The sequence below is a fragment of the Phyllostomus hastatus genome, unplaced genomic scaffold, assembly GCF_019186645.2.
Source record: "Phyllostomus hastatus isolate PE091 unplaced genomic scaffold, TTU_PhHast_1.1 phas_contig_1, whole genome shotgun sequence".
Classification (NCBI taxonomy): domain Eukaryota; kingdom Metazoa; phylum Chordata; class Mammalia; order Chiroptera; family Phyllostomidae; genus Phyllostomus; species Phyllostomus hastatus.
In genome coordinates, this window is record NW_025333498.1 from 38,897,860 (window position 1) to 40,051,292 (window position 1,153,433).

At 37.0% G+C, this 1,153,433-nt stretch overlaps 3 protein-coding genes, 2 non-coding genes and 4 pseudogenes across 23 annotated transcripts; 3 read left to right on the forward strand and 6 right to left on the reverse strand.

The window, feature by feature from the left end:
* Positions 1-79,065: 79,065 nt before the first annotated feature.
* MBD5 (methyl-CpG binding domain protein 5) lies at positions 79,066-550,922 on the reverse strand. Of its 6 annotated transcripts, none has more exons than XM_045831164.1 (15): positions 550,366-550,922; positions 385,410-385,503; positions 237,172-237,293; positions 153,153-153,297; positions 133,668-133,938; positions 133,269-133,545; positions 129,736-129,838; positions 128,539-128,719; positions 122,127-124,259; positions 108,928-109,953; positions 107,120-107,325; positions 102,593-103,801; positions 91,589-91,662; positions 83,459-83,534; positions 79,066-80,534 (listed from the first exon to the last, which is right to left on the reverse strand). In XM_045831164.1, exons 6-15 carry the CDS (start codon positions 133,379-133,381, stop codon positions 80,463-80,465), a joined length of 5,193 nt encoding a protein of 1,730 aa, XP_045687120.1. In that variant the 5' UTR covers positions 133,382-133,545; positions 133,668-133,938; positions 153,153-153,297; positions 237,172-237,293; positions 385,410-385,503; positions 550,366-550,922; the 3' UTR covers positions 79,066-80,462. The 6 variants fall into 6 exon arrangements, with proteins under 6 accessions (XP_045687120.1, XP_045687129.1, XP_045687167.1 ...); XM_045831173.1 differs by adding an exon at positions 537,834-537,885 and having other exon boundaries at positions 133,269-133,938; XM_045831211.1 differs by having other exon boundaries at positions 109,627-109,953; positions 133,269-133,938.
* On the forward strand, positions 282,724-283,196 carry LOC123813898 (annotated as a pseudogene).
* Positions 286,154-286,279, reverse strand: LOC123814449. The gene has a single exon (XR_006784913.1). It is a non-coding gene; the product is annotated as a small nucleolar RNA SNORA33 (small nucleolar RNA).
* On the reverse strand, positions 465,263-465,369 carry LOC123814404. The gene has a single exon (XR_006784903.1). It is a non-coding gene; the product is annotated as a U6 spliceosomal RNA (small nuclear RNA).
* On the forward strand, positions 550,403-624,847 carry ORC4 (origin recognition complex subunit 4). 14 transcript variants are annotated; one of them, XM_045831265.1, is made up of 16 exons: positions 551,246-551,404; positions 554,993-555,192; positions 573,989-574,059; positions 586,947-587,020; positions 589,867-589,943; positions 590,508-590,598; positions 598,592-598,667; positions 599,111-599,196; positions 601,861-601,909; positions 604,435-604,586; positions 607,266-607,439; positions 612,452-612,538; positions 616,017-616,125; positions 617,271-617,366; positions 617,457-617,524; positions 619,946-624,847. In XM_045831265.1, exons 4-16 carry the CDS (start codon positions 586,964-586,966, stop codon positions 620,132-620,134), a joined length of 1,311 nt encoding a protein of 436 aa, XP_045687221.1. In that variant the 5' UTR covers positions 551,246-551,404; positions 554,993-555,192; positions 573,989-574,059; positions 586,947-586,963; the 3' UTR covers positions 620,135-624,847. The 14 variants fall into 14 exon arrangements, with proteins under 14 accessions (XP_045687264.1, XP_045687255.1, XP_045687303.1 ...); XM_045831256.1 differs by lacking the exon at positions 554,993-555,192 and adding an exon at positions 567,638-567,737; XM_045831281.1 differs by having other exon boundaries at positions 551,248-551,397.
* On the reverse strand, positions 623,299-715,890 carry ACVR2A (activin A receptor type 2A). Its single transcript, XM_045831224.1, has 11 exons — positions 715,199-715,890; positions 659,205-659,412; positions 653,481-653,590; positions 653,144-653,298; positions 638,547-638,690; positions 636,685-636,828; positions 635,569-635,714; positions 633,811-633,925; positions 631,339-631,477; positions 627,918-628,048; positions 623,299-626,993 (listed from the first exon to the last, which is right to left on the reverse strand). Exons 1-11 carry the CDS (start codon positions 715,251-715,253, stop codon positions 626,799-626,801), a joined length of 1,542 nt encoding a protein of 513 aa, XP_045687180.1. The 5' UTR covers positions 715,254-715,890; the 3' UTR covers positions 623,299-626,798.
* Positions 715,891-739,201: 23,311 nt separating this feature from the next.
* Positions 739,202-739,799, forward strand: LOC123813533 (annotated as a pseudogene).
* A 386,329-nt stretch (positions 739,800-1,126,128) lies between these two features.
* On the reverse strand, positions 1,126,129-1,126,633 carry LOC123813800 (annotated as a pseudogene).
* A 15,204-nt stretch (positions 1,126,634-1,141,837) lies between these two features.
* LOC123814474 lies at positions 1,141,838-1,141,965 on the reverse strand (annotated as a pseudogene).
* Positions 1,141,966-1,153,433: the final 11,468 nt, after the last annotated feature.

Sequence of the window (1,153,433 nt, forward strand, 5' to 3'; positions counted from 1 at the left end):
TTGAACAATAAACATGGAAATAGATTATCAAACTCACTAATAACCTAATATTTCAATTACAACAACAATCAAGATTCATTTTCTTATTTTAAAAAAATCTATAGTGTACACAGTTTTCATGGTCTTAGAGAAACTCATATCCTCTTGAGGAAAATGTAATCTGGCATATTGTATTCATACCCTTTGATAAATAATCTCACTTCCAAGAATTTATCCTGGTCTTATAGTTGCCCAGAACAAATGTTTAAAGCTGTTAGCTGTAGTGTTGTCATTAAGAGTAAAACACTGGAAATCATTTCATTGTATAGCCATATAATGTAGAGTTAAGCTACTGATAAAACAGTAAGGTAGGTTTATATGGAAAAATATCCATGATACAATGTAACATTTAAAAAATTTATCACAAATATATAGATAATAACTGTATCTTATAGAAGTCTACGTTATATATAATTATGTACCTCATATAAAACACATCCCAGCTTTGCCCAAAAATGTATGTATGCATGCATGCATGTCAATTTATAAAATAAAGACTAGAGAAACATACACTGAAATGTTAATAATGGTTATTGGGCATGGGGGAAGATGGGATTTGGGGGAAATTTTACTTTCTGTCTATCATCGTTATTTAAAATTTTAAAAATGAACATGTTTGGCCCTGACTAGTGTGGCTCAGTTGGGTATTGTCTTGAAAAGTAAAGGTCACTGGTTCAATTCCCAGTCAGGCTACATGCCTAGGTTGCAGGTTCTGTCTCTGGTCAGGGCACGTGCAAGAGGCAATTGATCAATGTTTCTCTCCATCTCTTTCTCTCATCCTTACCCTCTCTCAAATAAATAAATACATACATATTTAAAAAATAAAATTGGATGTGTTTGAATATTTTATCATCAGAAAAGTTAATCACTGTTTTTAAAAATTAGTGAGTTTCTTAAAAACTGAAAACATAATATGTGTACATTATGATACATTTTGAGGTATTTTAAAGACACCATTTTGGAGAACAAAATGAAATTTTTAAAAATCTACTGTTTATGATATCCTGGATTTTTTTTTTGGTAGGGGGAGTTGCATTGCTTTATTTTTGTTTATCATCAGTTAATTTTTTTTTCTCACACACAGTTACAGTATTTTTTATCTTTTTCCACTTAAAGAGAAAAGAGCTGGGACCTGGGCGGTAAGAGGCTTCTACTCTTGCACCATCCCCCTGCTACACAGAGGACGGCTATGCCTGTGAGGAATGATTAATGATCAACATCACTATGATTGTCAATAACTTCACAGCTCACAGAGAAGTTCTGCACATCTCACCTTATTGAACTGGGGGGCCTCACGCTGTTCCATGTTCCTTCAGATCAGGTTTCTATTTCATTAACCACTGTATTTGCAGGATCTAGCTCCATCAATGCACATAATAGCTGTTTTCTAAACAGAACTGAACTGAAAGTGGGGAGAGAAAGAGACAGAAGGATCCCAATTATCCACATGTTTTAGGGGTAAAATAAAGGTTGAAGAGGAGAATGTTGAAAACAAGGATAACCCTGAAGCTGTTTAATAGGGTTTCAAATTTTTGTCTCCCACCTATCTCATCCCACCTTTAAAATCTAGAAAAGAAAGCAAGACAGGGAGGCCAGAGTAGAGTGACAAGAGTGAAATGGACAATGGGAAATGATAAAGCCAAGTTTCACCTGGTTCCCATTTTCAGAAGCCAGTCACAAGCTCTGAACAGCAAGGTAAAGTGTACAGACCTAAGCTTGATTAGATAAAGGCATCAGACACTCTATCTTTTGTCCTCCAATCACAGTGAAATTTTGGTTTTGTTTTTAATCAAAGCATAGCTTTGTCTGTCTCCAATATTTAGCTGAATTATACCAGGAAGTTGCTATTTGAAATTATCACACTTTCAGACACTTCTGCTGATGACAATCATAGCTTTAATGCAAATGGTCCAAAGTCTTCTTTGAAACTGTCAAACTGAAGGTTTCAGGCTGCGGTTTGCAGTTGCTTCACATCCTCTCATTGCTCTGAATTCTGCTCAGTTCGAAAGAAATTCGTGCATGCTTCCTACATCAAGAAGGACAGAGAGCCATCTGAATTTCCTGAAGCACCTGGTGCCAGGCAAGTTGAGGGAGGCGGTCCTGTCATGCTTCCCTTGACAGTTTTGTGACAGCATCTTTCTTTGGTCTTTATGTTATTTACTGGCAAATTCCAAATAATATCAGTGCTGATGAATGCAAAACAGCACAGTGACTGCGCCATTGCCACTGCTCAGAGAACAGACTTCAACTGCTCTTGGGCAGAGTTCTTCAGACTGGAGGCTGTCTGGCCCACTGAGGGGTTCAAACAACAGCTTGGTAGATCATGACAGCACTTAAAAAACAGAATTGAGGAAGATAAAATGGAAGCACACCAGAATCTACAGCTCATGGAAAAGGTGAGGACTGTTTTATGAACCTTGAATTTGAATTACATACATGTATGTGTGTTTATGTATGTTGTAGCCTATTATGAATGTCTTTCTTACAGTCACAGTCAAGAGCCTGAAAGCCATTGATCTAGACCAGAGGTTGGCAAACTGTGGTTCAAAGGCCAGATCCAATCTGCTGCCTCGTCTCTATGGGCCACAAGTGAAGAATGGCTTTTCATTTTTAATATTTTGCAAAAAATCAAAAGGAGAATAAAAAAATCAAAAGAATAATATTTACATGTCATTTCATGACATATAAAAATCATGTGAAATTCAAATTTCAGTGTCGATAAAATATTTGAAATGCAGCCGCACCCATTTGGTCATGTATTATCTGTGGCTGCCTTTGTATTTAGCTGAGTCAGGGTAGCTGTAACAGATACTTTATGACTCATAAAGCCTAAAATATTTACTGTCTTTTTGGGAAAAGAGTACTGTACCTAGAGGACTCATTTTCATGATGCATTTTTTCAAGTCTGTTTATCTGTTTAATTTGGTTTGTGGAAGAAATTGGGGATGTTGTGGACACTGCCACTGCTCCCAACATCCCCTGGGGTCCCCCAGCTTGTGTCTTCAGGTGGCCTGCACCTGCAGTTTTCTGCAGAGGCCTGCCCTTGGGCTTCTGGAGAGGCTTTGCCCACTTGTACAGGATCCACAAGTGCCTACTGTAGGTAGGCCCTTGGCCAAGATGCAACAATATGAGAGACTGATTTGTTCGCTTGAAGTCATGAGGGCAAAACTCTGAAGGGGAACTTCTATTCCATACATAGGTGCTTTGATACAGTGACGGGACTGTTACCAAAACAGCCAGCAGTGGAGCATACCCATGACAGAAAAGAATAACACACCAAAGATTGGGTGCCAAGTAGGAGGCCCAATATAGCAGAACCCAGGCTGGGACTGGGGTGAGGCGCATTCATAACTGTCAAGTCTAAAGCTACACTTAGAGACTCCACGTCAGGGAAGCAAATCTCACAGTGGGGTTAAGCAGACATTCTCTTCCTCTGCACTTGCCCAGATCACGCCCTTGCTTGATTTCCCTCTCTCCTCCGCCCTGTTTACCCTTTTAGATTGCCCTTTTAGAGCACGTTTTTAATGCTGGGGGACACATGAATCTTAGACTCAGAGGTGTCTTCTGGGGAACCCAGCCTCAAGGAGAGGGTGCTGGAGGTGAAGTTCATAAAAGGCAACTCTTTTTGACAAAACTCTGGTTTAGTGGGTACCACCAATCTGTCTTGCTCTATGTCGACTCTGCTTGCTGTTGTTGGTGTTTTTCAGAAAGGGGAAAGAAACTTTCTTACTGAAGATGAATTTGAAGTATTTGTAATTTTAAAGAGTTCTGGAAAGTGTCAAGAGAATTGGATTCTAATTATAAGTGATCCAGTGAGCAAGCAGTAATCTCTATGAGACTCATTTCCCCCATTTCGGAAAGAGTTAGACAAGCCAATTTTTAAGGTTTCCTCCAACTTTCTGAGTCTCCTTGTAAAGTGGGTAGTTAAAACCATCTTCTAGATACTGACTAATCCTGATCCAGCTATGTAACCCACAAACTTGGCTGGGCTCCAAAGTCCAGCCTGGTGGAGACACTAGCCCTGTCATCCCAGGTGAGCACTCCCAGTGTGGAAGAGCCCTGCCAGGGGGCCCAGGGCTCCCCTGACTGCAAACCCAGACAGAGGCAGCCAGCCAGCAGCACTAAGAGATTTGCTTCCCTGACGTGGGGTCCCTAAGTGTAGTTTTAGACTTTATAGCTATGGACACTCCCTCTCCCCAGTCCCACCTGGGTTCTGCTGTGCTGGGCCTCCTACTTGGCACCCAGTCTTTGGTCTGTTATTCTTTTCTGTCATGGTTATGCGCCATTGCTGGCGCCAAATGCGCATGCGCCGTTTTTGTACCAGTCCTGTCACTGTATCAAAGCACCTTCCTGTGACACAGGAGTATCTCCAGTAGATGCGCAGGCAAAGAAGAAACCCTAACGAGGAAGCGGGAAGAGTGGGGTGGGATAGTGAGAAGTTGGTGACTATGAGGCGGCACCATTTTAGGCTTTATCTTTTTTTATCTTGCTCATTATAAAACTTTTAAACCACACAGAAGGATAGAAAGTATTTCTTCAACCAGGTCTAAGAACCCCTAGGGATTCTGGACATATTGTCTGAGGGCTGTGAGTCCTTCACACAAAATTATTTGTAATTGTATCTATTCATCTGGATTGCTATCTTAATAATTAAATAGGAAAAACTCCATCATCCAGATTCTAGAAGATGACCACATTCAACTTAAAGGTCGACCACAAATTTATCACCTTTGTTTTTGTTTGTGTTTATAATCTTTGGGAGTCAAGTAATAAAGTGACAACATTTTTAACTTTTCATTTTTTTACAATAAAATCAGCTTTATCATTTACTTTTTAGTGTATGAAATAATCATGATCATTTAAACACATAGCACATGAAAAGGCAAGGAGGAAGTAAAACTTACTCAAAACCCTACCACTCATGCCATGACCATTCGCACTCCTCTTCCCTGGGTTTCAACTGTTTAGGACTTGGAAAGCATGTCTTACTGTCATTTGGTCGGCAGGTCCCAGATCAACATGGTAGCTATCACCCTTGTGTTGAATCATTTTCTTGTTAAGACAAACCTCCCTTTAGCTGTGATAATTTGCACTCGAGTGGCATTTTCATACCAAAGCTTAAGCTTTTAAAATTATTTTAATAAATTACAAATTTAAGTTGACATCCTGAAAATTAACATAATTAAAATGAGTAATGTACTACTTTAACTAACGAAAAGTGATGAGGACAGACCCGAAGCAGATGTGACATGGAGATGATGGGTGTGGGTCATCTGAAAGCCACGGGACATTGCGCTGACAGCAGTTTCAACATTTCAGTGGCAGACAACACAGAAACAGGGAAAAGAAAACTTGAATTATGGTTGTTTTCTAAATGATAATGAACGATTCACTTCCCACTTTTACCATTTTCTTTCCAAACTTATTTGTGAACTCTGTGTTGAAAGTGTATTTTTTTAACATCAGCAAGAAATACAGCAGATTTGTATATTATTTTCCTGTTCCACCAAAAGTTTAATACTTAAAAAAGTTACAATAGTAATCTTACTTTTAAGGAAATAAAACCAATTTAGAGTTATCAAGTATCATATCATTAAAATTGGTCCATAGTTTTGGTTCAATGTTGTCTGATTATCTGGATATCAAACATAGACTTAAAATTTTTTATCTTTTTAGAGCATAAAGCAATAGAAAGAGTATCATCAAAAGTCAAATGCTTGTGCCTGATATTACATCTTTCCATCATTATAGCTTCAACAAATATCTTATTTTAGGACAAAACTCAACAATTTGAGTTTTTATTACATAGATTTTTTTGGCATTTAATTTATAAATTGTCTTTGGATTTATATTTCTTTTAATACTGTAATTTTCTAGGACCCCCTAACTAATGCTAACACCACAGAGAGTAATTGATTTCTAATACTTGTCCCTATTTAAGTAAAAATTAGGATTAAAAAATTTAAGCCAGTGATGAATAGCCAAAGAACTATTTTCCTTTAAAAGATCCATATATTATCTGAATTTGAGAAAACCAGATGTAAGGCTGGAAAAAATGTTTGTTTTCCTATTGCAGGCTTTTAAAAGACAGAGAGAGATTCTTTTTATATCAATGGGGTCATTCCACATGTGCTGTCCTGTAATGTGAACTTTTACTTAGTAATATGTCACAGATTTCATACTTTTTAATGGCTAGAAAATATTCCATTGCATGACTGGTCAGCCAGCCCCTCATTAGGCTATTTTTGTTGTTTCCAGATTTCACCTAAGGAACATTGAGATGAGCACCATTGTTCATTTTGTAAATTTATGTAGGGTAATTTTATAGAAGTGGAATTGCTGAATCCAAGAGAACTCACTTTTAAATTTTTGATAAATATTGTTCAACTGCTTTCCAAAAAGGCTCTAACAATTTTCTATTTTACCCATTGAGTGTGGAAGTTTTGCCACACTCTTACCAACACAGAGTATCATAGAATTCTTAAATGTTTGGAAATCTGACCATTGAAAAGTTAGGGCTGTGTGTAAACTGAGTTGATGGTATTTTATGTTTCAAATATATAGAGATGCTGCTGTAATCACTTCAATACAAAAATCATTTCAAAGTGTTACTGCATTAATTTATCTATTTACCATTATGCATGTTTTCAATCAACAGGTACTTAAACCACTACCGTGCAGAAATTTATGATTTGGTCACTCTCAAAAAAGGGTGCGCATAGTAAAATATGTTTGGAAGCCTGCAATTATTTTAAGCAATTGTCTGCATGAGGATGCTACCCAATATAATTGGGGTCCGGGATGGGCAGCCCTCGAAGGTGCTCTTCTCCTTGGCACTGACACACATACCACTCCAACTGCCCGTGGATTCAAAGGGGCCCCAAGGAAAGATGAGGTCTCTACCTGAGAGTTTTTTTCTTAAACAGAAATAAAGGTATCCTGTGTCTTCATTGTTTTGAAGTTCCAGAGTCTTAAATTCCACTATTGTGGAATCAGCATAAGTAGGTAACATCTTTAAAAAAAAAAAAAAAAAGCAGCTCAGCCCATGTGTCCAAATGACACTGCACTTAAAGTCCTTCGGTAGCAGGCTACGTGCTCACGTTGTCCTTGCCTCTCCCAGTGCCTGGCAGAATGCCTGGCAGCACACGCATTAATGGTGCTATCGTGAGCATACGTGTACCTTTGTTAATCTGCGCAGGGTGACATGCTTTCTAATCTTTCTCATTTTCACTCTTAATTGAGTTTCAGCCTTTAGAGAAATCCTTTTGGGAGTTACTGGTAAGGTCTTTTGATTTAGACTTTTGCTGGAAGTGGTGACAAAATATTCTAAAAGACAAGTACAAATTTTCTCTGAAAACAAAACTATCTGACTTCTTAAAAATGAAGCTTCCATTACAAGGGCAGAATGTAACCTCCTACCCTGGTTCAGCTGACACTATTTCAGAGAGAAATTGTACACCTCTGTTAGTGTTGTGGAGACTGGGCTAACCCCATTATCCATCCTACTAGTTACCTTCAACCAGAAGAGAAAGATTTGCTTACTGAGAGCAACTATGTTACCAAGTGAATTGATTATATCAAACTCTACATTTTTGAGCACCTTGAAACTCCACAATTTAGGGCACAAAAACAAAAAGCACATCCATCCATAAAAATAGTCTCTCTGAAGTATTATCTGACATCTCTTGCATTTTGACTTCCTTTAAATTGTTTTTTAAAATTGAGATATGATTCACATACCATAAAATTCACCCTTTTGATCTTTTTTCTTTATTGTTGACACTTTGACAGATAACAAAAATGCACCCTTTTAAATGTACAATCCAGTCGGTTTTTAGTATATTTACCCATTACCACTATCTAATTCCAGAATGTTTTCATCACCCCAAAAAGAAAATCCCTACCATCAGCCCCTGGCAACCTCTAATCTGTCTTCATTTCCTTTTACTTTGAGTTAATAGTGCTTCTAGCCTTGGGGAGGCAGTGGTCATTAGCATCACAGGCTTTGAGAGAGTTCTGCTTCCCCAGCTGAATTTCTTTCTGCTGCCATCCGCCATCCGTAAATGCTGTTGACCAAGCACAGAAATCCCAGGGAATTCTCCGAAGGGCAATGACTCTTAGTCATATAAAAGAAAAAGCATGTGCGGTGACTAGGGAAGGGCTAACTGATGAATACACGGACTATTGCCTTTGCTGAACTACAGTATTGATCGTCATGGCTGGCTGAAGAGTATGTTGTCTTGAAGAGCATGTATGTAAAATAGTAGGGTAATATTTTTAAGCGTTAAACAAAGGCATCTGCCATCCCAGAGTCCAAGATTGAGTTTTAAATTCAATAACATAATACAAAACTCTAAACTTGCCGACAGTTTGTACCTGGCATTTTGTCTGCAAATAAAGCAAGGTGGTTCAGGAAAGAGCTACGGGAAGGCGTGAGAGAGAAAGGCAGCCCCGACATCCAGGAGCTGATGTCACGCTCACAGCTAGGCCTCATTCTCTTGTAGAACAGGGGCAGTTCACAGAATGCTGACATCAGACAAGGCCATTCTATGACCACACTGGATCCCAAGAAACACACAACCACTCTGTGATTATGTCTGAACACAGGCTAAACATGAATGTTGCCCAAACCACAAAAACGAGCAAACATCCTCCTAATCTTGCTAATAAGAGTGAGTCCTGCCTCCTTACCAATCCCAGCTTTAGTTACCTTCATTTCTCTCACCTTCTAGATACAATGCCAAATCATAGAATTACCTGTTTTCTGATAGCATTCAGTCCAGAGCAAGGCCCCACTTCCCTAACCCTCCTCAAAAATCATATAACACAAGCCCAGATCCTACCGACAGTTTCTGACGCCTCTTGCTGAGATGTCCCACAGTTCTCCCTTGCTGAATTGAGTAACAGACTGAACTTGTTCACCTACAGGTGCGCTTTTGTCGGCCTTCAGTGGAAGGACATTGACCAGGGAAATGGGTCATCTTCTTCAAGGGTGATTTCAGATCATACAAGGGCTCCTTCTAAAACTATTTCACCTACCTACCTGCCTCAGGTAGTACCTGAAATTCCATCATGAGAATGCTACTCCTCTGGGTAAACCCTTTAATGACTATAGAAGTAGACATGCTCTTAGAGAAGAGGTTGGCCTTTAAAACACTCATTCTGTACATTTCCCCACATTCTAGCCCTTTGAAATTAGGACACATCCTATGGTTCATAGCATCTTAAATTCTCTGAATCAGAGGGATACAGCTGAGCTTCAGTTTCTTTAAGTATGAGTTATAGTGGTGGGTGAATACTATTTCACAAAACCTCAGTTACTGGCACACAGCTCTCACAATTCTTGCTATATGTATGTGTTACAGTAATGATGTTCAAATCATATCCATCTTTATAGCAACTCACTTTTAAAATTTAAGTAAATGCACTTTCCTCATAATAATATCCATGAAATCATGGGCAAGATACACTAGTTATAGTTTTCCCAAAAAATGTATTAAAATATATACACTACTGTAAAAAGTTATAAAGTGGTTGTTTCAGGCTTGGGCAACACCAAACCAGCTGACCCCAGGTGTCTTCCTGGCCCCTGTGCTCAGTGTTTCTATGGTTCCAAGAGGGGTGCAGTCTGTCCCCATAGTTTACAATCTAAGGGGCAAGACTAACATGAACAAATAGAAGAACATACAATCATACATATTTTTAAACACAAAAATAGATCCTATTAGTCATTTATATGGATTTTAAGTAAAGATAATTGTGTTGGGGTCACTGGAGCTTGAAGATTAATTATCTGTGTTAGCAAAAAGCATCAGATCTCTTGATACTTGGAAACACATGTGAAGGATTTCAGATATAATCTTGTTTCAAATATTTTTAGGAGGATTTTGTTTGGAAAATACTGGGTCTGGCACAAATAACACCCTTATTTTATTACAGAATCTTTTATTACAAAATCATAAGCATGTAATTCTGTAACATAACAATATCACACTGAAGCATACCATATGACATTTTAGGTGAAATGTTCAAATTAAAACTATACAATATTATACCCATGTTATTACCCTACCAACTACACTCAATCAGGCGTTACTTCCGCCAGACCCTGATTTGTTTTAAGTAGTCTGGGAAAGCCTGTTAGAGGAGAAAAGATTTTACAAATTACACACTCTTCCCTTTATTACCACCAGGTAGAGGTCCTGTGAGCTATTGCTACTCAAAGTATGTTTGGTGGACATCAGCTTGGCCAGGGAACTTGTTAGAAATGCAGGTTCTGGGGTCCTAACTGCAGCTCCGCTGAATTGGAATCTGCATTTTTGCTGATCCCAGGTGATTTGTATACATATTAAGTTGTATGGGTTGTATGTATTGGGTTGCTTTAAGCCACCCAAGCCTGCTTTAGATACTGCTTACTTAAAAATGGTCCTGCCAGGCCCTGGCTGGGTGGCTTATTTGGTTTGAGAATTGTCTTGTACACTAAATGGTTGTGGGTTCAATTCCTGGTTGGAGAGGATACAAAAGGCAATGATTGATGGTTCTCACATCAGTGTTTCTCTCTCCATGCCTTCTCCTTCCCTTCTCTCTGAAATCAATAAACATATCCTCGGTCGAGGAGTAAAATAAATAAATTAATTTAAATGTTCCTGCCAGGCCAAGTACCAAGGAGACCAGAGGTCCCAGGTAGATTAAATACATTAGATTCATATGTTTCCCCTCCACGATCTTTGAGGGACACCACGTTACACAGAAGACTTAGGAATGGAACATTTACTTTATTTAGGGGAAAAAGATACATCAATTTAAACTAAACTCAAAACCCCAAGCTGTGACTTGTGGTTCTTCAGCTGACTGAGGCTAAGAATAAGACTAAAATAGCACTCACTATCTCCCTTGTTCCAACCACCTCCGCCATCTCACTCTCCTGCTGTGCCTGGCCCGGAACCACATCTACCTCCATTGTGAAATTGTAAGCCACAGTGGAACACCTGAAGTAATAAAGATCGACATACAGGAAAATATTTATTGGTAAATATATTCACATGAAAAAAGAAAATGTCATGTTTTACTCAGAGAAGGCACAGGCATTTCTATGATAAAACATTTTCCCTGGAAAGCATTAGCCCAGAGGACTCAGTTGATCTCAGGACCCCCATTCCTTCCTTCCTGCATCCACTCAGTCAACTCTCAACAAGTGGTTATTGAATGAATGAATGAATGAATGAATGAATGAATGAATGAATGAAAACATTTTTCTCCACAGGCAGTAGCCTAGAACCCCTCCTTTCCCACTCAGCCCCTCTGGATCTCTGGATTCTTGACATAGGCTGTTTGACAGCATGTTTTCTGCTATCCCACAACAGAATAAAATCAAAAGCATTTTTTAAATTCCCAGTGACTAAGCAGAAATTGAAGGAAGCTAATCAGAAAACAAACAGCCAGTGGCTGCACTCAGCCATGGAGATTTCTGACTTTTTCAGTGAGCCACACTCCAATATTTAGATATAAAAGAAATTGTTTCATTTTTAGCATATTCAAATTCTTTATTCCCAGGTTTCCATTCACAACTCAAACTATACCAGGCTCCAGTATTGCCTCTACTTTATTTCATCAGCATATTCAAAAATCTTCCCAACTAGCCTTTCAATAGTTGCTGTTGGGATGATGAAATGTTATTGTTAGAACATCATCTCATGTGATTGCATGGAACAGTAGACTTTGATATATCCATATGAATTAGAATTAGTCATTTATTTGAGTTTAAAGGTCCCTCACCATGCACATTTTGACATACATAGTATTAAGGTGCTTCAGTTTTTTCAGATACTTTCTAGCAAGAAGAAGTGTGGAAAGGAGTGGCCAGTTACTGTGCCCCTATTCTTTGCCAGGTACTCTGCTGGGAGCTTGGGAAGAAAGAAAGGTGGACAGAATATTAGAATAAGATATATCGCAGGTGACCTACCATGTGCCAGATATTGTTTTGGACTCTAAGTGTCTAAGGCAGAAATTCTAACATAATGGTTCTCAATCCTGGCTGCACAGTGGAACCACCTGGAGTCTATAAAAAGTATATCCTAATGCCTGGATCCCATGTACAGAAATTCTGATTCAAGTGGTTGAGGTGGGGCTGGGGACATCAGGGTTTTTTAAACAACTCCCTTGGTGATCTGCCTGTGGGCCAAGGTTAAGAACCACTGCTTTGAAATGTGTATTGCAGCATTGTATTAATGTCATCCACATGTAAGCCAGAGTGGGAAATTTCTTGATATTTCAGGGTAAACAATGGATAAAACATCTTTCTTTATGATTCTTGAGAACATGGGCCAGATTTTGTCTTTCTAGTCCCTATCACGGGCATAGTCAATAAACATGTGTTAAGGACCTTAATGATGACGACTGCAAAGTTTCTTGAAGTCACCCCATCTCAAGTACTTAACACATTTTTATCAAATGAAAAACAGGCTTCAACTAATGAGAGAATGATGATGAGGTGACATGGTGCTACATTACTTCCTTGAAAGAAGAACTCATAGGAGCTATGCTAGCTCTACCTTTCCGGGCTCTGTGAAACTTTACTAGTCATCCCCTCCACAGCAAATAACTAGTGTGAGTTCTTTGCCACAGATGGACTCAAGAGCCCTGAGCCCATCTCTGGAGCAGCTGTGGAGGTCTGTGGACCCTCCCCTGCCTTGTCTGGGGCTCCTCATTGCCAGGGTCAAATTGTGACCAGGCAGGAGATTAAGGAGGGAGATCAGACACAACATTAGCACCATGGTAGAAGAAAGAGTTCCATGGACTTTGGTAGCCAGTGAATGAACTCTGCTGGGAGAGTATCACCCTTATTTTTTTACTTGGAGTCAAATGTTTGCCCTTTTACAAATTCTTCCCTTTTTGATAAGACTGACTATGGTGGGACTGAGTTCTCAGGCACTGAAGGAGATTCATAAGATTAAGGGATATTTTGCATGTGTACATGTGTTTAAATGTCACCTTCTATGAAAGAGTTCCTTTGGACAATTTGTAATGCCAGAATCCATGTAGCGTATCTTGCCATCTTGGTATATACTATACAAGATGTATCACATTGTGTTCTTACCATAGGAGCATCCCACTATGTTATAACATTTTACTGCACAGTGTGGTTATATCAGAAGTCCAACTGTTTCATGAAGACTATAACACTATAAAAGACATGTTCTGACACTGTCAGCCTCTTTGTTGGGTGTTAGTCTCTTGCCCAAATGCCAGTAGGATAAAGAACTCTCCACTGTTTGACATTAACCAATGTATCTGGTGTGTGAGGCTCTATGGAGGATGTTCTAGAAAAAGGTCACCTGCTTCAGCACTAGCCATTGCAAAAGTTGTTCCCAAGTGTCTCACTGGAGGAGATTACTATTACTATTAGTAATTACTATTACTAATAGTAATAGTGGAACTATCCACTATTTCTTAGGCACACAAAGAGCAACTAGGGATATACACAAGGGCAACAGAAAGTTACTCAGAATGCTGGGAGCCCTGACTACATACAGGTCTGTCCATGATACCATCTGAAAATGACAGCATTGGCAGGAAGAGGGTGGCTCACTTCTGTACAATGGCATAATTATGAGAGAAGAATTCTGAGAATAAAGTGAACAACTCATTTTCCAGCTCTTGTCTCCTTGCTTGGTCTATGTCTTACTAATGCTCTTATCCAAATGTTTACTTTCTGTTCTTGATCATATTTAAAAATTTCTGATTTCTAGAATGAGGAGGTAGGATAATATGAAAACATGTATCTATATTTGTATCTATATCTATATCTAATCGATATATATAATTGATATAGATATAGATAGATAGATATAAACAACATATAAAAATACATAGATCCAAACACCCCATTCTTTCTTTGAAGGTTACTTTTGTTACTGTGGTTCATTTCATTTCATCTGCATATTGCTTCTTTATCAACTCATTTTTTACTGTATTTCTTTACTCCTTCCTCTTGTAACTTTGTAATTCTTTTTCTGTTCCACAGTCTCCAAAAGTTTTAACTGCCCATTTATCAAACCACACTCCCACACTGATATTTGACTGCCAGGGAACAGTTATGATAAAAGAAATTAGATGCAGTGCCAGCCATATTGTCTTCATTCTCCCAACTCTAATATTTCCTGGGATTTTGTTCATAAAAGATTGAGTATATTGCTCATAGCTTGATTTTCCTTATTTACATTTCTCAGTTTCTTTACTAAAAGGAAATGATCACAATCACCATGGGAAATATGCCTGGGGATTAGAGTTGGGCCCCAGAGGGGATGTAACAGTTTTCTAGAGCTGCTGTCACCAAGTACCACAAACTGGGTGACTTACACTACAGAAATTTATTGTCTCACTGTCCTGCAGGCTAGAAGTCTGAGATCAAGATTTGCTCCCCTTCTGAGGGCTGGGGAGAAGATCTGTTCCAAGCCTGTCTCCTAGTGTCCGGGGCTTTGCTGACCATATTTGTTGTGCCTTGGCTTGAGAAGCATCACCCCAACTTCTCCCTTCATCCTCACGTGGCATTCTCCTTGTGTGTGCCTGTCTCCAAATTCTCCCTTCTTAGAAGGACACCAGTCTTATTGGATTAGAGCCCAACCCAAATGATGTTGCTTTAACTTGATTACCTCTGTAAAAACCTTATCACCAAATACGTAACCTTCTGAGGTACTGAAAATTAGGATTTCTCATTTGGGAAGGGGACACAATTCAACCCTTAACAGGGGATTACTTTTTTCTGTTCTGTGAATGGCTGGACCCAGCTGTGTCCTGCTTCCTCAACAGTAGATGTTACAAGAGAAGGGCACTTCCTCCAGGTTTCATTCTGCCTTTTGACTGCATGACATTGGCCTCACTTGGTATCATTGTTCAAAGGAAACAGTCATTACTGGAGAGAGTGAAAATAGTGACTTGCTTTAAAAGAACCTGCTCATCATGCCCAAGGGAGAACAAAACCTCACTCAGACTCTGCACATCCGTGTTCCTGTCCCTCCTCATCCCTCCCCACTCCCCAATACCTCTCCCAAGCTGTAACTATGTCTGACATTTTCTTCTGACCCTCCTTAGAAGCCACTCTGCTTCAAGCCACTACATGCTGCTTGGCACAAAGCCAAAGAAGCAGCTTATCTAGGTCTCTTTCTCAAATAGCAGAAATGCTGAGCTTTCCTGTTGTGAACCCTTTGTCCCTCTCAGACATCTGCACAAAGCCAGTCACTGACCTGGAGACCAGTGATGGGTTTTGCTGTGAGTAGAGAGGCCAGTGGGATGAGCTGAAAACGCTATACTTGGAAGGAAAAGGAGTTTAAATGAGATGGACAATAAATGGCAGAATCCATGTAGCCATCCAGAAACTTCTGCTTGAAGTTTGGTTCATTTCCCCAACCTGCCCATGGAGTTTCCTGTCGGCCTCATGGTCACGAGAAAGCAAGCACACACCTTGGCCATCTCTCAGGCCGAGAGGAACAAAGCTGCACAGCTGAGTGGTGGCTGAAAATGTTCTGTTTATGCTTTTGTTTTCCCAGTGGGAAAGAAGGCACATTGTTCACAACTAAACCATTTATAATCTTTGTGTTCTCTTGATGCTTTGACATCAACAGAAATAAAAGGTACCTTTGCCTCAGGGAAACTTGGGAGCTGAATTAATACCGAGACTAGGAAAGCTATTGAAAATCATCTTGCAACACGTCCAGATATTAGACCTTCTGGAAAGGTGATCGCTGGAGCATCAGATAGACTGAGAGATGAAAGAAGGGAAGCCCATTCTGAGATTTGTAATGAATAGCATAACCTGGGTGTGGTAGAAAGAAAGGTCAATATCTTTTCTCTTACCAACTCCACGGCTTCACCTCTCTGAACTTCAATGTTTGTCTTTTAAATTTTGCCAAATGGGGAAAATAATTTCTGTCTCAAAGATGACTATTAAGTGAGATGATACAGGACAATGTTTTCACCTTCATGGATCATTTGGAAAAAAATTCTCCTGCCCAATTCAATAGAAATATCTCAACGTGGTTTTGATTTAGAGGTAGGAAAAGAAAGGACAGGAAATGAGAGACAATCAAAGTGAGACAAGGAAAGAAGCTGCTTCATGCTGCAGCCTCTCTCTCAGTGCAGAACCTCACTGCAGGGCGCCTTTCATTCTGATGCACTGGAGTGGCCAAAGCAAGGCCCAGACCACCATGCTCTCCACCTGAGGCTGTTCTGACTTGATGTTCCCAATCCAGACTCAGACACAGCTACCTGTACACACGTGCTTGTGGATTGACAAGGAGACTTTACTTTTGTTCTGGCGCAGAGCTTGAGGAACAAAAAAGACTTTCTTTGATTTTCTACAGTTCATTCTAGTGCCTCCCTTCTCCCTAATTATGTACTCTGTGAAGTGTGCTGTAACTATTCCATGTCTTTTCTCAGCACTTGAAGGAAGAGCAGGGAAGAATCTTGTATTTCTCTTTTACGCACTGAAGCTCCACAATGCTGAGTCGATAGTAGTTGTTCAATAAATGCTTTACTAACTTCATTTCCACTTGGGCTATAAAAGTCAACTTGTGTTAGATCAACTCTCCGCTGAACACAATGAGAATAGCTGGATTTTTTTTCTTTAAAGATTTTATTTATCTTTTTTTAGACAGGGAAGGGAGGGAGATAGAGAGAGAGAGAAACATCAATGTGTGGTTGCTGGGGGTCATGGCCTGCAACCCAGACATGTATCCTGACTGGGAATTGAACCTGTGGCACTTTGGTTCGCAGCCCGCACTCAATCCACTGAGCTACACCAGCCAGGGCAAGAATAGCTGGATTTTTAGAAAGACCCATTGGTTTGAAGTCATCAGAGCGTTCCCAAGACAGATAGAAATTAGGGACAGCATCCTGGAGAGAAAGGAAATGTGTTGAGAGGAGGCAAGGTTGGGACCATGTTTCCCCTCCAGGCATTTGCTAATTCATAAGAGAGATGGGGCTGAGAGGCTAAGGATACAATCAGGAAGTGATAGCTAATCAATTATATTGATAAAGCTGGGGAAAACACACACACACCCAAATGCTCCCAGAACTCAAAGAAAGACATAAAAAGTGATGGTTGCGAGAGAAGCTGAGAAGCTGAGCAGAGTCTCATGGGGTTGAAGAAGCTGGAGCTGTGGGCTCACCAAGGAGAGGGGCCTGGGCCGCACCTCAGGCTGCCAGCTGTGGTCCCTGAGAAGGTGCACCTAGGAGTGAGGGAGAGCCAGAAGCTGCTTTGTGTCCAGCAAGACTGAAATCAGCTTCACATCAGATCAGTCCATTCTAACTGCCCTCCAGAAGCAAAAGTGAATGTACCCTGGAGGAAGACAACATTACCCAGAAATTCTATAATTTTCTATGTAATTATTCAATGATATTTACCTTTATATATCTCCCCTACCCTTAACTTTCAAATCCCCCAGGTCAGATGTGGAAAAGGCATGAAGAGTCAGAGACTCTGGCCTCTAGGTCTGTTTCTTTATTTACAGGTTTATCTAACTTTGAAATTCTGTTTCCATTTGTGGAATTAGACTCTGTCTCACCCTAAAAGTACTGTCTTTGTGTTAATGACTTCTTATTTACCCCACTGGTGAGGAACAGATTCCTGCCCTAGGGTTATGGGAATAGCTGGACAAAGGACAACAACATTGGACATACCCACACATACAGTCACACTTACTCACAGCCCAGAAAAGGAAGACATGGCATGCGCATGCCAGCGAGGGCCACATAGGGGCTCACTGTGGGAACGGAGTGAACGGCCAGAAGCTGTAGGAGGCAGGTTTTATAGTACTAAGAGGGTGTGGTGGCCCTGGTTTTCATGAAGTGATGTGATTGGCTTGTTTGAAATGTTCAGAGACTGGAACCCACCTCTCAGGGACAAGCAGAAACTGTGCTGGTCCCTTTGATAAGGAATGGCATTTGCCTATAGGACCTTATCTGCAGGAGCAGGGTGCCATGGGGGGACCCGCAGTTAGGCCATTTGAGGCTCTCTTGATTTTACCAGCTATCAAGGCGTCACATAATACTGAGCTTTCATTTTAGGAGTTACACTACACCTCCCAACAGAGAAGGCCACCAGAGCCCATCTGCTATTCTTCTCAATTGTCTTGACTTTTTACTTATCTTTAAATCTCATACTCCTTTTTTAAAAAAAATAGTCTTATGGTTCCCACCAAAGTTTCTGCTCTTACACCTCCTATCAGTTATAATAACATCATGCAGTAGGTTTCTGTGCTTCCATTTCTTCCCTGGTTGAATCTGCTCTTGTCACAGCTGACATATTAATCATCACAAAATACCACTTTAACCACATTGCTTCCCAGTAGCTCCTCACGGCCCTTCAATGGCTCGCTATTGAACTTGTGATTTGACTTGCCCACGCTGTGTAAAAGTGCAATAACAGCTAGCACAATGACAGGCCAAAGGAGCTAACTGTGATCTGCTGACCTTTAGGAGCTGACTCTCTGATTTCAGGATGAAAAATTATGTATCACTCTCCACGCTGCTACTTTCTAAACAAGATCTAGTAACAAAACTTAAAAGGTGAGGTCATTCCTTCCCTGGCTGTATGTGTCTCCGTTGTTCGGGGCATCACTCCATACAGCGAAAAGGCTGTGGGTCAGTCCCTGGTCAGGGTGTGTATGGGAAGCAACCAATCGATGTTTCTCTCACACATTTGTGTTTTTCTCTTTCTTTCTCTCTCTCTCTCTCTCCCTTCCCCTTCCTCTCCCTCTAAAAGCAATTTAAAAAAGTGTCCTCAGGTGAGGATAAAGATAAATAAATAAATATATATATGTGCATATATATATATATATATGTAAAGTCAGTGTCAATTATCTTATTACCTTTTTTTCAATAAAATAGGTAATCTTGGTTTTAAGGATATGCTTCTTATTTATCTGAGTCAAAAAAGCTGTTTTCATTTTGAATGACTAAAAAAAAATACTGTGGCTGTAACCATTTTTATTTTTCCTGAATTGATCCTTTGCAAGAAAAGATTGAGAAGCTAGGCCCATCACAAAGTCTTCCATTTTCCCCTGCTAACTCCCTGGATGCTCTGACTATTACAGGGACCACATGGGATCCTCATCACATAATTCCATCACTCATCTGGCTGACTTTATAAAAAATAGACTTTATAGAGCAGTTTTAGGTTCACAGCAAAAATGAGAGGAAAGTACAGCAAGTTCACGTATGTGCCCTGCCTCCACACACTCACAACTTTCCCACTATTGACACCCACACTGTCCAGACCCCACACTGCGGTGGTGCAGCTGTGACAATTGATGAACCTGCGTTGATGCGTCATTATCATCCAAGGCCACAGCTCACATCAGGGTTCACTTTTGGTGTTGTACATTTGGTGTTGTATGGGTTGGACAAATGGGCAGTGGCATGTGTCTATGACTGTAGCATCACACAGAGTACTTTCACTGTCCTAAAAATCCTCTGTGCTCTACCTGTTCATTCTCCTCCCAAACCCAACCCCTGGCAAACACTGACCTTTTTACTGTCCCCATAGGTTTGCCTTTTTCAGAATGTCATATAATTGGAATCATACAATATATAGTCTTTTCAGTTTGGCTTCTTTTACTAAATAATGTGCATTTAAGTTTTATCCATGTCTTTCCATGGCTTAATAGCTCATTTCTTTTTAGCATTGAATAGTATTTCATTGTCTGGATGTACTACTATTTATTTATGCATTTACCTCCTGAAGGACATGGGGCAACCTGAAGCAACCTCCTGGGTTGCTTCAAAGTTTTAGCAATTAACAATAAAACTGCATCTGGTACACTTGTTGCTTTATAAACAAACCTACCTAGATTGGCCAGGCCAAATGAGACTGTGCCAGGAATTCCAATTAACAGCGGCATCAGTAAGTAGTGCTGTATGGGGGTTACATTTAAGATATCTGCTGACTATACTTTCGCACATGGCTGAGTTATAAAATTCAGGTTTGGGCACTTTTCAGGAATAGCAGATTTCCTCAATGGAAATTATTCAGTTAGCCTCCACAAGCATTTATTGAGTATATTCAATATGCAGGTGGATGATGAAGTGACTCGGATGACTACCTGCCCTCAGAAAGGCCTAAGGACAGTGTAGAGAGCCCATTATTACTATAATGTCCACAACAATGAACATTTATCGAGCAAGTATTGATACTGATGCAAAGTGCAGTGTTAGATATTTCATTTAATCCACACATTGACCCAGCAAGGATATTTTACAGAACAGGGGACCGAGGCTCAGGCAGGGTGAAGGAAAGCCCTCCCGAGCTGAACTGCAGAAACTTGAAATGCATTTAGAACAGCCTGGACCTGCCGCTGTCCATTTGCTGCTGTCTATAGGAAGCTACCCCTTGGCCTCTAAGGTCTCAGATTATGTTCTTTATTACTTTTCTTCTAAGCCAAGGGCAGGATCAAGGACACATAGGAAAAGCTCCTCCTTGGATTACACACACACACACACACACACACACACACACAAATCACAAAATGGGTAACAGACCTCTTGTCTAGCAAGGAACCTTGATGCCTTCCTTACAAACTGTGTGGTCTTCTCGAGTTAGAGCAAGATGAAGACATCCATCCAGGTATGATTACCTACCTTAGGAGAGAAAGGGAGGATGGAAAGTCATCCTGAGCCCGTGGGACAGCAGACGCTGCGGTATTGGGCTGATACCCGACCATGAGTGTCCTGTGATAAGCCATTCAAGAGATATGCTGATTTAAAAAAAAAAGGATGGGCAGGGGAGGTGAGAAAAAGAACAACCACAACAAAATAACAAAAAAAAATAAATAAAGCAAAGCAAAAGGAATTAATAAAAATATAAAGAGTAATTAATAAATTTAAAATGATAAAACTAATTGAAATAAACCCAAATTCTAACTGGTTGACGGCAATAAAAAATACAACAGGTGATCTATACTCCTGCTCACCAGGGCTGGTCTAACTACAGGCATTGCTGAATGACCAACCCACCAGCTACTGGAACAACACTGAGTTCACGATAAAGCACCATCCATAATGGAGACCAACCAATGAGCGGGTGGTAGGTTAGTTACAGTGGACTCCTCCCACCTTACAAAGCCCAGTGCTTCCTCTTGACTGAAATAAACACATATTATAGGTTTTGATTTGCCTTTCCAGGAACATTATCCAAGGGCTTCCAGAATGTTTCACCCAACAGAATACTGCATTGTACCACAAGGGATTAAGGGACTCACTTCATAGTCAGGGAGGCATGCTATGGGCACCTGCCCATGGGATCCCCTGATCCTATTACACACTACTCCACCTGGAAGTTGCCAGCATGACTGGATCATAAAATGACTCAATGCCAAGATGCCAACTTAGAAAAGACACCACCTTCCAGGATGCAGTATGTACCCTCACATGATGACTTTCATGAGGGGCTGTGCCCCAGTAGGTAGAATTCACAGGTCCAGGAGTCAAGGGGCAGAGGGATGGAGAGGGCTGTGCTTTCCATCACTCCCTGTGAACCCTTGGAAATGTATGCTAGAGCTCCTGTACAGCTCTGTCTGCAGGCTGAGAGGTCCTGGTTCCCAGCAGGAGAAACTCTTCCACCAGGAGTCACAGAAAAAGTCCCATTGAGCTTATAGCTACGGCAGTGAACTTGTTCACTTTGGGTTCCTGAGCAAAGAGACCAGCAGACAAGCAAAGGTCTTACTCTCTTGGCTGTGGAAACCTGGCTGATTGGCCCTGATGTGCAGGAGTGGGTGGACTGCTTTTACATAATGGGACAGGGTCAGTTATATTTGGCATCTAGGTAACCAATGAGGTTTCCCTTGATACTCTCTGTCCAACTGTGATGGTAAATCAACAAGTGTGGCAACTCTGGCTGGAGGAGGGCATGGCAACCAGGCCCAGGGATGGAGATCCTGATTCCCCCCAACAGGATAGACAGCTAGACTAGCAGAGGCTGAGTAAAGCTGCAGCTGGATAGCAGGCAATCAGCATCAGGTATGTCAAGATTGGCTACAGCAGTGAGGGCTGTAGTTTGTCACTAATCTTAGGTCTTAATGGAGGCAGCCTGAAGGAGCTGCATTTGTCATCCTAAAATGTAAATCTGAGCGTATAGAGGTGGACTGTAGCGGACACTGGGACACGCTGCCTAGAATCCCTCTTCAGGACCGAGGCCCTCGTCCCCCCAGCTACCAGAGAAGTGTCTGCTGGTAGCCAGGCTCTCAGATGAGTCTCTCCCTAAAAACTGCCCTTGGCTGCAGGGAGCTGTCTCACTCCAGGTTATGCTCCTTGCCGGTCAGCTAGGAGCTACTTGACATGAGGGTCCACAGACCTGGCGCCTTGCCTCACTTTGAGGCATCTCTGGAGGGCTGTCCAGCTTCAGATCTGAGGCCTCTGGTGTGACTGTGTCTCAGTTCAGCTTCTCCCTCTGCCCATCTGGTTTCCCTCCCTCCCTTGCAGTGTTGTTCCTGAGAGCACGCTCCAACCACCCACCTGTACACAAATCTCCATCCCACAGTCTGTTTCCTAGGAAACCCAACTTACAATACTAGTGATTGGGCATTTTAGAAGCCGACTCCACTTGCTGTTTTTGTGGATACCAGCCATTGCATCCCTGAAAGGCAAAGGGAACTGAGTGGGAGAGTACATAAAGGTGGCAGAGAAATCTCAGAAATCTGCCCTTCTATCCTTGGCCAATGGCTGGCTCTTAGGGCATCAGCAGCAGCAGAATGAAGCCAGATGTTCTACAGGCTCAGGCAGTTTCCTTTCCTCTCTGCAGTTCTCCCAGAGCCTGAAGCAGAGGACCCTTCTCATTGCTCTTTTGAACAGGTTTTGAATCTGCTTTTGTGGCATCTTTGAGAGGCCTTCTGTTAAGCAATCAGCCAAGGAGCTAACTACTGCCAGGAATGAAAATAAAAGTGCTCCTTCCACTCCGTTCTTTATTGTCTCCTCAAAGAGAAACTAAGGGATATTTCCTAAGCCGGACGTGGTTAAACACGTTTTTTTTAAAATATATTTTTAGCAGCCGACAGTTCAAGGTAGCTTTACCTAAAAGGAAGCTTTATCCAACTCAAAACCATTTCTTCATATTTCAATTCCCTTCAACTCTTTAACTGTGTCCTTATGGTCTATTAGTTGCCAAAAAGACATTTAGAGCAGACCAGAAACACAGAGAGAATGAATGCATCAGCAGATGTCCCTTGTGGTTTGGGGGCCCAGCACAAAGTGGGAATTTGGCTGTGTGCATTTTAGCCAGATTTTTCATAGTCTCAAAGGTAGGCAACTCCATGTTTAAGGTCAGCGTTGGAGTCAGGACAAATGACAAGCAGAAAAATGAAAAAAATGGTAGATGGAGGGTCGGTGCTGCTTCCTCCCTGCCATTAGACCGTCACAATGAGGGAACTGGAGAACAGGGACATCAGGCAGGAGGTCCAAGGCCTCAGGACTGTAGGCACACTCCTCCCCCTGCCCCTTCAGTGCTTTCTGTGATGCTCACTCTCCCGGCTGAGGAAGCAATGACAGGAGACGCCACTTGGTTCATGTTATAAGTCTCTCCTCTCAGGCAGAATGTAGGTGCTGTGAGCACCCACTGGTACGTGGAAGGAGATAACTGGGGATATTAACCTCAGCCTATCCCTGGTTGCTGTCACACAGGGAAGGACTGATTTGTGCGTCTGTGCCACCTGAGAATCTTCAGGTCACTCAAGGGTTAGTTTATCACAAGATGCATCAATGCAATATCCCACTAGCCTCATAGTCAATTTCCTAATAAAGAGACTCTCCTGTTCTCTGTGGCAAAGGCTGACCTATGAAATGTACTTTTCCTCTGGTGGATGACTTTGCATCTCCAGGCTGGAATACACAGTCATAGGAACAAGCAGAGCAGATCCCTGCTCAGTCTGCCATCCCTTCCTCTCCTTGTGGGGGGTCCTCAGACCTGACCCTCCTTTCTTCTCTCCCTGGCATCATCCTCTGACTCCTTTCCTGAGAGAGGGGTAGGGATGTGTTCAGACGGCCCACAAAGCTTCTTTTATCAGTCTGGCCCTGCTTTTCACCCATCAGCATAAACCGAGCCAGAATGTGGTGATGCTGAGAAACCCCACCACATGCTCTCAGGGTGTGCTGGGTGGTGTAGCCTAGGTGACGCATTTAAACACACACCCACACTGCTTTCTTCAGTTCACTCTCAGGTCTTGACAATGTTGGCTCTACAGGGGACATCTCCTCCTGCAGTCCAGAAAGCTCTTACTTTGTTTTCATTTAGAAATTATTTTCATCCATAGTATGGCCTCAGGCTGGCACTATGCCCACCCTTAGGCTCAGGAAGCTTTCTGGTTCAACAGACCGACAGAGAGTACTGTGGTCCATCAAGGGCACAGATAATTGTCTCGACCATTTATTGGTATCATTACCTTGTCTGCTACTTCTTCCATCAGGAGCTTTTTCACCTTCTGCGGGTCCAGCAATCTTTTTTGGTCCCATGGCTCCAGTCAGCAGGATCATGGGAGAGACAACACAAGATCACTGCTGTGGAGAAATGCGCTGGTGGCGATTAGCCTCTTTCTAGAAAAATCTCTTCACCTTGACAAATTTCCATGTGCAAGGCTGTTGGAAGATGGCTGAGAAGGTGCAGGTCTGAAGCCCTGCCACTGAGGCATGCACATGTAGTGACCAGAGCGCATTCCTCTGAAGGAGAGGTGGCCAGGAAGCCCCAGAGAGTAGACAGCTGGGTGGGACAGTAAAACAGTCCACAAAACTGAAAGACTTCCTGAAATGAATACACATGGTCAGATGCTGAGGTCACATTCTGCCTTTGCTTTTGCCTAGGTGTGGGGCCTTGAGTAAGTGACACAACCTCACCATGTCAGGGTTTCATCATCCGTAAGAGTCGGGGAAACAAAGTTCCTGCACTGTAGGCTTGTGCTCAGGACTGAGTGAGTTAACTCATGTGAAGCTCTTAGCATAGTCTCTGGCATACATTAAGTGCTCAATTAGCTGGTAGAAAATTTTAGAACATGTGCTTTTACCCTTTTTGTAACAGGAATGTTTTCATCTTGCTAGGCAGATCTAAAAGTGGAGGGAAATCCAGGAGATGGAAGAGGAGAAGAGCAAGGCTGAGTCTAGGAGAGTGAAGGGAGGGTAACAAGCAGGAGGCACCTCCCCAGGGTGTCGGCGGAGTCTCCCATGGGCCTCCGCGGGTCAAGTGAGAGGCTTCTCCCTGGAGAAGGGAAGAGTTACTCTACAAAAGATGCATTGCTGAAATGAGAACATTTACAAGATTTCTGAGAAAAGGGAGAAGCCGCAAGGCCACAGCTGTGGAGGAAACACACCCCACAGTTTCACATCCCAGGCAACACTGTAGTGTCAACAGCGAGGAAGACAAGATTGTGCATTCAAGGAACTCAGTCCACCACTTAACATTTGCTGTTGCATGTGTTGTAATATAATATTCAGGATTTTCTGTTGATTAAATCTGGATGTGAATATGAAACAAGAGTATCTATCTAGCACTTCAAACATTCAGATATGTTGGGAGAAAGGACAGGGAGTACTATATCATTTGACTATATCCCAGGCCACTGTTTATCTGGAGTATATGTTAAAAAATACCTTGATGTGGGTACCACTGAAGGATGAAGAGAAGTTTCCAGTTAGATAAGCAGGGAGGGAATGAACATACCAAGTAGGGGCAACAGTGTGTCATAAAAGTCCAAATATGAGTCAAGAATAGCTTGTGCAGAATGCACCAGAGATTGAGTGATTATCTGATCACCAAGTGCAAGGAGAGGGAGATGGGGCTGAGGGCTGGGGTTGGTCAGGACATTATGTATCTTGCCTGAACACTTGATCTTTCAAAGCTGTGAGAAATCACTGAATGGTGTTGAGCTGGGGAGTGTCAGCTCAGAAATAGTGGAGAATGGTTTCGAAGGGGCTGACACTGCATGGTGGGAACAAAGCGAGAATCATTCTCAATAGGTCAGGTAGGACCAATGAAGGCCTGAATGAAAGCAGAAGAAATCAGGCTATCAAGCAAGTCACCTTCTGGAAGTGAGTAGAACTTGGAGAGCTTATCAATAAGAGAAAAGATGATTCTCTGGTTTCTGGTTTGGTGATTGAGGGGGTGATGAGAATTCAAGAGACAGAATAAATACAGGTGGGAAAGATAACTTCCTTTTTGGATGCAAAAGGGAGAAGAGGAGCTGAGCAGATAAGGAAAGTGTATACACATGCATAGAAGGAGTGAAGTTAGTAAGAGACACTTTTCAAAGTTAAATTGAAAAGACAGTTCATCTGCTATTTTGCATTATTTTTGCCACCTCTCTTCTTCTTCAGAAAGGGAATATTAAAAGACATTCCAAAGGCAGAATAAACAACTAACATTTATTAAGTGTGTCCTTTGTGACTCCATTGGGTGGTTAAGTACTTTACAAAATTACTTCATTTGATCCTCAAAACAGTTTTATGAAATGAATATCATCATTCCTCGTGCAGAGATTAACCAATTAAGATTCAAAGGGATGAAGTAATGTGCTAAAAGCCTCATAGTTAATAAGTGGTAGAACTGATACCTCTCCTTGAGAATAAAAAAAACTTCAGGAAAGATGAATTTTCATTGTTCATATTTCTGGGTGGAGGGAATGGGCTGATCAGAAATTTTGATGAACAAATGTCCTCTGGCAGTTTTATCAACACTGTACATTTATATATTTATGTTTTCAAAGTATGTTCACATTCTTTATCTCAGATTTCTCTTAAAATCTGTCCCTACATGGAACAGCCAGGGTAGGAACTGGTCTCCATCAGTCAATGAGCAAATGTTTGCTGGGCCTCGCCACTGAGCAAGTCACCACTCACAGGCACTTCCTGAAGTTTCACTCATGATCCTGCTCACAGGGGTTTATAGTCTAGTAAGAAGCAGCCACAGGAGGCCAGGAGCAAGCACACCAAGTGATAGTGGGAGGCTATCAACCACTAGTTTTCAAACCTATGTCCCAGACCCTCATGCCTCTAGGGCAATGGTTATCAAAGAGTAGACTGACTTTGCCCTACTGGGGGACATATGGCAATATCTGGAGATAAACTTGATTCTCACAACCTTGGGGCAGGCATGGGTGCTGCTGACATGTAGTGGGGAGAGGGCAGGGATGCTCTCAACATCTGACAAGGACCAGGACAGCCCCCCACAACAAAGAATCATCCAGCCCAGAATAGCAACAGTGCCAGTGTTGAGAAAGCTGCTCCAGGGTAATACAATTACTTTATTTAAATTAATGTCTTCATGGTTCAATATTCACAAATCAGTAAATGTAATACATCACATAAACAAAAGCAAAGACAAAAATCACATGATCATATCAATAGATGCAGAAAAAGCATTTGATATGGTACAGCACCCATTTATGATAAAGACACTCAGGAAACTTGGAATAGAGGGAGCATTCCTCAACATAATAAAGGCCATGTATGAGAGACCTACAGCCAACATCATACTCAATGGGCAAAAACTAAAATTTTTCCCACTAGGATCAGGAACAAGACAAGGTTGTCCACCCTCACCACTTCTATTCAATATAGTATAGGAAGTTTTAGCTACAGCGGTCAGACAAGAAAAATCAATAAAAAGCATCCAAATCAGAAAGGAGGAAACAAAACTGTCACTGTTTGCAGATGACATGATAGTGTACGTAGAAAATCCTATAGACTCCACCAAAAAACTGCTTGACCTAATAAATGAATTTGGCAAAACGGAGAGATACAAAGTCAATATCCAGAAATCAAAGGCATTTTTGTACACCAACAATGAAATAGCAGAAGCAGAAATTTTAAAAAATCCCATTCGATATAGCAAAAAGAAAAACAAAATACCTAGGAATAGACCTAACCAAAGAGGTAAAATACCTATATTCAGAAAACTACACAACACTGAAGAAAGAAATCAAGGAAGACACAAACAAATGGAAACATATACTGTGTTCATGGACTGGAAGAATTACCATCATCAAAATGTCCATATTACCCAAAACAATTTACAGATTCAATGCAATACCTGTTAAAGTACCAATGGCTTATTTCACAGACATAGAACAAACACTTCAAAAATTTATATGGAACCATAAATGACCCAAAATAGCTGCTGCAATTTTGACAAAGAAAAGTAAAGTAGGAAGGATCACAATACCTGATACTAAACTGTATTACAAGGCCACTGTAATCAAAACAGCCTGGTACTGGCATAAAAACAGGCACATGGACCAATGGAACAGAACAGAGAGCCCAGAAATAAACCCAAGTCTCTATGGTCAATTAATATTTGACAAAGGGGGCAGCAACATAAAATGGAGTAAAAATAGCCTCTTCAACAAATGGTGTTGGGAGAACTGGACAGCTACGTGCAAAAAAATGAAATTGAGCACCAACTTACACCATACACAAAAATAAATTCAAGGTGGATAAAAGATTTAAATATAAACCGTGACACTATTGAAGTCCTAGAGGAGAACATAGGCAGGTAAATCTCAGATATTTTATGCAGAAACATTTTTACTGACATGTTCCCTAGAGCAAGGGACATAAAAGAAAGAATAAACAAATGGGATCTCATAAAAATAAAAGGCTTCTGCACGGCTAAAGAAAACAGTATTAAAATAAAAAGAGAACCAAGTGTATGGGAAAACATATTTGCCAATGATACCTCAGACAAGGGTTTAATCTCCAAAATATATAAAGAACTTACACGACTGCACTCTAAGAAGACAAGCAACCCAATTAAGAAATGGGCAAGGGAATTGAACAGACACTTCTCCAAGGAGGACACACAGAGGATCCAGAGACACATGAAACGATGCTCAATATCACTAGCTATCAGAGAGATGCAAATTAAAACTACAATGAGATACCACTTCACACCAGTCAGAATGGCCGTCATAAACAAAGCAACAAACAACAAGTGTTGGAGAGGTTGTGGAGAAAAGGGGACCCTAGTGCACTGTAGGTGGGATTGCAGACTGGTGCAACCACTATAGAAAACAGTATGGAATTTTCTCAGAAAACTAAAAATGGAACTGCCTTTTGACCCGGTAATTCCACGGCTAGGATTATATCCTAAGAACCCTGAGACACCAATCCAAAAGAACCTATGCACCCCAATGTTCACAGCAGCACAATTTACAATAGCCAAGAGCTGGAAGCAACCTAGATGCCCATCAGTAAATGAATGGGTCAAAAAACTATGGTACATTTACAGAATGGAATTCAATGCAGCAGAAAGAAAGAAGGAGCTCTTCCCCTTTGCAGCAGCATGGACAGAGCTGGAAAGCATTATGCTAAGTGAAATAAGCCAGGCAGTGAAAAACAAATACCATATGATGTCACCTTTAAGAGGAACCTAAAAACAACAAAATAAACAAACAAGCAAAATATAGCAAAGACACTGAAATAGAGAACAGGCTGACAGTGACCAGAGGGGAGAGGGGAGGGAATTTCAGGGGAGGATAGAAAGGGTTTACAGGAACAAGTATAAAGGACACATGGACAAAAACTAGGAGGGTGGAAATGGGAGGGAAGTGGGGAGGGATGGGTGGGTGGGCTGGGATGGGAGTAAAGGACAGAAAACTGTACTTGAACAATGATTAAAATAAAATTAAAAAAATAAATTTAATGTCTTCAATTACACTGTATTTTATTTTAAAATAAAACCACAGATATGCTGCAAAGTATTACATACTAAACTTTAACATGTTATATTCACCAAAGGATTAACCTGGGCTGCCAAATTAAATGGTTTTGTGGAGAACTTGAACTAAATCTTCCTGGCATAGTAATTGTAAAGGAGAACAATTCTTAAAAAGATTACCCAGTATGAAGAGTATCCTAATATTTCCAGCTGTCATTATTTTTAATAAAATTAACTACTTTTAACAATTTGTCTTTTTGTATCAGAGTTTTCCCAATGAACACACAGAAATGAATTTGGAAGCCGAAGCTGATGTTAGACTACAAACTGTCACGAAGAGCTTCTAATTCATATTTTTGTATTTATCATGCATCTTGAAAGTAAGTGTTGTTAAGTTGGAGCTTATAACTTTGAATTAATGAAGTACTGATATTATTTGCATGAGGGGGCGGGGGGAAAGGTCTGTGCTGCTAGGAAGAAGTTTGACAACCACTGGACAGGGTGTAAGATCCTTGGCCTGGCCTTAGGTGTGTTATTCAGACCAGCAGCATCAGCAACACTGGAGAGCCTGGTACAAGTGCAGAGTCTCAAGCCCCACCCCAGCTCTTCTGAATCAGGATCTGCACTTCAACAAGATGCCAGGTGCACATGAGAGTTTGAGAAGTGCTGGTCTATAGGGCTTCACAGAAAAGGAATCAAGTAGAGCTTCTGATATAAATGGTGAAGACTGCAGGCAAGGTGGAATTCCAGCAGGCATGATTCCAGTTAATTGTTCAGGAATGTGAGGAGGGCATTCTAGGTGGGGGAAGGGGCAAGACAAGGGGGGGCAGAAATAGACCACCCTGGCCAGAGAGCCAGTTCTGGTAGCAGAACACTTAGGAATAGTGTGAAGAATTTGGGGGCAGGGGAACTTGGAGCTGAGAGAGGCCAGCAGCCGGTATGCTCCCCAACTCCAGGGCTACTTTAGGCCCCTTTACCTTGTAGACAGAGCAGCCTCTGTGGAATCCTGGCTAGGACTGCCAACCACTTCACCACCATGAATCAATTAAACCTTCAATAGCCCCAAGAAGTTGGGGCTCATTATCTCCATTTTCTAGATGGAGAGCCAACCACTTCCGAAGCTGTAATTACTGAAGGTCAGAGGGCACCTGAGGCAGGAAGTCTGGTCTGTAACTGCACATTCTTGGCCCTCCCTGCTTCTCCCTCCCAAGGGGCACTGAAGAGGAGCTACTTGCTGCTGCTGGGAGCTCTTCCAGAGCTTAAGAGCCCTCAAGGAGCCCTGGCCAGGAGAAAAGGGGCTGTTAGTGTCTCCACTCACCCATGGGGAAGGGGTGGTCTGCTGAGAGGGTTTGGTGGAAAGATGCTGGGACACAGCAATCGTGGGGAATGAAAGGAGTTGCTGGGGAGGGTGGAAGAGGAGGCAGCTACAGAGGGGAGGTTGGCTGAAGGAGGCCTCTAGTGAGGTTATTCCTGAGAGGAGTTGGAACTTGAATAGCCCTCCAATTGAGCAGTGAGGGAACTTCAGCTGAGTCAAGAATAACCTAGTTTTCTTAAACAAGAAGAAATAAAAGGCATTCAGATTGGAAAGGAAGAAGTAAAACTGTCATTATTTGCAGATGACATGATACTGTACATAGAGAACCTCAAAGATTCTACCAAGAAACTACTAGAACTTATAAAAGAATTGAGCAAAGTAGCAGGACACAAAATTGATATCCAGAAATCAGTTGCATTTTTATATACCAATAATGAGCAACAGAAAGGGAAATTAAGAAAACAATACCATTCACAATTGCTACAAAAAGAATAAAATACCTAGGAATAAACCTAACCAAGAATGTAAAAGACCTGTAATCAGAAAATTATAAGACACTGAACAAAGAAATAGAAGAAAATACAAATAAGTGGAAGCACATACTATGTTAATGGACAGGAAGAATTAACATCATCAAAATGCGCACACTACCCAAAGCAATCTATTGGTTCAACACAAGGAGGGCAAAAATAGACCACTGTGGCCATCCTTCCCACCCTTCTTATCAAGATTTCAATGACATATTTCACAGAACTAGAACAAATACTTCAAAAATTTTATATGGATCTACAAAAGGCTCCACATATCAACAGCAATCCTGTGGAAGTAGAACAAAGTTGGAGGAATCATACTACCTAATGTGAAACTATACTGTAAGTCCATAGTTATGAAAACAACATGGCACTGGCATAAAAGCAGACACATAGATCAAGGGAACAGAGTACAAAGCCCAGAAATAAAATTACATCTTTATAGTCACTTAATACTCAACAAAGGGAGCAAGCACATACAATGGGTTACACATAGTTTATTCTATAAATGGTGTGGGGAAAATTGGACAGATACGTGCAGAAGAATGAAATGAGACCATCTTCTTATACCACATACAGGAATAAATCAAATAAATGGATCAAAGACTTAGATATTAAACTTGAAACCATAAATATCCTAAAGGAAAACATAGGCAGCAAAATCTTGGACATTGCTCATAGCAATTTTTTATTGGATATATCTCCCCAGGCATGGGAAACAAAAGAAAAAATAAAGAAATGGGACTACATCAAACTAAAAAGCTTTTGCATGGCAAAGGAAATTGTCAACAAAATAAAAAGACAACCCACAGAATGGAAGAACATATTTGGTGATACATCTGATAAGGGGTAAACATGCAAAATTAATAAAGAACTTATAAAACTCAACACCAAAAGAACAAACAACCCAATTAAAAAATGGGCAAAGGACCTGAAAAGACACTTCTCCAAAGAGGACATACAGATGGCCAATAGATATATGAAAGAGACATATGAATAGACATGTCAAATGATGCTCAATGTCACTAATCATCAGAGAAATGCAAATCAAAACCACAATGAGATTATCTTCTCACACCTGCCAAAATGGCTATCATCAATAAATCAACAAACAAGTGCTGGTGAAGATGTGGAGAAAGGGGAACCCTTTTGCACTGTTGGTGGGAATGCAGATTGGTGCAACTACTGTGGAAAACAGTATAGAGATGCTTCAAAAAAATTAAAAATGGATCTGCCTTTTGACTCAGCCACTTCATTTCTGGGAATATCAGAAGAAATCTAAAACACTAATTTGAAAGAACATAAACACCCCTATGTTCATCCCAGTGTTATTTATAATCACCAAGATATGGAAGCAGCCCAAATGTCCATCAGTAGATGAGTGGATAAAACAAGTATGGGGCATTTACACAATGGAATACTACTTGGCCATAAAAAAAATTTTACCCTTTGTGATAATATGGATGAACCTGGACAACATTATGTTAAGTAAAATAAGCCAGTCAGAAAAAAACAAATATATGATTTCACTCATATGTGGAATCTAATGAACAAATTGAACAGATGGAGAGCAGGGTGACAGCTAAGGTGGCGGGGAGTGAGGGAGTGGAAGGATTGAGGAAATAAGGGGAAGGACTCATGGACATGGACAATGGTGTGGTGATGGCTGGTGGGAGGGGAGTAAAAAGGAACTAAATGGTAATGGAAAAAAATACAATAAATGTTTTTAAAAATCACCTAGTTTTCTTAACAGGTCTGACTTGAAGCCTAATGTGTCAGCTGAATTCTTTCCAGGCCACATATGAACCCTGGGAAACAGAATGTGCAGCTCGGCTGGTGGCCAGAAGCATTGATTCTGACCAGGACCTTCTGACCAGCCCTGATTTTGCTAGGGATTTAGCATTGGGTCAGCTTTCTCTTGACTTCTTGAGAAATTTCTAAGCCAAGGAAGGCAATGGATTCTACTCTTGTAGAACACGTGACCAAGGGACAATGGGAAGTGCCAGGGCAAGCTGCTCTATCACTTCAGGGCTGTCCAGAAGATGGAGAGGCTGGGACACCCCTCCTCCCTGCCCCACACTGCTGAGGGCATTTGTCCACATCCAGCTGGGCCCCCTTAGCTCTGCCTTGGGCTAATTCATTCACTACCGGAGGCTGTGTTAAGGCCTGCCTCCCTTTCCTGGATGTTGCCCTTTGATTCCCAGTTAATGATTCCCAGCTGTGCAGGTCTTGAATTTGTTCAGACTCCCTGGGAAGAAAAAGCTCTGAAACCTGAGCTCTATACTAGGTGTCTGTGGACACCTTTGGGGACAGAGCAAATGCTGTTGGTCCCTCTGCATCTGAGGATGCACTATGGCTTGTGGCACTGAGAATGGGGAGATCAGGGAAGTAACCCCCACCTCTTGGCCTCTCAGGCCTCCTGGGCAGGCTTCAGGCATGATCTGTCCTTAAATTCAAGGAATGATCTTGGAGATAGATCTCACCTTCAAGAGCCTAAAACTTCACCAGAGCAGAGGAATGTGGGTTTCTTGCCTCTCCTCCAAATTCCTTAAACTGACCTTTCTGAGTTTAAGAAACTGTTCCTCACAGACTCAAACCCAGGGAAGGAGTAATACTAAGCTGAGAACAGCATACCTTAGGGGTCCTTCTTTAAGGAACAGCTAACCGAAGGTGGCAAGAGTAGGGAGAGGTGTGAAGATAAATGGGGAGGCCCCACATTCATTGTTATGCCCCTACTAAAGGGTACTTCATGAGGGGGTGCTCCTCGATAAGGAAGTTGTGTGGACATTGGATTTAGGGCCCACTGGAATAATCCAGAATTTGTATTCTGGATTATTTCAAAATCCTAAATGGAATTACATCTGCAGAGACCCTTTTCCCAAACAAAGTCCTATTTACATATCTGGGAATTAGGGTGTGGCCATGCCACCATTCCTAATGGTGAGGAGGCTGAGAATCTCCTGGGGAGGATTTCAGAGGAAAGAGGGAGAGAGACAGCAAGACAGTGCTCACAGTGCCTTGGAGAGGAAGCCAGCCCTGGGGGCCAGACTGGAGTGGAGCGGCTGAGCAAGGCATCTATCTGGCGGGGCCGGTGGAGAAACAAGACACTGCCACTGCTGACAGCCTGACTGCTCCAGGGGCCAGGGAGGCAGTGGGGCCCAGGTGATTTCAACACCCGAAGACCTAGACAACCATAGGATCCATGTATTATATATACTACATAGCCATTAAAATCATGCTGTTCTTCAAAAATACTTAAGTACATTGGGAAATTCTCATGATATATCTGTAAGTGAAAAGAAGCTAGTACTACAAACAGTACATACAGGTTCCACTTATTTAGTTGAATACATGTACGCACACACCAAAAGTGTGGAACACTGGAGGTATGCCAACACATTAACACTGGTTATTTCTGTGTAGTAGCACTGGAGGTGACATTTAGTTTTTTTGTTTTTTTTTATACATTCAAATTTTCTATGATCAACATGCCTTGCTTTTGTAAACAGAGAGGACAATGACTATTTACTTAAATGACAATGGTTCTGCCTAAACTGGTGGTTCTGTTCAAACTGGTGTCAAATGTCAGAGTGGGTGAGCTGTGGGCTAGCGAAGGAGGCTTGGCAGACGCTGTCAGTTCCCTAAGACCACCCATTCCCTTCTTTTCTCAGTTTGCCCGTGCTGTGTTCCATATCTTCCACATCCCCTTCCAGACCCGCTCTCTACCTCTCTCTTCCTCCTCCTGGGCCCCAGGATGCTGGCCTTTTTGGACCACACCGAAAACTTGGGTTGGGTTTGCCTAATAGGGGACTCCAGCAGGAGAGCAAAAGCTCCCCTGTTCCAGCAGGAACATAAGGTCTGGTATTGACTCTTCCAGCTTCCTCCCAGTGGGCTAGCTGTGCCTCCCTTTGGAAGGTTGTGGCTCCTGAAGAAGGCTCTCTCCACATAGTCCTCTCTGTCTCTGGGTGCCCCCTCACCCCAGCAGGCCTAAGGGCTGTTGAGTGGCGAATGGTGGCTTGCCGAGACATAGCCACATCCTAATTCCCAGATACGTAAATAGGACTTTGTTTGGAAAAAGGGTCTCAGCAGATGTAATTCCGTTTAGGATTTTGAAATGAGAAGATACAAATTCTGGATTATTCCGGTGGGCCCTGAGTCCAACAGCAAGTGTCCTTACAAGAGATCGGTAGAGGGAGATTTGACAAACAGAAGAGAAGCAGGCCTTGAGACCATGGGGTCATGAACTCTCCTCCTATGACCTAGTTTTTGTGAGCTACCCTTGTGACCTTCCTGGAGTATGTCTGATATGGTACCTTTCTCACCCATGTGAAGCCTGTCCCACCCTGACACCCAGGGTGGGCCCTGCTGCCATCCAAGCTGTCATGCGAATCCTATTCCTCTTGCAAGTGATTGGTCCAAGGGCAATGTGTCCTAACTTTGGCCAAATCAGAGGGAAACCTGGGGGCATTCTGGGACCGGCCCTTTCTCCTATGACAGAGACACAGGAGAACATAGTCCTATCCCTCTCCTTCCTCTGGACTTCTGTGTGTCTGGGCATGATGCCTACAACTTCTGCAGCCATCTTGCCACCAATCTCAGCCAACTCATGGGCCAGTGAATCTACCAGCCCTGAATGTAGTCTTGGTCTGGCCTTCCTGTCATGTGAAATGATACATTTCACTATGGCTTATTTCTAAATTGGAGTTATGTTATTAGTGGCTAGAATCCTACTAAATGGTGGAGAAATTAGATTGGTTGTATGTTGCTTTAAGGCAGAGGGTCAAAAGGTTTTAAATATTCCTGCACCTTTTTAAAAAAAACTTTTAAAACTTGAAAAATATTGATTTAAAAAATTTCATGATAAACGTGTACATATTTGTTTGGCAAACATAAAAAAGCAAAATGGGTAGAGGTTTACAGTTACTAGGGGAGAGGGCCTGAAATCATAGCATAAGGTAAAACAAAAACAACCGCATATTCAATTCAGCAAACAACTATTAAACATGCTGTGTTCTAGACACTCAGCCCTGGGGCATCCTGTGAGAATGGTCAGTTTCCTTGAGGAACTCATAGTTGGTGGAGGTTTTTTAAAGTATTTTTCTCCATGTTATGTTTTATCCAAATCATAGACAGATAAATGAAAAACTCTTTATCCAGCAATATTTGTATTGTTCACTTCTGTGCTGCTGTTGACAATATTTTTGGTGAGAAATGTCCCAATAAGGTCAAATGAATGTGATTTAGAGGCAGTAAAATTAAAAGGGTTTTGTTTTAGAAAGATCACATACAGAAAGCATGGGAGCAAAATTGATCTTTACTCCCAAATGCTAAAAACTATGATCTTCTTGTAAAATATTACTCATAACAGTAGTAGGTATTTCTAAGGGTCCCAGTTTGAAGCAAACCAGTTGGAAGCTTGGGGGAACAATGATGACAGGGTGCCAGACCTACCCCCGAAACTTCACAGAATAATAAAAAAAGGAGATAGAGCCCTTTCTTTACCAGCCAAGACTCCTGCCCCTTCATCACAGGACCAGGAAGCAGACATCCCTCAGGAAAGGCAGATGGGCTCCTCCCTCAAAAACCACTCCCACCAGCCTGACAGGTCACTAGAAATCCATTCCTTCTGGTCAAGTAGAACAACCACATAAATCCTCTTTAAAATATTAGTACCCTTGGGAGGGGCATCAAATTAATTCACAACAGTAGGTGATACTTTTAGAGTTTTAACGAGAGCTCTGAGAGAGTGGGACACCAGGGATAAAGAAGAGAGGAACTGAGAGACTTGCGTGGGGAGATGGTACAGGTGGGACATTCAAACTGGAAATCTGTGGCAGGCAAAAGTCTGAGCAAGGGGCCTGGAGATCAAGTGCCTACTTTTGCCTCTCTCCTCAGTCCTATTTCTCGACTGCTTAGCCTTCCTTTAATGAGAAATGCTTGAAAAGAAGCCCATGGAGTAAACTTGCCCACAGTTCACTCCATGGAACACTGGCTCTACAGGATAGTCTGAGAAAATGCTGTGCATGGGAAGCTCTGGAAAGTCACAAGTAAGTTAGTGAGTAGTGCACCGATGCCTCTGAGAAGCCCTGCAGCAAAGGATCCCTGCAGCAAAGGATCCTAATTTGTGTCTACATAATCCAGCATTGTCTAAACTTTTCTTTGATCAAAGAACTCTTCATGCAGGTAAATGGTCACGTCTTAGTGACATATTCTGAGAAATGCTTATCTGATGCTCACGGTTTTCAACTGCAGTGTTTGTTATCTGAGTTTTCAGATAGTAGTCCTATCCTTCCTTCTGCCATTTCCCCAGCTAATTGCTGCCCCATAGGACATAAGCAGGGAGGAGAAGAGGCCAAATATACACCAAACCCTCAGCTGTTTCATGTTGGCCTAGCAAGTGATTTGGCTGGGAACAGATTTAAACAATTCCTTACCTTATAGTTAGCAAATTTGCCACAGATAACAATTATCTAGACTCTTATTTCTTCATTAATCTGGAAAAAGTAGAAGTTTGCTTCTACTGAGTTTTTCCTCAGCAAAAAGTGGCTCCTTTAAAAGCAGTAGCTTTAGTAAGTAAGATTCTTCTCATTATTCTGTTATCTTTGAAAAGACCTCAAACATCTCTCCTACCCCAGAAGAGCTGGTTCAGGAAAACTACTGTTCCTGGCCAGAAATATTTCAAATAGAATCATCACAGATGTCATGTCACTGGATGTTCAGGAGATTGCCTGGAAGCCACCAAGTGATCAAGCATTTGAGATCACAAGAGGCAGACCCGAAGGCTGAGTCTAAGACTTCGCTCCTCAAATTGAGTGCCCTGAACAAGCTACTGAGATCTTGTTAAAAATACAGAAACTGGGGTGTCCCACCCCAGACCCTCTGAAGCAGAATCTGCATCAGAACAGGCTTACTTGTACATCCAAGTCTAAGAAATAACAGGATTCATCTCATCATTTCTGAGTTGTTCATTCATTTATTCAGCAAGTAATTGCTAAGTATGTCTCCATACAACAGGATCTGTTTTAGGTACTGAGGATACAGTGGTAAAAAAGCAGAGAAGTTCCCAGTTCTCTTGCAGTTTATATCCTGGTCGGGGAGAGAGACATAAACAAGTTTAAAACAAAGGTTTCAGGAAGTGGTAAATGCCTGAAGAAATAAGACCGTCATGGATCAGAAAATGACTGGAGTTGGGGGTGAGATGCAATGCTCAGGGAGTGTCTGTCTGCACAGACGCCTGCACAGTGAGAGACGGGGGCCACAAGGCCATCTGGGGCAGGAACATTGCCAGCAGATGACACATCTAGAGAAAAGGCCCTGAGAAGAGTATGATCTTGGGAACAGAAAGAGTATGATCTTGGGAAAGAAGGCCAGAGAGGCTAAAGTGTAGTAAATTAGGAAACTCAGAGGTCACAGAGGAAGGGAAGGGCCAATGGTGCTTGAACTTATTATGCATCAGAATCATGCATAATAGAGAGTAGGGCTGCTAAGACGGATTCCTGGGTCCCACCCCCAGACTCTCTGAATCAGTAGCACTGAGGTGGGACCCAAGAATTTGCATTTCTGACAAGTTCCAGGTGACACTGCTGGTCCAGGAACCAGAATTTGAGGAACACTGATATACAGCCTTGTGGGGTCTTGTCAGGAGTTCAGTTATGTTCTATGTGTGATGAAATGCCATTGGTGGGTCTTAAGCAGGGGACTTACATGACCTGATTTTCATTTTCCTCTGTCATCACCAGAAGAGTAGACTTTTCCAGTCATCTGTTTATCACCTGGACATGCATCTCTTTCCTGCTTTGCTCATCACCTGATTTGACCCAGTTTCCATTTGACCTCCATTTCCTCCCAAATATTTCCATCATATCTTCTGAAATCTTCCCCCACCCTCACCTTGTCTAATAAAAAATTCTGACACATCCTTAGGCCATAACAGCCTTTCCTCTCCTCCTTGCCTTAGAGCCTGGCTAGCCCCAAGAACACTGCGTTCTTGCAGCTCTTTCTGGCACAGCCTGTTTTAAAGTTCATGAACTCCAAGACCAGGAGGTAATGTTGGTGGCTGCTTGTTCTCCACTTTGCTCCCAGGCCCTAATTCCTATTCCCTCCTAAGAAGGTCCTGCTTGTTAGGGTCCTGCTGCCCGGCTCCCCCTGGATTCCATGTCCTCATTCACTGAGGGCAGGAGCTCCATCTTCTGTTCTGCATTGCCCCTTTTGTCAAACTCAGTGAAGCTGACCACACTGATGCCCCATCCAGTACCGTGGCTGCTCAGTTGCCTTGACCTTCTCATCTCTAATGACCATTTCTTCCTCCATTCCTCCTCAAGGTCATCATTTGAACCTTGTCACCACCCGAAATTGTCAGGTCTCTGCAAGCCCAATGCCACTGCCTTCCACATCTTCCTCTCCTCAATGTGCTTGCTTAAGTGTCTACTGCAACAATTCTTCAACTCTGTGCAGGTCTCCTTTCTATTGGCTCCATCTCTCCATCACTTTTTACTGTCCATCAGTCACTGCCAGTGCTCACTCTTTTTGTGCAGCTTAGGGTACATGGTCCATCACAGTATACACTCTCCTCAAAAATTCTCATTCTCAGAATCCCCTAATCTTCTAGTATAGAACCTACAAAACACTAATTCGATCCAACCATCCATTTCTCCATGCCTTTATTCAAGTAACTTAATATTACTATGGAAAGGCCATGTAAATAGACTGCTTTCACTCTAAGTTCATGATCACAGACCTCAAAGCAATACTGAAAACTGCTTAGGCAACACTACTGTGTTTTTCTCATAAACCAGCATTCATATTTCTAGAGGCCATTTTTCATGTATTTTTAATCTTTAAAATTCCCACAATCCTTCCTTCTTCTTACTCTCAGGTAATGAACTCTCTTCATATTTCATTGAGAAAAGAGAAGCTATCAAATATGAACTCCCTCATTTTTCCACCTTAAATCTACATATTTATGCTGTTGTCCTCTTCTCCTCCCCTCTGGTCAGTTGTGTCTACACCCCATCAAAGGCAACCAGTCCACTGCTGTTCCAAGTGGACTCTCCCCATTCATTACATCATTCCCCATTGGCGTCTGCCTCTCTATTGGATCATTCCCATTGGCATACACATGCACTAGTATCTCTCGGCTGTTTCTTCTGTAATTTGTATCTGTACTTCTAGATAATGCAGCTATTTTTAGCTTCTTCAATGATATAATTTCATTTATTTTTATTTTTTATTCGTTAATACTCACCTGAGGACGAGAGAGAGAGAGAGAGAGAGAGAGAGAGAGAGAGAGAGACATTGATTGGTTGCCTCCCATACATGCCCTGACCAGGTATCAAACCTGCAATCTAGATATGTGCCCTGACCAGGGCTTAAATCCACACCTTTTGGTATACAGGATAATGCTCTGACCAACTGAGCCACCTGGCCAGGGCAATTTTAAATACTTTCCATTGCTTTTCTGCAATCTTCTCATGCACATTTCACCTCCTTCCATCCTCCCAGTGTAGTTATATCACCATTTTTGGCTAAATCAATATTCAGTGTTTGCATTACTGTGACTTATGTACTCATAGCTGAACCATGGAGGATATTCTTTTAAAGGTCAGGTTTGTTTTTCTTGGGGTTACTAGTTACTTAATTTTTCATTGCTTTTTAAAAAAGTATCTGTTACTAAGTTTTTACCAAACTTTCCAATCAAACTGCAAATCTCCTCTCCATGAGTCACAGGAATCCAACCCAAGACGGTTTTGCACTCTTGAGTCTGGCACCTTGGCTTTTGTGGCTGAAGTATGAATTAGCTGGGAGTGTCAAGGCAGATCCAAGATGATAGAGGAGTAAGTGAAAACTACACTAACCTTCTCCCGGGACCAACTTGGAATTACAACTAAATTGTAGAGACATCATCCTTAATAACTAACTGAACACTAGCTGGAGAGGAGCCTATAACCATGAACAGACAGAAGAAACCACTCTTCACCACAATGAGACTGGTAGGGAGTGCAGAGGAGATGCAAGGGGGCTGTCTAGGCTCCCATGGGTGGCAGGTGGAGTTTCAGAGGGATATTTCAGTGGCCAGGGGGTTTCCCCTGAGAAGTGTGGGTTGTAAACCCCAAGCTGGGCTCCCCAGCTTATAGCACCAGAGCTGGAAAGGAATCCAGATAACATCCAGCTATGAAAAGCAGCAGGGTTTATCTCTGCAAGGGAGAGATGGCTGGAGACTCAGAGAGCCTCTTAAAGGGTCAACACACAAAATTTCATATATAGCCACTTATCCTGGGTGCAAGAAGAGGGAGGGCAGAGTGGATTAGAGACACACGAGGAGAGTCTGGGGTTGGTGGCTCTGGGGAGAGAACTGAAGGAATAGCCACCAGGATCCCTGTGCTGAGTCATTCCTCACACTGCAGAGGCCATCTTTCTCAGGCAGAGCACTCCTCTCTGAATGACATCAGCCAGAGGGGAAGCAGTAGTCTTACCTGCAAGAATTACTCTGCCCCATTCTGAGGAGCTGAAGCCAGGCTGCTGATTACAATTGAGGTTATATCATTGATTAGTTTACAACTAAGGCAGATCTCTGGGAGCTCTTTGAGATTTCATCTGACTCTTCCCCAGACTCAGTGCTGATAAAAGCTGGCCTTGGGGAGCAGACTCGTTCTTTCTGCACACAGACAGGCCAAGCAGAGGGAGCCACAAGCTGTGGATCATTGATAGCTCCAAACAGATTGACCAGAGCCAGTCACAAGCAGTGTCTGACAAAGGCCTACATCAAAGTATTTGTGAATTTACCTAATATATTGAAACAAATACAAAGAAGCAGCAAAAATGAGAAGATAAATAAACAGACCCCAAATGAAATAACAAGAGAATTATCCAGACTAAGAGCTAGATGAAATGGAGGCAAGCAATTTATCAGATAGTTCAGAGTAATGATTATAAAGATACTCAACAGCATGGAAAAAGACACAGAAATAATAAAAAAGAACCAATCAGAAATACAGAATGCAACATCTGAAATAAATAATACACTGGAGGGAGTGTCAGGCCTATATGCTTGCATATGGTCTCTTTAGTATGGTGGTCATAGAATAGCTGAAATTCTCACATTGCAGCTCAGGATGCTAAGAGTAAATGTTCCAGCAAAAGTGGAAGTTGTATGGCCTTTTGGACCTTGAATGGGCAGTCAGTCACATTACGTCTCCATACTGTAATGGTTGAAGTAGTCACAAGCTCACCCAAACTCAAGGAGAAGGTACATAAACCTCACCTCTCAATCAGAGGAATGTCAAAGAACATTAAAACTGCCACAGAGATGCATACACTTACACTTGCATGTGAGTAGAATGCCTTTGGAAGGAATCACAAGAAACTTGGTAAGGGAGAAACTGGAGACAAAAGTAGAAAAGATACTAACTTCACCCTATAAGCCATTTCGCATCTTTCAAATTTTGCATCATGTGCTTGAACTACCTTTTCAAAAAATTAAATGTTTTTACCAAGTCACAGCTTTTCCTGGAGCTACACTTTCTCCTAGAGGCCACGATGGTTACCAGGAGACTCTAGACCAGCACTGTTCAATAGAACTTCCTTTGATAATGTAAATATCCTATGTCTGCACTGTCAAATGTAGTATGCACTAGCCACATGTCGTTTTTAGAAGTAAAATTACAATAAATTTAAATTGAATTCCTTAATCATACTAGCCACATGTCAAGTCCTCACTAACCACACATGTCTGGTAACATCATTCCAGTAGTCCAGCACTGGAAGATCGAAGGAGTGCACATGAATAGGACCACAGCGTAGGGCCCAAGATCCCTTGGGTCAATGGTCTCCAAACATTTTTACACATGTACCTCCTAAAACAACTTTAAAGAAATACGTACCCCCTTGAAAAAAATAAAAGTTGACATCTAAATGCTTCATCTTTAGTTTAAAAGTTTGTTTTTGTAGGAGTTATAAAAGATTAAACATTTTATAAGATAAGAACTATAATCAGAATAAATATTTCATGAGGTGGTTTGATAAGATAGGTTTAATTACTGAATAATGCAGACTGAATCTGAAAGAAATCCTGTAAAAATTCTAGCTCCACTAATCTATCCTGCTTTGGTTGTTCTAAATTTAGAGCATCTCCATGCAGGCCACCTTCACCCTGAACAGAAATATGTACAAGACAGGGAAAGGCAGGAAGCCCTGAGGGGGGGCTTCCTGCCTTGATCAGGGCTTCCTGCCTTGATGAATCATTAAAGAAGCTCTTGGGAAACCAATATATCAATCTCCCCTTCTCCCTTTTTTTTTAACTCGTGGAGGGTTTTACACCCCAGAGAAAAGCTCCATGTTGAGATTATGATGGGTGAGGGGCACATGGGAATTTTTACAAGATGATTTTAGAAATCTGTTCTTGGAATTAGGACTCTGGAAGTGGATTCTCTTTAGATCATTCATGGACATTTCATGAATGAAAGATCAGTAGACCTTTGAGTGTACTTGAGCCCCAGTTTGAAGACAACTGCCATAGAAAGATGGAAATGGGGCTTGGCACCAGTTAGTTACCTGCTGCTGCTGCTGCTGCTGCAAAAGTTTCCACTGGAACCTGCCAAAGAGTACATGAGGACAGTTTCCTGTGCTTCTGGAGCAGAGACACGGTGGCCCTGTCAGCATCACTGCCACTGGCCTCTGGCCTGCCCTCCAAGGCTTGTTCATCACTAAGCTGGAACTACTGCCTGGGTTTCTTCCACAGAAGCTCACTTCTCTTGTCTGGAATTTTTAAGTCTGTTCTCAGTGGAAAGGACCAAACACAGTGTAGCTTTCTTCCAGGATTAGGAACAGTCAGCAAGGCAAGGTTAGTTCCTAGTTGATTGTGCTCCAATACTTCCCTCCTTTCCATCACCCCCTTCTCCCTCTCCATCTAATTACTTCAGATGCAATATACAACAGAGATGGGCTTGGTGAATCACAGGCCACTAGAATGGGGGCTCAGGGCTGAGAGGAGCTAACTCAGCACATCAGAGTGAACAGTAGTCTAATTTTACTAAGAGCTGGTCAGAGTGTCCTCCTCTGTAAGGTGCTGTTATGTCTGACCTGGAGGTTGCTCTTAAGATAACAGTTGCAAGGAGTCAAAATTAGGCTTCAAAGTCTCCAAAATCAGCCTCTGACTACATCTCGCTGGGTGGTGTTTATGTGCCATGTCAGAGACCAATACACCACCACTTAAAATGTCCAACGTAGAATCTGTTTTTTCTTCTGACCAACTCAGGATAAAATAATGCTTTTTTGGTCAAATACTAGATGTGTAGTGGGCTTGTATCTAAGAACTCTATTGTACAAAAAGTATGTATTTTTTACAGCCAGGAATTGCACTTAGTATGTGGGGGTCTCACATTGTGAGAGTCAGGAACTGAGACCCCACACGAAGGAAGAACAGAGGTGAGGGCTACCTTTCATGTCTCCCTCCCACCCACACAAATGACCACTGAGGGGTTCATGGGCAGAAGCACAGAGAGCATTTAAATGGCCATTTAAAAATCTCCCCCTGCCTCCTCTCTTGGCCCAGCAGTTTGTAGTTGAAATTTTTAAGTCTGCATCTGTGTGGGATGCATCTCTGCTGTGTTCCCTTGTGCCATCACTATTTTTGGTCTTCTCAGGAAGGTGGTAGGTATGATGAACTGCCACTTCATGGCAGGCATTGCGCTAAGCAGTTTACTCTATGCACATCTTCAGATAGGGGTTAGCATACAGGCCCTTCCACCTCACTCTGCTCCCCATTTAAAAACTCCACCTCTCTTTACTTGCAGAGTCACAGAAGACATGGACGGCCAAAAAGATGGATGACATTTGGCCCACTTCTTCGCATAGGAGAGCCTGAGTCTGTGGCAAGGAAGTGGCAAAAGTGGTGGCAATTAAACACCCAATGATCAAATGAGTGTCTGAGTGGAGCCTGTTCCAGGGGAAAGCAAAAGGGACCCAGCGAGACACAGGCACTGAACAAGTTGAACTGAAGATGAAGATGGATGAGTTAAGTCAGGAAAATAAAAGGACTTCATTTGCCAAAAGGAATGCCATCTTCATGTTCTTCAGTGAGCAAAGCTTAGGCTAGCAATGTATTTTCTCTAATTTTCTGCCGTGGGGCAACTTCCAAAATGTCAATTAATAACTTTGACAGCATGGTCTCCATTTGCCTGTGATTGTTATTATAAAGAAAAGTCATCACCTACGATGAACACAATTGGTTTAATAGCTTTTAGGACTCATCACCATTTATTTCATCATGTTAACTTTGGTGGCACATGCTAATCTCTCCTTGGAAATGGATTCCATATTAACACTGCCACGAGATAATTCACATGCTGCTGGTTTTCTTCCCCCATCACATCCCCTTCATTGAACTTACAATGTTCTTTTCCCAAAAGGCCATGTGAGAAGGTATACTGAGGCACACTTCCAGTGGAGTTCTCCTTAGTCCACTACCTACATGGCCTATCTCACGCTGCAGATGCCAGAGATGAAACAAGGACAAACCAGCCAAAACATAACAGGCTCTTCTGTTTGCAGCCAGTTATACCAGTTCCTCAAGAGAATCATATTTCTGGTCCAGTGCTGCCAAAGACCACCTTCTAATAGTTTAATGATAAGTCGGCTGATGCTATACTACCTCTGTCACTGTATTTTCTTTGAAGTAACCATTACCAAACTATTAGGGTACTGTTTATCCAAGGAGAAAAAGGCTGGTAGCTCCCTTTTTAACTGGGACCCCAGCCCTCTGCATGTCTCTCAATCTCAGGACACGTTTGTTCCTGTCCACCTCGGCACTGTCTGCCCTGGAATTATTAGTTGCCCCATGCACTCTCTGTGCATAGTCAGGGACTGACTGTCTTTTAAACGTATCCCCATCCCCAAGCTCTCAATTCTGCTCACATTGAACCCCTGTGAGATGCCCTTCCACTCCTCCTATTCCTTCAAGGCCTAGTTCTAGGTCTCTTGACATCTACCAACCATTCTCTCCCTTCACCAATGCTGACATCTTTCTCTGAACTTTAAGCCCTTTCTATAGGCCTCCCAAGCTCCCCAGTACCTTGACACCTGTTTCTGCATTGGAGCTGTTACTGTGTTTCTGTGGACGAGTCTTCCCAACCTGATAGATCTTCACCTATTTCAGAGCACGGACTCTGGATTATTTATGTTGGTATTTCCCTCACCCACTTTACAACCATGTCTGGTACTGTGCCTTGATTCCATCGGCGGTAAAGTATTGCACATGCAGTACTCAAGCCCAGAGCTTGCAAGATAAACCTTGGCCTCCAAACATGCAAGCTGTGGCTTCTCCAGGGTTTCTCCAGAGTTCTTGCTCAGCCTCCCCATTCCACTCAGGTACAATCAGATCCTTAGGTTGCACAAGCCAATGTGGCCTGTGGGGACCCACTGCTGGAGGGCTGGATGGCAACCACCAGGGTAGGCTCTGTCTACCACCTGGGATCACATTGAGAGTCAAGGACTGAGAGGTCTTTAAGTGGCAGAGAACTTGAGATCACAAAATGGAAAAGAACTGAGGTAGGCCCTTCCTTTGCCATATCTCTCACTTGAATTCTTCAGAAATATGAAAAATAACCTTGTTTTCATTCCCTTTCACTTGACCATGGTATTCACAGTTCCTAGCCCTGCCACCATGCCCCCTGGACATAGCCCCCACCCCCATCCCCTGCAGAGAAGTTTCAGCCCCTCCATGTGGGCAGGGGTGGAAAAGTTCTGCTCCAGCTGTTTATTCAAGAAAGAACTATTATCTACTATGTGCTGGTGAGCAAAACAGACCTCTGACCTCACGAGCTTACGATCTAGTAGGGGGAAGACATGCGTTAAACAATATACATAATCAATAATATAATGTGCTAGGAGGTGATTGAGCGTGATGGAAAAGCTCCTGGAGTAGGGTGGGGAAAATCAGTTTGAACAGTGAGGGTCAACAAATCACCTCAAATTTCATGGGTCACAGAGTTCAAACCTCTAGAGAGCTCTTTCATATATGGAAACATCACCCTTATCAGCATGAAGGAGGAGCTTTTCCAGTAGAAACTGGCAACTTGTAAAGCTCTGTTGGTGGTAGAAGAGGCTCTTAGACACAGTTCCTGGGATCTGCTTGATGGCATTCGTATTAGTTTTCCTAGGGTTACCCTAACAAAGTGCCACAAACTGGATGGCTTGGAACAACAGAATTTATTACTTCACAGTTCTGGAGGCTAGAAGTCCAAAGTCAAGGTGTCAGCAGGGTCATGCTTCCTCGGCAACCTGTAGCAGAACCCTTTTTTGCCTCTTCCTAACTTCTGGTGGTTGTAGGCCATCTTTGGTGTGACTTGGCTTGTAGCTGCATTTCTCCAACCTCTGTCTTTGTCATCACATGGTATTCTCCTAAGTCTGTGTCTTCACATGGTCATCATCCTACAAGGACATCAGTTATGTTGGATTGGGTCTTTATAAGTAGGGACCCATCCTGCTTTAGTACAACCTCATCTTAACTAATTGTATCTGCAATGACTTTATTTCCAAATAACATCACATTTTGAGGTACTGGGGATACACGTATCTTTTTTAGAGAGACATGATTCAACCATAACAGCATTGGATTGGGGAAAATGGGGTGATGGCCAAAGATAAGGGTACCCTCGGAGCTGATAGTCCTGCAGGAGAGAGAGCCAGGATGGCCACAAAACTCCCTTGCAAATAGAAATATTTTCAGAAAGCAAACAATCATGAGCACAAGGGCATGGGTTAGGAAGACAAGAAGTCTGACAGAGCAGAGTGAAGTGAAGGGAAAGTACGGCAAGAATAAGGAAAGAGGAGGTCGAAGGAAGAAGGGGACACCTGAGCCCAGGAGGACACATGAGCAGTGAGAGGCACAGGAAGGGAGGGAAGAAAGCACGTTCTGAAGGACAGGAAACCACAGATTCAATGTAAGAAGTCTTGGTTTTGCAAGTGATTATTCTGGAGTTCATTAAGCAACTTCCTGCAGAGGTTAGATGGGCAGTGAGTGTTCTTTCTAGCAAGCTGGTGGTCTTGCTTCATCTTGGTATAAAAGGTGAAAGAGCACATGGGAGAAGCCCAGAGCCAAGGCATTTTGAGCCAGGTTCCTTGAGCCATAGACCCAAGACCAGCCTGACAGACATCCCAGCTAGGGGGAGAGCAGGACTGCCTGGAGGAACAAAGCTGTTTGCTATGGGAGCTGAGCCCAGAGGTTGGCCAGACACTGCGTACCCCTACCTCATACCAGGGAGTAGGCACAGCACAGGTCCTCCCAGCTCTCTCAGGCTCAGAGATGAACACCGTTCTCTGCAACCCGTTAGAATCTTCACTACCATCCCACCCATCTCTCTCTGAGGGCATTCAGCCACAGTTCAAGACAAGAAGTAATGAGTTGGTGGGGGAGGGGCAGGTTTCTCTCTCTGGGGTTCTAGGGAAACATGTCTTGCTTCCTTCTGTATGTATCTTTGTGAAGCACAGACCTGCTCTTCTGTCATCCTTCAGCATATTTGGAAAGGAGGTGGTGGTTCCCCACAGCCTGTAGGCACCCAGTATCTGCAGCCACCACACTGGACTGAGGTTCATGCAGTAGGTACTGAACCTCTCATGTTCCCTGGCAGTACCCATCAAAATGTCCCCACCTTGTGCTCCATTTTGTTTCCTAATAGATGGCAAATGCTTAATTTGATAAGTCAATCAGAAAAAGAAATGTTGCAAAAACTGAATGTGTTTATAGATTATTAGAAGGTCTTTTTCCAATGGCCTGGAAAAAGTCCAGCCATTGTCAATATAAAAAGAACAGTTTACACAATATACATGTAACCTGGCAGCCAAGGAGAGTAGACTGGAATGTGCATGCATGAACAGTGATGACTTCACTGTACTAGTCAATAGGGTCAGCAGATGCTGTTGAGTTAGCATGGGTACTGGGTGGCCATCACATTCAAAATGACTGAGTGAGCAGAGCTGTGAATCTGCATCACATTTTGCATTAAGCTTGAACATTCCTCTATGGAAACTATTTGGATGATTCAGAAGGTGCAGCTATGGGCAATGCATCTACTCATGTACCATGTCTTACACAGAGTTTTTTGGCAAAGAATTAAATCACCCAGGTGACTCAGACCCCTATAGTCCAGACCTGACACCCTGTGACTTCTGGCTTTTCCCAAAACTAAAATCATCTTTGAAAAAGAAGATATTTCAGACCATCAGTGAGATTCAGGGAAATACGATGGTGTAGCTAATGGCAATTGGGAGAACTGTGTGAGGTCTCAAGGAGCCTACTTTGAAGGAGACTGAGGGGGTCATTGTCCTATATATAGTGTTTCTTGTATCTTGTATCTTCTTCAATAAATGTCTATTTTTTATATTACATGGCTGGATACCTTCTACACAGACCTCATATTCTCAACTGACTCTCTTAGAGAATTTGGTTGCACAGAGCAGGAAGTGACCCTAGGCAGTTAAGCAGAAAACTCACTTAATGGAAGCACAGGCAGTTGCTCACAGCGTGGGCAGAGGAAACGTCTTCTCTATCACCACCTCTGGTGGCTGGACACTTGGCACTGCTCTCTTGGACTTGACTTGGCCACAGCACCTGTGGGTCATTTCCACAGTGATCTGGGCCTTTGTACCACTTCTTTAAGACAGACAGTCCCAGGCTGCAACATTTGGTTGGAGCACCAGGTCCTGGGTTTCTTGCCAGCTTTCTGGACATGGGGAAAAGGCCATCCATAAATTTCATTTCTGTAGTGAAATATGGAAACTTTTTTCCTATTTTAGGATTCCTCTTAAATAGGAAGAGAGAGTTCAGTGTGAGCAGCCTAAAAGAACAGCTGTTTATTGCCGTAATATTGTGAATATTCATAAGGACCTCCCAAGATAAGTTCCTAATCCAAGAATGCCTCTCCTCAGGATTTCAGGTACTGTGACAGAGGGGTGGGGAGACTTGCTCCATGTCATAAGCAAAAGCCTTAAGAGTCAAAGCTCAGTTCTTCTCATTATAGGTCCAAGTCCTGTTGATTGCACTGGCCTCATTACGTACCTTGCACATAGCGAATGTTCAACCAGCATTTGCTAAATGAATGAGTGAATTGTTGGGTCTTTCACCATGCAATCACCTGCCTCAAACACACATGAAAAAAGGCAGGATAAAATTATCAACAGTAAAATCTCAGGGTTTTGGGGTAAGTTATTTAATCTCTCTAGATTGCAGTCTCCTTATCTTGTAAGATAAAACGTTGGCTGATGTCTAAGAACTTCCTTTTGTGTAAACTGCAAAAAGAATGTTGATCGCATATAAGACAATAGGAAATTGAACACTGATTAGATAACTTGATGATGTTAAGAAATTACTATTAACTATTTTTTTAGGTGAGATAATAATGATATGGTTTGGCTTTTAAAGTGTCCTTGTTTTTTTTTGCTTTTGTTTTTTAATTCTGACCTGAGGATATGTTTTACTGATTTTAGAGACAGAGAGAGAGAGAAGGGAGGACGGGAGGGAGGGAGGAAGAGAGGGAGAGACAGACAGACAGACAGACAGACAGACTGATATGAGAGAGAAACATCAGTCACTTTCCTCCTGTACACATCCCAACCAGAAATAGAACCCGCAACCTAGGTAATGTGCCCTGACTGGGAACTGAACTTGCAACCTTTCAGTGTATGCGATGATGTTCCAACCAAATGAACCACCTGGCCAGCGCTACAGTGTCTGTTTTTTAAAGATCCATGCTGACCTGGCTGGCATAGCTCAGTGGATTGAGCGCAGGCTGTGAACCGAAGTATTGCAGGTTCGATTCCCCACCAGGGCACATGCTTGGGTTGCAGGCCATAACCCCCAGCAACCACACATTGATGTTTCTCTCTCTCTCTCTCTGTCTCCTTCTCTCCCTAGAGATAAATAAATAAAATCTTTAAAAAAAAAGATCCATGCTGAAATAATTTTGGGTGAAACGATATGTTGTCTGGTATCTGCTTTATAATTAGAGCAAGGAAGCAGGCAGGGAAATAGGTGAAAGAGTCCCTGAGCTGATCGTTGTTAAGGCTTGGCAATGTGAACGTGAGGGTTTGTTTCCATCTTTTGTCTCATTTTATGTTTGAAAGTGTCCATAATAAAAAAAAATTTAAATATAACTCTTCCCGTAGCCCCTGTAGTGCTCATCACAGTCAGAACTTGCGGTGGACCCTGCTAGTTGCCTACCTGTCATCTCTTGCTCCCTGGGTCTTTATTAACAGAAGCTCCAGTTCCATCCACTTACCTATTTTTCCACACACAGACCCAGTGACTCAAGGCAAGGTGACCCCCATCCTCTCGTTAGTCTCAGCCGATCGGAGCAAGCCCAGCCTTCTTACCAATGAATGACTGGTTCTGGAAGGACATGGAATGCAAGGAGAGGTGTGCCAGAGCTTCTGAAAGGGTCCTCCCTACTCTCCTGGAAGGCCTCTGAAGGCAGCACTTCTCTCCTCAGATGCCACCATCAGCTATGCTTTATCCTAGACTAGACGAGGGAGGAAGCTGACATGCTGAACAGTGGAGCAGAGAGAGAGAAAAAAAAACTTGACTCCTTGATACAAGTGCTGAGCTGCTGGAACAACCCCGAAGCCCACCCTCTCTCCTGAGTCTGTTACATGGTATAATTAATACCTGTTCTTATTGGTGGAGCTGATTTGATTTTACAACCTAGAGTATCCTAACAGATACAGTGCTCAGCAAACACTCACCCTGACTAGGGTGGAATGAGGATGGTCCTGCATTTACTTCCATTGTTTGAGATGTAGGAAGTAACAGTGTAGGGGAAAAGGGCAGCGGTAGGAGGGGTCTGTCAGATGGTGGAGACACTGGCATACCCTGGCGCCATTCTCAGTCCAGACGGACAATTCTCCCTGAGGTCAGACCACCCTGCTTTGAGTGACACTAACCTGCAGCTCCAGAGCAAGTGTCAGTAACAGGAAAGCTGTGCTCAGCCCTTGCTGCTGTGGATTGCCTTTAGAACACGGTGGCACCCATTCCTTGGCAGAACATTCACCACGAAAATTCTGCAAGTTCATATTTATTAGTAAGGAATCCTGAAGGAAGGCTATTAACAGGAGCAGGCAGCAGGGGAGGGCCTACAGCTGGTGGAGGGCTCTGACTCTGCCCACACATTAGAGATGGACTTGCTGGTCTTTCCTTCATCCAGGTGTCCCACTTCCCCCATCCTTCTTAAAGGGACTTGAAATCCAGGGGATGACACCCTTGAATTGAGCCTGAGGTTACTCATAAAGCAGAGAACTTCTCTATAGTTTTTCAGTAAAAGCTAATTAACATCTAACTGCTGGGAACCTCAGAGTAGGGGTCCTCCTGGACTCTCCTTTCTCTGGCACCCACTGCGGGCAGTCAAGCCCCAAATTTTCACCCTATTACTTCCCAGTCTCTTGTTGAGTCATCCCCCGCTTTTCACCTTCTCTGCCATTGCCCCAGTGCAAATCATCACCATCGCTCCCCTACCCCATGATTGCAATCCAGGGGTGTACAACTCATTTTCACCAGGGGCCACAGCAGCTTCACAGTTGCCTTCAAATGACCGAATGTAATTTTAGGACTGTATTAATGTAACTACACCTTAACAGTTAAGCAAGAGCTCAGCACTGCCACTGGGTAGAAATAAGGTGTTGGGCTGGATAAAACAAGGTGCCAGCCGGATTAGGACCGTGGGCCTTGTGTTGCTACCTATGCAATAGCCCAACAGTCTCCCTGAATTGATTCCTGCCTCTTCCAACCCCTTTCTCCACAACAGCCAGAGTGATCCCTTAAAAATGCAAATCTGAGGTGTCTTTTCCTTTTCTGGAACCCATCAATTGTTGCTGCTGCCAATCATGTTCTCCCAGCCTCTGCCTACCCACTCCCCCCACCGAAGCCCCACACACTCCCTCCCCTGTTGTCTCCACCTGGAATCCAGGTTATCAGAGATCCTTAAGCACACCTGCACACTCACCACAAGGCTTTCCACCTAAGCTGCCCCCCCCCCGCACCACGGTGCATGTGGAGCTCTCTGCTCTCCAGCCCTCCCCCTCATTTCCACATGCCCTGCTCCTTTGTGTCTTCACTTAAATACCACTTCCTTGGAGAGAAGGCTTCTTACTCTGTCTCCCACGCCCAGCCCGGTTTATGTGAGCCCACAGCATCCTGTTCTTCTCTTTCTTAATAGTCAATATAATTGGAAACTGTTGCTTAATGTCTTTCTTTCCCACTAGATTTTAAGCGTAAAGAGGGTACAGATTTTGTCCACATAGCTCCACACCATCCCGAACACCTGTTACCATGCCTGGCCCGCAACTGATGATTCATAAATAAGTATTGGTTGGCTGCCTGTCAGAGGTAGCTACTGTTGAGACCTCCCAGGAGTGTGTTCCCAACATTACCCCTCAAAACCCTATTTGGTCTCTTAGAAGCCCATGGAACTTCATGCCCACCACACCAGAGCACAGGGCATGAAAAGAAGCAGGTGTAAACAAACCAGGGGCCATTGGGAACCTGGAAGCAATGTTGTTGCCATACAGGGAAAAATGGCTTATTAGAATTCAGAACATTCCCCTCACAGACTTGTTTCTCACTGTTTGTTCTAAAATGTTTTGTATGACTCAAAGATTCAGACTGCAGACTTGAAAGAGAAAGCAAGGCCGAGAGGAAGAAAGGCTGGCGCCATTTCCTGTTCCCCCACAGCACACATCAGGGGAGGCAGTGTCCTTGTCCTCCTGCTTTCTCGGCAATAGCAGAAGCCTTTAAAGTCCCCAAGTGAGCGCCCTCACTTGGGCTGCAGGGAGAGGTGTGGTGGGAAAAGCCACAGCTATGATGCCCAGGCGTGGGGACCACATGAAGTGCCACAGATGGGAACCACCGGTCCCTTTCCCTGAGACAAGGGCATTCGAGGAGCTCCATGTCCTGAAAGGAGGTGTGACCCTGGGGCTGGAGCGGGTGCATGTGCACCCTCTCTCCTCTACACTAGGCTGTCAGGGTTATGTAGACTCATCTCTACTCTGGGTGTGAGAACACCCATTTCTCTTCAGAGTCAGCCACAGTCACTGGAAATTCATTGTCATGTCTCCCTCTGAAAAAGTCATGGAGTCACTTTCTCCTGGTGGGAGGTGGGAGCAGCTAGTCCAGTGGCAGTTTCCTGGACCCAGCCGGGTGGCTAAGGCATCATGGTCTCCCAGAGGTGGGCCTGGCCACAGGGACTCTGGGAACTTGCCATATTGGAAATGGGGAAGGCAGAGGGCGTTAACCACAGAGACAGATTGTCAGAGTACAGGGGGTGGCAAGATTCAGCAGGCCTGCACTTGAATTTGGGCCTTGTGACCAAAAGCTCCTTACCTTTCTGAGGCTCACTGTCCTGAGGTCACACAGGTCTTCCTGGGGACCTGAAGAGAAATGCACGTGGATTCTGTGGCATTCAGGTGGCTCTGGATTCAAGATACAACTTGAACAATTATTATACAGAGGCTGAGCTTGAGAACCTAACCTCGCTTCTCCCACCTCACCATGCTGCCTTCAGAGCTGTTTCTCCACCACACACGCCAATCCTGCCAGCCCTGGGCAGGAAGCTTCCTGGACCTCCCAAGGCCACACGGGAACTTCTCATCTGCTGAAGCTTCCCTAACGAGAGTGAGAACATGCCCCAGAGCAAGAGATGAAATTTCTTTTAAGTCCCTTGTCCTATTTTAAAAATTCATGTGAATTTTTGTTTCTTATTCTGCGATACATTCATGCTTGTTTTAATATAAGTATGTCATTTTCTTCAAATATTCAAATTAAATGTACAAATCTGAGAAGTTCCTGGGAGAAGGGGGTGGGTGGTAAGGAAGAGGAAGGAGGGCCTGGCCCCTCACATTCTGAAATTTGTTTAATTCTCCCCCTAACCCTATAAGCTAGAAACTTCCCTTTTTGTGGAAGAATTAAAACATTACGGCTTTGTAAAACAGTGTATGAGCATCCCCCACAGTGTTAACTCCCTAAAAGAATCCCATGTAAACAATATCTGTAGTCCTTTTCTTGCCACTGACCTTGCCGCGTGTGGAACATCCGGCTCCCTGGGTCTGTGAGGCGTGCCTCACGTGTACAGTCCCTTGCAGGCACTGTCCCTACCCTTTCAATGGACGGCAGTGGCCTCCTGCCTAGATCCCATTCTGTTAATTAAATGTAAGCTTTGGCCTGAAGTCAGCTGTGCCATAAGCTGAGAGAAGTGATAGGAGGGACACTTCTTAAGGCCCTGCCTGATCTTTGTTTTAGAAGCCACTGAGCCCAGTAGGGATTCACTATCCAGTGCAGTCATGAGCCAGCTACTCAGGGGTATGTTTGCGTAGAGAGAGGGGGTAATGTGCACTTCAACGCAGAGGCTGGGGAGGAGGGATGGGGCTGGATGTTATGGTGTCTGTGCCCCCTGCCCTGTGGATGAGGGGGTGCAATTAGAAAGAAGTTGCAGGCAGGTCAATGAGCTCCTTGCAATGGGGACCTTGGAGCCCCAGGCCCAGAGGGTGACATACAACACGGGGTTGGGATGAAGGCCCATCTCTTCACGTCAGCAGGGCAGGTAGGGGCCCAGGAGGAAGGCAGTGCTCCCAGAAATCCTAGCCAAAATGGTCACCAGAAGCTTCACAGGGAGCAGTGGGCAGTGCAAGGGCTAGGCAGAAGGTCCCAAGACAGGAGGTACTTCTTTCCCATGGAGAAGACTTCAGCAACATTGTGGGGAGACTTCAGGGGATGCCAGGGCAGGGGTAATGAGCCAGTAAAGTTTAATGTTAATACTTATTTGGCCTAATGAATATTCACACACAGGCAGGGCTTGGGGAAATTAATCTTAGAGAAAAATTCCATCAACCAAGCATTAATCATGTGATTTTTTTTTTTGCCTATAGTATATATGTGCCTAAAATCAAAAACAGAAAATAGACAAATTGGAACTCTATATGAAATGGCTTTGCCCTTTCAAAGTGGTACTGAAGGAGGTTACGCACGCATTCCAAGAAGCTCACAGCATTTGCAGATATCATCTTTGGGAACTGACTTCAGAGCCATCCTGTGAGTCATGCTTTAGAGTCAGCTGGTCTGACCACTCATGTCATTCCTCAGATTTGCCTTCAAATAACTTTTGTGTGATTCCAAAGATAAAATCCTCACTCCAATGATTATCCTCCTTCACTAAGCCCGTTTCTCTGCAGGCAGGACATTTCTTGAACCAGTAGTACCAATGGAACCAGTGGTTCATCTTTGCCCACCCAATCCTTGGCCAGGCCCTTCAGAAATGCTGGATCACTATTTAGTTCTGTGGTAGTTCCCTTTGCCCCACGGGGCTCTTTCCATCACTATTGTGCCTTATACACATTGTGGACATCAAAACATTTGCATTATCTTTGCTGGCGTTTTTTTGATATTAAATAGTTAACATTTGTTCCAGAAAGGGAAGGGTTATTCTAAATCTGCACCCACCAAAACCTACAGCAGAAATGCCTTCTGGCAGGAGCATCAACCATTCAGCTTTTTTTGTTGGTTGACGTCACAGAGAACAGTCTGTCAACATTTTTCCTTACGTTGCTTTTCTTTTCTTTTCGGGGGCACAGAATGGAGATGAAAAAGCACAGCTCTGGGAGCTGACAGAACTGAGAGATGGCACTCAAGGGATTGATTATGTATTCACTTATTTATTACAATTTTTTAAAAAATGGCCCAGCTGCTTCAGCTTATGCAAGCTGGGTTGAAGTATTTCACTCGATAGTGTTCTCATCTGGTGGCTACAATACTGAGTGATTTAATGCAAAGGTTTTTTTTCAAACCTAAAAGAAGAAAATCAAAATTAAGTAAAAAATAATGTCGAAAACTGAAGCTGGAATTCACACACTCAAGTGTTTTAAAGAAATGCCCACCTCTTTGCCTCCCCTTCCATATGGGCTGATCCATAGTAGCCACCCTTTCCAGTGGCGCCTGTAAGAACACCTCACGGGACAGAATTCCCCAGTCTGATGTGGGTCCCTCAGGGGACCTCAGCAGCCCAGGCCCAGACCTGTTCACCTGTATCTTGTAAATGCCCCCTGGTGATCGTGCTGTGGCCCTCTGGCGGAGAATATGCATTCTACAGCCATCTGATCGCTGCTGCCCTGCGGTTTCTATCTCGTGATTGTCATTGTTCCTGATAAATTATGTTTGCTCAAATGATGGACTAGCCCCATTCCAATGGTCTTAGACAGAAGGAGAAGTTCATTGGCTCATGGAACTGGGAATGCAGGGGTAGGTTTGGCACACAGTGTGGTTTGGTTAAGCTACTCAAATAGTGTCAAGCTCAGGCTTCCCTCACCTCTTGGCTTGGCTGCCTCATGTTGACGATTTTCTCAGACAAGCTCTGTTGTGACAGCAGGATGGCTGCCAGCTGCCCTGGCATCAGAACCTCCGAGTCCATCAGAAAGTCAGTTTCTCTTTCTCAACCATTTGAGTAAAATTCTGTGACTTGACTCTCTCTGTGGTCCAAATGGATTCCCAAGCAGCCATTTCATCTCTACCAGGCCGAGTTCATTGGTAGAACACAGAAGCCACTCTAGGTACTTAAAGCAGAGAGGGTTTAACTCCAGTATTAGGTGCTTGCAAAATTGTTGGATGGTCTAAAGCAGCAATTTTCAACTGGTGTGCCACAAGAATGTTTAAAACATGCAATACCTGACTAGTCAGGAGCACTGACCTATTTTCCCTTAGATCATCAAATAAAAAAATGAAAACAGCCAACACAACAATAGCTGTCTGGTGTGAATGCCCTGTCTTGAACCATAAATATATAGGTCACAGGGTTGTATCTTATTGGCACATTGCATAATAAGGTTGTGTCTGGTTGGTTAATTTTTGGTACCAGAAATCCTTATATACAAGTATAGGTGCCTGATTTTTTAAAAAGTCACTTCAGAACAAAAAGGGTAAGTAATTACTATCATTATTTTTTTGTGATACAATAAATATTACACCTATTTTTATCAGATCAGCAAAAAATATATTTTTCTGTGTGCTGCAGAATTTTAGTAATTAGTTTACGTGTGCCATGAGGTGAAACAGGTTGAAGATCACTGGTCTAAAGGAATGAAAGGAAAGGTCAAGTCCACCTGTAGCCCAGGGACTGACAGTGGGACGAGTTCCATTGCCCAGAGGAAACTAGATTGTAGTTGTAACCATTATACTGCTGCTAGAAGGAGAGGTAAAGATGCTGGGTGACAAAACCAAAAAATGTCTTCTGTAAGGTATATATGATGCTTTATTGTTTACAAGTACCTCCACCTACACTCCTCCATCTGATTCTCACAAAAGCACCATGGGAGGAAGGTCAATATATTCCCATTTTACAAATGAGAAAGTGCAGACTCAGAGGTTAAGATTGTGCCCAAGTTAATCCCTTACAGCTGGTGAGGGGTAGTACTTAGATTCAGACTCAGTCTTCTGGCTCGAATTCCACTACTTGGGCTGCAGTGGACTGTGGAAGAAACTTCATTCTGAAACAAAGGTTTCAGGCCCCAGCCCCTGTGTGCAGAGCCCTGTGCCAGGGGCCTATGCGGGAAGGCATCCCGGCTTCCTGGCAGCTATGGGCCAGGTGGGTGCACAGGGTCACGGAGGACCCTGTATAAGAGGAGTGGAGGGAAACTTGCATAAACACCTTGGATGTTTTGCCCACCTTTCATTTGGTGTTTATGTGAAGAAAAGAAACGGAGTTTTCATGTGTGTTTGTATAATGCGGGGTGTTTCAAGATACCACAGTATCATTTTAAATATCTGAATTTCTCCTAATTACTAATATTTTTAGTATTAGCCATTCCCATGTAAATGCAAAATCTTCTTTGATAATAGATCAAAGCAGATCCCGCCTCCAAGCCTTCTCTGTGGGCTGCAAAATGACTGGGTTTGCACAAACCTCATTAGAGCTGCACAGAGCTGCTACCAGCCCTACAAATGCCTCCGGCATCAGGACCCAGGAAAACTCCACTGCCAAATCAGCAAGAGCTTCCTCTCCAGTGACTCTCAGAGACTTGGGCCATCTTAGTGACAGAGATCTCAAAACCAGACTGCATAGTGTCCTGGTAGCACCACATTGTAAAGAAGGGGGCTTACTCCAGGGCCAGTGGGGCAGCAAGACTTTGTTCTTGGGGAAGAGGAAGCATAACGATCTGTCCTCTGGAGGTCAGATCTTGCAGGGCCCCGTGCAGCTGCCATGTGCAGATGGCTCCACCCCACTGGGTAATGGGGCTGAAGATCACGTTCGCGATCAAGGAAATTCCTCCTTTCCACATGTGTGGCTTGGCCATCACACTCCTAGAATCCTCACCACCTGTCGGGCTGCTCTAAGTTACGGCCGACTGGGTGATTTAAATAACAAATATTTATTTCTCACAGTTCTGGAAGCTGGGATGTCCAAAAGTAATGGGTTAGTGGTTTTGGTTCTGATGAGAGCCCTCTTCCTGGTTTGCAGATGACCTCCTTCTTGTGTCCTCACGTGCTGAAGGACAGAGAGCAAACTTTTCTCATAAGACCTTAATCCCACCATGGGGGCTCCATTCTCACGACCTAATTACTTCTCAGAGGCTCCACTCCTAATACCGTCACATGGAGGGTTGGCATTTCAACACACACAAAGACTCAGTTCATTGCACCATCCTGCTGTAGGGGAGGCTGGGGTAAGAGCTGGTCACTCCTGGAGTCTTGGCCCAAAGTGACCAAGTTGTGCCTTTGTTTTTGTCCTCCACAGCAGGCCCTGATGATGCCTTTATGACATTCCACACAGTAAGCTGGTTGGTTCTATTTTTCTCCAATTGCTTACTTTCAAACAAAGTTAAGAAAACACTGCTTTTATCGGCTGAATTTTGCCTCTCCCAAAATTTACTTGTTGATGTCCTATCCCCCAGCTCCACAGAATGTGACTGTTTTGGGAGGGAGGGTCTTTAAAGAGGTAGTAAATTTGAGGTAAGGTGATTGGGGGGGACCTAATCCAATAACAATGGTGTCCTTATAAGGAAAGATTAGACATGCACAGAAGGAAGACCAAGTGAGGACTCGAGGAGAAGGTGCCCATCTACAAGCCAAGGAGAGAGGCCTCAGAAGAAAGTAACCCTGCTGACACTTGATCTTGGACTTCTGGCCTCTAGGACCATGAGACAATAAACTGTTGTTTAAATCACCTAGTCGGTGGTGCTTGGCTACAGCAGCCCTAGTAGGCTAATACACCTTCCCTTCAGATGAACTGTCAGTATGATTTCCTGCCTCTGTTCTCTGGCCCTTATCTTAATGGCACTCCTGACGATTTTCCCTCCAGATTCAGAGATGGCAATGAAGCTATGAACGGTACGTGTGTAAATGAAGTCATGTCCCAAGCATGGCCCTGGACTCATTCATACATACCTTCTTTCTCTGGCTCCCTCTAGGGCCAAGAAAAGGCAAAGGCTTACCAGGTTCTTCTGGCTAGGGAGCAGTCCATGGATGGAAACTGAGAGGAGGTGAGGGCCACACGTATGTGATAGCTGTCCCTGGTCTCTGTCTTTGCCATTCTAGCCAACCGCCTCACTGGGTATTTATACCTCCATTTCTTACCATTAGTGGCTTACTCCAGTGGGCCTTGTCTTCCCACATTTATCTCCAACTACATCAACACAACGCGCAGACACATGTAATGCCTGGATTGGCTCATGCTTCCTAGACAGGGTTAGTGCCTTGTCTCATGCATGCATGATAGTCTCATCATGGTCACACGTCTGAGCTGATCAGACCTTATCAATCATAGCAGTTGATGTACCCTCTTGCTCTCAGTCCTTCATGGTATAGCTTGTGTACTTGTTACAGTATTTTAAAGAAACATTGTGAAATCTTAGGAGAATAAGGGTTAACTGCATCATTAGTAGTTGTACAGTGCAGATCACCTCTCCCCTTCAGAAGTCTCATAGCACCTGGTGTTTTAAGACACCAGTCTTTCCATCTGCACCTCAAGACAATCACATTTGTGTATCTGCTGTCTCTACCAATCTTCCTTTGTGGACAAGCTCTTTTTGGGACCCACTATGTCATTTCCACTCTACCCAGCACAAATCCTGACATACATAGGGGCTCAATTAATATTTATTGAAGGAATACATTATGCTTATAATTTAGATTGATTTGCACTTATTAGCATTTTAATTTCAAAATTGTTCTCCTTTTTCATCCTCACTGTAACCATCTTTACAGTTAAGGAAACAGAGATACATGAAAGTAGAGGGGAAGGTCCCCTAGGCTGTCATGAGGAACCTCTACTCTGCTTTTTCAAGCACAATTTTCCCCTCATTCTCTTTGGGTCTGACACTCTTAAGGTGAGTCTCTTCCAAAATAATTAGCATAGCACTTTCTGTGGTACCTGGACTAAAGTAGGCATTCAGTAAAGATCTGATGAAAGATGCTTGGATGAATGAATGAATGAATGAATGAATATATGAATGAACAAACCCCAGAGTAAAGTACAGATGTTCTTATTCAGCCAACCAGTACCTCAAACTTTCTTAAAATTTGTCCTCATCATTGGGCCTAATCACCTTCACTTAGAACATGGTTTTGGCAATGTTTGCACCAGGCGTCCCAACCTCAGAAGAAGCCCTAACCTTGGTGACTTTGCCCAGATCCAGAATTTTCCACAGCAGTACAACTACCTCTGAAGCCTCCTGTTTGGCCTTAAAAATCCATGTGGATTGTGCAGTCTACTCTATAACACAGGTGTATTCATGTATATGTTTTTAATTACTTGTAGCTGAATGAAACTGATGCTCTATGAAGATGTGCCCTCCACTGTAGGTTCCAGCACCTCTGGCACATCACTGTATGTTCAGGGGTCTATGTACGGTGAGTGATTAGCAAATGCTTAGGCCAAGGTACATAGAAAATATTAGAACTACTTGCATGTACCTTTCTCATTACCCTGCCACTTCGCAAGAAGAGGGACAGAGAGTCAGGCTGTAAAGTCTGTAATTCATGCACATCTTCCTCTTCTTTCAGGGTCTGGGAAGGTCAGGAGGAAATGAGAGTTTTTGGTCTCATAAAAATGAGAAAGAGTCTTCTCCATTCTTCTATCACCTGCTGGGTTGCTGAGTTAGGAAATCCCTATGGGATTCCCAAGGGTGGCACTGTCCTGCCTTAAGCCTAGCTAAGGCAGGACCCCAGTGTCCACCCTTGCCAGCCCCCACCCCTGGCGGGCAGGGTCAGGGTGGGAGAGCTTTCTTGGAGCCTGCGGTCCGGAGCCAAGCAGGGCTGTTGGTGGGTACTCGGAGGCCCTCAGAGCAGTGCCTGCTGTCACCCCTGAAATGAGAGAAACCTGGATTGTTTGTGACATCCAGAGGTCAAAGAAGGAAGAAACTGACTGGCCAGAGTATGCATGAGGGTGGGAATAGCTTGATCATAAACTGGGTGTATCTACAATTACATTTTTAGCTCGATGTCAACAAGTGGCTCGAGGTACAACCTTCCCTGTGGTCTGCATTCCCAGTGCACAAGCAAATCTACCTTAGGCTGCCAGACAGAGGCCCAACAGCAAAGAGATCTGACACAGAATGGCAAAGTCACACACCCAGAGCAAACACACACATACTGAGCAGAACCAAGAGTCCAGGCACCTCCTGCAGCTCTCAGACATCAGTGTGCATGGAAAAATCCTGGGGTTGGGCAGCTTATTACAGGTGCAGTTTGAAGGTCCACCCTAGGGACTGTGACCTGTAGCTGTAGGGTGGTCCCAGGGATTTGCATTTTATTTTATTTTTTTATTACTTTTTAGATGTTATTTATTTATTTTTAGACAGAGAAGGGAGGGAGAAAGAGAGGGAGAGAAACAACCATGTGTGGCTGCCTCTTGCACAACCCCCACTGGGGGCCTGGCCCACAACCCAGGCATGTGCCCTAGGCTGGGAATCCAACGGGTGACCCTCTGATTCACAGGCTGGCACTCAACCACTGAGCCACACTGGCCAGAATGGAATGTGCGTTTTATATGAGCTCCTCTGATGGGATGACCTGGGAGCTGCTCTTCACTGAGAGGACAAAGGGAGCCGGAGAGAGGTCATGGGGCAGCTGGGTACAGAGCTGAGGTGCTGGTGGGACAGGGGAAGAGAGATATGCTGCAGCATCCAACAACAAGGGGGCTGGTGGCGAGCTTGGTGGGCTCAGTTTCAATGGAGGGCTCATGCAGGCCTCGGAGCAGGGGCTCCTCCATCTGCAACAGAGCACCAGCAAGTTCAAGCCTCTGCACTCAGCCTCAGTGATAAGTGATGCAACAGAGAATCAGGCCATGCAAATCAAGAAAAGAGCAAGGAATCAGGAAATGTAAACACAGAAAAGAATATTTTAAAAATGCATACAAAGGTAAAGAATGAATATGACAAGTATAGTTGCTCTTTCAAAATGCTAGAGAACATGGGTTGTAGAGAACATGGGTAAAAGGCCTTTTTGCTCAGTGTTTTGCTTCAATCTTTTTGGCGAGGAGGGCATCCCCCATACATTTGCCTGCTGCCTGGAGATGTGGGTAGAGAAGGAGATGCTGAAGGTGCTGGAGGGGCAATCAGGGATGTCCCCGAGGGGGCAGGGCACAGATGACAGACTGGTTTTAGACAAAGGAAGTAAATGCTTCTACTCCCTCCTGACCCTCAAGAAGAGTCCGGAGGAAGGATAATAACATATGCAGCCTGGAACAGTTTTGTCTGGGGAGGGGAGTAGCGTTCCCATCGGCAGCTTGCAACTTCTCTGTCATTTTGGGCCCACTCCTCCTGTTTTCCTGTGGAGGAACTTCAGCCGGACTGCCTCACCTGGCCTCTCCACCCCCAGGCCTCCCTCTCCTATGGGGTGTTACCAGAAGGAAGATGCCTTTAGGAGAAAGAGCTGAGAGTGCCACATTGGGCCCTAGCTCCCTGCTCCCTTCCCTTCTTTCATTTATCTGCTCCCTGCTGTGTTCGGAGGAGGGGGCTGGCTAGGACCACTTCAGGGTGTGAGAACACTAACTCCTCATAGGAGGATCCTAGACCATGGGAGGCTGGAGAAGGATTTAGGAGAGTACAATGCTTTCCATCCCACTTTGCAGAGCCCTGCCTTGGTGGGCAGGATTCTGGAACTCACCCCTCTTCTTCTACCTAAGCAGCTCACTCAGGTCATATGTACCTCCTTTGTTTCTGCTTCCTTATGAAGAAAGGCTGCTTGTGGGAATTTTAAAAAATATATTTATTTTTTAAAAACCACAAATCTAGTGCAGCTGCCTCATTTTTCAGATAAGGAGGCCCAGAGAGTAAACTCTCACCTTCCTAGTTTTCAGTTTTGATTTGGGTGTTCGACATTTTCTTAAATTGGATCATACTTTTTATCCAAGTTCTGACTAGAATCAAAAGAATTACAGTGAAACAGATTTTCTTCAAAAGCTGAGTTCAGGTCAGTGACATTGGCAATGGCCAACAAGCAAGCAAACAAGCCCCGGAAACAGGGAGGCATGTGTGTTTTTTGTCTTAAAACAATAGAAGTTTCTTTGCTTTAATGCTGGATGCTACACGTTTGAAATCAAGGTGTGAGCAGGGTCGCTGCACCTCCAAAGGCTTTCGTAAAGAACCCGGTGCCTCTAGCTCCGGGGCGTTCCTTGGTGTGTGGCACATCACCCCAATCTGTTTCCATCTTCTCGTGGCCCTCTCCGCTGTGTCTCTGTGTCTTTTCCTCTCCTTAGAAGCACACTGGCCATTGACTCTGGAGCCCACTGTAAGTGCATTTGTTTGTTTTGTTTTTATTGTATCATAAGCTTAATGATTAAAGAGATCAGGCCTTACCTCTTCTTATAAGGACACCAGTACTACTGGGTTAGGGTCCTACCCCTACGACCTCATTACAGATCTTATCTGTGAATATGGTCACGAGGAAATTGGGGATTCAATGTATGAATTTTGGGGTTTAGTTGACAACAGTCCCTTAACCCCTCTGAGGATGCTCTGCTCTGGGTAGGGGCTTGCCCGCTCATACACCTCATCCTGTGCCACTTGACTAGGCCCAGTCAAGTCTTAGTAACTTTCAGCAGCCCAGATGGGAGCTGGGAGCACACATACTGCATAGAGTGGTTTCCTTCTGTTTTGCTCTTGGAGATCTGAAATCCTTAAAACCCAGCCGAATGCCAGGAAAAGTGCTCTTGTCTAATGTGACCCACGTGGGACCTCTCTGTCCTTTGGAGAGTAGGTTAAATTTGGCCCAAACTTTAATTTCATGGCCCCCCTAGTTTTTTTGCCTGATTACCACCAGCTTCTCCTGGACTCCTTGCTAAGTTCTTTGGGCCTCTTGGCCTCAGATGAGACACAGGAGCCCATCCCTTCACTTTTTCCACACATGTCCAACACATGCAGCAGTTTCACTGGTCAAGTGGGGACAGGGTGAGATTCTATCAGTGCGAACAACCTTCTGTAACCGCCTCCTGGCCCCTCTCAGCCCTCCCTTCCCATCTTTCCCAAAGCCCAGGTTCTCCTGCTTCACCAGCCCCCTTCCCTCCCAGAGGCTGGTTTCCATTTCAGGGTGCTCGCAGAGGTGGAGGTGGTGAGCCGCCCAGACCCCCCATCAGGGCCGAGGTACTCATCCCCCACCTGAGGGAGGTGCTGCCTCCCGCAGCTCCCACAGCCCGGTCTCACTTTACAGGGCATCCTAGGCCCAAGGACTTCCACATGGGGTGCAGCCCCGAGTTTCAGTTTGAGACAACTCCCAGGAGCATCCCAGCTAAGGTGCCCCTTGGGATCGGCTGCCTCCTTTGCTGTGACTTCCCCCTCCGCTCAGTCGGGCTGTTCTTCTTCATCGCAGGTGTCATCCTGACAGTCTTCCCTGATACACTTCCTGCTCTCAAACCTCCACCTCAAAGACCATCTCTGGAAAACAGGACCCAACATCCATGGTCTGGCTGTCATAGGGGCTGCCCCATCATGGGGATCCACACTCCCCCAGGCTCCCCAGAGTCCCGGCAAGTCCAAGTCTCTCCAGTCCTGACCATCATCTCCATTTTATTGACAAACTAAGGCTCAGACAGGAGGAGGCATGCAGGCCCAGCTGCCGCCATTCTATCAGTGACTGAGCCCACTGGAAGGTCATAGCTACTGGGTTATGTGTAACTCCTGTTAGTGTGGTTAGTTGACTCACCATGTGGCCCTGTGGGGGCCTGATGGTAAAACTAAGTCCGATGGTCCTGGCTATGGGAGAAGAAAAATCTCTCCCTCACCCCTAGTCCACCCCCTTGTGCTGCCTTGCAGGCCTGGTCTATCCACAATCCATTCTTCTTAGTTAGCATCTCCACTCTTTCCCATTTGGAAAGCTCAAATCTCCCTGTTGGATTTGGATCAGGTTTTTTCAGTTGCCAGGAGCTGAGCCCACTGTGGATGCCTCAGGTAGGCTCAGGTGATCTCAGGAACTCCCACAAAGCAAGAGTGCCAGAGCTTAGGAAGGGTCATTCCCAGACCCGCAGACAGCACCTGTCGTCTCCCGTCGGAAGGCAGTAGTGCATGTGGCTAAAAGCGAGGCCTCAGGAGCCTATTCAGTTTATGTCGTGGCTTCACTGTGAGTCCTCTTGGGCACAACTTTTTCCTCCTCTGTAAAATGAGGCTAACCTATCGCATAGGATTGCTATGAGAATAAATTAGTAAATTAATGTAAAGGTCTAAGTCCAGCACTTGGCCTATGTGAAGCACTCTAGGCTGCTTATTCTCTTTCACTTGTGGCTTCTCCTCTCTCCTCCTTCTGTGTGTTTTTCTCTCCTTTTGCAGCCACTTCCCAGGGGTCCCCATGACTTAGGCATGCATGTGACCAGATAATAGTCACTTGATTCTCCTCTACTTGATTTTCAGCTCAAAGATCTGTTCATTTCATCTGTGCCCCTTTATTTGGGACTCCTATGAGAAGGGGTGCGATTTTTGAACCTGATCATTGAAGATATGTTGTTGGCAACTTGGGTTGGCCCTCCTTAAATTAGATGCCCCCCTCAGTCCAGTCCTGTGCGGCTGGGATCATGGGGACAACCGAGTCCCTCTGCACTCAGCAGGCACATGGTGGGGAGTGTGGGGAGGGCAGAACGCCCAAATACAAGTACACCTGCTGCATCATTCTGTGAAACAGCCACAATCTTTGACTTCCCCTATCACTATAGTTTCTTTCTCTTCCTAACATGTTCAAAGGTATCTTTTTTATGGCTTTGCTTCCTCTCCACCTCCTTAACCCTTACATCGGACCGCCCACTCTACCCACTCACCTGGAAGCATTTTCTTGGAGGCCCTATTTGTCTCCTCGAAACATCCACAGATGTCTGCTCGGCTCTTTTTCTCCTGAACTCTCTGCATCATTGAGCCTTCTGATTATCCCCCCTCTATAAAATCTCCCCCCTTGTTTTCCATCCTTGTGGTCCTCCTGCTTCGCTACTTCTGCTACTTTAATAGATACTTGGGGGTCTAATCTCTGTCTTACGTCATAAGCTTCTAGAAGTTAGACACTGTGTCTTGCACAATTCCACAGTCCACACAGGTTTCCACACAATAGTGTTCACTTTACACTGTGAGCATTTTAGTCAGCTTTTGCTAGATTGTGCTGCAGGAACAGCCTCAAAATCCTACTGGCTTAAAACAGCAAAGGTTTTTCTCTCTTGCTCATGTTTCACTCCTGTAGGTCAGCACAGCTCCACTGAGCCCTGTCCAGCTCTAAGCAACACATCTCTTTCATTGTGGTACTCAGGCTGAGGGAATAAGTCTCATCCAGGATAAAAACTGTTGGGGAAGAAAAGAGCAGGAGACCTGACAAAAATACATAGTGACTCTTAAAGCTTCTTTTTGGAACAGGCCCTGTTGCTTCTACTCACAATCCATTGACCAAAAGTAGCCCACGGCCAAGCTTGATGTCCTCAGGGTGGGAAGCAGGAAGACATCACAAGTCCTATGGCAATGAGGTCCTTTTATAGGAAGAGGGTTGTGAACAAGTGGGAAAATTATACAGCATTGCACAAAGTAATTAAACAGTACTGTTTAGGGACCATTGATGGGGACAGGCTTAAAGGCATTACATAGAAAGTGTGATGGCAGCCATAATTCTATACAACGAGGGGTCAGTTTTAAGTTATGACTCCAACCAGAATATGACAACTCTCCCATGAAATGGGGCCTAAGGCCTCTGTTCCACCTGGTGCTGTGAACAGTTCTCTGCCTCCACACAGAAAACAAACAGCCGTCAGAACGTGCAGGGGGTAGAGACAGGAGCTACAAGCCCCACAATCCAGGGCCAGATTTTTCAGAGCTTGATGGAGGAAATCAAAGTATTTTGTAGGAAACAATGGACACTTAGTGTTAAATGGTTAGGTTTTATGCAAGAGCAAGTGCAAAGGCTGAGACATCACCAAGAGCCTGAGGCTAGAGGCAGCAGATGACACTGGGCAAGAACAACGTGGGAACCCGAAGTCGACCTGGATTCAACTGCAGCAATGCCTTCAGTTAGACGGGTGGAGTCACTGCCCATTCCCTGGTGGAAGAGGACCAGAGAAAACCCTTGAGGTCCTTTGTTGTTAAGCACAAAGAATAAAATGTATCCGGTTCTTACCACAGAGTGCTGGGTTAGTTTCAATGAGTATTTGGAGCTGGTTTCATAGACATCTTGAGGAATCATTATTATCTGGACTGAGTGGGACCTACCTGCCTAGCACAGTGCTGGTATCCAGAACGGGGGAAACTGGGTGAACAGCCCCTCAATCCAGAATTCAGTGTTACTGAGGTTTGTATCCAGGCATGATAAGCATTCTCAATGCAGGAGATCCATTCTTCCTGGACCTCAGATGGAGCCAGGTTCCTGGGAAGGAGGAGGAGGCCCCTGGTGGGGCTGAACCTAGTTAATGGATGCAATCGCTCTGTCAGGGACATGGACTAATTGTTAGAGGGCATGATTTGAGAACCCAGAGGTGAGTGTCTCTTTTTAGCAGCTTTGGCTGATTCTGAGCCACCCTTGATATGAAACTCAGACTCTGAGCTAGCTCTAACTAGGAATCCAATTGCACCAAACTGTCATGACAGCTTCCAATCTCACTGGAGAATGTTCAGAGGTGCAGGGGCAGTTCACATTGCATGGCACATAGTGTCTTTCTTGCAAACCTCTTTATAAGACAGAAATCTTTTGGGGGCAAGTCTCTTCTCCTAAATCTCCTCCTGCTCCCCTTCCAGGAAATGGGGTGGGTTGAGAGTGCAGGACTGCTTCTTTCTTCATCTTTCCCCCACAACAGTTCCTCCTTCTCCAAGGAAGCCCTCTCCTGCCCTGCAGTGTGGCTGGGGTGGCTCCCTTTACCCCACAAAGGGGCGATCACAGCATCTTTCCCTCAAAGATAGCTTCTTCCCTCCAGAAACCTTCATATAACAGCTACCAAGAAGAAATTTTCTCTGTATCATTACAAAATGTACAGATATGTTTTTTTGTGTGTGATTGTATACAGTTATATATCCACTAACTTTCAGAAACTTATTTCATGTACCCAAACCTCATCTCACATACATGAGTGAGAACCAGAGGAGAGGGGACAGTTTGGCTTAGTGGATGAGTGCTTGGACCCTCGGCCTGCCTGGGCTGCCACTCCTGCCTGGGTAACAAGGACAAATTACCTCAAGTCTTTAAGTTTTGGGTTCCAGATCTATAAAATGGGGAACTACTAGTGTCTGTCTCATAGAGTGGGGAGTGGTATATCATTTAACTCTCACACCAGGTACAGTGCTGAGCATTGTTCCTGGCATGTGGTAAGTGCTCCAGAAATATTAGTAATTACTTTTATCTTAGCAATACTTCTACCAGCAAAGAGAATATGTTCCAATCACAAATTTTGTTAAACACTTGTGTAGTTGTTATAAATGTGTCTGCACGTTTCTGTCACTTCATCAAGAGAGGGAGTCGAGTTCCCCTCTTATGCGCTGGCTTTAGGGCTGTGCTCCTGACCAGGTGAATGGGGCAAGGCAACGACGTGCGTCTTCAGAGGCCAGGCTGGAGAAGGCAGTACGGCTCCCACCTGGCTCTTCCCCTTGAGTCTTGGGACGCCTGCCTTTAGAACCCAGATGCACTGCGGTGAGGAGGTCCGGAGCACACGAGAAGACACGTGTGAGGGCACCTGTCCACTGTGCCCACTGAAGTATGTCAGACATGAGTCTGAATACCTTGACTTCATTCATATGATGGTCCACATGATTTTTTTTTTGCAAAATACCTTTATTTGTACGTTCATGTGAACTTCATAATAACTCTGTGGGGCAGGTAGGGTAATATTAGTGCCCCTAGAGATACATGAGAAAAGTCAAGGTTCAGAAAAGCCCAAGGTCACACAGCAACAGCAGAGCTAAGACTAGAACCCAGTTCTGCTCTTTTTCCACAGTACCATGACTTTATGAATGAGCTGCCTAGAACCACATTTCCTGGGTTCTAGTTCAGAAAGTCCCAGAATTCTTCTGAGGCTGGAAGTGCATGGAGTGACATGTGTGTGCACAATTAGGATGCCTGGCCCAGGTCTGTGAGCTGGCAGGCCCACCATGCCATCGGTGAACCCACTTACTCCTAAAAGTGTGGTGTGGGCAATGCTGGGCCTGTGGTCAGCCCCATGCACAGTGGGTTGGTACCTGTCCAGAACAGATGGCAGAACCTGGTAGTGACCCTGTCTCATGTTTAAAGACGTGTATTTGGTAGCCAGTTTGAACTTACTGAAAAATCAAGGTTTTTCACATAACCTAATATAAAACATACACTCCATAGTAGTTATCAGATTTTCAGGAATGCTTTCCTTCCTTTCTTGTCTCCTTTACAATTTAATTAGAATTGAGCATAGAAAGTTGATTAAGAAAAACCAGGTCTCTCCTTTGGTGGTCTGGTTGCATCACTGGCTCTGCCCATGGGAGAAAGGTACTATGGCCTCCCAGCATCTCATCACTCAGAGTGACTTCTAGAGCTGAAGGCACACACACAACAGGCGAGACGCAAGGTAACCTCTGGGGTGTGAGAAAGAAACGTCAAAACTTTTATTTCTGTTCCATTCAACTGAGTCTTTCCTAATTTCTGTTTTGTACACATGCATACACATGCTTATATCTGTATGTGGTATATCCTCAATTTTATTATTTTACAGATAGGAATTTCTGTAAAATTTGGGAAGCATTGCTTGAGAACAAAGCTACTCTTTGAGGCAGGAACTACACCTTTTCTTTGTTTTGTTTTCTGCACAGAAAGCTATGGGCTCCCCGTGGGGCAGTTGCTATGGCCTGAAGTCTTTGGGCTGACCCAGTTGCCTTATGGAAGCACAAGACATGCACTTTCCCCTCCTCTTAAGACTCCTCACCTGCTCCATGATCGTCCTGGCTGCATGGGAAGAGCTGGGGAGCCAGCAGAGAGGGGAGGAAACAGTTGCTCTTTGCCTTTGCTGACTCTGGCTCGGGCAGATTGCTTGTCCAGAGAGAGCCTGTGCATTTCTCCAACCGATTCTTACATGCTTTCTTTTCCAGCTCTGCAAATTTTGGCTTCCCACTCTTCCCCAAATAAATCAGAAGAGTCAGAGTCAGCCTAAAATCACAGGCTCCTGACCCTCCATGCTTGTTTTGAAATTTGAAAGAACTAGCAATTCCAAATAATCCCTATTTGATTGGAAAAGGGGAACAGAGCATGTAAAAGGTCACAGAAGATTTCCTAAGGAGATCATCCCTGACCATGAAAGCTTTGAAAGATTAACTTAGCAAAGAAAGCTATGTTCTGGGGGATGCAGCCACAGTCCAGGGACCAAAGCCTCAGCGACCAGTCCTCCTAGCCCCACACACAGTGTGCAGCAGTGACCCAGGTTGCTGAGCATGCAGGAAACCTTGGATGCCCTGATGCTGGGAAGCTATGTGTTGAGTTAAATCATCTTCCTCCATCAGTGCTCGACAGATTCTGTCCCCTCTTTTAGCTAGATGTATCTAAGTTTACACAGCCTGAAGATTCTAAGCAAGTATTTAAACCTTCTAACAAAAAAATAAATAATAATCTACCCTGGCTGGCGTGGCTCCATGGATTGAAAGCCAGCCTGAGAAACCTAAGGTTGCTGGTTTGATTCCTGGTCAGGTCACATGCCTGGGTTGCGGGCCAGGTCCCCAGTAGGGGGTGCTTGAGAGGCAACCACACACTGATGTTTCTCTCCTTTTCCTTCTTCCCTTCTCCTCTCTAAAAATAAGTAAATAAAATCTTTAAAAAAATTATATGCAAGGGCTATACCATTCCCATCTATGGAGGAAGGAACCAAGTGTGGCTCAGCCTCTATTATTAATAGTAATAATAACAATACTAACTAGACTTGCATAGCTCTTAATTCTATGTCCATCACTCCAAAAATTTAATCCTTCAGCAATTTATGAGGTAGGTTCTTTTATCCCCATTTTTCAGAGGATGAAACAAAGGCTTGGAGGTTGTCATTTGCCTGGGGTCACACATCTACTGAATGGCTGGATTCATACCCCTTGAGGTAGGGCCCAGGATCTTTTTAGTGATCACATCCATCCACATGAAGAACTAGTCAAATTTTAGTCTCTTAAGTCAAATACACGTTTCCCTGTTCTAAACTCTGCATACTCTGATTTGAGTGATTTTAGTTTGCTTAAAATTTTCACATCTAGAGCTCCTTATTTGAAGAGCCCTTTCCAATCTCACTCTGAGGCTGAAGGTTAGAAGTTCTGCTTCTCTTCTGGTTATCACATCCATGCCCTTAGCTTCCTGGAGAAATTATTTTGCAGGCTAATTTATTGGGAAATCATTTTGCTAGCTTCTGCATGTGCCATTATGGACAGTAGAGTTCATCTAAGAAACACCCTGGGAGGTTGACCCAGAAACTGTGGGCTGGGCTTGGAGAACCAGAAAAGGTTTCCATGGGGCAGTCTGCTTTGTCAGAACTGCCCTGGACAAGTAAACCATCCACCTGCCTTTAAAGACTTCCTTGGGAAACATGGCAACTCTAGACACAGCTCCTCCTTATGGCTGACACTGGTCACCGGCAGGAAGTTCCCTTTTCTAATCTAAAACTTTTTCTCCTTTAGGTTAACGGTAAACATCCAGATGCCTATTTTACTTGCATTATCTCCTTCAACTTTAATCAGCCCCACAAAGAAAGTGCTATTATTAGCCCCTTTTGTAGGTGAAGCTAAACATAGATAGGTTAAGTAACTTGCCCCAAGTCAACTAGTTAGTGGCACAGCCTGGATTTGAATGTGGACAATCCCTCTCCAGGGCCCAATTTGTAATGCTGTGATGGGCGGTCTCCCTTCGAGGGTCCATGTCCTGTATACAGGACCCTGTGCTGGAGGGCAGACCCATTTGTGGCCTCTGCCTCACAGAAATGAATGCCTGTTATTGCATTGCCTCGGCCTTAAAAAAAAACACCACCAAAACAAAACAATAATTAGCTTTAAAACCCCTCAAGTTCAATGTTCATTGAATGTAGGAGGTGACTAATTGTGGTGGGGGATACTTTGAAGGGCATAAACAAAATCATGGGCTGGAGTGGAAGATGAAAGGCCATTGTGGTCTCCCCAGCTTCAGGGCAGAGGTCCCTGCAGCCAGATGGCCTCGTTCTGGGCTTGGACTCCCCGTGGTCCTGCTTTCCTGTGCTTTCATCACCTTGGTGCTCACCTGGCACCTCCGGCACCTTGGGCCCTCCTCTCCAGCTTCCTGTTTCCCGTGGCTGTGTGCAGGGTGCAGTGATCACGGCAAAGTTCTACACCTGACCCACACTTACCTGGGTACTCTGGTTGGTGGGACTTGCTTTCTAACAGTTTAACCAGAGGTTTTGAGAGGTTAAACTTTCCCAACCTCTGATCATCAAAGTAGGAACACTATTGCTCTGCCAACAGCATACTCATTTGTGTGAAAGAAATAGGGAATAAATATTGCTAGCAAAAATCATAAATGAAGCATTTCTTCATGACCACTGAAGTGAACTTAAACATGTATATCTACACACATCTGTTAAGACTGGGCTGGAACTTGCTCAACAAGTGCAATAAGAAGAATTAGAGTGGCCCCATATTTTATTTGTTTCTGAGGAAGTACATGCGTTTTAAAAATGCTGCACCTGACATGATGGATATGTTCTTCAGTGCTGTCCCTGTTTGAATGCTTCCTCTTCACACTGCAGTCAGAATAATATTTTTAAAACACAAGCCTGACCATATCACCCCCTCCTGAAAACCCTACAAGAGCCCCCCATTACGGTGATGCTCAAGTGCAAGGTTGTGACAAGACTTGCCCAGGCCCCCACTTTGCCCTTCGCTCCCTTTCTCTTCATAACTTCTTGCTCTCTATTCTTCACTCGTACTTCCGCCACTTCCCAGCCTTACACATCTGTCCTCTCTGCCCCCGACTCACTCTCTCTTACCCCCCTCTAGGCCACACATTTCTCCTTTGCCTGACTAATCCTATTCATCTTCCTGGATCCTCACGGAAGCCCCATCCCCATTAAATTAGGCCAGGGGCTATCGATGGGCTCCCCATCCTGGCCTTATCACCTTTTATTGAACTTACACATGTCATCGGCCATCTCTTTGGGCAGCTTCATGAGGGCAGAGAATGGGGTCTGTCTTATTCACTGTTGTATCCCCATTGCCACACACAGGATGTGACATAGAGTAGAAGTCCATCAATATTTATTGAATGAATAAATTTACCCATGGTATCTATAAGATCTATTGAACTGCTTTTATAAAAACTTACAAATAAGAGGATCACAAAATAACTACCCATTACTGAACCAGACTGCTGTAGAAAGCCGTTAAAATATGTATATAACATGGTCCCCTAGTTCCTCATCTTGACCAAGGGAGGCAGCTACCCTGTCATTAGCTCCTCCTTGCATTACCCAAAGTGGGCTATCAGTCTTCCCGAAAACTCAGAACCATGGTATTTAGGTTACTCTCCTAAGCCTTACCTGGGAGTTCTCAAAACATGGTTGTCCTGGGTCTTATGATCGAAGTGTCAAATGTGTTCAAAATGAAACCAAAGCTAATGCATTCACTTCCTTAACCATGGACAGACAAGCACTCACTTGGCATGGATTTTGTTTTGGATTGTGGTCTAGGAATCAGTTTCCTGTTGATTACAGGACGCAAAACATGCCCGTATTTTACACAGACATATGCTCCCTAACTGATTCTGTCCAGGCAGTGGCTTTCGAAGCTCACTTTGTCTCCCATGCCCAGCCCCAACTCCCACTCCAGGAGACATTTGGCAACGTGTGGACTCATTTTTGATTGTCACCATTTGGAAGGGATGCTACTGGCATCTGGTGGGTAGAGTCCAGGGAAGCTGCCAAACATCCTACAATGCACAGGACGGCCCCCACAACAGGGAGTGATCTCACCCAGAGTGTTTGCAGAGCCAAGGCCAATGGGCCCTGAGAGGAGAAGACAATCTCAGCACAAGAACTAGGCCCTGTTTGTCTGTGTGGTGCTTTCCCAGATGCATGGAAATAAAGCAGAAGAGAATAAGTTAAAAGCAATAAGGTGGCTGTGGTTATCTCCCTGCCTATGGTTTAGAAATTAAGATGCACAGCCTGTGTTTAACACAGAATAATTTGGTGTGGAGAGGTTTCCTAGGTAGAGCCCAGACGCGGATTCATGAATTTCCTATGGAAATCTCACAATATAAGGCATTTAGCATGGAATTGAAAAGACTCTTGAGTATAAAAGGAATTTTGGTGAATTCAAAATCATATTTGTTTTCCACATTGAAAATGTTCACATCATTTTCTTTTCCTAAGATTATAACCATTTGGACGAAGATATTCACTTGAAATGCAGGTGAAATGTAAACTGCTACTCTTCTACACAGACAGTCCAGTGTATTTATACTTAATCCATAAAGGCATGATGTTACAAAACACATTTGTATATTGTGAAGCCATCTGGCATCAAATTTTCCAATTTATAGACAACTTTGTATTTACATAGCAAATTAGTAAATCAACCATTTTCTCCGGTTTATAAAAGGTCACTGAGGCACACACACAGTGTGTATAAAAGCAGATAAGGCTGATAATACACATTTACAGTAGATACAAATTAATCTTTTATATTTAAGAAAATCCTTTTTTGTATATTTTTTTTCTGTATCAGACTCCCCACTGTTAGCAGGCTATCCCATGCTTGTTTATTGCTTTTTGGCTCACTGATTTAATAATCACTTCGGGGTTTTTTTACACATATGAATTACTATGTTCTTATCTCTTTGGCTAATGCAAATGTGATAGAGTGGATGAAAGAAAAAGATAAACTAATTCAGTATTACAGTTCTCTATTACAGTTCTGACTGGTTGATATTAGTTGTTCGTAGCCCCCAGTGGATTAAGCAACACATAACTCACTTTATACACTACAGCGATCAGTCCTGAGTCTTGCATTACTCCATTTGGGCATGAATGGGCAAAGTAAACAAGATATCACATTTTTGGTGAGGTCTAGAATCCTTGGCCTTCCTTTTAGAAAGAATGATGTCACCAGCATCTTAAGCGTCTTAGATTTTAAAATCTCAACTCCAAACTGCGTGTGACTTCCAAGGGAGCGTTGCAGACAGAGTGGCAGATCACCAGAGCTAACCACCGTGCGTTATCCTGGTCTGGAATGAGGAATGAATCTCAGCAGACAAGCACTGGAGAATCTTCATAAAACTTACAGAAAGCAAAAGAACTGCCCTCCACTCCTCCCACAATTCTACTGTGTTATGTTCAAAAAAGAAGGTTAGGTTTAATTAAAAAAAACCAGACATAGCAAATAACCCAGGGTCTAAATAAAAGACTAAAAGTGGCCCATGATATCACAAGGGATGGCTATTCTTCTTACAGCATTTATATTCACAGTAGAACTGAAAAGTACACACTAAAAATGTTCCTTCACATAAATAAAAACCCTGATTGCTTTAATGCCACAAATAAGACAAATCAAATGAGAAGTGCTCTGTTAATATTAACTCATTTGAAATAATCTTTGAAAACTACTTAAAGGTATAGGCTATCCTCCTTGTGCTTCCTAAGATTCTTAAAGGAACAGAAGAAAACTGGATTTCCTTTTCCAAGGGAGACTATTCTGTTCTTTAAAGGAACAAAAATTCTTCAGTCTGTTGCCATTCTCAGATATGTTGGGGGGGGGTTTATTTTGGGGAATAAAAAAAATGTATTAATGTAGAAGGGCTAGCCTTCGTTCAAAAAAATTAATTGGCTTCAGTACAAAGAGAAAGAAATGGCTCTAAGGGCAAAATTCAAGTATGGTGACCAATTTTTTAATTGTAAAGTAGGTGCAACATTTAAAAAAAAATGTTACAGCACTGCATGACCTGTAATGCTAACAATATTTACAATGACTGCTTACACGAAACCATAGAACTGTAAAAGAGTAGGGGGGAAAAGCTGTGTAGACTGAAACAACACCTAGTACCCACGTCGAAGCCATGAGCAGCCAGTGAAATCATGGGTGCAGACATACTTTACATGGTCTGCTGATGTAAAGTACACACAGGTGGGGGGGCACAGACCCAGTTAGTTTAGAATATCAAAAAAAGAAGGCGTGGTCGACACAAACTCAGTCTGAAGACAAAAAAAAAAGGCTATGAAAACCTCTGCATATCAACACCCCCACCCCCAATGCACAGACATGGGCACCTCTCTGAATAAAAACAACCATGTAAACGAAACAGTAGAGAAGCAGATTGGTGCAGAAAAATGGACAACATTAATGGTTTTAACATACCAAACACATCAACTTATAACAAAAAATATGCCAACTAAACCACACACAAGATTACTGGAGGTACCTACATGAAGGACTGGGCAGGCCATCCCACCACTGTATGAAGGACAAACCCCCTGAAGGGGGTTGAAGGACCAACCTACCCCCTGAAGGAAGGGTGCCTGCCTGAGGGCCACCAGGCCACGGTGGCCCGCTGCATGCCAGCAGGCTTGGGGGTAGGGCCGAGGGTGGGAGTGGGAAGGACACAGAGACACAGGAGACCTGGGGAAAGAATTAAGAACTGTTGATATTAACAGTGAGCTCAGGTGCAGTGCTCTGTGCTGTGGCCCCAAGAAACTAATCAGAGGAATGACCTTGGTCTCCTTTTTCCTGAGTTACTAGAACTCTGCCACATCACAGGACTGAGGAGTTTGGGGTGGGATGAGAGGAGGAGTGCGGGAGGTGGTGGGCATTTGGGGGCCAGGGTCAGCTAGGCGGGGCCTCCCAGCAGCCGGATCTTTTAGGCTGTTGAGTGAGCCCCAGGCTAGGGGGACAAGGCAGTGCTCCCTAAGAGTATAAGGATTTGGGGGTGGAGGCTGGTAGTAATAAGAATAAAGGAATAATGGACTTCTTTTGACAACTCATCAACAGAAGTCAGGCTGGAGGCCTGAAAATTTGCTCAACTGCCTGGGAGATAAGGTTATATCACCACTACAAAAATTGTGAAAAAAAAAGACGGAAAATTATGTTGTGCTACATTTCTTATTAATAACCTTGTACTTTACAATGGCTCACAGTTTTAGGTTTGTATACTTGTAATGTAGTATTTTCTTTCTACATTTGTTTCAATTTTTTTCTTAATATAATATAAATAATTTGGTTAATAGATTTAACCTGCACATTTAGCCACATTAATATATATATAAGAATCTGTTAATGGTATAAATAATTCTTTAAATAAAATAAATCTGATATGTTACATAATACTGATAAAAAATTACCATTGCTAATAATTTTGTAAGCCACCTTAACTTCTGGTTTAAGTAATATTGATGAATGGATATATGAAATTTGCTTTGATGATTCATATTTCTTTTTGCTATTAAAGAAAAACTGAATTATAATCAACCTTGCTTCTGATAGTGATTTCAAAGAGGGGCTTTAGCCTCCGTGTCTTGGAACAGAAAGTTTCACCTTGCCAGGCACTGTCTGCAAAAAAACTGAACTCTGAGCCTCGGTGGCGGTGCAGCATCAACTATGTAGTTCCACAGGTGGCTACTGAATGTTGCCTACATAAATGACTGAGTAAAATAGTCCTCCTAAGATTTCTTTATAAAACCTATTCTACTTTAAAACTTAGGTAAAAAAAATATGCAACAAATGGTTGCAGTTTCTGAATTCTTAATTTAGACCTGTGAGCCCTCATCCCTTTAGAAATCTGCAAGGTTTCAATCTCCTGGACACCCGAAGTCCAGTCCAGAGCTTCCAGGCCAGGTTCATTGCAAACAGACAATAGAAGTGGACACTCGGTGGTGTGCAGTGCATGTCATAATTCAGGGAATACAGCATCATGCCTCTTCTCTGCTGTTAAATACAAAAACAGCATCTTTTACATTATCATAGAAAAGCATTTAGGTTGTATTTTTATTTATCACTTTACACTGGTAGTCTCTGGTAGGTGTACTCCATAGAAACCAAAGAATTTTGTACACTATTTCTTTGTACAATAAAAGATAAAGTGTGCATTAAGTACGCTTGTACATGACAATATTGTACAATATTTACATTTCTGATATCGCCATGAAATTCTGTATTTTCTATATACAACATTGAAAATTCTTCAGAAACATTTGGACTATTTCTTATAATCACAATTTTAGTATTATAGAAAAAAGAGTTTCTTAGTAATCTCTTGACCACTTATTACTCTCATTATTCAGGGATTTTGATTGTGTTTTCCGGCATTCATTACCTTTCCTGACCAAAAAAATACTGTATCACGTTTCCTTTAGCACCCTGTGGCGGCGGTAGCTCTCTGCCAGAGTATAAACATCGACACAACAGTGGCTGGATCAATACCTATCTATAGATATGTCTGTGCACATCCCTCGAATAAACACTGTGCGTGGCGGAGCAGTCCCTGTTATCTGGAGATCTTCCTCCTCTTGGGTTTGGGGGGTCTCATTTGTCTGTCTCCCTGGGGGATTTGGTGAACCTGGAAATACAGAGGCGGGACAAAACAACAACAGAGGTTGAAATCAGAAAGATCGTATGATTTCTGATAAAGAAACAGAGTAGAGAAATAAACTCAGGCTTTCATTTTCCAATCACTGCTATCGTGGGGCATTCAAAATGTTGACCAAAACCCTAGATCTCCGCGTGCCCACAGTCACTACAGAACAGGAGGGTCCTGGAAACTTCTAAGCAGAGCACATTCTGTGGGCCCCCCAAACACTGGAATGTACAGGAGGAATTGGAAAAATTCATGTGTGGAAAATGTGATGGGTAGTTGCTCCTGCCACTGTCCATTAAAGATGAAAACAAGACCTTTCCTGTCAGAGAGCTCCCGATCATCGAGTTCACTAGAATCTGCCAAGTGGGTAAACACACACCAATCATGTTTTTTCTTCACTCGATCATACTACTTCTTTTACAGCTACTAAGAAGGGTCAATGATAGTAAGAACTTTGGCCCAAGGCAGTTTATGTGTGAGAAGAGTCAGGATGGAAAGTAGAACACCACCACCATCTGTTGGCAAATGGAAGCCTGTGTAGTCTGGGAAGAGCAATTAATACAACTCATCTTTATCACCTAACACAGAAACTAGCAGGTTTCAGGGCTGTGTATCAGACTGAGCAGAGGGGAGGCATTCACAGAGAATGTATGAGATAGCAGGTATGGTGCTGAGGGACAGAGGGCAGGTGCTAGGAGGGTGATTGGGTGCCCTGTGTGGTATGGTAACTACTAATAAGAGAGGGCAAAGTCAAGACCCAGGAAAGGCAGGATGGACCCAAGGCAGCAGCATAGCAAATGCTTAACAACCAGCTCCCTGTGGAGGGACAAAAGTTCATTGTAGCATGAGCCAGTTTCCAGGGTGTAAATACTTCTACCGTGGCGAATTTCAAGCTACCAATGTGATGCCACAAAATTTAGAGTTAGGAAGAGATATGAACAATCAGCTCTTGAGATCCACTACAAGCTGGCTCTATTGTATGTTTTAAAAATAGTATCTATATAACAGCAAAGGCCAATGCTCTTCAGGGTCAAATGCAGAAAACTTTTTCAAAAATAATATTTAAAGTTTTAAAATAACATTTATGAGTTTTTCAAACTGCCTCATTTTCCTACCCCCTTCATACACATTTTTAAAATCATTAGTTTCTGATAAGGAGCTATAACTGAAAACTGTTTTATAACCCAGGAAAAAAGCCTTTACTTAAGAATGTAAATTAGTAATCCCTGGGCCAAATGTGGCCTGAAAAAGTATTTTGTTTAGCAGCCATATGATGTTTTAATATTTTAAAAACAGTTGTCAACACTTAAAAAAAGAGGGAGGGAGGGAAATTTTATTTCTACATTTCTGGCATCTCACAAAAATAGGAAAATCTTGCAACACTGGTACAATTTTCCATACAGTGCAGATCTGCCAGAGCTTGGAAAAAGGCTCTCCTCTGGACACAGCACACTCCCAGGGTTGCCGCAGTCCCTATCACTCCAACCGCCCGCTGGCCACGAAGGCCCAATGCTGTGAGCAGACACTAGTGAGATGCTCATCAAACCCATTTTCTCTTCTTCCTGAGCAGGCATATGATATAATGTTGAGAGGGCCACGTGCTTGGGTCAGGCCAGGAAAGTCAGCAGAAGTGATGAGCATCCAGGCCTCACCCATAAAACCTATCCTGGTGACTACCTCTGTGTACACTCTTCTCTCAGCGGCTGGGCTGGATGCAAAGGATATAATGGGGCACTCTGAGGCTCTAAGGAATAGTGGACACTAGATACAGAACGAACTTGAGCTGCTGAGTAACTGTGTGGAGCAAGACCTTCGCCAGCTAGAATCAGACCTGCATGAGCTTTTACCGTGTTGAGTCTCTGAGACTGAGACTGATGGGTGGTAGGCAGCCTACTCTCTGACCAGTGCATCTGGTGGGCATTTCTCAGCCCACTCACATTGCTGTTTTTCTCATACCTAACGCACCTGACCTATTGACATTGTTTGGTCCTAGAAGGTTGAATGTATAATCCCTGTTCTAGACTTTCCCTGTAATTCTATCAGGAAATTTAACATCTCAGGGCCTCACTTGACCCATTTGTGAAAGGATGGGTTGGATTACAGAGTCTTTAAAGCCCATAAAAATCCAGACACTCTGTGAATGTATACTGTGTATCTGTGATGCAACAGCTACTGGATGGGTTTCAGATAACCTTGTTAACACAAAGCGTCAAGTAAAAGTAAAAGAAATGACCTTTCATAGCTGAGTAGCTTTAGATAATTCACGTTTTTAGAGAGATTCCCCAAATTATATTTTAAGGGTTTACATTAGGGGATGGGAGGATAATGATCACATTGCTCACATTCAACACTAGTACATGCACTGTTTAATAAAGAAAAAGTAGACACTACTTCTTTAAAGCAAGAGGTTATAGTGTTAGTTAATTTAGTAACAGAATTTCATGCTGAATATTTTATTTTTTTTTAGGTAACAGCAGAAGGGAAATGAGAGGTCTACATACTCTTGATCTTGACCCTGTTGTTCAATTTCACTTTTCATTCTAGGGACTGAGTGAAATTTGCGCTACTGAACATTTAGCCAACACTGATGAGTGGTCACCACTACTCAGAGTCCAATGCCGAAAGCTGCGGTTTGAACTTCAATACTTTCCTGCTCACATTTTAAAAGAATGCTATGTAGAACACCCCCCCCTCCAAAGTTACTTATATCAGAAAAACACACAGTTAATAGTGCTAGGTTATTTTTTTTAATTACTTTGAATGTTTTCAATATTAGTTTTTTTTAAGCCTAGTAATTTAGCATTGTTACGTGAGTTGCTTGACAATACTTAGAGGCTTCAGCAAAAAAGTGTAATACAATTTATTTTCAAAGAAACACAATATAATGGAAAAATAAATTAACTTACAGTCCCAGACATTTTGTCCAGTTCACTCATGGCCTCATGAATAGCAGCTTCTAAATGGTTATTTAGCTTTCCACTTCTAGAATTAATGAAAATAACACATCAGATTAATAGATTAAAGAAACAAAAGTGCAATTTAATTCCCTAATCAGAAAACAGAAGTACCAATTCCACCAGAGAAAATCAACTTATATTTGCATTTGGAAAATTCAGATGACAAAGCACTCTGGAATTCTCACCACTGAATACTGATGATAAAGTAGCAGAATTATGGGGCAAAAATGGATGCGTGACTGGGGAAATGGATTCTTCCCCCTTCCACGTGCTTCCTCCTGATAATTTTGCAAGAAATTTGGGCCACGGGTCTCCTTTCCCATAGATGCAGCTTGTTTTCCCAGATTCCAGCCTGCCCTGCATTGCTTCTTGTCCTGGCCTGTTTCTTTGCAGGCAGCCAGGCGATGTGGCCAAGAGGAAGGGCGGAGGGGCTGAATTGCAGGCTCTGGCCACTAGGGTGCTCCCTCTGCCCTCTCTGGAGCTACTAGCTTCTGGAGTCTAGCTAACGAAGGCTGATATCCAGATGGGAAACGGTTAACTCACCACACCCGAGGCTCCTTCCAAGCCTGGGCCCCCCACATTTTCCCCAAAACCAAAATAGCCTAACCATTTGAACAGATAAAGAATGACGGTCTCAGAGTGTCTGCCACTTGTACGACCTTTTCTCCCCACTCGGCTTCTGTTATGCATGTTTGTATAACACACGCAGTACATCTGCCTGTATTGAAACACATCTAGGAAGCTGTTGAACTACAATCAGGCAAATCCATACTATCCAGTTCCGTAGGTATGTGCCCTTTGTCCATTCTGTTAACCTATTTCCCCTTCTTTACACATATAAATAATCACCCAATTATTCTGCATAAGGTCATTCATTTCATTTACCTTGTCCTGACAATGACTAGAAAAGCTGCAAAGGTAAAACTTTTTAAAATTGTACTTCAGCATCTACGTGGAGATTGGATTTAAAATTGTGGGGGAATCTGTCTCACAGTCCCATGTAATTTGGTCAAAATGTGTTTAAATACGCATGTGAACTTTAGAGAAATGCCTTTAGATGAGGCCATCCGGTTTACCATAGTCCTCACCAGGTTTTACCCTTATATACCAGGGCTGGGCAAGTCACACATTCAGTTTCTGTGTACACCTTGGGAACTTGGAGTCTTCCATCCCTGGGTAGTATATGGCTAGGCACATCATGGATGCCTATATTTACTAAATAAAAATATGTGTCCGAAGGCAGCACAACAGCTCTATATTTTGGAAAACATATAATATACACTTGTCAGTTTAACTGAAAGGAAAGATTAATGTCTCGGTTTTAACTATATTATAAGGGTAATATAGCACCCAAACCCTCCCACTTGCCTTTTGCTGACCTGTAAGCCTCTAGCTTTCATATTCTCCCCATTTATTTTTAGAAATGGAAACAATGCAGAAAAGTGCATAAAATAAATTACTGCTAACAAACCCATTTCCAAGAACAAACCTGTTAATAAATTACATATTTTCTTTAAGTCTTTTTTTAAAATTATTTTATTGTTGTTCAATTACAGTTGTCTGCATTTTCTCCCTCTTTAAGTCTTTTTTATTTGAAAAATTAAAGCTAAAGTTCCCATTTGTCATCAATTTCTGGTCCCATTCTCTCCCACCCTCCTCCCCAAAGGCAACTGTGTTGTATATCCTTCCAGAATGTTTTCACATTTTATATAATATATCCCATGAACAATACCTAGTATTATTGTGTTGGTTTTTGGAATCTAATGAACAAAATAAACTAGAAAACAAAATAGAAACAGACTTATTAATACAGAGAACTGACAGACAGCTGTCAGAGGGGAGGGGTTGCAGGGCTGGGTGAAAAAGGTGAAGGGATTACCACCACCCACCAAAAAAAACCCCACTGCAAACTCATAGATATAGACAACAGCATGATGATTACTAGAAGGAAAGGGGGTGGGAGGAGGCAGGAGGGTATTGGGGGCGGATAAATGGAGATGGAAGGAGACTTGACTTGGGACGGTGAATATACAATATAACATACAGATGATATATTATAGAATTGTACACCTGAAACCTATGTACTTTTATTAGTCAATGTCACCCCAATAAGTTCAGTAAAAAAAAATATATATATATATACACATACAGAAAAGTTGTCCTGATATACACACTATTCTGCAACTTATCTTCCCCTGACCTTATCACTATTTTTGAGCACTGTCCAAGTTGATACAACCTATTTATACACTGTCTTTTATTACCTACCCATTCTGGGTTTTAAGAGGCCTTGGTTATTTTGGGGAGTCAGTCTGCCTTGTTTCCCAATGAGGAGTTTGCTAAGCACGATGCTGGGTGGCTGGGCAGGAACCCGGCCCCAGGACCAGGCCAGGTGGGGGCAGGTTGGCCGAGGTTTCTGTGGGCTGTTGGAGGCAGACTTGAGAGTGTCATGCATGCCTAGTTGTTCAACGGTATTACTCCTTGTGTGATGTGTTGAGTAGATTTATCCTACTCTTTTCTTTTGTATTGAAAAATATGAACAGAAGTTTTAAAAATATTTATTTGTTATGCATTTGATTATAAGATCTTATGGGTTTAAAATTGACTACATAAAACCCTGAATGTCTAAACAGAAGGTAAAATGTTTCCATAAAAAAAATCAGAAAATCTTGTTTCTCTCACCTTTACCTTAAAAAAATAGCTATTTATTGAAAATATTCTAAGTGCCAAGAATTGTGTTAAATCTTTATGTACATTATCTTATTAAACCTATAAAACAATCCTAAAAATTAGATATTGTGACAACTGTTTGTATTCAATACTTCATGATTTTTGAAGGAGAATTGGTAAAACCAATTCTAATTTTGTAATGAGGAAGATGGATATTTAATACCATTTAGTTTTCAAAAGTAGTAAACAAAGAGTCATAAAAAATTTTAACTATTAAACATTACAATAACATTACCATTAAATTACATAAATAATTCAACATTACTTGTCAAATGAAAAGATAGAGTTTTAGGAGTTTGTGATCTCATTCTTCAACAAGATATTTAAAATGTTTGTAAATATCTTTGATTAATTTAAACTAAATTAGTACAATATTATTTTTCTTTGACAAACTTAAGTAGTTAATAGAGGAAGAAAAGACTACTTTGCAAAAGAGAATAGACACCGAGGTGTGGGATATGAAACTACTTGAATGTCAAATTTGCAGACCAATTTTTATACTCACTTGTCAGGTCAGGGAAAAATGAACTTAAAAAAAAGGGAGAAAAAAACTCCGTGAGTGCCAGAAATGAACTATTGGTCAAAATTCGGTCCTCCAGCCAGAGGGCTTCCCTGCGGTGTCTCTTCTACTGTTTCTTCCACTCTATACCCTGCTGACATTTAATAAACATTTTTACTAATGGACACTCTAAAGCCTACTTAACTAAGCAATAGATGTTCATATAATCACATTTCTAGTTATTAATGGAAATAATTGTCACGTTTCATCTTCATTACATATATTGTTACATATTATCCTTGACTTCACAAAAAAAAAGCCAGGTACACGTCTGTGAACAGTAGAAGTAAGAGGGAAGTAAGAAATGGCACGTTGCTCTACGCTGTCAGTTTAAAATTTAGGCAACTTCATGTAGAACAGAATGAATTCAGGTAAGACAAGCGTGAAGAACCTCAGATTCCGAAACTCAACTCATAGAGAAAGTATGCAGATATAAGGCAACTTTACACACTAAGTTTCATTTCTTGGTTTTAAAGTAAAAGTGTGGTTTATTTTATTACTTATCCTTTTTCAGCTTCATAAAAATCAGGCTATCAAATAATTTCTTTGTACAAATAAGACAGAAGATTTGATCCTCACTTAAATGAAAACCATAACATGTCTAAAAGCTATGGAATTTTTTCTTAAAGCAATTGCCTCTTTTAAGTACAAGATGACTCTTGAGTAGTGTCTTCAATAAATATGTTAATATTTCTTTTGTGATTCGACTATAAGCACATAAACTTAAAGATATTTTTATCGTACAATTTGTAGGATACTGAGTATTAAAATGAGTACATAAAGCTTTAAACATTTAACATGGTGGTAGAATGTTTCAACTGGCAAAAAGATCAGATAATTTTGTTTTACCTGTATCTTTATAACAAAAATAACTATTTAGTAAATATTTGTAATGTTCCAAGTATGGTGCTAAGGCTCTAATTATGTTATCTATGTTACAAAAATCCTAAGAGGTAGATAAAAATACATCTCTTTTAGAGATGAATAATTTAGGCTCAGAGAGGTTAAGCAACATACCCGAGGGCACAGAAAAATGAAGTGAAAGCAACAGGATTTCATCTCGGGTCAAAAACCAACCTCTTTGCAATCTTGTTCCAAATGCCATCTTCCCCTTTCAGACTCTTCCTCTCTTCTTTCCCCCTTACTCTACAAAAACAGTCAAACCTTTGTAATCTGAAAAACTCTTCCACTGTTATTTTCAGGAACCTCTCACATTAATGGTAGAGACCAAGGGCTACTTTGCTTTTCTACTGACCAGTCCAATGGGAACTGCGTTCACTGAGGTTACTGCCGGCCTCCAGATTGCCCGGTTCAGTGGAGATTGTTCAGTTCTCGCTGTACTGGGCCTCTGTGGGGCATTTTGTCATCCCGAAATGTTTAGTCCTTGGCTTCCAACACTCTACTCTCCTACCCCTGATTCTCCCCCTCCTTGCTGATCATCATTCTCATCTTCAATATCTCTAGTAAATGTTCAAATGCCCCACTGTTCAGTTCTTAGTCTACCATTCATATTGATCGAAGTATGTCTATGTGATTGCAGCCATTTTTACACTGTCAAATACAAACTGTTCCCAGTTTCAGACCTGTGTGTCCAACCCATCCCCAGGGACCCCACACCGCACTCAGCAGTTCTCCCTGTGCTCTCCTGCTCAGTGGGGGGTTCCACCACCCACCAAGTCACCCAGCTGAAACCCCGATTGCTTCCTCTCCTTCACATACCAGTCAGTCACCAAGACAGTCTGTCAGCTCTACCTCCCAAATATTTCTATACCACATTCCTCCTCCATCCTCATTGTTCTCTTCCTGGCTTGAGTCCTCATCCTCCCTCGTCTTCTTCTGCAGCCTCCCAAACAATCCCCCACCTCCAAAATGGTTCCCCTAAAATGTATCCTCCACACAGCCAGATCGTGAAAATCCAACCTCCTTCTCCTTCAGGCACTTCCAATAAGATAAAGCGTTCTATGGGCCCTCACTAGGCCCTTACACTCTGGCTCCTGCTTACACCTGTGGTTGCATCTCTTTCAGTTTCCTGTTCGACGCGTTACAGTTCCCAATTCCAGCTGCTGATCCCATCTAAACACCATCTCACGCCACCCCATCTTGGTCCTTGTTTCTTTTGTCTGGCTAGTACCTCGGTAGTGTGTAAGGCTTGGCTCAGGTATCATCTTCCCTAGCAAGTCTTTCTTTACCTGAATTTAATGCCACTTCTCTATTATGCCAAAATGGACTATACATATCACTGTCATTGCAATTTCAACATGCTACTTATTTGTTTCTGGATCTGTCTTCTTCACCAGTGAGCTCCAGGTCCTGCAGCACTGGTTTTTTGTTAGTCTCCTTAAATTGGGGAATAAATAAATGACTGGGTTCCTCACATCAATTATCATCACTTATGTCCCCTTCTACTAATTATTTAAGCAATTTGGGTCTGAGTGTCCCCATCTATAAATCGACTCAGTAATTCTGGCCCATCCTGTGATTGCATAAACCACATGTGCACAATATAATCTATCCTTCTGGGCAAGTCAGTCTACTTAGACCAGAGCATTGTATAAATAAAGCTGTTTTTACTAATGTGTGCTTCATCATTTCTTCCTTACCTCTTCATTCTGTACTCTGAGTTTATGATTTCCTCAGAGTTCCTTTAGGTAATGCCACTTAGGACCCATAAAAATCCATTACAGATAGTAAACTGGTTTTGAAGAAAAATTTAAAAAAATCACTGTTTGTTACTCAATACCTTTCAGAAATTGCTGAATAGAAAATTTATGGGGAAAATACAGCTTTTTCAAGGCACTATGCCTAAGTATTTGGAGGAGTTATTTCATTTCTATGTTATCAACTTTGTTTTGGGTATTTTGCACATAAGCCAGCTAACATGCATGCTTCACTGGAGAAAAAATTTTGGGGATTTTTAAAAAACCAATTAAACAAGTACTGTTGAATATTCTATAGTAAACAATCCATTGCAAACTTATGATGTAAGTAATTTTCAATTTCCCTCTTTTCATCCAGATCTCATATTAATTTTATAGGCCTATCCTCATACTAAGCTCTCTACAGTGTCACTCAGTCAGAGCAGAGGGCACCTGCCTCACTGTGTCCTGATCAGATTTATAGTGAGTCTGGCCATTCACTCAGCTCTCGTCACAGCCAGTGCCAACTTGCTACCTTCCGAAAGAGTCCAACGTAGGACTTGGCTCCTTGCAGTTATATCCTTTAATGAGACATTCCAGTGAGATGACTAGAGTCTCCCCAAGATTTATTGAGTCCTAAAATTTTACCTCTAGCAAGAATTACTGAAGACCTCACTAAAAGAAAGAGAGTGCCCTTTTAACAGATATTGCTATCATTATGTAAACCTTTAATACACGCTACGATGAGGTCTGTCCAGAAATAGCCCAGCCATTGTTAATATAATGAGAATGGTTTATGGCAACATTGATGTAAATTGTCAGCCAAGGAGACAGGACTGCATTGTGCGTGTGCGAACAATGACAACTTCACTGTTCTAGTCAGTGGGGACAGTAGATATCATTGAGCATGTGTACTGTGTGGCCTTCACATTCAAAATGACTGAGTGAGTACAGCAACAAATCTGCACCAAATTTTGTGTAAAGTTTGAACATTCCTCCTTGGAAACTATTCGGATGATTCAGAAGGCCGCAGCTAAGGGCAACTGGTGATTGGCAGCTTCATCACGACAATGCATCTGCTCGTGTATCACATCTTGTGAGATATTTTTGGTGAAACATCAAATCACCCAGGTGATTCAGCCCCCCTACAGCCCTGATTTGGTGGCCTGTGCCTTCTGGCTTTTCCCCCAACTAAAATCACCTTTGAAAGGGAAGCGATTTCAGACCATTGATGAGATTCAGGAAAATAAAATGCAGTAGCTGATGGTGACTGGTAGAACTGTGTGAGGTCCAAAGGTGCCTACTTTGAAGGGGACTGAGACATCATTGTCCTATGTACAATGTTTCTTGTATTGTGTATCTTCTTTAGTAAATGTCTCCATTTTTCATATTACATGGCTGGAAATCTTCTGGACAGAACTTGTACACTCCTAATCAGTCCAATTTCATAATTTTTGGACGTTTGATAATATGAAAACTATAGTAACTGAACAGCTCTGTCAATTACACATATTTTAAAATAATTTCCCATATTCATATAGAAAAGCAACTTTTGAAGTTCTTTACCTCAAAATGAAATAACAGTTATGATACATAAAACTACATTGTATTACAGTGGAAACTGTACTTCAAACATTATTTAACTGTCCACTCTACAGTTACTCAGAATGTATAGATCTGGAAAAACTGGAATAATAACGTCCCAAAGTTCAACTTCTTGTTATAATTCCTAAGAGAACTTATTGCAACTGATCCAAGGAAAAAAATTATTTACCTTCACTTAGATTAATAAGTCAATTTGCCAAACTGGAAATTGTATACTTTTGCTATACTTTCAGATCATTTAATTGCTGTATGTTGAGAATATTAATCATATTTTCTTGCTCACTAAATCAGAGGGTGGAGACGCAGGGAGTTAGAAAAGAGCTGATGAAGAGGGAAACCCCTCACACAGTATGAGTTGTTGAGAAAATATTTTCTGGAATAGCTGATTTGGCTTGTCTACAATGGTTCTCTTTGGTTATCACTATTAAACTGTTTGTAGGCAGGCTACGAGATGGACAAAATCAGTGAGATGTCATTGCCCTTTCAAAGGAAAACCAATCAATTATATTCCTGAAAAACAAGTTGGGAAGGAAAAAAAATAGCGCTTACTTTCTGTTTCTTTTCCGGGCTCGGCTGTAGGCTTCAAAACCTTCTGTTAGTGTCCTCAACTTCTCGGGTTCCACCTGAGTGAAGGCATGAGACCACAGCACATTACCCAGACCTGCCATTGTTAACACTGCTTTTCTTTCCTGCTGTGCACGCAGGCTCTGGTTGGGGGAGGGAGGCTAACACTGGTGCAGCCCTGTCAAAAGTCACAGGTCGGTTCTGGGGATCCAGGCTGCAGACATCAAGGGAAAGGAAAGACTTTGGCTTTTAAATTGTCAAAATTTCAAAAATAGTGTTTTAAGAACAAAACTTGGAATTTAAGTAACTTGATTTGAAAACTCGTATAAATCAGAGATCCTGGTTTGCTTTCTTCACTACCTGCTGTTCAGAAACTGCAAATCTGTATTTCATCAGGGAGGACAAGAACAGCCGTTAGTGAGGGGGGTGGGCTTTGGAGTCAAGAGTAAAGTTTCAATCTGATCTCCGGGCATGAGTAAAGCACTTAAATTTTCTGAGCCTCCATTTCCTCCTTTAAAATGAGGACGATGGTACCTTGTTGATAGAATGGCTGTGGGTTTAAAATGTGACAAGTCACACTGAGCATTTAACCAAGCATAGAGAAGCTAGCTAGCATTACCTGGTGTGTGTTAGGGAGGCCACCCACAGTCCCTACTGATAGGGGAAGAGGGTGTTGCTACCCCTTATGGGCAGGCCCTCTCCCCTGTCCTGCTTTATCATGACCATCCTGTGTGAAGCCTGCTGCCTCATCACCATCACTGAGCTGCCAAAGGGTGTCTGGGGGATCAATCGGTGGGGATGGGGGGTGCAGCCTTTGCCACTCACCCACAATGATCTCTTGCTTGGTTCTTGAAGCTACCCCCCCCCCCCAGGAAAAACAATTAATAAATGGGAACACTTGTATGTAACTTGTGAATAAAAACATCTTTAGAAAAACACTGCTATTTTTATTGATCTTTAGAAAAAAGACAAACTGAGTAAAGACAGTGTTACATGTATAAACACAGCTTCACAGCAAATCCCCTGGCCATCCCTTAACCCAGCTTTTTCCCAACCCCTCCACTACTTTTATGTAAAAACTATAAAAATTCAGAGGTTGACAGAAATGCCTCATGGGTAAGAAGTAAACATTAATAAGTGAGGATATTATTATCACCTTTTGTGTTTAAATTTTCCTGACTCATGAATATTATTTATAAATGATTTTTTTTTACCCCTTTTGAATTTAGTACACAGTAATGATTAATGAAGTGTTTAAGTCACCAAGTCTGAAAACAAGCATTTCTAATCATTCAATGGGAAAAGCAGTCAAATATTGAAAACATTTTCCTTGTAGTAATTTTCTGTATTTTGTCTTAAAGGATCCAAATATCTCACATACACAAGTTCATTGGGGATAGCCAATCTGTAGCATGCCAGAACAGGAGACAACTCTGTTCCAATCACACTTTGTAACGTAAGAGCCCTGAAGGAAATGTCTTATCGGGATGATTAGAAAAGCTTAAGTACAATGAATACAACCATGTGCGACTCTGAAAAAGAAGAAGGTGGCTGGGATACGTTTTCACCTTTCTTGTGAGACATGAGACTCCATCTTGTATTTACTCCCACAAAGAGAATATGAAAGCTATTCCACACACTACATTTGTGTAACTTATAGCTAATTCCACTTGTATTTAAATGGATTTCTTGACAGCAGGAAGAGAGTTTTCCTGTAACAGAAGCTTCTATTAGACACAAACTGGCGCGGTGAGAGGTTTCAGAAGGAAGGGATGGATGCAGGCGACAGAAGGCGGATTCACAGTGAGACAAGGTAGGGTACCACAGTGGAAACTTTCCCTGTTGAACTCAACTGAAAAAACAGAACATTAAGTTAGCTCAAACTCTTTTTTTAAATCTTCAACTTTTAATTTTAATTAAATAAGGAATATGGGGCAGTAAAAACATTTCTTGTGCACTTTTATGTAAAAGGCACTGTTTTGTTATTTAATACGGTAATACTGAAAACTAGTATCATTTTTGTTATTTCACAGGTGGGTCTCATTCTTTGAGTAACATGGCCAGCACTGAAACTCACGTCTGACTCCAAAGCACTCAATCTCTCTCTGCCACTCAACTCTAATACACATTGAAACACTCGTTTTATAGGTATACTATACACATACATGTATGTATGCATACACACAGACATACTCAAAAAAGTCAGTCAAATTATTTGAAATCAAATTGCATTTTTACAGAAATTTAGATAACCCCTGCCCAAATTTGTTTTCAAAATTTTGAACCAGATAATTTTCTGGTCATTTTTCTAAACTAAATCTTTACAATGATTTCTTCATTTAATTTTGCCTGTACTGATCAAAGTTACTCTCACTACAAACTACATTGTTTTTAAAGAATTCAGTGAACTGAAAGAGAAAGCAATGATGGTGCTTTCCAAAACTAACTAAATGAGATACTATGTGAAAATTCCCTGTAGGCTTTAATCCTGATAACAGGATTAAATCTCTGGGTGATACCTTCTTAGCTACTTAGTGCTGAGGCAAAGCTGCCACATAAAGGTCAAAGAAGAGAGCACAAGCCATATAACAGATTTCACAATGGAGGGAAGACAGCTGACCTCAAGTTCCCCCTTTCGTTCTTCACTGCTCGCCCCATTTCTGCAGCGCCAGCGGCCCTGTGGCCCTGTGGGCTGGCAGCAGCAGGCCCAGCACTAAACTCAAAGTCAGGGGAGGAGGACCTCCCTGCCTGTGCTTTGTGTCCTTGGGAATCCCTCTCTCTGGGCTTCCGTTCTCTCAGCTGTACAGCAGGGATAATTGTGCAGATTTTTATGGGTCACTGAGAGACTCTAAAGAGACAATGAACATGAAGGTGTTTACAAACACCAAAGCAGTGAAAGTATTTTAGGTGCCACATGAACAGGCCTTTAAACATTTTTAATAGTTAGGTACTCATACAAACTTATATTAGAAAAACACAAGAACTACTTTACCTATGATTTCCACATATTATAACTTAGAAGACTGAAGAAGCTATTTAAACATGGCTTGAATAGTGCCTAGTACATAATATGTGTTCAAAAAATATTTGTTGAATGAATAAATGAGTAAATGGGTTTAAAGAAAAATTTTAACTAAGTAATAGTACAGGTAACATACTATTTCAGCTGAAGTCTGGGAAATAGCAAATTAAGCAAATATGAGGCATTTCTTAGGTTCACTATTGTCAAATATTTATTAGTAAATTTTTTAAATCTTGAAAGAATGGGAATTAATGATAAATAAATAATTTGGGGTAAAATGTTAACTCACTTATGACAGAAAGGATGAACCAAATTTTCCAACAATAGAACTCATGGAAATAGCACTAAATCAACTCCTAATTTTTTCCAATGAACTAACCAGGTCCACATTGTTACTATTTTTGTCAGTGACACTACCTGAGGGTATTGTGTCTATGTGTGCTTCCTCTCCTCTTCACTTTGAATAGCAGCATCTCTGAGTTTTAGAGAACTGCACTATAGGACTAGAGCACATCTATTCTAAATGTCACAATAAATTTCATCTCGGCCCACAACACATAAACAGATGAAATGTTTTGGATAAACTCATATATCTCAAGAAACACTGGGTAAAAGCTCATGTAATGAAAGTGTGTATATGTTTCTGACCTGAGATTGCATTTGCTACTTTGAATACCTACATGCAAACTGCATCGACAAGCTCACAAACTCAGTGTACTGAGTTTCAGTGAATGGAGAGAGGCCTCCTTTCCCTCTGGCTCAGGAAAAAAAAAGTTCACAATACTGTATTCCACAGTTCACTGGAGTAAAGCTTACAGTCTTACCTAACCTTTTGACTCACTCAGTTTAGTCTTCTTCCTAATATTCACATGTCTGGTCTTATCTAGTTTTTCATTTTTATGATCTCTCAAATTTTGATCAGGCTGACCTTCTTAGCCTGGATCTCATCTTGCTTATCACTTTTCAAAAAACTATTTTGCTTCCTTTTCAAGAAGATTCCCTTGCTACAGAGCATTGATTGCCCCTGCCATCCCACCATTTGGGCCAAAATGTAGTCCAAATACTACAAAGGACTCATTTCCAACTGAGGTCAGGAAAATATATAAGGTAAAGGGAATACACAAAGGACAATTTCAACAGAGAATTACAGTACCAAACAATGCAAACAGCTCACACTAATAATCAAGCACAGAAAGAATGTTTTTGAAAATAAAATTTTAGACTTCCGTAAGATGGAGGCATAGGTGGATGCACCGTACCTCCACGCACAACCAAGATTAGAACAACAACAATTTAGAGGCAGAATAACACTCAGAACTGATAGAGAATTTATCTGAATGGAAGTCGGACAGCCAAGAAGTTGAAGTAGACCCGTTCATCCAGACCGGTAGGAGAGGCAGAGAGGAGGAGCGGTGCGGGTCGCGGCGCGCAATCGGGGAGAAATGGACACATAAGCCACCGGGAGCGCGGAAGCCTTCCAGGATGCGCAAGATTGCAGCGGTGGACCCTGAGTGTGCAAGCAGCGGCTGGCGGACCCAGTGAGGTGGCGATTGTGGACCAGGGCAGAGTGTGCAACCCAGGATCTCAGGGCGGGTACTGAGGCCCCAAGAGAGTGGGGCTACTGCCATTGTTCCTCCCGTCCCCGCCCCCGCTCCCACCCCCACCTCACATACAACATCACAATCTAGCAACTGGGGTGCCCAGCCCCCGTGAACACCTAAGGCTCCACCCCTCACCATAACAGGAGCGACCAGACTGGAAAAAAAAAAGGAGAGAGAGAGAGAGACATGTCTCCAACAGAAGAACAGATCAATCCCCCAGGACTCATCCTTTTGAGCGACCAAGAGATAGCCAATCTATCAGATGCACAGTTCAAAACACTGGTGATCAGGAAGCTCACAGAACTGGTTGATTTTGGGCGCAAATTACATGAAAAAAATGCAGGTTACCATAAAAGAGATGAAGGAAGATGCACGCAGAACCAATAGTGATGGGAAGGAAACTGGGACTCAAAACAATAGAGTGGACCAGAAGGAAGAAAAAAACAACCAAGCAGGAAAGAATGAAGAAATAAGAATTTACAAAAAACGAGGAGAAGCTTAGGAACCTCCAAGACATCTTTAAACGTTCCAACATCAGAATTATAGGGGTACCAGAAAGGGAAGAAGAAAAGCAACAGATTGAGCATGTATTTGAACAAATAATAAAGGAGAACTTCCCCATTCTGGCAAAGGAAATAGACTTCCAGGAAATCCAGGAAGCTCAGAGAGCCCCAAAGAAGTTGGGCCCAAGAAGAAACACACCAAGGCACATCATAATTACATTAGCCAAGGTAAAAATGAAGGAGAGAATCCTAGAAGCAGCAAGAAATAAGGGAATAGTCACCTACAAAGGAGTTCCCATCAAACTGTCAGCTGATTTCTCAAAAGAGACCTTACAGGGAAGAAGGGGCTGGAAAGAAATATTCCAAGTCATGAAAGACAAGGACCTACATCCCAGATTGCTCTATCCAGCAAAGCTCTCATTTAGAATGGAAGGGCAGATAAAGTGCTTCTCAGATAAGGTCAAGTTAAAGGAGTTCATCATCACTAAGCCCTTATTTTATGAAATGTTAAAGGGACTTATCTAAGAAAAGAAGATAAAGAAAAAACATGTATAGTAAAAGAACAGCAAACTCACAATTATTAACAACCACACCTAAAGCAAAACCAAAAGTAACTAAACAAACAACTAGAACAGGAACAGAACCACAGAAATGGAGATTATATGGGGGGTTAGCAACAGGGGAGTGGGAGGAGGAGAGAGGGGGAAAAGGGACAGAGAATAAGTAGCATATATTGTAGGCTGAAAATAGATAGGGGGAGGGTAAGAATAGTATGGGAAATGTAGAAGCTAAAGAACTTATAAGTATGACACATGGACATGAACTAAAGCGGGGAATGTGGGTGGCAGAGGGTGTACAGGGTGGAGGGGAGTGAAGGGGGGAAAATGGGACAACTGTAATAGCACAATCAATAAAATATAATAAAAAAAAAGAAAAGAAAATTTTAAACATCACAGGAGGGTAACCTCCCAAAGTCAGTCCCTAGGCTCAGTTTCTTCAGTTACCTCCATCCCCCGAGTATGATGGCAGCCTGTCTCTGGTTTGGGCCCACACTGCCAAAACGTGTGAGCATGGGATGTGGAGCTGACATACAGGAAGTGAGTGGTCCTCAAATTGATTTTCTTATGAGTTCTGTCTGCTTTGAACAACTATCGAGAGAACTGTTTTTACCTCTACCTGCCGAACACGATGGTGCAGGAAAAGCCAACGGTGAGTCTAGGGAAGGAGCACCCGGCCCCCTGCCTTGCAGAGCCTGTCGATATCAAACCAGGTGCTGTCGCACTGACACGGACAACTTTTCTGCACAATCAGAAGATGTCTCCATTTGTCAAACAACAAACGTCCCATTGAAAAGAGACATTCTGGTGCCAATCTAGAAATACATCCCTTCCTAAGTTAAGCTTGAGTCAGAAAAAGTATCAAATGTTAGAGCAATAACATGTGAAGTCCAATAACATGGGGCAACAACGTTCAGAAAAGTAAAAATTATCTACTCAGAAGAAAATAAGAACTTTATTTTTTGTTATTAGAAAAGAAAAAAGAGAATCATCCCTTTCAGGCTAGTTAATGTAAAATCAAAGATGAGAATTACAACATTTGTTTTACACAACAAGAGCATTTTTCCTATGCTTAAATAATCAGTGAAACAGGTACATAAAGATAACTGTCTCCCCCACAGTTGCATAGCCTTAAAGTGTTTGCACAGTGCAGCATATAGGTGTAGCGCCAGTGGAAGCCGTTTGCTTTGCAAGAATTCTCTAATCTGGCACCAGGATCTGGCAGTGAGTCTCTCTGGCCATGAATGGGCACGTACATACCCTTGGTCCCTGAACCTTAAACTATAAAGGGTTCAGGGATTAGAGAGAAACTTGCATTTATTTAGAAAAAGTATAAATATTTTCCAGAAGAAGATACTTCATTACAAACTGGTAACCAAAGGAAAAAAATTATTAGTAGGCAATACCACTTCCCGAATGGTATAAGACATCACACAATATCCTCAGCACAGCCACACAGCTTCAGTGCTGGTCCAGGTCCAGGATTATACAGGGGTGAGCAGTCCAACTTGTCACAGATGGTTAGAAATCTTGCTAATTAATGTTGTTGGTCGGGGGAAAGGGTGTGAAGGGAGATGGGAGAAGGGTGTGAAGGAAGGTAGAGGAAGAAAGTGTGAGTTTACATTTTTTAGCAACTCTGAAGAGAAGAGGACGTTCAAGCTCACTTAATAACTTAAAGCTCTGAAATGCTTCCAAGTTGAGCTCCTGCATGAAATGAATAGCTAATATTAATTTATAATCAGATATGCCAACTTGTATGATATGCTAAGGTTTATAAAAAGTTATAAATTATTTCATTCACTGGATATCTTCCTTATAACCCTTTTATACTCAGTCTGGTTAGTAAACCCTGTACTCATGGATAATGCACAGATAAGCACTAACTAAGGTGAAATGGCCACAATTCCATAGCACTGGAAGCCAAATTAACCAGGTTGTCTTACACAGAGAGCTGGGGTGAGGAGGCTCATTTTTACTGAGCCTTTTTGTGTGCTGGATAATCTATTTATGGTATCTTGTTTACCATTTTTAATTCTTAAAAATGTCATTCTGAGTAGGAATTAATATTCCCACTGGAGAGGTGCGAAGATTGCAGCTCTGGCAGACGAATCTGCCTACCCAGGACCATTTTGGTAACTGGCAGAGCTGGGATGAAGCTCGAGTCAGAATGCCCAAAGCCCATGCCTCTTCCTGGTCACACCTTGCTCTCTCTCTAGTTTTCTGTAGACTGTGTTCAGGAAGTATTTGATGTTTAGACATCACACATCTTATGAAGTAATCTCAGAAACTACAGAATATTTCTCATGGTTTATTCATAATTCTGCTACATGTCATACCCCACCAAAGGTTGAAAGTGCCTTTCTAAAATCACAAAATGAACCAGTCATTTACTATCATGACAAGAAGTTGGCTAAAGCATCGGCTCATGGACAACCTGGAGATGGAGATCTCAGCCCCCAGCAGGTATCACTGCTCCACCACAGCACCGGCCTCTCAGTCCAGAGGCCCCTCATAGAGCCAGAAACATGGCAGGTGCCTGGTCTGCTCTGACTCAGTAACCTGCAGTCCTGTCAATTAATTATTTATTTTCCCCTGCTTGGCCTGCTTCCAAAAAGAATTTACAGGGCTTGCTGAGAACAAAGACTGACACATAAAATAAATGATAGGTTTGTGGGATGTGGGGTGGTAGGGAGATAAGATAATACATCTACTCTAAAACCGGAGTTAACAAAGATTTTATCTGGTGGGATCTGACAGGATCTTTGATTAATTTGCTTTCATAGAGAAATCATATGAAAAACTGAGAGGTGAAGAAGTTTTAAAAGGATAATGTGTAAGAAAATTGTCTAGGAAACCATTTCCTCTGAGATGTTACAAAGATAAACACTAGGGAAAACAGTCCCTTCCGCATTGGTAAGGTGGAATTAATAAGATCTTACTAGAATAAACAAATTGTTTACAGAGTCAGCCTATTTTTCTCTTTCGACTTCATTAAAATGTCAGGCATTGCCACAGTGTATAGAAGAAACCCTAATGTCTTGCTCACCCGTTAAAAGCAGAAATCTGGTTATTAATGTGGTAGACTTGATCCAACATTGTTGAGAACTAAAGGGTGCTACATAAATTAAATTCACATCACACTTTGTTCACTTAAATAAGAGTACAAATTTTTAAAAAAGTGTTTTACTGGAAATCTTTTCAAATAGATCCTGCTTTGTCTTACACAGAAATTAGACATAGTGTAACTTTCTCTGGGTGAACCAGGATCACCAAGTCGCCAGGCAAAGGCCAGCTGGCTTGAAGTCAGGACTGTGTGTGAAGTTTTGCCTTTTCTGGTGTTACACTGGGAACACTGTTTGGCTAGCTGGGCATCTTTAAATAAGGTATGAGGAAGCCCTTCCTTTGTTTTGTGACCTACAGGAGAAAAAAAGATTCTTTGTGAAGCAGCACTTTGTTTCTCCCGTGAAAAAGTGAGGTAGGCCCTGGAAAGACCTGAGGTTTTCAAAAACGTGAAGTGCCCTAGAGCATTTAAGGTTATTATACCTTGCTTTTTAAGGATAGATAAATATTTCGTGTGTTATTAATATTTCATTACATATATGTTTTCAGTTTTTCACCTCTAAACATGTGCTCTGAATTATCTTTTCTGAATTACTAAAAATACTTGTAGTGTATCTTCATAGCAATGTTTTGAGAATGCAAAACTACAGTGTCAGCCAGTGGGGGGCGGATATTTTAAGTTACAGATACAAATTTATGCTTCCTATTAAGAATTCGTGTATTGATTACAATAAGGAAGAAGAATCTAGATTTTTGGAAATCTAAACCAGTTGCCTGCTTAAATGAAGAAAAATAAATGTTTCTTGGACTCTTAGATAATGGTGGTTTTTAAAAACTACATCTCCCCAAATATCAGTAAAGAACTCAATTTTAGGAGTTTTCCAACATAGACTAATCAGAAGATTAGGACCATTGTTTAATGTGAAATGTGTTAAAGGTACATGCCGCTCATCTCCTGGGGACATAAAAAGATGTTTAGACAAGGCATTTAGGTCAGGAAGAAGGTTTCCAGGAAACAGAGAGACGCCATAATCTTTTCTTTAGTTAAGCTTTTGAAAATGGCGCATAAAAAAAGACGTGGTTTCATTTGCACAGACGTTGTAAAACAGTTCAATGTCTACATCTTGTGTTTGCAGCAGTTCCATTTATATCATAAAAGCTCAATTTTGCTGTTTCTAATTATTTTTGAATAAACTGTCAAACACATTTAGGTTTATCAACCTAAAGAATGTTTGTCTGGTCTCAGAGAGATTAAAGCATAAAACGTTTTGTGAATAGGAGTATGGAGTTCATTTTCTTATCAAACGTAGAAACATTATGCCCAGAATGTATCCCGACAAGTATATATTAGGCATTATGAGCAATGGGTTCAAGGACCTCCCGGTCATTTGGAGAAAGACAATCTTTTTACTGTGCTGGCAAAAATGCTTTTGGTTTCCTGCCATTAAACCGAAGTGCCAGTGGAGGTTTGAGCAGAGTTGAAATAGCTTTGCACAATATACTCTTTAAAAGAATAATACTATATACCTGGAAGAGTAATTTTTATTTCCTAAGGAGATGAAAAATTATATGTTTCTTCACTATATGTGGGGAATATGCATTATTATTTCCTCCTGGTCAGATGTAAATTTTTATACTTTAAACATTCTGCATATTTCTGGCCTAGTGAATCACTTCTACCAACTCTGGGGTGGGGGGAGAAAGACCAGAAGACCCCTACTAATTTCTTCTAAATTGAATGGTAGTTTCATGGAGTTTTCATTTAATTTATATGATCAGATTTTGTTAAGTAGAACCAGACTATGGGGTTAAACATTTCCATGTGTTATAAAGACCCAGAACTTTTCCTGAAAGGAGACATCATTCTGATTCCAGACATTACCTGCTGCTTCCAGAAATGGCTGCAGCTCCACCCAACTTTACCCTCTCCCCAGCGCTAAGGGTCACATGGAAGCACACGGAGGGAAAGCTGTCCCCTGGCACTTCCTGTTGCCTCTGGTTCCTAGGTTAGAACCACTCTGAGCCTTAGTGGAATCTACAGACGTTTCACAACTCACCCCTTGATGATATGACATTTGGTGACTATAAACTTCCCCTCTTCACTTTATGCTCCAGAAGTTTATGAGACCTGAATGAGTCATGGAGAATCCTAATTTCAAATCCAAAGAATCCAAAGTGATGATAACAAAAAATAATTGATATCGGAATAAAGGTTAGTATTTGACAATGGATAAAGATTTGTATACCTTCCCTTCCTCGGGGCTTTGTTGACATAAATTGTGAACGTCGTCTTCTCTTACTAATTTTCCAGGCCAGGAAGTCAGTCCTTTGATTTGGCCCCAGACCAAGTCGCCAACGTTGAACGTCCTTGGCCTATAATGTATCAACTCATTTGAAGAGGGGGAGTCTGGATTCCGTAGGTCATCTTCACTACTAATGCTTTTAGCGTCTGAAGGGCTAGGCACACACCCATTAATGCTTTTGGCATTAAAGTCTCCATTGTAATGGATGTAGTCTTTGACCAGAGAACTTTCCAAACTGTTTGAGGAGCTCGGAGACTGCTCCTCTAGGACCAGGTCTTGCTTGGTGGTGCTCAGCAACTCTCCAAAACCACGACTCTGTCGTGGTCTGTTCCCATTAATGTGTGCACATCTCTCCATGGTGTTCTCTAGCCTCTCCTTAAAACTCATCATAGTTCTTTTGTAGTTATTAAACCTGAAATTCTCCTCCAGAATTTTATCCCCTTGACAGTTTCTTGGTGGTAACAGTATTGGGTGCTGTTCCCCAGGCAGAAATGGCAGTGTAGAGACATTGTTGGACCTCTCGTGACAAGGACTACTGTGAACATGGCCTGCATGATCTAAAAAGTCCTCACACTTCCACCTGTTCCTTTCCCCTCCAGGGCTTTGCTCCCCATCCCACTGTTTTTTAGATGTGTGGCAACTTGCTGACTTGAAGTATTCAAACCCATCTCCTTCGTTTGAGTTTTTCCCCTGGTCCAGGTTCCTGGGCAGCCGAGCCCCTCTGGCACTCCTCAGCCTCCCGTCATGATCGACAGTGCCCACGTTCCGTCCATGGATGACTGCACTGACAGCACTGGGGAGACTTAATGGGTCACCAATCGAAGCAGTGAAGGCACTCATGGCACTCAGAGCTGGAATGGGGCTGATCTGGGTCGTGTTGTTGACTGCAGTGGTGATGACAACCTGCATTCCTTTGCTGGCTGCATCAACAACTGCCTTGTAAATGGCATCTACGGAGGCATCACCTTGGCCACTCACAACAAGGCCGTCCTTCACCTGCTGACCAAGAGGCGGGTCCATCCTCGGCTGCAGATCACAAGATGTATCTTGGAAGGGTGGGAGTGCAGTGTTTGGATTCTCAGGAAGTGCTGTGAGCCCTGGCTGAGTGCTTATTCTTTTGGTGAGGAGAGCTGCATCTTCCTGCATTCTCACCTTAAAGAAATAGACAGGAAGCAGTGGAGAGAGAAAAAAAAATTAAAGACCTCAGAGAGAAAGACATAATTTTAAGATCTACCAAAAGACAAACAGGTATAACAAGGAAGAAAATGTAAAGAAAAAACAAGATTCAAAAATGAAATAAAAAGCCACTCTGTATAGAAAAGCTTATGCCTCCATTATATTTAGGTACTGTTGCTTTGGTTAAAACCATTCAGATTTTAAAAAAAATCATTACTAAACATTCTCTAGAAAAATTAAAGTTGAGGCTGTTGGACCTAGTGTGTTTTATGGTGGTGATTCCAAGTATTTAGTATCATTACATGTTTTGCAACTTGGGATTCAGTCACCAACACTGCTCAAATTACAAAGGGAATCCAATTTTGAAAATGATTTCTACTGAATTAAGTGAAATATATACAACATAAAACAAAACAAACATATACACCTTTCCTTACAATAAGATATTTCTGATATAACACCAAATTTTGAAAGTCTTCAGGTAGGGTCATAACACCTACTTTTCACCCTTGCCCGGCCATCAGCTGAGGGTCACCCCCATGCTGTCGGCAGTGACAATGGTTCCCTATGGAAGTGATTCTCAGTGGAGAAGAGGCAGAGGGAGGGAATGCCCCCCGGGGAAATGATCAGATCTCAGGATGGGAAGAATGCGTGCAATTTGAACACATCCCCAAGGTTATTCTAATTTCATCAACCCCGTCTAAGAATTGCTGCTCCAGACCTTTGATACTTGGTGTTTTCCCTTCAGTGGTGATTCCTTTCCTGTTTTCCCATCCTCCTCCACCAAACTAAGACTTGGGACCCATCAGCACATCAACTACTCTCTTGCCATTCTCCCCTTGTCTGCACCTACCAGATAGAATCCCAGTCCTGAATCAATTCAACAGCCTGCTTCATCTACATCTACATTGAGGATGCTGAGTATCTGGCTTCCAATCCAGCTGGGAGCTTACTGTTTCCACCAATGCTGTGATCCTCCACTTAGACAGCACTCTTCTTCACCACTGTTCAAATCTTTACCCACTTCCACAAGCCAGCTGCTATCCCATCTCCTGCACTTAGGAGATGGCCTTACTTAACACAGAGGATGGAGTTCATAAATTAAGAATTCTTTTAAGTCTTACACTCTGCTCCTCTCTGCCTTCTGGCTGCACATCCTTCTCTGCAACCATGTGTGTCCTAAACCCTGTCCAGTTTCCCAGTGTAAGAGGGGTCCCTTCTGCTCTCTGAGAGTAAGTTCTCCGTTTATGCTTTGGATTCCAAGCCCCTGCTCAGGGATCTTGCCTTATCTATTATTCCTTCCCTTCTTTATGTTCTCTTCCACTTTTTAAAAATTCAATGTATTGCAGTGACACTAGTTAATAAAATTATATAGGGTTTCACGTGTACAATTCTGTAATATACATCACCTGTATATTGTATTGTGTTACCACCCAAAGACATTTATTTTCTCTTTACCCTCTTCCACCAACCCCCACTCTCTTTCCCTCTGGTAATCACCATCTCTTCAACTTTTTTGCCTCTTTCCTTTAGCACGTAACTATGTGCATGGTGTTCCTATTTTAAAAATTGGCATTCAACCTACATCTGTCTTGGGGCACTACCCTGTTTTTCTTATGTTCTTCAGAGTTATATTTTTGAAATTTTTTATTTCACTCTTTAATTCCTAATCTTTTCAATCCTTTCATCCATTGCACTCTGGCTCTTGCTCCAATTACTCCATCAGAACTGCATTCCACCAAGTCACTGGTCATATTCTCACTGCTGAATCAAATAGTATCTCTTCAGGCTTTATCCCCTTATTTTCTCAGTGACATGGCTAAGCACTTCCTCTTCCCTTCTAAATTATATGTCTATGAGTATTTTCTCATTGTCAAAAACAAAAGTTTTCTTTATCATTACAATCCACCTAAACCTGTACTTTCCCATCCCATTCCAATCCCATTTCCTTGCAGACACTTATTTTTAATACATTAAAATGTGTAGGTGAATATCTGGTTTTCCCTTCCCTTCCCTTCCTCCCTCCTTCCTTTTCTTCTTCATATCTTTCCCATAAATGACATTGTATTTCAGTTTTCTTCTGTAATACTATAGTACTGGAGTCTTGCAATCTTGTGGATCTTTTCATGTCAGATTATATAAATCTAGCTAATCTGTCAAACCACTAGGTAGATGAATCTACCATAGCATATTTGACTATGCCCCTACTGATGGACACTTAAGTAATTGTAACAAACATTCTGAATTGTGCCCTTTTGTTCACATATGAAGATTTCTTTAGAATAGATACACAGAAGTTACATTTCTGGGTCAAAGACATGTATATTTAAAAACTTGATAAACTATCAAAAGGACTGAATCAGCATATAATCAGACCAAGAATAAATCTCCAAGAATCCATTATCCCACACCACTGTCAACAAGGTATCATCAATCCAATGACACATTAGTGTTGTAATTTATATAATGCTGATTATTCTTTCATGTTTATTAGTAGTTTATCTTTAAAGATAAAGATTTTAAAGGTGTATGTATTCAATTACATAACTTTTTAAAAAACTACTTGGTTTTGTGTCTTGATGAAAGAGCCTTCTCTATTCCAAGATTATTATTTTTTTAATTTTTAAGATTTTATTTATTTATTTTTAGAGAAAGGGGATGGAAGGGAGAAAGAGAGGAAGAAGAACATCAATGTGTGGTTGCCTCTTGCACACTCCCAACTGGGGACCTGGCCTGCAACCCAGGCATGTGCCCTGACTGGGAGTCGAACTGTGACCTTTCAGTTTATGGGACAATGCCCAACCCACTGAGCTACACCAGCCAGAGCCCAAGACTATTTTTAAAAATTCTGTATTTTCTTCTTGTATTTATTTAGTGTTACTTTTTGCATCTAGCTCTTAAATTTATCAGGGATTTATTCAGTTTGTTTAACTAAAAGAAGACCATGTGGCTGAAGCCAAGGAGACAGTAGTAAGAGCTGGGGCTGGAGAGTGAGGTAGGCATGTTAAGGCTGTGGCTTTTAATCATGAGAGCAATTGGCTTAAACCCTCAAAAGGGTTTGAGAGGGTGCCAAGATCAGTTTTTACTAACTGCCCCAAAAGGACCACTGACATGCTTCAGACAAAATAAAATAAGCTTCACACAAAAGACTAGAATGTGTAACAATCATTACTGAGAAAAGACAGTGAGTAGAGGTAGAAGGGCATGTAACTTCCTTCTTTTGTCTCTTCCCCCAAAGTGTTCAAAAAGTTTAGACATTGTTCTCTACTAAAGTGACCCAAGGAAGGAGAGTACCTGAAAGTTCTGAAACAGGCAAGCCATGGGGTTACTGTTAGCTGGGCAAGGGATTGTGGGCTGTCCTTGAAATGCTTGGAGGTTCTGGTAGCCCTGGAGAAGCTGCTGCTGCTGATTTGGAGGAAACATCTGATTGTTGTTTAACAGCGACTGTAGATGAGTCAGTTGATGGTTATTCAAAGTATTGTTTACTGAGGACATGTCACCTATAGTTTGAAAAACATAAAATGTAAGTCAATGTGATTCTTTGGCAATTTTATGCCTACCTTTGTGCCTGACAATTCCTAAAACAAAAACTATAAACGAGACTTACATGATAATTTTCGCTTTTTCTCCTCAAAGTCTTACTAGGTGGTAAGGAAAGAGTATTTTACTATTTAATTATATCTTTCGTAATTAGTTTTTTTTAAATTTTATATCATGGAGAAACTAGTCTTTGCTTTATCCACTAACCAGGCCTTATATTTAGCTTCAGTGTTAAAAAATTCTTTGAATCTACTTTTATTAAATCACCTACAATTAAAGGTAGAAATTAGTCCTACACTGTTTTAGCAATCACAAGGATTTGACCAGATGATTAAAATGAGTGGCTCTGATCAGGCCTTATTTACAAAATTTAGATCTCAAATCACAATCATCTGTAATTACCACCAAATAAAATTGGATTTGGTCTGGAAATATGTATTTTATTTTTAAGTAAAAGGTTGGTTGTCTAAAAATTAAAGTTGTGAACAAAGCTAGCAGTAAAAAAGACATCATTGTCACAATCACTAAAAATAATGATTAGACATTAGGTAGGATTAGTTAATAACTAAATTTATATTCAAAATTGAATAGACTTGTTTTGAAATTATGCTGAAGTTATTTTGAGGATGATGTCACAGAAATTGTCCTGTAATTTGAAATATATAAATCTATTATGCTTTTTAGATTATTTACCTCCATTGATTTCAATGCCAAATAGAACTAATGAAACTATGTTATAAAGGTATCCATAAATCTGCAAATATATGTACTTATGTATATATAAATATGAATATATAAAAAATGTATGTTTACATACACCAAACATGAGTATCGAGTACATCTGCCGATGCTTCCAGACTTATGGGAACCATCTCTGTTTATTCCAGTTACCTGCATCAAGCAGTGGAATATACCTGGCATTATATTCTAACATTTTTGTGATAATATAATCTACAGGAAGGATTCTGTTTGTAAGTCACAAAATTTTAACTACTACTGTCTGAGGAAATCTAGCAGTAACTATCGGGGCTGTTTCCTTGAACCTGGGCAAACTTTAATTTTGAATGTTTGTATGCCTTGTTTTTTATTTTGCTGGATAAGTATTTAGTTCTGTTTATTTAGAGATCACCTGGAAAAACACTTCCTCAGACTGTTTCCATCCACAGTGCAGCTGCTCATACTAACCCTGTGATGCCACACCAACTAAAATTCAAATAAAAGTTATTTTTAAGATGTACCTGTGCTTTATTATTTGAAAAATAAGACTCTACTTGGCTTAAAAGAATGATGAATAGGTTAGGTTTAGGTGGCATCAGAATTAGAAGATGAGAAAACAAATTAAAATATTTAGCATTGCTAGAATAGGGGAAAAGAAAAAAGTCATTTTCATGTTTGTATAACTAGGTTGTGTGCGGGTGTTATTATATTTAGTTCCTTAAGCAAGCTGTGACATAACAAAAACATTTTTAAAAATAGTGTGACAAAATGGAGTTTTTAAAAAGGAGAAAATAGAATTAGAAAAACGTTTCTTTTGTAAAAATTTGTGAAAAAATTTAACTTACCAAGCAAACCTGTCCCCAGTAGAGGGTTAAGTAGCTGTGGCACCACAGAGTTACTGTTGAGTTTAGCTGGACCAGGTGTGTTCCCAGCATTATTAGATATATTCAGCAATGTTTCTGCCATTGACACCACTGCTGTCCCACCAAGTGTTGAGACAGTCAGTGCTGCCACTGCTGATGATGTAGTGGTTGTGGTAGTGGTTGCCTGGGAAGAAGTTGCTATGGAAACCTCTGGATGATTAGCGGTGTTGGCCGATGCCGAGTTCAGGACACCTCCCAACAGCTGGGGATTCAAGGCCATTAATCCTGAGGCCCCAGTGACAGCTGGGAGGAACAGGGGGTTAAAAGCAGTGTCACTGCCTGCAAAGCTTGGTAAAGGGTTCCCCAGGGGGCTGGTTAAAAGGGTCTCAGCTTGGCTGTTCTCTGACTGATTGCTTGGCAAATGGTCTGGTGGGGCTGTCATCTGTGTTAATGAGGGAAAGGGGGTATTTTGCTGTTGAAAAAGATCTGAGATGGTCAGATTGAAAGATGGCAGGGGAAGCATGGCAGCTGCGTGGGCTTGGTTCTGAAGCAGGGCTGCTAAGAGCTGAAAGTGAACAGGCTGCAATACCTGCCCATCCACATCACCGGAGAGAAAAGCTAAAGCAGCGTTTACATTCGGGTTGAGAAAACCTAAGGGGTGGAGGTTGATCTCAGACTTGCCTTCTCCTGCTGAAGGCTGGAGGATATTTAATAGATTCTGGTTTAGGAGATGCTGTTGATTCACTGGCAAAGAGATAGGTAGAGAACTGAGGAGGCTGGGGTTCAAGGGGTGTGGAAGATGGTTGTTTGAAGTGCTGTTGGATGGAAAATGAAGTGCGTGCTCCTGGCCAACAAAAGGAAAATCGCTCCCGATGGGCAGCTGGCTCTGCAGTGGGTTTCCAGCTGCAGTGGTGACTATGACGCCGTCTTGAAGAACAGATGTTGTCTTTGTGATGGCAGGGTGGCTGGTGCCGGCTATGGCAATGGAGGATGACGGTCCTGACCTGCCTGCAATGGGGAAACAGCAAAACAAGAACAGCACTTGTTAATGATGGTCGTCAAGGAAGACAACCCCATAACAACACACTGAGAAACTTTTCAATCAATTCATTACATGTCACCTTTACTGGTTTTAATCAGATTAATTGTGATCAAAGATGATATGCCCTCTGTTAGTGACACAAGTTTAACTTTATACTTCCTAATCCACTTTGAAAATAAATGTATTGGAGAAGTTTAGCATATTGAGAAATAGCTGTTTCTATCAAATAGCTCATTTTTCACAGTTGGGCAAAGTGAAGATGGAAGAAGTTCTGTAGTAGTTCATTTGTTTGGGTTAGACAAAAGCAGAAGTCTTCATTTTTCAAGATATATATTTTTCATTTTTAAGAAGTTGTTGATCTTTATGTGTAATACTAGTACTTCTAGTGAAAAAAATAAGTAGAATATACATAAGTATAGAACAAAAATTAAAAATTACCTTATTTTAATATTTTAATGTAGTTATCCCACCTCTCTATACACACATATATGCACATATATACATATACACATACCTATGTATACACACACGTAGATATGTTATATATTTTAACAAAAAGGGAATTATGCTGTTTTATAACTTTTTTCATTTGTCAATATATTGTATCTTTCCATATTAACTCATTTAACTACAGAATTACTTTACTAGTATCATGTATGAATACACCATAATTTAATCAATCCACAGATGTGATATTTTGATTGTTTACAATCTTTCACATCATAAGCAACACTTTGGAAACATTAACTCATTTTTGTCAATATGCTCAATTCCTTATCAAGGCTCAACCCTTCAAAGTGGAATTCCAAGGACAAAAGCATTTACATACACATAAAGCTTTGAATACATACTGTCAAACTGCCCTAGAGAGAACTTGATCAATATACATTTAATTTACATTTCTATAAATAGTGTATGGCATTGGTCATTCTCACCAACACTGTATTTTACTATTTTTAAATCTTTGCTACTCTGACAGCATAAAAGTACTTTCTTTGTATTCGTGATTCCTTAAATCAGACCAGTCTTCACTCAAAAGGCATTTTTAGTTTTGGAAGTCTTATTTATGTGAGATGAAAATTCTGGGAATTTAATATTTAAAAGTTTAAGACTTTGGATATTATAATTGTTTTAATTGCTCTCAATCCAAGCTGCACACTAGGATTACCTGGATAACTTGAAAAGAAAAGAAAAAAGCAACGCTGGGGGCCTATCCAGACCAGGCAGAAACTCATCTTGGGCACAGCGCCCTGAGCAGCAGAGTTCTTTGAAATCACCCTGGTGACTCAGGTGCACGAGGGGTGGGGTGAGGAGGGTGAGAATCACATTCTGTTGAAAAGCAACCTATAATCATTTTCTCATAAAAGCTTTCCCCCTTGAGAGATGCATTGTTTCAACATAATACATGCATTTGGCAAATATTTATTGTTACAAGCATATGCATCTAATTTTATATTAAAATATAAACATGTATATGGTATAATGAACAATAGCAGTGTTACTGACAATCTAAAATAACTCAGACATTTTAGTGCTCTTCTATGCCTAAAGAAGTTTTACATTTGACCAAGTTACCATTGAGGCATTGTCCAAATACACAGAAATGTTTCCACAGTGATAATCATAGCACAAATATAATTTTATATTCTTCTTGTTCTCTCATAACAGAATAATACAAGAATTTCTCCTTTTTGATATATAGACTTTATATTAATATATTTAACCATGTAGCATATGGATTAACCATATTAGAAAACATTCTGATACAGTCTGGCACTTATATTTTGATTTTTTCATTATTGTATTTAACACAGGGATGAACATCTTATTGCATATGATACTTTCCTATCTTTAAATTTTTCCTAAGGAAAAGTTATTATGAGAATCAAAAATAGGTAAGTGAAGGCCTTGTAAAAGTCCATACAAATAAAAGGAGTTATCATCATCATTACTGACGACACTGGCAGACGTTGTAGTGGTTAGTACAGACCAGCACACCTTACAGACTATGAAGGTAGCACAACTTTGTAACTTTTCCCAGCTGTCATGCCTGCTTTTTAAAAAGCTCTCAGTGTTTCATTTAAAAAATGAAATTTAAAAACACCCTCTGTTTGAAAATATATAAATATTTATAGAATATTATCATGAAATAATAACTATGTTCACAAAGAGTCAGGTAATAACATATCAAATGCTGAGGCATATGGTATATAATTCTTTAAATATTAATTCTGACTTATAATAAAACAATCAACATCTTCAACATTTCATTGCCTCTTAAATCTCGCTGCTATTTCTGCAAATAGGTATTGTGCTTTATTTGCATTTGGAAACCATATTTTTAACCAAGTGAATAAAAATTCTTATTTACTGGTAATCACTATCTGAGGCCTCTCCCCTATCTGCTACATAATAATGACATATTTAAATGCACAGATCACCACCCCTCTGCTTGAAGAGCACATTTTCAAAGTACTCTAGTGTGCATGTGGCAAGGCTTTGCAGAAGGATTTCTGTAGAGGTTATTATTTTTTTAATCTTTGTAAGAGAAGCACCCATATTTAAGATTCAAGAAAGTAGCCATTTGGGGACATTATTCTAAAAGTGCTCTATCTAAACATTCTTGAGGAATGAAAATAATGAGAATCTTAGTTACTCTGGGTGTATTTTTGCATTATAAACAAGAAGGTGGTGAATAGCACAAACTTCTTAAGAGTAATATGTAGAACAAGTTCTATTTTTATTTTCTCTAATTTTCAACAAACCAGTTGGACAAACAGGTATACTCTGCTGAATAAAAGGATAGAAATGATTATACAAAAACAAAAACCAAACAAAACTACCACACAACACCCTGCTCTTTCCTACAGGAACTCAGTTTAGACCAAGTCTGGAACACACAAACCTCCCTGTCTTTTTCTTCTCTCAAATATACATTTATTGAGAGCTTAGTATGAATGAGAATATAATGCCCTTTTCATAGAACTCGTGCAATTGTAATACCTAAGAGCTGTAATAGGTGTATAACAGGAAGGCAACTGTAAAACTGAAGGTGTCAGGGAAAACTAAGCAAGTGGTAAAATTTGATCTGGGATTTGAGAGTGGAAAAGGAGAAAGAAATGGCCTCAAAGGAAAAGCAAAGTATTAAAAAAAAAAGACAAGGAGGTAATAAAATGTATGAAGGATAATAGATTCTTACACACTCTCGAAACAAATAAATATGCCTGAAAATATCATACATTGCTTTCCCAGACGCCCTGGCCCTCCCACCCACGGTTAAACGTGCTGCCTTAGACAAAGAGGTGATGAAATTTGAAAACATCTTTCTAACCCACTAAAGGCAAGGACCACTTATTTCCCTTTGTATTCCCAAGACCTAACACAGTTTCTCACACATGGTTGGCATTCTTGGTTGAATTAATCTACGAAGGAGTTCATAAAACTTGAATACGTTTTCTGGAAATCAGATCATCTGCATTTGATGCTGTGTGTGTGGTATATGTATATGTGGAGAGAGGGAGGGAATACCACCCACTGGTGGAGAAAGTAGTAACTGCCTCTCCAGTATTTTGATCCAAGGCCAGGAGATGAAGACTGGGAAGATGGCTGGAAGATGCCAAGTTACTTTAGAAGGCTTCCAGGAGCTCCCGGGAGTTAAAATCACGTTACAGGGGAAGAGGTCCACCACAAAGCCCTCAGTTCTTAAGGTCACTCATTAATGCTTTGGGTCATTCAGAGGACCCTGAATTTTTATAGTGGGAAAGCAATCAAAAGTTGCTTATTTCTGAATCATTTAATCTTGAATAAGCACTCCTTGGTGAACCTACTTCATAGTTCTACATAAAAGCCTTGTGGTCTGTTGAAACATTTAGGGGAAAATGCTTTTCTTCTTTCCTTTTTTCTTCCTTTTCTCTTCTCTTTTCCCTTCCTGTTTTCCCTCCATCCTGTCTACCCCCCTGCCTTGACTTTGTTTGGCAGCCAAGATGTTTCATGCTTAATGTAATGAAAGGAACACTTAGAGTTTTTGAAAAGGCAAACTATTCATTAACCATTTAGCAGAAAGAATCAAAAGGCAGTTGGGAGCCTGGAAAAAGTAAGTTGGATAAGTCCTTTAATAGGAAAAAGTGATTATTTCATACCACCACAAACTGATACAATTTCTTTTTCTCATTATCTCTGTTACTTTTAAAGAAGTAGAAGGCTCGAAAACCACCCAAAAAAACTATCCCTTTGCGAGACCATGTGCCTAGACCCCCAGCCAGAGACTGGGTTTAGTACAGTGGGGAGAAAACCTGCCCACTGGGGGACATTTCCAGATACAAATGGTACTCTGCATGTACACATATAATTTATAATGCGTAATTGTCTGTGTATAAAGCATAGCATCAGTAAAATTTTTTGAAGAATTTTTATGGTATCTATTTTTCCTGCTACTACTAATTTGCATTCTTGTGAAGTTTATTTTCCTCATTCCTCTTTAGATTTATGCATCTTTGTCATCACTGACATTCTTGGAGGAAAGTCATTGTTCACATTATGCTAAACTCCTTTAAAGCCGGATCTGAAGTGTCAATGACATTGTTGTACATGTCTTTGTGTGTGTGCAAAAAAGGACATGAAGCTCACACCAAACAGACCAGTAAGTTGTTTTTGAACTGTCACTATACTATTTTAATCTGTATCTCTAATTTTGAGGAAATAGTGCTTTATGTTAGAAACGTTTTTCTAAACTGGTATGTGCAAATACTAATTTTTGTCCATACAATTAAAGAAATGAATCATACAGAAGGAACTCCTTTACCATCTAACTTTTATCATTAGCTTTGGAAAGTGTACTTGAACTGCAAATAGTTAACAGCGATCTCTAACCAAAATGAATGCTTCAAGATACAAGAGAAAATATCATCCCTACTGAGTCTAATAAATATAATGCACTTTTTAATCCAATGGAAACAGTCAAGTTTTCTCCTCTATATTTAAAGGATTGATTTAAAAATTGAAAAAGAACTTTACTGAGAAGTCTTTATCTTCCAACAAGACATTATGTTCCTGAGCTTTAGGAATGACATGGTAATATGTATTTACAAAAATATATCAATCTCTATCCTTGTGGTTTGGATTGTGATGTAAATTCCTAGCATCCCTTTAGCAGAAATAGGCAAGAAGCCCTAGGAACTACAGATGTTCCTTAACTTCCAATCGGGTTACATCCAATAAATTAATTTTAAGTTGAAAATACCGTAAATCAAAAATGCATTTAATACAACCTACTGAAACATCACAGCTTAGCTTAGCCTACTTACACATGTTCAGAACACTTACAGTAGCCCACAGTTGGTCAGAATCATCTCATATGAAGCCTATTTTACAATACAGCATTGAATATCTCATGTAATTTATCGAATACAGTATCCAAAAAATGCTGGCAACGCAGCACACAGCGGAGTATTGGTTGTTTGCCCCGTGCTCATGTGGATGACTGGGGGCATGGCTCCCAGCCGCTGGCTGCCCAGCATCTGGAGAGAGCACCATGCTGCATATTGCTAGTTGAAAACAAGATCAAAATTCAAAATTCAAAGTACAGTTTCTACTGAATGCATACCGCGTTTGCACTGGAGTGAAAAAATCGTGAAGTTGAACCATCATAAGTTAGGACTGTTGAATTCTCCACCAAGAACAGAGAGATGGAATCAAAACCAAAGCACTTAGGAGAAGAGGGAGAAGGAATTAATGAGTCTCTTGCATTCTATTGTATGACTGTGCTGGAGTAACAGTTAAAATGCTTCGTCAGTATTCCAATTGGAAGTCTTATCTCCTTATTCTCCTGAGCTGAGTTTCTAGATTATTAATACAGTTAACTTTGCATCCTCCCCTTGTATACTATTTTATCTGCAGTGCTAAAATAGTGTTTAGCACACAGAGGTGCTCAATAAATATTTACTTAATTACCAGGTGAATAGTCTAAGACAGTGTTTAAACCAATTTGGGGCTGCAAATTCAATTTGGTATGCCCCAACCAGTATATTTTGATGAATAAAATAGACAAAAGTGCATTGTACAGCTAGGGTATTATTTTGTGGAAACTGCTTCGTTAACATGTTTGAGTGCTGGGTTATGTTCTGTTAGTGGGTGATAAAAGAATTTCAGTGAGTCATGACTGTTTATAAAAGAAGTACAATAGAATAGGATAAGATAGAATGGGATGGAAAATATCAGACTGCATCCCATGTAATAAGTGTTTTTCCAAGAAACTTTTATGTGTTATACATTGAAAATATACCTCCAGTGGATTGTAGGGCAAATCCATTTTTTACTGTGGGAAGAAAGGAAATCTTTGAGAAACACTTTTTTGGGATCAGGCCTCAGAGTTGCTCCACTCTGTGGGGGATGGTCTATGGAGCTGGGCTCCAGGAAGCCTACTTATCAGACGCCAGTGCGAGAGGAGTCCCGGTGGAGCTGAAGAGCTGTGCGGCATGCAGCCTGCTGCAGGGCATCTGCGATAAGCCTCTCTTAGACGTGAACCTGTGGGTGGGCCTTGGATAGATGTTCCGAACTTCCCTGGACTAACACTATCCCAGGGAGTACCTCAGCAACTCCTTCAGAATTCTGTCATCTAATTCCATTCTTAATCTGTAAAACGTTGAGTTATTTGAATTTGCAAGAGGTTTAATTCTTGGAAAATAATTTTTACTCCTTGCTTCGTTGGCATTAATGTTGTCTGCTATAAGTTCCTAGAACTTTATGATTTGATGCATTTACTACCACATGCACATGGAAATGAAATCTGTTCTGATGACATCATAGAAGTATTTTTAATCATTATCTTTAGTGAATTGGTTTTTGTAGAGTTAACATTACTGCCTATAATTTGGGTACTTTTAGATGCTGCTTCACTGTTTTCAGACCACTTGATTTTAGTAAATAATAGCTTAGGCATCTCCTGGTGAAATGAAGGATTTCTAGTGGCTTTATAAGTGAGTTTAGTGTATGGCAATGGAATACAATTCTCCCAATTTGCACACTGGCACAATTTATTTCTTAAAAGGTACAAAAGAGATCACTGAATTAGCAAACAGCACCCCAGTCTGAGTTCTGTTCTCAACTTTGATTACACAGACTCAGTGTCTACAGTCAACCATATTTTAGCTTTTTTTTTGAACACAAGGAAATATTAAACCTGGAATACGTAAACAAAACAAGAGGCGTAACCCTGATATATATATATATATATATATAAACCTTCTTAAACAGCAAGACATAGCCTGTTGTGAAAATATCTTACAACAAAGAATGGCTCATTTTGCAAAAATTAAACCAAAAGACTACATAGGTTATTATCACACTGTTGATAATTTAATAAAGTTTTGGTATTTGGTTAAAAAACAAGAGCAGAGGGCAACTTTTAACTTACAAGCCTTGTGCATGAGGATAAAATGTAGTCAGCATTTAAAAATTTGGGTGGAAATGCTTTCAATAGAAATCACTACATATTCAGTCATGACCTCAAAAATGTCTCTGGCTTTCTTCACTCTATGTTAGTCTATATGAGACTAGATTATTTCTACAGCAACTTCCCATATTTTGAGAGGTCTAACTTACACAGTACGATCCACCCTTAAGCATTTTTATCCCATAAATCTGTTCGTACCTACAACATGTAAGGAATGACAATTTTCCTTTATTTTCTTTCTGGCATGTTCTAAGAATAAATAAATACATAGAACAAAACAACAACAACAAAAACAATCTCATTACTTTGCAGTCTTTTACCCAAAGTGTTCTTTTGTGGTCTCTATTTTGTTTTCTTATACCTACCATATCAACAGGTGTATGGAGTTTCAATCAAACTTATTTTGTACTGAAATAAAACACTTTCTTTTCCAGAGTTAAAAAAAAAATATATATATATAAATACCCACAAATATACACTTGTAGGTTTATTTATATTCTTCTCAGTCAATACATACCTTTAAGAGTTAAGGCAAATAAATGTTTGAATTATTTTCTCTTCTAGTACAAACTCATACTCTGCCCCCTCAGAGGCTTTATTCTCATGTTTAGAAGAGTTGATTAAATGATTTTATTAGGAAAAAATTAGAGAATATAAAAAGGATTTTAAAATGAAAAAGCTGATATATTTAATGACTTCATCATATTGGAGGAAGGTAAAGCTCAGTTAAGTTGGTTAGCAGAATAGTCTAAATCTTTTTCTTTGAAAATTGGAAAAAAACCAGAGGGCCACGGAAAGGAGAGGCTGTAACGTGGACAATGACAGTGTGAGGTCGTCTGTGGAGGCCCAGGGTGCTGATAGAGCTGGGGCCCCCTCAGAGGCCTGGGCTCTTGGCACGTGGGTTTCTGCTGTAGGGCCAGCAGGGGCAACAGTAAGAGGCCTGAGGAGGCACAGCCTGGTGAAATTTGCCAGTCAAGGGCACCTGATTTTGGATTCCTCTCTAAACCAAAACACCACAGAACATGTTGACACTTGTTTTTCTTCATAAACTAAGAGTTGCTTTCAAAGTACACTAGTGATGGCTCTCAAGAACACACCTGCACTTAGCAGTCTGAGCGTCTGCAGTGATAGCAGGAACTTGGGGGTGAGGCTGCAGATCCACCAGAGCTTTGCTTTACAATGTGAAGAATGCCGCTGAGTATCCTACTGGTCAGTTTCTAGATATGTCACGTGGAAATGTTAAACTTTACTTACAATTTGATATCCACAAAGCTAATAGAAACCTGTGAACTTTACAAAGCAAGTTTTAGAAAGCTTTAGTGGAAAGGCAATTTCAAAACTCTACATAGAACTATTAAAGCCTTGGTGGTCTTAAGTTTTACAAATGTTTTCTAAGCATTCATATTTTATCTGATTCTTTTTATGATCTTTGCCTTCTATTCTCATACTTGAACGTGTCCCATAGAATTCACTGGTAGGTCCCCAAAGTCTGTATTTGGGTGTTTAAGATAGAAAAACTCTTTTAAAAGAAGTTTTAAAAAATAAATTACCAATAGAATGAGGCATTTTCAAAGCAAGTGATTTGATGTCTTAATGGAACATTTTTGGGCTGTTGCTTTGGAGAGTGGAAAAGGCACTGCACCAACCAGGAGGCGACCCAAGTTCTGCTCTGGCTCTTTTAGAGCAGAGTCGGCCCGTGCCGCCTGTGAGCCTCTTTTACTCTCCCCCAAGCTGTCCTGCTTGGGAAGGCGAGACCAACATGTGCACCACTGCCTCCTGCAAGAGTCTGATGACACGTGATCCACAAGGAAACACGTTCTCATCTGAGTGAGTGAGATGATACCAATTCATTAAAATAAAGGTCACTAAACTCGATTCACAAAGGCAAGGCAGTTCCCTTGATATTTCGGACATTTCATCTGCACTGACACATTCTAATCATTGTACACTATGATGTCAGAATCCAAAGAGAGAAGGCAAAAGTAACTGAGTTTTGTCTAACAGTCCATCAAAAGTTTAAAAACATGGTTTCTAAAGTGTCAGTGTGCTTCAATTCATTATCTGTTGGATAGTTTTTAAGATGTCAAAAGGGAAGAGTATTGTTGACCACTAAATGTTTTAGTTGAAGAACTTAGGCAGTTGAGAAGAAAATGGATTTTAGAGTTAGATGAACCTGAGTTCAAATCCTAATTCAGTTATGTATGATTTTGGGCAGTTACATTCTCTGATGCTCAGTTTACTCATCTGAAAAATGGGACATAATACCTTATACTTTGGAAAACTGCATAAATTAGAAATAATATAGGTAAATCACCTGGCACATAATATGTACTCAATAAAAGCTATAAGCAACATTTTAAGAATAAAAGTGTTTTTCTTCTCGTTTCTACCTGGTATGCTAGGAATACCTAGCAAAGCTTACAGAGATACTGGTGACCATCATCTGCTGTCTGACTCAACACCAGCCTGGGTGCTTATTTGATGGATGGATAAATGTCAGTGTAAATAAATATTTAGTCTAAGCAGTGACAATTCCATGATATAATTCACTACTTATCAAAAAGAAAAATGGCATTAGAGACCTCTTCAATATTCAGCTCAACAAAAGAATTACATTAATTTGTAAAGCTACTCATTTTCATAACTAGCTGCATATCAGATCTCAATGAGTATTTAATTTTATTGAGTTTAATATCTTAAAAATTCTTGCTGACCTAGGTATCCATCAAGCATATGCTTTCTGTTAGCTTACATATGATCATTCATACCCATATCATTTACTAGACATTTATTCTTGTCCCTTTTAGCTATTTATAAACCAATACTTTTCTTAGACTAATAAATTTTCAACTTGTGTGTTTTGACACTCCCAGCACTGGGAATCCAGATACAATGTTTTACAGAGATGCGTGGAACAAGAAAATACATGTTTCGGACTATATAAAATAAGTCTGAACTTGACAATCAGAACAAGAATATAAATGTTGGTCTTTCCCATTATAAATTTAAATACATCATTAATAAAATGCATACACTTTTCAATATGAATGGAGACCTGAAACGAAGTAAGTTGAGGTAAGGGGTATGAAAATTTAAAAATATGATAAGAGACTAGCAATGCCTCATCTAAGTGATTGAAGGTATGCTTAATAAATATTGCGCATTTTTAAACAGTTGCTTATTTCATATAAATTTAATCTGTTAAATACATAAGATTAAATTTTCATTTGTGTGGTATTATCTAAAAAGGAATATGAATCATTGAAAAAGTGGAAGCACGTTTGGCGAAAGTATCCTCTTAAACACAAAAAATATTTTCATGAGATTCCTTAGATTACAAATATCAAGAAGGCACTAATGATTTCAATTATCTTCCATACCTTACATTCTTTTTAACACAAGGCGTCAATGAATGGGTTTTCATTAAACCCTGACAACAGGACATAACACACAGCACAAGTTGTGGAGGATGGCAAGTGGAGTCATTACACAGGGGAAAGAACACTTGATTTCACCCTCAGCAACAAACAGAAGAAAAAAGGTTGTAGCGCTTGCCTGGCAGGGTGGTACAATACAGTCTGTACAGACCTACACAGTAGCTTATTATTAACAGCCTCAGCAGTTTCCTCACGTTCAATAGCATTCTGGTTTTTAAAGCCCACTGTTTTCATATTTGAACAATATTGTCTGTACAACTACCTTTTATTTCCTCCTTGTCCTTTCCCACAAACCTCCCAAATTGTTAGTGCTGTGTTTTGGATATTCTACTGTTTTCATGGTAAAATTTTCAGATGTCTCAATGAGTTTCCCTCTTTAGTGGCTCTTTACAGTTTTTAATAACAATTTCTGATGATTCTATTGCACAAAATACAGTTCCTTCTAATGTGTCTGCTTTTAAATAAATGTTCTACATTAGTAGTGGATGAAGAAACACAATAAATTTGGGTTCAAAAACCTTACTGTCAATGCTAAAAATAATGGTTTAGTTCTACAAGGAAACTGTAAAAAATAATTTCAAGATCAAAAATTCTGGAAATCAGGTTTTCAAGCCTTTTTTTATTAGAAAACTTAAATTATTACCCTTTTTAAAAAGAGTTGTCAATGTCCATTTTTTAATTTTCTTGAACAAATAATAATAAAGGATAGCAAACTAGGATAAGAAAACACATTAGAAGATAGCTTTCTACTTCATACAACTTCTAGTTACCTTTTCCTATCCATTCACCTATTTCTGGCCAGCAGCAAGAATAGAAAATCCATTTATTTTTGCCTTTTTTGGGTCTTCCAAGAGGAGCTTCATTTACCTGAATACAAACAAAAGCTAGGGGAAACAGCTTTCATGTTGGCACCAACCGAGTACACGGCTCGTGAACCAGCACTCCCTGCCTTCTATGGCTTCTTCTGCAGCTTATAGTCCAACACCTACGTGACCGGCTGAACGGCGACTGATACTTGAAATGACACAGATGGACAACAAATAACGGAAACACAGGGAATCCCCTTGGCTGTTATTTTTTTCTAATAGGCAAATCCCTAGCATTCTGTAAATAAAATTATAAATACTAAAGAAGTGATGAGAATTTCACAATGGGGAAAGGATCATTTCTTATAATAAATATTTTGGTACAAATTTTAAAAAACGTAGAAAAGTTTAGTACCTCTGGGTACTTTTTTCTAATAAAACCATACCTGCTTCAGAACTTGTTTGATTATAGCTGCTAACAATGCTGTTTGGTATCACTGGAGTAGAGGACGTTGAAATTCTTGACTGAGGTGGATTGGGATGTAATGAATTTCCTAAAGCCATGCCCGACTGACTGAGCATCCCACAGTTCCCGCTAGCCTGAATTTGATTTATTAAACCTGCAAGATGGTGGTTTGGGACTGAACTGTTACTGTGAACAAAGTTAGTGTTTGCATTGTGGCAGTGCACGGCTTCCCCTCTTAAAGGTATGTTCTGTGTCAATGAATTCTGAAGAACACTGGAGTTCATATTGGGATCTGTAAAATGCATCTGGTTAGCAGAGCAAGGCAAAGCAGTATTTGAGGCCCCGCAACCCGGGGTACTATTGCTACTCAAGTGAGAGCTTTGACAACTCATAGACTGTAGTAACTGAGACATTGAACTGATGGGAAAAGAACCCTGACCTTGCTTCCTTAGCAAGTCGGGCCCAGGTTTAGGAACTGAAGAACTATCCATTTGAGACTGTCTGAGCAAACTCAAAACCGTGGTAGGTGGCTGTTTTCTTTTCCGCAATGAGTCTTTTTGCTGAGACATCAGCTTATCTCTTAGTGCTGCTCGACCACTTTGCCCTTCACCTGTTGGGAGAAGCATGTTGGCAGTAGGAGGGAACATGGTGTTTAAAGTGCTATGTCCTTCAGTGTTGCCACTGCCAGCAACAGCTCCAGAACTGCTACTGCTGCTATTGTTGTTACTAGCAAGTTTGTTTTGATTTGCTAGCTGTGCTTTGGCTGCTGCTGAGAGTAAACTACTTGCTGGAAAGGAGGCAGCATTGTGCTGGTTCAAGATCTGATTTAAAGGCATTCCCAGCAAACCAGGCTGACTCTTTACAGAACCACTTCCGGCAGATGCAGTAGGAAAAGCTGCACTGCTTGGGGTATTTAGTACATTACTCATTCCAGCAATTAATGGGTTAGGGATATCCTTGTACTGATGATGTCCATCGGACTTGGTAGAAGGGCTTGATGGCATTGAAGGTCTTGGGGACCCTATTGTTGACCTTGGTGACCTGGGTGGAACCTTGATACCACTGCAAGTGACCTGGGGTCCTAGAGGTGGCATCATGAAATTTCCGTGATCTGATGATGTGGAAGATGAGCGTGATCTTTGGGGCGATGCCTCAATCCTTCCGATTCCAGCCCCCATCATGTGCACTGGGGATGTCACTGGAGAAGGGGACAGGGAGGTTGAAGCTGAATGCTGAACTCTTTGTACATGACTCCCATGATTCATGTGACCAGGTTTTACAGTTGGCAAAGGGAGATTACTTGGCAAAGGAACAACAGCAGGAGGCATGCTTACATTCATCACAGGTACCTGAGAGTGGACATTTGAATGGAAACTAGTTGGATTAATGATAACAGGGTTCTGATTCACCGGTTTACTAGGAATAGGGTCAAGAATGCCAAGTGGATCTTTCTCAGATGTTAATGGCTTTTTCTGAAGAGCACAAGAAGGTGGAGGGGGAGGTGGGCCTTGGGGTGGTTTGTGGTGGAACATTGCTCGTGGTATTTCCATATTAGTTGAAAAATTACACATTGGTTTTTTCATTACTGGACTCTTTGTAGTCAAGGTTGGGGAAAGAGGTATATTAGTCCTTCCAGCCATTGCACAGGATGACTGTACAGGAGAACCATGTAGCATTACTGAAGGTGGAGAAAGAGGAGTCCTATTCAGGTGAATAGGACTAGAATTGGGAGCTCCATGAAAACCAGGATTATTTCTTGTGAAAACATCGGGGCTTCCAAGTGGGTCAGTCCTTGGAGAGATTGAGCCATCTCCATAAATCTGGGATCCTGACGATGCTGGGCTGGGCAGGCCTCCGTGGCTGCCACGGAATGGAGATTTCTGTCCATGTTCACTGCTGCCCAATCTTTGCCGGGGGTAGACAGGGTGGAGTTCTTGTTGCTGGCTTCCAGGCAGTTCTTGTACATACAGCCTTCCCATGGCATTTGACGATCCAATCATTAACTTGAAAGGATTCTTACATTCAGGCATTACAGAATTTGTAATTCCTTCATGAGGCTTACTTCTTATAGATCTTGGAGTTGCTGCCCGTGAAGGTACTACTGGAGTTGCATCTGATGTGTGAGAGAGAGAAAAAAGTCTGTTAAGGAATGTAAATTCTTTTGTATTGGGGGGGAGGTATTGTGGGGAGGGAAGGAAAGGAGGAAATGAGGAAGGGAGGGCACCTGGAAATAGAAATCTGCAAACAGAAGCTGTGCCTCTATGCAACTAGAAATTCTGCACTCTACATTAAATTTTGATTTAAAAAATGCACATTATTCTCCCTCACTTGACCAAAAGTTCTCAATTAACTGCTCATTATGCTTGTTTGCCTCTTATCTGTGGAGAAAGGATGAAAATCTGAATCAGTTCACAATGACATTAGCCATTCCAATAATATTTAGAATATGCAAAATCAAGACTGACAGCCCAGATGGAAATGATGATGTTACTATCTTATTGGACTTGAATTTTTTAGGAACACAGTTACAATAGATAATTGTTATCTGTGTGGCATATTTACTTGGGTGATTTAAATGAATTGCCATTTTCACCAAAAAATCTGTTACCCTATTAATGTTTCTCTTACTGATACCTCCTCAGGATGGCTAAAAGAAATGCTTCCTTATCCCACCATTTTCACTGTGAGAGTAAGAGTCTTAATTTTTGTGAATTAAGTGAATGGGATTTAGAATCTTTTATAATGGGTGCGAGAACAACAGTAAATGCAGTGATACTGCAATCATGTCTAGCTGCCCATTGAGTCTAACGTAACAGTGCAGTTTCTTTGCCGTTAATCAGTTGTTACTGCACAAACAGCTTTTGTGGATCAACTCAGGTAAAAGACTGCAATTCTTCTGTTAGGGAGAATCCCCATACAAAATTTAGTCAGAGTGCTAAATCTTCAGTACTGAGTTCTAATTGAGAATTCTCTTTTTACAGAGTGCACTGCTCCCTCACTGGCTTTCTGGAATCCCTTCAGTTCCTTTGGAGATCAGACAGAATACAGGCAACAAAGGCACTCTGGCACATCGGACTGAACTTTCACTTTATCTTGTCAGAATTCAAGGTTTAAGCTTTTTAGCCCCTAAGGATATTTAACTATTTTATAAAGTTGTACCTTCTAAAGCAGGGATAGCAAAGACAGTTGATTTCATAGGACAAGTCCCATCAACTGGTGGTGCCTGCTCAGAGGGCTGTGATGAAAAGGATGCTAAGCTTTGCTGGGCTCCGTGCGAGCCCACTGAGTCTACCACAGGCACGGGGGATGTGAGTGGTACCACTCACACCACACTGGCCATTTCTCCTCTGAGACTTACAACATATAGGCAGGTATGTTTGAATTCATCTGCAATCAGAAGTATATTTACTCAAGTGAATACTTGCAAATTGAGGATGCCTGTACTTCTACATTCTAGGTAGTTCGCAGATCAAATCATGTAATAATTTCTAAGACACTGGTTCTCAACTTGGGGTACACAGAGGTCTAGGTAGGGTGCATTCAAGAAGTAAGAGAATGCAGTGTGGAAATGTGGGCTTTCTGTCTGCAGCATGGTGAAGATGTCTGATAGAGTGATTTCTGGACATAATAAATGAAAAGTTGAGAACCAATGATATAAGAGAATTATACTAGATAAACTCCCCTGAACTTACTTTCTTGTTAAAAGAGATTTTTAAAGGTTGCAATAAAAATAATACACACATGAAAAATACATATATGAGGCACTGTATATGGCATATGGGGAGAACTCAGTTTCTGTATCAGCCCTGTTACAGGGCTTCTATGTCCTCTTCAGTAACTATACTATAGACTTGTGTCTTTTCTTGGGTATTTATATAATTATTTATAGTTAAATGATAAAAAAATGTAGGCATTGGCTTTTTTTTAAATATTCAACAGAATTTAGAAAATAACTGTGGTTTTAAAAGGATTTCTTCCATACCTGGGGAAAAACAGTTACCATCTTTAAAATAACAGGAATACTAAATACACAACAGAAGTCTTGCTGTGGTTATGTTCAGGTTAGGAACACAAGTGTTACAAGGGCTGATAAATATGAATGTTAGGTGCCCATCAAGGACTTTCATGGAGACCTTTCAAAAGAATAAGCGAGAACTAAATATATGTTTACGTATGTTAGAGGTGAAAACTTCTATACGAGTCTTCTTAACATTTAATTATTTAAAGTTCAACCTTATGATAACAGTTTAAAATAAGAAAAGTGAAATAAATGTTATGTCTGAAGCTAGTAAAACAGTAGCAATTAATCCAAAAGTACACCATTTTAAGAGGGGATAGACATATACATCTTATACCTGTACCAGTTAAATATTTACCTTTATTTTCAATAATGAAACTTGTATGTATAGGGTATGACAAAGGACCAAATGGTGACTCTGTTAAGTTCATTAAAAAGACAACAAGGTAGACTCTGTAGAAAGATGTAGAACTGTTTGATATGATACGAGAACAGCAAAAGATATGAGTATATGCAAAAATGAAAACATAGTTATATCAATGTGGTAAGATATTTGTATTAAATACTTCATTACTATTAAATGTCTTCATTGCAATATCTTTTAATTAAAAAAAATGTAGCTCATTAAAAAAAAGAAAAATCCCTTACAAGATTTTGTTTTCTTACATACCTTAGCAGAGCAATTTTTTTTCTGATCTTTCCTGTTAAGGTTTAAAGGTCAGAGGGTTATTGGAAAGGAGCTCTCTAACAGCTTCTAAGGTCGCCTCTCCCTGCCCTGTGCCCTGAGTTCTGAGTGTAAACCTGCACCTGTATGATGTCACAGCTGCTCCTCTTTGTATGAAAGTCCGTATTGGACCCCAATTTACCTACACAGGCTTAACTTCTCCTCCAGTCAGATTAGTTTCCCCATCATCACTTCTACATAGGACAGGAATTTTCTTATCTCTCATATGTCTAAATCCTGCCATTTCCCGGGTTGGTTCAAATCTGCTTTCTCTGATCACTACAGGCTATACTCATCATCTTTATTTTTCTCAGAGCTTTGCAGAACAACATCACTTTTCTTTCATAAACAAATATTTTGGCACTTGGCCATATTTTATTCTGAATTATTATTATTCAAGTGTTACGCAGACTGTAATATTTTAGAGAGAGTTAATACTCTAGCCCTTACAGAAAGAAGTTCCTCAGTCTCAAAGTATGATTCCACAGATTACATATTAATTGTGAAGGGAAAGGGTACCTTAACAATGGAGTAATCAGATGGATATACCTATAACCAAGCAATCAAACTTAATGTCATCAATTTGGGGTAAACTGACACTATGTGCCTCCTGGGGAGGGCATAACATCACCTATGCACTATTCCTAGCAAAAAGTGTTTAACCCGAATATACATATGAGGACACAATCAGGCAAATCCAAACTGAGGAACATCCGACAACCCTTCACAGACGTCAATGCCAGGAAAGAATGAAAGAGACTGGGGAATTGGTGTAGGTTAGAGAAATGTCACAACTAACTGTAGTGCACAATCTCTGACTGCAACCTGGACTGAAAAAAAAAAAACTGGATTAAAAATAACTATAAGAAGAAACTATTAGGACAACTGGAGAAATTTTAATATAGACTACATATTAGATAATATTATATCATTGTTAAATTTCCTGAAAACCATCATTAGATCTTGGTTTATGAGGAGAATGTCTTTGTGTGTTGAACTATTTAGGGTTCGATTTTCATAGCATCTGCAATTTCTGCAACAAAATTATTAATTAGTGAATCTGGATGAAGGGTATGTAGTATTCAATGAACTGTTCATGCAAGTTTTCTGCATCTTTGAATTTTTTTAGAAAGTGAAAGCATGCGTGCATACATATGAGCATGTTGGGGAAGGTACAAAAAGTTGCCAACAAGGTAAGATCTGTTAGTAGGTGCTCAATAAATAGCTGTTAAATGACAGAAAAAAATAATACTGCTAGTTCTTGAAAATATTACTAGTTGCATTTGAGCATTTGATACCACACACTCCAATAAAGGCTACATTAGTTTCCTAAAAATCTGTGGCACTTTCTTTTTGTTAGCTGAGTTCTAAACCTGCATAACATTGATAATGTGCTAATCAATGTTTAGTCTAATTTTTTAACTAGATGATTTATTTGGACAAGAAATTTTGGGAAACAAATTCATAAGAATTTTCCAGAAATTCTTGCAACTTTTCAGAATGAATTTGCTATTTGTAATAAAATGATAAAACATTCATGTGCATGTTTGAAAAGTGGACTTGGAAAACGCTTGGCAAAGTGGTTTCTCATGACTCCTCCAGGAGAGTGGTGGGGAAGCAAATTCCTAAACCCTCCCCAGTGTTACATACTTGTTCCTCCTCCGGGACTGGTAAGCACCAGAGAAGGATGTGGGGCTTCCATACTTTTATGAAGTGTGGCCACTGCGATGATTTTTCTTTTGTGTATGCATAGCTTTGTGACATCTTCATCTGCTTTAACGTCTTCTGCAGTTCTTTGTTTCACAGCAGCTCCGGGATCAAAATTAAACACCTGGAAAAGGACAGCCTTTGTTTAGAGTATGTTGTAAAAGCATTAAATAAAAAGATCCTTTGTTTAAAGAATTTCTTTACGTAGATTAAGCCACAAATCTGAATAAAATTTTCTCCAGTTTTTAAATTTAAGAAAAGCAACTTTATATAACTTGGTAAATACTTTTGCTGAACGCATGGTTTTTAGCGGCATAGTAAGTAATGAAAATTATCCTAATTCTAAGATAGCCAAGATAAATACATGCAAAGATATACTATCTGATAATGTTGCCAATATAGATATTTCCTGATGCCAAAACAGTACAAAAATAGGTGAAGTTTAATTTAAAATCCACAAGCTGACATTTCTACATGCTAATTTTTGCTTTGGCTTAATTTTATTACTATATTAACATTACCATTCACCTATTAAAAATTTATTTCTCTGTTTTAAAAGAATACTATTTATTGTGTACATATGAGATGTTTCAAATTAACTTTTTGTAATGATGTGACATACAAATAAGAAGAAAGAAGGTGTCTGTTAACCCCAGTTCTAAAACCGGCACCCTAATAGGTACTCAGAGAACAATGGTCTATTTCTATACTAGTAATATTTTATCATTTATCACAATTTTTACTTTCTACCTTGCAAAGAAGTAAAACAGTTTCACATGTTAGCTTTGTGATTTTAGAAACATTGGTGGCAGATTTATCATTGCAGACTGAACAGTTACAGTTGGGAAAGAAAATACTGCACTATTAAATGGTGAACATAGGTATAGCTCTAATAAAATGGGCAAAAGAGGTTTTAACAAAATATTTAATATAAAATATTTAAAAATGACTCCAGGATTTGAACCATTTTCCACAATCACTAAGTATTCCAAAATGCATGCAAAAGATATCCAGTTAGACTTTAAAAGGCATATGTGATTGGAGAAGTAATGTAAAAATGAAATGTCAAATGAGAAATGCAAATACACAAAACACCTAAAAAATAAAAAAATGCTGAGAGATCTGTTGTGAAATGGTTACCTTGGGAAGAATAAGAGGACATTCCAAGCCACACTTGCATGTTCCGTCAGTAAGCAGGTATGTTTTAACCTGCTCCAAGCAAGATAACAAAGACCCACTGGGACTGTAAAAATAATTTTACAAAACATCAGGAAATAATTCTGACTGCACATATTATGTGAAAAAAGGCATAATTTATAGTCTTACTTCCTTCATTGGATTATATTTTCCTACTAAGGAAAAGCATTTTCTTTGTCAATATTATGTTAGCTACTAAATTATAGCCTTTCAGCACTATCACTCTTTCTTTTGAACCAAAATATTTCTCAGAAAAACACAGATCTTCATAGAAAATTAAACAGAAGTATTCTGAAAACCAAAAATGGACTAGATTGGGGAAAATGCTATTCTTAAGAAAAGACGATAGAAGCAAGCAAGAAAGAAACAAGAAAACTACATGAAAGTAATCATTATCATTTTAAACCAGAAGATGTACATTTAGAGCTGTTGGAGAAAAAACGGAAATTTAGGAACACACTGGAGGTCAAACCAGAAAGTCACTAAGTGTACAAAAGTTGGAGCTAGCAAGTTCTCTCCTTTAATCTTGGAGACTAGGACCAAGTTGCCCCTATGTAAAAATAGGTTTCTTTTTTCTTTTCCCTCATCCATGTGTTTCTTTGAAGATAGATTTGTGCAGCTCAACTCCAATTACAATGAAGAGCCCAACCATTCAGACAAGGAGAGAGAAGCCAGGCAGATCTGACAAAGGCTGAGGGGACTCTTGAGGAAACAGGGTTTCAGTGGCAGGAAGGTGCCTGCCAGGTCTTCTGGCTGGTAAATGGGTTGTGTTCTCAGGTTATCACTCTTTGCTTTTATTCAATTTTTAGCCACAATGGGGGTTAGTTTAAAATAGATCATTTGCATTTTAAGATGTTTGTTATTAAAATATTGATTTTACAGCCTTGAAAATTATTATATACTTTTCATTCAAGAATACCCTTTTTTTCTCACTACTTTCCAAAACCTTCATTTAAGACTTCTGATCAAATTTGGACTTGACCAGAAATAATACAAAGTATTACACTACCAGGGGTAGACTATTCTACTACAGGTAGTTTGTATCTATAAATGAACCAGCTTTAAAATACAATTGATATTTTATTTATGGACAATCATGTAAGTGACTTACGCATGTAGAACACCTCAATTAAAATCCTCAACTTTGTCAATTCACTCATTCATTTACTTAGGCTAACAATTTTTTTCAAATAGTCTGTAAAAAGTAATGATTCCCATATTATAGACTTCAGTTCCACTCCAGTGGTAAGGACGAGATGTTTTGGAGTCCTGCTAATTTAAATAAAATAAAATCACCAAAGACTTACTTGAAAAGTTCATGAGTTTTGTGACATGAAATTGCCTAACATTTTACAGTTAAAGAAAATGTACTGACTGAATCCTAGAGGAATTTAACTGGAAAATTAAAATGGAAGACAAAAGCTCCTAAATTCTACCAGAGCACTCTAGACACTTTAAAAACAATTCCTCTCAATCAGTCAGTTCAGTTCTTTTCTTTAGTTGTACCTCCTTAATTAACTTTTGGGAGTAATAATTAACATAAAAATAGTTGTAAGTCTTAAGGCATAGATAAAGCTTAGGAGGTTGGAAGCAGATGGGAAATCTACTGTGCAGTCTCAATGCCTCCCTGAGGCACAGCAGCTGAAGACAAACCTAAAAATTACCAGCAAACTGCACACTGAGAAGGGGGCTACCGAAGGGGACCAGCCTCCTATATGTGTTCAGGTAGTAATGTCACCAGTTGCATACAAACAGATTGAACCATACTGGCTTAATTTATTTGAAAGTGTTTTACCTTATCTGGCAGAGTTAGTTGTGAAAAGAGTTCTTAGTGTAGACTTGGATTTGGAGAACTTAAGCTACCTCACACTAATACACAGCAAAGTCTACTTATGTGTGGAAAATCATGAAAAAGATAACTGACTGATTCCTAGACTTATTGTGGTTTAACTTAGTTTTTTTTTAAACGTAAATTTTATTTTATTTTTTTTAATTATTTTATTGTTGTTTAAGTATAGTTGTCTGCATTTACCTCCACCAACCCCTCCCCTCCCCTAACCCCTCCAGGGTTTAACTTAGTTTCCAGCAATCCAGAAAGCTGATCTGTCTTTCACTGGAATGAAGATGAAGTACAAAAAATAGATTATCAAGATCTCAGAGTCATTTGCTCTAAGATGAACACATACTTGCTCCTTATAGACTAGAACAATCATAAATATAAGCAATGACACTCATATCTAGCTACATTATATTAATAACCAAGTGTTTCTGGCAGTGTGGTAAAAGCATGGGCAATATGAACACTTTTAGAAAGTCACCCCATGTGTCCACCTTACCCACCCTGGGACACGCTCTGCATCGCCTGCTTCCTTATTCCTTCACTCCAATTAACATAGAGCACATCTTTAACATTCCCAGAAGCAAACAAACAAAACTAATGTGTAAAAGAATTTCAATTGTTAAGAAACACCTAACACAAAACCAACCCAAGACAGAGTCTAAACTGGATTTTGAGTTATGACATGAAATCATTTATACAGTGGCAAATCCCTCTTTCATATAAATATATCTGCACAAATGGAGAATTCCATTGAAGCAGAGATACACATAACTGCATTAAAAGTAACAGCATTAATATAATGATGCAGTGTGGTATCTTAAAAAAAGTTCTAAGTCTATTTCTAATAATTTGTATTATATCACAAAGAAAGATTTATGGTATTGTAATGTTTCATATACTACTGATAAGCTACTATGTAAGGAACTTGGATATCAGTTATTTGATAATAAGAATGAAACTTCTTGCCAACAATTTAGTTATTCCATTCAACTTGTTCTATCAGTGATACCTGCCTTCAAAATTTAAAAGACCAGGCATTTGCATTTTATTTGTATGATTTTTGTATGAGAGATGAAGAGCCATCTACATCATGATTTTTTTTTACTATAAAATTGAAAGGGTTAGCTCAAAAACTGTGCAGAAAAAAACTGGGAAATTTTTATATAATATTAGGCATTAAGGAGTGTAATAATTAAAACTGCCTATAAATAAAAACATTAACCTTACATCCGAAAATCCAGCTGAAGCACTGTGAAGGACAAAATCACACTGTCAAGAGACATCAGTTCTGTTTCCAGTATTTACATTCTCTTGCAGACGTGGTTGGTAATGACACCTATGTTTCTTTTAGAAATCTTTATATTTTTCTTTATCCTTGTTACAGTGATAAGCAGAGTGACACATTATATAAACACAAGTAACACATAAAAATTCTCTCTTGTAACCTAGGGCAATTTACATTGCAAAATAGTACAGATTAAAATCACCTGAATATTTTTAGCACAAAGTTCATTTATTCAAATTTATTTGAGGTGCTGTCAGTCACAATATTTTGCTCCCTCAAAGGAACAGACTCTACCTCCTTAATTTTGGGACTGCAAACTTGGAGGTAACACAGGTAATGATAAGGGCTCACCTGACATAAAGAACTCCGTTTTGATCCACACGGCGCTGCCAGCCCACAGGAACTTGTATAGCCGGAAGACCTCCATCCTTGTCCCCTCCATCACACTCCTTGCCTCCATTCATTTTCTGTATCTGCTTGGTACTCTCCAAAGATATCAGCAATAAGATGATATCCTTATATTACAGGGCATGATGGCCTTCAAAAATGGCCAATGCAGCATAGTTGTTCCCAGACTACAAAATGCACTGGGATGCTTCGGCTCAGTTTGGAACCAAGTCCTTGAAATCTGCCATTGTGGAAAAAATCAGTTTCCCATTATAATCTACATTAAATAACCAATATTTAATTCCTAAGAATGATCTACATGGGTAACAAGGAGTGCTTCTGACTAAGGAAAATCATATTTACCAATGCTGGTACCTGTCTGAAGTGGGGGAGGGGAGGAGTGTAGTTTTTAGTTCAACATGTTGTCTTGAACCTTGATGTTGGACTAAAATAATCTCTACTGTTTAGAAATCGGTCTCATTTTTACAATGTGAGTCGGTTAATATTTCCAGGTACTACCCGCCTTTAGAGGCCACATTCTTTAAACTTTCTCTTCATCTTCCAATCTGAATCCAAGATGTTGCAGGTTGGTTCATCTGATGTTTTCATGTCTTCAAAATCCCAATAATGTAGCCTGAAACATATATAAATATATAAAATGTATATTTAATGTTGAAAAACTGAGAACCTGCACACTTTGATACCACACACAGTTATTACAATATTATTGATTATATTCCCTATGCTGTAGTTTACTACCTGTGACTATTCTGTAACTATCCTTTTGTACTTCTTAATCCCCTCACCGTTTTCACCCATTTCCTCAACCCCCACTCCCATCTGGCAACCATCCAAATGTTCTTTGTATCTGTAAGTCTGTTTCTGTTCTGCTTGTTTATTTTGATTTTTAGATTTAATTATTGATAGATATGTGTTGTCATTTTATTGCCCATATTTTAAAATTGTTTTTCAAGTACAGTTTTCTGCCTTTCCCCCTCAGCCCTCCCCACCACCCAGCCCTCCCTGATTCCTTCTCCTATTTCCACGCCCCCCCTTGTTGTTGTCCACATGTCCTTTATAATTGTTCCTGTAAATCCTTCACCCTTTCTCCCCTTTGTCCCCTCCCCTCTCCCTTCTGATCACTGTCAGCCTGTTCTCAATTTCAATGTCCTTGGCTATACTTTGCTTGCTTGCTCATTTTGTTGATTAGGTTCCTGTTAATGGTGAGATCATATGGTATTTGTCTTTCATTGCCTGGCTTATTTCACTTAGCATAATGCTCTCCAGCTCCATCCATGCTGTTGCAAAGGGTAGGAGCTCTTTCTTTTTTTCTGCTGTGTAGAATTCCATTGTGTAGATGTACCATAGTTTTTTGATCCGTTCATTTACTGATGGGCACCTAGGATGCTTCCAGCACTTGGCTATTATCAATTGTGCTGCTATGAACATTGGGGTACATAAGTTCTTTTGGATTGACATTTCAGGGTTCTTAGAATATAATCTTAGCAGTGGAATTGCTGGGTCAAAAGGCATTTCCATTTTTAGCTTTCTGAGGAAATTCCATACTGTTTTCCACAGTGGTTGTACAAGTGGTTGTGCAATACCACCAACAGTGCACTAGGGTTCCCTTTTCTCCTCATTGTACATATTTTTTATCTTTTCCCCCCTTCTTCTTAAAGAACACCTTGTAACATTTCATGTAATACTGGTTTGGTGGTGATGAACTCCTTTAGCCTTTCCTTGTCTGGAAAGCTCTTTATCTGTCCTTTGATTTTAAATGATGGTTTTGCTAGGTAGAGTAAACCCTGGTTGTAAGTCCTTGCTTCTCATCACTTTGAATATTTTTTCCTTTTTATTGAACATATTGGGTAACATGGGTTAATAAAATTATATAGGTTTCAGTTGTACAGTTCTACAATACATAATTTGTATACTGCATTTGAATATTTCTTGCCACTCTCTTCTGGCTGGCAAAGTTTCTGTTGAGAAATCAGCTGACAGTCTTAAGGGAATTCCCTTGCAAGTAACTAACTGCTTTTCTCTTGCTGCTTTTAAGATTCTGTCCTTGTCTTTAAATGTTTGCATTTTAATTGTTATGTGTCTTGGTGTAGGCCTGTTGGGGTTCACCTTGTTTGGAATTCTCTGCACTTTGTAGACTCGTGTGTGTTTTTCCTTCATTAAGTTAGGAACGTTTTCTGTTATTACTTTTTCAAATAGGTTTTCAATTTCTTTCTCCTTGCAACACCTATGTGACGTAAATGTTGGAACGCTTGACATTGTCCCAGAGGCTCCTTCCTCCAGCCTTATTTATTTTTTTTTTTGTATACTGACTGAGTGTTTTTAGCTCCCTCAAATTCTAAATTGTTGATGTGATTCTTGGCTTCATCTACTTTGTTGTTGATTCCTTATAAATTATTCTTCATTTCAGTTAGTGTATCCTTCATTTCTGACTAGATTTTTTTTTAGAGTTGCTATGTCCTTTTTCATGCTGTTGAAGTTCTCACAAAGTTCCTTGAGCATCCTTATAATCATTGTTTCAAACTCTGTATCTGGTGATTTGCTTACCTCCATTTAATTTAGTTCTTTTTCTGCAGATTTCTTTTGTCCTTTCATTCGGGACCTGTATTTTTGTCTCTGATTTTTGCCTGCTTTCTTATGTTTGTTTCTATGTATTAGGTAGAGCTGCTACATCTCTCAGACTGGTCGAGTGGCCTTGTGTAGTAGGTGTCCTGTAGGGCCCAATGATAGAGCCCCCATCCACCCCCCAGTTACCCAGGCTCAGTGCTTTAGGTGTGCCCCTGTGTGGGTTGTGTGAACTGTCTGTTGCAGTTCAGCCTTGATTGCTGTTGGTTATCACTGGGAGGGATTGATCCCCTAGGCCTCGAGGACCAGCTGTGACTACAGTGGAGGAGCTGCTATACAGGAACCAACCCTATGGAGCAAGACTTGCTCTAGTGGGGCTTTGCCGCTTACCCAGTCTGCCCCTTGAGTGTGTCACTTGTGGAGGTGGCAAGGTTGTAATCTAGTATGATCTGAAGCTGTCCACTGGGCACAGTGGCTCTGGGGCCTCCTACAGGTGTAAGGTCAGCCACCACCTGTACCCTGCCTGGAGCCACCTGGAACGGGCTATAGAATTATTTGCAGATAGCTGCTACTTGAGTGGAGGTACCCTGGAGAGGCCAAGTTGAGAACTAAGGCCAGCTCCTGCTAGTGCTGGGCCTGGGGCCACTGAGCCGGAGGTGCAGGGTACACAGAGACCAGGTGCTGCTTGTCTGAGAAATTTCAGGAAAGTCTGAAGCATGCAGCAAGAGAGGTCATTTGTATGGAAAAACCACTGGGAATGGCATGGGTGGGCTTATAAATTGGGTGGGGTATGGTCTCAGGGAATCTAATTAGTAGGATTGGGGGAACAGTGATAGCCAGGTTGGTGGAGACTTAGATATGGCACCTGCCTGCTGGTTTGGTGGGTGGAAGGGCTCACGGAAAAATAATGGCCTATGCCAGCACTTCTGTTTGGGAGAAAGCTGCCCCCTAGCTTTTGCTCTGATGCCAGACAATTCAGTTCCTTCCCATATATCCCTGGTGCCTTTTGAGCAGCTGTCACAGTGCTGAAGCTCAGAGGTAGTACATCCAAGTATTTCCTTATGTAGACCCTTTAAGAGGAGTGTCTGGGATTCTTGAAGCCCTTCATCTCCCTCAGCCTCAATTCCTACTGGGTTTTACAGCCAGAAGCTGTGGGGACTTCTCCTCCTGTCACTGGAACCCTGAGCTTTGGGGCCTGGTATGGGGCTGGGACCCCTCAATCCTCAGGGGGCACCTTCACAGTCAAGATATCCTTCCTGTTTTTATCTGCCACATGTGTGTGTCGAATCAGCCTGTTCTGCATCTCCACCCCAACTACCAGTCTCGATGTGGCTTCTTTAAATCCCTGGTTGTAGGACTTCCATCAGCTAGTTTCAGGAGGTCCTGAATGATGGTTGTTTTGTAGTTTAGTTGTAATTTTGATGCAGTTGTGGGAGTATTTGAATACTGCATTTACCTGTGCTGTCATCTTGACTGGAATTCCCCCCTTGCAACTTTCTAATTACTAGAGACCGGCCCATAATTATGGCATTACACACATTCACACAACCCTCCTTCTGACTCACAATAAAAACGTATCTTTCAAAACTTCTTATGCCCTGACAGCTGGAAAGTTAGGTGTTAATCCAATCACATTTGGTCCCTTCTTGATTCCACATACCTCTATGATTTACTTTTCTTTTCTAATCATCATATTGGCCTAAAGAAAAAAAGGCACTGTTATTTTAAAGCAAAAAATTAAAAGGAAATAAACTTACAGATTTCCAAATATAAAAGGTTTTTCTCCACTATTCTTGAGTACTAGAGTGGAAGTTGCTTTATAGTTAAGATTCACAAGCTCCTTTCCACTACGGGATACCCTCTCATTTCCTTTCCTAAATCATAAGGTATTGTCCTGGGGGGGACACACTGGCTTGAACCAGCAGGAATTGCTGCTAGTGTAGAATGCTTGTAAAAGATCTTAAAGGATCTTTTAAATAAAAGAGATGGGAAATATATTTTTAAAAAGGTTTAGTATGTAATCCTTGCAGAGAATGTTATGTCACAATTACTAACATTATCTGTTATGGTAAATAAGACTTGTTTTCTTCATTTTTAAAGAAAAAAATTTCAGAGAGAGGAGAAGGGAGGAAAACATGGATGTTGAGAGAGACACCAATTGGCTACCTTCTGTATGTGCCCTGACTGGGGACCAAACCTGCAACCCAGGCATATGCCCTGACCAGGAATCGAACTGCTGACATTTTGGTTTGTGGGATGATGCCCAACCAACAAGCCACACTGACCAGATTGTAAACATGACTTTTTATAATCAGTTTAATATATAGTATATGATTACATTGTGGGACTCATGAAACTACACACAAAAAAATAAATGAAAAAAAAATGTTCTAGTGTTATATGAGAGAAACTTGTGGTTTGTGATAAAAATTTCCAGTGATAGCATTATTCCCAGATTCAAAAAGGTGTTATATCTCAAATAACTTACTGAAAGCAAGGTGTGTTAAAAGATTTAAGATTCATATGGAAGTACTAAAATTGTTTCAAAAAATTTAAATAAAAAGTTAATATTTTAGATGATATGTTTAAAAATGCATGCATAGCAGTCAGCAAATTAAACAGTGTAAACAGACACATAACTGCTTAATCTATGTTCCTAAAACTCTACATATTAAAGGTAAAGCCAGACCTTTTTGGATCTCTGCATTGGGAAAGCAGGAGAATGCCTTATAGTAAATGGCATCACATATTTAGGCATATGCCTTATATGCAATTTCAGGTCTGAGACAGATTTAAAGATGTCATAAGGAAGCATGTACTCATTTAGCTGAAATTGGGGAACCATGCGTATCAGTGTAGAAAACACTGGCAAGGCAATGGGAAAAGTAGCAAAAATTTACTGGGAAAATGTAGCATATAAAGAAAAGTGCCAAGTAGTAACACTCCCAAATAGTGTCTCAAGCCAGCAATTTGTATTGTTGGGCCAACTCCACTGTGTCTGTGCTTCTCATTTGCAGGTGTAGCATCCTATTTCTGTCTTCCATTCACAGCACCTTTAACCATGCCCTCTTCTGATCACATATGTGTTTATTCATATTTTATTCAACAGTTAGTGAGCAGCTACTGTGTACTTGATACTACGCCATGTGCAGTAGTACGAAGATGGTAAGACACCACCTCACCCAAAGCCCAGGGTAGTGCTTGTCACTAAAGGTTGCTTAGTGTGGGAGAATAGAAAGGGAAGTGGGGTGAGGGAGGATGAGAAAGGGGGAGAGCAAGGAAGGGTCATCCTGGGCTCCCAGTTTTGTCAAATAGCAACAGACCCTGATGACTGAACCTGTTTATATTTTTTAACAGTGCCTTTTAATGCTCATTTTATTACCTGCCTTTTCCTAAAGAAATCTCTTCACTGGTTTTTGATCATTACATTGGACCCACTCTCTCCTTTTCTCCACTTCTGAATTTTCTGACCATCTGATGACTCCTTTTTGTCTGTCTGCTCTCTAGCATGTGACTCCAGCTTCCCCGAGACTTGCTGGCTGGCTCCATTAAGTAATTTGTGGATCTGCCAGATAGTAACATCCGAGTGATTACTGCCAAATGTGTCCCTCATGTTTCAGCAATCAAAAATACAAATACCTGATGGCTGGGTTTTGAGTATACCAGAAGTTCTCAAAGCATGGTCCTGAGACAAGCATCATTATTGTCAATAACAGCTAGAAACTTGTCAGAAATGCAAAATTCAGAGGCCTGACCACAGTTACTGAATTAAAAACTCTGGAGCGGGGGTGGGGGGGTGGGGGGGGTGGGCGGGGAGGCGGGGAGGGCGGCCGGAATGGAGGGGGAGCAATCTGTTTTTCAACAAGCCCTCTAAGTGATTTTGATGCATGCTGAAAAGTTTGAGACCCATGGCTTAAAATAATGCCCATCCTCCCTTCCCAAGACAGGGCCAGTTTTACAACTCCACACTTTGCAGCCAGCCAGCTCTCTACTTCCTTTTGTCTGTGGGAGGATCATCCTTTTTTGCTGACTCTTCAGCCTTCTAGAGGCAGCTCCATTGTAAGGGCCTTATAAACCCAGTATGGGGCACAGGTCCCATAACTATATAGTTATTGTTTATTTATCTACGTGGCACTAATTTTCTCAACATTTATTTTGTGAATCTGGAAAATGCAGAGAAGTTTAAAAATGAAAATAAAAACTGAACTGTAATATTACTTCTGAATAATAACCACTGCAAACACACATGTACCTTCTTCTAGCCACTGTCTTTAGAAAAACTTCGAAGCACACTTTCCACATTAGTCTCACCCTCCTCTCTCCCACCCTGAGGGCAGCCACCATCCGGATTCCGGTCTGCATGCTTCCAGGCTCTGCTTTCATAAGTTTGTTCCACATGGTACATGTAAGCAATATGTGGTATTGTTATGTGTGTTTTAAATTTTTACATAAATGTTATTATACATATATAGTATTCTGCAACTTGCTTTATAAAATTCAACATTATTTTGAGAGCTGTGTTGAGATATATCAATCTATCTCTGTTGCAGATATATTGATCCAATTCATTAATATTTAACATCTGAATAGCATTTTATCATGTGAGTATATAACTATCTATTGGTATATCAATCATATTAATTTTTGGTTAGGGTCTGCACATTTTCAACTTTACAGTGCCAAGTGGCTCTCCAAAGTAGTTATATTGATTCCATTTTTTTCTAAGTATAAATGTGTCTTTTTCCTTGAAACACTGAATCATTAGCACTTTGTACTTTATTTTTGTCCTGAGCATTTTATTATGGCATTAAATATTTTCCCAAAATACAGGTTTTAACTGCTGGACAGAAATTTCTTGGATATTGTATATATTTTAATTACATAGATTTTTCACCTAAATTCTGACAATTATAAATAAATCTGAGATAAATATTCATGTATACAAATCTATGGCCAGTTTAACAATATTTGTTAAAATAGAATTAACTGGTAACTTTAGGGCCCTTCATATATTTCTTAAAAGTACGAAGAGGGTAGGTTTAAGAAAGCACTTCAGGCCATATTTCTCAAACTTCTGACACCTTCTGCCCTCTTCTGTTAAATAGTAACATATATTCTCTGTGCCTCCAAGATTCTGGTAGCTTTTCTTCTATATAAACCCATCATTCAAGATTTAGTCAAGTTCCATTTTTATAGTTCATATTATAAAACACAGTTTTTCCTCTTTTCCACTTTTTATAAATTTAACATAAAAAACTGCCTGTCTACAACATTTTCCCTCCACTTCTTCTGAAGATTCCGTTATGGCCTACCTTGTTTATTAGGCTTGGGCTAAGCCCAATAGACAATAGCCCAATATTCTGGATAAAGGATAGATCTTATACTTAGGACATAATTTACATTTATTTCACAAACCATTTTAGTAGTATTAATAATTTAATTCAAAAAATGGTGTGTGTGTGTGTTCTAAGGAGAATATATGTCATAATTCTACCAATATTTTATTTTCGTGCTTCTTTTCAATATGCATATTAGTCTATGAGAATTAGCTTGTGGTTAATTGAATTTTAGTGACTTGATTTCTTTACACTGGCTTTTTCTGACCAAGACGAATTCTAATGAGATGTCACCATGTTACAGAGACTATTCTGTGAACCCTCAGTACTTGCTCACACTTTGTTAATTCACTGACTCCTCTTAGTATCTGATTTTTTAAAACATTTGTTTGTTTATTGACTATATCTACCCACAGGAATGTAAAACTCCCTCAGGGTAGGAGTCTTGTCTCTCTTGGACCATTTTATATTCCCAGTTTCAGACTATGCATATTCTAATTAGTTAACATAATTTTATACTCTGATTTTTATGATGTAGGCATATACAGTTAAAACAACACATGTCTAAAATGAAAGAAACATTTTTAAAATAAGCCAATAGAAGCTGATGCATATGTATTTAGACAAAATATACAAAGGATTTTTTGCTTTAGATTATTCCTAATGATCTCATAATCTCTGAGTGTAGGTAGAAAAAGTATGAGAGAATTTCTAAGAAAATTAATATGCTTACCTAATGCATCAGAGTTTTATTTATTAAGTGGTTTATACACACACATATACTTTAATTGAATTACTAAAGGAAGCGCTAAACTAAATAAATGCAACAATACAAAAACTAAATATGGTGTTAATGTAATAAACCTTTTTCTCAATCTGCCTTACCGACATTCTTGTCAGCCTAAGAATAAATTCGCTATGCAGTGTTGATGTAAATTTTTAATGTTATACCCAAAACATCATGGAGATAACTTAAAAAATTTCATGAATATGATATCATGTAAATAATTAAGCAGTTATCCTTTACAAATCTTTCTGAATAACATTAAACATAACAAATATTCTGAATAATGTCATACAAAATCAATGATAAAAATAATGAATTTTTGAATCACATGATATGAGTATATTCTAATAAATGTTTATGATGACATCACACATTGATCTTGTGCTCAGTAAACTTACTTGGATACCTAGCAGGAGATAATGAATACCCAATGAACTATTATTGATTTATCATGATGAGACTATGTAATTGGGTAATACACCAGTATTTAATATGTTATATAAATCTAAATCATCATTATACTTTTTAATACTGTGTTTCACTAGCTCATGAAACATTCCAGATAAATACGAAGTCCATTTCATTCCTACATTTGCAAGAGTGAACACCTCATCTTCTCCAATGGAGAACACGGAGCACATAAAATCTACCTAGATTTAAATTCCAAAACAGTATGTGCTCACAATGATGGATATGATTGGATTAAAGCAATTAACATTAGCATTAGCATTTTGGAGAGTAATGTCTGAGTGGCTACAAAATAATTATCATTTGATTTGGTAAAAAATGGACATACTCACAATCTTTCCATCATTATTAGTTAAATGATGTTTGTTACAGTAACCCTAAATGTTATTTTCCCTTTTCTTTTCTTTTTTTTTAAAGATTTTATTTATTTATTTTTAGAGAGGGGAAGGGAGGGAGAGAGAGAGAGAGAGAGATATCAATGTGTGGTTGCCTCTCACATGGCCCCCACTGGGGACCTGGCCCACAACCCAGGAATGTGCCCTGACTGGGAATCAAACCAGCGACCCTTTGGTTTGCAGTCTGTGCTCAATCCACTGAGCTACCCCAGCCAGGCTCCCCTTTTCAACTATCTTTCATCTGTGTATATCAGTGATTCAAACAGCTCCTTCATAGCACTGAGTCAGCCCCATCCAGCCTTCCCATCTGTTTCACCCTTCACCTATTTATTCAAGCTATGTATTTTTACTTATGAACACACTTATCTTGCAGTTAGATCTTTTATTAAAAAAAAACCTTCCAATGGATAAGTCCCATTTTCACTCTAGTTATTATTTCTACTTGGTTCTTATCTTCATTGTGCAGTTACCTCTTCTAAAACACACCTCTCAGATAGATCCTTTGTAAGAGACCTAATCTCTGCCAGGGTTTCCTTACTCTTTCCAAACTCCCCCCAGCACATTTATGTTTTATGTTTTATACAGTTGTATCAGGAACCCAAGAGTATCTTTCCTGCTCTGATTACTGAAGCTCTCTAGGTCTTGATGTCCTTGTCCTTTCAGTGCAGAAGAGTGTAAATGTAAAAGGACACTACATAATGATAAAGGGAACAATCCAACAAGAGGATATAACCCTAGGAAACATGTATGCACCCAACAGAAGAATGCCTAAATATGTAAAGCAAATATTGATGGACATAAAGGAAGAGACTGACAGTAATAGAATCATACTATGGGATTTTAACAATCCACTGACATCAGTGGGTAGATCTTCCAGACAGAAAGTCAACAAAGAAATGGTGGCTATAAATGACACACTAGATCACATGGATTTAATTGATACCTTTGGAGCATTTTATTTTAAAGCAGCAGAACATACTTTTCAAGCGCACATGGAACACTTTCTAGGATAGACTACCTATCATGGCCACAAAACAAGTCTCAATACATTTAAGAAGACTGAAATCATATCAAGCATCTTCTCTGACTACAATACTATAAAACTAGAAATCAATCATAAGAAGAAAACTAAAAAACACACAAAGATATGGAAGTTAAAAAACATGTTACTAAACCATGAATGGGTTAACAATAAAATCAAGGTAGAAATCAAAAGATACCTTGAAACAAATGAAAATGAGGACACCACAACCTGAAATCGAACACAAGGCAAGCAGTCCTAAGATGGAAATTCATAGCATTACAGACCTATCTCAAAAAACAAGAAAAATCACAAATAAACAATCTATCTTTACACTTGCAGATACTCAAAAAAGAACAACAAACAAAGCCCAAAGTGAGTAGAAGGACAGAGATGATAAAAATCACAGCAGAAATAAACAAAATACAGTCTTAAAAAACCCATATGAAAGATTAAAAAGCAAACAAACAAGAGTAGGTTCTTTGAAAAGATAAACAAGATTGACAGACCTTTAACAGGACTCATCAAGAAAAAAAGAGAGAGGACCCAAATTAATAAAAGCAGAAATGAAAGAGAAGTGACAACCGACACCAGAGAAATACAATGGAATGTAAGAAAGTATTACAAACAACTATATGCCAACAAATTGGACAATCTGGATGAAATGAATAAATCCCTAGAAACATGTAATATTCCAAGATTAAATCAGGAAGAATCAGAGAATCTGGACAGATTACAATTAGTGAAATTGAAGCAGTAATAAAAATTAAGACCCAACAAATGAAAGTCCTGGACCAGATGGCTTCACAGGTGAATTTTACCAAATGTTCAAAGAAGAACTAATTCACTCTTCTCAAACTATTCCAAAAAACTTAAGAGAAGACTCACAAGCTCATTTAAAAAATTTTTTATCCAAGGACATTTTTTAATTTCAGAGAGGGAGTGAGAGAGAGAAACATCAATATGAGAGAGAAACATCAGTTGGTCACCTTCTTGTATGCACTGTGACTGGGGATCAAACCCGCAATCATAGTGTGTGCCCTGACCTGGAATCGAACCCATGACGTCTATGGGAAATGCTCCAACCAACTAAACCACATTGGCCAGAACCAGTTGCATTTTTATACATCAGTAATGAACCTTCAAAAAGGAAAAAATCCCATTCATAACTGCTTCAAAGGCAATAAAATATCGGGGAATAAATTTAACCAAGGATGTAAAGGTCCTGTACACAGAAGATTCTAAGACATGGAAGAAAGAAACTGAAAAACATGCAAATAAGTTGAAGCACATACTGAGTTCATGGATAGGAAGAATTAACATCATTAAAATGTCCATGCTGCCCAAATCAGTCTAAAGATTCAATGAAATTCCTATCAAGACACCAATGGAATATTTCATAGAAGTAGAACAAACATTCCAAAAGTTTATATGGAACTACAAAAGATCCTGAATAGCAACAGCAATCTTGAAAAAGAACAACAAAGTTGGAGGAATCATGCTATATGATATCAAAGTATATTACAAGGCCATAGGAATCAAAACAGCATGGTATTGCATAAAAAGAGACATACAGATTAGTGGAACATAACAGAAAACTCAGAAATGAATCCATGCCCAATTAATATTTGACAGGGAAGGCATACAAAGGATAAAGATAGTCTATCCAATAAATGGTTTTGGGAAAATTGGAAAGATAGTGTGCAAAAGATGAAACTAGACCACCTTTTTATACCATACACAAGAATAAACTAAAAATGGATTAAAGAGTTAAATATTAGACTGAAAACCATAAAACTCCTGGAAGAAAAGGTAGGCAGTAAAATCTTGGAGATTTCTCATAGCAGTATTTTTCTGATATCTCTCCTTGGGCAGGGGAAACAAAAGAAAAAAATAAACAAATGGGACTATATCAAACTAAAAAGTTTTTGCATAGCTAAAGAAACCATCAACAAAATGAAGACAACCCGCTGAGTGGGAGAACATATTTGTCAATGGTACATCTCATAAGGGGTTCATATCCAAAATTTATAAGGAACTTACAAAACTCAACACCAAAAAACAGACAATTCAGTTAAGAGATAGGCAAAGGACCTGAACAGACATTTCTCCAAAGAAGACATACAGATGGCCAATAGACATGAAAGGATGCTCATCATCACTAATTATCAGTGAAATGCAAATTAAAACCACAATGAGATACCACCTTAAATCTGAAGGAATGTCTACCATCAATAAATCAACAAACAACATGTCTTGGCAAGGATGTGGAGAAAGAGGAACCCCTGTGTACTGTTGGTAGGAATGCACACTGTTGCAGTCTCTGTGGAAAGCAGTATGGAGTTTCCTTAAATAATTAAAAAATGGAACTGCCTTATGACCCAGTGATTCCACTTCTGGGAATTTACCTGAAGAAACCTGAAACACCAATTCAAAAGAATATATGCACCCCTATGTTCACTGCAGCATTATTTACAATAACCAAGATTTGGAAGCAGCTCAAGTGTCCATCAGTAGATGGGTGGCTAAAACAACTATGGTACACTTACACAATGGAATACTACTTGGCTGTAAAAAAGAAAAAAGTTTATCCTTTCTGACAGCATGGATGAATCTGGAGAGCCTTATGCTAAGTAAGATAAGCCAGTCAGCAAAAGACAAATGCCATATGATTTCACTCATAATCTAATGAGTAAAATGAACTAACAAGCAAAATATGGACAGACTCACAGATAGAGAAAAGAGGCTGACAGCTGCATGGGGCAGGGGACTGGGTGCAGGGGTGGAGGGATTGAGTACAAAAGAAAAAGAAAATGAAGGAAGTTGTGGGCAGGGACAACAGCATCATGATTTCTGGAGGTAGGGGGCTAGTGGGAGGTGGAGGATGGAAGAGGTGGGATAAATCGTTTTGGACGGAGACTGACTTGGGGTGGTAAACATAGGAAACAGTGTATAGATGATGTGTTGCAGAATTGTGCACTTGACAGCTATAAAATTTTGTTAACCAGCGTTACCCCAATATATTCAATAAAAAAAATAATTTGCAGCCTCCATTGCAGTTAACTATGGTCATATGATGAGATTTTGACCAAAGAGATGTGAGCAGAAGTGACACACTGAACTTCCTGGTCACATTCTTCAAAGGAAGTTGCTTGTCTCCTACTTGTCTCTTGTCCTTTCTGTGAGCTGAAAACAATAGTGTGAACAACTTTGACATCATGGGCAGGAACACATCCCAGGAATAAAGTAACAAAATAAAAGAAACCTGTGACCTTGGACAGAGCTACCAACTTATTCTGGACTGCCCACATACCTCTGCACTATTAGATGACAGAAAGAAACTCTTTTTGAGCCACTGTATTTTTTTAATGACTTGGTTATAGTAGCTCATCCTCTTACTATCTATGGACTAGTTTGGTATTAATAACAAAATGCTATATTTGGGTTACTTACTTATAAAAAAGGAGTAGAAAACAGTATCATTTCACTCATACGTGGAATGTGATGAACAAACTGAAATAACAAGTGAAATAGAGACAGACTGGTAGAGAGTAGGATGACAGCTCTGTGTGGGGTGGTCAGGAGGTGGAAGGGTTGAACAAAAAGGAAAAAGGACTTATGGGCATGGACAACAGTGTGGTGATTGCAGTGGGGATGGGTGGAGGTGGAACAGGGTATAAGCGGGATAATGGTAAAGGAAAAGAATACAGTAAAAAATAAATAAATAAATAAATAAACACAAGTACATTGCAAAAAAAGTATTGGCTCTATAATTGGAAAATATATTATTTCTAAAAATTTAAATGTTATATCTATAGAATAGCTAATTAATATTTTCCAGATCCTTAAAATCATTATGGAAGTTTTTTTTATTAGAAGCAGTTACAAGTCTTGTGCCTAGTATTGTGCTATTGCTGTTTCTGTTTTATCCAAGCAGAGGAAAAAGATATGGAGAGCCACAAAGAATACCCATTAACCTGAATGATCTAAATACTAGAGAGAAAATTAGGCTAGCCTTTTGATTAGTTCTAAAATTCTTCAGGGTGTCACCCTTAACTTTTCTGCTTAGACTACCTACCATCTCCACTTTGACCTTCTTGTTCTTCACTAAACCAATATCTATTTTTTCTCAGTTTAAATGTCTATTCCTCAGAGAGGCCTTCCAGGTTTCTCTAATCATTATTCACTTCCCAGATGTAAACTGGATCCCCCCATATAATATCTAGTAATTCACATACATTTCTACACATAACTGAACTTTCTCTTTGCTCTTGCCATTTTACATGACTGCAAAGAAAAAATATGACTGAGACATTTAACTTCAAGTTTAAGTTTTTGCACCTTTAAAAATACTTTAGGAAGTGCTGCTCTTTAACAGCAGAGCCTCCTCTACCTATCCAAGCTCCAGCCCAAGGAAGAGGGGGCTAAGCAGAGGTCTCTATATCACGGCTCTTTTTTTTTTTAATTCACCAATTTTTTTTTAAAGATTTTATTTATTTATTTTTAGAGAGGGAAGGGAGGGAGAAAGAGAGAGAAACATCAATGTGTGGTTGCTGGGGGCCATGGCCTGCAACCCAGGCATGTACCCTGACTGGGAATCGAACCTGTGACACTTTGGTTCACAGCCCACACTCAATCCACTGAGCTACGCCAGCCAGGGCCTATACCACGGCTCTTACAAAGCAGCAAATCTGCTGGTGGTGAAGCACCTAAGAAGCAACTGGCTACCAAAGCCACTCACAAGAATGTGCCCTCTACTGGAGGGGTGCAGTAATCTCATTACACGCCTGGTACTATGGCACTTTGTGAAATTAGGTGTTATCACAATTCCACTAAACTTATGATTGCAAACTTCCCTTCCAGTGACTGGTTCAACAAATTGCTCAGGACTTCAAAACAGATCTGCACTTCTAAAGTGCAGCTGTTGGTGCTATGTAGGAGCTAAGTGAGGCCTGTCCAATTGGCCTTTTTGAAGACACCAACCTGTATGCTATCCATGCCAAATGTGTAACAAATATGCCAAAAGACATCCAGCTAGCATGCTGTATACATGGGGAACGTGCTTAAGAATCCACTATAATGGAAAGCATTTCATTCTTAAACAAAAATCTCTTCTTCCTTTTATAGGTAGTTCTGAGCATTAGGTATTTTTTTCTGATGGTGTCAAAAGGTAACTAAGTATATAATTGCAAGTGGAAAATAGGGACAAAAATCAGGTATTGGCAATTTTTCCATTTTCATTTGTGTATAAATATTTTAAATATAAATGCAGAGAACATAAAGCGTTAACGCAAGTCAAAATGTTTCAGTGAAGAAGTTTCAGTAATTCAACTTTATAATAATATAAATAAACCTGTTAAATTTTTCTGGACAATGCCAGTATTTGGATTTTTTAAAGAACAATTTCTTTTTTTAAGTATATTTTATTAATCACGCTATTACAGTTGTCCCAATTTTTCCCCCTTTGCCTCTCTCCTGTCCAGCATCCACCCTCCCTTCCAGTAATCCACCCCCTTAATTCATGTCCACGGGTCATGCATGTAAATTCTTTGGCTTCTCCATTTCCTATACTTTTCTTAAAATCTCCCTGTCTATTTTGTACCCACATTTATGCTTCTAATCCCTGTACCTTTTCCCCCATTCTTTCCTTTCCCTTTCTCCACTGGTAGTCCACTAAATGATCTCTCTAGTTATGATTCTGTTCCTGTTCTAGTTGTTTGCTTCATTTGTTTTTGTTTTTTAGATTCAGTTGTTGATAGTTGTGAGTTTGTTGTTATTCTAATGTTGATAGTTTTGATCTTTTTATTGAGTAAGTCCCTTTAACTTCAGTAGAGTAAGGGCTTGGTGCTGATGGACCCCTTTAGCTTTGCCTTATCTGGGAAGCATTTTATCTGCCCTTCAATATTAAATGATAGCTTTGCTGGATAGAGTAGTTTTGGTTGTAGGTCCTTGCTTTTCATCACTTTGAATACTTCTTGCCACTCTCTTTTTGCCTGCAAAGTTTCTTTTGAGAAATCAGCTGATAGTCTTATGGAAACTCCTCTGTAGGTAACTCCCAGCTTTTCTTTTGTTGCTTTTGAGATTCCCTCTTTATCTTTAACCTTTGGCATTTTAATTATAATGTGTTTTGGTGTGGTCCTCTTTGGGTCCAACTTGTTTGGGACTCTCTGTGCTTCCTGGACTTGTATATCTATTTCCCTTACCAAGTTAGGGAGTTTTCTTTCAATATTTTTTCAAGTAAGTTTTCAACTTCTTGCTCTTCCTCTTCTTCTGGCATCCCTATGATTCAGATATTGGGACTTTTGGAGATGTTCCAGAGTCTTCTTATTTTTGCCTCACTTTTTTGAATTGTTTCTTCATTGTGTTCTGGTTGACTGTCTCTTATGTTCCAAATTATTGATTTGAACCTCTTCCCTTCACTGTTAGTTCCCTGTGGATTTTTTAAAATTTTACTTAGTGTAACCTTCATTTCTTTCCTTACGTTTTTGTCTTAGTTCAGTGAGTTCTCTGAGCATCCTTATCACCAGTGTTTTGAGCTCTTCATTTGACAGGTTGGCTATCTCTGTTTCACTTAGTTCTTTTTGGGGGGGTTTTGTTCTATTTTTTCACTTGGGCCATATTTCTTTGTCTCCTCAATTTGGCAGCCTCCCTGTATTTGTTTCTGCGTATTAGGTGGGGCTGCTTTGACTCCCTGTCTTAGCACCCTGTTAGGTTGTATGGGGTGCAGCCATAGGTATTCATGGGGGTGGGGCAACCAGCTTCACTGTTTTGTGGCTCTGTATTGTGGGGGTGGAGTCAGAATGAGGATGATGATGCTGAGGCTTACTCATTACTTACCCCATTTCCAGTTACTTCATCCCCTTCCAGTAAGCAACTGGCACCCCACTAGCTGCTGCCCTGGAGGCAGTTCCTAGAACAGGTGGGTTTGTGTTCATTCTAGGAACATTCCCAGAGCAGGTGGGTTTGTGTCTGGGCTCTATAAATGGCTTTTCCCAAAAGACTGGCAGTTTATGCCATTGTCCCAACTCCCACTGGTTTTTATAGGCAGAAATTGTGAGGTTTTATTTTCCTGGTACAGAAACCCTGGTCTGTGTGGTCTGGCCTTAGACTTCAATCACTTGTTCCCAAGGTATCCCTCCTGATTTTATCCACCACATGTGGTGGGACCACCTGGTTTGCCAGCTGCCTCTCTGCTGCTGCCTTGCCACCACCACACAGTGTCCTCTCTGCCTCGGCTCCCGGTCTCTACCCCTTCTATTCATGTGGATGAGTAAGGCTTCTGTAAATCCTTGGTTGTTGGACTTCCATACAGTTTGATTTTTTGGCAGTTCTGGGTGTTCTTGTTTTGAGGTTAGTTGTGATCCTTCTTACAGTTGTGCAAGGAGGTAAAGCATGTCTACCTATGCCTCTATCTTGACCAGATGTCCAAGTAAATTTCTTTTCTTTTTAAAATTATTTTTTGTAGTTGTTCAATTACAGTTGGACCCATTTTTCCCCCATTACTCTCCCTTGCTGTACCTACCTCCCTCTCCCACATTCAATTCTCCCTCCATGGTCTTTGTCCATGGGTCTTTTATACTGTTCCTTGACTTGACCCTTCCCCTTCTTTCTCTACTTATCCCCCTCCTCCCTCCCCTCTGGTCACTGTCAGTTTGTACTGAGTAAATTTCTTATGGATGGCAATTAAATGGTGTTTGTAGCACTTTAACCATACAATAGATTCCATCCATTCACTATACTTTTCTAACTGAGTTGTCATCCTACATGCAAGCACATGTTTTTAATATTGTCTCTCTTCTGTGCCATTCTTGTTAGTTTGCTATTAAAATACATTAAAATATAAAAAAATAAGGAAGTGAAAAGTGAGGGTCTGTATGCATAGGTAGAAAATGCTTACTATTCATTTTACCTTCTTAAAAGTTAAAAAGTGAACAATCACCAGCTCCTACATACATATCTTTAAAAAAACAGAGAACTGTTTTAAAATAAAGTAGTAATATAGAACAACTATATATTAATTGATAAACTCAGTATAATTCTGAGGGAAAATACTTTATAATGTATTTCTGTATTTTAGTTATCAGCAGTTTGTTACTTTTGCTTTTCTATGGTACAACAAAATTTCTCATAGGGAATATTTAGAAGAAATACTTGCCTGCATTTACATAATCTATTTAAGAGTACACTAAGCAAGTTTAAGTGTGTAATTTTTACCTCTTATTCATGCACTACTGGTTTTTTGGTTACTCAAGGTACACCTCAATATATAGGTTAAATCATTGTTGAAAAAAAGATGTACATCAATATTGCTTTTTCCCAAAACTATACTAAGAATGAAACAATTATGAATTATGCCCATTTGGGGTTGTGCCATATTATAAAGCAATTAATATTTATACACTCTTACTATAAAATATTTAGCATTTTTTAATTCACCTGACAGTGGATGTCAAGTTCCTTCTTGGCATAATCACTTCTGTATAGAGGTAACAATCTCAACCTTGAGTCATAACCTTGAAACTCAGGCTAGTCCTGGAGTGGAAACAGGAAGACTCCTTAGCCACTTAAGAAACCCACCCAAAGACACTGTCTCTAAATGTGTGTAACTACCTAGGAACATGTAGGTCCAATCAAGGTCTCTAGCAAACATAATTAAATGTAAAACATAACTGAAGTCTAATAAATTGTCTGATATGGTCTCTCAAGAAACAAGAGGAGGAAATCATTTCTGTGTGGATTCTAGAAAGGGGGGCACAAAGCATACAATCTCTAAGCCCCGTGAAACAAATGATCTTTTGCTGTGTTTATGTAGCTTCTCCATCAGTAACTAGGTGAGTAAGTAGTATACCTGTAGGTGTTTAGTGGTGTCATATCAAAAGTGTCTCAGGGATACTCCATTTAGTATTAACTGCTCACTGGAATGAGAGTGGCAGAGAAAATGTAGCAGCCAAAGAAAACTTATGTGCAAAGTACTCAGGTTGGAGAGGAAAGGAGTTTCAATATCACCAAACCTGGCATAGTGTATTATAGAGCACATACTGAAGAAAAGCCAAACCTGTAGAAAATGAAGTCTTCAATTTAACAAAAAAAAGGAAGCCAAATATAGGACTAAGTTATAAAAGGAAGAAATCTAAGCCAAATCCATCTGTAAAAGTGTTTGGCTTGTATACAGCTTAAGAATAATAATTAATAATAGCAAATTAGTTGACAACATTTAAATTAAAAATTTCACATGAAAATTTGCATTTCCTGCTTTACCTGATAAACTGGACAATGCGGTATCACTAGGTCAACATGCCTGACTTGTGACAATTATCTGGAACTTGGTTTTCCAGTTCACTGCAGCGGCTTCCTGCTTCATTCCCACCAGACTGGCCTCTGTAGGCACTTGGGTTTCCAATCTCTGGAATAGAAAGGACCGTGAGATAAGGCTTGAGAAACTCACTTCAGCCCTTGAGAAGAGGTATGACTGACTTATTTTTTCAGTGACCACTTAACCTGCACTTCATAGTTTCTTTACAAGGGTAGAGGATGAACTAGTGGACCATCATGCATTGTTAGTATATATAGGAGCACTAGTAAGCCAGCTAAAACCACAAGCACAAAGTGAACTTTAATAAAATTGAGTTGACCTTGAGACTGTGATGATTCTTGAATTAGAGGAGGTAGAGGTCTAACTTCAATCCTTTATCTTTCCTTCTTTCTTAGCACCATCATTGGCAATACCACATTATCATTAACTTATGAACTCATGTTGGGATCAAAGAATTACAGAACCAAATTGTATATTACCATTATTAAGAGTATTAATCAATCATAATTATTAGAAAATGCCATTGTTTATTTTATGACTTTTAAAATAATTATCTTTTGACAAATAAGAAAAATTTTTTTATAAGGTCCTTCAAAAGTGTTCTTGATACCTTACTACCCATTACTCTATTTTCTCCTAGCCACCAAGGGGACACTGACAAGGCAACAAGGCTCTGCCTTGTCCTGGGTAAAATAATCCTGTGACAGTCCAACTCATTCTGCTCTGTTTCCAAGGTCTGGTGGATTTCCTTTTTTTAAAAAATGTAGTTAGATAAGCTTAGGCTTTTATTTTTTTTCACATTTTTTAAATTGTTGTTCAAGTATAGTTGTCTCCATTTCACCCTCCCACCGCCCATCCCATGATGATTTGGTGGATTTCACAGGTGCTTTGATATCATTAAGTTAGTGACTTGAATACCAGATGTATGTATTTCACTCAAAGAAAACAATTAAACAAACAAATAGGTCACCTGGCTTACAAATTAATTTCTTGTAAAAATAGATTGTGTAGATGGTTTGTATTAGACCCTAGAGGCCATCACCCTTGAGAGCAATGGCAAAATCAATTTTTAAATGGAAGAATAAGGACCACATCTTGGACCACAGTTACTCCATGGGGTGCTCCTCCACCTTTGAGGTCTTTCCTCATAGCCAGCCTACTTTGTATTTCTCTTTTTGATTTTAGGCCAAAGGAGGACAGGGAAAAGTGTAGTATGTGGTATAGTAGCATGCTTGAGCATTGCTATTCCTCAGAGAGCAGCCAGCAGGGACAAAGGAGCAATGAAAGGATGTGGGATCAGGTTAAGTAACTATGTTTCTATAATCCTGAAATACTATAGGTACTGGAGACATTATAGTTAATGTTTTAAGTATTTATTAGGAAACTGCATTTGAGACACTGAATGGATGGTAAGGACCCAACACATAAAGAGAACAACGTCCCATCTCAAGGAACTTACTGCCTGGGAGGTGAAGGGTGGGACGTTGGGCAGTCAGGCAAACAGGTAATTACAACATTAAATGATACTGGCTTTGATGAGGACTAAGTATGGAGTGCTAAATGAGCACAAAGAAAGAGCCAGTCTAGACTTCAGAGATCAGAGGTAGGGGCCAGTTTAGGGGTCAGGATACATTTAAAGATGCACACAGGTTAGAAAGGCAAAGAAAGAAAGGTAAGGGACTTGAAAGTTCACCTAATCCATGTATATACTCTTAATTCCAAAAGATTAATATTGCAGATACTATATTTTTGTCTGGTAATAACAATTTCAATATCATACTCTTTTTTAGATGGTCAGCAAGCATAAAGGTCTCATTTTGTCAGAACTTTTAACCTTGGGATGTGATAAGTCATGAAGCATTAATGAATATTTTCCACAGAAAGATCTGGATGTCTGCCTAATGCCTGAAGTAAAAAGATGACCTGACATTTAGATAAACAAATATTGTTTTCTAGAAGAAATATTATCAAAAAACAATAATTTACTTGAACAAGTAATATTATCAGTGAGTACACTGAAAGCAGAGGCTAAAAGGAGCAAGATACTGATGAGGGAGTCTTAGCCTATAGAGCAGTTCCAAACTTTAAGTATATTCTTTGTTACAGAATAGCCATGGGGGTTTGAAGTACAGGATAGGAAATGGAGAAGCCAAAGAACTTACATGCATAACCCATGGACATGAACAATGGTGGGGGGATTGCCTGAGGGAGTGAGGGCTGCTGGGTGGAGAGGGAAAAAGGGGGGAAAACTGGGACAACTAATAGCATAATCAATAAAATATAATTTAAAAAACCCATAAGTGATGAAAATAAGATGGCTATTGTGCTAATGTTATTTTAGCCAAATACATAGGAATACTAGCTGACATTTCTCTTACCATCTTCTGGAAACTGGGTTGAGCACTTTAAACATGCATTAACTCATTTAATTCTTGTCACAACTGTATAAGAACTAGTATTTTTTTCTTTTCTAGAATTGAGGAAATGGAGGCAAAGGAAATTAAGTAGCTTTACCTCCTCTTTTCCTCTGATAATTTATATCCCCCTTTTCTACTTTATTTTTTTCTTCTTAGTATTTATCACTAACATATCACATATTTTCCTGTTTGTCTTATTATTGTCCCCTCTAACAAAAATGTAAACTCTGTGAGTACATAGATTTATTCATCATCAAAAAAGACAAAAATGTACTATTTTTTGCTTTGGGTTCAACAGCTCCTTGAAGACTGGCTTTGTATTTCAAGTTTTTAATTTTTAATAGCACAAAGTACAGAACCTTACACATGCTGCAGCCAAAAATATCTGCTGAGTGAATGATGGACACAATTAATAAGGAAGCATATGCTGAGCCCTTGCCATGCTCAGTGCTGCACACGTCACCATCAGACTGGGCAGTGCAAAACACCACAAGGGTTCTCAAAGAACTTAACATTTAGGAATAAAAATAGATAGATTCACGAAGGATACCCATGGTACAAAATAAGAAGTTCACACATTTCATTACTTCCATTCTCCAGTCATCTAATGACAGGTAAAAATGTTTATTCACTGCTCCTCCTAAGATACCCTAGGATCTTGCTGCATTAAACTTTTGAAAATGCCAGAATCTCTCACAACTCTGTGCCTATGCATGTTGTTCCCTGGGCTTAGAAAGAACTCCTCCTGTAGGCAGGCTTCCTTCCTTTAATTAAACTCCAGGGTCAGCTTTTTTTTTTAAAAAAAAAGATTTTATTTATTTTATTTTTAGACAGAGGGGAAGGGAGGGAGAAAGAGATAGAGAGAAACATCGATGTGTGGTTGCCTCTCATGTGCCCCCCACTGGGGACCTGGCCTGCAACCCAGGCATGTGTCCTGGCTGGGAATTGAACCAGTGACCCTGTCGTTTGCAGGGAGGAGTGAGCAATCCATTGAGCCACACCAGCCAGAGCCGGGGTCAGCTCTTCCATGAAGCTCCCTCCAGCCTACTGTTTAGAGTTACTTTTTCATTTCTCTCTCATTCTACAGTGCTGTTTACATAAAGGTAATAGCACCTACCACACATATTCCTGTTTCATACATCTTGGAACTTATGGCTGCCAAACACATTACCAGGTTCATGGGATGCAGACAGAGAGCTTTGAGTCAAATTATTCATTTTTCTTACCTTTCAAAAATACTAAAGAACTTTTTCCGCTCCTCTAAAATATAATCATAAATACAAAAATTCTTGTTATTAATACAGTAAGTTTACCCAGTGATATATAGGCTAATTGCAGGAAGCTGAACAGAATCACTTTTCTTATTTTATTTTCAGCACCATTTCTAGATTCAGGGAATGTATCCAGTGCCTAAAAGAGTGCTTGGTATACAGATAATTACTTGTTGAATAAATAAATGATATATACAAACCGTGTCATTAATGCTAAGTGGCATGGCATAAATGAAATGCACTATAACAAATAATACAGAGAACAGTGAACTAAGGATCTGGAAGTTTGCAACTACAGTGTTCTAGCTGTGTAACTTTCAGCGAGACACATAAACTCAGCTTTAATTTTTCAATTTGTAAAATTAATTGATTGGGCCAGATCAGTGGTTTTCAAATTATTTTAGATGCAGTCTTCTTCTATCTAATAAATTCTAAATGAATCCTCCATTATATAAAACAGAACAAGAGATTTGCTAGTAGTAATTTATTTTATAAGCCCAAAGTATGATACCACTTATCAAAATCCATCAATGAAAATAATAAACTATTGACTAATAATAAGTATGAAATCAAGGGACATGGGTGACAGCTGCAATTTTAATCATTAACAAATTTATTTCTGTACTTTGTTTTGGCATTATAATATTGAAACAATTCTTAACATTAGAAGAGCTATTACAAATGGCAAACTTTAAAAAAAATAGCTAATTTGGTTTTGGCAATGTTAAGATCTTTGCAATTAAAATAGTCCAGATGCTTGAAGAACAAATAAAGAAAATCTTGTTTCCAAATTGAATGATTATGTCTAATTATTACTCATGTTTCTGGTCATGAACACAAAATATTCAAGGGCAACAACTAACCAAAACATAAATTATGCAATAAAACTTCCTTTAAAATATATGAGGTCTGTGCAGAAAAAGTCCAGCCATTGCTAATATAACAAGAATAGTTTGTGTGACATTGATGTAACCTGGCAGCCAGAGAAAGTGGACTGGGATGCACATGTGTGAACAATGACGCCTTCACTGTACTAGTCAGTGGGAGCAGATATCTTTGAGTGAGCATGTGTATTGTGTGGTCATCACATTCAAAATGACTGAGTAAGTAGAGCAATGGATCTGCATCAAATTTTGCATTAAGCTTGAACATTCCTCCATGGAATGTATTCAGAAGGCTGAAGATATGGGCAACTGGTGATTGGCAGCTTCATCATGACAATGTGCCCACTCATGCATCACATCTTGTGCAGAGTTTTTTGGTGATCACCCAGGTGACTCAGCCCCTCTGTAGCCCAGATTTGGTGGCTTGTGGCTTCTGGCTTTTCCCAAAATTAAAATCGCATTTGAAAGGGAAGAGACTTCAGGCTGTCAAAGTGATTCAGGAAAATATGACGGGGCAGCTGATGGTGACTGGGAGAACTGTGTGAGGTCCCAAGTTGCCTACTTTGAAGGGCACTGAGGTGTCATAGTCCTATGTATACTATTTCTTGTATCTTCTTCAATAAATGTCTCTATTTTTCATATTATATGGTTGGATACCTTCTGGACAGACCTCAGTATATATATGAATAAATCCTCAGCTGCAGAATGCTTATTGATTTTAGATAAAGAAGAAGGGAGAGGGAGAGGCAGAGAGAAAGAGATAGACATCGATGTGAGAAACATTGATTGGTCGCCTTCTGTATATGCCTCAACCAGATTTTATCCCTGAACCCAGGTATATGCCCTGACCAGGGATCAAATCCAGAACCTTTTGGTGTATGAGACAATGCTCCAAACAACTGAACCACCTGCTCAGGGCTCTTCAATACCACATTAATTTACCATTGCAAACTGTTAAGGAGTGATAAGGATATATGGCAGGCAGATGCTTCAACATCTTGTTTGTATTTATTCAACAGAGCACACAGCTGCTGCAGCAGTGTTCTGGCTCACATAATTTGATTTGGATGTATAATAATGAACTCAAGTTTTATATAAAACCAAGCTAAAACATAAATATAAAAATATATATTCATATGTTAAAATATCTATATAAAAATTGGTAGCAAAACTTTAGTCATAGTCTGTAAAAATATAAACTAACAGAGAAGCTTATTTTTTGTTTCAAGGTATGTTCATATGTTACAAATTGGTATAAAACATTTGAGTGTGCATTTTATTTTCATTACAGCGTTAAAATACTTAATATATTTTTAAATTTAAATTTATGTCTAACATTTAGAAAAATCTGAAGAATCTCCTCTGAGATGGATGTTCTTCTAATCCTTTTGATTCTATAATTTCTACATAAGCTAGAAAAGCAAGGAAGATTTTATTAAGGACTGCTGGTCAATATGGAGGTGTCTATAAGCATGCTTTGCCTTCTCATGCAACCACAGAAAGAAATACAATTAGACCTCAAAACAAATAACACCCAGAACTGCCAGAAAATCAAGCTCAATGGAAGACCAACAACCAAGGACTTAAAGAAGCCACATTCATCCTGATGGGTAGGAAGGGTGGAGTTGTGGGGAGGAATGGAACTGTGGTGTGGCAGAGAGAGGCCATGTGGCCGTGGTGGAACAGGGTCCCACATTCATGTGTGGTGGATAAAAATTGGGAAGAATACCTTGGGAGTGAGTTATCACAGTCCAAGTGCCATTTCTAGTGCCAGAAAGGTAAATCCCTGTAAGTTCTGGCTATAAAAACCAGTGGGGGTTGGGGTGGCAGAAGAAACTGCTGGATTTCTATGAAAATGTACACCCCCCCACTGGGATTCAGCATCAGGGTAACAGTTGCAATGGCCCCAGTCACATGGGGCAAGTGCTGGGCAAACCTCCAGAAGCCAGGCAGCAAAACCATCCCCACTCTGAGGCCTCCCACCACACAGAACCACAAAGCAGTGAAGCAGGTTGACTGCCCTGTTGATTATCTAAGGTTCTGACCCAACAATTTACAGGTGCCTTTTCTACAACAGGCCATACTAAGACAGGGAGTCAAAGCAGCTCTACTTAATAAACAGAAACAAAAACAAGGAGGCTGCCAAATTGAGGAGACACAGAAATATGGCCCATATGAAAGAACAGAACCAAAACCAGAAAAACAACTAAGTGAAATGGAGATAACAACCTATCAGATGCAGAGATCAAAACACTGGTGATCATGATGCTCAAAGAACTCAATGAGTACAGCAACAAAATAAAAAAGACCCAGGAAGAAATAAAGGTTACACTAAGTGAAAAAAAGAAAAATCTACAGAGACCCAACAGTGGAGGAGATGAAGCCAGAATTCAAATACACAATTTGGAACATAAGGAAGAAATAAGCATTTAACCAGAACAACAAAAAGAAAAAAGAATTAAAAGAACAAACAAACAAACTAAGGTTGGTATAAGTTGCCTTTGGGACATCTTCAAAAATATCAACATCCGAATCATATGGATGCCAGAAGGAGAAGAGAAGAGCAAGAAATTGAAAACTAAGCCCTGGCTGGCGTAGCTCAGTGGATTGAGCATGGGCTCTGAACCAAATTGTCACAGGTTCAATTCCCAGACAGGGCACATGCCTGGGTTGCAGGCCACAGCCCCCAGCAGCCACACATTGATGTTTCTCTCTCTCTCTCTTTCTTCTTCCCTTCCCTCTCGAAAAATAAATGAATAAATAATCTTAAAAAAAGAAAATATTGATTAAAAAATAGGAGAAAAGCAGAATTAAAAAAAAGAAATTGAAAATTTATTTGAAAAAAATAATGAAAGAAAACTTCCTAATTTGGTGAAGGTAATAGATATACAATTCCAGGGAGCACAGAAAATTCCAAACAAGTTGGACCCAAAGAGACACATCATAATTAAAATGCCAAAGATTAAAGACAGAGAGAATCTTAAAAGCAGCAGGAGGAAAGCAGAGAGTTATTTACAAAGGAATTTCCATAAGACTCTCAGTTGATTTCTCAAAAGAAACTTTGCAGGCAAGAAGGGGCTGGAAAGAAATATTCAAAGTGACCAAAAGCAAGGACCTGTAGGACCAAGATTACTCTGTCCAGCAAAGCTATCACTGAAATTGAAGGGCAGATAAGTGCTTCCCAGATAAGGCAAAGCTAAAGGAGTTCATTATCATCAAGCCCTTATTATATGAAATGTTAAAGGGACTTATCTAAAAAAAGAAGATAAAAACTATGAACAGAAAAAGGACAACAAACTCTCCACTATGCATAACTGAACCTTAAAAACAAAAACAAAAACAAAAACAAAAGCACAAACAAACTAAGCAAACAACTAGAACAGAACAGAATCACAGAAATGGAAATCACATGGAGGGTTATCATTGGGGATGGGGAGAGGAGACAATGGGGGGAAAGGTACAGGGAATAAGAAGTGTAATTGGTAGGTACAAAATAGAAAGGAGGAAGTTAAGAACAGTATAGGAAGTGAAGAAGCCAAAGAACTTATATGTACAACTCATGGACATAAACTAAGGAGGAGGGGATTGTCAGAGGGTGGGGGGTACAGGGTGGTGAGGAATAGAAGAGAGAAAAAAATGGGACAACTGTAATAGCATAATCAATGAAATATACTTAAAAATTGTATCTGCAAACAGCCTGTATTTGCAAATTTAAAGTAGTCACTCATATATAGGCTGTGTTGAAGGGCAATTTGAAGTCAGTGATCATGAATTTATGGCATAATCTAAAATGTAACTTTATTCTCTACAACATGACTTATCAGACAAGAAAGTAGTATGGATAGAGCCGAACCTCTGGCTTACTGAGTAGAAGGATGGAAAAATTAAAAACAAAACAGATCACATGATTTTACAATTTACTATAAAACTTCTAAAAGATACACATAAATATACACACTGAGGGGCCAGAGAGATAATGATAAAGCAATTATGGCAAAATGTTAATGATTGCTGAATGTATGTAAAGATAACTCATTGTATAATTGTAATTTTTTTGTAAATTGAATTAATTTCAAACTAAAAAGCTTTCAAAATGTAAGAAAACACAAAAAATAAAACAGAATCAGGGTTTTGCTGATGGGTGGGCAAAACACAGATGGACAATAAAGTTTGAGATATGGCAACTTTATTATTGAAGATACAGAAATGTAAGCTAGAATAACGGTCTATACAAAGTTCAAAAACATGCAGCAAAGGTATAAGGGGAGAAGAATAGGAACTGTGGGCATATAAGAGGCAGGAGAAATAGTCTGACCTGAAGGAGTTAAAATACTGGGGAAACAAAACATGGAACCATGAACATTATAAAGCAAAAGTGATTAAATATTCACATAAACAAAGGAGAAAGAAACATTTTATATCAGGTCAGAAAAAGTTAATAAAATGGGCTATTCTACGTTTGAGTCTCTTTCCTATTTTGCTTAACTCTCCCAGCCTCATACATGGTTTGAATAACTCAAGCTTAATGTAAATAATTTTCTAAAGGTGGGGTAATAGAAATTGAGAAAAATAACTTAAATCCATCTTGCATAAATGGAGGGCTGAATTTGGGAGGAGGATGGGTAGAGAAAGATAAAACCTTCTGCAGAAGCTGATAAAAATGAGCTCCTTCATAGGTGTTTATTTGGAAATGGAATTGCTTTGAATATTTATCAAGGCAAATAACTATTATATAAGGTATAAGAAAGGGTAATAAAGAGATAAAGCTGTCAGTACTTGAAGTCAATATGATCTTTTACCTCAAAAAACCAAACTGAAAAATTAGAACCAATGACAAAAGTAGTTAGAAGGTACCTGGGTATAACACCAATATCCAAAATAAGAAAACTGTCCCATCCAATAGTAAACTATGTTAAAAAATTGTATTATTGGTGCAAGAATAGGCAAGTAGTATATGTAAAAGAAGATAGTGGCCACAAATAAACTCTAAGACATGCAAATTTAATTAATTACAAAGTGGCATTTTAAAATGGGTAGGAAAAGGAAGGTCAATTCAATAAATGGCGTTTGGAAAAGTGGATATCCTTTTAGAAAAAAAAAGAGTTACTTCCATAACTCATGTAATTCACAAAAATGCATTCCAGATGATTCAAGACTTAAATCAAAAGGAAAAATTAAACCAATGCAATTAAGAAAAATACATTGAGAAAATGTAAATGAATTTTTATTTGTGCTGTATTTATGAAGGCCTGCTAAACAGGATACAAAAAGGAAATGCCATAATGAAAAAAACCCAGTAAATTTTACTGTAATAAAATTTAAAATTTCTATTCAGGAAAAGAGCCACCAAAAAATGTAACACAATTGGTAGCCTGGGGAAAATACTTGCAACAGATAACAAGGTATTAATATCTAGAATGTATAAAGAACTAAAAATCAATAAAAAGGATAGAGCCCAAAAGAAAAATGGACTGTAAAATATGGCTAAGCTGAGAAGACAAAATGCAACAGGAGAGTAAGTGTAAAATGTTCAATATTAGCAGTAATCAGAAAGTGCAAAATAAAACAATAAAGAAGCATTGCTTTTCACTCATAAGTATATAAACATTTTTAAAAGACTGCTAATATCAAGTTTTGTCAAAAGTATGGGAAAATATCTAGTGTCATACTGCTGGCAGAAGCATGAACTGTTTGCCACCTCCTTTTAGGAAGGTACTATATCAGTGTCTGTATGAATTTAAGGTATGCATATTCTTTGAAACAGAAATTCTTCTTCATCATGCCTGGAAAGATAATCAGATATGTGCACAAAGAATTATGTAAAATGATGTTCACACTGACACTGGTCATTAGAATGACAACTGCAAAATGACATGAATGCCCAATATTTAGGGAGTGGGTAGTTTGTAAAACCTTCAGAGTATGGAAGATAGCGCACCACTGAAAAGAGGTAGTTCAATGGTTCTATGAAAAGATTTCTAATATATACTGTCAAGTGCAGAAAAGTATGCTGAAGATCGATCATGTTCTAAGTGTAAAAACATTTAAGTGACAGTTAAATATCATTCATATGGTTGTTGTACTTAATCTACAGATGGTGAAACTGGGTTCCCTTTTACATAACATGCTGTGAATTTCCAACCTTTCCTTCCTTAAGTGGCCTTAGTAAGAGTAATCTTTGTATCTTAATCTTCAAAGACTAAAATTACATGTTGGTTTAAACAAACATTTACTGAGCACCTGCTATATTCAACTCATATTTAGATGTTCAAAAATAATATATGAAATGTTCCCTCAAAATCCATGCAATAACTTCTGGAAACCTCTTGGGAATTTCACTTATGTGGCATAAAGCAATCAGGTTATTAGAAAGAAAAGTATATTTATTTTTGGCAATCTACACAAGCTGAATATTTACCTTAAAGCCCTAACTTAGGTATGACTTTTAACACATAACACAGAGGTGTCCAATTACTGCAATTTAATACTTTTTTTCTATGCTCATTAACATAGGCTTTAATATTTTATAACAAAAAAGCGTAGAATACTAAATATAAACCTTTATATAAGTATTTGAATTTGTGACCTTTTTTTATTATGCAAGTGTCCTTGGAATTCTTTAGCTTCTAGTTCCTTTCTCCTTAATACTTAAATTGCTTAACATTTTTTTTTGGTCAAGAATGAAAATATGACGGTGATCTCAATAGTAACATTGATCGCAACAATGGGTTATGTCTGAGTTTCCAGAAAACTCAGCATGGCAGGATCTCTGGGAAATCCAGAACAACTGGGAGGTTAAAACCTAAAGCTGGCTTAGGAGGCTTTAGTAACATTAGGAATTGAGATGATGCAAACCATTTTAAATCTGGGCAAATCAATCTAATGTTAATGAAAAAATTGCCATGGCAACCTTTATACAGAAGCAAAGGTGCTGAATGAAAAGATAAAACTTTTTTTGTTCTAATTATAGGTGACATTTGAAGACTTTTTATTGCAGTTTTTTGTTTCTAAATATCAACTGAGATATGCTTAATATTTTTATTTTTATAGTTTTCAAGATGAATACCAGTGATTCAGGTCAATCAGCTAATAAGCTAGTTTCCACTGACCTACAGAGTCAAAGTCTCTGAAATAGGTTACCTAACTTTTAGGAGTATACATTAATTCTAGCTCATGGCTATGCAGTATTACCAGCTATCGATTTATCACTGTTGTCAGAAAAATATCCAAATTAGGATCAGAAAACAGATGTTGACATAAAAATCATGTATTAAACACAGCAGGCAACTATAAAACATAACCATGAATTTTTACATTAAAAACTGAGAAACAAATAATAGAAACTTACTAAGTTTATAAGAAAATAATCCTGAAGCCCTCAAATACATTTCAAATTTAGACTATGAGGTCATTTCTTGCTAGTAATAAACAATAAATCCAAACATATGACTGCAATGATAATCCTAATGTTTTAGCATGAACACTTCACTAGACAACTACAGTGATAATTTTATATTTTCAGTATGAACACTTCAACTAACAATATCATTTCTGGAAAAAAAAAGCCAGGATATTAAAATACAGGTGCTGCAATTTAACAGTATCATGTGATTCATGCAGAACGATAAATGCTGAAAGATAAAATTCCATACTGTTTCATATTTTCAATCCCTGTTTTGTATCAGGCATTATCAAATAGCTCACTACTATATACATTCTATTTTACTAAAAAATTCCCTGGTAGCCTCAATATACTTCATATATATACCCATGAATATAAATACATAAAAATGTATAAATATTTATATTCATATAAATATATTTACATATATAAAATATCAGAGAGACAGTGGGAAATTTCATATTGTCTTACAAAATACAAAAAGATGTCATAAACAATTAAAATTAGAAAATAATATTATATTTAGAAAAATGTATGTTGTGAGATACTGTTAATGTTAATCTTTTTCATTTGTTCAGCAAAGCACACACAAGAGTAACTGGGTCATTCTGAGTCATTATTTCAGGTAATGAGGATTTTAAAATAACTATTCATCCTTTCCCCCTTACTAAATATCTCACACTTCAGTATTAAACAAAATCTTTCTTGAAAAGTTGTATTTACTCTAAATTTTATAACTTACTTTCAAATACAAGAATACCTTGTTTTATTGTGCTTCAATTTATTACACTTCGAAGACACTGCATTTTTTTAACAATTGAAGATTTGTGATGACCCTGTGCTGAGCAAGCATCTAAATGCCATTTTTCCAACAGCATTTGCTCTGTCTCTGTGTCACATTTTAGTAAATCTTGTAATATTTCAAATTTTTCATGAGTATTATATTTTTAAATATTTTATTTATTTATTTTTAGGGAGAGGGGAAGGGAGGGAGAAAGAGAAAGAAACATCAATGTGTGGTTGGCTCTCACGTGGCCCCCACTGGGGACCTAGCCCGCAACCCAGGCATGTGCAGTGACAGGGAATCGAACCTGTGATGCTTTGGTTCACAGCCCGCACTTAGTCCACTGAGCTACGCCAGCCAGGGGTATTCATGAGTATTATATTTGTTATGGTGATCTGTGACCAGTGAACTTTGATGTTATTGTTTTGTTTTGGGGCTCCATGACACATAACTGTATAAGTCACCAAACTTAATAAATGTTAGATATATTCTGGCTGCACTACTGACCAGCAGTTGCCTCATCTCTCTCCCATTCCTCAGGCCTCCCTGTTCTCGGAGACACAATTATATTGAAATTGGCCATATATTGTAGGGTTATTAACCCTACAATAGCCTTTCAGTGTTCTCATGAAAGGAAGAGTCAACTGATACGGCAAACTTCATTATTGTCTTATTTAATAAAAGTCCCAGAACCCACAACTGTGAACCCCGGGGAAGCGCGCACCTCTCAGGAGCCCCAGAGCCCATGCCTGTGAACCTGGAAGTGCGTGCCCCTCAGGGCCCCTGAGCCCACACCTGTGAGCCCAGGGGAAGCGTGTTTAGGAGGGCCTGGATCCCACACCCAGGGCCCTGCAGAGAGGCATCAGACTGGCTCTGGTGAGAGTGCATGACTGAGTACTGTAAAGGGAGGGAGAAAAGCGAAACCAACACCCCTTAGCCTGCTGCAGCTAGCAAGACCAGAAAAATCGGTTTGGCCAGTTTGAAACCAACAAGAGGTGTTTTTTTTGTTGTTGTTTGTTTGATTTTTTAAAAATATATGTTATTGATTATGCTATTACAGTTGTCCCATTTCCCCCTTCACTCCCCTCCACCCTGTACACCCTCTCCCACCCACTTCCCCCTCTTTAGTTCATGTCCATGTGTCATACTTATAAGTTCTTTAGCTTCTACATTTCCCATACTATTCTTAGCCTCCCCCTGGCTATTTTCTACCTACAATCTATGCTACTTATTCTCTGTACCTTTTCCCCCTCTCTCCTCCTCCCACTCCCCTGTTGCAAACCCTCCATGTGATCTCCATTTCTGTGGTTCTGCTCCTGTTCTAGTTGTTTGCTTAGTTTCCCTTGGTTTTGGTTTAGGTGTGGTTGTTAATAATTGTGAGTTTGCTGTCCTTTTACTATACATGTTTTTTTCAATCTTCTTTTCTTAGATAAGTCCCTTTAACATTTCATAGAATAAGGGCTTGGTATTGATGAACTCCTTTAACTTGACCTCATCTGAGAAGCACTTTATCTGCCCTTCCATTCTAAATGAGAGCTTTGCTGGATAGAGCAATCTTGGATGTAGGTCCTTGCCTTTCATGACTTAGAATACTTCTTTCCAGCCCCTTCTTGCCTGTAAGGTCTCTTTTGAGAAATCAGCTGACAGTCTGATGGGAACCCCTTTGTAGGTGACTGTCTCCTTATCTCTTGCTGCTTCTAGGATTCTCTCCTTCATTTTTACCTTGGCTAATGTAATTATGATGTGCCTTGGTGTGTTTCTTCTTGGGCCCAATTTCTTTGGGGCTCTCTGAGCCTCCTGGATTTCCTGGAAGTCTATTTCCTTTGCCAGAATGGGGAAGTTCTCCTTTATTATTTGTTCAAATAAGTTTTCAATTTCCGACTCTTCCTCTTCTCCTTTTGGTACCCCTATAATTTGGATGTTGGAATGTTTAAAGATGTCCTGGAAATTCCTAAGCTTCTCCTCATTTTTTTGAATTCTTATTTCTCCATTCTTTCCTGTTTGGTTGTTTCTTTCTTCCTTCTGGTCCACTCTATTGTTTTGAGTCCCAGTTTCCTTCCCATCACTATTGGTTCTTTGTGCATTTTCCTTCATTCCTCTTATCATAGCCTGCATTTGTTCATCTAACTTGCGATCAAATTCAACCAATTCTGTGAGCATCCTGATCACCAGTGTTTTGAGCTGTGCATCTGACAGGCTGGCTATCTCTCAGTCGCTCAAAAGGATGAGTTCTGGGGCTTTGTTTTGTTCTTCTGTTTGAGCCATCTCTCTCTCTCTCTCTTTTTTTTTTTTTTTTGGTCTGGTCGTACCTGTTACAGTAAGGGGCGGAACCTTAGGTGTTCTCCAGGGCTGGGCACCCCAGTCACTAGATTGTGATGTTGTATGTGAGGGCGGGGTCGAGAGGGAACAATGGCGGTAGCTCTGTTCTCCATGGTACCTCAGTCCCTTCCCTGGGATTCTGGGTTGCAAGCTCTGCCCTGCTCCACTATCGCAGTCTCACTGGGTCTGCCAGCTGCCGCTTGCGTACTCGGGGTCCACCTGCTGCGATCTTGCGTGCCCCAGATGCCTTATGCACTCCTGGTTGCCTTATACACCCAATTCTCCCTGTTCTCCGCACCGTGACCTGCGCCTCTATGCTCGTCTCCACCCCTCCTACCGGTCTGGATGAACAGGTCTATTTCAATTTCTTGGCTGTCCTACTTCCATTCAGATAAATTTTCTGTCAGTTCTGGGTGTTATTCTGCCTCTAAATTGTTGTTGTTCCAATCTTGGTTGTGCATGGAGGTACGGTGTGTCCACCTATGCCTCCATCTTGGCTGGAAGTACTGATTTTTTTTTAAGTAATTTATTTTTTAATTTATTATTTTTATATCTCTCTATAACTTTTGCTTGTCTTTCCTTCTTTCTAGTTTTATTCCTTCTTCCTTTCCAATTTTATCTCTTCTTCCTTCCTTCTTCTGCTTTTTTCTTTTTCTTTTTAAATACCCACAAGTGAGACAAAAAAACCCCCCAAAAACAAAAACAGAAACTGTGAAAAGACCAGAGTTGGACCGAAAGAGGGGACATCCCAAACGCTGAGACAAGACATATTTCACTTTGCTATTACAGACAACCTGCAAGTTATTGCATATTTGTATTATTATTTTTCATTATTCCTACATATTTTATTTTAATAGTATTTTTGTATTTCTCTTCTTTCTGTATAGTCTTCTTTGCTTGGCTGGTTGTATTGTATCGTTCGACAGGTTTCCCCTGTGATCTCATTCATAGTGTTTTGCTGATTTACTGTCCTTCACTTCATTTGTGTTCCATTAGTACACTAGTCAAGGTTCTATACTCCCTATTCTTGTTATCTAGATCTCATAGATTCTGTCATATGATTGTTGCTCTAATATCACTGTAAATATTAGCTATTCCATACAATTGTAAATACTACACAATCTCCCCCACCCCCAGATTTCAGCCCACTTCACGGTTTACTGAAATCTATTACTGTAGTGGTTAACTATATTCTCTCACACACTACACCTATTTACTATCCTTTACTCTCACCTTACCCTAGAATCTGACTTCCCACAACCTCACTGCTTTCTAGATCCAACTCATAATCCTTCCCTCCCCAACAAGATTCTTATCTTCTTTCCATCCTTTCTAAAAAGTGGCTAGTTGGATGGAGTATCACAGTTGACACTATACATAGCCAAAGGATCTCCTATTTCTTTTCTACTGGCTGCTGCTGTAAATATCATAGAATACTGTCTTGCTGTTTTAAACCATTTTGCCTTACCCCTCCAACTGATGACAAAAAAAGAGTAGGTGGAAGCTGTGAACACCAGGATACCTGAAGGAGACTGCACCACTGAATCTCACAGGTATTCTACCACAGAAGTTCATACCATAAATCCAGGGAGCCAGAACAGATCCATTTAAGAAGCAGAGCCTAACAAGAAGAGTCTCACAGACAATAGGAAGACAATGAAACAATCCCCAAATGAAGGGAAAGGAGGATGCCTCAGAAAGAATACTAAATGAAATAGAGGCAACTCAATGGTCAGATATTGAGTTGAAAGCAATGATTGTCAGGAAGCTCAATGAGCTCACAATGAGCTACCAGAAACTACAGGGAAACTACAATGAACTCACTGCAAACTATATCAACATGAAAAAGGAAATAGAAACTATCAACAAGGGCCAAGAGGAAATGAAGAATACAATTTCTGAACTGAAGAACACAGTAGAAGGAATCAAAAGCAGGATCGATGAAGCACATAGATAGGATCAGCAGGCTGGAGGACAAAGTAGAAAAAAATACCCAGACAGAGCAAGAAAAGGAAAAGAAGGCTGAGAAAGAATGAAGAGGGATTACGAGAAATGCAAAATAAAATGAAACATAATAATATTCATATAATAGGGATACCAGAAGGGGAAGAGGAAGAGCAAGGGATAGAAAACCTGTCTGAAAGAGTAGTGATGGAAAACTTCCCTAATTTGATGAGAGAAAAAGTCACACAAATCCAGGAAACACAGTCCCAATCAAGAGTAACCCAAAGAGGCCCACCTCAAGACACATCATAATTAAAATGGCAAAATTTCAAGACAAACAGAGAATCTTAAAGGCAGCAAGGGAGAAACAGGAAGTAACATACTAGGGAGCCCCAATAAGGCTAGCAGCTGACTTTTCAATGGTAACGCTCCAAGCCAGAAGAGAATGGCAATAAATATTCCAAGAAGAGAATGCCAAGAAATATTCCAAGAGAATGGCAAGAAATATTCCAATGGCATCTGAATTAAATCCAGATGCAGAGGTCTGCAACCAAGGCTACGTTATCCAGCAAGGCTCTCAATCAAGATAGAAGGCCAAATAAGGAGCTTCCCAGACAAAAGAAGTCTAAAAGAATACACCTCCACTAAACCAGCTCTGCAAGAGATGCTAAAGGGCCCACCTTAAGGAGAAGAAGGAAAAGAGAGAGGAAAACAGGTATGAAAATGGCAATGAGTAAGTATCTATCAATAATAACCTTAAACATAAATGGATTAAATGCTCCAATCAAAAGACATAGAATAGCTGAATGGATAAGAAAGCATGATCCACACATATGCTGCCTTAAGAGACTGACGTCAGGACAAAAGATCTACACAGAATGAAAGTGAAGGGCTGGAAACAAATTATCCAAGTAATGGACAGGAAAAAAAAAGCAGGGTTAGCAATATTCATATCAGACAAAATAGACTTTCAAAAAAGGCCATAAAGAGAGACCCAGAAGGTCATTTCATAATAGTCAAGGGAAGAATCCACCAAGAAGACATAAACATTGTAAATATATATGCACCCAACATAGGAGAACCCAAATACATAAAGAAAATCTTAGAGGACTTCAACAAAGATATTGACAGCAACACAATTATAGTGGGAGATTTTAATACCCCACTGTCAAAAATGGACAGATCTTCCAAATAAAGTATCAACAGAGATATTGTGGCACTGAACAATGTCCTAGATGAAATGGACTGAACTGATATATACAGAGCCCTCCATACCAAAGAAGCTAAATACACATTTTTTTCAAATGCACAAGGAAAATTTTCAAAGATAGACCACATGATAGGACACAAAACAAGCCTCAACAAACTCAAGAAAACTGAAATCATACCAAGCATCTTCTTGGATCACAAGGGACTGAAACTACAAAGCAACTCCAAGGGAAAAAACCCCAAACATTCAAAATCATGGAGATTAAACTGCATGCTATTAAACAATGAATGGGTCAAGAATGAAATTAGGGAAGAAATCAAAAAGTTTCTGGAAACTAACAAAAATGAACTCACAACAACCCAAAACTTATGGGACACAGCGAAGGCAGTCCTGAGAGGAAAGTTCATAGCAATACAGGCCTACCTAAAAAAGATAGAAACATTTCAAACAAACAACCTAACCTTTCCAATGTACAAGTACACAAGGAACAACAACAAAGACAGCCCAGAGCAAGTAGAAGGAAGGAAATAACCAAATCCGAACAGAATTAAATGACATAGAGACTAAGAGCACAATTCTAAGGATCAATGAATCCAGGAGCTGGTTCTCTGAAAAGATAAAATCAACAAGCCTTTAAGCAGACTCATCAAGAAAAAAAGAGAGAAGAAGCAAATAAACACAATCAGAAATGAAAGAGGAGAGATTACAACTGATACCACAGAAATACAAAGGATTGTAAGAAATTACTATGAAGAACTGTATGCCAAGAAATTTGAAAACCTAGGTGAAATGGACAAATTTCTAGGAAAGTATAATCTTCCAAAACTCAATGAAGAAGAAGCAGAAAGCCTGAATAGACCAATAACAGCAGATGAAATTGAAGCAGTAATCAAAAAACTCCCGATACACAAAAGCCCTGGACCAGATGGTTTTACAGGAGAATTCTATAAAGCATTTAAGGAAGAGTTAACCTCTATCCTTCACAGACTATTCCAAAAAATCCAAAATAATAGAAGACTCCCAAACTTTTTTGGGGAGACCCCAAAACCAGATAAAGACACAACAAAGAAAGAAAACTTCAGGCCAATAACGCTGATGCACATAGATGCTAAAATCCTCAACAAAATATTGGCAAACCGCATCCAACAGTACATTAAAAAGATCAGACACCATGACCAAGTGGGATTTATCCCAGGGATGCAAGGATGGTACAATATTCACAAATCAGTAAATGTAATACATTACATAAACAAAAGCAAAGACAAAAATCACATGATCATATCAATAGATGCAGAAAAAGCATTTGATAAGGTACAGCACCCATTTGTGATAAAAACGCTCAGGAAACTGGGAATAGAGGGAGCATTCCTCAACATAATAAAGGCCATATATGAGAGACCTACAGCCAACATCATACTCAATGGACAAAAACTAAAATCTTTTCCACTAAGATCAGGAACAAGACAAGGTTGCCCACTCTCACCACTTCTGTTCAATATAGTATTGGAAGTTTTAGCCACAGTGATCAGACAAGGAAAGGAAATAAAAGGCATTCAAATCAGAAAGGAGGAAACAAAACTGTCACTGTTTGCAGATGACATGATAGTGTACACAGAAAATCCTATAGATTTGGCCAAAAAACTGCTTAACCTAATAAATGAATTTGGCAAAATAGCAGGGTACAAAGTCAATATCCAGAAATCAAAGGCATTTTTGCACACCAACAATGAAACAGCAGAAGCAGAAATCAAGAAAAAAATCCCATTTTATATAGCAAAAAGAAAAAATAAAATACCTAGAAATAAACCTAACCAAAGAGGTAAAAGACCTATATTCAGAAAACTACACAACACTGAAGAAAGAAATCAAGGAAGACACAAACAAATTGAAATATGTACTGTGTTCATGGATTGGAAGAATTAATATCATCAAAATATCCATACTACCGAAAGCAATTTACACATTCAGTGCAACACCTATTAAAGTACCAATGGCATATTTCACAGACATACAACAAACAGTTCAAGAATTTATATGGAACCATAAACCACCCCAAATAGCTGCTGCAATTTTGAGAAAGAAGGGTAAAGTAGGAGGGATCACAATACCTGATATTAAACTGTATTACAAGGCCACTGTAATCAAAACACCTTGGTATGGCATAAAAACAGGCACATGGACCAATGGAACAGAACAGAGAGCCCAGAAATAAACCCAAGTGTCTATGGTCAATTAATATTTGACAAAGGGGGCAGCAACATAAAATGGAGTAAAAACAGCCTCTTCAACAAATGGTGTTGGGAAAACTGGACAGCTACGTGCAAAAAAATGAAATCGAGCACCAGCTTACATCATACAGAAAAATAAATTCAAGGTGGATAAAAGACTTAAATATAAGTTGTGATACCATAAAAGTCCTAGAGAACAAAGACAGGAAAATCTCAGATATTTCATGCAGCAACATTTTTACTGATATGTCCTCTAGAGCAAGGAACATAATGGAAAGAATAAACAAATGGGATCTCATCAAAAGAAAAAGCTTCTGCATGGCTAAAGAAAACAGTATTAAAATAAAAAGAGAACCAAGTGTATGGGAAAACATATTTGCCAATGATACCTCAGACAAGGGTTTAATCTCCAAAATATATAAAGAACTTACATGACTCCACTCTAAGAAGACAAGCAACCCAATTAAAAAATGGGCAAGGTATTTGAACAGACACTTCTCCAAGGAGGACATACAGAGGATCCAGAGACACATGAAAAGATGCTCAATATCGCTAGCTATCAGAGAGATGTAAATTAAAACCACAATGAGATACCACTTCACACCAGTCAGAATGGCCATCATAAACAAAGCAACAAACAACAAGTGTTGGAGAGGTTGTGGAGAAAAGGGAACCCTCATGCACTGTAGGTGGGATTGCAGACTGGCACAACCACTATGGAAAACAGTGTGGAATTTTCTCAGAAAACTAAAAATGAATCTGCCTTTTGACCCAGCAATTCCACTGCTAGTATTATATCCTAAGAACCCTGAAACACCAAACCAAAAGAACCTATGCACCCCAATGTTCATAGCAGCACAATTTACAATAGCCAAGTGCTGGAAGCATCCTAGGTGCCCATCAGTAAATGAATGGATAAAAAAACTATGGTACATTTACAGAATGGAATTCTATGCAGAAAGAAGGAGCTCTTACCCTTTGCAACAGCATGGATGGAACTGCAAAACATTATGCTAAGTGAAATAAGCCAGGCAGTGAAAGACAAATACCATATGATCTCACCTTTAAGAGGAACCTAAACAACAAAACAAACAAACAAGCAAAATACAACCTAAGACACTGAAATAGAGAACAGGATGACAGTGACCAGAGGAGGGAGGGGAGGGAATTTCAGGGGAAAAGGGGAAGGGTATACAGGAATAGGTACATAGACACGTGGACAAAAACTGGGGGTGTGTGGAAATGGGAGGGAGGTGGGGAAGGATGGGTGGGTGGGCTGGGACTGGAGTAAAGGACAGAAAACTGTACTTGAACAATGATTAAAATAAAACTTAAAAAAATTGCCACAGCCACCCCAACCTTCAATGACCACCACCTTAGTCACTCAGCAGCCATTAAAAAGGCAAGACCCTGTACCCACAAAAAGATTATGACTCCCTGAAGGCTCAGATGATGGTTAGCAGTTTTTAGTAATAAAATATTTTTAAATTAAAGCAGGTGTGTCCAACCTGTGGTGCATGATGGCTATGAACATGGTCCAACACAAAATCGTAATTTATTTAAAACATTCTGAAATTTTTTTGATTACATGTTGAAATATCATGTAAAATAAACATACATACAATGATGTTTTATTACATGTCTATACTTAGACATGTGCATTTTCTATATTTGTGATCACAAACTTGGGAGTTGTTTGATGATTTCAAAAGATTATTGAAGGGCTGTTGCATAATTAGGGTTATTATGTGAGGACATTTTGCCTATGTGTGATAGCAGATAGCACAAAAATTATGCACGGACCTTTTTTTTTGTTTTGCTTATTAGTTTTTGTTAGTGTTTGTGCATTTAATGTGTGGCCCAAGACAAACTCTTCTTCAAGTGTGGCCCAGAGATGCCAAAAGGTTGGACACACTTGAATTAAGGGATATACATTATTTTTTAGACATAATAATGTATGCTTAATAAAGTATATTACAGTGTAAACATCACTTTTATATGCACTGGGAAACATGAGACTCACTTTATTGCAATATTTGTTTTATTGCAGTAATATGGAACCTAAACCAGAGTATCTTCAAGTTATGCCTGTATGTTTATTGATTTATTCATTCAAAAATATATGAACTAGATATAAACTCAAGTGAAATTACTGAAATCCTTCATTTAAAGCCTACTTTATATCAGACAGTTGTGGGAACTGTGGATGCTGCAGTTGGGAGGCTCATATTGTAGTGATGCAGACAGACTGGAAACCAATAAGCAAATACATAAATAAAATAACTTCAGGTCATGTTAACTGCTATAAAACAAATAAACAAATGCTTAAAAGAGAACGAGGAGGAGGGGTAGAAAAGATCTCTTTTACATAGATGGGAGGTCCTCTCTGAGGAGAAAAAATTGAAGTGAGAACTGAAGGATGAGAAAGAAACTATCTGTGAGAAAAGAATCAGAAAAAGAGTATTCCAAGCAAAGGAAGGAGCATGTGTGAAATTCCAGTGCTGGACAGGAGCTGGGTGTGTTCTGGAAACTGAAGGAAGATTGATGATACTGGAGCATAATGAGGGAAGGGGGAGTGGCATGAGATGAGTTTGGAGGAATAGGCAGGGGGGAATCATGCCAGGATTTATTATTCATAATCGTGTTTTGAATTTTATTTTAATTGCCCTGGGGAACCATCAGAAGAGTTTAAGGAGAGGAGTAACAAGACCTTAACTGCACTTGAAGAAGGTATTTCTTTTTTTGCTGCATTAAGGATGGATTGGGAGAAGCAAGCTGCTAGAAGTCTTTGTGATAAAAGCCAACAGTCTGACAAAAATTTGGATGCCTGTTCACAACTGTCTCCTAAACTACTTCTTTGTGTTTAACTCTGCCTAATAATGATAGGTGTAATTAGAATAATTGAAGAAGTGGGTCATGTTATTTTGGAGATTGTAATAGCCCAAAAAGTGTATACTGGGAGTGATTACACAGGATAGATTTGAGAAAAGCATATTTTGAAGAATTCAAAGGCCAATAAAAGTGCCTTGTTAGTATTGGTTATAAAGAAGGCAAATAAAGTTTAAATTATTTTAACAAAACCCCCACTGGATCATGACCATACAACCAGCATAAGCCCAAAGAGGGAGAAACCAGAGAGAGACCTGTGGAGGCTCAAGTGGTTGCACAGGGATGTTCCTATGTGGCTTAGATAGAAAAAGCATGTTTGAAAAGTGAAAGGAAAGGCACATAAACTCAGGAGTCATCTTTCAAGGTGGTATGTCAGTGGTCCCCAATCTTTTTGGCACCAGGGACAGGTTTTATGGAAGACAATTTTTTTACTGTGTGTGTGGGGTGGAGGGGGAGTGGCAGTGGGGGGAGACAGGAGGTGGAGCTCAGGCGGTAGCATCAGCGAAGCTTGGCTCTCTCACCTGCAGCTTGCTTCCTGCTCTGGGGCCCATTCCTAACAGGCCACGAGGCGGGCCAGGTCAATGGCCCAGGGGTTGAGGACCCTTGCCATATGTGATATGACACTTGAATACTTCCATGACCATGTTTTGTAGCACTCTCTTCTTGGTAAATGATGTCCAATCTCATCCTTTTTTTTATTCTTTGAACATGTCAAACTTATTCTTGATGTTGGGCTTTTGCAGTTGCTGTTCCCTCTTTTAATATTTAAACTAAAATGTCACATCAAAATGCCACCTTATTTATTTTCTTCATAGCACATAATTCCAACTAAAGTAACATTATTATTGACATTCTGTCATTGCCAGAATTTTATCAATAGTACAAGGACTTTGTCTATCATTTTCATGACATTGTCTTCAGTGCTTAGCTTAGCATCTGGCACATTACAGACCTTCAGTAAATATTTATTGAGTAGAAAGTAGAAAAGTTGAAGGAAAAGAAGTGAGGGAAAAATGAAAAGGTATGTGAAAAAAGGTAAAAAAGTTTATCAAGTACAAAATGAATTGGGCTTTAGAAAAATACTAAAGACATAAAAGAAATTTTAAAAATTATGATTGGAGCAAAAAAAGAAGATTAAGGAAGAGAACTTTACTTGGATAAAACTGTAATAATATAATTAAGTTAAATTTTAATTTTGTTTCTATCTTTTTGATCAAAGAGAATAAGCCTTGTCAAAATGAAAACAAATTTGATTAAGAATAAATTAGAGAACTTTGGCTTCAAGTTAAGATGGAATAACAGGGATCAGATTTGCTTTCTTACTTAAAACAACCAAAAACAAACAAACAAACAAACAAACAAACAAAATCCCAAACAGGCAAGATATATGAAACAATAGTTTTGACGATACTAGACACCAGGCATAAAAGGATAGTAATTACTCAGAAACAGGAAATGAAGGAGATGAGCCCTGGAACTGCTCCATCTTATTGCCTTGAGGGAGTTTCCAGTGTGTGTGTAGAGAGGAAGAACTTGGTTGGAGTATAATAGATTCTCTAAGTTGAGGAGACACAGATGAAGAGTCAGGGGAGATCAAGGCAGTATGAGTTGTAGGATGAAGGGCTTAAGAAAAGAGAGCTGCAGAGAGAAAAATGCAGGGATCTACAAAGAGTTCATTTGGAGTATTCAGCAGAGTACTGATTAGTGCAAGCATGTGAAGACACTATTAGGAAAGAATACCCTGAAAGGACAGAATTCCCAGAAAGAATTCCTGGCATTTGGTTCTCAGACTGGGCTGGAAGGAACATTTCATAGGAACTCATGAGGTACAGGGTAGAATTCTCAGAAGTGTCTTGCTCAGTATTGGGGAATACATAGATTTAGACTAAACACTATTCTGTTACCACTAAGGAGTTTTAAAAGCAAGACCTGAAAGAATCCAATTGTTACTTCCAAGTCACTTAACTGCATTCCATAGTAAAAGCATACAAGATACCCAGAACCCAACCAGAAAATATTGACAATGTCTAGCATCAAATAAAAATGATCAGACAAGGAAAGAAGCATAAAATTAAATCACATAGTGAGGAAAATCAATCAATCTTGGATGAACCCCAGAGAATTATGCTGAGTGAAAAGATTCAATCCCAAAAGGTTACCTAATATATGATTCCATTTATTTAACATTTTTGAAATCACCAAATTTTAGAAATGGAGAACATATTAATTGTCACAGGCGTTAGGGATGGAGTAGGTAGAGGCAATATAGATGTGTGTATGGATGTAAAAGGGCAACATGAGACATTCTTGTGGTGAGAGAATGGTACCTTAACTGTGGTGGTGGATATATAAACTTATACACAGGCACATAGATGAGTACAAGTAATAGTGAAGAAATCTGAACAAGATCAGTGCTTTATATCAATATGTTCTGGTTATGATATTTCACGAATTTTATAAGATGTTACCTTTGGGGAAAACTGGCTAAAAGGTACATGAGATTTCTTTGTATTACTTCTTATAATTGCAGGTGAATCTACAATGAACTCAATAAAAATGTCAATAAAATTAATTGAAACTGATCCAGATACAGATTTAGAATTAGCAGGTATGAACATTGACACAGTTATTATAACTGTATTTCATATGTTCAAAAATATAGTGATGTGCAAGATAGGAAAAAAAGACCCAACATTGAACTTCCAGAATGAAAACTAAAATTTATGAGATGAAAAATATACTAGATGAAAAATAAACAGATTAGACATCTCAGAAGAAAAGGCCAGTGAACTTGAAGACACAGCAATATAAATATCCAAAATGGAACACAGGAAACAAAGATTGTGAAAGAAATCAGTGATTAGTGGGACAATTCAAGCAGCCTACTACAAGTGCAATTACAATCCTGAAAGAGAGAATGAGAGACAAAATTGTTTTTGAAGAAATAATGGCTGAACATTTTCCATATTTGATAAAAACTATACACCTGGAGATTCAAGAGGCTCAAGAACTCTCAAGCACAAAAAGCATTAAGAAAATTTACCCAAAGGCACATAAAAACCAAATTGTTCAAAACCAGCGACTTTTTTTAAAAAAAGCTTTAAAAGCAGCCAGGAAAAAACAATGTCATGTACAGAATAACAAAGTTAAGAATAATTATGAGATTTCTCAATGAAAACAATTCATGTAAGAAGATGGTGGGCTATTATTTTTAAAGTACTAAAAAATCCTTCAAAGCCTGTCAACTTAGAATTCTATATACAACAAAAATATCTTCTAAAAATGAAAATGATATAAAAATGGTATTTTTGATACACAAAAGCTGAAACAGTTTATCACTAGTGGATCTGCAGAACAAATAATGGTAAAGAAGGTCCTCTAGGAAGAAGCAAAACAATTCCAGACTGAAATTTGGATCAAAGAAAGTAATAAAGACCACCATAAACAGTTAATTATATGGCTAAATATATAAAATCTTTTTCTTACAGGTATATTTCCTTGAAGATAGTTGACAATTTAAATTTTAAAAATGCAGTGTTGGGTTTATAACACTTGAAAAATTAAAATATATGACAGCAATACCACAAAAGGTGAGAAGTGGATGTACATTAACTCTGAGGTTCACATACTATAAGTAAAATGAAATAATATCACTTGAAGGTAAGTGATAAGAAGTTAAAAATGTACACTAACCTCCCCAAACAGCCACTAAAATAACAAAACAAAGAGTTATAGCTAAATAGCCATTAAAGAATATAAAAATAGAATCATCCAAAAGAAGAGAGGGGAAAAATAACAAAATACAGATGGGTCAAACATAAATGAGAAGCATGGTACAAATAGCAAAATGACTTAAACCTAACCACATCAATAACAATATTAAACATAAGTAGTCTAAACACCCTAATTCAAAGGCCGAGGTGTTCACCTTGTATAAAAAAAGCAAAGCCTAGCCCTGGCTGGCGTAGCTCAGTGGATTGAGCGTGGGCTGGGAACCAAAGTGTCGCAGGTTCAATTCCCAGCTAGGGTAGATTCCTGGGTTGCAGGCCATAACCCCCAGCAACCGCACATTGATGTTTCTCTCTCTCTCTTCCCCTCCCTTCCCTCCCTAAAAATAAATAAAATCTTAAAAAAAAAAAGCAAAGCCCAAATATAAGCGGCCTACAAAAATTACACTTTAAATATAATGACACAATAGGTCAAAAATATAATTATAGATAAAGATAAATCTTTTTTAATTTAAATTATTTTATTGTTGTTCAATTACAGTTGTGTACATTTAGCTGTAAGGGGCATTTATGATAGTCAAAACTGAACAGATACATTATCTGTGGTAATCCATATAGTGGAATATGATTCAGGAAAAAAAAGAACTATTGACTTTTGTAGCAGCATGAATAAATCTCAAAATAATTATCCTGAGTGAAAGAAGCCAAATGAAAAAAGATTCTATACTGTATTATTCCATTTATATAAAGTTCTAGAAAATGCAATCTAATCTACAGTGATAGAAAACAGATCAGTGGTTGCTTGGGGCACGTGGGAAGGACATAGGGAGAAAAGAAATTTTTGGTGGTTATGGATATGTTCAGTATCTTGATGTGATGATGGTTTCTCATATGCTAACTATATCTCAATAAAACCATTAAAAATAAATAAATTAAAACAGGATACCTCTTCCTCACAGAAGTCCAATCAATAAATGCAAAAGGAATGAAAGAGATAGAAAATCCCTACTAAAACACAAGGGTAATAATTGTGGCAAGCATGACCCATCAATGCATGGTAAAAATAGTATGTGAAGGTTTAAAAAGAAAGAGGATATATGCATAGTATCAAAGTATCTCCTTCCAAATATTAATTACAAAAGGGGAAACTAACTTTAAGGGGGAAACCTGGCAGATATCCCCTAAAACAAGTGATCAAGGTTAACATCCTCAGTAATACGGATGTATCAGCATCATGTGCCACCTGTTCTAATGCAATGGCAGGGTACATCACTTTGAAATATTTGTCTACCAAATGTATAACCTCAATTTAATCAGGGTTGAATGTCAGATAAACCCACACTGAAAGGCATTCAAAATGACTGATTAGTACTCAAAGTGGCAAGGTCATGAAAGAGAAGAAGAGGCTAAGGAACTCAGATTGGGAGAGACTAGGGAAATATGAAAACTAAATGTTATGTGGATCCTGGGTTATATCTTAAAAAGAAAAGGTTTATTATTGAGTCCAACTGTTGAAATCAAGATAAAGTCTATAGTTAATAGCATTGTATCAATATTAATTTCTGAGTGTTGATCATTGGTTTATGGCTATGCAGGATGCTAACATTAGGAAATCATAGGTAGAGGCTGTTAAAGAAGTGCTCTACTCTTTATACAACTCTTCTATAAGTCTAAAATTATTTCAAAATAAAAGTTTTAAAAAGAATAAATCACAAGCTCAGGCAAGTGAAGAAATAGTAACATACCTGCATGTTGACCTGCATGACCATCTGAAATGAGAGAACTTGGGGAGAAAATGACTAGATGATGATGCTGATCTTGGAAGAACTACAGAGACCAGAAGAGATGTTGGAAGGCTAGCTAATGAAACTGTCTCTAACAATAAAAAAAAGAATGTGGAGGTCTGAAATTATAAATCAGTCTGGATTTAAATCATGCTTTTAAGCCTTCATGATTTCTAGAAGGAATTAATAAACAGCTTTACATTTGTTTAGAAAGAAAGCCAGTGGTCACTGTGAGCTAGTTTGGCTTCATCAAGAACAAGTGATGTCAGATTAATCTCAATTATTTTCTGAAAGTAATGCGTGCTTGGCAGATCTGAAAAATGCTCCAGACCTAGTAAATTTGATTTCAAGAAGGTATTTGGCAAAGTCATTAGCAATCTTGTGGACCAGATGGTAAAGTAAGAGCTAGATGATATTTCAAAACTTGTATATAGTCATTATTGACTGACTGTTTACAGATTTATGACTTAATGTCCAAGGTCAGTCTAGAGAGTACTCTGTTGGTAGATCAAAAGACTTTTTTCTGCACTTCTATCCAAATAAACATTTTCCATTAAACAGGATGAAGAAACAATGAATTAGAAGAATAGTTAATGGTTATAGAACTGAATTAGAATCCAAATGTCTTTAGAGGGAGTTTTTAAAAATCACATTAAAACTAAGATTAAATGAAAAATGGAGGAGATATAATTTATAGTATATGACATAAAAAAGCCATTTTTGGGCTAACTCAAGTTCAGTAAGTTTTGCTGTATAATGTAGAAGGGCTAACAGGATTGGATTTATCAGAGAGTGATATTCAGCTTATTTTAGAATGAGGATTTCTGATGAACTTCATATTTTATTCATTAAATTTCTTTAAGACATAGAAACAATGAGAATAAATAAATCTTCACAACAGATGGAATTTCCAGATGCCTTTCAAACAAACATCTTTCTTGAAAGAAATCATCCCACACAGAGAGAAGGAGAACCAAGTTCTCATTATAACCAGTTTCTGATTATAGGGGTTAATATGGGTAGAACAAACTGTCAATTAGTAAAATGGAGCAGCGTATTTATTAGTGTATGATAGCTATTAATCAGTATACATGCTATTTTGGCACAGGGTCAGGGTGGCAGTAGAGTTAAAGCTAGAGAAAATAAAGAGAAAAAAGGTAAATATTTATTTAGTACTGGTAATAGATGCTGAATAGTTTTTTACCAATTGTGTCTTAGGTGCTAACCTTACTTTAACAAGAACCAGTTCCACTTTTACTTTATATATTAGGATTACATCTGAGATTTACTTAGATGAAAGCTTTCTATATTGTAAATAAAACAAAACCAAAAAGAAATCAATGATCTTTTAAAATGTAAGGATTAGAAGACAGAAGTAGAGGGACCACAGGATACACTACTGTGAATTAACCAGCGAATTATAAAGCTAAATATAACCAAGTAGGCTATGCAATCAGTTTGTCAGGGATCAGTAACCTTTGTTAAATAGTTTGCCTCAATATCATTCCTTTTCCACTTCACACATTTAAAAAAAAATCCTTGCCTGAGAATATGCTTTTTTAATTTTTAAAAATTTATTTATTTTTAGAGAGAGAGGAGTGGAGGGAGAAAGAGAGGATGAGAAACATTAATGTGAGAATCATTGATTGGTTCTCTCTCCTACATGTCCCAGTGGGGTCCAAACCCGCAACCTGGGCATGTTCCCTGACTGGGAATTAAACCTGTGACCTTTCGCTTTGGGGGATGATGTCAAAGCAACTGAGCCATATTGGTCAGAACAAGGACATGTTTTTCACTGACTTTAGTGAGAGAGGAAAGAGGAGAGGGAGAGGGAAGAAGGAAGGGGTGGGGGAGAGAGAGAATGAGAATGAAGGATACATTGATTGGCTGCCTCTCATATATGCCCTGACTAGGGATTGAACCCACAATCTAGGTATGTGCCCTGAACAGGAACTGAACCCATGAACTTCTGGTGTATGAAACAATGCTCCAACCAACCAAGCCACCTGGTCAGGGCTATTTCACACTTTTTTATTTAATAGAGAAATACTAAGGACCTGAACTAGGAGTTTGAGAGTGTGAACAGAGAAATTGTATATTATGCAATTATACAATTGCATAATATTTGGCACATGAAATAATCAATTCCTTATAATTATATTGTTGTGTAGGACCTGAGGATGATAGAGTTAGAAAAGGATGGCATATAAATTTTAATTCCCATGCTATACCAGTCATGGTCCTGGCAGAAAACAAGACCATATATTCAAATTGGGTAATGTGTGGGCAGGATTTAGGAGAACCAACAAGGGGTAGTATATGACCTCAGGACTGGCAAAACTGGAGATCCATTATCATGACTAAGTTAGGAAAGAGCAGTTTCTGGAATTGAGGAGGGTGTTGACAAGAGTCATGTCCTTCAGTAAAGGAATGCAGCCAACCTGTGGCAACCCCTGTAATATCCTACTATCACTATCTCCTGCTTCCTGATCATCTGCAAATGCCTCCCAGAAAACCCAAACAGAAGACAGAAGGAAAGGCAAGAAAGGGCTTGATATAATCATATGGGTGACTGCATAAAGAACAGGTTGGGGAACAAGCAGGGTACCAATCTTGACTGAATGGCAGTGGTTGCCTGAGACACCATGTAGAAAAAGATGCTGTGACTTCATTCAGCCTCAGTAGGAGAGAGAACTGTGAGAGGCATATGCCAATTATGGGAACCGGATGAGGCAGTGTCAGCATGCATGGTCGGTGAAGCTTATGTCTGTAAGGAGAGTTGGATGGAGGAATGGTGGCACGTGTGCCATGTGTTTTCAAACCTGGGGCTATGCTTGAATGACAAATGGCTACACCAGTACATGAAACAGAAATACACAAGGAACAAATTTGGAAGCAGGGATGATAAATTCAGCTTGGATATGCTAACTCTGAGATGCCCAAAGAGCATCCATGGATGCATGAATCTGAAATCTGTGGGGAAGTCTAGACTGAAAATGGAGGTTTTGGAATCAATAGTTTATATGTGAGAGTTGAAACCACTAAAGTGAAGAGAATACAGAGTAAAAACAGTAGTGGGTAAATATGAAATTGGGGGAATATCAACATTTCAAGTGGAAGCCATAGAAAAAGTCCCAAAGAAGAAAAAGAGCAAGAATAGTCAGAACATTATGTAAGGAGCACCATGGAACTGTGAATTCACAGAACCCAAGGGAGCAGAATGTTTACAAGAGAAAGGCCATGAATGTTAGACGTTGAACAAAGGGCAGTAAAATAAGGACTAAACATCACCCACTGGATATAACAATTAAAAATTCACTAGTGCCCTTGCTCAGAGCAGTTCAGGAATATAAGAAAAGAGTAAGCCAAACTTCAGTGAGATGAGAAGTTAGCGAGAGACAGGATGTGACACAGCGAACATTCCTTTTTCTTTTTATAGAATTGCCCCTTTTCTTAATAATGATGCTTGCTTTAAATTCTATTTTTTAAAAGATTTTATTTATTTATTTTTAGAGAGGGAAGGGAGGGAGAAAGAGAGAGAAACATCAATGTGTGGTTGCTGGGGCCATGGCTTACAACCTAGGCACATGCCCTGACTGGGAATTGAACCTGCGATGCCTGGTTTGCAGCCTGTTCTCAATCCATTGAGCTATGCCAGCCAGAGCCCTTTTTTGAGTATACTAAATGAGGTGAAAAGGAGAACCGAAAAGATGAAAATAGGACCAGAGAGGATTTTTCTTAAGAGTGACAAAACAAAACTTAAAGTACGAGGAGAAAAAACTAATGAAGTGAAATTGAGTATATAAGAATGAGAAGATGATTAGAGACAGCTAGAGCCTGTTCTACCAATATATACATCCATAAGAGAAAATGTCTGTCCACAGCGCCTGGCCACCAATGTGTCAGTTGGTGTGGTTCCTCAGCCTTCAATACAGGTGACTGAGTAGTGGTAGCCACAGAGATTGGTTAGTGACTTGTTGCCTATTATGACAAGATGAGTTGATCCAACTGGGTTCTCTTCCTTAGTATAAACTAAGAAATGGAAATAATGGGCTCACTAGTCAATGAAAGGGTGGTAATACAAAAGGAAAGACTAGTGCAACAGTAATGAGTCATATTACAGTAGAAGTTAGAGAAAATAAAAACCATGAGTAGCTAAAGAAGCCTCTATAAGGTAGAGCATGAGGAAGCTAGCTTTTAGAGAACTATACAGAAGAGGACAGAGATGTGTAGAGAGAGGCAGAGACTCCATGAAAGACCACATCCCTCTAAAGGAGGGTGGGAAGGACAGAAAAGTTGGGGTGCTGCCTGCCTTCGTATCTAACAGTTTTCTAGTCCATGCTATCCTTATACTAATTCCTGTTTTCTCTCAACACGAATGCGGTTCTATTCCTCATAACCCAAACTCCAACACTATGAGAAGGATTAAAGGCAGAGCAATGGAGGAGACAGAAGAGGAAAAGTCAAAATGGAAAGAGTCGGCCTTGAACAGGAAAAGAAAATCCAGTCTTTAGTGATCTTAGCAAAGAAGTAAACATGTGTTGCTGCAGGAGCTGGAAGAAGTTCATAGCTCAAAAACATTTATCAAGAAACAAAAAGGTTAAAATTGAGTTAAGGGTCCAACTAAAGTTGGGAAAACAGAGCACGCCCAAAGAAATAAGATGAAAGAAAATATTAAGTATCAGGGTGGGTGACATATAGACATGTCAACAACCACCACGATCACAATAAGAGAGAAGAGCCAAACTGAAAAAAAACCCTGATTATTTGAAATGATTAATAAGTGGACGTCAGGCAAAAGTAAAAAAAAGACAAAAGAGGGAATGCTTAGAAGCACTGGCTTATAATGAACAGGAACCATAGACAGTAGCAGTTTACTGTTCTGATTTTGGGGGTGCACAATCTGTTTCTCATATGGCTTCAAGATCTGCTCCCGAACTAATCTGTGAAGATGAGAAAAGGCTAGAGATGTCTTTAGAAAAGGGAGATGTCAATCACAGACCATGTAGCTTTTCTGTTTCGTTTTTTTAACTAGTTAGGGGAAGAGAAAAATCTGGGCGATATACTGTTTCCTTTCCTCAGTGTCAGACTTTTGACTCTGGAGGTCATTTATTTCTTTATATTAGTATCATGGGGGTTGAAGAGATTCTAAAACCTACAAAAAACAGATTAGGTACACATCAATTTAAAAGATCAGACAGGAATAATTTCCCACAGGACTGCCATGCTTTTCAGTTCTCTAAAATATGTGGGTAGTTTCTTTTTCCTTTATCCAGAAATTCTAACAGGAGTGAGAGCTGGATATTTTGTTAGGTCTGTATCTTCAGCTCCCTTGATCTGTGTATAACCATGTATACAGGCCTGTGGCTTATAATATTTCCAGAACTAACTCTCAGTATGCAGAGCTAAAAGAAATATACTGTAACTACCAGCAGAGAATTACAGCTTATATTTAAGAGGTTGAAAGGCAGTGAAGTTTTAAAACTTAATTTTAAACTGTTCAAATTTGTAATTACATTGAATGAAAGAATGAATCTTTCATTGTAACCATTATCCCCTAAGTAAACATTGGGCTCAATATTTCTTTAAATAGAGCAAGAGATAATAATTACTAAACTCAAGTTACAAAGAGGGAGACAGACTTTACAAATGCTATCTATAGTCCAAGTCTGACAAGACAAACACAGGGCAGGCATAGGCTGTGAAGGATGAAGAGAAGTTCTTCAAGTGAACTAGTGACTAGAAGGTAGGACCATTTAGCACAAAGCTAGAGCTGTGGCTAGCTCTCCTCGGTTTCAAGTTGCTGTTTGATTTAAACTAAGGTATAAAAGAATACTAACACAAGATATAATACTACGAAGCAGTAATTTGGAGGATAAACTACATCGAAAAAGGCAAGGAGAAAAGCTTGTTCAGTACTCAGACTATGGTGTACGTCAGGGGTCCTTGACCCGTAGAACGCCTAAGAATCACCAATGTTGCTTGTTGCAACGCAGATGTCCAGGCCAGACTGGTGCTATTCTGACTGGAAAGCCTGAGGGGAGCATTTAGACACTGGTATTTTTAACATCACCTCCAGGTAGTTTTGATGGAAGTGAATGTCTATCAAAGATAAAACATTGAAAAAACACTGGTCTATAATATGAAGAAGAAATAAGAAATAGAATGATTAGCAGTTCCCCTAGTGATTTGGTTTAAAATGAATTTAACCCTCATAGCAAATATTTGGAATTTGGATTCATGCTATATTACCATTCATTGTCTACACTGCTCTTATCACAAAAATAACCATGGCAGTATGAAATGTAATACCACATCTTCTAGAAAATACATTCTAATATGAACTTTGTCGATATTATTAGAAACACAGACATTTGTAACAAGTAGTACCACTAATATTCAGAGAAGAGTAATGAACTAATTTCTACAATACTTCATTAAAAGTAAAACAGAGAAAAAGTAAAACAGGAATTTACATAGTGTAGTATACCAGACTGAGGGAAGCTATAGCAAAGAAATTATTAAATGCTCCATTTGTTTTTCAATAATTCAACACAACTCAGAGAAGACAGAAAAAAATGGATACATATAAAGGTCAACAGAAATATTACTTTACAGAATACATGTTGTATATCTATATCCCTTGAGGAACAAATGCAAAACCTAAGAACAACGGATATTAACTTATTTGTTTTCAGAACAATGATTTATAAATACATATTTACTTTTATCTAAAAACTTTATCAATATACCTATTAGCTTTCAGGCTATTAATCTTTGACAAGATGCAGAATAATTGAAGAAATATGCCCATTGCAAATATACCTGGAAGCTTCCATTAATTCCTACTTATATCCTTTCTAAAATCAGGCAGATGAACATATTGGACGGGAATGCTGTCTGCTCATAAGAAACCCATTCTTTATTTTAGGTGTCCCCCAAAGTATATTACTTGTAAAATATTCAAAGTCAAAGGATAAGCATTCTAGAGTCAAAAATTACTTTCAGGCAGTAAAAAGAGATTTAAATAGTATAAATTACATCAAATCATCTGGGGATTTGCTAGAATCTTTCTCATATTCAATGCAGAGAAATATTAAGTCACTGAGTCACTCAGTCTGAGCAATGAAAGAATATGTCAAAAATATAGCTGGGCTGCAAATTAAGCTGGTAAATTATTTTTATTTGCATGCAAAAATATAAATGTGCTAAAACTATTTTTAGATATGGATTTTCCCCTATTAAATACTGTTCTTTAACATTGTTTTCTGAAAAATCTAAAAAATAGTCAACATTTCTCTAAGCTTTTTATGGAAAATAAAAAAAAATTGAAATATATCTTCAGACTATCTGAAATTAAGTAAAATATTCAGAAACCTCAGAACATTTTCTTCTCCAGTCTCTTCCATTATTAGGTTTATTAAAAAGTGCTGGGAGTTCCAATTTACTGGCTAGACATATATTCTTTACAGACTTATGTGGAGTGACCTACGAATATGCCTGCTAAAGCATGTAACCAGTCCTATCCCTTACCTTAAAATTGTTTTTCTAGAGAAATATGAAAAAAATTTCAAAAGAGGTTAATATCAAGAACTTCTGAACATCAAAATGGATAAGTGGGAGGTTACATATTTTCTTTAAATTTTTGTAATTAAAAATTGTTGCACTGGGCTAAGTTGAATTTCCCTAAAATTCATATGTTGAAGCCACAATCCCCCAGACTGCATATAGTGATAGGGCCTTTAAAAAGGTAATTAAGGTTAAGTGAGGACATAAAGGTGGGGTCATAATCCAAGAGACTGGTGGATTTATAAGAAGAGGAAGCAGAGGTGGGAGCTCACAGAAGAGGCCAGGTGAGGACACAGCAAGAAGGCAGCTGTCCGTAAGCCAAGGAGAGAAGCTTCAGGATAAACCAAACCTGTGAATACCCTGATGTTGAATTTTTAACCTCCAGAACTGTGAGAAAAGAAATATCTATTGCTTAAGCCATTCAACCTGTGACAGTTTGTTAAGGCAACCCTAAGAATAGCAAAATAATTTTATTAGCTATACAGTAAGTATATAACCTGTATGTGAGTTATAAAGCATAACAACATAAATCTCATACTACCTCTCTAATCTCTAAGTCCCTGCCCCAGAGGGAATCATTATGCTAAATTTTGTATTCATCATTCCTTTGTTTTAGAGAAAAAAAAAAGGTTTATCACATATTAGGTAGTATCTCAAAACAATAGAGTTTGTTCAATTGGTCAAATTGTCCATCCCTCTGTCAATACCACATTTTCTTAAATTCTACAGCTTGGCAACAAACCTTATTATCTGACAGATCAAACTCAATTTATCTTATTCTTCTTTAGGAGTGTGTTGGCTATTCTAAGCTTTTCGTTTTTCCCTGTAAAATTTAGACTCAAGTAGGAGTCCTCAAAAACCATATTGGGTTTTTTCACTAGAATCACAGTGCTCTATGAATCAATTTGGAAAAAAATTGACATCTGGACTATACTAAATTTATTATATTAGTGCAACTTTCCAGTTAGATCTCTAATGCTGTTCAGTCAAGTTTACAGTTTTCCCACAGAAACCTTGCACACTTTAGTCCTTGTTATTTCTATGCACTTTATGTCTTTGTAGCTGTTAAATAATATCTCTTCTAACATTTGTTTACATTAGAAATGCAACTTATTTTTGTATACTGATTTTATAGTTAGTCACCTTGCTAAACTCTCATATTATTTATAATAGTTTACCTGTAAATTATATGGAGTTTTTGGCATCTATAAATGAAGGCCGTTTTATTTCTTCCTTTCAAATGGTTATACAATTGTCCCCTGGTTTGGGGGCCTGGGTGTAGGAGCACTGGTTCCAGGAATCCAGGATGCTTAAGTCCCTCACATAACATGGTGTAGTATTTGTATACAACCTATATACATCTTCCTGTATACTTTAAATTATTTCTAAATTGCTTATAACACTTAGTACAATGTAAATGCTATGTAAATAGCTGTCATCCTGTCTTGTTTAGGGAATAATGCCATAAAAAAAAAAGAGCATCACAGGCCTCACTACATAACACAGACACACCTCGTTTTACTGTGCTTTGCTTTACTGCGAGTCACTGATGCTGAGTTTTGTACAAATTGAAGGCAAGACCCTATACCAGCAAAAAAGACTATGACTCACTTTATTGAGACACTCAATTATGGTGGTCTGGAACCAAACCTGCAGTATCTCTGAGGTATGCTTGTACACATCCACAAGAAGATAACATTTTTTTCCTAAATATTTTTTAATCTGTGGCTGGTTGGTCTGCAAATATGGAACCTATGGATACAGAGGGTTAATGGTTCTTGACGTTTCTTCTCTGTTCTTGCTTTGGGGACTCTGATCTGCATTACAATATTAAGTGGTCTTGCTCCAGTTTTAAAGATGTGTCTAGTATTTCATTGATAAAAATGATGTTTAATACAGGTTCTTGATAGATGCCCTTTATCGAGTTTGGGAATCATTACTTCTTTTCCAATTTTTTAAGAGCCTCCCCAGCCCCACTAATGAATGACTTAACTAAATTAAAAAAAAGTCTGTTAAGATGATCATACCTTTCCTCCTTTTAATCTGTTAATATTAAATGACATGTATAGATTTCACCCTAATGTTAAACTTTACTTATATTCCTTTGATGTCCTTCTTTTCATGATGTATTTTTTAAAAAACATTGTTGTATTCAGTTTGCTAATGTTTTGTTTAAGATTTGATGTTAATATTCATGAGTGAGAGTGAATTGTACTTTACTTTCTCCCTTGCTGTCTTTGTCTGGCTTGGAGGTTAAGGTTTTAACCTTTGTCTGGTTTGGGTACTGAGGTTTTGATATAGATAAATGCTGCTGAGTTTGGAGATATTTCTTCTTTTTCTGTTCTTTGAAAGAGTGTATAAACTAGAAACAATCTTTATTTAAAAGGCCAGATGTCACTTTTAGCTATGCAGTATTAGTATTTTGGGGGGAAGGTTTAACTAAATATTTAATTCTTTAATGTTTAGAAAATTATCTTGGCTTTCAGTTTTTTCTTGAGTCATTTCTGGTAAGGTATAATTATTTTTTTTAAAATATATTTTATTGATTATGCTATTACAGTTGTCCCATTTCCCTCCTTCACTCCCCTCCACCCTGTACACCCTCTCCCACCCACATTCCCTCCCTTTAGTTCATGTCCATGTGTCATAAGTTCTTCAGCTTCTACATTTCCCATACTATTCTTGCCCTCCTTCTGTCTATTTTCTACCTCCCATCTATGCTACTTTTTCTCTGTATCTTTTCCTATTCTCTCCTCCCACTCCTCTGTTGCTAACCCTCCATGTGATCTCCATTTCGGTGGTTCTGTTCCTCTTCTAGTTGTTTGCTTAGTTTCCCTTGGTTTTGGTTTAGGTGTGGTTGTTAATAATTGTGAGTTTGCTGTCCTTTTACTATACATGTTTTTTTTTTTAATCTTCTTTTCTTAGATAAGTCCCTTTAACATTTCATAGAATAAGGGCTTGGTGATGATGAACTCCTTTAACTTGACCTTATCTGAGAAGCACTTTATCTGCCCTTCCATTCTAAATGAAAACTTTGCTGGACAGAGCAATCTTGTATGTAGGTCCTTGCCTTTCATGACTTGGAATACTTCTTTCCAGCCCCTTCTTGCCTGTAAAGTCTCTTTTGAGAAATCAGCTGACAGTCTGATAGGAACTCCTTTGTAGGTGACTGTCTCCTTATCTCTTGCTGCTTCTAGGATTCTCTCCTTCATTTTAGCCTTAGGTAATGTAATTATGATGTGCCTTGGTGTGTTCCTCCTTGGGTCCAACTTCTTTGGGACTGTCTGAGCTTCCTGGACTTCCTGGAAGTCTATTTCCTTTGCCAAATTGGGGAAGTTCTCTTTTATTATTTGTTCAAATAAGTTTTCAATTTCTGACTCTTCCTCTTCTCCTTCTGGTACCCCTATAATTTGGATGTTGGAATGTTTAAAGATGTCCTGGAAATTCCTAAGCTTCTCCTCATTTTTTTGAATTCTTATTTCTCCATTCTTTCCTGTTTGGTTGTTTTTTTCTTCCTTCTGGTCCACTCTATTGTTTTGAGTCCCAGTTTTCTTCCCATCACTATTGGTTCTTTGTGCATTTTCCTTCATTTCTCTTATCATAGCCTGCATTTATTCATCTAATTTTCGACCAAATTCAACCAATTCTGTGAGCATCCTGATCACCAGTGTTTTGAGCTGTGCATCTGATAGGTTGGCTATCTCTCGGTTGCTCAAAAGGATGAGTTCTGGGGCTTTGATTTGTTCTTCTGTTTGAGCCATCTCTCTCTCTCTCTCTTTTTTTTTGTCTGGTCGTACCTGTTACAGTAAGGGGTGGAGCCTTACATGTTCACCAGGGCAGGGCACCCTAGTTGTTGGGTTGTGACGTTGTATGTGGGGGTGGGGTTGAGAGGGAACAATGGTGCCTGCTCCCTTCTCTGTGGGACCTCAGTCCCCTCTGCTGCTTTCCCCAAGCAAACTGGGCCCCTCTGGTGCCAATTCCCGTGTGGGTGGGCTTGTGCATGCCATGGGACCCTCCAAGAACCTCCCCTGTGAGGCTGGGTGTCTCTACGTGAGCCTCAACTCCCACAGGTTTCCTTGACCAGTGTCCCAAGTCTCTATTTCCCAGCACTGTGATCCTCGGTTGTGCGCACTGCCTTGCTTTACAATCCTAGCCTCACTGGGTCTGCTGGTTGCTGGTTGCCACCCCTGGGCCGGGGTCTGCCAGCTGCTGCCTGTGCACTCAGGGTCCACCCGCTGCAGTCTTGCGTGCCCTGGATGCTTTATGTGCCCCTGGATGCCTTACGTGCCTGGTCCCACTGCTCTTTGCGCCCATGACCTGAGCCTGGCTACTCGTCTCTGCCCTTCCTACCGGTCTGGATGCATGGGTCTAATTCGAGTTCTTGGTTGTCAGACTTCCATTCAGATCAATTTTCTGCTGTTTCTGGATGTTATTCTGTTCCTAAGTTGTTGTTGTCCCTATCTTGGTTGTGCGTGGAGGTACGGTGCATCCACCTATGCCTCCATCTTGGCCGGAAGTCTCTGGTAAGGTATAATTCTTAAGAGTTTGTACATTTTACTTAAGTTTTCATAATTTATTGGTAGAAAGTTGGTCATAATATCTTCATATCTTTTAAATCTCCACCTGATTTGTAAGTATGTATATACCCTCCCCCTTTTTACTCATAATATCATTTGTCTGACTTTTCTCTTTAATTTTTAACTGATTAAACTTCCAGAGGATTTTCTATTTTATAGGTCTTTAAAAAGAACCAATTTCAGGCTCTGTTGATCCCACCTGCTAAATGTATGTTTTTCATTTCATTAATTTCTGCTTCTTGTTACTTCACTCTTACTTTTTCTTTTGCCTTTTTTTTTAAAGGCTGTTGATTATTTTCTAATTCATTAAATTGGAAGTCTAGGTCATTATAATTTTCAGTCTCTCTCCTTTTCTGGTGTAAGCATTTAAGGTTATGTATCTTATAAGTTTGATATATTTAGTTTTTGTCCAGTAAAAGCGTGGGTATTCCCCACTCTCTGAAGTTCATGTTATGCCACTTGCTTTTATGAAAGACCTATATTAGTAGAGTTAATGGTTTCTTTTCTCCCCCCACCCCATAAAAGTAAAATTGCTCTTTAGATTTCCTTCAGTTAGCAAATACAGGTAGCAATAGGTCTTTCATAAAAGCAAAGTGGCAAAAATGTGAAGTTCTGGAAAGTGGTATGGATACTCTTTGCTTGACACTATTTCAGCATAGGTAATTTTTCACAGGAATGCTCTACTTTCAGATAGCAGGGGAAATATGTATTTCTTTTTTATGCATGATTTAGTCAAAGGTCATTTAAAATTTTTTCTAAATGTATAATTATTTAACAATTTATCTTTTTGCAGTTGACTTCGATTTCAAGAAAGGTAAAAATATAATGGAAAAGCAAAAAAAAGAGATTTGTGCAGTGTATGCAGAATGTGCTGTGACTAATCAAATGTGTCAAAAGTGGTTTGCAAAGTTTTGTGTTGGAGATTTCTCGCAGGATGGTCCTCCATGGTTAGGTAGACCAGTTGCAGTAGATAGGGATCAAATGGAAACATTAACTGAAAACAATCAATGTTATACCATGTCGGAGATAGAAGACATGCTCAAAATATCCAAATCAATAAAGTCATTGGTGAAAATGAAAAATGTGTCTTTCATTTTTTAGAAAAATACATATGACTGTTTTGGCCAAACCGACATATATTTTAGTATATTTTGAGGCTATGGGTATAAAGGCTTAATATTGTACCTTTCTAGTGAATTGAATCTTTCATTTTATGTAGTGACTCTTCTTATCTCTAGTCATTCTTATCACATTATCATTGACTACCCAGCTTTTTATTGTTTGGTGTTTGCCAAGCATAACTGTTTACTATCCTTTTATTTTCAACCTTTTCATGTCTTTATGATTTCAGGGTGTCACTGATTGTAATTGCCAATGTATTTAGACTTGTTTCAAGTATATGGCTTTTGCTTTCTATTTGTTTCACATTTTCTATGCTTAAAAATTTCTTCTTGCTTTAAAATATTAACAGATATAGTTTTTATTTTTTTGAAACTTATTCTATTTTTTCTTTCTATTGGATTAGGCATCATACACTCCATCTATACTTTTTTGGTGGGTTACCTTGGAAATTTTACTATGCATACTAATAATCCTTGTTGTATCATGCTATTGTCTACTATTATATTCCCATTTTTCAAAACCTGAAACTTTAAATAGGATCTATAATTATTAGTAGTAATAGTATTTTATATATATTTTTACTTGGTTTACTTCTGTTTGCCAGTTTTTCCAAGCTTCTAGCATGTCATATTTGCTTTTGGAATTGTTTTCCTTTTATACTGCCATTTTACTGATGTATTTTTCTTAATTATTTCCTTTTACAAATTCCTTTAGTTTATATCTCTTGGTGGTAAACTCTCTCTTTTTGGTCATCTATCTGTTTTATATCCTTGGCTTGGAGGAAAGTGTTGCCAGGCACCCATTTAGGTTGACAAGTATTTTCTCTCAACACTTAAAAAAAAATACTCCATTGATTTCTAGTTTCTAGCTTCCATTAAGAAGTCTGTTTTCCATTTCATTGTTTCTTCTCAGGTGATGTGTCCCCTGCCACCTTTAGTATCTTTCCTTGTTTTTATGACTGTGACGTTTTACCACACAATCTCCAGTCTTATTTCCTTTTATTCCTCTTGCATGTTATTTATTGTATTTCTGCTATCTGTAGACCCATGTTTTTCACCATTTGAAAAAAAAATCAGCTATTAATTCTTCAATTATTATCTATCCTTCATTTCTTCTAGTTTCTCTGTGGGAGTCTTTGATTAGTCTTAGAATTTCACATTTAAGCCTAAAAATCTCTACATTTATTTCATGTTTTTCATGTATTTGTTTTTCTCTTCTGCATTCCACTATTAAAAAAAAAAATCTCCTTCAATCCATCTACTTTCTCTTTAGCTGTATCCAAACTGGTTAATACCTCCCCTGCCAACTGCTTGTCTCTTTACTATTAAAGCTTTCATTTCCACTCATCTATACTCTGCTTCATGTTATCAATATATTAGGTGAGGAGTCTGTAAATCCTGGCTCTCCTAACAAGTTTCCTATTAAATTCTTCCAATAAGAGGCACTGGTGGTAGATTATAAAGAAAGAGCTGCTTTTCAAGCAGTAGGGATAAGGTGATTCTAGAGCCCAGACATCTGGCAAGAGGCAGTCATTTTTTGGTCATCTGGGCTGGGATTCCACTGCTGTAATGAAGCCAGGAGTGACTACTGCAACAGTATGCAGTGGATTTATGGTTATAGACTCCAACAGAGGAATGTTCACAGCTTCTGAGCTCCGCAAGTTACTCCTCTTCCCTTTTTAGTTTGCTCTGCCAGTTATCCCCTCTTTGCTCTTCTGGTGCTCTCTAATAACCTGTGTAACCAATTGCTTGTATTAAACTGTTTCTGTTTAAAACAATTAGACTAGTTTCTGTTTTCCTGTCCAAATACTAATACATCTATCAATTAACTATTTTTTTCATTTCTACAGTTATATTTTCTATGTTCATAAATTCAATTTTGCCAGGCTATTTTCTAAAATGTTTCATATTTGCTTTTCTGTATTTTACATCAGCTAATTCAGTATCTGCAGTCCTTGGGGGTCTAAACCTTAATTTGTCATTTCGACTAACTCTCATTCACAGTGGCTTATTCCTTGTTTGTTGGGCTTTGATCACAAAGTTGATGTAATCTGAAAACAAAACAGAAGAAGAACAATACATCTGGGGGCCTAAAGTGAATTATTTCTTCCAGCTTTTCCATCTTGCTGTTGGCCTATAGCTCTCTTTCTAAATTCAGCATTATTATTTTCATTTGTCCTTAAGTCAGCTCCATTGTCTTGTATGTTTACTGCTCACACTTCAGTTTCAGTTCAAGATTATTTTTTTCCCCATGTTTGTTGAGATTTCACTCCTACCTGTGGAACCTAGCAATGAAACAATGTTAAGTTTTAAGCAAGATTTTTTTTTTGGTCTCCCTAAAGACATCCCTTAGGGAGAGTAATCTGTTATGCCATGGATGGGCAGCCCAGTGGGCTGGCACATCATCCTGTACACCAAAAGACTGTGGGCTCAGTCCTCAGTCAGGGCACAAACTAGGTTGCAGTTTGATCCCTGGTCGGTATATGAATGGGAGGCAACCAACTGAAGTTTCTCTTTCACATAGATATTTCTCTCTTTCTCTCTCTCTTCCTCTTTCTATAAAACATATCCTCAGGTGAAAATTAATTTTAAAAGAATAATCTGTTATACTATTGGAAATGGATGTCTTTATACTGGTTTTCTACCTTTTCCAACTCTGTGCTATTTGAATATTGTCAAAATAGTATTATTTTCAAAATGAAATCTTAGTATCTAAAAAAATTTAATAATGCATACTTTAGCAAGATGTATTATATCATTTTTCTTTCCAATTAAGTCTTTCCTTTAATTTTAACACTAAGCAATAAAGTATAAATATAAATTTCTTCTTTAATTTTATTATTTTATATAATGCACCTCAATCTCTTGACATTCTTTTCACTTGGTACAATAATAGGTAAAATTTAAATCTCACTAATATTAAAAATAGAAAGATGGAAGCCATAAAAATTTGTTACTTTCCAAATAGGTCAAGGGAAAGCCAATAACCATAAGTTTGTAATTACCCAATCATACACTTATAAATAAACAATTTTCTTATGTATATTAATAAATATAAGCTATACCAAATTTAAGTTAATTTTAATTAAAATAATGGACACTATGAGGGTATATTAAACTAAAGCTAGCCAAAATTAATAAATAAAAATGAACTGATTAAAATTAGTAGTTATTTCAAGACGGAATAAGATAAATATTTCTTTCTTTTTAAAAAATAATAGAACATTTTAAGTATTTCTGGTAAGGAAAAAGTTATTTCTAACACAGCTGATGAGCTATTTATGACATAGTATAAAAATTGATACTACCTTAATAAAAAGCTGAATTATTTATTCACCCTAAAAGCCATACAGAAATTTAATCATGTCCTCATATTTGCAAAGCTATAACTCATTAGGCAGTAAAAAATACTTAAAATAAGAAAATTAGATGTTACTCTTCGATTTTGGAAAGGGAGGCTTCTAAACTCTTAAACCAGGTTAACAATTTTGGAGGTTAATTTTAAAAAGTAGTAATATGATTCAGGTCAAATATGAAATTAGTCAGGACACCAAATGTCATTAAACTGATTTTTTTACTATTTTTATCTTTGCTCAGAATAGTTAAGGATTAATACATAAAATCATTTTGCATAAGCTATCATTTTTTAAGGAGTGAATAAATTAATGAATACTGCAGAATATGTTTTAAAAAAGGCAATTTATATGGCTTATCTATAGTTCCTTGCATATGCTCTGAATTACTAAAAGAAATATAGAAAAGTTTTTAAAAGAGGCTTTCCAGGCTCAATCCCAAATCTTTACCACAACATAACTAATTTCTGCATTGTGGAAACATCTTTTTAAGTAAATTTAATGTAATGACACAATGATAACCTTAAGAAATATGTGCTCACCCAATCCACCAAATTTTTGAAGCACAAAGTTTAAATTCAGTGTGAACTAACTTTCCTTTTCCTCCCTCCCTCCTTTCCTCCCTTTCTATAGTACCCACTGTCAAGACTATCCTTGAGGAAGGGAGATGATATAATAGAATATTTATATCATACAGAAAGAGCAGAAGACAAAACAAAAGAGGAGTGTGGGAGGAAGCAAGTGAATTCCTGGAGGCCTACACAGAAGAGACAATTTTTTAACCTCCTGTTTAGATTTATACAATTTCTTACATTTTGATGAAAAGAATTTAGGTGAAGCAGCAAGAGACATATAATTATAACATCAATGGTCATATTGTAAGAAACACAGAGAAAGTAGTCAAAGGTAGCATATATTTATTTGCATAAGTTGTCCACTAAGCAAAGACATACTTTCACCTTAGTGGCTCTCAAGAGGCAAAGATTTTGGAATCTAGGGGGCACTTGTCAATCTCTGAAGGCAATTTTGATCATTATTATGGGTGTGTCTGTGTGAGCACTACTAACAACTGGTGGGTAGATGCTAATAAACATCCTACAATGCACAGGACAGCTCCCCAAACAAAGGACTTTCCATTCCCAAATGTCAATAGAGCTGAGGGTGAGAAATACTGCCTTACCAGGACAAATGTGCTTCTCTCTTTCAGTTCAAGCATGAGTAGTGGTTAGAAGAGCTAACAGCTGGTAGAAGTCATTCACAGATAAAATAATTTGGATGCTTACTGAAGGTAAAAATTAGGATAAATTTCTCAGAGGAAGACAATGACCTGTATATGACCTAGCAATTTTAAATGATGCAATGAAGATTTAAGATGAAAGTTAATCTAGCTCATTGTTGTCTGTGGACATTAGTCACCTGTGCCCACCACAAAGTTCTGAACACTTATATTTGATAATTTTCTACAATACTATCCCAATTTGTCTAGGGCAGAAATCAGAAAACTAGCATTTTCAGGCTGTCGTACAGCAAGGCAAATATCTTAGGTCCCAGTGATCAAGTTCAGAGTGCGATCTGAAATTGGAAGCGAGCAACATGAGGATATAACTCTTCTTGGAGAACTTGATTTCTTGGTGGAAAAATCAGCTTCTTGGGGGATGATAAAGGTGCTCAGATTGGTGCAACATAAGTGCTGCCTACCAGTGGAAGTAGTGTTTTGCTAGAGAGTCTTCTGGAATATGCTTGCACAATGTTTTTTAAATTTAATCTTTATTGTATTTTTTCCATTACCATTTAGTCCCCTTATACCTTCCCCCACTGCAATGTTGTCCATGTCCATGAGTCCCTTTTCCTTTTTGCCCAATCCCTTCACCCCCTAACCTTCCCCCACCCCTAGCTGTCACCTTGTTCTCCATCTATGAGTCTGTCCCCATTTTACTTGTTACTTCAGCTTGTTCATTAGATTCCACATATGAGTGAAATCATGTGGTATTTGTCTTTCTCTGACTGGCTTATTTCACTTAGCATAATGTTCACCAGGTCCACCCATACTGTTGCAAAGCGTAAAACTTTCTTCTTTTTTAAAGCTGAGTAGTATTCCACTGTGTAAATGTCCCAAAGTTGTTATATCCACTCATCCACTGATGGACACTTGGGCTGCTTCCATATCTTGGAGATTGAATGAACACTGCAATGAACATACTGACAAGGTAACTTCAGGACTCTCTGGTCCTGCAGGAGTCTGTTAGCTAATGAATTAATACCTTTTAACATATCTCTTTTATTGTCAACCTGGCCATAGAGAATTATGTTATTTATAATAAAGAATCTTGATTGGTACAAAAAATGTATGATTTAAAAATTTCCTTCCCTAAACTTTTTCATTTGGATCTTGTACTTACAGCATTTTCATTAATAACATATATCATTAATGAAAGGATGCTAAAATAAAGAAAAGTCTAAGGCTGTGGCATTTAGGATAAAAATTTAACAAAACATTTGTACACAGCAGACACTGAATAATGTTAGCTAGGAGGTTAACTTGAATTGAAAATAAAATCACTATATTGGAATGGTGATCAAGTACTTAAAAGAGTATTGTTTTCTAGTGTTAAGTAAAAAAAGCACACATGAGTACAAAGTGCTCTAAAATACAAGTATAGTCATATGTATGCACAACAGAAGGGAAGCTGGACATAGCAATTCAAGAGGACAGTATAAATCTATATTATTACTGTCATTATTTTGCATCTGCTGTACTAGTTTGCACATCTGCCTGAGCAATCATCTTCCTCAGTATTCCAGAATCCTGAGAGGAAGTACTCTGCTTTTACATTTCAGGCCCAGGGAAGGGAACTGACCAGTCTCCTTTAGCCCTCCTACTACCAGCAACACCAATGGAAAGCACTTTAAATTTCAGGTTACACTTAGAAAGTGTTGAATACGCACTTAGCTAAACAAAATGTGATTTATGGGGATTTTAAAAAATAAGAAAACAGAGCACCTTATAAGAATTATAAGAAATACAGAACCTGGTCTCATAAAGCTTAGTATTGCTCAAAGGTTTTTTACACTGTAAAAAATACAGCTGAGGATTATTAAATAAATACCAAATATGTATTCAGAATAGTTCCACCCTCTATGACTTGGTAATTAAAAAAGTTTTAGCACATGCACTTTCACACAACAGAAAGGCACTTACTTAGTCTGGAACAAGTAAGAGGCCTGTGTGCAATGCATGGACTAAGCTTTGCAACAACTCTGGGGGTGACAAGTTGGTATTAGTTACTGTTAAATCTGTAATGTAATCGGGCAGGCCTAGCTGCAGTACATAAAAGGAAAGCACTGAAAAAGAAGAGTGTGGAGGAAAGCCACTAAGTCGATTATTGTGTTATGAATAATTCTTATTAGTAAATATTTCAAAAAGAAAAAGATTTAGTCACTGATGATTATTGAGAATGTTTTACTTGGTTTGCATTTTCATTGAGGATTTTCCAGTAAATGTAACTGGTTTTAGAGTCTCCAAAAAAGGTAACCAATGTGGAGACAGAAGCTTGTCTATTTTAAAATTTAAGCCATCATCAACATTTAAGTCAAATCAACACCACTGGTTTGTCATTTCCAGTATCTTATGGGTTCTATTATACCCTAGTCCAGAAAGTCTTATAGCTCATCAGTTATTGGAAAGATAATGAATATATGTATGATAAATAAAAGCAAAGATGGTATTTGTAAAACCTTTCCTTTCAATAATAAGTACAGAAGAATATGTTTATATTTTTCCCTATAGTAGATAGAAATCAATAGGAATTATCACTGTGTTATCATCTGGTTATTCAGTATGCACTTATCACTGTAATAAAATGCTATCACTGAACAAGACTATTTATTATACACTGAATTAACTGAATCTACCAAAATCATGAGTGGAAATAAATAAGTAAACAAAATCTTATCAAATATGTTCTCTCTCTCTCTGTTCCCTGCAAACTTTGAATAGTTAAGCCAAACAATAAAAATTAAAAAAAAATTAGTGCATGTACAATTAATATACATTGGTAATAATAGATGATTATGTTACTCATTTATGTAATTTGCTATATTTTTATTGTTAGTTTACAGTATAGTCTTTGTACTTACATAAAAAAGTGTTCATAAAAAATAAAAAAATCATTTTCTATAAAAAATTAGGCTGCTTGTTTTCCTATTAGATATTATAACTAATTTTTCAGTTTTCACTAAAGCATTCTAACCAAAGTTAAACCTTAATTTTGTAGTGAGATCAAAACAGAGTTCTTTTAAAAAATTAATTAAGAACTACAATACAGCTAAACTGGGTTCATTCCTCTATGCAACTAAATGGTAAGAGGTGGGCTTCTGGCCAAGATGGAGGCATAGATGGACACACTGTGCATCTTCGCACAACCAAAATTAAGGACAACAAAAATTTAGAAACAGAAAAACAACTGGAAGAGACAGAAAATGAACTGTATGGAAGTCCAACAACCATTCATCCAGATCGGTAAGAGGGGCAGAGTCGATGGCTGGTGGAGAAGGGTCGTGGCAGGTAAAAGCGGTGGCTGGCAGACCTGGGCTTGCAGGTGGTGGCTAGCAGACCCTGGTGGCAGACCCTGGGTGTGGGGAGGCAATGAGCAGACCCAGTAGGTGCTCAAGGCAGCTGGCTGTCTGCAGTCACACATTTGTGCACAGATAAACCAGGTAAAAACGGGCAGGGAGACAGACCATGCAACCCAGGAACCGAGCACCAGGAAATAAAGCCTAAAAGCACTGATTGAAAACACTTGTGGGGGTTGAGGTGCTGGGAGAGACTCCCAGCCTCAAAGGAGAGTTCACTGGAGAGACCCACAGGGTCCTAGAATGTACACAAGCCCACCCGCCCAGGAACCAGCACTAGAAAGGCCCAATTTGCTTGTGGCGGGCAGAGGGGACTGAAATCCCAGAGAGAAAAGCACAAGCCCCATTGTTCCCTCTCTGACCCCACCCCCACATACATCGTCACAACCCAGTAACTGGGTTGCCCCGCCCTGGTGAACACCTAAGTCTCCACCCCTCATACGTAACAGGTGCGACCAGATCCCCTCCCCCTCCGAAAAAAAAGACTCAAACGGAAGAACAAATCAAAGCTACAGAGCCAATACTTTTAAGTGACTAAGAAATAGCCAAGCTATTAGATGCACAGTTCAAAGCACTGGTGATCAGGATGCTCAGAGAATTGGTTGATTTTGGTCACAAATTAGATGAAAAAATGAAGGCTACACTAAGTGAAATGAAGAAAAATACACAGGGAACCGATAGTGATGGGAAGAAAACTGGGACTCAAATCAATGGAGTGAACCAGAAGGAAGAAAGAAACATACAATCAGAAAAGAATGAAGAAACAAGAATTCAAAAAAATGAAGAGAGGCTTAGGAACCTCCAGGAAATCTTTAAACGTTCCAACATCCGAATTATAGGGGTACCAGAAGGAGAAGAGGAAGAGCAACAGGTGGAAAAATTATTTGAACAAATAATAAAGGAGAACTTCCCCAATTTGGCAAAGGAAATAGACTTCCAGGAAGTCCAAGAAGCTCAGACAGTCCCAAAGAAGTTGGACCTAAGGAGGAACACACCAAGGCACATCATAATTACATTACCTAGGCTAAAATTAAGGAGAGAATTCTAGAAGCAGCAAGAGATAAGGAGACAGTAACCTACAAAGAAGTTCCCATCAGACTGTCAGCTGATTTCTCAAAAGAGACCTTACAGGCAAGAAGGGGCTGCAAAAAAGTATTCCAAGTCATGAAAGACAAGGACCTACATCCCAGATTGCTCTATCCAGCAAAGCTCTCATTTAGAATGGAAGGGCAGATAAAGTGCTTCTCAGATAAGGTCAAGTTAAAGGAGTTCATCACCACCAAGCCCTTATTCTATGAAATGTTAAAGGGACTTATCTAAGAAAAAAGAAGATAAAAAAAATATGAACAGTAAAAAGACATCAAACTCACAGTTATTAACAACCACACCTAAAACAAAAGCAAACTAAGCAAACAACTAGAACAGGAACAGAACCACAGAAATGGAGATCACAGGGAGGGTTAGCAACAGGGGGAGTGGGAGGAGGCGAGGGGGAAAAGGTATAGAGAGTAAGTAGCATAGATGATAGGGAGAAAATAGGTGGAGGGCAAGAATAGCATGAGAAATGTAGAAGCTAAAGAACTTATGACACATGGACATGAACTAAAGTGGGGGAGTGTGGGTGGGAGGGGGAAGGAGGGGAATGAAAGGGGGAAATGGGACAACTATAATAGCATAATAAATAAAATATATTTTAAAAAGAAAAAATTGGTAAGAGGTGGGTCTTCAATACACTGTAGAGAGCTAATGAGGACAACTACTGGCAGAACTGTAGAAAATAACAATGGCTGCACAACAACCCAATTTCAAGTACAAGTGATTTTCCATTAAATCTTTGTGTATGATATTTAAGTCTGAAACTCCTAAAACTTCTTGAGTCCACTGTACTTTTTCCCACTTATTCCACTTCATTTAAACTCAAGTTTTCTTTGCTAATTTTCCCAACTTTCTTTTTTACCTTTCATTTTAATTTCTGTTTTCCCACTTTTCCCTGTATTTGGAAATCTCCCTCTCAGTTCAAGGCTGTTCCACTAAATTCATTACTGCTCCTTTTCAGAAATATTGCTTTATATTGCTTTTTCTAGTGATGAGGGCTCACAGGATAATCATGATTTGCTGCTTTTCATACACAACGATGAAAGTGATGATCAAACAATTATTAGTAGGCCATGAGTTGGAGCTGAGTTCCTAGTGGTGAAGGATGGACTTTCAATGATGAACTCATATTGTTTCTCCTGGGTACCTCTGAAAGTCAACGGTATCAGTTGTATGGCATGAACTGGTGTATATCAATTAACAACAAAGAGCCAATAATCAGAAGAAATAAGATAAATATTTTCTTAGGAAAAAAGGTCCTCATTATTATTATTATTTTAGATATCTAATAAAGATGAAAAGGCAGTATTTGTTGTAATAGCATATCACAGACATTCAATAAATTGTTAATAAGACATGTTAATAAGCTGAGTTGGATCACAAAACTTACCTACTATTTTTCTAGTCCCATCTTTGCCAATCAAAAATCACTGACTTCTATAACTACCCAGTATGAGTTCCAAATTTGTACCTTGATAGCACATTGTGCTTTGTTATTTTTTAAAAATAATTTTATTTATTTATTTTTAGAGAGAAGGGAAGAAAGGGAGAAAGAGAGGGAGAGAAATATCAATGTATGGTTGCCTCTCACATGCCCCCTGTTGGGTACTTGACGTGGTCCACAACCCAGGCATGTGCCCTGACTGGGAATTGAACTAGCAACCCTTTGGTTTGCAGGCCTGTGCTCAATCCACTGAGCCACACCAGCCAGGGCACATTATAGTTACTTTTATAACACTTATTTATTATATTGCATTGTCATGATTCAGTTTTCTTGGGGATTGTATTTTCTCTGTCTGCAACTTTAATCCAACCATAGTACCTGGCATACATGTATATGATTTAGGCTGAATTAATGAATGAACATAAGCCAAACAGCTTTTCCAACAGGGCTTTCAATCACTAACCCTAAGAGTGAATTAAATTTATTGATTGTTTTAAATAGAAAGGTCACTAGATGTATAAGGGAGTCACAATACTTGTATTATGGGAAAAGCTACTGGAAAAAAGTCACTTTCCTATTCCTGATTTCTCTGAACCCATGAGAGTTAGAGAACCAAAAATGGCTTTCACAGGAAGTATAAGAGGATATAAAACCATTTGAAGTAATACAACCTTGACTTGAGATTCTGTGACTTTCCTTCCCATTTTAAATTATGAATTTCTTACTAAAATATCAGATAGTTTAAAGAAGGCTTAGCAAAATTTTGAAAATCTTGAAGTTCTGTAATTAACCTAGTATGTATAGCCTAGCCTCCTAGACTAGTTTTTCCTCTGTTGGCTGGGTGCTGATACACTGCAACCTTATCTTATATTCAGATTACAGAAACACAGTAAGAATGAATTTCCTTTTTAAAAATGTTACAATAAAATTCTGGATCCAAATCATGGTGTGAGACTGTTATTCTCTCACACAAAAAATATAAATGAGGAAAAAAGTAGGTCAATATTGGTGCTGAAATCCATTCTTATATAAATAAGAGATTCAAGACTTAATTCTATAAAATAATTTTACATGGTAACACATGACCATTTTCTCAGAGAGAGTATATGGTCATTAGAAGGACAAAAATACTGACACATGTTCTTCAATACATTTTGAATGTAGACTATAAAATTCCTGGTGGGATTAAAACTAAAAACTAAGATGAAAAAACTATTTTGCTCAAATTCTTATACATTTCCCTTTCATTTTCCACAAGAAGACAATACTTCATCTCTCTGCTTTTGGTTTAGATGCTGGGATTAAAAAATTATACCAGGTGATACCTGAATCTATGACAGTTTTTGTCTTCCCATTGTCTGTTAAACAGTAACTACCTTTAAAATTAAACTATGGTACTATTTAGTTCTCTGGATTTACTTTGACTTTCGATCTTAATGTATAAAACCCAAAAAGTAATATTTGACTTCTGAACAGAAAACAAATATTAATTTGCTAATAAAGATTATATAGCATATGAACACAAAGAAGGCAGAATTTATACTTTGAGAAAGGTAAAGGAAGTAAGAAATAATTTTACCTACTGTATATAAATAGACATAAGTAACATACATAATATAGATATACAGTGCCATATTTAAAAAAATTATGATATATTCAAAATATTTAAAAATTTAGGATATTTTAATAACTGTCCCATTTAAAAATAAAACATACTATAGTAATTTATCATATAAAGAAAGTATCAAAAACTAGGCAATTTCTTAGTACAAAATCTTAAAGTTTTTCAACTTAATACATAATCTATCCCCTTCAAAGAGTGATGGCAATGATTTATTATAAAAATAGAGGGCAAAAAGGTTCCTGGACAAAGCTTTTGTTATACTTAAACCGGTAAAGTGGAGGATGAAGAGTAAGTGATTTGTGGTGGGTGGGATGAAGGCTGTGAAGAGAAGGAATGTATTGTAGTGGTTTGTGGGGAACTATTGTAAACAAGTAATTTGTGGGGAAATATTTTGAAACTATTTTATATAAAATTTTACACACTAAGTTTAGCATTCATTGGTGATCTTTTAATTACTTATCCCTTGATTGGTTGACATTCTAACTGAAAAAAGAGCTTTATATTCTCATTTATTTATTCCTTTATATTGGTATAGATTGATAAATTTTCATTTTAAGTGTATTATAAGTTATTATTATCATTGTATATTTTGATGCTCAAATTGTCCTAGATTTGGCCAGAGTCTCTTCAAGCTGCCTTCTACCCCAAATATGTTTTGCAAGTGAATTTTCCTTAAAAAAAAACCCAAACAATGATTGCACATTTCATTCTACTTTGAAAGACATAAAATATTACTCTATTATTTTTGTTTTTCTAGCAGAAAGTTACTATAATGTCAAATTCAAAAGTGTTCTAGCATGTAAATACATGGAAACTGAATAATACATTGTTAAGTAATGAATGGGTTAATAATGAGATCAATGAAGAAATAGAAAAGTACCTGGAAACAAGTGAATATGAACACACAACAACCCATGGGACACAGTGAAGGTAATCATGAGAGGGAAGTTCATAGCAACAGAGCTCTGCCTAAATAAAACAGAAAAACCTCAAACAAATGACCTAACCCTACATCTATAAGGACTAGAGGAACAACAACAAAGCCCAGAGCAAATAGAAGGAAGGAAATAATAAAGATCAGAGCAGAATTAAATGACATAGAGACTAAAAAAATAATTCAAAGGATCAATAAATCCATGGGTTCATTCTTTGAAAAGATAAAAACAACTGACAAACCTTTAACCAGATTCATCAAGAAAGAGTTATAACTGAAAGCACAGAAATACAAAAGACTGTAAGAAATTACTATGAATAACTATATAGCAAGAAACTGGGCAACCTGGGTGAACCAGACAAATTTCTAGAAACATACAATCTTCCAAAACTGAATCAAGACGAAGGAGTATGCCTGAATAGTCCAACAATTACCAGTGAAATTGAAGCAGTAATCAAGAACCTCCCAGCACACAAAAGCCCTGGCCTGGATGGCTTCCATAGGTGAATTTTGCCAAACCTTTAAAGAATAACTAATTCCTATCCTACTCAAACTATTCCCAAAAATCCAAAAAGAGGGAAGACTTCCAATTCCTTTTATAAGGCCAGTAGTATTCTAATTCCAAAACCAAGTAAAGACTCAACAAAGAAAGAAAGCTACAGACCAGTATCTCTAACGAACATAGATGCTAAGCAATCCAGATTCAACAAATACATTAAAAAAGATCATACACCATAATAAAGTGGGATTCATCCCACAGATGCAAGAATGGTACAATATTCACAAATCAATAAATGTAATACACCACATAAACAAAATGAAGGACAAAAATCACATGATCATATCAATAGATGCTGAACAAGCATCTGATAAAATCCATCACCCATTAATGACAAAAAACACTCAGTAAAGTGGGAATAGAGGGAGCATACCTCAACATAATAAAGGCCATAAACAAGAAACATACAGGGAATGTTATTTTCATCAGACAAAAACTACAAGCTTTCACCTCCAGATCATGAACAAGACAAGGGTATCTGCTCTCACCACTCTTATTCGACATAGTAGTGGAAGTTCTAGCCACAGTGATCGGACAAGAAAAAGAAATAAAAGGCATTTAAATTGGAAAGGAGGAAGTAAAACTATCAACACTAGCAGATAACATAATAGTGTACATAGAAAACTCTATAGTCTCCACCAAAAAACTATTCCACCTAATAAATGAATTTGCAAATAAAATAAGTGAATAAGAAAAATAGTGGGATATAAAGTCAATATTCAGAAATCAATGGCATTTTTGCACACCAACAATGAAATATCAGAAAGAGAAACTGGGAAAAAAAATCCCATTTACTATAGTGACAAGAAAAATAAAGTACCTGGGAATAAATGTAACCAAGGAGGTAAAAGATCTGTACTTAGAAAACTATAGAACACTGAAAAAGAAATTAAGGAAGACACAAATAAATGGAAGCATATACCATGTTCATGGATTGGAAGAATTAACATCATTAAAACATTTATACTACCAAAAGCAACCTACAGATTTAACAAAATCCCTATTAAAACACCAATGATATATTTCACAGATCTAGAAAAAATACTTCAAAAATTTGTATGGAACCAAAAAAGACCCCGACTATCCTCAGCAATCTTGAGGAGAAGAACAAAGTAGGAGGGGTCACAATACCTGATATCAAACTATATTACAAGGCCACTGTAATCAAAACAGTCTGGTACTGGCACAAGAACAGATACATAGACCAATAGAACAGAATAGAGAGCCCAGAAATAAATCCATGTCTCTACAGTCAATTAATATTTGACAAAGGTGGCATGAGCATACAATAGAGTAAAAAATAGTCTCTTCAATAAATGATGTTATAAGAATTGGACTGGTACATGCAAAACAAATGAAACTAGACCACTAACTTTGACCATACAATGCAATAAAATCAAAATGGATAAAAGACTTAAATATAAGTCATGACACCATAAAAATACTAGAGGAAAACATAGGCAGCAAAATTTTAGATATCCTACCCAGCAATATTTTCACATCTCCTACAGCAAGGAATATAAAGTAAAGAATAAACAAATGGGACTACATCAAAATAAAAAGCTTCTGCATGGCTAAAGAAAACATCAACAAAATGGAAAGGGAACCAATTGTATGGGAGAACATATTTGACAATGATACCTCAGATAGGAGTTTGATCTACAAAATATATAAAGAACTCACATGACTCCACTCCAGGAAGACAAAAAACCCAATTAAAAAATGGGCGCAGGACTTGAACAGACCCTTCTCCATGAAGGGCATACAGAGAGCCCATAGACAAATGAAAAAATGCTCAGTATCACTAGCCATCAGAGAGATACAAATTAAAATCACAAAGAAATGTCACTTTACCCTGGTCAGAATGGCCATCATTAATAAATCAACAAACAATAAGTACTGGTGAGGCTGTGCAGAAAAGGGAACCCTAGTGCACTGTTGGTGGAAATGTAGACTGGTGCAGCCACAGTGGAAAACAGTATGGAATTTCCTCAGAAAACTAAAGATGGAACTGCCTTTTGATCCAGTGATCCCACTGCTGGGACTCTGCCCTAAGAATCCTGAATCACCAATTCAGAAAAACCTATGCACCCCAATGTTCACAGCAGTGTTATTTACAATAGCCAAGTGCTGGAAACAGCGTAAGTGCCCATGAGTAAGTGAGTGGATAAAAAAAACTATGGTACATTTACACAATGGAATAGTATGCAGTAGAAGGAAAGAAGAAACTCCTACCCTTTGTGACAGCATGGATGGAACTGGAGAGCATTATGCTAAGTGAAATAACCCAGTCAGTGAAAGACAAATACCATATGATCTCACCTATAAGTGGAACCTAATCAACAAAACAAATAAATGAGCAAAACATAACCAGAGACTTGGAAATAAAGAACAAACTGATAGTGACCAGAGGGAGAAAACAGGGCAAAGAAGGGGAAGGGACGAATTCAAGAACATGTATGAATGACCCATGAACATGGACAACAGTGTGGGAATTGACTGTGTGAATGGAGTGTGGGATGGGTGGAGGATACCAAAGGGGAAATTATGGGACAAATGTAATAGAAACAATAAATAAATAATAACCCCCCCAAAGAACAAAAGTGTTCTAGAGGACCATGCCACGATATATTACACTGATGATTACCAAATTAAGTGAAAAGCAGTACTGTTCCTCCTTCAGAAAAACTATTTCTTCTTTAGCTACTATTTCCTTAGCCTTGTAAGATATGCAGTTTTGGAATTAAAAAATAATATGTGTATGATTTTAGAGAATTTTACCTAAAAACCCTAATGACTAATGCCATATAACACCTTAAAATCTTTAACATTCTACCTTATGTACTCTAAAATCATGCATATATTATTTTTAATTGAAAAGATCAAATATATGCTAAGTTGTTATAGTGCTGCAACTTAAGACATTTTTTCAGATAACACTAGTCCTTCACAAAGCACACAGAGTTCTTTGCTTGTAAAAATGTGCAGTCCTCTTTTTTTCTTTTAAGGAGAAAAATGTAAGTTGATAATTTAAATTTAAAATTACTGAATATAACATTTCAGGATTGCAAAGAAGTCTGGAATATACTCAATCCTGTATTTCCCAAACTAGTTGTAAGGACCACTTAATATATGTGTGTTAGTTATGGGGTAACAGAAACCTTTAATATTATATTCATCTTCTGGAAATTCACAGTACATATTAATATTGGTTAGAGTATCTTGGTATATAGAACTTTATTTAATTCAAAATTTTCCAAAGCTGGGCACAGGGCTTAGATTTTTATTTTTTGGAAGTTCACTGTTAATATCTAGCAAAACAGTGGTAATCTCATTTTCAGAAAAGAACTATCTTCTGTAGTGTCTCATAGATAGCTGATGGCAGATCCATAACAGAAAATGCAAACCTAGCTACTGGCAGCTCTGTGTGTCTTGTTGCAATGCACTGTTTCCTGCATTAACACAAGACCACCTCAGGACATTTTTGGTTGGTGTCCTCTTTACCAAGTATAGTAAGAGTAGAATATAGTTAGAGTAGAACGTATTTTGCTCTATCTAGTGATTACTGTCCAAAATATAGGATCAGTGGCTCTGTGTTGTGGAGTTTGGCTTCTATGACTTAACACAGTTATTGTATGATCTTTAAAAATAAGTAACTATAATAATTTCCTATTTCTTTGACTATACAAATTATGAGTCCTTTATTTTTAAAAGACTTTGTTTATTTATTAGGGAAGGGAGGGGAGGGAGAAAGAGAGGGAAAAAAACATCAATGTGTGGTTGCCTATTGCACACCCCCTGCTGGGGACCTGGCCAGTAACTTAGGCCTATGCCCTAGACTGGGAATTGAACCAGAGATCCTGTGATTTGCAGGCTGGCACTCAACCACTGAGCCACAACAGTCAGGACTAATGAGTCCTTCTTATATCAAAGACTGGATCCTGTACAAAGTTGCAAATCTATACTAGTAAATACTAGGAAAACACATTTATTCAGTGTATATCCTACCTTTAAAAACTGGCTTTGCAACAGCTCTCTATATTGAAACAATAAAGAAACAGTTTCTCAAACAGTATCCTGAAGAACACAACTCCAACCACTGGCATTTGGTGTGATGCAAAGCAGTGCTCCAGGTCAATCAAGTTTGGGAAATGTTGAGTTTACAAATTTCTTTTCCCCATATTACTCAGAAGCTTTGATTCTAGACACTGGCTTTCTAGCAGATGGCCTTAGACTTCTCGATATTGATTCTGCTCATCTGCCCTAGTACTTTGTAGTTCTCCCTGGCTATATAAAGAAATCTATAAATTAGTTTGGCAGCTAATCTTTCTATCACCAAGAGGACAAACAAAAATACAGAGTTGATTGTTCACACATCTGTGCTTTAATTTTCTTAGCAGAGAACTGTGTCGTATGATCTATTGTTTCTCTTATTTTATAATATTTTTGCAATAAAGAAAAAACAAACCAGATTTTCTCAGTAACATATGATTCTCTACTTAAAAGTAAGTCATCTGTGCAGACGCTTTAACTCATTCAATGCTTTCCTTTCAGGGTTTGATTTTTTACACAGAAGTATTAGAGGGTGAAACAGCTTTATAGACTAGAATATGGCTTCCTGAGTATGAAAGCTGACTTTTTGGAAGAGATGCTCTATACCAATCTAACAGATGACAAAATTGCTTTGATGAACAAAATTTTATAAATTAGACTCTATATGCTATTTTATTTTTAAATAATTTAAAAGAGTTCACTCAAACTTAGAAAGTGGCAATAGACTAATTGCATCTTATTGTGATTAAATTTCAAAATTAGCAGATTACTGTAATTCTAAACACAAGGTAAATAATGAGGGGGAGGAATCCATAATAAGGCTTATCTAGCATGTTCTAAAATTTCAAATAGAAAATGACTGTGTGCATTTTTAACTGGACTACAAAAGCATTGTTTTATATTTGAATATTTTGAATATTTTAAACAATATTTTAATACTAACTTAAAAATGATTGTGCACACTTTCAGAGACCTTTAAAATACCAGTAATATGAAAAGTGTGTACCCTTTAATTTTAGCATGTGTACCCAAAATGTTTCTGAGGTTTCACAGTAAATATCAGCAATGCAGCACATTCTATCTCAATTTTCAATATCTAGGTCACATGGACCACTTTGAATACTGTGAATAGGAAAAAAAAAACAAGCAGGAAGATTTCTGTAGTACCACTAAAAAATCATAACCATAGCCGTTCAATTATGGAACGACGCCCCCCCCCCCCAGCATATTCTGGTATTTAAAATAACAATTCCTATGTAAAAATAGAAGACAGGGTGCCTAACAATGAACTTCTCATCTCTTATGTAAATCTTTGAGGAGTGTTATATACTTAATAAAACATCTTTTGTTTTTATTACTCCCTCAGATGTGTTTGTGTGTGCATGTTTGCACACCGTTTGCGTGAACATGCACACAGACACAGATAAAACCTGAAAATCAGTGTATTGTTAATCAAAAACAACATGTAATTTAGGAAAAAAATCTTGCAGTAGTTAGCAGTAATCAGAAAGTGTAGCTTCCACTTACAATAAGGGCAAGTGGGTATGATAATAATGATATCTGAAATTAAAATCTTTTAATTTATGTAAAAGAGACATAGAGGGTTGATAATATATTTTAATTACAAAAAACGCACAGTGGTTTTGCAACTTCTTTTAGCTATAATCATATAGGTGCAGATATTTGGAGGCTGGAATCACCTTTACCATAATGTTTTTATTATTTTCCTTGAAATCTACTGAATTTATTAGATTAGGGTTTTAAAATTGCTCCTTGTCCTTTCCTCAAGTTGTTATGTGAAGGACAAGAAGGAAATACATTTCTTAGCAAAAAAGAAAGACCCTAACAATCTATAATAAAACTGCTACCACTTATAATTTTTATATATGTATAGTTCTTTTTTAAGGGAGATAGAAATGAAAGCAACTTGTCTAAATGCATTTTTCTTAATCTATTCAATAACACAAAAGGGAAGTCACACATACGTCAGCATAACAATTCAGACGGGAAACACTGAAAAACACATTTAAATGACTAGGATTTATAGAGATAGAACTTTCATAGATTTTTCATATTAGAAAGACTTGGTTATAATCAATGTATATATTTTTAACAGCACTAAATATTACAAATATCTTTTAATCAAGTACAGATTGGAGGTGCTTCAGCCTGCAAGAAAGCAGGAAAAATGTGTTCTGCACGTAATAGTCCATTAGTTGGCAGCAGTCCCTTTTAAAGCAAAAATTTTCACATGGATACAGGTTAGGAGATTTAGATTACAGAATTACTATAATTATGGAGATATTCTGGAGGTGGTTTAAAAATGGGTTTATAATAAAAAGAAAGGAGAAAAATGAACATTATATATTTTATCTCATTTTAGTCATCATTGCCACAAGAAAGTTGTTTTATACTCATTGTAATCAACCAACTGCAAACAAAAGATCATAAACTTCTAGAAATCAAAGTCTGGTTTAAGGTTAATTTATTGCTATTCTTTGCAAAATAAAATGTATATTCAATGATATAGGAGATGGTTTGGTATTGAGCAATAAATGGAAAGCACTGGCAGAATAGGTAGAGATTAGGTTGTTTCTGAAGAAAGTCACTTCTGTTTTGCCATGGAGAGTAATATATTACGTAAATATAATTTATTAATATACTATGATATAATACATTTATATAATATAATAAGTACATTTTGCTTTAGATAGGAGAAAAAGTATTTAGTGAATTTCTAGATGATTGCATTCCATTAAATACTGGTTCACTTATGTCTAAGAATATACTATTAATATCATTATTTTTAATAAACTGTTTTATGACCTATATTTTGTGCTAAGTGGTGTAAGCATCAAAAAATTACATCCAGGAGAACACAGCTTGTTAGTTTATGTTGCTACAATTCAAACTCCATCTAGAGTGATCTTTGTTAAGTGCCATTTGATCTGGTCAATTTTCTGCTTATAATTTTCAATGACTTCTAGTTAAAGATGGCAGGTAGACTGTATACGTTTTTACTTCTTTTAAGAACTACTAAAAAGACAGTAAAAAATTATATAAATAAAACCACAAGTAATAAACTTGTTTTCAAGATGGCTGCAGAGTAGGTAAAAGCTATACTCACTTGCTCCAGGCCCCAAACTGAGTTTACTTCTAAATTATAAAACAATCAACCTGAATAGCTAGATGAAGGCTAGCTGAACTGAAATATTATAACCACAGATTTACAGAAGCCACAAAGAGACTGGTGAAAAGGGTGGAGAGGTGGAAAGGGTTGCCCCACATCCATGTGTGGGGGCTGAGAGGGGTATCTCGGCTGCAATACTCCCTCCTCCTAGGAGCATGGGGTCTCAAATCTACACTGGGATCCCAAACCCAGAGCAACAGAGCAGGGAATAAGAGCCTGCAGAGCATCTGGTGTAGAAAATCAGTTGGGATTCAGTCCACCTGGGAGATAAGGGCGTGTGCCGGAGACCCAGATGCCATCTTGCCAGTGACCAGAACTCCTGTTGTTATAGCACCAGCCTGGGGAAGCACTGCCTTGTCCCAATTGCTGGGGAAGGCCACTCCACTATGCTGGGATCCTGAAGTGGGGTCTGTTGGCTGCACCTAGCAGTGACCTTGGGGGTGCTCTTTTCTCTGGGGAGGCTCTTGACAGAGACTCAGACAGTGACTGAACTGTGTGGCTTTGGAAAGGGGACCAGTCTCCTGTACTTGAGCACACAGCTGGCGCTCAATCCCCAATCTCTTGATTCACTTGGTGACCCAATCCTAATGAGTTCAATCATGTAGGGGGGTCACATTGCCATGTAGAGCTGGGATTTTCAGAGCACGATCTGCCAGGGAATCTTTTGTCCAGGAACTAGATGGGTGGGGCTCAGGTTTGTGGCTACATCCTGGAGAGGGGCACTCCTATCTCCCCTGCTTGCTCAACCTGTGATATCCCAGGAAGGGGAAGAAGTGCCTACCCCACTCCTACAGGCTTGCAGGCACCACCCCCAATGAGAGACTGTTTGGATCTGCCCTTCCAAGTCACCAATACACCACCCTGCTGAGCTCAGTTCTGTAGGAGGAAGAGAGCTGCTTGGAGCTGGGACATTAGGGGTGTGTGTCGCTTATACACTGTTGTCTGGGACCAGGATGAAGTGCTTGGCCCCTTCCTATGGGCTGGGCCAGCATCACCCCCTATGGGAGATGGTTTTGATCTGTCCTTCTAAGCCTGGAGGTTCTGTCCAACTGAGCTTGGCCCTGCAGAGGGGATGGCTGGCTAAAGCCATCCTGAACCTGTGGTATGTCCCTACTGAGGGAGCTACAGTTGAAGGCTTTCACAGAGACTGAGTGGTTTGACTCTAGAGTAAGGTCCACTTTTCCTGCATTGAGTGCCTGACCATGTGGCCCCCAAAGAGGGGACCCACTAACTCCATCTTCCTAATCCTGGTCACCCAATCCTACTGAGCTTGAAACCTGTGAAAGGGTGTGTGGGTTGTAGCCAGCTTGGGCCCACTCTACAGTCTTTCTTCAGAAGGCTCTGGAAGAAGGCCAGGAAACCTCAAGGAGATGTCGAGTAGCTGACAAGTGGTGGAAAACCTTAGGGAGTCTCAGTCCTTTCACAGACCTTCCCCCAGCTCTAAGCTATAGGAAGCCAACCCATGTAAACAGATTGACCACCCAGGTCCAGCAGATGCAGCCACAAACAGTAAATAGCATGGTACCTCCAGACAGGTTGCCCAGAGCTGGTTACACATAATATCCTACATCCATCTGTACCTGAACCATGCCTAAGTAGACCCAGAACCAACATAACCAGTGGTGAGCTTCAGATCACACCAGACCTTGACCCAACCAGCCACACAAGTGGCACAGCCAAAGGAGGATTCTGGCAGGCACCAGACCCTTATTGGAACAACTTGGCTCAGGGGGCAGCCCCTGCACAGTGACTCATACATAGTGACTAAAGTTTCTCATAATCAGCCAGCCTGAAGGGTTAACACCACTTACAAAAGGGGTAACAGCATTCAAGACTCAACTACAACAGGAGGATGCATAATAACCCACAAGAAACATTCCTGGAGCACAGAACTCAGGTGATCTGGAATATTGTGCCACTGAGCCTAACAAGGTACCTCCATCATAAAGCTATCATAACAATTTTGGGAGTCATAGTAGATCTATCCTATACACAGAGACAAAATGGGGAGACAAAGAAATATGCTACAAATGAAAGAACAAGAGAAATGCCCAGAAAAAGAATAAAATGATATGGAAGAAACCAAAATACCAGAGGCAGAGTTTAAAACAATGGTTATAAGGGCCTTAAGGACCTTTGGTTTATAACCATTAAGGGCCTTAATGGTTATAATGCTTAAGAACCTTAGGGGAAGAATGAATGATCTAGTAAGAACTTAAACAAAAAGACAGTAAGCATTAACAAGGATATAAAATCCACTAAAAAAGTTAAAAAGTAAAACAAAATATTAAAAAAGTAAAAAAAGAAAAAGAAAATATCTAAAATGAAGAGTACACCAGAAAGAATCAACAGTGTGCTAAATGAAGTAGAAGACTGAATCAGCAATTTAGAGGACAAGATAACATTAAGTACCCAGAGTATCAAAAAGAAAAGAGAATTAAAAAATGTGAGCAAAGTCTTGGGGCCTCTGGGATAACATCAAGTGTAATAACATCTGCAACAAAGAAGAGAATGAGCAAAGGATAGAGAGCCTGTTTGACAAAATAATGTATGAAAACTTCCTTATCCCAGTGAAGGAAAAAATCAAACAAGTATGGGAAGCACAGAGAGTCCCAATCAAGATGAACCCAAAGAGGACCACACCAAGACACATCATGATTAAAATGCAAAATGTTAAAGACAAAGACAGAATCTTAAAAGCAGCAAGAGAAAAGCAGAAGCTACCTACAGAGGAGCTCGCATAAAACTGTCAGCTGATTTCTCAACAGAAACACTTTAGGCCGAAAGGGATAGGCATGAAATGGTCAAAGTGATGAAAAGTAAGGGCTTATAACCAAGATTACTCTATCTAGCAAGGCTATTATTTAAAATTGAAGGCAAAATAAAGAGTTCCCCTAACAACAATAAAAGTTAAAGGAGTTTATTACCACCAAACTGGTACTGCAATAAATGTTAAAGGACCGCCTTTAAGAAGAAAGAAAAAAGAAAGAGAGGGGCATAGATATAAAGAACAAAATGGCAATAAATAAGTACCTTTCAATAATAATCTTAAATGTTAATTGATTAAATGCTCCAATAAAAAGATATAGCTTGTTGAATGGATAAGAAAACATGACCCATATATATGTTACCTACAAGAGACCCACTTCAGAACATAAGATACACACAGACTGAAAGTGAAGGGATGGAAAAAAATATATTCCATGCAAATCAAAATGAAGAAAAAGCTGGAATGGCAATGCTAATGTCAGACAAAACAGGCTTCAAAACAAAGGCTATAACAAGAGATATAGAATGGCACTACATAACAGTAAAGGCGTCAATTCAACAAAAGGATATATATAACTTTTGTAAACATACATACATACAATAAGGAGCACCTAAATATATAAAGAAAATTTGGTCAACATTAAGATAGAGATGGACAGTAATACAGTCACAGTGGGGATTTTAGCACCCCACTGACATCAATGGATAGATCTTCTAATATAATCAATAAGGCAACAACAACCTTAAGTGACACATTGGATCAGATAGATTTAATTGATATTTACAGAACATTTCATTCCAAAGGAGCAGAATATACATTCTTCTCAAATGCACATGGAACATTCTTAAAGATAGGCTATGTGTTAGTACACAAAATAAATCTTCATAAATTCAAGAAGATTAAAATTATATGAAGCATCTTGTCTGACTACAATGGTATGAAACTAGTAATCAACTACAAAAAAAAATCCTGAAAAACATTCAAAATCATGGAAGCTAGTAAATCAAAGTAAACATAAGTGACATAGAGATTAAAAAAATACAAAGATCAGTGAAACCAAGAACTGGTTCTTTGAACAGATAAACAAGAATGACAAACTTTTAACCAGACTCAACAGGAAAAAAAAACAAGAGAGGACCCCCAGAAATAAAATCAGAAAGGAAACAGGAGAAGCAACAACTGATACCATAGAAATAAAAAAGACTGTAAGAAAATACTATGAACAACTATGTGCTAACAAACCGGATAACCTGGATGAAAGGGATAAATTCCTAGAAATATACAATCTTCCAAAACTGAATCAGGAAGATTCAGAAAACTTGAATAGACAACTAATAAAAATGAAGCAGTAGTCAAAAGACTTCCAGCAAATGGTGAGAGGTGCCATGTCTGGCCAAGAAGGTGGCAAGAAACCACTGAAGCAGCCCAAGAGGCAGGCCAAGGAGATGAATGAGGAGGACAAAGCGTTCAAGCAGAAGCAAAAAGAGGAGAAGAAACTTGAGAGGCTAAAAGCAAAGGCATGAAGAAGGGCCCCCCAGACACAGGTGAAATTAATCAGTTTGACAAAAAATAAGCTGCTCCTGTGCCTGAGACAATGGTGACCCTTAATTTCATTCCTGTTTTAACATCTGGATTTCCTGCCACATCTCTTGCTACTGATGCCTAGAATAAAGTGTTGTCCTGGAGCTTGTTATACATTTAAGAATAAACTTTTGTTAAAACAACAACAACTCCCAGCCAGCAGAAGTCCTAGACTGGAATGCTTCATATGTAAATTTTACCAAAACTCAAAAAAGAACTAACACCTACCCTTCTCAAACTATTCCAAAAATTCAAGAGTAGGAAAGACTCCAAGTTCTTTTAATTAGACCAACATTATTCTTATCCCAAAACCAGATAAAAACACTACAAAGAGAGAGTATTACAGGCCATTATCCCTGATGAACACAGATGCTAAAATCCTCAACAAAATATTAGCAAGCCAAAACCAGCAATACATTAAAAATGTCATACACCAAGTGGGATTTATTCTGTAAATGAAAGGTTGGTACAATATTTGTAAATCAATAAACATGATGTATCATGTAAGCAAAACGAAGAATAAAAATCACATGACCATTATCAATAGATGCAGAAAAAAAATTTAATAAAATCCAGCACCTATTTATGATGAAAACTCTCAGCAAAGTGGGAATAGAGGGCTCATACTACAATGTAATAAAGGCCATACATGACAAACCCATAGCCACTATCATACCCAACTGGCAAAAACTAAAAGCATTTCCCTTAAGATTAGGAACAAGACAGGAATATTTGCTTTCAGTACTTATTCTATATAGTACTGCAAGTCTTAGCTACAGCAACCAGACAAGAAGAAGAAATAAAGGCATCCAAATTGGAACAGAGGAAGGAAAACTCATTATTCATAAATGACATGATATTGTACACAAAAACCCCTATGATTCCACCAAAAGTACTAAATCTAATAAATAAACTGGCAAATTAAGAGAATGCAAAATTAATATCAGAAGTCAGTGGCATTTTTTATATTCCAATACTGATCTATCAGAAAGAGAAGTTAAGAAAATGATCCCATTTACTATTGCAGCAACAACCAAAAAAGGTACCTAAAAATAAATTTAAGCAAGGAGGTAAAAGACTTGTACTCAAAAAATTATAAGACACTAAATGTGGGACTCTCTGGTCCACTAGCCACTACCTCATTCACCTGGTCTTCCAGCTGCTGCCTTGCCTCATGTGCTCTCTGCTCCAGCTGCCCTGTCTCTGCCCCTCCTACCAGTCTGGATGAATGTTTCTTCTTTAACTCCTTGGTCATCAGACTTCCATACAGTTTGATTTTCTGGCACTTCTGGTAGTTTTTTTGTTTTTAAATTTGTTGTCCTTTTGATTGTGCAAAGAGGCACAGTGTATCAACCTATGCCTCCATCTTGGCCGGAAGGGCAGAATAAGTGCTTCCCAGGTAAGGTGAAGTTAAAGGAGTTCGCCATCACCAAGCCCTCATTATATGAAATGTTAAAGAGGCTTATCTAAGAAAAAGAAGATGATCAAAAATGTGAACAATAAAATGACAACAAACAACTATCAACAACCGAACCTAAAAAAAACAAAACAAAACCAAAACAAACTAAACAAACAACTAGAACAGGAATAGAATCAAAGAAATGGAGATCACATGGAGGGTTACCAGTGGGAAGAGGAAGGAGAGAGGATGGGGGAAAAGGTACAGGGAATAAAAAGCATAATTGGTAGGTATAAATATACAGGTTAAGAGTAGGTTAAGAGTGAGGTTAAGAATAGTATAGGAAATGGAGAAGCCAAAGAACTTACATGTATGACCCATGGACATGAACTAAGGCAGGGGTGGCAGAATGCTGGTTGGAGGGAGGTTGCTGGGCAGAGGGGAGTAAAGGGGAAAAAATGGGACAACTGTAATAATATAATCAATAAAATATATTAAAAAATTATAAGACACTGAATATACAAATAAGTAACAGGATATACTGTGGCCCTGGCTGGTATAGCTCAGCGAATTGAGCACCAGCCTGTGAACAACAGGGTTGCTGGTTCAATTCCCTATCAGGGTACATGCCTCGGTTGCAGGCCAGGTCCCCAGTACAGGGTGCATAAAAGGCAACCACACATGGATGTTTCTTTCCCTCTCTTTCTCCTTCTCTTCCCCTCTGTCTAAAAAGAAATAAAATCTTAAAAAAAAAAAGGATATACTTTGTTCATGGATTGCAAGGCTTAACATCATAAAATGTTTATGCTAGCCAAAGTAATCTACAGATTCAGTGCATTCCTGTTAAAACACCAATGGTATATATCTCACTGATATAGAACAAATATTGCAAAAATTTATATGGAACCAAAAAAAGAAAAAACCCAAACAGCCTCAGTAATCCTGAAAGAACAAAGTTGAAGGTAGTCAATACCTGATATCAAACTATACTACAAGGCCACTGTAATCAAAATAGCTTGGTACTGGCATAAGAACAGGTACATGTAGATCAATGGAACAGAACAGAGAGCCCAGAAAAAAATCCATACTTTTATCATCAATTAATATTCACAAACAGGGCAAGAACATATAGTGTGGGAAAGGTAGTCTAATTAAAAAATGGTGCTGAAAAAATTGGACAGATACACGCAAACACAAGAAATTAGAACACCTTCTTACATCATAGACAAGCATAAACTCAAGATGGTTTAAAGATTTAGTGTAAGACTCAAAACCATAAAAATCCTAGAAGAAAACATAGGCAGTAAAATCTCAGATATCTCTTGTATCAATATTTTTGTTAATATGTCTCCTTGGGCAAGGTAGACAAAAGAAAAAACAAGTAAATGGGACTATATCAAACTGAAAAGTGTTTGTACAGCAAAGGAAACTACCAACAAAATGAAAAGGCAATCCACTGAATGGCAGAACACAATCACCAGTGATACATCTGATAAAGGGTTAATGTCCAAAATTTTTAAAGACCTTAAAATGAGAAGAAAAAAAGGACATACACATGGCCAACAGACATATAAAGGATGCTTAACATTACTAGTCATCAGAGAGATGCAAATTAAAACCACGATGACAGCAGTTAAGCCAAAACAAACCCCTCATAAATAGACAACAGTATGGTGACTACCAGAGGGAAAAGGGGGTGCTGGGAAGGTAGAAGGTGATAAAGGGGGATAAATGGTGACAGTAGGAAGCTAGTCTTTGGGTGGTTAAAACACAATACAATATGCAGGTATGTATCATAAAATTGAACACCTGAAACCTATAATTTTATTAAGCAATGTCACTCCAATAAATTCAATAAAAATTAAAAATATATACCATATCACAGATATATTTGTCTTTAAAAAAAAAGAATTCTTTCCCCAGCCGGTGTGGCTCAGTTAGTTGGACTATCATTCTGTTGTTCACCTGAAGGCCGAGGTTTTGATTCCTGGTCAGGGCACCTTCCTGAGTTGCAGGTTTGAAACTTGGTCAGCGTGTGAATGGGAGAAAAACAATTAATGTTTCTCTTCCTCCCTGCCTCTCTCTCTAAAATTAATAAACATATTTAAAAAATTTAAAAAAGAACTCTAGCTAGTGTTCTCAGGAACAGTGAGTAGACATCATATCCACAAAATAATGATGATGATTATAATCGTAATGATTATAACAAATATATATAAGGCTTACAATATTCCAGATATTGTCCTTAGTGTTGTATATTTATCAACTCATTGAATACTCAAAACTCCTGAGTCAGATATACTATTCTTATCACATTTGGATTAGGAAAAGACAATTTTAAACTTGCTCAAGGACACAGAAATATTAAATGTGAGAGATCAGAGTTCAAACTCAGCCCAGTTGCAGAATTTGTGCTCTTAATCACCACCCTCTTCAGCTTAAAACAAACAAACAAATAAACAAAGAAAACAAATATTGACAAACTATAACCCCAGAGTATGAAACTCTTAAAGAATAAAAACAAAATTTTCCATTTTGAGCCTATAAATTTTGTTTTTGTTTTAAGAATTGAGAGCATTGCCTGAAAATATATTTAAAAAGAAACAAAAAGGATCATTGAAAAGATGAGACATTAGTTGTTCAACTGATGTGGTCTTTCAAAGAATAATAGAAGTGACAGAGGAAAGAAGAAGAAATAAAGAAAAAGGGGAAGAAATAGCAAAGAAATAATACAAGACAATTTTCTAGGAATGGAACCCTTCAGATGAAAGTGCTCACAAAACCCAACATGAATAGGGAGTCTGCACCTACATCATTAGGAACTGAAAAAGTGCCAAGAAAAATTAGAGTGGACTCCAAAAGCTGTCAGAGGCAAAAAGCAGAGGAACTTCAAAGGACTGAGGATGGTGTTAATGAATTTTAGAAGTCTGTGGAACATCACTTTTCAAGTTCACAGAGAAAGCAGTTTGTACCCTAGATTCCAGACAGACTAGATGGCATACAGTTAGATAGGCAGCCATTACTTCTCTTCAGCATATTCTTCAAAGGCAGTGTCTTTTCTACAATTTTTAACACAATGATTGTTATGATTATCACAAAAAAAAGTACACAGAAGTGGTACAAAATGTCAGTTTTTAGACAGCGTATCAAATGTCAAAATGTAGCAGCATCTTTTAATACATTTTTCTTGCTCTCCAGTAATGATTCACATGCCCCCAAGCCCACTGCACCTCTCCCCTTCTTCCCCAAGCAGGCCCTGCACCCAGGCTTGCATGTTCTGAAATTAGATCCTGGATATACCTGTAGTAAGAAATAAAATAAACATTTCAAACATGTAAAGTTAAAAAAAATATCATCCATATATTATTTCTTAGGGAGTTGCTAAAGATATGCTTCACTAAAGGAGGCTGTACAAAGAGACAGGAAACATAGAAATGGAGATAAAAAACATAAAAAAGAACCAGTCAGAAATTAAGAAATGAAATGATGTCAGAAGTGAAAACTACATTAGAGGGAATCAACAGTAGATTACAGGAAATAGAGGATCAACTCAGTGATTTGGAAGATAAGGTAGCAGAAAATACCCAATCAGAACAGCAAGAAGAAAAAAAGAATATAAAAAATTGAGGAGAGTATAAGGAGCCTCTGGGGCAACCCCAAGCATACCAACATTCACATCATAGGGGTTCCAGGAGAAAAAGATAGAGAGCAAGAAACTGAAAACCTATTTGAAAATATAATCATTGAAAACTTCCCTAACCTGATGAAAGAAAAAGATATAAAAGCCCAGGAAGCACAGAGAGTCCCAATCAAGATGAACCCAAAGAGGCCCACACCAAGACACATCATAATTAAAATGCAAAAGGTTAAAGACCTTTAAGGAGAGAATCTTAAAAGCAGCAAGAGAAAAAAAGCAAAAGCTACCTACAAAGGAGCTCCCATAATTATGTCAGCTGATTTCTCAAAAGAAACTTTGCAGGCCAGAAGGCATTGGCAAGAAGTAGGCAAAGTGATGAAAAGCAAGAGTACTCTGCCCAGCAAAGCTATCATTTAGAACCAGTATTATATGAAATGTTAAAGGGTCTTTTTTAAGAAGATAAAAATATGAACAATAAAATGGCAATAAATACATATCTATTAGTAATTGAATATAAAAAACAAACAAAGAAGCAGAACAGAAACAGAATCACAGATACAGAGAATGTTTTGATGACTGACAGATGGGAGGGGGATGGGGGGAATAGGTGAAAAAGGTGAAGGATTAAGAAGTACAAAGTGGCTATTATACAACAGTCATGGGGATGAGAACAGCACAGGGAATATAGTAGCCAAAGAGTATATATGTAGGACCCATGGACATGGACAACAGTGTGGGGATTGCTGCGGGAGTGGGGGCAGGGTTTGGGTGGAGGATAGCAAAGGGGGAAAAATTGGGACAACTGTAATAGCATAAACAATAAAATACAATAAAGAAAAAAAACCCCCGAAAGGCTCATAAAGAGCTTCCCAGACAAGAAAAAGCTAAAGAAGTTCATTACCACCAAACCAGTATTACAAGAATGTTAAAGGGTTTTGTTGAAGAAGGAATAAAAAGATAAAAAATATGAGTAATAAAATGGCAAAAATATGCATCTATCAATAATTACTTTAAATGAACATGAATTAAATGCTCTAATCGAAAGACATGGGTGGCTGAATGAGTAAGAAAACACCACCACCCTTACATATGCTGTCTACAAGAGACTCTCTTCAGAATGAAAAGCAGATATACACTGAAAATAAAAGGATGGAAAAAGATATTTCATGACATTAGAAACAAAAATAAAACAGCTGGGGTAGCAATGCTTATACCAGACAAAATATACTTTAAAACAAAGGCGATAACAAGAGACAAAGAAGAACCCAGCAATTCCACTTCTGAGAGAACATAAAATTTAAAAGATGTATGCATTCATATGTTCACTGCAACATCATTTAAAATAGCCAAGATATGGAGGCAACCTAAGTGTCCGTCAATACAGAGTAGGGCATACGTACAATGGAATATGACTCAGCCATAAAAAAGAATGAAATATTGCCATGTGCAACAACACAGATGGACCTAGAGGGTACTGTGCCAAGTGAATTAAGTCAGACAGAGAAAAATAAATGCCATGTGAGTTCACTTATATGTAGAATCTAAAAAATAGAATAAATGAACATGCAGAAGAAAAACAGACTCATAGACACATTTTGACAGATGCCAGAAGGGAGGAGGTTAGGGGGACGGGTAAAAAGGGTGAAGTGATTAAGAAGTACAAATTAGTAGTTACAGAACAGTCATGGGTATATAAAATACAGCACAGGGAGTATAATCAATAATATTGTAATAACTATGGTATCACATGGGTAACAGATTTATTGGGGTGATCACTTCATAAATTATATAAATGTCTGGTCACTGGACTGTACACCTGAAACTAATATAATATTGTATGTCAACTATAATTAAAAAAAATTATTTAGAAAAATAAAAAAAATTAAATAACAATAATGCAAAACAACATAAGACAATTCAAAAATTTAAGAAAACTAAAGAACTTGTATAAGTAATGACATAACAAAAAAGACTATTTGGGACTATGATTAATCATTACTTCAAATATTCTGTTTCTGACACTGTTTTAGGTACTGAGAGTATAATGGTAAGGGGGAAATAATAAACAAAAAATCAAATAAATTACTTAAATTAGATAATAATCCTTGTCTTCTTGAGCTATAGTCAATGCAGAGCATCACAATTTCAAAAATTAAGTGATATAAAGTATGTTACTTTTAGAAATAATAAGTACTATGGAGAAAAATATAAGAAGGAAAGTAGAGTAAGAATGCCAAGTAGCGCCCTGACCAGTGTGGCTCAGTTCAGTGGAGCATCATCCCATAGACCTAAAGGTCACAGGTTCCATTTGTGGTGAGGTTACATTCCTGGGTTGTGGGTTCAGTCCCAGGAGTATGTGAGACACACCCAATAAATGTTTCTCTCTCACATCAATTTTTCTCTCCCTTCTCTCTAAAATCAATAAGCATTTCCTCAGGTGAGCATAAAAAAAAATGCCATGTAGGAGAATTGATATTTCCAGTAAAATGACCAGGGATAGCCCTTGGAGCAGCTGCCACTTGTGCCAAGAATTTAAGGAGGACTTCAGGCCAAGATAGAGGTGTAGGTAGACACACAGTGCCTCCTCACACAACCAAGATAGGGACAACAACAATTTAGAAATAGAATAACAACCAGAACTGACAGAAAATTGAACTGCATGGAAGTTGGACAACCAAGGAGTTAAAATAAACACGTTCATCCAGACCAGTAGGAGGGGTGGAGTAGGGCAGCTGCGGAGAGAGGGGTCACAGCACAAAGAGTGGTGGGACCCAGCCTGTAAGGCATCTCAGATGCACAAGACTGCAGTAGGCAGACCCTGGGCGTGCAGGCAGCATCTGGCAGACCCCATTACAGGGTGGCACCCAGCAGACCCAGCAAGGCAGCAATTGTAAAGCAAGGTACTGTCCACAACCCAGGTTCCCAGTGCCAGGAAATAGAGCCTCAGGGCACTGACTGAAAACACCTGTGGAGATTGAAGCTCAGGGAGAGACTCCCAGCTTCACAGGAGAATTTGTTGGAGAGATCCACAGGACCCTAGAACGTGCACAAGCTCACTCACATGGGAACTAGCACCAGAAAGGCCCAGTTTGCATGGGGGAAGCCAAGGAAGGGAATGAAATCTGATGGAGAGGGGAGAAACCACCATTGTTCTCTCTCGGACTCCGCCCCCACATACAGCATTACAACCCAGCAACTGGGTTGCCCTGGTGAACACCTAAGGCTCTGCCCCTCATACATAACAAATGCAACAAGACAAAAAACATGGTGCAGACGGAAGAACAGATCAAAGCTCCACAGAAAATACAACTAAGCAACCAAGAGATAGCTAACCTATCAGATGCACAATTCAAAGCACTGGTGATCAGGATGCTCACAGAATTGGTTGAATTTGGTTGCAAATTAGATGATAAAATGAAGGCTATGCTAAGTGAAATGAAGAAAAATGCACAGGGAACCAACAGTGATAGGAAGAAAACTGGGACTCCAATCAATGGAGTGGACCGGAAGGAAGAAATAAACAGCCAAACAGAAAACAATGAAGAAACAAGAATTAAAAAAAAATAAGGAGTGGCTTAGGAACCTCCAGGATATCTTTAAACATTCCAACATCCGAATTATAGGGGTACCAGAAGGAGAAGAGGAAAAGCAACAAGTGGAAAAGTTATTTGAACAAATAATAAAGGAGAACTTCCCCAATCTGGCAAAGGAAATAGACTTCCAGGAAGTCCAGGAAGCTCAGAGAGTCCCAAAGAAGTTGGACCCAAGGAGGAATACACCAAGGCACATCATAATTACATTACCCAAGATTAAAGATAAGGAGAGAGTCTTAAAAGCAGCAAGAGATAAGGAGGCAGTTTCCTACAAAAGAGTTCCCATGAGACTGTTAGCTGACTTCTCAAAAGAGATCTTGCAGGCAAGAAGGGTCTGGAAAGAAGTATTCCAAGTCATGAAAGGCAAGGACCTACATCCAAGATTGCTCTGTCCAGCAAAGTTTTCATTTAAAATGGAAGGACAAATAAAGTGCTTCTCAGATAAGGTCAAGTTAAAGGAGTTCATTATCACCAAGCCCTTATTCTATGAAATGTTAAAGGGACTTATCTAATAAAAAGAGGATACAAAACTATGAACAGTAAAATGACAACAAAGTCACAACTATCAACAAGTGAACCTAAAAAACAAAAACAAAAAGTAAGCACCAGAAAAGGAACAGAACCACAGATATGGAGATCACATGGAGGGTTAGCAACAGGGGAGTGGGAGGAGGAGAGAGGGGGGCAAAAGGTACAGAGAATAAGTAGCATAGATGGTAGGTAGAAAATAGACAGGGGGAGGGCAAGAATAGTATGGGAAATGTAGAAGCTAAAGAACTTATGACACATGGACATGAACTAAAGGCGGGAATATGGGTGGGAGAGGGTGTGCAGGGTGGAGGGGAATGAAGGGGGTGGTAATGGGACAACTGCAATAGCATAATCAATAAAATATATTAAAAAAAAAGAATTTAAGGAAGGGAAGGACCAAGCAATGTGGTAATCTGGGTGGATGGAATTTTCAGATGGAGGAAAGAGCAAATGCAAAGGCATCTTTTATACAATAACATAAATCCTTAATTGCAGTTATAAAACAAATGGGAGTAATAAATTTTAGAATTTTAGAAATATAAGTTTTAGAAATATAAAAAGAAAGGACCAAGGACAGAACCATGGAGTACGTGTGTGCACTAATATCCTCATCTGACACAAGGGACAATGCCAAAGCAGCACCTATAGTTAATGGGACAAAAAATATAGCTATTAGTTTACTATCCATAGTTAGCAACAGAGAAACCAAAAATAGAGATAAACTAAATCCAGAATGACAGAGAAAAGGTAGAGGGTGGGGTAGGGTGAGTGAGTGTGTAACACCTCTTTTAACTATTTATGTGTGTATGTGTGCTTGTGTGTTAATATATGATGACTAAAAGTGATAAATAAAAAATCTGATATAGAGATAGATTAGTTTTACCTGGTAAAATGAAGATAAATATCAGAAAGAAAGTGGAAAAAGAAGTGAGGCTTAAGTGGGAAAAGCTGGACCAAAGAACTATTGATTTTAACCATGTTATTAATTTGATTTAAGCAGACACACACACACCCATAAATACACACATACTCTTTGGAGATTTTCCATTGCTCTTAGAATAAATATAAACATCCTAAACACAGCCTACAGGGGCCTGCCTGCCTCCCCTTATGCCTTCCTCCCCTGAACCACACCCGTCTCCTTTAAGTTTCCTGAGCAAGCAAGGCCCTAGAAGCTTCTGTCCATGCAATTCCTTCCATCTGGAATGTCTGGGGCCCAATACAGCCAGTCCCATCCCTGGGTCTGACCTACCCATTAGGCACAATAGGCACAAATGCCTAGTGCTCATAATATTTTAGGGGTCCATGAAGTGTTTTAACTTCATTTAAAATAATAGGAAAAAATCTTTTACATAATAATAGGAAATGTTTAAATGTATAATATTAACATACTTTGTCTTCATGTTAGTATAACTGCAAAATATAATTTTAACATGCTAATATTTTTTGGAGGCAGAGGCCATGAAGGCAAAAGTGTGTAGGGGCCACAAAAGTCATAACATGGCCCCTGCCTGTCTTAACTTCCTGATTCCACATGACCTTGTGAATCCCACACATGCCCCAGATCTCAGCCTGATTCAGACTATATGAAGTACTTATATATGTTCTCCCCTGACCTTGTTATACAGAAATTAAATAAATTACTGTCTGATTTTGTATTTAATGAAATTAGAAACCATGTGTACATTGTTCGCCACTATATCTGCTGCACAAAGATTTGTATGAAGTGAGGTGAGACTCCGGACTGAGAATTTTCTCCTGTGTTCTCTCAAATGCTTGTTTGGTTTTCTGATCCTGGATTTGCTATTTACTAATTTAATCTCTTAGTGATTAATTTTCCTCATTTAAAAAATGGGGATAATAAGGTTAGAATAGTATCTGGTATATAGTAAACCCTATTTAAAATCTAATTCTTCATCATGTTATTAGAGGATTACTACTATTTTTATTACTATTATCGTATCATCACTATTATTCCATAAATTAGGTGAGTTAAGTAAATGTTTTGCTTTGTTAATTCCCTACCTTTTACTATGTTATGTAAATATGTTTTAAATGCTGGGGACCAGTCCTGGCTGGGTTGCTCACTTGGTTGGAGCACTGTCCCGATACACTAAGGTTTCGAGTTAAATCTCCTGTCAGGGCACATGCAAAAACCAACCAATGAATGCTTAAATAAGTGGAACAATAGACTGATGCTTTCCTCTCTCTCTCTCTCTTTTTCAAATCAATAAATAAAAATTAAAAAAATAAAAAGGGGGAGTCATTTTAACAACTTAAGTCACAAAGTTCTTACAGAAGTTAGAATGAATAGCTGTTAAGACAGAAGGAAGCTGAGGTTTTGGTAACTGAAAATACATAATTATCCGTGAATTCAAGGCTTTAGACCTTTCAAAATATTCACACTAACCAGTTTATAATTTTACATGATAAGATCAGGCTAGAATAATATTTTCATCAAAGAATAGCAAATCAGAATTCTCTCAAAGATAAATTTCCACAAAAATCTAATATGAGAGGTGGCACTTATTATCTTATTTTTTAAACAAAAGTCTTACCTATTTCCCCTGAATAGATGCTCTACACAGCTGATCACAATTTTCAACAATGATTGCAATTTTTATACATAATTCCTTCTGCAGGCAAATAAAAAAACATACCCCAGAACAGTAAAAATAAAATAAAGCCACAGTACCTGAAAAACCTACCAAGGATTTTTGTTTTGGTAAACATCTGTGTTACCATTTAAACTCCAGACTCCTGAGATGACCCTTGGGATAAAGTGACAGCTTCAGGTTTGATGCCCTCTGGTATTTCAAGCAATGCTCCACAACCTAGACTATTTTTTGAGGATAAATGGCTGGCTACAAGCAGAATGTCCTGAGGCTTTGCCTTGGGCCTATAATCTCACCTAATCATTATTCACAATCTCTCAGAAAAGCCTCAGCTAAAATTGTGATCGCTATTTAGAACTAAACTTGCAGATTAATTTTTGAAAATCTTTCTTTTTCATAATTTCATTTTTTGTCTAATTTATGAACCTTTAGATATCAACTGCAGCAAGTGTTAAAACGTAGAGCAACAGATAATCTGTTTGGAATGTTGCTTTCTTTACCAATTTGTTGAAAAGATATTTTTATAACAAAAAATGCTTAAGGACTACATGGCATCATACATGTAACTGAATACATAGAGTCCTTAAAGGGAATATGAAAAGTAGTGATAATGGAGAGGAGGTTGGTAAATTCAGAACTTTGCAATATAGTTCTCATAAGCCATCTTTTATTTGAAAATCTAAAATAATTTTATAAATACAACAATGAATTGAGGGATGCAATAGTCCCTGAAATATCAGGGAATAAGCTAGAGTCAAATCATATCACAAATTTCTTTAATTAGACCTTTTACTTTTTTTACTTAGGTTGTCAAAGATATTACTTCTTGCCATCTATCCTGCCAAAAGTTTCCACTTTCCCTTTATTTCTAGGATTGATCATTTCAATCTCTTCACTGTTCTTCCCATAACTCTCCTTGAACTGACAGTGAAATACAATGTCTTACTGATTGTAACAAGTTAAGAGTCTCCTCTCCTGCAAGCAGCAATTAAGAGCAAGGGCTGTATACCTCAGACTGCCTGGATTAGAGTCAGATTCCTTACCTCTATCAAGGATATAATAATAGTTCTCACTGCAAAGCATACTGTGAAGATTAAATGAGACAATTGATTTAAAGTATTTAGTAGATTGTTTGGTACATAAGCACTCAATAATTGTTAGTTATTGTTGTTAATAATGGTAAATTTTAAGAACCTTCCATTTACTTGTTGAATACCTTCTAAGAAAACTGGAAAAACACATTTATGTGACTTTGGACTAACTTGATTTAAACTCTTTGTTCTTTTGTTTTCTCATTCATAAAAATAGTATGATCTGACAATATTAACCCAAAAGTCACTATTTACTATTAAAACTTATATGATTTTACTTAGTTATGACTAAGGTTCACATTTATTTTCCTTCTCTGCATTTCATAAATATTGATAATTCTATTTCTAGTTGAAACCAAATTTGTTTTTTGCATCCTTCTTTGAATAAGAGCCATATCTGCTGATCTTCCTGGCATTAGTAACAATAAGATATTTTACTAATTTCCTATGATAAACTATAATATTCACTGTCAAACTCCACAGAAGACCCTAAGAAAGTACTGTTTTCTTCTAAACTGATACCTTAAAAACTAATGAGATATTAATCACATAAACATGTAAAATTTTGTATTCCATCTAATCTAAAGATTTAAAAAAATCTGTTATATCTCTGGAGAGGGAAATGTAGTTTTGCTGTACAGTCTTGGAAAAGTCCCTATTAATATAGTAAAACAACCCACAATTTAGGAGAGTAGCTTCTGAGGACACAAAAATATTTATATCATGGTATAAAAAGTTATAGCTTCTAGCCCTGGCTGGCATAGCTCAGTGGATTGAGCACGGGCTGCAAACCAAAGTGTTGCAGGTTTGATTCCCAGTCAGGGCACATGTCTGGGTTGCAGGCCACAGCCCCCAGCAACCACACACTGATGTTTCTCTCTCTCTCTTTCTCCCTCCCTTCCCTCACTAAAAAAAAAAAATAAATAAAATCTTTAAAAAAAAGTTATAGCTTCTAATAAGGCATTTAGTAAAAATGTAAACTGGTTTTTAGCAGTTATTTACAATAGCCAAGTGCTGGAAACAGCCTAAGTGCCCATGAGTAAATGAGTGGATCAAAAACTGTGATACATTTATACAATGGAATACTACGTAGCAGAGAGAAAGAAGGAGCTCCTACCATTTGCGACAGCATGTATGGAACTGGAGGGCATTATGCTAAGTGAAATAAGCCAGGTGGTGAGGGACAAATACCATATAATCTCACTTGTAAGTGGAACCTAATCAACAAAAGAAACAAGTGAGCAAAACAGAACCAGAGACATGAACTAAAGAACAAAATGACAGTGACCAGAGGGGAGGGAGGAGGGGGATAACGGTGAAAAGAAGAAGGGTCAAGTCAAGGAACATATATGAAGGACCTGTAGACAAAGACAATGAGGGGGAGGACTGAATGTGGGAAGTAGGGGGTAGGTAGAGCAGGGGAGAGTAATGGGAGAAAAATGGGGACAACGGTAATTGAACAACAATAAAAAAACTCAAAAATACAAAAAAAAGATATAACTTTAGTAACAAAAAATGTATGGGTCAAAAACAAAACAAAAACAAAGAAAGAATGCATGACTAATGAGCAACACATTTTTTTTGGTCACAACTAGTTAGTATAATTTAATTCTTATAGAGGCTACTTTAGAATCCTAAATTAGATAACACGGGTCTTAGCTAATGCTGATGTTTGGTATAACATTGTAACTATTTTGTACTGGCAGTCAATGATTTCAGCAAGAAAAACGATGGCAGATGTAAAATACAGGTTAGGTAAAATGATCCCTAGAGTCACTCTCATATTGAAATGTTGAAAGATGAAATAACCTGGTGTCTGAATTTATTTCCAATAATACAGACAGTTAAAAAAAAGGTTAGCCATGATTTCTTAATTATTGAAGCCAGACTGAGGTACATGGGGGTTTATTACACAATTCTGCCAAATCTTCTGTTTCAAACTATCCAAAAAATAAAGTTTTTAAAGAAAAAGCTAATGAACATACAGACACCAAAGCCAGAATCCATGTAGAATAGATGATGACAGACAGCTTTAACCTCATAAACATGCTAACCTTACAAAAATGAAGTACATAAAATCAAAACAAAATTAAACATAAAAAAATGAAAACATGGGAAATAATTATATAACAAGATTTACAGTGTTCATATTCTTAATATGATTACTGATTCCTTGCAATCAGGAAAAACCATTAAAAAGCCCAAGAAGGATTTGGAATGGAGCATAAATAAGATGGTCATAAAAGAAATATAAAGGACAAATAAAAGTACAAAGAGACATTTATCTTACAAATAATCAAGTACTGTATTTTTAGGACTGTAAGAATGCACCGGACCATAAGATGCACTTAGGTTTTAGAGGAGGAAAACAGGGCAAAAAATTTTGAAGCAAAAAATGTGATGAAATGTTTAATAGCCTGTGACCTGGCTCCACCACCGCCTCCACTCCCCACAAGCCAGGTAAGCTACATTTGGACTGTAAGATGCACCCCCATATCCTCCCAAATTTGCGGGGGAAAAGTGCATCTTATAGTCCAGAAATATGATAAATGAAAGTTAAAATTCCATATACTTTTCCCATTTCAGATTTATGTAAAAACAAAAATGGTTAATATCAAATAACAAAGCTACAGAGAAAGTGGCACTCTTATAAACTACTGGTAAAAATGAAACTTGATAGAGATTTTTAGTAATTACTTTTTGATCCACCAAATCCATTTTTAAGAATACATCATAAACTAGTAGTATTTTCCAAGATGTTAAATGGATGTTGTCAGATGTTATTTTGTATATGTGTGTGTAAGCCTAAATTCAATTTTAAATGTAAATGTATACAGAGGCACTTAAATTTTTTTCTCCTTAAAAATTTTTTCCTTTGCTTTTATTAAAATAGACTATTTTTTCAGAGAAGTTTTGGACTCAGAAAAATTGAGCAGAAAGTACAAAAAATTTTCTTATGCCCCCTCCCCATGCACATGTACAATTTCTCTCATGTTCAACATCCCACAGACAGATGTTATTTTAAGAAAGGATTCTATAATCAAGTTTGATTTCTAAGACCTTAGTACACTACACATTGTATTCTCTAAGATGAAGGACAACAGTGTTTCCTTACATTCTACATCATGGAACCCTTCCATGAGAGAGCATGCCTAGGAACCAAGGTTCTGCAATGCATACTTTTGGAAGTTGTCCTAAAGAAATCATGAGGCATGAATTCAAGGAAGTATCTACAAGTACGTTCACTGAAGAGAAGTTGCAAAAGATCCCAAATGCTCAGTAATTGGGAAGTGGTTACATGACTTACGTTATATCCTTAAATTGGAATACTATACTATACTTGCTAAGTGAAAGAAGCAGTCTAGCCAAAGAGCATATTTATCCTATTGTGTCTGTTCATAATCATAATAGTTATATAGACACATATATATGTCATACAGAAACATGTATATCAATAAATTCAGAGAGACTTACAATAAAATATAAAGAATAGTTGTCTCAAGGTGGTAGGATCACTATATTTTTCTGTACCATCATATAGATAATTTTTTAAATGAACATTTTAATTTTATAAGTGAAATATCTTTTTAGAGGCAATGTATGCCTTACCTCTTTGGCACTTTACTCTATAGATGTCAGAAGATGTTTTCCATATTTAATAAAAGTTAAATTCACTGACAAGAAAACCATAATTATATAACATAATTTCAAGAGAGAAAAAACCCACAGTTCCTACCTTCTGGAGAGAAACTGATAAAAACATAACAAGTGCTGCAAGACCCAGCAGCGTAACGGAGGCAGTAAGTCTCTAGATGCTCTATGCCTTTATGAGTCCCTGTACGGGAGCACCTCTTCTCTCTGAAACAGAAGTGACAGAGACACACACATTCATTTTTAAAAGAGCGGCTGAATGGAAATCATTTTAACCACAGACTGCAGCTATACAGGCAGCCTGTTTTCAAGTAGGGTCTCGGGTAAACAGTTGGAAATATTATCTCTTACTTATTGTGTAACTTTGGACACATTATTTATCTTCTCTGTACCTCAGTTTTCCTCACCTGCAAGTGGGGATAATAATAGTACCCAACTAGAAGGGTTGCTACAAAGATTGATATTCATAGAATAGTCACAACATTGCCAGATACAGTAGTATACGTTATATATGTGGTTTTTAGAAATAAATACCTAGGAAGGGTTGGTTATTAATAGAGACCCTTCAAAGAGTATATTACTGTGACATTTTACGTCCATTCGCATCTCAAGTAATTCTCACCTCAATGCTGTGAGATAGGTATTATTACCACCTGGCCCTTGGCTTTGTAATTAGAAACTTGATTTTATCAGCTCCCAAAACTGTTATGAACTCACAAGAAACTGATCAATTTAAAAGGAGATTATTTTTGTTGTTCTAAATGATGTTCAATAGTTTGAATAAAATACTATTTACTGATCTATTTGAGTACCAAACCACTTACAAATGACCCATCAGTATAAAATTAAAGCAATGAGTACCAAAAACTCAAACTGGACCTTCTATCAAGTCAGAATAGTATGTGTGTCTATTGTTTTACTATTTTTTTCTTAATGCTTATATGGCATAGCATCTCCAATGGCAAATATTTGCCAGGATTATTAATCTAAATCTAATAATAAACTTTCTTCAGAAAAATCTAAAGGGATATCTTAAAAACAATTGGCCCAGATTTTTTTTTAAAGAGGGGAAGAGGGGGAAACATCAGTGTGAGAGAGAAACATCAATTGGTTGCCTCTTGCAAGCAGTTTGAACCTGAAACTCAGGCATGTGCCCTGATCGGGAGACCAACGGTGACCTTCCGCTTTGTGGGATGGTGCCCAACCAATTGAGCCATTCTGGTCAGGGCTGGCCCAGACTTTCGAAAAAAATGTCAATGTCATGACCTGAAAAGGCTGGGAAATATTTTTTTTTAGATTAAAGGAAATTAAATGGATAGGACTACTGAATACAATATATGATCCTTAATTGGCTTTTGGATCAGGGGAGAAAAGATAGCTATATTTAATCAACAGCTAGAAAATTTAAAATAGAGACTTTTAAAATCGCTATTAATACATTTAAAATTAACTTAGGTGGTTTATTCTTACAGATGAAATTATTCATGTATTACATTCATCATAATTTATTAAATACCTATTCAGTGTAGCAAGCCTGTAGATAACAAAAACTCTTACAAAAGACAGACTCTAAAATACAGCCTTGGCTTGCCCAAAGGGGTTAAGTGAAGGGCAATAAAGACCCCTCTGTCTCAGTCTGGCAAGTTAGCAAAACAGCTAAACTATTGTCTGTTATATGCGGGACTCAGACCATCTTCCTATTAAAGTATTTTCCCTTATACTAGAAGGAAAAAGTTCAGAATGTGAGAATAGGTTGCTACTTCAGGCGGCCTTCAGTAAAGTTCTACAAGTAGGAGTGGAACGTCAGGAAGCAGAGAAGGAGGAAAAGACAGCTTCACCAAAAGGGCTACTTTGTGGCTAAGAATCAGATGAGCTGGAGCCTGGTAGGATTGAAGAAGACAAATTACAGATGTTTTATAATGATCTTTTATTTGTTTCTTGAATAAATTATTTCCATAATATAAAACTGAAAGATATTAAAAGGCAATGAAAACTTTCTTTTCCAGGTGTCTTGTTCCCCAGGCACCTGTTTTCCCTCCCTAAAGGCAACCACTGATACCAGATTCTTGAATCTTTTCAGAAACGTTTAATGCTTTGCCATATCTGCACTGGCATTTACAGAAATGGAGTGAGTTATACGCATTGTTCTATACTTTGCTTTCTTCACATAATGTTTTATCAATTGATCATATCAGTATATATAGAGCTGCCTTATATATTCTTATTATAAAGCTTATGGCATAAAAACTACAGAGTAGACAAGAAAGCAAGAGGATATAATAGATGTTTTCCCATGCAGAGGAAATAAGATACTGGCCACCAGGTGGGGAAGAGCATCAGGGTGTCTGAGCACAGAGTATGGAAGGCAATGACTGAGGAAGGTACCAGGGAGGGTTGTCTGAAGACATCTTTGGATTTTAAGATGCCAAAGTGTTGTGTGTATTGTGGCAGAGTACCTGAAAAGTTACTGAAGCCTCTCCTATGAGAGAGTTGCAAAAATGGCCAAGACTGATCTGGCAGACATAGAGGAGACTGAGGTTTAAAGAAATGCAGCAAAGGGAGCATGGTCTCCCCAGCTGGGGACCATGGCAAAAACTGTGGTAGTATGTCCAGTGCATGAAGTCCAGGGGCACAGCCAGGGGAACTACGTCGCAGTAGATGCTGGCACGTGGTGCCAATATGCCAAGGGCCAAGCAGCAACTCAGCAGAGACCAGCAAGCAGACAGAAGAGTATGGAATTTCATACTTACCCACTGATGCCAGAATGATATGGGTCTCCCTAGGAACTTGAAGAAGAGTAGAAGGGAAGGAGAAAATAAGGGGTAGGGAAGAGTCTTAGTTGAAAGCCTAAAGTGACTCAATTTTATTTCAGAAATGACCAAGCAACTACCAATTGGTAAGATGGAGTTTTCCTTTTTCTGTGGAAATGGTGGTGGTGGTGACAGGGAGCTGAGGGTGGGAGGGGTGACTGGAAAAAGGGTTTGTGAGATAAGTCAATTTTAGATATAGGCAAACAATTTTCCATACCTGAGATAAACAACTATAAAATTTAAATTTACACTGTCAGCTCATAGGGCTGTTAGAAGGATACAATGAAATTTTGTGTGAAAATGTACAACAATAAATGGTTCTGATTTCTATTTCTGACATTAACCTTTCTTTGACTTTTCACCAAGTTCTTGGGATATAACAGTCTCATAATTACAGATTTTATTATGTGCACTCACTTCCAAAGAGTATTAGCTTTGAAGTAAGTGAAACCTCAATCCATATTCTACCTCTGTCACCCACTAGGTGTATGAGTTTGGGGAAGTAACGTCTCTGAGTTTCTTTATGGTCTTTATTTATAAAGCATGATATGATAATAAAAAATTATTTCAGGCCATGACTGGGTAGCTCAGTTGGCTAGAGTGTCATCCCAATATACCAAGGTTGCAGGTTCGATTCTCAGTCAGAATCGAACCTGCACATACAAGAATTAACCAATGAATGCATAAATAAGTGAAATAAGGGAACAACAAATTGATGTCCCCCCCCCGCCCATTCTTCTCTGTCTCTCTAAATCAGGGGTATCAGACTCATTTTCACTGGGGACCACATTAGCCTCGAGGTTGCCTTCAAAGGGCCGAGTGTAATTTCAACTCCTTAACAGTTAAGGAGTAGCTACATTTATACAGTCCTAAAATTATTTTGGCCCTTTGAAGGCAACCACGAGGCTGATGTGGCCCCTGGTGAAAATGAGTTTGACACCCCTGCTCTAAATCAATAAATTGTGGGCTTCTGGTCAAGATGGCAGTGTAGGCAGACATGACTCACCTCTTCGCACAACCACATCAAAATTACATCTGAAATATAGAACACTCAGAACTGTAAGAAACTGAGTTGAATGGAAGTCTGACAACTACAGAATTAAAGAAACCACATCCATCTAGACTGGTAGGAGGGGCGCAGATGTGAAAACAGGCTGGTCTCTCAAACACATGTGGGGGATAAAAATTCGGGATACCTTAGGAGTGAGCAGACTAAGCCCCACACCAGGCCCTTCAGCCTAGGATTCCAGTGCCAGGAAGATAAGTCCCCACAACTTCTGGCTGCAAAAACCAGTGGGGATTGAGTCAGTGGAAGAAAATTCTGGAGCCCCAAGCAGTTCCTTTTAAAGAACACACACATGGACTCACCTACTCAGACTCACTCCCTCTGAGCTCCAGTGCTGGGGTGGCAGCTTGAAGGGAACCAGTGGCATACTGGGAGAGGCTGAAGTGTCTGGCATTGGGGTGAGCAGAGGCCACTGTCCCTTTTTTGAGCCTTCCCCCCAAGCGCCATGGAGCTGGCACAGTGCCATATCTGAGATTCCATCAACCTGGCTGAAACTGTTTGCCTCACTTAGGAGATCCCTAGAGACTCTGCCCCACCCAACATACAGGCCCACCCAAGCTGTTTTTCCATATGAATGGCTGGTCTTGGCTCCTGCTTCAGAACTTCCTAAATCCTATCAAACAAGCAACAGCTGTTCTCAGTGAGCTATAGGCCCCCTGCACCAGCAGCAGCTAGATTAGTTTCATAACTTGCCTTTGCCTGGGAATCTCCAAACCCTGAACAAGTCGGAGCCTTTTAGGTTGCTTTATATCTCAGGCAGAACAGCCCTGGACAAAACCAGGTGGGGGCTGACCTTGGCCTGCACCACCCAGGAACCAGGGCCAGTGCACCCAGTGGACAGCCACAGGCCACTTTGGAGCACCACCACCCTGCCTCTGCACAGCTGATCATCCATAGAGGGTGGAGGTTGGGGGTCAGTGGTCACAGACAATTCTTGTAGCTGACTGGCCTGGGTAAATCCCTCTCATTGACCTGCCAACAGTAATCAAGGATCAAGTACAAGAGGAAAACCTACTCAGCCCACACAAAGGGCACACTCTGAGTACCCAGCTTGGGTGATAGGGGAGGCTGTGCCACTGGACCCTATAGGCCACCTACCATATCAGGCCACTCTACCAAGCCATGGAGTCAAAGCAGCTCTACCTAATACATAGAAACAAACACAGGCTGCCAAAACAAGGAGACAAAGAAGCATGGCGCAAATGAAAGAACAGATCAGAACTCCAGAAAAGTGCTAAATGAAATGGAGATAAGCAATCTATCAGATACAGAGTTCAAAACAATGGTTATAAGGATGCTCAAGGAACTCAGTGAGGATCTCAGCAGCATAGAAAAGATCTAGTCAGAAACAAAGGATACACTAATTAAAATAAAGAACAATTTACAAAGAAATAAAAGTAGAGTGAATGAAGTCAAGAATGAAATCAATGATTTGGAACATAAGGGAGCAAAAACAACTAATCAGAAAAACAAGAGGAAAAAAGAATCCACAAAAATGAGTGTAGTACAAGCAGTCTCTGGGACAACTTTGAGAGGTCCAACATTCACATCATAGGGGTGCCAGAAGGAGAAGAGAAAGAGCAAGGCATTGGAATGCATTTCAAAAAATAATCAAAGAAAACTTCCTCATTTTGGCAAAGGAAATAGACATGCAAGTCCAGAAAGCACAGAGAGTGCCAATCAAGTTGGCTCTAAAGAAGACCAAACCAAGACACATAATTTAAATGCCAAGGGTTAAAGATAAAGAGGGAATCTTATAAGCAGCAAGAGAAAAGCAGAGAGTTACCTACAAAGGAGCTCCCATAAGACTGTCAGTTGATTTCTCAAAAGAAACTTTGCAGTCAAGAAATATTCAAAGTGATGAAAAGAAGGACCTGCACTGAAGATGACTCTATCCAGCAAAGCTATCATTTAGAATTGAAGGGCAGATAAAGTGCTTCCCAGACAAGGTAAAGCTAAAAGAGTTCATCATCAACAAGCCATTATCATATGAAATATTAAAAGGACTTACTTAAGAAAATGAAGATCAAAACCATGAACATTAAAATGAAAACAAACTCATAACTACAAATAACTAAATCTAAAAAATAAAAACAGAAACAAAAATAAACTAAGCAAACAACCAGAACAGGAACAGAATCATAGGTATGTGAATCATCTGGAGGGTAATCAGCTGTGCGAGGGTGGGAGAGGAAGAGGGAAATGGTGCAGGGATGAAGAAGCATAATTGGTAGGAACAAAATAGACAAGGGTGGATTAAGATAGTACAGGAAAGGGAGAAGCCAAAGAACTTACATGTACAACCTGTGGACATGAACTAAGGGGGAGACTTCTAGAGGGAGTGGGGAGTACTGGGTGGAGGGGGGCAAAGGGAAAAATTGGGACATATTTTTGTCTCAATAATCAGCATAATCAATAAAATATTGTAACAGCATAATCAATAAAATATACTTAAAAATAAAATCAATCAAAAAACCTAAAAACTATATTTCCAACATTTATTAGATAAGATAATGAAATATATATAGCATACTGGTCCAAGGTTGATGGATCTCCTTACTTTCTTTAAAGTTCTTTTTAATATATTTTATTGATTATGCTATTACAGTTGTCCCATTTTCCCCCTTCATTCCCCTCCACCCTGTACACCCCCTCCCACCCACACTTCCCACCTTTAGTTCATGTCCATGGGTCATACATATAAGTTCTTTGGCTTCCACATTTCCTATACTATTCTTACCCTCCCCCTGTCTATTTTCTACCTACCATCTATGCTACTTATTCTCTGTACCTTTTCCCCCTCTCTCCTCCCACTTCCTTGTTGATAACCCTTCATGTTATCTCCATTTCTGTGGTTCTGTTCCAGTTCTAGTTGTTTGCTTAGTTTGCTTTTGTTCTTGTTTTAGGTGTGGTTGTTAATAACTGTCAATTTGCTGTCATTTTACTGTTCATATTTTTTATCTTCTTTTTCTTAGATAAGTCCCTTTAACATTTCATAGAATAAGGGCTTGGTGATGATGAACTCCTTTAACTTGACATTATCTGAGAAGCACTTTATCTGCCTTTCCATTCTAAATGGAAGTTTTGCTGGATAGAGTAATCTGGGATATAGGTCCTTGCCTTTCATGACTTGGAATACTTCTTTCCAGCCCCTTCTTGCCTGTAAGATCTCTTTTGAGAAATCAGCTGACAGTCTGATGGGAACTCCTTTGTAGGTAACTCTCCTTTTCTCTTTCTGCTTCTAGGATTCTTGCCTTCATTTTAATGGGTAATGTAATTATGATGTGCCTTGGTGTGTTTCTTCTTGGGTCTAACTTCTTTGGGGCTCTCTGAGCTTCCTGGACTTCCTGGAAGTCTACTTCCTTTGCCAGATTGGGGAAGTTCTCCCTCATTATTTGTTCAAATAACTTTTCCACCTGTTATGCCCTTTTGCTCTTCCTCTTCTCCTTCTGGTACTCCTGTAATTTGGATGTTGGAATGTTTAAAGATGTCCTGGAGGTTCCCAAGCCTCTCCTCATTTTTTGAATTCTTGTTTCTTCATTCTTTTCTGGTTGGATGTTTCTTTCTTCCTTCTGGTCCACATTGTTGATTTGAGTCCCACTTTCCTTCCCATCACTACAGGTTCCCTGTACATTTTCCTTTATTTCACTTAGCATAGCCTTCATTTTTCCATCTAATTTGCAACCAAATTCAACCAATTCTGTGACCATCTTGATTATATGTGTTTTGAACTGTGCATCTGATAGGCTGGCTATCTCTTTGCCACTTAGTTGTATTTTTTCTGGAGCTTTGATCTGTTCTTTTGTCTGGTCCATTTTTGTTTTTTTTTTTTGTCTCGGTGTGCCTGTTACATATTGAGGGCCAGAGCCTTAGGTGTTCTCCTAAGTGGGGCAATCCAGTCTCTGGGTTGTGACACTGTATGTGAGACATGGGTCCAGGAGGGAAAAATGGCACTTGCTCCACTCTGTCAGATTTCAGTCACTTCCCCTGCTACCCACAAGCAAAATGGGCCCTTCTGGTGCTGATTCCCGGGGTGGGTTTGTGTATGTTCTAACACCCTGTGGGTCTCTCCAACAAATTCTGCTGTTTGGCTGGGAGTCTCTCCCTGTGCCTGAGCCCCCACAGGTGTTTTTAATCAGTGGTTTTGAGACTTTGTTTCCCTGTGCTGAGGCCCAGGGTTGCACAGTCTGTCCCGTTCCCCAGTGTTTCCTCCTGGTTTATCTGCATGCAAATGTGGGACTGCCTGCTCCACCAGCTGCTACCTCACTGGGTCTGCCAGCTGCCACCTTGCCTCGAGTCCTCTCTGCCCAATTGCCCGTCTCCGCTCCTCCTACTAGTCTGGATGTTTCTTCTTTAACTCTTTGGTTGTTGGACTTCCATACAGTTTGATTTTCTGTCAGTTCTGGTTGTTTTTTGTTTTTAAATTGTTGTGTCCTTCTTTTGGTTATTCAAGGAGGCACAGTGTGTCTACCCAGGCATCCATCTTGGCCAGAAGTCCCTTTCTTTAAAGTTTAAATTATGTTGTCCAGTTTTTGATTTGGAAAATTTAATCATGTTGTCCTATGTCCTGATTATAGGAGACTGGGCTATACAATGTATGGTTCCTAGTTACTGTTCTCAGGCCAATGGAGTAATATACATCCCACATGCTGTGAAGGAAGCAGGTCTGTGTAATAATAAAACCATTTAAATGTAAAATATATAATATATAAACAGCAATCTCCTCAAATCTTATTGTAAGACTCAGTATAGGAACTGAATATGGAAATTTCCCATAATCTCCAGGTAGAAAATGTTTTGTTTTTAAAGAAACATATTTATCTAAAATCTAACAAATGTTAGATTAACTGTTAAGAAGAAGAAACTGGTGGTACTTCCAGCAAGATGGAGGCATAGGTGGATGCACCGTACCTCCACGCACAACCAAGATTGGAACAACAACCATTTAGAGGCAGAATAACACCCAGAACTGACAGAAAATTTATCTGAATGGAAGTCGGGACAGCCAAGAAGTTGAAATAGACCCGTTTATCCAGACCAGTAGGAGGGGCGGAGAAGAGCAGCTGGGCGCGGGGTCATGGTGTGGAGAATAGGGAGAATTAGGTGCAAAAGGCAACCAGGAGTGTGTAAGGCATCTGGGGCGCGCAAGATCGCAGCGGGTGAACCCCGAGCATGCAAGTGGCAGCTGGCAGACCCAGTGAGGCAGCGATTGTGGAGCAGGGCAGAGCTTGCAACCCAGGATCCCAGGGAAGGGACTGAGGTCGCACAGAGAACGGAGCTACCGCCATTGTTCCCCCTCAACCCTGCCCCCACATACAATGTCACAATCTAGCGACTGGGGTGCCCAGCCCTGGTGAACACCTAAGGCTCTGCCCCTCACTGTAACAGGAGTGACCAGACCCCCCCGCAAAAAAAAAAGAGAGAGAGAGAGAGAGATGGCTCAAACAGAAGCACAAATCAGTGCCCCAGAACTCATCTTTTTGAGCAACCAAGAGATAGCTAACCTATCAGATGCACAGTTCAAAACACTGGTGAACAGGAAGCTCACAGAATTGGTTGATTCTGGTTGCAAATTAGATGAAAAAAATGCAGGTTACCATAAAAGAAATGAAGGAAAATGCACAGGGAACCGACAGTGATGGGAAGGAAACTGGGACTCAAAACAATAGAGTGGACCAGAAGGAAGAAAGAAACAACCAAACAGGAAAGAATGGAGAAATAAGAATTCAAAAAAATGAGGAGAAGCTTAGGAACCTCCAGGACATCTTTAAACATTCGAACATCCAAATTATAGGAGTACCAGAAGGGGAAGAGGTAGAGCAACAGATTGAAAACGTATTTGAACAAAGAATAAAGGAGAACTTCCCCATTCTGGCAAAGGAAATAGACTTCCAGAAAGTCCAGGAAGCTCAGAGAGCCCCAAAGAAGTTAGACCCAAGAAGAAACACACCAAGGCACATCATAATTACATTACCCATTAAAGTGAAGGTGAGAATCCTAGAAGCAGAAAGAGAAAAGGAGACCTTTTCTCAAAAGAGATCTTACAGGAAAGAAGGGGCTGGAAAGAAGTATTCCAAGTCATGAAAGGCAAGGACCTATATCCCAGATTACTCTATCCAGCAAAGCTTTCATTTAGAATGGAAGGGCAGATAAAGTGCTTCTCAGATAAGGTCAAGTTAAAGGAGTTCATCATCACCAAGCCCTTATTTTATGAAATGTTAAAGGGACTTATCTGAGAAAAGAAGATAAAAAAAAGATGTATAGTAAAAGAACAGCAAACTCACAATTATTAACAACCACACCTAAAGCAAAACCTAAAGAAACTAAGCAAACAACTAGAACAGGAACAGAACCACAGAAATGGAGATCACATGGAGGGTTAGCAACAGGGGAGTGGGAGGAGGAGAGAGGGGGAAAAGGGACAGAGAATAAGTCGCATAGATTGTAGGTAGGAAATAGATAGGGGGAGGATAAGAATAGTATGAGAAATGTAGAAGCTGAAGAACTTATAAGTATGACACGTGGACATGAACTAAAGCAGGGGGAAGTGGGTGGGAGGGGGTGTACAGGGTGGAGGGTAGTGAAGGGGGGAAATGGGACAACTGTAATAGCATAATCAATAAAATATATTAAAAAAAGAAGAAACTATAAATTCAATAAAATAAAATAAAAAATAAAATAAAAAAGAAGAAACTATAAAGTAGGTAATAAAATCAACAATATTGTTTGATGGTTAAAAATGGCAGATTGAACATACACATATAACTTCATCCCCTTCAAAACCACACTAAAATACAATATAATATTAAATATTTTATTAAAAATAATAAATTAAGAAAGAAAAGTAGAATAGAGATTAATGATAATAACCAAAATTTGGAAGCTAGAAGGCATAAAAACTACAGCTAACTGACCTAGCATACCCAAGCCAGTCAAATCCTAAAGCAGCATTAGGTAAAGCCCGGAAACAATTTTATTTGTACTACAGTTTCAAAAAAATGTAGGAATTGGTGGTACTCAGACTTAAGAAAGTTGGTTAAAGGTGGAAGTAAGAGGAAGGCTGTTTGGAATTCAACCTGAAAATAGTCTTTTACATTCCCTTTCTAAACCTTCACAAGTAGACAAGAACCTCCTCCTCTCTCATCCAGCAGAAGAGTAAATGTTTATTCTTTGAAGTGGGTAAAACAAAAGGTTTCTTAACTGGGAAATTTTTCAGAATTCTGGAGGGCAGAATACTCTGTTGCAGGGGTCCCCAAACTCCGGGCCTCTAACCGGTACCGTCTGGGCCTGTCAGGAACTGGGTCACACAGCAGGAGGTGAGTTGAATGTAATGCGCTTGAATCATAGAGAAACTATCCCCCCGCCCCCAACATGGTCCATGGAAAACCCGTCTTCTATAAAAGTGGTTGCTGGTGCCAAAAAGGTTGGGGATTGCTGCTGTACTGAAAACAGACTGAATGACATTTTACATGCTGAATACGGAGACTCCGAACACCTCTTCTACTTAGTTTGTAGAATGCCAGTAACCCATTATCTAACCTCTGGGTAGGAGGGTAAAAAATTCTTCTTTGGTGAAGCTAACTGGACTGGAATGGAAGGTATTAACTAAAGTGATATTGGGGGTTCCTGAACAAACAGCATAGTCAGATTTAGGGAATACACAGTTATTAAGCCCCGATTATGTGTTATCTAGGCATTCCCTTTTCTTACTACCATAAATGTGAGCTGACCACAGACAACAACCACTAGATATTTCAGGACAGCCCCTAATGTGAGATAGAAAGCCTAAAACAAATAAACAAGAAATAAAACTATTCAGAGAAATAAAATTTCCCCAAAATTTACCCTGAAAGACATAAAAGAACTGCATCCATGAAACAAGAACAAGTTAACATTTTTTAAAAAGAGAAACAAAGTATTATGGAAAAATAAAATTATATTAGAAATGAAAACCTCAATGAAATGGTTAGATTATATCCCAGTAAGTAAAGTAACTAAGAAAAAGAATGTAGGAGAGAAAGGGTGAAAAAATTAGAAAACCAATCTAGAGTTTTAACATGCAGATAACAGAAAGAAAAGAGAAAATGAAAAGAAAGAAATCAACAAAGAAGTAATTCATGAAAATTTTCTTGAATTAAAGAATATTAGCTCTGGCTGGTATAGCTCAGTGGATTGAGTGTGGGCTGTGAAACAAAGGGTCACTGGTTCAATTCCCAGTAAGGACACATGCCTGGGTTGCGGGCCAGTTCCCCAGTGGGAGCCACGTGAGAGGCAACCACACATTGATGTTTCTTTCCCTTTCTTTCTTCCTCCCTTACCCTCTCTCTAAAAATAAATAAATAAAACCTTTAAAAAAGAATATTAATTTCTAGATTAAAATAGCTCATTGAGTGTCAGGCCAAATGAATGAAAATCAAACTCCCACAAGGCACAATATAATAAAGTTTCAGAACTTTGGGACAAATAGAAAACAGTTAAAGTTCCCAGAAATAAAAAATACATAAAACAGAAATTTGATTGTCTTTCAGCTTTTCAACACTGGAAGCTAAAGACAATAGAGACAGACCATAAAAACTGAGGTAATAAATTCCAAACCAGAATGTCTGTACTCAGCCACAATATCAATCAAATGTCAGTGAAGCATAAAGACATTTCAGACAGACAAGATCAAAGCTATTTTGAGAACGCTATATCAAAATGAGAGAGTAAAGGAAGAAGGAAAGACACTAAAAACAGGAGATCCAGTTCAAAACAGGTACAGAAAGAAACCGCAAGGTGATAGTAGACAGAGATCTGTTTCATCTGGGACAGAGGCTACAGCTGAATCAGAAACAAGTGTATAGGAAACCAAGCAAATGAAAAATAAGGCAATTATTATTTTTAGGGAAAGCAGAGAATTAGATACATAATATGGTTAAGCTTAAGCCACAAAATGAATTTATGTAGTTATAAAAGAGAGTTATATAGTTATGTTGTAACTGAATGTTAAACATCAAAATCACGACAGAGCCATCTTGGGAAGATGGTGTGTGTGCGGTGACAGTGCAGGGGACTAAAAAGAGGACTAAGCCTGCGTCTCCCACAGTGCCACGCTCATAGTGTATGTGAAGCTGAAAACAGTCAATAGGTAGAAGTACAACCATGTTATTTACAGACATTCTTTTTCATAAACACCAAAGAAAAGAGCAAAGAGAAAAAAAGAAGAAAATAAAGCGATTGTTTCTGGGAATTGGAAAAATGATGAAAGGAAGTTCAAAGCAGGAAACTGCTGTTCTTTTTTAAAAACAAGTTTTGTAGGACTGCTTGACTTTTTAAAACTATGTACATGTGTAACTTTGATAAATATAAAACAAAACAAAAAAGCAAAAAATCTATCATTAATTATCTGTGGAAACTTAGTAGGTGTTTATAAGTTCTTAAATGTGGCTGTATGAATTACATTATATAAACTTACACGGAAGTTTCCAGAAAACAGTTGTTGAAACAAACATCTGCTATGGCAGCCAGAATGTGGCAGGTGTCCAAATGTTGCTATTAATTGGTAACAATGAAAATAAATAAAACAGGCACTGCAGTGGGTTCTGGACTTTCTGGGTTTAAATCTTTAACTCTAGTTACAAAATCTCGGGCAAGATATTAAACCTCTTTTTTTTTAAGCTTCCTTATCTGTAAAAATTTTTATTTCATAAGGATTTGTATTAATTGATACATTACAGGAACAATGCTTAGCACAGTGCCTGACATAATGAAGGGCTAATAAATGTTAGCTTATTTTAATTGTTGTCCCAAATTACTAACTCTGGATTATGGTCCATTGTACCTCCTCCCACCTTCTTGCATAGACCTTGGGACATTTTATTTCCCTCAAATTTCTTGTTCAACCATTCTACAGAGATCAAACGTAATTACCACCCTAAAATCAATCATGCATGTTCACTTCAAAACATACACTAGAAATAAATATCATACCTAAAACCACCTCTCTTTTCTTACTCATTGCCACTTCCCTTTTCCCTTTAAGGAGACTTGAGCAGGATTTCAAACCAGAGACCTATGTTTGCGTAGGTCATTTAGCTTCTCTGAATACCCATTTTCTCATCTATAAGGTGGAGATGATAACATCTGCTAGAGTGGACCTTTGAAGTTGGCCACACACCATACTTCCCTGCTACTCAATATACAGTTGTATATGGACCTTCCTTTGGACAATCACCTATTTTCTGGCTCTAGAGGTGGGTCTAACTGCCAAAGCTAGTTGAAGGATCTAGTGATTCCACTGTCCACAGTGATGTATCCAAGGTTGGGCACTAAACCAAATAAGTAACAGTGATACTAAGAAATAGCAGGGTCACCAAAGTGTGAAGCTGACTTCAGAGCCAATCCAGAGGGAAAGAGTTGGAGGCCTAAAATTGGCACTTTTAAAAATGACTCCATCCTGTGAACCAAATAATCCCTTTTTAGCCCAGCCTCTGTGTGTGTGTTTGTGTCACATGAGAATAGGAAAAGGAAGAGGAGGGTGGAAGAATGTTCTTCAACTGCAATCAAATGAGTCTTTCCTGATTTATTTATTTTTATTGTTTTTTTCAAGTACAGTTTTCTGCCTTTCCCCCCAGTCCTCCCCACCATCGCAGCCCTCTCCACCTCCCTCCCCTATTTCACCCCCCCTTGTTATTATTGTCCACATGTCCTTTAATTGTTCCGGTAAACCTTTCACCCTTTTCCCCCTTTATCCCCTCCCTTCTCCCTTCTGATCACTGTCAGCCTGTTCTCAATTTCAAATGAGTCTTAACTCCTATCTACCTTGTAAGTATTATGTCCACTGTTTCTAGAATCAGTCAACTATTTTGAGATAATATAAAAATATTTGGTAAACATAAAGCAGTATGCGAATGTTAATTGTTGTCACAATTTTTAGTAACACAAATCATAATTATTCAGAAAGCAAACTGTGCCCTGAAACAATTACTTATTTTTGCAAAAATCAAAGTACCCTGTTAAGAGTTTGGACATGGTAGATATTATTTGTGAACATCTATTTTGTATAAAAATGTAAAAATGTATAACTGTTGTTCATTTCAGGTCATGCTTGTGACAACTGCTCAGATGGCTTACCCCATCCATCAGACTTAAAAGGTTAGGCCAGTATCCCCCCCACCTCTATTTCACCCTTTGAAATTTATGCTTCATAAACCTGTTTAAATCCTTTTATAATATGTATTCTGTACTAATTACTTATGAGAGAATTTTATCAGACTTAATTAGTAAAATCTGGGGTAGTTCATTTTATTATTTATAAATAAAACACTAATTAAAGGGAAATTGAAAAAGTACCCAGTCTCTATAATAGCTGATTTTATAAACTTGTAAAACAAAATACTTTGAAGTCAGAATAAAAACTGGAAGTAAATGGATATTCCAAATGAGCTCAAAGACTTTAAAAAGGCATTTGTTTTCTTGAATGGATCTATCTCTTCCTGTCTATAGGATTAATTTGACTAGAAATTCATTTTTTTTTTCTAGCTAAACGAGAAGTAAACTTTAGCTCCACTACTGTTTCATTTCTCAGAAACTGAATAAGTGCAGGTGAAATAAATGCTGCTTACAGTATTTGCTCCATCTGACATGTCCATGCTCATATCTCTAGATAAGGCTCCTTTAGGTAAAAGATCAGATAATCAGGCAATGAGGATGATTTTTGGTCTCACCCTTCATTATCATTACCGGACAGCAGCAATGAATATAATAATGAAAAAATCACGAACATCATTGCCTACCATTTCTCATTATGAAAAATAACCAATAAAAATGAAAAAGCTAAGCTTTAGTTACATTTTTTTAAAGAAATAAAATGATGAAATAAGAATGATATTCTCTAATAAAAAACAAGTTACCACATAGGGGTCATTAGTAAAAATTTAATACTAATTCAACAATTATTAGACTAATTATTTGTCAGGAAACATCATAAAATGCTTAAATTCCAGCCCAATAAAACATACTCTCTAATAAACCACAGTTACAAACTGCGACTATGAAGAGTCTGGCGTTGGATGAGTTTTGTCCTTCAAAATGGTTGCCGCGGGAGGCCATCACACAAGCCTAAAAATGCTAAAATTATTCAATATATTTGGGAATTTCTCTTTTGTACTGGCTTTACAATGAGCCTTTGCACCTCACAATACCCCCTGTTATTTTTGACCCTAAAAGGCCTACATAACTTTCGACCCACTAATCTTAGTCTGATATGCCACTTAGTAGGTTTTTTCATTCAGATAAAACTAGTTTGTGTATATGCAAAATAGTGTATCAAGGAACAAACACAATTCTATAAATATTTTGTGCAAAGGCAGTATACATAGAATAAGTCTACAGTTTTCAAAGTGATACTAAGAAAAAGTCAAATAAAATAAATTTTAAATTTTCTGCTTGCCACTTTCCCTACAATAACATTTCAAATTAGGAATAAAATAGTCTGAATATGCAGATTTAATATATTAAATTGCAGACTGTGAGGTTAAATTTTTTAAAAAGAGCAGCTCCTAGAAATTAATTCAATTTAACAAACATTTATTGAGTGTATTCTATGTATCCAAAGTAGTACTAGGAAAGAGAAAAAACAATACACAGTCCAGGCCCTCAAGGCATTTATAAGCTAGTAGACAAGGAAGTTATATACAATAACCACTACAGCATTCTACTTCAATTCTAGACTTGAATAGCTAAATGAAATCTTAGTTGTATAAGTTAATTTACATCCAAACACTTTAGTTTATATTTCCTCATGCCTATCCTATTACCACTAGCATTTTGTACCTTTAGAAACACACATCACATTAAACTGTACAAATTTGTTTATATACCTGCATCCTAGCCAGGCTATGAACTCCACTGCAGCAAGAAGTGCAGGTCATCAGCACAATGTGTAGGGTAGCGTACATGCACAACAACTCTGTGAATCATAAGGATTGAAGCATAAAGCAGGAAGTTAAATGTAATATTGTTGAAAGAAATGCAAAGAGGTATGAGAAAACAGAGGATTATAGATAGATGGAACAAGCCAGTATCATTACATTTCCAAATGTTCTGACCGACTGCTAGATGTACGAGCAGTGTGGGGAAGACTAGGGAGAAAAATACCTAGACAAGTTAGTAGCGATCTGAGTGGGTCTGCTTTTCCAGACCTGTATAACTGGGGGACCAATACAGGTGCTATGAGAGATTGCCCTTGGGAATCTGTCTGCATGACTGAACAAATTTCAAATCTCTATACCATTTTAGAAAAATGTAAAACACTGTTTACTGAATGGTGTTTCATGGAATAATATACTCTTAGAGAAATGTAATACATGCTGTCAAATCCCAAATAATCTGACCATGAAACCCTTTATTGATGAAATTCCTATTCACATGTAATCTGACCATGAAACCCTTTATTGATGAAATTCCTATTCACATGTCAGTTTGGAAGATAATATAATTTTCCTATGTTTAATATGTAAGGTAACACTATATTTTAACTTAAAATCTGAGTCACCAAATGGTTCTATTTCAAGTATTAAAATATATTATTATTGGGAACAACTAAATGCCCATTATTTGGTAGTAAACAGAGGATATGAAATAAAATCATAATAAATAAGAAATTACCAATATAAGTTTACTTTTTTCTTTTGTTTTGAATTTATTGAAGTGACATTAGCTCATAAAATTATATAGGTTTCAGGTATACTATTCTATAATACATCATCTATACATTGTATTGTGTGTCCACTACCAAAACTCCTTCCTTCACCATTTATCCCCCTTATACCTTCTTATATCTCCCTCCACCTCCTTTCCCTCTAATAATCACCATATTGTCATCTGTGTTTTTGAGTTGGGTTTTTTTGTTTAGGCTTAATCCCTTCACCTTTTTACCCAGGCCTGCAACCCCCTCCCCTTGGAGAGATGTCACTGTGTTCTCTGTCAATGAGTCTGTTTCTATTTTGTTAGTTTAATGTGTTTATTAGATTCCACATATGAGTGAAACCATATGGTATTTGTCTTTCTCCGACTGGCTTGTTTCACTTAATACAATGCTCTCTAGGTCTATCTCTGCTGTTGCAAAGAATAAGATTTCTTTCTTTTTTTTAATCCTCATCTGAGGATGTCTTTATTGATTTTTGAGAGAGACAGGATGACAGGGAAAGAAAAACATCGATGTGAGAAATAAACATGGATCAGTTGCCTCCCATATGTGCCCTTACTGGGGCTCATACCTGCAACCTAGGCATGTACCCCAACCAGGAATTGAACTTGCAACCTTTAGGAGTACAGGATGATGTTCCAACCAACTGAGCCACCTGATCAGGGCAAGATTTCCTTCTTCTTTATGCCTGCCTAGTATGCCATTGTGTCAATCTATCACAGTCTTTTTATCCACTGATGTGTCCTTGGGTGACTTTTATTTTATATACGCAAAACTACAAGAAATATTTTATTGTTCTAAGTTGAATGATTTAGACTACAGTGGGACTTAGTGAAATAAACATAAAGTTTGACTTAGATATAATACCTTAAAAACATCAAGAAACAGGAAACAAAATGAATGTCCATAAATATGGGAACAGCCAAATAAATTCTGGTATGTCCATAACACACACTATATTGCAGTTATTAAAAAAATAAATCAGAGCTATCTCTGCAAAGTATACCAGAGTGAGAAATGCAAGCTCTAAGTATATATGTGTTTGTGCTAACATTTTTTAGGGCAATTAACAAAATTTCTCTCTCTCTCTTTACACTCGTGTGAGCGTGCGCACGCTTGTGCACGCGCACACACACACAAACACACACTCATATGGTCTGTCCAGGAGGTATCCAGCCATGTAATATGAAAAGGAGAGACATTTACTGAAGAAGATAGAAGGGACAAGAAACATTGTACATAGGACAGTGACAAGTAGGACCCTTCAAAGTAGGACCTGGGGACCTCACATAGTTCTCCCAATAGCCATCAACTGCCCCATTGTATTTTCCTGAATCTCATCAATGGTCTGAAATCTTTTACCTTTCAAAGGTGATTTTATTTTTGGGAAAAGCCAGAAGTTGCGGGACACCAAACCTGGGCCATAGGGGGGCTGTGTCACCTGGGTGATTTGCTGCTTCGCCAAAAATGTCTGCATAAAACGTGATGCATGAGCAGGTCTTGCTGAAGCTGCCAGTCACCAGCTGCCTATAGTTGTGGCCTTTTGAATCATCTGTCTTCCACAGAGGAATGTTCAAGCTTAACGCAAAATCTGATGCAGATTCATTACTCTACTTGCTCAATCATTTTGAATGTAATGACCACACAGCACACATGCTCACTCAACGACATTTACCACCCCCACTGAGTACTACAGTGAAGTCATCATTGTTCATGCATGTGCAATCCAGTCCACTCTCCTTGGCTGCCAGTTTATGTTGATGTCATGCAAACTGTTCTCATTATATTAACAATGGCTAGACTTTTTCTGGACAGACCTTGTATGTACAGGGGTGGTTGTAGGTACTTGTTTTTCATCACTTTGATATTTCTTGCCAATCTCCTCTGGTCTGCAACCTGCAAAGTTTCTTTTGAGAAATCAGCCAGTAGTCATATAGGAGCTCTCTTACAGATAACTAAGCACTTTTCTCTTGCTGCTTAAGATTCTCTCTGTCTTAAACCTTTTACATTTTAATTGTGTCTTGGTGTGGGCCTCTTTGGGTTCATCTTATTTGGGACTCTCTGCACTTCCTGGACTTTTATGTCTATTTCCTTCACCAGGGTTAGGAAGTTTTCAGTAATTATTTTTTTCAAATAGGTTTCAATTTCTAGCTCTCTCTCTTTCTGACACCCCTATGGTAAGAATATTGGTATGCGTGAAGGTGTCCCAGTAGCCTCATTTTTTCTGGATTCCTTGTTTTCTTTTTGGCTTCTAATTGGGTATTTTTTGCTTCCTTATATTCCAAATTGCTGGTTTGATTCTCAGCTTCATCCACTCTACTGTTGATTCCCTGTAAATTATTCATTTCAGTCCGTGTACCCTTCGTTTCTGACTAGTTCTTTTTTATGGTTTCCATGTCCTTTTTTATGCTGCTGAAGTTCTCACTAAATTCATCTACTCTTCCCCTAAGTTCCCTGAGCATCCTTATAACCAATGTTTTTAACTCTGCATCTAGTAGATTTCTTATCTCCATTTTGTTCAGTTCTTTTCCTGGAGTTTTGTTCTATTCTTCTATTTGGCACATTTTGGCAGCCTCTTTGTATTTGTTTCTATATATTATGTAGAGCTGCTACATCACCTGGGCTTGACAGAGTAGCCTAATGTAGTAGGTATCCTGTAGGGTTCAGTGGCACAGCCTCCCTGTTCACCTGAGCTGGGCACTCCGGGTACAACTCCCTCTTCCACCCACCCTGTGAACTGGGTACACCATCCTGTTGTATTTGAGCCATGATTGCTATTCACATGTGTGTTCCAGTCTGATCAGGTGCAAGGGTTGACTGCAACCACCATGGAGGATCAGCTGTGCAGAGGCCCACTGCACAGAGGACTTACTTCAGTGGGGTTCTAGTACCCACTGAGTCTACCCCTTGAGTGTGTTACTTATAAATGTGGCTGGTTGGTGCTTTAACATGGTCTGAATCTGTCCACTGGTTTTAATGACTCAGGTCTTCTGGGAGGTGCTAGGCAAGTTGAGCCACTGCCTGTATTCTGCCTGAAGACACAAGGCATGAGCTATAGTGATCTGTGGATGGCTGCTATTTGTGCTGGGCTTGGAGGTGCCTAGGAGAGGCCAAGATGTGAACCAAGGTGGGTTGCTACTAATGCCAGGCCTGAAGACACTTAGTGAAGAGTATGAGGCACTCATAGGCCAGGTGATGCTTTTTTTGAGATTTTAGGAAAGTCTGAAGCATGAGTCAAGACAGGCCATGCATATGGAAAAACCACTGGAAACAGTTTGGGAGGGCCCACAGGTTGAGTGGGGTGGAATCTCAGGGAATCACTGGGGCACAGGGATTGACAGGGAACAGAGTGAGCCAGGTCGATGGAGACTTATATGGCACCTGCCTGACTAATCTGTGTGTTGGGGGAGGGCTCAGGAAAAAAAAGAATGGCTTCTACTGGCACTTCTGTCTGGGAAAAAGCTGCATCTCCAGCTCTCATCCTAATGCCAGACAATTCAGTTCCATCTAGTATGTCCCCAATGGCTTTTGAGCTGCTGCCCTAGTATTAGAACTCAGAGTGAATGAGTCCGAGTAAGTCTGTAGGCAGGGTATTTTGTTTTTTTAAATTATACTTTATTATGTTATTACAGTTGTGTTGATCTTCCCTCTTTGCCCTCCTCCACCCAGCACCCCCCAGTCCCTCAGGCAATTCCCCCACCATTGTTTGTGTGCAGGAGACATACGTATAAGGTCTTTGGCTACTCTATTTCCTTTACTGTATTTTACATCCCCATGGCTATTCTCTAACTACCTGTTTGTACTTCTTAATCCCCTTACCTCTTCACTTATTCTCCCCCTCCCCACTCCCATCTGTCAACCTTGAGGTAACTTCTTTTTTCCTTCTTTTAAGAATCTCTCTGTATCTTTAACCCTTGACATTTAATAATAATGTTTTTTTTTTTTTTTTTTGAGTGGGTCTCTTTGCATTAATCACAATTGGGTCCCTCTGTGCTTCCTGGACTTGCATGGACTTTCCTTCACCAAATCAGGGAAGTATTTTTTTTCACTATTTTTTTCAGATTGATTTCCAATTCCTTGCTTTTTCTTTTCTCCTTCTGGCCCCGCTATGAGGCGAATGTTGGACCTATTAAAGTTATCCCAAAGGCTGTTTATACTATGCTCATTTTTTTGCATTCTTTTTTATTCTTCTTGTTCTGATTTTTTTTTGTTTCCTTAAGTTCCAAATCATTGATTTGATTCTCCACTTCTACTGTTGCTTTCCTGTAGATTGTTCTTTATTTCAATTAGTATATCCTTCATTTCTGAATGGATCTTTTTCATGCTGCTGAGTTCTTCACTAAGTTCCTTGAGCATCCTTATAACAAGTGTTTTGAACTCTGCATCTGATAGATTGCTTATCTCAATTTCCTTTAGCTCTTTTTTTTGGAGTTTTGATCTTTCTTTCATTGGGCCATGTTTCTTTGTCTCCTCCTTTTGGCAGCCTCCCTGTGTTTGTTTCTAAGTACTAAGTAGAGCTGTTCTGACTCTGTATCTTGGTGGTGAGGCCTAATGCAGTAGGGTCCAGTGGCACAGCCTCCCCAATCACCCAAGCTGGGTACTCAAGGTATGACATCCATGTGGGCTGAATATACCCTCCTCTTGTAGTTGATCCTTGATTGCTGTTGGTAGGTCAATGGGAGGGATTTATTTAGGCCTGTCAGCTGCAAGGACTGTCTGTGACCAGTGATGCCCAACCTCTACCCTCAGTGGAGGATCAGCTGTGCAGGGGCAGGGTGGTGGTGCTCTGAAGTGGTCTGTAGCTGTCCACTGGGTGCACCAGCCCTGGGACTTCCTGGGTGGTGCAGGCCAAGGTCAGCCCCAACCTGTGTTTTGCCTGGGGCACCCTGCCTGAGCTGTAAAACATTCTGAGATGGCTACAACTTATTCTGGACTTGGAGATTTCCAGCAAAGCCAAGTTGTGACTCTAATCTGGCTGCTGCTAGGGCTCACTAAAGCCAAGGTGGGCAGGCCATTTTAGAGGAATTCCCTGGGACTCGAACAGCACTTGGTCTTACCCAGCCACAATCCCTGATGGTTTTTACAGCCATAAATTATAGGGACTTGTATTCCTGGGACTGGAATCCTGGGCTGGAAGGACTGGTGTGGGGCTGGGACTCCTTTCTTCTCAGGGAAGACCTCCATAGCTGAGATATCCTTCTCCATCTTTATCCCCCACACATGGATATCCCTTTCCAGTCTCCACCTCTCCTATCAGTCTCGATGAGGCCTGTATTTTATATCCTTAGTTGTAGGACTTCTGTTCAGCTATATTTCAGGCAGTTCTAAATGATGATTGTTCTGTAGTTTAGTTGTAATTTTGATGTGGTTGTGGGAGGCTCTCTTGACCAGAAGCCTCATCAGAATATTAAAAAGTCTCTTTGGACCCTCCCTTACCCTCTCTCTGGAATCAGTGGGCATGTTCTTGGGTGAAGATTAAAATAAAATAAAATAAAATAAAATAAAATAAAATAAAATAAAATAAAATAAAGTCTTGTTTGAGTTTGCTAATTTCTTTTTCAAATGTCCACAGAAAGTGTTTATGGCACCTAATAAAACTATATTTATTTGATAAAAGTAAATTTTTTTCTTATAATTAATTTCTTATAATAAAAATAGAGAGAAATATATCTAAACCTACTCAGAATGAGCCAACTCAATGATATACTGTACATTATGGTATGTTACAGTGCACTAAGTTTTAACAGGTTGAACCAGAAGAAATTACCATGTTCAATCATTTTTCATTTTAAAAAGTGGTATTTCCATATATGATCTCACCTCTAAGTGGAACCTAATCAACAAAACAAACAAGCAAGCAAAATATAACCAGAGAGAGACAATGAAATTAAGAACAAACTGACAGTAATCAGAGGGGAGGTGGGAGGGGGTAAAGGAGGGAAAAGGGGGAAGGGTTGTCAAGGAACATGTATAAAGGACAGATGGACAAAGCCAAAGGGGGTAGGACTGAGGGTGGGAGGTCAGGATGGTCGGGGAGAGGGGGAGTAGTGGGGTGGTGGAAAATGGAGACAACTGTACTTGAACGACAACAACAAAAAGTGGTATTTTCATATGTTCCACCTAATATTTCCTTAAAGTAGTTTAGATAAAGAATATGCATTTTTATTAATGAAATTCTCTACTTTGTTAGTTAAAATAACCAAGAAATACTGTGGAAAAATAAAGTCAAACAAAGTCACTCATGAAATAACAGTCTGGAACCTGGAAAACTTTATGTCTCTGCCTATAACCTCTGGTTTCTGTCCTTGCCCTTGCTGTGCTGTTGTGATGAGCAGGCTGGCCTGATGGGTGACCTTACAGGCTTCTCCCTACTGACTTTACATGTATTAGCCACCACAGGCCTTGCCTTTCTTTGGAATATTGCTTTTTAAAGTATGATTGGAAAGGTTTTGTGGAAGGGTAAACTTATTCTCCAGAAACTTAAAGGCCTTTGACTCTACAAATGAATGAAAAACCAAACTGTTATATTTACCAATGAATGCTGTTTGTAGTGACTTGGGGATCTGCTGAAATTTAGAAAGTGTACATATTAAAATCAATAGCAGCCCCAATTATTTGGCTGATCACCTGCAATCTGGCTATCTACAATCATCATTTCAATCTCTGAAACAAAATACAAATAGTAGATTCAAACTTAGTTTTGACTAGCTCTTGAAATAAATACATATAATATGTAGTCATGTATAAAAATAATAAAATAAAAAGACTATTAGCATGTTTTACTGTGGTATATCCCTTTTTAGTTTTCATTTTTAGTTTTTAATGAGTAATATAAAAGGTACCCCAACTTGTCAAAGAAAACCAGAACTGCTTTAATACCTGAATATCAAAAAATCTCATAAAAATTATATGAACTTAAATGGACTTGATAAATTTAAGTCTCTTTATTAGTATTAGTTATTAATAATAGCAAGAAACATGGAGAAAATATTGCCCTGCCCTGTTCTGCATCTTATTTAGCTTCAAGAGTTAAAGGGTCATGTGGTGGGCCCGGTCATGTGGCCGGGTCAAAGGGAGGTCCTCACTTTGGATTGCTCCAAAGGGAAAAGTTTAGGGTTAGTAGGAAGACATGGCCAGGAAGCAATGATCACATCAGAGCTGTGTGGAACCTCTTAATTCTATAAGCAAAGCTCTCAAATCTGAGTAAAATCACAAGTATCTCCTCACCTTCAATTTGTTCTTCAGACTACTATAATTTTTTAGAATATACTAATCCAATCATCATATAGGCCAGCTGGAAACCTTCATTATCTTCACATTGCTCTTAAACTTAAACTAAAAATGTCTTCACATGACCTTGCAGCTCTAATATGATCCAGTTACTTCATTCCTCTAACAACTGTCTATCCAGTGACACTTTTCACTAACTAGTTCACTTTATCTTTTAGCTGTATTGTCCCTTCAGTCCCTGGTATTCTCTATGTTCCTTCCAGCCACATGGCTTCCTGCCTAGAATATTCTTTCCTTCCCTCTTGACAGACTTAACCCATATTCTACCAGCAATTAACTATAAGACAGTATGATTTATTGCTATATTAGTCTGTGAATGAAGTGCTATGAGGGGTACTGAGAGGTGATTATTCTATTAGGCATGCCTGTATCTTAGTTATCAGTAACAGAAACTAACCCAGTGTAATTTCAGCAGAAAATAAATTTATTAAAAGATATGAAGCTAGAGAATCAGCTTTGGAGGCTATGAGCCAGGAAAAGAAGCTGAGTGTACAGTGCTCCTACTTGGAAGTTGCAAGTTGGATGTGGTCACTAGAATAACTTTTCTCTTATATTTGCAACTGGAAGTAGCTGCTGCTACTACTACCTTTTCCAGAAATGGAACCTGTGGGTCTCTTTTTCCAAGACTAGCTTTTGCTTCAAAGCCTGGGGTGTGCATGCTTGATTGTCAGTCTTGCTTACTCATGCTCAATATGTGAGGAAGGCTAGGATATTAAGTGGTTGGCATTCTGAGCCTCTAATGTAGGAACTATATCTAATTTACAAGGCTGGAGACATCCTAAGCACAAAAAGAGGGCCCTATACTTATTAGCCAAGAACAACAACATATATCCACTGGATTAAGAATGGAGACGGAATTGAGTAAAACTTTTAAGATATGGTAATATTTTAGTTTTAAGATCTCTCTCTGTCTCTCTCTGTGATGTAAAGTGAAAGCAAGAGAGAGAGAGAGATAGGGAAGACATTGTAGGGAGAGAAAAAAGAACAGCAATGGTTCTTAAACAGCTTTACAATCAATTGAAGAGTTTTTAAAAAATAATTGCACATCAATATTCTGATTCAATAGGAGTAGATTTGGGCCCTGGATTCTTACGTTATTATTAGGACACTATTCCAATCACTTGGTTAAGCACCTCTGATAAAAGCATGGGCATGTGAAATAGATTATATACTTGGAGAATGCAGCAAGTAGCTGGCCTAGTATAAATGGAGCACAGGCAGAGATGAGGGAAGACAGGTAAACTGTGGCCAAATAGGAAAGATTATGAATGACTTCTTAAATAGTTTGAAGTTTATTCTACATTAAACTTATTCTATAAAAATATCTTCTTATTGAAGATATTTTTTAAAAATGAGAATGGTATAACACAAGGAATTACTAACCCTGCATGTGGGTGAAATATTACTGGGTTGGCCACAAAGTCTGTTTAGTATTTTCCATAAAATAAGACATTTTCCTTTTCACCAATAGCTTTATTGGTTTGGATATTGTGAGTGTGTCGGCTGTCTTTCATGTGGTAGAATACTGATTATTCTCAATGTCTCAATCTGATCGCTATCAACTTCAACTGGTCTACCTGATGGTGGAGCATCAGCAGCAAGAAATCTCCAGCATGAAACTTTGCAAACCACTTTTGACATGTTCGATTGGTCACAGCACCTTCTCCATACACTGAACAATCTTTTTTTTTTTTTTTGCATTTCACTTACGTTTTTACTTTTCTTGAAATAATAAAGCATAATACACCAAAAATGTTGCATATTTTATTCCATCTTCAATATTAAAATGGCTACACAAAAATTCACCAACTTTGTAAGTTGTTTTAAAAATGCATGCTGATATGATAGTTATCACAATACAACAAAATTGTTTTGAGTGAAATTAAAGATAACTGAGCACCTCTAGAACCATCTTACAGATAAAACAAAACAAAACAAACTTTTTGGCCAGCCCAATATATAGCACTTTAGTGGACAATATAAAATAACTGGATATCAATTATGAAATAAAACAGAAAAAAGATATCCCCAGGAAAATGGAATAAAACGGAGTCTTTTATCCTTTTATGTATCTTGTATGTAGGTGCCTAAAGGTTTAGACAAATGGTAGGTCCAAAGATCTTTTCCTTCCATTTTCTTGGGCAAATTGGAGTGGAGGATAGTAGTCAATGGAGATTGGGTGAAGTGAAAAGAAAATTCTTAAAATTCTTTAACTTCAGAATTAAGCTGAAAATTTAACTTTATAACTTTTAAAATTATAAATAACTTTAGAGAAAGCAACTTCAAACAAAGGACACAGCAAAGGTCTTTTGCCAGTGGAGCTCTGGGAAGGGAATGGCTGTTGGGGAAGGAAGGAGGGCCTGGTCTGGCCTGGGTTAACTAGGGGATCATCTTTTCTCAGAAGAAGGGAAAAGTTTCCCAGTCCCTCCTTTGTCACACTGGATGTGGAGAGAGGCAATGACATCACAAAAGAATGAGATAGGCTGTGATCCTGCATTGCTTATTCCTTTTCATTGCATATGACCTACAAAATGTCATCTATATAAACAGGTGACTGTAAGTGAGGTTGCATCTATTCATACATGTTGGCTTTAATTCTATACATATATTATTGATATTTGGGGATGCTGTAATTCATGGCTTTGTATGGTAGAAAGTGGTCTTTGGCAGGATGATGGTGACTTCTAGAACTACAACCAATATGTTAATAAATTATAAATCACAGAGTAATAAAGATTCTTCTGAGAACAAGTGAGAGTTTGATAGGATACCATCCAAAAGTTAACAGACCACATCACTTCCAGAATGGATGAGGATTTCACTAGTGAAACAACTGTTAATTGGCAACATTATAAAAAAATGATCACTTAAAACTTCTGAAAATTGTCTTAAGGGCACAAAGCAAATGAAGAAACATTCATGCAAGACAATTTACTCAGTCATGGTAAGAACAGTGGTGGACAGTGGCACTTGAATCTTGACCCAGTCCCTCCATCACCCTTACCCTCCAGCTCAGCATGACAGAGATTTCATTCCAGATAGATGTGTTAAGAGTACCCAGGTCCCAGTCAATGGCTCTGGTATCTCCTAGAAAAGAGCAAGCCATCAACATTTCTCATGACCCTAGCTATGTGTTACAGAGACTAAATTCCAGCAAGTACAGCTGTACCCAGGGACTCCCTTCCTGTACCCAGTCTTCACTGTTTTATTCAAGGTGAGGCAGGCTGACAAAAGTGGGTTCCAACATCCTTGCTCCAGCTGAGTCTTAGAGCGCAAGTTCTACTCCAGCAGGGCAAGCCAAGATCAGAGACTACTGCCCTGCTGATTTCCCTACACATAAAACACAGATGTTATTTCAAGAAAAGTGGGCCCTGTCTCTTCTCTAGGTTTAGAGTAAAGGCTTAACAATTGTGCTCATGGGAAAGAACAGGCCATAAAATCAGAGCTCCCAAGCTTCCCCCCAAAGAACTGACTTTTTCTATAAAACTTGTGTGGGAAAGTTCAAGCTCAAGGAGGGCCATTGAATCAATGGAAACTTCGCTGGTAAGCAAGTAAGAAGAAACAAGAAACTCTATGAGACAAATAAGCAAAATGCTAGGCCACATTGTAAACAATAGGCAATGACTAGATTTATCTGTTAGTAAACAAAATAAGAAATGCCCCAATAAAATGGAGGTACAAACAAGAAAAGGTACAACTAAGAAGAGTTCTTCTGGGGTAAGGACAAACTTCAAAGAGTGGCCTTAAACACTGTTCTAGCAAAGGTGCCATAACTTAATTTGATCAGCCTCTGGAGTAATTTTTGTCCTTGGGCTTATAAAAAAAATAGAGCATTCCACTTGAAATCACTGAAGCTTGACAGACATGTGAGATACCAACAGAAGCAGATAGCACATCCGAGTTCAGGGAAAAAGACAGTCAAAGGTAGCTCTGTTCTAACTACTGTCATTCAGGGATGACCGTGTGCATGGGCACGTCTGAACACTGAGGAGTATTATCAGAAGCTTGACATCATGGAGGCAATAAACTACATTAAAATACTTTAAAGACAAATAAAATAGTCACTAGACAAATAAAGAACAAAAAGTCTTGGGATCAGTATCTAGAATTATTATAATATGCTATACAAAATGTACAATTTTACAAAAATTTATGAGACATGCAAAAAATAATAATGACCAAAAAAGGGGGAAAATGAACAAAAATTGCCTGTGAGAGTCCAGATGTCAGAAAACAAAGTCTTCAAAGGGGCCATTATAAACATGATCAAAGAACTAAAGCAAAATATGATGACAGTGTTTTAATAGATATAGATTACTAAGGAGATAGACATTGTATTAGAAAAATGAAAATTCTGGACCTCAAAAGTCTAGTCTAATGATTTATATAAAAAATTCATTAGAGGGATTCCATAGTACATTTAAATTGGCAGAAGAATGAATCAATGAACTGGAAGATAGATTAACAGGGATAATGTATTCTGAAGAACAGAGAAAAAAAGTTAAAAAAAATGGAATAGTCTTTAGAGAAATGTGGGACACCACTAAACACACCAACCTATCCATAGCTGGGAGTACTAGAAGGACAGGAGAAAAAGGACTAGAGATATTATTCAAAGAAATTATTCATAGAAGCTAGAAACTTCTTAAATTTGATAAAAAGCAGAACTGATACATCTAAAAAGTTTAATGAACTCCAAATGGGACACACAGAAATCCACACTGAGACGCATCATAGTAAAATGTTTAAGACAGAGACAAAGGCAAAGTTTGAAAGCAGTAAGAAAAAAAAAAACCTCATATCAGAAAAGCCCAATAATATCAGCAGGTGATTCTTAAGAAATAATGAAGGCCAGAATGCAGCGGGACTATATAATCAAAGTGCTAACAGAAAAAAAGAAAAAATCCAAACACCTGCCAACCAAAAACTTATATCTGGCAAAACTAATTTTTGACAATGAAGGTGGAATAAATATGTTCCAAAAATAAACAAAAACTGAGAGAAATCATTGTTAGCACACCTACATCACAAGAACTACTAAAGAAAGTTCTTCAAGCTGAAAGCAAGTGACTGCAGGTGGTGATATGACTCCAAACAAAAAGTTGAGCACTAGTAAATGAAATTATGGAATTATAAGAAAGCATAAATGTGATTTTTTTCTCCTACTTGATTTAAAAAGGAATTGTAGAAAAACAATACTGTAGGATTACATATTGTTGGGTTCTAACATATACAAATGCAATATATTTGACAATAATAGCACCAAGGAGGTGGGTGGGAGCAAATCTGTATTGGAGAAGGAAATGACAACAGATTTTAACTCAAACCCACAGGAACAAATACAGAGCATTAGAAATGGTAAACAGGAAGGCTAAAACAACAAACTCTATACCTCTGTACTTGCTCTTCTTTCTTCTCTTATTCAAAATACATAAAGTTATTTAAACTAATAATCACATCAATGTATTGTTAGGTTTGTAAATATACAGATGTTAGTGCAAAGCAATAATAGCACAAAAAAGGGAGAAAAGAAAATAGAGCTATATAAAAACACTATTTTTAATTTCACTGGAATAAGTATAAATGTGAAATAGAATGATGAGATAAGATGGTAAGGTAATTCCTAGAGCAATCACTAATAACTAAAAAAAAATCATTACTTATTTCGAAACAAGAAGTAAATAGGAATAAAGAAACAAAAATGATGAGACATTAAAAACAAATAATGAAATGTCAGGTACAAATCTAAACATCTCAATAACATTAAATGTGAATGAATTACATCTATCAAAAGGCGGAGATGGTCAAACTGGATTTAAAAATATTCAATATATGCTAAAATGAGACAATTTGCATTTTATTTATTTTCAATGTTTACATATGCTGACATTCAATATTATTTTATATTAGTTTCAGGTATACAGCATACTGATTGGGCACCTATATAACTTAGGAATTCATCACCCTGATAAGCCTAGTACCCACCTGGCACCATACATAGTTATTACATTATTACTGAGTATATTCCCTATGCTGTACTTTACATCCCTGAGACAATTTTACCATGCCAATCTGAACTTTTAAAAAAAAAATTATTTATTTTTAGACAAAGGGGAAGGGAGGGAGAAAGAGAGGGAGAGAAACATCAGTTTGGTTGCCCTTCTCAAGCCCCATACCAGGGGACCTGGCCCGAAACCCAGGCATGTGCCCCAACTGAGAATTGAACTGGTGACCCTTTAGTTTGCAGCCTAGCGCTCAAACCACTGAGCCACACCAGCCGGGCCCCAATCTGAACTTCTTAATGCTGTCACCTATTTCACCTAGCTCCTGTGCTGCCTTTCGATTTGTGAACCATTGGTGTGTTCTTTGAATCTATGAGTCTGTTTCTGTTTCGTTTGTTCATTTACTTTGTTTTTTAGTTTTGACTTATAAATTAAATCATAAGGTGTTGTCTTTCTCCATCTGACTCATTTCACTTAGCATAATACCCTTTAGGTTTATCCACAGCATCACATATAGTAAGATTTCATTCTTTTTTAAAGCCAAGTATTCCACTGTATATATGTACCACTTATTCTTTATTCAACTGTCTATTGATGGACACATAGGTTGTTTCCATATCTTGACTAATGTAAATAATGCTGCAGTGAATAGAGGGACACATATGGGTTTTTGTTGTTGGATTTTTTTTTCTTGAGTTAGCATGTTGGATTTTTTGGTAAATACTCAGAAGTGGAATTGCTGGGTCCAAAAGCTTTTTATTTCTCATTTTTTTGAGGAGTTTTGATACTGTTTTATAGTGGCTGCATCCACCAACAGTCACCACGGTTCCCTTCTCTTCACATCTTCACCAAGACTTGCTGTTTGTTAATTCATTGATGACAGTCATTCTTATGTGTGTCAGGTGATCCCTAATTGTGTTTTTTAATTTGCATTTCTTCAATGTTTAGTGGTGGTGAGCAACTGTTCATGTCTATTGGCTATCTGCATGTTCTCTTTGGTGAAATGTCTATTCAGATTCTCTGTCCATTTTTTAATTGGGTGGTTTGTCTTTTTGGTGTTAAGTTGTATGTGTTCCTTACATATTTTCCATATTAATCCCTTATCAAATGTATCATTGGCAAAAATCTTCTCCCATTTGACAAGCTGTCTTTTCATTTTGTTGATAGTTTCTTTTGCTGTGCAAAACTTTTTAGTCTGATGTAGTACCATGTGCTTATTTTTTTCTGTTTCCTTTCCTAAGGAGATATATTAAAAAAAATTATGAAGAGCAATGACAAAGAGTTTATTGCCTATGCAATCTTCTAAGAATTTTATGGTTTTGAGCCTTCAGTCAAGTCTTTAATCCATTTGAGTTTTTCCTTGTACAGGCATTAGAAAGGGGTGTAGTTTCATATTGAGGGCACACATCCTTCCTGTTTTCCCAGCAGCATTTATTGAAGGTGCTGTCTCTACTTCACTGTAAATTCTTGCCTCTTTTGTTATAGATTAACTGGCCATATAGGTGTGGCTTTATCTCAGAGTTTTCTATTCTGTTCCATTGATCTATGTGTATGTTTTTATGCCAGAACCATGCTGTTTTGATTACCATAGGCTTGTTGTACAGTTTGATATTAGGTAGTGTGTGATATCTCCTACTTTGTTCTTCTATCTCAAGATTGCTATAGCTAGTTAAGGTCATTTGTGGTTCTATTTAAACTTTAGGATTATTTGTTCTATTTATATGAAAAATGTCATTGGTATTTTGATAAGGATCGTACTGAATCTATACATTGCTTTGGGGATTATGGACATTTTAACAATAAAATTTCTTCCTATCCATGAACGTGATATATGCTTCCATTTATTTATATCTTCTTTCAATACTATGTTGAATAAAAGTAGAAGTGGACATCCTTGTCTTGTTCCTGAACTTATGAAAACACTTTTAGTTTTTCACTGATATGATATAAGCTGTGGGTTGTCATTTGTGCCTTGTTGAAGTATGGTTTTTTTTTTCTGAGTTAGCATTTTGGATTTATTTACACTTTGCTGAGTTTTTATCATAAATGGATGCTGGATTTTTTCTGTATCTATTGAAATAATCATATGATTTTCCCTTAAATTAGTTTACATGGTGTATCACATTAATTGATTTGCAGATATTGATTTGTAATGAAACAACCTTGCATCCCAAGAATAAATCCCAATTGATCATGGTGTATGATATTTTTAATGTATTGCCGAATTGGATTTGCTACTATTTGTTATGGATTTTTGCATCTATGTTCAACAGGAACATTGTCCTATAATTTTCTTTTATTGTAATGTTTTTGTCTGCATTTGAAATCAGAGGAATGATGGTCTTTAAAATAAGCTTGGGAGTTTTCCATTGTCCTGAATTTTTTGTAATAATTTTAGAATGATAGGTGCTAATTCTTTAAGTGTTTGCTAAAAGTCAACTATGAAGCAATTTGGTCCAGGGCTTTTGTCTGTGGGGAACTTTTTTTCTTTTGATTATAGATCTATTTCCTTAGTCATTATTGGTTTGTTTAGATTTTCTGTTTCTTCTTGACTCAGTTTTAAAAGACTGAATGATCTAGTAAAATATCCATTATTTAGATTGTCTAATTTGTTGGCATATAATTGTTTAAATATTTTCTATAATCCTTTGTATTTCTGTGGTGTCAGTTTCCCTTCTCTTTCATTTGTGATTTTATATATTTGGGTCCTTTATCTTTTTCTCTTGAAATTCTGGTTAAAGGTTTATCAATTTTATCTTTTCAAAGAACTACCTCTTGGTTTGACTGATCTTTTGTATTTTTTTAGACTTTTACTCATTTCTACTCTAGTCTTTATTATTTCATTCTTCATACTCATTTTGGGCTTTTTTATTCCTTCTTTATCTAGTTCCTTGGATGTAAGATTACATTGTTTATTTAAGATTTCCCTTGCTTCTTGAGGTGGGCTTTTATTGCTATAAATTTTCCTCTTAAAACTGCTCTGGCTGCATCCAACAGATTTGGGGTTATTGTGTTCTCATTTTCACTTGTCTCAAGGTGTCCTTTGATTTATTCCCCAATCTTGCTGTTACCCCAACTTTTATATGGTAGTATGTTATTTAGCCTTCTTGTATTTGTATGTTTTTCAGTTTTCTTCTTGTAGTTGATTTCTATTTTAATGTCATTGTGGTTGGTGAAGATGATTGGTATGACTTTGATATTCTTAATTTTATTGAGACTGGTGGTCTAACATTGGGTCTACCCTATAAATTATTCCATTTGGGCTTGAAGATAATGTATATTGAGCTGCTTTGGGATGAAATGTTAAAAAAATGTCAATTAAATCCATCTGGTCTAATGTATCATTTAAGGCCACTGTTTCCTTTGTGATTTTCTGTATGCATGGCATGGTTTACCCATTGGTTTCAATGGGGTGTTAAAGTTTCCTGCAATTACCATATTACTGTTGATCTCACCCTTCGTGTCTGTCAATATTTGTTTTATATATTTAGGTGCTCTTACACTGGGCATGTAGATATTTACAAAGGTTATATCCTCTTGTTGGATTGATTCTTTTATTATTATGGAATGTACTTCTTTGTCTCTTGTAATAGCCTTCATTCTGAAGCCTATCTTGTCTAATATTAAGTATTGCTAAACAGATTTTTTTTTCATTTCCATTTACCTGAAATGTCTTTCTCCATCTTTTCATTTTCAGTTTGTGTCTTGCAATCTGAAGTGTCTCTTGTAACCAGCATTATGTATGGTTCTTGTTTTCTTATCCATTCAGCCACCCTATGTGTTTTGATTGGAGTATTTCATGTATTTGCATTTAAAGTGATTACTAATAGGTATGTAGCTATTGCCATTTTATTATCCAAATTTTTAATCCTTTTTTTCCTTCTTCTTAAAGAAGTCCCTTCAACATTTCTTGTAATACTGGTTTGGTGGTGTAAAATCCCTTCAGCTTTTTCTTATCTGGATAGGTCTTTATCTCTCCTTTGATTTTAAATAATAGCCTTGCTGGGCAGAGTAATCTTGGTTATAGGACCTTTTCATCACTTTGAATATTTTGTGCCTTCTTGCCTGCAAAGTTTCTGTTGAGAAATCAGCTGATAGTCTTATGGGAGCTCCTTTGTAGGTAACTAACTGGTTTTCTCCTGCTGCTTTTAAGATTCTCTTTGTATTTAACCCTAGGCATTTTAATTATAATGTGTCTTGGTGTGGGCCTCTTTGGGTTTATCTTATTTGGGACTCTTCATTTTTTGGACTTGTATGTTTACTTTCTTCACCATGTTATGAATGTTTTCAGTCATTTCTTCAAATAGCTTTTCAATCCTTGCCCTTTCTTCTCTTTCTGGTATCCCTGTGATGCAAATACTGGCATGCTTGATATTTTACCAGAGGTTCCTTAAACTGCCCTCATTTTTCAGTTTCTTTTTTTCTTTGTTGTTATGACTGGATGTTTTCTGCTACCTTTTATTCCAAATCACTGATTCAGTCCTGTTTTACCTAATCAGCCTTTAATTCCTTCCAATGTAATCTTCATTGTAGAAATTGTACAGTCGTTCCTCGCTATATCACAGTTCACTTCTTGTGGCTTCACTGTATTGCGAGGGCCTGCCATACAGTGAAGCCACAATAAGTGAACCGTGATATAATGAGGGATGACTGTTACTTCACTGGTGGTACCCATATAAAATTTTATGTTGTTAAAATTACGTAGGTTTAAGAGCACAGAAAGTGTTGAAGAAGAGCATATGAAGTGTTTATAAGAGTGTGGGAAAGGTTAATAAGAGAGTGGGAAAGTTTACAGGAGTGTGGGAAGGGTTTATAAAGCCTTAAAATATATAAAAATAATAAAATATAACACCGCTACTTCACAGATTTTCACCTATCATAGGGGTCTCTGGAACGTAACTCCTGCGATAGGTGAGGGATCACTGTATTCTTCATTTCTGATGGGTTCTTCTTTTTTTTTTTTGGTTTTCTATCTCCTTTTGTATTTTTCTATCACTTTGTTGAAGTTACCACTGAGATCTTCTATACTTCCCCCAGATCAATTAGCATCCCCATAAGAATGTTTTGAACTTTGTAGCTGGTAGATTCATTCTGTTTAGTCTCTTTTCTGTTGTTTTGTCCTATTCTTTCATTTTGGTCACCTCCCTGTGTTTATTTCTATGGATTAAGAAGATCTGTTATGTCTCCCAGTCATGGAAGAGTATCCTAACATAGTAAGTGTTGTGTGGGGCCCAGTGCTGCAGTCTCCCTGTTTTCCTAAGCAGGGTGCTCCAAGTCTGTACCCTGTGTGGTTGTGTGTGCTCACCTATTGTGGTTGAGCCTTGATTGCTGTTGGTACATCAGTGGTTGGGTTGACTCTTAGGCTGACTGGCTGTGAGGACTGGCCATGACTACAACAAACAAGCTGCTGTAAAAGGGCTGACCCGATGAAGTAGGTCAGCTTTAGCAGGGCTTTGGTGCCTACTGAATCCACACTTTGGGTATGTTATTTGTGGAGCTAATTGGGTGGTGGTGGCCTGGTGTGGTCTCCAGGCAGTCTTTATGTGTGTTGCTTCTGGGGCATTTTGGGAGGAGCTCTGGTGCAAACAAAGGCTAGTCGCTGCCTGTCTCTGGCCTAGGACCTTCTGGTAGGAGCTACAAAGTGATCTACAGTTGGTAGCTGACTATACTGGGCTTGGAGGTGCCTGTGTGTGGTTACAATGTGAAGAGAGGACGGCTTCCTCTAGTGTCAGGCTGAGGGCTGATTAGCAAGATGTACAGGGATCAATCAGGTCAGCTGTTATTTGCTTGGGATTTGTGGACCTTTGAGAGATTTTGGGAAAGTCTGCAGCATTGGCCCAGATCAGCAGCTTCTGTGTATTAATCTTTGAAATAGGTTTAGGCTGGGTAGGGAGTTCTTAGGGAATTACCATGTTAGAGTGAGAGCTATATTAGCCTGCTTAATGGAGACTCAGACCTGTTGTCCACTTGCATTTACAGGCTGGGTGAGGGGAACAGTCAACAAAGGAACAATGGCACCTGCAGGTACTTAAGTATGGAGAGAGCTGCCCCTCCAGCCTTCACTCTGAGGCCAGAACAATTCAGTCCCTCACACCACTCGAGTATATCCCAGGTACTTTTTGAGCTGCTACTCCTTTGCTGGAGCTTAGGGCAAGTGTTCCAGACTGAGTCTGTGCTCAGGCCCTTTTAGAGAGCACCTTGGTCTCCAGATGCCCTCCATTCCACCCAAACTGAGTCCCTACTGATTTTCTCAGCTATCTGTTGTGCAAACTCATTTTTTCAGCATTGGTGCTCTGGGCTTGGTGTGGAGCTGGAAACCCTTGATCCTCAAGGGGAACTACTGCAGCTGAGATGTCTCTTTCAATTCTTAAAGACCACATGTGGGAGTAGGACCAGTCCATCCTGCATCTCAACCTCTTGCAAGTCTCAATGTGGCTTCTTTCTTATATCCCTAGATATAGGACTACTGTTCAGTTAATCTTAAGGTGGTTCCCAAGGGTGGTTGTTTTACAATTTAGTTGTAATTTTGAGGTGGTCATGGGAGGCAGTGAGCACAGCATTTACCTACTCCACCATCTTGACTAGAACTTTACAATATGTAAAGCCATATATGTATCTGATTTGTACTGATGATTTGATTATTTTTTAAAATAATAATCTTTATTCTATTTTTTCTATTACCTTTCAGTCCCCTTAAATCGCCTACCCCCAGCAAACACCACAATATTGTCCGTGTCGTTGAGTCCTCTTTCCTCAATTCCTCCTCCCCCTAGTATACCATGCCCCCCACCCCCGCCCAAGCTTTCATCTGTTTTCCATTTATGAATCTGAATCTATTTTGCTTGTTAGTTCGGTTTGTTCTTTAGATTCCATATATGAGTGAAATCCTATGGTATTTGTCTTTCTTTAACTTTAGTTATTTCACTTAGCATTATGTTCTCCAGGTCTATCCATATCATTGCAAAGGGTAAATTTTTCTTATTTTTTATGGCTGACTAGAATTCCATTGTATAAATGTCCCATAGTTGTTTTATCCACTCATCTGTTGATCAACACTGGGTCTACTTCCATATCTTGGTGACTGTAACACTTCCGTAATGCTGCAATGAACATAGGAGTGCTTATGTTATTTAGAATTAGTGTTTTTGGTTCCTTCAGATATACTCCTAGAAATGGGACTGCTGGATCAAAAGGCAGATCCATTTTTAATTTTCTGAGGTATCTCCATAGTACTTCCCACAGTGGCTACACCAAAAGTGCTAATAGCTGATCCTCGCCAGCACTTGTTGCTTTTTGATTTATTGAAGATAGCCATTCTGACAGGTGTGAGATGATATCTCATTGTGGTTTATTTGCATTTTTCTGATGATTAGGGCTGTTGAGCATATTTTCATGTCTATTGGCCATTTGTATATGACCCTTGGAGAAGTGTCAAATCAGGTCCTTTGCTCATTTTTTAATTGGGTTGTTTGTGTTTTTTTTTGGTGCTAAGTTTTGTAAGAACATTATAAATTTTGGATGTTAACCCCTATCAGACATATTTGTGAATATGTTCTCCCATCTGTGGGGTTGTCTTTTTATTGTTGATGGTTTCCTTCTCTGTTGAAAAACTTTTTAGTTTGATTAAGTACCATTTGTTTACTTTTTCTTTTGTTTCTGTTGCCTGGGGAGATATATCCAATAAAATATTGCTACAAGCAATTTCAAAGCTTTTGCCACCTATGTTTTCTTCTATGACTTTTATGGTTTCAGGTCTAACATTTAAGTGTTGGATCCATTTTGAATTTATTCTTGTGTGTGGTGTAAGAAGGTGGTCTAGTTTCATTCCTCTGCACATATCTGTCCAATTTCCCCATCACCATTTATTGAAAAAACTGTCTTTAGCTTATTGTATGTGCTTGCTTCTTCTGTCAAATATTAATTGACTATAAAGGTGTGGGTTTATTTCTAGGCTCTCTACTCTGTTCCATTGATCTATGTGTCTGTTTTTATATCAGTACCAGACTGTTTTGATTACTATGGCCTTGTAGTATAGTTTGATTATTAGGTAGTATGATTCCTCCACCTTTGGTCTTTTTCAGGATTGCTGGTGCTGGGTGGGGCCTTTTTGCGGTTCCATATAGTTGTTTTGAATTATTGGTTCTAGTTCTGTGAAATGTATCACTAGAATCTTGTTAGGAATTGCACCGAATTTATAGAATGCTTTGGGTAGTACGGACATTTTAATGGTGTTAATTTGTCCTAACCATGAACATGGTACGTGCCTCCACTTATTTGTATCTTGTTCAATTTCTTTCTTCAATGTCTTGTAATTTTCTGAGGATAGGTCTTTTACATCCTTGGTTAGGTATATTCCTAGGTATTTTTACTCTTTTTTTGAAGTAATTGTGAATGAGATTGTTTTCTTAATTTCCTTTTCCCTTAGTTCATTGTTAGCATATAAAAATGCAACTGATTTCTGAATATTAATTTTGTATCCTGCTACTCTGATGAATTCATTTATCAGTTCTATTAGTTTCTTGGTGGAATCTTTGGGGTTCTCTATGTACACTATCATGTCATCTGCAAATAAGGTCAGTTTTACATCTTCCTTTCCAAGTTGGATGCCTTTTATTCTTCTTCTTGTCTGACTGCTGTGGCTAGGACTTCCAGTACTATGTTGAATAAGAGAGATGAAAGCAGACATTCCTGTCTTGTGTTTGATCCTAAGGGTAAAACTTGTAGCTTTTGTTCATTGAGTATGATGCTGGAAGTGAGTGTGTCACATATGGTGTTTATTATGTTTAGGTTTATTCCTTCTACTCCCGCTGTGCTGAGAGTTTTTATCATAAATGGTGCTGGATTTTATTAAAAGCTTTTCCTGTATCTATTGATATAATTGTGTGGTTTTTATCCTCCATTTTGTTTATGTGGTCAATCACATTTATTGATTTGAGAATGCTGTACCATCCTTGCATTCCTGGAATAAATCCCACAGGATCATGGTGTATCATCTTTTTGATGAATTGCTGTATTCAATTTGCTAATACTTTGTTGAGGATTTTAGCATCTATGTTCATCAGAGATATTGGCCTACAATTTTCTTTTTTTGTAGTGTCTTTATCTGGTTTTGGAATTAGGATAATGCTGGCCTCATAAAATGAGTTTGGGAGCCTTCCCTCCTCTTAAATTTTATGAAATAGTTTGAGAAGAAGAGGTGTTAGTTTTTCTCAGAATGTTTGGTAAAGTTCACCTGTGAAGCTATCCAGGGCTTTTGTTTGTTGGGAACTTTTTGATTACTGCTTCAGTTTCCTTAGGTGTAATCTATCTATCCAGATTCTCTGATACTTCCTGATGTAGTCTGGGAAGATTGTACGTTTCTAAAAATTTTATCCATCTCATCCAGGTTGTCCAGTTTGCTGACATATAATTGTTCATAATATTTTCTTACAATCCTTTGTATTTCTTTGGTGTCAGTTATTATTACACTTCTTGCATTTCTGATTTTATTTATTTGGGTCCTTTCTCTTTTTTTCTTGATGAATGTGGTTAAAGGTTTGTCAATCTTGTTTATCTTTTCAAAGAACCAGATCTTGGATTCATTGATATTCTGTATCTCTTTTTTAGACTCTATTTCATTTATTTCTGCTCTGATCTTATTTCCTACCTTCTACTCACACTGGGCTTTGTTTGTTGTTCCTTTTCAAGTTCCTTTAAATGTGAAGTTAGATTGTTTATTTGAGCTTTTTCTTTCTCTCTTTCTTTCTTTTTTTTTTTTTAAGATAGGCCAGTAATGCTATGAATATCCCTTTTAGAATTGCTTTCTCTGTGTCCCACAGATTTTGGATTGCTGTGTACAAATTTTTATTTGTTTCAAGGTATTTTCTGATTTCTTTCTTGATCTCATACTGACCCATTCATTGTTTAATAACATGTTATTTAGATTCCATATCTTTGTGTGTTTTTCAGTGTTCTTCTTGTGATTGATTTCTAGTTTCATAGCATTGTGGTCTGAGAAGATTCTTGATAAGATTTCAATCTTAAATTTATTGAGACTTGTTTTGTGTCCTAGCATGTGGTCTATCCTAGGAAGTGTTCCATGTGCACTTGAAAAGTGTGTATATTCTGCTGTTTTGGTGTGAAATGCTCTCAAGACATCAATTAAATCCATTTGATCTAGCATGCTGTTGTCTCTGTTGATTTTCTACCTGTAAGATCAATCCATTGGAGTCAGTGGGGTGTTAAAATCCCCAACTAAGACTGTATTTTTGTTGATCTCTCCTTTTATGTCTATCAAGATTTGCTTCACATATTTAGGTGCTCCTATGTTGGGTGCATAAATGTTTACCAGGGTTATATCCTCTTGTTGGGCTGTTCCCTTTATCATTATGTAATGTCCTTCTTTGCCTCTTACTATAGCCTTGGTTTTAAAGCCTATTTTGTCAGATGTAAGTACTGCTACCTCAGCTGTTTTTTCTTTTTCATTTGCATGAAATATCTTCTTCCAACCCTTTACTTTTAGTCTGTGTGTATCTTTTGATCTGAGATGGGTCTCTTGGAGGCAACATATATATAAGTCTTGTTTTGTTATCCATTCAGCTGCCCTCCATCTTTTGGGTGGAACATTTAAGCCATTTACATTTAAGGCGATTTTTGATAGATATGTATGTAGTGCCATTTTATGATTAGACTGTTTTCCTCTATCTTTTTCCTTTCTTCTTCTCCTTCTTCTCCTTCTTCTTCTCCTTCTCCTTCTCCTTCTCCTTGCAAGTCCTTTAACATTTGTTGCAGTATTTGTTGGGTGATAACAAACTTCTTTAGCTTTTACTTGTCTGGGAAGTTCCTTATTCCTCCTTTGATTTTAAATGATAGCTTTGCTGGTAAAGTAGCCTTGGTTATAGGTCCTTGCTTTCTGCCACCTTGAATATTTCACACCACTCCCTTCTGGCCTGAAATGCTTCTAATGAGTATTTAGATGCGAGTCTAACTGGTGCTTTGTAGGTAACTATTTGTTTTTCTCTTGCAGCTGTTAGGATTCTCTCCTTGTCTTTAAGCCTTGTTATTTTAATGATGATGTGTCTTGGTATATGACTCTTTGGGACTCTGTGAGCTTCCTGGACTTGTGCATATTTTTTCTTCTCTAGATTAGCGAAGTTTTTGGTCATTATTTCTTCAAATAGGTTCTCAATTTCTCATTCATTCTCTTTTCTTTTTGGTATTTCATTTTTTAAATTCATGTTTTTTCTGCTCTGCCTGAATGTGTATTTCTACCTTGTCTTCCAAATACTGATTTAACCCTCTGCTTCATCTAACCTGTTTATTCCTTACAGTATATTAAGATAATAAAGATAAAATAAAGATATTACTGACTTTATTTCTGACTGATCCCTTTTCAATAGTTTCTATGTCTTTTTTGATGCTGTTGAGTATCTTTAAAATTATTACTCTAAACCTTCTATTTGATAAATTGCTTACTTCATTTCATCTAGTTCTTCTAGAAAATTCTCTTGTTCTTTCATTTGAAGTCTATTTCTTTATTTTATTTTATTTTTTAATATATTTTATCGATTATGCTATTACAGTTGTCCCATTTTCCCCACTTCACTGCCCTCCACCCTGTACACCCTCTCCCACCCATATCCCCCCCTTTAGTCATGTCCATGTGTCATACTTATAAGCTCTTTAGCTTCTACATTTCCCATACTATTCTTACCCTCCTTCTGTCTATTTTCTACCTCCCATCTGTGCTACTTATTCTCTGTACCTTTTCCCCCCTCTCTCCTCCTCCCACTCCCCTGTTGCTAACCCTCCATGTGATCTCTATTTCTGTGGTTCTGTTCCTGTTCTAGTTGTTTGCTTAGCTTCTTTTGGGTTTTGCTTTAGGGTGTGGTTGTTAATAATTGTGAGTTTGCTGTCCTTTTACTATACATCTTTTTTTCTATCTTCTTTTCTCAGATAAGTCCCTTTAACATTTCATAAAATAAGGGCTTGGTGATGATGAACTCCTTTAACTTGACCTTATCTGAGAAGCACTTTAACTGCCCTTCCATTCTAAATGAAAGCTTTGCTGGATAGAGTAATCTGGGATATAGGTCCTTGCCTTTCATGACTTGGAATACTTCTTTCCAGCCCCTTCTTGCCTGCAAGGTCTCTTTTGAGAAATCAGCTGACAGTCTGATGGGAACTCCTTTGTAGGTGACTGTCCCCTTATCTCTTGCTGCTTCTAGGATTCTCTCCTTCATTTTTACCTTGGCTAATGTAATTATGATGTGCCTTGGTGTGTTTCTTCTTGGGTCTAACTTCTTTGGGGCTCTCTGCGCTTCCTGGATTTCCTGGAAATCTATTTCCATTGCTAGAATGGGGAAGTTCTCCTTTATTATTTGTTCAAATACGTGTTCAATCTGTTGCTCTACCTCTTCCCCTTCTGGTACCCCTATAATTTGGATGTTGGAATGTTTAAAGATGTCCTGGAGGTTTCTAAGCTTCTCCTCGTTTTTTTTGAATTCTTATTTCTCCATTCTTTCCTGTTTGGTTGTTTCTTTCTTCCTTCTGGTCCACTCTATTGTTTTGAGTCCCAGTTTCCTTCCTATCACTATTGGTTCTCCGTGCATCTTCCTTCGTCTCTTTTATGGTAACCTGCATTTTTTCATCTAATTTGTGTCCAAAATCAACCAATTCTGTGAGCTTCCTGATCACTAGTGTTTTGAACTGTGCATCTGATAGTTTGGCTATCTCTTAGTCTCTCAAAAGGATGAGTCCTGGGGCATTGATCTGTTCTTCTGTTGGAGACATGTCTCTCTCTCTCTCTCTCTCTTTTTTTTTCTTTTGGTCTGGTTGCTCCTGTTACAGTGAGGGGCAGAGCCTTAGGTGTTCACCAGGGCTGGGTACCCCAGTTGCTAGATTGTGACGTTGTATGTGGGGGCGGGGTTGAGGGGGAACAATGGCGGTAGCTCCGTTCTCCTGGGACCTCAGTCCTTTCTCTGGGATTCTGGGTTCGCACTCTGCCCTGCTCCACAATCGCTGCCTCACTGGATCTGCCAGCTGCCGCTTGCGTACTCAGGGTCCACCTGCTACGATCTTGTGTGCCCCAGATGCCTTACTCGCTCCCAGTTGCCTTATGCGCCAGTTCTCCCTGTTCTCTGAGCACCGCGCCCGCGCCCAGCTGCTCTTCTCCACCCCTCCTACTGGTCTGGATGAATGGGTCTACTTCAACTTCTTGGCTGTCCTACTTCCATTCAGATAAATTCTCTATCAGTTCTGGGTGTTATTCTAACTCTAAATTGTTGTTGTTCTAATCTTAGTTGTGCGTGGAGGTATGGTGCGTCCACCTATGCCTCCATCTTGCCAGAAGTCTCTGGAGTGTATTTCTTTATCTTCCCATTTTGGGTGCTTCCGTATATTTTCTGCTTTAGATGTTAATCCAATCAGCCACTAACCCAATCAGTTGTTAATCTAATCGACATATGATCAGCAGTCAGACTTAAACACCACAGGGAAGGGCAGAGTGATTCCTGTGGGTGGGGCTATTGCTTCCTCTCAGGCTCATTCCTTTCAGAAAGGAGTGCTCTGCCTGATAGAGATGGTTCCTACCTTGTGGGGAATAACTCAGCACAGGAATCCTGGCAGCCCTCCCTTTTCCTGCAACGAAGGTTAAATGACTGCAAACAAAAATTTGTGCTTTGGCCTTTTAAAAGGCTCTTTATCTCCTGCTGTCTCTCCCTGGCTGACTGGACCCCTGCTGCCTTTCACAGCTATATATTATCTGACTTCCTTTCTGGCTTTGGTGCTGAAGGCTGGGGAGCCCAGCTTGACGTCTGAACCCACACTTCTCAGGGGGATCCTCTGGCCACTGAAATATCCCTCTGGCACTTCAGCTTCCACCTATGGGAGCCCAGCCAGACCTGTCACATGTCCTCCACACTCCCTACCAGTCACATTGTGCTAAAATGTTTTCTTCTGTCTGTCTATGGTTGTAAGGCTTCTCTCTAGCTGATGTTCAGTGGGTTATTCAAGATGATTTCGCTACAATTTTGTTGTAATTCCAGATTGGCTCTGAGAGGAAGTTACTCTAGGTTTCACTTACTCCTCTGCCATCTAGAGTCTTTAAAGCTATATAGTTATAACAAAAAGTTTATCTTTTAACAATTTGTTTGCAAACATTATATATAATATCTTCATATTATTGAACTAAATAATAACTTAGTGTTATTATTTATCATTTGGTTTTGTCCAAATTTAATTATTATAAATAATGTCACAAAATTTCCTTGGGATAATGCTTTTTCTACACTTTGGAATAGATTTTTAGAAACCAGGTGAAAGAATAACTGATATATTTAGGTTACAATATACATATATATCTTACTTTCCAAAAACTGTATCAGTTCATATCCACGAGCAATGTAAGAAAATACCTGTTTCTGCATATTTCATCAATATGTCATCATGTTTCCCTCATAAGGGAATAAGAACTCATTGTAAGTTTAGTAATGGTAGTAATGGTTAATGTTTGCTATAAAGGCTTTGCCCAGTTTTGTGACAGCAATGTACCAACCATTAAATAGGAGTCAAGTTAAATTTTCTTATTCTGGAAGACAGTGTGTTTATCAATCAAATGAAATAAATTTTTGGCCACATCTACTATTAGCAAGGCACTATAGTAAAAAGTGAAGAATATGATGGATTACAAGAGGCTTATGGTTTGGATGGAAAAGTTTAAGCATGAAAGGAGTTCAATAACAATATAAGATTTAAATAAGTTTCTGAAAACAGGAGACCAAGAGCTGTCCTCGCCACCACCAACATGAAGACTTTGTACTGAGTCTTATTTTTAGTGTTGGGATGTTCCAACCTGAGGCTGAAGAAGCTGCCCTGAGTGCATGTGCCCTTGGCCATGATGGCGTACCCTCTGATGGTGGTGTCTTAATTTCTTATCATCAGAGAAATAATTTATGATGTTATCGTTGAACCTCCAAGTGTTGGCTCTATAACTGATGAACATGGGTATCAGAGACCAGTAAGCTTTCTTAGCCTACAGAGTAAATGGACAGTATGTTATAGATGGACTTGCATCCAGCTTCCTGTTTATAATGGGAGGTTTAGGTTTCATAATCCTAGACTGATCTGATGCTCCAAACATTCCAAAACTCAATAGATTTCTTCTTCTGTTCAGCTTCCATTCATTGGATGTTCATTGGATTGGTCTGTGTCCTACTGAATTTTATTATGGCTAGAGTATTTATGAGAATGAAACTGCCGGGCTATCTTATGGGTTAGAGTCCCTTTTGAGAAGAAATCTGTGGATACTGGATTTGTTCTTCTCACTGAAGCTTTAAAGGATGAACCAATCCTCTGGTTTGATATATGGAAAGGGATGAAGAGCAATAGAAAAAGAAACATCTAGTAGAAAACACGAGAAGCATATTAAAGCTTGGACTAGAATATCTTCTTAGTATTAAAGACACAAGTTTATGACACTTTTTCCTGCTTACCTAAACTGACAAACAAATGATGTTAAGTGGCATTTTTTCTGTTTTTAATTTCTTAAAGAAAATATACTCCATTTATAAAACTATAATATTGAATAGAGTGATTAGTTTTTACAACCCTCTTAACATTTTTTGGAGTTGACATTTCTGACTTTCAGAAATTAATATAAAATTGGGAAGCAAGTTCTCAACTTAACATCCCGTAAGCTGAGAACTCTGGACAGCTTCACCTATGGTGCTTTGCCTTTAAACAGAGTGTATGGCAGAACATTATTTCAGATGTGTATATAAGACTGTTTCCTGAGCAATAAGGTATATGAAAGGAGCAGAAATAAAGAACTCTTCTAATAAGAAAATAAGTTTCTGAAAATAGCTGAGAAGTTTATCAAAGTTGGTACAAAATTATTTGTTAAGGAAGCAATATGGAAAATGAGGCTTCTACAAGTTCACAAGGGAGAACAATCACTTCAGGTTAGAATGAAATTTATTTCCTAATTACAGAACTTACTATATACATATACGGGAAACCCAGAAGAGTCTTTTCTTAGCATTATTCAAAAGTCTTTGAACAATAAATGTCAGAATTTTTAAAATTCTGACATTTAACCAGTGTTTATATCATTTGACCATTAATATGATTATTAAACTGTTTTTTCTTTTTATTATTTTTACTTCAAAACTCACTTCTAAAAAATTAACTTGTGACTGATTGCACTAAATACATCCTGCAGTGAGTGGTTAACTACACCTATGGTTCATCTCATCCTGTCATCAGGGCTTTGTCTTCCCAGCTACAGATCTGTGGTTGGGGCATCTACTGTAATGCAATAAAGAGTCAATGGGTACTCCATTCTTTTGTCTAATATCTATCACATAGAAAAATATATATTTTTGGGTAGTAGAATAGTATTCATGGTAAATAAATACCACTATCAACACTGGCCACCCAGTTTAGTCAATGCTATGAATGAATTTACATCTTATTAGTTTAAAGGAATCAATTCAGTTTTTTTCAAAGTCTGAAGTTTATACACATACAAATTTATGACTTGTAATAAAATATTATAATTGATGAGTTTATGAGAGATGGGGAAGCTATCATGTTAAACTCAAAAAACCTCAGAATCTGCCACCCAGAAAGCCACAGTTCCATATCCAGAAGGCTAAAGATAAAATAGAAAGTTGCCATTATGTAAATATTTGTCACCTACGCAAAAGTTCTCACAGCATAAAACACTGATGTATGCATCACTCACTAATTGTTCTCTACTCATATAAGTGCATTCTTCCTGGTTCAATACCAAACCCTGTATTCACCCATTGTGACCAAAGTTTTGTTGGTTGGTCTCTACTTAATCACTGGATTCTGTAAATGTATCTGTTCCTTTGGGAAGCTATTTATGGCTATAAATAGTACAATTCAAATTGCCTCAAAGTCCATATTCAAAAAATGCAGAATTTCATAAGGTTACTGAAAGTAGTATTTAAATACTTCTCAAATCACACAAAAAGCCAGTTAGACAAACTGAAAGTGAAATAGGGAAAAATCTGTGAAGATAATGTTTCAATGGGTGCACCAAAGGACAGTAATTTAAATATAAAATAATTATAGAAACCACTGAAAAAAATTTCTGAATATTTAAAAATAATTTTTATTTATTTTTTGGGTGCACCAAGGAAAGTGATTTAAATATCAAATAATTAGAGAGGGCACTGGAAAAATTGAAAAAAATTCTTGGATATTTTAAAAAAGATTTTATTTATTTATTTTTAGAGAGAGGGGAAGGGAAGAAGAGAGGGAGAGAAAGATCTATGTGAGAGAGAAACATTAATCAGTTCTCTCTTGAGTGTGACCTAACCAGAGACTGAACCTGCAATCCAGGCACGTAACCCTGACTAGGATTCAAACAGGTGGCCTTTCGCTTTGCCGAATGACGCCTAACCAACTGAACCACACCAGTCAGGGCTCTCTGATATATATATATATATATATATATATATATATATATATATATATATATATATATATATATATATATTTCCCCCCAAAAAAGGCACCTCTTTAAAATCATGCTAGAAAATGAAACAATAAGCATAACATTCATACTGTGTTGTCAACTGTGTTAGAAATTACAAAAAAGAAAACAGAAATGTCATTCATTCTTTGTTGATTGTCATTATTCCCACAGTTAAAATCGTAACATTTAAATAGCTTTCAGTTTAATACTTCCCATGATAAAGTCCTATTAAAACTTCCCTTTCCACTCCCATGTCCCACTATCTCTCATAAGTCTTCAGTTAGACTCCTTGCCCTGGTGCCAATTATTCTCATGTAACAACAATAACAATATAGAAAAATGATAAGTCTTTTTATGCTAAAAATGAGTAGAACCAGATTCACTGAATGCTTTTTCAACACAGATGTAAGCCTTAATTAAACGTGCTCATAACAAAGCATTCCATAGTTCTGCATCAGTGTTAACAAGCAAAGCAGTGTCCATCATCTTCAGTATTGAAGAGAGATTTTACACCATGAGAGATTTTAATGCAGAGAATGTACGGTGCTGGATGAATAAGCGATTAACACTTATCTAAATAAACAGTGGTCTACAAAGTTTGGAAGATGAAAATCAATGGGAAGTTTATGCGGTCAGTGAGCTCAGGGACTGAAGTGCAGAGGACATATGATCATGACTCTGATTAACCTTGGTGTAACATTTCTGAGCAACTGAAGGTGTTTTTTCCCCTTATAGCATTTTTAGGGACCTTAATGACCTCCAGGTCTTTAAAGATAACATGGCTTTACTATAGCCAACATTCTCTAAATTTCTGCAGGTACACATTCAGGTAAGCAGACTCATTAGCTGGCTTTGCAACTGAAAATTTTTTAAAGATATATATTAGAAATCAAATGACATAAATATGGAATCAATTTATTACATGAAGAAATCAGGAATCATTTGGAAAGTGATAAAAGTCAATGATAGTTTTCCAAGACAGTAAGAAAATATGTTCATTATTAAAAGGAAAAAACCTCTATGTTAACTAGTTCAAGCATTAAATTAAATGTCAGATTCCATGTTCCACCCCCACCCCTCAATGGGAGATGCAGTTTATTTACACCAGCAGCCATGGGGGCAGGGGAAATATACAGTGTTTACAAAGTGAGCTACTTGTACAAGATGGATTACACATGCAAAAATAAAAATCTCAAGACCACAGGACAGCGTGAACCCCACCCCCCTCCCCCAATGACCCCAGAGCGGTAATGCCAGGCGGTGGTACCTGGGCATGTTGGGGGCCGGGTGGGGGAAGTGATACATGGAAGGAAAAGCCACCTGCCAAGATTCCATGTTTTTTAAGACCACTTTTATCATGATAATTGTACATTTTTTACTGAAATATTATTGCTAAATACTATGTGTAAATCTGAAAACACTGGTAATAAAAACAAGTGTTTGTACCCTGGCTGGGTGGCTTGGCTGGTTGGAGCATTGTCCTGTACACCAAAAGGCTGCACGTTCTGTCCCTGGTCTGGGTGTGTTGGGGAGGCACAGATCAGGCCTCTCTTTCCCCCCCCTCCCCCGCCACCAATACATGTATCCCTGAGTAAGGATTAAAACAAAAGCTTAAAAAACAAGTGATCACTGATGTTAAGGCTTATTACAACTTTAATCAAATTATATAGTATTCTGAAGCATAAGTAAAAACAAAACGAGTGGAGAGGCCAGGTATAAGAATGTAGTAAATTAGAGTGATACCCCATCAATAGGATACTATGGGCATTTGTGGACAGATACTCTGTTATTCAAGTGAAGGCAAAATTTGGATTTTAATGTAAAATCTCCTAATTTGGAAAGATTATGTGAGACACATGATACAAGCCTGCTGATTGAATCAGGCTGGCAGGCCAGTGGTTGCCAAACCTTGTAAAAGGCAATGCTATTTTGGTTATGTATGGGTAATTTATATTTACAGTAAAGAAAGAAAATGTTATAACACTTTAGTTGAATTTTCTTATGTCAATACTATATTAACACCATTCTTTCTTTTATTAAGTTTACAAACAAAAATACAAAATTGTAAGATCTTCTTAATCATGCTTTCATTTATAAATGCTTTTACATGGGTAGGAGGCAGAAAAGAGAAGTTATGTGTGTATCTGAACTTGTGAACATTTAGTGAAGAACAGTTAACATTGCAAAGGTATACAACCGCAATATAGACTACTCTCTGCTTTCCTTCAGTTATTCCTTAGTTATTCAAAATGACAGAATGCTATACACTGAGCTATTTGTTTCAGGAGCAGATGGGAAAAGTGGCTGCTTTAAATTGTGATTAAAATACGAAGCCTTTGTTTAATATTATTTTTCTTTTTAAGCTTCAGATTTTAGGCTTAAGCAACTTTAATCAAGAGAAGGAGGACCAGACAGCTGGGACAGCACTAGCCCACTGCCTAAGACCCTGCACGGGGAATACTACAACAAACAAACAACCACGGCACACAAACCACCAACTCTATCTTTTGCCAAGGCCATGAGAGAAAAATCACTCACACAGTGCTGTGGGGAGTTCAGTGAAGCTGTACAAAAAATTAAAAATGCATTTACTACTTGGCATCCAGATTATGGTGATAGTTACACAAATCTATGCATGTGTTAAAATTTATAGAAAACTACATTAAAGGAAAGAAAAAGCCAGTTTTACTGAATGGTAATTTAAAAAAATAAAAGCAAGTGAGATTAGCATGTGGGAATCAGGGTTGTGGTCATTATCAGGTTAATAATCACAGCACCTTAACAGTCAGTGGTGCTGACAATTCCCACCCATTTCTCATCTAACCTGATCATTACCCAATTGAGATAGAGACTGTTCTCTTATTTTTTAATATGTATTTTTATTTTTTAAAGATTTTATTTATTTACTTTTAGAGAGGGGAAGGGAGAGAGGGCTAGAGGGAAAGAAACATCAATGTGTGGTTGCCTATCCTGAGCCCACTGTTAGGGACGAGGCCGCAACCCAGGCACATGCTCTAGACTTAGAATTAAACTGGTGACCCTTTGGTTTGCAGGCCGGCACTCAATCCACAGAGCCACACCAGCCGGTTGTTCTCCCATTTTTGTGGAGGAGGACACCAGTACAGTCCTCAAGAGGGGAACTGACCTGCCCAAAGACACAAGACACGGGACTGAGGAAGCCGGGACCAAATGCAGGACTGTGCACAGTTCCACCAACAGGCTCCACCCCTGTGCCCCCACTCTGTTGTTCTGCATTTGTGGTTAAAATAATAAAGACAAGTTTTTAAAAATGCATTTTCTCTTTTACTCAGCAATCCTACATTTAAAAATATGTCCTATAGATACTCTCACATGTCCTAAATGACAACATGCAAAGTTCTTCACTGTAGCAGTATTTGTATCAGGGAAAGAGTGAGAACAACTCAAGTGTTTCTCCTTTAGACATTGATTAAATAAACTACTGTGCATACTTTCCATGGAATACCACACAACTCTAAACAGAAATAAAGATGTTCTCTATGTATTGACATTCAAGCAAAAACAAAGGGAAACTCCAAGAGAAACTATTCAATAAAATAAGAAGAGTGGAAACAATATATATATAGTATGCTATATATATAGTGTGTATATATGTACTATTCTATATACTATATATCTTATACTAATATATACTATATATACTATATATCTTATACTAATATATACTATATATATATACTATATAGTATGCCATATATATACTGTGCTATATATAAGTAAATATAGCATTATATAGTATGCTATTATTTGGGTAAGAAAGGTGAGAATATATCTCTATCTATATCCATCTATATTTTTTTAAGATTTTATTTATTTATTTTTAGAGAGGGAAGGGAGGGAGAAAGAGAGAGAAACATCAACGTGTGGTTGCTGGGGGCCGTGCCCTGCAACCCAGGCATGTACCCTGACTGGGAATCGAACCTGCAACACTTTGGTTCATAGCCCGCATTCAATCCACTGAGCTACGCCAGCCAGGTCCATCTACATTTTTAAATTTGTGTGTCTGAAGAAACACCAGAAGGATACACAAGAAACTAGTAATAGCTTTGACTAGAGGGGAGTAGTGGTGGGTGGAGACAGGGACATGGGCAGAATCAAGATATTCAGTGAATACTTTTTTAATATTGTTTGAGTTTTAAACCCTATGTGGAAAATTAAGAAGATAGTTAAGAAGGAAAGATGTTAAAAAGCAGCTGAGTAAAGCTGTAAGCTTACATCCTAAACTTTTACTTGGCTTCCAGAAGCAGCAATTTTACTTTATTTTTTAATAGTTTGTTTTTTTATTGCATTTTTTCTATTAACATTTATCGCTCTTATTTCCACCTGCACCCACTCCCTTCTTCCCTCCCTGACCCCAGTCCCCAGCAATACCCACACTGTTATCTTACCCATGAGTCCTTTTTCTTTTTTGCTTGATCCCTCCACCCTCCAACAACCCCTCACCCTCAGAGCTGTCAACCTGCTCTCTGTCTAAGAGTCTGTCTCTATTTTTGCTTGTTAGTTCACTTTGTTCATTAGATTACACATATGAGTGAAATCATATGGTATTTGTCTTTCTTGGTCTGGCGTATTTCACTTAGCATAATATTCTCCAGGTCCATCCATGCTGTTGCAAAGGGTAAAATTTTCTTATTTTTAAGGCAGAATAGTACTGCAGTGTGTAAATGTAACATAGTTGTTTTGTCCACTCATCTACTGATGGAAACTTGGGCTACTTCCAAATCTTGGCTATTGTAAATAACGCTGCAATAAACATAGGGGTGCTTATATTCTTTCTAATTTGTGTTTTGGCTTTCTTCGGATAAATTCCCAGCAGTGGAATCCCTGGGTTATAAGGCAGTTCCATTTTTAATTTTTTAAGGAAACTCCATACTGCTTTTAACAGTGGCTGCACCAATCTGAATTCCCACCAACAGTGCAAAAGGGTTCCCCTTTCTCTGCATCCTTGCCAGAACTTGTTTATTTATCGAGGGTAGCTGTTCTCACAGGTGTGAGATGAATCTCACTGTGGTTTTAATTTGCATTTCTCTGATGATTAGTGACACTGAGCAATTTTCATATGTCTATTGGCCATTTGTGTGTCCATTTTGGAGAAGTGTCTATTCAGGTTCTCTGCCCATATTTTTAATTAGATTGTAGGTTTTTTTTGTATTGAGTTTTGTAAGTTCTTTATAAATTTTGGATATTAACCCTTTATCAGATATATTGGCATATATGTTCTCTCATTTAGTGGGTTGTCTTTTTATTTTGTTGATGGTTTCCTTTGCTGTGCAAAAACTTTTTAGTTTGATGCAAGGTTGGTACAACATTCACAAATCATTAAATATGATACTCCATATAAACAAAATGAAGGGTAGAAACCACATGATCACATCATTCAACAGATGCAGAAAAAGCATGTGATAAAATCCAGCACCCATTTATGATAAAAACTCTCAGCAAAGTGGGAATAGAGGGAACATACCTAAACATAAGAAAGACCATATGTGACAGACTTACTTCCAGCATCATACTCAATGGACCAAAGCTACAAGTTTTCCCCTTAAGATCAGGCACAAGACAGGGATGTCTGCTTTCACCTCTCTTATTCAACATAGTGCTGGAAGTCCTAGCCACAGCAGTCAGACAAGAAGAAGAAATAGAAAGCATTCAAATTGGAATGGAAGAAGTAAAATTGTCATTATTTGCAGATCATGTGATACCATACATAGAGAACCCCAAAGATTCCACCAAGAAACTACTAGCACTGATAAATGAATTCAGTAAAACAGGAGGATACAAAAGCAATTTTACTTTAAATGTATTCTGCCCTAGCAAGAATGAAGTAAAACTTATGTTCCACTTATAGTAGTTTCTGCTGCATTTGAGTCTGCAGGAGGAAGGGGAAAGCTGTATTGGAGATTTAGGTGAGGAACACCTTTCTTGTGACTCAAAATAGGGGAATCGACTAAGGAGAGACAACTTGGCTCTTAGGTTTGTTCAGCAGAGTCCATTAATGGTATGTAATATCTATCTCATCAGGAAGAAAATGCTAGCTCAACTACCTTCAGAACTAAAATTAGGATTCTTTACTTATACATCAAATTGCTAAGACCTAAATGTTGTATGCTGTGTTTGAGAAAGCAAAGGAGTACAAAACTTTGGTCTCAACAGTTAAACTGTCATACACAAACACTAGATAATGTGTATTTACTTCACTGCCATCACCTAAGAATCACAGAACGATTCTACATAGAATCCTCACTGGAAGTTTTTCATTATTACAAAACGTGCAGGAGGACTGCAACTGAAAAAGTCTTTACAGGCACAGGACTACCTGTTTCCATATAATCTCCCTACAACCTCTAATGAAGACAAGCAATCACAGCTTATTTTGTAGAGCTGTTTACAATTTACAGATTGCATTTTCACACTTTATTTCATTTAATCTTGATAAACATCCGGTATATGGACATTATTATCTCTGTTTTACAAATTAAGAGACTGAGGTTCAGAGGTGAGGCAACTGGATAAAAATCCCAACCTCCAGAGACTGGCAGAGGTCAGACCTGAATCCAGATCTTCTGATTCTCAGATCAAATGATTTTCTATTATTGCAATGTTATATATAATTATCAATGCCTGTCATAAATGCACACATGAATAGAGATAACTAATGATAGTTATATCTGATGAGAAGATTAAGTCTTAAAGTTGGTCTGTAAGGAAAAATATATAGTAGTCAAAATTAACTTTGAAGATAATTTACATCATCCATCAAATGGTAATAAATACACAGTACAGAGGATTTAACAACCTTGGTAATACTTAACTTCAAAGTACAATGAATGTATCACATATAATAGGTATATACCTAAAATATAATTTTATCCTACATGTATTTCACAAAAGAAAATGACTATGGGTGAATTTATATAATCAAATAGGCATATCATGCAACTCCACTATATAAATAACAGCTAACATTCATTGAGGGCTTATTTTAAGTTACATATTATGCTAGTGTTTTATATATTTCCATATTTAATCCTTTACAGATGTCTATGAGGTAGATACAAACTCATAAATACAGATGAAGAAATAAAAGCCTTAGAAAAGTTGAGTCCCACGGGAAGCAAATACCAATGTCATAAGTTGAACCCATTCAAGTGGAGTCCAGAAGTCACATCCCTGAAATATGAGTTGGTGTTCATATTCTTGTTTTGATAGCAGATCTGTGCATTACCAAGCAGAAGAATGAATCTACATACATATACCAAATATGATGGATTTGACAAGGATTCATGTCCTAATTTCCAAATACTTATGGGAAAACTATATTGCTAGGACTTCTAGGTCAGAGAGCATGGGGAGTATACATTTTAGAGTCTTCTCTATTTCAGATATTTAGTAATTATAGATAAGACATAGAGGGAAAAATGGAAAGATATACTGGTTCTAAAAATAAAAATCCCCATGTAACTGAACACAAAGTAGTAAGCAAGCTAATAGTTAGACTTGTTTGGTTCCAGGTTTGGTAACACTCAGAGACACCAGGGTTAGTTCAGATTAAAAAGAACCACCTGGCAAAAGCCTTCAGCTAGTCTTAGTGGGTAAAATCTGCACCGAGGAGTGATTCCTTAAACTATCAAAAGAGACTGAAAATGCTCTTAGATCTAAAGGTTACGGTATATAAACCCAAGTCAGAGGATGCAGACAGAGTCTGCCTCCTAAACCACAGGCTGCGCAACCCACTGCCTCCGTGATTAGCATACCCAGAGGACAGTAATGGAGATAAAAAGTTTCATGTCATTAAAACCACAATGAGATACCACTTCACACCAGTCAGAATGGCCACCATAAACAAAGCAACAAACAAGTGTTGGAGAGGTTGTGGAGAAAAGGGGTCCCTAGTGCACTGTTGGTGGGACTGCAGACTGGTACAACCACTATGGAAAGCAGTATGGAACTTCCTCAGAAAACTAGAAATGGATCTGCCTTTTGACCCTGCAATTCCACTGCTGGGACTATATCCTAAGAACACTAAAACACCAATCCAAAAGAACCTTTGCACCCCGATGTTCATAGCAGCACAATTTACAACAGCTAGGTGCTAGAAGCAACCTAGATGCCCATCAGTAAATAAATGGATCAAAAAACTATGGTACATTTACACAATAGAATTCTATGCAACAGAAAGAAAGAAGGAGCAACAGCTTGGATGGAGCTGGCAAGCATGCTAAGTGAAACAAGCCAGGCAGTGAAAGACAAATACCAGATGATCTCACCTTTAACAGGAACCTAAACAACAAAACAAAGAAACAAGCAAAATGTAACCAAAGACACTGAAATAGAGGACAGACTGACAGTGACCAGAGGGGAGAGAAGAGGGAATTTCAGGGGAGAATGGGAAGGGTTTACAGGAACAAATTTAAAGGACACATGGACAAAAACTAGGGGGAGGGTGGTAATGGGAGGGAAGTGGGGAGGGTTGGGTGGGTGGGCTGGAATGGGGGTAAAAGGGAGAAAACTGTACTTGAACAATGTTTAAAATAAAATAAAATTAAAAATTAAAAAAAGTTTCCCTTCAAGATGAGCCTACAAAATAATTTCCAAAGCACATGAGGAAAATTAAAGCGAAGAAAGGAAGTAAAAGAATCTCAAGAATTAGAAGGTTATGTAAAATTAAAAAAGAAAAAATAAATATCAGTAATAAATACATACACAGGGAAGTCAGACAACGCCTTAAAAATAAGTTTATGATTGACAAAATAAACAAAGGAATAAATACCATCCATAACAAAGAACTAGAAAGTATGAAACAAATTCAAAAGGAAAGACCAGGATAGATGTATATAAAAAACACAACAAAAATTCTTGGAATTGAAAATATACTAATTGAAAAAGAAAAACTGAATATATTTAAATATATTAATAGAGAAAACCCAAAGGATTCAGTGGTATGAAAGTAAAGAAGAATGAAAAATATATTCCAGGCAAGTACTAGCCAAAAGAAAATAAGATTATAGATGATTTGAACAACACAATTAATAAGCTTTACTAACAACTATACAACCCTGCACCAAAAAAATCGAGAATTCTTTTCAAGCACACATTAGACCATTCATGAAAAATGATGACATACTAAACCTCAAAAACTGTCAGAGATTCAGAATCATATAGACTAGACCTCTGATTTATAATGGACTCACTGATTCGTGTAACAATAGAGATGAATCTCAAATGCAATGGGTTAAGTGAAAGAAAACAAAATCAAAAGGCTACACGTGATGTGATTACACCTGTATGACATTCTGGAAAAGCATGGAAAACAAACCATTGGTTGCCAGGACTGAAGATGAGGAAAGAGTTAACTACAAAGAGGTACAAGGAGCTTTTTTGTGAGTAATGGAGTTTCTACACCTTGACCATGATGGTGGACCATAACGTGTACATTTGCCAAAGCTGTACACTAAAAAGGTGATTTTAGTTTATGCAAATTCTACAACCAACCTGAATTCAAACACCCTACTTAATTATTTAAAACTGTAATAAAGGCATTGCCCAAAATTCTCTTACTGAATTATGCAACAGATTAAAAATCAATTACTTCAATAAAAAATAGTAAATATAATAAAGAGAAATATTGAAAATAATGTATGCTAATTTCTAGCAAGACTGATGAAGAAAACAAAGAAAAGACATTCTGAAGGTAAAGAAGGCATAATTACAGATATAGTAGCTATAAAAATAACAATATTAAAAACTTTAAGACAGAATTAATAGCCTGAATAAACTGAACAGTTTATACATATATATGCCTTTTAGGGGGTAGAATTCAAGTAAAGAAATGAGTTTTATAAAATTATTCATAGTGTCATACTATAGTCAAATTTTAATAATGTGTTAGCCCTCAATCTCAGTAACACTGTTTTTCCTATTTTTGAAATTTATCCATCTTTTCAGTCCCAAGGTTTTGAGCTTGCTCTAAGTTCTTACCATGTCTCATAACTGCTCTCTAATTGCCTTACTTACATAGTTATTGTCCATTCAATCTGACCTTATACTTACTTTGTATTCTTTTTTTTCCATTCATATATAGTTTAATTTTCCAACTTTTTCTTATAAAAACTTCCAAACATAGAGAATATAGTACAGATTTCACTCTAATTCAACCCAATACCCAGACTCAACAATTCAGTAATTAATGTCTTGCCATATGTGCTTTACCTGCATATAAGTGTTTGTAAAAACATTATTTTTAAATTATTTTTATTTTTTTATTTTAATCATTGTTCAAGTACAGTTTTCTCCCTTTTATTCCCATTCCAGCCCACCCACCCAACCCTCCCCACTTCCCTCCCATTACCACCCTCCCCCTAGTTTTTGTCCATGTGTCCTTTAAATTTGTTCCTGTAAACCCTTCCCATTCTCCCCTGAAATTCCTCAACTGGGCTTAACATAATGCTCTACAAATACTGGGAATGACAACTGAAAATCATTCCGTAAGAGTGATGTTGAAGAAAGGAAGACACAATTGTTTTCTGAACTACAAAGCCCACAGTACCTCAACTGAGTATATTCAAAATAGAGAAAAGACAAACTTTCCCTTTCCTTTCACTGGGTTTAATTTTTTTGAAAGGAATAACACAATATCAAAAATTTTGAACTCCTGATAATGGATACAAATGGAATTGCTCTTTATGATGAGAAAACAAAGAACAATCATCACATATAAGAAGAAGAGGCTCAGATTCAGGAGTCATATAAAATATTTCCATATAAAACAGATTTACATCAAGAAAGCAAAAAACACTTCAACAAACTTCTTACATGGTAACTAAAAGTCATGTATAATTCTTGACTGAATTATGGACTGAAGAAAAAATTGTTATAAAGTGGAAATAACTGGTAAAATTTGAATACAGACTGCATATTAGATGACAGTATTATGTCAATGTTGCATTTTTTGAATTCAATACCTCTTTAAAGTGCTGTCAAAGAACGTCCTGCTCTTAGAAAATACCTGCTGAAGTATTTAGGTAACAATCATAAGGTCTGCAGCTTACTCTCAAATAGTTTAGCCAAATGATAACAAGTAATGCATATATATGTGAGAAATAAACCTAATATGGCAAATGGTAAAAATTGATCAACCTAGGTGAAAGGTATAATAATATTAAACTGTTCTTCAATCTTGCAACCATGAAAATATGAAATCAAAAGTATTGCTTTTAAATGAAAAAATATGATTACCAAATTTATAAAAAGCAATAAATGCTTCAAGTATCAAACAGGTGTCTTTAGGATGGCTATTTTGAGGAACCATCCTAGAACTAAACTAAAAGGAAGGAGAAATAAATGACAAAGAGAAAGTGATTCAGGGAATGTGATTCAATTTAGCTAGACTGCAGTACACAGCTGTTTGGTCAAACACCAGTCTAGATGTTCCCATGGAGGTAATTTTAGCTCAACAGACTTTGTGTAAAGCAAAAAACTGGTAGTGTGGACAGATCCTCATACAATCACTTGAAGGCCTTTGGAGGAAAGACTAAGGTCCCAAGGAGAAAAAAAATTGTCTCTAGATTGCCTTGGAATGCAAGACTACAATATCAACTCCTGCAGGAATTTTTAGCCTGCTGGCGTGGCTTACAATTGACAGCTGCTACAACAGCATGAGCCTGTTCTCCAAATATACATACATGTATCCATCCCATTGGTCCTCTGGAGAACCCTGACTAATACAGAGGACATGCCCAGGAGGTGCAACCTAATAAGAATGTGAGTAGGTGAGAATATGGTAAATGGAAGGGGAACAATAATCAAGGAAATAATACTGGAAATTTTCCTGATATAAAAGAAAATATGAATTTTCAGGCTGAAAGGATTTACTCAAACTTAGGCAAAAAAGACACACAATATCCTTGTGACACTAATGAACTTAAAGAAATTAAAATAAAAGGAAAAACAGAACCCTATATAGGTCTTAGCAGAAAAAAGTATCATGTAAAATGAAAAAAATCAGGTTGACATCAGACTTCTTTCACACACCATATGTAATAGAAGACAATGGAACATACTCAATTAATTTTTAAAAGTAAAAGATTTTTACCAAGAATTGTTAAACTAGCCTAGTTCTAAAATTCATTTCCAAAGACATTAAAGAATTTCATAATCATGAAAGGACCTAGAAACTTTACCATCCATCATGAAAAAAATGACTTTGAAATGCAAAATATTTTAACTACAAGGAAGCATGAGCAATAAAACCACTAAAACTTCAGGTTATATGCCTAAATTAACATGGTTTGAGGCAATGCACATATTAAATAATCATTGAACAAAATTAAGCAATGTAACAATGAGAGAAAGTAAAACCATGTTACATCTTTCATTCTACATGGGGAAACTACTACATAAGTTTATTCATGATGCTGAAAGAACTTAAAGAGTAAAAACAATGTAAAACTCCCAAATGGGAACTAAAATAAAGGAAGATCAGGGAAAACTGGGCAGGCATTGCATATCTAAATATAGGAAGAAAAAAGAAAAGGAAAGAGCACAGAAAGTACTGAAAAAAGAGTTCATCTTTGATCAGAACAGATGATGAAAGTGAACCTCCTGTCTCTATAAGGAATACGGGCAAATTTAAGCCTTCTCACTTCCCAGAGCACATGTGAGATGAGACAAAGACAAAAAGAGAAATGTTTTCTAAAAAGAAGTATGAAACATAGAGAGCATAAAATAAGAACAGAATTCTTTTCACAATAACAGTGAGATCATTCAGTTTTTTCTCTAGAAAAATAAGACCTGTGGACTTTTCAAACAACAAAACAAAACAAAACCCAATTCTTTGTTGCTTCCTATGCTATAAGAAAGCAATTCTGTGCTTTAAGACTCTCATTTTAAACATTTCTGAGCAAAGGTTAAAATTAAAGGAATAGGTAAAGACATATTAGGCAAACACAAACAAAAAAAGCCAAAGTGGCAACATTCAAGTATCCTTGTAGAAATCAAAGCAAAATGTATTATACAGGCAAAGGGAATTATTTCAAACTGATTTACAAGTACAGATTCACAATAGAGATATATATTTTGTGAACTTTTGTGCTAAAAATAGCACATGAAACATCCTTTTCATGTTCAAGGAGAACATGAAAAGATGGACATAATTGTTGGTTTGGGGAAAGTAACCTCTCATACAGTCATTTACAAATCAAGAATCGAGAAGTAAATTAAAGAATTAACCTTATAGTGAATGTTTATATATTCTATATAACAGAGAACATAATTTTCTTTGAATGTCCATGTAATGTTCATCAAATTAGTTACATTCCATACTACTCAAAAGACTTCACTGAACTTCTAAAATTAAAAAATTTATAGGCAAGCCACTAATCACAGGGTAATACAACTAGAAACTATAGACTAAAGATAAAGAGAATAAATTACACTATACAGGAATGAAAAATCATTCTCCAAAGAGGAAATAAAAATATAAATTACAGATTGCACATTTAAAAAATTACAATAAAGGCAGTTGAAAGATCCTAAGATGGGTTTCTGTTATAAGAAGCTGAACTCATAATCCTGTCTCCTCTCCTGTGAGATCTCATTAAAATATGATTAAGACATACTTTTTTTAAAGTGAAAAACATAAAATGAGGAAAAGAGGGGTCAGCTATCAGTGAAAAAAGGAAGTTTTACAGCTTCGCAAAGAAGGTATGTAGGAGTGGTAAAATGACAAAGCAGGGTAGAAGAGGAGGAAGCCAGGAAAAGCAGGAAATATACAACAGACTTTAGTAGAAAGATATAGGGTGGAATACACAAAATATTGAAAGTCAGAAAACAAAGCTGTGAATTTCCCAAGTACTTGTCACCCCAGAATGCTCAGGAGATACACAACCTTCATGTTTAGCCCAAATAAAAAATTGAGGTTTCTTCTTCAAAGAAATTGAACACACATCTGGTATGAACAAGGGTGGCTAGAATGAGAGGCAATACCCCCCATCTGATACACCAGAACTTTATACTTACTAGAAAACTTAGACCTAAATTCTATTTATCAAAAACAAATAGTTTGAAATACATAAACTACTTAGTACATTAAATTTAGTGCATTAAATTAGTGTATTAAATTCAAGGAGCTAGAAAAAGAACAATAATATAAACCTAAGTAGGAGAGAACAAAAAATAAAACAGGAAAAAAAAAGAAATAAAACCCCAAAAAGGTAGACTTGGAATAAGCACAGCTAAAGCTAGCTCTTTTTAAAGATCAGTAAAACACTTCTGGTGGTATTTCAATATTTTGAATGATCTTAGAGAAAACAAGAAAGCCTTTAAATTCATTTTATAAAACTAGCACTTTGCTATAAAATGTGATAACGACAACTCAAAAATAAACATTGAAAACTAATCTCACTTATTCCTTCATCAGGTAAATATTTACTGTCTATTCTATGCCAGGCATTGTAACAGGCACTAAAGATAAAGCAGTAAATAAAAAGACAAATTCCTACCCTACCTCCATGAAGATAGGATTTAAAAAATAAGTAAATCAAATACATAATTAAGTAGAGTTTATATGAGGGACATGAGATAACTGTGTTGGGAAAGCTAATAAAATATATTATTAATTTTTTTATTTTAGACAAAGAAAAGGATAAAGGCAGGGAGGAGATGGCGGGGGGGGAGGGAGAGAGAGAGAGAGAGAGAGAGAGAGAGAGAGAGAGAGGGAGACTGATTTGTTGATTTGTTGTTCTACTTATTTCCACCTTCACTGGTTGATTTATATATGTGCTCTGACTAAGGACCAAACCCACAATCTTTGTGTATCAGGAAGGCACTTGAACCAACAGAGCTCTCTGGCCAGGGCTAAAATATATTATTTTAATAGGTCAAAAATAAAAACCATGGGGGAGCGGAAGATGGTGGCGAGGTAGGTGGGAGCTGAACCCACTTGCTTGTGTACCCAACTGGGACACCTAGCTGATAATCCGAAGAACAGAGGGAACAGCTAACAGAACTCCAGCTGATATGAAGTTTGGAAGCCAAAGGTTGCAGAGGACATTTAAAATGGACATGTAAGACAATAAGACCGGGAGCAGTGAGAAGACCAGAGACAGATCCAGGAAGAAGTCAGAAGGCTAAGGCCAACAGCTGAGACAAATTTCACTTTGCTAGCCTTCAGAAATTGCATTTTATTTTACTTTTTTGTTATTTTTCTTTTTTTTTAATTTCTCTTCTTCCCATTTAGTTTTTTTCATTTTGTATGTTTGACTCCATTGTTTGATTGGTTTTCTTTATTCTTCCTTTCATATTCCATTTTAATTTTTCTTCTTTCACTTCACTTCTCTCAGTCTTTTACTTTTTATTCTTTTTATTCAGATTATATATTCCTTATCATATTGTTGTTATTCCAAATCCCCACAGCACCCCTCCCTGGTCTTAATCCATTTTGCTATCTTTCTGAGCTTTATTACTGTTGTGGTTAACTTTATTCTCTCACACACTACGCCAACTTTCTATTCCTTGCTCTCACTATATCTCACTATCAAACCTCTCATAAGTGCTCTGCTTTCTAAAGTCAGCTCACATTCTTTTTCCCATGTAATGAGAGTCTTATCTCTTTTTCACCTTTTATAAAAGTGGCTAGTGGGGTGAAATATCATAGTTATTGCTGTACTTCTCCACAGGATCTCCTATCTGTTTTCTACTTGTTAATACTTTAAATTCCATAGAATACTTTCCTGCTGTCTTACTCCATTTTGCCTTTGCCCTGCCCCTGATCACATACAAGACAAGGTGGGAGCTGTGAACATCAGTAAACCTGCTGGAGGAGAGAACCGACCAACAAAGTAGCCACCAGCAGGTAAAGCCAAAGTACAAGAGAGCCCACACAAACAGAAGAAAGGGAAACCCTAGAACATCCAGACAAGGAGAACAAAGAGACCACACTACTGCATCCCACAGAACTCCTACCACCATACAAAGACAGGTGGAAAAGCAGAGCATCAGGAATCGTAGAAACAAACAAAAAGAGTCACCTAAAATGGCAAAACACAGAAAAAACCCACAATCAAAAGGAACAGAAGACTCCCCAGTAAAAGAGCTAAATGAAATGGAGTCAGGCAAACTATCAGATATAGAATTTAAAAGAATGGTTAAAGGATGCTCAAGGAATCCACAGACAACCACAAGGAACTGAGTGGAAACTACAACAGTATGAAAAAGGAAACGGAACTATAAGCAAGAACCAGGAAGAAATGAGGAATATAATTTCTGAAATAAAAAAATACCCTAGAAGGAATTACAAGCAGGCTGAATGAAGCAGAGGACGGAATTAGTGATCTAAAAGACAAGGTAGAAATAAATATCCAGGTAGAGCAGCTACATGAAAAGAGACTAAAACAGTATGAAGATAATTTAAGGGAACTGCAAGACAACATGAAACACAACAACATTCAAATCATAGGAATACCAGAAGGAGAAGAAAAGAAGCAAGAGATAGAAACCCAGACAGAAAACTTTCTGACATGGTGAGAGGAAAAGCCACATAAGTTCAGGAAGCACATGGGGTCCCAATCAAAATTAACCCAGGGGCCTACTCCAAGACTCATCATAATTAAAATGCCAAGTTTTAAAGACAAAGAGAGAATCTTAAAAGCAGAAAGACAGAAGGAAGAAGTAACATACAAGAGAACTCCAGTAAGGCTAGAAGTTGATTTCTCAACAGAAACACTACAAGCCAGAGTGGCAAGAAATATTCCAAATAATGAAAAGAGACTACACCACTGGCCTGCAACCAGACTACTCTACCCAGGATGGCTCTCAATTAAAATGGAAGGTGAAATAACAAGCTTTCTAGACAAAAGAAGGCTAAAAGAATACACCTCCATCAAATCAGCATTGCAAGGTATGTTAAAGGGACTGCTTTAAGAAGAGGAAGACCCTGGCTGGTGTAGCTCAGTGGATTGAGTGCGGGCTGCAAACCAAAGTGTTGCAGGTTCGATTCCCAGTCAGGGTACATGCCTGGGTTGCAGGCCACGACCCCCAGCAACTGCACATTGATGTTTCTCTCTCTCTCTTTCTCCCTCCCTTCCCTTTCTAAAAATAAATAAATAAAAATCTTAAAAAAAAACTATTTAAAAAAAAAAGAAGAGGAAGAAAAAGAGCAAGAGAGAAGAACACAGGTACAAAGGGTGGAAAATGAATAAGTACCTATCAATAATAACCTTAAATGTTAATGGATTAAATGATCCAATGAAAAGACAGGGTAGCTGAATGAATAAGAAAACATGACCTGCACATATGCTGCCTACAATAGACCCACCTCAGAACAAAAGACCTATGCAGACTGAAAGTAAAGGGTTGGAAAAAAAAATTTCAAGCAAATGGGCAGGAAAAAAAGCTGCTGTAGCAATACTTATATCAGACAAAATATACTTTAAAACTAAGGCCATAAAAAGAAACACAGAAGGACACTTCATAAAATACTCAAGGGAAAAATTTATCAAGAAGACATAAACATTATAAACATATATGCACCCAATATAGGAGTACCCAAATATATAATGAAAATCTTGGAGGACTTCAAAAAGCTATAGGCAGAAACACACTTATACTAGGGGATTTTAGCACCCCACTGTCAAAAATGGATAGATCTTCCAAATAAAATATCAACAAGGATACTGGGTCATTTAACAATGCCCTAGATCAAGTGGACTGAACTGATTTTTAATATATATATGTGTACATATATAACAATAAAATCATATATGCATATATAACCATATACATAATCATATATGTATATATAATCACATATATAATCTCTCTCACACACACATATGGAGGATGGTCTATTCTACTATACAGGGATGAAAAACCTCTCTCTCTATATATAGAATCTTTCATCCCAAAGAAACAAAATACATGTTTCTTTTCAAATGCACATGGAACATTTTCAAAGATAGACCACACGATAGGAAACAAAACAAGCCTCAGCAAATTCAAGAAAACTGAAATCATATCCAGTATTTTCTCGGAACACAAGGGCCTGAAACTAGAAACCAATCTCAAGGAAAAAACTCAAAATCATTCAAATTTGTGGAGATTGAATAGCATGCTATTCAACAATGAATGGGTGAATAATGAGATCAAGGAAAAACTCAAAAAGTTTCTGGAAACAAATCAAAATGAACTCACAACAGTCCAAAACTTATGGGCCACAGCAAAGGCAGTTCTGAGAGGGAAGTTCATAGCAATACAGGCTTGCCTAAAGAAGATATAAACATTTCAAATAAAAAACTTAACACTACATCTACAAGAACTGGAGGAACAATAACAAAGCCCAGAATGAGTAGAAGGAAGGAAATAATTAAGATCAGAGCAGAATTAAATGACATTAAGACTAAAAGAACAATTTAAAGAATCACTAAGTCCAGAAGCTGGTTCTTTAAAAACATAAACAAAATCAACAAGACTTTAAGCATTCTCATGAAGAAAAAAAGAGAAAGGACCTAAATGAATAAAATAAGAAATGAAAGATGAGAGATTACAGCCAATACCACAGAAATACAAAGGATTATAAGAAATTACTATGAAAAACTATATGCCAAGAAATTTAAAAAACTGGGTGAAATGGACAAATTTCTACAAACAATCTTCCAAAACTGAATCAAGTAGAAGCAGAAAACCTGAACAGACTGATAACAGCTGGTGAAACTGAAGCAATAATCAAAAATCTCCCGGGACACAAAAGCCCTGAACCAGATAGTTTCACAGGAGAATTTTATAAAATATTTAAGGAGGAGCAAACCTCTATCCTTCACAGACTATCCCAAATAATCCACGAAGAGAGAAGACTCCCAAACTCTTCTTATGAAGCCAGCATCATCCTAACCCTAAAAGGAGATAAAGACACAACAAAAAAAGAAAACTACAGGCCAATATTGCTGATGAACATACACGCTAAAATTCTCAACAAAATATTGGCACACTGGTACAGACACTAAAATCCTCAGCAATACATTTAAAAGATCATAAACTATGATCAAGGGGGATTCATCCCATGGATGTACAATCACAAGGATGGTACAATATTCACAAATCAATAAACATAATACATCACATTAAAAACAGGAAAGAAAAAAATCACAACAATACAGAACGCAAAAAAGCATTTGATAAGGGACAGCATCCATTTATGATAAAAACACTCAGTAAAATGGGAACAGAGGGAGCATTCCTCAACATAATAAAGGTCATATATGAGAGACCTACAGCCAACATCATACTCAATAGGCAAAAACTAAAAACATTCCCACTAAGATCAGAAACAAGACAAGGATGTCTGCATTTACTAAATCTACTTAACATAATATTGTAAGTTCTGGCCACAGCAGTCAGACAAGAAAAAGAAATAAAAGGCATTCAAATTGGAAAGGAGGAAGTAAAACTGTCACTGTTTGCAGGTGACACAACAGTGTACACAGAAAATCCTATGAACTCCACCAAAAAACTACTTGACGTAATAAGTGAATTTGGCAACCAGTGGGATACAAAGTTTTGAACATGTTTTTGTACACCAACAATGAAATATCAGAAACAGAAATCAGGAAAAAAGTCCTATTTGATACAGTGACAAGAAAAATAAAGTACCTAAGAATAAACCAAACCAAGGAGGTAAAAGACCTTTACTCAGAAAACTACACAACACTGAAGAAAGAAATTAAAGAAGATACAAATAAATGGAAGCACATACCGTGTTCGTGGATTGGAAGAATTAACATCATCAATATGTCCACACTTCCCAAAGCAATTTGTAGATTCAATGCAACACCTATTAAAATATCAATGACATATTTCACAGATATAGAACATATATTAAAAAAATTTATATGGAACAACAAATGATCCCAAGCAGCCACAGCAATTTTGAGAAAGAAAAACAAAGTAGGAGGGATCACAATACCTGATATCAAACTATATTATAAGGCTACAGTAATCAAAACAGTCTGGTGCTGGCATAAGAACAGACACATAGATGAATGCAGCAGAACAGAGAGTCCAGAAATAAACCTGAGTTTCTATGGTCAATTAATATTTGACTAAGTGGGGAGAAGCATAAAATGGAGGAAAATAGCCTCTTCAACAAATGGTGTTGAGAGATCTGGATGGCTACATGCAAAAAAATGAAACTCAATCACCAACTTACACCATACACAAACATAAATCCAAGGTGGATAAAAGACTTAAACATAAGTTGTGACACTGTGAAAGTCCTTCAGGAGAACATAGGCAGGAAAATCTCAGATATTCCATATAGCAATACATTCAACAATGTCCCCTAGAGCGAGGGACATAAAAGAAAGAATAAACAAATGGGATCTCATCAAAATAAAAAGCTTCTGCATGACTAAAGAAAACATGAACAAAATGGAAAGTGAACCAACTGTATGGGAAAACATACTTGCAAATGATACCACAGACAAGGGTTTGATCTTAAAAATATATAAAGAACTCAAACAACTCCACTTCAGGAAGACAAACAACCCAATGAAAAAATGGGCAAAGGACTGAACAGATACTCCTCAAATGAGGATATACAGAGGACTCAGAGACATATGAAAGAATGCTCAGCATCACTAGCCATCAGAGAGATGCAAATTAAAACCACAATGAGATACCACTTCACACTGGTCAGAGTGACCATCATAACCAAATCAACAAACAACAAGTAGTGGTGAGGTTGCGGAGAAACAGAAACCGTAGTACACTGTTCATGGGAATGCAGACTGGCTCAGCCACTGTGGGAAACAGTATGGAATCTGCTCAGAAAACTAAAGATGGAACTGCCTTTTGACCTAGTGATTCCACTATTGGGATTAAAGCCTAAGAGTCCTGAAAGACCAATTCAAAAGAACCTATGCACCCCAATGTTCACAGCAGCACAATTTACAATAGCCAAGTGCTGGAAGCAACCTTAAAAGAGCCCATCAGTAAATGAGTGGATCACAAAACTTGGTACATTTGCACAATGGAATACTAGGCAGCAGAGAGAAAGAGGGAGCTCCTACCCTTTGTGACAGCATGGATAGGGCTGGAGAGTATTATGCTAAGCGAGATAAGCCAGGGGGTGAAAGGCAAATACCATATTATCTCACGTATAAGTGGAACCTAATCAACAAAATAGATAAGCAAGCAAAATATAACTAGAGATGCTGAAATAAAGAACAAACTGACAGTAACCATAAGAAGAGGGGAGAGAGATAATGGGGGAAAATAGGGGAAATGTCCTCAAGAAATATACACAAAGGACACACGGACAAAGCCAAAGAGGGTAGGGATGACAGTAGGAGGGGATGAGTGGGGTGGGGAGAAGTTGAGGGGAGAAAATGGAGACAACCATACTTGAACAACAATAAAAATAAAGAAAGAAAGAAAAAAGAAAAACCTATGATTATCACTTTAAATGACTAAAGTTATTTGATAAAGTTCAAATAAAGTTCAACTACATCTATTTCAAGTAAATAAATCATAAACTTTTCAGGGTACACTTGTTTAATATTATTCTGTAAATATTAACTAATGCAACAAGATAAGAAAATTAAACAAGACACAAATATTGGAAAGGATTTAGAATTCTCATTATTTGCTAATGATTAAATTATCTACTGAAAAAACCCAAGTGTACCCACTAAACTAGTAAGATAGCTCATGAAGATAGCCTGTTAAAACAAATGTACAATAACAATAAGAAAAAGTTTAATTTAAATACTGTATAAGCAAAATAGAAAATGGAATAGAGAATGAGTTCACAACAGCACAAAAAGCATATATACTTGTTAATGGTAATAATCTCACAGAAGCTATACTACTAAAATCAGTTAAAATAGGATGGGCTCTTCTAGCCAACAGGTTATTTCCCAGGAAAAATAAAATTGTATCTCTACCTCAAGACATATGTAAGACAAATTCCACATGTATTAAAGACCTACACATGGACAGAACACTTAACTATAGAATTTTTAAAAATTAACATTATATATTGTTTATAAATAAAACATATAATTAGTTAAATATAAATACATTCATTTTTATGAACACATTAATTTCAGGATAGTGGTTACCTTTAGAGAGGAAGGGCTGGAGAAGAGATGAAACTAGGCGTTGGCTTTGTTAGTAACTGACATAACAGGAATTCCTGAATAAGTATCTGTTCAGTAAATTCATTCATTTTACCACTAAAAAACTCCACATCCAAACATAAAAGTCTCTGAAAAGCTAGGAATATATTATATTTTTAGACTAATATAATGAGAATTTGCATTTTTATTGAATTTAGTCAAACCAACACGTATCTATTCATTAATGTATTTTTAAATGTCAGTAAAGTTTTATAATTTTCTTCAAATCAATTGTATGTGAAATTTCTTTTAGTTTACCCTGGGTATAATTTTTATTATTGATATCCTTATTCTTTCCTCTTAAAATCAGTTATTATTAGTAAGTAGAGGATGTATTAAGTTTTCCAGTTTATTTTTATCCAGCAAACTTGTATCTATTTTTAATTCTACATATAGTAACGTCTGCAAATAATGACATTCTGTTTCTTGCTATGCAATCTGTATATTTCTCTTCCCTTTTCTTTTCTTACTGCATATTATGTTAAAACTGGAGTGATAATAGGCAAACTTTTCTGTTTTTCAGACTTTTAAATGGCATGCTTGCTGTTTTTAAAATTTAACTTTATCAAATCAAGAAACTGTCCTCTATTCCTAATTTGTTGTCTTTCTTAAAATTGTTGAATTTTATTGAATGCTTTTTACTTACATATGGAGATAATCACACAGTTTTTCTCCCTTAGTTTCTTCAATGTAATAGGTTACAGTGATAGATTCAAAACAGCAAAAACACTGGACATTCCTGAATTCCTCAGATAAAGCCTTTATGGTCAAGAGATACTATCCCTCATGTACACGAATATTATTCACTTCAATTTGCAAATATATTATTTAGGATTTTTGCATCACAGTTTCCATATGAAACTAATGTATAATTTTTCTTTCTGGTATTGTCTTTGCCTGATTTTTGATATTAAAATCAAACGAGAGAAGCTTTCCCATTTTTTCCTGAAAAGTTCTAGCTTTCTCCACCTTAATCTGAGCCACCATTTGAATTACTCTCTAATCCTCCTTTGTTTCCAAACTTATTTAGTATTCATTTTTTCCTCTTCCATGACCCCATTTATCTTCTTTTCATCCTACCACCTCACACACGACCTAGAATGTAAGCTCCACAATAGGAAGGGTTTTTCCTCTCTCCAGAAATTAGGCCTGTGCAGGCCCTATAGCAAACTATCGGTTGAATAAATACAAGAAACTAAACACTACTTTTTATCTATCAGATTAGCAAAAACAAAAACCTTAAAATGCCCATTTTGGCAGTTTGGGAAAAAATGAACACCCATTTATGTGATTATATTAATACAATTTTCTCAAGAATAATTTGAAGATAATGACCAAAAGCCTCTAAGTGTGATGAATTTTGATCAAGCAAGTGCATTTCTAGTAATTTATTTTTCTGAAGCAATCTAATAATGTGAAAAACAATAAAAACTGTAAACAATATAACTCTTCAATGATATGTAATTTTTAAATAAATTATGATATATACATACAGTAGCAGAGTATGTACTTCTAAAACTGTCACAGAAAGATGTTTAGGGTGATATGTGAAGTTTAAAAAGATAGTAATATAATATGCATTACCACCATATTTTGGTTAAAAACTTTACTTCTATGTATTGACTTCTATGAACAAAATTTGAAAGAATATCAGGTCTGTCCAGAAAAAGTCCAGCCATTGTTAATATAACAAGAACAGTTACCACAACATACATGTAACCCAGCAGCCAAGGACAGTGGACTGGAATGCACCTGTGTGAACAATGATGATTTCGCTGTGCTAATCAGTGGGGGTGGTAGACATGCTTGAGTGAGCATGTGTACAGTGTGACCATGACTTTCAAAATGACTGAACAAGCAGAGCTATGATTCTGCATTAAATTTTCCATTAAGCTTGAAGATTACTGGCCGAAACTATTTGGATGATTCAGAAGGCTTTCGAGGATGATGCAATGAATGTAGTGCAAATAAAGGTGTTGCAGAAATGTTTCAAAGATCGTTGAGAGTCTGTTGGAAGTGATTCACGTTCTGGAAGGCCTGCAACGATCAGAACACCTAAGACTGTTGAATGTGTATGGGCTGCAATCAACAAAGATAAGTGACTGGAAGTACTAGACCTAGAAGCTGATGTGGGGATTCCGAAAACTACTGTGTTCGATATTTTGATGCAGGATCTTGGCATGAAACGTGTCATGGCAAATTTGTTTCAGGGCTTTTGCAACCACAGCAGAAGGAACATCGTGCTGCAGTTGCTAATGATTTGATTCAAACTGCTACCAATGAACCAGATTTCCTCAAGGTTATAATCAGACACGAATCGTGGGTCTATGGCTATGATCTGGAAACAAAGGCTCAGTTGTCCTAATGGAAGTCACCTGGTTCTCCATGCCCGAAGAAGGCGTGGCAAAGTTGCAGCAAGATCAAGACTCCATTAACTGTGTTTTTTTATTGGGAAGGTGTTGTCCATCACGAGTACACCCCTCCAGGTTGAACAATTAATAAGGAGGACTACCTCAATGTTCTTTGTTGGTTGAGAGATGAACTAGGATAAACATGGCTGCAGCTATGGGCAATTGGTGATTGGCAGCTTCATCATGACCTGGCACCTGCTTGTGCATTACGTCTGGTGCAGAGTTTTTTTTTGTGAAACATCGAATCATCCAGGTGACTCAGTGCCCCTATAGCCCAGATTTGTAGCCCTTCTGTCTTTTCCCAAAACTAAAATCCCCTTTGAAAGTGAAGAGATTTCAGACCATCCATGAATTCAGGGAAGTATGATGGGGCAGCTGATGGCGATTCCAACAAAGGCTTTTTTAGACTGTTTTGAACAGTGGAAGAGATGCTGGGTGATGCTAAGTGTGAGGTCTCAAGGTGCCTACTTTGAAAAGGACTCAGGCATTATTGTCCTATGTATAATATTCTTGTGCTTCTTCAATAAATGTCTCTTATTTTTCATATTATATGGCTGATGCCTTCTAGACAGACCTCTCTCATACACAAAAATATTGCTGTTGTCTGTCATCATCAGGTACTAGAATAAAACAGTTTATTTTTTCCCATTTTCCTCTACTTGTATTTTTCTACCTTTCTCCCATGAAAATTATGTTTTGAGTAATAAAATATAAATTAAAAAAGCATTATAAAATTATGCTGTTACCAATTTAATAAAGAATCACTGTCTTGTGACGTAATATCAGATATTTGAGTGTGTGTGTGTGTGTGTGTGTGTGTGTGTGAAAGACACCTGTTGATGTCTGACCAGTATCTGAATATACTTTTTACTTTGAGGAATCTCAAATAGGTGTCTGGGAAAGTCCCCTCCCTAGCTTCTTGGGTACCAATGAGCAGTCATGTGACCTAGTTTCAGCCAAACTAATGCTGCCACCCAAGGCTTTGAACTTTGTGAGAGTGATACATAGACATAGAAACCCCTCAGTAGATTACTCATCAAATCTGTTGCCACACTGAGATACACAAAATACTGACCTTTTGTGTCTTTCTATCCAATCTGTATATTTCTCCCTTTTCCTTTTCTTAGTGCATAGGATAGAACTTCTAGTATGTTGAAATTGGAATGGTAATAGACAAGCTTTTCTTTCTCCAATGACTGTCCCAGGGCAGCAGTGCCCAGCACAGGATCAAGAATATCCAGCACAAACTACATCAGCAACAGTTTCCAAAGCAGAATTTTCTTATTGTAAGATGCTGAGTAGGCTTTGCTGCACTTTAGGATTCTGTTTCTTTCTTAAGGCTGGTAATCCAGTGTCTGTCATAGAACCTGTGAGCTCCACAATGTTTCCAAAAAAGTCCTTTTCTGCTTTAGACAGTTGGATTTTATTATTCAAAAACAAGCATCCTGATTGGTACAGTTATCAATTGGTATGACTTCCTAGCAAGTATCACTAATAATGCTCTTGCATTTCAGAAATTGCCATTATTTTTCTAGGTAGTTCAAAAAGTTTACTAGAAAATGCATGTGCTTTGAAGCCAGAAAGAGGTCAGGTTTGAATACCAGAAATGGTTATTTCCTAGTTGTGTGACCTCAGATAGAACTAATTTCTCTCAGCCTTCATTTCTTCATTTGTACATATTTATTTATTTATTTTTTTAGATTTTACTTATTTATTTTCAGAGAGAGTGGAAAGGAGGGAGAAAGAGAGGGAGAGAAACATTGATCGGTTGCCTCTTGCACACCTCCAACTGGGGACCTGGCCTGCAACCCAGGCACGTGCCCTGACTGGGAATTTTAATTGGCAGCATTTTGGTTTGCAGGCCAGTGCTCAATCCACTGAGCCACCGAGGCCAGGGCTACTTTTGAAGCTTGAATAAGATCATGGTAAAATCTCACATATTCCATATACATCTCAAATCCCGAACTTTTCTCCCTTATTCCGTGGCTTACATTGTATCTATACTTTCACTCACGCGTACCTCCATTACAGTGAAAACTACTTTATGGTCAACTACTTCTGTCTCTTTAGGCTATGAAATGCCTATCCATAAATCTAAATGCCTGATTTCTTTGCTATATACATAGGTTGCTGTATCTGGTGGGGAAATTGGAATTAATTCATATAACATCAAAATGCCTTTTGGCCAGTCTCATAATAATATATTCAGATAAAAATAAACAAACAAAGCCACAGCCTATATCCAATAAGTCCTAAAAGTGAAAAGAGATTTTAAATACTTACTGAACTGATGAAAAAAACACTAATGTAGGATTTAATTTCTAGTGCATAGTAGATTATCTTAAAATTCTCTTTTGTCCTGTCCTTAAATCACAGGGTAGAGCAGCTGTCCCAGAATTGCATTTCATACCCCCCAAATCTTCCTCAAACTATCTTCCAGAGCTTCACCTACTATGACATTTTACTTCAATACGGTCCCTCCTCCAGTCCTTCTGGAATGTTGATTATTTTCTTCCTCTAACTTCTTAATGTAAAGCAATCTCACTTCCTTGGCTTCTTTCAATTATTCTCCCTTCCCAATACATAAAAGAGCAAAAATAAATTGGCTCTGAAACTGACCAAGGAAACAGGGAAACATTATTAACTTTAAAAATATTTAAATATTTTATCCTTTCCCATGCCTTCTAAAATTTCTCCTTTTTCCCATCCTACCTTTTGCCCTACATCTTGTCTCTCCCTTGCACTCCCCCCTACCAATCATATAGATTTGGGCCATTTTTTTTCTAAAATCTCAAGTGCATTTGTCTTTCGCCACCCGGGCTTATTTCAGTTAGCATAATATTCTCCAGTTCCATCCATGCTGTTGCGAAGGGTAGGAGTTCTTTCTTTCTGCTGTGTAATTGGACAACAATAAAAAAAAAAGAATTTAGCCCTGGCTGGTGTAGCTCAGTGGACTTAATGCAGGCCTGTGAACCAAAGGGTTGCTGGTTCAATTCCTAGAAAGGGCACATGCCTGGGTTGCAGGCCAGGTCCCAGTAAGGGGTTCACGAGAGGCAACCACACATTGATGTTTGTCTCCCTCTCTTTCTCCTACCCTTCCCCTCTAAAAATAAATAAATAAAATCTTTTTAAAAAAGAATTTAAAAAGACAATCATGAAGAAAACAAAGCCAAGGATGGAGATCTGGAACAGTAAAAATTAGTACGAACCTACCCATTCTAAATTTATTTGCTGTCTTTCTTTTTAATAGTTGTATTTGATCAATCATACCTAGTGATGATATCTGCTAGCACTTTAATTTTTACATGGCTTTTGTTCTACCTTTTTGTGCTATGTTCAGATATAAAAATTATAGTTAAACTTTTGGTGGAAAAGTTTAAATAAATAAAAAATAAATAAAAAAAGCCCAACTCAACTGTGTCCTTAAAAATGCTTGGCAATTCTGCATTTCCCTGCCTGGTCTCTTTCTCCATATGTCAGTCTAGATCTTTCTCCTGAGCTCTAAATTCACAAATGTTTTTGCCTTCTGAACATCTTCACTTGGTTGCCTAATAAGTATTTCAAACACAATTTAATGAAATGAAAAACTCAACAACTTTCTCCCTAATTATTCTCCTTCTTTTATGCTGTATCTCAACTATCAGTTACTCACTTAAACAGAAAGCCCTGGATGATCCCTAATTTTCCCATTTCCTTCATATCCTATGTTAATTAATCACCAAGTTTTGATATTTGTGATTGCTAAAGTCTCTTAAATCTGTGTACTACTGTACACATTAGCCGCCACTACCCGAGATCAGTCTTGCATCCAAACTTTCCTTTTATTGCTTTTTATTTCTCCAGGTCATCTCATTTCAGTTCATCATTTTTACTATAGTCAAAAGAATCTTTCTAAAAATGCAGATCTCATTCTGTCACTTAACAACATGGGTTCCAGAGTGTGACTGTTGAGTTTTGAACCCTGGTAAAAAAGCAAGCAGGAAGGAGAGAGTTTATGCTATGGCAGAAATAACCAGACACTAGTTGCATGCACAGACACTAGTTTGTCTGCCTTGGTGCAAAGCCCAAAATTGCCTTATTAATATGTGACCTTAGAACAATTATTTAACCCCAGAGTGCTTAGTTTTCTTAATTGTAGAATTGAAACAACAAAAGCATCTATATTATAGAGCAGTTTCGAAGATTACATTAATATAAAACTCTAGTAGATTAAGATCCACATAAATGCTTGCAGTTATTATACAGCCTTACATAAATTACAATCTTTTTATACTTCAGTATCCCCACCTATAAATAGGAATAATATGTACAATATAGGTTTTTTTTTAAAATATTTGATGATATGAAAGAGACTCACATTAGGTGTCATCCAGTTAAGGCATTCCCAGACCTCATTCCCCAAGGCAGGAGAATAAAGCATCTGCACCCACTGCACTGGTATATACTCCACATCATACCAGTTATTATATATAGTTAAAACTGACTGCTTCTATGTTTTCCTCACCATACTGGATGTTCTTAGATTGGAGGAGCTACATATCCTCCAGTGGTTTAACTACTGTACATTATAGCAAAATTTCATTGTAGAAATGAATTAATACATATACAATACCTTTTCTTATGTTTAGCAAATAGTAGGTAATCACCATATATCAATTCCCTTTATCAACTTTCTCAGTCTATGGTGGGGATGGTGATATGACAATCTTCTAGGGTTCTCTCTGCTTTTAATCTTGACCTTTATCAGCCAAAATACCAGGGCATTTGGTGAGCCCTTTTACTTATCTAAATCAATTGTCACCGCTGAGTTTCATTGTCCCAACCTCAGTAATATCCTCATAACAAGAGATTAAGTTCCATTTCCATTTCTAGGCCTTTTTCTGAGAGGACAACACTGGAGAAAAATGTCTCTAACAACAGTTCAGGATACATTCTTTAAATACCACAATGCCCTGTGAAATGGGTAAACTTGATTTTTCCAATACACATCTTCATGGGATGGTAGTTTGTTCAGTTTAAAGATGATGCCTTAAAGGTAACTTAAATCTCAGCTCCCTTAACTTTTCATAAAGATAACTGGTATTTTACACTTACTCATAACTAGAATATGCATTAATATCTTTCATTGTTTCTTACTGGAGACACTTCTGAGATTTTAGACATTTTGGATATTGTGTTAGATGGGACTGTTTTACATTCTGCCCAAAATTGAACATTCATGGATCCTACCAGGAGCAGCCTTCAATGGCAGTAACTCATTCCCAGTTAGAGCATTCATACACCTTCTAAAATGTCTTCTTTTGTGTAATATACTTACTGCTTTGACGCCTGATTTCTGCTGATGAAGGCAAGGTAGGAACTGTAATGGTTATGATCACTTATTTCCCCTCTTGAAATGACCTGTGCTTTTTGTTATATACAGATAAAATGGTGGGGAGAATCAACACTTTCAACAGTTGTTGAATACTTATATATTTTTAAAATATTACATTTGAAATGTCTTTACACATACTCAGTTTTAGACTAAACATGTGGCACTGGGCACTCCCTCTTAAAATATGAAAGAATTCCATGTAAAGTGATTGAAACTCTTCAAAAACCATTACCAACAAATATTTTAAATTGAATAAAAATGATTGAAATTGTAGCTTTAAATAAATTTATATGGACAATTCTACCCTAGCTTCCTAGGTATATTATGAATAGGTACTGAATATTTTCAAATGCCTCTTTGTTATTTTCATTGAGATGGTCATACAAATCAAAAATATAAAAATGAAGACCAATCATTTTTTATTTTGATGATAATAAGTATGGTAAGTCACAAGGAAGTTTGTAATGCATGGGAGGTCTTGTCTTTCTTAACTTATCATGACACTTAACCTCAATGCAATAAATCAGTGAACTAAATAATTCAAATACACCAAGCGGTAAGAGCTCCTGAAGTACAGCTTTTTGAGTCAAAAGGAAGTATAAACAAAGTTCTAATTAAAAATTCAAACCTAAGCTTTTCTGTTTTGAAATAACTGTTCTGGCAGGCTTCTTACATTGTTCTGAAGAAGTCAGGCATTCCTACCTATTCCTCATTACATCCATCTTTTCCTACTTTGTTTTTCTTTTTAAAGAATATTCAGCTTTTTTTTTTCCCCACAGCACTATACTAGGTACTCTGAATTATGTTGGGTATAGGGATAAACAGGCAGAGTATAGAGGATTTTTAGGACAGTGAAATACTCTGTGTGATATTATAATGATGGGTAGGTACTATGATCCACTATACAAAACCCATAGGATGTACAACATTCTGTACAGCTGGGGTGATTATGAGTTGTCAGTGTAGGTTTATCCTTCAAAAGAAATGGACCATTTGGGAAGTGATGTCGATAACGGGGAAGGTTATGCATGTGTAGGGTCAGAGAGAATATGGGAAATCTCTGTACCTTCCTCTCAATTTTGTTGTAAAAAATAAAACTGCTCTGAAAAAAAAACACCTCTTTTTGAAAAATATAAGCAAAAAAAGCACATTAAAAAACACATATGTTTTCAAACACTTTATTTTCTAGACAACATAATAAACACAAAAAGGACTGGATAAAATAGGCATGCTGCAAGCAATAAAGTATAAAATGGCTGAGTGGCACTGTAGAAAGAACATTAAACTTGAGATAGAAAACTTGGTTTCAAATCCCAAATTCTGTATGAAATTGGGCAAGGCACTTTATATGTACTTTTTCTGAGTTCTAGTTTTCTCTTCTGTAAAATAATAATATTTCTCTTAGATTTGTTCTGAGAACTAATGCACTAATCACTGAAAACACCAGCACAGTATAACTAGGCATCCATTAAGTGCCAACCCCATAACGTCTGGGAATGAAAAACAAGGCAGTATTGTTATCTGCTGAGTTTTTAAAAATTGTTTCATTAATTTGCCTAATTTCATGATTTATGGAGGAAAACACTGACATAGAAGAGAAGGAAAGCCCTAGCTGTCTTCATTCAAACATATGTTTGCCAACCCATTATCTACTGTCTGCATGACTTTGTTAGTTGTAGCAGCAGAATTCAGAACATACTGTTTATTACATTAGGAAGATGGCCTACACAGACAGGTATGTCCAAAGAGTCAAACACAGAATACAAGCCTAAGAAAGTAGCTAGAAAGACAGTTTAGGGCTGGGTTGCTCAACTATGGCACTATTTACATTTTGGGTCAGATAATCCATAGCTGTGGGAAGGCTGTTCTGGACATTGCTGGATGCATAGTAGCATCCCTGGCCTTGTATCACACCCTGCCCATAATGGTAACCCCAAATGGTACCAGATATTGCCAAATATTCCTTTCTGCCAGACCCACCGATTTAGTGGTAACAGTGGCACAAAGAAAAGAGTGAGGTAATTAATAACACTATCCAAAAGATTTACAGTTAAAAATAGGCATAATTTTAAAGGATTACTAACACAAAAATGATAAATGTTTACATGAATTGTGTCTGGGAAAAAGTATATCTTATCTACTCGTTACTACAGAAGAAGAATGAAGGTTCCGACCAAGATGGAGGCATAGGTAGACAAACTGCCTCCTCACACAACCAAAATAAGGACAACAACAATTTAGAAATATAGTAACAACCAGAACTAACAGAAAATTGAACTGTATGGAAGTTGGACAACCAGGGAGTTAAAATAGACACGTTCATCCAGACAGCTGGAGTTGGGCAGCTGGGTGGAGAGGGGTCATGGCACAAAAAGTGGTGGGACCGGGAGCATAAGGCATCCCAGGTGTGCAAGACCGCAGGAGGTGGACCCTGGACTCATAGGTGGTGCCTGGCAGACCCTGAGTTCAGGGTGGCAACCAGCAGACCCAGCAAGGCAGCGATTGTGAAGCAAGGCACTGCCTGCAACCCAGGGTCCCAGTGCCAGGAAATAGAGCCTCGGGGGCACTGACTGAAAACACCTGTGAGGGTTGAGGCACAGGAAGATTCTCAGCCAAGCAGGAGAGTTTGCTGGAGAGACCCATGGGGTCCTAGAATGTGGACAAGCCCACCCACACGGGAATCAGCACCAGAAAGGCCCAGCTTGCTTGGGGGAAGGGGTGGAAGGGACTGAAGTCTGACAGAGGGGAGCAAGCACCAATGTTCTTTCTTGGACCCCGCCCCCACATACAGTGTCACAACCCAGTGATTGGGTTGCCCCGCCCTGGTGAACACCTAAGGCCCCGCCCCTTATAGGTAACGGGCATGACAAGACAAAAAAAAAAAGGCCCAAATGGAAGAACAGATCAAAGCCCCACAACAAATACAACTAAGCGACCCAAGAGATAGCCAACCTATCAGATGCACAATTCAAAGCACTGGTGATAAGGATGCTCACAGAATTGGTTGAATTTGGTTGCAAATTAGATGAAAAAATGAAGGCTATACTAAGTGAAATGAAGGAAAATGCACAGGGAACCAATAGTGATGGGAAGAAAACTGGACTCAAATCAATGGAGTGGACCAGAAGGAAGAAAGAAACAACCAAACAAACAGAAAAGAATGAAGAAACAAGAATTCAAAAAAATGAGGAGAGGCTTAGGAACTTCCAGGACATCTTTAAACATTCCAACATCCGAATTATAGGGGTACCAGAAGGGGAAGAGGAAGAGCAACCAGTGGAAAAGTTATTTGAACAAGTAATAAAGGAGAACTTCTCCAATCTGGCAAAGGAAATAGACTTCCAGGAAGTCCAGGAAGCTCAGAAAGTCCCAAAGAAGTTGGACCCAAGGAGGAACACACCAAGGCACAACATAATTACATTAGCCAAGGTAAAAATGAAGGAGAGAATCCTAAAAGCAGCAAGAGATAAGGAGGCAGTTACCTACAAAGGAGTTACCATTAGACTGTCAGCTGATTTCTCAAAAGAGACCTTGCAGGCAAGAAGGGGCTGGAAAGAAGTATTCCACGTCATGAAAGGCAAGGACCTACATCCAAGATTGCTCTATCCAGCAAAACTTTCATTTAGAATGGAAAGGCAGATAAAGTGCTTCTCAGATAAGGTCAAGTTAAAGGAGTTCATCATCACCAAGCACTTATTTTAGAAATGTTAAAGGGACTTATCTAAGAAAAGGAAGATAAAAAATGTGAATAGTAAAATGACAGCAAATTGACAGTTATTAACAACCACGCCTAAAACAAGAACAAAAGCAAACTAACCAAACAACTAGAACAGGAACAGAACCACAGAAATGGAGATCACATGGAGGGTTAGCAACCGGGGAGTGGGGGAAGGAGAGAGGGGGGAAAAGGTACAGAGAATAAGTAGCATAGATGGTGGGTAGAAAATAGACAGGGGGAGGGCAAGAATAGTGTGGGAAATGTAGAAGCCAAAGAACTGATGACACATGGACATAAACTAAAGGGGTGGAATGTGGGAGGGAGAGAGTGTGCAGGGTGGAGGGGAATGAAGGGGGGTGATGGGACAACTGTAATAGCATAATCAATAAAATACACTAAAAAAAGAAGAATGAATATAATGTAATGACTGTATCAACGGTCAGAGCTGAAAGGAAGTAATAATGAAGTTGGTGGGGAGACACAAAGATATGTGAGTGAGTTGATAGACAAAAAGGGGCCATATACTAAACCTGACAAGCTCAGGGGAGGTCTGTGTGGTGGCCTTATTAACTCAGAGACCTAAGTAACCACAGGGTGATCTGAAATTAAAACTTATTAACCGCACTGGCTGGCATAGCTCAGTGGATTGAGCGCGGGCTGAGAACCAAAGTGTCGCAGGTTCGATTCCCAGTCAGGGCACATGCCTAGGTTGCAGGCCATGACCCCCAGCAACCGCACATTGATGTTTCTCTCTCTCTCTTTCTCCCTCCCTTCCCTCTCTAAAAATAGATAAAATCTTAAAAAAAAAAAACAACTTATTAACCAAGAGCATGTCAGGTAGCCATGTCCTAGGCTACAATCTTCCCTGACAAAAGTCAATCTTTACCTTAATTAAGCCTATTTGCATCTATAATAAACATACCTTCAGAATGTCAAAGTAATTTCCTGTTTCAAGACTTCTGAAAGCATAGATATCACACCAGAGCAGAAACCAAAAATACCCTCATTGTTTCTAATTGTTGACTGTTAACTGTTTTGTACCCACCTATGTAAAAGAAGTTATGTGTCTACTATTTTACTTTTTATCCAATCCCAGAAGTTTCCCTGCTTTGCTTTCTCCTACCTCCCTAATCTATCAGCAATGGATTTCATGTAACCCTTTACATTCTCTCTTTGGATTGTAATTTTAAAGCAGAATGCAGAACTAACATTTTCCAGAGCATTTTGTCTATCTGTTGAGATTCTGCTTCTCAGCAATTGGCAGTTTGGCTCAAATAAACTCACAAAAATTCACTATAGGTTTAAATGTTTCTTACATTGACACATCAGTGCAAGGGTAACTTTTTCAGCGTGCCAATTTTAATTTGCTTAATTTATTTTCCAAAACAGTAACTGAGAAATACACAGTATTGGATTTTGCCTCTTTAGATGAATATTATGTGGACAGAGATAAAGATCAGAAATAAAGGGTCATTTAAAAGCAAAATAAGATTAAGATATAAAGGTATTTTGCCCATTTTTCTATTTTTGCATTGATTTGTAATAATTTTTTCAATTACACATGTTGAAATATCTTCTCTAATTTGTAATTTGTCTTTTCATTCTCTTAAAGTGACTGTGAGAGATGGAAGATCACAATTGTTATGTAGTAAAATGTAACACTCTTTTCCTTAATGACATTTTCATTTTGTATCTTAAATTTTTTCCTACTTTGAAGATACTCCCTTAAAACTTTACACTTTTGCCTTTCACATTTAAGTTTTTACTTCACCTAGATTTGATCATTATGTATGGTATAAAGTGGGGTCAAATTTCATTTTTCCACTATTGAATAATCAATTATGCCAATACCATTTATTGAAAAGTCAACCCTATCACAATGCTAGCTCTGTTTAAAGGGTGGAGGAAAAGTAGGTTTACAGTTGTTCATAAGGAAAATAATACAATCATTAATAAATAATAATACAAGAATAAAGTTTTTTTTTTGCATACTCACAAACCCACTTTGGCCTCACCCTGTATACTAAGTTTCCACTCACATAAATGTTTCTGGGCTGTTTTGCTCCACTGATGAACCCACATACGTATTAATTACTAAAGTTTTATGCCAAATCTTTGTATCTGGTATTTAAGTCTCCCCACATTATTTTCCTTCAAGAGTGTCATACTGTTACATTAACCTTTTATTTATTAAACAGATTTGTTTCACATTCTGTTTCATAATTTTAATATCTGACATGATACAAATCTTATTCTTCTCAATATTGTTTTTGATACTTATTCATGATACCTGTTTTGTAATTTTTGAGTGTAAACTTTTATTTTTTGAATTATACCTTGGAAATTTGAGTCCTGTATCAAAGTAGATTTGTTTAGACAGGATTTATATTGCTACTGCCAGCTACTTGAAGGATTTTAAATTTAGGACCATGTTAAATCATTGGCTTTGATTTCCTATTTCATTTATTTATTTATTTTTTAAAGTTTGACTCATTATGGGTGCCTCTTTAGAAGCTTGTCTTTTTTTTTAACATTTTATTTATTTATTTTTAAAGAGGGAAGGGAGGGAGAAAGGGAGAGAGAGAAACATCAATGTGCGGTTGCTGGGGGCCGTGGCCTGCAACCCAGGCATGTGCCCTGACTGGGAATCGAACCTGTGATGCTTTGGTTCGCAGCCCATGCTCAATCCACTGAGCTACGCCACCCAGGGCGATTTCCTATTTTAAATCACCTATGTGGTGTGACTTTCAGTGGCAAACTCACAAGACCAACTTTTGGTTACAGATGATCAGGGATATATTCTTTTACTATATACTCAGTGCCAAGCTTTGAACCAATCCATTTTTCTTGTAGTTCTGTAGGCTCACTTTAGTTTGCATTCTGACAATGAATGTACAGAAATTTGGAAGTGTATGCTGAGGGGACCTTATGTTTAGACTGTACACCTAGGAAGAACCCTGGACTTGAACTGTCTGCTATTCATCTTTCAATGAGAAACCAGTGTGTGAAAACTCTAGTCCAGGGTTTACCACGTTTGACAAAGGCCTACCTCTCTCAGTTGCACTTTTGCCTACATTTTGTTTGTTTGTTTGTTTTAGCCTCCAGTTCACAGTTGCACACAAAATCTATTTTTATATCTATCACATTATTTTTAGTTGATCATCATGATATATTAGGACATTTATTGTATGAACAAGACAAAAATGTAAATTTTATTTTTCCCTCCACTTTATCCTTTCCCTTATTTCCTTTAAAATGTCTCTTTTGTTTCCCTAGTGAATAACCAGATGCTCATTTTGAAAGAAATTCAAACAAAGTGGAAATATACAAGTAAAAAGTCACAGCCCTGTACTCCATCTCCACATAACCCTCAGAAAAAGGCACTGTCAGTAGTTTCCTCTATATATTATTTTCATTTTTACAAAAATAGTTTTATACCTACTTATACTCCCCTGTTGTTCTTTAAAATGATTTTCAAAAATAAACAATTTATCAGGGAGAACTTAATATGTCATTAATTATAGATCATATTCATGAGTATTTTCAAAAGAAAACAGTGACTGGAAAACGTTGAATTTATTGTTTTTCTCAATTTAGAATCCTACTTTCTGAAACACATTAGAAAGTATATGTTAATTGGCTTTTTTGAATATGCAATGTTTGATTGCAGGCCCAAACATACCAGTTCACTTATAATTATGTTATTTATCAATAAGCAACTTAAATACATATGATATATTTTCAAGGTTTGATATTCTAATTTCTTTTTATTAAATTCCATGATCAGAAATTATTAATCTCAGTGAATTTAGAATTTTATGTCATTAGGTAAGTGGTTTACAAAATATTCTTAGTATGTTATACAAGTTTTTTTTTTCTTTTCAAATGACACTAAGTACATTTAAAGTAGTTGTTGTACTCTCTAAAAGGACTCAATATTCTGTGTTTGAGCTACCATCTTCTCTGGCTATTCGCCTACAATGGCAAAGCACAGCTCTTTTTGAGTGACCAACTGAACAATTTAATGACATCTGCCATCTTTAATATTTTGGACGTTCCCTAACATACAGGGTAGTGCTTACATGTATTTTTAAGACACGCTGAAACCCATGAGAACTTAGTAAATAAAGTATACCTACCATAAAAGGTATTTATTATTAGAAAAACATTAGAGATCTTTGTTTTAAATTTTGTTTATTTCATCAAAAGATATTTTAAATATGGCTTTTGGAGAACTTTTGGAAACGAAAGCATAAGCTCTTCAAGAACTAGAACAAATTTCTGGTAGGAATAGTTTGTGGAGTCTGCAGAAAACTTGCTGCAAAGTTTAATACAGAAACTAACCGGATGAAAGTTAACATATACACCAGCCATGTTTTCAAACAGTGATAGAGATGGAAAAAGGAACAGGTGGAAAGACAACTTCCTTCAAGTTATAAAAATTCACAACAGAAAATGGGGGAAAAACTCTCGAAAGAGTCAGTAAAAAGCACTCACAAGAAGGAACTGTAATTATAGCACACTACTTGGTTTTGCAGTGAGCAGTATTTACATGATATCAATAAGGCAAACACTTTTAGCTACATTGGCAGATGGGGGGACAGAGACCTACAAGTGAGTTAAGTCACCATCTATGATAATAGATTAATTATTTCTAATTTCTACTTATAAATAGTGTCCAATATTGATTAACCTAGATATAGCAATAAAAACATACAGTGACTAAAAAGTTGGAATAGTTAAAAGCAATTAAAATTTACAGTGATTAAAATTAAAAAAGTTACCTTTAGGTAGATTCCTAGGGAAGGCACACCCAATACTATTTGCTTTATTTTAACATATGCATGTAATACATACATTTTTTAAAAGAGGGAAAAGAGTAAATTTGTAACAGGGAATTTACGGCTGCATATGCTCTCTCACTCCACCTCTGTGTTTTAGAGTCCAGTGGAGAGGCAATGTGGTACAACGTGTCCTGGATGCAGATGCAGGTCCAGATGAACATGGGTTTGATTATGGCTCTGCAATGGACTCAAACGTCTGTGGGAAAGCCAGTTAATGTTTTGAGGCCATACTCCTTTATATATAATTAGGCAATAAAGATCCTATCATATGAAGTTACTGTGAGGACTACTAATAGTCTGTGTGAAGCATATGGCACTTAGAAAATGCTTAATATAATAGTAGTTGCTATAATTACTTATTGTTTCTTGCCAATAAAAACAACAGCTAAATATACCAAAGTTCGTACTTTCTAAAGCTTCATTCTTATTTTGAAATCTTAATCATGTAACAGTCAGGTGAGTTTTATCATCTAAACTTTGAACAAAAAGGACAAGCATAGTTGCCCAATTCCTCCTACTGGTAAGAAAAACTTGAAATAAAACTGCAAATGCTTCATTTGCTTAGTCTCTTTAAAAAATAGTTCTGTCTCATTCAAACAATAAACAGAAGAGCACAGAAGAGAAGGATCTATGTAGCTTTTTCTGAGATTTAGTGGAATGTTTGATCAAGAAAGTTTTTTCACAACAGTTAGCAATATGGTGATTAATGGTAAGGAAAATAGAAGAAAAGTTCCAAACAGAAAATAGCTGTCAACCCAGGTACCAGTCCAAGGCCCAAGGTTTTTTAATACTCAAAAGATAAGAAGGTTTAATTATGTTTACTTAAAGTAGCCCAGATAATAGGACTAACTCTAATAGTAGAGTTTGATTCAGTTGTGATCATGTGTGTACTTTCCTTACCTAACTTTTGTTATTCATTTATACCTAAGCCCTCATAATTTGGTAAAGCAAGCTGGAAAATATATCTTTTCTTTAACATGACAGCAAACAATTACATGTAACTTTCAGGAATGTAGGCTAATAATGCAACTCTTCAAGCTTGGTGCTGTCTGGCATTATTATGATTTATGGAGGAAAAAAAAGGAAACCTTCATTCATGTGATTTCTGCTCCTTAAATCTCAAAGACAGTGTCTAGGACATGTTCACCACCTGTGAACCACCTCTGAAGATTGTACTTTCAAATTCAGATCTAAAGAGTGAACTAGGATTCCAATTAAATGTCAACTTCTTGAAGGCCGGGAGTTGGTCAGCCTTGCTCACAGCTCTATCACTAGTGGCTACCGCAACACCTAGAAAATGTTTATGCTCAATTAATACTTGTGGAATGAATAAATAAATAAATGAAAGAGTAAATAATAATTCCTGAGTGATTATTTGCATTTTCACTATGCAAAGACAAAACAACTAAAAATTAAATACTAAATTTATTTATAGCCCATGACATTGTCCCTTAACTTAAAAAAATCAAATAATATAGATTAAATAAAGTACCACCTATCTGGAGTTAAAATTGTGCTACTTATACTCACGCCAAGTCAACGCTATGGTTTAACTACTTCTGTTGCATACCAAAGTAATTTCACCCATTCCTTATCAGTAAAGATAATGAGAGCAATATTTGTAACAATGTTTTCTTTTTTCCAACCTATATTATTATAGCCACTATAATATAGGCCTGGCAAACATTATCTCATTCAATCTTCACAACAAACCTATGACACAGATATTGTCACCACATTTGACAAATGAAGAAAATGGAGTTTAAAGAGGTAATTTGCCCAAGGTCACAAAGATGGTAAAATCCAGATGAAAACAATCTAATTCTAAAATAACTGGTTTAATCACAGATAGTTAATAAACACAGAGAGACTCACATAACATCTAGTTTGCTCTCCAGCCCCAAGCATGAGGGAATATTCATCTTTTTTTTAACATTTATTATGCTTCAGGCACTATGCTAGCTAGCTCTCTCTCTTAAAAATCACTTGTAATTCTGAAATACAATTAACAATGGCACACACCAACACTGCTCTCTGGGGTCTAACTACTGAGAACTAAACTGCAAAGGTTTCCCCACTCTGTTCGTCTCCATATGAGACACGTGTGCTTTTGTTTTTCCTACTGAGCAATACTCATCTTATAGGCAGAGTGATACCAGATTCATTTTTTTGTATCCCCTAAAAATACCTAGCATGATACTTTGCTCATAAAAAGTTCTTAATAAACACTGTTTAAAATTAACACTGAGTAAATTAAATTAAATTTCCTAAGTGGAGAGAAAACATAAATGAAGATTTTATCTTCAAATCTTCTATGCAATTACCCTATAATTAAAAAAATAAGTTCCAAAACAAGACAGTTTTATTATTTTAAATATTTTATTGTCTTTATGTTTTAACAAAATTTTAAAGCTTTCATGGAAACAAGCATAAAGTGTAATCTGATAAATCTCATGTTCTATATAAATAGGTCTTGTTTGCTTTTCACATACTATAAACTTATATAATGCTTGCTTTATAATATGGCCTTCTCCTACAATCCAAATTAGTGCATATAATTATACAAGAATAAAATTCCATTTTAAAAAGATAAATAACTTTTCTATTTTCTCTCAGAGCCATTATTATGATTACAGAAATAAATGAACACTTGATTCTGCAAGAATCGTATATAATAAAAGAAAACCACATCCTCACATTGCATTTTGCTTCTTAGTCTGGATAAAAATAAAGTCAATTTGAAAATACAGATTTTAATCTTAGATATTACTGAGCATTTTTTTGGTGGAAAAAAGATATGTGGCAATTCCAGCTATGCATTAGAGATCAAAATCGGGTCCTAAGTTTACATGATTGATGGGTTTCTATTTGAGAAGCATAAATGTGAATAGTAACTGTAATAATGCTTACCAGAGAGAACTGATGCAACCTCAGCCAGTTTCTCTTTTTTAAAAATTAATTTTAGAGACAGAAGGAAACTGAGGGAGGGAGGAAGGAAGGGAGAGAGAGTGAGGAGAGCGCAGGAGGAAGAGAGAGAGAGAGAGAGAGAGAGAGAGAGAGAAAGAAACATCGATTTGCTGTTCCACTTACTTATTCATTCATTGGTTGATTCTTGCATGTGCCCTCCCCAGGGATCAAACCTGCAACATTGGTGTCTTGGGATAACCCCCTAACCAACTAAGCAACCTGGTCAGGGCTAACCAGCTTCCCTTTTTATCTGCAGCATTAAATTGTTTCCACCATAGCAAAAAGTTTTTGAAAATCACACACAAAATCTTATACACAAAATCTTTCAATATAACACAAAACAATACACACATCCATACCATGCTTCCTGTTGACTGAACAATTGCTGATATTAACTATTCATAGAAAAGCTCATTCAATAACCAATTTCTGAAATTACATGTCTGTCTAGGGTAAATATCATTCATTTCTGAGTCACAAGTAAACCTGGAGGAGAGGCTAGTTCATTACATAGTGCTATGTTTTTTATTATAGTCTTTCCTGGCCATATACACAAATACTATTTATTTCGCTGGGCCAGAGTATTCTCACTGAATATCCTGTCTGGCTCTAAAATTGGAGACTTGCTTAGACTCATTCTTCTCTGGTAGGAAAAAAAAAGTTACAGTAGTATCTGCCGTTACCAGTCAGTTGTCTTGCTCTTAAGTGCTGGGAAAAGAGAAAGATATATCACCCAGAACCCTGACCATGTAGCCTGACTATTAGTAGTTCTTGTTTAGCTGCTGTTCCTCTGAATCACCATCAGACCACCAGTTTTTCTTCATATGAGAAAAATACTAAAACTGAAATCTCTGGGAAACATAAACTTATCTTGAAGAATTTATTTAATTAAACTGTATTCCTTTTACATAGCAGAAATACCTTGGGTGAGTTGTTCCATATAGCAGTATTTTATCTTCCAAGTTATAGAATAACTATGGTTAAGAAAGGTAGAACCATTTATGAGTGGCAAACATTTTCTACACCCTGTGCCACAGTTTTACACACATTATCACATTTAGTTTTTAAAAGTAATCAACCTATTAAGGTATATATGATCATTTCCATTTTACAAAAGTACACTATGGATCAGTTACAATTTCAAGTAACTATAATACATGGCAGAGTCAGGAATCAAACCTATGTCTAAATTGACTAAATTGATCATGAATTGACATAATATACTTGAATGTGAAATAAAGTGAATAGGTATATATGAAAGTAAAAAAAAACCCCAGGAATTAATTTTGGTAATGGTGGAGTAACTTCAGTCAGACTGGCTATCCCACTGATAGCAATTACAAACTGTGGAAAATACTAAAACAAATAAAAACAACTATTTAAAGATACAATGGAGAATGACCAAAAGTAACAGAAACAGAAAAAGTGAGGATTTAACCCTTCAAAGAAGGGAACATCACTCAGTGAGATATCCATTTATACAGCTTATCCCTTGAGATAAAAAGTAGTGGGCACAGCCTAAACTAAAGCCAAAGACCACACTTCCTGGCTTGAGGTATCAGAGGCCACTGTTCAGGGTAGAAAAAATGGCCGGTAACTGAGGGTTGGGAGAGGTGGATTTCAGAAAGTAGGAAAACATAGGGGAGCTATAAAATTGCATGTATACTCGACTTGGGCTGACTCCTGAACTGTGCATGCGTGGGGAAGACCCCAAAATACTCAGTGGAAAGCAATAAATTGAAGGCTGAAACAGGGATTGCTGCTGCTGCCTACTGAGTAAGACAAAGTGTTTGGAGTTTGAATCACATCATATTAAAGCAGCTTGGTGAACCACTCGGGCTTTTCACACAAGTCCCTGAAGGGACACGTTTTAGGAGCAAAGATTGTATTTCAGTGCTAAGATGGTCAACCTGGGATTCAGGGCAAAACAAAAGAGATTCTCTCTTACAAAATGTAAAACCAAGTCTTCATTAAAGAAAGCAGCCAGCGACTTAACTGTAATAGTAGAATCCAGAGTCTCTAAAAGATACCACCAATCCAGTATATGATAAAAAACATTTCAAGATTAAACAAACAGGAAAATATGACCCAATGTTCACAGAAAAAGCAGTCAAAATAATAGACTTTGAGAGTACTCAACTACTTTAAGGCAACTATTATAAATATTATCAAGAACATAAAGTAAAACATCATCATAATGAATACACACAAGGACTCTTAGCAGAAAAATAGAAACAAAAAAGACTTCATTTATCAGTTCTAGTAGTTTCTTGGTGGAATCTTTAGGGTTCTGTATGTACAGTATCATGTCATTTGCAAATAATGACAGTTCTACCAATTCCTTTCCAATTTGGATGCCTTATATTTCTTCCTCTTGTTTGACTGGTGTGACTAGGACTTCCAGTACTATATTAATAAGATTGGTGAAAGTGGACATCTCTGTCTTACTTCCAATCTTAAAGGGAACACTTGTAGTTTTTGCCCATTGAGTATGATGTTGACTGTGGCTTTTTTGGAAGTGGCCTTTATTACCTTTAGGTGTGATGCCCCTATTCTCACCTTGCTAAGAGTTTTTATTATAAATGGTACTGGATTTTACCAAATTCTTTTTCTGCATCTATTGATATGATTATGTGGTTTTTACCTTTGATTTTGTTAATGTGGTGTATTGCATTAATTGATTTGTAAATGTTGTACAAACCTTGTATTCTGGAATAAATACCACTTGATCATGGTGTATGATCTTTTTGATGTATTGCTGTATTTGGTTTGCTAATATTTTGTTGAGGATTTTAGCATCTAACTTTATCAGGGATATTGACAAACAGATTCAGTAAAGTAATAGGATACAAAACTAATATCCAGAAATCAGTTACATTTTTATATGCCAATAATGAACTATCAGAAAGGTAAATTAAGAAAACAATCCCATTCACAACTGCTTCAAAAAGAATAAAATGCCTAGAAATACATTTAACCAAGGATGTAAAAGACCAGTACTCAGAAAATTAACACAATGAAGAAAGAAAATGAAGATGCAAATAAGTAGAAGCATATACTATATACATGGATAGGAAAAAGTAACATTATTAAAATGTCACCCAAAGAAATCTATAGATTCAAGGCAATACCTATCAAGATACCAATAACATATTTCATAGAACTAGAACAAAATATTCCAAAAATTTATACGGAAACACAAAAGACCCCGAATAGCAACAGCAATCTTGAGAAAGAAGAATACAGTTGGAGGAATCACACTATCTAATATCAAAATATAATATCAGTATAAGGCCATAATAATCAAAACAGCATGGTACTGGCATAAAAACAGACATATAGATCAATGAAACAGAACACATATCCCAGAAATAAACCCATATCTTTATAGCCAATTAATATTTGACAGAGGAGGCAAGCACATAAAGTGTACTAAAGATAAATTTCAATAAATGGTGTTGGGAAAATTGGACAGATATGTGCAAAAAAGTAAAAATAGACTACCTTCTTATACCACATACAAGAATAAATTCAAACTGAAGACTTAAATGTTAGACTCAACACCATAAAAATCCTAGAAGAAAATATAGGCAATAAAATCTTAGACATTTCATGTAGCAATATTTTTTCTGATATATCTCCTCAGGCAAAGGAAACAGAAGAAAAAATAAACAAATGGGGCTATGTCAAACTAAAAACCTTTTGCACAGCAAAGGAAAACATCAACAAAATAAAAAGATAATCCACTGAATGGGAGGCCATATTCACTGATACATCTGATAAGGGGTTAATATCCAAAATTTAGAAAGACCTTATAAAACTCAACACTAACCACCCCCCCAAACAATCCAATTAAGAAATGGGCAAAGGATCTAAATAGATACTTCTCCACAGAGAATATACAGATGGCCCATAGACATATGAAAAGATGCTCAATGTCACTAATCATCAGAGAAAAGCAAATAAAAACCACAATGAGATACCATCTCACACCTGTCAGAATAACTATCATTAATAAACCAACAATCAAATGCTGGTGATGATGTGGAGAAAGGGAAATCCTTTTGCACTTAGTTTGTGGGAATGTAGATTGGTGCAGCCTGTGGAGAGCAGTATGAGTTACCTCAAAAAATTAAAAATGGAACTGCCTTATGAACCAGTGATTCTATTTTTGGAAATTTATCTGAAGAAAGCCAAAACTCTAATTCAAAAGAATATATGCACCTCTATATTCACTGTAGCATAATTTACAATAGCCAAGATTTGGAAGCAGCCCATGTGTGCATCAGTAGATGAGTAGAGAAAACAACTATGGCACTTTTACACAGTGGAATTCCACTCAGCTGTAAAAGAGAGAAAATTTTACCCTTTGTAACAGCATGGATGGACCTGGAGAATATAGGAAAGAAGCCACTCATATAAAGACAAATATCATATAATTTCACTTATATGTAGAATCTAATGAACAAACTGAACTACCAAGCAAAATAGAGACAGATTCATAGATAGAGAGTAGACTGACAGCTCTGGGCAGGGGGCCTGGCAGTGGGGAACTGAGTGAAAAAGGAAAAGAACTCATGGGCATGGACAACAGTGTGGTTATTGTGGGGAGGAGGGTGCGGGTGGAGGTGGAAAGTGGTAGAAGGAGGGAAAATAGTAATAAAAATATAATACAAATAAACTATTAAAACATTCAATATGTACACTTTAAATAGTTAAAATGATAAATTTGCTTATGTATATCCTACCACATACGTAATTAAAAACAGTATAAAAGAACTGACCTGAAAACATAGAAATGAAAAGTGCAATATCAAAATGAAAAATTCACTGGATGGACTTAATAGCATATTGGAAATGATAGCAAAAACAACCAATGAACTTGAAGACAGGTAGATACAGATTTCTAAAGAACAGATAGAGATTACAGAAATAACTCGGGAGCAATATTGAGCAATCTATCATATACATACTTAAAGTATCAGAAGGAGAGAAGAAATGAGGCAGGAAAAAATCTTTGAAAAAGAAATGGGCGAAATTTCCAGTGTTTGGTGAAAAACGACAGCAAAGCTCAGCAAAACTTAAGAAGGAAATTCACAAAGAAACATAATCTAGGCACATTATGTTAAATTGCTGAAGATGAAGGATAAAAAATAAATCATGAAGTAGCCACAGGAAAAAATAGACAGAAAATTGATTCATATCACTCATATAACTAGTCATTCAGTTTTGTTTCACTTTTGCCAGTACCTATTTTTCCTTTAATCAGACTATGAGAGCTATAATGTTATGCCTCATATTTATGGTGGTAAAAGTATTTGTGGGCCAAAAGTAAAGTTAAAGACAATTATAATGATATTGTTCCATATATACTAGCTAATTAGATAGAAGGTGTACATATCAGAAAGGAAAAGGCACCAACTCAACAATGGACAGATGAATCCAGACAGAGACTCAATAAGGAAATAGTGGATTTGAACAACACTACAGACAAAATGTACAAAACATCCCACCAACAGCAGCAGAATATACATCCTTCTCAAGTGCATGTGGAACATTTTCTATGGTAGATAAATATATAGGGCCACAAAATGAGTCTCAACGAATTCAGTAAGACACAACTACAACTACATTTATATCAACTACATTTCTGAATCTAATAGTATGAAATTAGAAATCATAACAAGAGGAAAGTTGGAAAATACACAAATATGTGGAAATTAAAGTGTATATTCTTAAACACCAATGAATCAAAGAAGAAATCAAAAGGAAAATTTTAAAAAAATCTTGAAACAAATGAAAATAGAAACGTAACATATCAAAACAGTAAAAGCAGTTTAAGTAGGAAAGTTTATAGTCATAAATGCATACATATAGAAAACACAACAATCTCAAATAAACAATCTAATGCTATACCTTGAGGAACAAAAAAAAAACCCCAACAACAAAAAAAACCCAAAAAACCCCCAACTAAGCCCAAAGTTAAAGATTAGAGCGGAAATGAATGAAATAGAGAATAGGAAAACAACAAAAAAGATACAAAATTGAAAAGCCTTTAGCTAGGCTAAGCAAAAAAACAGAAAGAAATAAAAAATAAAATAAAATTGTAAATGAATACAGGAGACATTACAACAGACACCACAGAAAATAGAAAGAATAATAAGATACTACTGTGTATAATAATGTACCAATAAACTAGACAACCTAGGAAAATGGATACATTGCTAAAACCATACAACCTACACCAAGACTGAATCATGTAGAAACAGAAAATCTGAGCAGAATAATGATTAAAAGATTGAATTAGTAATAAAAAATCTTCCTACACACAAAATGCATGGAGTAGATGGTTTCACTAGGAAATTCTACCAATAGTTAAAAAAGAATTAACAACCCTTCTCAAACTCTTCCAAAAACCGGAAGAGGAAGTAACACTCCTACACTTATTTTACAAGGCCAGCATTACTCAAATACCAAAGCCAATAAGGACAGTATACGAAAACTAGAGGTCAATAATCCTAATTATATATATTTTTGCAATAATATACATGCAAAAATACATATTCTCAAGAAAATATGTGCAAACTGAATTTAACAATATATTAAAAGGATCATATGCCATGATTAAGTGGGATTCATCCTGGGATGCAAGGATGATTCAATGTATGCAAATTGATAAATGTAAAGATCACATTAATAGAATGAAGATTGAAATAATATGATCATCTCAATAGATGCAAGAAAAAAAGCATTTGAAAAAATCCAAAATCCTTTTATGGTAAAAACTCTCAACAAACAGCTCAGTATAATACAGGCCACGTAAGACAAGCCCACAGCTAACATTATACTTAATGGTAGACGTTAAAATGTTTTTCTCTAGGATCAGGAACAAGACAAGGGTGCACACTCTTGCCATTCCTATTCACCATAGTACTGGAAGTCGTAGCCAGTGTGATTATTCAACAAAAAGAAACAAAAGTCATCTAAATTTGAGAAGAACTAAAACTGTCCCTGTTTGCAGATGATATAATCTTGTATGTACAAAAACCTAGATACTTTACCATAATACTGTTAGAACTAATAAATGAATTCAGTAAACTTGCAGGAACAAAATCAATACATAAAAATAAGTTGAATTTTGACCTACTAATAGTGAACAATCCGAAGAAGCAAAGAAAACAATAGTATTCACAATAGCATTTTCTAAAAAAATAAAATACTTAGAAATAAATTTAAACAAAGAGGTAAAAGATCTGTACACTGAAAACTATAAGACATTGATAAAAGAAATAGAAAATGACACAAGTGAAAAGATATTTCATGTTATGAAGTTGAAGAATTAACATTGTTAAAATGTCCATACTCCCAAATGCACTTCCTCTCATAATTTCAATTATTCAGAGAGATAAAACAATTCTGATATTCATATAAAATCACAAATAGCCAAAAAATTCTTAAAAAAAAAAGCTAGAAGCATCATACTTCCTGATTTCAAAGTATACTATGAAGCTATAATAACCAAAACAGTATAGTGTTGGCATTCAAACAGACACACAGACCAAAGGAGCAGAATTGAGAGTGCAGAAATAAACCTACACATATGGTCAACAAGGGACCAACTTGATAAGGGAGTCAAGAAAACTCATTATGGAAAAGATAGTTAAATGTTGGGGAAAATGGATATCCACATACAAAAGAATGAAATTGGTTCCTTACCTTATACCAACTACAAAAATTAACTTGAACTGGATTAAATATTAAATGTAGGACATGGAACAATAAAACATAAAAACGTGATCCTTGATATTAGTCTTGGCAATGGTTTTTTTTTTGGATGTGACAACAGAAGCAAAAATAAATCAGTTGGATTACATTAAATGAACTTCCATTTAGTAAAAAATAAAATAATCAACCAAAAGAAAAGGCAACCTATGGAATGGAGAAAATATATGCAAATCATACATCTGACAGGGGGTTAAAAATCCAAAACATAAGAAAATCATACAGCCCTGACTAGTGTGGCTCAGTGGATTGAGTGCCGGCCGGCAAACTAAAGGGTCACTGGTTTGATTCCCAGTCAGGAGACCTGGGTTGTGGGCCAGGTCCCTGGTAGGGGGTGTGAGAGAGGCAACCACACATTGATGTTTCTCTCCCTGTCTTTCTCGTTCCCTTCCTCTCTCTCTAGAAATAAATAAATAAAATCTTCAAAAAAATCATACAAAACAACAGAAAAACAAATAATCTGATTTTAAAAATGAGCAAAGAAATTGAATCAACATTTTCCCAATGAAAATATAAAAAGTGCTACCAGTAAATGAAAAGGTGTTGAAAATCACTATATATCAGGGAAACACACATCAAAAACACATCCACTGATCAAAATCAATGTGATTGGATAAAGAAAATATGTGTATGTGTATATATACATACCTATATGTGTGTATATATATACATACATACACATATGTGTGTGTGTGTATATATATAAATCAGCTATGAGAAAGAATAAACTTTCAACATTGTGACAACATGGATGAAACTTGAGGGTATTATGCTAACATAAGTCAGACAGAGAAAGACAAATACTGTATAATCTCACTTTTATGTGGAATATAGAAAAAACTGAACTCACACAAAGAGAGTAGATTGATATTTGCTGGGCAGGGGTGGTAAGGTAGGGAAAACGGGTGAAGGTGGTACAACTTCCAGTTACAAGTAAGTTTTGGTGTTCTGCTGTATAGCATGATGACTACAGTTAACGATATTGTATAACTGGAAGTTGCTAAGAGCGCAGATCTTAAAATCTCTCATCTCATATGGGTGTGGACAAAAGGTAATTATTTGAGGTCACAGATGTGTTAATTAAGCTTACTTTAGTAATCATTTGCAATAAGTACATATATTAAATCATCACTTGTACACCTTAGACTTATATAATGTTACACATCAATTATATCTCATAAACCTGGGGGGAAGGGAGAGACAATTATATCCTTACATTAGTACATGCATGTATACTTGGGAAACCCAAGAAAATCAATGGAAAAACTAAGAAAAAAATTTAGAAGGTAGCTAGTTATATACATACTATATGGAAATCAGTGTTTCCCCTATATAAAAGCCATGCCCAATTAGAAAATAAAAATTAGAAACAAACCCATTTAATATAAAGACACAACAAAACTAAGTAAGTTAGAATAAACAAATCTAGATGTCTGCAAGACATGAAATTTGTTTTTAGGACAGTATAATTATATTCTAAGCCTTATTTTGTCTAGATTAATCTATTATTCTAATAAGATTTCAATCAAAATACCAATAGGATTTTTCATTTTGAGAACTCAAAAGATAATTACAAAGCTCATCTGATAAAAAGAATTTCATTATCTAGGAATATTTTGATAAAAAAAGAGGTGTAAGAGGCAACTAGTCCTTGTAGATATTAAAAACATTTTAAAGATGTAGTAAAGAGTTTACTTCTACAAAAGGAGTAGACAGATGGAAATTTGTATAATGTAGAATCCTGAAATACACTCCAATATACATAATGTTTAAAAATTTTCCCCACTGGGGACCCAGCCAGCAACCTAGGCATACGCCTTGACTGGGAATCAAACTGGCTACCTTTCAGTTTAAGAGAGGATGCCCAATCCACTGAATCACACCAGTCAGGGCTATATATAAGTTTTTAATACAGTATAAAGGTGGCATTTTAAGAAAAGATTATTCAACAAAAGTTGTTAGGACACTAACAACATTCCAGGTGATTTAAAGCTTTAAACATAAAAAAATTATAGGGGAGATGAATAGGCAGAGTATAGAGGATTTTTAAGGTAGTGAAATTACTGTGTATAACACTGTGATATCCGAACACATTAAATGTACAATAGCAACAGTGAACCCTAATGTACAGTGTAGACCCTGTGATGATGTGTCAGTGTAGCTTTGTCAACTGTAACAACCATGCTACTGTAGTGGGGATACTGATAAAGGGGGAGGCTATGCATGTTTGCGGGGGGGGGGGTCTAATCTCTTTATCTTCTTCTTAATTTTGCTGTGAACCTAAAACTGCTGTAATAAAAAAAACCCCTTAACAAAAATTAAGCCATAATGGTGGGAAAGAAAAGATGATGCCATATATTTTATCATCCTGGACATAAACTCCAGAGCCATAATAGATGAGAATGACAATTTGACTAAGCCAAAATTAAAAATTTCACTATGGAAAAAAGAAACTACCATAAATCATCTTGAAGGGCATATTAAACTACAGAAAAACATGTGAAACATGAAAAAAGGCATATTTTATTAGTATGCAAAGAGCTCTTACAAACCTATAATATAGAGACAAACAGCAGAAAGGCCACGAACAAAGAACAATAAACTATTTAAGTATTAATGTAAAAAAAATCATATAATAAAAGTATTTGCATGTGTCAGTATATACGTATATATGTGTATTACAAGTTTGTGCACACGTGTATTTATATTTGGATAGAAAATTTCTGAAATGATACATTAAAAAAATTAATTGAAGTTACTTGGAAGTAGAAACAGGATGGTTTCAAATTTTACTTTTATACTTTTTCTATGTTTCTTATTTTAAAAATCACGAGTATGTATTGCTTTTATAATTCAAAAGTTAAGCTTACCACAAATACTTTACTTTTGAAGAAACTTACCAGTACAATATGCTGATGGTTTGACCCAATATATATTCATTTCTGTGGTCCCTCTTCACTCATGGATAGTATTACATGTTTAATTTTATTATGGAGTTAAAACATTTCAAAAAAGGGAGTGGCTTACTAAAACTCAGTAAAAGAAAAAGTAGTAAAACCCTAGAGTAAGGGAAGTCAAGTTAAAAAAGGTAGCTCAATTTTACCATACACTTTTTTTCTTTCCCTTATATTGCTTTAGAAATATACAGCAGAGCCCTGGCTGGTGTGGCTCAGTGGATTGAGTGCCAGCCTGTGAACTAAAGGGTCGTGGGCCAGGTCCCCAGCTGGGCATGTGAGAGAGGCAACCACACATTGATGTTTCTCTCCTCTTTCTCCCTCTCATCCCCTCTCTCTAAAAATAAATAAATAAAATCTTTAAAAAAAGAAATATATAGCTAAAGAAAGAAAATAATTACTGATGTTTTCATTTTACTTCTTTAAAGTCAGAACTAGACAGTTTTCTTTAGAAATTCCTTTCCCCTCATTCCCTCTGGGGCTCCGGAATCAATTGAGTCCTCCTATGCTTTAAGACCCATTATACTCAGCCTTTCTCTTATGGATACTGCTTCTCTGTCATCAGCAGTTTTTCTTCCAGGAAACTGGCCTCTCTCTCCAATATTCTGGCTGTTAATAAGCAATAGCAGCATCAAAAGAAACTTCGTCAGTTGCATGCTCAGTAAAAGAGCATGCAGGCAAGGAACAATGACAATGATTAATGTTAGGATCTGAGACTTACCCTATAGTAGAGTAATTTGAGATACAATAAATTGCATATTATATAGTGTTTTCAAGAAGTTTATCCTGAAAAATCTTAGATCAAGATAACAGCTTTTCTAATGAAGTTTCTTTCTGAACATTTAAGTATATTGAATTCCTATTTCATACATTATGTTCGCTCCTAAATGGGAATAGAAATAGCCAAAACACGTATAAATGAAATGCAATTATATTGTTTAATTGCCTCTATGATACTATATTGCAGTGATTATCAAGCCTAGTATATTTTATTTTTCTCCATATCCCTAAATTTTATCTTCTAGTATTGTATCTGGCACATACAAATTTTCAAAATATATAAATGAATACATAAATTCTAAGAAAGGACTGTAAGTTATTTACCAATATAGCATATTAGAGTTGGAAAGGCCCTTAGAGGTTTTCTAGTTCATAAGATGACATAAGCTACCCTACCCTGTCCCTGATCACAACCGTAAGTATCACTGCAATGCTTCCAGCAAATGGTTATTCAGTCTCACTGGGAATACTCTATCGCTGTTAAATTCCCCATCTCAGAGATTAGTCCACTCCAGTTTCAAACATACCCTGAGCCTTGAAACACAGACATTTGAGGCAAAAGAACACCTTCCTAACATTATCCTCAAGTGTTTTTTACCAGTAATATAGGTATTTACTTTGTTCTTATTGATGCTCAATTCTATAAAATCTCTATTGTTTAATTTGCATATTTATCTCCTCAAATCTCTTGTTTTCCAGTTCAAAGTTTTCCTAATAAATCAGCACATCTCTAAATCTGTATTATATTTTATTTCCAGTATCTGTGAGACACATTCTTATCTAAAAGTCCATTACTTTTGTGTCATCTCCACTTCTGCAGAACCTGCTTCTGTGGACTAAAGAAGGCTCAAAGTCACACAGTTAGTAAATGGAACAACTGAGATTAACCGGCAGAGATAGGGCCAGAGTATCCATGTGTTTTTTTTTAAAGAAACTTTTTTTTAAGATTTTATTTATTTATTTTTAGAGAGGGAAGGGAGGGAGAAAGAGAGAGAAAGAAAGGCACATCAATGTGAGGTTGCTGGGGGTCATGGCCTGCAACCTAGGCATGTGCCCTGACTGGGAATTGAACCTACGATGCCTGGTTCACAGCCCGCGTTCAATCCTCTGAGCTATGCCAGCCAGGGCAGTATCCATGTTTTTAAAAAGCTTCTCTGGCTATGCTAAATCATAGTCAGAGTGGAGAACCACTACTGGAGTAACCTGATCCATAGTTTAGAAAACCAAATCTCAATCACAGAATACATAGTCAACTGCTCATTTAACCATGTACTTTATGTTTTCCCCCCAAGATTGCAATATTCACTTGGAAAATGAGATAAAAATATAAACCATGGTCTTAAATTCCTTCAATTTACTGAAAAGTTCCTAGAAATAAAGAACATATGTCCATTTTCCAGGACTGCACACTCTCTAGATCTTCTCTCTGTTTACCTTTCATCTCAAATTCAATAAAAACATCTAACATGAAGGTATGTAACTGAGTCAGCTTCAGAATCACTGTACCTTCTCACATCACTCTCTGGATGCTGTCTACAAGCAGAGGGACTGATTACAATTTCCTTCATTCACTTCATGAACATTTATTGATTGACTATTATATGTAAAGAATAATTTGAAGCAGGTGTTACTTGCAAGAAAAGTATGTTTTGAAAATTTTATGTGTTTCATGCAAGAACAGAAAAACATAAGGATACCACAACAGGATTTTATGATGTTTTACTTCCCTTACCTTTCAGAAGGTCAGAGAGAAGAAAATACTCATAAAATCCTTTTATTGAAGTGCTTAAACTTAAACCATGAAAGTTTTATTACATGAAAAATCTGTGACAGTTGTCTAACTATATGGGAGATGACCATAAGGAAGATGTGATAACAATGTGCTGACCATCTACACACCACTTACCAAGTCAGATATTAGAGAGATTTCATTGGAATGAACTTTACTAGAATAAGTAGTAGAATTAATGTTAAAAACACATAGTTGCTATGTTCACTTTGAAAGGTCAACAGTTTTTCTTGATTTTAATTTAAAGTAAATTTGTTACTCAGGAAAATGGTTCATTTACTTACAACGTGTTATTCTCAGTACAATTATAAACACAAATATCATACCATTTTTAGTATCTTTAGCACATCACATTTTTCGATACATGCAATACGGACACAAACCTGTGACCACTATTATTTGAACTCTGATCTCAAGTAAACAAATAAAATAATAGCTATTGTTCTATAATTTTAAAAAATAGAGCTATTCAGTCTATGGGAAAAAGTATTATAGAGAAACTATGTTCAAGAAATGGTACTGCCAAATCATTGTAAGCAAAACATGTACATCATTGTACATGCACAATGTACATGAGTACCTGAGTATAGTGTACGTGCACATGAATACATCGTACATGTACATGAGTACACTGATCATGTTTTGTCACAAGTAAAAACAAACATTATTCTAGGAGAATTGTTTTTAAAATCCATTTTTCTTTCATAACTTTCTTCTCAGTTAAAATATATATCTAAACATAGATAGATACAGAAAATAAGCATTATTAGTTGAATTGTGCTCCCCCTCCCAAAATATATGTTCAAATCCTAATCCTCCATACCATGACCTTATTTTTAAGTAGGGTCTTTGTGAATGTAACCCAGTTAAGGTAAGGCCATGCTAAATTAGGGTAGACCCTAATCCATTATGGACCCTGTCTTTATAAGAAGAGAAGAGACATAGACACATAGGGAGAAAATCATGTTATGAAGGAGGCAGAGATTGCAGTAATGAGTCCACAAGCCAAGGAATGCCAAGGATTGCCAGAAGCTAAGAGAAAGGTAAGGAACAAATTCTCCCCTAGGGCCTTCAAAAGAGTATGACCCTGAGGACAAGTTGATTTCGGATTTCTAGATTTAAGAACTGTGGGAAAATAAATTTTTAATTTAAACCACCCAGTTTGTGATAATTTATTACAGTAGACCTGGGAAACTAACCCAGAGAACCAAACTGTCTGTTTACTTTGCTTTTTCCAGTGGGAAGATCAAATCAGTTTCTCATACTAAATAAACATCTTATCAATGAATAACTAAAAGATATTTAATCTGAAGAAGAAAATTCTTCAACTCTCCCTGCTTTGCACATGCAATACTTCTCCAAACTATAGTGGTTGATAAAAAGTTAAAATTTTAGAACAGGTAATAAGTCCATGGACACCCAAGTAAAATCTTGCAAAATTTGGAATGTATATAGTTTTCATGAAACTCCAAGGTTAACAATTATTTTTTTAAAAAAACCCTGTTTTTTAACCATAATTTCTGCATAAATTGCATTTTCACATGTTTAAACATAAACTTTATATTGCACAGAGAACAAAATTTAGTAACAGTACAAGAGACATAATGTAAAAGAAATCTGGCATGAGTATAATGGACAGATTCATTATTTATTTTCCAAGAGCTGAGCTTCTTATGAGGAAACCTGCTTCAATCGTTTTGCAAAAAGTAATAACTACATCACCCATCTATTGAGTTAGGTGAGTGCTAAATATCTAAGCTTTTTACTAATATTTTCATCTATCCAATTGAATCTTTATAGTTATATTATTATTAGCATCCAAACATGAAAGATGTACAAACTGGGGTCAAAGAGAATCAACAATTTTCCTGAGGTCACACAGCTGGTGGGTGTGCCACAGGGTTCTCATCAGTCTTAACTGTTCTACGCATAGGCATACATGCTATGTTCTCATTATCTTTCTAACCACTAAAATTTTTTACAATAAAAATTTGCAAATAAACCTTAAATTATGGAAAATAAATGAAATAGCCAGTGCTTTGATTAGACTTATTATTATCTGTGGCATATTAATGACATGGTCATAAATAGAATGCAATTGGAAGAGAACAAAGGGCTAGATCTTACTGTGGAAGAAATACAAATTAGAGCTATCTGACAAGAGATATGTTGCTGTGATTAAAGAATAATTTAATATCAAAATGTGACATGATATGTGGATGCATTAAAAAAGGGAAGATTAGACAAAGAAATTTGACTATACGTTGCCTATAGAGTAGCATTGTTTGTGGGAACTATTGAATATTTCCACTAATTTAGCAATGGTCAATTTAAAGTATTTTTTAAATAGTTAAGTAAATTGTATTAAGCTAAGGAAAGACTCAAATCATGATTAAAGTGTAATTCTGAGAAAAGAAATTTTAGAAACAGTCACTAGATAAATGTGTGCAAAGGGTTACAAGAAAAAATTTGCTACTCCCAAAAGCTGTTATACTAGATTGGTTTGTTTAAGAAAGCAGTAGAATCTATTTTTTTGTTTGTTTTTTGCAGATACTTCCTGACAAACAGAAGGCATACATTATCAGCAGTTCAGAAAGGTTAGGTGTGTTTCTGCCAGAAGACAGCCAGAGGATAACCACTCACGGTTCTATAAAGCCCAGTGACTGCATAATAATGCTGCTCTTGTAACTACTAGGCAGGGGCAACACAGCTGCTTTCTTTTCTTTGGTGATCAGGATTTGCTGTCCAAAAAGTTGCAGAATAATTTGAATGTAATTAGATGAAATTTTCCCCAACAGAAAAGCAAGAATTAATTTTGACTCTAGTTACTGAAAGAAACTCAGAAGCCCTACACTGGGCTTTTTAAACATTTATGGTCTCCTTTACTTAGAAAGCGTTTCTCCATGTTCAACTTAAAAAGCAGACTCTTTTGCTGGATGACCTTAGGCTTCTGAGTTGAACTGACATTAAATAAAAAATTCTGAGCAAACCTGTAGTTTCTCTGTTTGCATAAAATGCTTTGAAAAATTTAATTTTATTGCATTCTACTTAATTTTTTATGAGTTTAGTTTATTTCATTTTATATTCATCTACTTAAGTATTTTTCATGAAGGTGAAGAAGGCAGATTCCTTACATTTATAATTTTTTCTTTAAAATACAGTCAATTTCTTTCCAGGCAAACTCTCCCTTTCGAGCGTAAGGTAATTAATTTCAATTTTGAAGATGGTACTGTGGTCCACAATCCTTGGCTGACTGTTCTTCCAAGCAAAAGTAAGAACAGCTGTGAAAGTAACTAAAAATTCAATGGGATCTTTTGATGTAGACTTCTCACAAAACATAAAACTGTGAGGGATGTCAAGGAATGACTTCCCAAGAGCTGGGAACACTTTAGAATATTTAAAATAAGTGAGAAAAATGCAGGAATTAAAATAAAAATTCAAAATGGTAGGATAATTTTAAAATAGAAAATAATTCTAACTTTCTAAACTATTCAGTATTTGTAATTATATGATACATGTGTCCAAAATAGATACAAAGAGCACTGTTTCCAAACATGAGCACTTAATTTCTGTTATTTAAATTTTTATTTTGGATTTAGGAATGTAATGTATCCCTATATAATATAAGGGCAAATGCAGCTTAGCTCAATGTAATTTTTGACATGCATCAATGCTCAGAAAAAAAAGGGAAAGATAGCTTAGCTATATTTATATAAACTACTATGGTAAAGAACACTTCTAATATTTCATTAAAACATAATTCTACTTGTTCCTACATATTTAATAATAGAAAACTCATAGCATCAATATTTCATTGCTTGCCTCCAAAAAATTGTTGACATCCTCTGTGGCCATCTGCCAAGGTGGTCATTCCTTTGTATTTGATGCAATTACAGAAGTATCACGATTCCATGAATTAATAAAAAAAAATTCTGTGCTCTTGGCTTCTGGTATTTTATTTCCTTGGTCCTGTTAAAAAGGGAATAAGGGTGAATTTACCAATTTTGAACAGGGAGCCAGTTATTTTATATTTCTTTTGTTTAATATTTAAGGACATTTTGAGATTTACAAGGTCTCATAAACTATCATAGAATTTTAGTTTTACACATTGCCTTGCTAAATTTATGACTGCAGGCAAGAAAGAGCTATATTAATCAGATGATTCAATTCCCATATTTTACAGTATAGGAAAGTGAAATTCAGAGAGGTTAAACAACTCAACCAATGTTACAATCAACTAGTGACAGAGCCAGCATGAGAAACCAGTTCTTATTACTTCAATTTCAGGGTTCTCTCCTCTAGCAGTTTACCTGGGAGGGAAATTGGGGAAAGCATTATCATGCCCAAGCTAATTTCTCAGCCCTAATACAGAAAAGCCTAGAACAAGAAACAACAAACATGATAGTTTATTATTTAGATTACTAATTCAAAGCCTGGCAGTTGTTCAAGGGATATCTGAGAGATTATTTTATTAGAGTATGGTCATAATTTTATTAAAAATGACCAGTTACCATTACATTTCTGAATTGCATCCAGAGTCAGATAATTTTTGACTCTGGACAAGTTTTTTTTTTTTTAATTGTTGTTCAAGTTGTCTCCATTTTCACTCCCTTCCACCTCCCCCACCCCCCAACTCCACCTTCCACCCTCAATCCTACCCCCTTAGGCTTTGTCCATGTGTCCCTTATACACATTCCTTGATGGACATTCCCCTATTTTCCCCCATTAACCCTCTACACCCTCCCCTCTGGATACTGTTAGTTCGTTCTTTATTTCAATATTTCTGATTGTATTTTGCTTGCTTGTTTTGTTGATTAGGTTCCATTTAATGATTTATTTTTCCAATGTTTACTAGTGCAACATAGCAAAAGAGTGATAGTTTTATTATCGGCAGACCAACAGACTGATATTTTTGAAAATTGGGTTTCAGATACACCTTTGCAAAAACCCTTCAAAGATATCCCATAACATTTAAGACAAAAACCCAAAGGTCTTATCTTGCCTCAGATGACTGGGCTCGTGGTTACTTCTGACAGCCTATCTGATCAATCTTTCCCTGATTTCCACTCCACAACCCTAGGGGCCTGTTCTTCAAACTTGCTAAGCACACTTTTGTTTTGGGTCTTTGAGCTTCGTCTTTCCTCAGACTAGGACACTTTTTCCCAGAAAGCCACATATCTGTTCCCAATGACTGAAACACTCTTTTCCATTGAGAGTTCCATGCATGTTTCAGAATCTGCTCAAATGTCACTTCCCAAAGAGGTCTTCTTATACTACTCTAGTTAAACAACTTCACCTGCCAGCACTTACTTCTACTGGCCCTCATTCTCTATATCCATACCTGCTTCATTTCCATTCATAGTATTTGTAATCTATAATTTATAGATGTTATACAGCCCAATACAATCTCTATGGGGGCCAGGTAAGTTTTGGAACCCAGTAATATTTGAGTAAAGAGGGTATAAGGAGGATAAATGGTAATGGAAAAATACAATTAAAAAATAAACTACTAAAAAAAGGTAATATGGTAAGTGTACTGAAACATGCATCACCTCCCCACTTGAGAGATCTGGGACAGCACCCTAAAATAAAATGTTAGTATCTGTACAGAAAAAATATATGCATTTAAAGTAATATTTAAAAAAAATGGCCATACAGTTTTACAACTACGTAAGTGTAATATTAGGTTTTACCACTATATGAGTGGCAAGAGCTTTCAGTTTCAGAGCTTTTTAATTTTGGAATTAGATACAAGGGATTGTGGGATATACTACATACTAAGTTATTTCTTTATTGGCTGTCTTATCATGTAATGCATGCTCACAAGACTAGAAATGTTTTTTTGCTGCTGTATGTTCTGTGCCTAACAGATAATAAGTATTCAATAAATATTAGAATGGATAAGCAAAGGCTTCTGTAAGAATGTTTTTGTTTTGTTTACATTGTAAGTAAATCCTATGCTATAATAATGCAATTCTTCTCAATTGAAGGAATAGTTGAAAATGTTATTTTAATACCTTCTTTTTTTCAAGATTTTATTTATTTATTTTTAGAGAGAGGGGAAGGGAGGGAGAAAGAAAGGGAAAGAAGCATGACTATACAAGAGAGAAACAATGATAGGTTGCTTCTTGCATGCTCCCCAACTGGGGCCTGGTCCGCAACCCAAGGGATGTGTGTTGACTGGGAATTGAACCAGCAGCTGTTTGGTTCTCATGCCTATGCTCAATACACTGAGTCACACCAGCCAGAGCTATTTTAATAATGTCTTAAAATTATTTTTTAAGGTTCATTGAAAAAAATACGACAGACAGCATTTAGACAAAACTAAACAACACCCAGGCTGTGTGAAATAGTGGGAAGAATTCTCAACTAGAATTTTAGCAGTCTTGATTTGCTTCTTTGCATTCCCATTTTTATTTTAACTACTTACATTTATCCATCCATCTAGCTATTTCTCTTTGATTTAGATATCTCACCATTCTTGGCTTAATTTATCATCTGTAAATTGAGATGATATAGCTCAATGATCTTTTCCAGTTCTATGACTTTATTAACAGTTAAATAATTGAGGCAGAAATCATTTTATCCCAGAAGTTGGCTGGCCATTTTAAAGGCATATATTCTTGTTCATCTAATTTGCAATTAAAAAAGAGATTAGTTTTTAATCAAATTTGAGCATGTCTGTTTAGCTCGAATGAAGTGACACATTTGCCAAATATGTATCTTAATACTTAACTTTTGTGTAAGTTTCTGCATGACTATAGCTAATAATATTTATTGAGCAATTACTATGCTCTAGGAATTATTCTAATAAGTCTAAGCTCTTTACACATACTAAACTTACAGCAACTCTATGAGGTAGGTATTAGTATCCCTTGTGGTAGACTGGATCACTCCTCCCTTTCCTCACCACATATCCAAGGAAGGTGTATTTATACCTCTCTACTCTACAACTGTGGGCTTGCATGACAAAATGAAATCGCAGCAGATATCATATAAGTAAAGCCTGGAAATACACTTTAGCAGTTGGGTTTCTGCCTTTTACTCTGAGTAAAAAGTGCTTCTAGGAGTTGTAGGTCCAAGGAAGACAAGAGACAACAAGGATGTAGACCCACCCTAGATCAGATCCACCCCCGCTTCCCCACAGACTGCTGATCAAGAACTAAATTCTTACTGTGGTATGTGAGATGTACAGTTTGTATTGCAGCAATAGCTCACTGATAAAGCTCCTTTTTACAGACAAAATGAAGGTCAGAGATTGAGTACCCTGTCTAAACTTTCACAATTAGGTGGTAGGTTAAGGATCTAAAGCCGTGTAGAATTGGCTCAAGGGTCTACACTCTCAGCCCCCAGGCTCTATTGCCACTACATTATACTGGCCATATTATATGATAATAAGCTGTGTATTAACATGCAGTGGGTGATCTGGTATACACATATTAAAATTCATAAATGTAAATGCAGTCTAATTGTAAATGGACAAAGTATCTTGCAGCTTCAAGTGAAATGTTTCATCTAAGACATTAATAAATATAAATGCATTGCTTTTTGGAGTCAGATTACCATCCCAACTCACCATAAGACTAACCATCGGTTCTCTGTGCCGACAGCTCTGCTACATGACTCTATGTCTGACTTTGGCTGACCAGATCAGTCATATGTGATCCAAGCTGGATCAACCAAGTTTCTTTTAATAATTTGGAATTTGGACACATGACTAGGAACACCCATTAATGACTTCACTCTGCAGAAACCTGAAATCCTGGAGCAGCCCTTGTTCCTTTCCATCTCACCTGTCAATTCCATGAGACACTCCAGTTTCTTTAGAGATGAATGCCTTCTATGAATAAGCTTGCCAAAATCTGTTTTTCTTGTTGTAACCAAAAGAAATCTAACCAGAATAGGCTTTAACAAAGTGTTCTTTTTGTTATAACTTTGAAGTGCAGAGGAAGGTTTTCTTAGAGAGACCAAATAACTTTGCTTTCATTTTTTTATCCTATCAAAGTAATTTTACAGGTTATAGTTATGGATTGTGTGTTCTCTGATACTATTTAAAAATTCTTCCAAATTTTAAAATCTAGGGTCCATGGACAGAAGTATATTTTAGTACGGGTGAATAAAGTAGATTTCCTTTGTAAGTCTACATGTTTTATGTATTTTAAAATATTCTATGTAGAATGAACTTTCTATATTCCTTCCAATAATGTAAGACGAGTACACGTATGGGATTAACTGATTCACTTAGAACTACTTAGGAGACCCAAATATATTCCAGACATTGTTCTGGGTACTGAGGATGTAGAGCAGGGAGAAAACAGACAAACTCTGCCTTCAGAGTAGCAATATGAGAGAATATGGAATATAATTGAAAATTTCTTAATACCATTAGTAATGAACTTGGTACATCTACATACAGTGAGGAGATAAGGGCAACTTAAAAGTGTGAGAGTATGGAGGCAAAAATCCTGGAAAAGTTTATGTGCAATCCTTAACTTATATGTAATTTTCAAGACAGATATATCAGAATATATAGGGATCCCTGACAGAAATCCTATGTAAGAATATATAATAAAGTGCAACCATTACCACAAAGGCACTGTTTATGTTACACATTTTACTTTACTAGTGGTTTTCTATTATTACATTACAACATCTTAATACTTCCAGATAAGCAGGAGAGAAAATGGAGCCCTAGAGGTGGTAGAAAGAGCTATAGCCTAACTTCTAAATTTTACAGTTTTATTTCTATTGTACCACACCTCATCATCTAACAAAAGACAACTAGTTTCAAAGCAGACAATGTTACAATTTCTTTTAATATATTTCTGTGAGCTACTTTTGGAATGCAACAAAGAAGCAATACTATTGGGGTCATGAAGAAGCTGCTGGTAAGAAATTGAACATCTTTTATCAGCAGGCAGAAGCTCCAATCAGTAGGAACTTTGGGAGGTTTGACAGAATTGGCTGTGGAGAATTTTAAGAATGTATCATTAAAGCAGATTCTCCCAACCAATGAGGATGGCCCACTTCATTCAGAAGAACAAGTCAAGTTTGCCATCCGTTTTTGTGAGCCTGCCACCCCTGGACAAGAGTGGTATTTGCATTTCTAAGTGGCTTAACAAGCATAAAAAATTTGATACCCGAAAATTACATGAAATTGGAGTTTCAGTGTCCATATAAAAAGCCGAAGCACAGCCATGCTCATTTGTTTGGGTATTGCCTGTGGCTGCTTTTAGACATCGACAGCAGAAACCTGCCAGACTGTCTGGGCTTTCACAGAAAAAGTTGGTTGATCCTTGGTCTAGCCCAGCGATTTTCAACTGGTGTGCCACAAGAAGTTTTAGAACATGCAGTACCTAACTATTTAGTCAGGTGCACTGACCTCTTTTCCCTTAGATTGTCACATAAAATAATGGTAACAGCCAACACAGCAACAGACATCCAGTGTAAATGAATCAAAATTATACCAATTTTTTGTCAGATTGGCAAAAAATATATTTTTTAATTTGATGTAGAATTTTAGTAATTATTTTATGTGTGCTGTGAAATGAAAAAGGTTGAAAATCGCTGATCTAGAAGGTCAGAGTTTTCCAAAGAGTTCAAAATGTTAAAGGCAGTAATGACATTTGTATAAACTTGTAATTAAATTTAATAACTATATAGTTACTTAAATATTTCTTTCCCTTAAAATCAAATGATTTCAGAGCACCTGAGGTATATGAGTCATTGACTATCTTAAGGGTCTGAGAAGCATGCTTATGTATTTCAGCCATTTGGTCAGCTGATCACTTAAATTACCTCCTTGTGTTTAAATTACCTCATGGAGTTTGTGATTCTTACAAAGGTGTTTTTTTTTTTTAATTGTTGTTCAAGTACAGTTGCCTCCATTCCCCCCCCCCATACTCTCCCCTGCCCCACCCATCCCCAGTTCGCACCCTTGATCCTACCCCCCCTTTGGCCTTGTCCACGTGTCCTTTATACATGTTCCTTGATGACACCCTCCCCACCTCCATTATTCCCTCCCTGCTCTTCTCTGGTTACTGTCAGTTTATTCTTACAAAGGTTTAAATTTCTTAACTCCCAGTCCTACATTTTAAAATTTACTGTTACATAAATTGTTGGTTAAAGACAGCAAGCACAAAGAAACTTTTGGTGACATATAATTAATGAGAAGCACAAAAATCCTATGAAGCCTATCATTTTGCATTCAGATGACCACCATCAAGTCTATTAAATTGCATTAGCCTAATCAAGAGGAGCCCCTAGAAGTCTCAAATACTACTTTAAAACTCAGAATTAAAGAGAATATGATTAAATCCAAAATTTTCTTGAGCAGAATTATTTCTTATTTAGAAATTAAATCCAGCTGATTTCAAAAGCATAAAATATAAAGACCTCCAAAGCGTGAGATCACAAAAGCAGTTGTGAACCTACTTTTGATGCTGTAACTTATTTTCAATATACATTTAAATACTCATTAGGACTCAAAGTCAAGTATTAATTAAAATATTGTTAAATTTTTATATTTACTGTTGTCAAATCAGCACCCCTTACCAACACACATACACACTCTAATTTTAAGTTAAACAGCAGGTCACTTATTAAAAGTAAAAAAAGTTTAAATGTCTATTATGCATAATAGATATTGATTTATATTTAAAATAAATTTCATAGTTCATCTTTATCCTTTTGTAACTGAACCATCCTTTCAAGGAGGTTTAAAAATGTGTGTGTATATACACATTTCTATTTATTCTCTGTAACATGGCTGCTCTGAAACAAGCTACTTTGCCATTTGGAAGCCAAAGTCTACCTTTGATCAGAAAAAAAAATTAATACTGTCTTTTACTAATTTTTCTGTTTTTACTTTTTTTCATTTATCCCTTAGGAATATGTCTAAACCTCATATAGGAACTTCATTGTTTATTCCCACATCTTTCATCTTCTCCTGCATCACTTCAATTGTTTTGACTTTTCTCTGAATTCTGAGAAAATTTCTAATATTTTTTTCTCCGCATCTCTAGGCTGATTTCCTGGAGGTCAAATCTGTTTTTACTGACAAGATTGAAAATGTTAATTTATTTCTGTAATTTTAATTTTCTCCAGTCATTTTTAACCTCAATTATCTTGTCTCTACATTTATCCTAGTGTTTTTATTAAATTATACCAGTTCTCCCCTGTGGACATCTGCTTCTGTTTCAAATAGCCATGTCCTCTTGTGATCACAAGCAGTTTTCTAAATATTCATACTTTTGCTAAGTTATTTATCTGAATGTTCACTACAGAGGTCTAATTATCTTTAATTTGCAATCTTCTTTCATAAACTTTGCCTTGTGATTCAACTTTTTAACAACAGTTTTTGTAACTCAAAAACAATGGCATGCTTTTGAAAACTTTCAATTTTACTTATTTTAAAAATGATGAAAAATGCTATAACAAATAAAAAATCAGTGATAATATTTATTCACTGTTCTTTCTTCATTATTTCTTCAGCAAACATGTGAGTACAAACTCTGCTACTGCAGAAAAAGCCACGAGACACCTGACAGCTCTTACTTTCAATGAGCTTACTACAGGCCAATGGCTGGAAAAAGATAAGATTCAGATTGTTAAAATACCATTTGATAGCTTCTCCAATAGATGTAGACTAAGCTACACAGAGATGTAAAGAAACTGCTACATTATAATCTGGAATAAAAATGAATTCATCTTGCTAGTAAGAAAGTGGAGAATGAGAATTATTAATGGTAGAATCCACTGGGCATACTGACCAATTTGATGAGGGAAGTAAGAGAAATACATAAAATTTAGAGATATAAGGAGAAGTTTGGCAGGGTTTAGAGATGTACATAACTGATTTATTTTAATATCATTTTTATTTATTAAAGTAATTCATGATCATGGTAAAATTCAAAGAGCACAGAAGAATGAAAAAGTGAGAAATAAAGCCCTATCTTTTCTATTCACAAACACCATCAATAGTTTCTTGCATGTCTCATTCCATAAATTTTATACACCTGTATTAGAAACTCTTGAGGACAAATACATTTGTAATTTGGGGTTTTTCAGATTTAGGAAGGGAATTTGGTGCATTTACGGCAGCTTGTCTAATACCAGCCAATGGTGTCTAGGCAGCAGCTAATTATGAAATACACTAATTTTTCTTTAATGACTAGTCACACTTTGATTTAAACATAGATTATAAATAGTTTCATGTATTCATAATAGCTATTATTTTTTCCTCGGAGGATGTCCTTTTTTCCCTACCTTTACTGCAATATATTTGACATATAATATTGGTAAATTTAACGTGTACAATGTGATGATTTGATATGTGTTTATACATACTGCAGACGATTTGATATGTGTTTATACATACTGCAGACGATTTGATATGTGTTTATACATACTGCAGAGTGACTGTTGTAGTAAGGTTAGTTAACACATTTGTCACCTCACCTAATTCCAGTTTGTGTGGTGAAAACATATAGCATCGTTAACTGTAGGCAGCATGCTGAACACCAGATTTAAAGAACTTACTCATTTTATAACTGGAAGTTTGTACCCTTTGACCAAAATCTCTCCATTTCCTCTACTTCCCAGCCTCTGATAACCATCATTCTAATTCTATGACTTGGGCTTCTTCTTCTTCTTTTTTTTTTTTAAGATTCCACATGTAAGTGAGATCATGCAGTATCTGTCTTCCTCTGTATGACATTTCACTAAGCTCCATGCCCTCAAGGTCCACCCATGTCACAAATGACAGGATGGCTTTTTTTATGGCTGATTAATATTCATATATGTGTATATATGTTTACATATTATTTCTATGCGATATGTATACATTTTGGCATATATGTATATCATATTTTCTTTATTTATTGATCTATTGATGAACACTGAGATTGTTTCCATATAACAGCTATAGTGAATAATGTGATGAGCATGGAAGTGCAGGTATCTCTTTGAGACAGTGATTCCATTTCTTTCTGATATATAAACAGAGATGGGATATACATGCAGATGTGGGACCATATAGTATTTTTAATTTTTTGAGGAGACTACATAATACTCTTTCCAATAGTGGCTGTACCAATTTACAGCTCCACTGATTGGGTGCAAATGGTCTCTTTTCTCCACATCCTCACCAGCACTTCTCTTTTTTTTGACAACATCCAGTCTCTCAGGTAGGAGTTGCTCCCTTGTGGTTTTGACTAGCGTTTTCCTGAGGATTAGTGATGCTGGGCACCTTTTCCTGTACTGGTTGGCCACCTGTATATGTCTTCTTTGGAAAAATGTCTATTCAGGTCCTCCACCCATTTTATTATTCAGCCTGTTTTTTTTTGGGGGGGGGGCTATTTAGTTGATTCAGTTCTTTATATATTTTGGATGTCAATCCCTTATCTGATATGGTCATAAATAGCTTTTAAATTCATGACAAAATTAAGTGGGCCCTTAATGTTTCTACGTAAGTTTGGTTTTACTGCCAAAATGTATTGAACAAAAAAGAAACTTTGGACTTGAGAGCCATTTGCCATCTTTTAGAACTGCAATTATTGACCTGTACTAATTCTGCCCATGGAAACATAATATATTACCATATACTCATAGTGAAAAATTATATTCATTTATTTATTCATATACTTCATTATTAATGAAACATAACCTTGTTCTCCTCTGTTCAATGACTAAAATCTTTAGAGAACATTACATATTTACTAAATAAAGGTGGTAATTTAGTACCCATTAGTAAAGTTTCATCACTGAGTTTTTTTCTGGGTTTGTGTGTATTTCTTAGAAGCATCTTTACAGAGAACTTAGAGAGTGGGTTGAGTGAAGATGCTCCATCAGGTAGCACGTAATGTATCCATTTAATGTCCCCAACATCAAGCCTTGCATTGCTCACAGATGTTTCCCATGGTCTCTCTTTGCTTTTGATTATGGGTTATTAATTATTCATATATTTTATATATTTGATTCATCCTTTGATATTTCTCTTTTGTCACTTGCAATTTTTTTTTATGTTTCCTTAACAGCTCTGTTCACTAGATGTTCAATCTGGCTGATAATCCAATCTAACTCTTCTGATAGTTCATAAGCATTTGCCTCATGATTTCATAAAGTTCTTACACACTAAACCTATTAAGCATTTTAAGTAAACAAATGCTCAGAAACCATACGATTCACATAAACAATTTTATATATACTGTATTAAGTTCAAAATAAGCTCCATGTTTATTTTTCAAGCTGCAAAACCTGAACTAAATTTGAAAAATATTAGATAAGCACTGTGAACTGCACGCCATCTTTAAAATGTTCAGTACCTGCCTGTCACCTCTATTTTATAATTGAGATCTATCTCTTTTTCTGCCATCTGGTATACAGCATAAATAACAGGTGTGGCTTACTTAGGATCATTTGATGTGCATTTGTTGTCTAAAATGATCCTATAAAATCTATGTTCAGCTAAAACTTGGGGAAATATACCTAAGCTTTGTATTAATATAAATAGAAAAAAGCATACATGTATCTCCTTTTAAAAAATCATTCAAATGAGAATATTTTTTTCACATATACTGTCCTTTTACAAAGGTATCTTTTCATAATACTACAGAGATCTATTTCTTTAGATCAGATGAGGCCTATCTACATCATGCAGCTCAATATAGCTGGAGAAAAACCCATAACCATACTGACTGGTCTCATTTTGAAATTCATCAAGAACTCAAGTGGGCTCTTCATGTTCCCAAGAACTCACAGTACATCTCCCTAGTCCATTCGTTCTATTTTTCTAGATAATGTTTTCACACTTCCTCTTCCTTATGTTCTTTCCCTTACATTCCACATCCAGGCTCTCAGTCATGCAGTTGGTTTAATTTCAAATTATATCACTACTTTCACTGTGAGTTCTTTGGTCAAAGGCACCATTATCTCTCAGCTTGTGCCCTTACTCCCTATCAACCTGTTTGTAGTAACATCAATCAGAGTAAGCTTTTAAAAATTTGTCAGATAATTGCCACTCCTGTGCTAACATAAACAAACTCCAATGGATATCATTATCTTTCTGACCCCATCTCCTACAGCTCTTGCTCTGCTCAACACTGGCCTCTAACTCTTGTTTAAATTATCTGACATGTTACACTGGTATTCTCTCTACTGAGGGACATTCTTTCCTCAGATAGCCACAAGACTAAATCTCTCAATTCCTTCAAGTCTTTGCTTGAATTTGCTCTGTGCTGATGAGACCTACCCTGCTAATCCTACTTAATATTGCAACACCTCCTCCTAATCCCAATGCCACTACCTATTCAATTTACCCTGTTTTTTGTGTTTTTCTTTACATAAGTTTTATCTTCTGACATACTACATTAAGTATTTATTATGATTAATTTTTGTCTGCCTCCAACTACTAGACTATAAGCTCCATAAGGGCTGGGATGTGTGTCACTCATCCCAATATTGAAACAGTACCTGGTACGAAGTAGGCCCTCAATAAATACATACTGAGAAATAAATGGACAAAAATTTATTCATTTACTCTAATAAGTTAATATACATACTTACTTCAAGATTTTTAAAGCTTAGAATATTTCACAGTAAAATTTCCCTCTCACTCCTGTTCTCCATCTGTCCAGTTTCTATTCCTACCCATAAGATAATAACATTACTTTTATTTCCTTGTACTTACTTACAGTGATATTTTTGCATAAGTAAGCAAACATAAATGAACATGTTTTTTGCTCACTATCCTTGAACCCCAAAGATAGCATTCTGTACATACTCTCCTGCATTTGTAAACTGTAATTTTAGTTTAGTTGTAATTTTAAAGAGTACCAGACCTTGAATACTTTATTAGAAATAACAAGGCTCCTTGTTATTTTTCACAGCAGTTTAGTTTTCCATTCTGGATATCACATAGTTTAATTTGTTCCAAATAGATGAACAGTCAGGTTTCTCCATTTGCTATTAAATGTTGTAAATAACTCTGCACATTATCTCATTTCATAAAGCAATATATGGGTTGAATCAATTCTAAAAAGTAACTAAGTCAATGGAAAAGTTTTACCCCCCTAATTTTGACAGATATTGCCAATCATAGTTTCGCCGAGACTATGGGATATTTAGAAATTGTGATAGTGACAAACAGTATTTCATTGTGACTTAAATCTGCTTTTCCTTTATTAGAAGTGAGGTTGGAATTTTCAGATTCTTAATGGCCATTTGTATCCCTTTTCCCATAAATAGTCTGTTCATGTCCTTTGTCATTTTCCCAACCTGGTAAGTAAGTACTTTAACTTACTACTTTGTAGTTTTTAGTTATATTTTAGGAAATGTAACCACTCCTCTTAAATAAAAATAGCAGAGATTTTTTTCTTCAATATTTAGTTTGCCTTTTTTTGCTTGTGTGTTTTTTAATAATGTGGTCAAGTTTATTAAACTTTTTTATGGCTTCTAGGTTTTATTTTTTATTTTTACTGTTATTAATGTTTTTATCCTTATGTGAGGACATTTATTTTCATTGTTTTTGAAGAGGAAGAGAGAGACAGAGAGAAATAAACACCAATATGAAAGAGAAACATCAATTGGTTGCCCTCTCATACATGCCTGCAGCAGGGACTGAATCTGCAACCTGGGTACATACCCTGACCGGAATCAAACCTGCAACCATGTGGTCCACGGGATGACACTCCAACCAACTAAGCCACATCAGCCAGGTTTTTTTCTTTTTAATTACATCTATTGAGGTGACACTGGTTAATTATATAGGTTTCCAGTGTACAATTCTATGACACATCATTTGTACATTGCATTGTGTGCCCAACACCATCAAATCTTTTTACCTCACCATATATTTGACCCCCTTTTCCTTTACTACCATTCCACACCCCTTCCTTCTGGTAAATACTGCTGTCTGTGTCTATGAGTTTTTACTGTTCACTTTTTTGCTTCCAGTTTCATATCCCACATATGAGTGAGGTCATATGGTTCTTGACTTTTTCTGACTTATTTCATATAGCATAACATTCTCAAGGTCCATCCATGTTGTAAAGGCAGTGTTTCATCTTTTCTTATGGCTGAGTAGTATTCCATTGTACATATGTACCACATCTTCTTTATCCAATTACCCTTCAGTTGTTTTCATGCCTTGGTCTCCATGAAGAATGCTGCAACAAATAGAGGGGTGCATATCTCTTTGCAAATAGGTGCTTTTAGTTTTGGGGGTGTAGATACCTACAGGAGAGGTTGCTGGGTCATCTGGTAACTCTATTCTTAATTTTTTGAGGGAACTTCACACTGTATTCCATAGTGGCTTTACTAGTTTACATTCTTACCAGAAGTGAATGAGGGTCCTTTTTTCTCCACATCCTCTCCAACACTTGTTATTACTTGTCTTGTTGATAATAGCCATTCTAATAGGTGTGAGGTGGTATCTCATTGTAGTTTCGATTATCATTTCTTTAATAGCTAGTGAAACTGGGCATCTTTTCACATATCTGTTGGCCATTTGTATGTCTTCTTGGGAGAAGTGTCTGTTCAGGTCCTCTGCCCATTTTTAAAATGGATGATTTGTTTGGTGTTGAGTTGTGTGAGCTCTTATATATCTTGGATATTAATCCCTTGTCAGAGGTATTGTTTGCAAATATCTTCTCCCATTCTTGGTTGCTTTTCTGTTTTGTTGTAGGTTTCTTTTGCTGTGCAGAGCTTTTTAGTTTGATATAGTCCCATTCATTTGTTTTTGCCTTACTTCCCTTGCCTTTGGGGTCAAATTCATAAAATCCTAAGACTATGGTCCATAAATTTAGTTATCTATGTTTTTTTCTATGTATTGGTATGGTCAAAAAGTTCATTTTTTTCCTCCATAAGATGGCTCTAGTAGCACTTAGTTGTCTTTAACTTAATTTGAAACGATTTTGTTAGATTGTATTGTGACAGCTGTCATATCAGTGTGCATTTAAAAAAACTTATTTTTAAAATACGTGAATTTTTGAGTAGCCATTTTAATATTGAAGACAAAAGAAAATATGTGACATTTTCAGAACATTATGCTTCATTATTTCAAGAAAGGTAAAAATGCAGCTGAAATGCAAAAAATCCCCCCAAATTTGTGCAATGTATGGAGAAGGAGCTGTGACTGACTGGATGTGTCTAGTAGTTATGTATGAAGTTTCATGCTGGAGGTTTCTCGCTGGACAATGCTCCATGATTGGGTAGGTCAATTGAAGTTGATAACAATCAAATTGAGACATTAATTGAGAATGATCAATGTTATACCCTGCCGGATATAGCTGACAAACTCAAAATATCTAAATATATAAAGTGATTGGTAAAAGTGGAAAATGTGTCTTTTGTTTTATAGAAAAAACTAAATGAACTTTTTGGCCAACACAAAATTTATTGTTTCAGGTCTTATATTTAGGTCTTTGATCCAATTTGAGTTAATTTTTGTTTGGGGGACAAACTGTAGTCTAGTTTCATCTTTAGCATGTGGCTTTCCAGTTGTCCTAGCACTTTTTATTAAAGAGGCTTTCTTTTCTCCATTGTATATTTTTGGCTCTTTTGTTAAAAATTATGTACCTATAACTAGGTTTTGTTTTGAAGGTCTTTTTCTATTCCAAAGGCATAAGAAAAAAAATTCTTGTGTTTTCTGACTACCTCTATGGGTTCATATTTTACATTAAAATTTCTGGTTCATTTAGAATATATCTTGGTGTATAATGTGAGGTGAGGATTCAACTTCTCTTTGCAGACGGTTAAGCAGCTGTCCCAACAACATGCATTAAATAGTACAGCTTTTCCCACTAATATGAGATGCCATCCTTATCATTTTCGATATTCTTGCGTTTATGAAGTCTATGGCTCGAGTTTATAATCTTGTTGATTCTGTCATTTTATGCCCCAAGACAGTCTTTTTCATCGAGGGTTCTGTGAGAGAATTAAACACTACAAAAATGATAATGTGACTATTTTCTTAAATATCTCAAGGGTGGTACTTGACTTATTCTCTCAGGGATAGTACATAGCCAGTACCATTTTAGATGTATAGGAAGTTAATTCATTACATACAAAGATAACTGAACTCTAAAAAATTTATATGTGACTATTCTTTAATCCTAAGGATAGTACATAGCCAGTACCATTGTAGAGGTACAGGAAGCCAATTCATTACATTCATAAAGAATTAAACCCTACAAAAATAATATGTATTTTCCTAATTATCCCAAGGATAGTACTTGCCTGATTCTCCCAAGGATGGTACAGAGCTAGTACCATTCTAGATGTATAGACAGTTAATTCGTTACATAATACATTATATCACATGGAATGGCCACCCAAAGATACCATATCCCAATCCCTGGAACCTATAAACGTTATCTTGTAAGGAAAATGGGTCTTCCAAGATATGATTAAGTATTTTTAATTGGGAAGATAATACTAAACTACACCAGTGAGCCCTAAATGCAATGACAAGGGTCCTTATAAGAAAAAGCAGACACACACAAGGGGAGGAGGCAATGTGGCTACTCAGCCATGGAGACTGAAGTGCTATGGTGACATGCCAAGGCATGCTGGTAGCCATCAGAAGCTGGAAGAGGAGAGGAAAACACTTGCCCTGAGCCCCCAGAGCATGCAGCAGGAGACTGGCCTTGCCAATACATCGATTTTGGCCCACTGATGCTGATTTCATATTGTAGCATCTGTAACTGTGAGAGAATAAATATCTGTTGCAGTAAGTCACCAAGTTTGTGGTAATTTGATACAGCAGCCACAGGAAATTAATGCACAAAAAAATACAACTAGGCTTACAGCACACACCCAAACAATATGCCTACGCACAGTATGGCACTAGAGCTTAATTCACAGTTATTTTGGTGTATATTAAAGTTACCTATATGGATACATTAATCTTGTCCCACATCTAAGTGAATTCTCTTACTATTCTTAGTACTTATTCGATTTTATTTTTGGTGGTGAATCTGGGTGTATGATAATGTATGATGCATGCAGGGGCTTTAATTTCACCTTTTTGATGTTTTAAGAAACTTCTAGTAATTTTCTCTTGTCTGGTTCCCTTCACCATTTTTAAATGATAAGTCATGTCAGTAGGCAGGCATCTTTGCAATATTCCTGACTTTTGAGCAAATGCTTTCAGGGTTTTCTCATTCTTCCCTAACCCCCAGCCCTGCTTGATCTGCTTGGAAATAAAAGGAGAATAAACTTCCCAAGTCTGGTGTGTTTTTAACTATTTTCCTTGTACCTGCATTGTTTTAGTTTTATAAGTGTGCCATATTATTTCGTCTGTTGATATTTGAAATTGCTACATCTTCATTGTGATTCACTCTTTGTGTTAAACAAGTGACTTTGTACATCTCATTTGATGTTTATTTGGACTGATCGCTCAGGTCTAATGTGAGTAATTTTTGCTTGTGTTTATCTGGCTTAATTTTTACCCTTTTGTTTTTAACATTTCTAGAACATTTTAGTTCTGTTATTTTTGCATGTATCAGAGAATAGAAGTTCGCTCTGTGATTTAATAGGAAATTTACTTAAGAAAACAAACATGAGTTAAGTCCATTAACATTAACTTTTCAGTTGGCTGATTCCCTTCAGAACAATGTTAAATGATAATTTTGACAGTGAGTATCTGATAAATAGAATTGGTCTTCATTCTATTATTATTTTAACTTGTTTTCTAGATTTTTTAGGAAAATATTTTATCAGTAGCTGTTATCTCATATTTCTCCATGAACAGTTTTGCTGTGTGCATCTTTGTTCCAGTAGTTGTATTTATAACTTCATGAAATTTGGTACACATAATCAAATGATCTAATTTCAATAATTTTATTTTATTTCTGTACTCAAGATATATTAGTTTACTTCTATAAGCAATTATGATATTAGCATATTTTCTATTACTCTATTCTGCTCATTCCTTCATCATATTTCAGTTAATAATTTTCAGCGTTTTTTTCTATGTTCTGTTAAATTGTTTGTTATTTTTATTATTTGCAGTGTTAACTGACATTTTTTAACTTGCAAGTATTAAAGAGAAGGAAGTCAACAAATTTAAAAGTACGAAAACCTGGGGAAAAGGAGAGAAAATAAAGTCGTGGTAGTGCATCATTTCTATTTTTAGGGAATATAGTACTTACATTTTATTCTTTAACTCGAATTCTCTTTGTTTTCATCTTGTTTTACAGTTAAACCCCTCAATGCTCACTGCTCATCCTTCTGTGAGTTTTCTAGTTATTTTCACCTGAATGGCAGTAGTTAATTTCGTGGATTTTTTTCAAGAAGGACACACATGAAATAATACTCTGAGTTCAAAACTGTCTGTAGTCTTTATACCAGAAGACAGTTTGACTGAATTTAAAATATAAAACACATTCTTTTTTACAAGATCCTGCAGATGTTACTCCATTGTCAGCTGATTCTCTATGGTAATGTGGATAAATTAGAGACAAACCTGAATCTTTTTCCCTCTTATCAGTGTCTAATCATTCTCTCTTCATGTTTAAAATCCAGTAACTTCATGAGGGTGTGTCTCAGTATTGACAGTTCAAGGTTAATTTTCCCTAGCCCATGGAGTACCCTTTCAACATGTGGATTAAAACTGTCTCCTACTTTATGAGTTATTAAATTTTATCTTTAAATATTTATTCTTCTCTATTGTTTTGTGTTCTTTTAGTGTCTCTCTCAATTTATCTACCTTACACATATATACAAAATTTTCTCTCTAATCATTTTATTCTTTCTTTAGTTTTTTTATTCATTCCTCTTGTTTTTATCTTTTATATTGCTTATCCTTCCATAATTTTCAGTCTCCCTTGAGCTTTGTCTAGTTTCATCTTTGAAATAAATACTTTTCTCTTAAGTTTGGTCCACTCAAAATTTATCTTCTTGATTGTTTTGTGTCTTACCCAGAGCTCCTTCTGAATCATCAATTTTTCTCCTAGAATTGATTGCTTCATTTTTTTCTCTTCTCTTTCTGCCTCTCTGTCCTTCCATCTGACTGTCTCTTCTTTCCCCCAAAGAAAGAAATGCATACAACATAGAAATATCAGGATTCCAATATAACCCCTAAACTCTAAAATAGGTCAAAGCAGTTGAAAACTGGCAGGATCTATCTACTACATGAGTGGGAGTAAAGAGCAGCAGTCTTGGAGAAATGTAATGGTAAAAGAGCCCACAGTGTGAATCCCAGAAAATGGGGGCAAAAAATATGCCCTAAAGTTATACAGCACACCCTAAGTGCTATAGGCCATTTTTAAAGTCACAGGTATGGGAACCGAGGTGAGCTGAGTTGTCAGCAGAATCTATGAATCTACTAGACTCAGATTTAGAGAAGCAGAGAAGGTAGAGGGAACTCAATACACAAACCAGCCATATCTATAGGACATATTCTGTGTCTGTGGCAGCAGAGGAACTCCTTTGTGAAAACTGGCAAATCTGGAATGATATTTTGGATTCTCCTTTACCTTCACCATCTCCACACACCCACACACACTCACTCTCTCTCTCCTTAAAAACTGCTAGCCAGTTAAGACTGTTACATTCAGTCATGAGTAATAAAAACGAGGAACTAGCACAGCACTGATAACAAAGACTCTATGAAAGGGTGGTGAAGATAATAGCAAAATACAGTAACAGGCAGCAATTGATCACTAGAAATATGTTACCATAGTACAAGGGAAAGGTAGGGAAATGAAAGGAAACATTCTCATATATGTACTTGTTAGCCATTAACATTTTTTTGATAAAATGCATTTTTATCTTTTATATAAATGTGTTTTTTTCATATTGAATTGTTAACACTCTGCCTATTAAGAAAATCAGCATCTTCCTTGATTTAGCTACTAAATATTAATTCTTAGGTTTTTAAGTGCCTTTTAATTTGTAGATTTCTAATTATTTAAAAATTCAGAGAAAGAAATTATCAATCTATTATTATATGGTTTTTAAAGTGAAAAATCAATGTGAGAGAAACACTGATTGGTTGCCTCCTGCACACACTCTGATTGATGGCTGATGGAGATTGCAAGCCAGGCATGGGCCTTGACCAGAATTGAACCTGGGACCTGTAGGTTTATGGGACAATGCTCCAACCAACTGAGCCGCACTGGCCAGGGAGAGTTGTGTTTTTAAATAAAACGCCACAATTATCATTCAACATGTTTTCCAAAGATATTTTAAATTTCATAAATCACATCAATCCTATGTTCAAAATCCACCAATGGCTTCTTGTCAGTTAAAATAAAACCTAAATTTTAAATTTCTTAATATGACCTCTACGGCCCTACATGCCTGGCTCTGCTATCTCTTCAGCCTTATTTCAAACAGTCTTTCCCTCACTCTCTCCATGCCCACTCAGTTTCTGGCTGTGCCTCCAGCACATAGTTCTTGCTGATCCAACAGACTTTTCACTTGCTGTTTCATTTTGCTTCCTGGCCACTCTTCCTCCACACACAGCTCCTGCTTACATTATTCAGAGGGTTTCTGCTTAAATATCATTTCCTCAGATAAGTCTTCACTAACCACCTTATCTAAAATAACACTTCCAGCTCTCCATTACCCGCACCTACTTACCACATATCATTTTTCTTTTTAGACAATGTAACTTTTTGAAATTATACTATTTAATTATTTACATGCTTACTGCTTGCCTCCAGCCACAGGTAGTGAACACCATGAGGGCAGGGACTTTGTCGCCTTCACTCTTTATGACAGCTCCTAGAACTTTTCCTAACAAGTGGCTGGAGCACATGTGTGTTCTAAATGAATGAATGAATGAATGCATGAATAAATAGTATTTCTGATAATTTAAAAATGTTTTAAAGCAGGTTTAAAAATTGCCTCTGTTAGTAAAAAGAAAGCACATTAAGTTGAACTATTTAGATCAAAAGGCTTCTTTCAATGTTCGTGCTTTTAAACGTTTCCTTTACGATGTGATAAGTATTTTCAGAGCTTATCAGTACATGAAGAATGTGTTATTTCTTCTGTGGTGAAATGATCATATTTCTGTTAGAAAATATTTAAATTTAATTTACACTTGCCTTACATATTACATTTTTATAAAAACTGAGACTTAATGTACAAACCCTTTGAGAAAGCATACATATTAATGCAAAATCCCTGCCTTAGTGGCCTAGCTTCTAGAGCAGTTAGTTACATGATAAATATGTACGTTACATTATGCATTAGAAAATCTAATGTTATGGAAAATAAACAAAGCAAGGTAAGGTAGAAGAATTTGCCATTTAAAATAGAATGGTCATACAGGCCTTACTGAGGAGGTGACACTTAAGCAAATGTTTAAAGAAAGTGGGAAAATTATCAGTGCAGTCACAAGAAGGCATCTTAGTCTCCGATGGCAACTCTAGAAGAGGTTCAAAACATTCAGCGACATCAGAATCACAGGATAAACATACCATCTCACAAGATGTTGGAGGATTTAAAATTCATTTAGATGGCATGATATTTGTTTAATAGTCAAATCACCAGTCATACTTTGTCTACTGTGTATGGTATCTTTTTTGCTATATTAGATACTCGTAAGAAATATTATAGAAGAAGGTATCAGGAAGAAATGCATAGAATCTATGCTAATAGCAAACCTTTCCTCTTTTAACATATTAGTCCATTTATTTTATTTGTTTTTTCTTAAATGTCACAATTAAAGGTATGCATTATGCATTAATATTGAAATGTGGAAATGTATTGATATTAAAATCATCATCAAAAGCCTGTCACATTATTTGTCTTTGTAATGGTCATTTTTTCTGCATCGCCTTAGGCTATATTGCAGTGCTTCATTTAAACACTAATTGAGGAGATGCAGTGATGGTATTTAATTGAATTTTTAACCATTGTTAACATCTATAATCTGTTGACTTTAAATAAAAGAGATTATCTTCCATAATCTGGATGAGCCTCATCCAATCAGATGAAAAGCCTCAAGAGGAAAGCTGAGATTTTCCTGAAGAAGAAATTCTGCCTCAGGACTGAAGCCTCAACTCCTGCCTGAGAGCTTTCCGTCTGCCAGCCTGCTCTACAAATTTTGTACTTGAAAGACTATGATCATGAAAGCTAACTCCTTGAAATGAATGTCTTTACATACAAGCATATACGTATGCACACACACAGACACATTGATATGCATGTATGTCCTTTACTGGTTTTGTCTGTCTGCAGACCTGTGATGCATACAGTTCTTCTCTGACTAATTAGAAGCTACTTAAGAATAGGCACCATGTCTTATTGTGATTCCTGCATCTAATATTGCTGATAGCACTGTGCTTTCTTGAAAGAAAAAATAAAATCATAGAAAAGCATTTTAATTCCACAGGTAGTTGGAAGGTAATTTTATTATTAAACAGTAGAAAAAAATTATAAACACTTAAAAACTTTATATAACAAAATCAAAAGATTAAAAAGGAAAATGACTATGAGATAAATATAACGAAGTTCTTATACCAAATACATATGATAAAATTACAAAAATATATATCATTACAACTTTCTCTATGAGAAAATCTCAACTTAGCATTCTTTGAGTGTTTAAAATAATATAATATAAAAACCCAAGTCAAATGCTTTATGTGTAGTATTTTTTTTACTCCTTACAACAACCTGAGATAGGTAATACTGATACCCTCATTTTATGGAGGAGAAAGCCAAAGCACAGAGATGCGGAGAAACCAAACTAGGTGTCCAGGGCTGGAGCTGTCAGGAGACCATGAGGACCCATGAGGGAATTGCAGTGCTGTACCAGGGGGTCACTTAAAAAGATTCAGCCTTGTTCAATCTTGGTATAAATGAAAGAAATTCAAACAACTGGGTAGTTCAGCTTGACAGTTTAGCAATAAAAAAAGAAAAGGAAAATGTTAAATCTTACCAAGGGGTTTGAAAAAAAGATACAATCTATACTGATGATAGTAATGTGAAATATTTTAATTTCTTTGAAGTTAATGTAGGCAGTCATTAGACATTTTAGATGTGATAGCAAAGTAATTCTACTCCAAAGAATAGGGTCTGTGGAAATAACTAAAAGAGAAAGCAAGTTTTTACCAAAAAAAATGTAACAGCAAAAAGTTATAAATAACCTAAATATTCACACGCAGAAGAATGAAGATGAGCATGATGATTTATTAGTAGAATACGGCCGTTACCATGATGACTATGAAGATGCATTCTCAAATGATACATGAGATGCTCTATGCAAGTACATACTCCATGATCTTCTTGGAGAGCATCACTCATATTAGCACACTAAAGGCTTTGCTGTAGCAAAGAAACTTCCTTTGCTGTTCAATAAGATTTTCCAAACTTATTAAAAAACAGAACCCTTTTTGTACCAGTTACTTATTGCTGCATAACAAACACCAGTTACACTGTTTGCAAGTTCAGGCAGAGTTCAGTAGACATAGCTAGTCTGCTCTACCAGGTGCCAGATGAGGCAGCTCCAGTGCCCGGGACTGAACTTATCTGACACTTGCTCATCTGCGTGCCTGCTGTGGTGGTAGCCTCTCCTCTGGCCTAGGCTTCCTCACAACATGGGGGTTTGGGTTCTAAGGGTGAGCATCCTGAGAGAGAGAGGGAACCAGGCAGAGCCGCAGTATTTTTTATGATTAAGTTTCTGAAGTTACCCAGTGTCCACTGCATTTATTCACCAATGCAGGCAAATTTCAGAGAGAGGGGAGAGACGCCACCTTTTGTTGACAGAGTAGAAAGGTTCTGAAGAGCATGTGGGATTAGAAATACCTCTGTGGCCAGTTTTGGCAAATATAATCTGCCACACATTTTTTCATGTATTAACTGCTAATTCCCAAAGTTTGGTAAATGTTAATGGAGGTATACTTCAAAAGCTATGTAATGTATATATATTATATAAAATATAAAATATATACATATATATTTTTTTCATACACACACCACTTGGCCTAGGAAAAAAATCCCCTTTGTTGACACCATATAAAAGTCGCAATCACTGTTGATGAATGAGGCAACACCACTCACATCTGTGTGAAACAACAAGAACCACCTCCAACTCCAGCTCACAGATTCCCTCTGACCACTTGGGTTGACAGATTGTCTGCCTCCTTGCATTTCACAAGAAATACCACGCCTTGCTAATATTAATGATAAAAAATCTTAATGTGATTTATAAGTAATCTACATAAATAAATACATTTTTTTTTGCTAAACACAATTCTGGGTAATAAAGCTCATCTGAGGGGATTAATTCTTTCTATGGCAACATCTTCTTGAGTTTCCTTTTTTATGAAAGACTTTTTCAGAATGTTTCTCTCGTGTAGATACAAAGACTAAATAAAAAGTATTTTTTAATAGTGGTGCAAAAACATATTTACATAACTATTCCTAATTACCTTTACAAAATAGAACAGGTTAAGGCAACATAAATGAAACCAAAGTAAAAAGATCTAACATCTATAGAAATTTAAAACTTAGTGAAAATGAAAAATTATTTCCTGTACATCCTTTCTCATGATACTCCTAGAGGACTGGCTCCACAAAAAACGAGAGAGCAGACCTTAAAAAAGGGTTTAAGCTCCTTGACCGGTGAGGCTCAGTGGATTGGGCATCATCTGGCTAACTGAAAGGTCACCAGGTTGATTCCTGGTCAGGGCACATGCCTGGGTTGAGGGCCTGGCCCCGGTGCAAGAGGCAACTGATTGATGGGAACGTGCAACAGGCAACTGATTGATGTTTCTCTTGCACATCTATATTTCTCCCCCTTTCTCCTTCCCTTCCCTTTTCTCTAAATATATATGTTTTAAAGTTTTAAGCAAAGGAGTTTCAACACAGGAGGGAGTAAAAGGGAATACCATGAAATAGGAAGAGAGATCTCAGAATGATACCTCGGCCACCAGGGCGGAGGGATGAGGAAGAGCAGCCAGGCCATGTGCACCAGTGTGACTCAAGAAGAGAAAGGCTGTCATCACCTAGATTCCCCACTGGCGATTTTAATGGGCTCTCTCTTTCTCTCTCTTTGATCAGTCTAGTAAGAGATTTATCAATTTTATCAATTTTACCTTCTGTTTTCACTGGTTTTCTCTAATTTTTTTGTATTTCCTAAATAGTTATTTCTGCTTTTATAGTATTTCCTTGTTTCTAGTTAGTAATGGATTTAATTTGCTTTTCCTTGTCTTAAAGTGATATATTTCTCTCTAACAACTGCTTAAGGTACATTCCACAAATTTTGATAAGCTGTGTTTTATCATTCAGTTCAAAATATTTTCTAATGTCCCTTATGGTTTCTCCTTGGCACACAGGTTACTTAGGAAGTGTGATACTTAATTACCAAATATTTGGGAATTTTATACACTTTTTAGTTATTAGTAACTTAATTCTAGTTTTTACAGACAACAGATTCTGGATGATTTCAATCTTTTAAAATGTACTGAGACCTGTTAATGGCCCAGCTCATGGTCTGTCATGGAGCATGTTCCACACATGGTGGTAGTGAACGTGTGTTCTGCTGTTACTGACTGTGCTCTGTAAATGTCAATTACATAGGTCAGGTTCAATTTCACAGTTTTCAAGGTCTGTTTACTTACTGATTTCTGTCTATACTTTTTAACAATTGTTGAGAAAGGAAAGTTGAAATACCTAATTTTAACTGCGGATTTGTCTGTTTCTTCTTTCAACTCTATTCATTTTTTGCTTCGTATATTTTTAAGATCTTAGATGCATACACAAAGGGCAGTGTGTCCTCTTAATAAACTGTCTTTTTTATCATTATAAATTTCCTCTTTACTTTTAGTAAAAATATCTTTCTTCCTGTCAAGATATTTCTCTAATATTTGGCCACTTCAACTTTCTGATGATTTGTGTTTGCACGGCACGTTTTACTTTTAACCTATCTGCACCTTTATATTTAAAATGCACTTCTTTTTAGTATACCAAGGATTTGTAAACTACAGCCTAAGGGCCAGCTGGTTTTGTTTTTATAAATAAAGTTTCATTGAAACACAGACGTGTCCAATTGTTTACACACTGTTTATGGCTGTTTTTTTGAGATATCACAGAAGAAGAAATTAAGCAGTTGGAACAGCAAAAAGCACAAAATATTTACTATCTGGTCCTACAATAAAAATCTTGTCAACCCATTCAGCACAGAATTCTTTACAGTTTTTTTTATCAGTCTAATGAAAAAATCCAATTCACTGGAATGTTTAGACAACTTACATAAGATAATTATCATATACAGTTGGATATAAATCTGCCACCTGGGTTTTTTTTGGGGGGGGGGGCTATCTCTTCTTTCATCCTCTGTTTTTGCCTTCTTTTGAACAAATTCAGTTTTTTAGTATTCCACTCTCTCCTCTATTGACTTGGTAGCTGTATCTATATTGTATTTTTAGTGGTTATTCTAGGGTTTTGATGTGTATCTTTAACTTCTCACAAGCTACCTTTAAATAATAGTATGCCATTTCCTATATAATGTAGCAACTTCATGGCACACTTCCTTTCCCCGTCCTATTCTCTGCACTCTTGTCATACATTTTACTCCTCATAAAGCTCACAATAATTGCTCTTATTTTTATTAATGTTTTTGACTTAAATAGTCAAATTATCTTTTTAAAAATTAAAAAAAAAGTCTTATATTTGCCAACATGTTTGCTATTTCTGGGGTTCTTCATTCTGTATGTGTGAATTGTGTTCTACTTAAATATTACCTTCTTCTGCCTTCAGATTTCATTTAACATTTCTTATAACATTTTGTTTACTGGACATATATTATTTCAGTTGTTATCATTTTGTCTGAAAATCTCATTATTTTAGATATGTTTGATGGATATAAAATTTTAAGTTTATAGTTTTCTTTTTACAGACCTTAATTTCATTCTAACATTTTCTGATTTTCATTGCATCTTTCGTGTTTTTTATGTAATGTGCCTTTTTTTTTCTGGGCTCTTATGATTTTTCTCTTTAATCACTGATTTTTAGATAGGTATCTTGGTGTGGTATTTTTCCTGTTTGGAGTTAGTTCCTGTTTTTCTAGGACTTTATAGAGTTTATATTTTTCATCAAATGTAGGCAGATTTCAGCCATCATTTCCTCAAATATTTCCTCCTCCTGCAACTATAATTATACATTTTTTTACTACCACATGATAACAAGACAGTAATGTGCTGTTCAAATTTTTGTAGTCGTCTTACCCTATGCTTCAGTTTGGATAAACTCTTTAAGTCCGAGCCTTTTATCTGTAATGTCTAATGCACTGCTAAGCCCATCCAGTGGATATTTCATTTCAGATGTGGGAAATTTCTTAAGCTAAACAATATATATTCTATGACGCATCTCAAAATTTTAATGTTTTTCTTTAAGTCCTTGAATATGTACACAATTTGTTTTGAAGTTTTTGCCAAATTCATTAACATCATTTCTTGGTCTGTTTCTACTGACTACCATTTCTTGGTTTGGGGGCAACACGTTCCTAATACGGTTTCATTAAGTATCTGGGTTTAGTTGTCTTCCCATCTGGCTCTGTGTGTCTACTCTAGATCTCGATAAGGACGCATAGGGAAAACAAGGTGATTAACTTTTTGCCAAAGCTCAACAGCAAAATAATCTGCTATTTAATAATCACAAGTCTATTTTAATTTGAGCCCCTTTTCTTCATCACTGTATTAGTTTTTCTTTAGTCTGTTGATGGCAATTTGATTTTGGTAATGTTCAGAGCCCTGTAAAGTATTCCCTTTATGATACTGTAAGCTACCCTCTTGCAGACAAACCACATGAAAGTATGTGACTGTTTCCATTCTGTTTCCTTCTACTTTATTCTCTGTGACTATCTACTGTGCTTCTACTACACTACTAAACTGAAACTAAAGTAACAATCTAACTGCCAACTCCAATCATCCTTTCCCATTCCTACCTTTCTATGTGTCACATGTATGAGGGTACATGAGCACATTGGTACAGTATCTTCTTCATAAGGATATTATAGTTGGAGGCAAGGACATAACATAGTTAGTCTGTAAAGTACTTTAATACAGTTATACAAATAATGCTGAATATCTACATGTAATGAATATTTATGCAAGCCCAGAAAGGTCAAGTAGGCATTCTAAATAAATATCACTGTGATGTCCACTATTCTTTATATCTTTAAGGCAAAAATGTCTGCTGTTTCAGATGAATTAACTTCTTTATTTTGATAAGGCAATGAAAGTTATATAAACCAATACATTTTCTTTCTTCCCCCTTGACTTCAAACTTTCAGACAACACTAAAGTGAACAAATAGAAAAGAAAAACATAAACTAAATGTTTGGTACATCCAGTTCCCCACACTTCAGCTGATCACTAATGCTTTATTAAAATATATATTTGTATACTAACTTGGAATACAAAAGCAATATATGCTTATTTTAGAAATTTAGGGAAGTGCAAAAAACCTCAGCAAAAATAAACCCTTCCATTATGTTATACTAAAAGATAATCTCTACTATATTTTGTGCATGTGTGTATAGATATTCAATAGTGTATTATCTTGGAATAGTTTATTCTATGAATATACATTTATTTAATGAACTCCTATCATAGGACAATTAAATTGTTTTCAAAAATTATGATAAAATCATTCTTGGTAATACATTTAGAAGAAACTTATAGAAATGTGGTCTCTGGGTTAAAGGGCACACAAAAATGTAAAGCTTTGGTAGAGTTTCTTCCAGAAAGGCAACACTAAGATGTTGAACTAGAAAAACTGCTGGGTCCCTCTCCAAAGATCAACTCCCACAGGAACTATAGAGAGGGGAAAAAAAACAAGAAATAAGAAAACTCAAAATCTCTTGGGAAGGCAAGGTGGTGAAGAGGACTATTTTGAACTAGTAAATGTTCTTGGGCCTTGGAACCTGGGTTCCAGGGCAGGAGGCAGTCTTTAGGATGTGGGAGGACAAAACAGAAAATAAACTATTAGAGTTTTGCTTTTCTATTTTTCATTCTTTCCTGGTATTGCCTTGAGATAAAAACTGACTGTCTCTGCATCTGCAGGGACTGTACAAATGTCCTCAGAAATAAACAGAGTACTTTAAGGAGCTGAGAAAAACATGTGAAGACTAACTTTGTCATATCCCTACCCCTTCCTACCAAGTCCTAGAGCAGGTGAAATGCAACCACGAGCAGTGGATGCTGCTTTTCCATGGGGGATAAGGGAGAAAAGGGAGATGGTAAAGCACAGACTTGAGGCATCATTATGTTAACTTGACTAATTATCAACTGTCATTTCTCAGGTGGACTTGGGCTTTTCTACCTAGCATCCTTCCTCCGAGCTCACTGAGAACGACATGAACTGGGTGCTGGCCTTTCACCATATGTAATGCCAAATAGAGCAGCCAACATACTATGGGGAAAATGATCTTACAGGTCAAAATATGAAGACATTTTAAAGAGCGCAACTATTTCCAAAGAAAATTAACATACTTAACATTCAGAGTCTAAGAAAAACAGAAATGTTAGCTCTGATGGCTCAACAATTTAAAATTGGCATAATAAACATACTAAAAAAAAGAAGGGAGCATAGCTATACACAATAAAAACAAGCAAACAAAGAAGCAAGTAGAAATATAGGTATGGACAATCTAATAACTGAAACATACAGATTAAATAAACAGTAGAACTAAAATGAAGAATAAATTAACTCCTTTAAAGACAAGTTTGAGGAAATCTTCAAGACTAAGCAAAGGACAAAAACATAAAAAATATAAGAGAAAGGCTAACAGATGGTCACTGTTAATGTATAAATAACAAGACACAGAAAGAAAAATAAAAATATAAGGAATGTATTTAAAAAACTGACAGTGAGAAAAAAGGGCCAAGGATTTTCAAAGTACTGAAAACTTAAAACCTGGAGTTTTATGTACAGCTGCACAGTCTTTTAATTATGATATGATAATATATATTTCCAAGGCCTCAGAAACCTGTTGTTGAAGAAATAATCAAATAGAAAGAGAAACAAATCCAGAAAATATTTAAAAGAAGAATAAAGTAATGCTGATCAAATATTTTCATCAAGTTTCTTGTCTTTAAAAATAGTTAACAGAAGGGGTGGGGGAATTCCAAGATGGCTGCAGAGTAGCTGGAAGCTCTGTCGACTTGCTCTCAGCCCTGCACTGGTCTTGCACCTAAACCACAGAGCAATCAACTCCAAAATCCAGCTGAGTGTGAGTGAAAGTGAGTGTGAGTAGGCACGTGCATAGATGAGTGTGCAAGCCACTGCCTGCCCGAGTGGGCACTCAGGGATGGGCAGCCCGAGCTTGCCTGGCAGAGCTGCTGCTGCCACTGCCACCCAGCTTGGTCTGTCTGGCTGTGCAGATTTGGAATGGGAGCCATTTTGAGGAAAGTACAACATCCTCCTCAGAAGAAGCTGCCAAAGCAGCCATGCCTCATTGCTGGGACTTGTCTCTGTGCCCTCTGCCCTACCCAGGGCCGCACACCCAGCCATCACTGGGGACTGTGGTACTTGGCAGGGAGGAGGCTGTGGCCTCCCCAGCACTGGGCGCTGCTGGAACTGTGCCCAGAACAGAGTCTGATTGAGGAGGCTGTGGTCTGGCCAAGGAGCAGGGAGCAACAGGGGTGGAGAGAGGTGGCCAGAACAGTACTGGCTGCAGAGAATGTGGCGGGAGCTCAGTGGCAAGGGCTGGAGGCTGAGACTCAGTGGAGAGAGCAGCAGGAGTGCCCTGCCACCATCCAGTGTTATAGTTTTGCCTCCAGACTCTCCCATTCCCCTACTGCAGCAGGATGATACAAGACTTAAAAGAAGGTGATACATACAGGGTATAATCTATTGAATAGGGAGGGGGGGAGAGGTGTCAACAGGAGGCCTCTTCTATGTGCCCTAACCTGGGATCCAACTTATACCTAGAAGCCCTCAAGGAAGAGGTGGTTGTGTAGGGGTTGAGCCCCTCAGTCAGCAGGATGGGGGAAAGGTACCACCAGTGAATGGAGGCCAATAAAAATCAGGACCCAAATACAACAGAAGAGTCCACATAACCCACAGAAAGGACATTCCTAGAGCATCCAGATCAGGAGATCAAGGAGTCTGCACCATGAGGATTCTCTGCTCTGGGGAGAGAGGAAAACTGCTAGAGACAAACCCACCATCTTTTTTTTTTTTCCTGAAAGGGGCAAAGCACAGGTTTTGTGTCTGTGGCTACCCACTTTGGGGCCCAGTGAAGGGAGGGTGACGTGGACTAAGTCCTGCGAGGAGAGTGTGGAGTGGGAGGCACTGGGGGAGTGGTTATGAGATTCTCAGGGTCTGGATATACCTGGGCTCCACAGCAGCCATCTTTCTTGAGAAGAGCTAGCATCTTCAAGAGGAAAATCAATTACCTTACCCTGTGGGATACCACTCCTCTCTCCCTCTGGAAATCCCCTTGCCACAACCTCTGAAACCCTATTTACTTCACTCAGCAACTTCATTTGTTCTTTTTTCAGTATTGCTTTGTCTTTGAGTTCTGTATTGTTTGGATTTTTTTCCTTTCTTTTCTCCCATGCTGCATCTTAACCCTTGCCAAAGAGAGAGCAACATAAACAGACTCCGGTGGTGTCAAAGACTGCTAGTAGGATCGGCCAATCCATACACTATGCTGGGAAACAGAATGGTGCTTCACCCTCATGGGAGAGCCACAGAAACACCCTCCTGGCATCAGCACACCTAAAATCTGGGCTCTGAAAGCCTGCTAGGGCCCCTGCTCTGCTGAGTACAGGAAAATAATTCCAGGACAGATCCTGACTAGTGGCTCAGGGGAGGGGAAACACACCCACAATCTTTTTGAAGTCTGACAGGCACCTGCTATGGGAGATCCAGAAACCACAGCCCCATTTCTGCTAGAATTCCTCTCAGAAATAGGTCTGCAGCTAGCCTAACACTGACAGCAGGCCAGCAGGCAGAGACAGGCAGAGGCAGACCCTGTGGTGACTTGAGACATTTGCTGACAAACAGGATCTAGGGCTGATGAAAGCCTGCTTTGTGCTAATAAAAGCCAGCTTTGCAGAGCAGCTTGCCCCAACCTAGGAGCTGCCAAGCCCAGAGGAATCAGCCACAAACTGTGGATCACCTGCAGCTTCTAAAATGCAGCCAAGGGCCAGACATGGACAGCACCTGACACTGGCTTACACCAGACTCAGACATCAGAGCAGCATCCAAAGGGAGAAACTGGAAGACAAGATACAAACTGTGCTGACACAAATCCACTTGGTTCTTTTTTCATTATCTTAGCTATCTTTTCTTTTTCATGGCCTTTAAATTTATCTTTTAATCTATTTCTTCTTTTATTTTTGGTGCTCTAATTTTCTTTTGTATCTCCTAATCTTATCTTTGATTATTCTACTGTTCCCCATCCCCTCTTCTTTGAATATTTTTGTTACCTTTTCTGTGTTCCTTTTCCCTGTTTTCCTCTTTCAATTCACTATGAATGGTAGTTCTCTTCCTGTTTCTCCTCTCATAATCACTTTTCTCTCCTTTGGTTTTCTCATAGTCTTTTTCCTTTTTCCTTTTCTTTACTATTACATTTTGCTTTCCTCTGTTATTATTCTTTGCTCTCTTGTAGTTGATATTGCTGTGGTGGTAAGGTGTAGTTGCTTGTTTTGGTATTGCTTTTGTGTTGTTTTGCTTTGTTCTGACAGCACCTACACAGTAGCATGTAATACATGGCAGGGGTTGAGTCTCTAGACAGATGCAGGGGAGTTCCCACCAACAAATAGGCCAATAATAATCGGACACAAATACAACAGGAGAGTCCACATAGCCCACAGAAAGGTCATATGTAGAGCAATCAGATCAGGTCAAGGAGTCTGTACCACTGGGTCCCACGGGACTCCTGACACACAAGGCCACTCCACAGACAGAGGGTCAAAGCAAATCAATCTAATACAAAGAAACAAACACAAAGAGACAACTAAAATGGAAAGACAAAGTAACAAGTCCTAAATGAAAAGAAGAATCTCCAGAAAAAACCTAAGTGAAATTGAGGAAAGAAATGTATCAAAGAGTTCAAAGTAGTGGTTATAACAATGCTCAAGAAACTTAGGGAAAACTACAAAGAACTTAGTAGGAACTATATCAACTTGAAAAAGGACATAGAAATCTTGACTAAGAACCAGTTAGAAATGAAGAACGCAGTATCTGAAATGAAGAACACACTGGAAGGAATAAAAAGCAGACTAGAAGAAACAGATGATCAAATTACTGAGATGAAGGCAAGGTAAGAAAAAAACCAAACACCCAGTCAGAGCAACAAAACGAAAAAAGACTCAGAAAGGATGAGGATAGCTTAAGGGAGCTTTGCAACAACATGAAATGTTACCATATTTGCATCACAGGGATACCAGAGAGAGTAGAAAAGGAGAAGAGGATAGAGAACTCATTTGAAGAAATAATGACAGAAAAATTCCAGGATTTGCTGAGGGAAACAGTCATGCATGTCCAGGAGGCAGAGAAGGTACCAATCAAGATGAACACAAAGAAGCCCACACCAACTCACATTACAATCAAAATGGCAAAATTTAAAGACAAAGAAAGAATCTTGAAGGCAGCAAGGGAGTAACAGTTAATCACATACAAGGGAGTTCAGTCCCATAAGGCTATCAGCTGATTTCTTAACAGAAACACTACAAGCCACAAGGGATTGGCATGAAATATTCCAAGTAATGAAAAGCAAGGGCCTGCGACCAAGACTACTCTATTCAGCAAGGCTCTCATTTAAAATAAAAGAAAAAAAAGGGGTTCCCAGACAAAAGAATGCTAAAAGAGTACCTTTCCACCAAGCTGGCACTGTATGACTTGCTAAAAGATAGGCTTTAAGAAGAAGAAATAGAGAGGTGGGGGACACAGGTACAAAGGGGAAAAATGGCATTGAAAAAGTACTTATCATGACCTTAATGTAAATGGATTAAATTCTCCAGAAGACATAGGGTAGCTGAAGGGATAAGAAAATATGACCTACATATATGCTTTCTACAAGAGACCTGCCTCAGAACAAAAAATATACAGAGGCTGAAAGTGAAAGGATGGAAAAAAATATTCCATGCAAATGGATATGAAAAAAAAGAAAACAACCTGGGTTAGCAACGCTTGTATCAGACAAAAGATTTCAAAACAAAGTCATAACAAGGTTACTACATAATACTTCAGGGAGAACTCTAATAGGAGGATATAACTCTGGTAAACATATATGTACCCAATATAGGTGTACCTAAGGGACACCTAAGTATGCACAGAAAATACAGTGTACCTAATATTAGGTACTATACTTAGTACCTAAGTATATACAGAAAATGTTGAAGGACTTTAAGGGACAGATAGCAATACAGTCATTGTAGGGGATTTTAACACCCCATTGTCAACCATAGATGGAACCCCCCAACAAAAAATCAACAAATATATTGCAGAATTGAATGACACTAGATAAAATGGACTTAAATAATCTTTATAGAACATTTCACTCCAAGGAAGCAAAATACACATTCTTCTCAAACTCAGGTGGATCATTCTTAGAGGTGAACCACATGGTAGCACATAAAACAAGCCTTAACAAATTCAAGAAAACTGAAATCATATCAAGCATCTTCTCAGATCACAATGGCTTATAACTAGAAACCAACCTCAAGAAAAATACTCAAAAACATTGAAATACATGGAAGCTGAGTAACATGCAATTAAATAATGAATGGGTTAACCATGAGATCACGGAAGAAATCAGAAAGTATCTGGAAACAAATGAAAATGAACACAGAACAACCCAAAACCTATGGGACACAGTGAAGGCTGTCCTGAGAGGAAAGTTCTGCCTTCGTAAAGAAGATAGAAAAAATCTCAATTAAACAACCTAACCCTACATCCTCAAGAACTAGAGGAACAACAACAAACAAAGCCCAGAGCAAGCAAAAAGAGGGAAATAATCAAGATCAGAGCACAATTAAATGACATAGAGACTAAAAAGAGTATTCAAAGATCAGTGAATCCAGCAGCTGGTTCTTTGAAAAGATAAACAAAACTGTTGACAAACTGTTTACCAGACTCATCAGGAAAAAAAAGGGAACTCAAGTAAATAAAATCAGAAATGAGAGAAGACAAATAACGATTGATACCTCAGAAATACAAAGGATTATAAGAAATTACCACGAACAACTATATGCCAAAAAACTGGACAACCTGGATGAAATGAATAATTTCTACAAACATATAAGCTTCTATAAGTTAATCAGGAAGAAGCAGAAAACCTGAATAGACCAATAACAACTAGCAAAAATGAAGCAGTAATGAAAAAACTACCAACACGAGAAAGTCCTGGATTAGAGGCTTTTCAGGAGAATTTTATCAAACATTGAAAGAAGAACTAATGCCTATCCTTCTCAAACTATTCCCAAAAATTCAAGAAGAGGGAAGACTCCCAAACTCTTTTTGCAAGGTCAGTATTATCCTAATCCCAAAACCAGGTAAAGACACAACAAAGAAAGAAAATACAGGCGAATATCTCTGATGAACACAGATGCTAAAATCCCCAGCAAAATACTAGCAAACTGGATCAAACATACATTAAAAAGAAATTCACAAATCAATAAATGTGATATATTATATAAATAAAATGAAAGATGAAAATCACATGATCAAATCAATAGATCAGAAAAAGCATTTGATATAATCTAGCATCCATTTATGATAAAAAAACTTAGCAAAGTGGGAAAAGGGAGTATACCTCAATATAATAAAGGCTGTATATGAAAAACCTACTGCCAACATCATACTCAGTGGGCAAAAACTAAAAGCGTTTTCCTTGAGATCAAGAACAACACAAGGGTGTCCCCTTTCACCATTCTTATTCAATGTAGTACTGGAAGTCTTAGCCACAGCAATCACACAAAAATAAGAAATAAAAGGCATCCAAATTGGAAAGGAGGAAGTAAAACTGTCATTATTTGCAGATGGCATGATGGTGTACATAGAGAACCCTATAGGCTCCACAAAAAAAAACTACTCTAAGTAGCAGGATACAAAGTCAATTTTCAGAAATTGATTGCATTTTTGTATACCAACAATGAACTATCATAAAGAGAAACTAATACAAAATCACATTTACTGTAGCAACAACAACAAAAAATAAAGTACCCAGAAATAAATTTAACCAAGGAGGTAAAAGACCTGTATTTGGAAAACTATAGAACACTGAAGGAAGAAATTGAAGAAGACAGAAATAAATGGAAGTATATAACCTGTTCATAGACTGGAAGAATTTACATCATTAAAATGTCCATACTACCCAAAGCAATCTATAGATTCCAAGCAATTCCTATTAAAATACCAATGGCATATTTCACAGATCTAGAACAAATACTTCAAAAAATTATATGGAACCAAAACACCCTGAATAGCCACAGTAATCTTGAGAAAGAAGAAAGTTGGAGGGATCACAATACCTCATATTAAACTATACTACAAGGCCAATGTAATCAAAACAGTCTGGTACTGGCATAAGAACAAACATAGAGACCAATGGAACAGAATAGAGAGCCCAGAAATAAACCCATGTCAATGCCGTCAGTTAATATTTGACAAAGGGGGCATGAGCATATGATGGAGTAAAAATAATGTCTTTAATAAATGGTGCTGGGAGAACTGGACTGGTATATGCAAAAAAAATGAAACTAGATCAAGTTACACCATGTAAGAGAATACAATCAAAATGGATAAAAGACTTCAACATAAGTTATGACACCATAAAAGTCTTAGTGGAAAATATAGGCAGTAAAATTTCAGATATCCCATGTAGCAATATTTTTGCCGATATATCTCCTAAGGCAAGGGAAATAAAGGAAAAAATAAACAAATGGGACTACACCATATTAAAAGCTTCTGTATGGCTAAAGAAACTATCATCAAAATGAAAAGGGCATCTTCTGTATGGGACAACATATTTGCCAATGATACCTCAGACACAGGTTTGATCTCCAAAATATGTAAAGAACTCATGACTCAACACCAGGAAAACAAGCAATTTATTTAAAAAATGGGCAAAGGACCTAAATGGACACTTCTCCAAAGAGGATTTAAGGATGGCCTATAGATATATGAAAAGATGCTCATCATCACTGGCCATCAGAGAGATGCAAATTAAAATGGCAATGAGATATCACCTCACACTTGTCAGAATGGCTATCATTGATAAATCAACAAATAACAAGTGCTGACGAGGATGTGGGGAATCCTCGTGAAAAGGTACCCTAGTGCAATGTTGGTGGAAATGCAGACTAGTGCAGCCACTGTGGAAAACAGTATGGAGTTTCCTCAAAAAATTAAAAATGGAACTGCCTTATGACCCACCAATTCCACTTCTGGGAATATACCCTAAGAATCCTGAAATATCAATTCAAAAGAACCTATGCACCCCAATGTTCATAGCAGCTCTATTTACAACAGCTGAGTGTTAGAAATTGACTAAGCACCTATCAGTAGATGAAAAGATTAAAAGACTATGGTACATTTACAATGGAATACTATGCTGGACAATGAAACCAGAAGGAATTCCTACCCTTTGAAACAGCATGAATGAAACTAGAGACTATAATTATGCTAAGTGAAATAAGTCAGTTGGTAAAAGACAAATAGCATACAATCTCACTTACATGGGGAATCTATTGAAGAAAATAAACTAATGAGGAAAACGGAGCCAGAGACTCGGAAACAGGGAACTCACTGACAGCTGCCAGAGGTAAGGGGGGTGTAGAAGGGCGAGGAGAATGGTGGGAAGAAGGGGAAGGAATCAAAGAACATGTATGAATGACTCATGGAAATGGACAACAGTGTGGGGATGGACTGTGGGAGGGGGGTGGGCTGGATAGAGGATGACAAAGGGGGGAAATTGGGAAAACTGTAATAGAATAAACAAGAATTTAAAAAATGAAATGTAGTAATAACCTATGAAGAGCTAATAAAAGGATTACACACAACCCACTGCCCAAAAAAGAAAAAAAAAAAGAAAGAAAAGAAAGCTACCAGCAAAGGAAAAAAATTGACTACCATAGCTTAGAATTTAAAGTAGATAATAGCAACATGATGGACAGAGAGAAGGTGAGGGAGAAAAGGGATGTCAGGGAGTACAAGAATCATTTTAGAGAGGATATAAATATCACATTTTTCAAAAAGACATAAAGATACACTGTCAAAGTGTGTGAGAAAAAGTGAATTTAAAGGGTGAAAGCACATTCAAATGTATTAAAATTACATTAACTATTATATTTTCATTGACAATATATTTTTGTTAGTAGGTCTAAGAACTTCCAGTTTTTGTTAGGTGGTGATACCTTTAATTTTTTTTTGATAATACATGCTTATTATAATGTTTCAAACTCTGGAGGGAAAGTAACAGCCTTCCAGAGTTAATTATAATTTGGTTTATATTGTGAAGAATGTTAGAACAGATGACTGCCTCATTTTTCCCCAACACTTATCTTCCCTGAACATAATACCTTATTTATTCATTGCCAAAATATTTTTCAGAAGTATGATAACAGTTTTAAGAGATATAAAGAAGTCAATTCAGGGCATTATTAACCAAAGGTTTTGGTTATAGGAAAGTCAAAAACTGTTGGAGTACAGGATTGATTTAGGTATGTGGTAGTGAGAGTTTGAATGAAGCAAGATTGGGAAGATGAGAGCGCTCTGGTCAGGGCTAGGATATTGAATCCCTGGTCAGTCCTAAAGGAGATGACCATTGCTTGGCTAAGTTGAAAAGTGGACATCAGGATTGTCTGGGCATTTTCTGACTCAAAGGACACTGGGTAATACTTGCAGATGGGGAGAACATCAGGTGTCAAGGGAAGGGGACTGGGAAGAACCTGATAAAAAAAACCTAATGAATAGGCCAAAGCGCATTAAAGGCGTAAGTAGCTTTCTAATAAATCTCTCAAAAATCCTCAGAACCAGACAGTTTTACATGAATTTTAACACACATTTAAGAAACAATAAATTCATATATCATAAAATTGTTCCAGATAATAGAAAAAGAGTAAAATCTGCCTGCCTCATTTTATAAGGCTAGTGTAATCTTAAATGTGAAACAAGAGGAGGAAAATGAAGAAAATTATAGCATATTTCACTTAAGAATGTATATACTAAAATCCTAAATAAAATATTTGTTAATCAAATACAATAATGTATTAAAAATGATACAACACAATAAAGTAGTGTGTAAATTAGGAAAGCAGGGATGGTTTAACAGTAAAAATTCTATCCATATAATTCATAACATTAATATACCACAGGATAAATACCATATGATTATTTTCACAGATGCATAAAAATCATTTTATGGGGTTCAATAGCTATTTATGACAATGCACAGTAAGCTAGAAATAGAAGAAGCTTTCTTAAGTTGGTTAATATTACATGTTAAAAACTTTTAGCAAACATTATACTTAAATTAAGAAATTAGATGCATCCTGTTTAAGTTGAGCATAAGAGGAAGATGCCTACTGTCACTGCAACTGTTTAACATAGTTCCCAAGAAACTGACTGAAGATGTTGGAAAGAAGTAAAAATGTACAAACAGAAAGTACAGAAATGAAACTGTTGTTATTTGTAATCAATATAAGATACTCTATCTAGAAAAAACAATAACCTATTAGTAATAAGAGTTCAGAAACATTGCCAGAATGAAGATCAAATTTTAAAAGAGTGGCATTTTTGTATATCAACCATATAGATCAAGAAAATGTTTTTAATTGAATATTTAAAATATTAATGTCTACTTCAGGAACATCATGCACAAAATCAAAATGTTGAAAGAAGAGAAGCAGAAATGTTTTAATATCTCAAATTGACAAATGAATATCTGATATATACAACAAACTCTTAAAAAACATTAACTGAGAGATAAGAATGAATATGAAAAAATGTTAACAACCAATTTCAGAAGTGGGAAGCCAAAAGGGGAACAACAAAATAAAGAGATGCTCAAACTCATTAGTGATGAGGCTAATTCATATTAAAACACTGAGCTATAAAATTATACACATTAGACTGAAAATGTGTATAAGCTATGAGAAAGCTAGACAATGCAGGGGTAGGTGGCAATGAAGGGTTACTGCTGGGGAAAGTGTGGATGGAAGTATTTATCCGGTAGAGCATCTAGCAGCACGTGGTTATATTAAGTATAAACATATATCCTATTATCCAGCAATTCTGATCTTTGGTATACATCCTAAAGAAATCCTCACAAAATTCCACAAAAGGACAAGTGTGAGGATGTTCAACAGACATTGCTTGTTGTAATAAGAAATTGGAAGCAACCAGCATGGCTGTCACTGGTAAATATGGATAGTTAAAACATGGTAGCTACAAATCATGGAATACTATGCAGCAGTCAGAAGCAATGTAAACACAACTACATACATAAATAATAAAATCTAAGGTTAGATAATATAAAACTGTAGGAACCAGAATGAGATACAGAACACAATACTATCTATACATATTAAAATCTGATGTATACAAACGGAGGAGGGGCAGGGTACAGACATAGTAATGACAAGCTCATCCATGACATAACTGCTGAGGGTGAGAGATGGGCACATGGAGGTTCAAAATATTATTTTCCCTTTTCTTTTATATTTATTTGAACATTTCCATTAAAAATTAAAATACATGTATATAATACGATACCCATCTTAAGAAAATATTACATGCAAACCAAAGAGAACAGTGAAGTAGATATTATTTTAGACCATTACATGAGAATGGCTGTCTATGGGTTGAGGTCAGGAGCATGGGAGTGAAAATGAGAATAAATGAAAATACATAAATAAATAAAATGAGTGCTTTGCATGGATCAGTGATGACAATGTGCCATGTACTGAGGAGTGTGATTTACTCTGTTCTCTCTACAAAGGTCCAATAAATAGAAATGATTCCTTTTTCTTTTCCTTAGTCACAAGATTCTGTTTTAGACTGTGGAGATGAAGAAACTATAAAAATAACTGTCTAATTATTATAATTCAGGAAACAATTGAATAGCTGTTCCAAGTAACCAACTCACCATACATAACTGTACAAATGAATTAAAAATAAGTAGTATTTATATAATTTATATTTTCAAGAGAAGTCATTTCTGACAATAATGGTCATCACAGAAAACTAGCAAAATCACTATGCTGCTAACTACAAATTAAAATGAACAGATTCTTAGTTTTTGCATTCCAAAAGAATAAAGAAACAGAACAAAAGAAATTCCCCTACCAGAGGCTCTACAAACTGTTTTATTTAGCTCACACAGTAGCAAAAGTAGATTTTTTCACTGGCAAAATTTTATGCTGATATTGAAAAATTAGGACTTTTCAAAAATCTGTATCTCTGGTTTCTTCTGAAATAAATCATAAGAAATGATTTTTACTGGTCTTTTATTTCCACGTAGAAAAGGATTCTAGAGCTGAATAGAAGTGGCCCATTTAAAGGTCACATTTACAGGTTCCATTACACCCACCTGACACGCAACATTATTTATAATTTGTAACCGTCATAATCTCAGAATTTTACCAAAATGTATTAAAAAATTTGGTTAGTAATGTAAGCACATAATCACCAGAGGAATAAATAGAACATGCTAAGTGGAAGGATATGGTAGGTCAAAACAAATTCTGGAGGATTCAAGAAATAATGAAGAGAAGTTTCGTATTCAGAGGTAACACTGTGAGTATCTGAAACTATGACAGGGTTCTTAGAGCTGTTAAAGGACAAGTGCTTATCATGGTTAAAGAACAGATTAATGAATACATTAAAAAGGAAGTGTGGTGGATGGTAGTTTTTGTTTAATTATTTTTGCAAGTTAAATGCTACAGACTGAGTTGTGCTCACAGAGTTGATGGAAGCTACTTCTCCACTCTTCTTAACTGATTTGCTCTCTTCCACAATAATATATCAATTTTATCAACAGCCTGTGGTAAATAAAATCCGATACTTTCTGTCAAGATGGTATTATGGCATAAAAATTTGTGTCTGAATATGAATGAATGTGGTAGGGAGATCCCTTAGACAGGGCCAGTGATAAAAAGTAAGCAAGTTCAGCAAGTCGAATTACAATCTGGCAACCTTAACCATTTAAATGAGATTATTTATGAGGCTATAGTTGTTACTTACCTTGAGTGTCTGTCTTTTAAAGATATTGTCTGTAAACCATGTAACTTTCAATATCTACTTCCCATACGCAGAAACTGGTATTCTCAAAAAGCATCTAAAAGAGAAATATAAGAAAATATTATAAATTTAAGGTTAAAAATACGGTTTCATTTACTTAAATGTAAAAGCAGGTCTTGAAATTCTTTATGACTTTGTTTAATAAGTCTGGGCAAAGGGAGGTGTGTATCAAAGGATGTGTTTTACGTAACTGAACTATAAAAATGATGAGATTTTCACATTAGAAGAATCAGAAAGTTGTGTGGAACACATATTTTGATCCATGTCATAAACCTCAGCACTTTCTACAGTACTAATTTTATGGGGTTGCCTTGGCCCTATGAACATTTTTTAAAATAAAATTTTATAAACATATTGATGCTGATATCCTATATGCATATAGCCACACTCTAGAAAATATTTTGCTTGTTCAAAATAGATAATTAAAAAGAATTCTCGATTATATTTGAGTTGCCTATAAATGCCAAAATCATAAAAATAAACTAGTTAAATATATCTGTTCCCATGAAAAGGTCAAAATTTTATTTCCCTTATCAATCAAACTGCCCAATCAGTACTTTATACCAACCTAAGTGAAGCTTAGTAGAGATCTTTGAAGAGAAATTGCCTCTAAAAGAGAATTTAAATTACCCAGAGAAAATATTCTTTGCTGAAAGAACTTGATTTTAATTTTCTTTGATTATTTTTTAAATGAGTCACAGAAAAGTAGGTAGGGAAAACAGGATTTGGATGCTATAGAGTCATACCTTTAGTATGTGTTTTGAATACTATGGATTCCCAAACCAAATATTAGTAGTTTTGGATTAGCAACATCATTGTTCTTTTTGGTCATTTGGGTAGTTGCCTCTTTCCCAGTTTCAGCTGCACATCAAAACCACTTGAAACTGTTTAACATACATTTATAAAGACTCAGCCTATTCCTTTGATGTTTTGATTTAATTGTTATATTGTGGGGTCTAGGCCCAGGTATTTTTAAAAAGTATTAAGGAATATTTGTTTTTCAGGTAAGAAATAATCTCACTGCAACTATTTGCCTTAGACTATACAGATTAACTATTAAGGCACTAACTTAAAAAAATACTGTCTACAGAGTTCTATGAAAATTATTGAGATAATTGCTGATCTGACTATTAAATATTTAAAATGACTTTAACTCATCACACACACACACACACGCACACACACACACACACACCCATCTCTACAACTGTGTACTATCTTAGATGACACAAATCCACACACGACATAAATGGTAGTAGCAGTGAATTCCAAACTATAGTGCACTTACAGACCAAAGGTTTTACTTTGAAATGTAAATTCCTAGGTAACATTTCCAGAGCTTATGATTCGGAGAACGAGGCTAAGGCCACAGGCTCTCTATTTTTAAATCATCTCTGATGATTACAATGCAAAGGTCTACAGTTCCTGTAGAACAGTGCTCTAAGTGTTTATGAACACCGACTACCAACTGACCTTCATTATTAACATTTATAGAAATACTTCTTGAGTTTTATTTCTAAAATTATATTTCTAATATTAAAAGAAAATCCTGAGACTCACTCGGTAAGAAATAACTTTAAACATAAAGTAAGAAGTTTGGCAATAAATCAATGTAGATAAGCTAAAATAATGTTTATGGATTATATATTTTGTAAGTTTTGGCATCCTCCTAAGTAAACTGTGCAGGTAATCAATAAAATACTTGTGACAAAACAAAACAGAACAAAACAAAAACAACTAATTATATTTCACAATAAAAATTTAACCTAGAACCTCATACATAACTAGTACCATTCATTCAATGACTCAGAATTAAAATTTTTTGTCCCTAACTTAGTGGGAGGGAAAAAGCTCTGTAGCATCATTTTCTGTTTAAATACAAAGACAACATTTTTAAAAAGAGAAAGTGTCAAATCATTTCCCTCAAGAACACACACATATAAACTTACTAAAAATAACATTAAATAGGCTGTTAGCATTTTAGTTTTGAAAATTCTTATAAACAGGTCCAGAAATACTTTACAGTAAAAATAATATATTCAGATACACATACTCTTTAGATTCTTTATAAAAAAGAAAATTCTAATAAACAGAAGTAAATATCTGAGTCTTTGCTATACGTAATAAGAATGTTGATCTTAATAACTACTAAACCTTTAAAGACACCTGTACTTATTTTCTTTTACCTACCTAGTTTAACCAGGTAGTTTAAAGTCAACCTTCGGTTCATGACTACAGCTGATTCTTTCCCCAGGCCTAGTGCTGCTTAGTAGCTGGTGAACAGTCCTGGGCTTCCCAAATGTCTTCACAAACAGGGAGCTATGCACCTCTGAAATCTACAAGATGGGGTGCATATCTGCCTCTTGGTGTGCAGCTATGAAATGAATTCCCAATGTCTTTCGTCAAAACTCTTGATCTACTATCTGATCCCAGCTGCATTTTGTTGTTTATCTCTCATCTCTTGGTCAACCAAAACTGCTTCTTCCTAAAAGGAAATTTCCATCAATGTGACACTAAAAGCTCTCTTTCTCTCCTGATTTTCTACACTAATTATTGTAAATTACTTAGCTAATTAATCAGGCATTTGCTTATGGTCCTGTATTTCTATCTTTTGCCATTATTTAAAATTTGGCATGTTTGTTTCATTCCCTATATTAAATATACTACATTATAATTTTCCAGCAATTCCTAGCCTAAAAGCATGTGATTTGACTTGTTGGTATTTCTAGTGACTGAGTATAGTGTTTTACAGTGATTGGGCAAGCGACCCAGCTTTTCCCTTTTAGTATACTCTATTTCTATGAATGATTTAAAAATTGTAATCTTCATGAACATTCCCATCTCTTCTGAGGACTACCACAGCTAACTCTTTTCATGTCTCATAATCGAGGTACATAATTTGGGATAACAGAGTAATGGTGTATTAGTTACCATTATTAATGACAGCTAACCTAACAAGAAGCACTTTTTCTCCCAATAAATTGGGCTCTTTAAATACATTTAACACAAAGTTGCAGAAAACCTGGTTTAGTGTTTCCTTAGGAAAACTACATATTTTAGTAAGAACCAATAATTGTAAACCACACAATATTCCACATCCCAAGAGAATTCACTCTATGTATGTTATTTTTTAAAGATTTTTATTTATTTATTTTTAGAGAGATAGGAAGGGAGGGGGAGAGAGAGGGAGAGAAACATCGATATGCCAGAGAAATATCGACTGGTAGTCTCCCACACTCTCCCAACCAGGAACCTAGACCACTTGCAAGGCATAGGCCCTGACTGGGAATCCAACCAATGACCCTTTCGTTTGCCATATAATGCCCATCCCACTGTGCCACACCAGTTAGGACTATGTCTATTACTTTTAATGATTAAACATACAAACCTCTAGATAATAGACATTGCTAAGTATCTTCAACATTTGTTATATTAAGTTGCTAAGGCTTCCTCCTTGTTTTTAAATATACAAATATGAACTAACATTTACTGAATGTTAAATTCTAAGTAGCATTAATTTCATTCTCACAATCCTAAGAAGTGCTATTTTCATCTGCATTTTACAGATGAGGAAGTTGAGGAACAGAGTGATTAACCTGCCCAAGGTTTTACAGACTTGGGTTTCAAATTCATGCAGTCTACAATTAACTATAGTAATTGAAGAATGCCCCATCCATTAAAATGAAATCTCCAGTACCCTGGAAGCCTTACCTAATGTATCTTCATATACATTTCTGCCTTAAACCCTCCACCCTTTTGGAAGGTTTATCAGGTTTTCCACTGAAAGGAGAATGCCAGGGTGGGCCACTTTCAATTCTCAACATCACAAAAAGATGATTTGTAAGGCCTCATTTAGCTCTCTCTATTTCATTATTTCTATACATTTCTGTGCATAATAGGGCATCTGAGAGACTAAAGGTTTACCTTACAAACCTCAGTCCTGTTTCTGAGTAGAATGTTCTATAAGCCTATTCTAATAAAAATCTTTTAAGGTGGTTCAATATTGGGATACAAAATTTATGATTTCACCTTTTTTCATTTTTTTAAAAAATGAAAGACTATGCTTTCTTATAAATATTACTGCACTCCTAATTTTAAAATATGGCAGTTTTTATAGGAAGAAAACCTATTTTCTATTTTCCTGACCTATAGAAAGTATATCCAAACCTAAACTTTTACAGGTGATTGTTTTCATAGCATTAACAGTATGCAATTTCCCTCCTTTCCTCTTCTTCCTTCTTTCTTTCCCCCTCCTTTTCTTCCTCCCTCCCTCCCTCCCTTTTTGAGCAAAGCAATACAAATCCTTAGTACTCCCTCAGTTACCTCAGGCTCTGTCAGAAGGAAGGCAAGAGTCCTTGGCTTAGCCATACCCCAGACTTGCTATGCAAAGAGCTGGGAGGTAGTGAGATGAGAAGAAGTTATTTGAACAACCCATGAGACCCCTAGGAGCAATGACTTTGCCTTGTTGAGCAGTATGCAACTTCATAGCCCTCAAGAGCTCATTCATTCTGATCTGATAGGTGACTTTAAAAAAAATTTAATTCACAGCTCTGACTGGTGTGGCTCAGTGGGCTGGGTATTGTCCTGCAAACCAAAAGGTCACTGGTTCGATCGCCAGTTAGGGCACATGGCTGGGTTGTGAGCCAGGTCTCTGGCTGGGGGATTGCGAGGGGCAACTGATCGGTATTGCTCTGGCACACTGATGTTTCTCTTTCTTTCTCCCTCCCTTCCCTTCTCTCTAGAAATAAATAAAATCATAAAAAATTCTAATTTTCAAATTTCATATATGGTTGAATGCAAACAGATCATAGTGAGAAAATACAGAATAAAAATAAAACCTCATAAAGTATTTTATTTCAACAGATAACAAATACTCAAAGAATTAAAAATATTTTCAGCCTTTGCTTGCTTCTGTATTTTATTTTTTAAAATACAATTCTTTTTAAAAGTATTTAAAAATATTTTATTTATTTTTTTTAGACAGAGGGGAAGGGAGGAAGAATGAGTGGGAGAGAAACATCAATGTGTGGTTTCCTCTTGCATGCCCCCAACTGGGACCTGACCTGGCCCGCAACCCAGACTTGTGCCCCGAGTGTGAAATGAACTGGCAACTCTTGGTTTGCAGGCTGGCACTTAATCCACTGAGCCACACCAGCCAGGGCCTATGATTGCTTTTTTAAAGATTCCAAGTTTCTCCAGAATACTAAGAGGTCCAATTATGGAATCCATTGAAGATTTGTCTTCTCAACTGTTTTATTACAGAAAATAATGTTAACCTGAACTTATTTAAGCCAGTGCTTAGTACCAGTTAGGACCATTATTAGTTTTATTCCAGATGACTCCTTTAGTGGACCTTGTATAACTTTTATTTATGGTTTTAGTGCAATTATTCTATTTATTTATTAGTTTCTCTTTTTCTTCTTAAAGCAAGCCTTATTTGTTGCAACACTGGTTTGGTGTTAACAAACATCTTCAGCTTTTTCTTGTCTGAGAAGATCCTTATTTCTCCTTTGATCTTAAATGATAGCCTTTCTGGGTAAAGTAGTCTTGGTTCTACATCCTTGCTTTTCATTACCTTGAATATTTCATGTCACTCCCTTCCGGCCTGAAATGTTTCCGTTGAGAAATCAGATGACAGTCTAATTGGTGCTCCACTTTATGTAACTACCTGCTTTCTCTTGAAGCGTTTAGGATTCTCTCCTTGTCTCTAAGCCCTGCTGTTTTAATTATGATGTTTCTTGGTGTAGTCCTCTTTGTGTCCAGTTTGTTTGGGACTCTCTGACTTTCCTGGACTTGTGTGTCCTCTTCCTTCATTAGGTTAGGAAAGTTTTCAGTCAAATTTCTTCAAATAGGTTCTTCAAATTTCTTCAAATTTCAGCCTATTTCTTCAAATAGGTTCTTGATCCCTTGTTCACTATCTTTTCCTTGTGGTATTCCCATGATGCAGACATTGTTATGCTTCATGTTCTCAAGGTCTCTTCACTCTCTTCATTTTTTAAAGTTTTTTCTTTTTGCTGCTCTGCTTCAGTGTTTTTTTCTACCTTGTCTTCCAAACCATTGATTCAATCCTTTGCTTCTTCTAACCTACTGTTTATTCCTTCCAGTGTATTATTTATTTCAGATATTGCATTCTGTATTTCTGACTGGTCATTTTTTATGGTTTCTATGTCTTTTTTCATCTTTTGAGTATCTTTATAATCATTATGTTGAACTCTGTATCTAATAGATTGCTTGCCTCCATTTCATCTAGTTTTTCTGCAAAATTCTTTTGTTCTTTTATTTGGAGCCTGTTTCTTTGTTTTCCCATTTTGCTTGCCTCTTCGTGTTTGTTTCTATGTATTAGGTTGAGCTGCAAAGACTCTGGTACAGGCTTATGACAAACCCTATTTGTGACTGGCCCTGAGCAACCTGTTTGGAGTTATCAGTGATCCACAGCATGTGGTTCCCTCTGTTGGGCCTGACTATATACAGAAAGAACCAGGCTGTGCACCAAGGCTGGCGATAACCAACAATGGGCCCAGGGGAGGGTCAACTATAGTCTCTGAGCTCCCAGAGATCTGCCTCTGTAGCAGGCTTTCTCTTAGGCTAAAGAGTGAAAGTCTTCCAGCTGCACTCCTCAGCAGTAGGGCTTAAGCTCCACAGGGTGGGGCAGAGTAATTTCTGCAGGTGGGGCTATTGCCTCCCCTAAAACTGTTGCCACTTGGAGGCAGTGCTTTGACTGAGAAAGATGGACTCTGCAGTATGGGGAATGACTCAGCACAGGGATCCTGGTGGCTGACAGTTCGGTTTTCTCCCCAGAGCCACCACCTCCACTCTTCTCAAGCATCTCTAGTCCACTCTGCTCTTCCTCTGTTGGAGCCCAGGGTAAATGGCCACAAATGGAATTTTTTGGGTGGGCCCTTTGAGAGAGAGGCTCTCGTAAGTCTCCAGCCATCTCTCCCTGGCAGATAGAAACCCCACTGCTTTTCACAGATATGTGTTATTTGGGTTCCTTTCCTGGTTCTGGTGCTATAGGCTGGGGAGCCCAGATTGGGGTTTAGACACCACACTTCCCAGGAGGAATACCCCCCAGGCACTGAAATATCCCTCCAGGACTTCAGCTGCCACTTGGGAGAACCAACTAGCCCTCTCGGACCTTCTCTGCATTTCCAACCAGTCTCACTGATGTGGGTATCTTCCATCTGTCTGTGGTTATAAGGCTTCTCTCCAGCAGTTGGTTATTCAGGATGATTTTTCTACAATTTAGTTGTAATTCCAGATTGGTGCTGGGAATTGGTTCATGTAGCTTTACTCACTCCTCTGCCATCTTGTTTATAAGTGGCTTATTTATTTACTTATTTATTTCAGTAAACAGCATAACAGTCCTTTACTGTGTATGCCTAAGTTGATTTCAAATACAAAACACCAGTGGTAATTCTAAATCTGTCAAACACATTAAGTTTTGTCTTTAGACCTCTTGAAATTTGTTCAGATGATCTAGTTCAGTAAAAAACTATTTTTAAAGTCCAAAGCACCTGAAGTTCTCTCTATGAAAGTTGAAAATTACCAAGCTGTTCAAGGTATTAATAATAAAATTATGTATTTTCATCAGGGAAAGAAAAAGAAGCGATCCTTTCTTTCTTACTTTTTTCTCTACCAGTATTCTCTAAAAATGTCCATCTGACATGGACAAGGTATCTCTTCAACTGTAATAAGTAATCCATTTGGTTCTGATAGACCACCTTAATTATATGTTATTTGGAGAATACCAGTGAGTGATTTTGGGTACACTAATTAACAAACACCTTAAGAGCTGACCTTTTTGGAAACAAAAATTAAGTACAATATTTTGCCAAACATAGTACAAAAATATTATTGACATTCTGGCAATAATAAATTCTACCTTACTCTTCTTATCCAATATAGGTCCTGTTGATACAGAATTAATGAGCTATTTGGGTTGGAACCCAGTAAATGGACTGGCAATTAATTTATTATTTTAATTCTATATAATCTTTACCAACATCAAAAATAAGGTTCTTGAAAAACAACTATGGATTGAGAACTCAAGGAAAAATGAATATACTGTAGAGAAAAAAACAGGACTGGATGACTGAAATCATGTGAATATGAAGGTTTATATTAATAGGTTTATATACAATAAAACAATTTTTTAAAATAAAAATTTCCATTTATCCTTCCATGAACTAGAATCTTTCAAGGACTTTCTCTAGGCACTGTATAGAAATACACTGTAAAACTATTTTATACAGTTTTATTATATTTTATAAAGCTATTTTACCTTTGAAAATAATAAATATTTGAACAACCTTGCTTGCTACCTCACTTCAAATGCTGGCATTGTTAGAAGTTTATGACTAGGGTGATGTAGATGTTACCTTCCTCTTATTTCCTCAGGTTCTGCCTCTTGCCTTTCTGAAGTTTGACTTGGTAGTCTCTTACACATTTCTAGTGGTGTACTCTCTCCTTCATCTTTTTTCATGGCTTTATTTTAAAAAAAATCACTACCATTGACATTGCCTCCATTTTCTTTTTTGAAACATCATATTCCTCTTTTGCTCATTACTCTCAACAACATGAATTGCCTAAATTTCCAAAATGCTAAAAATAAACTATTTTTCAATGCTAGAAAGTTCCGAGGAGGAAACAGAAGGGAAGAGAAGCAAAGTAACAGTGACAAGTAATGTTGGTTTTACTGATCAGGATTATGTTAGAAGCATAGATGGAATTCCTGGAAAAAAGGGGGGATTCAACGAAGTAAGTGCAACATCAGAGGTTACGCTTACCTCCCCTCTGAAACATGGTAACCTTAAAAGTCCCTTCCAAGTCCATGATTCTATAACTTTATAATTAGGAATCAAAAGAAATTTTATGAGCAAGCAAGAGAAGAATGCTTTGAAAAAAAAGCATTCACAAGTCAAATACCAAAGTTGTATTGCCTTACTTTGGAGGCAGACAACAGAAATTCACAAACATTAAACAGGATATTATTAATTTTAAAAAGAATTCTAAACCAATATGGCAAAATACAGATATAAGATGTACCAGGAATTTATTATACAACACATTTAAATAACCCCCAGGTTAAAACAAACAAAACACTGTAAGTTGATAGTGGGCCAACATAAAGAATACAACAAAAACCTTGGGACTGATGATGAAATTCATGCCACCAAATAAGAAATTGCAAAAGAAATGGAATTTAGTCCAACAAAAAAAAAGTTTCTGCTGTTGATGAGCCAGAAAATAGGTCAAGGACCCTGTATGCTCGTGTGTGTGTGTGTGTGTGTGTGTGTGTGTGTGTGTGTGAGAGAGAGAGAGAGAGAGAGAGAGAGAAAGATACTACTGTTTTTGTGCACAAAAATTAGGAGGTCTTAAAGAAGTTTCATATATTTTGAAGCATTTTAATGATGCTATGATACAGTTTTTGGGCATTTGATATGTAAGACACTGGTATCCCAAAGAAACACACTATGATAAAGACAGACTTCATGAAGCGATCATGAATCTGCATCAATGCTTACAAAAAAATCCAGGTCTGGAATATGAACCATAATGCTTCACTTACATGGTAGTAACCAAGATAATAGGTCTAAAAGTGATTTCATTGTATTGAGCTGAACAAATTACTAGATGTTGTAGGAGCTTAAACAAGAAAATACAAAATCAGAACTCAGAAAAACTCATTTTAAAAGATGTTCTCGATATAAAAACAAAAGGAAATCAATAAGCTATGGTAGACTCATTAATCATTATTAAGACTAATTTTAGAAAAAAACTAACAAAAATATACTTAAATTAACTTATAGAAAATGTTTAAATAAATACAATTGTAAAGACTGTATATACAGACTAAACATGGCTTTTTGGAAGATATTTTAAAAATAAACAGGTTCAAAATACAGCTATGTATTATTAAAATCAACATATAAACTACTTACAGGGAAATATCAAATTTATGCTATAAAATTTTAAGATGTTCTATGATATGTAAACACCTTCTTTTCAATGTTTATGGCATTAATGATGTAAAGCTTTACTTTTTTATACAATGTATACTTCAGTCAAAATGACTTTTCAAATGATCAAACAAAAAAAAATAAAATTAAAACAAACCCCCCAAAATGAAGAGTCCTTCTTAATGAAAATAAATCCTCAAAGTTTATCCTAAGCTTAGGGAAAAGATGATTGACAATAAAGCAACAAGGACTTGCATCTTAGGACAATATGAAAAAGTTATAAAGGGAAAAAATGGAGACAAAACAGAAAAATGAACGTTTTCTACATAACCAAACTAAATTCTACCATAATGTCCAATAAAAACAAAAAGATAGCAGGGAGAGGTATCAGAAGTTTGTGCAAGGTGGTGGAGAAAACCTCGTATGTCCACACATTTAAAGAATAAAAAGACAAGCAGAGAAAATGCAAATGAGCACACAGAAGAATAGGAATATTCTCTTTAGTGATGTCCAAAAAGGATATTAATGTGCCCAAAGTATCAAGCTCCAGCATTTGAGGAAAACACAAGGCTCAGACTTTCTGTTGATTTTCAGTGCAGGCACTCACAACAGTAAAAGAAACTATTTTACATGAGGAAGTCTGTGAGCCAGCAGTAATGCCTGACTTTACGATGTCTGGAAATTGCTATCTTCTACCAAAAGCAAACAGTATTTCAAATCCTACCAAAAATAGCTCAATACTATGCTAACCTGCCAAATAATGCAGTTTTGTTAGAGAAAGTAGCACATTGATAGAAGACTAAAATCCTTATAAACAGAAAAAGATGTCTGAATTATACAAACTACTTCCAGGAGAAAACCAAGATGGGGTCATTACTGACTCGGTGAAACCGAGTGAAGAGATGAAAAAGTGAAATCCGAACATGAGCAAGTGCAACCAAGGAGTTTTTGAGTCATTCCTGTTTGTTAGAAATTTTTCAGGTTTAGACGACTGTCCTGTCAAATTTTGTTTTAGAAAAATAAATGGGGTATCATTTTAGATCTTTCAAAGGTGACAAATCTAAAGCTATACATACAAAATGTACAGTATTTCCAGAAAATTGCTCCATCTTCTGTTTATAATGAACTGAAATGACTATGCAGAAAATTACTGAAATGTTTAAACGAAAACGTTATAGGATATTTGCTCTATACGAGTCATATAAGTCTTAATACCACGTATCACTTATAGGTTCAAATGCTACTTAATATTAATAAAATAGTAAATGTTTTCTATATTGCTGGCATTTATAATGCTACAATTTTTCTGACTGTTCCTCAGCACTGAGAATATAGCTGCACATACCACTGCAGATACAGATAAAATAAAAAGTACCTTATGTAAATATATATAACACAAACTTTAACTCAATAGAAACTGCAAATCAATACATGAAAGTAAAACTTAGTTTGGTGGGTTCATGGTCAGCAAAATTAAATATAAAATATTGTAAAATACATATGGATTGGATGGTTGCAACACAAAGCAACTGAAGCAAAAAATAAAATGAAATATTCTGTGTATTCATATAGAAAATAATAAAAATTACCTCAAAGCAATCAATATGCTGGCAATAAATGCCTCTCCACCAAGAATTACATATAGTTTGAACTAAAAGCATTATAGAATTAACATATTCATTTAATTCCATGAAATAGTTCAATAGAATACCCCCAAACTATTCAATGCTTAAAACCTGTATTTCAAATAAAATTTCTACCACACAGAAAAGGTGAAAGTAAAATGAGTATTATCAGTGATTTCTGTTGCTCCCAGATGAAGAGAAATGATGAAAAGATTAAGATTAAAATGAAATTAAGAGATTAGGTTTTCAGCAAATTTGAACATATATTATGTAGATTATCAGGTAAAACTCAGCAATGTTTTATTCTTCTATGCATAGAGAAGTTGTAACAAGATGAATGTTATAAATGATAGAAAATTTACATTTAGAATAAAGGCAAACCAACAGAGTCCTTTATGGTATTTACAACAACTTAATATTTTTGGCCAAAGAATGTATGGTGCAAGATTCCCCTACCAAATTATTATAAGATTATAAGATTTAAAAAATAATTTACTGCAAATAAAGGCAGTTTATATTAACTGGAAATGGATCAATTCATCAACCAATCAGTGTAAATGGAAAAGGACAAGATATTTATGTAATAATTGTTTGGCAGAAATCTCAAGGAAGGAAGTGTCAATTATGCCTGACCCTAAAATGTGTCAAAAACCACCCTCCAAACAAAAATTAACACACTATTTAAAATTCTATATACCTAACTATAACATCAGTACATCATAATGACCTGTTTTGATGTATCTAATCTTTGGTCAGAATGAACACTGTGGCTACACCAGCAGTTAAAGTACTAAAGAGTAGAAGTCTTCCATACTTGTTGGAAAATGGCCACTGCTCCAACCTCTCCAAATGACCCCTTCTCTAGGGCCCTTCTCCCCAATGAGAATTCTCCAGGTTCTAACCCCTAATGAGATAACATCTGGCAGCACAAGGGGCCTCCCAGACCCTGGCATCCACTCAGATTGGTTGGTACCTGTGCCATACCGATTATTACACATTTTGAACCTCTCCTCTGCAAGACAGGGAGAGTAGCAGAAGCTTTGAGTCAGACTATATTACAGCAACAATACTAGCTGGATAAATCACCAGATATTGCTGAAATTACAACTTTTAAAAAATGGAGCATTTTTTTTTACATTTAGCCTTTTTAACATTTAACATTTACTTATTATAAAGTCAATCAAAGAACACACTTGATAAACATTTGAAACTGGGATTAACAGATAACATCTGCAGTGTTAATAACAATATGAATGTTAAGAAATTTGAATCTGAGGTGCACGGACTTTCTAAAATACTCATACAGAATTCTGGGGTTCTATGAAACACAATTTGACAAACACTGTTTCAGCATGAAGCTCTTCTCACAAAGCAGGCTTTTCTTAGTGTTAACTATCCAAAGGCTGCTAAAGATGTCACATTCTTTGATGTCACATTCCCTATGTCTGTTGTATAGATGATATCATACTTTTTGAGAAGGTTTAGATTTCCCTGAGGGGTTTTATATCCACATCTACTCGATGAAAAATTTTCCCTCTAGGACCATCAAATTCTTCTTTGCCAACTCTTCCTCTTCTAGGTTGTGTTGCCTCAATGCCCAGGGACATTCACTGTTAATATAAATGAAGTTATTGATAGCTACCTATAGGGCTGATTGTGGATTACTCAAAATGACAGAAAGTGTTTATTAGCAGATGGAAACAGTTAATACTACATGGAAAACTAAGCAAAAACTACAGTCCCTTTACTCACAAATGGGGCATGTTTCTAGCATTTCATTTTTGAAGTAGACCAGTAATTAGAATGCATTTCCCCCCAAATAATCATTATATAAAGGCAGCTGTATATGTCAACAATTTATATTTTCCCATTTTATCTATTGCATAATGTTTCCATGCATGAAAAAAAATTAAGCACTCATATATGCTGGCACTATTTTAAGAATTTTATATTTAAGTTACTTAGTCCTCAAACAACCTTATTGGATAGTATCGCCTATCATGCCCACTTAAAAAAATGAGGAGTTCAGGGCGAAGAGGTGAAGTCATACGCTCTAGATAGGTGGTATTAGCTAGAAGTGGCATAGCCAGCCTCAGACCCTGGTATTTTGGCTCAAGGGCCTTTGTTCCTAATTACTATGCTATATTGTCTTTGGAGTTATTTGAAATCATAAAACATATAAAGGTTTATAGAAATCAAAACACTGAGAAAAAAAATACATAGTAGTTCCTCAACTTGTGATATAAACAAAGCTGTTCAAACTGAGGAAAAGTAGAAAGAAGTATACTGAATTTATTTTGCATGCTGGTGGCTGAAGGAAATGCAGGCTGATACAGATCAGATACAAAGTGGACAGTCTACTGTCAAAGGCTTTATATCCTGTTATCATTGCTTCTTCATCACAACAGTCCCTGAATTACTTTTTGTTTCCTTATTTACATATCTATTATCAGCTTTTACAGAAAGTTACTGAAAGAGGGGCAAATGCAGCAGGAAGTCCTGGGTCCTTGACATGGTTTGATTTCACCCTCTTTCAGTGTGTCTTTCTTTAAAGACAGTTTGCAAGCAGGCCTTAGGCCACCTGGCATTGGCCTGGACTCTAACCTTCACTTTTTTTTACCTTCACAGTAACCAGGTTCTTACTTTCACTTTTCCTACAGATCAAGAGAACAGGCATTGTTTGTTCTAAGGAGCTTAAACTGTCTGACCTCCACTTTATTCAGACTAGACCTAGGTCTTTTTACCCTTGGGCTTCTTTGAATGCACTGTAACCATTTGCGGCTTGAAAGATCATTTTTAAATTCAGTTTTTTGGCGTGCTAAAATGGTTTCTGTCTAATGCTCTTAGTATTTTTTAATTGTTTTGTATCTATTTCTTAAAATAATTTTTTTAAAAGATTTTATTGATTTAGTTTTAGAGAGGGGAAGGGAAAGAGAAAAAGGGAAACATCAAAGTGTGGTTGCTTTTCACACACCGGCCTGCACTCAATATGCTGAGCCAAACCTGCCAGGGTTATTTTTTTATTCTAGGGCTATTTTTATTCTATTTTTCCCTTTACTGTTTATCCCTGTTACACCTCCCTCCTGCTGTAATCACCACAATGTTGTCCATGTCCATGAGTCCTTTTTCCATTTTTGCTCAATCCTTCCACCCCCCAAACTTCCAGTGCTCTCTACCTGCTCTCCATCTTTGAGTCTGTCCCCATTTTCCTTGTTAGTTCAGTTTGTTCATTAGACTCCGCATATGAGGGAAATCATATGGTATTTGTCTTTCTCTGACTGGTTTACTTCACTTAGCATAATGTATTCTGGGTCCATCCAAGCTGTAGTAATGGGTAAAATTTTTTCTTTTTTTTTTAAGTATAGTTTATTGATTATGCTATTATAGTTGTCTCATTTTTTGTCTTTCCTTTATTCCCCTCCACTCTGCACCACCCCTCCCACCAGCATCCCTCCTGCCCCTTACTGTATGTCCATGGGTCGTACATATAAGTTCTTTAGCTTCTCCATTTCCCACACTATTCTTAACCTCCTCCTGTCTATTTTGTACCTACCATTTATGCTTCTTATTCCTGGTACCTTTCCCCCCATTTTCCCCCCTCCCCATCCCCAATGATAACCATCCACTTGATCTCCATTTCTCTGGTTCTGTTCCTATTCTAGTTGTTTTGTTTTGTTTTTGCTTTTGGGATCAGTTGCTGGTAGTTGTAAGTTTGTTGTCATTTTACTGTTTGTAATTTTGATTATCTTCTTTTTCTTAGAAAAGTCCCTTTAACATTTCATATAATAAGGGCTTGGTGATGATGAATTTCTTTAACTGGACCCTATCTGGGAAGCACTTTATCTGCCCATCCATTCTAAATTACAGTTTTGCTGGATAGAGTAATCTTGGATGCAGGTCCTTGCCTTTCAAGAATTTGAATAATTCTTTCCAGCCCCTTCTGGCTTGCAAATTTCTTGTGAAAAATCAGCTGATAGTCTTGTAGGGTCTCCTTTGTAGGTAACTGTCTGCTTTTCTCTTACTGCTTTTAAGATTCTCTGTTTATCTTTAAATGTTGGCATTTTAATTATGATGGGTCTTGGTGTGCTCCTCTTTGGGTCCAACTTGTTTGGGTGTTTCTGTACTTCCAGGAAGTGCATGTCTATTTTCTTTACCAAGTTAGTGAAGTTTTCTTTCAATTTTTTTTTTCAAAAAAGTTTTCAATTTCTTGGTCTTTCTTGAAACCCTATGATTCAAATGTTCATACATTTGAAATTGTCCCAGAGGCTCCTTAGCCTATCCTTGTTTTTCTTGGATTTTTTATTCTTGCTGTGCTAATTGAATGTTTTTTTTTTTCTCTCCTTATGTTTCATATCATTGATTTGATTCTTGGCTTCATTCACTCCAATCTTGATTCTCTGTAATTTTTTTCTTTATTTCACTTAGTGTAAACTTTGTTTCTTCCTGGGACATTTTTACACTGTTGAAGTACCCAATCAGTTCCTTGAGCATCCTAATAACCAGTGTTTTGAACCTTGCATTTGATAAATTGCTTACTTCCATTTTGTTTAGTTCTTTTTTTGGAGTTTTGTTCTTTTTTTTTTCATTGGACCATGTTTCTTTGTCTCCTAATTTTGGCAGCCTCTGTGTTTCTTTCTATGTATTACATAGAGCTTCTTGTGGCCTACTGTAGAAAAGTGCACCAGCAAGTCGGATGGGGTGGGGCCTTAGGTAATTGCCAGGTCAGGGCAATCTATGTGAGCCAGGTAGATGAAGTCTCCAATACGGTGGCACTGCTCTGTGGCTCAGTGTGAGGGAGGGAGCAGAAAGATGGCAATGGTACTGCCTGGCTTCTGGAATTTTGTCTAGGACTAAGCTGTTCCCCGGCACTTACCCTGATGCCAGACACTTAAATTTCTACCTGTATGCTACTGGTGCCCTTCTAGCCACGGCTCTGGTGTTGAAGCCCAGATGAAACGAGTCTGTGTAAGTCCTAAGTCTGTTGCAGGTCTTTTAAGAGGAAACTCCTGAGAATCCCACAGTTTCTTCCATCACCCCAACACCCCCTGGTTTTTTACAGCTAAAAGTTATGGGGACTTATTTTCTTGGCAGTGTGACTGTGGGCTGGGTGGTCTGGTGTAGGGCTGGGATCCCTGCCCTTCCTGATTTTTATCTACCACATGTCCATGTGGGACCACCCATCCACACCTCTGCCCCTCCTACTCATCTGGATGAATGTGACTTCTTTAATTCCTTGGTTGTCGGACTTCCATACAGCTCGTTTTTCTAACAATTCTGGGTGATACTGGTTTTGTACTTTAGTTGTAATTTTTGCTGTGGTTGTGTGAGGAGGTGCGTCATGTTTACCTACTCTTCCATCTTGCTGAAGTATACTATAAGGCCAAAGTAATCAAAACAACATGCAACTGGCACAAAAATGGACACATGCTCTCAGTATTTTTAGACTGCTCTTAATATTTTAATTTGAGAATTTTATTACATTTTACTTTTAGTATCAAGGTGGCTGTTAAATATTTTGTTTGCTTGAGTGCTCTGATACTAGTTTCTAGTATCTTAGGATAATATTACTTTACTATTTGTTTTCTACACTTCCAGTGTTAGGACTTTACTATTTATATTGATTTTGGTATGAATGTTATGGTTGGAATTTTAATAAAAGTTTGACCATGTAAGTTAGATCTGTTTAATTACATAACTTTGTTAATTTTTACTAGTACTTTATGGTTAGTAATTTCAAGTTTGGGGGCACAAAAAAGGAGCGTGATCTATAATACTTAATATTTTCAATCCTCCTAAAGTTCATATATACTACCTTTATATGTGTCTATTTACTCTAAGCAATTTATCATAACAGTATAAAATAGAAATGATCATGATCTTTGTTTTTTTTTAGTAGCTCTTGGTGGAGCTTCCAAAGAAACAGACCCTGAGTGAGGTGTACATAATTCATTTAGGAGGTTTAGAGTGATCAGAGAAGGGCAGGCTGCTAATATAGGGTAGATGAGTAAGCTAAAGATCACAGAAGCCAACTGAAATTTAATCCCATGGGTACACTGGCAAATAGTGTAAGATACGTGTCTCAGCATTGTGTTAAGTGAGGGCCAAGGAAGCTGAAACCTGTCAGTTATTGGTTAAGGTCTTCCTTCAGTGCTTCCAGTACCTCAAAGGCAGTCCTATGGCACAGATGCAATTGCTGGCCTTTGGAAGGCTGATGTGCACAAATGGTAAGGGGATACAAGAGCAGAGAGATGGAGTACCACATTACCTGTTATAATAGCAAAAACATTAGGCACTCCCCAACCAAAATAGTGATCATTCTGGCAAAGTAAATTTATCCCTGAATGTTGGTAAAATTTTGGCAAATGAGTTTTACCTGGCAGCTGAAAGTATGCTAATAATATCTAAGTATTACCACTAATAAGGTTGTTTCTAACTTCTCAATTCAAAATACTAATAAAAATAGGAGCTTGGTACTAAGACACTAGGAAATATACATAAACTCAAGAAATATATCAGACTACATTTAACTCTTTCAAGAAATAATCTTATTCCTATAATGTCCCAAACTATATAGCAAGGACAGCCACCAGAGCAAGAGATGTGAAGCATCATTCCAAACCACAGGGCTGGCTGTTCACCTAGCAAATGGCTACAATGCTACTGTAACTTGAAGTCATGTGCTACAAAACAAAACAAAACTATGGATTAAAGTCATTTGGAGAGTACACAAATACTCTCTCCAAGAAGACCATACTCCACTGACCTAAGTATAATTTCTTATTTAGTTCTGAATTCTTCCTCAGTTTTAAAGTCTTTTTTGGTTCTTCTTAGTGTCAGTTTGACTTGAATCTCAGGGCCGCCTCCTTCTGGAGTGTTCCATATAGCATTTTTGTTTCTTGGGGCCAGGTGACAGGTACCCATCAGGGGAGTACACATGTAGGTACTGGCCTTACCATAATACCAGAGCTGCTTTGGTCAATGAGATGCCAAGTCTGATGAATCATTATTTCTGGATCTTCATTTTACTCAATGTCTCATTCTGGATTACAACTTACAGACAACTGGACAACTAAATCAGACTGAGTCCTATGGGACAGATGGGGGTATCTTTGGTCACATACTGCTCCCAATGTGGGTTTATTAAAGAGTAATGACCTCTTGAAAGCTAAACATATCAGTAAAAAAGCTACTGTATATAAAGTATATATCTGTACCCAAGACCATTATTTGTAGCTATGAAACTAATTTGTAGTTGCAATTATTTTCTGCAGAGAATAGAGAAAAACGGTGCAAAGCAAATGTGTGTATAAAAGAAATGACAATTCCCCTTAAATTGTGCCATATAACGAAATACACCCATATTTACTTGATCTGAATTATGTTTTCAAAACATAATTTATAGTACTGGTCTATTTCTACTGCAGAAAGAAGTGCCTCAAAATTTGTCAGGGTGCCTCTGCTATTACTCTGTGGTTCTCTGGTTGTAAAACTTACTTTTAAAGTGTGTATGCATGGGGAGGGTATTTTGGGGTTGAAAGGTGGAGAAAAGGTGGCAGGAAATGAAAAAGGTAGGATAGTCACCTAAGAAAAATATTTTCTTTCTCCAAATGAAGAAGGCTGGTTTAAAAAAAAAATATATATATATATATATATCACATAAAGTAGAAAACACTCTAAGAATAAAATTGTATTTTTAAATATTTTTAAAAGACCACTTGCTATGTAAAATTATACTATTAATAACTCTTACTAAAACATTTATTTTACATCTAGTATGATTAATTTCTTTTCATCTCAAATTTTAATAACAAGAATAATAGAAACATACAGCTGGAAGGATTAACAATTCCTCACACCTTTGTGGGGAAGGCTCTGCCCACAGGGTTCCCCCGGCCACCACGAATGACAATAAGTCTCCCAAGACATGATCTGCTTGGGGAGGAAAGGTGGCTGATCTCTCAAAAGAGAAGGCCAAGACCCTTTTCCTCAATGGGTTTTTATTGGGATCATTTTTCACAGGAATACAGGTAAAGCTCATTAATCATTGTCAGGTAGTAAGGATCAAATAACAGATAACACACAAAGAACTACGAGGGCTTATTCTGAGTCAGGGTCTGTTAGCTAAAGGGCTACAAAACTTTGGGAAACAAACTCACTTCCTGCTCGGATACTTATCATTTAATCGAGGACATTTTTAGCAAAGCAGGTTTCATAGGATTTTATGTATTCTTTCTTAGACCTGATTGCCCGAGGAACCTGCTCTTTCCAGCACAGGCTGTACCAACCTCTGTCATTGTTTCAGGCTTAAGTCAGGCAGGGAGGTAAGGCAGCCAAAAGATTAGGAGACTTCTCGCAGACAGAATGAGGACTTGGGCTATGTCAAAGCTGAGGGGCGAGAGTTCATCACCCCCTTTTGCTATTGGCCCCCAAGTCCTTCCCTGGGAGCCCCCCATGATCGTGCCTGTCTTAGGCTGTCCCTCCCTTGAGGAATCTTACCCATCATTGGCTAACCTATCATGCACTGGGGGCCAGGCTGGGTGAAATAAAAGGGGCAGAAGCACTGCCCCCTTTTGATAAGAAAAGACAAAGATAAGCTTTGTCTCCTTAGTGGCTTACGGTACCAAGGTTGCTCACTCAGCCTGTATTCATGGGGGGAATACAGCTTCTGAAACCAGGCAGAGCAGTTCCCAACACACCTTGTCTTCATTTCCAAGAAGAGAAAACACAGCTAAAAGTATGACTTGCCAAAGGTATAGTCAGTGATAAAAGGGCTAGAATCCAGATCTCCTCATTTCCTCTCAGATGTTCTTTTTACAAATAATTGAAAATATTAATAACATAGTCATTTTGCAATTTCCAGAGCTTTTCATTTGAGTCCCACAACACAATACCTCCATAGAAATAACACTTGTAGAAAGAATTATCAGCATTGCACTGCCTTCCAACATGAACATATTTCAAATCTACCTTTTTTAATTTGTATATTTTTCTAATAGTTGAGAAAAGATGCTTGTTTATGGCTATTAAGAATGATGTCATTTTGTTTTGAATGATGTCTTGATCATTTTTAACAATTCTATTAACATGATGTACATCTCAATTAATGTAATTATTTTTAAATTTACAACAAGTCACCAGTCTCAAAGATAATAGAGATATTTTCTCGAAGTCATACCTTCTGAAATTAAGCATATTGTGGAAAGGGGGGAAAGTGGACATGACATATCTTTAAAAAAATAAACCTAGCACAGTAACCCAATGTCTTTTTTTCCTCTACTGTTTTTGTTGTTTTACACTCCTCTCCAACACTACATATAAATAGTATCGGAAAAGTGTTTCTATAACTGCTCATCAACACATAAAGTGATTTTAAGCAACAAAATAATATTACTTTATAGCAAGTCCTGTTGGTATAGTTTTTTGGCTCGGATATGACACAGTTTTAAGGAAGTTTCAATCTTCAAAAATCTTGCTCAGAATGAAAGCTAACATGGAGATGACTGGTCTTCATAAACTAAGTCTAGACTCAGACTGAGGTAAAGGCTTATTTGCAATAAGAAATATGGTAAGTACAGTTACATGTTTATGGATGCACAACTGTTTAATTATATTAAAAATGAAATAGCTTTTGGGGGAAACTAAGACAAAGTAATCCTATTTATACATATAAAGAAGCACAGCTTCTTTAAGAATATGTATTTTAGGTTCCTGCTTTGGAGGCTGGGAGAACGTCTTCCTTTTGCCCGTCTACTGGCATGGAGGTAACATGGAAGCCCAAGAAATAAGCCTCCCTCTCTCTCCACAGGAATCTCTATGGGCACAGCACAAATACGGCATTCTTTAGGGCTTCACAAATCTGATGCTCAGAATCTAGAGGGCTTATAGCCTCATTCCTAGTGAATGTGATCATCTATAACATTTTAATCATAGGAATTACAGGCTGTAAAGGGACACAAAAATATTTTTTTCCAGTCTGTGAAAATCCAACCTGGATTCAAGTAACATTTTACTAATTTTTTAGCTTATGCCATATATTTTCTCAAATAAATTGTGATTTGATCATCATTAAAACCTTAGGGTATAGGTGTTAGCATCCTCATTTAGCAGATAAGAATGCTGACAGACTAAGAGAAGCTAAAGCTCTGACCCTGGATTGGAAAGTTGCAGAGCTAGAAATTGAATCCAAGTCTAGTGCTGCATTCCATCTTTTCCCATTGCTTTGTGGTACCTCTGATAATGGCTAATAGTTGTGTCAGAATTAAGATCCATCACATTTAAGATTTATTTATTTATACATTTCTGTTTTATTGCCAAGTGACTGAGGCAGCTTATAAAATAACAATATCACACAGGGTGGAACAAAATAGGTTTACAGTTGTAAGTACACAAAACAGTTTATTCTTATATTCTTATTTATTAGTTATTATATTATTTTCCATATGAACAACTATAAACCTACTTTTGGCTCACCCTGTATATTACAATGGAAATAAGTGAGGAAATTAGAACAAAGGAAAATTATAAGAAAGAAAACTTTAAGAAAGAGTTGTAGGAAATACATGTTTTTACATATCATTGTGAAGTTGGTACAATAGCAGATTAATATATAACATTTGCTTTAGCAATGTAGTACTGTTTTCAAAATATCGTTACAGAACAGAAACTCCATGGAAGGACCAGCAATGCTGAAAGATGTAAACTCCCTCTGGAATTCTTTTTTCTAGGGTTTGTTTCATTCCCCGTGATGTAGTTATCAATGGCGATCCAAAATCAGGCAAACCCTCCCTTTCCACAGGACAGTAGGATGACGTGATGTCTAGGAACACTGCTCTACAATTCCAGTTCCATGTAATATATAGTTTTTGAAGAGGGAAATGTCTTCCAAATTCCAAAACAGTAAATTATTAAAAAAATACAAGGATAACTTCTGGTTTTGGGGGTTTCAGTTATTTCCCATTTACTGGAGTAATGCAGAAAGTCTATGGCATAACTAGTGTGATGACCAAGAACATTTACAAAGATGTTTCTAGGTCCTAACATAGCCATTTCCAAAGAGCCTTTAATTTAAATCAGATCAAGCTCACTTCAATAAATTACATTAACATCATACCCAAGTTTGATCGTATTATATACTATAGAAACTGGAAGGTACATTACATATTATACACAGAAAATGGAGGGAAGAAATCATAAGGTCAAACTTCTAAGTGTTGGACTTTTCAAAATACACCTGTAAAATCCATTTTAAACACTCCTTTTTAATTAAATGTTTATGAATTAGAAATCAAACCACAGACTTCCAGTCAAGAAGGAGGCATACGTAAACAAGCTTCACCTCCTTGCACAACTACAGAAAAATTAAAACTAGACCTCAAAACAAATAACACCCAGAGTAGTCAGAAAATCTAGTTGTATGGAAGGCCAATTACGAAGGATTTAAAGAAGCCACATTCATCCAGACAGATAAGAGGGGTGGAGACGTGGAGGCAGGTAGAGGTGCACAGACATGGTGTGGTATTACAGAAAGGTGGTAGAACAGTCGTCCCACATTCCTGTGTGGTGTATAAAAATCAGGAAGGATACCTCAGGAGTGAGGGATCACAGCCCCAGGCCAGATCACACAACCCAGGGTTCCAGCACCAGAAGATAAATTCCTATAACTTCCAGCTGTAAAAACCAGTGGGAGTTGGGGCAGTGCAAGAAACTGTCAGAGTTTCAGGAGACTACGCTTAAAGGGCCTGCACAGACTTAGAACTTAGGCAGACCTACCTGCTTTGTGACTCAGCATCAGGGCAACAGCTGAAGGGCACAAGGCACATATGGGGAGTAAGTGAAGTGACTGGAAACAGGGGGACTGCAAGACAAACCTCCAGGAGCCAGGCAGCAGCACTGTCCCCTCTCCGAGCCCTTTCCCCACACAGAGCCACAAAGTAGGGAAGAGGGTTGCCCAGCCCTGGTGATTACCTGTGGCTCCACCCCACACTATATACAGATACCTCTTCCACAACAGGCCATGCTAGTAGGACAGTGAGTCAAAGTAGTTCTACCTAGTATAGAGAAACAAATACAGGGAGGTTACAAAGTTGAGGAGACAAAGAAATATGGCCCATGTGAAATAACAGAACAAAACTCCAGAAAAAGAACTAAATGAAATGGAATAAGCTATCTATCTGATGCAGACTGATTATCAGGATGCTCAAACAACTCTTGGGAGTACAGCAACAGCATTAAAAAACCCAGGACGAAGTGAAGGTCACATTAAGTGAAATAAAGAAAAATTTACAGGGGACTAACAGTGGAGGGGATGAAACCAAGATTCAAATCAATGATTTGGAACATAAAGAATAAATAAACATTCAACAAGAACAGGAAGACAAAAAAAAAAGAATTAAAATAAAAAAGACTATTGGCTTAGGAACCTCTGGGACATCTTCAAACGTACCAACATTCTAATCAGAGAGGTGTCAGAAGGAGAAGGGAAGAATAAGAAATTGAAAAAATAATGAAAGAAAACTTCCCTAATTTGGTGAAGGAAAGATACATACAAGTCCAGGAAGCACAGAGAGGCCCAAACAAGTTGGACCCAGTGGACCATACCAACTCATTATAATTAAAATACCAAAGTTAAAAGATAAAGAGAGAAACTTAAAAGCAGCAAGAGGAAATGAGAGAGTTACCTACAAAGTAGTTCCCATTAAGACTGTCAACTGATTTCTCAAAGAAGAAGAAGAGGCTGGAAAGAAGTATTCCAAGTTATGAAAGGCAAGGACCTACACCCAAGATTACTCCACCCAGCAAAGCTATCACTTAAAATGGAAGGGCGGACAAAGTGCCTTCCAGATAAGGTCAAGTTAAAGGAGTTTATCATCACTATGCTTTTATTAGATGAATGTTAAAGGGATTTATTTAAGAAAAAGAAGATCAAAACTATTAACAGTTAAATGGCAATAAATAAACATATCTTTCGACAACTGGATCTAAAAAACAAACTAATAAGCAGAATAGAAACAGAGTCATGGATATGGAGATCATTTGGAGGGTTATCAGCCAGGAGAGGGAAGGCAGAGAATTGGGAAAAGGTACAGGGAATAAGAAGCACAAATTGGTAAGTACAAAATAGACAAGGGGATGTTAAGAATAGTATAGGGAATGGAGAAGCCAAATAACTTACATGTATGACCCATGGACATGAACTAAGGGGGGACTGACAGAGGGAAAAAGGGGGTACCAACTCTAGGCAGACAAAGAAGAAAAAATTGTGACAACTGTAATAGCATAATCAATAAAATATATTAAAAGGAAGAAATCAAAAAACAGTTTCCTCCTTTGAAAGAGCAGAGTGTACCCATTTAATACAGTACAAAAATAGTGTACAATATAATAACATTTACAAATCTGGCTTTTACACTATAAATGTTTTTGGATCTTGTGATATAACAAATTCCTCATTAGTGTGAAAAAAAGCTAACACACCTCTCAACTGGGCTAGAGGGTAAAGTGTCAACTGAGTATGTTAATACTTAAATTTATGCATCTCTGAAATGACTGATACAGTAGAAGAAATGCAAAAGGAAAGAAGTTTAAATATGCTCCAACTCAGTCCTACTTAATAGTATTATCCTGAGCAGCACAGAGTTTGGCTTTCTGAGTGTGGTGACAGTGGATTGCAGAGAAGCTGACATTCTGTCACTGTAAGATCCTTTGAGGCGATAAAATTACACCTGATACACATTTTGAATTCTGTTTCACCCTCTTTACCTATTTTCCTTTCTTTCTTCCCTCTCTTTCTTGCTTCAAAGAAAGAGGCACGTTATTCCTTACTTCCCCAAACAAATTAGAAAATAGGTATCAAATTTAACATTAAATTTATATACTTTCTTTTGCCATGTATAATGTGCTCCTGTGTATAATGTGCACCAATGTTTTTGGTCCAAAATTTCAGGGAAAAAAATCTTTTGTTTTAATTTTTAAATTCAATTATTTATTTATATTTAGCAACAAAGCCATTTATTGTATTTCAGGAAATTATTTTGCATATGGATATTGTTATTGCTTTCTGGAGTTATACTTTTAATGCATAAGCATAAATAAAAGAATTAAAAACATTTATATAGATACAGAATTAGTACTACCTATGTATAATGCTCATTTTTAGTTTTCTCTCCAAAATTTGGGCAAAATACTGTGCATTATACACAGCAAAATATGGTATTTATTTTTAAAGTTACATAATATTTTATTGCCTATTTCCCTGCATATTTTCTTAGCATTTTTTTCTGTTTTTGGCTTCATATATTTTCATTTTTTTAATTTAAATCATTTTTTTATTTTTCAATTACAGTTGACACACAATGCTATATTACTTTCAGGTGTACAACCTAGTGACTAGATATTACAGAACTTACTAAGTAATCATCCCAATAAGCCTGGTACCAGTCTGATACAATACATGGTTATTACAATATTATTGACTATGTTCCCTACGCTGTTCCTTACATCCCCTTGACTATTTTGTAACAATCAATGTGTACTTCTACTACAAATCTCTTCACCTTTTTCACCCTTCCCCCTAACCCTCTGCCCTTCTGGCAACCGTCAAAATGGTCTCTGTATCCTCTCTAACATTTCATGTAATACTCTTGTTGGTGTTAAACTCCTTTAGCTTTTTCTTGTCTGGGAAGTTCTTTATATGTCCTTTAGATTCTAGATGATGGCTTTGCTGAGTAGAGTAATTGTGGTTGTAGTCTTTGCTTTTCATCACTTTGAATCTCTCTGGCCCATCCCTTCTGGCCTGCAAAGCTTCTGCAGAGAAATCAGCTAACAGTCCCATGGGCACTCCTTTGTAGGCAACTAACTGCTTTTCTCTTGATGCTTTTAAGGTTTTATCTTTGCCTTTAACCTTTTGCATTTTAACTACAATGTGTCTTGGTGTTGGCCTTTTGGGTTCATCTTGTTTTGAACTCTTTGAGCTTCCTGAACTCATATGTTATTTTTTTGGTAATTCTTTCTTTCTTTAAAAAAATTTAAATTACAGTTTACATTGAGTATTATTTTTGTATTAGTTTCAGGTGTACAGCATAGTGATATAAAGCAAACTGAATTACGGTGGACAGAGATTCAAACTCCAGTACTAATTAAGGAGCTTACATGTAAGTCCATCACTATGATAACTTTCAACAACAACAAAAAAAAACTCATAAACTCCTTCTGCTTATCCTTCTCACAGATATCTCCTACAATACATCCTATGTCTTGGAATGATCCTACTCAACAGTTCCCTGTCATATTTCATATAACTTCTGAAAATCCATCACTCCTAGAAAGCCTAGTTACCTGATCCCAAGATGGGAAGTGGTTCTCTACAATATGTAATCCTTCACTATTCACATTATTTACTGTAATGTCAGTGTACATTTACATAGCTATGTTAAACTCTGGGGAGTTAATATGTGTCAGGCACTGTGCTGAATTTATTTATTTGCATCTATTCTGTTGATCCTCACCACATAAGCTATTTAACAAAATTTACCCTATTTTATGCATCAAGAAACTGAGTTTTAGACAAATTAAGTCACATGCTCAAAGTAACAAAGTTAATAAATTGTTATTAGAAAGTAGAAAGTGTAGCTCAGGAGTCCACACTAACAATCAATAAGCAATACTACCTTGTTTAATGTTTTAATTAAGACATATTAAAAATTTTTGGATACAAGAGCCTGAGATATCATGACAATACCATTTGCTTCACATATACAGGGGACAACTATACACCAAAATCATCTATGGGGCATCGTAACACAGATATCCATAACCTACCTTGGAAGATGGTGATTCATTTTGTCCACAGTTAGATTGGACCCTGTATATATATAAACCACACAGGCATTTTTGATGTGCAGACAGTGTTGAGAGCTATTGTGTATTATATACTTTCAGAGCACAGAGAGATTTCAAATAGAAAACAAGTTTTTTCTTAAGCATCAATTTGGATTACTCAGTGGCTGCCTGAAAAACCATATTAAAAAGAATACTAAAGCTCAGACTGCCTGGATTCAAACCTTGGCTTCGCACTAATTATCATGAAATTATGCTTCAGCTTCTTTGTGAAAATATGTATAATACTGTTTTTTTTTTTTTGTACGGGTATGAGATGATTGAAAAGATTACTATGCAAAGAATTTATAATGGTGCCTGGCACATGGAAAATTTAAATTAATATTAGCAGTTGTCATGGGTGTGGTATTACAAGTACAGAGTATGTGTCAATTCAGACCTGAAAAACACTTTTGTGAACACTTAATGAATTTAATGCTATACCTATGAGAAAAGTGATGTGTACAAGACTAGTGTAGAAACACATTTAGAACACAACTTATAGGCAAACTGAGGACTGTTTACATTGAGGCTTTGTGGTGGTGATGTCTAGTGTAGCACAGAAAAAAAATTTATGTTGTGTAATAGAAGCAGCACAGATTTGGAAGTGGGGTACTAGTGTTTGAGCCTTAATTTATACCTGTGCAAGCTGGAGCAGTCACTGAATGTTTTATTTTCCTGTCTGTAAAATGGGTGTACAAAAAGTTATTACTCTGCAATGTTCTTGTGAAGATTATATGAGATGATGAATGTAAATGTACCTAGTTTATATATCATTGAACACAAGGTAAATATATTCAATAAATATAGTGTTCCAAGTCCTATTTAACCCATTTACAGTATAAAGGCAATATAAACCACCAAGTATAACCTCCCAGTTTAGTATGTTAACATTTTCTCCTTTCCTGGCTCTTTGCACCATGATGGAACAGACCACTGACAAAATCAGAACCCCCATGGTTGAAAGTCTTAACTTAGAGGCAACTGTATGAGACTCTAATGTAAAAATTGTCATTTAAACCCCTGGCATAAAGGATTCATCTTCTTAAAGGCACTCAAAAAACAGTGACAATTTTCTTTCAATTTTTTTGTATGTATGCTTGTTTTACAAAACTTTTCAACTATTTAATTTTGTACTCAATGTTCTTCATGTTCTTCATGCTCATGAGAATTTCCCCATTTCATTAAAAATCTTTTACACATATTATTGCAATGGCTACACAGTGGTCTATCAGATAGATATATCATATATAATTGCTTCCTTTCTATTAAACATTGCCGTTGCATATATTTTTTTATTATAAATAATGCTGAACTGAATATCCCTATTCATTAACATTTGTATATTATTTCCTAAGGATGAATATTGAGAAAATAACCTAATAGAGGTAGAATTCATATAATACAAAATTAAATATTTTAAAGTAAACAAATCAGTGACATTTAATAAATTTATAAAGTTATGCAAACACCCCCTCCATTTCTAAAACTTTTCCATCAGGATGATTATTTTTAGGTATTAATGAACATAGACATTAATACCACTTTTCAAAAAGCTTTTTAAAATTATTTTTAGACAGAGGGGAAGGGAGGGAGAAAGAGCAGGAGAGAAACATCAATGTGTGGTTGCCTCTCATGTGCGTTCTACTGGGGACCTGGCCTGCAACCCAGGCAAGTGTCCTGACTTGGAATCAAACTGGCGACCCTTTGGTTTGAAGAATGGCACTCAATCCACTGAGCCACACCAGCCAGGGCTAGTATCACTTTTTAAAAAAGGTTATACCAATTTATACTTTCATTAGCAGTAGTTGAGAGAATACATTTCATAGCACACTTATTTCCAAGTACATTATTATTATTTTTTAAACTCTCATCCAAGTATTTGTTTATTAATTTTAGAAAGAGAGAAAAGGGTGAATGAGTGGAGGGAGGGAGGCAGCAAAGGTGAGAGGGAGAGAGAAAGAGAGCAACAAGACAGACAGACATTGATGTGAGAGGGAAATATCAATGTGAAAGAGAAACATCGATCGGTTGCATCCTGTACATGCCTGGAGTGGGGAACAAAACTGCAATGTAGATATGTGCCCTGACTGAGGATCAAACCCACAAACTTTTGGTGTACAGGAGAACACTACAACCACATTAGCCACCTGGTTAGGGCATTTCCAAGTATATTATTACTATTAAAAAAGAAAAATATGTATTCTTGGGAGAGATGTCTGTTCAGTTCCTGTGCCCATTAGAAGACATAAAAATTTGTTAATTTGTTTATATCACTACTGTATTCTCAGGATAGTAGGCACTCAATAAATGTTTAATTAATTAATGATTGAATGAAGGAATATACAGTGTTGCCCATACAGGCATAAAGGAAGGAAAAAAAGTGTATGTACAAAATGATTACAAGTTCATTTTTAGGTATTTTTAAATACAAGATGTCTCTGGAACATCTAAATAGTGCTCAAAAAAAAAAAAAGGTTTCAGCTGATGCCATGAAGCATATTTATACCCAGTGACAATGTGTAGAAAAAAAATTAGAAAAAAATTAAAAACTTATTGGGAAACAGCAATATTTAAGGAATGGGCAAACGAAGGAGAACAATTAAAGAAGTCTAAAAAGGAATAACCAAAGGAGTAAAAACACTAGAAAAGGAGAAAAAGGAAGGTAGGATTAAGGGTGGGAGGTGGGGGTGGGTGAGGCAGAAGAAAGTGGTGGCAAGAAAATGGAGACAACTGTACTTGAACAACAACAATAAAAAAAATAAAATAAAAAATAAAAAGATAAGAAAAGATAATTTCAAGATACTAAATAGTATCAAATGTAATAGAAACTAAAATAAAGACAGAGAAGGACCCACAGAATTTCATAATTAGATAAGTGTTGGCTTTATGCAATATAGTTTTATTTTTATTTTTAAGTTCTTATTTATTTTTAGAGAGAGGGGAAGGGAGAAAGAAAGTGAGAAAAACACTGATAAGCAAGGCATACATTGTTAGGTTGCCTCTCATACACCCCTAACTGGAGACCTGGACCACAACCCAAGCATATGCCTTGACTGGGAATTGAACCAGTGACCTTTCTGTTCACAGGCTAGACCCAATCTACTGAGCCACACCAGCCAGGGAGTGATGTAGTTGTAGAGGAGCACAATATAATCATAACTATCACTTACTGACCACCTAATTACATGTTATGCAAGGTGTTTGGTGATTAAAATATAATGGCGCTAGTCCTCTCAACCACACTGCCAAGTAGTGATTCTATTACCTAAATACTATGACAGAAATTTAGGCTCAGAGAGGGTAAGTGTGTTATGGATGCATAGATGAATAGAGAGTGAAGAAACTAAGGTTTGAATCATAATAAAAATATACTTTCAAAATATTTCATTCATTTGACACTCTTGATATAAATTATTTTTTCCAGGAACAAAAAACTTGCCACTTTAAATACCAATACTCACACATTTTAAATACTTTTAAAGAAATTTTTTAAAAATCTTATATTTGATAACTCAAGAATGTCATTATGAATATCAGTTGCTGTATTTATGCCTTTGGGAACTTCTGAGTTGTCTAGAGTTTATGTTTTTATGATGAAAGATACAATAACAATTTTTTTGTATCTGCTTAATCCCCCTTTACCAGGTAAGGTAATGTATTCACAGGTTCTAGAGATCAGAAATTGGACATCTTTGGAGAGCCATTATTCTCATACCATGGTAACCAAAATAGCATTATGAACCTACAAGAATGGGTATGGAGACATGTGTTTTCCATTTCTTTTTCTTTATTTCTTTTTCACTGATAGAAGGAAAAGGAAAGAGATACTAGGCTAATTGGGAAATACTAAATTGGATTACACAATCTTACAGAAAAATGTAGACTATAATTTAAAAATTTATCTTGCAGAGGGGAAGGGGAAGGGAATAACGGGGGAAGGGTTTTCAGGAACTACTATAAAGGACACATGGACAAAACCAAGAAGGAGGGTGGAAGTAAGGGAGGGAGGTGGGTTTGCCTGGGGTGGGGGGAAGAGGTGGTGGGGAAAATGCAGACAACTGTAATTGAACAATAAAATTATTTTAAAAATTTTATCTTGCAGATCTTAAAAATAATCTTCAGATACCATCAGACTAAACCATGATATTTATCAGATAACTGCTATGGTCCTAAAAGGCACTTACTTTCTGTAAAAGTTAATTAATCTTTTAATTTTTAGTTAAACTTTTATTAAGTTTTTTTACTACTGTTTAATTACAGTTGTCCCCATTTCCTCTCACCACTCTCCCCTGGCCCTACCCACTCCCCACCTTCCACTTTCAGTCCTCACCCCTTTGTATATCTTTTTGTTTGTATTCGTGTACTGCTTCCTTCATCCTATGTCCTTGGAATTTACAAACACTTTTGCCCAGCCTGGGCATACCATTTGGCCTTGAAATATACATATACGATAAAAATTTAAGCTACCTGAATGAAAAGCATCAAAATATCAGTAATTCTCCTTAAATATTGAGTAAGGCTTACACTGTTCAGAAATTTTACTGTATTTTAGAAGAGGTAATTGTCCTGATTAATTTACCAGCAGTAGAAATACGTGAGAGAAACATTTTTAAGCCATGAGTGTGGTGAAATCTTTAGTATCATCTACTAATCACAGATCACCTCCTCTCTTTCCTCCAATTTCTCAGAGGGTGACTTCTTGAAACTTCCAATGAAAGAAGTTTAACAAGGAGAAATGCTAACCATAAACTTTTAAAGCAATAATTCACGAATTACCAAATAAAGGTGGTCTCTGATATTAATCAATAATTATAAACTAACCTTTATTATAATAGCAACAAAAAGATAATCTGGATAGGAATAAACTTAAAACACAAGTAGTATCAATATAAAGAAAACTTTGGAATTCTATTGAGAAAATAGGACGTAAATGGAATAACATACCTTGTTGTTCGAGTAACATCTTGTTGTTAGAATAATGTTAATACTGAAAGGGTAGCAATTATCCCAAAATTAAGACATAAATATGCTTACTGCAGTGGTTCTCAGAGTTTGGTGCCCCAGACCAGCAGAATCAACATCACCATTGGAACGAACACATTAGAAATAAAAACTCCCAGGCCACAACCTTGACTTAGTGAATGAGAAACTTGGAAGGTGAGGACCAGCATATTATGTACTAAAAAGTTTTTCACTTAATTCTGATTGAGGCAAAAATTGGAATCATTATTTTAATGTAATCTCGCCAAGGTAACATAGTATTTTTCCTTAAAAGGAAAACAGAACTAGACAAGCTTATTCTAAAGGTCATATGGAAAAATAAACACTAAAAGTTTGGCACTAGATAATCATATTTTAATAACTAAGTTTCAATCACTATGCTGTGTACCCGAAACTAATATAATACTGAAAACAACTATAACTGAAAATTTTTAAAAATTTAAAAAGTGGCAAGAGAGAAAGGGCAATTTGTCAAAGAAATCAATGGAAAAGAATAAAGGGTCCAGAAATGTTCTCTACACATAAAGGAATTCAGTACCTAACAAGAGTGGCATTTTAAGTCAGCAATGATGCAGAAACAACTGCTTAGCACTCACAAACAACAAACCAATTAAGTAAACACATAAATGAAACAATAAGTTTCTGGAAGAAATTATGGATAAATCTTTATAAATTGAGAAGCAAATGCTTTCTAAGTAAGTCAAAAAGCCAGAGGAAGACTGGAAAATTTGACTACTTGAAAAAAATTAACATAGAAAAATACTGTCAATTATTCCAAATAATCAACTAGAAAAAGCTATATTTGTAATATATAGAACAGACCAACAGTCTAAGTCCCTTAACTCATGAAGAGCTATTACAAATGAAAAATTCCATAAAAAATGAGTAAAGAATATTTTAAAAAGTCATTCTAGGAGTGGTATGTGTGCTGGGTGGAAGATTTATAAATAGACAAAAAGGTATTGTAATAGAAGTAAATTAAAACAAAAAAGATTTTTTTTAATCTTTAAAATGGCAAAATGTTTGATAATACAATGTGGCAAGGGTGAGGAGAAACAGCATTCTCCTTTACTACAGACAGAAGTATAAACTGATGACACAGAAGAGAGGCAATTCAGCAACATTTATCAAAATTTAAAAACAAATACATTTCACATTGCATAGGCAGATATGCATCCTACGTATTGGCATACGTGGTCAGAGAGAAGCAAATGCAATAATGTTCTATTGTTTGAAATAACAATATAGTAAATGAAATCAAATACTTGTTTCTAGCAAGTGTGCAAATAATATATTGGACTATCCATCCATGGAATATCAAACAATGACAGATAGTTACATGTATCAATATGGATCCATATTGATCCATAGATCAATACTGAGCAATGGATCAATATTTATTCACTTGGTAAGGTTAATTGCCAAGTAAATAAAATGGTGAAAAATATACAGTATATTTCTTTATGTCTAAAAGAAAATATAGATCTTATCTGTATACACATACATGCTTCTCTAGGCATGTATTTATGGAGGATGCACAGTAACTGTTATTACTAGTTAATATTCTGGTTGGAACTGGGGGACTAGGTTTTAGGGAAATAACTTTGTTTACAATAATCTTTTGTTCTATTTGTACTATCTGAATTTTTATAAAACCACAGCTCAATATATGGAATGGTGGAATAAAGACCTCTAAAAACAGTCTCTGCATAAAAATAACAACAACACTGGCAAAACCTGCCAAAAATCACCTTTTTCAAAACTCTGAAAATGAAAGGCTCACAGCAACCCAAAGATTGTTTATTCAAGAAAAATGGATAAATCGAGTCCTGGCTGGTGTAGCTCAGTGGATTGAGCGTGGGCTGTGAACCAAAGTGTCGCAGGTTCGATTCCCAGTCCGGCACATGCCTGGGTTGCAGGCCATGACCCCCAGTAACCACACATTGATGTTTCTCTCTCTCTCTCTCTTTCCCCCTCCCTTCCCTCTCTAAAAAAAAGTAAATAAATAAAATCTTAAAAAAAAAAGAAAAATGGATAAATCTTGGTAAGAAGATAAAATCTTGTGGCATTTCAATGTGTTCTAATCCCATTACACTCTCAGGTTCTGGGGAGTAGCAATAAAAATTAAGAGCCTCCCAACTCTGGCGGCTGTAAAAACTAGCAGCCTATCAGCCATTTAAGAGACTAGGATAGTCTCTTCAGTTGCCCAAAGCATCCACCCACAGAGAACTGTCACTACTAACTTACATGGCAGCTCACTAAATGGCTCCATCTCATTTCATCTGACTCAGAACAGGGCATTTGTTGAAAACAAGCAGTGGCAATTACTAAACAGTGATGCTATTGGGGGCGGATTTAACAGTTGAGGCTAACAGGAGGCTGATCAAAAATAACAGGGAAAACTGGGGAATGACATGACCACATGGGGCTAGAAAAATTTCCAACGTATATTGGGGACACTAGAGGGACATGCACATGCATGGGCTTTGTGCATGACCATGAAAGATCTGAGAAGGCTCTAAGCTCTCACCTATGGCTGACTTGTAGGCTCTGTGCAAGGAGAAAGTGAAGGCTAAGGCTAAGGCAGAGATGTAAACTGCCTGGTGGACACTGAGGTCATGCCTAACACATAATGAAGCCCCGACAAAGGCTGAGAGACTCACTAGTTCAATCTTCCATCAGTCATTAGCTGACTACCAAAGTAACAAAGCAGAGGCTTTAGTTGCACAGACAACAAATCGCATAGACTTTATAGAAAAATCACTTTAAAAACAAAGAGCAACAACAACAAAAAAACAAATAGCAACAATAACAAATCCTGAGGAAGAAGGTATCTTATTTATAGAGCTGACAAATTATTTAAAATTTCCAATTTCAACAAAAAGTATGAGATATGCAAAAAGTATGACCCATAAGCATAAAATATAGCAGTCAGTAGATACTTACCTGAGGAAGGCCAAAAGTTGGAATTATTAGACAAAGATTTTTTAAAAATCACCTGTAATAAATAAGGTTAAAAAACTAATAGAAACTGTGTTAGAAAAGAAAGAAAAGTATGCAAAGGATGTCTCACCAGATAAAAATAACAGTAAAGATATAAATTAAAAAAACACAGAAATTCTGGCACTGAAAAGTACAACTGAAATGAAAATGTTCACTAGTCTCAAGAGCATATTTGAATTGGCAGAAGAAGGAATTAGTTAACTTGAAGACAATGGAATGAAGACAGGTCATTGAGATTATCCAGTATGAAAAGCAAAAAGTATTTTAAAAAATCAACAGAGCCTCAGAAATCTGGAATACCACACAACATCCCATGCATAATGGGAATCCCAGGAAGAGAGAACAGAAAGAAAGAAGCAGAAAAACACCCTTAAGGAAATAATGACTGAAAACTCCCCAAATAATAATCACACACACAAAATGCATCTTAATATCCAAGCTCGAAAAACTCAAATATAATAAACTCAAAGATATCTGTACTCAAACACATCGTAGTTAAAATGGCAATGACAAAAGACAAGAGATAATCTTGAAAATAGCAATGGGGAATATACCCATGATGTACAGAGTATCCTCAATGAGATTAAAGGCTGACTTCTCATTAGAAACTAGAGATCAAATGGTTTTGGATGATATATCCAAAATTCTGAAAGAAAAAGATGGTTAACAAAGAATCTGACAACCACCAAAACTATTATTTGAAAATGAAAGAGAAATAACAGTGCTTCCGAGAAAGAAAATTGAGAGAATATATTGTTAGCAATTTTGCCCAAGAGATAAAGAACAGAATTCTTCCAGGCAACACTAGACAATAACTGTAATCTAAATTAAGAAACAAAGAGCACCAGTAAATGTAACTACATGGGTAAACATAAAATTCATTGTAACCTGCTGCTTTCTACATTATTTAAAAGACAGCTACATAATTTTAAAACTGTGTTGATGGATTTATTATGTCTAAAAATGTAATTCATATGATAATAGTACAAGGTGAAGAGGAGGGAATGGAGCAAATTTTGGTAACAAAATTAAGGTGCTATTAATCTAAGCTAGATTGTTCTAGGTTAAGATGCTAATTATAATCACCAGGGAAACCATTAAGAAAATAACCCTAAAACATATAGTAAATGAAACAAAGACATTAAAGTGGTATAGTAAAAAAAAATGTATCTATTAAACACAAAAGAAGGCAATAATGAAGGAATGGAGGGGAAAAAACATGCAGGAAACACAGACAACAAATAGCCAAATGGCAGATGTAATTCTCACCTTATCAGTAGTAACATTGTACATAAATGGAATAAATCAAAAGTTAGACAATGGAAGAATATGAAAATGTGATGGAACTATATAGTGTCTATAAGAGGTATGATTTAGATCCAGATAAGTTAAAAATAAAAAGATTAAAAAATGTGCCTTATAAACTGTAACCACAAGAGAACTAGAGGACATATAAAAATATCAAGCAGAAGAAACCTTAAGATAATATTTTTTTTACGAGGGACAAAGAAAACATTTTATTGTATTTAAAAAAATAGTTAATCCACCAGAAAGACATAACTACTATAAACCAAAATAAAAATAAATTTGAAGGAAAAGTAGACAACTGAACAATACTAGTTAGAGATGTCATTATTCCATCTTCAATAATATAACAGATGGAAGGAATAACCAGGCATGATCAACATGGAAATAGAGACTTGAATTATACTAAAAAGGAACTAAGCCTAACAGGTCTACAGAACAGTCCACCCAACAAGAGTAGAATATCATTCTTCTTGAGTGCATATTGAAATTCACAAATATCTAAAAAGGAAATGACACATTTCTAAATAGTCAATGATTCAAACAAAATATCACAGGCAAAATTAGAAAAATGTAAAACTACACCAAAACTATGGGATACAACCAAAATTAAGAGTATAAAGGGAAATTTAATGTAAATGCATGTATTTAAAAAAATAAAAAGATGTCAAATCAGGAATAAAAAAGATTATAAGGGAAGAAATACTATAAATGATTGCACATAAAGGAATGAGATAACCTACATATAAAATGGGTATTCATTAAAAGACCTTTAGTGGATGTTTTTAAGTGTTTCTGTATATAAGTTCTTCAAAATGTCAAATCAACATACAATTAACTAACTCTTGCTTTCATAAAAGGTAAGATATTGTATTTTTAAATTGATTTTATTTTTATTAAGGTAATACCTTTATGCAGGTTTTACATAATGTAAAATATTACAAGGCTTATATCGAAAAAAAAAAAAAACCCAAAAAACATTCTTCTGTTGCATCCCTCTCTATACCCTAGAGGCAATTATCCTCCACTTCTGTTTTTTCCCTCTGGATGTTTCTAAATGATGTTCTTATACCTCTTATTTCTTCATTTATCAATTTTAAACACTATTGGTAGACTCCCAATCATATATGAAGATTTAACTCTTTGGTATCCTATCCCACATTTCTACTCAACTCTAAATACTAAAACAATGTTTAATTTTGGGTTAAATAGCCAATGTTACATTATCATAACTTGCAAATACTGTAGGCAAAGTAGTAAAGTAGGATCTTGTTTATTATTTCTTCTGGAAATAATAAAAGAGTCTACCCCATTTTTTCACTTTCCTAGTTTTCCTATGTATTTAATACAATTATTATGTACTCCTCAAACATCAGTCTCGTGTGTGTGCATATATGAGATTATTTTTACATATATGTGTATATATGCATATAAAGTTATGTTTTTCTAAATGCACAAATGGATCAATTTCTTTTGTTCCCTGGGGAGACTCTTCCTAAAGTCTTTCTTTTTAAGGAAACAATCTGAAACTGGTTGCCCTCTTGGTTTGCTAAACAGAAGCCCTGCTGACACATGGAATACCATTTTCAGTTGTTTGTCTTTCTCTTGATTTACTTCATTATCTACATAAATCACATTCTCCAGTAATTTCCTAGGAATCATTCCATGGAAAGTATTTTATGGGGTCAGGCAGAAGAATATTCTTTTTATTCTACTACCACACTTGATTTGGCTGGGTATAAATCCTAAGTAATAAAATTGTTTCCCTTACGATTTTAAAGAAATTGTTTCACAGTGTAAGTTGTGGAGAAGTCCAATGCCAGTTCTACTCCCGTGATTGTGAACTATCCCCACGCTTTGCTCTTGGGAAGCCCTTATAATCTCTTCTCTACTCTTGGTATGCTGAAATTTTGTGGTGATTTCTGTGGTGTGGGTATTTTTCATTTGCTGTGTTAGATATGCAGTGGGCTTTTTCAGCGTAGAGATTCATATCCTTCAGTTCTGAGAAACGTAAAAACGTTATCTCTTAGTTAATTTCTTGTCCAATCTGCTTTTCTCTTCTTCCTTTATGGGACTCCTGTTTTCGGTATGATGGTCTTCCAGTATTAAACCTTGAATCTCATGTTTTTTTCTATCTTTTGTTTTTTATTTGCTCATTCCTTCTTGTTCTATTTTCTAGGAGCTCTCTATAACTTTCTCTTCCAGCCTATTTAAGTTTATGATTAAATTTTGTCTTACTATGTTTTAAATTTCAAAGCTCTGCCTTTTTTGATCTTTAAAATTTAAATAGCCCATTATCCTTGTGTAATGGATTCAATATTTACTCTTAACTTTTGAGGACATAAGTTTGTTTTATAGGGTCTTTTTTTCCTTATTTGTTTCTTTTTGTTTTCTTTTTTGCTTTTGAATTTTAATCTGGCTACCTTCATTGTCAGTGTCCTCTGGATCCACTGTACTGTCTGTTTAAGGTTTATTATAGTTTTCATGTTGGAAACTTTCCTTAAATTATTGGACAATTGCTGAAGCCAACTGTTGGACATTCAACCTCAAGAATGAAGCACCAAAAGGAAGCGTGATATATCAGTAGAACTTGTCAACCCCTATGCTTCACTGAGAGTTAATCAGGTTGATCAGCTAAGATGTCCCATCTATAGGAGAATCTCCAAGTGTCAGGTTCTGAAGATCTCTTGCTCTGGGGATATTCAATTCCTCAATAGTAAAGTGCTACTTCCTTACTCTGTTTTACTATACAGGTTGACACTCTTTCTGCAGGATTTCCAAAACCTATAGCAATCTCAAGAATAATTCATAAATACACTCACCTAACCTAACATTATAAAATATTTATAATTAATTTTGATTATAATTTTAAAAGATTTGTCAATTTCAGATGTTTTAGCCAAAATAAAGTTCAAACTATTTAAGACATTTTCACAATATATGTTAGACATGTTTTATACATACCTCTTACCTCTAAATGCATTAGGAAAATAGTACTTTGGACAATACAGTATTTTAAAATTCAAGTTTAGATAAGTCCAGTTAAGATAAATATATAAATAGACAGGATTTAAGCTATCATGCCAAATCAACTATCATATTTTGTAAAATAGGGAACAACAACTGAATCATTCCTTCAGATGAACTAAATGAGAGAATTGTGACTAACTACATGGAATGCCAAAATGGAATTAGACTTAAAAAGTTGTAAAATATATAAAGCTATGCACAATGCAACATTCTTTTTTGTGCTTTTGCCTAAAACAAACTACATTCTTACAGTATCTAACCAATACTAAAATAATCAGTGGTGTTTGGTGCTTTCAATCTAGTTATGTAGAAAACAGATTATTTTTCTAAAATTCAAAGCAAAATTTCATTGTTATTACACATGAACAAATGAAATGCCTTTGGGATAATACTTAAATCACAAAGTCCAGTATGATCTCGTAAAAAGAACTCTGAAATGGAAATAAAGGGGTCTGGGTTACCACTTGTTACTAATATTTTGAACCTGAGCAAACCATTTAAAACCTCTTCTGGCCTCAGCTCCCTCCATTATAAAACAGAAGCATCAGACTAGATCATCTCTCAGGGCCTCTCTAGTGGTGAGAGTTGCATTACTTTAATGTAATTATTCTCACAGCAAAAATATTACTTACTAATTGATAATTTGAGATGGACTTAGTTTTACAATGCTGATGCTTAGGCTCTGTCACAATTACTCATTCTGCCATTACCATGGAGTGGCAGCTTTACCTCACAGGCTGCTTCCATGGCCTGTTGGGACCCACCCAGCCCGGGCAGGGCAGAAGCTGAAGATCACTGGTGAATAAGTCCGTGCACATCCAGTGAACAAACTGAGAGACAATGGGAGAGAGGGGTTGTGAGAGTCTAATATTGAAAAGTCATTCTGAGATAAAGGGAACAAGAATGACTGGGCCTGAACTTCAGGTTGACTGGGGAGAGGAGACATAAAAACACACAATTTATGACTGCTTTCTCTGCATATACCAAGGCCTAGCTTTTTAATGTTTTTGGATCAGAGACTGAATAAGTAAGATATCTCTACATTGCCTTTAACAAGTTTACAGAAAACATTATGGGACAATATGCTCAGGAAGTCAACTATACCACTTGCATCAACTCATCTCCCAAGCCCAGTCTCTACTTTTATGATTTATAGGTTATCTATAGCGTGTAAAGATAGTTTTAAAATTTGCTAAAATTCATAACTCAAAAATGCAAAAGTTCTTCTAAAGTGACATATTAAGTGTTTTTCAAGTAACATATCAATGAAGTTACAGTATGAATTAAGCTTTTAAAAAGAAACAAAATGTAACACTAAAGATTTCTGAGCTTTGCATCCCTTGAGAAGCAAGGACTATATTTAAATGGTTGCCTCAAACTGGAGCCCCTATCAGTTAATAATTCTTTCAAAGTAAATAATTTCTGAAATTTCAAAATATCATGTTTTAGTAGTTATTTCTAAAAGGGTTTAACTTGGAAGTTAAACAAAAAGAAAATTTGGGGATTTGAATTATGTACTTTCTCTCCCTTGCTCTTCATATCCATTCAAATGGTAGGTCATATATGTTTACCCTTTATATCTTAAGCATTCGAATTCTCTTTTGCATTCTTACTGCCTCAACTAGTTTCAAGTCATCATTTCTTGATTAGTTTAGTGCAACAGCTTCCTAACCACCTACTTCATACAAATCTCCCCATTATTCTCCTTAGGCAACAGCCTTCTCTATAGGTGTAAGTCATGTCTTGTAGCTACATGCTACATTCTAAAAAGTTAAATGGCCATGACATTTTAAAGACTAAGATTTATTCCTAGTAAATTAAAGAAAATTACTTGATACAAAAATTTTCTATATTCTGAAGTTTAAGCCTGAACTCTGTGACAGACCGCCTAGATTTACTGTAAATGTGACTGTGGGCAAGTGTCTTTCCTTTGAAGTACCTTACTTTTGCAATGTGTAAAACTGACAGAGGCTGGAGGTGTTGTCGTTGACTGGCCAGAGGGTATCACCAAAACCCCTAGGGTCTAGGGATATCTCGGCCTTTGCTAAAGTAAGTTCATGCCCATGTGTGCAGTCTGCCTGATGTCTGTGGAAGACATTCCAAACAGGCATAATGATGGTCAAAGTTGCCCTCTATTCCTTAGTAGAACTTTAACCCAAGTCCTGCTGCCTTAAGAAATAGTGAGTAGGTTTGCCAGTTGAAATATTTAAAGTTTACAGAGCATTTGCCTTGCCTCTTACCACTCAAAAGCTGCACAGAAACATTATTAGACAATGGAAAAGAATAATGCAGTTCAAGGGCCCCAATAATCAGAGAGAAAAAACAAAACAAAACCACCCTGAGAACTGGGAAGAACCTAGTGTAATGGAATTGTTGGAGCAAGAGAAAAAAACATTAATAACAGTAATACAGAATAATGATCAGCTTTACAACATATTCTGGAATTTTAGAAATCTGATTTTTTAATTTAAAAATAGTAGAAATGAAATTAAGTACCTGTTGAGCTCAGAATTACTGCTTTGTAAGACTGAATGGAAGAAATACCTCAAAATATGAAGCAAATATACAAAGAGACAAACCTCTGGGAAAACAGACTTGGAAAATAACTCCAAGAGAAATTTCAGGTCAGGAAGATAATAATTACAAGAAAAAATATGGAGGTTAGGAATAAATAAAAGCACAAGTGAAGTTCCTTGATTTGAAGAAGAATTGAGCTTGTGAATGAAAGGACTCACTAAATTCTAGGTAGATTAATCCAAGTAAGCCATGTAACTAGACATAGTTTGGTAATATTCTCATATTATACTGATTAAATATTATAAATTTCCAGAAAGAAAGAACAAGCTACTTGGCAAAAAAAAAAAAAAAGTCAGATGGAGATCTTACTTCTCAACTACCACACCTGAAGCTGAAAGATAATGGAAAACTGAGATAGAGAAAGAGACCATCAACAAACAATTCTATGCCTAATTAACTTATCACTGCATTTTGCAGGCCAGGAGAAAGAATTGGCTATTCAAAGATGAGTGGCTATTCAAAGATGAGAGACAATGACACTCCTCTAGACCCTATCTGATGTAAATTCTCAAGAAAATACCTGAACCAAACAACATACGAATCAGAATAGAAATCTCAAGATACATGATGAATGGAAAATAGTACAATTAGCCCTGCAATATACATGTTAAAACTAAATGGCTAATAATTGTTTGACTGGGAGATTGTAATAAAACTGTGAAGTAAGGATTCATAAAATAGAAGAGACATGGCAAGGGAAAAATCTAATAAAACTGGAACCCAAAGTATTGAGCTATGTCAGCAAAATGAAAGAACCAGAAGGGGGCTCAAGGAAAGTAAAAACACCCCAAAGGCCTCATTTAGGAAGATGAGTAGATTGGAAATTATAACATTCTTAAGATTTCTTCTAGGAAACGAGGATAGAGTGGGTTGTGGATAGTTTATTTGGTTTCTGGTTTTCATATATTGTGGAGAAATATGTTAGGTAATGAGTATCAGAATTTAGAAAGCACACTATTTATAGATTAACAGGCACTAAGGAAAAGAATAAAACACTAAAAATGAAATTAATAGTAAACTGAACAAGTCAGTAAAGAGAAAGGGGAAAAGAGCAAATAACAATATGAAGCAAATAATAAACATAAAGTAACAGGGAAAAACAACATAGAATCAGTTGTCACTTTAGGTAGTGGTAAGACGATTTCTCTCAAAATAGAGGGGATTTCAGAATGGATTAAAAAGCAAAACCCAACCATATGATATTTTATAAAAACATACTTAAAAATTACTAAGTATTTTTCTTGTTTTACTGACAAGAATTTTAAAATATAAACATATATATGTATATCTCTATATTTATCATTAACATAAATACGAGCTGGGAATAAATAAAGTAAAATCAAATTTAGTTCAAAGACTGGATGGACAATACATGGCCATTTAGCAAAAAAATTTTTTCATAGCCCAGAATCTTTACAGAAAATATTTCCTTTATGACATTCATGGCAATTTGGACACCTACCCAGACTACCTTTAGTTGGCAAAAAAGTTTTCCTACTGTAATATGAATTTTGGGACAATTATTTTCTTTTTAAAATAAGTTAAAATAGTATGTTTAGCTTGCTTTTTTGAAAATAGTATGGTTTTATTTAAACATACTATTTTCTATATTTGACAACCAAAATGACAGGAAAAACAAAGAAGAAAACAAAGTGAAGGCAGAAATGTCAGACTAGGAAAGCTTATCCAAACAGAAATAACAACTTGGAAATAAACAAGGGCAAATTCATATCTCAATATTCTACTGAGAATAATTTATTTGGAATGTTATAATTTGGAAATGTAAGGTTTAAAGGTAAACTGCAATTCCAAATCTCTTAAAATATGAAAAAAGAAAGTGTACTCTACCCTATATGACATTCCCCCAAGAAAAATTTATACAAACTCTGTTCTAAAAATATAATATGCATGCTCTTTTAAGAGATGAACACCTGGTTGACGTAGCTCAGTGGATTGAGCATGGGCTGCGAACCAAAGCATCGCAGGTTCAATTCCCAGTCAGGGCACATGCCTGGGTTGCAGGCCATGGCCCCCAGCAACCGCACATTGATGTTTCTCTCTATCTCTCTTTCTCCCTCCCTTCCCTCTCTAAAAATAAAGAAATAAAATCTTAAAAAAAAAGATGAACAAATAGAAATTAAACTACTATTGAACCTCAGGAATAGTAGACGAAAATTTTTTGGTTTCTTTTATAAATGATTGCATAATCCCTCCAAATTATGTATTGTGACAGAGACACTAACTGTGAACTTTTCTTTTTTTAAGTAACATTCTGGTATAGTACTATCAATACCCCCACTTTCCAATAAAAAACTATGTTGTTAATCATGAACCATCCTATCATTTTTAAATTGTTATCTGAGGATATGCTCATTGATTTCAGAGAGAGGAAAAGGGAAGGAGAGAGACAGGGAGAGGAACATCCATGTGAGAAAGAAATACTGATTGGTTGCCTCTAGCAAGCACCTGACTGGGGACTGAACCCATAACTTAGGTATGTGCCCTGATCTGGCACTGAACCTGAGACCTTTTGGTTTATAAGATGATGCTCCAACCTACCCACAGGCCAGGACTCACCCAATTGCTTTTTAAGTAGCAAACATAGTATATGAATACATAGGTGTAAGTTACACTATTAAATCATCCTTCAGTTAAGGTTTCAACATTTCATGCATTTCATGTAAATAAATGAGTATTCTTATGTAAATACGTACATGTGCCTATAAAAGATGGAAGTACAGAATAACTATAGCCTACAAAACCTGGTTCTGGTTAAAAAGAAATCATATTATTCCAGCAAAAATCCAAAATGTCTTGAAAAATGATGTATGACTAATTGATGATTTAAAATATTTACTAGTCTATCCTCACTGAACCTGGATGAAGATACTGATAACAGTTGAAATGTTACTTTCACTCCTGCATAACTTTCTCAAAGCTTTGTTTGGGAACTGTCTCATGCTTAGTCACTCTCCAAATATGATTTTATGAGCAAAAGCAGTTAGCTATTTTTGTGTTATGCAAGATGGGAAAAGCTGTATGAGTATTCATTTTTAGGCAACATAATTTAATTTTTATGCTTATTCAATATCAAAAAAGCAGTTCATTTTTACATTTTATAACTGCCATATGGACTTCACTGAGGATCCATTCCTGTTGAAAGCCTTGAGAACTTTTGTTTACAATAAGAGATAAAAGCAAGAATATAATTTATGCATTGCCTGTGTATATTTTATATTCATTCCAGTTTTTGAACAGTAGATTTTAACAGCAGACTAAGGAGTCTCAGTCTCTAAAAACATGAAGGAGCAGATCCTAAAAAAACTACAACACTGCATTTATTACTCTGTTTTGCAATCCTCTAATAGTTTTTGATGACTATTTATTGAGCACTTCCAATGTACGGAGCATATTGCTCAGTGCATTATCTCATTTAATCCCCATAACAGATCTATGCGGCAAGCATACTTCTTCCCATTTTACCACTGAGGAAAGAAAGTTGAAGGCCCATGGATAGAATGTTAGCTCCAGTCTGACATCAAAGCTCTTCCTCTAAAATAATGTGAAGGCCATTTAACAAAAAACATTTAACACTAAGACAATGATATGCAAATTATGCAGTAGTGAATAGTACCCAAAAAGAACACACACACATCCCCCTCTCCATACCCCTTTGCTGAAGAGCTCCTCATGCTGAAAAGAAACAATAATATCTCTCTCATCTGGAACAATCAAGGAATTACAAACTTTAGGTAAAGATTTTTCAAGATATTTAAAATGTACAACAATTTCACATTAGTACAACTTAAAATATACAACTATTCACCATTTAAAATATTAAAGGAACTTTTAAAAATACAATGAATTCTAATTTAACATGTCAATAGGTTCTTGTACCATAAACAAATTATGTTAAATTCCTAATGGCATCTCATCAACATTATCACAAAACATTAAAAGAAATGACATTATCAGAGGACCTGCCGTACACATAATGCATCTTCCTATATTCTTAACACTATGAACATTTAAGAATAATAAAACTTTTCTTGATAATGCAAGTTTATTCTTATAAAAATTAGAACTTTTTCTGGTAAACAAATTCAGAGAACATACTACAACTATAGTGGTGACATCAGCTGCCAATGAGTGTAGAGTTCCTTGCCTTACTGCAATAGGACCTGAGGACCATGCTTTTTGATTTCTTAAATCTTTTCTATTTCCTCTTTTATTAGTTGCCTACTGTAAGCATGCCACCTCTTCCTGGTATGCCCCTCAACCCATTAAAAGATAATGCCTAAACAACTGCAGATTGGGAAATAAAAAACCAGTGGATTTTTCAACCCTTCTAACATCCTTCCTCTCTTGTGTCTATTCATTCAAGTGTCATGCAGCTACTTTGGGTGCCAGGCACTGTCCTAAATGCTGGATGGAATTAAGATTTTATGTTATACAATTTATGAAAATGACTGATAAACAATTTCTCTAAAATATTAGCTCTTTTGTCATTGGAATATATAGCTTAGTAACAGAAATTACAATGAGATAGCAGCTACCATATAGGATGAGCTTACAAAGTCTTCATTTTGGCATTAAACTTCTTGAGTGTAAAATAGATGGTATCTCTTTTCAGGTAGAAATAATGACATTGTGATAAACATAAAAGGTGCACAAGCAGAGGAATCCCAAAATGAGTGTGAATATAGATGAAGGCATCTAAATAAACAAGAGCAGAGAGGGAAATAAGAAACCCTTGAAACCTCCAATTATGATGATATCATAATATAATCACACAACCCTAATATAATCTATAGGTTAGTCAAAAGCCCACTTGCATTGGGCTACAGAGGTCCTTCCCCACAGTTTTCCTTACATCTTAGATTCTTCTTGGCAATGCTTTATTAAATCACATAGCTGATGATGATGCTGGTGGTCCAGGATCCACATTTTGTTAAATACATTCATTCCTACTGGTCTGCAGTTTTGCTTTCTGCAATTTCAGTTACCACTGGTCAACCATGGTCCAAAAATATTAAATAGAAAATCACAGAAACAAACAATTCATAAATTTTGAACTGTGAGTTCTAAATGGCATGATGTAATCTTTCTCGGATGTTAATCAACCCTTGGACCAGCATACACACCTCACTTCGTCTCATCACACAGGCACTGAATCATCTCACAACATCACAAGGGTGAGTACAGTACAATGAGACAGTCTAAGAGAAGGAGACCACATTCACATAATTTCTACTATAACATATTATTATAATTGTTCCATTTTTGTTTTTAGTCTTTTACTATGCCTAATTTATAAGTTAAATTTTGCCATAGGTATGTATGCATGGGGAAAAAACATAGTATATATAGGATTTAGTAGTTTTCTTGGTTTCAGGCATCCACTCGGGGTCTCTCCCACAGATAAGTGGGGTCTACTGTACAATATTATAGGAGACCAGGATAAAAATATCAATGTTGCACTTGAAAAAGGAACATGAGGTTTTGTACATATTGGAAAAAGAAAATGGTTGTGTCAGTCAGGTATGACCTGAGTATGTGGGTTTCGGTTTTGCAATATAGTTCACTTACTACTTGTAAAGTAATCATCCATAGTCCTTATCAGTAAAACATGGATTCCTCAACCTTATTCCAGATCTATTGAATTAGAAAATCTAGGGCTAAAGTCAAAGAATCTCCATTTCTAAAAAACTCACTTTTGGACGCTTAAAATAGATTTTCTATCTTACTTTCATACAAAGGCCATTTATTCATTCAGGATTTATGGAACCCTCATTACATGTCACACAGTGTTGGTAGTATAAAGATGACTAAGAGAGAGTAGCTGAACTCAAAAGGCTGAGTCTAATGTTTGTAAAGCCACTAAAATCAACAGTGTTTTCACTTAATAAGCTCTAATTTTTATTTTAGAACATGGACAAGTGATTATTGTAATTAGTTGATAAAATAATTTTACCCATAAACCCTCTTTTAAAAAAAGCATCAAAGTAGTCCTTTTGAATGACCTCTACATTGCATTTTATGACAAAGAACTTCTCATTCATCTCTTATTATGAGGAAATGAAATGTTCTGGATGAACACAGTTTTCAGGTAAGTGAAGCTTCAGTTATTAAGTGCCCAACTATTTTGATTCAAGTTACCTTTGGTGAGCTTTCTAAAATATATTACACATTAGCTGGTCTCCCCAACCATGCCCAGGAGAATCATTCATCATTAAGTGAGTAAATCCCTGCTGCTCACCCTGGAGCATGCTACATGAGAAAGAGCTGGATGGCAAAACCAGGTCTGCAATTTGGCAGGTCCATCCTTGGAATTTTTTATTGGAAAGTCATATTTAATACCACTGTTTTCTCCAGGGGTGTCTTAATACACATCACTGTCTCTCCTGACCAGGCATCATAAGCTTCTCTTTGGTATGTATGGTAATTTAACTGATCTATGAGACAGGTCCCTTTAGCTCCCAGAGTCAATTTTGTTTATATCACATAGCTTATATTTTAGGTTATATATTCTAAAGTTTCAAATTTGTTGAAACTTTTCTACATGCTTACTTTTAGATGTTCATACGGTAACGAACAGAAATATCCCTGTCATAGTAGGCAATATATTGGATATAATTTTGTATGATTTCATTGACCTAGTTCATTACTTACTGTACTGTTCTATTAAATAATGACACCTAGAGGTGTTCAGGCTCACTGCTATACTGTGCCAGTCTCTAAAAGTACAGTGCTTCTAATGAACTATGTAGGAAGAACTGAGAGGTGTCAGAAGAAATCAGAAGATGAAAGTTATTTAACTAAATTAACTAAAACTTATATTAACATTTTCTCCAAATAGTGTATTAACTTTTTTTCAAACTAGTAATAATGGTTATAGTCCTCTTTCTCTCTTTTATAAATCCTCACCCCAGGATATTTTTCCATTGATATATCTATATCGATAGATAGATACATATACATATGTACATATAGATATATGTACATATAGAATATAGAAAAAGAGAGAGAGAGAAACATAAATGTGAGAGAAACACTGATTGGTTGCCTTCTTGTAGGTGCCCCAACCAAAGATCAAACTTGCACCTGGGTATGTATCCTGACTGGGAATCAAACCCAAAATCTTTTGGAGTATGGGATGATGTTCCAACCAACTGAGCAACACCAGCCTGGGCTATAGTCGTCTCTTTTAGGACAAAATTTATGGACTTTTAAATTATTTCCCTAAATGTTCAGACTTAGTTTCTAGATCAATGGTTCTATAATGGAGTTATTTCAAAGCCTACAAAAGCCATCAAAATGTCTACAATGTCACAAAATTACTTCAACTTGATAACTGAATCACAAACATGTTAAACAGTAGAAAAATCTTACTAATACAAACATTTTTGAAAGGTCAATTAGGGAGGTAGTCTCAATTTCAGAATGTTATTAAATTATGTTTAAGTATTTTATAGATGTAAATTAGTACAGAATGTAAAAAATACTTAAAGTTGCATATAATTTAATCATAAATTTAAAATAAATACCAAATTCTGCATTTGCCTATTGAATTATTCAGTAAAACATTTATGTTTGAATTATCAATTTTTATAGTATACAGCCATAAAAAAAGTAAATAAAAGCAGAATGAATTCTTTCCCCAAATTCCAACATTTTCATCAATTACCATGTTTTTAAAACTTATTACCAACAAAATTTCCTTCTTTCTTAATACTCAGTGATATTTTCAATATACCTTCTTTGTACCATGTATCAGTAGTACATGCCTTTTTAGTACAGGCCGCTGAACCTGCCTTTTTAGACATTAATACTATGATCTGAATCACTCTTTTGGTTAAAAAGTTCCTTCAGCCACAGTTTGTGCTCCACTTTCTTGTTCAGGACTGCTAGTGGTTCTATGCTGCTTGTAATTCTCCTGGAGTATGAGATCTTATAACTAGGGTTGGTTGGTAAAGGCATTCTGGAGATCATTTTAAAAACAACAAAAAGCGACTTGAAATTGCTAGCCTAAAATAAATACATTTAATGCCTTTTTAAAGATTTTATTTACTTATTTTTAGAGAGGGAAGGGAGGAAGAATAAGAGAGAGAGAGAGAGAGAGAGAGAGAGAGAGAGAGAGAGAGAAACATCAATGTTGCTGGGGGACGTGGCCTACAACCCAGGCATGTGCCCTGACTGGGAATCGAACCTGCGATGCTTTGGTTCACAGCCCAAGCTCAATCCACTGAGCTATGCCAGCAAGGGCATACATTTAATGTCTTAAAATGTTATGAGATAAAACTTTGTGCTGTATCTTACTTGCATTGATAGGAATATTCAGATGCCAGATTTTCCCCTTAAAGAAACAGGAATTGTGCTAGTATACTAAATAAGTGCAAACATTATGCAAAGGAAACCTATTAATTTAATTAATCTTGTCCTAAGAGATGGAAATGAAGCTTTAGATATTTGCTGCTGGGAGAACAGTTTTCAGACATTTAGGGAGTAACTCATTGGCAATGTGTGTAATATATATGTGTGCGTATAAAAATTTACACACTATGTTTCTCGTGACGATTGTCATTTTTGGTCCTTTACATGGCAATGTGGTTTAAAGGGAAAAGAACAAGCCCATAAAGCAAGAAACTTTGGACTTCGTTTCTGTCCTTGCTCTAATTAATGTGTGGCTTTGGACAACTCTTTGTCATTGGCCTTCAGGACCTTTTCTATTAAAAAATCTTTCTTCTATTAAAAAGGGTTATTATAAAATTCAATAACATATGTATTGTATGTATTGTATGTAGGTAAAGTAATAGAATTATTTTTAAAGTACAGTTTCTCAATTAAGGTGTGAGAGTAATTTATTACTAATAATTTACCAAAGTTTGCAAAAATATTTTATTTTAAATTTCAGGAGTATTCAACATTACCTTTATAGCGTAAATTATATTCTCTCACTTTCTTTCAATGAAGTCATTCTGATATGCTTTTTGAATGTGTTGTGTGTTGGAGTGTGTTGTACATGTGGCTACTATCCACTATTTAGTCATACTGGATAAGAGACTGCCAATGCTGTTTATGCACAGACAGCTGGGAGGGAAAGATGGTATTATCCCTGTTTCTATTATTAAAATAGCCCAGGTTAGAAGCCACCTCCTAATGTAATACCTCATTTTGAGAAACGTAAGTAGAAGGATTATTTTTTGTTTTGTTTTTCCTTTGGTGTGTGTGGAATATGGGAAGAAAGCACTTGGCAGGAAGCACTCACTATAAATATGAAAAATAAAGTGAATACTCTGGTTTCACATATGGAAGGTTATATTTAGCTAACTAATGACTACAATTATATTTTTCATCTAAAACCTTTAGTAACTTTTCCTTTATAAAGGTACCTACTTCTTAACCTAGAATTCTCAATGCTATGGATGGGTAGATGGAAGATCTGTTGAATACATTTTTTTTGTAGTTGCTGCTTCCTCTTAAGATGGCTAAAAACAGAAAAAAGCATGTACTTGTAATACCAACATATTTTTCATGTCCCTAGTCTAATAGCTCTGTAAAATTCTCTTATGATTTTCCTTTTCAGCATAGCAAAAAACTTTTTTTGTAAATCTTTAAGAAATATTTGGAAATATTTTCAAAACACTTCACAGCATTATTTATTTCAATATTTACTGACTTATTACCTGGTAGCTACTCATTGCATTGGCTACAAAGTCCCACACTTTAAAAAGTCTACTGCAAGAGACAGAAAAATAAATAAGGCATCTGCAGTACAGTATGACAAATGCTGAAAAATGTTAAGCATAGGGGGCTATTGGGCTATGTTGGAGATATATTTGACATTGAAAATAGTCTTCTACAATGACACCAAAGCTAGGTTCTTAGGTCTGAATGGGAAAGCAAAACACCGAGAATAGTATTTCAAGCTAAGGGAATATTGTAAGAATTTATATACTACATTACATTTGTCAGGATCACATTTACCTGTTAGAGAGCTGATCACAATTGCAATATGGAGAATAGATCAGAACAAGGAAAAACAAGATGTTAACCACTACTGTATTTTCATAATGTATGTGAATTAGCAATACAGCTTATAAGCACTTAGCATAACATGAAATAAACACAACACTTACATAGGAAAAAAATGTTAATTAAGTCATTTTGGGTAATAGCAAAAAGCTTAAAAACCAAAAATCATATTGGACAACAACAAAAAACCTTTAACCATAAACAAAACACCAGTTTAAAAAATTGGGAAAGACTCATACCAGGGAATAATATACAGCCAAGAGAAAAAAATTATCACTGCATTTTTATCAAGTCTATATGCTAGAAATGGTAAAATATAACCAGGATTCAGGGATGGTAAAATAAAAAAACGTACCTCTTAGAACTGATGAAATATGGTAATTTAATACATATAAATTTCTATATTTCAAAAAATCTTAAATTTGAAAACCTATACACACATACACACATTACTAATCCTACCTTTATATAAAATAGGGACAATATACATTGATATATATTTGATTTGTGTACATATCATATATTTAATTCTAGTATTTTGATAACTATATTTTCTAGATTTTATATATTATAAATATGTATGTAATTTTCATTTTTTTAAAAGGAGAACAACTTTTTTTCTAAGATTTTATTTATTTCTTTTTAGAGAGGGAAGGGAGGGAGAAAGAGAGAGAGAAACATCAATGTGCGGTTGCTGGGGGCCATGGCCTGCAACTCAGGCATGTGCCCTGACTGGGAATCGAACCTGCTATGCTTTGGTTCGCAGCCCATGCTCAATCCACTGAGCTGTGCCAGCCAGGGCAATTTTCATTTTATTAATTTATATATAATATTTACCTATTCCTTGATTTTCATATGGTATTCATTTAATACCAGTCTTTCTGGAGAAAATCCATTAATTTTAACATACACATCAATCATAAGACACAGCCTAATTTCAGAAATATTAAAATGTGAAAATTTTTCTACTTGAAATAGTGGGAATACAGCAATGCTTATATAGGCAAGAAAAATAATTCAAAAGATGCAGAAGGAATTTAACAATTAACATTTCAGGGAAGAACATAGTGGGAAAGGGGTACTTAATTTTCACTTTCTACCTTTTAAATTTATTTCAGTATTTTTAAAAAATAACATACTACTTTTGAAATTAAAGTTTCTTTAAAAAAGATCACTATGGACATTTGTGTTAACTGCCATTATTCAAGTGATTTGTTTTTTGTCTTGCTGGCTTCATTCTTTTAAGTTCCTACTTTCCCAAGTGTTTTATCCAATCTCCTCCACTAGATCCCCTTCTACTGCCCAATTTTAAATATTTCTCTCCACATTTAAGTTCTCAGAAGTGTTCTTTCTGGACAGATGTCTCTCTTGGAAACACTATCTATTTAATGCAGTAAGCTCATTTCTACACGTTTCTTAGGCCTCACCTCTCATATTTGAAGAGTAGAAAAAGTAAAACTGGAAACAGTCTACTCCCAGTTGTCTGGTGGGCATTTCTAAGTGGGTATCACATAATGAACATGATCAAAACACAATTCATTTTATTCATTCTCAATCCTACTTTGACGATTGTTCTACATCTTAGTTAATGAATCATCAACATTCCTGCTCAAAACCTCAGAATCACCTTTGAGTCCTATCCAGTTTACAAGTCCCCCAATCTAGGCTGTTGCCAGTCACCAAACAATGTTGAATTTATATCTACATTGTTTTTGACATTCTCTCCCTTTCAAAGTTCCATAACTTGCATATATCTCTCATTTGAATTATACTAGCTTTCTAACTTCTGTTTCTAATTTCCCCAAGCCAATTCATACTGAAGTCATTTTCCTAAAACACAATGATACTATTCAGTTGATTCTCCTAACTTAAGAATTTGAAAAGCTTACCACACTATAAATTTCCACAAATATGTAATAAGTACTTATTATGTACCTGTACATTAGATAAACAGGAGAAAGACTTCAAAAAAATCAATAGAATTAAAGGTAAAAGCCAAGGAGAAGAACATTTGATGAGACCACAAAGTTATATATTCCTAGCTATTAGTACATCACACACAACTGTCCACTGACCACCCTGTCTGTTTATCCTTAGTTTTCACTGCCTTTGGCAAAGTCATTTGGCTCATTTATAGCTGCTCACATTCACCTATCTTCTTTAAGAAATATAGAATATTAAAACACAGTCTTAAATGTGATGAAAATGACCAAGAATAAACTCCATAGAACACTTTACAATTTACAAAAGCTACTTTAACATCCACCCACTGCATTTAACATAATTATTGACCATTGCCTCACATTTTGGGTCTAACATAGTATAGTTGACTGATTATAGGCAAAAGGTTGCCAACCTAACAAGTAGGTAAAGAAATATGTTATTTTCCTCAAGCCAATTTGAGGAAAAATTAAAAACATAAAATACCTCATTTATGCAATTTTTAGGAAACAAAGTATTTGGCATAACTCATTTTTCTAAGTAACTGACATTTACTTCTTCAAATATTAAACTTAAGAATAACTTTACCTTTATTTGATAATTTCAGTCCATCCTTTATGATATACAATCATAGTATCATTTTGTAGCTCTCATTTTTTAAAGGCCCCTCTTTAAATGGAGGTTATCTCTTTTCTATCCAAATACTTTCCAAATCTCTATGTTCAGATATTGCTTCAAAGCCTTTTGTACTGGACAACTAGAAACCTATGTTTAGAGGCAATAAAGTTAGTGATGGTCTACAGAGAAAACAAGTTGCTCTAATATAAGACCTTTGTGATAACTATTTTCAGTGCTCTGATATTCATATTACTTTACCTCTGTAATAGGAGTTGTACTCAAATGCCTCCTTGTGTTGAAATGTATTTCCTATCAAAAGTGAGGAACTCAGTTAATTCTAGAGTTTTTCTAGATACCTAAAGAACAATTTCAAAATGGTATTCAAATTTCATTAGGATGAGAGTAAATCATATGAAATAGTGGTTCATAGGTAAGGAAATTAACATTCTGAAAGATGCTCTCATAGTTGATTCCAAAGAAATACAAAGAATTTCATTTTGAAACTTCTTCTCATCTATATGTTTAGCTCATAACAACAGGTAATAAGGAAACATTTTATCTGCCTCCTTTCTTTCAATTTATGCCCAAAGGAATTCTCAGGATACAAAATAATTGTTTTACTCTGACATAAAAAGCCTAGAAACTGAGTTCTTAAAACTTTAGGGTGTCCTTAATGAATCTAGTCCCTCATAGCAAGACATGTTGCTTTTCATAGCTACTCATTCAAGTTTTCTAAGGACATAGCCTAGCTAACTAAATATTGAAACCAGGAAGATATCTCTCAAGCTTTTTCACAGACATGGTACATGGCTTCTTAAAAGAAACATGATCTGAAGAACTGAATTCATCTGTAGGAACAGGCAAGGCATAGATACAAACCAAATGAACTTTAAAACTTCCCAAAAATTGGACAAGGGTTTCTGAGTCTTATATTACCCGATTTTGTAGGTGGTAGATATGAATGTAGCCTTAGACAAATTTACGTGAATATTTTTCTACTAAGAGTAATGCTCATCATTTAAAAAAAACAAACAAACCCAAAAGACTGAAATGAAGTTTTAAATAAAATACATTATTTCCTTAAAGAAATATCTTCTAAAAAGCCTGTACACATAAAAAAATGTATTGGGATTAATTCATGCATAAATTATGCACATTCTTAATAATTAAGATATAATAGTGGTTATGAGGCCAACTGCTATTCTAAATGCTTTATATGTCTTTAAAAGACCCCATAAGATAGGTACTAAAAATCAATCAAAACCAGTTCTGCACAGGAGGAAACTCAGATATACAGAGTTAAAGTTGCCCAAGTTCACACATCTAGAAAGTAGAAGCACTGTTTAACAGAAAGTAGAAGAGCTGTTAATATAACTGAAGAATATTTTAGTTACTGTATGAATATAACAAGAATAACAAGAATAACAAGAGTAACAAGAATATTTTGTCTCTGTATGATGTGGATTCTGAAATACAAAATGTTGAATCCAGTGTAAAAATAGAGCAATGACTTTTTTTGGCCTCTCCCAGGGACATGCTTATTGACTTTAGAGAGGGAGGGAGGGAGAGACAGAGGGAGAAAAACATTGATGTGAAAAACACTGATCGGTTGCCTCTTGCATGCGCCCTAACCAGGACTGAACTCACAGCCTAGGCATATAACCTGACTGGGAATCAAACCCCCACACTCCAACCAACTGGCCACATTGGCCAGGGCATGACTATTTTCAATTAAATAATTTAAACACTGCACTATACAAACTAGAAATAGAAGGGAATTTCCTCAACTTGACAAAGGGCACTTATGAGAAAACCACAGCTGTTATTATACTTAATGGTGACAGAAAGCATCATTTTCCCCCTAAGATCACGAACAAGACTTTTGTCACTTGTATTGAGTATTATACTGGAGTTTCTAGTCTGGGCATTTAGGAAAGAAAAAGAAAGAGAGACAGCTAGATTTGAAAGAAAAACTAAAGTTGATTTTTTATTCACAGAGGACATGATCTTCTTTATAGGAAGTCCTAAGGAATCCAGTAGAAAATATTAGAATTAATAAACTCCATAAGATAGTAGGATAAAAGCCCAAAACACAGAAGTCAATTGTATGTTAATACACTAGCAATGAACAATCTGAAAGTGAAACTGAGAATGCAACTCCAACTACAATAGTGAAAAAAGAATACTTAGGAATACACTGTAAATAATGTAAACTTAAGCTTTGGAAACTGTAAAACACTGTTTTAAGGTATTAAAGAAAATCTAAATAAACTGAGAGACATGCCACATTTCTCAATCAGAAGACTGCATATTGTTAAGACAGTAATATTCCTAAAATTGATTTACAGAGTCAATGTAAGCTCTATCAAAATTCCTGCTGGCAATTTTGTAGAGTTGACAATCTGATTAAGATTTCATATGGAAATGCAAGGATAACCAAAACAATCTTCAAATAGTTAAGGAACACTCACTTCAAGTAATCAAAATGTAGCACTGGCATACAGACATGTAGATTAATGAGACAGAACTAAGAATTAAGAAATAAACCCTTTTATTATGGTCGGCTGGTTTTTGACAAGGATACTAGGCCATTCAATGGGGGAAAGAATAGTCTTTTCAACAAATGGTGCTGCATTCAGTTGGATATCTACATGCAAAAGAATGAAAGTGGAGCCCTTCCTTTCATCATACACAAACAATAACTTTAAATGAATCATAGCTTTTAATGTAAGAGGTAAAACCATGAAACTAGGAATAAATCTTTGTGACCTTGGGTGTGGCAAAGCCTCCCTTAGATATGGCACTAAAGCACAGGTAATAAATATAAATGAGACTCCAAAATTAGGAACTTTTGTTTTGCAAAGAATACCACCAAAAAAGTGAAAAGATAACCCACAGAATAGGGAAAAAAATTATTTGTAAGTCCTGTGTCTGATAAGGAACAACACAAATACCCATCAACTAATGGATGGATAAAGAAAATGTGATATATTAACATATTAAAATATTATTCATCAATAAGAGTAATGAAGTCAGGATATGTACAACATGGGCAAATATTAAAAACATTATGCTAAATGAAAGAAGGCAGTCACAAAAGACCACATACTGCATGACTCCATTTGTATAAAATGTCTAGGATAGGCAAATCTATAAAGACAGTAAATTAGCAATTTCTTAGAGCTGGGTGGGGAGAGGTAGGTGATGGTGGGAGAGAATAATCACTATGGGTACATGTTTTTTGGGTACATTTTTTGAGGGGTAATTAACTCAATCTAAAACTGTGCTGATTGTTATACAACTCTGAATATATTAAAAAATCAATGAATTAGCCCTGGGTGGCGTAGCTCAGTGGATTGAGCACGGACTGCAAACCAAAGTGTCACAGGTTTGATTCCCAGTCAGGGTACATACCTGGCTGGGTTGCAGGCTGTAACCCTCAGCAACCACACATTGATGTCTCTCTCTCTCTCTCTCTCTCTCTCACATTCTCTCTCTCTCTCATCTCCCTCCCTTCCCTCTCTAAAAATAAATAAATAAAATCTTAAAAAATTGATGAATTATAAACTTTAAATGGGTGAATTACATCATATAAGTTGTATAAGTTATATCTTAATAAAACTGTTAAAGTAATTTAACACCATCTTCACCTTATATAAACTATCATGAATGAAATCAACATTAAGTGACCTGGGAAACGCTACCTTTATGAAAGAGAACAAAAAGTTAAATTCCTTTTTGTCATGTGCTTCCAAGTTTGACCAAGACTAAGCAAGAACAGGTCTAGTACTAAACTATTATTAGATATAATAGCTTAATTAATCACTGTAAAGATACAACAATGAACTTTTAACAGTTTTTCTTGAAAATAAATTGACATACCAATAATCTAATATGGCAAATTAATTCATTTTTATAACCTATGGGCATATTTTGAAAGTAATTTATTTGTTACAATGACTATATCATGTACTTTTTAAGTCCATGAGACTATTATTAGAGAGGTCTGCTCATTCTCTGTGATTATTTACTGCGTGCGTACTATGAGCTTGGCAGTGTGGTAAGTGCTGGGTATTCAGTGGTGACCGTTCTTTCAGGGCTATAGTGAAATACTGGCAATGCCTAATCTAGTAATAAGCAGAACAAGATCCTTCGTGGTGTTTTATGCTTTATGGCGATGACTTCCCAAGATTCAGTCAACAAGTTTTCCTATGTACTGGAGCAGATACAAAACTCTCTCTCTCTCTCTTTTTTTTTTTAAATTGAAGGTGCAGTGTCCCTTTAAGCATGATTTTTAATTCATTCAGCATAGGCTTTTCCCCCCTAGGTATGACACTATTAGCTAGTTTCTTAGATTCTCAGTGCCTTAATTTCTAAATCCACAAAATGGAGGTAATAGTATCTACCTTATTGGGTTCTTACGAGAATTAAGTGAGATGATCCATTTAAAGCCCAGACTATTGCCTATGTGCTTGAGTAAAGACTAAATAAACAATGATGAGGATGGCAACAGTGGAAGTGGTGATGGTTTACATACAGGTGTTCTTTTATGTAAACAGGTGAATTCTTTTTCCACCCAGGTCTGTGGGTTGGTCAGGCTCTTTATAAACACATGTAACTTTATAGCCTTTGTCCATCTGGCTTTCAAAAATGTATGGATATATATCGTGAGCTGGCAAGTATGTACAACTAGTTTCTATCTAGCTCCATCTATGTAATGTCTAGCTGTAAGAAGTAATATGCAGAAAATTACTTGAAGGTGATGTGGTTTTTCCATTTTAAGTATTTAATTCTATGGTTAGATAAAACAGCTCCCAAAAGGCTAAGAACTTGGACTATGTATCTCCTGGCTGTTTGGAGAAGCTCCTTTTTTAACTAAAAAAGTAAAGAATAAACAACCATAAGAAATCTATTTATGCATTTGTTATTGAAATTCTGTAGAAGCTACAGTCATGCACCACATAATGATATTTTGGTCAATGTTGCATTGCATATATGACAGCTGTCCCATAAGATTATCATACAGCAGAAAAATGCCTATGATCTAGTAACACCCTTGCCGTCAAAACACTGTAGCACAGTGCATTACTCATGGGTTTGTGGTGATGCTGGTGTGAGCAGACCTAGCACACACACTTAGGTACAGCATACAATACTTGATAATGATAATTAATTATGTTACTGATTTATGTATCACTATACTATACTTTGTATCATTATTTTACAGGGGACTCTTTATATTTATTTTAAAAAGTATGCTGTAAAACAGTATGCTGTGTAATGCTGGCAGCTGCCTCACAGAAATCATGTTTAGTTTGTCTCCTGATTGCCTCATTTTCTCATGTGCTTGATTTAATCTTGTGTTGTTTTGTGCACTAGCGAGCTGTACAGGCTTGAAGCCTAGAAGGAAAGGCTATTCCATCTAGCTTTGGTGGGTAGTAGGCTATACCATCGAGGTTTAAGTGTACTCTACGGTGTTTGTACAACCACAAAAACCGACTAACAACTCATTTCTCATAACTATTTGGTCATTATCGGCACATGACTGTATACTTATGTACCTTTTCACCATAATCTCCAAAGATGCTATCACATTCTAGAAGTGTCTTTTTTAGACTTCACTAGTAGATAATTACTTTAAAAAAACACTGAGAAATTATATTTATGGAAAATTATTTGTAAACTATATCTTTCCAACTCTTTTAGGTCCTATTCTTAAAAAAATTTTCACCACAGAAGGCTATAAACTCAAACTATGTTATCTTCCATATTTATATAAAATAACAGAGAACAACTTATCTGACCATTGCTATGTATAGAATGCTGAACTTCTGTTCTACAAGTTTACCATATTCAGTAAGAAAAATTCACTTTTTCCCAGCCTGCTCCTGTCAGGGAACTCCTGAAGCCACACCTGCCTACCTGTGTGCTGAAGTCGCTGAAGAGTGGCAACAGTACTATTAATGGAGACCTATATAAATAAGGATTACTGGATATAAAAGGAGAATCAGTAGTTCAAAAGAGAAGACCAAGGTGAATAAACTGTGCAAATGGCATCCAACGAAGAGAAATAATGCAAGAAACAGGAGAGCTGATTGAAATTTTCTGAAATGTTGTTTTCAGTTACATTTGAGAGGTACTGTGTCAATAAAATAAGAATATACTACCATGAAAATGAAGCAGTCAATAACAAAAAAGAACCATACTAATCTACATATTCCTCCCGGTACATAAAATTTAGAATTTCTCCAAATACTCAGGTGCTATTTTTATACTCAGTAAATCTGAAAAGCAATGGATTAAATCTATTGTCATTTTTATTTATACTTTTTGATGTTAACTTTCCGATTGTTGTTGGCAGAAAGCAACGGTAAGATAGAGAGATCTGGTAGGGCACTTCAAAGTCAAGTAGAACTCAGGAACTCTTTGTTGAGGCAAGTTCTGTGTAGCAGAAGAGTCTGGCAGACATTTCTGGCTCCTGACTACTGAATACCAGTAGTGCTTTCTCAATCTTGGTGATAACCTAAAAAGGATCCTAGTATTTCCAATACGTCCCTTGAGGAAGTAGAGAAGGAGCAGTACTAGCTACATTTGTAAAGAATGGTTGTAAATGTAGAAAATAAAAATGATGAAATCTCTAAAACAGAATACAGAAAGATAATTTTATAATATTGTATCATGTGAAGAAAATTTTTCCTTAGTATGACACAAAGATCATAAAAGAAAGGACTGGCACACTTGACTAAACAAAAGTGTAAAACTTAATGCAGGAAAAGATATAAAACAAAGTAAAAGAAATAATTTTAAAAATTGTTATAACTTACAAAAAAGAGAAGTAAACATTCTTAAAATAAAAATTCTCCTACAAGTCAATACAAAATAAACTATCCAAGAAAAAACTGAACAAAGAAACAAGTAAAAATTCACTAAAGAAAAATATTTATAACAATAGAGATATTTTAGTACTTTCTATATGTCAGGTGTAATTGGTACATAGTAACTGACATAATTTTCCTCATTAAGAGAGAAAGATAGAATTCTTAACAACTCTATAAAGTGGCTTCTAGAGTCACATCAATTTTATACTAAGGTCAATTAGCTTGCCAAGGGTACACAGTGTGTCAGTGGTGGAGGCTGAAATTCAAGCTCTAATACCAGAGCTCAGAGTCTTATCATTACTGTCTATCAATAACAAACAATTCCACTGTTGCAGGTCTATCTATTTTATGAAAATAATAATAAAGCACATAGATGTCTGTATAAGGTAATAAGTGCACTCACAATCTATAATTGTTTACAAAAATAATCTAAATAATTATCAATAAAGAATTTATTTACTAAAATATAGTATGTCCATTCCAGGTAATATCATGCAGAAATTAAAAAGAGTAAGGCAAACCTGTATGCAATAATATGGGAAGAAATTAGTAATATGCTGATAGATTTTTAAAATATCAGTTGCACAACAGGATTAGTATGATGATGTATACATTTAAAAAATTAAATATAATTTCTTATATTTATGTGTATATATAAACCTAACAGATATTGCTAAGTAATATGACTATAGATAGTAATTTTTACTTTCTATTGTTTTATATTTGTATACAATTAGATTTTTTTAAGTAACATACATTATTATTTTATAATTTAGAATAAGCAATAAAAATATCCCCATTTTGGGGAAAAAAGAGAAAACTACATTAATCAAATCATTTCCTATAGAAGATCAAAGCTTTTATACATTGCTAAAATGTCCTCTACTGCTACTTATTAATACTTTTAATTTATATTGGAAATTCCTAATATAAATTAGGAACATTCCTAATGATAACAGGTAGTAACTAACTTACTCTTACTTTCAGATCATTAACCAAATATTCACAGCTTGCTAAGAGGTTATCTAGAGTTCTCAGAAAACTTTTTTGGTTTTCTTTAAAAATTATATTAAGCAATCTTTTTTGGCACAGAGTACTTTTAAAAAGAAGTTGAACAATATGTATCAAATTTTAAAATTTCAATCCTCTTTGATCTAGCTATATTTTTTATTCAAAAGAAATTGTGCCCAAATAGTTATTTCTTACAAGTCATCAGAACATTAGTGTAATAAAAAATTTAAATTAACAAGAGGAAGCTGTTTGAATAATACATGGAGCAACTACATATTTTACGGCCATATGAAATAACAGTGCAGAAGGAAATGAAATAACTTGAAACAATGTCCATAATATATTGTTAATGAAAAGATTTGAAGTAACAAGTTGGCATATACAATAGATCTAGTTTAAAAAATGGAAATCCCCAAAGAAAAAGATCGGGAGGATATGAACCAAAATGATTATCTCTGTATAGTGTACACTATATGCTATTTTCATTTTCTTCTATATTTTCTAAAAGAAAAAGTATTACTTTGTAGTGACAAAATTAGTTTAAAAATAGAAAAGAATAAAAATTGTGCATTGTGTTATACTTTCCATGTGCTACACAGTCATTTACAGATTATTTATAGAGAGAGGAAAAATGGGGTAAAAAAGCAAAGAGATGGGCACATCATTTACTAACCCAGATCCACCATCCTGTCTTACTTTTTTCTAGCAGCCTCCTCTACACTGAAAAGTGACTGCTCATAACAGAGTAAGGTGAATTGAGGCTACTCACATTCTTCTGAAAGGTTCTTCTATTGCATGTCATTTTAAGTTCCTTTATCCCCTAATAAAAACTGGGGATGTCAACAACTTTTTAACTAGAGATTAAAAGCTGTTAAGAGTAAATGCCAAAAATATTAATAGTACAAGTCTGAGAGTAGGTACTATAAATAAGAAAGTTTTCCATACGTAAGTTTCCCAGCAGATGAAATACAGTGTACCTGCCATTATCTAAGAATTCAACTTAATGTGTAAAAGGGAAGCATCAATCATAAGATTACTGAATGAATTATTATTATAAGAAAGATGAATCTGCAAGTAATACCACTTAATCTCAACCCCAACCTCACTTCAAATATTAAAGAGAATTTGTGTGCTAAAATGAGCAAGATTTTTAGTTGTAGTTTGAAAGCAAACAGCTGCAGATGTCACACAATTAAGGGAGCAAAGCCAGCTCTATGCTAGAGTAGACTGTTACAGTCAGTGCTTGTTACCTACCTATCTGGTCTAATGAAAATTTTAGATTACCAAACAGACCCAGACACTGACGTGACCAAACAGATGCCTGAGTATTAGAGCTAGTCAGTAACTGAACTGGGCCTTCTAGGATTTCTGAATCTGATTGGAAGATTTTTTTTTCCAAATTCAGCACTACACAAGACCAAATGAGACTGACAAATCATAAACAGATGGAAATTAGACTCAATAATAAACATTAAAAAACTGTAATTTGTTAAGAGAAGTTGTACAGTAGACTATTTTTATTAGGTGTTGGAAATATGAACTGCAAAGAGGCTCATGTGATAATTCCTCATGCTTACTTTATAATGTGTGAAAAATTCATAAAGACATTCATTTAGCACCAAGTAGAAAGTAACTGGTACATAGGTTAGGCCAATTTAGGATATTACAAGAAAAGCTAATAAATGGTATAGTTTTTTAAAGAAGAAAAGCACATTTTAGTTTAGAATATTTATGACAGAACAGAACTTTCAATAAAAAATACACATGCTGAGGAGATTCCTTGGGGAACAGCATTTCAGTAAAGATGCTAAAGGTTCTGAAAAATGTGTATGTACACACATATACACTCACATACAACACACACAAAATTTCTTTGGCTGAAATAGGCTGAAAAACATCACGAACAAAAAGAAATTGTTAGAGAATTACTACAAAGGAGATATAGTTGTAGGCATAGAATGGCTAAATATAAATTTTATGTTACAGATCAAAGTTAGATAATGTATTTTACTTTTCCAACTTTTTAAAAAAATTTTAAACTTAAAGGAAATTCTAATAGTAACACCCCACATAACACACAATTATTTCTCACCTAGTCCCTTAGGTATGCACTTGTGTGTATATATATACACACATATACACACAGTTATGTATATGCACATACATATACACAGTTTTTGTTGAACCATTTGAAAGTTGCATACAATGATATTCTTTATACAACTATGATAAGTACCACATTCAAGACATTATACATTGATATTAAATGTGATATAATTTTCAGCCTATATTGGCATTTTACTATTTGTCCCCAAAGCATCCTTAACCACTTTTTTTTTTTTAATGAGGATCCAATCAACCTTCATTCTCCTTTCAGCTAGAGCAATTCTCTGGTCTTGTTTAGTTTTTCACATCACTGTTTTAAAAAAGACTAGGTCAGTTGTTTCTCAGACTGCTCCACAATTCAAATGTATCTGGTGAATTCCTCATGATTAGATTTAGGTTAAACATTATTGGTAGGGCTGTAGCAAGAGTGGCATCTTTTCCTTCTGATGTGCATCGCATTAGGAGGTACAGAATGCCAGATTGTCCTTTATTAGTGTTGTGAAGTTTAATCATTTGGTTAAGATGATATCTGCCAGATTTCTCCAACTTAAAGGTACTTTTCCTTTCTAATAAGTAATCTGTGAGGTGATACTTTGAGACCATGTGAATAACCTTCTCTCAAACAGTCTTTTTTCACACAATAATTTTAGCGTTAATTGGTGACTGTTGCCTGCATCAGTTACTACTATTGTTGTAAATAAAGATGACTTTCTATTTTTATTCTTTCTACATTTATTAGCTATTGTTCTTCTGTAAAGAAGTACTTTCCCTTTGCCCTTTCTTCTAATTTCTTTTATATATCAGTGAGGACTTATTATTTTTAATTCGCTATGTTAGAATTCATTTCTATCATTATTTATTTTGATAGTCTAATTGTTTCAAATTTGTCCAGAGGGACATCTGTATCCTTTGGATATGTCTCCTTAGTTTTTGAGTCTTTTCTAAAATACATTTTAAAAATAATGACCTATTTCATCAACAACAATAGAACCCTAGTAGAAGTATTTGCTCCAAACTCAGAGATAAAATAAAGATATTAGTTATTTCAATAATATTTAAAGTGATTTCAAATATTTCTTATAAATGCAGAACAGGAAAAAATTTTTTACAGCATATGAAGAGCCAAATATTATTTTGACAAAATGGTTGTATGCTATGAAATGTGAAAGAATCAGTACAGAAATAATAAAACTAATGAGTTTAATAAATTTTGCATGTATAAGTTAAATATACTAAAGTAATATCACCAAGTAATAACTAGCTAGAAAATATAACGAAGGAAGAAATTTCATTTCAAATAACAAGGAAAAACTGCATATTTGGAATGTAATTTAATGAGAGATGCATTTAATCTTTATGAAGACAACAATTGAACTTAATTAGGACATTTAGATTTTGACTTAAATAAATGGAGAAAACGTCATATTCTTAAGTGGATGACCAAAATATTATAAAATGAATTTTTTAGTTAAGGATAGTGGGTAAAACATGGGTTCATTTCTAATCTTTACTGAAATACCATGTAAATTATATATAATGTATTTTTTACATAATTAAAAACTATAACACTACAGAAAAAAGAAGACAGCAGCTAAAATATGTCAATACAATATTTGAAACTGGAAATTGGATTGATTAAAGATAACATAAGGATAGGAAAGGCAAGCATGGGAAAAAGGAAGGGGAGAGAGCACGATGAAGAGAGAGAGAGAAAAAGCAATTCTAGTGCAGAACCTTAGAAAAGCTTAGGAACTTCTGGATACAAGGGTGTATTTGGGCAGGGCTTTAAATGGAAGGATTTTTACACAATTTTTTTAAAGATGCCAAATTAAACAGAAATCCTTCCCTACTCTGGAGCCAGGTGACAACCCAAATAGATGACTAGAGTTTTATTCTCCAGAACAGTGATTTTCAACCTTTTTCATCTCATGGCACACATAAACTAATTACTAAAATTCTACAGCACACCAAAAAAATTTTTTTTGCCAATGAGACAAAAAAATTGGTGTAATTTGCTTCATTCATACCTGACAGCTATTGTTGTGTTGGCTGCTGTCATTTTTTAATTTGATAATCTAAGGAAAAAGAGGTCTGTGCCCCTGACTAAATAGTCAGGTGTTGTTTGTTTTTAACAATTATTGAGGCACAGCAGTTGAAAATTACTGCTCCAAAAGCTTGCACAATTGAGGCCTTGTATTATGAGCTACCAAGAAGAGCGGAGAGTGGAATGAGGAACCTTGTTTATTTAACAAGTGCAATTAAATAAAGGTTTATTATACAACCACTCCCACTACTGTGATTGTCTCCCAGAATGCTGGCTGGAATCCAGGTTTTTCTTTTTTTTAAGATTTTATTTATTTATTTTTAGAGAGGGAAAGGAGGGAGAAAGAGAGAGAGAGAGAAACATCAATGTGCGGTTGCTGGGGGCCGTGGCCTGCAACCCAGGCATGTGCCCTGACTGGGAATCGAACCTGCGATGCTTTGGTTCGCAACCCACGCTCAATCCACTGAGCTACGCCAGCCAGGGCTTGGAATCCAGGTTTTTACTTCAGAGTCAAAAGACTAAAAAATTCCTCTTGGTGTAATCTGAACTGCCTAAGAATAGATACCTTGAGATACTGACATTGGGTGATCTCCCAACAAAGTTCTCAGTTCATTGCTCATTTGACTCTCAGAGAAACTCTCTATTAAGAAGCTCTGTTCACAGCACACAGAGACAGGACTCACACCATAGAAACAGAAAAACAGTGAACTTGGAGAAACTGATACAATTCAGGGAAGTAAAGAAACTTCAAAAAATATATTCAAAAACTTCACAGTAATAAGAAACTATATTGTATCCAGTAAACACACTGAGAAGTTAAAGAAGCTCTCAAAAGATGAAGATCAGAACTGAAAAAAAAGCATACATTTGTGAAAAGAAGGTTCAAAGATAAAGCTGAAGAACTCTTCTACAAGGTAGAACAAAATAAAGACATGAACAATAGAAAACAGAAGATAAAATGATTCGAGTCTAGGAAGTCCAATATCCAAATAATAGGAGTTCCAAAAGGATGTAAAAACAATAACATCATCATCCACAACAGCAAAATTAGAATACAAGAAACTATCAAAGAAACAGAACATAACAAATTTCTGAATGGAGTATATAAGTTAAAGAAACAGGACAAATAACAAGGTGAATCATTAAGAAAATTATAAAACACTGAGGAAACAAAGGAAGATCTTAAAAATTTCCAGAGATTGGACAGGGGGAGCAGCTATGCAGAAGATGGGAATCTGAAAGTTATTGGTCTTTTTTTTTTATTGTTTACATTATGCACTATAGATGTTTCCATACCCTGCCTCTCTGCCCACCTCACCACCACGTCATACCTCATTCCCTCTGCCATCACTGCACTGTTGTCTGTGTCTATGAGTTAGTTATGCATATATGTTCTTTGACCCAATCCTTTCCACCTTCTTTCATCCTGTCTCCCCCTCCTCCCTCCTCTCAAAATAATGGTCTTAACAGATATGGGAACAGATATGGGACTCAGGACACAGAATTAATACAAACTAATTTTCATTCCTGTTAACAATTATGGAAAACAAATTTTATAAACTACCATATTTTTAGGACTATAAGACGAACCAGACCATAAGAAGCACCTAGGTTTTAGAGGAAGAAATTAGGAAAAAAATTTTGAAGCAAAAAATGTGGTAAAACATTTAATAACCTGTGACACCACTCCACCGCCCCCCTCCTCCCCACAGTGAGTCAGGTAAGTTACATTCAGACTATAAGATGCACCCCCTTTCCTCCCAAATTTGGGGTTGGGGAAGAAGTGTGTCTTATAGTCTGAAAAACACAGTAACAAAAAAAGCTCAGACAAATGAGAAAAACAATCAGACAAACCTGTATTGTAACAAATTATAGCTCAGCTCCTTACTAGCTTTATAATCATTGAGTTACTTAACTTCTTTAAACCTGTTTCATCTTTAATAACAAGATAATAATACCTAACTCGTAGAGTTGGTCTAGAATTAAACATAACTTCTATGAAACAACTAAGAGGTATGTAATAAATTATAGCTATTATAACTACCTTCAGAATTTTCATTATTTAATTGATGTTAGTCATAATAAATGTTAAAAGCAAGTATTTAAACAATTGATAATATATTTTAATAATTAAACAAATAGAACACAATTATCATCAAATTGATCATCTAAAAGCCATGTAGAAACATGAAAAAATAATTAGAAAATGCCAAAGATACTTACAAAATAATTTTAACTACATAAAAATACATGCGCCTAAGCATTAAAATTGAAAAGTTAATATGCAAAAACATAAATAGTATTAAAATATTGGCATTGTGACTTAAGATTCTTACTTAAAAATTTATTTATGGCATGTTATCTATTTTTAGTAATGTTGATATCATTTTAGAAAACACAAGAGTGTTAAAGATCATCGAAAACCTCATTTCCAAGAGCTTCACCTTTAACCTTTTGAGATTAATTATGGTTATATATAACCATACAGTGTATATATACACTGTTTTTAAAAAATTAGATTGTTTGTGTGTTTCAGCTTGCAATCACTTGTTCCCCCATAACAAATTATCATGAGCTTTATTCAATGGCATTAATATACTTCAAAGGCATCTTTTAAAATTGCTATTCAGCATTTTGGTGTATGGGTATTTCATACTCAACCCATTCTCTTACTGTGAGGCAATTAGTTGTTTTCCAATATTTTAATTTTCTATAAAGTGATAAAATAATAACTTTTGTAGCTAAATTTCTGTACATACCTTTCTTTTTACAAAAATTTAGAAGTATAATTTAAGAGTCACAAATGCAAATATTTTAATAACTTGAATAGACACTGCCAAATTGCTTTTTATAGGAAATATAGCAATTATCATTCTTACCAGTAAGAGATATGAAGGTATTTGGATTCTTGAATACTTGTAATTTTGGGGTTGCAAGTTTCCTTTCCTTCCTTTTTCCCTTTTCTAATTTGATATAAAAAATGGTATTGCATGGATATTTCCATTAGTACTTTCTGGATTACTAATGATTTTTAAATATTTATGTTTCAAATACTTAAACATTATGTCTTTCATGTAGTTATTTCCTGAAGCACATGCTCAGAGTCAACTTTTTATTTTAGTCTTGGCTTTATTATTTACAGTGATTATAATTATAATGACTCTATTTTCTTTAACATGAGTACCACTTGAAAACAACTAAATTGAGTAAAATGAATACATAAAAAATATTTCTTAAATGTTCCCATGAGCTAATATAAAAGCAGTGAATTCTGAAGACAAGATTAAGTGAAGACTGGTTTTCACAATGGTAAGGCAAGCACGTAAGCTGTCTTTTACCTTGAGAACACTCGCTGATCATCTGAATTTCAGTATTAATTTTTGTGGCCCTAAAAAGCGGGACGTCTAACAGCAAAAACCTCCATAATACTGGGACCACAAAATACTATTCAACTTACATAGTAGAAAAGAAAAGGATGATCAGATTAGTAAAAAATTATAGAGCTTACTGTGCTCTAAGTGCCTCAAAGATATTAACTTATTTAATCTTCACAAAATTAAAAAAAACCCTATTATCAAAATCCCAATTACATTTTTTAAAGAAATAGAACAAAAACCCATCAGATTTTGTAGAACCACAAAAGACCCCAAACAGCCAAAAGCAATCCTGAGAAAAAAGAACAAAGCTGGAGCTACCACATTCTCTCACTTAAAATTATACTACAAAGTGACAATGATCAAAACAGCAATGGTACTGGCAGAAAAATAGACACAGGACCAAAGGAAAAAAATTGAGAGCCCAGAAATAAACACACATACATATGAACAAATGATTTTGCACAAAGGAACTAAAAATGTACAATAGAGAGAAGAAAGCCACCTCAATAAATGGTGCTGAAAAAATTCGAAAGCCACATGTAAAAGATTGACACTAGACTACAGTTTGTACCCATATACAAAATTTTACTCAAAATGGATCAAAGACCTAAATATAAGACCTAAACAATAAATTATACAGAAAAAAATATAGGTACTAAATTTATGGACCACGTAGGAGAAAACATTTTATAAATTTGACCCCAAAGGCAAGGGAAGTAAATGCAAAAATAAATGAATGGGACTATATCAAACCTAAAAGCTTCTGCACAGCAAAAGAAACCACCAATGAAAGAAACCAACCAAATGGGAGATGATTTTGCAAACAACAGCTCTGATAGGGGTTACTATCTAAAAAGAACTCATACAACTTCACACCTAACAAACAATCCAATTAAAAAATTAGCAGAGGATCTGAATAGACACCTCTCCCAAGAAGACAGACAAATGGCCAACAGATATATGAAAAAATGCTCAACTTCATTAGTTATCAGGGAAATGAAAATCGAAACTACAATGAGATAGCACCTCACATCTGTAAGAATGGCTACTGTTAGCAAGACAAGGAATAACAAATGCTGGGGAGGTTGTGGAGAAAAAGAAACCCTTATTCACTGACAGTAGGAATGTAAACTGGTACAGCCACTATGGAAAACAGTATGGAGGTTCCTCACAAAATTAAGAATAGATTTGCCATATGACACAGCAAATTTTCTTTTGGGTATCTACTCCAAAAATCTGAAAATGTTTATTTGCAAAGATATATGCAGCCCTGTGTTCACTGCAACATTATTCATGGTGACCAAGACATGGAAACAACTGATATATCCTTTCAAAGACAACATATGTACAATGGAATAGTACTCTGCCATAAGAAAAGATGAAATAGTGCCATTTGTGACAACATGGATGGACCTTGAGAATATCATGCTAAGTGAAGTAAGACAATAAAGTTAAGAACCCTATGATTTTACTCATATGTGGGAAATAAAATTAAAAGCAACAAATGAATAAACAAGAAAAACAAACAAAAACTCACAACCACAGACAACAGTATGGTGGTTACTAAAGGGAAGTGGGGGATGGGGTTTCTTTAGTGAAGAGTAGAAGAGGTGAAATTTATGGTGACAGAGATGACTTGACTTTGGGTGGTGGGCACCCAATGCAATATATAGATCATACCACTGAAATGCATACACCTGAAATCTGTATTATCCTATTAACCAGTGTCACCCCAATAAATTTAATTTAAAAGGCAGCATTATAATCTTTATCTTAGAGATCAAGACAGTGAAGCTTGGAGTGGTTATGTAACTTGTTTAAGGTTAATAGTAGAGCCAAAATGTAAATTAAGACAGTCCGAGTCTAGGGACAATGCTCTGCAACACTGTGCCACACTGTCCCCACCTTCTTCCTCTAAGGGAAATGCAAGGAAAACTGCTGGATCAGAACTTTGGCACTAGGTTGATGGGGAAAATAAGGGATACAGATCCTCCCTGAGAATCTGTAACCAGAAACTAATCCTCACTGAAGTCCACATTCTGAAACCTCAAAAGTCTTTTGCTCTACAAAGCCTCTAAGCCAAAATGGAAAGTGGTCATGTAATAATGGTACCATAATAATAAGTGTTCTCAGGCACCTGAGAGATACAAATATAAACCTTGAAAATCCCCTTTCATCACAGGTATCAAAATATTTTCACATGTAAAATTCAAAGAAAAATGAGTAGCATAAAATTTTAAAAATCATTTAAGTACTTACAGAAACAAGGCATATATGAAAAACAAAAATATATGGCAGAATCACTCCTAAGTAGTTGCCAGGGATTAGAGTTATTACCGACACAATAAAAATACATTTAATGTGTTTTAAACAATTAAAAGTTTAAGTATATAAGAACATGAATTGTAAAAAAAAATACAAGAAAATTTTTAAGTGCAAAGTATGATAATCAATGCAAAAATAAATCAACCAATAGGTTAAATAGTAACTTCAATATAGCTGAAATGAGAATTGGAGAAGTAAAACAGAGAAGTGAATAATGACATGTGGAAAATATTATGAAAATATCTAACATACACCTGAATTAGCACTACAGTGGAGAGAAACAGAAGGAATACAAGAAGAACAAAACTGCAAAAAATACAAGGGAAAAGAAGATCTCAAAAACAAAAAGAAAAAAGTTAAACTACATTTAATGGGTTGAGAGATTAATACTTAAATTTTTGAAAGAAACAGTAGAAGCCAGAAGACAGTAAAATATCTTTAACAGGCTAGAAGAAATTCACTAGTAACCTAGAATTTTATAATTAATAAAATTCTTCTAACAATGACAGTGGTATAAGGCCATTTAGAGATAAAACCTGAGTAGGTTTATTACATTCACATCCTCACTGAACATACTTTCAGGCAAAAGGACAAACCAGATGCAAGATATGAAATGTCAGAGAATGGATAGGGTGAAAAGAGGTAAATGTAAGTAATATTAACATTATAAAACAATGATATTTGTTTCTTACAGAATTAAAAATGACAGAAATACAAAAAAGAAAAACAGATAGCCCTGGCCAATGTGGTTCAGTTGGCTGGGTGTTATCCCACAGACCAAAGGGTCATGGGTTAGATTCCCAGTCAGGGCATACGCGTAGGTTGTGGGTTTAGTTCCCAGTTTGGGTGTGTACAAAAAACAACCCATAGATGTTTCTCTTTCACATTTATGTTTCTCTTTCTCTCTTCCTCCCTCATTTTCCCTCTAAAAATAAAAATAAAAAATATATAAGTTGGGAAAAGGTGAATGGAGTTAAAATGTTATTTAAAAAAAAAGATTTTATTTATTTATTTTTAGAAAGAGGGGAAGGAGACAGTGAGAGAAACATCAATGTGAGGTTGCCCCTCTAGCACCCCCTACAGGGAACTCTAGCCCACAACCCAGGCGTGTGCTCTAGAGTGGGTATCAAACTGGCAACCCTTTGGTTTACAGGCAGGCACTCAATCCATTGAGCCACACCAGCCAGAGTGAGTTAAAATGCTCTGTCCTAAGGTCTTTTTTTGTTTGGGTGGTTAGTATAAATATGTGCATAATTTAAAAAGTAAACAATGATAACATATCTATGTTAACAACTAACAATAGTATGACTTCCAAACTAGTAGAAGGACAACAAAAACAAGAAGAAAAAAAAAAGAGGAGAATACAAAAAGGCAATAAAGGAAAGAAAAAGAAACAAAAATTGTGGGAAAATAAAAACACAAAATACAATGGCAGATATAAACCCAAATATATCATTAATTATAATAAAAGTAAATAAAATGTAATTTCCAATTAAAAGATAAAATAGTCAGGTTGGATTCAAAATGTTTTATTGATGGCTATATTGTTTTCTTTTCAAAAGATGTCTGTGTAATATAAAAGTACAAAATGAAAAATATATTAACAGCAAATATCAAAAATTATATAAATATTAGCCAAAATATACCAAAGGAAAAAGCATTACTAGAAATAAAAGGAATCATTTTTAAATTAAAAAAGGCTTACTTACAACTTAATAACATGATCTCAAAATATATAAAGTAAAACTTGACAAGTGGAACTAAACATACCACAAAAAAAGAAATTTTTAATAAAGCTTAGTAATTGAAAGCTCAAGAAGACAATGTCATAAGAACCTAGAAGATTTGAACACATATATCAAATGGCACCAATAGTTGTAGAATACACATTATTTTCAACTGCATTTCCAAAAGAGAGTAAAACCCTGATCACACACTAGGCCACAAATGCAGGTTTAGCAACCTTTGAATAATTGCTTTTATATAAACCACATTTTTAACAATAGATTAATATAGACTTTAATAACAAAAATAACTAGAAATAATGAAATTGCTTTGAAAATAAGCATAATTCTAAATAATTTTTTAAAGATTTTATTTATTTATTTTTAGAGAGGGAAGGGAGGGAGATAGAGAGAGAGAGAAAAACATCAATGTGCGGTTGGTGGGGGTTATGGCCAGCAACCCAGGCATGTACCCTGGTTGGGAATCGAACCTGCGACACTTTGGTTCGCAGCCTACGCTTAATCCACTGAGCTACGCCAGCCAGGGCTACTTCTAAATAATTTAAAATGGGAATCCAAACTAAATATTCAGAATTAAACAACCACCAAAATATAACATGAAAAACTTGTGGTATATAGCAAAATCAATAATTGAGTATTTGGTAGCCTTAAATTCCTACAGGATAAGAAATAAGAACAGAAATTAAGAAACAGAAAAATATAATTACAATAAAGATGACAGCAGAGATAAAAGTTGACTCTCTGAAAAGCCCAATAAAGCTGCAAGCCTTTGGAGAGATTTAGCAAAATGTAGTAAGGAAGGAAGGAAGAAAAAAAGGGAGAGATGAAGAAAAGACAGAAAGACAAGTATATAGAAATAGTTAATATCAAAAACTATATAATTATAGATGCTGCACTAAAATAAGAGAATATTAAAATAGCTTCATGTGAATATAGTTGAAAACAGATAAAATGGACAAATTCCTAGAAAAATATAGTTTACTGACACAAATTCACAATTAAATAGAAAAGTCTCATTTAGATCAAGAAGCCTATAATTTTAAAAACACATTACAAAGAATCCACCAGAGGAGTCACATTTTTACCATAAGGCAAATAAATCTTATTTTGTTGTGGTCTCCACTAAAGAACTAAGGGCACATTCTCTAGAGGAAAATTTGCCACAAAAAAATACAACTGCAAATTCAGAATGGTAAAAATGTTTTTATTATTTTAATAAAGTCAACAATAAAGTAAAAATCTTACTGACAAAGTTATAAATATAATTTAAATTAACAACTATATTTTGTTTAGGGCAACAGGTTGAAAATCCAAAGGAACAAAACAACACTGCAGAATGGGACAAAGAAGCCTAACAAAGACACACATTTAATGTTTTATGGGTAAAAAGTTAATGCTGGTTTCCTCCTGAAACACAATACATGTATGTTTCATAAAATACCTATAAATCTACTCATATCATTTTTTCATGTGTGCTTTCATTCAACAAAGATATTAGTGCCTACCAATCATCAGGCACAGGATTAGCTGCTGAAGACACAAAGATGAGAAAACAGTGGAAGTTACAATTTTACAGTCTAGCAAGGAAAGATAAATAAAGAGAAGCACCTGAGTGTGCACAGGGTGCTACAGATGACCTAATGCAATAGGTCAGAGAATGTCTTCAGAAGGGATGACTTCTGACCTGTATATTAAAGAAGAAATCAGTTAGCTAGGAGAAAGGGAGGAGTTGGATGGCCATTCCAGGAGAAGGAAACTCAATTCTTCATACTCCCCACAACTTCATCATACACATGTATGTTATCCCGTATAGGTCATGCATGGTGCCAGCCATAAACATTATTTCATAAGGAGTATGATTTTAAATTTACTGTTGAATAACACTAAAGATGAGTTTTAATATGAATTCATATATTTATTCTCATAACTGGCAAGGCACCTTGAATTTATTTTCAAATCAAATTTCAGAGATCCACATTTGACTAAAATACAATGAAATTTAAAAATCATGACTGTCACTATGTTGCATGTTAGTTTGATCTGTTCATTAGATTCCACGTGAGTGAAATCATATGGTACTTTTCTTTTTCTGACTGGCTTATTTCACTTTAGCATAATGTTCTCCAGGTCAGTTCATGCTATCAGAGGGTAAAATTTTCTTCTTTTTTATGGCAGAGGAGTATTCCTCAGTGGTACATTGTGCAAATGTACCACTGGTCTGGGGATGGGGATTTTGGGGGGGATGGAGGGATCAAGCAAAAAAGAAAGAGAACTCATGGACACAGACAACAGTGTGGTAATTGTGCGGGGGAGGGGGGAGGGGTGGGTGGAAGTGGAAGAAGATATTGGAGGATAAATGGTAATGGAGAAAGCATAATAAAAATAATCTATTAAAAATAAAAACCTTGACTATCCAGTTTTAGTTTTCCATGCACTGGCATAACTAGAAATTATAAGAAAGAAACAGGGGATCTGTAACAGATGGCAAGTTGGGTAAATCTCTGGTCCAAACAAACAAAGTACACTTCACTCTGGCTTATTTTCTGAAGTATTTCATGTACTAACTTGCCATCTTGCAAGTTAGAACATCAGAACATCATGGGTGTGTGGCTTCTTGAAAAGGTTCCCTAAACTAAGACCATTATCCTGGCTCTTCTTCCAGTAGTGATTAGCTTTTGGGAGTGTTTTTTATAACACTACTTCTATCTTGACTTTTCTATGACTCCGGAAATATTTACCCATGAGCCACTACATTAATGTTAAAATATTTTCAGGGTTGCAAGGTTTTCAATTACATTAATTTTGATCTCTGTAAAAAAATGCAACCCCTCTGTTAAGGAAATATATTACTCTAAAGAGGAAACAGTCATTGATGGAAAGCAAAATAATAGAAAGATCAGAGTAAGTAGCAACAGGGTAGTACTTGGCTTTGGTACAATTAGAAAAAATATAATACAAATAGAAAAATACAAGTAGATATTTTCTTTATGGTGGTTACATGGAATTGTGAGGAATTTAATCTAAGGTAACAATTTGATTTCTCACAGAATACTATGTTTTCTTACAGGTGATTTATATTCTGATTAAATTTTTCCACTTTTCTTGGCGAGTTGGAATGTTCTGGTATTTTACAACATAATTATATTACTCATAGCTTCTTTTGTATACTTTTTTGATTATAAGAAAGATCTTAAAATTTTTTTGATATGACAGCAAACAGACTGAGCTCTTAGTAGGGTTAATTTCCTAAGTCTTCTTACTGCTCTTGCTCATGCCCTATACAAACACATCTAGCTGAAGAGAACAGGCCATTTACTCACATGAATATTAAATCAAAATCAAAATAATATTCGACTTTGAAGTATTACAGAAAAAACTGCATGTTCTAATACTAAACTGAAAAAGAAATATCTGAAAAAGATCTGGCTTAGAATCTTATTCATTGTCACTATGTCAGAGCTGAGTAACAGACAAGCTCCTTCATTTCTTCCAGGCTTTTGCTTTCTTCTTTGTAAAACAGAGAGAATAGCAGGTACTCTTCTAAGTTATTGTGAGGATTAAATAAGGTAACAAATGTACAGCACCTGGTAAAAATGGTTGACGCTACCATTTTTCAACTCTACTTTTTATCAAAGTAGACTGGGAAGTCTTTTCTACGTCAGCGGCTCTGAGTTTAGGCTAAAACAGGTGAAAGTGATCTGCTGCTGAACTCTGTGCCTAATTTAACCTTCTTACTACATCATTTGTAGGCAGGATGGGATGGATTAGAACAGCAAACCAGACAGCAAAATAGATACAGACCTTTTTTATTTATTGATTTCTTAGCAGGGTGAAGGAAGGGAGGAAGAGGAGAGGGGAGAGGAGGAGAGAGGGAAGAAAGAGATAGGGGGGAGAAGAAGAGAGAAATAGAGGGGTAGAGAGAGGGAGGCGGAGAGAGAAACATTGATTTGTTCTTCCACTTATTTATGCATTCATTGGTTGTTCTTGCATGTGCCCTGACCTGAGATGGAACCTGCAACCCTGACTCATTGGGACAATTTTCTAACCAACTGAGCTACTCAGCCTAGATATATTACTTTAAAAAACTCTCATTCCAATTAAATTCAGACCTTCCTGGATTATTTAAAATCAGAGGACTAAGAGGATGGTGAATATATGCAAGTGAAGCAAGGGTCTAATTTGGGGTTTATGGCTATGTATGTATATAGAGATGGTTACATATATTTGTGTATGTATACACACACACCTATGTGTGTGTGTATGCATACAAATCTCACATAAGCACATACATAAAATGAATTCTACGCATGAGAAAATAAGGACCAAACAAAGAAAAACAAACAAATGAAATGAGTTGTAGTTTTAACTTTAACATCTGTTTTTAATGTGAGAACACACTGTTTTTAAAGTTTAATATTCTGTTTATATTATAGCTGAGGCTAGAACACAGTGTAGTGTGATAAAATGAGGTTAAACCCTGCCCCCCCAAAAACTGTTCTATCTAGCTAGCAGGCTTGTAAAGGGGATAAGGTAGTATAGTAAAGTTCCTTTACTTAAAATCACATTAGGTTCTGAAAGAATGTTCATTTAATTCTATTTATTTATATGTCAAAAGTGATAACATAAAAGCAGTATAGTTTTATCACTTTTAATTAATAATCTCTTGTTGATTTCCAGTAGAATCATATAATTTTTCTTAGTACCACTTCTAAGCTTTTTTTCTGCTTTTGCAAATATTGGATGGGATGGGGCAACTAGCATTTATAAAATACCTCAAAGTAATGTTAAAGGCATCATGAATGAGTAACAGGCAAGCTATAAAGGACAATTAGTGACTGCTACTGGTACAGTTGAACATAGCTTGTTCCTATTTGTGAACATTCTTAAGAAGTGTACAAGATTACTTTTTTCAAATATACTAATCAATCAATCAATCATTTCCCACATTCTCTTCTTACAATATCACTAACACTTCTCCGAAAGGTACGTTCTATGTTCCCTTCCCTTCAATATGGACAAAGGCCATAACTGCTTCAACAAATAGAGTATGGTATAGATGGTGCTATGTGATTTCTGAGGCTAGATCATAAAATAATAAAACTACACATAGTTTTGTTCTTGAGGCACTTAATCTAGGATCCTGGTCATGATGCTCTGAGTATGCTCAAACTAGTCCATGAGGAGAGACCATACAGAGAGGCTTTTTCAGAAAAGAATTATTGAATTTTGCTGTGTATGATGTGCACTTTTTTGCCCAAATTTTTGAGGGAAAAATAAGGATGCACATTATACACGGGTAGTGCTAATTCCGTATCTATGTAAATGTTTTTATTCTTTTTTTTTAATATGGAATGCTGCACAAATTTGCATGTCATCTTTGCACAGGGGCCATGCTAATCTTCTCTGCATCGTTCCAATTTTAGTATATGTGCCACCAAACTGAGCACTGTGTTTCATTCTTTTATTTATGCTTATGCATTAAAAGTATAACTCTAGAAAGCAATTAACAATGTCCATACACAAAATACTACCTTGGAATAAGATAATCAGTTTTGTTTCTAAATATAAACAAAAAATTGAATTAAAAAATTAAAATGAAAGATCTTCCCCCCTAAAGTTTAGGCCAAACACTTGGGTGTGCATTATACATGGGAGCACATTATACATGTCAAAATATAGTAAGCCCCCCAGCTAATAGCCAGAATCGACTGCTAGACAGATAAATAACAATGCTGCAGATAATTTTAGCCCCTCCAGTCCTCAAGTTGACATCCTAAACATCATGGAACTGAGACACATCATCTCTGTTGTGACCAATCTGAAATCCTGACCCACAAGCTGTGGGTATAATAAGCGGTTACTCTATTCCATTAATTTTGAGTAATTTGTTATGCAGCATTAGATAACTGGGACAAGCTACTTCTACTATACATGCAAGTTTGAGATCCGGCACTTAAGAGCTCTGTGTAGGGGTTTGTACTTATAGGAAAATCCAAGCATATCTCTGACAATGGAGTTGAGGAAAACAATAGGAGGTTAAAAAAATCTATTCTAATTTTCCCCATCTATATATGGCTTTTTGCTTTCTCTTGCCTTAAGAACATTCTACTCTATTCTCTCAGCCTTAATATGCATCTTCCCCAGTGACTCAATATTCCAATCTTCACTTGGCAAATTCCTACTCTCCTTAAAGGTTTTAGGTCTCACACAAAATATCACATTCTCCCAGAAGACTCTTTTAACTGCTAATGAATGAGTTTGGGTACCCTCTCTATCACATTATAGTACATTTGTCACACTATATTCTAGTTGTTTAATTAACTAACTGTCCACCCCACTAGTCTATAAGCTATTTGCAGGCACAAACTTTCTTATTTACTAATGCATGCCCAGCATCAAATAGTGCTGATGACTGATAAATGTCACTTGATGAATGAGTGTACTGTATGAGTGCACGTATGATCTTTTACATCCCAACCCTGCTATAAAGCACATGAGTTAAAGGAAAGACCTTTAAAGAGTGTAGGAAGTAAATATTCAGAAATTTCATATTAGGCAGGAATGAACTAAGAATATACTTAACTTAGCAGATTTCCAAATGAGATTTCCCTAACTCAGAACACCCAAAATACAACAAAAGCATCAGGATTGACAAATTTCAGACATAAATTCTCCATTCTAGTTCCAGATAATTTGGCAAATCAGATGCATTTCTCCCTGGGTTTGTTTTACTTTTATCTCCTGACACTCTATTACTTCCTTAAATTATCCTAGTCTGTAGATCCCATGATAACCTCCTGATATCCCCAATCTCCTAATTTGTCCAGACTTGCCATTACAGTGCCTCCAATTTAGGATCACACAGCTTTCGCAATGGTGAAAGGGTATGTGACAGAGTGGTGACATCAACTGTCTCCTTTTCTCTACCTTTCACTTACTTCTCACATTACAGCAACTAGACTTCCATGACAATTAATTCAGGTCATAATTCATATTCATATTGGCAAATCCAAAGACACTTTTTGACCATTATTTTTTATACTCTCAGCAGCTTTTTACTCAGCTCATTTCATGATTTTTTTCTTTCTTTGGCTTGGAGACACCAGAAGGTTTCCCTCCTGTGTCACTGATTATTAGCCTCCTTTGTATTCATTTTCTGGATACCCCTACATTAATGGCTCTTAACCCCGGCTGTACATTAGAATCACCAGGGAAGCTTTTGAAATATGGGATATCTTAGGACATACTGAGACCAATTTAAGTGTGGAGCCCAGGTAACATATTTTTAAAAAGCTCAGATGACGACTCATGCACTGTGGAAGTTTTAAGAACCTTTGCCTTAGATGTTGTCTGTAGGGCTTCTGACACAGGCTTTCTTCCCTTTCACAGTATGCATTTCCCCAGTACAAACTGACTCTTGTGGCTTCAACTATGATCTATGTGCTGATAAATCTCTTTCCAAGTTAAGATCTCTCTTCTCATCTCAGACCTATGTATTCAACTTTTGTTTGGCTATAAACACTTTGTATGTCCCAAACTTAGCCAATCACATCCCCCATATATCATACTCCTCCTATTACGGACCACTCACAGACACAAATTCCAACAACTATACCTCTTACATATCTCCCCATTCTATTTTTTTCCATTCCCATTCCTGCAGGTCCCCATCATTGCTTAGCTACACTGATGCTAGTGGTTCTTAACTCACCACCTGTTTGCAATCTTGCTCTCCTCCAATCCGTACTGTTCACTTCAACCAAAATGATTTTTCTAAAATGCAAATTTTATTACATCACTCATACTAAGCAAAATTTCTCATGCTTTATCCTTCCAGAGGCTTCTTACTGACTTCAGAATAATGTCTAAATACATATACACAGCTTATAAAACCTTTCAGAACTGTACCCCTACCTGCCTTACCCCCACATTCACTGTTCAAGTACTATAGTTCCAGTTCTTAGATCCTTCTCTTTCCTCTAGGCACTGGCACGAGATATTTCTACCTGAAATAATCTTTCTATATCTTTCCTGGTCAATTTAACTAATTCTTATTTTTCAGGTCTCAATTTAAATGCCTCAGCTTCTGGAGCTTTTCCTGAATTGTTCAATCTGTGGTAAAGACTAGTGGTGGAATTGGTGCTCAATAGCCAAATGTAGCTCCTCTGCATTTTCTAGCTTGCCTTCCAGTTAGGTTAGAGGAATGAGGCTGATTTCTGGACACTAAAATGTGAGGGGAAAAAAGATGTAATCAACTTACAGGACTGTCCCTTACATGTTTCTGCAAGATGGCAGAGGGTTGCCTGGTACAAACTAGACATTACTTGAGAGAAAAACAAATTCCTTGTTTGATAAATTATGGAGATTTCTTTTTTCTTTTCTTTTTAAAAAATATTTTATTTATTTATTTTTAGATAGATGGGGAGGGAAGGAGAAAGAGAGGGAGAGAAACATCAATGTCTGGTTGCTCTCACGTGCTCCCAGCTGGGGACCTGGCCCACAACCTAGGCATGTGCCCTGACTGGGAATCTAACCAGCAGCCCTTTGTTTTACAGGCCTGCACTCAATCCACTGAGCTACACCAGCCAAGGTGAGATTTCTAGGTTAATTTGCTACCAAGCTAGCCTAGCCTACCTTACTAATAACAAGACAGGACTTCAGCCATAAACTCCTGCAGGGCCTTTTTATTACTTAACACAATTTTTATTGACTATCTTCCATGATGGGACTATTAACAGTTTAAGGAAAAGTTTTGTCTGTCTCTTGCTCACTGTCTTGTCCCTAGAATGTAGCATAGTGCCTGAAACATCCAAGGCATTGAGAAAATTTCTGCTACATGAATGAATCAGTATTATCTTTCTTTAGTAGAATACTGTAACACCACTTTGAATTTATAAATACTATAACACTATACACCAGATACTTTGTCAGTATGTTTTTAAATTTTTAGTTAAAAGCAGAAGATTAAATTTTATATCATTTTATTTTTTGTTTAATATAAGGATGTACCTTTGTTATTGCGAATTCATCATAAACATCATTTATAATGAATACATAATATTCCTTTATATATAAATACTGTGATATACCCAAACATTTCCTGCTCTTGAACACTTAGGTGGTTCCCTGCAAACAATTTTGGATGCAAGGTCGTTTTTTTCAACTTATTTCTCTCACATTTCATTTTCTTTTATATTGTATTTTCCCAAAAGCTATACTTTTGTTTTAAAATTCTTATACCCCTACAGTATGCCTTGCAAGACGCTCTGAACTAAATAAGCACTGATAATATGTATTAAGTTTTAAACAAAGAAACAAATTGAAGCTGCCAATTCCAAAACAAATGGTACTTCTAGATATTGTATAAATTAAACAAACGAATAAACAAAATTTAAACCTAATTATGCTACAATTGAGGGACACATAAAAATAGAGATACAGCACTGACTTTGATAATTCCTTTGCTTCCCCCTTTACCCACTTCTCCAAAGATAAGTGACAACTTTTTTTTTTGTTTTTGTAGTTTTTAACCCTTACATAAGGACATGTTCACTGATTTTAGAGGGAAGGGAGGGAGGAGGGGGGGAAAGACAGAGAAAGAGAGACAGAGAGAGAAAGAGAGAATGAGAAAGAAACATCAGTGTGAGAGAGCAACACTGACTGGTTGCCTCTCGTAGTAGCCCCAAGCAGGTACCAATCGGGCAACCTACGTATGCGCCCCAACTGGGAATTGAACCTGCAACCTTCCAGTTTACAGGACAATGCTCCAACTAACTGAGCCACACCGGCCAGAGCAGACAACTCAAGTTTTGATTCTAAGAACAATGAGAATCAAGAAAAACAAGTGGCTTGGGGTCAGGAGATCCAAATTCAAGTTATGGCCACTTCATTTAGTAGCTATAGGGCCTTAAGCAAATGAGAGATGGTGTCTCTTTTCAAGGCAGGGTTTCTCAGTCTAACACTGTTGACATTTCGGACTGGATACTTATTTGCTGTTAGTAGCTGTCCTATGTTCTGTAGATGTTCAGCAGCATCACTGACCACTATGGAACCTGATCCCCTCAAGTAAGGACAATCAAAAGTATTTCCAAACATTGCCAAATGTGCCCAGAGGGGCCAAATCACACCCAGCTGAAATCACTGCTCTAAGATAAGTATAATACTTTATAACTCCATAGCTTTGTCTTTTCAGCAACTTATCCCCCCAGTTTTTCCAAAGCTTATTCATAGTCTGCAGCATTTCCTTTTTCTTCTCTGTAATTTCCTTTTCTTTTTCTGTTCTCTGTACAGTAGTCCCACTGTTATCTGTGGTTTTATTTTCCAAGGTTTCAATTACCCACAATGGACCACAGTTCAAAAATATTAAATGATAACTTTCAGTAATAAACAATTCATAAGTTTTAAATTGTGCAAAAATCTAAGTAGTGTAATAGAATCTTGTGTTGTCCTGCTTTGTCTTGCCCAGACCTGAATCAGCTCTTTACCCAGCATACCCAGGCTGTGCACACTACCCACCTGTTAGGCAGTTAGTAGCCCTCTTGGTTATCAGACCCCCCGTCATGTTACTAACTGTGCTTGTGTTCAAGTGATCCTTATTTTACTTAATAATGGCATGAAAGCACAAGAATAGTGATACTGGAAATTTGGATATGCCAAAGAGAAGCTGAAAAGTGCTTCCTTTAATTGAAAAGGTGAAAGTACTTATCTTAAAGGAAAGAAAAACAATATGTTGAGTTTGCTAAGATCTATAGTAAAAACAAATTTGTGAGATTGCCTAATTTTAAATTAAAGTTTATCATAGGTATGTATGTGTAGGTAAAGAACAGTACACATAGGGTTGGGTACTATCGATGGTTTCAACCATCCACTGGGGTCTTAAAATGTATCCTCGATGGATAAGGGAGAACTAGTGTAATTTCCTTTTAAATAGTCAAGAGCGTGTCAAAGAAAAGAGAAGACAGAAAAGTGTCAATGTTAAACTGATTATATGATTTGTCCTGGAATATTAAAAATTGGTAATATTGCTATTTTAACTCTTAACAGTATGTCAATTACTTTTTCTATTCTCTTTTAAGAAAAAAATGGAACCTCAATTTCCCTTCTCTCACACATAACACCATTTTAAATGGTTTGCTCAGGGATCCCAATTAACATTTAACATTGCAAGTACTTAACATCTGACACTATTTATTCACTCAGAACATTTTGTTTAAATTCCACTGACAATATCAAGAAGACTCCAAAAAGCTATCAAAAAGTCTCCAAAACTTACTGTAATGAAATTAATTTAAAAACGAGTATGCATGTAGACATGTACTGTTCACAGTACGTAATCTGTATTTACAGTATACCACATACTCTTAAAATACCGTGATTGCTAAATCTATAATAAAATGTTACCACCTTTTATAAGAAATTAAGCATCTGAAATGAAGTCTTCAAAGAAAAATATCTCCTTAAAATATACCCTTATATTACTTTAGCACTTTAACACTAAGTAAATTAAGAATACATTTTACTTAAGTGCAGATTGTATGTATATTAAAAGGATTAAATAATACGACTGATAAAATATCATAGATGGTCAAGTATAAATGATTTCCCAGCAAACAGTATTAATTTTGTATTTTGTTCAAGAGTTAATATAGAAATGACATAAGAAAGTAGTTTCAATTTCTAAAGCAACAGAATAAGGGAAAATCTGTTCATATTCAAATACTTATTAAAATAGTATCAATATTTTTTAGAATTTTGAAAATAAATATTTCTATCACATTTTCCCAACCATTAATAAGAGTTGCTTAATTTGAAGTCGTAATTGTGACCCAACATTTTTAAGTGATTAGGTGTATGCTGGGAGTAACATCAGCCTTTTAGCTAGATTTAGTGAGAAAAGAGCAACCTCTTGCCAAATTTTATTTATTCATTTATTATTTGCACCTGCTAGCTTTCACTAATGATTTACGATGATTTACCTGGTCTTTAATTGTATACACAGGAGCTATGAGGCAGTACTGAACAGCTAAAAAAAAATCACTGGTTTTGGATTCAGACACCCCTGGGTTTGAACCCTGTCTCTGTGGCATAGTACCCACGGGACACTGGTCAAGTCACTTATTTCACTCTCCAAATGGCAGCTTCTATATCTATTAGCCCTAATACCTATATTTATCGGGCTTGTGGCACGTATTTCGTAAGTTATTTTTCTTCCACTTCAAAAATGTTTAGATTTTTAGAAAATTTTCACAGTATTCTGCTCTAGATCAAGAAAGATAAAGCTTTGGCATTGTTCATAATAGGAAAAATATTAATATCTCAAGATATCAATGCCAATGCAATTCTAGACCCTTTTAAAAAACTATATTATGTACTCTACTACTAAATATAGTTAATTCTACTTAAATGATACATAAAAGTGACAGTGGAAATTAATATTTGAAGACAAATACAATATTAGTGGCATTTTTAAAATATTTTAAAGTCCCTGAGTAAACCTTCACTTTAGAACAGTAGGCTTCAAATACAGAGCTCTACTGAATTTTCCTTCTAAAGGTCTGTAAGAGATACTAGGCTATGCTAATCATTAGAATGCTTATATACTTCGATCAAGTTTTGTTTCAAAATTACTCTTTGAAGCTGGTTTAAGACAATTCCAAACAAACAAATTTCTTTTGAAATTAGAAAGCAAACAAAATTTTGTCCCCAGTTCACTGAATTAGCTATACTGACTCTTGATTAGAGCTATACATTTTTGAAATTTTTGGTATGTGAAAATTTAAAGAATATCCTGCCAACAGCCCTGGCTGATGTGGCTCAGTGGATTGATCACTGGCCTGAAAACCAAAGGATCAGTTCAATTCCCAGTCAGGGCGTATGCCTGGGTTGTGGCCCAGGTCCCCAGTAGGGGGCATGCAAGAGGAAACCACACATTGATGTTTCTCTCCCTCCCTTCCCCTCTCTCTAAAAATAAATAAATAAAATCTTAAAAATAAATATCCAGCTAACAAAACCACGCACAGAAAAAAATACATTTTAAATTAGCAATAAACAAACGAACAAAACAAAACTAATACTTCTCACAACTGGTGCAAAGAAATGTCTAAATTAGTGGTTATATATCAAAATCATGACTTGGGAGACTTATTAAAACAGAGTGCAGTGCCTCACCACCAGAATTTCTGGGTCAACAGGTCCTTGGAATTTGCATTCTAACAAACTCCCAGGTGTTGCTAATGCTGCTGGCCCAGGTTAGTTTAGCAGGTTGTAAGAACCACTGGTCCAAATACCCTTAAATCCTTATTTCTCCTAGTCTTTTTTAATCAGAATCATCTGTTATGTTTTCTAGATTCAATTCATACATTTTTTTTCCTACAGGTATTTCTTGGCCAGTTTAAAAAGGTTCTGGAGATAAAGCAGTGAACATAATAGGTAAGAGTCCTGCTCTCATGAAGCTTACTTATATTTTATTAAGAGAAACAATCAACATGTGAACAAACACGTAAAGAAACAGGAAAATACTGGATGGAAGTAGGTATCATAAGCAATTAAAACGTGATGATGTGACTTGAGTGATTTCTTTACATTGGTGGTAGTTGAAGACTTCTCTGAGGAGTTAACATTTAAACATTCTCCTTACTCAGACCTGACTAAGGAGAGCCAGTCTAAAGTAGGAACCAGAAATGGCCTAGTTTGGATTACAAAAGAGGGTGGAGAGATAGCAAGGAGCCAAACCAATCATGTATGGTCATTTGTTATGAAGATTAAATAATATAATGAATATACCAACAGCCAGTAACTGCCTGATATTTTGTGGGTACTATAAAATAATACTTATAAAAATGTCATTCCAAATCAGTCTCGTCTGGTTTTCCAGATGTATATACATCAGTTCACAACAAGGAAAGGATTGAAACATGCTTGGTGTTTAAGAAAACTCTTGTGTATCTGAATCCCCAATTTTCAACTTTTGTATCTTCAACTTTTCAATGATCCCACTGCATATATATGTCTATATCTAATGTTTAAATACACCCATATAATATTAAACCTAAAAATGAGTATGTATTTTAAATCAACATACAAAAACTTAGACACCAAATAAATGTTGCTCCATTCAAAGCATAGGATTACAAGGCTACAATTATTTCAAATAGCTCTGAACCTCTTCTAGAAATACTGTAAGAACTCATTTAAAAGCCCCCCAAAATCTACTGCTTATTAACTTTCACTGGTTTTTAACACTATATTGGGCCAACCCAATACATAATGATTGATTAAAAGGACATAATATTACCTAGGGACATAATACTATCACAGCATTGCTATGATAAACAGATTCTGAATAAAAAAACTAATATGCAAATTAAAAACTGCCTGTATTAGTCTCTTCAGGATGATAAAGCCTACCACTGTTAACAGTTATTAAGTAGGTTACTCCAAGGACACACGACTAAAACTACTAAAGACCGAAACACTTCACTCTCAAAACCCTTGTGGCCAGTAGCATTTCAGAATTCATACATACCTAATGTCAAGCCTATAATTAGCTTCACATAAATTCGGCTCTCGATTTGCCACCATACCAGTTAAGTTCAAGTCAGATTTTGCTACCTAAACTAAGTATATTTTTACTTAATTTTTTTATTAAAAAAAAGTGTGGGTTCCTCACCTCCCTGTTCTTTGAAGTTCAGAATTACAGATAATGGACTATGTACACTTCTATCAGTATTTGTAAATGTCATTTTCTCAACATCCTTGCATGGATGCAAGGTTTCAAAAGGCTTAAGGTACGGGGAGAAGAACGTTTCTCTAGGGCTGGATGTTAGAAAATGCTATTATTTAAAATTAGATTTAAAGTAGTTTCTCTGCCACAATCAATAATTACAATAAAAATAATAATGATGTGTGAAACTTTGCTTTACACCTGTTGCCAATAAAACCTGCCATTCCTTGTCTCCTCCTGTCCCAGCAGAACTCCATGAACCCAGGTTGTTCAACCCTGCTCTTGTTTCAGTGGTCATGACCTGCTGTGTTTCTTACATGGACCAAATACATTTATGTGACACAGAGGATGTTATCGCTGCGTCAGTCTGCCTACTATTTCCTTCTTGCTCCTTCCTACTGACCACTTTTGTGCTAGCTTATATCTCAGTAGCTGAAATCTGTTTAAGTTTGCTTTCAGGGGCTTCTCTGACTTCAAATTAGACTCTACCTACTATGGTTAAGAAGTTATATTCTCCTCCCTAGAGTAGCTAATTTTCTGCCTGAAGCTCAGTGTTTGATGAGATCCTCATTATGTTAGCTCTCACAGGCCTAAATCAACTTCGGTCTTTGGTTTCTCATTCTGCCTCATCCTATGCCATTAGTAATGACAGACGCACGGTTAATCTTCTGAAAGTATTGGTTTACAGTATGTCTTCCTTCTATATTTTTCTTCTTCATAAATGCCCCCATCAGCTTCCTAAACAAATAAAATGGAAGCCACTGGCTAAATATTTTGAAAAAAAGATAAAAATGTAGTATTAGAAAATAAGGTAACAAATTTAAAGATAATAAAAAATACTTCATATGACCCTTTAAAAACCTGCTGTCACTACAAGTTTCAATTTTCAACCAAATAAATAAAGAAAATGATGGCAATGAGGAAATATTTTTAGTTGGGGATGGGGACTAGGGAAGCAGATTGCTTAAGAATGGAAGAAAAATGCCTCAGGGGGGAAAAACAGCTGCCATTAAAAGAAATAGCAAAAATATTTTATAAATAGTAACAAGATACCCTGTATTTATAATATGGCTTTCTTCCAAGGAATTCATGGTAATGTATTTTTTAAAGTGAAGATAATTTTTTTAAAAGAAGATGAACCAATATAGGGTAAGCTCGAATCACTCTTTAAAACTATATGATATTCTGACATTGAAGATTAATTACTTGGTTCTAAAAAAAAAAGAGAGAATCTTTTAAAGATATTTTAACACCTCAGATAAAGGTTTTTATCTGGAAAAAAAAAAGGATCTTACTAGGCCCAAGTTTCTATTGAATAAACAAAGTAATAACAATGATGAAACATTTATACTGAAATACTAACTTGAAACTCAATAAACATTGCACTGAAATATTTAAATACTTTAAAAGCTATATTTTAAGAGGCATAAAATAAGAGCAGACACTACTTTAGATATGACAAACTTATTTTATTTTTTCAATGGCTATTATAATGCAATACCTTTTGTTTTTATGTCCTTGTTTTTGAAATATTTTAAATTCTGGTTAGGTAGAATTTGGTAATCCTGATGTAAAGGAGCAGCTTCTAGTTAGGCTTGTCACAGGGAGTTGGTAGTATTTGTGGTATGAGCACAGAAGCATGAAAAAAGTTAATTTGCACAATATTAATGATGAAGTACGGCAGAGATCTTATTTGACTTCAAGTCCAATACTTTTAAGTACTACATGGATCTGTATTCTACCAGGTTAAATTGCAAACTATTAAACTGCAAACAGAGAAGAGACTTTATATAGTATTTCTATACTAGGTTTTTAATTGTTGTGTGCTATATTTAGGAAAAAAAAGTCTCCTGGTAGTAAAAATTGTTGAAGGACACAAAAGTAGGTCTTAGAAACAATATAAACAATGGAAAAAAGGGGAAGCTATTTCAATATAGGCAGGGCAGAACATAAGCCCTTGATTGGGATGGTTCTCTTTATCTTTGTATGATATATGTTAAGTGAATATTACAAAGCGAAAAAATATATACTTAGGGGGGCACTATGTATGGTGTTTTTTCACCTTATTTTAAAAAATTCGTTTTTAACAAAGAATGCTGACTCCCAATTATTTATAATTTAAAATCATAAATAATACTAACATGTAAGCAATCCTTTCACAAAAATATTTTCTATTTGATAGTAAATATTCCCCATTGTTTTAAAAGTCACTCTCTCTTTCATAATCAAAACAAACCAATCAAAAAGAGGCTTTGTAAATATGGTTGTATCTTCATTTTTGAAACTAAGATTCTCTAACATTTTATAGAGCAGAAATTTTAGTTTATAAGATCAAAGAGAGAACACAATTTCACACATTTGGCTTCTGAGTACTTTCACTGGGATGGAAACCGCCAAACACAAGAGACAACACAGCTCATGTCTGGGACAGAACAGACTTGGATTTGAATCCCTACTCTCTCAATGTAGCACCTAAATGACTCTGAGCAAGCAACTTGACTTCTCTGTGTCTCTTTCCTCCTAAGTTTGTTCTAAGGATCACAGGAAATCATGCCCATAATGAGCAAGAAACAGGGTCTAATAAATATTGGTTATAATTATTATTAAGAGTTTTACAGAAAATAACCTATTCATTTTGTTGGAACCATGCCAAATGGTCTTGCTATTGTGCAAAAGCTACCAGCAAACAGGTAAAATTATTTTGTTCCTTTTTAGGTTCAAATGTGTACTAGAGTTGTGTAAGAAAAACCCTTTCCCTGAAGCCAGATGCGATTAAGTAATGGAAGTAGACGTGTGAGGTTAAGGTTAGTGTTTTATGCTTCAACTGGACAGAAACCGCAACAGAAGTGTGGATCATGTTTGTTTCTTTTACCACTATCCTAACACCTAGCACAGCTCTGGTACATGGTAGTGTACCAAATATGTGTAGAATGACTAAACAATTAAGTGAATGAACGAGCTAATGTGAATGAGAGAAGAAATAAAAGGGCCAAAAGATGAATAATGGGAAATATGACTAGTGGAGATGAAAAACAATCCGGAATAACATGCTGATGGTCCTGGGCAAATGACCAAGGACTGAGGAGTTTACAGAACCTATCAGAAACAAAAGAAATAAAGTTGAAGTTAGATGGGGAGATGGATATGTGTTCTAGAAAAGGGGTATCAGAGAAGACAATGAATGAATGACAAGATTCAGAACTTAGGGCTCAGAGTGAGAGATCCTATCATAAAAACATTCAAGCAGTTCTGGAGAGAGCAGTTTCAGCTTAAAACTATAAATGTTTGGGGCTAAAGAAAGGAAATTATGTTTTCTCAGAGTCCAAAGGATCTATGAGAAATGCCTCTAGTTTTGCATATGAAGTGTGAAATATTTGCACAAAGTCGAAAGAAGCATAGAGGGAAACAACAACTAAAAAGAATGAGGCTACAGAATAAATGAAAGTAGATTCAGACGAGTCTAAAAATGATTTACATAGAATCACATTTATGTGAATAAAAGGAAATAATGAGTATATTGGCCATATGCAAGATTAAATGATTTACTTACCAAACTGATTCTATCACTTTCAAACTGAGCAGTTAATGAAGTTTTATTTAGTTTGTGTTCTAAGATATCTGAAATTCCCCCACAAAAGCATGAGTTACAGTGGAGTAGGCACTATGTGGAAGAAACAGGAGGATTAAAACTATGATCCTGGGATATACCAGAGCAGGGTGCATTGGGTCATCAAGGTATACACAAAGCAATATGAAAAACTTTCTGAGCAGGTGCCATCTTGGGTTCTGCTGCAATCTAGGGTCCATTTATGGTAAGCAGACCAGGACTTATCGGATATTCCTAGCACCTCTCCACTCTATTTACTGTACTTATTCACATTACTCCTTAGAGTAAGAGTGTTTACTAAGAGTGTTGGGGATGTAACTCCTTGTCTAGGTTGTTGTTGCTTGGCTCCAGGTTGCTGCATTCTCTGAACATCAAGACATCTTCAACCCTTGTGACAAATTTCACCTTCCTCTGGTTTTACAACTTAACCAAGTTAGAAGGACAGGGTATAGGGAACGTAGTAATTTACACTGGAACTATCTGCACATAATTCATTAGGACTTAATTAGGACTTAGAGAGGACATCTCTCTCACATGTTACTTATTTGCTCAATCAACATATACTTATTAAGCTCCTACCACATCCCCAAAACTATTTTAAATGCTAGGGACACCACAATTTTAAAAGATAGATAAGAATCCTGCCCTTGTCGAGTTTTTATTCAAGGCATTTGGGGGAATGAGGAAGTTTAGAGGAGACAATAAAACAAGTTAACATTTACTTAACCCCTTTACATTTAAACTTATTTAATAATAATTTTGAAAACTGGACAGCACTCTGACACTATGAGCTTTGAGCTGCTTTGTACACTGAAACATACTCTAAAGAAAAAACAGTATTTTTGGTACATAAATTATTCTTATAGTTAATATAAGTGCCTTTGAATTTGTTATAATTAGAAGCAGCAAATACTTTTCTATATTTAATCTTTATTACATTTTGTAAAAACATATTTATTTTATTCTTCCCATCATAAAAGTAACAACTACAGTACAAAAATATTGGAATCTAGAAGAATAAAGGTCTTAATCCTAGCACCTTAATATAACCATTAAGTGTTTTGATACATCACATTCTAATATCTTTAATGTTTAAATAGTTGTGTTTTTACATAGTTGTATTATAATTTGTAATATTTTTGAACATGTCTTATTTTAAACATTTTTCGTTACTTCTTAATTCTTATTTACTTTTAAATTCAGTAGATCCACAAATTAGCAAAGGAGTCACATACGTATTTATCTTTCTCACAGATCATTTAAAAACTTTAAGAATGAGAATAGTAACACTATTTTAAGCCTATCTTTTAAACTGAGGATCAATACTAAATGTTTTAAGCCTGAACAATGCTAGGTTCAATATCTGATGCTAGATAGTTTTTTTAAACATTATTATATATGGCAAAATGTTATATTTACATTACCACAAATTTCTACTTTAGATTTGCTGTTGAATAAAAATGGGAAAATTAATTAGGTCATTTTTTCAATAATAAACATTATGTGCAACTAGTAAAATATCAGGTTCTAAACATGTAAAAGTTCGTCAAACTAAAGAATCACACTTTTTAAAGAAAATAATCCAAATTAAACTTCTGCTTCTCTCATGACCCAACATTCCTGAATCATTTTTTCAAGTTATTTGAAACTTGCTTTCTGTAGAGATATGTCCAAAACTAAACAGAGGATATAATGAATTTCCATATACACTGATTTTATTGAAGGTTTACAATTCTAATACCTCTCTCACATTACAAGATATAACTGCCCCAGCTAACCACAACTTACTCATAAATGTAATACAGGGATACCCTGTCTGCTATAACTGAGGGAAGATTAATCACGTGCTCCTAGTTTTATGCCTCCAGATTCCAATTTCACCTTGATTCCAAACTTCCTTTACACATTGTTTTTTGTTTTGATTTTGTTTTAATAATTCCAAAGACTTGTTAAAGATAAAGTAGTATTTATTAACATGACAACATGGTTTATTAAATTAATTAGCTCCAGGGGTCTGGACACTAATGAAAATGGGCAAAGGCAAGTTTTAATAGGAAGGAGAGTGATCACAACTGTTACTGTGATGGGGCTACAGTGAATGGGTTGGGATCATCTCTCCAACTTGAGAATTTCAGGCACATAGAAAAGGGTGTATTTTTGTAACCACCCACTAATCAAGAGGACTCTTTGAAACTTCCTTTCACTAGTTTGTATTATCAAAACTGATTTTGCTTCTCCAACTACAACAATATCCTCAGTGGTTGTTATTGCTGCCAACACTACTCTCATCCCTAAACCACTTGAAAATCACTGATCTAAGATAGGGTGAATGAGGCTAGGCAAAGCCCAGTGCCCAAAATACAAAGGCAGTGGTTTTGAGACTGGAAGATAGAGCTAACCTATTCAGAATTCTGCTAAGATTCCAGGTCAACATTTTATAAATTAGAACTGGTATAGTAGTAATAACTAATTTCAATTACTTTATCATTTAGTTTTGTTTAAAAACTTTAATTATGTTGACCTAGACATATAATTCAGTGGATTACTGAAAATGACAGAAAAGCTGTATGTCAAGAATAGATGAGACGAGCTGACAATATTAAATATTATTTTTCCATAAACATGTCTTAGAAGATTAGGTATGGAACTTAACTGTCCTACTCTATATAGCATTCATCTTCATGCATGAAATTTTTTGATGATAAAAAATTTTAATAGCTAATAAAGTATTTTGATCATTTTAATAAAATAAAATGATTAACACTTATTCTTTTATATTAAATTTTCCAACAAAACAAAGGGATTTTTGGATAATTCCAAATTGTAGCTCTGATACCCAGTTTTGTGCAATTAGCAGTGACCAAAAGAAGCTCACAATTACTAACAAAAAGGTCTAATTAGTAATGTAGAAATTAGCAATTTGAAAGGATCCAGGAAGGTGTTTTAAAAGAAGTATCAATGGATAATATATACTTACACTGGACTATTTTAGGTGTCAAAGAAAGGGCAGTCAGTCATGTGACATTATATGTTGGTACATTTGCAGTAACTACATAAGAAAAAGGCAATTTTAAATAATAATCTCAGAATTACATAGAGCACTAGTCAATAGACATGAGAATGAATCATACATAATTGATAGTAAACACTGGCATATTCAGTGTATTTAGAGCAATCTGCTAGTCCTCAAACAAACAGAAGGCTGGTGAAAGTCAAAGCCAACTGGGTATACATGTAAACAAGCACCCACTGGACACACGGACTACTCAGCATACTAGTTCAGAATCTGATTGGAGTTACTGGAATCAGAGACCTGAGCCTCCTCTGTCTTCCAGTCACAATCAGTCATAAAACTAGAAAGAATCTTAAGAATCACTTGGAAAAATATGCTTAAACAAGGTTAAGAAAGCTAACTCCAGTCACTTATAAAACAGTTAATAGTTATGTTTAAGGGTGTAAGCTCTGAAGCACCTGATCTGAAAATGTATGTTCCCCAAATTTATAAAAATTTGGTTCCTATAAACAACTCAACAGGGTAGAAGCTGACCTTGAAACAAGACTAGAATTCTACCAACTGTTGTTAAACAGGTATTTTTGGCACTGACATTCCACATTCCACATATTAGAGTATCTTAATTAGATCCTAAAACTAGTGTGGAATCTGGCAGAGTTCTATAACCTAACGGGCAAATAAAAGTGGAGATATAACTCAGTTGAGTTCTGATGGTCAATACAAAACTGTATGAAGCATAAGCTCAAGGCATTCTTTCTCTTCTGATGCTTTCAAGTTACATATTTTGGATGTTTTTTGATCAAACAATCCTGTTCCTCTCAACCTGAATCAGAATACCCTCTTCATTTTGAACTTGAGTGCAAGGAGTGATTCTCATTTGTCCTTACATCTCAAGTGCCTCATTCATATCAGGGATTTGACATATATTCTTTGAACCCCATGTACTTTGAACCACAGCCTCTCACTAAGTTTAAGAAATACCTAAGATTATAACCCTTAACAACATAGCCCAATCCATAGTCCAGAAATTAAAAAAAAAAAACAAAAAACAAAAAACTTTTATGTGTACTCCATTCCCTGACTTTGATTTCTAAAGTCTGGAAAGTTTAGGTCTTATTTCTCTGAGGAAGTAGACATCCTCATGGTTACTTTACTTGCTTTTCTCAAATAATTACTTAATATCTGCATATACACATTATAGGAGTCTGATCATCTTGTGGCTACCTAAATATGCATCAAGTTGAACAGGGACCCATATCTCCAATGTCCAGTGACAAGAGCACTCAAGATGCCAATAAAATCACCATTCCAATAACACAGGGAAAAAATACATATATTTCCATAGAAAGGTATTATCAGGTAAAACAAAGGCATATTATTAAGTGACGTCCACAGCTTACAAGGTAACTGTGTGCCATTTTCTGACAATCCAGGGGTATCTAACCTTTTGGTGAATCTTGGTGTCTCTGGGACACAGTAGAAGAAGAGCTGTCTTGGGCCACACATTAAATACATAATCACTAATGAAAACTGGTGAGCAAAAAAAAAAAAGATTTTAAGTAAATGTATGGTTTTGTGTTGGACTGCATTCACAGCCGTCATGGGCTGCCTGTGGACTGCAGGTTGGACACCCCTGTAAGACGGTGACTCATTTCAGGAGCTTCAAACTTAAAAGACAGATGTTACGGATTAGAGGTTAGAAAAGATTCTTACTACAAAGGGCCAGATAGTAATATTTTAGGCTGCACAGGCCACTTACAGTCTCTGTTATATATATATTCCTCCTTTGTTCACTTGCCTTTGTAACCCTTTGAAAATATAAGGCATTTTTAGTTTAAGGTTCCTATAAAAACAGGCTGCAAGCCAGATATGACTTATGGGTGATATTTTTGAGCCCTAATATAGAATTACTTGCCTCTTGTCTCTACTGGACTCTGAGAACCTAGAAAGAAGGAATGGAACATGTTTTATACACTTTAGTATTTTCACTCTCTAGTAAAGTAACTTGTACATGGAAGCCATTCAGTAAGTATTAGATGAATAAATGAGTGAGTGAATAAATAAACGAACAGATCTGTTAGCAGTCCAGTAACAGACTCATTACATAAAGTGTAATACTAATACATTAGTTATTTATTTGTACTGCTCACCAATAGCTCTTTCCTCTCTCTAAGGCACATAGAAGACTAACTTCACAGCTCCTTGTGATTGGATGTATGACTTCTGAGCTAGAAGATTTCACTGCAGATGTAATACATTCCAGGGCTCCTCCCCTCCCCCAGCAAAATCAGCAATGGTGGCCGCTCTGTAAGTTCCCTAAGTGTCTATTAAGAGCAGAGGTACCTCCAACCATGAAGGACATGCAAGAAGAACAAAGAATAAACATTTGGTGTTTTAAACTGAGGTTTTGTGGTTGTTTCTCACTACCTAATAATACAGCCTATCCTGACCTATACCAATCATATTTTCACCTTCAGGTGACTTGTAATCTATTTGAAAACTCACACGGGGCTGTAGTACAAAGAAAGACAGAAACATCTTTATTGCTCTGATAAAAAAATTTAAATGCTCTGAATTTTCAACTAGTTCCTAAGGGTGATCTATGGTAAATTACCAATCATTTCATTTTTGTAACCTGTTTTCCTAACCAAGATAGATTAATCAGGATAATATTTACTTTCTAAGACTATACGTGCAGGGCAAATTAAGAAAACAACTATATAGATGTTATTTACAATTGAGTAAGTTGACTGATTATTAGAGGCTCCTGAGCTCTTGCAAACCAGTTATTTAGATCATTCATACATTTGTGGGGGGGACTAAAAAAAAAAACTAGATAAGTATTTTCTCATATATTTAATTCTTATATATGGCTACTTTCTGAAATCTCTAAAGTTAAATTGTACATATAAAAGTAAGTCTAATCAATTATTAATCCCAAAAGTGAAAATTTTGAGATTCAGAAAACTTTAAGAGATACATCAGCCAACTGCAATGTATGGACTGATTTAGATCCTGATTAAAACAGACAACTGTAAAATAAACAAAAGAAAAATCCCACAGAAAGCTAAACATGCCCTGGCCAGTGTGGCTCAGTTAGTTGAGTGTAGTCTCACAAAGCAAAGTGTTGCCACCTTGGTTCCTGGTCAGGATACATGCCAGGGTTATGGGCCTGGTTCCTGGCTTGGGGTGTGTGGGAGAGGCAACCAATTGATGTTTCTATCCCTTTCTCTCTCTCCCCCTACCTTCCCCTCCCTGTAAAATAAATAAATACAATCTTAAAAAATACAAAGCCCCTGGCGTGGCTCAGTGGATAGAGAGCCAGACTAGAAAGCAAAGGGTTGCCTGTTCGATTCCCAGTCAGGGCACATGCCTGGGTTGCAGGCCAGGTGCCCAGTAGGGGGCACACAAGGGGCAACCACACATTGATGATTCTCTTCCTCTCTCCCTTCCCCTCTCTTTAAAAATAAATAAAATCTTTAAAATGAAAAGCCAAACAAAATAAATTGGAAAAATCTGAAAACTGTATGATAATAATTAAGGACTATTTCTAACTTTTTAAAGTATGATCATAGTATTTTTAAATTGAGTTCTTGGTTTTTAGATATACAGAAATAATTGCAGATGAGAAAAAAGTTCTAGTAAATAATGTTATAACCCTTTCAGGACAATTATTTACATTTCTCTTATCCTAGTCATCTGCTTTAGAAAAGAAGGGTAACAGGATAGAGGTCAGATTAAAAAAAAAAAAGAAAGAAAGATGTAATGGACAGATTTCTAAGCTACTATTCTGATTTCTGATAAAGTAAATTAGTTTTTACCTTTACCTGTAATTACAAAGTGAAATAAAACAAAATAAAATAAAATCCATTATCACCAAGAACAAAAACAAAACAAAAACCCAAAGAAACAAATCTGACTAAATCCAGTTTATGCCAGTATGCCCTATAGCCCTGACATGTTTGGCCGCTTCTTGACATATAAACCCCTGTGCTAGAGCCCTTTATAGACCACATTCGTTGCCACCTTTCACTCTGGGCTGCTTCTTCCCTGAGCATCTTTCCAATAATCCCTTCACAGCACACTTTTCTACTGCATCTCTATTACTGCTACTATAATTACTAATTAACAATCCCCTATGTCACATCATCTTCACAAAATGCTCTCTCTAGAGATCTGTCTGCCTTAACAGAAACTCAGAGGACACCATTCTCTGGTCTCCCTCTCCAGAGAAGGAAATCTTTATTCTCCCAACACCCTTGTATAATTATAAGAGTCTTGGGGAAGTAGGAAGTCAGCATTCCTCTAGCCATTTATGATAATTTCCAAGTCATTACTACCATATTCTCATGTAAAAAATTCTCTTCTGTTGAGATTCATTATTTACCGGTTATATCCACTACACTTTTTAAATGCAAATAGTATACCTATGAAACTATTTAACCAGAAAGCTGACATTTGAGTTTGCTTTTGTCCTCTTCATCAATACTTACTGGAAGTCCAACAAATACCAAGCTAACTACTACAGAGGTTTACAAAGAAAAGAGGAACCATCAAAAGAAAACAAAACGATACACATAAATTACAAATATAAAAAGTCTTTCTAACACTGAGAGACTTGATGAAGGTCAGTAGACTAAGCAATGTTATTGCTGCTTTGTAGAAGTTAAAGCACCAAGATTGAAGGGGGAAGAAAGAAACAAACCGAGAGAAGTGGAGTAGAGACTATTCTGGGCAGTCGTTTATTTATTGTTTCCAAAATAGAAAAGCTTTATTTACTTTTTCTGATGAGACAAATCATAAATATTTACTGTAAAATATTCACAGAAAGAAAAAAAATTACCTGATATCTTGAATACCAAAAATAACCAGAGTCAACAAGTTTATGCAGATAGAATCATACTATATATTGCATGCTATTTTACCTGTTGGCTTATAAATATTACACATTTCCCTATCAGCAACATACATCCTTATAACAGTAGTTAGTAGCACTGGCTCTAGAATCAAACTTGTGGGTACATATCTAGCTGTTCTTTTTTTTAAATTTAAATTTAAATTTTTTTTTAGAGAGAGGGAAGGAAGGAAGCAAGAGAGGGAGAGAAACATTGATGTGAGAAACATTGATTGGTTGCCTCTCACATGTGCCCTGACCAGGAACCAAACTTACAACCTAGGCATGTTCCCTGTCCTGGAATCAAACTGGTGACCTTCCACTTTCCAGGACAATGCCCAGCTAACTGAGCCACACAGGTCAGGGCCATAACCTAGCTTTTCTTCTTAATAGCTATGTAATCTTGAATAAATTTTTTTGTTTAAGGTAAATCATCTTTAAAATGGTGATAAAACTGCACCAATCTGATGTGGTTGTTATGAGGACACCATGAGATACATTCCTTCCTAACTGCTTAGAATAGTACTTCAAACATTAAGTTCAAATGTTGCATAACTATTAATAAATTATTGTTTCTATACATTATTTGATATATGCATGTTGCAAAATAGCTACTACAGTAAGTTTAGTTAACATTAATCACTGTGTAGAGTTATTATTTTCTTATGAGAACTTCTAAGATTTACTCTCTTAACAATACCCACATATACAATGCAGTATTATTAGTCACTATGCTGCATTTTATGTCCCCAAAAGGTATTTATCTTATACCTGAATTTTGTACCTTTTCACCACCTTCACCCATTTTACCTTCCCACTCCCACCCTTTGCTGCTTCTGGCAACCACCAATCTGTTCTCTGTACCTATGAGTCTGTTTTTTATAGTACACATATGAGATCATACAGTATTTCTTTCTCTGACTTAGCATATTGTAAATGGCAAGATTTCTTTCTTTTTAATGGCTGAATAATACTTCATTATATGTAAATGTACACAGACCACATTTTCTTTATCTACCCATCCATTTAGGTGGTCTCAATATCTTCAATGTCTTGGTTACTGTAATATTACCCATGTGTTATTTTTAATGGCTATACAGTATGCCATTTTAAGAATCTGCTGTAGGTTTTCAATTATCCTATACTAATGGACATTTGTTTACATGAGGTAATATTTTTAAATTTAAGAGCAAGAAAAGAGGAATTCAAAAATCATTTACATAGTTTTTTATGATTCGTGAAAAATAATTACAACATTGAATTTTAACATTAACTTCAAAACCACCAATACTAGCAATGTGCCTTCTCACTTGTTCAAAGAGTTTTATTTGTACACCAGGAGAAAAAGTCAATCTACTTTACCTATTCCTCACCCTCAACAACAACAACAAAAAAAACCCATTCCTCACCCCCAATAAAAAAACCCAGGAAACATAAAATTAAGATAAGTAACCTTTTTCTCTTCTAAACTGACTTCATTATCATAGTAGGTGTGTTGATTTGGTCTATCTTCTTGTCGCATAGTAATGAAAATCATCATAATGGGAATCTCACATTTCTAAGGAGTGCAGGCTATTTCGATTAATCAAGTACTAAGAGACTAAAATAGTTGTGAGGATTCTTGGACAGTTCTATGGGAAGGGCCTAATGTCAGGTTTTCAGAAACCTGGATGGAGTATTCACCCACCTATCACTTCATTTCCTATGTCATTTTTGTTAAAAAGATTAACTCTAGAACTACATATGTGTAGTCCAGAACATTAATAAAATAGAAATTTATATTTTTCAGTTCAATCACTATAGTTTAAAAAGCTTACAGAAAACAAACATAAACATTTACTACTAGTGAAAGGAGTTACTACCACCATTCAGATCCAACTGATTCAGCTTTTGTCAGAGATGAGGATTTGGAATGATAAAACTTCTGAGTTAATAAATACATCGGATACTTTTATAATACAAGAGCCTATCATGGAAAGTAATGATCTATTTTCAGGGGAAATTGAGTGCCATTTTATTCAGTTTTAATATAACTAAATCATGTGCCCCCTAAAGAGCCAAAGTGATATGTGATCTGTTAAATCTAAAATAATTTAACTTAATCACTGAATCAGTCCCTTGGGATGATATAGGTTAAGACCCCAGGAAAAAGTAATGTCAATCCTAAATAAATAACAATAAAAGGAGGTAGTATATTTCTTTATGCTGTATAATATATAGACTTTGAGATGTATTTTTGAATACAAAGCAAAACATGTTGATCATTTTTAAAACAGATGTTTTACCTACAAACAATAAAATCTTCATTTTAGCCAATTAAAAAATGCTGATTTTTGATAAAATAGGAATCTGTTTTGCATCTAAAACTATATTATCCTGAGGGATGACACTGTGAGATAGTGTAATTTAGTACACTTATTTTTTAAAAGGATAACTCATTTTCACTATGCAGGTTTCAGGTAACTAGGTTCATGTAGTCCCATTACCTAAAGCTATTTGTTCCTTGAATTACAGTTGGTCTGAAGACAGAAATCTATTACAATAAATACTATTATCATATTAGTCTGAGCAGGGTTGAATCTATCTTTGAGTTAGCATACTGAATTCTCTAGATGAATGAACATTGGTGTATAATGAATAAAACAAGGAGCACAGATATGTACATTTAGCTATGATATCCTCCAGAAAATAAGAATACCTGATCATATAGGATTGCGTAAAAATGTCCATTCCAATGAACTTTAAAATTTTTCTTCATATATTCCTTCAAATTTAGTATCAGAACTCATTATGAACAATATTCAAAATCTGAACTTAATGATTGCATAACTAAGAGTATGTTAAATTTTTATTCCATTTTCAACTAAAGAGAGAGTTATCCAATCTAACACCTATGAAAAATCTGTAGAATAAAAACAAGGGTTGTTCATTAGAAGTTTTTAAAACAGAATGCATTTTAAAGACAAGGGGAAGCATTAGAGGACTCAAGAAATGGGTAATGCTGAATTTTATCAGAGAGAAAATTATTTCAGATAACCTTTAATGAACAGATCTTCCAGCAGATAGAAACATTAGACATATATTTTAGCTACAAGATAGTGACAGACACCAGTTTGAGTAACAAGGTCTATTATTTAATGACTGTGCAACTTTGAACATGTTGCTTCTCCTCTCTAAATGTCAGTCTCATTATCTAAATAAAAGGAGGTAAGAGTAGTACTTATTTCTTGGATTATTAGGAGTATCAAGTGAGAATATAAAGTAACTTAGCACAATGTCTGCCTCAATAATTGGCTCTAATAACTATTCACATGCCTATATACTAAACTCATATCTATATACATATAGAGATATAATACATAATAATAAATATATATATGTATATAGGGTTGAGCAAAACTAGGTTTCCAGTTGTGAGTCCAGGAAATATTTTATTCTTATATTATTATTTATTAATTATATTATTTTCCACATGAACTATAAACCTTCTTTTGCCCCACCCTGTATTCACATATGTCAAAAAGATGGAGAGAATATCATAATCTAATGTTAGTGATTTTAACTTTAAATGAAGTGGTTCTCAGTATTTTAACGTCTTTTATTTTATTAAATTAATATTTCCTGAAATCATTATCAATTTATGATAATATTAAAGGTTTTTCTTTAATCCTCACTGGAAGTTACATTTATTGATTTTTAGAGAGAGAGGGAAAGGAAGGAGGGGGAAGAGGGCAGGGAGCGAGGGAGAGAGGAAGACAGGGGGAGAGAGAAGGGGGAAGTGGAGTAAAGAGACATTGATGTGAAAATCATCAATCAATTGCCTCCCACACATGCCCCAACCAGGGGATCAAACATGCAACATAGATATGTGCCCTGACGGGGGATCAAACCCACAACCTTTTTGGTGTATGGGACGATGCTCCAACCAACTGAGCCACTCAGCCAGGGCTACAATTAAATTTTACACTTACATTTTAAAAGAAGTATTCAGCTATTAAGAGACCCCTGTCATTAGAAAAAAACTATGAATAACAATAGTGGATTGATCAAATGTGGTTCTTCAATTTAGTAGAACTCCATTCTGTATTTAAAAATTATGTTAATATGTATGCATTGACATAAAAATATATTCATGATGTAGTAAATCAAAAAATGTTATGTAATAGCATGTATATTTTGATCCCATTAAAAAAATAAAATAGAAATAAATACATCTGTTTTACTTCTTCCCTTCCTCTACCTTCTCTTTGTCTATATACACAAGGTAACAAAAGTTCTGAAATATCGAACATTTGATAATAGTGGGCATATCTGAACAAGTAAATTATATATGTTGAATCCATTCTCTCATTGATTCACATATTATAATTTTCCTAAAGAGACTATACATTATTTCTGCAATATTAAAAAATTCAATGAGAAAAATCCTTCATTAGTTGAAAAATTGGCTTCAAGTTTAAAGTGTTATTCAATTCTCAAAAATGTCTGTAATATTTTCCTTTAATTACTGGTAACAACACATTACTTAAAATTATAGCCAGGGACCAAAAAACTTCCTTATAAATAACCACAAAGATCAAATTTTATCTTTTAAAAGATTTTATTTGCCCTAGCTGGTATAGCTCAGTGGATTGAGCATGGGCCTGAGAACCAAAGGTTTGCTGGTTCACTTCCCAGTCAGGACACATGCCTACATTGTGGGCCTGAGAACCAAAAGTTTGCTGGTTCAGTTCCCAGTCAGGACACATGCCTACATTGTGGGCCAGGTCCCCAGAGAGGCAACCACACATTGATGTTTCTATCTCTCTCCTTCTCATTCTCTTCCCCTCTCTCTAAAAATAAATAAATAAATAAAATCTTTAAAAGAAAGGATTTTATTTGTTTTTTAGAGAGAGGGGAAGGGAGGGAGAAAGAGAGGGAGAGAAACATTAACATGAGAAACATCAGTATGTTGCTTCTCACACATCCCCAACTGGGGATCTGGCCAACAATCCAGGCATGTGCTCTGATGGGGAAATCGAACCAGGGACCTTTCAGTTTGCGGGATGATGTCCAACCAATGGAGGCACACCAATCAGGGCACAAAGATCAAATTTTAAATAAAAAAATTAAACAATTCTATTAGTGAAACTGGATGAACAAATTATCAACATGGTACACAGAGCAATGATATACTGAAAAGTTAAATAAGGTACACACAAAGCACTAGTTACAATTACCACCCATCATCTCCTTACTTCTTGAGATGGTCCCTAAAGCATAAAAACAACAAGAAAAAAAGAACCTGTTAATGTATTATCAATGGGAACTTTTGAGGCATGACCATATATGGAAATGTAAAACCCCATCATACATTTTCCAATGGAAGTTACTTGTTAGGAGCATTCTTTAACAGCATACTTCTGACAGGTATGACTCAGTTACTTGGATGTATTCCTGCCAAGTGAAAGGTCACTGGTTAATTCCCAGCTTTGCTGGATGAAGTAGACTTGGCTGTAGGTCTTTGAGTTAGGTCATTTTGAATATTTCATGCCAATGTCTTCTGGTCTGAATGCTTTTGTGGAGAATGAGCTGACAGTCCTATGGGACCTCCCTTGTAGGTAAATTATTTTTTCTCTTGCAGCTTTTAAGATTCTCTCCTTATCTTTAAATGCTGATATTCTAATTACTGTGTGTCTTCTTGTGGGACTCTTTGGATCCATCTTGTTTGGGACTCTTTGTGCTTCTTGGACTTTTATGTCTTTTTAGTTCAACAGGTTAGGAAAGTTTTCATCATTAGTTCTTCAAGTAAGTTCTTGATCCCTTGCTCTCTCTTCTCTCTGGCATCCCTATGATATGGATATCTATATCCATGTTATACTATATGTTCTCCCAAATGTCCCATAAACTATCCTCATTAATTTTAAATCTTTTTTTTTGCTGCTCTGTTTGGGTGTTTTTTTCTAGCTTATGTTCCAAATCACTGGTTTGATCCTCTTCCTCATCCAACCTATCTTATATTCCTGCAGGTGTATTCTTCATGTCAGATATATTCTTCATTTCCAATTGGTAGTTTTCCATGGTTTCTATACCCTTTCTCCTGCTATTGTAGTTCTCACTAAGTTCCTCAAGCATCCTTGTGATCATTATTTTGAACTCTGTATCTGATAAATTGCATGCCTCCATTTCATTTAGCTCTTTTTCGGGAGAGTTCTCCTGTTTTTTTATTTGGTGCCTGTCTCTTTGTCTCCCCATTTTGTCTGCCTCTTTGTGTTTCTTTTGATATACTGAGTTGGCGAAAAAATGTTTGTTTTTTTCCCATAACAGCTCTAGTAGTGCTTAGTTGTCTTTAACATCATTTGAAACAATTTTGTTAGATTGTATTATAATAGCTATCATATCAGTATGCCTTAAAAAAACATCAAAATTGGTGAATTTTTGTGTAGCCATTTTAATATTGAAGATGGAAAAAAATAGACATTTTTGGCATATTTTGCTTTTTAATTTCAAGAAAGGTAAAAATGCAACAGAAACATAATAAAAGATTTGAGAAACAATTTTGTCAGATTGTATTATAACAGCTGTCATATCAGTGTGCCTTAAAAAAAGACTTATCAAAATTGGTGAATTTTTGTGTAGCCATTTTAATACTGAAGATGGAAAAAAATAGGTGACATTTTGGGCATATTATGCTTTTTTATTTCAAGAAAGGTAAAAATGCAATGGAAACACATTAAAAGATTCGAGCACTGTATGGAAAAGGTGCTGTGACTGATCAAATGTGTCAAAAGTGGTATACGATGTTTCATGCTGGAGATTTCTCACTGGATGATGCTCCATGGTCGGGTTGACAGAGATCCAATCGAGACATTAATTGAGAGCAATCAACATTATACCATGAAGGAAATATCCAACACACTCAAAATATCCAAATCAATAAAGTTACTGGTGAAAAATGTGACCTTTATTTTATGGAAAAAACCACACCAACTTTCTGGCCAACCCTGTATTAGAAAGATTTGCTTTGACTCCCAGTCTTTGTGTGTCTTATGTAGTAGGGGTTCTGTAGGACCCAGTGGCACAGTCTCCTTGATCATTTGATATGGGTGCTCTAGAAATGTCCCATGTTTAGTTTATGTGGGTCCTCCTGCCGTAATTATCTTTCCTTTTTTAACCTCACCTGAGGACGTTTCTTGCATTACTTTTAGAGAGAGAGGAAGGGCAAGTAGAAGAGACAGAATTATTGAAGTAAGAAACATCAATCAGTTGGCTCCTGTATACAGACAGACTGGGGATCATATGCACTAGACTAGGGATTGAACTCTCAACCCAGGCATATGCCCTGACTGGGAATCGAACCCACAAACTTTTGGTTACAAGACAATGCTCCAACCAAGTAAGCCAAACGGGGCAGTGCTATAATTGAGTCTGGATTGATACTGGCCCATCTGTGCATGGGATCAATCCTCAGGCTGGCTGGCTGTGAGGCTCTGCAATGACTACTGCATGTGAGCTGCTGTGCAGGAAGTGACAACAGAAAGCAGAATTCACCTCACAAGGGTGTGGTGCCTGCTGAGCTCTCCCTTTGGATATGCTGTTTGTGAAGCTTATTGGATCCTGCTCTGATGTTATCTGAAGCTGGCCACTGTTTGTGTTGGTCTGGAGCCTGTTGGGAGGGACTCTGGCGCAGGCCAAAGAAAGATGCTGTGCGCACCTGGCCCTAGGCAACCTGTTTGGAGCTATACATGATCCATGGCATGAGGCTGCCTTCACTGGGGTTGGGTGAGCGCAATAAGGATCAAGCTGTGTAACAAGACAGGCTTTTACAAGCATGACGTCCAGTGGCTGGTCAGCAAAAAGTACCGAGGCACCCTAGCTTTGCCTTTGCCTGCCTCTACCTGCTGACTGCCTGTTAGGCTTAGTCTCTGAAAGAGCCTCTGGCAAAGTCGGGAGGATGGAGTACACACTAAAAAGTAAAGGGATGGAAAGAGATATTTGGGTCAAGTGAAAAATGAAATAAAAGCTATGATCACAAGCTTATATCTGACAAAACAGACTTTAAAACAAAGGCTATAGTAAGAGAAAAAGGAAAGTGCATAATGATAGAGGATCAACCCAAGAAGAGAATATAACCCTTGTAAATATTTATGTACCTATAGAGGTATAGAGGTACCTATGTATGTAAAGCAAATCTTGATGGACATAAAGGGAGAGACAACAATGCAATCACAGAAGGGGATTTTAATACCCCATTGACATCGATGGATATATCTTCCAGACAAAAATTCAACGCCAAAAAAACAGTAGCCTTACATGACACACTATATCAGATGGATTTAACTGGTATCTTTAGAGCATTTCACCCCAGCAACAGAATATACATTCTTTTCAAGTGCACATGGAAAATTTTCTAGGATTAACTGGGTAAGGACACAAAACAAGTCTCAATAATTTAAGAAGACTGAAATCATTATCAAGCATCTTCTCTGACCAAAACTGTATAAAACTAGAAATTAATCATACACACACAAACTGAGTAACACACAAAGACATGGAGACTACATAACACATTACTAGATAATAAATTGGTTAACAAAGAGATAAAGAAAGAAATCAAAAGACCTTGAAACAAATGAAAATGAGAACACAACAAACACCAATCTATGGAACATAGCAATCACAGTGCTAAGAAGGAAATTCATAGCAGTACAGGCTTACCTCAAGAAATAACAATAATCTCAAATAAACAATCTATCTTTACCCTTAAAGGAACTTGAAAAAGAACAAAAAAAGCCTAAAGTGAGTAGAAGAGAGACAGTAACAATAAGTGAAAAAACAAATGATACAGAGTCTAAAAAAAAACAATACAAAGATCAATGAAACCAAGAGCTGGTTCTCTGAAAATATAAAGACTGACAAACCTTTAACCAGATTCATCCCCCCAAAAAAGACGATGACGACCCTGGCTGGTGTGGCTAAACTAGTTGAGCATCAACCCATGACTGAAAGGTTAAGTTGGATTCTGGCTCAGGGCACATACCTGGGTTGTGCGTTCAATACCTGGTCCTGGTGCATATGAACCCCGTTCCAGACACGTTAAAATCCCTGGGATGGGTGCCAATCTGTGGTTGAAATGTGTGCAGGAGGCAGCCAATCAATGCATCTTGCTTGCATCAATGTTTTTCTCTCTCTCCCTTCCTCTTTCCCTTTCTCTTTTTCTAAATGCAATGAAAAATAAGTGTTCTCTGGTAAGAATAAAAAAAAGAGTGAAAATAAAAGATGACCCAAATAAATAAAAGCAGAAATGAAAAAGGAGAATAACGGACAAAACAGAAATACAAAAGACTGTAAGAAAATATTGTAAACTATATGTATCAACCAATTGGATAATCTGGACAAAATGGATAAATTCCTAGAAACATACAATCTTCCAAAACTGATTTAGGAAGAATCAGAGAATCTGAATAGAAAGATTACAATTAGTAAAATTAAAGCAGTAATCAAAAACCTCCCAACAAATAAAGCCCTGGACCAAATAGCTTCACAGGTGAATTTTACCAAATATTCAAAGAATAACTAACACCAATCCTTCTCAAACTGTTCCAAATAAATCAAGAGAGGGGAAGACTTCTAAACTCATCTTATGAGGCCACCATTATCCTAATTCCAAAACCAGATAAAGATACAACAAAGAAAAGTAAATGTCAGTATTCCTGACACAAGATGCTAAAACCCTCAATAAAATATTAGTGAACCAGATGCAACAAAACATTAGGAAGGTCATACACCAAGATCCAGTGGGATTTATTCTGGGGATGCGACATTGGTATAATGCCACAAATCCATAAATGTGATATACTACATAAACAAAATGAAGGACAAAAACATGGTCCTATCAATAGATTCAGAAAAAGCATTTGATAAAATTCAGCACCATTTATGATAAAAACTCTCAGCAAAGTGGGAATAGTGGGAACATACCTAAAATAATAAAGGCTATATATAGACAAAAACCACAGCCAACATCATACTCAATGGACAAAAACTACAAGCAGTTTTCTTAAGATTGGGAAAAAGACAGGGATGCCCACTTTTGCCTCTTTTGTTAAACATAGTACTGAAAGTCTAGCCAAAAATAAAAAGAGAAGAAGAAATAAAAAGCATTCAAATTGTAAAGGAAGAAGTACAATTGTCATTATTTGCAGATGACATGATAATATATATAGAGAACCTGAAAGATTCCTCCAAAAAACTATCAGAACTGATAAATGAATTCAGTAAAGTAGGAGGATAAAAAAATAATATCCAGAAATCAGTTGCATTTATATCAATAATAAACTATCAAAAAGGGAAACTAAGAAAATAGTCCCATTTACAACTGCAGCAAAAACAGTAAAATACCTAGGAATAGCCTTGGCTGGTGTGGTTCAGTGGATTGAGTTCCAGCCTGTGAACCAAAGGGCTGCTGGTTAGATTCCCAATCAGGGCACATGCCTGGGTTGCAGGACAGATCCCCAGTAGGGGGAGCACAAGAGGCAACCACTTACTGATGTTTCTCTCCTCTTTCCTCCTCCTTTTCCCTCTCTCTCTAAAAATAAATAAAATAAAATATTTAAAATATCATTTTAAAAAAGAATAAAATACCTAGGAATAAATTTAACCAGGAATATAAAGACCTGTACTTGAAAATGCGTAGGAAACTAAAGAAGGAAATTGAAGAAGATACAAATAAGTGGAAGCATATACTGTGTTCATGTATAGGAAAAATTAACATCATTAAAATGTCCATACTACCCAAAGTAATCTATGGATTCAATATAATTCCTATTAAAAATCCAATGGCATATTTCACAGATCTAGAATATTTCAAAAATTTATGTAGAACCCCCCAAAATCTTGAATAGCAACAGTAATCTTGGGAAAGAAGATAGAAATAAGATAAAAGTTGGAGGAATCATGCCTAATGTCAGAGTATACTACAAAACCACAGTAATGAAAATGGTTTGGTACTGGCATAAATGAAGACATGTAGATCAATGGAAAAGGGGCCTGAAAGAGCCCTGATAAAGAGGCCTGAAATCCATGACTTACTGTCAATTAATACTTTACCAAAGGAGGCAAAAACATATAATGAGGTAAAGATAATCTAGTCAATGGATGGTTTTAGAAATGCTGAACAGGTACATACAAAAATATTAAACCACGCTACCTTCTTACACCATAAACAAGAATAAACTCAAAATGGATTAAAGACTTAAATGTGAGACTCAAGGCCGTAAAAATCTTAGAAGAGAATATAGGGAGTACAATTCTAAGACATTTCTTGTAGCAGTATTTTTTGTGACAGAGCCCCTTGGGCAAGGGAAACAAAAGAAAAAATAAATGAAATAAACAAAAGAAAAAAATAGGACTACTTCAGATTAAGAAGTTTTTACACAGCAAAGGAAACCATCAACAAAATGAAAAGACGATCCAATGAATGGGAGAACATGGTCACCAAGGATATGGATTAATATCTCAAAATGTTAAAGAACTTATTTAACTCAACGCCAAAAAAAACAAAGAATCCAATTTAAAACACAGGCAAAGGACCTGAATAGATACTTCTCCGAGAGGACATATAGATGGCCAATAGACATTTGAAAAGATGCCCAATGTCACTAATCATCAGAGAAATGCAAAATAAAACTACAAAGAGGTATCACCTCACACCTGTCAGAATGTCTATCATCAAAAAATCAACAAACCACAAACAAGTGTTTGTGAGGTTGTGGAGAAAAGGGAACCCTAGTGCATTGTTGGTGGGAATGCAGATTAGTACAGCCACTGTGGAAAGCAGTAAGTAGTTTTCTCAAAAAATTAAAAATGGAACTCTCTTATGACCTAGCAATTCTACTTTTGGGAATATATCCAAAGAAACCTGAAACATTAATTCAAAGGAATATATGCACCACTATGTTCACTGCAGTGTTATTTACAGTAGCCAAGATTTAGAAGCAGCCCAAGTATCCATGAGTAGATAAAAAAAACTATGGGATATTTACATAGTGCAATACTACTCTCCATTTTTTAAAAAAGAAAAATTTACCTTTTGTGACAGCAAGGATGTACCTAGAGAGTATTATGCTAAGTGAAGTAAAACAATCTGAGAAAGATAGGTACCATATGATTTTACTTATATGTGGAATGCAATGAACAAAATAAACAAAGTAAAGAGAGACTCACAGATGATTGAGAACAGGCAACTGTCAGAAAGGAGGGGGTTGGGGGCTGGTTGAGAAGGGTGAAGGGATGAAAGACAGAACAAACAGAAGAACTCATGGATACGGATAACAGTATAGTGATTGCCAGAGAGAAGGTGGGGGGTAAAGGAGGAGGTAGAAGAGGGTGAAGGTGGGATAAATGGTGTTGAAAGGAGACTTGCCTTGAGGTGGTAAACACAATACAATTTACAGATGATGTATTGCAGAACTGTATACCTTAAACATATAATTCTGTTAACCAATGTCACCCAAATAAATTCAATAAAAGAAAAGGGCAGAGGACATGAAGAGACATTTCTCCAAAGAAGTCATACAGATGGCCAAAAGACATGTAAAGTTACTCAACATCAATAATTATCAGGAAAATGCAAGTCAAAATCACTTTGAGATGTCACCTCACACCTATCAGAATGGCTATTATCAATCAGTCAAAAATTAACAAGCGTTGGGGAGCATGTGAAGAAAAGAGAACCCTGGAGTACTGTTGGTGTGATTGTAAATTGGTGTAGCCATTATGGGAAACAGTAGGGAGATTCCACAAAGAATGAAAATAGAACTGCAAATAATCCAGCAATTCTACTTCTGTGGTATTGATCCAAACAAAATGAAAACACTAATTCAAAAAGATATATGCACTTCTATGTTCATTGCAATATTACATACTTATAATAGCCAACATATGGAAGCAATCTAGGTATTCATCAACAGAACAAAGGATAAGAATATATGGTATATATGTACAATGTAATGTTACTCAGCAATAAAATAGAATGAACTCTTAAAAAACAACAGAAATAAAGACAGCATCAGTATGAAATAACTAATCCAAGATCTTTGTTTCTATTCTTTGAAGACGTTCTCTCTTCAGTACAATTCCTGAAACAGAGTATAGCCATATTCTCAATAACCATTAAGGAATCTTTTTGGATTCAACTGAATATGCAGATTTACCAGATAACCGTAGTCTACCACAGGCACCAGTTTACTCAGAATGATATAGAACAAGCACAGATGCTTGCCAGTAGAGCAGTGTTACTGATTCCTCTTCTGCAGGAGTCCTTGCAGCAGCCCATGTAGTAGTTCACACAGCCACCTGGGAGTTTTCTTTCCTGGCCTCCTAGATGATGGCTTCCATACAAGATGAGACTCACAACAAGCAGGTGAGGGAGCTTTGTGACTTGGAGGCCTCATGCCCCACCTGGAGTCAACATTTCTTGCAACAATTCTATAGGCACAGCTTCCAGGATTCCTTAAAGCACAGCTGGCAGACATAAGGCCCACGAGCCAATCCGGCTCTCCACCTTGTTTTATCCAGTCCAGCACCTTGTTTTATCCGGTCCAGCACCTTGTCTCTACCCAGAGGCAGCACCAAGCTCTCGCTTAACAGTTAAGGAGTAGTTACATTTATACAGCCCTAAAATTACATTTGGTACTTTGAAGGCAACTGTGAGGCTGATGTGGCCCCCGGTGAAAATGAGTTTGACACGGCTGCCTCAAAGGGACATATTCATTTATAACAGTCACTACATTCAGAGAAACCCAAAGATATGGCTTCCTGCCAGATATTTATAGTGCTATATCAGTACACATGAAGTTTATTAGGGGTAATTTTTACCACAAGCAACGTTACCTAGTGACACAGCTGATACACTACCCTTATCAGATCACCAAGAAAACAGACTAGAGAGTTAATAGAAGGTCAAACTCCCTTGTTGAAGGAGAACAGGTTCTGTTAAAACTTTGCCAATACAAGGCAAGGAGCTTTTCCACAGCATGGGTGAGAAAGAGTAAGAACCATCACTCAGTTACCATGAGATTTTAAAGGCCAGCTCTGGAGGTCAGAGCGGGGAGCTGGAAGAAGGGGATAGTGTAAAAGGAAGGAAGTGAATAAAATTATTTTGTAACCTGAGCTGCATCCTCTTTCTTTTCAATTCCAGTTAACAGTTGATTAAAAATAGAATCTAATTTTAATGTTTGTATTTTGTAGGCACGTCGAGAGAGTGACATTTTAAACTATATTTACATAAGTAACAAGTCATCTGGAATGAATCTATAGAATAAAGACTCATCTCTTAAGTGTTGGAGGTTTCAGCACTTAAGAAATATTTATGTCTTGGCAAGAGAAATAAGATGTTATTGAATTCTTGAATTTTTTAAAAATCTTGATCTATGTCTAATGATAATGTATAAAGATGATCAAATATAACAAAAATACCTAACAATTACTGAGTGGCTCTTAACTGAAGTTCAAAATACTTCTTTGATGAGATACAATTAAAGCTCATGAACATTTCCATGTCTAGCATAGTGTCTGGTTCACTGTGAGTGCTTAATAAATGTATTGAATGAATGAATATTCATCATATACCTTTTACAAACTGTATTTACATAAGTAACAAGTCATCTGGAATGAATCTATAGAATAGAGATTCTTATCTTAAGTCTTGGAGGGTTTGGCACTTAAGAAATATTTATTTATGTCTTGGCAAGTGAAAGAAGATGTTACTGAATTCTTGAAGGTTTTTGTTTAGTTTCGTTTTGATCTTGCTCTATGTCTAATGATAATGCTTAAAAATCAAATATAACAAAAATACCTAACAATTACTGAGTGGCTCTTAACTGAAATCCAAAATACTTCTTTGATGAAATACAATTAAAGCTCACAAACATTTCAATGTTTAGCATAGTGTCTGGTTCAAAGTGAGTGCTTAATAAATGTACTGAATGAATGAATGAATGTTCTTCATATGCCTTTTACATTCTGTTTTTGCAGTTATTGTGAATGGAGTCTAAACTTCTATCCACATTAACTACTGTTTCTTACCATTAACCAGAATAGGTATAGCTGTTCTTAAACCTATATGCAGTTACACAGATACTTATTGAGCACCTCTGTATGCCACGATCGATACTAGGCCCTAGGAACACTATCTTTGTTCTCTGGGCGTTTCCAGATAATTCTAATATGAGAGAGAGTACAAAATTAGATAGTACCATTAGTGCACTGAAGGGCAAAAGAAGTCTGATAGAAGGTCTAAACCAAATGTTAATTGATAAATAAGAATGAAACAAGATAGATAAGTGAAATTCACTCTCCATTGAAGGCATAGCTTAAATAAAGATCTGAAGGTGAGAAAACATATATGTTGGTAGGACTAAAATAAAGTATTGCTAAAAGCAATACTAAATACTAAAGGTAGTGTGAGATGAGGCTTCATCATGAGATGAGCATAAAATATTTACCCATTAATATATAACATTTAAAATTAGTAAATGTCTATAAATCTACCCAGTAAAAATAATGCCACAAAAGTCTTTTGGCCCCTCCCTACCCCAAAGCTTTAACAACAGCATTTACTTAATTCTGGAACATACAAACTACAGATATGTTTTATTAATCACACACCAGTTAAATACTAAGTTCATTTTTTTCTAGGGTTGCTTCCTATATATTCCAGGCAATGGTAATTAACAATCTTCCTACTTTTAGGAAAACTCACACAGGCTCAGAGTCACACTGTTTTTTACTGAAAAGTTTTTAATACACAGTATTCAAATTTAGCAGTTTATTTTGTAATATTCCTATTCTCTACTCCCCACATCATCTGTCATCTCTGGTTTAACTAACGGGCAGTTAACTTTAACACATTCAACTCTGAAGAAATTCAGATTTTATTACATTCTACTGTGATATTTGTATTATTAATCTTCTTTCTGAGATTGTTTTTTCCTACATGTTTTACTGAATGATGATTTCAAATACTCATGACACTGCTTCTGAGATACTACTTTTTAAGAAAACAGTCTGGCTTCAACCATGGGACAGAGAATGCCCCCGGGCTAGGAAAAGAAAACCTCACAAACTCACAAGTTTGCTGTTCTCAACTGATAGCTAGAACCTCTGGTTCACACATCCTACTGGTCCAGCTCTCTGCAATCTTGAAGCTATTCTCTCTCAGCCTGCTCCCTCTCCTACCTTAACAATGCTGGGAAGCACCAGACTATCTGAAGACAAAAAACCCTTATCACAAGAGCCTACCTATATCGCTGGAAAGAGACCTGCTAGTACTTCTTGGTGAATGTTCCAGAAAAGAGTAAAGATGTTTTACCCTTCCCCTATTCCTGATTTGAGCAGGTGGGGCTTATATGTGTAAAAGCTGGGTATGAAGTTGGGAGCTATCTAACCCCAAACCTTCCTTTTGTAAAGTAGGGATGCCTACATTCATTTTCGCTGCTATTGGCTGTGCAACTGCATCTGTCAGACTTCAAAGCAGTCATTGCCTCCTGGACTAAAAGGCCTGAAGAAGGTAAGAAAAGCAGGAACCACGAATTTAGCTATCAAGAAGTGATACCTAATAAGTGAACCCCTGTACACACAAGGCCGTGTCATCCAAAATAGGCACTAGCACAGGAGTCAGCAAACTAAGCCTATCATCTGTTTTTGTAATAAAAAAACAAAAGGTGTAATGGAACACAGGCATGTCCATTCACTTATGTATTGTCAGTGGCTGGTGTCTTGCTACAAAAGCAAAGCTGAATCTGGCTTGTAAAGCATAAAAAGTCTTGACCCTTTATAGAAAACTTGTGCTGACCCCTCCATCATGGTAACACAATCTACAGAGCATCCTAAGGATCCCTAACATCCATCCTTTACATTTGCTTTACTTCCATTCCTCAAGTAAATTAAAACCTGGATGTTTTTCAAAGGAAAGATTTATACTAAAATGGAGTAAAAAAAAATGTATAAAGGGCCTATAGTTTCAAGAAAAACACAAATTCAAAACACTTGAAGAATAACTTAAATTCAGTAGATATCAAAGCAACATTGGTGCTCAATCCATTCATAATCCCTAAAACATTCTAATAGTATGTACCTCAGATTTCTTTAAAAACACATATGTGGTTTTTCTCCTTGTTAGTGATCAGAGTAATTATTTTCAAAAGTTTCTTTAGTGTACTGAAACAAATAAAACCTAAGTGAACAGCTTCTCAAACTGGGTCATAGATCCCAAATATGCAAATATGTTCCAGAAATACTCATGTTCTCCCAGACAATTTGTAATTTTTTGATTGTTCCGTATTTTGTTAATATGGAGCTGTAGTTATAGCTATGTAACAGATAAAAGAAACTGAGTTCATACCTTGTTTATATTGATATATATTTAAGAAATTTTCTAGAAAAGTGTAATATTTGTTTAGAGTTGTACATGTAATATAAAATTTGAAAAATTCTTATCAGATTATGTCAGTGGAGGAAAGAAAACATACATCCCAAAATCCTAACAACATAATTAAAACTCAGGAGTGATTTTGTGATTCAAATCCCATTATTTATTTAAAAATCCCTAAGCCAACATTCTTCAAACTAGATAATTCACTTGCCTGTAACATTAATCATACATCTTAAAAAAGAAAACATTGCTTACATAAGTTAAACCAAAAAAGTTTAACAAAAGTTTATATATTACTCTGAGCTCACAGAATATACAGACTTAAATATTTAAATTACTAAATACAGCATAAAATACGTTTTGAAAGCATGTTAAAGGATTCATACCTTTTATGATGTTTAAACTCCAAAGAATAGAGTTTAGAAAGTTTACAAATTTTGAAAAAAGACTGCTTTAAGAACAGGAACCATAGAGTTATGTTTTTTTTTTTTACCTTTTACAAATTAAAATTCTAGGCAATAATGTCAAATTTTGCATCTTGCAACTTTCATTTCATCAAAGAGTTAAAATTAAATATATATATGTGCATATACATATTTATTACATCTTTTCATCGCAAGGTTAATGCCAACAGAGAAAGAATTTATAGAACAATTTTATGATGATTCTGATTTCAATCTAATATACAAACTGGAAAATTTTTAGCCAATGTGACAAAATGTTAATATTTGTACTATATAATACTCTTACATATTCATAAATAAAAAATTAATTCCTCAACTAATGAAAAAACAAAGCAAATATCAGGAATACTAAAACCAAAGGAAGAATCAAACATAATAAATACATGAGAAATATTTAATATCATGAGGACACAGAAAAATAAAAGTTAAAAATTTTAAAGAGGAAAATACCCAAAACTTTCAATGTTACACTAAGATATTCTGATATTCTGTTGGCTGGGAATATGAAAATCAGTTTCATCTTTCTTAAGAAGTAAAATGGCAATATGAATTAATAGCTTTAAAATCTTCATAGACCTTGATTCAGGATTTTATTTCCAAGAATTCTAGTCCCTAAAAATTGAGATGTTAAAAAAGTCTTATGTAAAATAGTAATCACTACTGTGGTAGAGCAAAGAAATATTAGCAACAATCTGAGGTATAACATTAAGGAAATGGCTAAGCGAATTGTAGTATATACATACAAAGAATGTTTTGAACACTATGGAAATATATTTATGATAGCCTAGATTTCCCCTTTCATCTGAGTAAGAAACACCAGATGCACAATATCTCAAGTATGAAGGGGGAAAGGATAGAGAAATGACAAAGAAACATGACTAAGTCTTAACAGCAGTTTTGTTTAATTTTATATACTACTGAGATTTACCAGTATAAGCATTAAGCAGACTCAAAAACTGAAAAGAGAAACAGAAAAAGAAAAAAAATTACCCACAGTGCCATTGATCATTTAAATACCATTACAAGCTACTTATTATTGTAATAATCTTGTAATTACAGATTAGTCAGACAGCATCTGTAATAAGAAAGGAGGGTTATTTGTTATAAAAGGAGGACATTTTGTGAAGGACTGATGTTTTACACAGAAATTCTACAGGATTGTAAATATGTTCAAAATGAAAAAAGTAAACTCATTTATATTGATATTTGACTTATAAAAAAATTGATCCTCACCCAAGGCCACTTTCTTTTAGAGAGGAAGGGAGAGAGAGAAACATCTATGGGATGAGAGAGAAACACAGATCAGTGGCCTCTCATAGGCACCCAGATGGGGGACGGTACATGCTCCAACCCAGGATAGACCCTGCAACCCAGGCATGTGCTCCGACTGGGGATGGAACCCACAATCCTTTACTGATGGAATGATACCCCCATCAACTGGGCCATACCAGCCAAGGCATTTATATTTTAAACACCTTAACAAAATTAAACCGCAAAACTATTTAAAAAATGGAGTCATCCAGAGATCAGGAAACTTTTACAATGGGGAAGAACATGTGTCAAACACATACAAACAAAAGGTGTAAAACACAAAAAAAGGGTACAAAACACAAAAAATAAAAAGAGCATCAGAAATTAGTCTTATAAACCTTTTTATGATCTTGGCGGAAAAATGTAAAAGCCTCTGTGGTTAGCTCATGAACATAGATTAAAATGGCAAGGTGACAGGACAAACAGTAGAACCAGACAGAAGTCCATGAATGGTAGTCAAAAAGGTGCCTCTGATTTGACTGAGATAGTATCATCTATCGGAAATATCAAAAATATACTTATAGAACAAATAATCATGTACTTTCAGTCATTGTAAGAAAAACATACAGAGGTCATTTTTTTTTCAAGTTCCTCTGTGAAGTTTGTTTAACACTCTAACAAAATTCTGGGCATTATTAAGAAAGATACTAACAATAAAATAAATACTTCTTCCCTTATAAAATTTCAAGGAATTCTGAAAAACTTGAGAGTATGATAGACCTCAGTGAGATCCTAAAATAATCAGTTTACAAAAGCATGCAACATAAAAGCGGACTTGTACAATTAATTCTCGCTACTGAGTAAAGAATACATAAGGTGAAAATGATCAAGTACAGGCACCATAAGACTGAATGACAAAAACTGGTATTGTACAACCCATATAATAACAGATTTATGAAGTGTGCCTCCCCAGTGGGACATTCTTAAGGCATCCGTCCATGCCTTTGAGGCCTCCAAACAACTGAAAGCATCTCACCAGCCACCAAGAACCAAGATTCCTTCTACCTCTGTGCTAGATAATCTTTTAAAGAGCTGGATGAATTTCCTTTGGCTATTTATTAATTGAAAAATAACTATTTAAATCCAGACTATTAAAAACCTTTTAATTATACTAGTATATTTTTATAGTTTACAATATTGATTAAATTTCTACCAGCCTATGTATTAAGATAAAACTGCTTTACTGCATTCAAACGTAAAAGTATAGTGATAAAACCCTGGCTGGTGTGGCTCAGTGGACTGAGTGCCAGCATGTGAACAAAAGGGTTGCTGGTTCAATTCCCAGTCTAGGACACATGTCTGGGGTTGCAGGCCAGGTCCCCAGTAGAGGGCGTGCAAGAGGAACTACACATTAATGTTTCTCTCCCTCTCTTTCTTCCTCCCTTCCTCTCTCTAAAAATAAATAAATAAACTCTTAAAAAAAAGTATAGTGATAGATCTAATGTAGAACATGGTGACTACAGCTGATCAGCTGATAACACTATTTTATTGTTGATATTTGCTAAGTGGGTAGAACTTAAATGTTGAAAGAAAGAAATACAAAGAAAGAAAGAAAGAAAAAAATAGAGAAAGAAAAGAAAGAAAAAAGAAAGAAAGGAAGGAAGAAAGAAAGGAAAAAAAAGGAAAAGGAAAGAAGGAAAGAAAGAAAGAAAGCGTAAATATAAGAGGTGAGAAATACATTAGCTCGATGGAGGAAACTCACAATGTATATCAAATCATTATATTGTATATTTTAAATATCTTACAATTTTGTCTATTATACATCAATAAAGCTGAAAAAATGCACAGTGATGACACTGTGGTAGATGAGTTGATTTCTGGGCACTCCACTACTAAATGTGTAAATGCTGCAGCTTACTGCATATAGGGAACGCAAATAGTAAACTATAAGTGTCAAATCCAGCTTTAATGTGTGTACAAATATTTTTATATTAAAAAAGTCACTGACAACTCTTAAGTTAAATATGTATTTATAAATGGTGCTAAAATGAATACATGCACACTACACAAATAGATACATAGCTTTTTATACAAGCAAATAATATCACAATGAAGGACCTATAGGAAGTTCTTGTCAGGGTTCTTCATCCAGAAGTCTTCTTTCTGTTATGTCTATAACATTAGCAACATTACAAAGGTACACATACATGAGACTATATATTGTAAAAACATATATAAAAATTTTCTATTTATTTACTCATCCATCCATCAATCGATTCATCAATTGATCCATCCATTTATTCAACATACTTCATGAAACACTTTTATTGTGTTCCAATGACTTTAAATTTAAAGACTGAAATAGCCAAAAGTTCTGACCAAGCTCATGAGAAGCCACAGTGTACTTCTGGAAATCCATGTTTAATACACACATACAAAAAAAAAAATGCATCCTGGCAGTAAGTTTGTAAACTAATAATTGAAGCATACTTTTTGCCTACCATGCATTCTTTGAGTAATTCTTTCAAAGTCAAGACAGAAATAGCCCTGACTGGTGTGGCTCAGTGGATTGAGTGCTGGCCTGTGAATTACAGGGTAGTTGGTTCAATTCCTAGTCACAGCACATGCCTGGGTTGTGGGCCAGGTCTCCAGTTTGGGGTGCATGAGAGGCCACCACACATTGATGTTTCTCTCCCTCTCTTTCTCCCTTCCCATCTTTCTAAAAATAAATAAAATCTTAAAAAAATAAACTCAGACAGAAATAATGAAATATACTTGCAGAAAAAAACATCAAGAACAGTATCTATCCAATACAGAAGTCAGAGATAAATGAAAAAGTATATGGGAAGCCAGATTAAAACTTTATAATTATACTCTGCTCATTTTTAACAAAGTGATTAAACTAAAGAAAATGACAGTGGGGAACATTTACTAGTAAGTACCTCTGGAAACCTGTTCTTTTTAAGCATTTGAAATGCAAATAAAATAAAAGCAATACAGAAAATAAAAACAGGGTCCGGCACAAATAATGCCCTTTTTATTACATAAAATCTTTTATTACAAAATCATAAGCATATAATTCTGTAACAAACAATATCACATTCAAGCACACCATATGATATTTTAGGTGAAATGTTCAAATTGCTGTCCCTCTCATGCAAGATGTTCACATACCATACCAACCACATTCAATGGTGTTACTTCTGCTAGACCCTGTATTAGAACATGTTAAGCCATTCATGGTTCAATGACCTCACAAAAATACTACTAAAGCGCTACAGAACAAAACTTAGAAACTTACAAGTAGAGGTTAGATGGGTTTGAACTCTGATTTCTCTCACTTGGTGGCTAAGGCACACTGAACAATTAAATTTAGCATATCAGTCTTGGCTTCATTACTGGGAAAATATAGACACTACCTAATTTGTAGGGTATCTGTGAGTATACAAGAAATAGTGTCAGGAAAACAGTTCATGGCATTATGAAATGATACATCAGAGTTCAATGCTACATTAATATAATAATACATATTATACTGAAAAATCCAAAAGAAATGTTGACCCAACCTCAGTGATAAAGGGTGGGGATGTGAGTTACTCCTATTTCCTTTAAAACAGCACTCTAAGAACAATATGCATCATGGACTTTAAAGGATTTAAAAGTACAGGATGAAGATCACCTTCATTGATATAACATCTTTGGGAATAAACTATGAATCATATTGAAGATTTTAATGTCTGTTCTTTATGATTAATGAATCTGATCCAGATTTACAATACTGCTTACTTCATGGCCCAGGAAACAAAACAAATTAAAACAATAAAATAAATTATGAATATAAAGCAACAATAACTCAATAATTGAAATTTTAGAATCTAATTTTTTTAAAGTATGGGAATAATGTTGTAGATAGTCTCTTCACACTGCTGCTAATACATGGAATCTCAGATTCAAGGGGAGAAAACAAATTAATGACAATACTGCAAATGCATGTGTCTAGAATTACAGCCCTAAAGCACCCTGGACATATTTTTAGCATACTGAATTTAACATTGGAAAAATGGATCCCACTAGTACAGTATGGGATTCTAAGAATTAAAATCCTTCTACTAAGTAAGTATTGAGGTCTTCATACTGTTTACATCCATGCCCACAATGCCTTTAAATGTAGAAATCAGTAAGAGAAAAAAAGATATTCTTACAGGCTTGTAAGACAAAAACAAACAAAACACTTTTAAAGAACTCATAAGTCATAGAAGAAATCACAACAGAATCAGAAAATACCAGAAAACAATAACAAAAACACTACATATAAAAACTTCTGGGATATAGCTAAAGTAGTGCTTAGTGGATATTTAGTGGCCTTAAATGTTTGCATTAAAGAGCTAAGAAACTAAAAATTAATAAAAAAGTACCCTTAATGTTTAAAAAGTCAGAATATATAATTAATGAAGCAATATAAAAAGTGGAAAAATAATGTAATTATAGAAATAAATTAAATAGGAAGCATACTGTAGAAGTATCAGTACTACCAAAAGGTAGGACTTCGAAAAGATGAGAAAAATTGATAGTGCCATTATACATTAATCAAAAAAAGAGAAGCATAAATAAAAAAAGTTATAAAAATTCAATATAATAAATAATATATATTAAAGAGAAAAGATTAGAAAGGTAATAACAATGGAAAAATATAGATGATGTAGATGAATCCCTAGAAAAATCCAATGCATTATATAAAGAATGAATTGAGACCCTAAATATTCTTTAACTCCTAAAGAAATTATATCAAAAGTTGAAAACTTCAGAAGAAAACATGGCTTTGATGGGTTACAAGTAAATTTCACTATACATTAAAGAAACAAAATTCTGGTCTTACAAAAACACTTGCAGGAAATTGAAAATAAAAAGGTAAACTCATCAACTACTTTTACAAGAACAAACAATAACAGAACAGTTTCTCTTCATAAAAAGAGATGCAAAATGCCCAAACCAAACATTTAAAAATCTAATGCAGTGTCATAAAATAAGATACCACAACATGATTAAGTTGGTTTAATTTATAAAATTGCATAAATGAAATTTAATGTTTGTATTTACACAGTGATTTTGAACCTTTTCCATCTCATGACACACAAAAATTACTAAAATTCTGCAGTACACTAGGACTTCTAGTCAAGATGGGGACATAGGTAAACACGGCTCACCTCCTCACCCAACCACATCAAAATTACAGCTAAACTACAGAGCACCCATCACTCAGAACTGTCAGAAATCAGAGTGAATAGAAGTCCAACAACTATGGAATTAAAGAAACCACATCCATCCAGACTAGTAGCAGGGTGGAGACAGGGAGACATGGATGTGGAACAGGCTGGTCCCATACCTACTTGCACTGGACAAAAATTTGGGAAGGTTATCTCAGGAGCGAGGGGTCCGAGCCCCACACAAGGGTTCCTGGTCCAGGGTTCCAGTGCTAGGATGGTAATTCCTTATAACTTCTGGCTGTAAGGCAAGCAGGGAATGAGGTGGTAGAAGAAACTGCTGGATCTCCATACATCTTGCTAAGTGTCCCCTGGCCTGACACTAGCTGTAGCCAGGATAGATCACAGCTTGACTTTGCCTGGAAACCTCCAAGACCAGCACAAGTAGTAGCCATATGAAGATTGCTTTATAGTTCATGCTGGGTGGCCCTGAGCAGAACACAGGTAGGGGCTGAACTTGGCCTGGACTAGGTGGGAAACCCCAGGGCCAGTGCACCCAGTGGACTGCTAGAGACAACTTCGAAGCACCACCACCCTGCCCCTGCACAGCTGGTCCTCCATAGAGGGTGGAGGATGGTGATCAGTGGTCACAGCCAGCCCTTGCAATGGACTGGCCTGGGTAAATCTCTCCCATTGATCTGCCAACAGCAGTCAAGGCTCAACTACAAGTGGAGAGTAGACTCAGCCCACACAGAGGGTGCACCATAAGTACCCAGCTTCAGTGATAGGGGAGGCTGTGCCACTGTATACTAAAGGACACCTACTACATTAAGCCACACTACCAAGACAGGATGTCATAGCAGCTCTACCTAATACATAGAAACAAACACAGGGAGGCTGCCAAAATGAGCAAAGAAACATGACACAAATGAAAGAATAGACAATAGATCAACACCACAAAAAAAGAACTAAACAAATGGGAGATAAGCAATTTATCATTTGCAGAGTTCAAAACGCTGGTCATAAGGATGCTCAAATAACATAGTGAAGACCTCAACAGCATAAAAAACATCCAGTCAGAAAAGAAGGATACACTAATTGAAATAAAGAACAATGTACATGGAATCAACAGTAGAGTGGATGAAGCCAATAATTAAATCAATCATTTGGAACATAAGGAATCAAAAACCAACCAATCAGAAGAACAAGAAGAAAAAAGAATTAAAAAAAATGAGAATAGCATAAGGAGCCTCTGGGGCAACTTCAAGTACTCCAACATTCCCATCATAGGGGTTCCAGAAGGAGAAGAGAGAGAGCATGAAATTGGAAATCTATTCGAAAAAATAATGAAAGAATATTTCCACAGTTTGGTGAAAGAAATAGATATGCAAGTCCAGGAAGCACAGAGTCCCAAATAAGACTGATGCAATGAGGCCCACACAGGATACATCATAATAAAAATGCCAAAGGTTAAAGATAAAGGGAGACTTAAAAGCAGCAAGAGAGAAGCAGTCATCTACAGGGGGGTGCCCGTAAGACTCACAGCTGATTTATCAAAAGAGACTTTGCAGGCTGGAAGGAACTGGCAAGAAGTATTCAAAGTCATGAAAAGCAGGAATCTATGGAAAGAGTACTCTAGAACCCAGCAAAAGTATTATTGAGAATGGAAGGGGATAAACAGCTTCCCAGACAAAAAAAAAAAAGCTACAGAAATTCATCATCACCAAACCATTATTATATGAAATGTTAAAGGAACTTATTTAAAAAAAAAGATGATCAATATTGTTCACTATGAACAATAAAATGGCAACAAATACATATCTATCAACAATTCAATCTAAATAACATACTAAGCAAACAAGAAAAACAGAGAATCATGGATATGGACTACTTGATGGTTGCTAGATGGGAGTGGGGTTTGGTGGAATGGATGAACAGGTGAAGGGATTGAGAAGTACATATCGGTGGTCAGAGAATAGCTATGGAAATGCAAAGTACAGTACTGGAAATTGAGTAGCTAAAGAACTTATATGTATGACCCATGGTCATGGACTAAGGGATGTGTGTGGGGATTGCCTGTGGGAGGAAGGGTGTGCTAGATGAAGGGATACAAAAGAGGAAAAATTGGGAGAGCTCTAACAGCATAATCAATAAAATATAATTTAAAAAACAAAATTCTGCTACACACCAAAAATGTATTTTTTGCTGACCTGGTTAAAAAATACATATAATTTTGATTTATTTACCCTGGATGGCTATAGTTTTGTTGGCTGTTGTCATTTATTTAATCTAACAATCTAAGGGAAAAGCGGTTAATACCCCTGAATAAATATTCAAGTACTGCATGTTCCAAAAATTCTCGCATCACACCAATTGAAAGCTGCTACATTAACACATTAAAAAAGAAAAACCACATGATTATCTCAATAAAGGCATTTAATGTAACTCAGTATTTGTGTGTGATGGTAAGTTTCAATACTAGGAACAGAAGAGGATGTTAAAAATTGAATAAAAGGCATCCACAATAAGAAATGTCATCTTAAAGGTGTCATCCTAAAGGAAAGTGTTTTTTTAGAACTGCAATATTACGAGGATGTCCATTATCACGAGCAATCAAGATTCTAGCTCCCATATAAAGGCAAAGAAAAGAAAATAGTAGGTATAAGGTTTAAAAAGGAGGAAACAAAAATCTTATTTGTTCAGAGTCACTATATTTTAAAAACTCATGAGTTTATACAAATACATTATTAGAATGATAAAGAGTGTTTAGTAAGCTCTTTGTATAAATAACAAGTGTACAAAAGATAAATGTGTTTCTGTACAAAAATACTGGTAAGGTAGTTTTTTAATACACATAAGTATATATTTTTTTGTTGTTGTTCAATCAATTATAGTCATCCCAGTTAATACTCATGGGTAATGTATTTTAAAGCACCAAAACTACACAGAAAAAATACATAGGGAAAATTTTAAAACTTTGTCAGACATTAACAAAAAAAACATCTTTGTGATATTAAAGAGTAAATATAAGAAGCATCCAAGTCTTAGACAGTAAGTCTCATTATGAATATGAGGTCAGTTGTAATCAAAATCACCATGAGGTTTCTTACAGATTATGACAAATTGGTAATGAACTACATGACAAGACTTATGCTACTGGCCATCAAGATTTATTTTAAAGGTGTAGCAATTAAAACAAAGGTTTGGCCAATGGAATTGACCAATGGAGCACAATATTGAGTCCAGAAGCTGACCTATACATATAGTAAAATATAATTTAAAACCAATTGGGCACTGAGTGTCAATGGTAAAGGAGAACCTATTCATCAAACAAAACTGGGAATTTTAACCACAAAGGAAAAAATATACTTACATCCTTATCAAAAACGCTACACATAAATCAAATTCAGGTGTAAATGGGTTTAACACTTAAGTATAAAATACAAAATTTTAAAACTTATAAAGTAGTTATAAATTTCCATTTACTAAACATGACACAAAAAGAAATAAGAACTTTTATTTATCAAAGCATCATAAAAACAAATTAGAAACTAGAAGATATTTGTAACAAACATAACCAATAGAGGATCAATACCCAGACTCAAAAATAATTTCTAAGATATCACAATGGAATGGAATGTTTTATATATATATACACATACGTATATGTGTTTAATATATACAGCATATATATGAAAATATACTTAAACTCTTTAGTAATTTGGGAAGTGCAAATTAAAATTATAAGGTGCCATTTCACACCTATCAGATGGCAAAATTTAAAAAGAGGAGAAAAAAGAAAAGAACGGAAAGAAAAAGAGTTGGTAGGGGAAATACCAAGAGTCAGAGAAACAGTACAGCAATGGAAACTCTTATACTCTTATGGAGGGAGTATACATTAATGCAATGATTTTGGAAAATAGATTGAATTTATCTTGTAAAGATTAATACATTCATGGATTGTGATCCTGCAACTTTATACCTTAAAGTAGTGCTTCTCTTACTGTGTATTGTAAACAACCAGTTGTATTTTTCAATTTACAATCTGTCATAAATTTACACTAATATAAAATACAATTAACACAGACTTCCAGCAAAGATGGAGGCGTAGGTAGATACACTTTGCCTCCGTGCACAACCAAAAGAAGGACAACAACAAATTTAAAAACAGAAAATAACTAAAACTGCCAGAAAATCAAACTGTATATAAAGCTAACAATCAAGGAGTTAAACATTCATCCAGACTGGTAGGAGGGGTAAAGATGGGCAGCAGGGCAGAGAGGAGTCATGGCAAACCTCGGCTAGAGGACCTGGCAAGGTGGGGGCTGGCAGAGTGGCCAGTCTCACATTTGCGTGTAGATAAACCAGAAGGAACAACTAGGGGCCAAAATAGACACACAACCCGGGGCTCCAGTGTGGGGGAATAAAGCATCAAAACATGTAGCTGCAAAAATCTGTAGGGGTTGCAATGGTGATAGAAGCTCCCATCCTCACAGGAGAGTTTGTTGGAGAGATCCACAGGGTCCTAAAACTCAAAACAAAACCACTCCCTCCTCCTACCCTCCAGGAATCAGTACCAGAGGGGCTCAATTTGCTTCGGGGTTGTTGAGGAAGTGACTGAAAGCTAGCCAAGAGCCTACCAAGCAGCATTGTTCCCTCTCAGACCCTTCTCCTACATACAGTGCCACAACGCAGTGAGGCAGGTGGCCTTGTCCTGGCGAGTACCTAAGGCTCTGTCCCTTACTGTGTAAAAGGTGCGCAAAGACAGAAAATATGGCTCAAATGAAAGAACAGATCAAAGCTCCAGAAAAATACAACTAAGCAATGAAGAGATAGCCAACCTATCAGATGCAGAGTTCAAAACACTTGTAATTAGGATGCTCGCAGAAATGGTTGATTATAGTCACAAAATAGAGGAATACCTAAAGGCTATGAAAAGTGAAATAAAGGAAAATGTACAGGGAACCAACAGTGACAGGAAGGAAAGTGGGATTCAAATTGACAGTTGGACCAGAAGGAGAAAATAAACATTCACCAGAACAGAATGAAGAAATAAGAATTCAAAAAAATGAGGAGAGGTTTAGAAATCTCCAGGAGAACTTTAAACATTCCAAAGTCCGAATTATAGGGAGCTAGAAGGAGATGAGGATGAGCAACAAATTGAAAACGTATTTGAAAACAAACTGAAGGAGAACTTCCCTAATCTGGCAAAGGAAATAGACTTTCAGGAGGTCCAGGAAACTCAGCCAGTCCCCAAAAAGTTGGACCCAAGGAGGAACCCACCAAGGCACATCATAATTACCTTAGCCAAGATTAAAGATAAGGAGAGAATCTTAAAAGCAGCAAGAGAAAAGGAGACAGCTACAAAGGAGTTCCCATTAGACTATTACCTGATTTCTCAAAAGAAACCTTGCAGGCAAGAAGAGGCTGGAAAGTATTCCAAGTCATGAAAGGCAAGGACCTACATCCCAGATTGCTCTATCCCACAAAGCTATCATTTAGAATGGAAGAGCAGATAAAGTGCTTCCCAGATAAGGTCAAGTTAAAGGACTTCATCACCACCAAGCCCTTATTATATGAAGTGTTACAGGGAGTTACCATTTAGTCCTTTTGAAGAAGAAAAAAAGATAAAAAATACGAACAGTAAAATGACAACAAATTTACAACTATCAACAACCAAACCTAAATAAACAAAAAGATAAATGAACTAAGCAAACAACTAGAATAGGAACAGAACTACAGAAATGGAGATCACATGGAGGGTTATCAATGGGGAGGTGGAGAGGGGTGAATGGGGGAAAAGATACAGGGAATAAGAGGCATAAATGGTAGGTACAAAATAGACAGGGATGTTAAAAATAGTATGGGTAAAGGAGAAGCCAAAGAACTTTTATGTATGGCCCATGGACATGAACTAAGGTGGGGGAATGGTGGTGGTATGGGGGTGCAGGGTGGAGAGGAATAAGGGGCAGGAAAAAATGGGACAACTGTAACAGCATAATCAATAAAATATTTAAAAAAGAAAAAGTATGTAATTAACATGAATTACTAGACAATAGTGTACGTGCTTGGGTGTTGCACCTATGAACATTTCTAAATATTTTCAACCTTTACACTTATTTTAGCACAGACCAGGAATAGTGTAAACATCAGTACTAGTCCATCGACAACGTTTTAAATAGCACTGTGTAAGAGCAGTCCTATCTAAGAGAATTTTCTATAACGATAGAAATGCTGTATATCTGGGCTTGAAAGATTGAAACCAAGTGTATTTATTTTCTGATCTCAATGACATGAAATTAGAAACTATTGGAAGAAAATTTGAAAAATTCACAAATACATGGAAATTAAAAACCAGACTTCTAAACATGTCCAAAAAGAAACAAGAAAAATTAGAAATACTTTAAGACAAATGAAAATGAAAACACAACACACAAAAACTTACAGTATGCAATGAAAACAATGTTAGAATAGAAACATCTCAAATCAATACCATAATCATCCACCTTAATAAATTAGAAAAAGAACAAACTAAACCCAAAGCAAGAAGATAGAGCAGAGATAAAAAGAGAAGAGAAAAATCAACCACACCAAAAGGTGATTGTCTAAAACAAAATTAACAAATCTTTAGCTATTAAAAAAGGGAGAACAGCTATTGAAATCAGAAATAAAAAGCAAAGATATTACTACTGATTTTATATAAAGAGAAATGATCATAAAGCAATACAGTGAATAATTGTATGCCAATCTATTAGATAGCTAAGATGACATAAATAAATTCCTAGAAACAAATATACTCCCAAAACTGACTGAAGAAATAGAAAATCTAAATATACCTGTAACAAACAAAAGGATAAAATCAATAATAAAATTGTCTAAATATAATGGTCTAGGATTAGATGGCTTCACTGGTGAATTCTACCAAATGTTTAAAAAAGAACACCAATTTCTCTTAAGCTCTTCCAAGAAACAGAAGAGGAAAGAACAATCCATAACTCATTTCTGAGACCATTATACCCTGACACCAAAATATATAAAGAAAATTATAGGCCAATATATCTTATGAATATGAATGCAACAACCATCATCAAAATATTAGAAAATCAAATTGAACATTTAAATGGATTACACATGACAGCCAGTAGGACTTAATATAGGAATGCATGGTTGGTCCAACATTTAAAAATAAATCAGTGAAATACATCATAGTAATAGAACAATGAAAAAACCATAATATCAACAGATACAAAAAAAAAACACATGATAAAGCAGTATTACAATAAATGTTAAAAGGTCTTCTAGAAGAAGAGGAAAAAAGAAGAAAGGAGAAAGAAGAAGGAAGAAGGACACAGTGAAAAGAATAAATGTAAATAAATATGTACCTATCAATAATCATTTTACATGTAAATGGCAGAAATGCTCCACTAAAAAGATAAAGGGTAGCCCTGGCTGGTGTGGCTTGATGGATTGAGCACAGGCTTGCGAACCAGAGGGTCACTGGTTCGATTTCCAGTCAGGGTACATGCCTGGGCTGCAGGCCAGGTCCCCAGTAGGGGATGCATGAGAGGCAACCATGCACTGATGTTTCTCTCCCTCTCTTTTACCCTCCCTTCCCCTCTGTCTCAAAATAAATAAATAAAAAATCTTAAAAAAAAAGATAAAGGGTAGCTGAATAAATAAGAATACAAGATCCACATATATACTGTCTACAAAAGACCCACCACCCACCTCAGAACAAAAGACATACACAGATTAAAAATAAAAATATGGAAAAAAATTTCATGTAAATTGCAATTTAAAAAAGACTGGTATAGCAATATTTGTATCTGAGAAAAAGAGACTTTAAAACAAAGGGTATAATAAGGACAAAGAACAACTGTATAATGATAAAAGGGGCAATCCAACAAGAGGATATAACCCTTGTACACATTTATGTACCCAGCATAGGAGCACCTAAATACTGGTGGACATCAAAGGAGAGACTGACATTATTACATAGATAATAGGAGATCTTAACAACTACTGGCATCAATAAATAGATCTTCCAGACAAAAATCAACAAAGAAAACAGCAGCCTTAAATGACACACTAGATCAGATGGATTTAATTGATCTTTTCAGAGCATTTCACTTCAAAGCAGTACAATATAGCTTCTTTACAAGTATATGTGACACATTTTCTAGGAGAAACCACATGTTAAGACACAAACCAGTCTCAGTAAACTTTTCTTGATTGAAATCGTTTCAAGCATCTTCTCTGATCATAATACTATGAAACTAGAAATCAATTACAAGAAAAAAACCTGAAAAACACACAGACAGGGAGGCTAAATAATATATTACTAAAAATAAATGGGCTAACAATGCTATTAAGGAAGAAATCAAAAGATACCTTGAAACAAATGAAAAGGAGAATACAATGAGCCAAAAACTGTGGAACATAGCAGCAGCAGCAGTCCTAAGAGGGAAAGTCATACCAGTAAAGGCCTACCTCAAGAAACAAGAAAAATCTCAAATAAACAATTTAACTTTACACTTAAAAGAACTGAAAAAAGTAGAAGCAAAGCCCAAACTGAGTAGAACACAGGAAATGATAGGGATCATGCAGAAATAAACAAAATGGAGTCTAAAAAAATACAAAAGATTAATGAAACCAAGAGCTGTTTCTGTGAAAATATGAACAAGATTGAACCTTGAGTCCAAGTCTGGACTCATCAAAAGGGAGAAGGTGGCAGGGAGGAGAGACAGAGGACCCAAATAGATAAAATGAAAAATGAAAGACAAGTAATAACTGACACCACAGAAATACAAAGGATTGTAAGAAAATATTATGAACAACTATATGCCAACAGACTGGAAATCTGGACAAAATCATCAGATAAATTCCTAGAAAAACAGAACCTTCCAAAACTGAATCATAACATTCAGAATCTCTAAACAGATTACAACAGAAAAAACTGAAGCAGTAATCATAAACTCCCAACAAACAAAGTCCTGGACCAGATGTCTTCACAGGTAAAATTTATCAAGCATTCAAGGAACTAACACCTATCTTTCTGAAACTATTCCAAAAGAATTCAAGAGAAGACTCAAGCTCATTTTATGAGTACATTGTTATCCTAGTTCCAAGACCAGAAGAAGACACTACAAAGAAAGAAAATTATAGGCCAATATCCATGACGAACACAGATGCTAAAATCCTCAACAAAATATTAAGAAACTTGATCCAGAAATACTGCAAAAAGATCACAGACCATGACCAAGTGGGAATTATTCTGGGCATGCAACGTGATAAGAAATCCATAAATCAATAAATGTGGTACACCACATAAACACAATGAAGGATAAAAAAAATCACATGATCATATCAATAGATGCAGAAAAGGCATTTGATAAATACCTAGAACCATTTATGGTAAAAATTCCCACTCTCATTAAAGTGGGAATACAGGGAACATACCTCAATGTAAAAAAGACTATATAGGACAAACCCTCAGCCAACATCATATTCAATGGGCAAAAACTACAAGTACTTCCCTTATCACTGGGAACAAGATAGAGATGTTCACTTTCACCACTCTTATTCAACATAGTATTAGAAATCCTAGTCATAGCAATCAGACAAGAAGAAGAAATGAAAGGAAAACAAATTGGAAAGGAAGAAGTAAAACTGTTTTATTTGCATGATACTGTACATAGTAAACACAAAAGATTCCACGAAAAACCAGCTAGAACTAATACATTAATTCAGCAAAGTAGCAGGATACAAATAAATAGCCATAAATTAGTAGCACTTTTATATACTAATAATGAACTATCAGAAAAGGAAACTTAGAAACTATTCCTATTTATAATTGCCTCAAAAAAATAAAATAACTTAGGAATAAATTTAATGATGTAAAAGACCAGTACTCAGAAAATTAGAAGACAATAAAGAAAGAAATTGAAGAAATATAAATAAGTGGAAACACAGACTGGGTTCATGGATAGCAAGAATTAGTATCATTAAAATATCCCAAAGCAAACTACAGAGTCAAAGCAATTCCTATCAAGATACCAACAGTGTATTTCACTGAAATAGAAAAAATAGGACAAATATTTATATGGAACCACAAAAACCCTTTGATAGCAACAGCAATCTTGAGGAAAAAAGAACAAAATTGGAGAAATCATGCTATCTAATATCAAACTATACTATAAGGCTACAGTAATCAAAACAGTATGGTACTCACTTAAAAAAAGAGAGAGCCCAGATATGAACCCATGCCTGTATGCTCAATTAACATTTTAAAAAGGATGGAAGAATATACAATGGGGTAGATACAGTCTACTCAATAAATGGTGTTGAGAATATCTGACAGAAAACATGTAAGAAAATAAAACTCTACCACCTCCACACATCATACACCACAATAAACTCAAAATTGATTGTAGACTCTAATATCAGACTTAAAACCATGAAAATCCTAAAAGAAAACACATGCATTGAAATCTCAAACATTTATTATAGCAATATGGTTTTCTGATATATCATACTGGGCAAGGGAAACAAAAGAAAAAATAAACGGGAGTACATCAAACTAAAAAGTTTTTTTAGAGCAAAGGAAAGCCACCAACAAAATAAAAAGACTCATGGAATGGAGAAGATATTCACCACTTATACATCTGATAAGGAGTTAATATCCAAAATTTAAAGAGAACTTAAACAAAAACCAACACCCAAAAAACCAAACAATCCAATTAAAAAATGGGCAAAGGACCTGAATAGACAGTTCTCCTATGAGGACAAACAGGTGGCCAGCAGACATATGAAAAGATGCTCAATGTCTTTCATCACCAGAGAAATGCAAATTACAACCACAATGAGATATCATCTCCCACCTGTCAGAATGGCCGCCATCAATAAATCAACAAACAAGTGTTTGAGAGGATGTAGAGAACAGGGAATATCCATGCCCTGTAGGTGGTAATGATGATTGGTACAGACACTGTGGAAATCAGTATGTAGTTTCCTCAATAAATTAAAAATGGATTTGCCTTATGACTTAGCAATTCCATTTCTGGGAATATATGGAAACATATCTGCACTGGCTGCATGGCTCTGTTGCTTGGAGTGTTATTCCATACACCAAAAGGTTATGGGATTGGTTCCTGGTCAGGGCACACACGTTAGGTTGTGGGTTTGATCCTGTATATTCTTTTTTCAGACAGCAAGCAGGGTACATATTATAGACAACTGATGGATGTTTCTCTCTCACATCAATGTTTTTTCTAACATAAATGGTTTCTCTTCCCAACCTTACCTCCCTGCTCAAACCACTAAACATATCCTTGGCATTGGATTAAAAAGAAGAAAAAGAAACCTGAAACTGGAAAGAGCATTCACCCCTATGTTCACTGAAGCCTTATTTACAATAGCCAAGATCTGGAAGCAGCCCATGTGCCTATGAGCAGATGAGTGGATAAAAAAGCTGTAGTACATTTACACAGTGAAATACTACTCGGCCATAAAAAAAAAAAGAAATCTTAACTTTAGCAAAAGCATGGATAAACTTGGAGAGTACAATTCTAAGTGAAATAAGCCAGTCAGAGAAAGACAAGTACCATATGATTTCACTTATATGGAATCTAATGAACAAAATAAACAGACAAAATAGAAACAGACTCATAGATACAAAGAGACTGACAGTGCCCCTGGGGGAAAGGGGTTTGGGGACCGGGTGAAAAATGTGAGGGGCTAAGCAAAAAATAAACAAACAAACCAAAAAGCCTCACAGACACAGACAACAGTATGGTGATTACCAGAAGGAAAAGGTGGTAGGTAGGGGGAGGTCAGCAGAGGGTATAAAGGAGATGAATGGTGAGAGAAAGAGACTTGACATGGGGTGGTGAACACAAAATACAATATACAGATGATATATCATAGAATTGTACACCCGAAAACTATGTCATTTTATTAACCAATGTCCCTCCAATAAATTGTATTACAGAAACAAATCTGAAATTCTCTAGGAAAAAAGTATTAGAGATAATGAGTTTAGCAGCATCAATATACAAAACGCAACTGTATGTCTAAATACTAGCAATAAACAAAGCAAAGAGGAAAGTTTTTACAAAATATATCATTTACAGTATCTTCAAAAAGATAAAATACTTAGAAATATATTTACCTAAGAAATTCAGGAGAAACTTGAACTTGCACTATGAAAAATACAAAATGCTGTTTAAAAGAATTGAAGACCTAAAGAGGAAAATGTCCCATGTTCGTGAGTTAGAAAGTTAACATTAAAACAGCAATAATCCTCAAATTGATCTTCAGATTCAATGCCATCTCTGTGAAAATTCAAACACAGCCTTTTTTCTTTTTACAGAAATTGAGAATCTGATTCCAAAAATATGGAAATGTAAAAGATCCTGAATAACCTTAGAAGTAAAAAAGATGGGGACTCATACTGAGATGTCACCTCAGACATGTTAAGAGTGGCTATCATCAATAAATCAACATAACAAATAATACTGGCAAAAATGTGGAGAAAAGGGAAACCTGATACACTGTTGGTAGGATTATAAATTAGTGTGCCTACTATGGAAAACAGCAATTCCTCAAAAATTAAAATTAGAGCTGCCATATGATCTCACATGCCACATGATTTCTAGCTTCTCAAGAGCTAAGATGCTGTCCAATTTGGGGATACAAAGCAGTGCACTGCTGAGAACCAGTGAATATACCACTGTCCCATGAATCCACATTCTAGTCAGTTAATCTATCACATTTTTTACCAGAAACATTCAGCAATCAAAGGAAAATGCTTTTTTCTTGCCACCTCCCCACAACATGGTCAATTTTACTTTTGCTGCTGGTACCACCTCTCGGATCCTAACATCATTAATGAAATCTTGTTCCTGTGATCCTCCTGCTTCTCCTCTTGACCCACTGCTGAGAGCACTGGCAGTGTTTTCTTAGACTAGGTAAGACTTCATGTCTAATGACTGTAACACCCCAGCATCCCACACTAAGACAGACAGGGCAGTTTTTCAGAGGTTTCCCTCATACTCACCATGCCTGAGTTATCACTTCTCTCCTAGGGGAATCAAATTGTATATTCAGGCTCTCTGGGGGGATTTGTTAACTACAGAGAGTACCATATGAAAGGATTCACTACTCTACATTTTTTCTACGTCTGTCCTTTTCTCTTTAAAAGGTTTATGTATCCCTTGTCTTTCTCTGAAAAGTTACAGCACCTTAACTTTACTTTTGAATGTGCTCTTCCTTTTCCCTGGATGACCTCACTCCTCTCCATCCTCCAACAGTAAACCAGCAAACTGTTCTTCGTTCTTCACATCAGCCTTCCTATGCAGACTTTCGTATAATGCCCCAACTAGGTCTGGGTGTTTATTTCTCAGTGCCTACTTTCTTAACTACCCTCTCCCCGACTAAAACATCTGCTAGGTTATAACTGTTGATTTTCAACATGTAGTAGGATATAGTACATACCCTAACTAAATTATAAATTATTCAAGGGCAGAGGTTTTGCCTTACTTTGTAATTTCAACACCAAATATATAGTAAGCACTCAATAAATCACTACTTAAATAAGTTAAAGAAGAAAACAAGAAGGCCTATGAGGAGCCTCAACATAGGTAAAATTTATTGAGTCCTATGGAGACCTTCGTACGGACCAGGCACTGTGCCAACAGCTTTGAATGCATTTGCTCTCTGAATCTTCCTAAAAACCCCTAGAGGTCTGTAGAGTTAATATCCTCTCTTTGAGTGGGTAAAATGATGTGTGGTGAAATTGAGCATATCAGAATTTGAACTCAAATTCTGATCTCCAAAATTCATGTTCCTACCCATTTTATGCTTCAAAGGGAAAAGATAAATTGGTATGAGGATTATTTTAAGAGAGCATATTTAAAAATTTAAGTTGGGAGTTATCTATAGTGTCTTAGTGGAGGCTGCTTTATGAGGCTTCCTAAAATAAATAACCACATATATGAGATCTTATAAGCAATGGTTTCTCTAGTCATGCTGCTTTGTACCTCAGACCATAGGACCTGTCATTCTCTTAGATTAGGGTGTCAAACTCATTTTCACCAGGGGCATCATCAGCCTTGTGGTTGCCTTCAAAGGGCTGAAACAATTTTAGGACTGTATAAATGTAACTACTCCTTAACAGTTAAGTGAGAGCTTGGTGCTGCCGCCAGGTAGAAACAAGATGTCAGACAGGGTAAAACAAAGTAGAGGGCTGAATTTGGCCCATGGGCCTTGTGTTTGTCACCTGCGTCTTGGATACCAAGCGTTGACCATCTTATCCATCCACAGAATTCTATTCCATACTTTAAAATGTTGCTAGGGCATCACTATGGACTTGAGGGTTCTCTGCCAAAAATATTCTCATTATAAGAAGTTTCTGTTTCTCATAATTAGTTTATTAACATACATTTCAAGGTGATATTATATTTATTTGCATTTCTATTTCCCTATTCACTCTGAGGTTTTTCAAAGAGAGTCCCTTTCTTGCTTATATTTGCACCCCTATTACTTGTGTAGCACAAAACCACACAAATATCAGGTGTTTATTAAAAATACTGGCTAACTGAAATTCTATGTTTTCCAGTTTGGCCTCTGGCAGGTTTGAAGTACATGCTACCTAACCCTAACCTAGCCAAGAAGGACGTGAAAAATCCATATTTGCCATTGTCCACGTTCCTTTCTTTTTAAAACTTCCCTTTTCTCCACACAAAATGTATTCCATTCCTTTTGGCTACACAGCCCTTACTTCAATCCAGGTATCTCTGACTTTTGCAAAGCCCATAGTCTTAAAGACTACAATATACCTAGGATATGCACCTTTTATGGTTTAGGTTAGATCTGAAAGTACATATAAAAACAAAGCAAGCACTTCATAATCTTAGAGGTAGAGAGACACTACAAGTAAAGAAGTACCTACCTTATATGACGATGGAAGATAAATGTGTGTGCCATTAACTAAGAAGAAGCAAACTAATTCTGTTGAGAAGGGTTAGGATGATATGATATGAAGTGACATGTGAGTTGGGACTCGTAGTAAAACTATGTTAGGCCTGGTGGGAAGGGGAGGAGAGCAGATAAGACAAGAGGCATATAAGACAAGACATATGTAAAAGCAAGGAGATCTGAAGTACATCATAATCTTGATGAAGAAGCAATTTGGTGAGCTGCAAGAAAAAGCATAAGAAGAAATGGAGGTCTAAGTTGAGGTAAAATAGTAAAATAAAGGGTGTATATGCCAAAAATGAAAGTAAGACTTTATGTACACCAAGATGCAGGGACACCCCTAAAAGTTTTTAATCAGGGTAGTAAGAAATATAAACTATATTTATGTTTGAGAACAACTAACTTCAGCAAAAGATGGAATACAAACTAGAGAAGAGAAAGCCAGAGGCAGATAAATTAAGGAGACTATTTACTGTCATTGCCTAGACGAAGAATGAGCTAAGGAGGCATGGGCAGGGATAATAGGAAGATAAAACAAGAGACTTAGGTGTTACAGGGTTATGAAAGAGACAAATTTTATAGGATTTGATGACTTGCTGCCTATGGTGGTAAAGAAAGGTATGGCAGAGTCTGCAATACTTCTAACTTGGGTAACTGGGGTAAACAGAAATAATACCATCCCTGAGAGTAAATATAAGCAGAAGAAAGGTTTGTGGAAGATGTTAATGAGTGTATTTATATAAATGCTGATTTTGAAGGACCTCTGGGATGTACTGTTAACCACTCAGTCTCGAACCTGATCATGCATTGTTGAATTAATTTGATGTGTTTATGTAGACTTTTCAATGAGAAAATCTTTGAAGATCTTTTATTTCCTTCACAATGTCACTAGCACAAAGAAAAGCCCTCATTGTAAAAACAGTAACAACATACCTTTGGTGAACTGATCTGATTCACATGGAATTTGATTGTATACATATGTCAAGACACAATTTTATTATCTATTCTAGAATTAAGGAACAAAAGTCTTCAAAATTTCTAGATTTTTATGTACAAAGAATCCTAATATACTTAATAGCATGAGGGCAGCAGAGAAAAAAATAACACTTCTTCTTTACTAGTATCTAGAGACTATTTTCCCTTCTATTTTAGTTCATTTACTTTTTATCCTAGAATAATTCGTCGCCAGGCTACTTGAGAAAGTGACCCAACCCAAGTTCAGTATTTTTATTCAGCAATCAGAGTACTACAGTGTCAGATACTGTCACATAATGTATGACCTTAAGCAAGTTACAAAAGTAGACCCTCAGTTTAAATCTGTAGAAAAGGAAAACAAGGCCTATCTTACAAATAAGGATTAAATACAATATATACAAGTGTCTATAATTATGCTTGGCATATAATCAGCAGGCAAGTTAGTGTCTTCAAGTGTTCTCAATGAGTGGAGAGAGGAATCTACCATACACTGTTTTTTAAAAAATATTTTTTAATATAAAGACTTTGGATATTATAATTTAAAGTCATCAAAATTAGTAAAGCATAGTGGTTAAGAAGTCAAGTATTGATGTTAATCCTAGCTTAAGTTTTACTACTCAGGTGACCTTGGTTGAGTTAGGTCACCTTAATATGTTTTCACATCTATAAAATAGGGATAAAAATTGTACTTACTTTAAAGGTGACTGTGTAGATTAAATGACACAATGCACATAAAGTATGTATTTATTATATATCACTTAGTATGCTAATCAAAAAGTTAGCTGCAATTATATCCATTATAATCTATTTAAAACAGTTTGTGTGTGTATGCATTTACATACATTTGTATGACTTTGAGGGACACACGAGGAGGAGGTCAAAAAGAACCAAGAAATTAAATTCAGTATACTGAAAAACATATCATAAAAAGTGGTACGTTCTGGTAGAAAAAAATAGTTTTTAGTCAAAAATAAGACAGTGAGAAAGTCACCAATTAAATTTTGATCTTTGTAGGAATAATTATCTAAACTTATTTCATGCAAATGTGGATTACCACAGGATACATAAAAACACCTTATAGGATATTTTCATGTATTTTCCAGAAATAAGGACCTTAGGAAAAAACAGATTTTACATAATACTATTTATTAAATTTGCTTTTAGGAAAGAAATACAGATGAATATTATTAGCAGGTCCTTTTATTTTAGTAAGTAATACAACAATAGCACAAGTATTTTTCCCCATACAAAAATGGTATTTCTGACTTACTTATAACCTTATAATTATTTTTTTCTCTTAGCAAAAAAGATTCTTTCCTGAGCAATTTATATTATTTTACCTGGTCTTCCTTAACTCCCAACAACATCTTTGATGAGAAAGTTGATTAAAATACAGCGATCTCTCACCTATCACAGGAGTTACGTTCCAGAGACCCCCGTGATAGGTGAAAATCTGCGAAGTAGCAGTGTTACATTTATTTTATTATTTTTATATATTTTAAGGCTTTATAAACCCTTCCCACACTCCTATAAACTTTCCCACTCTCTTATTAACCTTTCCCACACTCTTATAAACACTTCATATGCTCTTCAACACTTTCTACACTCTAAAATCTACGTAATTTTAACAACATATAAAATTCTATATGGGCACCACCAGGGAAGTAACAGTTGTCCCTTGCTATATCAAGGTTCACTTATTGTGGTTTCACTGCATCGCAGTTTTTTTAAAGGTACAGTGAAGCCACAATAAGTAAACTGGGATATTGCGAGGGACAACTGTACAATTTCTACAATGAAGACTACATTGGAAGGAATTAAAAGCTGATTAGGTAAAACAGGACTCAATCAGTGATTTGGAATAAAAGGTAGCAGAAAACATCCAGTCATAAGAACAAAGAAAAAAAAAGAAACCAAAAAATGAGGGCAGTTTAAGGGACCTCTGGCATAATATCAAGCATACCAATATTTGCATCACAGGGATACCAGAAGGAGAAGAAAGGGCAAGGATTGAAAAGCTATTTGAAGAAATGACTGAAAACATTAATAACATGGTAAAGAAAGTAAACATACAAGTTCAAAAAATGAAGAGTCAAAAACAAGATAAAACCAAAGAGGCCCACACCAAAACACATTGTAATTAAAATGCCTAGGGTTAAATACAAAGAGAATCTTAAAAGCAGCAGGAGAAAACCAATTAGTTACCTACAAAGGAGCTCCCATAAGACTATCAGCTGATTTCTCAACAGAAACTTTGCAGGCAAGAAGGCACAAAATATTCAAAATGATGAAAAGGTCCTATGACCAAGATTAATATATCCAGCAAGGCTATCATTTAAAATCAAAGGAGAGATAAAGACCTATTCAGGTAAGAAAAAGCTGAAGGAGTTTTACACCACCAAACCAGTATTACAAGAAATGTTGAAGGGACTTCTTTAAGAAGGTTTAACCCATGATACAGTGAAGCTGCAATAAGCGAACCTCAATATCGCGAGGGACAACTGTATATGGTATAATTTTTGCTGAGGTAAGTTTTTCTTCTGCATTTAAACAAAGTCCTAAGAGTAGTGAACTTATAATCTGTCTTCTAGTGCCATGGTACAAAAGTGTGTATGCACTAATACTAAATAGTTCAGCTACATGGGCATACTAGCTATTAATTCAGATTCAATAATTTGAAATGAGATAATGGCATGACCTTTTAGTAAAAGTTCAACCCTGAATTTATCTATGAAGGAAACCAGCAAAAGTAAATTAAGATCATAACTATATTTGGAAGGAATGCTGGTCAGGTTTTATATACTGTTTTCTAGCAGTCTTTAAACTGTTTTAGCAACACTGATTTACATACCACCACTTAATATGTAAATTATAAATAAGGCTGATTCATTCAGATATAGACACTACTCTTCTTAAAGGCAGTGCATATCTCATTTGAAGTAAAGCTGCATATATCTTAAAACAATTCCCTAAGTCATGCTTTTCCAAAATTCACACTGAATCCAATTTCAGTTATTTTGAGTTGGCAGTACTTTCAACTAGCTATCATTGGCGATACCAGTATGATATCCATTAAACATGTAACTGTAGATACATTCTTAGAGCAAATAAATGTATTTTACTAAGACAAGAAATATGTTAAATTTGTCTTAATTTGTATGTCATATATACCCAAAGACCCAGGGTCTGAAATGTTTATTTTTCATGACATCTCTTTTCAGTAAAATGATACTCAACACAGTAAAAATAACTGTATTTCTTTATGATCCTGTTGCTTATTAATATTAATAGCCCCTAACTGATTATTTAGTAGGTAACCAGCATATGGTTAAGTATCATGAAATATCTTGTTTCTAGGCCACGGGTAAAACTGGTGTAATACGTAATGTTCTAGCGCAGTGATTCTCCAACTTCAGTAGTAAACAGAAGAATCATGTGGAAATGCTTGTTAAAATGCAAATTCCAAAACTCAGTTCACTAGATACTCTAATATGGAGGTTTGAGGTATACAGAGTCCAGTATTCTGCATTTTAACGTCACCTCAGGTGATTCTGATGCTGGTGGTCTAGGAATTAATTATTAGTCTTCACATGGTTCATCAATCCCCTGATATGTAAAAAAGGTCATACAGAATTTTCATAGACATACTCCCTCAAGAGTCCAGTGATTTTATCAAGTTCTTAATGGAAGCCAAGACCCAAAAGAGGGCACATTAAAAGTCACACTGCCTTCCGAAACCCTGAAGCCCCAGTATAAAAATTCCTGATCACGAACGGGATTCCCATGACTTAGAGTATTTCTTTTAGCACTACTAGTCCCATCCCCTCCCCTCCCTTCCCCTCCTCCCCTCCTCCCCTTTTTTTCTCTCCTCTCCTCTCTCCTCTCCTCTCCTCTCCTCTCTTCTCCTCTCCTCTCCTCTCTTCTCTTCTTTAAAGCTTTAGAAGCAGTCACCTTGCAGTTTTTATAAAACTACCAAATGCTAGTTTGGAAACTTGATATCAACTTCACTGTTTTCTTTCCAAGAGATTTTGAGATCTGCAACTTTTCTTATTTACTCTACTTGTAGACATTTTGTTGTTATTCTTTCATCTTCCCAAATTTGTTAAAATAAATTGTATTTCACTCTTTATTTAATGTAGATTTTAGGAGAACTGCACAGCCAATTTTTATAAATAGTATAATTGCCCTTCATAATGTAAAATTTTAAAAATTGTCCTTGTGTTTGAAAGGCTGGTCTAAATATCTTTAGGTGTCCAAGGGCATTAAAAAATAAAAGGCTCTCGGCCCTTCACTTGAAGTTCCCTATAGCTTACTCATAGCTATGAGAAATGTTTTATCTCTTAAGTCCTAATCCCCTTTTTTCCTCAAAGGAGTATATAGTTCTCATCAATCATGTAAAGGAAGAAGTAACTTTAAAATGTTACATGTGCACTGAAAAAAACTGCCAAGAAAGGGTAGAGACATACAACCACTGAACTTTTAATGCAGCAGTCTTGTTCACCAGTTTTAGTCACTCTAATCACTATTATGTAGAAAAGAAAGAAAAGGGTGCCCACAGTAACATCTACCTAATAACATTTATCATAGTAGTGTTTACTATTTTTACCCACATAAAAATCTTATAAAAAGGAAATTTGACATCTTTTTAAAATAAGAATACTATCTGCTAATCACTTGTCTTCAACTACACTGCTCACCAGAGTTTAGCAGGCTAACAGTACTTCTGTACATATTTTTACGTATCTGTTCACAATAAAAGGTAACCAGCAAACCGCGAAGTGAGCTATGGCTCACTTCTATCCTTGTTACTCTCCATTCACTGTGAAATACGGGAAAGGATAAAGACACATTTAACTAGGTAAAAGACTACACTATCCTGTGAGGTTTCAATGTGTACATTTGCATGTTAAGTTCTTAAACTCTAACTAAGGAGAAAGTCAAATCTTCTTAAGAAAGTTCACATGTAAGCCAACAGGTATTACGTTTTTTGTTTATTCTTTTGGGAAGATGATAGGTAGAAAGAAACAAGAAAAGCAGTGGAGACAAGGTGAAATCTTCTTTTGCCCCAGTAATCAATTTCTGCATCAAAACGTGTGTAGCCTTTTAAGAACAGCAGGGTGGCAGTGAGTATGATGTGCACAGGTTGTATGTGCATGCTGAGACAAGGGGGCGAGCTGTTAAACAGGGATTTGTTAATACCTGGTTCTCATCTCTGTCCCTAAGAAAGACTACCATGATAGCAGAGTAGGGGCTCTTCTGGAGGTTCATTTCAAAGCACTTCAGGATGTGAATGGCTACATAATCTGCTATTTTTAATATTACTTTCCTGAAACTTCTAAGCTCACTTCAATTTCCCCTGGTCAGTCAGAACACCCTTCTTCTAATTCTCCCCTGGGCTGAGCCAGGATGAGTGCTCTCAGCTACTTGCTCTAGTCTTAGCAAGTAGACCTGAGGATCCAGGAACCAAACTCACAGGAATTTCTCATCACACTCTAGTGTCACTCCCCAAACAAGTCAGGGTACACATTTTGCAGTGACATCAGCCCTCCAGCAACCTCGTATTTTTACACAGATCTTAGCCCTAGAACATTAATTCTCAATACAGGCTGAACTTTAGCATCATGTAAGGAACTTTTTCTTTTAAAAAGATTTTATTTATTTATTTATTTTTAGAGAGGGGGGAAGGGAGGGTAAAAGAGAGGGAGAATGCCTCTGACATGTCCCCACTGGGGACCTGGCCTGCAACCCAGGCATGTCCCCTGACTGGGAATCGAACCTGTGACCTTCCCTATTGCAGGACAATGCCCAACCTACTTACTCAGCTGCATTGATCAGGGCATCTGAGGAACTTTTAAAAATATCAATATAAGGATCCAGGCGCAGTGGCTCAGTTGGTGGGAATGTTGTCCTACACACCATAAGGTTGCAGGTTCAATCCCCTGTCAAGGCACATACCTTAGGTTGTGGATTAGATCTCAGTCTGGGCATGCATGGGTAGCAAATGATCAATGTTTCTCTCCCACATAGATGCGTCTCGTCTCTCTTGTCTCTCTCCCCCTCCCCTTTGTCTCATTCTAAAAATCAGTCAACATACCCTCAGGTGACGATTAAAGAAAACAACCTTATAAAACATACCAATACAGGAAGCCTTACGCTCAAAGTTTCAGATTTAAATATGCATTCAGTAGAACCATATCTAAGACCTAGGAGAAAGAAATGTTTTGTAAAAACAAAAAGTAATGCTTTAACCTGTAATATTGTTCAGGATGGAGTAAGCAATTAATAAATTAATGGATATATATGTATATGTTAAAGAATAAATTGTATGTTATTAAAACTAATACTGCAGTTTGAACAAATAAAACAGTATCACTACATTTGTCATTTGTAGCAATTATCATATACTATAGATATAGAGGCTCTTAGGGCTGGATACTGAACTCTGTCCATATGCTATATGTTAGGTTTAATGGACATGAGTTTATTCAAACTGGACAACAGCCAGTATTACAGACCACTGGATTCCTTTTTACTAAATGAGGAACAATAACCTCTGCTCCAACTAGTATCAAATATTTTGAAATGTAACTGACAGGCCAGTATTCTTGTGCTTAATTGATACTTACATAATATTATCATTTTTACATATAAAATTCCTTACTCTACATATTATTTTCATATAGATGCTATAAACTAATTTCAAAGATAGTAAAATGAAAGAATATGCACTAGTAACTCAATAAAATATATTCAGAACTTAGATGCAAATGGAATTTCTATGTGCAAAATACTTTTTAATTAAGTTTATGATTAAAATTTCAGAAATGCTTTCTTGTAAATTAAAATATTTTCGTATCACATTATATCTGGAAAAAGATATAGTATCACTATTTCTGAGAAGACAGATCTCAGGTCATAAAGCAGAATAGGTGTTTTCAACTCCTCGCTATTATTTTTTCTTTGTATTCTGTATTCTTTGTACCATCTCTCTCCTTTGCCATATGCATTGTAGGCGGGATGTTTTCTGATGTTACTATGTCTAGCTTTGAAAGACTCTACTTTCAAACAGTTTATTTACTTATGTGCTTCACTGTCCCTGAGTAAAACTAAGTTCTAGGATGTATATCTAGTTTTACTAATACCCTTTAAAAAAATAAAAATTCAAATTTCCTGTTACCCTAAAGGAATTTAAACAGTAACACCGTATATCAATTACAAAAATTATAATGGAAACCAACATATCATGCAACTTTCTTACAGATCTATATGTCTATCATTTTATTCAAAACCTCATATGTGATTAGAATATACTTTATAAGTTATAATGGTCTTTTATCAGTTATATCAAGGATTAATCTATAATAATAGGATTTCAAACCCATGTTAGATCAAAACAATCCAGGAAAAATTGTCTTTTAATGTTCCATCATCCTGTTTTTCTTTCTTTCCTGCAACGAATACACTGTAGCTTAGTCAAGATAATTAAAGGAAACAACTTTCTTTAATGAGGAAAAAAATAGCACTGAAAAGTGAAGAGCTTCAAAAACATGGCACCAACGTACATGACTTCCAGTGGCATGGAACTAACTTTAAAAATTTTTTGTGTGAATATGGATTTGGCAAAACCCTAAAAGACTACTTAGTAACTGATAAAGGAGAATCAAAGAAAAGTTTAAAGAAATTCAAATAAAATAAAACAATCATGAACAAATAAGTTTCAAAAGGATAATTTTTCATATTTTATTAACTACTGTAATTCAAATCCAAAGTGTCTAGTCCAACTTCTAGGCCCCTTGACTTACTTTCTCTTCTTTCAGCTTCCTGCTTTAACCAAGTAGCAAATGTAAGTAGAGGAGGCAGGGGACCTGGGTCCTAGATATACCACTTGCTATATGACCTTGGGTAAACAATTTACCTTTTCTGGGTCTCTAGTCACTCATCAATAAAATTGAAAGGTTGAAAATTACATGAATTTACTATTATCACCTAGAAATATCTGACTTACAACTGGACTTATATCTCCATTCTCTAAGTCCCAGAAAAAACTGTTTATTCTTTGTAATGTCTACCACTCTTTAAGCTCTATGTTCCCTGCCCATCTTAATTATTGCTGAATATCTGGCTCATAGCAAATAGTTACTATTTGTAGAGTGAATAAGTGAACTATTAAATACTTATGCTTCTCTATACCACTAGGAAAAACCTAAGACTGTTTCTGGAGGCTTAGGATTCTTTCGACCTAAATGCATACATAATATGAATACATACACACAATGAATGTTTTTTCCTGTTTGAAAAAAATTCCTGCTTATGAAAATATTAGTATTCTCTTGAGTCAGGATTTGATGTTATCTTAGCAGTTGAAGTGTGTTTTGTAATTGATAATTTGTTATAATCTTAATAATAGTTTAAAATGTCTGTAACAGTGGACATTAAGGAGAATAACTATTTTCATAAGCTATAACTTTAAAAAATACTACTTATGTAACTTGATATTTTTTAGAAAACTTTAAAATGGTTTAATCACAACAGGATTTACAAAATAATTTAAGTTTCAAACTGGGTTATTAGGTGATTAGGTTCCCTGAGTCTATGCCTCTAATCAGCACAATGAATATATGAAAACAACAAATAAAAAAAGAGAAAAGCAAAAGTGGGGTAGAAACATTTTGTAGAACATGTTTACAAAATTTAAACATTATTTCATGTGGAAAATACCAAGAGTACTGTGTCTTTGAGTCAAAGCTTGCTATTTTAAACACATATAGAATTATCTTTTAGTTTTGTAAAATAAAAATGGCATTTATGGGAAAAATCCCCATAAATATTTACAAATTTTTAGACTGGAATACTAAATTTTAAGCTCTGTTATTTTTAAAACATAAATTCATAAAAATTATTTTTCATAATAATCCTACTTCCTAGGCGACTATGAACAATTACAAATTAGAAATTAGATACTCTTATTAATTATTTAAGAAACCATTTACAATTCTCTTACAGAAATGATTCTCTGAGTCTTTTAGTTACCATCATATATTTTCCAGATCCCAACCAAATTATTCATCATATTCTTAAATTGATGAATTATAGACACTATGCAATATTTGTAACAAAAATAAACATCTATTTTAATTCTTTCTCTGTCTCTATAAAAATACAGATACTGTTCTTAGAATCCTATGCTTTTCAAAAGTTCACTGTATAATACTTTATTCTTTGAAATATGCAATCACTTTTCACTGAAACCAAATATTAAGAATGATGGTTAAACTTCTAGGGTGACTCTGAAAATTACCCATATTCACCTGTTCCCCTATTATATTCACTCATATTTACTTACTACATATAAAATGAACCCATGTTCTATATAATATAGGGAAGGAGTTTTTTTATCTAGTTCATCAAATGTGGAGAGAAGCCAGTTGATAACTAAAAACCACATACTTAACCCTAAAATGTCCTAAGGGATAGTAGGCCAATACCTAACTTTAATTAATCTAATCCTATTTAAAACAATTTTTTCATATAATCTTTCAATGAATCAACTTGAACTAAGAGGATACATCTAAAGGAGACAGCCAATGAAAGTTAACATTTATTTTGCCAACTAATAAGTTTGTTGTTTGAATACTTAATAAGAATTTGAGATAGCTTGGCTCAATATACTGGCATATGAAATATTCCAAATCCAATTTTAGTCTTTCCACTGACTTTTCTACTGTCATGCTTTAAAAGGTCCTGAACTTTCTGTATGTCTCAATTTCTTTATGGAAAACAATAGAAATGTTTTTCCCACTGTCTCTGAACAGTAAGATTAAAAAGTAAAAAAAAAGTAAAGAAGTTGGCAAATATAAAATGCTACATAAAAGCCTATTATTTTTCAAGAAATAGTAAATTAATTTGTATTTTTCCAAATAAAAAATTACCAAGTTTGATACTTACAAGATATATTAAACACTATATTTTCTATATTACAACTAATATATAGATAATACATATACTATAACAGTTAACACTTTATGGCATTTGGTATGTTGCAGGAATTTTTAAAAGAGATATATATATACACACACACATATTTAATAACCCAAGGTGAATTCAATTGTTATACCCATTTCACTAATGAGCAAATTAAAGCACAGAATGTCACATAGCTAGTGAGTGTAGAAATTTAAATCCAGAGTCCATGTCATAGAATTTTACACTTGAAACCTATATAATCTTATTAACCATTGTCAGCCCCAATAAAATTAATTTTAAAGAAGATAACCATATTAAAAATATAAATAAATCCAGACAGCCTGGTTCTGGAGTGCAGCTCTTAACTTTTTTGTAATACCACTCATTTAATGTTGGGAAACTAAGAAAAAGGAAAAAAACCTATTTACATATTATTTTACTTAACAGGGATTATGAAAAGCACTAAGTTTTAAGTAGACTATTTACATTAACCAATAAGTTTGACCATTTCTTCAAATTTCTCTAATACAAGAATTCATATGTTACAGGTGCCCATTTTATTAGGAATGTGGAGCACAGCAAAAAGATGAAATAAATCAGGTCCTCATCTGCAGAATTTCAAGAAAATTTTAAAATAGTTTTAGGAGTAATGGATAATTTTAAAAAAGAGAAAAAGTTAAAATATTAGTGCCTATATAATTTCACAAAGACTCTAAAAAGTTTGTTTCCTAATAACAGAAGCAGAGAAAGAAAAGTAAACAAAATTTTAGTGAATGTTCACAACATGCTAGAACTTTATATACACTCTATCATTTAATAGTCAAAACTCTGTGAGAAATATATCACTATACTAATCTTGCAAATAAACTAAAGCTCAAAACCTTGATAGCTCACCAAAGGTTGTATGCTATAATTTTCAGTACAGTAAATGAAGTCAGTGTTCAAACCCAGAAATGTCTCTAAAGCTCTAAAGATTATTCCCTATTGATTAAAAGAGTGTAATAGTTATTGTCGATCATCTGTGAGTACTATGGTTACAACAGTATAGAAACATACTATTATATTCAGTATTTAATTTTAAGAATTCATTTCATAACCTTACTTTCCCAAAGCTGTAGGGTTGTAACAACAAAAATGTATTTGTCTCACTTTTACATTCTTAACAGAAGCTTTTGCATAGATGATTATAAGGAGTCTAATAACATGAAGAAAAACTTCCGAAGTGTGTGTTCCTCAAATATTTTTTTCTGCTTCAGAGGATTAAAAATGCTTAGCACACTGACTGACACAAAGTAAGCACACAATAAATGTTAGTGATTACTACTGTAGTAAAAAATCCTTCTAGTATTCTTTAATCACAATTATTTTTCCTAAGCTTTATTTGATAAAGAAACTTTATGGAGGGGGATGGAAATCATACCTGTTAACTTACCACAGTACTAGGGATCTTTGGAATACACTTCCATAGAAAGACAAGTAGTAATCTATAAAACAGAGGGAAAACATCAATCCCTGAACAATTCCGAAGTGAATCTTCCTTTCTATTCAGAAGGTACACTGACCCCTTAGAGTCATTAGATAAATTGCATAAACTGTCTTTTCAAACACTAATAAGCTTCCAAAACACTTACAGCCTATGAATCATCAGTGGTCTACAAGACACTGCGTGAAAAATAAATCAATGCTAGTGATAGTGTCTCATTTAGAATGTTTTGTAAATAAATAAAAAAGCAAGTAAGTGAATAATCACTAAACACATTCCATCATTTTTAATTTTATATATGAATCTGCTTTAAAAGCACAGTCTGCCATACCTAAATATGCCAGAAAGCTAAGTTCAATAGCAGGTGATTTAGATATAGTGACAGAATTCAACCAACTGCAATGTGATGCACCTTCTCTGGCTAATGCATATATTTAACTTCTCCCTTACAATTTAAGAAACCTTTGTGATATTTTTGTCTTAATAAAGTTTAATTTATAATACATTTTATAGTGTTCTTAATATTTGTTGCATTTCTTAAAACTTATTAGATTGTTTATTATCTAATACAAACAAAAACTAGATTCAAAGAGGTTTAAGACTTAAAAATTAAAATGAAATAGAGACTTTTTATTGGTAATGTTATGCTGAATTAAAAACTAAATTTCTTCAATGGTCTTGTGAGATCCATCAGTATTTTCAAGGCTAATAATACTTAACGTAACTTAGTAATTTATAGTTACTTCTGAGTGTATGATTCACTGTAAAATTTGGCATTGTATTGCTATCATTTTGCAATTCCATTCTTCTTAAAAGAATATTACATTTTTTTCTCTTAACACTAACAATAATATACCCTAGATTCAGAACACTCAATTTGTGAATGTTAAATTCACCACTTTCCATTGTTATCAGTATTAAAGGGGTTTTATGAGATCTGATCACCATAATGATGATTATATGGGAAAAAAAACTTATGAATTTTATTTTATTTGTGCTAAATTTATTTATTTAGTTACTTTTTCTTTGTTATTGACTTTATTGGGGTGACACTGGTTAACAAAATTATACAGATATCAAGTGCACATTTCTACATCATTTGTTGTACACTGTATTGTATGTTTACCAACCCTAGTTAGTTTTCCAAATTTTAAACTGAAACAAAAATGAACTATTGAAACTTTTATTAGTAGAAAGCATTTGTGTTGAGCATTAAGAACATCAGCCTAAGTTTAAATATTAACCTAAAGATAAAAACAATCCTGGCCTATAAACATTCTACAGTTTAGCTCCTACATAACTCCCTATCACCTTTACCATGTATCTATGGTTTCTAACTTCTGCCACTTTGACCTTAATTTAGTGTTAAGTACTACACTCTCTCTCCACTCATGATCTTTGTACCCTGTTTCTTCCTTCCAGAAAACTGTTTTCTCCTTCTTGATCAAATTAACTGTAATTCATCAAGATTTCAGCTAACCAAACATTGCTTCCAAAAAAAAAAAGAAAAAGAAAAAGAAAAGAAAAGAAATAGGGAAGAGAAGAGAGGAAGGGAAGGGAAGGGGGAAGTGGAAGGGGAGGGAAGGGAAAAAAGAAAAGAGCAAGCTGCCCATGATCCCAGTGATTGGTCAAATTATCCTTCTAAAACCCTTCATATTGAATACCATGTACCTCTCTACAGCAATTGGAACAATTCCAACTTTGTGATTTATTTACATGATTATTTCATTACTATCCTTCTTTAGCTCTAGGATATAAGTTCAGAAGATCAACAAGACCTATATCTATTTCTGCTTACTATTCCATTTAGAACACAAGACACATAAACATATATTTGTTGAAAAAAAGACACTGGCAAACCACTAGAGAAGGGGCAAGGGGAGAGAGAGAAGACTGAGTCAATGACCCCTATATAGTTTTTTTTAATCACTATAACTTTTCAGATAATAACAAAATATAAAGCCATTTGATAGAAATCTATAAACTTGCTATTTTTCAGGGAAAAACATTCAATTCATGATGGTAGAGGTAGATTGGATAATTTACATGACAAGGTCAGCTGGAAATAAATTAGATGCAATTAAGACATAAATAAAGAAAACATAAGCTATATCTCTTTGTAATTTTTAGAATTTATATATAAGATTTATAGTTTTAATTATGTACTATTTTCTACTAATCCTAGGAACCAATCTGGGTATGAATTTTACTTATAAAAGGAAAAAGAACCTCAGTATCCTTGGATAAAAGTTTCCAATTTTAACTATAATATTTCCATCTCATATTCAGAATATCCTTGTTTGAGACTCCCAACAGATTTTTCCAGTCATAATGGCAAAGAATTATTCCCTTTCTTATTACATGCGAGTGTTCTTTTCTTCCTATTTCTTTTCTGACCTGCTTCCTGGGAAATAAAGTTTTGAAAACACAAAGGCTAGGTATATTATTTCTAAGTACTTTAACAGGTTATGCTGAATTCTATTCCTAGCTTTTAAACTAGTGAAAATAAATATATACTCATCCCATCATTCTACTGGAAGGTTTGGCCTTACTTGAATTAGTCTTATCTGTGCCAACCTAGGATTTCTCCTCAACCTAAACTCTGATTAATTCAAGTCCTCTCAGGAAGCCCACTGAGATTAACTCTACAGAATTCTAATTGTTTCTTTACTCTGCATATTTACCTACTCAGTTTGATGTTATTTTACAAAGTGTTTTTCAAGTACATGTTCCAGTTACTTTTTATTTTAAAGGACCTTAAAATCTGTTTTATTTTTATCCTCCATTCAAACCAATACCTGGATATAGAAAACATGATAAAAATGGTATGTGACTATGCCATCTGTGTTCTGAGTTAAGCATACAATAATTTGGATCAATGATTAAAATAATACAAGTCCAGCTTAGGCCATATATTATATCTTCTCTCAGACTGAAACCGACTTACTGTCCACCACTTCATGATTGACATTCTACAACACTACTGCACTAGTCTACACTTTCCCAGGATAGTGAGAAATGTATTTTGCAGTAAGAAGCAAAATATTTAAAAACCAGGATATCCAGTGTTCCTCCCTCAATTGACTAGTAGGCTTTTCACTCTGTTGGTTAAGATTAGATCAGCCTAACAGTCTTGATTCTGTATCAAGCTATGATGATTACTAGCCAATACTCAATTCTCTTCAGGGTATTCGAGAGATATATTCACGTAACAATTAGGGGCTAGGTCTATAATTTCCCTGGGTCATTCTACTCCTCGTTCTTTATTATGGAAGTATATTTTTCCATTACACCATTACTATATGAATATAAACTTGTTAAAAATGAATCCAAGTAACGCTAAAGTATACAAAATAATAAAAGTTCTTCAATCTTCAAGCATGTCATATACATACTATCTACAACCCAATGACATAATTTGATACATATTTTCCAGAACTTTTTTTACTATATTTACACAAATATAAGGTGTATATAAACTTTTTTTAAAGATTTTTTATTTATTTATAGGCACAGGGGAAGGGAGGAAGAAAGGAAGAGAAACATCAATGTGTGGTTGCCTCTTAGTCATCCCCTATTGGGGACCTGGCCCACAACCCAGGCATGTACAAGGTATACATTTCAAACATTTTTTTATTTTATAAATAAATATGTATACAGCGTAAAATGTTATATACAATATAAATACATTACATGCATGTTATCTATATGTGTATTTTTTACAAAAATGCAACCATACTATGAATATTATTTTGTTTTCAACTTAGCTTGTTTTAGAGGTCTTTCCATGTTTTTAGCCTACAAATCCAAATTTTGCATGGTTGTTGTCAATTTCTATCTTCAGATTCTATAGATAGTACGTCTTAATTTTCTGTCTTACAAGATTCCAAAGTAAACAGATAATTTAAGTGCCCAAGAAAATCAGTAGTATTAATTTTTCTATTGTAATATTTCTTAATTAAAATTAAAAGGGTTTTAGCAAATATTCAATTTAATGATTGTTGATCTTTCCTAAAATGCTTCAACCTCCTATAAATCCATATTTCAATTAAAAATGTTTATAAAGAATGCATACATTTAATAAATCAAAGTATAAAGTTAAGAAAAGCTAAATTTTCATAAAATGAAAAAGCAATATAATATAGCAAATTTGCCTACTAATTAGAAAATTTAAACTATTCATATTCTGACTCACTGAGGTAACTTGTACAAAAACAGAGCTGATGAAGAAATGTATTTAAAGAATTTTTAACAGTTTTAAAAAGAAAAAAGCTTTTTAAACTTCACAGAAACATTTACAATATAGAAACCACAAAAAGTAGGAGCAGCAAACTAAAAAAGCCACATAAGATTAAAGTATGGCCCTGACTGGTGTGGCTCAGGGGACTGGGCACTGGACTGAGAACCGAAGGGTCACTGGTTTGATTCCTAGTCAGGGCATATGCCTGGGTTGCAGGCCAGGTCTCCAGTAGGGGGTGTGTAAGAGGCAACCACACATTGATGTTTCTCTCTCCTTTCCCCTCTCTAAAAATAAATAAATAAATAAAATCTTGTTTTTAAAAGATTAAATTAAATGTGTCTAGTTTCCTCTCATACACAGAGGAACATTGGAGCAATGTCACAGTTTTGTTTTCTAATATGAGACATACTGCTTTGTTCTTCAAACTAGAAATAGAAGTCACATTATTGGATAACAAACTAACACCTACTACAAAATTTACTAATCTTACAAAAACTAATCTGAGACCATTTAAATAAGATATGCATTAATATAAACTGTTAGGTTTTTATTATCAAATGAAATTGTTAAAGGAAATGCTTTACTATTTCTAGTAGAAGATAAGCTTAATTTTTAGACTTCCATGAAACAATTAAATGTCAATACTTCCTAGATGGGGAAAAATGTATTCATAGAGTGGCATGATATGAAAGCCTATGGCTGCACAAAATCACTGCCATCATTACTGACAATATTTGCAGCTAGTCTGAACTTTCTGAGATATAGTGAACTGAACACTGTAGCTTTAATTGAAGTTTGAATGTTATAAACAGTTAGATGTCTGGCGCTGGCCTGCATTCTAATACCATCAGCAGAACAGAGATGGGAAGCATAAACAAACCTTTTAACTAGATTACAGTCTCTAAAATGGCCAAGAAATCCTTCAGCACAAACTCCTGTGTGATGAATGTGGAAGAAGGGAAAAGATTTTGGAACAATGGTAAAAAATAGGCTCTAAATTTCTGTCATTGCTGGAACATGTATTCAACTTTCTAAATATTTTGATATTGCTTAATATTAATTAATGATCAACTTTACATTTGACTTTCCAACTAAATAAAAATCCTTTTTATCTTACATGGCAGGGGCTATTCAGATCAGCATATCCCAAGGAAGCAATTTAAAAATCAATACTTTCTTTTATTGAATGCAAAATACTTCTCTCCCCCAGCACCAGTGAATGTACATATATACAGCCTAGATTATTATTTTTAGGTACTAATAATGTTAATAGTGTATGGATTAAGTTCATTAATGGTCAACAGATTAAGTCAACTTCTGGATTTAAGTTGTATGTAGAAAACAATAGCTTTGAATACAAGATTAAATCTAAACATAATTTTATACTTGGTCAACCTTAAGAAACAGTTTAGGCAAACTTTTAACTTCTGAGATGTAGACATTAAATTAGAAAAAAAGAAAAGGCAGCACAAGAATGTATGTAACACTAACGCTATATAGAAATGTTTCCTTTCATTGATGGAATCCTGGTTGGTAGGCAAAGAACTCAGTGAAACATGGATGAACAAAGACTTTTCTCCATTGCACACTTGATAACTAATTTATATAACTCATTTTAGTCCTTTAAAATAAAACATCCTAACAAATTACTCAATGACACAATTTAATTACAAGTTCTCTAAGAAAAGGTCATATAGGTCAGCTAAAATGAGGACTCAAATCAGAGTTAGTCACAACTAACTCTTGAATGAAGTGTATGCTTTTCACCAGGTATGATATCATTAGTTATTTTCTTTTCCATTATGTCCAGCTATATTAGAAGATAAACCTTAATGCATGTTAAGTCTGGTTCTCATTTTGTTTATTTAAAGAGTTACACTCAGTCATTCTAATTTCTGAAATCTTACATAATATAGAAATACCTCAAAAAGAAAATGCTGATGAGTTACAATCTTTACTTTTAACTGAATTACCTTCAGATTAAGGAAATTATTTGGGACCATAAACTAATTCTATCTCATCAACTATTCAGATTGTTTTTAAAAGCAAGAAACTACATTTCTTATAAACTTTCTTTTATGAAGTCTAGTAGGTGACACAGAAAAGTTCTTTACTGTTCAAAAATATTTCCAAACTCTATCAGTCCTAATGCCTTGGTATCACACTTATAGTATAATAGAGTCATTATAAACATACAGGATGATTGTGTATTTATTTAGGATGGATATGAAAGTTACTTGATTAATAAAATAAAAAATTCTTAAAGATTTTATTTATTTATTTTTTTAGAGAGGGAAGGGAGGGAGAAAGAGAGAAACATCAATGTGCGGTTGCTGGGGGTCATGGCCTGCAACCCAGGCATGTACCCTGACTGGGAATCGAACCTGCGACACTTTGGTTCACAGCCTGCGTTCAATCCACTGAGCTACGCCAGCCAGGGATAATAAAATAAAATTTTAAAAAATTATTCTTTTCTCCTAAAGGCAAAGGATGTAAAAGTCAACTCTGGTTGGTTGGGTCAAAAAAATATTCAATAGCTGCTTTGAAGAACCATATAATAATAATGGCATCTTAAGAATCCAACAAGTTGTACATTCTAATACTAAAAATATTTCAGACTTTAAGTGGTACTAAAGAAAAAAGTGCATTGAACTTAATCCTATTATAAAATATTGCAAGAAAGAGCACTGAAAAGGAATGTTTATACACACCAAAGCACTAGGCAATGTAAACTCCCCTTTGTTTATAGGTTTTCCACCTACCAACAGAGGTATATAAAAATTTTTACAGTAAATATTCACTGCATCACAAATTGTTGGAACCTCCAAATTTCATATAGTAAAATGCTAAATGTAACTCCATGCAGGATAAAGGAAGTTTAATATGTAAAAGGCTTAAGTATCATTTTGCCATACAAAGAGAAGACTGGCTTTATGCATATTTTATTTCAAGTTGCACACTGGTCTGCATCTATGTTCCTTACAAAGAATTGGTTTTTTTGTCCTTGAAAACTTTTAGAAATTTTCCATTCCTTAATCAATAAGCTACTGGGGCCATGAGACTTTACTAATGTTTTCCAGAGTACTTACTGACTGACAGTAACTCTTCATTGTGACTCTGTTTTGATTCAGAAAATGCCAGGGGGCCTGTCTGGTGTGGCTCTGTGGATTGAGTGCTGGCCTGAGAACCACAGGGTGGCCCGTTGGATTCCCAGTCAGGGCATATGCCCAGTGGGAGGCGTGAGAGAGGCAACCACACATTGATGTTTCTCTCCCTCTCTTTCTCCCCCCCTTCCCCTCTGTCTAAAAATAAAATTAAAAAAAATTTTTTTAAATGTTAAAGAAGTGTCAGGGAGTAGTTTGCTGCTATATAATAAAATGCTGAATGCTGTTCTGTCAGTAGTAGGTTTCCTCATTTGTAACATAAGGACAACGTTACCAAGTTCACCAAGGCCACTGTAATGACTGACTGGGATTGATACATTTATCACAGTGCTAGGCACTAATAATAAATGATAACTATGATTACTACTAAAATAGAAAATTAAAACCAATATGAAAGAGGTAAGAATAGATTCTCAAAAGTCTATTTACCTTCCCAAGATACCGTACAAGCAGGGGATCTCCTCCTCCTTTTAAATTGTGAATCAGTATTATTCTAAAAGGTGTACTTAAGAGGACAAAGAAAATCCAGGAAATCTCTTTCTCTCTAATACTTTAAAATTACATAGGAAAGCCATGACAGGAAACAAGACAGTATTCTTTGTTTTTGAAACAACCATCAACTAAGAAAGTTCCAACTCATTTTACTAAAGTTACAGAAACAGTATCCCAAAATAAAGATTAAAAATTGCAACTAACTTAGCACTAGAACTGGGAAATTTCTTATGAAAACCTTGGAGGAATATATCTAGTACCCATTAAAAGTTCCAAAACTTCTAAATAGTGCATACTACAATTACTCCATGATAATTCAATCATTCTGTCAGCTTAAACTATGATATGATAGAAAATAACTAAGTGCTCAAAATGATAACAATGTCATCCAATAAATCATGAAAAATAACCTGTTATATGAGATATAAAAAGAAAAAAGTTACTTTTGAGGAAAAAAGTTTAAGTTGGGAAAGTTTGGGTTTTGGGGGGATATAATAATTTAATAAGAGATACTTAAATTAACAGTTCTGGACATTTTTGAAGAAAAATATATAACAATAAAATACTATAGCAGTGACAGTCACATAGACTATTTTCATGGTCTAAATTAGTGAATTATATACAGAATAGAAATCCCCAGAATACAGTATTAAGTGGAAAATTTTACTTTATATTTTTCTGCTTTAATAAAATACAGCAATCCTTTTTTTAAACATGCATTTTTCTACCTAACAGTATCTGTTTAGTTATATAAAATTCATTTAAGTAGGAACATCAAAATAAAAATACGACGAATACACTTCTGGAATACAATTATGCTATCTCTTCACATTAATTGTAGGAATCATCCTTATTTGTCAGGTGCCTAGTACAGTGCCTCAGAGACAGTAGATATTCAAACGATGCTTAATGATTAATAGCTAAGTACAATATGTTTTGCATATATACATTCAAAATCCAGACAAGTTTGCAAAGATACATAAGTTGGACATAGGCTTTCTGGCTGACTTCATTGGGTCCCACTGATGACTAGGAGTAAATCTTCATATCCATAGAAAACTGGAAAGTTGATAATTGTCTGGGTAAGGACCAAAAAAACAAAGTCAGGGACACATGTCACCTAAGTAACAGTTGCCTTATAGAGCTGGTAAAAGCTGCCTAATCATTCTGACAACCTACTGCACCTGTCACTCAGTGAAATGAAATTTAAGTGTATCCTGAACATTCGGTAGTATATTTTTAAATGGAATTTTTTTATTCTCTCCTTTAAAATAAGTCACTCTTGTCGAATTGCATCCTGTACCAGAATTAGGAGGATCATATTTTTACTTTTTTTTGAGTACTAACATTGTTCACAGGATTTAATTTGGCCATTAGAAAAAGTGAAAGCCACAGTAAAATTAAAAAATAAAATTCATGGCACTGAAGAAATTGTAGCAAGGAGGAAAGGAAAAATGAAGAAAGGGAAGGAATTCTACAAATGGGAATAAAGAAATTCAAATATGCCAATTCAAATATGCCTAATATCAATTATGACAAACAACCAGTAAGGCCTACTGTGCACCAGACACTGTGCTGTAAGTGCTATAAATGCTAGGATATAAATGCTAACAAGACAAAATTCTTTGGTCTGTGCCCTCCCTGGTGTGGCTCAGTGGATTGAGAGTCAGCCTGCAAACCAAAAGGTTGCTGGTTCAATTCCAGGTCGGGGCACATGCGTGGGATGTGGGCCAGGTCCCTACTGTGGGCCGTGTGAGAGGCAACCACATACTGATGTTTCTCTTCCTTTCTTTCTCCTTCCCTTCCTCTTCCCTTCCCTATTTATTAATATAAATAAATAAAATCTTTAAAAAAAATCTTTGGTCCAAAGTAATTCATAAAGCAAGACTCACAAGTAAACATTATAATACAATATGCATTTTCCTTATATATATGGGTCCTTAATACAAGAGTAAGAGTAGTATTTACTGATTAATTGGAGATGCAAGGAGAAATATAAGCATTAGGAGAAGCTGAAATAATTCCCAAAATAGTAATAATCCACCTCTTTACAAATTATTCTATTATAAATGGACAAAATTATGGCTTTGAAGCTATTTTACCTTAATATTCTTACAAGAATGTGCCTCCATATAAAATCCTTACGTGCCATACACAGAATTGTGATGACAGTTTCATTTCTGATAAAGGACAGTGATACAGTGTAGCAGAGTGAATGTCAAGAGACCTGAGTTCTCTGGTCCATGTTCCACCCACATTTAGGCCTTGGAACCCTGGGCAAGTTCCTCAAGCTCTTGAACTTCAGCAATATGGAAAATGAAGAGTTGTATAAAGTGACCTCCAAGATATCACCTTGCTAAAAATTACAATCCTAAAATATCTCTGTATACTTAAAAAATAAGGCATAATAAAAATGAAAGGTTTTCTAAATGTAAATAATTACTCAACCTACAGGAAGTCTGGAATCTTCAAACCACATAAGGGAACCCTGAGGGTGGTAGGATAAGAAATGTTTTCTAAGGAAAACAGAAAGTAAGTAAAGGTATCATGTTCAAGAGTGTATATTTTCACTCAGTTGGGCAACCACCACCCCAATTATTCACACAATTTGCTTTCCTTAAAATTGATTTCTTCACTAAGTTCTACTTTCTATCTCTTAAGGTTGCTGAGGTATTAAGGGAAGAAGATGTAGGTAGACCTGAAATAGTATTGATATTGGAAGAAAAACTTGAACTTGGCACATATTTCTGCTTAAGTGCACCATTTATACCTCAGAGAAATGCAAGGAACTATTCAAATTTGTAACAGAAAGGAGAGAAATAAAATCATATTGTTTACTGCTACACAGCTTTTTTTCCCTGTGTGCAAATGTCTGCTTTTGCAGAGTTGATAATTAAAATTTTACAGGACAAATTTCTACATATGCAATGCTTTTCTGCCATTAAAATATAAGTTTATAATGTTTTGGCTTTATTTTCAAGATAATAAAAAATTAAAAGTATTATCATGTCTTTATCATATTTATGTCAAACATCCTTCTAGATTTTTCTTCAATCCTTTCTAGTTGATCAAATTGCTGTTTTCATATTGCCAGTCTGATCACAAAATTGCTGCTTTACAGAAAAATATTTTTTGATGACATAAATTATGGGATCAGAGATACCAGTACAGTAACAAAAAAGGGTGTGAGAGATACACACACAGAAAGAGAGAGAGAGAGAATGTGCATGTATATGTGTTGCATCCATCTTCAAGGAAAGCATAAAGAAATGTATGTACGAAACAAAATACTACTCGCTCATGTAAGACCTAATAAAAGGCCTACTCAGAAATATACTTTCTAGCTTTTGTGAAATAAAATGCAGCACTGAATTTGAAAGCCATTTCACTAAGAACATGTCATGTAAAAAGAAAGAATAGTGATTTTTATCAAGATTATTACTCTATAAGCCTAAACCTGGATTCCTCTTTCAATTTATATATAATTACCATGAATATACCAAGTACTTCATTATTTTTTTGTGTCAGGAAAACACATTTTAGAAATATGCCCCCCTTCATGTATAGTGAGCAATTTGGTTCAGTACCCCAAGAGATGAAAAACTCCTCTCAATTTACAACAGTAAATAAATAATTCAGTTAAAACTGAAAGTGGTACCAATCCAGCAAACTATTGATGGAGAGGTTTGGCCTTCCATGAAGCCAGAACAACATAAAGTTTTCAATGGGGATTACTTGTTCAGGCAAGTTACAAAGATTAGAAAAATACGCAGATTAATTATGAAATAGCTAACATTCTTATCTTATGGAAAATATTAGGAATGTATGTGGGTAGAGACAATACCAGTGGTATTTAAACTTTAAGCAGTATAAGCTTTGAACTTTATACGGTGATATAGCAATCAAACATTTAACAGAAAAAGCAGTAATGTGAAAACCTAACGTATGGCCTCTATCAACTAAAATTTTCAAAATTTCTATGCAGGTCAGACAAAACGAAAAAAGAAAAATTTAACCCAGAAAGCAAAAACCAAACAAGTCTGTTCCAACACTTAAGTCCATATCCAAATCACATACAGAACCAAAAAGGGGAAAACACTCAGGTCTACAAATGGATAAGCAGTTCCAATACAATCCCAATCCCGACATTTTCCCACTCAGAAACAAATGCAGTGGAGCTTTTCTTGGGGAAATTGGTAAATAGCTCTTCAACTGAAATTTTTTAAGTGACATCTAGAAAGTGTGCCTCTTTCTGTCTCTTTCCCTGGCGCCTTATTGGAGGAAGGAGGGGGTTGTTTTTGTATTCTCTCCCACTGGAGCAAGACACAATCAGATGTTAGCTAAAGAAGAGAAACCACTTTTGACAACAGCAAATAAAAACAAAAGTGCCCTTCCACCTCTGACAGGATGGGCACACACCTCACACACCCCTCCCCACTGCAACCCCTCCTTCACCCGCCCCCCCTCCAGTACCACCCCCTCCTCACCCCGGAGCTACACTGCGTATATGGTTTGGTGCTGCTGTTGCCCCAGAGTTAAAGTCAGAGCCAGAGGAAGGCAATAAAGCCCCCACAGACACACTTACCTTTCCTGCCCCCCACTTTGGAGTGCCTTCCCTGGAGCTGTGGAGGATGACACAAAGGGTAATAAAGGGGGGGAGTGGAGGAGGAGGGAAGGAGGAGGAGAGTGGGGAAGTGGCTGCTCCTGGGTGTAGTGAGATGTCTCCAGCCAGGGCCAAGCAGCAGTAGCAGCAGCAACAGCAGCAGCAGCAGCAAAGAAGGGTCTGTGTTGCTAAGAGGCTTTAGGTCTCTTTCTCTCCTCTCACGGCCTAAGAGGAGGAGGGTGGAGGGGGCTCGGGAGGGAGGCTACTGGAGGGGTGAAGGGGTAGGAGTCGTGGACGAGGGTTTTCGAAGAAGAAGAAACTCCTTCTCCTTCTCTCTCAGGCTCAATCCCCCTCTCAGGTCTCGGGGCTGGAGGGTGGGGGAAGGAACTCAGCCGCCTTCCCCCCACCCCCCTGAATTCAAGGTTGAAGTGGGGTAAAATTAGTGTCCTGTCCCTTTAAAAATAGAAATAAAAGGTGCCCCCCCTCTGCCACTGCCTCTCTCTTCATCATCAGCTGCTGCTGCTGCTGGGGTCTCTCTGCTTGGGGGGGAGGGGGGATTCGGGTAGAAGAGACGGGAGGTACTCACTGCGCATGTCCCTCTCTGACGGGAGGCTGGTTGGTTGAAAGCAGGGGAAGGGGGAGGGGAGAAAAAGATGATTTCCCAGAAGGCTTCGAGGCGCTCGTGACCCGGAAGACATTGTAGCAGGGGGTAGAGAGGCGGGGGCGAGGAGTAGGAGGATGTCGCTACTCTTTACACCCTCAATCCCCTCCTCCCTCCTAAGAGAAAGTGGAGGAACGGAAGTGGGCGTGGATGAAGGCAAGAGAAGGTCACGTGTTGGGGCGGGAAATAGGCGGGGTGGGAGAGTGGCTAAGCAAGCGCGGGGCTTGTCGGGAGTAGTGGTGTACCTTTGGCAGCACCTGGTGAAGCTAGTCGGAGTACACAAGAGGCGAGCTTGTGGAACCTTACTGCGGTCCCTACATCTGCAGGCTGCCCTCGTAACGGCAGACTTTAATGTGAGAGGTAACATAGGTTAGGTTGGCGTCAGGACAATTACCGGGGGCACCAGTGGCGAAAGGCGAAATGAAAAGGGGAGAATGCAAGGCTTTGGAGACTGGTAACGCGGGAAAGGGGGGCGGGGGAGGGGGGGACAGGCTTGTCTAGGCCGGGCAGGCCAGAAAACAGGCGGGATTCTTCTGTCTTGTGACATCCGTGCCAGCCCTTAGACGAATCCCGGACGAGCTCAGGGAGACCTAATGACACTAGATTTGTAGCGGCGTGGCGACTACCCTCGGTTGCTGAGAGCTCCTGGTGTAAAGAGAAACGAGATCTGGAGGCTCTGCAGATGACTGGTGACTGCTTCAGGTCACAGCAGGGAACCTATCCAGGGAGACCCAAGCTCCCTGTATGAATTTTGAAAACTTCTAGGAATACACGCAATACTCGTATTGGAAATTTACCCTCCCTGAAATTCCGAAGTGAGTTTGAGCCTGGAGCAAGCTGGAAAGTCTTGGTGGAATTTCCCTCCTTGTCTTGGTGGTGGTGCTGCAACAACGCCTATGCCTGTTGTCAGAAAGTGGTGGGGGTTTCTGTAGTCCCTCATAATTGTGTTACTGCTGACAAAAAAGGGGCATATCAAAGTTTTCCCTTTCGCTGTACAGGTGAGAGATTTCTAAGTGGGTCTTTTAAGACTTTCTGGCTACTAGTCTCTAATTTCGAGCCTTTGGTTTCTCAAATACTACCTGTTTTTGTTGGAAATAATGTTTCCCTCATAAGATCAGAATCAATTCAAAATATTTAAGAAAAGATTCATGAATTTGGATGGGTAACGCTTTTTTTTAGTAAAATAGCTCTTCACATTCTGTTTATACACGTTGAAATCATTTCAGTATTTCAGCCATCGTCTTTTGCAAACGTTCTGTGAAAGATTGCCATCCATGTGTGGTATCTATTAAGACCAAGAATCTACAATTTCTCTTATTTACTTGCGTTGGTAATCAATTAAAGATACTACTTACTGTCTTCGTTTTGTTTTAGCAGTGGAACCTATTTATACACATTGCCTAACATTTTGTATCCTCTGTGTGGGGTACTCTTGTCAAATCAAGTAAAAACTAGAGTCTTGTACCTTAAAATTTTGCGTGTAGTGAAACCAAATGTTCATTACTTTCTGACAGAAAAAATATATAGTAAAGCAAATAAACTGCCTTAGATAACATTTAAAAAATTTTTTTTGTATAGTAAAATACTATACAAACTGTGGTATGGTGTTTTATGAATAGGCCCCAATTAACTAGTCTATTAATGGACATTTGGATTGTGTCTAGTTTTTAGCAGTTATTGATAATGCTACTGAGTGTTTTTAAACATGTATATTTATGCACTTAGCATGCAATTTTGTAGAGTAGATTATGCCCAACTTTTCCAAAGTGATGATTTATACTGCCATTAGCAGTGTACGATAGATCTTTTTTCTATAATCTCACCTATAGTATTTTTTGTTTACCAAACTGATGAATGGAGCTATATGTTACTGTTTTAATTTGCAGTTTTGTGGTTATTAAGGAGGCTAATTTTTTTTTAATTTATTGGTTATTTGGATTGTCTTTTCTTTGAATAGTCTTTTAAGTTTTTTGCATAGTTTTTCTATTAGGTTTGAGGAGTGTGACAAATACTTCTGGTGTACTTGGAGCATTTCTCACTTCCTGGATAACTTTATCTCCATTTTGTTCCTTAATGTATGCTATTATTGTTGATATTTGACTTTTATTAGTAATTTTATCTCCAGGAAAAAGTTTCTATACTTGTGCTGTCTAATACAGTAGCCCTGACTGCATGTGTCTGTTGAACACTTAAAATGTGGATAATGGTCGAGGAACTACATTTTTGGTTTTATGTTGTATTAAATATCAGAATTGATACTTGATTCAGTCGTTGGAAAACCCTTAACTATGTTTACAACTACTTAGATATGTAAATATACTTTTTCAACAGTAAATTTTATAAAAATAAAGATCAAATACTAATGATGACAATTCACCATCTGAATTGTCATGTTCAGTAAATTTCAAACACCAGATTTTTAAAACTAAGAAAAAAACAGTATAAATTCACCTTCTTTCTATGATTGCATAAATCCTAAAATTAATTTCACTCTTTTTTTTTTGTAATGTGGCCACTATAAAATTGTAAATTACACGTATAGGTGGTATAGTATTACCATTTGGACAGCATGGTCTCTACCCTCATTGTTGAGTTACATATCCCTGTATATTTACACTTTCAGTGTTGTTCATTTCTACTTAGGGATGTGAATTTTCTTAGGAGATCCTTTTCCTTCTGCCTAGTACATTATTTAGATGTAGATGTGCTAATGGCTAATGCTCTTAATTTTTTGTTTGCTGTACAGTGTCTTTGTTTCATCTTCATGCTTGAAGAGTGGGTTGGGGTATTACATTGTAGAATTATGGTTGGTTTTTAACCACCTTGAAGACATTATGCCAATGTTGTTTGCCTTCCATTATTGATTTTGGAAGTCAGCTGTCAGTCTAAAATCTTGCTACTTTGAAACAAATCTGCTTTAAAAATGTTTCTTTTAGATTTTCTGTGATTTCTTCATTATGTTTTCATGTGGAATTCTTTTTCCTGTTTTTGGGTTCACTGGAATTCAAAATTCTGTGGGTCAGAACACAAAGGTATATATCAGCTGTATTCATTCCTATAGTTTCTAACTGCTTGCTAAAAATTACAGTTGTGATTTTATTAGCATAGCATTCATAGTTAAATTTTTTGTCTATGGCTGATAATTTCTACAGTTTCTGAATTTCCTATGCTAATTATAGGTTCTGAATTTTGTTTCTGCTGTTTTATGTTTTTTGTGTGTGTGCTTATGTGTTGTTTTTTAGGTTTGGAAAATTATAGGAAGAGTGTATATGTTTTAGAGTAATGATACCTTTCTCAAGAAGGCATGTTTTCCTAGGAAAGATGATTAGGGAGTGTTAACAGTCCCAAATCAATTTTTGCTCAAGATTCTATTATACAAGTCATATGACTTCTCTTTACTTCCAGTTCTCCCTATACTGGTGATGTTTCCCTTAAAAATCTCAGCTTAAATGGGGTGATGGTTTATTTGAGTCCCCACATTTGGTGGGTCTAGTGCCTTGGCTTTTTTACCCCCATGGCAAAGCCACCAGTAGCTCAGTCTTTCTTTTTGTTTCTCCACTTTTTCTTTTGGATAGGTAAAAGGCCTCAGGAAAAAGTGATAGTTGTGTGGTGTATTTCTCTGATTTATCTTCTAGATTTTGGTATGAATTTCTAGCTGCCTTATGTCTTTGATATTTATTTTGAAAGGTTTTCTTTTGGTTGATTTTAGCAGGAGGGTTAATCTGATCTGCCTTTACCATAAATAAAATCCTTATCCTCTTCCTTTTGTTTTTAAATTTTGAAATTGATTTCAAGATCTTTCTGCTTCTAGCCAGAATTCTGTGTTTTAAGTCATATATCAGTTTTAAAAAAATTAATTGAATTGGCTTCTACAGCATAAAAAGCCAAGTTAATTAAAATTTAGAAAATGTGCTCACACTATTTATTTGTTCCTTTTGTTTTTAACAGTTTCAAAAGTAAAAGAACACGTGCTTGAAGAATCAACTACTTCTATGTGGCTTATTATTAAAAACAACTCACATCTGCTTATTACAAGTTTTGTTCTCAAGAATACCGCCCATCAGAGTTAGTGCTATGGTGGACCAAAACAGGAGAGCCTTTATCCCCTCACCTTGCGTAGGCCCAGGAAGGGTGTAATGTTGGACAAGGTAGCTATTTCCCCTCTCTAGGGGAAAACACTTAAAAATTGGGGGGGCAGATTCTTTTGCTATTTACTTCCATATTTCTAAATAACATATTGCTATCTCTTGATTTTTTTTTTTCATTTTAGGCATTATCTATTGACTTCTCACTATGGATGGTATAGATTTATTTAACTTTTACTCCACAACTACCCCAACCACTCCCCCATCATTACACTGATACTTTAGTTTTTGGTAGGTAACCACCAGTGTATAGTTTCTCAATATTTTTCATTAACTTATTTTCAAGCTACCTGCTAGTTGTCAGCATGTCCTCTCCATTGGTTCAGAAGTATCCCTTATTTTTATCAGTTTAACCCTGTTTGAGAAATTCTCCTAGAACATTCTGCTCTTTGGGTTAGACCAGTTGCTTAATAAAGTTGTCTTCCATGCAAGTTCTATCCCATGACTGATCCTCTGTTTTTTGTATCCCATGTCATTCTTGGTCTTATATACTCCTTCATTTTGTTTGGTCACAGATTCCAGTAGCTATCTGAAAGGCAGATATTTAGAGGCATCATGTTCCTGTAAATGACTGCACTTTACCCTGATTGTAGTTTGGGAATTTGAAGGAATTCTTAGTATATGATGTAAAATGAAGCTGTTTTCATTTTCAGCACTTTACATTTCAGTTTTCTTTCTTCAGGAAAGCTTCTGTAGTCTTTCTGTTTGAAGCTTACAGAGTCTTATCTTCATTGTACCCAGTATTCTGAAGTGTCATAGTGATGTGAAATGACTTCCTATAAGTCTGTAGGCACCCATTTTGTGCATTCCATGGGATCTTTCATTTTGGTAACTTGTGTACTTCAGCTTTAAGAAAGTTTCTGATAACTTTTTGTGTAGTTTCCTTGCCTCTGTTTTTTGTTCTGCAAGTGCAATTAGATATTGACCTCCTAAACCTATTCTCTTTCTACTGTTTTTAATGTTTTTCTAGTCTTACACTTTAAACTTTCTGGGAAATGTACTTGATTAAAAAAATGTTTAAGATTTTCATTTCTGCTCTCATATTTTTTATTTACAATAGCTTTTTTATCTGATTTTTTTCACAGCATCATGTTATTTTGTTTATGAATTTCATTGAAGTTTTTATTTGAAACTTTTCTCTGCTTACTCTGTTTTCATTGCAGTACTTTTTTCTGTTAGTATGTTTTGGTTTCTTTCATTTTAGAGCTTTTCCTTAGCTATCATGATGTCCTTAATTGTGTGTCTAAATTTATATAAGGGGGAGAAGAAAGCTATTTCAGGTCTTTGTAAACCTGACTAGGGCTTGGTAGCTATTGATGATTCTCACTGAAGAAAGATTTCGCTGGGGCACTTGGAGTTAAAAACCCTTATGTGCTTTTCTTTAAGTATTTGGAAGCCTTTTCTATTCTGTTAATAAGAGTCCAGTGAAAAGGATTTTTCAACCTCTTGCCTCTAAGTCACTGGTTATAGGATGTGACAATATGACACCCCAGGTGATACATGGTTGTGTCTAGAAACCTACTTGATTGTCGAAAGTGGGTTGCTACCAAAAACTAAAAACTGAAAGATAGAAGCAGGTGCTGTTAGACATTCTACAATGCACAGGACAGCCACCCACAACACAGAATTGTCCAATTCAAAAATATCAGTAGATATACTGCTCCAAGATGTAAGCCTGATTGCCAAGTGAAAGCAGAGAGCTCAGGAATCTAACTATTCAGTTTTTTTTTCATCTGTGATACCCTCACCTTCTACTGTACCTGGTATCCCCTAGTGTAGAGTTTTTTTGTATTACCTTTTATAAAACCTTTTGTCTTTTCATGGAGTGGAATAAAGGCTTTCATTTAATTTTAATTATTTTAGTACTGCAGGTCTTTTGGAAATGGCTTTTTTAATGAATTCTAGCCCAAATTAAAGCACTGGTTATTAAGTGACCATGATATTATGTATTTATCCTTTTTGGGCAGAATTGGCTGATGGGACTGAATAGCTTTGTACATTTTACTAAATGCTTAAATTGAAAGATAATGTGAGTTAAAATTATAAACCTAGGAGGTAGGTGAAATCTGGAAGTGAAAGGTGTTCCCCAGCTTTTTATTTTAGTTCCCTCCCTCACTTTTCATTCCAAATTATGCCCTCCATGCCTCTGTTCAAACAAGGATGTGTTGGGAGTTGCTAGATGCTCCTAATTTCTTTTCCCCTTGATCTTATGTTATTTTCCCAATCTCCTTCCTCACCTCCAATGAAAACAACAAAATTCCAGTCTTTTGCTGCTTCCTTAATGGATATGGGATTTGAGATTAATTAGTATGAAGTTTTGACCCAAAGGTTGGGGGCAGTCTTGGTAAGATTAAAGTTCTAAGATGGTGAGAGCTTTTCTTTTGAAACATACATATACAGTTTAACTTTTTCCCATGTGCTTTCATTGTTCTACCATTTATAAAAACATACATTTTTAAAAATACTTATTTTCAGAGAAAGAGGAAGGAAAGGAGAGAGAAACAATCAGTCGGCTGTCCCTTGCACGCCCCCTACTGGGGACCTGATCTGCAACCCAGGCTTGTGCCCCAGGACCAGGAATCCAACTGGTGACCTTTGGGTTCACAGGCCGGCACTCAGTCCACTGAGCCATACCAGCCCGGGCTACATTTTTAATATTGGTGACTCAGGAATGTCAACTTATGTTGCTCTCTTAAAATAATCACTTCTAGGTTTGTATGTGTCAGTCAACTTACATTATAACAAGTAAATACCAAAACGATTTTTTTTAGCCTTCAGACTGAGTTGTTTGTATTTTGTTTGATGTGTTATAGCACCACTATGATGCAATTATCTTGTGGGTATCATAGTGTTACATTAGCACTACCAGCTATATAGACAAATTATACATCATTTTATTTAAATGTGCAAGATGATTACTTTTTAAAGTCTCGAAAGAAGACAATATACATTCAGTGTAAAAGTGGTAAACATGGTAATCATTTGTGTGTGTGTGTGTGTGTGTGTATTTCTTGCACCTGGAAATGACTCTCTTAAGATGTTGATGTATATAACTTTATATATTAAATTTTAGTCTTTTTAATCTGTTTTTCCATTTATTAAAAGAGCTGGATCATAGAGTTTTGTCATAATAAAATAAATAATTTGTAGCTAATATCTTTACATTATATCAGATACTCTTACGAAATAATACTATGTTTATTTGCTTTATATTAGAGAAATTTTCTCCCAACTTCTGGGAGTTATTTTCTTGAATAGTGCCATGATCAGTGTTGAAAACATAAAATATGAATAATTTTCTTTACATGATGTATAAATGTTTTAGGAGTATCTGATTTCTTTAAAATCAAAAAGAAACAGATGAATTAGTTTAAAAATTTTTTTGAAGTAGCTAACATTCCCTTTAAAATTACTATCCATTGTTTTGCAAGCATTCCTGTAGGATCATAATCAGCTAAAGCAGATTTTTGCCCATACATTTTATTTTATAGGGATTTTTACTTCACTTTATAGGTTGTCTATCTTACTGATTTAAAACTGACTATATTTGCACTTACATTTCATTTTCACAAATCTTTCATAAGCTTGTGTTCTCACCTGGTTTTTTCTACAAATTAATTTTTAAAGTGTAGAGTGTTTGGATTTAGATTTTTGCATGTATGTCAGGATCACCAGAGTTGACCGTAGGGAAAAGCAAAAATTGTGGCTTGGATTCTTCCTTCCTTTTTTTTTTTGTTATTGTTAGTTTTTTATTCATAGACATTTCAGAGAAGTTTCAGGTTTATATGAAAATTGAAGAGTAAAGAAATATGGTATTTGTTTTATATGTCTCGGCTGTGCCAGGTCCCTTACTATTACCCCAGTTTCCCTTATTATTGACATCTTGCCTTAGTGTGGTACATTTATTACAGTTGATGAACCCAATATTCATAAATTGTTATTAATGAAAGTCCATACTTTGCAGAAAGTTTTACTCTTTGAGCTGTACATTGTGGGATTTTTAAAAATGTGTAAATGACATATTCGCCATGACACTATCATAACAGAATAGTTTAGCTGTCCTACAAGTTCCCTATGCTGTATTCTTTCGTTCCCTTAAACTCTTGGCAATCACTGATCTTTTCCCTATTTCTGTTGTTTTGACTTTTCCAAACTCAATTGGAATCATACAGTGTTTACCATTTTTCAGATTGGCTTTTTTTCCTTATCAGTATACATCTAAGGTTTCTTGTCTTCTCATGGTTTGATAGTTCTTTCTTTTTAGCACTGAATAATTGATATTATGTGTATACCACAGTTTATCCATTTACCTATTGAAGAACGTATTGGTTGTTTCCAAATTTTGGAAACACTGAATAAAATTGTTATTTGTTATAACTATTTGGGTGGAGCTCTTTGCATATATGTAAGTATCGAACTCATTTAGGTAAATGACAAGGTGCGTAATTGTTATGTTGTGTAATAAGAATGTGTATAGGTTTGTAAGTAACTTCCAAGCTGTCTTCCAAAGTGGGTGCCCATCTTGCATTTAATCGGTAAAGAATCAGTTCTTATTCCATGTCCTCACCAGCATTTGTTGTTGTCATTGTTTTGGATTTAGCCATTCTGGTAAGTATGGAGTGATACATAATTGTTGTTTCAATATACAATTTCCTAGCAACATATGCTAATGAGAATCTTTTCATATATTTATTTGTCATCCATATTTCTCACTCGGTGAGATATCTGTTTAGATCTTTTGCCTATTTTTACTGGGTTGCTTATTGCCTTATTCATTGAGTTTTAAGAATTTTTCTGTATATTTTGGATACCAGTCATTTTTATCAGATATGTGTTCTCCAAGTATTTTTTCCTAGGCTGTGGTTTGTCTTCATTCTCTTAACAATATCTTTTATAGAATAGAACTGATTAATTTAAATAAAGCCCAGTTTATCAATTTTTTTCTTTCATGGATCTTACTTATGATGTGGTATTGTTACAGAACAGCCAGTGAGGTTCTACTGCTTGACGCCAACAGGCAAACTCTGGAGTCAGAGGTTTGGTAAAAAAAAGGAAAAGGGTTTGTTTAAAGGCTATACAGTTTTGGAATAATGGCAGTTCTCTGCCTCAGCACCCCACTCCCCAAAATGCCCAAGGACAAAAACCCTGCCACCCTTTGCTAGGACAGACCAGTTCAAAGATGAGCCTGGAGTCCCTTGTCTCCCATGTAAAAAGTACCATCCTTTGGGAAATGCAGATGGCTGTAGCCTGCTCATCTAGGTGACTTGACAGATTCGCAGTCAGTTTCCACCTCAGGTGTCCTTTGGATTCTGTGCAGGCAGGCTGGAGTACTACCGGTGGCATGCTACTCCTTCCCTGCAGCCCTCAGGTCTCATCTTAGGCAGGCTCACAGCACTAGTGCTGCTGCTGCATTTCCCTCAGGAGGGGCACCAGGGAGCTCCCAGACCATGGGTTCTCCAGTGCCCACCAGACCCATTAACTTAGGCCCCTGCAGCCAACCCAGCTAAGAAGGGAAGGGGAAAGAGCACATTTCCCCTCAGCATTCTGTTTTTAAAGTCTCAGCCAAGAGACCCATGCGTGACAGGTCATCCCACTTTTCAGCCAGTGTGAGCTAATGTCTACCATGTTTGTCAGCTGCATGCAGGGTCTTTGTCCTTCTGGCCACCATTTTCCAAAAGAGCAGGAGTTTCCCAGCCTCGTATAGGGGCACAATCGTCTGACCCTCTGTGGGGCAGACTCTGTGCAAAGGTTCTGTATGGCCTGTGTCATGAACTGCTCAGCTGCTCAGGCTACACAGGCAGGTTTTCTGACTTTGTTACAGGGGTATGCAACCCAACACAAAATTGTAAATTTACTGAAAAACTTTTCTTGCTCATCAGTTTTCGTTAGTATTTGTGTATTTCATGTGTGGCTCAAGACAACCTTTCTTCTTCCAGTGTTGCCCAGAGACGCCAAAGGGTTGGACAGGACACCCCTGGCAGTTTTTCTGCAAGCCTGTCAAACCTCAGTTCCAGTTTCAACCCCTGCACTGCCCTTAGGCTTCCTGAAACACCTTCCCTTTTTGCGGAAATGCTCCCTCTCCTATGCCTTCTGGGGTCCCCACCCTGTTACAGTCTCTAAAAATTCACTGCCAAACCCAAAGTCACCTACATTTTTTTCTGTGTTCCTTTTTAGAACTCTTACAGTTTTGCATTTTACATATATGTCTGTGATCCATTTTTTTTATCCTGTTGATGTTACAAATTAATTCAGTTGCTTTAGAAATCTTGAATGAGCCTTACATCCTGGAATAAATCCCAGTTGCTCTTTGTGTATAATTCTTATATATTGTGCAATTCAGTTTGCTAATATTGTTGAGAATTTTTGGTTTTCATTCATTGGAAATATTGATACATACTTTTCTTGTAATGTTTGGCCTGGTTTTTGTAAGGGTAATGTAGTCTCAGAATGACTTAGAATGTATTCCTTTAGTTTTTATTTTCTGGATGAATAGAAACCTATTCGAATTATTTCTTCTTGAAGAAGTTTTATTAGAGTGTATCTTTCAGAGAATTGCTCTATATCATCTACATATCAAATTTATGGGCATAGAGTTCATTATTTTCCTTCATTATTGTTTTAATGTCCATGGGAGCAGTAGCAATAGTCCTGCTTTCATTTCTGATATTAATTATTTCTGGTATTAGTTAATTATGCCTTCTCTATTTTAATGTTTTGTTCTTAGTTAGCGTGGCCTGAGGTTTATCAATTTTAAATTTAGGCTGAACCAGTTTTTCATGATTGATTTTTATTATTGATTTATTGTTTTCAGTTTCATTGATCTCTAATTTTTTTTCTTACTTTGGGTTTAATTTGTTTTTTTTTCTAGTTACCTAAGGTAGGAACTTAGACTTTTAATTTTATGTCTTTTTTCTGTTCTAATATGTACATTTAATGCATATAAATTTTCTTTTAAAGACTGCTTTTGTTGTATTTCATACATTTGGTAAATTCTATATTCATTTTTATTTTATTTACAATTCTTTTTCTTGATTTTTCTTCTTTGATCTATGTGTTACTTAGAAGGGTGTTGTTTGACCTGTGCAGTGTCGAATTTTCTAGCTTTTTTTCTCTCTCTCTTTTTTTTTTTTTTTTCCTCACCCAAGGACATACTTACTGATTTTAGAGCGAGGGGAGGGGAAGGAGAGAGATAGTGGGAGAAACATCCATCTGAGAGAGAAACATTAGTTGGTTGCCTCTCTCACCAGCCCTGACAAGAGGGCAAAGCCATCAACTTGGACATGTGCCCAGACCAGGAATCAAATCTGTGACCTTTTGGTATAAGGAATGCTGCACTAACTAACTGAACCATACCAGCCAGGGCTATTTTTCTGTTTATTTCTACTTTAATTCCATCTTGGTGTTAGAGCATACTTTATATAATTTCCGTGTTTTCCCATTGAAGTTATGTGTTGTGGCCCAGACTGTGATCTCTCTTGGTGAATGTGCCATGTGAGCCTAAGAATGAGTATTTTGCTCTTCTTTGATACAGTATTCTGTAAATGTCCATTGGATTCTATTGACTGGTGGTCCTATCCAATTCAAGTATGTCCTTAACTGATTTTCTCTCAATTGCTGTTAGAGAGATATTGATGCCTCCCAAGTGTAAAGTGAATTCATCAATTTCTTCTTGTAGTTCTATCAGTTTTTCTCTTTCGTATTTTGATCTGTTGTTAGGCACTCACACATTAAGAATTGTTATATCTTATTGGAGAGCACACTCCTTTTTCATTATGTAATACCCTCTTCATTCCTAATACATCTTGCCCTGAAATGTGTTCTATCTAAAATTAAATATCATTCGTTCAGCTTTCTTTTGATTAGTGTGTAACTCCCTCCATCCCTGTACTTTAATCTGTGTTTTTATATTTAAAGTAGGTATCTCATAGACAACATATACTGGAGTCTTGCTTTTTACGTACTCTGACAGGCTCTGTTTATTAATGGATATATTTAGACCATTGACATTTAAAGACTAACATAACTAGATTAGTATGTGCCACATTTATTGCAGTTTTCTCTTTTGTTTCCTTTGTTCTTTTTGGTCTTTTCTTGTTTTCTATTCTCCTGCCTTCTCTGGCTTTAATCAGTCATGTTCTATTCATTTTTTTTCCTCCCTCAGTCCATAATTACAGTTCTTTAAAAACAAAACAAAACTTTGTTTTAGTGGTTGCTATAGTTTGCAGCAATCCAGGTCTACTTGCAAATAGCACTATCCCATTTAACAGGTAGTACAAGTATCATGTAACAGAATATTGCCAATTGTAGTAATGTATCTGTACCACTATTGTGCGTTAAGGTTGTGTACAACCTTACCAACCATGACTATTGTCATCACTAAAACAAAACATTTTACTTGTGTTGCCATAGTGGTATCTCACTTCATTTTTTTTAAATTTAGTTTTGATAACAAAGATCTGCATTTTAAAGAGATTTATTTTGTTACTTTCTTAGGTTACTTTGTATTAACACCAGAGTATCACTTAATAATTTTGCTACTTATCAGTCATAGTGAATAGGACAATGGAACATTAAACAGTAGAGCTTTTCAGGTTACTATATTCCTGTAGTAGAGCTTCAACTGTAAAGGTTTTTGTTGTCCTTTTTCAGTTTTATTAATAAAAGTTATATTAGATGCATAAAATAAAGTCAGATGGCCTGCATCTTTTATCTGCATATTGGAACTGTGTAAATCCCTTGTAACATTTTGTTTTTAATGTTTGGTTAAAAAATAAATTCCCAACCTACTCAGGGCTATAGCTATTTTGGTGCAGTTTTGAGTACCCTTTCTAGTTCTCTTGTGATGACCTCAGTGTTTTCTGACTGTCCTCACTATATGACAGTTGGCTTCCTTCAGAACCTTCCTCCAGAAACTCCAAAGGAAGTCAAGGCCTATTCTCAGAAGTTAAATGCCATAATTTCCACAGTACCATGTTGGTTAGCTCTGTAGGATGATGGAGGATTATTCAAAGACATGAATACTAGAAGATGAGAATCATCTAGGGCCACTTTGGAGGCTAGTTAAAATAAAGTGGAAATATAAGTTTTCCTAGAGTGTAAGGCAAATCTTATAATTGATTATGATACCCCCTCTTTTATGACAGCCAGAAAGCTATCTGGGGCACCACCTCCTTATTCCAGACCTCATTGCCTGCAGGCTCTAGGTATCTTCTGAAACAGCTCACTTTAGTTAGAGAACTATAATTGTGGCCTTCAGGTGGGATAAAAGGAGCTGCCGAGTATTCAGAATTAGAGATTGGTAAACTCTTGTACCATTCATTTTCCTCATTCACTTTTTTAATGACCGTTCCACTACTTTAGTTTTCATGGTTATTCTGGAGTTCTGCTGAGAATACTTATTTTTCATAGAAGTCTTTTGTAAATATTGGGTTGTAATCCTTGCATTCTAGTTGATTTTTAGCCCATATGCTTTATATCCTTCAGAAATTCTTCATTCTGTTCATCTCAGTTTTTTTAGTTTTATGGTTGGCGTAGATTTATCCTTATTATTGTTGCTTCTTCTGTAATCGTTGATATTGTGAAAGCAATCAAGGTAAACTGGTGTGCTCAGCCTTCTTAAACAGAAATCCTCTTTGCTTCTGAGCCAACCCTATGTCTAGTTTAACTTACTGTTATTTAGTCTGTCTTCATCTAAATGGAGAAAAGACTATTCCCCCATGTGCTTTCTTGTGTGTTTACTTAGAAAAGACCATATTTATTAACAAGTAAGTTGCACCACAGATTCTGTGTTGGTGATCCTAAGTTTGTTTACCTGCTGCCTTTCTTTTCAGGGGAATAATCAGTATATTACGAGCTAGCTCCCTTATATTTAAGGACTAGGAAATTGATCAGGCTGTATTTGAATTTTTTTTTTTCCGGCCAGTGGACTAAGTTTTCCATGTAGCCAGTTAACAATACTCATACTTTTGTTTATTGTTTTGGGGGAGATTTGTTTCATTGAGAGTGGATTTTGTCATTTTTCTTCCCTTAATGGTTAAGGAATAGCCATTCCTTCTCACAACAGAGAATAGTGTTTATGTAAGAAAAGGTGAATAAAGAATGACATCAGTATAGAAAACAGTGTGTTTGAACCTATCTGTTCATAACTGTTCAAAAGTTATTTCTAGACTGCTTTTTAACTTTGTGGAGGAAAAAAGATGGGCCGAAAGGATGGATATGTGGCACCTGAATTCTTAACCTGGATCTGCCTGCAGTAGTTGGCATAAACTTGCTTCTCAATTTTTTACATATGTGAAAATGAGGGAGTTATGTTTGATGATCTTACTGGAAATAAAGAAGTGAATCTATAACTTTTATGAAGATACTTTGAATATTTTATTGCCTTAAAGTCACCATGATGAATAGTTATTTTAACATACAAGGAGTAAATTAAGCTTTTTTAGCATTCTCCTGGTTTGGAACTGGAAAAGGATAAACTTTTCCTCTGTATTATATGATGTTATATATGAAAAAATTGTAAGCTGTCTTTTTAAAGCAAAACAAACACTTTCTTCCCTAAAATATATCCAAGTATTTTAAGATCTTACTACAGTATAAATGTTTAAACTCAAATGGCTGTCATGGTAGAGTTACCTAAGCATGCTGATGGAGAAGGGTGTGTATATTCAGTGGTAAACACAATTGGAGAACATAATTTCTTTGGCCTTAGTGTTCAGATTGTAGGAATTTGGCCTCTTTATGTTTTCCACACAAGCTGAAGAGTCTCATTAGAAATAATGTACCTTTAAGGTTTTTAGGGAAAATTCTAAGATTTTGCGTTCACATGGATAATTTCTAGAAATTCTTAAGAAGTTTCTAAGGCAATGCTATTTTCAGTTTTTCCCCCAAATATTTAAATTAACATCTGCTAATTAATTCACTGGGGTTGTAGGATATCATATTTATATTTACATAAATTCACCTGTAAGCATGTCAAACAAAAAATTATTTAAATAGTGGTAAGGATTCTGTTCTTTATTCTGAAATGAACATATGCTCTTGTAATTGCCCTTGCAAGAAAATGCAATACTTTGAGTTCGGGGCTTTTCAAAGAAAATGTGTCTACATGTTCCTTCACCTTACTCATTGACTATTGTTCTCAGGTCTTAAATTGTGGGTCCCATGTATGATACCCTCCTCCTTCCACAAAAAAACAATGTTCTTTGTTGATTCAAGTCTTTGTTGCCTTTATACTATATATAAATCCATGTAAACACATTAGCTCTGATTCACAAAGTTAATTCCTCCTATTTAGCATGTGCTTAGAGAAAGTAGACTATTGTTGGCCAATATAATTTTTAAGATGTAGTTATGAAATGAATCAGTGCCAATAAAATGATGTAATGCATTTCAAAAGCAGAAAGGAATTCTGGATTATTTGCTAATTGTGTTTTTTCTTTCAGTAGCCTATATAATTCATAAGTGAATGTATATTTTTAGACATGTGTTTTAAAGAATCCCTCCCAATATTATTTCCTTTTTTTAAAAAAAATTTATTTATTTTTAGAGAGAGGGTAAGGGACAGAGAAAGAGAGAGAAACAGCGATATGTGGTCTCCTCTCGCATGCCCACCAAAGGGGACCTGGCCTGCAACCCAGGCATGTGCCCTAACTGGGATTTGAGCCAGTGATGCTTTGGTTCACAGGCCCATGCTCAATCCACTGAGCTACACCAGCCAGGGCCCATTATTTCTTTTTATTTTTTATTTTACACTAATAACAAAATTGATAAGTTCTCAGTTACATGGGATATATTCCATGATTAATAATCATAAAATACTGTAGTAACTTATAAATGTCTTTTCCCCTGATGATTTCATGTTATAAACAGGATTTTTCTCACTGAGCATGTTTACTTATTTTGTGACTGACGAACCATATTCTTAAAAACAGCTCTGGGCAGATTCATTATTCATTATTGTTAAGATTCTAATTGGTACAAAGTACAGTCATATGCTGTATAATATTTCAGTCAACAACAGACCACATATATTACAGAGGTCACATAAGATTGTATAGGATCCAGAAAATTCACATCACCTAGCAACATCTTTGCCATCATGATGTCAAAGTATAACACATTATTCAGGTCTTAGTGGTGATGCTTACATAAGCAAACCTACTTGCATTGTCACTTCTGTAAGAGTGTAGAACATACAATTATTACAGTACCTAATACTTGATAATGATAATGAATAATTATGTTACTGGTTTATTTACTGTACTATATTTTTAAGTATTATTTCAGAGTGTACTCTTTCTACTTAATTAAAAATAGTTTGCTATAAAATGGTATGTTGCATTACTCCCGCAGCAGCCCATACATATATCTCCTATTTACTACTTCTCTTTACTGCATCATTTTCTCTTTTCCTTGAATTAATTCGTATTTTGTTCTTCATGGCCCCCAGTATGCAAAATCCACTGCTAATGCCAGTAAGAGGCCATTTTGAGTGATTGACCTGGAAACAACATTAAAAGTGATAAAGGACTACAAAAGTGGAAAATGAGGTACAGTTAATGCTCATCAGTCTGATATGTCCCACTTCATCATAGCTACCATCTTGAAGAACAAGAACAAAGCTATGGAAGCTAGTAAAGTGTCTCCTTCATTGGAGGCAACAAGACCAACATAAATTCATGAAGGACCTCCATCACACATGGAGAAACTTTAAGACCAGACTTAGAAAAGTATCCGTGTTAGCCCCAGAATAATCATAGCCAAAGAAAAAAGTTTGTTTCAGTGTTGAAAGAAAAGACTGAACCCTACTCAGTGTTGAAATTACTGCTAACTCTGGATGGTTTAAATAAGTCAAGAATTGTTATTCATTAGATAATGTGAAAGTGAGTGGTGAGCACTGATGTGAAAACAGCTGAAGAATTTTTGTAAACTCTGCATAAACTGATTGTGGAGGAAAATTAGTTACCAGAGCAAATGTTCAATATGGATGTTACATCTCTATTCTGGAAAGAGATGCCTTAAAGGACTTCTATCTTTAAGGAGGCCAAGTCACTTCTGGCAAGATGGAGGCATAGGTGGATGCACCGTACCTCCACGCACAACCAAGATTGGAACAACAACAATTTAGAGGCAGAATAACACCCAGAACTGACAGACAATTTATCTGAATGGAAGTCAGACATCCAAGAAGTTGAAATAGACCCCTTTATCCAGACTGGTAGGAGGGGCGGAGACAAACAGCTGGGCTCGGGGCGCGTCGTGGCTCGGAGAACAGGGAGAATTGGGTGCATAAGGCAACTGGGAGCACGTAAGGCATCTGGGGTGCACAAGATCGCAGCGGGTGTACCCTGAGTACGCAAGCGGCAGCTGGCAGGCCCAGTGAGGCGGCAATTGTGGACCAGGGCAGAGCGCACAACCAAGGATCCCAGGGAAGGGACTGAGGTCCCATGGAGAACGGAGCTACCACCGTTGCTCCTTCTCAACCCTGCCTTCACATACAACTTCACAATCTAGCAACTGGGGTGCCCAACCCTGGTGAACACCTAAGGCTCCGCCCCTCACCGTAGCAGGAGCAACCAGACCAAAAAAAAAAGAGAGAGAGATGGCTCAAACAGAAAAACAAATCATTGCCCCAGAACTCATCCTTTTGAGCGACCAAGAGAAAGCTAACCTATCAGATGCACAGTTCAAAACACTGATGATCAGGAAGCTCACAGAATTGGTTGATTTTGGTCACAAATTAGATGAACAAATGCAGGTTACCATAAAAGAAATGAGGGAAAATGCACAGGGAACTAATAGTGATGGGAAGGAAACTGGGACTCAAAACAGTAGAGTGGTCCAGAAGGAAGAAAGAAACAACCAAACAGGAAAGAATGGAGAAATAAGAATTCAAAAAAATGAGAAACTTAGGAGCCTCCAGGACATCTTTAAACGTTCCAACATCCGAATTATAGGGGTACCAGAAGGGGAAGAGGTAGAGCAACAGATTGAAAATGTATTTGAACAAATAAAGGAGAAATTTCCCATTCTGGCAAAGGAAATAGACTTACAGGAAGTCCAGAAAGCTCAGAGAGTGCCAAAGAACTTGGACCCAAGGAGGAACACACCAAGGCACATCATAATTACATTAGCTAAGGTAAAAATGAAGGAGAGAATCCTAGAAGCAGCAAGAGATAAGGGGACAGTCACCTACAAAGGAGTTCCCATCAGACTGTCAGCTGATTTCTCAAGAGACTTTACAGGCAAGAAGGGGCTGGAAAGAAGTATTCCAAGTCGTGAAAGACAAGGACCTATATCCCAGACTACTCTATCCAGCAAAGCTTTCATTTAGAATGGAAGGACAGATCAAGTGCTTCTCAGATAAGGTCAAGTTAAAGGAGTTCATCAATACCAAGTCCTTATTCTATGAAATGTTAAAGGGACTTATCTAAGAAAAGAAGGCCAAAAAAACCAAACATGTATAGTAAAATGACAGCAAACTCACAAGTATTAACAACCATACCTAAAGCAAAACCAAAAGAAACTAAGCAAACAACTAGAACGGGAACAGAACCACAGAAATGGAGATCACATGGAGGGTTAGCAACAGGGGAGTGGGAGGAGGAGAGAGGGGGAAAAGGTGCAGAGAATAAGTAGCATAGATTGTAGGTAGGAAATAGACAGGGAGAGTAAGAATAGTATGAGAAATGTAGAAGCTGAAGAACTTACAAGTATGACACATGGACATGAACTAAAGTGGGGGGAAAGTGGGTGGGAGAGGGTGTACAGGGTGGAGGGGAGTGAAAGGGGGAAGTGGGACAACTGTAATAGCATAATCAATAAAATATATTAAAAAAAAGGCCAAGTCAATGCCAGGTTTCAAGACTTTTAAAAGGACAGAGTAACAGTATTGCAGGGTGCCAGTGTTACAGGCTGCAGATTCAAACCATCCACACTTTATTATTATTATTATTATTATGTTTAATTTTTTTATTTAACTGAGGTACTTGGTACTTTTTCTCAAACACTTTAACCCACTAATTCCATTTTTGGTTTTTTGCTTTAAAGTAGTAACAGGAAAAATAAAAACATATATGTATAAATATATTGTGTGTGGGTATATGTGTAATGATATATGTACATCTATGTATGTATAAATATACCTAGATTTTCCTGCTTTTTTTAACTGACAACTACTATGAAGCAGTTTTTAGAGGATCCATTTTGCAAAATCTGTGTGCGCATTCATATTAATAGTTAATTGTTTGCATCCTATTTCGGAATTTCACCAAATAAAAGTTGTAGGAATTGCTGAACTTTGAATATTAAGATTATTTTTATAAAATATCCTAATCTGCCCTGGCTGGCGTAGCTCAGTGGATTGAGTGCGGGCTGCGAACCAAAGCATCACAGGTTCGATTCCCACTCAGGGCACATGCCTGGGTTGCAGGCCAAGGCCCCCAGCAACTGCACATTGATGTTTCTTTCTCTCTCTCTAAAAATAAATAAATAAAGTCTTAAAAAAAAAAGTCACTTAAAATAAAATATCCTAATTTGCCCTGGCTGGTGTGACTCAGTGGATTGAGTGCTGGCCTGTGAATCACAGGGTCGCTGGTTTGATTCCCAGTCAGGGCACACACCTGGGTTGTGGGCCAAGTCCCCAGTTGGCGCAAGAGAGGCAACCACACATTGATGTTTCTCTCCCTCTCTCTCTCCCTCCCTTTCTCTAAAAATAAAGGGTGGGAGGGAGGGAGGAAATTTACAGGGAACAAAAGATCTTTGTCTCTTCATATGGCTTTGAGTTACTGACTATAGCCTTTTTAGGTCACCTGCAGAACTCCCTTAAGCATTTCTTGTATGGCAGGTCTCTAGTGGTAATGAACCCATTCAGATTCTGTTAATCTGGGAGTGTCTGTAATATCTCCCTTGCTGTGGAAGGACACTTTTGTTGGATATACACTCCTTAGTTGACAGTGTTTTTTTTTTTCCTTTTGGCACTTGAAAAATATTTGCCTACTTATTTCTTCAAAATTTTTTGATGAGGTATCTGATGACAGCCTTATTGAGGATCCTTTATATGTTTAGAGTTGTTTCTTTTCTGTATCTTTAAAGTTTCCATGTTTGGCTTTTGAAAGTTTGATTGTAATATGTCTCTGTGTAGGTCTCTTTGAGTTCATCTTGTAGTTCACTAAGCTTCTTGGATGTTTATATTTATGGCTTAGATCAAATTTGGGAAGTTTTCAGCTACTATTTCTTTAGATATTTTATCTGCCCTTTTCTCTCTGTTTCTGGGACTCCCAACCATACATATATATTGATCCATTTTATGGTGTCATACAGTTTTCTAGGCTCTATTCAGTTTTCATTTTTCTTTCTGTTCCTCAGACTTGATAATTTCCATTGTCCTGTCTTCATGTTGGCTGATTCTTCTGCTTGCTCAAATCTGCCTTTTAATTATTCTAGTAAATTTTTCACTTCAGTTGTATTTTTCAACTCCAAAGTTACTTTTTTGTTTCTTAAGGTTTCAATTTCTTTAATGATATATTCATTTTGTCCAAATTTTTACTTTTGGCACATTTTCCTTTAGTTCTTGGGCATCTTTAAGACAGTTGGTTTAGTCTCTGTCAGATAGACCTGCCATCAGGTCTTTTTAAAGGACAGCTTCTGTTCATTTATATATTTCGTTTGAGCTCAACATTCCTGTTCTTTGTATGACTTGATACATTTATTTGAAACCTGGATATTGAATCCAATAATTTGATATCTCTGAAAAGCTGATTTCCCTGTTCCACGGAGCTTTGCTGTTTCTTTGTTATTCTGCAAGCTTCTAATATAGTCTAGAATTCCAAAATAATACATTGGACAGATTCTGCTGTTAAAGTTGCTTCTTAGGTGTACAGACAGATTTTTGGTGCTATTATTTTGCCATTTTCCCATACCCATATATGACATCAGATTTTAAGTACTTTTGCTTGTTTTAATTAGATACTGCAAGGACAGAGATTCACTTAATTTTGCTCCATGATCCTCATTCACATGACTCTTTAATGGCTTTGCAAATTTTTGTGATACGAGAACAAAGAACAAAGTAGGAGGGATCTCAATACCTGATATCAAACTGTACTACAAGGCCACTGTAATCAAAACAGGCTAGTACTGGCATAAGAACAAACACAAAGATCAATGGATCAGAATAGAGTGCCCGTTCTGAAATAAAACTGATGATAATAGAAATAAACCAATGTCTCAATGGTCAATTAATACTCGACAAAGTGGGTAGGAACGTAAAATGGAATAAAAATAGCCTCTTCAACTGATGGTGTTAGAAGAACTGGATAGGTACATGCAAAAAATTAAAACTATGCCACCAACTTACACCATACACCAGAATAAATTCAAAATGGATAAAAGACTTAAACATAAGTTGTGACACAATAAAAGTTCTAGAGGAGAAAATAGACAGTAAAATTTCAGATATCCCCCACAGCAGTATTTTCACTGATACATCCTTGAGAGCAAGGAAAATAAAGGAAAGAATAAACAGCTGGACTACTTCAGATTAAAAATCTTTTCTTCAGCTAAAGAAAACATCATTAAAGTGAAAAGGAAAAGAACAGTATGGCAAAACATATTTGCCAACCATACCTAGGACAAGGTCTTGATCCCCCAAGTATTTGAAGAACTCAAAGGACTCAACACCAGGAAGAAAGACGGTCTAACTTAAAAATGGGCAAAGGCTACGAACAGACACTTCTCCAAGGAGAACACACAGAGAGCCCAGAGACATATGAAAGGAGGTTCAGCATCACTAACCATCACAGAGATGCAAATTGAAACCACAATGAGATACCACCTCACGCCCATCAGAATGGCCATTATTAATAAATCAACAAACAAGTGCTGGGAAGGATGTGGAAAAAAGGGAACACTAATGCACTCTTGGTGAGAACACAGACTGGTACAGCCACTGTGAAAAACAGTATGGAATTTCCTCAAAAAACTAAAGATGGAACTGCCTTTTGACCCAGTGATACCACTGCTGGGATTATAGCCTAAGAATCCTGAAACACCAATTCAAAAGAACCTGTGCAGCCCTGTGTTCATAGCTGGGTTATTTACAATAGTCAAGTGCTGGAAATAGCTTAAATGCCCATCAGTAAATGAATGAATCAAAAAACTGGTATTTTTACACAGTAGAATACTAGGCAGCAGAAAGAAAGAAGGACTCCTACCTTTCATGACAGCATGGATGGACTGGAGAGCATTATGCTAAGTGAAATAATCCAGGTGGTGAAAGACAAATACAATATGATCTCACCTATAAAAGGAACCTAAAGAACAAAAACCTAATGAGCAAAATAGAACCAGAGGCATGGAAATAAGGAACAGAGTGACAGTGACCAGAGGGGAAGTGTAGGGAACTAAGGGGGGAAAGAAGGGGAAGAATGTAGTCAAGGAACTGGTATAAGTGACCCATGGACCTGGACAACAGAGTGAGGATTGATTGAGGGAGGTGGTGGGGGTAGGGGAGGAGGCAGGGAAGAGCAATGTGGGAAAATTCAACTGTAATAGAACCACAATAAAAATAAAAGTTATGTGATAAACATGTATTTCTGATGAGAAAAAATATGATCCCAAAAATATAGATGTCTATAAAAAGCAGAAATTAGACCAATACATATTTGAAAAAAAGTAGATTGTCAGCCTTGAACATCTGGGATAATAATAGTTTTCTTTCAAAAGGCATCCATATATTCTTTTTATCCCCTAAACAAAAGCCCAGTGATAATTTAGATGTTTTTTTTTATTATGTTTACAGGTGTTTTTCCATGCCATTTGCAACAAAACGAACATTGCAGAAGTGGTGTCACTAATAGCTGCTGCTTATAAGTAAGTTATGTGATCTTGGGCAAGTTATTTAAAATCTTTGTGCCTATTTTCCACTCTTATAGAAAGTGTTGTCTAAGGTCCTTTTCTTTCCTAAAACCATAAGTTTGTCCTTTGTTTTGTACTCATATAGCTTTTCTGCTTTTATATTCAGCTGTCTTATTCCAGTCAGATTTTAAGCTTCTCGAGAGACCAACTTTTATATTTCATCTTTTGCATGGTGCTTGGTATAGGGTCTTGTAATAAATGCTTGCCAAATACTTTTAGATTGGGTTGATTGAGAATTTTTGCCATCAACTTGGAGCTACTTGATTTTCTCACTAACTATAATACAGGGAGGCATTTATGCAGAATATTTATTTAATCATTTTCATATTGCTTTCTTTTTTTTGTCAGTTGAAATGTCATTTTCAGTAACAATTTGTGTTTTCATGTAGGAAAAATGTTTCTTTAAGCAGTGTTTGAAACTGAAGCCATAAACTTCTTTATCTGTATGTCACCCATGTACATATAGAAATGCACACCTACACATGGATATGGAAAAATGTGCCAAATATGTATTTGTAGCATCTTGTTAATTTATTGCACCAGAAGAACTTACTGTGAAGTGTTATCACCGCATAACTTACAGTCTTACCAAAGAATTTATATAAAACAGTAATATTCAAAATTAGGTTTAGTTTTTGTCATAATGTTGTGTGCTATTGCTAGTCAGTAAGCTGAGAGCTGAATTTTGTTAATAGACTAGATATAAAAAAAACAAAACTCTAACTTGAGGGACTGTCCCAGGCATCCGTCCCCAATGGTTTTGCCTTCATGGTTTAGTGTTCTGTTACTCTGAAAGACAGTATCAGAACCAGCCTAAGATGTAGGCATTAAGGTGGCTGTGCATACTGAGTAGATTTTTGTTTATCATCCCTAAGGTGGGAAAATACTTGACTTCTGGCTGGATATCAAGCTGTATGTGGGAATGAGTTACTAGTTCGCTTCTTTTCTCAAAGTTGTTTTAGAAGTTAAGAGACTTCCCTATGTAATAATTTTTATTGTTATTCAAACAGTTAATCTAAAATATACTATGTAGAGACAGTGAAGTAGAGGAAGGGGCTGTGAGGGAGGGTTTGTAACTGAAGAAGGCATCATGAGAAAGAAGAGTTATGACTGCTCATGAAATCTCAGGAACATTAAAGGATGTACTTCATAATTCTTAGGAATTTTCCACATGTAGTTTTGAAAAGCATAGCAAGGGGTGATTATATGATAAATAAGCCATCTCAGTTGATAAGTACAAAGTGCAAATATACACAATTGAGTCTTGAACTTATTCATTTAGTCATCCTGTTTTGGTTAACATGTTTTTAAAACTTTAACATCCCAAATGCAGTTCATGGTATGTAGTCAATGAATATATTTCCGTATTTCACCTTTTAACATTTCTTCAATTATAAAGGTGTAAATTCTAGGGATCTTAGTGTTATGGGAAATGAAGACCGGCTGTTCTGAGCAGGTGACATATATATTTATAATTCTGTCATTTCTGTACTTTGTCAGTGCAAGGACAAGTTTTATATGGCTAGTACTTTTTTGATTTATATTATAGATGTACTCTGGAATTGGTACAGTGAGAATCTTCTCTACCATATATATGTAGCCACTTTTATTTATGTGTCAGAACTGAAAACAATGACCTAAGACAGTAGAAAAGTAAGAGCTACATTGCCACTCACTTATTTGAGCCAATAATGTAGACCAGTGGTTCCTAGATCTGATGGTACAGTAGAGTCAGTTAGGAAGCATTGTCTAGATTCCCAGATTTATGACTGAGACCCAGAAATCATGTTTTAATAGTTTTACAAAGTTATTATGATATTTGGAAAACTGATATAAAGTAAATATTTAATTGATTCTTTGTGTATGGTTCTAGTTATATGTTAATGGTACCCTTTGTCCAAAATTCATGAGTGCACGTATATTTTCCTTTGCCTTTTAAAAGTAAAAAGTGATAATTTGTGAGTTTGTACTCTTGTTTTATGGAGAAGAATGCTTTCATTGTACATTCCACATTAAAGGTATCTTGCTAAATGCACTGAGATGTAAGAAATTTTAAATAGTGTAATCCCCTGGCTGGCGTAGCTCAGTGGATTGAGTGCGGGCTGCGAACCAAAGCATCACAGGTTCAATTCCCAGTCAGAGCACATGCCTGGGTTGTAGGCCACGGCCCCCAGCAACTGCACATTGATGTTTCTCTCTCTCTCTCTCTCTCTCTCTCTTTCCCTCCCTTCCCTCTCTAGAAATAAATAAATAAAATCTTAAAAAAAAAATAGTGTAATCCCATTGTAGATGAATTGGCCATAAACTAACTGCTTACAAGTTGACTCTACTACACTACATAGGCCCTAAGAATGTTGTATTATAATTAGAGAGGTGAGAAGAATTACTAGAATTCAGAGAAATTTTAAAATTGCCTGCCCTGATCAGGTGGCTCAGTTAGTTGGAACGTTGTCTCATACAACAAGAGGTTGTGGGTTCAATCCCCAGTCATGGCACATAACCTAGGTTGGGGGTTTAGTCCTGAGTGGGAACACGTGCATGGGAATTGGGGTGGGGGCACAATTGATGTTTCTCACATCAGTGTTTCTCCCCTTCTCTCCCTTTCCTCACCCCCAGTCCTGTTCTCTCTAAAAAGCAATAAGCATATACTTGGGTGAAGTTTAAAAAAAATTAAAGTTGTCAGTAGCTTTGACTTTTTCTCTATTGATAGCTTCTAGATGAAAATAAAATATCTGGGTAGCCTAACTAGGAAGTTTTGGGTGTAGTGCTCTAGGTATGGACATTTAAGAACATCTAGAGGAAAGACCATTAATGAAAAACAAATCTATTGTTTTGTGAATGGTGTATTTTACTTGCCTGTTTATGAATGAATATACTAGCTTGGGTAGTTTTATGTGAGCATATTTACATATGGGTAGAATTCCCTTGTTTATTTTTAGTTGTCTGGTTAAGAGTTTTTAGTGTCTTCACATTTTAAGTAATTTTTTAAAGAAAATAAACTAGTCACTGCCTTATTTGTTTTCTGAACCATTTGGTTTGCTGGTAATATATAGAGAAAAGGTCATATAATTCAGGCAACTTTAACTCGTACATAAGTACATTAAATAAATGAAGGTAGTAATTAAGTTGGTTAAATGTGTATTCACCAAGACCAGCACATAGAAACAATGAATGGTGTGTTTCTTGTTTTGTTAGTTAATTTATTTTTAATGCTCTTAACAGAATATCTGCAGTGATTTACCTGGATTTTCAGTGCAGTCATCTCATTCACAGCAGTGTTTGAAGCAGCTAGCCTTTGCCAAAGGAAAGTACCTTCCTTTTGTGGATCTTAGCAGTAATTTTCTCCATTCTGTTTTCACTGCAGCTGTAAGGGTCTCATATGTGACACTGACTGCTCAAGAGATCAGTGTCTAGAGGAAGTGGGGAAATTAATGCCAACCTAAGTTGCTTAGGTTTTGTTTGTTTGCTTATCCTCACCTGAGGACATGCTCTCACTGATTTTAGACAGATGGAAAGAGAGGGAGAGAAACATCAATCAGGCAACCGCACATGCCCTGACCAGGGACCAAATCCACCACCTAGGCATGTGCCCTGAGCGGGGATCAAATTCACTACCTTTTACTTTACAAGAGGACGCTTCAACCTACTGAGCCACACCAGCCAGGGCACAGTTGCTCAGGTTTTATAAAAAGGATCCCATTGGCATTTACCAAGCACTCTACATGCATGCTCTGTGACATTAATCCAGTTTTCTTCCAGCTCTGAAGTTCATCAGAATAATAACTTATAGTGATGATTTTTTTTTTTTAAGGAGAAGGTTTCTAACCTTAAAGATTCAGGTATGTTGCCTTGGGATTTTTTGTTCTTTAATGAGCATTCCTACTTTTTGCTCATGTCTTCTGATATAGTGCTTGTAGTATTGCCCACTTATTTGGCATCACAGTAACTGAAATAGTCTGTCCAACAGTGCCACAGCATTAGTGCTTAGTCAATTCCTCCTTCATCTTGTAGTTGAGACTGTGAAACTGGAAACTTCAGTTAGCTTCATTAATTAGTTGGCTTCATCAGAGGAAATTATCTATCCTCATCTCTTGAATCAAGCACATCTTTTTGGGTTTCTTACATTAGAAGCCTTTTTTGATACCAGTCTTACACTGGTATTCACTTGATAACTTTTTTAAAGTATTTTTTTGGTACTAATTTGTACTTTTAATATTTTTACTCTAAGCATTTTAATTTTTCCCAAGGAATATTGATAAATCAAACACTATTATAAAAACATTGTCTTCTATGTTCAAATATACATATAGAAACAATTTAAAAACTTACTGCATGAAATAAAGCATTTTTCAAAAAAAAAACTTTTTTAGTTAGGGGATAACATATAAAACATCCAGGCAAATCTTTATTTCTGTAATTTTACTCTTTTATTTAAAGAATTTAACGAATATCTAGGCAATCAAAAAACAAATCTTCCAAGCAGATTTGAGAGCTATATATTTTTTAGCATAGCCTCAGAAGGCTCTCTGAATTATGATGATGGGACAAAAACTTTTATTATGGGTTGCCCAGAAAGTTTGTTTAGTTTTTTCCATAAGATGGCTCTAATAGCACTTACTTGTCTTTAACTTCATTTGAAACAATTTTGTTAGAGTGTATTGTGACAGCTGTCATATCAGTGCATTAAAAAAGATCAAAATTGGTGAATTTTTCTTTAACCATTTTCATATTGGAAAATGAAGAAAATAGGTGACTTTCAGCATATTTGCTTTATTATTTCAAGAATGGTATAAACAGAGAAAGATTTCTTCAGTGTACAGAGAACGTGCTGTGACTAATCAAAAATGTCAGAAGTGGTTCGTGAAGTTCCGTGCTAGAGATTTCTTGGTGGATGATCCTCCATGGTCGGGTAGACCAGTTGAAGTTGATAGCGATCAAATGGAGACATTAATTGGGAACAATCAGTGATATCCCATGTGGAAGATAGTTGACGTACCCAAAATATCCAAATCAATAAAGTTGGTGAAAATGAAAAGTATGTCTTTTATTTCACAGATGAAACCATATGGACTTTTTAGCAACTCAGTACTTTTGCCAGTAATGGGGAAAGAGAAGCTCTTCTGACATATTTTCCCCCTTGTGGTTTATGATCCGTAATTTTCTGTTGATCTATGATTTTCTTATGATCTGTTATTTTTCTAATAATAGGAAGGCTTCTAGGGCTTATTTGCTCATATGCCACAAAGAAAGGGTCTCAGCCTCCTGATCTTTCTCCTGTGCCAAATTCTCCTGTTTTCCCCTCATGATCCATAGGCACTTTTTATCTTGGTAAAGCTTAGCTCCATTTGAAGAGACATGGTCTGTACTCATGGATTTCTTTATTGTCTGTGATCTCTTACCGGTTTTATCAGCTTTGATGTGGAATGCACAATAATCAAGTCAGTTTTCTCAGTAGCTCACAAAGGGTAGTTCTGTGACTAGCATCTGGAGCATCATCTGGGAGCTTATCAGAAATGTAAATTCTTAAGCTCTACCCCAGACTTACTAAATCAGAAACTTTTGGGATGGGCCAAGCAATCATAATCACTTCCAGGTGTTGAACGCCTTCTTGCCATTAGTGATTTGAGGTCTTCTGGATCCATGTAACTCGATACAGATTGGTGTACCCATAATTTCATTATTATTTTAAAAACTTTTATTGTTTGTACAAATAATCCAATTAAAAAATGGGCGAAGGACCTGAATACAGGCTTCTCTAAGGAGGAGATACGGATAGACCGTAGATATGAAAAAATGTTCAACATTACTAGCCATCAGAGAGATGTAAATTAAAACCACAATGAGATACCACCTCATCAGAATGGCTATCCTTAATAAATCAACAAACAACAAATGGTGGCAGGGATGTAGAGAAAAGGGAATCCTAGTGAACTGTTGGTGGGAATGAAGACTGGTACAACCACTGTAGAAAACAGTATGGAATTTCCTCAAAAAACTGAAAATAGGACTACTTTTTGACCCAGTGATTCCACTGCTGGGAATATATCTTGAGAATTCTGAAACACCAAATTCAAAAATACGTATACTATCTATGTTCATAGCTGCGCTATTTACAGTAGCCAAGTGTTAGAAGCAGCCTAGTGCCCATAAGTAAATAAGTGGATTAAAAAACAGTGGTACATTTACATAATGGAATACTATGAAGCAGGAAAAAGGAATTCCTACCTTTTATGACAGCATAGATAGAACTGGAGGCTATTATGGTAAGCCATTTGGGGAAGACAAACACTGTATAATCGCATTTATAACTGAAATCTAATGAACAAAATAAAATAACAAGCAAAATAGAGCCGGAGACATGGAAACATGGAGCAGACTGACAGCTGTACGAGAAGGAGGGTAGAGGGTATAATGGTAGAAGGAAGGGGAAGGGATTAGTCAAAGAACATGTGCATGGATGGCTCATGAACATGGACAATGTAACAGGGATTGACTAAGGGAGTGAGAAGTGGGATGAGTAGAGAGGGGCAAAAGGGGAAAATTGGGACAACTAATAGAATAAACAATAAAAACTATTATTTTATATTGAGGGAAACTCAGAATGTATACTATTTAAGTCCACCCTCATAGCTTTGCAGGGAAGTTGAAGTTGCACTTGATACTTAATTGCACTATCAAGGAAGTACTGTCAAATTTTTTAGAACTGAAGTCTCATTCTGTACTTTGCCCCTCATCCTCAACCTCCCCACCTCAGTCTCAAAATGTCCCTCTTCATTCTTCTCTCCAGTGTAATATGGTAATTTATAAACAGTAGTTTGTATCACAGTGCTTGGCATTCGACAGCATGGCTTATCAGGTAAACCATTTAATTTAATCCCCACAACTACTTCATTAATTATATAATACTTTTGTCTTAGATTCTAGTCAGGAGAAAACAAGGGTTTAGGAAAGTTAATTTTCAAAGGTCACACCACAGAACCAAGAACTCAAGGGTCGGCCCAGCTGAGGACAAAACTCTTTTGGACACTTGATAATATTACCATCAGTCTTACATTTCTAGTTCTGCTTCTTGGTTTTGTCTGAATTTGTATTTATATTAAATTTGATATACAAGTTGACTTTTTCTGGACATCTCCTTGCTTATAATTCTGATTTAAATACTGTTCTGAAATAGTTATCTTTTTCATCACTTGTGACTTTCTAAGAAAAAATTTAAATTTCTAGAAAATTCAGGTGTCTTCATTTTTACTTTCTTTGCCTTTTCTTTTTCTGACTTAATTTCAAAAGTGTTCAAACCTTTGAACCTTATGTTTTCATATATTTAGTCATAAATTTAAAATCTCTGTTGCCAGATCTGTCAGACATGCTAAAACTGGCATCTAGTAATTGCAACTTTGGAACAAATAGGGAGAGCAATCCAAAACCCTGCAGAATTACTGTATAAGCCAAGAAATGGAGAATTACTGGAGTATCTGTGTGTAAATAAGTAAAAGTATAGATTTTTAACTAGTTTTAATCTTCATTAGAATATTTCTCTTAATCATCTGTCTTAATTGAAGGCTGTATAAATAAAATACAGTATATGCTAGCTTAATTCCAGAAAGGAGAATATATTTATTAATCTTTTTAAAATGCTACTAGTGAGCTATCAGTCTAGGATTATCAAAAGATAGAAACGGTGTTCTTTTTCTAAAGATAATTGTGACTTTACCTTATTTTGAATTACCAGACTTGCAGCTGTATAAGGTTTGCAACTTGATTTAAAAGTTATTCATAAAAATCTTTGTGTACTTTATCTTTTGTTAATCTTGTGACTTCTCAAATAAATTCCTTAAACAAATTACCTATATTTTAACCATTTTGAAATTCTGTTGCTGTGGCACTACCATGATCATATTATGCTGCATGTATTTTATTTGAATTATAAAATAAATTATTCTGTATTTCTGTAACTCACTGTTCTTCTATACCTGACATTTTTTGGGTGATGGCATGTAATCATTTGAAAATTTAAAATTTAGCTAGGCACTTGATTTAACCTAGCCTTTCTCTTTTTTTCCCAGCTAGTTTACCTCTCTGGGTGGGCGTGCTCCACTGCCTAGCATTTATTCATTTATCAAATAATGTTTTGAAAACCAACTGTATGCCAACATTCACTTAGTTGATTTAAATGCAATGATAGCATAATTTCTTTTCAGAGTATGTGGTCCAGTGGAGCAAACAGGTAAGTTAACACAGATAATTATGTTACTTTGTGCTAATTAAGTCCTGTGAAAGAAAGGAATATTGCATATATCCTGAAAGTACTTTAGGGACACATAACCCTCAGACTTTTGCCAGAGTTGGATTGTATAGGACTATCACAGAACATATTCCAGAGGAAATAATGTCTCAGCTTAAGGTCTGAGGTTGGAGTAAAGCAAGTACAGGGAATGGTTAATTGTTTCAGGGAGAGTATCAAGAGGAGGAGGTAGTGCGTTAATCAGGGAAAATAGTCATTCCTTTTAGATGAATTTGGAATTTAGAATTTGGGGGGTCAGGGGAGAAGATGTCATGGATTTCCAGTCAAGAAATGATCTAAAAGTGGAATAGAGACAACAAGTTGCAGAAGTAGTTTGGGCTGGAGCTTTTAAGGCATTATGATAGACTTATTGTTACTTGAGACGCTGAGATTGATTATTAGGTTTATTCACTCTAGCAGAACATAATGTAGAGAGAAGGATCTATTGGAAATTGATATAGCAAGTAAAGAAGCTAAAGTAATATCAGAGTTAATAATTCCTTGGGATTACCTATTTCACTGCTCCTTGTAATAGTATGAATAAGTAATAGTAGCTTCTACCAAATTTTTTACAATGAAATAATGGTAATCACTTAGATTTATATTTGATATCAACATGAGTAATCACTTGGTCATGCATAAACATTCAGCTAGTTAAGACTTACGACTAAAGACTAGACACTTTATGTCTAGTCCTACTATTAGAGCAGTAAGCAAAATCATAATATAGAAAGCACAGTAGGAAGGAGTCCCAGGATCTGCTGGTATAATTTGAGGAAAATTTCAACCAAGCTTACTCAAATAACCTATATGCAGATGATAGAGGTTTAGTTGTACCACTAATCACTTTTTTGGTCATTAAGCAGTTTTTAAAACTGTAATGTTAGAATTGTCTTTTTCTTAAACTGTTTATTTTGAAATCATCATAATCTCACAGAGGTTGCAAAAATAATATATGGGATCCAGTTAACCTTCACCTAGCTTCTCTTAAGAGTGAGATCTCATACAACTGTAGTATTTAAACCAGGAAATTTACATTGGTACACCATTGTTAACTAGACCAGGGGTCCCCAACTCCTAGGTCTCTGACTAGAAGGTCCACAGCTGGCAGCTTGTTAGGCCTGTTAGGAACTGGGCCATGAGCAAAGCTCACCTGAGCTCCTCCTCCTGTCTCCCCACCTCCCCATCCACAGTGACCTAAAGAGCAAAGCTCATCTGAGTACCCACTCCTGTGCACCAATCCCCAACCCCAGGTCTGCCTGTCCCTGGTGCCAAAATGGTTGGAGACTGCTGAACTAGACCACAAACCTTATTCAGTTTTTAGTAGTTTTTACTTACATTCATTTTTGTCTTTGTGATTTGACCCTGTGTATAGATTTATATGACTACTAACACAATAAAAATGCAGAATGGTCCCATCATTACAAAGAAAAGCCCTCATGCAACCCCTTTATAGACATATACCCACCCTTCAACCCTGTCCCTGTCTCCTAGTTGCTACAATTCTGTTCTTCATTTCTAAATGTTTTGTTTTAAGAATATGCTATAAATGCAATCATATACAATGTAAGTTTTTGAGATTGGCCCTTTTTTGTCTTACTAAGCATAATGCCCTTGAGTTATTGCATATATCAAGTTACTGTACTTTTTTTTGTCGGGGGCGGGGGGCGCTCAGTTATGTTCCTCTGTTGTGTGGATGTATCAGTTTCTTTAACCCCACTGGCTTTATTGTTTCCAGTTTCTTGGCTATTACAAGATAACTTCTTAGAAACATTTGTATTATAGGCTTTTGTTGGAACACAAGTTTTACTGTGTATGTTGCATGTCGACTGTGTATTTGTTTTTTGTTTTGTTTTTTTAAAGAAACTCCTAGAAATAATTCCCTGTTTGGTGAAAAGTTTATTTGTCTTAGTTTTCTAATTAAATTGTTTATGTTAAGTTTTGAAGGTTTTTTTAACATGTAAGTTCTTTGTCAAATATGTGGTTTGCAAATATTTTCTCTAAATCTGAAGCTTGTGTTTTCATTTATAAAATTAGAATTGCCTTTTAAATTACTACTTGTTATAGAGATTTGACTGTTACTTGGAGAGGTAAGATGTATTAAAATTAACCGTTTGACTAAGACTTAATTTACAGTAAAAATTTATGAAGGTTAGGAACTAAAGGAGTCCATATGTTTCTTTCATGGATGATCCCAAATGAAGAAAAATGCCTGCATTTAATGTCTTACCTAACTTACATTGATGCAAGGAGACAGTTAAGTACCTACCCTATAACCTCAGACATTTTACTTTTCTCTTCTGAGTAATATTTTCTGAATCCATGAAGTGGGGGTAAATGGTTTTTAATTCCAGTAATACTGTGAAATAGCTAATATAGCTCAAAATAAATAAGGCATATTGCAAAAGCTATCCCCCACTTTTTAAATATTTAGTCCTCCATATCATTTAGGAGACAGTTGTTCAAGGATTTGAACCCAGTCTTCTGTAATTTCAGGTGTCAACTTGTAGAACTTTTTTGAAGTAAAGAGTATTTTAAACCAGAGAATATTACTTCATGTTATTAAAAGGGTTTTTCCCCCACACCAACACTCATTTAAGGTAAAAAAAAATAATAATTAAAATAAAAGAATAAAATAGAAATTAATGTAAAGATTCTCAAGCAAACTGCCTTGTATAGACATAAAAGACTCCTAGAAGGTCTCCTAGGGCAGCTGAGAAAAATACTTTCCTCTTAAGAGAGAAAATTCTTAAGGGACAAGACATAATTGAGTACTCTTTTCTGGAGTTTCCAGTTCGGGAGCCTGGAGCTAGATGCCCTCTGGGGTTTTAGGCCGTGGCTACATGTCTCATACATTAAGGGGAAGACAAATTTGCTTGCTATCTATCTGTCAATGGCTTGTTCAGCTGCTAGCATTTCCAAAGAAAAAGAAAACTGCATTCCAAGGCTGGCGTCTAGCTGTCAGTATGTGAAATTAATAGATACAAATATAAAATACAGGGTTAGGCACCAATAACACCCCTTTTTATTACATAAACATCTTTTATTACAAAATCATAAGCATGTAATTCTGTAACATAACAATATTACACTCAATCGCACCATTTGACATTTTAGGTGAAAAGTTCAAATTGCTGTCCATCTCATGTGAGACATTCATGTACCATACCAGCCACACTTGTTGGCATTACTTCTGCCGGACCCTGTATGATATTGTCACTATGGCTGATCTTCCTTTACATTATTGAAATTTGTACCTTTTAAAACAGTTGTGTAAATAAGTAACAGTTATTTATAACCAATTATAACTTTAGGTTAAAATCCTGGTCATAGGACTCAAATGCTGTTGTGTTTTGGTCAAGTTAACTTTTTACGTCTTCTAATGTTAAAGAAGTATTGTAATAGTTACTTACTCCATAGGGTTATTTTGAGGATTAAATTATTTAATAAATGCAAAATGCTTGTAACAATTTATGTTATATAAGTAAATACTACTTAAACCATTATTACTTGACTAGTAAAGTACTCCAATAGAAAATCAGCACCAAGAAAATTAGATCTTTCAGCCACAGGTGTTTATCAGTGAGTATGTTACCCTGAAGGGGAATTTTAAGTTATTTTTTTATTAGTATATATATTTCTTTCATTTCAGTTATCATTGCCAACTTTGTTTTGGACATTGTGCTAAAAAAATATTTGGAATCTGGCCCTGGCTGGCATAGCTCAGTGGATTGAGCGTGGGCTGTGAACCAAAGTGTTACAGGTTCGATTCCCAGTCAGGGCACATGCCTGGGTTGCAGGCCACGGCTCCCTGCAACCACATATTGATGTTTCTCTCTCTCTATCTCCCTCCTTCTCCTCTCTAAAAATAAATAAATAAAATCTTTAAAAATTAAAAAAAAATATGTGGAATCTTTAAATATCTTCAGTATGGTAACTCTGGTAATTAAATAGACAATTTTGTTTAATGTAGCTTGATTATGGGTAAAGAGAAATATAGGTAGTTACGGATGTTTACAGAAGAGGCCTTTTATTTACCTACTGTAATGACTGTGATTGATCAAGAAAGCAAAGACTTTTGGCATGGGCTGATTCTGTGGAATGGATGTGAGGAGAAACATTCTGTATTAAGTAAGCACATAGTTTTTGTTTTATTTTGTTTTTTAAACGTAAGGAAAGGAGGGTGAATAGTAGATTGAAGAGAAAAGTAGTAGGAGTAGTTGTCTGTAAGAGCCATATATAAAGTGTGTCATGTAAGTGTCGAATAGCCTTTATTTAGACAAAGAGGAGCCACTGAGACTTTTTCCTTTCAGTTTTATGGAAAAATTTGACATGCATCACTGTATAAATTTAAGGCATACAACATGATGGTTTGATTACATATATTGTGAAATGATTACTACAGGAGGTTCAGCTGATAATTTAAAGTTTGAGAAATTTGCACATTTTTCATGTTTTAAAATGTGTGTTTAACTTGATTCTATAATGGTGAATTCTTAAATAATTTTCTTAAGGCAATAGTTTTGTATTCATGCTAAAAAAATTTTTTAAATTTTTTAAGGATTTCAGTTTGTTGAAATGAGCAGTCGTAAATCGAAGAGTAACAGTTTAATACATGCAGAGTACATTTCACAGGTTAGTATATATTTTCATTAATCTCAAGGTTTGTTACCATGCAAAGGTCCTCAGAGAAACAGTCATCTTTTTAAACCCTCATTAGAGTATATGTTTATTGACTTTAGAGAGAGAGGAGGTGGCAGGGGGAGAGAGAAAATGTGAGAAATATCTGTCAGTTGCCTCCAGTTCACTCTCTGACCTGGGGTCAAGCCCACAACCTTTTGGTGTTGGGAATGGCGTTTCAGCCAATTATGCCACTCAGCCAGTGCTATCTTCTTCCCTAGCACCATTCTAAGGGCAGAATGTCTTATGTTTCTTCTTAATTTCATTCTTTGTAACTCTTGGATAGTTGGAATCCTAACTTTACTTATGTCTTCCTAAGTGTTCTGATGGTACTTCTTTGGTTAAATTTATCCCTGTGTTTTTTAATCCTTTTGATGCTGTAATAAATGAAATTGTTTTATTTTTATTTGTTCATTGTATCTAATAAAGATACATTTGTTCATGTATCTTTATTTGCTAATGTATTTAAATGCAGTTGCTTTTTTTATATTGTATCGTACAACCTTGCTGAGCTCATTTATTAGTTTTAACAGTTTTTTAGTTTATTCCTCAGGATTTTCTATATGATTTTCTATATATAAGGTCAGGTAGAATAGTTTCATATCTTTCTTTTCAATCTGGGTGCTCTGGCTAGAACCTTTAGTGCTGTATTGAATTAAGATGGCAAGAGCAGACATTTTTGTTTTGTTTTTAATACTGGGGAAATCCATTCAGCCTTTAACCATGGAATATTATATTAGCTGTAGGTTTCTGTAGATGCTCTTAGTCACAATGAGGAGATTCCCTTATATTGCTAGAATGTTAAGTGTTTTTATAACAAACATTTAAAAATTTTAATTTATTGATTTTGAGAGAGAGACAGAGATTGATTTTTTTGTTCCACTTATTTATGCATTCATTGGTTGATTCTTATATGTGCCCTGACTAGGGATTGAACTGCAACCTTGGAGTATCAAGACAATGTTCTAACCAACTGAGCTACCTGGCCAGGGCTATCATGAACATTTAATACAACTACATACTATATTGCAAATGCTAAGCATATATCTATTATATCTCTGTTAAGGAGTCTAGTAGGTAATGGGCATAGTATTTCAGTCCTAGCTTTTCTATTTATTTGGCTCGATCAGAACTATTATGTTTAAATTTAAAGTAAATGGTGTTAGCATCCCTTTTTTAAGACCTTTCTTTATTTTTGATGGAAAATGTTTAACTCTCTTCCAAAAAAAATTTTTAACAAGTGTAATTTTCATATCCTCAAAGTGCACAAAGTTATGTATAGTTTCATTAATTTCTATACATGTATACACTTGTGTAACCTCTACCTTATAACTTTGGGATTTTTGCATCTCTGACTATTTACTGCAGCTTCACTTCACTTTATCTTGTTTTATATTTTATACGTAGTTGTTCCCTCTTTAATTGAATTTATTGACGGAAGAAAAGGATTGAGGTTTCTCTTTTGATTTCTAGCAATCTTATCTAGGTAGAGAAATAAACATTGTAATTAGTTGAGTCTCCATATGCCCATTTAAGTGTTTTTACAGGTTCCAGCTACTATTTATCTAATATCTATATTGTGTTAGAGATAGCTGCCTTGCTTAATCTGAAAAACAGGCCACTCAGAAAAATGTTAGTGTCTTCATTTTATATATTTTAATATTTAGAAAAAGCTAACTTTAAAATGCCTTTCTGGCACCAATCCTCTTTTTCTTTTCACTTCCTTTGTGATAATAACTATAGATTATTTTATCCCCAGTGAATAATTTGCTTTGCTTATATTGTAGTGCATGCAAAGAGAACTCACTTATCTCTTCTTTGGTATATGAAGAATCAGTCCTGTGCTCACAGTCTGGGAAAAATAATTTTGAAGCCTTCTTGTTTCTGTTCATTGGGCCTCCTAAGGTTTGTGTCCCTGGAGGACCTCTGCATTAGCAGTAGATGCTGGAAAGAAATGTCTTTAATGGTCCATCTTTTTAAAGAATGTGCTATATTTTCTGATGTAAATTTTACAACTATGTATAAGCCCTTCATTCTATGGTGACTTCAGATTTCAGTTATTTACAAGACTTTTTTTCATAATTTCAGTGATTTTTTTTATTTTATAGCCTAGATGAATGTGATATCTTTCATATAATTGAGCATTTCTTATATGCTGTTACTACTTTTTTGACAATTGTTTCTTAAATGTTCATTTCTGTCCAATATATTTGCTATGCTCTTTTTTTTTTTTTTTTTTAAGGCATGGATCATGCTGTTTTAGTAGCATGGTGCTCTGCGTCTAAGAGGTCCTCAATAACTATGTAGACTTTTAAACTTCTTTTATTTCCTCGGAATTTTAACCTCTATGGCAGGTACAGATTGGTAGAGTTTTAGCTAAGCTAATTTAGATGTGTCACTATCTAGAAATTGAGGTGTGGTGCATAAGCATTGTAATATTAGATTACATTATTAGATTGCCTCCTGTCTTTGTTCCTTGGCTGATATGTCATACAGTGAAGTATTCAATCATTCACATACATTAAAAATGCCCTCAAATTGCTGATGTAGCCACAGTAAGAAATTCTATCTCTTATTGAAACCTTCACAACTAAATTTTCATCTTTTCTCTGGAACTTAAAATAGGTAAAAAGAAATGATTTTATAACTCATGAAAATGGTGGCAGAACTTAAAGAAAAGTTATGTAGGGAGGGTTGAATTGATTCATTAATTCCTAATTCTGACTGCTATAAATATATATTCTAGTTCCTTTTTTATTGCATGGATTTTTATTTATAATTATCCTCTTTATTTTCATCAGGTACAAAGAATTTTACGTGAAAGATTTTGTCATCAGAGTTCACATAGCAACCTGTTTGGAGTACAAGTACAATATAAGTAAGTTTAGCTATTCCTTTGCTTGTTATGAACATACTTTATAGGTGCACTTTAGGTTTTGCAGAAATTATACACAAATTTTATCTTAAACAATGCTAATGAACTAAAAATTTGGCTTTGGTTATGGAAGCATTGAATATCATGACACAAGAGAGATATAAATTATTTTCATAATGAGAAAGCCTTTTAACTTTTAGTATTATATTGTTTCTATTATCTAGTATTATGTAGATAATTTTAATTTAAAATTTTAATCTTCTTGTACCTAATACTTGGCAGCCAGCTGTGGATTGAAAGGTCCTAAGAATTGTCACTGTTTCTTACAGTCTCATAAAGACATATATAATTCAAACTTATTTCCTCTTGAGGTTTCTAGAGAATCAGTATTAGCCAACATTCTCTCCTGTGTTGTGTGTGGGACAACTTAGAGCGTAAGGCAGGTGCCCAGAGGGGAGGAAGAAAGGAATGCCTGTCTTCTATGGATACTCAAATTTAGCTTTTAAAAAAGTAATACCCAGAAATTATTCCAGCTTTTTAAATTTTGGCCTATTTATGTCATTTTAGACACCTAATCGAGCTGCTGAAGAGAACTGCTTTCCATGGAGAAAGTAACTCTGTTCTCATTATTGGACCCCGTGGATCAGGAAAGACTATGGTAAAGCTGTTTATTTCTGGTATTTCTTTATTTTGATAGTCTTGTGATGATTCCTGTAGACAGCACTAAAATGTGTTTCATTACTTTTATTATTTTGTTATTAATATTTTGCTTTTTATCCTTAAATCATTGAAGACATGCAAAACCTTACAAAGTTAGGCTGATACATTTGAATTGAGCGTATCTTTTTTACCTTATTTTTCCCCACAGTAACAAACTTTTAATTGTTTGTTTTATCATGGTCTTTTGTCCTTGAAGAATTAGTGATTGCCAGTGGAAAATGAAAATTTGCATTTATTGAACATGTACCTTGTGCCTTTTATTTATCTTCTCTAATTTATTGTTTACTTACCCAATAAAGTAGGTATTGTCTTATAGATTGTTTATAAGATTATAAATTATAGATTATAAACTGGGCACCCTATTTATAGATTAGGAAACTATCACACTATGCATTCTTTTTTCTCTGATCATTTGTTGTGTGTTGTTTAACCCTAACTCAGTTTTTTCATATGTCTATTCACATCTACCAGATTTATCCTCTACGTTCCCTCATTATCATATTTACTTAGTTACCTCAAAAATACACTTTCTTTTTCCCCCATCTTCTCTTTTCACATTCTTTATTTAGTAATATATGAGACACATATATGAGACTTTCAACATGTCATATTGAAAGTATTACTGTGCTATTCTGTTTTAAATAGTTGGGCTGTGTAAAATCTGATTTCTGCTATATTCCATACAATAAATTTAGATTTCTTACTAACATACATTTTTATTCTGTAAAAGTAAAATTATAATTATGTATTAAGTAAAATTAGGTAAAGCAAGTAAAATTATGTTTTTATTTTTTGAGCAATGTGTGTTGACTGTGTTAAGATGAGGAAATTAAAACTTTAAGATTTTGCTGTTATCATCCATGTATTTCCAATATTGTTTGAAGTACATAAATTGGGAATATAGACCTATGTATGGAAGTACTTTCTTCTTAGATGCCTAGAAGGGGAGGTTAATCAGAAGTATTTGGTTAATGTCACTGAAGACCACCACAGCTAACTTGTTTTGAGTTCATATATGATTTTTCTGAATCTGGATGCTTGTAGAGTTTCTTCATCTTAGCAATGTGAAAATCTCACAGGTTATATAAATGTTGATCATAAAAAGTGATACTCTGCAAATCTTCGTAGTATGGAATTTACTTCTTTTTTTCAGTAAAGGATAATTTTTTACACCCCCCCCCCACACACATACACACATGCTTTACATTGCTGTATCTGGAAAACGCATCATCATGCTAGTGCTTGAAGAACATTTTTAGATAATACTTTAATTCTTCAAGAAGTTTCATAGTGATGCTATTGTATCAATAGTACAGAAGAAAAAGTTACAGGAAATCAGCACATTAGATCTATTAAACTGTGCATCTTGAAATAAAATGACATTACAACAGGAAAGTTGAATCTCAGTAATTTGAACCTCAAAGTGTCAAGCCCATGAGTATAACTTGAGTAGCTGACTGAATTTATTTTGAACTTTACCTTGGAAGTTTCTCACTAAAGATATGGAAAAATTTCAGGAAAAAAACAAAATAGATCCGGTAAAGAAAACTTACAACAATGAGTAACTAAATAAAAATTATAATCATACTCCATTTCATTAGAAAATTGGCTAAAACAGATTTTTTTACAAAAAAAAATAAAGTGGACAGTACAGAGTTACTATATTGACCCCCCCCTCCCGCCCAGGCACACACATTTTCCCCTATTATTAGCACCTTGCCTTAGCATAGTATGTTACATCAATGAATTGCTATTGATACATTGTCATTACATTAAGGCTCACTCTTTGTGTTATACAATTTTATGGTTGTTAAAACCCATGACATACATAATGTCATATATCCACCATTTCAGTGTCACACAAAGTTCAACATTCAAAAAAGTCCCCTGTGGTTTTAACCTGTGCTCCCACCCCAACCCCTGGCAACCACTGATTTGTTTTTCACTGTCTCCATACTTTTGCCTTTTTCAGAATGTCATATAGTTGGAATCATACAGTATGTAGCCTTTTCATATTGTCTTCTTCCATTTAGCAGTACACATTTAAAGTTCCTCCATGTCATTTCATGGCTTGACAGGTCATTTTTTTTAAATTGCTGAATAACATTGCATTGTATGAGTGTACTACTGTATCTATTCACCTATTGAAGGACATCTTGATTGTTTCTGATTTTGGAAAATTTGAATAAAACTACTCAAAACACTTGCATGCAAGATTTTATGTGGATGTAAGTCTTCAGTTTAACTGAGTAAATACATAGGAGTGCCAGTTGTTATATCATATAGTAATACTGTGTTTTTAGCTGTGTAAGAACTTGCCAAATTGTCTGAAAAACTGGTTATACCATTTTGCTTCTTACCAGCATTGAATGAGAGTTTCTATCACTGTGTATCATCACCAACATTTGACATTGTCATTTTTTAAATTTTAGCCATTCTTGTAGTGGTACCTCATTGCTTTTCCATTAATTAATTTTTATTGTATTTTTTCTATTATAATTTATCCCCCAAATACCCTCCTCTCTCCTGAAATCACCACTTTGTTGTGCATGGCTATGAGTCCTTTTTCCTCAAAAACTTCATCCTCTAAGTCCTCCACCCCCTCTAATAGCTGTCATCCTACTCTATCTGTGAGACTACCTCTGTTTTGCTTGTTAGTTCAGATTGTTCATTAGATTACACATATGAGTGAAAGCATATGATACTTGTTTTTCTCGGACTGGCTTATTTCACCTAGCATGATAATCACCAGGTCCATCCATGCTGTCACAAAGTTCCTTTTTATGGTCAAGTAAAATTCCATTGTATAAATGTCCCATAGTTGTTTTATCTACTCATCTACTCATGGACTCTTGAGCTGCTTCCATATGTTGGTGATTGTAAATAACACTGCAATGAATATAGCAGTGCTTATGTTCTTTCAAATTAGTGCTTTGGTTTCCTTCAGATATATTCCAAGAAGTGGGATTGCTGGGTCAAAAGGCACATCCATTTTTTAATTTTTTTGAGGTATCTCTATACTGCTTTCCACGGTGGGTGCACCACTCTGCATTCAAACCAGCAGTGCAGAAGGGTTCCTCTTTTGCCACATCCTCGCTGGGACTTGTTGATTTATTAATGATAGCCATTCTGATCGGTGTGAGATGGCATCACACTGTGATTTCAATTTGCTCTTCTCTGATGATTAGTGAGGTTGAGCATCTTTTCATATGTTTACTGGCCACTTATATGTCTTCATTGGAGAAGCATCTATTCAAGTCCTTTGCCCAGTTTTTAATTGGATTGTTTGCTTTTTTGGTGTTTTGTAAGTTTGGTGTTCACTTTTTTGGAGTTTTGTAAGTTCTTTATAATTTTTGGATATTCATCCCTCATCAGATATATCAGCGTATATGTTATCCCATTCCAAAAGGTTTCTTTTTGTTTTATTGATGATTTCCTTTGTTCTGCAAAAACTTTTTAGTTTGATGTAGTCCCATTTGTTTATTATTTCTTTTGTTTTTTTTGCCTTAGGAGATATATCAGTAAAAATATTACTTCGAGCAATATTCCTTTTTCTGCACCATCTGTCCAATTTTCCCAGCACCATTTATTGAATAAACTGTCTTTAACCCATTGTATGTACATGCTTCCCCTGTCGAATAATAAATTGACTATAAAGGTGTGGTTTTATTTCTGGACTCTGTTCTTTTCCGTTTGTTCATGTGTTTGTTCTTGTACAAGTGCCATGCTGTTTAGATTACTGTGGCCTTATAGTATAGTTTGATATTAGGTAGCATGATTACTGTAATTGTTGTTCTTTATGAGGATTGCTGTTGCTGTGTAAGGCCTTTTGTGGTTCCATATAAATTTTTGAAATATTTGTTCTCTTACTGTGAAATATGTCATTGGAATCTTGATAGGAATTGTGTTGAATCTATAGATTGCTTTAGTAGCATGGACATTTTAATGATTTCATTCTTCATATCCATAAATATTGTATGTACTTCCACTTATTTGTATCTTTAGTTTCTTTCTTCAGTGTCTTATAATTCTTTGAGTACAGGTCTTTTACATCCTTGGTTTAGATTTATTCCTAGCTATTTTATTATTTTGGAAGCAATTATTATTGTTTCTCAGTTTCCATTTCTTATATTAGTTTATGAAAATAAACTGATTTCTGGATATTAATATTGTGTCCTGAATGCTGACTTCATTCATCAGTTCTAGTTCTTTCTTGATGGAGTCTTTAGGGTTCATTACATACAATGTCATGTTATCTGCAGATAATGACAGTTTTACTTCTTCCTTGAGTCTTTAGGGTTCATTCTGTACAATATCATGTCATCTGCAAATAATGACAGTTTTACTTCTTCTTTTCCCATTTGGATACCTTTTATTCTTGTCTGAGTGCTATGGCTAGGACTTATAATAGTATGTTGAATAAGAGAGGTGAAAGGAGCCATCCCTGTTTCGTTCCTAATCTTAAAGGGGACGCTTGTAGTTTTTGCCTGTTGAGTATGATGCTTGCAGTGGGTTTATCATATAATGACCTTTATTATGTTTAGGTATGTTCCCTCTATTCCCACTTTGCTGAGAGTTTTTATCATAAGTGGGTGCTAGATTTTTTCAGATGCTTTTTCTGCATCTATTGATAAGGTCATGTGGTTTTTATCCTTCATTTTGTTTATGTGGTGTATCATATTTATTTCACTAGGTGTAATCTGTCTTTTCAGATTCTCTGATTCTTCCTTATTTAGTTTTTGAAAATTGTATGTTTCTAGGAGTTTATCCATTTCATCCAGGTTGTCCCAATTTGTGGGAACATAGTTGTTCATAATATTGTCTTACAATTCTTTGTATTTCTCTGGTGTCTGTTGTCATTTCTTCTCTTTCATTTCTCATTTTATTTATTTGGGTCCTCCCTTTATCTTGATGAGCCTGGTTAAAGTTTTGTCCATTTTGTTTATCTTTTTAATGAACCAGCCCTTGGATTCATTGATCTCTTGTAACTTTTTTTTTAAGACTCGATTTCATTTATTTCTATTCTGATCTTTCCTTTCTTCTACTCACTTTGGGCTTTGTTTTCCTTTTTTCCCCCCAGTTCCTTTAACTGTAAAGTTAGATTGTTTATTTCAACTTTTTCTAGTTTCTTGAAATAGGCCTATAATACTATGAATTTCCCTCTTAGGATTGCTTTCCCAGTGTCCCACAGATTGCGGATTGTTGTGTCCTCATTTTCATTTGTTTCAAGGTATCTTATGGTTTCTTCCATGATCTCATTGTTGATTTCATTCATTGTTTAATACCATGTTATTTAGTTCCATGCCTTTGTGTATTTTTTAGTTTTCTTTTTTGTGATTAATTTCTAGTTTCATAGCATTGTGGTCAGAGCAAATGTGTGATATGATTTGAATCTTAAATTTATTGAGACTTGTTCTGTATTCTAACATATAGCCTATTCTTGAAAAAATTCAATGTGCTCTTGAAAAGTATGTATATTCTGCTGCTTTCGGGTGAAATGCTCTGAAGATATCAATTGAATTCATTTGATCTAGTGTGTCATTTAAGGCCACTGTCTCCTTGTTGCTTTTCTGCCTAGAAGATCTATCCATTGAAGTCAATGGGGTGTTAAAATCCCTGACTATGACTGTATTTCTGTCGATCTCTCCCTTTATGTCCATCAAGATTTGCCTCACATATTTAGGAGCTCCTGTGTTCGGTGCGTAAATGTTTACTAGGGTTATACTTTGAAGTCATTTATTTAGTGTGACTTCACTGTAATGTGGAAGAATCCCCTACTTGGTATTTCATTTTGGTGCAATGTAATTTATTTCTGCTGCACTCCAATATTGAGAGGTCAGAAAGCTGAGGAGCTTGTTTAATTGTGTCACTTCTGTAATTTGCTTTGTGTGGGATTATCCTAAAATATAAAATACGTTACTCTTTGATAGGAATGGTCATTGATATAGTTACGTAAATTCAGATTAAAAAATGAGATTACAGCGTATTTAAGACATTGTTCTTGGCCTGTCTGAAATACAAAAATTCAAAATCTACAATTGACTGAGAAAGTTTGCAGATAGTGTGGTTTGTTGTATTTCAAACATTTTATTTGAAAAAAATAATAAATTTCCAAATGACAGATTGGACCCTGGAAAATAACTCTTATTTATATAGAGAAATTCCTGTAGACAAAGAAACTTGCTAGATGGTTAAGCAGATGTTTCTTCTAATTGATGTTATTTCTATTTGCATATTGCTAAATGTTATGTTCATTAAAGTATTTGGAAATTGTAATAGTAGGTAAGCATAAAAATCCCTAGATACTGGGAGATTTAAGCAAACTGTGCTTGTATATTTGTAAAATTAAGTTTTAGCTACAAAGAATATGGAAATTGGGTAGTCAAATTCATTGTACTGGCTGGTACAACATTAGTAACTAACTTTTTTGTATATAATACAGTTTAAAATATTTGAAAAGATGACATTGTATCCATGTAAAAATTGACTTAAATTATGTGATTGATTACCTACCTAATTACACAGTAAATTTTAGCAATATTCAAATTAGAACAAAAATTTGAAGACAAACTTGCTAATACATTTAAATTTAAATGTATTAAGGTTTCAGACCACACCCCTCCACCACCCCCACCCCCATAAAAAAGCTGTGAGTTGATCTGGGTAAATCATAACTTGATGCTTGAGGTAAATTCAGTGGAAACAGTGCTCAGTAAACCTGTTAAGACTCTCTTTATGCATATGAAAAATTAAAATACTATTATTAACCTCATTTCTTTCTGCAAAGCATTTGAAATGGTTTTCAATTCATCAAACTTCAAATAATATAATACATAAAATCAGCCAGGGATATATAAGTGTTATATAAAGAAAACATCAAGAGATGGGGGCAATAACATAGCAGATTACTAAGAAAATACTGTAGAGGCCATATTTTGAGAACCCAAGTTTGTATCATCTGGTGACTAACTCTTGTAATAAGGTCTGATTTGACCCAAAGGCAGAGAAGCTCCATCTTGTCTTCTGATGGTTCTTTATATAGAATGTCACATCTCAGCTGGGTCTCTATACGTAGTATAACAGTTGATATTTTGAGCTTGTTCTTTTAAAGAGGACCTGGACTACCTATTCTGTGTTTTAAGGTAGAATTCCATATGCTTAAAAACTGTACAGGTAAACAAAGAATAGCTACTATGTTTGATGTCCTATTGTGAAACTTAATTTAAAATAAGGTTATTTGCTTCTTCCTATTGCACAAAGATCTTACAGTAACTGATAGAGGATAGACTTTTGAAAGTACAAATAGTATTTTGTCTACCAGTTGTCCTAGTTTGTTTCTTAAATAATTCCTTTTGTTCTCACTAAATTTTGATGCCATCTTAAAAAAAATGTTTTATTCCATTAATGGAGCCTGTTTTCTTACATTTATTTTGTAATAGTGCCTTTATGTTTTAATATTAGTAGGAATAGTTCTTCATTACCTTAACTTTTAAAAAACTTTTTTGTCTTTTCTTAATTTTATTCATTTTTAAATTTTAAAAAATGTATGCAGAATTAATATAAAGAGATGTATATTTTAATGAGTGGTAAGATGTCACAGTTCAAAAAATATAAAGAATATAAGTATGTTGAATAGCAACCTTTAATTATAAAAATGTAAAGCTTTATAATTGAACAGTTTAAGGTGGTTTAATGCTGAGCATATTTTTAGTAGTAATTATTATTACAGATATATTTTTCATAGTAACAATGTTTTCATTGCAAGCACTAAGTTTCTGTACTAAGAACTTCCTCTTTTATACCCAGCAACTTACATAGATGAAACTAAAGAATATGCAGATTTATTTGTTTATTTAAAATGACATTAAAAATATGGGCATATCATCTTTACCTATTATTAAATATTTCATAAACTTTTTAATATTATTTAGTTAATAAACCATGCTCTGAAAGAACTAATGGAGATAGAAGATATGAGCGAAAATGTATTACAAGTTCACCTAAATGGTAAGTATGCCATTTTTTGCAATTGGAAATGATAACTAATCATGAGCTTTTCATACTACGAAACTAAATTCACTCGTATGTTTTAAATTTAGATTAATAATTATATCTTAAAATGTAGATCTGTGTCTAACAAGTTTTAGTTTTGTATACTATATACAATATTTTTAGAAACTAAAACAAAAATAAAGGAGACACATAAAACCTTTTGTTTTTTTCTTTTTTTATATAACACTGACTCCAAAAAAATGTTTCTTTGTTCTTTTAATCTACCAAATATCTTTACTGCTCAGTTGTAAAAAGAAATACAAACTCACAGTCTTTCATTTTTTTTTCTGGTTCAATTCAAAAACCAGTAGAAAATGTTTTTGACTGGGAAATAATCTGTACTGTGTCAAATGCATAGTTTATTTTAGTTAAATAATTTTAAGTGGGCTTTATTTCAGGACTGCTGCAGACCAACGATAAAATAGCCCTAAAGGAAATCACAAAGCAGTTAAATCTGGAAAACGTAGTTGGTGATAGAGATTTTGTAAGTATCATTTCTGTTCTTTTATTAAATAGGCATAAAAGTAAAATCTATGATATTACATCTTTGTACTTTTGGAAAGCTAGGGAGGGTTCAGAGATTCTAAATTGAAATATGCAAGGTTTTTGTCAAAATGTATACTGTGCTAGGATGCATTTATTCATCAAAACCTAGTTCATGTAGATTTTATCTGAATTTGTTCCTTTATTTGTAAGATAAATACTCCAATTCTGTGTATTTTTTTGGAGATAGATTAACGTTTTTAAAAATACTTTAGTGGTCTATTTCTAGTTTTCTGAGTCTTGGGTAGCATGGGGTTGATAGAAAATGTACTGTATTTGAAGTTACGAAAAGGTGGGTTTAGTTTTTGCTTTATAGCCTGGTGACCATGATTAATTAATACCTCTGCATTTCAGATCCCTCATCTGTTAAATGGGCATTATCTTAAACTTACTTCATGACAAAAAATTATTAAACATTTTTTATGTTTTAAGAAAAGATACTTGATGGCAATAACATACTATACAAATATCAGTTACCTCTTACTGTTAAATTGTTTTCAGAAACTTACCAATAACTCATGATAATACCTTGGAATCTAGGACAGTGAACATCAGTAACTTTAAAAAAAATGATTACAAATGTTTTTGAACTTCTAAAACCTTTTTACCTATCACTTGATTTATGGGGCTCAATGGAAGAATATAATTTTTAGCTGCCTTAATTTTTGTGATGGAACAACTGATTTTCATACTGTTAATGCATTTGAAGTGGGTTATATATAAGTGGGGATACCCTAAAAACAGAATTTATTTTTTTTTTAAATTGTGTGTTTAATTTCAGTCACCTTCAAAATACTTTCCATTTGATACAGCACACCTTTGAGACATTTTTCCACCGCTCAAAACAGTTTTTGAACCCATCATTTTGATGCCTTTTAGTGCTCTTGCTGTTTTTGTTTCACCTCTTCCACACCTGCAAAATGTTTCCCTTTGAGGACTTTTTCATCAGGAAAACAAAAGATAAGTCACTTGGGTGATACCAGGTTAATGGGGATGGTGGGGCACAGGGATCATGACATTTTTTGATCAAAAATTGCTGAACACTAAAGTACAGTGTGGGCAGGTGCACTCGTAAATCACCCATCATGAAATGGGCAAACCTGTTGAAAGACTTAAGAAAAAAAATCTACCGAAGCAAATGCTACCTCTCACAATACCACCAGCTGGCACACTGATACAGATGGGTTCCTAGAACACTCACCCAGTTGGGGAAGCCTGAACTACAAGGGGCCCAACCTCCAAAAGATAATTCTGGGGTGTTTTGGGGGTCCCCCTCATACCTTCCCAGTTCATTTTCTGGTTACTAGCAATCATGCAGTGCTGTCACTCTAATTTCTAAACTGTGTATTCTCTAAGGCAGTGACACAGCCATAGTTGTGAAAACCTCCTCACATTTAGTAATTCATTCTTTTGTGATTATCTATAAAAACTTGAGCCAGTCTTGTGTTACTCTTTCATTGTCCACAGGTCTCTGAAGTGCAAGTTCAAAATGCTCCTTTTAGAACTCCAGTGTTCTACTTTCTATTAAATTTTAATGTTGAAAGTAGTTGCCTACTTGGTCTAGGAGAGTTACTGTTACAGAGGCTCAGTTTGGCTTTTGGGTTTCCAATTGAAGTAGATTGGTGTTTCTGACTTTCTTAAATAGACCTCTGACATTGGATTCACAGTTGTTTGTCATCCTGGTCATCAGCATTGTTACCATAGTTGTCACATGTTATGGTAAATACCTGTAGTCTGCCTACCTTGGAAAAAGTATTCACTTGACTGAATGTAATGATTACAAAATATGTGGAAGTTCTGTAAAACTTATGCTGTTTAATATTAGTTCTCTAGATCAGGAAACAAATAACTGTTTTTTTTTTCTTTACATTTTCTCAAATTTAAAGTTGACTATTTCGTTAAATTAAAAAATCTGAAGTAAATTGACTTTAATGAAAAAATATTTAACAGGGCCTTTATCCACAAGCCGGAACATCTGGATAATACATCTGCTTCTCTGTTGTTTAATTTCCATCTAGAATATTTAAGTTGTATCCAAAAATGTTTTGCCTGTGCTCCAAGTATTCATAGCCAAATTTGATATGCTATATACAAATTCTGTAATATGCTCTTGAATAGAGATGCACTATTATAGTTTCTAATATTTGAGGCAAATTTCTTTTTTTTAGTGGTGGAGATTAATTTGAGACTTGCAAGAGCCTGATGTGTTTAAAGATACAAAGTGCAATGGGTTTCTAGTTCTCTAACTATATTTATAATATATCAACTCTTAAATACTACCTTTAAAAAGTTAACATTTTTATGGGTTTTATCCAGAAAACATAAAATTTTGAACATGATTTACTAATGCCATTTTCAGTGCTATTTCATTCTGCTTTTATATATTTAAGTTTTAGATTATAAGCATGGTGAAAATCTGAATCTGAGATTCAGCTGAAAATCTGGTCACTGGCTCTAGTTTACTATAAAAAATAGAGTGTCTTTGTAGTGTTTAAAGGTCAGATACAGAGTGTGTCTATATAATGTCTAAGGGCCAGATTGCCCTTCTGTTCTTTATTTCACTAAACTAAGTTATGGTATGGTTTTTTTTGTTGTTGTTATTCAGGGAAGCTTTGCTGAAAACCTTTCATTCATTCTGGAAGCTCTAAAAAAAGGTAAATATTAACTTATTTAACAGTATTAAGGATATTTAACTTTATGTTTCTCTGATTATAAAAATAACATGTTTTTACAAAAAATTAACAATATATAAAAAAGAATAAAGTAATCATCACTGTATTCTCACCCCTGGAATAGTGATTATCCCAACTAACTTGGTTTCGTATCTTTATTCACCTGTAGTATATCATTGTAGATAGATAAATAATTTTTATAAGAATAAACTCATTTTTGATATTGTATAGTCTACATCTTTTCATTTACTAATAGCATGTTGTGAGCATGTCATATCTTTCCATGTCAGTAAATATTGAGCTGCACCATCATTTTTATAAATCTCATACATTTCATTTTATAAATATATATTAACTGTAGTTAAAAATATAAATTATATCTTAATAACAACCAGTTATGGGCTTTTATTTCTAATTTTATATAATTAAGGAGATTGTCTTAGATAATTATATAACCAAAAACAGGTCCGTAGAGGTTACCTGCCTCTACAAAAGCCACAACTGGAGAGGCAGGTGCTGCTATAAGGGAAAATGGTTTGTTTGCAGGTGCCAGCCATCTGGAAGATGGGGACTCATGTCTCAAAGCCTATCTCTACCTCTCAGTGGAGGCAGAGGTTTTTTTATAAGGAGAGAGAGGGGAACAGAACATAGAGATCAAGAAGGGGATTGACAGTTCCATATGCGCAGATGAGCACAGTCCATTTTGATAAGGCAAGTGATGGTGCAGTGCATTTCATCCTGGTTTAGTCATCCTGGCTCCATGGATAAAGGTCAGCAAATCTCCTGGAGCTGGGATGCCTGGAGGTTGGAGTCTGTATCTTTTGAAGCTAGTTCCTAGGGTTCCTATACAAACATGTTCATCTACAAGCCACATATTAGTCAGAGTCAGCACTTACAGAAACAATGTCAAAAGAATGGTAGGGTGGTTTATAATTTTCTACTGTTACAGTCATGCAGATATTTCCTGGGATAAATTTCAGTTAGTAGAATTCTGGATTAAAATGTACAACATTTAAAAAGAATAAATACTACCAAACTGCCCTAGAAGGTCAATTTTCTAAGCATATTTCATAGTGCTATTTTCTTTACAATTTCAAAAACAATTAATTTTTATGTTTGTCTTTTATATTTCAATAGAAAAATAATTTGCTAAATTTTGGCAGTTACCATTGTCTATTTTTATTGGCCACTTATATTTCCTGCTTCATGCATTTCCTGTTGCTTCTTTGCCTTATTTTGGTGTTTAGTTTGCATTTATTTATGGGAATTCTTTTTATTTTATTTTGTTGATTGATTTTAGAGAGAGAGGTAGGAGAGGAGAGGGGAGAGAGGAAAAGAGAAATGATTTGTTGTTCCACTTGTTTATGCATTCATTGGTTGATTTTTGCATGTGCCCTGACTAACCATCGAACCTGTAACTTTGGTGAATCAGGACAACACTCGAACCAACTGAACTACCTGCTCAGGGCCTCCTTATGGATATTCTTGCACTTAATATTTTTCTTCTCTTGAATATGGTTTTTATTTTCTACTGAACAGAATTTTAAAATTTTTACATAGTCAAAGTTTTTTCTCTCCAAATTTTAAAGATAATTATGTTTTCATGTAATACATATACTTGTAATTAATAATTTGGCTGGAGTTTATTTTGGTAAGGTATAAAGTGGATCTCTAACCTTGGATAAGCACTTTGCCTCATCGATAAGTAATGCTGTATTTTACCAGTACTAAATTTCTAATTATGTAGATCTGTTTCTAAACTTTTTAGCAGTCCCTCTGAAATTCATGCCATTTAGGTTAGTGTTAAGTGTTTTATTGTCTGTTGGAGTGAGTGTTCGCTTACCAGATTTTCTTTCCACTTGTTTATGCAAATAAAAAGCCTTAAACCTAAAGGTAATAGTGATTCTTTTGCTAAGGTAGGTTCCATTATGATGAGAAAAATGAATCCACAGGGTCATGTTGAACTTCTCCCTGTTGTTGCAGCCTTAAAATTGTGGTTAGAAGGCATTATAGTAGTTTTGATTGAACTTCAATCTAACCATTATTTATAAAAAAATAATTTCTATGGGATTTCTACTAACCAAACAAGTCTCTTTTGAAGTAACAGTTTTGTGCATAAAGTAGTGACTGTTTATATTTAATCTCAAAGTGATTTGGTCTGTTTAGGTATTAAGAGAACTTCGTAAGTTTTCTGATGATAGAAGAACTATGTTTACACAATTTGAAAAACAATAGTCTTCAGTATTTAAATGATTTTCTTAATTTTTCGTCAGTAAACTGCTAGAGTCTAGTAGTTAGACTGAAATACTTAAGGCTGTCTTATCCTGTGAATAATTTATTTTTGTTGAGTAAATGTACTTGCATTGGTAAGTGCCCTATCCCGAGCAGGTTATCAATATTTGTTTGTTGAATTAAATTTTAAAAAGTGTAATGTAGTAAATAGCTTGGAAATTAACAAAGGTCGACATAACTGCTTGTTAATATCAAACTCTTATTTTAAACCTTAGGTGACCGATCGAGTAGTTGTCCAGTGATCTTCATATTAGATGAGTTTGATCTTTTTGCTCATCATAGAAACCAAACACTCCTCTATAATCTTTTTGACATTTCTCAGTCTGCACAAACTCCAGTAGCAGTTATTGGTCTTACATGTAGATTGGTAAGTCTTTCTATTAAAAATTAATTATATTTATAAAATTAAAGCTTAATTACCAACATAGATACCTATGTAGGTCATCATATTCATATTAGGCATTTTCAAACATGTTTCATCAATGCCTGGTGTATCAGGTTGAAGAAAATAAGAAAACAGGTATCACACATGCTCATAAATTAACACCTCCATCCCTCCAGTGGAATCACTAAATTTAAAAATGTGAAGCCAGATTATGCAAATAAATACAGTTTCTACATTAGCATGTAAAGAGAAAGTTAAAATAATCTTATCACCATTTGATAAAAGTCACTAATAGTTTGTGTTTACATTTATGATTCCATATTTTGAAAATGGGATCAACTCAGAATGATACTATTTTAACTTCTTAAGTACACACCTTTGGAATAAGGCTCATTTTTCTTTTTTATAGTTCTTTGTGTTTTTTAGAAAAGTGTAGTTTTTTACAAAGTCACCTTTCAGCACTGCTTTTTCTAGTGCTGTTTCTTCTATGGAGTGGCCTTTTCTGTCCTCCTTCCCCAGTGCTCCAGAGCTTATGATGTCTGCCTTTATAGTTAGCCCCCCTGTAGATGTTTCTCCTCATATCTTATTCCTCCTTGCCAAAAGCATCATCCTGTCATAGGGGTTAAAGCACCTTTCTTCTTGCTATAAAAATCTTCCTTTGCGCCCTGGCTGGTGTAGGTCAGTGGATTGAGCGCAGGCTGTGAACCAAAGTGTCGCAGGTTCTATTCCCAGTTAGGGTACATGCCTGGGTTGCAGGCCATGGCCCCCAGCAACTGCACATTGATGTTTCTCTCTCTCTCTCTCTTTTTCTCTCTCCCTTCCCTCTCTAAAAATAAATAAATAAAATATTTAAGAAAAAAATGTTTCTCACACACATCAGTGTTTCTCTCTCTCTCTTACTCTAGCTCCATCCACTTTCTAAAAAATTGAATAAATAAAATATTTTTTAAAAATCTTCCTTTGCCCTGGTTGGTGTGTAGCTCAGTGGATTGAGTGCTGGCCTGTGAACCAAAGGGTCTGCAGTTCGATTCCCAGTCTGGGGCACATGCCTGGGTTGCCGGCCAGGTCCCCAGTAGGGTGCGTGTGAGAGGCAACCATACATTGATGTTTCTTTTCCTTTCTTCCTCCCGCCCTCTCTCTAAAAATAAATAAATAAAACGATTGTTTTAAAAAATCTTCCTTTGGTTGGAAGTGGCAGTGGCAAATGTTGTTGACCCAGGGAAGGAGCAAATAAAGGGTCAGTAGCTCCTTAGCAATGTTATGAGAGTCTCTTTTTTATTTTGATATGTCATTTTCAAACAAGTACATAAGTGTCTATGTTTATAGGGGAAAAGCAAAAAGACAGATGGAGTGGTGTCTTTGCCAGCAAATAACCTCTTCCCTGTGGAAGAAATGCCTTTTTTTTTTTTTTTACTGACCTCTTTATTCCCCCATTACCAATTTCTGTCATTACTGTTCACCACTAAAATACTTTTTATATTCATCTTTCTTCCCCAAATGTGGGTTCTTAGTTATTGCTTGCATAGTGTGTTTGCTTACATAGCCTTTCAGCCACTTACCTGTATGAGTGATGTAGAACTGCTCCTTAAGAGAAAGTAAATATATAATATTCCTTTCTCTAAATTTAACTTCCTTTTTTAAGCTATAAAATTATTCCAGGTTTTTCATTCACCCTCTTCCCTCCAACCCCAATCTATTAATCTTTCCTGTTTTCCTCCCCAAACTGACCATGATCCCATTTTGAGCCCTTGAATTCTTTCTTCTACATAGTTGATTTCTTAACCTAGTTATTAAATGAAAATCACCTGAGTAGATTTAAAAATCCATATTTTTGGGCCTCACCACAGCTTATTTTTTTAGCTTTTTAATTTTAGAAAATTGACAGTAAACTTGATTTCTAACTTTATAAGGAAAAATAGCACTTTTCCTTATAAGGAAATTTCCTTTATAAGGAAAAAATAAGGAAATATAAGTAGTTTCTAAAATATCACTATGAAAAGCCAGAGGACAGTCAGTTACCGCTGTCATGCTCTGTTCTGCCAGTTTCCTCTTATGCAATTTGTTCCTTTAGTCTAGGTGGCTTCAGCTTAAATTGTGGGTGTTTCAGTGAATGGAACTTTTCTCCATTACACATGCTGCTACTTGAGTCTTTGTTGCATAAAACAATAAAGATGACATTTACATTTTTATGAATGTACTCAGTATTTCTATTATCTTAATTTTTATCTGAATTCTTTGTAGATGTACAAAATTCCTTATTAACACACTTAATGTTACTATGACATAACTATTTAATAATAGTTAAATATTTTTAGCAATTATGGTAGGTCTTAGAATGTTAAAAATTATCTGAAAATAACATGGCAGGTAAATGACATCACTAGGCCTACAACTGCTTACAAGTGGATTAAAGTAGTATGCATAACAGAATTTTTTAAAGGTTTGGTTAATTTCCAAGCCATACTCTCTTAGTTTTACTGCCTTGTAACCATAAAGAGATCAAGGGAATAATTTGAGATTTTAGAGGCTTTCATAAATTTTTTTATGCTTGTGTATTATAGGATATGCATGGCTAATTACAAGTGATAGTTTAAATACTTATAACTAACATTGATATTTTTTGTAACATGCATCTTACTGGAATTTCTGTTTGTTTTTAAGGATATTTTGGAACTCTTAGAAAAAAGAGTGAAGTCACGATTTTCTCATCGGCAGATACACTTAGTGAATTCATTTGGTTTTCCACAGTATCTTAAAATATTTAAAGAACAATTATCTCTGCCTGCAGAATTTCCAGATAAGCTTTTTGCTGACAAGTGGAATGAGAATGTTCAGGTAACCTAGAACAAAAGTAATAATATTTAATGTAATTTGTGTGTCTTGCTATACCATTTGAAAGCAATTAAAACTTACTAATATTTAAAATGTCTAAATTAGCACAAAGCTTCTAATGTACTGTGTGCATATATTTTCATCTCAAAAGACTGTTGAAACATCATATCTTTTGAATTTTTTCTCTCAAAAGAGCTTCAGTGAGATTTTTGTTTTATTTATACCTGATTTATACTTTATTTTCTTAATGGATTTCCGTCATAAAACTTAATTTTTTTATTTAATAAATTTAGCAGTATATTAGCCCAGTGATTTATACCTGCCTATCCATTGCATTTCTTTTCCTTCCAGTTCTCATAAAGAACTTGAGCTTTTGTCTGATTGTGTTTATTAAGAGGCAGTCTAGAGTATGGCACTTGTGGTTCTGTTACGTACATTGGTGAATTCCATGTTGGAGTCCTGAGGTTCTTAGCTACAGAGGCACCTTCACGTGTTGTTTTGAAGTTTTACTAAACCTGAGAAGTCCGTAAATTCACCTACATTTAAATTGAACAGACTAACCTGTGCAGACCATTATTATATGAACTTAACAAATTAGCATCAGTTTATCTTAGGCTGACAAAAAATTTCAGTTATGAAGGAGAGGAGGTTTAATAACATAATTGAACAATGTTGTTAGATAAATCTCACATAGTAAAATCTTTCAAAAATATGGGTCCTGTGAAAGTGAAAAGATTGTTTTATGTTAAAGCAATATTGATTTTATTCTTAAATAACAATACCAAATTAAAAGTGAGAATTCTGTATTTATATTTCTCTTAAATCTATCTTCTCATTTTTGTTGAAGAATAATTGACAAGTTGAAAACAGTATATGGTGTACCACTTGATATTTTGATATACATGCATTGTGAAATACCCCAATCAAGCTATTAAACATATCCATCATCTTGCATAGGTATAATTTCTTTTGCATGTGAGAAAACTTAAGATCTATCCTCTAAGCAAATTTCAAGTGTACAGTACTGTATTGTTAACCATAGTCACATCAGTGTACTTCTTCATCTCTGGAACTTACTCATCTTTCATTACTGAAACTCCACTCTTGTTTTAATAATAAAATATAGTTCGATCATGTAAGTATTATAATTTTGACACGTTTTATTTTTTAATTTAAAAGTTCATTGAACAAATTTAATCAGTGGTAAGAATACAAGATAAAAGGTAGAAGTTTCCCTCAAATGACAGCTTATTCTTTTTTTTTGCTACAGAGTAGTTACTTGGTTTATAGCCATTTCAGACTTTATGTACATACTAAGCTTATATTTACATAAAATGTTCAAGCTCTTATTTTTTCTAAGTATATGGAATTATATGTAAAAGTGGCTAATACTATCTTAAAATTTAGATATTATGCCATGGTATAAGTAGGTGTGGGTCCTCCCTTCTGCCCTCTTCCTGAAATTAGACTTGCCTGGGACTCAGATATTTGTTAGCTCAGGCAAGTTTTCTTTGACACTTTAACTATAAGATTCCATTTTTTAGGAACACTGTACAATTGGTGCTCCCACATTGTCCCTTCTTTTACCAAGGTCTGGAGTGGATCAGAGCTCTGGCCTCCTGGTCTTTGAATCTACTTCTGAGTGAGTCAGAGACTTTCACATTCTACAGCTCTTTAACTGATATCTTGTTACAATAGTGTGTTTTCTGACTGCATTAAAGATTCAACTGCGGTCTTTCATAATGTTTAAATTTGTGCTATCCCAGGGCTTTTACTACTTCTTTCCTCAGATGACTACATAGCCCAGGTTGTACTATGCCATCATCCATCTTTCTGTGCTTCCCAGACATGTTACATTCTGATCATCTCAGTGGGTATATAAAGGAAGTAGATGATGGGCGTTATCGGTGAAGCATAACTCAGGATTACTCAGAAAGTTGGGAATGATGTGGTAGTAGAGGGGCTGACCCTTAGGTTTGTGGTCCATTTTTTTGCTGGTCCTATATCACTGAATTTAGGGGCAGGTGGTAGGAATGAATGTTTCAGTACTAGTCTATTTTTTTTTTGACAACCTTGTAGTCTTTTTATAAGGTAATACGAGTGACACTGGAGTGTGTCTCTCTTAGTTCTAATACTTTTTTAAAAATTCTAATCATTTTTCACCTCCTTTTAGTATTAAAATGAACTTCACTTGAAAAATATGTCAGCACCTTGGCCAGAGGCCCTGTCCTGTAGTAGGAGTCAGGTAGGGACTGCATTGAGGGAGCTGTCGTTTCTCTCAGTGCTGACTGTCCAGCAAGCTTTTCTAATTCCAAAGTTAAACCAAAAACAGTAGTTTAGATAACAAGTCACCTATGGCATCTCATTCAGGAATATCTTTAGGATAGTGTTGAACCTGGAACTCTGAATATTTTAACCCTGCTCCAGATGAGTCAAGCAGAGTGAACACTATCTCAGCATGGCAGTGTAAGAGAAGTAGATCCCTGTATAAAAGAGCATCTGAAAGAACCATAGCTAATGTTCCTCTAACAAAATTTTCTCAAGGTACTATTGCTAAGGGCAAGGAAGATTTAGAAGATTTACCTATTGTCTTAAACCTTCCCTGTTTAGTTAATAAAAGGTGAGAGGTTTCTGCAGGAAATGACTAGGAGATTTAGCACATGCACTGCTGCCAATAAGTTATCCCTAGAGCAGCGTGAGTCCTGAGATGCGAGTGTAATCCTGTAACATTCTGCTCAGAATCTACCTGAAGAAGGCACTGGCCAAACCCTGTGCAGTCAGCACAGTAAGAACTTCTGTGGTAGCTTTGCATGAGTTCATCAAGGAAAAGAAATACATCAGCTTCTGTGAACAATGGGAGATCTGCTTTATTTCTGGGAATTTCTCCCATGTTCCTGTAAGTGGTGATGTGAGTCCCTGTCTTACTCCCTTTACGTCATTTCTGGAGACAAATATAAGAAATTCAGTCACGTTTCAAAACCTAAGATGTAATATCTTCAATAATTATCATAATTAGTTAAATATAATAGGCATTCAGTAAGTGGTTATTGATAATAGCCTTATTCTCAGGTAGTTTATGTTTGAATTAAGGTGAAATTAAAAATGTGATGAGGTTGTGTTTTTTAATGTCTCAAACGTAGATCCTGTAAACTTTTTAAAAATCAGATTAATTATGGAAGCAAGGAAGTGATAGCCTTCAGAAGGAAAGGGAGTTGGATTCAGACCTGAAAAAAATAGAGAGATGAGCAAAAAGGCAGAATATAGAAGACTAACCCTTAGACACATGTTATTTTTTAAAAAGCAAATACTTAAAAAAAAAAACAATTGAATTCTGGTAGGAAAAACTCTTTCATCAATATTTTTGTCCCAGGGGATTTTCTTTAGTTTCCCTAAGTGCTTTGATTGTAATACATCAACTTTATATGTGACTTGGTTAAGAGTCAGAAATTTTAGAAGCCAGGACCACAGTTAATTTCCAGAAGTCTTTGATTTTAATTACTTTGCTTTATTTTGCGTTCATCTTTTGTATGTCCAAAGGATATTTGACCCTGTTTATAATAAAAAGGAAAAAGGTATGTACAGTAATAGCAAGTCCTTTAAAATAGAAGACCTAAAACCATAGTGTAAGGGTAATGGGAACTAGAACTAGGATAATATGTTTACTGAAAATGCAAAACTTTATTTCATGAGACTAGAACTTCTTCCTAGATCCATATCTTCTTAACAGTGGAAGAAGTAGAAAAAGCAGTTTTAGCTCTAGAAAATGAAGAAGTACATAGTATTTAGTTTTCTGGATTTGGGCCTTTTTTCTTTTTTTTTTTAAGAAAAAAATTCTTACTCTTTGCAGAGGATTTTTTAAAAATTAATGTCAGTCTTCCACAAACCTTTCTTGATTCTGCCAACTTTGAATTTACTTTTCTTTCATTAACCTTTCTTCTATGCCAAGTGTACCTTTCGTTACTTGTAATCCACTGCAGTCAGTTGACTCTTTTCTCCAAGTTTCCAAAGCTATTGGAAACTTGGCTTGTTTCCAAAGCTATTGGAAAGCTATTGGCTTGTTTCTTCTCAGAATATATCTTAATTATACAAAGTACTTTATACATTGTTGATCACCAGTGCCTCTTGAAGTTTTCTTCCCTAGGTTTTATTGCTCTTGCTTTACTCTCTTCTAGTGTTCAGTATCTTTCTGAATCTTTTAACTTTGCTTTTCTTTTTCCATCTGCTTCTTAAATATTGATAATCTGTTTCACTTCTTGACCACATCTCTCTTCACTTCTGGGGCATTCTGTATGCTGTGATGTCATCTCTGATTTTTTTCTTGTCCCTCTCAAACCCTTTCTTCTCCACTTTTCGTCTGTTGTGTCTCCATTGAACATATCTTTTATGTCTTAATTCTCTCCCGTCTTCACACCACTTTAATTCAGACCCTCTTTGTCTCTTGTATGAATAGTTAAAATTACCTCCAATTAGGTTGTCCTGCCATTTCTTTCTCTACAGATTGCTTTGCCAATAACTGAAACTCAGGATTACATGCCTACTTATCTTCTGTCACTGTGCCACAATCTTCCAACGTTACTCATGCTGTTCCTTATGACTGATACATCCTTTCATCTATTTAACCTATTGGCTCATACAGTTTAAGCATTATGTATATAGCCTTGTTTTCCCAAGTATAGCAGCTCTGATTTTCTGTTGTGTTTTGTGCTGCATTTTGAACATCCCACTAGTATCACTGTGTAGATGCCCTTTTCAGACTAGAAATTTGTGGGTAGCAAGGATTATGCTTTATCTTTGTGTCAAATAATGTAAAGGGATGAGAAGAAAATCAGTAGACTGAAAATTTGATTTTGACTTTTGTATTCTGAGTAAGAGAAGCACCTATTTGATGATGAATAGAATTAACAAGGTAAAAAAAGGAAAGAATTAACAAGGTATACCAACTAGTGAGGCACAAGGTTATATTTAGGTTTTAAATTACATTATTCCTTAATTCTCTTTTGCCCCCCCGCCCCCAGTGTCTCTCTGAAGATACAAGTGTGCGAGAAGTACTGCAGAAGCATTTCAACGTCAGTAAAAACTTGCGGTCATTACACATGCTATTGGTTTGTATTAGTTTTGTTTTTATCACTTATTTTATTTCACCAAGTAATTATGTTCCAATGGGAATTGATTAAACCTATAGGTGGGTTTGAGGAGAATTATAATGTGTACTACATGGAGTCTGCCAATCCCTGGCTGTGATGCATCTCTCCTTTTATTAAGTTCTGATTTCTTTCATCATTATTTTATAATTTTTATTACTCTGGTCCTGTTTGTCCATGTTTAAAGTGTATTCCTGAATATTTAATATTTTAGAGCATTTGTAAACGATATTTGATTTTTAATTTTGTTTTCAGCATGCTCATTGTTAATATACAAAAATGTGATTGCTTTTTTTATGTTGATATTGTTCTCTACAGCCTTGCTGAATTCCTTCTAGGAGTTTTTTAGATTTCTTGAGACAGCCATATCATCTGCAAATAGATTTTTTTCCATTTCAATCTAATACATTTTTTGTCCTTTTCTTAACTGCGATGTTTAGCACCTCTCATACTGTGTTGAGTAAGTGTAATGAGGGTAGACATCCTTGCCTTGTTTTCAGTTTTAGAGGGAAAGAATTGAGTTCTTTAGCATAAGTATGATGTAAGCTATAGGTTTTTTATATACGCTAGTTATCAAGTTACAGTAATTACCATCTATTTCTAACTTGATGATAGTTTATTGTGAGCGGATGTTGAATTTGTCAAATGCTTTCTCTGTGTAAATGGATATGATCTGTGATTTTTCTTCTTTAGCTTGTGATATGTTGGATTACTTTGCTTGATTTTTTTTTAATGTCAAAATACCTTTGTATACCTGGAATCAATTCCACCTAGTTATGGCCTTTGACAAAGTAATTATATCTCATGCTTAAACAGTGTCAATGAACGGATACTTTATTCTGAAAATTAAAATTCTCCCTTCATTAAGAGTATTTGATGTTAGCCCAGTGTTTTCTAGAAAATTATCTGTGGAGAATACCTTTCAAGGAAAACCACTTTTTGTTTCATGAATTTCTTCATACTCCCATTTATAAAAATAATAGGTATCTTTTACTAAACAGCACTTGAGTCAGGTAATCCAGTTATTTTACCAACATTATGTCTTTCTTTTTTATTTGGGGGTATTTTTGTCCTTATTTTTGAAGAATCTGAGGCTTTTTGTGGTTAAATAACTTACCCCAGGTCACATAGGTAGTAGATGACAAACCCAACTCAGATCCAAGGTTCTTTGGCTTCAAGCATATATCTACTTCACCAAGTGGCTCTGCTATGTTTACTTACAGATTCTCCTTCCCCTTTTCTGTTTTTACTGAGGAAATTTAAGGGTTTTTTTTTTAATATACTATCTCTCTCCTTAGCAGTCCCCTTCCATTCATCTAAATCATACTGCCATTTTCATTAAGAGCTGTCTTGATTATAAAGTAATTTCAGGATAAAGAATTTTTAGAGTAAGGTTTTTAGTCATTTATATACCAAAGTTAGATGTTATTTACTAATTTATGGAATATAGAAGATGCACACATACACCACATACACATGTATATTCATATACAAACACACTGCTCATTTTGAGAAAGTATCTCCCTCTCAAAATTGTCAACATGAAAAGTCATTATTTTGTGAATCTATTACATTTCTAATTTGAGGTAATGGCTTGAGTTTGTCTTGATTTTTCTTGTTTAAGAAAAGTTCTGGTATTGGCAGAAATTATAAAAAGAGAGTAAGTCTTAACGGAGATTAACTATAGTTTGGATAATTTTTCAACAAAAAAAATCAGGAGTTAGCTGGTGGGGCCCAGTGGATTGAGTGCTGGCTTATTAACCAACGGGTCACTGGTTCAATTCCCAGTCAAGGCACATACCTGGGTTATCAGCCACATCCCCAGTAGGTGATGCATAAGAGGCAACCACACGTTGATGTTTCTTTCCCTCTTTCTCCCTCCCTTCTCTTCTCTCTAAAAATAAATAACATCTTTTTTTAAAAAAATCAGGAGTTATGCATATAGGAAAAAAACACTATCATTGCACATCTGAAAATGAATTCCTGTTTACCTAAAATGTATGTGCAAAAAAAAAAACTTTAAACATTTTAGAAAAAAATCTAAGTGAATAAATACATTTGTAATCTTGAGGTAGGGAAAGATTTCTTAGAGAAAATGCACAAATCCCAAGCTATAAAAAAAAAGATGGATAAAGTTAACTACACTTATTTTTTAAAGGTCTGGACAAAAGATGATAGCACAGAATAAATGAAGTTGGGAGAGGATGGATGCAGTGCATGTGATCATCGGTACCATTTGTAATATTAAAGAGCTTCTACAATAATCAGTAAAAGAACGACCTAAGAATATGAGCAAACTAGCAAAGTAGCGTCTCATATAACCTATAATATACAACGATGTTTAACCTCTCCAGTAACAAGGGAAATGGGACAGTTTAAACTCTACATAAACACTACAATTAAACCTTTTTTTTCCTGCCAGTCTGGTGGGTGTCAAAGTTTATGTGTAATGGAAATGTGTCTGTGACTATTAAAAATTATTGCTGCTGATAGTATAAAAATGTGTAGGTATTTTAGAGAACAATTTGGCAAATTAGGTATTTAGAGTAACTCAGATGCATAAGAACACATGTACAGGATTGTTTATTTGCAGCCTTACCTAACAATTCTGAAAAAAGGAAATGGAAGGTGTCCATCAATAGGAAAAGAATAATTAAATTGCAAAGCAATATAACAGGAAAAAATGAAGAAACTAGAATTGACACCTTGAGGGTGACTTTATTATCTTTTTCGTTTTTTAACAATTAAACATAAGGTAGCTAACTTCTGTCTGTCACTTCACCCTGCTCTGGACTGGATGATTGGGTAGTTAGCAAGTTTGTACAAGTTACAGATCTGCCTGTGTGGTTTGGTCTGGGGCTTTAAATAGTATTCTTTCTTATTTTTTATCTCTTCTGCTTGCTCTACTCCTTTTTATATGTATTTTTTTAAAGATTTTATTTATTTATTTTTAGAGAGGGAAGGGAGGGAGAGGGAGAGAGGGAGAGAGAGAGAGAGGGAGGGAGAGGGTGAGGGAGAGAGGGAGAAAGAAACATCAATGTGCGGTTGTTAGGGGCCATGGCCTGCAACCTAGGCATGTGCCCTGACCGGGAATCGAACCTGCGATGCCTGGTTCGCAGCCCGCGCTCAATCCACTGAGCTACGCCAGCCAGGGCTATATGTATTTCTTTTGAGGAGTTACAAATAAACAAGATAAGCAAATGGGAGGGATAGAGAGAACAGCAAAACTTTTATGCTTTACATGTATAGTTATATAGCATATGAATTGAAATACTAAATTTTAATAGAGCTAAATATGAGAGAATACTTTACCCATGCATTAATATTTACTCTCATAAGAATAGACTCTCCAAATTAAAAAGTTTTGTTCAGTAATAATCCCACATTGCCAAAGTATATCTGTAAATTGTTTATTGTTTTTTGCTCTCCATTTCCCTAGATGCTTGCTTTAAGTCACATAACAACATCACACCCATTTGTGACTGCAGCAGATCTGATGGAGGCACACCAGCTGTGTAGCATGGACTCTAAAGCAAATATTGTACATGGTGAGAAACCTACTTGATTAATACAGGGTCCAGCAGAAGTAACGCCTGCTTGAGTGTTGTTGGTAGGGCAGTAATATGGGTATAATAGTTTATAGTTTTAATTTGAACATTTCACCTAAAGTGTTATGTGGTGTGCTTGAGTATGATATTGTCATGTTACAGAATTACATGCTTATGATTTTGTGTAAAAGATTTTATAATTAAAAATGGGTGTTATTTTTGCCGGACCCTATAGTATTTTTATAGATTTGCGTTTGTATAAAGGAGTGCTTTTCAAAATTATAATTAACATTTTGTATAGTGCTTCATACACAGAATACTTTTATACCTACTCTGCCTTTAACTCAGCCTTTTATAAAGTGTTGTCACTCCCATTTAAAGTAAAAGAAAATTGATATTCTCCTTCCCTTGCTGCATTGGAAATACAGCTAAGACTGTATTGCAGGTGTTCTTATTGAACCAAGTGCTACTGAAGATGTTGGCTTTTAGCCATTTGGAGGTTTACTTTCCCTTTTGTGAATCTAATGAACCTTCTTTTTTTTTTTAATATTTTATTTTACTTTTAAGCAAGGAGGAAGGGAGGGAGACAGAAAGGGAGGGAAACATCAATGTGTAGTTGCCTCTCGTGCACCCCCTACTGGGGACCCCTTTGGTTTGCAGGCAGGCACTCAATCTATTGAGCAGTACCAGCCAGGGCTAATAAACCTTCTATCCAGGAAAAAAAATTTAGATATAATTTCCAGGGATTTAGGGATTCTCTGAATAATCAAGAACCCTGTGTGATTTAAAGTTACATAATGAGTGACTACGCTTCAGGGTTTTTTTTGTTTGTTTTTGGTGTGTTTGTTTTTACCGTGGGCCATAATGGTACTTGATAATATTGTCTATAACGCTTCTAACATCTCTAAGTTCAGAAAAATCCTTCCTTTGCTGATATGAAAACTAAGCTCAGAGAAGTTGAGTATCTAGCTTAAGATTATATAGATAGTATTAACTGAAACACATTTGAACCTCAGTGTTCTTGACCTCTCCACCCCTCAAATCCATGGTCTTTCACTTTATCATTCTATTTGGAGATCATTTATTTCAATCTTATGTACCAGTAAGTAAACTACAATTCATAGTTTGTTTCCCTTTTGCTGTAGGTCTGTCAGTCTTGGAAATCTGCCTTATAATAGCAATGAAACATTTAAATGACATCTACGAAGAGGAGCCCTTTAATTTTCAAATGGTCTATAATGGTGAGATGAGACTTTGGTAGTTTCTTTCTGACTCTACCCTACCCACCTGCTTATTTGAAGGTACTGACATTGTCATTGCTTTTTGTCCAGAGTTTCAGAAGTTTGTTCAAAGGAAGGCCCATTCTGTGTATAATTTTGAGAAACCTGTTGTCATGAAGGTAAGATACGCTGTTATTTTGTGCAGGCAGGTATATTTTTGTATCCAATTTTATTGCCCAGTTGCCCTTGAACATACACAGCTGTTTGAACTTTGAGGGTCCACTTATATATAGATTTTCTTTCAATAAGTACTATAAATGTATTTCTCTTCCTTCTGATTTCCTTAAAATTTTCTTTATTCTGGCTTACTTTATTGTAATAATATAGTACATAATACATACAATACACAAAATGTTTGCCAATCAACTATTAGTAGTAGTAAGTTTTAGATGAGTCGGAAGTTATGTAGTGATTTTTGACTGGGAGTAGGGGGTTATTGGTGCTCCTAACCTCAGTATCGTTCAAGGGTCAATATTACAGTTGCACTTTCATTAATTTTGGAAAATGTTTGAATAATTTTGAAGCAAGCAGCCAGGTGTTTTAGTTTGTGGGGGTTTACTGCCCTCTACTGTCTGTTCCTAACACTTGCATCCTGTAAAGTAACTTCAACAGTCTGTGAAATACATTGCTGTAAGCCTAGGCCCTTCACAACCCAAGGTGGCTCTATAAATTTAGCAGTAAAAAGAGACAAAAAATGCTGATATGAACCATTAAGAAACCAACAGACAAACTCCCACTGGCTGGTGAAGGTTTTATTAGGGGTTAGGTGAGGCATGAGTTTTAAAACTTGAGGAATGTTATTCCAGTGTACCATTGTCCATTAGAAATGAAACATGAACCACATCACGTAAGTTCAGATTTTCTAATAGCAACAAAAAAGGGGGGGGAAAGGTGAAATTACCTTTAGTAATAAATTTTATTTAACCTAATATAAGAAAAACAGTTTAATCTATAATCAGTATTATATTACTAGTGAAGTGTTTTCCTTTATTTTCTTTTGTGTTAAGTCTTTGAAATTCTATGTGTTTATGCCTATTTAATTCACTAAGTATCCACTGGAAATATGTGCTCTTTAGATTCCATAAAATTTTCAGCTATAGATGTAGATTTACATTCTGAAAGTGTTCTAAACATACTTAACATTTTGGCTCAACTATCAGTTTTGAAATTAAACTTAGTGAAAATTAAATAAAATTTTAAAAGAGTTCCACATTTCAAATCATCATGGTGGTCGGTTACCTTTTTGGACAGCACACAGCGCTGGAGGGCTTCATGAGGAGAAACATGTTTTTCAAAGCAGTGGACTCATATATAGCCATTAGCATCCCTTATAGACTGCAGTGGTCAGAGTTTTATTTCTTATAGTAACCAAAAAATGCTGAGGTGTTGCTGTTTCCTCACAGCACAGGAAAAGGGTTCAGCACCCTACTGGGTGGTTCTCTCCCCCTTCCTAATGTCCACGTCTGTCTGGTAGGTGCAGTGTGTGGGAGTTGTACAAATATAAAGGGTTATCTGAACATTTAGATTCTGATGAGTTTCTACATTTTTAAATAAAGAAGTATTTTTGCTGCCTAGAAATATTTTAAATCTCCTTATGTTTTGGGTCCAAGCCTCTTGTATTTTTATATTTTCTCATTTTCAGAAATGGTGTTTGGGCTATTTCTCTTTAAATCAGAAGAATTTTTAACATACATAAAGAATATATTCTAATATTTTTCACAATAAAGCTGTAGGAATAGAAAGCTCAGTTTGTGTCAGTATTTACTGGTTAGTATGGCATGATTTAATGGCATTTTTTCTCATATTCTAATAAAATACCTAAAACAGTAATCAAGGTTAGAAACGGCGTAATACATGAGGTAAGAGGAAGTAAACAGAGAAGAGCCTGTTAAGATGGGGAAGATGGAAGGACAACTTCCTGACAGGCTGTGACAGTCCCCGTCTGACTTCTTAGGGAAACAGGGACCTGCCCCTTCTCCTTCATTCTGGTAGCAGTCTGCTGAGTCATTTATTTATTATTTGTAGGTAGGATCAGCTGAACAGACTTGGTGCACTCTTAGGGGTCCTTTCTCCTCCCTCATTTTTTGCAGCTGTATTAAAGTTACACAGCCAAGTCTTAGAAATCTAACAAAATATTAGTGTGAATGTGAGTTAACCAAGAATAACTCAAATAGTACTGGTCTTATCAGATCTTAGGTTTTTTATAGAGAACAGGAAACCCCTAACTTCAGCACAAGGAGGAAATATGATACAGAATGAGATTAGGGGGGAAATCACATTGTGCAGGCTGGATTAAAATTTCCTCTGTTCACATGCAGCAGTGCACGGTGAGATAACTATTGAAACTGCTTCATCTGAAACATTAGTTTTTATGAAGTTGATGGAGAGTTGTTTTTGAACCTTACTGATTTCTGTTAAGGCTGTTTTGTTTTATTTTGGCATTCTGTTACTCAACTGACTAAAACCGTTAACAGTCCCCTGGGTTAACATTGTTCCTTTACTTCCCCTACTGAACCTAAACTATTTCTTTCATCTTTCAGGCTTTTGAACACTTACAACAATTAGAATTAATAAGGCCCATGGAAAGAACGTCAGTAAATGCACAGAGAGAGTACCAGCTGATGAAACTACTTTTGGATAACACTCAGATTATGAATGCTTTGCAGAAATATCCCAACTGTCCCACAGACGTTAGGCAGTGGGCAACGTCCTCGCTAAGCTGGTTGTGAATATGACCACTGGCCTCAGTTATGGAGTTCCAGGCAAGCTTCTCTAAAGAACTAGAAGCTATTGTCCTTTAATGACATATGTCATGGCATTTTCTTATATTTATAGACAATTACTTTTGTATTTATGGGGGAGTGTTACACATGTAGTATATTCTTAAAGGCAAGTCTGTGCCATGCCTTTAAATTGTGAGCAGTTACATGCTTTATAATCCCAGTAATTTAGACTGTGTTGTAAGAAGTTCAAAAAAATAAATGTGACTATTTTATAGGAATTAACCATATACTTATTAACAGTTGTGAAGCATTTGTGTATTACATTTGAAATGTTCATCTGGCCCAGCAGTTTTTATAAACTTTAAACAAAGCAGTAAAGAAACAAAGGTAGGAGTTGAGATGTAAGAAGTAATCTTTAGGCACAGTGGGAAGTGCTGTATTTTTTTCCTGTACCCTGCAAGGAATTTTGGATTCCATGCCAGACCCAGGTCTTCTAGTTCAGAAAACTGGCCAGTTTGGCTAAAGATGGTTTACATGGAAGAAAAGATGAAAAGTTTGGACATTTTTTCCCAGACTTCTCAAAATGTGGCACTTGTACTATCTACAGAAGAATCCCTTGACAGACTTTTAAAAAATGCAGATTCTTGGGCATATTCTATCCAAAAGCATCAGAATTTGTCCATTTTTTTAACAGGTACTTTAGGAAATTCCTGGAAAACCACTCCCACAAATGAGGGGAAATGTTTGTCAGTGTTAACTTAAACAATTTATATCTAAAAGTAGATCCCTAAGAGAAATGTGGAAACAGCCAAAGGATCAGCTTATAAATTCAGGAATCTGTAAACTAATACAGCTATATGTTTAAAGTGAAACTTAGTATAAGCATTCGTTAAGTGTCAGTGACTTCATTTATTCGTTTGATCACCTATTGTTTTCATGGGAGATTTACAGAAGGCAGTGTCCCCAATGTCATTCAGTTTATTGTAGTCATACCTCAGTACTCGTGGGCTTCAGAACTGATCGAATCTTGTACTCACATTTTGATGAGAGAAAAAATGTTTCAGCATTCGGCGCTTGCTCAGGACTCATCGCACTTGCTAGAGCTTGTATGAGTCACAGCACCACCCCACAAGAGAAGATGCTTCATCACTCATCACTTGAAAAATTTCGTTCGGTGCTGGTTGGTTTCAGCACGTCACAAGTTCTGGAACAAATGACGACGAGTACCAGGGTATCACTTGTACTGGTGACTGTCAAAGGCCATTATGATTTTCATACTGTTGTTTACAGATGGGACGACTAACATAGTAGGGAAGTGTCCGGAATCACACAGGCAGAAAATGAGAGAGCATGGTTCAAATCAGGTTTGTGTGACACCAAAGCCCCACTACTAAGACTTGAAGTTCAGTAATGGTGCCTTATGTTTAAAGAATGCTCCAAGAAATTTATCTGGTTTTTAAGGAGTCTTAGGTGTGGAATAGAAGTCACTGTGCATAAAAGTAGCTCTTCAGTACACAACCTATTGTTTTGAATGAATCGCCGCTCCCTGCCCTGAGTCTTCAGATCACTGTCATTTGCTTTCTGCAGTCTCATTAAATCTAAGGCTTGTGTACTTGTTCTATGCAATACTCAAAAGATTTCTAGGAAGTATTCTGCCAAAATATTTAACATGGTAGTATCACTATTAGTAGAAGCAAGGATTTTACTCTTGAGCTAAAGTGTCCCTTGACTGTAGAAGTACCTAAAGAACTGACTTGAGGATTACAAATTTTTGTTAGGTGAAGATGCCACTAAAAGGCTGGGAGCCTTCATCTGCCTCCGTAGTATATAGGAGCTATGTCCAGATCCATCATTATCCAGATATACAGATTAAAAAACTAAGTAGCAAGGTGGGTTTTCACATTCAGTGAAACAGAAAGCAAATTAGAAAAAGAAATAAGTTAGCAAAAATTGTACAGATAAGTGTATGTCTACATTCCAAAGTCATTTTTTGAGGAGAGGAAATATATCAGCTTTCCTCTTTGCATACTCCCTAATACAAAGAGGTTAAGGTGTACTTAGAAAACTTTCAGACTACATCTATTAAATTCTTAAACTATCATTAACAAAATAAAAACTGAATCTGAAAAGCCCTAGTAAAAAAACTTTAGAGAATAATGTAAATAAACATTGTTGAAAGGTATTTCCTTCATTTACGAGAGGAGGAATGTAGCCTTTGAACAGCATGATCAAAAACCAGTGGGAGTATCTGAGGCACTGTGTTCTGGTGTGTCCTCAGTTTGGGTCAGAAGAGCCAGGTGGGACAACAGTGTTATAGAATTCAGCGGAATTTTTACTCATGTGATCCCCCAGGTGCCCTACCCAAAAACAGGAATTTATTTAAAAAAAAAAAACAAAACACCTTAAACTTTCTAATTCCTGTGCACATGCATGTGCACAATTCTGAGGAATAAACCTATTTTCCAGACTGACTGCACCATAACACTATATGTTGAGTGTATACCGTATTAACTTCCTGAAGAATCTGTTTTACAGACTGGAAAAGGATTCCAGTCTTTCTGTGGATTCCATGCAGATTCCACCATAGTTTATATTTTCATCTGATTGAGAAGACAATGCAAATTATTTCAAGTCACCATAACCTAACTGTTGTCCCTTCCTTCACCTTTACCCTAAAAAAGTTAAGAATCCATTGGTGTGAACAGTGACACTCCAGGTGACAATGCAGGGCGTTTCCACTCCTTTCTTCAAAAGCTACCATATAAACAAAACCTCTGTAACATTAAAAATGTGAATGGAAGCTAGCTTTCTCTTATTGTTACCCTACATGAAAATACCAGAATTTTTCCATCTAATTGGTAAACGGGTTGCAAATTGGTAATCCAGTTTATATCTTTGATGATTAGTTCCTAAGCCACATGCTTCCTATTTTGACGTGAAAAGACAACTGATGCTGTGTAGCCTCTGGCTCCCTAAAACTGGCAGGACAAATGTAAATACTTTAGTGACAACCTGCTTAGACAACATAGGAAAATGTCACAACTGACAAGTCTCCCTTTTCACCATTATCCCCGCTGCAAATCTCAAGGTACAAGCCTCACTGCAAATCACAAAGTTACTATTCCCCTTAAAGAACAGATAGCTAAAGAAAAAACTGCATATGCAAATCATACCATATTCATTTTTTTTTATTTAACTTGGGGATGGAATGGGGGTAGCATACATTTTATTTGTACAATATTTAACAATCACTTATCCAAGGTGGGGTTTTATGGGGCTTATTTTTTTTTTTTAGCTTTTTGTTAAATACTTGCAGAAAAAATAGCAAGTACAATTTGACAGTAGTACAACAACCTGTGTCCAAAACACTGACAAAAAATACAGAGTAAAGCTAAAATAATTGCTTTCCAATATTTTGAGAGGTAACAAATAGTATATGGGTTGAGACTGCATAAAAAATGTACTGCTGGTTGGATATCTGAGGTAAATGATGTTCAATCAAGATGCTACTTGTATCATTTTGCCCATATTATCAATAAGTAATTTTATGCACATTATACCAAATGTTCCTAAAAAGTAACTTAGAAAGGTAAAAAAGAGAAACTGGAAAATATCTGTGGTGAAGCAGTTGTTTTAAACAGTAATTAGTTTATTCCACCAAACTACAATTTCACCTGGCCAGGGTTTTCTCCCCTACCGCCTGCATTTTACCTGTGGGGTAAGGGTGAGGAAAGGGGAAAGAGATTCTTTTTTAATTTAATGATAGATGATTCTACTTTAAATTCCAAATTTGGTGGTGTTTCCTGATTGTATTTTCAAAAACATCACCATGGAAAAAAAATAGTTCATGGGACCAACAATTGTGAGGCACAGTCTCTGTTCTAGAATTCACAAGGTACCTGTAATAAACATTCAAACAAGAATCACACATCACATGCTAAAAACTTCCTAGCATCTGAAATACACACAAGAGTTGTCAGGGCATAGACTTCGAGTAAAGCCAAACACTGGTTAATCCGTCATTAGTCCTATGGCAGTTGATCATAAAGCATTCCTTAGACGGAGATCTGGGCAAGGTAAAGTGTGAGAGCAGCAGTTCCAACAGGTATCAGAAAGGCAAAATACAAGACGAATCATAAGAAGCACCATACACATGAGGAAAAAATTATTGGGGTTTCAGTTCACCCCAAAACAAAGTCATATTTTTCTCATTCTTTGATCTTTCTTTTTTTTTTTAGTATTCCTAGCTCAAACTTTTGTTAACTTGCCCACTCTGCACCTACTGTAAACAAACATAAAAATGCCCTGCAAAAGAAAGTTTTAACAAGACTGGGTATCAGGACAGGTAGTCACTGGAACATTCTTATTTAACTTCTTAAGAAAAGTGTTTTTCTATTAATATAGTTCTCAGAGGGATACAAGTTTTAAAATTTGTTACTTAAAGTACAATACCCAGATTTCTGAACATTTTTTTCTAACATGGAGAAAAATTTATCTTGTGAATAACTGGTCTTATAAAATTTATCTCTAGTGCTCACGGAAGCCAAATAGCCGTAATATTCCTTTTGTTTGGATTGGATTTTTTAACCTTTTAAAATGAAGATTAAATGTTTAAAATAGGTATAAATGTCTTCAGATGATAATTTCTGTGAACTATTCTCATTATTTTACTTTCTTGATTAGTTTCAAAGTGGAAGCAAAATAAAATCAAGAAATTGAGAGGCAAAGTACTTTTTGAAATAAAGAAGTGAACTCAACATTGAAATGGAAATTCTTAAAAGTAACAGGACAACTTGGGCATCTGATGTGACAGGAGAATGTTCTGCATGGTGTGTGGTGCACAGACAGCGATGCTCTTACTCTTCTTTCCCTTCCTGCTTAGAGTCTGGTGACCAATGTAGTGCTTATTAGTAATATAACTTATTTTTCCCAGAGAGTGTGTATTATATGTAAAACGTAGTGTGTGGTTAAATAGCCATTTGATAACACTCACAGTGAGCTCTTGATAGTGACATGTAAGAAATTATTTTATAAGATCTATGTATGGATTTTAAAATGACCTGACAAAAAGTACATAGCATAATACTGGCTATTTGTTGGTGAATAATCTAAAATTTCAGGAAATTGTTGTTTTACTTTGGCCTGTATAAATTTGAGAAAATCCAATTACATTTTGACATTATGTTGTTTTGAAAAGCACTTCAGCGCCTACCAACAATTTCATTTTCTTATTAAGGATAAGGCATGAACTACCTTAAAATAATATTAGAGTTAGTTGTGAAAGCAATTTGCAGGAGGAGACTAGGCTGTGTTACCTAAATCAGCATTGGTTACCTCTAAATGTCATTGCATATTTTAAGTTGTAAGTTTAACTTGTTATCCCTGATTTGTTTTAAAGCAGTAACATCTGAAATCTGTGCTTAAAATTTACAGTCTCTGTCCTAGGATAATTCTTTACATTTCACAGACATCAAATATTACTCTGACAAGATGGCACCAAGCAGAAATATGGTGATAAAGTTACAAGTCTCAAAGCAGAGAGTGAGGAATTCTGGGTAATGACACTTCCTGAGGTGATCCTAAAACAGTGATAAAGAATATCCCACACACTGATGAAAAAACAAAAACACAATTTTACATATATAAATAGGAAAAAAATCTATTTTAAAAGAATAAAAATGAAGAGCTTTCCAGTGTCACAGCTCACTTAAAAAATTTAAATCATGCTTTAAATTTTCAAATTTCCCCAAACACAGCACACCTAAAAAGATACTTAGGTAAGTATGCAATATTTTGGGAACTAGATATAAGATGAAGCTTTAAAACACGGGAAGAAGTGGAAATGACATTTTTTCATTTCAAAACAACAGCACTGTTTTTCCCCTTAAATTACAAGCTAGCACAAGAAAAGCTAAAACACTGCTTTACGAATGGCCATTTACTGTTGGCACTAAGCATAGCTTACCTTTTTTTCTTAAATAACACAGTGAATTTGTAATACCTTGTTACAAAACATGGATCGATTTATTCAAATTTTGTTAGTGTTTTCAATGATATAATTTAGCAACCGTGGAACTGAGGTATACCTTGTTGAGGGAGGTTAAAGTAATGCTTGGAAGCCTCTTTCCTGTGCCCCACTTTGATGACTTTGTTTATGTACACAGAACAGCAGCACACTACACATTCACAAGCTGTGTCATATTGGCATTACAATAGTCATTTATAGAAACACAACAGCAAATGCAGTAAAAACAAGTTACCCTTTTAAAAATCTGAAATGAAAAGTTTTTGATTAAAAAAAAATAGCAGTAGTTCATTTAAGGAATTAGTGTCTTCTGACAGACATTAAGAAATCTGAAGTCAGTTTTCAAACACTTGATTAGCCAGGTCCAAAAGATTCTTGATTTGGAGAGGGCCACATTCTTCATGTACACTTTTTCAAAAGTTTATAGAATTTGCAACGTTTCTTAGTCTCACATCCTTCACATCTCTGCTACAGGCAATGCTGTAAGTCTCCCAGAGCCACAGTTTTGAACTGAAAGAGGGTCTTCTTTTCGACATATCCAGGAGACATCCTACTCATTTCACACAAAATAAACTGAGCAGTTTCATTAGCTTAGCAGCTCCAGTTCAGAGTCCTGTTTCTCAACGTGTACACATGGTGCAACCATCATAGACTAGATTCTTTGGGAGGAAAGTCAACATTTGTCACCATTGTGACCACTGTTACAATGTCCTCTGTGGTAATGATATTTGTTAGTCTTTGCATCTGAGTAATTCTTTCACCTACACATCCTGCTGATAGCCTGGCTTCCGCATCATGATCCCAACATTCTTCTATTGTTTCACAGAGCATCGCCATTCCCTGAAAATGAAAAACATCTTCAAATACCACAGCAATTTTTGTTTTCTATTATGAAATAGAATAAAACTTCCATAAAGGAATTGGTTGTTTTTGTGGGTTAAAAAAAGTATCAAGAATATCAAAGTCTTGTATTTTTTTTATCAATGTTCACTTTTGAGTATTTTTTACAGGAAAGTTAAGAAAAGCACTAAAATTTTTTAGCACTGGAGACTATCACAATAGTTGATTAACTTTTATTTCCAAAAATCTCTATACATTGCTCATAAACCAAGACATTTCTGAGCAAACCCCCAAAATGGATTCAAAATAAGGCTGAGGTCCAATTTTTATTGTTTTCTTAGTTACTGATCAGCATTTCTCTCTTGTAGTTAAATAGAAAAGTTAGAGGGCTATCCTTAAGAATTCTCTACCTAGTTTTATCCATGTTCCTAGTTATACCTAGAGCAAAATAACCAGGGCAATACTGTTCTATCCTTTGCCTACCTAGTCTCTAGTTTTAGAGCATCCTTAAGAACTTGAAAATCTTCCAACCCCAAATCAAAAGACTGAAACAAATTCCCATGGAGAGGGAAAAACTAAGTGTTTCACTTTTTAAAACAGCATCATGTAGGAAGGTGGTGATCAGCAAGGTTACCTGACCATCCACAGGCTCCAAGCCAGGAACTCCTTTTCCTGGGAAGCTTTCCCAACAGGAGACAAACTCATCCACACAGGACCAGGGATGCGAGTCCTGTAAGCCTCTGACTTCACCATCTCGTGAGTGTTACACAAACACAGCCCTGGTTCTGTTTCTAGAACAGAATATCCTGTACAAAGATCACCTCCCCAGAAAATCATTCCAGAAGACAAATGTACAGAGGTATAAGTGAGTCCTCCAAAAAGCATTTTATTCACATTTCAAGTGAAGCAAAGTTCATGACTTACAGCATGTTTCTGCCAATAATCTCTTAAAACAGGCCTCTTTTTTTTATGAACAACAACCTCCTGCATGTCTTCAAGAGATGGATGCTGACCAATTTCCTCCTCAAATGGCAACATGTACTCATCTACAGGTCCTAAAATGTAAAAAAAAAAAAAAAAAAAAAAAATCGTGTTAATTCATATCTTCCTGACTTCCAAAGTGGAACAAACTTTAAAACACTATCACCTTTTCCCAACTGTTACGTGCTGTAATGACAGGAGAGCAGCAGACTCAACTGGACTTACACCAGTGTGACCCAAACTAATTTAAAAAAAATCAAAAAGTCAGATTTGGCGTATAACTCTCTTAAGAATTGTGTAAGGAGCTCTCTTGTCTACTGTATGAGGAAGGGCTGTCTCCATTTGTATACAGGACATATGGAACCACTGGTATTTGCAAGTGGATGTAGTATCCCTTTAAGGTACCCACCATTCTTTGAATTCAGATCAGACTGTAAATAGTGGTGTTGCCATCTCTGAAGAATTTGGGTTCAATCTGCTGTAACCATATTTATTCTATGAAAAATGCTCAAATTCCCAATGTGCATGCTCCACATGAGCAATTATATACTTCAAAGTCATACTACTTATCAGCTCTCAGAAGAGCTGACAAAAATACATTTAGTTGTTTTAAATCATACTCCCCAGGGTTCCCAACAAGTCAGAACATGCCTTCACAGACAAGCAAGATTTATTCAACATTAATGGTTCCTTTTTTCTAAGACCCACTCAAATAGGAAAATGCAGCTAGGAATGTGTTTACATCTGTTGAGCATTTCTCCTGACCAGAAACTTCACGTATTATTTACTTCCCTTGTCTTCACAGATTGAAGGTGGTATGACATCTATTTTACAAATATAAGTCCCATAATTTGCACAAGGGCATAGAGCTAAGTGGTAGAGTTGGAATCTGAATCCATGTGAAGGACAAATCTGTGCTTTCCACTGTACTATGTCCCCTTGACAGAAACCTGTCACTGATCACCAATGTCAGTGTCCAGATGTGTCTCAATGTAAACATAAACCTCGTACAAGCTGTTTTCATGTAATTCTGGATAGAATATGAGTTACAACAACCCTGAAGGAGACCCTGTAACTCCACACTCTCCAAATGTTAAGAACCCTGGATGCCGGGAGAGGGCTCTACTGAAGCACTTCCAGTGACAGAGGACTGACTTGCTAGGGCACCTTTCACACCCTGGCTACTTACTCAAAGCCTCTCCGCAGGGCAGGAGCACAGGCACTGACCCCGTAGTGCTTTAAGGTGTCACTGCCAGGCCTCGACCCAGACATACTAGTCAGAATCTGAATTAAGATTCCCAGGGCTTTGGTGTGCATTCCAGTTTGAGAATCACTGAACTGAATCAACAATTAGGTATCAAGAAATTTTAAAGTACTCACTTTAGCAACATTCACACTGTCTCTGCCCCAGCCTCTAAGAGTTAGAAATGCCTAATCTGCAATGAAGTACTTCACAGCACGTGCCAGGCAGCTGGGAAATGTCAGCATCCATCCTTTTCCCTAAGAACTCCCCTGATAAACTCTCCTCCCCAATAACAAAGCCATTTCTCACTTTACACTCCCATAACATTTCCTTAGATTTATTTCTCAGGTATTACATTTATACAGAAATATTTACTGAATACCTATGTACCAAGCACTGGGCTGGACAATCCACACTTACCTCACTCAGGAGTTAAACAGCCCAGGAAAAAAACTGATCACCTTAATGAAACAGTACATTACTGAATGGCAGAACCCTGTGTATACTCCGTAAGATCATACCCAATCGTTTGTTTTGGAGAGTTCACATTAACGAAGTTCTTATGAAATACATGTTACGATGCCTGCCATTTCATCTCCTCCTGCTTCCATAAAAGCCCATAATAAATGTCCTTCCTCTTCCATTTATAGTCAAAAATACACTGAATACCTTACTCTTCTTCCTGTAGACTTCTAAGCTTAGATTATATCCAAATTGCTTCAAACTTTCTTAGGTTATGGATCCACTCCTGTGCCAAACCCCCAATCTTGCAAGAATGAATGGCTGTCCAGAATTCCTAAGCACACCAGTAAGTTCCCTTAAAAGCATAGTACCCCTAATCAAATTTCATACACCCTACACCAGCGGTGTCACTCATTTTCCATGGGAGCCATGTCAGCCTCGCAGTTGCCTTCAAAGGGCTGAAATAATTGTAGGACTGTGTAAATGTAACTATTCCTTAACTGTTAAGGAGTTGAAATTATATTCGGCCCTTTGAAGGCAACCACGAAGCTGACATGGCCCCTGGTGAAAATGAGTTTGACACCCCGCCATACACTAAGACTGTTACCATTACTTCAGTGAGTATTCTTACAAACATAGCTTAAGTTGATTATACCTTTTACAATATTCAACAACATAATTTCTATGGTCTTTCACAATCTGCAGGAAGTTTTTAGGCAATTATAAATTAAAATCTAAAACACCAGATCATGTAAATTTACATTTGGGAGTTCAACAGAAAGTTTGCCTTACATTCTCACATGCAAAAACTATCGCATAACTGAAGGGAGAGAATTTAGGAGGAGCACTAAAGACAGAGCATCCAGAACACCATACATCCATCACACCAGGAATATTCAGTATGCAATTTTACTATTAATCAATGTAAATATTTATAGGACTTGAACAAGGAGTTCAAAAACAAGAACAAAGAACAGGAATCCTTAGAACCCAGGTGCTGTGCTAGCAAGCACTCAAAATAATTGAAAGTCGTTCAAAGTTTTAAGGAGCCAGAATTTAACCTGTGGTAAATCCCCATGCGTTCTCGGTTCTGTGCCATGGAAGATAGACTGTTAGATTCAATCTGGTTAGTTAGGTACATGGGCAGACTCAGCCTGAGTGTCCTAGAAGGCAAAGTCCCCCAACTCTGCCTGCATCTCTTCAAACCACAACAGCTGGCTTTAGAGCCTTGGGGCAGGACCCCCAGGGGCCAACCAAAGCAGCAGCCCTCCCTCTATGTCTGGATCAGAGTTTCAAATCTAGGTTTTACCACCTGCCACTTTGAGGCAAAAACAGGCAAGCTACTTAATTTCTACTTAAAGCTGAACCTCAAATTCCTCTTTTGTAAAACAGATAATTACTACTTCCAAAGTATTTTAGGAAATAATCTAAAGGTATGTGAAGTGCCCAGCAAAACATCTGGCAATGGTATAAGGATCAATGCATCCTGCCTTCCTTCCATTCCCTGCCTCCCTAATTCTCTTTAAGCTACCACCTCTTGGAGTCTGTTTAAAAAAAAATAAAAATTTGTACTTTAAAATATTACATTTAACTGTAATCATCCCTCTTCATACATGTGTAATATATATATATCTTTTTAAAAAATGTTTTTCCTCTTACCATCTGCAGCAGTACAGCGAGAAGCCAGTTCCCACAGGACTAATCCCATGGCGTACATATCTATCCTCAAAAATGCATCCCTTTGGAAGTTTATAGCGCCCTCTAATACCTCTGGAGCCATATACCTCCGGGTACCAACCTGAAAAAGATATTCAAAGCAAGAAATATTAATTAACTTTATGAAATAACATAATCTTGTAAAAAGAATCAAAACTAAATGTGGTCTAATATCAGATAATGTAACTAGATGAGGACCACCAGACTAGAGAGTCAAGTAGAATTTTATTCCATTTCAAATAATGTCATAGCCAAGACATTCACTGGAAAGAGCAGCAGGGTCCCCCATAGGGACTGACCGAACAAAGGGTACCATGCAGCTCTTAAAAAACATGAGGTAAATCTATAAAGGCTGATAGAGAAAAATTCCCCAAAATACTATAGGATGAAACAAAGCAGTGTGTGTGTATATATATATATATACACACACTATGATCTTTTCTGGGTACACTTAATAAATATATCAACATTATGCTTAAGAATTTTTTCCTCCTTTTCTAGAAGTAATCACAAGAAACTGAACAATAACTGTGGGGAGAAGGATGGAATAGAGAAAAAAACAGTTTTAAGTTGTACTTTTGCATAATGTTTGAAATGTATCTTTTAAAAAATAAGGGTTTCTCTTTCTCTGTATTAAGAAAACTAATAAACAATACAAAATGTAGAAAGAATTAACCAAAAAAGGATGGACAAACTTCTTAAAACTCTATTGGTACAAAATCTGTATGCTTATTCATTCATTGTCTTGGAGTTCTCTATTGATTATTTCGTAATAATGTAACACTGGTTACTAAGCTCATACAGCTAGCTTTGGTTGGCACTTGACAATACTCCTTCACATATGGATACCCAAAAAGCTGTGAGCTAGCCGGGTGATCAGAATTTATTTGAGTAGTGGATCTAGAGAGCAGCCCAGATACTGGCATTTCCAAAGAGCTCCACCCTCAGGTGACTATGATCTCTGGACTAGAATTGTGTGATTGTCAGCTAATGTGCCGATAATAAAAACAGGTTACTAAAATCCTGAAGTTCAAGTTTTTAATTCATTTAATAAGAATACTTTAAAGTAAAAAAAGCTTATTTTTCTACTTTAAAGGACTTTTAATTGTAAATAGTGCAATATATAAAACGTATAAGAACATGAATTTCTGCATTTTTATATTTTCTGCTCCATGAAATCTAAAGTCAAAGAACAACTAATGTAAGTAATTACTTATTTTTACCTCATCATGTAACCCAACTGTGAAAGTGTAAAAAGATATGAGTCCCAAATTTTTTCCTTATAGAAATAGGGGTGGAAGGGTACAAGGTACCAAAGGATTAAATTATTCACTGAGTTCAGTCTTACAATATCACACCATGACCACAGAAATTTGTCCCGAGGCTTCCCGCACAACCCCCCCTCAATGACATTCTCCATGAAACTGCCTTTGTTTCCAAGCACATTTGGTGTCAACCTTTCTAGAACTCTGACTGCTGACCACTGCTCCAAACTGAATGCTTAAATCATTAGTCATTATTGCCGAATCTGCTGTGTTATGATTCTCTGACAACTGTGTTCTTGGAAGTTAATAGGATATGCTAGAGAAAAAAGAAAGCTGAGAATCAGACGACCAAATGATCTGGATGATTTGAAAGAGGAAATGATCATGCCACAGTCTAAGTCATTTGGCTTTGTAAAAAAAATGTCACCTTTCAGGTCAAACTGGTTTTCTGATTAAAAGTCATCTTGTAGGAGTGACAACACCTTTTCTAACCTCACAGTGTTTGACAATAAAGTGTATAGATGATGTTCTTTCCCCTTTGGCCTCCTTAAAGGCTCCCCCTACAGAGATCTCCGTGTGCAGACCTGGACTAGAGTTAGGCTCTTCGCTCAGGCTTTACAAGTGTTCTGAACTCTGGAGAGAATTCAGAGAAAAGCTATAAAATTGATTAAAGAGCAAATGAAGCAATAAAGACCAAGAAACAAGACACTATAATTGCTGTCTGGAAAATTGGGCAGTAGATCTTAATACACTGTAGCATGAACGGTGACTGATTATTGTTCCATTCCTCTTAAGATAGTGAAAGGACTAAAACTGAGTTAAGCTAAGAACTCCCTAAGAAAGAGGTCTATTAAAATGTCTTGGATTCTTCTTTGATTAGTTTTTAAAATAGAATCCCATGACATCTGTCTTGGTTATTTTATGAACTGTTTGATCTAAACCACTTGAGGTACTAACCAGTCCATCACCACTGTATGAAAATGTCTCCTCAGCAAAATTTAACATATTAATCTTAAGATGGTCATTTTATATTTGAATGCTGATCTAATTGCCACCACAAATATTTTAAACCAATTCAATTCAGGTATGCCATGCTAAGAAAATACGGGACAAGATATTTTTTCTTACAGGCTATAGTTACCATTCTTACCTGTCCATGAGTATCACCTGCAGACTTGCCAGCCTCAAACTTTAACGCCAACCCAAAGTCAGCAATACAAGCTGTCAGATTGTTTTTCAACAGCACATTTTTACTTTTGATGTCCCTTGCAGAAAGAAAGAGTATTCAAACTAAGTTTAAACAAGGTACATCTTTTAAAAATTTTCATTGAAAGTAGGAAAGGGAGATTATGTATGCTATAAAAAATAGTTACTGGGAAGTATGAAATACAGAAAAAATAAGGAGAAAAAGCCTAAGCAAAGTCTCCAATCAACTTGAAGCACAATAAAGAATACAGTGACAAACTCCTATTTGTAACATGGGCAATAAGAAGGAATTCTTTCCATAATACAGTTCAATAAATAAGTACCACTCCAAAAATACTATGCAGCCTACATGTTATCTGTGCCATTCCTATCTACCAATCATAAAACTGCTGTTTTCTAAGATAAGAATATAGCAGAGTTTATCGTTAGAAACTCCCATTAAAATAGAACTTTAAAAACCAAAACTTAAACCTTTTCAAAATTAGCTGAATCATGGCTTCTCTGGTAGAGGCCTACATTTTAGAACGGTCCCTTATTTTAGTGGTTCTTGTATTCCTCAGCCTCACTGCACAAAAGCATCTCTAGGAATACACAGTGGAAATTTTGCACCAAGAACATACAACTGCTCCAGCTCAATTCTGGTGTTCTGGACAGAATAACTGTTTTAAGGCAACCAGATGTCCTCTGTGCACCAGCCTCAACTGGTCCATCCTAGGATTACCATACCTAAGATAAACACATCCGTGCCATGAGCAGTGGTTAAATTTGTGTGTATGGAAACCAAGAGTGGGATAGAGGCGGCACAGGAAAACACTCACAAATGCTACAAAACCAATCAGTTTTAGACTCAAAATTTTTTAGGGATGGTAATCCTACTAACCTTAAGGGTTCGGTTCACTCTAGGATGGAATGAGGTAAGTAAAAATCCAAGAAGAGGCAGTAAGACAATATAGGAAGCTAAGAAGAAAGGGGAGCTATTTCTAAGGTAGCAATTTCTAAAACCAGAATCTATATGAGAGCTGGCTTTAAAGTAATCCTTCCAGTAACCTAAAACGCCACCTGGTGCCACTCAAATATTTTTTAAATGAGTAAGTTTATACCTACTTTTAAAGCAACCATCTTTAAATTGAATACTACAAGATGACAAATTGGTCCCATGTTCAAAGAAGTTAAATACACAGTGACAAACTGAATCCCATGCTCAAGGGAACTAATGTTGTCCCTTTTGAGGAAATAACTATTTTGTCCAAGTATTATTTTTTTCCTGAAAAAGGCAATTAAGTAAACCCTCCTGTTCAAAAGGTGCCTCCTGCCACCTCAGCTCAGGTAGTGATCATATGGTCACTCAAAGCATAAGCAAAACAGGTACTTCTGAATTGTATCACCTTATCCCTGTGTATAACCATCTTTAGAGCTAATCATGTTTTGAGATCAAACACATATAACCCTTTGATTTAGAGAAAATACACTTTTATTCTTAACCATGCTTTCAAAATTGAGATTAATTAAAACATAAATTGGTAATTAAATTAATAATGACAAGCCAATCTCAAAACTAATTTGAAAAACAAATGAAAATCATTCTACCTCCCCCAGCATGATTAGATAACTAGGGGTAAAATCGATTTTGTTCAGAAATTAAATGTTTAAATAATAAACAAGTACTGGATTATTTGGGAAAATAATATAAATTTAGCTCTACCTGTGAGATATGGCAGGTTTGTGGCCATCTTTTAGACCAGGTATATCCTCATGTAGATATGCCAACCCTCTAGCCATGGTTTCTGCAATATGACACAATTCGTTCCAAGAGACCACATTAGCCTTAAGAAAATCTGACAGTGAGCCCTAAAGAAAGGGGGGAAGAAAAACAGTTTATGCTCTTGACAAAAGTGGTTTGTATATGGAGACTTTCCCCTTTTAAGAGACTATGGAAGACAACATACTTTTCCTTTTTGGTAAATAATATACAAAAAACAGTCTGGAATGGTTCAAGTTTCACATTAATGAACGTTTGACTAGAAAGAAATATCATGAATCTTCAAAGATTTTCTACAGGCACAGTTGGTGGGTCAATTTCCCTGTATTTAGAAGGCAAAATTTAAACAAAAATGACTAGTAGAAAATCTAAAGCTCCAGAAAATATTTTAGAAGTTAAAATATCCTGACTACAGAGATGCTGTATCATAGGTCTAGGAGAGCACAACATTCAGACATATAAACAACTCACACAAAGAATCCTCTAGGAATTACTGCCATCTTTTTGGTCTAGAATTAAGAGAAGTGAAAGAGGCACTTATATCTGACACTGATGGACCCGATGGCCCAGAAGGACACAGTCTCCTGCCTCATTAATGTGTTGTTCATACTGACTCTGAAAGCAGGAAAATGGCCAGTGTGCTTTGGTACTAATTACCCTACAAATGAGTGAGATCAAAGATCAGATAAATTTCTTGATTCTAGTTTTATCACTAAGCTATACTTTTTAAAGAGTTTTACAAAACAAAATTCAAACTGAAAAAAAATGGTACATTTACTAAGCATTGGTTATATTAAAATAATGATTTGTAAGAGAGGTGACTGCAGTACAAGAAATGAGGGACAAAGACTGATGTTATAAACAGAGGGTCAAGGTGAAATAGCCATCTTGGCTCTTTTATTAAAATAAATTATTTTTAAAATACATTTTTATTTATAAATTCTAACCAAGGAGAATAGCACACTATTCTCAGAAAAATAAGGCAGAGGGATGTGTAACCAATATTAGGTAGTCAAACCAACCTTGACTTGACTGAGTCAAAATAGAAAGGAGTTTTACCTTTTCATGAAATGCTGTGATTAGCCAAAGATCCACATCAACACTGGTGCCTCGTTTTTCTGCACCAATGAACTGTAATATGTTCTCATGCTTCATTCCAGGCAAACTGTACACTTCGTATTCATTTTGCCAAGACTGTTTGTCCTATAGTCAAAAAGGAATAATAGTAAGAATGCAAAGAATAGAGTCAATAAACCACATCCAAAAATTATTCACGTTTTAAAGCAAAAACAAAGTGTTAAAAGATTCTTTAGTTTTGTTTTTTAATAAAACTCTGATAGTAATACCAAATGCCTGCCCTCTCTCATTCCCTCAAAATAATACTTTTCTGTGTTTCCAGTTTGGAAACACAGCAGTTGATCAGAAATGCCGCACCACTGTGTCTAACAATGACAACACACGTTCTGCTGCAAGTTAGCACCACAGGGTAATTTCATCATGGAGTGGAGTTGTTTGTGTTACTATTCAGAATAATCTCCCTGACAGATGAAATTCAGGTCAGGCAAAATGACTTCCTCTAGTTAGAAAACAATTTTTTAAAAGACATTATATCAAACATTCTTAATAAAATGCTTAAATACCCTGTAAAGTCAACAAGAGCACAATGGAGTGAGTATAAATGCAATATACTAAATTTAAAATACTACACACAATTTGTGCCTGCAATTGGTCCATGCCTGCTACGTATCAACTTATAAAAGTTTTAGTTTCTTTCCACAATAAGAGAAGAATAGGTAAGGCATGACTGCATCAAGAGTTAGGGACCCTCTGGATCCAAACTAAGAACCTTTGGCAAGTTACATAACCATTCAGTTTTTGCCTCATAAAGCTGTTGTATTATATGCATACTGTATGTTGTATATGGGTAAGATACACACATGTATTAATGAGAACTCACATGTAAGCACCTCTACCTGACACAATGGAAGCATAGAATAAAATGTTAGTTACTATTATTGTCACTAATCTTACATTAATATCACCCAAATATTTGCAGATCTTGGCACAACAGAACAGACTCTTCCTCTAAAAACTATACTATACTTTATAGTATCTGAACTTACACCAAAAGAAAAAAAATAGGAATAACAAACTTTTTCATAGACTCTTAAGAAACAGGCTTTAGAAAGGACAAGAAGGCTAAAATCTACGTATATTAAAGCAAAGAAACTGATTTTATGATAACACTCGAATAAGGGAGATCTACTGTCTAGGTATGGTGATGAAGCCAGCATCACCCAGCCTGGCCAGAACCACAATCCCATGTGTGGTATTAGCCACAGAGGTGTATTAGACCAAGGTTTTATGAGGTCAACCTCCTTTAAAAACAAAAATTCAACAGTAAACCAATTATTTGCAGTTTTGATTCACTGCATCTGAAAATTCAACAAACAGAATATGAAATGATTACATAAACACTCAAAGTAGAACAAAAATGAATAGTTTGGTAATATATTTCCAAACATCAATTCTGAAACAAAGCACACTATTCTTTTACTATTTTGCTTGCTTTTTCTGATTGTGTCAATGGGAGAGTAAAAGTTAACCACTCAGACATTGATTATATTTGTACTGGAATACTCATCTTCACTTTGTATTTCTTTAGAACTTTTATTGGTAAAAGATCTATACATTCATTTATTGTAATTCCACCACTGTTAAGAAAACATACTGACTGGTGTACCATTAATTCCGTTTCTCAGAGGAGAGGGCAGACACAACAGGGCTAACCACTTTCCCCAGTATCACAAGAACCACCTTGAAAAACATGGTCTGTGTTTCAGGCTGCTTCTGAATTACAATGACCTAGCCAGTTGCATCTTTTAAAAAATATATGCAGATTAGAAAACTAATCAACATACCTGTATTGGAAATATTTTCACAGCTACATATTCATTGAGCAACTGGGCTTTCCAGACACAACCAAATCTTCCCCTTGCTTTCACTTCTAATAACTGCAGTGGCTTCAAACCTAGTAATGGAGAAGGTGGGGGTGGTCCTGGGTCCTACAGATAAACAACAATAGTAATATCAAAAAGCAGCACTTGATACGTATAACTTTAAATGTGAGGAACAAAGTGAATAATACTGAGGAATCAATTGACAGAAACAGTAAACACATACAAGTGACATTAACTTCAATGTTACCAAAACTGAGTTCTCAAACTTTACTAATTACTTATATGATCACAAGGCAAGCAATTTGAATTAAGAGTTTTCATAACATTCAGCACTACTGCTATATATGTATTGCAGGAGAAAAGATCTAAAGTCTTTTTTATCTAGTATCACTAATTTCCCAACTAAGATCTTTTGTGGCCTCTGGGATACTACTAACAGTATTTCAATAGTGTTATCCAGTGATGACACAGAATGAGGATTTGAAAAGTGCTGGGAACAGCAAATTAAGGCTGTGTCTCAAAGAAAACCTCTCTTCAAAATCCCCTACTTTCTCTAATTTCTATTTAAATCTTTTCTTCATTTAATCTCAGAAATATCCAGTCATTCTCAAACACATCACAGAGAACTATATCAAATACAAAACATAACAGGAATGTCAGTTAATGCTACTACAGTCAAACTGTTCCATTCACTTTAATTTTTCAACCTATTAACAATTCATCCCTTGCTTACAATTATTTCCCAAAATTGAATGTGAGATAAAATGTATTAGTGTTCTGGGTCTGATTGGCAAAGAAAGTACAAATAATTATCCAGAAAGTGAGTAGTTATCACAGGAGATAAGGTAGGGTAAAATACAGAGAAGTGTATTGCTACAGTTAATTTTTCTTAATGGAGCAAATACAGCATACAAATAGGAGTATGGCATTTACACAGGACAAGGGAATCCCTCCTATACAAAGTAAGTGACAACTCTTCACTGAAAGCATTTTATCAGTTCAATATCTGCAAGGAACAAAAGATATAGGAAGCCTTTTGGAAATTTTCCAGAGAAAAAAAGCAATAAAAATGTTTGAAATGTATAACGAGTATTGCAGGAAGCAACTAAAATTTTGTGGCTACAGCATCAGACACTATGATACTGGTGGAACTTGAAAGCAATATGTCTCCCTGTATCAGTGCATCTCTCTTTGCTTTTCTTCTCCTGAAAAAAAATTTCTCCTCTTCTAATGCCTCAAGACTGTTAGTGCGCCCTTCAGGCATTATTCAGCCCACTGGTGCCACTCATGATTTAAAAAAGTTAATGTCAACATTAGAAGGACCTTCAAGAATAGAAACACTGCAAGGTGCTAAAGAGAAAAAATATATAATTTCTTCTTCTACACTAAAGTAGACAATCTTTGCAAAATGGTTTCCAAATTCCTATTTTGTTAGAGTAAGACAAACTACAAGACTTTCTGTGACTTATTTCAACTTCAGTATTTATTTTTAATGTCTACAAAAGTTGCTTTTCTATCACACATTCAAAATATGAAAGGTTAGTAGAGCTAAAGGGTGTTTTCATTTAGCAATGATGAATCAAGGAGGTCAGATACAAATCTTGTAGAAGTATGGCCCCTAAAGTTATGGTCCGCAGTGGGAGGGGACAGAAGAATCTCTGGGAAGGTTTTATTAAAATCAACCCTCCCTATCTCATTCCTTGACTGATCATTTATACTTGTAATACAGGATTCTACTGATAGGAGTTTGTTAATTATGTGAATGTGAAGTTAAGGAGGAAAAAGTTGAAAACTACTCTCCTAGAGGCAAAGAAAACTCAATGCTTGAAGTCCAAGAATTGCTGGATAACTGCATAAAAGAATAATTGTGCTAACTAACCAAAAAAAGTTTAATTTAAAAAACTTTAAATAACTACAAAGTTAAAGTCAATGATCTCCTCTCCTTTAGAAGTAAATTAGAAAACTTGAGTTTTCAAAGCAGGGATGCCAGAAACTAAAGTATACAAATAAGACCTGAAAGATGAAGGAAAAATAACCAGGTAACAAGTAATATGGCTCTAAATTTAAACACTAAGATTTTTCAACAACTTTTATGTAAATTGACTGATAATGTCTCACTAAATAACATATATACTGCCCGTTCTCAGTTCTAAAGAGAACTATCCACCTGGATATGATTGTCTATATGATGATTTAATTCACATGTCAAATTAAAGACTATGTCAGCAGTTTAAAATGTGATTTAATATAAAATTAAGCTTACTTTTAAGAAAAATAGAGTAATTTTCAATGCTCAGGAAAAAAATCATTGAGTGTTTGCTAAATATAGAATAATCTTCAAAATTTCCGTAAGTTCGAAGGCTCTATTCAGCAAGTTTCTAAGTTACCACTATTTTAGTAAATCTTTCTTAGATCACTCTCCTAATAATATTGCCAATGTACCAGAGCCTGAAAACAGTGTCGTCAAAACTACTTGTAAGTTAAAAGTTTAAAATAAGGCGAACAACATTGGCCAGTTTTCAAAGGGTGATAAAAAGGTCTATGAAGGTACATTCCTATAGAGTATCAAAACTTTTAGAAATGATATGTGTTTTTAAATAATATCCTATAATACTTAAAAGGTTGAGTTCAAAAACAAGTAACTCTATAACAGATAACTGTCTGAAGGACTCTAACACGAATTAACATACCTTTTGCTTTTTCAATGAAAAATTACTAAAATCTATTTCATTCTTTTCAGCTCTTGATTAAGTTTTAACTGCATCTCTAATATCTTTTACTAATTCTATAAGATTAGAAATTATTTTGAGCTTATTAACATCACTATACTAATTTACCCACAAAAAACTCAATACTTGATTCTAGAAATAAAGATTTATACTTTTAAAGTATATGAATACTTGGGGAGACAAATTCAGACTTAAACTTCATAATGACAGCAACATTCTAATGTTATTCATAAAACAGGGCTTTGCTCTGCCACATAGAAAAACTACTTTGGGGGAGGGGCAACTATGAAGACTGCATAATTCCTGTGAATTTCCCGTAAGTCTCCAGTTCTCTTGCAGTATCAATACTACTTTTGCACAGTTAAAAAGATACGCATTAGAACATGGCTCTGATTACATCCCTCCTCTACTCATCTGTATGTAAAAGTTATGACATCGTAAGATATCATGTGATGAAGCAACAAATGACTACAGCTGGAAAAATATCCCCCACCCCAACAACACCCAGTAGCATTACTATTAACCGATGCTGGAACAAATTATTAGATGTGAAGAGCTGCAAAGGAGTTTGTCATCATTTTATTCATTCTGAATTCTCCATCTGAAGGGTGAATTCTGACCTAAATAAGGTCTTAAATTTCCACACAGCAAAAGATCAAGTTATACTTCCCTAGCTAATCTACCTGGCTAAAGATGTCAAAGATGAAACTACCTGTAAATATAGACTTCACATTAAAAGATGATAGATTTGACCAGAAAGGCAGCCCCTGTCAAAAGTGAACAAAAACTAACATTTAAGCTGATGATGTAATGTAAAAATTAACTGATACAAGATTTTTAAGGCTAAAAATCTTTTGAGACTAAAATCTAGCCATTAAGTGTTAACTTCTAATCAGCTCTAACAGTTGTTTCTACATTCCACCTCAGATAAGTATAAATATGGTTAACAATCCTTTAAAACCAAAAACTATTACTATAACAAATCAATCATATTTTCAATACTAAAAGTAGAAAAAACTTCATAACATAAATGTATAAACTATAAAGGATGCACAGTAAAGCAACGACAAAAAAATCTAAGAACAAAATGTTTAGTATGCATCCACAAAAAGTTCCACAACCATAAAACAAACATCAAGGTATCTTACCTCTATCATTATATGAAAGGCGTGCTTGTGAAGAAAAAACACAGGCAAAGGAAATTACGATTTATATCCAGAATGAGATGAAAAATGACACATCAGTTACAAAAGTGAAGAAAGGAGAATAATGATTTAGCTTTTTAAAAGTTGGCAATGATCCAACGTGTATTTCTAAAATGAGGATTGGAGACACTTTCCTTATAAACAAAAGAAAGTGATACTTAAAAAACAAATGAACTTGGACATTACCTATCAGATAAGGGGTATTATATAGATGACTCTTGTAAGACCCCAAGTTACCTGATCCAATGGACTTCAAGCGAGCAAATAAACTAAACCAAGTCTTAAACAACTGTTACTTATTTTTCTAAGATGTTACAGCATCTTAACTATGTGTAAAAATAATAATTTAATTAAGATATATGTTGGAGTTGACTTCTGGACAGCAGGGGGCAGTATTGCCTTTAACAAAAATTGTAGAAGCAGCAATGAAAAAATCTGTATAAAGCTAGTTGCTCAGACCACACTCTGATAGTTACCTTAAGAATCTCTAGAATCTCCTGCTACTTCCTCAACTGCTTCACTCCCCTTTCATGGAATACAGTAAAATCATAATAGTGAGAAAAAAAACTTTCCAGTACCTACCTATGTGAGTGTGTGCAATATACTAGGGTAAAACAAAGAAGCAAACAAACAAGGGAAGACTAAGAAGATCAGATTAAATGGAAAGAGTGACAGACCAGGCCTATTGCTATTCTGCTTCCCCCGCCACAGCAACAGTGAAGAAGTTGGGCAGTGGTGGGTCCTGGGAACAAGTGTCCAAACATACTTTTCAGTCTGAGTAGACTCTTAGGGAACAAGATTTTCATTTTCCCACTCATCCAAAAAACAAGTAGGGACCCAAATTTAAAATTAATAGAAATACTATCACCAGTGTAAAGGAAGGCTATGAATCTCTCCAACTGCTGATTATATTCCCCAGTTTCCACTATCTTTCTATAGCATCTATAGGGAGCAATGGCAACAAAAAAAAATTTGACAAGTCATCCATGCCAGTTGCTTAACTAGTTTTCCTTCCTTCTTAATTTTCTCCTGTGAATGATTCAGGATTATTTATAATTCATCTAAAAGGCTTAACTAATCCCACTATCAAAACATCTTATCAGTACTCCAGGGTAAAATTCATCCCTTGAAAGAAATTCATGCCACATGAATAACTAGACTAAGGCTTCCCAAAGCTTCACATCTCTCAGATTTTGTTTTTATACAGGTGGTTTCAGAGATAAAGATGCTACTGTAACAACAATGTGTGCACGTAAATGCCATTCATGCATCTTACATAAAAGTTTATCTCTGTTCAACACACTTCTCAATAAACATTAGAGTAAACTATAGAATGATCCAAACTAAACAAGAGATACCACCAAGAACAGGCTTCAATGTAAATTATATTAGAAAACAAAAGGGTCAAAACAAAATCCAAAAACAATAAATTTACCAAAATACATAAACAGATAAAAGTAACAAAACAGCCTGTATTAACAACATGAAAAATGAAACTTGAATGTTACTAATTATAACTTATAACTGGAGATGACACTGAAAACCAAATCAGCACATCAGTGTCAAGTAATTAGGTTTGCTGAATTAAAAAAAAAAAAAAGAAGTAGAAAAGAAAAAAAGACTTTAAGGGGAAAAGAAATGAACTGCCAAACATCAGGAAAAAAAACGAATAATACTTCAATTTATTCAACAGATCTTTACTGAGTGTCCAGTCTGTTCCAGGCACTGACTACCCTCACTCTCATGATGCTCACTGTAATGTAGGGAAGAAAGACTAGTCAAAGATTCCACTAATAAATGCATAATCATAAAATAAGAGCAAGAAAAAATTCACTACCTTAAGCACCTTGACAAAGAGTCCTGACTTAAACTGGCAACTTAGTTAAGATCCACCTGCGAAGAGAGTCTTTATACAATCCTTTAAATGAGAAATGGAATAAGTACTAGAGGGGGAAGATAAAGAACAAAAAAAAAAGCGTATTTCTGACTTGTGTAACCAAGTGGTTACTGGTTCCATTTATTGAGAACCAGGTTTGAGAAAGAAGGTCATGCCTTTGAATGTTAAAGTGCTTGGAGACATCTAGGTGGAGACATTTAGTAGCTAGTTAGACACAAAACTAGAATACAAAGAAATTCTTTCTAGAAATACATATTTTGGTTCATTTATATACTATAAATAATTATATATGAGATATAACATACATTTCCCCCTATTTAAACTATTCTGACATCATTCAACAACTCCTTAGAACTATCAAGAAGAATTAAGGACACCCTACCAAAGTATTTGAAAACTGACAAATTCTATATATGTCTTCTCTTATTCATCTATTTGTCTTACATTCTAAGAAATTTCACAATTGCTAATTATAAAAAGATTATTGTCAAGCAGATAGAAACAGAATCTATAAAGAAATAACATAGTGTGTGTATCAGGACAAGTGTTTCTGAATTAGGGAAAGCAAGACATTTCTACATTAACAGATTCAATAGTACTGATACTTTCAAATGCACAAACAGGATTCCATCCAATTAGATCTTCAAAATTCCTTTGTGATTTATCAACTCCTATTTCCTACAGTTTCTCTCATCTAATTCCTCCTGACAGCAAAGCAAAGACAGATCAAGGTAGATGAAATCAGGATTCTGAACACATCCCTAAGAAGTTGTTAGCTCCTTAGGGTAGCCAGCCCTGAGGTTAAAGGTCTGAAAGAGATGTAGGCATGCCCATTGTTCTTCTGTTGCTGCTTAGCAGCATCAGGTTTATTACTGGTACAGAAAAAAAATTTTTTTATTTACTTCAGCACTTGTTTTCTGCAGGTAAGGATGAAAAAAGGAAAAGGACCATGCTATGCATTAATAAATTGTGATGTGGTTTAAGTGGTTATGTTAGCTATCAGTCTATATACACTCACTATAAAAACTATTTTTAAATGTTATTTATGTGCTCTGATCCTCACCCTTATCCTATTTTAGTTTTTTATGGACCCCACATAATTATTTACAGAAATAAGCCATTCCACTAAATTTACTTCAATGAACAGTAAGCCTTGCATGTAATTGCCCAAGTTTTGCCACTCAGCAGGCAGACTCCAGGTGTCTTCGCTTTCTTATTCTATAAAATGGACTTAAAACAGTGGACTTAAAACAGAATCTATATGATAGGGTGTTGAACAATTAAATGAGTTACTATGTGTACAGTACTCTATATAGTACCTGATAGAGTCAAAATGAAATCTTTTATTACACTAAATTAATTTCAAAGTGTTGACATATATATCTACAATGGTTTTAATAACAATGATTCATTTTGAGTACAATTTTGAAGTTGTTACTCAGCAATAACAGCTAACACTTACTGAGCACTTAACATTAACTAAGCACCCTACATGGGTCTCTTCTCCTAACCACTAAAGAACTGGAATCAGGTATTTCTCCTTCTTTCCTCCATCTTTGCCCAAAATTATTGAAGCAACTCCCTTCTTACTCTCTATACCCTTCATCTCCAAGCTGTAAAGTCAACCAACCAACCAACCAACCAAGCAACCTACTTCTAGTCCACCTACATACTAACTGTTGGCTTCAAAAAGGTCCAGCAAGGACCAGACTGGTGCTAGTTACTACGAGACATCCAACTTGGGATCTGGCACACAATGGGCACTCAAGCATTAGGTGAGTGGTCAAGCAAAAACAAAACAAACAAACTTGAATACCTACTTGCCAGCCTATCTGATACAAGCAGCTTTCACTAACAAATGGGCTTTTTCATTTTTATAATCTTAAATTAATAGAAAAAGGTTAGACAGTGATGAAGTAGTTAAGAATGAAGGAACTGATCTAGGATGAGATCTAGGAAATAAAAGAATAGAGAGAAAAGCAAACCTAATACTATCCTACTACCATACCATTTCCTTACCAGACAAGGAGAAATAATGTACTCCTGGTCTATATGTATCAGTCCCATATATAAATTGGCAGGCTGGGCTCTCCACAGGCCAAAGCAAAACGAAACTATAAATTTTAAAATTTCAATGAAAGTTTAGAAATAAGGTTCTTTGATTAATTTTAATGTGCACTTTAATTTGTTTTAAGCTTTTGGTAAAGCTTTCCCCCCCTTCTTTCCTTCCCTTCCTTTTTGCTTTTGAACACAGGATTTGAGCCAATCTCCAAGTGGGCCTATCTGTGTATTTGTAAGTGAAACAACTTACATTATGCCTAATGAGAGTAATTTTTTTGTCAAGCTGCATGTCTATGGGTAATTTATGACACTTCTCCCACAAGTAGTCTACAAGTATATATAAAAGTAATTTGTAATTTAGGTTACCGATACAAAAAAAAAAAAAAAACCCACACACAAAAGTGGAACACAGAAAAAAGAGACATTTGTAATAGCCCTGTATTATTTCTTAGGCATATACCCCCCCCCAAAAAAAATGCTTAAGCGGAAGACAATAACATTGTATCACCATACTTTAAACATGCTAAAATAATAAAGTGAAAACATTCATGGAATGTAGGTTCCAGCTCTCAGTAGAAAACTAAAACAAACTCTAAGAAAATAAAACAACAAATCTTGGTATTTTAAGTGCACACATTAAAGTTCCACTAAATTTCACTTAAAAACTTATCACAATCAAAATGAGGTCAATTAGAAGTACTGAGCTGAAAAGTTGTCCTCCGTACATATTGTGGACTAACATTTTATAGCTGATAAAAGAAACAAAAAATATATACTGAAATGAGATTAGAGAAAAGTGTCAAAGGATACACCAACCTGTTAGAATTTGTTATTTCAGAAAAGTGATTAAAAATAAGGGGAAGAGCAAATGATTCTCTCCCCTTTTTGGGGGACATGCTTCTATCTGTATAATGCGTCTTGTTATAACAAGCAAGCACGTATTTTAAATAGAAGAGAACCTTAAAAGAGAAAGTGAACGATACAGAAAAAGCGAGATATGTTCATAAACTCCAAGCATTTAATAAGAAGTCAGCCCATTTCAAGATGTGTTTCTATAGATTTAATATTTACTTTGCAAGTGTAACTTAATATTAGCATATTAAATACTTAATAAAATTTAGTGAATTTCCTCTATATCCTTCCCCCAAAAAAGAACACACTTCCCTAAACCAACTTAGCTGAAGGATGATATGCTGCCCTTTCAATATCTTATTAATTTTAAATGGGCATACGTGTAGATTCATGTTCAACAGAAAAATCCTACAAAGCATTTCACAGGTGGTTTGGTTTCTCAGTGGACAGTAATTTGACATAGCATGAAATGACAACCTATGTTTACATAAAGTTACATAGGTTACATAAAGTAACCTATGATTACTTTAATATTAAAGTCAGCAGGATTATTCTGTATGCCCAACCAGGAACCTGAAAAATTTGAAAGCCTTATACCAAAACCTAGACAAAATGTCATGATGTAAGAACTGAAGAGACCAATGTCATTTAAAAAATATTAATGTTGTGATACCATAGTGCTATTTATATAGCCTTTAAAAATTGAACACACTAACTTCATACCTTGTTAAAGGCAGGTAATTTCTAGCCCCTAAAATGCATTTTCTTATCAAGTGGTATTTTTTATTAGCACAAATATAGATCTCATAAGCAGGAAACTTAAGCTCACATATGGTTATGAAAGTGATGCAGATAGTTTTATTGAAACTACATTAATTCTAACCACAATAAGACTTGTTAATAATAGAGTGAATGCATCAATTCCCTCATATTCATGACTCACTGGCACTAGAAAAACCAGTTTGTGTTCAGTTTACTCACTACAGATTGCAAGAACATCTCCCTACATGTGGAAAAACAGTTTCAACACAGGCTAGAGAAAAGTGACCAAAGTGATACAAATTTAAAGGATGCTTTAACAGGAAAAAATTGAACAATGGCATTATCTTATAAAAGCCTGCAATACTTCAACTTATTTTACCCCCAAGAACTAAGGTCTCAAGATTCATCTTAAAGCCCTAAAGCACCTAAATCTTTATTAAATGAAACCCTGGGCATACTGCATTGTTACCTTAGTATAACTCTAAATGCAACAAAGTCAATTCAGCAATTCATTATTACAAAACACTCATTACATGTAAACACTGTGTAAGATACAGTAGTAATTACAAACACACCTTGTCTTCAAAGAGCGTACGATCAAGTGGGAGAATGAAACATGTACACAAATCACTATAGAGACTTTCTCAACGAGGTCACTCATTTGAATCACAGAAGACTGAAACTGACTTGAACACTATTTTCTCAATTCTTTGAAGGATAGCACATAATGAATACCATTCTACATGGCTATGAAGATGGGTTAAGGCTGTAACAGCAGGAAAGAATGAAAAGGCAAAGTATGGTAGACCTCATGTCATGTTCCAAACTTTGTATATTTTGCTGTTGATCACCTGAGAACTCTCAAATATTTTTTAAGCATAGAAGTAACATAATCAGGTAAATAAAATCCTATTCTACAGCTTTAGTACAAATGAAGAGAGAAAACTGGAAGAAGACCAGTTATGAGATTACAGAAGTAATCTTAGTCTCAGATAATCATAATGTCCTGAGCTACAACAGGATCAGAAAGGATGAACAGGTAAATGAACAGGACTTTGTAAGTGACAGGGCCAAGAATAGAAGTGCTTGTCTCCAAGACTTTCTTTCATTCAGGGTGACTGGGAAGACAGTGATACCATGAAATAATGTTATAAACCTAGTAGATATAGGTTATAAAGAAAAAAGAATCGCTTCATTTAAAAAAAAAATGCCTTTCACTATGATAGGTTTTTTTAGAACAAATATCTTTATTGGTTAGTAAGAACTATAATTAATGGCCATATTTTAAAGAGCATGTATATCTCTGTATTACTTCCTCAGAATAAAATAATCATAAAACCAGAAGAAATTCTAAAAATGTTTATGTTAAACAGAAGTCTACCATTTAACTACCAGAACCAGCTCAGTAAGAGACATCAATATGCGGATGTCTCTTAGTCCCTCATGTGCCCCATTGGACTGATCTTTTTTTCCCTCAAGTAAAGAACAAACACTGAGATCAGAGCAATGAATGAGCACACTATAAGTAACTTTATCAGCACAGATTCTTGTTCTGGTGAGAATCACTATAAATCTACAAGTATTGCTCTTATTGTAGGACTGACTCATCAACAAGGTATTATCATAAGAAATCACCACTAACATCTATCAATACACCAGTTAATCCACAAACCAGCCTTTAGCCGAAGTTCTAAGGAAAAGTTTCCCTAAGAAAAGGAATGATAAATTTTACATCATTATCTGAAAGTGTTTAAAGAATTTAGAGAAAGAATGTTCCAGAAATCCTCAAGAATGTTAAGGTATTTTCCTAACTGGTCTTGGAATTAAACTTGGAACATAGAGACATGAATATGGGATGAAATAAAGAAGTTACCTTAATATTTCCAAAGCATAGTTTGTCTCCCCTATCTACTTCCATCCCTTAAGAAAGTCTTGAATAACAACTAGACCCTAGCACTATCAACTCAGATACACAGGAATCTTCACCTCCAACCCAATCGGAGTTCATAAAACCTATTCTAAAATATACTTTTAAAAAATTTTAATGGAAAACATAAGTATGACCATCCATATACCTAGGACTTATTTATTTTCTTTTTGTCCTATTGGAGAACCATGTGATCCCATTATTGCTCATTTTAATAGTCAAATTATTCAACATCCAAAATTAAGAAAATAACAGCCTGTAGAATGAATTTGAAATGGCAGGGATGTTTACTGAGTTATCTGAAAAATGTGAGGCAACTGCTCTGTAGAAAAAGAGAAGCAGAACAGTGTAAACAGTAAGAGCAAAGCTTTAGCTGTCAGAGTCCTTGGTTTAGATTCCAGTTACTTGTGAGGTATGCTATGCCTCAATTTCTTTATCTATAAAATGGGGATTATACAATACTATATAAACAGTGACGTAAAACCAAGTCAGTGCTTTTCACACCTGGCTGCTCACCTAAATCACTTAGGAAACTTATTAGAAACACAATATCCCAGGCCCTATTCTATACTTTCAGTGATGTGGTCCAGGAATTTGGATTTTTTAACAAATTCTAAAGACTGATCCTCATATAGCAGTCACAATGTGGAAATCATAGGGGGAAATTATTATTATATAAGTATTTATTTTTAAGAGAGAGGAAGGGAGAGAGAGAAAGAGGGAAAGAAACATTGATGTAAGAGAAACATTAATCGGTTTGCCTCTCTTCTGTGCCCCGACCAGAGACTAAACTAAACCCAACCAGCAACCAAACCTGCAACCCTGGCGTGTGCTCTTACCAAGAATCAAACTGGTGACCTTTCACTTTGTAGGACAACACCCAATCAATGAAGCCACACAGGTTAGGGATATTTAATATATTTTGATATATCTTAATAATTTATAAATTTCTACATACACATAACTTACCAGTATTCTGGTACATTCTAAATGTTCAATAAATGCTTGTTGTAATTCTTCAATATTTTGAAACAGATAAAACTTAAGTATTTTTTAACAAGGTGGCCCCTAAGTTGTCTTGCAGAACTAGTTTTCATAACCTCTCATCAAAATGAGACTGAAAGCATGACACTATACTTTTTGAGACATTGTGAAAGCTGACACAAATGAAATTCCACACTGATGACAATGCTCATTTTCCACAACATAGTTGATGACAGAACAAAAGCATAACATCAGGTATGTCTTGTATTTTTAATTACAAAGCTTGACCATTCCAGGTCATTCCATCAAAAAACCTTCAAACTCATTCCTTATTTTTCAGTAATTCATACAATTTATCTGAATTCACCACAGGAACAATGTAAGTACTAAATAAATGTGTACAATAACATTAACCATTGCCAAATATCTAAAAACCACAGAGATAGTTACTACTGAAGAGCCCTAATTCTTAGTTATTAATAACAGTTGCATCTTTTCTTTTTCAAAAGTCTAAACCATTGAATTAATTAGCATTTCTAAATGGAGTACCTTCATATATGATATCCACCCCTTTATAAACATTCCCAACCATATTTTCATATCAAGATTACATACAAATCAATGCTATCTATAAGATTACATTAGTGTTCTTAGAGTTCTACTAAGAAACAACAAATTTGTTTTTAAATGTAAGTTTCCAGTTTGTTTCTATCATACTACAAATGTAAGATACATTCAGACACCACTATAGTACTAAATATAAATGCTCTCTCTTCTAAATGTAGACAATTACTATTAAAATATTTACTACCAACAGAAGGTACAGTACATCATCCTATGGCCTTTTGGAGTAAATTATACACATTTATTGGACACTAAAGTTTTTTATCTTAAAATACTTTTTAGAGATGATTTTATAACATACATAACTTAGTTACTAAGTTTAAAAGTTAAAATATTTCAGCTGCACAAAATAATGTGTTTACCTAATTGAATCAGGTATTCTACTATCAGGTTTATTTCTCCATATACACATCTTACAAAGATTATGGGGATCAATGATGTAATGCTAACAGGTTGCTGCAAGTACTGAGAAAGAAGTATGTTATGTAAATAAAGCTTAAAGGGAAGAAGTTGTTTTGATCATATAATTTGGTCAAATTATAGGACTATACCATTTTCTTCTATCAAGTTTTAACCATTAATCCTATTGGTATTAGAGAAATAAAGTTAAACAAATCCAGAGGCCAAAGTAATCTAATCTTAAGAGTGAAAAGAAACACAGTAAAACCTAGTTTAAAAATGTCTAAGTTCAGACATTTTAGACTACTTTAAGCAAGTATAACAAAAAGTCATCACCTTTCCTCAGCCTGTAGAATATCAACTACTTATATTAAAAGTCCGTGTAAAGCACTGGACCAGAGCCAATGGTTTACGTGACAGAGAATGAGAAAAACTTCTTGCACTTAATCTGGCTACCCACCACACCTACATTTTCAGGTATATTTGGGCTTGGGGAAGTGACAATCAAGGGCATTAAAAATGTTTTTGCTGCAAACTATACACATGCGCGCACGCACATATACACACACCCCAGCACACATGGTAAGAAATGCTTCTCTCCTGCTCCTTTTCCTCAAAATAACATTTTTATGGATATATCTTCCTGAAGCCCTTGTGAAACCTCTCTTTTCCACACTTTCTTGGTTACCTTAATATGTGGGTCCCTCCTCATGGTTAAAAAGATATTTTGGCAAGTAGTCTTGAAAAAGGCACAGAAATTTACGAATGGAGAAGAGAATGGAGGGAAAGAAAGGGTAATGTTTTCCCTTCTCCATCATCAATTATTTCTCAAGAAACAAAGCAGGGTATATGTCACATTGTAATAGTACGGCAATGACAGTAAAACTCTCCCAAGAAGAACAGGAATGGAATACTCTTCTATCTAGTTTACTTCAAAACTTAAGAAGTTCAGGACATAGCAAATCAATACATCTGCAAAACTAGCTATAATTTCCATGAAAATAAACATTCACAAATTAACTGCAAAGTAAATTTTAACAACCTGGTGGATTTTACTACAGTAATATTCCTTTAAAATATGCAATTTAAAATAGAAAAAGTACAAGATGGTAACTTACTTGAGTCGGAACAAGTACTGGAGGGTAGGCCATCTTATGATGCCTATATACCCAATATGCGCAAATGACAATCCCCGCAATTAACATAAGTGGCACCAAGGAATAGAGCAAGATGTTGTAGTAGGGTGGCTTAGGTGTAACTGGATTTGAAGTAGCTGTGGAAGAGGGAGAAAGAAACAGTTCAGAGTTGGTCTAGAAACTCTTCAACAAATACGTATTATAGGATCAAATTTTAGGAGAAAAATAAGCAAGAGGCAGGAGTAAATTATTCCATCAACAAGATCACACTTTGTTTTCAATCTATTAAGCAGGCCTATGCATTTTCCTGTGAACTTACGCTGTGTGACTTCCATCTCCGGAAAATAAGAAAACCTTTCGTTACACATATTGCCCTCACAGCAACAAAAATATACTTCAGGGCTATCTTTTTTTTCTATACAATCAGTCCTGTAAACAAACAAAGGAGGAATAATTAAAATCGACATTATTATACTGATCTACAACAGAAGCTTTTCAAAAGTTCCTCTCAGAGAAAAAATAGCAAGTCATTTATTGTCAATGTCAAGATTTTTATTAATATCCAATGATCAATTCTTAAAAACCACAACTGTTCCTGAAATCCTCTCACTAAATCTCATCAGAATAAAATCAACTGATTTTTTAATAGATTTTATTTATTTTTTAGAGAGAGGGGAAGGGAGGGAGAAGGAGAGGGAGAGAAACATCAATGTGTGGTTGCCTCTCACATGTTCCCCACTAGGGATCTGGCTTGCAACCCAGTCATGTGCCCTGACTGGGAATCCAACCGGCAACCCTTTGGTTCGCAGGCCAGTGCGCAATCCACTGAGCCACACCAGCCAGGGCAACAACTGATTTTATGTAACAATCACATTGGCTGCTTGAGACTGTTGCTTTAACTTGGTTTTTAACAATCAAGGCAACCATCTTTTTTGCATAATTATTAGATAACTTAAAGAGAAACATAAGCCAATGAAGTAATTTGGTCTCGGAGTGTTTTTTCTCACAAGAAATACAGCTTTCCCATTTCAGGAATACAAAAGCTGAACACTACATGTCAAACTGTATGTGTGTACATATAAATACATATACAAGGGGGGACCCCCCAAAAAACAGAATTATCTTCTGCAGGGCAGGCTGCTTGTAGAATAGGCTTCCCCCACTAGGTAAGTGTTCTAGTGAATTTTTTTTTTGGAAGACTCTTTCAACACATTTGCCCATTTCTCAATGGGTGATTTACAAGTACACCTGCCCACACCACACTGAGTGTTCAGCAGTTTTTGATCAAAACTGGCATGACCCCCATGTCCTACCCTCCTTATCACCTCATTTCACCCCAGGTGACTTGTTTTTGTTTCCCTGGATGAAAAAAGTCCCAAAGGGAAATGTTTTGCGATATGGAAGGGGTAAAACAAAAAACAGCAGAAGCACTAAAAGGCATCAATATGGACAACTTCAAAAACTGTTTTGGTCATTGGAAAAAAATGTTTCTCAATAGGTGTACTGCATCAAATGGAGAGTACTTTGAAGGTGACTGAAGTTTAAACAATACACAATTCTTATAAATAAATTCCAGGTTTTGGGGGTTTCCCCTGCATATACACATACACACACAAATACAGAATGATGCAAGTTCCTACCTCAAAGCAGAAAATATCTCAGTATCAGAGACCCAAAATAGGCTTTGGGAATTAAGTGTCATTTTCAGTACCAGTAGATTTAAATCTCCAGAACACAATGGACAGGGTTAAGATAAGCAACAGGAACAATATGTAACTACAGAGAGAACCTAGTTAACTCAAGAAACGATTCAAGTTAGGTCTATCTGGGGAGAAGGGAGAGGCAGCCTTCTACATAGGACCTAAGTTGCTGAAAAAATAGGGATTTAGCCTCTAGAACTAATCCTAATCAACCACTAAGAAACAGCTATACAGTAGTTCCCCCACCCTTATCCCAAGATGGATAATTTCTAAGATCCCAGTGGATGCCTGAAACCAAAGGATAGTACCAAACCCTATATATACTGTGTTTTTTCCTATATATTCATACCTATGATAAAGTTTAATTTATAAGTTAGGTACTACATGAGATTAACAACAACTAATAACAACATAGAACAAGAATAACAATACTGTAGTTATTATACATGTGGACTCTCCCTCTCTCTGTCTCTCTTTCTGATACGTGATCTGATAACCAAGACAATTACTAAATGGCTAATGGGCAGGTGGCATATACAACACGCACAGGCAGGACAAAGGGATGATTCCAGTCCCAAGAAGGACAGCACAAGATTCATAACAACACTCAGAACAATGCACAATTTACAACTTGTGAATTATTTCTAGAATCGTCCATTCAATATTTTTGCACCAGAAGAATAACACTCTTAATGCCCCCTGGTAACTGAAAACTACAGAAAGCAAAACTGTAGCTGAGGGACTACTGTACCTATTTTTAATTTTTAAAAAATCAAACATTTAAATATTGCTAATAAACATCAGATAGAATTAAAGACATATGTTACAAATAAATTGTGAACTTTAATAATGGTTGTTAAAATAATAAGATTGAATTTAAAATTAAAAGCTCAAGATATTTCAGGGAGAATAGTTTTTTTTTTTAATCAAAATTTAAAATAAAATTTATACCAGTTATCTACTTAGTAGGAAGTAAATGACAAAGCTAAACTTTTAAACACTTTATAAAAATGCATATATATAAATTTAAAATTTAATATTTAGAATCATGCCTCAAATTATAGAAGGTTAATTAACCTAGCCTAATTACCTTTTGCAATCCAATTTCATTCTTATTACTCTTTTCCTCTACTCTGACATTTCTTGAATCTTTTTTCCTTTCTCCTACTTCCCTTACTATCCTTAGTATCTATATTTTAATCAAATTCAGACCATAAAAATGAAAATTCACATACTTTTAAATTAGCATTTAATCCCCAGAAACAGAACTGGTGTAGTAAATATTAGTGTAAGAACAAGCATTTGCACTGAAAAACCCACACCCCATTACTACACGAAGTTTAACCTCCAGCAATACTGGTTTTAGGTGAGAAGCACATTATCTTTTCACTACAAAAAGAACAAGAATCCCTGATTTCAACTTAATGAAAGACAGTTTTGGATAAAAATGATTCCCAAACTTAATTCCCCCCCAACTTCTTTTTACCTAACTTTAAAAAAATTTGTTTTAATCTGTTTATAGAGAGAGAGAAGAAAGAGGATAGAGCAAGAAACACTGACTTGTTGTTTTACTTATTTATGCATTCATTGGTTGACTCTTGCATCCAACTCACAACCTTGCCATATCAGGACAACACTCTAACCAACTGAGCTACCTGGCCAGGGCCTACCTACTTTTATTATAAAAATTGAGATATAATTGACTTGTAACATTATATATTATTCAGACATACACCATAATAATATGGTATTTGTATATACTGTGAAATGATCACAATTTAAGTCTAGCTAGCATGCATCACCACACAGCTAAAATTTTTTTTCCTTGTGATGAGAACAACTTTTAAGATGTAGTCTTTTAGCAACTTTCAAATATGCAATTCAGTATTAACTATAGTCACCATACTGTACATTACATTCCCAGGACTAATTTGTTTTGTAACTGTAAACTTGCACCCTTTCTTCCCTTTCACCTATTCCATGCCCCCGTTACCCTCAGCCTCTGGCAACCACCAGTGTTTGGTTCTCTGTATCTATGTGTTGTTTTTTTTTTTAAACCACATATAAACGACATCATACAGTATTTGTTTTTCTCTGACTTATTTCACTTAGAATAATGCCATCAAGGTCTAGCCACGTGGTTTCAAAGAGCAAGATGTCTTTCATTTTATGGCTGATTTATATACACACAATAGAATATTTTTCTATGTTATATATTAATATTAAAATGCATATACATGAATATGTATTTTAATATGAATATTATATGTACACACATTTTCTTTATCCATTCATCCAGTGATGGACAGTTAGGCTGCTTCCCCATCTTGGCTATTGTAAATAACGCTGCAATAAACATGAAGATACATATACAATGTCTAGCACAAATAACACCTTTTTAGTACAAAATCTTTTATTACAAAATCATAAGCATGCAATTCTGTAACATAACAATATCACACTCAAGCACACCATATGACATTTTAGGTAAATGTTCAAATTAAAATGATAAATTATTATATCCATATTATTAACCCTACCAACCACACTCTAACCAGGCATTACTTCTGCCTGACACTATATATCTTTTTGAGTTGGTGCTTTCATTTTCAGATAATTACCCAGAAGTGGAATTGCTGGATCATTTGGTGGTTCTATTTTTAATTTTTAAGGAATCTCCATACTGTTTCCTTAGTGGCCCAACTTACCCTTCATAATAGCAAATATCACTTAATAATCACTTCTGTTAATAGAGAGACTAATAATTGAAAAGCATAAATGTATAATTATAAAGAAATAATCCCTGGAAAATTCACAAATTTAGAAGTATACCCTAAATAATAAATATACACCTAACTGACTTCATTTCTCATACAAAGTAGAGCTAATTCAATTTTTATGGTATCATTCAATACATTTTTATATTAATCATATATAGCCAACCACCCATAGATTCATGGTAATCAAATGAGGCACCTGAAAGCAGATCAGGAAGTATCTAGTGTTTCATGATTATATGAGTTTTTTGGCTCCAAGAAGTCTGGTTACCTAGGACTTTACAGCCTATGTCAGTCATCAGCACCTACTCTCAATGAAAATCCTGTGGCCCTGGCAGTTTAAGTGATCAGAACAACTATAGGACTCCTTACAGAAAGATCACCTGTCCACTATATTTCACTTCCAGTACAGAATGAAACAATTTAAGCAAGATCTTTTAAATAAAATGTAGCTTTCTATGAGGACTGTATTAGTTCTGATGTAATTCTGAACGTCAAGTTAAAATGTCTCTTGGGGTAAAGAACAAAGGCCTACTTTGCAAGGAAAAAGAGTAAAATATGTAGTAAGATCAATTTCTTCCAGACACATAAAGAAGAAAACTAAAAGGAAATTAAATACTATGATTAAGCTTAGTCTCCTTGACAGGAGATTTTCAACAGATACACTATCTTTTAAAGCAATTTTAAAATCCTTTTTCCTTGGAATTGGCATTTTAAAAATGTTTATAATCCTAAGAGTACAAAGAAAGAAATATTTCTAGTCTATTGGGTTGCCCAAAATGTCCATATGGTTTTTTCTATAAAATAAAAGACACATTTTTCATTTTCACCAATAACTTTATTGATTTGGATATTTTGAGTATGTTGGCTATCTCCAGCTATAGGCTTCTACTGGGTAGAGGCCAGGGGCGCTGCTAAACATTTTCCAATGTATGAGACAGCTCCACAGCAAAGAATTATTTGGCAAAAATGTCAACAGTACCAAGAAACTTTGCAAACCTCTTTTGACACATTCAGTCAGTCACAGTACCTTCTCTATGCACTGCGCAAATCTTTTTTTGCATTTCAGTTACATTTTTACATTTCTTGAAACAATAAAGCATAATATGCCAAAAGTTGTGTATTTTCTTTCATCTTGCATCTATTAAAATAGCTACACAAAAATTCACCAATTTTGATAAGTTTTTTTTAATGTACGATGATATGACAGCTGTCACAGTACAATCTAACAAAATTGTTTCAAATGACATTAAAGACAACTAAGTGCTACTAAAGTCATATGATGGAAAAAAACAAATGAACTTTCTGGCCAACCCAATATATTTCTCACTACTTGGTCAATTGTTCAAAGTATATCAAAAATAAAACATAAACATATCATACTTATTTTAATACTTTAATATATATCTTGTCATTAAAGCATGTTATAATGGTCTTCATACTCTCATATTTTTAAAAAAGGAGAGAAATAAAATGAAAATCCATGTACTGATCTTTCCCCTTTAAAAAGGGTGGTGGTGGTGAAAAATATTCAACATTATTATACAAAATGAAATGTTTCCTTACCTGTCATAGCAGTTGATATCATCCAGCCAACAGCCCTGTTTCACTATTTCAATGGAACCAGAAATATTCTTCCAGGTAGCAAAACAATGTCGCCGTTTATCTTTGTCACCATAACAGGGTTCAACACCAGTTCGATTGGTTTTATCTCTTTCCCAATTAGCATTATAGAAAATACACTCCTGAGTTTCAGATCTACCAAGTATAGCACCTATAATATAATAAAACAAAAACTTAATATAACTGCATTAGCTATTAAAATAACAGATTTGTCTCTCTCTATACTAACTTCAGATGTTCCAAAAATATCAATAATTTACTCTCTTCCTAGTGTTACAACATTGGGGTTAGGTTTCCAGGTCAATCACTGCACTTTAAGTATAATAAAGATAATAATGGAAAGTGAGTACATATTATCACAAGATTTCTCTGGAAAAGACCAGTTTCACTTTACTATAGAATGTCCTTGATAAAAACATAAAAGCTGATAATTTTATTAAATCTTAACCTTTGAGTAGACTTCAATATTCTGTGTGACAAAGTAGGAACTGAACAATAGCACTTCTGCTGCATACTAAAAACAGCTGCCTCAAGACAAGCCCTCGCATGACGAAGCTACAAAATAAACCAACCATGGTTATTCCCATTTGGGTATCTGGCAGACGTGGTCTCAAAAATGAAACAAGTAAACCTGTTACTTCAAGAAAAACAATGGACAGTATGCATCACCCGTGATAAAATTTGAGTTTTCAAACAAAATTAAAAATTACAGAAAACTTGTATCCACCACCATTAGCATGATGTCTTCCCAATACTTAAACTTTCTGACAAGATCAGTGATATTAACAAATGTTACATTTAAATATTGAATAATAAAATGTGACAATATTCACAAGGTCTATATAATTGAGAGACCTAATACTTTTCAAATGAATTAGGTGTCATGTTACAAAAGCATTCAAAGAGAAAAAAATCTATTCAATGTTCAAGATACCCCAATACATTTTAATGTTAGGACAAAAAGTTCATTAATGATTTCAGATTCTGCACTGTACCTAATTTTAATTATCTGTTGTCTTATATGGAAAAGTAAGAGAACAGAAATACTCAAAATAATTCTGAAAAAGAGGTACAGAAGAGAAACCACATTATCTGTTTTTAAGACTTTCTATAAAACTTCAGTAATCAGGACAGTGTGGTCTCAGTGAGCAGACAGACCCATGCACCAATGGGACAGAATAGAGAATCCAGAAATCCACACATATATGGTCAACTGATATACAGCAAAGATGTCAATAAACTCCAAGTGAGAGAACACAGTCTTTTCAACACTCATGCTGAATAATTAGATATCTATATGTGCAAAACAAAACACTCAACTCACATCTCACGCCATATACAAAAATTAATTCTAAACATATCATAGACCTAAATAAAACCTGAAACTATGAAACTTGTAGGAAAAAACGGATGGAAAATCTTTGGGACACTAAATTATGAAAGATATAGAAAACAAAACATATGAACTATTAAAAAAGAACTGATAAATTGAACTTCGTTAAAACTTCTCTTCAAACGTTAAGGAAGAAAGTTACAGACTGAGAGAAAATATTTGCAAATTATTACCTAAAATTACCTAGAACTGATATTCAGAATATAGAAAAGCCTCTCGTAACTCAGTAAGAATGCGTACTACCCAGTTTCTAAAAAATGGTAAAAGGTTCAAATAGATGTTCTGCCAAAGAGATAGGAATGAAAAAAACTACATGAAAAGGTATTCAATATCATTAATGACTAGGAAAATGCAAAGACTAAATCTAATATTAATCAGAGTAACAAAGAAAAACAGAAATCTCAAGTGTTGATAAATATGTAGAACAACTGGATGGGTCTTTCACACACTGTGTGGGAATGCAAAATGGTCCAGCCATTTTGGAAAAGTTTGACATAAACCTACTATACTACCTAGCAATCACATACCGAGGTATTTATTTACTTAAGAGATGAAAACATATGTCCATGAAAAAAATATGCTGTCCATTTGAATCCTCTATATGTTTGAATGCCCTTTTGTAGGCCCTGAGAATGGGTATCTGAAAAGCACACTGGGGGCATATGAATTTATATATATAAATATATCTTGGTATGTGTGTATTTTGGGAGGGGGGCAGCAAAGACCCACTGGTAATCTTATGTTCCTTCTTAGTTAAATTAAGTGGTACTGGCTTAGTAGACTATGACCTGAACTTGGAATTTAGTTCACAGACTGTGGCCTTGCACCAGTTATCAAACCTTTCACATCTGATTCAATTTCCATTGTAATTCCATAATTAATATTATAAATAATACCACAGGTTTGTAATTCACACTCAGTGTAGTTATAGCAAATCAGTAAGTCTAGTCAAAAAATCCAGTATCAGGCTTAAATTAGATATTGTTCTATAGACAAAGTACTGCCCATGCATTAATGAGTAGCACTGACCATTTATTTTCAAGGAGAGAGAAGGGAGGTGAGGGCAGGAGAAGGGGGGAGGGGAGGAGGAAGGGATAGATAAAGGAAAGGTAAACAATAAAAAGGATCTGAAATTTGGTTGACCATTTGACCATAAAATAAGCCTGCAAAAGTCATATTCAAATCTAAAATACTCCTCCTATGAGGAAAAAGTGTATTTCATCTAATGTAACTAGATCTCAGGACAATCAAAATTTTGTTCTTTAAAAGCAAAAGGTATTAAAATAATACACCAATACTAATTTTACACAGTCACTTCCAGAAACAGAAGAGGGACTACTTCACAACTAATTTTATGAAGCCAGTTAGTACCTTGATACCAAAAACAGACAAAGATTGTACAAAAAAAGAAATACAAACTAACATCCCTCATTAACTTAGATGTAAAAGTCATCAACAGAATTTTAGCAAACAGAATCGAACAATGTATTGTTTTTTAAGTAATACACTATATCCAAGTGGAATTTATGTCAGGTATGCAAGGTTGGTACAATATTCAAAAAACAATAAATGCGAGTTGCTAAATCACTCAGCTAAATTACAAGAGAAAAACATACAGTCTATCAATAGAGCAGGAACAGAACTGCCTCAAACTCACAAAGAGCACCTACATAAAACCTACAGCTAATATAACTAAACGCTTTCCTTCTAAGACCAGAAACAAGCAACAATGCCTACTCCCACTGCTATTACATAACATAGTACTAAAAGTTCTAGCTATTGCAATAAGGCAAGAAGAAAATTAAGGATATGCTGACTGGAAAAGAAGATATAAAAGGTTTCTATTTGCAGATGGCACGACTATCTAGAAAGTTCTAAAGAGTCTTAAAACAAAATAATGCTAGAACTAGTGAGTTCAGTCAGGCCACAGGATACAAGATCAACACATAAAACTCAATTGTATTTCTATCTACTGACAGAATGGACAAGTGGAACTGAAATTAAAAATGAAATAACAGTTACAGTTGCTCATAAGAAAATAAAATACTTAAATATAATCTAACAGAACATATATAGGATCTGTATAATGAAGATTATCAAATGTTGATGAAAGAAATCAAAGACAAATACTTGGAGAGACATACTATGTTCATGGATTGAAGACGTAACATAATAAAGATGTCAATTTTTTAAAATTAATGTAAAGGTAAATTCATATCAAAATCTCAGCAATTTCCTCTTAAAACATAAATGAGCTTATTCTAAAATCATTTTGAGAAAGAACAACAAAGTGGGAGAAATCACTCTTCCTGCTGTTAAGGATTACCATGTAGCTGCAGTAAGCATGACAGTGTGGTTCTGGCAGAAGGACAGACATAAGGTCAATGAAACAGAGACCCCAGGAATAGATCCACACAAATTTACCCAATTAATTTTTGGCAAATAATCAAAAGCAATTCAATGGAGCAGATAGAGCGCCTTTTCAATAAATGGTGCTAGAGCAATGAAACATGCTTTAAGAAATATTTCATTGCTATCTACCACCATTCCAGTAAGTTCCTAAAAGACCAACTCCCTACACAAAGCCTCTCAGGTTAAATATCACATATGACAATTTTCATATTTTCTCAAGGTAACTGTAACAAAATCCTACAAGCCCTTTAATCAGGACTTCTCATTCCCCCAAAATGCATAATACTTGCAATCCAATATAAAATGTTTTATTTTATATTTATTCATTGTTTTTAATCACTTGTCTCTACATGTCCTTTTACAAGTCAGAATGCCACTGGGTTTAAGACTGTCCATTTACTTGCTCTCCAAACACAAACAGTAGCTGATGAATGAAATGTAAAAACTCAATATAACAACTGAATAAAAATTTAAAAAACCACCAACTACTACTGCTCCCCACTCCTTTGAAAATGGCAGATGGAATTAAAGTGTATTTTACAATTATGAATTGCATTGGTTTCTCTTCTAATTAAGACAACATTTTTCATAGTCCCATGACTAGCCTTATGCTCACAATTTTCCTATGTATACAACCAACTTTAAACAGAAAGAACTGTATGAGACAACTTACAAATGTGAGTCCCATTTCTAAAAAAGTATTCTAATGCTGTATGAGCTATCAACAAGTTATTGAAAATATAGTATGAAGAGGCAACTTAGTCTTCTAAGAAAGGTTAATGAAGTTTCAAAAATAAGTCCAACTTGAAAAGACATTCTTATTTCCCTTTCACAAGTCATTGCTCTCTTCCACTTAGGGATAGAACACATACATGTCAAAGAGAATTAGCTATGGAAGGAATCAATCTGAATGATACTTTTAATACAAAACATTGTATACTACAAATAAAAAGTAAAATAGTATAAAAAACAATATAGAAAAGAATGATTTTAGATAAATTAATAAATAATTGGGAAATTCTGGTATAATACAATCTTTCATGGCACCAAGAAACCCTAAAATAAGTAAATAAAAACAGCATTTTATTAGTCAACATGAAGGATCCTCAATTTTCCCCAATGAGATTTTCTAAAAATTTTTGACCAACTTGAAATATACAAACCTTCTATATTTATATGAAACAATCCAGTAATGTACTTATTTTAATTCATTAATTTAGTTTTGTAAATATTTTAAAATCATAAAGCACAAAAGTTTTACACAACAATTTTGTTCAAAATTTCACATACTCACTATCATTCTCACTACCTTCCTTTTGAGTCATCTAAAAGTCTCAAAATGTAAATAATTTTTACCTTTGTTTAAGTTCTTTAAGAAATACCTTTTGAAGTCATATAGGCTATTGTAACTGGAAATGTTTTGTTTCTCCAAGCCACGTATATCCAACACATATAGTAAGACAGTGGTTTTTTCCATTGTTCTATAGGTATATAAAAGCAACTACTTAACAATATTTATTGTACAGGTGAACTTTTAAATTTTTAAAAAAACTTTGTAAATAGTTTACAACAAATTATGCTAGTGAGCCACCACCACCCCCATTAATAGTTTCTATTTGTTAAACTCTTTATCCCTTTCTATCTATTCCCTCCAGAAACCTCCATAAACATTCAAAACTTGCACTGACTGGCATCATTTCAAGGCTGTCTGTCTTCTTCAAACACTGTATTTTTATTCAAAATAAAATTATTGATAGAGAGCGTCAAATGTGAAAAAATTCTGTAAGGATTCAAATATAAAATGACTGTTATTCTGAGAAGTAGTCTTTTAGAGAAAACTTTGCTTTATACTGAATATATACACACACAAAAACTGATTATATGGTTGTACTATAAACTAAAACACCAAGATAGGGGCTACGGAGAAATGCTGTAGGAATTTGAAGATAAAAATCTAGTATCTCCATTAGACTAAGAGCTTCTAGAACAAACTCTGGTATCATCTCTGTATCACTAGTGCCTGGACATACAACAACTCAATAAATATGCACTAAATCAATTCACAGGAACAAAAAAAATGAGATTTTATAGAGGAAACGGAACTACAGCAGGGCTATTAAAAACAGACAATAAGGTAAACATAGGCAGGGAAGATCACAAATAAACAGGGTTGTGAATAATTAGTGTTTGAGAAGATGGCTCTCACTAGACATAAGTGGCTCATATTCTTTAGTATTGGGTATAATCTTGACAGGTCTGCAAGACAGCAAAAGTTAGAGGCATCTTTAAGATTAATTTGACAACAATGAGTAAACTATGTTGAAATGGAAAGAAACTCGGTAAGCAATACTAACTACCCAATAAAAACCAAGGGTCTATAATATTCATGCTGACCACATGGTCACAGGTATCAAAAAGGAGTGGCAAATTAGAACACTAGTATCAAGTTTTTGCTTTCCATAGTCCCTAATTTCATCTCTGTGAGTATAAGAGATAAAAGTGATTTGGCTTAAAACCCATAAATGAATGGATCAAAAACAATGGTACATTTACACAATGGAATTCTACACAGCAGAAAGAAAGAAGGAGCCCCTACCCTTTGCAACAGCATGGATGGAACTGGAAAGCATTATGCTAAGTGAAGTAAGCCAGGCAGTGAAAGACAAATACCATATGATCTCACCTTTAACTGGAACCTAATCAACAGAACAAACAAGCAAGGAAAATATAACCACAGACATTGAAATTAAGAACAAACTGACAGTAACTAGAGGGGAGAGGGGAGAGGATGATGGGGGAAGGAGAGAAAGGGGAAGGGTTTACAGAAACAACTATAAAGGACACATGGACAAAAACGTGGGGGGGGCTAGAAATAGGAGAGGGAAGTGGGGATGGCTGAGGTGGTGAGGAGAGGTGGGGATAAAAGACAGAAAACTGTATTTGAACAACAATAAAATTCAAAAGTATTTAATAAAAAAATTGAAAAAAAGAGAAGTACAAATAGGTGTTAGAGAATAGCCAGCCATGGGGATGTAAAGTACAGTATAGGAAATGGAGTAGCTAAAGAACCTACTCATGACCCATAGACATGAACAATGGTGTGGGGATTGCCTGAAGGAGTGGGGAGGTGATGCTGGGACAAAGGGTGAAAAATCAGAACAACTGTAATAGCATAATCAATAAAATATAATTTTAAAAAGAAAAAATAAAACTCTTAGGTACAGGGAACAAATTGCTAATTGCCAGATAAGAGGGGGACAGGAGGGATTAAGAAGTCTAAACTGCCAATTATAAAAATAGAGGTATGTAAAGTACAGCATAGGGAACATAGTCAATAATATTAATAACTATGTACGGTATCTAAGAGTACTAGACTTATTGAGGTGATCACTTCTAAGTTACATAACTATCATTCATTATGTTATACATCTGAAACTAATATATTGTACTATTGTACGTTACCTATAATTTTTAAACTTTAAAAATTTTTAAGTGATTGGTTTGTAAAAGTGATTTAGGTTACGCGATGTACTGTTTCTACATGTTTATCTCACTTCATCTGACAAAGCTTGCTTCCATACATATTTACTACCCTTTATTTCTCTTTGTTGCTAACTCTCTTCCTGATATTTAGTATTACTGTCATGAAAAATATGTATTGTCCAGGATAAATATCTTTAAATATAAGGGAAAATAGAAAAATGTTTTGCCTATAGCCTCAAAATGTATAGGATATCTATAAGTCCCCAGGTCTCAGGATTAAAATAGTTCTATGTAATTCTCCAGCATACATTAAAGACACAGACTTCATCAAAACAGGTACAATTACACACACCTATTACTTGGACTGTATTAAACAAGATTTCTGATATTAGGTGTTCATCTTTTGGGGGTCGGGAGATCATGGTGACTACAACTATAGATCAGCACTCCCATCAGAATTAATGGGCTATTTTAAAAATTGTACAAAGCCAAATTGAGCCTAAATTTATAGGAGTAAAAGATGAAAATTCTCAAAATCAGAACAGAACTCCTAAAATATATTAAGAAAATACTACACACACAGCCTACTAAAAACCATCTAAAAGTCTCAATTACACTGAAAAGATACTGTGAACATTAAGGTGTTCTAGTGATTTATTTACTTGGGAAGATGCAGGCCTTCTTTATAACAACTTCATCAAACTATGATGTAGAAAAGTAAAAATGGATAACTTCAATTGCTATAATATGAAATATCCTTGAAGAACCTTAGTAAGTACTGACAGTGAAAACCTTTACAAAAACACCTGTTAAAAAAAAACTCATCACAAAAGTTTGCATCAAAATATTATCTGGCAGTTTAAAACTAACAACTTAGGAAAAATAGGAGTATTTATTAGAGTACTAATGCACTTCTATTAAAAGAATGAAAACTGAAAACTCGCTATGACATTAAATAGTAACAGAATATAAAATCACTTAAATAGCTTTGTTTTGAAAAACACCAATGGCCTTTTTCACATTTATAACTGAGATTTCCAACTATTAGAAGAGAAAGTTTTAAATTGTTGTTTATTACTTTTGTGTTATGTAATTTTTCCAAACTGAAATACTCATTTTAATAATTTCTATTGCAACTATAAGCACATCATAGGTCTCCTGGTATCCTTTCTTTTCTATATTAAAACACATCATAGAACACAAACCACCTTCCCTATATGGCTGCCCTGGGCTGTTTTTAAGCATTAGCAAGAAAAGTAAAGTCCACAATGTCCCAAAAGGCTTCTGATAAACAGGTCACAAATATGAGGAAGGAGAATAAATTTTCAAATAAAGTTTCTGCATGGCTATGCAACATGCTGGGTCCTGCCAATCCATTTTTTTTTTAATACAAAGCACCTTCCTACTATACCAAACAGGCACTTCTAAAGAAAAACACAAACACCCAAACACTTTCTGGCATTCTTCCCAGGAATATTTTTTGCCTTGCACATTGCCTTGCCTGGTACATTCTGTACTTAGTACTCACTATCAGTATGACAAAATATTGCAAGATTCTGTCCATCTAGCTCAAGTCATACAAACTAAATACACAACTAATACATAATAAAACTAAAAAGATAAACCTAGGTTGTGACACTAAACATAGCGTAAGCATGTGTGTGTGTAAAGAGAGTAAAAGTACTTAGAAGTCAACATTTAACCACCGTTATTTAAGGGCTCCTAGTGTTAATTCCTAACAAATCACTTAAGATAACCACTTAAAATGTATTTCAACACTGTCAACTCATAAGTGACTAATTTCCCCATATAGATAGTTCCAAAATAAGTATATATCTACTTATACACAGACCAAGAGTCGGAAAAAAACAAACAAACCATAAATAGGCTCATTTTTCAAACCTCTTTCTTAAAAGCCTAAACATAAAGTCCCAAAGAAAGCACCAAATTTGTAATGGTAGAATTTTCTCTTATAAAAGAGGCAAAAGCCCCTTTATTGATTTTTATTTATTATTTTATAGAGAGAGGGATAAAGAAAGGGAGAGAAACATCTATGTCCAAGAGAAACATGGACAGTTGTCTCTCCCATGCCCAACCAGGGACCAGCCTGTGACCCAAGCATGTGCCCTGACTGGGACGACGCCCAACCCACTGAGCCACACCACTTAGGGCAAGAAACCCCTTTAAATAAATTCCTTACAATTTGTCTGTTTCTTAATTCACTTCATTGTAAATCCAACTTAATACAAAAAGGTGCATTTCTATATTATCAAAACTTTTAGAAGACTTATTTCTTAAATTCTTCACTAAATACAGAAGGTATTCTCAATACAGGGCTTGTTTGATAAAGGATGCTAGTGAACTAGCACTCAATTACTAAATACTAAATAACAAAAGGCATCCACTGTAATATTTCCTTCCAAAACAAAGAAAAATTTATTTAGAAGTCACAGATATAGACACACTGACATACAGACAGAGAAAACACAGTATGAAGGCATCAGAATCAGAGAGATTTTATCTTTAAAGGTAACCACTCTCAACTTCTTAAGGAATGACTTGACATCTCTTTGGGCAGAAATATACTTCAAGTTGGTATATATGATTGGTAGTCTAGAACAAAGCATTGATTTTTGTCATCAATTACCAAAGAACTTCACTTTTCTGAATATATAAAGTAGGTATATGTGCATATATACATGAGCCAGCAAAAGAGCAAACCACAAAACTCCAAATTTCTGATTCAATTAACTAGCACCTGGGACTACATTTAAGACTGTTTTTCTATGACAGTCCAAGAAACCCTGGCAGATTTCCAGACCTCAACCTCCCTGTGCCTTTTTAATTATTGAAAAGAGGGCAGAGGTAATAATGGTTGTAAGAAAAAAAGGCTTTCACTCATTTTAATCAATATAAGTAGGCTTTCTATAATATTATGGGGAGAGATTTCCAATTAAACAAAAAACAGAAAAAAGAAAAGCCCAATATTTTCCCCCTCACAAATGGGAAAATTCTACTCTTCTACCCCTTTCACCCCAGGAAGACACTTTAATGTCTATTTTGGTGACACATAACAAAAAATCTTATACGACACGAAGCACCATCTACATTCAACAAATATACAGCAAGGTCTATCCAGAAAAAGTCCAGCCATGTTAATATAATGAGAACAGTTTGCACTAACAATGATGTAACCTAGCAGCCAAGAAGAGTGGACTAGAATGCACATGCGTGACCAATGGCGACTTCACTGTACTAGTTAGTGGGGATGATAGATGCCCTTGAGAGAGCATGTGTACTGTGTGGCCATCACATTCAAAATCAATAGAAAAGCAGAAAAATGAATCAGTAGAAAAATGAATCTGTATCAGATTTTGCATTAAGCTTGAACATTCCTCTGCAGAAACTATTCGGATGATTCAGAAGACCACAGCTATGGGCAACTGGTGATTGGCAGCCTGATCATGACAACACGCCTGCTCGTGCATCACAAGTCCTGCAGAGTTTTTTGGTAAAACATCAAATCACCCAGGTGACTCAGCCACAACAGCCCAGACTTGGTGCCCTGCAGCTTCTGGCTTTTCCCAAAACTAAAATCACCTTTGAAAGGGAAGAGATCAAGATTTAGGAAAATATGATGGGGTGCCTGATGGCAACTGGGAGAACTGCGTGAGATCCCAAGGTGCCAACTTTGAAGGGGACTGAGGTGTCATTGTCCTATGTGCAATGTTTCTTATATCTTGTATCTTTTCCAATAAATGTCTCTATTTTTCATACTACAAGGCTGGATACCTTCTTAACAGACCTCATACAGTGTTGGAATACGTTCAGGTACTAAGCAGAAATAGTGAAAAAGAAAAGTATTTTCAAAATCTGAGAAATCTTTAACCTCAACCTGGAAAGAAGAAAAAAATAAGAGGCTTATTTTCAAAACAAAACACTGAAAATAGAAAGTAAGAGAAACTCACAAATCATTAGATACACCTGAACTTCAATTAAGGTTTATTCTAATTTCTCCTCTAAGGTAAGTGGGGAAGCACAGATAAATAATCAGAAAATCACAAAGACTGTGGAATTTTAATTTTTTTCTATTTTTTAAATTTTAATCATTGTTCAAGTACAGTTTTCTCTCTTATACTCCCATTCCAGCCCACCCACCCAAGGAATTTTAATCTTTATCAAGTACTTTACATGTACCTTATGTAAAAGAAATAACAAATGTGTCAATGCCTCTAAAAAAGTAGACTTTTGTCTTAGACTGAATTTAGAAGATAAAAGGTGAATAAAGAAAAACAAAAATCAAGTGAGTACACTTATAGTATACTAAGTGCTCACTAGTCTGTTCAATATTAAGGGCAGCCACATCAACTCATTCGTAGGTAGTAAGGACAATTTAGAAAGTAAATAAACTCTCCATAAAGGTGTACTAGCCATAAAGAAATTCATACTAGCACCCATAATGAATAAAATAAAATAATGTTAGCTATTTCATCAAATGAAAATTTATCCATAACGAGCCCTGGCTGGCATAGCTCAGTGGATTGAGCATGGGCTGCAAACCAAAGTGTTGCAGGTTCGATGCCCAGTCAGAGTACAAGCCTGGGTTGCAGGTCATGACCCCTAGCAACAGCACATTGATGTTTCTCTCTCTCTCTCTATCTCCCTCCCTTCCCTCTCTAAAATAAAATAAATAAAAATCTTAAAAAAAAAAGAAAATTTATCCATAACTGAAACAAAACAAAAGCACCAAAATCAGGTCAGAGATTTAAGTCTTAAGTAACAGAATTAGAAAAAATCTAAACCAGTGTTTGGAGGTGAGTGCCAGTAGAGTAAGAAGGTTATTACTGGGAGTCACCAATCTCCCTGAAGAAGAGCAGTAGTCTCCCTGATTTCCCAGGTTCCACTTTTATCCCATCCAATCATTTCTCCATCCAGAAGTCAGAGCCTTTATTAAAGCCAACAAAATCAAGTCACTCTCCTAATTTAAAGCCATCAAATGGCTTTCCACTGTCCTATGCCTTAAAATAAAACTTGAACACTTAAATCCTTCCACAGTTTGGCTCCTCTTCAGCTTCAATTCATAGCAGTCAGTGAAGTTTCTTTGAACATCAAACTCTCTCAAGCCTTGATATTGTCTTTCTACAACCACCCTCCCTATCTCTAAACCCTTTTAATGGGTGACATAGCAGAGTGGAGTTAAAACACAGACAAAAAGCTTGAAAAAGTTGGAGAAGTTACCAGATCATAAAATGAACAAAGGCAAAATAACTCTAGTTTGGAAACAGTTCCCAAACAACTAAGAACTGTTTGAATAATAAAATCAGGAACAATAAAATCAGATTAACACACACGTTTACTTAATATTACAAAGTATACAATCTTCTGTACATACTTTACAAAGTAATCTAAATCTTTCACATTTATAATTTTAAAATATTTCCTCCAAATCCAGCTTTAATCTTTACCTTCTAAAATGAAAGAAAACCATTTCAATACTTTAACAGTCTTGCTATATTGATATTGCTTAAAATCTAACAATTTTGTTCTATATTAATTACAATAGAATTATTAATACTATCTCAATAGATATTCCCCCCACAACTTATTGAAACAAAACATTTATACTGCATGCAATGATTTTTACTGTAAGCATTCATATTTCTCTGTATAACCAGTCAGTAGTTAATAAGTTTTTGAAAAGTAAAAAAAAAAGGTAGCATGATAAATGTTACACTGTTTTAACTAAGATCAAAGTTATAGCAGAAAATAGTCTAGACTAGCCTCCTTCAGAAAGCTTTCATATAAATATCTTGTAAAGCATTCTACATTTAGTTCACAATTTTTATCACCCCCACTAATAAAACTTTCACTTGAAATGTCATGTTTACACTGAAAACAAGCCACATTTACCTCAACAATAATCAATAACTGATGTTTTACTATGTGGAGACTTATTTTCTAATATGTTACCACCCATATCCAACTAATAAAACTATGAAAACTCTTGTTTTTTTTAAGTGAATAGTAAAATAATACTTTTTGTGTTCAGCAGTATGACAGACAACCCTGGAAAAGTAGCAAAGAAGAATAGTCAAGCAGGTTAAACTATTTACTTTTTTTAATTAAACATTTTAAGATAATGATAGATTCACATGCAGTTATATGAATATAGAAAGATTCTATGTACCCCTAACTCATTTCCTCAAATGGTAAGATCTTACAAAACTATAGAATAACTATGATATTGACAATGATACAATCCACTAATCTAATTCAGATTTCCCCAGTTTTGTACTTATTTGTGTGTATAGGGGTGTATGTGTGTTAATTCTAAGCAATGTTTTTCAAATGTGTAGGTTCGTGTATACACCAACATAATCATAATATGAAACAGTTCCATCACTACATACACCTCCCTGTTTACTTTTAAATCTAATATTGCAAGAGATACAACACTCTGATACATCCTTGCTCATGTTCTAGTAAATTAAATATTTTGAAAAGAATGTTGTTAGGCCACCTTGAATGCAATTCACCATTTCTTCAACATACTCCCACTCAGAAATGTTTATATCCATCATTCTCTTAAAGAACAAAGATCCACAGAACCCTAACAATTATTGAGTTGTTCCTACTCCTTTATTCGTGAAACAATTAAACATGAGACTTTTTTTTTTTTACTAGTGAGACACTGGAACAGACCAAAATAAGATTTAAAGAAGTTCAAATACAGGACACTTTCCTCCAAGTTAAAAGACACTTTCCCAGTGCCACAAACTAAGTGCACAGCTGGCCAATGTTTAGGTCTATCCTCGGAATGGAAGTCTGAGATCAGAACATGTGTAAGCAGAGAGCAAAGGAATTCAGAGACACAGAGACTTCAATAATAATGCTACTATTGTTCCCCCTTTTTATACTCAGTGAGGTATTTGTACACTGAAGAGACAAAGAAGGAACAGGAGTAATGGACAGAAGAAAAGGATGGAGACAAAAAGCAGTTGAAAGGACATGGGTAACAACTGCACCCATCAGAGTTGTTCTCAGTTAAGCAGCTGGCTGGCTGGTGACTCAGGGTTCAACAATTCTAATCTCTGGCTTTCCACTAAGTCTGAAGACCAATTCCTAGTGGAATTCACATACTCTCTTCCCATTTAGCACTTATGCCCACCTGACTCAATTTTCAATGAAGCACAATTTTGCTTTCTAAAAACAAATTAGGAATGGTGAACAACTTCAATAAAAGTTTGAGCCCCAATAATATTGTTAATAACTATATGTGGTGCCAGGTGGGTACTGGAAATATCAGGGGAATCACTTTGTAAAATCTATGATTGTCTAACCACTATGCTGGACACCATGAAATAATACAAAATAATATTGAATACATGTTCCTTGACTTGACCCTTCCCCTAAAGGACCCATGGACAAGGATAATGGGGAGGAGGACAGAATGTGGAAGGAGGGCTGGGCAGGACAGGAGAGAGCAATGGGGGGCATAGAAATGGGGACAACTGGACATGAACAACGATAAAAAATGTTAAAAATAATAATATTGAATGCAAATTGTAATTGAATAAAGTTCCAGCCCAAAGGGAACTTACATATCTACAGATATTAAAAGCCTCATAAATGTGATGAAAAGAATGATAGTGATAAGCTGATGAAAATTATGTCCTAGGTGCCACACAATGCAAGATCTGTCTCTAATATTAGCATTTTCAAACATAAATCAACACATCATATATCTAACACCTAAGGAGAGGCTTTGAGGTAATGACGAAGAGATAAGGAAGCAGCACTAGTGTAAGAAAATTGGCTTTATGAAACCAAATTTTAATTTTTTGCTTACTTTTTCAGAATTTTCAGTTTTTTTGTAAGCTATTTCATTCATTTTATAATTACACCACATAGTAAAAAGGGAGAAATCAGGGAGAGAGACAACAAGGGAGACATATTACAAGAAAAACAGAAATAACAATGAGTGCACAAACTGTTTAAATGAGAAAAGGGAAAAAGACCAAAACCTGAGGATTATTCATGGGAGTAAAGGCATTTAATCCTTTCAAGAGCTGAATGCTAGTGTTGAAGACACTTGCGGAAGCATAGTACCAGGTATACAATAGAGCTCAATAGTTTTTCTTTTTTTATTATTTTTAATATATTTTATTGATTATGCTATTACAGTTGTCCCATTTCCCCCCCTTCACCCTGCACACCCTCTCCCACCCACATTCTCCCCTTTAGTTCATGTCCATGTGTCATAAGTTCTTTAGCTTCTGCATTTCCCATACTATTCTTGTCCTCCTCCTATCTATTTTCTACCTACCATCTATGCTACTTATTCTCTGTATCTTTTCCCCCTCTCTCCTCCTCCCACTCTCCTGTTGCTAACTTTCCATGTGATCTCCATTTCTGTGGTTCTGTTCCTGTTCTAGTTGTTTGCTTAGTTTGCTTTTGTTTTTGTTTTAGGTGTGGCTGTTAATAATTGTGAGTTTCCTGTCATTTTACTGTACATGTTTTTTTCAATCTTCTTTTCTTAGAGAAGTCCCTTTAACATTTCTAAAATAAGGGCTTGGTAATGATGAACTCCTTTAACTTGACCTTATTTGAGAAGCACTTTATCTACCCTTCCATTCTAAATGAATGCTTTGCTGGATAGGGCAATCTTGGATGGAGGTCCTTGCCTTTCATGACTCGGAATACTTCTTTTTCCAGCCCCTTCTTGCCTGTAAGGTCTGAGAAATCAGCTGACAGTCTGATGGGAACTCCTTTGTAAGTTACTGTGCCCTTATCTCTTGCTGCTTCTAGGATTCGCTCCTTCATTTTTACCTTGGCTAATGTAATTATGATGTCCCTTGGTGTGTTCCTCTTTGGGTCCAACTTCTTTGGGACTCTCTGAGTTTCCTGGACTTCCTGGAAGTCTATTTCCTTTGCCAGAATGGGGAAGTTCTCCTTTATTATTTGTTCAAATAACTTTTCCACTTGTTGGTCTTCCTCTTTCCCTTCTGGTACCCCTATAATTTGGATGTTGGAATGTTTAAAGATGTCCTGGAGGTTCCTAAGCCTCTCCTCATTTTTTTGAATTCTTATTTCTCCCTTCTTTTCTGTTTGGTTGTTTTTTCCTCCCTTCTGGTCCACTCCATTGATTTGAGTCCCAGTTATCTTCCTATCACTATTGGTTCCCTGTGCATTTTCCTTCATTTCACTCAGCGTAGCCTTCATTTTTTCATCTAATTTGGGACCAAAATCAACCAATTCTGTGAGCATCCTGATCACCAGTGCTTTGAACTGTGCATCTGATAGGTTGGCTATCTCTTCATCGCTTAGTTGTATTTGTTCTTGAGCTTTGATCTATTTTTCTGTTTTGGCCTTTTTTTTTTTTTGTCTTGTCGAGCGTGTTATGCATGAGGGGTGGAGCCTGAGGTGTTCACCAGGGCGGGGCAACCCAGTCACTGGGTTGTGATCATGTATGTGGGGGTGGGGTCTGAGAGGGAACAATGACACTTGCTCTGCTCTTGGATTTCAGTCCTTTCCACCCCTTCCCCCAAGCAAACTGGGCCTAATTTCTGGTGCTAATTCCCGTGTTGGTGGGCTAGGACCCCGTGGGTCTCTCCAATGCACTCTCCTGTGAGGCTGGGAGTCTCTCCCTGCACCTCAACTCCCACAGGTGTTTTTGATCAGTGCCCCCGAGGCTCTATTCCCGGCACTGGGACCCTGAGACTGCCTGGTCAACCAGCTGCCTTGCACACAGTGCCTCCCTTCACAATCCCCGCCTCTCTAGATCTGCCAGCCGCCTGTGTTCCTGGGATGCCTTACGCACCCAGGATGCCTTATGCGCCCGGTCACATCACTCTTTGTGCTGTGACCCTCTCCGTGGCTGTCCAAGTCCGCCCTTCCTACCAGTCTAGATGAATGTGCATATTTTAACTCCATGGTTGTGCATATTTTAACTCCTTGGTTGTCCAACTTCCATATTCAATTTTCTGTCAGAGCTGGTTGTTATCTTGTTTCTAAATTGTTGCTGACCTTATTTTGCTTGTGCAAGGAGGCATAGTGTGTCTACCTATGCCTCTATCTTGGCCAGAAGTTCTCAATAGTTTTTCTTCACAGAAGTACCAGACACTGCCTGCTACCCTATTTTCTGCTCCCCTATGTATTTTGCCACAAAATCTTAACAGTTTCCACTAATAAACTGTAATGTTTTTGGATCCCTGACACTAACTTAGAAAGAATAGCCAAGAAGTAGATCCTATATCCTACGATTTTTTAAACATAATTTTTTAAAAGATTGCATTTATTTATTTTTAGAGAGGAGAAGGGAAATAGAAAGAAACATCAATGTGTGGTTGTCCCTCATGCACCCCCTACTGGGGATCTGGTCCACAACCTAGGCACGTGCCCTAGACCAGTAATCGAACTGCTGACTGTTTGGTTTGCAAGACAGCACTCAATCTACTTGAGCCACATCAGCCAGGGTTGATTTGTTTTTTAATATAAATGTTTTCTGTGATCCCTGGCCAGGTGGCTCAGTTGGTTGGAGCATAGTCCCAAGCACCAAAAGGTTGAAGGTTCGATTCCTGGTCAGGGCACACACCTAGGTTGCAAGTTGGATCCCTGGTAGGGGCACCTTCAAGAAGCAGCCAGTCAATGTTTCTCCCTCACACAGATTTCTCCATCTCTCTCTGTCTCTTTCTGTTTCTCCCCCCACCCCTCCCTTTCTCTCTAAAAATCAATAAACATATTCTCAAATGAGAATTTTAAAGATATGTCTTCTATGATACTAAACAGCTTTAACCTGCAGGTGGTCAGTCTGTCACCTTCATCTGACATCTGTATTAATATCATCTTGAACTCCTGAGGAAAATCACACCCAAACACATGTGATGTGCAACATTTTTATGATCATTTTCAAGCTGGAAGTATTCTACACTGTTCCTAATTTATGCTATGCAGCCAGTAGCATAAATTATGCCTCTAGAGGCAACAAGAAAGTCAGAGTAATATTTCCAGTGTGGGACCTACACAACTTCCATCAAAATCACCAAATGCTGACTCTGGGACCCAATCCAGACCCACTAAATTAAATTCTCTGAAAGTACTTTTTTTGTCTGGATGCTACATTTTTACTAAGTGTTTCTATATATTAAGTTATATGTAGGGATTAAATATGAAAACAAGAATGTTTAAGCATGAAACACTGTAACTAGCACAAAGGAGATATTCAATAATTGTCTTCTCTCAAAATGGAGAAAACAGGGGATTATATTTTATTCCCAGAGAAAATACCCTAGCAGTGGGGGAGGCTTTTTGTTCTGGGTTGGTGTTTTGGTGTGTTGAGAGCACAGGGGTTAATTGGTGCAAAAAGAGTATTAAAGGTATACTACAGATAATCCCTAAACAGGATTTCTACCTTAAGCAATTAAGAGTCCCAGAAATTATTAAAATATTATTATTATTTAGTATTATTATTCCTAATACTAATACTAGGAATTATTATTTCTAATGCTAATATTCCTAATATAAAATGTTTTAAACCTCTAAATTTAAAAATTAGAAGAGTCCTTATTTCAAATGATATAGTCAACTGGTTTGAATGTCTATAATCCTGCTTAGCCTCTATGTGACTAAAAAAAGCAAAAAATTAAATGAGATGTAGAAGATAAAAATGAACACATGTTGTGCATAGGAAATCTGGTATCAAATACTTAATAAGACCTGTGATCCACCAAGGTTCACCTCATGTATAAATCATTATAGACTTACAGGTAAGAGTCCGTGCTTATATACATGGATATTATAATGTATGTTTGTGTAACATGTATTATATATATTATAATCTATAGGATTCTAAAATTTATTTTTTTCACTTAAACTTAGTTTTATAAACTTAAAGGTATCTTACTTGATGCTCACAACAATCCTACAGGGTAAGTAGGAATAGATATCGTTATTCTGACCCAACTCCTACTATACTTAACATCCAGTGAGTAGATTCATAATTGAATAAAAACAGATCTTAGGCCCCGGCCAGTGTGGCTCAGTTAGTTGGAGTGTCATCCATCCTATGACCAAAGGATTGTGAGCTCCATTCCAGATCACAGCACATACCTAGCTTGCAGGATTGATCTCTGGCCTAACTAAGCATGTATGACCCCAGGATGAGGTGTGCATAGGAGGCAACCAATTAGTGTGTCTCTCTCACATTGATGTTTCTCTAACTCCCTTCCTTTCTCTCAAAAAGCAATGAAAAAAATGTCCTTGAGGATGACAAAAGGAAAAAACAGATCTTGGAATCATCTTTTCTGGTGGTTGGATATGGTGTGAATAAGCTACACTTGAGTGCTAAATAAAACTCTTTTAGCTCTACCCTCAAAGATTATTTCAGTGGGTCTACATGGGGTTCAAGAATTTTTATCCAGTATTCAAGGTGATTCTAATGTTGGGAGGTCCTCAAACCACAGCTTGAGAATCACTAATTACTTCAATTTTAACTGTGTCCCAGAGAGATGAACTGATTAGGTCATTATATGGTGGAGCGGGACTCAATCCCAGACTTCTCTTTTCATTTTCACTATCAACACCATTCACAAAACAAGACTAGAAAATCTTTCTTCACTTAATTTTAACTATGAGTAAAAAGAAAAATCAATTATCAAGACATTTCACCAAACTGAACTCTGAAAACTGCCATAAGAGGTAATAACTTAGTAGATACGGTATGAGCATGTATTCCAAGAAAACACTATTGTAACTTTTTCCTTCCTTTAGATATTCCAAACTAAGAGGAATAACAGGAAGATGTGTCATACTGGTCAAGGTCACTATATGCATAATCTCATTCAATCTACATTACTCTATGAAGTAGATACTATTTCTGCCCAATTTGTGAAGAAACTGAGGCTTGGGTGGTTGTCATATGCCAAGGAATATAAAGTTAAGTGGTCAGGCCAGGACTGGACCAAAGTTAAAAGCATGAGCTCTTAATCTCACTTATATACTGTAGCCAATGTCCCTATCACTAGGTCTTATTCACTGACTGAGCAATAAATTTTGATATAATATTCTGCATCTTTCATTTGCTCTTAAGTCGCTAAGAACTCTATCCAGTTCTTATTTCATAAAAATCAATCATTTACCTCAGACCCTTCCTCTCTACTATATTAGTGTAAATCATCCTCTACTACCTCCCTACTACCCCTATTATTTCTCTGCAATCAATTTTATCTGCTGATTCAAGGTTTCTCTTGGGTGTCATTATGAGAAATTATTACTCTCCTCCAAACTGTAATGATATACCCGAGTCTACAAAACGCTTGATCGGGAAAGATGTTTTCCTTAAAATGATAATCAATTACCTTGTTCCTCTTATAGAATAGTGGCCACTGTCAATTTCTGCCATTTCCTGTTTTCATTGTCTTTTCAATCTCTGCTGTTCTCATCTTCCAGCTGGTTTCCCTACCATCCACCAAAACTGTTTCATACCAGTTTCTTAATCTGACTCTCCTGAAATTTCACACCGTTTTATACAGAATTCCCTATGCTAGGTCCACCTTAGAGATTCATGTGTGCTCCTCTTATACCTTCCCCAATTTCCTGACTTCACCATAATCTCACTGAACACTATATCTAAGCTAACACGGTAGCTTCTAAGCATGTGTGGTTACTGAGCACTAGAAATGTGGCTAATCAAAATTGAGTTGTGCCAGAAGTGTAAAATATACACTATATTTCAAAGGCTTTGTATAAAAAAAAACCCTAATAGTTTTCATACTCATTACATGTTGAAATATGTTTAATATACTGAGTGAGATAAATTATTAAAATTAATTTCACCTTTTCGTTTTACTTTTTAAAATGTGACTACTAGAAAATCTAAAATTATATTCTATGTCTTACATTACAGCTCTTTTGTAGCATTGCTTTAGACACTGCAAAATCCTGAGCTTAACTGGCCTAATACTCTCATTATAACACATGTCATATAAGGCCTTCTTAGAACATACCCACTCTATTTTCCACCACTGCTTCAGAGTTATATCACCCCATACAAAACCTATAGCAATATTCCATCATAAATAATATATATGTGCATTTCAAGGAACACCATCTGGAAATGAAGATACCATGAACGTCTCCAAAGTGAGAACTACAAATTAGATGTCTAGAAAATGAGCTAATCATAACCACCCTGCCTATTCTAAACATAGTCTTCTCCTATACTTGAAAATTGTTCTCTGGAATGTTTCTTATTGTTCTCTCCTGTGTACTTAAAAGGTGTTTCCAAGAAGGTAAGGCAATGGTTTTCCGTAACAAACAAAAAAGAAAATACTAGAAACCATAGAAAGACAAATATAACTGCTATTGCTAAAGTATCTGTATGTAAAACCACATGTATACATAATTCTGGGAGTTAGAAGATACATTATTAAGAAAGAAAATCATTATAACTTTGAGGAAAAACACACTGAACAGCATCTGCCACAATCCTGCTCAACCAGATGACCTAGAGGCAGTGGTAGATGACTCAGGCTCCTACCATGGCTGTCTAGTAGCATTTCTGTCAATGGAAAAAGTCACATCAATACTTCCTTAATTGTTTGAGCCAAGAGATAGAGCAATGGTAACTTTCCTGAATTTGCAGAAGTGGCAGTGACAAACCAGAACATCAATGAAAAACGCTGGCAGTCTGTTGATGTCAGACTGGAAAAGGAGCAAAAGAGAGAGGTTTCTGTTGAGAAATACTTTGCAAATATAAAGAACAAAATGAAAATTAACATAATTTAGGTCAACTACTAAACATGCTGAATATCCATGGAATCCAATTATCCATTAAGACACAATAAGAAGCTTTTTACATCAAGGTAAATTTTACTTTTAATTGGGCTTTACGTAGTACATTCAACGTGGGGGAAAAAAAGTATGACTCCTTTTTGAGAGATGCAAAACCAGTGAGACATTTAACAAGTTAAGTATAAATCATTAAAATTTCACTGTGGGAGACTAAATACATACAGATCAAATCATGGGGTCTATGTTTTCAATGCTAATTAAAAGAAGAAAGTGGAAAGTGCATGATCCACTATTTGCCACTATATGGGATAAAAAAAACATGCATCAGAGAACAAGCAATCTTAACCAATAAGAGTCCCAGCACTTGAATAACAGTAGCTACTTGACAAATTGTCTTTCTCCTACTCATGTCAAATATCAACAAACAAAATCGCCCTGGCTGGCACAGCTCAGTGGATTAGCGCAGGCTGCGAACCAAAGTGTCACAGGTTCGATTCCCAGTCAGGGCACATGCCTGGGTTGTAGGCCATGGCCCCCAGCAACCGCACATTGATGTTTCTCTCTCTCTCTCTTTCTCCCTCCCTTCCCTCTCTAAAAATAAATAAATAAAATATTTTTTAAAAATCACTGGGAAATTAATTAAAAAAAAAACAAAATCAAGTCACAAGGATATAAATGGAGAAAGTAACAAAAGGAGAGAATGAGCAGAAAAGATGAAAGATGTCAACTTGAAGAGAAAGAAGGCAATATGAGCAGCAATTTAAGATGATCCCAAAAAGCATGAGGCAAATTTGTCTTTAAAATGAAATCTTAACAGATGGTTAAGCAGCGGACTTAGTCCTCAGAATATTTATAAAATTAGTTTTTGAATACATATCTGCTCAATTCTACTGCCACTAAAAAGGCAGTACAAGGCTTAAGAGCAGCTGTCCCATGATTTTTGCTTGCTAGGACTTACCTAGAGCAGATAGCACGGCCTTTTACTTATTTTTTTCCTTCACAAAATATTGATATTACCAGCTGTAAACATTTATTTATAATAAAATAGATATCAATAAATGCACAGGCACCTAAGCTAGATGTTCTGCAAACTTTCCTGAGGGATAAAACACAAAATTTTTATTTAAATAAAACTCTGATTTAGAAAGTAAAACCAAATTAAATTATTATTTGATGTCCCATGAGGTCCTTAGAATTTAGGTATTAAAGTCAAAGAAAATGATTAGAAGAAAGTGTAGGAAAAAGCTTATTTAACAATTAATTGAATTAGTAATAATGCATTAACTCACTGGCATTTACACAACATTGACCAAAAGGAAAGAAAAAAAATGTCTTCTTAACAAATTTTTAGTATCATAAAAATTCACAAGTATAAAACTGAACATGAGACGCAGCAGGAGAAACACCTTTCCATACATGAGCTCTCGGCACAGGAGCACCAGCTATCAGATGGCAACCATATAAGTGCTCAGAGTAAGCAAATGATATGGAAATACACCAAAGGAAATAGAATAAGCTTTTTCTGCCCCTGCAGAATCTGCACTCCATTCTAAATAGTGAACAAGTCAAAATTTTAGAAATTATTTAAAAGTCTGTGTGCTTATTTGCAAGCCAAGTAAGTACATGAGGAATGTGAAGACTTAAGGAATAAAAAGATTTCATAGTAGTTTATGAAAAGGATTTTAGCTATATTTGGAAAATAAAGATATTTGATTGTCTAAAGAGCATATTCAAGGAAAAGGATGGCATATATACAGAGAGCAGTCTGTAATAAAAAGTAATGAAAAAGGAAGTTCATTAAAAAGGAGGAAGGAAGAAGTGGGGTCTTCATGAGACAGTGGATTAACTAAACAGAAGAGAAAGAAATGAGAAAAATCAGGTGTAAAAGACTCGTGATACTTAAGTTCTTGCAACTAAAAGACTTATGATAATTACCTATAATATTCAGAGTCACTGAATAGTGACTTTACAGGTTAGCAAGGTTGAAGGTATAAAAGGTAAAGCTGTCCCAGGCAGTCCCCAGAGTGCTAGACAGGTGGATATAAAGTGTGATACCTGCTCTCAAGTTGCAAATGCTCAAACAAGAAAAATGAGAAGTAGCTTGTTAAATTACGCATTCTGGTAAGGTATGTTTTACTCAAGGACTATTTTTTTTTCCTAAGCACAGGCACTTATTTGAGATTAACAGTATGTTTCTGATTCAAGAAGTAACAGAGATGGCCAAGTAGACTGTTAGAGGAAGGAAGAAATAGGCCAACACTTACTCTGATACTATGTTACATGAGTACAACAGGGATTAACATTCATATCTGAATGTCGAAAGTCCCCTTATACTTCAGATGTTTTTCACTCCACTAATTTTTTTTTTGCTTTGAAAAGAGTACACTCACAACTTCCACACACACCCTGCTCACACTCACATACTCCCTCACATCTCCACATACCTTCCTCTCTCAACCCTACACATCCTACACATTCCCACCACATACCCCACACAACCCCTCCTCTCACACATCCCACAAGACCCTCACATCCTATCACATACCTTTCTCTTGCACACCTTCACACTCATATACCTTCACATCCTTTCCTCTCACATATCCCAACTTTCACACCCCACACAGCTCACTCATCCTCCACACCCATCCCTTCCTACACTCCTAATAACATTCATAACCCATTCAATGCAAATAAACCATTCTCATGCCTTCCCTCACCCTTCTTCCCCAACCTCTGAACCCACCACACACTACTGCTTTCCCACCTACATGAATTTTAATTCATCTTTCAAGGTTCACTGATGTCCTATTTTCTTTATGAAGCTTTCCAGACTACTTTGCCTCTTAGTGATTTTTTTTCTTTTTTGGTCCTGCGTTTCTTACTCAGCTGGTGTTTAGCAACAACATTTAAATACAAACTATACTGTAACATTTACTGTATCCAGCCATGTATTTTGAAAAATAGAGACATTTATTGAAGAAGATACAAGAAACACTGCACATAGACCAATGACACCTCAGTTCCCTTCACAGTAGGCATCTTGGGACCTCACACAAAGTTCTCCCAGTCACCATTAGCTGCCCCATCATACTTTCCTGAATCTCATCAATGGTCTGAAATCTCTTCCCTTTTCAAGGAAATTTTAGTTTGGGGAAAAGCAGAACTCATAGGGCACCAAATCTGGGGTGTACTGGGACTGAATCACCTGGGTGATTTGACATTTTGCCAAAAAAAAAAAACCAAAAAACAAAAAACTGCAGGACATGTGATTCATGAGCAGGCATGCTGTCATAATGAGGCTGCCAATCACCAGTTGCCCGTAGCTGCAGCTTTTTGAATCTTCCCAATGTTTCCCTAGAGGAATGTTCAAGTTTAACACAAAATCTGATGCAGATTCACTTTCTACTTGCTCAATCATTTTGAATGTGACAGTCACACAGTGCACATGCTCACTCAATGGTATCTACTGCCTCCACTAACTAGTACAGTGAAGTCATCATTGTTCACACATGAGCATTCCACTTCAATCTCTTTGGCTGCCAGGTTACATTGATGCCAATGCAAACCTTTCCAATTATATAAACAATGGTTGGACTTTTTCTAGACTGACCTTGTAAACATAGAATTCTCTTTTCAATTAAGGTATAAGCATTCACCATAGCTATTTTCTCTACAGGAACACAGTCAAGTGTCATCTCCCTTTTAAATGGTTGTTTCCTTACATGGCATTGCCTTCTTTCACCTAATGTGTATAATAGTTCCCCAAATACATCCCTGGATTTCCTTCCACAATTGCACAACATTACATTTAAACACACAACTGAGAGGGTCTTGCTGTCATACACTGGAAACTGGCTTAAGGGAATATAAAAAAGAATGAATAGTCAATCTCCTTTATGAATAATGCAAAATCAATTTTAATATTTTTACAAATAATCTGCAAAAGCATGTATACAGCAAAACCTCCTTACAGATTTTAAAAAGCAATTCTAGGAAGCAAGTTACCAAGGCAAAAGAGAGAAACTTTAGAAAGTTCTCTTAAGGGTAGAAAATTGTAATATTACAATTCTTTCTAATATTAAAAGAATAATAAAAGTACCCTTACTAAATGATTATTTCTGAGTGAAAAATGCAGAAGTCATGAAGGATATTTAAAGACGATGACAAAAAATACTGATATATCTACAAAGAATAACATCTTATAATCCATAAGAAAGGAACTAAAAACAAAAACAGAAATTACTAAAACCTTGAACAAAATAGACAGGTTATCCACATCTGATATTTCAAGAAGATACAGATTCTTTCCTAAAAATTCAGAGTTTGTGTTACCGCACAGTTTAACATTCCATAAGGGTTGTTACGGTGGGGGAGGGAGGATCTTAAAGCATAGCATCCAAGGCTCCATTTCACCTGCACCCAACTTATCGTTCTAAGCCTATCTCTCATTATATTTTCTACTGCTTCTGTCCTATCTAAAAGAAATACTGAGCATTTCTACAAACACTATCATATTTATTTCCTCAATGCTCTTGCATATGCTGGCCTCTCTGAACAGAATCTTCTTCCCCATAAAAGATCACCTGGTGAAATCCTACCATTCTACCCAGGTTCAGTCAAATGCCATTATCACTACATATATTTCTCTTTGTATCTAATCAATGAACATCAGCTGAGCACCAACTCCACCAGCACAAAGAATTCAGAGATGAGTGTGATAAACCTAATGTGAAGAGAGAAAACCAGAGAAAATGTCAATAATGCAAGAAGTATAACAAGTATAATAAGCTAGGTAAGGTGCTAATGCAAAACAGAAATGAACACCTACCAACCTGCTAGGGAAGAGTGGTCCCCAAGGAATTGCAGGACATACCCAAACAGTGGAGTCTGGAGGCAGAATACAAGTATGTGAGGGAGGGGAGAGATTAGATGTTTTTCAGCGTTACAGGATCCAAGTGGGAGGCAGTTAAGTGGCAGGAAATAAAATTAGAAAGTAACAGTCCTAGAGGGTAATGTATGTCATGTTAAAAAGCCTGGCATCTACCCCTGGCCAGGTGGCTCAGTTGATTGGAGCATGGTCCCATACCCCAAAAGGTTGTGGGTGATTCCCAGCCAGGGCACATGCCAAGGGTGTGATCCCAGCAGGCCTGAGTACAGAAGGCAACCAATTGACATTTTTCTCTCACATCAATGTCTCAATGTCTCTCCTTTTCTCTTTCTCTAAAATCAATAAACATATCCTTGGGTGAGGATTTAAAAAAAAAATTTAAGCTTCTCTTCCCCCTCCCTCTCTGTAAAATAAAAAACTAAAATTTAATTTTAAAAAACCTTGACCTTCATCCTGTGTAGGTGAAACAAAGTTAGTGCAGGAGTTTTAAGTAGTTGAGCATCAGGGTCAAATCTGTACTTTCATAATACATCCCTTTAGTTTCCGTAATGTCCATGGTTTCTAGCAAGACTGCAGAAGACAAGTGTTCTTTTTCCCAGGTGCTCTTTGGGAGTAGGAGGGGGAAAAGTCCATTTAAGAACCCAGGCAAGGAATGATAAAGGTAGAACTAGTAGACTGGTGATGGGAATGGGTGAGCAAGAAGAGATTCAAGATATATGCAGAAGATGAAATTTACAGGGTTTAGTAATTTCTTGGATTTGGCACAACACTAAGAAGTGTTAAAGATGGCGTCCAAGTTTCTGGCTCCAAAAGGTTTAAATTTTAATCTTTCTATCCTGAACCAACTCTCCAAGCATACAAAAGTCTCAACTTTAGTTTTCTTCCCATCTCTCTACATCCCTTTTCAGCCAACTTTTCTTAAAAAGAAAGAGACCACAGCTGAACCAATTTCCTCATCTACATTTCACTCCTCATCTTCTACAACATGGTTTTTGTCTCCACCATTCCACTGAATGTCTCTTGCTCAAGTTACAATCCCCCATCACTGCTCTATGGCCCATAATATGCCTTACGATCTAAGTCTCATGAACTAATTCCAGCTCCTCAAACACTTAATAATTATTTGTGTTCCCACATAAGTTGTTTACTCAGCATTTGTCCGGCTCCAGTAATCGCTTTCTACTCAAAGTACAGGGAATGACAGCAATAGCATCACTGGGAGGTTGTAAGACATACAGAATGTCTCAGGTCCCAGTCCTGATGTAGCAAATCAAAATCTGCATTTCAACATTATCTCCAAGTGATCCATAATGCATACTACAGCCTGAGAAGCACTGCTTTAAGTTATTACAACCACTACCACAATAGACAACAGGTATCACAGAAAAGGGCAAATATAGCACACACAACTTTCAAAGTTTTAGTCTAAATGATTCCATTGTACACAGTGCTTTTGACAGAGTAGTAATGGGTTATGATATTAATTCCCCTGTTCTTACAGTCACCTCTCTCATCTGGATGTTAATTCTTGATAACATTTTGCCAACCATGATACTGGATCCACTGGAAGAGTCTCACTGTCCGTCCCTGAGGCTGTATGTCCTCAGACCTCCAAGAATTATGTAATGGTCTGTTTTTTAGAGGGAGCACAACCACCAGGCTTAACAGAGACAACATAAAATATTCCTCCCACATTACTCACCTGGTGAACTCCTAATCATCTTTCTCAAGCATCACCAAGGGGAAAAACATTACCTGACTCCCTCCAAACTGAATCAGGCCACCTTTTTCTTTAGTACCAAGGCACTCTATTATAGATGTAATGTGCTGCTTAACTGCTAGTTTACTAATCATTCTGTTCCAACTAAACTGTCAGTACTCTGGGGTAAACTGTGCCTTATTCATCTCCATATTCCCAGTTCTGATATATACTTAGTGTTTACTGGCTGACAAGTAAGTCTGGAGCTCAAGAGCCAGATGTATAACTCTGGACATCTACATCCAGTTAAAAATTAAAAACAAGAGATGAGATTACTTCAGCAGGGAAGAGTGTATGGATTAAAAATTCTGTAACGACTGAACTCTGCAAAACACAAAACTAAAAGGATAGACAGACTGAATATGGAGGTGGTAAGGGGCCATAGTCAGAAAAACTGACAGTAAAGCTACAAAAGTATTTCCAGTAGGAACAGAGAGACAATAGTACCAAAGTTACAACAAAGTTAAGCAGTAACGGCATATAGATAACAATAATCTTTAGACAATTAGAAAATCGTTAAGCTTTGAGGTAATTATTTCATTACTTTGGGATAGCAATGGGCTGACAAACAAAAGGTACAAATGTAAAGCCCACATAGGATAGAAACCTTTCAAGAAACTGGATAATGAGAGCAAAAAAGGAGACTTTCACATTAATTTATTCAAAACCTGTTTATTGATCACTGGACACTAGAAATGCAGTGACAAACATGAAGGCCATAATCCCTATTCCCTTGGTGCTCTTATTTTAGTAGCAATAAATTCAGGAAGAAACAAAGCCAACAAAGACTTTAAAAAGACTAGATCAGGGAGAATCTGAAAAGCATTCCTTCCATAATGAAGTTCTTCTAAAAGATAACCAAAGCCTTAAAAAAAGAAAGAAAAATACCCCTTTGTGCCTGACACCATTAATTTTAGTAATTAATGTGTCAAATGTTTTTTACATTTTCATTTTCAAAATGTGTATTATGTTTAGAGTACAAGGTTTATTATTCCAAAGTGACTAGGTTCCTAGACAATCAAATACTACATATTCCTTTTTGTAACCTCCATAGTACTAGGCATACTGAGAAATCCGAAGTAGGTACCCCTTCGATACTGAATGATTCAATTATAGCTAATATAGACAATATTAGTTTTCTATAAATTCAGTCACTTAAATTCAAACCAAATCCCTATGGATTTATTACTTTCTACTACTCATTAGCCACATTCACTCATTTTTCCTACTCTAAGAAACACAGAAACACGGGATTTCCTTTTCTTCCTATTCTCTTCAGCATCTTTCAGTTTTCTACAAGCTAATCTAAAATTTAAGTTACAGTAACAGAAAACTGAAGTCCTTGGATTTATAAAAACAAAGTGTGTGGTACACCTTTGTACCAATTTCTCTTAATATGAATGTGGGCAAGAGAGCCATAAGTCCAAGTGCCAGAACATTTCACATTTATGGAGCACGATCTTCTTAAAAAAACCCAGCATGTGTAATGGGCAAAAAGTGAGCAATAATGACCACTATCATAAAATTATTTTCCAACTATGAGTCAAAAGAACATGGATTTGTTTTCTTCTACATGAGCAAATTTCAATTAATTCAAACTCTCTGAATCAAGGTATAATTATATTAAAAAGATGCATTTACTTTGATTATTTGATTCACTAATTACTCAAGTGTTGATCAGAGCCAATGAATTCTGACCTAGTTCTGATTCTGGCTTACTGTACAACCAAAAGGAACAACTTCTGTTTCTCAGTCTTTGAAAGAGTTATGAACAAACAATTACTTTTATTCAAGGGGTGGAGAAAGTATGATATCAGCTACAGGAACCATGGTAGGCCATCAAAAACTCAATTTGTTAATTCAGCATTTTTCACACACCATTTTTAAGGAGTACCAGCAACAGCAGTTGATATCAGAATGAAGACAGGGGAGGGAACCTTGGCAGAACAGGTTCAAAGAAAGTCACACTGTCCTGCAATTAGTAACACATATTTTAATATACATGTCAGGATACTTGATTCAACAGAAAGAATAAAGTTAAGCCCTGTAGACCTAGGTTATATACCCTGGCTCTGCTACTTATTTAGTTATATAACCTTAGGCAAGTCACTAGGTCTCGATTTCTTTAGCTATAAAATGGGGATAATATTTATCTTGTAGGGTGAGTCATACACATTATCACTAAAACTTAAAAGCACTTAGCCCAGAGCATGAACTAAGTAGTGGTTGTTAACAATGGCAGTTTTAACAAATAATAATCATTAACAACATTATTGTTTTACATATGACTGGGCTGTAACATAGCTTCCCACCTCCAAATTTGGCCAAAGAAAGGTAATAATATAAAATTCTGGCACATGTGTAATGAGATTCACCTAATAAAAGCCCATCAAGAAAACAATTTTAATGATTCTTCACCAAAAGCAAGAGTAATTTGGAGATGTAAAGTACAGTATAAGGAATACAATCATAATATTGGGTACTAGACTTACCAGCATGATCATTTTTTAAGCTATATAAATGTCTAATCACTATGTTGTACATCTGAACTAGTGTAAGAGTGTGTGTCAACAGTAATTGAAAAATAAATTTAAAAAAAAGCAAAAGTGATTGAGAAAAGCACTTCCGCAGCAGTGAAAGGTAGGATTTACCTACACATTTCTTTCAGCAACAACTAACATGTATGGATTTTGGGTTGCCATTGAGCTATCCAAACAAGAGCACAACAGCTCTGCCCTGGAATTAGAGGTCTCTTTGGTGCTTCCTACTGCAGTATTGTTACTTCAGGCTCTCCCCATCCCCCACCAGGCACGAATTTCACCAAGTGTGATACAAAGATTATCTGCAAAGCAACTATCTCTATAAATGACTGCAAACATTTCCCCACTAAGAGAGGGAGATGGCAGAGGAGGATGAGAAAAAGTCTGTAAGCATTCTTTACTTTTACAAAAGAACGCTAAACTTAAAAATCAGGATATAAGTTCCAGCCCCACCAATTATGTGGACTTATATGTGTCTTCAAGCAAATTCTATTTATCTCAGTTGGAGTTAAAACAAAAAAATCATGAAACTCAATTCAAACAGGATCAAATATGTATTAAAATACTGAAACAGCGCCCTGGCTGGCATAGCTCAGTGGATTGAGCTCGAGCTGCGAACCAGTGTCGCAGGTTCGATTCCCAGTCAGGGTACATGCCTGGTTTGCAGGCCGTGACCCCCAGCAACCGGACATTGATGTTTCTCTTTCTCTCTCTCTCTCTCTCTCACTCTTTCTCTCTCTCTCCCTCTCCCCCTCCCTTCCCTCTCTAAAAATAAATAAATAAAAATCTTTAAAAAATCAAAATTCATTTATTAAAAAAAATACTGAAACAATAAAACAATATACACTTTTAGAAACTTCAGTTCTTCCCCTAACGCCCACTCCCTTTGTCTTTATTTCATTTTGGAAAGGTTTTGAGGTGCTTTCATTTGGGAATATACTACTGAATGATGTAGTACTCCATCCTATTTTACAGTGTTCTGAAAAGACTGCCCCCCAAAACCTCTAAAAACAATACTAGAAAATTACATAATTGAAAATGTTAGTATTCTTCCCTGAAAACCAGCTGATGTTCTAGAATCCAATAAATATTAAAAATAAACAAACACTACTGTATCCTAAACAAAGCAGCAGAGCCATCTGCAAAAGCAGTTTTACACTAAATACAGGGTGGGGCAAAAGTAGGTATACAGTTGTTTGTATGGAAAATAATACAATAATTAATAAATGATACTACAAGAATGAACTGTTTTGCATATACACAACTGTAAACCTACTTTTGCCCCACCATGTATACTGAAATGCCTTCAGCTTGTTTTTTTTCTTTCAATTTTATTTTGCATTTGTTTCACATGTACAGCTTGGTGGTTAGACAATCAAATACTTTACATAGTTTCCCCCTTGATATTTCCAGACCCCAACTGGAACTATACATAGTTATTGCAATATTATTGACTATATTTCCTATGCTTCACTTACTTCCCCATGACTATGCTGTAACTACCAACTTGTGCTTCTTAGTCCCTTCACCTCTTTCATCCAGTCCCCCAGCCATCTTCCCTTCTAGCAACTACCAGCTTGCTCTCTGTATCTACGAGTCTGTTTCAATTTTTATTTTGTTCATTAGATTCCACATATAAGTGAAATCATATTGTACTTGTCTTCTTCTGACTGGCTTATTTTATTTAGCATAATGCTCTCCAGGTCCATCCATGCAAAGGGTAAGATTTCCTTCTTTTTACAGCCAAGTAGTATTCTATTGGGTAAATGTACCCACAGCTTTTTAAAAAATAGTTTAATGTATTTTAATAGGAAATTTACAGGAACAGCACAGAAGACAGACAACATTAAGAAAATGCACTTGCATGTAAAACAACTCAGAAAAATATAGTACAGTAAATGGTGAAAAATGCTACATACACCATTTAGTTGCCATAAGAAATTTACCCACACCTTTACAGTCAATTAATATTCAACAGAGGGAAGAAGCACATACAATAAGCTAAAGAAAGTTTATTCAATAAATGGTGTTGAGAAAATTGGACAGGTACACGCAGAAAAATGAAACTAGACCACCTTCTTATACTACGCACAAGAATAAATTCAAAATGGATTAAAGACTTAAATATTAGACTCCAAACCATAAAAATCCTAGAAGAAAACATACGTAAATGTTTCCTAGAAGTAAAATCCCTGACATTACTCGTAGCAATATTTTTACTGATATATCTCATAAGCCAAGGGAAACAAAAAATAAACAAATGGGACTACATCAAACTAAAAAGTTTTGCACAGCAAAGGAAACCAGCAACAAAATAAAAAGACAACAGCCCTGGCTGGTGTGGCTCAGTGGATTGAGCACCAGACTGTGAACCAAAAGGTCACCGGTTGGATTTCCAGTCAGGGCACATGCCTGGGTTGCAGGCCAGGTCCCCAGTAACGGGCACATGAGTGGCAACCACACATTGATGTTTCTCTCCCTCTCTCCCTCCCTTCCCCTCTCTCTAAAAATAAATAAATAAAATCTTAAAAAAGATAAAAAGACAACATACTAAATGGAAGAACATATTCACCAATACATCTGATAAGGGATTACTATCCAAAATTTATAAAAAACGTATACAACTCAACACCAAAAAAAACCAATCTAATTAAAAATGGGCAAAAGACCTGGATATACCCTTCCCCAAAGAAGATATACAGATGGCCAACAGACATATAAGATGGTCAACAGAGAAATGCAAATTAAAACCATAATGCAAACTATCTCACACCTATCAGAATGGCTGTCATCAATAAATCAACAAATAACAAGTGCTGATGAGGATGTGGAGAAAGGGGAAACTTTTTACACTGTTGGTGGGAATACTGACTGGTACAGCCACTGTGGAAAGCAGAATGGAGATATCTCAAAAAATTAAAAATAGATCTGCCTCTTGACTCAGCAATCCCACTTCTGGGAATATATCCGTGGGAACTCAAAACACATTCAAAATAATGTAAGCACGCTTATGTTCAGTGCAGCATCATTTACAATCACCAAGATGTGGAAGCAGCCCAAGTGTCTATCAATAGATGAATGAATAAAACAATTATGGGACATTTACACAATGGAATACTACTCTGCCATGAAAAAGAAAAAATCCTACACTTTGTGATACCATTGATGAACCTGGAGAACATTATACTAAATGAAATAAGTCAGTCAGAGAAAGACAAATCCCATGATTTCACTCATATGAAGCATCTAATGAACAAACTGAACTAATAAGCAAAATGCAGACAGACATATAGAGTAGGATGACAGCTTGGTGGGAGGAATTTAGGGGGTAGAGGGATCAAATAAGATGGTAGAAGAACTCATGGACATAGACAAGAGTGTGGTGACTGCAGGGGAAAAGGGTATAAGGGGGCTAAATGGCAATGGAAAAAATACAATTAATAAAAAATCCAAGGCTGGCATCATCCAAAAAAGTTTAACAGGTTTATTTATATTGTTATAGAGTTAAACTGCTAAAACTCGTTCACTGAAACATTCTGACTTGCATTAATGCTTTATGTCCCCACATTTACACTAAAAATTTTCACACAAATGAAAAAGGAAAAACTGCCAATACCTCATTTCTGTCCCATTTCTCACTTACAATCATATCCTTAGGTACCTTTTGACCCAACGGGTTAAAAAAAAGTTTAGAACTACCAATAACCGGGAGAAGAGATTTTTTTTTAAAGAATGAAATGTTTCCCATGATATGGGATTCTTAAGCATGTTTTCCATGTATGCATCATGCTAGCTGTGTATCTTTTGGTGTAATTGTTACATGTTTGGCATAGACAGCACACAGGCTGGTATCTTTAAAAAGGCCAACCAGGCAGGCCTCACTTCCCTCCTGCAAAGCACCAACAGCTGCACTCTGGAAGCACAGATCTATTTTAAAGTTCTGAGCAATTTCTCACACCAGTTTGTGAATCAGAAATTTAGTGGACTTCTGGTATCCTCCAGTAGAGGGCACACTCTTGCAAGTGGCTTTGGAAGCCAGTTGCTTCCTAGGTGCTTTAACACAGATGGATCCGCAGGCAGTCTGCTTTGTTTGAGCCCAGACACCCTTTTTCTTACCCTCTTTCTCCTTCAGCTGGAGCAACTCGGAGCTACAAATGACGCTGGAATTAGAGAGTGAGGACTGTGCTTTTATATGTACTCATCTACTGATGGGTTTTGGGTCTGCTTCCAAATCTTAGTTATTATAAATGAGATTACAATGAACATAGAGGAGCATTTATTCCTTCAAATTAATGTTTTGGGTTTCTTTGGATATACCCTCAAAAGTGGAATTGCTCATTTTTAATTTTTTGAGGTTACTCCCTACTGTTTTCCATAGTGGCTAAACCAGTCTACATTCCTGCCATCAGTGCACAAGGGTTCCCTTTTCTCCACATCCTTGCCACATACTTGTTATTTGTGGATTTTTTGACGACAGCCATTCTGACAGGTGTGAGGCAGTATCTCATTGTGGTTTTATTTTTTTTAAAGATTTTATTTATTTATTTTCAGAGAGGGAAGGTAGGGAGATATATATATAGAGAGAGAAACATCAATGTGTGGTTGCTGGGGGTCATGGCCTGCAACCCAGGCATGTACCCTGGCTGGGAATCGAACCTGTGACACTTTGGTTCGCAGCCTGCGCTCAATCCACTGAACTATGCCAGCCAGGGCTTCATTGTGGTTTTAAATTGCATTTCTTAGTGATGCTGAGCATCTTTTCCTATGTCTTTCAGCTTTCTGTATGACCTCCTTAGCAACCTTCTGTATGTCCTCCTTTCAACCTTCTGTGTGTCTATTCAGGTCTTCTGACCATTTTTTAATTGGGTTGTTTGTGGTTCCTTTATTTAGTTTTTGTTTTTGTTTTGTTTTGGTGTTGAGTAGTACTAGTTCTTTGTAAATTTTGGATATTAACCCCTTATTAGATGTATCATTGGTGTATATGTTCTCCCATTTAGTTGGTTGTCTCTTTGTCTTAATAGTTTCCTTTGCTGTGTAAAAACTTTCTAGTTTGATGTAATCCAATTTGTTTATGTTTCTTTTGTTTCCCTTGCCTGAGGAAAAATAGCAGAGAAAACAGTGCCAAGAGAAATGTCAGGGATTTTACTGCCTATGTTTTCTTCTAGGATTTTTATCAGAAAGGAAAGCTAAGAAAACAATCCCATTTACACCTGCATACACACACACACACACACACACACACACCCCAGGAGGTAAAATACCTGTACTTGAAAAATTATGAGGTACTGAAGAAAGAATCAAAGACACAAATAAACGGAACTATATACCATGTTCATGGATAGGAATAATTAACATCATTAAATGTCCATACTACTCAAAGCAATCTATGGATTCAATGCAATCCCTGTAAAAATACCAATGGCATGTTTCACAAAACTAGAGCAAATAATCCAAAAATGTACATGAAATGGCAAAAAGAAAAAGAAAAAACAAACCAAAGAGCCTCAGCAATACTGAAAAAGAAGAACAAAATTGGTGGTGTCATGCTACCTGAATACAAACTATACTACAAGGCCACAGTAATAAAAAAAGAAAATTAAATTAAAAAAAACAAAACAAAACCATGGTACTGGCATTAAAATACACACACACACACACACACATACACACACACACACCCCAATGGAACAGAATAGACAGCCCAGAAATAAATCCACATCTGGATGGTCAATTAATATTTGATAAAGAAGGCAAGAACATACAATAGGGTAAAGACAGTCTATTCAATAAAGGGTACTGGAAAAACTGGACACTTGAAAAAATAAAACTAGACCACCTCCTTATAACATATAAAAAAATAAACTCAAAATGGATTAAAGGCTTAAATGGAATGCCCTCAGTTTTAGATTCATTACATTGTCCTCATCCCTCTTCAATAAATAGTTCAAAGCTAGCAGAGCTGTTACCTTTGACTTAGCTAGACTCTGCTAGCTTTAACTATTTAAAACAAGCAGCATCAGCAACTTTTTTAAGAGACTTTATTATTTTAGAGCAGTTTTAAGTTCACAACAAAATTAGAGGAACATTCAGATATTTCCCATATACTCCCTGGCAGCACAAATGCATAGCCTCCCCCATGATACATCACTCAACAGAGTGGTATATTTGTTAGCAAGAATAACCTGCACTGACACATCATAACTACCCAAAATCCATAGTCTTTACCTTAGGGTTTCCTCTTGGTGTCCTATACTCATTCTATGGGTTTAGACAAATGTATAATGACATATATCCATCACTATCATATCACACAGAGTAGTGTCACTGCCCTAAAAGTCCTCTATGCTCTGACTACTCATTTCCCACACCCTACTCCACTCCTAGCAACCACTGATCTTTTTATTGTCACAATTTTGCTTTTCCAGATATCATAGTTAGAATCATATACTGGATGTTGCCATTTCAGATTGGCTTCTTTCACTTAGCAATGTGCATTTAAGGTTCCCTTATGTCTTTTCATGACTTGACAGCTCATTTCTTTTTATCACTGAGTAATAGTCCATTGTCTGGATTTATGAATAAAGCTGTTATAAACATCTATGTATAGGTTTTTGTGTGGATAAAAGTTTTCAATTCCTTTGGGTAAGTATCCATGAGCATGACTGCTGGATCTCATGGTAAGAGGGTGTTTAGTTTTGCAAGAAGCAACCAAACTGTCTCCCAAAGTAGCTATACTATTCTGCATACCCACTATTAATGAATGGCAGTTCCTGTTCTTCTATCTCCTTGTCTCATTTGGTGGTGCCAGTGTTCCAGATTTCGGCCACTGTAACAGGTAGGTAGTGGTATCTCATTGTTTTAATTCTAATCTCCCTAATGACATATGATATGAAGTGTGTTTTCATATACTTATTTGCAGTCTTCTGTTGAAGTTTTGGACTTATTTTTTAATTAGGTTATTCGTTTTCTTCTTTGTACTTTGACTACTTTGAATAAAGTCCTTTATTCAGATATTATTAAATATTGCAAATATTTTCCCCCAGTCTGTGGCTTACCTTTCAACTAATGTTTTTTATTGAGTTAATGTAGAATACTTACAAAAGAAAAGAATGCTTACTACATACCAGATATCATTCAAAGTACTTTGCATATAGTAACTTTCCTATACTTTATAACTGTATAGAGTAAGTACCACTATTATTTCCATTTTCCATATGAGACAACTGTGGCACAGAGAATTTAAATGACTTGCCCTAGGTCATAGAGGCAGAAACTCATGGCGCTAAGACACAAGATCAGGCACTCTGGCTCCTATGCTCTTAACCTATATCATATGCTAACTTAGCACTACGCTAAATGAGTCTCAAAGTGCACCTGGTCAGCTGGTAGGTGGACACAGTAACAATTATAATACTAAATATGGTAAGCAGTACCATAGGGTGAGTGATATTAAGTCCAGGCTTCAGATATTACTAGTTGAAATGAATTATATTTGAATTAGTAATTCCCACAGCTAAATTAAGAATTCTAACTCAGACATAGAAAGAGGAATACATTTTCCTAAGGGTCTGTCATTTTTCCACTCAATTAGCCCGCTATTTGTCCACTATGGTTTTGTTACTTTTCTAGTTAAGAACAGTAACTTTCCAATCAAGCTTTATTTACAAAGAAAATTCCAGATAAGTTAGAAATAAGAAATCAGCATAAATGAGTTTTGGTGAAACTCATACTTGTTAACTGAATACATAAGAAAAAGAGATGCCTTGGGTATGTATGAGAGGACCCCCCCCCAAAAAAACATAACTAACTTCTGCAAGGCAGACCCCTTGTAGTATATATAGGCTTCTGCCACTAGATGAGTCTTCTAGGAACCTATCTGCATCAGTGTACCAGCTGGTGTTGTTGTGAGAGGCTGCATTCACTAGGCTTCAGTGAATTTTTTTTGAAGACTCTTTCAGCTTGTTTGCTGACTTTACAACAAGTGTTTTAGGAGTGCATCTGTCCACACCATGCTGAGTGTTCAACACTTTTCGACCAAAACTGGCATGACCCCCATGCTCCACCCTCCCTATTTACCCTACCCTACCCTGAGCAACTTTTTTTGTTTCCCCGGAAGAAAAAAGTCCTCAAAGGGAAATGTTCTGCCAGTCTGGAAGAGGTGAAACAAAAGAGCAGAAGCACTAAAAGGCATCAAAATCAATGAGTTCAAAAACTGTTTTGAGCTGTGGAAAAAATGTCTCCATGGCGTATTGCATCAAATGGAGAGTAACCGGAAGGTAACTGAAGTTTAAACATGTAAGAATAAATACATAGTTTTTTTATAAATAAATTCCATTGGGGGGGTCCCCCCTCATATTGACTTTTAAGTATTTAAAATGGGTAACTAAATCTGAACTTGTTGTTTAAGAGAGATGTTCCCTTAATAGCTAAAAAAGAACTATTTCAATTAGCATATCAAAGCTAACAGTCTCCAAAGTCAAGACTTCTGCTTGTAACACAATTAATAGCAGGCTCTGTTTTACCTACACTCACTGATAAATTGTCACCTGGGAACAGCCAACCTATCTGGGTGACCAGGTGGCCCTGCTACTTGAGTTTCCCTTCTCATTCTCCTTTCAGCTAAAGACAAGATTATGTTACTCCACCTCACTAAGCCTCATCCTCAAGCCCTTGCTGTTTCTAGTATGAGTTAAGAACCCATACGGTGGTGAGGTATGAATGAACAGAGGGGGAAGAAGAAAAAGGCAAAATGATAGAGCCCCTTCCTTTCTTAAACATTGTTTCATTCTCCATATGCAGTTTGTAACCATTTTCTTCCAGTGACCCTGTCCCAATACTTAAGCCAACTGCCTTTGTCTCAAGCAATCTGGTGCATTACCACCAACTGGGACTATTTTTGTCCTTTGAAACACAATGGAAGACACACAGGGCTTACTTCCTGTTACAGGGAAAACATTGTCATATAATGGACGAAGCCCTATTCTAAAATAAGGTAAGCATCTGTTTGAATCTCAGTTGTGCAGCTTACTGGCTATATGATGCTGTTTTCTCATCTGCAAAACTGGTAACAAAGGTAGTTCAGTACCAGAAATACAATGTAGCAAGTAGTCAAGACGTTTCCTTTATATTTTTCATTTGGCTCTGATAAAGGATCTCAGGACCAGTATCTCAAATCCTTACAACACAAGCTTCCAAACTTGGACTACACACCATGGTAAGAAACACATTTTTCATTGTGACTCAGCACATATGTAGATATAACATATCTCATAACTAAGATTTTACAAAATGATACTAATCTCTACTATGTGTAATTCATTTTGATATTTTATATTTTCTTTCTTTCTCTCTCCTGCAACACTTCTCTTCCTATGCCCTCCTCCCTAAAGATATATATGAGCTTCTTTTTAGTCTGGTCACCATACCACCCCTACTGGACCCCCAGGGAGCAGGGTACTTTCAGAATGCAAATTGCAGTGGGTGAAAGAGACATCAGAGAAGAAGAAAATTCTCATAGTTCAGGGGAGAAATCCATTTTCCCTCAGACACCATGTTATTCCTGGGTAAAGTTAGTTGTACTGCTGTAATACAGAATACCAGAAATAAAACAAGCTCATAGATCGGTCTGGGAACTTAACCACACATATATCAATGATCCTAATAAGAAAATGCTTCCTAGGTTCCAAAGTTTTTGGAACATAATATATGGTTGGCCAACAAGGTCGTTCGGTTTTTAAGTACAAATAAGAGACACATTTTTCATTTTCACCAAAATTTTATTGAACAATATATTCACCATTTTATTCCACTAGCCTCTGCCATCTTTCAGGCAACTTCGTAATTCCGTTCTCCAAAACTTTTTATCTTTTTGAGCACAGATCGGTTCCCAGTGCCTTTTGCAGTCTTCCAGGGAATTGAATTTTTTTCCATTAAGAGAATTTTGTAAAGAACAAAATAAATGGAAATCAGGTGCAATGTCTGGTGAATACAGTGGATGAATCACAACTTCCCAACTAAGCTATAACAGTTTTTGCCTGGTCATCAAAGAAACATGAGGTCTTGCATTATTATCCTGATGGAAGATTATGAATTTTCTGTTGACTAATTCTGAAAGCTTTTTATAGAGTGCTGCTGGTCTAATTGGGAGCAGTACCTGTTGGAAGTATTTGTTTGGTTTTCCTGAAGGAGCTCATAATTGAGGACTCCCTACCAATCCCACCAGATGAGGACCAGCCTTTGTTATGGTTCGTAGTGGTTCATTTTGCTCGCCCCATGATCTCTTCCATTCTACATTGTAAGAATCCGCTCTTCATAGCCCTTCACGATTTGCTTTAAAAACAGATTTTTTGTTATGTTTAAGTAGAGAATCACACGTGGCAAATATGGTAAAGGTTTTTTTCACTTAACTTATATGGAACCCAAACATCAAAGCAATCAACGTAATAAAGCTGGTGCAAATGATTTTCAACACTTGATCTGGATATTTTGAGAACGTTGGCTATCTCCTCATGTGGTATAACCTTGATTGTTCCCAATTAATGTTTCAGTTTGATTGCTACCACCTTCAACTGGTCTACCCAACCATGGAGCATTGATCAGCGAAATATCTCCAGCATAAAACTTTGTAAACCACTTCTGACACGTTTGATCAGTCAGTCACAGCACCTTCTCCAAACACTGCACAAATCTTTATTTGCATTTCAGTTGCTTATTTTCTTCCATCTTCAATATTAAAATAGCTATACAAAAATTCACCAACTTTGATTAGCTTTTTTAAATGCATGCTGATATGACAGCAGTCAAAATATAATCTATCAAAATTGTTTGGAATGAAGTTAAAGATAACTAAGTGCAGAGCCATTGTACAGGGAAACTGAACAAACTTTTTTGGCCAACCCAGTACATTTCTAAGTCGGGGAAGGGGTTCTACTTATATATACAACGTCCTCTATCAGAGAGTAGTAAACTATCTCCTACAAATCAAATCCAGTCTGTGGCCTATGTTTGTGCAGCCCCTAAACAATGGTTTTTACATTTTAATGGTTCAAAAAAAATCAAGAGTATTTTGTCACACATGAGTATTTTGTCACACAATTCTAGTATCTATAAATAAGAATAGAGTCACACTCATTAATTTACACATTGTTCATGATAAATATTTGTTAAGCACCTATTATGTGTCAGACACCAGAAAAACTACATTGGGTAAGTCAGATATAGCACCCCTCGTAAGTATTAATGAAAAGCAAGTGGGAAAAAAAAGTTCAGAGAAATAAAAAGCACTTGGTTTCTTGTAGAAATCATCAGAGGGCCTATATGGTAAAAGATGAGGTTGGAAAAGGTCCTTATCAAACAGTGCCTTTAAGGTCACTGTAATGAATAAACATTCTCTAATATTTTATATTCAGCTGTTCATGCAATAAGTTGCTCTCTACTCCTTTAATAAATCATCACATTGTTACAAATATTTGCAATATTTTAAAGTTTCATGTATATATGTATATGCAAGTATGATTATGTTTGTGTATATAGCCTTTGATCCTCACTGTAATATTGTGAGGTAGGTTATTACTATTACAAACTTTCTACTTTATAGATGAAGAAACTAAGATTATGTAATTTCCTGAAGTTCACATGGTATATCATCACACCATTGTAAAGAAATGCCAAACACCCAAGTTCTCGCCCTACAGAATGTTTGCTCTTTCTACTATACCAGCTCAAGACCTGCATAATTAATTACTTTCACTGAATTTGAGATGAAGAATGTTCTTACTGCTGTTTGTTTGTTTTAGAAAACTATTCTTTCTAACCAACAGCTACATCTGTACCAACAAAATTAGCTTTCATTTCTATTAACTAGCCCCTATTGGCCAACCACATGTTCTAGTGGTAGAAAACTCTTAATCTGTAACATACTAGGTTTATCTATTCTTCTACTGATTTCTTTCCATATCATGGAAACAAGACTAGTTGTTAATTATAAAAATATTGCTTAATTGAAGCTGCTAAATATATGTTGCAAGACAAACAGGAATTACAATTCTTAGTAGGGGCTATTCTCAGGCTCCTGTAGTGAAAGATAAGATCAAAACTACCCTTCACTAATTCAAAAGAAAAAAACACACTTCTCTTACCCTAATCTTTTAACTTTACTCCATCCTTCAGAACTAAGGACCAACTCAAGTATTCTTCATAAAAATAATTCCGATAGAGATAGTTACTGCAGAAAATAGTATCTGACAGTTTGTTAGACTCTCTCTTACCAGTTTAAAGCATCCTAATTTAATTGCTTCTATTATTTCTAGCCCTCTCAGATAACAGACAATCTCTATTTACATTTTAACAAACAATATAATTAGCAATCAATTTCCTAATTCAATACCCAAATCAGATTTATGTATCTCTAAAGAACTAAGGAAGAGAACTAAAAAATGTTACCAGGTAAGGTTTGTTATATAATATTCATATAGAATAAAAAAAAAGGTCAGTAGCTATTACTATTACCTTGCCCATCTTATATAAGTCAGTATCTCACAAGAACCCTTACTCATAATTTAGCATTCTCTTTTAACTTTGACTTTTCACTTCTAACCATATCATTTTAAAGTGTACTCATACAACTGATTTCAGGTGTTAGCTTAAATGAAAATAATCAGCAAATTCTATTCACTAATCCTGCATCATAAAACTCCATACCAAGTAACACAAAACCTAGCAACCAATTCTTTTTCTATAACTACTTGACTTACGGTTATAAATAAAATGGCTTATCATATTTATAGGATAAAATTATATTTCTTTACAGATGGTAATTTACTAAGGATAGTTAGCTTCACCTGCTTCCAAAATGAAAGAAACCAAATGAAAAGAGGCAGCCACCATTATTATTTTTTAATTCAGTAAAGTTTAATGTCTCTTCTGGTTTTATCTCTGTGTAATCATGTAGTTTTCCCTAGTCAAAGATGATGCTACTGAATTTCTGCCAATATAAAGCTGATTTCCCTGCGCCAAGCACCAACTCCCTCTCCTACCAAGTGTAGAAGCTTGAAATCCTTCACAGATAAAAATATTCAAGCTGACTACTTAAAGTCCATAGCACTGAATAAAAATAAATATAAATAGCCCATAGTAGTAACAATTTAGCCCTTCAGCCTTTATTATAAGACCTTTATAACCTATAAAGATATCAAATTCCTAAGAATTAAGATACAAAATACGCCAAGTTTCTACTTCTGAATCCTCAGCCATAACAATACCTTACATGTTTAAAACAGTAAGAAGTGATCTCGTGAAATTAAAAAAAAAAAAAAGGCATCTGGAAACAAGTAAAGCCAAAGTTCCAGAGAAAAATAAGAATGCTTGGTAAGTAAGAATATAAATTAGTAGATATCCAAAACTGTTCTTGTGGCAAGACAGGAATTTGCCACAAGAACTCAATTGCCTCTGGTCTATTTTATTAACTCCTTTTGAGGTTTGGGTTTTTTTTTTTTTTAAACATTGTATTCAAAGTTCTCATATGCACAATATACCCATCCATTTCTTTTTAAATAATAAGTAGGGAAAATGGGGTGACTAAGAGGAAGATGGTAAATGTAGGCAAGCTTTAAAACACAGAGAATGGTCAAAGCTAGAAGGGTTCTTGGAGAGTTGCTATAGTTCAGGTTGATGAAACAATCACCCCGTAACTGGTCTCACCTCTTCACTCCTATATATACTTTCACTTTATTTTCTAGATAGCTTCCAAAGTGATCTTAACACATAACCCAGATCTAGCTTCTCCTTAAAACTCTTTGCTGCCCCCTGCCCTTTGGATTTCATTCCAACTCCTCCCCATATCAGATCAAAACCCCTGCATGATCTTGTCCCTGACTCTCTCCAATCCCATCCCTGCATTCATTTCTTGAGGCAGCCAGTCAAATATTCATTGAGTTTCGACTCTGCCAGAAACTGTGCTATCCCTTGGGGGTACTGCAATGAAGGTGAAAGGTGTCTCGCCCTCTCTTACAGCCTACACTCCAGTGGTGGAAAGGGCAGACAATAAATAGGTAGATAAATAAACTAAGTAATTAGAGATTGTGACATGTGATGTGAGACAAATAGTCACCCTCTTGGGACCCTGTTTGTTTTTGTCAGAGCACATATGACAATTTATAATTATTTTATTAATTTGATTAACTTATGACTGTCAGCTCAATAAGGACATAATCATGTCTATCTTATTCACTGTTGCATGCCAACCACTTAGCACAGTGCCTAGCACATAGTTCAATATTCATTAATTAAATTAACGCTTATTTCATCCTCTTTAATTTAGGGATGAATAAAGTGGGGTCTCAGTGGTTACCAAGGTCAAAGAAAAGCAAAAAACAAGGAATCTGAATGAGAGACTCCAAAATTTTAGTTCAAAATATTATACCGCATTCAAAATATTTATCTCAAAACTGAAGGACCTTATTTTTAAAGCTTGTAGCTGATACCCTAAAACAAACCTGAGAATCTTTCAAGACTTTATTTTTACATGAAAAATTTTAAACACTGAAGAAAAATATTTTAAATTCTAACAAATAAATAGATACGGAGATTCACTCCAATGCTTCCTTTTAATGCATACTAGAACAATGAAACCTTAAAGAACTTGTAAAAGACCATGATATCTGAATGTTCTACATATTTCCTAACACGCTTTATTGCTATTTTGTTTAGCTGAATCAGTCAGAATAGTATCTCATATTAACTGATAATTTACCAACAAATTTGAAAATATCCCCCAAGAACTGAAACTGTATTTTTAAATGTTTTACATACTACACACTACATTTTTAAAAATAAGACTGAAAGATGGGTTAAAAACTAACATATACAGGGGTGGGCAAATGTAGGTTTATGGTTGAAATATTTTACACACTACATTTTTAACAATAAGGCAAAGATAAGTTAAAAACTAACATATACAGGAGTGGGCAAAAGTAGGCTTACAGTTGTAATATAAATAAACAATACAATAATTAATAAATAATATTACAAGAATAAATTCTGTTTAGTGTACTCCTAACTAAACAGAATTCTTTTGCCCACCCCATATAGGTAAGATTTATGAACCAAGCTATGTATTATGTGGCATATTACTTCATTTAATATATACTGATTTATAAAATTTTTAAAATTCTCAGAGTCTTAGAAACTTTCCAATATCTCATAATTTGCTCATGCCCATTTCTCTTGAAATAATGCCTTGGAACAAGCTTGATTTATCATATATAAAGATTTGAACACTCTCAGATTTATTCCTAATAATCAAGGTCTCATTTCTATAAAATATAAATTGCAAATTTAGTAATCCTAACCAGGAAAAAAAATCCAACCTCAAAACTTTAATAGGCTTATTTTTATTAAAATACATAAAGACAATTCATTTTTAAGATCTTTTAAAAGTCAACTCATCCCTACATAGGTCCTTCTAATAATTACCTTATTGCTTTATATTCATTTTCTTCAGCAACATTAGAGAATCAAATTATTCCAAATGTGACTATAGCTACTAAGAAAATGGTCAACCAAAGGGAAAAAAAATAGCTTTTATCTAGTACAAAAGAATGATATTGAAAAGGTTTAGAATTCAGGCATGAATAGCATTTATCAAGTCAGAAAATTTCTAAATCTATTTCTATGGAACAGTGTAAATTACTGTGAGGAAAATGCTTCCTGTAGATTTCAAAGAATATTTAAACACAAACAACATAGTGAGCTACTAGTGCTTAAATTCTTTAACTCAACAGCACAATGGTCACATATCCATCATACAGATTCTGCCCTATAAAAGAGTATTTATGCTATCATGGGTTTTATGTACTTTTATTTTTCCAAATCTATGCTGTATTTTCATTCATGCTTATAATCTAAACCCCTACCTGCATGTAGAGTTTCTTTTGTTATGAGAGTGATTCCTCTTATCTTCTGGCTTGTTATATCTTTACCAATTTTATTTAGTACTACCATACTACCTCAAACTTCAGGATGCTTTTGTCCTATATCCATCACACATGTATTTGGGACACCAATCACAATCATAGCATCCACTCCTATCTCCTTTAGGTTTTAATTACTTTACTTTTGGACTTAAGCCCCTCAAGTGAGATTGTTCTGCTTCTTCAAACAATTCTAAACATATTTTCATAATATAAATCTCTCCTTCAGATTTAGTCAAAATTCCTTCATTCTAACTTGATCATTCATTCATGATCAAGTTTACTCACACATGCCCTCTGTGTTCCTGATCCTATTGTACTTTTCTCTTCATAATACAATAAATAACCTTCTCACCACCTTGACTGGTATGCCTCAGTTGGTTGGGTGTCCTCCTACAAAGCAAAAGGTCACCCACCAGTTGGATTCCAGGTCAGGGCACATGCTTGGGTTGCAGGTTTGGTCCCCCACCTCTGCAGTTGGGACACCTACACAAGGTAACCAATTAAGGTTTTTCCCTCACATCATGTTTCTCACCTTCTCTTTCTCCCTCCCTTTCCCTCTCTAAAAATAAAGTCTTGGAAAAAAAATAATAACTTTCTCAACCTCCTGCCAAGCCATTTTTCCCAATTATTAGGACCTATATTTTCCAGCATATCTTTCCTAAGTGAAAAAATCCGAACTCTTCAAAATTACAATCTAATTTTGTTTTGGCACCTTTGTGCATGCTTAATTCATCCAGCTAACCCAGGAGAGAAAAGAGCTCAGGCAGGGCAGGTCCATGTTCTCCCTTGGGATCAGGTTTTCCTTGATTCTGTATCTAAGACATATTCTCTATTATAGATTAAATAATGAGCATATTTTTCAGTGCACATTATTTTCTTTTGCAAATATTTACTTATTCATCATCTTCTCTACTCAAGAGTACCAGCTATAAAGAATAAGAGATTACTGAAGTGGATCAGTATTTTTTAGGAGTTAGTAACCATTGATCATTGAATTAACTAATAGATCATAATAAAAAATTCAAATGAAACAGAATATAAAAATAAATAAAAGTACCCTGCATACTGTAAGAGTTAGTTCATGTAACTTTTGATATATATATGAGGGAAGACCCAAAGAAAACTGGAATTATCTTCTGGAGGGCAGGCCCCTTGTGGTACAGGATTCCCCCTCTAGGTGAGTGCTATAGGAACCCATCTGTATCAATGTACCAGCTGGCATTGCTGTGAGAGGCTGTGTTCGGCTTCAGATAATTTTTTTGAAGACTCTTTCAACGTGTTAGCCCATTTCATGATGGATGATTTACAAGCACACCTACCCACACCATGCTGAGTGTTCATCAGTTTTTGACCAAAAAAAAAAGGCATGACCTGCATGCCCCACCCTCTCTGTTCACCTGCTCTCTACCCCAGCAACAATTTTTGTTTGTTTGTTTCCCCAGATGAAAAAAGTCCTCAAAGAGAAATGTTTTGCCAATCTGGAAGAGGTGAAACAAAAACAACAGAAGCACTAAAAGGCACCAAAACTGACAAGTTCAAAAACTGTTTTAAGCAATGGAAAAACTGTCTTGATAGGTATTCTGCATCAAATGGAGAATAACTGGAAGATGACTTAAATTTAAATATGTAAGAATATACAATTTTTTATAAATAGATTCCAGGGGTTTTTTGCATCCCCCTCGTACATATTTATGTATACAGAAACTGAGTCATGATGCAATGTGTATTTCTTATTATGGGTTATGGTCAAAAAAGTTGAAAGTCACTGAACTTCAAGACCTCTAAGATGTCTTCCAAATCTATATGATTCAAACTATATTAAAAAACTTAGTCTAAGAATCAGAGACATCATTTTAAAAAATGAAAAGAAATTAATGATACAAGAAATCATGCCCTGGCTGGTGTAGCTCAGTGGATTGAGCTCGGGTTGCTAACCAAAGTATGGCAGCTTCGATTCCCAGTCAGGGCACATGCCTGGGTTGCAGGCCACGGCCACCAGCAACCACACATTGATGTTTCTCTCTCTCTTTCTCCCTCCCTTCCCTCTCTAAAAATAAATAAATAAAATCTTTTAAAAAAATTATAAAAAAATAAAAAATTACTTTTTCTTAATAAAACAGTTATTAAACTCTAACCTTACAATTAAAACATCATACAGCCTTTAGAGCAGAAGAAGTTCAGAGATCATCTAATACAAGTTTTACCGCTTTAATGCATAAAAAAACCTCAGACTCAGAAATTTAAAAAATTAATTTCACTTCATTCAATGAATGTTTGCTGAGCACCCATTGTGTGCCAGGATCTAGGACTGGGTCTGTGATAAAAGAGATGTCTTCGAAGAGCTCATAGTCTAAAATGTATATAGGCAAGTATACATTGGCAATAATTACTGGCATCAAGGTAATTTACAAAGTATAAGAAAACATCAACTAAATCGATCTGGGTTGAGTGGCAGAAAAAAATGTTTCTAAAGAGGTGATACTTCTCAATCTTAAAAACAATTGAAAACAAGGAGTTAGCCATGTTATGGAAGAAGAAATAACATGTACAAAAGTACCATACTGATATCCAATAAAAAATGGTACATTCAAGAACAGCAAATCAAGTTTGTATAGCTGGAATAAGGAGTCATGCTGAGGAAGAGTCACAACAGAATACCTAGCATTTATGGGACATTTAATATTCAAACCACTCTCTGAAGTAGGCACTATTAATATCCCCATTCTGTAGATGACAAAAAAAGCACACAAAGTGAAGCGATTTGCCCAAGGTTAAGTTGAGAAGCCAGGATGTAAAACGTGTAAATCAATGAAGTCTAACCCCAGAACCTGTACTCTTAGCCACTATCCCAAGAGGTTAGAGAAAACAGGCAGGTACTAAATGATAAAGGACTTTGTCATTCTAAGAGTTTAGATTTTAAACTAAAGGTGACTCACAGTCAGTAATAGGTTTTAAGCAGGAATGACATATTCAGATTTATTTTTTAATGAGGTCAAAATAACAGACAGCTATGTAGATGGACTGGAAGAGGTAGTAGTACAAGGAACTAGCTAGTCTTAGCTAGAAATGTACAATAACTCAGGTAAGAAAAATGATACTGGACTAGACATTGGCAGTGTTGGCACCTGAACCCAAGGCTAATGACCACCACATTCCTGTCCAGTATCCATAAGAACCTCCCAATTGCTCCCCTTAAACCACCATTCTAACAGTGTAAGAAATCCAACATCAGAGACAACACATTCCCTTTAAGTCCCTTTATTAAACAAAACCTGATTAGATGCATTAGGTATATATGAAAGTGACTGACAGCTAGAGAATCAACGGAAGTCAATTGCTCTCTCTAGTAGTTTTCTTACCTTCTTGACTTCTCCTTCCTTTATACACTCACTATTCCTGGAACTTTCATGTTCAATAGTCAATTTCAAATCAATGTTCTGTCTAGACATGACTATTATAATCCAACAGAATTAAATTTACCACAGGGGAAGTCTAATGTGGTCACAGCTGTGGCAATAAATATACTCTTTGGTCTGGTCAAATTTTGGTTTAAACAGTGACAATGAATGAATATTAACAAGAGGTAGACTTTTTGAAAGCAGCAAAGAGTTAAAGAAAATCAGAACATTAAAAAGGGAATAAGAGCAATCTAAAGTTGGACAAAGCTATTCGATTCCAAGATAGCAACACTACTCCAAAATGTATGTGTGTGGTATTCTAGAAACCAAGAAATGAAAGAACAATGGAAAAGATTACCTGCTTAATTCTCAAGTATTCTAAATTCAACCTGTTTTCATTTAAACCATGGGTGAGACCTCTTGAGCCACCCTTAATGCAAGCAATGAGTGGGTTCCATAAGCAAGTAGCCCACAGTACAGGAAGTACAGAAGGAACAGAGGAGGAAGAGAGTAAACAAAGAAGGGAGGAAAGTAGCAAGGGAAATTAATATAATGGAAGAAATAATGAGTTATAGAATATGGAATAAAAAGTGAAGGAACACTAGTGATCCCAATATCAAGTTCTGCCAACTTTACCTTAATTACTGTGTGAGGGGCAGCCTGACAAATGGCAACATAGGAGAGCATGAAAAGAAAAATTTAAATCACAGATTTACAAGACACCAAAGATGAGAAATAAGCATATTTACAAAAATAAAAAAGCAACAAAGCAGTTTTAGAGTCAATGGGACAATCTAGAGATTATTAAAATCTCATTTGGTTTAGTTATCCTTTTCATTAAACAGTGAATCTGTTAGTATGAAATATATATATGGGAGGTGTGTCACAAAGACATTATGAGGCTTATTTGCATACTTTTTGTGGGAGTGACTTCAGAATCTTTCCTCTCACCATCTTAATGCTACTTATTTTAAGAGTTTCACTGTAATTCTTATTGTGACTGGATGAGTTAACTTCCTTAAAACCAGACTTCAAAACAAAGTAAGCACTTTTTAATTATGGTCAAATTTTAACCTTAAAAAGGACAAGGGTCTACAATAGATCATAGAATATTATTTAGTCCAGCTTAAATAAGCCTAATGGTAACCAAAACTCTGCTAATGATTCTCAAGAAAATTATGTAATTAAGAAATCATTTTAAAAGTTTCTTGAATTTAAAGTTAGCTAGACAAAAAAAATGCCCTTTTTAAAAAAATGAATTTATACACATATTTCTTCAACATGAAACTTAAAGAACTTTTAGGCACCATGTTAAACACACACATACACACATTGCCCAGGCAGTGATTTCAATAAGGATAAAAGAAAATATCCTTAAAGACGATCATTATGGCAAATAAACTACTGTATCAAAAGCAAATATAAGTAAACTCTATACCTTCACCAATCGTTCATTATATCCATAAATGTATAATCTTCATGAGCATTCCATCATAACAAATGACTGGAGTGTGTTCATAACAGCAAATTATTTTTAATAAAGTATAATAGGACGAAATAATGTATACATACCTATAGTCTGTTTCTCTAATTTTAAAAGATAGTGAAAAGATGAAAAATCTTATTACAAGGTCACCTGGAGATCACCAATACCATGTACTTATAAAATTTAGATAACTTCGAAGGGAAAGCAGAGCCCCTTTACTAACATACTAATGCTTTTAAAAATTAAAAGTTTAAGACACTGAAATAGAGGACAGGCTGACAGTGACCACAGAGGAGAGAAGAGGGAATTTCAGGGGACAATGGAAAGGGTTTACGGGAAGAAACTTAAAGGACACATGGACAAAAGCTAGGGGGAGGGTGGTAATGGGAGGGAAGTGGGGAGGGTTGGGAGGGGAGGCTGGATTGGGAGTAAAAGGGAGAAAACTGTACTTGAACAATGATTAAAATAAAATTGAAAAAAAATTAAAAGTTTAAAGTAGGGCTTCTCAACCTCAACACTACTGATATTTTGAGCCAGATAATTATTTGTTGTGGAAGGCTGTGTGGTGCATTATAGGATAATTAACAGCATCCTTCCTCTATACCCACTAGATGCCAGAAGCACACCCTCCCCACCTCCCCTATAGCTGGGACAACCAAAAAAGTCTCCAAATGTGCTCTGGAGCAGAGGTGCTGGGGAGGGATGCAAAGGTCACCCAAGCTCTAAAACTTCTGGCTTCTCATAAATAAACTGTAAAAAAAAAAATTTTAATGAATGGAGGAGTAGATTATTTTCTTTCCCTTCTGCTCTTGATGTTCCAATATATCATATTTGAATTTGATCACAGACTACATTTAAGAGATTCTGCCTTTCAGAAAACAAAGCATTTAATATCTATCATTTGTTAGCTAAAGTTCTGAAGAGTCCCAGAAGATTTACTGCACTGCCAATTCCCCCTCCAACCACATATACTTATCACAGAAATACACACAGTATTGCCTAGCTGAACTGAAAAAATGCACATATTACTTTATTTCCATTTCTTATCTCATTAAATACATAAATCAGACTGCTCCAGCTCCCACAGAATCCAAAGGAATTCTCAACTTATTCAGTGCAACTCAAATAGTACCACAATAGTTGCATCACTTCAGGTTGGATAAAACTAAGAACTAGAATAAGTATTAAGTTCATCCTCATATTTTAACAAATTGTGGGAAAATGTACTAATTTAATTAACCACAATGCTTTAAAAACAAACAAAAAAAAGACTAAGTAGTTTCTGTGTGAAGTAAAAACTGAGGAATATTACAAGAATGAAAAAATCAAAATCAAAGCGAATCTGCAGACATTTCTAGATGAGGGCAAAACACAAGAATATTTCCCCTGGAATAAGAGAAGGAAATTATACACTTGGCCATACCCTGCAGGAATAGTCTGTACATTCAGTCTCCAGTATACATACCACAGAATGGAAACTGAAAAATAAAAATCCATGTAATACTAAAGAAAACAGTAAACATCTATCCTAAACACCTGAAATGAAACTGTTCTTCACTACTACTCTCCATTTGATTTTAAAAAATTAATTCTCATAAAAATAGCCCTCCTTGTGCCAGATTACAAATTACACAGAAAAATCAATTAGGAAAATAAACATAATAATCCTTTTTTAGAGTGCATTTGATTCACAACATAAGTCCTTTAAAAAAGCAGACATTTTAAGTTCTAAAAACCTTGACATATAAATATGGATTAAAGTATGTAAGATTACTTCAATTATTCTCAGTAGAATTATGTTTTAGTTCAATTAGAGACATTTGTTTTAAAAACTATGCAAAAATATTTAGTATTAGTTTAATGTAAGTAGAATATCTATATACTCTATATCAACAAATTATTTATTTCAAAATTTTAGCTATTAACCTCTTGGCCCAGTGAAAATAATCGTACAACAAACTAACGCTCAATTCTTTTTTACTCCCAAACCAAGCAGAGAAAGCTATAAGATTATAAGATCTGTAGTGGCAGCCTGCTTTTCCATAACTAACACCTTAAGATTGCTCAAGAATAACCTCCTTCACCAATGAGTGTGACTCAGGTGAGCTTGGGAGGGAATACTGTCCACAATTCTTTGGTCAGTGGCCATGATGCCCCTCCTCCTCAAGGGCAGGAGATCAGAAAGAGGGATTTGAACAAGAGGAGTTCACCAACCAGAACATGTAGGGGCAGAGGAGAAGGAGTACACCGGAAAAATAAAAACCTCATGATTAAGTCATGTCACAAAAGAGGTTTAATGTTATCAAGGTATTCATTCATTTCACAGACACCATTGTTTATCTTCCTTCCCAAATCGTGCACAAAAAGAACTGTCAGCCTGCCTTAAGCATGTACCTTCTTCCATTTAAACAGACATGATTCTTTTAATCTCTGGCAATGATCGCCATTTCACAACACATTCAGCCCACCCAGAACTGATCAATACCACTACAGACATAGGACTAGACTTGATCCATTTATTAACCACAAGGAAACGTACCATTCAGCAAAATTCTTTACATTACAAAGGATTCTATTAAAAAGGGGGTGGGGAGGACGGACTGATGGACACACACACACACACACACACACACACACCACAGAGGTACACAAAGAAAAGACTACCACCCTCTAATTTCCCTGTGGCAAATGAGATAAAGACATAGCCATGAAAACTGTCAATCCCCCCACCCCATTATTCTATCTCACAACCTAGTAACTGAATATTTATTTTTATGATAAATAGATCCACTGCGACTTTAAAATTGTTCATCTTTCAAACTAACTCCCCTCTTAGGTACATTTGCACACCTTTGAGCTAGATGCTGAATTCATTTACATAATTTCAAATACAAAAGATTAGATAGTTCTCCAACCACTGGTTGCAACCATAGAACGTTTTCACAAAATCAAAATTTCAAATACAAAAGGGCCAGATTATTCTTCCAACCTTGGGCCAAAACCTATTTTATGAATATAGTATAGGTGACAGCATGAACAATTTCAAATGGGCTATTCTAACCCCAAAACAATGCTTCAATACGACGCATTTAAAATAGGTATTCCGTAGGTAAGCAAAATCTATGCCAGAAAAGAGCACATACATAAATGGTGGTGGAAAGCCAGTAACATTACCAACACACAGCGGCATACCTCTTCTGCATTGGATTATAGTTAATACTCCAACAGCAACAACTACAACTATTTTTAACATTGCTGGACACTGAAGTTGAAGAAAACGTGAAGAAGACCCAGATGAAATTGCTGATTATGATCCATTGTTTCTCACGGTCAAAATTAAGTAGCAACTGACTTGATCTCTGACGCTACAGTCAGAGTACTGGTGAAGCACTAATTAAAAGATGATTTAAAAAAAACAAAACCTTATTTTGGAAAATGCCACACTAGATGACATGTCGGGATACGCCTTTTAGGTCTCAAACCTTTGCATAAATTGTCACTTGTGGTATTTGCGGCTTAATTGTAACCCAACCGGCGCTGTCATCCAGTGTTATGGCCACAAAACCATGACTTTCTCACTTCCACAACAACAGAGCAGGCACTCTTATCAGTTACCAGCCTAACTCAAAACGAGGAAAATCCATGGAGGTTTCCAGATCACCGTCAGACCTTGGGGGCGGCAGTTGAGGGGCTCGGGTTGGGGGGGGGCGGGGAACTCCCCAGGCTCCACTGGAGCTCGCCGACCCAACAACAACCGTGGCCGCCAGCAGCGGCACTAGCCGCTGCAGCCCTGCCGCGCCGCGCTCCAGGCACCTACCTGAAGAACAAGAGATAAGAAAGACGGCAAACGCCAACTTCGCAGCAGCTCCCATTTTCCCGAGGCGCCGGGGAAGCCGTAGGAAGTTCTCGCTAGATATCCAGTTCCCTGGATCTTCCTCGGAGACAAACCTCCTGGTGTAAAATCAACCGTCATAAAACATATTCGGAAGCCCCGACCAAAATACGTTCACGGGGTTAAAAAAAAAAGAAAAAGAAAAAAAGAGGAAAAACAAAAAGCACAACAATAAAAAGAAATGCACCACGGGGGAAAAACCGCCACACACACGCACAACACACTAAACCAAACAACGAAAAGCCAACAACAACAAAAGCAGGCTTAAATCACTGTCAAAATCACTGTCAGCTACGCTCGCCTCTCGGGTCTCTCAGAACAAAACGCCAAGCTGAGGCGACGAGGAGGCGGCGGCGCCGGCGCCCGCTGCCGCCCGGACAGTCCGGGAACCGAGCTGGGTCCGACGTCCGGACCGACCTTCAGCCCGGACACCCAAAGTCTGCGGACCAGTGGTAGCCGAGCTCGCGGCAGCGGCGGGCGAGGAGGCAGCGAGGCGAAGAAGGAGGGACGGGCAGCGGCGACAGCAGCGGAGCAGGAGACAGCCAAGTTCTGGTCCAGGCTCTGGCTCCGGCTCCGGCTCCGGACTCCCAGATCGGCCGCGTTTTCGGTCCCCTGGCCTCCACCGGCCCCGCCCCCCAAACTTCCGGTTCCGGTCCGAGGTTGGAAGGCAGGCACCGTGGTGGAACGCTCCGCGGCGGCGGCAGTAGCGGAGGCGGCAGCAGCGGCGGCGGCGGCGGCGGCGGCTGTGGCTGTGGGTCGCTGCGCGCGTGCCGAGCTCGGAGCTCCTGGAGATTGTCGAGCTTGCGAGGCGGGCGCCGCGGAGGAGTAGAGAGAGAGAGGGCGGGGCCGCCTGGAGAGCAAGGAGGCGGAGCGGATGAAGGCTTGTCAGCGCGAGGCCTCGGCGTCCGGCCTGCTGGACCTGTTGGGCTACGGGGTTCCAGCGGGCGAGTGGAGGTGGTCCGCGAGCCGCAGCACCTGGTGTTTTAATGGCTGCGCTAGCCTCTCTGGAGCTTACGCCCGAATGGCCAGGGGAACCCAAGAAGAAGAGGACCTTAAGGCGGGGTGCATGGCTGGTGACTCCTCCGGGGTAGGGGGGGTGTCTGCGGCGCCCTGTATTTCCTCTGGGGGGACGCCTCGTCCGCTCTAAGACTTAGGGCGCCGGGTAGCCGCGGGTGAGAGCTGACCCGCTGCGCCTACGGAGCTGTAGGAGCTCGGCGCGCAAGCTGGTGTGTCTGTGCCATCAGTCCTAGCGATCCATCCCGCCCCTGTGGCTTCTGCTTATGTGTTTCGTCTTTCAGCTAGAAAGAAAAGAAAGAAAAAAACAACCGAGGAGCACGGCTATCCACCCGGTCAGGGTATCCACGTCAGTCTCTACGATGTGCAATTTGAATCTATTCCAACCTTCCTTTTAATACACGAATCATTGTATTGAAAACTGTTCTGAAAGTAATAGGTTCGCACATACCTGCAGATTTTGATCGACATATTTAATGATCAGAAAATTGTTTACTTTTTAAAATTTTAGGGCCTGTTTTTATCCCTTAATCTTAGTTGATTGCTTAGAAGGTGCTGTTCTAAGTATGAAGTTGGATCCAAAATGTAAAAGTAGTATTCCTACTTCAAGGAGATCATAGTATTTGCTGTGCTAGATAGATGTGACTGCAGGATACAAACTAAAGATACTGGCTTTGTCATTTACCACACTTTAGCAAGCTCCGTGAAAGTAGGGATCTTATCTGATTAGCATATATAATGACTGCTTAGTAAACAATTGTGTAAATGGCTAGGGGATAACTGCCTTTTTCTTAAATCCAATATTCTCCCTTGTATGCTACCAATTTGTGTTGTCTTATTAATAAAAACAATAAAGCAACTATATTATGTGGCTAATTCATGTTTTACTTGTGGCTTACCAATTCCCACATTTTTCCCACAAAGCCAAGCTTTGTCCCTTGTATTTACAGTGTTTTATTTTTCTCTTCCCCCAAATGACTCTATTATATTCATTCTGTAATTATCTGCCCATTTCTACAACTTGTCAGGGTTATTAGCAATCACTGTGGCACTTGAAACTGTCTCCAAGACTTCCAGTTCTCAAGTTGTGGTACTCAGAATGTGACTAGTACTGTGTCACAGTTAAGAAAAATCCAAAGTTGATCTTCAAAGTATTTAAAAGATCTCATGTAGTTCTCTGGACTTTATGAGCTGTTCAAGGGATAAATATATATCTTCCATTGGCTGGTTGAATTAGGAGATGCCACTAACATTTCTGGAATGAAAGTGTATTTTATTTAGAACTACCTTTGTATCATCCAGGAATTTGATGTCGGTTATACCCTGAATCAGGCCCCACTGTTGTCTTATCTCTGCATCACTTCAATATTTTTGAATTGTGAAACTAGAGTAAGTGGAATAACTGGAATAACCAGCAATAGAACTAAAACTTGAAAACATTCCTTACCTTACCACCCAAATTACCTAGTATAAGAATGTGAGGGAAGATGAAGATAACTTTTCTATAGTGTGAAAGAGGAGCAACAAGTCAGTCTTCACTATAATTTTTTTTCTAATAAAAAGTTAAAATAACCCCATGGGAAATATTACCAGCATCCATTAGCAATAGTTACTGTGTTCCTAAATTTGTGTTCACCCTGCCCTTGACATTTTTTTAAATCCTCACCTGAGGACATTTTTTCATTGCTGTTAGAGAGAAGGGAAAGGAGAAAGAGACAACGAGGCGAGAGAAAAACGATCAGCTGTTTCCTGTACGTGCCCAGACGGAGGATTGAACCAGCAACCTGGATATGTGCCCTGACCAGGAGTCAAATCCCCAACCTTTGGGTTATGGAAGGAAGCTCCAACCAACTGAGCCACACCTGCCAGGACTGCTCTCTGCATTTTTTAAAAAATTCAAAATAATTTAACTTATTCAGACACGAGAGTGCCCTGACTGGTGTAGCACAGTGGGTTGGGCATCATCCCACAAACTGAAAGATTGCCAGTTCAGTTCCCAATCAGGGCACATGCCCAGGGTACGGGCCAGGTCCCCAGTTGGGGTGCATGTGAGAGGCAACCGGTCGATGTTCTCTCACACATCTTGTCCTCCCTTTTCTTCTCTCCAAAAGGAAATCTTTAAGAATAAAAAAGAAGTGAGAGTATGTGACTAATTCCCACAGGAATTCTAAAGCTTCAAAAGAAGACAGGTAGCTGCAGCTGACTCCACTGCTCCTCTTTCCTCCCTATTTTGTAGAACTAAATATTTTTTAGTTCTCCCTATTTTTTCTTATCTACAAATCCAAAACCTCCCTAACAGTGCAAGCTGTACAACTGGAACTTAGGAATAACAGTGAGGAAAGAAAAATAAAACATGAAAGGAATTCTGGTCTGCCAGAGCATTAGACATTATGTGTTAAACAGCTTTAACTAGCACCACTTAAGATCCCCGAACTTAAGACTTACCCTATAGCCAGCCACTCCAATGATAGAATTTCAAGTCACAGTCCCAGCAAGAAGTTCAATTAAACTTCAAATCATTCCCAGCTGGAAGAGTCTTAAGAAGCCTATTCAACCTAGAGATTCAAGTGTGTGCTGGCTAGATGAGGAAACAGAGGTAAGTGAGGGTCACAGATTGCTTCCAGAATAAAGGATGATTTCTCATATGGTGCAAAAAGGTATGGACTAGCTAAAATCTTCACGTCTGAAGTGGGGCTGGAATTGAACCAGCCATTGAGATTGGGTAGTGTGGCATATATTGTGAGGAAATTTACCTGAAGGTGTTTACCAGTCTTTGGATATAACAACAGCTACATATAAACAACACATGCCAATCCTTTCTTTACCTTCAGGAAAATGACCAAACCCTGTAGAGCATGAGGAATGAAGGATTTTTAAATAGTTCTGCATCTTTCCAGCTACTATAAAAAAATCTGAGCTCAGATAAAATGGGCATTCCAGAAGTGGCTCAACTAATGAATTTCTTATATATGTGTATACCAATGCTGTAAAGCATCAAACATGGGGAACAAACTTGGTACCTTGGTAGGTCAAAGGAAGGCAGATAATAATCAGCATACCTTTCATTAATAGCCCCCTCTTACTAAATGTGCAGTGGGAAGAATACTCCCTATGTCCCAGTTTTTGCTACTGTTACTCCTCTGTTTCTACTTAGGATTGTACCGTGCCAATGGGGTAAAAAAGACATACTAAGAATAAGGATGTGGGAGTAGATGGTGGGACAAAACATTAAGGCCAAATAGTCTAGGGCGAAAAAAGTGGGCTAGAAGAGTTATAAGAAGCTATGGTAGAAATAACATATCCACTTTGATAAAAAGGCTACATTAACCCAGCTGGTAGTATAAATCTCAACAAGTGATTGAGTTATGTATTATCTCCCAAAGGTAACATTTGACTTTTTCTTCCATATCACCTCCTTTGAAATTCAGTAAATATGTGGGGAAAAAAAAGCAGGATTTATGGGAGGAAGGTTTTTTCCCCACCATCCAATACATAAATTCATGAGCTCAGGGGTTTAGTTTTCTAACTAATTTTAACTATTTAATTTCTAACAGTTTTATAGCTGTTTTATTTCTAAATTTTATAACTATTTTTATTTCTAATAGTTTTCAACTGCTCTTTCTATAACAAAGAATAGTCAAGGCTTTGAGATATACTACCTCCCAAATGAAAAGATGGTGGAATAAACCCACATTACTCAAAAGTGTGGTTCTCAAGCCAGTACAGTTGGTTTTCAACTGTATTCAATGAGATTAGTGCAGACATTAACAACAGTTTAAAAAGTTTTGTAGAAACTTAACAAAATAAGTTCACATCTCCTGAAGCTAATAATAATAATAAATATTTCATTTCATGATTTTAGTAATTAAATTTTATTGTATTTTACAAAAGTGTCATAGACTGTAAATTCACCACGGAGAATTTGAGAGGTACTGAAGCAGGGAATACAGCCGAGACTCTCTCAAAAATAGTGCCTTCCATCCATTTTAACAAATGCTTAAAATCTTGAATAAAGCTTTGATGCTATCGTCCTAAAATGTTCTATAATGCAAGGCTGCATAAAAATCAGTCATTTTTATTACATTGTTCATCTTTTTCTGTGTTATTCATTTATTCAACAAGTAGTTACTAGCCATAGGATTTGTGCTGGGTATTCGTTGAATAGCGATAAGTGAAATGGATATGGTCTCTGTCCTCATTGAGCTCACAGTGTCATGAGAAAGACCAAAGTAGCAAGTAAAAATGTAATTGTCAAGTGGAAAGCATTATTTACAATGGCAGACAGGATGCTGAGATAAAGAATAAGAGTGGTGGGATTAGATAGAAAGAGGGGACCTATTTTCAGAGAATGACTCAGGAAGGATTTACAAAAGCATTTAAACTGCAATCTGTAGGATGAAAAGAAGATAGGAAAGGAGCTAGTTAAGAAGGAATAGTATGTACAAAGCCTATGATATGTTCAAGGAATTGAAAGGATGCCCTTATAGCATTGAGGAGAGTGTATGAATAAGGAGAGAGAGGAGTACAGGCCAGACTATGCAAGATCTCATGGGCCAGACAGAGTAAGGCCCTTGGATTTTATTCAAAGTGAAGCATCAAGCCTTTGGATGGTTTTAAGTAAAGGAGTTAAGTGGTCTGGTTTATGTTTTTAAAATTACTCTTGCTCTCATATGGAGAAGAGGTTGCAGGATATTACCAAAGAAAGCAGAAAGACTAGATAGAAGTATACTACAATAAGTCAGGCAAGAGAATATTGATAACATGAGCTCATTTAGAAAGAAATGGCCAGGTGTGTAAGATATATTTTCTAAGTACAATCAACATGATTTCCTGCTGAATTGGATGACAGACATGGTGTCATTTGTTGAGATGGAAAATATTTAGGGGAAAATATATATTATAGAGAAGGGAGTGAATACATGAATAGTGAAAAATTTTGATTTTGCAAATGTTAAGTTTGACTTGCTTGTGAGACAGCCAAATGAAGATGTAATCATTGGATGTAGGTGGCTGAAATTTGAAGGAACATGCAATGCTACAGGTATGAATTTGGGAATGTTCAGCATTTAAATGGTATTTAAGGCCATGGACATGCATTAGAAAATATAAAAAAAGAGTAAACATAGAGAAGAAATGTATCAAGTGGAACATTAAAAGGAAGAAAAAGGGATGAAAAAGTAGTACCCAGAAAGATGAGATAAGAAAGCAAGAGAAAGAGATGTCATACATGACAGTGTTTTACAAAGGGAGATAGAAACAGTACTGACTCTTACAGAGACATCAGTAAATTGAAGAACAAAAAAATAAAGGACCACTAGTTGTGGCCATCAAGGAGAATTGATGTCCTTGACAGTAATTTCAGAAGAAGCCAGACTGAAATGTTTGAAGGGTAAATGGTAAATAATAACTTGGAGACCACATAAATAACAGCTCTTTAAAGATATTTGGCTATAAAAAAAAATCAAATAAGGCAGTGTCTAGAGGCAAATGCAGAATCGAGAGAGGATTTTATTTTCTTTTTACCTTCAGATGAAAGATTATAAATTATATCTGTACACTAAGAGGTATGATGCAATAAGGAAGGAAGGTTGAAAATGCAGAAAAAAGTGAAGAAAACTAAATAAATGGACAAAATACTTGTCAGGGTAAGAAGGAAGAAGCTTTAGAGCATGAGATGGATGGGTTAGCCTTTGAGAGGATCGTGGCTGTTCCTTTTTTCTTTTTCTTTGCTTTTTCTCCCTCCCTTTCTCTTTTCTTCATCTATCTATCTATCTATCTATCTATCATCTATCTATCTACCTCTATCTCTAGTCTTTGTCTCTGTTTCTGTTATCTCTTTCTTTTTTTCTTCGAGGCAGGCAAGAAGAAGAAAAAAAGGGCAAGTACAAGCAAAGGAGTTTGTAGAACTGGACACTGGAGGGTAATGGTATTCCCGGCTGAGAGCTTTAATTTCCCTGAAATATAAAGCAAGATTTTAGCATAAAGTGAAAGGGACACGATGAAATGGCTTGACATAGTCCTAATTGAGATTGGAGAGAAATGCATTATAGTTGAATTATCAGGGTTGAGCATCCATTTGAGAGGTTAAAGATCATGGTTATCACGACCTCAGTCTGCCCAGCTATGTGTGTGGTTATTTCCTATAACAAAAGTGTTGGCAGGCACAGAGAAGGCAGATTGATTGAGTTCTTCCTTGGTTGGATTTGTTAAGTAAGAGATATGGCGGAAGAGAGGACCAAGGCAGTTATGGGAGTCATTGGGACAATGAATAACAGAATTTCAGTTGGACAAGAAGAAAGTACAGTCTAGAAGAGGCTCTTGTTGGTAGAAAGAAGTGATAGGACCAATGGTTAGGACCATTAGGGGGATTCTTGCTTCCTGGAAGATATTTACACAAGTGAGCTAGAAGAATAGGAGCTATGATCTATGAATAATTCAAGATTTTGGAGTGGAGTTGTGTCTGGTGATGAGAGTGGCTAGGGAGTTACCATTGGAGTGGTAGAAAAATGGTCACTAACCATGAGAAGATCAAAAATTGGATTTCAGAGCATCCAGGGAGTTGGATGAGTTATTTGCATGGATGTTGAAACCATCTAGAATGGTGACAAAGATTAGGCTGGTGAATAAAAACATCAACACTTCAATAATAGAGATGTTACTTGGAGGCTGTTAGATGACAGAATTCCTCAATGTTGTTTCTAACAAAATAAATGGTTTTCAAATTGTTTTTATATACATTCTTACTTGATTTTTAAAACTTTTAAAGTTTATTTTATTTACTTCAGTTGAATTTATTGGGGTGACACTGCTTAATAAAATTGTATAGGTTGCACCCCTGGCCAGGTACCTCATTTGGTCGTGGAGTCATTCTCTACACCAAAAGGTTGTGAGTTTGACTCCCGGTTAGGGCACATACCTGGCTTGGTGGTTTGATCCCCAGTCAGGCTGCATGCAGAAGAAACCAATCCATGTTCCTGTCCCACATCAATATTTCTCTCTCTCTCTACCTACCCCCGTTTCCTCTCTCTCTAAGAAATGAATAAACATATCCTCGGGTGAGGATTAATTTTTTAAAAAATAAAATAAAATTCTATAGGCTTCAGGTGTGTTTACTGTCCTAAGTCAAATTGCTTTCTGTGACCATTTATCCCCTCTTCACCCTGTTCTACCTCTTCCCATCCCTTCAATCCCCCCACCCCTATGAGTTCTTTTTAATTTGCTTAATCTCTTCACCTTTTCCACCCAGACCCCCCCCCAACAGTTTGTCAGTCTGTTCTTTGTATCTGTTTCTATTTGTTTGTTTATTTTGTTCATTAGATTCCATACATAAATGAAATCATATGGTATTTGTCTTTCTCCACCTGGCTTATTTCACTTAGCATAATGTTCACCAGGTCTATTCATGCTGTTGCAAGGGTAAAATTTTCTTCTTTTTACAACTGAGTAGTATTCCATTGTATAAATGTACCATGACATTTTTATTCACTCATCTACTGATGGGCACTTGGGCTGCTACAACTTTGACAGCGGGCTTTGATACTGTTTTTACTATTTCATAAATAAGAAAAAAAAACTGAGTCTTAGAGAAATTACAAATGCACTAGAAGCAGATATAAAGAGGTGTCATAAAGAGGATCAATTTAGCGTTCTCTGTTTCAAATTAAATTCAAACTTGTGAAATAAATTGGATATTGTTTATTAAATATTTAAAAGCATTTTTAAGGCTTCCTTTCAGTGGCAACTTTCCTAAGTCCAAGTCCTATATTTTAAATCTCTCTATATTCAAATTAATTTTATCTTCATATTTTTTCAGTTTCATGTATTGTGAAAAGGAAGATAAAGTACCAGGCAAAGGAACAATCTGCCTATTCACTCCCTTTTATGACATGGTAAGAGCATTAAAAAAAAACTGTTCTCAGATAAAATTATAAAATTTGAGAATAATCACTATTTAAACTCCACTTCTAAAGAATTATAAATAAGAATAGGAAAAGAATAAATGTGAGTTTATTGTTCTTATTGTATAAAAGTAAATTTTTGTGCTTTTCCAAATAAAGAGTAATATACATGTGTAATATATATAATACTTTTATAATTTAAAATAATCTGTGGAGGAAAGAAATACTATTTTCTCTCTATTTTTAACCATTTTTTTGTTTTCTCTGGCTTCACTACCCTGGATATTCCCACCTGTTTAAGCATGCAAATTAAACAAAACACTTAACTGCACTTTATTGTGCTTCATTTTAACTTAGATCAGAAGAATTTTAATGAAAGCAGTACCAAGGTTTTAGAGGAAACCAAATTTAGGAATGTTTGTAGCAATTTTAACAGGTCAAAATACCTCATATATTATATGCATTTCTTTTTTAAATCTTTTTATTTATTGATTTTACAGAAAGAGAAAGGGGGATAGAGAAAGAGAGAGAGAGAGAGATCTTTTTCCACTCCTTTATGCATTCACTGGTTGCTCCTTGTATGTGCCCTGGCTGGAGATTGAACTCGCAACCTTGGCATATCAAGGATGATGCTCACCCAACCAAACAACCTGACCAGGGTCTATATGCATTTCTTTATGTTCAAAATCAGTTATTACTAGCTACTCTTACAAATAAATGATAATTTTATCCCATTTTTTTCAGGTGGAAAAATATAAAAGTTAAATAGCTAGCCCAGAGTCACAAATTGAATCAGTAGCAGAAGTAGGATTCAAATCCAAACTACTGACTCAAAGCTTAGTCCAATGAGCCATGCTGTTTCTCAAGTGCTGAGTATATTAATTATCCCTCCAAGCAGGAAACACAGCTCTAAATGGAGCATGTCCCATACAGAATACCTGCACAACATAGTAAAAAGACCTACTTCTTTCACTTAAAAAAATACAAAGCTGATAAACTTGCCTTTTTTAAAAAAAGAAAATATATGTTATAAATTTCAAAAGTAATAGAAAATATATGTTATAAAAAATGCTAACTTTTATACTTGTAAAACCAAACAGTGTTTTGATTTTGTTTTTCAATCCTGACATTAGACCTGGAATATACAGAATGGTGAATCTGTGGTGTTAAACAAACATCTACATAACTCAGACACCATTTTCCCCGTGTTGTTTATGCTATTCATAGAAAAAGTAGCATTAAGGAACACTAAGGAAAATTGCAAATTAAAAGTAAGGGGTTGAAATGCAGATGTGAAGTACTGCACAGGAAATTGACTAGACAAAGAACCTACACATGACCCATAGGCATGAGCAATGGTGTGGGGATTGCCTGAGGGACTGGAGAGTGCTGGGTGGAAGGGGGCAAAGGAGGAAAAATTGGGACAACTATAATATCCTAATCAATAAAATATATTTTTAAAAAGTAAATGGTTCAACTCCACTTTGGCTATGATAGATTGACTTGTATTACTTTAGCTTTCCTGTTGAGAACTGCTATTTTAAAATAATATAATCAACTGCTTGAAGTCATTAGAGGAGAACTAAGGGCATCAGTACTAGAGGGACCAAGCTCCCAGAGAGGAGAAAACTGTAATGAATCAAACACCACATTGACCTCAGCTTTTCACATGTGTGTTTGCAGATTCATGGCATGGGTAATAGAGGCCAAGAAGCAAGTGTCAGCCAGGGCTTACAGCAGTCTCACTGGGCTGAGGAGACAGATGTTGGAGTATGAAACTACCAAAGTGATTACTACTTGGGACACAAATACTTGGGTTAAAAGGAGTGAGCCCAAACTTCTATATAACATCTCCTGAAGGCATGTGCTAACTCCTAAACAGTGCAAAGTAAAACTCAGAAAAACTAAGTATGAAGAAGCAGGTTGGATGTTAAAGATCTGAGCAGAGGTTTTGGCAGTTTTGGTGACCTTGGGAGACAGCAATAAAAATTTAGACACCACTAAGATATCAGAGCCCAAGTAAACACCTCAGGATTTCAGAGGAGAACCCAAGGAAGCTATTCTTTAAAAATTAAAGGCTATGTTTTAACAGAAAGAAATAGAAATTGATGAGGATAGAATAGTCTAAAATTTAGCATTGACTGGAGTAGTTTTCCTCCCATATATTATATGACTGGAGCATATTATATCCTTTCTGGGGAAAGCTAATTTCATGTAGAATCCACAGTTTTTCACTCAAGATGTTCAGCATTCCATTAAAAAATAACCAAGTATGTAATAAGCAGAACCAAATTAAAATGCTAGAACTAAAAGTTATAAGAACTAAATAAATTAAAAGACAAGATTGTAATAGATTAAGCACATTAGAGAAAAGAATTGTGGACTGAGAGAGAAGGCTGTAGAAAATATTCAAATTTAAGTATATAGAGTAAGAAGGATGGAAAGCACAGAAAAGAGAATAAGAGCAATGGAAACCAGAGTTTAAAAGTTGGATATATCCGTAATTCAAGTCCCAGAAGGATGGAAAACCATGAATTAAACAAAAGCAACATTTCATATAGTATTGGCAACTAATTTTACAAAACTGATGAAAGACAGCAAATCCAGAATTCAAGAAGCTTCACAAATCACATGAAGGATAAATACAAGGAAAATTACAAGAAGTGCATCATATTAAAAATTCTGTAAAACAACTTAAAAAGAAAATATAAAAGTAATCAAAAGGAAAAAAAGTAATTACTTTCAAAGGTGTGAAAATAAGACGGAAGGCTGACTTTTCAATAGAAACTATGGAATCCAAAAAACAATAGAAAGTCACCTTTAAAGTTCTGAAAGACCATTACTGCCAACCAAGAATTCTATACTCACAAAAAATATCCATCAGAAAGGAATGAAGGATACTTCCTTCATTGGAATAAAAAAATTACATTTTGGACAAACAAAGGCAGAGAGAATTTGTTGTAAGCAGACTTACACTAAAAGAAAGTCTAAATGGATATTTTTAAAGGTTCATAATATCTTTGTTATTTAGGGATGTGTTATTTAATTTCCACATATTAAATTTCTCAATTTTCTTATTGATTCTTAATTTTATTCCATTTTAGGTAAAAAACATATGTTGTGTGATTTAAATTCTTTTAAATTTATTGCAATTTGTTTTTAGGTCTCACATATTGTATATTGAGGACTAATTCTCTAAAATTTGTACTTTTGCCATATGTGGCTACTGAAGTTGACTAACAATTGCAGGAAGATTTCCTTAAATGCCTTCAAACAATATCTGTTCAAGATTTTGCTACGAGGCTCTACCTGTGTTTGTGTTGGGGCATGTCTTTAATGTTTGTAAGTCTGCCTTAGCCTTCACATCCTGCTTGCAGAAGGCCTCAGGTTGTGCTACAAGCAAGGCAGTAGGACCTTCCACAGTCATTCTGGGGCATGCACACAGTTCTGCACATGCAGGTGTCCATCTAGATCCCCAGGAATATGTTGGAGCTTTCCAAAGCCCACTATGGGTATCCCATTTTTCAGATTTTCCTGTTCAGTTTTTTGGCAAGCTTTTTACTTGTTTCTCTACGTTTTATAGCTGTGATTATAAATGATTGTCACTGAATATTTTTTGACAATGCCTTGTGAATAGAGCTCTCCTCACTGAGTAAAGCTGGGTGAGGTAAAATAAATGGAAGTCTTATGAATGGGGCCTTTTGAGGGCATTTCCAGATAGATCAAACAGCAATAATTGACTGAGGGTTTTTTGAGAGCTCCAAACTCATTCTTCCCCCTTTAGTGTCTACTAGGGTGTCTTCACAGCTTCTATGTGTAAGGTTGCTGGTTTTCAAGGCTACTATGGATCTGGGGAGAGTGCACACAAAATAGGCAAAGTTAAATGCCACAAAGCTCATATTTTTGAAAGAAGATTCCATTTTTTTAAGTGACCTTCAGATTGCTGCTAGTCTTTGGTTTATTTCCAGAGTTCAGAAAAGTTTATTTTAACAGTTTTTACCAGTGATCTCATTGCTTTTATAAAAGAGGAAATTTTCAGAGTTCCTTATTCTGTCATTCCAGAAGTGCTTCTGTTTTGGCATTTTCTTAAAGTGAAATAGTATACAGCAGTAAAAATAATAAATAATGCAATCCAATTTATGAATCTCACAGAAATAATATTGGCAAAAGTAGCAAGACACGGAGTACACACTGTATGATTTCATTTTTGTGAACTTCCAAAATAATTTTAAAAAATCTATAGTGATGAAAGTCAGAATAGTAGTTACCTTTGGGGGAGTTAACTGGGATGGGGCATGAGGGAGTAATCTAGAATGTTGGTAATGTTCCATATGTTGACCTGGATGACAACTACACAGATGTATTCATTCACTAACATTCTTTAAGCAATACCCTTTGTGAACTTTATTGTATTAATGTACACTCATAAAAAAACCTAACAAATAAAAGTACATGGTTAACCACAAGTCCATTCTTTAATCTTTGGATACAGAGTCTCTTGCAGAGTTTTATGCAAAGAGTGAAATTTTTCATATTTGTAGTTAAGAGATTTATATATGTGCCACTCAGACATAAGAATGATTTGTTTGTAATATTGTTAGTACTAATAACAGAGTTATATATATCTGCAATGCTCTACAGGTCTTAAACTGCTTTCACATTTATTATCTCATCATCTCCACAACTCTTGAAGATGAAGGTCAAATGTTATATTTTCCAAATGAAAACACTCAGATGTAGAGTCAGAATTTGTGAATAGTAGGGTCAGGATTGATACTTCGTGTTTTACTCTTGGATTATTATGTGTCTTTACCACACTTAACAGTTTCTGAAAAATATTGCTCGTCACCAACTTATCAAAATTAGATGGGTACCCAAGGTTTTAGATCTCTATTAAATCATCCTTAAAATACGATGTTAATCCTTGATTCTATAGGTAATCACAGGTTTCTAGCAATAGACAGAATTCTGAAATTCCTCTTTTAAGTCTCTCTGTGAGATACAACTTACACATTCAACATAAACATCTTTTGATGAGATTTCACAATGCTCACTCATTTCAGTGTCACATACTTTTTATGATATGAAGTCTTCCCATGATTATGCTCTGTCTTTATTTCTGCAGCTTTCCCTGCCTTCTACTGAAATGTAAAACGATTGATCACAATCTATGACTCTTTTCTACATGTTTGAGGAATAATAAAACCCATCTCACAATAGTGATCTTTTCTCTACTTCATTTAGGCATTTCTTCTGCCATTTACTAGGCATTCTCATATTGGTTGAACTTCTCCCTAGCAGAAAAGATCCTTGTCATTTCATCCATACTAGGTGGTTTTATCCTAGAAAACAGTATACTTTGATTAAGACCTGGTCAGTGATCACTATAAAAGCTTTGTTGTTTACTGTTTCTGATGTATCATGATTCCTAGATAATATTCTACAAAGTTTATGTAAATTTCTAACATCTATCTCTTTAATTTAGATGATTTAATCTATGTTTGTCCAAATTAAAGGTCATTAGATTTGTGAAGATGACTTTCAATTCAATCATGTTTTCTTAAGTAATAGGCATGCCAGCTAACCTTGTATCTTTGGCTAGTTTATAAGTTGATTTGCAACATAAATTCTGAAATCACAAGTGAGGTAATAAAGTAGGACCCACAAAGCTGCTATGTATTTGTGGATAGCTACTAGGAAGCCTAAATTTGCTTTTCAGGCAAATAAAGAATAGCACATAAGTGAGAAAGTGTTATTTATAAAGAGAATAAGGGGCTGGGGAAGTGTATTTATGCTTTCGCAATTAAGTTCTAAATGGCTGGTAAAACACCATTCCCAGATCCCAAACAGAAAGCAGCCTAGCTGGATTTTCTCTGTTCCTCATCTTGAGGGAGAAAAATGACCTTCTCAACCATGTAAATATTCAAGGTGTGTGGGGGAGATTTTTCCTCCAAATATCTCCCTGTAGCCTGACACCTTTTCCCCTCTCTGGAACATACCTTTCATATTATATCTACCAAAGTACAGTATACACAATCTGTTCAGTCCCAAAACTGAAGAAATAAAGAGCTTCCCAGACAAGAAAAAGTTAAAGGAGTTTGTAACCAAACCGTATTACAAGAAATGTTAATGGGCCTGCTTTAAAAAGAAGAAGAAAAAACAAAAAAAAATTAAAATAATAAAATGGCAATAAATACATACCCATCAATAATCACTTTAAATGTAAATGGCTTAGGTGTTCCAATCAAAAGACGTAGGGCAGCTGAATGGACAAGAAAACAAGATCCATATATATGCTGCCCCCAAGAGACCAACCTCAGAATGAATGACACACACAGACTAAAAGTAAAACTATGGAAAAAATATTTCATGTAAATTGAAATGACAAAAAAGCTTAAGTAGCAATATTTGTAACTAAACAAAAATAGACCTTAAAGCAAAGGCTAACATAAGATAGAAAGAAGGACACTGCACAATGATAAAGAGAGCAAAAAAGAAGAGGATATGACCCTTGTTAACACACACCCAACATAGGAGCACCTGAATATGTAAAGCAAATCTTGATGGACATAATGGAAGAGACAGTCAGTAATACAGTCATAATGTAGGAGACTTTTACACCCCATTGACATCAATGGAAGGATCTTTTAGAAAGAAAACAAAGAAATGACACACTAGATGAGATAGATTAATAGATAACTTCAAAGTATTCCATCCCAAAGCAGGAAAATAAACATTCTTACAAAGTGTACAGGGAACATTTTCTAGGATAGACCACAAGTTAAGACATAAAACAAGTCTCAGTAAATTTAAGAAGATTGAAATTGTATCAAGCATCCCCTCTGACCGTAACTATATGAAACTAGAAATCAATCACAAGAAAAAAACTGAAAAAGACACAGGGACATGAAGGTTAAATAACATGTTACCAAACAATGAATGTGTTAACAATGAGATTGAGGAAGAAATCAAAAGATACCTTAAACAAGTGAAAATGAGAAAATAACAACCCAAAATCTATGGGACACAGTGACAGGAGTGCCAAGAGAGAAATTCATAGCATTACAGGCCTATCTCAAGGAACAAGAAAAATCTCAAATTAAAAAAAAATCTAACATTATACTTAAAGAACATGAAATTGAACAACAAGCGAAAGAAGAAGAAAGGAAATAAAAAAGATCAGAGAAAAAATGAACAAAATAGAGCTTAAAAATAATGCAAAAAGTCAATGAAACCAAGAGTTAGTTTTTTGAAAAGATAAACATTGACAAGCATTTAATCAGACTCATCGAGAAAAAAAGAGGACCCAAATAAATACAGTCAGAAATGAAAAAGAAGTAAAAACTGACACCACCCCACACACAAAGGATTGTAAGACAATATTACAGATAACTATATGCTAACAAATGGGACAATTTGGATGAAATGGATGATTTCCTAGAAACGTACAATCTTCCAAAACTGAATCAGAAAAAGTAAGAGAATCTGCATAGATAGATTACAACTAGTGAAATTCAAGCAGTCATCAACAAACTCCCAACAAACAAAAGTCCTGGATTGAATGCCTTCACAGATTTTTACCAAACATTCAAAGAATAACTAACACCTATCCTTCTTAAATTATTCCAAAAAATTCAAGAGAAGGGAAGACTCCCAAGTTCATTTTATGAGGCCAGCATTATCCTAATTCTAAAACCAGATAAAGACACCATAAAAAATAATAAAATTACAGGCCAATATTATAGATACTAAAATCCTCAAAAAAAATTTAGTGAACCAAATACAGCAATACAGTCAAAAGATCATAAGGATTTATTCCAGGAATGCAATAAATGTAAAGATAAAATTAAGGATAAAAATCATGTAATCATATCAATAAATGCAGAAAAAGCCTTTGATAAAATCCAGCACCATTAATGGTAAAAACTCTCAGCAACATGGAAATAGAGGGGACATACCTCAATACAATAAAAACCTAGTACGACACACTTACAACCAAAATCACACTCAATGGGCAAAATCTATAAGCATTTCCCTTAAGATTGGGAATAAAACAAGGATGTCCACTTTCATCAGTCTTATTCAACATAGTACTGGAAGCCCTAGCCAAAGTGATCAGACAACAAGAAGAAATTTAAGGCATCCAAATTGGAAAGGAAAGGGTAAAACTGCCATTATTTGAAGATGACATAATACTGTACATAGAGAACCCCAAAGATTCCACAAAAAACTACTAGAGTTGATAAATCAATTCAGTAAAGTAGTAGGATACAAAATAAATAGCCAGATATCAGTTGTATTTTTATACGCCAATAATGAACTATCAGAAAAAGAAGCTAAGAAAACAACTCCATTCACACTTGCTTCAGAAAATTAAAATACTTAGGGATAAAGTTAACCAAAGGTGTGAAAGACCTGTGCTAGGAAAATTGTAAGATACTGAAGAAAGAAACTGAAAGAGATACAAATAAGTGGAAGTTTATTTTGTGTTCATGGATAGGAAAAATTAACACCATTAAAAATATGTTCATACTACCCAAAGCAATCCACAGATTCAACACAATTTCTATGAAGATACCAATGGTATATTTCATAGAGTTAGAACAAATTTTCCAAAAATTAATATGAAAACAGATATGACCCAAAATAGCCACAGCAATTTTGAGAAAGAAGGACAAATTTGGAGGAATCATGCTACCTGACATCAAACTATACTACAAGGTCCTCATAATCAAAACAGCATGGTACTGGCATAAAAAATGACGTATAGGTCAATGGAACAGAATAGAGAGCCCAGAAATAAAGTCACACCTTTTTGGTCAGTTAATATTTGACAAAAGAAGCAAAAACATAAAATGGGGTAAAGATAGTCTATTCAATAAATGGTGTTGGAAAAATTGAACATATGTATGAAAAGAAAGAAACAAGACCACCTTCTTATACCACACATAAGAATAAAATCAAAATTGAATAAAGATTTAAATATTGGACTAAAATTATAAAAATCCTAGAAGAAAACATAGGCAGTAAAGTCTTGGACATTTCTTGTAGCAATATTTTTCTAATATATTGCCTCAGGCAAGAAAAACAAAAGAAAAAAATAAATAAATGGGACTACATCAAACTCAAAAGATTTTGCACAGCAAAGGATACCATCAACAAAATAAAAAGGGAAACCCACTAAATGGGAAAACATATTCACCAATGATATATCTGATAAGAGGTTAATATCCATAATTTATAAAGAACTTCTAAAACTCAACACCAAAAAGACCCCAAAAAATCCAATTAAGAAATGGACAAAGGACCTGAATAGACACTTCTTCACAGAGGACATAAAGATGGCCAATAAACATGTGAAAAGATGCTCAATGTCACTAATTATCAGAGAAATGCAAGTTAAAACCATGATGAAATATCATCTCACACCTGTCAGAATGACTGTTAGCAGCAAACCAACAGACAACACTTAGTGTTGGCAAGGGTGTGGAGAAAAGGGAACCCTTGTGCACTACTGCTAGGAATGCAGATTGGTGCAGCCACTGTGGAAAAAGCCAGCATGGAGTTACCACCCCACCCCCAAATAAAAATGGAAATACCTTATGACCCAGCAATTCCACTTCTGGGAATATATCCCAAGAAACCCAAAACACTAATTCATAAGAATATATGCACTCCTATGTTCAGTGCAGCATTATTTACTGAAGCTCAAGTGCCCTTTAGTAGTTACGTGGCTAAAACAACCATGGTACATTTACCCAATGAAATACTACTCAGCCATAAAAAAGAAGAAAATTTTACCCTTTGTGACAGCATGGATGGACCTGGAAAGCATAATGATATGTGAAGTAAGCCAGTCAGAGAAAACAAGTACCATATGATTTCATTCATATGTAGAATATAATGAACAAAGTAAACTTGTAAACAAAACTCAAAGAGATTCATAGGTAGAGAACAGACTGACAGCTGTCAGAAGAGTGGGAGGTTGTGGAGCTGGGTGAAAAAGGTGACGGATATAAGCAAAAAAGAAAAGCCCAGAACAGCATAGACTCATAGATGCAGACAACAGTATGGTGGTTACAGAAGGAAAAGGGGTAGAAGTAGTAACGACTACAAGGGGCATAAATGGTGATGCAAGGAGACTTGACTTGGGGCAGTGAACCCACAATCCAATATACAGATGATGTATTATATAATTGTACTCCTGAAACATATATAACTTTATTAACCAATGTTATCCTAATAAATTCAATAAAAATATGCACCACAGTAAAAGAGATTGAGTGTTTACTTCCTTTAATTTTTTGCTATGAAAAATTGTTCAAAACATATAAAAATAGAGGAATATTATATTGAGCTCTCAGATATCCATAACTGAATTTCTACAATTATCACAGTCTGCTTATATTAATTTAAAAAGAAATATGGTTACTATATTATATTATCATTACTTCTCAAGTATTATTATTTCCTAGAACCAATCTGTTTTTTTTCTAAATTCAATCTTGAGATGAAGCTAAAAAACAGAGAGGAAAATGAGGGTAAAAAAAGAAAAACAAACCAAATACAATTTTTAATAATAGGAGTGTCACTTTCATATTATCATTACCATATAAGGCAAGTTGCAATGCAAGGTGTGTTATAAATTCTTTATTTTAAAAATGGCTGAAGGGAATTCTAGATTTTTGGGGTTAACTATACTTATATATATGTGTACACACACACACACATCTGCCTCTTTCTCTGTTATGCAGTTGGTCAATATATACAGCAAAAGCAGAGTGGCCTTTTTGGACACCTTTGGCAATCCAATATGGAGTCACTATCAGCCATGACAGTTATGTCAAGTGCTATGCTAAGATCGAGGTGATGGGGTGTTATGGGAACACCTTTAAGAGGGACCCAGAATACCCAAACCACAAGTCTGGACACATGGATAAGGACTCCACCTGGACACCAATATAAGTGGCACCTCCACACCTGTGGGCTTCAAGAACTCAGAGCTCTGACCACCCAATGCTGGAGCTTGGCTATACCATGCACACACAGAGCCCTGCCTGACTTCTACTCCACCAGAATGTGCTGGCACTTCAGCTGCTTGGCTTGAGACCAAGGCACACCTCTCCACCTGCAGACACCACCAGGACTTCGTGTCAGATGCTTGCTCTGCTCACTTCTATCGTGTAAGTATCTGGCTCTATTGGCATATTGGGGATGTCTCCCCTAATAAACCTGGCATTGTGAAAACACACAAAAATATAGAAATGTCTCCTTTTGGTGATGTTCCCTTGCTCACAACAGTCTTCCACTGGCTTCTAGTAGCTCTTCATGGTAGGGAGATTAGTGTTTATCTATGGTATTAGTTTTTCAGTTTGTCATTTATCTTTTGACTTTGTTTACAGTTTTATATGTTGTTGAATGTCTTTTCTTTATGAATTCTAGATTCTGAGTCATAATGACCCTCTTCACTGCATTGAAAAGGAACTTCCCATGCTATCTTCTATTACTTTTCATATGCTCTCATTATTTTATATGTACATCTTTGATTCATTTGAAATTTACCCTGGTTTTAGTGGAACATAGTATGAGTTACAAATCCAACATCTTTTTCCTTTGCTATTCCATCACAATTTATTGACATGTTTATCTTTTCCACACTGGTTTGAAATGTTATATTTTCATATATTAAGTTGCAGTATGCATTTTGAAGTATTTCTGGACTTCCTATAATATTTATTGGTCAGTTTGTCGAATAATGAACCAATACCACACTATTTAAGTGTTCAGGTTTTTATGTGTTAATATCTAACAGTACAGCTTCCCCTCACTGACCTTTTCTTCCCAAGTCCTTTTAACCTATTTTTGATTATTTTTTTTCCATACAAACTTTTTGACCACTTTGCCTAGTTTCAAAAACCCACTGCCAGTGTTTTTCTTATTGGGCTCATCTTGAAGTTATAAATTAACTTAGAAAGAATTGACATCTTTTTATGTTAACTCTATCAACTAAGTACATCTTCCCTTTGTACAAAATTTCTTGTGTGTTTTCAAGTGTGTTTTTATATTTCTTACTATTCCTTGTGCCTTTAATATTCTTTTTCTATTTAAATTAGTACTTTCTTCCATTATATAGTCATACTATTTGTTGTTTGTCTTTTGTATGTTAACTTTGTGTTCCACTACTTTGCTAAGTAGCTTTTAAATTGAGTCTCTTGTGTTTTCTAGGTTTATAATTACAATATCTGGCAGGAAGAATCCTAATGGCTGCTGTGGAGAAGAAGAAATTGTGCTTTTCAGTTTAGTGGATGAAAGTTCCTTCTGACAAATCTCAGGAAGGACAAGTATGTGCATATGATGGACCCTGTTGTTCTCTAGACCAGATCAGGTAATACCCAGTGTTCAAAGGCTGTGAAATCATTTTAGGAGGGATATACTGAAATGAGGATTGTTTTAAAATAGATAATTCATTATCATCTTAGTCTCAACCATCATCATTTTTATCATATCCTACATTTATATAGCACTCCGTGTTAAAAAAACTGATACAAAAATTTACCACCTATTTATTATTGCCATTATTATTTCTTAAAATATCTCTAGGATTCATGTAAGGTTCAGTAAGTTTAACTCTAATACAATGTAGTAAAGAAAAAGTGCAGTTTTGTGAAATTACCCATCAGTCTTGAAGTTGAATTTGTGTTTTTGTGTTTAAGTAGCCTAAATGAGTAGCTTTGTGTTGTGATGAGCACAGCAAATCCTGCTTGCTGAAGTTACTAAACCTCCTCACCTAACAATGATCTACTTTGTTGATCTTTAGGGCATGGTGTCTCATCTGTTTAGTTTGGCCTTTTATTTGACTTTCATTGACTTTGCAGCCAAGCCTGTTTTCTTTGTTTGATATGTTAGCTCAAATATGTAGGTGAACTCAGCCATTTAGTGATGGGCATGTAACTTTTAAAAATAACACATATTGGATTTGATGGGAGAAAACAATTTTCCCTAGCAAATGTTTGACTTTTGAGTAATACCTTGCTGGCTTAATTAGAGGGATTGTCTAACTGTCTTTTGTTAAGAGACACAAACTTCTGGTTGTTGAATTTCTCCCAGCTTATTCTTCTATACATAGTGCTCAACCTTAGATTAGATAGAGAAAAATTTAACTCTTCTTTAAGTGCTTGCATGGATAGTAGCACCATTTAGTGCTAGTTTCTAGAGAACTGCAGCTCTCATTTAGTACTGAGCTAGCCATTATAATGTGAAATTTGGTGTGTTAAAGAATATTTTCATTTGAGGTACATCACAAGTTGTACCATGTTTTTAACTGTTAGAATAATATAAATATACATATTGGGCAGTATGCCAATGAATATGACAGATGTACAATTGAGAGTCAAAGGATTGGGAATATGTAGATTTATTTAGTACCTATTGGTACTGAAATCCTGATTTGGTCTAGTAAGTTTAACTTTATTGCCTTGTTTCTGGTATGGTTAAATCTGAATATTTCACCTCTCTTCTGCAAATTCTGTAAAGAAAGCCAAAATATAAAATGCTTTTAAAATCCTAAAGAAGTTTTATATAAATTTTAGTTTTCTCTGAGACATTATTTCTGAAATAAAATCAATGAAATCTCAGATCAAATAACATGAAGATCTGAAAACTTAAGGCACTTATTCTGTGTGTTGAGAGACCCTGGCAATTCAAATACTCTCATCAATAGGAGGTTTCTGTTGGCTCCAAATGTGAATTACTTATATAAATGACCCTTTAGAATCTCTTTTTATGTGATAGAGGCCTTAGGCAATCTTAGAAAAGGTGTTATCTTGCTTAATGGGTCTTCTGACTTGCTAACATACTTGAAATATCAATATTCAAAAGTAATTCATGTAACCTCTTTCATTGATGTGGTTTTGAAAACTCTCAGTTACCTATCTGCAAATGCTTCCCAAGAATATTTCCTTGTGTCTAGAAGGTACTATGACTTCTACCTTCTTTTTTTTCTTGGATTATTTTAAAAACAGTGATTTTCAAACATAGTGCATATTTCTGAGAAAAAGATTTGGAGAATAACAGAGGCAGAGCCCAGTTCAGGTTTCTTCACATGGCCAGCAACACAGCAAATGAGAGCCCTCTCTAATTCTTTGTAATTAACCAAATTCAATCTAGAGGACACTTTTTCCCCCTGTAAACTTGGACTACTTTACCAATTTGCTGACCTTTGTAGTGTCCTCATGTAACCTGAACTTTATCATCCTTTTGGATGAACATGGATCAAATATTGCAGTTCTGTCTTAGCTCTTTGGAAAGAGGAAGAGGTGTAATATTCCTGTGGATGTGGGAAGGTGCATTGAAATTCCTTTTATGGTTCTTGCTCTGTTCAGAAGTCATAAAGGGGTTGAACTTCATTTTAGCAACTGCTACTTCAGTAATAGACATAAAAGAGAAGATGAGGTTTTCAGGGCAGTTCTTCTAACTCATAATCTCTTGGTCTAAGTGTGTGTTTCTGCCTTTCTACTCTCTGCTGAGTCTTTTGCTTGGTCTACTCAGTGTTTTATCTTCTAAAAGCTAGAATTTATTGCTCAGTGAAATAAGTCAGTCAGAGAAAAGATCAATACCATATCATTTCATTTATATGTGGACAGTTGTTAGAGGGTAAGGTGTTTGGGGGAGCTGAATGAAAAAGGTGAAGGGATTAAGAAAAAATACTCATTGACAAAGATAATGGTTTGGTGATTACTAGAGGGAAAGAGGGTTGGCTGGAGAAGAGGGTAAGGGGGCGATAAATGGAGATGGAAGGAGACTTGGGGTGGTGAACACAAACATAATATATAGATGATGTTATAGATTGTATACTTATATAGATTGTAAACCTGTATAATTTTATTAATATCATCCCCAATAAAATCAATAAAAATTTAAAAATAAATAACAAAAGCAACTCCAGGTGGTCAGCAAGGTGCAGAGGCTAGAACTTGATAAGGCCTGCAGGTGGCATCACCACATGCACTGGAAGCTGGTGCCAGTTTTGAGACCTTGGGGCTCCTGGCAGAAGCACAACTCCCCAACTTGCCTGTGATTGTGGTGCACTTGAGTCTCACACCAACATTCACATCATGCAGCTGCACCACAGCAAGCACCATGTGGCCTATGTGCACATTCTGAATGCCCCTCAGGACAAGTGCCAGGAGAGGAAAAGTACCAGGAGGTGCTGGAGAAGGGTGACGTTAGAATTCAGATAACACTTCAACCTGCACTGAAGTTTAATGATGGAGGTCATATCAATCATTGAATTTTCTGGAAAAACTTGAGCCCTAATGGTGGTGGAGAACCTAAAGGGCAATTACTGGAATTCATCAAATGTGACTTTGGTTGCTTCACCAAATTTAAAGAGATGTTGACTGCTATTTCTGCTGGTGTTCAAGGCTCAGGTTGGGCTGGATTGGTTTCAGTAATGAACAGGGATGCCTATAGATTGTTGCTTCTTCTAACCAGGATCCCCTGCAAGGAACTTAATACCTTCAGTATAAAAATGTCAGAACCGATTATCTAAAGCTACTTGGAATGTAATCAACTGGGAGAATGTAACCGAAAGATACATGGCTTGCAAAAAGTAAAACATCAGCATTACACTGAATACATAACACTCTTTATAGCTATTTTTGTGGGCATGCAGAGCACTTTAGAATACTAGTAAGCTGCTCTATTGTAGTGTTTCTGAATGTAGTTTATTCAAGTATTTGCTAAACATAATTTAGTGTTATGAATATTTCTTTTTTAAAATATTATATTATTGGGCATCTGTTTGAAAATACTACAAAATGCTTTGTATAATTTAGTATTTTGATTGAACATTTTCTTCAGAGAAAGGAAATACCTAGGAGGTCATAAATGTTATCATAAAGCAATCAAAATAATCATATCCCTATACTATTGGGCCTCTAGGGAAGCCTTTCTGATCCTGTTCTATTGCATTTGTGGAAAAACTAGTCTTTCATCCAAGTTGTTTAACAATAAAATATCAATTTTTCCCCAAGGAAAAAATAATGAAATCTAGGATTTATAATTTTTACATACTTAAAATTGTAGTCAGAAATTTAGTTGTCCTGTTAGGTTTTGGCCAAAATGGAGGCGTAGATAGAAATGCTTCGCTTCCTCACACAACCAAAAGAAGGATAACAACCAATCTAAAAACAAACAACAACCAGAACTGCCAGAAAATTAAACTGCATGGAACTCCAACAACCAAGGTATTAAAGAAACATCCATCCAGACTGGTAGGAGGGGCAGAGGTGGGCAGCTGGGTGGAGAGGACACGCAGCAAGGTGGCTGATGGTGGGTGAGGCTGGGTTGGCTGACCAGGAAGCTGAAGACTCAGAACCTCTGGCTGTGAAGTCCTGTGGGAGTTGTGAAGGCAAGAGAAGCTCCCAGTCTCACAAGAGAGTCTGTTGGAGAGGCCTACGGGATCCTAGAACATACACAAACCCACCCACCTGGGAATCAGCACCTGAACAGGCACAATCTGCGGTAGGAACTGAGGGAGCTGACAGAAAGTAGGGTGAGAGCAGAGGGAGCAGCATTGTTCCCTCTCTGACCCCTCCCCCACATACAGCACCACAATGCAGCAAAGAGGGTTGCCCCACCCTGGCAATACCTAAGGCTCTGCCTCTTATGATGTAACAGGTGGGCTGAGACAAAGAAATATGACCCAAATGAAAACAGATCAAAGCTCCAGAAAAAGAACTAAGTGATGAGGAGATAGACAACCTATCAGATGCAGAGTTCAAAACACTGGTAATCAAGATGTTCACAGAAATGACTGAGTTCAGTATCAAAATGAAGGAAGAAATGAAGGCTATGCAAAGTGAAATAAAGGAAAACATACAGGGAACTAACTGTGAAGGGAAGGAAACTAGGATTCAAATCAACAATTTGGAATAAAAGGAAGAAATAAACATCCAAATGGAACAGAATGAAGAAATAAGAATTCAAAAAAAATGAGGAGAGGCTTAGGATCCTCCGGGACAACTTTAAATGTTCCATTTTCAAATCATAGGGGTTCCAGAAGGAGAAGAGGAAGAACAAGAAATTGAGAACCTATTTGAACAAATAATAAAGGAAAACTTCCCTAATCTGGCAAAGGAAATAGACTTCTAGGAAGTCCAAGAAGCCCAGAGAGTCCCAAAGAAATTGGACCCAAAGAGGAACACACCAAAGCACATCATCATTAAGTTAACCAAGATTAAAGATAAAGAGAGAATCTTAAAAGCAGCAAGAGGAAAGAAGACAGTTACCTACAAAGGAGTTCCCATAAGACTATCAGGTGATTCCTCCAGAGAAACCTTAATAGGCAAGAAGGGGCTGGAAAGAAGTATTTGAAGTAATGAAAGGACCTACATCCGAGATTACTCTATCCAGCAAAACTATCATTTAGAATGGAAGGGCAAATACAGTGCTTCTAAGATAAGGTCAGTTTAAAGGAATTCATTACCAAGTTATTACATGAAATGTTAAACAGACTTACCTAAGAAATAGAAGAAGATAAAAAACTATGAACAGTAAAATGACAACAAATTCACAACTATCAACAACTGAACCCAAAAAACAAAAACAGAAACTAAGCAATTAGAACAGGAGCAGAATCACAGAACTGAATATTGCATGGAGGGTTATCAGTGGGGAGGGGAGGAGGAGAATGGGGGGAAAGGTACAGGGAATAAGAAGAATGATTGGTAGGTACAAAATAGAAAGGGTGAGGTTAAGAATAGTATAGGAAATGGAGAAACCAAAGAACTTATATGTATGACCCATGGACATGAACTAAGAGAGGGGGAATGATGGTGGGGGGGTACAGAGCAGAGGGGGGTAAAGGAGAGAAAAAATTAGGACAACTTTAATAAGCATAATCAATAAAATATACTAAAAAAGAAATTTAGTTGCCCTTTTATTAAAATAAAGACATTATCTTTTTATTGCTGTTATTGGTGGTGATTTCTTTTTAAGTTTAAAGAGGCATGCTTTAGTCACATTATAAGAATGGACTCTTGAGTCAGACATATCAGGGTCTGAGCCCATATTCCTCATGTACTGACTTTTCTTGCTTGCTTAAACTAGTTATATAACACCTTGTTTGTAAGTTGGTTATAATAAGACCAATCACATAGGCTGTACTATGAAAATTCACAAAGATTGTACTTGTAAAGTGCTACCCAAAGCCTAACATGTGTTTAGCACTCCATGCATATGAGTTTATCTTAAATTTATTTGGGGTATTCTAATGCCTATTTATTTTTGTGAAAGGATTTATGCCTACAAAAAGAAGAGTATCTACATTTATTCATTCATCAAATATCTGTTGTCCACTTTTTTTATGCCAGGCACAAGTTTAAGAATTGAGAATATATAGTGAATACAACTGAAGATATTTAACCAATGTTAAATTTATACATGATTTTGCATCCTTATGTGGAAAACAGACAATAAAATGAAATAAATATGTGAAATATATATTATGTCAAATAACAACAACTACTGTTGGGGGGGTTGTTTTGAGCAGGTAACACTAAAGCGAGACTTAAAGGAGGTAATGGAGTGAGCCATGTGGATACCTAGGGGAGGAAAGGGTGGCAGGTACATTAACCTTCAGGCAAGGAGGCCAGTGTGTCCAAAATGGAGTAGGATACATGGCCAAACAGATAGCAGAAGCCATATCATGCAGGGCCTTGAAGGCTGTATATAAGGACCTTGGGTGTCACTCAGAGAGAGTGTGCCACCAACAGAAGAATGACATGATCTAAAATTTGAAAAGAAAGTACTTTGGCCACTCTGTTGAAATAAGAGAATTAGAAGGACCAGGAGAGAGGCAGGGGAGATCAGTCAGTAGGCTGTTGCAATGAATTGCAGTGGCCTGGACCAGAGTGGCCAGTAACAGAGGAAGCAGTGAGAAGGGGTTGGAGTCTGTATACAGTTTGTATATTGGACTGATATGACTTCCTGAAGGATTTTTTCAGTGTGTCTGTGTGTGAGAGTGGTGCAGGGAGAGCTGAGTAAAGGGTGACTCCAAAGTTTTCAGGCTAAGAAACTAGAATTGCTGGCCACTGAGAGAAGAAGACTGGCACATTAACATATTTGGAGTGGAAGTGAAGAGGAGATCAGACATTTGGATTTGAATATATTAAGTCTGAGATTAAATGCTCATTAGACTTAGAAGTGGAAAAATTCTCTAGGCTTATAAAGTCATGAGACTGGATGAAAACTACCAGAAGAGTGTGTATAGTCAAAAGACTTGGTCCTGGGTCCTTTGTAGCATTAAGAAGTGCTAGAGATAAGCAAAAACTCTGATTTTCCAATATGTTCCTCATAGTGAAAGAGTAGTTTGAGGAATATATTTTGAAGAAATTTATCTCTATTCACATTGCTTCCCAATTCAAACCCTAAGAGAATGAGGTAGTTGCTTCCTGAAAATAACAAATATTGCATATCTATTGCTTAAGAAGCATTAATATCTCAAAGTGTTTAGGGAATTTGTACAGACAGTAGACCAAAAAATCGTCTCCACATGAGAGATGCTAAAATCCCTTTCAAAAAAGCCTGGAGCAAGCATCAATAAACTTATAAATGGCTTGTAAATACATCAAAAGTAGAAAAGTGAGGTGATGTACAGGGTTGGGAAATAATGGTCAGTGTTCTTTGGCTGTAGAACCATGTGACTGATTTAGAAATGGCTTAGGAAAGAAACTAACCTTGATCCAAGTTTATGAGAAAGAGAACATCGATTTGTAGGAAAGATAGAATTTAAAAATCAAGAATGGCCTATTAGCCATTGGGTTAATAGAACTAATTGTTTGATGAGTGAGCCATTTCTTCATTATTGTACCACTCAGGATCCCAGGAACAGATGACTTGCTCAAAAGGAGCAATTAAGGACAATTTAATGAAGGAACTATTTATAATGGTGTAGGCGGGGTTAAACCACTAAGATGGTCTGGCTAGACCCTCTACCCCAGGGAGCAGGGGAGGCAGCGATAGCTATATCTATAGCAAAGAACCAAATGGCAGGAGCTGTGGTATTCAGTGGAGGAACACAGGCATGGCCAACCTGCAATATGGCATGGAGGGAAGCAGGGGAATACATACTTAACTCACTGTCCTTCCAGTGTCCAGTATCCTGTTGGAGCTTCTCATAGGTGGGATTTAGCAAGAAACCAGAGAGCAAGCAAGCCTAGTGGCGTGCTCCATACAAGTCAGCCTCTGGGGCACAGATCTGGTGTGGGAGGATGGAGAGTGGATCTGAGGGACACACTGGGACCATCCAGTACACTTGTGTCCATAAAAAAGTTTATAATAACGTTCTCCAAGAAGTCAGAATTGTGAGAAATCCATCACCAATGAGAACTTTGAACAATCGTATATTGAATAACATACTCCCAACCCTCCAGTGTTTATTCTTTAAAAAAAAAATTGTTCATGGACAATGGGGAAGATTGAATGTGGGAATGGGGGCCAGGGTAAGGGAGAGCACTGGGGAAAAATGTGGGACAACTGTAACTGAACAACAATAAAATCTTGTTTATTTTTTTCCTCTTCCTTTTAAAAAATTTGCATGGTTGTTTAATTTGTTTTGCTTTGGCAAAGTTCTGCTCAGATTTGTTGTTCAGCATTTATAAAGACTTTGCCATGCCTTTTCCCTCTGAGAAGCATCTGCTTTTAAAGCAGGTACTGAGTTTCAGCTACATGAAATCTCACTTGGCTGTGGCACTGCGCATTCTAGTTAGTAAGAGTTCGATGTTGATACCCTAGCTTAACTTTCGTTCCTATTAGTTGTAATGGGATAACTTGTCACCAGATGTAAGGAGTTAAAATCCTCATTCTAGCAAAATAGTCACTTGTCAAATTGTAATTTTTTCCCTTCCACATGCTGGTTTCTGTTTACCTCCATGTTTACAACCATTCTCCTTTAAAACCTTCTCACTACAGACATCTTAGTGAGTATTTTTAGGCCAACTGTATACATAGACTTAGTAACATGAGGTAGATTTTGAAGAAAACAAATAAAAATAACAGTATTAAATATGTGTAAAGTTAATCTTAAAAAATTATAACAAACATAATTTATTAGGAATATACAAATCATTTGCATATATCCACTAATTTCTCTCAAGTGCATGTAGATTTTGTCAAGGATGCTAACTCTTCCCTAATACTGATTTTCTCCTTTCTTTAGTAATAGAACCCTCAACATTTAGTACATGGCAGCTCAGATAAAGACTACATTTCCCAGCTATTCTTGCTGCTATGTTTGGCCATTTGGTTTGGGATCTGGCCAGTGATATGTGAGCAGAACGCAGCCACACTGATAGAGTGACAAAAGCCATCTTACACCAGAGGATGAAAGCCATGTCTTGATAATGACAGAACAACAAAATAGAAAGTGCTTCGGTCCTCAAGACCATGGAGCTGCCATGTGGCCCCTGGACTATTGTGCTCCAGCTCTCACATGAAAACGAAATTAGTGTCTATTTGTGTGACCTATTATTTTTTGGCCCTTGTGACAGCAGCCAGAATTGTATCCCAATTTACTCAGTCCTTCTAATAGAGGCCAGTGTGCTAAAGTCCAATAGTAGGTGTAGTTTATAGTCTGTTGGTAGGGAATATACATAACAGCAAAGAGATGTCATAAATGCAGGAAGATGTTAAATGAATTTTTATTTAATTAATCATAGCTACATACATTAAAAAAGTGATTTTGTAGGTGAGATGCATTGCTTATTTGCTCTATTGATAATGCTTGGACTGGTATGTGGATTGTAGGACTCTTTGCCAGATCCCTCCCCCAAACAAGTTAATGGACTTAGACCTTAGAATTAAAATGAGAGTAGGCAGTATGAAATTCGGCTCAGAAGATGCAAGTAAAATCTGAAATTCCAGTTCAGCTATAAAGCTTTTGACTCTAACTAGGTAAGTGAAGAGAGCAAAGGGCCAGAGGGTTCCACATCTATCGTGGACATTGTGGGAACCCCGCTAACATCACTTTGCACTTTCCCATTGCATAGCAGGCATCTCACTTGGGGGGTTATTCTGGGATAAATAGCATCCCCTCAGATTTATATCCACTCAGAACCTGTGAGTGTGAACTTATGTGGAAATAAGGTCTTTGCAGATATGGTCAAGTTAAGGACCCACCTTAGCCTAAGGTGGGTCCTAATCCTGTGACTTATGTTTTTACAAGAAGAGGGAAATTTAGACAAAACACATAGTAGATCACCCTGTAAAGACAAATAAAGAGATTGGAGTTATCCTACCACAAACTAAGGCACACCAAGGAATACTGGCAAAAGCTAGAAAAGACCAAGAGAGATTCTTCCCTAGAGTCCTTGGAAGGAGAATGGCTCAGCCAACAACTTTATTTTGGATTTTTTGCCTCTGGAATGAAGAGATAGTAAATTTCTGTTGTTTTAAGCCACCCAGTTTGTGGTAATTTGTTATGGGATTGATGCTGCAGGTTAGAAGATATTCAAAATGTTTATTGACCAGGATATGACCCACCCAAACAGAAGAGACCCCTACTCTATTGCTGGAGCATGGTGCAAGTGTATCTTCACCTTACAGATGTTAACTTTTTAGTTGCTGGATAATGGGGAAGTCAGGGGGATTTCAGGTGGGGTTGCTGATACAATGAGGAACACTTGGGGAGACTCAGAGCACTGGCCATGTATGTTTAGAAGTATTTCAATATTTAAGAAACCTATAGAGTTGTATCAGGGTGTGCCAGGCATATGCCTTGGTTGGTCTAAACCAATACAGTGGTCTGCCCTTATCAATGGCTTTGCTTTTCACAGTTTCAGTTACTCAGGGTCAACGGTGGTCTGGAAATACTAAATGGACAATTATAAAAACAAACAATTCATAAATTTAAAATTGCATGCTTTTATGAGTAGCATGATGAAAATCTTGTACCATCCTGCTCCATTCAATGTGGGATGTGGGTCATCCCCTTGTGCAGCATATCCACTCTTGTATATGTTCCCTTCCCATTAGTCAACTTAGTAGCCATCTTGGTTGTCAGAGTGACTGCACAATATTGCTATACTTATGTTCAAGTAATCCTTATTTTACTTAATAATGATCACAAAATATAAGAGAAGTTTAAATTTTATCATAGGTATGCCTATATGTATAGGGAAGAACAGTGAATATAGGGTTTGGTACTAATTAAGGGTGTATATGTAGGGATCTTGGAATGTATTCTCTGAAGAAAAGGGTGGGGGGCTACTGAATATCTTTCCTTCTTGCCACTACAGGTGATTCAAGAGTGGCCACAACTAGGTCAGTCAGAATGAAGTTCAGGGCTTTTATTCTTTGCCTGGGAAAGAACATGCCTTCTCCCAGGAGATGTGAATGAGAAAGAATATGACCCTGGCTCCTTCTAGATGAAATTTTGCAACGTGCAAAGAAGCTAGCCTAAGGGCAGAATCAACAAACAAGAAGGGAAGTACTAAGACAAATGCAGCCAAATTATCTGGAGCTTTGGTCATTTGCACTCTCCCATCCTCTGGACAGTTAGTTACATGAGGCAATGAAATATCTTCATTGGTTATGCAAGTTTATGTTGGCTTTTCTGTTCTTTGTAACTAGAAGCATCCTAACTGATATAGTCCCTGTGACTTACTTAGCAGATATTTATTAGATCCTTCTCTTTGAAACATTCTATTTTGATGTCTATGAGTATAATTATTTTGTAATTACCTTTACTTTTGTGTTCTGTTAATAAATGAGACACTATGCAGACTTCAAAGAAATAGGGCTTTGCTGAAAGACTAATATCATCAATTTTATACTGAATCCTTACTTTAGAATACAACTTAAAAGCACACACACACACACACACAGCATGAGTACACACACACATGCATGCACATACATATCTGTAGTCTCCCCCTCTGTGCACCTTACTATACATAATGAAAACTAACTTGTATTATAGATGCAATTGATGGGCAAATTAGTACAAACAAATGGGAGAGGATCTGTAATCTATGAGGATAGTGGAAAACTGCATGAAATTATTAATTCAAAGAAATAAGCCTTTGTGAATAGAATTCTTATCTATAAGAATAATGCCAAAATAAATCAAGTGGTAGTGCAAGAGCCAATTTAAATACAAAGGATAGCAAGGGAATGGAATGGAGAGATGAATAGAGGCAGCTAGGGAAAAATCATGAAGTTTAAACTCCTTTTCCTCTATCGCTGCCTTCAAAATAAATGTTTCTTTTGCAGTTTTGGGAGTCGTTTTCAAAACAGGGTTAAGAGAGGACAGAAACAAAGTATCAGTGTTCTCTCTGACCCCCCACAAAACGAAAAATTTGAGTTGACTCATTTTAGGCACCTCAAATACTGTTCATCTATTTGCACACTGGATTGGAGGCTTGTGCTTTACACCCCACATGGAAGTTACTGTCTATACACCTTTAACAATAAGTATTAGAAAATGCAATTCCATTTTCAGCTAACATTTCAGTTACCTTTGATTGATTTTAAAATAAGTATATAAACTCCAAATAATAAGGAAAAGGAATTTTAGAAAGAAAATTGTAAAAATGATAACATAATTTTTTCCAGTATGCAATTCATGTCAAATCACTGGTGTCTGAATGATAGAGAACTGAGATTTTATCAATACATGTAGTACCACACATTTCTTATTTTAGTTGCTAATTAGTATTCAGGTGTGCAGTGGAATACATGAAATTAAATGCAAATGCTGTTTCATTTGTGGGTTAACATGTACAGACTCTTACTATAAGCAGTATTTCCCTGTCTATGTACAATTATTTTGGTAATAATATATTTTCATGTGTTCATTTGATTCATCCTTCTAATGGTATGATATGAATAAATCTTGGTTTCAAAAAAATTATTATCTTCTATAATTTAGAAATAAAAATAAGAGATATCTGAGCTCCAATTGAGAACTTAGTTTAGTTGGCCCACTAGCATGGAAATTTTAGGTTTTCCTTTATTTTGTTTCACTTAATTCACATAAAATTATAAACACCTGATAAAAATAGTTTTATAACAATTACATGCCATTTTATATTCTCAATCTGTACTTCCCTTATCAAGTATTTTTATGTTTAAAATTTCAAAGTTAATGTGTGAGGAAGTAACTAGCTACTTCAGTTAGTTAGATTTCTCTTCTTTGAAGAAAATTACTATAATGGTTACTTTTACTAAAATGCAATTACTGTCACTGTAACAATCAATCATGTTTTTATATAAGAAACTTTAACAACTTTTGAACACATTAAGAAAAGTAAATGAAAAAGACTCAGTGTGAAATAAGACTAGACACTGAAAGCTACCACCCTGACATCTGGTGTAAAAAAACTCAACCACTTTTTTTGTAATAATGTTGTAATGCCTTTTCCAAGATCACTGTGCACATTTTATAAAAGAGTAGTAAGCAAGTTTGTTAGAACATCATTGAAAATGCTGTGTATATTCAACAATTAATAGCTATTATTGTTTCTGTTGAATAATTTACTTCTAATCCATGAGAACCTGTAGTACTAAATTTTGCAAATTTAGTAAACCAAAAGACAGCTTTTGAAATAGTTTAACATTGTGATACTCCTACACATGAAAATATCTCTACATGAAAAGTGGAAGTTAGGAAATAATAAACTGTATCAGTTCTTGGCTTTAATGAAGAGATCAGTAGTTGAAGTCAGAAAATTTTTGTCTCAAAATTTTGTGTAGTCACATGGAGATGGTGTCTATTTTCTCCCCAAAGCATCTATAATATACTCATGAAAGTAGAATGCTAAACATAACATAAGAATACTGCTCCTCAACATATTATGCTCCTCTTATAGTATTGGGAATATACAAATGGGTAACTTGGTCCATACTGTTATATAACATGTATTTTGACATAGTGAATTCATTTAACAGGGACATTGCTCAAATACATCAAAGAATAGTATATTATTGGTAAAACACAATATTTTATATACTACAACACAAAATTAATGTCATTTAGCATAGGTGATCACAGCTCTGTTTTCTCTTTTCATCCATCCCTACCCTGCCTTCTACCCCAATGACTGTTCCTTCCATTTTTCCAAACATCTTTAAGGGTATTACATCAATTAGTCTCCTAAATTGGGTACATGAGGTATTTTGATTCCTTCTTTATCTTTAATTCCCTCATTCAATCCATTACTAAAAATTTCTATTTGAATTTTGCAAAGTCTCTGTAGACTTCCAGTCTTTGTTTAGGCCACACGTCAGTCTTTCCTATAAGGTCTAAGGTCTCAGTGAAATCAGTCTCTCTCCTCTGTCACCCATTTTTCCCTTACTTCCAGAGTTATCCCCATTCCATTCTGTCTGGTCTCACCTCCTGTTAGCTCCCTGACATTCCTTCCTGCTGTCTGTCCCCTGCCCTGCCCACAATTTAGGGAATCTACAAAGTCCTATAACAGTGAACACTGCTTTTTCTTCCTGGCATGTGCTTTCTAGGTCTCTGGTCTAAAAAATTACTATCGTTCCATCCAGGCCTTCATCTAAAAGGCTTTCTCTGACAGACCCCCGGCAAAACTGTTTGCTGCTTTGTGCTCATGTAGCTGTCTGGACATGAGTGGTCTGTAGTGCTGTCCATGCTTTTGAGATTTCCTCTGCTATGTTCTGAGCTTCTCTAGGACAAGGTCATGTCCTGTTCCTTTTTGTATCCTTAGTGCTTAGCTCAGTGCATGATAATATAGTAGGCTCTCAATACAAAGTGAAGGAACGAGGGAATGAATAAATCCTTTAGCACTTTTAGTTGTGAACCAACTTCAGTGTTATCACTTATGGGTTCACATTTGTCTAGAAACAAAGCCATTAAGAAAAAATAATAATTTTGTCATACTATAAAAATTAGCTTTTACCACTTTCCCTAAAACTAAAATCTAGTGCAATTAGAGGATATTCTTCATTATTAGGAGGCCTCTCCATTCTTATGGATTCTTTTTTTTATATTAAAAAATATGAGCTGTGAAGGACCAGTAGGTAACAATTACATGCATAATTGTTTGTTAATAAAAAATCTCAGGCAAAGACAAACCATTACAGGATATATGTTGGATCAGATTTCTTTTATTTCCCTCAAAACTAAAGCTGGCCATAAAGTTCATCTGTTGGCACTTATTTCTTTATTTTTTTCAATTTTACAGAGAAATAATCAACATATATCACTGTAAAACTTTAAGAACAGCATGATTGTTTAATGAACATATATTATGTGTTCAGCTAATATCCATCTTCTCATATAGATACAAAAAAAGAAAAAAAGGAAAAATAAAACCAAATTCTCCTGGTGATGAGAACTCTCAGGATTTACTCTCTTAGTACTTTCCCTATATGTCATACAGCAGTATTAACTACAATCATTCCTAGTACCTATTCATCTTTTATAACTAGAAGTTACCTTTGACCATCTTTTTCCAACTCTCCCTTCCCAACCCTCCACCTCTGGTACCCACCAGTCTGATCTTTTTCTATGAATTTTTGTTTGGTTTTGTTTTGTTTTTTTAGATTTGGTGGCAATTTTTAAAATATATTTTAAATTGAGACAACAGCAGGCTGGTGCTATCTATAGAAAACTGCATTTGGTTCTATTGCCAATATGTGCTGCTTTTAAAAAAAAATTCTATACTCCGTCTGTTATCAGAGAATTAATAAAGGTGCTTCTTTATGTCACTGTCATGCTTTCTAGAAAAAGGAAAAGAATAATAGCATAAACTTCAACATCTCTCTTCCACTAACAGAGACCTTGCAGTTCTTTGACTTAAAGTACATTTGCTCCTTGGCTGGTGTAGCTCGGTGGATTGAGCATCAGCTTGTGAACCAAAAGGATGCCAGTTCCATTCCCGATTGGGGCACATGCCTAAGTTGTAGGCCAGGCCCCCAGTTGGGGGCCTGTGAGAGGCAACCATTTGATTTTTCTTTCCCTCCCTTTCTACCTTCCTCCCTTCCCCTTGCTCAAAAATAAAATAAAATAATTTTAAAATATATTTTCTTGATTATGCTATTTCAGTTGTCCCCTTTCCCCCCTTCACTCCCCTCCATCCTGTATACTCTCTCCTACCCACGTCCCCCCCTTTAGTTCATGTCCATGTGTCATACTTATAAGTTCTTCAGCTTCTACATTTCCCATACTATTCTTACCCTCCCCCTGTCTATTTTCTACCTACCATCTATGCTACTTATTCTGTGTATCTTTTCCCCCTCTATCCTCCTCCCACTCCCCGGTTGCTAACCCTCCATGTGATCTTCATTTCTGTGGTTCTGTTCTTGTTCTAGTTGTTTGCTTAGTTTCTTTTGGTTTTGCTTTAGGTGTGGTTGTTAATAATTGTGAGTTTGCTGTCCTTTTACTATACATGTTTTTTTCAATCTTCTTTTCTTAGAGAAGTCCCTTTAACATTTCATAAAATAAGGGCTTGGTGATGATGAACTCCTTTAACTTGACCTTATCTGAGAAGCACTTTATCTGCCCTTCCATTCTAAATGAGAGCTTTGCTGGATAGAGTAACCTGAGATATAGGTCCTTGTCTTTCATGACTTGGAATACTTCTTTCTAGCCCCTTCTTGACTGTAAGGTCTCTTTTGAGAAATCAGCTGACAGTCTGATGGGAACTCCTTTGTAGGTGACTGTCCCCTTATCTCTTGCTGCTTCTAGGATTCTCTCCTTCATTTTTACCTTGGCTAATGTAATTATGATGTGCCTTGGTGTGTTTCTTCTTTAATCCAACTTCTTTGGGACTCTCTGAGCTTCCTGAACTTTCTGGAAGTCTATTTCCTTTGCCAGAATGGAGAAGTTCTCCTTTATTCTTTGTTCAAATACGTTTTCAATCTGTTGCTCTACCTCTTCCCCTTCTGGTACCCCTAAAACGTTGGAACGTTTAAAGATGTCCTGGAGGTTACTAAGCTTCTCCTCATTTTTTTGAATTCTTATTTCTCCATTCTTTTGTGTTTGGTTATTTCTTTCTTCCTTCTGGTCCACTCTATTGTTTTGAGTCCCAGTTTCCTTCCCATCACTATTGGTTCTCTATGCATTTTCCTTCATTTCTTTTATGGTAACCTGCATTTTTTCATCTAATTTGTGACCAAAATCAACCAATTCTGTGAGTTTCCTGATCACCAGTGTTTTGAACTGTGCATCTGATAGGTTAGCTATCTCTTGATCACTCAAAAGGATGAGTTCTGGGGCACTGATTTGTTCTTCTGTTTGAGCCATTTTTTTGCGGGGGGGGGGGGGATCTGGTCACTCCTATTATGGTGAGGGGCGGAGCCTTAGGTGTTCACCAGGGCTGGGCACCCCAGTCGCTAGATTGTGACATTGTATGTGAGGGTGGGGTCGAGAGGGAACAATGGCAGTAGCTCTGTTCTCCCTGGGACCTCAGTCCCTTCCCTGGGATTCTGGGTTGCGCGTTCTGCCCTGCTCCACAATCGCAGCAACACTGGGTCTACCCACTGCTGCTTGTGTGCTCAGGGTCCACCCGCTGCGATCTTGTGTGCCCCAGATGCCTTACGCACTCCCGGTTGCCTTATGCGCCCAATTCTCCCTGTTCTCTGCTTTGAGACCCCACACCCGGCTGCTAGTCTCTGCCCCTTCTACCAATCTGGATAAATGGATCTATTTCAACTTTTTGGCTGTCCGACTTCCATTTAGATAAATTTTCTGTCAGTTCTGGGTGTTATTCTGCCTCTAAATTGTTGTTGTTCCAATCTTGGTTGTGCGTGGAGGTACGGTGCGTCCACCTATGCCTCCATCTTGCCAGAAGTCAATAAAATCTTTTAAAAAATAAAGTATATTTGCATTAAACACTAGTCATTTAAATCTGATCAGAACCCCTGTGTTATTTGAGACTGACTCCTCCTTCATCCAAGTTCTGCCATACTCCTCCTATCATTTGGAAGAAAAGATAGTCCCTGTGTTCTGCCTGCTTCTACTGCAAGTGTGGGCAGCAGACTGGGCTGCAGATCCAAGCCTGTTCAATCATGGTATCTCTCCTTCTCTTTTATGGTGTTAGATGCAAGTGGTGGGTATGTGACCCCGACAAGATCGTTTAGAGTCTTTCAATGAGTGTGTGTGTGTGTGTGTGTGTGTGTGAAGAGAAAGGGCTTATTTATTTTTTTATACCTCAAGATGTAAAGATGCACACTTGGAAGTACTGCCACTTATGTCTTCTGAGATGTGGAGAGAGTTTGTTTGGAGTAGGAAAATATAAACCTTACTCATAAAGAGAGATGGAGACTGACAGAGTTAAGAGATGCTTCATGAACTCTAATGACACTATTTGCACCCTGGAATCTAGTCATGAAGTGAGAGCCATCCTTAAATTTGAGTTATATGAGCCTCAAATTCCCTCTTTTCTACCTAAGCTGGTTTGCATTCTTGCACCAAAATAGTATATGTCAGAGTGACATTATGCTGAGAAAAAGTAAATGTTTGGGCCCTTTAAGTGTGAAATGCCAAGGTTAAATAAAAAGTAATAACAACATTTTACCACCCTCAACAGGGGTAATTCCAAATGTAGCAGTGTAGAGTAGCATGGGGAAAAGCTCTGGACATGGGTCCTCTGACATCTCTCAGCGTTTTCCACTCAGAGCACTTGAAAGTTTTAGCAAATCACTTTATTTCACACTTGTCATTTTTAAATACAACTTTTAGTTTATTCACAGTGAAAATACTAAACTGTGTGATGGCTTTGTGTGATGTCAATTTCCAAATACCCTTTTTGTATGGTTCCCATTCAGGGTTGGCCATGAGGGAAACTTGTCGGATTTGACACCAATGGGCAGGCATTTCTCACTCTGAGGAGTGCTGCTGGGCAGGCACTGTTGGAGTTTGTGCACATGGTCACATATCTGCCTTTGGCAAGGAGCAGTGGCTGGGCCCACAGCACCTCTAGCTCCCATCAAACCCCTTTAGCTTCTGAAAATCCTGGGCCGGGGTAAGTACATCTCTGTGATGAAGGATGCTGACTCATCCCAAAAGTGGCCCAAATCACTGGGACTGGACTTGGTGACTGATGAGGTGACCTTTCAGTTTGTCCTTGCAGGCTCTGATTTGTCCTCGGTTGTCACTACTTCATGTCCTTCTTCTCTTCCTGACTGCTGATGTTCAGGTGTAGCCACCAGACCTAGATGCAGTGGGCATTTACGATTGTATGAAGACTAATGCCAATAGAGTGAATTCCTTGTTCTCTGTCACTCATACTGGTTCTTCTTGCCTGATCAAACCATAATTGATGGGTGGATGATCTATATTTCATTATTCATTTCTGAAGCCATATGAGAATTTATTTGTTATTGGGAAACAACACTGACGAGATTGAAAGAATTTAAGTTTTATACTCAGTCTTTGCATTCTACCTTTGCTTCTTGTTATCTGTGTGACTCAGACCATGTTATTTGATCTCTTGGTGCCTTAATTTCTTTAGCCGTCAAATGGGGAAGAGTATATTTACCAATGGGATTGCTTACAAGGAGACAGCATTTGTTTTGTCAGTAGACTATTCACTATTGCACTCTCAGCATCTAGCTAAAAAATTACTACATTGTACCTACTCATAATCTTTTCTAAAGATTGATGATAAATAGTTATGTGCTTAATGCATGTTAGTCTTTTCTCCTTGTTCTTTATTTGAGGAGTTGTGGTAGAATCAGTTGTTGCTCAGACAATATTTAGTTTCTGCCCACAAAATACCTCTAAGGGAGAAATATATTTCCCCATTTCATGATTTTGATCTGGGTCATGTGCCTTGCCTTAGCCAGTGGGAAGTTAGAAATGTGGGCAAATGTTTGGCATATACTTCCATACTAGGATTTGCCCTCTTGTTCTTCTGCCTCCACCAAGGTAAGCATATACCTCAAGTTTCTGCTGCTCCTTCAGCCTGGGCCTCTGAATGAGACCAGTGAAGCAGAGCAGTTGTGGTCCAGTCCGCAGCAAAGACACTTGAGCTGATTCAGAGATATGTGACTGGGATCAAAGCTTATATTTCTATGACTTGAGTATTGGGGTGGTTTGTTTTGGAACAATCACTGACTGATACAGAGGAGTTTAATTGTAAAGATAGAATCTCTATTTATAGAATTGGCATGTAAAAGAAACTTCAAAATTCAAATGTGTTAATGTGCCTATGAAAAATTAGATACAGAGGCTTGAATAATAGTTTAAGACTCTTAAGCCAGATTAACTCATCCACTAACATAGTCCATGAGTATCAATTCTGGTCATAGTCTTGAGATGGCTATAATGAATATTCAAAGGGCATAAGACATTATAGCCATTCTCAAAAAAATATATAAACGTGTCCTCAAGAAAACTGAGAATCTTCTTTTAAAGAATACCACATCTCTGAGTTCTGTGACTGGCTTGGTATAGGGTCATTGTATTGTTTCTCATTTGGACATGTAGAAAGAATTCTGCTCTACTTAGAGGCTATGACCTTGGAGAAGAAGAAACTCAATTTCATTTCTTCATCTTTAGAATAAGGATAATAATAGATACCACGTAATGGACTTATGAAACTTAAGTGAAAGCAAAGCTCTTAGCACTCTATATGGCACATAATAAGCCATCGATAGAAGTCAGCCCTTGTTATGGTTGTTATCCTCTGAGTGACAGGATGATTAGGCATAAGGCCAGGCTAATTCTGCTACTGTAGCCACAGTGAAGTGATAGAGCATTCCAGCTTGGCTCTGTGATAGGACAGAGAATCTCATAGCAAGAAAATTTCATTAAGGGAAAAATCTAGGAGAACCAAATCTTAGTTTCTATGAAAAGGAAAATAATGTAGATTATAAATGTTTATAACTATTTCTATGGAATCTGTTGCATTAGATTTCAGATTTCTTGGCTAAGGAATCCAAATACTTTTATTTATCTTTGTTGTTCATTTATAAATTATCTACTACATTTTCACATTTCTCATTTTATTTTGTGAAGACCAAGGCAGGTTTGATCTGAGCCAACCACAGCAGAGCAATAATAGACTGGCATAGAGTACACATTTTACTATTTTATTTTATTTTATTTTATTATTTTGTTTTATTTTTCTTTTGATATTCATTTCCCAGCCTATCTTTCTCTACTCTTAGTTAATGATTTGGGAGGTGGGATTGACCCTGTTCTCATTGCTGGACTGGGCCTTGTTTGGCTTATCAACATCTCATTCCTGTGGTCCTTGTGATTGGTTCCAAGTTGGGCATGTGGTCCAACCTGGACCAAAGAAATCCTGAATCCAAATTTGTATTTGACTGTTGAAGTCTTATTTTTTCTTGGATGAGATATGAGGATGTAAGATGTGAAGCCATTGTGGATATAGCCCCTAGGGGCAAATACATAGAGCTGGATCATAAAATCAGCAGTGAGGAAGGTAAAGGGTAGGAGACAGGGAGAAGCCAGCTCACTGGTAAAATCAACAGAGCTTCCAAATTCAGCCTTACTTGAAGTCAGAACTGCCTCTGGAATTCAGCTCCTGAAGTACTATTTGAGGTCGTTTGAGTTGGGTTTTCTGTTATCTGCAACATAAAGAGTACTGTATCTACATGTCATCCCTTATTAATATACCCTGTGAACACTCAGGTAATCAATAACACTTTTTAAAAAGGTTTTTTAATAATTGAAAGTCCTGCTTCAGCACTGTGGCACATTAAACTGGCTGTCCAATTTTCACCATTCCTTTTTCTTCCTTTTGATTTGGTGTGTGTAGCAGAATAGGGTTTCCTTAATTACACTTTCAAAACACTTTCTTAAAAAATATATATTGCAAGATGTATCGCTAGATTTACAAAAGTAGGAAAAATTCTATATACATAAACAACATATATATAGTTCTTGTATAATTCTATATGTTGTACCCAACTATGTAGACACACAAAGGAAGATATTACTTTCATAATAAAAATTATAAACATTAAAAATACTCCTTCCACCATGGAATTATGAATAAAGGATGTCATTCTTTTTAGGCATCAAGATGGCCCCCTCACTAGGTAGTCCTTGTGACATGTTACATTTGTCATACAATTATTTCACTTAACAACTAGATTGTGATCAAACATTATAGCGCATTAATTCCCTGGTTAGAATATAGTGTGCCCTGCTGTTTTGTCACATTTTCTTCTTTTTATTTTAACTTTCTTTTTTTATGTTTTTGAAATTTTGTATTGAATTTATTGGAGAGTGACATTGGTGGGTAAAATTATGTAGGTTTCCAGTATATAATTCTACATCATCTGTATATTGCATTGCGCATTCACCACCCAAAGTCGTCTTCTTCTGTCATAGTTTATCCACTTTTTAGTTTACCCTCTACTATCTCCACTCATCCCCTGTTCCTCTAGTAATTACCACATTGTTGTCTGTTGCTGGTTTTATTTATTTATTTTGGCTTAATCTCATATTTTTCACCCAACCCCACCTCCCAACATCTCCCCCACCCCCGACAGCTGTCACCCTGCTCTCTATGAGTGTTTCTATTTTGTTTATTTTGTTTATTGGATTCCACATACAAGTGAAATCATATGATACTTTTTATCTTTGAGTGACTTATTTCACTTAGCATGATACTCTCCAAGTCCATCCATGCTGCCACAAAAGGTAAGATTTCCTTTTTCTTATAGCTGAGCAGTATTCCACTGTGTAATATACCATAGCTTTTCTACCCACTCATCTACTGATGGGCACTTGGGCTGTTTCCAGATCTTCACTATTGTGAATAATGCTGCTATGAACACAGGGGTGCTTATGTTCTTTCTAATCAGTGTTTTGGGTTTCTTCAGACATATTCCTAGAATTAGAATCTCTGGGTCATAACTTTCTTTTAACATCACCAAATCTCATGCTTTTATCAAAATGATTGACTCCTAAATTGTAAGATGGTTTGATAGTTAGGCTCTATATCCTAAGTTAGAGTTTTGTTTGAGATTTATAAGAGCCTGTGAGTGGCATTATCAGACTTACATAACACATAGATCAGGTACATGGTTTCTCATTCCTGAAGTAATAATAGTTCAGAAACAAAGACAAAAGTAGAAGAAAAACTTTCCACTCTTGAAGTTAAGTTTAAAATGTCTTAATGATTTTCTATGCACTCTGTAATCATTACTAACTTTTATTGTTTCTATTTTGACATGCACCTTTAAAATAGTTGTCTTTTTGACAATGCAAAGGAAATGAGTTATTCAAAGTAGAGGACTAATAAAGCTAACATTGATCTAATAAGAATTTCAAGACATCATTTTCATGGTTGATTGGTAAGCTCTGTCCCTAATTTTACTGCTTTTAATTCTCTTGAGAGTGTATTTACACTTCCAGGAGTACAGATGAAGTGATGGAATTGTTAACTGGAGGAAAAAAGTAACTAAAGGGTGTAATGCATACATCTGCTTAGTAAGTGATATAATAGTTATGCTGTTTCTTAAAAATTGAGTTATTTTCTAATGTCTCTGATTATACATGGCTTTCTAGGGCTGTGCCTCCTTACTTTTTGAGGGGATGGGTGTAAGGGAAGGAGGCCTTGTGGTGAGAGAAGGAAAATAGGGAAGTAGAAAGCAGCCTTGGGGATTCGTTGTTTTGGTTCAACAAGGAGCTGAGAATTCTGTAGCTTTCTTAAAGTTGACTTTTAAAACATTGATGATACAATGGAGCCACTGTTATATAATATCTGTGATAGAGGTAAATCTTGCATTCATAAATTTAGGTTGTATCTATATTTTCAAGGGAGAGATACTCAAAGTCATTATGTGAACTAAAGTATAAATCTAATCCGCATAAATTATTTCAGGATACTATACTTTGATTCAACCTATCTGTTAAGTCATGTATTTTGGTACATTCAATCATAGTAAATGAACATTTCCTTTTCTTGCAAAATATTTGTACTAATATAATCAATTATAGATAAGAAGATGCTAGACAAATTTTAAAACATTTTTCTTTTTTTTTTTGCCAAAGATTCATAGCAAAAACACAATAGATACTGTGTGCATGGGGAATGCTTGTGAAATACCCACTGAAATTCCTGTATTTGAAACAATATATGTGGACATAGGTCATGTAGATTTTTGGTTCCTTCCTAATATAAAGATTTTATTCAACTTGTTCTTAGCTTATTTTCTTTCTGTCTCTCTCTTTCTTTCTCTTTTACACACACACACACACACACACACATCCTTAATTACTTTACATATCTACAGAAGAAATTTTACATATGGTATATTTTTCTACTTAGTGTTAAGTTTAACAGTTGTTTTAGAACTTATTAACAGACAACTTGACAAATTAAATATTCAAAAATTTAACTGTAGTTAGTGTTAGGGAATATTTTTAATATATATGCATTTCAAATAATTATACAACATTATAATCCATTTTAAAAATATGAAATATATCATTATTTTCTCCAAATCTGTAATGGTGACATAATTAACTATATTGAAAACTTCTCATAAATGAAGTCCTAGCCAAGATGGAGGCATAGGTAGATATGCTTCGCTTCCTCGCACAACCAAAAGGATAACAACCAATTTAAAAACAAGAAACAACCAGAACTGCCAGAAAATGAAACTGTATGAAAGTCCAACAATCAAGGAGTTAAAGAAGAAACATTCATTCAGACTGTTGGGAGGGGCAGACACAGGCAGTTGGGGCAGAAAGGACTGTAACAAGGCATCAGCTAGCAGGCTGGGCCAGCAAAGCAGCAGCTGACAAACCAGGCAATCCCACATTCTCATGTGGATAAGCCAGGAGGAACAACTGGGGAGCAAGACAAACAGTGCAACCCAAGGTAACAGTGTGGGAAACTAAAGCATCAAAACCTCTGGCTGTAAAAACCTGTGAGGGCTGTGGAGGTGGGAGAAACTCCCAGCCTCACAGGAAAGTTTGTTGGAGAGGCTCATGAGATTCTAGAATGTACACAAGCCCACTCACCTGGGGATCAGCACCTGAAAGGGCACAGTCCACTTGTGGGAAGTGAGGGAAGTGATGGAAAGTTGAGCAAAAGCTGAGCAAGCTAGCAAGCAGCATTGTTCCCTCTCAGACCCCTCTCCCACATTCAGCACCATAACACAGCAAAGTGGGTTGCCCCATCCTGGTGAATACCTAAGGCTCTGCCCCTTACAATGTAACAGATGTGCCAAGACAAAGGAATATGGCCCAAAGTATAGAACAGATAAAAACTCCAGAAAAAGAATTAAGCAATGAGGAGATAGCCAATCTGTTAGATGCACAGTTCAAAACACAGGTAATTAAGATGCTCATAGAAATTATTAAGTTTGGTCACAAAATGAAGGAAGAAATGAAGGCTATACAAAGTGAAATAAAGGAAAATGTACAGGGAACCAACTGTGAAGGGAAGCAAACCGGGACTCAAATCAACAATTTGGAACAAAAGGAAGAAATAAACATCCAAGTGGAACAGAATGATGAAACAAGAATTCAAAAAATGGGGAGAGGCTGAGTAACCTCTGGGACAACTTTAAATGTTCTTACATCCAAATCATAGGGGTTCCAGAAAGAGAAGAAGAAGAGAAAGAAATTGAAAACTTATTGGAAAAAATAATGAAGGAAAATTTCCCCAATCTGGCAGAGGAACTAGACATGCAAGTCCAGGACACTCAGAAAGTCCCAAAGAAGTTGGATTCAAGAAGAAACACACTAAGGCACATCATAATTACATTATGCAAGATTAAAGATAAGGAGAGAATCTTAAAAGCAGCAAGAGAAAGGAGACAATTATCTACAAATGAGTGCCTATAAGACTGTCAGCTGATTTTTCAAAAGAAATCTTGCAGGCAAGAAGGGACTGAATAGAAGTATTCCAAATCATGAAAGGCAAGGACCCACATCCAAGATTACTCTATCCAGCAAAGTTATCATTTAAAATGGAAGGGCAGATAAAGTGCTTCTCAGATATGGTAAAGTTAAAGGAGTTCATCATCACTAAGCCCTTATTATATAAAATGTTCAAGTGACTTAACTAAGAACATGGTCAAAACTATGAATAGTGGGATGAAAACAAACTCATAACAATCAACAACTGAACCTAAAAAATAAAAACAAAAACTAAGCAAACAACTAGAATAGAACAGAATCATAGATATGGAGATCACGTAGAGGGTTATCAGAGAGGAGAAAGAGGGGGGGAGAATGGGAGAAAAGGTACAGGGAACAAGAAGAATGATTGGTAGGTACAAAAAGACATGGGGAGGTTAAGAATAGCATAGGAAATGGAGAAGCCATGAATTGGGGAGGGGGGAATGTAGGTGGAAGGGGGTGCAGGGCAGAGGGGGATAAAGGAGAGAAAAAAATGGGACAACTTTACTAGCATAATCAACAAAATATACTTAAAAATATAGGCTTCTAAGGGGCCTCAACAGATTGTATCCTAATAATTGTCGATGGGCCTTTAACTTATAATGTTTTATTATATTTTTAAATTTACTCTCAGTTGTGAATTTAACAGTATATTATAAAGTTTAAGAGCATGAATTCTGGAGCCAGGCTACCTGTCTAAGCTTTCTACTTGCTATCTGTGTTTGCATTATTTAACCTGTCTTCAATGAGTTTCTTCATCTCTGAAATGGGGATCATTGTATATTCATTGCAGAGCTGTTGCCAGGATTAAATGAGTTGCTAAATGTAAACCATTTAGAACTGTATCTGACCTACAGAAGGCTTGATGAATGTGAATAATTTTGATGATATTTTAACCCTCTCCCAAGAGCTGATTTAAAACAATTCATTTAATATTATTTTATTATGCTTTCAAATCACAATATGGTACATCAAATATACACTAAGAGCTTCAAGTACTATATTATTCTATTTAAATGAAAATTTCAGAATATTTAATCAATATGTTAAATAATTTTTTTCGTTATGTAAAGAAGATAAATCAATAGTTGAGATTTTCTTCAACTATGCCACAAATATTCTAATGAACTCAAAGTATTTAATATACATGTTACAGGAAGCATGTACGTCTAATACAATACCTTTCTCATTCCCAGGGTGCTTGTGATGTTTAATTGGTTAACATTTGAAAAGTGCTGTGTGGATAAAAGTGTTACATCTTCATTGTTAGTAACAAATGATCAAGTTTGAAAGAACATATCGAGAATATTTTACAAAGGAATTGTATTTTATTGTAATTTTTGCTTTTCAACTTTGTAGAAAATTGCCATTAATGTGTATTCTCCGAATAGATAAAAGCAGAGCACTCTTACTGGAAATAGCTCAGTTAACACAGTGATAAATGGAAGGACTTTGACTAAGCCACCCCAAACCAATGCCTTTCACTTTTGTTATTACTGAAGTGAAGATAATTATACTTAACCCTTGCCTACTTAATGCAGACATGAAAATAAATACTCCTGTAAGGTAATGTTAGCTTTGAGCTCTTTGCAGGACAGTGCAACTTACAACTGTTACAATTATTGTTAGGTCGGAGTTGCTCAAGAAACTGGACGGATGCAGCGAGCTAAGGAGAACAGGGTTTATTAGCGGGGAATAAGAGGAAAGTGATGCCAACCAAAGGAGGTTGGGACTCGCTTGGTTGTTCTTAGGTCAGGGTTTTTAAACGCAAAAACCTGTGAAGGCTATCAGAGTTTGATTGGCTAGAGCTGGTTGCTGGGTGCAGGTTCAAGTTAAAGCTGCATCCTGCTATGCCGGATGGGCCGACCTCAGACCCTAATCATCTGTTTTTCCCGGGTAGGGTCGGCAGGCAGCTTCCCACGGTGCCATTTTCTAGCCTGGTGATTTTCCATTCCTCCTAGGCCTGCCTAGGTCTGTCAATTACCGCTCAGTGACACCACACTCCTCACGTATTTGGTGCAAGGGTGTTGAAGCAGTTAGAGTCTTTGCCCACAGCACTGACTGCAGAGCTAGGCTATCTCCTCTCCACCCCCTCTGTCCCCTCACACACAGAGCAACTGGGAGAGCACAACAAACTGGAGAATTCCTGACCTGCAAAGGCCCCAGGAGACTAACTAGCCCAACACTTCTGTTCCCTAGAAACAAGTAAAGTCCACTTTGAAAACAAAATTGTTATTGTAGATGTTAAATGGGTGAACTGTATGGAATATGGGCAATATAGCAATAAACTGTTTTTAAAAACCAGCTTACATGAACAAATGTGTTTGTGGTGTACGGAAATGTCTGCTTCTTCAGCCATCCTCTAACCTGAATGCCAGGCTGACTTCACTGACCCTGTTTTCATCCCACTTGTGTTCTTTGATGGACTGTACAATGAATGCAGTGATGTTGGTCAGACAAGCACCCCTGATGATCTTTCTTAAGAGCTAATGGCAAACAGCAAAGAATATTTAGGCTTTTTTCTTTTTCAGATGGCATTAACTTCTCAGGGGTTCTGAGAGGGCCTCATTGACCCATCAAACTTTCCTTTCCACCATTTCCCAATTCAATTTCTTACTCAGTCCCTAGCTGTTGGTTTCTGACATTACACTTAGGAGCTCATTCTTTGAACTCAGTGGTTCTCAACCAAGTGTTCTTGATGGGGCACTTAGAAATGAGAGACATTTTGTACCACTACTATCTGTTGGAGCAGGGGCCAGACATGCTGGTAACTGTCCTGCACACACAGTCAGTCATGCAGAACAAAGGCTTATCCTACCTGGATTGTCCAAAGCACATGCGGTGAGAGCTAACTGACAGTCTAGTTTAAGAGTGATTTCTCTTAACTCATAAATACTGGAGTTGTCGTTGTCACTCAGGACTCACCATAAATTCTATATTCTTTCCTTATAAGTAGTTTCTGTATGTAGACTGGTAAGATGGTGGAAAGAGAACCTGTATATGAGTTTCCTGGAAGTAAGACTTTAATGGGGGCAAAGAATATGGAAAGAAAACAATCGGTGGTGGATTTTCTTTCTGCTGTTGGTTGGCTGACCCACAGTAAATTTTTTTAAAAATTAAAGTTTACATTCAGTACTATTTTGTACTAGCTTCAGATGCACAGCACAGGGGCCAGACAACCATAAACTACATAGAGTGGTCCACCCAGCAGTTTAAGTACCCACCTGGCCCCACACATTAACCACAGCAATTTCTAACCCCCTTCCCTCTTGTCTCCTTTCACTAAAGAGTGTGGAAAAGCTAATTTACTTCTCCAGTTTTCCTTGCAGGTGAGTGACCATGTGATAACACACCAACCAATGAAATATAAAGAAAAGCCTACCTGGGTGGTAGTTGGGGCTTCAGGTAAAGTGTTCCTTTCCTAGTGCAAGGAATGGTTGGTATTGTCCCTTCTCATTTTCCCTCTGAGTATGGGTGTGATGTCCAGAGCCATCTTTCAGAGTAAGATGAAAATCTTGTTGAAGAAAAGTACATTGAATATGGTGAAGGAGAAGAACAGGAAGAGTCTGAACCTCAGCATATGCTTTTTTATTTCTAAAAATTTTTATCTGAGAATATATTTATTGCTTTGAGAGAGAGAGAGAGACATTGATCAGTTGCCTCCTGTACACACCCCGACTGGGATTGAACCCTCAGCCTTGGCATTTGCCCTGACTGGGGAGCACTGGGAGGATGCTCCAGCTGAGCCACCCAGCCAGAGCCTCCGCACATGCTCGAACAGCCAAATAATCCTGCCAACTACTACCTTTGATCTTGTTATATAGAATAAACTCTTTATTGATTTGAGCCAGTTAGTCTTTCTATTTCTCGTAGCTAAACATATAACTTACAATATAGACTCAAGGGAAAATTGCCTATGTATGCATAATTCTATGTACGCCTACCCTGCTTCTTCACAGAATATTTTCTCAAGCAGGATCACCCTACTCTGTGCCCCAAAGCATAGCAAAGCCTGATAAGGCTAATGAAATGCTTGTTGAGAGTATTTAAAAGGTAACATAGAAGAAAAAATGAGAAAGATACAATTTTTACCTCGATGTGCTTAGATTTTGAGACAAATAAAGGAGACACAAATGATTTTACAAAATTATTCCTATTTGGTCTATATTAGAGCCAGTAACAGAATCAATTTGGAAACCATAGAGCACAATTTGGAAAGCATAGACCTAGGTCCACATTAGAGCCCTTACTGTAATTGACATGGAATGCATAGAATGATGGTTCGGGAGAGACTGACAACAGACATGTGGGAAGGTAGTGCTATCACTTAGGGCAGTGTCCACATCACAGGCTGGTTTGAAAGACACCACTGCTCAGTGTCTGGACTTAAGATAGAAGGCAGAGCTGCGTTATCAAGGGTACTCCCTTTTATACTTGAAAAAAATGGCCTTTCAATTGCTTTCCTACATTTTCATGATCCTGTTTGCTAAAACCCTCTATTCTAATATTAAAATTTGATTAAGCATCTGTGATGCAGAAGGAAGTGTTGCTCACTGGTCAGGAGTGCATCTCTGGTTTCAAATTCTGGCTCTGCCCCTACTTACAAATGTGAATTTTTCTTTGGCAAGTTACTGAACATATCTATACCTTAGTTCTGTCATCTGTAAAATAGGGATAAAATTCACACTACTTCATAGTACTGTTGAAATGATTAAATGCAGTAATTTACAGTAAGTGCATAGAACAGTGTTTGGCATGTAGTAAGTGCTCAATAAATATTAGCTTTATGTATACTGCATTGAGTCAGACCACTGGGAATGCAAAGAGGGACACAAAGAAGTTAGGACCATAATCTTTCCACTTAGGGGTTTAACAGTATTTATTAAGAAAAGGATAGGAATTCAGTTTGTTGAAGTTACCTAAGAAGAAGGGGCCTGAATGTAGCACCTCTAATATGCAATACCTGGTCTGTATGTGCCTCATGCTAAGTTTTATACTGGTGTTTTTTAATGCTTATACACATGCCTACACTGCCCGCCTCTCGCCCAAAGCCTTCCCTACTGCTAATGTGAAGCTAATAGTACAACTGTCATGCAGGCTGAATAATTTTCCCAAGGCAGCTGGGAAGTAAGCTTTGGATACAAACCCCTTGGACAAGGTAGCATCGAATCTTTTGGGGACTGGGGAAAGAGATGTTCAAAGAACATTGGCAGTGGCTTATAATAGGACCAAAAAAATAGAAAAAATTTTAGGTGAAATAGAAAAAATAAAATTAGGAAAATATGATTCAGCCTAGGTTAGGAATGCTTGGAGAAAATTTATTGGACCATTTTAAACTGGAAGGAAAACCCCTCCCAGTAATTCAATTTTAATCTAACAGAGAATAATTGAGCAAAATATATGAATGGCTGGTCTTTGTCTTTATTATTTTCATAAAGGTGGCAATATTTTTTCTTTATCAACATTGTGTATAGTTTTATACAAATGTGTTGTTAATTTCAGTACTCAGGAATGTTTGTATCCAAACGCATTTTATAAATGTATGAGTTTTCTAAGATTGAATTACATCATTACACCCACATAAATATGTAAACTTCATGCTTCATTTATTTAACACAAGATCCAGTTACTAAAACATCCTTTGTTCCTTTTGTTTTCCACCACATGATATTGTTTAGTGGAGTGTTTTTGTTCCAAGCACATAAGTCATTTTTTTCAGTAAACAGGAATTTATTTTCCTTGTGAGGATGTGGGTTTTCTATTTGAAGCATTAGAAAAGCCACTCTCTGAAGCTTAATGTTTTTGCACTGAGCTCTGCAGGCAGTTGTTGAAGAGGGTGGATACCCGTCAACTTTAAGTGTTCCAGTAGCCTAGGGTGGGGAAGTCCCTTCTTTGTATTTCCTCCTTTCACTTGTCCTCACAGAAGAAGTTTGTGGGACCACAAACAGATCCCTTTGACTCAGTCCTGAGGAGGGTCGGTGGACCTGTGACAGCCCCCAACTTGTTTTCACTTCTTGTATTTGTGGGTGCACAGTCCAGGGCAGAGGGGAGAGCACAGGAAGGCAAAGCTGACTAGTCAGCACCCATCTGGAGATGTAGCCACAGAACTTCATTTTTCTTCTTGGAAAAACATGAAGGTGTGCCTCTCTGTGATTTTGCATCTTTCTTTAGCACATTTGAAGCTAGAAAGGAGAAAGACAAGGTAGATGAAAGTGCTGATGAGAAACTCATTGTGTAAAAGCATTGTCATTGGCATTTCAGAGAAAGTCTATTGTAATGAATTGAAAAAGGATCATTGAAACTAGTTTTTTCTTTTAAAAGTATTTTTGTTGTTTATAATAAGATTTGAGATTGCCTATTTTTGTATACTGCAAAGATGATGAAAAGAATTTTTAACAGCCAAAAGACTATTGAGCATACTTTTTTTAAAGCAGACTAGAGGGTTTTTCTTGTAAGATCCACAAACATGTTAATGTTAATTCAATTGGTGGTAAAGTTGTTATTGTAAAATGGAAACCAAAGAAAAAAAAAGTGAGAGTAGTTTTCTACATTTTTGTGTGATAGAGGAAAAGAGAGCTAAGAAACTTTGCAGGTAATCAGTATACTACTGTAGCTCTGTATTAACATTTTACATTTGATATGCTTTTAAATACCTATAAATGGGGAGGCATGTTCTATAAATAAATAAATACATACATACATACATAAATAGGTTAACTCTGCTTTTTTCCATTTTGATGTTTTATAATGAAGGGCTTTAAATTATTTTTACTTAAAATTAAATAAAAATGTAAGAATCTCGATTTACTATATATTTATAGTAAATTAATATAGTAAGGAGTGGGGGGCAATGCTGTCAGTTTTCATCTTTTTCTTTTCTCTTTGAATTGACCCCCCTTTCATAATGGAAGTTGGTGATTATGATGTTCAACCTAAGTATTCTGTATAAAGGCATTTATATCTTCATTGGTAGTTAAAAGGGAGGAATCAATGATTAATTCTCTTTGTTTTCAGGAGTAAAAAATTATGAAAATTAGGAAGATGTGTGCATCCATGTATGTACATCCATGACCAGTTTTATAACTATTCCCCATGATTCTGCAGGTACTTTATTCATCTCCCTATGAAATATGAGTGATTAGGTTTCTCATATTTGGCATAATAAAATGTTTTTTCAGGAAGTGGGGGAGGACTTCTCAGCTGTTGGACGTTAAGTGGTATGGCAACATTGGAGCCTACATGAAATTTCCTCTTCTGTTCTCGAGGTTCATGAACAAAGATAGATGGATTTCTGATATCAGGATTAAAGGACATTTGAGTGTCAAAAATACACGTGGCATGGTGCAAGAGTGTGCTGAGAGAATCAACAAGTTATGGTCTCCAGGTCCCTGAGGCTCATAATCTAAAAATACAACCTGCCCATCTCCAACTCTCAGAAGCAGTCAGTGCTTGTGTAACTACTTCCAGGGCTTGGACCACTATGTCGGTGGCCCTGCCAGCCGGCAGACTTGCAGAGAAGGCAGATGCCTTTCATGCTTTCATCTATTCATTATTTTCTACTAGGCTCGTTTATTGTTAAACCGAAAATTGTCCTTTAAAGAATAGCTTATTATTGTCTCCCTTATTAAATGCTAAGTCAGAAAACAGTTCTTTTGTTGTTGTTGCTAGAATAAACTTTTATATTAAGTAGCTGGCTGGCTTTATAATTGTGCTTTATAGCCATAAAGTAATGATTTAGACAACTACAATAAGGATACAAGACCCCAACACTAAAATTATTTCCATAAAGACAAATACCATATAATTTCACTTATATGTGGAATTTAAAAAACAAAATAAATGAACAAACAAAACAGAAACAGCCTCATAGATATAGAGAACAAATTGATGGTTACCAGATGGGAAGGGGTCTTGGGGGATGGGTGAAAAAAGGTGAAAGGGATTAAGAAGTACAAATTATGTCAGTTATGAAAATATCATGGGACTATAAAGTACAGCATAAGGAATACAGTCAATAATATTGAAATAACTATGTGTGGTGTCAGGTGGGTACTGGACTTATTGGGGTGATTACTTTACAAATTATATATATATATTTATATATATATGTCTAATTATTATGTTGAACACCTGACACTAATATAATAGTGTATGTCAACTGTAAAAAATATTTCTATACATTTCATGCTTTAAGATGTTTTACTACTCAAATCAATTTTAAGGAGCATTTTTTCTCCTTCAATTAATATTTTACTGGACCAGAGTTTTGCTCATGTGCATATGGCTTTCTCTATGAAGGACATCAAAGTCCTCCACATCCTGCCCTCCTACTTCCAGACTTACCTCAATGACTGCCATTTGCACAGCCAATCCTGGATGTCATGAAATTGCAACCAGAAAGCTGCTGCTGTGATCAGCATCTGTGTCTTATGTAAATGTGTTTATCTGATTAAGGTTGGACACCTGGGAGTGGGAGAGGGCAGGTACATTTTGTTGGAAAGAAATGAGGAAAACTGAGAATGTTTACGGCCACTGGAGTCCTCCTAGGCAGATCTATGAGACCAAGCAGGACTTCTACCCTCAGAAGGGGAGGAAGATGCTGTAGGGGTCATTAATAACAAGGCAAAAAGTGCAGAAAAGATTTGAAAGGCTACACAAGGTGATCTATTTTACATTTTTGACCAGAGAAGACCATATCTAGACACTACACTGAAAAAAGATCTGCCAACTTATTACTTTGTAAGAAGTAAATGAGCAGGCAATTCATGCAAATTTATTCTAACCACAAAATGAATTTTGAAAGGCCCAGAAGTTTAGAAATATAAAAATATGCTTAATCTAAGTCTATAGAACATTTAAAAAGTATAGAAGGTAAGCCTAAGGATGGTATGCCAAAATAAAATTACGAATAGTGAGTCCAACTAGGGGAGGCTTGAGGTGGGCTGAAATATGCAGGGAAAGTTATGAGGGGGGTCACATAAAAGACTTGAGGAATTGGTAGAATTTAGATAGGCAAAGAGTAAAGGAACTACTATATTCCATAAGGTGAGGAAAGCATGAGAAAACACAAGACCATGGGGTTTTCCACAGCATATTTTATGGAATGAAAGGTGAGAACCACAGAGTCTTTTCAGTTGGGCAACTCAGATGGGAAGGGCCACATGTGGCAGTTGTGTCTGAAAATGCAGTTGAAGAGTTTGCACTTTCTGGTGGTACCACAGAACAAGTGATATATGTATGTATAGGTCGAGGCATTTAAAGTAATTATGCTCTTCAAAATTCACCTTTCACTTACCATTTTAATGTACTTGCTTATTCTCTGTAATCTGTGAAAACTACACAGGATGTGAAAACAAAGGGTGGAGTGAGATGATGAGTATTTATTATATGCCTGCCAGGCACAAGTAAATATACATATTTTTAAAGTAATGAATTAATTACTAAGTGTATGACTTATGCAAGTCAATGTTTCTCGTGACTTCATTTACTATTATATAAAATAAAGATAATAATATCTCCACAACTATGTACCTATCTATCCACCTACACATCAAATGGATTGGGGAATTCTGAAGGGAGAGGCTCAACAAGTATTTGTTCAGTGGATACTTGAATGGGCTATTTTGAAGACCAAATGAATTGAGTAATAACTGAGAAAATTATAGTTTATAAACAGCAGAGCAATATGTAAATGAGGAAGGAATCTCTTCTCTGTTTTCTTTTCAACTCTCTATTGAAATTGCAGTAGTTCTTATCTACAGCTTTGCTTTCTGAATTTTGTTACCTGCAGTCAAATGGTTTGAAAACATTAAATGGAAAATTCCAGAAATAAACAACTCATAAGTTTTAAAAAATATATTTAATTAATTATACTATTACAGTTGTCCCATTTTCCCCTTTATTCCCCTCTGCCCTGTACCACCCCCTACTATCATTCCCCCGCCTTAGTTCATGGCCATGGGTCATACATATAAGTTCTTTGGCTTCTCCATTTCCCATACTGTTCTTAACCTCCCCCTGCTTATTTTGTACCTACCATTTATGCTTCTTATTCCCTGTACCTTTACCGTATTCTTTCCCCACACTTCCTTGCTGATAACCCTCCATGTGATCGCTAGTTCTGTGAATCTATTCTTGTTCTAGCTGTTTGCTTAGTTCGTTTTCGTTTTGTGTTTAGGTTCAATTGTTGATAGTTGTGAGTTTGTTGTCATTTTACTGTACATGTTTTTGATCATCTTCTTTTTCTTAGATAAGTCTGTTTCACATTTCATATTATAAGAGCTTGGTGATGATGAACTCCTTAACTTGACCTTATCTGAGATGCACTTTATCTGCCCTTCCACTCTAAATGATGGCTTTGCTGGGCAGAGTAATCTTGGATGGAGGTCCTTGCCTTTCATGACTTCAAATTCTCTTTCCAGCCCCTTCTTGCCTATAAGGTTTCTTTTGAAAAATCAGCTGGTAGTCTCATGGGAACTCCTTTGTAGGTAACTGTCTCCTTTCCCCTTGCTGCTTTTAATATTCTCTTCTTATTTTTCCTCTTGGATATCTTAATTATGATGTGCCTTGGTGTGTGCTTTCTTGGGTCCAATTTCTGTGGGACTCTCTGAGCTTCCTGGACTTCCTGGAAGTCTATTTCCTTCACCACATTAGGGAAGCTCTCCTTTATTATGTTTTCAAATAAATTTTCCATTTGTTGTCCTTCCTCTTCTCCTTCTGGCACCCCTATGTTTCGGATGTTGTAACATTTAAAGTTGTTGCAGAGGTTTCTAAGCCTCTCCTCATTTTTTTGAATTCTTGTTTCTTCATTCTGTTCTCATTGAATGTTTATTTCTTTCTTCTGGTCCAAACCGTTGATTTGAGTCCTGGTTTCCTTCCCTTCATAGTTGGTTCCCTGTACATTTTCCTTTATTTCACTTTTCATTGCCTTCAATTTCCCTCTATTTTGTGACCATACCCAACCATCCTGTGAGCATCCTGATTACCAGTGTTTTGAACTGTGCATCTGATAGGCTGGCTATCTCTTCATCTCATAGTAATATTTTTTCTGGAGCTTTGATCTGTTCTTTGACTTGGGCCACATTTTTTTTGGTCTCAGAGCACTTGTTAAGTAGTAAGGGGGGAAAACTTAGGTATTCCCTAGGGCAGGGCAACACACATTGCTGTTGTGGAGCTGTATGTGGAGGAGGGGTCCGAGAGGGAACAATGCTACTTTCTTGGCTCTCCTTGGACCAGTTACTTCCTCTGCTGCCCACAATCAAATTGGGCCCTTCTGGTGCTGATTCCTAGGTGGGTGTGTTTGTGTACATTCCAAGACCCTGTGGATCTCTCCAACGAACTCTCCTGTGAGACTGGGAGCTTTTCCTGCCACGTCAACCCCCACAGCCAGAGGTTTTGAGGCTTTATTTCCTTGTACTGGAACCCCGGGTTACATGGTCTGTCTCACTCCCCAGTTGTTCCTCTTGGTTTATCCATACACAAATGTGGGACCACCTGCTCTGCCAGCTACTACCTCATCTGACCCGGGCCTCCAGCTGCCGCCTTGTGATGAATCCTCTCCACCTTAGCTGCCTGTCTCCACCCCTCCTACCAGTCTGGATGAATGTTTCTTCTTTCACTCCTTAGTTGTTGGAATTCCAAACAGTTCAACTTTCTGACAGTTCTTGTTATTTTTGTTTTTAAATTTTTTGTTGTCCTTCTTTTGTTTGTGTAAGGAGGCAAAGTGTGTCTACCTATGTTGGCTGGAAATTCAACAATCCATAAGTTTTAAATTGTGCACCGTTTTTGAGTAGCATAATGAGATTTTGTGAGTCTGATTCTGTCTTGCTTGGGACGTGACTTATTCTATGTCCAACATCTCTATGCTGTATACTTTCTCTGCCTGGTACTCATTTAGTCACCCTTTTGTTTATTAGATAGACTGTCAGGGTACTGCAATGCTTGTGTTCAGATAACCCTCATTTTACTTAACAATAATAATTTACAAGAGTATTGATACTGACAAGTCAAATATGCCAAAGAAAAGTTTAAAGTGGGTGCTTTAAGTGAAAAGGTGAGTACAGCACAATAAGTAAGATACTTTGAGAAACAGAAAGACCACATTTACATAACTTTTATTACAGTATGTTGTTACAATTATTCTATATTATTATTAGTTATAGTTGTTAAGCTCTTACTGTGCCTAATTTATGAAATAGACTTTGTCATAGGCACATATGTATAGAAAAAGCATAGCATATACGTTCATGCACAGCATGACAACATTTTGGTCAATGACAGACTGCATATACAATGGACGTTCCCATACAATTTTGATGAATTATAAGCAAAATGTTTTCTTTCGATGTTGAAAGGAAAGGCTGGACCCAACTAAGACATTGAATTTTCTGCCAGCTCTGGGTGGTTTAAATAGACAAGGAGATTCACATATGTCCACCTGCCCAGTGCCCACCACAGCAGGGGCCTGGAGTTGGTAAGAAAGCAAGTGGAGAGGGCTGGGGAAGAGGGGAGCCCAGCAGCCCACCATGTACCCACCCATACACCCATGTCCTGTAAGTGGCACACACCCAAACACTTGTGAGAACAAGCTCACTTCTCTTCCTTATGTTTCCGTTTATCTGTCTTTTCTCCCAGTCTCATTCCCCTCTCCTCCCACTCCTCCCCCTCTCTTTCATTATTTCTCATCTCAAGCTTTATCTTTCTGGGTCTCTTTCAATCTTTGTTCTCCCTTTGTATTTCTTCCCTCTCTTCCTCCCTCTTTTCCTCCCTCCTCCTGATGTTTACTCTTCCTCCAAGGGTGCCTTCCTTCACACCCTACCTTCTGTGTGCATGTGCACACATACTATCTTTTATACCATAATTTTACTGTATCTTTTCTATATTTAGATACATGAATACTTACCAATTCACTATAATTGTCTACAGTATTCAGTACAGTAAAATGCTATACAGGTTTGTAGCCTAGGAGGAATAGGGTATACCATATAGCTTAGGTTTATAGTAGGCTATGCCACCTAGGTTTGTGTAACTGCACTCTATGATTGCACAAGGAGAAGATCAGCTAAAAATATATTTCTCATAATGTATCCCTATTGTGCAGTAATGCATGATAAGTTTTGGTACTATCCAAAGTTTCAGGTATCTTCTGAGAATCTTGAAATGTATCCCTTGTGAATAAGAGGAAACTACTATGGACTAATTCCTGGATTGAGTAGAGAATCATTCCCACCTCAAATTGAGGCTACCCACCTTGTAGCAGAGACAATTAAATGGGCCCACCAAATCCATTTTTATATCTGTAACATGGCTAAGTGACTTTTCTTTTCTTCTGCAGTAGGGTGAGGCCATGTGACTGAGTTTTAGGTAATATTATTGAAGTGGACATGATATATAAGATAGTCCCTAAAATCTGTAGGAACTGACCCTGAAATTGCCTGCAAGATTCTCCACATTCTCTCTCTATATGTTGGCTGGATAACACCTGGTAACTAAAAAGCTATATTAATTTGGTAGAATAGCTGTAAAAAAATGCCATGGACTGGGTGACATGAACAACAGATTTTATTTTCTCACAGTTCTGGAGGATAAAGTCTGAGACCAAGATGTCATAGGGCTGGTTCCTTCTGGGGGCTGTAAGGGAGAGATCTATTTCAGGCTTCTCTTCTTGGCTTGTAGATGGCTTTCTTCTCCCTGTGTGTTTACATTATCTTCCCTCTGTATATATTCAGGTCCAGAATTCCTCCTCTTATAGGGACATGAGTTATATTTGGTTAAGATCCATGCTGATGGCCTCACTTTTAACTTAATTACCTCTATAAAGACCCTGCCTCCAAGTAGTCACATGCTGAGATTACTGGGAGACAACACTTAAATATATGACTACTAGGAGAGTACACACATAAGCCTGTAACAAAATCCGTGTATTAAAGTAAGGGGGGGTGTCTAGATATCCCCTACTCCTTAACATGCATTGACTATGACATAAGTTAGAAACCTTTATTACTTAACTCACTGAGATTGTGATCTTGTTATAGGATGCTGGGATATCTTTAATAATACTGAAATTGGCAACAAGATAAGGGTGCTATATAAATATGTGGCATTGGCTTAATGGTGGGGAGAAGCAAGCAGCAAAGAAAGTAACTAATAAAAGATGAAAAGTAGCAATCTATGTTATATAGTAGCTGGGTAAAAATGATTGGGTAAAATTGTCACCTCTTATATTTTGAAAGGCAGAGGACATCTCTATTGATCAAATAGGTCTAGAGGAAACAGTTGGAAAGAATCAACCTGTTCATGTATATTGACTATTTTTGGCTAAATTTTGAAAAGTATTTCAAAAATTACATAAGATCTGGAAAGAACTGCCCTCATAGCAAGCAGAAATGAATCGAGTCTAGAAATGTGGGGTCTTAAAGGATTTACAAAGGTGACCGATTCTAAGTCTCAGTAAGTAGGACATAAGATTGAAAAAAATTAAAAACCCATTAATATCTAAGCATTTAACAAAGAGCAGATTAAAGATGTGGCTTTCCAACCAAGCTTGGTTACAATGAGGTAACTGCCATTAAATTAAAACAGCAAAGCACACAGTAAGGAAAAATCAATAAAGAGTAGTTGAGAATTACGTTTAAAAATAATTTGGGGATGGCTACCTAGCTAATGGGATGAACATGAGTAAAGTAGATCAGAAATAATCTATACCTTTGAGGAAACTGTATTACCAAAGAAGCTGCAAACTATAGTCTTGGATTACAAAAAAAAAACACAAAAGGAAAAGAAGGAGGAGAAGGAGAAGGAGGAGCAGGAGGAGGAGAAGGAGAAGAAGGAGGAGAAGCCGCTTGACTGTTCAAGCAGTAAGACAACTATTGGAGTCCCAAGTATCTGTAACCAAAAATGGTTTATAGAAACTGTACAGTCTGCAAGAAAGGAATTTAGTTCTCTTAATTAATTCTGTCATTCCAGACTTAGCCAAAGAAGATGTTGGACAAGAAAGAAGCTCCCAGATGGAAGAGACAATGGCCACTGAGATTTGAAGGCTGTTGATTTGTTACAGCAGTTAGAATAGTATGACTGATAGAGTCATGGATGCTGTTAGATGATCCTCTTACTCCTTCTCAATTTATTCCCTTCTCACACTCCCTCTGAGCTCATACATTCAGTGGCATAACAAAAAATTCAGTCAGCCTACTCTCAAATTTAAGCCTCCTACAAAACCCAACACCCCATACTCTCTGTAGATGTAGATTTTCTGAGAAGTAGTCTATTGTGTTATTTTAAGTACTACTTTTATGTTGATGACTCTGCTTCTTCAGTTTGACTTCTTTCCTGAATTCCAGACCTAAATTTCTGACTGGTTACTTAGCATCTTTCCAAAATCAAGTTGAGTGATTTTCAAGTAAAAAATACATGACTGTAGTCATTATCTTGATCTCAAAATCTAGGCCTTTTTCTCAATTAATAGGATCACAAGTCTTCTTGTAATTCAGCATGACACTTGAGAGTCAGTTTTCAACCTCTGTCTCCATCTCCACTCTAATACCTGATAATTTTCCTTCACTGTCTCAATACATCTATTTCTTTATTAATCAGGACCTCCTCAGTGTATCTCTGGCCCATTAATGTTTTATCTGACTCTAGTTTCTACCCCTTAACTCTATCCTTTTAATACTTTCAGAATTATATTTTTAAAATTGTGGCTGAATAATGACACTCCTTTTCTAAGAAGCTCTGTTAGCATTTCATTATTTACAAAATAATTCCGCATTCTTTTCCATAGCATGTAAGAGTCCTTATCCATTTGTCTGAATCTAACATTTAGTCCCTCCCTCTATGCTCCAGCTACACCAGTCTTCTCTGCATCCCCATGTCTACTTTACACATCCCCCATGACTGCTTTGGGCTGCTAATAAAGGTTCTCTATTACTGTCAATAACTGTCCACCTCAGAATCCCTAGATAACTTAAAAATTATACTTTTAGGCCATATCTTTACAGATATTGTGGCATACTTAATCTAGCTCACATGGACCGTGCAATGAAAACAATCCTTTTTGGGTGTGGATAAAAAAAACCCCCACAGTTTCTTGGGTGTTTCCATGACTGCTGAATCAGAATCTGCAGGGGTAGAGTTTCCCCTAATATTTCTGATATGCAACAGGTTTGGAAACCACTTATAGGCAAGTTGGGGATAAGGAAGTATCGAATAAGATATTAAATATATACTCCAATAATACTGACAAGGTATGGAGAAGGGAAATATCATTATGAAATCAGGGAAGATTTTCTTTGAGTCAGCATGTTTACAACATACTAGATACATAGGATCTGGAGTTTGAAAAAGTTAAGTCCCCTTATTCATGTAGGATCTTCATCAGGAAGAAAATGAATAGAAGAAAACTGACTTTCTTAAAGTAAGTAAATTGTTAAATATACAATAAACTTAAGTGGCACTGTGGTAAATGCCATATCTAGCAACAAGGAGAGCATATATGTTCAGGAAACCTATCTTCTCAATGGAAAAGAGACAAAAGCATATTGACAAATGATTAAAGCTGGATGGCACAAGGAGGCGAGATGACAAAGGCATTTGTGTCCTACTGACTACGTTAGCCAACTGGCTATCCTGTTGAGAGGGGGAGTGAGAGAGAAAAGAGCCATTAAGAACTCCAGTCTCTTTGGCCTAGACCTTATGTTCCTGCCCTGAATGAAGATAGAAAAACGGCAACTGAATAGCTCATAATAACAAATGAACAAGCTGATGGTAGAAAGGACTATGATTTGCTAAGAACTCTGATGAATCGGCCTCTGTATTCTGACCTGATATATGAATGGGTGAATTATATCCATTTTGCTTTTGTTCTTGGCTTCAGTGGTCAGGAAGCCACCCAATGCCATACAGTAATGTAAGGTAAAATGCCACCACTGTGGGAATGTCATTGAGATACAAGCCAATATTTGGAAATAAAATGATTTTCTGTGACATTTTCCTCTTTAACTTTGAGGATAATCATTTCAAGGAATTCCACATCTTGAAAAGGGTTAAAGACAGTGTTTGGAAACCAGATCTGATCTGTTTTTCAAGCTGTGCTGTATTTAGAGATATATTTAGTTCTGCAGATGTCTTGAGTTTATCATTGGAATTAGACTTTCCCATCAAAACTAGACACTGCTTCTCAAAGAGCCAATATAGAGTGCTCAATACTATTTGGTGGACCTTTTTCACATTGCCTTCTACTGTGAAGCTGCATGGTGGTAAAAAGAATGAATAGAATTAGTTCTCTGTTTGGCCTGGAGAAGCTATCTCCACTTGGCGGTGCAATACAGGTTGTAGACTTTTATTTGGCAATTGCCTTGACTAAGAAAAATCATCAGGAGTTACATAATTTTATCAGTTTCAAGGGTTTGAAAAAGTGTAGAAATAAGAATTAAAAAAACATGAACAGGAGAATTATTTATATTCTTTTCAGAGGAGAGGTATTCAAATTGAGGGGGAAATTTGATGAAAAAGAAAAAAATGTTTAAGATTCTGGTGGTTCAAAATTCTGTAATGAGTCAAGGGTTGGGGAACCAAGATCTGAGAAACTCAAGATTAAATCTGAGATTGGAATAAACAAAAACAAGGACCATTCTGTTTTTTAATTGGGGACTAGATTTTCAAATGCTCTAGGAATCACTGAGTACAGAAAAAGCCTATCACATATCTCATCTGATTGAACAGATGAATAAAATCATTCAGGGTAAGATGGTTTTCTATAGCTATTGTGTCATTTTGTCCAAGTTTTCCCCCAAAGGTGTGATTTACATAACAAAGTTAGTAAAAAATTTCCAGGCCTAATTATCACTTTCAAAATAGAACCTGGAAATCAGCCATTGGTAACTGAAGATTACAGATTGTTTTTTAAAAAGCAAATCTTGAGTTCAGCTCAAATGTTACTTTTAGAACTGGGTTGTATTATTTTGCCACATCAAATCAAATGCCTTTTTGGCATGAAAGAAAGCACCTCCCAAGCTAATTCATAACTGAAAGGCTGTCATTTTTGGTTATACTAAAGCTTTAACTCTTTTAAAGTTAAAAAAGACAATTGTGCCTATATTGTTTACGATGACTTTTTGCCTATGTGAGAGCCTACACAGTCCTTTCCACTTTGTAAAGACAAAGCTGGAAATCAAAAATATGTTATTTTCCTTCAATCTATGCTCTATTACAGAGACAGTAGAGGAGGACGTAGTTAAGAGCACAGGCTATGGGTTGGATTGCCCGCCAACGCCGGCACTCCTCAGCTATGAGTCCTTGCATACTTTTTAAAACTTCTCTGTGTCTCAGTTCTTTCATCTGTAAAAGGGAATAATAATAGGACTTCTCTCATGAGGTTTGTTAAGAAGATTAAATGAGTCAATTCATGCAAAGCACTTAGCTTAGTGCCTACAAATAGAAATCATTCAGCACATTCTCTACATTGAATTAAGGAAGATTCAGACTCCTGTGTATATAAGAATACTTACCACTCCTGATCATACACATACTAAGCTAGTTGAGAATTTTTTAAATATAGATGTGCAAAAAATTAGTACAAACACTTTTTCAATGTGGGTATGATTTAGGCAATATTCCTGCAAAGTTAAGTAATTTATTTATTTATTATCTTTTAAGATTTTATTTATTTATTTTTAGAAGGGGGGAGGGGAGGGAAAGAAAGGGAGAGAAACATTGATTGGTTGCCTCTCATGTGCAACTCAACCAGGGACTGAACCCGCAACCCAGGCATGTACTGTGACCAGGAATCAAATTGCCTACCTATCACTCTACAGGATGATGCTCAAGCAATGGAGCCACACCAGTCAGGGCAAAGTTAAGTAATTTAGATAACACTAGCAAATACTAGTGATATCCAACTTTTCTTTAATAAGAGGGTTTTTTCTCCCTAAAAATAGACTAACTTTATTTTGTAATTTCATTAGTAAATAATAAATATTTTCTGAATTCTTATGAAGGACAATGAATGCACTATGCTAATAACTATGAGGAAAGGGGTAGTGGTAATTAAGGAAGTTACAAATATAAATAAATATATAACACTGATTCTACTTGATAGGAACATACAGTATTTTTTGGACTATAAGACACACACCCCCACCCAATTTGGGAGGAAAATGGGGGTACGTCTTATTGTCCAAATGTAGCTTACCTGGCTCACTGTGGTGGGGGGATGGCAGCCTATGTTATTTGTTACTAAATATTTTACCACATTTTTTGCTTCAAAATTTTTTTTCCCTATTTTCCTCCTCTAAAACCTAGGTGCATCTTACAGTCCAGTGTGTCTTATAGTTCGAAAAATTTGGTACTCAGTTTGGGTAATTTATCTTTATTACAAATCATTGAGAATTCAGTATGCTTTAGATTGTACCATGAGGAAGCAATAAACTCTTTATGTTGAACTACTGAGGTTTTGGAGTTTTCTTCTATAGCAATTGTAGTTATTTACATTAACTAATAAAGTTGGTTTCTAAAATCTGTAGTAGGACTAATAATATGAGATCTGGGAGTTCTATTAAGTCTAGTGTTGTTCCTGGGTCCCAAGAAATCCTGCCTCAGGAAGAGAACAGGTAAAACTTCTTTGTTCACATTTTGGAATTTTGTTGAGCACCTACTGCATATGCAGTTTTTATGTGAGATATTGGGGATAAAAAACCAAAAATAAGACAAAGTTGCTGTCCTCAAGGAGTTCATGAGCTAACAGCAGAAGCAGTGACATAATACAACTGACATTTATTGAGTGACTACTATGTACCTTGCTTTCATTACTTTATTCCTTCTAAAAACTCTTCTAGGTGTTTAGTCTCATATTCATTTTGAAGATGAAAAAAATAGGGCCTAAAGAAATTAGAAAACTTAAGAGCATTTACTAGTACTATTATAGAAAATATGCACAAATAAAACATAATGAAATTAAAGCAAATGGAATGCCTGTAATGCCCATGGTATGTTGGATATATATATCCAATATATAAATCCAACATATAAAAAAATTTAATCCAAATAATATTACCCTAAAGATAATGTATTATTATCCCCAAGTTACAGTAGGAATATGAGTCAGAGAGTTAAGTGTATTCCCCTAAATCACTAAGTTTTTAGTAGTGGAGTAAGAAATTTAAATATGTGCCTTTCTGGTTTTAAAACTCAAGTTCTCTCTACCACATCAAGTGGTCTGTGTGAGATGAAGGAAGGGGAGAAAACTTCAAGAGACAAGGCAGGATCAGGGTGAATCTTGAGGGTGCTAAGCAGCCATCAAAAGATTCTGGTGGAAGAATATCAGATTTGTTTTGATTAAAGAGCAATTTAGTAGCATTTGAGAAGAATGATTATATCTTGAAAAGCTTTATAAGTTACAGTTATTACACTACTTCCTTTATTGACTTAAAAGCATCACTAAGATGAAGGTCATGAACAAGATACTTCTTCATCCCTCTCACATGTTAATACTTAAATTTTTCACTTTCCTTTTTCTTCAGACTCATTCTGTCCACCTTGAGCCTAGGTTTCCAGCTTTTTTGAGAGTACCCACTACACACCTACACCCTTTTCTGTGTGCACTTATTCCATATTATATTTCCATTCATATTTACTCCTTGACATTGTTATCCAGATTTGACTATAGATGATATTCTCAAATGAGTGTGGTAATAGAGTTATTGCATTTGTACTATAATAGTGTAATAAAGTGAAATGTCTGGTGATTTCATAGAATTATCAATACTATATTATTTATCTAACAGTGTGTTGTACTGGTCAAAAGCTAGGGCTCTAGACAAGAACTGCCTGGTTAAGAATACTGCTACATAACATACTAACTGTTAAGCACTTTGCTCAAGGTTATTTAACTAAATAATTGAAAGATAGTAAGCCACTTGCTATAATAAAGGAGCACACAAAGAGTGCAGAGTGGGAGCAAACTCTAGCTGAGTACTTACAGTGCAAGCAGTATGCTAGACATTATGCTGCATGCTTCATATATCTCACTGCATTTAATAAGAACATGGCAGGCCTAGTAGAGCTACCTGCTTTGTATGTATACTCCTGCACTGAATGAGAATCTGGGGGACTTGGAAGGTGGATATTATTTCTCAAAGTTGAACTCTGTTTATTACTTTCCTTATCTGTATAAGGATAGTGATAGTAAGTATCTCTTAGGGTTATTATGAGGATAAAATGAATCAATCCATTACTATATGCCTGGTGTATACTAAGCTCTCAGTCAGTGTTAACTATTACCTGATGAATCAAGAAGTAATTCAAAATAAAAGCTCCTGACCTCTGACTCAGAATGATAAGGTATGAAAGGGCAATATTTATACAGAGATAAAAATGAAAGAAATCCAGCAGAGAGAAAACAGAACTGTTTTTCCAGCTGGTTTATTAGATTAAAGTAGAGAAAACTGACTAGCTGCAAAATTTGTGCTGTGTATCTCTGACCACAAGTATAAAAATAGCACTGTTTTTAGATTTTAACATTCTTGATAATTTATTGAAAAATCTTATAAGATGAATATTTTAAGCAATTATATGTTCACTGATTAAACCACAGAAACTAAACTTTAATGAAAGAAAATCAGCTTAACTCTTAAGTGCACTAATCTAATGAAATCCAAGTCAGAAAATGCTAAATTTAAATTCTATGAAAATGAAAAATAAGCAGATGAAATAGCTTGTAAATATCAATTGAATGTCACTTTGATTTTTAACTTGTTTTATGTATGTAAATAACATTTATTTGCATAAGGAGAATATTAGTTAGATCAAAATGCAACCCTATCAAGGAAAATTTACAAGAAAATCATCTATAGAAAGAGAAAGGGACAGTGCTCATCAAATCAGACTGAGTTGAAAACATGAGTGCTCTGAGCTGTCAAACATGGTATTCCTCTAATTAAATATTAGAATAATATTCAGATTTCCCCCTACCAAATATTAAAGTGATCCCTGACAAATCTCAGTGGTCACATTGATCAGTTTCCCTGTGCTGAGCCATGGTCCAGTAAGAGTTCTGTTTAAACTTGCCTTTTTTCTTGATTATACCTCACTGGGTCAAAAATAACAAATCCACCCTGGCTGGCATAGCTCAGTGGATTGAGTATGGGCTGCGAACCAAATTGTCGCAGGTTCGATTCCCAGTCAGGGCACATGCCTGGGTTGTAGGCCATGACCCCCAGCAACCGCACATTGATGTTTCTCTCTCTCTTCCCTCTCTAAAAATAAATAAATAGAAATCTTAAAAAAAATAACAAATCACTCAGCTTTTGCTCTTGAGTATTTAATACCTGTTTAAATCCTCACATACTGGTAACTTTAATTTCCTTATTTACCGGATGTCCAATTGGAGAAGAAATTTCAAAGATAGATTTCACACTATACTTTCAAAGGTAAATTTCAAGCTACAATGGAAAATTTGGGTTAATTTTCTTTATTCTTCCTGTCTAGATTTCTATGCTGATTCTGCCCTTAAAACCATGTCTCAAATATAATTAGTCAAGTTGGGGAAAATGAACCCCAAAGTTTTAAAAACTAAGTGGCTGGTTATGGGTTGAAGACAGTGTAAGTGTGGAGATGGTTCTACTTGCGAATCCCAAAAAATACTAAGAATTTTTTTTAAAAAAGGATTCAGGAGATCCAGTAATGAGGAATTACCACTCCCCCTCCCCAGCTAGGTAACATTTAGGAGTCAATAATAGCTGAAGATGATTGGTTTATAATTTTTTTGCCCTTTTTCTTAGCATCAACAGACATCTGTTTGGAGGGTGGTGGTGGAAAGAAGGTTGTGTGTGTGTGTCAGTGAGCATGCGAGCACATATGTTTGTGTGAGAGAACCAAGGGAAAACCTGTGTGAAGGTTCCCCAGGGACCTTCCTTTGTGAAGGTTTAAATCAGGAGATATAAATCTCAGGTACACTTAACACGCAAGGAAAAAGTCCAAGTTGTTAGAATTTTAAGAATTCTTTGGTCTCTGTTTTATTCCCTTCTGAATACCATTAACCCTTTAGGAATGAAATTTGCTGAAGTCTGTGCAGGCTGATGAGTTATTCTTATGGAAATTAAAAAGCTGGTGTGGCAAAGGTGGATAGGCACACTCACACCATCCCTTCTTCTCCTGGGTTCCAGTAATGCTCTGAGTTACACATGGAGGTCTAGTACTGGAGGGCATCCCACAGCAAAGCCAGCACGGAGGGAGCAGCTCCTGGATAGGACAAAGCAGTAGGAACATGTCTCTTATTGCATCCACAGGACAGAGAACACCATTTTCCTGAAAGAGGAAGCAGTGACTCCAGGGAACTCCTGGATTCTTTTTAACATTTCAATGCTGGACTTACTGCTAGTTGCTGGGCAACACATTTCCACACATGCTTCCCAGAAAACACCTTACCCCTACAGACACAGACATCTCAGGCTCTTCTTCTAACTTTCTGTTTATAGGTTAGAGACTATAAATTTGGAGAGAAATGTTGTCCTCAACACTCATTTAAAGATACTAAAAATTTTCATGGTAAAAAGTTATTTTGAAGATATTGCTTGTCAAATATCACTTTCTCAGTGAAACCTTCTCTGGACACCTTATTTATAATTGTAACATCTCTCCTAGCCACATTCCTTAACTCCCTTCCCTAATGTATTTCTCCATTATACTTATCACCTGTATCATATATTATATATTTTACTTATTGGTTCATTTCCCAGATGGAAACATAGCTCCATGAAGGCAGGGATTTTTCCTTTCTTTTTTTTTCTTTTTTCTGACTACTCTTTATCCCAAGTCCATTGAACAATGTCTGTGTCTTGTGGTCATTCGATAAATATTTGCAGATGACAAACAAAAGTGCCTTGTTCCCTTCTGCCTATGCACTAAGCATCCAAGCGAGTCTCATCCTCACAGGGAGCACTCCTTGAGTGCTGTTTTGACCCACCCAATCCAATTATGAGAGTCTTAATTTTCACAACAGTTTTTGCATACTACAGGAAGGATGCAGTATCCCCGGTTGTTTCCTTTAGCAAATACCGCCTTGTGTGCTGCTCTGGCTCCCTTGGTCTCTGGGGTTCCTCTCTGCTACTCAAATACCTGCTATTGCTGAAGGCAATGCTAATACAACCATTGTTCTGGCTTTCCCTTCATTGGTCTCAGTGAGAGGTGCCACTGCTGGAACAGTAGGTAGGTCTCACTTTTTTTCCCCCAACATCCATGGGGTTTTGTCCCCTGCCTTCACCAATGTTGCCTTCATCATCATTTTGGCCACCTCCCTCATCAATGTTCTCTTGCCCTTCCTCCCAGAGCCAATGGATCTTTCTTGTTTGGGGGAAACAAATAAACAAAAACTCCAAACTAAAAACTGTTTTTAGAAGAACATGCACCTGGATTCTATAAGCTCCCACTCTTATTCTGATATCCTGGGGAACTGAGAAAACAAGAAGTCCAAATTAGGCAGGTCCATTAATAGTTCCCTGCCTGCTGGTGGATTTTTGTATGGAAGCACATCACAGGCTTCCTCCCCAGGCATGTAATTGCAGCTCTCTCTCCAGCCCCTCTGGCCCTTTGTCTTCCACTGTGTACTTGGAATTATTTCTGGTTCTGGGATTGATCTTTGGGCATAATGCATTGGACTGTTTGGCCCAGGACTAGGACTTTCAGTCTCCTTTGGCCACAGCCTCACACTAGCCCTGTTACTCTTAGAGCTGAGGAGGTTGAACCCAAAGGATTTCTGTTTTAGCTTTTCATTCCCTGTTGAGGATACCTGGTTTTTCAACCAGGGCAGATGGGGAATGGACAGTGAGAAGCCAAATATCTTGACCTATGAGTCCTGGAACACTGGATTTGCAGAAACACAGCTGACCCCAAGAAGATTTAAACACACACTCTACAGACACATGACACTCACAACCACTCACAACCACCATTGCCTCAGACCAACTTTCAGCAGCTAGGAAACCTTTTCTTCTACAATGAGGCCTAAAGTATGAGACCATCTCCTTAAGCACTTGCACAATGTCTAAGAAACTCTGCCTTCTCCTGTCCAGGGCAGCATTTGACTCCCTTACAGATTAGCTGGTAGGGGAAGCCAGAAGGATTCCTTTGGGATTCTATATGTCCTTGGAATAAGGCCCTTCTTGTACCTAAACTCTCCCCATAAGAGCTCTCAACCTGGGAGCACATGGCATATGTTCGGTATTAAGAGCAGACTTAGGGGTAAGGAGGAATGTTATATCATTCAATCAGACAGCAGCACCAGGGCAGGCTGTGGGAAGATGTGGGTGGGCAAGGGATTGCTCACATATCATATGCCCCCCAGGAAGTCTTGATGTCATCAGGGCTAGAGTGTCAAAAATTCCCTCTTTCTATATAGAAACAAATGCAGTCTCTTGTACATTCGTTAATCTACATTTTAAAAAATATGCAGGCAAAGATTTACTGAGCACTTACTATGCACACATTGTTGGGCTAGGAGGTGGGAGAGCTGAAACTTACAATAAACAAGACCAATTTTCTGATTTCCTAAGAGATTACTGTCTTGTCGGGGAGACACATAAGCACAGAAATAACACAAAATGGTAGAAAGGGTCAAGGCAAGTGATGAATGTGTGAGATGAGAATGGAAGTAGCCAGCAAAATTTCTGATTTTGAGCATTAGTGTTACAGTACATATGGCTTTTATTTCCTTTGCAAAAGGAAGAATAAAAATTCTATGATCTTTTTTTATAAGACTATTAAGCTAAACTACTTCCAACAACTTAGAGAAATTTGGTTATTCATGAGAATAACACCTTTTCTAAAAGAAATAAAGTTAATTTTCTACTCTTCTGCAAAGGAGGTCATTAATTATACATTTTAGATTTCATCAATTTCAGTTAGATGAGACTAACATTCTAACTAGATGTCAAGGAAGAAATAATATTAAATTAAATACACTGGAAGACAATAAATGGTTATTAAAAACATAATTCTGTTACTCTCATAATTTTTTTTCACTCAGGCATCTAATTAAAGGCCTGAGTTTCACATTTAGGCAGTCATGTCAATGCATAGCAATCCTGTGAGCTTTAAACAAAAGCTTCTAAACCATTGAGTCATTTCCAGATTAAGGACAGATGGATGGCATTTTTTTTGAGCACTTAAAAAAAAAACAAAATCAACAAAAACACTGGCATAGACAGCAGTACCATCTTTCTGCAAAAAAAAAATTTTAAAATCAACATACCTCTTATTCTGCTCCCACTAGAAATTTACTGTTTTTAAGATAGAAACTTTGTCTTGAGGAAGTTTAATACATGTGATTTTGTGTTTTGGTGATTGTCATGGACAACAAATGTAGGAAATGAAGGAAGGAAAAGCAAAAGACTGGCATTCTGGGTGATTCTCCTGGTTTACTGTTCTGTATTCATCTTCTATTGGTTTTCAGAAGTTGCCCCCTGTTTGGACAGCTCCCTATGAGGAGAAACAGAAGCAACACCATGCTCCCCTCAATGCTGCATGGGGCAGCCAGAGCCATCTTTCATTTTTCACATTATTTTCTGCTCACTTGGCTCACATTCACAAATGGAGATCTGTTTCTTTTTTAAATTCTTTTTTCTCAAGGAATCCAATAATAATTTTAACCAATTTCAATTGCTTTTATTAAGCCTATGGATGGAGGGGCATTCACTTTCCAATGAAGTTAATGATGCTGAAGAATTTAATTTTGGGGTTAAAATAGTTTCTTTAAACTCTTTGACTTCACACATCTTGAGTGAAATCTGAATCGTTCCTACAACTATATGATGAAAGACTGATACACGTGTGTTGCATCTGTCTGACCCTGCTATCTTGTCCTATGGGATGGCAAAGCAGTAAAGACCCAAAAGAGGTATAGGATGAACTTATCACAAAAGTTAACAAAAGTTAAAATGGTAAACAACACTTATCTTTGGTTTTGCTCCTTTATGGAATACTCAGGCTGGTCATACATATTTTCACTATATTTTTGCATGTCATTATTTTGTATTCATTCAGTCTCTGTCAGATTCTTTCTCTCCCTGTTAGACTTTGAGTGTTTTAAGAGGTGTGGTTACTATCTCTTACTTCCTGTTTCCTTGTGTAGAATCTATTTCAGTATTCCACAGATAGTAGCTGTTTAAAAGATAATTGTTATGAAACCTGGCTGGTGTAGCTCAGTGAATGGAGTGCCAGCCTTTGAACCAAAGGGTCACCGGTTCGATTCCCATTCAAGGCATATGCCTGGATTGTGGGCCAGGTCCCCAGTAGGAGACGTGCAAGAGGCAAGCACACATTGATGTTATTTTCTCTCTCTTTCTCCCTCCCTTGTCCTCTGTTTAAAAATAAATAAACAGACTTCCAGCCTCCTGGCCAAGATGGAGACCAAGATGGAGGCATAGGTAGATATACTTTGTCTTCTCACATAACCCAAAGAAGGACAACAATAAATTTAAATACAAAAACAAACAGAACTGCCAGAAAATCAAACTGCATGGAAGTCCAACAACCAAATAATTAAAAAAGAAACATTCATTCAGACTGGTAATGTTCATTCAGAAGGGGTGGAGATGGGCAGCCTGGGTGGAGAGGATGTGTGTCAAGGTGGTGGCTAGAGGACTAGGCACATGAGGCAGTGGCTGGTAGTCCCATATTTGTGTGCAGATAAACTGGAAGGAACAACTGGGAAGTGAGACAGACTGCACAACCCAGGGTTCCAGAGGTTCTCAAAACCTCTGGCTATAAAAACTTGTGGGGGTTGCAGCAGTGGGAGAAACTGCCAATCTCACAGGAGAGTTCATTGGAGAGACCTACAGGGTCCTAGAATGTACACAAACCACAAACCCATCCACCCAGGAATCAGCACCAGAAGGACACAATTTTTTGTGGGTAGTCGGGAAAGTGACTGAAAGTTGGCCAAGAGCTGAGCAAGTGACATTGTTTCCTCTCAGACCCCTCTCCCTCATATAGTGCCACAACTCAGCAATGTGGGTTGCTCAGCCCTGGTGAATACCTAAGGCTCTGCCACTCACAATGTAACAGGTGTGCCAAGACAAAAATATGTCCCAAATGAAAGAACAGATCAAAGCTCCAAAAATAGATCTAAGCAATGAAGACATAGCCAACTTATGAGATGCAGAGTTCAAAGCACTGCTAATCAGGATGCTTGCAGAAATGATTGAGTATGATCACAAAATAGAAGAAGAAGTGAAGGCTATGCAAAGTGAAATAAAGAAAAATATACCAGTAACCAACTTTGAAGGGAAGGAAACTGGGACTCGAATCAATGGTTTGGACTGGAAGGAAGAAATAAACAGTCAACTGGAACAAAATGAAGAAATAAGAATTCAAAAAAATGAGGAGAGGCTTAGGGACCTCCAGGAAAACTTTAAACATTTCAACATTCTAATCATAAGGGTGCCAGAAGTAGAAGAGGAAGTGCAAGAAATGGAAAATTCATTTGAACAAATAATGAAGGAGAACTTCCCCAATCTGGTAAAGAAAATAGACTTCTAGGAAGTCCAGGAAACTCAAAGAGTCCCAAAGAAACTGGACCCAAGGAAGTACACACCAAGGCACATCATAATTAAGATACCCAAGAGTAAAGATAAGGAGAGAATATTAGAAGCAGCAAGAGAGAAGGAGACAGTTACCTTTAAAGGAGTGCCCATAAGCTAATTTCACAAAAGAAACCTCACAGGCAAGAAGGGACTGGAAAGAAGTATTTGAGGTCATGAAAGGCAAGGACCTCCATCCAAGATTACTCTATCCAGCAAAGCCATCATTTAGAATGGAAGGGCAGACAAAGTGCTTCCCAGATAAAGTGAAGCTAAAGGAGTTCATCATCACCGAGCCCTTATTATTTGAAATGTTAAAGGGACTTATCTAAGAAAAAGAAGATGATCAAAACTATGAACAGTAAAATGACAACAAACTTGCAACTATCGACAATTGAACCTAAAAAAAAACAACAACCCCAAAACAAAAACAAAAACAAACTAAGCAAACAGCTAGAATAGGACCAGAATCACAGAAATAGAGATCACATGGAGGGTTATCAATGGGGAGGGGAAGATGGTATAGGGAGAAGCTTAAATGGAAGGTACAAAATAGACAAAGGAGGTTAAGAATAGTATGGGAAATAGAGAAGCCAAAGAACTTATGTGTACAACCCATGGACATGAACTAAGGTGAGGGGAATGTTGGTGTGAGGGGGTGTGTAGGGCAGAGGGGAATAAAGGGGAGGAAAAAAATGAGACAAGTGTAATAGCATAATCAATAAAATATACTTAAAAAAGAAAAATATAAAAGTAAATAAATAAAATTTTTAAAAAATAATTTTTATTAGATTGATATTTTTCTTCCCAGTAACTGATTGAAATTGCTTTTTTTCTTCTTTATTTTGCTCTTTGCAGAAGCAGTGACCTTAATCTGTAGTATGTGGTACATAAAGAGAAAAGATCACTAGAGTCGACACGAATTTGAAATAGCAAAGAAATGGGTCATCTAAACTAAAGTAAACAACGTGGGTACTTTTTGCATTAAAGAAGCCTCTGCTTTGTAAGTGGCCAGTTACTGTTAGTACTTTTCACTCATTTTTTTTTGTTTCTAACTATTATGAAGTTGGTTTTCTTTAGAGTGGCTTTGAAAGAACACTAAGAGCAAACTCATCACTTTAAAATGCTTATTTACACTGTTTTACCCTCTCTTTTCAGTGTGATATTCAGACATTAAACCATAAGAGTTTTATTTTAAAATTTTTATTTAGTGATTTTAGAGAGAGAGAAACATTGATCTGTTGTTACACTTAGTTATCATTCATTGGTTGATTCTTGGGTGTGCCCTGACTGGGGATTGAACCTGCAACTTTGGTGTGTGAGGGCATGCAACTGAAACACCTCATCAGGGCTAAACCATAAGATTCTTGTTAAATATGGTTGAAGCTGTGAAAATAAATTTCCAGTGTATGACACGGAAGAAAAGGACCCTTAGTATCTTTCAAGAGGGAAAAGCAATGATCATTTTGTAGGTTTTGGACAGTTTCCCTTCTTTTCATTTTTCCTTCTGTCATCAATTTAGCTTTATTAGAAAACAAGTGCCCATCTGTTTTTCATATGAAAAGAAAATGTTTCTTAATTGTATTTATATGCAAGCCAATAATTCCAAGCAGCATGATAAATCTAAGGCAATGAACAAATGACTTCAAGAAAGTACTTATAAAGGCCACTGCCCTTCAAGTTTTCAGTTTTTCTCACATTCTCAAGTTTCTTGGGTAAAATCCTTCTTGATTTCCCAACTGCTATTAATTTTATTGCAATTGTTACAGAAAAGGGAAGGTCAGTAGAAGAAAAATGAATTAACTGCATATGAGAAAAAATTTATAGTAGTTACCTGAGCTAGGGCTTATCTTTTAGAAGAGCAATTGAATAAATCTAGGGTCAAAGAAACTAGTATTTATAAACTTATTTTATCCATGTCCTCACAGGAAAAGACCATGTCTAGACAGCATGGCCTATTAGTAAGGTCAGCAAAAAAAAAAAGACTTGGCTGGTGTGGCTCAGTGGATCGACTTTTCAATTTGATAAAGATTTTCCCACATAATTATATTATAACTCGAAATACAGAAATACCAATTTCAACATACAGAATAGTTAAGATAATCTCACTGACTCTCACTACCTAAATATTTCAGCTCAACTCTGTTAGGTGGTCCCTGTTGGTTGCTTTACTTGAATGACTACTTCTAATGCACATAGTTATATACATAAGCAGAGACATAAAGTTTTCAGAAAAAGTATTCAGGTCAGGCCATTGTGGAATGAATATGAAATTCCTTTTTATCCTCTTTGTTCTAAGGTAGATTATAAAAATGAATTTTAGTAGGAAAAATATGTGCTTATTCAGAACATTATGCAATCTGAACCATAGACCATCTCAGATATTTTGGAAATTTGAAATTTAGTTATAATGTATTTCACACACATACAAGAAACTGATCAGTGATAACCCAAAATCAAAACTTAATTTAATATATATTGCCCTGACTGGTGTGGCTCAGTGGGTTGGGAGTTGTAGATTCCTGGTCAGGGTGCATGCCTGGGTTGCAGGCCAGGTTCCCTGGTTGGGGGTGTGGGAGAGGCAAATGACAGATGTTTCTCTCCTTCTCTTTCTCCAACCCTTCCCCTCTCTCTACAAGTAAATAAATAAGATCTTTTAAAAATTATTTAATATATATTGCTTGTGCACCCTATGCCAGGAGCTGTGCTAAACTCTAGAGACAAAACATTCTTTCTTTATGTAGGTTATAGGCTGGAGGTTCTGAAACTAGAGAAGTAAAATGGCAACAGAGAAGTCTGTGAGTATTCTGGGGAATTACTCTTCTGTTAATAGTTGTTCTAATGTCTAACAGATGCCTCGAACAGGGTATGAGGTGTACTTCCGGGAATGAGTAAGGGTTATCTTAGTCTTAGTGAGTTCAAATAGAGAGGCAGCCCTTGGTATCTTTGAACTTTGACGAAGGAAGAGCAAAACAGACATTTCACTAGTTGAAGATGTGGAAAGGAGACTTGAAAAAAGAAGGGGGTTATCCATGTGTATGAAGTGGGAAGAAGAAAATGGAATTAGAAAAAGAAGAGAATGAATATATATATTCAGCTCCATGTGTCTATATTTAATACCTAGCAATCTTGAAGAGAGCTTTTTTTTTTTTTTTTTTTGCCTTCAGTGGGTGTTTCAGTATAAGATGTCACTAATACAGGTAATAAATACTAGCATTGTTTGATTCTGAAACCTTGGTCTCATATTACTGTGGCCTTGGAAACCCAGTAAAATGTGTAAAATTATTGGTGGTAAATAGCTGAGACCAGTGTGTGGTTTAGTAATAATATATGCTGATCGTTTTATTGTGGATAATTGTTGAATGAATACTTATTTTTGTGTTCAAGTACACCTATACTCAAAAATCCTCCAGACATACTGATGGTCAACATTAACAAGGATTAAAACAAAACAAATTAGCAAATTCACTCATTTTATTTCTAACACATGGTTAATTACACAACTGAGGGATCAAAGTCCTGTGCTCTGAAAGTATGTTTGCTTTTCCCACTAGGGAGCCAAGTTTAGCTGCATTTGAGGAATTCAAACAGAAACTGTTTATTAGCCAGCAGCATAATAAAGGCTATAATTAGATAAATACTTAGGGAATAGAAAGATAAGCATAGGGACAATCCATCCACTTATAGTTACTTTTTCTTACTGCTTATTACATGGGTTTCCATCTTTCATCTATAAATTGGTCAGAGTTTTTAGTTGCAAACCACTCTGGATCCACTCAGGATCCACTCTGGCTAGCTTAAACAGAAAGATTTATGCAAGTATCTTAGGTAGCTCACAGAATTTCTGCAAGGTCCATTGGACTAGATGTGAATGCAACACATTCTCAGATAATACATTTGGGAGCTCTGCTTCAACAGCAGCAGGATTGTTATTATCAATTGACCACTGCTGCCACCGTCCACTGATTGTGCTTTATGTCACATGTCAGACACCTCCTGAAGAATCAGATAACTCCACTCCCCCATTTGCCAGAAAATTGATTTCCCCATGTATGGCTACTGGCTCATGTTGTTACCTTGCATGTTTCATATCTGGAGTCTTATATGGGTATATCTGTTTGGTATAACCTAGAGCTGATGATTGCACTGTAGCTGCAAGTGAGACTAGAAGCGATTCTGTTTTGTTTTGTTTTTTAATTCTACTTTGGCAAGGCTGATTCATAATATGAGAATCTATCAAAATATTGAGAATGTTTAAAAGATATCAGGCAGTTATAAATGATAAAGTTCCAAAGGCTATGACTAAAGAACCTCAATGAGGACATATTTATTTCAGGATGAGCTAGAAATTAAAATTAGGTGGCACAATAACAGGATGTGCTGATGAAAACTTGGAGGTCAAGATCTTTTTTGAATCTTGATGTGTAGGATTTAGACAAATTATAATTTCTAAATTTTAAACATCCAAAATACCTAGGAATAAACTTAATATGAACTATACATGACCTATGAAGAAGGTGATGAAATCTGCATAATACAAGACAAGAAATGGAAAGACACCTTTTCTTGGCTAGAAACACTAATGTGAAAATGTCAAGGATCTCAAAGTCAATCAATGCAATATCTTAATCAAAACTTCCCGAATGGGCTTCTTGAAGGGAATTTGACTAAATAATTGTAAATATAACATTGGATCACAAATATAATCAACAATATTCTGAAAAATATATTAGGTAATGAAAGTAATAGCCACTAAAATTCTGAAAAAGAAATGCAGTGAGGGGTAACTTTCCCTGGCATCAAAGCATTAGTTAAGTAAGTCAATGTGGTTCTGCTGGCACTGACATAGGCAGAAGGATGAGATAAGATGATGAGTCTAGGGGACTTGTTAGTAAGGGAATAAAATACATGATAAAGACAGCAGTGTCAAAAAGCTGGGTTGTTTAATGAATAATGTTAAAACTGGTTAGTCACTCAGGAAAAAGGACTCAGTACTGACTTCACTTACTATGTTAACATAAAATCCAAATGGATCAGAAATTTTTTGTAAAATACTGAGCTGTGGAATTATTGAAAAAAAGTCAAGGGCAGATAGTGTTACACTCTTATGGTAGGGAAAGCCTTTTGCCATCACACACTCCCCCTCATATAGCCTAAAGAAAAATATTAAAATATTTATGTATAAAATTAAAAAATTAGTATAGCAAAATAAACCATGAAAAACAGAAAGAACATAAAACAAATTGGGAAAAATATTTGAAACAAATGTTTACATAGCTGAAAATAAAATCATGTGACAATATAGTCCTGTGTTTAACAGTTCTCAATCTTTTCATACACATGTAACATATGGACTCATAATTTGTGTCTTTTCCATAATTTAGTTCCTTTATAGACTTCTCATTGACTCTGTGTTTTTTAGCACCTAGTAAAGCTATGTTGAAAAATTTTAAAGATTTGGCTAATTCATCAGGCAAATGTTTTAACTTAAAAGAACATAGTTTTGTTTCTTTTTTTAAAAAAAGAGTTTGTTGTCCACAGTATTATAATGGAGTTTTGTATATTAAGTATGTTTCCTTTGAAAATATCTTTAGATGAGTTATATTTCTGTAAAGAGTAATGAAAAGTCTGCTGAGATTATGCAGATTCTTTTTTTTCTTCTTCCTTGCATTCAAGGAAGACAAGGCAGGATTTTTAAAGAGGGGTTGTGTTCCCTTCAGATTGTTATTCTAAATCTGACTTGATGGCAGAATCCAAAGTACATCATCTCCCAGATAAAGCTAACAGCTTGCCAGACTGCTCTGTTACAATTGAACTGTAAATGGCTCACATCAGCACATTCTGTCAACTTTATATAAACCCCACTTTATGTAATGTGATTATAGATCTCCTGAACACTATTTTGTACCTGCAGCTTATAGGATGATTCTCTTGGTTTTCCCTATCAGGCATGATGACCATGAAAAGTGGCATGGGCTAGTGGTGAGGACACAGGCAGAGATGACAGGTGCCTAGTGCTTGTAGTTTCATTTTTCTAGAAATCCGTTACCCAATGTGTAAGAGTGTGACTAATTGTGTACCTTTCCCCCAGCCCCACCCCAAGTCTTTATTCCTTGATCTCTGTCTTTATCCTATCCAGAGATATTTTCGGCTGGCTTACTTTGACCCAAAGACCTGAGAACTCCATAAGAAGAGCAGGTGATTGGTGTCGGTCACACAGCCTTCTGTGCAATGTGAATTTTCCAGGAAAGCTTCACTCTCCATTTCTCTTTGATATAATTCTTTCTGGTCCAGTATCAGGCAGACCTCATGGTATGAAGAGTTGCTAGGAGATTCATTCAAATCAAAAAGCATTCACTGATCCTCTGTTTGGGAATACCAAGACATGTAATGCAAGATCCTTACTTTTGCAGGGGTGACAGCCTAATGGGAAGACAGACAAAAGCCAGTTTTTTCAATGTAATATAATTAATGCTAAGATAAGACTCCTGAATGTTGATTATAGGAAAGGTACTTAGCCTTACCTGGGACCCAGTAAAGTTTCCTGCAAAGATGATGCTTGATCTGAGCCTTGAAGGTTGAGAAAGAGTTGTATAGGTGGGAAGAGAAGTCCATGCAAAAAGCACATTCTTAAAAATGTCACAGAGATATGAAATAACATGGGGACATGGGCAGAAATAATCCCATAACTCAGAATTGTTGGAGGGAAATGTTTCAGACATGGAATGTAGGAGATGGGGCCTAGCAAGAAAAAAAGTGTCACATCTGGTAGGACCCAGAGGCTGTACTATCAGCTTGGCCCCTATTCTATGGGCAATGCTGAGTTCGTTTCTTGCTTTCTCTTGTATCCACATTCAATCCTTTAGCAAACGCTCTTGACCAGATAACCCAAATCTGAGCCCTGTCACCAACAACTTAACCCAGGCTACCATTGATCACAACAATAGTGTTGCATAACAGTAGGACTCAGTCTTCCATTTTTGTTCCTCTAAAGTCTACCTTCTTCACAGAAGTGAAAGTGATCCCTCTAAACCATAAAGCAGATAATGACATTCCCCAGTGAGTTCTCAAACCTCCAATAGCTTCGTCATAGCTAGAATAAAATCCATACCCTTACCAAAGCCTAAAAGACAAGGCGTTACTTGAATTAGCACTTGCCCTGCTCCCTACTTCATCCTCAGCCCTCTTACACACTGCATTCCAACCACACAGACATCTTGTGTGCCGGGGACATGCTGGCATCTCTCTGACTCAGTAAGCTCTGTTTCTGTAACATTCTTCTTTGTTTCCTACCCATCTCCCTCATGCCTGACTCTCTTCTCTCATTGCTGTCTGCTGAGAAAGGGCCCTCCTGACTATCCTTCCAAAACTTAACCCCCCACCTCCATCACTCTCGGTCTCATTGTCTGCTTATTGCCTGTCTTATCAACAAGAATGTAAACCTCAAGAAGGCAAAAATATGTCTGTTTTTGTTTACTGTTGTATTTCCAGTGAAGCACTGGAAATTTTTTTATTTTAAATTTTGTTTTTAATCACAGTTTATATCAATATTATTTTGTATTAGTTTCAGGTGTATAGCATAGTGGTTAGACAGTCATATACTTTACAAAGTGTTCCCCCCTGATATTTGCGGTACCCTCCTGGCACCATACATAGTTATTATAACATTATTGACCATATTCCCTATGCTGTAATTTATATCTCTGTGACTATTCTATAACTACCAATTAGTACTTCTTAATCCTTTCACCTTTTTCAACGAGCTCCCCAAATCCCCTACCCTTTGACAACCATTAGTCTGTTCTCTGTATCTATGAAACTGTTTCTATTTTGTTTGTTAATTTTGTTCTTTAGATTCTACATTTAAGTGAAATCATACTGCATTTGTCTTTCTCTGACAGACTTATTTCACATAGAATAATACCTTCTAGGTTCATTGATGGTGTTGCAAATGGTAATATTTCATTCTTTTTTATGGTCAAGTAACATTCCATTGTATATATGTATCACCACTTTTTTATCCCCTCTGCTGCTGATGGGCACTTGGGTTGCCTCAGTATCTTAGCTATTGTAAATAATTCTTCAATGAAGACAGAGGTGCATATATCCTTTTGAACTAGTATTTTTGATTTCTTTGGATAAATACCCAGAAGTGGAATCACTGGGTCATATTGAAGTTTTATTTTTAATATTTTGAGAACCTTCCATACTGTTGTCCACAGTGGCAGCACCAACATTCATTACCACCAACAGTGCACAAGGTTCTCCTTTCTCCAAATTCTAGCAACACTTGTCATTTGTAGATTTATTGAGGACAGCAATTCTGACAAGTATGAGGTTATGTCTTATTGTGGTTTTAATTTGCATTTCTTTATGATTAGTGATGTTGAGAATCTTTTCATATGTCTATTGGTCATCTGTATCCTCTTTGGATAAATGCTATTCAGGTCCTCTGCTAATTTTTTTAATTGAAATTTTTTTGGTGTGAGTTGTATGAATTCTTTATAAATTTTGGATATTAACTCCTTATCAGATGTATCATTGGCAAATATCTTCTCCCACTTAGTAGGTTGTCTTTTTGTTTGGTTGGCACTGAGGGTTTGTTGAATAAATGAAATGAATGGATTAAGAATATTTAAAAATTTGGGAGTGAAAAGAGCAGGTGTGTGTTTTTGGCAGGTCACTCTGACTGCAATGTGGAAAATATATGTAAGGGTTCAAGATGGGGCAAATTGGTAGATGGGAGTTAGAGAGACTAGTTTGGAAGATCTTGTGTTAGTTCAGGTCAACAGTGTAAAGGACTGAACTAAGATAATGGTATTTGGCATGCAGAAAGAGGAGATAGATTTGAGAAGTGTTGTGAAGATAGAATTGGCCAAACATGATCAGATTACATCTGGGCCTCCCTTCAGACTCTTGGCTGCATAAGGGGATGATAAAGGATGCTGAAGTTGGAAGTGGGCCCGAATCAGAGGAAGCAGAATGATGCTGCCTGAGTCCCTTCTGGGACCAGTGCTTTTCCATTTCAGCATTTCCCTGAGTTGAAATTGCCAAGGCATTCATGTGTCCCTTGTGAAGCACAGAAGCATGGTCTTACTGCAGATCCAAATGACTACAATGAGTTGGATGTATTTTTGGCACCAGATACACATTCAATAATAGTTTAATGATAGTTTCTACTGCAATCGGATTTACCCTGGAGGCTGCCCATCTCTCTAATGACTAGGACCAAGCCTGCTTCGTTTATAAGATCTGGCAAAATTATAGTATGAATTGGTAATACCGTGGGCTGTTATACAAATTATACCAGGTCTGTCTCTGAGGAACTTATCCAGGCCCAGTGCCACCAGAGACTTCAAGAATACTGACTTCAAAAGGCGTACTGTGCTATTATGAACATCACAAACCATGTGCCTAGTAAAATAAAAAGGGGACCCACAATGCCTCAATTTTAGAAGCAATTTATCTGATTGAAATTTTTGAAAATGTATTTGAGCTTTTGAAATTGACACATAGTAGAGTGTCACAATTTTTTGTTTTCAACATGGTTTGCAAAGGTTCTTTTTAGCTTGGAAAAAGTTATTATCTAAGCCAAAGACAGAATTATGTGGCCTCAAATTTATAAACTTTTAATCCAAGAGAGATTATGAAATTATTTTGGATGATTGAGACAGAAGTCTTTCCAAAGAAAAGGTTTATCACATGGGTGATTTAAAATACCACTAAAGTTGCCTCTCCAAGCAATGACCTAGAAATCTGACAATGTGCTAATGAATTCTCAAACAAATCAAACAAACAAACACAAAAATCACATTGGAACATTTCACAATTGGCAGGATGAAAACTGGCAACAATGACTTCTGGAAAAGTGAGTTGGATCTTAGAGCATTAAAATGAGTTTGGGTCATGTGTATCTCGGGCACTTTAACATGAAGTCAACACTTTTGTGAGAATTTTGGAATGTTTAATTTCCCACAATCTCATCATTTTTTTTCCTGACAATTGTAATTATTCTTTACCAATTTGACAGTCAAATTTGCTTCCTGTAGTGATAATATACCTGCTACTATCATGACCAGACCCTATTGAAGAAATAGCTCTGTCTTTGATAGGTTTGTTCATTTCAAAGCTAACTTTCTATATTATTCTAGCCACTCTTTTACATTATTCATTAACTAATTACCATTCATGCTTCTGACAGTAGTTTGTGACTTTGGAGAAAATGTGGAAGTACACAATTATTTCCCTGATTACAAGGAAAAGACTACTTCACTAATGTCACAAATTAAAACTAATTAATTAATTGGGCAAGCTATGACATACTACTTCAGAAAATATTGAACATTATTATATATTTCCAAAATATCCAATGCCATTAAATTATAATGCATTTACTGTATGAGAAATTATAAGGGAATCTAATTCTGTAGAGGTTGAGAAAACATGTATGGAACATTAAGACCAGGTCATATATTTTTTAAAAAGAACAATAGTAACAAAAATAGAATAATCAATTATAGAGTAAAAGTGCCTGATATGCATAAAAGATTATTTTGAAGTCCATCCACTTAACTATTTATTTGATAAGTTTTTTCTCACCTTTGGAAAGGTGACATTTGAGTAAGACTTAAAGGAAGTGATGGAGCAAAGCTTGCAGATACCTGAGGAGTCAACTTCAAAACAGAGGGAGCTGACAGTGTAGAGAACTCGAGAGGGCCCATGTCTGCAGTGTTGGAGAAGGAGTCTGTAGGAAAGCAGAGGTCATTGGCTGGAGCACAGCAACGCACATGAGGTCAGAAGACCACTGGGGTCTGTAGCCAATGTAGGGGTGTTGGTTTTTATTCTGGCTGAAATGGAGAGGACTTGCAATGCTTTGACAAGACATGACTTAGGTTTTAAAGGGTCGGACACAAAGAGTGCTGTGATGATTGCCAGAAGGGAGGGGGTTTGGGGACTGAGTATAAGAGGTGAAGGGACGAAGAAGTACAAATTGGCAGTTACAAAATAGTCACAAGGATGTAAAGTACAGCATAGGGAGTATAGCTAATGATATTGTCATAACTAGGTATGGTGCCACATGAGTATTAGAAACATTGGGGAGCACTTGGTAAAGCGTGTGACTATCTAACCCCTATGCTGTACACCTGAAAATAATATAAAATAATACTAAATGTAAAGTGTAATTGAAAAATAAAATTAAAAAAGCTAGGAAACAGAAAGGTTCAGTGTGTGTGGTGTGTTGAGAATAGATTGTAGGGACCATGGGTGGACTCAAGGAAACTCTGAAAGGGGCTAATCTAGGACAATGGCTTCCACGAGTGGGAGCAGTGGAGGGAGGGAGAAGTGGTCAGATTCTGGATATATTTTTAAAGTAGTGCTGTTAGATGGATTGGTAGTGTGGGAGAAAGATGCAAGTCAAGGACAATCCCAGGAGTTTGGGTAAGCATCTAGAAGGGAAGAATTGTCATTTGTATTAGAGTTTTAGTGATGCTGTAAAAAAAAATAACCACAAACTGGGTGACTCAAAATAACAGAAACATATTCTCTCAAAGTCCTGCATCATAAGTCCAAAATCAAGATGTTAGCAAACCTTTGCTCCCTCTGAAGGCTCTAGGGGAACATCCATTTTTTGTCTTTCAGCTTCAGTGTTGTTGGTTTTTATTGGCATTCCTTAGCTGTATCATTGCAGTCTCTGCCTTTATGGTCACATTGTCTCCCATTCATGTGTATCTTCGGGCACTTGTCTTAGGGCCCACATGAGGTAATCCAGGATGACTTCATCATAATATCCTTAATTTAATTATATCTGCAAAGTACCCTTTACCAAATAAGGTAACGTTCACATGTTCCAAGGATTTGAATTTGGGTGTTTTTCTGGTGAGCTTTCATTCAATCCACCACACCATTCATTGAAAAGGTAGAGATTATGGGTAAAGCAAGTGGGATTAAAGGGAGGAATGCATGCCATTTTTCTTTTAGCTGGGAGGATACCTGATGAGAATCTGAGTTATGAATTAAGTAATCAGTTATTATTAGTAAAGATATGCATAGTGTTGGCCATAGAATAGGTTAATAGATCTCTGTAGAAAGCCAACATTCTGTTTAGATTTGCCATTGTCTTTATTCTTCATGAAATGTTTTAACTCAAACCATTAAAATAAGTGAACTGTTCATATTTGAATTTTATTTTCTCCCTCTTCCATTGACCAGTGGTTTGTTTAAAAAACATTCATTTATTCAGTAGATATTTATTTAGTTTTAAGAGTATGCAGTTCATGTACCAGGCAATTCAGAGATACAAAGATTAAGAAATAAATTCTATCATTAAAGAACTGACATATAATAATTTAATTAAAAGTAGTATCTTCTCTCCCCCCCCCACACACACATTCTGTCATAATGTGGCTTATTAAGCATATGGCTCACTTACAATATGTATTTTGTGAGTGAGAACACAGGTGACTATGTCTCCTTTACTAGCTAAGATTGATAATGGTTGTAAAGTCTTTCTCTTCCTTTTCCCTACACCTCTCTCTTTACATTGAGAAGGTTTGGGTGATCATAGACAGTGAGCTGTGGGTTCCAGAAGTGCTTCCAAATGTAGAAAGAAGACACCAGAACAAATACATAGTGGGTGGAATCAGTTTACTCGTAAAAGCTTTTCCTAGAAATAACCCATCCTACACTCTGATTTGAAGAACAAAGTTTGCTAAAGAGGCAGATGTGCTGGGAAACAAGCACCATAAAATGTGACTAAAGTAAATGAAACTGTAATCTTGGAAATGGCAGCACGTCAGTGATAAATGGTGCTCATGGTGTTTAGGAAAGGGAATGCCAGTGAGTATTTTTCAGTGATTATTCATGACTGCTCAACAGGAGGAATAGACTGTATTTGATGTCACTAGTACTCTGACCACTTGAAAAGTGACAAATTCTTTGATCTCTCAGAAGGCTTGATTTAAATAGTTCACAGGCCTATCCAACCTCCATTTCAGTGACTCTGGGCTCAGCAGACACCAGACTGTTATTATAAAAACCTTGGGGCTGGGGGAGGCAGTTCCTGACACACAATATGAGCTCCAAGAAGATTAGCCATTATTGTAAATTATTATTTCATTTTCCTTGCTACTTTATCATTTTCCCCAGTGTGGTCAAACTGCTGGGGGTGAAACAAATGAAATTGAGTTTGTAAACCTTTTTGGCCCTCCACACTATGATGATTCTTGTCAAGATGCAATCAGTTATTTAACTAGCTACTCCTGAACCAGTCTACTAGGTCTCTTTTTATATTACAACAGAAATAATTTCCTCATTGATACACTACTTCTTAATGTTTGTCATGTAACTTCAACTAATTATCGTCTCTGTTAAATCATACTAAGCATGGTTTGATAAGGCCCTCTTCCTCAAACATCTTAAAGTAGCATTTAAGGCTTGCTTGTTGCCATGGAATTCCAACATGATTCCAACTTATCTCTCCCACCACTCCATACTATCTCTAGGTTATCACTAAAATGTATTATTAATCTTTTTTTCCCAAATGTATGCTCTTCTATCTCTAGGCTGTTGCCCATGTTCCTCCGACCTCCTAGAATGATTCTAGGAGGCTTACTATTGTTTCTCATCTTATTAGAATCCTTACCATTGCTCCAGGGCAAGCTCAAGGGCCAGCTCTTCCTCCAAATACCTGCAGTTAACTCTGGCTGGAAATGACTATTATAAAACAACTGTAGCTCATGGGTCTGCTTTTATGATGTTTGCCATGTCACTGTAATTTGTCTACCTGTAGGAAATGTAGTGTGGTAACACAGAAAGAAAATAATGCTTCTTGGAGCCAGGCAGACATGTCTTACTTACTAGTTTTAGAATCTTAAACAACTTACCTAAACTCTGTAAGCCTAGTTTCCTCATCAGTAAAATAAGAATAATAATACCTACCCCAGTGCTAATATGAGGATTAAATGAGATCATATATGTGCCTTGGTGTAGTTGCTGGTAATCAGATGACCCAATATATGTTTGAAGTTATTATTTTATTGCTATTAATATGTTCTTTCCTACTTAAACATTATAATCATTTTGAAGTCAAGGACCACACAGTCTCATTCCTCCTTATATTCTGCTTAGTGTAGTGTCTTATACATAAGCCCTTGTTTGCTAAATTTGTGAGTGTGTGTATGTCATTTTTGCCTCTCCAACTATGTCATAAGTTTCTAGAAATCAGGGAAATGCCATGTTTTCTACAGTATATGTGTTAAGTGTCCAGAAGCTGGTGTAATGTGTATATACCCAGGCAGGAATAAGACCTGTTTAGGTACCCTCTGCTAGGAATAATACTTACCTTACCCCTGTTATTTTGGGCAAATGAATATTGACTGCAGTTGTTAGTTGGGGTGTTGGAGATCACCTAGTCCAGACAGCCTTTATAAAAATCCTTACCTGAGGATATGTTTATTGATTTTAGAGAGAGAGGAAGTGGGGTTTGGAGAGAGAGAAAGAGAGGGAGAGAGACCCACCAGTTGCCTCCCATACATGCCTTTACTGGGAATCAAACAACCAGCATTTTGTTGCATGGGATGATGCTCCAACCAACTGAACTACCCAACCAGGGCCAGACAGCATTCTTTAATTGTGTACAATTGAAATAACTGAACTCATTATACTAAATTAGTACTATTACACTTAAAATTAAGTTTACTTGAATATATATCAAATGAGCTACAATAAATAATGAACATTATTGTGACAGAGATAGTCACCTCTTCATATGAGCAAATTGGAAGAATCTTGGGTAAGTGTGTATCAAAGAAATAGCTCTGCCCTAGTATTGGTCCTTTTGCATGGCTCTTTCTCTATGTCCTACACTCTGCATGCCCTATATCTGCATGCTTCAGAATAGACATGCATTGCCTCAGACTCAGGATTATTATTTGGAAGAGGATATTTAGTTGCTGCATTTCCAATGGCATAGCATAGCCTTTAAGTTTAGATGTTTAGATGCTAAAAATAACAAAATTCCTAAATATTTGCTACCTAAATTTCACAGTATCTGAAATGTGTTTTGTGAAAGTCATGTAGGAAATTATGTGACACTATAAAAGTGGAAAGATTACTAACCAATTATATTATGTCTGCTCATAATAACATAATCATAGTATTAAAGAGTAAATTCAGAGATGAAGGTGAGATGATAAAAGAAAATTAATAAGAAATTTAAAATCATTTAAACTTTCTCTCCAGAGGCTTTTCTCCCAATGTATCTGTTAATTTTTTATCAGTCATGTGGTATATATTGTACCTGGGTTTACAACATTAAACTATCCTATAAATACTGGAATTTATTTCTGGTAACAAAATTAAATTTTTGTTTGGGAAAGAGAATATTTGAAATGGAAAGGAAAGTTATAATTCAATCATCTTTTTCACAGCAGGATAGAAATTAATTTTAGCTGGTGTTATAAAATTAAGTGCTATGACATTTCTTTCACTTTGAATAAATGGAAGAATAGCTCTGATAGTGGGTCTCTAGTCCACCTGTCTCATTTTAACAAGTGGAAGGGCTGAGAGATATTCAAAGACACACAGAATTTTAACACAACTCATGTCTCTTGACTTCTAATCCAGAGCACTTTTCGTTTTTCTATAATTCTTTAAATTGTAAATTAACTCAGAACCATTGTTATGTAGTGAACGTTTATGTCTCCCCTCAATTCATGTGTTGAAACCCTAGCCCCCAATGCAACTGTATTTGGAGATGGGGTCATTATGAAAGTAATTAGGGTCACAGGAAGTTATAAGAGTAGGCCTTCATTATGGGGTATCTGTGCTTGGAAGAAGAAACACCAGTAAGTTTGCTGACAGCCAGAAAGAGAGCCATCATTAAAAGCCAATCATGCTGATCATTAACTTATCAACTTCCAGAACTGTGAAAGAATAAATTTCTGTTGTTTAAGCCACCCATAGAATTTTAGCCCAAGGAGATGAATACAACCAATAAAAGAAAAACACTTTTAAAAATATGGCCAGATTTGGCTATTCTCTCATTGATTTGGTGTTACAAATAGTGATCTTGTCTTGATGAACACAGTAAGAAGGTGAGAAGAAAAACAGAAATATCTTCATTCCTGCAGTGTATGTTAACTTTCTGCAAATCACAAATTCACATTTGTAGGTAGAGGCATGTTGCATGATTTATGTGCAAATTCTATTCTTGGACCTGCCCTAGAGATGGATCTGCTTAAGCAAACAAAGATTAATTTGATTAAAAAGAAACTTTATTATGTCATAAATTTTTCTTTCAAGTGGGAATATGTTATTCACTACTGAGTGTTCAGGGATAAATTAGGTGATTTCTAATTATCTTGGTCAAAGAAGTTAGTATCAGAGGGAGCTTCACACTTCTTGCTCTGCAGGGCACCCATCCACTATTGCCCTAGCTTCCAATGGGAAAAGAATGATGTGGGGAGTAAAATTACCTCTACAACTTCTACTCAACATGGAAACCTAAACACTCAGGAAGAAACTAAAATAAAAACTGTTTCTTCTCTAATATTTGTATGGGCTTTCCTCATAGAAGAAACAAAGTTCTTAATTTTTCCATTGTAAGTCAAATCTGGATCAGTAAAATATTTTGGCAGGAGCTCTGTGGCTCATTCAGTTTTGGATTAAGAAATTTCAGAAGGAGTCAAGTTGTTTTTGTTTAAATTCAATGTAAATGTGCATGAGAATATTTCTGATTATAATAAATATATAAAAAGATTTAAAAATATAGTAGTTAATACTGGTCTCTCTGGGAAATGAGACTATTATATTTTATTTTTATAATATATATATATATTTTTATATTATAAAAATGTCAAAACAAAGATAATCAATAGGATTTAAAAAAAACTTGTTAAAGCTATAACTTTAAAATAAATGGATTTTAAATCAGAAATAAAATATATTTTCATTTTGAAAAATAAAGCATTTAAGAAAAAGTAATATAAGTATACCTAGAACATAATATAGGTTACATTACAAAAATGGACCAATATAGCAAGCATTATGTCTCAAATTCTCTCAGAAATACTTTTAAGATTTCTTCTATAGTGCAAGGGTGGTGGTTGGGTACTGATAGCAATAATGTAATATGTAATAATCTTATCAGTTAATGTTTTATGTAATAATCTTATCAGTTAAGAGACATTCTCTTGTTCGATTCCCAGTCAGGGTACATTCCTGGGTTGCAGGCCAGAACCCCCAGCAACCGCACATTGATGTTTCTCTCTCTCTCTCTCTATCTCCCTCCCTTCCCTCTCTAAAAAATAAATAAATAAAATATTAAAAAAAAAGAGACATTCTCTCATTTTTACCCAATAGGAATACTTTCTGGTAGGCAAGGCAAAAATAGCTTTTTTCATCTTACTCATGAAGTAACTGGGCTCAGAGAAATTAAGTGACTTGTTCAAGTTGAAAGGGTAAGAAATGACTGGGTCAGAAACAGAAATGAAATTTAGTGTTCTTTCCTGTATACAACTCTATATTCACTATCACCACTTATTTACTGCCTACTGTCACTTGAATGTCTCACCAGGTTTTCGTTTCTACCAGGCCAGTAACTCACCCTTATTAAGTTCAACAAGGACTTCATCTGCTTATCATTGGTCAGTTTTCAGTCCTTGTTTTACTTGTCTTTTTGGCAATACTCTTTCCTCAAAAGTCTTAAAATACTTTTGAGTAGATAATATATGAGGCCTATCCAGAAGGTATCCAGCCACATACTATGAAAAATAGAGACATTTATTGAAAAAGATACAAGATACAAGAAACATTGTATATAGGAAAATGACTCCTCAGTCCCCTTCAAAGGAGGCATCTTGGGATCTCACACAAGTTCTCCCAATTATGGAGTTCGCCCAATCTCCATAAGCCCCTCCATCATATATTCCTGAATGTCACTGATGGTCTGAAATCTTTTCCTTTTCAAAGGTGATTTCAGTTTTGGAAAAAAAAACAGAAGTCACAGGGCACCAAATCTGGGCTATAGTGGGGCTGAGTCCCCTGGGTGATTTGATGTTTCACCAAAAAATCTCTGCACAAGATGTGATGCATGAGTGGGCGAGTTGTTGTGATGAAGCTGCCAATCACCAGTTGCCCATAGCTGCAGTCTTCTGAATCATCTGAATAGTTTCTACAGAGGAACATTCAAGCTTAACAAAAAATTTGATGCAGATCTGTTGCTCTACTTTTTCAGTCATTTTGAATGTGATGGCCACACTCTACACAAACTTACTCAGTGGCATCTACCGCCCCCACTGACTAGCACAGTAAAGTCAGCATTGTTCACACATGTGCATTCTAGTCCATTATCCTTGGCTGCCAGGTTACATCAATGTCATACAAACCATTCTCATTATATTAACAATGGCTGGACTTTTTCTGGACAGACCTCATATGTACATATTAGTTTCTCTTCCACTCACATAGTTCCCATGCATAGAGATAACCTTATATCCAGATTATTGTGTATCTTTTCAGATATATTCTAGGCATACACATATATTTTTTCCCTTTCATTTTCTTATATAAGAGATAGGTAACATGCTAAAGCACAGGGGGCAAACACAAGGCCCACGGGCAGAATCCAGCCCTCTGCCTTGTTCTATCTGACCTAGCACCTTGTTTCTACCCAGCAGCAGTGCCAAGATTCTTGCCCCTGGTTAAGGAGTAGTTACATTCATACAGTCCTAAAATTACATTTGGCTCTTTGAAGGCAACCTCAAGGCTGATGTGGCCCCTGGTGAAAATGAGTTTGATTAGTACTAAAGATACTAATCTAAACTCTGACTTGTTTTACTTAGTCATATACCTTTAGGAGCCTTTTATGGTACCTCCTTCTTTTCAATAGCTAAATAGTATTTTATTTTCAGGATGAGCCATAATTTATTTAACCATATCCTTAATGATATACATGCCAGTTATTTCCAACATTTGCTACTGAATATAATATTGCAGTGTGTATCCTTGTACATTTATCATTTTGTACATATCTAAATATACTATGGGATCAATTCTTGGAAGAATTGCTTGGTCAAAATGTATACGTACATTTAAAATCTTGGTATTGCCAAGATACTTTCCAAAGAGAGTATTGCAATGTATTACACAACATATGAGACTGTCTATTTCCCTATAGTGTCATTAATGTAGTATGTTATTAAACTCTATGATCTTTTACAATGTGATGGGTTTATCTTTTGAAATCTGAGCAATGATATTTTAAACTTTATTGTAATAAAGTTTAAATTTTATATTCTCTTATATGAGGGAGTCCGCATATCTTTTATTTTCCAAGGATAATATATATTTTATTTTCCATGAACTGTACTTTCATAGCTTTTACTCATTGGTTTACTTCTGTCTTCTCTATATCCCTGATTTCTCTCCATCCTGGTTTTCCTGCAGTTAGACTAGCTGCTCCTTCTCAGTCTTTTATTCTGGGTCTTCCTCCAGTATAGACCTTGAAATGGGAGAATGCCCTGGGGCTTTGTCTCCAGCCTTCTTTTCTACTCATTATCTAGTGATGAACTTCTGTTCCATCTAAGAGCTGATGCCTTCCAAACTTCCACTTTCAACTCCAGTCTTATCCCTAGACTTTTTCCTAATGGCCTGCATAACATCTTTACCTAGCTGTCTCATGGGCATCTTAGATTTGACTTGTGTAAAATATAACTCTCAATTAACCAACCCCCTTCTAATCAAGTCCTCCCCATTTCTGTAAAGAGAACTGCCTTTCTACTAGTTGGGCAAGCTAAAACATGAGTTATCCTTGATTTGTCCCTTTGTCTCTCTTCCAATGGGCAATTCATCAGCAGGCCTGCCAGCTCTACCTTTAGAATATATCAACTTGGAAACCTATCGGTTATGACTACTACTGTACCAACTTAGTCCAACCAACACTATGGCTCACCTAGATGACTGCAATATCTTCCAGTTCCCCCTCTTGTCTCCTTACAATTTATTTTCTACATGGCATTAAGAAAGATCTAACTAATCAAATTGTGTCATTTTTCTATTTAAAAGTATCCAGTGACTTTCTATCATACTTACAAAAAAATCCAAAAGTTTTGGTTTGGTCTATGTGATTTGGCCTCTGTATAGCCCTGTGATTTCATATCATGCCATCTTTCCCTCACTCTCATATTATTACCAAACTGGCATTCTTCTATTCTTTGAGCACACTCAGCTCATTCTTTTCTCAGTGTCTTTGAATTTGCTGTTTCTTTGGTTAGATTGTTCTTCCCCAGATTATTGCACACCTTACTTCCTCTTCCATTTTGGTCTCAAACACCTCCTCAGAGAGACCATTTTATCTGAAGGATCTCCCTCATCACTCTCTTACTTCATTTTTTTATAACACCAGCTATTTTCTGAATTATACTACAATACATACTTATTTTATCATTGTCCCTTTCTCCTAATTTGTTGTGTGCTCCCAAAGATCAGGATTTTGTTTTTGCTCACAGCAGAATCTCTAGCATCTAGAATAGTTCTTAGCTCATGGTAGGCACTTAATAAATAGTTATTGTATGGATGTTGGATATTGCAAATTTCAAAGAGCTCAGACCAAGGTCCAAAGTATCAAGAATAATGCAGCTTAACATTAAATATAACTATAATTTTCTTATCTCCTTCCTTCCTTCCTTCCTCCCTTCTTTCCTCCTCTTCTTTCTTTGTCAACCTTTGATTTTAAGAATGTATAGTATACTTATTTTATTTTAAGCTATGATATGTTATTGAGATATACCATACACTGTAAACTCTGGTATATTTCTTACTACTAAGATATAGGAAGGGTTTTTTCATACTGAAGTAATCTTTTCAACATTTCAGACTTGTGGTGAGGAGAGCCAGGAACATGTGTTGGAATGAATTTAGGTGAGAAGAAGTCTAAGTGTTATTTTCTATGCCACCACTGGTTTAAGTAACCACTGTGACCCAGTTAATTTCATTTCTCTGAAATTTTAACATCTGTAGTTTGAAATTATTAACAACATAAATTAAAAAGTGATCAAGTCTTCATAAGTGTTTCTTTTGTTCCATACATAATAGCACCTTGGAGTTGGAAACCAGCATCATTCCCAATTTAAAGATGAGAAAAGAGTAGCATAGGGAATTATATTCTTGCCCAGTATTTCACAGCGAGTAAGTAGAGGAGCCAGTCCATCTGTTCAAGCAGAGCCTGAGTGGTTGTAGAATGTCCTGAAAACAAATGAAACTATTCCCATTTTCCACTTGTACCTCTTGTGGCTTTACCCATTTGGGGAAGTGTGGTATGTGTTCTCATATGGATCAAAGCAACACTCACCATGTGTTCCAGTTTTACTGCATAACATTGGCAGGAAGCTGAAACAACCCATTAGGAAGAATGCTTGATCTAAAGAGTATTGGTTGTGAAAGGATTCTTACTGTCTGTTAGAGTGGGAGCCTTCTGAGGGCCACTCAGCCCTGTAGCATATTCATCTCTGTATCTACAGCACTCATAATAGGGCCAGTATACAAGAGATGTTCAATTAATTTTGGTAGAATGAAGAATAAATGACATGACTATGGTGGAAGGTGACAGGCATCATACTAGACAGGTTAATGGTTCATTAGCCACAAATCATTCATTTGTGCCTGTGTTTTGTGTTTTGTTAGGGGCATTTTATTAGATGATTGGTCCAGGGGCTCAGAGGCTTTGTTTGCTGGCTCACCTTTTACCTTCTGTGGTCGGGCTAATAGGCTCCTGTTTTGCTGCAATACCCAATTTCAGTAAGCAGATTTTTGTTTCCTTTGCCTATCTTGATAATTTGCCTGATATAGCTGATACTCTCTAGAAGGTATATTACTTTAGACACTTTTCCATGTCTCCAGAGTCCTGCCTTTGGTCTCCCAGTCTCTGTGGCTGAATACTTGACACGAGGTAGCAGACCTAACACCCTCTTTTCACAGACCTCTGCTTATGGCCTACTGGCTGATGCCCTAAAACTTGCCCATCATCCTAGGCTTTTTTCCTTCCTGCCAAATCTGCTTCTACAAGTCTAGCCTCCTCTGGTTTGAACTTCTAGTTAGCCTCCCACTGACCCCCTATTGAATTCCTATATTGGGTTACAGAAATGTGAACATCAGCTTGGACCTTCTTACTGAAAAACTTGCAGGTAATTTTGGAGGGACCTCTTCATGGAGATGAATATTTTCATCTCCATTTCACAAGTGCCATGGACATTAAGTGCTTTGAACTCTGTAGGTCAATTTCTGCTTTTGCTGAACTCCTGCAACAACTTCTGGATGTCCCAGAGCTCACCCTTTTCATTTAACTACCCATGTCAGACAGTGGTCTCATCCCAATGAAATGGTAATTTTCTTATGAGTAGATATCTTAAGTCTTCTTATGCCAACATCAGTTCCAATATCAGCACCAATTACCATTTTTGAGCACTTACAGTATTGTAGGCACTGTGCTAAGTACTTTATTTATTTCAGTTTACTTAGTCTTTGCAATAATATTTTAAGAAAAGTGTGAATATTCCCATATCACTGGAGAATAAACTAGAACATAATGGAGTTGCAATATGAATCCATGTATGTCCAGTTCTAAATATTTTCTTTAATAAAAAAACAGTACAGAGTTTAATCAATAACTAATCTTTGACCTTGACTTTAGAAAAATTTGTTTAAAGAACCATTTTTTCTCACATCCATAAAAATGGGTACTACTATTAAAAAAATCTGAAAAAATAAAAATTGTTGGTAAAGATATGGACAAACCAGAAACCAGTGTGCACTGTTGGAGGGCATGCAAAATGAGGCAGCACTGTGGAAAACACTGTGGTGTTTCCTCAAAAAAATTAAAAATAGAAGTACCATATGATTCAGCAATTCCACTCTGGGTACATGCCCAAAAGAATTGAAAGCAGGGTCTCACAAGGATATTTGTCCATCCATGCTCATAATAGCATTATTCATAGTAGCTAACATGTAAAAGCAGCATGAGGGTTCTCTGATGGGGGAGTAGATAAGCAATATGTGGTAGATAGTTGCAATGGAATATTATTCAGCCATAAAATGGAAGAAAATTCTAGCACATGCTACAACATGGGTGAATCTTAAGGATATTATTTTAAGTGAAATATGCCAGTCCCAAAATTCTGTATGATTCCACTTATGTGAGGTATCTAGTGTTGTCAAACTGACAGAAAAAGAAAGAGAATGGTGGTTGCCATGGCTGAAGGGAGAGGAAAAAGGGAAGTTGTTGTTTAATGGGTGTAGAATTTCAGTTTTACATGATGAAAGTTCTGGAGGTCTGTTGCACAACAATGTGAATATACTTAACAATACTGAACTGTACACTTAAAATGGTTATAATGGTAAATTTTATGTTATATGTATTTTACTACAATTTAAAAAATAATTCTTATATATGGAGGGTAGGTTGAAATACCATATAGCAGAGGTGTCGAACTCATTTTCACCAGGGACCACATCAGCCTTGCAGTTGCTTTCAAAAAGCCAAATGTAATTTTAGGACTGTGTAAATGTAACTACTCCTTAACAGTTAAGTGAGAGCTCAGCACTGCCTCCAGGTAGAAACAAGGTGCTTGGCTGGATAAACCAAGGTAGAGGGCTGGATTTGGCTCATGGGCCTTGTGTTTGCCACCTGTGATATATAGTATTGTACTATGTCCAACAATACACACACAATGTAATTTTGCTATTAAAGATAATAGTTCAAATGATGAGTTGTCAAATCATTACACAATGCAATTGTTCTAAATTCTGGATTTAACATCCTAAGAACCCTGAAGCACCAATACAAAAGAACCTATGCACTCCAATGTTCATAGCAGCACAATTTACAATAGCCAAGTGCTGGAAGCAACCTAGGTGTCCACCAGTAAATGAATGGATAAAAAAACTATGGTACCTTTACACAATGGAATTCTATGCAGCAGAAAGAAAGAAGGAGCTCCTACCCTTTGCAACAGCATGGATGGAACTGGGAAGCATTATGCTAAGCTAAATAAGTCAGACAGTGAAAGACAAATACCATATAATCTCACCTTTAACAGGAACCTAATCAACAAAACAAACAAACAAGCAAAATATAGTCAAAGACACTGAAATTGAGAACAGGAAGACAGTGACCAGAGGGGAGACGGGAGAGAATTTCAGGGGGGAAGGGTGAAGGGTTTGTAGGAACAATTATAAAGGACATATAGACAATAACAAAAGGGGCTGGAAACAAGGGAGGGAGGTGGGGAGGGCTGAGATGTTGGGCTGGGGTGGGGGGAAAAAGCAGAAAACTGTACTGAACAAAAACAAACAAACAAACAAACAAACAAACAAAACCCCCAAACAATACATATGGGGAATTTTTTATAAATATCATCATGGGATTGAGTAGTTTTTAAGAAAAATGCACCACAAATGTTTGATGAAAACTCCAAACATTTTATCATGTCTCTAAACCTTAGTTGGAGGCATTTTTCCTGGGGACACACATACATACATTACATGCATGCAGACACAGAGCCGTACCACATGCATTATGACCCTTTAATCTGTTTGGTAAATGTGTATTAATGATCCAGTGCCTTTCCTGTGTGACAAATGTGCTTGTCTATCCTTTCTTAGGTCTAAAAAATGACATACCTGATGCCAAATTTCCTGGTCAGACTTACCTGAAATCATTTTTAAGCATATATTTCACTTGAAAAGAAAATATACTCTAGTTTATATGACATTAAAACATATAAAAAATCTAAAGTTGTCTTTTATTTCATAGCTTTTTTGGTATATGAATAGATAATCCCATTCTGTTACTTTCCATTAATGAAAGTTCATCTTGCTTTGGTTCTTAAAATGCCAAAAAGCTTGAAGTGTTTCGATTTTTGTACTGTAAATAGATATGTGTGGATTTGATAGGAAGCTGGGAAATTCCCCTGCTCAAAGACACAGTCCTACTGTGTACATTTAAAACAAAAGCAGTAATGATTCATTGTTTTCTGTTAAGCTTTTCCCTCCTATTGTGACTCTTTTCTAAATTTCAAATACTCCAGGAAGGAGTGATATACTAACTCATGCTGTATTTTGCAATAATTGATTTTTTTTCTGATAGGAGAGACTGGAGGGGAAGTACTGACACAGGACCCATGAAAGAACTAGCTAAGGCTAGCCCTGATCAGGTAAAGCAGAGACTGCAGAAGATTTTCCCTTATACCTGAACAGATTGCTGAATTCCTGGCCCTTTCACAAAATGAGTTTTAGACATCATGACACCATAAAAGTCCTACAGGGGAACATAGGCAGGAAAATTACAGATACCCCATGCAGCAATATCTTCATCAATATGTCTCCTAGAGCAAGGGATATAAAGGAAGAATAAACAAATGGGACTACATCAAATTAAAAAGCTTCTGCACGGCTAAAGAAAACATCAGCAAAATCAAAAGGGAACTGACAGTATGGGAAAATATATTTGCCAATAATATTTTGGACAAGGGTTTGATGTCCAAAAGATACAAAGAACCCACATGACTCGACACCAGGAAGACAAACAATCCAATTAAAAAATGGACAAAGGACCTGAACAGACACTTCTCCAAGGATGACATACAGAGGGCCCAGAGACATATAAAAGGATGCTCAGCATCAGTAGCCATCAGAGAGATGCAAATTAAAACCACAATGAGATACCATTTTACACTGGTTAGAATGGTCATCATAAACAAATCAATGGTGAGCAAATGGCAAAATGAATGCTTCCAGTTTCTTGCTGTCCCATTCCACTCTCAAGCCTGGGAAGGACTGGGCCGCATACTTAATGATCCTGGTTTGGTTGGTTCACTATGCATTTGCGTTGGTTTCCACTAGGCATCCTATATTAAATATATTGCTTTCAATAACTGTTTTGCTTTGGGACAATCAATATAGCCAGTTCATTGACTGAGAAGCAAAGAAAGCAAATTGAGTCAGTGTGCTGCTGGTTAAAATCTTCTGTGTGCCTACTATGTACCAGGGATTTATTATCTCATTAACTTGAGCATTATTGGAAGTGGTGCAGTGGCTTCTAACCTCGACGGTTTGGCTTAGTAACCCATCTGCTTAAGCATAGCCCTGGTGCAAAAGGCAATGGAGAGCACTGGTTAAAAGTGTGGGCTCTAGACTCAGATTACTGAGTTACATAACCTTGTGTGCCTCAATTTCCCTTTCTGTAAAATGAGAGTAATAACAGTTTCTAACTCATAGGGTTGCTAGAAGGATAGAAAGTTAATACATGTGAAGCTTGTTTTTATAAAATTATATTTTATTGATCATGCTATTACAGTTTTTCCAATATTTCCCCTTTGTCCCCATCCAATCAGCACCCCCCCCACTCCCTCAGTCAATCCTCGCACCATGTTCACATCCATGGTCATGCATATAATTTCTTTGGCTGCTCCATTTCCTATACTGTACTGTACATCCCCATAGCTATCCTGTAACTACCTATTTGTACTTCTTAAACCCCTTACCTCTTCAGCCATTGCCCCACACCCCACTCTCATCTGGCAACCATCAAAACTCTCTCTTTATCCATGCTTCTGTCTCTGTTATTCTTGTTTGCTTAGTTTGTTTTTAGGTTCAACTATTGATAGGTATGTATTTATTGACATTTTAATGTTCATAGTTTTGATCTTCTATTTTCTAAATAAGTCCGTTTAACCTTTCATATAATAATGGTTTAATGATGATGAACTTTAGTTTTTTCTTGTCTGGAAAGCTCTTTATTTGCCCTTTGATTCTAAATGATTTCTTTGCTGGGTAGAGCAATCTTGGCTGTAGGACATATGAAGTTCTTATATGAGTGCTTGGTACATAAAAATCATTTAATAAATATTACCTATTATTATTAATGTCATTATTGCCGGAGTCCCTCTAGTCAGTGTGAACAATGTATCTCCATGGAATTGTGTGGAAATCCCTGCATTTTGCCACCTAATTTACCCCTTCCTCCAACCTTTAGGCCCCAATCTTACCTATGCATTATTATACATTCTTAAAAATTAAGATTGGCTTTGGGACTGAACATTTAGGCAGAGTTTTAAATCAAGATCAAATGAGATATTTTTGTCTATGTGATAGTCATATGCTTATTTCTTATCTTTTTATTTGAATAATGATCATAAACATCATTATAATGATCAGATTTATGTAGCACTTCATAGTGTTAGCATATTTTTATATTCATTATCTCATCTGATACAGCAACACTCTGTAAAATATTGTGCAGATGTGACTTTAATCAATAGATATTGTAATGCAGAGAAGTTCAATCATTTGCAGAAGGAATCCCCACTAGTGGGTAGGAAATACTGGGACTCCCCATGGAGGCTGGTACAGTAGAAGTTGAGGAAAGGTGCAAGATAAAAGTGTGGTATTAGCTAGGGAGTTTTGAGTTATTGGAATTGTCAATGTCAGGTCTAGGGCCAAGGGTAGGGGTTAAGGAACTCTAAAAAAGAAAAAAATGAAAGTAGGTAAGAGGCCAGGAAAGCAGAAAAGGGAAAGAAAAAGCAAACAAGGAAAAGAGGTGGATAGACTGGGAAGAATGAAGAGTGTAAACAGCAATTTCCCCAAAGCTGCTGACTATTCACATCTGAAAATGGAGGTACTGCAATGGCAGGGTCTTTATCAAGGTCCTTAATAGCTCCTCGTGGCACTTAGTGTAGTATTGTTGAGTGCCTAATGAATTGTTCTCTCCTGTGCAAAGGACTTTCACTACAGCAGCACCTGTGAGCTTAAATGATGGGAAATGGTTCATTTGTCCCATTGAGGAGAAAGGAAGACCTCCTATGAAGTTAAAGGATTGGATAAAAATGATGGGTGTTTTCTGGGGTGGTTGAAATTAGAGCTCTGTGGTCCGGAAAATAAACTGTGCTTCAGTACAGATACCTTTATGGAAACATCAATAAACACTGTGATTAAACTGCAGATAGGATTCCATCAGAGAGAACAACTCAAATAGTGTACAAAGTTATTTTAAACCCTTATTCATTTTGCAGGTAAGAATTCCATTTTTATCAACCAGATGGACTTATTCAGGTGCTTTTGTTATATTCAAATTATGTTAAAGAAAAAATCTAGTGCTGCAGGGTATGGAAAGGTTACTTTTTTCTCTTGTTTTGGTGTGCACTCTTTGCAGATAATAGCTTCTCAACACTGCAAGTTTGGGTTGGGGCATGGGTTTTTCATTTGAGAAGCAATTATTAAGTAGTTATTGTATGGTAAGCATTAGGCTTATGCGAAGGATATCCTGACAGAGGTGTTGCTCCTGAGGAGGTTAGTACCTTTTAGAGATTAAAAGGCAGTATGACAATGAGAAGGGCACCTAGAGAGACAACTCAAAGGCCTGTGGGAGCTCAGGGTGGGGGACAATCAGGAGAATCAGCTTGATCTGTGCTCTAGCTCTATATCTGGTGGGAAGAGTTGGTGGGGGTGTGATCCATGTAGAGAGCTGTGCATGTGTAATGCTGTACAGCAGGAAATATTCAGGAGTTGAGGATGCTGGCTGGAGTATAGATAGGGATTAGAAAGAGAGACAGGAGAAAAGATAAAGCTGGAACTGTAGGCAGTCTAATCTTAGAATGTCTTTACTGTTCTAAAAGTTTGAAGTTTATTTGGAATGCTATAGGGGAATCATTTAAGAAATGATTTAAGCATTGTGTTGGCATAGGGGGCAAGAGGAGGGGGAAAAAGGTGGGAGTAGAAAAATATGTGTAGATACAATTAGATGATAAATCATACATTTTAGATAATGCCCTTTGGGCTGCAGAGAGTGAAATGGGTTAAAGGAGGGTGTGTCCAGACAGTAGGGGGTGATTCAAAGAATCTGCAGGAGAGGCTATGGCAGTAATGGAGAGAAGGGAACAGATTTGAGCAACAAAAGGGAAGAGTTGCCAGAACTCAGTGACTGATAATGCTGGTAAGTGAGAGAGGAATCAATGAAAACTTAGAGATTTTAGCTTGATAATCAAGTGGGGGTTTTTTTTGTTTTTGTTTTTTGCTTTTTTTACTTAGAGGGTTTATAGGAGAAGGTGTGAAATGGAAGATGACTTAAAATGGCTTCATTGGGGAAAGAACTGTTGAAATTAGCATTGCCTTGAATGGTCAGTATCATGATTTTCTGTTTTTTGCGTTCTGGCCAACCGCCTCTGAAACTTTGGTTGTGATTGTCCTGCCCAGTCTTCTCTCTCTCTCCCAGGTTCCCTCTTACTCCACTTCATTGATGTTTTCTTTCACCTCACCTGGCGCTGCTAATAATGCTTCTTTCCTGGTTCTTCCCAACCCACCCCCTGCTGAGAATCAGCAAACACACATACTTCTAACAGAGAGAACAAATACTGAACCAACATTTTTGTTAAATAGCTTGACTGCTTTGTGGACAGGGATTTGTCAACACATCTGTTCTAAAGGATTTTCTTTTAATAGATTTTTTTTTGGTGGAAACCAGATCAGCAAAGCGCTCTTACTATGGCCTGTCCTTGGAGACTTGCAAACTGCTGTGCTAAGCAGAACTGATTAAATGGTATTTTACCTGTTTGAAATAAAACTCACAGTCTTCCTTGAAAATTGTTGCTATAAACTGGCCAAAGGTAACTGAGGAGGGAAATATACTATTCCTTATATTCTAGGACTGAGATTTGTGATTTCTGTCTATAGACAGTGGACTCCCTTCTCAATCAGATAAATGTAAATTGCGAATGTTGAAGGGGACTCATTCAAAACAGGAAACCCTAAAACAAGAAGCACCAAAGCTGACTGTCAATGTAATGTAAGGACACCACCAGATACAGAACTAGGGTACAGGTCACAATGACACCTGGATCCACCATGGAGAAACCAGGGTTTTTCAGATATAACCTTTATTTGACACTGTGTAAGGGACTGGCTTACAAATCCAAAAAAAGTGAAAGTTGGTTCACCTGGATGTATAAATCCTGAGGATATCTGACCCACAGAGAGAATATTATCTTGCTTCAGGATAGCAGAGGAATAAAGAGAATCTGCCAGCTCTAATATCTTTTCACACCAGGAAAGATACAGGATCTGCCTGGTCTTCACCCAGAACATGAACATACCCCAGAGGTGGTGTGGTAGGTAAACTTTATCTAGCTAGGCTGCTGATGTAATTAAGAACAGGGACTCAGGCAAACAGGGCCAGCTTGGCTCTGCCTCCATCGCTTGCCTCCCAACAGTGTAACTTTGAGTAAGTTACCTGACCTCTTCGTCTCTTTTCTCTCTATATAAGGAGAGTAACAGAACTTACCACACTGGGTGACCGTGAAGAGTAACTTAGCTACTACTGTGTTTACTGACCTTAGCATGCTGTCTGGCAGATAATGTGCACTCAATAAGTGTTAGCTGGTATTATTAGTGGCTATGTGTTGGGACAATAAAGATGAACTAGAGAATTGCAAGCAAGGGCTCTGAAAAATAATGTTTACATGTCATGACATTGAGAAATTGGTCTATAGGAATTTGGTTACAATGAATTTGCTGCAAGGAATAATTCTATACTACAAAAGTATTTGGGGGGGGTTGTAAAAGACTTCTTGTTTTCCTCTGTTCACTGTCACCGTGATCAACAGTATTCTGTAAACTGCTGTTACTTATAGTCAACTTCAATCTCTACCTCTGATCACTCTTCACCTGCAGCCAGTCACCAACTTGCATAGGGAGTTTCCAAATGACATGTGAAGGGTCTGCCACAGGAGCCAGAATTCTGACTGTTCATTTTCATCTCTATCTTCTCTTCTCCTTATTTCTTAACCTACACTGCCAGGGAAGAGAATAGAGTAGTGGTCTTCCATTCTAGCTGTAGGGCTGTTAACTAAGGTGTAGATGACCAGGCTCCTGATGCTGAACCCTCAGAGAGCAGCTTACCTAATTCTCCATATCTTTATTTTATAGAACTCTCTGTTCCAATTCTTTAGTTCCAACTGCATCTTCCCATCAGATAGCCACTAATGATACCAGCTAACATTTACTGAGTACTCATTACCTGCCAGGGAGTATGCTAAGCACAGTAGTAGAAGATTTTCCCTTATTGGACAGAAGATCTTTTCTCTGTGGCAGTTTACTGTTCCAGGTTATCAAATACATCCCCTCCCCCAACCCCTAAACTTGGCTGTAATAGCTGAGGTTACAGACTGTTTTCTTGGAGGAAAGCATACCTAACTGGGGCCCCTTTTAATAGTTTAATGCCAGCATCTATCAAAGCTAGAGCTGCCTCCTCAATTGTGAAGTTTATTCATAGCTAAATTTTAAGGTTGAAATGTGTTTATCAGTACTAATTTGAATGTTGTTATTTTTCTATACATTTTGTTTAATTTCCTTCTTTGTCCCAAATTAAAATAGATTTATGATCATTTCTCAGAATGTATTTTCTTCATTCCAAGGGTGTTTATAAGTTCTACTGGACAAGGAAAATGTTTCCTGATGGAAAAAAATGGAGAAACGTTAAAAAAACCCAAGATGGTTTCTTCTTTACATGATTCATCAGAGCCTTTAACACAGTGATTTTAATAGTGTATGCAATATTTTCCTCAAATTATTTTCCCACAAAACTCTTCTTTCCCCCAGAACACCTCTGAAGATTAGGTCTTTTGGGAAATCTTTGGGAGATCATATCCCAAATTTTTAAAACAAGAACTGTAGAACAGAGAAGATAGAAAATACAGATATTGAAACAAAAACTGGTACACATAACCTGGCATGTTCTCTGACTATAGGACAATTTGAAATTAGATCTGCCTCAATCCGGAACTTTTGATCAAAGTGTACCTCATGCCAAAATGGTGGTGAGAGGTGGCACAGACCTAGGAAACTTTGAAATCATGGGTGTTTGATCTTCAGTTGCCAAAATTGTTTTCAGTAGTTGGCAGCATCTTGAAAAAGTGGGTGCACAATGTTGTAAATGGGGTGATCCAGATGTATCTTACAATCCTAACTCTGCTGCCTAGAGAGTTAAAAGATTTGGAGCAAAAACCATAGGACCTTTCCAAAACAGGCATGATATTGAATTGCACCAGAGATAAGTAGGCAAGAAGTAAAGTGTGGACAGCTGTTTGGCTGGTACTGCTCAGTAGACAAGCAGAACTATTGGATCATCTCCTTGGTTTGCACCTGTGTAGCCAGTAGTTAAGGAGGAATCACATTTATGCTGCTCTTGTTCAAAGCATCCACTAATTCACTCAACAAATATTTATTGGGTGACTGCAAAGTGGTAGGTACTATTCTGGTCACTTGGGCTAGAGCAGTGACAAAACAGATAAAGTCCCTTAACTAAAATGTGTATTATCTAGTTTAATTTTTGCAATATCCCCATTTAATAATTATCATTCCAAGACTTTTAGATTTTCATCTCTGGAAGATACCTTACACAACATTTTAACTCAAACTATTTTACTCATGAAGAATTAAGTTTAAAGGATTACTCTTTCTGATTAAAAATAATGACCAAAAACCAGATCTTCTACCTTCCAAGTCTGGTCTCTCCTTCTTGCTATGAATTTGTACAAAGTAGGTAGTCAGTAGAGGAATGATTCTTTGCCCTAATACAGCCAAAATTTGACACTGTCAGCTTAAGCTGTCAACTGAAAACTCAAAAGCAGCAGTGGCTTGAGGACCATGCCAAACAGTATTTATCACGATAAAGGGTGGAAGGGACCCCATTAACAGAGAGCAATAAGATATATAGTCCCAGAACTCCGGCTTGCATCTTGCTGGATTTTGAGAGCCTAGTGGACGTGTTCCAATTTAAACTTGGCCAGACGCTAAGGGATTAAGTTTCATGACACAGTGGATGAGTACTGCAATCTTTGTAAGTTCTCCATGAGAAGATGGGACTCTTATATATCATTATATGTAGGGAAGAGATTTAAGGACCATATTTCTTTTATAAACAGTATTAGAAATTGGTATTTTTCCCCTTGTTTGCAACACTAAATCTAAGAATGTCAAGGGAGAGAATGTGCTTCATGAAATGCTGAAAACTTGGTTAAAAAAAACCCTTAATTGGTAGAAATGTATCATAGAAATAGTATGAAGCAAATAGCACAAGTTTTATATTTCAACTTTAAAATTTGATATATCTGAATTATATTAGATTTATTAATTGAAGGAATAAATCAAAGGGGGACTTGGTGGCAATCAATCAGCAGACATGTACTAAGCATTTACTATGTACAAAGCACCATTAGACAGGAAAAATCATAAAGATGAATAAATTCTGAACCCTGAGAGAGGACAAATGTAATGCAAGGATGAAAAATTTCATGTTCATTAATGAAATATGGCATGTTTGGGAGAGTGAAAGTATTTCTAACTGTGGGGAATGTAATCATAAAATAGTGAGCAAATGTTTGTTGCCTATGAGAATGTTTGGTTTTAAGAACCTGGTTAGATATATGCCACTGAAATTACGGAATTACATGATTTACCTTTTGGAAAGTTAATTTGGTATGGATGGTATGACTCAAAATACCATTTTGCAGTATGATCTATAATAATACCTGTTATTTTTTGAGATGATGTTATATTGGCCCAGATCCTTCTGAAGTTGGTTCTGACATTCATAAGGGAGCAGTTAGCTCCTTTGCAGACAGCAAGCTCACCATCCTTGCATACTTGTATCTAAAATAGTCCTAAAATTCTCTTTATTGCCACTACACTGTTTCCCAAAATGAAGCATGAGATCATGGTAGTATTTAGTTATTGGTTCAGTTTCCTGTCTTCCTAGATCTTTTTAAAGCTCCAATGTCCTTACAGAATGACCTCCTAACTTAATGTCTGATCACATGATCAGCTATTTACAAAGTGCTGCTTTTATAATCTTATTTCTTTTGACAACTTAAGAGGACATTTGGTTGTATGGTCTGTGGTAAGTATAATTTATTTTATACTTTCACAGCCTTCTGGGACCGTGCAGTGTCAGAAAGCAAGCAACTATATTGAACATTCTAGAAGACAGCAAGTCAACCTTTCTGTAAAGGAATTTCTTTGGACTATCTTTCCTTGTTGATTGTATAGTTCTAAACAAAATAGGTTCAAAAAAATTTGCCAGTGAATGTGCCAAATCATGCTTTGATTGTCAACATTATTCTAAAAATATATTAAATGTGCATGTATTATATATATCACATAATTTTTGCTTAGGAATATATGCATTTAAAAATAAATTTTTTAATTTGTATTTATATTATCTGTAGTATTAGTCACTAAAATTCTAATGTTAGAACCAATGGCTGAAGGTTCCTTTAAGGCAAACTTGTTAAATCCCAGTTCCTAACTTGACAACAAATCTATTATGCACACATAATGCATTTCACACTCTTGCAAGATGCAAGACACTACATTGCAATAACATTTTTTCATAGACCATTACATTTCTTTTCCTTGCAACAATAAAATATCCTCCTTAGTTTGTATTATCTTGTTTTGTGAAAGTTTTGTGGATTTCACCTCTGAACTTAGAGAATTGGTCATGATTTTATTGGAAAGTGTAGCTCATTATTCTTATGCAAGTCTCCATGAGTGGCTATTTTTATTCTCAGTTCTCAACAGGAACAAGTAAATACTGCAGTACAAGTTATTTCTGAAGGTTTTAAAATAGTGTTTGTTATTTCAAGGCATTAACGAGTAAAACTTCTTAGAAAATACTGGCCAGTTGTGTTTATTGCCTTGTGTCAACACACTTGTCATTTTGAGAAAGTGTCATAATCCTAGAAGAAGATGGTTTGCACTCCTTAAGTCAGATTCTAATCTGAGAAGTGTTTTGTGTATCCCTGAGCATCTCTCAGAAGATCTGTGGCTGCACATCAGTAAGCATCTCACTTCTCATGGCAGAGCACTTGCATGTTGGGAAGACTTAGATTATTTTTTCAATAGTGTAATTGCAATTTGGTTAGCTAATATGGGAGAATGAGAGTTCCTTAACTACCTGTTGTTTTTTTTCCCTTTCATAGTATTTATATTGTTAACATAGAATAAGCCAGTTACTTGTATACTGAAGGGTATGAAGTGAACACGGAGACCTGGATTCCATGCCTGGATTTGCCCACAAGCAGTTATCAGACTTTGAATGTAAACTTCTTGAGCCTCAGTGTCCATATTTTGTGAAATGAGAGGTTTGCAAACTTCTGGCTCATGATTTAAATCTAATATGCACTGGTGTTTTGTTTGAGCCACATGTTGTTTTAAAGGTCAGAAAATTTACATAAGATTCCTAGTGTCTCTTAGCAAATTGGAAGATGTTGCAACATGGGGCCTGCATTCTCAAACAGCAGATGATGGCCTGGGCCTTGTCATTTCCTTAGTTCTCCCTCCTTGCCCTTGTGTTCCTTTGATCTTCTAAAATGGTGTGATTCTTTGGGCTCTGTTTCAAGAAACACCGTGGAAAGGCTTGGTTCCTCTTGAACTTCATTAGATATGTTACTTTTTTTCTGTTTACAAGGTCCTAGTTTTCCTCTGGTTCCTTTTTTACCTACACTCTTTCTTATAAGGCACAGGTGCCAAACACAAAGCCTGCAAGCCGAATCCGGCCCTCCACCTTGTTTCTGCCCGGTGGCAGTGACAAGCTCCTTGCCCCTAGTTAAGCAGTAGTTACATTCATACAGTCCTAAAATTACATTCAGCCCTTTGAAGGCAATCATGAGGCTGATGTGGCCTCTAATGAAAATGAGTTTGACACCCTTGTTATAAAGGATGCAGCAGTCTTGTGTATGGCTTGTTTTCCTCTACCCCCTTTCTGTGGACAATAGTGGGGAAATAAGCTTGGCTTTAATTTTTACACCTGTTTAACTTTTCTCCTTCTATAATTTCACCTCCAGGTAAATAATGTAAAATAATATATTATTTCTTCTGTAGAAATTAGAGAAACAGTGACTTTCTACTCACAAAATCCAGAAAGTATGCGGAACTGACGAAGCCATCCTTGCTCATATTTTTTGGTTACCACACTTTATCTAATCAGATTCTTGCAAAGCAATGCTATGCATGCAATGAATCTTGTATAACTAACTCTCTTTGGAGATGGAATTCAGCTCCTGTGGTGAGTGTTAGCTGCTTTTTATGGCATGAGAACATCTTTCATTAAAAATCTCAGCTGGTAAGATCACATGGTATTTGTCTTTCACCACCTGGCTTTCTCACTTAGCACAATACTCTCCAGTTCTATCCATGCCGTCATGAAAGGTAGGAGTTCCTTCTTTCTTTCTGCAGTGTAGTATTCCTTTGTGTAGATGTACCAGTTTTTTGATCCACTCATTTACTGATGGGCACTGAGGCTATTTCCAGCATTTCACTATTGTAAATAGCGCTGCTCTGAACATCAAGGTGCATAGGTTCTTTTGAATTGGTATTTCAGGATTCTTAGGGTATAATCCTAGCAATGGTATCACTGGGTCAAAAGGCATTTCAATTTTTCGTTTTTTGAGGAAATTCCATACTGTTTTCCACAGTGGCTACACCATTCTGCCTTCCCACCGACAGTATACTAGGATTCCCTTTTCTCCACATCCTTGCCAGCACTTGCTGTTTGTTAATTTCTTAATGATGGCCATTCTGATGGATGTGAATTGGTATCTCATTACGGTTTTAATTTGCATTTCTCTGATGGCTAGTGATGCTGAGCATCTTTTCATATGCCTATGGGCTCTCTGTATGTCCTCCTTAGAAAAGTGTCTGTTCCTCATGAACAAAAATAAACAAATGAGTAAAATAGAACCAGAGACTTGGAAACAGGGAACAGACTGACAGCAACCAGAGCAGGTGGAGGGGATTAAGGGAGGAAAGAAGGGGAAAGGTCTAGTCAAGGAACAGGTATAAATGGCCCATGGACATGGACAACAAGGTGGGGATTGACTGTGGGAGCGAGGGGTGGGCAGGGCAGGGGAGAGCAATGAGGGAAGTTTGGGACAACTGTAATAGAACAAAGATTAAAAAATAAATAAAAAATCTCAGATGGTAGAATATCCTCACCATAAGGACTTATATAAGCTTTGGTCAGGCAAAGGAAGGCTGTATAACTATGAAGAGCTTCTTCAAGCACAACATATGAATCATGCCCAATTGATATGTATCTTCAGTTGAACTCCCAGTCCTGATTCGTAGAAAAAATCAATATAGCAGCCAATAAAAATACAAGGTAGTAAAATAACCTTAAATCTACAAGAAAGATCAATGAAAGGAATTTATTTCCCGTTAGTATATTAAGAATTGAATTTGTGTAGAAAAAATATTAGCAGTAACATTAGACGGATAGTTTAGAGGCAGACAATACCTATCTCCTAAAATAAAGCATTGGTTTCTTTTTAGGTTACTATGACATGACTCCCCTTCAGCAGCTGTAGAGTAAAATAAGTGTTGCTTATTGTCAAGTGTGATTACTGAAGAGTTTGGTTATTGACAGCTAAGAACTATCTATAAAGATGAGGCACATTTTGCAAGATGGTTTTCTTTCACCTGCTGATTAACTGTGAACAATCTGGGAGCCCAAATGCAAATTCCCCTGTTCCTGTTTTACTGGACAGGCTCCCAGGACTAAACTGGAGTTAATGCAAATTAGAAAATTTCCACCAGTTGAATTAGGGAAATAAGTAGCTTGAAATATAAGCCTTTCTGCAGTGAGAACCTATAGAAAAACACAAAATTAGGAGCTTTGATCCAGTTAAAGAGTATAGGGGGGCAATAAGATTCCTTTTTATATTACAATTATTACTCAAAGTAAGGAGCATATTGACCAGATTCTCAATTTGTCAGTTTATTCTCTCTCTTTTTCTGCTCATGTCTTGTCTGATTTCTCTTTGCTCATCACAATCTGCTGAGAGTGGAACAAAATGCCATAGGGTAAATCATTTACCTCCGTATTTCTGCATTATGCATTTCCCTGAGACCCTCATTGGGAGATTTATTCCAAAAGAATAAGGGGGGACATTTTGTGCGACACACAGGCAGTGAATAACTTGGGTAGAAAAAACAGGTGAATTCATCTTTGCTTCATATCTGACTAAACCTTTAACGATTCCATGGAAAGTAGATGGAATATTTTGAATATCTTGTTATGAAAACCCAGACACAATTCCATAAAAGACAAAGGTGTCTGCAGGAAGGCATTTTTGTGGATGTTAATTTCAAATGCTTCCATATCTAGTCATGATTGGGCTCCAAAATTCATTGATAATATAAAGAATTTGGTAAACTTTTATAACAAGTTTTTCTCTGGTATCTTTGGAGCCTTTGTGATCTGCTGCAGGGTCGTCACCTGCCAAATTGTTCAGTGAGGGTAACAATTAGTCCTCGGCAAACATCTAAAAAAATTCTTATGAGTTAGCAAGTAACAAAATTGAGGTGGGGCTGGAGACTATTTTATAACCTTCATTTATATTCAAACTTGAAATTTTGGAGTCAGACGGACTAACACCTTCATTTCACAGATGAGAAAACTGAGGACCAAAAATGTAAAGGCATTTATTTAGTTTATGTAACTTTTTAGTTGTAGAAACAGGATGAATTCTTGATTGCCAGCCTAAGGCTTTGTTACTAGGGCCTGCTGCCTTAGATTTTCCTACCAGATCAAGATGTTGGCTTGGGTAGAAGTTTAATAATTGATATTTCATTTTGATAAAAGTTTGTTTTGCGAAGTCTGAGTCACATTATGTCCTTTCAGCACTGTAAAAGGAGCTTAATTTGAATGTCCTTGTAGCATACTGCACCAGCTAAGTGTACCAGCTTAGCCAGTACAGTATTATCAACAGGCTCCAAGAACATTGTGTAACTTTTCACACCTGATGCTAGCCCCTATCTGCTATGCTTCCATTCAATTTTGAAAGGATGCCTAATTTCTCCTGTATCTGACTAATCTTACAGAAAGAGACTGCTTTTAGTGTATGGTGATTTTTAAAGAATCTTTCCCCTAAAACTTGCTTCAAATTAATGCAGGGAAGTAAACAAAGTTATTTTCCATAAAATACCAACATACATAATAAGGGCATAAATAACAAATTAGTTGACTGTTAGGTTGAGACATTCTAAGTTTACATAAAATTGGTGTTGTGCTAAATCACAGAGCCAAAACCAAGTATACAAGCCCTCTTTTTTGCATTTTTTAAGCTGTCTGTCTTTGAATGCTAGGTCATTTCAGGAATCCAACTTCTCTCTTTTGTTTTTATGCAAAGATGGATGAAGTCAGACTGCTCAATGGGAATGAAATTATTCCTTAAGAATAAAGATCTGAATATGCAGAATGACCATCTCAGAATATCTGTGACTCAAATATAATTTTGAGTATTATTTCTGGGCCTAAGTAATCTCTGTGGGTTATGGGTGCCAAAAATACAATGACCCTAAAGTAGGAACAAATGGTGATAGAGGACAAAGAAAAAGCAAATGAGAGGAGTGAAAAGAGATAATTAACAGAATAATTTCAGAAATGGTTTCAGGTAGGTTTGTGCTGTCTCTTACTCTTAAAAGTTTTTTTTAAGAGCATTATTAAGTTATAATTTACCTACCTTAAAACTCACCTATTACAAATGTACAATTCAATAACTTTATTTTTTTTATTTTATCATTGGGCCTTCATTATTTCCAATGAGGAGTTAGTCATTAATTACATTATCATTTTTTCTCTTTCTGTTCCTCAGACTGGATTAATTCTATGTATGGTTCTTTCTTCAAGTTCTCAGATTGTTCTGGCATATCACATTTTCTGTTGAAACCCTTTAGTGAATTTTTCCTTTCAGTTATTGTATTTTTCCACTCCAGAATTTTCATTTAGTTTTTAAAAATAATTTTTAAAGTATATTTTATTGATTATGCTATTACAGTTGTCCCAATTTTCCCCCTTTGCCCTCCTCCACCCAATTTCCCCCTTCCCTCCAGTGATTCCCCTCCCTGACTTACTTCATGTCCATGGATTGTGCATGTAAATTCTTTGGCTTCTCCATTGCCTATACTGTTCTTAACATCCTCCTGTCTATTTTGTATCTACCCAATTATGCTTCTAAATTCTTGTACCTTTTCCACCATTCTCCCCCTTCCTCCTTCCAGCTGATAACCCTACAAATGATCTCCATATCTATGATCCTGTTCCTGTTCTGGTTGTTTGCTTAGTTGGTTTTTGGTTTTGTTTTTTTAGATTCAGTTGTTAATGGTTGTAAATTTGTTGTCATTTTAATGTTTATAGTTTTGATCTTCTTTTTCCTAAATAAGTCCCTTTAACATTTTGTATAATAAGGGCTGGATGATAATGAACTCCTTTAGCTTTACCTTGTCTGGGAAGCATTTTATCTGTCCTTCTATTCTAAATGATGGCTTTACTGGATAGAATAATCTTGGATGTAAGTCCTTGCTTTTCATCACTTTGTGTAATTCTTGCCGTTCCCTTTCTGCCTGAAAAGTTTCTTTCAAGAAATCAGCTGATAGTCTTATAGAAACTCCTTTGTGGGTAACCCTCTGCCTTTCTTTTGCTGCTTTTAAAATTTTACCTTTAACATTTTGCACTTTAATTATGATGTGTCTTGGTGAGGTCCTCTTTGGGTCCAAGTTGTTTGGGACTTTCTGTGCTTCTGGGACTCTCTGTACTTGGGACTCTCTGTATGTCTATTTCATTTAATAAATTAGGGAAGTTTTCTTTCATTATTTTTTCAAATAAGTTTTCAATTTCTTGCTCTTCCTTTTCTCATTCTGGCACCCCTATGAGTCAGGTGTTGGCCCGGTTGGAGATGTCCCAGAGTCTTAAACTCTCCTCATTTTTTGAATTCTTGTTTCTTAGTTTTGCTCTGGTCAAATGTTTATTTCTTTCTTATGTTCCAAATTGTTGATTTGAATCCTGGCTTCCTTCCCTTCACTGTTGGTTTTCTGGGGATTTTTCTTTATTTCCCCTAGTAGAGCCTTCATTTCCTCCCTTATGCTTTTGCTGTATTCAGTGAGATCTTTGAGCATGCTGACCACCAGTGTTATGAACTCTGTGTATGATAGGTTGGCTATCTCCACATCACTTAGTTCTTTTTCTGGGGTTCAGTTTTATTCCCTCATCTGGGCCATATTTCTTTGTTTACTGATTTTGGCAGCCTCTCAGTGTCTGTGTACTAGGTAGAGCTACTTGGATTACGTTTTAGTGCACCTGTTAAATCTTATGGGGTGGAGCTTTGGGTATTTGCCAAGGTGGAGCAACTGTAGCTCTGTGTATGGGGGAGGGATTGAAGAGAGGACTATGCCACTGCTGGCTGACTTCTGGGGTATTGCTTGGCCCTCACCCCATTTCCAGTTACTTCACCCATTTCTCATATGCTATTGATACCTCTTCACTTGCTGTCCTGGTTGTGGTTCCCAGGGTAAGTGTGTTTGTGCATGTTTCTTCCACTGCCCCAACCCCTACTGGATTTACAGCCAGAAGTGATGCAGCTTTATTTTCCTGGGTACTGAAGCCCTGGGCTGCATGGTCCGGCTTGGGGCTGGGCTTGCTCGCTCAAAAGGTGATCTCCAGATTTTTATCCACCAAACGTGAATGTGGGGCTGCCCGATACACTGGCCACAACCTCTCCCCCTCTCCACATCTAGCTCACCACTGCCACACTGGGTCCTCTGCCCCAACTCCTCTTCTACACCCTTCCTACCTGTTGGAATGAATATAGCTTCTTTAAATCCTTGGTCATTGGACTTCTTATACAGTTCTGGGTGTTTTTCTGGGTGATTTTCTAGCCGTTCTAGGTGTTTTTCATTTTTAAGCTAGTTATGTTCCTTCTTATGGTTATGCAATGATGTGATGTGTGTCTACCTATGCCTCCATCTTGACCAGAAGCCAGTTTTCTCAAATAATTTTTATCTCTTGATTGAGATTCTCTAATTGTTACCTCTATTTGCTCTATTCTCTACCATTGTCATTATATTTTCCTTGAATGCCTTAAATTTTTTTTTCATTCTTTGAACATATTTGGAATTACTTTTAAGGTTTTGTCTGCTAAATCCAACATCTGGGTTCTCTCAGAGACAGTTTCTATTGACTTCTTTTTTGCGTGAGCATGGCTTATAATTTCTTGTTTCTTTGGGTGCCTCATAATTTTTTTTAACATTAGATATTTTTATTTATTTTTAAAATTATTTTATTGTTATTCAATTGCAGTTCTCTGCATTTACTGCCCCTCACCACTCCCCCCAGCCATCCCCACCTCTCTGCCCCACTTCCAGCCCTCTTTTTGTTTTGTCCATGTGTCCTTTATAATAGTTCCTGGGTTTTCAGGAATAATATTAGACATTTTAGATAAATCTCTTATAGCAACTCTGGATTCTGACCATTTTTCACGTGTAGGATTTGTTGTTGTTTGTTTGTTGATTAAATAACTTCCCCGTGAAGTGTATCTACCCTGCAACGAGTGGCCTCTGATGCCTCTACGTTTTGTTCTTGTTTTTATTTTTAAGCTTAGCTTCCTACAGATCACCTCTATGCTTACAAGGGTTAGTGTCCAGCCCATGATTGGTCAGAGGCTGTGTTTAAACACTTTGAATTAGTACAATTTCATTCATTGCTTATGAATCTGTGTGTAAGTCAGGGAGTATATTCAAACTTCAGGTTATTTGCAGGTGCATATCAGCATTTATTTTCTCGCATCTTCTTTTCATATGCCCAGACTCAACTCTGTCAACCAGGAATGTGTGGGTGGATGGGCATGTGGTCAACATGCCCAGGATATTTGAAGAGTTTGTTACATCTCCAATGAATGTCTCATTTCCCACAAATCTCTTAAAAGTCTGGCTAGTTTACCAATCCATTGCTTGGCCCAAATAGGTCGGTATCCTCAGGCTAATGGAGCCCTGGCCATCCCTTGCCACCAGATCTCTTCTTTAATAGGCAATTCTTCAAATCAAGTGAGTAACCTCTACTAGTAACAGCAACTACAAAGCTTATATTTTCACAGCCTCCCAATTCCGGCTGCATTACTGGGTTGGAAGCTGAAGGAAGGATGGTTGTAGCCCCAGGCAAAATGCCACAGACTTGTGACACTCTTACCCAAAGTTGAATTCTTTCCATGAATAAATGCTTCTTAATTTCCAATTTGTCTTTGGTCAAATTCCAACGTGCTGAGATGATTGTTTTTGACTATTTTGTCCAGCTTTAGAGTTACTTTTGGGTGAAAGGATTTTTTTTGGACCTTTTAATTCTGTCATGGTGGAGATTGGAAGTCTTCTACACTTAGTTTTAGTGACAAGATCCTCATTGACATTGAGAGGTTCATACCCTTTGAATGTGAATATAAAAGCTCAGCACATGTTCCAAAGGTCATGCACTGTATATTGAGTGCATGTCCAACAGTGGAAAATCCTGCATCCATTACCCATCCTTCAAGAGGCTCTACGCATACTCATTCCTCTATTTCTTTGCAAGCAAATGTTCAGTGTTCTCATTTCTGAATGCTGATAACCAAGGTGCAGAGGATTGTTTTTCCTCTTGGCAACAATAGCAGTCATTTAGTTTTCAGGTTGGGAGATTGACAAGGGAAGGGCATTATCTTTCTGCCTTCTTAGTAATAAATATTTAAAAAGCAATAAGAATGCTATTTAGTGAGTGTGCCAGGTACTTTGTTAAGCATTTCGCAACTTTATGTATTTTTTATTTCTATTATAAAGCTTAGAAAAGTTAAGTAACTTGCTCAAGGTCACTCAACCCATAAAGTGTGAAGAAATGATTCAAGTCAAGGTCAGTGGGATGCCTAATTTCATGTTCTTAATGACCATCTTATTCTTCTTTGGAGTACCCCTACTTCCAGACATTAATCAGGCAAGCCAGGTCCATGCTTGTTTTGATATTATTATCCAATAAGATGTCATTGTCAATAATCTGCCACAGTGACACTTGTCTGTCTCAACCAAAATCTTTCTTTTCTGGCCTTTCTCTACTGGCCCATTAAATTTAGTTGTAAGTTAGGCAGTGGAGGATTAAATTCTAAAATATTGTATTTTTCTAAATCTTTAATTTTCTGGACTGAAGAATATATGTTGTCACAGGTTGGGTCTCCTGGGAAGCAGAACCTGAAATGGAGATTACCACACAAGAGGCTTATTAGAGAGTGGTCTTAGGATCAATACCTGTGAAGGGAATGGAAGGAGGTAGAATTGGGCAGAGGAAAAAAAAACTGGGTTGTGATGCAATTTCCACAGTGTCCTCAGCTATACAGGGATTTTTGAATCTAGGATAACCCTTTCAGAGATGGGGGGTGGAGGCTGGGCCTGATACATCCACAGGGATCTGTCATTGGATATGGGCCATCCAGAGGAAAGTGGCGTGTGCCTTTGGGTAAGGTGGTGCTCTTTAACTGATGAAGGGGGCTGACCCCTGAGAGCCATCAGCCTGTGCCCCAGCTGGGGAAATAAGTTCTTCATTCCTTAAGGGGGATCTGGGCAGTTTATTTTAACACCCAGCAGAACTGCTTATGTTCATACTTTTTTTCCTGCAATTATATTTTTCTAATTTGGAAAAATTGCTTATTAAAAGTATTTTTAATTGAGATGTAATTGAGATATAACATTAGGTGTACAACATAATGATTTAGTATATGTATATATTTTAATGCTTTATTCTCTCATTTATTCAAGCAGCATGTAAGTTTTAAGTGTGAAACTTTTCTAGGCACTGTGTTAGAGGCTAGGGATATAATAATGAAAAATATATACCAAGTTCCTGTTCTTATAATGATATAGCTGGGGGGGGAGGAGACTATTGGTGTTAAATACCTTTCCTTGAAGTCTCTTGTTAATTGGAAATTGGTTAGAGGTCAGTAACTCAATGTGTCCTAATTTAAGCCCATTTTGATCTCTTATCCCAGCCTTAAGTGCTTGATTGTTGTTTCCCAAATCATTTTGAATTAATGGATATCTTTCTTAGATAGTTTTTGAAATTTAGAAATTTTTTACCATTTCTAAAGTTGCAATTACCAGTTTAATAGAGTGTGAACTGAGGGAAAGGAACCTCTGTATTTTAAAAAAAGCATTAAAAATTAATTATAGTTTTGACAGAAAGTGGTGATATCAGCAGTTAAATTTTTTGCTTGAGATTGCCCTGGCTTCTTGGTGTTATCTTATTATCCTTAAAAAAGAAATAGTGTGTTTTAATTGTTATTACTTTTGATATTATTTTTTACCCTAGGAGGTAAATTATTAATTAGTGTGTGCATTATAAATTACTTTTTTATTAGGTGATTTTCTGTCTGACAATAGTTCTAGTTTTTTTTTAAAAAATTAAACTATGTCTCTTGAATTTATTATTAATAGCTTTGGGCCCTATTAAAAGGGAGGCTAATTTGATTTCCACCTTCTGGCTCCACATGCAATTGGAAAAATAATTCTGCCTGACTGAGATAACTGGTGAATTATGTGTGGCCAGTATGAATTGTTCTGGGTGAGTAAGCACTTCTAAATGAAAATTTTATTTTCACTTTTTTTTCACTATGTGTTTTCACTATAGATTTTAGTTAATTTGTCTTACTGTTTTATACTTGTGTCAGAAAAGATAGAACCAATTCTTACAAAACTGGTCTAGGCACAAAAAGAAATCTGACAAAACACATAAATTAATGGATCACTGATTATTTTTCCGTTTTGTATATAAATGGGGAACCTTGGCTTAAACTGAGTCCTGAGACTTCTTTTATTTATGAAATTTCATAGGTATAAGTGATAAAAAATAAAATCAACCAATTAAAACCTTTAACAACAAAAGTATTAAAGTAGGACTACTTGTAAGTATAAATCAGTTTTTTCTTCAATTTTACCTTGTGAACAACCAATCTTTTGTTGAGAAAATCTGTCAAAAGAACAAGGTCTTGGAAGAATATATATTTCATATATTTCATAACACCCCAGAAAGGTCTGGGACAACACCATGTAACCAAACTCTTTAATATTTCTACAGTGAAGCCTATGGCTATTTATATAAGTAGATAAGTAAAGACTTTATGCAGCTGCAGTCAGTTCAGGTTCATTTTGCTACCTAATGATCAGCCCCAAACTTCAGCAAAAACATTTGGTTTTTAGACATCTTTGGATTTCAGAATTTTGGGTACAAGATTGTACATCTGTATCAATGATGTATCTTGCTATTACTAGAAAACTAAAGAGCCATTTATTCCCAGGAAAATATTCTGAGATCTCAGCTCTTAATAATTGCACAAACCCTTGGAGGAAAGTTAAGGCTTTATGCCTTTCTTATTCTTTGTGAGATGGATAGGGGTAGGGTCTGCAACCTCAGCGTTGGATCTTAGCCTCACTCCATACATAGAGCCTGCTATTATATGTCTTACCTACGACACATAGTTCTATATTAGGTTTCCTATTCAGGGGAGAGCTCTTCCAAGTAGATTGGTTTATGCAGCAGCAGCAGAATCCTTAGCAGCCTCTAAATCCCCTTTTCATAAATACAACAGGACAGGCAAGGAGCACAAAGGAATTTAGTACCAAGAAAGGAAATGAGCAAGACAAACAAACAGCAATTAAACCTGAAAGAAACCAAGGTCATTTAGGAAACAATAAAAGTTTAAAAAAATACTCAGAGAGAGTCAAGAAAATATTATACAAAATAAGAGCAATCAGAAGAGTAAGAGCTTTTAAAGAATAAAAATATTATCATCTATCTAAAAATAATTTAGTGCAGGAGCTGGAAAATGAAATAGAGGAGATTTCTCAGAATATAAAGCAATAGCAACAAGTAAGAACATATGAAAATGCAGGACATCAAACCAGAAGGCCCAACATCTGGGAGAAAAAAGAAAGAAAAAGAGAGAAAACAAAGGGAAGGAATAATCAGAACAGTGAGAGAAAACTCCCAGAGTTGAAACAGATGGATGTTCATCCTGAAAGGTCCCACTTGGTGAATGAAAAAAGTCTGCTTTCTGAGCGCTGAGGAGCAAGAACAGAAAGGAAGTGGCTTGGCATCTGTCCGTGGAGAGCCCAGTGTAGGGGACAGTTAGACTTGCCATGTTTGGTGAATTGTCCTGAGTCCTATTTGTAGACTGAAATATGATTTATTTCTTTGTGAATAAGAGTTTTCTCTACATCATTCTGACCCAAGCCTGTGTTGGTGGGGGGTGCAGAAAGAGAATGTAGCAGGTCATTTTTCTACCAGGAAAAGACAAAATGTTAGATTCAGATTCTGTGAGAATTTTTGAAGGTGTTTAAAAAAAGAGCTTGGAATGCCCTTACTAATTGGATAATACAGTGCAAAAGCATAATTTTAATTTGCGTGCATGGTCTCATTCATCTGTGTATGCATGTAAGTGTAGAAAGTAATCTAGAAGGATAGATCCCATCTCTGCATGGTGGGATGACAATGACTTTAATGTTCTTCTTTATAGTTTCCTGTATTTTTTGAAATAAATGTGTGTTAATTTTATTTTTAAAAGTAATAAAACCATTTCTATTCTGGCGGGAGTGGGGTGGGGTTGGGGAGAAAATTTCTGTATTTACAATGCAAATATTACAGGGAGAAGGGGATGTTGATAACCTGGGAAGAGTGACCTGTGAAGGCAGGAGAGGGAGGAAGCCCTCAAGGGGACTGACAGAAAGGCCTGAGGTGGGACAGGCTGCAGAATGAGAAGGATCTAACATCCTAAGGGTCCAGCTGAAGACAAGCTTCATCTACCTCATGGCTTACCCAAGACCTGTCTTTACAAACTTCCTGACTGCAGTAAGTAGTTTTCTTACACTAGCACATGTTGCCGGAGGAAGAGGGCTATACAAGATTCTCTGTTTACAAAGGGGCAGACAAGTCAGAAGCAGAATCTGGAAAGAGTCCAGCCAATGGCTCCTCTGTGAGAGAGAAAGGAAGATGCCAGGGTTTACAGTGAGGTGATTGGGCTTGGCTCACATAAGACATTTTGTGAGCACAGAGATCTTTTTAATTTATTTAAAAACAGATACACAATGCTTTACTGACCATTCTGGCATCCTTGAAGAACATTTCCATGGCCATTGTCTCTTTGTCATCATGAAGATAGATTTATTTCAATTGACTCATGTGTAGCACTATTTTGAGCACTTTAAAAAGCAGGTTAATAAAGAGAAATTGTTTATTTTCTTCTAAAAGTTAGCAGATGATGAGAAAGAACAATTTAAAAGCTTATGTACTTTAAAAGACAATGATAGAGAACAATTTATGTAAACAAATGATAAAATGTAGCTCCTCACACAAGGAAGCCCTGAATGGCCCTGTGATTGTTTAAAAACATCCCTTAATTGAGTTTAATTTACATCACTTACTTTGGACTTGATCCTCATGATAAGACAAAACTTTAAAAATATTCATTACTAAATGCATCTGGATTCATTTAATAACCTATCTCAAATAACAGTGATAAGGAATTGTCATAGAATTTTCTATCCAGGTAAAACTTTTTCCCCCAAAAAGCATTATGTTTATAAGATTAAAAATAAATAATTCAAACTCAAAAAGTTACTTTTCCCTGCAAAAAAACATTGTGGAATTATATATGTATTTTCCACTGAAGAGAGTAACAAAAGCAGGGGGAAGGTAGAAAAGGAACAGAAAAGTCGATTTAAGAGATAATGTATTGCATTTAAAGAACTTGAATGCCATTACTTTTCATCACTTAACTGTTCAAAGAACACTTTCAGCTTCCTTATTTGCATGTTTCATTGTTTTCCAGGCTTTACACTGTATGCTTAAAATGCAAATGGAATAATATAAGAATAATGAGAAGTAATATTTGGAAATGTTCTGATAAAAATGTTCAAAAAAGGGCCTGGTTTCCATCTGACTGAAAGGAGGTGAGACTTGGAAGAGCAGTCAGACTAGATAGAATTTTGTCTTAAGCTCTAACTAGAAGGACCATTACTATCCTTCTTTTTCCTTTGTGCTGATAAAAATTAGTTAATGTTTTTCTTTCATGATTACCTGCTATCTTTATCCATGTCTCCTCTGCCAATCAATTAATCTCAATTCAATGAACATTTATTGAGCACTTATTAACTAGTCATTGACAAAATTAGAATATAGAATAAATAGTTCTTTATTTAAAAAGCAGGGTTTGGCTAAGGAACAGCATGGGGAAACATTTGTCAGTACCGCCTGCTCCAACTTTGATGTCTGGCTCTTGGTTGAATGGGCTCAAAAATTTAACATCTTGGGTTCCCTATGAAATGGAATGAGAGCACCTTTCCTGTTGGTGACTGTGATCATTGAGACAATACAAATAATGTGCTTATAGAAATACCTTGAATGCTCTGTGTGTCCTGTGGCTTGTGCTGTAACAAAGGAAGTGTAGAGTGACCAGTCATCATGGTTTGACTGATATTGATGGGTTTCCTGGAACATGGTTGTGTCAATTTAAAATGGGGATGGTGCTAGACAAATCCATATAAATTGGGCATCCTACAGATAGAAGAACATGTATTCACTTAGTCATGATCCCAAATAGAGTAAATCAAATTGCATGCTAGAAAAACAAAGTTATATTGAGGAATAGGGCAAGTCATGGAAAATTCCTTCCCAGGGAAGGAAAGAGCATTCCATACAGAGAGAACTGAAGAGGCAAAGCATGGAAATGAGAAACTGCATGGTCTGCCTTTGGAAGACTTAAGCTGTCTAGTGTAGGAAGCATGTGAGCATGTGAAACGTTGTGGTGAGTTAAAGGTTCAAAAAATTGTGGTATGGCCAGGCTACCCGAGACCTTGTCTGATTTGCTCAGGACAGTGGATTTGTTCAGAGGTGATGGAAAGATGGCCATCAAGATGGGTGGAGTGGAGGCATGACTGGCATATACTTCTCAAACCTTAGTTTAACCTCATTTTTTCTAATGAAGAGCTCATGTGGCCACTGCAAGTAGATTAAAATGAACAATCTGTCTTCAGCTTTCATTTTAGTGTTAAGTAATCACATAATTTTTCATTGTTTCAAAGTATTTAAGATGATTCTCCTTATATGATTGCACATCAAGGTACAAAGTCATTTTTGCCACCTTCCAGAATCAAACTCACAGTGTCTTTGAATCTCCTCTTTCCATTATCCTCATGTAATCAGTGTAATAGGTTGGTTTTGTCTTCATAGCCATTTTTTCTTCTTCTTTATTTTCTAGTTCAGACTGTAGTCAATAATTGTATGTGTTGATGCTCCTTACCTCACTCTAAATATAAATATTCATCCTGAATATTGTGCCTGATTAATCTTGTTAAACAGTATTTTTGTCATGTAACTTCCCTATTGAAGAGCCCATTAGAGCTCTGTATTAACACCTGGATCTAAACCACTCTTGTCAACCTGCCTTTAAGATTTCTTCGTCAGCGTGCCCTTCCTATGACTCCTGGGTTTTCCAGAAAACATTTGTGCTGTTCAGATCTCTCTTTTGTTCATTTGCCTTTAATTTTTAATTAGGATAAAATACACATAAAATTTACCATCTTACGCATCTTTCTGTATACAAGTGATGTTAAATATATTCACATTGTTGTGCAACTCCGAATTCCAGAAACTTTTCATCTTTATCTTTAACACTAAGCTTTATTCTTACAAATCCAGCCCCTCCATCTATTTCAAGCCACTTGCCACACATGGAATTGAGTTTCTCTTCCTTCTTTCTTCCTGTTTAAATCCACAGCCAGACTCCAAGGAGGGAAGTACTATTTATAGTCTCTAAAAGAGCAGGTGCTCAAAAAATGGTTCAAATACTATTGCTCTTATATTTTGTATTGTTCTCCAGCTACATGTTATATGTGGAGAACCTTTTGCCATTCATAGCACTCAGGCACATAGGTCATTTTATCTGGTCTTCACCATAGCCTTCCTTGTAAGTTAGATAAAGCGGGTGCTTGTATATGCAGTTTTCAGCTGGGGAACCCCAGAATGACTAATGTACTTGCCCAAGATGATGCAGTTAGTAAGCGACTGAGCTAGTAGAAGAATTCAAATACTCTGGCTCCTAACACAGAGCTCTTTCCATTATTTTTTAGCTTCCTCATTTCTTTGAAGCATATCTTGCCTCCCCAATGAGAATGAAACCTCTTTGAGGGAAAGAACTATTACAATTTTCTTCAGCTCCCCTAGCATGTACCTGGGTTTGGGGCACAAAGATTCTGTTTATTAGGTACTTGTGAGCACATTGACAATTCCCTGTATTATTATCTATGTTTTCTTAAATATGTCATTTTATATACAGGGTACAGCAGAAGTAACGCCTGCTTAAGTGTGGTGGTTGGTAGGGTAATAATATGGGTGCAATAATTTATAGTTTTAATTTGGCTATTTCACCTAAAATATCACATGTTGTGCTTGAGTGTGATATTGTTATGTTATAGAATTACATGGTTATGGTTTTGTAATAAAAGATTTTTTACTAAAAAAGGGACAGTATTTGTGTCGGACCCTGTGTATTCCATGGACTGTCTTACATAACTTGGTAGAAGATTTTTAGTTCTCACTTAATTATTCTGGGTAGATGGGAAAATTGTGTTGTCCCTGCCTCTATCGCATGCTTGGAAGAAGTCAAATGACAAGTTCTGGCCAACAGGTTTAGTTTAGGATTTTTTAAAAACTTTTTTTTTTAACCTCAGCATACTCAACCTGTCCTGGCAATACAAAATGGCAGTGTTTAATGGTCTGCACATTCACATCTCAAATTCTGAGTTTCCCTGAAAAAACAAAAAGAAATTGTTCTTCTTAATTTATATTTGGAACAAATGAAGGCCCAGAGAGGTTTAAGTCACTCCTTTTGCCATTCATAGCAAAGGAGTGACTTTAAGTCACTCCTCAAATCAGTCTTTTAACCCAAGTTGGTGATCTTTTCCCATATACTTGAGACTAGTATAAGAAATATAAATCAGTGCAGAAAAATGCTACAACCTTGTCTGCTTCTGTAATAACACCCTCCACCTTAGCTTTCCACCCTACCTCAAAGCCTCTTCCCTTTGCAATCTGATTTTCTCCTTAACTTCCAGTTAAAGTCTTTACCAAGGCAGGCTACATTGAAGTAGATACTATTTATCAATGTGTTGCCTGAGTAACACCAGCCTGCACAAAGAGCCAGCTGAAGGACTGGAGTGGGTACAAAAGATAGTTTTGGTGGTCTTGTGTAGACTTCTCAAGTCATCATCCCCTTCCTTTGCCCTGTGTGAGAAAGAGGTGGGAATCAAGCTTGTTGTCTTTCTAAAGAGGAATGTGTCTCTGAGAGAGAGAGAGAGAGAGAGAGAGAGAGAGAGAGAGAGAGAGAGAGAGAGAGAGAGAGAGAGAGAGAGATTGTATAATTTCCTAGTGAGTTTCAGTTTGATGATGGTAATTATACCTTTTTCATTGCTTCCATTTAAATCCTTTCTTAATTAAATCAATTTTTATTAATTACTCTAAGTAAAGTCCAATTACCAGAATTTAGGGTCTTCTTTTCATCTTCTTCTCAATTTCAATTGAAATTTAGACTTTTGTATAACCTTATTTCCCTAAAGTTTATATATGTATATGTATATATAAACATATATCTCTACATAATATATGCACACACAGCACATATTATTCTTAAAATCTTTCTTTTTTTTTCTTGAGTTGAGATTGGTTTCTTGGGGAGCTGGGGTAGGGAGCTGTTATTGAGAAAACGACATTTGGACAGACTAATTTTTCTGTATATATTAGCATGACCTATCAGGAAGTTACTGATGTTTCTTTGCAGCACTATAAAGTTGAACAGATTATTCAATTTACAACTATTAGAAAAAAGCCGAGACGGAGGCTGAAAAGATGTTCCTTGGGGGAATTTTCATTGCTGAAGTAAAAGATACCAATAGACTCACAAAAAGTTCCATGAAACAAATGGGAAAAAATGTTACACTGAAATACAGATAATTTGGGAAGCTGCAGCCATCTGGTTATGGTCAAAATAGCTGCTTCTGATGTCCTTAGATGGTACAAATTACTGGCAGACCTCAAAAACCAAAACAGGAATCCATTTTGAGATTAGATTCCTTTTGCCTTCAAGACATGTTTACAAAGAAATCAAGATTAGGGAAACAGAGGAAGAAATAAGTGTGGAGAGAACATATCACCAAAAAGTTACTTAATCTGGCCAGCAATGAACATGAGCTGAATTTGTATGAGAAGGCAGGTGGATGTCCAGCCCCAGGTCATTCACTCAACCTTTTCCATTTTCCCTTAGCCATCAGCCCCCAGCTTCACCCCCTAAGTTAGTTGGTGATCTCACGAGGGGCATGCTAACAGTGGCAACCAAGAGTCTTCTTCAAGTAGGGTAGAGGACATCAACCACAGAAGACACCAAGTGGTGATTAGTGGAAAGTTGTGTTTAAGCACAAATAGAGTAGGGGAAGCACTTTCCAGGTGTTGGACAAGAAAACTGAGAATGTCATTTGTAGGGAGTACTATTATAATTTGAACATTGAAAGTAAAGGTACTCTGAATTTATAATTCACAGGTCAGTGAAACCTTATAGTGTACTGGTCACATTACTGAGCTGCTTCAAGCAGGCTATGGGGGTCGGGGGTCGTCCTCTTACTCATACTCCCCTTCAGTCACTGCACAACTAACTTGTCTCCACACTCTCAGCCCCTCTCTCTACCTCCATGTTTCCTGGTTGTCTGCGCATAGCAATTTCTTTCCCCCGTGTTTAAGCTTAGATTTTCTTTTCTTCCCCTCACATCTCTTCTTTCTCCTAACCTCACTGCCCCCTCCATTTTCTAGAACTGGCTTCTTCTTTGGTCCCTGTTCTCGTCTCCTTTTCTAGCAATCTCTGAAGTCAGAAAATAAGGAATCAAATAACTTCTTCAAAACACTTGTTCTTCAGCAATGGGGAGGGAAGGATGAGGAAGAGAGGTGTTGGTGTTTCTGTATGTGAAAAAAACAATTTGTGTACTTCAACAGATAATTTATACATACTATTTATGCAGATTAAAAATCATTTAAAATGTTTTTGAACCATTTTTTGAAAGTACATAAGAGTAATTGCATGGACTATTGAAGAAAAAAAGCATTTACCTTACACTTTATGCACATTGTTTTCTAGTCAGTTCTCACATTGTTCGAAACACTGCAAGTTCTTTTTATGCCTTCAGTTGAGATGGGAATTGATGCATAATGCATACAAATAAAATTAAATACTCTTATGCAAACAATAACTATATGGCATACCAGAAATTCACTTGTGAGTTTCCTGGGGCCCACTTCAAAGAGATGGGAACTCATAGGCTGAGATGGAGGCATCATCAAAAATTCTTAACCTGTGAATTAGGAGAGGTACTTTGCATGTGTCAAGGCTCCTTGGGCAGAGAAAACCAACACTTGTTTCAAAATGAATTTTAAGTGAAAAGTCTCAAGGGCAGATGTCCTGATTTACAGATGTTGATTTGTAGTCAAGCTAGTCTATGGAGCTGGGCTTCTAGGTGAATAGCTACAGGGACTTATCTATATAGGTGGTTAATGCTTTTACTGAGTAATACCCAGAAGATCAGTCAAAACCGAAATGATTTTAAGAAATTTGGACTTGATTTTTGCCTGGAAAATGTGCCTGTATTAGTGTAAGCTCACTGCCATAAGAATAGACCATAAACTATATTATGGCTAAGACATAATAGAAGTTTATTTCTTGCTTGCATAATGATACTGGGGAAGTGAATTGGCCAGAAGGGTGGCCCTCTTTCATGAAGTCATTTAGGAGCCCAGGCCAATGGAGGCTATGTCCTCTCTAATATGCAGCTTCCATGCGCACATCTGGTAGAGGAGCAAGTATGGGATGCTCTTATGGGTCAGACATGGAAGTGGCATGCATCACTTTTGCCCACATTCCACTGGTACGTGGCCACATCTGACTGCAGAGGAAGGTGGGAAATACAGTAGGCCCATGCAGGGAGAAGTGGTTACTAATGGGTTTTAGTTGAGTAGCCAGCAGTTTCCACCACAGTCTCTGTTTTTCCACCACAGTCTCTGTTTATCAATCAAGGGCTGTTGTGACCTGTAAGAAAACACGTATTTTAGTTATGGGATGAATTTTGCCAAAAAGATTTAAAAGGGAGCTCTTTTTCCTCCCAAAGTATGTAGATAACTTCCTCCACGGGGAAATGTTTATTTTAATTTATAAGGTTACAATGTATCCACATTCCATGCTGCCCCAGGTCTGTTTGTTTTGCCCCAAATAAAATTGGAATAGCATTCTGCCTTCATTCTCCAAGGCAGTAATTTAATATCCTAAGGCCAAAGTCAGTTTTTTAACAAAGTTTTTAACAAAGCTTTACTTAATTCAACATATCATCATTGGAAACATCTGTTTGAGTATGCATTGCATGTGTGTATGTGTGTGCAAGTTTCCTATCACTGAGATCTGGGTGTATACCCAGCGAATGATATGCCTATGAATCCAAATCACTTGTATTGAAGCTACACTCTTTAAGACCCATTCTTTATTAAGAGGAGCAGCTGTCTTTGGACTTTTCTGGCATTTGAAAATGGATAAACACACCCTGGTTGGATAAGCAGTAGGAGTAAGAGACCTTAAAATGACTTAATGACCTTGTTCATTACTAGCCTTAAATTGTATTTAATCTAAGGGTGGGCCCTCACTGCTGTAACTTGCAAAACCAGTTGGGTTCATACAGAATGACTTTGTTTATCTAAAATCATAGGTGAAGTCTTTGTCTAGGTTAATTAGGTGGGTAAAAGGGCAAAGCAAACAAAACTGCTTGGGAGCCAACTTGATTATGTAGGTTTACAAAGAACAGTGAATACTTTTGGTGACTGAAACATGCAAATAATCCCTAAATCTCACTCTGCCCATTGGTTTTAATGACTTCCTCCATGGGTCTGGTAGCAGGTGAGTCAAATCAATCACTTTGTTTTTCCTTTTCCCCTGCCTTTGGCCCCTGTATGCTCACTCTTCTGAAGGAAGATCTAACAAATGTGATTAATCTAGATTAAAATCTAAAAACTGTTAGTGCTGGAAGTGGTGATAGCCCATATAATCCAGAAACAGGGTAAGAGGCCCCAGGCAACTGAGGGTCACCAGCAAATGATCTTTTCTTATCGTGCGGTTCATAACCCAAGGCAGGATAAAGAAATGAGGCGTGGGCTCTGAGGCAGACAGACGCTGGTGCAAATCTCACGGCTCCCATGTCCCAGCTACGTGATTTCAAGCCATTATTTAACTTCTCTGTGCCCTCATTCCACATCTACAAAAGGAGACTGAAATGGTCCCTTTCTTGTGGAGTTGTGGCAAGGATTAAATGAGATCATGTGTATTATATTTCTACTCTGGTGCCTGGCCTGCAGTAAGCACTTAATCAGTGGTAGCTATTATTATCTGTGGAAAGTTTGGATGTTCCTTTCTTCCTTCTATGTTCCACGCCCCTCTCTACTTGGGATGAGACCCAAAGTTCCTCAAACCGGTGTTGTTTCAGTAGTGAATGCAACAGTCTCCAGTGCCTCCTGTGACCTTAGGGGTAAAACAGTTTGGTGGTTCAGAGCAGCTCTTTCTTCTCAGCTCTATTTTGTTCTCGATATAGCTGTTCTGTTCACACACCTTGCAATCTGTGAAGTTAAAATTAACCTATTTGCCAACCTGCATCTCAGTGAGAAACTGAAAAATTGCACCTTCTCTACGCACTAGACAGTGTTTTCTAGTGCATCTTTGATGAAGAATATGTTAAAGGAAGAGATGGCTTCAAGGGAGAAGACTGAGTCTATCTGTGCTTAGTTTATTCCCTTGGAAAAGTCCTCTGCAAATGTCAAAAGCTGGATTGAGAGAACAGGATGTGACATGGAAGTCGCTCAGTTGCGTCTCCACACACATTTCTGAAATGGGGAATCGAAGTGTGCCAGTGTAACTGTCAGATCTGGGCATATGGAACAATCTAAGGAATCTGACTCTTTCCAGTAACAAGTTTAGCAACTTTCTTTTAACAGAGAGAGAAAGAAAAACACTTGCTGTACTCACAACCAATGGTTATTCTCAGTCAACAGTTCACACGAGTTTATTTTCCATTTTGTGTGTGAGCTGATGTCTCCCTGACATCAGGAAGAGGCAGTACAGCTGACCTGGATGTCACCACTCTTTGATCTTAGGTGCCCTGGATTAACTTGGTTGTCTTCTGCCTCCCTATTATTTCAGAGGCATGGTAGGTAGCCAAGGATAAATTTGTTTGCCTTGACCTTGTCCCAGAGGGCAGCCGGGTGATGTTATCTTTAGTTTCCGAGACACCCTGGGCCATTGCACCAGGCTGCAAAGATGGACGCTCTTCTCTTTTACTCCTTATCTCCTTCAGTGTGCCATTGTGAGGTATTCCTCAGTCTTCTCAGGACTTAGCTCCCTTCCTCCCCCACCCCTACCCAGTAGTTTTAGAGACTCTGAAGTTCCACATTTTAGAAACTAGAGTCAATGGGGATGGGGCACAAACTGGTGGGGGTGGGGAGTGGGAGTGTCTTTATGGCCTGGGCCTAAGAATTCCTAAACTATGAAAAAGCTATTAGAGATCAGACCCTTCCAGATATGGCAGGAGGAGAAAAAGAATTAGAAATAGCCCTTTTCCACCTAACACAGTGACCCCAAGTTAGGGTGAGTAGGTGTCTTATGGTGGGTAGACTGAGGTATTAGGCATAATTCTCTATGCTGACATATACTATTCATATCTGCAATGTTACCACTAGAGATTAATTGCTTTAGATCTGGGAGGTTTCAGTTTCCACAAGGTCTCTGTTTACATCTGTCTGGCAAATAACATTTTAAAAGTACTTTCACATATATTAATTCAATTCCCCAAGTCCCCTTTGTGAAATAAATACTGTTGTTTTTTCCCATTTTACAGATGAGAAGCCTGAGGCACAGAGGCACTAGCTAGGAAGAGATCCCTCAGCTAGGAAGTGGTGGAGCAAGAATTTAACCCAGGCACTCTAGCTCTGGAATGCCAGCATTGAGTCCCATGCCATTGTGTCCTACACCAACAGCATTCGTTTTTATTTTGCTACCTCGAGCACCTCACTGCTATTGCAGAAACTGCAGTCTCCAGAAAAGCTCCCTATGCCTCCATCCTCAATTATTTCTGAAATTCCCAGAGACTGTCTGGTAGGTGTGGATCAGTGGACCTTGGTGTAATGTGTAGTATCTACTGAATACTTTTCTCCTGTTCACATGTCTCCTGGATATTTTCTTACTGTTGCCTCCATATTTCAACAGTTTAACGCAAGAAGGCTGTGTGTTCTTTACAGTCTCCAGTGAGCTGACACCACGTGGTGATCCATGTTGAAGGAGTGAGGATTTTCTGTCTCTGTGATCCATTGGGCTGTAAGCAGCACCGTGCTCTGCCCAGCTGCAGAGGACACCTGACACCTGGGATTGTCTGCTGAATCCCTTTGGTGAAAACTGCCTGCTCCTCCTTTTCTCATTCTTATCATTACACAGGCACACACCTTTGAGTGTGCTTTCACATCCATTCCCAGGTCTTACCCAATGGGTCTACCCTGGAAACTGGGCAACCCTTACTCTGGCCCCAGCTGACTGGTCCAAGTGCTGCATCAAGCTGGGCTAATAAGTACTTTTCTTGAGTGGACTGGGGCCCAGAGAGAGCCTGAGGGCAGCCTCTTTCTAGGGATTATGTTTGTAAGATCTAGAGCTTCACAACTGTCAAAGGTCAAGTATCTTCTCATTTGAAGAAAATCATTCTGCAAGGGGAGAAGATGAAGTGGAAAGGCAAAGAGGCAGGAATGAGGAACAGAATAAAGGCTCAGTATGTATGAATCCCCAGTTCCAGTCATTTCAGAGGTTTAGTAGCATCCCCACTCTTCCCATGTCTTACCGTTTTTTTTCTTTCTTGAATATTGTGAACCAGCAAAACCTCATATTGCTCAAGTTGATTTGAATTGTGTTTTTATCATTTGCAATGAAGAGAAATCTAAAAGTCCAGCAGGTGACAATTTCTGGTTTAAGTACCTTGATATCTGTTTGTGATTCTCTTCCTCTTGGACTTTGACAAGGAAAACTGGCCAATTGAGAATTTTCCACCAAAGCACTTTCTTGTTTATCCACCCTAGTCCTCCTGCCCCAATATCATAATTAGTTCCTTAAACCTAATTCTAATGATTTTAATCTTTTATTTATACATGCAAATACACCTGGGAAAAGAAGAACCTTACACCAATATCAGCGAAAAACCATTACCTGTAGACAGTCTAGCTAAGACTTCTGGGAAATAAAAGCTGGTTGGAGAGCGGCAGAAAATTGATGTGTAAGTCAGGGAAATGGAAGACTAAATTTGTTAAGGACAAGTCTTGCTTTCTGGATGTCCTCTTTACTTTAGCAGGGTAAATCTGGACATTTGTATGTTTGTGGTACTTCTTTCCTATTTTAAATACAATTAAATTAAGACAAAGTATATATTCTTTACTGTACTTGAATCTAGCCTAGAGGAGTGTTTATTTTATAGTACATACCATAGCTTAGGCATTTTAAAAGTTAATATCAAAAACTTCCAAGTAGAATGCAAATTGGTGATATGTTCTTTTTTCAATCTGGAACTTGAAAAGAGTCAGATTACAGTCCTGTGTGCCTACCTTTCTCACCATGATTTAACATTCACTGAACTGGGAAAATGCCTGGGGTTAGGAATACTGTAAAAAAGTACCTTTGATTTTCTCTTGGGTTGCTAATCAACTTCCCTAAAACCAAATCAATCTTAGTTGCTTTCTCTTGGAGGGAGATGGGAAAACAGAAGACAACTTGGGTATTCTGATTTTTGCTTGCTTGGTGCCTCCTCCTGGCTTCCCTCAACTTCTTGTGTTGTTTAAGAAACATGGAATTTTAGATCTGGAAAAGACTTCAGGGAGTGAGTAGTCCAGATCTTTTGATCATAGACTTTAGAAAATTGAGCTATTTTGACCAGGGTCATACAGCTATTTAGAGGTCACCCAACTCCTAGAACAGTGCTACTTCCAGGTAAGAGATAGGATTTTTCCAAACTAGGTCTGTTGACCATATATCAAAGTCAAATCTATGTTCATTCTCCATTTGTTTCCCTCTGCTTACTGTTCGAGGCAAGAACTGACCAAACTCATTTTTGCTAATGTTTGATTCCCCTCTAAGTTCAAAGAGCTTGACCTGGGCTAGCAGGGGATGGGGAGTCAGGGGCCATTGAGTAGGTGGGATTGGCTGTTTCACTCACTGTTGAGAGCAGAACAGATCCAAGGGATCTTGGAAACCTTGTTCAGATGAGAATCAGAAGTCTAGTCCAAAGTAAAATTTCCATCTGCAGAAAGTGAGTGGAGATGGAAATCAATGGGGTGCAAGATGGAAACCAGTGAGAACCAGTAGGTTGGGAAAGAACTTTCGGAAGGCAGAGAGCCAAAGGAAGTACCTGAAGCCTTAGAGCTTCACTGGGAACTGCCCCCTGCCTTCCCACCTCCCACTACCTGCACCTTCCTTGAAGATGTGGGGTGATTGGTCTGGGTCTATAGGACCTCAGTGATTAAACAAAACAAATCTCCTTTATAAAAAAAATCTGTACTTTCAGACAGTATTTTTTTAGCTCAGTATTTGTCAGTTTTATTTATCCCTTCGTTGGAAAGCTCAGTGAGGGAAGGTATGGTCATGCTTGAGGAGCTGTCTTAAATCCATGGGTCTATTATGAGACTGATAACACTTAAATATCATTGAAGAGCTAGAAAATGTGAAAAGCAATATTTTTGTGAATTTCAAAGAATGTATATTTTTATGGCAAGTTCTTGATGTGCTTCCATGCAAATAAATTATGATTAAAATTCTTCCACCCTTCAGTCTGACAAATTAGAGCTGAAATGAAATTGATGAGTCCCTTGAGAAAAGCACTGGAAAAGAATTGTAGAAATATGAATTTTTGTGCTAGCATGAAACTAATTCCTGTGTTCCTTGTCTGAACAGGGAAGGGCATGGAATGAAAAAAAATCTGCAAGAAGACCCGTAGTTAGAAACTTCATTTGTTTTTCTTCTTCATAACTTTCATTCCTGATTCTTCATTTCTCCTCCTTCATTTGAAACCTGAACTCAGATTTCAAGATTTCAGAAGCCATGAATCATTTGCATATTCCTTGGAATAATGTAAAACACAAATAAATGAAACTGTTTTAAATTTACATGACACATGATAAAGGTACATGATAAAGGCATAATATATTGTGTTTGTACAATTGGTTAGAATGAAAGTATGGTTGTATTTGAAGAAGGGGTGTAGGCTGGTTCAGGGTGTTTGCTAAGTTCCTCTTTGCTGCCAGTATAGCACCAAGCATGTGCTTGCTTTGCCAGTTCATCTCATTTCATTACTGACATTTTCAGTTCCCCTTTTCCAAGCATTCTTTCAAAGTTCAATGCTTTGCCTGTACTTTAAAAAACTGTGGTCACAAATGAGCAGGAGATTTGAAGGGAGTTTAGGGGAAGGAATGAATAGAGTCACCCTCCCCAAATTGTTTGCCACCAGGACCACTCCCAGGGGTCCAGGTAGGTGGGTGATACAGAACCAGTGGCAATAATCCTGGGTGGGCCATTTCTTCTGACCTCACAGATTTGTGCAGATAAAATCTAGTTAACATGATTATGGTAGGAATCACTGAGGGGAATCACCTCTTCTCCCCATCTATGCATCTGCACTCTCCCTGGATCTCTGCCTGTTCACAGCAGAAAAACCCTTTCCCCAACACTCTGAGTGCCCTCTCCCCACAACACTGGGAGTACAGGGCACCTCTGAGTACCTTTCTGATGAGCCTCCAAACTGTGCAGGATGAGCCAAAGCACCAGGAAAACCTACCTTTCTGGGTGATTTTTGGGGTTGCCTTTGACATACTGTTCCCCCAAATGACATTTCATTTCTTTTTTAAATTTTTTTTTAATGGGATAGGGGTTAGGGGATTTAGCTGCAATAACATCTTCACTCTAGAATTTGGATGTTCCTGAGTCTAGCTTTCTTCATGCTGTGAATATCCAGCCTGATAAATAGGTGTTATATGAGTGTTCAGAGGATATATCCAGGGTGGATTCCTGGTTCACTGATGACATCAGAAAGCCAGGCTCTTTCCATCTTCTGTCCAGTTATTATCATTGTGTTGGTATTTGGCCCTTGTGTTGCTTACCTCAGGGCCCCAAGGTGGCTGCCACAACTCCATGGCCATATTCAAAGGCAGAATGGAGGAGCATTTTAACCAGATTTTGTCTGCGCAAATCTGTGAGGTCAGGAGGGTAGGTGGGATAGAAGTGACTTAAGCTAATTCTCTCTCTCCTTCTCCCTCAATTGATAGATTGATAGACACATACAGATGGATGTAGGTATATAGGCAAGTAAAAGGCCTCAGAAGACTTTTATTCACAGCTTATTAACCGGAAACATATCCTTTGTCACCCATAGTACAAGTGTCTCAGAAAGCTAGTATCTGGACAAAATGAATGGGATTGCTAGGAATGGCTTAGCTAATCATGATTCAAACACATAGGGGTTGAACACATTACTGTTCTGCACCGAATGGTAGTTCTGTTGGCATGGAAGAAGGGGTGGATGGCTGTTGATGGGGCCAGCCAACAGTATTTGCCACAGAAAGAGAACCATGGTTTTGTCGAGTTTTCTCCTCTGTACTGACACTGGAGAATGACTCATTCATGCTGGGGGGCTACTTTTCCAGTTCTAGAGAATGAATCATGGTCATGAGTAATTTAAGCCAATCACGGGTGGTGGCCCACTCCTCTTGCTAGTGGTTGGGTTAAGTAAGGAAGTGTGGCACAATTTTGGCCAATGAGATGTGAAGGGAATTGGACAGGAAGCTTCTGGAAATGATTTGCCTCTCTGTCTAAAAGTGACACATGGGAGAAAAGAATACTTTATTTGCCTGATAGATATTGGCATATATAATTTTAATGGTTAGTGGTGCTGTAGTCATGAGAGGAACCACCCAGTGCTGAGAAAGGCAAAGAAAAGACACAAAAGTTCATGAGGCCTAATGACATCACTGATCAGCTGAATTATTCATCCTTAGAGACCCCTAATGAAGAACTTCTTGCTATATGAAATAATAATTCTTGCTGTTTAAGCCATTCTGAGTAATTTTCTTCTGTTACTTACAGTCCAAAGAATCTCAAGACAAGACACAAGGTTAAATAATTAGGACAGCTTCCCACAATGTATAACTCAAAATATTATTCCCTGGATATGCTCTCCATCCTAAAATAATCCATGATCAAATAAATAGGGGATATTTAAAAACTATAGATGGTTGTGGAAGTTAATGATTAAATTAGCATATCAAAGGCTCAGAGCAAAATGGTTCTTAAAGAGAATCTTTGCTTCTGCTTATAATCCTGTAGCTCATATTTAAGAAGGGAGTACATAGATAGCATGTAGATGAGAGAAAATGTTTTTGAGCAGAAAATATATTTGATATAGTAACCCACCCTCCCAATAACAAATTCACAGACACCTCTGGACTTGTCTACCTATTAGACTTGTGCCTATCCTTGGTACTAGGGAATCACCAGGAAGGCTCTTATGCTTTACAAATGTCTTGAAAATGTTTCATTGTCTCCACTTAAAGACCAACTCTTGGTTATGCCTGCCCTAATTTTCACAATTATTATTAAGTGTCTTCCTGTTGATAATTAATCACCAGCCATAACCCTGATATTCTGTGAAATCTGAAGAAATACAGGTATAAGACATGGTGTATTAGTTTCCTAGAGTTGTAATAAATCACCACCAACTAGTTGGCTCAAAACAACAGAGATTTATTCTCTCACAGTTCTGGAGTTTAGAAGTCTCACATCAAGGTGTCAACATAGCCATCCTCCCTCCGAAGTTTCTAGGGAAGAATCCTTTTTTGCCTCTTGTATCTTCTGATGGTTGCTGGCAATCCTTGGCATTCTTTGGCCTGTGACAGAAGAACATTGCCTCTATTTTCTCATGGCTGTCTTCCCTCTGTGTATTTGTGTCTCTGTGTCTCTCTACTTATGAGGACATGAGTCATTGGACTAAAGCCCACCCTAATCCAGTGTGATCTCATCTTAACTAATTATATCTGGAAAACCCTGTTTCCAGATATAAAGTCACACGCTTTATTGACAGCATTGTCCTTATTGTGGAGGCCATGTGGCTTACTTAGAGAGGAGAGAGTATTTAACTCATTTAAATGGATCAGGACAAGTGTGTGGGTAAAGTAGAACTTGAATGGAACCTTGAAGTATAGGTTGAATTTAGCCTGATGGGGACATAGAGTAGAATATTCTGGATCATGGAGATGGGAAAAATTCATAAGCAAGAACTATTAACCAATAGTTCTATATTGAAAAAAAATAATATCTATGATTTCTGAGAATGTATGTGGTCAGGACAGTGAAAGGGCATCATTCCAAAGGGCCACACTTTTCGACCTGGCTGGGAAAGGTGGCGATGTGGGAAGGAGGTATGTGTGTATGAAGGGGGTGGGCACTTGAGGAATTTCCTTTATGCAATAAAGATAGTCTGTCTGCTTGCAAGAAAGAACTTAGAGATAGTAGCAAGAGAGGACTGTGCACTTTTAATAATCATAAAAGCAGAAGATACATGATGCCCATTTAAAATAGATATGTGGAGACAAAAGTTGTAGGTTAAATGTAATTGTGGATTTTTATTTTGGCTTAAATCCAGAGTAAATCTTAAAGTCTTGATCATTATTTTCAATGGTTTTTATTTAACCAGCACTTTTTTAGTCTTCATTAAGATTTGTACACCTGTTTAAATTTATCCCATGAATATCCTAATAACTATTGATTAAAAACTTTCTAAACACCTGGACTTCTGGTCAAGATGGCAGCACAGGTAAACATGGCTTGCCTTCTTGCAGAACCACATCAAAATTAGCACTAAAATATAGAAGAACCATCAGAAATTGAGTTGAATGAAAGTGTGATAGCTATGGAATTAAAGATACCACACCCATCCAGACTGGTAAGAGGGGTGGAGACATGAAATGCACATCCATGAGTGGTGGATAAAACTTTGGGAGAAATATCTTGGGAATAAGGAGTCCCAGCCCCACACTGGGCCCCGCAGCCCAGGGTTCCAGTGCCAAGAAGATAAGTCTGGCTGCAAAACCCAGCGTGGACTGAGTCAGTGGAAGAAACTCCTGGTGTCCCAAAAGGTTCCCCTTAAAGAAGCCACACATGGACTTACTCAGGTCCACTCTTTCTGAGCTCCAGCACTGGGGTAGCAGCTTGAAAGGCACAACTGACATACCGGGAGGAACTGAAGTGTCTGGCATTAAGGTGAGAGCTGGGGGACAGTTTTCTCTGAGACAGAAGATGGGCAGAGGCCTTTGTCCCTTTTCTGAGTCCTCTCATCACAGAGTCACAGAGCTGGCAGGCCTGTGCCATATCTGAGACTTCATCAACCTGGCTAACACTGTTTGCCCCATCCTGGAGATACCTTGAGACTGTCCCATCCAACTTACAGGCTCACCCAAGCTGTTAATTCTGACTTTTCCATAGGAATGTCTCCTCTTGGCTCATGCTGCACAACTTCTTAAATACTATTAAACAAGCAACAGCTGGCCTCAGTGAGCCCCCAGTCCCTATATATGTTGGTAAGTGTTTCCAGGCCTGGCACTAAGAGCAGCCAGCCTAGGTTCAGAGTTTGGCTTGGTCTGGATATTTTCAAGCCCAGCACAAGTAGCAGACATCTCAGATTGCTTTATAGCCCATGCAGAGTGGCCCTGGACAGAACACAGGTAGGGGCTAACCTTGGCCTGTACCACCCAGGAAACCAGAGCCAGTGTACCCCGTGGACAGCTACAGGCCATGTCAGAGCACCACCACCCTGCCCCTGCACAGCTGATCCTCCACAGAGTGTAGAGGTTGGTGGTCAGTGGTCATAGCCAGTCCTTGCAGCTGACTGGCCTGGGTAAATCCCTCCCATTGACCTGCCAACAGCAATCAAGGCTGAACCACAAGAGGAGGGTATATTCAGCCCACATGGATGGCATACCTTGAGTACCCATCTTGGGTGATAGGGGAGGCTGTGCCATTGGATTCTATAGGATAACTACTACATTAGCCAACACTACCAAGACACAGAGTCATAGCAGCTCTACCTAATACATAGAAACAAACACAGGGAGGCTGCCAAAATAAGGAGACAAAGAAACATGGCCCAAATGAAAGAACAGATCAAAACTCCAGAAAAAGAACCAAACAAAATGGAGATAAGAAAATCAGATGCAGAGTTCAAAACACTGGGTATAAGGATGCTCAAGGAACTTAGTGAGGACCTCAACAGCATAAAAAAGATTCAGTCAGAAATGAAGGATTACCAATTGATATAAAGAATAATTTACAGGGAAACAACAGTAGAGTGGATAAAGCAAAGAGTCAAATCAATGATTTGGGAGATAAGGAAGCAAAAAACAACCAATCGGAAAAAGAAGAAAGAACAATTAAAAAAAAAAACAAGGATTGTGTAAGCAGCTTCTACTGTGTAATACAGAGTAGCCAAAGAACTTATACACATGGCCCATGGACATGAACAATGGTGTGGAGATGGCCTGAGGGGGTTGAGAATGCTGGGAGGAGCGGGGAAAAGGGGAAAAATGGGACAATGTAATAGCAAGATCAATAAAAAATAATTTTTTAGAAAAGACCTGTAATATTGGTTAGATGTTCCAACTATTAACCTTAGTTGTTCTAAAGTAACTACAGTATGGCTCCATATGCAAAAAATTACCAGGAAAGACTTTGCTGCTTTATGAACCAGCTGAGGATTTTACTTCCTTTCCTTTATATAGCTTCTTTTCCCTATATATAGATCAAACAGTTTTTAAAAGTATCTCTAATTCCTGGTCTGGTCTTCAAAGTCTGCTAGAGCAGCCCTGAAAATTGTCTCCAGAAATAAGTTTCTATGCAGCCTACTAATTTAAATCAGCTGTTCCCAAATTTACGGATGCCCCAAAATGACATTTTTTTCCTTCGCTACAGTCACAACTTTGGTTCAAGATACTTTTGACCATCCATAATGTTCCCATACAGCCCCTGAAATTTTACCTGGGAGAAATGTGTCTCCTGCTTGTCATTGGCCCTTTTAATAAATTCCTTCATATTTTGATGGCAAACTTTGGGTTTCAACCCAAAAGTTGTCTTTTTCATCCCCTATCTTCTGCTGGATGGGATCAAGATGCACTATCTATGTTTATATTGATAAGACTGAGAAAAATAGAAAAATATTTAGTTATCTGAGTAAAAACAGAAAGAATCTTTATGACCGTTAAAGAGAAATGATTGAAAGGGGCATGTTCCCAAGAAAGGCATGGTAACTGGCAATCAGAATAGAGAACGGACATAAACATCTGATGTGATCAGCCAAATGCTGATTGATACTAGTTGCATTTTCTAGGCTATTGGCATTGCCTGAGTTCTCTCAAGCTCTGGGTCAGTTGGTCTGTTCCTGTGTCTGTGGGCATCAGCTGTACAGAGAGGTGTCTTGCTTCCTAAAGTGCTGAGCATCTTTCCTCTTTGAAGAAAACTGCTACTTCTACTTCAACGGTCATTTTACACAAAAACTATTCAAGTCATCTCCCCAGTCTACACATTTGAAACTGACCCTGAAGGCTGTCAGAAAAAAAGTTTTAGAAAGCTCTTGGCAGATCATCCTTTCTTCCGCAGAGGCTGAAGTGACATGAAAGTCCTGACAGAAATCTGAACTTGGTAGTGCTTTTTAGCTGCAATTAGGGTAGAAACTTCTGGGAGTTTGGGGGTCTCAAAAAAGGTAAAGAGTATTTGAAGGGGCTTAGGTAAAATGTTGAATCAGGGTTCAGTGTTCTTATATGTGCTCAAATCAAGCAGATTTTGTGTTATAAGTTCTGCGAGGTCGGGGATGAGGGCTGCCAAATTATAACATCTTTAGCACCTTGCTCACTGTCTTGACACATATATAATAAGCCCTCAATAAATATTTGGTGACCGAATAAATAAATGACAAAAATGAATGCCTCAGATCCACACATATTTGAATCTTACAAGTAGGTGGGAAAAACTTGAAATTACACCATTAGGAGTTTATTTTTTTTGTTTTAAACATTGCCCATACCTTTGGACGAAACACTCCTGAGGAGGTGACACACTAACCCTCCGATACCTCTGATGTTCTAGGTGAGTTTATCAGATCATGATGCTGTGATGCTCATGAAAGGGGAGAGGGGCTAAATGAAGGTAAATTGTTGCAGAAAAGATGCCAGAACACAGAAAGTCAATTTCCAAGTATTTTTCTTGGGGTTGGTCTTGTAACAAGAACCCTGCCCCAGCTGCTACAATTATTCCTGGGAACACCTGCAGCTTTTGGAAAGTAGCATAAATTAGGGAAAGAGAAGAAAAGTAGTTGGAGCATGGACTTTAAAAAAAATTCTGACCTACTTTTCTATTAATAAGATGTATTTATTACTTGGGCAACATTTTTCCCAGCAGGCAAATTATAACTAACAACATACAATTTAAGCTAACATTCTTTTTGCTAAAGGCCTCCATCCTAACAGGTGTTATTAAGGGTAATAAGTACTTGAGGAGGAAAGAAAGAACAATTTTTTTTATGGGAATAGTTTTAGAAAGTCCAGTCAATGCAGTTACAAATTATGTCAAGTACCTTATTTTTCCACTGTCGGAGAAGACCATGATGTGTAAATGATGTTATAGTGCTTGGTGGTGATTCTGGTAGACACAACTGAAATAGTCCTGTGGCCTGGGAGGCAGTGACACTGGGCTTAAGGAGAATGACTATTTACATGTAGGAACTGAAACAAACACTAAATGTTTGATCTATGATGGTATGTGCTATTAGGTTTCTGAAAAGAGAAAGAAACCCTGTATATTCTCAACTTAGACAAGGGCGTAAGGAGGAGCAAGCTGGGAGATGTCAGCCAGGTGGTAGTCCTTCCCACGACCAAGAAATGGTGATTGGAAGGTGCCCTGTGAGAGCACCAGCTCTGGAAGGAAGGTTCCTGAGGCCACTAGTTTTTGCTTTTTCCTTGGACCCGAGTATCTGTGGTGCATGACTTTAGAAGAGAAGCAGGTACGGTGTACTGGTCAGGTCTGCCACATCCAGCACGTATAGACCACAGAATACAGGACCACTGTAATAGTCATATATTGTAGGGGCATTTTATTGGTCTTAGAAATAAACAGTAACTCATTAAGCTAGTTATAATCTCCCCTTTAGACCCAAAGGGTATACAGTCATATTGGCAACCAGTTTGAGTTCACATTGACACCAGGTTGGTATCATTCATTTCTTTAGCACATTGAATGACTCTGATGTGCTGTCTTTCAGGGCTGGTGAAGACTGATAGGGTCTTTGGATTCTCAGAGCTTATATTTCAGTGGAGTAGTACACAATCAATAAGTAATGAAGAGACAGAGGTAATATTTGAGAAAGAGTTTCTACCTTGGAGGAGCTCTCACTGTAGTTGGAGACACTAATATGTCAGCATATACTTATTGCAGGTATAGAAATGCAGTATTAGCCATTTAGAGGACCTTTGTGGATCTCCACTTGAAATTCAGTTTGCCCTGATTTGGGGCATCTCACAGTGGAGTCCTTACTTCAAGTCGACTGAGGTGTCTCTAGAAACTTTGTGATGATGTCATCACTTATCTTACTGAAATAATTAGTATTCTGATGAAATAGGGTCACTATTACATAGTGGCTGGTAATTGGCTTGCTATTCTCTGCAGAAAGTAGCGGTGTCAAACCAGTCCCCACTGTGACTAACCTTTTCCATCTTCCAGCTCTCAGCTCAAACAACAGCTCACAGAGTGGCCTCTGACCACCCACTTTCTAGCTGGCCCCCACTCCCCTGCTCCACATTGTTCTTTATCTATTTGGTTTATCCCAAGGTATTTACAATCAAGAAGAGGAGGTAAAAAACATATACAAATAGCCATGAAAGAAAGGCAGAAGGAATAAAATACTCCAAATAATTACAAATAGTGTTATGTAAATTTAGTGGAAAAGGTCATTTATCTTTTGTTATTTCATATTTTAAAAGAATTCCATCTTTGGAAAAGATTAGGCCTTTTATATATGAGTGTGTATATCTTTGACTCACTGAACAAGAAAATAAAGGTCCTGAAATGTTAACAAGATTTATGAACACAGGAACAAGGTCTTATAGAGGCGATTGAAATATGTGACAAGCATTAGCATTTCAGGGTAGTGATGAGCTATTTGTATAGATTGATGTGGCTAAAAATTAGACAAGGCATATTAAAAGCTGAGATCATTCAGGCTTAGGAGCAGCTGAATATGAGCAATTATGAAGCAGTTAAGCCATTAAATAAAACTGAGGATCTTGTGAACCGGCAGAGCAAAAAGTCACCTCCGTGTGACCGAGAGCTTTATTACCAATGCTCTCCTCTCAAAACATAAACATTAAGAAATGTTGGTGCCCAGGGCAATGAAGAGGCTTTTTAAAGGCACACCCTTTCACATGTTGCTTGGGACCCCAGTCTCATGCAGAGAAGGCCATCTCTAACTAGGCTTCCCAATTGTGTGAGCAGAAGATGGGAATAAAGCGATTAAGGCCAGCCTTTTGGTTTGGATCTGAATAAAACAGAGTCCTATGGAGAATGGCTCACCTGGTTTCTGTCATGTTCCTGTAATTGTACATTCAGCCTGGCTGCCTTTACCAGCTGACCTTTCCTCTGCAAAATATTGAAAACATGGGAGCTACTGTTAATGTGAAGATGGTTATTTTATTCCCATTGTGCTCAGGTGGTAGGTACCCAAGAGGGTTTCAGGAACATACTATGTAAGAGGAAATAATCCTAAAAACATCTGTTCCTTCCCAGTCACTGTGTCTTGGCTCCATCAGTGGACAGTAAATAAGATTATCTTGTGAAGGAAAGACTGAGACAGTTTCAAAGTGGGACTGCCCCCATGTAGCCATGCTGTGTCTATATGTGTAAGTCATTTTGAATGGCTTAATTGGTTGTCAATAGAAACATCTAATATTTATTAAGAATCTGCCATGTGCTAGGCATGGAATAGGCATGTTTGCATATTTATGCAGCAGAAGCAGGGTGTTGGAGTAGAAAGAACATGACAATTAGAGCTTCTGTCTTGGCATAGCCCCTAACTGGCTGGGGAGACTGAGCATGTCATTTAAAACACTCCACAAATGTGAAGAAGGAAAGCAAATTCTCCAGATCTGTATTTATTTTACTGTTTCAGAGTATGAGTGTATGTGTGTGTGCATCTGTGTATGGAAGAGATTATCTTTTATATCCCCAGCTCTAAAGTTCTATGGGCGGGACAGATATAAAGCTTTGTTTAGATTTTTGACCCTTCTGCAATTTCTTGAATAATATCCTTTGCATTTGTTGTATTTTCTTTCTTCCTCATCAGAGTTGGGCATCAAATTTCACTTTGATTCTTCTTTAAAATATCTTTCAGGAACATGCTTCCTTTCAATCATTTTTTTTTAATCTGGAAGCCCAGTGGTTAGGAGTACAGGCTCTCTAGTATGATAAATTTGGGTTCAAATTTTTCCCTTGCCATTAGTAGATGTGCAATCTTAAGATCTTTACTATTTATTTAAACTTCTTTGAAGTCAGCTTCCTTGTTTGTAAAAAGGGATGGTAATACTTGTTTATCAGAATTTTTTGTGAACATTAAAGGAAAAGCTGCATATGAAGTGTCTGGTATAAAAGACAATGTTAGCAACTAGTTCTCCTACGGCTATATTAGTATTATTGGTAATAATTGCATTACTTTCCTACCATCACTACTGTTATTTTCACCCTATCATCCTCTTTCATTAGACCAGTTTGTTATAATAGCTGATATTCTTAACTCCAGTCACATCTACTGCAATTAATAACTGTACTGCATGGTAGACTCTGTTTCATTTTGGACAGTTTCTATGATTTTGATCTAGTTCACTAACTTTTTTCTTTGCAGTGTCTAATCTGCTGTTTGTTTTATTCAGTGTGTTTTTCATCTTAGACATTGTATTTTTCATTTATAGAAACTTTAAATGGGTCTTTTTGGTGTTACCCATGCCTCCCCTTAATTTGCTCATGCTTTTCTCTATCTTACTTATTCTCAACCAGAGGCGATTTTGTCCCCAGGAGACATACAACAATGTCTGGAAAATGCTTTTGGTTATTACACGAGGAAGTGAGGGAATGCTACTGGAATCTAGTGGGTAGAGGGTGGGGATGCTGATAAACATCCTGTAATGGATGAACAGCCTCCATACTGTAGAATTACCTGGCCCCAAATGTCAGTGGTACCTGCTCTATCATCTTGAACAGTCATAGTATCTGTTTCAATATATATGTCTACTTGTCCTATCATCTGTGTCCTATCTGAATCTGTGAGGTTTTTTTTTTTCCTCCTCATTATGCTTCTTTGCATTCTTGGTGATTTTTTTTAAGTCAGATACCAGTTACTATGAGTGTTATCTTATTGGATGCTGGGGATTTTTTGCATTCTCTAAATATTCTTGAGCTTTGTTCTGGACTCATTGAAGTTACTTGGAAAGAGTTTGATCCTATAGGCTTGTTTTTAAACTTTGTGACATGGGGCCAGAGTAACCTTTAGGACTAGTTTTTCCCTACTATTAAGCTATAAGTACTCTGCTTAATGCCCTGTTTTTTATGAAGTTTTCCATGCTGGTGGGGGCAGGGGTCTTTCCCTGACCTCAGTAGTTCCCTCACCTGTGTGAGCTGGTCAGCACTCAGATGAAGACACAGAAGGACCCTCAGCCTGTGTCCTGAGCACGGTCTCTGTGCAGCTCTTACCATTCAGGTACTGTGTGCTACAAATTCCAGCCACTTTGGTGTCCCTTCTTCAATAGTCAACTCTACCTCCTCAACTTAGGGAGAAAGCCAGGCTCTGTTTGGGTTTCCCCTCTTTGTTAGAGCCTAGAAACTCTCTGTGGGCAGTAAAAGGGGGTGATTGAGGTAGAACTCACCTGGTTTGTGTTCCTTCACTTAGGGATCACTGTCCTGTGCTTCCTGTCGTCCACTGTTTGAAACTATTGTTTCACATGTTCAGTTTGTTTATTTAAAGTTATTTAAGATGGAAGGGTAAATATGGTCATTGATATTTCATGTTGCCAAAAATGAAAGCCCATGGTAGACTTTTGTGAAAAGTACATAGTCAATGCTTTATATTATATTATATTAGATTAGATTATAAAAGAAAATCCCATTTTGTTTCTACAGCTGTGCTTCGAGAGATACAGTCTATCTGTTGACTCAAACTGGCATCAGTGCTGAGATCTCAGCCTCAAGGTATGTGTTTACCAGAATAATCTCTGAACTTCTCTATGTCACTTCCATTCTGCTTCTTGCCTCTACTTGGGATGCTTCTCTGGAGAAGTGATGCTTCAGTGCCTCAGCTGTTTCACTTTTAAACCTTTTACCCTCCTGCATCTTATTACTTGCTCAATTAATTTGAACCTTTTTTGTTTGCTTTTGGCCTTTTCTGTAGTCAGGTCCTAAAGTTTACGTGTGGCTCAATAATTCATGTATCTGTTTGTTGGTTACAGTGCAATTTAATGGTGTATTTATATTGCTGTACTTATTAGCTTTGAAATTCCTAACAGAGGTATCCATTTTCTGCCCTCAGGGCATGCTCACATTTTAATTACCATGTATGTATTAAAGAATATTCCTTTACATGTTTCTAGTAACTTTTTTTCTTAAAATCTTTCATTAAGATATGTTTATAGAGGAGGATGGGGTCAGGAAACATAATGAGAATAAAAGCAAAAGTACAACTGGGTCCCAAGTTTCAGTGCTTGCCAGCTGTGCCATTACTATTTCTTTTGGTAGTATGATGTTTACAAATTTTCTGAAGCTATAGAAATGTTAGCTGTTCATGGCTTGTGGTCACTAGCCTGGAAGTTACTAATCCAGATGCTGTTATACTGTAGAGTTTGGGTGCCCTTGATCTACTTAGGGGTTTGTTATACTGCTCTATGTCATTGTAGCTTGCTGCTTGACAATAAAGCCCAGGATTTAGGTTGAGTGGCTCATAAGATTAGAGATGGGAAATGGGGAGTCTTTCATTTTTTGGTTCCTAATTCAGAGCCAATCAAGAAGTAATTGGATTTAATGACCTCCAGTTCGAGGATCCTGTGAAATAAGCTGTTGCTGTCAATTCTATTTTTTAATTTAATTTTTATTATTTTTTCCCTTTACCATTTAGTTCCCTTATATACCCCTCCCCCAGCAATCACCACACTTTTGTCTGTGCCCATGAGTCCTTTTTCCTTTTTTCCCTGGGTTGATCTCAGTCCCCTTTACCCCCTAACCTCCTCCCACCCTGCTACTAGCTTGTCAATCTTATTTTTTTAAAGATTTTATTTATTTATTTTTAGAGAGGGAAGGGAGGGAGAAAAAGAGAGAGAGAGAGAAAAACATCAATGTGCGGTTGCTGGGGGCTGTGGCCTGTCAGGCATGTGCCCTGACTGGGAATCGAACCTGCGATGCTTTGGTTCACAACCCACGCTCAATCCACTGAGCTACGCCAGTCAGGGCTGTCAATCCTGTTTTTAATGAACAAGAATCCTTATAATTCAGTGGCACATGGTATCCCTTTGTTCCATAAGGTTGACAAATGGGCTGTGAATTGAGTGGTTTCTGGGAATACTTTCTTCTTCTCTCCTTAGAGCTTAGGCAGTTTGATAGAATAAACTACAGAGGTGTAAGCAAACTTTTTATTGATCCATATATGTGATTTGGAGTTGTTCCAGGATTTGGAGCTCATGTGGTGAATGGGTCAATGGTAAAAAACAAATACTATTAAAGCCAAAGGAAGCTGGAATCCACTGTTGGCCTGAGAGCTTAGAGAGCACTATGGAAAGGGGTCAGCAGTCTTAAAGCCAGAGAACACACTACTCATTCTAGGGGTCAACAGCTGTTTGAGTTGCCAGAATCAAGGTCAAGAAGATAGTAAATCACTGGGCATGTAACTCAACAGCAGACTGAAGATACTGGTACTGGAGAGTTTGAAGCTGAGGCTTCCATTTTTGACAAAAAGTCTCTTACATTTTTTCCTGTGGTGGGTACAGATGAGCTAATTTAAGAAAATAGTATGTAAATTAAACAGGATAATGCAAAGTGAGGACAGATTATGACAAATGACAAGAGGTCCTAACATATGTAGATTTAAATTACTTGAATTTAACTCTACCTGCTTGGAAAAAAAGAGAGAAAAAATTAAAAAATTTTTAAATTTTTTTTAAAAAAATGGGTTGATCTCAGTTCTTATGTGTGTCTCACACTATTTCTCTGCACCAAGGGTGATCCAAATGTCCAATGACACTTAATTGTCATACAACATGGCTGCTAAAAACAAGCTAACAACTTGATCTGGTGCTCAGTCAGAGAAAGAGCTGAGAGAAAATGGGGTTATAAATCTTCCTAATGTTTTTTTACTTCCAAGGGTAATTTGATTCTATTTAATTTTTGTCTCAGGTGTTGACCCTAGAACCCAATTTCCACAAAATACACAACTCCATTGGAATAGCATGATACTTGGCACACACTTGACACTCAATAAATATTGGTTAAATGAATGAATATATGAATATTAGATATAATATATGAGCAGGGTGGCAGGAGACTGTTTCTAGAATACTCCATAGCTCTGCTAGAAATGTCTCTAAGAATTGCCCCAGCCACCATAGGTGTATGTATGTTATATTTATTCCTATCAATTGATCAATTGATCAATTATTTTATTTAAAATAAATTGTAGCTGCTGCTCACACTGAGTGCTAAAGTATGACCTTGGTAAAATTTTAATAATATCTGAGTTGTAATAATGAGTGGTATATTTTGTGATTTGCTCATCTTCGAGTTTAAAAATAGATTTTAGTCATTAAAACAAATAAATCAAAGAACAGTTTTCAAGCATACATTGTGGAAATAGTCCACATACATAGAAACTCACCTTGTGAAGTAAAATAACTCCTGAAACACATGCCAAAGATTCTGTGTAAGGCTCCTACTGACCTTTCTAGCTGACTGACCTTGGTCAGGTGAGCTGTAACCTTTCTGTTCTCAGTTTCCTTTTCTGTAGAGTGAGAGGGTCAGATCAGAAGAAACTGAGGCTCTTTAGCTTTAAACAGTCAATGGTGAATTTCAAAAAACTAATTCAATTCATCAACAGATAGAAAGATTAAGGAATTTTTATTAGATCACTTTCCTTTTTTCATATTCAGCATATTGATCTTTAGCATATTGATTTGGTATTGATAGAAGGGGTCAGCTTTTGGATTTCCACCTAGATACCTCATGTGTATCTATTTAGAAACACTTATCAATACTCTTTGAAGTCTCTTAGTTTAGTGGTTATTCTTAAATATTAAAATGTATACATGTCAACTAGGTATTTGTTAAAAATATACAGTCTGGGGTGAGGCTTAGGAATCTTCATATTTGTGAACATCCTAAGTAATTCTGAAGTGATGGTCTCTTCAGCTTGTTTTGAGAAACACTGATTTAAAGTATAAATAAATTGTGTTTTTTCATTTGTATACCTGAAACAAATACAAGTCATTTATACCTGTTTTAAAAAATACACACCCAATTTTGAAAATTTAATAAAAAAAAGATGGCAACATAGTTTGATATTTTAAAATATTGATTGCATGGTTGTAACAGGGTGCAGCCAAGAGGGGGGCCCCAAGTAGGGATTTGGAATGGGGTACAGAACTCAAGGCATCCAGGAAATATTAGGATGTCCTCACCCCTTCCCCTCACAGGTGTGAGTTGGGGGAAGAGACACATGGAGCAGGGCCATTGAGAGCTGTTTTATATAGCAACAGCTTTGCAGCTAACCTCTAGCATGATCATTTAACCTATCTGTAACCTTTAACTGGTTGCATAGATATGTTAAATAGCTGTGGCCATGCTTTGAGCCAGGGAGAAGGGAGTGACTTCCACCCAAGATGTAACTGGGAGGCAGGTCCCCTGAGTTACAGTGCCTGTATGAGAGCTTGAAGAAGATTGGCTCCATGACATGGGGCCACACCTGCCCAGACTCATGATGGCATCCCAGTAAAGCTGGAAGGATATGAGAATGCTGGCAAGTGTAGCCAATTGTGGGAGGAGTCGGAAATGGGGCTGCAGAGGAGGACTGGCAGGGGATTGAAACCCAGACATGGCAGCCATGTAAGAGAGAGGATCACGTGGCTGTGGCAGTGCAGAGAGTACATGCAGCTGTGGCAATAGAGGGGAGAGCCACTCGCTTCTGGCAGAGTGGGGACACCCACAGCCATGTAAGGGGGAGATCCACACAGTTTCGTCAGAGTGCAGAGCCCCGCAGCTTGGGTAGAGAAAATCACCATGTGGCTTTATCAGAGAACCGCCACTTGGCTTTGGCAGAGTGGCAAACCCCCTTCCCGTAGCTTTGCTGAGAAGAACCACGCAGTTCTGGCCAGAGTGAGGGCCCCTACAGCTTTGGTAGAAGAGGACCACACAGCTTTGGGACACTCCCTTTGGCCATGTGGCCTGGGAAGCAGGAAAGACTTTGCCTGGAAGAAGGGTGAAAGAACTCTTACCAGTAGGCCATGAGAAGGTGCCATTAGGCCATGAAAAGGTGCCACATGGCTATGGATTAATTAGAGATCCTGCCTGGACAGCAACACAGCTGATGGTGCCGTTGGCTGGAATCACAGATGTCTGCTTCTTTTCCTGAGATATGGTACCCCGAATTAGGGCAGGGGGAGAAGGAAGCACTGTGGGTGTCTGTGGGTATCCAAAAGGACTTTGATATTTTAATGAAGATATTAGGTCATTACTTTAAGTCTGTATAGCTTTAAATAAACATTTCCTTTCCTTTTCACAAATCTCTGGCATTGAGAGACGTCTTTCCTAAGGTGGTGTACAATCGAACCTAGTGGGAGTCCTTTCAGTAATAGTATGTCATAACCCCCTTGGCCCTGTGTGTGCGGGTGTGTTCTGTAACAGTTTTTTGGAGTCCCTGGGTGGGCCAATAATTGCCCCCCCCACCGGTCTGTTCTGTAACATGTTGAATGTTTGGGGTATTTTTTAAAGGACATATATTATGAAAATAAGTTTTATTTTTTAAAATGTGCCTGCTGGAAAATTTTAAATTATATGTGTAGTTTGAATGCTATTTCTTTCTGGAGGATAGTGCTATGATCCTGGTACATTTATGCTTTTCCTCAGCAACTTAGGGATACACAAAGAGGACATTTCTTCTGAAAGAAATTATTATTATTTTAATTTAATCTTTATTGTATATTTTTCCATTACCATTTAGTCCCTTTATACCCCCACCCCCAGCAATCACCACACTGTTGTCCATGTCCATGAGTCCTTTTTACTTTTGCTCCATCCCTCCACTCCCTCCCTTCCCACAACCCCAGCTATCATCCTGCTCTCCATCTATGAGCCTGTCCCCATTTTCCTGTTAGTTCAGTTTGTTCATTAGATTCCACATATGAGTCAAATCATATGGTATTTTTCTTTCTCTGACAGGCTTATTTTACTCAGTGCAATTTTCTCCAGGTTCATCCTGTCACAAAGGGTAAAATTTTCTTCTTTTTTTGGCCATGTAGCATTCCCTCATGTAAATATACCATAGTTGTTTTATCCACTATCGATAGACTCTTGTGCTGCTTCCAAATCTTAGTGATTATAAATAGGATTGCAATGAACATAGGGGTGCTTATGTTCTTTTGAATTAGTGTTTTGGGTTCCTTTGGATATATGAGGTCTGTCCAGAATGTATCCAGTCAGGTAATATGAAAAATAGAGACATTTATTGAAGAAGATACAAGAAACATTGTACACAGGACAATGACACCCTAGTCCCCTTCAAAGTAGGCACCTTGGGACCTTACACAGTTCTCCCAATGGCAGCACGATGTTCCTTCTGCTCTAGTAGCAGAAGTCATGGAACAAATTTTGCCATGACGCGTTTCATGTCAAGATTCTGCATCAAAATCTCAGACACAGTAATTTTTGGAATCCCCAGATCAGCTTCGAATTCTTGCACTGTCAGATGCCATTCTTTGTTGATTGCAACTCACACATGTCCAACATTCTCAGGTGTTCTCCTTGTTTCAGGCCTTCCAGAACATGGATCACTTCCAACAAATTCTCAACCATCTTTGAAGGGTTTGTGCCACACTTTTATTTGCACTGCACTCATTACATCATCCCTGAAAACCTTCTGAATCATCTGAATAGTTTCTGTGGAGGAATGTTCAAGCTTAGCTTAAATTTTGGTTCAGATTCATTGCTCTATTCACTCAGTCATTTTGAATGTGAAGGCCACTCAGTACACATGCTCACTCCAAGGCGTCTACCACCCCCACTGACTAGTACAGTGAAGTCATCATTGTTCACACATGCACATTCCAGTCCACTCTCCTCGGCTGCCAGGTTTCATCAATGTCACATAAACCGTTCTTGTTATATTAACAGTGGCTGGAGTTAAAAGGGTTCCCCTTTCTCCACATCCTCAGCAACACTTGTTTGCTGATTTGTTGATGATAGCCATTCTGACGGGTATGAGATGATATTTCATTGTGGTTTTAATTTGCATTTCTCTGATGATTAGTGACACTGAACATCTTTTCATATGTCTATTGGCCATCTTTATTTTCTCTTTGGATAAGTGTTTATTCAGGTCCTTACCCCATTTTTTAATTGTTTGTTTGTTTTTGGTGTTGTTTGGCAAGTTCTTTACAAATTTTGGACATTAACCCTTTATCAGATACATCAGCAAATATGTTTTCCCATTCTGTGGGTTGTCTTTTTATTTTGTTGATTTCCCGTGCTGTGCAAAAACTTCTTAGTTTGATGTAGTCCCATTTGCTTATTTTTTCTTTTGTTTCCCTTGCCAGGGGAAATATATCAAATAAAATATTGCTATGAGCAATGTCTAAGATTTTGCTGCCTATGTTTTCTTTTACTATTTTATGGTTCTTGGTCTAACATTTAAGTCTTTGATTCATGTTGAATTCTTGTATGTTGTGTAAGAAGGTGGTCTAGTTTCATTTTTCTGCACATATCTTTCTACTTTTCCCAACAGCATTTAAATGAATTATCTTTGGATAGGAAGGAGCTCAAGAAATCATCAGGTTCAATCTTCTGTCCTCAAAGGTAAAATAAGTTCATTCTCAAAGTTCACCATAGAAAGGGATTACACAAAATCCCAGTTTTAATTTATGTAGATATTTAGGAATTTCTTCTTTGTGTTAAACCTGAGCTAATACTGTTTCACTTTTACAATTACTTTTCTTTCTTGGCCCCAATATTCTAGCAAAAATTCTTATGGGATAATGAAATTTTGGAATTGAAAGTAATATCAAGTGATGGTTTTTATTCAGTCTTTGGTTTTTGGCTGGACTAAAATGAAATAAATTTTGAAAAAACAGTGAAGTGATTAGAAGTATAGCATAAAAAGATTTGTTTGGCAAAAGACCTCAAAGGCATTTTGGAGCATGCAAAACACTATATAAAAATGAAGAAGCAATTAGTGACCTCTTAAGGCACTGAATTTTCCTAGTCAGCTATCCACAGGGAATTCATCTTTAAAAACAAACAATTATCTGGGAAGCAAGTATTTAAAAGGTAAGTAAGTAAAATCTGCCCATGGGGAGTTGTGGATGTGTAGATGGGCCACAGTTTAAGTGGGAGAAAAAAAGTAAGGTAAGTGCCTAAAAGCTCTTATTGCTGGTGCTTGGTACCACAAAGTCTCCAGCTAGACAGTGTCTCTTGGCTTCAATCTGCAGGTGGTGCCCAATGCCCTAAAAATTATTTTCAGGGTTTGGTGGGGCTCACAGTTCTGCCTTAGGGGTGCAGTAGTGGGTAGATGGGGGTGATAGAGAAGATGAGTTTATTAATACCCTTTGTCATAATCACACACAAGCATGAGCCTAAAAGTTGTGTTATTTATTTTGGACCCCTGCCTCTTCCTTATGGTGAGAGTGCTCTTCAGAATCTCTCCATTTCCCAGAGTTTACACGACTTGCCATTCTTGGTAGTATTACAGGGGGGTACTAACAAGCAATGAAGTTCTGGCTCTTCTGACCACTGCAAATGTATCCTATGGACAAGTCCATGTTTACTTTCCAGTCTGCATGCCAACTTTGATTTTGAACTAATCAACGTAACATAACAACAAAAGAAGATGGAGTTGGAATTGGGAGCTGTGCTTTGGGAAAATAACAGAAATTGGTTCAATAAGGCTGACCAGGATGTCAAAAAGAAACTTAAGAGTTGACAAAGTCTCGGGTTGGTGTTTTCAGGAAACACTTATCACCTCACTTAAAATATATAAAGCAATTATTTAAAAGTCTTTATTATTTTTTTTAATGGAAGCACAATTGAGCTTTAATTAGCTCTAAAAAGAAAAATATTTTGCTGGTTTGTTAAACAAGATATGTGAGAACAGTAAACTTACTCTTTGCTCCATAGTTCTTCACTTATTCAGAATTTATCCTCACGATGACTAGTCCTAATAGTTTTTAAATTTGTGTTGAATTAAAATGTATAACATGAATAAATAACTTCCAATGGTGGATGAGTTTCCCCAAATTTCTTTTCCTTAAATGAAATTAAAAACTTCTCAATTTTATTATTAATGTTATGAAAAATAATTATTATTTAATTAAAATGTATTTGATAATTAATACTGGGGAAAAGATCCTCTCCAAAGGAAAAAATCAATGGCATCAAACACAAGAAATATTTTTCCAGAAACATTTGAAACCCTAGTAGCTCTTGTGTTCTTTATTTCAGCTCCCACAACTTCCCACAGAGACTCTCTTTCAACTTTTACCACAAGTACCACAAGAAAATAACACAGCAGGAAGGGCAAGTCCATAACTAAAACCTAAAGCTTGAAGTCCAATCCCACCTCCAGCATTTTCCATTTGTGTGACTTTAGACAAACTCACTAACTACCTTAGACCCAGTTTCTTCATCTATCAAATGAAGAGTATCACTACTATGTACCTCAGAGGGCTTGCATAGGATTAAATGAAATAATCCATGTGAAATGCTTGGAATACTGCTTTGCATATATCGGATGCTTATTAAAAGTTAGCTAGCTGCTGGGGGAAGGGGAGTATAAAGGGACTAAGTGGTAATGGATAAAACATACTAAAGATTATATATATACTTTTAAAAGTTAGCCTGCTGTGATAATTAATTGTCTGGCCCTTCCTCTACACTTCAAGTTCTCACAGGGCACAATCTATATGTCAACATTCAGGTTTATTCCTGGAGTTCCTGGCATATAATCTGTACTCAATAGATGGTGAATTAAAAAATGCTTTAGTCTTGGTGACAGTGTGGAACCAAGATTGGAAAAGAAATTAAGCAAACACAAACCAAGCCTCAAAGCTAATACTGTGGAGTATTTACATCAAGAAAAAATAGTTACGCCATCTCCAACATTGAATGTTGTATGGCGGGGGAAATGGTGGTGCTTTAATAAATCTTCTACTCTTATTCTCCAACTGTAATATCTGCTAAATATACACTGAGTTTTATACTTAGGAAAAGATTTGAGATGCACCAAGTTGACAGAAGAGTGCAAAAAGATTATGAATTTTGGTGCCAGGAGGTCTCCAATCCTCTCGCTTCATTGATAGGACATTGTCCTTAGTGGTCCTGTGGTTGATGCAAAGACATACAACCAGTTGTTAAAAGGTCTGGAACCAATAGTTAGGACACCTGATTTCCTGGCAAAGGCTTTTTGTGAGCAGACATGTATAACAGGATAGTGTGATAACTTACTGGGTAGTCTTATTTGGTAAAGAAAGTGAGGTGGAGCTACAAAAAAACTCCCTTAGAAAAATCACTGACTCCAGGACTCAACCAGCAAGTGAGGGTTCTCACCATTAAGGCACTAGGCTGCTATGGGGTAGCAGAAGAGCTCTGACTTTGAGGTAGAGGGATAATGGTTTGGAGCCTTGGCCATGAAGTGAGGAAAACCTGGATTCTGATCCTAGCTTTGTCATTCACTAGCTCTGGGTCCCTGGAAAATACCTCAATTCTCTAAGCCTCTATTTCCTGAACTTTTAAATGCAGATAGTAATATAGCCACTTTGTAAAATTAACACGAGGATTCTATGAGAAAATTTATATAAAGTAGTATACAATATTCAATAATTGATAGATTAGCTGTGTGGCCTTGAAACTTCATTAGACTTGGAGCCTCAGTTTTCATATATGTAAACTGGTGTAACGAAGTGTAATTTGCAAACAGTTGTGAGAATTAAATGAGATAACAAATGTAAAATTTCAATCAGTGTTCTTTTGAAAAGCCTCTTTCTTACATCCCTTTGTCTCTTCTGCCTGTGTTCCCCTTTCTTCTCTCTCCTATGCAAGGACCATGGACCTTAGATTACCCACTGGTGGTTCAATACTTTTTATTGATGTGCCAGTTCATACTCGACCCTCTTGTTAGTGCCCTGTGTTTCTTTTATTCTTCAAATCAATAGTTTACAGTTCTTATCCTGTTCATCTTATCTGAGTATCAGTAAGGAAAACAATGTGATTAAAGTAATTCACAATGAGATGTAGATAATTGATAAATTAACTCAAACATTTGCATTTGACAGTTCATTCTAGGAAAAATATTCTTACGTGGAAAAATCCATAGAATTTGTTAAATCAAAGAAATCAGCAACATCTATGTGGAAAATAAAAATGAGATATTTTGTGGAAGAAATATTTTTTGACAGTATACTTTCCTCCTCTGGCAATGGTTTCCCCTCAATACATACAAAAGAATGAAATGGGTTATCATTCTCCCTTCAGAAATGCTGCTGCTAGCAAGTGGAGTCTTTTTAAGGTAAGAGTGGATGTAGGTATTTGAATTTGTGTCTCTCATAGGTCTAAGTGTTTCCCATTTTTATGTCTTCTATAGAGATAGACTCCGTAAGATCTCATTTTCTGAGACAGCCTCAAGTACCAAAAACATAGACATTTCTTTTCCTTGAGAGCACAATGGAACCCTCTATTTTTGTCTTGGCTGGAAAAGAAAGAAAGAGCTTCCAAATGTTTCAGATCCTTAGATGCCTTTAGTTTGGACAGAATAATATGAAAGATGAAGGCTGGTGGAGATATGATTGAAGTCTATAAAGTCACGAAGGGTCTGGGTAGGGTGGATATAGACATGCTCACAAAATCTTTGAAAGCTAAAGCCAAGGGCAATGCCTCAAAGCTTACAGGGCTAACACATTGCACTTAACTGCACCTTAACAAACATTCCTCTAGTGATATAAAGGAAATAAAGCATAATTCTGAGAGGGTGGTTGGATTAGCAAATTCATGAGCATTCACTTCAAGAGGTGCTAACTGGACCTGTGAATGATCTTGGGAAGAGTTTGGATTTGTTTACATTAAATCTACAATTGCAAGACTTGGATTAGAAACTACTTACCAGAGAACCTGACCTGTGGCTTTGTATATAATTAATGAAAGTTATGGGATGCTTTTAAGTATCTCCCTACCTTTCAGAGGCTGAAAGCTTATAAGAATAAGTTTCTTAGTGTCAAAACTGGAGACTTTCCCTATTGGATCCAAAGGGTCTCAACTTTGCAGGTCTGCAACTTCTCATGAGATGAGTTTATCCTGGAGGAAAGTAATTTTTGAATTCTTAAACTAATGTATGAATTCTTAATAGCCCATATTATGACATGAAAAAGCAGAACAAGAGAATGTTCAAATCCTTGATATTTATTGGATGCTCATGATGAAATCACATTATTAGCAACAATGATATACCTATTTATATAGGTATAAATATATTTGTTTCAATATATTTGTTTTTTGACTTACAGTGATTTTGTTGGTTTCAAAAACAGCACTCAGTTAAAAATGGATTGTGTGCTTGTTATAGCAAATGTACATTGATTTGATTAAAAATGCATTAATTTCTTTAACTTTCAATAACAGTGGATTCATTTTGAGAAAGAAAGGGCTAGAAAATGCACAGTCATGTAACCTTGTAATCTCACTAAGTGGTATTCAATATTGCTCAACAGGAAATATTTCCTTATACTTTTAAAGCAAAAATCTCTAACATTAAGTGATGTTTGCAGTGCATATGAGGCATTTAAAAGAAAAGAAAGCTCTCTAATTTAACTCGTGGTCACATGCACACTGTCGGAGCAAAGAGGGAGTTGTGAAATTATCCAGGGAACTTACAACAGTCTAGACAGTCAATCCAGATCATTTAAAAAGATATGTTAAAGATGCTCATAAGAGTAAGAGAGTTATCTGCTAATGTGAAGACACTGTTTTGGGACAAATCAAATTTAGTGTTGTTTAAGAGCCTTGAGGTCTTTGCTTGAAATCCATTTTCCTAGAAACATACATACACTTAAAATATTCCCATCAATAGGGAATTATTTAAAAATTAATGTTTTGTTCATTTATTACACTTATACACAGAGCCATAGAAATATCTTTAAAAATAACCTAGTGCATGTAAATTTTGTTTAATTTTTTTCGTGTCAAATGAATGGAATTGAGCAAAGCCTGTAAAACTTAATGTATTATGTAAAAATCCAAGCAAACCCCAGAAGAAGCACTTACCTGGAAGGAGGAAGAAACCAGAGTTCTCTTATTAAATCTTCCATTGGTTCCATTTAGGCAAGTCTTTTATTCTTTTTCAGTTTTTTTTTTCACTTGTAAGATGAAGAAATGAGAGCTGGAAGGACATAGAATAGATAACTGTTAACTATGGCTTAACGTAAAGTAATTAAGTATGTTTACACACATTTATGTCATATAGACACACTACAATATAAGTCTGTAACAGTTAGCTAATTATATAGCTGGCAGAATATAAATAGCAAATTAATAAATTATGCTTTTGTTTTCTCTTCTCCAAAGGATAATTGCTCAGTAGCTCAAGCTTCCAATTAGTAGAGCTCATTCAATGATTGTTGAATTGAATTGATTGTGACCCATACTACCAAAAAATGGGTTTGAATTCTACCAAATGTATTTGAATTTCACAAAACTTGCATTCCACACTAGGGAAATCAGCCTCAGAAAGTACTTCATTATTTTCATGGCTTGGACAAAGGTCGTAGATTTTACTAACAAATAGTTGTCTTTGAGAACAGAAATACAAACAAAATCAGAGCTTGCATGTGAACTGATTCTATTCTCCTTTCCAATGCAATTGAAAGCCAGATGTGTGAATATAGATTACCAGCACAAAGGCTCTGTCTCAGATAAACGGACCTGCTAATTCTGCCAGTGGAATGTCATGCATTTGCCTTTCTCTCCTTTCTCATACTGTCACCATTGGCATCATCTGGATTACTCCTGGACAATTTCTTTGGCTCCAGGGCTGAATTGTTCAATTAAGTATTCATTAGCCACTGTGGTTATGGAGCCCTTAAAACTGGCTACTTTAATGGAGATTGCTTCAAATGTAAAATACACAGTAGATTTCAAAGACATCCTATGAAAATAATGTAACATATCTCAATACTACTTTTTATATGGATTACATGTTGAAATGATAGTATATTGAATACATTGTGAAAAATGTTAGTAAAGAGAAGCCCGGGGGCTCAGTGGGATTTAGGGTACCTTACAGTATGGCACACATACTCTTTAAAGAGCAGCTGACATAGATAAATGCCCAGTACAAATTCTGGAATCTACATTTCATTTGACAGTTTTTCTAGGATGACTGTCTTCCCAGTAATGGTTGGCTTGGACAGATGCTTAGTACACTGCCATAGAGAATCACTGAGCTTTGTGGACATTGGTCAGGTGGTCAGAGTTGATGGTAATAAATCGTAGTTATTTTTCATTACCAAAGGAGTGAGGGTAAAAAGATCTAGCTTCACTCTATTTTGTGCAGGTATACTTCAGAATAGCAATAAAAACTTAGAACTGATGTTACTCTCTGCTTCTGATCTCCTAGAAAACTTTCACATATCATCAAGAGTTACTTAACATCTAAAGTCTTTTCTTAAGTCAAAAGCCAGGATGATATATCTATACATTCTGAGAAAGGCACACACAAGCAGATGTGAAGAATATTGGTCTAGTTTGTAGAGTCAACACAGTGTTGTAGTCTGAAGAATGAAATTTTATAACCAAGCCTACATGAGGGAATCCCTGCCCTTGTAATAGTCTTTCCTGATGAATCAGAGATGACAGTGGCTTTGCAGTTACATTCCTGGGTTTGAATCCAACTCCGTTACTGATCTGTTGGATAATCTTCAGCAGGAAAAGAGTCCCTGAGCCCAATTTTCTCTCTTGTAAGATAGGAATGAGAATAGTAAAAATCTCATTGAATTGTAGTGAGGACTATATGAGATAAAGCATGAACAGTTCTTGACACAGTGCCTGGCATGTAATGAGTTTTCAGTAACTGGTGGCTGTTTTTATTAGTGATTTTGGCAGTCACTGTTGACCTGAAGAACCAGATAGTAAGCAATACTAGATCAGCTTGCCCTATTCAGGAACGACTGGCAGAACACTCTTTGACAAGAGATGTGTCTTTAGGGCCATCTTTAGTGGATTGCTTGTTGCATTATGAGGCTTCTACTGGCTAGAGATGATGCTATTGTGCCACCATTATCACTATCATCCTTAATGTGGGAGGTAGCGAAAATGTTCTGAGAGTATTTTCTGCCCACCTACCCCTACTCTCTCAGTGCTGGACTGTAGTCTACTAGAAAAGGGATTTGTTCAGTTGTGAAAGCTGCTTATCACGTTCCCTGCTCAGGGATAAAACTGTTCACTTCTGTTAGCTAGAGTCTGGTATGATGGTAACTTGGATGATGTAGTCTGGGCACAGCCCAGTGGGCACAGATGACTATTATCATAGTTTTAATAAGTGCAAGAAATGTGTCTATGTGTTATATATGTGTGTAAGTATTTATAAGTATACAAGTGTATGTGTAAGTGTATGTGTATATACATGTGTATGAAAGAAGGGTATCTGGTTTTACTTCTCCTTTAGTCATTTAGTCTTTCAACAAATATTTACTAAATGTCTATGGTACATAAGCACTAGGTGATAATCACACTGCAGAGCAGATTCATTTCTATGTGCAAGCAAATTCATTTTCTATTCTTCTTTTGTGAACTTCTTGCTAGATTCAGCAAGAATCTAGAAGAGGTAGTAGGGCAGGAAGAAGAGGAGAAGCAATGGCATTTCTCACCAGATCCCCATCTCCCACTTTGGGAAGTGGACATCTCCCACCTCCTGCCAGGCAGCTTCTGTCATGAGTCTGACTCCTATTAGGCAGCTCAGACCTTGGGCTCATGTAGTAGTCTTTCTCTCTCTCTTTTGTCTTTCTAGCCCTAAGGATGGTAGCAGCTTCTTGCTCTTGATTAACTCTAGGTTGTTTCATTCTCAATTTCTTCAATACCTTTGTAGCTAGTTTCCAAAATTAAATTCCTTAAGTTAAAGTATCTGATGTAATCTATGTTTTCTTGAAACTTTGGGTGATATGACCTCAATACTTTACATTTTGGAGGGACACAGATATTAGTCAAATAGCCTTAAAAATATATGATGACATTCTGTGATATGCTAAGAAGAACAGGTACAATGAGGACCTGTGACTGAGTGTGGAGCTGTGTGGATCTAGTTCAAGGTCTTACTACTCCATGTGAGATCCACCCACCTGCATGCAGCATTGTCATCCCCTGGGAGTTTATTAGAAATGAAGGCTCTCAGATCCTACCCTAGTTACAACTGGTTCAGAATCTGCATTTTAACAAGCTGCCCTCCTAAGAGGAGTGATCCAATGATAGCATCAACTTTCAGTCTGATTACTGTGGTTTGTACAGAATCAGTGGTGGCCATGAATGTCAATTCCATTCAAATGAGGAAACCTGGCAATGCCTGCTTCTTCAAACTGTCTGAGCAAATGTTGCTGGTCAGACTCTAGGGCCAGTGCAAGACAGAGGGTGGAGAGTGGGATAATTCAGGTAAAACAGCCAAAACTTTACTTCTCTGCTAGCTATTTTGGGGGCGGTAGAAGCTGAGCCTTAGAGGACTGAGTGTTTGAAATGTATTGAAACAGGTTATGAGAAAGTAAATATTTTTCCCAGAATGACCCTATCTTGTATCAGTCAGTGCAGGACATTTGATCACCATAAACTTTCCACACCAGTAAACCTCAGATGAGACTCATAAGCATCGTTTTTGTAACCCCAGTGAAAGAGGCTGTCAGAGAGAAATTGTATAAATGTTATAGGAAGGTTTTTGAAGATGATCTCTTTAGCTTTTTTAATAGTTTCCCCCTAACCATCCCCCAACCTATTCATTGATGTTGGATGTGCTATTCCCTTTACTGGGACCATTACCCAGAAGTGAGAATAGTGGAAGAACACAGTCCTGAAGCAGAAAACCACATCAAGCAGCACCTGTGCCATTCTGTGAGCTGTGCTAACTTGGGCCAGTGCCTTCATGTTTCTGACACTCAGTTATTTCAGGTGTCAAATGAGACTGAAAACTCCTTGCTCATTGATTGTGCCGTGGTTCAGATGATATAAGAATGTGCTGTATAAAACAAAAGAAACTAATGTTCAAAAACTACACTTAAAGCAAAGTGAAGTGGCGTAACTGTGAGGAGAATGTGAAAGGTGTCAAAGTGTGATTAAAGTGATGTGCTCTGCAGCTTCTCCGCTTGGGTCAAAAGGACTAAAGACTGCATAGTTTGTAAATACTTGTGCTATTTTTCTGAATGCTAGCCTGTACATGTTTCAGCCACTTCCCTGTTTCTTGAGCCTGTTTTGAATTTGTGGCTACTAATATTCACTTCTTACTTGTGGCCATTCACATTGACATCCATTCAAGAAATATTCACTGAGCACTGACTCTATACCAGGTATCACTCTAGGTGTTTGAGATACTCAGTGAACAGCACAGACCCAGAACTCCTGTTCTCATAGACTTTAAATTTTAGTAAGGTCAAGTTGATGTAACAGGACTGTTCAGTAAAGTTAAAGGAGTATGTCATCACCAAGCTCTTATTATATGAAATGTTACAGGGACTTATCTAAGAAAAAGAAAATGATCAAAACTATGAACAGTAAAATGACAACAAAGTCACAACTATCAACAACTGAACCTAAAAAAAAACAAACCAAAAACAAAGTAAGCAAACAATTAGAACAGGAACAGAATAACAGAGATGGAGATCACATGGAGGCTTCTCAGTGGGGAGGGGTAGTGGGGAGAATGGGGAAAAGGTACAGGGAATAAGAAGCGTAGGTACAAAATAGACAGGGGGAGGTTAAGAACAGTACAGGAAATGGAGAAGCCAAGGAGCTTATATGTATGACCCATGGATTGAACTAAGTGCAGGGGGTGGGGGAATGCTGGTGGGAGGGGTGGTGCAGGACAGAGGGGAATAAAGGGAAGGGAAAAAATGGGATGACTATAATAGCATAATCAATAAAATATACTTTGAAAAAAGAAATAGATTTGGATCTCATCCAAATAAGTTTATTACTGTAGTGCTAGTGGAATCTTGTTTAACACTGTTTATCTCTTGCCCAAGGCTTAATCAAGAGCAGTGTAAAGATCAGCAACTGAGCTTGAAAGGCAAACAGAAACTCCAACAGAAGACAAGGAAATGAATTAGTGATTTTTAAGAAATACTTGCAGATACCATCAGTGAGCTTTTGCTGCATAACAAACCACTTCCAAATATAGTGACTTCAAACAATCACCATTTATTTAGTTTCTGCTTTTGCAGGTTGGTAATTTGGGCTGGGCTCAGGTTGGCTGCTCTGATGCTCAGGGCCAGGCTTGGCTGCTCTTGGCTGGAGCTCATTCAGGCATCTCTAATTGGGTGCCAAGTCAGCTGGGGCTGACTGACTTTTGGCTGGGTGCTTGGTTTTTCTTCTATGCAGTCTTTCATTCTCTAGGAGGTGTTCACATGGCTATGGTGACAAAGGTCCCAAAAGAGTAAGGGGAAGTGTGCAAGGCTTCTTGAGGCACAGGCTTGGGACTAGCTTGCAAATGAATCTACACACATGTATTGGCCAAAGCAAGTTACAAGGCCAGCCTAGATTTAAGGTGAAAAAAGTTTTACTTCTTGATGAATTTCCAGAAATTGTGGGGGAATTGGTAATTGTTTTCACAATCTACTACACAGACACCTAAAGATATAATGTAAAAGAGAAATGATGAGAGAATCCAGGAGTAAGATATCTGAACAAAGCTTTGTAAGAAACAGCTCAGGGGTTAGGAGTGTGGTTGTGCAATTAGAGCTCGACTCAAATCCTGTGTTGTTGACTGGCTGGGCTCCTTGTTTATTATCACTATCTCATTGGTTTGTGAGAAAATGTATAGATATATTCTAGCACAGTTCCTGGCTTGTGCTGGGCAATAATAAAAGGCAGCAGTTATAGTTGTTATAGACAATGTTATAGGAAAGGGTCTGGGTTGAAGACAGGATTTAGTAGGACTGGAGATGGAGAGTTGAGCAAGAAAGATGTTGGCTCAGACTGGCAGAAAGAAAAGAGTTATCATGGAATTATGTAGTGATTATCTAGGGCAAGATAAAATTCAGGGTCAGACAGACCAGGGACTCATCATAGCTATAGGCAAGCAGATCAGCACAGATCTTCTACCGACAACAATAGTTAACAATTTATTGAGCACTCACAATGTGCCAAGCACTGTTCTAAGTGCTTTATAAGTATTAACTGATTTAATCCCCATAACATCCCCATCTAGATATTTTTGCTACCCTGTTTTATACTTGGGGAAATTGAGGCATATACAGATTTTTTTTAGCACATTGCCCAAGGCCACCTAGCCCAGGAGTGGTAAGCCAAAATAGTAGCCAGGCCTGTCTCATTTCTCACTCTAAGCACCCAGCAGCCTCACTGTGTCACAGGAAGACCCCATTGGGAGCCAGTGTCAGGCAAGTGAGGTTCAGAAGTTTCCAGAGAGGTAGGGAAGATTCAGGCACGCCACTTACAACACCCCAAAAACTGTAGCTGAGAAACTCCTGGGGGCAGGGGTAGAGAGAATTGTCTTAATAACTGAGGCCTTCTACATAGCTCAATGCTCCCATTTGCACTATTTCTGGCATTCCAATTTCTAGTCCTCAAAATGAAGAGAGGTAAGAAGTACATTTTCTACACAAGTCAGCTACTCAAAAGAATAGTCTACCCTGGTTGATTTTGCTTGCTCCTTTCCTGCTTTAGCTCTGTGCAGCCTAACAACCCCTACTCTGGTCAAGGTCACCAGTGACTTGGGATGGACACATCCAGGGGACTCTATTCAGTCCTCATTGTTTGGTGTTAAAGACATGTAGTTATTCATTTATTGAAATGCTTTCTTCCCGGCCAGATAAACTTGGTCTAAAGGAGGAGACTTCCATCCTTTATCAAGCATGGCCTCAGGTAACCTGCTCACTCTGGGGCCAAGTTAGACTCTACCCCTCAACTTTCCTCTGCGTTTATAGCGGCACTTTCCCGTGCTCATATCAGGCATCACCGCTGTTTCAGTATTTTTTTCTCATTCCTTTGAGTGATAAGAACATAAGTTTTTTTACAGTCTCTGAGTTGCAGTTTAGAATATGAGAATTGAAGTAGGGGTGGTAACTATCATTTATTGAGCCCACATCACGCTGCTTCTTAAGACACAATGTAATCAGTTTAACCACTGCAAGTCTGTGAGCTAAGTAGCACTATTTTCATTTTACAGATAAGGAGACTGAGGCTCAGAGAGAAAATTAACAAACAACTGCGAGAGGAGTCTGGATTCAAAGACAGCCAGGTTGTTCTGATGCAGAGCCTGTGTTTTCCTGCAACCTCACGCTGCCTCTCCTAACTCACAAATGGTATATACTGTGGGATCAATAGCATTGTCTGCAATAACACAAGTCTAATTTGCATTTATTTATTTGTTTGTGTATTATTTATTTACTCTTATTGCTTTTGGAACATAGCAGAACCTGGCTGACTGATTAAGGAGAGTGTAAGCACAGACCTGCTTTCCAATTGCCCAGGGTGTGAATGGCCAAAGGTCAGAATTCTATTGGGATGCCTGGTGCCTCCTTTTCTGTAATTTGTTACCAGAGACTGTTCTTAATTTGAATGTCCCTGGGACTTTATGAGGAGGGGAAAATGCACTGGTGAGATTACAGATCAATAGCTCTTCCATAAGACACAGATAGAGAGCAAGCAATAGTTCAGAGATTAGAAATTGCAGTCTAGGCATGAAAGCACCCTGGAAAAACACATATTTTATCCCACCCCACTCCCCTAGGGATCACTGAGTGTCACTGAAACCAATAAGTTAAAACTTAATATGAGAAGCTTAATGGGCAAAGCGGCATATTAACAGAGGAAAACGAGAGGCATTTCTTGACCTGGTAATTTGGAAGGAGAGTAGGTGAAGTGTGTAAATTCGAGAAAATTCAAAGGTGAGTCATTTTGGAAATGTATAGTAAGCATATATCACAGTAACTGCAGCTCAGAATTGTGGATTTCACCCCTGAAATCCATTAAAGCAGGACTCCCTAGCATTTTTACCATTTGAATACTTTCATTGTTGTTCGCTTGATTTTCTCATATGTGGTCTATATTTATTTAAAACTTCAAATGAATGAAAATGATTCTGTCTCTGAAGTTTTAATGATGTACTTTTGAGGTAATTAGAGGCACTTTGTGGTGGGAGACATCCCAGGGCTGGGAATGGAAATGGAACCCACTATTGCCTCCTTCCACTTTTAATTTACAAAGAACAGCTGGACACAGTGTTTAAGAGCTGAGGCTACACAGAAAGGAAGCTCAGTTATGCACGGAGTTAGTCTGAAAGGAGGGATGAAAAGAATGGTAACTTTTGAGGTCCTTGTCCAAATCTAAGTAGGAATTAGCACTGTAATCACAGAAAAGGAAAAACTATGACATCCCATTCTGTTAGGAATTTAACCCCTGCCCAAGTCTTAAGGTATTATGTCTAGGAGTTCATTTATTCAACAGGTATTTATTAAGGGTCCACTATGTGGCAGGCTCTGTGATATGCAGTCAACATCCAGCAGTGAATCAACTAAAGTCCCTGTCCTTAAGAAATGGACATTCTGGTGGGATAGACGAACAGATAAATAAATAGTGTATTATGTCAGCTGGTGCTAAATGCTGGGGGGAGAGAGAGAGAGAGATTGATTTCAGTGGAAGAGGCACTTTTTTATACAGAGTGATTAGGGAAGGACTTCCTTAGATTGTACTATTTGACTACAGGGCTGGTCTCTACCAAAATTCAGTGGAGTAAAAAATAACAAGAACAATGCACCTGTGAATCTAGGTCACACGATGGCTAAGAGATACATCACTGGAATTCCCTTTGAACTCCAGCAATGTCTTTGGCTGCACTATTAAATGGATATTTAGAAAAGGCGCTTGATCTCTTATAGAGTCTTCTTGCCAGAAAGCTTCTATACCTTGGCCTTGAGACTGTAGAGTTCTATAGCCTTGCTACTAATATGAATCTGTGATGGTAAGGACCACTGAACAACTGCAGTTTGGACATTGATTTAATTTATCATTGCACCTGGTCTCCAGTGATGACAGGAATAAGCAAGGCAATTACCCAATTGCAGAGAAAAACAAGTCAAGATGCTTGGACCACACAATACATTGTAGTCATACTTTTTGACAGGTTGTCATGGTATATTAAATAAAATTTCTCATGTGCACTTCTGAGGACGAGAAATAACATGGCATAGAGCTTCACCAAGAATAGAATTGGCACTTTGGGGTAACTTTTATCTTCAAGACAAAAATTACTTTTTTACTTACACATGCCATTGGCTCTGCCTTCTTAATGCTCGAATCTTCTCTAGTTGGTTTCAGGTGTTTGCCCTGGTTAAAAATCATTTGTGTATAAGAAATAGTACATACTCAAACAATAGTAAGAAAAACTGGACACATTTATTGGGAAGATACAAGGCAAGGAGCCCAAGGGAATAAAGCCAGTGAAGTTCCCAAGATACTGGAACCCTAACTAGGAAAGCATGAATAATGGGTGTTGCTTTCTCCAGCTTGCAGAGTCGCATGGTCTTTTCTCTTTGTCTCACCCTGCTCATCTGCATCATTGTGTCTCTCTCTGAAGAGTGGCTTTCTAGGTTTCTCTGAACACATGGCAGCTCTAGCTCTGTCTTTACATTACTTCCTTGCACTCATTCTTAAAAAGAGACTCCCTAAAACTATTCTTATCCAATGAATAAATACGTGTAAAAAGCAAGTTATAAATACATCTATATAGTGTAATCCTATTCTATAAACAGTCTTAGAACATGCATGTATGCTTAGAAAAAATATAGGAAAGAAATGCAGGGAAGTGTTTAAATGGTTATTTCAAAGTGATAGGATTATGGGCGATTTTAATTTTTTTCTTTGAGTATGCCTGCACTTTTCATCATTACTATGTAGTATTTGTGTAATTGTGAAAAATTATTGAAGAAAAAGATGAGATGAAATATATGTAGGGAATCCAATCGATCTAGGACTAACCCCAGCAATCAAACTAGTGCGTATGAGATTTAAGGTATGGGAGGGAGGGCCTGTGGAAGTCGATGGACAGCCTGTTGTTTTGGGGAAGGCAGCAGGAAAGAATGCCCATACACAGAGTGGAGTTGTTTCTGCATTTACCTGTTTTCAAGAACACATTCTTAGGTAGTTGTCAGTACCATAATGGGAACAGAATTGGTAAATAATGATGACATTCTCCTCAGATTGCTTGATTTTCTTCTTTCTTGCTTTACTTGTATAACTACGTGCTGTCCAAGAGTCTGCCAGTCCTACAGCATCCATGTTGTAGGACCCACTGCTCAGAGACATCCAGGTGATCAAGTGGAGATCCTGAGTTCTATCTATTCCTTGACTTTCTCCCTTCTTGAAAAACATCAGAGTGAACCTTGTATGTGTCTCTTCCTCTATAAGATATCACCTGATCGAGCTGGTTCTCAGCGCCTTTCTCTGGCTCCCATCATCCCCAGGATTAAATGTACACAGTTTAGCACAGCAGAGAAAGCCCTTAGTGCCCTAACTCCTGCCTACATGAGATCTCATCCCCTGCTCTTCCCCTCCTCCCTTTTACTTCACCTATAGCAACACTGAATTGATTGCAGTTCTACTAACACACCGTAGCATTTCACACTTCTTTGCATTTATACATGCTGTTCCTTCCTTCTGGAATGCCCCTTTCCTCCCTTGTCTACTTGGAAACCTTCTCTTTCCCTCCTTCTGCTCAGATGTCACATCTTTTGCGTATATTTCTTTGAAATATCAAATGCAAACTTAATTCTCTGTGTGCTTTGTGCCTTCAAGCCCCCCTGGCATTGCTTCTACAAAGCAGCATAGTAATTTGGTTTTTTATATGCCTATTTCTCCTCCCTTGCCTTCAAGAGCAAGAACTCTTTCCTTGAAGGCAAGAACTATTCTGTTGTTTCCAAACCTCACTTATTGTTACTTATCAGATGCTCCGTACCAGTTTTTTTATTTTTCCATTTAAACTTTTATTCCTTTTATTTTGAAACCATCTCAAATGTGTTTAAAAGTAGCAATTATAGTACAAGAACCTTATTTTTTTACAGTCTTTTGAGGATCCATTGCCCAAAGGATGCCCATCATTGCCAAGTACTTTGTTTTGTTTTTTGTTTATTTGTTTATCTATTTAATTTTTATTGTTCAATTACAGTTGTCCCCATTTTTTCCCATTAGTCTCCCCTGCCCTACCCATCCCCCACCTCCTACATTCAATCCTCCCCCCTACTGTCCTTGTCCATGGGTCCTTTCTACATGTTCCTTGACTTGACCCTTCCTCTTCTCCCCGACCCTCTGTTACTCCCTGACCCCATCCCCTCTGGTCATTGTCATTTTGTTCTTTATTTCCTTGTCTCTGGTTCTATTTTGCTCACTTTTTGATTTGTTGATTAGGTTCCACTTATAGGTGAGATCATATGGTGTTTTTCTTTCACCACCTGGCTTACTTCACTTAGCATAAAACCCTCTAGTCCCATCCATGCTACTGTGAAGGGTAGGAGTTCCCTCTTTCTTTCTACTGTGTGCCATTCCATTTTGTAAATGTACCCCAGGTTTTTGACCCACTCCTTTACTGATGGGCACTTAGGCTGTTTTCAGTACTTGACTATTATAAATAATGCTGCTATAAACATTAGGGTGCATAGGTTCTTTTGAATCGGTGATTCAGGATTCTTAGCATGTAATCCGAGCAGTGGAATTGCTGCTGTTCCACTGTAGTTTTTTGAGGAAATTCCATACTGTTTTCCACAGTGGCTGCTCCAGTCTGCATTCCCACTAATAGTGCACTAAGGTTCCCTTTTCTCTACAACCTCACCAGCATTTGTTGTTTGTTGATTTATTTATGATGGCCATTCTGATCGGTGTGTCAATACATGTTTCTTAAATGAATAAATAAATAATTCCAACTTAAGATTCCTGTAAATGTTGTATATTGGAGGATACAGTAGATGAAAATGAAAAGGAGAGACCTCACAGATGTTACCCCCTTTAATTCCCCAAAAACAGCCTGAGATTTTTATTATCCATCATATTTCACAGGTTAGGAAATTGTAGCCCAGAGAGGTTAAAAACTCTTGCCCAAATCCATGCTTCTAGAAAGTGACAGAAGCAGGATTTGAACCTGTTTTTAAAGTCTGTGCTTTTTAAACTACAGAATCTATGTGAATCTAAACCTTTGTCTGCTACTAATGAGCTGTGGGACCTAAAGCAGTTCATTTAATGTTTACTATGGTCAGATTTTCACATCCGTTGAAGCTAGCTAAACTCCAAGGAAATAGTTCTCAAACTCTTGTTGCGTATTAGAATTACCTGCAAAGAATTTATGAAATACTGATGTGTAGTTCCCACACCCAGAGATTCTGACATCATTAGTGGGAGTCATGCCTGGAAATCAGTATTTTTTCCAAAGCTTCTCAGGTGATTCTAATGTGCAGCTAGAATTAAGAAGCATTGCTGTAGACTTCTGGCCAAGATGGAGGCATAGGTAGACAAACTGTGCCTCCTCGCACAACCGAAATAATTTAGAAACAAAATACCAACCAGAACTGACAGAAAATAAAACCTCAAAACACCAATTGAAAACACCTGTGGGGGCTGAGGCGAGGGAGAGACTCCCAGCCTCACAAGAGAGTTTGTTGGAGAGACCCACAGGGTTCTGGAATGTACACAGGCCCACCCACATGGGAATCAGTGCTAGAAAGGCCCAGTTTGCTTGGGGAAGCTGCAGAGAGGACTGGGATCTGACAGAGAGCAGAGAAGGTGCCATTGTTCCCTCTCAGACCCTGCCCCCACATACAGCATCACAACCCAGCAACGTGGGTTGCCCAGCCCTGGTGAACAGTTCAGGACCCACCCCTCATACTTAACAGATGCAACCAGACCCCCCTCCAAAAAAAATGGCCCAACAGAAGAACTGATCAAAGTTCAAGAGCAAATACAACTAAGCAATGAAGAGAGAGCCAACCTATATGATGTACAGTTCAAAGCACTGGTGATCAGGATGCTCACAGAAATGGCTGAATTTGGTCACAAATTAGGTGAAAAAATGAAGGCTACACTAAGTGAAATGAAGGAAAATGCACAGGGAACCAATAGTGATGGGAAGATAACTGGGACTCAAATCAATGGAGTGGACCAGAAGGAAGAAAGAAACAACCAAACAGAAAAGAATGAAGAAACAAGAATTCCAAAAAATGAGGAGAGGCTTAGGAACCTCCAGGACATTCCAACATCCGAATTATAGGGCTATCAGAAGGGGAAGAAGAAGAGCAACAAGTGGAAAAGTTATTTGAACAAATAATGTAAAGGAAAACTTCCCCAATCTGGCGAAGGAAATAGACTTCCAGGAAGTCCAGGAAGCTCAGAGAGTCCCAAAGAACTTGGACCCAAAGAGGAACACACCAAGGCACATCATAATTACTTTAGCCAAGGTCAAAATGAAGGAGAGAATCCTAGAAGCAGCAAGAGATAAGGGCACAGTAACTTACAAAGGAGTTCCCATCAGACAGTAGCTGATTTCTCAAAAGAGACCTTGCAGGCAAGAAGGGGCTGGAAAGAAGTATTCCAAGTCATGAAAGGCAAAGACCTACATCCAAGATTGCCCTATCCAGCAAAGCTTTCATTTAGAATGGAAGGGCAGATAAAGTGCTTCTCAGATAAGGTCAAGTTAAAGGAGTTCATCATTCCCAAGCCCTTATTTTATGAAATGTTAAAGGGACTTATCTTAAAAAAAGAAGGTAAAAAATATGTGTAGTAAAATGACAGCAGACTCATAATTATTAACAACCACACCTAAAACAAAAACAAAAACAAACTAAGCAAACAACTAGAACAGGAACAGAACCACAGAAATGGAGATCACATGGAGGGTTAGCAACAGGGGAGTGGGAGGAGGAGAGAGGGGGAAAAGGTACTGAGACTAAGTAGCATAGATGGTAGATAGAAAATAGACAGGGGGAGGACAAGAATAGCATGGGAAATGTAGAATCTAAAGAACTTATGACTCATGGACATTAACTAAAGGGGGCGAATGTGGGTGGGTGAGGGTGTGCAGGGTGGAGGGGAATGAAGGTGGGAAATAGGGAAATAGGACAACTGTAATAGCATAATCAATAAAATATATTAAAAAAAGAAAAAGCATTGCTGTTGCTCAATACTCCTCAAAATTTAGTATGCATATAACTCATCTGGAGATCTTGTTAAATGAAGATCCTGATTCAGTAGGTTGGAGGTAGGGCTCCAGATTCTGCATTTCTAACAGGTTTTCAGGTGTGACTGATGGTCCAGACTACCATCAGGTGTGGCTGGGGTCCAGCCTACCCTTCCAGTAGTAAGACTTAGGTTAGGGAGCCTGCATCCTAAATGACCAAATATAAATTGCACAAATAAAGACACTTGTTTCTATCACTTCCTCTACATAGACCAAGGTGGTTTTCCTTGTCCATTCAATTCAACTTCTATGGACCTATAGCACTTTACCCTGGGTAGCCTGACCACCATCATCTTTACTGCTACATCTGGCAGTTGGCTCTGGATTATCTCTCCATAGGTTTATAGGGATTAGGTAGCATAGTAGAAGACCTAGCTTGGGGTACAGTTGAAATAGGACCTGAGGCCTGCAATGAGGGCAGCAGATAGTATCCACTCAGGGAATCCAAAGTGGACACAATAAAGGGTGAGGCAAGGCTGGTTTTTGTGCAGTGCCAAACATTGCCTGATTGAGGCCTAGAAGCTAGGACAGTGAGTTGTGTGATAGGAGGGTAAAGAAGGGAAAAGGAAAGGGTTAAGGCAAATGTAAAATTAAGTTTAGCCAAGGGCTTAGAAAGAACCAAGATGATTTCCTATGAGGCCAAGCTGTCACAATCATCGATCACTTAATATCCAACTATTCAATTTCTACTACCTACCAACCCTGAGCTGTGTGTGTGTCATGTGGGAGGGTATGTGTGGGATAAATGAGTCATGTAAATGTTTGTGAACCCTGGCTGGTGTGGCTCAGTGGATTGAGCACTGGTCTGTGAACCAAAAGGTCACTGGTTCAATTCCTGGTCAGGGCACATGCCTGGGTTGTGTTCCAGATCCCTGGGGGCATGTGAGAGGCAACTGACTGATGTTTCTCTCCTTCTCTTTCTCTATTCCTTCCCTTCTCTCTAAAATAATAAATAATATTTTAAAAAATAAAAATAAAAATAAATGTTTGTGAGTAAGGGAAGAAGCCTGGCTTACAAAGACCCTGTTTCTATTGGAGAGCCTGACCCTGAGTTCCAGTCAATCCACAAAACCACTTCATAGCAAAGATGCACAAATGATTTATTATTACACTTGTTACATCTTGGTCAAGCATTCTCCTGGAACTCCACATTCCTGCTTGAATACGAATGCAGTTCTGGATGTTTGGTGTTCATATTAACAATAGTAGAGTGATTTGTCCCTTTATAGGAAAAAAGTAGAAAGTGAGTTTAATTGAATAAGACATTGGGGAGAATTTTCTCCCCCAAGGTTTGAGGAAACACTGATAGGTCACTGACGGAGGAGCTGTAGAGCCTATTCTCATCAAATTTCAGAGTTTTCGGTTTAAATTCTGCTTGGCCTGGAGGCAGGGCAGAGCTCAGATGGCCTCTCATGTTGGCTTTCCAGCTCCAAGTTCAGCTCTGTGTTTATGGCTTGGAAAACCCAACACCTGAACTACTCAGATATCCTAGACACTGAATGTTTTTCACAGATTTGGTAGCAGAAACACCCTATCTCTTTGTTTAGCTACTTAAAAAGGAGGATTAAGGAAAAAAAATCAGAGCCTTGCACGAATAGATGGAATGGAGCGCTGTTTTGTGAAGCAGTGCCTCCACATTGTGCCATGTTCCTTATGGAAACAGAAGACAAAGCTGAGTTTGTTTTGCGCAAGTTCAGCAGCACCAGGACCCCTTGGCAGGATGCCACATCACCCCTTGCTTGGGTGATGTTTGTGCAAAATCCTTGGTGAGGCCTTGCTTTCTTCCCAGGAACAAACAGGGTGAAATTTCCTGATCTACCTTAGCATTGTCAGTAATCTGACCTGTAGGCTTGTACCTGAATGCTGAAAACTTGGGGTTCACTGCTCAAATATAATACTTGGGAAATGAAGAAAAGGAGTAAAGAGACTCTTTGTAACCTTTGCAAATGTCACACACTAGTTATATAACATTTACCACTTTAATTTTTGGGGGGGGTTAAATACTTGTTTTCAATTCTTTTATTTATTTATGCTTAATTTTAAAGCATTTTTATATTTTTTCAGTTACAGTTAACATACAATATTGTATTAGTTTCAGGCATACACCCCAGTGATTAGACATTACATCACTTACTAAGTGATCATCCCAATAAATCTCATACCCATCTGACACCATAGTTATTAAAATAGTATTGACTATATTCCCTGTGCTGTACTTCACATGCCCGAGACTATTCTGCAACTACCAATCTACTTCTTAATCCCTTCACCTTTTTCTTTTCTTTTTTTAAAATTTTATTTTAATCATTGTTCAAGTACAGTTTTCTCCCTTTTACTCCCATTCCAGCCCACCCACCCAACACTCCCTACTTCCCTCCCATTACCACCCTCCCCCTAGTTTTTGTCCATGTGTCCTTTAAATTTGTTCCTGTAAACCCTTCCCATTTTCCCCTGAAATTCCCTCTTCTCTCCCCTCTGGTCACTGTCAATCTGTCCCCTATTTCAGTGTCTTTGGTTATATGTTGCTTGTTTCTTTGTTTTGTTGTTTAGGTTCCTGTTAAAGGTGAGATCGTATGGTATTTATCTTTCACTGCCTGGCTTGTTTCACTTAGCATAATGCTTTCCAGTTCCATCCATGCTGTTGCAAAGGGCAGCAGCTCCTTCTTTCTTTCTGCTGCATAGAATTCCGTTGTGTAAATGTACCATAGTTTTTTGATCCATTCATTTACTGATGGGCATCTAGGTTGCTTCCAGCACCTAGCTATTGTAAATTGTGCTGCTATGAACATCGGAGTGCAAAGGTTCTTTTGTATTGGTGTTTTAGTGTTCTTAGGATATAGTCCCAGCAGTGGAATTGCAGGGTCAAATGGCAGATCCATTTTCAGTTTTCTGAGGAAGTTCCATACTGCTTTCCATAGTGGTTGTACCAGTCTGCAGTCCCACCAACAGTGCACTAGGGTCTCCTTTTCTCCACAACCTCTCCAACACTTGTTGTTTGTTGCTTTGTTTATGATGGCCATTCTGACTGGTGTGAAGTGGTATCTCATTGTGGTTTTAATCTGCATCTCTCTGGTAGCTAGCGATATTGAACATTGTTTCATGTGTCTTTGGGTTTTCTGTATGTCCTCCTTGGAGAAGTGTCTGTTCAAATCCTTTGCCCATTTTTTAATTGGGTTACTTGTCTTCTTAGAGTGGAGTCGTGTAAGTTCTTTATATATTTTGGAGATTAAACCCTTGTCTGAGGTATCATTGGCAAATATGTTTTCCCATACAGTTGGTTCTCTTTTTATTTTGATACTGTTTTCTTTAGCTGTGCAAAAGCTTTTTATTTTGATGAGGTCCCATTTGTTTATTCTTTCCTTTATGTCCCTTGCTCTAAGAGACATGTCAGTAAAAAAGTTTCTGCATGAAATATCTGAGATTTTCCTGCCTACGTTCTCTTCTAGGACTTTAATGGTGTCACAGTTTATTTTTAAGTCTTTTATCCACCGTGAATTTATTTTTGTATAAGGTGTAAGTTGGTGCTCGAGTTTCATTTTTTTGCACATAGCTGTCCAGTTCTCCCAACACCATTTGTTGAAAAGGCTATTTTTATTCCATTTTATGTTGCCGCTTCCTTTGTCAAATATTAATTGACCGTAGAGACTTGAGTTTATTTCTGGGCTCTCTGTTCTGTTCCATAGGTCCATGTGACTGTTTTTATGGCTGTACCAGGCTGTTTTGATTACAGTGGCCTTGTAGTATAATTTAGTGTCAGGTATTGTGATCCCTCCTACTTTACTCTTCTTTCTCAAAATTGCAGCAGCTATTCGGGGTCATTTATGGTTCCATATAAATTTTTGAAGTGTTTGTTCTATGTCTGTGAAATAAGCCATTGGTACTTTAATAGGTATTGCATTGAATGTGTAAATTGCTTTTGGTAGTATGGACATTTTGATGATATTAAGTCTTCCAATCCATAAACACAGTATATGTTTCCATTTGTTTGTGTCTTCCTTGATTTCTCTCCTCAGTGTTATGTAGTTTTCTGAATACAGGTCTTTTACCTCTTTGGTTAGGTTTATTCCTAGGTATTTTATTTTTCTATTTGCTATTTCAAATGGGATTTTTTTCTTGATTTCTGCTTCTGCTGTTTCATTGTTGGTGTACAGAAATGCCTTTGATTTCTGGATATTGACTTTGTATCCTGCTGTTCTGCCAAATTCATTTATTAGGTCAAGCAGTGTTTTGGTGGAATCTATAGGATTTTCTATGCACACTGTCATGTCATCTGCAAACAGTGACAGTTTTGTTTCCTCCTTTCCGATTTGGATGCCTTTTATTTCTTTTTCTTGTCTGATTGCTGTGGCTAAAACTTCCAGTACTATATTGAATAGAAATGGTGAAAGTGGACAGCCTTGTCTTGTTCCTGATCTTAGTGGAAAAGATTTTAATTTTTGCCCATTGAGTATGATGTTGGCTGTAGGTCTCTCATATATGGCCTTTATTATGTTGAGGAATGCTCCCTCTATTCCCACTTTGCTGAGTGTTTTTATCATAAATGGGTACTGTACTTTATTAAATGCTTTTTCTGCATCTATTGATATGATCATGTGGTTTTTGTCTTTGCTTTTGTTTATGAGATGTATTACATTTACTGATTTGCGAATATTGTACCATCCTTGCATCCCTGGAATGAATCCCACTTGGTCATGGTATATGATCTTTTTAATGTACTGTTGGATGTGGTTTGCCAGTATTTTGTTGAGGATTTTAGCGTCAATGTTCATCAGCGATATTGGCCTGAAGTTTTCTTTCTTTGTTGTGTCTTTATCTGGTTTTGGAATTAGGATGATGTTGGCCTCATAAAAAGAGTTTGGGAGTCTTCCATCTTTTCAGATTTTTTGAAATAGTCTGTGAAGGATAGGGGTTAGCTCTTCCTTAAATGCTTTGTAGAATTCTCCTGTGAAACCATCTGGTCCAGGGCTTTTGTGTGTTGGGAGTTTTTTGATTACTGCTTCAATTTCTTTTGCTGTTATTGGTTTGTTCAGGCTTTCTGCTTCTTTTCCACTGAGTTTTGGAAGATTATATTTTTCTAGAAATTTTTCCATTTCATCTAGGTTTTCAAATTTCTTGGCATACAGTTCTTTGTATAAATTTCTTACAATCCTTTGTATTTCTGTGGTATCTATTGTAATCTCTCCTCTTTCATATCTGATTGTGTTTATTTGGGTTTTCCCTCTTTTTTTCTTGATGAGTCTGCTTAAAGGCTTGTCAATTCTGTTTATCTTTTCAAAGAACCAGCTCTTGGATTCATTGATCCTTAGAATTGTGCTTTTAGTCTCTATGTCATTTAATTCTGCTCTGATCTTGGTTATTTCCTTCCTTCTGCTTGCTCTGGGCTGTTTTTGTTGTTGTTCCTCGAGTTCTCGTAGATGTAGGGTTAGGTTGTTTGTTTGGAATGTTTCTAACTTTTTTAGGTGGGCCTGTATCGCTATGAACTTCCCTCTCAGGACTGCTTTGGCTGTGTCCCATAAGTTTTGGGTTGTTGTGAGTTCATTTTCATTTGTTTCCGGAAACCTTTTGATTTCTTCCCTAATATCATTCTTGACCCATTCATTGTTTAATAGCATGCTATTTAATCTCCATGATTTTGAGTGTTTTGTTTTTTTTTCCTTGGGGTTGGTTTCTAGCTTCAGTCCCTGGTGATCCAAGAAAATGCTTGGTATGATTTCAATTTTTTTGAAATTGTTGAGGCTTGTTTTGTGTCCTGTCATGTGGTCAATCTTTGAAAATGTTCCATGTACATTTGAAAAGAATGTGTATTTAGCTTCTTTGGGATGGCGGGTTCTGTATATATCAGTAAAGCCCATTTCATCTAGGGTATTGTTCAATGCCACAATATCTTTGTTGATATTTTGTTTGGAAGATCTGTCCATTTTTGATAGTGGGGTGTTAAAATCTCCCAGTATAATTGTGTTGCTGTCAATGTCTTTCTTGAAGTCCTCTAAGATTTTCTTTATGTATTTGGGTGCTCCTATGTTGGGTGCATATAGATTTACAATATTTATGTCTTCTTGGTGGATTCTTCCCTTGAGTATTATGAAATGACCTTCTGGGTCTCTCTTTATGTTCCTTTTTTGGAAGTCTATTTTGTCAGATATGAGTATTGCTACCCCGGCTTTTTTTTTCCTGTCCATTTGCTTGGAAAATTTGTTTCCAGCCCTTCACTTTCAGCCTGTGCAGATCTTTTATCCTGAGGTGGGTCTCTTGTAGGCAGCATATGTGTGGGTCATGTTTTCTTATCCAATCAGCTATTCTATGTCTTTTGATTGGAGCATTTAATCCATTTATGTTTAAGGTTATTATTGATAGGTACTTATTCATTGCCTTTTATGTACGTGTGTTCCTCTCTCTCTCTTTTCCTTTCTTTTCTTAAAGCAGTCCCTTTAGCATCTCTTGCAGAGCAGGTTTGGTGGAGGTGTATTCTTTTAGACTTCTTTTGTCTGAGAAGCTTCTTATTTGGCCTTCTATCTTGATTGAGAGCCTTGCTCACTTTTATTTTCCATAGCCTAAGATTTTGGGAGGAGAAACAAAGGCACCTTCAGCTAAAACACATTCCTATGGGTTTTATTTTTATTTATTTTAATTAATTTTTAAAATCTATTGATTTTAGAGACAGAAGAAAAGAGAGAGAAAGGGAAACATTGATTTATTGTTCCACTTATTTATGTATTAATTGGTTGATTTTGTATGTGGCCTGACTGGGGATCGAACCCATAACCTTGGTTTATCATGATGACTCTAACTACTGAGCTACCTAGCCAGGGACTTACAGGTTTTAAATATCCTCTCTGAGGGCTAAACTTATATATGGGCATCATTCTTCAGGCGCTGATTATCTCATAAACAACTTGAATTCAGTCTCATAAACAACTTGAATTCTGTTTCTTGAATAATTCGCCAAACTGGTTTTCTAATAGCTTCAGGAAAGAAAAAAATTCCCCCCACTCCTAAATTAAATAAATAACCAACCCTAAAAGACAAGTTGCTATCTGTTGGCTAGAAGTTTTGGAATTCATTCAGTCTGTGTCATAATAAATGAAATGAGTTTTTATTTTCTGATTTAGTCTTATTAAATAAAAATTGCACATTTACCAAGACTGGACTCAAATTAAATTTCTGTTGTCTTGCTCATGTAGCTTCTAGAAACCTGAACTTGGCTGAAGGAATTACTATGTGAAGGCCAGTGTTTTCTAAGCTGTAGAAAGGAGGAAGTCACAGTTCCCTTTGGACAACCTTACTAAGTGTAGATATGTAAAAAAAGCAGACACAGGTTAATGCCACCCAGGAATAAAGAGAACATGAACCTCCAGAAACTGTGATAGGTTAAGTATATAAACATTGAAGCCTCATTGGAAGCACCAGTGTCAACTAACATGCAAGTTTTATATATTTGATCCTTTAAAAGTAGACATTTTTAGACTGAGAGCTTCTAAATAACTGAAGTATTGGGGTGTTTTACATCTAATACGCTGTACTTTGTCTTAAAACGGCTGCCATGACTAAAATCAGAGGCTGGCAACTGGCTGTTCTTAAGCCACCTTTGACTTGTGGCTGAAAGTTGTATGTAGCTCTTATTATGTTTAGAAATAAATTATGGTAGCAGCTTAAAATGAGGCTGTTTCAAATAAAAATGCAGATTTCTCTTCTCTCCTGAGCAATGGTGTGTACGAAAAGGATTGTCCACATTTCTGCTTGGTTGAATGGCTGGAGCTGGGCAGAAGTCACTCCTTCTATAGAACACATACTTTCCAGTTTGGCACAAGTTGGCAAAAGCCCATTTTGCTCCCTATGTTGCTCCCTTGACCCCTGCAGGTCCTTAAGTTTTGACCAAAACCTAAAGCCTGAGTGCTTCACTCTAGCACAGAGGTGGCCACATATGGGAGGAAAGCCCATAGATGCCACCTGAGACAATTGTGAGTCTTTTTTCCCCTACTCCCTGAAGTGAAAAAGACATTTGGTGAAGACATTTGTTTTCTTTTTCTTTGGAAGCATTATAGCATATATAATATGGAGCCCTGGATTGAGGGGTGGGGACTTGGCTCTAGTGATCATTTTCTTTTTAACTGATTGAGTGAATTCAGGAAAAGCACTTACTCATTTAGAGTCTCAGTTTCTTCATCTATAAAATGAAGGGTCCATTGATTCAGTTAAAACACACCTAGACTGTTCCACAGATTTGGAGAAGCACCAAAAGGCTCAATTATAAAAGGACACAAGCTGATGCTGCGCAGACATGGTCTGTGTTAATGTCTAACATCTTATCTTAAAGGGTGAATTGAATGCCTTTGGACAGTTTCTAACAGGGTCCACTGGTTCTAGCCAAGCAGGCATTCTGTTACCTGTCTGGCTTGGCAGTTGTTTGAGTCAACGAATGACCCCTGGTGTCTGGGCCCCTTTCCTGCAAAGATGTCCTGTGCTTTTCCTCTCTCACCCAATACTCTCCTTTTCTTTTACCTTACCTTTCTTTCTTTTGTTCTCCTCTCCTCTCCATCTCCCCAAGCCTAAGGCTTGCCAGAGGCTTAGCTTTTAAAGTCTGCCTTAGAGTTTCTAGAGTAAGAATTCTTTCTGCTTCATCCTTTTGTTGTTTTTCATCTTCACCTTGACAATAAGAACACGGTTCTCAGTTTTACTCTGCAGCTTGGTTTACTGTTAACCGCAGTTTCTCCCCCTTCTTTGCAGCAGCTGTTCTCATTCTTCTAACCAGTTTTTAAAAGGCTTGAATTTGGAAATACAGTCGCTGTGCGCCTCTTCAGAGATTCATCCATAACTGTCAGAGCCTTTTTATTCCCTGCCTTTTGTATAGGTTTCTTTTATGAGCAGAGCAATTTGCATTTGTCTTTAATTCTTAATTTGTCTTTGCATTTACTGTGGATGTAACACGCAGCTGAATTTGCATTTTCTTTTCACTCTAATTCTCATGGACTGTGGCTGTTTGAGGTGTAAACCGTGGAGCAATTCAGGAGCATGTTTGCTGAGCATGTTTGTTAGCTCCACTGGTTTCATCTTATTTCCTCCTCCCCTTACTCCGAGGAGTCTTATATTCACATGCTCCATCCACACTGTGATCAAACATAGCCTATGTTTTCCACTCCATTGGCTACTTAATCCCATTAACTGAATATTAAACCTTTAAACAGTAGTTATACTCACTTATCAAGAGAGGAAACCCTATGTAAGTAGATACTATTAAATTTTGGGTAATAGAACACTTAGTATTTAATTCTGTCCCTACGACTAACCATTTGGGTACACATTGTGTAGCTTTCTGACCCCTAGTTTCATTGTCTGTAAAAGGGACTAAAACAATGTTTCTGGGTATTTCATAGAGTTCTTCTGAAGTGCAAATGGTAGAATGAGTATGGAACCCTTTGAGGATTATGGTTTCTGGACCAGTGTAAAATACAGTGCCTGGAAGATCCCAGGCAGTACTGCCCTCAAGCACTCTGTTTAGCTTCTATATATTTGGTTGATGATGGAGTTTTGGTTCCATAGGGTTTCACCAACAATGACCACTGTATACCAAATCATATTGAAGTTATCCATTATCTGGGAGAAAAGGACTGGGTTAAAATCCACCCACAGCCTCACCCTAGGGGCTTCTTTTTAGTGCTGTGAAATAACATTTAAACAGAAGTTTAATATTTTACACTAAACTGGAGTCCTGATGTGCCTACAAAAAGCATTAGTTCTAATTACTCTTTGTAGAAAGGCAAAGACTAGAAGTGGCCCTATCTATTCCAACATTCAATTAAAAGGCTGTTCTTGAGAAATAGATTTTTTTACTGCATTGTAGATTGTTGAGAAAATTGTTGGTTGCTTCTATAACCCATTCTGTAGCAATATGTAATTTTTTTTTTTGCCTCTCTGAGAGGAAGGAGAATTTCAAGTCAGTGTGAACTAATTGTAGGGTACATGACTCATAGAGGTAATTTTCAATGAAGTCCAGTGATCCCTCTTCACTGCTTTCCTTCATCAGAGCTTAGTCACCAGAGAGCTTTGGAGGCAGTAGAAGGGTGTCTGGATTTCCTATAAAATCTACTGGGTGCCAGAGAAAGGGCCATCCCCTTCAGCCATACCTCTAGAGAGGGCATTGGTCTTCCCTCACCAACACCTTCTCTAATGCAGAGACTAGAACTTACTCTTTTTGAATCAAGTCATGAGACATAAGAAGTTAATGGATTTATCTACAAGGGAGGATCATTTTGAGAGTTTAGACAGGGGGGCACTTTATTCCCCTCTATAGATTCATTCTTCCTCAATTCTCCTTGACACCCTTTACCACTCCAAGAACTCTTGTTTCTGGGTTTTTAGAAAGGGGGAAGATCTCAGATTACTTTGCAGAAATCTCTGCTCCAGTTGGTCAAATGTGGATAATATGGACTCTGGTGGGAATTTAAGCCCTTACTCTTCAGACACCTCAAATTTGGAGGCCAGAGAATAAGGAGAAAAAGAACTCAGGCTAAGAGGCCAGAAAAGGTAGAGAGGATAACACATACCAGGGAAAAGGAAAACAAAACCCGGCAATGTTGGATAAACTGAAGAAAACATTGTTTTTCTTGAAATTTTAGAAGGAAAGATTGGGTTCAGAAAGTTACATTTTATTTTATAACTTATCAGCAATATTTTATTGCAGCAGGAAGTTTCTTCACTGTGATCTTTGTGGTTGCAAAAGACTTGCTATTTTCTTGGAGTTTACCAGAAATTTTTGACACACTTAAGTGTGAATCAGAGTTCTGGAAGTAGATTTATTGTCCTATTTATTCTTGGCTAGGTAGATGAAATGCAAACTTCATTTTGGAAGCAGCTTCCCAATTTCTGTGGTTGAGGACAGGCCATCCTTTCTTTCAAACCTGTTGGCTTCAACAGGGCAACTATAAATTCTCTTCTGACCTAATCCCTTGCCTGGGGGAGGGTCAGTTTCTTTCCAGATTGCTGACTGACTTCCTTCCTGTAGTGCTGGGAAGCCTTGTTCAAAGATCTCAAAGACTGGCTGCATCTCTTTCCTAATGAAGCACCCTTAGCTTGAAGCTGGGGGAGAAGGTCCATCTGGCTTCTGCCATATGTGTGTATGCTGTCAAACCAGTAAACACGGCAGAGTTTGCTGACAGTGAGGAGTTTCAGTTAGTCAGTCATAAATTAGAGATGAGATATGCTGTGTTCCTGCTGCTGCGAGCTTTCACACTCCACAAAGGAATTTTTACTTACCTATCCTGAAAAAGAAGAAGAAAAAGTAGGTCAAGGAACCATCTGATGGGACACCAGACTGAGTCAAATGTACATATACTACACAAAGACAGTGAATATATGCATAGGATAAGGAAACCAAAATCATTTCCTATGCCCCTGATTTGTATCTGTTTGCTTATGCAGTTGGTACATTGGTTCTTTTGTTTCAACACATATACGTATATATAGACAATAATGTCTTTTTCTGCTTGGGGTGGGTACTGGGGAATAAGTCCTTGAAGAGTTTTTAAAAACATTCCTGTGCTAAGAGAACATATGTGTAGTTCCCCTCCCCCCACCCCCACCAAATGTGCTTTATTCATATCTGATGATCAGGTAAGGAGATAATAATTAAATTTTAATGCATCTGTCTTTTTAAAGAGAAAAGTGCTTTCTGACTATTAATGGCAAAATTTTATTATTATGATTTTAATGCCTTTAGATTCAAGGAGAGTTTACATTTAGGCTGCAAAGAAACACAGCTAACTGTTCTTCCAAGACTTCTTTGTTTCATTTATGGACTTGAGTTGGGGTGTGTTTTAATGTATTACATTTAAAACAGATTGTGGGTGACTTCTGGTCAAGGTAGAGGCACAGGTAAACACAGCTCAGGTCCTTGCACAACTACATCAAAATTACAACTAAATTATAGAACAACTATCACTTAGAACTGTCAGATTTGAATTGAATAGAAGTCTGACAACTATGGAATTAAAGAAACCACATCGATCCAGACTGGTAGGATGGGTTCCACATCCATGTGTGGTGGATAAAAATTCAGGAGGGATATCTTGAGAACAAGGAGTACCGGCCTTACACCAGGCCTCGTAACCCAGGGTTCCACTGCAAGGAAGATAAGACCCCATAACTTTTGACTGCAAAACATAGGAGGGATTGAGTTGGTGGAAGAAACTTCTTGAATCCCAAGCAGTTTCCTCTTAAGAACCCACACATGGACTTACTCCAGTCCACTCCCTCTGAGCCCCAGCACTGGGGTAGCAGCTTGAAAGGCACAAGTGACATAGAGGGAGGAACTGAAGTGTCTGGCATTAAGGTGAGAGCTAGGGGACAGCTTTCTCCCAGACAGAAAGGCGGGCAGAGGCCATTGTCCTGTTGCTGAAACCCTTATTCCACAGACCCACAGAACCAGCAGGTAGGTACCATATCTGACACTCCATCAACCTGGCTAATAATGTTTGCCCCACCCTGGAGATCCCATGAGGCTTCCCACCACCCAACTTATGGACCCACCCAAGCTGTTAAAGGTGGCTTTTCCATATGAATGGTTGGTCTTGGTTCATGCTTTACAACTTCCTAAATCCTCTCAAATAAGAAACAGGTGGTGTAGTGAGCCCCTAGCCCCCATACATCTTGCTAAGTGGTCCCAGGCCTGGCACTAGGAGCAGCCAGCCTAGGCTCAGAGTTTGGCTTGGTCTGGATATCTTCAAGCCCAGCACAAGTAGCAGACATCTCAGATTGCTTCACAGCTTATGCAGAGTGGCCCTGGATAGAACACAGTTAGGGGCTGACCTTGTCCTGTACCACCCAGGAAACCAGAGCCAGTGCACCCTGTGGACAGCTACAGGCCATGTCAGAGCACCACCCTGCACAGCTGATCCTCCACAGAGGGTAGAAGTTGATGGTCAGTGGTCATAGCCAGTCCTTGCAGCTGACTGGCCTGGGTAAATTCCTTCTATTGACTTGCCAACAGCAATCAAGGCTCAACTATAAGAGGAGGGTCTACTCAGCCCACACAAAGGCATACCTTGAGTATCCAACTTGGGTAATGGAGTTATAACAGGGTGCAGCCAAGGGGGGGGGGCAAAAAAGGGATTTGGAATGGGGTCCAGAACTCAAGGTGTCCAGGAAATATTAGGATGTCCTCCCCCCTCCCCCCACAGGTATGAGTTGGGGGAAGGGACACATGGAGCAGGGCCATTGAGAGCTGTTTTGCATAGCAACAGCTTTACAGCTAACCTCTGGCATGGTCATTTAACCTATCTATAACCTTTAAGTGGTTGCATAGATATGTCAAATAGCTGTGGCCATACTTTTAGCCAGGGGGATGAAAGTAACTCCCCCCCCCCCACCAAGATGTAACTGGGAGGTAACTCCCTCTAGTTACAGTGCCTGCGTGAGAGCTTGGAGAAGATTGGCTCCATGACATGGGGCCACGCCTGCCCAGACTCACTATGGCAGCCCAGTAAAGCTGGAAGGATACAAGAGTGCTGGCAAGTGTAGCCAAGTGTGGGAGGAGTCGGAAATAGGGCTGCAGAGGAAAACTGGCACGGGGATTTAAACTGAGACACGGCAGCCATTGGAGGGAGAACCACACAGCTTTGCCAGAGTGGGGACTTTCACAGCCCTTGTACAGAGAGGACCACTCGGCTGTGGCAGTGCAGAGAACCATGTGGTCATGGCAATAGAGGAGAGAACCATGCAGCTTTGCCAGAGTAGGGACCCCTGAAGCTTTAGAAGGGGAAACTACCACCCAGCTTTAGCAGAGATCCCGGCAACACAGCTGATGGTGCTGGGAACCGAGGGAGGCCTACCAGCCAAGACAGATTACTGGAAAGAACTGGGGGCTGCCTGAGCCACGGATTTCTATTTATTTTCCTGAGATATGGTACCCCAGACTGGGCAAAGGAGGGGAAGGAAGGACTGTGTGTTTGTGGGTGTTTTAAGAGACTGGGATTTTGATAAAGACATTAGGTCACTTCTTTAAGTTTGTATAGCATTAAATAAACATTTCCTTTTCTTTTCATGAATCTCTGGCATTGAGACATGTCTTTCCTATAAGGCGACAGATATAACAAGCCTAGGGTGTTCCTTTTGGTGATAGTATATCGCCCTTGGCCCCCCTGCGTTCTGTAACAGGGAGGCATGCCACTGAGCCCTACAGGTCACCTACCACATTAGGCCATGCTACCAAGACAGGATGTAATAGCAGCTCTACATGATACATAGAAGCAAACACAGGAAGGTTGCCAAAATGAGGAGACAAAGAAGCATGGCCCACATGAAAGAACAGATCAAAACTCCAGAAAAAGAACTAAACAAAATGGAGATAAGCAAATCAGATGCAGAGTTCAAAACACTGGGTATAAGGATGCTCAAGGAATTTTGTGAGGACCTCAACAGCATAAAAATAATCCAGTCAGAAACGAAGGATATACTAATTGAAATAAAGAATAATTTACAGGGAAACAACAGTAGAGTGAATGAAGCTGAGAATCAAATCAATGATTTAGAACATAAAGAAGCAAAAAACAACCAGTCAGAACAAGAAGAAAAATGAATAAAAAAAATGAGGACAGTGTAAGCAGCCTGTGGAATCACTTTAAGTATCCCAATGTTTGCATAATAGGTGTACCAGAAGGAGAAAAGAAAGAACAAGAAATTAGGAATCTATTTGAAAAAATAATGAAAGAAAACTTCACTAACTTGGTAAAGGAAATGGACATATAAATCCAGGAAGCACTGAGAGTCCCAAACAAGATGGATGCAAACAGGCCCACTCCATGTCACATCACAATTAAAATGCCAAAGGGTAATGATAAAGAATCTTAAATGCAGCAAGAGAAAAGCAGTTAGTTACCTACAGAGGCATCCCCATAAGTCTGTCAGCAGGTTTCTCAAAAGAAACTTTGCAGGATAGGGAGGACTGGCAAGATATATTCAAAGTTGTGAAAAGCAGGGACCTACAGCCAAGATTGCTCTACCCAGCAAAGCTACCATTTAGAACTGAAGGGCTGATAAAGTGCTTCCCAAACAAGAAAAAACTAAAAGAGTTCATCACCACCAAACCATTATTATATGAAATATTAAAGGGACTTAATTAAGAAAAAGATCAAAATTATGAACCATAAAATGGTAATAAGTATATATCTATCAACAATTGAATCTAAAAAACAAACAATGAAACAAGAAGAATAGAGCCTGAACTATGGATATGGAGAACATTTTGATTGTTGCTAGATGGGAGAGTGAGTTGGGGAATGGGTGAAGAGGTGAGCAGATTAGGAAGTACAAAAAGGTAGTTACAGAATAGCCATGGAGCTATAAAGTATAGGAAATGGAGTAGCCAAAGAGCTTATACACAAGATTCATGGACATGAATAATGGTGTATGAATGGCCTGAGGGAGTTGGGGGTGCTAGGTAGTAGGGGCATAGGGGGAAAATTGGGACAGCTGTAGTAGCATAATGATAATATATAATTAAAAAATAAAAACAGACTGTGATACATTAGACTATTTAAACATCTTAAATCAGACTAGCTTCAGATAACATTGCTCTCTATATCTGAGGCTATTACCACAGGAGGGTTGTAGTTTCCAAAACAGATTATTAGCACCCCCCTCTTTTAGTCTTAAATACCCTTCTTGTTCAAGAGGTCCTGTGACCCTCACATGTCTTTAAACTTTCTCACTTAAAAAAAAAGAGTAAGATGTTAAGATACTTCCAATAATATGAGAAATAGAAAACTATGGGAATCTATTTCATTTGATTAATTCAGGAAGGGTCTCTGACCTCAGCTATGCTTTGCTTCTTTGAGGTTAGAATTTAGGACAGAGGAAGAAAAGTTATGATGAGTGTGGTGATCAGAGCAAGTAAGTTTACAACTCATAAAAAAAAGACTGATTGGGAAAAATATGGAGAGATAGTCAATTGTGGCTTGCAAGAACAGGGAGCTGTTGGTTTTATCCCAGTTCCAGAAAAAAACCCCAAACATTATAGGCTCTTTGAAATTCCCTATTTGTTACATATGTGAGTAGGATTGACATGTTTTTAGAAAAACTTCAGACCTTACACATGTAATTGTTTATAACCATCATTTGATAATACCAAAATTTGATATGTTGCTGCAGTGGGTTGAATAGTGTCCCTCCAGAATTCATGTTTACCCAAAAACTCAAAATGTTATCTTATTTGGATAATTGGGTGTTTTTGCATGTAATTAGTTCAGGATAAAAATGAAGTCATACGGGTTTAGGGTGGGCCCTAGTTCAATGATTGGTGTCCTTATTAGAAAAGTGGAGGACACAGAGATGCAGAGAAGAATGCAATGCAAAGATTGAGGCAAAGATTTGAGTCAGGCATCTACAAGCCAAGTAAAGCCAAGAATTGCTGGCAACCACCAGACACCAGGAGAGAAGCATGGATCAGACTATCCCTAGGGCCCCCAGAAGAAGCTAACCCTGCTGATACCTTTATTTTGGACTTTTGGTCTCCAGATTTGTGAGAAAATAAATTTCTGTTATTTTAAGCCACCAAGTTTGCAGTAGTTTGTTATGGAAGCTGTAGGAGACTAATACAGTTGATCAACAGTTTTATTCTAACAGTTAATAAACATAGCTGTAGATGCTTTAACAAGTCAAGCACAATTATTTTCCTGAACTTAATCTTTTAAGACACTGTTGAAACTGGATTTATGAAAAACGCCTTTATGAAAGGAGTTTTGCAAAGGGTGTCTCAGTGCTTCTTCTAATTTTTCTGTGGCAAGGTCATGGCCTAGGGTCCTACAGTGCTCCCCAAATGTGCAATGACCCATAGCCCTCTGCACTGCCCCAAGCCCTGTGGACCAATTCCTACACCATCTCTACTGCAGTAGAATGATGAATCCAGTAAGTGTGGTCTTGCTCTCTATACCTGGAGGACCCATGTTCATTGTTTGGTGTTGATGAATGTAGATAATCTAAGTAGGCAGTTATTCTAGAGATGAGAGGCCTGGGTAGTCATCTGACTGGGCCTCTGGGTTAGAAGCCATGATGTGTGAGCAAACTATCTGACTGCACCTTCCAGAAGCAGTTCCAGGTGAGAACATCCTTTTGCCATTGGTGCCCAGTTATGGTGTATGACTCCTTCAGTTTGTTCCTATGTACAATCACAGCTTTCTGATCAGAAACAGAAAGTCAAATTTTGTGTTTCCAAAGACAAGTTTTCAGGAACAGTTTTCCTTCAATGCAAATACATGTATCTTCTGTTTGTCTGGCTTCCCAGCCCTTTTTCACTATCACTTCACCCTCAGATCTTCTACATTTAGAGCTACCTTGGAAGTAGGACCAGGAAGGACTTCCTATGGGCCTAGAGAAATTCAGCTGGAATACTCATCTGCTTGGGATAGTTGGGGTGCCTGCAGTCTCTATGGAGGAGGGTGGTCTTTGAAGGATGATGAATTTCTCATATGCTGTTATTTGCAGTTCTGTGGAGAGATTAAGACCATCTTCCTACATTTCTCATTTTGGTAAATAGAATCCCAATCCACTCAGCTGTTCCAATTAAAACCTGGAAGTCACTCTTGACTCTGTTCTCCATCATCCCTCATAATCACCATGTCCTGTTGATTCTGCCTTTTTGCAGATGAATCCACATCTCTCCATCTCTCTCTTTCTCTTCTGTTAGCATCCTAGTCCAAGCTGCCAAGTCTCACCTACATTTTTGTAACAGTCTCTTAATGACCTCATCATATTTAGTTTCTCTCCCTCTATTATTTTCTCATGACCACAGCCAGAGTGACCATACTAAATGTGAATCAGATCAGATATTCCCTTATTTAAAAGATTCCCACAACTTCAAGATAAAAATATTAACACTTTAAGAATGGCGTGATGGTTAATTTTGTGAGTCCAGATATTTAGTTAAACATTCTGAGTGTGTCTGTGAGGGTGTTTCTGGATGAGATTAACAGTTGAATTGGTAGAGTGAGTAAAGTGGATTGGTCTTCCCTGTGTAGGTAGGCCTCATCCAATCAGTTGGAGGTCTGAATAGAGTAAGAGGTGAGATGAGGAAACATGTGCTTTCTCTCTGCCTTGTTTTGAGCTGAAACATTAGACTTCTCTTGTATTTGGACCAGAGCTACACTATTGGCTCTCCTGGGTCTCCTCCAAGATTGTGGGACGTCTTAGCCTCTGCAGTTATGACAGCCAATTCCATATTATCTATCTATCTATCTAATCTATCATCATCTATTGGTTCTGATTCTCTTGAGAATTCTGGGACACATTGCTTACATGATCTGGTCACTTCAGCCTCAGATCTTGTCATTCTCGTATTTGCCTTAAATGCTCTGAATGTCTTTCAATGCTCTGGATGGGAAATCCCATCTCTAAACCAGTGGTTCCCCTCCTTGGCTGCACATTGAAATAACCTGTGGAGCTTTAAAAATTATTCATGTCTGGGTCCGACCCCTTAAGATTATTTTTTATCTTGTGAGGATGCAGCCAGGAGTTTAAAAATCTTCCCAGGTGATGCTAATATTCAGCTTAGGCTGAGAACCACTGAGGCTTTGCACACAATTCTGGATTCTCATTCCCTTTCCTGTTTATAGACTAATAATATTCACTTACTTTTCTGGTTTCCACTAAAGGAATATTTGCTCCAGAAATCTTCCTTGATTACCCTTAGACTAGATTAGTTTCCTTATTATATATTCCTATAGCATTCTGTACTTCCCATAGCATCCCACTCATCACATTTAATTGTAATTACTTCTTTAATCTTTTACCTTCCCTGTTAGAATGTAAGCTCCATGGGGTCAGGAATTGTATTGATTTTGCTTCATATTGTATTGCCAGCACTAACTTTTGTGCCTGGTATTTAGTAGTTAATTAGTGTATTAAATTGGATACATAAACAAATGTAAATGTATATGGCAGTTTCACTGAGTAAGGTTCTTACTTGTTTCAGGCAGTCCATTTTGGGAGACTATTCTCCATATGGTCTAAAATTCTCAGACCCTTTCCAGAATGATTACCTTTCAGTGATTGTGCTCCTTTCATATCAGGGACTTGTCCTGGGGTGCAGTTTTTGGGACCCATCATTCCCAGCTGCCATATTTCTCTAGTCTCCAGGTTTTCAGGATACCTCTTTCCCAACTGTGACCTTAATCTATATCCTATCTTATCTCCAGTGGTTGTTAGATAGGAGCTTGCATCAGATGCCTGCAGGAACATTTCAAAAACATACTTGTTCAAACCTCTACCACTTTCCAAAGTCTGACTTGGTAAGTTTTGGGTGAATCCTAGGCATTTATATTTCATGAAAGCATCATAGGTGATTCTGGTACACCACTTGGTCTAGCATGCTTTCTAAAAGTGCGAAGTGACAGCTAGGAAGTGGGAGAAGGCCAGAAGGAGAAAAAGGTGTTGTCTACAATTTCCATTCACCAGGTAAGGCCTGTGGTCTTAGTTGTACCCATGGCACATTTAGGCATTCCTAAGTGTCCTTCAGGAATCATGACTCTTCCTCTATGTCTAATCCAGAGGAGCAATCTTACAGTGGCTCTGTTAGAGGATTATTTAGGTCATGGAAGACCAGGGGAAGAGACATTTGTGGTTGGTAGAATACTGTTGTCTCTCCAAATTATAAACAGGGCTGACCTCTTTTGGGTTTCATGACATAGAAAAATTTTCCTCCAGGTTGCCTAACTGAGCTGGCTCCTGTCAGTTTGTAAGAAAGGGTACCTGACACTTTGCTGTGGTGTCACTAAGTGTTTCACTTTATGTAACACAGCCTTTAGAACATTGCTCTTAAATATATGTTAAGGTTGGGCTATTTAAAGCTCAAGACTTATGCTGCTCAGGCATGAAGCACAACACTCTAACATAGCTTTAAGTTATGTAAATTGTTTCTTCTCAGTTGCTGCAAGAAGCTTTGTTTTGTGATATTGGCCTAGAGCCAAACAGGTAGCGTGATACAAAGCGGCAGCCCTCCTACTACCGCTCAGTGGAAAGCTTCAGCCAGTGCTGTTCTCAAACACCCAAACGGGGCAGAAACAACCCTGAAGGAAGATGCGTTGGGGGGTGGTGTGCTTGGGTTACCTGTGGCCAGCACCTGACCAAAGTGGGAAACTTGGGATCCAGTCTCTGCTGTGGCACCAGGAAGATATACATTTACTTTTCTGCTTCCCATTCTCCACTTCATCCAAGAGAAGAGCTGGACCAGACCATCTGTTCTAGCCCTAAAATTTTACTTTGATATTGATATACATACATAAATAACAAGTATTAATAAATATCACATATCTATACCCTCATGTCAGCCAAGCTCCTTTTCCCTCATTTTGTCTAATTAAGTTGGATCCTAGTCAGTCCCATGGCATGGAAATTCCAGAGTTCTCCCATGATTCTGTCATTTCCCAAGCTTCATCACTTCTTTGTTTCATCTTCCCATCTTTCTGGGTGCAAGCAGTCCCAGTTTACATAAGAAATTCCCTCCTAGCATTGTGTAAGCTTTAGTGGAATCTATTCATCAGTGGGGAGGGAGGATATGAAGGAGTCAATCCCTGCTATGCTTGACTTCCTGCTACTTTCCTGGCTCCTTTCCCTTCCTTCCTCAGCACTCACCTCCTCTCTCATTCTATAGTCTCTGTCTTCTGCCCCAACCCCAAACCACCCCTGTTACACAGACCAGTTTGGCCCCTGGGGACAGTGGAGAAAGGTAGGTTCAACCTTTATCCCTAAACAACCCCAAATGATTTACTGTTATTGAGATTTACCCTTCTCAGGGGACAGTCTTGGTTATAGGTAATTTTTTTCTCTCTGTTATATATTTGTTCATTATCTTACCTTGAACTTGGGTTTATCATGTATATGTATACAATGAGGATATTGTAGAGATTTTAGAATGTAAAGATGGGTTCTTCTGCAGGCAAACTGTGTGATGTTTTTGGTTTATAAAGCCACCAATACATTAAAGCTCAAACCTGCAATATTTTGGTGCAAAAGAGAAAGTGATGTTGAGGAAGAGTGAGAGAAGAACTGGAATCTTTAGGTAGAAATGTGCAACTTCCAAAGTGAAAGGTGGAAAAATATATAAGCCATCCTATGAATATTAATAAGAATACTTTGCAAAACACTCTGAGTTCTCAGAAGAAAAACTCTACATAATCACAAACATTTACCTCATTAATCCTAATAGCATCCCAGTGAGAGAAGAGCCAAGGCAGATCATTCCATTTTAAAGAGAAGGAAATGGAGAAAGGGAAGAAATATAACTTGTCCCCAATATCACCATTATCTCTGCAAACCTCCCTGGCCCCAGCTTTATAAAGTTTCCTCACACATCCTAGTCTCACTGCTATCTGGTACCTTTTTACTGCTGAATGCTGTTTACCATTTCACCAGTTTATCTCATCCATCCATCCATCCAGACTGTAAGTTCCTGAGAGGAAAGCTGGGTCCTCTCTCTCTTGCACTTCTCCCTCTCACTGCATCCATCATAGCATTAGGGACTTAAGTGTTCAATAAATGCATGTCGTTTGAGAGAAAGTCATTGTGATATGTAAGTGACAGTGATTTAACTAATATTTTCCTTTTTCAGGCACTTTATACTAACTGTTAAATAATTACAAGTAATATGAAAGCCTTGTTTTTGTAAAAAAAACATTGTAAATTTGTAAAGCATTCTACAAGTTTCCTTTGTCTATCAATTTCTTCTCAGATTTATCAGTGACTTACAGATATTTAGTAAAGAAACAACATGTGCATAGCACAAAATTCAAAAGGGATTATGAGGATATTCTGTGCAAAGTAACTATGCCTCTACTCTTTCCCTGGGCCACCTGGTTCCCCTTCCTAGAGACACTTCTCATTACTGGTCTGCTGTGTCCTCCTAAGGATGGTCCATGCTTATGCAAGCATGTATATGTATATAATTTTAACATGAATTTGAGCATATCATAGACATTGCTTTGCACTGTACTCTTTTTGCTTAATGACATATCTTGGAGATTGTTCCATGTCAGTATTTATTGTTGCTTCATTCATAGCATTTCTTTTTTTTATTGTTGTTCTATTATAGTTGTTCCAATTTTCCCCCATTGCTCTCCCCTGTGCCACCCATCCCCCATTCCCATAGTCAATCCCCACCCTGCTGTCTTTGTCCATGGGTCCTTTGTATCTGTTCCTTGGCTAGACTCTATCCCTTCTTTCCCCCTTACCCTCCTCATCTATCTTCTCTGGTCATCATCAGTCTCTTCCTTGTTTCCATGTTTCTGGTTCTATTCTGCTCATTTGTTTGTTGTATTCCTTAGGTTCCTCATATAGGTGAGATCATATGGTTTTTGTCTTTTACCATTTGGCTTATTCCACTTAGCATAATACTCTCCAGTTCCATCCATGCTGTCACAAAAGGTAGGAGTTATTTCTTTCTTTCTGCTGTGTAGAATTCCATTGTATAAATATACCACAGTTATTTTATCCACTAATTTACTGATGGGCACTCAGGCTGTTTGCAGCACTTGGTTATAGTAAATAATGCTGCTATGAACATTGGGGTGCATAGGTTCTTTTGAATTGGTGTTTCAGGATTCTTAGCATGTAATCCCAGCCGTGGAATCACTGGATCAAAAGGCAGTTTCAGTTTTAGTTTTTTGGATGAAATTCCATACTGTTTTCCACAGTGGCTGCACCAGTCTGCATTCTTATCAACAGTGTATTAGGGTTCCCTTTTCTCTTCAACTTTGCCAGCACTTACTGTTTGTTGACTTGTTAATGATGACCATTCTGACTGGCATGAAGTGGTATTTCATTGTGGTTTTTATTTTGCATCTTTCTGATGGCTAGTGATATCGAGCATCCTTTCATATGCCTCTGTATGGCCTCCTTGGAGAAGTGTCTGATCAAGTCCTTTGCCCATTTTTTAATTGGAGTTTTTCTCTTCCTGGTGTTGAGTTGTGTGAGTTCTTTATATATTTTGGAGATCAATCAATATTCAAGAAGAAGGAGGACTCCCAAATGCTTCTTATGAGGCCAGTATTATCCTAATTCCAAAACCAGGTAAAGACACAACAAAGAAACAAAATTACAGACCAATATCACTGATGAACATAGGTGCTAACATCTTTGATAAAACATTGGCAAATTGGATCCAGCAATACATTAAAAAGATCATACACCATGACCAAGTGGGATTCATCCCTGAGATGCAAGGATGGTACAATATTCGAAAATCTATAAATGCAATAAACTACATAAAGAAAAGGAAAGAAAAATATCACAAGATCATATCAATCAGGAAAAGCATTTGATAAAGTATGGCACCCATTTATGATAAAAACACTCAACAAAGTGGGAATAGAGGGAGCATTCCTCAACATAATAAAGGTCATATATGACCTACAGCCAACATCATACTCAATGGAGAGAAACTTAGAGCTTTCCCACTAAGATCAGGAACAAGACAAGGATTGCCACTTTCACCACTCTTATTCAACATCACACTGGAAGTCCGATCCACAGCAATCAGACAAGAAAAAGAAATGAGAGGCATCCAAATTGGAAAGGAGGAAGTAAAATAGTCATTATTTGCAGATGACATGATAGTGAACATAGAAAACCCTACTCCACCAAAAAAATTACTTGAATTAATAAATGAATTTGGCAAAACAGTAGGATACAAAGTCAATATTCAGAAATTGAAGACACTTTTGAACACCAACAATGAAGTATCAGAAAGAAAAACCAGGGGAAAAATTCCATTTACTATAGCAATGAGAAAAATAAAGTACTTAGTAATAAACTTAACCAAAAAAGTACAACACCTGTACTCAGAAAACTATAGAATGCTGGAGAAATAAATTAAGGAAGATACAAATAAATGGAAGCATATACTGTGTTCATGGATTGGAAGAATTAACATTATTAAAATATCCATAGTACCCAAAGCAATCTATAGAGTCAACACAATCCCCATTAAAATACCAATGACATATTTTACAGATTTAGAACAAATATTTCAAAATTTATATGGAACCAAAAATGAGCCTGAATAGCTGCAGCAATCTTAAGAAAGAAGAACAAAGTAGGAGGGATCACAATATCTGATATCAAACTATACTATGACACCACTGTAATCAAAACAGTTTGGTACTGGTATAAGAACAGACACATAGATCAATGGAACAGAAATAAACCCATATTTCTATAGTCAATTAATATTTGACAAAGGGGGCAGAAGCATAAAATGGAGTTAAAATAGCCTCTTCAACAAATGGTATTGGGAGAACTGAAATAGTACATGCATAAAAATGAAACTAGATAGACCACCAACTTACACCACACACCAGAATAAACTCAAAGTGGATAAAAGACTTAAACATAAGCTGTGCTACCATAAAAGTCCTAGGAAAAAACATAGGCATTCATAATATTTCTTTATACAGACATACCATCATTTGTTTAACTACTCTCCTATTAATAAACATTAGGTTATTTTCCATCTTTTGATATTACAGTGTTACCAGAAATGTTTTTCTACATATATCATATTGCATGTGTGTTAGCATATTTATAGGATGAATTCCTAGACAGTCATCCTATTTATACAAGGATGAATAAATATTGCTGGTTCAAAGAATTTATACATTTAAAATTATGATGAATATTGCTAAATTGTACCCCCTAGAAAAAAAGTTCTAATACACAATCTTAACCACAACAGAAGAGAACATGATACATTTTAGGAAAGCTGTATATAAGAGATGAAAATGTGGGAAAGTATGAAGATCAGATTGTAGTTTAGCATGTTTCAGTTTAGATGATTACAGCTGACATTAATATGTAGAGCTTACCAGGTTCTGTTGTGGGCTCTTAGATTCATTAACTCTGCTATTGTTAGGTGATGTTATTTAAAGGAACTTTAAATTGGTACTATGCTTAACAGTTAAAGTAGCTGTTAGAAAACAACAAACATTGATTAAGTATCACTATTTGCCACGAATAGAGATGGAGTACTTCCAATGCTATGTTATTTAATCCTATGAGGTAGGTATTATTATCTTCATTTTTTAATAAGGAAATTGAAATTCAGATTAAATAATTTGTCCAAGATATGCTATGGAATTAAAAAAGGCCTCTTTAACTCTTTGTACTATGCCATGCTGGTTTGTGTAATTTGAAAGATTAAGAATACTCAGTCTCACCTCTCTGGTCACTGTCAGCCTGTTTGTTTGTTTTGTTGATTAGGTTCCTGTTAAAGGTGAGATCATTTGGTATTTGTCTTTTACCATCTGGCTTAGAGGAGAGGGGAGGGAATTTCAGGGAAAAAGGGGAAGGGTTTGCAGGAACAAGTATAAAGGACACATGGACAATAACAAGGGGGCATAGAAACGGGAGGGAGGTGGGGAGGCCTGAAGGGGTGGGCTGAGATGGGGTAAAAGGCAGAAAACTGTACTTGAACAACAATTAAAATTTAAAAAATAATTTAAAAAATAGTCAACAGAAACAACATTTTTCTAAGCAAGAAGGTTATGAGTCCAATGGTATTGTAGCAGGAAAGTTGTCCAAATATATGTGCTTTAAACTTGTCAGCAGACATAGAAACCACTTAGTAGTCAAAGGACATTTTCTGATGTAAAAAATCTCAATAGCATCACTGTTTTTTCTCATATAATGTGATCTTTGGGACAGACCTGTCAGGACCTCAATGGCCCTGCTCAAGGAAGAACAGATTTTAATCTCAGCATCATTTTAGGAATTGGCAATTTAAAGAAAGGGAACATAAGGGGGTGGAACACAAGTTTCATTTTCACATTAGGCTATGTAGCTGAGCTGAGATACTATCAATGACCAAAAGTGAGTCCTGTGGTTACTGCTGTGATGAAATCCTGTGGAGAGAGGAGTTTCACTTCCATACACAGATTGACCACCAACAGAACCATGTGATCATTTGCCGTTTTTTACTTACCAAGGAAAACTGGCCATGGAACTTTTGTAGGAGCCAGGGATGGCAATTTGTATTTGCTAAGAGTACGTGTTCAAAATATGGTGGTGCTGGGCTTTGATTTTGTGCACTACATATGGATACAGTGGCCTCAATGCAATTAATTAACTTAGTTCAACAATTATTTATGGTACCCTGACAAAATGAAAGTATCTCCATGTTAAGTGAGCTGAAAGATACATGAAATATACATTCTTGTTTTTCTAGATATGCAAATGTATATTTAGTCTAATTGTACAGATAAAAATACATACACATAAATGCTACAAGATATTCCCTCAATGAATATTTGTTCTGAATCTATTTTGTGAAAGGTACTGAGCCAGGTTCTCAGAATACTAGGTTAAAAGGAAAAGAGAAATGGGTTCCTGCCCTCCTTACTAATAGTATAGATAGGAAGAAGGGAATTGAACAATTACACCAAGTGAGCGTTACAGAAATAACTGCTAGAGGTATTTAGAGAGGTTATGTTAGCCTGGGTTGGTGGCAGAAAGCTTTAAATAGAGGGTGAATATGAAAGTTTTAAGTGCACATGACCAAATATTTTATTATCTTCTGGTGGAAGAATTTTCTAGTAGAATGGGGTATGAAATTGTAAGTGCTACTGACCAAATATTTTCATCTTCCCTTTTTTTGGACACATGGAATATTATACTTTACCCACCTTCTTTGAGGTTAGGCCTGGCTATATAACTTATTTTGTCAAAAGTGAGCAAAATTGGTATGCGTCACTTCTTGCTAGAAGCTTGAAGAGCCACATGCATTTAAACACATCTTGTTCCACTGGTTTGCTGATCCTTATGGACACATATGTTGAGAGGGAGCCTCTGTCAATCATGTACCCCAAAGGATCATGAGAGCAGGGCCCACTAGCTTTTACAAGGGTATACATCACTGTGGTTTCATCCCATCGAGATATTAGAATTGTGGGTTTCTGTAACCCATCCTGACTCATGAGTGAAACTTCCACTTATTTAAATTTTTTGGTGAATATGTATTGAGGAATCCTAAGCACATTTCCTAATTGCCAGGAATAAATCTTAGAAAAACACAGTAAGTTTCTTCTTTAGAGCTTATATTCTAGTTATGGGAGGCTAGGAGATGACGCTGGAGACATAAACAAGCAAACAAATACAAATATAATTAGTAAGATTTTATATTGTGATAATCTTACTCTTGGGGAGGTAGAGAGTACCATATTTATAGTGAGTATTATAACTTTTTAAGTGTAATCTTGATTGTATTTTTCCCCCATTACCATTAGTCCCCTTCTACCTCCTTCCTCCAGCAATCACCACACTGTTGTTCATGTGTATGGACAGCCAAGGTACTGCAGGGTAGTCAAGAAGACCTCTGTGTGAAGGTAATAACAGTAGCTAAAATTTGAAGGATGAGAAAGACAACCATATGAAAACTCAGCAGAGAGTGTTCCTGAAAGAGGAAACAGCAAAAACCCTGAAGTCAGTAAAGAGCTTGGCTTATGTGAGGAACAAGAGAAGACCAGTGTGGTTTGAATAAGGTGTTTGTAGGGAGGTCAATGCTGTATTGATTGAGATTAGAGACCCCAATGTTGTGGGCTGCAGTGAAAAGTTTGAATTTTATTATTAGGTAAAATGGGAGGTCATTGTAATATTTCAAACAGGAGAGTAATATGATGTTATTTATGTTTTAAAATTATCAAAATGATGGTTGCCAGATGACTGGTGGCTGGGGGACTGGGTGAAAAGGTGAAGGGACTAAGAAGTACAAGCTGGTAGTTACAAAATAGTCATGAGGATGTAAACTGCAGCATAGGAAATATAGTCACTAATATTGTAATAAGTATGTGTGGTGCCAAGAGGGATCATTTCATAAATTGTATAAATGTTTAACCTCTATGCTGCACACATGAAACTAATATAATATTGAATGTAACTGTAAGTAAAAAATCAAAAAATTTTTTTAAAAATAGAAAATTTTTCAAAAACCACTATTTCTTATACAAGAAGGCCAAGCAAGAATGTAGGAAGACCACTTCCAGGACTATTGCAACATTCCAGGAAAGAGATTTTGGTGACTTGGTCTCAGGTGGTAGCAGTAGCCATGGAGAGAATGAGCCTATTTGAGATATATTTTGCTGGTATAACACACAGAATTAGCTGATGGATTGAGTGTGTGTGGATATTAAAGATGATGTTTAAGTTTTGGTTTGAGTTAAATGAATAATGTCACTTATTGAGAGAGGGAGAATTGTAGTAGGAACAGGAAGGATATTAGAGAGGTGAACCAAGAGTTCCATTTAGATAAATTTAATGTGCATCTTGAACATCAAAGTTGAAATATCAAGACAATCTGGGGCTCAAAGTAGATGTTAAGCCTGGAGGTAAAATAAGGAAACACCATCAAATAGGTGTTATTAAAAGCCATGAGAATACATGAGGATAAGAGGTGCTAAAGCATGTTGTATGTTAAGGGGGATGATTCAGGGGGAAAGAGGAAGAGAGAGAGGGATGAAGAAGGAGAAGGGTGGAAGAGGGAGAAGAAAAAGGAGGAGAAGTAAAAGAAGAGGAAGAATATGGGGAAGACTGTAAGTTCAAAGTGCTTAAAAGTGTATGGAATTATGACTACTGATAGAAAAGTCATTGACTTTGATCTTGATGGGCAATTAGAATTTGTGAATACAGAAAGGAGTGGGAACATTATGAGCAAACATGCATTTGTGGTAGTTAAGATGGTATTTGGGTGCAAACAAATTAGGATGGATTGATTAAAGCCATACTTTATTAGGGAAATAGTACAACTAAACATGGGAAATATTTTTAATGTAATTTATTGAGTATACTATTACAATTGTCCCAATATTTCCTCCTTTGCCCCTCTCCACTCATTATTCCCATTCCCTCCAGCAATCCCCCCTCTTAGTTCATGTCCATGGGTTGTGCATATAAGTTCTTTGGCTTCTCTATTTCCTATACTATTTTTAACCTCCCCCTGTCTATTTTGTACCTACCTATTATGCTTCTTATTCCCTGTTTTTTTTTCTTACCCATTTTCTCCCTTCCCCCTCCCAGCTGATAACCCTCCAAACTGTCTCCATATCTATGATTCTGTTCCTGTTCTGGTTGTTCACTTAGGTTTTCTTTCTTTCTTTCTTTCTTTCTTTCTTTCTTTCTTTCTTTCTTTCTTTCTTTCTTTCTTTCTTTCTTTCTTTCTTTCTTTCTTTCTTTCTTTCTTTCTTTGATTCAGTTGTTGATAGTTTTGATTTGTTGCCATTTTAATGTTCATAGTTCTGATCTTATTTTTCTTAAATAAATCCCTTTAACATTTCATGTAATAAAGACTTGGTGATGCTGAACTCCTTTAGCTTTGCCTTGTCTGGGAAGAATATTATCTGCCCTTCCATTGTAAATGATAGCTTTGCTAGATAGAGTAACCTGGGTTGTAGCTTCTTGCTTTTCATCACTTTGTATAGTTCTTGCCTTTCCCTTCTTGCCTGCAAAGTTTCTTTTGAGAAATCAGCTGCTAGTCTTATGGGAGCTCCTTTGTAGGTAACTCTGCTTTTCTCTTGCTGCTTTTGATTCTCTCTTTATCTTTAACCTTTGGCATTTTAATTATGATGTATCTTGGTGTAGTTCTCTTTGGGTCCAATTTTTTTGGGACTCTGTGCTTCCTGGACTTGTATGTCTATTTCCTTCACCAAATTAAGAGTTTTCTTTCATTATTTTTTAAAATAAGTTTTCAATTTCTTGCTCTTCTTCTCCTGGCCTGCCTATGATTTGGATGTTGGTACATTCAGGGATGTCCCAGAACGTCCTTATACTATCCTCTTTTTTTTAACTCTTTTTTCTCTTCTTGCTGTTCTGGTTGAATGCTTAATTCTTTCTTATGTTCCAAATCATTGATTTGAATCCTGGATTTGTCCCCTGCACTGGTGATTCCCTGTAGAGTTTTCTTTATTTCACTTAGTGTAACCTTCATTTCTTCCTGGGTCTTTTTTATTTTTTTTGCTGTACTCAGTAAGCTCTTTGAGTATCCTGATCTCATTGTTTTGAACTCTGTCATCTGATAAGTTTGTTATCTCTGTTTTGTTTAGTTCTTTTTCTGGAGTTTTGTTCTTTCCTTTCATTTGGGCCATATTTCTTTGTCTCCTCATATTAGTAGCCTCCCTGTGTTTGTTTCTGTGTATTAGGTAGAGCTGCTTTGACTCCCTGTCTTAGTGGTGTGGCCTATTGTAGAAAAAGCACCTGTCTGGATGAATGTGGCTTCTTTAAATTCTTAGTTGTCAGACTTCTATACAGCTCAATTTTCTGCCAGTTCTGGGTGTTATTTGTTTTGAGGTCTAGTTGTAATTCTTTCTGTGGTTGCACAAGGAGGTGAAGCATATTTACTATCCCTCCAACTTGACCAGAAGTCCCAAGATTTAAATATTTAATACAACTGATGTGTTGGAAAGGAAGTTTGCTTGGTGCAGGAGTCTGGCCTATGACTGCCCTAACAGGCATCCATCCAGCCTCTGCTCCAAGGTAAGGGCAGATTGCAAAGACCCTTATATCTGAGTTGGCTTTGGGATTCATTATTTAGGCCATGAGAAGCCAGGGTGGATTTTAGAGTTAGGAGGTGGGGGACTTCATGAAAGCAGTATTTTAAGCAGCTTCACATGGAGGGAGAATTTAGGAGAACTGGAGCAGGGAGGCTGTTGAGAGGCCTGGTAGGAGGGCAGTGGGACAGAGGCCAACATGGGTGGCAGCACTGAGATTGTAAAGGGAGGGAGGCAACATGGCAGGTGACATTAAAAGCTATAAGAGAGAGCATTTGAGACTGCTGATATCTGGAAAGAAGAGATAGGAAGTGGTAAAGGTAAAATCTAATTATATATTTTAAGCCTAGAGAAGTTGTGAACAGAGCAGGATAAGTTAGAAATATAGAACTTGAGGGTAATTTTCTTATAAGTGATTTTTGAGCCAGTGAGACTAGATAAGTTTATAGAAAGAAAGTATATATAGAGAAGAGTGGAGCATAGAGGACAAGTGAAGGAGACAGAGAAGAGCAGTGGAATAAGGACCAGGGTTTCGAGAACAAAGTGCCCTCTGAGGTCAAATGCAACAAGGAGAGAAGATTAGGCTGGTGTTAAAGACCACTAATAGCATAACGGCTTAGTTTATAAACCGTGCTTTCATAAGGTTTCACTTTCTTTATAAGTTTCAGGTCCTTTCAACAATCCTCTTAGGTAGGGAGAGGGTAGGCCTTCTCACTCTTAGAAAATAGACTTGTTCAAAGTCACATGGCCATTTCCATAGAGGAACCCAGAGCAGCAGCAGCAACACCAGCAGCAACAGCACCTGGGAACTTGTCAGAAATGCAAACTCTCTGGCCCTGTTCCAGACCTACCAAATCAGACACGCTGGGAGTGAAGCCCAGCAATCTGTGTTTTAACAAGCTTTCCAGGTAATTCTGATGCACACTAAATTTGGGAACCACTAGTTTCCATTTAACAAGCATGTGGGGGAAGGAAGACAGATGCCAGAGGGTTAAGGAGTGAATGGGAAGTAAAAAAGGGAGGCAGCTGGAGTGGTCACTTTCCCATGTAGGTCTAACCCCATTTTCTGAGGCTGTGGTTGGAGGGTACTCATTCAGGACCTTTGAATTCTGCTTTTCCCAGTACTATCTTGACTTCCATTTGATCATAAATTGTTTTGTTAATACATTGGATCAGCACTACTGTATTTGTGGGAGTTTGCACTTTTTAATTTGAAAAGAAATTTTATTAGTGAAAGAAGGGACCTCATTTTTTTTAATATTTTATTTATTTATTTTTAGAGAGGGAAGGGAGGGAGAGAGAGAGAGAGAGAGAGAGAGAGAGAGAGAGAGAGAGAGAGAGAGAGAGAGAGAGAGAGAGAAACATCAATGTGTGGTTGCTGGGGGTTATGGCCTGCAACCCAGGAATGTACCCTGGCTGGGAATCGAACCTGGGACACTTTGGTTCCCAGCCCGCGCTCAATCCACTGAGCTACGCCAGCCAGGGTTGGGACCTCATTTTTTAAAACAACATTCTTGTAGTACTTCACATGATGATCAACACCCTATGGTTTTTAAATAAAGACTCATTAACTTATTTGTACATCTAGAAACTACAACATCCAGGCATGACCCTGTCATGGCTATTTAGGAGAGACATGAAAAACAACAGAACAGCCTGAAACAGTAAGAGCCCAACCACAGACAGGAGCTGGTCTTGGAGATATTGGAGGTCTTAAAGAGTCTTTGGGGAAAAACCAAGAAGTAGCATTGACCAGAGTTGACTGAGAGAAATGACTGTTAATTTGGCACAGGTTAATGAATTAACATAGTGCTGGTTCAAAGAGAAGAATGAAGAAAACTTTCATCTTTTCTTTGATCTGCTGAGAAGAGAATAAACATCTTTAACATGAATGCTTCTTCTCTGAGCCACTGTTTATCAGTAAGACTTTCTTTGGCCCCAGTGTCGAATTGGATAGTCTACTTTTTGACTTGGATAACTAGCCATTGATCCATTCAATCCCAATTCCTTGACCTTTGTCTTCCCTTCTTGGCATCAATTTGATTTCTTTTCTAGTCTTCTTGGCTCCACACTCTAGCTGTGATGTTTCCTACTTCTTTAGGGTCTAAATCATCTAATTTTCTCTCTCTCCTTAAGAATAAGATTGTTCATCATTTAGGCTGAAAGTCTATGGGTGTTTTGTGTAGCTAAAGGAAGGAAGTAAACATGTTCTGAAGTTACCACTTCTGTATAAGTTGTTTTGTCTCCTCTTTTGGTCAGGTGTATCTTCATAGTTCAAGAGGTCAGTCAGGAGAGGAACAATCACATATCCCCGTTCTTGAATAACTTCTGCCTGAGAGAATTTTTGATTGACTAACTATGAAAAAAACACCCTCAAAAATGCTTTTGGCAATCTTCAATAGGACAGATGGAAATATGCCTGGCAGGGTTCGATGTTCTAGGATGAAGTTTCCATCATCTTTTGTCTAGTCACAGAAGGTACTTTGGAGTAAGAAAAGTAAAACTGATTTTGATGTGGGCTCATTTGGCTAGATATATGCTAGTCAGACATATAATTTTTTGGCCTGGGTACCTAGTATTTTATGTAGTAAATGGAAATCTCAGTGCACATTTGATGAAGAAAATATAATAGTTGCAACAATGAAAAGAAAACATTAAAATAGGAAATTAAAATCCACACATGTGACTTTAAGTATCTATGTGTTTAGACAAAAATGTGTTTTGGGGCCAGACCAGACACACAACTTAAGGAAAAATCTAGGTTGTATGAACCAAACAACAATGCTTTAGGCAAATTTACTGAGCTTAGGGGATGAGTGGAGGTGTTCTGCAGTTTGTATTTTTGATGTGTTGTTAGTTAATTAAATGCACGCCATCTTCCTATGAAGTGAATCAGTGTTTCTCATTTCACGTGTGAGGAATCAAGGGCAGAGAGGATAAATGACTTGCCATTTTGCCAACCAGTAGCATCACTCCAGCCATATTGCTAGGATTTCCAGCAGGGTTTCAAAGGATGATTTTAATTTCAAATTTAGTCTGGGTTCATGCAAGGCCACTTAGGTGAAATTTCCAGGTATCTGAAGTCACTCATTTGGTCCTGCCTGGGAGGTAGATAATGGTCAGCAAGGGTCTACTGGGAAGGTATGGGGGTTTTAAGTGCTTTCATGGTGAATGAAATTAACACTAGTCATGCTTTCTTAGTACAAACTTGCCAGCTCTGAGTGCCACTTATGTTCTATATAAAAGCAAGCTTGCTGGAAAATGAATTAATTCAATAATTGGTGGCAAAGTTGCCAGCCCAGCAGCCTGTTGTGATTTGTAGCAATAGAACAGAAAAATACCTGAGGAATGATTTTCATGTTTATTTTTTGGATACTGTAATAATTAGCAATAAGGGAAAGGGGCCAATGAAAGCAAACATTATGGATTCAATTTTTCTCTTACCTGATAGGAGCTCTCTGAGTGATGTGACCCCCACACTAGATAAAACACGAAAGGGTGTATCAGTAGAGGAGATTATTATAGGAGAGGTAACTGTGCTTTGAAAGCCTGAAAAAATCCACATAAATTAGGGAGGACAATGTGTCTCCTTAAGCAAACTGTGCAGAGAGGGTACAGAAACCTTTGAGTCTGCTGATGGAAATGGGATTCAGGAAACATCCAGGATTTTGAATGGTACAATGTCAACTGTGGGCAGAAATGGTGGGGTGGCATGGAAGGAGAATAATGGAAATCCAGTGTTAGGTTGGAGAGAAGCATGCCAGGAAAATGGAAACACTGAAACTAGTGGGCAGTGCAAGATTCCAGCTGTGTGCTTCATTCCACAATCTGTAAATACAGAGATTATTACTCTTGCATTTTGCCAGTGGGAAAGGGAGCTCATTAATTAGAGGAAAAGAGGATCTTAACAGTATTGGGACATTTTGAATTTCAATGGAGAAGTTGTCAGAATGTTTCAGAATGAGTCAGAAGGAGCCAAATACTTAGGGGTGCATAGTTTTTGAATGTATGAATCATAGGGGAAATTTTATGTGCTAAAGATATCATTGACTAAGTAGGCTTCCCTGTTTTTTCCTTTTCTTTTCCTAGTTCAGTTTGATTTATTAGCATCAGCAGAACTCTAATATGACATGATTATACTTAGGAGACTATATTTTAAAGATCTGAAGTGCAAACAATATTGTAGATGAATTTTAATATGATAATTTCTTGTAGTAACCTTTCTTAAGTCAACCTTGATAAAAATGTCAGCCACTGTTGAATGACTGGATGAAGAACATCATGTCAACTTCTGAAGGAGGGTCAAGATGAAAGAAGTAAAGATAAATTCATAACCTAAAGTCTTACTTTAAAAATATATCAAAATACTGAGAGACTGTTATGCTCTTTCTTCCTCTACCCTCTTTTCTAGTGGTCTATTTCATGAACATAATCTAGAGTATGGAAAAATTCAATGTACAAAGATATTGATTAAGGTATTGTGTATAATTGTGAAATAGAAAACAGTTTGAAAAATAAGAAGTGAATATAATGTCCAATTAAATTACAATACACCCATTTGATAGAGCGCATTATTTATGTTCTATTAAACTTGAAGACTATATAATGAATATGGAAAGACATATAAATTTATGGTACACTGAAAGATTAGGATAATAATAACTAACATTTATTTAGCACCTTTTAGGTATTATCTCTGTTTTAAGTCCTTTAAATGTTTTAACTCATTTAATTATGACAATAGTCTTAAGGGGTAGGTATTATTACCACCTCCCATTTGGCAAATGAAGGAACTTGAACAGAGAGAGGAAAAGTTGTTTTCCAGGGTTACACAGCTAGGAAGAAACAGCCACCTGGCCCGAAAGATAGAATATAAAATTGTATCTATTTTATGGTTGAACCCATTTATGAAGCATGTATAAGGAGAGAATATGTTAATTTCAAAAAGTGAGAACACTCATATTAATCATATTTATGCAAGGTTATTATCTTCTCTGATCTTCTACTTCACTAGCCACCTAAATAAACATGATCTTATTAGGGCTGAAAGTACTGAACAGATTGCGTGGCTCCTTTTGGGCACATATGCAGTTGTGTTTCTGGAACTGAGTGGGTCATCTTTAGTGGTTATTAACTACATTTGTTTTCTCTCTTGTGAACACCTTATACACAACTAGAGACCAGAACAGGTGACTCATATTGGTGTGAATAGAGCTGAATACAACTCTCCAAGTTGATGCTATCCTTGAAGGACTTTGTGGAACCTAAATTTCAGACTCACATGAGACTATCTAGTAATGATATATGACATTTGATTTCTGTATACAGTTCACACATTATTTTCACCATTATCTCATTTAATCTTCATAATTTTACCTTTATTTTGCAGACAATGAGGTTTAAAGATCACTCAAATTGCAAAACTTAAATCCAAATCCTATTATTCTATTCTTTTATGCAAATGTGTGATCACACTGTATTTGTATGCCTGCCTACCTACCTATCACTATCTGTCATCGTCTATCTAATTTTCCTGGATCTTTCTTTCCTCACTTAATATTAGATTGTATACATCTTGCCAAACTAGATATAAATCTGACTTGTTCTTTTTAAAATATATTTTACTGATTATACTATTACAGTTGTCCCATTTCCCTGCTTCATCCCCCTCCACCCTGTACACCCTCTCCCATCCACATTCCCCCACTTTCGTTCATGTCCATGCGTCATAAGCTTTTTAGTTTCTACATTTCCCATACTATTCATGCCCTATCCCCTGTCTATTTTCTACCTACCATCTATGCTACTTATTCTCAGTACCTTTTCCCCCTCTCTCCTCCTCCCACTCCCCTGTTGCTAACCCTCCATGTGATCTCCATTTCTGTTGTGCTATTCCTGTTCTAGTTGTTTCCTTAGTTTGTTTTTGTTTTTGTTTTAGGTGTGGCTGTTAATAATTGTGAGTTTTCTGTCATTTTAGTATACATGCTTTTTATCTTCTTTTTCTTAGATAAGTCCCTTTAACATTTCATAAAATAAGGGCTTGGTGATGATGAACTCCTTTAACTTGACCTTATCTGAGAAGCACTTTATCTGCCGTTCCATTCTAAATGAAAGCTTTGCTGGATAGGGCAATCTTGGATGTAGGTCCTTGCCTTTCATGACTTGGAATACTTCTTTTTCCAGCCCCTTCTTGCCTGCAAGGTCTCTTTTGAGAAATCAGCTACTGTCTGGTGGGAACTCCTTTGTCGGTTACTATGCCCTTATCTCTTGCTGCTTCTAGGATTCTCTCCTTCATTTTGACCTTGGCTAATGTAATTATGATGTGCCTTGGTGTGTTCCTCTTTGGGTCCAAGTTCTTTGGGACTCTCTGAGCTTCCTGGACTTCCTGGAAGTCTATTTCCTTCACCAGATTGGGGAAGTTTTCCTTTACATTATTTGTTCAAATAACTTTTCCACTTGTTGCTCTTTCTCTTCCCTTTCTGGTACCCCTATAATTCAGATGTTGGAAAGTTTAAAGATGTCCTGGAGGTTCCTAAGCCTCTCCTCATTTTTTAAAAATTCTTGTTTCTTCATTCTTTTCTGTTTGGTTGTTTCTTCCTTCCTTCTGGTCCACTCCATTGATTTGAGCCCCAGTTTTCTTCCCATCACTATTGGTTCCCTGTGCATTTTCCTTCATTTCACTTAGTGTAGCCTTCATTTTTTCACCTAATTTGCAACCAAATTCAACCAATTCTGTGAGCATCCTGATCACCAGTGCTTTGAACTGTGCATCTTATAGGTTGGCTCTCTCTTCATTGCTTAGTTGTATTTGCTCTTGAACTTTGATCAGTTCTTCTGTTGGGCCATTTTTTTTTGTCTTGTAGTGCCTGTTATGTATGAGGGGCATAGCCTGAGCTGTTCACCAAGGTGGGACAACCCACATCATTGGGTTGTGAGGCTGTATGTGGGGGCAGGGTCCTAGGGGGAACAATGGCACCCTCTCTGCTCTCTCTGTCAGATCCCAGTCCCCTCTGCAGCTTCTCCCAAGCAAACTTGGCCCTTCTGGATCTGATTCCCATGTGGGTGGGCCTGTTTACGTTCCAGGACCCTGTGGGTCTCTCCAGTGAACTCTCCTGTGAGGCTGGGAGTCTCTCCCTGCACCTCAACCCCCACAGGTATTTTCGATCAGTGCCCCCGAGCCTCTATTTCCTGGCTCTGGGACCCTGGGTTGCGTGGTCTGTTTCACTCCCCAGTTTTGCCTGGTTTATCTGAGTGTGAATGTGGGACCACCAGGTCAGCCAGCCACCTGGCGTGCAGTGTCTTGCTTCACAATTGCTGCCTCGCTGGGTCTTCCCATTGCTACCCCATGCCTGGGGTCTGTCAGCTGCTGTCTGTGCCCCCAGTGTCTGCCCACTGCTGTCTTATGCACCTGGGGTGCCTTGTGTGCCTGGTGCCACCGCTCTTTGTGCCACGACCCCTCTCCACCTGGCTGTCCAACTCTGCCCTGCCTACCGGTCTGGATGAATGTGTCTATTTTAAGTCCTTGGTTGTCAGACTTCCATACAGTTCAATTTTCTGTCAGTTCTAGTTTTTATTGTGTTTCTAAATTGTTGTTGTCCTTATTTTGGTTGTGCAAGGAGGCACAGTGTGTCTACCTACACCTGCATCTTGGCCGAAGTCCTGACTTGTTCTTATAACAGTCATATGATAATCTGCACCATATAGATGCACCTAAGTGTATTCAAATATTCTATTCTTATAGATACGTAGGTTTTTCAAGTTTTTGACATCACAAACGCAACTGTAGTAAACATCCTTATATGTATGTTCTCATGTGCTGGTACTTTAATTTTTACAGGGTTGATTCCCAGAAGTAAAATTGCTGAGTCAAAGAATATGTGCCTTTAAAATTTTAATATATTGTGTCAGATTCCTCTTCAAAAGGCTGGGTAAAACACTTTCCCACTGATGAAGTCTTATGTGCCTGCTTGTCTGCACCTTTACCAGCACTGGGGTTGTCACTTCAGTCTCTTACAGGAGGAACTCTGGTGATCTGACTTTAAATATATGCCTCTGTCTTTTAATTAAGGTGTTTCAAACAACAGACATGTTGAACAGATTTTTTAAAAAACAGTTATTTTTAGGAGATGATTCACAATTTAATAGGCTTGGGTTCTGTTAAGAGGCTGCTTTTGGCTTCAGCCACTGCTTTGTATACACACAACATATCAATAAATAATAACCATTATGGTTGAACATTAGAGTTGTCAGTGTAGTAAGTTATGAACAAATCTCCTCATTAGCAGTATTATTATTTTGGTGTTTGCAGCAATCCAGTAGTCACAGCTAAGTTGAAACAAGAGCCATTATGTATATAACACATTTTTAGCTCATTTACTCTGAACTCCCTTCGCATACGAGAGCACTTGGCCCACATCATGTAGTGTAATGTCAGAGCAAGATGCAAATTGGAGTGAAGAGGAATAGGACCTCTTTGACATGAGAGTGTATCATTGTGTACTTGGATGCTTATGGCTTTAGAACTGAGGTAATAATTGTCTCTGAATAGATTCAGATTTTATTCCCACTGAGTGAGCCACATTATTTTCTTGCTATTGAAATGGAAGAGCTATTGTCCTAACATATTTATTTATGTGTCTATTTTTGCTGATTAGTCAAAATTTAGACTTAATTTCCCTTTTTAAAAGTTTTGATCCCTATCTCATGAGCTGGGGTTGGGGAGTTAATTAAATTGAATGCTGAAGTGAACAGCCTTTAGTTTGTCTGGCATGAATACTCTCTTATTATTATTATTATTATTATTATTATTATTATTATTATTATTATTATTTTAATAATGACACCTTGATTTTACTCTGGGGAACTTCTCTCCCCAGTTCCTCCAGGCCATGGGGATGGGGCTCTCAGGAAGCACCAGATCTAATGTATGATGTTCCCTTGGCATATGGTTGATTCAGGGAAGGGCAAATAACCTAGGTCAGGACAACGAGACTAATTTCTGAGACACTTGGTAAAATGAGGAAGAGACCATCTCTCTCTGCAGGCTTGCTAGCTCTAGCCTGGGCTACAAAGTTCCCATAAGGACAGAGTCCACCTGAGAAGGAAGCCAATCCAGAGGTTTGCAGAACCAACAGTAAACAGAAACTGAGTCCTGGTGATATCATTTGAGCCCCTGGTTCAGGATTCATGGATTTCATCATTTTGCCAGGAAGTAATTTCCCTACTTTTCCTTATTTTTGATATTACCCACTTTTAGTTGAACAGCTTTTTAAATTTATTTTTTTTACTTGAGTGCAAATGAATCCTAACTGATTTGGTTTTTGAATTGTTTTTATTTTTCTAATGTATTATTTGTATGACTTTTTCCAATGGCTTCACTGTTTTAGTACATAACCAAGGGTATTTTATAGCTATTTCTAATGCAGAGTATTAATAGGTTAAAAAAGAAACTGGAACTGAGAGGTAAGCTTCTCTTTGGCAGTTCCACAAATATATATATAAAAAATCAGTCACTCTTGCTTTTCTGGTGAGTTTGTTTAGTATTTTTTTAGGTCAAATGTTGACATCTGTGTTTCCTTTCTCCTTGGTCAAAGTTAACAACCTTATGAGATTTTAAAAATGTTTTCAGTTCTTCAGATAATTACATACAAAAATTTACTACCCCAGCACACTAATTATTGCCCTGGGGATAACAACACAGCAAAAGCTACTGATAGTGCTCAGGGAAGCCAGGTTCCTTTTTTGGGAAACCATTCATGTGAATCACAAATGATTTCCTAGCTTGCCCTTTATTGGGTTTTGTTCCAGGCTCCTAAAGCAGACTTTGGAAATTAATACTTTTTCCTCTGAGCTGAGATAAATCATATGCTAACTGTATTGTAAGAGTCAACAGGAATGTCTAATTGTTTTAGAAATAAAGTATAAAGGTATGTGGGGAGGATAGCGTACTTTCCCCCAAACAGGACATGGGGAATGCAAGTCATCCTTTGCTTAAATAAACCCTACTCAGAAATTTTTTTTTTCAACTAAAGAGGCCACAAAAGAGAACAAAACAAACATTTCTCCAAGAGTCTCAGAGTGGCCCAACATGGGGGAGACTGGGAGTCACCTGAAGTAGGGACATAAAGGGAGAACAGCACGGTGAAATTGTAGTCTTTCCTGAGCTGGGACACTGCTGTACCGCAGGGAGCAGATGTTCTTAGAAATACCATCGCTATAAACTTTATACTTAAACCAGGTGCTATGCAAGGCAAAAGTAAAGACTGAAAATTGCCTGGAATTGGTAATAAGTGAACTTATATGAGGAAATGACATTCCAAAGCACAGGATACAAGGAGAGTGTGAGTACACAGCCTATGATGGACAGTGTATGGAGAGACCTAGACAGGAGCTTTAGTGTAGAGACAATTCCATTAGCTCTGCCTGGTGGAGTTTTCACCGATTCTTTAATGAAGAGAGTTGATGTGAAGGAAAAATATTTGTAGAGTGAGTTACTGGCCATAAGTTTTCTTGTAGTCCAAGGTCAGATAAATTTTATATTTTCATTTGTATGAGTTTTGCTTATGATGAATGTACAGAGCACCGATTACCATTCTTATTCCACAGGAAGGAATCCATCATTGTAATTAATCAATTAGTTTCCATGAAATCTTTAGTCTGGTGCATCTCTCCTAAGTGGTACAGTTAAAAGCCAGGTACTCGGGTGAACAAGAGTGTACGCAACTGGAATGATGCTCTTGTTGGGGGTGATTTCTGTGTGTGCTACCTGGGCCAGCTTTCCAACCAGTATACCTAAGGAGGTTCTAGGCTTCAGGCCATTTATCGTATCTCCAAAGCCAAAGACCTAAGCATATACAACGCCAACCCTGAGGATGATCTTTTCAACTAGCTACCAGTGATTGGTGCAAGAGTCTCCCAAGTGGTACCTCTGCATCTCTTCTATTCAGCTGCCTCCCTTCTTCTTTTTTATGCCTTCAGTATTTTTTATTGTGGTAAAATACATGTAAAATTTACCATCTTAACCATTTTTAGTGTTCTATTCAGTGATATTAAGTGCATTCTTAATGTTGTGCCATTATTACCACTATCTCCACATCTCTTTTCATTTTGTAAAACTGAAACTCCATACTCATTAAATATTCCCCCCTCCCTCCAGCCCATGGCAACTACCATTCCAGTTTATGTGCCTATGCATTTTTGTCTGACTGTTTTCCTGAAAACATTCTATCTGGTCAGGGAGACTGGTGGGGTCAAAATATGGAACTGTAGGAAATGCAAGGGAAGATGGGACTTGTACTTTGTCAAGTATCCAACACAGCTAGTTGTACGACCTTGCACAGGTTTGTTAACCACACTGGCTTCGGAACCACACTGGCCTCAGTTTCCTCATTTTTAAAATGGGATAATAACCATAAATACTCACTACTATGATTTTTATGAGGAAATGAATTAATACATGTAAATATGCAGAGCAGTACCTGGCACATACTGAACACTAAATAAATTTGAATGATGGGGATGATGATCTCTCATTAAGATAATTGACCTTGGTTAATTAGCTAATTTAAGCAGAAAATGAAGTTATACCTGACATAATTCCACCAGGTTGCGTGGGTTTGGAGATGCAGCCGTGAGGATGGTTTAGATATTCAAATGGCCTGTTTATTCTTTTGTGTTTATACCAACTTATTTACATTGGCTAGCCTTGCAGTGTTATTTTCTGTTGAAAGGACCCTGTGGCAATGTGAAAGACACAAATAAACCAACACTTTTCAGCTAGAAGGGAACCATGTGTCTATCTCTGAGGTTAATGATCATGTTAGTGGCCATACGTTTTTCTGGAAAATTTTGGCTATTACCAGAGAAAGTGTTTGAGGAGCTAACATAAAATTGCTATTAGAGAAACTGATGCTTTTACATAACAACATTGCTGCTTACAACTTGAGCCTTCAGGAGTTTAAGAGATGATATGGTTTGAGATTAAAAGGCCAAACTGAGTACCTGCTTACACATGTTCCACTCATGCTTTGCAGATAATGACTAGAGCACTTTAAATTCTGCTTCTACCTCGACACTGCTATTTGTTTCTATGACACTCGTTCTGGGAATGGCACTGAGCACATTCAAGCATTGCAAGTGATGGATTATATAGTAATTGATGTGTGTTACAAAACTTACATTTGGGCCTTCTACCAACTGAGAGTCTGTTTGATTTGATCTGGCAAGAGGAATTTCAAAGCATGAAGTTTTTAAATTATAGTGATTGTAGAAAAGTGACTCTTAAGATGACTATTAGCTGGTAGCAGGTTGAGTTGCCACCAAGAGTATGCTTTCATTGTCCTGATTTTTCCAAATGGCAAACCCACTAGGTTACTGTTCATCAACATGACTTCCTGGGGCTCACTCTTCCTTTTGTTGATATGCTGCCTGCAGATAGGATTGTTGATAAGATTGTAGTTCACTGTTCTGTGGTTTATTTTGGGCTCCTGGGTAATATTTGTTGGATCATTAAAAACTGGAAATAAAGTACTATGGTGATAAAGTTAAAATATTTTAAATCTTCAGAAATTTATGTGAACAATATTTTTTCAACTCAAAGTAGATAGTTTTTGCCCTACAAAAATGTCTGTGCCTTAAACTTTGTTTTCTATTTCCTACATTCCTCTCTTTCTGTCATGTTAACTCCCTAGAGAACAACCTACCAGCACCCAAATACCTTCCTCCCCACCTGGCCTCTCCTTCACTAGCAAAACTTGGAGAAATCTGATACCTTTTATTTTCGTTTCTGGGTTTCACCGTATTATAATTAAGTTTTTATTTATATTTTACCTTTTCTGAGTTTGTATTTTAGGCATTTTGGTTTCCAAACCCACAGAATGTACAACACCAAGAGCGAACCCTGAGGTAAACTGTGGACTTTGGGTGATAATGACCTGTCAGTGTAGGTCCATGAATTGTATAAAAAATGTACCATTCTGGTGGGGGTGTTGATCATGCAGGAGGCTTCATACATCTAAAAAAGTATGAAGGCAAGGAGTATTTGACAAGGGGACAAGGGGAATCTCTGTACCTTCTCAGTTTTGCTTTGAACCTAAATCTGCTCTAAAAATTGCCTTAAAAAAACGTAATTACCATAGTCTCTATCCCCACTTCACTGTATGATCAGAGGCTCTGATACTGTCTTCAATATTCATAAAAATCCAAACCTCCTCATTTTATAGATGAGGCTCCCAAGGAAAAAAGGGTTGAAGCTTAATGGCCAAGGCTCCACTGGTGGTCAGCAGAAGAGCTGGGACCATGAATGCTAGTCTCTAAATGAGTAGCTTCCTGGTCTCTTCAATCTGCACTGTTGCCTCTGGCAAAGAGTGCTTCAAAAGATAGATTGAATAGAGTTTTAAATAAACTGTTTTTAAGACCCTTTGGGGAAAAGATTAAATAAGTATGCTAATTCAGACCTCTTTTTTTCTCTGTGAGTGTACAGAGCTATGTGATCAAATAGTGCACTCTCCCAGTGTGTCTCTGTTGGGCCTGCCTCACAGTGTCTGTACCTGGTTGGGACAGAATTCAGGAAATGTCAACAACAATAATAAATTGGCATTTTTCAAATAAACTACTGTCTTTGAAAAATAGAATTGATGATGGTGCAGTATGGCCACTATGCCCATTCAAAGGTAACATGCAAGCAAATTTGTCATTGCAAGGAGAATGCTAAATTTGTGTTATTATTCTTAAAATATTCTTATGCTTAGTAAGTCAAGAATGCTTGCATTAAAAATAAAATTTATGATACTAACATTCAATAAGTTCTTTTGGTGGAAGGTTTGCTGAATGGGTGAATGGCTGGAACACTAGTAGCCCCATTTAGCTTTTTTAGTGGTTGGGCTGCCTACTTACACTTGCAAACAAGATAAGCAAAAGGCAGGCAAAAACCATCTGGGCAATATGTCTTCTTAAATTAAGATTGGTTTTTGTTTTGTAATTCTAACCTCTAGTTTTACCTTTATTTGATCCTTCAGCAAAGGCACATGAATTGGTCTGCATTTGCCCTTGTCTGAGTCTATATCCATACAACAAAGAAAACTAATGGAGCAAAAGTATTTCTCATTGCTTAAGATTCTTGGTGTTTTTTTTTGTTTTTGTTTTTTTTTTAAGAACAGAAAACCTCTATTGTCATAATCACCAATCGTTGGGGAACCATCATGTGAATTATACCAATGGTAATTCCTTCAGAAAGATAAAATTTTTAGGTTTTTGCCAATTGAAATATTCAGTGTAAAAACAGATTTCTCCAAATTTAGCAAATTGTTGGTTCATTTACTAACCATGTTTGTTTCATGTATTTGCATTTGTCAGACAAACACTGAGAATATATATTTTAATTTTATTGCAAAACTACCATTTCCAGGCATACCGTGAAATTATAATTTATGTTCCTGAGATTTTCGTAGTTTTAGAATGATCGTTTCAATTTAGCCCTGAGTACCTTATACCATTATGCTAGGAACACTTCCAGTTTAAACATATATAATTTATTTTTAACAGATTTTGCTTAGAGTACACAAATGAAATGTAACAGTCATTACAGAGATTGTGTTAGTTCTTTCACTAAACATGAATCCATGTCCACTGTTTCCCTTATTCTGTGCATGACTTTTGGATGGATTTCTGTTCTCTGCTTTAACGCAAATTACACATTGAAGAAGGTTTCCAGCATGAAGTCCCTTTTGGGGGATAATCCTGGCAAATGACATTTGTGTCTTATTCAAATATTCTGTATATTTTAGGTAGTTCTTCCTGAAAAATCACATTTTCAAATTGACCCTCCAGTTCTAATCCCTTTACACGTGGAATCCTTCTTTGCCTCAAAACCCCCAAACAGCCTTGATCTTGAAAGCTTTCCTCTTTGGAAGATGACAGCTTTATTTTGTTAGGTTATTTTACCTTTATTCAGAAAAAGTTATTCAAAACTCAACTTCTAATTAGAGTCCTCATCCTCTCTCAAGCAGAACAGATCAAACGAACTTAGGTGGAGATTCTACATGTCACAGCTCCATGAGTTTTCAGCATGAATTACACAGCTTTGAGCATATGAATTTAAATAATGTAAAAACATTGTATGATAGGCTCTGTATTGAATATATGCCCAGTAAGTCTGAGCCTTCAAATATTTATATTGGGTCTGTGTTACCTTTGCACACCACATCTTTGTGGCTTATTATGTATTGTCAGGCTCATTACACATGGCATACAAATATTTTTCTTTTTTTGTACTTAAAAGAATGTTTGAGGAGGGTCTCACTGTATATAGCTGTTTGTTGCTTGGCAAGATTTTTATGCCATTCGCAACTGGAATTATATAGAGCAATTATCAAGAGTGTAACAGAGATTTTGGATTCAGCAAATAGGCGGGGCTCAGAAATTAAGTTTTCATCAGTAGTGAATAAATCTTTCTACAGGATTAAGCGAGCAGAGCAAGCTTCTGCAGATTTGCATGCACTGCGTTCTGCGCTTTTGTAAGATGCCATAAGGAGTTGTACAACTTCCTTGGCAGAAACTAAAAAATAAAGTCGGGATTCTGGGAGTGTTATGTGTTGTTAGGTGACTTTGCTTCAGGCTACCAAATAAAAATGGCACATGTCATTAGCCTTATGGAGAGAGGGTTTTAAACATCTTTCTTCAGAATTATGTCCTCTTTTGATTTATTCAGTGGTCCCTTTTGTTTGTCTCATATTTCTGAAAGAGGCCTGTGACATGATGCCCATGGGATCATCTCTCTTCTACCTTGCAATGCTGAATTCTGTATAAGCCACACATTTTTTCTTTGATATTGAACACTTTTCAAGCACTGGATTAATTTGGCTGTTAAAATGAAACAAAACAGTCTTCCTAAGAGAGCCAAACAATTAAATATGGCTATACATCTATCTTTGCAAATCAGAAGGCTGCAGATCATATTTGAAAAGCTAATAATATTTAACAACAGATGAGATGCCTGGCTTCTTCATGGATGGTGCTTCCCAGCTTCCATTCATGCCCATACTCTCTATTATCTTTGATACTCAATCTTCAGAGGAGAAAGATGAAATGTAGCTTCATAGGGAGGCACAGGGGTAATAAGAAGGTGGAAGTGACTTCAGTGGAGAAAGATCCACCAAGCACTGGCCCTCAGGCTCTCATTACATAGAGGTTGGAGGAGCACAATAAAAAGATCAAATTCAGCAGAGATAAACGGCACACATCATCTTGGCTGATCGATAACCAGCTTCTGAGAGTAACCACTGTCAGCTGAGCTATATCAGTCTCTCCCGGAGACTCACTGAGGAGGGAAGATCACATCCCTTCTGAGACTGGAGGCCTTTAAAGGAAGCAAAACTATAGAGATACAGGCTTGTTGCAATGATTTCTCTATAGCATTGTGAAGGTCTGCTTTGTTGATGGACATAGAATAATTTCACCAATGCAAGCAACATGAATTTAAAAAAAGAAAAAAGTTATGCCATTTTAACCACATTGTTCACAACTTCCCTATAAACACTATAATTTTAAGGGGAATTTATATAAAGGGGAATATTATTTTTGATACAATACTGAACTTGCTGGGTACTAAAGTGAATACTTTAGAACAGTCAGAGCATGTTCTGACTAGAACAAAGTCTTAGTGATGGCTTCCAGTCAAGCGTAGCTGCATATTTCACTTAGACATTTTTAGAAAGAAAACGAGAAGGAACTTTTAAGGGGCCTTAAACCATATCTCACCACCCATTCCTTCAAGTATAATTTTAGATAAATGTAATGTACAGAAAATAAGCATCTAAATAGACTCATTTGATTATATGGCTTTTCTGTCTAGGAATTATGGAAACAGGATGCTTTATTTGTCTTGGGATATAGTATTACTGAAAGTTTTTGCTAAGGTTAATAAAAAGGAACTTCAATAGATACATTAAAACGTCTGAAACAGGCTCATGAGCTGGAACACTGAGCTCACTGCACTTACAGCTGGGAAGTCAGAATTCTGACACCACCCAGCAGTGTGTGTGTGTGTGTGTGTGTGTGTGTGTGTCTGCTCATGTGAGTGTGTGTACACATGCGTGTGTGTTTGTGCATGCCAGTTTGTGTGTGTGAAGTCAGAGGTTGCTCTAGGAAAAGAAATATCTTTCTTTGGCTTAATATTTTAGAGCATGCTGCTTCAGAACAACACCTTTCAGTTGGCATTTAAACTCTTCTATTAATACAAGTTGGTATAAGGATGATGATTTTCTTTTCTGGTGACTAATTACTATCGTTCTCATCCATATTTAACCACTGAGAAGCAAGAGAAGCCTATTAGGTTATCTCAAAAATTGTTTAAAAATCTATGATAGTTTGAATCAAACTTTAATCAGAGAAAACATGGAAAACCTGTCTGGCCAGAAAGCTTTCCTTTCTTTCCCCTCCAATCCCCTTCCCTTTGTAAAGTTTTGGTTTGTGAGCCAGGGCAAGTTTAATTATAATAAGTTAATGTTAGTTAATTAGGTAATGTTCATATAATGCTTTGAAGATGAAAAGTGTTTCAGAAATGCTCGGTGCTATCATTATTAATATCAGCAAAGGAGAAAAATTAAGCACAATGAATAATTCTAGAAACTGGAGAAACTGAACAAGGAATGCTTGGTGCCATGTGACTCTCCAGTTCCACCATCTCACTGCTTCCTGATGAAAAGTGAAGCAGACTTTTGTGTTCCTTGTTTTGGTGTCCAGAGCTCCCTACCTCCTTCCCTGTCTTAAGCTATCACTGCTCAAAGAGGTGAGCAAGTCAATCTTGGCTATATGCTTCCCCCAGCATAGATACTTGAGAACGTATGCTCACATGCGTGTGTGTTCACACACACAGAACTAGCTCATTCTTCAATATGAGCTCATGCTCATGCTTATTTCTCAACTCGGAGATGTTCTTTAGGCTCCCACTCTTCTTATTTTCTTTATCCTTTCTTGTTCCATAATTTGGAAGAAAACAATAGAAAATCAACAAGAACAAAGAGAACCACTATTCTTTGGATCTAAGAAAATGAACCTGCCAAGTAAAAAGGAGCATGTCTTATACGCAAACACAGGGAATTCTCTTAATTGTAACTAAAATGCAAACTTTGGAGGCCCAGGCTTCTACACTTTAGGTATGCCTGGCCAGCCCACACAACCTGCAAAACAGAGAGCATTTATAGGCCATGTTATATCTGGATGGCACGTCACACAACTTTTTATTAGCTAAGCTGAGGAAAGCAGGTCAATATAATTTCTGATGTACAGAGGAGGAAAGCTGGCCATGGCCAGAGCTAAGTCCAGATGACTTCCACCAAACTGTCCTCCAAATAGAAGTTACATTACTTGCAGATTTAATTATGAAGAAGTTTATAATGAACAATAGGTTAGAGTTCAGGATATTGGAATAAAATAAATCAGCATATGGTGGAAGAGAGACTAAAGATTAGAAACAGCCCCTGGCTGGCGTAGCTCAGTGGATTGAGCTCAGGCTGAGAACCAAAGTGTCGCAGGTTTGATTCCCAGCCAGGTTACATGCCTGGGTTGCAGGCCATAACCCCCAGTAACCACACACTGATGTCTCTCTCTCTCTCTATCTCCTTCCCTTCCCTCTCTAAAAATAAATAAATAAAATCTTTAAATAAAAAAAAAAGATTAGAAACAGCATTCAGGGCCTACATTGCCATCTCATGCCTAACTTCTGCAAAAGAAGTGTAGATGAGGTTTGAGTGAGTGAAGGTCACAAAGTCATTTAGAAAACTCTTGCCTCATGATTGCTCACTTTTTGTTTAGCGCATCTATTCCTTGCTCCTTTTCCTTCACATAAATTGTTTAGGTGGGAGTAATACCAAGGAAATGACATAGAACTGTCTTAAAATTAAGTTAAATTGTGCCCAAAAATCCAAATTGGTTTCTTACTGTTTGGTGGAGTAATTTGTGCATCTCACCTAAGGGCTAATGAACACTTTGGTGCTTGGAAATAGACACATTCAGATCATGTTAATCAAACATAATTAACTTTCAAGGAAGGAGGCTAGAGGAGTAGGCCAAAACAAATACACTGAAATAGGACAGAGATGAATACCAAGTCCCGCAGTTAAAAAAAAATCAGCTTGTGCATACATAGAATAACTATGTGGTTTATTAAAACAAAGGAAGACACGACAGCAACCACCGAAGTTGAAAGGCTTTAGTTGACCAAAAGCTCCATAGGAATGCAGTGAGGTGACCTGAATGAGAAAGGGGTAAAGCCTCAGCTTCATGAGCCAGATATCCTGCTCCAAGGCTAGAGGATGGCTGCTCTGGCCCTCTGAGAACACATCCCAAGGGCTGAGTTTTCCTGAGCTTTGAATTTTGAGAATGCTTCAGTGTCTTAGGAAGAATGGTTGATCTGGGAGGGATTTAGCCCCGAAAAGTAAAGGTTCAGAGATAGGATGCCATTTTAACTTTTTTAAAAAGATTTTATTTATTTATTTTAGAGAGGGAAGGGAGGGAGAAAGAGAGAGAGAGAAACATCAATGTGCAGTTGCTGGGGGTCTTGGCCTGCAACCCAGGCATGGGTCCTGACCGGGAATCGAACCTGCGACACTTTGGTTCACAGCCCGCGCTCAATCCACTGAGCTATGCCAGCCAGGGCTCCATTTTAACTTTTTAAAATTGTTTTAAATGTTAAAAAGCCTAACATCTAAAGGAGAGATTTGGCCTGGAATGACTGTGGTCAAGGAATGTCTTGCAGCGTTTCAAGGCTGGACAGGTTCACATAGGATCCAGGCAGATGGAAGAAAATTTGCAGAGCCGTCTGGATGTCTGATATGCCTTTTTTCACGGGTGGGGGATCCATGCAGGCAGCAAGCCACATGTCACACCGCGGGAAGTCCCAAGTCCTCTGTGTACTAAAATCACACAAAGCCGGCAGGGTGCCTAGACATTGTGTAACACAGCGTGATTTGAGCAGTGCCCAGTCTCAAGGCTGTGGAAATACTGCTTATCAGGTGGGTGAGGGAGCCTGACTGACTCCATTTCCCCTTCAAGGAAGAACATTGTCAGTCCAGTAAGAGTTTGCATTTTAAAGCCCTGCATACACGGCCCAGACCTTCTCCCTCATGCTAGCCTTCGCTGCTCCCTTCCCAGAATTCTTTGTCATCCGTGCTGCATTGCCTCACTGTTCCCCAGTGCACCTTCCTAATCATTTCAAGGGTTTTCGCTCACCTTTAGGCTGTCCCTCCTGGTTTTTTGTTTAGCTGAATCCTTGCAAGTCTTGCCCAGAGGTTCTCTACCTTGGTTGCTTATTAGCAATACCTAGAGAGCTTTTAAAAGTACTATGCCAGGGTTCCATTGCCAGAGGTTCTAATTTAATTGGTTTGGGGTTGGGCCCAGGCATCAGTATTATTTTAAAGATTTCCAGGTGATTTTAATGGAAACCTGGTGTTAAGGACCACCAATTTAGTCCCAGCTGGACTTCAACTTCAGTGAGCCAGTATTTGAGTTCACTCTGTTCTGACCTCCTGCTGGGGCACTCACTTATAATTAATATAACATTTGATTTAATTCACCTAACAGGAAAGAACCACCTGCTTTATATGGTTAATTATCTTTCATAGTGCATACATTTCATCTCTTTAGTGAAATCCTAAATCTCCTGGACATGTTGTATGTTCCACATTTCTTTCTCTCCGAAACACAGTACAATGCTTTACCCATAGAACCGTGACTGTGGAAATTTTTCTGTAAATTATTACAGAAAAATCAATAAATATTTATAACTTAATTGGAAAATAAAATATGAATTTGATTGTTGATACTAAATTTATGAAAACATTCTATCTGGAAATGTATGTAAAAAAAGTGGACCATGAAAGTTTAGCTAAATTATTATATGAGAAAACAAATTAAGGAAATAGAAGAGTGTGTTGGCTACATTTATTTTTGCAATGAGATATCATGGAGGTTAACTGTGATGGTTCACCAATGGTACTACCTGAAAGAAACAGAATTAACTGGATGACCCCAGGAGTGGCTTAGCATGACTTTACTACAGGTAGCTAGGACATGAGGCTGCCACAGTGTGCAAGGTTAATTATTTCTGGCTAATGAGACTATCTTTGCTTTCTTTAGTATCCGAGAGAGGGTGGCTTTTTGAGTCATTGTACTGAATTTGGCCCTACAGGTGGATTTGTGCAAGCCAGAACAAAAACTACATGCCAAGAAACTGATGGAGTAGCTAAACTGTTAATAAATTACAGTGCCACCTAATAATAATACTTTGTATTTATATAGTGTCCTTCTTGGAGGAGCTCAAAGCGTTTTATAGGCTCTGAAAGTTAATCAAGTTGGGAATTTTTCAATCATTGTGGGAGTGAAATGCAGGGCTACAAACCCCCAAGCTGTAAAGCTTGCTTTCCTTATTTACACATGTGGACCCTGTTAGTGAGGAGACTTCAAAAAGTCCGAGGCTCTTTGGCTTTAGTGACATTGTTACATGAAGTGAACTGAAATTCATTTCTGGCCAGATGGTGTAATGATCTTAACAATGTCTAAAATATTTTAACAAATGAAAACATTTCAAAAAATCAGATGCAGCTGTCTGGCAATTCTTTGTCTCCATGACAATTGCTGAAATATAATGATCCCTGTGTTTGTGTTTCTAGTTATTATAGGAATAATTGTGAGGGGGAAGAGTACATTTTCCTGTAAGTTTATTTAATTTTTTTAGTTTCTTTTTAATATGCATAATCTCTGAGCAATAAAAAGGACTGGGAAGGCAGGGGTTTCTACAGCATAGTTAAGAGTAAGAGGCTAAAAATAAGCATCTTGTGACAAAAGTGTTAAGTGGTACCTTGATTATTTTCATAGAATTAGGATATCATTTCATGGAGGAGCCCTTACAATAAGTGATTTCTTACGTAAACAAGAAATGCACCCTGTGACAGAATTTTGGAATTTGGTTAATAATGAGAATCTTGTAGACAATCCAGGCCATCAAAGATTGATGTGTAAACATCATCTTCAAATCTGTGACCTGTGGGCTATTGTAAGTCCTTGCTTTGGAACTCCTGTCTTAGCACTTGGACTTGCAAGACTTACTTGTTTGCTGTGGAGCTAGATTTTGTCTAGGCAACTACTTTCTTTTTCTGGGGTCCTTGGGAATTTATAATTTGTTACATGTATCAAAGCTTTATGTATCTTCTAAAGAGGTATGTGGAGTTGACTTTGAGCATCTGCCATATTGTAGCAGAGTGGGTCTTACAAAATTAGAATATAAACTCTTCATTCAAAGAGACTATAATTCCAAGCGCAGTGCAATGAAAATTACTAGGCTCAGTGGTGTTTGTTGATTGATTTTCTTTATACAGGTTTTCCCAAAGTGAGATGGGTAGCATTGTGATGGATGGTCAGGATGACGTAAAGTGGGGCTGAAGCCTACATTTCATAAAATTGAATCACATAGAAAGGTATTCTTTTTCCAATTCTCTTTCCATTTTTCTGACTATATGAAGGAGACTAGCTTGGTGGGGTACTGGTATGTCTTTAACACAACTACTTTTTATTTTATTTTATTTTTAAAGTATATTTTAGTGATTATGTTATTACAGTTGTCCCATTTTTTTCTCCCCTTTATGCCCTCTCTGCTCTGTACCTCTGCCACCCTCCAGCATACCCACTTCCCCTTAGCTCATGTCCATGCATTGTACATATAAGTTCTTTGGCTTCTCTATTTCCTACACTATTCTTAATCTCCCCTGTCTATTTTATGCCCACCAATTATGCTTCTTATTCCCTGTAAGTTTCCCCCCCATTCGCTCCCTCCCCTCGTCTCTGATAACCCTCCATGTGATCTCCATTTCTGTGATCTGCTCCTGTTCTAGTTGTTTGCTTAGTTTCTTTTTTTCTTTTTTAGGTTCAGTTGTTGATAGTTGTGAGTTTGATCTTTTTATTGTTCATAGTTTTGATCTTTTATTTCTTAGATAAATCCCTTTAACTTTTCATATCATAAGGTCTTAGTGATGATTATCTCCTTTAATTTGACCTTATCTGGGAAGCACTTTATCTGCCCTTCCATTCTAAATAATAACTTTGCTGGATAGAGCAATCTTGGATGTAGGTCCTTGCCTTTCATGACTTGAAATACTTCTTTCCAGGACCTTCTTGCCTATAAGGTTTCTTTTGAGAAGTCAGCTGATAGTCTTATGGGAACTCCTTTGTAGGTAACTGTCTCCTTTTCTCTTGCTGCTTTTAAGATTCCCTCCTTATCTTTAATCTTGGTTATCTTAATTATGATGTGCCTTGGTGTGTTCTTCCTTGGGTTCAATTTTTTGGGGACTCTCTGGGCTTCCTGAACTTCCTCACAGTCTATTTCCTTCACCAGACTGGGGAAGTTTTCCCTCATCATGTATTCAAGTAAGTTTTCAATTTCTTGCTCTTCCTCTTCTCCTGGCAGCATTGTGATTCAGATGTTGGAGTACTTAAAGTTGTCCCAAAGGTTCCTAAGCTTCTCCTCATTTTTTTGAATTCTTGTTTCTTCATTCTCCTCCATTTGGATGTTTATTTCTTCCCTTTGTTCCAAATTGTTGATTTGAGTCCCAGTTTTCTTCCCATCACTGTTGGTTCCCTGTATATTTTGCTTTATTTCACTGTGTAGCTTTCATTTTATCCTTCATTTTGTGACCAAGCTCAATAAATTCTGGGAGCATCCTAATTACCCATGTTTTGAATTCTGTATCAGATAGGTTGTCTATCTTGTAATTGATTAGTTCTTTTTCTGGAGTTTTGATCTGTCCCTTCATTTGGGCCATATTTCTTTGTCTCATTGCACTTGTTATGTTGCAAGGGGGTGGAGCCTTAGGTATTTGCTAGGGAGGGGCAACCCTCTTTGCTGAGGTGTGGTGCTGTCTGTGAGGGAGGGGTCAGAGAGGGAACAATGCTGCTCGCTGGCTCTGCTCTGGCCCCACCTTCCAGTGCACTCTCCTGTGTGACTGGGAGTTTCTCCCGCCTTTGCAACCCCCACAGATTTTACAGTTAGAGGTTTTGAGTCCTTAGTTTCCAGATCTGCCAACCTCTCCTTGCCTACACGTTCTGCCGCTTTTCTTCAGGTCCTCTCTGCCTGCCTGCCCATCTCCACCCCTTCTACCAGTCTAGGTGACTGTTTCTTTAACTCCTTGGTTGTTGGAGTTCCATGCAGTTTGCTTTTCTGGGAGTTCTGGTTGTTTATTGTTTTTAAATTGGTTGTTATCTTTCTTTTGGTTGTGCGAGGAAGCAGAGTGTTTCTACCTATGCCTCTATCTTACAACTACTTTTTAAACAAAAAGAATCTTAGTCTTTGACTGGCAATAGCATATAAAGAGAATTTAATATAACAGTGTTTACTATAACACTGTTTAGATTTTGGTATAAATGACAGTAGTTTTCCATCTTTACTAAAAGGTCTCTTTTAAAATATATTCATACCTCATTTTGATTACTTTGCCTTATTGCACTTCCCAGATATTGCATTTTTTGCAACTTGAAGATCTGTGGCAACCCTACATTAAGCAAGTTTATCAGTGCCGCTTTCCCAACAGACTCAGATGATGGTTAATATTTTTAGCAATAGGGTAATATTTAATTAAGGTACATACATTTTTTAAAGATGTAATGCTATTGCACACTTAACAGACTATAGTATAGTGCAAACATAACTTTTATATGCACCAGGAAACCAAAAAAAATGTGTTCCTTGATGTATTGTGATATTTACTTTGTTGTGGTGGTCTAGAATCAAACTTACAATATCTCCAAGGTCTACCTATAAATACAAGGAGAAAAAAATAAAGATATTTAAAGGAAAATATTACATAAACAATGGCACAGGTTGGGTGTGTTTGTTACAGAAATTGGTGAAAAAAGCTTTTCATTTATGCATTTAGAAAAATACTCTTTATGTACCATTCTTGGAAGAATTAGGGAAAGAGTTGCTCTGTTTTCTGTGATTCAGACAAGAAATCCTAGTTAAGAAAAGTTTTGAAGTCAAATTGAACTTGTTGGTTTCATGATATCTACTTTGAGAACATTGTGATGCAAAGAAAAGGAAGCACCATGCAGAGAAGGGATGGGAGATAGAAATGGCAGGGAGGAAGAAACAGGGAAAAGGGAGTCCAGCAAGACTAGAGGAGGGAAATGGAGAACAATGTAGAAACTCATTGTGAATTAATGTGTTTGTTTATAAAATACTTGGTGTTAACAAACTTATTTTTAAGTATGTTGAGATACAAATCATTTAAATTCTGATAATGTTTGCTCTTAGGGACTCAGTGGTTTCAAAAAGGGAGGCAAACCTGAACTCAAATTCTGATATCCTCAATTAGCTTTGTGACTTTGGGGAAGTCTTAGAATTTTCCTTTGAAATGCAATTATAGTAGCTGCCTTATAGGATTCCTGGGTGGATTAAATGAGAGTTGGTTCTTATGGGAAAATAGGAATTCTGTTACAACACAACTGACAAGTGCATTGTACAGGTTTTAGGTTTGGGGTCACCAAACCTAAAAACAAGACAGAAGAAAGGTCTCTAAAAAACCAACAAATGGTCTGAAGGAGCATAGGTTTCTCTGATCTTGTCCTCTGTAGCGCTCTGTGTATGTTGAGATTGTTCTATCTGTGGTTTTAGAACAGGCAGTCTGCTGCTCCCACAGTGTGCTCATCACCCCAGGCTCTGGAATCTGCTCTGGCCATCATCCAGGGGTTGACTGTGGGCTTCTCCTGAGCTGGGTTAGGGTCAGTGTGACAGTTGCCATGATGTGTAGGTGAACATAAAAGTAAGAGGAATAATTCTTCCCTGGGCCAAGTTGTGTAATAGGAGAATTTTATTTCAGACTTGCTGTTTGCCTTATTTTCTTCTTCCACAGGACAACTGTTTTTCAGGTACACAGGATCCTTGCCTTATATCTCCTCCCTGTTATCACTAAACCTTCAGCCTCATATCAGACCCACTCTCAAGAAAGCAGCTATTTAGAGTTGGTGTGAATCAAGTTAACAGTATTACCTTTCCCAGGTGTGCTTGCAATTTGAGGTTTTTATTGCCAGTTGTAGAACTCTGCTCTGTTAAAGGGATTACAGACAATTCGGAATTTTCTGGAAAGGGCCCATGAGGGCAGGGTCTTATAGGCAGAGTCCTGGAAGACAGCCACGTCCCCAGGCTTCATGGGCTGACTCTCTGGGCCTCCTAGTCCTCAAGGCCAACAAATGTTTCCCAGGGCTGTCCTCACTTCAAGTATTCTATTCTGTGTATCAAACACTTTCTTGGTTTGCTGGGTTCAGTTTAGGAAATGCAATTATGTTTGGTGTACAGTAGGCACTTAATTCTTATTTTAATGAATATATTAGATGGCAACTATACAGGCAAGGTACTCAGGTGCTTCTATCTGTTGGCTCTAAATTGACCCCCTACCCTTTCTGGGTAGCTACAGTTCCTGATCCTGCCTAGGCCTCCATGGTTAGGGCATTGCAGCCAGCTAAGCATATTCACAGCAGGTGCAACACCATGCAGTAATTCTATTATCTGTCCCCCTACCTGTCTACCTACCTACCTACCTACCTACCTACCTATGTATCCATACAACCATTTAATAATCCATTATAAAGAAAATAGAGGGGAGAGAGTGGAAGGCTTTCAGGCATTTTCTTGGGACAGTTCAAGATTTTGGATAGCTTGTCTTAACTTGCTCTGTCAGGAGGCCAGGCTTAATAACTTTCAGGACAAAGTGTAAAACGCTGCCTCTTTCAACCATGCTGATGGTGGAAAAGCCTCTTGAGATTTGCTGTTGCAGGCTGCTAGCATTTCATTTTGATGTTATTGCTGCTGTTCTGGGTTTTAAATATTTTAATAAAAAATTTTTATTGCGTTTGTGGACTGGCTTTTAGCAAAGACTGCAGTTTAAAAAATTCTAATAAACAAATGGGAGATGTGTATAAAGAGAACTAAAACTGAAACCTACTTAACTCACACTTATAAAGTACTTCATAAAACAATAGAATCTGATGTTGTTTCAAAGGCAAAGTGCAGGACTATGGTGGTACCGGAGAAATAGGTGATGCCTCTCTTTCACAACTATTGCAGCCACAGAAGTCTGCAAATGCTTAGTTGGTTTGGTATTCAATTGTTTCCTTCTTTCAAGAGAATTATTGTTGCTGCAGTGGGGTCCCTGTTTCAGCGGGCAGCCTGATTCCACAAAGAACAGAGATGAGGAGACAGTGATGACTTACCTGGAAAATCTAGCCTTGTGTCACTTCTACCTCCCTTATCCTCAGAGCTCTCTGTTTATAAACTTGTGAATAAGCCTAAATATCTAAACGATGTAGAAAACATTTCCAATGAGCAATACAGCTCATTTTGTGAACCATACTCCTTCCTCCCACTTCTGGTTTTGATGCCTTAGGGCTGTTCCATAAAAAATGAACTTACGCAATCAGCTAGGTGTTCACACAGTGCTTTAAAAATGCATTCTCTTTTTGCTGTGGTGGTGCCAGGAGCACTGTAGGATTGTGCAGGCTTATCTCTTCCTATGCTCTTAAACATCAAAAGATAAAATGGAACATAATTATGGAATGCAGTGGAGCTGGTCATTTCCCTGTTTGCTCTCAGACTGATTCCTTGCCCTCCTTAGGCTCTGCTCTGCGTAGTCAGGGTCAACCAGAAGGAGCAAGGAGCAGGAAATTGGAAGGTGGAAGGAACAAGGGGAGTTTGGGGATTCTACCCTCTGCGATGTCTCAGGCAGCCACCCCAGCAATGTTCTAGCTCCCCAAGAGCTCTTCCTTTTGTGGTCCCAGCTTCCCCCAGGCAGGCTTGCCTGGAGCAGCTGTCTTGAGGATGGCCCAGCCTCTGGGATTTGGCACTACCACCTCCTGTCCCCCACCCCTTTTTATAGTAAAACAGAAACAAAATAAAAACAAAAAACATTATTCTTTGAATATATATGTATGCATGTGTGTGCGTGTATATTAGATATCTTGCTGCAAAACAAACTAACCCAGTATTGAGTGACTTAAAACAACAAACATTTGTGAGCTCATAGTTTCTTTGGGTCAGGAATTTGGGAGGAGTTTAGTTGGATGGTTGTACTTTGGGGTCTTTTCTGAGGTTGCAGTCAGTACATTGGCTGGGGCTTCAGTCATCGCCAGGCTGGACAAGAGCTGGAGGATCAGCTTCCAGGGTGGCTCATTCACCTGGCTGTTGGCTGGGGGCCCTAGTTACCCTCCTTGGAAGCTTCTTCGCAGGGCTGCGTGAGTGCCCTCATGGGTGGCAGCTGGCTTTCCTCAGGGTAGGTGATACCCAAGTGTTAGGAGAAAGTCACACCATGGTTTATGTCCTAATTTCAAAAGCCACCTAGTCTCACGGTCACTTCTACCACATTATTTTAGCTGGAAATGTCACTAAATACTTAGGAGATGGGAAATTGGGCTCTGCCTTTTGAAAGAAGTAGCATCAAAAGATTTATGTTTATATTTTAAAACTACCACAGTGGATAACCCTTTGGTATGCTAACCCTTGCTCAAGTTGCTCAAGACTTAATGTATTCTAGAGCTTCTTTCTCTGACCTATTGACTTTAGAGAGGGCATAAACAGGGACATTTCAGTCTGTTTGATTTTTAATATCCTCCCCTGTCTGTGATGTACACACTAGCACGTACACACACATACTCACATGCAGTCACCCTTGCTAGCTAGCACTGGGTCTGGTCTGCATCTGGTGAGTCATCTGACCACTGTTGCAAGCAAAACTTCTCTCCCACAGGGCCTTCCCCACCCCCACTCCCAGTCAGGCCCGGGTCTCTCCAGTTTCTGACTTTTATGTTGAATACTTCATCCTAGTAATCCTATTCTTTGTCCCGAGTTTGGCCTTGAAGAAAAGCAGAGCAAGAATTGGAATGACATTTGTGAGAAGGAGGAAATCTTTTCCTTCCGCCTGTGTATTCAGGAGTTGTGATATCCCTTATATCCTAGCAACAGTTTTGGAGGTGAGGCAATGCTTTGTTAGAATCAAAGCAAGTCTGACTGTAGCAGTATGGGTATTGAAAAGGCCTTTGAAAGATGAAAAAACTGCCAATTATATGTCTTTGAATTGGATTCCATCCAAGCCCTCCCTGAAGGAATCTCATTTGCTTGGTGTCTGAGGAGGGACAGGAAGGGAGGGAAGAAGCCTGGAACGAGGTGCGAGGTGCGGACTGTCCAAGCCCAAGAATCAATTCCTTTTGTGAAAGAGTGATGTCTGTTTCCCAGGTTAGGTCAGTGAAATGAGACAGGTGGATAAACCATGATTGTTACGCTTCAGGACGTCAGGAGTTAAAAGCTTGTAAATCACCTGTGAAATATGCCATTAATCACTGGAAAAAAAGGAATAAGAAAGTTTTTCTGTGTAGGTCAAATATGCAAAGGAAATGGCAAAGAAATTGCCCTAAGGAGGAGGCTCATTTCCAAACTCTTTGTGTCTAGTACAGGGAAGACCTGCTTTTGTAAGCCCCTTGAACAAAGACCTCATTATGTTAAGAGATATAGGAACAATGTTGCTGATTATAAAGTGAGAAGTTTTCATGTCTTCCTAGGGACATGGAAGGAATCTTACTTGGTTTGTTATTTCATTTGGGTGTGTGATTATGAGGGATGTCAATTAGGGAGAGCAGTTGGTACTGTGTAGTTTTGTAATAAAGCATGCTTTTCTGAGTAGTTACTGAGTGCCAGGCATCAAAGCAAGGCCTGTTACTTACACAATTTTATTTAACCATTACATCAATCCACAGAGGTTGCTTATTATCAGCTCTATTTTTTATAGGTGAGGAATTTGAGTTTTAGGTGGATTAGGTCATTTATCCAGGGTCACAAAGCCAGTAAGTAGCCAAATCAGAACTTAAATTCAGATCTGTTGGTTGCCAGTGCTCTGTATGCTTTACTTTGCCTTATAGCTACAAACGTTGCTTGAAATATGGGGTTACAAAAATCTTCCATTTCCCATGTGGGATGGTTTTAGGCTTTTCTGCAAAGTCGTGAAATGACCTCTTGCCCTCTCTTAGTGTCTTAATTGTGAAATGGCCTAATGATTAATGTGGGGGTCAAGTGAGATATGCTAAAGTATTTCTTAAACTAGAAAGTACAATTTAAATAAAGGGCATTGTGTTTGTCCTTCATTTAGAACCTGCTTCCAGGGTGATCAGATTAGCTAATGAATGCATAGTGGCTTCTGGGTGTGTCTAGGGCATTCCAATAAGGCTGAAGGTTTAGGTAATGATGGGATTTCCACCTTGGTGCCTGTGCTCTTTCTCGATGATCGGAGAGGAATGAGTGCTAGCGCTGGCTGAAAGGGGCACAGCAAAAAGCTGTTGTGACTTGCATGAGCTCTGTGCACTCACACTTCTGGAGTTGAGCTATGTGGGTAGTGAATCCCTTCTGCTTTTGTGGAAGAAAAGTGGTTGTCCATTTCCCAATGTTGAAATCCAAGGCAAAATGTGTTAAGATGACAATTTAGTGCAAAAGGCAGGAATGACCCTGAGTTTCAAGCACAAAAAAATAATTTATTGGGCTCTTCTCCCTATATAAATTCAGGTGGAAAAGAGGAGTATACAATGAAGTAATTGAATAAATAACATGAGATATTTATAAGATGGAATTTCTCTTCATGGAAAGAAGGTCCTGAATACAAAATGTAAAATATTTATCTTCTTGCTATTCACCATTGTCTATTTTAAATAAGATTGTCTAGTTCATTAATAATGAAGAAGACAGCAGAACACCATCATTCTTGAGATGATTGTACAAATTTATAACAATTTATCATTTCTAGGTGCTTACTTTTATTTATTAGTGTTCTGTGCATCAATATCTGCAAAATGGAGACTATCAAATTGTTCTTAGGTAATGGATTCAGAAACTCTGCAGTGCATAGGGGGAAGGTGAGCTGAGTGAGGTGGAACTTTCCATGAGGCAGTGCTCTGAGGGAGAGATGGACACAAGGACCTGGATTTGGGTTTATTTTCATGTCAAACGTGCAGAAGCCCCTAGTCCATTGCCTCTCACCACCTCATTTGTCAAAGGACACAACTGAAGCCTAAATGAATAAACTGGTAGGTGAAGGAGCTGTGACTAAAACTCTGATACCCTGTTACTTTAAGCTCAGTTCAACCCTAGTGTGCCTCACCTTGAACCACCCCATGCACTACATCATCAGGGCAGCTGCTGCCCTCGTCTCTGCTTTGCCTTCGGTAAGGAACTGGGGTACATGAGGGATGGTGGGTGCATGGAAGTCAGGATGCAATGGGAGTCAACCTTGTAGAAGATTTCAAAACTCCTTAAGCAGTTTTCCAACCCATGACATTTGCACTGGCTCCCCTCCCTGCCCACCTAATCATCATCTTATTCTGCATCAGACAACATGTGCAAATGTCACAGCCACAGCCTCGATTTTCTTGAAGCCACCAGTTCCTGTAAAGCCAGAGAGGAGAGCTGAGCACTCTCAGCTCAGTTTCTTCCTGGAATTTGGCCCAAGTTTCTTCTCTTTCCTCCAGATTGCTTGTCCCTCTAGTCACCTGGGCTTATTTTCAAGGCCGATACTGATGGTAGAACACAGAACCATGTGCTCATGCATAATTGCAGGGCCAAGACGATGATGTCAGGTAGCTGGATGCTCCCAGAACCAGCCAGATGGTTGTCAACAAGGTGCAAAGTGAGGCTGAGAATGGTTCTGCCAAGAAAAAGAGAGATGCAGGTAAACCACAGAACCAGCTGGATCCCCAATCCCATCTCAAACACCCCCACTTCAATTCCCTGGCATATTGGTTTGTGCCTAGGTAGGACTGGCTCCTTTGGAGTCAGATCAGCAAACATGTTTCAGACATTGTGCAAGGAAAAATTAATCAAGGATAAGACCTGTTCCCCTGTATTCCAATATTTTCATTACCTTTTCAGTATCACTATGAGACTATGAAAATCCAGACACCTGAGCTCCACTCTAAACATTCTGAATTAAAATTTCTGGGGTAGGGACGAGGGATCTGCTATTGAAACAAGCCTCTCAGGTTAATTTTCCTAAAGATTCAGGGAAGACAAGTGAGAGAGAGTTTTGGTTGGCTCCTAATTAGACATGGAAGGACACTAGGAGTGTTTCCTAGTAGGGATGAACCCTGATGGGATGGGATCCTGATACCTGGAGGGACAGAAGCTTTGACTTTGCAGCTGCTAGGGCTTTTGGGTGATTGGCTGGGCTTCTGTGGGTGCAAAGGAAGAATGCCTGAAGCTACTTAAGGGAATTTTTATTAACTGAGTAACCAAATCAAGTCAAACTCAGATCAAGAACTATTCCCTAATACCTACTATGGTCATAGCACTTTGGGGAGTGAAGGAGTCTAAGATAAGCTCTTGCCTTCCATTTAGCAGTGTACAAAAGACTTACCTGTTTAACCCAAGGAGTAAAACCTAAGTTACACTTTAGAGTGTCTGCCCTTGGGGAGGAGGGAGTATGGGGAACATCATATTGTGTGGGAGGCATTTAAATGTGCAACTGAAATTCTGGAGTGACATCAGCACCATGGTGACATAATATGTCCTTCTTTTTTGTTCCTTTTTAAAAAAACAACTAATTAGGGATCCACTCATGAATAAAAGTGCCTCCATAAAAGTTGTGGGATCTAGCACCATACACCAAAAGACTGGGGAGGAATCTTGTCCACCTGTATGTCTGGTAATAGGCAGGCATACCTCAGTATGGGCCGCAAAACCAGTAGGAGCCAGCAAACCTGCCCCAAACCCTCCTGGCTGACCTTGGGGAAATGAGGAGAGTGCTGACCTGGGCAGATGTCCTCAGAAAAGAGAGACTTTGTAGAAATCCAGCCTTCTAAAAGGGGAGGTTCCAGCACTCCACTGGAGAAACCTGAGGGAGAGGGGAAGGTGAGCTGAGTGAGATGGATGTGGGTGTTCACCACTGGGGACACGGCTTTCTTTTTGAAGGTCCGTGAAGTAAAATGAGTGCTCATTTCCAATAGCTAAAAAAAATGAACACATATTCATCTATGGGCACCCTTCTAATAGCTTCTAAGTGCTAACCTCCTTTTATTCTTCTAGCAACATGACAACTTAGGTATTATTACTCTAACCATTTTCTAGATGAGAAAATTGAGGGACTGGAAAGTCAAGTTGACTGCCCACTGTTATGTGGTAAATAAGCAGTAGACCCAGGATCTGAAGCTCAACAGTTCGCTTCTGGGGCTCTGGTGCTATCCCTCAGATCAGAGAGGAATGTGCACTGCCCACATTGCAGAGCACCGTCTTCCCTCCAGGCTTTGGCACGGAAGCTCCTGCTGGTACCCCACAGAGGGGAAGGGAGCTGTAACCCTCAGGAATGCCCATGTGAAGGAGGGGATAAGATAAGCTAAGGGAGCTGGAATAAGTTGAGGCTTATTCTGAGTCAACAAGGGTGGTACAGCACTTTGGGGCCTTTCTTCTCTGTCTGGAGTAGGAAAGCAATCTGCAACCTTTCTCAGTGGATCACGTGTGTGTTTCCACAGGAGCCAGTTAGCCCTCCTTTGGCTGCTGGTTTTGCTGGTGGTTGCCAGCAGCTCAGGACAGGAACAGGCACGGTCCACCTTATCCAGGATCAAGGAGTGGCAATGTGGGTTGCATAGCTAAAAAAGGTAAAAATTTGAGGAATCCCAAGGTGCTGGCAAGAATATACAATTGACTCTTGAACAACACAAGTTTGAACTCTGTGGGTCCACTTACATGTACATTTGTTTTCAATAAACACAGTGGGCTCTTCTTATCTACAGGCTTTGTATTCATGGATTCAACCAACTGTGGATCTAAAACAGTATTTTTGCATTCCCAATTGCAGATTGCCGATGGTGGATTCCAACTGCAGATCTAAAATGCTGTTTTCTATAGGCAAATGGCTGAACTTGCAGATGCAAAGGGTTCACCATAGAGTGAGAAGTTACACACCTAAGATTTTTGACTGCAGAATGGTCAGCACTCCAAATCCTGCATTGTTCAAGGGTCAATCATAGTTCCCATGCCTGACCTTGAGGTTGAATGTGGAGAAAAGTGAAGCTGAAAGACGAGGGAGCTGGGAGGCATATGGACCAAGTGTCAGATGGAGGACCAACAGTATCAGAATGGTGGGTCTGGAAGCAGGGCTTGTGGGTGACTGAATGTGGCCCGAGTAAATAGTAGGAGCTCATCAATGAGGAACTGAGAGACAAGGGTGTTGAAGGAATCCTGTGAATGCTGAGGTCACCAAGTATGTCCCAGTGCTAGAGGAACCTGGTGTAGAGACCTCTTGAAGGTGCCCTTGCTTGGATAAAAACCATGTGGTCTGAGATGTTCTAAACTGCACAGACCTCTCACAAGGGGGCTGTGATCCATGGGCAGTTACCAAGTGATGGCAGTAGTAAGAGGCAGGAGAGGCCACCAGCTAGGTAAGGGTTTATAGAAGAGGTGGTGCTTGAGCTGAGCCTGAAAAAAGCAGACATTCTGGATGGACTGGCCTAAGAGGAGGGTTCATGAGTGACAGGAGCAGAAGCATCAATAAGGCAGAGCATGAGACAAGTTGTAGAGGGTTGTTTAGAGCTTATTTCACTTTAAAACAGTGGCACTTTTTAATGATCAGTTGTGTAAATGTGTGTAACTTATTAATATAAGTTGCATTAAGGAGCTTGCTTTAATTGTATGCAGTCTTTTGACAGTCCAAACCATTGAAGGACGGTGCATCATGGCAGCACAAATACTGTGGTCCAAAGGAGGCCTGTTTTTATATTATTTGGACATTTTACTTCTGAATTTCTGGGACAGGCAAATGTATTAATATATCAACATAGGGAGGAATTTACAGATCCTTTTTGCTTTGTAGATCTTTTTGCCAAGATATTTGTTATTGTTTTCTTTAGAGAGAGAAAGAGGGGTGGGAGAGGAGGAAAGGAAGGAAATGTTTTTTGAAATTTAGTAATCCAGAAAGTTACCTTTCTTGCCTGTCCTGATCTACAACTTTGGACAAACACCTCCATCCCAGAACCTACTGGAGTACATTACTGATGTATCTTGGGCTTGGGGCATATGAAAGGACATGTAGATCAGAGATATTCCTTAAAATCTTTATCAGTCTTAAGGCATTTCTATTGAATCCTTAGTAGCTATAGTTTTATGATTTGCTAATATTTGAAGGATTTGGGGAAAACTGAGTTCTGTTTAAGAGAGAGAGAGAGAGAGAGAGACAGACAGACAGACAGACACCCTGAATACAACTCTCCAACTTCTTTTTCCTAGAGCTGGCCCTGGCCCTGGCCCTGGCCCTGCTCTGGAGCTACTTTTCCTTGAGATGCTGATGGGTAAAATAACTGTACCAATATTATACTAGTTACTGGATCCAGAAAAACTGGGTCCTAGTGTTCTGTGATGTGTGGGTTAGAGAGCTGGCTTAGAGAATTTGCTTTAAAAGACTCTTCTTTTAAAACAGAATAAAAAGGCTTTAATGTTTTGGAGAGAAATGAAAAGGTGACTTTTGTGTGCTTCTTAATGCACATGTGGAGCTTTGAATGGATTTATTATAGAACTTGAGAACAGAAGATTAAGAAATTAAGGATCATGATGCTTAAAATAGACACCACTTTTTTTCTCACTTTAAGAAAGCAATCTGCTTGGCAGGTGAGATTTCTGAAATGATAATAGTAAAGTATCCAGGAGCCTGAGATGCTATTCCTTTGCCAGTAAACATTTCCAGCTGGACTTTTGATGGATTTTTAAAATTTTATCCTAGCAACATATAGATAAGCAGAAGTAGGGAAAACAATCTTCTGATGCCCTTCACTGTTCAGGCTGTCCAAGGTACACTAAGTTAAGAAAACTGTGATGCATTTAAAAATGTTCTTAATCTCCTACAAAATTAAATCAGTGTACAATCATCTGCTTTGGTTTTCAGGTTATAGATTTTGGTGGTGAAATCAGTGATAGCTAAGAAGGTAAAAATAATAATCCTGAGTATTTGTCTGGGTATTATATAATTTCTTTTTTTCTCATCAGATAACCTTTTTCTTTCATTTGCTATTGTTGTCATTGAATCATAAACAGAGACAGGGGTTAAGCTGAGCTAGAGTTCCAGTAAGACTGGCATGCTTAGTTGAACAAGTATAATCATGGACATTTGGATATTGTGTTTGACATTAACCTTTAATGCATGCAGATCCTCTTTTCGTAGGAGGAAGTAGTCCTTACCTCTTAGAAGTCCTGTAATTCTCTATTTATGTGTTTCTGCCTATGATTGTGCTTACGTTCATTTCTTATCTATCATATTAATAACCTATGTAGTTTGATTTGATGGGTACAAAAATGCACTGTCTTCAAATATATTTTCTAAGATTTTAAATTTTTTCATTTTCACTGTTTTAAGGTTAATTTTTTTTTCAGAAAGCATCTGTAAAAAGTTGTACCTTGGAATAGTGCCTTGGGGCATGGGACACAGGTAGGTGCATTTTGAATAGGGAAGGCAGGGGGGAAGGATGTGAAGTTGGGATGCTGTTGGTGGGGACAGTCAGTCCTAGGTAGAGGGCATCTGGGAGAACAGACTGCTGAGGGGCAGTAAGAAAGTATCCAAAGAGGTGTGTTTTGCACCTCACATAATGTTCTCAGCATAAGATAATGGCAATTTTAGAAACATTGGACAACTAGAAAATCTGGCCTGTTAGGTTTTGCAATCTGAGCTCACATTCATTCCTGCCGACTCACAGCATAGACCCCTAAGCACTCATCCACTCCTGTGTGCTGCTCCAAAGGCTGTTCTCAGTAGAACTGTAGATAGCTGTAGTCATGCCAGATGAGTTATAACCTCTGAGGACATTCATCCTCTCCCAGATCAGCCAGAGTTGATTCTGTACATAGGAGGAGTTTCCAAAAAGCATTCACTTCCTTCAAAATCCTCCAAAGGACTTCAGCAGTATGTAAAATGTAAACCCAGAGCCTAATCCTGGGGGTCCGTAGCAATCCCAGAGCTTTCCAGAGAGGAAGGAAGCTCTGGCAACTGTTGGAGACAATGTGTCCCAAGGCACCTCTCCACTGTATCCCCACCCCCTTCTGCTTCTTCTCCTTTGCCATTTTTCAGAGCCCTTTACACAGTTAGCAAGGGACTCAGATAGTAAGGGTTGGCAGTTACTGCTTCTGATTTCATCCTTCAGAATTTCTGATTGGGAGTGTCCAGGGTCACACAAAGTAGGCATTAGATGACATGTTCTAGGACAGATATGTCAGTTAATGATACTGTGGTTTGGGGCAAATAGATAATATTTTTATCAGTTTTTATTATATAGGTAGAGTATTCTTTGAGAACAGAAATCAAAAGCTGGTCAAAAAAATATCTCAGTTCCCTTTGAGTAGTGGACATGGGAGGAGCGATGGGAAAGGTGGGTGAGAGTGAGAAAGAGAAAGTCTGGGAGCCCCTGCATATTGCTGCTGCCTCAGGGTTTGTCAGTACTTCCATTATTAAAACCTAGGGGCTGTAATGTAACCATAAAAATTTACTCTATGAATTGAAAGTTATCACCTTGGAATTTATTTTTCTGATATTTTGAAATTTTTTAAAGAGAAAGGATATACATCTCTCTCCCTCAAGTTAAAATTGGAAGAGGAACATATCTATAAAAAGCTTATTTCATTTGGCTATCTTACTGAAATAAGGCAATATAATGTGGAAATACATTAAAATGTGGAATCAAAACTTTTTTTATTTCTATACTTTCTTTTCTTTTAAAATATTGTCCTAATGTATACCCTCTTCTTTGTCTTCTAGAATGTGTATCTGGTGAGTATAAAATATATTATTCTTTATATTTGCCCTCTCTTGGCCTCCTCTCTGCTAAACAAACACTTGCTCTTGTTTTCAAGGCACTGTGCTTTGGGCTCATACAAATATTGTCTGCCCTTAATAGCAAGTTTCTTTTTTTAGGAGAAACATTTGGTTTGTTTTATTTTTCTATGGTAGATTTAATCTCCTTGAGAGTAAAGACTGGCATTATATGCATATGTGAACTTAACAGAAACAAAATACAACACAAACTCACAAAAGCATGGTGACTTTCTTTGCTATCATTAATTTTTTCCCATCAACACTTCTTCCTTTAAGCATGACTGGGTGAGCTTCAGAGGCAACCTATGTCAAGGTTGATAGACAATAGAATGATTGCTTAAGGATGTCCACATTCTAAGTCCTGGGACCTGTAACTGTTATTACTTTACCTGGCAAAAGGGAATTAAGGTTGTAGATGGAATGAAGATTGTTAATCAGCTGCCTTTATGATAGGGAGATTATCCTATTTTATATGGATGGATCCAGTGTAATCACAAGGGTCCTTAAGGGCAGAAGAGAGAAGCAGAAGAAGAGGTCAGACAGATGTAACGTGAGGATGTAACCTCCAGTGCTGCCTTTGCAGAGGGAGAAAGAGGTCACAAGCTGAGGAATATGGGTGACCTCCAGAAGCTAGAAAATACAATGAACTGGTCCCTAGAAAGGAGCATAGGCCTCCAATACCTTGATTTTAGCTCAGTGAGACCCATTTTGGACTTTTAACCTCTAGAAATGTAAAGTGATAAATTTGTATTGTTTTTAGCCACTATGTTTGTGGTAAGCATATCAGAGGTAGAAAATTAAAACATAAGGTGAATACAAAACAGGTCACCCTAATAGATTATTCAGTTATTTTCCCCCTTGGCTGATCAGATCCCTCAAACTGTCTGCCTGAATTTCCTGAGACTTCTATTCTTAGTCCTTATTCATATCCTCCCTATTCAAACTTTATACAGTGGACTTTTCATTTCTCCATATCTTCTATATTTTTCTCTTAAAATTTATCTGTCTGTGTCTCATTCCTTACAGCCTCTGTCTACAAATGAGAACAATCTCTGATTATAATTCTCAAAGATATTCTTTTGAAATAGGAAAATTAGGTTTTATTGTATATGGTCTGTATCAGTCAGGACAATGAGAAGATATAAACCATGGAGTTATTTGAACAAGAAAAGTTGCTTATAAAGAATTGTTCATTATAGCAAGGGGATTAGAGTTTTGAGGAACTGCAAGTGATAACTAAGGAAAACTCTAAAGAATATAGAAATAGCCTGTATAAGGAACATCCACTACCATGGGGCTTAGATAGTACACTTGTGGAAGAGCCCCCCCCAGGGTTGAGATCTAGAACTTGCTGGAGGGCATGGCCGTGGCTCACTGGGTGGTGGAGTTTGTTGTAGTGCCTTGTTGGTTGATCTTAACAGAAGCCCACTCTCAAGGATGCTGGAGAAAGCCCTTCACAGGAGTGTATCTTGTTGGAGGCTCTCTGCTATGAAACTACCTGAGTGGGATGCTGGGGGAAATGCTGGGCATGGGCTGCTGCTGGCCTCTGTGCACACAGAAGTCTGATGCTGGTGAAGTCCTATGTGCTGCAGGAGTTTGATGCTGGGGAAGTTGTGCACACTGGATGTGGAACCAGGCAGGAAGTCCCCTTTCTCCTGCAGTGTCTCTCCATTACCCTTTATTGACAAAGCTTAACATCGTGCCCATTGACAGGGGAAAAACATTTACAAGCTTCATCTGCATTCACAGAGCAGGCAATAAAGGGTGAATCTGGAGCTGAGAGGCAATAAATTGATAACTGAAAAATAGTCCCAAAGGCATGTAACATAAGATAGCAGTGTTCCAAGTGTAATCTGTGTGTACTTGGGGTCCCTGAGAGCCTTCCCTGGGATCTGCGGAATCAAAGCTATTTTCATGATGATATTAAATTATTATTTGCCTATTTACTGTGTTGACACTCATGGTACCAAAACAATGGTAGTTAAACTGCTGGCACCTTAACAGAAAATAAAGCAGTGGCATAAAACTGTACCAATAATCACAGTATTCTTCACTACTACACACAGGGTAAACAAACAATTTTCTTTTAAAGAGTCTCATTGATAAAACAGTAGAAATTATTAATTTTGTGAAGTTTCAAACTTTATATTTATACCATTTTAATATTGTATATGATGATGAAATGGGAAGAAAGCATCAAGTGATTCTGTTATGTATTCAAATACAATGATTGTTCTGAGTAAAAGTAAATGTGTAGTCATTTGAGTTGCAAGCTGAGCAAACGGCTTTTTTCCCCCATAGGATGACTTTTTAAATGGAAAGAATAGCTGAAAAACTATAGTTATGCAGATTTAGATATTAAAAATGAACAAAGTGAGCTTTTTAATACAAAGAAAAACTGAGCATTTATTGTCAATGATAAAATTCAAGCTTTCAAGTGGAAATCTGAGTTTTGGAAAATTTGGGTCTTCCACTATGAGCTTGATAGCTTCCCAGTCCTTAAAGAGTTTTATAATGAGATTGGTAGCAGTAACACTAATAAGTACTTTTTTAATGGCATTGTATAATGAAATGTGTCAACATTTAGAAGATCTGATAACCCAGTGAATTAATGTTTTCTAAATGACCAATGCACGCTGTCACATAATCATTCATGGATCACAGATCCATTTAAAGTGTAAGACAGGCCAATGGATTTTAATGTAACAGAAGACAACATGGTCATTGATATGGTTTCAAATTCTGCATTACAGCTAGCCTTTGAGATACTACCACGTGTTGAGTTTTAGGTAGTATCAAAAAATGTTTCCATAATTACCTGGAAAAGCTATTAAAATTATCTTCCCTTTCCAACCACTGTGTGAGGCTGCATTTCACACTTCAACCAACATATCAAACAGATTGAGTGCAAACAGATATCAGAGTCTAGCTGTCTTCTATTAAGTTGGAGACATTAGAGGTACTTGGAAAGGTGAAAAGTAATGCCACCCTTCTCATTTTCTTTTGCAAAATGTGATTACTTTTAATAGTATTTTATTTATGATAATATAGCATTGTTTTATATTGATTTCTAGATATTTAAATAAGTCTCAGTTAAAACTCTAATACAGCAAGTATTAATAGATGGAGCTCACACAAAAACTCTCTGGAGTGCACAATAATTTTTTTTAAGTTTTATTTATTTATTTTTAGAGAGGGAAGGGAAGGAGAAAGAGAGAGAGAGAGAAACATCAATGTGCAGTTGCTAGGGGCCATGGCCTGCAACGCAGGCATGTGCCCTGACAGGGAATAAAGCCTGCGATGCTTTGGTTCGCAGCTTGAGCTCAATCCACTGAGCTACGCCAGCCAGGGCACAATAATTTTTAAAGATTGCAAAGTGGTCCATAGTACAAAAGGTTGAAAACTGCTGATATAGGAAATAAATGGGAGAAGTTGCAGATTTTGACTTATAATAAGGAAGCACTATCTGAAAATTAGAACTACTTTCATAATCCCACTAGTAATCAGGAAGATGAAATTTAAAATACCAGATACAAATAATATCTTACTTCTCATATTGGCAAAAATTTTGCAATCTGCTAGTATCATTTTTGGTGAGAATTATGAAAGTAAGAACTTTGATTTATCATTGGTAGAAGTTGGAGTGCTATAATTATTGGTGACAGCAAATCGACAATTTTTGGTTTAATTGAAAATGTGTCCTATATCCCAGCAATTCTACTTTTTGTTATATATTCTTGAGGCTCTCTAATTCTTGTGCTTGAGGATAGAATGGACAAAGATGTCCATCGTGAACCTTCTTTGTAATGCAAACAAACAAATAAAAAGCAGCACCATCATATGATGGAATCCCATATGTCTGATATATATACCTTCAAAATACAATATTGAGTGAAAATACAAATTACAGAGCGATATGTATGGTACATCATTTATATACATTTTATTGTAAAAGTCACATCCACAAAATATGTGCAATGTATTAGGTTGAACTGCATGAAACTGAATTATTTAGGTCAAAAAACAGTTTGATCAGCAAAATTACATTATTCAAACTAAATCTAGAAAACTTTAAAAAACAGCTTCAGATTGATCACACTAAATTCCTCTGGGGTGGGAGGGCAAGATAGGCTGACCAAGGAGAGGGACCTTCAACTTTACCTGTAATATTTACTTTATTGTATTTTAAAAAAGATAAAATGTTGAAGTTGTGAATTCTAAATGGTTGGTACTTGGGTACCTATTTTACTGTTATATCTTAGCAATGTATTTTTTTAAGCAAAAATTGTCCAAAAGAAGATTAAATCAGTCAAGAGGCTCATCTGTTTCCCTTTATTTGGAGGGTTTAGGGTGCTGTAGAGGACATGTGACCACCCAGTGAGGGGGCTTCTGGGGAACCCACTGCCTGTACTCGAGGGAGTAAATGTGCTTAGAGCAGCTTCAGGTCTCTGGGCAGCCTGTTGTGGTGGAGAAGAGACTTCTGGGCTACAGATTTTGTTTAGAAATCCCTTAAATCCCAGTACCTAATTAGGTTCACTGACTTCCAGTGCTGAGTGAAGGAGGATTTCTGTCTAGCAGAATCTTCACTTTGGCAGAACAGAAAATACTGACTTCTATCCAGCCATTCTAAGAGGGTCCATTTGGATATTTTTTTTTCACTAGCACTGTGAAAGTTAGACTGGTTAATTAAGTGTGAAAAAAATGGACTTAAAAGGTATATACTGTAGCTAATAGACAGTACGCAACCTAATGTATAGCAAGTATCTTCTCTGAATTGTATTCTTATTTTTTTAATTGCTAAGTAGAATTTTTAATGGGAGTTTCACAGTATTGAAAACAAATGATGCAATAAATAAGCATTTAAATCTCTTAAGCAGGTATCACTTGCAGAGTGCTGGGTGGAGAGGGGAAACGGAAGGTCTGTCCAGGACGTGAAGAAAATCCCAGTCTAACTGGATGGGCAGAGCCATACAAAAGAAATTCTTACTAAACAAACCAGAGGAAGTGATAAAATTGGAGCTTGGCAGCTATGGCTAGAGAAAGGGGTAATGCCATTGTAGAAATGTTGTGTGTGAAAGGAGCTATTGAGACACTTGTTTGGGAACAGCTTTGCAGGGAAAATATGCCCCACAGAAGTTTGAAAAGGGAGATGGTCTAATTCACCTGTGTGAGGGATGACTGATTTTGGGACTGACTTGTGATTTTCTGCTGAATCTGGAGGTTAATCCTGGAAGAATGGATTGAACTAGCAACACAGGATAATTCAGACCTGACTTTTGCAAATAAGTGGGGAAATATGAGGGGTGTGAAACATAGCAAATGATGGCTACATAGTTCAGGAATGGTTATTGTTATTAGAATGTGTGAGGTAGTCTCCTATTTCTAGCGTGCTGCCCTGAGTGCCACCCCTCTGCCACCCAAAGAACTCAATGTGACATCAGGCTGGGCTGGAAAGCCACTCATCTAGGTAAAATTACTTACGGGATTCCAATTATGCTTCAGATTATTCACATTTCAATGATATTTTCTCATGAGAGTTGCAGGGCTGCTGGTGCCAGCTGCCAGCGACAATTTAATGTGTTCCGAGGAGGGCCCTGGGTATTTGGGGGGTTTATTTCTCTAGGTTATGGCTACACCAAGGTAGAATCTTTGGCAAGTTTCTGCTCTTTTCTCAACCTGCCCTATGTCAAACTGGCCCCAAGGAATTGCCTTTGTAATGCTCTTCTTATTCTTAGTGAATCTCTCTCTTCTTGGTTTAGCATCTAGTTAGTTACTTTTTCTCTAATTAATGTAGTCATTTTTAAAATTTATTTTCAGTAGTATGCTTAATGCAGTTAAAAAGTAAATAAGAAGTTTTTAATACAATGTAGAAGATAAGGGGCATCCTAGAATAATGCTAAAACAAAAACAAAGTGAGAAGTACCCTACCAACCAAGAGCAAGAGAAGTTCGAGAACAGAGATGTTCTGATGGTGGTGGGCGAGAGAGGTGAGGAGATAATAGGGAGGAGATATTTGAGAGCCTTACAGATGAAGCAGGCCAAAGAGGTGAGCCCTCTGATTGGGTTTAATGAATTGGTGGTCCTTCAGGCTGATGGTTTTAAAATATTTTTTCAACATTTATTTAGTGGGGAGAATAAAATCCATGTAAGCCCCAAGTCATTCAGCTCTGGACCCAGCTTGTGTACCTTTATTTAGCAGAATAAAAACCCTGCAGTCACTTGGACCCACTTCCCTGAAAGGCAGTCCAGCCACCTGCCATCTGTGGTCATTGACACTTAGCCGTGCCAATCCTTCCCACCCCCAAGTGGCTTTATTAAATTATTCCTTCCTAACACCTACAGGGCTTTTTCTGAATGGATTCCTAGTAAACACAGTATGCTCCATTTCACACTGGCCTTGACCCTAACCTAGCCCTGGGAGGAAGCAACAGCTTGTTCAAAGGCTCAGAGCCTGGAGATCTTGGGGATGACACACAAGAATGTGAGGTATCACCTGTAGACTAGATGTGAGGGAAACTGCTGCAAAGGGAGGGACAGCAGCTTAGAGAGGCCTTTGAAGTCTTGTCCAGTTTAAGAGAATTGGCCTGCACTCGCTAAATCATGCTAAGGCCCTGGAGGATTATGAGCCAGGATTATGATTTGCATAATCAGATTTGTAGTTTTGCAATATTTTTGGTTAAAAAGGGAGATAGTAAACTTGGAGATGTATAAAAGTTATGCATTTTCATTATCACTTTTCTTGATAAATTTCTTATGCATGTATACTTATGTAGTTGAGATCACATTGTATATACAATTTATTTTCAGTTTTTGCACTTAATATAACAAAATTAATGCCCCATATTATTAAAACTCTGCATGAACATAGTTTTTATTGGTTCTACAATATTTTGTTGAAATACGATTATTTCCTCAACCATTTCCTTATTGTTGAACATTTGGGTTATCTATTTATTATTAAGTAGTGTTATAGTTATTTTATTAAGATTCATTTGGCAATGATATGATCTTGAGGAGGAGGTTGTTACACTAATAGCACATGATTGGAAATGGGAGCCAGTGACAGGAAGACGCTTCAGTGATTCCAGGCCTTAACTGAGCAGTGGCAAAGGAAAGGAGTGGAAGGAATCACATGGACTATTGTCATGTTCCCAAGCTTTGATTTCCTGAAGACCTGCACCAGGGTTTTTTTTTTCCTTTCCCACATCTAGTGAGCTCTTACCATGTGCTTGTTTAATGAATGAATGAATCAGCAACTGAGTGCTAGGCTGTGGTGATGCTGCTGTTGCCAAGAACCATCACATACTCCATAATAAATAGTATTTTTCTCATATGGCTTCCCCGAAGAAAATGTTATCCATCCTTGGCAACTATTATCCAAACAATCCCAATGCACCAATTCTTTCTGATATGTCTGACATTTATTTTTTCAAGAAGCAGAACATCCATGAAAACAGAGAGTGATCAGTAAAGAATTTGCTTCTTTCTTTTTCAGTATTTCTTATTTACTTCTGGTCAATGGGCAAGTATTTAAAAAAATTTCTGTAATGTGCCCAGCACTATGCTCAGTGTTTTGGCAAGTAAAGTGTGTGTTCTGTAATAGTGTAACAAAAACTAACAGGCAAAGGTAAAAAGGTATGATTAGAGACAGTGTTTAGTCACGAGTGCCTTTACTACCTACTGAGGCTTAGAAGCAAGAGTACGAGAATGAGGTAGAAATATTAATAAACACAGTAGAAGACAGTGAGAAAATGATGAATTAAATTGAATTTCTGTATGTGTTGAGATTTTGTCTCAGTCTATAAAATGGAGGCAGGCAATAGCTGGTCCCCACTTGCTGTTCAGTGGTTCTGTCTGTACTGCCCTGTGATAAGTGGAGAGCCTACACTTGGTTAACAGTGTGTCACCACTGCATCCTCAGCTGAGATGCCAGCTTGTGTACACAGCCCCAGAGACAGATAGACCTACACCTGAGGCCTGCTATACTCCATGTGAATAATCTGTATTTGTTGGTGTGATGATCTCACTCTGAGAAATAATGCTTATTAGAGGCTCAATAGCTAATGAGAATGTATTAGCTATTGGTTTAGTGAAAGTGATGGCAGAGTAACCTAATTCCTACTGGCTCCTCGATAACCTTTAGTTGAAAGGTAATGACATTAAGAAGTGTTAAATTGAGTGTCCTCAAGTGTACATGGTATGTAGTCATTATGCCGTGCAAATGGCTACATCAAAAAGGCATGATGATTCTTCAGAGCGGAGGTCCTTCATCCGGGGTCCATGGATAGAATTCAGAAATTTTGTGGGCTTAGATGGAAAAGAGGGTACACTTTGATTTTCCCCAAATCTCTAATGAAATTTGGCATTTCTATATGAATATTAGCAACTAATTACAGTAGTATTCAAGGTACCTGTGACTTAGTCATTAAGAGAAACCAGATATTGTATCACATGACTGTTATTTTCCTGCATCATAATACATTGTTTACACTCAACACCACTGCAAAAGGTGGTAATTAGACCTGCAAATAGATCTTATTTCATATAGTAGTAAAGAGTATATTACATCACCAACTGTTTTTTTTAACATTTTGACATTAGTACTTAAATACATTTGATTTTCTTTGTATTCCTATGTTTTTCATTTTATGCTTTTAAAAACGTTATTGTGAGAAGGCATTACAAAACATGACCTGACCACAAAGGGGTTCATGTAAAAATATTAGGGACCCTTACTTTGAATAAGGACCTTGAAGCCTCCCCCCAACGCCCCCCGGGAATCTTTGTTATTTGCAATATAAATTCTTTCTGCTTTTCTGACATGGGGATCCCACCAGTCCCTTTTTATGGGGGAGAACTTGGAGTGGTTCTTCCGTCAGTTTACACAGTGAGATCTTACACCATATGTAACTCTAGAGGCTGGAGGGATGACACTGCCAAAATGGTTGGGAACACGGAGAAACAGAGAGCTGGTGGCTGGGCCATCTTACTAGGAGAGGTGACTTCTGTAAAATTATATCACATTGCAGACTGCTGTCCTTCCTTCTTGGCTACTCTGCTTCTGATCATTTTAACAAAAATTTTAAACAAACTAGAAAAAAACCCCACAGGGATGCATGAGTCAGCCTTTCTTCCAGCTATCTGGTTCAGCTGAAGGATGGTAGTAGGATGGAAAAGGAAAAGCAGATGTTTGGGGCCAAAGGGTCTTTTCATCTCACAACATGAGCCTTCACTGGTGGTGTGACCTCGGGTCAATAACACATCATCTCTAGACTGTGGTTCCTTTATATTAAGAAGAGAGGCTCATTCTGATTCTGAGGGGTCCTGAGGGCTGGTGAAGATGGAGCAGTGCTTCAGGGTATGAGATTTTGCTCCTGTGGCTCTGGTCCTCTGATAGCCCAGGCACGTGGTTAAGAGGAATGAGGAGAATGGCTGTAACTCGGCTTCTCAGGAAGACTCTTGGAAGCCGACCTAGAATGCTACATCGTCTTCCATGTGAGGAAGAGCCACAGGAAGCCTATTTTTTGTTCTTCAAAGATGAAAATTGAACAAATGTCATCAGTGAGGCAGTGCAGAGTTCATTTCACAGAGACCTTTGGGAAGCAGACTCTTGGCTGATCATGTCCTTGGATGGCTGGCCTGTGTCTGTCAGGGTGTGGGAGTAGGTTATTTGGGCCCAAGAATAAGCCTAGTTCAAATGGTCATTATTTTTCCTAATGCTTACTTTACTTTCTATAGTTCACCTCTTTTTAAATTTATTTTTTTGAGTTACGTTTTTTCACTTCAAAAATTGCTTGTTCTCATGCACTCAGCTCTAAGGATGAAAATAAGCCTTCTGGATGTGGTTTTTGTGGCCTTAGTTGGAGAAGTAAACAGGGTGGAAAGCAAAAATGTTTGGTATTTGGAGTATAAGCTCCTGGTTTATTGGGTGTACTTGTGAAAATATGTGGTTTCTCAAGCTGCATATCAGTTTATAACGTCTTTAAAGAAATAGCCCTGGCTGGTATAGCTCAGTGAATTGAGCGTGGACTTCAAACCAAAGGGTCGCTGGTTCAATTCCCAGTGAAGGCAAATGCCTGGGTTGTGGGCCAGGTCCCCAGTAGGGGCACATGAGAGACAACCACACATTGATGGTTCTGTCCCTCTCTTTCTCCCTCCCTTTCTCTCTCTCTATAAATAAGTAAGTAAATAAATAAATAAGTAAGTAAGTAAGTAAATAAAGTCTTTAAACATATATTAAAAAAATAACTTACACTAAAACACTTCATGGAGATACCCTGCCTCACTAAGCATGGATAGCAGTGATCTCAGCAGATAACTTTAGTTCCTCTCCTCTTTCTAATAACTACATCTCTGCTCCTGAGTTTCAAGAGAGGGAACTGCTTGTGAACTCTTGGACTGGTTTTAATGCAGCCAAAAGATTGGTCTATTAGACGTTCCCTAGTTCTACATGGCTTCACCTAGAAGCATTTTGTTTGTTCTTGAAGCACAAAGGCCTTAATTTAGCAGAATCTTTAGTTGATTGCTATTTTTGTATAATCTACATTTAGAAGAAAAAAGTAAATGCCAATGAAGTATTATATTACTGGTACTTTGTTCAAGAAACCACCTTTCATATTATGGTTTGGAATTAGTGAAAAACCTGTTTAATCTCCTGCCCCTATTTTATGACTATACTTTATGACTATAATTAACATTCAGAGAAGACTGGAGGTACAGCAAAACCACAAATCGTTAAAGATCCAGAAAGGTTTGAAAAAAACAAAGTTTGAAACTCAGTTTTTTTCTTGCTTAACAGCCCTCATTATCAAATCTCATATTTAACATGCCAATTAACTTCAGTTTTACTACCCCTTTTGAAAAAAAATCAAATTTTGCTAAGCTAGGTGCTTGAATGGCATGGTATCTGACTTCCCACATAGCAGGAAAGACAGTACGTGTTAGCTTTAGGTATATTTTGCAGGCTGTAATATAAATTTAGATTTAGTCATCAATGTAGCAAAGGAATTAATATCCATTTTATTCTTAATTTATTTGGTTTGAGTGTTCCATAGAAAAGAATAAAATTATGCTCAGGAAGTATCCAACTGGCTAAGGGAAGAAACTTTCCAATACTTTTTTAGCTTTAGAATGAGAAGCTTTCTGGGAAGAAAACAAGAAAGTGAAACAAACTTTTTATGATTTTTAAGTAACTGACCTTTATTCTTTTGGGTGAAGCAATGGTGGGCTCAGAGAATTCTTCTGGTTATTGGTGCATGTATCTCCCATGATTGTTGATAGGATTTCTGGAATATAACACTTTAATCACTAGATCTGGACTGGACAAGGAATGGTATGACATTTGTTTATTATTTCATTGTACTTGAGAATCTGCAGGAATATTATTCACAGCTCTGGACTTTCTTTTTCCACCCCTGTAGCATCTCCTTCAGCCTTATTACTTTATGTCTATAACAAGATGAGTCATAAAATTAAATGCAAAATGTTTTTCTTTGCACCCTGGGACAGAGGATCTAGAGTACAGCTCAGTGAAATGAGGCAGTAAGCTTCATACATTTGTTCAAAATGTACAAAACTACATCATTTTGTAGATGAACTTAAAGCTTTGTCCTTGAAATAAAGCTCACTTGATTATGGTGTATAATCTTTTTAATATATTGCTGGATTGAGTTTACTAATACTTTGTAGAAGATTTTAGCATCAACATTCATCAGTGATGTTGATCTGTATTTCTCTTCCTTTGCAGTGTCTTTATGTGGTTTTTGAATTAAGGTAATGCTGGCCTTATAAAAACAACTTGGGAATTTTCCCTCCTCTTGAAGTTTTTGGAATAGTTTGAGAAGGATAAATGTTAGTTCTTTTTTTGAATATTTCATAAAATTAACCTTTCAGGCCATCTAGTCTAAGACTTTTGTTTTTTGGAGGTTATTTGATTATTGCTTCAATTTCACCGGTTGTAACCTATCCACTCTCCTTGGCTGCCAAGTTACGCTGATATTGTGCAAACCATTCTCGTTATATTAACAATACCTAGACATTTTCTTGACAGACCTCTTATAACTCTAATGAGCTCTGATCTCACAATTTGACCCATTGTTTTTATGCCAATCACCAAGAGAACTGAGCTGGGGTTTTATTCTACAGCACCTTCGCCATGCTCCTTGCTCTGTGTGCTGTTCTTCTGTGTCTTTAAGGTATATCATTCTTTTTGTCTCCTTCGGAAATCAGCAATTTCTTACCCTCCTTAAATCAGGTGAAGATAGCCAAATGCAGCTTTATTAAAAATTTTAATTTCCCATCCATTCAACAAATGTTTATCAATGGGCCAGATACTGATGTATATGCTGAAAATGTGGCAGTGAACAGAATGGACACAATGCCTGTCCTAGTAGATGTTATGATTTACCTGGGAAACAGGCACCAATTAAATGAAAAATTATGTATCTTCAGCCCTGGTTGGGTGGCTCAGTCTGTTGGAACATCATCCCATGAACCAGAAAGTCATGGGTTTGATCCCCAGTCAGGGTATGTACAAGAGGCAATCGATCAATGTTTCTCTCTCACATTGATGTTTCTCTCTTTCTTTCTCTAAAAAATCAACAAACAAGCCCTGATCAGATAGCTCAGCTGGTTAAAGTATTGTCCCAATATGCCAAGGTTGTGGGTTTGATCACTAATCAGGGCACATGCAAGGATCAACCAGTGAAAGGACAAATCCATGTTTCTCTTTCCCCCCTCATGTCTTTCTTCCTCTCTTTCTTTAACAATCAATCAATAATTTTTTTTTTAATTTTTAAAAAGATTTTATTGCCCTGGCTGGCGTAGCTCAGTGGATTGAGCACAGGCTGGGAATCAAAGTGTCCCAGGTTCGATTCCCAGCCAGGGTACATTCCTGGGTTGCAGGCCATAACCCCCAGCAACCGCACATTGATGACTCTCTCTCTCTCTCTCTTCCCCCCCCCTAAAAAATAAATAAATAAATAAAATCTTAAAAAAAAAAAAAGATTTTATTTACTTATTTTTAGAGAGGGAAGGGAGGGAGATAGAGAGAAACATCAATGTGTGGTTGCTGGGGGTCATGGCCTGCAACCCAGGCATGTACCCTGGCTGGGAATCGAACCTGGGACACTTTGGTTCCCAGCTCTTGCTCAATCCAGTGAGCTACGCCAGCCAGGGCTGATCAATAAATTAAAAAAAAATCAATATATATATCCTCAGGTGAGGATTAAAAATTGTATAACTTTAAATTGTAAGAATTTTGGTGGAAAATGAAATATACAGTCTTTGATTAAAGATTATAATTCACATTAATTTGAGAAATCAGAAAGACCTTTCTTAGAATGACACTAAAATGATTTGAAGGATGGGTAAGAATTAGCCAAGGAGTGAGTTGGAGAGAAGATTGTTCCAGGCGGACAGAAGCACAAGTGTGAAGGCCCTGGGGAGGGAAAGAACTGAAAGCATTTGAGAAACAGAAAGGACATCAGTGTGTTTGGCGCATTGTGTATGTGGGAATAAGGGTTATGGGATAAGTCTAGTGCTATAGCCAGAAGCTGAATCATGAAAGGCATGTGGTCCATTTTAAGGCCTTTGAATTTTATCCTAAGACCAGTAGCAAGCCATTACAAGCTTTTAAGCAAGAGAATGACACAATAGGATTTAGGTAGCCAAAGATCACTGTGGCTGCTGTGTGGAAAGTCATCTGGAGGGGAAGGCAAGAATGGAAAATAGGGTATTAGTGCTTTAACCCCAGACAAGATCATGGCAGCTTGAACTCCAGGGATAATATGAAGATGAGCAGAAGTTACTAGGTTCAGATGTATTTTATCAGTAAAATAGATAGGATTTGGAAAAGGCTTGGATGAGGGGATGAGGAAGAAGGAAGTGATAAGTGTGACTTCCAGATTTTTGGCCAGTGCAGTTAGATGGTAAAAAATATTCCATTTACTGAGATAAGGAAGGATTTGAGAAAATTAGAAGGGGAAACAAAAATTTGGTTTTAATATTTTATGGTTCAAATGTATTTGAGACATTTTAGGGGTAATGTTAAAGACTTAGGTGTTATGTAAGGGTCTCTATTTAGAAATACAATTTGAAAACTTATCAGTATATAGGTGCCTTTTAAAGCCATGTGAGTATATAAAATTCTACTGGTAAATAGCATATAGTAAGAAAGAAAGACCCAGGACTGAGCCCTGACAAACTCTAAAATTTAAAGGTCACATAGAGGAGGTTCTGTTAATGAGCCAAGAAGGTACAAATAAGGGAAATAAAAAGGCTTCCAGAATGTGGTGTCAGAGAAAGGACAAAAGAGAGAATTTCAACAAGAAGAGAGAGGTCAGCTTAATTGAATGTGGTTGGTAGTTTAATAAGATGAGAACTTAATAGTTTAGAGATCTTTGGTGATTTTAATAAGGATAGTTTTGGAAGTGGAGGCAGGATAGATTATAGCAAGCTGAATAATAAATGGGTACTGAGATAGGGAATATAGAATGTGTAGAAAAAGTTTTAGGGAAAGATTGACTTTAAAGGGAAACTTAGTGAGGAATGATCTCTGGCAGGAGTTTTGGGGAGTTCTCTCCTGAGAGGAATTGTAAAAGATGGGCAATACTAAAGCATCTTTGAATATTGATGGGAATATGCAGAAGAGAGGAAGTGTTTGAGCGTGCAGGAGAGAGGGGTTAGTGCCTGAGCAGCCTCCCTGAGAAGGTATAAAGGGGTGGTGGTAGATCAATAGTGAAACATAGAGGAGGTGAACAGGGCTGTGATATTGCTAGGTAGGGGTTATAGAAGCACAGAGGGGCAAGGGATTTGCAGGTATTTGCCAAGGAGTAATTTTAATCCCAGAAGAGAGATTTTTATCTGGGTAAGAAAGGAAGTGAGGACATGAAGGAATGAATGAATAGAGAGAAGAAGAGAATTCAATGGAGTCAAAGACTTGATGAAGCCAATGAACTACTGCAGTGAGTACACTGGACAAAGATTCTTACATTGGACATTCGCTTCACTCATGCATATCTAGTTTATTTCCTTTTTTCTTTAAACTTTCCTACCTTCTTTTCTGCATTATGTTTGGCAAAATATCCTTAGAACTGCTCCACAAAAGTCCTCATGTTTACAAGCTATAGTAGAAGAATCAAACAAGTTAGCCTATTTCTTATTTCATTCAGTCTTGCTTGTAGTCCTAACAAATTTCTTTTTGACATGAGGAGCATTGATCATTTATATGTGTTTGTTGGAGAAAATTATTTATTGGAATGCAATGATCTTTTCATTTAATTCTGCTCTAGTTTCATGCCTGAATTTATGTAGTTCCTCCACTAGCAAATTGTGTAAAAATCACATTTTAATGCTTTTACTATATAGATCCACTAAACCCAAATGTGTTGCCTGGCTGGGCCTGAACTGTGCCTTACTTATTAATTTTTTTAAAGTGGTTTCTCCCAAACCTAGGTCCTTGACCTTCATGCTTACATTTATTACTTGAGTGCCCATCAATTGACTGTCAATGTGCTAGATGCTAGGAATCAGGAAATTAACAAAATAATTTGCTTTGGGGCAGGCATACAAGTTACAATTTCTTGTAGTAAATGCTCTCAATAGGTACTTCTTATCAAAGACGAAGGGAACACAGAGGAAGGCAGCAATTGATTCACTTTAGTAAAAGAGTTGGAAAAGGCTGAACTAAGGGAATGATTTTTGAGAAGGGCCTTTAAGGGTGTGTAGGAGTAGGTGTTAAAGGCATGAATGTGAATAATAATGCTAGCAGTTGGGGAGGAATCTGTTGTGTTTTAAGACTAAGGTGTGTGGGACTAGCAATAGGGTTTCAGTTTGGGAAGTTAGGCTTTGCCAAATTCAGATGAGAGTTATCGGTTAATAATCTGCATATTACTTTATAGGATAAAAAGCTATTAAAGGTTTTAAAATACAGGACAGATTTGATCAGTTTTGTTTTTTGTTCCCTATTTCTATTTTCTTTCTACTCTTAATATATTTCTGTTAAGTAACTATTTTTCACCTCAGCCAAAATTATGCCTCAGAAGTGACACCACGAAACTCCAGATGCCTCAATTTGCTGCCAGCTCTGATGTCCCCACTGGCCTTTTCATCTCTGCTGCCTGAGAAAGTGGACATTCTTGACAGAGCTGGAACACAAAGCCCCAGAATAATTCTTTACCATCCCTGCTTTTTTAAGTAAAATTCTTGAGTGGGTGAGTCTGATGGTCTCGGTTTGACCATGTGACTGCCCCCTAGCTGCAAGAGAGCCTGGGATAAAGAATTTCCCACATTTCTAGTTTCCATACTGGGAAGCTGTCTTTGCTTTGCACCAAGATTCCTATAAGGAAAGACTTTCTAAACATAAGTAGAGCTATAGATAAAGATCAGCTAAATAAATGAAAAAAGAGAGAAAAAAGAGAAATATTTACTAGACTACATTTTATGGATGAGGAAAGTAACTTGTCTGATCATAGGTGCTAATAGTGGAGGCAGGACCTAAACCTAGGAAGTGTAATTCCAGAACTCACATTCTGTGACTACATCCATGATTAAACTGTTGAGCGATAAAGACTTTGACAAAGTGTGCACATGGGTGATAGTGATGTACTGGAGAGTGTAAGAATGTTTTTGACTGTGAAACAGTGAAAGTAATGGGCCCATATAGGAGTCAAGCTCATTAGTCTATCAGTACTAATGACATCACCTGAGGGACTTAGGTTGTTGCAGCCATAGTCAGGAACAGAACAAGGGAAGTTCTTGCTCAGTTCAGAGTATGTAATTCAGCAACTCAACCTTAGCGCCAGGGCCAACATTCCTGAAACTGACCTCTGGCACCATTCTGGGGTGTCCAACCTTTTGGCGTCTCTGGACCAACCTGGAAGAAAAAGAGTTGCCTTGAGCCACACATTAAATACAGTGTGACACATAATCACACACACACACACAAAACACATAATGTTTTAACTAAATTTACAATTTTGTGTTAGGCCACAGTCATAGCCATCCTAGGCTACATGTGGCCTGTGGGCTGCAGGTTGGACACCCCTGACAGGCTCTGGCACAGATAATGCCCCTTTTTTATTACAAAATCTTTTATTATAAAATCATAAGCATGCAATTCTGTAACATAACAATATCACACTCAAGCACACCATATGACATTTTAGTTGAAATGTTCAAATTCAAACGATCAATTATTACACCCATATTATTACCCTACCAACCACACTGAAGCAGGCGTTAACTTTTGCTGGACTCTGTATTTCCACTAGATCTTTGCCCTTTCAGCCTCACTCCTAGCCCTAACTCCCTGGTACCCCTGTGACTGAATTTTCTGTGATATGCTTCCTGGTCACTAAGAATAAGAACCCAAAAGGAAATTTACAGGGCCTTTTGTGGGAGAAGAACATCAATGTCAGTCACGTATATGCATATACCAGATGCAAAAACAAGCACAACAAAAGTGTGTCATTTAGTTAAAGCCAAATCTGGTCATCAGATGCTTCTAAGAAACTATTCTCCTTTTCAATAATTTTTTAATGTTTTGGAACCTTCAAAAAAATTAGTTGAAAGATTTCTTGTAAAAATCAGTCAAGTGTTGCAATATGCCCTGTAAGGTACACAAACATTGACGACCGATTATATAATTCTAATTATTTTTAATTTTTAAAAAAGATTTTACTTATTTATTTTTAGAGAGGGAAGGGAGGGAGAAAGAGAGAGAGAGAGAAACATCAATGTGCGGTTGCTGGGGGCCATGGCCTGCAACTCAGGTATGTGGCCTGACTGGGAATCGAACCTGCGACACTTTGGTTCGCAGCCCGTGCTCAATCCACTGAGCTTACGCCAGCCAGGGCTATATAATTCTAATTTTTTTAAGCTTGAAAAACAAAACAAAGAAAAAAGGAGAACCTTACAATTAGTGCCTGTACTTTATCCATTTATCAAGTGTTTGCTTCTCAGTGACTCTTTAATGTCTGTGGAATGTGATACCCCTCACCCTGGGAATGAAGATTTCCAAAGCATCTTTCTTCCCTAGTTTTTACCTTATGGCATTGTCCAGATACCAATATTAAAATTTCTTAGAGAGTTCTCTATCTACCCAGAGGTCCTTACTGTCTGAAAACAGCAAAACTTCTAGTTGAATTTTGTAAGCTCAAGGCCATTGCTGAGTGTTTTAAAAAATAAATACTTTTTATTCCTTTCATAAGGAATTGTCCTTGTGGAAATTAGAAGACTCCTGGCACTTGAGAAAAATGTATACCTAGACATCAAATAGTCATGAAATTCTTCCACTTTGACACTGTGCTATTTATTAGTGTTGCTCATGAATCTGAATGCAGCCCTTTCATTTTCTTTCAGCCATGGCCAATATTTATCCATTTCTTCTGTTTCCCACAATTATATACCTCTAAACATTATCAGAATTGTCCTCAGGCATCTAAACTTTAAATGAGGCTGTAAATTTTCCATTTGGGCCTTGTTTCATTAAACAAATATGTGGGTGCTACATGATTTTGCAGCAGATACTATTTATGTGGGAGTTGGATTTGTACTGTGTTTACAGCTAAAGAGAAAAAAGTTCAACAATTTATTGGACATGTACTAGCATGTGGGTGAGGTTGAAGAAAATAATTGAGTGTTGAAATCAAATACATGCCTGGGAAAATATTCCTTTCTAATGAGGTGGGCAGGAAAGGCCAACAGCTGGCACACATGGAGATCTTTAAGGGTTAGCCTTCTTTTTGAGAATGTTTCCAGAGGATGCCCAACTTTCTAACTGGAGCTAATCATCCCAGAAGAATTCAAGGCAAACTTCTATTTCAGAAGAAAGACATTTCATCACCAGACATAAACCATGTATCTCTACTCCTTTGTGTACATCACCTCTTCCATGCTTCTAAAAGCCATTTATCTATCACCTGTCTGTCTGTCTGTCTATCTATCTGTCATCAATCTACAGTCAGTTCTCATCATTCATGGTAGTTACATTTTATCAAGTCACTGTGAACATTGAATTAGTAAATACTGAACCATTGTTTCTAGGGGAAATACTACTGCAAGCCCCTGGTTACATTTTCACCAACTTGTCTATACATACCTTGTTTCATGTGTGTTTGTGTTTAAAGGCAGCACATATACAGATATATATATATTTGAATCAACAATGTATATATAGTTGATTCATTGCCATTGAACTTACATCAAGCAGAACTATAACTCATGGCTACATGAAGCTTTTCTAATACATATTTTCTCTATAATTATATCATAGCCTTTATTTATACATTTTTATTTTTCAGTTACAGTTGACATACAATATTATATTAGTTTTAGTTGTACAATATAAGGATTAGGCATTTATATACTTGGTGAAGTGATCACCCAGGAAGTCTAGTATCCACCTGACATCATACATAGTTATTAACATATTATTGACTATATTCCCTATGGTATAATAGGGACATCATAACTTTCTTGAACTTAGCAATCACTGACAGCATTTCAGCGCTATGCTTGGGGACCATTTTAAGCAGTGAAATTGCCAACAAAAAGCACATAAATTATGACCAAATAGAACTCAAAAAGATATTTGTTTGACTACAGCTGGGAACGTGCATGTCAGGTGGCTCAGATTTTTTTGTTGCTCACACTGCACATCCGTGAATAACCATGAGAGAACCTCAAGTATTGATTTTGGGTAACAAATTTTACTGAGCAGGCAAATTTGGATATAAAGAATGATATCTGTGAATGATGAAGATCAATTGTATCTCTTCTCTCTCTTCATTCATCCATCCATCCATCCATTAACTTATTTTCAGGGCATGAAGCATCATAAAAATTTCTGATAGCTTTATTTTGGGTAATCTACATTACAAATGTGACATATGTTATTCCAGTTTTAAGACTTTAAAATATATAGTCCTGAGATCTGGAACTCACAGATCTCATTCACTGCTATATTCCCAGTCCTAAAACAGGCCATGGCACAGAACAGATTCTTGGTATTTGTCGAGTGGTTCAATGAGTGATTTGTAATGGCTCTTGTTGCACAGAATAACATGGTTTTCTTTTTTTTTCTTTTTTTTTAAAGATTTTATTTATTTATTTTTAGAGAGGGAAGGGAGGGAGAAAGAGAGAGAGAGAAACATCAATGTGCGGTTGCTGGGGGTTATGGCCTGCAACCTAGGCATGTGCCCTGGCTGGGAATCGAACCTGCGACACTTTGGTTCACAGCCCGTGCTCAATCCACAGAGCTACGCCAGCCAGGGCAGAATACCATGGTTTTCTTACTCTCATTTTGGCCTCAGGTAGAAACATTTCAGTAATCTGCAAATGTTTCTAGAGTCTAGATTATTTTTTTCACCTGATCTTCAAAGAGGAGGAATAAAATAAAATAATTAAATAATTATGATCTGTGGAATCATTGAAACCTATCTTATCCATCTACTTAGGCAGATAAGTGTCTTTCTCCAAATTTTCTCATCATCTCCTACTTCCATCCCAAATTAAGAAGAATACGTGGTTTTTCCAAATATTTATGTCAATATTTGAAATGCTCTGCCATGTGAAAAATCTTATTTTTTTGAATTTGTTGTATTTATTCAATCCCTCTTTTAAAACATTTATTATTGTTCAGTTACAGTTGTCCTGCCTTTTTTTCCCATTGCTCACCCCAACCCCCTCCCCTCCACTCCCACAGTCAATCTTCCCCACTGTCCATGCCTATGAGTCCTCTATTTATGTTCCTTTGCTTTCCCCTTTCCCTTCTTTCCCCCATTACCCCTTTCCCCCACCCCACTGGTCACTGTCAGTTTGTTTTTTATTTCCATGTCTCTGCCTCTATTTTGCTCATTTGTTTGTTTTATTCATTAGGTTCCACTTATAGTTGAGATCATATGGTATTTATCTTTCACCACCTGGCTTATTTCACTTAGCATAATGCTTTTCAGTTCTATCCACACTGTCATGAAGGGTAAGAGTTCTTTCTTTTTGCTGCATAGTATTCCATTGTGTAAATGTATCACAGTTTTTTGATCTCCTCATTTACTGATGGGCATGTAGGCTGTTTCCAGCACTTGGCTATTGTAAATAATGCTGCTGTGAACATCGGGGTTCATAGGTTCTTTTGAATTGATTATTAATTCAAAATAATTCATTCAATCCAGTGGGATTGCTGGTTCAAGAGGCAATTCCATCTTTAGTTTTTTGAGGAAATTCCATACTGTTTTCCACAGTGGCTGCACCAGTCTGCATTCCCATCAACTGTGTACTAGGGTTATTTTTTCTCCACAACCTCACTAGCACTTATTTGTTGATTTGTTTTTGATGGCCATTCTGACCAGTGTGAAGTGGTATCTCATTGTAGCTTTAATTTGCATCTCTCTAATGGCTAATCATGTTCATTTTTCATGTGTCTGTGGGCCCTCTGTATGTCCTCCTTGGAGAAGTTTCTGTTCAGGTCCTTTGCCCATTTTTTAATTGGATTGCTTATCTTTCTGGTGTGGTGTTGTGTGAGTTCCTTATATATTTTAGAGATCAAACCCTTATCCAGTGTATCATTGGCAAATGTGTTTTCCCATACAGTTGGTTCCCTTTCCATTTTGTTGATGTTTTCTTTAGCTGTGCAGAAGCTTTTTAGTTTGATGCAGTTCCATTTGTTTATTCTTTCCTTTTGGTCTAGGGGATGTATCAGTGAAAATATTTCTGTGTGGAATATCTGAGATTTTCTTGCCTATGTTCTCCTCTAGGATTCTTATGGTGTGACTTATATGTAAGTCTTTTATCCACTTGAGATTATTTTTGTGTATGGTGTAAGATGGTGGTCTAGTTTCATTTTTTTGCATTGTACTTGTCCAGATCTCCCAACACCATTTATTGAAGAGGCTATTTTTACTCCATTTTATGTTCCTGCCCCCTTGGTCAAATATAACTGACCATATTGACATGGATTTATTTCTGGGCTCTCTATTCTGTTCCATTGGTCTATGTGTCTGTTCTTATGCCAATACCAGACTGTTTTGATTAGAATGGTTTTATAATATAGTTTGATATCAGGTATTGTGAGCATTCCTACTTTGTTCTTCTTTCTCAAAATTGCTGAGGCTATTTGAGGCTATTTGGTTGTTTATGGTTCCATATAAATTTTAAAATCTTATTTTTTTTAATGGGAGCTTTTTATCTTATTAAACATTAAGTTTTTCCTCTGTGTCTCTCTCTTTGTCTCTCTTCCTTCTTCCTTTTTTTCTTCCTTCCTTCCTTCCTTCCCTCCTTTCCTCCTTCCTTTTTCTTTCTTCTTTCGTATAGTACCAGGGTAAACTATAACTCTATATATAAAAACTCTGAGCCTGACAGGCTGTAGTCTTTACTTTCCCAGGCAAAACTGTTGAAATGTCTTTAGTCTTTATATGCATTGTTTTATTGCAGTGAATTATTCATTGTATATATTATTTTGGTGAGAGTGCAATTGAGACTCTCTGTGTTCAGAAAATTGTTTAACCCAACATGTGCCCAGAGTTGTGTAAAGAACAAATGTCCAAAAAATAAGTGAAGAGGCAGAAGACTACATTTTTAGCACAGAGGTAAAGTTATGGAAAATAAAATTAATCTTATAGCGTATGGACTATAGAACATTGTGCAATTCAGTAAAAAAGTTAGATTTGTAAGTATCAGTGACTTTAAAACTCTTCAGATATGGAAGGAAGTAATTGTAGAGCTGGAATAAATTGCCAGGGAAGCTTCTGGGACTTAATTGTGTGAACCATGTGGTTCTAAATAGTTTTCTTTTCTAATCCTAGGGTTTACTCTCTCATAACCCTGGAGGCAGTCTACTTCCTGGTATAGAGTGCTAATTGAATGTCATTATAAACCTGTTCTCTGACAACTGAATGTATGTGGTAGGATGGTAGAGTTGGGGGGCAAGATTACTGGGTATAATTTAACAGCTGCCATTTATCGAGTCTCTAAACCATTTTCTGGTATCATATTTTCATGTTATTATTTAATCTTCATAAACCTTTGAGGTGATAGTATCTCTATTTTACATATGAGGAAAATTTATCGCAGAGAAGATAAATAATCTTCCTAAGATCACAGAGGTGGTTATAAGGGGCAAAATAGGATTCTGGTACAAAGCTGTATGGCTCCAAATCTAAGCTATGTCTTTTTATCTAAAACAAAAAATAGGCCAAGATAAAAAACTTTCTATATTTTTTTTCTGATAGTAAAAAGCAATGTAGGTTTATTATAGGAAAATTTTAAAGTTCAAATAAATGACAAAAGAAAAATTACCCACAATACTATGCTTTGATGAAGTTCTGTTCAGTTTCACTTTAGTCTGTTTCTATCTGTATCTTATATTGATATGTTTTCATCTAAACTGTATTTATATCTATTTCTATATCTCTGTAGATACATATGTGCACATACATATAGACAAATATATAGGTGCACATATTTCTTTATATGTGTGCATTCATAATTGGGATCATATGGCATACAATGATTTTATGGTCTACTTTAACAAACAATATGGTATTAAAAATTCTTCAGAATGAACATGCTTAATCATCAGTTGATACTCCATGGAATATATGTACTGTAACTTATATATTTCTGTATATTTAAGTGATTCTAACTTTTTTGAGTATGATAAGTAAAGGTATGGCAACTATTGTGATTAATAAGTATCTAAATCTGAGATTATTTGCTCATAGTAGCTATTTAAAAGTAGAATTACTAGGTATAAATACATCATCATTAAGACTCTCTCTATATAGCCAATTGCATTCCTCAATTTATATGCTAATTTTCAATATAAAAGAATACCATTATCATTTACTTGCATGTAATATTATTATTACTAAAAATCCCTTGCCACTTTTTTTGTTTTTCCCATTATTGCATTTATTTATTTATTTTTATTGTTGTTCAAGTACAATTGTCTCCATTTCCCCCCCACCATTCCCCTCTACCCCAGCCATCCTCACCTCCCACTGCTGATCCCACCCCCCACTTGGTTTTGTCTGTGTGTCTTTTATACTTGTTCCTGAAAACCCTTCCCCCTTTCCTCCCTATTACCCTCTCTCACCTCTGGATATTGTCAGTTTGTTTGAATAGAATGGAGTATTGACACTTCACATCATTAACAATGAATTTAAACCATTAAAACATTTTTTTAACCTTATGCCATCTTCCATGCTACCATGTCCATCATTTTTCCTCTATTAGTTGTTGACTTCTATAATCTGACTAAATTTTCACTTCACTCTTTTTATTCTACCTTTTGACTCATTATTATGTGGGTGTGAAATCACCAAGCTTGAATTTATGCCAGTTTTTGCGACAGGGGGACATTGGACTTTATGTGGTTTATGGTAACAGATCTGGTTGAGTTGCATTTGTCTTTGCTTGTCTCAGCCCCACCTAGCTGCCCCTTGCAGGCTCAGACTGCCAGCTATGGAAGCAGTGGACCCTAAGTGATGCAGGGTCTATAGCCACACCCCTGTTGCAAGTTGGGTTTGGGTATAAGGCTTGGCTTTCCAAGTGTTTGGAGGCTATAGCATTTTCAGTTTAGTGACGGCTCACACTGAGGGCTTTCTGTCCATGTGTAGCCAGACGGTTGAAACAGATCTGACCAGAGTCTTAGCCTTTGTTCTCTCTGCCATATCACCTGTATGTGGAAGTGGGTGTACCTCTTTGTTCTGGGGTTTACTCTGGGTTCTGTCTGTAGCACAGGAGCCTCTCCTTAATTTGACTTCCACCTGTCTACTCCCTACTTGATAATCCTGCTCCCTGACAAGAACCACTGCCTTGCAGAAGTCTTGAAAGCTCCTTGCTCCTTCCTGGCTCCTCTCTGGGGTCATTCCTACTTGAGAGGGACTGGAGTTTGGCTTCTAACTTTGGACTTGTGATTTTGGGCTCTGACTGCTTTTCTGTCCCCACTCCAGGATCCCACCACATTTTCTCTCTTCTCCCCGTTCTCCTTCAAGACATCCTCTCCTCTGTCCATTGTGAGATATGTGTGGATCTCAGCTGTCTGTATTTTATGGAGCTGTTCAGGTGGTGATAGGGACTCGAAGATCTGGGGTTCAAGCTCTATCTTCTAATAGATTAGAAGATAGGTGTGATTTGGCGAAGATATTTAAATTCCCTGAGTCAGAATTGATTAGCTTATAAAGTGCAGATTCATTATTTGAACCAACATTTACTGAGTATATAATGTAGGGAAGTAACCTTTGCCCTTTGACTTAGAGAATTACTACCACTTGAAGTCAGCAAATACTTTGTACATAAGGATGCTACACCTCCTGTTCTACTATTCTATCTTACTGATAATTTGTCTCATATGTTCAAGAGTACACCAACATTCTTTTAGGATTATATCTTATTGTACTAATAGAGAAATTTCAATTTAATGAATAATATCTATAATTTACTCTAGCAGCCTAACATCCTATTCCCTCCCCTCAATATCAGGCTCTTAAGAACCTAAATGTTTTCACAAATGTGGCTTTATTATTAAACTGACTGTTTAAAAAATCAACCTACAACTGTTAGAATATAAACTTTGCTTTGGTTAGAAATTCTGTGTGTCTCCTATAAGTATGTAACATTGAAAAAATAAGTAATAAAGAAGAAATTTCTGGTTTTTATGTTGCTTAAGCTTAGTGTATGTATGTGTATGTGTGTATTTTAATAGAGTTCTAATACCACTCTACTATTGTATTTAGCATTATTCCCATATTGCTAGTAGAATACTTGTACTATATTATTTGTAGGAAAAAGAACTTTATCCAGTGGACTGAAACGGGTATAACAGGAAGGGAACCAGGCTGAAGGACTCTAGAATTTAACTTTGATCTTTATGAATGTTTTCTGGCTTTTTAAAAAATCATGGATCAAATACAGACCTTTTTTGGTATATGTATATATATGTATTTAAGCATGTGTAAATAATAACGTATGTATATACTACTTTATATTCTGGAGTAGCTTACCTTTGTGAAGACTAGAGACTCAAACCTTATCTTTTCTGAAATGATTTAGCAAAACTAGGCTGATTTATAAACTTACCAATATCATGGCATCCCACAATATGATGTTTTTCTAATCTGGAGATTGATGACCCTTCAAAGTGATTCAGTGCACCATGCCTAATTCAGTTTTTGTTTCATAAAATAAGAATCTAGTTGTTCTTTCTCACTGATACTGCTTTGCAATCTTTTTATGGGACTTCTATACTGACTTGCATTTGAAAATGTTTTCCCACCTGAATCTCCTGCCATTCTGAATGATTCCAAAGATCTTACTAATTTAGATGGAAATCTGTTCATCTTTAATGCTTTTATAGGAGACTTAGAGATAAAAACGAACAAATAAACAAAGAAACAAACAAAACCAAGCAATCCAAAACAGAGTATGTGGTCCAAAGACTGGAGGCCTTCTTCAACCAGGTAACAAACTTCTACCCACCTTCCTCGCTTTCTTGCTCAGCTCTATCCTTCTGGGTTTAGGATCGAGGGATACTGGAGGAAGAGAGCAGGGATGGAGGTGATTGGGGGAGGAAAGGGAAGAGCCATTTAATTACTCAACAATTATTTATCTATTGAGTGTCTGTTATATGTCAGACACTCTTCTAGATCATGGAGATGCAGCAGTGAACACAAGAGGTCCTCTCTGCCCTCCAGCATCTGCCATCTGCTCTTCTTATTGGAAAACTGGAGGAAAGATGTGGGAGATAAGTGGCATGAAAATTTTGCTGCTTCTATTCTTATTTTAATTTTGTGGTGTGGGACAGTTATCATTTATTGCATATATCTATTGTCTCAGGCACTTTGCTAGAGGTTTTTCCTATACATAACTGAATAGATTCATGTTAAAATTGTAACTGAAATGAAAAATCAGTCCCTCTGTTTGAAGGACTCTACTCTCTCTAGATATAGTGATTGTACTGTGGTCGTGTTATCTTAAAACTCTCTCTTGTCTTTTTGCTAATTCTGGTAAAACCAAGCTTAAACTCCAGCCTTGTGTCTCCCAAGAAATTCATGGAATCTATTCTCTTGACCACAAATTCCCTTCAAAAAATATGTATGAGCAAATGTGTATGTAATATTTAGTGTCACTACCAACATTAGTGAGTTTTGGTTTGTTAATGTCCAAGATGTAAAGTTCGAGGCTATTATAAAAGCACATAATTATTCAGCATGCAATTGCATGCCTATTATGTGTGGAGCTATGGGACTGGAGACATTTGATAATGAATTTAGTCTGAGTATATTATTTCAAAAAGTTTAAATGTAACAAATAATTTTTACCAATCATATGTATAGTAGTTACTTTTGCAAAGAATAGTATGATGACTTTTATTAATAATATTGACATATCTTACCAGGAAATAGAGCATCACATTTGTTGCAGATCTGCTAACTTAGGGCCCTTGGAAGTAAAAAAAAATCTATCTATCTATCTATCTATCTATCTATCTATCTATCTACCTACCTACCTAACTGTTATTTGTCTATCTATCTATCTATCTATCTATCCATAATAGAACTGAAATCAGAATGTTTCCTTTCTGATTTTCTAGAAATTGTGTTTGATAATTGACAACTCTCTTAGTTCATTTTAGCTGCTGCAATAAAATTCCACAGACTGGGTGGCTTATAAATTATGAACATTTATTTCTTATAGATTTGGAGGTTGAAAGGTTCAAGGTCAAGGCACTAGCATGGTTGCCTTTTGGTGAGGACCCTCTTCTTGGTTCATAGCTGCTGCCTTGTCTCTGTGTCCTCACATAGTGAAAGGGGCAAGAGATTCTGTGAGGCTCTGTGAGGCGCTACCCTCATGACTTAAGCACCTTCCAAAACCCCACCTCCTGGTACTATTGCCTAGGGCATTAGGATTTTAATAAATGAATTGGGGTGGGGCACAAACATTCAGACTATAGCAACAACTGTATTGCTTGACAAATAATAATTTCTCTTTTTTAAAAGGTTTTATTTATTTATTTTTGGAGAGAGGGGAAGGGAACGAGAGAGGGAGAGAAACATCAATGTGTGGTTGCTTCTCGTGTGCCCCCTACTGGGGACTGGCTGCAACCCAGGCATGTGCCCTGACTGGGAATTGAACCCTTGGGTTCACAGGCCCTCACTCAATCCACTGAGCTACACCAGCCAGGGCAACAATCATTTGTTTAGAGTAGATAATGTGGGGCTGCATAGAATGTGAAAATGAGTTAAGGTTATATCCTATGATCTCCTCTGAATAGATGGTTCTCTAGCCTTCTAGCCATGTGCCTGCTATGGGAGTAATAGGAAAGCAATCTCAGAATAATGGCAACATAAGGATCCCTCTTGACTTCTAAAATAACTTTGCCATCATAATCTTACAATGGAACCATCGGATCATAAAACCGATGTTGGGCAATAATGTCATTTTGTAATGTTTAAAATTGGATGCTAATGTGAGGTTCACTTTAATGGGAACTTCAGGTCATGTTGCAGATCTTTTAGAAAATAAAGACATTATAACTCAATTCCTATAGATGCTCATTGGAAGTATTTTGAAATTATAACATTATACGATTGTGGGATTCTTAGGCTCCCTGCAGATTTACACTGAAATGGTGATATCTTTATTGCTTTGTGTTTATTCTACATAAGCATTTTCTAACAGACCTTGAACTTCCTACTCACATTGCAAAGATGTGTTTACACTTACTCAAATAGGAAGATGTGTTGGTAGTGTAAATCTATACCAAAGGGAGTGGTTTTGCTATTTTAAACATGAGCTTTCTACATAATAAGAACCAAACTGTGAAAGGATAATTTCACCCATGGTAAACCTTTGAAACCAATAAATCATTTTGGTGATGATTGTATATATACAGTACATACTCAGTAAAGCTTTCTGATTGATTGACATTGTGTGGTGTGCTTTGCACCTAATAGGTGATCCATAACTAATTTTCTTCCCAAATAATTCAATCTAACCGGAAAAAACATAGAATGGTATCTTTTCCCTAAAAATATTTATGATCCAGGTGAAAAGTTAAAACAAGAAGTAATTTAAGAATATATTATAAGATACTGGACCACCAGAAGAAAGAAAATATGGTACAGATGGATTCAACCTATGTATCATAAGTAGAGGGTATGTTTATTTAGTCTTGGGTAAGTGGCAATACTTAAACAAAATGAGATGGGTGAAATAAACACAAAGCTAATGAAAAAACAACTAGGCTTATTTTTTGTTTTATTTTGTGTGAAGTCAGGAGGCAGCTATCTTCACAAGTGTTTCATTAAATCCTTAAAATAATCCCACGTGCACAATTAGCCTATTTTACAGATGATAACACTGAGGCTTAGAGATGTTAAGTAATTATCACATACAAAACAGCTAAGGAATGGCAGAAGTGAGATTTAATTTGATGTCTGTTTTAGGTCAATATACTTTCCTGTTTTCCTAGGGCCTGGTGAGATGTTGGCCTAGTAAAAGTTAAACTTTTTATAATTGGGGTGAAGGAGCTACAAATAAAATGAAAGAGAGTTAGGGATCCATCAATCAATGGATATTCTATAAATTAGAGTAATAGGCATATTTGTAAGTTCCGTAAGATCCAGAACTATGACTATTTTTTACAGAGGGCTTTTGTGACTATTTCAGGCAGGGCTTTGGGCACTGAGACAGCGACATCATTGACTAAGGAGTTGAGAGAACTGCAAAGAAGGAGTAGAGGCAATGATAGAGACATTTCCTGCCTTTCTATTTTATGACTTTGAAAGTAGAATATTTTATTTGTTTGTTTGTTTAAATTGTTGTTCAATTACAGTTGTTCTCATTTTTCCCCCATTACATTTTCCTGCCGTACCTGCCCCCATCACCCACATTCAATTCTCCCCCACACCATTATCCTTGACTACAAGTCCTTTATACATGTTCCTTGACTTGACCCTTCCCCTTCTTTCCCCTGTTATACCCTTTCCCCCATCCACTCTGATCACTGTCAGTTTGTTCTTTATTTACATGTCTCCGGTTCTATATTGCTCGCTTGTTTATTTTATTCAGTAGGTTCATCTAATAGGTGAGGTCATATGATATCTGCCTTTCATTGCCTGGATTATTTCACTTAGCATTTTACTCTCCAGTTCCATCCATGCTGTTGTGGAAGGTAGGAATTCCTTCTTTCTCTCTGCTGAGTACTCCATTGTGTAAATGTACCCCAGTTTTTTGATTCACTCATTCACTGATGGGCATGTAGGCTGTTTCCAGCATGCAGCTATTGTAAATAACATTGCTCTGAACATTGGGGTGCATGGGTTCCTTTGAATTGACATTTTAAGATTCTTAGGGTATAATCCAAGTGGTGGAATTCCCAGGTCAAAAGGCAGCCCATCTTTAGTTTTTTGATGAAATTCCATACTGTTTTCCACAGTGGCTGCACCAGTGTGCATTCCCATCAACTGTGCACTAGGGTTCTCTTTTCTCCACAGCCTCGCCAGCACTTGTTGTTTGTTGATTTGTTAATGATGGCCATTCTGACTGGTGTGAAGTGGTATCTCATTGTGGTTTTAATTTGCATCTCTCTAATGGCTAGTGATGCTGAGCATCCTTTCATATATCTCTGGGTCCTCTGTATGTCATCCTTGGAGAAGTGTCTGATCAGGTACTTTGCCCATTTTTTTTATTGAATTGTTTGTCTTCCTGGTGTGAAGTTGTATGAATTCTTTACATATTTTGGAGATCAAACCCTTGTTCAAAGTACTGTTGGCAAAACATTTTCCCATATGATTGGTTCCCTTTTCATTTTTCCGATGTTTTCTTTAACTATTCAGAAGCATTTTATTTTGATGTAGTCCCATTTGTTTATTTTTTCCTTTGTATCTCTTGCTCTAGGGGACATACCATTGAAAATATTGCTGCATAAAATAATCTGAAATTTTCCTGCCTATATTCTCCTCTAGGACTTTTATGGTGTCATTACTTATATTTAAATCTTTTATCCATTTGAGTTTATTTTTATGTATGGTGCAAGTTGGTGGTCTAGTTTCATTTTTTTTTTTGCATGTACTTGTCCAGCTCCAACACCATTTGTTAAAGAGGCTATTTTTATTCCATTTCATGCTCCTGCCCCCTTTGTTGAATTTTTATTGACCATAGAGACATGGGTTTATTTCTGGGTTCTCTATTCTGTTCATCTATTCAGAACATTCATCTATATATCTTTTCTTATACCAGTACCAGACTGTTTTGATTACTGTGGCTGTGAAATATAGTTTGATATCAGGTATTGTGATCGCTCCTACTTTGTTCTACTTTCTTAAAATTGCTGAGGCTATTCAGGGTCATTTATGCTTCCATATAAATTTTTTTTTCATTTTTTTTAATTTTCTGCTGATAATTTTTTTTAAAGATTTTATTTATTTATTTTTAGAGAGGGAAGGGAGGGAGGGAGGGAGGGAGAGAGAGAGAGAGAGAGAGAGAGAGAGAGAGAGAGAGAGAAACACATCAATGTGCGGTTGCTGGGGGTTATGGCCTGCAACCCAGGAATGTACCCTGGCTGGGAATCGAACCTGGGACACTTTGGTTCCCAGCCCGCGCTCAATCCACTGAGCTATGCCAGCCAGGGCTGCTTCCATATAAATTTTTGAAATATTTGTTCTAAATCTGTGAAATATGTCATTGGTATTTTAATAGGGATTGCAATGAATCTATAAATTGCTTTGGGTAGTATGGACATTTTGATGATGTTAATTCTTCTAATCTGTGAACACAGTATATGCTTCCATTTATTTGTATCTTCCTTTGTTTCTTCAGTGTTCTGTAGTTTTCTGAGCACAGGTTTTTTACCTCCTTGGCTACATATTTTAGGTACTTCCTAGGTACTTTACTTTTCTTGTTGCTATAGCAAGTGGGATTTTTTTCCTAATTTCTATTTCTGATATTTCATTATTGGTGTACAAAATGCCTTCAACTTCTGAATATTGACTTTGTATCCTGCTGTTCTGCCAATTCACTTATTAGGTGGAATAGTTTTTTGGTAGAGTCTATAGGGTTTTCTATGTATGCTATGATGTCATCTGCAAACAATGACAGTTTTACTTCCTCCTTTCCAATTTGGATCTTTTATTTCTTTTTCTTGTCTGATCACTGTAGCTGGAACTTCCAATACTATGTTGAATAGAAGTGATGAAAGTAGACACCCTTGTCTTGTTCCTGATCTTAGTGGGAAAGATTTAGTTTTTGCCTGTTGAGTATGATGTTGGCTGTAGGTTTCTCGTATATGACCTTTATTATGTTGAGGTATGCTCCCTATTTTCCCACTTTGCTGAGTGATTTTATCATAAATGGGTGCTGTACCTTATCAAATGCTTTTTCTGAATCTATTGATATGATCATGCGATTTTTGTCTTTCCTTTTGTTATGTGATACATTATGTTTATTGATTTGCAAATATTATATCATCTTTGCATCCCTGGGATGTATCCTACTTGATCGTGGTTTATGACCTTTTTAATGTATTGCTGGATGAGGTTTGCCAATATTTTGTTGAGGATTTTAACATCTATATTCATCAGCGATATTGGCCTGTGTTTTTCTTTCTTTGTTGTATCTTTCTTTGGTTTTGGGATTAGGATGACTCTGGCTTCATAAGAAGAGTTTGGGAGTCTTCCATCACTTTGAATTTTTTGGAAACTTTGAGGATAGGGGTTAGCTCTTCCTTAAATGTTTTGTAAAATTTCCTGTGAAACCATCTGGTCCAGGGCTTTTGTGTGCTGCGAGTTTTTTTTATTACTGCTTCAATTTCGACAAAGCAGGCTGTTCAGGCTTTCTGCTTCTTCATTTCAGTTTTGGAAGATTTATTTTTCTAGAAATTTGTCCATTTCACCTAGGTTTTAAAATTTCTTGGCATATAGTTCTTTGTAATATCTTACAGTCTTTTGTATTTCAGTGGTATCAGTTGTGATCTTTCCCTTTTCATATCTGATTGTATTTATTTGGGTCCTCTCTTTTTTTCCTGATGAGTCTGCTTAAAGGCTTGTCAATTTTGTTTATCTTTGCAAAGAACCAACTCCTGGATTTATTGATCCTTAAAATTATTCTTTTAGTTTCTATGTCATTTAATTCTGCTTTGATCTTGGTTATTCCCTTCCTTCTATTTGCTCTGGGCTGTCTTTGTAGTTGTTCCTCCAGTTCTTGTAGATGTAGTGTTAGGTTGTTTTTTGGACATGTTTCTGTCTTTTTTAGGTAGGCCTGTGTCACTATGAACTTCCCTCTCAGGACTGCCTTCACTGTATCTCATAGGTTTTAGACTGTTGTGAGTTCATTTTCATTTGTTTCCAGAAGCAATTTGATTTCTTCCTTGTTCTCATTCTTAACTCATTCATTGTTTAATGGCATTCTAGTCAATCTCCATGAATTTGAGTGTTTTTGAGTTTTTTCCTTGAGGTTGGTTTCTAGTTTCAATCCTTTGTGGCCAGAGAAAATACTTGATATGATTTCAATTTTCTTGAATTTGTTGAGGTTTGCTTTATGTCTTGTTATGTGGTCTCTCTTTGAAAATGTTCCATGTGCAATAGAAAAGAATGTATATTTCGCTTCTTTGGGATGAAAGGTTATATATATATATCAGTTAAGTCCATTTGATCTAGGACATTTTTCAATGCCACAATATCTTTGTTGATATTTTGTTTGGAAGATCTATTCATTTTTGATAGTGGGGTGTTAAAATCTCCTACTATAATTGTGTTGGTGTCAATATCTTTCTTGAAGTCCTCCAAGATCTTCCTTATATATTTGGGTGCTCCTATGTTGGGTGCATAAATGTTTATAATGTTTATGTTTTCTTGATGGATTCGTCCCTTGAGTATTATGATGTGTCCTTCTGGGTCTCTTTTTATGGCCCTTGTTTTGAAGTCTATTTTGTCTGATATGAGTATTTCTACCCAGCTTTTTTTTCCCTGTCCATTTGCTTGGAATATTTTTTTCCAGCCCTTCACTTTCAGTCTGTGTAGGTTTTTTTGTTCTTAGATGGGTCTCTTGTAGGCAGCATATATGTGGGCTATGTTTTCTTATCCATTCAGCTACCCTATGTCTTTTGATTGGAGCATTTAATCCATTTACAGTTAAGGTTGTTATTGATAGGTACTTATTTGTTGCCATTTTTTCATACCTGTGTTCCTTTCTCTCACTCTTTTTCTTCCTTTTCTTAAAGCAGACCCTTTAGCATCTCTTGCAGGGATGGTTTGGTGGAGATGTATTCTTTCAACCTTCTTTTGTCTGGGAAACTTCTTACTTGGCCTTCCATTTTAATTGAGGGCCTCACTGAGTAGAGTAGCCATGGTTGCAGGCCTTTGGTTTTCATTACTTGGGACATTTCTTGCCATTCTCTCCTGGATTGGAGTGTTTCTGTTGAGAAGTCAGTTGCTAGCCTTATTGGAGCCCTTTGTATGTTACTTCTTGTTTATGCCTTGCTGCTTTTAAGATTCTCTATTTGTCTTTAAAACTTGGCTTTTTAATTATGATATATCTTGGAGTAGACTTATTTGGGTTCATCTTGATTGGGACTCTCTGTACTTCCTGAACTTGTGTGGTTTTTTTTTTTCCCTCTTCAGGTTCAGAAAATTTTCTGTCATTAGTTTTTCAAACAGAGCATCTATCCCTTGTTTCTTTTCTTCTCCTTCTGGTATTCCTATAATTCGAATGTTGTTTCATTTCATGCTATCTTGCAGTTTCCTTAAGCTATCTTCATATTTTTTGAGTCTTTTTTCATGCATCTGCTCTTCATGGGTGTTTCTTTCTACCTTGTCTTTCATCTCACTAATTCAGTTCTCTCCTTCATCCAGCCTGCTTGTAATTCCTTACAGTGTGTTTTTTTATTTCAAAAATTATATTTCTCCTTTCTTCCTGTTTTTTGTTTATAATTTATATTTCCTTTTTCATACTGTTGTAGTTCTCACTCAGTTCCCTGTAGGTCCTTGAGGATCCTTATAATGATTCTTTTGAATCCTATATCTGATAGTTTGCTTACCTCCATTTCATTTAGCCCTTTTAGTAGGGAGTCTTCTATTCCTTTTGATTCTATGTTCTTTTTTGTCTCCCAATTTTAGCTGTCTCTTTTTCTTTGTTTCTGGGCTTCCTGAGGTTCTGCTTTGCTAGATGTCTTTTTAGGGTGAACTGCTATGGTAGGAATTCTATGGGATTCAGTGGTGTGGTCTCTTTGATCTCTTTGGATGCTATAGGGTTGCCCTTTCTTCTGTTTGTGTGGGCTCTCTTGTTGTACTTGGGTTTTTCCCTGTTGGTGGTCCTCTGTTGGTGGGTTCTCTCCTCCAGCAAGTATATTAATGTTCATAGCTCCCATGTAATCTTGTATGTGATCATCCGTTTAAATACCCCTCTACCACCTATGGACATCCAGCCTGCCCCCCTCACATCTCCATGTACTCTCCACCAGTTACATTGTGCTAAAGCTGTTTCTTCTGTCTGTCTGTGATTATAAAGCTTCTCTCTTGCCATTGTTCAGCTGCTTCTTCTGGATGACTTCTCCACAATTTATTTGTAATTTCTGATTGGTTCTGGGAGGCAATTAGTGTAACTTCTACTCATTACTCTGTCATCTTGGCTCACCCAAGTAGAATATTTTTAATTTTGTTTTTTTAATCCTCATCTAAGGACTTTTTTATGACTTTTGGAGGGAGAAGAAGGAAGAGAGAGAAACGCTGATGCAAGAGAGGAGCAACTATTGGTTACCTCCCACATGTTCCCAGATATGGGATCATATGTACTTGGACAGGGGATAGAACTGTAATTTAGGTGTGTGCTCTGACTGGGAACCTAACTGCAACCTTTTGGGCATGGGATGGCACTCCAACCAACTGAACCACACCAGCCAGGAGGGGAAGGTGAACATTTTTAAAACCTATTTGGTGGGATACTGTTCAATGAGGCCCAATCATGGCAGTGTAAGGTCCTGAAGATATCCAGTGTATGTTTAAATTTTTTTAATATAAAGCATAAGGTTCGGGGGAGGCACAGGAAATTAAAAAGATAATTTTCAAATGCATTTACTACAATTCTGGAAAGTCAAGTACTGCTTTGATCAAGTATATCTTTTGCTGTGACAACACCAATAAATAAAATTCTAAAAAAAAATTAGTAGTTGTATCAAGTGTAGTTTTGGAACTTTTGAGGAAAGGGATGTGAAAGAAGGCATATTTTTTGGCACAATATGTTTCCAGTTGGTTGGTGTTGATAATTTAAGTTGCTTTCCCATCTTTAGAGTCCCAATAATACGTTTCTTAGGTGAGGACAAAGGCTAAGATTCCATTCTCTTAATGATACCTGAGCTCTGGTGACAGCTGAGGAAAGTGCTCATTATACTTTGCATAATTGTGACTGCTGAGAGTCATGTTCATTTTAAGCTGGTTGTTTATTTGAGTTGGAGTTTACCAACTTGACATACTGAATTCTGAGGGTTTCAGAGAAAAAATAAAGAAGGTGGGAAAATGCTGGAAGCATATCAGCTTTTACTGAACAATATCTATAAGTCACATGCAAATTTGTATTTTTTCAAAAATCAAGAACTTGAGGACCTATCATAATAAGATTGCAGTCCTATTCCTTTTGATTGCTGTAAGTATATTTCCACTTAAAATAATAATAATAATTTGTTCTCCCAAACCCCTTTTATATATTAACCTTTATCAATGTTACCTTTGAATAGTTCTACAACCTCCCATGGTGGAAATGTCTCTGTTTAACTAACATGCTTTTTTTATTACATTCAAAATGTACTTGTGAAAATGAAAGTGCTTTGTATTGCTGTTATAGCTCCAACAATGTGATTATTTAACACTTTTCAGAGTTTGATTTCCTTGTTAGTATTTATACAGCCCCATGTACTTGCTATGAGCATTGGAAAGGTGCAAACAGTGTTGGAAAGTTGGAATTATTTAGCATGTTTTAGAACAAGAATGACAAGGACTAACAGTAAGAAGGGAACAAAAATGGAACATTTCTAAAAAGTGACATTTTTAGGCTCCCCTTGACAAAACCCTCTGAACATATGTGGAACATAATCAAAATAACCACCTACTGCATCTGAAAACCAAATTCTGGTTGAAGAAAAAGTTGAGGTCTACCAATTTTAAAATATAAAACTGAAGGCCTAGTGTTGCCTAATGTGATGAAAGATAGCAAAAGCTTTGTTCAAAATATCCAAGTATTTACAGAAAGCCAAATAGAAGTACGTTATTTTGTATGAGGACCAAGATCTCATCCATGGGTCCATCCTTAAAAATTTCTAGCTTCAAATGTTGTGAATTTATTTCCAATTTTATTTATTTATTTCCTCCTTTTTATTTTTGACACTATTTCAGATGTCCCCTCCCACTCTTATGGCCCCTCCTCTCAGCCCCCACTTCCCCTTCCCTCTGGCCATCACCACACTGTTGTCTGTGTCCATGGGTTATACATGTATGTTCTTCTGCTAATCCCTTCACCGTTTTTCATTCAGTTCCCCCTTCTGACTCCCCTCTGACAACTGTCGGTCTGTTTCCTGTTTCCATGCCTCAGTTTCTATTTTGCTTGTCATTTTATTTTATTCATTAGATTCTATACATAAGTGAGATCATATGGTATGTGTCTTTTTCTGACTGACTTATTTCACTTAACTTAATAATCTCCAGGTGAAGAGAAATTGCTTCCCATTTGAGTCACTTCAGTAGAAATTTCTGACTTAAATTTTCATGCAAAGCAGGACTGGAGATAACTGAGAATGATTTGAGTACAGCAATGTCTATGACCTGGGCACCTTGACCAAAACCTGATAAGACTGTATAGATTAACATTTTCAATTTTTTTTGTATCTGAAGATCAAGTTAGGCTTAAAAGTCCTTGCATGGTATGCATTTTGCATTCCACTTGCCATGTATGTTTTCCAACCCTGAGACTATCATGTGAGGCCCTATAATCTGCTGACTCTTGGTCCTTGACCCTTGACTTGGTAGTGTGAGAGCAGCAGAATATTTTAGTGGTTCAAAGATAGGCCTTCACAAAGCAGAGCTACAACTTATGGTATTATGATTTTGAGCTTTTATTGTTATTTGATCTGTGATTGAAGTATAAATGTAATGGAATATGATGCAACTTTTGTTAATTAAAAACTGTTTGCAAAATAATTGTAAATAATATTGCAAGTTGATATGGACACCATAGTAATAGCCATAAAGTATATGTAGGAACTGAAAGGTAATAGGCAAAATTGAGAATAAAGCTGGTTTATTTGGAGTTGCATTTTTTTGCAAAAAGTTATTTACTATAATTCCATTATTTCTAAAATATGTAATTTTTATATAAACAGCCCACTGATGTTTGGTATAATTTGGGGAACTATGAAGAAGATAAGTTTCTAAAATGTGTATGCTTCATAACAACAGTGAAGCTAAAAATCTTGAATTGGTCCAAACTCATAAAGTTAACTTGGCTAAAGTGATTATCTCTTATGTATGTGGCTGTAATAAACCATTTTAAAAGAATAGAATAGAATTAATTAATACCTTGCTTCCTGAACTGTCATGACTGTCTCTCTTTTCTGGAGGAATAGCCAGGTATTTTTATTATGAGAATTTAAGCATAACAAGGGAAGAAAAATACTAATGACATTCACTCAGCTACTTGCAAATGAATAAATTGGCTATATTCTGAGACCTTTTAGAAAATACTTTCTTCAAAAAAATAAAAAGTTAGACTAAAACTGAGTTAAAGCCTTGGTATAGAACTTTGTGATTGAAAGAGACTTTAGAGATCATCTATTCAAGTAACTACAAATTCTGAAGCCCCAGTGGAATGCTGATATAGAAACAGTTGTAAGAGAAGCTGCTCTTGTTGAAGCATGGGAGCTAGGCCAGCACCCCTCTACCACCAGGCTGGCTTGCTCTTGTTGAGACTGTCTTAGCTCCCAGGTCATCCTGGTCCTTTAGTTTTTGACGTAGCACGAAATGACGTGAGCTCTATTTCTAAAAGGGATTTGGGTCTCATGACTCCCAGGTAATGATCTTTCTACTAAACCAGTGGTTTTCAGGCTATATCTGGTTCCCTAGGACACAGTAAAACAGTCTCTCTTGCCAAAAAAAGGAAAGCAGTACTTGACACGAGACCAAGAGTCAGGGTCTTTTATGTTATCTTTGACCAGAGCAGCTTCACTTTTATCTTTTTATGTAACAGGGTTAATTTTAACATTCTTCTGGGAAAAACCATCTCATTGCCAAAAAAGAAAAGATGAAGAACAAAAGGAAGGAAGGAAGGCTACCACAAGACTATTCTTCTTCACTTTATTTTCTTTTTTCTAAAGGGTCTAGACTAAAAGTGCCTACATCTTTCTGTCTCCTGTTTCAGAGGTGAAGATGATGAGGTACACACACACACACACACACACACACACACACACACAAGCATTTTAGAAGAAAACTGCAAAGCAATGGAAGCTGGATTGTGAAGCAACATTCATAACTAGAAAGTGGGTGCTTAGCAACCAGGACCATAATGTTTCTGGCCTGGCCACATGGATTGATTTTATTTTTTTTTAACTCTTATAATAGCTGAAGACTATCCTGTGGTCTGGATTAGTGATTCCCTGTTTTTCTTTGTGAGGTTGTTTTGTTTGACAGGCAGCAGTCAACATTCCTTTTATATCACTTCTATCTAGTGAGGGCACTTTGGGTCACTTGCCAAGTCTTCTTAGACGAGCACAGAACTATGGACCACAAGGTGAGGACAGCTATTGTAGAAAACACAAGTGTGTAACCAATATGCTTCTTAAGTGGAGAAGGATGGGCTGCTGTTTAGCGGAAAAGACTCTGACTGCCTAGTGCAAAGATACAGTGAAAAGAACTAGATGTTGAAGTGATTTATGAGGGATAGGAAAGTTCTGTGAAGAAAGAGAAGCCATGCCCTCACTCTGATGGGAGACTCCACTCCAGATAAAATTATTAGTAATTTTTCTATGTGCAGAATGGACAACTTGACATATTACTGTACTTGGAAAACCAACACCAGGTAAGCAACAATAATACTATAACATACATATCTGTGTCAATTCCATGGATGACTAATGACTATGATGAAAATTTCTTTTTCAAACTAACCTATAAGTTTAGAGAACCTAATCCAGTCAAAGAATTTAAAGTGTTAGAGTAAACTAAAAAAGTTTGCTTAAGTTTGTAGATAGTATCTCACATCAAAGTTCCTTGTCTGTTTGTGACTACCTTGCATAGTTATTCATATATTTGGGCAGCTGACTGTCCATCTGATTTACCAGGTAAAATCTTATACCCTTTTACACATCTTAAGAATTTCAACCTACTAAGGCATCCTAAGAAATGTCCATTCCATCATTCAAAACCACCCAGGTAGTAGCCTTTATTTGGACAGCTTTGGAGTGCCTGGAGAAAGCATGGAAAACAGTTATAAAAATGGAAATTTCTCCATTTTCTGTCCTCCTTTTCCCCTTTGGCCAGGCAGTCTTCTCTAGACTCACATTCAGCAGGACCTATGCTCTTCCCCTCTCACAGGACAATGTGGGGGGCATTCCCCCAGGGTTCCAGGTGGCTTTGCATTCCAAGGTTCCTGAGCAGCTCCACTTCCTCCTGCATTGTGCAAAGTTGCCTCCCTTTAGTCGTTTGGCTTCTTGGCTCAGCTTTGTGTGTGGGGGTGTGTTTTTCCTGTTTTCTAACTTGCATTTTGTTTGGTGGGGTGGGAATATCTTTGTCCAGATGGTTCCCATCCCAGGACATTTTGCAGAGTATCTGTGAGCCAGAAAACCACCAGAGATTTTTTTTTCTTTCGACTCAAGAAGGTCCCTCACTTGCTCCGTGTTGGCAATTCTCGCAAATCTCAAGACATGTTCCCATTGCAAAACAACTCTCTGAAAACACACATGCACACACATACAGCTTTATTGATTAAAAAATTAGTTTGTGACAAACTCGCAAAAGCAAACTGCTAAAAAAGGATACTTTTTTTCTCTTCTAGGAGGCCAGCAAACCTCCCTTTGGTGCCTGTTTTTTATTTTATTTTTTAAATTTATTTTTTATTGTATTTATTTCCATTACCATCTATCCCCCTTATACCCCTTCCCCACCTTGTGACTGCTTTTTAAAGCAAAACCCTTGACCCGTAGAAATGTTCTTGGAGCATATGTTTCTGTGTGGACACCCCGCAGAAGCTTATCATCAGGACACAGTGTTGGCCTAACCACCTCCCTCCGCCCCATTGCAGAACAAACCTGGGTCCTTTTGAAACAAATCAAGTGGAATAAGCCAGATTGCAAATGAAAGCCATACAGTCTATTGGAAGCAGCATAATTTGTGTTTATTATGCTCTTTCAAGCAATTCTGTATCTCCCTTTCTCTCATTTTCTTGCTGCACAGTAGACATCTGCTCATGACTGAAATGCCTTAGAAGAATTTGAGCCCTTTGGGCTTGGGGAGGTGAGGGTGGAACAGGGGCTACTTCTTCTAAATGTTGTATATAAACCTCACTGCCATAGTCTTTTGCAGAATATTCTTTCTTCTCCCTTTCTTCTTTAGCATCATCACCTCCCCCCACCATCCTATTGTCTTCCAATGTGCAGAATCTATCTGAGTAAAGGATGTTTTGTTGCATGACTACTCCTGATGAGGGATTTTAAACACTTTAACATGTGGCGTCATTGTTATAGCTGTCATTGCTGTCTTGGAATTTATTCTCAGCTTCAAGAAGCCCTTTTAGGCATGTGCCAGGCGGCACATCAGCAGAAATTACCAACAAGCATGATTTATATGCGGTCTTTTGGGGCTGACAGAATACTGCCTCAGGCTGCTTCAGGTCTGAAAGAAGCTAGAGCCACACCTTGGCAGTCTGTGACCTCTATCTGCCCTTGGCCAGGCAAACCATTTTATTTGCTGGATTACAGACATTTTCAGTGGCACATTCCTGAATCTTCTTTCCTTGATGGTAGATAGCTTAAGAAGGTGGCCTCCCTCCTCACCCCATAGCTCTATTCCATCCTATATTTACACTTACCTCCTACCCCCAACCCCAGATAGTAGTCAATCCCATTCTATAATAGTTGCCCAATTCTAACTTAAAGTGAGACAGAATTGCTAAGATTTGTCTATACGGATGTTTATTGCAAGATAGTTAAATTAAGTAATATGGTATATCTCATTCAATGGAATTTTTAAAAAGATTTTATTTATTTATTATTAGAGAGAGGGGAAGGGAGGGAGAACGTGTGGGAGGGAAACATTGATGTGCAAGAAATACATTGATTGGTTGCCTCTTGCACACCCACAACTGGGCACCTGGTCCACAACCCAGGCATGTGCCTTGACTGGGAATCAAACTGACAACCTTTCAGTTCAAAGACCAGCACTCAATCCACTGAGCCACACCAGCCAGGACAATGAAATGTATTTATTTTTATTGGAGAAGCATTCTAATGGGATCCTCCAGAGGCATTAAACATAATTTTTAATTCTGTGTTAATAAAAAATTTAATAGGCAAAGAAACAAGTTACCAAATAACATGTCCATCAACTGATGAATAGATAAATAAAATCTGGTATAGTCATACAATGAACTATTATTCAACCTTCCAAAGGAATAATGTACTGATACAACATGAGTGAACCTGGAAAACATTATATTAAGTGAAAGAAGGCAGACACAAAAGGTTGTATACTATGTTATTCCATTTATATGAAATGTCCAGAATAGGAAAATACACAGAGACAGAAGGGGATGAGTGGTTGCTGGGGGCTGGAGAGTAACTGCTAATGGAGGTTAGGTTTCTTTTTGGATTGGTGAAATTTTTCTATAATTAGATGGTTGCAAACTCTTAATGTAATAAAAACCACCTTTTTAAAGTTAAGTTTAATGTTATGTGAATTATATATCAATAAAGCTGTTATTTAAAAAACAGACTAAAGAAACTAAAAAGAAAAGAACAATTATTTAACTCCATTTACTTATGACCTTTTTTTCTCATGATTTTATTTTGTAAAAATGAACCAAAATATAATAGCTATAGGTATCTATTAATAAAAAAGGATTAGAAGGAAATAGTTACCAGTATGGATAAAATTATGAGAATTTTGTATTTTCCAATTCTTTGTACTTATCTGTGTTTTTGCCTAATTGCAAATTTTATGCTGGTTTTATAAAATTTTGAAGATGAATATCATGTTTTAAATTTAAGAGAGGAATAAAATGATGGCTGCTTAAACATACTTTAAAATGTTTCTCTTTGTCTAAGAGAACCTTGGAAGTGAGCACCAAATAAAAACCTTAAAATATTATAGAATGAGCTCTGAAGATCAATTCCTTCTTCCTACTTTCATTTTCTTCCACTCAGAAAATAGTACCACATTAAAACATATTGTTTTTGAGTCATGGCAGAGATAACATGGGGCTGAAAGTAATTTAACATTTATTCAGTGCTCTAGGAACTCTGAAGGAGCACAGCGCTGTCGGTTACATTAACATATGTTCTTTCTGGTTGCAGCTGGTCACATTCAACTCTTCAGTCACCTTCTCTCAGAGAGAACTCAGTCAGCTAGTCATACCTAACTGCAAGAAGGTCTGCAAAACATAGTATTTAACTGGTTAGCTCAATTAGAACTATGGAGAACTATGATAGTTTGGAGAGGGAAAGTGAATTTTCAGGGAAACTAGCAGACTTCCATACCAGTTTTTTAGAGATTAGTTTTCAAGTGCAACAAAACTATATTTATACATAAAGAAAAATGTATTTAGCCAAAGGAAATTTCTGTATTACTAACAGAATAGATTAATTGTTAGAGCTCTTCACAAATAGCAAACAACTCTTTGATTTGAATGGTTGATGGATATTCATCTGCCCATAAACAGGTTAATTGAATTAAATGACCCGTAGAAGTTATTTTGTTCTATATGATCATTAGTATCCTTGACATTTTTTTTCTTAAATTTTAAACAGAGAAGATTCCCTGTAAACAGCTCATGTACTTTTCACCCTGTGTATCTAAATTTTGCCAAGTGCTATGACACCAGGTTGGCTTTTTTATACAAAGACCTCATCATGTTAACATAAGTCCCATAATAATTTCTGTATTAGTTAATAAAATGTTAGCTATTGTATTAAGGCCCCAAATTTCAATATCTTAATGGAATAAATATTTATTTCTTGCTCAAGCAATAGCTTAATAGGAGTGTTCAAATGGGTGGCTTTCAATGTGGTGATCCAGAGACCCAGGCTCCTTCCTTCTGTTGACTTTATCAACTTTTCTCTCTCTGCAGTCTTCAACTTCTAGCTGGTAGGTGGGGAGAAAGAGAACCTGAAGGCTAGAATGGGAGGTTTTTATGGCCCAGATCTGTAAATGAAGAACAAAACTTCCATGCATATCTCTACCTGGTCCCAAAGGCACTTCACCCAAGGGCCTTCTAATAGCTGTTTTCACAGACTTGCTGTATCAAAACTGAACTGTTTGAACTTAACAAAGTTTCCTTCTTCACCACACCCAAAATTGGTGATTCCTGTTGGTGCTGAACTGACACCAGAAACCTTTGGTTGATATTTTTTAACAGAAATTCAAATTTAACTGGGCATCCTGTATTTTTATTTGCTAAATCTGACAACTCTAAATAAGCATGAAAGAAAACAGGGATGGGGTTTGGCATGAAGATTGGGCTGATTTTGAGTCCTGGCTTGTCCTTTACTAGCTGCATAAATGAGGCAGCCTTATGATCAGAGCCTCTGCTTCCTCATCTGTAAAAAGAGAGGTAAAAGCACTTTGAGATTGTTGTGAATATTAAATGAGTTGAGGCACATAAAGTTCTAGGCCCACATTAGGCAAGTAATAATAAGGCCAACAGGGTTGATACTGATGAGGTTTGCCCACACTATTAATTCTGACAACAAGAGTGTTGACTTTATTAGTTAAAAAACTAATAAAGTTAAAAAACAACAAAAAACCCCAACTTCCGCCCTAATCTCATTAGCCAAACATTAGTTTTATGACCACATCTAGTCAAGGGGAGGCTGGGAAATGTAGTCCAGCTGAAGTCTCCTACCTAGGAGGAAAGGAAAGAGAGTTGGGGAACAATGAACCAGTTTCTGTCACAACTCTTTATCTTAAAGGAGATAAAATCTAAACTCTTTATCAAGGACTACATGGTATTTTACAATTTATTCCTGTTGACCTCTATAGCCTTGTCTTGCCTCTTTAACTCTATTCCATTTCAAGTCACTAAATCATGGAGATCCTGGGGTGTTGCTGGTTCATGTAATAATACTGTTTGCCAGTAGAATAGTGGCTAGCAATTATTCAAATCTTTTGATCTTCTTATCTTTAGTCCCATAAGACCAACCAGCTTTTATCAACACTTTTCCCACCAAACAAAAAAGACAGAGTATTGTGAGCATATTGCTTAACTACTGTTTGATGTTCTATGGGATAAGTGTTTAGTTTTTTTCTTTTTATCTCACAAATCTTAAAGACTGGGACTACTCATCCTTTTATTTTCCTAGGTGGAGAATGGTTTCTCTGTTTTAACCTAAGATATTAGTTCCCAAACATTGATGTACTTAAGAATTACTTGGAGAGTTTGTGAAAAGATTTCACAGCTTCATCAGAGAATCTGATTCAGTAAGACTGATATAGTATACAAGAATGTATATTTTATGGTTCTGATGTAGTGGTCCATGAATTATGATTTAAGAAGTACTAAACTAGCAGGTTAGAGAATAGAGTAGTGGACAAGAACACTACTCAGACACATTTATTCAGCTCTATTACTGAAGAGCTCTGCAATCTTGGGCAAGTTTCTTAAACTCTGTGAGTGACTGGCTGGGGACAATGAAATACTACTGAAAGTTCCTGTTATACACAATTACTTTGCTCTTTTTGTCCTTTCAGGAGCCTCATGCCACTACTGCTGCTGGACTCGCACTCAAGAAAGGGTAAGACCTTTACACACGGGGACTAAAAAAGTGGCTTTTAGAACCAGGAAAGAGTTTAGGTTTAGTGAAGGAAGTATTCAAGGGCCTGGTCATTTTCTTAATTTTTTCCTTTTAAAAGATCCTTAGCTAACTGAAGATATGGAGCTGCTTGGGTGATGTAGTTGCTAAAAATTCAATACAATCATGTACTAAACTAGAGATGTTAGACTTTGTAGCAACAAAGTGCAGAGTAGGGGGAGGTCTTACTGCATCTGTGGTGGCCACAGCATAGCTGGAATTATGCTCCCTTGTGGAAACATACTCTCTACCTAAACAAGAAGTTTGACAATCTGGAGCACATCCAGAGGCAAGTAAATAAAATGGCACAAGGTCAGGAAATCATGTTCCAAGAGAAAACATTCAATCAAGCTGGAAGGTTTAATTTTTCTGAAAACTTGTTGGTAGTTCAAAGTAATAGGCCTGTAACTTGTGGTGACTAATTAAAAATATTCAAGGAAACAAAATATGTAACAAAATCTAGACTTATTATTTGATGCCTTAGAGAGCAGAATGAGGACATTGGTAGGGGACAGATCAGGGTGAAAGATGTTTCCATGCTCAGAAACATCCAATTGTTGTAAGAACAGAAGCTCTTGAGCAGATCCAGAGGTAGTTGTGAGCAGTATTTTTTTTGTTTTGTTTTTGTTTTTGTCAGGAGGTAGTCACATTACATAACTGTGAGGTCCCACAACTCACTATGAGATTCTGTGGCTGGGTTGAGGACTGGGTGACTTAATGGCAACACCTGCTGCTGCTGTTGCTGAAAATGTGTTGGGTGATTTTGACCCATAGGCTTCTATGTTTTCATATAGTCTGTGGAAACAGTGCTATAAAAACAATTTACATACTGCTTGTGAAAGCAAACTTATGAAAAGAGTGGTGTTCTTAAAGCATAACTTTATCCTCCCTCATCTGAATTTGGTTGGTGGCCCTGGAATGGTTGGAGTGCCTGGGCACTCCTATCCCCACTTCTGTGCTTCTCCCCAGAAGTGGAGAGAGAATATTCTGGTTTCTATCTGTAAGAAGGAGAAGAGAATTATTAGAAAATCAGTAAAATTTTGATGGCATTATGGGCAGAGAAAAAAAGAACTCCTGGATCATGTGTTGGTCTAAGCATTCTCTATAAGTTTTGTGAGGCTAATGGACACAGAAGGAGAAATAACACAGGAAATAAAGTGCTATTTTGTAAATAAACTGGTAAATCAACATAAAGCTCTTTTGTAAAATCTGAATTAATATGGTAGAAATTTTTTTTGTGAGGTTTTAATGGTATGAAGACATAGTCTGGTCTGGGAACCTCAGAATGCATGAATTCTGTCTGAACACCTGTACCATGGGACGCTTCCCAGGAAGCTCCACTCAGGAGCAAACAAGACGAATGGGAAGCCAAGTTTTACTTTGTTGGTGGTTGGATGAGTATTCTTTTCACTAGTGTAGGACTTTCTCATGAAAGCCTAATTGACATTCTTGGCCCAGCCAAAGGCCCCCAAAGTCCATTCTTCCACAAGCCCCAAATCTCTGAATCTTAACATCTTTTGACACATGGTTTAATATAGAGACACATGCATCATCACATGCATGTATGATTATATTTGAGAAAAGAGAAGAATCTGGCCTTTAGGATATCCTGGCACAACTATGACCCTTGGGAGAGAGAAACAAGTGCCACAAAGGAAAGGAAGGTAACCAGCATGCTCTGGTAAGGGTCTATGACTCAGTCAAGAGGACAAAAGCTGGGAATAGTGAAAGAAAGCCATACACAGCTGGGCGACCCTTAAGTGTACAGCAGTTTGACACACTGCAGTAGAGTTTCACCACTGCCAGCTCAGACTTTGTCTGGAGGAATAAGAGTGCTGCAGCTCAGTGAACAGAAGAGGAGAAAAAGCATCAAGACAGCCAGTTTCCATGTAGATCTTGGCTTCGGCAGCAAAACCCACTTCATGGGAAAAGTGGCAAAGAATAAAATGGGTGGGTCAGAGGTAGATCCTGACTTGCTTACCTGGCCATTCAGTCACATGGAAACAGGATGACTGACAGTAAGATGGCCAGGTTCTTAGGGAAATCAAGCTCAGCTCACCAGGCTGAACATATAACATGGTAATGGCATAGATCAGAACAACATGAGCAAGTCAGCTCAGGTCTTAACCAACCAAAGGCATGAAGCTGGAAGCAGAAAAAAGTGAGTTCCCCTGGTGAGATCTTGTAATGAACAATGGCCCTACCCAGGGTTAATTTGTCAGCATCCTGAAATATCCCCAACAGTGTTAGCAACCCTTTCTCTTATTATGTGAGTAAGAGGTAGGTGAGCATGGAGAGTTTAACATCTTTCCATTTTCCACGAAAATATTTATGCTACATGGAATGGGATAAATTCTAAAAGAATCCCTAGTATCTTAAATATGCTAGAAATGTGACTTTCAGGTTTCTGGAGGTCTATGGTTATGATCTTCAGACTTGAGAGCTTCTTTCTGGTGTGATGTTCACATGTGACATCTATAAGAGAGCTCAATGTAGATTTTCATTCTAGAAACAAAAGAGGAGCAGTGTGGTATCGGGTTAAGAGCCTGTGCTCTGGAGTTTAATGGCCTGAATTCAAATCTTAGTTCTGCCCCTTCCTACTTGTAAATGTCAGTTTTCTCATGTATAAAATGGGACAATGACATTAATATGAATGTCAAAGAGGAGAATGTACACAAAACACCAGATTTATGTATAATAGGCACTCAGTAAGTGAGCTATTTGGTTTTACTTTTTCAGGGAAAAGTAATCATATCATATTGGTAAAAAATGATTCTCTAGATTCTTATATTATATGGAGTCCCTTCCTTTGAGGAGATCAAAATGCTTTCCTACTTCTAATTATAAGTGTCTTCTTAGAATTTTGGCAATTTGAAATAATTTGGAATAAATGGAGACATTTGGAAGTCAGGACTAGGCACAGTATATGTTTCCAATACTTTGAGTTTTAGTAACATGTTTGAGGTGATGTGAGCAGTGGCCTATGTTTAGAGCCTGGAAGTGCTGCCATTTCTTTCCCTGTACCATACATGATGAGCTGGTCCTGTCTTTGGGCCCATAAAGAATATGCAGTTTTGTAGTCAGCATTATATGAACCTTAGGGCTGAGCTTCTGGGTGACCTTGCTGGTCACACTGGGCTGCAGAGCCAGAAAAGAAGGGAGGGAGATGAGCTGCAGCTGGGTCTGGGTGCATAACCTCATCTTGAGGAGGCTGGCTCAAAAGTGCCTAATCTTCCCTGTAGTGCACAGGCCTGGAATGTCTCTAGGGTCTGTAATAAACTTTCTGTCTCTCATATCTTGTGATTACACTTGAGGTTATCCATTCTGAATTCCAGAAACAAACTGGCCCAATTCTAGGAATTCTGGTTTTTAGAATCACAGGATGTTACACTTTGCAGCTATCCTAAAGATTATCTTCTCCAGCCTCCTCAGTTTACATATTACAAACTGAGACCCAGGAAGATTAAATAACTTGTAAAGGTTATAGAGCTAGCTACTCAGATTATAGGGTATGTTCTATAACACAGTAGTTAAGATCAGTTAAGAGCAGTTTCTGGAGCCATCCAACCTGTATTCAAGTTACCAGTTAATAACTCTTCCCTAAATAAGAAACTTAGGAAAGTTAATTAATTCCTCTATGCCTCAGTTTCTTCATATGTAATCCTGAGTAATAAAGACCTACTTCATAGGTTGTCATGGGATTTAAATCCGGTAAAACGTGTAAAGAATTTTAAAAATGGACTTCTGGTCAAGACAGCGTCATAGGCAGACATGGCTCACCTCTTTGCACAACCACATCAAAATTACAACTAAAATATAGAATAGCCATCACTCAGAACTGTCAGAAATCAAGGTGAATGGAAGTCTGACAACTATGGAAGTAAAGAAACCACATCTATCCAGCCTGGTATGAGGGTTAGAGATGCAAAACAGGCCGGTCCCTCACCCACTGTGGTGGCTAAAAATTTGGGAGGGATATATTGGGAGTGAGCAGTCTCAGCTACATACCAGGCTCCCCAGCCCAGGGTTCCAGTGCCAGGAAAATAAGTCCCCACTACTTCTGGCTGGAAAAATCAGTAGGGACTGAGTCAGTGGAAGAAACTGCTGGATCCCCAAGCAGTTCCTCTTAAAGAAACCATACACAGACACACCTACTGAGACTCACTCCCTCTGAGCTCTAACACTGATGTAGCAGACTGAAAGGCACCAATGGTACATGGGGAGAAATTGAAGTGTTTGGTATCAAGGTGAGCAGAGGCCATTGTCTCTTTTTTAAACCTTCCCACCAAAGAGCCAGAAAACTTGTGTCATGTCTGAGGCTCCATCAACGTGGCTAATGCTGTTTGACCCACCTTAGAGATCCCCAGATACTCCACCCCACCCAACTTATGGGCCCACCCAAGCTACTTTTCCATATGAATAGCTGGTATTGGCTCAAGCTTCACAACTTCCTAAATCCTCTCAAACAAGCAACAGCTGGCCTCAGTGAGCCCCAGGCCTGTCACTAGCAGTAGCCAGCCTAGATTCACAGTTTGGCCTCGCCTGGGAATCTCCAAGCCAGCACAAGAAGCAGCCATCTCAGATTGCTTTACAGCTCAGGCAGAGTGGCCCCAGGCAAAACAAAGGTGGGGGCTGACCTTGGCCTGCACCAACTGGGAGATCCTGGAACCAGCACACCCAGTGAATAGCTACAGACCACTTCAGAGCACCACCACCCTGGAGCCACACAGCTTATCCTCCGTGGAGGGCGGAGGTTGGTCATCCAGTGGTCACAGCTGACTGGCCTGCATAAATCCCTCCCATTGATCTTCCAATAGCAACCAAGGCTCAACTATAAGTGCAGGGTATACTCAGCCCATATGAAGGGCACACCTTGAGTATTCAGCTTGAGTGATAGGCGAGCCTGTGCCACTGGACCCTTTAGGACCCTACCTTAGGCCACACTACCAAGACATGGAGTCATAGCAGCTCTACTTAATACATAGAAACAAACACAGGGAGGCTGCCAAAATGAAGAGACAAAGAAACATGGCCAAAATGAAAGGACAGATCAAAACTTAAGAAAAAGAACTAAATAAAAGGGACATAAGCAATCTATCAAATACATTGCTCGAGAGTTTAAAACATTGCTTATAAGGATGCCCAAGGACCTTAGTGAGGACCTCAACAGCATAAAAAAGATTTCATCAGAAATGAAGGATACGCTAATTGAAATGAAGAACAATTTACAGGGAAACAACAGTAGAATGCATGAAGCCGAGAATCAAATCAATGATTTGGAACATAAGGAAGCAAAAAAACAATCAGAACCACAAGAAGAAAAAAGAATCCAAAAAAATGAGGATAGTGTGAGTGGCCTCTTGGACAACTTCAATATGTCCAATATTCACATCATAGGGGTGCCAGAGAAGAGAAAAGAGAATAATTTGGAAGTCTATTTGAAAAAAATAATGAAAGAAAATTTCTCTAATTTGGTGAAGGAAATAGACATGCAAGTCCAGGAAACACAGATAGTTTCAAACAAGAGGGATGCAAAGAGGCCCACTCCAAAACACATTATAAGTGAAATGCCAAAGGTCAAAGATAAAGAGGGACTCTTAAAAGCAGCAAGAAAAAAGCAGTTATCTACAAGGGAGTTTCCATAAGACCGTCAGCTGATTTCTCAAAAGAAACTTTGCAGGCTAGAAGTGATTGGCAAGAAATATTCAAAGTCATGAAAAGCAGGGGCCTACAACCAAGATCACTCTACCCAGCAAAGATACTTAGAACTGAAGGGAAGATAAAAAGCTTCCCAGACAAGAAACAACGAACAGAGTTCATCATCACCAAACCACTATTATGTAAAATGGTAAAGGGACTTATTTAAGAAAAAGAAGATCAAAACTGTGAATAATAAAATTGCAAGAAATACAGTTCTCCCAACAACTAATCTATAAAACAAACTAAACAAACAAGAAGAACAGAGACAGAATCCTAGACACAGAAAGCAATTTGACATTTGCCAGATAGGACAGGGGTGTGGAGGAATGGTTGAAGAAGTGAATGGATTAAGAAGTACAAATAGGTAGTTACAGAATAGCCATGGGGATGTCAAGTACACTATAGGAAGTGGAGTAGCCAAAGAACTTATGTGAATGACCCATGGTGGGGGATTGCCTAAGGGAGTGGGGGTGCTTGGTGAAGGGGGGCAAAGGGGGAAATCAAGACAACTGTAATAGTATAGTCAAAAAATATAATTAAAAAACAAGATAAAAACACTCATGGCACAGTAAAAATAAGAATTTTAAAAACAATGCCTGACATTTACTAAAGCACTTAATAATATGACCTTTTACTATTAACTTTAGATCACTATTCTTTCAGTCTGAGCACAACCGCTTAGGCAACTAGCGATAGTCATCCATTCCTCCTATGTAAAAACACATTCAGAATATTAATAATTTTCAACCCTTCTACTGACAACAACCTAGTTTAAGCCCTATGATTAATCACCTAGATTACTGCAATAGCTTCCCTCATTGGTCCTCCTGCTTCCTCTCTCATTTTTTGTTTTAGTTATTGATTGTTGCATAACAAACTGCACCAAAATGTTTGCTCACTATTTGAGGGGTCAGGTGTCAGAATTGTTCAGCAGGATGGCTTGTCTCTATTCCTTGCATCTGAGGCAGCTTGACTGAGCCTGGAGCATCTTCTTTCAAAGATGCTCCACTCATATTGCTGGCAAGTTGGTGCTGGCTCTTGGCTATGAATTTAGCCAGAGCTGGCATCTGTGGGCCTCAATTCCTCTCTATAGGGTCTTCGCTTGAGGCTACTTGGGCTTTCCAACAGCATGGTGGCTAGGTTATACAAGTGAGGGTTCCAAGACCCTGGAATTGGAAGCTGCCAAATTCTGAATAACCTAACCTGGAAAATTGACAAAGCATCACTCTCATTATATTCTATTTGTCAAGACAATTACTGGACCTGTTCAGATTTAAGGGAAAGAAAGATAGACACCTCCCACTTCAATGAGAGGACATAAAAAATTTTGTGACTGCCTTTAATATTCCATATCCTTCTGCCATTGACTGTTTTCAGAGTATCACAATCCAATGTTAAAAAAAAAGTAACAGTGTGGGGATTGCTTGGGTGAGGCGGGTATAGGGGAATAAATAATAATGGAAACAATACAATAAAGATTAAATTTAAAAATGTAAATCAGATTGTGTCACTCCCCATTACTTTAAAACTCATATGCCTACTCATTAAACTTAGCATACAATTCACTCTGCTATGGCCTATGAGACCCTATATATCAGACTCTGTTTACTTTCTAACTTCATTTCCTTTGTCACCTTTTCAAGTTGTATTCTCTGTCACTCCATCTAAAACAGCACCGTGTTAAAGTTTCTACACCCTTACCCTGTTGTTGTTTTTCTTCATGTGCTTGTTATTACCTGACACCTTATATTTTTATCTATTAATTTGTCCACCTCATCCCCTCTAGTGTGAGTCTGTGAGGGCAGGGGCTTTAGTTAACCCCTTATCTCCATTGCCTAAAACAGTGAGTGACACATTAGTAGGTGCCCTATAAATATTTGTTGAAATAATGAATTCTTCTGTTTGCATTTTTTCTCTGCCAGGGAAAAAACTTGCTATTTTTGTGTACTTGATTTTGTGCTATACTTTCCAGAGAAAGTATAGCCTTGATGTCTATCATGTTCATTTATCTATGTGGTACATGAGGGAAGCAAGGTGTAAGATACAATGGTTTTGGCAGTAGAAAAGGGTGGAAATCAGTTGGCTAACATTAATAAGTCCTACTATTAACTTAGGTATCTAGGTTATGTGTATGTAACAACAAACAAATGATACAATCTGTGCTCTCAAAGAATGTAGGATTAGGGAAATGTCAATGTGATGATGATTTATGGGTGGCAGAAAGTCTAAATAAAAAGATTGGTGGCATTGAAATCAGATCGACTTGGACTACTTTCTCTAGGCATCAGACCATGTGTCATTCTATCTATGGTGGGTTTAAAGCACACTGCAAATTCTGTTACTACTTCCACTGAGAGATGGGAGACTATGCACCTGCCCCTTGAATATAACCATGTTGTTTTTGTTTGGACAAAGAAAATACAGCAAGAATGAAACTATGTGATCTCTGAGGCTATGTCACAAATGATCCGACAGAGTTCTCCTTCTTGGAACTCTGAGGCACCATATGAGAATCCTGATGACCCTAAGGCCACTGTACAGAAGTGGCCACATGTAGGCCCAGTTGAGCTGCTCTTGCACATCTCAGCCCAGTCAACAGAGATGAGTGAAGAAGCCATCTTGGTTAGGGCTCCTCCAGTTTTCCCAGCTCTCAGTCACCCCCAGCCCTGAAAGTTACCTGGGTTAAGCCCCCAAATAAGAGGAACAGAGAAGAACTGCCCCCACTATGCCCTTTCCAAAGCTCTGACACACAATTCATGAGCAAAATAAAACAGCTGTTGTTTCAAATCACTATGTTTTGGGGATGGTTTGTTACATAGTGAGCGATAACTGTAACAAAATGGAAACCATGCAACACAGATCTTTGTATAAAGTAGGTGATCCCAGCATCTCAGTTTCCTTTCTTTTTCTTTCTAAATTTAATAGGAGGTTACAGAAGAGGGACACCTCTGAGAACTTTATGGAGTAGTAAGTTTTGAGATAAGTCTTAAGGTAGCACAAGATTTCAGTAGGAGATGAAAGGGTGCCACAGAAAGACATTGCAGGCATATAGATGGGGATATAGGTGGGGTAAGCATGGTTATGGCCAGAGACTTAGAGTAAGACTTCAGATGACTCACTGTTAGAAATATGCAGTGTCAGCCCCAACTCCTTCAGACAGGAGATAAAACTCAGAAGGAAGAAAGTTTCTAAATAGCTACCTCTTTTATTTTATGCTGAAAAGTGAAATGTGCTGATAGAGCCTTCCAACCAGGGCCCTGCCCTCCAAGTCTAGTCCTCACCAGGCATAAGCCGTAGAAATTGGAGGGATGCTGGCCTCCTCACTCTGTCTCTTTGGTCCATTCTCTGTGCCTGCCCCTCTCTGCTGCCTTTTCTGGTCTAAACCACAGGCCTTTTTCCTACTGTACTTTCCTCATCTTCATTCTCTTAGCTTACTGCTTGAGGCTCCCCCATCTCTCCTTGGGCCAACATTTTTTTTTCTTTTTCCTCTGTAGGAATCAAAATAAAAATGTAATTTTGGCACTTTCTCACAGTTTAATGAAATATGGACACCTTTTAAAATGAGGAAGTGTCTGTGAGTGTGTTTGTATGTCCTTACCATTAATACAGGCTCCCGCCCCCCACCAAGAAGAGGATTTTATATTAAAAACACTGTATTAGACAGCAGTCTTACCAGGAGTAAGAACAATGACTTTTAGGTATGTTATGGATCTTGTTTAGAACAACTCTATTTATACTGAATAAAATAAATATGAGTTGCTATGGAAAAATTTATAATCCTTAGTGTGTAAGAAATCTTTTCCTCTTCAGCGGGGCAACAGAGTTCCTAGCAGAACTTTCATTGCCATGTCAGACTTGAATCTGGGAGCTGTACTGAGTACCCCAGACTTCTTCTCTCATCCCACTAAGATGGAACCAAGAGTCTGAGATTCAGCAAAACCTGATGGCAGAAATTTTTATCATGTCCTCATCAGTATTATCTGTCGTTACATTAGGTTGATTTCAAGGCTCTGCTCAGCTAACACAAACACAATTTTCTCACATCATTCTCCCAACCTGATGGTTTCTATCTAGAAACAGGATACAGAGACGTTTTTCTTGGTGTGTTGAATCATTACAATCCCAGTGTCTCTTATGTTCAAAGAAGAGACTAATGTGGTCCCACCATAAAACAACTCTATTTTTTTCTTAGTAATGCTATATAAATCTAGTTGGTTCTTCTCCCACCCTTGGGTGAAATCTTGGCTAAGCTTGGAATTTATCTTCTTGTTTTCAGATAGTGAAATATTCTCTTCAGTTGAAAAGAAAAAAGCTAGATTCAGTTTCTTTCCACAAGTCCAGTTAGTGTGATGATCAAAAGTAGGAACCTCACTCAACGGTAAAACGTTAGGCCTATGCAGGTAGAAGCCTAGAAATGGGGAAATTGGAAGGGGCGGAAATATTTGAATGGCTTCTTCTACATCTCTCGGTGTTATATTTCTAGCCTTCCTCCTGTTTGCCAACCATGGCTTCTCACCCTCATCCCCACATTGGCAGCTTGAAGCTGAGAGATGGGTGTGAAAGGAAAGGCAAGGGGACAGGGGAGGTCTTGCATGACTAGAACTATTGTGAGCTGACACTGGAGCACTGTGGGCTACACAGAAGACTGACATGCCCCCCCCCTCCAACAACCCCTCACTATGGACCTTTTGCCTCCTGTGTTCTGTCACAAGTGGGTACACTCTGGCTGGCTGCCTATGTTACCTTCCTCAGCTCTGGGCAACTGGCGATTTATCTCCAGCACATTACCGAGGTCTACTTGCTCTTCCAGAGGGTCCTCATATTAGTTTTCTATTTATATGAAACAGATTACTGCAAACTTAGTGTTTTCAAACAATGTAAATGTATTATCTCGGTTTCTTTAGGTCAGAAGTTTGGGCACAGCATAGCTGGGTCCTGTGCTCAGGGTCTCACTAGGCAGAAATCAAAGTGCTGGCCAGAACAGTGATCTCAAATGAAGTTAGGAGTTCTCTTCTAATCTTACATGGTTGTTGGCAAAATTATTTTCTTGTATCTTCCAGGCCAGCAGGAGAGTGTCTCTGTGACACTGATTTCTTTCAAAGGCTTATCTAATTAGGTCAGGCCCACTCAGTAAATCTTTCCTTTGATTAACTCCAAGGATTAGTAGCATAATCATGAGAATGATATACTATCATATTCACAGGTCTCACCCTATGGAGGCAGTTATATAAGGGAAAGGGAAGGGGATTACATAGTAGTAACAAGGGGGGCAGGAATCTTGAGGGCTATTTTATAATTCTGCCCACAATGTGTCTCTTGGGAAAGGTCTACAATTTTTTCCCTTTTCCCTGTCATTTCTCTTATGCAGTCCGTGTCTGATGTTCTCTTTCTGTGGACATGCAATTACTTTCTAGCTACAGCTCTCTACTTTTGTTCCACAAGCCACTTTAGCCAGCTCTGGCCCTTCATATTTCTCAGGGATGTCCCAGTTTCCATTCAGTACAGCATCCAACATCCATGAGATCTCTAACAAGCTCACCAAGTGGGCTTCTTGAAGTCACTCTCATTAGTACTGAGGTGATGGTAGAAATTTCTTTAAAAATTTCCTTGCTCCAATCTTCAAGTCTCTCAGCCTTATCAAATGATTTCTTTATGTGCCCATGAAGGGTGAGGGCCTTGAGAAAAGCCTCCTTTGTTAATCCTGCTCAGGTTGTTTGTTATCTCACTTTGTAACTTGGGAATAATTGGCACTAGTCTAGCAGGCTCAGTTCAAACTGAGACTTAAGAAACAGTTCTATAACATTCTGGTATTTAGAGCTTATTACTGCTCACTTTTATTGGGTTCTTACTATGTGTTACAGTCTCCTACACACATAACAAGAGGAAACTGAGGCTCAGAGGTTAAATTACTTGCTCAGGACCACGCAGTTGATAAATATTACCACTGCAATTTGAATTCAGGTCTGACCTCTCTGCCCACATCTTACCCACTGTCTGTACTGCTTTCCTAATGTTTCTGTTGTTCACTTTGAATCCCCAGATAAAATCATCTCAGTCAGGTTGAATCAAATTGCCTGGTGATAATGAGACTGCTGAATGTATCATCATGTTGATTCTATCTCTACCTGTTTGTGTCATATTTATGGAAAAATCTCTTGATAAATGCTAATATAAGTAGAGCTGCTCTTTCCTCCTAGTCTGGGAAAACATCCTCAGTGTTTTCTGATCAATTAGTTTCAAACAACTGACCAATGGCAGATCTGACCTTTTGTCAACTAGCAGGGCAAAGAAGGCCTATCAAATTCAGCATCTGAGGATACAACTGGGATAATGGGCAAAAGCAACCAAAAGAGAATCTTGTTTACCTCTCGGGCAATATTCTTGCATGGGTTTGGGTTTGTGTGGCAGTCTCAGACTGGGTTGTAAGTGGAAATTTTGAGAAATTCCATTTCATGGATGGAGAGCTAATTGTGTGCTCTTGATTTGTTTGTATTCACTCTGTCACAATTAAAGAGACCACACTGGATGTGGGTATTTATTGAATATATTTCATAAGTGCCTTTTTCTAAGTGTCTGCTTGCCTTATGTTGATTCAGAACATGTACCGTTCTGCTACTCAGCTGTTTTTCTTTTTTTTTTTTTTTGGTCATAGGCAGTCAACTCACCAAACAGAGCCAAACCTCAGGACTGCAGGAGACTCAGCCATTCTCTCTGCTGGCAAATGTATCTTTGTAACAATAAGCTACCTCAAGGCATTTGAAAAAGCCAGCTCTCCTTGGCCTGTGCCAAGGTGGCAGGGGAAAGTAGAATGATTGCATCTTGTGTGGAAGGATTTCTGGAATGACTTTAGTCCAATGGGGATGGAAAGTTTGGGAATTGTACCAGGATAAGAATTAAGGCCAAATGTGCAGGCAGGAAGGCAGACTTCAATAGCTTGTTGGTTGTTCAGCAGGACACCAAGTGCTATTTCTGAGCTAGTTTTGAAATCTTTAGGTCTATATCAAAGATGTGTTGTTCTTGATTAGCCACACAAACCCTCCTGTAGCTTATTCAGTGAAAATTTAATCTGTCTGCCTGCCATTGCTATCAAATGAAATATGCTCAGGGAATGGAAATTAATTTTAATAGTCGACTAAATAAAATCCAATTAAAAAGATAAATTTGCTCCCCAGAAAACATGTGCCATACACTTCAGAACAATGCAGAAAAGACTGAATTTGAATGGTTCAGCTCTATTCCTAAGTTACGTTCTCCATATTTCTGCTTCCTAATTAAGGAAATAGCCCAGAAGAGACTGAAGGTAGAATGAGTTATTTTTTTGTAAGTTTTGAAAGGTCAGGTTAGGCCTATGAATTTAAGTCCATAGAGAAAGGAAAATGGAGGAGAGACTTTGAGCTTGGATGGGGTTTTGTGGTTAGGTGTGATGCAACCAGGAATGAGTGTTGGAAGTTATGCTCTCCAGATGGCTTTGTGTCTCAGACCAGGCCAGAGATATCAGTCAATTCCCTTGAGCTTCTTCTGTTAAATATGTCTGGGATAGAAAACACAACTCTTCCTCAGTGTGGAGGAAGAGCCAAGTTCTGGGAAATTCCTTTCTGTGCAGCTGGACTCAGCTTTTTGTGGGGGATTTTTCTGGGTCCCCTGGAAAAAAATTCCTGGGGAGTGAATGATCAACCTCACTAAGTAGAGGTCCTTGTTGGGACTCTACTGACAAAAAGTAAAGAAATCTAACCTTTGTTGAGAACCTACAGTGTATTCTGAATTTAGTATATAGATAATTGAATGAGATAATATACAGTTTTTTTCTTCCTGTTTTACAGAGTGAAAAAAATTGATACAAAAAATGATTGAAATAAATTATCAAGGAACTGAGTGGGAAGATCTGGATCGAAGTAAATCCTCCGAATCCCATGTTCTAACACTGCACCACTGAAATAACATCATAATAAAAATATTAGTTAATATATATCTCGCACTTTTAACATTCAAAAGTTATCATGTTTAGTTCCTTAACAAATGACATAAGGAGAAGTTGAGTGCTTTACCTACAATCACATGGGAAGTTGAGGTCAGAATCAGAACCAGGCCCAGGGACCTGATGATTATTTCAGGGAGTTATTCTGCAGTTTTTACCTAACTTGGGAAATCTGACTTCAGTCGTCAGAATCCTGCATGGTAACATCTTGTTTCAGCTCTTACTCAAGCTAGTGCAATACTGTCCTTGAAGGAATGGCAAGATGAGCATTTATCGGATTACCTTGCCCCTTTTCTTACAGAAGAGGTTGTGTTCTTCTGAAGTGCCTTTTCCCCTTGCAGAGCTTCATTCTGGTCATCACATTGCCTGGAAAGAGGACAGGCTCTTGGTTAGAGCTGTAGTGTCCTGCTTTGTACCCTGTACATTGCACACATGGACTGTGATGTGTGTGGTGCCTTTGAAGTTGTGCAAAATAGTGGCACTGCCGAGCAGCTGGCTTCTCAGATTTTCACAGTGAGCTGCCAAGAAAGACCAGTGATCGAGTATGTTGGGAACACATTCTTTTCTTAGGCCTCAGTGCTTCAGGCTGACTACTCAACACATTTATTAATCCTTTAGGTCCACCAAGCTCTCATTAAATTCAGGATTGTTCTGGGCCCTGTAGTGATGAACAGATATGCCTTACCTTGTTGAAGACCCTGAATAAGACACCTAGTTCTTTGAATAGAAAAGGCATTTTCAGACTCAATGTCTTACATTGGCCAATTAAGCGTAATGATTCTGTTTCTCTATCTATCTATCTATCTATCTATCTATCTATCTATCTATCTATCATCAACTGATCCATCCATCCATCCATCCATCCACAAAGAAAGGGGATTAATTTTCCTTAAGATTACCTGGTTGTAGGAGTATTTAGCCCTGTCCTTCACTAATCTTGTTGCAATCTGTGCCTACATTTGTTTATGTTTAACTCTCTTGAATAAATGTTGGCAAGGCTTTTATGAGCTTGCTTACACTGATTTATTGATATAAAATGGTATAAAATTGTGATGGACCTTTGAAATTCTTAAAGCCAATATTTGCATTTCCAGGAAATTTGAAAACAGGTGGGGCAAAGAGAAGGCTTTTGTGTTCAAATATCTCCTCTATACTCAGCTTTTCTCTCATTTCATTTCTAAGCAATAACAGCAAGGATTGAGTCTGTATGTGTAAAGGAAAAAGAGTATCTCCATGCTAATAATCACTGTTGGTTGACACAGCAGATTAGGTTGCTTTATCATTAAGAATGAATCTGTGCAGATCTTGAAGTTTATAAAATATAGAATTTTCTCTTCTAGAAAATATTAAAAATAAAAAACTTGGGTTTTTAGCCTTAAAACATCTTAATCTGGTTAAAAGTGATAATTTATCTATAATCAAAAAGCAACATTATTCTATAAGCCAAGGGCTACACTAATGCCTTTGTGCATAAGGAACAGAGAGCTTTAATTTATTAAAGACTGAATGCAAGTAAATGTTCTTGCTTGATAGCTTTTACAGGACTTGGCTGCTCATGGTTCCAAACATACCGCCTTTTATTTGCAGGAGACTGTAAGAATTGATCTTATGTTCTTAAACTTGACCTCTGTTAGGCAGAGAGAGAGAGAGAGAGAGAGCGAGCGTGGGGCGGAGCCGGGGGTGGGGTGGGTGGGGGGGAGGCCAGGAGAGTGAAAGGGAGAGAGAGAAACTGTCACTAGTGTAAGTCATTGTTAGGTTAATCTTCCTTTGTGAGGTCTGTTAAGTTTATACTGGAAAATGGGCTGTACAGATGAACAAAGTTTAACTCAGTGTTTCCATATCACTTTTCTAGAATTCCATCTCTGTAATGTCCTCACTGAACACCTTGGAAGAGGTTCCTTTTACTGTGGGTCCCCTCAAGATAACTGTAACTTAAAAGCATAATTTCTCAGTGTCTGGTTGGGACTGCAGGGCCAGACCAAAATAGTCAGCTCCTAGGCTATGATTCCTGACCTTTTTTGAAATTGCAAACACCAGATCTTTTGACTTCACAGCACCCACCCACTCCCCTTGAAAGTGCAGTGTGGCACTTTTAAAATTAAAGTGAATTAACACTGTTTGTTTTCAGAATTTGGGACATTGTAAAACTGGGGCTGGAATTCATTGCTCCAAAGATTCTGGAAACATAATAGCAGCTACACTGATTGAGTTCTTACCTGTGTGCCTGGCTCCAAGAAAAGCAATTTATATCCTTTTATACTCTATAACCCTATGAGCACTGTTGTAGAGAAGAAAAAAAACCCCTCTAAACAGAAGGAGGTGAGGTTCATGGCCAAGGTCACCCAACAGGGAGTGGGGGTAGAGGTTTAATCTGACCTTGGGAAGAATGAATTTGATCCTACTTCAAGCAGAGAGAGGAAGCTCTTGTTGTGTTTGTGCTTATGAGAGAGATGATCTATTGGTCTCCTGTGGTGGCTTTTGGGGATGTCACCAGATAATGTTTTCAGTAGCAGTCTCTTTTCCTAATAGCATTAGGACTGCTGGGAGCAAGCATACCTACTGAAACAACATTGTTGCAAGGTATGGGAATTATTGGCTCATCAAAAAAGTGTTCATTATTTTGCAGTTATGCTACAGTTATGCTAGACACAAAGGCACAACCAAATGGAAAGCTGATTCTCTAACGTCTTCTGGGTAGACTACAATGTGTCAACAAGACAATCTAACGGTATATTACAAGCCTAGAACTTTCCCAAGAAGCAGTTCCTGTTGGAAATTTACATCATTCAATGCAATCATTTATGAGTTAATTCAGCCTGATCACCTCCCTGAAATGTGGTGGAATTTCTCAGCTGGGCATTGTGTAGGTTATTCTTCTGACTTGGAGCAACATGAATGGGGATAGCTCTGAGATCAAATGTCACAGAATTATTCAACCCACTGCAATAAGAATTTCCTGAGTGCCTACTCTGAGCCGAGATGAAGGACAGGGGTTGCAAAGGCAAGTAAGACATATTCTTACCCTAAAAGGGGATTATGATCTAGCCTGGGTTTGGGACTCTTAAACAAATAACTCCCACAAGGATAGGAACATCGCATTTCAATGGTCAGGTTTGTCGAGCATCTAAATCATTCTTGAATGTTGAATTCCTAGCTGGTGATTCACTAGCTGTGGAGAAAGAGATGGTGCTTATGAAAATACTTTCATTCTTAATCCAGTCATTTGTTTATTTAATTGATGGTGTGACTCTTTTCCTCAGAAGTTTGTAGAAGATCAAAATATTAGTGTGTCAGATGATCTACTGTATTGTGTTCACTTTGCTGCTGTTGCTGTTTCAAGCATTTGTTTTTCTAACCCTTCTGACCCTGTCAATGTCCTGCCTTCTAGATCTGCCACTGTTCTTAGTATCAAGTCCAAAAATGACAATGTAACCACCAAGTTCTCTGTTTTCTCTGTATACTCACCTTCTTTTATTTATCAAATAAGATAGTCAAGATTTATCAAGTAAGATAGTCAACTTACTGTTGACTATCTGCCAGACACTGTTCTACATCAGTTAGCTCCTTTAAGCCACAGAATATTTCCATGGGGTTGTTTTCATGATCCTCATTCCCCTTCTGCAGAGGGGACACGGCAGCAAAAGTTAACTAACTTGCTCAAGGTCAGGCAGTTAGCTGGGGTATCCACTTGGCCTGTGTAGTGTAACCCAAGCAGCCCGGTCCGCTCTCTCAACCACTGCCCTGCCCTGTTCCTGTCAGGCTTTTACCAACCTCTTCCTCACTTCAGGGACTTTACAAATGTGTTCCGCCTGCCCAGATTTCAAGGCCTTGCCTGCTCTTCCTCCAACACCACTTTTTTCTCCTTCCATTTGGCCTACCTGTTGCATCAGCCCTTTAGTTCTCAGTTCAGATAGCACTTTTCCCCAACCCTTATCCTCAAACTGAGTTTCTGACCATATCACTTACTCCAAGAGCACCTTGCATTTTCCCTTTATGGTATATAACACATTGGTGATTAAACAATTATTTGAATAATGAATATGTTTTTATTTCCACTAGGCCATTCTGTAACTTAAGTGTACACACCATTGCTATCTGTGTCCCCTTCACCTGGCACAGTCCTTGGCCTGCTGTAGGCACTATGTTCTTGTACACTCCAATACATCAAAGATGTTAAATAAACTGTCAGACTGGGGGCAGAATGCAGGGAGACTCTGTGGAATGAACAGAGACATCTGGAAAGTGGGATGCTTGACAGCTGGTCCTGCCTTCCCTACTAACTGGCTGAACAGTGTTGGGCAAACCCTTAGCACTGAGCCTCTTTTTCCTCATTTGTAAAAAAGGGTCCCAAACAGCTATGCATCCATCCTAAAAGGTGTTGTGAGGACCAAACGAAAGAAGAGGGGAGGACTCATGAGGCTACTCTGTCGCACATTTTCCTTAGTTGTCATGATTTTGTTCTGTTTGTTTAAGTGCCAGATTTGACTTTATTTGCTTTCTGAGGCCTGCCATATGAAAGTTGCATACAAAAAATAAAATAAAGCATTATGATGGAACCTCTGGATACAGCCTCTAATTTACAGGAAATACTTGGAACAGAGGAACATGTTGAACTGCACCACGCGTGTGCAGTGAGAAAGATTCAGACTGTGGGCAATTCTTTTGCTCTAATGACCTAGAAACGTCAACAGGTAAATCATTAGGAAAAGAAGGAGGAGGTGGTGATCAGAGTGGGGTCTTTAGACTAAAGTGACTTAAAATACATATCAATTTATTAAAATGGGCCACAAAAAATTAGTGTTCAGAGATGCTCACTTGGGTGATAAACCTATAAAAATGCAAGAAGAGGATTACCATAAAAGTTAGAATTTTGGTTATGCATCTAAGGAGAGGACACATGCACAGGCATCTGGGTGGCTGGCAGCACTTTATTTCTTTTTTTTTTAAGTTTTTTTTAAAAGATTTTATTTATTTATTTTTAGAGAGGGAAGGGAGGGAGAAAGAGAGAGAGAGAGAGAGAGAGAGAGAGAGAGAGAGAGAGAGAGACATCAATGTGCGGTTGCTAGGGGCCATGGCCTGCAACCCAGGCATGTGCCCTGACTGGGAATCGAACCTGCGATGCTTTCGTTTGCAACCTGCGGTCAATCCACTGAGCTACGTCAGCCAGGGCTAGCACTCTATTTCTTGGCCTGTTTTATGGTACGAGAGTTTCTGTCTAACAGTGAATAGTTCCTGATATTATACATTTGTCAGTGTAATTTTCTGTATCTCTGTTCTATTTTTAAGTAAAATTATTTAAAAATAAACAAACTAAAACAACACAAGTAAATAACTTGGCCAATGAATAAATAGTAAATATATAGAGTAATATATAGAGATTTACAGTATATATATATATATATTTACAGTATATATAGAGTATACTATAAATACAAAATAAAAGAGATGATTGAAAAGCCACAGGCATCAGTAAGTACACACACTGATAGTCTAAATCAGGAATGGACAAATTCTGTCAAGGGCCAGATAAAATATATTTTAGGCTAATTTTAAATTTTAGGACTTCCTGTCTGGCATGTCTTCCCAGCATCCATTAGATGAAAATCAGCCTGGCCTATATGCAAACTTTTTTCAAACTAGTTGCTAGAGGAGGCACCTACTTGTTCTAATGCTGCTTTACCTTTCAAATGCTTTGAAAATTTTATCTTTTGGAATTGCTTTTGGAGATGAGGCAGCAGTGGTAGCATGCTGAGGCTTTTAAACTGAATTCAAGTTTTGGAGTTATGTGTGCTAGTCATTCAGAGCCAAAGTTGATGAATACGATGGGTGATCAGACTGGATGGTGGTGTTTTTTGGTCAAAAACACTTTCAGGGAAAACTCACTGAAAACTAGATCTCATAATAAGCTACTGTTCACTCCCTTCAGTGGAATAGACACTTTGAAATCCTTTTGTTTCATGCTAAGCCCAATAGTCAATCTGGCTTTAGGGATAAATTTTCCTTCAGGTAATGCCACTGATATCAGAGAAACAAATTCAACATCATCTGTATTTGTGATTTGGGCATATTTTTTTTTGAAGGGCTCTGAGGGCTTCCTATTGAAGATTTTTGTGATTTATTTTCTGGTTATGCAGGAAACTCAGTGTTTTATCATTGTCTATTACTGTCCTTGAAAACAGAGTGTTGTTATTCATTTTCCTTGATTGATAAAAATCCATGCTGTCATCTCTGACTAGTCCTACTTATATGTGGTATAATCTTTAGAAAAAATTGACTCATTTTTTTCCTATAGTGATCTTATTTCTTTAATTATTTTTATCTACTCAGCCCAAATTCTCATGTTCAACTCTATGTTTGAATGAGTTCATATCTATTAACTTTTAGCCATTTTTTACAAGTCCTATGGAGAGATAACTTATCACTTTCATTTCATTTTCCCTGTAAAAAAATCTTTTTCTCTTGATTTTACTTTATCCCCATGACATTTTTTGACAATTTCTACAGACTTCACTTTAAGATTTACTTAATTTCACCCCATATTTGACATTAATATTTTTTATTTAAGAATTCACAATAAGCAAGTGTATGTACCAGAACTATGTTGCCAGGCAGCTTTGTGTTACTTTGGGAGTGCATCTCTAAATCAAAACAAGTTGTGACACATCCTTGACATAATTCCTTTTTCTTCGCTTTCAGAAGGCTTAAGAAATAAACATTCTCAGCACTGCAGAGTCTCACATTGCATACTGTATCATGATAGTTGAAAGGAACATGACATGATTAACCTTAAAAGAAAACTCATCTGAGATATGAAAGATTAATTCAACTATTTGAAGAACGGATCATGTGTAAAGTGGTGAGATTTTTTTCTGTAAGCCATAATTCATGGGCAGAAGCTATAGCAACAAAGTTCTTGAGTTCTGATAGGGTAGGGTCAATGCTTATCTCTCTCATTTGTAGTGGACTGATTATTAAAACTATGGCAGGTCTTTATGGCTTCCTGCTCCCACACCCTTTGCAATGTGACTTATTACCTCCTCCCATCAAAATGTGGGTTCTGTTATCTCATTTGTTGTTTCTGATCTGTACTTATTGCTTTAGCTAATAGAATGCAGTGGAGGTGACTGTTGCCCTAGTAGCCAATAGTCAGTCTACTGCCTGACATGTGATTAGGAATCAGCTCAACCAACCAACCTATGGGTTGTCCAGCACATGAGTGAGGCTGTCTTACACCAGCTAGCCTGTGGACTTGTGATCAATAATAAATGCCTATTGTTTCAAGTCACTGAGTTCTGGGGTGGTTTGTTACACAGCAATAGCTAACTAGTAGACCATTTTAATTCTAGAATCTAACACAAATGCCTAGCTATCATGAGAGCTCTTAATACATACTTTTTTTAGTAAAGGCATACATGAAAGAATGACTATGGATTACTTACTGAAAATCAGAGCTATTCAAGGATGCATGGACCCCTTTAGAAGAGAGTGTTTTCAACGTGGTCCATATGGTAGCCTATCAGGATCTCTTTTGATCATAATTCTATCATTCATTTTTCAATTATCTTCTTCCTGTCTCATTCCAAATGCTGTTTTAGTGTACAAGTGTTTATATACACAAATACCACATGGACACTATTTGGTCTCCTCTTAAATATATATCCCCAGGGTACTGTGATGGTGGTGAGCATTAGAATTCCAAGCAGCTGGTTTGGCCTTGTGAAAGGATCAATGAATGAGAATTAGGAGACCTGGAATCTTGTCCCATCTTGTAATATCTGTGTAATATGTACAGGTATTTTCATTTTAACAATATTAAACATTTAAAAAAATTTTTCAACCCCTCATATTGCCTATTTGTAAGATTGAAGAAAGATAATAATTGTCTAATATATAACATGAAAATTTTGTGCAAGTATAAAGAAATAACACATGAGATATATTTATATCAAAGCCAATGTGCTTCTATTCCATTTATTATTCCATTATTCCACTATTGTTAACCTAAAAACAATGTTGTCATGTGGGCAAGCATATTGTCAATTTAAATTATAATTTCTATTTATGTGAATTATGTTTTATCTTGTATAACTTTTTTTGGTCACATTTGCTTACTGAAACTAGTTTCTACTTCTGTATACATTCTTGTTGCTTCCTGTTTAACAACCAATGAAGTACTAGTGAGAAAGTAATAATCTGTTCTAAAGTTAAAAATATTTTTTATATCTTGCTCTAATTATGTATGATTTTCTAAAATAAGGTGCTCTTTAATATCATTAGGCTTAACTGCTTTAATAAGGAGTTTTATTCTGAAAAGATTAATTGATTGGGAAATTGGTCATCTGAAACTTAGGCTTTGTCATAAAACCACAGCTTCATACAAAGGTACTGCCTCAGGTAGGAGGGTCATTCCCCTAGTTCTGGCAATGTGACCCCCTACAAATAACTTCTTGAGTGTCAGACTCAAGAATCATAATCTATACAGTAAAAATTACAAGCATCAGAAGACCTATATTATGGTCACTCTTAACATAGACAGGTTCTCTGGCTGTCCAGTTTAGACTACACAAATTGCCACATAGATATATTTTGCTGTCATGTTCAGAGACTCTCAGAAGAAAGGAAAAATTCCTTTAACATGTTCATGAGTTAATTTTTTTATTGCTATTAATTCTTGAAACTCTGAGTTTTGGATTGTATTGGGGTGGGCATTGGGGAGGATTGACTTTAGAGCATCTGATGTTGGTTAACGGAGTTAATCATGTGCAGAAATAAATCTGGCTTACACCCTGACTACTTTTCTAAATAACTCTATGCTGGCGCCAAGCTTCAATATGACGCCTCTCTCCATATCTCATTTTTCTTTCATGTTCATTCTGAGCTTTCAGTCATAATGAACACCATGGCCCTCAGCCCAATTTCAACAAACATGACTTAGAGGAATTTTTACAGCAGTTTAGACCCTAGTCCTAGAGGAAGGAGGTGATGTAAGGCTACTTTGGATGCTTCATGATAACCCCTGCAGGCTAACACACTACTGTGGACAGGATACCTGGAAGCAGCTCTCCCTTACAGGACATCATCCTCTTGGAGGCCCCAGGACACCAAGCTCCTCTTCCCTGCCAGAAGGAGCATGCTTTTATTTCTTCCCAGATCTGGAGTCCTTCTCGGGGCAGGGGAGGAATAGAAGGCAAAGGGTAGAGCCCACATTTCCTCTCCCAAGTTCCTAAGAAAGCTGTGATTTCAGTGATATTATAAGAAAGGATTAAAATATAGATCAGTCATTTTCTGCTAAGTGGGCCGAAAAAGCACATATAGGATTATTTATTCATGGGCACAAAGAAGCCACCTAAATATTTTAAACACAAATTAAAATTTTAAAAATGCATGAAAAGAGATTACAGTGTTTAAACTAACCTTAACTCATATGTATTCACAGGTATAAACCTGCTTTTGAGAATAAATGGTGCCATTATCTTTCTATAAGTTTGCTCTTCCTGATGAAATTATAAATACAAAGGCAGTTTTGTGGATATATGAGGTGTTCTATTTTACTACCACTATGAATTTCCATATAATTTTGCTTTTGATTGCACATGCTGAGCAGTTTTAAGAAAATCAGAACAGTGATTATTAGGACGATTTAGGAGGAGTCCATGGCACACAGCTGATGTCATTTGAATGGGAACTACAAAAAAATTCTCCTGTCTGCCATTGCTGTGGTAACTGGCATAACCTCTATGGGTACATTTTTTTGGGATAAAGAACCAAAGGTCCCAGTGTGAATTTTAACAGGGGAAAGAGGTTAAGGCAACCTTACATTGCACAAATAGCCTATTATAATGAAAGGAGCTCTGCCTTTGGAATCAAGCAGTAGGATTTGAATCCTAGCTTTATTGCTTACTAACCATGTGATCGTGGACAGATTATTTGTCTTTCAGGGTCTAAGTTTCTTCATCATCAGATGGACACGTTTTTCTGTACCTATAGGCATTTGGAGATTAAATCAGATGTGCATGACACATAGAAAATTGGCAACAAATGTTCTCTTTCCCTCCAGAGAGCAGAGCCCATGGGGAATGAGCCTAGAGAAGGAAGTAGTTTTACAGATGGAAAGGTCAGGGGATCAGGAAAATGGTGGCACAAAGAAGGCTTTCTCTATCAGTGGAACAGCACTTGGGGCAGCCTCAACCATGAGGTTTCCAGGGCAGAAGCTCTGGTTATATATGACCCATCCTTGCTGGCTGCTGGTGGTTCTGTAAACAGACTTTGCTTGTCTCTTTTTTCCTTAAAGGTTTTATTTATTTATTTTTAGAGAGAGGGGAAGGGAGGGAGAAAGAGAGGGAGAGAAACACTGATGTGAGAGAGAAACATAAACCTGTTGCCTCATGCCCCCATCCCCAGAAGTGTGCCCTGAATGGAAATCCAATCAGCAACATTTTGCTTTGTGGGACAATACCCAACCAACTGAGTCACACCAGTCAGGGCTGCTTATCTCTTAATGATGGCTCAGGTGGACTCTTGTAATGGTCTATATTTCTTATAGCTCCTCATTTCCAAAACATAGAAATAATGCCAAAAGTTATATCACTAAATGTCTTTTAAAAACCTAATAACAAAATAATGATGCAATTTTCACACTGGTAATTTATGTTTCCCCATCCCTGTCATTCTCCAAAGTCTCATGTCCTTTTTAAAATGCCCACTTTCCCCCCTCTTCTTAGCCCACAAAATCTCTAAGTGCTAGAATATTCTATTCCTTAGGCTTCTCTCCAATCTATAGGGAGAGAACTCAGTCAACAATGGCAATTTTCTGCCTGCCTGCCAGCTACCTCTGGGAGGCCAGGATTCCAAAGCCAGGTGCTCTTTTGTTTTCTTTTGTGTCTTTTCTATTATCTTTCTCTTCCACTTATGTTTGTGTGGACACACACACACACATATACACACCCTATTGTGTTCTGGCCACTAGTATGGACATTAGAGGTATAGTGAAGAAAAAGAAAGTTTCTGCCCTCAAGTAGCTAGTGTGATTGGGAAGATAAACAAATACTGATAATTTCAAGACACTATGTGTGCAGGATGCTTTGGGAGCCAGAGAAGAAACATCCAAGTCACTCTGGGTTTTTCCAGAAGAACTTCCTGATTGGAAAGATGCATAAGTTGAATCTTCAAGGACAACGGTGAGTTACCCAGGAGAAAAAAAAATAGCTTGTGCAAAGACTAAGAACTATCAATGGATAAGAAGTATAGAAGTATAGAAGGAAGAGAAGAAATAAGGCTTGCATGGTATTCAACAGCTCTGTCCAATGGACCCTGTGAGCCTTAGTAAACCTTGGACTCTACCCTGAATAGCATGGGGTTGCTGTGTGATGGTGATGGTGAGATGCAGGGCAGATTAATGAGTAAATTAAACAGGAAGTGACAAAATTGAGATACATGTAATTGCATAGATCAGGGTCTGAAGTATGTCAGTGGTGGTACAGGTTGAAATGGGAAAACTGTTTTCGGGCTTTGAAAAAAATGTTCCCCTGAGAGGGATGAAAACCTGCAAACACAATATACATGTAGAAATGCATCAGTGTGAGGGGTCAATTTAGCCCTGCTAGAGTGATGTCACCACTATTATTTAGTAGGCAGTATCTCCCAGGAGGCTGAAGAGAACCATTCTTCAATGTTTACAGTAGGAATGCATTTGTTCATTCAGAAAATACTCATTTGAGGAGGTACAGTGTTTTAAGCTCTGTAATAGTTCCTTCAGAATTTTTTTAAATGATACATATTTATCACATTTTTCTTCAGCTAAATTCTTTTTTCTTTTTTTAAATTTTATTTTAATCATTGTTCAAGTATAGTTTTCTCCCTTTTACTCCCATTCCAGCCCACCCACCCAACCCTCCCTACTTCCCTCCCATTACCACCCACCCCAGGTTTTTGTCCATGTGTCCTTTAAATTTGTTCCTGTAAACCCTACCCATTCCCCCCTGAAATTCCCTCTTCTCTCCCCTCTGGTCACTGTCAGTCTGTCCCCTATTAAACTCAAGGTCCAATTGCTGTTGCCTGCATTTGCCTGTGATATTCATTCTCTTATCCAGCACCTAGATAAGAGTGCATCTTGTCTAGATGCAGGTGCATCTTGTGCTTCAACATAAGATCAGAGGCCATGACGAAAGCTACTCTGAAACCTGGTTTCTTGGAAGAGTTTCGTGAAAACTCTTTTGGACCAGGCACCAGATACAGTTTGAAATGGAGTAGGCTTGTAACAAATGTTTGCTGAATGAATTGCCTATTAAACAGAACCCTGCTGTGCAGTGGGAAAGGCAGAGGAAAAGGACCTAGGGAATAAAGCAGCAGGGAGCCCTCGTGCCACTGTCTCACTTCCCCCTCTCAGAAGCGCACGGTGGCCTCTTCCTCCCTCTTCTTAGTAAAACCTTAGGGAAAGGAATGGCAGGAGGAAATCAACAGGGCCTCCAAAACTCCTTTAACTAGAGATGTGTCTAATTATAGTAAACTTTGAAGGAGGTAATCATTAACAGTTAAATAATAACTGAGGAGTGGTCTGGGAAAGTAGTAATGCGATATACATGTACCTAGAGAACTGACACTGTTGAGTAGAGAACTAAGTAGAGACATTTCTCCCATAGAAATAAGAGAAATGTGATTTTTAAATCTTGAATGTTGCCTTTATTTCTTTTCTTTCTTCCTTCTAGCTGAATCTTAATGTCTGTATAGCTCATCCCCGAAGATGAAACAAAGGAATGATATCCTCATCTTTGGGTATGGGGAATTATGTTAATTCTGCATCTCTGTGGTTTTAAGGGATGGACATTCTTGTGCCATCAGTGCAGGTGCATCTTGTGCTTCAACATAAGATCAGAGGCCATGACGAAAGCTACTCTGAAACCTGGTTTCTTGGAAGGGCTGAAAACTCTTTTGGACCAGGCTCAAAGTGTTATCCAAGGAGGACACCAGAAAGAAAAAGACATGGAGGGATATGGGCTCCAGCAGCAACCCTCCCTTGCACTTTTCCATCCCAAAGGTTCTTTATTACCTATAAAAATCAGGGTCAGGAATTTTAACAATTCCTGGATATAAATGCCATTTTCACTTCTCCTTCTTAGGTAATAATCATAATTTTGCAAGAGGAAAAAAAGAAAAGGTTTCATCTAGCTCCAGAGATACTGTAAAAGAATGAGTTTTCTCAAATATGACTCAAGAAGCAAAATGCCAAGAGCCAGAATACACACCAAACGCATGAGAAAGAGTAAAGAATAAGGGAAAAGGGCAAAGAGACTCACCAATCTAATTAAGAAAACTTTAAACTGAAATTTGAGTGGGAGGAGAAAAAAGGCCTATAAACTACATACTAGGAAGAGAGCCGGCATGGCACAGAAGGATAGTGATGAGGGCGGTGCCCAGTAATTTACTGAAGAAAATAACAGGGGAGATGTTTGAGAACTATATTTATGATCTTAGATTATATACAGATTATAAGTGATAAATAAAGTCAACCTGAAGTTTTAGCCCTAAGAACCAGATCCAATGACATGGAAAACACTGGGACTTAATGGGCTAGAATTTAGAATATACTGCAAAGGTTTGCCTTGTTCAAAGGAAACTGATAAAATAAAAATGATGGGTACACCCCAAAGCCTTAGCTATTTAAGGGCAGCCACAAAACTGAAGTGTAAATGCACAGTAGAGAACATTACTTAGTATAAAAGGAAAGAGAACACAAGTGATTTAGGAGTTAGGGGGTGAGGGCACACAGTAAGCTATCTGGCCAGGTGGAAAATGCAAATGCTGATGTGATAGCTGACACCGAGTCTAAATGCGGCAGCGTCGTGGGCAAATTCTGCCATGCAGGTGTCTGTTGACCTTTCTTTCTGCTAAAAGCTGAGAATTTGAAATACTGCCTCAGGGACAATATCATTTATTGGAAGTCATAAACTGTAGAACTATGAACCAGATGTTGATCTCTTAGAAAATTTGAAAAACTTCAATTCAATAAAAACAATGTTTTAGTGCCTAATAAAATGAGCCAGGCATAGATGAGTATAGAAAGATGAATAAGACAGACATGAAGTTTGCCTTCTGGTGGAGGCTACAGATCTTAAATGACCAATTCCATGACTGATTATTTAAATTGTAATTGTGAGACATGTTACAAGAGGGAAGAAAAAAGTGAGCTTAGACAACATAGGATAACCCACTCTAGTTGGTAGGGGCAGTTCAGGAAAGACTTCCTAAGGTAAATAGAATTATTGCTGCTATTGGGAGAATTTATTTGGCAAGAAGTTGCTGAGATGGGACAGACAAGGAGTTTGAGTCAGCGGGAAGGGTAAGGACTGAGGAGGAGAGTGTGGGAGAAAAGGCTCCTTATGGGTTTCCAAGTTTACATTAGTCAACATTAATCTCTTTAAAGGAATGAAATTACAAAGTCATGTCAACTTCAGAAGATGTCTCTGGGGAAATTCCAGAGACCTCTGTTTTTGGAGTGGGCATTGCCACGTGGAAAGGTGTAGGGCAAGGAGTATTTTGAGTGGCCCCAAAGGGCAGAGCTAAGATTCAAGTGTGTATGGTACAAGTATGTGAAATGTATTGACAGGCCCTCCTCATACTACAGCTGTCCAGTGATGGAAAGGCCCGCCTAGGAGAAGATAGCTGTTTTACCTGAGTTCATGTAAAAGGGTCAAGTAAAGTCCAGTGTTTGTCTTTCAGGGTTATCTTTCCAGAAGGGAGTTCCTGCAGTTGGGAAGTTGGATAACATATAACAACACACACTTACTGAGCATCTGTGGTAGACATTGCTTGTTTAAGTGCCAGGAATTTAGAGGTAACAAAGAGTACCCTGTCACATCAAGTGATAGGGAAAAACATGATGCAACAGGGAAAATGTTCTCGAACATGCTGTGCTTTTAACCTAAGATGATTTCTTGCCCAACCCAACTCCACTGACTTGCCAATTCTGTTCTTCATCCACTGCCAGTCCCTTAGACTATGTTTTATTCCTCTAGGCATTGTCTCTGCACCCATACATCCTCCCCCTTTTACTCCTAGTTCCTCTAACCTTTCCTATCCAATCAGTCCCTGGCTTCCCTGAAGGCTCACTCATCACCATCATTCTCTGGGAAAGGCTTGAAGAGTCATCTGAGAGCTGTAGGGTCAGCCAGGCTGCCTGGGGAGTTAAAGCACTGAAGTTGATGAGAAATCCTTCAGTGTGAGAAAGGCTGGGAGGGGACTTCAGGCAGAAGAGCAACTCAGAGGTGCTCTAATACATCCTATCTACCCAGTAGTAAATTGCTCACTCTTCAGGTAGGCAAAGGGGAAGGGTATTTCTTAGCTGGATGTCAGAAATCAAGACTTGTTACACACCCCTGTTGCCTCTTCATATCCCATACCCCAATTTACTATCTGAACATAAATATATCACCTGTCTGACCCCAACAGGACAGAATTCAGAAAGGGGGGTGAGGTGGGATTGTGATTTGACTTCTTAGAAGAAAACCATAGAGATAGACATTTTTATCTAAAGCTGTTGAGTGACCATTAACTAGAATTTCATTGTGATGTACATTAGAGCTTTTAATTACTGATTTATTTAAATAAACTCATGGTAAAAAGGCCCTTTGAGTAAGAGAATTATTTGTAAAGTAGGACACTGAAATGCTACAGGCCCCACCCTGCTTCACATGGACAATGTTGGAAGAAGAGAGCACCCCTGCCCGCTCCCCTGGCCTGGGAACTCTCAGAGTCCTATAGAAGAATCTCTTCTGCTCAGCCTCCCAGTCATATGCCACTAACTGGGCCCTAATTGAAGAAAAAAAAATCTCTGAGATTAACCTATGTAATATTTCTCTTAGAAGTCTTTTACTTTACACTTACCTTTGGCAAATGTTTTCATATCTGAATGGTCAAACTAAAAGGAGTGAAGAAAGGAAGTGCTGTTAAGGTGTCATTTAAAGCTGAGGATTCAGGAGTGAAAGTAGGCTCCTGGGACTGAGAGCAAAATACTGGCACTTGGAATGTTTGAGCTACCCAGACTGATGTTGCCCAACCTCACCAGTCTAATGAGACAGTTCAGAAAGCATATGAGGAAGGAGCCTACTTATCTTCAAATATGCATGGGCTCACCTTGCTGGGGTTCTAAAATAGTGCAAAGTACCAGAAATATCTCTGGGCACACCTGGAATAGACAGACAGAAGACCAATAGCCCTATGAGTTCCGAAAAGAGATTTAGGCTGTAGGCCAGGAGACCTGCATTCTCATCCTGCTGTTGCCACAATTAGCCATGTGAATCAGACAGGTCACCTCATGTAGGTCACCTGTAAAATGCAGTGAGTAGACACATCAGGATCACTTTTTCTGGGATGTTCTAGAATTCTATGTATGACTGCTTCCAGACATCTTGAAGTAGCCTTGGGCTAAACCCACTTTAGAAAGTTAATTTGGTACAAAATGAAGTCCAGGACTCTATAGATAATTATTTCCAAATAATCACTAACAGAATCAGGATTTGGATTCTAGTGTCCTGAGTCAGAGATGTTCCTTTTTTTTGTTTTTCAAGCTGTTCAATTGCTGGTATAGATGGTGGGATGTGATCTCGTGTTTATTAAATAAAACACAATAAGCAAACATTACAAAATATCTCTTTCAGAGGGTTTGGTGAGAAACATTTTATAAAATTTGGATTATGGGAGGCAGCATGGTGTAGTGGTCATATTATAGGTTGAAGTGTATCCTCTTTAAAAATGTACGTTGAAGTTCTAATCCCCAGTACTTGTGACTATGACCATATTTGGAAATAGGGTCTCTGCAGATTTAATCAAGTTAGGTTGAAGTCATTAGGGTGGGCCTTAATCCAATATGACAAGTGTTCTTATAAGAAGAGGGAAATTTGGACACAAACACAAAGAGAAAATGCCATGTGAAGATGGAAGCAGTGGTTGGAATGATGTACCTATACCCCAAGAAACACCAAAGGCTGACAGTTGTCACCAGAAGCTAAGGGAGAGATAGAAAGAGATTCTCCCTTGGAGTCTTTTGCAGGGCTAACACCTTGATTTTAAACTTCCAGCCTTCAGAACTATGGACAATAAATATCTGTTGTTTGAAGACACCTAGTTTGTGATACTTAGTCATGGCAGCTCTAGGAAACTAGTCCAGGCGAGGAATATAGGCTCTGAAGTCAGACACCTTATTTTTTTAAGATTTCTTTTTTTTAAGATTTTTTAAATTTATTTTTAGAGAGAGAGGAAGGGAGGGAGAAAGACAGGGAGAGAAACATCAATGTGTGGTTGCCTCTTGTGTGCCCCCTACTGGGGACCTGGCCTACAACCTAGGCATGTGCCCTGACTGGGAATTGAACCTGCAACCCTTTGGTTCACAGGCTGGTGTTCAATCCACTGAGCCATACTAGCCAGGGCTTAAGTCAGACATCTTAAGTTAGAACCTATCTTTTGACTTAGTAGCTTTGTGGGGACAAGTTACTTAACCTAAGACTCAGTTTCCATGTCTTTAAAATGGGTATATAATCATAGCCACCTGATAGTAATGTTATAAAGATTGAGTGGGGTAATTCTTGAAAAGAGCCTAGCAGTAGATTGTGATAAACTGTGATTAGCTGGTAGCATCTTCTTGTGTTTTGACTCTGAACCTGGACACTGCTCCTTAGGGCCTTGGAAAGTAGGTACCATATTTACCATCTCACCTAGCATTGAGTGTTCCAAGTGGTAACTGCTCAGTAAATATTTGCTACAGCTAGTAACATAATACAAAGTTACTTTAATTTAGTTAAAGACCAATGAGGTATGAATGAAGTTGGACACATTCTCCTCTTAGGCTCTCCTCTCCAGCCAGACTCCTCGTTTTTTCTGGGTAATACTTTGATATTGTGGTGAGGATGTCAGTACTTGATGAGAGAGAGTGGGTCAGGGTCAAATCCTGGAGGTCATATACTGGTTGTGTGTTCTGGGAGACGTTATTCCACCCTTCTGAGCTCCAGTTTCTTCCTCTGTGAAGTGGAGATGGGGGTGGAGCGAGGTGGGTGACCTGACAGTTGTTGGGCTTCTGCAGCTCTACCTCAGTAGAGGGGGTTGGCCAAGCAGGACTCTTCCCGCTCAAGTGCTACTCCTTGTCCTCTCAAACCCTCAATGCGAAGTAGCCACCTTATTTCAAAGACTAACGGTATGAAGAATATGCCTTAAGAAGAATTATAACTAGCAATCTTATGATTTACACACACAAACACACATACATCTCCCTCTTATGTGCAAAAAACAATTAGTCTCAATAAAAAGCAACATCAAGGGCCTCACCATGGTAATTTCAGGTAATGTAGAAATTGTGGCCTTGGCAGCCCAAGTCTTCATTGATGTGGGAATTACTAGTATGGGGGGCACATCTTATAAAACATGCTTTGCCTGAAGAGACGACAAGACCCCTTGGTAGCAGATGTCTTGGGGGAAGCGACTTTCAAAGGCTGGGTTTCATTCTTAGTTGGCAAACATTTAAAATTTCTTAGCTCAACATGGAGAGGCCTGAGGAGAGCAGGACTTGTAAGAGTGACGGATGAAGTGTGTTTAGGGAGGATTTTATAAATTGTTTCCTTTTAACAAGACATAAAGCTCACTAAAAACATCATCTGGTTTTGGGTTGCTAATTATGCTTTTGCCTTACCTCATTTAGCTGAAGCTTTGATGGCCCTAAATTTCCTAAAGGCCTTGTTAAGAAAAATAAAAATAAAATTAGAGTTGAATTATGTAAATACACTATATATATTATTTTTAGGCTAAGAAGTGCCCTGTGTTTCTGTATATCATTCATTCATTCATTCATCCATCCATCCCCTTTTATTGGGCCCCTACTCTGTCCCAGGCACCATGCTAGGTACCAGAGCTGTTAGTTACATGGCAGCTGCAACTAATTAAGATTTTGAGTAGTCTATTTAAAATTTTTAAAAAATATTTATTGAGATATAATTGACATATAACATTATATTAGTTTCAGGTGTACAACATAATGATTTGATACGTACATATATTGCCAAATGAACACCATAATAATTCTAGTTAACATCTGTAGCCATACATAGTTACAATTTTTTTTTCTTATGATGAGGACTTTTAAGATCTACACTTATTATTAACTATAGTTACCATGCTCTACGTTATAGTCTCATGGCTTATTTATTTTAAAACTAGAAGTTCGTACCTTTTGACCACCATCACCCATTTCACTCGTCCTCTACATGCACCTATGAGCCTGGCTTTTTGTCTTTTTGTTTTTGATTCCGCATCTAAGGGAGATCATGCAGCATTTGTCTGACCTATTTCACTTCACTTAGCATAGTACCCTCAAGGTCCACCCATGTTGTCTCAAATAGAAAGATTTCCTTCTTTTTCATGACCAAATAATATGCTATCTTATGTATATATGTATGAATGTATATATATATATATGCATATACAAACACACCATATTTTGCTGTGTATAATGTACACCCATGTTTTTGGTCCAAACTGTCAGGAAAAAAATCCTTCATTTTAATTTTTTAATTCAATTATTTACATGTATTATTTTTACTTTTTTTTTATTACAAGGAAATTTTAGCATTTATTTTTGAACAAATTATGGTATGAGAAATTTTATGTAACAAATAATTAAAAAACACAAGAACAGATACAAGGCATTTCAGGTACTACCTATGTATAGTGTGTATCCTTATTTTTCCCTCAAAAGTTTGGGCAAAAGTGCACATTATACACAGCAAAATATAGTGTTTATGTATATATGTGTGTGCATATATATATGTATATATGTGTATATATACATATATATTTTTTTCTTTTTTATTCATTCAGTCATCACTGAACACTTAAATTGTTTTCAGATCCTGGCTCTTGTAAATAATGATGTAATGAACATGGGGTTGCATACTTCTTTTAAAGTAGTGTTTTCATTTTGTTTGGATAAATAACCAGAAGTGACATTGCTGGACCATAGGGTAGCTTTTTTTTTGATATTTTGAGGAATCTCAATGCTCTTTTCCACCAGTTTCCATCAGCAGTTCACAGGGTTTCCTCTTTTCCACATCCTCACCAATGCTTGTTATTTCTTGATAACCGTCATTGTTGAATGTGTGAGGTGATATCTTGTTGTGTTTTTACTTAGTATTTTCCTGATAATTAGTATTGTTGAGCACCTCTTCATGTATCGGTTAGCCATCTGTACATCTTTGGAAAAATGTCTGTTCAGATCTTCTGCCCATTTTTTAAATCAGAGTGTTTGTCTTTTTGTGCTATTGAGTTATGTGAGTTCTTCATGTATTTTAAATATTAACCCCATTAATATTTTCCCATATCATCATGTCTCATTCAGTCAGCAGTGTCTCTGTGCTAGCACTGGAGCTGATATAGAGCCTGAATTGAGACCAGTCTTGCCCACAAGGACTTGCCATCCAGTTAGAGAAGGAAGGAAGATTGCCTTGCAGCTTCCCAGGGCTGTAATAGCAGGATTCCACATATAAGTGAGATGTATTTGTCAGTATTTGTCTTTCTTTGCCTGACTTATTTCACTTCAGTTAGCATAATACCCTCAAGGGTACTAGTATAACCAGAACAGTAATAGTAATAGTAGTAATAATAAGGAAAATAGATGATATTGATTGTTTATTTTGTGACAGCTCATAAGTGATTTAATTAGATCATATTACTTAATACATGAACCTGATGATAGAGTTGTTAATTTATTCTATTTTATAGAAGAGGAGCAACAGAAGTTAAATAACTTTTCTGAGCACATATAAATAAGAAGTAGCAGCACTGTGATTCCAACCCAGGTGGCCTAGCTCAAACCTGCCCTCATAATCAACTTTCTATGCTGCACACATGAACTCCATTTCAAACAGTGTTACCAACCACAGCTTTATACATATATATAAGGCTAGATTATTCACTTTTATAGGGGGATTTCATGAAATGTTTCTGTAAGTAGCAAATTCTCTTGGCACATTCAAAATAACGTTCAGTTGATAAAATTTTGATTTATGTCCTTTTCTTCAGGACCATATCTATTCTGAAATGGGAACTGCACCTGTATATAAAATCTTAATCAGATTACATACATAGCAGAAAGAGGTAAAGGTGACATAGTGGACAACCCTTTCCCTCTACTATTGATGAAGACATTTTTATTGACAGTTTTTTAATACACGCAAATAAAATGAAGAGTACCAAAATGTAAATTATCCCACTGCACATATAACATTTGTTGTCTTTGAACTTTAATCGTATACATCTATTACTTTTATTTTAAAAAATATACAGAAAGATATAATATGGAAAATAATGGTGTTTTCCAACTTGACCAGCTAATGATCAAGTATTGTTTCTTGTGCACCCTTGAGAAACCAGTGTGGAGTCAAATAATATTCAATTTGAGTGAGCTAGGAGGAGTGAAAAGACACTTTCTGTTGTGTGCTGAGTCCCCTGCCCCAGAGGGTATGAAGTCACAGAAATAAATATTACTCCATTCTGGGGTGTAGGAGGAAAGGAAGATTGTCAAAGAAAAAGATCTAACCATTTGGGTCTTCTGTTTCTTTCCCAAGTCAAAATGTGAATTGCATGGTGATATGAACCATTTGGTCCCCCATTAGCCTGCCATGATCCAGGTATAGCTTGCTCATTGACATCCACCCTCAACACAATTCACATGCTTTTATTCATGCACCTACCTTAGAGGACAAGAAAGATTTACACTAAAATCCAATGCAGAGTCTCCTTTTTTTACTCATATTCTTTTCTGTTCTCTCTACTGTGTCCCTCTCTCCTTGTTTCCATCCCCTACTCCCCTAACTCTCTCTGACCTCTGTGCATTTTCACTACATTTTAGACCCTTGCCACTTTTGCTACACATGAAGGGGTACATTTGACAGTACATAACGATGGCGTTTGTGTGCTTGTGTCTTTCTAACAATAGTCTGTTGCTTGCGTGATTCTGTTTAAGTCCTTAACAGCATGTACAAATCCTTTGTGGGAGATATCCGGAGTCAAAAGAGTCTTCACTCTCATTCTACAGACCATTGCTGAGTGCTTCTTTCATCAATACACTATTGCTAGGCGTGAAATGGGCTATTTAGGATTTTAAGAGACAAATGTAAATGTGCTTAATGAGCCTCCAGGGAGCCATGGCATGGTCAGGGAAAAAAGGCTTTTAGCAGCAGATGCAGACAAAAGTATTGGATTTCATTCTCTGGGTCTCCTGAAAAGTCAAAGACAAAGAAAATGGTGATCCTGGCCCTTGATGGGGTAGGAGTCAATCAAAACCTAAAACCCAAGCAACTGGAGTCTCCTGATGTTTTTCTATTTGGTAAAGAATTCAACAAATGGTGGGGGGACAGATGGAGTATAATGACTTGCTATAGTAGTGCAAAGCCCCTGGTACTGTGGGGCATACCCTAATGGAGCTTAAGAAAGGCAGTGATGGAGCAGAAATCTTTGCTGTAGTTTTAAGGTTATGAGCAGTGATTTAACCTTTTTTTTTGAGATTTTTAGATCATTTCAGAAAAACTCATCTGAGTATTCTGAATCTACTTGAAATCTCTTTTTGGCTCAGTCAAAACAACATTCTTTTTCTCTTTACTAGTAAATATGAAGGCTAGTTCAGGCATCTCAGTGTATTAGAAATCTGTTGAATGTCTCAAATTTATTTTGCTGTAGCTTGGGGCTGGAGTCTGGGAGACTTCCTGCCTCTGACAACTGTTTTATGCCTACTCGAGTCGGGCCAGCTCTTCTTCAGTGTGTTAAAAGTGGCATGTTTCTGAATATAACAATACTGATACTTGATCCTGTCAGAAAAAAAAAGTGCAAAATAACTCATAAAATTTTTTTATGGCTTTAGGCAAGTCAGTAACTCTGGGCAATCTGTATGGTTTGCATTCTGCAACAGCTGAGCTTCTAGCATTTTCATCCCTTGGAACAAGCATAAAGGTGGGGTTACCCACACTGTTTTCTTTGATACCCACGCTTCTATACTCAGGTTTGGAAACTCGTGGCTGGCTGCATCCACGCGCAGCCTACACTCAGCACTCACTCTCAGCAATCCTCTTCCCCAGTTTTTATTCATTTCCTTGATCTATTTGTATACCTATGTGCGATGTGAATACCCTAGCTGATAAGCTCTGGGAAGATGGGGTGGAGTCTTTTTTCTTTTCTCTCAGAACACTGAACACAGAATTTTCCCCATGGAAACCATTAAGTAGATAATCACAAGTATATTTGATATATATATATATCACTATATATATATATTAGTAGTGCATTTTGGTTCTTTTGGTAAGTCCCTATTCTCTTGACAAGTCTGGCTAAGTTTATACTCTTGCCTCTACTATGATGAAGTCTCACTTAAATTTTATGTGCTCATGACCCTAAATCCTATTTTAAAAAATTTTATTATTATTATTATTATTATTATTATTATTATTATTATTATTATTATTATTATTTTGTTGTCCAACCAAGAGAATATTGGATTGTGTGCCCTGGCATAAATCACTGAAACTTTTGATATCTCAATTTTTCTGTCTTTTAAAAAGGATAAGAATAATTATTTATAAGGATCAGAAATGTAAGAAGGAGAGTAATAGGAATGTCTATTTCTGTGCTGGCTCACTGGCTGTGTGATCTTAGAAAAGTTAGGTGAACTCTCTGAGCTTTAGTTTCCTTATCTGTAAATTAGGGATAAGGCCTAATTTATAGGGTTGTTATTAATATTGAATGAGGCCTGTTCTCTCTCTCTTTTTTGGGCATACCTTCCCCCAACCCCTTGTTTCCCCAGGGCCTCTCTCTGTCTCTCTCTGTCTTCCTTTGCCTCTCTCTCTCTCTGGAGCACACTCTCACCTTTCCCCATCTCCTTCCCCCAGGCACATTACCTTTGCCTTTCTTGCCCCTAAGTTCCAAGAGCTCTTCTTTTGCTTCCATAACTTGTTTCCTGATCCCACACAGCCCAGCTGTCTCACTTCTTTCTAACTATTTGACTTCCTAAATAAACTTTCTCCTTTGATTTGAAATTTGAAAAAAAAATGATTGAATGATATTCAATGAGATGATACATGCATGGCTTTTGGAACTGTGCTTGTACTTAGCAAGTGCACAGTAAGTTCCACTGAGGAGGGATGACTTGCTTTTGATGAAATATGTAGAGATCTGAGATGCCAAAGGAGTTGTAGAGAGCAGATCTTTGGGTCCTGGGAAAAAGGGCCAGGTATCTTGCTCCCTGGCTGTGCTTAAAGTGGAAGCACCCTATCAGAGGAAAAGGTCAGCGGCCACCAGAGGGGATGGATTGGAGGTCTGAAGTTCTGGCCTTGGTCAATATTCGCAGATCCCAAGTGCACTGCAAAAGTAGGAAGTGGTGGATCCAGAGAGAATGTGCAAACTGCGACAGAGGTGTCTCAGCACCAATAACTTTGCACAGAGGGCTAATGACCCCAAGGAAATTCATAATGTCTTGAACTCTAAAACACATACAACCTTGGCCTAACTTTGGGGACCCTAAGACTGACTGAAGTTGCATTCCCCTCCATCCAGGCAGAATGGGAACTCAAAATGAAGTTGTTTTATAGAAAATAAAGAGATGTGATATTTCTTATATCTTACTATTTATAACATTAAAAATATTAAATCTGCCACAGAATTTCACTTAGATGTTGGCTCTGTTTTATACTATTGAAGAGATTTGAGGGACGATAAATTTTTTAAAATAATATAACATTAAGTCTATCCAGATAACAAATTTAGCAGCTTTAAAAACTCATCTTTTTGATTTTTAAAAAACAATTTTAATAGCCTGACTCTCTATAAATTATGACTTTTGCCCTTTGACATGACCTGGCCACCTCAAATCTTGTGCAATGTCAGACAGATTAAAATATGTACTAATAAGAAAAAAGAGACAATAGATCATTGAGGTATAGCATCTAACATAGTGCCCTACATAGTTACAGGTCTTTGACAAATATTTGAGAAATGAATGAATGAATGGGCAGATTCTGACCAATCCTTATAATTACTGACAAAAGCGTTAATTTTATTCACCTTAGCTTTAGTTTTTGTAAATTTTATTGTATGCTAATCCCAGTAAGATTAGTCATTGGTGCATAGTGTATGTGGCAATTCTCTATTAACTAGAATGTGTGATTAATCTAAATAAATATATCATTTCCTGACCATACTAAATAATAAGGAATTTATAGAAGCAACACTGTTGGTAGGTACCTCAATACCTCATAAGCTGAAGGCAACATTACCCTTAGATAAAACTGAGAAGGGGCAAGATTTGCTCCTCTTCCTCATTGTTCTCCCTCTTGCAGCTCTCTGCCCCTTGGTGAGGGCCTCGCTTCTCATATGGTACTTGGGTGACAAGGTCTCTTCACTATAGCAACTCATATTTCATGTTTTTCTCTGTTCTACTCTAATTATCTTGATAAAAGATTTGTGTACAAAGATGCTCTTTGCTGTTTCAGATATAATAATTCAAAACTGAGATTTAATATCCAAATAAATTATGAGATATTTCCAAAGAGTTATCATGCAGCTATTATATTGTAGGTGATATTTTTAAAATTATGTAATAACTGAGAAAATGTTAATGTCACCAAGTAAAGTCAAATGAGAAAATAAGATATAGTTCAGGTGTGTGGTTCTGTGGGCATGTTAGAATGGACTTTGGATTATAAAGAGTAATTATTGGATTTCACTTGTCTCAGAATATCCTTGGTCAATAATTTTTCTCTAAGCAGAGTTTTTGAAAAATATTGAGGGGTAGTGACTTTATAAGCTCACTCTCTCTTTCACAAATGCCTGGGATACAATCTTTCTATGTTGCTGACTAAGTATAAGGTAAAGCTGAGTTGGGGTTCGTTGACATCTAAGTTTGAAAATTGAGAAGCCTTACTAGGATGCATGCTTAAATAAAAAACCCTCTCACCCTGGCTTAGAGGTTAATCAAAGAAGTTTCTGTGGGCAGGGTAAAGAATTTCTTTGGAAAATTGTTTTGAGTTTCTTTTACCCAGAGGTTAATTGCTGATCAAGGAAGTAGATTACAAAACTGCCTGGCAGTAACTATGGTTATCTCTTGGTAGAGTTGTGGGCAATTTAAATTTCTTTTTTGGTACCTTTATTTTCTAATTTCTCAGAAGTGAGCATACATCAATTTTATAATCAGAAAAAGTAACGATTAAACTTTCTAAATTCCTTGTATGCCTAGTCCTCATTGGCTTGTGTGTCTAAAACTAGGTCACATTTTCATTAATATGGAAATTATAATGACTTTGCCCCTACTTGCCTGTGAAGGAATTTAGGATCATCCAACTGCTCTCCAGGTATTTATAAGAGTCTTTGGCACTTTTCCTGAGCACTGCTTTCTGATATTCTGACGTTCTTGTCGAGAAGCCACAGTGTACAGGCAGGCACACATCCAGTGCAGGCTAACTGGCCTTTCCTGATGACGTTGCTGACCTGCACAGTGGCCCTGGTCAGGAGACAGGGGCACTGCTCCTTTCTCTACCCTCTTTCCTCAGCACTTTCTAGGATCCTCTGCCAATTCCCCAGGAGGATAGCTGATAATAAGCTGGAAGATTTCACAAGGCTTTGCTATAGCCATGAAGCCATGAAAGTGGAATATATATTCTAGATGTTAGCATGTAGCTATGATTACATAAGATTTCCCTCAAAGCCCACTGGCCAAGGCTGGCCTCAAATATCTGCTTCCCACTGCTTTACTGCTTTCTGCCTGGCCTCTCCCCAGTTGTACTTCCTAGAGTGCTCAAAGCTCTTTAGGCCCTGGAGTTCACATCTGCAGGAATCCCAAAGAGACCAAGGTACTTTTCCTTCCTTCCAGACTAAGGATCACCTCCTTGGGCCTCATTTCTGGTTTCATTCCCAGGAAGATTGACCAAGACAGTAGCTGCTGTCTTAGGAAGAAAGTCAAGCCCTTGCTCTCAAGAGAGTGTGGCCAGGTCCTTTAATTCCAACAACAACAACAACAACAACAAAATGGCTATAAATTACCTGAAAATCTGTATGTTACATTTGTTCTTTTCTGGAAGTTTCAGTGTTAAAAAAGAACTCGGTGGTCCAGTCCAAGTTTCTCTGAGATTTCACAGGCAGGTTCTTTTTACCATCTCTTACACATCCTGAAGTGAAGGTCAGGCTGGCAGGACCTTTCTGTCATTGCCTCCAAAGGACCTATGTCCTTTGAGCAAACAGAAAAATGCACACACACACACATAGAGTTCCACAAGAACAAGCAGTAGTTTTCCTCTATCAAACTGTACTTTAAAAAACAAACAAACAAACAAATGGCACAAATGGCACAAAAACCATTGCCCTGAAAGAAACAAGTATAAAGAATTTTGCTATAAAACTACCTCACAGTTTATATTACGAAACAGAACACTTTCTTTCTCAGTTGAAAACACCTGCATTCAGTTTACTTCACATTTTTCCCCCTAGAACAATAATGGGTGGGGACTTCCTTTACATTCCTGTCACTAAACTGATCCATTTGCAGCAATTATTCCAATCAAAGGAACAGTCTACCCCATAGGTGAATTCAGTCCTCTTACTTCTTTGAAAGGAAATTGTCTCAGTTTTGAAATAGCAGTTTTGCAGCCTCTGCATAGCAAAGTTTAAAAAAGATAGAGAGAAATAAAATAATCTGAGGGTGGACTTTTAACTTCATCTGGATGCCCTTTACATCAAGTGTTATAATTATGTATGTATTAAGGTTGACTATCGTGTTTCTACAAGGCTTACTTTCTGCTGCCACTAGCCCAAGAAAAGAATGATCAGGAATGAAGCAGCAATTGATAAATGGCTTGTCCTCTTTTTCTTCTCTGGTATCATTAACAATTGAGAAGCTGTTTTCAGGGCTTTAATCCTCAATGTGACTGGTGTAGGCACTGAGGTGGATGTGGGGCAGGGCCAGGGTCAGGGCCTCCATTTCCATCCTTAGTCTTTGCTACCACTTCAGTTAACCACATGGCTGGAAAAGTAGCACCTGAGTCAGTGTTCCTCAGCTCTGCTCAGATCTTCCTGGGCCTTCCATGGTCTAGGAGTGGATATGAGGAACTAGAGAAAGAGCAAAGGCGAAAAAGCCCAATGGAGAGATTTGAATGAGTTTCACTATTATGAAGTTGATAACAAAGAGAGTTTATGATTGCAGGTATGTAGAGAAAGAACCAGAAAGAGAACTTTGTGTCCTTGAAGAGTGATAATAAGAAACAAGCAAGAACTACCGATAATAAGTGTGATTTGTGCCACGGGAGGGTGTGGCATGCTACCCACAGTCCTATACCTACCACAGCCAAGGCAATTTCCTCTGAAGCTTGATACCTGTTCCCCCTTTCTTGTGGCCTTTAATCAACTTTATCATTTATTTCTGTTTAAAAGTACTGTACACATTACTTAGGATGGTACTTTACTACATATAGCAAATAATTACCTATCTACCCTAACCCTATTGCTTTACAGGTAATATCACGTCCTATACCTGTATAAGAATGATGCCTCCTTCCCCATGTCACATTTCCTTTTCCTGCACAAAGTTGACCTTGAATGTCTACTCTGAAGGTCATACTGCATGAATTTTAGCATTTAATTATATACAACAAACACTCCTTCTTTTGTGTGCCTATAAGCCTTTTAATGTGTAAAGTCATTTGTCATCTGCATTTTTGCATTATTAGTTTCTGTTTTATCTTCATTCAGTCATGTAATAAATATTTCCTGAATATTTGCTTTAGTCCAGGCACTGTGGTCACAGGAGTAAGAGTGGGGCTTTGTTAGTAAAGGAAACAGATGATAATAGCACACTTCGATATGCTATGTGCCATAAGAGAAGTATGAAATAAGTGCTATAGGTATCTAAGAGGAAGGAATGAATCCTAACTCCAGAGAAGACTTTATGGAGACTGGGAGGGATCTTAAAGAATAGATTGAAATTTTTTAGGCAGATAAGGGGGAAGGATATTCCAGGGAGGGCTCATGACAAGCAGAAGGAGAGTCTTATTAGGGCATAATGTCACGGGTGACTGGTGAACTGAGTAGCAGAGCTTAAGCGTATTTTGTGTGCACGCGGTTTGGAAGGTGAGAGAGAAGATGAAAATGATAGCTTGAGCCAAGCTTGTTGGGGTTCTTTTCTGCTATGTTAAGCTAAGAAGTTTGTATATTTATCTGTCAGAGTGCTCACATTTATAAGAAAGGTACTGATCTACTCAGATTTATTTAGTAGGAAGAGAATTATGATCTAGGCAAGGAATATGGACAGAGTGGAGAGATGGAGGCCAGTTAGGAAACTAAACTGCAGCTGTGAGATGAAGAGGAAGGGCTGGATTCTGGGAAACAGAGAAGGAAGAGTGGAAGAACCTTTTGTAGATATGATAATAACTTCAGTTCAATTGTACATGCCAGGAGATGTCCAGTAGGCAAGTAGAAATAAGGACTTTATCTTAAAGGAGACACCTCAGCCTTAGATGGAGAACAGGGGACCATTGGCTTTGAAAGTAGCCATGGCAGTAGATGGTAATAAGATTACTTTAGAGATAGTAAATAGCCAGAGAGGAAAGATCCTGAGAGGAGAGATGAATGATACAGGAAAGTGAGGGGTAATTGGTAGCCCCAAATCTTAGAACAGACAGAAGAGCATTTATTCCAGTAACTAAATAAAAGAGATTCTCCCTAAATAGGTGTACTGTATTTGAGGAAAGGTAAGAATTGGTAGGACTTCTGCTCAAGATGACAACATAGGTAAACACAGCTTGCCTTCTCATACAACCACATCAAAATTACAACTAAAATATAGAACAACTAACACTCAGAACTGTCAGAAATAGAGTTGAAGGTAAGTGTGACAACTACAGAATTAAAGAAAACATATCCATCCAGACTGGTAGGAGGGCAGACACACGGAAGGACTGGTCCCACTTCTACATGTGGTGGATAAAAAAGAAGCAAGGGGTACTAGCCCCACACCAGGACCCCTAACACAGGGTTCCAGTGCCAGGAAAATAAGACCCCATAACTTCTGCCTGCAAAAACTAGAAAGGATTGAGTCAGTAGAAGAAACTTTTGGAGTCTGAGACAGTTCCGCTTTAAGAACCCATACACAGACTAAGACTCACTCACTCAGAGCTCCAACAATGGGGTAACAGCTTGCAAGGTACCAGTGGCATACAGCAATGAACTAAAGTGTCTGTCATCAAGGTGGGAGCTGGTGGACAGCTTTCTCCTAAACAAAAATGTAGGCAGAGACCATTGTCCCTTTGCTGAACCCTCCCTCTACAGAGCTGCAGAGCTGGCAGGTGGATGCCATATATGAGACTCCATAAATTTCACTAACACTGTTTGTCCCACCCTGGAGATGCACAGAGACTCCATCCCACCCAACTTATGGGCCAACCCAAGATGTTAACTCTGACTTTTCCATAGGAATGGCTCATCTTGGCTCATGCTGTACAACTTTCTAAATCCTATCAAACAAGCCACAGCTAGCCTCAGTAAGCTCCCAAACCCCATACCTATTGCTAAGTGGCCAGGCCTGGCACTAGGAATAGGCATCCTAGGTTCACAGCTTGGCTTTGCCTGGGAATCTCCAAGCCCAGCACAAGTAGCAGCCATCTGCAGATTGCTTTGTAGTTTGTGCAGGGTGGCCATGGGCAGAATATGAGTGGGAGCTGACTTTAGCCTATACCACCTGGGAAACTGCAGAGCCTGCATACCCAGTGCACAGCTACAGATCACCTCAGATACCACCATCCTGCCCTTACACAGCTGATCCTCCATGGAGTGTGGAGGTTGATGGTCAGTGGCCATAGCAAGTTCTTACAGCTGATTGGCCTGGGCAAATCCCTATAATTGACCTGTCAAGAGCATTCAAGGCTTAACTAGAAGAAGAGGGTGTACTCAGCCCACACAAATGGTGTACCTCAAGTACCCAGGCTTGGGTGATGAGGAGGCTGTACCACTGGACCTTACAGGACATCTACTACATTAGGCCACACTACCAAGACATAGAGTCATAGCAGCTTGACCTAGTATGTAGAAACAAACACAGAGAGGCTGCTAAAATGAGGAGACAAAGAACGTAGCTCAAATGAAAGAATAGATCAAAATTCTAGAAAAAAACTAAACAAAAATTGGAGACAAGTAATCTATCAGATGCAGAGTTCAAAACACTGGTTGTAAGGATGCTCATGGAACTTAGTGAGGACCTGAACAGCATAAAAAAGATCCCATCAGAAATGAAGGATACACTAATTGAAATAAATAACAATTTACAGGGAAATAACAGTAGAGGGGCTGAAGCCAAGAATCAAGTCAATGATTCACAAGGAAGCAAAACACAACCAACCAGAACAACAAGAAGAAAAAAGAATCCAAAATAAACAAGCATAGTGTAAGCAGCATCTGGGACAACTTCAATATCTCCAACATTTGCATCATAGGGGTGCCAGAAGGAGAAGAGAAATAATAAGAAATTGGAAATCTATTTGAAAAAATAGCAAAAGATAACTTTCCCTAAGAAAGAGACATGCAAGTGCAGGAAGCATAGAGAGTACCAAATAAGATGGTTGCAAAGAAGCCCACTCTAACACACATCATGGTTAAAAGGCCAAAGATGAAAGATAAATGCAGCAAAGGAAAAGCAGTTAGATACCTGCAGAGGAGTTTCCATAAGACTGTCAGCTGATTTCTCAAAAGAGACTTTGCAGGCTAGACGGGTTTGGTAAGAATTATTCAAAGTCATGAAAAGCAGGGTCCTACAGACAAGATTGCTTTACCAAGACAGAGATATCATTTAAAATTGAAGGACAGATAGTTTCCTAGACAAGAAAAAAACTAAATAAGTTCATCATCACCAAATCATTATTATATGAAATGTTAAAAAGACTTATTTGAGATAAAGAAGATAAAAACTATGAACAATAAAATGGTAATAAGTGCATATCTATTAACAATTGAACCTAAAAAAACTAACTAAGCAAACAAGAATAACAGAGACAAAACCATGCATATGGAGAGTATTTTGATGGTTGCCAGATGGGAGTGGAGGGGATTAAGAAGTAAAAATAGGTAGTTACAGAATAGCCATAGGGATGTTAAGTGCAGTATAGGAATTTATATGCATGACCCATGGACATGAACAATGGTGTAGGGATTGTGTGAAGGAGTGGGAGGTTTGTGTTAGATGTAACTTAGAAATTTTTTGTTGTGCTGTTTTGTCTCCCATGGACATATAATTTGCAAAATCTTCTCTTCTACCCTTTATAATGTGAAGAGTAAATAAAAAACTGGAGAGAAAAACAAACTTCCCCTGAAGAGGTAGAATTGTGAAGAGAAGAGGAAGAAAAAATATTGGAAGAGACAATGTAGAAATGTATGCACCTTTCGTTCTTATTGCTTTTTACACAAGAGCATTTGGCTCAGTTTCCAGTGGGCACTGTGTCTGCCAGGTTTTTGCTTGTTCAATTGACTTTTATTGCTTTGCTTCATGCTTTTAAAATATTTGCAACCCAAGAAGAGCTTGTGTTATTCTGGATACTGATGCTTAAGTGTGAAGATCTGTAGAAAACTGTTAGAAATTATAAATGAAGTACTTATACTTGTATATCATCTGATACTTTGAAAATAAAGTACATATTAGTATATGAACAATTAATGCTGGACTTGATTATAAGAAAGTGGAGAAGATTGTCCTTTTTCATACTTGGTGTTTATATTTCTAGAGCCTTGACAGAAACCCAGTTGTAGGTGTATCTCAACAATGTCCAAAGCCTGGCTGGCTTCTCTACTTACTGGTATCATTTTTTTTTTTCAACGAAGGGGCATAATATCCACTTACTGGATTAAAATTTGCCTTAAAAAGTAAAAACAAATTATGCTGAGCATGAAATTTCAAACCTGAGTGAAAAACATCTGAACACTGGGTGTTCATCTTTCTAACAAGCTTAGCAGATGGATGGGAAATGATGTTTGCTGTTTATTTCCTCAACATATCAATATGTGAGGATGTGGTGCAAAATATGGTTTTCCTGCAAATGAGCAAAACCATGCCAGAAGGGTACAAGAGACATAGTTTGTACTCTGAAAGAACTTTAGAAATTGGAGTGCCACTATCAACTTAAAATCTGCCCAGTGCTTTTTACTCATCAAAATCTTAGAATGGTTGTGATCGGGGCTGAAAAGATGTGATTGTTTCTGCTACTCATCTAACCATTTCAAGAGCAGTTAAAGGGTTCTTTCAGGCAAAACCACAAGGACAACTGAAAGTTATCTGCATTCAGAGCCTTTAAATTAAAAAAAAGAAAAGAAGAAAAAATTGTAAATCTAAGCTACCAAAAGATACAGGGCATGTCATGTGATTTTTCCAGACTTTTAGTGTGTAATTTTTGTGACCAGTGACCTATCGTTGGTTGTCAATCACTTAAGAATTAGGCCGTGGTCATGGTTTAATAGTTAATTGGCATTATTTGGGAGTAGATATGGAATTAGTCATAGTAGCCATGTAAAGATTTCTGCAGGACTATCACACTGATAAAGGGGAGCTATAAGAAAGGGGTAAGTCCCTGGCTGGTGTGGCTCAGTGGATTGAGTGCTGGCCTGTGAACCAAAGCATTGCCAGTTTGATTCCCAATCTGGGTACATGCATGGCTTGCAGGCCAGATCCCCAGGGCACGTGAGAAGCAACCTCACATTGATGTTTCTCTCCCTCTCTTTCTCCCTCCCTTTCTCTCTCTAAAAATAAATAAAGTCTTTTTTAAAAAAGTGGTAAGTAGCTAAAAAGCATATAAAACCCTCAGAATAACTACTTGTTTTTTAGGATAAATAAGTTTCTTGGCTTTTTTGTCAAATTTTTGGTGCTAATCAAACCTTTGTTAATTATTATTTCTCAGTGGCTCTTGTTCTTATGGTATTGATCATGGATTGCCTACATTACCTGGAAAATTATAAAAACTGCTCTAACCTGAGTGAAAGTTATCTGACCATCCCAAGGAGAATAATGAAGTGGCTAAAATTGTGAAAGATTCATTTTCCAATAGGTCAAGTTTAGATATTAACAGTCACAATCTTGCTAATAGTGACCTATAAAATTTTAACCCATGCCTGGGGCTGAGAAAACCAGATGCTTATTTTTGTTTGTAAGTTTCCATCATGTTGGTGCCTCTGGGATGGAAGAGGGAGTGTTCTAAGCCATTCACACTAGAAGAAATATTTTTGTCTTAATTTGGTGAGTTGAGAGCAACAGCTTTAAACTGAGAGGTAGCATTGTGAAACTTTGTCCCAAGAAATGGTGTTGGGCTTAAGCTGATTTGCCCAGAGGGCTGACTCTGGGGCTAGAGAGAATGCCTGGTGGTTCCAGGCCCAGTACAATCCCTTTTTTTATAAAGCAACAGAAAATTCTCCTCTTTCTCAGAGAATTCATAGGATCACATTATGTTATTGCAATGGATGAGGCAAAGGCATGTGGTCTCTGGAAGTGTTTAAATATCTGCAAAAATTTTATTTTGTAGCTTCCACTTTCTTTACTCTGTTGAACTGTTTTACATAAAAGCTTTGAATTTTACAGAAATATTTTGTGAACTGAATGTGAAGCTATGTATCATAATGGATAAGAAATTATAATGGGTAGAGGACTCATTAGGAAATCTGGGTTCTAGGCCCAAATCATTCTCCTTGGAGAAGTCCCTTAATTGCTCTGACCCTCATTTTGGACATTTGTGTAATGGAAGTTTGATAGGCTGCCCCATCTGTGACCCTGTCACCTGCTGTTAAAATGATATAGCTTTTCCAACATTTCTATTGGTGAGAAGTACAAAAAAGCTAACTGTAGAGACTATTAAGGCAAAGCAATAGAGAATAAAGTTTAAGTGCATTCTAAAATTTTTGGTATAGAAAGCTGTGTCATAAAATCCAGAGCAGAGAGAGAGTGACTAGGCCTTAAGTATGATAAGTTAGAGTTACTATTTCATGTACAATTAGGTCACAGTCTTATAAATGAGGGAAACAGGAGTTCATCATGTAGATCAGACAGGTGGTCTTTGGGAGGAAATCCATGTGTTGGCAAGGTGTAATTTTATCTAGTGAAGAAGAAAACCAGCCATGGTTAATGTAGACCAGAGATCATCTTTATTCTCAGTGGAACCAATTTTTGATGATGCAAGTATAATAGAGCAAAAGCCATGGAAATTCAACAAATATGTGAAACCGTGCAATTTACAAGATGATAAAACAAACCAGGGAACTGGGATATGTACAGTTATCCAAGTTTAAAAAAACAGTAAGGCCAATCAATCCTCTGGAAGTTCCCTTTTCCAGAGGGTACTAAATGTATATCTTTTAGGGCAGAAAGGAAGAGGCTAGTGCTTGCATTATATGTATTTTGCTGGGGAACTTCTAATTTCCTCACCGCATAGTTTCCTGCATCTTACAGTGCTGACCACATTTTGAAGAGTAAAACACAAATAATTTAATGGAGCCATATCATAATGGGAGAAAGTAGCCAAGAGTTTCACACAATTTCATGACCTTAAAAAATAAACCATTGAACTTTTGACTGAGAAACATTAACAAGAAGTTAATGCAACAGAAACTCTTACCCTTTCTCTGATTCTTGGAGAAAATGCCATGACATGGTTGGGCATTTTCTGCTTCTGATCCAGAGCTACATCCAGATAAACCAAACTTAGTTTCCAACATCACACCCTCAAAAGGAAAAGAATAAAGGATGGCATGGGGGCCGAGGTCAACAAGTGAGCACTGAGGATGGGGTGGAGGATCTGTTTAAGTTTTAATGATATTCCTGTTACTTGGCATGTCACCAACCTGATGTCACTGTTGTCGGCATCCTGGCCCACTATCCTTGTGTCTCATTTCTGCTTGGATGACTCTTTTATGTTTCCTTTTTTTAGCTTTATGGTCTATTCAACTCTTGGATCAGAATGTGTTCTTAATTTCAGTGGCTCCCTGCTCTAGCCTCGTGTAACACTCAATTATTGCCCTGACCCACCTCCCAGAAGAGAGGGATTTTGACATTATCTGTGTCATCACATGGTTGTAAGTATTGATGAGACTGTATATGAAGAAGTCCCATTCCAGTTAATGGGTTAGGTCCTCACAGATAAGGAAGCAGTGGCAGGGAATGGTACTCTTTCAGCAATCAAAATGCCTCCTCAGTCAAGGGCTATTTCAGAACAGCACAATTGGTCAACTGTACTAAAACAACAGCCACAATTACAGCAACAGAAAAATAATTTTAAATTAAAAACTCCGTCCTCTCCCCTGCATACTGCAGTTCACGAAGACTAAGTCACCTGGCTAGGTAGCTCAGTTGGTTAGAGCATCATCCCAATATGCCAAGGTTGTGCGTATGGTCCCCAGTCAGGGCAATACAAGAATCAAGCAATGAATCCATAAATAAGTGGAACAACAAACTCATATTTCTCTCTCTTTCTCTCTTGCTCTCAAATCAATAAATGAAAATTTTAAAAAAGATTAAATCAGGCCCATACTAGGAAGTTAAAAAAGTGATTTTCTTTTTCCTTCTCTTAAAGGAAAACACTTTAAAAAATGCTTTTAAGCCTCTCAAATCATGGCTGTCAAATATAGAAGTCAAGTTCAGAGAATAAGCCCTTCAGTGACATTTATCTAGCTCATGGTGAAAAAGGTTTCTTCTTTTGTTGTCAGAGGAGAAAACTTGATGGTGGATGCTGTAAAATCCTAATGTAATTATTTTGACAGTATTCTTCATATATGTCTTGTGATAGTCATATTAAATTTCTGATAAGCAGTATAGTTACTGCTGGCAATATTAATATTAACTTATTAATATTAACCTTTAATTCCATTTTATAGCCAAACAGAACTGTTAAATGCTTGATTACTTCTCCAAAAGGGAAGTTTTCTACCAGTCCTTAGACAGGTGGATGTGGGTGGACTGGGCTCAGGTCCAGTATTCCTGTGTCTGCCATATGACTCTGGAGGTCAGTTTTCATACCCAACAGTACTACAAGTTCCAGGTAACTTTTGGAGTTTAGTGAAGATCAAAAGTGAAGGTAAAAATAAGCTTGATGGAGAAGGAATAGAGCTTGGTGGAAAAAATCTGCCAATTTTTAAAATGGTCCTTCATTACAGATTCCATGTTTTGAATCATTCTGGCCTTTCATACTAACTTTTATTTAAAGTGTTAATTAATTCCTTTATTCTTTTGATTATCAAAGACCTATGTAATTGATGTTCTGAGCACCCTGAGACATAAATCATATACATATATTTACTTTCTTTAAAGCAGAATAGATGACCAAACATTTAATCATAAGCATTCTTTTTTTTAAGTTAATTTATTTTGGTAAAATTGAGTGTCAGTGGTTTGGTAATATTAAAAATATAAGAATAGTTTCCCAAACCTTATTACTAAATTTGCAGATTTTTTTAGCATGTGAGAACCTCAGACTTATAAACATTGGGCTAAGGTTGGTGGTTTTTAATATGTGGTTATCTAGCTATTAATATGTGTATACTCATATATGTATACTCTTCTAGAGTGCAAATCTCTTTCTTAAAGGAAATCATAAAATGAAATCTCCATATATAAAGTAGCTAAAAATATTGCTGGTAGGGTTGAAGATGACTCTCCCTTTGTCTCTTACTATCTCCTAAGATGCCTCAATGGAACTCTTAAGGTCTAAAGAACATAGTTTGAGATCCACTGGGCTAAGAAATAAAGAATGAAAAGGGCATTTTGACAACTCCCTAATACAGGATTCTCAGTCCCTCCTCTCACATGAAGATACTAAGTAACTGGGTCAGTAGTAAATGGGTGAAAATGTAAATAAAGGTTTTCTTTGCTTATTCACTTGTGAATCATTCATATGTTCCTCACAAACCAAAGAGAATTTGACGTCCTCTTCCCCATCTCATTTCTCCACAGGCATAGAATTTGTGATCATGCTTCACAAGCCTGCCCTGCCTCATTGTATGGAGAGAACCAGAACATACCCATTTGCAGAGTTCTGAATTTCAAGGACCTGTGAAATTAAGAAATACAAGAGGATGAAATGGGCTTCCCAATGTTTTATTTAGCAAAAAATATATACTTCAGAGAGTAGCTATTTTTCAAAAAATGTTGCCACTTCATAAAAGACAGGGCATCTTAACAACAAAATAGAATGGCCATAATCTTAGAATTGTTCAAAAGTTCATAATTACTTGAAAAGAGGACAAAACACTTCTGCTTTTGGAGTAAGACCTGGGATTAAGTCCTAGCTCTGTCAATTATTACCTATATAACATTAGCCAATAGAACTGATCTTTCTGAACCTCATCTATAAAATTTAAACAAAGACTGTATACCCCATGGCTTTCAAAATACAGCCAAAAAATAAATTTGCAGTTCTATGGTCTTTGGTACATAGCAGGTACTCAGTAAACATTTTTTTCTCCTGCACTCATCCCATCTCCTTACTTGATGATCAAGTAAGAAAATAACAAGAAAATGCTTGGTGAACCATAAAGCACGATTTAAATGTAAGGCTTATAAGGTGTTTGCTTTAAGCACACACATTTTCCTTTTTATAAGATAGGTGGATAAGTAGTATAGTAACCCTCAGGAAATAAACCTAGTGCCTTTGTCCAATTCCTTGAGGGCTCACATGGCCTTTTAGATGAAATATAGATGCTATTTTGAAATACTGTTCATATAGCACATATAGTGTTTCTTTTGCATGTTTTTAAACAAAGAACATTAACTAGTCAACTCATAGATTTTCCTGCATTTTAAACACTCTAAGAAACAGTTGTAAAGTTGTATGGAGTTGTAAAATGTTTGCAGTTATATTGCATTAAGTGCCATTGCACTCAGTCTCACTGAGCTGTTAAGGTGTTTTATAATGGGATGTAAATATTTATGGTCTGTTTGAGAATAGCCAAAGAAAAGTGATTGTCGTTATTTCACTTCATATCTTATTAGCTAGACATATCTTTTAGTGTTTGAACTCTTTCATGACTTAGAAAGTCCTGCACAAAAGTTAGCGTTTGTGTTAAAATGTGTTTGGGAAGGAATTTGGCTACTTTTGTCACTGTGTCAAATCACCCAGGAGCTGTTTTGCCTGATAGTGTGCCTAGTGGGCACACACTACATTTTCTCTGTATTCCACTGGTACCAAGTAGAGCCATTAAGAATTCTTCTGTAGGTGCATCATGAATAATAATTATTGTCCACATGTAACAAAACACTAACTTTCAGGTTTTAAGGAAAACTTGGTAGTATCAGGTTCTAAACCTGGTTTGGATACCTCTCAGATATGGTTTTCAGTTGAGAAAAAGTATTTCTGCTTTTAATTCTTTTCCCTTAAAGAAAACTTGAATAACAATTGCATGTGTTTCTTTAAGAATCAAATCTGTTTTTTAGAAATCAGTCTTGGTTCTGAAGCTTTTGTATACATTTCTGTTGTAACAATAGGCAGTAGTTAATTTAAATGAATTTAAGGTATTGCTCATCACTAAAAGGTTTAGAGAAGTCTGGAAGGCACACTTTTTATTGAGGAAATAGGAAAAGTTAATGCTATTTTCATGATCACATACTGTACTTGAAATCACCTAGTTATAGAAAACAGGAAAGGTTAAATATTCAAAAATAACAATTTAAAACCACTTTGTTCTCAAATCTGTCACTACAGTTTTTGTCAGACAGGTTTAAATCCTGGTAATTGGTTTATGCCAGAGGACAGAGGACAGTCATTTCAAAGCTTTCCTCTTCACAGACTATTAAATTGCCAGAAATAACAATCACAACAAAGTGACACATAATTTAGAAGAATGCCATGCATGATTTTAACCAGAACAACAATAACAACAACACCAAAAACCCCACAAGAAACCCCTACTAATAACAAGCATGGAAATGCCACTATAGTGTTGAATGCCCCAATGGTAACAAATAAAAAGCAAGTGGTTGACAAGGACAGCTGTGAATGATCTATGGGCCCCTCTCACATCCTCGACCCCCTCAATAAAAAAGATATTCTCATTGGAAATATGGTTACAAGTGTAAATCACTGCTTCCTTGAAAGACCATGACAGCTCTGTAATAAATATCAAATCAGTCCATTTTAGATCTGTAAAAGGCTCCTTTCAGATAGGAAGACTCCAGAGCAACTGTGAAACTGTCTTTATTCAAATCCTTTGAAATTTAAAGCAGTGATCTTAGACCACCAAGAACTGCAAGACATGCCAACTGATGTTTATAACAATTTAGCCTTCCTGTTCTTCATATCTGATTTTATTAAATGTCTGTCAAGGAGTATATTTAACTTTGATGTTTCCAACAGGAATTCATTGTCTTTAACTTTTATTTTATGTTTTAAGAGGCAGATAATGAAAAGAATTATTTGCATGTTGAATTTGTACCTCGGGCTATCTCTACAAAGAAAAGAGGTCTGTAGTTATTATTGTGGTGTGATTTTCTTTCTTAATAAATTCTATCAAAATAGGTGAAGATGTCATAAAAATGAGGTTGAAAAGAAATTTTCAATATGATTTTGATGGGCAGATGAAAACATTTGCTATTGTTTATAAAGGAGGATCTATTCAAAATGAACCCCATTCTCATGTAAGGTAGTTAAGAACTTAAAAGGAAAACAGGGACACTTTTATGTAATTTAGATGTTAGAGACTATACGAAGAAATCCCTTTATCTGCAACCCAATAGACAAGGCCTGGCACATGCCAAAAAAAATTGTAGTGGAAATTAAGTGGTAGTAAAGTTGATTAAAAACAGATAACACTTTCTTTACTTAGAAATAGCAAACTACAAAAATAAGGTCGGTAAAATTTCATTGCAAAATTTTATTGTTTTTAATTTACTGTCAACACATTTTTAGAGTTAAATTACTTAATTTGAACTCTATTCATTAATTTAATAAAAGCGGGATTAATAAAATAAACTTGTTTTTCAAACCATGAATTAAACTCTAAAATTGGGTGGTCCCTTCTGCCAATTTGGAAATAGACCAATTATAGCATGTAAACTGTCACATTCTCATTAAATATATTTAATTCAAAGTTTCTAGCAATGCCTTGTCCAGGTGAAAAGTAATTTCCCTCACTACAGCAACAACAACAACACTCAATGGAGAATTTCCATAGTTAACTTTTCTCACTTACCACACAGCTTTTTAAATCATTTTCCATTTCTGAAGTGTTCTCACTTTGGACCATTCTATAATGTAAACATTTTATTTTCCATTCATTTCCTAAAAACAGCTGTAGTGGGGTATCATTTGCATACTATAAAATTCATCCATGTAGTTCAATAATCAGTAAATTTACAAAGTTGTGCAACCATCGCCACAATCCAATTTTAGAACTCTTCATAGTTGCATTGTTTTATTTGATATTTTTTTAATGTGTTGATTAACTGCTTGTCTGTGAGGTAGAAAGGGTTTCAATAACTGAATAAAGGCAGAGGGAAAAGGATGTTATAGGCAAAAGGGTTGGAATTTATTCATTTGTATTTGTTCATTCACCCATCCATTCATTTAACAATTATCGAGTCCTTAGTATGAGCAAGACATGGGAGTGAGTACTTATAATGGAAAGATTTTACAGACATAATCTAGTGTGTGGACAAACAATTTAGCCTTTTTACCTCATAAACATGATGGGTGCTATCACAGGGGTATCCAGAGGACATAATGGGGATGCATAGGAGAAGCCAAAAGGCAAATAGATCAGGGAGAGCTTCCTGGAGAAAGGACGTTTTGAAGGATGGGTAGGCAGAGACAGACAACAATGACCAGCAGTGCTAGAGCGTGAGTTCTTGAGTCTGCACAGCTCTGTGCCTTTCTCTAAGCCTTTTGATTCTGGTCATTCAGCAGGCATATGAGAGCCTGGAATCTAGGCCAGGGGAGGTGAGAGGAAAGGTGAAGCTGGAGAAGTAAACAGGGACCAGATCCCAATGGGACTGTGAGAACTGGCTTATAATACGTCTTTGTTTTCAGGCAAGGAAATTCAGATTACTTAGATTTTCCTGGTTATGGGGATTTGAAAACTATTGTACATCGTGAAATTTAGCCTTTTGCGGGATCACTGGATGGAGACGTTCAAATGTACTTGGGATTTTATGTGAGAAGCTAGGGTTCTCATTATATATTTCAAGATCAGCCCTGGCTGGTGTAGCTCAGTGGATTGAGCTTGGGCTGAGGACCAAAGGGTCACCAGCTCCGTTCCCAGTCAGGGCACAGGCCTGGGTTGTGGGCCAGGTCCCCAGTAGGGGACACGTGAGAGGCAACCACACATTGATGTTTCTCTCTGTCTCTTTTTCCTTCCCTTCCCCTCTCTCTAAAAATAAATAAATAAAATCTTTAAAAAAAAAGATCAATACATTGTTATCTATTCATCTACTTCCAAATAATTTACATGGAGCACAGTGCAAAGTTTCTAACTGTGGGAAGGAGGCAAGTTGTGGTGGGAGATACTGATAGCATTTGCCAATAAGTTTGATATAGAGAGAATTTCTAGCCATGTTTTGTATTTTCAGTATTTAAGTTGACCCTGGTCATTATTCCAGAATTTATTCCAAAAGCCAAGGTTTTGAGGAGGCTGAAGGAATGACCCCAGTATGAATTCTAGGGCTATCAGACTAATATCTTGCTTAATGTGGGCTACGTGTTCTTTGGATGTTAACATTGCATACCTAACATCTGCTTGGGCACAATGTATGCCTCTCTGTATCTCTCACAGTCAAAAAGCCAATGGAAAAAGCCTTAGTATGCGTGGTTTCTGCTGGTTGTGGATAATTAGGATGTCTGTCTCGAGTACTGACCCCCTGGAGGAGAGCTGGCTCAATCCATTGGTATGGATTGTTCTGCTAGTGTAACATCATGGTCAGTTACACCCATCGTGTTAACCTGACTGTTGTTTCAAGATAATTAAAATACGTCTGGAGTCTTACTAGTCCATCCTCTGCCAGAAATGTGAAGGCCATCCTGGCCAGGTGAACCTCTTTAATCAGAAAATATATTTTATTCCATGCAGTTGGTAACAGTTTTGGTCAAATAGAAGTGATATTTCCAATTAAGATCTAAAAATTGTTTCAAGAAAACTTCTTTAGAGAGAGCAAATTTTAAAAGTGCTTGGTGTTTTTTTTTTCCCACTTGAATCTACACACCAGGAAATGCTATGGATGAAGGTGAATAGGCCAATCCCTCTTATCTAGTCTGACACTAATAAAGCCATAAACAAGGTCCAACTGGAGTAATAATGAATAAAGAAAGAAGAGCTGAATTCCTTAAGATCAGTACTATTAAGTTAGACAGATGTCAAGTTTAATCAATCAGGAGACCTTGAGGACTTTGGCAAATGTCCTTTTTTTTCTTGTATCTTAATGCTGTTTTCAGTTGTTTCAATAATCTGTTTGCATAGGTATAATGATCCTTTATAGATATTAAGTAAACAGGGAAGTTTTTATTTATTTGTTAGCTTTATTTATCTATACTCTATAATAGAAAAGCTTCCAAGTACATTAACTATTTTGAAAATTTAAGAATGAATGTGCACACAATAATAAAAATATATGTATTTAAGACATTAAGTGCTATATATATTTTGGTTTGAGGAAAGTGATTTAATGAATGAATATGATAATAAGTTGGCCTGTGAGCCTTTTGTTAACAAAGTAGCATACTTCTTTCAACTGTGAGATAAAGAATTTATTAGCTGGCTCTCTCTAGCTATGTCTTTCTCCATTGGCAGATACCTGGGAATCTAACATTTCACAATTAGAGGTTTAATTTTTTTCATTTGTACTTTCCAGTTCAAGTGATAACAATCTTAAAAGAAGTCACACATGGACACTTATAAATTTAATGTATCCTTTTACAGAACTCATAGGAAGAGATGAGCAGAGAAAGAAGGAAAGGGGATGCTAGGGGCTTTGGAAACAGACTTCATGGCCCTCCCTGGACTTTGAGCAGATCTTTGGCATCATCAGTCCTACCAATAATAAGTACTTATTAAATACATGCTGTATGTGCAGTAGTGTGTTCGAAATTACCTGCCACTGCCCCTTCAGCTGGACTGTAAAGATTGTTGAGTAAGATTGTGAAGATCATGGTTTCAACAGTCAAGAATTATCTATGAAAACTCTCCTGCCTTTAGCTCCCTGAAGTGGGCCTTATAGCAGTAGGCCTCTATCTTGTCTCTATAGAAATAAGAAGATAAAACATTTGTGCTCAATTCTAGTTAAGATAAATAATTTTATGAACTAAAGATCTATATTTAAACAGGGGTTGATCAAATGTAAGTTCTACTTCAGCTCCTAGAGCACAAGGGACTCCCAAACTTTAGGTAGGGGAGTTAAACCTCATGTTCCTTATCTGAACCAGGGAGATTTTTGTTATACCTTCCTTGTGTGGTGGTTGTGAGGATTTTATATAAGGCAAAAATGTATTTAGAGGGTTTTGTGTATAGTGTCTAGGACAAACGAGGAAGCACCAGTAAGTGATGAATACTGTCGCTGCCTGCATTGCCAGGAGAAACACAAAAGGGGGAAAAAACATCAGGAAGTGAGCACCTGATCTAGTAGAGGGGTGAAGAGGGCCTCCTTAGAAAGAAGGCTGTGGAAATGGGAGTGATGTTATTTTTTAAAAGAAGAATTATTTATTGTAAAAACAGTATTATAGTGATAATAAAAAAAACAAAGCAAAGCAAAAAATACCACAATACAATTGTTAGCTCAGATTTACCAGTCCTTTAAAATTTGTTCATGTTATCCATTCTCGTTTACAAGCACATATAAAAACATAACCATAATACAGATATGATTGTGCCTTGTCTGCTTTTCCCTAATGTAATTAAATTACTCATTTATCTGATATATGCACTAAATCGTTCTAGGTCTTTTCATTATCATGAATCTTGTGGCAATGAAAATCTTTGTACTTGTAGTTCTTTGTCTTTTGGGTTGTTTCCTTAAAAGAAATTTTTAGAATAGGAATGATGATGAATGATGTTCAAATAATATGACCATTATATATATATATTTTTTTATTTGTCTCTTTTTAGACAGAGGGGAAGGGAGAGAGGAAGAGAGGGAGAGAAACATCAATGTGTGGTTGCCTTTCACACACCCTCCACTGGGGACCTGGCCTGCAACCCAGGCATGTGCCCTGGCTGGGAATCGAACTAGCGACCCTTTGGTTCACAGGCCGACGCTCAATCCACTGAGCCACACCAGCCAGGGTAGCATTTTATATATTTAAGGATATTACCAAATGGCTTTCCAAAAAGGTTTCCCAGTTTGTGCTGTGACTAGTAGAGAATAGATGACTGTGCAGTCCTCCTGACAACCTCATTGACAATGTTGAGGTTACTGTCATTATTTTTAATTTTCCTCTGTAATAAGGGTCAGGTGTTTTTTAATCTGTATTCCTTAGGTAGCTAGTAAGGTTGAATATTTTCTCATGTTTGTTTCCTAACTGTATTTCTTCCAATATGAATTTTATTTTATTCTGGCCTTTACCCACTTTGATGTTGAAGCATTTGAGGGGCAAAGAAGAGAACTTATGCTCAGACTTTGTTCTTGGCACTTTAAATGCATTATCTCATTTAATCTACACAGCACCTCAGCAAAGTTTGTATTTCTATTTTTCATTTTACAGATGAGAAGACTGAATCTTGAAGAAATTAAATTCCATGCCTAAAGTTAAATTGCTGATAAGTGACAGTTGTTAGATATTTTTCTTATCATTTTATATGAGTTTTTATATAACATAAATATTAACTCTTTGGGGAAAATATTTTCAGCAAATATGGATGACAATCTGTTATTTTCTTTTTTCTGAAATTATGCTATTTTTGCTCTGCAAAAGCTTAAAATTTTTCTATGAAGTAATGAAGTGAAGTGATTCTAGGATGGTAGCTTGGGCCTCAGCTTCTGTTTTATTTTCATACCAAGATCGTTTCAGTGAGGATTAGAAGCAGCCAAGAGACAGAACTGTATGTGAATTATTTGCTAATAATTCCGTAATGGAAAGTGTCTCCCAGCCTCTCCCCTGATCTCCCATGGTATGGGAGAGTGGCCGGTGAGCCATTTAGAGTCCATCTGTAGACAAGCTGTGCTCCTAAGCTACTTGCTGGGTGGTCTCTGAGTGGTTGCTGTGTGGTCACCATATTACTGACTTCCTCACTTCTGCCAAAGAATATAAAGAGCCCCATGACAGGCCACATATAAGACTGTTGGCCCTCTCAGTTGGACCAACAAGGATTGTGGCTGGTATCCAATACAGATGAAGTCATTAGCTGTTGCACTGAGTATTATTTCTATTCAGAAGAAAAACAGAATCTAGTTGAAATGGGTGGAGATGCTAAGAGATTGTAGCTTTGTTGTTAGGAGCATCATTTTGAAGTTTTTCAATGGCTTGGACTAGAAATGGATAGTTTGGATTAGGTTGGGAACACCAGTGCCAGAGGATGTGTTTTCGAACAAAGGAATTGTAAAGATCTCCTTTCAAGGCAGAAGAGCTGTATGTAACATGGCCATTTAGAATATCCCAACATATTATTCAGTCTGGTCTTCCTCATCATGTAACAGACTCCAACCCAGCTGTCACAAGGCTTAAGTCATCCCCAGGCCTGGACCTGGTGGGGTGGGAAGATCCAGCAGTATGCCATTTAGGAGGCTCAACCCAAAAAATACTTAGGGGAAACTTTTTAGTAGGTGAAAGTGAACTCTATGACATCAGGCCTACAGCCAGTATCGCCTGGGCTATTAAGTTCTGTCCAGCTCAGCTTGGCAGGCACTGTGACGAAGTCTGAAAAAGTGCTTTTGGCTTTCACCCTCCTCAAAACACAAAAGATTTTTCCTGACCAGTGAGAAATGGCAGCAGTTTCCTTATCTGTCCCTGAAAGAGTGATGACTGTTCTACGACCTGGGGCAAGACAGAACTCCCAGCCTCCCAAACACTCCTTTTCTCAGGTACCTTAAAGACCAGAAGCTTTTCAAAATGGCAACTGAGTAGAAATGAATCTTAGAAATGCCCTTCCCCCTTGTGTTCCTGTTACTGACCAAAGCTCTGATTGCACTGTTTGGCTGAGCTCTGAGCATGGAGAGTCATAAAAGCACAGGGGCCTCCTGCAGAGAGAAAGTTGGAGGAAGTATTTGGGTGATGGTTGATGACATCTTTCTTTCTGCATCCTGTCTGTAATGATGTGAAGTATATATGTTTTTGGTGAAAACAAGCTTGTAGAAGAGGAAACTAATGGGAAGCTGAATTGGCTGGAGCAAATTCAGTAATGATTACCAGGACACCCAGAAATTTGACACAGCTACTGAGATGAGCTGGCTTGTGAACCCTTGTGGTTAATTGGTGGGTGGCTGGTGGTTATGCCACTCTCTGGGCTCCCTGCAGGGATTGGAGCTACCCTCCCACCCCAACAACATTGCTTAATCATGAACAAGTTTGCCTCACAAAAGGAATGGTCTCCAACATTTGCCCATCGTGTGTAGTCATTATTTCAATTAGCTCAGTGTTTTCTCAACTGCATCTTGTTCAAGTTGGTGTTTTCTCTCTGAGATTCTTAGCCTCTCCAAAATGTAAACCTCATTTCCTTTCGTGTCTTCAGCAATGTGCATGCCATTTGCACTCAGGAGCTCTCTAACTACTTTTGATGACAATGGTGGCAACTGCTGACTGGCTGTCCCCTTCCTGAAAGCCAGAACCCGTAGTGCTCTGGCTGGTAAACATTTCAAGGCCTGCACAGCACACTCCTGGCTGATTGTAACCTTGGGGCTAGTTAATGACAAACACTGTCCATGGCAAACTCCTCTCTTGTTACCAAGATGTCCCTTCCCTTTCATCTCCCGACTTCCTGCTTCCTAAGTTCCCGTTATTTATAGTATCCCAGGAACAAACCACTCCCAAATTTCTCAAGTGGATTTACAGTTGATACTTACAATTCCTCACCCAGTTCACGCCTCCATTCGTTGAAGCCTGTGTTCTGCTATAACCCATCTGTCCTCCCAAAGGTGGACAGTGACATCTTTGTTCAGTCCAAAGGCCTGTTCCATAGTCCTTGACTTTTTGACTGATTTTTTTCCCTGGTGGTCTCATTTACTCTGACTCTTGACCTCTGGGACAGTTCATTTTTTCCTTCTTTCTCCAACAGCCTCTTCTTGGCCCTCTTTCTTTTTGTGGCACCCGAATATGACTGATCCTCAAGTGCTTACTTCTCTCTGAACATGCTCTGTCGATGACTGGAAGCAGAACATTGGCCACGACCATCGGCTCCCTTTGAACAAAAACCCACATCTCTACTTTTAGACCCAAGTCCCTCAAGCTTTAGACTCACATGCTCAATATTTTCCTCGCTCTTCACCTGCACAATATGCTTAACACTTCAGACTTCCCATGCCTGTCACTGAACTCACCTTTTCCCTTGACTGTGCTCCTTCTGACATCCCCTGTTTTGTTAATTCTGCACCACCTCCCTCCCAGATACTTCAAAGTGAACTTTCCATGTGGGAAGCAAGCCCTGTTTGGACAAGATCTCTTAAACCCTCATTTTTTTTTACTCTTACCTGAGGATATGTTTGCTTTTTGAGAAGGAGCAAAGGAGAGAGAAAGAAACACCATCAGTTGCCTCCCGTATGCACCCTGACTGGGGATCTAACCCATGACCTAGGTATGTGCAGTAACTGGGGATCGAACCTACAACCTTTTGGTGTATGGGATGATGCTCCAACCAACTGAGAAACTTGGCCATGATAACCCTAATTTTTATTCATATTTTTATCCCAAATTTTACCTCCTTTTTAATTTGTGAGGTTTTTGCAACAGCCCTCTTGCCAGGCTTTTTCAACTTTTATTCCCTATCCCAATACACCTGAGGCACACGGCACACTGTAACATTGGTTTGCAAAGGCAGTGATTCTCAATTACTAGTAATAAAAGGAGTGTGGAGAGCATTCTCCATTAGAAACCATATCAAAATCTTTGGGATCAAGGTATGCAGTTTGCAAGAGCCCTACATGTTGAACATCATTCTTCTAAAGGTATTATGTTCACCTTTTGTTCTTTTGTATATGCTACTGACAGATTAATTTTTTTGATAATCAAGATTAAAATACAATTCTTACTTAGCCTGCTCAAAAGCCTTCAATAGTTCTCTATTGCCTACTAAAAATTCCAACTTCTTGACCTTGTATCCTTAACAAATCTTAGCATTATAACTGATTTTTTTTATACTTACTCTATATTACAGCCAAACTGAGGAATTTCTCTGAATAACTTCAGGCTGTTTTACCTGGTGGTGTGGTGTTGGACCACACCACCCCTCTCTTTGGCATTCCCATTCCATTTACGCCCATCTGGATCTAACATCATTTCAATTAGAATGTCTTCTTGCTCCTTGGGTTTGAAGGACCAGAGGGGTCCTTGTGATGTCCCACAAGGCATTGCAACTCTCCTTCAGTGTTATGTTATACTTATTTGTAAAGGAACCTTTTCTTTTATAGCAGAGTATAAATTTTTGGAGAGCAGAGATCTCATTCCCAATTATATCTTGGCTGTCTGTAATAGAGAGTTCCTGAATTTTCATTCTTTATTCATAATTTATGCTCTTCCACTCTAATAAAATATTTCAAAGTGGCTTACCCTATTAAACATAAACAACTTAGAACATTAAAGTAAAAATTAAAAACCAATATAAGAAACTATTTGGATCAGGGGGCAGCAAATTACAAACCATGGCCCAATTGAAGCCACAGCACATTTTTTAAAATAAAGTTTTATTGAAGCATAGCCATGTTCATTTGTTTACATATTGTTTAAGGTTGCTTCAAGGCTCCAGTGTCAGAGTGAAGTAGCTGTGATAAAGAGCATATGACCTGCAAACTTCAAATATTTACTATCTGGTCCTTTACAGAAAGTTTGCCAGCCTGTGATTTAGATAAATGATTCTTAACTGAAGTGAGGTGAGAATGGGAACAAAAAAGTGGGGGAAATGTGTACACTCAGGGCAATCTAGGTTAAGAGTCCACGTGAGAATCCTCACTTATAGATTTGCTACAAAAGTAGCAAATCTGTTACTGAGGAGAATCTGCTCTTCTCCCAAGGTGACATTCTTGTTCAATATAGAGGCCTTTTTGGAGACTTTTTAGTCACTTCTGGGTCAGTGCCCTACTGTGACAGTGAATCAGTGTTACTATAATCAGAGAGAAACAACAGAGTCTCTGCTGATTCTCTGTAGTGTGACATGGAGGAAGGAAATTTTAAAAATGATTTAGACAGGGCGGAAAATTATGGTGTTATACTAGGAGCTCTCAAAAGGTAGTTATGCAAATTAAATAGTAAATTTAGTTCTTAGATTCCAAGCTGCCAATGCAAAAAAATGAAAATGGAGAGTTAGTTCATTCTTCTTGGCTAACGTATGGAAATGTACCCATTAGTTTAAAAGGACAAATTCCTCAATGTTAAAGTCAAGAAGGAATGTATTGAATTATCTCTGAGAGACATAAGAGACAATTCATTCATTCAGCTACAGTTTTGCAAAAGATCTAGCCAATATATTGAAATGGACAATTCTCATTACATAAAATTGCAATTAAGGAAGTAGGTTAGGACAATCCAGGGACATTGGTTGTTGATGCCCTAACTTGTTATAGGCCCTTGAGAAGGGAACCTCAGAGTGCCTAGAGTATTGTATAGTTAATCTGTTTTTCTATTGGAACATTAGTTGGCTTTTGCAGGCCCTGAATACAGGTCAAAGAAGTGTGGAGTTCCAGTAAGTATTGAAAGTGCAGGTTTTCTGGGATAACAGATTAACTACATTACTCTTTATCTGGGATAAAGAGTAATCCATAAACTGGAGGCAGGCAGCAAAGCTGACATTCTGGTGGGAGAACAGAGAAGCCTTGTAGATTTTTGCCTGGCTGGCTGACCAGTGCAACTCCACAATGTAGTAGGTAGTAGCTATAGGCACCAGAACAATTTTATATAACTCTGTGGGGGCAATTAAATAACTGAATGAAGGATATTGATGGCAGTAAATAAATCATAAACTATCAAGTGAGTTTATAAGGTTATTAACATCTGCAAAAGCCATCTTTAAAAAGTTATTCTGGAACTCAGAATATGATATCATCCTACTAACTACCCACTCATTGTGCCTATTTAATTATAATAGATAGAGATTATAGGTGGGAACAATTTTAATAAATTAATATTTGGCATCTTTTTCTAAGCCTTCAGGAAGTAATGCAAGTTATGAACATGCATGTACATTATGTTCCTATATAAATAATTTTGAAGTTATGAAAACAAAAGCTTATATTACATTGAAAATACATATTTTGAAATAACAAGTGTTTTCAAAGGTTTATGGGAGGTTTTTTTCAAGTGAATATGAAATTTGAATTTCCTTTTCTTCTTTATATACAGTGTACACCAAGGTGGCAAAAATATTTGTTGGCTATTGATGGGAGAATAATTCCACTTTTAATGATTTTTTAAAAATCTTTTAAGATATTCTGAAAAAATGGCTTAGTAATTTAGTATAATTTTGGATCATCTCATGGAAGGTACAGTTATAGTAAGTAAAAAGATATATTAATAAAATAATTTTATGGGTGATATTTATTTAAAAATATATTAATATGTAATTTCCCAGTCTAGCAAGCCCACATAATCTTATTCACATGATGTTTGTTTTTCCAAACACACCAAAGACAGGGATGTTTCAAGTTGGTTCTCCTAAAGGTTTGCAAGTTGTAACTTGGCATGATTCATATGTTGATAGCCAAAGACCAGGTTAGAGCTCTGCCCATGGCACAGCTGTCATACATATGATCTCTTGGGTATGTAAAGATTTTGTCTTAAGTGCAATTTAATCCCCCACAGATGTTTAAATAAGGGAATGGTATGATTAGAGCTGCATTTAAAAGCACACATTCCCCATGTTTAGAAAGGTTTGGAGATGGAAGTGGGAGATCCACTGGGAGGTCATTGTGGCTGTCCCAGTGTAGGATGCTAATAATTTGAACTTGATTGCTAGCAGTTGTTGAGAAGAGTGAGGTGTATTCTGGAGATGGAGTTCACAAATTAGATGTGGGGCCTCTCAGGTCAAGGCTAACTCTGAGGTTATTGCCATGGACCACGAGTACATATAATGAAGTCAAGTGCTGAGGGGGAGTACTTTGAAAGACTAACCAATACAAAGTGGGAAGGGATATCAAAAGTTGACTTTGGATTATTAAAATACCTGTGAGATAACCAAGGAGGAAATATCAAGTAGTTAGTTTAATATTCAATTCTAAAAGCTTGAAGAGGCTGAGTTGGAAATATAAATATTTTTTGTAAAGATTTTATTTATTTCCAGAGAGACAGGAAGGGAGGGAGAGAGAGAAATATCAATGTGTGGCCACCTCTTGCATGCCCTCCATGAGGGACCTGGCCCACAACCCAGGCATGTACCCTGACTGGGAATTGAACTGGTGACCCCTCAGTCCCCAGGCCAGCACTCAATCCACTGAGCCACACCAGCCAGGGCTGGAAATATAAATTTGAGAGCTACTTTATACATTTGGAATTTAAAGCAATACAGTAATTGAGTATTGCCTAAGAAAAGAATATGAGAAAAAAGGAGTGTCCAGGACACTTCATATTAAGTGAAAGAGGAAGAGCCAGCAGAAAAGATTAAGGAATAAACAGAAAGAAATGATAACAAAACTTGGGGACTTGGTATACTGTTAGAAATCCAAGAGAAATAGGAAAGTAGTGAATGATCACATGTGTCTTGAATGCTGAGAAGTTCAGAATGAAGATGGAAAAGTCTCCTTCAATAGAGCAATGTGAATCATTTTTTATTTAGAAGACAGTTTTAGTGTGGGCAAATATCTGATCGGAGTAAAATGTAAAAGCCAGGAGAACAAAGAAGCTGAGACCCACAGTCTAACTGTGCGACTCTTGACCATCCAGGGTCCTAAGTGGAAATGACAATAGCTGAAAGATGCCGTGGGTCCAGGTTTTCCTAGACCCCCGGTGAGAGATTCAAGATCATATCTGAGTGATGATGGGAGGAACTTCAAGGTTAATGGTACTGTAGACAGAGGGTCTTGTTAATAGGGTTTCTGGAAGATTGAAGGTTTTGGAATCCATTGCCATGTGTAAGTCTTGGCCTTTGAAAGGCAGAGGCATATTTCTTCATTGTAATGGAAAGGAAGGGCAAATGGTTGCAGACATAGCTTTTGATGTTAGAAGGGTATATTTAAATGCACACTCTGCAGTATTTATGAATAAATACTCATGTTATGATCATGATTCATAAACTCCAATAAAAAGGAGGAAGACTGGCGCAGCATAAACTGGAAGTAATTCTGTGCAAACACCAGTTTGGGTGCTGCAATTTTCACATCTCTTTCCATCAACAATGTCTTTAAATTAAAAAAAATGGATCTTTTCTTGTATCTTCACTTCTGCTTAGTGGTTATTATATTGTAGTTGGTTCTACTTTTCTCTTTTGGCTTTGAACCAGAATACATCAGTTTTCTATAATTCTATCAAAATGGGGGGAAATCATTCTCTGTACACAAACTTTCAGTGCTCATGAAGATATTCATATGTAATGTGAGAGCTGTCACATGCCTTCCCCTTCATCTAGCAGTGTAATTTACCTCTACCTGAAGCTGTAAAAAGGGAAAAAACTTAATTTTGCTCTCCACTTTTCTGACAGTTTTAAAGTTACATAAAAGTAACCTTGCCTCCTCTGGCAGTTCCAAAATGTTGTCACTTGATAAATCTATCAGGAGTAATGAGATTGTCTTTACATTCGGTGATTTTGTTATATTCATTCCTGTAACGGCAAAACAGCTGCAGAATGACGTCCTAATTTCAGATTCTGTTGGGTACAGCCTTTCAAGGTAATTCTGGCCCTTGCTTCTCATACACTGGAGACTTGGTCAGAGCAAAGTTACATTTGGGACCCCTTTTCCGACCTCATCAGCATACCCTGTGCAGTCAGATTATTTTCTGTGTCTGAGCCTGTATTCTGTTTGTGTCCAGTTGTCTGGGATAATGGCAATTACTAAGATTTCCTTAAATAACATTTTATATGTTAATAGTTACAATTTCCAAGGCCTTCCCACGTGTTCCTCCTAACAGTCTAATGAGGAAGACTGAATAGTGTGATTTAGTTATCCCCATTTTCTAGATGAAATGACTGAGGCACAGAGAGGTTAAAATGTTTGCCCAAAGCTACGTATCTGTAACTGCTACAGCCGGGACTTGCATCCAAATATTCTGTTTATATGTATCCCCTGTATTTTCAATAATGTAGTGGAAAGTAGAAAAACTCTGGAGTCAATACACAGAGGTTCAACTTCTAGCTTAGACTCTCTGAGCTTCAGTTATACTGCCTAAAAATGGGAAAATAATACTGAATTTATATGTCCTCCCCCCGCCACAAGGAATAAATGAGATAATATATATAAAGTCTCTGGTAAATGCAGGCAGAATAATCTTTCATTATCATATTAATAATAGTTCAACTGATAGTACTCAGGGACTAAAAAATCAATATAGAACTATGAGCATTTGCATTAATATATTTCTCTTGGGAAGATTTTGATTTTATCCTCTTTTTGGTTATAGTGGCACTCTGAATCAGTTTTCCTGTGTAAAAATTAGGGGTAGTTGGATGTAATTATATCTAAGCTTTGGCATCTCATCAGAGATAAAATGATCCTGACCTATTTCAAACAAATGGTGGATCCCCTTGCAAGGCAGCCAAATATCCAGGCTTGTCTCATCCCCTCACTCTCTCACCCTGTCCCTACTCTATTCCGTCACTCTAAGCAGGACTGAAATTGAAGAACTAACAATTTCCCTGATCTCTGTAGAGATGGTTGGTGTAATAGACAGTAGAGATTTGTTTGACTTCCAATCATTTCCCCTTTATGATAGTACACAATTGCCTTTTGGGTTATTAAACCCCTTCCTGAGTGATCCTGAGTGATCTTGCTGCATCTGTTGCTTTTGGTTCCTGTTGGGAACCGCCCTGACTGGTATCAGAGGCTGAAACCCCCGCCTAGCTAAAGCTAAGGGAATGCCCTTGGAACCGTAAACCGGCAAGGAGACAAAAGCTTATCTCCCTGGCAGGAATGCTGCTTCTGCTGCTGAACCCCAAAAAGCTTGGTCGGTTAGCCAAAGACGGGTAAGATTCCCCACGGGGGAACGACCTAAGCCAGGCACGATCACTTTTGGGAGGCCCCCCAAAAGAAGGACTTGGGGGGGCTGCAGCAAAAGGGGGTGATGGACCCTCGCTCCTCAGCTCTGACATAGCCTGAGTTCTCAGCGTCTGGAAGAAAATCTCCTTATCTCTCGGTTGCCTTAGTTCCCTTGCTCCACCTAAGCCTGAAACAATGACAGGGTAGTGCAGCTCGGTACTGAGAAGTGCGGATTCCCGGGGTGATCAGGCCTAAGAAAGAACATGTAAATTACTGTGAAACCTTCTTTGTTTAGAATACTCTCAGTTGAATGAGAAGGGTCTTAGGAGGAAGTTAGTTTGTTCCTCAGTCTTACAGCTCTTTGACCCCCAACTCAATAGACCGGCAGAGTTCTTTGTTTTCTATGGTTCCTTACTTCCCCCTAATGAGTACTATACTTTACCTGAATTATTATGCAGCATGAGCCCAATAAAAGCAGGTATGGACTGTAAATTAGCGCGCTCCCCACTAGGGGGGGGTGGCCATTTCGTCCCTACTTCCCCACAGAAACTAGTCTGTCTCTGTGCATGTGTTGTTATTTCTCGCGTGTTTATCGTCGAGCCATCCACAGCATTCCGTGGTCACTGCTGGCCGGTGACCCACGCGCAACAGGTTCCTGACTTATACTGTGGGAGCTGAAGAGTCCAGACTTTTCCCCTCCCTATTTCCTGGTACCTACACTTGACTGATTTGCCACTCTGTGGGTCAGTGGAGGGGTCTTTGAATCCTGAATCTCTGACACTGGATAGAAGGAGCAGTTGAGGTCATTCATCCCTCATGGTGACACTGTACAGCTCAGACTCACCCTGTGCTGGAATCAACTGGGGAGTCTGCTGCCCAGCCCTCAGGAGTGCCTGTGCTTTTCATGAATCCTTACACTTCCCATCAATTCTTTCAGCCCTCTGATATTTTTTTAATGAGTTTCCTTTTGTTGAAGCCATCTAGAGCTGGTTTCTCCTATTTGTCACTGAGAATCATATATATATATATATGATATATATATGATTACATATATATATATATATATATATATATATATATATATATATATAAGTGAAGGTCATCTGATCACTCCATAGCAATATTGAGGTTTTAAAAAAAGGTGTATGAAAAGAATAAAAATTTTTAGCCATAATAGTCAGAAAGTGGTAACAGAAAGACAAGTTATTGGAATCGATTCTGTGATCTGTCAGCATGATGTCTTGGAAAGAGTCAGGGAACCTGTGCATGAATTCTGTTTCTGCTGGTAAGCAGCTGCATGACCCCAAGCAAAGTCCTTCAAATCCTGGGTCTTAAATTTTTTTACCCATAAAATGAGGGACCAGAAGTGGAAAGCTCTAACTTTTCTTTCATTTAAAAGGTGTATGATTCTAAACATTGTTTGAAGATAGACTCTGTGCTAAATGTGTGTAAGCCATCAAGACGGCAATAGAAGTAGACCCCATGAAGTTACAGTTTTATTGTGAAGACAGCATATAATTATGTGAAGCTAGTACATAGTATTTCGAGGTAGAATATAAATTTTAGTATATATTTACTTTGTATGTACCAGAATGGGTTGTGCTGGACATGTGCATTGCAGACATTTTGAAGTCATTCAGAAGAATCTCAGAGAAGAGGATGTGTTCCGAATTAAGGTCCAAGACAAATCATATATATATATGGCTGACATAAAAGGAGAACCATCTCATTTGGAAAAGGGTTTGCTGAAGATCGAGAATGAGTCAGGCATGTTTAGGGGTAGATATGGAGATAAGTTGGTTTTTATTTTGTTCATTTGTGGGGATTGTTTTTTTTTTTTTTTTTTGCTTTAGTGATTAATAATATTAGGGCCATATTGTGAAGTTCTTGACTACCAAATGAGAAATGTGAAATTTAGTCTGTGACCAGTAGGGAACCAGTTGCTTTCTATTCTAAAGCAGGAAAATAGCATGAATGGATTAGTATTTTTGAAAGATCAATTTGGCACTCAGACGGATTGGACCTTGGAGAAACTGGGGGCTAGGATATTGGCTAGAAGTCTATTATGATGGTCCATGTATACAGAAATGCAGGTAAAGATCTAGCATGGGGATGGAAACAAAGCAATGGATATGTGAAAAAGAATCAACTGCATTTGTGAACCAAAGATGAGAGATAAAAATGGAAGACAATAAAAGGGATTTAAACTTCCATTGGTTGGAATGCTTTTTATTTATTTATTTTTAAAAATATTTTTCTTTATTTATTTTTAGAGAGAGAGGAAGGGAGGGAGAAAGAGAGGGAGAGAAACATCATCATGTGGTTGCCTCTCACATGGCCCCCACTGGGGACCTGGCCTGCAACCCAGGCATGTGCCGTGACTGGGAATCGAACTGGCAACACTTTGGTTCACAGCCCGTGCTCAATCCACTGAACTACACCAATCAGGGTAAATGCTTTTTAAAATATAAAGCAAATCATGCCATTTTTCTGCTCAAAACCCTCCAATAGCTTCCAGTGATACTTAGAATTATATTAACCTTTATCATGGCCTACAAAAAGCTATGTGTCTGGGCACCTGGATGCCTCTCTGACCTTCTTTATACCATCCAAGCTCCCTAAGGCCCAGCCACACAATTTTCCCTGAGAGTAACCTCCTTTTCCAAGGGACTTTATCTTAGCTGTTTGCTTCCTTTGCCTGGAGTGATCTGCCCCAGGTGTTCATGTGGCATTGCTGATTCAGCCATGCAGGTCTCTATGCAAGAGTTACTTCTTCAGAGAGGAATTCCCTCATCATCCTATGTTAACTGAGCATCTGTTTCTGTCTATCCCATTATGCTACTTTACATAGCTTTACAGAAATGTATGTGACAATATAACCCACATTCATTTGCTTATTGTCTATTTCTTGTGTCAGCTCAACAAGGAAGATACAGTCTGCATATTTTCTATTCCTGTGTGGCACTTTGTAGGTGCTCAATAAATATTTGTGAATGAATGACTGATTTCTTAACCACTGGTTGTCAATTAAATTGTCCAAGATAACAAGAAAATTGATATGAGGACAGAAGATCCCATATTTGAGTTCGGTCTTGTGAGTGCCAAATAAAATTTTGGTGCTTAGCAGTATAAAGATGTTTCTGTTAACTTGAAAATGACATACATTTTTCTCCAACAAATTAATTCCTTGCCCCACACTTATCCCCTCAAAAAGCCTCTTAGGTATTTTGATGCTTGCTTACAGTAGAAAGAGCACAATGATTTGATTGTACTCAGGTATTATAAACTTTCAAAACATTTGTTAAATTCATTTTCAGTGGCACCTAGAGTTTTTAAACAAGAGGTTAATTTGAACCAAAGGAGATAAAGGTGAGGCATGTCAATTGAATGTCCATTTTAGTATAAAAATCAATTTCTAAAGTAAAGTTATAAGGGAAAGTGATTTGCCTAATTTATAGGCCAGACAGTGTTCCCTGACGCTGACACCACCCCCATTCCCTCAGTTTCTTGGCAGCCCTGCTCTCTGAAAGGGCCAATTCACTCATCTTTCTGGAGATATTTATGTCACCAAAGCTCCCTCACTGTCATGACAGCAAACAGCACATATATTTCCTTTTCACTTAAAATACAAACACACAGAACATCCTCTTGTCAATTTGCAACATCTAAGCAATAAGCATAGGTATTTGTCAACCCTGGAAGCAAGCATAGTTGCACTTTATCTACTCCAAAATAATCAAGTGGAAGGCACCCTGTAGATATGGAAAACCCATGAAGCTGTATTGGAATGAAGCTGTATTGGGAAGAACAATATGTATGAAATTTGTTAGTCTCTGGCCAATGCTGTTGGCTGTTCCCTCGTTTTATCCCTTGGCTCAACACAGGATAGTAATGGTGGAGGTGGTAGAATCAAGAAAGGGAGACATTGCTTTTCTGTTTCTTTTGCTATCTTGAGGCTGACAAACAATGGCTTTAGAAAAACCCAAAGTAGCACTGTCCAATGTGGCTCAGTTGGTTGAAGCACCATCCTGTGAGCCCAGAGGTCCCAGATTTGTTTCCCAGTCAGGGCACATGCCTGGGCTGTGTGTTTGGTCCCAACACATGGTGTGTGCATGGGAAAGTTGCATATGTTGGATTCAATGGGAATTAGAAACCCCAGTCATGTGTCAATAAGGATTGCATTTTGGGGTCTTGTTCAAAATCCCACAGTTATATAAACTTGGCTGAAAAATGTAGATCTAGTCCAGGGCTAATATTAAAATGAAGCTGAAATTTGAGTCCTTATTTGGGGGAGTTTCTGTTTTCACGCTCCCAAAAAGTTCATTGATTTAATGTCTTCCAAATTAGCCTTCAGAGTTCTTTGTCTGGTCTCAATGGAAGAGTTTTGCTGGGGCTTTGGAGAGTGCATTCTCTATGGGGTACTGGGCAATTACATTCCAAACAGCAGCCTAGAGTTCTTAGTAATGATTGGATTGTATTTTTGCTTCTAGTGGATGTGGCCAATCATGCAGCAGGGATAGAAGCAGTGGGGGATAGAGAGAGGAAGAAAGTGGGTTGCTTTTACATTCCATTGAAGTATAATACCATCAGAGTACTTGAAGGATTAATTTCTTTTAAAGTATAAATAAATAAGTGCTTGTTAGACTATAAACACTTACCTTAAAATATATGGCCTACAGTGCCACTTTTATATCCTGTGAACTATTGGAAGTATCAGACTGCAATGTGGGACAATGTTTGCTTTCTTAGACATTGATCTTTGTCTGCAATAGTTTATGAACCATATTCATGGTAAGTCCATAGTTTAGTAAATTTTGGGGTAGGAAATGGAGCTGCAGGTTGCAAGGCAGTGGGCTCTTGTTCTAGATTTTTGACAAATGACTATATGAGGTGTCTTAACATCTCTGAGCCTTGATTTACTCACTTGGGTTAAGAGGAGTTTGGTTTTCAACCTTCCTTGCTATATGGACCCTAAAAAGAATTGGATAAAGCTGTGATTCCTTTTGCAAATGTGTATGTATAAACATCACATATGCAAACAAGTTTAGAGTATAGGATTCTGAAGTTCAGATCCTATGAACTGGATCATCCCTTCCAAGGCTACTATGGCTTCAAATACAAATCACATATTCAATATTTGAACCCAAAACAATTTTATTAGTTGTTAATTTGTAACCTGCTATCTTAACAATTGTACTTCCAACTAGATTTTCCATTTATTGTTAGTGAGATTGATTATTTCAAGAATCAGGAAGAAAGGAATGATTTTCAATTACCTGAAGGTCCCAGAGAGCTGATCTGTAGGGAAGTTCATTACATATACAATAGGTGTATTACAAATATAATTAAATGGAGGGCAGTTTGTTGGTCCCTAATGTTGTATCTCCACACCTATCAGCTAGTATCTGCCATAACTGGAATTGTCTTGTTTACACATTTTCCAACAAGTTAATTGTTTGGCAAAGAGTTTACACATTGATTATAGACTGATTAATGGCTATTGACAAATGCATTGCTCTTGGATTCACTCAATCAGCATTTTTATAAGCTGTACCCCCTGTGATGAAAGGATAATGATTTACTTTAAGAAATCACCAGTAACCTGTAGAATTAAAACACAGACATAATTGAAAAGCTCATCAATTAACATCACAGTGTAATAGGTAAGATCAAGGGCTTAGAAATCATACGGATCTAAGTTCAAATTCCTGTTCTACCACTTCCTAGATCTGTAACTTTAAACTCTATAAACCTTGCTTCACTTATCAGTAGAATGAGATGAAGATAATGTACAACTCAGAGCACTGTGATGAGGATTAAACGAGGTAATATATCAATGTGCTTATCACAGTGATGGCCATACAATCTAGTTACTATTACTAAAACTAGAAAAGGTAGTGTTTGTGCTGCCTGTCACTACCAGAACCAATAAGTAGAGACAAGGATTGAATCTTTATGGGCTCTTCAGGGCACTTTATTCAGATACTGGTGATCTGAGAAGATCGAGGGGTTACATACCTTCAAAAACTGCCTTAACACCTCATCTGGAGCTGACCTTTTTATAAGAAGAAAGTGTAGGTAAAGTGTTTGGAAAGAAAGTTAATTAAGAGTTGCAGCCAAGGGTGGGTTGCCCTAGTACTTCTTTATCTGCTGATCAACAATTCTTCAGGTGCATCAGGGATTTCCCTCCCTGGAATGCAATAGCTCAGATACTGTCTCCATCCCTTACAGAACCCCTGGGGCACAAAGGGTGAATTGCTTGTCCACCTCCTGGAGTCACATAGGTCATGCATTCCAGTTCTTACAATAATAGCTTTCCACGTGCATTAATCATTTAAACATATCAACTAAGGCTAAAATCTTGAACTCTTAAGTTTTCCTGTCATTACCTTTATTATTTATATTATTATATCTGCATTAATGAAACAAATAGCAGATCTATACACTGAAATTATTCAGCAAACAACTTCACTGTGTGCTGTAGACTATGCCCCCAAGGTGTTGTGAATATAGCATTGCTTTGGCTCCCAAAAACACACACTGAACTGGAATAAAATGCTCATGAACTCCTCTGCATGACAATGAGGCTCTTGAGGCTAGGCTCTGCATCTCATTTGGCTTTCATCCTTAGTTCAGTAAACAATTTTGGAACAAGCTCTTGCCAGTCACTGTGATCTGCCTACAGGGTAGTGTCCAAGTTTCTATCCTAGCTCTTCATGAATGGGTCCCTGCCTGTCTTTCATCCATCTCTTCTCTCTTTTGTATATTGTGGACAATAAAAGGGGTTCTCTGAAAAGTTACCTTATATCTGATCATAAATTCCTAATTGAGTAGGTCATGGTGGGTAGTCACACCCCAGGCCTATAACTTCTTTAGTAAAAGGCTTATACCTTTGCCTTAAGCAAGCCTTGTTCATTGTTTCTGCACACCTGGGTTAACGCATCTTTAAAATGCCTCTTTTCAGATCCAATCTTCAAATAGGTGACCACCCTCAAGACAGCTATTAATCTTCACTATCCTTGAATCTGATCCACTCCTTGCTTTCTTACACCTTTATGTCGTTTTCCTTACTTTCCCTCCTTATTTTAAAATGCATAAAGGGAGCTGGAACCTGTTATTCTTGAAAGCATTTATCTCAGTCAGTTAAGAATCTGCTTCTAGGGTATTCTTTGTTTGACTCAAATAAATTTTTATAAAAACTGTCTACAGGTTTGGACATTCTTACATAGACAATATTAAGCTCCCTCAAAACTGCTCTATAATATCAAATGAATCCAACCTGTTCTGTGTCTTCATGACTGGTACCTGTGGTTTCCTTGATTTCTAATGTCAATGACTTTCCTTCTGATACCCATTGTGTACCTACTGTGTACTGTGTTATGAATTGAATTGTGCCCCCCTCCCAAAAGATATGTTGAAGTTCATTTAGAAATAAGGTGTTTACAAAAGCAATCATTTGAAAAATGAGTTCTTTAGGGTGGACCTTAACTAATATGACTGGTATCTTTCTAACAAGGGTAAATTTGTACAGAGACACAGATGCTCACATTGGGAAGATGATGTGGAGACTTACAGAGAGAATGCCTTGTGAAGCTGAAGAATTGGAGTGCTGCATCTATGTAAACCACAGAACACCTAAGACCACCAGTGCTAGGAAGAGGCAAGGAAAGATTCTTTCCTATAAGTTTCAGAGCCAGCACAGCCCTGCTGACCCCTTGATTTCATACTTCTAATCTCCCAAACCATAAAACAGTAAATTTCTATTGTTTTAAACTACTCAGTTTGTGATATTTTGTTATGGCAGCCCTAGGAAACTCTTATAGACCATATGTTAGAACCAGGTAGAAATATAGAATTGTAAGCTTTTAAAATGATAATGTACTTTTGTACCTTCCTTCTTTCATGTGTAAATTACAAATGATGACACTCCTTGCTTTTGTCAAAGGGCTGAGCAAATAGCAGGACATGCCACGCACGTATACTGGTATAGAAACAACACTGAATTATGAAACAAGCTCTGATTAGAAGCTACTATCCACCTAAAAAAACTGAGTCTCTCAAGTTATTGGCTTTTCAGTCTGTCCAAAAAGGGTCATATAGTTTGGGTCATGTAGTTTGTCTCCCAGGTCCCTTTTGAATCAAATATTCTATGAGGCCATGTTTTGGGTCAAGAATTTTGCAATTATGAAATTTAGTTTGAAATAATTGTATATTTACATGCAGTTATAAGAAATGATACAGAGGAATTCTGTGAACACTTTACCCAGTTTCTCTAAATGATAATGTCTTCGAAAGCTATGGTAATTGTGCAGTTTTTAATATAAGCTAATCTTATTGGAATGAAATGTTGAAGACATTTTTTTTTCAGGCATTTTTGTTTACACACCTGGCTTAAACAAGATATTGAAACTTAGTCTCTGATCATCGCTGTAATAATATCCTCAGTCTCTTTGCTTTAATGACTATTTCACCCATTGGCCTTTATCTTACTTAAAGTAATTTTGGTTTGATCAAAGTGACTATAGGAATAAAGACATTAGTCACTTTTTCACCACTTTCTAGAAAAGTGTCTGGCAGCTAAGGTATGTTTTCCCATCATGGACTGCTGCTTTTATAGTAACAAGACAGGGTAATATTAAAAGTAATAATTAGGACTTACTGAACACTTAGTATATGTCTGGTCAGCCTCAGGCTAAGTGCATTCAAATCATTTTCTGATTTACTTTTCACTCCTATGAGGTAGATACTATTACTACATCCATTTTACAGATGTGAAAACTGAGGCCCATGGTTTCCAGTGAATGGCTGTAACTTGGATTTGAATGTAGATATATCAGGCTCCAGAGTGTAACTTAACTGCCATGTCACAGTGCCAGTGAGTACAAATTCACCCATTCACAATTGTTATTCTGTAGCTGAGTTTTCAAACTGAACCTAAAGCACCTCATTAAGTTCTGCCCATAATGGGCTAAGTTTTGCATTGTGATTGTGTGGGCACAGCGGTAATTCCTCTCTGTCAATGTCCCATGCTCTACCTGACAGAGGGAGAGAAGTCCTCACCTTCTGACCAGGAATTTGGGTTGGCCCTGCAGTTAATCCCAGGATTGAGAAAACAAAAGGCCGAGAAGAGGTGAACGTGAATAGCGATAGCATCCGCCTTCCTCTTTTCACCTTGGGTTCTCTGTTCTGACCCACAGTGTCACTTTTCCTTTTCAGAATGGGAAGAGTTTCCACCTGACTTCCCTCTCAGTGGTAATCAGTTATGCCAATGGGCTGTTTCTTTCAAAGGTCATGCAAAGAAACCCCAATCCATGTGCAGTAGGCTTGTATCTAAATTATTTATTTGGATTGTGTTGTCTTGTGTTAATGACCTTGCTTGTTAAAAACACCATAAAATGACTCATAGGGTGGTGTGCTGTTAAGGATTGGCTTATGCTAATTACCCACTTTTATTTTACTTTATCAATCCAGAACTGGGGCAAAAGTCAACCCATTTTAAAATGTTTGCTCTTTTCCTCTTGGTGTTTGCATTTTCAAAGCTTTATTCATTTTTTTCCATGGTAATTTAATTCACATGCCCTTATCTCTCTTTCTTCATTGTTCTGATAAATTTTCTCATTTTGGTAATTTCTTGTCATTTAGCCTGGTTATATTTATGTACATTTTAAAAAAGATTTTGTTTACTTATTTTTAGAGAGAGGGGAAGGGAGAAAGAAAGAACGGTAGAGAAACATTGATGTGCAAGAAAAACATTGATCAGCTGCCTCTTGCATACCCCAGCCAGGGACCTGCCTCACAACCCAGGTGTGTGCCCTGACCGAGAATCAAACCAGCGACCTCTTGCTTTGCCAGACCACGCTCCACCAGCAAGCCACTGCAGTCACGGCTATGTACATTTTGTATGTAACATTTTTGCATATTTTATCCTCATGAATCTAAGAAGAAACTATAATGACCAGGTCACATTCTGTTCCACAATCCATGTCTAACATAGCCTTAATTTAAAATGCAAATAATGTGATGTCAGAATATGTATTCTGGGGTGATGTGTCTTTAATAACCCTCTTAGTCTTTGGGGAGATCTTGAAGATGTCTTCCCCTGCATTCATCATTTCCTACAGTAAAGGGAACCCAAAGAAATAAGGAGATTATTTCTGAGGTCTAATTCATGAAGAATCAGCAGCCACTAACTGTAGTGTGAACTGAATAATGAATAGCTAACACTGACTTAGCTGTGTTGGAGGAAATGGATCGGGACAGAAGTATGTTTTGATGGATGTGGCAAGGCCTGGGGTGGAGGCATCCTTGTCTGCAGTGTTTGGGAATGGCTGACAATGTAGATGTGTGGGGAGGAATTGAAAAAAACACAGCCTGGGAGCCCAAGACCTCCCACCTGACCTCTCTATTCTGCCAGGAGTATTTGCTAGCCCCACAGCCTCAGCATGGACTTTTCAGCCCCTTCTTTTCTTATTTTCTTCATTCTATGTGACTCCATACTATGGTATCCTTTGAATTTGACACCCCACTTCACAATGCCGCTGAGGATGAAGGGGGAGAAATCCTCGTTAATTAAAGCTTAGCCACTGTCTTGGATAGCTAAAGTAAGAGCTAGAATTATTTGGAGCCAATTGTTTCATTATTCATCAGCTGAGTCAAGGCAAGACTGCCTTAGAAGTGTTGTTTTTGTTTTGTACCTGCATCAGGTAAATAGGATTATTAGTTTGAGCTATATTTCTAAGGTAACAAAGGGCTGTGTTTGACAACTCAGGTATCTCCTTAGGATTGCATCTCAAGCATTTATTACAATTAACTCTTCTGTCAAACATAAAATATGTACAAAGTCCATGAGATAAAAATTCTTTCTAGCAAGGCCTTAAGGCTTCTCTTTCTGATCCATTTTCTTTCTTCTAGGGTTTACAAATAACATGACTTTGGAAGCATCTTCTTACTTGGCATTGAAGGTTCACTCAAAGGCAGCACTTACAACCTTTTATTCTATAGTTCCTGTGGAGTTCCCATTGGTTCCTATCCATATTCTACCCATGTGGTCCTGGCTGCCTTGAGAGGTCACTTCTGTCTTTGCAGTGCTAAAATGGTGTGTTAGTTTCATCTGAGGTGGATATTCACAGCATGCCTCTCTCAGAAAAGGTTGCAAAGCTGAAAGAGAAGATAATGTTAACACACAGTCACTTGCATTCACTGATGAAGATGCTGAAAGTAGTTGCTCCTGACCAGTCCAAGCCAGAAAACTGACCCAGAACCAGAGCTGGATTATCAGGGTCAGGCCTTATTGCTGTATTCAAAAACAGGTAGTGTTTGATAATTTTGGGGGGAACAACTGACTTTAAGAATGAATAGGAAATTTGGTTTGTTATGTTTACCTCTAGGCTGATTTTCCAAAGGATTTGTGTAGGTGGTTCTAGAAGATGAGAAACTAAGGAGACTTCTGTCCAGGTTTCATAGCTATTTGCCTTAGAAATTTTAGCTTTATTATCAGTTTTGTAACAATTTCTAAAAACATTTTTAATTGTATATTTAGGGATTAAAAGGTAATGCTCCACAAATACTCTGATCTAAAGATGCATGTGAAAATAAAGCTGTACTTAATGTTGACTACCGTGATTCCTACATGGAGCAGTGGTATGGCTGACAGTCATTTTTTTTAATGTAAAATATAGGTACATACATAACATTCACTGGAAAAAATTCTTTCTACTTGTTAAAGTATTTTTTAATATATTTTATTGATTATGCTATTACAGTTGTCCCATTTCCCCCCTTCACTCCCCTCCGCCCTGTACACCCTCTCCCACCCACATTCCCCCCCCCCTTTAGTTCATGTCCATGTGTCATACTTATGAATTCTTCAGCTTCTACATTTCCCGTTCTATTCTTGCCCTCCCCCTATCTATTTTCAACCTACATTCTATGCTATTTATTCTCTGTACCCTTTCCCCCTCTCTCCTCCTCCCACCCCCCTGTTGGTAACCCTCCATGTGACCTCCATTTCTGTGGTTCTGTTCCTGTTCTAGTTGTTTGCTTAGTTTCTTTTGGTTTTGCTTTAGGTGTGGCTGTTAATAATTGTGAGTTTGCTGTCCTTTTTACTATACATGTTTTTTTCTTTATCTTCTTTTCTTAGATAAGTCCCTTTAGCATTTCATAAAATAAGGACTTGGTGATGATGAACTCCTTTAACTTGACCTTATCTGAGAAGCACTTTATCTGCCCTTCCATTCTAAATGAGAGCTTTGCTGGATAGAGCAATCTGGGATGTAGGTCCTTGTCTTTCATGACTTGGAATATTTCTTTCCAGCCCCTTCTTGCCTGTAAGGTCTCTTTTGAGAAATCAGCTGACAGTCTGATGGGAACTCCTTTGTAGGTTACTGTCCCCTTACTGTCCCCTTGCTGCTTCTAGGATTCTCTCCTTCGTGTTTACCTTGGCTAATGTAATTATGATGTACCTTGGTGTGTTTCTTCTTGGGTCCAACTTCTTTGGGGCTCTCTGAGCTTCCTGGATTTCTTGGAAGACTAATTCCTTTGCCAGATTGGGGAAGTTCTCCTTTATTATTTGTTCAAATACATGCTCAATCTGTTGCTTTTCCTCTTCCCCTTCTGGTACCCCTATAATTCAGATGTTGGAACGTTTAAAGATGTCCTGGATGCTCTTAAGCTTCTCCTCATTTTTTTGAATTCTTATTTCCTCATGCTTTCCTGCTTGGTTGACTCTATCTTCCTTCTGGTCCACTGTATTGTTTTGAGACCCAGTTTCCTTCCCTTCACTATTGGCTCTCCTCCGTATATCTTCCTTCATCTCTTTTATGGTAACCTGCATCTTTTCATGTAATTTGCGCCCAAAATCAACCAATTCCGTGAGCTTTCTGATCACCAGTATTTTGAACTGTGCATTGGATAGATTGGCTATTTCTTGGTTGCTCAAAAGGATGAGTCCTGGGGGACTGATCTTTTCTTCTGTTGGAAACATGTCTCTCCCCGTCTCTCCTTTTTTTTTTTCTTTTTTTTCGGTCTGGTCGCTCTTGTTATGGTGGGGGGTGGAGCCTTAGGTGTTCACCGGGGCTGGGCACCCCAGTCGCTAGATTGTAACGTTGTATTTGGGGGCTGGGGTGGAAGCAGGGATGGGAGGGAACAATGGCAGTAGTTCCGTTCTCCTGGGATCTCAGTCCCTTCTCTGGGATCCTGGGCTGCGAGCTCTGCCCTGGTCCACAATCGCCACCTCACTGGGTCCGCCAGCCGCAGCCTGCGCACTCAGGATCCACCGCTGCATTCCTGCACGTCCTGGATGGCTTACACACTGAGTTCATGCCAAGCTTTCCCCGACTTCCATGCGCTGCTGACCCGCGCCCGCCCCTCGGCCCCTCTTACCAGTCTGGATAAACGGGTCTACTTCAACTTCTTGGCTGTCCAACTTCCATTCAGACAAATCCTCTATCAGTTCTGGGTGTTATTCTAGTTCTAAATTGTTGTTGTTGTAATCTTGGTTGTGTGTGGAGGTATGGTGTGTCTACCTATTCCTCCATCTTGCCGGAAGTCCCTACTTGTTAAAGTATTAACAAACATGTTCCACTTGCAAATTTTAAAGAAAAGGCCCAGATCAGATTTGAAATTGAATGTGATTCTCTTTGATAACCTATAGCTCTTGTCAAGATATAAGATTCAGCACATAAATAATTAGAACAGACCTCCCCCCTCAAATATCAGTTCTATTCTCTAGATTGTGACAGACCCAAGATAATTTACACAGTGCAATGCATAAAGCTTACTAATGGTTATTCACTTAGATGTGCAAAATACAAAAGGCTTTGGGTTAAAGCAATGGCGATGAATCATTTATGAGATATTATCTACTGAGATGGATTGGGTCCATCTGTTATAGCTGTAGATTTTTTTTGTTGTTTATATAATTTCATTTAATTTTATTTACAGTATTTGAAATGAAGAAGGATTATAACATATAAACAAGGGATTATTCAACTGACAGATAACTGGATTTAATGGTTTTCTATATGAAAGTCAAATGCTAGCCATATTTGTCATGGAGAAAGCACAAAAAAAGCAAGCCCCAAAGATCAAGAGCACAAAGCAGAAGTCTGAAATTGTTCACTGATCTTCCAAGGAGCAGTCTGTCTGCTTTGGTTTTCCATTGAGTCCATCTAGAAGTTATTTTCCTCCCTCTGAAGAGATGAAGGCCTATTATGTAAGATATACTGTGGGGATTGGAAAGTTGGAAACTCATGTAGGTAAAAAAACATTTCCATAGTCAACAGTAAATCCATTAAGTAAGAGACTAGGGCTTCCCACCATCAGGTTTGAACCGACTTTCTGATTGAAGTTCAAACTGTCTTTTAATAGAGCAAGTTGGGTACTGTCAGTTTCCCCCCCCAATATTCAAGGAGGATGGGAGAAAGTGCCTCCAAGGATGGGACCTGCTGGCACACATAAATGGCTTCAGGTTGGTACTAAAGATGAAAGGTACAAACTGTTGAAGCGGAATATGTGTGTCTTCATTTGAAGTCTCTTTAAACATTCATCCTGTCTTCAAATAAGTTATAATTACTTAAGGCCTCTGACTTTCTCATATTTCTCTTTATCTTTTGTAGGGTTGGCTGGACATGTGATAAATTTTCTATTGGTATTAGCTAGATCTGTTTTTTAAGGTGGCAACTTAATGATCTCTTTTTTTTAATTGTGGAACATCTGGAAGAAGTGACTTATGGTGTACTTTTAGAGATTTGTTCCATTGATTAGCACACAATGGGGCCCAGACATTTCTAGTTTTCTCTCTACATCTTTTCCATGCCATGCATAACCATCTAAAGTGATCATTTCATTATATAAATGTAATAGAGGAAGTATGACTGGATTACAACACATATAGTCCACAACTGGAAAAATAGCCTACAGTCATGTTTAACTGTTTCTTCTTTACATTTAAACAGTTGGTACCTGCTAAGCTGACAGCCTATAAGGATCGTATAGGGAGTGACAAAGTTATCAGAAGTTGCAGACACCACTTTTTTTTTTGCAAAGGAAAAACAAAACATACAGATGTGCATTTGAGATTAAAAAAAAGAAGCACATGCCAGTTTTCTTTGAGCAACTGAAGAGAAAGAGAAATATGTCCTGAGGAATTGGGGAACAAGAGTTCCAGCCAGGGGTTCAAAGGGAGCAAGTACACCACAGGGGACTGAGTGCTAGCCTGGCTGGTGAATGCTCTCGCTGTCTCTTTCAGGAGGTAAGGACTTTACTTCACAATATTCCAGGTGGGAGGAAAGACATGTGATAAAGATATGAAGGATGCCGGGAGAATATAAGGTGGAGGATAAAAAGTCTGAGTCTGCAGGAGTAGAAAACAACAAAGAAGATGAGAGCGATGAAGTCGGGTCATGAGTTTAATGAGGAAACAGCAAAGAAGCAGCTGCTTCAATGTGCAAAGGTTGCATGGCTCTATCATAATTCCAAAATTGCAGCGTAGCAAAAGAATCTAAATCTGAAAACAATTTATAAGTATATTTTTTTGGGGTGGGATTGTAAAACTTGAGTCCTTAAACAGTTGTATCTGTGTTTTAAATTTTTTTTTTAAAAGAGAAAAATTGGACCTCAGTGTCAGATGTAAGAATAGTAAATATTTACTTAGAAAATTCCCTCTCCCTTAGCTGCTGGGGGACTGGACTTGGGTATTTTGCCATGCTCTCTTCTATGGAATATATGTGTGCTAGAGGAAATGGTGCCTAATTAATTTAAATAAAAAGTAAAAGCCTTTTGTCTGAATATTGATGGGTCAAAAGATTAAAAAGATAATATTTACCATTAAAAATCTTGTCATCTGTAGGGTGATGTGAGAAACACATATGTGTTTCTATAATAAGGGACAGAAAGTGATCCATGTTACATGAAAAGAGTTACAGAAACTCTGAAGAAGGGAAAAACTCATTTAAAATGTTGAACATGGAATGCAGTCCTAAACCAGGGCTAGTGCCCCTCCTTGGTATTTACAAATCACTGCTCTGAGTGACCACTGAAGGAAATTTTGAATGGGAACTTCCCAACATTCTGTAACTCTCTGCTCTCACAAGGCTTACACTCCTTGGTTAGAACATAGTTTTTCTGTAAGCCTCTCTCAGATGGAGTTATCTGTTAGTGAAAGGTTACACCACTTTCAAAACTCAAGTCTAGATGCTGAAAATACTGAGGTAAACTCATAAAAGATAATGAAGCATTTTGGCCTCTCTGGAACTGTTGGCTTTTAATGAATAAGGCACTTGCTTTTCCTGGTAGTGGTGGTGGTGGTGTTGGCCTTAGCTTTGAGATGTGTTCCACTCAGCTTTTCAGGAGGACTTGTGTGGGGAATAGGCAGATCTTTATTTTAGGGAAATTAGCATATATACCACTTGAAGGTTAAAATAAAGAGGAGGGCTCTGCTTTTTTTGCTGTTTTAATATTAATTATTTCAATGACAACTTTCTGTAATGGGGATGTGTCTCCTTTTCTATCTTTAAACAACAACAACAATAAAAACAACAAAAGTTTTGGCAGTGCTGAGAGAAAGGAATACAGGACCACTTGTGTTGGCCACTTAAGTGATGTCCTTACTCAAAAACTACTTCCTGTGCCACAGTGCTCCAGGGACCCATAATGATTGCCTTAGTTAATCTTTTCGGTTGTGAAACATTGAAACCCATATCAAGCTGCATGTGTTACCTGAAAGGGTGGAAAGCCATCTAAAAAACCAAAAAACAAAAAACATTTACTGTATGCAAAGGTTTGGAATTTAGGTTACCCAAAGCTTGGCTCATCTGCTCAGAGATACTCTAAAGGCTTCTCCTGTCTTTCTGGGTTATTATCCTCATGACATTGGCTTTTTATCTTTGTAACAGTCATCTCATGGTAGCAAAATAGTGGCCATGGCTTCAGCATTAAGTTCTCGCACCATATCAAAGCCAGGGACCCAGAAGTGAGAACCAAAGGGATTTCCTCTGAACAGAAAGCCCCCTATTTCTCATGGGGTAGATCAAGTCACATACGAGGAGTCTGAGCAGTTGAAGATGAGAAAGAAGGAAATGGTGTAGCACAATCATGATTTATCCAGCAAACTGGGGTGCTACTCTCAGGAAGAAGGGACAGTGGTTTTTGGGCAAATCTTTAACCAAGGGACGTGCTATTTTCCTTTATTTATTGGCAGGAATTTTTTTTTAATGATGTTAATCTTAGGACAAGATAGGTGAGAATTATGAGATGTTACCAATATCTCTGAGTGACCATGGATATTAGGACATGGGAATGAGGGAAGGTATGAACAGAGAGTACAAACGCCAGGATTGGAGAGGTTGAACTCAGTGTTTTCTGGGTCACTTCTGGTTCTAACACTGTGGTTCAACAAAGTGGGGAGGCACCAGGTATCTTTTCTACTTCCTCATTTTGTCAGTGTCCTTGTAGACATTGAATCTGTGAGCTGTCTAGTTATTTAGGAGTAATTGGTTGAGGGGCCTGCTTCACAGCTCATGTTGGGCCCCTGTTTCCAAGAGCTTAGAGGGAATATTTTTATAAGAATATGTTCTTTGTATTTTATTGATATTTTGCCAACCAAGAAAACTAGAAAATATAGTTTCAGGCTATCTCTACTTGAACATGTGGGGCTTCAAGTTTCATTTAGCCAGGGACTCCAGATCCCAGCCATCCTGCTGTGCTCTAAAGACCCACCCTTGAGACAGATGGTCTGCATTTGGAGTGCTCATCCACTTTGCCTAATTTCTGGTTAGGGCAACCAAATCTCATGCCAAGAAATTTGTGCCAAGGGAAGGTCATTTTACTTCTCTATCTGTTTGCATCTTTATCTGTTCAGTGGGAAATCTTGCTGTAACTACTTCAAGGGGTTGTTGTTAGAAGAAAATGAGATAATGTATGAGACAGTTCCTTTGAAAAGCTGTGTGGATGGCATAATTATCAGATTGGCACTGATGATTCAGAGTGTTTGCAGAACTGGACAGTGATGGGTTTGTGGTACTACTGCCTATTAGTGTAATTTCAATATTCAATTCTATTTTGTTTACTTTTTGCTTTCAACCTCCCGCCCCCCCACCTCATTTTGGCCTCAAATGCTTCTCCTTTGCCTCCAAGTTCTTTGGGCACTGGAAAAAGTTATATGGACAATCTTTATTCATTTCTGATTTTTTCTAAGAACTTTTTAACTTGTTTCTATTAGCAATTGCTCATTTAGCCATGGAAGAGAAACAGTGATATCATCTGATGTGAAAACATGGTGAGGATAGTTAAGTAATTACAGGATGAAACAAACAAACAAACAACATGATCTTTCAGGCTAAGAAGCTATATTCTAGTGAGTGAGGCAGGTCTGTAGATATTTAAATGCTCTTCTCAGGAGATATTACTGGGTGTACTGAACACAACACTGGACCAGGAATCACTAGGCGTGGGCAGAATGCTGGCTCCATAACTAATGTTCTGTTTGTGATTTAGCAAGTGACGGATTCTGTGGGCCTCAGATGCAAGGAAGGGAATTCTTAGAATGTTGATTAAGAACAAGGAGAGAATGCATTATCAACCAGATGATCTCTAAGACCTCATGCTTCTAAACTAAAGACTCATGATCTTCCCACTGTCCTTATCTTCATGGTTGTGATCCTAGAGTGAATCATTTGTAGAGCATATTAGAACTGAAGGGGCCTTGGAGGTGAACTGTTTAATTTCTTCAAAGAAGTACTCATGGTCATAGAGAATGCAACAAAAAGTCTGGGCTTTGAAGCAAAGACTTGTGACTTCAAATCCATTGTGCTTCCTATCACACAAGACTAGGAAACCTTTTCCAAAGGAGAGACTTCAGAGAACAAGAAAGGTTTTGTTTATAGAAGGTATGCTGATTTAAAAAAAACTGCTCTCTTGCAAAAATGGTAGAGAAATGGAAAGGAAATCACCATATGTGTGATGGTAGATGTGAATGTGTGCATTAAAAAGGTCATTTAAAAGGGCATGGCAAATGTCCAATAATATGGGAAAAATCAAGCACATCTTAATAGAATATTATTCAGCTTTTAAAGGTGATATTTGTAAAGATTATTTAGTAAAAAAATTCTAATTTTATAATATTAAATAAAAAAGAAACATGAAATTTTATAAATATCTCAATTTCAACCGTTAAGTATGTATCAAAAATACTACAAAGCAACATATCAACATTTTAATAGTGTGATGGGATTATAGATAATTTGTTTTTTTGTAGCATAGTTTTATTATATTTATTATAAAATATTTTTGGTCACTTTTACTCTTTTTTAAGGAAAGGCAATGCTACTAAACATGCAAGTGTTTTAGTTAAAATTCTAGCAGAAAACAGATGGTGTACAAAATTGGGATCATTTCTAGAGAGTTAAGAAGAAACTATGTTCAAAGGTGTAGGCAGGTTAGGGATGTGCCCTGGGCTAGTAACACAGGGGCTTAGAACTCCACAGGAGTTTCTGGAGAGTGCTGTCAGAAAGGAGCTGTGATATTAACTTGAGGTTTGAAATCAGCTTAGAGAGGTGACATCACAAAGTGCAACCAAGGGAATAAATATGCCAAACTTCCTCTCTTCCTCTTTCCAATATCCTGCCAGGGATCCCCATTAGCCAAGCCCTCGTATAAGCCAGTGGGCATGTAGTCCCTGCAGCTCTCTCCAGGTAAAGAGCTGGGTGGAGACAGGTGAAGACTGTATTAGGACTGGTAAACCCAGCATAGCAGGACACACAAGAGGAGGGCTTGCCTAGCCTGTTAGCTTGTCATGGAGCTGGCCTCAAAACTCAAATCTCCTAACCTCATTCTCTTAAAACAGAATCTGGCTCAGAATCTCTTGACTGATAGCTCATAGTAGATTAAGGTATTTCTAGACCATTTCTAGGACCTCTGATATAAATGAACTAACTGCTCTTTAGATCTAGACACACAAAGTAGCCATGGCTTGGTTCCACTGGAAGAATAGGGTAATACTCACATATAAATGAAGGTCTGTAGAAAGATCAGAAATGGAGAATCACTGACATAATGGAGGTGACTGATTCTATGGAAGGGGATGAGGGAGTTCAGAGGGAGTAAACAGGATCTGAGAATAGACCCCTATGAAATCCAACTTTTTTCAGGGCCAGTAGAGAACAAAGACACTAAGAACCACTCAGATACATTAAAACAGTAATTAACATTTACTAAATACTTATTACATACCTAGTAATTTATATGCATTATTTCATTAAATCACCCCTGTATCTTTGTGTGAAATGTCATTATCATCTGTGTTTTACAGACGCAGAAACTGAGGCTTAGGTAATTTAGGTTGTGAAATGTCACATAGCTAGTGAGGGGCTGACCAAGGATGTAAATCAGGTTGACCTAGATTCTAGAAACTGCCTCCCAGGAGGCAAGAATAGAAGGGGGAATAACATGTAAAAATCCAAGAGAAAAGGCAGTTTTGGGACAGGGAGAAGGGGATGTTAGATGGTCTACCATGTTAAAATTCAGCAAGGTCAAGTAGGTTGATGGCTGAAAAGAAGCCATATTAATATGATGATCCCCAATCTGTTTTTAAATAGTTAATGCATATGACTAGGTTCCATACATGTTTTTGGACAGTTGCTTTTTGTTTGTTTTTATCCTGAGCCTAGAATTAGGCTCCACAAATGTTACATTTTTTTTTTTAATTTTGAGTACAGGCTCAAATTTCTATCATAAGACTGTCTTTTAGGGTTTTTTTTCAGCTTCCTTAAGAATTTTTGCTTTGAAAATTTCATTTGTGATAAAGCTTGATAAAGTAAATGTTGGCTTTATGAATGTGTCTATTGTTTAAGGTTACAGATACGATTTTGGTGTTTATGAGAGAATGAAACCTAAAGCGGCTGAGAATTATTCCATTCGCATATGTAGACAGGGAACAGCATGTGTATTAACAAACTGAATGGAATAGGAGTTATATCTTATTCTCTGAACATTTGACTTGGGAGCCATCAGGCATTAAGCTGTTATCACATTAGAGTGCAGTAAAAAGGCAAATTTAGAAATTCCTGAAAAGATGATTTCTCCTATGATCTGATGATGGTACAGTAAATTCTTAGTTTTAGAATGTAGATGCCATTTCAAGTTAAGTATATGCAATTTAAATTAAAGATGCTCAGATGTTAGCTGGCTGCCACAGCATATTGGCAACAGCATGTGTTTGAACTAGAGCAGATAATTCAAATGGCTCGTTATCCACTTACATTCTAATCATCTGTGAGGTGGCTTCTCTCTGGGCAGGCTCAGCATGCTTTCAAGGGAGGCTTTATATCTTCTCAACCTATAGAGAGGGAAAAGGAGTCATTCTGGTTGCTGTGACTCAGCCAGTCCCACCCCGTTTCTAAACTGCTTTAGCTCTTTCTCTTGTTACAAAAATCCAGCTCTTCTTTGGGCTTTAATCCTTGTGTTTGTAGAAAGTGCAAGCAGGTTTCCAGGCTGGGTGTTTCAGTTATTAATGTGCTACATAACAAATCACCCCAAAATTGAATGACCTAAGAAAAACAATTGTTTTAATATTATCTGTCATGGTTGTAAGGATTGACTGGGTTTTGACTGGGTTTGTTTAGATGATTCCTTCTTGGGGTGTTTCATGTGATTGGAGTCAGATGGTGGCAGCAGCCAAAGCCATCTTGAAGTCTTCCTCATCCACATGTCTGGTGGTTGATGCTAGCTATCACCTGGGACCTCAGCTGCACAGTTGGCTGGAATATCTATATGTGGCATCTCTGTGTGGTATCTTGGTTTTCTAACAGCCTGGTTCCAAGTGTAAGTGTCTTGGAAGGACCAGACAGAAGTTGTATCACCTTTCTGACCTAGTCTTAGAAGTCACATAGTATTACTTCCACTGTATCTTCAGACCTCCCCAGATTTAAAGGGAGGGAACACAGACTCACCTGCTAATGGGAGGAGTGTCAATGTCACACTGTAAGAAGAACATGATGAATGAGAGATCATTTTGTGCTATCTTGGGAAATGAAATCTGCCTTACTGGCGACTTTTCTATAGACATATCCCTAGGCAAATCTGTGAACTGCAAAGTCATTTTCCATTTTAGATCCCTTTGGCTTTCAGCAAGCATTTCTTTCTTAACTTGTGCATTCCCCTGATGAGCTAGGATTCTGTGTTGCCCTAGGCTTGGTACACCTAGGCAGTGACCCATCATGATCGAGACCTTTCTTCTGCATATCTCTTCACCAAAACTTGCCCTTTTTTGAGTACTCCAGTCTGTCTTCCTATGACTGGTGGGAATGTCGCTGCATATAACAACCTCCCCTATATAACATGTGTGGCCTACTTGTAAAAGAAGAAAAAGAAGATTCTCAGCCAACATGTCCTGTTTTAGAGGTATTTTAGTTTAAGTCCAAAGAAGCCATGAGAGCTCACACTAGGTGGGCCAGCTAGCCTGTTGTAGATGAAGTTGGCCCATGTGGAACGATGGCAAGACATCCTGGCCTGCTTTTACAATCCGATAAACTTACATAGGGATGAGTTCTGTCCCAGGCACTGTGCTGGGTGCTGAGATTATAGGTATAAATGAAGTATGAATTCTTCCCTTCAGGTGCTTACCATCAGTGGTCAGAATCCCACAGTAACTACTCCTTTGAGTTAGCATTAACAGCCTGTGATTAAGTGGAAACCCATTATCTTTAAGAGATAACATGTTAAGCTATTTTTATTTGTTAATCCTTGGTATAGTTTCTATGAACCAGTAGACATTATGACTCTCAGAAAGTTAAATATCAGATGCAGAAGATTTGATAGGAGAAAGAGGAGGTAAGAAAACATCATAAGTTGGTGGAAGGAGGGAATGAAATAAGTTGTCAGGAGAAGTCATATATTTTCCCTGCCATGCGGTGTTTCAGTAACAGGTGAGAAACTATAGACTATGGGTTTAACTTCATGGCATATGGGGCCAGACTGCTCTGTCTTGATCCTTGCTCTGCCACTTACTTACTAATTATACAGTCTTTGGTAAGTTACTTACTATGTTTATGTCTCATTTTTATCATTTGTAAATTAGGATTATATAGTAATCCTACTAATAGTAAATATATTATAGAGTTGCTCTGAACATTAATTAAATGAACTAATACTAACCAAATGCTTAGCCCAATGCCCAACACAAAGAAGATACTCTTCTTTGATTGTTAAATAAGCAAGATTACTTTACCTTATATTTTTTGTACTCTTTTGTCAAATTGACTAATGAATTGACATATTCCTACACTGGTGATGTTAGAGAGCATTATTTTATTTATTTATTTATTTATTTATTTATTTATTTTGTAGAATGGCTTCCCTTCTCTTGTCTATTTACAGCATAACTCAGTATAACTTTTTATCACTCTGTGGTCATATATTCAGTGAATTTGATTCTTTTATTTGTAGATTTTTCTTCTTCAAACTTTAATATAATTGGGAAATTGTGAGGGGTGCAATAGACTTTCTGTTCTGGGAACTCATCAATTTAATGTGATTTCATTTGACAGTTTTATATTCTTATGTTCTTCTATTCTCTGTCAGTTAACCTACCTGCAAGGTGAAATTCTTCAACAATTGTCTACCCAGAGCACTGTTCTGTAAAATAGATGATGTGCCTGGAATGGACACAGTCTGTTGAGTCATAGGAATGGTCAAGGTTGGAGAGGACATTAGGAGTTTCTATTTGAAAGGATAATACAATAAACAAAATGTGGAAAAGTATTTGGGTGATATCCTTTATGGAGAAACCTTGAAATTATTTAGACCACTTGTGTTGTGCTTTCTCTTGGAGCTGTAGAAAATATTTTTGCTATGAGGACTTAAACCTGTCCCCGTCACTGTGCTTGGAGCCTTGGAAAGATGAAAAATTCATTTGGTTCTCATACTGTAGAAGACCCACTTCCTGAATGCCAGAGTGGACTTGTAGTCCTCAGTCTTGTTTGGGCCTCACTTGTGGAGCTTCAAAAATTTTCTCAAGCACTCACAACTTCCTAAAAATCTGATTCATTATATCTGGAGTAGGGTCAGGACTCTTTCTTCCTTTTCAAATGGACTCTGATGTTCAAAATCAATGGAGCAGACACATAAGGCAAAAAGCAATTATTCCATTTGGTATCATCTTAGTAATACCAAATCAGTACAAATATTGGCATTTCTCATGTATCTGGTTATGAAAGTATCACACTTTAAATTTTGCAAGGTCTTTGAAAGTATGTCTCTGCAACTGGAGACCTCAGTTTACAGCAATGGAAGGTCATATCTTTTGTTTCTAGGCTATGATTTAGATTCAAAATGGTAGAAATATTTCTTTAGCATCATTATGGCTTGCAAGTGGACCAAAGAAATTGAAGATGCACAGGAAAACATCGTTATCCCTTAATTAAAAAGAAATCCTTTTGGATCCAAGGAAATAAGAAAATAAAACTAACATCCTGGAAAGTATAATGGGAGAACGTTAAATTATGTCTGCCAAAATCACTCCTTGAGTTATTCCAGTTGTGGTGCCAAAGGCCAATTACAACTTGTTTTGTGGTAAGAGATGTGTCTGATTTAGACAATAGAAGATTATAATAGAATACTGAGAATTTTCACAGTCAAAAAAAGTTAGACCAATCTTTCAAGCTATTTGCAAGGCAACAGAATGCTTTCCTGGAACAGTTTAAACTTGTACACTTATACAGTGCTGCCATTGTTTCTTTCTTCTTCTTCTTCTTCTTTTTTTTACCTCTCTTTCTTTTTTAGTTCCCTTGCTTTGCTATTCAAATGCCTTAAAAGTTCTGGGCTTATCACTGATGACTGACAGAGAAACAGAACATACTTTTTAAAAAATTCTGGTTAGAAAAATAATCCCAGAATAGATGTTTTACCAAATAATGCTGCTATGTTGCAAAATATTCCATTTTATTTTTTATCTGTTCATGATTTTACTTGGTGCCCTTCTCAATACAAAGGGAAAGAAATGCATTTCTCTTAAGTATTATTCCTTGCAGTGGTACATAATATGTCTGTTTGATTAAAGGAGAGGATTGATTAAAGGAGAGGACTGGTCAGAGATGAGGATGTTGCCTCTCATGTAGGGGCTGGGAAGAGAGGGGCAGACAGGGTTTCCCTCTGGATTAGGCCAGCCAAGCTCTGGTTCCCGGCAGAGTTAGCTGTATTCACAACACGGTTTTTCTTCATGCCTGCCTTGAAACAACTCCTTCCTTATCATTCCACCCCAACACCTATGGACTATTGAGATGAGAATGCACCAAGTTGTCAAATTTCCCCCATTCTTGGGATGTTTTCTCTGCCCACATCTCTGGGGTAGAAGCTGGGAAAGGGTTAGAAGTCATTATCTTTCTAATCTTTATTTAAATGGCTCTTGGATGGAAGTCTGATTTTCTCCCCAAACCACAAAATGAGATTACCTCTCAGCTTCTTTCTCTTTGCCAGCTGGATGCAGTTCTAATGAAGTTCTCTAGTAAACAATCAACAAATTTGCTTTAAATGAACTATATATAGTGACCTCCTTCAAATGAATTATCTAGATTCTTCTTGATTTCTGTATCTCTCTAATATTCTCATCTCCATGAGGAGGATCCAGCTGTATCTTGATCATATTGTATGATGTTCTACATAATGTTCAAGAAATATTTATGGTAATAGACACTTCACAAGGTCAATTGCTTTTGGAGTCCTGAAAATTTTATACTTGTTTCTTGGTTTATTTTTTTAAGGGAGGATAGAGTATGAGGGGAAAATATTAATAAAAGAAGTGGGAAGGATGTTGCCAGGAGAATTCATCCACAGGTTTCATTGGCAGTTTACCTGGAACAACCAATTTTAGATCCACCTTGAGGGCAGATGGCAATACGGTGCCTCCTGAGCAACTAGGAGGCCCAGCTGAAGGAAAGGGCAGACCAAAGTTGTTACTGGATAGGTAAAGCTAAAAATCATGTGTGAAGTAATTTCATAGCCCTTGAAAATGCTTTCAGTGTTCTTTTCAACCTGCAGCTTGACTCACAAGCCCATCCACCATCATTAGTGTATAGCAGATGTGCTCTTTTTCAAGCATTTGAAACTCTGATAGAGTTGCAGTGGAAGAAATGGAAATTTGACTCACAGCTCATTAGTTGTTTCCTTAGAACACGCGTGTCACTGTGATCTGCTTTTTGCCAAGTGTGTTGTTTGATATTTGCCCCTAAATTCCTCTCTTGCCCTGGTGTGTCACCAGTGGGATACAAGTACCCTGTACTGAGTTTTGCTCAGAGGGTAAACAAACTTGCTCTACCTTACAGATGGGTCTGTAAATATGGCACTTGAAGCTCCTTTATGTAACTGAAGGATTTAAAAGAGGATAGGGTTGGAAGGCCTGATTTTTGTATTGTCTCTGCTACTTAACTGATAACTGTGTGGTCCTCCATCATTCTTCCCCCTCATTTTTACTTCTTAAAGGGAAAACAACGAGGAAACTTTAAAAAAAAATAAAGATATCACCTAGAATTTTTTAAAAAACGTAAACTTCTTTTCCTGCTAATTCAAGAACTGCTGGCCTTTTCTGCTATGAGATATAAATGCAGAATATTTCTCCACTAAGGAGAGTTATTTGATGAGCGACCTCATTTTCCAGAATTTTATGGACTACATCATCACATCCCACTCTAAAATTCTCTGATCACCTTCTTCAGGGAAAGAGCCTCGGGGAGAGCTGACTCTAAGTCTAGGATGTGGATTGAGTTCCTGAGATTTATAATAATCAAAATATTAATGAAGTAGTCGATACAAATGCTGTTTGTGTAGAATGCCTAAGTAACCGGTTGTGTAATATATCAGGAAGAGATCCAGAGATGAGCAGAGGCAGAGCATAATAAATCAGGTCATTTGTTCTGCAATAATGGAATGATAATTGTGATAATTTCAGAAGTCACTATCATCCTGCAGCGTGAAAGAATCTTTTTGCTGGCTTCCCATTGTTTAAATATTCATGTGATGTCTATGAGTGACTTCCTGCTGAGAAAATCTTTGCATACCTCTGGCTGGCACAAGAACTAGAAATTGTGCTTTGCTTTAACCTGGTAAGGTTTTGCAGGAGCCTGGGTGCTCTTTTGGTTTAGGGGGGAGAATGTTCCTTAAAGAACATTTTTTTTTCTGTGAAATAAAGGCCGATAATAAATACTGAACTATTTTCTAAATGCCTTCTCCCAGGCAGCAGCTGTGTGAATTTATAGGCCCTCACCTTTGCCCCTTCACACTGAGTGATGAGGCAAAGGCAAAAATAACCATGCTAGTTTTGAATGCATTTATGCTATAGAAATATAAACATAGATAATGACCCCAGAGGAAAAAATCTGCAGTTGTCACCCATGCTCGCCCTCTTCCTTTCCCCCAGCTCCCAGCTTTTCTTCTTGGTATGAGTGAATGGGGCCGTTTTAATTGAGTTATCTAAATTTGGCAGGCTATACACCCCACTGTCTCATATCCTAGGACTTAGGTCCACCTGTTGCCATTATCCAGGAGGGTAGGAGATAGACAACAAATGCTTTCAAATTCCTTTTCTGTATAAAAACTAAAAGAATTGCAATGAAGGTTTTAGAATTATTTGGGTACTGCAATGAATGAGAATTTGGGTTCTTGTAACAGGCGCTATTTTAGAATGAGCACTATTGTGCTATTGCTTTGAGCAAATAGTAGTATATACGTTAGGTTGCATTTTAGATATTGTGTGTCAGAATGTTCTGGAGTTGGGTATTCTGTCAGTATTTAGACTTTTGGCATTAAAAGCAATTCTCAAGTGGCAGACTGAGGGGAAAATAGAAACTCTAAAGAGCTAATAGGCCTTTTCTGAGAATGCAAGGGCTTTATGTTCATTGTCTTGTTAAGCTTTTTAATTCTTATCTAGTACTAAGAGAGAAAAAATTCTGTTAGTAAGGAGCAAAAAAGGAGGCATTTAAAGATGTGTCAGCCCCACTTCTACAAGAATTACATTTGGAGTCTCTCCCTGACAGAATTCAGTTAACTGAGTTTCCTTCAAGAGTTAATGGCCTTTAATGGCAGTTTGATTTGGAGGTGATTATGCATCTAAACTACCTGATTAAAAAATACATTTCCAAATGTGGCTGATTACCTATTTACATATTGCTAGGGTTTAGGTGAAATTGCGAAGTTTAGTTGGGTGGTGATTTTTCTGAGCTGTGCAATGTGCAGAAGCAAATTCTGTTTTTAGCTTCATGATTAGGTTGGACACAAGTTAATGTTTAAATTGATAGTCATTTTTCCACTGAGTTAAAAGGAACCAGTCCTGCATATATTCTTTCAATCAAGATGAAAGCAATGGCAGCAATTTCTGGGTTAGCAGAGGGTGCTTGGCTGAGGCTTCAGAAGGGGAGGGCTCTGGTAAAACCACAAAGTCCAAGGTGAAATGTACAGCGTTTGTTTAGCACCATTGTAAGGTAAGTGGGCGGGACAGTTGGATCCACTTAATTGACTGCTCTCTGGTATTTTAGAGCCTCAGGCCAATCACACCAAGGGTGGGTTAGTCCTAAAGAGGATAAGGACACTTAAAACGGCAAATAAATTGAATAACATTGCAGGGATAGAGTAACCTTCCATATACAAAGAAGGGTTGCTAGGTAACAAGTGAGGGGGTGTCAAGGCTTCAGATCAGAGAGGGCTGGTTAGAAAATAAAATGACAACCTCTCTTCTAATTAGTCCTTCCCAATCACATGCATCAAGATAATTTTGCGGTTTGGGATTTTAGCCTACTTTGCAAAGCAGGATGCTTTAATCTCTTACTTTAATAGAGCCATTTTACTTTCTGTGTTTCAGACTTGGCCCATCAGCCGCTGTTTTTATTCTGGCGGGCGGCAGCAAAGCCAGTTAACTGCAGACAGAGGTGTTCGGTGGTGATAGTCACCTCTCCAGCAAATGTTTCTCTAAGCAAATGCTTCCAATTTGGTGAAAGACAAAGGCAGCCTATTTGTCTCTATAGATTGAAAAGCATAGTTAGTCATTCAGTTAAGATCTTAACTAAGAATAACTCAATGGATCGATTCTCTAAAATTAATTTGAGCTTTTCTCCTGCATGAAAGTTTTAGAAGAAAATATTTCAATATGCAAATCTTAATAAAAACAATAAAAACTTCTATGTTATATTCAAAGACTTATCCAATCTCCTAAAGCAGTGAACCTAAGGATCACTAGAGGAAATTTTTCAGACCATATGAATTGCAGAATCTCAAGTAGGGTATGGACATATGTAGCTTGGAAAAAAAAACAACAAAAAATCTTTTTGGTGGTTTTTATACATTTATCCCTAATGCTGTTGAGAACAGCTGTACTACGTTGTTACTACATCCCTATCACCTGTATTGATGTGGAATGTTCTGTCTTGAAGCCCTGAAAAACCCTGAATTTAATTAATTAAAGTATAGATGACATATAATATTATATTAGTGTCAGGTGTAGTGATTTGACATTTATATAACTTATATTCCTCTTCACCTTTTTCCTGCATTTCCCCCTCTGGCAGTCATCAGTTTGATCTGTTTCTATAAGTCTGTTTTATTTTGAAAGGAAGGATCAATTATTTTAATAATGTGCATTTACTGCAATAGAAAAATATTAATCACCGTATAAAATGCATTATAAAATTAATAAAAAACAAAATATAGGGAATTATATCATAATCTCTTCAAATAATAAGGAATATTTCATTCTATTTAAATTGACCAGAAAAGTGAATTAACTAGCTTTAAAAAAGAATACATTTTGGTCTTCTGATACACTGAGGGTTTATTATTTGTTATTGAAAAGAAGCAAAAAATACTGCCTCCCTATTATCTTAATAAGCCATAAGCATGCACATTCAGTGCTTTTGTCTTAGGATTTTGCAACCAAAAAGGCTGTGATAAAGGCACTATGTTTTTCAGTGTACATTTAGATAATTTCAAAAATATTCAGAAAATGGAAATTAGAAACATTTAAAATATTATTTTTCTACAGGAAAAGACTGAAAAATAGTAAACCATGTTTGACATAGTTGAAGGCTGAGCTATTTCTTTTTTCTGGTTGATGGGCCTATGCTTATTTTTGATTACTGAAATTAAATGAGATCATTATATGTTCATTTTATGTTTGTTTATTATAACTTACATTACTAAATATGCCTGCTTACTAAAGATATTTTGAGTCTTTAAGTTGTGACTATGATGGATTAGAGATTTTCTGGGACAGCTGCTTTTTATGACAAATGATTTATAGACATAAAAACAGAGAAATGATAAAAAAGCAATTTTTTGATTATTGTAAATAGAGGCAAAATGATTATTATAAATAGAGGCAAAAATGATTATTGTAAATATAGGCAGAAATAATGCATATGAATTTTATTTTATAGTGGAATGAATGTGTTACTGGGCTGTCTTCTAAGCTTGTTCAGAGTGGGGTGTGTGTATTGATATGGTTTGATAAAGATCTTGGAAACTTCTATAAAATTGGGGTCCTGTTTACTTCATCACCACCAATCCTTAGGGACATGGGAAAACAATGAAGAAATGAATGCAATACTTCCTTCTCTGCTCAGATTTATCTTTGTCGAGTTCCTTTGCTTTTTACATGGGGTTTGGGAAATAATCTAGCAGGCAATTTCTAATCCAGGTTCTCTGTTGCCCACCCATCTACACTGAAGAATGACAACACGTCTGTTCTTGGATGCTTTTCTCTTTAGTGAGACTTTAGGCCTAGGGGAGGATTTTTCCCAGTTTAAGGAACTACAATTATTACACCTCTGCCAGGTTGTTTCCACATCACAGGGAGTGCAGCAGAGGCTGAAGTGGCTAATTTGCTCTTCACTTTGTGAAAGTACCTCCCTCATTTTGAGTTGTTATTGGCTGAGAGTGCAAAGAAAGGCCATGTTTCCCAGGATATGTAAGCTACTGCCACAAATTAGTGAGTGTATGGATTATGTTTTTGCATTAAAGATGCCAACAGCTAGATGAGGCTTTGTTCAGGAAAGATTAGGTAACATTTGTTTATGTCTGCACTTTTCAATATTTATTTTCTTTAGCTAAACATTCTCATCTGAAAAATACTTTCAGATCAATTTATTTCTAAAGATTAAACTTCACAGGATTATTAGGTTTATAAACCTGCTTTGAACTAGCTGAATTTTATTTGGTGTTAAAAATCTTTGAGAGTTTATCTGCTGGGTATTGGAAATGATAAAATTATCATGACAACAATAATTTTATTTTCTAGTGTTTATTTCTGACAAATTTACAGCTGTTATATCCCCATAAAAATTATTAACTAATTGTAACCCTTGAAAAATGTCTATGATGAAGGCAAAAGTCTTTCTCTACTTTTTTCATTCAATACTTCCTGTCACACCCAGTGTGCTATAAGTATACAGAAAATTTTGTTTAGATCAAAGTGCAAGTGGTGAACTCCACACCCAGCAGAAGATCATAAAAACTCTTTGTGAACAGAACCCATTCTTCAAAATAGGTTTATTAATGCATTAATCACTTTATGTTTTCTAAAACAGCACTATAAACAACAGTATCTGATGGCCTTATACAAATCATAATCAGTAATAACAGCGGTATGTTAGTCAGGTTTGCTTAGGTTATGCTGCAATAAGAAGAACCCCCAAGACTTTGTGGCTCAAAATTACAAAGTTTTATATCCTGCCCACAATACATGTCCACTGTGGGTAGTTGGGGGCTATGCTCCAGACATTCTCAATCTGTAGCCAGACTTATGGAACCTTGGATGTCTGGAGATTTGCTGGTGACATTGGTGGAAGGAAGGAAGCCTGCAAAAATTCCTGTCTCTGAATGGATTTTGTGCCAAAGCAATACACAGGGTTTTGGCTCACATTCTTTTGGCAAAACAAATCACATGTTTCTGATCAATTTCAAGGAGGCAAAGTGCAATCTTAGCCTAGGCCTGAGAGAAAATCTGGAATATTGGTGAACAACCTTAGTATTTATCACAAAGAACAACAAGAAAGCCAAGACACTGTTTACTATTGTCTCACTGGGGAAACGAGATAGGATATATAGCAGAGAATTATATGTGAACAGAAAAATAAAAAAATATAAAATTAAAAATTAAATTTAATTGATAAATATATAAAAAAGAACTCCCTTTTTACTCTTTAAGCAGCAAAATGACCAGTGTTCCCTGCTCTTCTCTCTTTTTCTCCTCTCCCTCCCTCTTTCTGTCTTTTGTCTCTGTCTTCTTCCTTTCTCCCTCCCTCTTTCCCTCCACCCACCTTTGTCTTATGAATGTGTAGGTCCTCTGCCTTGGGGAGGGTTCAGTGCTATTGTGGTCTGAGCTGAAGATACTGCAGCTTCAAGCATTTAGCCTTGTCTAGGCTGTAGCAGTCTGCCCTGGTCCTGGATATTTCTCAGGAATACATCCTTAGTCATGGGTGGAGAAAGCTATATCACAAATCCATCAAGACTCCAGGAAAAACACCCAAAGTGTATATTTTGAGGTATTTTTGAGTAATTCCACCCTTCCACAGAAAGGAGAGCCAGTGCTATTATGACTGAGGGCCTCTTGAAAACTGAGGGTTCCTCAGTTCAAGTAGCTAACTCCTACTACATATTAAAGTGTGTAGAATCCTATTTCCCTGTGACTCATTCCACCCCCCTGGTGAAAGTCAGATAAGAGGTTAATGAAAGAAAAAAATGACATCCTGGAAAATGCTCAGTAGCTGGGGCACCCTCATGACTCTCACCTGTCTTCTTTCTGTTTCCACTTGTCTCTAAGCTGTACCATCTATGGTGCCTTAGTGAGTAATCACAGAAACTGGCTGAAGGGGATGTGAGAGAAGTTAGTTCTGCTCCTTAATGTTATAGATTAGAACCCTGAGTCTCAGGAAGATGACATTTCTTGAGTCGAGGGAGGAACTCAGATCTTATAACATAGTCAATATTTTTTTTCATCTTGTTGCTGGACGAGGGACCTGGCCCTGACTGGGACTGCCTAGGGCCAGCTGTAGTGCATGGGTTCTTGACTTTGTGTAGAAAAGATTTCACAACACAAGTCTAGGTGACTATGACGAAACATTTATTAAAGCTAAGGACAGTAAAACAAGAAAATGCTTAGCATAGAGGAAGCCTAGGTGGGGCTGCCTTGGCTCACTGGGAAGTCAGAGAAGAGGGGGCTTTGGGGACAGGTTCAGGGAATTGCCTAAGACAAGCTGCCAGCTGCCCATTGTCTTACAGTTGAGGATAAACATGCCTGGGAAGAAAGAAGTGGGAGAAGGGAATGTAGTGGGCTGCTTCCTAGAGGGAGAGCGTGTGCTGGGTCCTTTGTCTTGAGGATTTTATCCCTTTCTTGAAGGTGAGCATCTTAGGGGAGGTCTCGGGGGAGGATTTCAGAGGAACATTCATCAGTTCTTCAGGTGTGCCCTTTCAGGGTCATGGTCTCCACTGATTGGTCAGTGTCAGGGCAGGGGGTCTTTAGTCAATGCAGTTGGTTCTTGCATAGCCCACATGGTTTTGCTGCTTTTCTGGGCCTGGAGCTGAAACACAACTGAGGCCTAGATGTTACCGCCAGGGAGGAAAGGCCAGGGGAGGAAAGGACACCCTGGGGGTGGGATCCTTGTGTTCCCAGTTTTGTCCCCCACCAGGCACTCTGCCCTCCTGGCGACCATTTGCACCTTGCTGTAAATTGCTTGGCTAATTTGTTCAACTATCTGTCTTAATTTTTCTATTCCACTCGCCAAGGAATTTTCCTAGCTTCTTACTATCCTGACTCAATCTCATTGATACAACAGATTCCCAGGGACCTTGTGAGGCCATCCTAAGAAATTCATACAAAAGATGAATGTCAGGGAATCTAGCATTAGATAACCTTCCCAAGGCTAATTGACCTACTCTGAGATGCCAGGTCAATGTGGGTATTTCCCAGGCAGAGCAGGCCACTTTGGATTTCTTCATTTTCTAGAAAGTTTCACAAAGTGAAATTTACCCCCAAATACAGTGAACAGTGAACTCAATGGTGGGAAAACTCAGTGTTGGAAGGTTGGTCCCAATAAGTGCCTCAAAGGAGAAATGGGAGCATCCAGCATACTCATTTTTTCAAATTGAGGACCTATTATGCATGTTTAGTCTCATTAAAAATACTGGCAAAATGTTGTTTTTTTCTTTAATCAGAGCTCAACCCCATAAGAATCTTTCTTTTCCTTTCTTAATAATTTTTTTTTGCTTTCTTCTTTTTTGGGGAGGTGTAGTGGTAGGCAGCTTTTCTATTCTTCCAGAGGAAACAAAGGAACATCAGTGACAGTACTTTTCTTTCTGTAAAATGTGGGCAGCCTAAATGTCCTGGCAGTGAATGCCATTGCTGTGAAAACCCCACCCTGATATAAAAATGCAGATTTCAGAATATTCAATAGGTGTATTCCAGACCAATCGGGGAATCAATTAATCCACGAGTCCTTACTGAGAACTTTTTATGATTGGAATTGTTCCCGAGATAAGTAAGCCGTTGCCTGGGAATTGGGCACTGTGTTTACTTAGAGAACATTGTCTTAATGGTGTTTGTCATAACTGCTTTTGGCTTATGAAATGTTTTCTGTAGGCATTGTATATGTGGACTTGTTGGTGATGGTACTTGAGCAAATGATGCAGTCCCTGCCAAGGAGAACAGAGGGCAGAATAAAGCCATTTCTCTTTGGTGCCTGACGGCTCATCAGCCAGCGTCCCCGGGGAAAATCTCAAGCAGGATGGCAAGACATCCTAGTTTCCTGGGAGGCCAATGAATACAACAACTGCTGTTTTCCTGACAGGCACAGAAGCAATCCCTTTCTCTTGACAACAGTCGGTGATACTGTTGAGTGTTAAAATGGATATTCCACAGTGGTTTGAGCCTGGAAGCTGCTTCAGGCAGCTGCTTGAGGTAATTAGGAACTGGAAGGCAACTTTCTAAAGGCATCCAACAAGAGAACAGAACATCCATAGGAGGGAATGGTTCTTGGGGATGACAGAAGAGCAGGCTGAAAAGAAAGGTGGGGTTCCCGAGGGAATTGCTGCTGGTGTGTAAAAATAGACACTTGTAGCTTATGTCTAAGTGCTTATAGTTGAGTTACAAGTTTTCAAATGATCTCAACATCAACACCAGGTTTCAGCACATTGACAAGAGTTGAAAAAGTTGGGGCTAAAGGCCAGGTTGCATTATGGGGAAGCATTTTCCTGACTCATTCTTTCCCTCAGCTTCTGCTAATTTAGCACCTGAACTGTCTAAGTTATTCATTTCTCCTGTATTTGGTTTTTAAATATATGCCAACACTCTGAATTCTGAAAAGTGCCTGAAGGGGCATTGAATATTCTTTTGACTGCAATATTATTCTTTCCTGACAATCCTGATAAGATTATTTTGAATATGGGCGAAACAAAAGAAGTTATATTTTTCTTGTATGATCTGTAATTAAAAATGCTGGGGTGGTCTGTACATGGCTTGATAATCATTTCTCACTGTTTTTGAGCTGATACTATATAGTTACTAAGATGGTAATATGTGGAAGAATTTTTGTGAAATTCTCTTCCCTTGGGGTGAAGGGGGTGGGTCTTCTGTGAAAATGAAATGCAGAAGGAGATGGGTTCAAGGCCTTTGTTGCTCAGGCAGATGACATGAGGCCTCCATAGAAAGTCTGTTAACATGGCTTTCTCCTGACCTAGATCCCCCCTCATTTTTCAGGTCTCTGAGTGGCCTTGAGTAAAGACTGTCGATGGTAATTAATCCAGCTCCATTTTACGATATGAGCGAGTTCCCAGAAGAAAGTCGAAACTAATTTCCTGTGTTTAAACATTCCTGGATAACATGGACTCTGTAGGTAAGGTGCTGATGGTGAATTAACTGAGCTGCTTCAGCCCCAGTATAGTTGAAGCCAATCCGGCTCACACATTTATTTGTTTATTTTTTAAAAAAAGATTTTGTTTATTTAACTTTAGAGAGGGGAAGGGAGGGAGAAAGAGAGGGAGAGAAATACTGATGTTTGAGAGAAATATCAATTAGTTGCCTCTTCACACCCCTAACTGGGGACCTGGCCTGCTACCCAGGCATGTGTTCTGACTGGGGATCAACTGGCAATCTCTTGCTTTGTGGCACGACATCCATCCCACTGAGCTACCCCAGTTAGGTCTGGCTCACACATATATTAATCCACCCTCCTAGAAAAGTTACCAGTTGTAGGTTCCTAGGAGAAACAGTTTCATGGAGGGGTACTGGGCCTCAGAAATCGCAGGGTTCCTGAGAAATATGAAAGTGCGTGTACCCCCAATTAACATTTATGAAGTGTCAGGTGCTTGGCTAGCTACTTCTATAGGTATTGTTCTATTTCATTCTCACAGTAGCCACTGGGATGTAGGTGCTACTGATTTACCTTTAGATCTGAGGATTGTCAAGTAATTTGCCTCAGGTTATTCATACTGGTGCCTGATCAGGTTAGAACCAAGGTCCAACCTTATTTTGGTGCAGTCCACTTTGACACTGCTCTGTGTAGACTGCCTTTATTTTTTGTGTAGCAAAAACAAACAAACAAACACCCAGAAACCAGTGTGATTGGGTCCCTGGCCTAAATAAAGCCATTGGCCTGGATAAAACCATTAGCCTGTTGTTATGGCAATTGCTGATTGGCAGGTCCATCTTCTCCCTCTTCTCTGCCCAGATATTACAGAAATCTCCTGGTAGGAGGGACTGGATCTCATTTTCTTGTCTCCCTAACACCTAACTCAGAGCCTGGCAGTTGAAATACACTCAGTAAGTACACAGTGGAGGGGATGAGTACGATCTGAATATCTGAGCAGAATGCTTAGTGGGAAAAGGGAAAAGAGAAAGGGCATTCAGGAAAGGAAGTCATTCAGAGAATCTACCTTCCAGTGTTCATGAAATGACCAACTAAAACCATCTATGTGAGTAGCTTAGATGGACAAATCCTAACAGCAGCCCTGGGACCTTCAGGGAAGGGAGGCAAAGGGAGCAATCAATAGGTATCTCTTGTAGCTGCTGCTATAAACGTACTCTCTGTTAGGCTCCTGTGTAAGATTATAGAGGGCAGCCATCTTGTCATTATCAAAAGCAAAGTGAAATTGGAGCTTAATGACATGAGTGTTCAAAGGGCAGTGGGAGAGGGAACAATGTCATTAGAACAGGTAAGAAGGGGGCCTGTGAAAGGGGCACTTTTAAAAGCTGATGGTGTACTGAGACTAATAGATTTAATGGGCATGGTAAATAGGGTGAGACAAGGCCTATTGTGCAGTGCTCAGCCAACAGTGTCTCACAAAGAATGATGGATTAAGAAGAGAGGGGAAAGGATGAAATTGGAGACCCAGGGAAACAAAGAGGATATGAGAAGCGGTGGTAAGGAAGAAGTGCGGCTGAAATTTCAGGGAGAGTTCTTTAGTCAAGCCTGTGAAGAAAGGAATAGACTAACCAGTGCAAGAATAATTCATGATGACAATAATCATTGGTAAGGTGGGGGTGGAATGTGCCTTAGGATATAGCATATCACAGATTAATAGGACTGGAGAATAGCTTGTCTATCTCTACCACAGGACTCTATTTAGGTATTGCCCCTTCCATTTTACACATATGCAGAATCTCTCTGTCTCTTTTATCATGGTGATATCTGTTAATCTTTCTTTCTTTCTTTCTTTCTTTCTTTCTTTCTTTCTTTCTTTCTTCCTTCCTTCCTTCCTTCCTTCCTTCCTTCCTTCCTTCCTTCCTTCTTTCCTTCCTTCCTTCCTTTCTTTCTCTCTCTCAATATATATATTTATATTTATATATAAGTATATAAATATATACACATGAATTTATATTTATGTGTATAAATATATATATTTATATGTACTTATACATGTGCATATACATATATAGGGTGGGGCAAAAGTAGGTTTACAGTTGTTCATATGGAACATAATACAATAATTAATAACCAATAATACAAGAATAAACTGTGTTTTGTGTACTCACAACCCTAAACCTACTCTTGCCCCACCCTCTATATATGCAAATATGGCTTGATGAAAAAACATTACAAAAGCCTCCAGGGAAGGCTTTTATAGTGTTCTTCCATAGCGTGTTTTTATTCTCACGAGCTGTACTGTGGGGAGTTCTGTTCCCAGATGTAATCCTGCTGCCTGTCTGCAGTGGAAGAGAACAGCTGCTCATGACAACCGTGCGGTCGCCCCTGATAAATGGAGGCTGTTACTGTCAGTCTCCGCTTTCCCCTGATTTTCATTTAGCAGCTCCAAGAAGCTCCTGTACTTCACTCTCCATGGCTGTGCTCACTCAGACAACAGTTTCTCTATTTGATTAATCAACATGGCCAGAGACACCTCTAGTAGTTCATGGGCAGCTCATGCATCACCGCTCTAATTTGACTCAGTTGCTTTCCAGATATTGCCAGTCACATGGAAGCTCAAGGAAGGCCATTTGGGGGTGCCATTTTATGTTTGTGTACAGGATGAAACACATTGAAGCAAGGACATACATTTTGGGGGAATGTTTCAGTTATGAAGTAGTTTTTTTGCAGCTGAATGTGAGGTCCTGTTATAACATTCTGGGGATATCTATAAATAGATTTTTAACAAGCAAATGAATGTGGGCAGTAGTTAGCTAGTCAAGAGAAATGAATGAATGGGAAGGAATAGTTAGTATCTGCATGATGGTGAGGACCTGAGGATTTCTCCCAGTCCCTCAGTTCCTTCACTTTTTTTATACTACTTTTATATTTCCCCTTCTTCCTTTAGTTGTATGCCTTTGGTAGGAATCAGACTCAAGACTGTTGGACAGTCTGTTATCTTGGATTCCGTAGGCCTAACGAGACCTAGTTTTCTGGACTGGTTATCAGTTAAGATGCATCAACTTCAGATAACAGAAGACTCAACTCAAACTGGTTTAAACAATGAGTAGATTAGGTAGTTCACTAACAAGAAGTCCCGAGGGCTTCTTGTTAGGGTCCCTTCAGGGTTAATTATTATCTTCAGTGCCCATCAAGGACTCTTGAACTCTCTATCCTTCTCCTCTGACATCCTCCTTAGACTGATTTATCTTATGTTGGTTTCCCTTATGATCGATCTCAAGCTAGTCACAAGTATCCAGGTAGTTCCAGGTATCACATGAAAAAAGGAAATTTTCTTCTTGGATGTTTACTTGTGAAACTGGAATTCCTTTTCACAAAGTTGCCCATTAGTTTCCTATCTGGTTTCCTTTCACAAGTCCATTGTTAAACCAATTGCTGGCAAAGGGGGTGGGGATACTATCATTAGTTTAGGTAAATAATGATTTACTACCTGGATTTGGGAGGGTCCTCACCTGCTTAGAGCCAGTGGCTATGTATCCCCTGATTAAAAACTGGGCTGTGTTAGCAAGGAAGAGGGAAAGGAAGAGGGGCAGAGTGTATGGGCTTTGAATAGGAAATTTGGTCCAAAAACAAGCCAGTTCACGTATGTGGGTGACCTCATATTTCTGGTGAGTGGCAGGATGTTTCAGGGTTAATGTAAGCCACTATTTTTTATTATTTAGATTGCAATGTTGAGGTAAAGGTTCATTTAGCATCCATTTGGCTTTTTTAAAATAGCCTCAGACTAAAGCCCAGCCCTAATTAGTTAAGTTGTCTCTTAAGCATTTAACTTTGTTTTCAAAATATATGAGATCTGTCCAGAAGGTATCCAGCCATGTAATATAAAAAATAGAGACCTTTATTGAAGAAGATATAAGATACAAGATATAAGATATAAGATACTACTTAAGATATAAGTAGTGTACATAGGGTAATGGTGCCTCAGTCCCCATTGTAGGCACTTGGGACCTCACACAGTTCTCCTGCTATCAGTTGCCCCATCGTATTTTCCTGAATCTCATTGATGGTATGCAGTCTTTTCCTTTCAAAGGTGATTTTAGTTTTGGGAAAAGCCAGAAGTCACAGGTCACCAAACCTGGGCTGTAGTGGGGCTGAATCACCTGGGTAATTTGATGTTTCACCAAAAACTGCATAAGATGTGACGTATGGGTGGGCATGTTGTCATGATGAAGCTGCCAATCACAAGTTGCTCATAGCTTCGGCCTTCTGAATCATCTGAATGGTATCTGTGAAGGAATGTTCAAACTTAATGCAAAATTTGAAGCAGATTTGTTGCTCTGCTCGCTCAGTCATTTTGAATGTGACAGACACACAGTACACATGCTCACTCAACATCATCTACCGCCACCACTGACTAGTACAGTGAAATCATCATTGTTCATCCATTCACATTCCAGTCCACTTTCCTTGGCTGCCAGGTTACATCGATGTTGAGCAAACAATTCTTGTTATATTAGCAATGCCTGGACTTTGTATGGATAAAATAATTTACATGTCAATTGTGATTCTCCTATTAATGAAAAGCTAGTACTAATAACTTTATTCTTATTCATGAAAATGTAGTTATATGACTTAAAATGTAGTTATTTTATCAGGGTAGTCTTGAGGTTATAAAATAGTCATCTATCATATGTATCATACATACAATAATATGTATGATTTAATGATTAGCTACTCTGGGCAAGGAACTACACTAAACACTTTATATGTATTACCTCATTTATTTCTCCATCACTTCTGTAAGATAAATAGTACATTCTCCATATCTGATGAATAAACTGTGGCCAAGAGAAGCTAAGTAGCCCAGAGTCTAAATCCAAGAGAGAAGAGGTAATATGACATAAGGGTTGATAGACATAAATAGATATAGGACTAATGCCGGGCTCCATCACTGACTGTGACCTTGGCCAAGTTACAAGACATTCTATGTCTCAGTTTTCTCATCTGTAAAATGGGGACAAGAGTAGTACTTTCCTCATAGAGTTATTGTGACATAATACATGTATAATAGGTAAAGGAATTTACTCAGGACTGGGAATTTATAGGAACTCAATAATTATTAACACTTAATGTTTACAACTAAATGACAGAGCCAAGATTTGATGGAAGGGTTGGCTGTCTGCAGGTCCCTCTTCCTTTCCCTTTTTCAGTGCTGCCTTCAAGAAAAACAATAGGCCAAGGGGCCATGAAAAATTTTGTGTTATTAAATAACTCAAAGACACATTTTCCCAAGAAACACATTTTGGTTTAAGGGCAAGAGGAAACATGCCACACCCAGATATTCCTTTGTTGCTTTTCATCCTTCTGCTTAAAATATAGTCATTTTGGTAAATTGCAAAACCCAGAGATTCAGTTAGTTATTGTTAAATAAAAATGAATCACCTACACATGCTGAGCAAGGACTAATCTTTTAGCTAATTGAGACTCATGGGGGCTGAGTTATCAAAATTCCTGGGCATGATATGTTAGCTCTATATTTCATTGCTCTGTTATTGCTAAATCTTTCTTCAAGATCTATGGAAGCAGACATTTCAATTTTTTGTAAATAAATACTATTTAAAGATAAGATTAGAATTTATTATTCCATTTTGAACTTTTGTTCCTGAGAAGCAATCATTGGAGTTATTACACACCTATATATTTATATTCTTGGTCTTCATGGACAGAATCACTGACTTGACTCTCTTTATCATGTCTACCTTTAGGTCACAAGCTGTTGAATAATTTACTCCCAAATCTCATTTGTGGCTTGGTGTCAGATTCCTGTACCCATTTTTTCCCCCTTGGGGAGGAGGGAATGTTCCTGCCATATAGGGAACAAATGCAATCCCTGTCTGACTCTGGTGGTTCAGGAGATAACCTATCTCCTCTTCCTTCCCAGTCCCATTTGAGTCACATCTTTCTCATCTTTATCTAACCCCTCTGAGTTCCTTAGATAGTATCTTATTTCCACCTCCACTTTCGCCCTTCTTAGTCTTTTTTTTTCTAACTTACCTACTTTGAGCTGCCTACATCTCTAGCTCCCATAAACTATAATATCTCATTATAGGCTCTGTTCTACTTCTTTGGGGTAACCGTGTTTTTCCTCACTGTTCTGATCATTGGCTTCCTCATGACTGCTCAAGTTTGCCCATGGGATTCTTGGGATCCATCCAAAGATCCCATCCCAGCCATACACACTTACCTTTCAACTGCAATTTAACTCTTACGGTAGAGTCAGTTATTCAACTGTACACTATGTTTTATTTTTTTAATGGGCCTTCTACCTAGTAAGTGATCAAACCATCTTTTAGAATTCATATTCCTACTCTTTGTGCTAGATTCTTCTGCTTTCTTCCTTTTTTTTTCTATTATGATGGGGGTAAATCATAAAACTGTCCTAAGTAATAAAGCAAGAATCAAATGTACAAAAGGATTTAAATTCCTGCAAAGGAAGGGCTTCATAATTCATTGAAATTTACCACAATGTCCTCCTCTGAACTCCTTAATTGTGACTGATTTATTAATGTATTTGATGCTTTGACTATTCTAGGTATATAATTGTATAGCCTTTTGTGTACATATTTTGCCTTTCATCAGATTGTCAATCCCTTGAAGGAGGTCTCCAGCATTGTGTCCAACTCAGTTCCTAGCACATTTCTATGCAATGAATATTGTTGCTGATGATGAGCTCAGGGGCTACCAGAGAAGGTAGATTAGTGAGTGTTCAGAGGAAATAAAACCCTGTCTGAGGTTCATCAGATTCTTCCGGGATACCCCTTAGTTTTCTCAGTGGGTGTCTAGTTTTCTGGGAGAGCTTCTCTACTTGGGGTAGAGCTGTGCACTATGGACTCTCTGAGCTAAGTTACCAGGTCAATAACTCATCACAGGCCAAGGCCCAATAAATAACAGTGGGAGTGGTGCTGACATCAGAGAATACCCTCTAACCAGGTATGGAGATAAGCACCCACTGGTGTAAACTTAGCAGGGCCTTAGGGTGGCCACTTTGGCTTCTGATCACTTTATCTGAACACTGTTGGCCAAAGGGCGGTGATCTGACATCACATCACCAAGCTTGAATTCACTGTTCATGATTTGGATTTGAGGGTAGAAAGTAACCCTGCAATCACTGTCTTGACTAACTCAGACTTTTTATGTTTAAGTTTTATGTTAAATTAAATAAATCTCAGAAGAAGAAAAAAGAAAAGTGCCTAACACATTTTAAGAAAGCACAAACACCTTGTGAAAAGTCAACTTGTAAAATCCCAGCTGTTGAAATAGTATATTTAGTAACTCTTTATACCTGCAGTAGGTATGGATACATGAGTATGCATGTGTACATGCACATGTTTTGGATTTATTTCAGTAGGAAAAAAAACTGTTCAGGCTCAGGTAGATCAAGGTCTGCCTGTATTTCTTTTTCTTTTTCTTTTTCTTTTTGTGGTCATCCCATGGACATTAGATATTTGGAGAAAGCCATTTTTTTTTCAGTTCTTAGTCTCTCATCTCTAAAAATGAGAATGTAACCATATACCTCCTAAGTCTCTCTTGAGCTCTCACTTTCTGATTGATTGTTAATAATTGAAAAATTATGAACAGCTTATTTTCTGACAATGCTATCTAGACCAACAACAAGGAATGATGACAAGTGCCTACGTTTTGACCTGAGAGGAACAGAAGCAGACATGTACTTATTGTTATGGACTGAATGTCTGTGTCTTCCAGACATTTATACATTGAAATCAAAACCCCTAATGTGATAATATTAGGAGATCGTGCTCTTAAGAAGTGATTAGGTCATTAGGAGGAAGCCTTCTTGAATGGGATTAGTGCCCTTATAAAAGAGACCCCAGAGTGCTCACTTGCTCCTTCTGCCATGTGAGAACAAAGCCAGAAGACACCATCTGTGAAGTAGGAAGTGAGTTCTCACCAGACACTGAATCTGCCAGCACCTTGATCTTGGACCTCCCAGCATCCAGAACTGTGATAAATAAATTTCTGTTGTTTTAAGCCACCCAGTCTATTGTATTCTGTTAAAGCAGCCCAAATGGAATAAGATGCTTAGTTAAAAAGATCTCTTTTATTCTTCCTCTGACCTTACTTTGTGATCCACAAGTGTACATTTTGTCCTCCCAATTCCATTTCTGAATTTCCTTATATCTCTCATTCATTTATTCATCTATCTATTCATTCATATATTTGCAAATATTTTTTTAGATATAATCTGCAGAAGGGACTTCCCTCTGCACAGCTTCAGTTTCCTTGCATGTGAAATGATGGATTTGGACTAAGTGGAGTTTCAGGTCTCTGACAGCACTAACATTCTTTAACTCCATGAGGACCTTTCCTACATAACCCTGTCAGGAGGAAGATGCCATCCAATTGTTCAGTCTCTGCATTCGTTCACCCTACAGGTGCACAGTTTTTCCTGGTATGTTCTTTCAGATGGGAGCAGTGCTAAGCATGAGGTAACTACTGAGGACTGGCTGCCAAAACCTTGTGTAGGAAAATAGAGTTTTCCAGAATTGATATTTCTAGGAATAATTGAAGATAAAGAAGCTCAACTTGGCAAAGTTAACAGCAAAGGCAGTAGGCTCTTGGGCTCAGCTGCCAGCATGACCTTGAAGAAACCAGCTTTGCCTGAGAAGACACCTAACAGGACTATGGGGTGTGGAGTGTCCCTCAGGCTGCAGGAATGACATGGAAATAAATGTAGAACAGGAGAACTGCTGGGTGGAGATACAAAGGATGTCTCTAGTTGTCTCCAAGTCAGCACGAGCCAGAGATGACTGCTATGGACATCAGCCATGAGGAAATACGTGGGCCAGCTTCTCCGAGCCATGGGGGAGGATGGCCAGTTGTTGACTCTTCTGTCTGCCTTCTTCAAATTTCATTTCGAGTGTCTCCCAAGGAAGTGACTCTTCCTTTCTCTGGAGACTGGTCTGTAATGGGGTGAGTCACCAATCTGGGAAGCTCTTCATCTTTTGGTATCTTATTACTATTTTCTTTTGTGCCATGTACTTTCTGACCTCCTGCTGTGATATCTTCATTGTAGCTCATGTGAATAGATTAGGTAGAGAATTGTAATCCAAGAGACCTGGTCTTTTTCTACTCAGTGGTTGCTTTCTCCTTGCTAAAAGACATCTAATTAAGAACTCATTTGAAGGCCTGAGAACTAGAATAAGACCAGCAGGAGGACAGGCAAGAACCTAAGTGATAACTTAATCCAACCTGTCTCTTTGCAGATGAAGGATACATCCTGTGTTTTTACAGGAGCCAGAACCAGAGCCAGGGTTTCCAATTTCCAGTTCATTCTCTTTCCACATTCTTCCAACCCTCATTTAAAAACAAGGCATATGGGCCATTCATAAATAGGTTGTATAAGCAGATGACCTTTTGGGGATGTGAGGAAAGGGGCCAATTGAGTGAAACAAGATATATCTCAGAAAAGAATCCCCCAAAGTGAGGTTGGACCCCGATTTAGAAGATGCTGAATTTTAAAACTTTCTCTGGGGCTTAGATATTTGGGCACTAGAAGAGGCCTTAACAATCATTCCATCCACAACTCTCCCTTTACAATTGTGGAAACTGAGGTCCAAAGAGTTGAAGTGGTTTTTGTACTCCCCTAAGAGGTAGCTTTATAAATGCAACATTTTAACTTCTTTCCACATTTTTATTACTTAGCTTTTGGATCCCACTTTCCCTTTCCCTTCCCCCTTTTTTGACTGTGACTTGGCAATTTTTTAAGATTTCTTAAGGGGAATTCCATTAGTTTTGAATATTTGTCATTTACTTATATTTTTTATACCTTTTTGTTTTTCCTCTCCTATTGTTTTAAAAATGCAAATCCATAAATAGCACCTTAGCTCTGATCCCACAGACTCTTCCTGTGGAAGGTAAATAAAGTCTTTGCTTTGTCCGTATGGTCCACACACATGGCTTGCAGCAACAGCATTTTGTTTCTTTGCCATGTGCACATTCTTGTCAAATTGGCCACCCTTTCTGGTCCTCTTGGCAACGGTGTACTTATAGACCTTCCATCATTTTGTAATATTTATTCCCCTAGGTGTATTTGTCTGAACTATTTTTTTCATGCCAAATTTCAGTTGATTTCCTCTCCTTGTTTTCAAGGTCTTTTTGCCTCCAGTTGTCCTGGAGAAAAACACCATTGTAATCACGATAGCAGGACTGATTTAACTGATAATTGACAAAACAACCTGGAGTAATCATCACTTTCTTATTCATTATTTTTCTGTTTAACATTTCCTCCCCAGCAGCCATGGATTTGGCAAAGTTTTCTTGTCGAAAAGTCTGTCAATGATGAGATCCTACACCAGCACAGCGTGCAATTACCTGAAGGCTTTTCTGGGCCTTCACATTGCTTAGTTCTCTTTTGCTTTCACTTAAATCTCGCTTCTATTCTTAGGGATTCCTTTTGCTTATCCTAATGGATTGAAGGTGTGTGTCCCATCTCTTTGTTGTTTAAGATTCAAAAGCTCCCATGGTTTTGGGAGCAGCTGAAAAATCTATCCTTCAGGCTTATCTGCAATATCTTTTGGGCCAGTGAACCTCATGGATGAAAGTTTTCAGTGGCTCTTGATCAGTACGGGTGAAGATAAACTAATCCAGACAGCTCCTTCCTTAGCACAGCTTCCTTGGGTATATGCAAACTAGCCGTATGAACTACTCTGCACCTCCTCTACTTACAGCCAGTCCTGTGGGATCCTGTGTCCCTCTCCCACCTGTGCCAGCTCATGGGGGCCATCTGTACCTCTTCCGTCCATAGCCACTCTTGCACAACGCTCTGGATTTATCTATTTAGGTCAGCTCTGTGAGACTCTGCCCCTTTCCCACCATGGCCAGTCATCAACTCAGTCCTTATTATTATTACTATTATTATTATTACTATTGTTATTCATTTAATACTTTTTTAAAATTTAATTTTTATTGTATTTTTTTCCATTACCATTTAGTCCCCTTATAACTCCCTCTCCCCTCAACTCAATCTTTATCCAGCAGCTTGAAATGACTTGGGAGTGTAGATTGCTTGAAGTAGCATCCTGACGATGATGAATGTGATTTGTTTTTTGATTATTCTAAGTATGAATTGCTTCCCTCAGGTTGGCAACTTAAACATGGCAACTTAAAAGCCAATATTGATGGCTTTTTCTTTGCTCCAAGCTATAGAAAGACCTAAATCAGATAAACTAGGCACCAGTCAGCATCATTTTGCTCTATGCAAAGGCATTATGAAGTCTCTAAATTCTCTCAACTGTTTAGTTGAAGTTAGATGACAAAGGGCAAAGTGCATCAGTAGCAGCTCTCTATACCAGGGAATCAGTCAATTTTATCTATTTCAAATTATCTTCAAACACAAAATATACTTTCACTAAAGCACTCTGTTTCCCAAGGGGCTTATTTTAATGATTCTTCTTTCAGGTCCTTTGCTTTCTCCATGTCTAAGGATCCCACCCTGGGTTGAGTAATTGGAGTGTTTTGTCTCCAGCCTGCACAGGGCCATTTGTTCAATGAAAATGTTTTCCTAAAATTTGTTGTCAAGGCAAATCATGAAAAACATGAGATCTATCTACAGATTAATACCTATGGTCACATTAACTTACAGATATTAATCTCATAGGGCTACCGCATTACTCTCCTCAGGTATGCTGTTCTTGAGGCTAACGAAAATATCCCATTTTCTTTTATTGTTCTATTTGTGGCGTGATTTCAAAACTCCTTACTACCTGGTTTCTCTTCACTCTCTACAATGCAGTTTGTCTAAATTCCCCCTAAGCATCACCACAACTCACATTTAGTTTTACTTTTCTATAAAGAGGAAACCCACCAACTAATGGTATATTTTAACTTCAGCAAGAAATTTAGTATTTCTAAACATTTTTTATTTACTGTTGCTTAGAGAGCTCTTCTAAGACGTGTTTTTAAAAAATTCCTAGAGGATAAATTAGGCCCAAATATCCATCTGATCTGCTTAGGATCTGATTTTGATAGAACCTGAAATTCTTGCATAAGAAGAAAGGAAGATACAGAGAAAAGAAGAGAAGGAGAGAGTTTTTGAGACCATTGACTTCCTGTCTGCCTGGCGCGAGTACATTAGCTCTTATCAAAGTTGGAAGAGCTGGTACAACAAAGCCATTGTAGGTATTGGATCAATACCTGGCAAACAGCCTGAAGGTCAGATAAAGTACTTAGGCAGGCAGTTTGCCAGGCTAAAGAGATGTCAAGAAAATCAATTAGACTAAAGAAAGAGTAGCAAGCTAACTAAAATTCTATCTTGAAAGGCTCTCTGTATTTCAAAGGTGTTTGATATACATTCACAATATCTTTATCTTGTTCATAAAATCACATTTGATAAGCAATTAAAACTATCCTTGGGTCACCTGAGGTCAGCTCACAAAAGATTGTAAACACCTGTATTATCCAAGATTAGAAACAGCAACAAAGGGTAGAGATTTAATCAGGTTCTTTTCAGGGTATAAGATTACATAACTTTCGATTAATTTGTTCTTTTTCTGTATTGATTACTTTATTTGGAATGCTGAAGATGTCCTTGCTATTTGAGCAGTGATAGACAGCATGGACTTTGAGTACTCCAAGGATGCCAGTGAGTTTACCTTGTAAATTATTGCCCCCTCAAGTCAAAAAATAGAAGAAAAAACACAGGGCTGATTGTTTGGTAAATTTTTTCATCATCAAGCAAAAGAAAGAAGCACAATGTTTACTGTGTGGAGGGCTGAAATATTCTTGCTATTTGTTTACCAGCAAAATCTTTTTGTTATATATATAGTCTCTTCTGTCCCAGGGACCTTGTGGGCACATTTTGGTATAAATAACGTTATGATACTCTATTTATCCTGTGTCTTATGATTTTCCTGGTATTGTTACATAAGACTACTGACAGATAATTTGTATTTGTAGTACATATTTCTTCACCTCAGGAAGTTTCTGTTCAGTCTTGGGAGAAAAATAATATATATTTAGGCACTTCAATGACTTACCAATAGACATTCGTTTGTAACAAATAATTACCAAGGGCAAGTTTATAAAACTGTACTAAATAGTGGGACAGAGATACTGTAATGAACTAAACAAATATAGTCTCTGCTTTCACAGAGCTTACAGTCTAGTGAGGGAAACAGTCAATACACAGTTCTCTAAAAATATGTACAATAAAAAAGTGTGGTAAGTGTGACAGCAAAAAATAATAGAAAATGTGAAAAAATGTGAGTTTGATCTCAAAGGAGGTGGTGGGAAGCATTTCAGGGAAAAGGGATGACCTACACAAAGGATCTCAGGTTGAGGGAAACTTAGAAGCCAGATAATATTTGCCCTTTGTAGGCCATTGAGCTTATTACTACAGTTGTCCTTTTTTCCCTTTTCTTTTTGTTTTGTTGTTGTTGTTAACCTTTATATTATTGGGTTGGCCAAAAAGTTCATTTAGGTTTTTTCATAAAATAAAAGACACATTTTTCATTTTCACCAATAACATTATTGATTTAGGTGTTTTGAGTGTGTTGTCTACCTCCTGCAGGGTATAATATGATTATTCTCAATTAATGTCTCAAATTGATCACTATCAACTTCAACTGGTCTACCTGACCATGGAGCATTATCCAGCAAGACAACTCCAGAATGAAACTTCGCAAACCACTTTTGACATGTTTGATCAATCACAGCACCTTCTTTATATACTACACAAATCTTTTTTGTTCTTTCGCATTTAAGTTGCATTTTTACTTTTCTTGAAATAATAAAGCTTAATATGCTAAAAATGTTGCTTATTTTCTTCCATTTTCAATACTAAAATGGCCACATATAAATATAAATTCACCACGTTTTGATAAGTTTTATTTTAAAGGCATGCTGATATGACAGCTGTCACAACACAATCTAACAAAATTGTTCTGAATGATGTTAAAGACAACTAAGTGCTACTAGAGACATCTTACAGGAAAAACCAGACTTTATCTATGGTTGATAACAGGTTAATTGCAACAACAATAAATACCAATATTTGTTATTTTGGATTTTAAAGAATGTTATTTAAGATTCATGTATTTGAAGGATCTTCCTGGGTCCCTGTCAGTACAGATCTTTAACTCTAGTAGGTGGATGTAACTGATCCTGCCCTTCAGGATGAGCCTTTTATCCCCTGAACACATTGCAGACTTTGGGCAAAGAGCTACTGTTACTGAATGCAACCAATGTCGGGGTGGGGGTGTGGTCCTTCTGCTCACTGCCAGGCAAATCTCCAAAGATGGAGTTCAGTAGAAAAGAATCTTTTATTTAATGACAAGTTCTTCCTAAAATATCTGGGTAACAAAAGTAAGGGGAAAGAAAAAGTCAGAGTATGATATCAAAAATAGTCTCATTACAGCTACTACATAGGCTCAAGGACTGAAAGTAACACAAGAACAAAAATCTGTTCACAGTGCTGACTATTACCACTAAGGTCTTTGGAAATAATGGCAGGTTTTTGCCTCAAAACCTGTCCCTTCTAAGACACCCAAAGAAAAATCACCCTCTGCTAGCTCAGTTCAAAGTTGAGCCAGGAACCTCTTTTTCCACCCAAAACTATCATGAACATAGGTAGCTTAGCTGGTCTCCAGTCGCTGTCTGACTTCAGGCATCTTTCGGAAGGTGTGCCTCTAGGCTTCCGCTCACAGGCCCGCTCGAGCCATGGTGGCAGGCCTGCAGGTGACTGTTGACATGCCCCGCACTGGGGCAGGGGAAACCAACTACCTTTTTGCTTCCCAGCATGCTCCATTTCAAAAGTCTCCCCCAGAATCCCATGCATACCAAAAGCCAGTGGGAATGTCCAGCCTTCCAACCAGTGAGGGCCAATTTGGCCATGTGTGCCTTTGTTCCTCTTCTGGCTGCCATGTTTAGCAAGGGGGCAAAGTCTCCAGTCACACATGTGCACCCCAAACCCATCCCCCATTTTCAGGGGTGTGTGTCCCCGTTACACTACTCTCACTTGTGCAATGATTCCACAGCTCATGACTGAGTCAGTCTCACCTACTCACTCAGGATGGACATGGGGATCTCAGCTATCCCAGGGCTTAGTCCCTGAACCAGGTACTCTGGTGTCTTAGCTGCCTGTCCTGATACCCATTTCCTGCCCATTTGGTTGCCAATCAGTTATCCCTCACCTAGTTTTCCACCTATTCATACCTTGAGTCCCAAATGTACCTTGGGCTCCTTTGACCTTGATTAATTAGACTCTAATCTAGTCTATTCCTTTGCATTGGAACAATTGCTATGTCTATGCACTGCTTTGTTCACTTATGAATCTGTAGACCCTTACATAATAGCACCTTCCAGAATCTTAATGTTTCAATCCCAGTAACAATAGCTTCAGTTACTGAGTACTAGCAAGACTAAAGGAATCATTAAAAATAACTGAAAAGTTTCCTTCTTTGTACAAATGCAGTCCAATTATCCTGATCAAGTAGTTTGTTGTTGACTTCAATAATATTAACATAGGGACGAAAAACATGGGTTTTGTAGCTATACCACTTACTTGCTGTGTGCAGACTTGGGCAAGAGTTTCAACTACTCTGGGCCTCAGTTTCCAAATATGCAGAATTGGGGAAATAAGAAAATCTACCTACCTCACAGAGTGGTTGTGAATTGTAAATAAGTAAATATGTGTAAGATACCAAAAATATTACCTGGTAATGTTAATATAAGAAATGTCCAAATTTGTAGAGAATTTTTATGAATTTATTTGACCCAAGCTGAGAAGCAAAATCTCAGTGAATTGAGAAAATGCTCTGGAGAATGATAGTTTTGTGGCTTATCTTATACATTAGAATGGAAGGAGGAGATGTAAGGAAGGTTACATGAAATCCACTGGTGATAGATTTAGGAGACAGGAGAAAGTAGAATGAGGAAATTTCTAGGATTAGAAAAAAAGCATAATGGAGAAACATACTTTTTTTTACATCGGTGGGTACAAGACAGTAAATAATGAACGTTTACAGCATATAGGGATGGTATGTGTGACCCAAGATGACAATAAAGGTCTCTGGTGGTCCTGTGTTCTGGTGCCTGGGTTGTGTCTTCAAGGGAAAGGAAAAGAAAATTACACTGGCATTTTTAAAATATCTTACTCTACATGCATAAGAACAATGGGCAGGTCATGCTTGAGATAAAGACTGACCTTTGTTAAGGACTCTAGGCCTGGGACGTGACTACCGGCTCTGACTTGCCCAGTTAGGAATTTAGTATCAGATCATCCTGTGTGGTTCCTTTCAGTCTCTGAGCTTGTCAGGTTTATTGTATAACCTCCTTTTTGTTCACAGTGCTTTATAAATTCATCATAAATCTTAGCTAGTAAGTGATGGAATTAGGATTTAAACTTAGACCAAAGTCCAAAGTACATGCTTTATCACATATTTTCCCCCAACTTCTCCTTCAATTATTATTATTACTTTTGGTTGACAAATGATCTTTAATGAAATATTAATATTTAATATTTAATATTTTCCTTTGTAGTTCTTAATTAGCTGGGCACTCCACTGTAACGCTGTTTATATTACCTACGATGTCATGAGGGTGACACCATCAACATTGCAGCCCACAGACTGAGAAGTGCCTAGGATCTCTAATGGTTCCAGAGGGTTGTCTAGCTAAAGATTGGTGCTTCATTTGTTGGGCAATGTTGACAATCTCATCAAAAGTGATATTTCCACTGTGCTTAATATTTTTTTTCTTCTTTCTGTCTCTTGGCTGTTCTTTGAGGGTTTTGATGATCAGGGCAGAGGCAGAAGGCACTACCTCAGCCTGGGTCTGTCTGTTCTGAATGGTCAGACTGTAAACCTCAGACCCTTCTAATCACCAGTTGCTTTGGCAATGTCATCACCAACATTTTTTGGAGACAGATCCAGGGGGCTGACGAGGGGTAGGACAGACCAGATGCGGTGCCAACTTCCCCACCAGTGCCCCTCAGGTATACAACTTTGAGCTTGTTGGGGTCAAACTCCAGCAGCATGGTAGAGGTGGCTGGTGTGGCATAACCAAAGAAAGTTGTACCTAAGCCTCCTCCGAGCCAAAAGCCCAAAGTTCCACCAATTTCTTAAGACAAGCGTCTATAAACAACTATCTTTGGACCAAATCCTGCCAAGGAGTTAAAAATAGTTTTTATGTTTTTAAAACAAACCAACATAGAAAGGAAAAATAGGTGGCGGAGACCTTATGTGACTAGCAAAGACTAAAATACAGGGTCTGGCAGAAGTAACACCTGCTTGAGTGTGGTTGGTAGGGTAATAATATGGGTGTAATAATTTATAGTTTTAATTTGAACATTTCACTTAAATGTCATATGGTGGGCTTGAGTGTGTGTGATATTGTTATGTTACAGAATTGCATGCTTATGGTTTTGCAATAAAAAAGGGGCACTATTTGTGCCTGGCCCTGTATTATATCGTTATAAAAAACATTTGCTGATACCTTGTTTAATGTCTTGCTCTGCATCTTACAGGTTGTATGATTTGAGGCAATATATTTAAAACCTGAGCCTCCACTTTCCCATCTGCAAAAGGAAGATTATAACATCCGTGTTACAAGGTTGTATAAAGACTGGAAATGGTAGCATATAGGAAAGTATAGAGCATAAAGTTCTGCACATAGTAGGTGCTACTTGTCAGATTCTTTTCCCTTATGAGAGTTATACTGGCTTCTCTTCAGATATATTGAAGTTATTTTTAATATTATAAAATTGCCATCATGTCACTCCAGAGGAGCAGCCTGCTAAGGGGCTGCTGAATGAGGATTTCTGAAAGAGAAGCAGGGTACATGGAAAGGGCCAGTACCTGAATCAGCTGTAATGTGGCCACATGGAGGACTCAGGTGTGTCAGTAAATGAGCTGTGAGTGGGAAATTGTAAAAACAAAAACAAAGCATGACCTGCCATTGATGTCAAGTGGACATTTGGGTGAATTTAAAACAATATGTGAAACAGCTCTGCTTCCCTACTTTTATTTGCCATAGGAGGCAAACTAAAGACATCAAAGGGAGAGAGACTATTGTGAATGACTCCCCAGAGTGACCTGGAGCCAGGAGAAGGTGACTGCTTGACTAGTGCAGGGTGTTTAAAGGCCAGGAGGAGAATGTCCAGGGCTGGTTGGAAAGTGCTGTGATCTCAGGGCCCTTAGGACAGGGCGTGTCCTTCAAGAGTGAGGGCAGAATTTTAGCAGAAGTGGGACAATTTTTATGACCAGAGGGAGTGGACTGGGGGTGAGAGCAAAGACAGGGGCAATGTTTAGGGAGTTGTGATGCTCTCATGAATTCTAGAAGAGCAAGGGATCCAGTGTGATCTTGAAATATACATATCTGCCTGTATCGTTTACAATGTAGATCATTATTCAAATTTTTTTCTATCGCACAAGTAACATTCTATACATTCCATTTTCATCTCTCCAAAAACTAGTTATTTAACATTTCAAGCTTTGGGGGCCTTAAAAACTTTCTATTGCAGTATAATACATATATAGAAAAGTAAGTCAATTAATTTTTATAAAAGTGCACACAATAAATCAATATCCCAATTAACAATGAGAATATTACCAGTACCTTAGAAGCTGTCCTCATCCTGTCATTTTGTTACTATCCCTCCTTAAGAGTAAGAATAGCCCAGATTTCTAATTGAATACATTAATTTTGTCTCTCTTTTTACTTTACATGTATACAATCATGCAGTATGTGCTTGTGTGTGTTTGTGTCTGGTTTCTTTCATTCATCACTTAATTTGTGAGCTACATCTCTATTGTTACCTATAGTAGTCAGTATTCATTCCCACTGCTGTATGCTGTTGTGTAAACACAGCACAATTTCACTGTAATTGGATATTTGGATAATTTCCACTTTTGAACACCACAAAGCACACTGTATAAACATTCTGGTGCATTTCTTTGGGTGAACATACATAGGCATTTCTGTTGCTGGGTCATATGGTATGTATAAGCTAAGCTTTAGTAAATATTGTTCTTTTAATGTGGCTATGCTAATTTAAATCCCATATTAATAGGTTTTTGTGGAAGGGGAATAAGTAGTTTTAAAAATCTATCAGAATATAATCTATCAAGGAAATCCCAATATAGTAGTAACTGGAACATCTCCTGAGCCAACAGAAATCAGAGGAATGGGCAGATGGAGAACAGGTTCCCTATCAGGTACAGAATTGGGACAAACTATTACTGTTGGTACACTGTCCCCTGGCCATTTTCCATGACCCATTGTAGGAGTTAGCTTAAATATTGTATTTTTTAGATGAATGGTAGTAACAGGAATTGATCATAGAAAATTTGTATAACATCTGTTAAACAGTTCTATGGGCTAGGTTGATTTCCTGGATGGTTTCCTTTTCTTATTTGAATACATACTAAATATTAGCTCCCTGCTTATGAGTGGAGACTACTGCCATTGAACCATCTAAATGGATGATCAATCTACTTCTGAAATTGTTGAGTGCTTTGCACTATTATTAGAATACTTTCTGCAGAAGAAAAGAATGCCTAAAGGTAGAGAAATATGGTACCTTTTTTAAAACTGGAAGAAAAATGTTGGCACTTGAAGTTGTGGATGCATTAGTGTATCTTGGGCCCTGGTAACACAACTAGCAAGTCATTGGGTAGTTGGCTTCCTGAACTCAGTCTCAGAAAGTTACCAGAATAGTTGGAGATGAGCTTATGTCAAATTAGCCTGTGGTCATGTTTTGACTGAATGTCACATAAAAGAAGGCAGCAGACATGGTCTGGACTTCTGCAATTTTAGATTTCTTCCCACAAGTCATCTTTTTTTCATTAAGAAGCCAGAAACATAGAGTATGTTTGAAAAACAGCATGGTCTCATACATGAACTTTGGAATCATATAGACCTGGATTGGAAACCCAGTTCTGTTACTTATTAGCTAGAGGTGTGTGACCTTCAGATAAGTTAACTACCCTATTAAACACTGAGTTTCTTCATCTGTAAAGTTGGGATAACAGTACTTTCCTTACACAGTTGTGAAGAATAAAGGAGCTAATTTTGTATACTTGGGCAAATTCTCAGCCCTTTAGCCTCTCCCCCCACTGCATCCTTCTTTTTGGAGGTCAGATGGTGCTGGAACATGTGGTTGCTGCATCTAGATCCACAATTGTTCTCACAGTTTCACTTTGTCCTGTTGCCATCTCTCCTTCCTATCCTAACCCTTATCACAGAGGGTTGTCGTTTTGTATTTACTTCTCTCTATCTCTGACAGGGTATATCTATCAGAGAATAGGAACCATGTTTGTCTTACCTCCAACACCTTGCACAAAACTGCAACAAATTATTGGGCTTCCCTTTGACTTTCCTTATCCTTTGATAATATGAAAATTAGAAAAGAAGGTCCTCATTTTGGTAGAGTTGCTGATACATGGAAGGCAGGACAACAATTCAACAGACTCTTGAAAGCTGAGAAAAGTTGGCTAAACTAAACAGGATGAGATTAGGGAAGAAAACAAACCAGGCTGATACAAGAAAGGGAATAATTATGTAGGTATGAAGGAAGTAGATACATGCCCGAATGTGAGTCAGCAGCCTGGTGCTGTTATTAAAAGTGTTAACATGATCCTAGGATGTATTAATAGATGTATGACATGCAGAAGCTGTGAGTAATCTGCCTATTTTAATTCAGTATTTCTTAGGCACTTATTGAAGAGTTGTGGTTTTTTGGTGCTCCATACTTATTAGAAATTGCAGAGAATTTGAGGAGGATCTGGCTGATGAATACAAAAATGGTCAAAGGAGTCAAATGAACCTTCTGTGAGGAAAGTTTAAACCTATTGTGATATTTTACTCCAGAGGAGGAACTTGAGAACATTAAATAAACATAAAATATACTGTGTTTTCAGGATATTATATAATGATATGCAGAATATAAAATATTGCCATTAAACATAGAGCTGGAAATATCCATGAAAAAGGATATGGTGCATCCTTGTTCCCAGAAGAAGCCACTGCCCTTTCAAATTAGAAAGTTTTCAGTACTTCCCAGAAGATGTTAGAACCTCCCTCTGTAGTCATCTAGAGTTCTATTACTCACAAAGTCAAGTGATCCTTTTTCCTAAATTCAGTATCTTCCTCTTTGATTTTAACAGTATTCTCTGTTTTTGGTCTATCTCTGGTATGGACAATTTGAGTGCTCTTTCGGTTAACACCTTAATATATCTGAAATCATTAGTTATTTCCTTCAAATAATTTTGGCATCTCTGCCCTAACCTAAACTTTTCTATATTTTCCTTTTTTAAGTACTCTTTGTAAGTCCCCTCTGAAACTTCTCCCTGAGAGTCACAGTCCACGAGAGTAAACCTGATGATTTAAACTGGATATCCTAATCTGAAGGCTTCTGACCAGATAAAACAAACAATAGACCAACAAAAAACTTCACATTCAACTTCATTTTTTTCTCATATTTTAGAAGTGTTTCCAACTATTTCTTTATTATATTGATTTTTACAGATAGACTTTTACTCTTCAGGAGACTAACATTTGTATATTTATTTATTTTTGTCTTTGTAGAAATATTTTTCCTTTCTTTTTTTAATCCATCCCTGAGGATATGTTTATTGCATTTTAGAGAGCAAGGAAGGGAGAGAGAGAATGAGAGAGTGAGAAAGAAACAACAATGTGAGAGAGAAACATCAGTTGCCTCCCATAAGCATCCCTACCAAGGATTGAGCTCACATCCTTTTGGTGTACCGGCTGCCCCTCCAACCAACTGAGCCACCTGGCCAGGGCTTTGAAGAAATACAGTGGCACCTTGATACTCATCATAGAATTTGTCAAACTTGGTACTCGTCACATTTTGACAAGAAAAAAATGTTTCATCACTCGGTTCTTACTTGCCACTGGTCACACTGGCTAGGACTTGTATGACTTATGGTGCTACCCTGCAAGAGGAAATGCTTCAGCAATCATTGCTTGCTTGCTACTTGTCAAAATGAATTAACGACGAGTACCTAGGTACCACTGTATTTTTCATCCAGCAAAGTCATGTTCAATCCTATTCTGCCCATTAACTATCTTGTGAATAGAGCATTGTCTCCTTGGTTTAGACATCATTTAACAACTTGGTAGAAAAGTCCCCAGGATTGATTCTTTTGGAGCTTTATGGACATGGTACTTCAGACTGGTACAGAGAAGTGACAGCAATTATTTTAGTATTGTCTTTAAATCAGGTGTTCCTTCATCCAATAGTGACAAGGAAAACTAGAAGACGAATGGAGTGGATTGAAAATTTTTATTATCATTATGATAAATCATTTTTGGTTATTACTTATCTATGTAGGCTATTAAATTAGAATCTGGCTCTATCTGTTCTTCCCAATGTTACATGAGATACCATTTAAAATAATTATTATTTCCCATAGGATAGGGATTAGTTTTGGTTTTCCTTTTATCTGACATTTAAAAACATAGAGTTAGATTAGAGCTTTTTGGTGATAACAATATTTAAATTGGTATGAGGCCATTGCAAATAAGTTTTTAAAAAATTTCTGGGGCATTTAAAATTAATTTGCCATCCATGTTAACACATACTTATTGTTTGCTATAAATGGCAGGTGCTTGGGATAGAATTGAATAAAGGTGAATAATAGGTATAAAATGCATAATTATTGAACTAGTGAAGATGAAAACTATGGAAAAAATGTTTGACTGAAAAATTTCATATCAACAACAATGAACAACAACAACAAGAATAAAAGCCAGAGTAACTGAGGCCTAGAAGAAGGGTGGCTACCTGGAAATGGAGGTTTCCCAGAGGAGGCGATGTTTAAGCTGAATTCTAAAACATACTTAGAGGGAGACAGACAGAGTTGGGGAATGTGTAATTTATGCAGAATGAACAAAAAGGGCTAAAGTGTGGAGAAATAAGGCTGCATAGCATCTGTGGGGGTGCTGCAGGGAGTGCAGTGAGGCTAGAATTGGGTTAGTCTGGGTTGGAAGACTACGCTGCATCTAGATTATAAAGCAAGAACTTGCATGGCATGCTGGGAACTGGGATTCTATCCCACGGGTCAGTAAAAAACTTTTGCAAGAATTTCAGGCCCTTGTTACCTTTCACATGGACTAAAATAACAGCAGTGAAGCTAGAGCAAAGGGCATTTAATTGTGGGTAATTGTGGAAGCAAAATCAACAGGACGAAGTGGTGTCTGGATAAGAGAAAGGGGAAGCTGTCCAGAGAACAAGGTGGCATCTTGGGAGATTTCATAATGCTTTTGCCATCTATTGAGAGAGTAGATATAGTAGAATTCAGTTTGAAGAGTAGGACAACATGATTAGTTTTTAAAGATTATATTCTTGATGTCCATAAGAACACTGAGGTAGAGGCGTCTAGTGGAAAATACAGGTACCCTTAATGTTAATAATAGTTGGCTCTCTGTCATGGAATGTGGCTTCTATGCAGACCCACACTCAAGAGCTGTGCTATTGTAAATGATTTCGAAATGAAGGTTTTAATACTGAAATATCCCTAAGAAGAGCTTGACCTTGGAAAACAGTTCAATAAAAACAAGCCTCATGGAGGGCTTCTTCAGATGTTTTTTCATATGGTTTTTCCGGTACCCGTGGGTGCCTTCTTGCAATGCAATGCTGCATGAATGTTTACAACACATGTCATGTTGGCTCTGTTCTCCTTCCTGGCATTTTCCTGTCTAAGCTTTCAGACCAGACTGTATTGACTGTATTATGCTCTTTAGGTGCTTATATTTTTATTCTGGTTAATTAAAAGGAGATGAAATAGATACAGGTCTTTTGAAATCATAGGAAATTCAGAAACTTCTTGATTTTGTTTGGAAGGCAAAAAATTTGCACCCAGACACACACATGCACACGCATCTTGCACCTTCTGTTCTGACAATGTTTCTTGCCCGGCTCCATCCCTTTCCCTGTAGCGTAGCACTCAGCTGGGGAGTGGAGTCAAGGACGCTGTTTTACAAGCAAATCTGCAACTCAGCTTATCTGTGTCTTTCGAATTTTGTAAAAATCTTTTACCTACCACATCAAGTTGTTGTAAGGATCAAAGGAAATAATGCTTGCAAAGTTCTTTCTTGAATTATAAAGGACTGTATAAATGTAAGAAGCTGAAGAAAGAGAAAGGACTACTCATTTTTATTTCCGATACAGAAGTGTACCTGTTTGTAATTTTTTTTCTTCCTGCTAAGGAGGTTTAGTTATAAGTGTGTCTGTGGGAAGATTTTTGATCATGCCAAATTTTTCGGGCCACAGTGCTTAAAGACACATTTATCTTTCTCTGACCGAATCCTTGTCTGTATTTCAATCAGTTGAAATTTTTCACAGGCTTGCACTTTTTCACTAAATTTTTACCTTGATTGTCTTTACCCATGTCCTTACAGACTGTAACAACGTATCAGATAATTCAGATGCAACAAAGCCACGGGCATCCGCTTGGAGGAGAATTGTTTTCTGTGAATATACTCTAATGCTGTTCTCCAAGTGTGGCTAACTTAGTGTTCACTTACTTTCACCTGTTATTTTGATCAATTCTCTGTCAAATTGTCTTGTAAAACGCTAGAGATCTAGGGCTGTTTCTGTACATAGGACATTGTTTCTGGCTGATATTTGTGGGGCGCTGCCAATCACCCTGAGCAGGCATTTGCAGGATCCTTCGTGAAGGCACCTGGCCAGGTGGGCTTTAGGGCTCCTCACCCAGGAGCCACTAAAGCCTGGTAGTTTGGCTGTCTACCCAGAAGAGGTGGTGGCAAGTCCTGGCCAATTTTTAGACCTGGTGAGTTCGATAGGTAAACTAAGTGAGACTCATAGTTTCTAACAAATAAGTGTCAGAGTGGTTATACCCATAGACCCAGCTTAAAAGAACAGGACAGAGTTTAAATATTCTAAAATTAATTCTTGATGACAAACAACTCTTCTTTAATTTACAACTATGGCTGTTACTGTTACTATACTTCACACTTATTTCTTCTCAATTAGATCGTGAATGCAGCTGCTATCCACATTTGAACCTTACGCCAAACATGTACGAACACATTTGTGCTGGTCTGGAGAAGAAATCTTATTAGACAATCCTAAGTCAAAATAATTACTGTGAGAAAGCAGAGAAATGCACAGGTTCTGAATTTCCGCAAGAAAATATGCATTTGAATAAAAATGCCTTTGGCCCTTACCTTTTGTAAAAAAAAAAGAAATATGTTGACTATTATGTGGAAAAATGACAAACACTTTCCAGCCATTTGTAGTGACCAGAAAATGACACATAATATGTTGATATAGTAATATGTGTGGGAATTATATTAATTCATTTTTAACTTTTTAAACTCAGTAGGTTAATTTTATGAGAATAATTCTAAGGGACTCAAGCCAACAAATGCAGGAATTTGAAAACTAATTTAGCTTATAAAATTACATCTTAACAAAATAGAAATTGCTCATAGGGAAAAAATAATCAGTGGTGAAAGCACCCTTCAGTATATTTAGCTTATCAAAATGTTCCTAAATGACTTGAAATGTGCTTCTTATATATGATAAATATTTTCTATACTGTAACTGTATGTTGACAAATGAACAACATGTTCTGTTGGTGAAGAGGCTCCAAGTGTCAAATACTAATTATCATGATTATGATTTAAGCTTGTCAGAACTAACATCTTGAAATCATGAAGAGGGTTTGTAGAAAGATGGGAGTAGAGCATATTACAAATTCTTTTCTATTTGATTATTATTAAACTATTGAGAATACAAATAATAATAATAAAAGCCAGTGCTGTGATGTAACTAACTATACCCGTACTAAAGTGCATTCTACGTAATAAGAAACTGCCTGGTTCATCTGTTTTTCCTCCACACTTGTCTTGAAGATTTTTGCATGGATTTTTCTAAATTTCTGACTTGTTTTAACTTAAAGGGAAATGATGTAAGTGGATTCTGATTGCCTTTTTTTCTACCCACATGAAACTGGTTTAACATTAGGAAATCTCTGAGGAGGTAAGTACTCACCAGAATAGAGGATAACATTGAGAAATCTTTTCAAGTCTAAAGTAATTTGATTAGCATTTCCTTAGTCTTTACTCAGAAGAGAATTAGTTCTTTTTCTAGGCTTTTGCCCTTCCAATCAATTGCTTACCCTAATCTGCATAATCTTGCTAAAATTTAGATGCTACCATTATACTCTCCAACTCAAAAGTCCTTGACTCATAGCCTCCTCCATATAATCTTTCTGGAAAACTCTTTATTTGCAGACTCCTAACCCCTTCTATTGTGTTGCTCCTCAGATGGCTGCTATGACACTCACCACACTTTGTGCCACTCATTTGTCTGCACACTCATACACCCTATGGTCTACTGTACATTTCCTGAACTCAGGGACTGGGGATGCCACTTCTATATCTCTAGCACTTAGCACAGAGTAGGGCCTAGAGCAGGTTCTTAGCAAATATTTGTGACTACATAAAACAATATCACTTTCACTGCATTTACGATAACTCAAGATCTAGCTCTATTTTCCAGCTCCATCTCCTTCCCCTTACACTACCTTTTGCTCCCAGAGTCAGTCACCCAGGATCATATGCTGTCCCTTGAATATGCTGAGTACTTCTAAGCACTCAAATTCTTGCCCTGTGCACCCATGCTCTTCTCCATTTTTCTTCTTGTAGGGATCTCATTTATCTATTTCAGTCCAAAGTCTGTATGTGTGAGAAAACTCTGACCTTTCCCTAACCCCAGCTAGAATTAATTTTGTCTTCTGTGTTCTACCCTATAATTTGTATAATCACTGTGGGCTTGCAGTATAGTCAGCTCTGTCTGTCCTAACTTCCCCTATTGGCTGATGAGTTCCTGTACTGATATACTCATTCATTTAAGATACATATTGGGCATTTCCTCTGTTCCAGGCATTGTGTTATGCTCTGGGCACAATACAGTGATTATAATAAACAAAACTGTTTTCCTCAAAGAGGTCTCATTCTGGCCAGTGGAAAAAGACAGTAAAAATATATACAAATAACATAACACATATCTGATGATGGTAAATACTCCAGTAAGAAAAAAAGTAAAAGTGAAAAAAGAGGGACACACACTGATCACAAAAAGTCCCCCTGAAGAGGCAACTTCTGGGTAGAGAGCTGAAGGAGTAAGGGGTGTCTTGGTAGAGAAGCTTTCTGTCTACAGGGAATAGTGAATCCAGAGGCCTGAAAGTGGGAGTGTGCTTGCAGTGTTTGAGGAAGAAGGAGGGGGCCAGGATGGGTGGATTAAAGAGAGCTGGTAGAAAGTAGAAGTTGAGGGCCGTGCCCTAGTGGGAGTCCAGATTATTCAAGGCCTTGTATGCTCTGGCACACCATTGGTATTTTACTCCAAATGACATGGGGAGCCTTTGATGGGTTGTAAATAGAGAAGTCACATGGTGAGACTTATGTTTTAAAGGTGCCATCCTGGCTTTTGTGTCTGTAGGGAAGCAAGTGTGGAATTGGTGAGATTGATTGGAGGCTAACTCTAACAAGAGATGCTAGTGACTTGGACCAAGGCTGTAACAGTGGAAGCACTGAGCATCTCAGGCTGGGTTTTGGGCATCATGCAAAGGAAGTGCTGACACATTTACAGAAGGATTTACAGATAAAAAGAGAGGACCCAAAGATCACTACAAACATTTTTAGAAAGGGAAAATCAAACAATCAGTTTTGAAGATGACAAAGTTGAGACATCTGTTAGATATCTAAGAGGAGATACCAGGTAGGTAGGTTTGTAGTTAAGAGTTCAGGGCTAGAGATAAAATTTAGGGATTTTTTGTTCTGTGAATAGATAATATTTAAAAATCTGGAAATAGATAAAACATCTAATCCAGTTAGTATGGATTGTGAAAGGTTTTTAATGACTAAATCCTCCATAGCTTAGAGATAAAAAATGAAGGGAAACTGCTAAGGAGGCTAGGTGGAGTCCCTTGCTCTGTAAAGACTACCTAGTTGATTGATTATTTCTAATATAAGGGCAATTCCTCTCATTCCACTTTGGGTGGCTCTTATTAAGTAGGAAGTGTTAGAAGACAACAAAGTGCTTCTACTACTTGATCTTAAAGGTAGAGTTTCATATGCAGTCGTCAACCTGAAGAAGCAGTTCCCTACCTCCCAAATTCCCACTTCACCCTAACGCAAAGGAGTAATCCTGTTCTTCCCTCTGCATATATCTATGCTTAGAAAGGAGAGTTGTGTGGCTTATCACATCCACAAGGTTGCTTTTGATATTTATTATAATTAATTTCACCTTTATTGGGAATGTGTCATCATCTGGCCAGGGGTCAATTCTATGGTGATCATAGTTGGTTCTGGGACTAACTCAGGACACTGAAGTGTTTGCAGTGCAGGAACTCAGTAAACTACCTGCATCGCATGACCTGAGTTATGGCAGTGTCTTTAGCACATCCTTCACTCACTCTGGGTTTCCACATTCGGGTGTATAACTGTCAAGTATTCCAAACTGCGAATGTTTCTAAGGATGCAAATGAAGCCTGACTCATCATGAATCTGTGAATTCACCCTAGGCACCAGAGCAGATGGAATGTGAACAAAGGTCAAAATAGATTTGTCTCAGTAGTATGTCTGCTGACATTATAATAAGTATGTAACTGCCTCCACTCCCTCCAAACACAAACTGTGAAAACCACGCATGATAGTTTAAAGCAGCTTTTCACTCAGCCTCAGTGGCGTTTCTTAGCTTTAAAGTGGAGGCTGCCATTTGCTATAATAATTGTCAATTAAAACTGGCAACATGAAAGTCTGATGGAGGAAAATGGAACTTCATTTCCCAGAAAACTATCAACTTATTTCTTTAATAGAGAGTGACAGAAATTCTTTTCTTTAAAAAATGGATAGTCTATATGAAAATTCAATGCCTTTGGATCCCATTTTATGATTTTCTATAATGTTTTTGTTTTTTTGAGCATGTATTATCCACTAAAATAACGAACTTTATTTGTCTATTCTTAGTACCTATCTAAAGTTGATTGATGGGGATATGAACAGTTACATAGCACATTTAATTAATGTCATTTATCCATCATTAAAATCTATAAGTCAGGCAGTTTTGTACTTTAATTGCAGAAAAATAAATGGAGGCTTAGAATGGGTAAATAGTGTACACAGTCATTAAAAATAGTCAGTAGAGCTGAGACCGGAATTTAGATCTGACTTGAAGGCTGTATTTCTCTCTCCGCACTATACTATGATCCAGTGAATAGACAAAGGCTGTTTCCCATGTTTTTATTACAGATAACCTAAAAAAGAAAAAGCTTTGAAAAGGAAGTTTATTCTCTAATGGATCCATTTTTTTTTTTTAGAAGCTGGACTAAAAAGATCACTAAAACAGGGCACGGTGTTATATCTTGCAAACACCATTTTATAACTCTTTGAAAAGTGAATATATGTGAAATGACACAAAATGTGGGAATGGTATAAACTCATTTCATTGAGCTGTCTGACTCTGTGAGGAGATACAATTTTATTCTTCATAAGATCTTTGAGGGAGTATATATCCCAAAACAATTTATGATGTTACATATCAGAGTTTCAAAGTTCAAATAAAATTAAGGTGGAATTGAAGAAAATAAAAGAGAAAAGAAAGATAACCCCAATAATCTAGAGGCTATGGTAGAAATGTTACTTAAAGAGGCAACATATATCCACCAAGTGGCTTCTGATATTGAAATATGCCCTGAAGTTGGCTCCAAAGAAGATGATGAAATAGTCAGTGAGTGAACTTCTAGTGAAGTTATAGTTGGCCATAAATTTGTCTTGGAAATGATGCAGTGAAAAATTTCTCAAATATTTATTTTAGCAAAGGAATTTTAAGTGAAGAAGATTTTGGCGGGAGAAAATGGACAGCTACAGACAAGAGAAGTCATGAAATAGAAGAAAGAAAAAAGCTTTAACAGAAGGCTGCAGTATTAAGTGTGTGTGTATGTGTGTGTGTTGGTGGTAGTGGTGGTGATGGTGGGAATTTGTTGGACCACACTGGGACCTGCTTCTAGGTCACACTCATTGGGATGAACCTTCTGAATCTTCAGGCCGCTCTCTTGCCACAAGCTGCCATAGTTTATTGGTGATTATAACATTTTGGTGTAAAGCAGTTTTTACAAAGTCAAGTTCTCCTTTACATATTCACACCAAGTATTTGATAAGAATTGTTCTACCTGAGCACATTTTTCTCATTAAAAATAATAAGTATTAAGATTGTTTTTTGCATGAATATGAGATGTTTCATGCTGAACAGAGATTATTCCTGCTCAATAGGCATTATTATTAATAATAATGTGCCTGCTGAAGGGCAAAGCAGAAATTTTGTAAGGTAGAAAATGTTCCATTTCTACATCTTCAAAAAATAACATATATTATTTCTGATTAAAGCATTGAAACGTGTGAAGAATAAAGTGAAAAATTGCCTATGATTCCAGTTTACAGAGATACCTACCATTAATATACATATTTTTTGTATGTGTATATGAGGTCCATCTGGAAAAAGTCCAACTATTGTTAATATAAAGAGAATGGTTTGAGCAACATTGATGTAACCTGGCAGCCAAGGAGGGTGGACTGGAATGTACATTCATGAACACTTATGACTTCACTGTACTAGTCAGTGGGGGCAGTATATGCCATTGAATGAGCATGTGTACTGTGTGGCTGTGACATTCAAAATGACTGAGGGAGGAGAGCAACAAATCTGGATCAGATTTTGTGTTAAGCTTGAACATTCCTCCATGGAAACTATCTGGATGATTCAGAAGGCTGTAGCTATGGGCAACTGGTGATTGGCAGCTTCATCACAACAATGCACCCACTCATGCATCATGTCTCCTGCAGAGTTTTTGGCAAAATATCATATCACCTAGGTGACTCAGACCCTCTATAACCCAGATTTAGTGCCCTGCAACTTCTGGCTTTTCCCAAAAATAAAATCACCCTTGAAAGGGAAGAAATTTCAGACCATTGGTGACATTCATGAAAATACAATAGGGCTGATAGCTGATGGAGATTGGGAGAACTGTGTAAGGTCCCAAGGTGCCTATTTTGAAGGAGACTGAGGCATCATTGTCCTACATACAACATTTCTTGTACCTTGTATCTTCTTTAATAAATGTCTCTATTTTTCATATTACATAGCTGGATACCTTCTGGAGAGACCTCATATATTAACTGGGTCCATATTACATGTACAGTTTTGTATCCTGCTTTCTCAGCCTAGCAATGCACAGTATTTTCCAGCATTCAATGTTATTTGAAAACATTAATTGTTTTATATTTATCATATCTATATATATTGCTGAAATACATTTCTACCTAGTTATGTACATTTTTCTGTTTGCTTTATACTATAAACAAAAGTATAGCAAAAGTCGTGCACAATTCTTAGTCCAGCAAAAACAGTGGGTATTTTTGCCTATATTCTGAGTCTCATGGAAATTCTTCTAGTGTCTTATTTTCTTCGTTATTCCACAGAATACAAACATATTGGTGAATAGATGTACCACTGATTAAAAGATTTCTGTTGTCAAATGGGTCTGTGCAATGTTGAGTTCAATAAAGGTATAGAGGTTTTTTTTTTCTTCTGTGGGACTTCTCAGTCTTTAATATACAAGTGTGCACTCTGAATTTTTAAGAGACAGATCAGACAAGTAGTGGGCCATTTTTCCAAAGATCACAGACCAATAACATTGTGGAATTTTGGTTTGTGAAGCATTAAATATGATGCTTTCTTTTATTAAAAATAGATATTCTTTATCATGATAATTGAAGATTACTCTAGTTAAATATTAGTTGGGTAATACAAGGCTATGCTGCAACAAATACATTCTAAAATTGCTAAGGCTCAACACAACAAAGATTTATTCCTTGCTCATATCATGGTATGGGACAGGTCAGGCTCCTATGTGTTTCTTTTCTAAATAGCATCCCAGGGACACAGAATGCTTCTAAATTCTAACTCTACCAGCTCTGAGATTTTTGATTTTAGCCACTTAAACGAGATTTAGTGTGGAGAATGCACAATTGCTCTTAACTTCCTTCTTTCCACTGGTGAGAATTAGTCATCTATGTAGACAACTAAGAGTCATGAAAACTGGGAAATGTTAAGGAGAATATAAGTATTTGATGAATAATAACAGTCTCTGATATACTTTTTTCCCTTTTTCTTCTCTTTTTATTTTTTTCCTTTTTTTTCCTTATTGTCCTCTCATACCTTTAAGAGCCAGGATGGCCCCCCTAAACTGAGGGGGAGACTGCTGTGTGTCCTGTCAGACTCCTCTGTTACAACTGAGTACAGGGGAGCAGAGAAAGTATAGGCTAGGACAAGTGACATACATTTTTTAAATAAGCAATGGATGCTGGATATCACTGAATGCTATGTTAGCCTAGGTTCTCCAGAGAAACAGACTCAACAGGAGACAGACAGAGATAGATTTACATAAATATATATTTTAAAGATTTTTAATTTATGTTTAGAGGGAAGGGAAGGGAGGGAGAAACAGAGGGAGAGAAACACGAATGTGCGGTTGCCTCCTATGTAACCCCTACTGGGGACCTGGCCTGCAACACAGGCATGTGCCCTGACAGGGAATTGAACTGGTAACACTATGGTTCGAAGGCCGATGCTTAATCCACTCAGCTATACCAGCCAGGTGATTTACATAAATATTTTATGTGTGAGGAAATTTATTATGATGCTTGGTAGAATTCACCAGAGAAACCATATGGTCCTGAGCTTTACTTTGTTGGAAGGTTTTTGATTGTTGTTTCAATCTCCTCACATGTTATTTGTCTATTCAGATTTTCTGTTTCTTCAGAATTCAGTTTTGATAGGTTTTATGTTTTTAGAAATTTTTCATTTCTTCTAAATTGTGTAGTTCGTAGTCCATCATGATCTTTTGCATTTCTGTGGAGTCAATTGTAATATCTCCTCTTTCATTTATAATTTTACTTGGGTCTTCTATTCATGGAGTATAATACTTTTTATACATTACTCAATTCTATTTACTAGGACTTTGTTTAGAATTCTTATATATATAAAAAAAGAATTCTTATATATATTTGTGAGAAATATTGGTCTGTGTTTTTCTTTATTTGTGCTGTATTTTTTTAAAAAATATATTTCATTGATTACTCTATTACAGTTGTCCCATTTTTTTTCTCCCCTTTATTCCTCTACACTGACTCTCCCACCCACATTCCCTCCCCTTAGTTCATGTCCATGGGTGATACATATAAGTTATTTGGCTTCTCTATTTCCTATACTATTGTTAACCTCCCCCTGTCTATTTTGTACCTACTTATTCTCTGTACTTCTTATTCTCTGTACTTTTTCCCCTATTCTACCTCCTCCCCATTTCACTGATAACTCTCCATGTGATCTCCATTTATGTAATTCTGTCCTGTTCCAGTTGTTTGCTTAGTTTGTTTTTCTTTTCTTTTCTTTTTAGGTTCAGTTGTTGATAGTTGTTTTTGTTGTCACTTTACTGTTCATATTTTCAATCATCTTCTTCTTCTTGAATAAGTCCCTTTAACATTTTATATAATAAGGGCTTGGTGATGATGAACTCCTTTAATTTGACCTTATCTGGGAAGCACTTTATCTGTCCTTGTGTTCTAAATGTGGCTTTGCTGGATAGAGTAATCTTGGATGTAGGTCCTTGCATTTCATGATTTTGAATACATCTTTCCAGACTCTTATTGATGTCAAGTTTCTTTTGAGAAATCAACTGACAGTCTTATGAGAACTCCTTTGTAGGTAACTGTCTCCCTTTCTCTTGCTGTTTCTAAGATTCTCTCCTCTTTAATCTTGGGTAGCTTAATGATGATGTGCTTTGGTGTGTGCTTCCTTGAATCCAACTTCTTTGGGACTCTCTGAGCTTCCTGGATTTCCTGGAAGTCTGTTTCCTTGGCCATATTAGGGAAATTCTTCTTCATTATTTTTTCAAATAGGTTTTCAATTTCTTGCTCTTCTTCTTCTCCTTTTGGCCCCCATGTGATTCAGATGTTGGAATATTTAAATTTGTCCTGGAAGTTCCTAAGCCTTTCCTTATTTATTTATTTTTCCTTTTAAATAAAAATTGTTGTTCAAGCACAGTTGTCTCCATTTTCCCCCATCCCTCCACCCCCCAAACCTAGCCATCCCCACCTCCTTCCTGTGATCCCACCCCCCAGTTTTGTCCATGTGTCCTTTATAGTTGTTCCCAAAAACCCTTCTCCCTTCCCCCACTCCCCCCCATTATCCCATCCCAACTCCCCTCTGATTACTGTCAGTTTGTTCTTAATTTCAATGTCTCTGGTTATATTTTGCTTGCTTGTTTGCTTTGTTGACTAGATTCCACTTAAAGGTGAGATCATATGGTATTTGTCTTTCACTGCCTGGTTTATTTTACCTAGCATAATACTCTCCAGTTCCATCCATGCTGTCGCAAAGGGTAGAAGCTTCTTCATTCTTTCTGTTGTGTAGTATTCCATCATGTAAATGTACTATAGTTTTCTGATCCATTCATTTACTGATAAGCCTCTCCATATTTTTTTGAATTCTTTTTTCTTCATTCTGTTCTGGTTGAATGTTTATTTCTTCTTTTGCTCCAAATTGTTGATTTGAGTCCTAGTTTCCTTCCCTTCACTGTTGGCTCCCTGTATAATTTTCTTTATTTCACTTTGTGTAGCCTTCATTTTTTCCTCCATTTTGTGACCACACTCAACTATTTCTGTGAGAATCCTGATTACCAGTGTTGTGAACTCTGAATCTAATAGGTTGGCTATCTCTTCATTGTTTAGTTGTGTCTTTGGAGTTTTGATCTGTTATTTCATTTGGGCATATTTCTTTGTCTCGGCACACCTGTTACACTGTAAGGGGCAGAGCCTTAGGTATTTGCCAGGGCGGGGCAACCCACGAAGCTGCACTGTGGTGCTGTAAGTGGGGGAGGGGTCAAAGAGGGAACAATGCTGCTTGCTCGACTGTCAGCTGGCTTTCAGTCACTTCCTCTGCTACCCACAAGCAAATTAGGCCCTTCTGGTGCCAATTCCCAGGTGGGTGGGTTTGGACCCTATGGATTTCTCCAGTGAACTCTCCTGTGAGGTTGGGAGTTTCTCCTGTCACCTCAACCCCCACAGGTTTTTTCAATCAGAGGTTTTGAGGCTTTCTTTTCCTGAGTTGAAAACCTGGGTTGTGTGGTTGGCCTCACTCCCCTATTGTTCCTCCCAGTTTATCCACATGCAAATGTGGGACCGTCTGGTCTACCACCTGGCACCTTGCCTGACCCCTCTGCCAGCCACAGTTTTGCCTGCCTTGTCCTCTGGTCACTGCCTTGCTGTGTTTTCTCTCTGCTGTGGTTGCCCATCTCTACTCCTTCTACCACTTTGGATGAATGTTTCTCCTTTAATTCCTTGGTTGTCAGACTTCTGTACAGTTTGATTTTCTGGTAGTTCTGGTTATTTTTGATTTCAGATTTGCTGTTGTCCTTCTTTTGGTTGTGCGAGGAGGCAAAATGCATCTATCTATGCCTCCATCTTGGCTGGAAGTCCCGCATTGATCATTTTATACCACAGTGTTTTCATCCTTGAGCTCTTAATTTGATTAATATTTTGACTGGCTGGAATACACAAACATGCGCACACTCTTTTCTCTCTTAACAACTGACAAATGGGTAAGTATAGTTTTACAGCTTTTGCATATGTAACAATGTGTTTGCATTTCACTCATTAATGTATTCATTCCTGTAACAACTATTTGTTAAACATCAACTATGTGTCTGGAGCCCTGCTAAATATAGAATTACATGAGAGAACACGACAGTCCATATCCTCCAGGAACTTATAAGTTTCTGGTAAAGACAGATATTGAAAAAGAAAATGCAAGGGAGATGAAAATAAAAGGAAGACATAGTAGGAGGATTTTAAGTCAGAGGGGACAACCAAACAATCTAGTTTAGGGTTCAGAAAAAACTTCTACTTAAAAAAAATTATTGAAACATGACCTAGAATTTGAGGAGAACTGCAGTGTGGGAGGAAAACAAATCTGAGTTAAAGGAACTTATAAATGATGTCTGTGAGGTAAAAGCATATGGCAAATTTGACAGTCTGAATAACCAGTATGCCTAGAGTACTGGGAGTAAAGAGGTGTAGGACATCTGAGTTGCATGGAAAGGTGCTTGAAATGCAATTGTGGATTACCACATGGGTTAATGTTGGGATTTGGTATTTTGTTGTAAGAACAATGAAAATCTGTGAAAATCTGGTGATGACATAATTATTCGTTTTAAATAATTACTCTGAATACTGAATTCACTTTCAAAATTCTATATATTTTGTTCTTTGGTCTTCTGCAATTTAATTTACAAAATAGAAGTCTGAGTCTAACTTTAATTTTGTTCTTTTGAATGTAGTATACATTTTTTCTATGTGTTTATGAGAAATATTTTTATTTTTGAAATATAAATATTCCCCAAGGGTTTCTTTAGGTATAGATATCTTTTACTTAATCTTTCTTGAATATAGTGAAATATATATGTATTGTATATAGTTATATGTGTTTAACTTATGTATACATATTATATATAGTTATATATAATGTATTTATAGTAAATATATGAGTGTATCAAGGACTTTTTAAAAAATCTAGAATGTTTTCTTTAGTTATAGTTATTGCTTCATTTTTATTTGTTTTGTTTTCTTCCTTGGGAACCTCTATAATTCTGCATAATTTTGAGACTTAATTTCTATTTTTTGTTTCCTTTACCTACTATGATTATCATTTTCAATATGAGGTCTGTCCAGAATGTATCCAGCAATGTAATATGAAAAATGCAGACATTTATTGAAGAAGATACAAGATACAAGAAACATTGTACATAGGACATTGATGCCTCAGTCCCCTTCAAAGTAGGCATCTTTGGACCTCACACAGTTCTGCCAGTTTCTTTCAGCTGCCCCATTGTAGTTTCATGAATGTCATCAGTGGTCTGAAATCTCTTCCCTTTAAAAGGTGATTTTATTTTTAGGAAAATCCAGAAGTCACAGGGTGTCATATCTCAGTTCTAGGGGGCTGAGTCACCTGGGTGATATGATATTTTGCCAAAAACTCTTCACAAGACAGGATGCATGGGCAGGTGTGTTATTATGATGAAGCTGCCAATCACCAGTTGCCCTTGGTTGTGGCCTAAATCATCAGAATAGCTTCCTTATAGGAACGTTTGAGCTTAAAGTAAAATTTGATGCAGATTTGTTACCCTCCTAGCTTAGTCATTTTGAATGTGATGGCCACACAATACACCTGCTCACTCAATGGCATCTACCACCTCCACTGACTAGTACAGTGAAGGCATAATTGTTCACACATGCTCATTCCAGTCCACTCTCCTTGGCTGCCAAGTTACATCGATGTTGCTCAAGCCATTCTCATTATATTAACAATAGTTGGACTTTTGGGGGACAGACCTTGTATATACATACATATGTAAACACACATATAACACACAAATGCACAGATACTCAGGCATTTGCTTATACATATTTATGTATATGTAGTTCTATATAAGCGTATATATAGGCATATGTGTGTATGTGCATATACACAGCCTACGTGAGTGTGTGGAGAGAGAGAGATTGAAAAGTTTCCATCTTTTTCTCTGTCTTTTTAGGGATTTTTAATCAAATTTAGGAGATGTCTGTCATAAGTGCCAGCTAAATGCCATTTTCATCCAAAAATATCATTCTGTTTTTGCAAATCTTTATCTGATATTAACAATAAAGATGTAATCCATGCAGAAGAGGTTCAGAATTAGTTTAGTGTTGTTGAGGATATTTCAGGGGATATGCACAGTGAGAAGAAAAGAAACAGGGCGACTGCTGTTTGCTGAACTGAGTTCTCATCCTATTTTATTCCAAAGACAGAAAGGTCCTCATGAGGTTATGGATTCCATAAATTAGTTTCCTACTGGGAATGCACCAAGCCAGTCTAGTCCTGTAGCATTCTACCATATTAAAAGTCTAAATCAGGCAAACAAAATATAAACATAACATCTGGAAGAACAATTTCCCTAAATCATTTTAGAAACTCATTTTGGCCAAAACAAAGCTCTTCTAAAAGCCTAACCTTACCTAGATGGAAACTTTTAGAATCCTATTTTTTTCTCTCTTCAGAAAATATAGAAAATATTTTTTTTGAAAAATGTCCAGTTTCTTGTTGGAGATAAGCCTCTCAATTGATTTTGAGCTATTTAAGCATCAGGTATATCTGCACATAAAACATTTCCTGACTTAGGAGACACTCCCTCCCCCACTCTAGGTCCCTTTAACATAGTCCTTTTGTGTGTAGATACATAGTGGGGCTAAATTATATTTATGGTTGTTTGTATGGAAAATAATACAATAATTAATAAATAATAATACAAGAATAAACTTTTGTGTACTCACATCTGTAAATCTATTTTTCCCCACCCTATATCACATAAATGTTTTTAATCTAAAGGGATTATTTATAACTGTATAATTTTACTTTTAACACTTGGTGGAATATTGTTTTCTGCATGCTATACTTAGTTTAAGAGGAGTCTCTGGTGTCCTGATGAAGGACATGGGCTGCAGAGCTTCAGGCCTGGTTTGGCATCTCCACTCCATTCCTTATTAGCTGCATGACTTTGGGTGAGTGACAATGCTTCTGTGCTTCATGTTTCCTGGAAAAACATGAAGGACCCATAACATTTAACTAGCTAATGTGTTTCTTTTCATAAAACAGTTTTCATTGTGTTATAAGTGTTAGTTGTTACTGCTATTTTGATGTAATCATCAATACAATGACAGGTATATCTTTTTAAATTGATATGAGAATACCTCTTACAGAAAAAAATTAAATTCGTGGTAAATACCATCTAAGAAACAAAATTAAAAACTTCTTGAATTATAAAGGTTATTATTAAAAAAGACCAATTACTTCATTACTTTAAAAATGTTAGTTAGATTTTTTAAAAGGCATTTTTTTCTAAATACCCTTTAGATATCTTATATTTCATACAAACATATCTTGAATGGTCTTTATTAAAGAAGATGACTAAATTCTTGTAGAATTTTTGTCTTTGGTACTCTTAGAAATTAATCTTGTGCTTCAATTCATTACATTCTCAGGGATGTTTGGGTTTTTAGTTTGTTTATCCTATTTTTCCAGTAAATAGCTTCTTAAGTTACTATTATCCCCTTCAATGCCCATTGATTCAGAGGACATACCAACAAATGGAATTTATTGCTCTGATTTTGAACAGGATCTTGTGGCCTTTTTTCATTGTAATTCAAGGTACTATTTAATCCCTTTGCTTAGAGACCATTGGAGTAAAAATCTTCATGTTGCAGATTACTTTTTGACTATGATGCATGGGAAGATTATTCTGCAAGAACCAGAAAATATGATACTTGCTGGAAGAAATTCAATGTCACCACCAGTTGAAATAAAGAACATCCAATCCCATGTGCTAATAAACTGGGGATTCCTTTCCAAAGCTTTGTACTATGCAAAGGATACTTATCTGGTGAGCTGAGAAGTTGTCTCTGGGACCGTCACACTTGGAATTCCAGCAGATTACCCTATCATCAAGTTATCAGTATGCTGCTATTTGAATAAACACAGCTGTTGTTTTCCAAGAAATATGGCTAGGAGCAGCAAGGAAAAAAAGGGCAATTAGTGTTATTGAAATGTAGGGTTACTCAGGATGGCATATATGTATGTATGAGAGTGTTCTTTCCTGAATAGTCTATTTACCATGCTGTGACTTAACAGTGGGGGGGTAATGATCCCTCTCCAAATCCTTGGTACTTTACTGCATTTGGCTATTTGCCTAATATTAATTATGAATATTTTCATGATTAAATAAATACATATTTTAATTCATATGACCTTGTGTTCTATTTAAAATATCAAAAATTTGACAGCAACACACACACACATATATAAAAAATAGATGAACAGGATACCATTTTAAAACTTCTACTGATGATTTTTGTTAGTTTTCTTACCTTTGGAACACCTGCAGAGCAAAGACTTGTGCAACATGTGCCAGTGCTGCAAATAAGTTTTGTTTTTAGGGGGTCGAAGAGAACCTTCAGCATGTTGTAATGAAAAGAGTTATAGACCAGAAAGATTAGACCATCGACTGGCTGTGTCGCCATAGGCAAGGGATTGCTGCCCTTGGGTCTCAGTTTCTTTATCTGTAAACTACTGATGTTGGATAATGTGATCTTTTAGGTCCCTGTAAATTCCATGATGCTTTTAATGTAGGTCTTTTACTATTCATGTCTGACATTCAGTGCTGGATAAACATTTATCACAGTGACCCATTAGAACTGGTAGTTGTCATTTTTATAATTAAACCAACAAACATACAGATATCGGAGCTGTTTTTGTGCTGTTAGTGTACATGAAGACAAGTAATACAATGAGTCATGCGGATGTCTCAGTGCTCCATCCACAGAAAACAGTTTGTCTTGAATTTCCATCATCTTAGGTCTTCAGTCTGTGGTTAAGAATGCTGGTTCCTGGCTGGCGTAGCTCAGTGGATTGAGCGCGGGCTGAGAACCAAAGTGTCCCAGGTTCGATTCCCAGCCAGGGTACATTCCTGGGTTGCAGGCCATAACCCCCAGCAACCGCACATTGATGTTTCTCTCTCTCTCCCTCTCTCTCCCTCTCTCTCTCCTTCCCTCCCTAAAAATAAATAAATAAAATATTAAAAAAAAAAGAATGCTGGTTCAGGAGTATAGGCTTGGCAGGTGGGAGAATGAGGGGAAGAGTAGAGAAAGGATGTCAAGTTTCTGTTTCTGTGATAGGACTGTCAAGAAAAAGTCATGAAGCTAGAGACGCAATGCCTTTTCTTGAGAGGGTTATTGTTGTGGCACACTTTAAAATCATCTCATTAAAGAAATACAGAAGACACACCAGCACCCCCATGCTTGGTGGCTGTGACTGCTTTAGTGTTATTCCAGTAGCCACTATGACTAACTTATTGTGTCTTGTACCTTATTTCTTCTAAAGACAGAGTTGACTATGACTTAAAGTATGTAAATCTTCAGGTATTTCATCCGATGAAATGAAAAGGTTTTAAAGAATCCTCACAGATAAAATGGCACATGACAGGTTGGTGCAGGCATGGTTATTTTCTACTGTTTTTAAGTAGGTGTAAAGGAAAACTTCTTTTAAACCCCATCAGAAATCAACAGAAGCCTCAAGCAAGAATGACAAAGCAGCATGAGTAATGTTTGGGGTCCATACAGGGATGAGGGTGAAAAGGGCGTTTGTTCCTTAGTCAGAACAGCAACTGTCTGTGCAATGTCTGAGGTCTGGCTGTGTGACCTTGGGCCCAGCCAGGAAATACTGTCACCAAACCCAACTCCTCCTCATGAATAGTAACAACACACAGTAGTTTAGTGCTTTATACTTTCAGAGCTCTTTTGCATTTATTATCTCATCTCCGATCCATTTTTAGGATGGTGTTAGCCTTACCTCATGCCCTAGCATTTCATCATTTCTTTGTAGACATTATGGCTTAACTGATAGGTCGGGTTTTTCTACTCATGCTTTGGGCAACCTGTTGTGGGGATGAAAATGACATTTTGGTTACTGGTTTAACCAAATAACAAAGTCAAATTGAAATAGAAAGTTTCTAATGGGGTCAAACAATGTATTGTAAAGGGCGAAATTAAAGAGGCTAATACAGTGGTGGTTTTTCTCACTATGACTCCATGTCATTTGATCCTCATGGAAAGCCCCCGAAGGAGAGAATTTATCATTATTCCCAATATGTAGGGGAGGAAACAGACACTTGGGAAGTTTCAATGGCTTATAGAAGTCACAGGACCAACAGTAGAACTGGGAATAGTGACTACTGTATTTTTTGAACTATAAGATGCACTTTTTCCCCCCAAATTTGGGAGGAAAATGGGGGTGTATCTTATAGACTGAATGTAGCTTTACATTTACATCGGTGGAATATTATGTCATTTATGTTATTAAATATTTTACCACACTTTTTGCTTCAAAATTTTTTCCCTATTTTCCTCTTCTAAAACCTGCATGCATCTTATGGTCTGAAAAATACGGTAGTTCTATTGTTTCATTGGTCAATGCTCTTTCCAACACACTCTAGTGCCTCCCTGTATACATAAGAGAACTTTTCAAGTTGGGACTGCTTTTATTTGCATACATCACTTTCTCTTCAAAAATTAACACTAGAGGCATAGGAAACTGACTTTGAGTGCTGTTAACAATGTAAGGTTTGCTGCATCCTCTCTATTATGTGGGCAGCGTGAATTACCTAAGCATTAGAGGAAAATCTGAGAGAGTAGATGTCAAAGCAAAGCTGGGATTAAAGCTGCAAAGCATTCACTCTGTCACTGGGCATCTTTTTCTATAAAGTGGAGCAAATTCCTCCTCTTTGATATATTGAAGTCAGTGCTACTCTTTAAGTACTTCAGACAGATAGCTCAGTACTTGATTGTTATGGCTTAACACTAATTATTCTGTTATGGCACCTGCTATGTTGAAATTTGCCCACTCAAAAGCCATCACCTGTTGCTCACCTGTTTCAGTATGAAGTCCATGGGTTTTTAAAAGTTATTGAATGAAGAAAGCAATAAAGTTGGGAATAAAAAGGTCTGTCAGGCAGTTTTCTATATTCATTGCCTCTGGACATTCAATGCCTCACCTTATAAAACAGGATGGGAGGTATGGGTGTGGGAGGTCAGAGAAGAACTGCACAGAAATGGGGAGGCCATGGCAGAGTTACTTAACTGCAACAGTAGTACAATATTGAGCGCATTAAAAAATCCACTGCTGCAACTTAAACCCACAACATCTTCCAGAGGACCCAGAATCTTGTAGCTGCTCTGTCACTCTGGGTCATGCATAATATTAGATGAAATGTGCCCTGTAAAAACCAGGTCTTGGGATAATGCTGTCTCTTTTCTCCCCAGAGTGGTTGGGACAGTAAATTAGTCAGGATTCTTCATGCCCAGGTAACAGAAACCAATTCTGGGAAGTTCAAGCAAAAATTTTAGGATGTGGAATGATAAAGGGAAGTCTCACGCTAGATCTGGAGATCAGCAGGGCTCTATTTGTACTAATACAGGACTTTTGAGAGCTTATGGTATCCTATCTCTTTCTCACCCATTTTGGTTATCTTCTAGACATCTGATGTTTTTTTTTCTTCAAACAGACATCCTTTTCCTGTTATTCATTCTACATAATAGAAATTTGTTGTCATGCTGCCCTCATCTCCTGAGCTTACATGTTATAGGTCCAATAAAGCAAGATATTGTTAGTTCCAATATCAACTTCACAGGAAGGAATACAATTGGCCTGGTTTTAAACATGTGTCCACTCCTGTTTAGTTCAAATATGACTGCATAAATTTAACGTCCTGACCAAGTGAAGGTGTGGGAAGTTTCTGGAGATACAGAGAATCATGCTGAGCTGAGAACATGCTATAAAATATGTCTATTGTAGGTAGAACTGTAAATAAGAGATGATACCAATGATTATAAATAAGACATGGGAACCAAGCAGGAACTGTTAGTGAACTAATTGGGAGGGTGTGGAACTGCCTCGAATGGATCATTTTGATCATTGTAATTACGACTCCTGATCCGTTAGTAGGCAATAACCTACCATTATAATGCTGGTAGGACAGGGAGCATACAGGAGATAAAAAGAATTGAGGTCATAGCAAAATTGAAAATATTTGGTAGATATACAAACTATTAAGCTGATACAACTTAAAAGCTCCAGTTGCTGAGAGAGAAGTTCAAAT

Excerpts from the sequence above, each read along its gene's own strand:
- ACVR2A (XM_045831224.1), bottom strand. The coding sequence starts at position 715,253 with ATGGGAGCTGCTGCGAAGTTGGCGTTTGCCGTCTTTCTTATCTCTTGT. Across the intron at positions 653,591-659,204 it reads GATATCAACTGCTATGACAG|GACTGATTGTATAGAAAAAA; the intron begins GTAAGGAAACAT and ends GTTTGTTTACAG. Across the intron at positions 633,926-635,568 it reads AAACCTGCCATATCTCACAG|GGACATCAAAAGTAAAAATG; the intron begins GTAGAGCTAAAT and ends TCTTTCTGCAAG.
- ORC4 (XM_045831308.1), top strand. The coding sequence starts at position 586,964 with ATGAGCAGTCGTAAATCGAAGAGTAACAGTTTAATACATGCAGAGTAC. Across the intron at positions 587,021-589,866 it reads ATGCAGAGTACATTTCACAG|GTACAAAGAATTTTACGTGA; the intron begins GTTAGTATATAT and ends TATTTTCATCAG. Across the intron at positions 604,587-607,265 it reads TTGGTCTTACATGTAGATTG|GATATTTTGGAACTCTTAGA; the intron begins GTAAGTCTTTCT and ends TTTGTTTTTAAG.
- MBD5 (XM_045831183.1), bottom strand. The coding sequence starts at position 133,381 with ATGAATGGAGGCAAGGAGTGTGATGGAGGGGACAAGGATGGAGGTCTT. Across the intron at positions 109,954-122,126 it reads TCAAACAAGTTCTGAAGCAG|GCAGGTCAGGACCGTCATCC; the intron begins GTATGGTTTTAT and ends TCCCCATTGCAG. Across the intron at positions 91,663-102,592 it reads AAAGCCCCGAGGAAGGGAAG|GTGGAACCCGAGAAGTTGAG; the intron begins GTATACAAATCT and ends GCCTTCACTCAG.